The sequence below is a fragment of the Narcine bancroftii genome, chromosome 1 (genome assembly GCF_036971445.1).
Source record: "Narcine bancroftii isolate sNarBan1 chromosome 1, sNarBan1.hap1, whole genome shotgun sequence".
Classification (NCBI taxonomy): Eukaryota; Metazoa; Chordata; class Chondrichthyes; order Torpediniformes; family Narcinidae; genus Narcine; species Narcine bancroftii.
The window spans coordinates 403516934-404670366 of record NC_091469.1 but is presented as its reverse complement, the minus strand read 5'-3'; the positions used below and the strand labels follow the sequence as shown (position 1 = coordinate 404670366).

At 39.8% G+C, this 1153433-nt stretch overlaps 3 protein-coding genes and 4 long non-coding RNA genes across 22 annotated transcripts; 4 read left to right on the top strand and 3 right to left on the bottom strand.

Moving 5' to 3' along the window:
* Positions 1-44407: 44407 nt before the first annotated feature.
* Positions 44408-44905, top strand: LOC138759596 (fer3-like protein). The gene has a single exon (XM_069930318.1). It carries the CDS (start codon positions 44408-44410, stop codon positions 44903-44905), a length of 498 nt encoding a protein of 165 aa, XP_069786419.1.
* Positions 44906-60352: 15447 nt separating this feature from the next.
* Positions 60353-161733, bottom strand: LOC138753210 (uncharacterized). The gene is made up of 5 exons (XR_011351035.1): positions 161634-161733; positions 156840-156949; positions 115863-116058; positions 67492-67553; positions 60353-61130 (listed from the first exon to the last, which is right to left on the bottom strand). It is a non-coding gene; the product is annotated as an uncharacterized lncRNA (long non-coding RNA).
* Positions 93865-95731, top strand: LOC138753207 (twist-related protein 2-like). Its single transcript, XM_069915881.1, has 2 exons — positions 93865-94526; positions 95182-95731. The coding sequence occupies exon 1, from the start codon at positions 94006-94008 to the stop codon at positions 94504-94506; it is 501 nt and encodes a 166-aa protein (XP_069771982.1). The 5' UTR covers positions 93865-94005; the 3' UTR covers positions 94507-94526; positions 95182-95731.
* A 63278-nt stretch (positions 161734-225011) lies between the features above and the next one.
* Positions 225012-1076901, bottom strand: LOC138751496 (histone deacetylase 9-like). 16 transcript variants are annotated; one of them, XM_069913815.1, is made up of 18 exons: positions 1076412-1076901; positions 1016637-1016811; positions 907237-907398; positions 720578-720649; positions 622921-623162; positions 618412-618562; positions 600765-600888; positions 584705-584823; positions 532439-532570; positions 517132-517235; positions 510042-510179; positions 497862-498060; positions 476001-476212; positions 466488-466739; positions 332723-332830; positions 308517-308572; positions 302572-302691; positions 225012-225161 (listed from the first exon to the last, which is right to left on the bottom strand). In XM_069913815.1, the coding sequence occupies exons 2-18, from the start codon at positions 1016656-1016658 to the stop codon at positions 225101-225103; spliced, it is 2274 nt and encodes a 757-aa protein (XP_069769916.1). In that variant the 5' UTR covers positions 1016659-1016811; positions 1076412-1076901; the 3' UTR covers positions 225012-225100. The 16 variants fall into 16 exon arrangements, with proteins under 16 accessions (XP_069769916.1, XP_069769917.1, XP_069769926.1 ...); XM_069913816.1 differs by having other exon boundaries at positions 1076665-1076901; XM_069913825.1 differs by lacking the exon at positions 907237-907398.
* On the top strand, positions 271149-296601 carry LOC138753203 (uncharacterized). Its single transcript, XR_011351033.1, has 3 exons — positions 271149-271342; positions 294924-294944; positions 296219-296601. It is a non-coding gene; the product is annotated as an uncharacterized lncRNA (long non-coding RNA).
* LOC138751498 (uncharacterized) lies at positions 824474-879035 on the bottom strand. The gene is made up of 4 exons (XR_011349989.1): positions 878935-879035; positions 874215-874289; positions 828971-829005; positions 824474-825227 (listed from the first exon to the last, which is right to left on the bottom strand). It is a non-coding gene; the product is annotated as an uncharacterized lncRNA (long non-coding RNA).
* On the top strand, positions 1008386-1031737 carry LOC138751500 (uncharacterized). The gene is made up of 3 exons (XR_011349990.1): positions 1008386-1008492; positions 1016034-1016088; positions 1031469-1031737. It is a non-coding gene; the product is annotated as an uncharacterized lncRNA (long non-coding RNA).
* Positions 1076902-1153433: the final 76532 nt, after the last annotated feature.

Genomic DNA, 1153433 nt, shown 5'->3' with positions numbered 1-1153433 from the left:
TTAGTTCTCTTAACAATTTTTGGAGATTTATCCAACAGTGGATCCAAACAGCAATTAAAATCCCCTCCTACCATTATGTTCTCATTTGATGGATTCAAATTTTAAAAAAGCATCAGTAACAAATTGTACATCATCTTCATTTGGTGCATATAAATTCAATAAAATCCAGGCTTCTGAAAACAATTTACAATTCACTTTCAATCCAGATTGTCAAAAACAGATTCTAAAATAAAGGGTATCCTTTTATGTATCAAATTCGCCACTCCCCTAGTTTTAGAATTAAAAGACGATGCCAAAACATGTCCAACCCAATCCCACTTCAATTTCAAGTGTTCCTTTTCTGTCAAATGCATCTCCTGCAGAAAAGCAATATCCATCTTCATCTTCTTGATATAATCCAAAACTCGCTTCCTCTTTATTGGATGATTCATCCCTTTAACATTAAATGCCACAAAATTCAATTTACTCATTTTATCTTAACAAATAACTCCCAACACAACCAACCCACTTAAGCTTCGAAATGAAAAAAAAAACCCTTACCTTACTCTAAATACAAAATACAAATAAACCATGAAAAAAAAGGAAAAGAAAATCCCCTCTAAAAGAAAAAAAAGAAAAAAACACCAAGTTGTACCCTCCTTTACTGACTGGGTGCGGCCTAAACCACTAGTGGCAGATGACTTCAGAAGCTACCGTGCCATCCACCACCCTCCCAACTGATATTCATATATCTCAAAGCATCACCTAAATAACAATGTTAATTCAATCTACTACACCCACAACTCCAACAGATTGGCCCTGAACACCAGTTACAATGACAGATAAATCCTCTTCTTTCTGGGTCGAATGTTGGTCTTGGACATTCTTCCTGCTGTTCCTGTACCCATTACACTTTGGAGAACTCTGTGATTTTGGTTGTTTCTACAACTCAGAACTATGTGAATTATTCATCAAAGAATTAGCAAAAGAATTAGCAAAAGAATTAGCAAAAGAAGCTTCAGCTTCATCGTCAAAAAAGTTAGCTTGAAAATCTCCATAGAACACCTTCAACACAACGGGACACCTAAAAACAAACTGATAACTCTTCTTCCATAGCACAGCCTTAGCTGGATTAAACTCCTTCCGTCATCTTATCACATCTTGGCTTAAATCTGCATAGAAGAAAACCCTACGGCCTTGAATCATTATAGTGCCCTAATTCTGCCGAGCTTTCTGTATTGCCAATTGCTAAATTAACTCACGATCTTGATATCTTAAACAACGAATAAGAAGAGCTATTGGAGGCTGGTCAGGAAAAGGTTTTCTTTGTATTGTCCTATGTGCTCTGTCCAGTTCTAATCCTTACAGGAAGGCATCCTTTCCCAACACCTCAGCAATCCATTTCCAAAAAAACTTCACTGGATCTGTTCCTTCAAAATCTTCTGGCAAACCCACTATTTTAACATTGTTATGTCTACTTTGATTTTCCAGCGAATCAATCTTCTGCAAAAATTCATGCTTCTGAACATTCCAGTCTGTAAGACAATCTTCCAAATAATCTATTTGTTCAGTATATCGATCTACAGTATCCATACAATCACAAAATGCTCACTTTATATCCTTAAATTCACCCTAGAACACATCTACTTCTCTTAAACATTTAATCACATCCTGCTTAATTGATGCCACTTCTCTTAATTCAGTAAATTAAAGCATGCTTTCTTGAAAACCTTGGGTAACTTGAAGAGCCATATTATCCATATGCCGCATAAACTCTTCTGAAACAGACAAAGTGGTATCTTCCTCCACTTGTACTGTTTTAAAAGTTTGAAGAGTGGGAGATCTAGTTCTAGGAGTTCTTTTTAAAGTTTTCGAAGCTTTTGAGGCCTACCTTAAAGAAGTTTAGCTGCTTTCAATATTACTTCAGCATCTTCTTCAGGTTGTTCCATTAACTCCTCTTCTTCCCCTTCTTCTGATTCCAAAATGAATGTTACTGCCCGGGCCTCCCAACTCTGGGTCAGCATTCCCTCCCAAGCAGGTCTGACATATTTGGGCCGTCGGGAGAGAGTTGCCCCGATTGTCGGGGCTGGGTCAGAAGTCGTGTGCATCTGCGAGTCCCCACACATGCCCAGTGCAGGTTGGCCTCCTTATTGAAGGTCCGACATCTCCACAGTCTGGCTCAGCACATTGGCAACTCGTCTGGCATGCCCGCGGCTGCTATCGGGAGTGGCGCCCCCACTCTCACAAGGCTTCGCGTCCCTAGGAGCGCATTCTGAGTCACAGGTGTGACCTTCTCCAGCAAGTAACCAGTAGCAGGACCATCTTGCATCGAGGGTGCCTGTGTTAACGATACCTTTGCCTGACTGATCCTTTGAGTCTTCGGCTGCGCCAAAATTGACCTCTGTGGATTCTTCAATGAGGTAGGCCTCAATTCATCTGTACTTTCTGCTCTTTTAAACTGTGCTTTTTTTTGAAGTTTGAGCTTTAATACCCTTTATTATGGCTTTAAGAATTCCTTCAAATTCTATCAGAAATACTTTTAAAGTAGAAACTGTTTTTGTTTTTTAAAATTTGGGTGTTAATTATTGAGCTGGGGAGTGGTGGAATCCCACGTCTACTCCCTATACCATCTTGTCATGCCCCTCCCTCCCTCCCCCCACTCAGATATACTCTGACCAACATTTCAGCGTAAATAAAGACACAATCATACATAGAACAACACAGCAAAGAAATTGGCACTTCCGCCCACATCTGTTCTAAAATTAATATTCAAGTAAACTAAAACTCTGCTGCTTGCACCCAGCAAGTATCCCTCCAGGTCATCCATATTCAAGTATATCCAGAAGCCTAAAAATGCGACCAGTATATCTGCTTTCAACATTACCCCTGGCAGCTCATTCAGGTAACCTAGCACTGTGCAAAATATTTACCCTTCATATCTCCTTTGAACATCCTTGCTTCCTTCCTCTCACCTTAAACACATGCCCTCTCACGCATGACCATTTTACTCTGAGGAAAAAAATGACTGTCCAACCCATCAATGCCTCATGATCTTATAGGTTTTTTTTTGTTGTTTTTTTTTAAATCAGGTCTCCCTCAGTCTCCTACACTCCAGAGGATTTAAAAAAAAACAAGTTTCACCAAATGCTCTCCACAGAATAGCCTTTGAGCAAGGCAACATACTGGCAAACCTCTTCAATACCTGACTCAAAGCCACTACATACATTGTGCAATGGGGTGACCAGAATTTCATAGAGTATTCCACGAGCAGCCTAACCAAAATTTCATATACCTGCAACATGACCTACTTTTATATTCAATGCCATATGCCTCCTTCAGCACACGATCTATTGTGTGATGAACTATAGTCTTGGAAACCCCAGATCCCTCTGCACATCCATGCTTTAAAGAATGCTACAAGTAATTGTATATAGTCTCCTTGCTCTGACTGAATAACATTGTTACTGGTTACTGTCTGAATAACAGTCTTCCACCACGATCTCAGTCTTCTATGATCCAGACAATTCCAATTTGTCAATTCACCATGGTTCCTATGCATCTGAACTTTATGGATCAGCCTACCATGGGGGAACCTAAAACACATTACCAAAATTCATGTAGATAACATCCAATACCCTAACCTCCTTAAAAATCCTAATCAAATTGATAAAATACTACCTTCCCCTCACAAGCCATGTGACTGTCCCTAATCTGATCATGACTTACCAAATGTGAATAAATCCTATCCCAAAGTGTCATTTCCAATAGTTTCCCCATCATTGATCTGAGGCTTGCAGGCTTATAATTTCCTGGATTATCCTTTTTTTTCCATTCTAGAACAAAATTACAAGAGTAGTTGCTTTCCAGTCCTCTGGGACTGCTCAGGTTGCAAAGATCCCAGCAATCTCTTCATTTGTTTCTCTCAATAACCAAGGATATATTACATCAAGGGTCAGGGGATGTATCCATCTTAATTTTCCTCAAAAGACATAACACCACCTCTTTTTTGATCACAAAATGCTCCAACATATAGGCATACTCCACATTATGCTCTCTATCACTGACCATGTCCTTTCCCTGGTAAGCAATGAAGAAAAGTATTCATTGCACTCCACACACACTTCCTCTGACCCCAAGCATAAATTTCCTCCTTTGTCTTGCTCCTATCCTCTCCTTAGTTATCCTCCTATTTTTAAAGTCATGTGATTCCTTGAAATTTTGTTTAGTTTTGTTTCCAATGATATTTTATGGCCCTTTTTGCCATCCTGTTGTCTTGCTTGAGCTCTTACCTGTGTTTTTATATTCCTCCAGGACGCTGACTAATTGTAGCTTCCTGTACCTTACACATGCCTCCTTTTTCTTCTTGACTAAGTTCATGACATCACTTGTCAATGGTTCCCTTACCTTGTCATCCTTATCTGTACTGGAAAAAGCCTGTCCTGGACTCTAATTATTGGTCCTGAAGCAATTGCCATACATCATTTATGGGCTTGACTGAAATCTGATCCCATCAACTTCCCCTAATCCTGTCTAATTCCTGTAATTATATACCTGTACAATTTAGTGCTTCTCTACAAGCCCCATGCCTATCCTTGTCCATAACTATCTTTAAAATTAAGGAAGAGTGATCACTATTCCCAGCCAGGCTCATTTGTAAATGCAAGGACTTGAATGGACTCTTTCTGGATTGGACTTTCTAAATGCTGTTTCGAGAAAATCTCTTGGATGCACTTAATAAATTCTGCCACTTCCACTCTTTTGGCACAAAGAAAGTCAGATTCAATATTGGGGAAGTTAAAATATCCCACTACAACAACCATGTTGCTTTTGTACCATTCCATAATCTGTCTATACTTCAGTTCCTCTGCCTCAGTGGCTTTTGGGCTTTTAGCATAGCCCTCAGAGTGATTGCACTTTCCTTATTTCTGATCTCTAACTACACTATCTCCATAGTGAAGTCCACCATGTTCTCTGAGTGCAGCTGATTAGCATGTCACATGTCCATCTCTTTTACCTCATTCTCCATCCCCATTTAAGACACTGACACTCACAAACATTGAGCTGCCAATCCTGTCCCTTTTGCAGCCCAGCCATGTCTCTGTATAGCAACACATCATAATTCCAAGCACCAATCCAGGTTCTCATCTGCCTTACTAACAATATTCTTTGTATCAAAATGGCATCCCATCAGTCTCACTTTAGCTATTCACCTGTCCCATTCTGTTCTTTTCAGGCATGTTCACTCTGCCCCTGCCATTGCCAAATAGTACAAGCAAACTTCCCCATGAGAATATTGTTCCCTTTCTAGTTCAGGTATAAACTATTTTTCTGGTAAAGGTTTTACCTTCACTGGAAGAAAGTTCGATGATACAAATATCTGAATACACTTCTCCTGCACCAACTCCTTAGCCATTCATTAAAAAGCACTTTCTTCTTGTTTATTGCTTTGCTAGCAGATTGCTCAGCTAGCAATCCTGACAATATAACTGCAAAATTTGCTACCTTCTTCTCTAAATCCGTTCAGAATTCGACATCTCCCTTCCTACCCATATCTTTGGTACCAAACTTCCAACTGCTCCCTCACCTCTCAGATTGCCATGTACCCACTCAGAGACATCACCATCCTAGAATCTCACTTGCAATCACAGAAAGACCTATCTATACCCCAAACTATGGAGTCTCCTACCACTATCATTCTGCCTGAAATCACCTTCTACTTTGAGCTCAGAGATAGTCATGATGGTAATTACCTGGCAGCTGTTACCCTCTGATAGGTCATCCACACCAATGGTATCCAATCTGTCCACTTGTTACTGAGGGAAATGGCTCTACATCCCTGCTTTCTCCCTTTGCTCTTCCAAGTAGCCACACCGCAGCTTGCAGCCTGTACTTAAAATGAGATTACATCACCTGCAATCTACAATTTTCTCTGCCTCTCTGATAATCCTGAGTTCATCCAACTCCAGCTCTAATTGCTAAACAAGTTAACTGGAGTCGCAGCTGGATGCCCTTTCCACCACCCTAGTCCCCAAGGTTACTAGAAGTCTCCTTATGTCCCACATTTTGCAGGATTATCTATCTTCTAGCCTGACCGATACTCCCACTGCAATGAGGCATGCTGTGCTTTGTCTGAAAGACCAACCTGCTTTTACCTGAACCTCTATTGAGCCTTTTTGCTTGAGCTTCTCATGCCAAAACTTTTATATTTAAATCAATCCTAGAATTTACTCTCAACCACTGCCAACCCAAAATGATAATGATAATGCATTAACCCTCACTTTATTGCCTGCTATGCCCACACACTCAGCATTTCCTCCAAAGCACTTTTTTTTAACTCTTGCATAAACTCTTGCTCAGTTCCTTTCCCGGAACATTTATCCCCTCCCTCAATCTCCAAACCTCTGACTCCATTCCTTATTGCTTCATTCGACCACCTCCTTCCAAGTTCTCTTTTCCTTTCCCTCTTGATTCCCAAGGACAAAGTCAGGCAATATCCATGGAGAGAAATGGATAGTCAAGGCTTTCAGTTCAGGACTCTTTCTCAGGATTATGAGGTGTCATTCTTCTACTTTGCATTTGATCATTAGTCGTTAACCTTTCATCAGAAAATAAATCAGAACCTTCTATGTAATATAAATAAATAGTAAATCTGCATAAAATCACAATCAAGAAAGACAATGCATTCTCATTAATGGTACCCTTAATGTAAGAGATCTAGCAATCACTGCAGGCCTTAAATTATCAAGAAATGTATATATTTACTTGTTTACAATCACATGTGAAAATAGCAATTTGCTATAGACATTAACAGTGATTTCTGATCTAAAGCACCAATAATTTAATCCAAGTGAATTCTCCAATCTATAAACTAATAATGGGTTGCATATGCAAAATATTATTTAACTATACAAAGATCGCCCAGCACTCATCTTAGAATCATATATGAAGGTTCCTTGCATCCAGAGTTCACACAGCTTCTACAGACTCAGACAGTAATGTGTGCCAAAACTTGTCAAGGGAGAATTAAGTTTGGTTGGACAGCTTAATATATTTTTAAAAATTCTTGACTTCTTTCAGGTGCTAGATATTTTTGGCCTCCATGTTACTCATAAAAGAGCTATTGGTCAAAATATTTTCACTGGCTGAGCTATCTAAGTAAATACATTGTACTTTCAGAGATTGAATAGAGAAACTTCCTCCATTCAATTCAGCTAATAATTTTAATCTCTACTTTCACGTGATCTTATTTTACTTTTGTAGGTGGCAGAATAACTCCATGAAAGACTTTAACAAGTCCATAACCAGTAATATAACATTCATTGTTACAGATTGGAGGTAAATATATGCCTGGAATGCATTGCCAGAGGTGGTGGTGAAGGCTGAAACAATAGGGGCATTTAAGAGACTCTTAGACAGACACATGGATAAAAGAAAAACAGAGGGTTATGCGTTAGGGAGGGCTTAGTTCTTTTCAAAAGGTATAGATGAATTGGCACAACATTGTGGGCTGAAGAGTCTGTACTGTGTGTAATATTTTATGTTCTAACTTAAAATGCAGCAAAAATAGTTTTCTTCACTATGGAGATCAGTCAGGAGAATTAAACAAGGTATAGTTTCATTTTCAATCTTATTAAATAGCAGAACTGATTGGAGTGGATATCTAGTCTCGTTCCTTTTTCTTTTGTTCTTTTAATAATTATGATACACTGCCGTAACAGCAGGCAAGCACAAACTCAAAAGACTGTACAACAGGCTTTATTCCAGTCAAAGTCTGAACACCAGTTCAAGCCTTGGCGGCTCCCGTGTGACTGGCTCAGGAGGGGCTGGCTCAGGTTTTTATATTTAGGTCGGCTGATGGGCAACCGTCCAGTTGGAATCAGCCCCTTAGGTGGTCTATTCAGGTCGGCTGATTGACAGCTGGCCAGGTGGAGTCAGTCCCTTAGGTGGTCTTCCTGCAGGTACAGAGATCGTCCCCTGCAGTGGGCTGGTGGAAGTATCACCACAACAATTTAAATAATTTTCATGAGTAGTTGCTATTTTTATTTACTTAGAATTCCTAGAATTTGTGTATAAGTGGCAAGACCAGATTTAATACCAATACTTAATTAATCTTGAAAAGGTTATGGTGATCTGGCTTCATGAACCACTTGCAATTCTTACAGTAAAAGTACACTATTCCCACAGTTTAAGTGGGGATTTTTTAGGGGTAGATTCAATAGCATCAAAGGATTGTTGACACATCTTCAATCAGGCTGGGATCTGACTTGCAGGGGAATGTAATTGTAACAATGTTCCCAGGTGCCTGTTATCATAGAGATATGGGGAGGTATGCTTAGCATAGCAGTTAGCTCAATGCTGTTACAGCGCCAGTGATTGGGACCAAGGATTCAAATCCCGCATTGTCTGTGGTCAGTTGGTATGTTCTCCCCATATCTACATGGTTTTTTTCCCACCATTCAAAACATACCAGGCTTGTAGGTCAATTGTCTGTAATTGAGTGGTATGGGCTCATGAGCCAAAAGGGCCTGTTACTGTCTACATTTAAGAAACAGTCCCTTTAGTCCCACTTGTCCCTGCCAACCCATTTGGTTACCTGAAGTGAAATATGAAAGTCATTAGATGCTGTGATTGTAGTAAAAACACAGAAATGCTGGAGGAACTCAAAGCATCCATAGGAAATAAAGATATATTACCGAAGATTCGGGCCTGAGTCCTTCCTCACAGTATAAATTTTTAAAACTGTATTAAAAAGCAGGGGGAAAAGGGAAGGAGTACAGACCAACACACAAAAGATGTTAATTGGATATGATAAGAGGACTGGAGAGAGGAAAGCTGAGAATAGATTTGGGAGGGGAGGTTGTTTTGGTCTAAGTGACCCTGCATTTATTCATTTACATGTCCGAATGTTTTTAAATGCCATAATTGTATCTGCCTCCATTACTTTTGCTTATAATTTGTTTGATATTTGCCTCTCAGGTTTTATTTAAATCTTTTCCCTCTGATCTTAAATTGATGCTATCTGGTTTTAGATTCCACTACCCTGGAAAAAGACAATGACAATTTGTCTCATCTATGATTTTTATGGTTTTATAAACCTGTGGGAAAAAAACAAGGGGGGGGGGGGAATGTTCCTGCATATCCAGCCTCTCAAACTCAATCCCTAGAGTCCAAGTAAGATCTTCGTGAATCTCTTTGCTGTTTAATGACAGAGACTGCATAGAGACTCCTCAACCTTTTTGGAGTCTGATTATTTTTAGACATACAGCACGATGACAGGCCATTTCAGCTCACGAGTTCGTTCTACCCAATTTATACCCAATTAACCCTCAGCCCCAGTATGTTTCAAATGGTGGGAGGAAAACAGCCCCTGGGGGAAACCCACGCAGACATGGGGAGAATGTATAAACTCCTTATAGATAGCACTGGAATTGAATCCCAGTCCCAGTTGCTGGACCTGTAAACATCTTGCGCTAACCACTACACCAACAATTTAAAAATTTAAATGCATGGTCTGGTACAGACTCCTTCCCAGTAGGACCATCTACACACTGTTCAGAATCAGAATTAGAATCAGAATTTATTATCATGAACAAGTCATGTCATAGTGCAAACATACATATTATAACCATCCTGCAACATTACTATAAAAAATAAAAATATTAGTGCATGAGAAGTAAGGCAGTGTCTTTGGTTCATTGACTATTCAAGAATTTGATGGCAGCGGGGAAGAAGCTGTCCTTGCGCCCATGAGTGCTCATCTTTAGGCTCCTGTACCTTTTTCCCAATGGTAGCAGAGTGAAGAGGACATGGCCTGGGTGGAGAGGATATTTGAGGATAGATGCTGCTTTTAAGACACTACTTCATGTAGATGTCCTCGATGGAATGAAGTCTGGTGCCTGTGATGTCACAGGCCAAGTTAGCAACTTTCTGGAGTTTATTCTTGTCCTGAGAGTTGACGCCTCCATGGCAGGCAGTGATGCATCCAGCCAGAAAGCTTTCCATGGTACACCTGCAGAAGTTTATGAGAGTCCTCATTGACATACCAAACCTCCTCAGACACCTCACAAAGTATAGCCACTAATTAGCCTAATTTGTCATTGCATCAATATAGAGGCTTCAGGACAGATCCTTGGAGATGTTGACACCCAAGAATTTTAAGTTCTTGACCCTTTCCACTACTGAGCCCTCGATGAGGACTGGGTCATGTTTTCCCCTGACTTCCTCCTGAAGTTCACAATCATCTGAAGTTGAGTGCAAGGTTATCATCATTAGACCATTTTCAACAAGCTGATCCATCTCCATCCTATATGCTTCCTCGTTGCCATTTGGGATTCTGCCAAAAGCTGTGATGTCACCAGCAAACTTGTAGATAGCATTGGAGTTGTGCCTGGCCACACTGTCATGGATGTATAATGAGTAGAGCAGTGAGATAAGCATGTATCCTTGGGGTGTGTCTGTGTTGATAATTAGTGAAGAGGAGATGTTGTTTCCAATTCAAACTGACTGTGGTCTTCTAATGAGAAAGTCATGGATCCATTTGCAGAGTGGGGTACAAAGGTCTAAAGTTTGTAGCTTCTTGAGGGAATAATGGCATGAAGGCCAAGCTGTCATCAATGAAAAGCATCCGCATGTATAAATTGCTGTTTTCAAGGTGTTCCAAGTTGAGTGGAGAGCCAGCGATATTGCATCTGGTATGGAATGATTGTGTCAATAGGTGAATTGCAGAGGGCCCACATCTTTCCTTAGGTAAGTGTTAATTCTGGCCATGACCAGCATTTCATCACAGTAGAGGTTAGTGCTAGTGGGTGGTAGTCATTGAGGAAACTCACACTACTCTTCTTGGGTTGATGTCCTTGTGAATATTGATGCCCTCTTGATGATTGATGCCCTTTTGAAGCAGGTGGGAACCTCTGACTGCAACAATGAGAGGTTGAAAATGTCCATGAACACTCCAGCTAGTTGGTTAGTGAAGATTTTCGCTACCCTGCCAGGTACACTTTCAGGGCCTGATGCCTTGCAAAGGATCACCCTCTTGAATGATGTTCTGATGTCACCCTCAGAGACAGATATCACAGGGTTCTTTGCCTTTTCAAGGATTCTAGTAGGCATTGTTTAGTTGTTCTTCTTCTTCTTCCCAAAGCAGGCAGAGAAAGTGTTCAGCTCATTGGGTAGTGAAGCATCACAGCCATCTGCAGTGTTTTCCCTCACTTTGTGTGCTGTAATGGCCTGCACTCCCTGCCATAGCTGGCATGTATCTGTCTCTATCTCTAGCTTCCTCTGAAATTGCCACGTTGCTTCAGAGATGACCTTCCACAGCTCATGCCTGGACTTTTTGTAAAGATCCAAATCCCCGGACTTAAACACCCCTGTTCTCACCCTCAACAGGTTGCAAATTTTCTAATTCATCCAGGGCTTCTGTTAGGGGCACACCCGGTATGTGTGCGTGGGCACACACTTATCCACACAGGTCTTGATGAAGTCTGTGGAACGTGTTACATATTCATTCATATCTATGAATGAGTTCTTGAATATTGTCCAGTCCATCAATTCAAAGCAGTCCTGCAAGCAGTCCTCAGCCTCCCTCGACCATACTTTCATCGATTTCACCAATGGTGCTGTGGTCTTCAGTCTGTGCTTGTACATTGGGAGTGAAAATGCAGCTAGGTGATCAAACTTGCCAAAGTGAAGTCGTGGTATGGCTTGGCATGTGCTCTTCTTGGTGGAATAGCAGTGGTCTCGTGTGTTGGTTCCCCTGGTCTTGAGTGTAACACTGTTTCAAGAAACTCTCCTGGATGCACTTAACAAATTCTGCAAAAAAAGAACCATTTTATCTAAATGGAAAGATTCTATTCAGTGTTCCCTCTGAGCTGTGTAGGCACACACAATGGAAATCATTGAGCACACTTTTGAGCATACGGTCGATTTTGTGCCTATATGCACGTGCACACAGACTGTTTGTGCACAATTGCACACCCACAACATAAAGAGAACACTGATTCTAATCCACCTATTTTGACTCAACAGTTCTCTCAAATTATGTCATGTTTAAATTTAGAGAAAGTTAGGAGATGTACATTTGATACTCTGTTAAATTTAAAGAGATTTGGTGACATTTTATAAATTATTTCCACAAGACTATACTTAATTTTATTTCTTTTGTCTTTGTTGGTGAAGACCAGATGATTAATTTTTAATAAATTTTTAGGATAGGGCTGCCCAGACTTTTTTGTTTGTTTGTTTGTTTTTCAATTAGGTGAGGTTTTATATAAATAAAATTAATTGTTTATTTTTATTGAAGATTTCAGTTTGAGGAGTTGAGAATATATTTGTTAATTGTGGCATAATTTTTTTCTTTTTTGATGATGTACTCCTATTCTCCTCAAGTATTTTTCACCTATAATAAAAACATTGAAAGAAAAAAAATCTACTCCTTCTACTCCTTTGCCACCAAGGACATCAGAATCAATATTGGGGAAGTTAAAATGTCCCACTACAACAACATTCTGAATGATTCTGGTTACAAAGCCTTGTTTTTGGGCCATTAGATATGTGCAATTGAATGCTGAAATATGGGGCTTGGGGCTGCAACTTAGCCGGAGACTAGCAGATGGCAAAGATCCTACAGTCTCTCTCATTCCCCTGTTGGATGTGGCTGCCTTGCTTTCTTTGTTGGATGCATAGCATTGCCCAGCCCAAAATGGGTGCTTACTATCTCTAACAGTAGCCTGCACTTACCATTGTGGCATAGGGCAACACAGTAGTTGAGCTAGTAGATCTGTAATACTCACATAATATGTAACCAGATTCAATCCTGATTTCTAGTACTATCTGTGTGGAGTTTGCACGTCATCCCCGTGAACACTTTCTCAAGTGTTCTAGTTTCTTCCCACGTCCCCAAGAAAGTAAGTAGTTTAATTGACCACTATAAATTTCCCCAAGTTTTTAGTTGAGTGTTAGAATCTGGGGACAGTTGATGGTAATATGGGAGAATAAAATGGGACCAGTTTAGGATTAGTGCAAATGATGCCCAATGAATCACACAGACATGGTGATCTGAAGGGCTTGTTTCCAAGCTGTATGGATCTATTTTTAAAAAGTCCACCATTTAAAAAACAATTAAAAATTTACAAAATTGAAACTAAAAAGAATTAAAATTTCACAGAAAAAAAAAGCATTCAAAACTTTTAAACTTCATTAAGTGTGGATTTGTCTTCTAGTCTGTGCCAAAACATTTTTCTGACTGCTTTCACTGGCCTGCAGCAAAGTCCATAACCCTCCATACTGCTCCCATCTATGTATCTGTCCAAATTCTTCTTAAATGTTAAAATTGAGCCCTCATTCAGCACTTCAGCTAGAAGCTCGTTCCACACTCGCACCACTCTTTGTGTAAAGATGTAACCCCTAAACTTTTCCCCTTTCACCCTTAACTCATGTCCTCTTGTTTGTATCTCACCTACCCTCAGTGGAAAAAACATACGAAAATTTATTCTGTCTATCCCCCTCCATCAAATCTCTTTACATTCTTCTATGCTCCAAGGAATAAGGTCATAACCTGTTTAACCTTTCCCTGTAACTCAGTTCCTGAAGTCCAGGCAATCCTAGTAAATCTTCTCTCCACTCTTTTTGCCGTATTGATATTTTTCCTGCAATTTGGTGATCAACTTTGCACACATTACTCCAAATTTGGCCTCATCAATGTCTTATATATCTTTATCATAACACTCCAACTCCAATTCTCAATATTTTGATTTATGAAGGCCAATATGCCAAAAATTCTTTTCAACTCAATCTACCTGTGACATCATTTTCTGTATTCTGTATTTCCCCGGTCCCTCTGTTCTACCACACTCCTCAGTGCCCTACCATGTATGTCCTTTCTTGGTTTGTCTTTCCAAAATGCAACACCTTACACTACTCTGCATTACATTCCATCTGCCATTTTTAAGTCCATTTTTTCCAGCTGGACCAGTCCCCTCTGCAAGCTTTGAAAACCTTCTTTGCTGTCCACAATACCTCCAATCTTAGTTTCATCAACAAATTTGCTGACCCATTTTAACACATTATCATCCAGATCATTGATATGGATGACAAACAACAATGGTCCCAGCACCATTTCCTGATGCACAACTTTAGCCATGGCCTCCAGTCTAAGGAGCAATCATCCACTACTACTTTCCAGCTTCTCCTGTCCAGCCATTGTCAAATCAATGGGCTTATTAAAGTCCATGTACACAACATCCACAGCCTTTCCTACATTATCATTCCTGGTAACCTCCTCAAGCAACTCTACAAGGTTGGTTAAACACAATCGACCACACAAAAAAAAGCCATGTTGACTGACCCTAATCAGTTCCTGGCTATCCAAATAATTGTATATCTGACCTTTAATTTATCTACTACTGATTTTAGGGTCGTCAGACTATAATATTCAGGGTTTCTTTTTTTCAATAACAGAACAACCTTCCAATACTCTTGCACCAAACCCAAGGCTAAGGATATTTAAAATATTCTTGCCATAACCCCTGAAATTTCTATTCTAGCCTCCCTCGAGATCAGAGGGAATAACTTGTCAGACCCTGAGGATTTATTCACCATTATTTGCATTAAGACAGCAAGCACTTCTTCCTTTTTATTTTGTATAGCAGAAGTGGCCAAATGTTTGATTTTTAATTTAGACATAAAGTAACAGGCCATTTTGGCCCACGAGTATGTATTGGGCTGTAGATTAATTAGGCAGCATGGACTCATGGGACTAAATGGCTTGTTACCATGCAGTATGTCAAAATTAAAATTAAAAGTTAAAAGATTGACCCCTGCTGTATAGGTTCCCTGACCTCACTGTTTGTTTTCCTTACATCCTGTGGCTCTGTGCCTATTTCCTGAGTGAAAACTGATGAAAAAAATTAAGATTTCCCCCATCTCTTTTGGCTCCATACAAAGCTGACTTCTCTGAACTTCAAGGTGACCAATTTTGCCCTGACTATCCTTTTGCTCTTAATATATCTAAGGAAACTCTTAGGATTTTCCTTCACATTGTCTACCAAAGCAACTTCATGTCTTCTTTTAGCCTTACTCATTTCTTTCTTGGGGTTTTATTTGCATTTTCTATACTCCTGAAGTACCTCATTGGCTCCATGTTGCCTATATGTGGTATACACCTCTCTCTTCTTCTGAACTACATTCCCAATATCCCTCAAAAACCAAGGTTTTCTTTGCCCGCTGTCTTTACCTTTAATCCTGACAGGAACATACAAATTCTATACCTGTACTCTCAAAATTTCACCTTTGAAGGTCTACTATTTTCCTTAGCACATCCTTTCCAGAAAACAACTTATTCCAAACTACGCATTCTAAATCATTTCTCCTTTCCTCAAAATCAGCCTTCATCCAATTTAGAATCTCAACCCAAGGACCAAATCTATTCTTCTTCATAGTTAACTTGAAATTAATTGCATTATAATCACTGGACCCAAATGATTCCTCTATGCATAGAGTATATGTCAACTGTCCTGTCTCATTCCCTAATAGGAGATCCAGTATTGTCCTCTCTCTAGTTAGTACCTCAATATATTGATTTAGAAAACTTTCCTGTACATATTTGACAAACTTCAAGCACTGCATAAAAGACTTACCCCTGACATCTCCTCTGTACCTCCTCCCCAACATCTTAAACCTTTATCCTCTTGTGGCAACCATTTCAGCCCTGGAAAAAAGTGTCTCTGACTATCCACACGATCAATGCCTTTTATTATCTTATATACCTCTATCAGGTCACCTCTCATCTTCTGTCACTCCAAGGAGAAAAGGCCAAGTTCACTCAAACTGATTTCATAAGGCATGCTCCCCAGCCCAGGCAATATCCTTCTAAATCTCGTTTGCATCCTTTCAATGGCTTCCACATCCTTCTAATATTGAGGTGACCAGAACAGAAATTTCAGACAACACGAAGTTGGGTGGCGGGGTTGGCTGTGTTGAGGATGCTAGGAGGGTGCAGAGTGATTTGGACAAGTTAGGAGAGTGGGCCAAGACGTGGAAGATGCAATATAATGTGGATAAATGCGAGGTTATCCACTTTGGAGGTAAGAACAGGAAAGAGGACTATTATCTAAATGGCATCTGTTTAGGAAAAGGGGAGATGCAGAGAGACTTGTTGCTGTGCATCAGTCATTGAAAGTGGGCGTGCAGGTGCAGCAGGTGGTGAGGAAGGTGAATGCTATGTTGGCATTCATAGCAAGAGGATTTGAGTACAGGTGTATAGAGATCCTGCTACAGGACCTTGGTGAGGCCACACCTAAAGTACTGCATGCAGTTTTGGTCTCCTTTTCTGAGGAAGAACATCTTCGCCATGGAGTGGGGTGCAGAGAAGATTCACTAGAGTGATACCAGGGATGGAAGGACTTGCATATGAAGAAAGGTTGGATAGACTAGGCTTATATTCGCTGGAATTTAGAAGATTGAGGGGGATCTTATAGAAACATATAAAATTCTTAAGGGTTTAGACAGACTAGACGCAGGTAAGTTGTTTCCAATGCTGGGAAAAAAACCAGAACAGGGGATCACAGTTTAAGGATAAGGTAGTCATTTTTTAGGACTGAGATAAGGAAACATTTCTTCTCTCAGAGGGTGGTGGATCTGTGGAATTATTTGCCTCAAGAAGTAGTTGAGGCTGGTTCCTTGTCAATATTTATGAGTAGGTTAGATTTGGCCCTTGTGGCTAAGGGGATCAAAGGGTATGGGGAGAAGGCAGGAACTGGGTACAGATCAGCCATGATCATATTGAATGGCAGTGTAGGCTTGAAGGGCCAAATGGCCTACTCCTGCACCTATTTTTCTATGTTTTCTCTGTATCTCAGTTAATTAGTTTGATGTACATTGAATAGTTTGCTGAAAGCCCAGATCCCACATACTGGATGACACAGCATTGTCAAAAAAAACAACCTGTACATTCTGATAACATGCTATGCAATAATTTGGAAGTTGCAATGGTTCTGTATCTAGCTTATCTGTAGTTCACACTTCATTTTAACTCACCTGCGCTCTCTTTAAACTGATTTCTTCACATCTAGACCTAAAACAGTAAGGAATGTTTCGAAGATCTCCTCCGCAATCCCCAACAGTACTTGAACACCATAAGTCTGCGTTCTTAGCCCCCACTATGCTCACTTTACTCATATGACTGTATGGCTTCGTGCACAATACCATCTACAAATTTGTTGATGACACCACAGTAGTGGGGAGAGATGAGTCAACGTGCAGGAAGGAGACAGAAAACTTGGCTGAATGATGCACCAACAACAGCCTTGCACTAAATTTCACAAAAATCAAGAACATGATTGTGGTCTTTAGTTGGAGAAAACCAGAGGTGTACACTCCTTGTGTGAACAGAGGTGGGGTGGATGAGCAAATTTAAGTTCTTGGGAGTCACTATCTCTGAGGACCTTTCTTGGATCCAAAACATTAATGTCATCATGATTAAAGCACATCAGTGCCTCTGCTTCCTCAGGTGGTATGGTTTAACATTGAAAACCTTGGCTAACTTCAAGAGATGTGTAGTGGAAAGTGTGCACATTGGCTGTATTACGACCTGGTGTGGGGGCACCAACCTCTCTGTGCGGAAAGCCCTTCAAAAGCTATTAGACACAGCCCAATATGTCAGAGGTAAAAATCTCCCACCATCAAAAAAATCTTCATGGAACTCTGCCATCGAAGAAAAGCAGCAATCATCCAGGTTCCACACCACCTAGGACATGCTTTGTTCTCACTGCTGCCATCTAGAAAGAGGTCTAGGTGCCTTAAGATTCATCCCACCAGATTCATAGAACAATTGCTTCCCCTTCACCATCAAATTCCAAAACAATAAATTAGGACTCTTACTTTGCGCATTATTTATTACTGAATATTGATTTTTTTTTCCTGTATTGTTTACATTTATCTCTTTTGTATCCGTATCTTTTCTTAAGTACAGTTTTCTTCTGCATACCTATAAGTGGAAATTCTACATGGCCCGCAAGTAAAAGAATCTCCGAGTTGTATGTGCTCTGATAATAAAACTGAACTTTGAAATATACTGGGTTCAAATCTAAAGATTTGAATTTAAAATGTGTTGGGATAGTAATAAAATTTTCATCCAATATTTGGAACAAACTGTGTTTTCTGATTTTTACTCAATAAACTCAATCAGGGACTCATTTAAGGACTTTTACTTTTGTACTTTATTGTTTGTTTTTTTTATTTCATTTCTGTATTACACAGTCAGCTGTTGACATTTCTTTATTCATTTACACATTTACATTGTGTACAGATTTTTTTGCACTGCCAATAAATAATACTTCTAGCTCACCCATAGGAAAAGAATCTCAGAGTTGTATGTGATGTCATGTATGCAAATCTAAAATCTGAAATCTGAAAATTTACTTCCTAATGTATTGTGGATGAGGCTCCCCATCTGGGCTGATACACCAAGATTTCAGCCAGGAGTCCAAGAAGATCAAGGTGTTCAAGGAACTAGCCAACTATGCTCTGCATCAGGGACAAGGCCACACAGTTCCAACTAAAATAACAGGAAACTGAAAGCATTACTTTTCTATCCTTGAATTCCTGTTCATGGACAGATGGCAAATTGTGATATTATGGATACTGCATGGAAGTTGACTACTGTGACAGATTATAAATATGTTTTTGGGAGATAAATTGGGGCAGGTTTTTAAGTGTAGGTCACATACAAACACTTTAAAACAGATCTCATTTAAAATACTGCAGCTTTGCTCATGCTAGACAGGCCAGTGCCAAGAGCATTTGAAAAAGCTTTGGAGAGTGCCCAAGAGACTTCACTAATGGATTGCAGTTTACAAAAAAAGGGCAACAGATTTAAGAACTCGTCGGAGCCACAGGCTGTCTGGACTGGAACTTGCTGACATGTAGTTTTGCAAGCAGAGAGAGGAAAACAGGCTTCTATCTGAGAGAGAGAGAGAGAGAGAGAGAGAGAGAGAGAGAGACAGAGAGAGAGAGAGAGAGAGAGAGAGAATTCAGTTATACAGTTCTATTGTCAGCAGCAGCAGAGCTGGGACTGGAACAGAACAAGCTGGCAAGCTTGTGGAAAACCCTATTTGGAACATGGGTTGTGAGTGCTTAGTTCAGCCTGGTCAAAGCCCTTGTGGTTCACACAAGAGGAAAGGACTGGCTGTCTAATTTTTCACTTAAAATAAGGGAAACAAAAAGGAACTCTGTGATGACCTGAAAGAAAATATTATCATCTGGAAAACCCTGGTGGGGCAAGTTTCTTCGGCAAAACACTGGAAGTTAAGTTAATAGTAATAAGTTAAAGTTTGATCCTGTTTTCATGTTTAAAGATAATTAAAAGCAACATTTTTTTTAAAGTAACCATTTGTCTTGGAGAATATCTATTGCTGCTGGGTTTTGGGATCTTCAGGGTTCATAACACTACACTGAAGTAATTGTAAAATCTTTTAGTCATTTGCTAAAATAGACAACTCAAGTTTAAACTTTTGAGATAAGCTGAATCTCTCAAGGTAAAAATTTGATGCATGTTATTATAATCCTATGCAAAGATTTTCTAAATCCATTGACCTCTTTGAAAAGCAAACTACAGCGAATTTTAATATTGACAGTGAAAAAAGTCAATAAGTCAGTTGACAAAAAAAAGTTTTACAAAGTAGTTTTGCCTCTAATACAGACACTGCAAGAGGAAATCGTGACAAATCTAAACAGATTTAGGCTCAAGGAAAACTCATTTGAAACATTTTGAAAGAAAGGTAGTTGGAAATGGACAAGTTTCTCTGAAGTAAGATGATAAGAACATACATTTTAAGTTTTATTTCATCTGAGATTCAACTGGGTACAGCTGAAAGATTAAAATGACCAGTAAATAGACAGGAAAATATTGGCATTTACCATTGAAAATTTGTTGGATCATGAATATAGCCACAGCCTTGTATTTCCTGATTCATCATTAGAATGTGTATTGTGTTATAGCAACATATTGTTCTTTAGGTAAATTATATATATTTTTTCTTTGAACATTTGTCCAGTATCTTCTGAGATAAACGACCAAGTTAGAACCCGATGCAATAAAATAAAACATCACTGAAATTGGACAGCGTCCACGTTAATGTTTCACCTAATTGTCAGCACTGACAACGCGTGGATAACGACATTGACTGCATATGAACAACAACTGCAGAATTATAGGTTATTCCGATCCTGATTTGAAACACTGGAGTTCGGCTTTGAACAAATCAGATGTAAGCACCAATATAACATTCAAGGCTCACCCTCCTCCCTCCCAGGGAATTGCACACGTTCCACAGTCTCTAAAGGCCGATTCTTTTCAATATGATAATCAGTTTCTAAGTTGAATCTAACCAAGTGGCCTCTTTTGTTCCTTTCATCCTGACTTCAGCAGCTCAGAAGCAGCTGGCCGCTTACTTTTAACAAGAAACTCCGCTTCTGAATGTAGTTTCGGTTCGTGCAGCCAAAACTTTTGAGTCAACTTTTTTTTCGCGCACGAAAGAGCACGGCGAACAAAAAAAAACCTCCCAACGATGGACATTTGGCATGGGGTTTGTGCAGAAAACGTTGAGCAAGCGAAGAAAAAGAAAACGCGAAGGAAGAAGAAGATGTTGACGGGGGTCAGTCGTCAGAGAAGAGCTGCCAACACCAGGGAGAGACAACGGGTTCATGGAGTCAACCTGGCTTTCCAGGACTTGCGCAAGCTTCTGCCAGTTTTGTCTGAAGTCGAGGTCTCGAAAATCGACATCCTCCGGCTGGCTGCAAAGTGGATAGCGCATCTCACCACGGTGCTGCTCTTGGATGACCATAAACAACACCAGCGCGAAAACGGGCTGTCTGTGGAACCTGGCGCAAAACTGGCGGAGTTGACCCGAGTTTGCGAAGAACTGGCGACTGACTTCATCATCTGTCAAGTCGAGGACCCGCTCTGTCTTGGCGACTTCTCCAGCCTCCGTTCTATGTCCCTGGAAAATGGCTATTTCTCTCCGTGCCTGCATTAGACGGACCACGCGTGGTGCTGAAAGCTCAGTGCGTGTCAGTTTCTCCCACGTCTACCGCGTGAATGGGTTGAAACTGACATAGAGACTGCAAAGAGGCGTCAATCAGACCGTCATTTGCAAATCTAATCAAAGGAGTTTGATCAAGCCGCGCATAATACTTGATTATATGGAGCGTTGGTGTGGAAACACTTGGGCTGAAATACGGTTGGATTATTTGAAGAAATGTATTAAACCCATTCAATGTTTAAAGCTTTACGAGAGGGTTGAGGTTTTTGTTCCCCCCCCCCCCCCCCCAGACTGTTTCGCCCTGGGACGTATCTACCACTAGACAGAACATTGTTCAAGATACTGATGTAAAAAAGCTGATATACTCATCTGAAACGCAATCTGGAGTTTCCTTATGCTGAGTTTTGTGATCATTTTGAAATTTTCAATGACAGGACAGGAACACTAATGTTCAAAATATTCTGTGCAAACGCAAATAAATATTGGTGATTTTCTCTTTTTTTCTCTGTAATCCGATAAACGCAGAAATAAGGTCCACTTTGATTTGCTGCGTCGACATGACTAGTTGAGTTTCTCCAGAACATTTTTTTTTAATTGGTTTGACTTGGGAGCGTGTTTGTTGTTTACTGCCTTAAACCCCCTGGATATGTTTTAATCGCTTCATCACTTAACGGGTTTCATTTTGTCTTTTCAAGCAAAATTAGACTTGGGTTAGAGGTTTCCCGGGGAAACAGAACGTTGTTAATTACGTTAAGGTGACATTGCTCGGTGTTTCCAAATGATTTGATTCTGCAATCATCTCTTGGTGTTTTCAGGTTTGATTGATGTCATTCGACTGAATTTGCAATGGGTGAAAAAGAAAACTGGCTAAGTATAATATCAGTCTCAAGCAAGTATATAAACGCTTACAGTTAACATTAATGTAACAATTATATGGATTGAAAACTATATATATTAATTGAGCTAGTTATACAGTTTCTCTTCTGCTACAGTTTGGCAAGCTGCCTGGTAGGGTCTTTCAGTTTACGTGGGCCGCAGCCTTGCGAGGCTTACTCGCAGCGTGAAGGCCATTGAACCTCTTAGGGAATGCTCCAAACGTTGAGAGCATTCGGGTAGCAAGGATGAGATTAAGTGCTCAACACAAAGACCCGACCGAGCCTTAACGTCTCTCTATATTCAAGATCTGTTAAAATTATTTGCTTCCTTTGTGTATGGCATTTTATGAGGAGTCTTTTGTCCAGACTACAGTTCAATTGTCAGCACTACTGCTCTCCTCTTTGCCAGTGGGTGTTTGGTGGAGCAAAGGCAAGAGAGTGTTATTTCTTCCCCCCACCCCCCCTCCCCTCCAATAGATTGAAAGCAATATGTTTGGCATTGATTTGAAATCTAACTTTCAAGTGCTACTCTTTGTGCCCGCTGTGGATAAAATGAGCAATGGCCTCGCTGCACACCAAGTTGTCGACGAGTGTTTTCATGTGCTTAGCGCGACATTCCCTTTTATTATAATAGCCCGCGAAAATTAGTTTGCACAGTCTGAAGCATTGCTGTGACAACAGGGAGTCACCATTTCACTTCATCAATGATATGTATTTCCAACTCCTATGAAGCAGAGGAACATCTGCATTGAATCCATCCTTGGGTTTCAGAAAGTACTCTAGTACTATTTGTCTGAAAGCTTCAGGTTTTAATAACAGCACAGAATGCATGCTGCCTATGGCATGTTAACGTTGAACGCTAACTTTCAATTTTTGTTTAGTTGACTAGTGTATCTAGTTCTCTAAGAATTTCACAAACATGGTTTTGAAGTGTGGCTGAAGAAATGTGAAAAACACATTCTAAAGTCATATTGATGTTAACGATAAGTACAGTACAGAAATGCCTGAAATTCTACTTATTGCAGCCTAACGGGTACTTTAAAAACAATATCTAACAGCAGGAAAGAGATCGCGCAAATAAAATAAAATATTCGCAGTTACTGTGTAAGAAAATGGTGTTTCAATAGAGCAAATAGATATTTTTGTGGAAACGGACTAATTTATGATTAGGGCACTAGGGGCAGTATAAGAGTCTGATACCTGTTTGAAAAAGAGGTGCTGAACTTCAGGCTCCTGTACTTTCTTCCTGGGAAGAGGTGGTGATAGGGTGAAATTGGGTCTTTTATGATGTTCACTGCTTTCTTGAGGCAGCGCCTTTCATAGATGTCTTCATTGGATGAGAGGTCGAACCCTGTGATGGACTCAGCCATGTTTGCTTCTGCATTCCTGGGCTCTCAAATAACCAAACCAAGACATGATGCAACCAGTCAGTATAATTTCAGCAGTACACAAATAAGATTTGGATATTTAACAACATGTCCAATTTCCTTGGACTTCTTGGAAAGTAGTAGCATATGTACAAATTACATTGCAACAAACCTTATTTTGTTGCTAAATAAGAATTCATCAAATAATGCTGCTATTAAAACAAAAGACGTTAGGATTTATTCCTACCTGCAACCAAAACTTCTTTGATAGTTTAAACTGCATTTGATAAAATTTAACTTTGACTCAGAAGAAATGATAATTATGAAAGTGGACTCAAGATGGAAATTGGCCAATGTGTTATTTGAATGATACATCAAGTTCAAGGGAATGTATAACCTCCTTCTGCTTCCTATATTCTTAATTTTCAGTATTGACATAATGTGCAATACACATCACACACCTCCTGCAAATCCACCCATTTGATGTATAATGGCAGCAATTATTTGCTCAGATTTGGAATAAATTTGATGTGGATTATTCTATTAGGAAATGGTTCCGATGATTTCCCCCCCCCCCCCCCCCCACTTTAATATTATTTCTCTTCAGAGAGTAGATGAGGCCTTGGTTGGGCATACCATTTGGTCATCATGTAGTAGAGGGGTGGGTTCAACACATTGGAGAGAGATGGATAAAGTAAAAGAGAAGAGCGTGCATTAAGTAAAAGCAAAAGTTAAAAAAGAGAAAGGTAAGAGTAGCATGAATTAAAGTCAAGTTCAAAAGAGAAAAGATTGCCAGATTTTAAAAACACAATGGGTATAAAAGCAATCAAACCTGTAGTATTCAAAACAAGGTTAGTGAACTTGTAGCAAAAATCAATACAGAGAGAGATGATTTAATGGCTGCAGGGTGGAAAGGATTGGAAATGCAATATCCAAGAACATCAGGTAATAAGAAAGGATGGGCAGGAAGGTAAGGGAGATGGAATTGTGCTCTTAAGGATGAGATAAGGGCAATAGTGAAAGATGGTGTAAGATCTAAGGAGCAAAATGTTGAATCTATTTGGGTAGAGTAGGAATAGTAAAGGGAAAATAAATTACTGTTGGGAGTTATCTATAGGCCCCCCAATAATATCATTACACTGTCACAGGCAATTAACCAATAAATATCAGAGGCATGTAAGAATGAAACAGCAGTTATCACGGGGGCTTTAACATGCATCAGGTTGGTCAAGGCAACTTTGGGGAGGACTTCATAGAATGCATAGGAGATGACTTTCTTGAACAGCATGTTACTAAACTTAAAAGAGAACATGTTATTTTGGATCAGGTCCTGTGCAATGAGATGGGTAAAATTAGCAATCTTGGAGTTTGGGATCCTTTTTGAAAGAGGGATTATAGTATGACTGAGTTTCTCATACAAAAGCTGGGTACAAAGGTTCGGTCTAAAACTAGTGTGTTATGCCTAAACAAGGGAAACTACAATGGTATGAGGGAGTAGTTGGTGAGGGTGGACTGGGAACACAGGCTATATGAAGGAACAGTGGAAGCCTTTCAAAGAGAATTTTCATGGTGTTCAGAAAAAAGTTTTTTTTCCAGTTAAAAGCAAGGACAGTAAATGTGGGGACAGCCAACCCAATAAGGAAATAAACAAAAGCATCAAACTAAAAGCTCATGTACAAATTTGACAACAGCACTGAGAAGAGGAAGATTGGGAAAATTTTACTTCAGAAAAGCAACAAGGAACCACAAAGTGAGCAATAAAAAGAGTGAAGGTAGAGTGTGAGAAAAGATTAGCACAAAATATTCAAAGGGACAGTAAAAGTTTTCATATTTACATAAATTGCTAAAGTGAAGAATGGTGCCTTGGAGGATGAGAGGAGGGAAATTGATATCAGGAAATGAGTGAGGCTTTGAATGACTTCAATGTGTCAGTTTTCACAGTGACAGATGCCAAATACAAATGTTATGGATGTGATGGAAGGTGAGGATCTGGATGTAATAGCTACTAAATGTGTAGTACTCAGAAAACTTAAGGGTCTAAAGATAGATAATTCCCTTGGATTGTATCCCAGGATATTGAAATAAATCATAGAAGTTATACTTGAGGCTTTGGTGATAATTTACCAAAATTCTCTGGACATTGGGCACATCCCAGTGGATTGGAAGATGGTCAATGTCATGCCACTATTCAAATATGGATGCAGGCAAAATGCAAGGAATTATAGGTTAGTTGGTTTAACATCTGTAATTGGGAAAATGCTTGAAGCTATCATTAAAGAAGAAATAGCCAGGCATCTGGAGCGAAATGGATCCATCAGGCAGACACAGCATGGATTCAGCAAAAACCAGTCCTGCTTGACAAATTTACTGGAGTTCTTTGAGGATATAATGAATGTTCAGAAATTCTTAGTAAATAGCAATGGATTTCAGATTTCAGATTTATTATCAGAGTATATACATGACATCATATAAAAGGCTAAGATTCTTTTGCCTGCAGGTGAGGCAGAATTACTACTTCTTGCTAGTGCAAAAACAATGTACATGACTTACACGTGTAAACGAAGAACTGTAAACAGATAACAAATGTAAACAAACTGACTGCGCAATACAGAGAGAATTTTAAAAATCAATAACGTGCAAAAATCTTTAAATGAGTCCCTGACTTAGTTTGTCATTGAGGAGTCCAATGGTGGAGGGGTTGCAGCTACTCTTTAACCGGGTGTTGCATGTATTGTGGCACCAATCCTGATGGGGGATTGAGAACAGAGCATGTGCTGGGTGGTGTGGATCATCAATGATTGCTGCTGCTCTCTGACAGCAGCATCCCTGTAGATGTTCTCGATAGTGGGGAGGGTGTTGCCTGTGATGTCCTGAGATGTGTCCATTAGCTTTTGGAGGGCTTTATGGTCTGGAGTATTGGTGTCCCCATAGCAGACTGTGATGCAGCCGGTCAGCACACTTTCCACCACACAATTGTAGAAATTTGCCAAACCTCCGCAAACCCCTGAGAAAGTAAAGGACTGATTTGCTTTCTTCACGATGCCATTAGTGTGTTGGTTCCAGGAAAGATCCTCCGAGATAGTGATTCCCAAGAAGTTAAATTTGTTCACCCTCTCCACCTCTGATTCTCCAATGATCACTGAAAACCACTGGTTTTCCCTTCCTGAAGTCAACAATCAGTTCTGTGGGTTTTGTGACATTGAGTACAATGTTGTTGGTGCACCTCTCAGCCAAGTTTTCAAACTCCCTCCTGTATGCTGACTCATCGCCTTTCTTTATACAGCCCACTGCCATGGTATCGTCAGCAACTTTGTAGTTGGTGTTATTGTTTTTCCAAGCCACACAATCAAAGATGTTAAATGAGTAGAGCAAGGAACTAAGAATGTAGCCCATTACTGATAGAGATGTGGAGGAGATGGTCTGATTGTGGTCAGGAGGTGAAGAAATCCAGGATCCAATTACACAGTGGGATGTTAAGTCCCATGTCTTGGAGTTTTCTGATCAGCTTTGAGGGGTTGATGGTGTTAAATGCCCAACTATTTTCAATAAAGAGCATCCTGATGTATGCATCTTTGGTATCCAGGTGATCCAGTGTTTTGTGTAGAGCCAGTGAGATGGAATTCTCATTGACCTGCTGCCATGTTGCCACTCAGACAGGAGCTGATATCCTTCAACACCTTTCAAAACACTTCATCACTGTTGATGTAAGTGCTACTGCTCAATAGTCATTAAGACAGGTTACTACACTCTTCTTGGGCACCAGTATGCTGACATCTGTTTAAGCAGGTGGGTACTATGCCCTGTTGAAGTAGGATGTTGAAGATATTTGTGACTACATTGACCAGATGGTCAGCACAATTTTTTCATACCCAGCCATGTTTTATGTGCACTTCATATCAGTTTGGGCTGTCAGTTAACTTAGAGAAGTAAATTTTAGAGGATAATCTGTGAATTATTTTTAGATAAATACTTTTAGTTTAAAAGACATTAAGACAGGTATTTAAAATACATTTAGACATGTACTTGTTGAATATAGAACAACGTTGTGCCGACCCATATATTCCTTCCTGAAAAAAGTACTAAATCCTCCCTACCCCTTAACCATTCTCTTCATCTATGAGTCTAAGAGTCTCTTAAATGTCCCCAATGTTTCAGCCTCCACCACCATCCCAGGCAAGGCATTCCAGGCACCCACATCTCTCTGTGTAAAAAAAAATTACCCCTGATGTTTCCCCTAAACTTCCCTCGCTTCACTTTGTACAGATGTCCTCTGGTGTTTGCTGACCTTGACCCAGGAAATAGATGCTGGCTGTCCACCCTATCTATGCTTCTCATAAACTTGTAGACCTCTACCAAGTCTCCTCTCATCCTTCTACATTCGAAAGAGAAAAGTCCCAGCTCTGCTAACCTTGCCTCATAAGACGTGTTTCCCAATCTAGGCAACATCATGGTAAATCTCCTCTGAACCCCTCCATTGCTTCCACATCCTTCCTATTATGAGGTGACCAGAACAGAACACAATACTCTAAGTGTGTTATTACTGAAGATTTGTAGACTTGCAACATGACTTCTCTACTCCTGAATTCAATCCCCTATTAACAAATCTCAGCATCCCATAGGCCTTCTTAACTATCCTATCAACCTGTGTGGTGACCTTGAGGATGTATGGATTTGAACCCCAAGCCCCATCTGTTCATCCACACTCTTAAATAACTGACGTTTAACCCTGTACTCAGCCTTTTGTTGTGTCCTTCCAAAATGTAACACCTCGCACTTATCTGGATTGAAATCCATCTGCCACTTTTCTGTCCAACTTTGCTTCCTGTTTATATCCTCTTGTAAGATTTGACAACCTACAGCTTCATCCACAACGCCTCTAAATTTCATATCATCCACAAAATTACTGACCCATCCTTCCACCTCTTCATCCAGATCATTTATAAAAGTCACAAATGGCAAGGGTCCCAGAACAGATCCTTGTGGCAGTACCTCTAGGTAGAATTCTTTTTTCCACAACTACTCTCTGCTTTCTTCCTACAAGCCAAATTTTTATCCACACAGCCAAGTATCCACTAATCCTATGCCTTGTGACTTTCTGGATGAGTCTCTCATGGGGGATCTTGTCAAATGCCTTGCTAAAATCCATGCAGATCACATCTACTGCCCTACTCACATCAATTTATTTTGTTACCGCCTCAAAAAAACTCAATTAGACTCATGAGGCACAACCTTCCCTTTACAAAGCCATGCAGACTATCTTGAGTAGATTCTACTTCTCCAAATGCTCATAGATCCTACCCTTAAGAACCTTCTCCATTAGTTTACACACCACTGATGTAAAGCTCACCGGTCTATAATTCCCAGGATTCTCCCTATTACCCTTTTTTAAACAAGGGGATTACATTTGCCATTCTTTAATCCTCTAGCGCCTTCCCTGCAGCCAAAGAGGATTCAACGATCAAAGCCATTGGAAGTATTTAGAGGGATAAGGACCAAATGGAAGTAGTTTAGTTGAAACACATGATTATCATAGCTGACTCGGGCCAAGGGGACTGTTTATGTGCTGCATGACTTTGTTTGAGGTAGCATTCTGGAACATTAGTAGCACTTTAATATTTGATAGAATAGCAGGCCTATTATGGAATCTTCTGCTCGAAAAGTTCAAGTAAAGTCAAGTTTATTGCCATCTAATTGTAAAAGTACAACCTGATGAAACAGCGTTCTCTGGTCCTCGGTGCAAAACACACAGACATAACACATATACAGACAAACAAGACATATGCAGAAGAAGAATTTTATCAATACAAATAAATAAATAAATAAATGTTGTTTAGTGAATATGAAAATCTCAGGTGGTTAGTGTGAGCTGTTCAGTTGGTCATTTAGCGTTTTCATTCCCTGTGGGAAGAACCTAAGGGTGCTGGTTCTGGTACTCCTGTAACTCTTTCCCGATTGGAGCAACTGAAAGATACTGTGAGTAGGGAGGAAGGGGACAATGAAGAAGCAAACAGGAGGCAGATAGATCACCTCAATGAGTGGTGTCATGCCAACAACCTTGCACTCAATGGTAGCAAAACAAAGGAGATGATTGTGGACTTTAGGAAGGCAGAAGACATGATGTAGTCCTCATTGAGGGCTCAGTAGTGAAAAGCATCAAGAACTTCAAATTCCTGTATGTTAGCAACTCTAAGGATCTATCCTGGAGCCTCCATGTGGATGCAATAACGAAGAAGGCTCTCCAATGGCTATACTGCATGAGGTGTTTGATGAGATTTGTTATCTCACTGAAGACTCTCAAAATCTGCTATAGGTACCATGGAGACCATTCTGGCTGGTTGCTTCACTGTCTGGTAGGGACGTGACATTGCTCAGGACAAGAAAAAAACTACAGAGGGCTGTTAACTCGGCCTGCAACATCCAGGGCACCAAAATTTACTTCATCGAGGGCATCTACAAGAGGTGGTGTCTTAAGAATGCAGCCTCTATCCTCTAGGACCCCCACCACCCAAGCCATGCCCTCTTCACTCTGCTATTATCAGGAAAAATGCATGAGCCTAAAGACGAGCACTCAGTGGCACAAGCACATTTTCTTCCCTGCTGCCATCAGATTCCTGAATGACCAATGAACCAAAACCTCTGCCTTACTTTGACTTTTTGTGCACTATTTTTAAATTTATTTTTTTCAGGTGGTTTATTTGAATGTTTGCCCTGTGATGCTGCCGCAAAACAACAAATTTTGTGACTTGTTCATGTCAATTCTGATTCTGATTCATTGATTTTGCATGCCCCCTTCAAATAAAGATCTCAGTAAATCACGTCAATGGGGAGAAGTGAGACCCATTGATCCTTTCTGCCACTCATATGATCGTGTGGACTGCCCTCTAATCCATTTTTCTTCAGCAACCATACCACACAGTGATATAGCCTGCCAGGACACACTCAATAGAGCTCTTTTAGAAGGTTGAATCAATGGTGGCTGGTAGCCTTGACCACTTCAGACTTCTCAGGAAGTGCAGTCACTGTTGCACCTTCCTGACAAGTGAGTAGATGTTGAGTGTCCACGAAAGGTCACTAGTTAAATGAACTCCAAGAAACTTGGTGCTCTCCTCTCTCCCTACTACAGAGTTAGTGATGTGTAGTGGATGGTGGTCGTTTCTGGTCTTCCTGAAGTCCACATTTATCTCCTTTATCTTTTCTATGTTGAGACTCATCTTATTACTTTCACACCATTTCATGAGATTTTCCACCTCTTCTCTTACAATGAAGATCCAAAGATTGATTGAGTTCTACCATTCACAGTAATACAATGGAGTACATCAGATATTTTGTGGATAAGACAAACACGCAATACCATGGCTTCCCCTCTACCCCTTTATCACCATCAACTCAGCCCTTACCCACATCTCCTCCATTTCCCGCTCATCTGCCTCAGCCTCTCTGCCCCTAGACACAACAGGATTCCCCTTATACCTACCTACCACCCCATCTTCCTCCAATGTATAATCTTCCTCAATTTCCATCACCTACAACATGATCTCACCACCAAACACATCTTTCCCTCTCCTCCCTTCACCCCTCTCCATTTTCTGTGACTCCCTCATCCACTCCCACCAATCCCCTCCTTACCACCTTTCCCTGTGGCCACAGGAAGTGCCACACGTGCCCACACCTCCTCCCTCACCACCATTCGGAGCCCTATATGGCCCTTCCAAGTAAAGCAACAGTTCACTTGTGAATATCCAGGAGTCATGTGGCCTTCTCTTCATTGGAGAGTCTGGATGCAGAATGGGAGATTGCTTCACTGAACACCTTGACTCTATCCTCATCAATGACATTAATCTTCCTGACCCCAACTATTTTAATTCTGTGCCCCACTCCCGCACTGATATGTCTGTCCATGGCCATGTATACTGTCAAACCAAGGCCACCTGTAAATTGTTGGAACAACAGTTAATATTTTCGTCTGGACACTCTCCAACTGGATGGCATTAAAATCGACTTCTCCAGTTTCTTCTAACCCTTTCCCCATTCTTCTCTCCTCCATCCCTCTGCCTTTTTTCCTCCAGCTTACTACCCCTTTCCTTTCCATTCACAGAGCAACCTTTACCCTAATTTGCTGTTGTGCCCTCCCTCCATTATCCACCTATTAAATGCTGCCTGTGGGCCTGTGCTTCTCCCCTACCCCTCCCCTCCATGTTTTGGGCCCTTTCCTACATTTTGCTCATATCTTGATGAAGGGCTCAAGCCTGAAAAGTTGGTTTTGTATATTTATCTTTGTGATATAAAGTACACTGTCGGGTTTGCTGAATTTCTCCAATATTGTGTTTTTACAGAATACCATATTCTGCTGTGTGGTCTTTTGGAGTTTTAATCACATTTTTTACATTGGTGAAGGTTGATCATAGATCTTGCATGAACTCTCAAGTATTTACTACATTCTCTGATTTGAGTTCTCTTAACCTTAATTCCTTAATTTGGTTTGATGCATAGTGGTCATTCGTCGGGAACCAAATGTTCAAAGTCCTCCTCTCTCTTTAGCGAAGAAGCATTTAGCCACTTGTGACCTACATCTCCAGTCTCTTGCTGCAAATCTAGGAGGCTGCCTGTGGAATCAGGTGGTTGAAGAGATCTGCTCTGCCCTCCATCTATTACCATGTGTACTCCTCTTGTGGTTTTGCAAGATGCATTGCACCATTTGGAGATGTGGTTTGGATGTCAGCGAACATCCAGAGGCAACTGGGTAATTCAAAGGACTTGAGAAAGGACTAATGTCCGGATGTCCAATCTGAGAGAGAGATCAGGAGTCTTGCTTCTGGAGCAATGTACCTGTAAGGCAGGTTTCTCAGAGTCAACTGAAATGGAGTTCAATGAACATTTCTATAAATAGAGCTAAATTCTTGTATCTGCACATTGTGATTGCTTTGGCAAGAGAAGTCAAGTTTACTGTAACTTTGGACTCCTTGGCCTCTGCATTATTCTAGGATTTGGTAATGGTGCTGTGGCTTGTTTTGCATTCTCTGCAGACCACAGCAATTAGCAATGTTGACTTTACCTCCTTTTAGATGAATGGATACTGGTGGGCAAGCCTGTGAGAATTACGCAATTCTCAGAAGTTCTGAGAATGATAGATGGTACTTATGCAGGATTAAAGATCCACTTGAGGGCCTCTCATGAATGGGAGGAGTTCTCAATTCAGCTCAAGGTTAATGCTAAGAAAAGAATCCTCTTGCCAATACCAAGTACCTATGGAGATGGCATTGTTTCTTTTTTCCCTTAAATATTCTGTGTTGCTTGCCTTGCTTCAGTCACAGTTTTATGGAGGGACTAATATTACTTTTAAACAATATTCAGCTTGTGAATTATGCATATTTAATCATATATAATTAATTCATTTTTAAATGTATTATTTTTGCTTTATGAATGATAGTTGTGACAAAATTGTTAAAACATGATCTGGCAAGGATGACAAAATATTATAGTATAATATACTTTAAAACATATGTCCCAAAATACACATATTTACATTATAAATTCCTTTAAATAACTTAATTGACATTCCTTATTCATTCAAAATGTTAATCATGTGTGTGGGATAATATCCTTTGAGCTCTCTTTACAAGTTGCTGCATTCTGACTGTTTTGGCTCCTCTACTGGACAAATAATGAATTATGTCCTTAGAAATATTGTTTTGTATTGCCCCAAAAATCATACTGTGATTCTCACCTGAAAAGTCTGATGCAGATGTATTAATAAATTGTTTATGTTATTGAAAGAGTTGCACCACTTCTTATTCCCAGTAGGTTGAGACAAATTAACCATCACATATTTTGGCAGCTTACCCTTTTATATTGTCAAAATTCCTTCTCTTGTTTCAATAGCACCAGCAATTTTTTTTTTAAACACTTAAAAAGATAGGTCACGATTTCATTCAACATCCAAAACAAGCACTCTCTCAGAACTATATGAAATAGAAAAGATGATATTGGTGCTGTCTTGTTGGAGACAGTCGAGATGAGATAGAAGGTGGGGTGTTTTAGGACTCAAAGAAGCTTTGCAGTTCATGTTCAGTTGTGCATGACTTGAATAGATTATTCAATTTGTGAGAGCTTGATGGAAAACATGATTACCTGGCAACTCATTCATACTATCTTCTGAGTAACATACATTGCATTTTACCTCTATTTTGGCAGGACCAGTTTTCCAGAACTCTCGCTCTGTATGTTGGACAGGGTCACAGACCTATTCCAAATATTGCATCTACCTTTTCAGAAAAAGAAAGCAACCTTTCCTCAATTTTCCTCAGTCATTGGCTACTAATAATATATTTGCATCTTTCAGCTGTTAGATCAATATTTGGAAAGCAAGAAAAGTAATAATTTCACTTCATGACTGAAATAACATTTTTATGCATAAACATTGGGACCAATTTATTTCCTCAGTCGAACTTCACTCGTTGTAAGAACAGTATGTTACAGAAATGTTACAAAACCAAGGCATACACCATTCTCTTTTTTTCCCAATAAATTAATTGGTGCTACTATTTTAAAAAACAGTTTTAATCTTGGTACTTCTTAAATAAGTGAATCAATATTCTTCCCAGTTTTAATAACCTCTGAACAGTTGCATTCCCAAGAGAAAGATAGTACAATAGAACCATAGAAAATTACAGGACAGAAACAGGCCCCTTCAGCCCTTCTAGTCTGTGCTGACCTATTTTTCGGCTTAGTCCCACTGATCTGCACTCAGTCCATAGCCCTCCATATCTCTCCCATCCACATACCTGTCCAAATTCTTCTTAAATGTTAAAATTGTGCTCACATTCACCAATTCAATTGGCAATTCACTCTCTGTCTGAAGAGGGTCTCCCACTAAACATTTCGTCATTCTCCATTAACCTATATGCTCTGGTTTGTATCTTACCTACTCTCAGTGGAAAAAAGATCTACATTTACTCTGTCTATCCACCGCGTAATTTTTGGTACCGCTATCAAATTTCTCATCATTCTTCTATGCTCCAGGGAATTATGTCTTAACCTGTTTAACTTTTCCCTGTAACTCAGTTCCTGAAGTCCAGGCAACATCCTAATAAATCTTCTCTGCACTCTTTCAATCTTATTGATATCTTTTCTGTAGTTAGGTGACCAAACCTCCACACAATACTTCATATTTGGCCTCACCATTGTCTTATAAAACTTTACCATAAGATCCCAACTCCAAACTCAATACTTTGATTTATGAAGGCCAATATGTAAAAAGCTCTCTTTGCAACCCTGTCCACCTGTGATGACACTTTCAGGGAATTATGTACCTGTATTCCCAGATTTCTCTGTTCTACCGCACTCATCAGTGTCATACCATTTATCATGTATGCCCTCTCTTGCAGAGGGATCTGAACCAGCTGGAAAAAGTGACAAAAAATAACAAATGCAGACAAGTGTGAGATGTTGCATTTTGGAAAGGCAAGCCAAGAAAGGACATACACAGTAAATCCAGTTTAATACCTCACCATAAATACCAAGTGTCTGAATCTTACTGACTAACCTCCCAAATGGGACCTTGTCAAGGCTTTACTAAACTCCATGAAGACAACATCCACAGCCTTTCCTTTATCAATTTGCCTGGAAAACTCCTCCAAAAACTCTATTAAGATTGTTTAAACACAACCTACTGCACACAAGCCTATGTTGACTATATCTAATCATTCTGTACCATTTCTATCTTCAGTATTTTATTCACTTTCTTTGTCAACCTGTCAAATCACTTGATAGGTCAAAGTATAAATTACAGGCCACCACTAATTATCTGGTTGCAACAGTTTGGAAACAGTCAATGGACTACAAGTTTTAAGACTGCAGAGACCATATTGGAAAACTACAGGGACGGAGTTCACTTTATTCTGCCAATTGAGGCCAATGTGCAAATTTTGCCAGTTGCCATATTGGTAAGTGTGCCACCTCATTGAAAGTGAAAGCATGAACAAAGGACAATAGACAGATCAAGATGTGGGATACTGCACTATGCTAAAGTAGTGGAGAAACTCTGCAGGTCATGCAGCATCATATAAAGCAAGAAGGTAGTCAATGTTTCAGGCCTGAGCCCTTCTTCAGGTGTGCAAAAAGTCAGGCAGATGACCTCAAAATTGACACCAGTACTGTGAGAGTGGAACTTCATCCAATCTTAACCTCTCTGCAGATTTTTCAGTGTTAAGTGTTCATCAAATTCCTTCATGAGAAATATTATTGAATCTACTTCCATCATCCATCATAACAATTTACTGCATGAATAATATCCATTTCCTTGCTGTAGTTTTTGTCAATTACCCTAAATCTCCATTGTGAACGTTATCACCCTGAAATTTTAACAAATCCATCAGCACTTAATCTGTGACATTTTCCTTTAACCTTTTCTCTTCCAAATGGACCATTTCAACTTCCCCATCTCTCTAAATCTACTTTTGTATCACATGCATGTCAAAAGTGGATGCAGATTGTTTCAGGAGGTTAAGATCTAGGATCCAGGCCCATGAATTACGTAAATCATTTAATCTCAGAATGAAGAATTTTGCATTTGAGTATTAACTGCAAACTCTTCTCTGGAATCAATCTCTCATTTGTTGAGTTCTTTCCTGAAAATCTTAATGAAAAGAAAAAGGACTTCTCGAGTAAGAAATGTCATGGCCTCTTTATCAGAAAAGAATGAGAAAGTAAAGAAGATTAAAGATTTTAAAAGGGAAAAGTGATCTTGAAGGGAATAATTAATGAGGCTAATGCGGGAAGTGAATGGAAAAAAATAGAAAAATACAAATTCTCAAAAGAGAATAGCTTGGATAATTTACCTTTATGCCGCAAGATTAATACACAAACTCAGAACGAATTCAGAGCAGACCAGGTTAAACTAAGAAAGTAACTTGACTGCAGTTTAAGAACACTTCCTGCACATGACCTAGTGCCACCCAAATGCCCCAATTTATCTACCACCCCAGTAGGTTTAGAAGGGTGGGAGGAAACTGAAGCACCCAGAGGAAATCCCGACAGACAAGAAGAACATACGAACTCCTTACAGACAGCATTAGATTCGAACCCAGGTCGCTGGCACTGTAATAGTGTTGTGCAAACTGCTTTTAAATGCTAAATCCAACCACAAACAAATTAAAAATGTGGAGGTGGACTTGGCCCATTTATTATAAATTGCAAAAATAATGAAGAATATTGTATTTGATTTTTTACCAGCAAAAATACCCAGATTTTACAGATGTAACAAAGCTGTCAATGCAAGTCTCCATTACTCCAGAAAAGGGTAATAGCAACTTTTGACACCTGTAAAAATGTAATAAAACATGGAAATCCAGAAAGTGTTTTTAGAGATACTCTGCTCCTCCATAATCTGTTTTGTTGCACACTTTGCAGATCCAAAAAATGCAAAATCTGTGATCTAGTGAGAATAAAAAATGTAGAACAATGCAGCATCATATGGATTATTTGGACCATGATGTTGTGCCAACCTATATACATCTACTTCATTTCAATCTAATCCTTCTTAACCTCACAGCACATAAACCTCTATTTTTCTTACATCCATGAACCTATCCAAGAGACTTTTAAATGTAGCAGCCTCCACCACCTTCTCTGGAAATGCATTCCAAACACCTACCATGCTCTGAGGAAAAAAAACATGTCTGACATTGCCACTACACTTTCCTCCACTGTCTTTAAGCAGATATCCTCTAGTATTTGCTATTGTCATTCAAGGAAAAGAGTGCAGGATGTACACCCGATCTATGCCTCTCATAAACTTCTTTACCTCTATCATTTCTTCCTACCTTTTGTGGCTCCAAAGAGAAAAGCCCTAACTCTGTAAGCCTTGCTTCATATGACATATTCTCCAGTCTATGCAACACCCTCTGCATTCTCTCCAAAGCATCTACAGCCTTCCTGTAATGAGGCTGTAAACAGAACTGATAGTAATGCTCCAAATGTGGTCCAACCAGAGTTTTAAGGGGCTGCAAATTTATCACACAGCTCTTGAACTCAATCTCCTGACTTAAGAACATGAACACATCATACACCTTCTTAACTACCCTATAAACTTCCATGGCAACCTTGGACCTAGATCCTAAGATCTCACTGATCCTCTACACCATTAAGAATCCTACCATTAACCACATCCTTTACATTCAAGTTTGATCTATCAAAGTGCATCACTTTACATTTTACCAGATTGAGCTCCATCCGACTCTTCACTTCCCAACTTTGCATCCTGTTAAAATCTTGTTGTATCCTATGGCAACCCTCTAAACTATCCATAACACCTACATCCTTCATGTCATCTGCAAACTTACTGGCTCACCCATCCACTTCATCTAATGTAGTGGTTTTCAAACTGCAACCCCCCCCCCCCACCCCCCCACATACACTCAAATTCTCCCTTAAGCAATCCCTATGCCAAAAGTGCACTGTGTTAGTCAGGGTGGTATATGAGTGGAAAGAATAAATTTGAAAACTACTGTTTTAATGGTACCTAATTGACTCGTTATGTGCACGGTTTCATAACTCCAAAGGAAATGGGATAATGACAATTTTTCTCAAGCAAAATATTTCAGTAAAAATCAGGCATAGAGTAGTGGTTCTCAACCTTCCCTTCCCACTCACATACCACCTTAAGCAATCGCTTATTAATCACAGAGCATTTATGGCATAGGGATTGCTTAAGATGGAATGTGAGTTGGGGGGGGGGGGTTTGAAAACCACTGATCTAAGGTGTTGCTCTATCTACTACCTTCCATGAGCAAGCCAATTTTGCATCCATGCAATTAGGTTGCAGTGGCTCCCATGCCTCATGAATTTCTAGATGAGTCTATCATGTCAAATGCCTTACTAAAATGTATATTCACCAAATCCACCCTCCTACCTACTTCTCCTGCCTCTTCTGCCTGCAAACACATTAATTTCTTTTGTCATCTTCTTAACAAAAATTATTTAGCCTTGAGAGTCATGACTGTCATGATAATGAATATGTATGAGATGTACCGGAAGTCACGTGGTATGAGAGAGATATAAGAACACAAGCAGGAGAACAAAGGAAATGGGAAAATAAAGCCACTGAGAAGTTTACATGATAAAACTTGTGTTTAATGTTTTATTAACTTCACATTTCGGGCCACAAATGTGACAATGGCCTACCCCTCACAAAGCCATGCTGACTATCCCAGATAACACTATGTTTTTCCAAATGCTTTTAAACTCATTTCATAACTATCCTCTTAAACTCTATGCACACTACTAATACAAGACTCAACGGTATCTAATTTCTACGATTCTTCATATTGTCTTTCTTAAACTAATGGACTACATTTCCCATTCTCCAATACTCTTGAACCTCTCTTGTTGTTAGGGAGGAAGCAAATATCATCATCAACTTCTCTTTGCTTCCTGTAGTAACCTGGGGATTATCTCATCTGGTTTGGGGGACTTATCCATCCAAATGTTTTTAAGCAGTTCCAAAATGGTCTTTCTTAACATCGACATGCTGCAGTACATTAACCTGTTCTACACTGACCTCACAGTCATGAAGGTCCCTCTTTCTGTTGAACAATGAACCAAAGTATTCACTGAGGATTTCTCCTACCTCCTCTGCCTCAAAACACATAACTTCCTTTATTCCTGAGGGGTCCTAACCTCACTCGGGTCATCCTTCTGTCTTTATGTTTGCACAAATGCATTGCTTTTCATTAATCCGATTTGCCAAGGCCTTCTCATGCTCCATTCTGGCTCTCCTAAGTCCTTTCTTGATCCTTTCTGTCTATCTTATAATTCTCCGAGCCCTTCCTGACTTTTGATTCTAAAACATTATATATGCTTGCTTCTTCCTCATGACTAGATGTTTCACCTCTCTTGTCAATCATACCCTACCATCTTTTCCCTGCATCAGTAGAAAAAAACATATCCAGAACCCCATGAAAATGACCCCTCAACATCTCCATATTTCTGCTATGCATTTCCCTCAGAATATCTGTTACCTATTTATTCTTCCTAGTTCTTGTCTAATCCCATCATAATGTGATTCCCAACTCAACACTTTCCCATTTCATCTCCTCCTACCCTTGTCCATAGGTATGTTAAAGCTGTGCTCTCTTTGAAATGCTCACTCACCAAGAGATCTGTCACCTGACTAGGTTCATTACCCAGTACTAGATCCAGTATGGCCTCTCCTCCAGTTGGCATGTCCACATAATGTTTCAGGAATCCTTTTTGCACACAACTGACACATTCTGCCCCCTCTGAATATTTTACTCTAAGGAGGTGCTATTCATTATTTGGGACATTGAAGCCTCCCATAACAACAACCCTATTATTTTTGCATCATTCCAAAATCTCCCTGCATATCTGTTCCTCAGTGTCCTGAAGCCTATACAGCTGGTGGGGGAGGGGGTGGAGTATTGAAGGGCTATAGGATACCAATGGAGTGATCGCTCCCGTTGACCAGAATGACTCAGTAGGTGATCCTTCCACAATATCCTCTCTTAGACCAGCTGTGATATTACCACTGATTATCAATGTCACTCCTCCCTCCCCCTTTTACCCCACTCCCTGACCAATTTGATACATCGAAACCCCGATACCTTAAGCAGCCAATCCTGTCCCTGTGCAGCCAAGTCTTTGCAATGGTCACAACATCATAATTCCACTTACTGATCCATGCTCTCAGTTCATCTTCCCATTAAAGTACACACATTTCAACCCATCTAACTGACTGCATTTATGCTCCATTCACTGCCTGTCCCTTCTCATAGTTTCACAGCACATTGTATCTACCTTTCCACTAACTGCTCCATCACCTGACCTGACACTTTGATTCCCTTCCCCCATCTCAGCTAGTTTAAACTTCAAATTTATTGTATCATTCACACGGCAATAACCATTACAAATTTAAGTCTTGATAAATGAGGTGCAACTGAGTTTTGTCAGGCACGTTGAGTCATAATTGCTCTGGAACAACATTCCTGTCCCTAAAATAATTTAGCTGTGTGATGTGCCTGTCTCTTAAAACAACATTTGAAAATCCCATAAATTCCAAAATAATAAAATAAAATAAAAAATAATTTTGGATTCTTTAAATTCTTCTTCCTTTACATTTATCCAATGTGTATATCCCAATCTTTATGAAACTTTCCATAAAATGATTTAAAAATTCATTAAAAATGCTGTAACTTACCTTCTTGCTTGCCAGAGCTCTTTAATGTGATTGGTTCTATTGTTGTGTGGCTGTTACCAGATAGTGCAGCAGGAATGTTGCAGGCTGTAATTTGCAACAAAAACAGGAGAGGCCCACAACACAAAACCACTTAAAACATCATGGGATGCTGCCTTAAAGACATATGCAGGTGTGACCCTTCATCTGAAAATCTACAATATAGCTATTTAAAAGTGAGATGAAGTCTGATGCCACTGCCCCTGACTTGAGTGGAGAGAGACTGATGTCAAAAAAATAGTTGAATTTCACTTCAAAAGGCAACCCTATCCAGTCAAATTGAGAATATGGCCACTGTTTCTTGTCCTTAATATTTTTGTGGAACCTCTTTGGAATCTCCACCATCTTATCTGCCAGAGCTATCTCATGTCCCCTCTTTTAATGATAAACAGGAAGCATGACTAGTCATGTCTTATGTGGATTGAGCAGAATTTCTAGTGGATCAGCAAATTGACCACGCAGCACTGTAGTCAAAAGGGACAATAAGTTAAGGGTTATGGGGATAAGGCTGGAAAGGAGTACTGATGGTAGTGATCAGCCATGATCTGTAAAATGGCGGTGCTGGCTCGACGGGCCGAAGGGCCTACTCCAGCTCCTATTGTCTATTGTCTATTATCTTTGCATTCTGATTTCTCTCTTAAATGAACATCTCCATTCCCCAATACTTCTGAAAGTATTCACTGGAACCTATCTGTCTAAGCCTGACATATTCCTCCTTTTTCTTGACAAGGTATTTCTGGGGAATTTTGTTTGGTTAAGTTGATTATTGTGTTAGCCTTGTTACATGGGCATCTAATATCCTGATTGACATGTATACTGTGCCTATTTACTGCAGTATCTACGGAGTATGGAAACGAGATTTACATTCTGAAAACTAGATTGTCCCTTTTAACTACAGTGCTGCATGGTCAATTTGCTGATCCACTAGAAATTCTGCTCAATCCACATAAGACATGACTAGTCATGCTTCCTGTTTATCATTAAAATGTACAAGGATAAGACAAATCAACAGTTAAATAAATTAACCAAATATTTGAAAATAAAATCATGCTTTTGCTTACCAAAGTTTATTCTCTGTAAATAGTTCAGTCAGTTTAAAGACTTCAGCAAGAGCCTGAAGATGACATCAGTAATGATCTTGCTGAATAATGGAGTTCCTTTAAGAGCCAATATGACCTACTGCTGCTCCTGTTCTATCCTACGAATGCAAAAATCTTGCAAAGTTATAGGACTTGAAATCTTACTGATATTGACAGGTTTTAGTTTGAGTCAATTTTATTGCTGTTAAAATTGAGCTGTTCAAAATTCCATGCTGGGAAAGCTAGAGTCCAGGCTCCTGACTTAGCCCTGTATAAGCCCATGCCCTTTGACTTTTCAACTAGACCTACCATTGACATTGTACTATGTTGAGTATGCCATAGTCTTCTTCTATAGACTGCCCGATCCTGTACCTAACCTGTACCATGCAGTGTAGAGAGTGTCACTGTCGAGCTTTTGGCTCTGGCTGTCAGATGTGGTGTCTTCTATATTGCTGCTTTGATATACAGATATCAGGGCATGACCACATGGAAGTTCTTGATCATCTGAAAATTACAACCACAAACCTGAGAAGTACAATTAAATTCACATTTACACTGTCTGCATCATCTGAGTTTGAAAGTATTATGGAATTCAGAGAAATGGGATGAGAGAAAGTGAATTAGGCCAGAGTGCACCTTCATCTTTAACATTATGAGCCTTGGTGTGATGGTAAGCTTCTGAAGGCATGGTGATCCTTATGAATTTTGGAGCTATTCTGTCTGATAACCATTGTTCAGATGATTTTACATGTGTGTATGTGGGAAGTTATGTATGGGGGGTGGGGACAATCGTATTTGATTCAACAGCATATGTGGAGAAGGGGAGTTGTATTGAACTAAACTGTGTGTGGTGTGGGGAATTGGGGGGGGGGGTTGAATTGCACTGACCAATGTACTGGGAAAAGCAGAGGTCCACATTGGACTATTTGTATTAGATGAGGGAGGGAGATAGGGAAGTTCTATTGGACTGAACAATGTGTTGAAGGCAGGGCTTGCATTGCATTGACCAGGTATTCTGTAAAATAGGTGTTATTTGCGTAAATCTTCACGTTTGACACTGAACGACATATATACCGCACTGCCTTTCGTGTTGGGGTTGCGTTCGAAGAACTTACCTCCTCTTCAGAAGCAGTTTATTCATGGCCTTGTCACCAACTCCAAGTGTCCCTGCACGGCTTGCTTCTTAACCTCGGCAAAGACCTCCGCTTCCTGAAGTGGATAGAAACAACGTGCGACTCTTTCTTAACGGGTTCAGCCACGACTTCAATTCGCGCCGTCAAACGATGGGTGGTTGGTCCAAAGTGATTATGTCACCACTTACCACATTTCCCACCAATTCCTCCTGTCATCCACCTCCACCCCTCCTCCACGCATCACCAAACACACAGACGTAAAAGCCACAGTTTCGGTTTGCTTTGCAAATAATAAAGACCCAGGCTCGGCGTTGGGAGAGACGTCCTAGAGTGTTTGTTTACTAGGGATTTAACGGCCATTCTGTCACAATCTCTGATCCCAAAGCAAAAGAATACAGTCGCAGATGGTGGCTGAACGAAGAGCGAATTAATAAAAACTTTCGGACAAATCGACTTGTGGTTTTACACATGCACGCAATCACTGTTAACAACATGAAAATATTTATCTTCCTATCAAGTTGGCTGTGGTCAGACGATCATTAATATCGGGTGTAGTAGCGCACCACAGTCCTAGTTACAATAGAATTGCGAACAGACCTCGCCCCGCTCGAAACAATGGGAGCGAAGAGGATGTTTAGCAAGATCATATTTTAATTCCTCTTTGGAAACAGCTCACCTGATATAAATGGGCGTAAATTTATCGAGTTTGATTTAAATAAAGTATTGTAATTAAAATAACCATGTTATTCGTATATTTACATTAAAAAAAAATACACCGACATCTGTTCTGGCCCTTTACAAAATACTGAATCAAAAGAAGTTAAATAAAGTATCAACTCCTTCCACCATTCCACGACAATCTAAAACTTGCATCAAATTGTCGAAGCCGCAACTGAAATTGCAATTAACACGTCCAGCAATTTCAAACTATAGGTAGCAATTGGTTTTTCAACAGTCCCGGCTATGCGTGGTGCATAACATTCAATGAAGCACTCCTCGGTTCTTTATGTTTGTTGCTACACGCAGCAGATCCTTTAATTTATTTGTTGAAGGAAACTATCTTGGTTATTCACAGGAATGTTATATAGGGTCCCCTCAACTGCTTAGTTAGTATAATGGAGATCCCATTATTCAGCTTCCATTGCACTGGGATACAACGTCAACAATTCATGGTGACCCTTTGTGTGCAGGTCCTGTCTCCTCAACATCATTAAACCATACATGCACTTGTCAAAGGGTGTGGAGATTTCAGCGGAGTTTACTAGATCCGTAGGAGAGAAATGGGAAACAAACTGGTTGCTTTGGAAAACGCAGAATAATTACGTTCCAAAGGATGTTAAGAAGATTTGAAAACACACAGCAGGTAAGGTCTGTGGACAGTTGCCAACAAGGATCTAAAGTTGATGGTTTTGAAAGGATACGGTCATTTTTAAAGTTTCCTTGAAGTCTCCACGCGTCTGAAAGTGTCGGTTGTCTGCACTCATCAGTGTTATACTGCGCCGTTTTCTTTTGTAGTTTCTACTCTCCCTTGTTTTAATCCTGTTAGTTTTGCAGTTATAAGTATTTATGTCCTCACACAACAGGCAATAAATACGGCAATCGAGATTGTCCCTTAACTGATATGTTATCACCTGTTTCACCAGGCGCAATCCTGAAGTTTACTTTTAAGTCTGTGCATATACACACACAAAATGGAATTTCAAGAAAGCTTCATGGACTCTTCTGTTCTGGACTTTGTTACAGAATCGGACTTTGCTCTGGGTTCGCCAGAATCTGACCAAACCGAAGTTAATTCAGAGCACAGCGTGGACCTTTGTGACAGGCTGTGTGATTTGGCAGGGATAGGGCCGTTTTCGGACCAGACCGTTCCATTTGGAGGCGACGCGGAGCAAGTGGATGGATTCGAGGACCAGGGAACGGCCTTTAAGATGGGATCTTTCAATTCCCTGATGGTCAGACCCAAAAGGAAACGTGTGATCACTTATGCCCAGCGTCAAGCAGCCAACGTCAGGGAGAGGAAAAGGATGTTCAGTCTGAATGAAGCATTTGATCAGTTGAGGAAAAAGGTGCCGACATTTGCTTACGAAAAACGACTGTCTAGGATTGAAACTCTACGTCTTGCCATTGTCTACATCTCGTTTATGACTGAACTTTTGAATAATAAAGAAAAAACTCCAACTTCAGAATGATGATTTACTTTTCTACGTGGAAAAGAACCGTAATCTTCTTGGTATTGTAAGATTGGTGTGTTGATGACAGTCTCAATCCTCGTAGGGATCCTACATTTCTAATCTACTTCACTGCACATAAACGGTGTACTGGTTTCGTCTTCAATTCCTGTTGATGCTAATAGATCCTGGTATCTTCAGACTTTATAATTAAAAAAAATGGATGGATAATGCAAGCCATGAGGAACAAATATTTTACAGAATACCTGTTCAAACATGCATAGATCATGTTTTTTTTTTGCATTAACCTTATTTTTTTCGCGTCCTTTAAAACGATTATGTAAAGGTGCACATGGGAAGGAATATTCCTACAAAAACGTATCTTTTTGAATATGTCCCTTCAGTAAAACAAACATCAATGCAGTGAGATTAAATTAATGGATCGAAATCGAAGAAGAAAAATCTCGATAAAATCTGAATACGTGTTCGATCATTTGGAAATGCTGATGTTGCGAAATCGGGAGAGAAAGGGAGTTCTGTGATGTTAGAAAATGTATATACCTCTTATCCTGCCATTGTTCCGAAACATTGCGACTGGATGCCTTAGAAACGGCGGCTCTCCTTTTGTTGGAGGTTCACATGGGGACTAATTGGCTTTTGATAACTGTTGATTCTGGCTGGTTATACCTGCAGGTGGGAGGGCTTAGGCTTCGTAGAAACAGTTAAACGCATTGCTAGTTTAATTATTTTCGCATTAACCTTTTAAAACGTATTACGGGAGATGTTGTTACATAATGGCGGGTCTTTCGCCGGCACGGCGTTGACTTTCTGTGACATTTGCTGGTTGTAATAGGAAATTAATAGCTGATGTGGTGCATTTCAATTAAAGTAGTGGAACTGAGTAAACATCGGCGCCTGTTTGCAAATGAGAGGTCAATAAAAATATAATTCGATTAATTCTCTTGTATTCTCCCAAGTTTGTGGACAGTTCTCTTCCAGTTTGTTCCGGTGTGTTGAGCTGAGAGCTTTGAAAATTCAGTGCTATTTTTTTTAACTTCCAATTTATTCCCTTCTTTCGTTGCCTCTTTCTGAATATTACCAACGAAATAACAAACCCTCTAGTGCCCGTGCAGTAGGAAAGTGTTGCGCCACTTTCACTAGAAAATGAAATAGCGATGCTCTTGACCTTAAGTGTTTACCTTTGGCCGTTGTGGTCTCTTCTGCGTATGACAGCTTAGTTCTCGGCAACCGAGATTAAACATTGACTTGGATGTACATCAGTCAAATTTGTTTTTCATGTATCGTTTCTGTCGTCATCATTCACCCAATTATTTTCCCCCTGCCTCTTCGCCAGTAGTTCTAACATGGAGAATTCTTATGCCATCTATTCAACATTATGAGGTGGTGAGATCCCACCCTCCCACCTACAGAATCGCGCTGCTGTTCTACCAGGTGCTGAGCCCAGGTACCCTGTTGAAATCACATCAAGTTCAACCTTAGTGCTAGTCATTCCTATGTAAGAATCTCACTCTTGATTTTTATTACCCAACAAGAATTCAAAACGGAAGAGTAGTTTCCCCGTCTCTCATGTACCGAAAAGTGCGTATTTTGATTTGTAAATTAGTTTACAAAATTAAAAGGCACCTTTCACTTCTGGTGTTCCTCCGAATTTTCTCTTGTGCAACTCCAAGTAACTTTAGTTAAATGTAACAATGGAAACAATTGAAGGGCATGCTTGTCAGTTCTATTGACAGTTCCTACTTTGACCAATGCAGGCGCCCCACTACTTCAGGGCCAAATCGAAAAGTATGAGGGCGGGATCAAAAACAATGCAGAATTGCCTGACATGGTGCCATTTCCGCCTCAAACTCTTCTTCTTCTTTGGCTTGGCTTCGCGGACGAAGATTTATGGAGGGGTAATGTTCACGTCAGCTGCAGGCTCCTCAAACTTTAAAGCCATTGTAAATAAATATTGGTTAGTTTGGTGCCAGTAAAACATCCCAAATTTCCACACCATGTTTCAAAAATGCGTAGAAAGTGCATGATGTCAATTGAAATTGCACTAAGATTTCTAAATTGAATTAATTCGATTTTCAGGTAGAAGGATAATGGCTAAAGGCGATCTCCAGTAATACTGTACGCTGATCTGTTCTTCCCTGACTCGAGAGCACCTCCTTCTGCTCGAGTGTGAGACCCCATTTCCAACATTTGAGCAGGGATTTCACCCTCTTCCAAGGGTAGCGTGAATTCAGTTCCAATTTTTCTTTATTTGTCCTGACTTATGGAAACCAGCCTGAATTAAATTGAAACTTGCAAAATCTAGTTTCTTCGGGTTTCTGAATACTAGTAGAGGATTCCATGTCAACTCTTTGGGTGAATAAAGCTACTGCAAATATATAGAAATGCTGAAATGAGCAAGCCTGGAAATAACATAGGAACATGCAATCATGATGTGTGTTTTTTTGGTTTGGTCATTGAATTTACACATCACAGTTGTGATGTCTTATTCATCACTGTATGCACCCTCCTTATCAACTGAGGGCCACATGAAACAAAACCTGGATAAGTCTCTCCGATCTCGCCAGTATCCAGAAGGCCGGAAATTGAACATAGGATAAGAGGATACATCTCTGTCAACATCAGTACTCCCTGAACATCTCTTCCTCGAAGAAAAGTGGAAGTCAACATGGAGTATTTTTTTAAGATAAAGGCACATAGACACTTGATAAGCAACAAGATAAAACATTGCCAAAGTTGAACTGGAGTGCAGTTGCAATGACATAAGCTTATTAAATAGTGCAGATTTGAGAGGGAAAGTGGCCTCTTTCTGCTCCCAATTCACATGATTGTATGCTTATATAACTGAAGAGGCAGAGACAACAACTGTGGTGAGACTAAGTGACATATAGGCCAATCTAACTAAGGATGAGCTGCAGGACATAACAAACCAAATGAGTTATTCCAACAATACTGTGGTTTCACAGATAATGTTACTTAGAAACGCCTGTTGTAGATTTTTTGAATTCTTGTATTTTTGTTCCTTAGCTGCCTAAATCGTAAGTAGTCCCTAAATCACTGATCCAGAAATCTGGCTATGTTCAAAGAATTTTTGATTTGCTCTTTTTGAAATCATGTAAATGATGTAAAATTGGTTTATTGTTTATATTCTATCAATATAGTCAAGATAATTTTTCATTACATAAATGGTTACAAGATCAAATGGTTGAAGTGAATATGGTTCTCACATCCCATCTGCTGTCCCTGGTGATGGCAAATGTAAACCTCTTGAATTGTGTTTGACACCACTTGGCCATGGCGACAGTAAAATCTGCTCAGTGAGTTCAGGAATCAAACAGTTCTCAATAGAAAACAAAACAGTGTTCTGACACCCATTCTGCTTTTGCAAGCCATGGTAATAGAAAATGTAAGTATACTCTGTTTATTTTTCTTGGCACCACTCATAACTGCAGTCCAAAGAGTTTCTGTCCATCAATGGAAAAGTCTCCTTTTATACACATGAGCAAATTTCTTCCTGTCACATGGCAACTACTTCCAGTCAGATGACAGGTTACTGTAGCAACCAGATGTGATCAAATGGTTTAGCTCATTCATGATGCATCACTTTCCTAACCATCAGTGTACCAGTGTTTTCTTTTCACAATGTAAGTTCTACTTTGTAAGCTGTACTACATAAGTTTTGATTAAATGGAATGTATAATATCACTGCTCTAAACTGATTAAAAAATTCTTGCTGTCTTCTGTATCTTTCCACAATGAATGATCTGAGTAATTTTGAAGAACTTTCTAAATCCATAGACTGTGTAATGTGTTGTAAGAAATAATAAGGAGTTTGCACAAGGAGAAGTACACTTTAAGAAAAAAATGAATGGCATGTAACATAGAAACATAGAAGATAGGAGCAGGAGTAGGTCATTCGACCCTTCGAGCCTGCTCCGCCATTCAACAAGATCATGGCTGATCTTAAAGTTCAGTACCCCATCCCCGCCTTCTCTCCGTAACCTTTAATACCCTTATACTGAAGAAATATATCTAATTCCCTCTTAAATTGATTTAATGAACCTGTCTCTACTGCCCTCTGTGGCAATGAATTCCACAGATTCACCACCCACTGGGTAAAGAAATTCCTCCTCATCTCGGTCCTAAATGGTTTGCCTATTATCCTCAAACCATGGTCCCGGGTTCTGGATTTTCCCATCATTGGAAATATCCCATCTGCATCCATTCTGTCCAGTCCTGCCAGAATTTTATATGTCTCTATGAGATCCCCTCTCAATCTTCTAAACTCCAGCGAGTGCAATCCCAATTTGCGCAATCTTTCCTCATAAGTCATTCCTGCCATTCCAGGTATCAGCCTGGTGAATCGCCTCTGCACTCCCTCCACTGCAAGAACATCCTTCCTTAGATAAGGTGACCAAAACTGCACACAATACTCCAGGTGTGGTCTCACCAAGGCCCTGTACAGCTGCAGTAAGGTATCCTTGTTCCTATACTCAAACCCTCTTGATGTGAAGGCCAACATACCATTTGCCTTTTTAACCGCCTGCTGTACCTGCATGCTCGCCTTCAGAGACTGATGTACAAATACCCCTAGGTCTCTCTGCACTTCCCCATCTCTTAATCTATTGCCATTCAGATAGTAATCTGCCCTCCGGTTTGTATTACCAAAGTGGATAACCTCACATTTATCCACATTGTAGTGCATTTGCCATGTATCTGCCCAGTCCCTCAATTTATCCAAATCACACTGGAGCTTCCTGACCCCCTCTTCCGTGCACACAACCCCTCCTAGCTTAGTGTCATCTGCAAATTTGGAGATATTACATCCAATCCCCTCATCCAGATCATTAATGTAAATTGTGAACAGCTGGGGTCCCAGTACAGATCCCTGTGGCACCCCACTGGTCACCGCCTGCCACTCAGAAAATGAGCCATTTATCCCAACTCTCTGTCTTCTATCTGCCAGCCAGTTCTCAATCCACATCAATACTTTGCCCCCAATCCCATGAGCCTTGATTTTGGAAGCCAGTCGTTTATGCGGGACCTTATCGAAGGCCTTTTGGAAGACCAGGTGCACCACATCCACTGGCTCTCCCCCATCTATTTTACCTGTCACCATCTCAAAGAATTCCAATAGATTTGTCAAGCACGATTTACCTTTTGTAAATCCATGTTGACTCCGTCTGATCCCTTCTCTGCTAGTCATATGCTCCGCTATTACATCCTTAATAATGGATTCCATCATTTTGCCCACTACTGATGTAAGGCTCACCAGCCGATAATTCCCCGCTTTTTCTCTACCCCCCTTTTTAAATAGTGGGGTAACATTAGCTACCCTCCAATCCATGGGTACTGATCCTGAGTCTATCGAGTTCTGGAAAACAATTCTTAAAGCATCTGCTATCTGAATGGCCACTTCCTTGAGTACCCTAGGATGTAGATTATCAGGCCCTTGGGATTTATCTGCCTTCAATCCCATCAATTTCCCCAAGACCATGTCCTTAGAGATACTGATTTCTTTCAGTTCCTCCCTTGCATTAGTCTCTATGTTTCCCAACATCCTTGGGGTTATTTGTATCCTCTCTTGTAAAAACAGAACTAAAGTAAGAATTTAATTGGTCTGCCATTTCCTTATTCCCCATTATATATTCCCCTGATTCCGACTGCAAAGGACCTACTCTGGATTTCACCAATCTTTTCCTCTTGACATATTTATAAAAGCTTTTGCAGTCGGTTTTTATATTTGCCGCAAGCTTACTTTCGTAATTTATTTTTGTTCTCTTGATTAATCCCTTTGTCCTTCTTTGTTGCATCTTGAACTGCTCCCAGTCTTCGGTTGCGGTACTTTTTTTGGCCAATTGATATACTCTCTCTTTGGACCCAACGCTGTCTCTAATTTCCGTTGTTATCCACGGTTGAGTCACCTTTTTTGGTTTATTTTTATGCCAAACTGGTATAAACGATTTTTGCAATTTCTCCATTAGATCTGTGAATGCTTTCCATTGTCTATCCACAGTCAACTCCCCCATAAACACCACCCAATCAATCTTACTCAACTCCCGTCTCATACCATCATAATTCCCTTTATTTAAATTCAGGACCTTAGTCTCGGTTTTAATTTCATCACTCTCCATGTCGAGTGAGAATTCGATCATGATCGCTCCTCCCCAAAGGGCCTCGCACAACAAGATTGCTGATTATCCCCTTATCATTGCATAATACCCAATCTAAAATGGCCTGCTCCCGAGTTGGTTCCTCGACATATTGGTCTAGATAACCATCCCGTAAACATTCAAGGAATTCCTCCTCCTCTGTATTTTTACCAATTTGACTAGTCCAATCTATATGCAAAATAAAGTCTCCCATGATGACAGCTGTTCCCTTATTGCACGCTTTTCTAATTTCTCGTTTAATGCCTTCCCTCACCTCTACACTACTATTTGGAGGCCTATATACCACCCCCACTAATGTTTTCCGCCCCTTGCTATTCCTCAGTTCTATATATAGATTCCGCATCTTCTGAGTTAATATCCTTCCTGTCAATCGTGTATAGGTGAATAGATGGTAATGGGAAAGTGTACATTTTTTTAAATGGGCAAAGTGGTAGAAAATCTTGATGAAGATACAAAGCTCCCAAAATTCTGCTTGGATCTATCAGATTCCAAACTTCGACAGGACTGGTAAAATCCATAGTAAAGTAAACCTGAACTTGAGAGGGACAAATATCCTCATGGATAGGTTTGATCTAGCTGTTGGAGAGGGTTTAATTTAGCAAGACAGGGAAATGGGACCCGAGTGTTAGGTCAGATGATGGAGCATTTGATGGAAAGGTAGATGCAATGTGTCATGAGACAGGGAGGAATGACAGCCAGTGGATAGAGCATAAATACAATCAGTCAGATAGCTTGCAATCAGTTAGATAGCTCCATGCATTCCACTGGCTTACTGTCAAAGTTACGATATGAAATAGGTACAGGAACCAGCAGAAGTAACATTTTAAAGATGCAAATAACATGTTATTTTAAAAGAAGTTTCTAAAATAGTGGATGGTCATCGGAGTGAATGTAATTGAGTAATGTCTAAGTTGTACATAATGTTGCTTAAAGCAAGATTGGAATATTGACTGCAAATTCAGAGAATGAAAACAAGTGTGAAACATATTGTGATATGGTGAGGGGATTTAAAAAAAAAAGTTTAGCAGTTTAGATTTAGATCCAGATTTATTTTCAGAGTACATAGATAACATCACATACAACCCAAAGATTCTTTTTTCCCTGTCGGCCAGGAACTTATTGGTGGCAGCAACATTCTAGGCATTTCCAATTAAAGGTAGAACAGACCAAATGCTGGGGATAAACCCTTGCAAGTTTGAAAGTGCTCAGTGTCCTGGTTGGGAGTGGTCTAGTGTGAATGGCCAAGCTACCATTCCTATCCCGGGACACTGAATGTCTGATTTACTGGGATGCAAGTGTGAAAGGGGCTTTTGAGTTTTGTGTTCAGTTTTGGTTGCCTCATTATGGATGTGAAAGCTATGGAGAGGGTGCAGAGATTTACCTGGATTGGGAAACAAGCCTTATGAGGCAAGGTTAGCAGTGCTGGGACTTTTCTCTTTAGAGCATAGAAGGATGAGAGGAGACTCAATAGATAGAGGTCTATAAGAATATGAGAGAAGGTAGACAGCCAGCACCTGTTTTCCACGACAGGAATAGCAAACTGTTACCATCAGGAAAATGGTGTAGGTGCCACAAGACTCGAACCACTAGTTTCAGGAACAGCTGCTCCCCCTCCACCATCAGACCTCTCAACAACAAACTCAATCAGCGACTAATTTAAGGACTTTTACTTTTGCATTTTATGGTTTTTTTTCTCTCTCTGTATTGCACAGTCAGTTGTTTATATTGTTTATTTGTTTACATGTGTACATTGTTTACAGTTATTTTTGCACCACCAATAAGTTCATGACCGACAGGGTAAAAAGAATCTTCGGGTTGTATGTGATGTTATCTATGTACTCTGAAAATAAATCTGGATCTAAATCTAAAGTGCTAACCTTTTTTTTAAAAATCCCCTCACCATATCACAATATGTTTCACACTTGCCTGATCTCAATGCCGGCATCTGCAGATGCTAGGGATTATACATAAATGAGGTGACATCATCTGATGCCAACGTTGAACAGATTTTGCTTTCACACTTGTCACTTTAGAAGCCAATTGGCATTCAATTCCTGGGATCACTGGAAAGTGTGAAAGGGGCTTAAGTGTGGTCTCACCAGAGATCTGCAGAGTTGCAAAATGACCTCTTTACTCTTGAACTCATTCCCCCATTAATGAAGCCTGCATCCCATAGACCTTCTTAACTATCCAATCAACCTGTGCGATGTCCTTGAAGGATGCATGGATTTGGATCCCACGGTCCCTCTGTTTATCCACACTCTTAAGTAACCAACCATTAACCTCATATTCAGCCTTTTGGTTTATCCTTCAAAATGCCTCACCTCACACTTATCTGGATTGCACTCCATCTGCCACTTCTCCACCCAACTTTGCATCCTGTCTATATCCTCTTGTAAGCTATGACAACCTTCAGCTCCATCCACAACTCTTCCTACCTTCATATCATCTGCAAACTTACTGACCCATCCTTCCGCATCTTTGTCCAGGTCATTTATAAAAATCACAAAGCCCAGAGATCCCAGAACAGATCCTTACGGCACAAGATACTGACTCCAGGCAGAATACTTTCCTTCTGCTGCTACCCTATCCTTTCTACCTTCAAGCCACATTTTTATCCCCTCAGCCAAGGTTCCATGGATCCCATGAATCATGACTTTCTGAAAGAGTCTCTCATAGAAGACCTTGTCCAATGCTTTGCTAAAATCTATGTAGATCACATCTAATGCCCTATCCTCATCAATTTCTTTTGTTACCTCCTCAAAATTAGGTTTGTGAAGCATGACCTTCCCTTCATATAGCCATGCTGACCATACTTGAGTAGACTGTAATTCTTCAAATCCTCACAGATCCTATCCTTAAGAATCCTCTCCATTAGTTTGCACACCACTGACATAAGAGTCACCAATCTATAAGATTTTTAATTAAGGTGACTACCTTTGCCATTGTCCAAGCCTCCCCAATGGACAAAGAAGACTCAAAGATTATAGCTATTGTTCCATCTATCTCTTCCCTCACTACTCACAGCAACCTGTGGTATAACACATCTGGCCCGGATGACTTATCATCTTGCTTTTTAAGAAGATCCAACACTTCCGATTCCTTAATCTCCACATTGTCCAGCACACAGGCCAGTTCAATTTCAACCTCACCATAATCAAGGTCCTTTTCTTTGTGAATACTGAAGCAAAGTATTCATTTAGGATCTCCCCAACCTCTTCCTCCTCCTCCAGGCCTCCTTTGTGCTTTAGTAGCTCACCTTCAATTTCATAATTTGGAGAAATTTGCCACGTCATACCAAACCTCCACAAACTCCTGAGGACGTAGAAGCACTGACGTGCTTTCTTCATGATGCCATTAGTGTGTTGGCTGCAGGAAAGATCCTCCGAGATAGTGACTCCCAAGAACTTAAATTTGCTCAGGCTTTCCACCTCTGATCCTCCAATAATCACTGGATCATATACCTCTGGTTTTCCCTTCCTAAAATTAACCATCAGCTCCTTGTTTTGGAAATATTGTCACTGGTGCACCATTCAGTCAAGTTTTTAATCTTCCTCCTGTATGCTGACTCATCACCTTTCTTTATACAACCCACTACCTCGTCAGCAACTTTGTAGCTGGTGTTACTGTTGCACTGAGCCACACGGTCATAGGTGTGAAGTGAGTAGAGCAGAAAGCTAAGAATGCAGCCCTGTGGTGTTCTGGTACTGATGGTGATGGAGGAGATGTTCTTACCAATCCTCACTGCTTGTGGTCTACAGGTGAGGAAATCAAGGATCCAATTATACAGAGGGGTGTTGAGTCCCAGATCTTGGAGTTTGCTGATCAGTTTTGAGGGGGTGATGATGTTAAATGCTCAACTGTGGTCGGTAAAGTGTATCCTGATGTATGTATCTTTGCCATCCAGGTGAAAGGACATTGAATTAAATTTATTGTTATGTCCTATATGATGTTGAGCTTCCTGCGTATTGTGAAGCAGGTAAGTGGACCATACTCTATTACACATCTCACTTAAACCTTCCAGATGTAGGGCAGGCTTTGAGGAATTAGGAGGTCAGTTGTTCGTTGCAAGTTTCCTAGTCTCTGATCTGATTTTGTAGCCACATTGTGACTACAGAGTCAGAGTACAAAAGCAAGCCCACAGGTCCAGTTGGTCCATGTGAAACAATGTGCCCTATAGATTTAGTACCACTTACCTGCATTGGATCCATACCCCTCCAATCCCCTATCAAATTGAATTGCATCTGCCTTTCCTCAGCCCAGTTACCCATCTGATCTCGATCCCATTGGAGACCCAGGTAACCTTCATTGTCCACAGTAGTAGATGTTTTTGTGCCACCAGAATAATTACCTTGCCAGAGGCTGTTTTGTCTAAATCATATAATACAAAAATTAATGGACCTAGTACTGAACCTTGAGATACTCTACTTGTCATGGTCCCCAGTCCGAAAAACTGCTAAATTGCCTTCTACCAGTACATTCTGATTCCTATCACTTAACCAATTTTTATCAATTTGGTTAGTCGGCCTCCTATTCCATGTGCTAATGTGGGACTTGATTGAATGCTTTACCAAAATCCATACACCGCTTCAAAAAATTCCATCAAGTTCATGATCAAATTCCTATGTAAAAATCTATGCTGGTTCTTCTTGATTTTCCCCTGTGTATCTGAATGTTCATAGATTCTATATCTCAAAATCCTCTCCAGCTGTTACCCTAACAGTCTTGAATTGTCCAAACAACCCTTTTGAAATAATGGGCCATCCTCCAGTACTCCAAAACTTACGTCCTCAATGATGAGTTAAAAATGTCTGTCAAGGCCTCACAATTTCTTTGCTCCCTTCCCATAATGTTCTGGAATGCAAGTGGTCTGATCATGAAGATTTATCCACCCTGATACAATCTGGGTGCTAGACTGCTAACTTCTCTTCACCCATGATGTAAAAGTGCCCTTAGCTATCTTTAGTTCCCTCCCTCAGCTCCCCCTCCTGTTTATCCTGTTCAGCAGTAAACATCCAAATCTGTGATCCTTTTTTTTCCTGCAGGCCCAAGCAGAATGACCACTAATTGGAAATGTAAACTTCTTTATCTATTCTTACTATTTTTTCCCCTCATGATCCTTTTGTTCTTACTATATATAAAATATTTTTGGATTCTCTATTTATATTCTCTGCCAACACCATTTCAAAACACCTTTTCCCCTCATTATTTTCCTCTTCTCTATGCTCCTATGTTCTTTATATTCCTCAAAGTATTCTAGATTCCCTTAAACTGGCCTGCCTATATCTGTGGATGTTTTTTTTAATCTTTCTGATCTGTGGCTCTATATCACATTAACTAGATTTACTTTACCTTGCTATTCCTGCCCTATACAGTCTGGGAACATGCTTGCTTTGGATTTCCTTATCACACTCTTAAAGGCCTCCCATTTGGCAGTCATTCTTTTACTCTCTAATGTTTGTGTCCAGTCATATATTGCTAACTCTTTCATAATCAACTCAAAATTGGCTTCACTCTATTGTACAATTTTAAAGTATTATCTTTTTCCATAACTATCAAAGCTAATTGAATTGTGGTTACTTGTCTCAAAGTGTTCTCCTACCAATACCTCAGTTACCTGACCAGTTTCATTCCAATATTGCCCCTTCCCAACAGGCCTAGCCAAAGATTGCTGGAGAAAATTCTCCTGGACACACTTAAACCATTGGTCTCCATGTCCCTGTCTATAGGGATTACCAGCAAGTGCATATTACTGCATTGTCTTTGTTTTAAGGGACTACTACCATGTGCATATACTCCGTGTACACATTTCCCAGCATTGGTTTTATATTCAGACACCAGCTGGCTGGTATTGGGGCTTGCACTGTAGTTTACCAATGCACCCAATCCGGATTATGAAAGATTATGAAAGATTAAAAATGGCTGGAGTCCAAAGGGTCAACTTATTTCACCCCATACAATTCCCCTAATATTTTGGCACTCCCAGTCAATGTTGGAGAAGTTGAAATCACCTACAATAACAACCCTGCTACGTTTACAGACATCAGCAATTTCTCTGCAAATTTGACCGCCTCGCTCTTGGTAACTGTTTGATCTCCTACCTACAAGATGCATTCATTAAAGTGATAACTTCTTTACATTTCCTGATTTCCATCCATACTCCCTCACACAATAGTCAACCATCAACATAGTCTCCAATGACTACTGTATATATTTTCTTTGACTGATATTGCAATCCCTCTCTTCCCACTGTTTCCATTGCACCTGTAACTGCTCCCATTCATTTCTTGATGAATGGTCACCCCAAGGATATTGATGGTACCTATACTGAAAGGATGTTGCCTGGAGTGGATTGCTTTGATTATGAAAAGAGATTTGATAAGTTTGATGTGTTTTTGACAGCTACAAGTATTCATCAGTCAGATTAATGTCAATGTGTGCTTGATAGTTGGCATGCTCATAGTGGGCTGAAGGGCATGAATCCGTATTGTATGACTTCTATGATCTTATGACTTCTTATCTAATGAAACATAATTTATAAAAGCACACACAATATTAATACCTGGCCTGAAAATTAACAATTAACATTCTTTCCACAAATATGTCAGGTATTGGTCATCTGCAACAATAAATAACCTGTCTTTGATATTCAATGGCATTATCACTGCTCAGCCTCACCATCAAGATCCTGGGGGACACTATTGTCTATAAGCAAAACTGGACCAGACTCATAAATACCTTTGCTATGAGAGCAGGTCAGAGTCAGGACATCCTGGAGTGAATGACTCCCCTCCTTATGTACAAAGCCCTCCCACCATCCATAAAATTTGTGCTCATTCAAGCATGTGGACAGTATTAGACTCTTAGCATGTGTGAGTGCACCACCAGATATTTTCAATAAGTTCAAGATTATCTTGGAAAAATCGCACATTTATTGGCACTTCCTCAACCTATCTAAACATTCATTTTTTTTTAATCACCAGTATTCAGTAGTTACTGCATGTAACTGAAGTTACTTAGGCTACTCCAAACATGGGTGAGTGTACAGAGTCTTTTGGCCAGAGTAGGGGAATCTTGATCCAAAGGATGTACATAGGTTTAAGGTGAGGGGGGAAAGATTTAATAGTTTGTTTTTACACAGAGGGTGGTGGGTGTACGGAACAGGCTACTGGTAGAGGTTGTTGAGTCAGCTATTATTACTTAAACATTTGGGTGAAAACATGAAAAGGATAGGTTTAGAAGAACACGGGTTAAACACAGGTAGGTGGGACATGTGGATGGGACATTTTGGCTAGTAAGCCAAAGGACTTTTCTCCATGCTGTATAACTCTATGACTCTGACACTAATCAGTTTATAATCTTGCAAAGCAACCACTAAGGAGGATGAGGGCACCAGGTGCTTGCAAACACCACCATGTGCAGGCTCTGACCAAGTTGTAACATTTTGACTTGCAACCCCTTTTCACCTGGCACCTTGTCCCAATAATTAATGGGGAATTAACTAATTAAGGGTCCAGTGAAAAAGCAAAACAATCAGAATGCCGATGTCAAAGCACGTCAAATCATACCAGGGATTGACAGACTTGACCCCTGCTCATTGCCTGGTGTCAGCCGGCGTGCTGATTAAACCAGTGGAAAAAGGACAACTTCCATCCTGCGACAGAAGTGATGGAATTTTTCAGAGGAGCTCATTCTACCCCATGCTGAGGCAGCCTGCTGGAGTCATGAGGTAAGGCTGACTGTCAATGGCTCCTCATCTCAGCTAGAAGTGCAATCCAAATTATTCTAGTCAAAAAATAGAGTGTGCTTTATAAAAAGCGTATGGAATAAAATCTGATGTGCAGTTTTTAAAAATCAGATTCAGAAATAACAAAATAAATTATGTCTGCAAACTAGGGTGACAGAGAAGTGCAAGAGCTACTCTCACGGAGGTGGGAGGAGGCTGTAGAGTAAGATTTGAGGGGCACATTTAAAGATGGCAGGTTTTATGAGAAGATAGTATCCAAGCTCAGGAAAATTGGGGTTTAACAGACAAATCTCAGGTCATAAATAAGCCAAAGACACTTCAGGGGTGGTTTCATCAGGTTATGGACCACAATGGGAGGAGTGGGAAGGGCCATTTGGACTGGCCTTATTTCAACTAGGCATATAGTATCTGAGGGTATCAGCAAGCAAGCTGACCACCCTCTCCCTGGTAGCCAACAATCAGGCTAGTCAGGGCCCTGCTGCACAATCTCCTGAACACAATGGTGGATGAAGAGGAGGAGGGAAGGAATGTCCCTTGTACATCATCTGTCCCATGTCCTCCAACCACCCATAGTACCTCATCTGTCTCAGTTGCCTCCTCCCTCCCTGTTTGGCACCTGCTCCCTCTGCCAGTACCTCAGCCCCCCCCCCCCCCCTCCCCCAGCAGACCTCAACTGCCCAGAAAAGAGGGACCTCATCTGCTGCTACACCAGAGACTGGTAAGAATCGTATTTTCTCTGTTCATCATTGCTTATTTGTTCATGAGTTTATGGACATGATGTGACATGTAAATCTCATGTGTTGCACGTTATCCAGGAGCCAAAGGGAGGAAGAAACACAGCAATTCCACAAAAAGTCAGGAGGCCACAACCAAACTCCAAGGGCTCCTATGTGAACTTGACCTGGTGGGCCAGGTATGAGAATAGGAGCATAGAGAGAGACAGGGAGAGATGGTGGAGGGGCTGATGCAGGCGGAGAATCTGGAACATGATGCCGACAGATAGGAGTGCCAGGCAAATAACGAAGGATTATCACACCTGATTGCTAGGTGGAAGATGCAGGCCCGACAGGCGTAATGAGGAATCTGGCAGCATCGATCGATGTGATTGCCCGCGTCCAGGCTTGGCCGTCCACCATCCAGTCTCCTTCCATCATTAGCCAGCCTCCTGCGTCCTACCTCCAACCAGCTTCCTCCACTCTGCAGCCACATGCCCCATTCAATAGCCCTCCATCATCTCACCACCAGCAGCCATCTCCATACAATTCTCCTCCTTCCAACCACCCTCCACAGCCTGTCCCCTTCTAAATTCCCTCCTCCTCTCATCACTGTCTTCCTTCACCTGTGAACCCCAACTAAAAAAACCCACTGCCACGACTCCCTCATTTCCCCTTTCCACTCATCTTACACCCCGTTTCTGGAGGAAGAGGAAGAGGGATGAGAATGCCAAGTGTAAAGTTGCACATGATCTGCCAGATAATCAGATTTTTATTTCCAAAGTCAGAATGTTTACATTCGTTCATAGTTCTAATTGTTGGTGAGTAGTTCAATACATTTATTTATTTATTGTCATTATAACTGTGCACTACAAACTTTTACAATTTAAAGTTGCACGAGTTTGTTAATGTTTACGAGATAAATGTTCATGCGGATCTCAAGGAATTGTAAGATGCAAACAATATATTTACCTGACATATTAATTTTTGATTTCAGAAATGCACTGCTTTTAATAACATTTTATGTTGATGTTTACAAATATTATACATGGCTATCATTCTTTGATCATTCAGAACTTTATTCTTACATTTTAAGAAGTTTTCTTTGCACTATCTAAGATATGCAATAACATTTTTTTGGCATTTAGGTGACATGCCTCAGTTGCCTTTCTCACATCCGCACAAGACAGTCATAATAGCCTCACGTACAGCCTGGTGACCACGACCTGTTGGACCATTGTAGGGAACATTTTCTGGCAGAGGGAGATCTGTTTCAACAGTCTTCCACTCTTCCAAGAAGTGTTCTTTGTTGATCTTACAAATATTATGCAGGACACAGCAGGGAACAGCAACCTCTGATATGAAGGCAGTATTAATGTCCGTTCTTTTCGACAGGCAACTCCAACGGTCTTTGAGGCATCCAAATGGATTTTCCACAGCCATTCACACAGAGCTCAGTTCATAGTTTAATTTTGGCTTATGCCAATCGATGACATGATGCTGCGTGACCCTTTCAACAGTCATTTTCTTAGTGGGTAGGCTGGGTCCCCAATCAAATTTGCAGAAACTTTCACTCCATCAACATGTTTGAAAACCTGTGAGTAGAGGAATGAGAAGTCATGGGGCACTCATAGTAAAGGACCATAAGAAAGAATTTGAGGCCTTCACTTGACACTCTAAATGATTAAATGTGCATGTCACAAGCTTCATCTTACACTGTGATATTCACTTATGTCATGGGGGAAATAGATAACCACCTGTATCCTCAGCCACTTTGTAAATGGGAGAGTTGATAAGAACTCAATCATCAAGGACGCGACCAGGCCAACCAATATACACATCTGTGAGGCTGGAAATACAAAAGGACAATGCATGGAGTGACATAAGGCCTGATTTCTTCAGTGACGACAACCGATATTAGGAAACATCATCCTTTCTGGCAGTTGTGGTCAACAACAGCTTGCAGAATAATTAAGTGCCAAACTTTGCAATTATAGGAGGAAGATGAATATTCATGTAGGGCAATGAGTGGAATATGTGTGCCATTGATGACACCAGAACACATTGGATATCCTCCCGTTCTTTCAAATGCAGCAATTGTCTCCTGAAAATTCTCTCCACTCGGCAGCTCAATGAAACAATCTCAGTGCAGTGAACTCGAATACACTGTCTGTGTATTGTTCAGATGGCTGGCTCCTCCCCTGGCTCCACCCTCACCTACCCCAATATAAACCCTGATTTTCCTGCTTTATCTCAGATTCACCTGAGGACTATTATGTCTTCTGCCCATTGATTGTAAGTTATTAAAAGCTTGTTCATACTCCTCACTTGTCTCTGAGTGCATTCAGTCATGTTACAATTTTAATAGCTTAACTTTGAAACAGGATGGAAGCTCTGCTCAAGCCAGTCATGCTCCAGATTGACCCTCTGTCCCCTGAGGCCCCGGAGGAATTTGCCTAATGACTGGAGTGCTTCCAGACCTACCTGACGGCCACATAAGACGTCTTCAAATCGGATGGTCTCCGGAGATTGGCACTTCTCTCTCGAGTCGGCCCCAAAGGGTACGCTGTCATCAGAAACTGTGCTACCTACGAGTCAGCCATAGAAGATGTGAAGGCCCACTACATGAGGCCCCAGAATGAAGTGCTGATGAGGCTCCGATTCTCTCAATGTCAGCAGCATCCAGGTTAGTCACTGGACGACTATATTCTTGAACTATGGGCTCTGACCAGAAAGGGCCACTGCGAAACGGCCACAGCCCGGGTGAGAGAGGAGGAACAAATCCGGGACACCCTCATGGCAGGAGTGAGGTCAAGGTACGTGAGGCCGCGACTGCTGGAGTTGGGGAAGAAAGACTTGGCCAGAACCCTGGAGCTGGCGAAAGTACTCAAGCAGGCCTAACTGGGAGCTGTCGATCTCATGAGTGGAAGTGGTGCCCTTTCAGAGAACCAGGTCATTGGTTCTGTGACCCCCACAGCCCCAGTGCCGACCACTGCGGCCACATGAGACTGGGGATGCTACTTCTGTGGACATGCACAACACCCCCACACCCGTTGACCTGTGAAGGACTCTGTGTGGATGCAGTAAGCGAGGGCACTGGGTGTAGGTCTTCTGGGCTAAAGGGAACCCAAAGAGGGCTACTGCATGTGCAACCCTCGAATCATTGTTTGACCCATGACCGAGTCCCGAAGGACCGGCCCCAACCTCTCTGTGTTGTCCATCACCAGCATCTTCTTGCCATGCCTCGAGGTCGGAGCCACCTAGTCTTTTGTCGGATCAAGATGGAGGGTGGCCATCTTGCTGCGCATCATGGTCAAGTTCATCTTGTCTGCCCATGGGCCAAGAGGAGAGAGTTGACATCACCATGGGAAGCAACGGAGTTTCCAAAACACTGGCATCAGTCATCCTGGATCAAACAATACCTCACCAATTGAATAACTCGACAATGGAGGTGAGAGTAAACGGACATTTAACTGATTGCTTAGTAGACACTGGCTCCTTGGAGAGCTTTATAAACTCTGCGACAGCTCTGCAGTACAACTGAAGAGTGTACGCAATGGACTATCCTATTTTCCTAGCTTCACACTCGCACTCTGCGATGATCCAGGGGTATTGTATAGTATAACTAATTGGAAAAGGGGGTGAATTTTGTAAGTTCCAATTATACATACTGAAGGATTTGTGTGCTCCTGTGTTGCTGGGCCTGGACTTCCTGTGTCACCTTAAAAGCATTACCATGACATACTCTGGCCCACTCCCTCTAATCAAGGTGCGAAATGGAAGGTCGCAAAGCCGGACTCCACCGTGTAGCATCAATAAAAGCTCTCATGACTGGAGGGAAAACTAAAGGTAGGGTTTAACAGTAGTCTTCAGAAGGCTTCTGAGTTTAGGTGGGTTTATGTGTACAGATGCGGGTGGAGCCAGGAGGTGGGGCCAGCCATCAGCACAACACCCTATCAGTGAATCCCAGTTCACTGCATTCACGCCTTACTATAGAATTTAGGGTCTGTGAATTAAGACAGAGAACATGGGTTCAGAACGAGTGGTTAAAAAAAATATAATTATTTACAAATCTACAAGTTTAAGCAGTCCGGGGTCTGGAGATCTTGGTGTAGCGCCTTAGCACTGGGGGGCATTGGGCTTCTTGAGTCTCCTGGTCCCCTTGTGATGGAGGAGAGGTGGGCTTAACATGGAACGGTTTCACCCTTTTCACTGGGGGGTGGTCTTGCTTCTCCTCACGTGCTTCTTAAGAAGGACTGGACCAGAAGTAGTGAGCCAGACTGGGAGTGTTGTTCCCAATGCCAACCTTCTTTTGAAAGTGAATAGAAGCTCATGAGGGGTAGTGTTGGTCACGGTAGTACATATAGTAGATAGTACATATACACGGTGTATACATAGAGTGGAGATGCGATAGTCTGGTAGGCCTTTTGACTTCAGGGCCAGTTTAACAGCCTTCCAGGCCATGTTCATTCACCTGGGGGTTGGAACTGGTAGTACTGCTGGATGCAATGCCCATCACCAGCAAATACTGATGCAGCTCCTCACTCATGAAAGATGAGCCCCCGTCGCTATGGATATAGCTGGGATACTCGAACAGGGTGAAAATGGAATCTAGGGCCTTCACAATGGATGAGGTGAACATGTCTGGGCACAAAATGGTGAACAGAAAGTGGGAGTACTCATCAATGACAAAGAGGAAGAAAGTGTTCCCATTCATGGAGGGGAGAGGCCCCTTAAAATCACCTTTCAAAGGGTCTGAATGACTTGATCAGGTGCGATTTTGCGTAGTGATAGAAGTGTGGCTTGCACTCCGCACAGACCTGGTTAGACCTGGTCATTTCCCTGACATCTTCCATGGAAGATTGCGTGCCTTGACAAAAATAGCCATGTGGGTAACCCCTGGATGGTAGAACTCACTATGCAGAGACTGAAGTTGGCCGGTGTGTGCAGAAGCACAACTTCCTCTGGATAAGGGATCTGGAGGGTCATTAAGGGCTCCTGGCTGATAGGCAATGACATAATTGTAGGTGGAGAGCGCGATCCTCCACCTAGCAATTTTGTCATTTTTTTTATTTTTCCCCTCTTGATGTTAATGAACATGAATGCAACAGAGCACTGGTCAGTGAAGAGCGTAAATCTTCTACCAGCCAGGTAGTGTCTCCAGTGCCTTACGGCTTCTACAATGACTTGAGCCACCTTTTCCACTGATGGGTTCCGAAGCTTGTAGCTTTGTAATGTCCATGAAAAAAATGCAACCGGTCTACCCGCCTGATTGAGGATAATGGCTAGGGCTACATCTGAAGCATCGATCTCCAGTTGGAAAGGTACACTCTCATCCACTGCCTGCATGGCGGCTTTCTTAATATGATTCCGGAGGTAGTTAAAAGCCATTTGGTCTTCAGCCGAGAGGGGAAAATTAGTGACTTTTAAGACGGGGTGAACCTTATCAGCATATTGAGGGATCCACTGGGCATAGTATGAGAAAAACCTTAGGCATCTCCTCAAGCCTTTGTGATTCCAAGGATGGGGAGCTCATCCTATCAGAATCAGGGCCAATTATGCCATTCTCCACCACATAACCAAGGATAGGCAGCCGTTTAGTCCTGAACATGCACTTGTCAGAGTTATAAGTGAGATTCAGGGCCCTTGCTGTGTGGAGAAAGCTCTGGAGGTTGGTGTCATGGCCTCCCAAGATGTGGCCGCAGATGGTGATATTATCAAGGTAGGGGAAGGTAGCTTTCAACCCATACTCATCCACCATCTGCCTCTGGAAGATAGAAATCCCATGAGTAATACCGAAAGGGTCCTTCCAGAATTGATAGAGATTACTGTATGCTCAAATGCCATATATGGATGATCCTCGGAAGGGATTGGCAGCTGGTGATAGGCAGCTTTCAGGTCAATGGTCGAATAGACCAATACTGCATGATATCATTCACCATGTCCGATATACTATGAGGAACTTTTTCACCACTATTGTCACTTGCCTCAAGACCTTGAATACAGTGGCTATAACCACACTGAACATAGCACTGATGGAACAATATACAAAAGGGGTGGCATATTACCACAAAGCTATTACAAGTCTGATATGAGGCTCCAAAGGTGATATTATGTCTTATCTGTGGCTTGAGGATCCCACAATTAAATCAAAGTTTCCACGACACATTTTAAGGTTCTCATGCCACTCCTCACCCTTGTATTTATCCATGACTTAGTTCCAGAACTAAGGGTCCGTGGGAGATCTCTCCCTCTTCCACATTCTTCTGCTACAATTTCAAAATACTGCATTATAACCAGACATTTTCTCTTGTGGTTTATCAACACAGCCCAACTCTCCTCCTCAAATCCCTCCCAGCTAATCCACATTATAATCAGTAAAATTCTTCCCCCTAAGAGCAGGTGCATGGATTCGATTAGGTTCCCCCATTGTTGCATTAACTTGCAGATAAGGAGACTAATAAGACCTGACTGTCTGCCAACAAATTCACACAAATTCAGGACATCCAAAGCGACCTGTCTGATGTCCGCCACAGTTCTGAAGAATGATGATGTAACTTCCTGTTATTGTGTGTTATGTCACACAAGATATTTCTGGTCGAAGGTAGAATTCTCTGATCCCTGGAGGTGAGTTGTGTTCACTCGAAAAGCAGCCAGTTTCCTGGTTAAAGGTGGCCCAGTGGGAATAGCACAAATGGCTTCCAATTGGCACTCATGGCCAATTAACTGGGATGCCAGTGGAAAAAGGGTTTATGCTCCCTGTAATTCATTGCTGCTCATTCAAAAGCTTTGGACTCCTTACACAGCAGCATTGTGGATGTGCTTTCACCAAAAGGGTTGCAAAATGATTCAAGAAGGTAGCTCACCTTCTTGTCAAGGGCAATTAGTGATGGATCGTAAATGCTGACCATGCCAGCAAGATCCAGATCCCAAAAATGAATTAAAAAATGTAAGTTCAAGATTATTATTTTTGATAAAAGTAAAACAATAAATTAGAAGATTTTCTCCCAAACAAATAATGGAACAAAATCATGGAATCATTGAATTATAAAGCATAGAACAGACCTTTCGGCCCAACTCATTCATGCCAACGAAGTTTTGGACTAGTTCCACTTACCTGCATTTGGTCTATATCCTTCTAAGTTTTTCCTATCCATAAATCTGTCCAAATATCTTTTTGAAGTTGTAATTGTGGCTGCTTCAACAGTTTGCTCTGGTTACTCATTCCAAATACTGACAAACCTCTGAGTGAAGAAGCTGATTTCAGATTCATCTTAGAACTTTTTTCTTTCATCTTATTGTGCCATGGAATATTTTATGACAAATGAGTATTGAGGTATTAATCAATCATGTTGGGGATGATGGAATTTCATAACTGCAGCTAAAAGCAAAACAACCATTGGAACACAAACCAAAAACCAAACAGCTTTAATACAAAGAGATAATCAGCAAGGAGGAGGAATGAACAGGCATTTGCAAAAGCCAAGAGCATTGTTCAAGTTTTCCATTCGCATTATGATGACCTAATTTGTATAAGCTTGATGGTCTTAATGATCCTCTTGCAAAATGATTTCAAAGGTTTAACTGGATCTCTGCATAGTAGCCCTTGACAAGATGAAACCTCCATAGTTGAGTGCAATGAAAATGGAAAGATGCTTGTTATATCTATGATATAAATAATTTAGTCATTAGCTAAATGATTTTCTAACATCTTAAAATTCACAAATTGACACAATGTTTTCCAACTGTCAGAAAGAGGAGCTATGTAGTGACCAATAACAAAAGATTGTGACCAGTGACAAATTTTGGCAGTGATCACTACTTTGTAACAGCTTAAACTGAGAAGCTGGATATACCAGGCATGTGACAACTCAATGTTTTGACAAGCTGAAGACAACCAAAATACATACAACCTTGGTTCTGCGGTTATAGAACAAGCTTCAGACATATACAGACCTCAATGAAGAGGAGGAGAATCAAACGAGGAGATCGGCAAGAAGAGCGACAATATCAACAATCTATAAAAAAAACCAATGAAAACTATTTGTGCTAAAGGCAAATTAAAATGATTTTACCCATATATCAAAAGCTATTGAAATCAGGCAAGCCCTGAAAAAGATTGTATTGTTTGAGTCGAGCATATTCAATAGATATCTTTCATTGACCCTTGTATTTAGTCCCTGTTATTCTATTGATGGTCCCTTATTTCCAAAATGCAGTTGCATTCTCTGTTTGCATTCCCTGGTCATTAATATGATGAAAATAAAAAGTCTAGAAATCTGAAATGAAACAGAACATGCTGGAAAAAAACCCATCAATTCAGGCAAAGAAAGAGAATGAGACATCAGATCCTGCAAGGCGTTTCCAATACAGTTTGTAATGTTTGTCCTTTAACCACGCTGGCTGGACATTGAAGAAGGTGTTTAGCATACTTATTTTAATCAGTCAGAGCACAGAATGTAAAAATTGGGATGCCCTGTTACAACTGTACAAGGCATTGGTGAGACTACAATTAGAGTATTGTGTGTGGTTATGGTCTCCTTTCTGAAAGATATCATTAAAATGGAAAGGATTTAGAAGAGGTTGACAAGGATGTTACTGAGGCAAGAAGGCTTAAGCTATAAAAAGAGACTGGACAGGCTGAGGCTTTTTTCCCCTGGAACATTGAGTTCTCTAGGGTCTCAACAAAGGGCCGTGACCAGAAAGGTTGACTGATAATTTCTCCCTATGGATTCTGTCTGACCGGTTGAATCCCTCCAGCTTCTTATTATTCACTCAAGATTTGGTATCCTGCAGCTCGTGTGTTTCTCAGCAGTATAGATAAGGTAAATGATCACAGTCTTTTCTCCAGAGAAGAGGAGTCTAAAACCAGAGGGCATAGATTTAAGATGAAAGGAGAAAGATCTAATAGGCACCAGAGGGGCAACTTTTTCACATAGAGGATGATAGGTAGGAAGAACAAACTGCCAGAAGAAGTGGTGATGGTAAGTACAATTACAATGTTTAAAAAGTATTTGGATAGAGAAATGGATAACAAAGGTTTAGAGCAGGGGTGGGCAACTAATTTTTTAAAACTCACATGCCACCTTAAGTATTCCCTATGCCATAAGTGCTCACTGATCAGTAAGGGATTGCTTAAGGTGGTATGTGAGTGGGAAGGGAAGGTTCAGAATCCCTGCTCCAGACCCAATTGTTACTGAAATATTTTGCTTGAGAAAAATAATCATTGGTCCATTTCCTTTGGAGCTCTGAAACCGTGCACATAACGAGTCAATCAGGTACGATTAAAACAGTGGATTTCAAACTTTTTCTTTCCAATAGGGATTATGGCATAGGTGGAATGCGAGTTAAAAAAAAATAGTTGCCCACTCCTGGTTTAGAGGGATATGGGCAAATGGAAGTAGCTCAGGTAAGCAGCTTTGGCTGCCATGGGTAAGTTGAGCTTTAGGGCTCGGTTTTGTACTGTATAACGTTAACTGTAACTCATGGAAGTGGATTTTCATAAACCTAGATAATGATCACAAATTAGCTAATCAGATCATGCCTTAATTCATTCTGAACCTGCATTCAACTAAAGGACCTAAGGCAGAATTCCTGGGATTTCAGTCAGGAGCAGGAATTTTGGAAATTTACCTAGATGGAGAGCATAATTTCTCAGCAATTCGACACAAGATGGACATTGAACTTGGAAATTATATTAAATCTGTGTACTTCAATTGCAATGCATCCCAACAACTTTATCAGGAAATAGCATACATGAATAATGTTCAAAGAATTGTTTCACATGGGAACATAAACAGGTCAACAAGCTCACATGATCAGCATCTGAAGCACAAAGGAATATTTTCACAATAATTCAGTATATATTTTAATCAAAATATTGAACACTTAATTAATATATTTCCAATAATAGAAACAGAAAAAGAAATTGTGCAAGATATCCTGAATTATTTTTTTTTTCTGAGAAACGTACCCTATAATAACCATATAACCATTGTACCCTGAAGTCACAATGTTGATGCTCATTTAATCTTGCTACTTTTTGGTTTATGAAGCTTGCTGTCCAGATTTTGCAGGGAAATGCCAACAGATTCAGACGTAACTGCCGACAGTTATTCATCTACTGTAAGTGCCAGCAAGTTTAGGATTTCCAAACATGCATGTGGGAATGCAGAACTATCCTGGCAGTTATTCTCTCAGGACTCCCCAGCTGTGCGCTGGAGCTGGAAGTGGAAGAATGCAAGTTTCGCGCAACTACCACCAATTTGATGAGGAATTTGACTCCAATAGAGAACAATGCCCCATTCATTTAAATGGAGAAGAATTAATTTGAGGAACCAAGGTAATATTTAGTCAATTCACATGTTTTGAATTCATTTGATTTATTTATAAGATTCACAATCTATCTAAATATTTTAACATTCTTGAATACTTTGCAATCTCAGAAAAATCAAAAACATTTAATATTTTTGATGGGCTTGATTGCCAGCTGAGCTATAAGGCATAGCTGAGCTAGTTCATTTTGGGGGGTAGGGCTGGTTCTGGCTCACCGACATGAAGTGGTTTATGTCTGGAAGGTCATGACATGGTGTAGAGCTTTATCAATTGCTTTGGATGATCCACATTGACTTACCACAGTAGCAAATGTCACCAATGTCAGCAATATATGGATATGGGCAAAATAAAATTAGATTCTTGTATGTAGATGGCGATAGCAGGCCAGCATCTACTGTTCACTCATGATTGTCTTTAAGAAAATGGTGTTGTGCTATTTTCTTGACACTGCAGTACACATGTGAAGGCAGAAATCAAAACAGGAGCAGGAGGAAATCTTAAAGATAAACAGAAAATGCTGAAAATACTCAACAGGTTAGGTTGCATTTGTAGAAAGAAATAAACAGTCATGTTTCAATTCAAAAACCCTGAGGAGAGGAAAGAAGTGTGTGTGTGTGTGTGTGTGTGTGTGTGTGTGTGTGTGTGTGTGTGTGTGTGTGTGTGTGTGTGTGTGTGTGTGTGTGTGTGTGTGTGTGTGTGTGTGTGTGTGAGAGAGAGAGAGAGAGAGAGAAAGTACGATGGGGCAGATGTGTTTCATATATGTCTCTGAAAACACTTATCAAAGTTCAAAGATCAAATTTAATGTTCAAATTCATTGTCAGAGTACATGGATGACATTACATACAACCCTGAGATTCATTTCTCTGCAGGCCAGACAGAATTTTTGTTGCCAGTGATTGTAAACTGTACTAAAAGAAGAAAAAAAATAAACAAAATATGCAAATAAAAATGTGGGTATAAATATACAGTTATAAATAATGAAACCTTACATGAGTCTCTGTATGCGTCTATTGTTTTGGAGTCTGAATGCTGAGGTGTAGTAACTATTCCTGAAACTGGTGGTACAAGTCCTGTGGCACCTGTACCTACTTCCTGATGGCAGCAATGAGAACAGAGCATGCCCTGGGTGGTGCAGATCCTTGATAATTGATGCTACTCTCTGACTGTAGTGATCCATGATATTCTCGATGGTGGGGAGAGTTTTGTCTGTGATGTACTAGGCTGACTCCACTAACTTTTGCAGTATTCGTGCCCCCATACCAGACCATGATGTAGCTGGTCAGCACACTTTCCAGTACACATCTAGAGAAGTTTGCCAAGGTTTCCAATGGCATTCTGAGCCTCCACAAACACCTGAGGAAGTAGATGTGCTGTTGTGCATTCTTCACAATTGTATTTATTACAAGCTCTTGTTTTATTTAGTGTGTGACACATTTTGGGGATTGGTGGAAATATTCACAGATTTCATGTTTCACAGACTGCATGGCACCATCAGGTCCAAACTATAAACAATGATGCTCTCAACTAAGAACTAAAGAACAATAGTTGTTTATCCAGGAAAAAAAAACAGATGGGACAAGTGATTATGAGTCATGTGATTGGGACACATAAAGAAACAATATTTCAGTATTGATCAGCCAGCCAACTGAATACACAGAGGTGAAGTGACTATTTCTAAAAAATTATTTAAAATTTTGCATACATGTAATTAATAAAGCATTATACAAAACAATAATGTTTAAATTTAAGAACATTTCATTCATTACATGATGGCTATAACCTTTCCCCTTCCCTCCCTCCCCCACCCCCTCACCCCCCAAAATATATATATAAAGATATATATTATAATACAAAATAAAAGAAAAAAGAAAGCTAATGTAGCGGTCCGAAGCTTACTCCACAGACCGACACAGGAAAAGGCTGTCGAACGTGGTGATTGAACCAGATGACATGTGAGCTGACCAACCCGTTACCATAGGCTGCAACAGCAGAGGCTAAACCAGCCAATCACCAGCAGCGGATCTCAGGGGGTTCAACCCGCGGCTGGCAGATCACAAGCCAAGCCCATGGAGATGCAGTAGTCAGCCTATAAAAGGTGGAGCAGGTAACCAAATGCACTCTCTCGGTGTACACCTCTTTCTTCGAGCTATAACCCTGAACTCTAACTGTAGCAGTGTGCTACCCGAGCATCATTGATTGCTCAAATTATCGCCTTCCAACACATTAGACTCCAACAAAGTTTATATGGTCTGTTTAGAGAAGAAGATTGATGCAGGTCTTGAGAGGCTGGAAGAATATTTCCACATAATTAGACCTAAAATTTGCATATATGGGCTCCAGTTTTGCAAAAATATACCATATTTATTTCTCAAATTATATGTAATTTTCTCCAAAGCGATACAGCTTTGAATTTCTGCATTCCATCTTCCCATACCTAAATGTGAATCCGATTTCCAAATCACTGTGATACATTTCCTTGCTACTGCTAATGCTATTTTAACAAATTTCATTTGGTACATTGATAACTTCAACTTGGGTCTTGTTCCTTCTATACTCCCCAATAGGAACAAATCTGGGTTTTGTGGAAATACGATGCCTGTAACAAAAGGTCTAACCTTGGGACATGACCAAGTTGTATGCAAGGAGGTACCTATCTCTTCACCATATCTAAAATATTGATCTGATAAATCTGATTTCATTCTATTAAATTTTTGTGGTGTTGTGGTGGCTCACCTAAGCACAGTTTGAACCAGTTCAGAAAGACACGGGTGAACCATTGACGTCAACAACTTGGAGGACTCTGACTGTGGGATAAACTGCGGGCCAGAAGGTGACAACAGTTCTGCCCCATGGCATGCGGGGGTTCCTGGGAGGAATGTTTAAAATGTGCGCGTGCAAACAAGTAAACAGTTTTCCAACTGGATGCCACTTGAGTCAGACTCCTTTTTTCTCTCACTGCGGCAAAGCATGGCCACATTAGTGACCCCGATAGGCCCAGCATGGACAACACAGCTTCGGAATGTGCAGTCTCCCTCATACTCCCTTCCTTTTGGATGACTCTGCCAACCGTCTGTTTTGAACAAGCTGAAGCACTGTTCCAAATCAGGCAGAGAGTTGCAGATGCCACCAAATGTGATGAGACTCCTCGACCAGGAGATGGCAAGTCGTGTGATAATTTTCCTGCATCAGCCATTGGGTAACATCAAGTACAAAGCACTTAAAGCCCTCCTCCTCTGGATGTTCCATCTCACCCACCGTGAACAAGACGTGCGGCTCCTGCACGTGGATGGCCTAGGTCAGGGGTGTCAAACTCAAATTCACAGAGGGCCAAAATTAAAAACTTGGACTAAGTCGTGGGCCAAACTAAATATTTATTGAAAATTTTAAACAATATCTGCATGTTTTCTCTTCTTTCAGCATATGTAATGTTAAACTTTTTCTTATTAAAATAAATGTTTAATGATAGTTTTGGTTAAACTCTTTCCAGAAGAAGCATTAACAAATGAGAATTAAAATATTCAATAAATAATATTTCTCTATAGCCTTTAAGCTCCTTTTAAATGTATTTTTTTTCACAAGCCAACAAGTCAAAAAAATAACAACTTGCTTCAATGACAAACAGGTTTGTCTTTTAAAATGATAAACATATAGTCTCCCTCCTACCTGTCTTGAAAGGTCCTGTTTTCTGTCTTTCGTTTGGCCATTTTTCGTAAGGGGTTTATTACATGTGAGTTCGGCGACAGATCGCAGATGCTAATGAAAGTAGAGGAGGTGGGGGCGATTAGGGGGCTGACGGGCCAGTGCCAACGCATTTGCAAAGCATTCTGGGGTTTGTAGTATTAGCTGTGCATGCGCTATACTGGCGCGGCGGCCAGCGGGCCAGCTCTAATACATATTTGTATGATCTTGCGGGCCAAATATAATTATATCACAGGCTAAATTTGGCCCGCGGGCCTGAGTTTGACATGTGTGGCCTAGGTGACCGCACACCATCAGCTTTAATGAGTGATGAGTTGGCTCTGGTAGAAGGCCATAAGCCCTGCCTGCTTTTGAAAAAAAAAAAATTCTAGAGCAGATGACTGAAGACATCTGCCTCTTGCTAGCTGACAAAGATTTCAGTGACCCCTTGCAGGGTGGCTACCTGTGCAGAGGGCCTGTGGCATGTGATGCAGCAGGGAGATTAGTGCTGGGTCACACCCAAAGGCCCAGGCTCTAGGCACCCCAGCAGTGAAGCTGTATGCACCCTCAAACAGGGATGACACCAATGCAGATTCCTGGTGTATCTACCCCCAATGGAGTATGCCATTGCTGACCTCCATGTACGTTTCCGGGAAATGCCACAGCTGGCCGTCACTAATGGCTATGGTGGCCGGCCACCGAAATAACCTACTCTATGTCTGGGACAAGCACTCCTGGCGTTTGAGAAAACCAAGGATGCCTGGTGAATGCCACACACCTGGTCCACCCCCAAGTGGTCATGCTGACTGCCCTCACAGTGGGTGCCTACGGCTCGGTGGTGGATGGCATCCTGGAACACCAATGTAAGCCGCTGGTGTTCTTCAGCTGGCACCTATGACACCCCCTCCCCAGAGATCAAATACAGTGCCTTTGACAGCGAGCTGCTAGCCCTGTACCTGGCCATCCAGCATTTTCGGAGGAAGGGTGTTCACCGTCTTCACTGACCACAAGCCTCTAATCTTCATCTTCACCAAAATATCGGACCCATGGTCATCCAGCCAACAATGCCACCTCTCTTATGCCTCGGAGTTTACCACCAAAATAAGACACATCTCTGGGAAGAGCAATGTGGTTGCCAATGCACTGTCATGTGCCTGTGTAAGTGGTGCATCCCCTATCACCAGGGGTGGACTATGTGGCATTAGCAGAAGCTCATTGCCAGGACACGGAGATCCCAGCATAAAGGACTGTGGTTTTGGGCCTTCACCTAGAGGACATTGCCATCAGACCGGGGATCCAACATACCTTTGTGATATATCCACATATCAACCTTGGTCCATCATCCTGGCCACTTGGAGACACCGCCTTTTTTGACACTCTGCACAGTTTAGTCCACCCCTCCATCCTGGAGACCATCTGGCTTATATCCAATAAGTTAACGTGGCATGGCCTCTGAAAGTAGGTCAGGCACTGGGCCAGAATGTATAGAGACTGCCAAACCACAACATGAAGGCTTTGTTCCACCCTTTCCAACCATCACAGCGGAGGTTCGAACATGTACATTGTTGGCCCCTTACCAGTGTCAAGGGGATCAAGGTACCTGTTCACCTTGGTGGACAGGTTCATAAGATGGCTGGAGGCAATTCCCCTTGCAGATGCCTCCACAGAGTCATGCGCCAGGGCGCTCATTTCCACCTGGGTGATGCGTTTATGCCTCCCGGCCCACATCACCTTGGACACGGGTCAGTACTTCACATCCGCACTGTAGAACGCACTGTTGCACTTGCTGGGATCACAGCTCCACCATACAACAGCCAACCACCTGCAGCTGAATAGCCTAGTCAAGGGCTTCCACAGGCACTTAAAGGCCACCCTGAAGGCACACCTCCAAGGGCTAGACTGGGTGGATGAACTACCCTGGATGCTGCTCGGCATATGAGTGGCGCTCAAAGAGGACCTGAAATCTTCATTGGCAGAGCTGGTATACAGATCCCCACTCATGGTGCTTGCAGAGTTTTTGCCCGCAATTCGAGGGCAGGAACATGCACCATTAGAGGGCCTCAGCAAACTGCTTGAGTGGTTCGGTAAACTGGCCCCTATTCCGATGTCTGCCATGTCACAATGATATCCTTTGTGCCTAAGGACTTACAGTGCTGAGGGCACGTCTTTGTCTGGAGAAACACGCACAGACTGCCCCTACAGTGTCCCTACGAGGGTCCATTGAAGGTGGTATGCCACAACATCATGACTTATATCCTGGACATCGGTGGGCGTGAAGAGAAATTCAACATCAACCGCCTTAAAGCAGCACACCTAGATCTCAACCGACCAGTAACAGTGCCCACACCATGAAGGCGAGGACACCAAAACAGCCAGAGCAGGTGCAGTTGCCAGATGTTTTACCTCTATTTTCCAGTTCAAACCAGGTCATACAGTCAAGGGTAAACCAGTGACATCAGCAACTGGGGGATGATCTGACTGCGGGGCGAACCGCAAGCCAGAAGGTGACATCATTTCCGCTGCATGGCAAGCGGAGGTTCCTGAGAGGAATGTTTAAAATGCACATATATATGAACAAGTAAACAGTTTCCCAATTGGCGCCACTCAAGTCAGACTCCTTCTTTCTCTTGCTGCAACACAGCGTGAGCACAGCATCAAATATAATTGATGTCAAAAATTATATTGAACTAATCTATATCTTACATTAATAGTGTTTGCCATACAATCTTGACCGAGATCTGGCCATCTTTGTTCATCAATTGTAATTTTCAAATCTAACTCCCATTTCTGTTCAGATTTATGCACTCCCTGTTTAATAGTTCCTGCTTGCAATAAAAGATACATTGCAGAAGTAAATTTCTTAGTATTTCTTCTCTTAATAAGAGTTTCAACCTCACTACAATAGCTTCTCTGGACCTAACTTTTCCCTCAAATATCCTCTCAATTGAAAATAACTAAAAAGAGTATTACTAGCTATTCCATATTTATTTCTTAATTGCTCAAATGACATCAATTGATCTTATTCATAACAATCTTCAATATTTTTAATACTTTATTAAACAAAATATTAAAAAATCGATTGTCCTTTGAAAAAGATACAAGATAGTTTTGATTCAAAGTAATCTTGTGATATATATCTATTTTATTCTCATCTTTCAAAGTCTCTGACTTATATAATTTAGAATAGAATTTCTTTAAAAATTCTTATTTCTTGAGGTTTATAACTGACAACATTCCAATAAATTTGAATTAACATTAATCATTCTTGCTACTTGTTCTGCTTTCAATTGCCATACTTTATATGATCGTTCACCTAACTCATAATATCTCTGTTTAGTTCTTGTAAATGCCTTTTCTGTTCTGTTTGTAATAATTAAAAGTTTTTTTTTTATTAATTAGTTGACTATGTTTATCCTCTGAGCTTCTCTTCTGAAGATCTTTTTCCAAAACTGTTATTTCTTGTTCTAATTGATCTACGTCTTTCATAGAGTTCTTTATGATTTTAGAGATAAATCTTATAATTTTTCCTCTCAAATATGCTTTCAAAGCATTCCATATTACAAATAGATTATTCACATAGTTCGTTTGTATCACAAAATAACAATTTTTTCTCTAATAAAGTCACAAAAATCTGTTCTTTTTAATAATGAGTTCAATCTCCATCTATAAACTGATTTCTCTTTATCAGGGATTACAATTGTCATTAAATGAGGTGATCAGACAAAATTCTTGCTTTATATTCTGCTTTTAATATCCTAACTTGTAAATGTATTGAAATTAAAAATAAATAAAATTCAGAATAGGAACCATGCCGATTTGAATAAAAAGAATTATACCATCAACCAATAATGAATCTAGGATTTCAAACATTATAGGTTTTAGTTAAAATGTTGCTCTTACAGCTCAAATGTTTCTTTGTGGGGGGGGGGGGGAAGTATTACAAACTCCTGTTTTATTTAGTGAGTGACATACTTTGGGGTTTGGCGCAGGCCGCAAACATTCATAGATTTCACAACATTTCACAAACTGCATGAACCATCAGGTCCAAACTATAAGCAAAGTGATGCTCTTAACTAGGAACAGAAGTACCAGGGAAAAAAAACTGGGATGCATGATTATGAGTCATGTGATTGGGACACATAAATAAACAGTATTTCAATATTGATCACCCAGCCATCTAAAAACACAGAGGTGAGGTATCTTTGTGTGAAATGGACAGTTTGGATGATTCTCCTCATCAGGGGAATTATTAAACCACCATGACCATTGTAATGGTCATTTTGATTGACCCATATCTGGGTAAAGGAAGCAGGAGAATTGCTTCATTGGATCATGACCATTCTTACGCTCATTTTGACTGACCAGTACCTAGGTTTTGGAAGCATCATGGAAGTCACACATTTAGTTACCACTACGCAAGGAGGAGGGGAGTTGTTACAACCGTTCATATGAAAGAACATTTCTCTGGAAGCAACTCGATAAGGATTTGTGAGTTTTCTTAAGTCTGATCACTCAGTCTCACCTCCTTTGTAATTACTTCTGAGCATCAATTTAAAAGCTTGTGTTTTAACACAGGATTTTGACTGAACTGTGAATTGACTTTCCAGAATTGTGCCTGAGCTGTAATGGTTTGGGTATTCCACACGCGCGCGCGCACACACACACACACACACACACACACACACACACACACACACAATTACATGTAAGTATATTCACGCATCGTTGGAGGTCAATTTTAGATAAGTTACTGTATTATTAGTAGTTTCTAATAAATTTATTGTTTTAAAAATAAGCCTCTTGGTGAATTTCTATTGCTGCTGATCTGTGATGTAACATATTAATATGATGTGTCTGTGGACCTTCGAGCTAGTGATTCTAAGAAATATAAATTTGCACATCCTCTCCACCTCTGATTACCCCAATGATTATTGGATCATGTACCTCTGGTTTTCCTTTCCTAAAGTCTACAATCAGTACCCTGGACTTGGTGACATTGTGTGAGAGGTTATTATTAGTACACCATTCAGCCAAGTTTTCAATCTTCAGATGGCAACTCATTGCTCCCTTTGATACAGTGGTCTCATCAGCAAACTTGTAATGGTGTTGGTGTACTTAGACACACAGTCATGCGTGAACAATGAGTAGAGCAGGGGACTAAGTACTCACCCTTGGGGTTTTCTGGGACTGATGAAAATTCAAGGATGCCAGAGGTGGGTGTAACTACTGGAGCCATCAATCAAATGAATGGCTCACGAGACTGTCTTGTGCCTTGAAGTCAAGCTTGTGTAAATTTCTATAAATAGCACATTTCATTTTTTTGTAAGTAAAAGAAGTAAAGAGAGTTTGGGTGTGGTTTGGTGAATCTTTGTGTCTAACGCTAATTCTCTGAGTAAACTCAAATTGGGAGTTAGATTCCGCAGCTCCGCGTGCAGCCCAAACATTTTGAGCACTGTTACAACATATTTTGGCAACGAGGCTGAATAAAATTGTCAGTAACAATGGAACAGCTCAAGGTTGTCCTCAAACAGCAGCAAGAGAGCTTTGAAATGATATAAGCAAAGCTCGTGGACAAGCTTGCAGCAAAAATGTCCAATGGAGCTTCAATCATTGAGGAAGGTGAGAAATTCTGCAGACACATTAATGAACTCTATCACTGAGTTTAATTATGACTCAGAGTCGTGCACTTTTGATACTTGGTACAAAAAGTTTGAAGACTTGTTTTCAGTGGACTTTTCCAAGTTCAGTGAGATGTGCAAAAATAGGCTGTTGTTGAGGAAGTTAGGCACTCGAGAACACAAGTGCTACATAAATTTTATTCTGCCAAAACTTTCCCGGGAGCTCAGTTTCAGGGAAACACTTGATGTAATGGTAGAAATATTCGGTGAATAAACATCACTGTTCAACATTCAGTATCAGTGTTTAAAAAGGACCAAGAGAGATACTTAAGATTTTGTGGCACGCACGAGTATGGTAAGTCGAGAGTGTGAGCATTTTAAACTCTCTACGCTGTTTGAAGGCCAGTTAAAGTGTCTAGTCTTTGTAGCAGGAATGCAGTCATACCAAGATGCAGACCTCAGAACGCAGTTGCTGGTGAAGATTGATCAGGAGTCTGGCATGATCCTTCGAAAATTAACTGCCGAATGCCAATACTTAATTAATTTAAAACCGACACCAAAATGTTAGAAATGGCACATCTATTTTCAAGCAGCGTCCAGACAGTCAAGTTAGCAGACTCTGCTAGACCAAAAAAAGTGTGACCCATCCAGCCAAACTGCCTAGTGCCTGTTAGAACTGCCATGAGTGGCACTACCCTCATGACTGCCTGTACAGATGGCAGCACTGCAGTAAAGGCAAGCATCAGGGACATAAAGCAGAATGCTGTAGAACTGGCAGATGGAAAATACTTGCTAAGTTCAATTGATAAACACAAGTGAAACCTATCATAGTGACTTTCAAGGTGGCTAATGCCAAATGCAGGACCTATGTGAAAATGCACATTAACGGCATCCCAGTGAGGCTTCAAATTGACATGGAATGCTTCCTGGAGTTGTAAGGCAAAGTTGACTGTTCTGTCAGCTTAAACAAATCATGTTATCTGGTAAAATGTCCTAACCTCGATTTCATGGGTCTCCACTGGATTGAAAGGTTGAACCTACTGGTCCATCGACGATGAAACTTGTCAAAAGTTGGAAGTGGCACATACAGCACAAGAGTTGCTGATACAGTTAAAGCAACGCGATGCAATGATATTTTCCAAAGGCCTCAAACATTGCAGTAAAATGAAGGCGAAATTCTGTCTTCTGCCAAATGTGAAACCAACTTTCAAGCCAAAATGACCTGTCCCATACACAGTACTACAAGAAGTGGAGCAAGAAATGGAACGGCTGCAATATGAAGGAGTAATTGAACTCATCATGGGCTGCACCTATTGTGGTGGTAAAGAAATCAAATGGATCCATTCATCTGTGTGCTGATTTCTCAACTGCTCTGAATGCAGCACTGGACACCCATCAATACCCACTGCCATTGCCTAATGACCTATTCACGAAGCTGAATGGTGGCAAATGCTTTGCGAATATCGACTGAGCAGAGGCATATCTAAAGGTAGAGGTTGATAACGAATCCAGAGAATTTCTAACCATTCGGAGAGAAGACTGCTCCAGTTATCTTTCAACAGATCATAGACAAAATGCTGAATGGTGTTCCAGGAGTTGAAGTGTACCTAGATAATACCCTGGTCATGAGAGCACACTCGAGAATTGTTTGATCATCTTAATTGCATTTTGTCCTGCATCAGAGACTACGGTTTTCGAGTGCATCCAGAAAAATTGAGTCACTGAAATATCTGGGCTTCATCATTCATGAATGCAGATGGCAGCAGGACCCACAAAACACTGATGCTATTAAGCTCATACCTGCACCCACAGGTGTGATCACGCTCTGTTCATTCTTGGGTCTTAATAGTCATTATAGTTCATTTCTGCTGGAGATTCATAAACTCTGTGATCCACTCAACAAGCTCCTTACACAGGGTAGCAAATGGAATTGGACATCAAAATGTCAAGAGTCATTTAATCGAGTTAAGGCAATGCTAAATTTGAACATTCTTTGGATGCACTACAAACCAAACTTGAAGATTGTTGTAGCTTCAGATGCATCACAATCTGGGGAGGGTGCACTCATTTCTCACATATTCCCAAATGGGAATTGAAAGGCCATAGCCCACACACCACACTCTCTAACCGTCCCAGAGTGTAGCAATGGACAAATTGATAAGGAGGCTCTAGCAATTGTTCTTGTGGTGAAGAAATTCCATAAAATGCTCCGTGGATGACAATTAACTCTTCTGACAGATCACAAGGTGCTATTAGCAGTATTAGGTTCAAAGAAAGGAATTCCAATTTACACGGCAAACTGACTGCAAAAATGGGCAATCATGCTACTTGGGTATGATTTTAAAATTAAATACCTGCCAACTACAAGTATTGGCCAAGCTGATGTATTGTCACGACTCATTAGTGAACAGAAAACAGAGCCGGTAGATATTCTTGTCGTGGAACTCTCGGTAGCGGCAGAGGTCAACCAGGTATTCAAAGATGTTATTAACTCACTGCTAGTTACAGCAGAAAGAGTCAGACAAGCCACAAGTGAAGATGATATTCTTCAAGAGATAATGCGTTACCATCGTACAGGGTGGCCATAAACTTGTCCAAGAATGGAAATTCAATCATTTTTTAAAAGACAAGGATCATTAACAATCTCTAATAGCTACCTTTTGTTTGCAGGAAGAATTGTGATACCAAAAACTCTGCAATCAGAAATCTTAAAACAGTTTCACAGGGGACATCCTGGGAAAAAAAAAATCAAGGAAAAGCACTTGCATGAACCTATGTTTATTGGCCTCAGACAGATGACTAGATTCAACAACTAACATGATCAAGTATCCAGTGTGTCTTGGCTATGACATTCCCTGTCAAGACAAATTTACATTTCTTACCACAACCAAGTGGGACATGGAATCATTTTCATATAGACTATGCAGGACCAATTAATGGTGAGTACTATCTAATCATAGTGGATGCTATGTGATGGAATATTTGGAAATGTTTTTGGGAGATAAATTAGTAAAATTAGAATAGGTAACATGCATATACACACTTTAAAACAGATCTTATTTGAAAAACTGAAGAAATCATATTCAGTGACCTTACAGAAACTATGGAGAATGCTATGAACATTTCACAAGTAGGTGCTAATTGAAATTATGTCATGAAATTAATGGACTGGAGTCAAGTTGTCTGTGTTGGACATTTCTAACCTCTCTGCAAAGTGCTCACTCAAAAGTCAAAGAGAAGTTTGTTTACCTAAAACAACAGATGTGAGCAGAAGACTAACTCTTATTGTTTTCTGGAGAAGGAGGGGGTTCTGCAAGAGAAAGAGAGGACATGTGGCTGGCAGTTGGAATCTCAGTGATGGAGAGAGAGGGGGAGACTGAACAGTGTCAGCCAGGAGAAGCTTGTGGGAACTGAAACAGAAGCTCCAGAGTGGCAGATGGCTGGAAGTGCTATCTGTCTGATATTTCTCTTGGAATAAGTGGAACAGAAAGGAACTCTGTAGTAACCTGAAAGAAAGAGGTTATCATCTGGAGAACCCTGATGCGGCAATTTTCATCAGCAAGACATTGAGGTGACTAATGGTGGTACCTCCATTATGGAAAACCTGGAACACACATATCTCTCTTTGCAAACCTACAAGAACCTTCCTGAATGGTAAACATTTACCTTTCAAGCACCAAAGCCTGGTGAACTTTATATATGTTAAATTCTGTGCACAGTATAAGAATTGCCTGCAACCAGAGAACTTGGAAAAAATGAGAAGTGAGATTGAACCGTGAACCAAAGAACTTTTCTTAAATTTACACACACATTACATACACATGCACTTAGAATTAGAAGGTGGTTAAGTTGGAATAGTTAAGTTAATAGTGATAAGTTAAAGTTTGATTCTTTTTTCATGTTTAAAGATAATTAAAAACAACTTTTGTTTAAGTAACTACTTGTTGTGGTGAATATCTATTACTACTGGATTTTGGGGTCCTTTGAGATCATAACAATGCATGCTCCAAATGGCAGGAGATTATCAAAGTAACCCAGCCAACTGCTTCAGCTACAATTATGGAACTCAAGTTCATGTTCAATCATTTTGGAGCTCTTGCAACATTGGTTTTGGACAATGGGACACAATTCATGGCAGCCGACTTCGATTTATTCTCCAAGCAAAATGGCATCACTCATATTCGCTTGCCTCCATATAAACCACAGTCCAATGATTAGGCAGAATGGTTTGTGGTTTCATTCAAATGGGCTCTACACAAAGCAAAGTGGGAGGGTTCAACGGAGAAGATCGTGCAGACATTCTTGTTAAATTACAGGATCACTCCATACCCAGAAACTCCTGGTGACACTTCGCCTGCTGAAAACATTTTCGATAGGAAAATTAGAGCACCATTTGACATTATTTACCCGCAAAAGTCAGAACCTGGATGTCAGGATTTGGATATGGAAAGACAGTTCAACTGCCAGCATGGATCAAACCAAAGAATCTTTTAGGATGGACAGTATGTGCTGGTGCGAGACTATATGGTTAAATCAGATGAGTAGCAGCTGGGGAGAATCCTGAGGAAGATCGAGAAGGTTCTCCATCATGTGCAGGTTGGACCGGACAGATGGACTAGACATGACAGCCAGTTGAGACCAAACAAATGTAACCTCACTGAGATACCTGAGCAACTCAGCTTGATCGCTCTGTTGGAGTCTTTTGAACTGCAAAAAACGATGACCAACCAAGCACCACCTTCACAAGAAAACAAGATTTTACCTGCTGTACCACGGAAACATGTACGAACTTCACAAAGAGTTCGCAAACAAGTAAGGCCCTTCCAAGTGGACCCAAGTCTCCATTCATATGAGTAAAACAACTCAAAAGCGGGAGCTGCTAGGATGTCTTAATCAGAGAGGTCCACAGTCACTAGAAGTTGGTGTTAGCACTGGAGCCATCAATCAACTGAATGGCTCATGAGACTGCCTTGTGCTTTGAACTCAAGCTTGTGTACATTTCTGAAAATAGCGCTCTGTAGCCGTGCGCTATTTGGAAGAACACACACACACACATATAGTGCAGTCAGATTAAGCTCTGTGTTTTATTTGGGGCTCAGGCCTGACTTTTATACTCCTCGCATTCCCGCTGCTTCCCCCTTTTGCTTACATCATGATTAAGCAATAATAAAGGTTGGTTTCTCACGTGCAGGTATCTCTTTGCATAACAAGTCCCTTCTTTCCCATGTGCTATCCCTGTCATTTGGCTGTGCAGCAAGGGTAGTGTCATTTTGGGATCACTGGCTTTTAAACTGCCCTTGCCATCCACTCGCCAGTTCATTTGTTGGGTCCAGTGCCACTACGTGGGCTGCTGGCCTTAAGTTGCGCTCACTGCCCAGAGTACCAGCTTGATTGCCATGGTGGCGGGCCACCACACGACTTAACCCAGAACCAGCGGCATTGTCCTTGGTGCCTGGAGGCAGAGTCTCTGCTGGCTTCGGTGGCCTGCCTCTCCGATGTAGCGCTGGCATCTCAATTGGGCATGCTGGATCCAGGTGTGCCAGCTTTAGCCTGTCCATGGAGAAGACCTCCATCTTGCCTCTGACCTCCAGCTTGAACATTTCTGCATTCTTATGAATGACCCGGAATGGACTCTCATATGGCCTCTGCAGCAGTGGACAATGTGGGCCCCAGCAAATTAAAACATACCCCCAATCATTTATGTTAGTCCTCATGTGTTCGTGCCTGGAAGGTGGAGTCAGGGCCAAATTGCTGACTCTTTCCCTCAGTCTGCAGAGAAATGCTGCCGAGTCGACTTGCTGTTCGCCTGGGGACAGTATGAATTCCCCCAGGACCACCAGTGGAGCTCCATAAATAAGTTTGGCCATAGAGGTGTTGAAGTCCTCCTTAGGTTCCGTGCAGATCCCTAACAGTTGCCATGGTAGCTCATCTACCCAGTTAGGTCCTTTGAGTTTGGACATGAGACCGGCCTTGAGGTGCCTGTAGAAGTGTTCTACCAACACATTTACTGTGGGTGGTAGGCTGTTATGTGGTGCAGCTGGGCACCCCACAGGCTAGTGAGGTTGGACCATGATGTAGAAAATGATGTTGGATGGTAATCCAAACCGAGCCACCCAGGACGAGATGGGTGAGGCAGTCCGTGGATGGAATCAAAAACCTGCCATCTCCAAGCTGCTAGGATGATGGGTCGGACCTGGCTGGTGGCCACATTGCACAGGAGGGTGGTGTTACCTGTGCTGACTGGTTTGTCCTGGTGCTGCAGTCCTGATATGGCAGTTCTGTATTTGGGCATCTCCTTGTCGCTCTGCTGTGCCTCCATCAGTGCCATGAAATCCACTCCTCCTGATAGCGCGTGGATACTTTGTCTGGACAATGCATTGGCCACCCCATTGTCCTTGCTGGAGACGTGCCTTACATTTGTGATTTACTCCGAGACCAGGGGCACAGAGGTGAAAGTCAGGGGCTTTTGGTCTGTGAAGGCCGTGAAAAACCTGCCCTCGATGAAGTACCTGAAGTAGCGGATGGCTAAGTACAGTACCAGTAGCTCACAGTCAAAAGTGCTGTACTTCAGTTCTGGAAGTTGCAGATGTTTGCTGACAAAAGCCAACGGCCACCAACTTCCTTCGATCTGCTGTTCCAGAACTCCTCTGATCGCTGTTCCTGAGGCATCCACCATCAGAGCTGTTGCAGTGTCTGCCCTTGGGTGTGCCATTAGGGTGGCATCTGCCAGGGCTTCCTTGGCCTTCATGAAGGCTTCCACTGACTCCTCTTCCCGTGTGATGTCCTTCACCTTGCCTGCCATCCGGGCAAACAAGAGCCGCATGATCCAGGTACCTGAAGGGATGAACCTGTGGTAGAAGTTGATCATCCCCATGAACTCCTGTAGTCCTTTGGTTGTGCTGGGCTTAGGGAACTTCTAGATGGCCTCCACTCTGCTGGGCAGTGATGTGGCTCCTTCCCTGGTTACCTTGTGGCCCAGGAAGTCAATGGTCTCATATCCGAACTGGTATTTGGCTGGGTTGATCATCAGTCCAAACTCACTCACTTGGGTGTAGAGGTTGCAGAGGTACGTTATGTGTTCTTGTCGGTTCCTGCCACGAGGATGTCATCCAGATACACAAAGGTGCCGTTCAGGTCTCGTCCCACTGCGTTCATTAACCACTGGAACGTCTGTGTGGCATTCTTTAGCCAGAACGGCATATGAAGGAATTTGAACAGGCTGAACGGGGTGATGATGGTGGTGTTGGGGATATCATCAGGGTGTACTGGGATCTGATGATATCGCCGCACAAGGTCTGCTTTGGAATAGATCGTTGCCCCATACTGGTTAGCCGCAAAATCCTGGAAGTGTGGCACGGTGTGGTAGCCACGTTGAGCCAGTGGTGGTCACTGCATGGTCTCCAGCCCCCAGTTACCTTGGGTACCATATGCAGGGGAGAAGCCCAAGGGCTGTCCTACCGCTGTAGATGCTGAGCTTTTCCAGTTTCTTCCTTCACCAGCTGGACCTTCTCTGGGGCAAGGCATCTTGCTCTTGCATGGTGTGGCGGGCCCTGGGTCAGGATATGGTGCTGTACTCCATGCTGGGACATTGGTGAATTGGGGGCTGAGCACTGCTGGGAACTCGACCAGAACCTTGGTGTATTCATTGGTCAGTTGCTGCACAGAGTCCAGCTGGAGTGCAGGAAGCTTGGTGTCTTTGAGAGGGATGGTTTGGAATTACTTGGTGTGGACCACTCTGCAACCCTTAAGGTCCACGAGCAGGCTATGGGTGCGCAGAAAGTATGCCCCGAGGAGCAGCTGTTCCACTGCGGCCAGCATGAACTCCCACAAGAAAAGGCTGCCTCCCAAATGAAGTTGAACATTGCGGGTACCATAGGTCTGAATCATACTGTTGTTGGCAGCCCTCAGCGTGGGGCCCGACTGTCTGTTCCTGGTATCCTAGCCCGATGGAGGCAGGATGCTGAACTCTGCTCCTGTGTCTATGAGGAAACATCATCTGGACTGGTGGTCCCAGACATACAGGAGGCTGCCTTGTTGGCTAGCAGTCATGGCCATTAGTGACAGCTGGCCCTGGCATTTCCCTGGAACGTGCATGGCGGCCTGCACCAGTTAGCTCTGGAGCCCTATCACTGGTGGAAAAAGCACCATTGGTCATTCAGGTCACTTCCTCTGTGGGGCTGCCGTTCTCTTTGCGGGTCTGCATGGGTCTGGCTGTGGGGTTTAGCGACAAGCCCCATGGACGCTGAGCACTTTCTTTTCTGTTTCCATAGAACATCTGCTCGTGCTACAACTTTCCAGAGGTCGCTGAAGTCAACGTCTGCAAGAAGCAGTTGGATGTCCTCGGGCAGTTGATCCAGGAATGCCTGCTCGAACATGATGCCGGGGTCATATTTTCCCAGGAGGGCCAGCATCTCATTCATGAGGGCTGACAGGGACCTGTCCTCTAGTCCATAAAGATGGAGCAGATGCTTTCTCACGTTGTGAGAGCCCGGAAGTCTCAATAAGCAAGTCCTTGAAGGCAGTGTATGTGCCTTCCGATGGGGGTTCCTGGATGAAGTTGTGGCTTGCTGTGTCTTGGTCTAGGGCGCTCACCGTGAGGAAGTACCAGGTGGACTCTGCTTGTGATCTGCTGAATCTGAAACTGTGCCTCAGCCTGGTCAAACCACACGTGTAGCTGATTCATCCAGAAGGTTGGCAGCTTGAGAGTGACTGTGTGGACTGATACTAGTTCGCTCATCATTGGGTTTAGATGCTATCTAAACCATCAGGGTCACCAATTGTAGCTACGTGCTACTCGGAAGAAGACACACACATATAGTGTCATCAGGTGAAGCTCAGTGTTTTATTAGGGGTTCAGGCCCAATGCTTATACTCTTCGCATTCCCTCTATTTCCACCTTTTGCTTATGTCATGATCCGCATAACAAAAGCGGTTCTCCCGGGCACGGATACCTCCTTGCATAACAATTCCCTTCTTCCCCACACACTGTCCCTGACTGTTGGCTGTGCAGAAAGGCTAGCGCTACTTTAGGGTCACTGGCCTTTAAGCTGCCCTTCCCATCTGCCCGATGGTTCGCTTGCTGGGGCCAGTGCTGCTGGATGGGTTGCTGGCCTTAAGTTGCACTCGCCGCCCAGAATGCCATCTGGATCACCGCAGCAGTGTGTCGCCACAGCTCTATTTTTTTGAAGTAAAGAGAGTTTGGGTGTGGTTTGGTGAAACTCTGTCTCCATCATTAATTCTCTGAGTAAATTCAAAGTGGAAGTTAGATTCCTCAGTTACGCATGCAGCCCAAACATTTTGGGCACAGTTACAACGGATGTTATTGTCAATCCAAACTGACTTGGGGTCTAGAGATAATGAAATCCAGGATCCAATTGCAAAACAGAGCATTGAGGCCCTTGAAGTTTACTGATTAGATTTAAGGGGTTCATGGTATTGAATGCCAAACTGTAAACAATAGAGTGCATCCAGATTTATGCATCTTTGCTGTCCATGTATTCCAGGGTTTTGTGAGAAGCCAGACAGAAGCTAATAATCTTTAACACCATCCTCTCAAAACACTCCATCACTGTGGATGTGAGTGCAACAGGTTGATAGTTGTATATACATTTATCAAGTTGGGAATTGCAATGATATAATGTACATTGGGTACATGAATGATGTGAGCTTTATCCTTATTTGGTCTTTTCCATTGATTTCAATCATGAATGTTGGATGAAAGCCATCCTCACTGTTCATAGCTGTGATACTACTATTTCCATGGCAATTTGTTACTGAAAGTCATCATTTTGTATATCAGGCATAAAATGAATAAGAGGGAAGAACAGATTGCAGTTTGATAATCATGGTGGAATCATTTCCGAATACTCACTCTCTCAGATAATACGTGAAGCATTGCTGAGCTCATGGAATGTGAGACTTAAGTTTAGCGCAATTATCTGAGATTTGAAAGTAAATAACTATAATTTAGGGCAGACCGAAACAAAAACATAGACAAAATCCTGATGCCTTGAAGAGCGGATGAATGAAGCAGATCATCCAAAATTCTAATTTACCTTTGCAATGTTGATTAAACTCCCGATAATTTCCCGCATGGTTTTTTTTGTAATATTATATGTTAAGTCCACAGTAAAGCATTACACAATTAATTAGGGTGTTGATTAAAATAGTATTCATTGATTTCATACAAAGATAACTCTGGAGTGTTGTAGTCTGCAATGGATTTAGTATTGATTCTCTTAACTTTGTCACCACATGTTTGCATCATTGAGGCATTAGTCAGTGGTGCTCAGCCCTTTTCTTTCCACTCACTTTAAGTAATACCTATGCTATTGGTGCTCTGTGATTAGTAAGGGATTACTTAAGGTGATATGTGAGTGGGAAAGGAAGGTTGAGAATCACTACTCTCGACCCAATTGATACTGAGAAGAAATGTCATTGGCCATTTCCTTTGGAGTTATGAAACCGTGCACATAACGAGTCAATTAGGTACGATTAAAACAGTGGTTTTCAAACTTTTTCTTTCCACTCACATACCACCTTAAGCAATCCCTTATTAATCACAGAGCATCTGTGACATAGCGAATACTTAAAGTGGTTTGTGAGTGGGAAAAGGTTGCGAACCACTGCTAGATCAACTGTGTAAAACCTGAAAGAGTGTTGCGAACACTTTGCTGAACATGGTTGGGTGTCATTTTTAAACGTTGTGTGGGAGAGATTTGATCACCTTATTTTTGACAGGCACATGAATGTGATACTGTTGAAAATATATCCTGGTCAATCAGTAACTATGAAATAGTGGGCTGGACCTATCAAGTTGATATCTTTAATCAAACCTGAAGATTTGCATCTTGTCCAATCCAAGATTGTCCCCTTTTTCTTCTCAAGTTTTTAATTCGCCTTCCCATCTATGCCTATTATTTCTCCCCTCGATCAACTTGCCGATGATCTTTTCTTTCACTTATGTCCACTTGGGGAAAAAAAAATGTTCTGGTCATTAATATGCTCTTGGTGTTTTGCAGGATAACCTCGTCTTCTTATTTCGAACCTTTGATTTTTTTTTCCCCCGAACAGCCAACGCATAATGTGTATTTATCAATCTAGGAGGTGTCAATGTCAGGCAATAGAGTCTTTCATTTGTACCTGGGGATCTGCGTTATCTTTCCGGAACGTTTTGTCTTTCTCCTTAAAGCGCCCCCTAATGCTCCCAATGACTATTCCAATTATCTGCATATGTTCTGCTTGTGACCTGTAAGGGCAAGGCTGCTGAAGCACAGTTTGGGACTTTTATTGGGACAGCTGGCAGACAGGAAGGGACCCTTGTCTCCTCTTCTCTTTCTGGGATGGATTGCAAGTCTGGCTATTAAACTGAATTAATACCACTCTAAAATGTCACAACACACCGTTTACTGCCATCCTATCCTGACATTTTCGCTTTATTTTAACAAATAACTACGTAAAATAATATAGCCAGGAAATCCCCACCTAATAAAATGCTTCAGCTTATCCTTCCTTGGCCGAAACAAAGATTCCAATTATAGTGACAGTTTTATGTTGAAGTTTTGGATATCCAAGAGTAAAAAAAAATCTCAAGCCAATGGAGATTAGTGAGGCAGTGGACAAGAAAGGACAAGTGGACAAGCCAGGAGCTGTTGTTAAGTGTCGTGTCACTCCAGCCTGGTGCCAAGGCGAATTGTTCAAATTATTGGGCCTTCGGTGCATCGACACGGCTATACTTATGGTATGAGTTGGCGGTGCAACGTGTCGATTGAGGCTTGTTCTCTGCCGATGTTCATTATGTAATTGTATTATTAACACCCAAATAAATGAATAAGAATGGAATGATATAGGCGAGCCTTCAACCTCATGATTATGGTTCTGGCTCTGTGACAGGAGGGTCGTTGTATTTTACCCCTTCCTCCGTGAGAGAGAGAGAGGTGGGGGGTGGGAATCCTGAAACGAAAATACGAGGTGTATGTATTTGGTTGTGTTCTGCCTATGAATCAAACGCATGTATTGAATCCCATGTGATAGTTTAAGCTGCGATGTCGTTCCAGAGCACCCTTAAGGCAGTGTTCGCTTGTTGTCGTCTGACCGTTGGAATGAGTTAGTAAAAGTAACAGTGGGTTTAATATTCTATGCATTCCACCGAGCGGTCAGCAAACGACAAACAGGTTGGTATTTTGGATGTGGTACAAGTTCTATTTGAGCGAGAAGAACCGCGCAAAATCTGTTTGGAAAGTCCGTAGATTGCCTACTGGAGGTAGTATCAATTTCATGGGCACTCACATTTTAAAATACCTTCAATTTATACTGTCGTACGCCAACAGTTAGCCACCCAGTTAAAACAATAGGATTTACAAGACATGAATTAACTGCAAAGTCCAGAAAATAAAGGGTATTTCGTTTTTTCCGTTCGCCTTCAGCAGCCAGATCACTCTTGAACTGTTTATAATTTTCATGAGACAAACGTATCAAAAGAATGACTCGAAGTGACATGATTAACACATAAACTACTTATTCCTGACATCGCAGGTCTCTTCTATTCTGGATTATCATCATGTTTCTGTATTTTCTTGGTGAACGCTCATCTCACGTGTTTTCTAGAAATTAAAGCATCTTGATTTTCCTGTTTATTTTCTCCTTTATTCATTCACTGTCTTTCCCTTTTCTCTGTTTTATTTATTTGCGTGTTCTTTCTGGTTCACGCGTTGCCTTGGAAATTGCGCCCTCTTTTGATCAAGATGGATCTGCGCACATGAGAACGCGACCACCTTTGGAAAGAGGAAAGGTTATTTAATTTCCAGAAAGCAGTCATTTGCCATGGTGTTGCCACTTGCATGTTTCTCACCTGAACCATGTGATCTCAGATGATGCCAAAGCTAAAAGGGAATAAAACAGCAGTTTTCCCCATTTTACTTTGTTTTGAGCTTTAAAGCAAATGCTACTACCAGAGAGTTACTTCAAGGTTTTGGCGTAGAGGTACGAGATCTCCTAACTATATAAAATGTTAAACTATCTTATTTATAGAACAGTGGTAACATTCTGAAAGTAAGTAGCGTTAAGATTACGGTTGCATGAATTATTTAGAATGTGATCTTATCCAAGGAATAATATAATTCCACGCACAAGTAGACTGACTCAATATCTATTTGGCGCCTGTGTACCAATCTGTAAATATACCTTCTTCGGTTTTCCTGATATAACAAGCGTTGTTTTCTGTGATCAAGACCAACCAGTTACATGGGAGAAGTTCAATGCCCTGGTGAACAATTACTACTGGTCATTTGAAAGTACTAACTGCGGTTAACGTCGCGCCATATAGGCAACTTTAAACGGCACCAGCTCACATTAAACCGTTTTATGTGCTATTCTTGGATGGTTTTCCTCCTTTTTTCTCACTAGGTAATGTTTATGTTGCATTTTGGGCCTCGCAGTTTGACTGTTCCTTGGAGATCCTGCTGAGTCCGGAGCTTTGCACTAGAACTCCCTGTCCCTGGTGGAACAAAGTCGATGTATCCGGCTGGGGATTTGAATGCAACTATTCAAGGAGAGCATTTGTAGCTCACAGGTGGACTTCTTACATATCACCAACTTATATGCACCCGATTTAGGGCAGTCAGAAATCAGGTGTGGAATTCACTACTCTCACTTTAAGAACTCCTGCCCCCGCGTGATGTTACCTTGGCCATTTGCTCTATCTGACTCCCGGCAATAGATAATCTCTTCGTCGCTTAGTTTGCGGATTATTTCATGCCAATTGGTCCTTGGTGCGATTTTCGTAATTAACCCATTTAGTATAACATTCAGATCCTTAACTTATTGTGTTTCGTTCCTTTTTTATTCACGTGCTTTAAAAACTATATATATGTGCACACAGGGAGACAACGGACACCATCACCTAACCCACGGTTATTACAACGCATATCACAAACCAGATCAACAGCCCCATTGAAGGGAAACATCTTTGCGGCTTTAGCTAAAAAAAAATTACCTTTTGGAGCTTTAAAACTAACGTTCTGACCTATTGCTGTTATCATTTTCCATTATCTGTAGGCAATACATAGATATCTTTTTTAATATCTTAAATGACGTATTTAAAGGGGGGGGTGACAAAACCAGTAAAGATGGCATTTAACTGAAGTATGGTTAAAAAAAAACTCAATTAGCAACAGCCTGAATTAGTTTTATATTGTGAAAAAGCTCAAATCATCTTGATTTGTCTTTGGATCATTTATGTTCCCGGCTCGATTGAAAAATGTGTTTGTTCTAAGCATATTCTCTGATGTAATCCAAAATATTTATGACAAACACCGCCCATGTTAGTTACCGATTCAATTTCTATTGAAAAGTTTATATTGAAAAACAATGCTTATATATTCCAATGAACCCGACTCCTTTTCAAATCTCGAGGGCAAAAACGTTTCCAACCGCCAAAGTAGAATATTGGATTATCCAATCTACTAAACTATGTTTCGTTAAGTAAATACCCAATACTTTTTTTTAAAAAACTGCATTTATGTGTAATAATGACACCACCAACCGCTATAGAAGCTCATGTTTAAAATATTTTCTGCAGTAGATCTGTTAACTGATGGCCTTTGCAGCAAGGCTCCACCTCAGTTCGTGATGAAAATTCATAACAACCAATCAGCTCAATCTCTAAAAGGTCCGGAGACCAAGGGCTATATTACACCCCCCCCTGAAAAAGTTTCCTGTAACTCAGAATAGTTTCTCAGAGGTCATCGTTTGGATAAGTTCAGCTCGCTTTGATAATTCATTAAGCTCCGATAACCGCCTTGCGGCCGACAGCTGGATATCTTTCTATTTGTTTAAACTGATGTTAGAGACGATCATGCAGGACGAAGAAAACTCCTCGGTCTCTCCAATAGAGAGCCTGAGCAACAGCGAGGACGAGGGGGAGAGGCAGCAGAAGAAAAGTGTCAGGAAGAGAAGACCGAGCAGGAAATCTGGCGAGGAAACCGATAGCCCTGCATCGGGGAAGAGGGGCAAGAAAACGGACGGTAGCCCACAATCCTTCGAAGAACTGCAAACCCAAAGGGTTATGGCGAATGTAAGGGAGCGCCAGAGGACACAGTCCCTAAACGAAGCCTTCTCCGCCTTGCGCAAAATTATTCCGACCCTCCCATCGGATAAACTAAGTAAAATCCAAACCCTCAAACTCGCAGCGAGGTACATCGATTTTCTTTACCAAGTCTTACAAAGCGACGAGCTGGACAACAAAATGTCGAGCTGCAGTTATGTGGCACACGAGAGACTCAGTTACGCTTTCTCAGTGTGGAGGATGGAAGGAGCCTGGTCCATGTCCGCGTCACACTAGCAGTTGCCCTTAGGACAAAGGTACGCACCCACTTGGCAGCGTTTAATGAATGTCCTGTACACATAATATGATGCTGCGCCAGTAGAGGTAAACCGGAATTTCGTGTCCCATCTGCATCCAGATCGGTTGTATTTTCAATTTTCATTGAACTGCAGTTTATCGAGTCCTTTGAATCTGAGCCCACCGCCTTCTAACATCTTTTAACTGTAGGTATACTGGATGGCAGTTTATACTTCTATTTCTTGCCTTTAAAACCGTTATTAATTATTGTTTTCACCCCCCCCCCCCCCCCCCTTATTCTCTCGGGCCTGTTTCTTCTTTCTCTTCCTATTCCTCCCATACTTGCACATCAATTTGTCCTTCACTTTTTAAAAATTCTTATCTACTTTTGTCTACAATGAATTCGACAACTTTCACTCCCTGAACATGGTCTAATGCATTGAATGGGTGAACCTATTGGTTTCGGGAGGCCTATGGTTGAGAGAGGGTATAAATCTCGATTATAGAAGATCATGAGCACAGAAAGCAGGAGCTTCTGCAAATGAAGACTCTCTTCCTCTCACTGTCTCACTGCCTCAGCTCCTATCTCTGCGTCCTCCGCTGATAAATCGAGGTGTTGAAACAACCATCTTTGGGCTGGGCTAATTTCAATGTAATCTGTTGCTGTTTTCCTAGGTGAACGAGGTTTGTCACAAAGGACCAACAGCTGGACAGATACAGAGTTTGACGTCTGGATACTTAAACACGTTGATCCTTGCCGTTGATGGATAATGAGAGAAGAGTTTTTATAAAAAAAAACCTAACGGAAAGGGCGTGGGGAGCACTTACAGAAAAGGAGCCACGGACATGGACCCATCCGATCTTGCGGCTATCCAATCATTTTTTACTTCTGAGGTGTATTTTTGCCATTCACATGATTTTATCCTGACGATGAATGTTGTTGGAACTCATCCCTTCCTTTACTATGCATGCCTTCAACAATCGTGTCTATAACTTCCATTGAGGATGCAGGAAAAAAAAATGAACCATTTTATTTTTGTTTCAAAACCGATAAAGTGAACAGGTCTAGAGTGACAATGAGTTTAGAGAAAATGGACCAAACTGTTACGCAGTTGGTTAGTCTTTCATTTCTTGAGAAACATTTATTTATTTATTGATATGCCATGTTTAAATGCATAAAGATCTGGTGTCTAAATGCATTCATTTTTTTTGTGATTGTTTTGTAAATACCTTTGTATATTTTCTGCAATAAATACCTATGATCTAAACTTTAAGGCAGTTATATACATACAAATGTTAAATTGGTTCATATTTAAAGGATACATTTGATGGCGACTAGCTGTTTGTAGTGAATTGTTACGACCCAATGAAAGAGCGAGATTTAACAAACGGTGCAGAAAAGACAAATAGAACGGTTACTGCCAAAGGCGGGCGAGCTAGAATAAGAGATGACATATTTTCTTGCCGTCTAGTACGGGCTGGTTATTGAACTTCCGGGGGGTGCGTGGGGGAGGGAGGAGGAGGAGGAGAGAGAGAAAGAGAGAGAGAGAGAGAATTAAAAGCATGCACAGCTATGTTATGTCGCTTCGAGTTCTGAATTCATACTAATAATGTTGATCTAGGACATAACGTGAAGCTGTGAAAAGAATGTTAGATGTGCGATTCCTACTCGGTTGTTTGTATAAACTAAGTTCAGGAATTCCGGAGATATTAAAATTAAATATACATGTTTACAGGCAGGTTAGTATTAACAGATTGTTAATGTGATGTGGAGCATAAACATTCATACATCTTAAATGCACGTGCCAAAGTAATTTCACTGCATTTTACTTAATAATTAAGCAGAATTATTTAGGGTCAAATAAATATCAGTCTTTTAACACTAAATGCTTAATTGATTAAATTCCACAATGTGAATTTAGTTTTTACTGCTCCAAAAGCAGAATTGTAAACATCCGACATATTTTCTTCACTGGTAATTAAGTAAGTTCTGTATTTGTTTTGGCTTTCCAATCTAAAAGCCCTGCTCAGTCGCGTTGTCCACACAATACTAGATATTAAGGTTTAAACGCCTTCAAATGAATCTCAAGAGGTCGCAAATTCGCCTGTATTAAGGCGTGGAGTTTTGTGAAGCGTTGTTCCAAATGGATTAACATAACAAACTCTACACTTAATACACGAGGAAAGCAATTGAAGCAGTCGAGTTGACCCTGCAACTACTTTCTTACAGCTTTTGGCATTTCCAGTAAAGGGCATGCCTATGCTAATCCGTAAAGACCTTTTTTTTTCGTGATTTTACCCTTGCGCTACATATTACCGCATTTGGGGTGTTGGTGGGGGTGGGGTGGAGTGGGGGTAGGTTGCCTAACATTTATTTATTTATTTGGATAACAAGGTTTTATTTCCTTGAGTATGTCAACATCGTTTTAACTGAAATATCGACACATTTCATAAAATGTTTTTTTTTTCGCTCTGTTTTACACTTTGTGCGTTGCTGTTTGCCAATATAGTGTAAGTGGTACCCGATTTTCCAGCTAATTCTCGGTCTGATCAAGCCTGAACAAGTTTAAGTAGTTTGGTATTAAATGTTACATGTATATGGTGAAATGAATGTATGCGCGCAAAGGGAGAAAGCAATGAATTAGGATCAAGTCGAGATTAAAGTGGTGGCTTTGAGTTATTGTGGATACAGTAATTCCCACATTCTTGTCGATCCTGGGAATGTGAGTTCCACGGCTCGATTTTATATGGCTTCGGCATCAATTGCCGTTCGTCTGTCTTTGACATTTCATCACAGATCAAAGACCTGTCCAGAGATCTACATTCCGTCACACTTTTAAAGCTACACCGAATCCTCCGCCCTCCCCCATTTAAAGTCCCAGAATCAGAACTTCAACCCAGAAACCTGTCGAAATTATAGCCTGCTCTGAATCTCCGTCAACCGTTAATGTCACAAAAATGTTGAATGCGCTAACATGTATTTCTGAAGGCAATTCTCAACACTCGTACTTCGCGTGCCGAATGTTGACTTAACCTTCCCTCTGCATGACTCGATGAAGGAGACCCACCTCCTACCATCCGCCCCCAGTATATATTTATGGTACTGAATGTGGAAGCCCTAGAAATGCACTATGTGGCCTGGTTCGGTGGGCATTGTGGTGGACTGCATTGTACTTAATCCAGTCTCATTGAAAACTCTGTGGTCTGAGTTCAAAGTCAAAATATTCAACTTTTAATTTTTTAACCAGTCCCCTTAACCGTTAACTCGAACTAGGAAGAGGAAGGGAATAATCAAAGCAAGAAAGGCTTAATATAAAACAAAGTAACAAATCGCGTTTAAGGAATGGGCGCTCTGATTGACAATAAAGTGGACTGTGCATCTCCGAACAAGAATGATTACTGCTCATGCATGGGCTCTCGCATCGTAGTGGCACGGGGCACGTGATTTTAAAACAAGATCTCGTGTATGAGTATTCTCTTTTTGTACTCTAGGTTATTTTTTTTTAAGAAACCTTGAAGGTTGTGAACACAGTTTTTAAACGATTCTCCGTATATTTTTCTTAGCGAGAAAAGGCCCCTGTGAGATATAATTTGTCCAATTTGCCATAGAGAGTTTTGGAATTGCAAAATGGAATAAAATGCTACACTATTATTGATACATCTCTGCCTGACTAGTGTTGGAATTGAGAATTATAGTGTTTAATGAATTAATTCGATTACTCTGCGTTTCCTCCGAGCTATAGTGTACCCATGGTATTTGAAAGATTCTCCATGTCACATCAGTGCAGAAATAAACGATGAGCAGACTGATTTACAGAAAGGGTCCTGCACTTCCATCCCCCCCCCCTCCCCTTATTAATTTGCACCCGCGCTAAAAGTGATTAAAGCAGAGCCAAATTATTGAAGCAAGGGCTGCCGGAATGTAAGCGCCTTGCAGTTTTTCCACTAAGAGAATTCTGCTGCTTGCGAATGCTCAATAAGAGCAGGGGTTTGATAATAATAACTCAAACCCGTATATCCACATTGAACGTGTTTTTGTTAAAGAAAGAAGAACACGCCTTCGTGCTATTAAAGCTGGGATTGAAAGCAGGTTTTGACCAGTAGAGAGCTTTGCAAACTCTCGGCTTTGGCAGAAAATCTGACCCAGTACAGTATCGAAATCTTCCAAGCACATGACTTTACTTGAAGTGCTGCCCAGGAATCTTTTGAAGCGAACACATGTCCCGGTGAAATGATGTCAGGCGCTTAAATAAAATAAATGCACAAATGTGTTCAAGAAAAGCATAGTAACACTGAATTGGGGATGGAGGGATGTGACAACAAAAATAACATTATTCACCTGGGGATTGTGCTTAAACATTGTGTTTCCCATGACATTCGTTTTGCTCATCGAATACAGTGTAAAAATCTAATATTGAACTAAAGCGCAGTTCCTGTGAAGGTGTGCGATTAACACTTCAAGGCATCTACGGAATTTTCACGTAGAAACAGTCAGAAAACAGTTCACAGTTCGGCTTGACATTATTTTCCTCAAGTCAGATTTACAGATTAAAATAATGGGCGCACGAGTTCTGAGGAAGCTTTGATGTGATATCGGTTTCTACTCGTGAATTCATTAAATATTTATTCAGACTTGAGTGGATGCCAATTCATAACGGTTTTAAGCAGCCTAAACTTTGTGAAGTAGTGTTAGCCTAAAGCGAAACTAACGATTAATAAAAGTATAAATCCATTCGGCATGTCAAAGTTACATTCAGCATTTTTGAATGAAGATGATTTAGTTTCGTGGAACGATTTGATCTGGTCAACTCTGAACAGTTCCGTGCTTATAACCGGGCCACACTACCAGGCATTCTGCCGATCAGTTGGAATCCCTTATTTATCTTACTGTGGAGCTGATGGTGGGGGTGGGGGCTGGGGAGTGCCGAAGGGAAACGAAGACCACTTATTTGCGCATTCGGCTTCTTTTGCTTGCTTGATTTATTTCAATTTTTTTTAAAAAATCATTGCTCGCAAAAGTAGGCTGTTCTCTACCGCCATATCCCAGGACATCAAAGCCAAAGGTGCCTGGGAAAATTAAGTCATTATTTTAAATCAATATGGTCTACCTGAATGCGTTCAAAAGCAGATGCTCAAGATGGTGCAAACTCGTCACGTGCAACAGGGCACAGATGTAAACACCACGCCTTTCCAACACCTCCGCAGAAAATGGATTGCCACAGAACGATATATCACTCCCCAGAATCAAGACGGGGGAAAAAATCTGACTTTTATTTCATAGAGCGCCGCGGGCGTTAAAGAGACCAAATTGTTTTATTATTTTTTTCTCTCTCTCCTTGTTTTTCTTTGCTGGAGAACGTGGCTGTTTGATCCTTGGGAAAGTATCGGATTCGGTGCCAGAAGGCTGAGACTAATCGATTGCTGTTTGAAGGAGTTTGAGGATGATAAGAGGCGAGGGAGCATCATGAAACAGGAATGCCTGTCCTGACAGCCGCACTCGCCACAAGATGCATGGACGATATGAAAGAGAGAGCGATACGCTTTATTCACGTCCATCAGCTGCAGCTCCAAAGGCCTGATCATTTCACCCAGTGACATGAAAACAACGTTCCTTCAATTAAAATTCATATGGAAAATAATGATATAGGTTCATAATAACTGTCCTAAATTGTATTCTTACATGTCGGGAATTATATGCGGAAACGGTACCATCAGAATTCAGTAGGGAGAAACATACACTATTGATGAAAATCAACCACACCAAAATATTCCTGCTTTTTAAAAATATAAATTCGAGTTGTTTTTTTTTTAAATCAGTTGTTCTGTGTAATATTTTGGCAATTGACCAAAAAAACTTGGATTTTACACCTGATTCGATTGAGGGAGTTCCAATTATATTGATATTTGAAGGTAAAAGAATCGCCCTCCCATTTTTTTTTTCACATAACATGCTGACGTGACAAACTTTCAGATGTCAGAATAGGAAAAAAAATTAACAAATATCTTACATCATATGGTCACTCATTTGTTTCTGCAGGGCAATACTGTTTTAGTTGAATTAATTCAAATGATTAGGATCACTGAGACTCGTGGCTTTCTTAAACTGCCAGTTGCAGCCAAGAATGAATAGATCCCTAATATAAGATGTTCACACATATACTGTCACAAAAGAGATGATCATTTGGCGTGATGTGTCAGTTTTCGGGGTCTATTGACAGATCAAGACTTTCTTGTAAGTCACATACAAAGCCAATTTTAAAAAGACGGGTTTAAAGTACTTTGCTGCAGTATTCGAATTTGTCAAACAGTAAGATTGCGCGGCGAATACGCACAATTCTCGCCTGCAAAGATTAGGATAGCAGCGCTCTACATGAGGTGAATTTCTCTTCTAAAAACCTGCAATATATCCATCTCGTGTTTATTTAGGGAGACGTTATTCTTTGTATTAGTGCGTGAAACCACTGGGACTGCTTGATTGACATTTTTACGATCTTTCGACTCTGATGTAAAATACAAACATGTAAAGGACACATTAAAGGTCTAGCGTAGTTAAACAAACAGATTGATATAAATCTAGCTTCTTTAATAAGGAAGGGGAGGTTCAATAAAGAAATTCATTCCCAAGGTGCTTTCACAGAATTACACTCTCCTGTACTTAACGGCTTTAAAGTAAGGTGGTTCAATTACTCAAGTGTTTTGGCCCCGAATTTTTTGGAATTTTTAGGACTTCGCATTTTTTAATTCAGTCACCAAGTGTGTATGTCGAGTCAAACACGCTAATAAACCAGCAAAGGCCGTTTTCTTCTGTTTTGTGGGCCGGAAATTGTTTATTCTTTCTTAAAACACAAACGATATAGATGCAAAACTCGCACATTGAAAAAAAAAGCTCTGAAAAAAAAAACCCGAATGCCATAAATATCGGAACTGTGAAACGGTTATGGAGTAAACATTATAATTCATAAACAAGCCTGTATGTTTCATTTTCACAGTAAATACATGCAATAATAGATTGGATGCACCAGCCCCAAGCGCAAATATCTTTTCACGTTAGATAATGTCGCAACAAACTGAACTCCGGCTGTATTTGCTCAAACAAAACAACTTCATCAGGAACATGCCGGTCACACAGATGTGTATAACATTATCTGAAGGTGGAAATGTATATGATGGGCAGATGTCCCTATACCCGCACGTTAACCTGCCAACAACTCGGAGTTAACGAATGCTGGACAAGAGCCATAGTGAGAACGAATGTCCCAAATTACCGTGACACCTTGATTTTCCACAGTAAAACGCACGTGGCGGTGTTATGATAAACTTTTAAACTGTTTGCATTTCACTTTCATTGTTACTTTATTGGACAGTCTTTTTCTCAATAACTACTATACCATTTAATATTCTTACAGCCAGGAAGACGAATAGTACTTGATCTTTAACAAATAATAAAGTGCTTAGAAATCCAGTGAGTGCTAATGACCTCAGTAATGTCAACCGATAAAATAAAGAGAGCGCTGCAGATATGGACATTGCAATCTGTGTTGATTCAGTAATTGCGGATAGACAGGTTGCGTTTCACGATGGTTTTCCTTTTCAATCAGAGTGCAAAGTCTTGTATAAATAGAAGCATACCATAAAGTTGTTCACACCTATGCAATGTCCACCCGTCTCTACATATTAACTCAGTGTCTGAATTCTTGCAACAAGCAAGGTCAGCCATAGTTTTAAAGAGAGGGACGAGCCTTTATTTTTTACTTTGATGTTTGTTTTCGACAGAATGCGCTGCAGCAGATTAAAATGCACTGGCTTTCTTGTTGGCTAGTTCTCTTCTCAGACCGGTCAGTAAATCGGAACCACAGATAGAATTAATAATCCCTGAGTAAACGTTATTATAATATTATTAGTGTTCTTTATATCTATGATACATGTTTTATTATATTATAATTTAGTCTGATTCAATATTTGGAACCAATGATAAATTGAATAATCTGCAAGGTGCTACATTTTTCACAGCATTTTCCACCCTCACATTCAATATTTTGCTCTGCTGGCAAAGTCATTAAATGATAGAAAACGGAAGATTCGTCCGTGTAGAATTTTTTTCTCAGAGCTTGTGGAGTTCACCATTAAGCACAATTTTTTGATTAAGAATTTTGATTTCCACAGAATTGTCCGATTAGAATGCTTCGAAAGTAACTCGTTGAGTGTGTTAAGGGTTCGGAACCCACGGCCTTTGATCGGTCATTTCTTTCCCCCTCCTGTTCAACATGGAAAGGCTCTCGGGACCCTGGTTTCATTTGGATTGCTACAGGATGATTTATTGCAAACGTTTCTTTATTTGACAGTACCAGATGTCAGACTTCAAATACTGATATCTTCCACAGCTTAAGGAAAGCGATGAGTCTAATATCCATGAAGCCTTCAGTGATCGCGAAGGGATTGGAAGGGTTAACATGTCTACGCCGATTCTTAACCACCGCCTGGCAAAAGGCAGACGAAGTACACAAGGTCCATCAGTGTGTTCTATTGAAAAAGGATGTGCCCTTCCGAGCATGACCTGTTGCTATTATCTATGCATTGTTACAACAACAATAAAACGAAGATCAAACTAGATATACACTGGCCTATAAATGTTGCATTGATAATAGGATGCGATCATCATCTGGTCTTCATCTTGTACCACACATCAATAGATAATAAAATTATTTATATAGCGTTACATTTCATAATTTAATCATCTTCATCAATTTGCCAACATGACGCCCTGCATTAACAGTTCAGTTGCGGATGTATTGGTATTCGGTCTAACCTTTGGTACGAATGTCAGAACTGCATACAATTCATTCATTTTGATTCCATTTACATAACTGATGCAATATTAAAGATACTTTATTTTTCCCCTCGATGTGGACAATGTTGAAGTGACGGCAATGTTAGACAAGTAACCTAACTGAAGTAGCCAGCGTTGGCTTTCCAATTATTTTGTTATTCATTTGTTGTATAGACCATATAACTTGCTGGAACTACATACATTCGCATACAGATATAGTTTAAAGAATATAGGTGATCAAAATTATTTGATTCAAGCATTAACCTGTACTTTTCAGCCATTATTGATACTATTGAACAAAGATAAACTTAAACCAAAGGAAGCATATATAAACCAAAATTAAACTGTCTGAAACGTAAGTCAAGTGACTAGACAACGACAATAAGCCATCTGTACATTACACAACAGATTTGGACCTAACTTGTCTCCAACTAAAGTAAAAGTTATTACCCTATTCATATTTACAGTCTGTGTAGCATATAATTAATGTTCAATGCATTTTACAAAGCAGAACCTGACAAAAATATATTTGCATTTCCAGATATCATTTATTTTGGCTTTTTCTTTAGGCATTAATGAAGAACAGGAAATGTGGAATGAACAAAAATGATCCTTTCAGCTGAACTTTATCCGGGAGCAACATAAATGTAAAGTTACCAATAAAAGGTTGTTGTTTTGTCACCATATTATAATTTAGAAGTCTCTTTGCCTACTTTATATAAAACAGCAGTATTTTTTAAAGTTTCAGAATATGCTGAATTCACACAAATTGTTTTATCCATTACCTGTCATATTTTTCATATTTATAGTGCAACCAGAGATTAATAACTGATATCATTTCATGAGGGACTACACTGGTCTACCCTAGTCGCTCATCATGAAATATGGTTTTCTCACAGCTTCATAGTTTTGTTTCTTTCTAGATTGAATATGTTTTCTTGCACATCTGCTAATTATGCCCTGTCACACAATCTGAGTGTACAATTCATGAATTTCTTGAACGTGAACCAATTGAAATAGTATCCAAGGATTATAGCCAGAATCGAATATTCTCTGAAAATAAACCCTGCACTGCCATCCTCAGTAAGAACTGAAATATGGCAAGTCTGTGGCCTGTTATTGAGAATGTTGAAGTGTGATGGGGTACATTGTTGTGAATATTTTAGCTAACATTCTTGTGTCATCGTATATTTTGAGGATAATCTAACTGAAGTCCATATGGTGTTTCTCTTGATACTTGAGACAGCATGGTAATTATTAGTAGGGACTTGGACTGAAATTACATGCAGAAAATCGATGAGCTCATTGATCCAGTCAAAAGACAAAGTGAAGACAAGAAATGAAACATGGTGGCCTTTACGACAATCCACATTGTTTTATGTACTCTGTTAAATAGTAGAAAATATAGCAGCCATTTTTTTAATGGTAATGAGTGGATAAGTAGTTATTTTGAGGAGTTGGTTGAAGAATAAATGAGCAGAGCACATCGTGATATAAGGAGGAGGGATGGGGATAGGGAATAAGGCTTTCACTCTTTTCCAAGATTGTGCCATGGGAAGATTTACATCCAAATTGAGGGAGCAGATAAGGCCACATTGTACCAAGAGACCAGCCATTTTGCTGGTGTTACTTGCTTGCATTATTGGAGTGTCAGACAAGTTTTATAACATATCATGAACAGGTCACAAAATTTGTTATTGCATTACAGGTGCAAAAATTGATATAAATTACATTTAAAAATAAATAAATTAGTGCAAAGGGAAGAGAAAGTGAAGTATTGTCTGTGATTCATTGTCCATTCAGAAATTTGATGTAGAGGGAAATAAGCTGTTTTGTACCATTGGGTTTTCATTTTCAGGCTCCTTTACCTCCTTTCTGAAGGAGGTAGTGTGAAGAGGGTGGTGAGGGTCCTTGAGGATAGATGTTGCCTCTTGTAGATGTCCTTGGTGGAGTGGACTGATGGCCATGATGTCACTGGCTGACTTCACAACTCTGTATTTTTTCCTGTCCCATGCATCGACTCCTCCATTCCAGATGGCGATGCAACCAGTCAGAATGTTCTCATCAGTACACCTGTAGATATTTGCAAGCATCTTTGGTGACATATCAAATCTCCTCCAACGCCTCAAGTAGTAGAGTTGTTGATGAGACCTCTTCATGATTGCATCGATATGGAAGCCCTAGGACAGATCTTCAGCGATGTCAAGATTTTGTACATTCACATTTATTATACTATATCCTAACAAAAGTTAGAATCATTAAGTTCACAAACTAAGGAGACAAGGTGTCAACTCCATTTTGAATAGTCACAGGTCATTGGTTCCTACCAGATTGGGAATGTGATTTTTAACCCCCCTCCCCCAGGAAGTTTTAATGACATCCATGAACCTCTGGCTCTGTCCACCTGAAAATCTATTGCATTGCCATAGCTCAGAATCTGCTCCAAGAGTCAAACATTGGAGCCAATTAACTGAGTTTTAGCAAAGATTCAATGCTAAGGATGTTGGTCTGGGAGAGAAAGGTGATGCTGATCAGAATTTATGTTCACTTGGAAAGGCAGGGGCTGGTTAGGATTAAGCAAATTTTTATGCTGGGATATTTGATTGAGATTTTTGAGGAGGTAACCAAGAAAAATGATGAAACCAGCCGAGTGGCTTATCTTCAAGGTGAAGGTACAGTGGATCTAAGGAATATTGACCAACCAGATCCAAAATTGGTTTTGTGATAGGAGGCAGAGGATAGTAATGAATTAAAATTTCTCTGATTGTAAATCTATAACATAGTATCACACATGAATTAGGGCCTTTTTTATTTTTCAAATATATAAATGACAGATGAGAATGTAGGTGTTTGTCTAAACTTCGTAAACCTTGCTAACCTCCTTGGAAGATTTAAAAAGATGTACATGGTAAGAGCTGTGTAGTGAGGGGTGTATTCTGGCAATCAAGTTTCTTTTCTTGCTTTTCTTTTCTTTCTCTTATTTCCATTCCTTCATCCTTTTTATTTGTTTTGTTTTCATGAGGATTTGTCAAGAGGTGTTACAAGCCCAGAGGAGCCCAAAACCTAGCAGCAATAGATATTCACTATTAAACAGAAGTTGCTTTTATTTATCTTTAAAGATGAAAACAGAATCAAACCTTAATTTAACTAACCTAACTTAACTCCCTTCTAATTCTAAGCGCACGTTTATGTAATGTGTGTGGAAGTTCAGAAAGGTTCTTTGATTCACAGTCCAATCTCACTTCTCATTCCTCCATGTTCACTAGTTGAAGGTAATTCTTATACTGTGCACAGAATTTAACATTTATAAAGTTCACCAGGTTTTGGTGCTTGAAAGGTTACCACTCAGGAAGGATCTTGTCAGTTTTCAGAGAGAGATTTGTTGTTCCAGGACATCCACAACTGATTCCTTTTTAATCAGCCACTCCAGTGTCTTGCTGATGAAGCTTGCCCCCTCAGGGTTCTCCAGATTATAACCTCTTTCTTTCAGGTCACCACAGAGTGCCTTTTTGTTTCCCTTATTCCAAGTAAACCATTAGAGAGCCAAGTCAAGTGCTCTTCTCTTGCATGAACCACAAGGGTTTTGACAAGGCTATAATAAGAACTCACAACCTGTCTTCCAAATGGGGCTTGCCTCAAGCTTGCCAGCTTGTCCTGTTCCAGTCCCAGCTGCTGTTACTAGTTGTAACACTGTAGAACTTAACTTTGTGTCTCTCTTTCTCTCTCTCTCTCTCTGAGAGAAAGCCTGTTTGACTCTCTCTGCTTGCAAAACCACATGACCCTCTTAGAAGAGCTCCAGACAATCTGCAGCTCAGACAAGATCTTTCATCTGTTGCCCTTTTGTAAGCAACAGTCTATTAGTGAAGTCTTGGGCACTCTCCAAAGCTCTTGCAAAGCCTGTGGGGCCGATATGTCTAGCATTAGCAGAGCTCCAATATTTCAACTAAGATCTGTTTTAAAGTGTTTGTATGTAACCTACTCTAACAAACCTTTCCCAATTTATCTCCCAAAAATATATCTATATACTCTGCCACAGGGGGAGGGGGTTGGGGATTTTATACCATTATGTATTCTTTTTTTTCTTTGGTTTGGCTTCGCGGACGAAGATTTATGGAGGGGGTAAAAAGTCCACGTCAGCTGCAGGCTCATTTGTGGCTGACAAGTCCGATGCGGGTCAGGCAGACACGATTGCAGCGGTTGCAGGGGAAAATTGGTTGGTTGGGGTTGGGTGTTGGGTTTTTCCTCCTTTGCCTTTTGTCAGTGAGGTGGGCTCTGCGGTCTTCTTCAAAGGAGGCTGCTGCCCGCCAAACTGTGAGGCGCCAAGATGCACGGTTTGAGGCGTTATCAGCCCACTGGCGGTGGTCAATGTGGCAGGCACCAAGAGATTTCTTTAGGCAGTCCTTGTACCTTTTCTTTGGTGCACCTCTGTCACGGTGGCCAGTGGAGAGCTCGCCATATAACACGATCTTGGGAAGGCGATGGTCCTCCATTCTGGAGACGTGACCCATCCAGCGCAGCTGGATCTTCAGCAGCGTGGACTCGATGCTGTCGACCTCTGCCATCTCGAGTACTTCGACGTTAGGGATGTAAGCGCTCCAATGGATGTTGAGGATGGAGCGGAGACAACGCTGGTGGAAGCGTTCTAGGAGCCGTAGGTGGTGCCGGTAGAGGACCCATGATTCGGAGCCGAACAGGAGTGTGGGTATGACAACGGCTCTGTATACGCTTATCTTTGTGAGGTTTTTCAGTTGGTTGTTTTTCCAGACTCTTTTGTGTAGTCTTCCAAAGGCGCTATTTGCCTTGGCGAGTCTGTTGTCTATCTCATTGTTGATCCTTGCATCTGATGAAATGGTGCAGCCCAGATAGGTAAACTGGTTGACCGTTTTGAGTTTTGTGTGCCCGATGGAGATGTGGGGGGGCTGGTAGTCATGGTGGGGAGGTGGCTGATGGCTGATGGCCTGGAAGTCAGCCTGAAGAAAACTGAGGTCCTCCATCAGCCAGCTCCCCACCATGACTACCAGCCCCCCCACATCTCCATCGGGCACACAAAACTCAAAAAAAACAAAACAAAACTCATTATGTATAATGAATACGAAATTAACATTTGATTATTGTATTTTATATTTGACTATGATTATATGTATAGATAAAAACTTAAATAAAAGTTGACATGAAAGTTGGTGGATTCGTCGATCATGGAAATAGCTCTTTAAAAATGCAGCAGGACACAAATTAGCTGAAAGGTTGACCAGAGTGGTAGCAGATGGAATTTCTCTCAGAGGAATATAGGAAGCTGAGGGTTGAATTTATACAGGTGTAGAAAGTTGTGAGGGCCATTGATAGGATAGATATTCAGAGGCCATTTTCCAAGTAGGTGAAATTGGAACCAGAGGGCATTGGTTTAAGGTGGGGGTGGGGGGGGGGAGAGAATTTAAAGGAGATCAGAGGGGTCAACTTTTCACACAGAAAGGGTGGATTCCTGGAAGAAGCAGCCAGAGGAGATGGAAGAGGCAGATAGAAATGTATAATTTAAAACATGTTGTGGCTTTGTGCCTACTGTAAATGAGGCCAGGTTTACACAGTTTTCTGCGAGCTTCAGCACTGTTTATTCATTGTTTCACGGTCCGCATGTGAGGTTCTGCATCAACCATTACAGCCTCACTCTGGTTTCAGTGTCCCAATGTTTCAACATAAAAGCCCCCAAGCACACTTCTAGTGGTTTTAAAATAAAAAACCTGCTAATAGTAGCATTAAACATTACACATGGTTTGCGACCGTGTGATTGCTGCAGCTCCCAAACCTGTTGAGAGGCAAGAGGACATGAAAAGTCAAGAGGAATATGGGGAAAATGCAGGCAAATATGATTAACGTGGATAGGTACCATGGTCAACATGGAGAAGTTGGGCTGAAAGTTCCCGTTTCCATGCTGTATGTATGATTCTCTGGCCTAAGGCAAATGAATTATGTGGCGTGGAAGATCAGTCAGTTATAATGAATGGTGGAGCAGACTGAAGGGCCAATGGTCTTTTCTAGCTTCTATTGTTTTTATATTAATTATGCATAAACTTTACCTTAGAATGAAAGCTGTCATACTTGACAACCTGCTTCACTTTGCTTTAGGAAACACAGCCTGTATTGGCATTTGCGACTTTGTTAAGGCAGGTAGTGCAGGTGTTCCCTGTGGCTAGTCACCCTTTTAAGATGTATTCTTTTTAACGATTCTTGATGTTTTGATCAGGTTTTTATTTTGATGAAGGCTTCCAACCCAAAACATTGACTGTTGTTTTTTTTTCCTCTCTCACTGAAACTGTGCAACCAGCTGAGTTCCTGCAGCAGATTGCATTTTGTTCCAGATTTCAGAGACTGAAATCTATTGTGTATTATATTTTGGATACTGTCTGATAGGATAGCCACCCAGGGAAAGCTCCAACAGCAGTCAAACCAGTGACACAAAGGGCAATTCCATTGTCCACTAGGGAAAGTCAAAGTGTAGATGAGCAACAGTGATAGAGGACATTTTAGTCAAAGGCACAGATAAACATTTCTTTGACCATGAGTGAGATTCCAAGATGGTGTGCTGTCTGAATCAAGGGGTCTCTGCGGGCACAGGTTATTCTGAAACGAATAGTTGAGCAGCCAGAGGTTGTGGTACATATTGATACTAATAACATAAACATAAATAGAGATGAGGTTTTGCAATGGGAATAAAAGAAGATGGGCAGAAGTTTAAAAAGCAGGACCTTGAGAGTTCTAATCTAAGGATGACTCCTGTGCCATATGTTGGTGAGGATAAGGCAAATGAATATGTGGCTGAAGACCTACTGCAGACAAGAGGATGAGAGCTACTTAGATCATTGGGATTTCCTGTCTACAAGGGATAGATTGTACCTAAACTGGACAGGGAAATAAATACCCTTGCTAATTGGTAAGTTCTAAACTAATCTGGCAGAGGGAGAGGAGGTGGAACCCAAACAGCAGGGGTTTTTTTGCTCCAGATTCCAACATGTGGAGATTAAGGAAACAAGTGTAGTCAGCAGGCATGCTAGAAACAGACAGTTCAGCAGTTCAAATAAGCTAAACGGCACTTATTTTAATGCAAGAAACCTCACAGAAATGGTAAACAAACTCAGAGCATGGATTGAGACATGGGATTGTGATATTGTGGAATCTTGATTAAAGGATGGGCAAGACAAGCAGCTCAATATTCTGGGTTCTGATGCTTCTGATTTAACGGAGGTGGAGTTAAAGGGAGAAGACAGCTATACTTTCGATCAGGGAGAACATCATCACAATTCTTAGAGAGGATATCCCAGGGGGAAAGTTCAGTGGGGGCATACAGTCAGAATTTAGATATACAAACAAGGGAGCACTTTGATGGTATTCTACCATTTATTTCACAATAGTCAGTGGGAGTAAGAGGAGGAAATACTGAGGGAAAACATGGATAGATAATAGGGCTGCAATTATAGGTGATTTTAACTTGGCTTAGATCAGCCATGATCGTATTGAATGGCGGAGCAGGCTCGATGGGCCATTTTTGGCCTACTCCTGTTCCTACTTCCTATGTTCCTATGTTATGGGTCCAAATTGTTCTTCATGCATATTAGTCATTTTAAAAGAATATAGAAGGCACAACCAGTAAATATGAAAATAGCATTAAAGTTAATGGCTCATAGGCAATGAAGAGGGTTGTTTAAAGTTACAATAGGATATTGCTCAATAGGCAAAATGTGTAAAGGAATGACAGATGGAATCTAACTTGCTCTTGCAAAATAATGAGCTTTGGGTAATTAAGCCAAGCTAACACCTACAAAATGAAAGGCCAGCATCTGGGGAACGTTGATGAAGAGAAAAACCCAAGGATACAAGTCCAGTTTCCTGAAAGGGAAACATAGGTAGACAGTCTGGTGAGGAAAGAAAGTTGGACAAAATGTTGGTTCGGCTGCACTTCAATTGTTGTTTACGCACCATGATGTAATGAGCAGAAAAAGTGTCATAAGGATGTTGCCTGGATTGGAGAACTTGAGAGATCGGATAGGCTGGATCGGTTTTCCCTGGACCAAAGATGGCTGAGAGGTGACATTTTAGAGGTACAATACAGGATGAGAGGCATGGATAGCAAACCAGGGAAAGCTCCAACAGCAGTCAAACCAGTGACACAAAGGGCAATTCCATTGTCCAATAGGGAAAGTCAAAATCTAGATGAGCAATAGTGATAGAGGACATTTTAGTCAAAGGCTAGGGTATATATATATATATATATATATATATTTCCAGACCTCTGGGGGGATTCCATCCATACCTGCTGCTTTGCCACTTTTCAGTTGTTCGATTGCCTTATATGTCTCATCCTGGGTGAGGACCTCATCCAGCTCTAGCCTTAGGGGCTGTTGAGGGAGCTGGAGCAGGGCGGAATCTTGGACTGAGCGGTTGGCACTGAAAAGAGATTGGAAGTGTTCTGACCATCGGTTGAGGATGGAGATCTTGTCGCTGAGGAGGACTTTGCCGTCTGAGCTGCGCAGTGGGCTTTGGACTTGGGATGAGGGGCCGTACACAGCCTTTAGAGCCTCGTAGAAACCCCTGAAGTCGCCAATGTCCGCGCTGAGCTGGGTTCGCTTGGCGAGGCTAGTCCACCACTCTGCATGTCAAACTGCATGAGTTTTTCAAGCTTTGTGTTGCTCAGGACCTTCACAATGGCATGAAGCAAGGCTGTGTTCTCGCACCAACCCTCTTTTCAATCTTCTTCAGCATGATGCTGAACCAAGCCATGAAAGACCTCAACAATGAAGACGCTGTTTACATCCGGTACCGCACGGATGGCAGTCTCTTCAATCTGAGGCGCCTGCAAGCTCACACCAAGACACAAGAGAAACTTGTCTGTGAACTACTCTTTGCAGATGATGCCGCTTTAGTTGCCCATTCAGAGCCAGCTCTTCAGCGCTTGACGTCCTGTTTTGCGGAAACTGCCAAAATGTTTGGCCTGGAAGTCAGCCTGAAGAAAACTGAGGTCCTCCATCAGCCAGCTCCCCCCATGACTACCAGCCCCCCCCCCCATCTCCATCGGGCACACAAAACTCAAAACGGTCAACCAGTTTACCTATCTCGGCTGCACCATTTCATCAGATGCAAGGATCGACAACGAGATAGACAACAGACTCGCCAAGGCAAATAGCACCTTTGGAAGACTACACAAAAGAGTCTGGAAAAACAACCAACTGAAAAACCTCACAAAGATAAGCGTATACAGAGCCGTTGTCATACCCACACTCCTGTTCGGCTCCGAATCATGGGTCCTCTACCGGCATCACCTATGGCTCATAGAACGCTTCCACCAGCGTTGTCTCCGCTCTATCCTCAACATTCATTGGAGCGCTTTCATCCCTAACGTCGAAGTACTCGAGATGGCAGAGGTCGACAGCATCGAGTCCACGCTGCTGAAGGTCCAGCTGCGCTGGGTGGGTCACGTCTCCAGAATGGAGGACCATCGCCTTCCCAAGATCATGTTATATGGCGAGCTCTCCACTGGCCACCGTGACAGAGGTGCACCAAAGAAAAGGTACAAGGACTGCCTAAAGAAATCTCGTGGTGCCTGCCACATTGACCACCGCCAGTGGGCTGATATCGCCTCAAACCGTGCATCTTGGCACCTCACAGTTTGGCGGGCAGCAACCTCCTTTGAAGAAGACCGCAGAGCCCACCTCACTGACAAAAGGCAAAGGAGGAAAAACCCAACACCCAACCCCAACCAACCAATTTTCCCCTGCAACCGCTGCAACCGTGTCTGCCTGTCCCGCATCGGACTTGTCAGCCACCAACGAGCCTGCAGCTGACGTGGACATTTACCCCCTCCATAAATCTTCGTCCGCGAAGCCAAGCCAAAGATATATATATATATATATATATATACAGAGTCAGTTTCCAAAGGTAGGGGGTATCTAAAACCATAGGCCATAGGTTTCAGGCAAGAGGGAGGAGGTTTATAGAAGATATGAGGGGTTATTCCTTCACACAAACAGTTGTTGGTATCTGAAATGAGCTGCCAGGTGAGGTGGTGGTGGGAGGAACCTTTCAATAGATGTCTGGATAGATGCTAAATGAGCAAGTAATAGAAGGATTTTGGAATTAATGCTGGCAAGTGGATTGTTTATAGATGAGTGTGATGGACAGCATGGATAAAATTGGTTGAAGGGTTTTTATCTGTACAAGTACTATAAAACTGCATTGCTCTAATATAATTTAATTGACTTATCATAACTCTCAAAGTACAGAACCAGCTTAGCCAAGATTTGTTTTAAGTAATTTTTGTTAATTTTAACATTATATTAAAAGTTGTAGTTCTTTTTATTGTTTTAAAGAATTTCTTAATATTACAACATTGCAGTATCTTAATGGGCTTTGACAAGGGACAAGGTTTTGCCCCAGACTAATCTCCTGCCAATAACTATGATGGCATTTCAGGGGGAGGGGTGGTTGGATGATGCCACTCCTCATTTGCCTGGCTGTTCTCAGCTCACTCAGTCCTTTACATCTTGCCAAACCATCAGCAGGTTGATGGGATCTGAGAGGAGACTAGCACAAGCAATAATGACAAAAGGCAACATTTATCCTTGAACAGAATAGTTATATTATGCGAACAAAGAGCATGTCCCCGATTGAATGAAATGTGAACAGTCAGGCCTAGGTTTCCTTCTACTTTTCTTCATTAATCTGCCCCACAGGAAGCAGAGTTCATTTCTACAGGGAGACTAATGATGAGGCACGTCTCATTGGAACCCCTGTGGACCAATTATATTCAGATTATCAGATTGTATGTCTAAAATTCACTGCTCTACGAACAAGACTCCTTCTTTCCTCAGACGAGAAAGACCAAAACCACCAACTTCATTCCACTCCTTGTCAATAGACTGAAATTAAACCGTTTACAAATTTGGCACCATGTTTAACACCAAGTCAATATTTGGACCATGTATCCATGCCATCTTAATATTGCCTGAACATTTATCTCAATAAATCATTTTATGCAAACTTGTTCCTGGTCTTTTGTACCTTTAGGCTTGATTATTCCTAGCTCTTCTCTTGGTCTGTTCACCATAAATTGAAGTAATCCAAATTTTTTCTGTTGTATTTTGGTTAACACCAAGTCACATTGTCCATGTGAAAATAAAATAAAATTATGATGTTGGAAATCCAAGGCAAAACATAAAATGCTGGGAAAAAAAAGCAGCAAGTAAAATTGGTTCCTGTGATGAGGCTTATGTGAAGTATCTTGGAATGATAAACAGATCATATATGACTAGAAGATCTTGGTCCTGTAATTCATGGCCTTATCTATTTCCACTGGGCATGAGTGAACAAGAGAAAATTATCAAAATCACATTTCACTCTTGCCTTTCTTCTCCAAAATGCCACTGGTTGAAATGTCATTAGAATTTATTAAACAAAACTTTAAACCATGTCATCCTTAATTAAAAAGTCTGTCAAATCAGAATTACAAAGAACTTGCAAGTTATTTAATTTATTCAGAAAAACAATAGCTAAATTCTTAGAGCAAAACAGTTCTTAATTTGTACTTTATTTATGATGTTTTTATTTGCAATAGGCTGCCCACCATAATGATTAAATTTCAGATTTGTTGTTAGAGTACATACATGACATCACATACAACCTTGAGATTTCTTTCTTTATCTGGTGGGTGCGGCAGAATTACCATTAATTGGTAGTAAAAAAAAACTCTACACAGAGTAAACATGTAAACAAACATCTGAAACAGGTAACAAATGTAAACAGACTGAATGTGCAATACAGAGAAAACAAAAAGAAAATCAATAAAGTGCCCAAGTAAGAGTCCTTAAATGAATCTCTGATTGAGTTTGTCATTGTGGATTCAGATGGTAAAGGGTAGCAATGGATCCTGAACATGATAGTGCAAGTCTTATGGCACCCATACCTCTTTCCAGATGGCAGCAGTGAGAATAGAGTGTGTGCTGGGTGGTGAAGGTCTTGATGATTGCTCTTCAATGGCAGCGTTCTCTGCATTCAATAGTGGGGAGGGTTTTGCCTGTGATATACTGGGCTGTTCCACTCCTTTTAGAGGGCTTTATGCTCAGGGGTATTGGTGTTCCCATAACAGACTGCAATTCATTTGTTCAGCACACTTTCCACCCCACCTCATAAGAAATTTGCCAGGGTTCTTGGTGTCATACCAAACCTTCACAAACTCCTGAGGAAATAGGGATGTTGACATGCTTTCTTCACAATGCCATTGGTGTGTTAGGTCTAGGAAAGATCTTCTGAGATAGTGACTGGCAAGAACTTAAAATTTGCTCATGAGTCCTGGTTCAGTTTTTTTAATGTTTACTTCATTTCCCTCAATTCCAATCAGTGAAAGCCAACTATAGGACAAAAATTGAATTTGTCTTAAAAACACCTTTAAAATATGGAGTTTTGAAACTCAACTTAAATCTTGCCCCATAAACCAAGCAAACCAAGTCCAATCAGAGGGGCACACATTTTTTTTGGTAACACAAACCTGAAATCGAGGTTAGGTCCCTTTGTTTTCTGGTAAATTAGCCATCTCCACATGCAAGTCAGTCCTAGGTTTCCTTGTAAATCAGCAAACACAAATTATTCCTTCCCAAAAATAATATTGGTGCCTGTGCCTTTAAAATAGTTTTCTGAAGATCCCAAGGGTACAATAAAATGGTAGAAATATTTCACTGGTCAGGCTGTGGAAGGAGAGAAAAAAAAAGTAAATGTTTCAGGTTGTTGATCTTTCACCTGAACCCAAATTATTACCTTGAATTATTAACTTTGTTTCTCTCTCCAGCAATATCTGTTTTTAGTTCAGATTTCCAACATCTGCCAAATTTTGCTTTTTTGCTGGTATCAGATTTATTGCACTGATCATGTAACAGATTCTGAGTTAATAAAATCTCATTGGTATATTTATTGCACCAACCAGATGATGCAACAGATTAATTGCAACATAGTGGGCTCCTTATCAAGTGGGGGCCTCTCTCATTTTTGCACCGGGAGCCAATATTTTACTATCCAGGAGAAAGGGCAAGAGAAATTGCATAGCTTGGTGCTCAGTCCATTAGATTTGTTGCAAACATTGTCCACAATGCTCTCATCAACCAAGTCATTTCCTTTACGTGTCTGCTTCAGATCCTTTGTGCTTATGTATGGGATGCAGCTGGCTGAGCCCTTGGCCCAGCATAAAGCATACAGAATACCACCAGTGAGCAATATGAAACACTAATGTTCCTTGTTCAGAGTCTATGATGCCCAGTGTATGATGTAGCACCCTCTTTGTAATCCAACATCCCAAATGCATATGATCAATACCTGGCCATAATGTGGGTTAATGCTGTAGCTTCCACACAAGGTTGACTTATCACTATATCACCAGCCGAGCCATATGAATCTTCCACTGATTTGCTTTTGCCTTGACCATTCAATGCCATCTTCATCCAATGGGCCACTGAGTTGAAAGGAATCAGAATGAGGTGGCAGGTTCTGTGCCTATACTTGCTTGGGTTGTAGTTGATCCTCTAGGTCCAGGGAAGAGTGATCAAAAGTAGGAAGAGTATCAAGAGTAGGAAGCTAGTGGAAGTGCCAGTTCAGTTTGAACTTTCTGCAAATATGTGTTTTTTTAAAAAACATAAATAATCAAAGTGATGTGATTGCTGGATTTGAAGAACCAGACTGGCCTAATTCCCAATTGGTTGAAGGGGTCACAATCTTTTCAAAGCTGACTTGATCCAAATCAACACATAAATCTGGGCCCAGTCATAAATGGATCAGCAAATAAGGTTCCACAACATGGTTCTAACCCATCACCAGTGTAATTTCCTGTTATGAATGGTAGTGGACAATTAGACAGCTGTCAGGAGGAGGAGGAGGCATCAGTTAATTTAATTCAATCTGTCAGATTTTGAGTAAGGCTATGAGATTCAACAGTACTTGTCTGTAGCTCTAAGAGGCAACTTCTGCCTGACTGTTGCAGTTCAGCACTAACACAGGCAGCTGCCAAAGCATGTGGAAATGCAATCTCATGATGCTTATTGCACAGCTATCATCTCTAACAGATTATAATCCAACCACCCACATTTAATGGCATTATCATTGCCAAGTCCTGGTTCATCAATATTCTGGAGTTTATCAAATCTAACTAGATCATACACATAAATATTGCACTTGGAAGGGTAAGGCAGAGAATGGAGAACGTGTGACAAAATCTTTCAGGAGAATGATGGAATTTGTTCTATTTAGCTGAGTAAAACTCCAACAGCACTAAAGAAGTTCAAATCCATCCAAGATAAAACTTGATGTTTATAGTCTTCCACATAAATAATTGGTTTATCTTCCACAAGCAGACTGTAATTGCAGTCTGTAGTAAATGCAAGATGCATTCTATCAATCCCCCATGGCACCTTCAAAAGAACATCTTAAATCTACAATCTAAATAAAGTATGCTCAGGAGAATATCACCACTTGTAATTATGCATAAAATTGTACACTATCCTATTTTACAAACATGTTCCACTTCATTCAAGATACTTTGAAAGGCTGTGAAGTACATCCTTATTTCTCCTCACTGAAAGTTAATGCTGATGAGTAATTTTAAAGTAAAACAAAATGTTTGTGTGTGATATCCAGGTCTCCCATGAATGCTTTCCTTGTACGTAGACTGTTGATGTAAATTTGGTGATAGCCATCACCTGTCAGTGTTAGATTGCATAAGGTTTGAAGGTGGATACTCCCCAGACATCATGGTGATAGATCCTGGATCATAGATTGACAATCTCTCTGCTTTACTTCTGGTTTATGATCTGTTGATAAATGCTCTTGAAGCTTTATCTGTGGGTTCAGTCTTTAAGGAGGAATCTCAAGTTTAACCATGATGAATTTTTCCCATACAGACACGGCTGTCATTACTCTGAGAATACACATTTGCTTCACACATACTTGATGGATCACATAACCCACTGCTGAGAAACCTAAATCATACGTTTGTTCTGTTGAATTTAAATCCTGATCCATTTAGTCCAATGCAGAGGCAATCAGCTTGTCTGCTGATATACCAATAATCCAATCACTGAAAAAAAAATCACCAACTTGGAATCAAACACACCTCCTAATTTTTAATCATTTCTTCTTGATGACCAGATTTGTAATATTGTGATAAGATTGAAATTGAAAACTACGTAGCATAAAAAAACCTCATGCCTCGAAATTTTATACCACTTTGTTTCATGCTCTTTATGTTTTCAGTATTTGTAATATTCTCATTAATTTCCTGCCTTTTTGATGGCACTTGGAATGGGCGTTTTGTAATCATTTTAGGCACTAAGAATGAAAAATGTAAATGAGTACATATGTCTTACAAATTCAGGATGTATATATTTCTTGATGTTGATATTCAGGATCTTCAGACCATTCATTTGATTTTAAACCATAACATCTGTGAGTAAAGACTTATTTTTAGGATCTCTACCTTTTATTTTTTTATATAAAATATCATCATATTTAAACATCAAACAAGTAAAAATAAGAAAATAATGGAAAGAATAAAGATCATTATTTGCATATGTTATGGAAAAGTTAATAAAATGATAAAATATATCTTAAAATGGTAAAATTGTGAGGTTTAGTTCTTAGGTCACATTTCACAAACATCTAATTTTCCATGCAAGAGCAATGTGAGGGTAGACTTCATGTCTACAGTTGGCTATGCAGAGGCAATGGGAAGTGCTTTCACAAGTAGCTGTTAAAGGATCAGCATGTTTGAACAGTGTCCAGTCTCAAGAACTGAGAACTCTTTTGCTTTTAAACTAATGCCAGAGCTTTAAATTTCTGTTTGAAGTTTGTTGTCCTAAGAGGGCCACATGGTCTTGCAAACAGAGAGAAAACATCCATTGTTTGTCAGAGTATTCTGCATCAGTTTGTGTGAAGGCTGCAAGTTAGCAGACCTGCTGCAAGACCTCATTTGAAGACCGGTTTTGAGTTCTGAGTTCAGCCTATTCTATATCTCTGTAGTCAATTGCAGAGGTTGTGGCTGGTTATTGTGTTTTAACTTCTAACCTAGAAGAGGAGGTAATCTTTTGGAAACATTCAAGAGGAGTCAAATTTCTTTGGTAAGTTACTTCAAAAAACAATATCTCTGTGAAACCAACAAGGACCTTCGTGAGTGGTAAGGAAGATTGCCTGTTACCAGTGAACTTGGAGAAGTGAAAAGTGAACAATCAGACAATGAAAAATAACTTTCCTGAACACACAAACATTGCATACACGTGTACTTAGAATTATAAGGGTGATAAGATCAATACTTAAACTTTACTATTAACTTATTATTATCTATTAAGAAAATAACATCAGTTTTGTTTAAGTAGCCATTTTCTTGGTGGATTTCTGTTACTGCAGGTTTTTGAGTCCTTTGGGTTCATAACACAAGTAATACACAAAAATGATGGGGAAACTCGGCCGGAAATGTAGCTTCATCAGGATGTGAAGAGTAACTAACATTTTGGGCCTGAGCTTTCCTCAAGGTGTGAGCAAGCAGCAAATAGAAGTTCAAATAAAATGGTGGGGGGAGGAGAAGGGGAAGGGGAGAAGTATAGACTAACAGCTCATTGGTGTGAGATCTTTGTTGGGGAAAACTGGGAGGCTTGGAAATAGAGCTAGATATCACATGGTATCAGATGGCAGTGGAGGCAAGTAGCCAGGAAGGACACATAGTGTTGAAGTGTTTGTTTTATCATTTCACTGTGAACTTCATGTATTTCTGTATTTTGTATATGACAAGTAGTAATGCATCATTTTAATGTACTGTTTATTTTTGTTGCTTAGCTTGAAATATAAAGGGAGAGATCATTTGGAAATAATTTTAACCATTTGGATGTAGACAAAGAATTGTAGATATTTGTAGAGAAATCTCTCAATATTGCTAATAAAACAATTTAATGAATTGTGAATAGAAACAAAACACAAGTTAATCAATACTTTTGCATGTAATATTAAAAAAAAATGCCCTAGTCTTGCAACTGCACTATATAGATTATATGGCTAGCAGGTAGAAGACAGAGAGTTGGGATAAATGGCTCGTTTTCTGAGTGGCAGGCGGTGACCAGTGGGGTGCCACAGGGATCTGTACTGGGACCCCAGCTGTTCACAATTTACATTAATGATCTGGATGAGGGGATTGGATGTAATATCTCCAAATTTGCAGATGACACTAAGCTAGGAGGGGTTGTGTGCATGGAAGAGGGGGTCAGGAAGCTCCAGTGTGATTTGGATAAATTGAGGGACTGGGCAGATACATGGCAAATGCACTACAATGTGGATAAATGTGAGGTTATCCACTTTGGTAATACAAACTGGAGGGTAGATTACTATTTGAATGGCAATAGATTAAGAGATGGGGAAGTGCAGAGAGACCTAGGGGTACTTGTACACCAGTCTCTGAAGGCGAGCATGCAGGTACAGCAGGCGGTTAAAAAGGCAAATGGTATGTTGGCCTTCATATCAAGAGGGTTTGAGTATAGGAACAAGGATAACTTACTGCAGCTGTACAGGGCCTTGGTGAGACCTCACCTGGAGTATTGTGTGCAGTTTTGGTCACCTTATCTAAGGAAGGATGTTCTTGCAATGGAGGGAATGCAGAGGCGATTCACCAGGCTGATACCTGGAATGGCAGGAATGACTTATGAGGAAAGATTGCGCAAATTGGGATTGTACTTGCTGGAGTTTAGAAGATTGAGAGGGGATCTCATAGAGACATATAAAATTCTGGCAGGACTGGACAGAATGGATGCAGATGGGATGTTTCCAATGATGGGAAAATCCAGAACCCAGTTTGAGGATAATCGGCAAACCATTTAGGACCGAGATGAGGAGGAATTTCTTTACCCAGTGGGTGGTGAATCTGTGGAATTCATTGCCACAGAGGGCAGTAGAGGCAGGTTCATTAAATATATTTCTTCAGTATAAGGGTATTAAAGGTTACGGAGAGAAGGCGGAGATGGGGTACTGAACTTTAAGATCAGCCATGATCTCATTGAATGGCGGAGCAGGCTCGAAGGGTCGAATGACCTACTCCTGCTCCTATCTTCTATGTTTCTATGTTTCTAAGTAGGAAGTTTGACTTGCTGAGTATGCACTGCAGCACAATATCTATTGCTAAATGAGTCTGGGAAGTTCTGGTGTACATTGTACACAACAAATTTCATGTGATTGCATGAACATAAACCCAATACATATACAACATGAGAGAATATGGATTAAAAGCAATTCTTAAAGCAATGCAAAACTGTCATCAATTCAGTGAAATCGATACGCTTCTGTGCAATTATCCATAGGCTTCACATAAAAAATCAGATCCAAACAGCAGGGACAAATCTAAAACTTATCTGAGAGCAATTCTTAATTACTTGCCAGTTTATTAAAGAAGCAGTAAGAACAGATGGGAATGTATTCAACTGAAGACCAAGCAGAACTTGTTGTGTCAGCTTTTGGTGAGCAGAGAAAGAAATCTGTCATCTTCTAAAGCAAAAGGTCAGCCCTACATGTGCATTTGGGCAACCATAGCCATGAAATACAAGATCAGCATCAACCTCGTTCTTAGCCTGTAGATCATCTCAGGTGGCAGTGCTGATTGAAAACCAGATCTTCCAATTTCCAACAAACTACTACACAAGAATGAGATTAATGTTTACAATTCAATATATCTGCTTAAAGAAAAGCATCAGACAACAAGCACACAGATTTGCTCAAATTATAGGCTTAACCAAAATTCAGAGGGATTAGGTCGATGTCAAAATGGCTCCATATCCCATCACAGAACTTTTTATCAAGTGAAAATGTTTGTCATTCCCTGAAGCTCCAGATTATGCAATAAAACATGTTGAGCTCAGAAGCTTACTTGACATGTTCATTTTGAGGGAATTCACTGCACATGATATATTTCATTGAAGAGCCAGGAGGATGGAGGGCCCTTGAAGAACAGAGACTGTTTTCTTTATCTTTGCTTCTTACTCCAGGTTAGTCTTCTATTAGTGCTAGAGAGTGGACACAATTCAATTATGGTGTTCCGAGGAGCATTATGAAATTCTGCTTCCTGCACTGCTTAAGTGATGCCTTACAGGAATTGGTAGAAATGATCATCACTGATAAGATGTGATCTGAAGCATCGACTTCCTGTCGCTGCAAGAGTGTGTTGGAGTCTACTGTATATACACTGTAGTGTGGAACTGATTTAATTTGCTTGAACAATAAATGATCCATCTAAAATTCACTTGTCCATATTCAGAGGGAAGTTTTCAATAGCTCTTAATAATGGGCTTCAATCAGGGGAGCTCCAGAAATACTGAAGACGGCTTCACTTCCTTCAGTGTGAAGCAGCTCATTGTTTTATTACCGTAATGAATTAGGTTGAATATTCTTTTGTAGTCTCACATTAATGCAAACTTTACTTGAGTGAGTCACTTATTGATCATAATCTGCAGACACTAACAGCTGTTGTACCGTAAGTTCTCTGCACAAAAGTACTTTTGTCAGTGTTTTCAAATCACTGATCTATTTTAAACAATTGAATGGTCCTTGATTCCACATGTACTTTTTTTTCTAATTTTGTTTTATATTCATTTTATAGAAACTGAGGAAATATTATCCATAAATGACAAGTATTACTGTTCTCCACTGTTCAGGCAACTTCCCATTGCTAACCTGCAACTGGAATAAAATATTAAGACTGCAAATCATTCAACAAAATCCACATAATAGCACTGATGTCCACACGTTTCGCATTTAAGTAGTGTTGATTACTGAAGCAATTATTAAACTTTAAAATTCAGCCCTTGCATTAAAAAAATATTCTTGTTAATGGACCATGGTGACCATTTTAGCTTTGGCAAACATTTGACAGGTGATGGGCAGGGACTGTCCGCCAACATCCAGTCTTCTTTACCACCTCAATATCAGTCAGAGAGACAAACTGCTTTGACAATGGCTCATTTGATACTCATTGATCAATTATCATGCCTTCTTGGCAAAGCAAAAGGCACTGAATTGGCAATGCAGGATTTCTGACTTTTGAGCAAGTAAGCCATCTTTTAGCATTTTGAAGTAAACACAGCAGTGGAATACATATACCTTTCAGGGCATTCATCTGACTGTCTGAAAACCTGTATTGACCAATGTATTCATGGACAACTTTAACTTCTCATCCCAGCAGGACATGGTACCCATCCATTTCAAACAGGCCTCATTTGTGCTGGTGCCCAAGGATGGCAACCTGCCTAAATGATTACCAACCAGTGGCACTCACATACACAGTGATGAATTGTTCTGAGATGCTGCTGTTGTCGCATTTCACTTTCTACCTCAGCTGTGACTTGGATCCGTTCCAATTTGTCTATCGCAGATGCCATCTCACTAGATCTACATTAAACCCCGGAACACCTGTTCTCCAAAGATGCATGCATCAGGATGTTCTTTATTTGCCATTCAAAACCATCATCCCCTCAAAATTAATCAGCAAATTCCAAGACCTGGGCCTCAATACACCATTGTGTAATTGGGTCTTGGATTTTCTCTCTTCCCCAAATAGTGCCTTTTGAGAGGAATATCAACTCCATCAGTCCCATCAAAGTTGCTAATTATGCCATGGAAGTGGGGATGTATAAAAAAGGGGTGATGAGTCAGCCTACAGGAGGGAGATTTATAAACATGCCGAATGTTGTACTAACAACCACCACTCACTCAATGTTACTGAAACCAAGGTATTGACTGTAGAATTTAGGAAGGGAAAACCAGAGGTGTATGATCCAGTGATCATTGGGGAAAATCAGAGTTGCAGAAGGTGGTAAAATTTAAATTCCTGTGAGTCACCATCTCGGATGACTTTTATTGGACCCAATGTACTAATGATATCATGAAAAAAAAAACACAGCAGCACTTCCTCCGGAGTTTGTGGAGGTTTGGTATGACTATGGGAACATTAACAAATTTCTACAGATGTGTAGTGGAATGTGAGCAGACCGGCTGCATCACAGCCTGAAATTGAGGCATTAATACTCCTTAGCGGAAAGCCCTGCAGAATGTGGATAGAGCCCAGTGCATCACAAGCAAAACTCTCCCCACCAGTGAGAAAATCAATAGGGAACCCTACTCCTGGAAAACAGCAGCAATCAACAAGGATCCACACCACCTAGCACCTGATCTGTTCTTGCTACTGCCATCAGGAAAGAGGTTTAGGTGCTGCAAGACACATACCATCAGGTTCAGGAGCAATTGTTACTCCTCCACCATTAGATTCCTGAACAATAGAGTAGAGGCATATTTAAAGACTCTTTGAACATTATATAATCACGGATTTTTTTTCCTGAATTTCACAGATGGTTTACATTTGTTTCTTTGTTTAAATTTCTCTTCTATATACACATCTTTTTGCTTGAGAATAGTTTACAGCTATCGACAAGTACAAATTCAAAAGTTCAGACTTGTATTCAGAGTACATACACATCACATGTATGAACTCCAAGATTCATTTTTGTGTAGGGCAGGCAACATTTTATTGTCATGTAAAATTCTGTACTCAAGATGCATATAAAAGGGAGAAATGCAAACAAATGGACTGGGCAATACAGAATAAAAATAAATATTCAATAATAAATAAGCAAGAGTCCTTAAATTAGTTTTTGACTGGTCTGAAGGAAAAACAAATCTTAGAGTTTTATGTGATGTTATGAATGTACTCTGATAATAAAGAATTTTGGTTATTTTTTTTTCTATAGCTACCTACCCTGAAGTGAAAGATGCCTTAAGTGCTATTGAAATCTTCATCAAGGCCATTGGAAAGCTTTACAATGAATAACTTTCACTCTTGTCCATATTCCACCAAAATCTTGAAGTGAATAGGACAGCTGAAGTTAATGTGATTGTGACACACTATCGACCAGAAAGCAGGCACAAAACAAAGTTTGTTCAACAGGCTTTATTCTACATAAACTTCCACAGAGCTGGCTGTGAGAATGCTATGCAAAGCTTTAAGACTGACCTCGAGGGGCCGGCTCCAGCTTATATTCCGGAGAGTGATTGGCAGCCAACTGGGTGGGGCTTGGTCCATTCAGATCAGCTGATTGACAGCCAGCCAGGTGTTGCCTTGTCCTCCAGTGCTCTGCTGCAGGTACACAGGTTGCCCCCTGCAATAGGCTAGTGGTGTATCACCATAGTGATCTTTAAAAGATTTGTATTACCAGAATTTTGAACACCTGTCTACATGGCTGAAGCCCAGCAGTTACCAGTAACTAAGCCAACAATAGAGGAAGCTAGTTTCCAAATGGAATGAGGTGAATGGAAATGTGATTTACTTTTATATGGCTGTTTTTGCCTGAACTGTCCAGTACTATTGATGAGCACAACCACTGACTCATCTGGAGAAAATAAAAAAAAAAATCACATTTCCATTCAATTTATCCTGTAGGGTGCCACTTGCATTGCTGATAGTCAAGGTTCTAATTAAAAGTAGGAAGCTGAAGCAGTATTCAGAACTAAATGGTAAAATTTGCATCAGGAAATTTCGAGGCATCCCAGAATGTTTCCTTCCAGGTGGATTCCATAAACAATGGTCCCATTATGTCTAAGCTTTATTTTATATCTGGTGCATATGTACATCAATAGTTATCCTAATATAAATGCACAAAATTCTTGCATTCTGCACGAACAAGTTGTTTTCATATTTAACTGTAATTTATAAAATGAATCCTTTGATGAATATAATTGCTTAGTTATGTCAAGATGTTATTGATGTGTGTTGCCAAGAGGAAAAAAAATAAAAAGGAGTGTCTGCTTAGCCTGCTGCCTGAGACTGGGAAGCAGATTGCAAAATGCACTCTGAAGTTCACAATTATATTACTGTTTGTTGTTCCATCTTGGTTCAGGAGAGTGTTTGATAGTTTCATGATTACAAAACCCTCAATTATAAGCATGTTATGAAAACATTCAAAATCCACTGCCTATCCAGTCCACTGCGACCAGAATCAACAAATAGGATCCTGCTCAGGAGGTTCCAGAGTAATTCTCCAGGACAGAACCTGAGCAATTCTATTGGGTGCACTTGCCCAGAAGGCTAATTGCTGGAGTGTATCAAGTTCTCAAGATCTTACATGTCAAGATCACAGTCAGGGCCTGCAGCAGCAGTATAGCAATGAAAAAACTGCAAAGTGGATTTCTATTTTCCAATCAATATTTCAACCTGGAAATGCACAAGAAGAATTCTATAAATTGAAATTCCTCCTCATATCTCTAATTTTCTTTCTCTGGTGAATGTTTATTGACTATTCTCAGCAGATTTAATGGAGTGCAGCACTCATGATGATTTTAACTTGACCATGTCCATTGAAGGTCTATCTTTGAAGAACCCAAAACTAATCCAGTCATGATGTCTCTTCACAATTTTCCTTTGATTTCAATATTTATATACCTTTCACCTAAAAGGTGAAATAGAATCTTGGCTCAATGACAAAATATTTAATTCAGCAAACTTTAATTGAAGGATATTTCCCTTACTTAGTATCTCCTGGTATCTCAATGTTGGCACCACTTATCACTGATGGGAAGAAATATTTATTACTTATGCTCCCCAATAAGGACTCAGAAAATTTACAAAGTGAATGATCTCGAAATATTCAAGGAAAATATTTCCATCCAGTGTATTATTTTTATGGTTATTGGTCTTTTCCAATATGAGACATACAAATTAGTTACCTTAACTCTCATTAAATATTGACCTAAAGCTACTAACAGTGGGCTGATACCTGAGCTAGCAAGATGAACTTCCCATTTATCTTCTTAACTGTTTTAGATTTGAGTGGAGGTGAGATTTGTTCATTATAATCAATGTATGAATTGGAAACACATGATAGAGCAAGAAAATAAAATTTTTAACATACAAAAAATTTAGCTTTTATTAACATCAAATCAATCATTGCTATTGAAATGGACATTAAAAATAAACTAATACAAAATCTCAAAAGCACTTAAAATAAAGCATTCTTCTTTGGCTTGGCTTTGTGGATGAAGATTTATGAAGGGGTAAAAGTCCACGTCAGCTGCAGGCTCATTTGTGGCTGACAAGTCCGATGCGGGACAGGCAGACACGGTTGCAGCAGTTGCAAGGGAAAATTGGTTGGTTGGGGTTGGGTGTTGGGTTTTTCCTCCTTTGTCTTTTGACAGTGAGGTGGGCTCTGCGGTCTTCTTCAAACGAGGTTGCTGTCCGCCGAACTATGAGGTGCCAAGATGCACGGTTTGAGGCGATATCAGCCCACTGGTGGTGGTCCATGTGGCAGGCACCAAGAGATTTCTTTAAGCAGTCCTTGTACCTCTTCTTTGGTGCACCTCTGTCTCGGTGGCCAGTGGAGAGCTCGCCATATAACACGATCTTGGGAAGGCAATGGTCCTCCATTCTGGAGACGTGACCTACCCAGTGCAGTTTGATCTTCAGCAGCGTGGATTCGATGCTGTCGGCCTCTGCCATCTCGAGTACTTCGATGTTGGAGATGAAGTCACTCCAATTAATGTTGAGGATGGAGTGGAGACAACGCTGGTGGAAGCGTTCTAGGAGCCGTAGGTGATGCCAGTAGAGGACCCATGATTCGGAGCCGAACAGGAGTGTGGGTATGACAACGGCTCTGTATATGCTAATCTTTGTGAGGTTTTTCAGTTGGTTGTTTTTCCAGACTCTTTTGTGTAGTCTTCCAAAGGTGCTATTTGCCTTGGCGAGTCTGTTGTCTATCTCGTTGTCGATCCTTGCATCTGATGAAATTGTGCAGCTGAGATAGGTAAACTGGTTGACCGTTTTGAGTTTTGTGTGCCCGATGGAGATGTGGGGGGGCTGGTAATCATGGTGGGGAGCTGGCTGATGGAGGACCTCAGTTTTCTTCAGGCTGACTTCCAGGCCAAACATTATGGCATTTTCCGCAAAACAGGACGTCAAGCACTGAAGAGCATTACTACATTCACAAATAGGTAAAATAAAATTGCTTCCCTCAATTTCACCTTTCAATGGTGAAACCTACATTGAAGTAAAAATCTTAGAGGCATAGAGTTATACAGCACAGAAACAGGCCTTGTGGCCTAATTTGTCCATGACAACTAAGGTTACTTTCTGAGCAAGTAATCTGCCTGCATTGTGCACATATAACACTAAACATTTCCTATCCAAAAACTTGTTCAAACAGCTTTTAAATGTTGTAATTGAACTTAACTTTACTACTTCTCTGGTACAATCACCAACGTGCTCAGTGAATCATAAACTTATTCCTCAGTGTAAATCTAAAGGTGGAATATTCAGAAAGATTGCCAGGTGGAATGCGCAAACAAGATTTGAATATACTTGTTTAGACCACAAGACCATAAGATATAGGAGCAGAAGCCTTCAGCCCAAGAGTCTGCTCTGCCACTTCCCTGTCTTCTCCCAACAACCTTTGATACCTTGACTATTCAGTTCCCTATCAATCTTTATCTTAAATACACATAATGACTTGGGCTCCACAGCCACCCCTGGTTGGAAACTCCAAAGGTTCACAACTCTCTGGCTAAAGAAATTCCTCTTCAATTTTCTAAATGGGCACCTTTCCATCCTTGTGCCCTCTTGTCCTCGACTCACTTACCATGGGAAACTACTTTGCCACGTTTACTCTGTCCAGACCTTTCACCATTCATAATGTTTCCATGAGGTCAGCCCTTATTCTTTTGGACTCTCAGGTGTACAGTCCAAGAGCTGTCCAAACATTTTGCATGTGCCAATCCCTTTCATTCCAGAAATCATTCTTGTGAATTTTCTCTGAACCCTCTCCAGCACCATCACATCCTCTCTTAAACAAGGGACCCAAAATGATTCATTGTGCTCCAAGTGAGGCCTCATCAGTGCCTTATAAAGCCTCAACCTCACATCCCTACCCTTATGTTCCATTCTTCTAGATACAAATGCCAACATTTTAGTCATTTTTTTCACAACCAACTCAACCTGGATGTTAACCATTAGGGTCGCTTTGCACCTCCAAATTTTGAATTTTCTCCCCATTAAAATAAAACTCTGCCCTTTTATTCCTTCTACCAAAATGCATGACCATGCACTTTCCAACATTGTATTTCATTTGCCATTTCTTTGTCCATTTTCTTAATCTAAGTCTTTCTGTAGTCTTTTCATTTCCGCCTCACTACTTGCCCTTCCACCTATCTTTGTACCATTTTCAAACTAGTCATTCATTCCACATTCCAAATCATTAGTATACACATAAAAAGAAGCGGCCTCACCCCATGTGAAATACAAATGGTAATCAGAACAGGATCCCAGTCTGTTTTCTGCTGATCAGCCAATGCTCTACAATTCTTGCAATTCCATGTTCCATGGACTCCCATCTTGTTAAGCAGCTTCATGACAACATCTTGACAAAGGCCTTTTGAAAATCTAAATATACCACATCCACTTAATTTCCTTTGTCCAGCCTGCTTGAGGTTTCCTCAAAAATTACACTAGGTTTATCTGGCAAGATTTACCCTCAAGGAATCCATGCTGATGTTGGCTTATCTTGTCATGCACCTTCAGGTCGTCTGTAACCTCACTCTTAACAATCAAGTCCAACAGCTTCCCAACCACTAATATTAGGTTAGTAGGCTTCTAATTTCCTTTCCACTGCCTTCTTCCCTTTTTCAATAGAAGAGGACCTTTTCATTTTTACCATGACAAATCTATTGATTCTTGGAAGATCAGGACCAAAATCTTATAAATCTTTATAGCTATTTCATTCAGAACCCACTGGTGCATTTCAGCTTGTCTGGGAGACATAGATATACAGACCATTCAGCCCCTCTTCCCTCACATTGTTGAGAGTCCTGTCCAGTAAATTCCCTAGTATCCAGCACCTATGGGGATTGGTAAATGGTGGATAAATGTATTTTCCGGTTCATTGAGACTTACTCTTTCAATGCCTAACTAATACACCTACATTAAGAATAAACAGTTTAAAAGACAAAAAAAAATGATTCTCTACTTTATACTGCACAAACTCCACTTGCATGAATATATAAACCTTAAAGCATTTTACTTTCTTTTCAGTCACATTCTTTGAAAACATTTAACCATTGCTGCATCTGCAGGTTCTTCCCTCTCCACAAAGCCACCTGAAAGCAGAGTGATATTATAAATAATTAATGTGCCCTTTCCCCAAGTTTACAGATAAAGCACGACTCTTACGAAGCAGGGATAAGGAGATACTATGAAAGTTGCCCAAATGGCGAGGAAAGCACAATCCAAGGCACTCTGCTGGCTGAATAGCTGCTCCCATCCTCACCAAAGGTTTGTGTTACTTCAGGGAACATTTACTTTTACAATTTTAAACTTGCATTTTTTTTTTACCTTTTATTTTATTCTTATTCAAGCAGGGTGAAAACTAATCCAAAAGAGTTCTACAAATATGTTAATGGTAAGAGGAAAGCTAGAGACAAAATTGGTCCCTTAGAAAATCAGAGCGGAAAACTGTGTGTGGAGCCTAGAGAAATGGGGGAGATATTGAACAGTTTCTTTTTTTCGGTATTTTCACTAAGGAGAAGGATATTGGGAGATGTGAGATAAAAAAAGCAAATTGGGTAAATATGGGGAATATAGAGATTACAAAAGGTGTAGTTTTAAGGCTTTTGAAGAATATAAAGGTGGATAAGTCTCCGGGACCAGACGGGATCTTCCCCAGGACATTGAGAGAAGTGAAGGAGGAAATAGCAGAGGCTCTGGCGGTAATTTTCCAAATGTCATTAGATATGGGGATAGTGCCGGAGGATTGGCGCATTGCGCATGTGGTTCCGTTATTTAAAAAGGGTTCAAGGAGGAAGCCTGGCAACTATCGGCCTGTAAGTTTGACGTCTGTGGTAGGTAAATTAATGGAGAAAATTCTTAGAGATAGTACTTATAAACATCTGGATAGACAGGGTCTGATCAGGAGCACTCAACATGGATTTGTGGGAGGAAGGTCATGCTTGACCAATCTGATTGAAATTTTTGAAGAGGTGACTAGGAATGTGGATGAGGGTAGCGCAGTGGATGTTGTCTATATGGACTTTAGTAAGGCCTTCGATGAGGTACCACATGGAAGGTTAGTTAGGAAGGTGCAGTCTTTAGGTATAAATTTTAAGATAGTCAAATGGATTGAACATTGGCTGAAAGGGAGAGGCCAGAGAGTGGTAGTGGATAATTGTCTGTCAGGTTGGAGGCCGGTGACCAGTGGTGTGCCTCAACGATCTGTAATGGGCCCATTGTTGTTCGTTATATACATTAATGATTTAGATGATGGGGTGGTGAATTGGATTAGTAAATATGCAGACGATACTAAGATAGGTGGAATAGTGGATAATGAAGAAGGTTTTCAAGGATTGCAGAGGGATTTGGGCTGCTTAGAAAAGTGGGCTGAAAAATGGCAGATGGAATTTAATGCTGATAAGTGTGAGGTGCTTCATTTTGGTAAGAAGAATCAGAATAGGACATACGTGGTAAATGGGAGAGCATTGAGGAATACAGAAGAGCAAAAAGATTTAGGAGTAACGGTACATCGTTCCCTGAAGGTAGAAACTCACGTGAATAGGGTGGTGAAGAAGGCTTTTAGTATGCTGGCCTTTATCAATCATTGCATGGAATATAGGAGTTGGGAGGTGATGTTGAGATTGTATAAGACGTTGGTGCGGCCTAATTTGGAGTTCTGTGTGCAGTTCTGGTCGCCTAATTATAGGAAGGATATAAACAGAGTGGAGAGAGTGCAGAGAAGGTTTACCAGAATGTTACCTGGGTTTAAGCATCTAGAGTATAGGGAGAGATTGGACAGATTGGGTCTTTATTCTTTGGAGCGTAGAAGGTTGAGAGGGGATTTGATAGAAGTATTTAAGATTATGAAAGGGATAGACAGAGTGGATGTGGATAGACTATTTCTGTTAAGAGGAGGAAAGATTAAAACAATAGGACATGAGTTAAGAATTAATGGGCAGAGGTTTAGAGGTAACATGAGGGGGAACTTCTTTACTCAGAGAGTGGTAGCCGTGTGGAATGAGCTTCCGGGAGAAATAGTATTATTTAAGAAAAGGTTGGACAGGTGTATGGATGAGAAGAAGATGGAGGGTTATGGGCATTGTGCAGGGAGGTGGGACTAGAAAGGGGTGTTTGGTTCGGTGCGGACTAGAAGGGCCTAATGGCCTGTTTCCGTGCTGTAATTGTTACGTTATGTTAAATTTTTAAAATTTATTTTCCTTGATTTTTTTTTTTGCCGGTTGCTTGAGGCTACAGTTGCTCAAATTCCAGATACCAAGAGTTTGACTGCAGATTACTCACGCCTTCCACAGGGAAGACTGATGCAAAATATTCATTCAGTTCCTCTGCTATCTATTTGTGTCCCATTTCAATTTAACCAGCGTCATTTTCTCTTAGTCAAATATCTACTCTTGCCTCTTCTTTTACTTTTAATATATTTCAAAGAGCTTTTACCATTCTTTATTATTTACTAGCTTCCATTCTAAGTTCATTTTTTCCTTCCTAATGACCTTCATTGTGTTCTGAATCTTTTTAAAATCTCCCCAGTCCTGTCACTTCCCATTAATTTTTGTTTCATTATAAGCCATTTCTTTGGCTTCGACTTCTCTTTTCAACCACAGTTGTGTCATATTTCCATTCAAATATTTCTTGTTTGTTTGGAACATACCTGTCCTGCACCATCCTTATTCCTTGCAGAAGCTCCAGCCATCGCTGCTCTGCCATCTTCTGTGCTAGTGTGCCTTTCCAATCAACTGTGGCCAATTCCTATCTCAACCTCTGTAGCCCCCAATATACTGAGACTTTTGATTTTAGTTTCTCCCTCTCAAACTGCAGGTCTGATAAGCAGGCACCAACCCCCCGAGTAACTTGTATTTATAAATTATCAGCATCCCCTTTATTCCTTCTACCAAAGTGGAGGACCATACACTTTCAAATATTATATTTAATTTGCCATTTCTTTGCCCATTCTCTTAATCTAAATTTCTCTGTAGCGTCCCCATTTCCTCCTTACTACTCGTGCCTCTTCCCATCTCTGTATTATGTGCAAGCAATCCAGATCATTTATACACAATGTAAAAAGCAGTGGACCCACACCAAAGAACAATGGCGACACTGTTGGACCTCCTGTAATGGCAACACTGGCACTGGTCCCATCCTGGGAGAGGAGACACAGTGCTTGTCTGCAGGGTTCTACCACCCATTCTACTACCAACGGCTCCGTACGGGTTTTAAACGGCCTGGTAAAACAGCTGACAGTGCTTTATTTTAACATCCTGCAACCGCAGGGTCTAGGCCAAAGATAGGGTGTCTATACTGGCAGCAATCTCAAGGGATTGGAGACTTTGGGGAAGCAGAGGACTGGTACGCAGACACAGAAAATGGGAATACCTTCCCTTTTGAGAAAGAGAAGCAGATGAGACAACTCTATGGAACAGTGACCAAGGTGGCGGATCATTGAAAGGCTTTGCGGCTGGAGAAAACAAAGTTGGTGGGCTGTTGGTGATTTGAAGCTAGGAACCCATGCAGATTTAATACTATTTCCTGATCATGATGAAGTTTTGGATCTGCAGCTTGGATTGCCATAGGGAAGACGGAATGCAATTTTGTGTAAATATTAATCTGTTTTATTACATGACAATAAAATAATCTCGAAGCTTGAACTATCCAGTGCAAGAGTAAGAACTAGCCAATTATTTCTTTAATTTTGAACTTTTATGCAAGCCATCAAATACCATCGTCCCTTTAATACCTCAATTTACCTCTACTCATCTGTACTTTGGACCCACTGCAATTCACCTACCACCACAATTCACCTGCCGCCACAATCTCATTGGCTCTCCACTCAGCTCTGGATCACCTAGGCACCAGCAACACATACATAAGGCAGCTTTACATCATCTACAGCTCAGCTTTCAATACCATCATGCCCTTAGTACTAGTTAATAAGCTCCAAAACCTGATCCTCTGCAACTGCATCCTTGATTTCCTCATCAGAAGACCTGTCAGTACTGTTGTGTTCAAGAATAGGTTCGATTGGTTCAAAGAGAATCAAGGCTGGACACATGCTATCAAAAAAACAAAGGGCTTTATTTATACAGAGGGGATTGTACAAAAGTGCACACACTCACACATACAAATGTATACACCACATAGGCAGAGTATAATCGAGAAACGAGGGTTTAACTTCTTCAGCAGCCACCACCCATGAGCACAGTATACCCAGAAACTAGGGGTTCAAATTCTTCAGCAACGACCACCCACAGGTACACATATATACCTACCCACCCACCTACACACACACATACATATACACTCACACATATATATATTTTTTCTTTGGCTTGGCTTCGCTGATGAAGATTTATGGAGGGGTAAATGTCCACGTCAGCTGCAGGCTCATTTGTGGCTGACAAGTCCGATGTGGGACAGGCAGACACTGTTGCAGTGGTTACAAGGGAAAATTAGTTGGTTGGGGTTGGGTGTTGGGTTTTTCCTCCTTTGTCTTTTGTCAGTGAGGTGGGCTCTGCGGTCTTCTTCAAAGGAGGTTGCTGCCCGCCGAACTATGAGGCGCCAAGATGCACGGTTTGAGGTGATATCAGCCCACTGGCGGTGGTCAATGTGGCAGGCACCAAGAGATTTCTTTAGGCAGTCTTGTACCTCTTCTTTGGTGCACCTCTGTCACAGTGGCCAGTGGAGAGCTCGCCATATAACACGATCTTGGGAAGGTGATGGTCCTCCATTCTGGAGACGTGACCTACCCAGCACAGTTTGATCTTCAGCAGCATGGATTCGATGCTGTTGGCCTCTGCCATCTTGAGTACTTCGATGTTGGAGATGAAGTCACTCCAATTAATGTTGAAGATGGAGCGGAGACAACGCTGGTAGAAGCGTTCTAGAAGCTGTAGGTGATGCCAGTAGAGGACCCATGATTTGGAGCCCAACAGGAGTGTGGGTATGACAACGGCTCTGTATACGCTAATCTTTGTGAGGTTTTTCAGTTGGTTGTTTTTCCAGACTCTTTTGTGTAGTCTTCCAAAGGCGCTATTTGCCTTGCCGAGTCTGTTGTCTATCTCGTTGTCGACCCTTGCATCCGATGAAATGGTGCAGCCGAGATAGGTAAACTGGTCGACCGTTTTGAGTTCAGTGTGCCCTATGGAGATGTGGGGGGGGGGGCTGGTAGTCATGGTGGGGAGCTGGCTGATGGAGGACCTCAGTTTTCATCAGGTTGACTTCCAGGCCAAACATTTTGGCAGTTTCCGCAAAACAGGACGTCAAGCGCTGAAGAGCCGGCTCTGAATGGGCAACTAAAGTGGCATTATATGCAAAGAGTAGTTCATGGACAAATTGCTCTCGTGTCTTGGTGTGAGCTTGCAGGCACCTCAGATTGAAGAGACTGCCATCCGTGCAGTACCGGATGTAAACAGCGTCTTCATTATTGAGGACTTTCATGGCTTGTTTCAGCATCATGCTGAAGAAATATCTATATCTATATAGATATAGATATCTATATAGATATAGATATTTATATAGATATATATCGAGATATATATATATAGATATAGATATCTATATATCTATATAGATATCTATATAGATATCTATATCTATATATATATATAGATATATATACATACACACATATCCCACAGTGGTGCATTACAGTTACTATAGTGAGAAGGGTGCATTCTTACACGGTTACAAAATAGTTCACATTATCCTGACTATATAACATCCATCCTTTTCAAGATAAAGAAAAATATAGTGTTCATTATATCGCTTTCTTCCAGTGCAAACTTAAGTAACTGAACTTGTACATTATTTTTTTAATACACACAACTATTTTTAAATAGTTCTTATTGATATCGCACTGGAGGCAGTATGTTGCTTTTCCATCTTATGCATTTGGCTGTGACCATTAGGCTCAGTGTTCTGGTACACGTGTAGGTGACGCAGGTTGTTGTGCTTCACCTGAAAATTGCTGTGTTGATGTTTCAGTATTAGTGGTTGTGGTCTCTTCACTTGATATTGATGTTGAAGGCTTTGCTGGTATTAAAGCTTTCTGCTTCATCACATCTTGTGTCAGATGGATGTGAATTCTGTTCCTCCTCAGTTCATTGCCAGAGTCTCTCGCAACAACGTAGGATCTTCGTGTCTCAGCTTCTCTGATGATCTTTGCTGGGGTCCAGGTTTTCAATATCGGCTCTTGAATATGCACATGCTGCCCGCTGAAGAGTTCTGGGAATGTTTGTGTATGTTTGATATAATGCTGGCATCCTCCTTCTTGTATGTCAGCCAGTCTTCTGGTTTCCTCCTGCTCTTCTGGAGGGTGTATTTTGCTTGGCAGAGTTGTTCTATATCTCCTGCCATTTAGAAGTTCAGCCAGGGACTTCATGTCAGCCCTTAAAGGTGTTGCTCATAATGATAGAAGGGCTAGGGATGGGTCTCCTTTTGTGACACTTAACTAGTGTGGGTTTCACAGTTTGCACTCATCTTTCAATGAACCCATGACCTTTGGGGTAGTATAGGGATGATGTAATGATTAGAAACCCATATTCTGCAGCCAGCTTTCTGAATTCTTGTGAGGTGAACAGTATTGCATTGTCATTGTACTGACAATAACCACACCAGCAGTGCAAGTATAAGGTAATTTTTATAAACTAATATGTACACTAAGAGGTCTTGTCTCTCTGCAAGACAAATCTAGAAGGCTAGACTGTAGCTCTGGACTGCTTTATATACAAGGTCACTGAGGTGACCCCTGGTGACCTAGTGGTGTAATTACATATCACCACATTCATATATCACTTGCTCAGGTATTCCTTATTCAGCAAGGAGTGCTCTCATTTCTGAGGTGTTAGTTGATGCTGTCAGGTCTTTCACCCTTTTGACGAATGGAAACTTAGAGTAGTAAAGGCTACTATTAAATACCAACCTTGATTCTCGGTGTACAAGTACAATTCCACTATGTGCCATGGCCTGGGAGGTACTTCTGTGGAAATCATTTCATCTTTTTGTTGTGTGTGTCTGTTGATCCTTTTGGATATATTCTTCGTCTGGATCTCATAATTGACAGGGATCAACTGCAACTCCCAGCAGCTATCCAGACCTAGAATTACTGCTTCATCTGTGTCTACCACATAGAACATAAAGAGGATGTTCTTTCCTTTATGGCAGCCATTGATAAGCTGTTAATGTGACATTTGAGGTTTCCAATGCACCCTCATTTGGATACCTTTTTATAATGTTTTCTGGGAACATCTGGCGGTAAAGTCTGAGTGGAAGGACATTGCTTTGTGATCCAGTATCCAGCTCCACCTTTAGGTTAAATATCGTAAGCTTGTTCTGGACTGTCCTCTGTATTTGGATCCTTGTGTGCAACTCTCTTCCTTCTTTCATCTCACCTGACATCTCTGAAGGTGTATGGATTCTATGTCTAGTAGTTGGGTGTCGGAGTCCTTATTGTTGTTTTATTTTGATGGGGTGGATCTTACCCTTGTGTTTTTTTTTCACTGATAGTACTTTTTTCTGCATATCAGACGTGTGCATCTTTGTCCAGTGGTTTGCTTTACCACAGGCTCTACATTCAGAACCATATGAGGGGCATTTGTTTCGGTCATTGAAAGGGATACTGTCTACAGGACCTGGGGGTTTGTGATTGTGTTCTTTATTGCATCAACCCCTCTCTTTGCTGTGGGTGGGTCTGCATAGATAGGTATTTCATTTGCATCCTTGTGGTTTCAAAGACTCTGGCTATTTCTACAGTTTCAGTCAGCCTCAAGCTATCCTTCCCTACAAGAGACTTCTGCACTTGGTGATGGGCACGCCCCCCCCCCCCCCCCATATTAGTTGATAAACTAATCTTTCCTCTGTAAGCTCCCAGCTATTAAATGTCAAGGCCTTGCACCCCTATCCAGAGAAGGAGATAACTGACGTTCTCCTCTGATACTGCATGTTTAAATAACTTTTGAATGCTAAATTGCTTTTCTGCTAAAACATTTTTTTAAAATGCTTCAACAATATCTTCACCCTCCCAGTCCATCTCTGTTGCTCCAGCCTTTTTTTTAAAAATTTTTTATTTTTCACACCATAAATCACGTTAGCCATGATATACACTTTTTCTTTTTCACACATATAGTGTCTTTTTCTCCCCCCCCCTCCCTCCTCCCAAGCCACCCCCCCACCCCCCTCTCATCCATTTTAGGTATACAATCTAGGTTGCATTAAGCCAGTCAGACAATGTTGTCATTCAACAAAAATACACCAGAAATTCTACTGAGTCCATTCTTTTCTTTTCTTCTCCTTCCATCAACTTAGGTAATGTTTGTTCCCAGTAGGTTTTCGCTATTGTATTTAATGTAAGGCTCCCATACTTGTTCGAATATTTCAATATTATTTCTTAAACTATATGTTATTTTTTCTAATGGAATACATTTATTCATTTCTATATACCATTGTTGTATTTTCAAATTATCTTCCAATTTCCAGGTTGACATAATACATTTTTTTGCTACAGCTAGGGCTATCTTAACAAATCTTTTTTGTGCATCCTCCAAATCAATTCCAAATTCTTTATTTTTTATGTTACTTAGGAGAAAGATCTCTGGATTCTTTGGTATATTGTTTTCTGTTATTTTATTTAATATCTGATTGAGATCATCCCAAAATTTTTCTACTCTCTCACATGTCCAGATTGCATGAATTGTTGTTCCCATTTCTTTTTTACATCGAAAACATCTATCAGATACTGTTGGGTCCCATTTATTTAACTTTTGCGGTGTAATGTATAGTCTGTGTAACCAATTATATTGTATCATACGTAGCCTCGTATTTATTGTATTTCTCATCGTTCCAGCCTTTTTTTTTTTCAGTATTTTTTTTTATCTTCTTCCCCTTCATATTTTAGGGAATTACAATCAATTGTATGGCTTTATCCTGGTTCTCTTATATCGCTGCCACCATATTATGTCTCTGTGTCATTTTGGAGGCTTCTTAAATAACTTAGATGCAAGATTCAAACAGCAAAAGAGTTTACCCACTGATGTCTTCCACCATCTCAGGAAACTGTTCACACACACATGTACATACACTCCACAGTAGTGCACTACAGTGAGCAGGGTGTATTCTTACACGGTTACAAAATAGTTCACATTATTCTGACTATATAACACTGGATCTTGAAGACAAACATCCAGCAGCACAGAAAAGCTTCTTCCCCACTTCCATCAAATTTATGAATGGACAATGATCCATAGACATGATATCACTTTCTCTTATTTTGCAATAATTTATTTATTTCTGAAATATAATTTATAGCAATATTTGTACCTGTAATGCTGCCACAAAACAAAAATTTTGGTACATGCTCACGACAATAAATTCTGATTGCAATTTTGTTAGAACTACGAATGCTGGAATTACTTAGCAGGTTAGTCTGCAGCCATGGACAAAATTGAATGGTCAATGTTTTGGATTGGGACCCCTTTTAGAATTATGTTGTTGGTATCTTGAAGTTCATTCTTGTCCTTTGAAAACACACTTAAGCTTGATTTTTCTCTCAATACACATTTCCTCTCAAGATAGTTTTCTATATTAATTACACTTTTCAATTACTTGCTAAGTTCGGCAACACAAAAGAAAAAGAAAATACCGTCGATATTTAAAATCTGAAATAACCGCAGAAAATCCCAGAAACACTCAATGTTAGGCAGTATTGGAGTGAGAGGAAAAAAAAACCCAGATATTAACTATTTCTCTCTCCACAGGAATCACAACTTGCTGAGCTTTCCAGCATTCAGATGTGATAGTATTGTTTAACAGGCTCCCAGATAGATGCACAAATATGTAGGGGATTGAGGCCTATATGGCATGAGCAAGTATTCTGTTTGGCACAGACACATAGGCTGAAAGTCCAACATGTTCATTAACAAGCATGTTCTATTTTCTCTGCTTTTATGTTCAATTCATAAAGTTTGTATTTTTTTCCAGTTTATTTCACTGATCACTTGCCTTGGAAGGCATATTTACATTAAAATGACAAATACATGCAAGCCGTTGTAGTTAAGTTAATTTAAAGAGATCAATGGGTGACTTCAACATTATTTGACTGGCTCAGTAAATCCAAGAGAAACTTCCTTGCACTTTCTTTCCTGAATTGACCACAGATATGCTTCCTCCATATTTTTGTTTCATTCAGAAGTTTGCATGTTTGAGAATAAGTCAAGGATTCCATTGATTGTCAGAATGCGCCTGGCATGAAGAGCTTGGTGGTCCTGTCTGTACTCTTTTCATGTGTTTACAATTAGTGATAACCATTTCTTCATCAGTCTCTACAAGCTCAGTCTCTTTGCAATGCACTCTTAAGATGTTAATCAGTTCTCATATACTATTACAGTAATTCTCATTCCTGTTCTAATTCAACAAAAATGTTGTGAATTTGGATTTTTTTTTTTTTTTTTAAAAACAACTCTCTAAAATCTATTATTTTGAAAATAGTTGTTACTTCATTCTGTCATTACAACCAGCATGGGACATTTGGCCTGATGAGAAAGTTATTTAAAATGTTTTGTTCAAGAATAATTTCTTTCCCTGCAAAATTATAGTTTTAAAAACAGACATTGTTTAGGTGAAGTTATTCACTTAATATTTACAAAAATACAGTATCATGCTGTCAAAAAACATTGAAGACTTAGTCCAGTGTAACTTATGAAATAACTTGGGGACCATCGGCTGCAGTGGTTCCCAACCTTTTACTTTCCACTCACATACCACTTTAAGTATTCTCCATGCCATAAGTATTCTGTGATTAATAAGGGATTGCTTAAGGTGGTATGTGAGTAGGAAGGGAAGGTTGAGAATCATTGCTCTAGACCCAATTATTACTGAAATATTTTGCTTGAGAAAAATTGTCATTGGGCCATTTCTTTTGGAGTTATGAAACTGTGCACATAACAAATCAATTTGGAATGATTAAAACCGTGGTTTTCAAACGTTTTCTTTCCACCCACATACCACCGTAAGCAATCCCTTATTAATCACAGAACACTTATGGCATAGAGAATACTTAAAGTGGCATGTGAGTAGAAAAGTAAAAGTTTGGGAACCACTGGGCTAGAGAGATAGCAACCTTTACAATGCTGCAGTTTATTTAAATTAGGGTTTCTACAGTTTAAATGTTACCTGTGGTACGCATCTTTTCACTAATGACTTCTTGGTTAGTAAATGCTTGGCATGTATTCAATAAACTCATACCAAACTTCAGGGTCTTGGCCTCAGAAACATGCCCCCTCCCTCCACGTCTCTCACACAACTGAATTCTTGAGCTCCAGTCTAACAGACAGCAATCAGTGAAGGTGCCTAAAAACATCATGATCACACGCAACACCAGTGCTTGCAAAGACATCTGCTCAGTCTTCAATAATGGTGTCTCTTCACCAGTGACAATACAGCCAAATACTGATCTAATTCCGCAGCACAAAAGTCGTAGGCTAAATATCAAGTAATGATGAGATGGAAATAAGGAGACTGAAAGTCAAGTGGCTGCTGCCAAGTTAACTTCTCCAAAACAATGGAGTAAATAATTGGCTTCAATAGGAGGAGGGAGGCAATAAAAGCCTACGCCAACAGCATTGAAGTAGGCACAGTAGAGACCTAACCAGACCAACAATGTCGACACAATGGTCAAGAAAGCACATCAGTTGCTCTCCCTTTCCAGGAGAGAAAGGAGGTTTGGCATGTTCCCCAATAGCTTTGACAGGAGCACCATCGTAAGTATAGAGCCGGATGCATCAGTCTGGTATTGGAACTGCCCTGCTCAGATCAGAAGCCGTAGGTGGTGTTGAAAGCAGGTCAGAGCATGTAAGTCTCTTTCCTCTCTAACTCCATTCACACCTCCTGCTGCCAAGGACCCAAACCCTTCCAGACACTTTCTCTTCTCCCTCCTCCTATCAGGAAGAGGTTTTAAAAATGTGAAATTGTATACTAACAGGCTTGAAGATAGCTTCTTTCTCACAGCCATGAAGCTCCTGAATGAACCTCACTGTAGTGTAATCATCCTGCCCTAACTATGAGTTAATTGGTCCTTTTACTGTAACATTATACTCTATTTTGTCATAAATCTTCGTCCGCGAAGCCAAGCCAAAGAACTCTATTTTGTGCTCTTGTTCTCCTTCTAATGTACATTGTGTTGACTTGCAGAAGAACCCTTTTCTCATGGTACCAGGTATAATGAGACAATAAACTTGACCTTGACTATTTCACTTCAACATATTTTAAATACAATTATGATTTAGTCAAGGCAAATAATGGAGGTCAGTTTAATGACTTGTATACAATGTCATCATCTTTTATTTTTTACCCAGAAATCAAACCTCTACAGGTAACTACAGTTAAAACATAGAATATTAATATGTCTTTACCCACGTGACTAAGCCTAACAATGTCCAAATTAAACTAAACTTCCATCCTAGGATGTCCAAAATGTCCTTTCTTTAGGGGAGGCATGGTTTATGGTCAGCGTAATGCAGTTACAGTGCCAGCGTCAGCACCGGAGTTCGAATCCCACACTGTAAGGAGTTTGTACATTCTCCCAAGGATAATACTTATTTCAATCGTTACCAATTCCCTTAACAGAGAAATTCTTCAATGAGCTAAATAATAAGGAAATTCTTATGGAAAGGGGGGGAAAGCGAGGATAGCACTAGATAAATTAACAGAATGGTACAAACAAGGGGGCTTACAGCTACCAAACTTTAAGAATTATTATAGAGCAGTACAATTAAGATATCTATCAGATTTTTATCAAACAAGGGAAAAACCAGATTGGACCAGGTTAGAGCTAGAAAAAACAGGGGAGAAGGTACCAGAACATATACTATATAAGTGGGATGAAAAACTGGTGCAATATAGAAGTTCACCAGTATTGCACCATCTGCTCAACATTTGGAAGAAGATTCATGTAGAAAGGGAAAAAACAAATTACCAACAACCAAAATTATTATTGACACAAAATCAACTAATCCCTCTCACAATAGATAACCTTTCCTTTAGAGAATGGGAGAGAAAAGGGATCAAAAGAATAGAAAATTGTTTTTTTGGGAAATAATTTATTATCTTTTGAACAAATGAAGTACAAATATGATATAACTCACGGTACAATGTTTGCATACCACCAACTGAAAACCAACTTAAAGGACAAATTGGGAAGCAGGGTGAGGTTACCAGAAGGAAGCAGCTTTGAATATGCAATTACAGACACAATGATAATTAAAAGATTAATAACTAACACGTGCATCAAGCTGCAAGAGAAAGAACGATGAAATAAGTTGTAAACCCAAACAAAAGTGGGAACAAGATCTAAACATAAAAATTAAAAAATGAAAAATGGGAAAAGCTATGCTCCGGAACTATGAGAAATACAATAAACACAAGGTTATGCTCGATACAATATAATTAGTTACACAGGCTATACATCACACCCCAAAAGTTAAATAAATGACACCCAACAGTATCAGATGTTTTTGCTGCAAGAAGGAAACAACAGAACATGCAATTTGGGCATGTGAGAAAGTGAAAAAGTTTTGGGAAGATCTAAATCAGGCATTAAATAAAAATCACAAAAAGCAATATACCAAAAAATCCAGAGATCTTTCTTCTAAGTGATATAAGAAGTAAAGAATTAGGCCTCAAAAAAGATTTATTATGATAGCCTTAGCTGTAGCAAAAAATGTATAATGTCAACCTGGAAATCAGAAGAGAGTACAGCAATAGTACATAGAAATGAATAAATATATTCAATTGGAAAAAATAACATATACTGTGACTTTATTTTTTTTAAATTATTCAAACAAATTTGGGAACCGTACATGGAACACAACAGAGAGGGCATACTGTGGACCTCCATTCCCTAAAATGATAGAATGAGAAGACAATGAAATGAACTGACCCAGTGTGTAAAAGTAGATGACGCAATTTTCTTATTTATTTTCATTGTGTGATGACATTGTTTAATGGGTTTATTGTAATGTATATGTTGTACATTTAGTGGGGGGAGGGGGTGGGAAGGAGGGAGGGAAGGGAGGGGGGAAAAGGGGAGAAAATGACACTGTGTATATTCAAGAGGGAAGTGTTTGTGTGTATTTTGGTCAATATGGTTCATAGTGTGAAAAATAATTTTTAAAAAAGTTTAAGAAAGAATCACCATTTAAATGGCAAACACAAGCAATCAGATACCTAGGCATTAGACTAGATAATAATCTATGCCATTTATACAAATTAAATTATCAACCATTAATGAAGAAATTACAGGATGACTTAGAATATTGGAAAGATTTACCACTAACACTAATAGGAAGGGTAAATTCCTCCACTATTTTGATGACAACATTAAGGCTGCCTGATGCACCCAAAATGAGCTCATCAACTTCATTCACTTTGCTGCCAACTTCTACCCAATCTCAAACTCACCTGGTCCATCTCCGACAACACTCTCCCCTTTATGGATCACTCTGACTCCATTCAGGAGAGAAGTTTTCCACTGACATTATTATAATTATTTCTATGTATTTATTTATTTATTTATTTATTTTTAAAAATAATAATAAAAAATTAAAAAACCCACACAACTAACTTGGAAACATTTCTATTTCTGTCTCCACTACATCCGTTTCCAAGAGGAGGTCTTTCCGTACAGATCTTCTGAAATGGTCTCCTTCTTTCATAAACGTGGCTTCCCCTCCACCACCATCAACTCACCCAATTTCCTCTTTTTCCCCACTCATCTGCCTTGGCCCCCTTTGCCTCTAGACCAGGGGTCTCAAACTCAATTTACCCGGGGGCCGCTGGAGGTAGAGTCTGGGTGAGGCTGGGCCACATCAGGTTTTCCACAAGAAAAGCTCTTACAAAAACATTCCAATGTTATCAAATGTCTTTATTTTTTTTTATTTTAAAAAACACAAAATAAGATGAAAAAATAAATAAATTAACAATTCATAAGAAAAAAAAATCAATCAGTAATAAATAAATAAAATGAAAATAACAATAATGAAAATAATAATAATACAACAGATATAGAAGACTGAAGAAACCACATAGTTGCTGATTGGAGAAATGTAATTATTATTATTCAGATTCAAATGTCTGTATTAACAGTTCTTTAACCTTTAACTTTCTGAACATGAATGGAACATTAAACATAAACTGTTATAAATATGTCTTCTTCTGCCTACTTCTTACTGCTAGAGATTTGGCAGCGCTTCCTCTCGCATAGCCGAGCCACATTTGGCTTAAGGGAGGAGGCAGTTGAGACCCTCAGTAGGGCTTGAAGATGCTCATCAGTAAGTCTGTACCTATACTTGGACATTGAAGTTCAAGGTAGAGAAGAGCTTTTCGCACAAGTATGTGCTCCCAAAAAGACACATGGTCTGCTTGAACATTCGGGAAAGCTCAGGGAAGCTGGGGGGCAATTCTCTCAAAAATTGCCCAAGCTTGTCTGCTTTTCCACTCACCTCCCTGAACTTGGTTTTGAGTTCAGAGTTGCACTGCAGGTCAATGAGCTCCATTTGAAGCACAGGAGGGGCATCTTGCACATCAAAGGAGAAGGGGTTCGCAAAAATTTGAAATGTGGCTCTGTTTCACTGTTTAGCTGATGCGTCTTTTCTGCTTCTTTTTCTGTCCCACTAAGCAACAACTTCTGGGTTCAGACTGGCCGCCGAAGCACGTGAAGCGGGAGCGGCCACGGAAATTGAGCATGTGCCACGTACATATAATGACAAATAGAAAATGCACACAAATATGCTTATATTCGCAATAAGCCCAGCCGATGTCCCACCCCGCGATTGGTAGGTTCGTTCAGCTCCGCACACAACACTGAAAAGTGCCAATCATATCAAACTTGCGGGCTGCACTAACATTAAACTTTCATATTAAGGCGGGGCCACAAACTATCATCCCAAGGGCCGCAGTTGGCCCGCGGGCCGCAAGCTTGAGACCCCTGCTCTAGACACAACAAACACAAGATTCCCTTGTCCCTACCACTCCACCAGCTTCTGCATCCAACATATTATCCTCCAGAATTTTCAGCAGTTGCAAGAGGATACCACAACCACACAGATTTTCCCCTCTCAGCCTTCCATAGGGACCACTCCCTCCATGATTCCCTTGTGCATTCATCCCATCTTACCAATCACCACCCCTGGTACCTTCAACTTTGGCCACAGGAGGTTCCACCCTACACCCACATTTCCACCCTCTATGGCCCCAAAAAGGCCTTTCAAGTGAAGCAACACTTCACTTGTGTATCTGCAGGACTGATCTACTGCATCCGGTACTCCCTTTATGGTCTTTTTCTACATTGGAGAGAATGGACGCAGACTCAGAGAATCGCTTCCCTGAGCATCTTTGGTCTGTTCGCACCAGTGACAGGGATCTCCCAGTGGCCAAACATTTCAGTTCTGCATCCCACCTTCATACTCGGATGTCTGCCCATGGCCTCATGTACTATCCCAGCAAGACCACCTGTAATTTGGAGGAACAACACCTGATTTTCCACCTGAGCACTCTCCAGCCAGATTGCATTAACATCAAGTTCTCTGGTTTCGACTAATCTACCTACTCTTTTCTCCCTCTCTTCCCTTCCCCTTGTCTTCTTTCCCTCAGTTCACCACCCCCTTCCATCTCTCTTCCCCTAGCCATCCCTCCTTAGCCCTGCTTGGTGTTGTGTTCTCTCCCTCCCTTCTCCTTGCAGTGAACTTGAATTCACTGTCTGTGTATTGTTCAGATGGCTGGCTCCTCCCTTGGCTCCACTCTCACCTACCCCAATATAAACCCTAGTTTTCCTGCCTTACCTCAGATTCACCCAAGAACTATTGTGTCTTTTGGCCATTGATTGCAAGCTATTAAAAGCATGTTTGTACTCCTCACTTGTGTCTGAGTGCATACAGTCATGTTACACACCCGTCTTTGGACCATGTTCCTCCCCCACCCCTTCCATCCTCAACTTTTAGTTTGGACACCTGCCAACATTTTTCCATACCTTCATGAAGAGCTCAAGCCTAAAATGTTGACTATGTATCAATATCTTTGCTATAGAAAAGGTACACCTTGACCTGCTGATTTTGTCCAGTATTGAGTTTTTACACCGGTCACATCTTTCCCTTTCCACCCCTATTCATAGGAGTAAGTCTCAGTTTCTAGCCCAGCCATTCTCAATGGGGGCTATAGGGTCCCCTTGGGGTGGAGGGGGGGGGGCAGGCACAGCACATTCAAGGTGGGGAGGTGGGAGGTAAAACACACAGACAGAAAAACTAAAGAGTTCTTTTTATGTAGTCATTTGGAGAGAAATACAGAATAAACCAACTAAATGACTGCTTCATGGAGAAGTGGGCCCTTAAACCTTGAGCAGAGCCCTCAGAGAGCTATAGACTACAGCAGGTATAGAATGGCTGCTCTAGTCCACTTTACCCTACACATCCACCTTCCACCATGGGAGGTGCAAAACATGTACCTACATCTCCTCCCTCACCACTATCCAGAGCCACAAAAAACTTTTCATGGAAGACAGATAGATGCAACAGGCTCACCTACTGTATTCAATGTACTAGGTATGGCCTCCTCTAGATTGATACGACCAAATACAGAGAAGCTAAATATTTCCTGTAGCCAATCATTTCAACTCACCAACTATTCTGACAGTGATATGTCTGTGCTTGGCTTCATCCATTGTCATGGAAGGCTAAATGCAAACTTAAGAAACAACACATTATTTTCCTCCTCAACAGCCTTGAACATCTACAGCAGTGGTTCTCAACCTTTTTTTCCCCCCTTACATACCATTTTAAGTAATCCCGATGCCATAGATGCTCACGTGATTAGTAAGGGATTGCTTAAGGTGGTACATGAGGGGAAACAAAAAGGTTGAGAACCACTGTTTTAATTGTACCTAATGAACTTGTTATGTGCACTGTTTCATAACTCCAAAGGAAACAGGCCAATGACAATTTTTCTCAAACAAAATATTTCAGTAACAATTTCCTGCAATCTTTATATTCCTTCAAAGCCCTGACATTTTCACATACCTCCTTTTTCTTTTTGACTGATTTCATGAGCTCTCTTGTCATCTAAGACTTACTAACTTTGCCATCCTTATTTTCCTTTGCATTGAAACATGCAAGTGACTCCTTAAAACAATTTCTATATGTCAGTGGTGGACTTGCTCAATGACAGCTGCTCCCAATTACCTCCCCCCAGCTCCTGTCAATTATGTCATAAGTTGCCCTCCCTGCGATGATGCTTTTCTGCAAATGCCAAGCTTTAAAATTAAGGATTTTGGTAATAACATGAATCAGTCAATTAGTGACCTCATGTGATTCAGGTGCTGCCTAGTGATATTTGTCCAAACAAATCAGAGAAGTTTGAGTTTCAGTCATAAAGGACAGAGTTACTCAGGTTACATGGCATTAACTTCAACATTGGGATGTTAAAATCACAACAGCAAACCATCTTCAATGGTAAAAGCAAATAACATGTGGTTGTTAACAATTTGAGAGCAACAATTAAGCCTCCACAGACCATTTGGGTTGAAAATTCCAGATTCTACAGTTTTACAAACTGAAGATTTTCCTCGACTCATTTATAAATGACCAATCCTTAATTCACAAATTGCATCCCCAGGTCCTACACTCCTCAGGTCTGAGACAATCTTCCTTGTTTCTAGCTTGTCAAGGCCTAAAATAACATGTTTTGATGAGCTCTCCTCAGATTCTTTTAAATGAGAGAGAATGCAAGTCCAATCCCCAAACACAGAGGTTCCTTTGAACACCAACACTGCCAAATGGCTCACCTTTTTAAGAAATACAGGCTCTGACTGGCTCTTAAATGCAGTACATTTATGTGAGGCACTGGCCTCAAGAATGCAGCCAACATCATAAAGGACCCACATCACCCTGGTCACAACTTATTCTCATTGCTAATTTCCAACAGTGCAGAAGCCTGAAAACCACTATTTAAGTTAAGAACAAGTTATATCAGGTGTCTGAGCTCCCCTTGTTACACTAACAACGACTGTTCCGAAACCACAAGAGAACTGCCTACACTATGGTTGTCACTTTTTTCCCCCCACTAGGTTAAAGGTTATTATCTATTATGTATCTTTTATATTTACTGTCTCGTTTAAATTCAATTATGTATATTATTTTATTTGCTTTTATTTTATAAATACCTGTTTGGTTGCAGCAAGTTTTTTTGTTTATCGGAATAAACCTTACCTTTATCCTATATGACAACTTCACATTTTCCACATCATGTTTTTTTTTTGGTGTACTTACACACAGTCACACCTAAGTTCATATTTCCTCAAAGTCCCTTCACATCCCATTTCATGCACAGAACTCCACCTTATTTAATATGGTCAGCAAACTTAGAAATATTATATCTGATCCCTTCAGTCAAATTGTTGACACAGATTGTGAAAGGCTAGTGCTTGAGAACCAGTGAAGTACTGCACTAGTCACAGACATGCAGCCAGAGAATTATCTCTTTATCGGCATGCCTTGTTTTTTTTTGATCTGTTTAAAAATTCTTAGGCTATTGGCATTTTTACACAGAAACTTTGGAAGTATTCTGAAAAAGAAATTAGTGTACTTATCTCCAGTGTGTCCCGATGTGGTTGTTTACACAGGGACACTTTTACACAGCCTTCCTGTGTTGCAGAGTTTGTTGGGGGTGGGGGGGGGGGGCAGAGAAACGTCATATTCATTAGGCCTGTTTCTTGCAGAGTGCCTTCGGTCAATTTGCACTACTGCCACTCCATAAAAATGTGTAGGGGTACAAGTGAAAAAATTACCAGATGAAATTTGCATAAAAAATTCCGTCCCAACATTTTTACACTGCCACCAGATCAGAAATTTTCCTGAAATTCTCTGCTCTTTAGTGGCTGTGTAAAGTGACTTATGTTAGCATACTACTCCTGACTCCATATGTTCTAACCTTGTTGACCAACCTCTTGTCTGATAACTTAATGAATATTTTCAAACATTCAGATACACCAAATTGTCTAGTACACACTCATCTTTTCTATTGGTCCCATCTTCAAAAAATTCCAGAAAATTAGTCAAACATGACACTTTCATAAATCCATGATTCATAATATGCAAGTTTTTTTAAGTATAATAGAATCTAAATAAGCAAGTTCCTATTGTTTTCCTAAATATAAGGACAAGCATTAGTGTTTGAGTGGATGTTAGCATTGCACACAGCATTTCATACTTGGTCATGTAGTTCATTATGAACCAATTACCCATCATTTATTCACCAGATGAACAGACTTAAAATATATGGTCAATTCTTATTATTACAAGTACAGAAAAATTGAGCACAATTCTCCTGGCCATTGGACTGGAACCCTGGTGTAGTTTGAGCAGAAGTCTACCAAATCATTCAGAAAATGCCTATACAATGCAAGAGTGGAACATTTTAAACTTAGCTGGGGAAATTTAAGAGATCTTGTAGAATGCAGACTCTTCCACCACTCAGAAGGTCACTTCGTGGATAGAATCAGGGAGAGGATTTTATTTTTACAAGCCCTTGGGGATAGTGTGATTTGTGTGAGCACCTTGAAGCGTGCCAGCCTCTAAATGTAAGTTGATTCCACAAGGGAGAGGGTGAGGGTGGAGGGGGGTTGGGAATTGCTGCAAGAGGAAACTGCCAAAACCTTGAATAAGAAGTGCAAATGAAACAAAATAGTTATCACGCTGCTGAGAAAAAATGTACAGAATCTACAGTATCAGGGCCAAGGACTAAATATCGTTGTTTATATTGCTGCCCAAAGAATTCTGCAGGAAATGGCATCAACACTGATTTAAAAAAAAAATCAAGGGTAACATGGATGGAATCCATTTACACTCATTCACAGCCACTCCCAAAATGACCACTACACGATACCTACTATGGATGGAAATATGTCATCGTAAAGAGAAATTGAAAGGATTTGAATGTCAATTTTCACACAAATGTTCAGGCAACTGATTTTCTCTTGAAATCTTCATTAGTATCTCAAAAAACATTGGAGATCTTGGAGAAGTAATAAAAATGGCAAACTAATGCAATTTATTTTGATAAATATGATTAAATCTTAAATTCTCAGAACATGAATTACTCGTAGCAAATGAAAAAAAATGGTTTAATAGATAATTACAGAGAAAGATTTCAAGTTCTTCAGATTTATGCTAAGCTCCAGCTCTGAAATTCTCTATCTAAACCACTTAGCACAGAACAAAACAGGACAGGAATATACTCTTTGGCCCACATGTCTGTGCCAAACATAATGTTCAAATCACACTCTGCTGTTTGCACCAGACATATATCCTTCCATCCCTCTCATATTCAAGTGTTCATTTTAAATCCTCTTAAATGCTACTGTTGTATCTGTTTCCCCCACTACGCTCGACAGACCGTTGCAGGCATCTACCACTCGGTGTTAAACATTTTCCCCACATATTTCCCTGAACTTCACCTTATACTTCACCTTAGATACAAGTCCTCTATGGTGTGACACTTTTATCCTGGGCAAATATTCTGAATATCCATCCTAATGATGCCTCTCATTGACCTTCAGACCTGTATTGGATCGCCCCTCAGTATCCTGTGGTCCAAATAAAACAACGTGACAACTAGAATTACAGACAGTATTTCACATCCAGCCTTTACAAAGATTTATAATAGATGAAACATGATCTCCTTACTTTTATACTCAATGGCCTGCCCATACCATACGTCTTCTTTACCACTCTATCTAACTTATATGAACACTTTCAATGAACTACAGACCAGAACCACTAGATCCTTACGCACGTATTTTTAAGAGCCCTACCATTTACTGAATGCTTTCCCTGTAAAATTAACCTCCCAAATTGCAACACCTCTCACTTGTCCAGATTAAACACCATCTGCCATTTATCTGCCCATATCAGTCAGTGATACATATCCAGCTGTATTGTTTGATAACCCTCTACACCAGTGTTTCTCAGCCGATGTTAACCCAGAACCTTAGGGTTCCACAAGAGGTCACTAGGGGTTCCGTGAGAAAGAGTGATAAATAGGCTAATGAATTTTTGAGTAATTTTTGATTCATTTTATATTCGTAATTTTACTATACACAGACGACATATTGTTGAAAAATACTTGGTTATTATAATAAAGGCTTCAATGTCTTATTTAAAATTATAATAATCATAGGGAATGGGTGAGGGATCCATACTCTGAATCTTCTGGTCATCCTGAGAACTTGACTTTAAAAGAAGAGGAAGAATTTTGTGAGCTGCAGTCTGATCATACACTCAAGATGAGATTTACTAACCTATCTGTGGACAAATTCTGGACATTAATGATCTAGATTATGGGGTGGTGAATTGGATTAGTAAATATGCAGACGATACTAAGATAGGTGGAATAGTGGATAATGAAGAAGGTTTTCAAGGATTGCAGAGGGATTTGGGCTGCTTAGAAAAGTGGGCTGAAAAATGGCAGATGGAATTTAATGCTGATAAGTGTGAGGTGCTTCATTTTGGTAAAAAGAATCAGAATAGGACATACGTGGTAAATGGGAGAGCATTGATGAATACAGAAGAGCAGAAAGATTTAGGAGTAACGGTACATCGTTCCCTGAAGGTAGAAACTCACGTGAATAGGGTGGTGAAGAAGGCTTTTAGTATGCTGGCCTTTATCAATCATTGCATGGAATATAGGAGTTGGGAGGTGATGTTGAGATTGTATAAGACGTTGGTGCGGCCTAATTTGGAGTTCTGTGTGCAGTTCTGGTCGCCTAATTATAGGAAGGATATAAACAGAGTGGAGAGAGTGCAGAGAAGGTTTACCAGAATGTTACCTGGGTTTAAGCATCTAGAGTATAGGGAGAGATTGGACAGATTAGGTCTTTATTCTTTGGAGCGTAGAAGGTTGAGAGGGGATTTGATAGAAGTATTTAAGATTATGAAAGGGATAGACAGAGTGGATGTGGATAGACTATTTCCGTTAAGAGGAGGAAAGATTAAAACAAGAGGACATGAGTTAAGAATTAAGGGGCAGAGGTTTAGAGGTAACATGAGGGGGAACTTCTTTACTCAGAGAGTGGTAGCCGTGTGGATTGAGCTTCCGGGATAAATAGTGGCGGCGGAGTCAATTGTATTATTTAAGAAAAGGTTGGACAGGTATATGGATGAGAAGAAGATGGAGGGTTATGGGCATTGTGCAGGGAGGTGGGACTAGAAAGGGGTGTTTGGTTCGGTGCGGACTAGAAGGGCCTAATGGCCTGTTTCCGTGCTGTAATTGTTATGTTATGTTATGAGTATTCTACCATTCAAGCCTTTTCTTATTTAACAAGTATCAAAAGCAAAGACAGAAATCATCTCCTTTCAATTGAAAATAAAATCTGTGTGTGTTAATCTAAAGTTCTACCTCAAATTAATTACTTGTGTAGCAAAAGACAAGCATAGGTTTCACATTAGAGGAGCAAATTTCACTATCTAAATCGGTTTCGAAAATAACATTTCCTTGGCCCATTTATTTGTTCATAGGATATTGTACCTTGATTTATCCTATGCCTTTTCAATATTATCAATAAACAATATTGTAATAGTTATCTGCTTTTGTTCTGTTTATATGTGTTATACATATGTGATATTGGTTATTTTTGTTTATTTTTTGTGTGTGTTTACAGATTATTTTGTGACTGAAAACCTTGGTGTGAAGTCTCATAAACGAGCAGTATGATTTTTTTTGCATTGCCAATAAATTTGACAAAAAATTGGGTCATTTTTTTCCTTAAACAAGATATCCGAAAAAATATATATGATGTTTACCACGTGAACTACAATAAAAATATAAAAGAGATATATATTAATAATAGTATATAATAATTTTTATGCAGGGATTCCCTGAGACATGAACACCATTTCAAGGGTTCCACAAGGGTAAAAAGGTTGAGAAATGCTGCTCTACACAGTCCGCAACTCTACTCATAGGAAAGTCTTTAATCCTGCTTATTAAGGATATTGAATGGTCTCCCTTTTCCATTCCTAATTCCCTGCTTGAGGTATTTCCTGCAATCTTTATTTTCCTCCTCAGCCCTGTCTGATTGTAACTTCCTGAACCTTAGAAATGAATGACTTCTCTTGTCATTCAAGGTTCTTTTATCTTGCCATCCTTATCCTTTCTTAACACTGGAATATACCTGTCCTGGATTCTAATTAGATGGTCCTTAAACAACTCCCCAATGTCAGTTGTGGGCTTACCCACCAACAGCTACTTACAGTTTACACCCTGTGCACCTGTCAAACCCTGTCATAATTTGACCTCCGCTAATTTAGAACTTTTCAACAAAGCTAAACCTTATACTTGTCCACAACTATCATAATCTGAATGAAGAGTGATCATTTTTCTCTAAATGTTACCCCAATGAAACTCCCATCACCTGTCAGGCTCAATGACTAATTCAAGTTCAATTTCATCACCATTCTGGTTGGGCTATCTATATGCTATTTCAAAAAACACTCCTAGACATAATTAACAAATGCTCTTTTACCACAACAGAAACATTTAATTATGTCCCAGGCTATGGAGATTCCTACCACTATCACTCTACCTGAATGCACCCTTCCCTGTTGAGCCTCTGAGAGAGTCATAGTGTCAATGATCTGGCCAATGCTGTTACCCTCTGATTAGTCAACATCCCCCCCCCCCCCAATAGTGCAGTTGTTACGAAGGGGTACAGCCACAGGAGTACTCTGTATTATCCTTTTACTATTCCTCTTGATTACCCAAGTGTCCCTATCTTTGGTGTAATAACATCTCTATAACTGTAGTCCATGATCTACTCTGCCTCTCCTGAGTTCATTCAACATCAGCTCTAATGACTTAACATGTTCACTGAGAATCTATATTTGGACATACTTCCTGCAGATGTAATCTGTTGGGGCACCAGAAGTCTCCCTGAAGTCCTCCATCTTCCAGAAAACCTCTGTCCTGATTGGTATCCCCACTGCACTAAGTATCTCTGAAAAGCACAAAGACATTACTTTTCTGCTCAGCTCTCTTGCTGGATCCTCCCATGCCAAAGTCTCCACACTAAACTCAATTTTAGCATTTACTCTCATTCACAGCCACTCTCAAAATGACCACTACGCGATAGCTACTATTGTTTTATTGATCCCTTCAAAAAGATAACCTCAATTCAGCTCTTCCTCTTCCAAGCACTAGTTTAGCTGCTCACTGGACTCTCTCTGGAAAATTTTACTACATTAAAAATAAATAATAATTGTTATTATAAGTGGCATCTAGATTTTGTCCAGTGCTAATAAAGTATACATTATATGCTAGATATTTTTCAAATCAATTCTCTTGATAGAGGGAGCAAAATATAAATATTTAGTTGGACATGGAGTTCAAGGCACAAATTCTTTCAGGGCTTGAATTTCAAGGAAGCACAGCTCAAATTGTTAGTATTCAGGATTCATAAATTTGCACTTACTTCTCAAAATATTTTTGCAATTTCACCTGACTTGTAATTTTCTGAATCATATTTAATGGATTTTTTACTTGAATTCCTCTTCAGGTAGTGGGGTGACATTAGATCCTTGTATTCTGTTTCCAAATGTCATTCCATTTGGTATACATAGACAAACCCAGAATGGTATTGGATAGATTGGTGTTTTACCCCTCAATCTGGGTATCAAAAACATGACAATAAAGACTGCGCAAACAAAAATTTAATTATAACATACCAATTTTTATGAAATGCAGACATGCATGTGACTAGATTCAACAATGTGGCTAGATGGTCACCTGCAATTGCTCATCAAAATGAATTGGATTAAAAAGATACCACAAAATAAATATCTCCATTGTTTTATCCTGCTGGATAAAACAATTTAATTGCCAATCTGATAACATTGGACCAGTATGGCATTTCCTGGTTAGGTGTTTCATTAATGCATTTTTCTTGAGGTATGTTTTCTGTACACCTCAAAAAGGTTAAACACTGTTGAACCCGTAATAATTAAAAGACACTGTCAGCATTAAAGTGAACTAACCCTATCATCTAGTTTCACCCATGAGTCAGTACAGCAATTTATTTGTTTTTGGGATGTGGGCTGGCATTTGTTACACCTTCCTTTTCATTGGTTTTCAATTTTTTTCTTTCCACTTACATTCGACTTTAAATAATCCCTATGCCATAGGTGCTCTGTAATTAGTAAGGGATTATTTAAAGTGGTATATCTCTTGGTGCCTGCCACATTGACCCCCGCCAGTGGGCTGATCTCGCCTCCAACCGTGCATCTTGGCGCCTCACAGTTCGGCGGGCAGCAACCTCCTTGGGAGAAGACCGCAGAGCCCACCTCACTGACAAAAGACAAAGGAGAAAAAACCCAACACCCAACCCCAACTCACCAATTTTCCCCTGCAACCGCTGCAACCATGTCTGCCTGTCCCGCATCGGACTTGTCAGCCACCAATGAGCCTGCAGCTGACGAGGACATTACCCCTCCATAAAACTTCGTCTGCGAAGCCAAGCCAAAGAAGAAATATCAGTAGGAAACAAAAGGTTAAGAACCACTGCTCTAGACCCAATTGTTACTGAAATATTTTGCATGAGAAAAATTGTCATTGGCCTATTTCCTTTGGAGTTATGAAACCGTGCACATAACGAGTTGATTTGGTATTATTTTCGAACTTTTCCTTTCCACTCACATAGCACCTTACGTATTCCCTTACTAATTACAGAGCACCAATGGCATCGGGATTACTTAAAGTGGTATATGAGTGGAAATAAAATGTTTGAAAACCGCTGCCCTATGCCTTGTAAAGTTGAAACAATTGTTTGGTTTCTTTGAAGGGTAAACCTCATTGATGTGAGTCTGAAGTCAATCTTGGGCCAGGTAGAGAATGTTCAATTATTAACTGCAATTCAGTGGCATATTGAGCCTTCCTGAAACCTTTTAAGAATTATTTATTGATTGGCTGGATGTCCTAATAGATTTCAACGTTGGACATTTTTTGGACCAAAATTTGGGTCGCAAACCTTTCTCAATGAACTATCGAGAAGGATGGAGTAATCCTCCTTTGGAATGAAAACCCACATAAAGATTTTTATATTGAGCACATGTTTATTTCTAACTTTATTTTTCTCAAATGGCTGTGGTGAGAATTGGAAGCCTGTACTTGTTTTTGCTCATAAGAGAATAGTATCTACTTGATCAGCTCTGTTGATGTTTATCCTATTTGCTTTAATCTAATTTTTCACCAGATATTTATCCAGTTTTTTTTTTGAATGGGGTTTAATTGTTTTTATTTAATGGTTTGGATATATCTTGGCAAAAGAGAGCACATATAACATATTAAATTGTTTTAAAATTAAAAATGTATAAACTGGCTGTATAAACCAACTGAACTCCTGAAACTTTAAGTTACTGCATAAACTTTAAAGCAATCTTCAAAGGCTCCACTAAATTAGTTAATGAAATGCTTTTTCTGAAATTCTGTTGTTGTTGGAGCCTTCAACTCTATCTGAACTTGTCTACAACAAACTTGGAAATGCTTGGCCTCTGTACTTATTGTGACTTGAGAATTAACAGTTACAGAACCTATAGAAACTCAGCTACAGGTAACTGAGAGAGAAACTTTTCAAGCTCACTCTTAATTATTGCAGAAAGCAGATTGAGTGAATAAATGAAATACATGGTCAGAAAATGAATTCTCATCCATTATTTGCATATGATAGCTGGACCCCTTATCAAGACTAAAATTATACATGTAATTTTACATATTTCAAGTGTTAAAGAAACTGAGGGAGGAGCCCAGAGGTGATAGAGTTTTGGACTTAAGGTGTGAGAGGTAGAAGGACAGGTAGAGGGAGAAACAATTAAGAAAGGGTGAGGGCAAGCGATGGAGGCAAAACAAGTTAGAAAGAAAAAAAGAGTATATTAGCAGATAAATAAGGGATGGAATTGAATGTGGTTAAAGAGGTTACCTATAATTAGAAAAATCAAAGTTCATGGCATTGGGTTTCAAGCTAACCAGAAGGAATATGGTGTCTTTCCACAAGTTTACGTCTCACCTTTCTCTGACAATGAGTGAGGCTGAGGACAGACGTGTTCCACACAAATACCAGCCACATCATACCCCTTCAACCCCTGTCTGTTTTTCACAGGGGTGCGTCTCTTGGAGACTTCCTAGTCCAGTCTTCTTTCCCCACCCACCTTTCTGCAACCTTAAACAATTACTGCTGAAAGTGCAAAGGTGTCCCTACCACCATTCAGATATCAGATTTTCAGATTTCTTGTCAGAGTACAAACATGACATCACATACAACCCTAAGATGCCTTTTTCCTGTGGGCTTAGCAGAATTATCACTAATTGATAGTTTAAAAAAATAAATTGTACACAGTGTCAACATGTAAACGATCCAAAGAACTGTAAACAGATAATGAATGCTAACAAACTGTGCAATATAGAGAGAAAAAAAGAAAATCAATAAAGTGCACAAGTAAGAGTCCTTAAATGAGCCTGAGTTTGTCGTTGAGGAGTCTGATGGTGGAGGGGTTGTAGCTTTTCCTGAACCTGGTGGTGCATGTCTTCTGGCGTTTTACCTCCTTACTAACAGCCACAATCAGACCGTCCAGGTGAGTCAGAGTTGACATGGTCCTTGTCCAATCTAATCTATTGCATTTGATGTAGACGGTATGGTGTCCTTTACATCAGTGACCAAGCCCAAATCTGTTGACTGCAACACTGAACACTAATGTCCTATTCATTGGTTTTGAATTGAGCTTCCTGCTGCAATTCAACTCCCCCAACCATTCCTACAGTGGCATGTCTGTCCTCAATTTCATCCATTGTCAGGATGAGGCCCAATGTAAACTTAAGGTAAAACACATCACTTTCCTCCTAGACAGCCTTAAACCTAAAAGCAAGAACATTGATTTTAGGTAACCTCGGTCTCTAACTTCTCACCCCCCAACCCTCCCATTATGGTTTCTATTTCTATCTATCTCTCCAACTCTTGCACGATCTATTCTATACTCTTATCACCTTTGGGCCCCTCAGTCAGCTTCTTTCCCCCTGTAGCGTCTGCTAACGGCAATACTACTGAAATGAGAGACATCCACACAGCATGAAGTGAACCAGTACCTGAACTTTATTTTGAATTACATCCGCTGCTCGAGGACACTGCCCACATCCTGTGAGGGGCACGTTGGCTTTAGGAAGTGACATTAGCACGTCATGGCATCACTCTTCGCCCAGCAGCACGCAACACGGAAGTGGCGCTGTCCCCCGGGCAATGCGTGTCGCCAACCGCGGGGATCTCCTCAGAAGGGAAGGGGTCCATGCCGTCTTGTGTCTGACAACTGTGGCGGCGATTTGGCCTGTCTAACCACGTGGTCCCTCGGCCTGCTACACCTCTTTATGTGGGTAATTTTACCAAACTTATTAGTCTTGATAAAGAGCTCAGACCCAAAACATCAACTACCCCCAGGTGCTGTATTGTTATTTTTGGGTGAATGAATTAAAACTAAAGGAATTGAGTAGGTGCAATATAAAATGGATATGTCAGATTTGAATGCAAGGTAATGGATTAAAAATGACAAATGGCCTCTCAGGAAATCTATACAAGCAATTAATGTATGTAGAAATAAACACTATAAACACAAATGACAATAAAGCAGAAGTCCCTTACATTAAAAATGGAACTTATCTCAAAACTTTATTTCAGGAATAGTTTCTAATTTACTGGTGTCGTGGTTGTGTACTTATCTTTGTTGAGAGCAGTGCTGGCCACCACTGATGATGTAAGCGATGTGATGCATGGGGTAATAGTGCGCATGCACGGGTGTGTTAAGCATCAGAATACGGGTGATGAAACGCAGGTGCAGGAGGGGGAAAATGAGTGTCAGGATCACCCGTGTGGCAGTGAGCTAATGAGAAGGTCAGAGGAGTTTAGCTGGGTGGCATTTGGGGAGTTGAAGAATGCAATGTGGTGTCTAGTGAATAATAAAAGAAAGTTGACTTCATGGTGAGCTGAAAGAAACGAGTGAGTATATTCTTTATCCTAATGGCTATCCATTTTAAATTAGAAGGTACTGTGAACTCATAGGGTCACCAGCAGTTTTAAATCAGCTGGTGACCTTATGAGTTCACAGTACCTTCTAATTTAAAATAGATAGCGATTAGGATAAACCCCTTACAGGAGAAGTTTGGGAGGTCAAACTAAAGATTACCCCTTTTTATTAATAAAGCACCAGCGTGATTCATGATCCTCAAAGTGCGTTTCTCTGCCCTCAGTGTGATGATTCAAAAGACAAAGTACGGTTTACTTGTGGAATGTCTTCCAGAGCAGATTCCCCATGAAGTGGAGATGTCTTAGTGGATGCGGATGGTAATCTCACATATGACATGCTTAAGCTGGCTATTTTGCAGCATAGCCATCTAGGGAGACTCATATTGCCCAACAGCCTAGGTGATAGGCAACCATCACAGATGTTGAGAAGGTGGTGCAGCCTAGCTGGAACACACCCTGTTAAAGATGATTATTGAAGAAAATCCACTGAAAAGACTAAAACCGAATGTGAGTGTCCTCTGGCCATATATTTGAATGTGAGAATCATTTGCGGTTGAAAGAACACATGACATATTGAGGTATCTGCGTTTCTCAATGGTTAGGGGACCACAGAAGTCTCTGCACTAGAATCAACAAGAATTAGAACACCCAAGAGATGGTGTTTGAGGAAATGATAGCAAATGACATGCCCATGGGCAGCAGTTGCCTCTATGACCAGGCTTGCTCATTTCCCGGCTATCATTTATAGAAGTCGCAAGGTGGCTGACAGGACCAGGCAGCAACAACAAATCTCCGACACTTCCAACAAATGCACCATCCATTTCCTCTACCATGTCCTCAACCTCCATGTTTCCAACCAGGTCCAAGGAAGGAATTCTGTTGCATGCCCAAAGTTTGGACCTGCGTAGTCGGTGCTGCCATTTGCTGCTCCAACTCAGTTATCTTCGATTGATAAGGTGCTGGTGTTTCATAATGTCCATTAGAGTAAGCACTTATTCCAATTCCATTTGCTCCTGTTGATAAGGGGAAGAAGCCAATCCTTCTACTATCAATGCAGAGGTCACGGAAATAAAGAGTTTGGCCTGATCCGCCAACTGATCGAGGGTGGAAATTCAAAAGATACTCACCAAATGCTCTTGAACATGACAAGGTAAACATTTAAGAAACTGTGGTGCTCTGAGGAGCTGAAGTAAATCACAGCCACCACACCAATGGTCGTTAACGACTGTTGTGATTCAAATTCAGCATGCCCCTTTAAGGGCAGCATGAGCTCAGTCACCTGGTGCATTGTGACATCATAATCGCTGCCCAGGGCGTGCGCTGGAAGGGATGCTGGAGTCAAGAAGAAACCCCTGATGGCGCCTTCTCCTAATGGCTGCCCCACCTCGTGGCGATACAAGCGGGGCCGGTTCACCATTAGGCAGTGCACCACCACACAACCTCTGTTTCCAAAAATTACCTTTGACAGGATGTGTTCCAGCTAGCCTGTGTTCTGGAAGACGCTCCACAAGTAAACCATACTCCATCCTCTGACTCATCACATTGAGGGCATAGTCCAAAGATCTGACAGCTGCTGGGCTTTACCGTTGCATATGTGTGATAGTATAGATCTATCACCAATGTATATAGTGTATATAGTTACAGTATCTAGATTGTGGCTGAGAGCTTAGCCACGCCTACTGTCTGGGCCTTAAAGGGTTGTGTCCCTAGCCAGGTCGGATCATTCCGGACTGGTCGGCCACCTGTGAAGAGCTCCTGTCTTTTGCTAATAAAAGCCTTGGTTTGGATCAACAAGTCTTTGATTCTTTCGACGAGCTCTACAATATGGTTCCAAAAAGAAATCTCCTGGGGTTTGGCTGCCTTGTGGTGATAATTGTGCCTGAACAATTCTACTGTGCCTGACTGAGACAACATCCCTAATTTACAAGACTTTTGAGCAAATCTTCATCGCAAACATGTATTTGTGAATATAGACCTAGTACGTGCTCACTATCAGATTCTAGTTGAGCCTTCTGATTTCACGAAGACAGCAGCACGTTTGCATTTCTGCGAATACCATTCTGTCCACGGAAGGAAGCTCAGCCATTCCATCAGTTTATGGACCACGTACTCACCAGCCTCGATTTTGTGCTTGCTTACACCGACAGTATTCTGGTCGCAAGTGTGGATGAAGAAGAGCTTAAGCACCATCTTATCTCGTTGTTTCACAGGCTTGATGAGTTTGGCATTGTGATCAACCCAGTAAATGCATTTTTGGAGCTGCTGATCTTGTATTTTTTGGACATAGGGTTACGCAACATGGTATTTTCCCCAATGAATTGCAAATGCAAGAGATTTGAGAATTTCCTAAACTCATTAGGCCGGTTGTGATGTTTTTTTTTAGGCATGATAAATTTTTATCGCTGATTCCTGCCAAATGCTGCAGAATCTCTATTATCCCTTACTGACCAACTAAAAGGACTAAACGTCCTTTTCCAAAAGACCATTGACTTTGAGAGATGATGCTGTGCATGATGTGAATGATGTGAAGAATGTGCTTGGGAATCCCACTATGCTTGTATGTCAAAAGTCCAGCACCTTTCTCTCTGTTACCACAGATGCATTGCCTGACTTGTACTATCGTATAGTTCTGGCCGAATTGTCAGCCCTCTGGACCATTACATAGTGGGACAGTTCCAGTCAGTCACCTCCTTGCACAGCTCATAAGCGGAGGGGGTGAGGGGGGTACTGTTGCGGCCATGCATTGGGAGCAGTGCCGGCTACCACTGATGACATAACGATGTGATGCATCGGAATAATAGCGCACATGTGCGGGTGTGCTAAGCGTTAGTTTACGGTTGATGAATCTCAAATGCAGGAGGAGAAGAGTACGAGCATCAGGATCATCCATGTGGCAGTGAACCAGTGAAAAGGTCAGAGGAGTTTAGCTGGGTAATGTTTGAGGAGTTGAAGAATGCCATGTTGTGTCTAGTGAATAATAAAATAAAGCTGACTTCATGGTGTGCTGAAAGAAAAGCGTGAGTGTATTCTTTATTTGTTTGTAAGCTATGGTAAATCAGTGCTGTTACACTGGATAGCACTGGGAGATTTCCAAGTTAGATGCATTTTGCATTAAAATTTAGAAATACCCTGGTATCAGACCCTTTTGACCCCTGAGCTCATGCTGCCCAAATACCTCACTTAACTCACAATCCCTGTATGTTTTGAAAGGTGAGAGGAAACCGGACTGCCCAGAGTAAACTTACACAGACAAGGGGAGAATGCATAAACTCCTTACAGACAGAACCGATTCGAAACTGTGTCGCTGGCACTGTAATAGCATTGTGCTAACTGTGACGCCCACCAAAAGTTGTTCCAAAATCTTTCCTCAATGAACGAAGAGGAAAAGTGGGCTTTTTAAAGTCCCTTGGAATGGAAATCCACAAATAGAATAGTGATTAACATTTTCATTATGAATGACAGGCTTTCAGACTTGACAAGTTTGAAAAACTTGACAGAAGTATGACCATCCATGATTAAAAATGTCTATCAAACCTGATTTATGGTTATGTCATTGGATGATATTGTTAATGAATCATTTCTAAAATACAGCACCCCACCTCAGATAATAATGCTGAGTGAATTCCAAAATGGAATAAGACTTCATCATTTGGTTTGGAACTTCCATAAATTATATATTTGTCTGGGTTATACTGACTGTATGCTTTAAGGACTTTAATCAATAAAACCGAATGATTCATTGGCATAATTTCATATAAGCCCAGGAGAGCCACACTCCTTCATTGAGAGGGATTGTTTTTAACTCTAGGCACTTTCAGGTGGCCAATTGCCCCACATGTAAAGCCGCATGTTTAGGCAATATGTGGCTGTTTTGAGGCCACCTGAATGTGCAGGAGGCGCTCTTAAGGCGAGCTACGTAACCCTCCTCCGAGAGGGATAATCAGCTCAGCTCAGTGGCTCCCCCAGCCTCCTGAATGCAATTGGCTGAAAGCAGATGTTAAAGGGTCAGGCTGCTGATCACAGCTGATACTGGGCAGGAGCCAGTGTGCTCAGAGCTGCATCCTGTGCAGCTGTGTCCTTCAGGTGGCCAGCGTTGCACTTTAAACGCTGCCACCTGAATGGCAATTTAAAGGGCCACTTCTGCTTCTGCTTCTTCAGGCGCATTCTTAGCGTAGAATGCACCTGAAAAAGCCTTCTAAAACAACTAGGTTATCCATTTAACCCTGGCCTCACCTTATGAGAGATATTCACTTTGTCCCATCCATTCCCCTCTCCCACAGGTAAACAAAATTAACTTGATTTATCACTTTTCCAGTTCTGACAAAGGACATTCATCTTGAAATAGTCATCGTTTCTCTCTTCAGAGACACTATCTGTCCTGTTGAGGGTTTCCAGCATTTTCAAACCAGCAGTACTTGTTCACTTTACATATCAAAGACAGTCTTGGAATAAGGAAACAATTGCCCTAATCACCATATGGTCTAATGATTTAATGTTTTTCCCTTTAAGATGCTTCCTGTGAAGTGGATCTCAAGCTTTAAGAATTCTCAGCATTTGCAGACAACTTAATATTTATCATAATCCTATATGTTTTTTTTTTGGTGAATCTTTCTTTTTGCTCATCAGGATTCTTCAAGGGGGAATAGAATGCCTTCCACATTTAATGTTTGGTTCTACAACAAGCATTCACCAGACAGAAATAAAATAACTCTCACCTAATTCTCCTGCATCAATGAACTTGAACCTATCTTCAGCCTAACATTCCACTTCTGCTAATGAGACATTTGCCTGTGGCTTGTACGTAAAGTTGCCAGTGAACTACCAGTTGATTTTGGCTGGTTTTGCACTGTGGGGCCATACAAGGAACAGCCTTGTGCCTGCCAAACACACACATTAGCTAGTAAAGAAATTAGAAGCCATCTTCTCTGGATTCATTAACAAATGATCACAACATTTTTGTGAACAATTGCTTATATCAACCTTGTTTGAATCTCCTTTAATTTATGATTGCACCGGCACCTGTACTAACTTGCTAGCCAGAAGGCTTTGTCATTTGATCCACCAAATGTATTTTTTTTATTTTTTATCAATTAATCAGCAAAATTGCCTACACCAGATCATTCAAATATGAAAATAAAGTTCCGAATGGAAAAAATGAAAGAAAATCCGAAGCAAAGACTGAGCCTATTTGAACATGACTAAGACCTCCAGTCCTTTGATCAAACAATGCTGAAGTCAATTTATGACATACCATGGCCAAGGTCACATTATGTTTCAGAGCTTATAGGGTTATTCACATTATTCTAATCATATGGCAGTATTTTCTTACATTGGAGGTCAAATGCCAACCATAAAATTCTAAACCCGGTCAATAGCTTCACATTTAATTCAGAACTTTGAATGGGAAAATATTAGGATATATGCATTTACAATCCTCTAATTTAAATGTTCTTCTTGATGAGGATTCAGAAGTTTTATAAAACAAATAGAAAAAAAAATAAAGCAATAAAGATCAAAAACTCTGGAGGAACAAACAAATCAAAAGATATTTGACACCAAATACCATGTTTAATTTCTCAGAATAACAATAACTTTTAAAAAAAATTGATAAAGGAAAAAAAATTGTCAACCTACTGGAGGAAATAATTGCCTGACTGAAAGGAAAAGTATTGTCATTTTGAATATAACTGGATTTGTTATCTCCTCCTAATTCTTCTATCAAAGTTTACAATAATACAATCAGTGAAAAACATTAAAAACTATATGAGGTTCTTATTCAAATTCAAAATCAAAGTTTTGTTTGAATGTACAGATCACATCATGCCAGCAGATGTTCACTTGTGGATTTAATGCCATTGTCGAAACCTGTTTACAGTTCCTACAATACAAAAACAAATCAAGAATTTGGTCACCAAAATAAATGAGTTAGCAAAATACATTGGAGTTAGATAAATAAATAAAGAGTTTATTCACTGATCAATCTTGACATTCTAAAATTATTTTGATGTTAGTCTTCATTGATTTTAAATTTGTCCACAATAAAATATCTTCCATTGAATAAGTATATGTTAAGGATTTTGCTTGTGAAAATAAAAGTGTTTTCCCTTTTTTCCAAAGGCACAGCAACAATATCAGGCCAACTCAATTTTCAACAGTTAGGGAAAGACATCCGAAGAGTTTCAGTGAATAACTGAAAATCTGTGAGTTCCTCCAAAGAAAATAATCAACACTACAGTTGAGAAAAGAAATCTGTGAAATCTCTCTGATCTATAAGATATTCCTTTATTTAAAAAAATCTTCTGTGTCGATGTGTCTTTCTAAGTAGTCCAAGAACAAGTGAAGTTGTTGTTATTTGTGGGCTGCCCTGTCTGAGATGCAGCTGATTTACACTATCCAAACAGCAGACGTGACATGTCCGTGAGAGCCTTTGGGGACCGACAATGATGTCATGCTCAGGAAATAGCTTGATGAACTTGGCACTTCACAAAGCTGGCTCATTGTCCATTGGTTCATCAGGAGTTCTAGAAAAATAAACGTGCAATCAGAACCATGTACACATGGATATTTACAATCTCTGTTGGGGCCATAGTTAAATGTGAATTATATGTGATACTTATTTATCTTGTCCAGTCAGATATAAATAAAACAACTTTTTATGAAGCAATATTAAGAGGAAATAACTGTCAAAAACTGTTTCTAAATATATTGTAGTAATGACCAGCTTTAAAACTGAATAATTGAATGAAGTAATATCCCATGATTCTTGCTGCTCCAAAAGTTCAAAATCATTGCCGCAGTAAAGAGCACAAAAGGACCAACAACTAATCAAATGGCACTGAACAGACAGGCAACTTGGACACTTGATTACTTCAAAACCCATTATTAGTTTTTAATTCTCTGCAAACATATTTCAAAGAAATGGATCCAAATTCAAAATAAACATCAGACACCTAGTATCTATGTTAATTGCCAAGATTGAAAGCCATAAAGAGTTGAAAGTTTTTAAAAAATCAGCTTGTGTTAATAGAGAATTGAATAAAATAGGGGAGAGGAAATCAGAATAATTTATATATAAGTTGGAACTGAAATTGATGGTTGCTGAGAAGTAGATACCATTATTGAAACATTTGCTGAACATTTGGAATAAAATAAAAGATGATATTGGTGCAAGAGGATCTATATCGACTAAAATGCCATTGATTCAAAATCCTCATCGCTTTCTCTCGGGACAATCAGTTCTTGAACATATGGTTTTATAAGGGGATTGACCTACAAAAGAGTCATTTGAGCAATTGAGAAATAAATTGAGAAATAAATATGCCATACTGCACAATACTCTTTTTAGTTACTTTCAATTAAGAGCATATTTGAGGGATAAGCTTGGACCAACTATGTTTTTGTCTAGTTGTACCAAAGCAGAACTTCAGTATTGGAATTGTTAAAAAAAAAATTACTTCTTTGGTATATTCATTATTACAAGCACAAACTCCCAAACCAGAACTTCATAGATCTAGACAAAGATGAGAAACTGATTTAAATATTACAGTTGATGATTGAATATAGGGGAATTAGTGAAGGGTCTGTATGACTAATATTATTAATTTAAGGTCCAATGCAACTTTTTACGTCAGTTAAATCTTACACCACAGAAGTTGAACAGGTTGAAATGACATTTATCTGATCAATGTTTTAGGTGTGGTGAAGATGTAGGATCTTTTATTCATTCAACATGGTTTTGTCCCAAAGTAAGGCCCTTTTGGGCAGATTTACGTAATTTTTTTTGGAACAAGCTATAAGAATTGTATTTCCACAAAGTCCTGATTTATTTTTATTAGGAAATATTGAAGGTACAAGACCAAAACTAAAATTTCTTCCTATGCCTCTAGTCCTGCAAAATTCTCCTCTGAGTGTTTATGACAGATCTGGATATATGTGCTGGATGACATCTTTCTCTGCCATCCAAAGACATTCTTCTGTTTTCTTTTCTTTCTTTTTTATACCTAGAAAGTTATATTATATTGCTCTATATTTGTTTAATGAGGGGGTGGTTGGGAGGGAGGGGTGAAATCCATCAAGCGTGTAATTTTACTTTGTTTCTTATATCTATATTATTAAAATAATCATTACTACATGTATAGATGTTTTTTGTTTTAAATCCATAAGGAGTTGCTGAGATATCAATTTCCCTGACTTTTACTTTGCTCCTTCACAGAGCTGTAACCCTGCTATGAAACTGACAGCCACGATATTCAACTGAAGTCTAGCCAACCATCAGTGATATTAAAGAGGCTCATTAGCTCCCAATACTTCTATATGAACTACAACCTTCACTATTGGGCTATTAATTCATTGATCTTATTTCCTACCGACGCCTTCACTCAACAGCCTTCTGTTTCACGTTTACTGCACAATTTGCTTCTCATGTGGAAGAACTTTATGCAAAGCCTCCAAATAAAAAAGTGTTGTCATTTGAACCAAGTTGAGTCTAAGATGTGCCTGTTCCTCTATGAAATTTAAGAATATAATAACCTAAGAATTAAAAACTGGAGAAGGTCGCTCAGCCCTTCAAGCTTGCTCTACCATTCATTGAGACTATGACTGATTCTCATTATACAGTATTCAGAAATCCAGTGTCATGTAAGAGTTAATGAGAGCACCTCCCATTCTGCCAGACTATAGAGAATTGAAGCATTGCCTACTCAATTTCTCTTCACATGCATAACTTTCTTTCTTTCGGACTTGATTATATCTCCTCTATTCCCATACCTCTGAATTAATACTACTTTGTGGTCCAGCCCCATATTAAAAATATCACCTTCACTGCCAATTTTGAATTTTGTAATTTTATGACTGAACAAATACAACAGTTTTTAGATATAAACAGACAATCAGTAGATAGTAAATTTGTATCATGGGATGCATTAAAAGCATATTTGAGAGGTCAAATTATTAGTTTTATATCTAAACTTAAGAAGCAATATATTGTTGAAACAGACACATTAGAGAAACAAATAAATATTTTGGAAAAATTACAAATAAATCCATTTGAAAGAAGAAAAAAGTACAATTGACATTTAAAAAATTGAAATATAATACATTACGAACTTATAGGCTTGAACATTTATTACAAAGATCTAGGCAGAAATATATATTAGAAGAAAGGGCACATAAAGTATTAGCATGGTAGTTAAAATCTGAACAAACATCAAGAACAATAAATGCTATTAGAAAAAAATTGAAAATTTCATTTAAACCTCAAGACATTAATGAAGAGTTTACAGAATTTTATAAGAAATTCCATACTTCAGGAGGTGAGCAGGACCAAGATAAAAATGATGGATTTTAAATGACTGGATGAGAGAGGAATTGGAGAAGCCAATAGATATTAAGCAAGTATCTTTAGCTCTTAAATCAAAGCCAAATGGTAAATCTCCAGGAGATGATGGGTTTACTACAGAATTTTATAGATAAGTTTCAGAACTTATTATTACCACTGTTTAGTGAAGACTCAGAACAAGCTAGAGAAACACAATCTTTACCATATTCTTTTTCACAAGCTATTATTAGTTATACTTGAGAAAGATAGAGACCCTTTGAATACAGGATCTTATAGACCAATTTCATCATTAAATGTTGATTATAAACTTGTGACTGAGGTTCTAGCCAATAAATTAGCTCAATTTTTACTGATGCTGATTCATATTGACTAAATGAGATTTATTAAAAACCATTATTCTGTGGAAAATGTAATTAAGTTAATTAGTTTAATTAATGTTTCATAGGAGAAATCCAACTTGCCAATGGTCTTATCATTAGATGCTGAAAAAGCTTTTGATAGAGTTGAATGGGTGTTTTTTATTTAAGGTATTGGAAAAAAAAATTATTCACTGCCAATTTCAACCATATCTCAGCTTCAAGTAGTTAATCTTTAATTTTTCTGTTCACATTCTTTTCTATATCTTTAAGAGGATGCTACACTGAACAGTATTCCATTCCTTTTTCTTAATTCCTCCATCCCCTTTGCATCTGATCCAAGGATGAGGTCTTCAATGCCAGATCATTAGAGATGTCTTCCTTCAAACAACATGGCTTCTACTCTACCACCATCGACTCAGCCCTCATCCACATATTCTCCATTATCCACACATCTGTCCCAGACATATCATACAGCAAGGACAGGATTCTCTTTGTCCTCACCTACTTCCTTACAGCCTATGTATCCAACATATCCTCTTCTGCCATTTCCACCACCTACCACCACCAGAGACACATTCCCCTCTCTTCCCCATAGGGACCACTCCCTCTATAATTCCCTTGTCTTTTCCTCCTTCTCCACCAATTGCCCTCTTGGCATCTACTTCTGTGACTGTAGGAAATGCTCTACTTGCACCTACACCTCCTCGCTCAGCACCATTCGGGGCCCCAAACAGTCCTTGTGAACACTTCACTTTTGAATCTGCTGGGGTCATCTGCTGCATCCAGTGTTCCCATTGTGATCTCCTTTATGTCAGAAAGACTGGGAAATCACTTTGTTGAGCACCTTGGCTCTATTCACTGCAATAGTGTGGATTTTCCAGTAGCACCTATTTCAATTCCCCACTTCATTTGAGGTCATCTACTGCATCCAGTGCTCCCATTGTGGTCTCTTCTACATCAGAGAGGCTTGGAGATCACTTAATTGAGCACTCGGTGCTATCTGTTGCAATAGTGTGGATCTTCCAGTAGCACCTATTTCAATTCCATTCCCTTGCTGACATGTCTGTCCATGGTCTCATTGCACTGCCAGACTGAGAGCACCTGAAAATTGGAGGAAGAACACTTCATCTTCCTTCTGGGCACCCTCCAACTGGATAGGCCTTTTTCAAACTGCTGTGTAAAATAAGGTTAAGCGGGCAACTTGCCTGGTTAGCACTCTAGTTACGCAGCAGTTAGAAAGGGTCTGACCCAGTGAATCCCGTTGGAATCCAACCGGGTCCCTGACCTACATCAGAGGTAGTCAGGTGACACAGTTAAACTTACCTAGGTTGCATCCACAAGCTATTTGAAAATGAAAATGGCTGACCCGCTTATTTCAGTGATGTCAGCACTTGCATGTGTGTGTGTCACCAGGCAGCCATTATCTGAACATCCAGTGGTACTTCTGGTGAGTACATGATGGGTCATTGCAGGGTGCTCTCACACACACACACACACACACACACACACACACACACACACACACACACACACACACACACACACACACACACACACACACACACACACACACACACACACACACACACACACACACACACACACACACACACACTTTCCTTTCACCTCTGTCTCCTTCCAGAGAGCCAAAAGCAATTCTCACCTTTCCTCTTCTCCTATCCAATTAATGCCTTTTTTTTCTGTAGGTCTGTATTCCCTCCCTCTTCCATCCTTCTCCATTTCTTTCCCCAGCCATCAATTCAGATGCCTGTCTTTTATTTTGTTTGTTTCCTATAAGGACTCTATTCCATTCTCCTAGGTTCTCTGTCTCCTTTGTATCCAAATGTGAATTCCTTTCCAACATAAATGACAGTGCCTTCAACCTTGTCCTTTCTCTTTCCCACACTTCTATTTTCACTATTCCAACTGTAAAAGTCTCCCCACCTAAAATTTAATTTAATGCATAACTCCTACACTTGAAGACACATTCAATGTGCTGCACCCGCAGCTGCATTTCCCCCTCTCCTTCCTTGCCAAGATTCTGAAGGCAATGTACCTGGCTGAATGGTCTGCTCTTTCTTTCTTCTGCATCAATACCCGTTCACCAAACTTTTCCAGTTAATTAAGTAATTTTGACTGTGTATTGCATGGTGTTACATGGGTTATAAGGTACCTGTTGCCTGATTTCCTGAGTGTAATTCTACATCAATAGAACTGAAATCAAATGTGTTTTAAAATAGGTTACTCAATGTTACATGGTCCCTCTGTCAAAATATAATCCATAGAGTACAATCATTTACACTGTTGCTTTAAGCAATCTACTTACAGTAACGTTCATTCAATTTGCAAATGCTTATTGCTCACAGGAGACAAAAAAATTGCATTGCATCCAGTGTAAACAGCTGATAACAAAGTAATTAGTGTACATAAAAGAGGGTTGATGGAAATCTGAAATATTAGGAGAAAATAAATGTGCTAGGTCAGGAACTAAAACATCATTCTAAATTGATATGGTCAGACAGAGGAGAGTTCAGTAGAAATTCAAGAATGGGATGTGATCTCTTAATCTATTAAATTGAAAGTCTTAGTCATTGCATCTGTGAATTCTAACAGTGTCGGCATAGAGTGGCATTGTTTATGTAATTGGACATTGGCAATTCTCCACAGTGTTGCAATATATCAGCAAAAAAAAGTTTCCTGAAAATATATTGCATTATGATACATGATGTTCTGTATTCTACTGACATACTCAGAATCTAAACTCACAATTCTGTTGCTGACATTATGGAAAGTTGGCCAGGCTTGCCTGCCAATACTAAGGACAAATTCAATCCAGTCAACGACTGATGAATCAGTCCACTTTCATTCATCAGGACAATGACAGATGCTGTCATTCAAAATGCATTCAAGAGATATTAACAATAATATTCTCATCAATGTTCCATTTGGAATTTGCAACAAGAACTAGAGAGTGGATTTCAAATTTCAGATTTCAGATTTATTGCTTGAGTACACACGTGACATCACATATAACACTCAGATACTTTTTCCTGCAGATGAGGCAGTGCAAAAAAAGGACTCAATATACACATGTAAACAAATAAACTGTGCAATACAGAGAGAAGAAAAATCAATGAAGTTCAAAAGTAAGAGTCCTTATATTAATCTCTGATTGTTTGTTGTTGAGAAGTCTGATGGTGGAAGGATAGCAGCTATTCTTGAACCTGGTGGTGCAAGCCTTGTGGCACCTATATCTCTTTCCTGATGGTAATAGCAAGAACAGAGCATGTGCTCGGTGGTGTGGATCCTTGATGATTGTTGCTTCTCTCTGATGGCAGTGTTCCCTGTAAATGTTCTCAATGGTGGGGAGGGTCTTATCCATGATGTTCTAGGCTGTGTCACTGCCTTTATACAAGAGTTTTTGCAGAGGTCAGTTGAGAAGAACTGCTTTTGTCATCATTTGGAACCATAGAACATTACAGCACAGAAAACAGGCCCTTTGGCCCTTCTTGTCTGTGCTTAACTATTAATCTGCCTAGTCCCACTGACCTGCACCCAGTCTATAGCCTTCCGTACTCATCTGATCCATATATCTATTAAAACATTTCTTAAATGTTAAAATTGAGCCCACATTCACGAATTCATCTCATTCCACACTTCTACTACTCCCTCTCTCTCTGATGTTCCCCTTAATGTTCCCTTAAACTTTTTCCCTTTCACCCTTAACTCATGTCATCTGGTTTGTATCTCACCTAACCTCAGCAGAAAAAAACATACTTGCATTTGATCTGTCTATACCCCTCATAATTTTGCACACTTCTGTCAAATCTCCCCCATTCTTCTATGCTCCAGGGAATAAAGTCTTAACCTATTTAATCTTTCCCTTCAGTTCCTGAAGTCCTGGCAACATCCTAATCAATCTTCTCTGCACTCTTTCAATCTTATTGATATCTTTCCTGTAGTTAGGTGACCAAAACTGCACACAATACTGCAAATTTGGCCTCACCAATGTCTTATACAATTTTGCCATAACAACCCAACTCCTATACTCAATACTTTAATTTAAATACCAATATGTAATTTCACCAAGAGGAAAACACAAAAACCGCAGATGCTGGAATCTTGAGATAATAATGGCTTTTGGAGAAACCCAGCCTGTCAAGCAGTACTCATGGTTAGAAATGGTCAATCAATATTCAGGTTCAAACCCTTTATCAACACTCAAACCACCAATATTGACAGATTATTTCTACCCATCAGTACAGCCTGATCCACTAAGTTCCTCCAGCATCTTATTGGTTTTCTTTAGCATTTCACCAAGTGTGACTTGAGAGAACATTGCTAAGACTGAAGGCAATTGCAATCAAGGAGAAAGCACTTCCATGGTTGGAGTCATGCTTTGACCAAGAGAAGATGATCTGGTTGTTGGAGTTCAACCATCGAAACTCAGGATATCACTAAAGGAGTTTGTTAATGTTGCTTTCAAAGCCCAACCTTCCAAAGCTGCTTTATTAATCACCTTCCAACATCAGGCCAGAGGTAGGGATGTTGTGCTGACAGCTGCATAATGTTTAATTCTTTTTGCAAACTTTCATCAAATGAATCATTACTTGGCTTTCTCAAGTGAGACCTGGACAATATTTAAACATGGACTGACAAATGTCACAGGTGTAGCCGAAGTGAACATCTACAGTAAGGTAAGGTCTAATTGCTTGGCTTTGACACCCAATGTCATTTCCAATACTGGGGCCCCTATCTACATCCTAGGAGTAAGTATTGACAAGAGATGTAGCTGAACCAGTCAAATAAATATCATGCTTACAAGAGGAAGAAAGAAACTGAGAATCCTATTCTGAGAGATTCACCTCCAGACACCTAAAGACCTTTCCGAGACATGTCAGGTGATGATGAGATATCCTCCAGCAACTCTCAAGAACTTCAATATTGAGCAAGTAGTGTACTTACACAGGTTACTCTGAAACCTTCAAAAACTGCAAGCTCTGCAGCCAAGAAGGACAGGCACATCATGTGGTTAGGAACCCCATCACCAGGAGGTTTCCCTACAAAATTCACGTCGTTGGTCCTTGATAGTTGCTGGGTCTAAAACCTGGAACTCCTATTTCAACAACACATTTGAAATACTTTCACCAAGGAACTGCAGTGGTTCAAAAGAACAGCCCATCAAGGGCAATTAGGGATAGAAATTTGTTAAGAAAAGCCAAGAAGATAAAGAAAAACTACTGAGAGTGAAAAAGACAAAGAGACAGGTGGAAATACTAATGGAGAACAATGGAGAGCTTCTTCAAGCTTGACAGTCCTGGAAGAAATGGCATCCTAAAAAGTTAAACAGGAAAGTCTGCAGATGTTGGTGTCGAATGCAATACACAAACATGCTGGAGATATTCAGCAGGTCATGTAGCATCCATATGAAGTAAAGGGTAACCAACATTGCAGGCCTGAAAAGTTGGTTACCCTTTACTTCCCATGGATGTTGCATAACTTCTGAGTTTCTCCAGCACCTTTGTGAATTGCAGTCAAACAAACCAGGCTTGATCCTTTTTGGGTCCTTACCATTATCGAAGTTGATCTTCAACCAATTCAATTCAGTGTATTTAATCATTAACTACCATGGACAAGAGTATTGACTGAAACATGAATGTGACAGTGAAGCTGTGGGATTCAGAATTACAGGTAGCTTCAGTAAATCTGTTCAAACACAGGTATACACCTGTTCAAGTGAATAATTGCTTTTGTCCTCAAAGATCAGGACAAATCCAATTGAGCCGGTGACCATCTTGACATTCCACTCTCAATCATCAGTATAATGATGGAACGTGTCTTTGAAAGTGTCAGTCAGCTGCATTTACTCATCAGTCACCTCCTCGATAATGTTCAGTTTAGATTCTGCTGGAAGCACTTGCTTTCATATCCCATTATATATTGGTTTAAATTTCAAGAGGAAAATTCCAAATATGAGGTAACAGTAATATAATTTAGAAGTAAGAAATAATAGTTACATTCTAATATTTGTATATTCATACTGCCTATATATTGCATGTGTGCTGTCTGCATGTGCGTTTGCTGTTTTTTTACACAGAGGATCAAAATGCACTGTTTCATCAGGTTGTACTTGATAAATAATCTTAAACTTGTACATGAAAAGTAACTGCCTCTCACGTCAAAGCCACATTGACAGAATCTGGCATCAGTGTATTCTTATGATAAAAATTGAAATCAATGGCGATGAAAGAAAAATTGAACCTGTTAGTAATGGTGGTGGTTATGTGCTGGAGGCCAATAATCTCATTCACAATGCATCAGCAGTTCCTCATTCGCCATCAGATGATTCATTATCTGCACCATTACAGGATTAGAAGTGATAATGTTTGCAGGGTGTTCACCTTCATTTCTATTGACACATATATTATTCACTTCATACTTGTAACAAGAATTGGCTAAGTTTTTTTTAACTTAAGTAGTGCCATGATCATCTTCAAATTAGGCAAAATCTTATCAACGCTCTCACCGCTCTTTGACATTCATTTATGTTCTCATCAAAGGAGGAAAAACCCAACACCCAACCCCAACCAACCAATTTTCCCCTGCAACCGCTGCAATCGTGTCTGCCTGTCCCGCATCGGACTTGTCAGCCACAAACGAGCCTGCAGCTGATGTGGACTTTTTACCCTCTCCATAAATCCTCGTCCGCGAAGCCAAGCCAAAGAAAAGATGTTCTCATCAACCAGGGTCATCATTGATCTAAAACCTAACTAGACCCTGTCAACATAAACACAATAGCTATAAAAGTAGATCAGAGACTGGGTAGTTTGCGGTGAGCAGCTCATCCCTTGACTTCCAATTTCAATGATGAGCAAGTGTTTGATGAGATTTCACTTGTATACAAGTGGAACTACAACAGTACTCAGTGAACTTAAATGGTATCCTGGGAATATGCTAATAAAATGGCAATCTGCATATCACAACAAACATTCAGATTCTCCATTGCAGGAGAAATGAAGCTACATAGCAAATGGTCTACCAAGATGCAGTTTAGTCATCTACCAATGTTTCTCTTTACTCTTATGGACCAAAAGGAGCAGGTGCATAAAACATAATTTACTTTTACTTTTCTTCACATCTCACACCATCCTAATATGGAAGTTGATTTGCTGTTGATTCATTATTGTCAAACCAAAATCCAGTTATTCCCACTCACCAGCACTACAGCACTAACAGTAGAGTTGATGTAATTATCAAAGAACGTTCCTTCTCACTTTGTATCATCAGTAGTTGGATATAGACAATAATTTGTGCCTTTGCTCGTTACACCAACATCCTGCGAACAATTAAACAAATACACAGTATTTTATCTGTTACCTTGGCATTCTGTTCTACCTGAGCTGAACTTCAATTCCCCATCATTCCACTGTGAAAATGGATTAACTCCAACTCCATTTTATCTTATATTGTAGTCTTTGCCTGCACTTGATTATTCCAGTCTCTTTTTGATTACCTACCTTCCTTTCTACAAAAGTTTCTAGTTGCTTCCTGGCACACATTAAATTTGTTCAAGTTCAAGTTCAAGCTCTTTATTTATATAGCACATTTTTTTTCAACTTGCATTGACCAAAGTGGTGTACAAACCAAGGCAATCGATCGAAATTAGTACAACTATTTACAGTACAACGGATTAAGATGTTATAAATAGACCACAATTGCAGTGATTAGTTCAATGCTGTCAGAGGTTAGGAACATAAAAAGGGTATCAGACATTAAACATTAATGACAGAAGGTACGTTTTTAACCTAGATTTAAAGCAGTTGAGGGAGGGGGCTAGTTTAATGGCCAGGGGAATGCTGTTCCACAGTTTGGGGGCTGCAACCATGAAGGCCCAGTCTCTCCTTTGTGTGCACTTAATGCATGGAACAGCCAGACGTCCTGTGGTAGCTGACCTAGCTGCTTTGGAGTAGAGTACAGTATAAGCAGGTTGGAGATATGGGGGGAGGGGAGCTTGTTATATGTAAATAGCAGTAGCTCAAAGTCAATTCTGAGTTGCATTGACAGCCACTGGAGGGAGACCAGAATTGGGGTGATATGGTACCCCTTTTGGCACCTGTCAGGACCATAGCCATGGCATTCTGAACCAATTGGAGGCAGGTTAGGGAGGACTGGCTAATCACAGTGAATAGAGGGTTAGCATAGTCCAGATATGAGAACATAAGGGCATGAATAACCATTTTTGGTTATTTGGTAGATTGTCAGGGCGCGGGTAGTAGCTTCTCCACCTCCCCTGACCGGGACATTGGCTGGACTCTAGAAGTTCTTCTTCTTCTTGCTGAGAGATGTTGCCACCTCTCGGAGAGTCTCAAGCTTCAGCAGCGGGACCATGGCTTATATTACCCAAAAACTGCTTACACAAGCACCTATTCCCAGCACAGCAAGAAAGATAAGCGAGCAAGCTAGCATGCTAGGCTTCTATCGAATAACATAATTTTCAGCGTATCACTTTGAATACAATGGTTTCTTTTGCATCAAGGCTAGCCCTCTGAGAGTCTGTGAACAAAACAAGCAGGAAGATTAAATGTTCTTGGTACACAGATGTCCTTTCTTCAGATAACAGCATCTCTGGCCCTTCGGTGGAATTTAGCTTATGTCTGCTGATTCTAAAAACAAGCAAGTTCTCAGCCTTGCAGAACCAAGAGCTGCAAATTAACAAAAAACAAGCAGGTTAGAATCTTCCATTACATTCCACCCCTTGGTCACAGGCTGTCGGACCCAAGACTTGACAAGCATAAGAGTACAAAGAGAGTGTAAAAGAGAAATCAAAACTACAATAATCACAAAAACAAGCAATAAAGCGAGCAACCAACGGAGAATAGTGTGGCCAAACCCCCCAAATGTACCAGCTAACCATGAAAAAGGATTCCAACCAAGGCTCAAACTATCCTTGTTGGCCACAATACCCAGACACTGGAGCTCACAAACAGATTTTGAAACAAGCTGCACTTGAGGCAGGTGACCAAGGACTTCCTTGGTGTAATGCATCAGAGCGTGTCCCCCACGGGCAGCTCCCTCGGAATGTCCTCATCATTACAAATCCAATTGTTGGCACCAAAGCAGCTGTTAAGCCAGATCACCAAGATCGTAAGATGAGAACCTGGAACAAAGAAGCCTGACACATGTCACTCACAATACCATAAGCGTTAAGTGTTTAAACAGACTTAATCATCCTGCCCCTCAATAACTGCCCACCGAGTGTTACCCTGGGCAGGTGTCACTATTTCTCCTTTTACAGGAGGGCCACTACCTGGTGGTGCCACCCATACTTTTTGTTCGGCATTCTCTAGTTCAGGAGTGTGGGGCAATGATTGTTTTTCCTCTTGAATAGGCTGTAATTCAGAAGCATGAAGAAGTCAGTGGAAAGGTGTACCTCCTTTTAAAGGGCGATGATTCAAATTGTTGACTGCCTGCTGCAGCACATGACACCACCCCTTCAGCGTCCTCAGTGGTGTTAACAAACAAATTTGTTCCTTCAGTATGCCGTTCATTCGTTCAACTAACCCAGCAGCCTGCGGGTAATAAGGATTATGGTGAACCCATAAAATACTGTTGTCAGCTGCCCAATCACAGATTGCCTTCCCAGAGAAGTGTGAGTCATTATCAGACTGAATCTTCTCTGGAACATCATAACGAGAAATTAAATGCTTTAGTCCTTGGATAGTGCTAGCTTGGTCAGCCGTCTTGGTGGGAAAAGCAAAAACCAGGCCCGAAAAGGTGTCAACCATTACAAGGACGTAACGTTTACCCATACAGTCTGGCATTGGGCCTATGTAATCAATTTGCCAGACCGCAGCTGAGCGAACACCCCGTTTTATTCGGCCATGCGGACTAGGAGGAACGTCACGGGACTTCACAAGCTGACATTCTGGACATGTACGCACGACCATGCGGACATCATCCTGATGGACGGGTAAAGCATGTGTACGGGCCCACATAGCTGAACCCTTCTCCCCCAAATGACCATTCTGTTCATGTGCCCATCGAGCCAGGGAGACGGTATCGACACAGCTGATAGTGGCAAGCTAATCTGCTACTGCATTATGTTGTGCCATGTTAGTCGCCACATTGGTATGGGCAAAAAACGTGATATATGGTTATCTCACGGTGGTGGGAAGCATCCCACAACAGCTGCCACAACTGTTTTCCCCACACTGGGCGGTCATGTATCATCCAGTCATTCTTTTGCCAATCAGGCATCCATACCATAAGTCCATTAGCCACAGCCCAGGAATCAGTAAACAGGCGAAGAGGGTGATCATGGGGGTCTAGTGGTAAAGTGCTGGTTTCAATTGAGCATCTGCATCGCCTGTCATTCTTTCAGTCTCCAGCAGGGCCCAGTAACAGGCTAGTAACTGTTGTTCAAAAGCAGAATAACGAGTGGCATGGTACGTGACCAGAATCCCAGCGGGACTCGGCGGTCCTCTTGTTTCTGCCAGAGGCTCCAGGAGGCCACATCATCAGTAACAGAGACCTGTAGTTCGTAGGGGGCATCTGGGATGTGGGGAGCCATGGGCAGGGCCTGAAGAATAGCCTGTTGGCGGACTGGAACACCCTTTCCTGATCGTCACCCCATACAAAGTCTATTTTCTTTCGGGTAACCTTATACAGAGGACGTAAAAGCAATGCCAAGTGTGGAATATGGCGTCGCCAGTATCCCAATAACCCCAGAAAATGCTGGGTCTCTTTTTTGTTAGTAGGAGTGGCCAAGTCTGCAATTTTATTGCGAACTTTATCGGGAACCACCTGTTCTCCAGCACGCCACTGAATTCCAAGGAAAATAACTGTCTGGGATGGGCCCAGTACCTTGGCGGGGTTAATGGCCCACCCTCTTTGCATCAGGGTATCTTAGACACTCTCCAAACCTTCCTGTACCATCTCTTCTGTGGCCCCTTGGATCATCACATCATCAATATAATGGTGAATTGAGAGGGAAGGCGATACTGGCACCGTCTCCAAATCACGGGCAATTAGGCTGTGGCAAATAGTGGGAGAGTGTACATAGCCCTGAGGGATGCGGGTGAAGGTATACTGGCGCCCCTTCCAGGTAAAGGCAAACTGATCCTGTGGGTCCTCAGCTATAAGAACACTGAAGAAGGCGTTAGTGAGATCAATGACAGCATACCATGTTCCTGAGATCCCAGTAGCAATGTTTTCAATAAGGGTAACAATGTCTGGAACTGCTGAAGCAAGTGGTGGGGCATGTTTGTTCAAAAAGCGATAATCAACTGTCATTCTCCAGGAGCCATCCGGCTTCTGGACTGGCCAAACAGGGCTATTAAAGGGCGATGTTGTGGGCCTCACTACCCCTTCTTCTTGCAAAGCATTGATGGTGGCACTAATCTCTTCTTGCCCTCCAGGGAGGCGATATTGTGGAATTCACACTGGTTTCTTGGGGGGTGGCACCATCACAGGATCCCACTTAGCCTGACCCACTACTAGTTTTTTTGTAATAGTCTGAATTCCAAATGCAAATCCCCCATGGCTAGTATTAAGGGCCGTACCAGCCAACATATTAATACCCAGGATACACTCGTCAGAAGCAGCCACCATGGCATGCAACCAGACAGGGGAAGGGCTATCACCCACCGTGGCACAGACTTTTATTTCCTTCGCCAGGGTGACCGCTCCTCCCAACCCCTTTATTTGAAATGTTGGCCCAGTCCAGAGGTTGGGGTTACCTGGAACCACCGAGTGTTCTGCACCGGTATCGACCAAGGCCAAATATTGGCGGTCATTACCCCCATCCCAATGGATTGTTAACAGTATGTAGGGCCGTGGGTTCCAGTGTATCCGCCGTATCTCAGTGCAGAAGACACAGGAGCCCTGCCCACACCTTCATGCTTTAGTAGGGTTTGGGGGCTTCCAGGCCCACATGCCACTATTATCCATAAGAGCCTTGTTAACCATTTGTTTTACCTCATTACGGGTAACTGGAGCAGGAGAAGCCAGCTCGATAGAAGCAGCAGTGGGAGCAGAGGGCACAGTTGGGCCCGGAGGACTCAGCAGCTGGGGATGATGTTCCCCTGCTTTTCTCTTATAAAGGGCATAAAGGACCGCAGTAGGTTTCCCATCAATATCACTTTTAGGTACACCTAACTTTAACAAGGTTAGAAAAAGGTCCTTGTCAGTCCGTTGTTAGCAGCAGTCCCTCTCCTTTCATCCTGCTTGTCTGATGTAACCTGGGCTGTACAAGAGTGGATTTTACCTCCCAATTCTAATTCTCGAAGCCCAGATAAGGCGTGCACCGCCTCAGACACAGGGTGCCCAATTAGCGGACTAGTTACGGACAGAATCAGTCCCTGTACAGTGGATTGGACGGAACGAACCAATCTGGTATGCATTCCGGTTGTGAATATATCTTCATCAGGGCTCCCCCCATGTACCCACAGCCTCAAACGCCCTGCATACAAGGCAGAGGCCAGGGCCTGCTGACAAATTACTGCTATACCCTCCTCTGGGGTACCCCAATTGTTCTGTAATTGTAAATCCCAATCTACTGGTGATGGGTATACTTGTAGCAGGGCATCCACGACAGTGGCAAGTAAGTAATCCACCTCTCTTCCTCTACCCCGCAGCTCAGCAGTGACCCGGATATCAGTAGTCAATGTTCCTAATCCCAACTGTTCCTCAGGGGTTAAAAATACATTACCCCCTCCTTGTTCCCAGACACGCAGGAGCCAGGCTGCCAGAGTTTCTCCTGCCTTTTGCCTAAATCGATCTCCAATGGCAGCCAGTTCTTTTACAGAGAAGTCACGTATCATTGACTGTTTCCGACCCCTGTTCCCACTTTGGCCCGCAGGGCCCTCCACCCAGTCTAGGGGAGGATTCCAAGGCCATCCTGTAGAGGGAGTAGGCCATAGAGCATAAGCAGGGGTTTGGGTATTTTCCCCTGGGTCCACATGGGAGACCGTGGTATCTATCCCTTCAATCTCTACCCTTACATCATCTCCCCTCTGTCTGTTTGGGAAGTCTGCTGCCTTATGGGGCGGGTGTGAACAGCAGGTGGAGAGGGCAGTATGTTAGACACATGCTGAGGATTATCTGCATGATTACCATGGTCATCATTCCAGATATTCCCGTCCCAATCATCAATTACATCAGGATTGTCGCCATTCCTTATCATGGCACGAATACGATATGGATCGGGTTCTACTCCATGCATTTCCTTATCTGCACAAAGCTGCTGCCGGAGTTTAATATTACGGCAGATCGTTTGGACATGCTTATCTTCCCATTCTTTGGCTCTGTCCTGACTGGTGCGAACAATCTTGATCATCATGGAACAGCATTGTCGCATGGCTTCGAGCTCCTCCTCTAATTGCTTTCTCTTGCGCTGAGATTCTACTTCTCTTTGAACTGATTCTGCTTCACACTGAACGGAGTGGCATAAGGCTGTGGCCAGCAGCCAAAAACCATCCATCAGCATCCCCTTTTTATCAGGAAATTTACTTTCTCGAAGGAGAGTGGCAACCCGCTCTCCCAGAGGTGCACTTGAGGGTCTAACTTCTCAACCCAACTAACGGGTGGTCCCAACAAAGACAGGGTATTGCCCAACATGCCAAACCCATCGTCTTTGGAAGTCCATCCTGGAATCAAGAACTGCTCAGGGCTCACCTCTTTCTTTCGGTGAAACATCTTGAGACCAACCCTGCTCGCACCACCAATTGTCTTGGGTAAACTTATAACTCTCATTTTGTTTGTTTTAGATTGGTCACAGTGTTTGAGCTACCAAAATAAAATAGACACACACATCGAGAGCAGTTCAGATTATACAAATGTTTATTACAAATTCAAAAGCTGATTTCACACTACAATATGCAAGCCCTTCCCAACTATACTTATCAACACTTGGACTGGTCCCAACTGCCGAAGCGAGGCAACGACTGCACACTTGTAGTAAGTTGTCAGGGCACGGGTAGCAGCTTCTCCACCTCCCCTGACCGGGACGTTGGCTGGACTCTAGAAGTTCTTCTTCTTCTTGCTGAGAGATGTTGCCACCTCTCGGAGAGTCTCAAGCTTCAGCAGCGGGACCATGGCTTATATTACCCAAAAACTACTTACCCAAGCACCTATTCCCAGCACAGCAAGAAAGATAAGCGAGCAAGCTAGCATGCTAGGCTTCTATCGAATAACATAATTTTCAGCGTATCACTTTGAATACAATGGTTTCTTTTGCATCAAGGCTAGCCCTCTGACAGTCTGTGACCAAAACAAGCAGGAAGATTAAATGTTCTTGGTACACAGATGTCCTTTCTTCAGATAACAGCATCTCTGGCCCCTCGGTGGAATTTCGCTTATGTCTGCTGATTCTAAAACACAAGCAGGTTCTCAGCCTTGCAGAACCAAGAGCCGCAAATTTAAAAAAAACAAGCAGGTTAGAATCTTCCATTACAGGAGGACTGGCTAATCCCAGTGAATAGAGGGTTAGCATAGTCCAGATGTGAGAAGATAAGGGCATGAATAACCATTTTGAGTCCTTAAGTTAGAGGTACGGTTGTATTTTAACAATGGTGCAGAGCTGGAAAAAGCAGGCCTTCTCCACGGAGTTAACCTGTTTGTCAAATTTGAAGGCAGGGTCGAATAGCACCCCAAGGTATTTAACATGGGGTTTAATAAGAGTGGATAGATTACCTCCAGAGCTGTGTAACTTTTTGGTGAAATTAGGGAGGTCAAATAGGATGATCTTAGATTTTGTTCCATTAAATTGGAGAAAGTTGCGGGCCATCCACCATTTTATGTCTTCCAGACAGTTGGTGAGGTTGGTGATTTTTGACAGGTCATCCGGTTTTAGGGGGAGGTAGGGCTGGGTGCCATCAGCATAACAGTGGAAGGAGATGCTATTTATCTGCAAGATATGGCTGAGGAGGAGGATGTACAGTGAGAAAAGGATGGAGCCAAGGATGGATCCTTGCAGAATCCAACAGGATATAGAGGCAGAGGCAGATGTCGCCCGTGTTGACCGTGACAGCCCTGTCCGTGAGGTAAGATTTGAATGAGTTCAGGGCCACATCATTGATGCCGACCACTTACTGGAGATGGACTATCAGAATAGCGTGATTGACAGTGTCAAACACTATGCTGAGGTCTAGGAGCATTAGAGCAGTGGCACTGCTGGAGTCCATGGTGAGGAGAATGTCACTGTATAGCCTCAATAAGGCCAACTTTTCCATTATTTTGGTGAAGGTAGGGAGATTGTTGATTAATTGCTTTTTCAAGGACTTTGGAGAAGAAAGGAGGTTTTGAAACATGTCTGTAATTTTTTGGGATAGTGGGGTCAAGGTTAGGTTTTTTTCAGGAGGGTCTGAAGCACTATATGTTTGAAGCAGGTTGTGACAAAGCCAATCACTTGGGACCTGTTAATGATTGAGAGGATGTTTGGAACCATGAGGTTGAAGACATCCTTCAGGAGGATGGTAGGGATAGCATCAAGGGAGCAGGTTGTAGATTTCATGGTAAACATAGTCTTTCTGGGGGGGGGGAGGTGGTAGTGTGATGGGATTGAAGCTGTGGACAGAGGTGCGGTCCAGTTAGATTATGGGTGATGGGGGGAGGGATGTTTCTCCTAATGTTCTCAACTTTGTCGATGAAGGTTTGTAGTGGGTGAAGGGCCTGCAACTGAGTTTATGGTGGTAAAGTGGTCACTGGGGTCATGGGATCATGGGAGTTATTGGCAATTAGGTTTGTGAGGCATTTTCTTTCCTCGGCCTTCACTGCATCCTGATATGCATTCAGGATGCGTTATAGAATCTCAAGAGAGACATGGAGCTTGTCTCACTTCCACCTCCATTTGGCCTTCCTGCATTCACTCGTTAAGGCCCTGGTCACATTGATAAGCCAAAGCACCTCCTTCCCCTGTTATGATGACAACACCCAGCTCTACCTCCCCCTAAAACCTGACAAAAATCACCAAATTAGTGCATTATCTCTCTGAGGCTTGGAGATTTATGCCAGTCCTTCACTGCCAATGCATAGCCTAACATCTTTTACTTTACTCATTTTATTTTTTTCTCCATTGAATAGAGTTTGGATCATTTTCTGCACTGAAGTCTGCATATTTTACTCAAATTTCCTTAATTCAGAAAATAATAAGAAAAGAACAAAAAAGTTGTGGAAGAGAGAAACCTGCTTCCCATCTTAAATACTCTTCATATTGTACATTGGGAAAAGCATCTTTAAATGATAATTTGTACACATCTTGACTTGCCACCAGCAAATTCTTCAATAATGTACATAGTTGCAAAAGCATATCATGTTTAGCCAGGCACCACAGAGTCAAATTAAATACACTTGCTATCCATTCCCTCTCAGAGATGCTGAATGTTTTGTTGACCTATGATATTTGTTGTGGCCAACCTGCTCCCTTCTTGTGAATATCTGTGTTTGCTGCCAATAAAGAGTGATGCCATGGCAGACACAATTTCCATCTCTTCTTTCTCCAGGTTTTGGATATCATTGAGAGACAAACCAACTTCTAAACAATATTGCCACAATGCTTTCCAATACTTTTCTTGGAAAGAATACAAAGATGGTGTTAATGTTCAAAGTTCATATTTATTGTCAGAATAAATACATGACATCACATGTGACCCTGCTGTTCTGATTCCTGCAGGTGAGGCAGAACTTACCACTTATTGGTAGTGCAAAAAACTGTACTCAGGATGATATGTACACAAGTAAATAAAGAAAGAAATGTAAATAAACTGTGCAATACAAAGAGAAAAATTTCAACAATGAAAATCTGATTACTAGAAGTTCTAATTATCATTCAATTTTCATAAAATATTATTATCATTATTAATGACAATATTATAATTAAACAAACTCCTTTAACTGCAATAATAGGAGTAGAAATGTTTAACAACTGTGATTTTGAAGCCTGGCAGAAATAAAGATATTTTGGCTAAAATTTTTGGACAGTGACCCATCATAAATATACATATTCTGGTCCCAGGTATGTACATAGGGCTTCCTATCATTCATGTCAGAAATGAAGTTCTTCACCTTATTTTCCACATATTTGCCAAGTATCAAGATAAATATATGACATTTTGAGAATCCTCATGGTATAACTAAATTAATGGATTTAATCAGGTTATGTGTTTTGATTCTATCTCATTCAATCTTGGAGATAGCAAACTAAACCGTGCTTTCCATTTTGATCTCCAACCGATCTGAAAAATAATAGATTTCTTTCAATAAACCTTGCCTTTATGAGACACACTCCTTTCTCCTAGTGACAGTTCTCTGTGAAGTGACAAGGGATGCTTCTCAGGAGTAGAAGAAAATGCATAGTATGCATGCATCATGGAATCTGAATTACACTTGCAAATGAGGGTTTCACAAGAAGCCTGATACTCAACTGAATCATTTGCATTAAACTGAACAGGAACACAGAGGACATGTGTCTGGTCTGCTGTAATGGTTTTTTTTTTGTTGTCCAACAATGAAGGAGAGTTAACATTCCCTATTTAATTCTGGTTAAGCTGTTTATTAAAAAATTCTAAAGTTGCCAAATTGACTTCAAAGTTAATGTTCATACTTCTCCTCAATTTTACAAATGCATTAGTTACTTCAGGTTAAATCAGATCAGATCACTATATTCTTTCTCCAGATGGCCCAAAACAAGAGGACTGCATCATACTGAAATGCCTTGTGTCACGGACTGTGAAATTTCACAATTTGAAAATTGACGTACCTCTGTGGGAAATCCTAGCTAAGTTCTAGGTGAGAAGATTTCACTGAATATATTCACCCTTTTACACCAGGGTTCATGATTCACGACCAGCTCATTGTGATGAGATTAAAGTGTTCCCTGTGTGAATTCCATAAGCAATCATTTTGAGCAATTACAACACAGGTGCAGGTAGACATGGATCAGTAACAGACAATTTATCATTAACCACACACACACACACACACACACACACACACACACACACACACACACACACACACACACACACACACACACACACACACACACACACACACACACACACTCACACTCACTCACTCACTCACATGCACACTTGCACGCAAGCATGCACGCTCTAATTTGTCACTTCCAAAAGTGCAGAACACTGACATAATTTTTTAAAGAAACGTAACAATTTTTTCCAAGAGTCTGTATAGTTGCACTTCTTAAATTTTAAAAATATGAATATCTTAAAATGTGTTAATTTTCTTTCTTTTTAAATTTTTTTTATTGAGTTTAACATATAAGGATACATAGTAAATGATGATTACATAATGTTTCAGTTGTATAAAAGTGAATACATAGAGAAGGGGAAAAATAATAAGTAAACAAGAAAATATGCATAACTATATCAATAGTTACTTATAATAACTCAATCTGGTAATAGACATAATGCATGCAACCATGTCAGGCCCATTTATTGGAATGTTTTAATAAAATAATAAATAAAAAAAGATAAATAAAAACTAAAAAGTAGTGGATTGAATTAATCTAATCTACCCCCTCTCTCTAATCAAGGTTACCTTATTTGTTGTAATGAACAATTTTTAAAAAATCAATAATGAGTTGGAGAAATGCAAAGAATTACCAGAATATATGGTAAATTATTGATTCTTCCAATTATTAAAAATTCTAAGAATGGGCCCCATAATATCATAAATTGAAACTTTATATCTTTAATAATATATCTGATTTTCTCTAAACTTAAATTGGGCATTGCATCATATAACCACTGCATATGTGTAGGGGATGAATCTCCTTTCCATTCCAATCAAATAGCTCATCTGGCTATCAATGTAGTAAAAGCTAAGAAATTTTTCTGAGATGCCAATAATGGTTCATCCGAGTTGCGAGAGAAAAAAATAGAACAGTTAACAGACAGGGTTCCAAGTTCATCTTGAAAATTATTGAAAGAGTTTGAAAAACCTTTTTCCAAAATTTCTCTAAATTTGGGCATTGTCACAATGTATGAATCAGAGAGGCTTTGAAAATTTTATATTTCTTTCAAAAAGGATCAATATCTGCATAGAAATGGGATAAATTTAGATATAAGAGTTCTGTGCACCATCTAAATTGTAATAAGCAATGTCTTACACCAAAAAAAGATATTACTCAAGCTGAGAGTAGAGTACCAATCTTTCTCTTAAAAAGTTACATTCAAGTCTGTTTCTCAATCTCTTTTAATCCTAGCCATTGGATCATAGTATAAATTATTATAAATACATGCTATTAATCCACCATGAAAATAAAATCATATTAAAATGCAGATTAAGAGTCCTAGTATTAGAAATTCATGGAAAATCCAAAATATTGGACTGAACAAAATGCCTAATTTGTAAATATCTAAAAAAAACTGTCTACTGGAAAGAATAAATTTGGCTGATAATTGTTCGAAAGAGGCAAAATTATTTCAAATAAAAAAAGATCCTTGAAACTTTGTATACCTTTTCTATGCCATTAAATTTCAATTTTGAAGCAAAATGGCACATGATGACATTAAATTGTATTAAACAACCAAGTAACTTAGGAAAAAAACTTTGAACAGCAATGATAAAGATTTCAATGTTCCTATGAATTTGCAGAATTTTATATTCCACTGTCAAATGATGAAAGCCCTCTGTCCTGAATGAACAGAGATAATCGGAGGCAATTGTTAATGAAGGTAAAGATTGAACATCTTTTAATATGGAAAGGGATTGACAAAAGTTCATGAGAAATTTGTTGGAACAGTGAAGCTGAGCAGTTTTTTTTAAATTTTCACACTGTGAACCATATCAATCAAAATACATACAAACATTTCCCTCTTAAATATACACAATGGCATTTTTTCCCCCTTTTTCCCCTTACCTTCCCCTCCCCTTCCCACCCCTCTCCAAATGCATTAAACATTCAACATATACAATACAATAAAACCATTAAACAATGTCATCACACAATGAAAATTAACAAGAAAATTGTGTCATTTACTTTTACACCCTGGATCAAGTCATTTTGTCTTCTTATCATTTTATCATTTTAGGGGGTGGAGGTCCGAGGCAAGCCCTCTCTGTTATGTTCCATATACGGTTCCCAAATTTGTTCAAATAATGTGACTTTATTTTTTAAACTATATGTTATTTTTTTTTCCAATGGAATACATTTATTCATTTCCATGTACCATTGCTGTACTCTCAGGCTCTCTTCTGATTTCCAAGTTGACATTATACATTTTTTTTGCTACAGCTAAGGCTATCATAATAAATCTTTTTTGTACTTCATCCAGTTTGAGGCCTAATTCTTTACTTCTTATATCACTTAGAAGAAAGATCTCTGGATTTCTTGGTATGTTGTTTTTTGTGATTTTATTTAATACCTGATTTAGATCTTCCCAAAACATTTTCACTTTTTCACATGCCAAAATTGCTTGTACTGTTGTTCCCGTTTCCTTCTTACAGCGAAAACATCTATCTGATAATGTTGGATCCCATTTTTTTTTACTTTTGGGGCATGATATATAACCTGTGTAACTAATTATACTGTATCATACGTAACCTTGTGTTTATTATATTCTTCTTAGTTCCAGAGCATAAGTTTTCCCATGTTTCATTTTTTATCTTTATTTTTAAATATTTTTCCCACTTTTGTTTGGGTTTATAGCTTATTTCATCATTTTCCTTCTCTTGCAGCTTGATGTACATGTTCGTTATAAATCTTGTTATTATCATTGTTTCTGTAATCACATATTCAAAGCTGCTTCCCTCTGGTAATCTCAGTCTGTTTCCCAATTTCTCCTTTAAGTAGGCTTTCAGTTGATGGTATGCAAACATTGTACCATGAGTTATTCCATATTTGTACTTCATTTGTTCAGATGTTAATAAATTATTTCCCAAAAAAACAATTTTCTATTCTTTTAATTCCTTTTCTCTCCCATTCTCTAAAGGAAAGGTATTCTATTGTAAAAGGGATTAGCTGATTTTGCATCAATAATAATTTTGGTAGTTGGTAATTTGTTTTTTTCCTTTCTAAGTGAATCTTCTTCCATATATTGAGTAAATGATGCAGTACTGGTGAGCTTCTATATTGCACCAGCTTTTCATCCAACTTATAAAGTATATGTTCCGGTACCTTCTCCCCTATTTTATCTAGCTCTATCTTAGTCCAATCTGGTTTTTCCCTTGTCTGATAAAAATCTGATAAATACCTTAATTGTGCTGCTCTATAATAATTTTTTAAAGTTTGGTAACTGCGAATCACCTTGGTCGCACCTCTCTGTTAATTTATCTAATGCTATCCTCAGTTTCCCCCCTTTCCATAAAAAATTCCTTATTATTCTCTTGAGTTCATTAAAGAATTTCTCTGTTAAGGGAATTGGTAATGATTGAAAGAAGTATTGTATCCTTGGGAAGACATTCATTTTAATGCAATTTACCCTCCCTATCAACATTAGTGGTAATTCTTTCCAATGTTCTAAGTCTTCTTTCTTTATTAATGGCTGATAATTCATCATGTGACTCCCTAAAGAGTTATTAATTACTCCTCTCCTGGAAGTAGTGAACCAAATAGAAGAAACACAAAACTTGCCAAATTCATGTAAAACAGCAATAATTACAGTAATACCAAAGACGGGGAAGGATCCACTAACACCAGCATCATATAAACCAATATCTCTACTTAATTCAGATTATAAGATAATAGCAAAATTATTAGCAAACAGATTGGCCGACTGTGTACCAAAAATAGAAAAACAAGATCAAACTGGATTTATTAAGAAAAGACGAACAGTGGATAATGTCTGTAAATTTATTAATTTAATTCATGCAGTTCAAGGAAATAAGATGCCAACAGTGGCTGTTGCTTTAGACGCAGAAAAAAACCTTTGACAGGGTAGAAAGGAATTTTTTTATTCAAAGTATTACAGAGGTTCAATCTACCAGAAAAATAAATTAATTGGATTCTTCTTTCTTCTCTTTGGCTTGGCTTCGCGGACGAAGATTTATGGAGGGGGTGAAAAGTCCACGTCAGCTGCAGGCTCGTTTGTGGCTGACCAGTCCGATGCGGGACAGGCAGACACGATTGCAGCGGTTGCAAGGGAAAATTGGTTGGTTGGGGTTGGGTGTTGGGTTTTTCCTCCTTTGCCTTTTGTCAGTGAGGTGGGCTCTGCGGTCTTCTTCAAAGGAGGCTGCTGCCCGCCAAACTGTGAGGCGCCAAGATGCACGGTTTGAGGCGTTATCAGCCCACTGGCGGTGGTCAATGTGGCAGGCACCAAGAGATTTCTTTAGGCAGTCCTTGTACCTTTTCTTTGGTGCACCTCTGTCACGGTGGCCAGTGGAGAGCTCGCCATATAATACGATCTTGGGAAGGCGATGGTCCTCCATTCTGGAGACGTGACCCATCCAGCGCAGCTGGATCTTCAGCAGCGTGGACTCGATGCTGTCGACCTCTGCCATCTCGAGTACCTCGACGTTAGGGGTGTGAGCGCTCCAATGGATGTTGAGGATGGAGCGGAGACAACGCTGGTGGAAGCGTTCTAGGAGCCGTAGGTGGTGCCGGTAGAGGACCCATGATTCGGAGCCGAACAGGAGTGTGGGTATGACAACGGCTCTGTATACGCTTATCTTTGTGAGGTTTTTCAGTTGGTTGTTTTTCCAGACTCTTTTGTGTAGTCTTCCAAAGGCGCTATTTGCCTTGGCGAGTCTGTTGTCTATCTCATTGTCGATCCTTGCATCTGATGAAATGGTGCAGCCGAGATAGGTAAACTGGTTGACCGTTTTGAGTTTTGTGTGCCCGATGGAGATGTGGGGGGGCTGGTAGTCATGGTGGGGAGCTGGCTGATGGAAGACCTCAGTTTTCTTCAGGCTGACTTCCAGGCCAAACATTTTGGCAGTTTCCGCAAAGCAGGACGTCAAGCGCTGAAGAGCTGGCTCTGAATGGGCAACTAAAGCGGCATCATCTGCAAAGAGTAGTTCACGGACAAGTTTCTCTTGTGTCTTGGTGTGAGCTTGCAGGCGCCTCAGATTGAAGAGACTGCCATCCGTGCGGTACCGGATGTAAACAGCGTCTTCATTGTTGGGGTCTTTCATGGCTTGGTTCAGCATCATGCTGAAGAAGATTGAAAAGAGGGTTGGTGCGAGAACACAGCCTTGCTTCACGCCATTGTTAATGGAGAAGGGTTCAGAGAGCTCATTGCTGTATCTGACCCGACCTTGTTGGTTTTCGTGCAGTTGGATAATCATGTTGAGGAACTTTGGGGGACATCCGATGCGCTCTAGTATTTGCCAAAGCCCTTTCCTGCTCACGGTGTCGAAGGCTTTGGTGAGGTCAACAAAGATGATGTAGAGTCCTTTGTTTTGTTCTCTGCACTTTTCTTGGAACTGTCTGAGGGCAAAGACCATGTCAGTGGTTCCTCTGTTTGCGCGAAAGCCGCACTGTGATTCTGGGAGAATATTCTCAGCGACACTAGGTATTATTCTATTTAGTAGAATCCTAGCGAAGATTTTGCCTGCAATGGAGAGCAACGTGATTCCCCTGTAGTTTGAGCAGTCTGATTTCTCGCCTTTGTTTTTGTACAGGGTGATGATGGTGGCATCACGAAGATCCTGAGGCAGCTTGAAAAACTCATGCAGTTTGGCATGCAGAGTTTTGCCGCCACAGGGAGAGCAGCAGCGGCCCCGGCCCCGGTCCGGGCGAAGGGTAGACGGCGGCGGCCCCGATACGGGCAGGAGCAAGGGGGAGACGGCGGCCCCGGCCTCGGTCGAGTGAGGCAGGCGGAGGCCCCGGTCCGGGCAGGGAGTGGGAGGCGGTGGCCCCAGTCCAGGCACAGGGTGAACTGCGGCGGCCTCGGCCCCGGTCCGGGCAGTATGGACCGACCTAGGAGGGGAGGCAGACCCCTCCAGCCCGGGTAAGAAACCTGCATAGGAGAAGGCCACTCCGATATAAAACCTACGACCCAAGGACCTCGCTGCCACGTCCCAGCTTGCTTGGCCACGGCACACGGACCATGGGTGTAATTGGATTAAAGCATTATATAATGGACCATTGGCAAAGGTGACAGTAAATGGATATGTATCAAACCAATTTAAATTAAGTAGGTCAACTAGGCAGGGATGTCCACTATCTCCCTCACTATTCGCTTGATCAATAGAACTATTGGCAGAACAGAGAAGAACAGAAAATAAAATAAAAGGGATAAAAATAAAGGAGAAGGAGTATAAAATCAGTTTATTTGCAGATGACAGCATAGTATACTTAACAGAATCAGAAAAATCAATAAAAGAACTACATAAGAAATTGAAGGAATATGGAGAAATATCAACACAAATAAAAGTGAAATGATGCCAATGAATAATGCGGATTATACAGAATTTAAAAAGGAATCACCATTTAAATGGAAAACACAAGCAATCCGATACCTAGGTATTAGATTAGATAATAATTTAAGATGAGCAGTCTTGATGACCACAACATGAGCAGAGTTTGGAGGAAAATGACAACAGTCAACACTATTTTATGAACAGTTGGTGTAAAAAAATTACTGGAAACTTTTGTCATATAGTAGAAAGCTGATAACACAATTTCCAATCTAACAGAATTTAAAAATTGTTTTGATGGCAGAAAGTTGATGTAGTTTCACTTAGTAGGATGTAGTCTTCGGAATAAGTCCTCAATATTTCCCAATCATATGATAGAATTTACAATAATTTGAAAGAATATATACTTGGAATTGTAAAATATTGTGGTGGAAAAAAAATTCCACTTCTCATAACTGCAAAGTAAATGTAACATGCTGAGAGTTTATGGGCAGCTCACTCTCACAGCACAGTTCACTGCCAACATCATGAGATAATTAGCGATTTGAAGGCTGCCAGTGTTTGCCTCATGATTGAATTCTTATTTCTGTAAGTAAAAAAATTGAAGATTTTAATTTGTGGACGTTGTATTAATACAAATATAAATCATGGCTATTTCTGGACAGCTTCCAAGTCTTTTTGTCTGCAGAATAGACAATGTGCAACTTTTACATTTTAAAGTTTGTTTATTTTCAGAAAGATTTCTGAGTAAATCATTATCTTCAGTTTTTCCTATCATCAAATGAAAGCTTTATTCAATTTGTTTTTGTAACATTTATATAAACACAATATTATTCCATTTTAAATGAACTCATATGTAATCTGATTCCATCATATTGGTTTAGAAAAGTGATAAACAGATTTTTTTTTTTGAATTTGCCAGATAATATATAATTTTCCTATGATTAAACGAATGTTATTCAAGTAGACTTATGTTGAATTTCAGGTTTTTTTTTCTAGAGGAGCTGGGGTATGGCTGTTTGGCTTCTGAAGTTACATTTCGTTGGGAAGGGGTTCCAGATGTAAAGATTCAAATAACTGTGTGATAAGATGAGTCAGGTCAGTGTTTAAAAATGAACTCCTACTCAAACATTTTCCTGTGACTTTCTAATCATTTTCTAACCCAAAACGATGTTTTCTAGCCTTTTCTATATGGGAAAATTTTGAATACCTTTCGGTTTGTTTCATTGAATGTTTAACTATCTATAGTGATTTGAAGAAAATGAATATTTGGTGAAATACATTAATTTGTAACAAAATATTAAAATGATTTGTCTATATATTTGTAGCATTTGGTTAAGTAAAGTTCAAATGTAATTCTTAATCTTAATTTAGATTATTTTTTATAATTTTTCTCTTTCTCTTTTCCAACTTATTCCTGTTTTAGCAGAAGATACAGGATCATGGTGTTTTTATTTCAGCTTAATAGAGAACCCAACTGATTAATCCCTTTGCACCTACTGGTTATTTTCTTCCAGGAAAACAACAATGAGTTCTTTTAATTATCTTGGGATTTAGTGGACAGCATTAGCATTGACGTTACACTGCTATAATCACTTCACAGTGCATTATTTACACAATATATGCAACTGAATGGCATTACTTTTTTGTGAAATGATAACTTCCAGTGACAAAATTATTTGAATGGGTAGTCAAACATCAAGAACAAATGTCCTTTCCTCTGTAACAAACTCCATTCTCTCATTAATAATTCCAACCCCTTTTTGTTTATCTTGGACTGTTCACAACTTTGGAATTATTCCTTGAGACTGGTTATATTCTTGGGCACATTTCATCCCTATTTTTACTTCCATCCATGTCTCTGGCATTAGACTAAATGATGCTAAAACCTTCACCCTTTTTTTTTATCTACTCTAAATCCCAATTCTTTTGAGCACACCTGAAATTCTGCCTCATATTTTGAGCCTCATCATTGCTGTGCTCAGCCTTGTCTTTTATTTCAAAATTGTCACACAGTATTGACTCCAGACTTGCAAATCTTCTACCTTTTTTAAAATTTTTAAAAATTTTTCACTCTATGAACTATATTAACCAAAATTCACACAAACATTTCCCTCTTGAATATACACAGTGTCATTTTCTCCCCTTTTTCCCCCCTCCCTTCCCTTCCTCCTTCCCAACCCCCTCCAAACCCATTAAACATTCAACATATACCTGATGGGGAGGTGGGATGAGGGGGGGGGGGAAGTGAAATGTGTGGATGTGATGGTAAGAGTCTTTTAAAATGTTGGTTGCTTTTCTGAGGCAGAAGGAGTTATAGATTGAATTGATGGCAGGAAAGGTGTCTGTGTGATGGGTTAAGCGACATTCAAAATCCTCTGCCCTTTTTTTAATGGTCTTGAGTGGAGCAGTTCCCATAACCTATAACAGTGCTCCCTGAAAGGATGCTTTCAATAGTGTACCCGTTGAAGATGATAAGGAATACAGATGACATGCCAAATTTCCTCAGCCTTTGAGGAACTAGAGGTACTGATGCATTGTCCTGGCCATTGCCTGAATATAGCAGACCAGGATGTCACTTGAGATGTTCACCCCCAGTAACTTAAATTGTCTACTGTCTCTCCCTTTGTCCTTTTGATGTGGACCCCTCTTCTGGAAGTCTATGTCTATCTCCTTGGACTTGCTGACATTGAGGGAGAGGTTGCTTTCCTGACACCAAGCCACAAATCCCTCTTTTTCTCTTCAGTACTCTGCCTTGTTGTTAGAGATCTTGCCTACAATGGTGATGTCATCCACGAAACCACTTGGCAGCATTCAATGTACTGGTGAAGCTCAGTTTACAAAATAGGCCAGGATTATGGAGTTAAGAAATGACAGGAAGAGTATTTGGCAGCAGGCATTTCTGGCTGACTACCCATGACTACAGAATGCAAAGAAAAACTCTTAACTCTGCAAATATGTCATGTCACAAGTAAAGCAGACCTAGAATTGTAACAAACATTGGAAAGGCATCACTCTATTAATTTTCTATTAAAGAACAGTGAAGTCCATTAAATAGTAATTTATTTTATTCTCTACTGTTTTTACTTATGTGCTAAACATGCATTGATAAATAAGGTCTAGAATCTAGACTAAGGTTTTTCAGAATGACCTTCAAAGAGATTCTAAAAAGGAAAGGTTTTATCTGATTTCTAAACAAGGATAAGTTACTAGAAATTGTCCCTGTAAGGTGACATTATAAGAGTAAGGACTTGTTTGCATGAAAATAAGCAAATCATGGAGAAAAATCTAAGTAGTTTCCAAAAACAATTCATTAAACTCTTACATGGTTTAATCAACTGTAAATACTATTTTTGCAGTAGATTGTATTATCTTCATAACAAAATGAATGCATGCCTTTCTTTGGTGGATACATTTTAGTCAAGCACAAATGTCTCCATCTATATCATGCTTCAGTCTATGTTAACCTGCCATGACCATCTAAATTCCCTTTCCTTCATGCTGGTGGAAATTCTTGCACTTTGTCTTGCCTTGGAAGTTAGCAAATCATTTGAAAGAAACTTCACTCAATAGCCAAGGAAATTATGAATTTTTCCAGTCTTTTCTGAAACAAAGAATATTTGAACCAGAACTTTTAAAAGCAATAGTGTAGAACACGGAGAGGGTGAAGCATCATATTGATTCAAGTTTGCAGATGACACAAAGGTAGATTGGTTGTGAGAGACAGTTGGGGATATAGACAGTCTATGTGAATGCACTCAGTCTGGCAAATTGAAGTTAATACTGACAATACAGAGTCATTTACTTTGATAACAAACATAAAATAATGGAGTATTATATTATATTAAAAGGTTAGTAATTGTTACCTGCTGATGTTCTTGTACAGAAATCAAAGGGAATTAAATAAAGATTCAACAAACAATTTGGTAGGCAAATGAAATATTGGCCTTTACTGACAGAGGATTCGAGTGTAATAGTAGAGTTTGTTAAGGTTACATTTATTTGTCACTTTATACCTCATTCAGTAAGAAGGAGTCTTCTGTGAGTACTCTAATATGTTATCTCTAACTTTCGAAGTCGATCACTAAAATTTACAGAGTATAGACCTGCAATGATCATTAGAACCAAACAAGGGAAGTTCAATAGCAATGTTTTGGGATTCATTCAGGAGTCTGATGGTCATAGAGAAGAAACTGACTTTAAACTTGCTGGTGAATTCTTGAGCCTTCTTCACACTGGGAGGATGGAGAGGAGAGTGAGACTGGAGTGTGATGGATCCTTTAGTTTGCTGGCTGTCTTTTCTCGATGGAGGGCGTGGGGGAGTTCACATAATCGTCTGAGCTGCATTCACTACCTTCTACAGCTTCTACAATGTTTTCCAAACACCTTGCCTTAATTGTACAGAGCATTGGTAAGACCACATCAGGATAATTGTACACTGGTTTATTTCCCTTCCTAAGGGATGACATACAATATTTGCATACACAAAGTACATTGAAAGTGCCCCAGCTCGATTCCTGGGCTGGCAGGATTTTCTTATGTGGCGAGATTAAACAAATCAGAATGGGACTTTTTGGAGTTTAAATAAAAGATTAACTTATTGAAACATTTAATATTCTTAGTGGTTTGACAGGGAAGATGTTAAATTGATGTTTCTACTGACTGAGATTTCTAGAACCATGAATTATAGTGCCAGAATAAGGGTTGGTTATTCAGGACAGAGATGGGAGCAAACTTCTTCAACATAAGAATGGTGAATCTTAAGAAATCTAGAAGGCCCTGTCACTGACCATTTGAAAGAGAGAGATTGAAAAATATATAGATACATGGAATATAGAGTTGTTTCATGGAAGTCTTGTTGAGGTAAAAGTTCATTGAAAATATTATTTAATGTGGTGTACACATGGGTGAGAAGAAAGGTACTGATGACCTACTGTTATTTCCAATTTTCATGCAATGACTTCCCTAATATAAATCTATCAGATTCAGTCTTGAAATTTTCAATTCATTCAACCTGGGAAAGAGATTTCTTAACTGCTGACATGATTGAATATCACCTTTGACACTTTCAAGGATGTCAATCGATCGGCAGTAAATAACATATGGTTAATGTAGAGGTTAGCACAACAGTATTACAATGCCAGTGACCCTGGTTCGAATCTGGCACTGTCAAAAAGGAGTTCGTACATTCTCCCCAGGTCTCCATGGGTTTCCTTGTCCTCCCTTAGGAAGGAAAAATAAAACAGTGTACTGGTGCTTCAGTTCCTGTTAAAACTGAATCATTGACGTTCATGAAACAGAATCATAATGATCCTGTATTCTTGGTGAAAAAAATATTTAAGATATTAATCTGAACAGTGTTGGAGTGAATAATGTCTCCAACAAGGGCATCTCAATCTAATTTTACTTGTCATATATATATATGGCCAATGAGTATGTAAACTAAAACATTCTCGAGACAAAAATCAACTCAGCTTTTCATTGTACATGGGCAATGATGGAGTTGTTGCCCTGAAAAATGACATCCATCTTTTTGAGATAAACAGTGTTGTCTTTCAGATGCAGGATCAAACCCAGAGTTTAGCTACTTCAGCTTCAGTAGATGTCCTTCTATCAAATCAAATCTGATAGATAAAACTTTGTTAAGGATTGAGTCTATGTAAAAGATTTTGAAATGATATTGATCAATATCAAGAGCAATTATCAGGCTAACACCACCCTGGCTTTCTTTTCCACATATGTTCATGACACATCCTTAAAAAGTTCTCAGACTTCTGAAACTCGAAATATATATAAATCCCTGCTAAATTAACTGTGTGTCCTTGATAAAGGCTACTGGCCTGTTGAAATTAAGGAGAAATTATGGAGAAGTTCCAATATCATCTCTCTGTAAGAGGTTTAAGTGTTCTTCTTCCTCTGTAATAAATGCCTTCAGAGATTATGTGGAGGATCGTGGATGCTACATGCCCCCAAGGTTTACACCCATTGCTGAGCTGTTCACAAGTTATGTTTGAGAGGCGATTCAATCACCTGAACTTGATAATAACGAAAGCATGCTCAAGAATTCTCGTAAATCATGAATCAGCACTTATCTTTGTTAAACTACAGGATCTTCTCTCGTTAAGTGGAATCCTAAGCTGTATGCCACATTATGGTTGTGGTTCCACAGATCAGCAGATGACACCAGGGAAAGAATTGCTTCAGACCCCGAAAATATGTTACACCTGGCCGTTGGTGGAAATTATTGTGAAACTTCTCATTGGTACCATTTGGTATGTAGGTAATTAGTTTTAAATTGGTAAAATACATGATTGCCATCTTTATCTTTACTTATTGATAATTATATTTTATGATAATTAGTGAGTGCAACATTGCAATACTTTGCCATATTATTAAATTAGGTATTATATGTTTTATTGTAGCAGTCAGAGCAGACAGCAGGGCCTACAATGCTTAGCAGTGTTCCTAAGCAGGTATAAAAATAACAGAAATAAAGCAAATACATTTTTTGCACTTTTAGCCACCTAAATTGGAACCAAGTAATCAACTATGAAAAAAGAATATGTAATGAACTATTGCTGGTATCAAAAGTGGTAGGTTAGCAACTCTGCCTCGTACTGTTTCTCTCACAGAAATGGATGGATAGGAAGAGTACCTGTGAGTGTCGATACTCACTATCCTCACACACATCGGGTATTACATGGTTTACACCAATAGAAATCCTGTTTAGTTTTTAAATATATAAAAAGTTAAAGAAACTTGAATCTTTACATAAATTATTATCGTATCTATATGAATAAAAATATCTTATTTTGGAAATGTCAAATACTAATGGGGAGGAGATAAACCATTTGGAGGGATTTGGAAATGCATTTTGTCTTGTTCATCGACTCTCTAAATTCATCTTTTTTCCTAGCAACACAAAGAGAAAAAGAGCCCTTTTCAATCAAGGTGTTGATCTGCTATTAATGATAGTTGAAATGTCGTAAAATTAGCTTATAGCCTAGAAATTGTTTTTTCCCCATTTGGCTTGTAAAATAAACTAAATTTACCCAGGTATAGAAGAGGATTTTGGATGATTACCTTGAATATTTCATTAAAATCGGGCCAAAGATAAGTGAGCAGTGAATTTTTATTTCATTATTTTTGACTTTTAACTCTAGGTTTCGATGATCATTCCTTGCATAATATAGTTCCAACATGGAATCCAATGGTACCTATTGGAAAGAGCAGAAAAATGCACAGACTTGTGTATTTCCTAGCTTCCTTGGTCAACGGGCTGAGTGAGGAGGAATTTCACAAATACATAAAAGACAGCTCCAGGATTTCACCAAAAATGATCAAATATCCTCATGTTCTTAGTGGTATTTTTTCCCCCACCAGCCACCACCACCTCTCCCCATCCCCACCCCAACACTAGCTTCTGTAAAATCCCCTGTATTTAATATGCAGCTGTTGTTAAATACTCTACTGGTTAAAATTCCCTGCTTATTTATTTTGCCTTTTGTTTAGAGAGGTGCAAGAATGGCACTTCACCCCTGCCTAAGGTGACATCCTATCAATGAAACATCGTCAGACATGTGTCAATGATGTTGTCTAATTTTGCAGGTGCATTTCTAGGAAACCATTTTTGCTGAACAGAGATGTGTTGAGTAATCACTTATAAGCAGGAGTGCAAATTTTGAAGCTGGATATTGATTCTGATCCCAGATTGAATTTGCATATAATGAACGTTGCTCATTCCAAACACTCATTACTAACTTTCAGTGACTTTAATTCTAGGAATGCCAGCTTTGCATTTGAGACAGTCTCCCACCATCTCTTTAACCCTCTCAAATACACTACCAGACCAGCTGGGAAGATCATCCATGTCTTATCTAAACACTCCTTTAGTCTCTTTCTCTTTCACTCTTTATTTCATTTAAGTTATTAACATCACTGTAGTAGGTGCTCTTTAGATCTTCCCCATCTCTTGCTTTTAATCTTCTAGCATTCTGACTTGTTACTTATTCAACTTCTCTCTGTAAGCACTTCCACAGCTTTAATATTTTTTCTTTTGTCAGAATATTATTTACAATATATTACCTAAATTTGCTCTTTCACCTTGAGATGGAATCTTTTCACTGATTCTATTCAACAAGTCAATTAGGTAGGATTAGAACAGTGTTTCTCAACCATTTTCTTTCTACCCACATACCACCTTAAGTAATCCCTATGCCATAGGTGCTCTGTGATTAGTAAGGATTTGCTTAAGGTGGTATGTGGGTAGAAAGAAAAAGGTTGAAAACCACTGTTTTAATTGTACCTAATTGACTCATTATGTGCACGGTTACATCTTCTTTGGCTTGGCTTCGCGGACGAAGATTTATGGAGGGGGTAAAAAGTCCACGTCAGCTGCAGGCTCGTTTGTGGCTGACCAGTCCGATGCGGGACAGGCAGACACGATTGCAGCGGTTGCAAGGGAAAATTGGTTGGTTGGGGTTGGGTGTTGGGTTTTTCCTCCTTTGCCTTTTGTCAGTGAGGTGGGCTCTGCGGTCTTCTTCAAAGGAGGCTGCTGCCCGCCAAACTGTGAGGCGCCAAGATGCACGGTTTGAGGCGTTATCAGCCCACTGGCGGTGGTCAATGTGGCAGGCACCAAGAGATTTCTTTAGGCAGTCCTTGTACCTTTTCTTTGGTGCACCTCTGTCACGGTGGCCAGTGGAGAGCTCGCCATATAATACGATCTTGGGAAGGCGATGGTCCTCCATTCTGGAGACGTGACCCATCCAGCGCAGCTGGATCTTCAGCAGCGTGGACTCGATGCTGTCGACCTCTGCCATCTCGAGTACCTCGACGTTAGGGGTGTGAGCGCTCCAATGGATGTTGAGGATGGAGCGGAGACAACGCTGGTGGAAGCGTTCTAGGAGCCGTAGGTGGTGCCGGTAGAGGACCCATGATTCGGAGCCGAACAGGAGTGTGGGTATGACAACGGCTCTGTATACGCTTATCTTTGTGAGGTTTTTCAGTTGGTTGTTTTTCCAGACTCTTTTGTGTAGTCTTCCAAAGGCGCTATTTGCCTTGGCGAGTCTGTTGTCTATCTCATTGTCGATCCTTGCATCTGATGAAATGGTGCAGCCGAGATAGGTAAACTGGTTGACCGTTTTGAGTTTTGTGTGCCCGATGGAGATGTGGGGGGGCTGGTAGTCATGGTGGGGAGCTGGCTGATGGAGGACCTCAGTTTTCTTCAGGCTGACTTCCAGGCCAAACATTTTGGCAGTTTCCGCAAAGCAGGACGTCAAGCGCTGAAGAGCTGGCTCTGAATGGGCAACTAAAGCGGCATCATCTGCAAAGAGTAGTTCACGGACAAGTTTCTCTTGTGTCTTGGTGTGAGCTTGCAGGCGCCTCAGATTGAAGAGACTGCCATCCGTGCGGTACCGGATGTAAACAGCGTCTTCATTGTTGGGGTCTTTCATGGCTTGGTTCAGCATCATGCTGAAGAAGATTGAAAAGAGGGTTGGTGCGAGAACACAGCCTTGCTTCACGCCATTGTTAATGGAGAAGGGTTCAGAGAGCTCATTGCTGTATCTGACCCGACCTTGTCGGTTACATAACTCCAAAGGAAATGGGCCAATGACAATTTTTCTCAAGCAAAATATTTCAGAAACAATTGGGTCTAGAGCAGTGATTCTCAATCTTCCCTTCCCCCTCATATACCACCTTAAGCAATCCCTTACTAATCACAGAGCACCTATGGCATAGGGATTATGTAAAGTGGTATATAAGTGGAAAGAAAAAGGTTGTGAACCACTGCTTCATTACCAAAATAATCCTACCTATTTGCATTTACTACCTTTCCCCATTGGCTGTTATGTCTTTATTACTTAAAGGATAACTTCATTGATGTTCTTGTTAATATTTTTAATGTTTGCAAATTTTCGTACAGTATATTGTGCATCCTAATTGTTTGTGAATTGAGTGACTTGATAAGCATTCTCAAAGGGCCGCAAAGAGTGAAAATATGGCTCAGGACTCTGGACTCATATGGATGCCAGGCTTCCTTCCTTGAAGGTCAGTGTGAACCAGGTAGCTTTGATGACAATCAAATAGTAATATAACACTATCATTTATATTATAATTTTTTTACTCAAAATTTATTTAATTACATGATTCTTAAATAATGGTAAATTTCAGATTACTATCTCCAGATACGGGCAGCAAAAAATGGTCCTGTAAGCTGATAAATACACCAATCAACTTTTTCTTTTTGAATACATCTCATTCATGATACTATGTTTCTGATCCTGACCTGTTCAAAACCTTACCCTCCTATCAACCTATCTTTTGTTACTTTTATAGGCCCCAATACCTATCTGCAAATTTCTAAGCTCCACTCCACTTTCAAATATGTCTCAATGTAAAACTGGGAAAAATCATGTTCGATTATGGACAGAAATAATGAACTTTTAAAGCATATAAAGATAAAGTTACTTTGGCAATTTAACACAGCATTATTAGAAGTAAACAAGGTCCAAATGTGTCTTATCCAAAGCAAAATCTGCATAAGAGTTGTATTTTTGTTACATTTATTGTCATTTACTCAGTAGTGGTAACTATGTGAAGTAATATGGTGAAAAATTTGGGAGAAATGGAATAAGGGCTTAACCCCATTTACTCTATAGTCAGTTGGATTACTGTAAGCAAAGTCAATTGAACATTTCTTGGGGATCTGGGCATTAGGGTCATTCAGGGAACTCGCTGAAACTTTCTTCAGAACTCTCTTTTGCTCTATCTATAAAAACACAGCTGAAGCAAAGAAATTATTGTTTTAGAAGTAAAGAGAAGAATATTAGCTAATGAAGAAACAAATTTCCAAGTCATGCATGCTAGATATGTATGCTTTTTTAAATCCTACTTTCGTGGGAAACCATTAAGGTAAAAGAATTAATACAGACTTAAGTTTGAATAAAACAATTTTAGTAAGGGATTTTTAGAGCTGCTTTTGCTCAAAAGTTGAAACACTTTTGGAACTGCAGTAATAATCTTGTTTGCACACAAAATAAGGATTTAAAAATTTTTTTTTCTGAGAATTTATGGTTGCACAGTGGGAGATTTCTGCCTTTTTCATCTATTTTTTACCTTTCTGTCAGGGATAAGAAAATGCTTGCTTCCTCACTTAAAACAAGCTACATATTATTTTTATTTAGTTAACTTGAATGGACCATTGCATGTGTCTTGTTTTCATGGCATATGCAAAGTGTGACAACTTGATTATTTGCTTCAAGAAAATAATTTGAAAATAGTTTGCATTAAGTCTTTATGCTAGAATCATACCATGGTTAAAGAAAACTTTGAGATCAAGCGTAAATAATTGTTAGGACAGCTGAATGAAATGTTGAGAATTATTTTGGTAGAAATAAGTTAACTGTGCAAGATACTATACTAACAATATTAACAACTCAAAAATCTTGTGCTCTATGATCCGTATTAAAAGATTGATTTGTTTTCCACTTGTATTCAGTGATAAGAATTTGAATTAATTGCTGGATTTAGCTAGCCTTTCAATCTCAGTATAAGCAGACAAGTTGGCTTAGAGATTTCTTCACTCAAATGCAAAGAAAAACGCAGTGTGCAATTACTTGGCTTAATTCAAAGAGGACCAATTGCGTGTTCATTTGTGGGCATCATACAGCCAATTGGGAGATTCAATTCTTGCCATTTTGGTGGGATTTTTCCATATTTTACTAACTATATTCTGGTATAATACTCTGCTAAATACACCAGCAGTTACAAAGTGTGCAAAATTAATCTCCAGTGTGATTCTTAACCTCACAGTTTTGAAAAACAGCTTTTCTAATTTACTCTCTTAATCAGCAAAGTTTACTGACCTTACATCCCCTGAAGTTATTTAAAAGGCCATCACTCAAGCTTATTTTTTTTGTTCTCATTGAGAACTGTGATTTCCTAGAAACTCCTATTTTTCTCATGATGTGCATTAATTGCTTTGCCAGTGGAAGTCAACTTCATAGTCATGGTCAGTTCCTTCATCTCCTATACTCACGATCATTCCAGACTGCTGCTGCTAAATTCCTCCTCGTCTCACAATATATAGTCATAGAATTATGCAGCATGGAACAATCCTTTTGGTCTAAATTGTCCACGATGACTAAGTTGGCATTCTGGGCTGTAATATTTGTCTTCAGAGAACCATAGAACACTACAGCAGAAAAACAGACTCCTTCAACCCTGAAATTCTGTCCTGAACCATTTTTCTGCCTAGTCCCACTGACCTGCACCCAGCGCATAGTGGCCCCCCCCTCCCCATACCTCTCCCATCCATTTACCTGTCTAAAAACTTCTTAAATGTTAAAATAGAGCCTTCATTCATCATTTCAGCTGGCAGTTCATTCCACACTCCCACCACTCTCCATGTGAAGATGTTCCCCCTAATCTTCCCCTTAAACTTTTTCCTTTCACCCATGTCCTCTGGTATGTATCTCACCTTCTCTCAGAAGAAAAAAGTCTACTTATATTGACTCTGTCTAACCACCTCATCATTTTAAATATTTCTATCATATCTCCCCTCATTCTTCTACACTCCAGGGAATAAAGTCTTAATCTGTTTAACCTTTCCACGTAATTCAGTTCCTGAAGTTTAGTGAATCCTCTCTGCACTCTTTCAATCTTATTGAGAACTTTCCTGCAGTTAGGTGACTAAAACTGCACATAACATTTCAAATTTGGCTTCACCAATGTCTTATACAACGTTACAATAACATCTCAACTCCAATACTCAATACTTTGATTTATGAAGGGCAATATGCTAAAAGCTGTCTTTACAATCTAATCTATCTATGCTGCCACTTTCAGGGAATTATACATATGTAGTTTCAAATCACTCTGTTCTACCGCACTCCTCAGTGCCCTACCATTAACCATGTATGTCGTTTCTTGGTTTGTCCTTCCAAAATGCAACACCTTACAACTGTCTGTATTGAATTCCATTTGCCATTTTCATCCCATTTTTCCAGCTGGTTCAGATCTCTCTGCAAGCTTTGAAAACCTTCTTCACTCTCCACAACACCTCCAATTTGAATGTCATCTGCAAACCCCATCATCAATCAACCACTCCCCTCCCCAACACTTTCCTTGGTTGGGTCTCCATGATACATTTTCACACAAAAAAAAATGTCCTCTAAAGGCACTGTTCTTCACCATCCTGTACAGATCCCTCTGACTCTGGTAAGTACTCACCCAGTCCAGTCCATTATCATTGCAGCATCCATTCAGTCACAATTCTCTCCTGTAGGTGGCCATGCATCACTTGCTCAGTGGCATGTCACATGTGGAGCTGGCTGCAGGTATTTCACCTGTGAGGCTAAATACTGGAAGTTGCTTTCAAATACGCCACACTAAAACTGACACAAGGTGGGGTCATATGCATAACCCACTATTCCTATTCTGGGAACATAACATTTAAAGCTTTCTATCTTCAGAAAGCTTCCATTAACAGTGACCTACAATCCTGTCTTAATGCCATTCTAAGATTCATTTGAAAAATATTTGAACTTTGAATTGCTGGTAATATTGCTATTAATTAAATGCAAGTTTGGCAAACTGGAGAGTATCAATGTATATCAAAGTATTATGCTGACAGCTATTTGGAAAGAAAGACTACTGCAGGCATTCCAATTACAATTAGCTCACATGCACACATCTGATTCACTTCAAAACAAAAAAAAAAGACTTGAAATGACTGCTCGTCACACAATTAGTTTATATTATTCTATGGATCATAATAGCATATGCGTGTTTCTTAATTCAGAAACCTGGAGCCAAAAAAAAGATGCAAGCTACAAAGGCAAATATTTTGGAAGAAACAAATGTTTATAAGTTTTAATTCCCAGCACATGAATAAGTACATGTGAGAAAGTGCAAAGTACATTCACAGAGATCCTCTGGGTGTTTTAATAACAACTGGAATCCACTTAGGAAGTCAAAATAATTGAAAATTAGGAGTCATTCATCTCATGTATTTGAAGTTCTGTGATTCCATCAGAGGTAAAGTGAACAAAGAATATCATTAAGTAAGTCTTGAAATCAATCACATTATCAATCTAATCAATTAAATGCAAGAAAAAATTATTTGAAAATGGGATCACTACTGGGGAAAAAATACTGGAAAGAATGAAGTTTTCTAACCAAACACTGATTCGCCAATAAGTTGTACCTCACTTCCCAGTGGAACACATAAGGAAGGCCTGTGATGCATCATAAATGGCAGTAAAACTGTGCCCACTGTCTGAAGCCAAAAAAACATTTAATTTGCCAAACACATTAGTTCCTTAATATTGTAGTGAAAATCTGATACAAAAAAGAGGGATAAGTACAAAAAGATGCTAACTTAATGTAATTTAGATATTTCTGAAGTCAGTTCACTGCATCTAACCCAGCTGGGCCAACCTGCTTATCTGATTTTATTTATCTGGACCAATTGAGGTTGTAGCCTGTTCTCTGTTCATCTGCATCCAATTTAAATAAAATGGTGCTCCCTCTTCTGGATTTCCCAGTGCTATATACTGCAAAGGCTCTAAGTCACAGGTATGCCTTTGCTAACTTCAGGTTAATTCTAACTCACTATTATTTAATATGGTAGTCAGAATCAAAGGGCAATCCATAGCTTTGTATTTCTCTCTTTCCCTAGTTGGATCAAAATGAAACCAATTTTTGTCACTACACACAACTATATGTTAAACTAGCTGTTCTCAACCTTTTTTGGCCTCCTCAGGGTCGGCAAAAAAACGTATGTTAGAGGGGGTCCATAGTAGGATAGAGGGGGGCAGGGACTGACCTGCCGACAGGGGAGTGGGGTTAGCAGGAGCCTACCTGTCATTGAGGCCATCCCTCTGATGGCACAGATGCATGACACATGCCAGTGATGCAGCAGGGGGCGGGTGGAAAGTTGCTAGCATGCACCACGTCCTCCCCCTCCACGTCCTCCCCCTCCACGTCCTCCCCCTCCACGTCCTCCCCCTCAAAAGATGCTCACAAACTCAAGCTAGCATGCTGGAACATCAGAACCATGCTAGACAAGACTGACAGCCACCGACCTGAACGTCGGTCTGCCCTCATTGCACATGAACTCCTCAGACTTGACATCAACATAGCCGCTCTCAGTGAAGTCCGCCTGGCAGATGTAGGCAGCCTCCAAGAACGCGGCGCGGGCTACACACTCTACTGGTCTGGCAAGCCTTCGGATGAACGACGCCTATCTGGTGTAGGCTTCATGGTCAAGAGCTTCATTGCCTCCAAACTCGAAAACCTTCCGACAGGCCTCTCGGACCGAATCATGTCCATGCGACTCCCACTTCAAAATAAGCGTCACATCACCCTCATCAGTGTCTATGCTCCAACCCTCCAGGCGGAACCAGCAGAAAAGAACAAGTTCTACACCGACCTGCGCAACCTCATCCAACGTACCCCTACAGCCGACAAGGTTGTCATCCTGGGCGACTTCAACGCTCGTGTCGGCAAAGACTCAGAAACCTGGCCAGGAATCCTGGGCAAGCATGGCGTCGGCAAGTGCAACGACAATGGGCGCCTCCTGCTGGAGCTCTGCGCAGAACAGCGGCTTGTCATTACAAACACCCTTTTTCAGCAGAGGGACAGCCTTAAGACCACCTGGATGCATCCCCGATCCAAACACTGGCACCTCCTGGACTACATCCTGGTGCGAGAAAGTGACAAACAAGATGTGCTCCACACCAGGGTCATGCCTAGCGCGGAATGCCACACTGACCACCGGCTGGTTCGCTGCAAGCTCAACCTTCACTTCAAGCCAAAGCCCAGGAACAATAAAGCCCCCAGAAAGAGGTTCAATGTTGGAAAACTGCAGTCAGACGAAGCGAGAGGAAACTTCCAGGCAAACCTCAAAGCAAAGCTCGACGTTGCAACCCGCCTCACGGACCCGTCCCCTGAAACCCTCTGGGATCAGTTGAAGGCTACCATACTGCAATCCACTGAAGAGGTACTGGGCTTCTCCTCCAGGAAAAACAAGGACTGGTTTGACGAAAACAGCCAGGAAATCCAGGAGCTGCTGGCAAAGAAGCGAGCTGCCCACCAGGCTCACCTTACAAAGCCGTCCTGTCCAGAGAAGAAACAAGCCTTCCGTCGCGCATGCAGCCATCTTCAGCGCAAACTCCGGGAGATCCAAAATGAGTGGTGGACTAGCCTCGCCAAACGAACACAGCTCAGCGCGGACATTGGCGACTTCAGGGGTTTCTACGAGGCTCTAAAGGCTGTGTACGGCCCCTCACCCCAAGTCCAAAGCCCGCTGCGCAGCTCAGACGGCAAAGTCCTCCTCAGCGACAAGATCTCCATCCTCAACCGATGGTCAGAACACTTCCAATCTCTTTTCAGTACCAACCGCTCAGTCCAAGATTCCGCCCTGCTCCAGCTCCCTCAACAGCCCCTAAGGCTAGAGCTGGATGAGGTTCCCACCCTGGATGAGACATATAAGGCAATCGAACAACTGAAAAGTGGCAAAGCAGCAGGTATGGATGGAATCCCCCCAGAAGTCTGGAAGGCTGGCGGCAAAACTCTGCATGCCAAACTGCATGAGTTTTTCAAGCTTTGTTGGGACCAAGGTAAACTGCCTCAGGATCTTCGTGATGCCACCATCATCACCCTGTACAAAAACAAAGGCGAGAAATCAGACTGCTCAAACTACAGGGGAATCACGTTGCTCTCCATTGCAGGCAAAATCTTCGCTAGGATTCTACTAAATAGAATAATACCTAGTGTCGCTGAGAATATTCTCCCAGAATCACAGTGCGGCTTTCGCGCAAACAGAGGAACCACTGACATGGTCTTTGCCCTCAGACAGCTCCAAGAAAAGTGCAGAGAACAAAACAAAGGACTCTACATCACCTTTGTTGACCTCACCAAAGCCTTCGACACCGTGAGCAGGAAAGGGCTTTGGCAAATACTAGAGCGCATCGGATGTCCCCCAAAGTTCCTCAACATGATTATCCAACTGCACGAAAACCAACAAGGTCGGGTCAGATACAGCAATGAGCTCTCTGAACCCTTCTCCATTAACAATGGCGTGAAGCAAGGCTGTGTTCTCGCACCAACCCTCTTTTCAATCTTCTTCAGCATGATGCTGAACCAAGCCATGAAAGACCCCAACAATGAAGACGCTGTTTACATCCGGTACCACACGGATGGCAGTCTCTTCAATCTGAGGCGCCTGCAAGCTCACACCAAGACACAAGAGAAACTTGTCCGTGAACTACTCTTTGCAGATGATGCCGCTTTAGTTGCCCATTCAGAGCCAGCTCTTCAGCGCTTGACGTCCTGCTTTGCGGAAACTGCCAAAATGTTTGGCCTGGAAGTCAGCCTGAAGAAAACTGAGGTCCTCCATCAGCCAGCTCCCCACCATGACTACCAGCCCCCCCACATCTCCATCGGGCACACAAAACTCAAAACGGTCAACCAGTTTACCTATCTCGGCTGCACCATTTCATCAGATGCAAGGATCGACAATGAGATAGACAACAGACTCGCCAAGGCAAATAGTGCCTTTGGAAGACTACACAAAAGAGTCTGGAAAAACAACCAACTGAAAAACCTCACAAAGATAAGCGTATACAGAGCCGTTGTCATACCCACACTCCTGTTCGGCTCCGAATCATGGGTCCTCTACCGGCACCACCTACGGCTCCTAGAACGCTTCCACCAGCGTTGTCTCCGCTCCATCCTCAACATCCATTGGAGCGCTCACACCCCTAACGTCGAGGTACTCGAGATGGCAGAGGTCGACCGCATCGAGTCCACGCTGCTGAAGATCCAGCTGCGCTGGATGGGTCACGTCTCCAGAATGGAGGACCATCGCCTTCCCAAGATCGTATTATATGGCGAGCTCTCCACTGGCCACCGTGACAGAGGTGCACCAAAGAAAAGGTACAAGGACTGCCTAAAGAAATCTCTTGGTGCCTGCCACATTGACCACCGCCAGTGGGCTGATAACGCCTCAAACCGTGCATCTTGGCGCCTCACAGTTTGGCGGGCAGCAGCCTCCTTTGAAGAAGACCGCAGAGCCCACCTCACTGACAAAAGGCAAAGGAGGAAAAACCCAACACCCAACCCCAACCAACCAATTTTCCCTTGCAACCGCTGCAATCGTGTCTGCCTGTCCCGCATCGGACTGGTCAGCCACAAACGAGCCTGCAGCTGACGTGGACTTTTTACCCCCTCCATAAATCTTCGTCCGCGAAGCCAAGCCAAAGAAAAAAAAAAAATAGACACTACTGACGCTGAAGGGAGTAGGGGCTGGTCTGACGGCCAGGGATGACCGTAACCATTGGGGGGGTGGGGGTGGAGGGCACAGCACCTCATTTGAAGGGGGCAATGACTGTGGAATCCCCCCTTGGTGCCAAACCTGGGCCTCCTTAGGACGCTGCTGAAAGTTTTTGGGCCCTCTTTCCTGTGAAGCAGTCAAGTTTAGTTGGTTTCTTCTCTACCTCTCTCCTACCGACAAGAAAAAAACCATGAAATATATATTTTATGATTTAATTTTGTCTCCCCTTTAAATGTGCTGTGGGCTCCCAAGGTGGGGGTGGGAGGGGGGTGGTGATGGCGGGAACACCGTTAAACATGACCTTTTCACTGCATATTTCTAATTCTGTTATTTTTCTCCTGATCGCCTACATTATCACAAACATAAAACATGAAAGACAACGGGGTTTGAATCTCATGTTGTGTGTAAGGAGATTGTACATTTTCCCTATGTTTGTATGGGTTTCCTCCCACCATTCAAAACTTACCAGGGGTCGTAAATCTCTTACGCTTTTTACACAGCCACTTCATTCCAGGATATTATTCCTTTTTTTCCAAATCACATGCTGTGTAAAATACACGGAACTGGAATGGGGGCACCATTCCAGTCTTGTCTTTTCTTTTCGCCAAGGCCCCTTGTAATTTTTGCAAATCGCCTGCAGTGTTAACTACACTGCAGATATTCTGAGATCAACTCAGACCATAATGTGCATTGTGTACCATAATTTTTTTAGAGCTGCCTGCTCTCTCTCATTGCCCATTGCCTGCTCTCTGTTGCTGTGGGCCTCTGAGCCTAACCCTAACGCTAACCGTAATACTAAACCTAACCTGAAACCCACACCTAACCCTAATCAGAATCCAAATCAGAACCCTAACCCTATCCCAAATCCCATACCTAACCCTAACTCTAAGATGTGAATATAAGGTCAACCACTATGCAGACAATAAACTTACCTCAGGACATATCAAAGTTCATGTGTGGGGACCATCAGTGCAAATGTCATTATATCACCCTAATTTCAACCTGGCATATAAAACCGATGGGATATTTTTTGAGCCATTTTTGGGAAAAAAACAAGTGTGTCTAACATGCCATCAAATACGATATGTAATACATGACATTAGACACAGACGCTGATGCTGTTGAGTTACACATCCCACCCCTTTTGTTCGTGGAATGTCGGTATGCAATATAAAAAGGCAGACTGATATGGAGAATTACAGGTTTTGGATGTTCCGGTGTGAACAACCGATGCTTGCATATTGGAGGCTCTTCATAATGGAAAAATAATAAGAATGCTGTGTCAAAAAAAAACATATCTGACTCACAATGTACCAGGCTCACATTCAGAACAAATGCCAATCTCCCAAATCTGAATCCCACCCTCACTGTGTCTATCTGCTGTTTTTATTGCAGACATTTTGTTCCCAATTCCCTTTCAATCAAAATGGTCATTAATGTTCCCCTGCTGTGAAAAGAGCACACTTGAATTCCAAGGCAAAAAAAACTGTAAAGAAGTATTTAGGAATTTATTTGATGTTTATAATTCAATGAAAATTTCAAACCCTGATCCAGCTGAGTATGTGGCATGAGCAGTGAGCATTTGGGCGGCAGTCTTGTCTTTTGTGAGATGAGCTATTCCAGCTTCCTTTGTACTGTAATATGAAACCAGCCAGTTTCCTCCAGCTAAAAGACTTGTGTGAGACTGCAGTTGATAATCCTGTCTACTGACTGTTCTTCCTGACTCACGTTTGAAAGCAAAAACAAGAGACACTGTGAGATTCACTATCCTGATTAATGAATGGCTGGGATGGAAACTTGGACAAGAAAAAAAATAGACCACAAGATAAGCAGGATCTCTGATTTTAGGACTAAATTATGGACAGACATTTCAGGATTAGTTAAAGAGAGAGCAATAGATAACTAGTTACAGTTCATGCTTGAAGAGAAATAAAGTGTCATTCTTTCTTTTTCAAATTTTTATTAACATTTCACAATATACACAGCAGAAGGAGAATAGAAATAACACAATTGAAATGGTATGTCCAAGTCTACATAGTATAAGTATCATATAAATTCCAAAGAGTGAAATAATTCTCCTAACAAAGAAAACAGAGATCATTATAATATTATTTATAAAAAAACTTAACTAATCTACTAAAAAAATAATAAAACAACAACTGAGTGGCCTATCCCAAGGATCTGTCGAATAATTTAAAACGTAGCTCCAGACCACACCTACAGATTACAAAAATGGCAAGAGTTATATCACATCTGGAAAGGAAGAGATAATTCATAGAATAGCGGCAGTTATAGCCCATAAAAGTAATCAATAAATGGTTTCCATGTTTATTCAAATTTAGTAGTTGTATCTAAAATATGACATGAGTTTTTTAAATAGATTTAAGAAATATATTGAAATAATGTTGGAGAAGAGTGTAGAAAAAGATATAACTCGATATGCAGAGGTAGTAAACAACCTACGTCTGCAATTCTAAAAAGGGCAGTTAAGGGGTTAGGTTGTAATTGAATAACCAGTATCATTGAATAGATTTAAAAAAAATATTTTCCTAATTTTTCCTAACACAGGGCATGACCAAAACATACCAGTCTGTGAAGCCACATCAGTATTGCATCTATCAGAAGTGGAGCTCATATTAGGAAAGGTGTGAGCTAGTTAATCTTTAGGCATATAAGATCTAGGAACTATTTTAAACTGTATTAAAGAATAATGTGCACAAACTGAAGAAGTATTAACTAGTCTAATAACGTTTCAGGAGATAATGTTAGTTGAAGTTCCGATTCCCAAGTTTGTCAAATCTTATCCATGGGGACTGATCTCAAATTTAATATAGGAGTGTAAATAGCACCAATTAAACCCTTCTGAAAGGGTTGAAATGAAACAATGTGTCAGGTAAATCTGGTTATTGTAAAGTTAGATAATTAGACATTACAATATTCAGGAAATTCTAATCTGTAGATATCTAAAAAAAATCCGTGTATGATAAATTATATTTGGTAGTAAGTTGATCAAAGGACATCAAATCGCCATTGGCGAATAAATCTACAAAAGAGATCATTCCTTTAATATTCCAAATAAGCAAGGTTCTGTCAAGAGTAGATGGTGTAAAGAAAATAATTAATATATATATATTATATAAGCCAAGGTAATTTTTTTGGTCCAAAAATCCTTTGAAATTAAAACCAAGTATGTAATGAATATTTAATAATAGGATTGGAAATCTATTTACTGATCTTAGATAGTCTAGAAGGCAGCGCTGGTCCCAGAAAAGAAGCTAAGGAATAATTCTGGACAGTTTTCAATTCCAAATCTATTCAGAGTGGACGATCAAATTTATCAAAGTAATAATTTTTTTAAAAATATAGCAAATATTAACTGCACAATAGTGTGTCATTCTTTACTGTGAAATCTAAAGCACAAGAATGTTTCATAACAGTGTGAAAACTGATTTAAATATCAAGCATCCAGGAGGTATATATAGGGACCCTCATTTGAATAAACTCACAGAATAGATGTAGATCTGGTCATTTGGGGTTATAAAGTTAAGCTTACACAGAGATAATTAACTTTTTAGGCAATTCAATTGTTGCTGACCATGCATCATTAACATCATAGACCTGTCATGCCAAGATAAACAAGTGATCAAAGATAAGGTATAGTTAGATAGGTAATTTGAAGTTTCACACAATTAAATGTGGCAGAAAGGGAAAACTTTGCAGAACTTTGAGATTAAATCAATTACGTAGTGTTTGCACTGAACATATTGAAACAGCCTGTGTGGTGGGGGGGGGGGGGGGGGAGCAGGGTTGTGGGCTTTGTTCCTTTCTCTTGCTTTTTGGCAGTTTCTGAAACAAAACGGAAGATGCCTTACTACATCACAAGGTCTGAGACTAGTTATAAACTAAACCTTATGCTCATAACTAAGCCAGGTAGCTGACATCTGTCACTTACCTTCAGTGGGCACATTCATTGCAGCTGATTAAGTTTGATTTGTCTTGCTGATAAGTTCTTAGCTAAATTTTGGCTAAGGGGTTGGTTGGATTGGATTGGATAAAATGGTACGGAGATGTGAATTGTGAAGGGTCATGTGATCTCTCCATCTGGAACCTGATGGGAATATGGATGGTAGAGGGTCATGTGACCTCGCTGTCTGGAACCTAGTCAGAAGTCACATCATCTTCCAATCAAGGTTGTACTCACTCCATCCACCTATTGGAGGACACCTGACCATTGGCCCCTTTATTCACTCACTGATTATCTTGGATGCGCATCGGATGTCACCCAAAGTTCCTCAACATGATTATCCAACTGCACGAAAACCAACAAGGTCGGGTCAGATACAGCAATGAGCTCTCTGAACCCTTCTCCATTAACAATGGCGTGAAGCAAGGCTGTGTTCTGGCACCAACCCTCTTTTCAATCTTCTTCAGCATGATGCTGAACCAAGCCATGAAAGACCCCAACAATGAAGACGCTGTTTACATCCGGTACCGCACGGATGGCAGACTCTTCAATCTGAGGCGCCTGCAAGCTCACACCAAGACACAAGAGAAACTTGTCCGTGAACTACTCTTTGCAGACGATGCCGCTTTAGTTGCCCATTCAGAGCCAGCTCTTCAGCGCTTGACGTCCTGCTTTGCGGAAACTGCCAAAATGTTTGGCCTGGAAGTCAGCCTGAAGAAAACTGAGGTCCTCCATCAGCCAGCTCCCCACCATGATTACCAGCCCCCCCACATCTCCATCGGGCACACAAAACTCAAAACGGTCAACCAGTTTACCTATCTCGGCTGCACCATTTCATCAGATGCAAGGATCGACAATGAGATAGACAACAGACTCGCCAAGGCAAATAGCGCCTTTGGAAGACTACACAAAAGAGTCTGGAAAAACAACCAACTGAAAAACCTCACAAAGATAAGCGTATACAGAGCCGTTGTCATACCCACACTCCTGTTCGGCTCCGAATCATGGGTCCTCTACCGGCACCACCTACGGCTCCTAGAACGCTTCCACCAGCGTTGTCTCCGCTCCATCCTCAACATCCATTGGAGCGCTTACATCCCTAACGTCGAAGTACTCGAGATGGCAGAGGTTGACAGCATCGAGTCCACGCTGCTGAAGATCCAGCTGCGCTGGATGGGTCACGTCTCCAGAATGGAGGACCATCGCCTTCCCAAGATTGTGTTATATGGCGAGCTCTCCACTGGCCACCGTGACAGAGGTGCACCAAAGAAAAGGTACAAGGACTGCCTAAAGAAATCTCTTGGTGCCTGCCACATTGACCACCGCCAGTGGGCTGATATCGCCTCAACCGTGCATCTTGGCGCCTCACAGTTTGGCGGGCAGCAACCTCCTTTGAAGAAGACCGCAGAGCCTACCTCACTGACAAAAGGCAAAGGAGGAAAAACCCAACACCCAACCCCAACCAACCAATTTTCCCCTGCAACCGCAGCAATCGTGTCTGCCTGTCCCGCATCGGACTTGTCAGCCACAAACGAGCCTGCAGCTGATGTGGACTTTTTACCCCCTCCATAAATCTTCGTCCGCGAAGCCAAGCCAAAGAAGATTATCTTGGATAGACGGTCCAGTCTGCTTTACAATAAAGTCTACCACATGGAGTAGCTCTTTCTCTTTTGCTCTTCAGTCCTGAGATGAACCCTGCTCCACTCCAAGTCGCGAACTGTGGACAACACTGCAAGAATTATTGGTAATGTGTGCGCTATATAGGGATCGGGTCTGTTGTACATTAGGGTTGTAGATAGCATTAGAGCCGTGCCCACATTAGACAAGCAATAGCAGGTAGTGTATTGTAATCCTTGGTTGTTATAAGTCTGTAATCCATTGCTTCTATAGATAGTATTAAGTCCAATGTGACTGGGTTGTACTGTGCTTGTATGAGTGTAAGCAGTTGCTAATGTCGGTAGTTTTAAGTCTGATGTGACTGATTACACTGTATTGTGTGATTGAGAGTACTTGAGTGTGCTATCCCTTTTGCGATCCCTTTATGTCTGTTTTAGTAAAGATCTTTCCTGTGTCCAGTCTCGTGGCTCTTTGAATCTACCGAACCATACAACTACTGGGCCTCAGGAATGATATGGAGTTATAGGAGAAGCTCTTATATTCCCCTGACTGTGTGCAGTTATCAAAAATTGATCTCATCTTTTTGGTGGCATTTGCCATAGGGGGCACATTTTTGTCAATTAAATCTGAACAAACCAAACACTTTCACCACCAAAATAGCCCAATCTTCAGGAAGGGACACAAACAGGTATGTGAATAATAATATCAGCATTAGATGGTTGCACACAAGGAAAGGCATTTCCAGATCTCATTATTACAAACAGGGCATTGCTACTATTCAAGGTGCTTGGTGAAAATTGAATTTGGCAGTTACCTTTACCCAAAGGATGACAGAATCATTTCCAATGAATAAGGCTGCAAGTCCTTATTGGATTAAACTTCAGTGATACTCACTTGATTTTATTAAGTGAATAAAGAGGAAAAAAAAAAGGATTGGAGGCAGAATCGTTCAAAGGATCGTGGGAATATATCTTGTATGATCTGGGCAAGAGACCATGGCTGGAGGAGGCATCACTGGTAATATAGGTTTGAGTTATGGCTGATTTTCATCCAAATTAATCAAATGATCTAACTGAAAACACAAAGGCCAAATCCAAGAAGAAATAGAAAAACATTCCATCCAAATCCCCATGGAATCAAGACAGATTCTCAATTCCTTTCAAATTCTATTGCCAGAGTGTTTTTTTTATATATAAACTTGTTTATTTACATTACAATAGGAATAAGGAAAATAATATACACTGATCAGCTCTCTAAAAATGTCATGCTATACAATGACATGGTTAGCATAGAGATTAGTGCAACACTGTTACAGTGCCAGTGGCCCAATTTCGAATCTGGCGCTGTCTATCAGAAGTTTTTACATCTTCCCTGTGTTTGCATGGGTTTCCTCTGGATTCTCCAGTTTCCTCCCACCCTTCAAAACATACAGGGGTTGTAGATCAATTGGGTGTTAACAGTTCCCTCCCAAATCTTTGACAAGGAGAACTGGGGAAAAAAAAAAATTATTTAAAAGCTTCCAATTAAAATTTGGGAAAAAAGAACTTCAAATTGTCAATTCCCTTTTGTTCTGCTACATGTTCTGAATTATGTTTATTTTTCTCTGTTTTATTTGGTGCTCCTGAATTTAAAGAGTGGAGTCACACAATTTAGCTTTTCATCTATGAAGCAAAACCTTTACTGCTCTACCCCTAAATTGCAGAAATGCATTCTAAAGATGTAAGGCGTTAAAATGTTTGCAATGTAATTATATTTTCATATCGCAGCATTGTTAGCATGAGGGGGAAAAAAAAGTGTTTTTATCATTATAAAACTTCTGAATGCTGCATATCAGGGACTCTAAATGTGTGAAGCAATGAAATAAGAGAGCATGAGCCAGATCTGGGATGGAGGAAGTCATGCATTATGTGTGTGATTCCAGAAGGCTGGTATCCCTGTTGTATATTAAGTTCAAAGAGGACTCAGATATCCTGCCAAGTTTGACATCAGGCTGCAATAAACAGACAGGCAGGAATAATTTACCTTTTGTTTCTTTAAAGTCAAAGTCAACCCTACATATGCTTGGACAACTACAAACCACAGGCCTGAAATGAAGAAACTGAATGTTTCCTTTGATCATTCTGCTAGATACAAATTGTCATATTTTCTGTGTAGATGCACTTTGTACCGAGTCTTCAAATCATTAGTTCTTGAGAAGACAATTTTCCATTAGTAAAAGTCAAAATATTAGATACAGTTGGACCCGTAAAAAACATTTAAGTGGTACAATGGAAGTTTAATATGTAAATCAAAGTTAGCGTTTGAGTTTTTATTGATAATGAAAATGGAAAGTTGCTTTTAGCCTCCCACTTTCCAACTAAAAGTGTCAGATTTCTCTGGTGTTGGTATGATCTCTTATATTTATATTTCATAATTTCCTTAAACTTCCACAACTTGTAAGCATTTGGGGTGGCATGGTTGGTGTAGCAGTTAATGTAATGCTATTACAGCATCAGTGATGCAGGTTCAAATCCGTAAGGAGTTTGTAAATTCTCCCCGTATCTGCAAGGCTTTCCTCCGCTGGTTAATTGGGGTATTTGGTGGGACTCGCTCGTGGTCCAGAAAGGCCTGTTGCCATGCTATATGTCTCAATATAAAATTTATGTAAGTAACACAATTGTGTGTAAACTTTCACCACATTGATGGAAAGGTGTTAATCCTTTTAGTTTTAGGCAATGTGGACCAGCAACAAATGCTTCCTTCATCAGTATTCAGTATGCTTTCTAAGAGAGAGTGTTAACAGGGCCTGAAAATATGCTTCCACATGTCAGTAGCAAAGTAAAGAACATGGATAACCATGTTGCAACCCAGTGCAGCTAATTTCCCTTGCCATGGGTTTTATATAGAACTGTAAAGGAACCAAGAGTTCAAGCATCAAACCTGACAGTATTCCATTGGAAGTGTGTTCTTTTTAATTTAGATTTTATGATATCTGCATTTAAAATCCAGAGCACGGCAGACTCTGCAAATGGAAATAGCCTTTACTGACTTTTAATAAGATTATCTCCTTTCTTTGCTAATTTTGATTTCTTGTTATTGCCCCATCAATTATTCTTTTGTATTAAATGCCTTCTTCTTTGTTTCACAGTTTGCAGACTAGTGCCATCATCTAATGAACCAAAGCCTGCTCATGGGATATCAGCACATCTCTGAAAGAAAAACAGTAAAAACTACACAATGTCAGTTCCATCAATGCATTTCTGCATTTGACCAAAATTCCTAACTTATATAGTTCTGATTATTGGAACACAACTTGAAAATGCAGTGACTGTGTCTGAATTAGGGGAACATGGTAAATCTGAAGGAATCCTTTCTTTGTACTGATAGCAGTAAATGTGCCCCTTCCCTGTGAAGCAGTCAAATTTTGGTTTCTTCCTTACTTCTCTCCTACATTTAAAAAAATACATTTAAAAATATTGAGGTGAATAAAACTTACTTAAAAGTGATATGGCTTCCAGTGGGCTGTGGGGCCCCTGTTAAGAATGGCTGGTCTACCCCTATCTATGACCTTCATAATCTTAAAAACATCAGATCTCCCCTCAGCCTCTAACTTTGCAGAGAAAACAACCCAAGTTTGTCCAACCTCTTTTTATAGCTCATACTGGTGCAACTTAACTAAGTTTTACATTTCCATAACATGACTTCCTTACCCTTACACTGAATGTCTTGGTCAACAAAGACAAATATGCTACATACTGTAACATTTCAGCCTGTTTGGAAATTAATTTCTGCAAGTGTTTCTTTAGTAGGGAGCTGCAGAAACTCCTGAGAAGAATAGTATTACAAAATTTCCTTTGCTTTTGGTAAGTTCACATTTCATATTTCCTTACAGTTGGAGGAGGATATTCAGCCCACTGAGTCTGCCAGATCCCAGAGAAACCCCACCAATCCCACTTTCCAACTTCTTTCCTTCTAACCCATTCTCTCACAATTGCCCACTAATACTCCCTCTGATTCTCCCACCTCTTTGGGGTACAACTCAAAGTTAGGGTACACTAGCACACCTCCCAGCCAATAAATGCTTTCTGCAGAATTTTTGTTTATTGATATTATTCAATGTATTCAAGTGAATTTTTATTTAAAGTCTTATTTCTATATTGCTGGAGAATATGGATGATAAAAGATGGGGATAATTTTCTCAATCGCAGTTAAAATATGGGCTCTGCAGATTTACATTGGCAAAGTTATCTCATGCAAATAAGTTCAATTCTTTCAAGCAGGAACATTCATCCAAATTGTTAATGAAGATCACTTGTTAGGCTGTTTCTCTTCCATCTGGTCATTAATTGTACATTAAAGGGAATCAGTGTGGCCTTGGTTTTAATGGAGATAAAAATTGCAAGTCTATTTCATTCTTAAAAATAAAATTTCAGTTTATGAAAATGTTTAAATTTTAGACAAGTGTTCCCATGCATTGTTGCTGTTTGTTTTCCAGGATTAAACTGTGGAGGAAATGTTTCCATTAAAAAGAAACAGCTGAATCATTACAAGTGACACCAGAGGGGAAAAATGTAACATCACAAATACTTATTTTAGTGGAATACTAAAAAAAAACTATAAGACAGGATCTGTGAAGTGTCTTTCACAATCTTAGCAGACATGACACCTAGGATGTGTCATTGCATTTAACTGAATGCAGGAAGGGAAGAGCTCACAGGAAATTAACTGTTATCTTATTGGGGAAATGACTGGAAAGGATCTCAATCAAATTATTCTCTATTTCACATGATGTGAGCTGTCCTTCAAAATATAACAAGCAAATCAAAATGCACCACAGCTGGAGTAACTGCACCTACTTTGAGCTCACAAAACATACTTATAGGACCAGTAAGAGACAGTGGAGAGCAGTAGAGAGCCACTACCTAGTTTATGCCAACTAATATTAGCTTTGCTGTGCCATCTTCCAGGGATGGAGAGCTAAACAGAGAAACTCTTCTCATAACACTCTTGTGCATGGCTGCCGCACATTGCCAATCTCTGAATAAAAGATCAAATGATATGTCAATTCATTCTCATCCAAAGCCACCACAGCTTCTCGACATATTTAACATGCAACAGAAATGACCAGCAAGCCATTGGATCAAACCTATAAGCCCATAATTTACTTTATTTTGCACGTGCAGAGGGTAGAGTGCATCAGGAGCCTGCTGGGCCCGTGATCAAAATGACTCATGATTTCCCTAACCCTACCCTAGCTCTTATAACAGAGTTATAATTATAACCTGATTTATACAAGACCTTTACTGTTTTAAGACACTTCATTAGAACACCATGGAATAAAAATCTGAATCCAAGAAACAAAAAGAGATAATGGGGGTGAAAAAGTAAGGTTTTAGATTGTTTATTTGAGAGGCTGGGAGATTTAGGGAGACAATTTTAGAGGGTATGAATTTAGCATATTTAAAATAAATTATCAGAATATGGAAACAGAGCTTTGGTTTAAAATTTCATTAAAAGGAAAGTATGTTGATGATGTTGGAATTTGTCACTACTGTACAGAAGAGTCAGCTTAAATTAATGCTCAAAGTCTGCAACTTGAATTTGCAAAATTTGATTCAAAGGGCAGCAAATGACTAATTTTACACTGAAAAACTTGCCATCACAAAGGTAGGTGCCAAGGGGGAAAATGGTGGAGAGGAGTGGATGAGGGAGTCACGGAGGGAGCGGTCCCTGCAGAAGGAAGAGAGGGGAGGATAGGCGAAGATGTGTCTACCCTTGTGACCACAGGAAGTACTACACTTGCGCCTACACCTCCTCCCTCACCACCACTTGATGCCCCAAACTGTCCTTCCAAGTGAAGCAACATTATATTTTTATTGAATCTGCAGGGGTCATCTTTGGCATCTGGTGCTCCCATTGTGGTCTCCTCTACATTGGAGAGACTGGATACTAACTGGGAGATCACTTCATTGAACACCTTGGCTCTGTCAGCCACAATCGTGAGGATTTCCCAGTGACACCCCTTTCAATTCCCCCCGCAACATTCCCATGTTGACATAACTGTCCATGGATTTATGCGCACTGCCAGACTGAGACCACCCGCAAATTGGAGGAACAACACCACATGGTACCTTCCAACCAGATGATATTAACATTGACTTCTCTGGTTTCTGTTAGCTACCCCCCTTCTATCCATATTCTTTCTTTATTCTAGCACTCTCTCTCTCTTTCCTTTTCCCTCCATCTCCTTTCTTCCAGCTTTGTATTTACAGAGCCACCTCATCTCCGATCAATCTTTACCTTTTCTCTTCTGTCCTCCTGTATCAATGATCACCTTTTGCCTTATGGTCTGTGCTCCTCCCCTTGCTCTTTTTTTCCTTTTACCCAGCTTTTTAATTCAGGTGCCTGTCTGCTTTTTATTCATACCTTGAAGAAGGGCTCAAGCCTGAAACATTGGTTATATATCTTTACCTCCTATGGATGCTGTGAAATCTGCTGAGTTTCGCCGGCATTTCGGTGTTTCATTATAATCATATCGTCAGCAGACTTTTGTGCTTCACATGACAAAAGTTTTATTTTAAAGATACTCACAGCACAGACTGAAATAAGCAATGAAAAAAAATACTGCAAGCTTTTCATTATTTGGTTGCTTTTTCCATGTTTGTATAACTTCTTGTGTCTTAAACCATCCGGCAGTGGAGAGCATTTATTTCCAGGTCACGCAATTGCTGTCCTTGAACTCTGGGAAATGCAAGAAAGAGTGGCAAGAATGAAATGGCTTCCTTTTTGACTGTCTTAGATTTATCACTGGACCGCCACAAAAGTGAATCTGAATTCTACTACTTTCTAGCATAGCATTTGACTGCATCAACATAACGTAAAGCCAAGCCACGCAACACCAAGTCATTGATATTTTAAAACTCTGATGTATTAAATAAATACTGCAATAAAAACTTACATCTAGATGTAAATGTTCATTGTTCTTTAATTAATTAAAGTTCATTAATGCAGTTATATCTTTTACAATATTATTCAAATGCTGCAAATGCCTTAAAACCTATTTTAACATTTGCATTTGTATAATTTAATATTTTTCTGGATAATAAATAATTCTATCTAAGTTTGATTTTATGTGCAAGAAATTCTCTCTTATGACCTTATCCTGGACAGAATGTTTTAAAATATGTCACTCTCCATTCTCTCAATAGTAAATAAAACCAGACAATAACATTATAACACCTCAGGCTCCCTGGAGCTAGGACCAGCCCAATCTCTAGACACAAGTAGGGTGTGAAAGCCTGAGAGTTAGCAAACCAAAGAGCAGATGGTTTCTAATCACCACATGCAGCTAAAACACACAGAGACATACATCAGAGTCTCCTAAAAACCAGCAGGACCTTCCCTCTCCCTAAATCCCTGCAGTGGAATGAGTTACAGGGTAATCTCTTGAGCTTTTAAATATCATTCATCTATTCTCTGAGGTTTATGTTTGAAATACATAGGAGAATAGACTATGATAATTAGATAATTCAGATTAAGTACATGAAAATAACAATTCACAACACTTTAATAGCAAAATAACCAGTAATTCCTGTCTTAATAATTGATACCAAATTAATTTCTGATCATGTAAAATACTTTTGAATGGGAAATTATTTGTATTTTAGAATCCCTTTGCTATACAAACTACAGGAGTGATTTTTTGGTCACATTCAAGACAGGGGACCAGAAACCTGACTTGATTTATGTCCAATATCAGCATTTTGTCAAAAGTTTCCCCAAATATCTTACAATTTGGTTATTGCTTATTGGTCAGTTATCTTGGAAATGTCAATCTGACCACACATATAACATTCGCTTGTGCTTGTGATGCCTCCTTGTATTAGGTCAAATATTTTGGAGTGAGGGTCTAAATATCTTGTGCGCAAACCAATTGCTTCACAGAAACCTAACCCCGAAGCCCAAAGTCATCAAGGAATGCGAGGCATAAAACAAAAATAGCAGCATATTCACATAAATATTGAAACTGTCTTCAAAATTTCCAATTTTCCTAATCGTAAAAAAAATAGACCCCTGAGTCAAACCGATGACCAAGCTCTTACACATTCAGAAAGATCCTTGTGTAGAAGAAATCCAAGCCTTAAAAAATAATATTTACATTCATCTTTCAGTGCCATCCTTTCTCTGTTTCCTCACTTTATTCATCATTTTATTACTATTCTTTCTTCGCAATATACTCCCTCTCATAATATTTGACTTGACAATAAAAATAAACAGAAGCAAGAACAGACATTTGAATTTATTGCACCAGGTGCATTAGTTATATCTTTCTATAACTAAAAGTGACCGGTTAATGAAGAAAATATCTTAAACATGGATTCTGATTGCTATACCTTTAAGAGGCAGGAAATGTATGAACAACTCAGTACAATGCCATATCATAAAATAAATATCTGACACTGATCATTGTCTGACACTTGAATTTAAAAATATCTTGCCAATTGGCAAATGATTGATGCTGTGTCACATGGATGATTCGCAAACTTGTGCCTAGAACTTGGATTTCAATTATTTTCTTACACAAAATGGGAAGTGGCAAATTTTGCTTTGATGTCAAACTGGGTGCATTGAAATCAAAACTTATTAAATTGGAGGATCCTCACCATTTTAACAATGAGCATTGTGATTTCCCCCCATGTGAAAGTGGCATGATCACAGATAGCAGCTGTTGTCTAAGTTTGCAGCTGCTATCTCCTTTTTTGTGTTGCCTTTTGGATGCAGGAAAGCATGTCAGTGCTGTTGGAGAGTATGTCCGTGGGAGATACCCAAGCAGCCAAAAAGATGAAGGCGTGCATTGAGATTGGAGGTTTGCAGGGATGTAATGGAGAGTGGGAAACTATAGAAGGGAATTGAGAAGAAAAATTTTAAAAGAGGAGAAAATTGAAGTGGAGAAAAGAAATTGGGGTGCTAGACTCAGAAGGCACAGCCTAATTTGGTCACTTGTACAGCTAGATCACTAACACAACAAACATCTAAGTTTTAATTGCAGGAGCAGATGCAGATATACTGTGATCTTCCTTAATGCTGTCTCTGAGAGAACACATAGATCAACGTGGGAAAGTCAGTTCAACTGGAATCAAGTATTAGTGGGAATGTTTACTTTCCTACGCTCTGTATAATTTACTCATTTTACTGTGTGAATGATGAAAGTCACATAAGATGCAACAGAGGAAGGAACACCTAGATTGTTACTGGGACTGGCAGACTTAAATAATAGGAAGAGACTGAATATGCTGAGGCTTTACTTCCTGGAACATAGAAGACTGAGTAGTCATCCTTATGTAAGTTTATATATTTAAGAGGGGCATAGATAGGTTAAATAGACAGCCTTTTGCAGGGCAGGGGCATCTAAAACCTAAGGGCATAGTTTTAAGGTGAGAGGGGAAAGATTTGAAAGGGACCTGAGGGATACCTTCTTCACAGAGACAGTGGTGGGTACATGAAATGACTACCAGAGGAAGTAATAGAATTGGGGACAATTATAACATTTAAAAGACATTGAGTCAATTTGGAGGCATATGGGTTGAAAATAGGCAAATGGGACTAGCTTGAATAGCATGGATAAATCTGTGGTAGAACTTTATGACTGTAGGGATTTTAAACTCTCTGACACCTCCATTGAGGTGAATTATGCTTGTCCAATTTCTTGATTGATGGGGCTTTTAGAAACGGACATAAACACTTCAAAACTTTACCATATGTGGCTGATGTGCAATTAATGCATACAAATCTGAAACAAATTGTTTTCTAATCAAATTTCTAGGTTCTGGTATCATATTAGCTTATGGTTAACATATCCATGCCTTCACAAAGACTGTCTATTTACACCTTTGATAACATTATTTGAATTCAACTTTCCTTTTTCTCCTGCTGATGCTTTCCCTCGTGTCTTGTTATCCCCAGACATGATATCCCTGTCTGGTTACTTTGTAAAACTGATGTCATTCAAAACTGTTGCCAACATATCAATTTGTGCATTATTCCTTTATATGCTACCTTGTGATGTCTCCTGTTTCTGAAGTTCCTGACTTTTAAATTCTTCATCATTGTTTCCGATCTCTCCGTGGCCTTCTTACATCACCTCCAAACATACATTTCTCGGAGGCAGCCACACTTCTCCTTTGCTGGATCCTTGAGCATTCCTGAATGAACTATTCTATTATCAGCCATGCCTTCACTTGCTATGGTCTAAAGTTTTGGAATTTCCCTCCCTAAGTCTATTCACATTACTAACTCTCTTTCCTCCTTTATCATTCATCTTCAGAACTGTCTCTTTCTGTGTTAATACTTCTTTGAGTAAATTGGTATCACATTTTATTTGATTACATTCCATAATGTTGGTGATACTAATAATATAAAATGCTATATTGAATGAGAGTACTGAGCAAAGCTAATCACAGTATGCTGGAGGAACTCAGTGGGTCAAGCAACATTAGTGGGAGAAAAGAAGGGTCAATGTTTGAGCCAAAACCTTGAATCGAGACTTCATTTGCAGATTCCAGAATCAGCAGTCTGCTGTGTGTCTCCAACAGTACTGAGGAATCCTAGTCTAAGGAATTAACAACATTTATCCTTGTGGCTGATCTATTTTTTCCACACAGATTAAATTTGTTTTTTTTCTCTAAATTTTCACACAGAACAAGTATAAAATTATGTTTTTGAGGTGTTATGTTTCTCAATGAAGCTAAATGGTTACAGCTCAGTATCTTTTCACTTGATACTTTGTGGATGCTGTGAACATTTAATTATCTTCTCAGCAATCTGAGATAGCAGTTAACTGAAGTATCAGTATAAAAGTAAACAGTTCCATGTGAAGACAGTTTTTTTTTATTTGCATTCCAATGCCTTGAAATAAACAAACACCTAATTCTGAGGGGAGAGCTGACCCCTGCAAGCCAGTTCACAAACTGTACTCCTAGTTTGCAGAATCCCCCACTGAGAAAGAAAAATTATAAAGTCTATCCATTAGCCTAGCAACTGCAACCTGGATCTTAGATTTGACTGTTGAAAATATACAGTAATGGTTAAAACTTTGCCAAATGACACGTTTCCACAAATGTTTTCCACAATTTTTATTATTTTGAAAGACTGTAAAACTGCTATCAGTCAAAAGATTCTGAGTTAAAATAGATTTTGGAGTCTGTGCCAGTTAAATCAGCCAAGTTCAACAGTTGGAAGGGAGGAGTAATGAAGAACCTTCCTGCCAGAGAAGTTGTGCAGTAGTCTGCAGACTCATTTGTCAGATCTCCCACAGGCATGGAAGGGAGCAGCTAAGATATAATGGAAGGAGGACATAGCCTGATAGAACAGAAACCAAAATAACAGTTGTGCTTTTGAGTGTTTGCTTTTCACAGGTTTTCCTACTGTGTAATCTTGGTCACAGCACAGAACTGGAAGAACTTACATTTGGCTTTGACTTTGAGTCGACCCAGCAGAGAGGCATGACCTTTGACTGCATCAAAACCAGCTGATACCAAAACCACATCTGGATTGAACTCACTGGTGATTGGCATGACAACAGTCCTTTGGGATAATGATAAAAAGTATGAACGAGTCTGCAGTAAATTCCTAACCATTCTCACAGCAAGGCACCTGGAAAAATTCTGGGTCTGCTTTCTTCTTTCCATAAATTTGTGCAGAGATTGTTGAAAGACAATTTCACATCAATTGAGTGTATTTTAAGAATTTGGCCTGATTGTTGTTCATTCAGAAGTCATGAACTTAAAAGAAATTTAATATTTTAAGCACCTGACAGAAAAATCACATTTGGAATCAGCTTTAGATTTTTAACTGGAAAAGATACTTACCGAAAATATTTTCAGGATCGCAAATACAAATGAATGAATTTATTAGTCTATGGGTCTGAACTAACTGAAAGAAAATCCCTTCTGTATATTAATTGAATCAAAATCACTTCAGTATTTAATTACATTAAAATACTGATGATCAAACACCAATAACTTGGCATGGGGTGCAGGAATAAGTGCAACGATATTACAGAACCAGCAACTGAGTTCAAATCTGCTGTTGCCTGTAAGGATTTTGTACTTGTTTCCATGACTGTGTGGGTTTCTTCTAGATACTTCAGTTTCTACCCTTATTCTAAAGACATACAGGGTTAGTATGGATGTATTTGGGAAATGTAGGCTCGTGGGCCAGAGGAGCCAGAGGGGCCTGTCACCATGTTGGATCCCTAAGTTATATTCAAATTAATTTGAAAAGAAATCCCAGTCTAAGGAATTAATAATTATATAAGCTACATTTCATACAAAGACGCACTAACAATAATAAATAACAATTATGCCTACTGATATATGTGTTTTCAAACAATAAAACATTATAAAGGAATAGAATAATTTAATAACATTGACTGTCTCTTTACTTTCTCACACTAACATCTTAGCCCTTAATTCTCTTTAAATCTATTGCTCACTGAACATTCTGAGCAATTAAAGGACTCTAAAGATTCACTCCACCCTCCATGCAGAAATTTGCTCTCATCTCTTCCCTCACTAGTTGACCCCTTATTTTGAGGCTGTGATCCCTGATTTTTTTATTTATTTTTCACACTATGAACCATACTGACCAAAATACACACAAACATTTCCCTCTTGAATATACACAGTGTCATTTTCTCCCCTTTCCCCCCCCCTCCCTTCCCTCCCTCCTTCACCCCTGCCCTAAAATGACAGAAGGAGAAGAAGACGAAATGAACTGACCCAGTATGTAAAAGTAGAAGACACAAATTTCTTGTTTATTTTTATTGTGTGATCCCTGATTCTTGATGCACTGGCCAGGGGAAAAGTTAAATCTATTCTGACAAGCTCCATGAGCATTTTGTATGCTTCAAAGAAGTCACCACTCATTCTTTTAAATTAAAGAAAATATAGACCTACTGTGCTTAAATGAACCAAATCTGCCATCCCATGGATTAATTTGGTGAACCTTTAATGTACACTACTCCTAATTTTGCAAGTATATACTTCCATAGGTAGGCACTTCAGATCTGTATGTATTATTCCTGAAGCTCTCCCAGTGAGGCTCTATATAAATAGGGTAAAATAGCTCTACACACTTGAACTGAAACTTTATGCAATATAGGTCAACAAACTGTTTGTCCTCCCAATTGCTAGCTATACATAATGATGATTTATGTACAGAAGAATTATTTCCCTTTGAAAACCAATATCTTTCAATCTTTCACTGTTTAAAAAGTATCCTTCCTTACTACTTTTTCCACGAAAGTAGATTCCCTCACATTCTTCCAGATTATATTCCATCTGCCATGTTCTTACCAATTCACTTAACTTGTTTATATTCCCCGCCATTCTCACTGTATCTTCACAGGGTCTCATTGTCACCTCCCAATGAAAAAAATGACTAGAAGGTGGCTGATAAGTTATAAAGCATAAATATAAAAAAGAAATGTGAAATCTGATAAATAGAAATGTTTCAGTTTGAATGGAATCAATTGCCATGCCTATTCATCTATATTGTTATTGAGTCCCTTAGCTTTGATGACTTTAGTAAGAGGAAAAGCAAATATCTCAGCAAAAAAACTGAAATTTTAATAGGCAATGCTACTATAAAAGGAAAAAGGAATCTCAGGGTTGTGTGTGATGTCATGTATGTACTCTGGTAATAAATCTGAAATCTGAAATCTAAAGCTATTGTTCAAGACAACACTGCTCATGTTGACAAAATACCCCATTCATCCAAAGCAGCTCACCCCCTTACCCACTAGGATTATCCCACTCGAATGTTAGCTCGTTACTTGATTCACTTTGTCTTATTTGGTTATTTGTGCAAAAGGCATCTCCTTAGACATCCATAACTACGTGCCAACTAAAATCTTGCAAAGCTATTCTGCATGATAAGCTATATACAGCGTTATGGTTACCATAGCAGTTAGCACCAGAGACTCAGGTTTGTATCTGGTGCTTCTAAGTCCCCCCTGTTGGCATGGGTTTCCCCTGTGTGTTCTGGTTTCTGCAACCCTTAAAAAAAATGTGTGGGGTTGTATGGTTTATCAGGATTAATAAATAAAATTTTCAAATAAAAATGTGTGTGGTTGGTAGATTAATTGGTGTATTTGGATGGCACAGGCTTGTGGGCCAAGAAGGGCCTATTACCATGCTGCATGTCTAAATTTAAAAAAAAAATCTCCTTATCACCTTCTTCATTCATTTTGTTTTACAAGGTGTCCTATTGTACTATGCAATATTTAGGACCGGTGACTTACTTTCCACCGCAAATGGGAAATAATTTCATTGTCACTACCAGTCCTGTTAAATTGTGTCCTCCTTCAAACACCAATCTGTCAGAATTTCAACATACCTTCAACCTTCCTTTTCTTTTTTGCTTCCTTAAATTGTCCCCTTTCCTCACCTTCTTCCTCCATTCTTGACCTATCACCTTAAAAAATTTCCATCCACTATCCATTACTTATGTATCAACCCTTTCACATTACCTCTCTAATCCTCACCAGCCTTCCGAATTGTCAGTCTTCTCCCTCCGTTTCTTTATCTCTCATTATTTATTAATCCATCAGAGCAACATTATACCATTCCACCCCCACTAGACTAGTTCTATAATTTGCTTATCTCCTTTTAATTTATTATTTTGTTCACATTTACACACATACTCACACATGCACGCACGCACATACACACACTGTAAGCTTTGTAATTCTGATGGATCCAAGTATTAATTTACTTATCAAATGTTTTCTGAGATTGATGTGATTTTCTTTAAATTTGATTTACACATATTTATAATCCAATGACACTAGTAACATTCTCAGCAAACTAGGCCCCAGTTTTATTTTCTAAACAAGTGGCATGAACTCTTAATTATGGCCTGGGAAAAAAAAAGGATTATTCCATGTGAAACTGTTTGTAAAAATAGGGAATCAGAGGAGTTAAAACATCCTGGCTCCGAGATTTCTGTGGGGGCTCTGTTGGTCTCCTGCTGTTACCTCAGTGGGAGACTGGGAGAAGTCCCAGGGAAACGGTGTAAGTGACTGAAAAGGGCTGCTGATGTCATTTCTCCAGAGGTTCTGTAGATCTGCTGCCAAATTTACTCGAGAAGATTTGAAGTAGCCCTATGGAATTTCAGGGCCCCTGGCTTCTTCCAATTTAGATTGTCCAAATGAGCAACCCCAAAGTGAAATAAAGGCTTCATCCAACATTTTGCTTTTAATATGAAGCTATCACATTATATTAATTCTGAACGTCCTACTTTTGAGTAAACAGGTAAGGAACTACATGATCATTTTCAGAAGATAGTTGCAACTCCTTGGACACTAGTTATAATAACAACAGATTTCAGATTATTGTCAGAGAACATACATGTTCAGGGTTGGCACCAGAATGAGTGTTAGAGGAGGGCATTACGGTAATTGGGAGGGGCACAGTCCGACATTCGTAAACTTCCTCAGCGGGGGGCGGGGAGGCAGTTGCTGGTGGTGATCCACCTGTTGAGCAGACGCAAACCTCCTCTGTCTTGACGTAGCAGTCAAAAGCGCTGCTTTTATTGTGTGGAGAGTCACTAGTGTGTGTCAAGCTGGACGCTGGGTAGATCTAATGGTGAGTAATGGCCACAAGCGTATGGGGGCACAGCACCTTGCAAGAGGGGGGCATGCCCACAAATCCCCCCCCCCTTGGTGCTGACATCACACAAACCTTTGAGATTTTTATTTACTGTGGGTGAGGCAGAAGTACCACTTACTGATAGTGCAAAATAACTGTACACAATGTACACATATAAACAAAATGGAAACAACTGACTGTGCAATAGAGAGAGGCAGAAAATAACTAAAACAATAAATTACAAAAATAAGAGTCCTCAAATGACACCCTGATTGAGTTTATTGTTGAGGAGTCTTATGGTGGATGGGTAGCAGCTATTCCTGAACCTGGTGGTATAAGCTTTGTGGCACCTATATGGTTTTACACTCAGGGTATTGGTGAACCCATATCAGACCGTAATGCAGTCAGTCAGCACACTTTTCACCATACATCTGTAGAAATTTTCCAGGGTTTCCAATGTCATAGCAAACCTTCGGAAACTCCTGAGGAAGTAGAGGTGCTGACATGCTCTCTTCGCAAAGCCATTTGTGTGTTGGGTCCAGGAAAGGTCCTCTGACATAGTAACTCCTATCAACTTAAATTTGTTCACCCTCCCCACCTCTGATCCCCTAGTGATCACTGGAATCTACACATCTGGTTTTCCCTTTCTGGTCAACAATCAGCTCCTTGATTTTGCTTTCAATGAGTGCAATGGTGTTGTTGGTGCACCATTCGGCCAACCTCCCTCCTGTATACTGACAGATCACCCCGTTTTATACAACTCACTACTATGGTATCGTCAGCACATTTGTAGATAGTATCACTGTCGTACCAAGCCATACAGTCATAGGTGTTAAATGAGTAGAGCAAAGGGCTAACAATGCAGCCCTGTGATACTCTGGTACTGATGGAGATTGTGGAGGAGATGTTCTTATCAATCCTCACTGATTGTGTTCTATAGATGAGGAAATTAAGGATCCAATTATGAAGTGGGGTGTTGAGCCCCAAGTCTGAGAGTTTGCTGATCAGTCTTGATGGGATGATGATGTTAAATGCCAAACTATGATCATTAGAGCGTATCCTGATGTGTGCATTTTTGCTGTCCAGGTGTTCCAGGGCTTTGTGTAGAGCCAATGAACTGGCATCCACCATAGACCTATTGCTATGATAGGCGAATTGGAACTGATCCATGTTGCTGCCCAGGCAGGAGCTGATATGCTTCCTCACCAGCCTTTCAAAACACTTCATCACCATTGATGTGAATGCCACTGGTCAATAGTCATTTAGGCAGGTTACCACACTCTTATTGGGCTTTGGTACGACTGATGCCTGTTTATAAGTGGATACCATGTCCTTCTGGAGTGAGATGTTGAAGATATCCATGAATACAATGGTAAGTTGGTCATCACAAATTTTTAATATTCTCCATCCAGACTGAATGCTTTCCTTGGATTCTCTCTCCATGTCATCCTCAGATACAGACAGGAGAGGATCATCAGGGACATGGGGATGTGCCATTGTGAATCGTCTTGTTCTTGTGGTCGAATCGGGCATGGAAGGCATTGAGTTAATCTGGGAGTGAAACTTTGCTGTCGAAGGTTATGTCATTTAGACTCTGCCACAGCTGTCAAGTATTCCTCATGGTTTCCATTTTAGTCCGGAAACTCCATTTTGCTCAGGGGATGACTTTCTGCAGGTCATGCCTGCTCCTTTTGTAGTGATCTGGATCTATGGACTTAGATGCCTGTCATATTACACAAAGTATATTTAATCAAGTCAATTCCTCTTTGGTTGAACTTTCATTGCCTATAATGTTAGCACACAGTTGATTCATTCCTATAATCAGAATCAGAATCAAAATTTATTGTCATGAACAAGTCATAAAATTTGGTGTTTTGCAGCAGTATCAAAGTGCAAACATTCATAACCATCTTGTGACATGACTATAAAAAATAATAACAATAAGAGAGCACAAAAAGTCAGGCAGTGTCTTTGGTTCAGTGATTAGTCAGGAATCTGGGCAGTGGGGAAGAAGTTGTCCTTGTGCCATTGAGTGCTTGTCTTTAGGCTCCTATATTTTTTCCCCGATGGTAGCAGAGTGAAGTGGGCATAGCCTGGGTGGTGGGGGTCTTTGAGGATAGAGGCTGCTTTTTTAAGTCACCACCTCATGTAGATGTCCTCAATGGAGTGAAGTCTGGTGCCCGTGATGTCGCAGATCAATTTAACAACCCTCTGGAGTTTATTCTTGTCCTGAGAATTGGCGCCTCCACACTAGACAGTGATCCAACCAGCAAGAATGCTCTCCACGGTACCCTTGCAGAAGTTTATGGGAGTCTTCATATAGCCGCAGGCGAGCCTTCTTTGTGATTGCACCAATGTGGATGCTCCAAGTCAGATCCTCAGAGTTGATGACATTCTTGATCCTCTCCACTACTGAGCCATCAGTGAGGATTGAGTCATGTTTCCCTGACTTCCTTCTAAAGTTATTGAAGTGCATTTACATGCAAATGCAGGCTTGTTCAGGTTTCCAATGACGATGGTCAGAAATTATGTTCGAACCAAACTTTTATAAGGTTCTATTATCTTATTTGACCCTTTAGTTGTCAGGACAACTAAAATAAAACATTGTTAATGATATATTTTACAGTTCTGTAAGAATTACTTTGGAGTAAAAGACTTTGAATTAACTTATAAAAGTTTGTGCTTGCCTTTGATGGCAAAGACAAAGGTTCTTCTTACAAAAATGTCTGGCCCACAGTCATGAATACAGGAAGTGTGGATCAAGAATTGAGATGGGGTGCACCCAGATTGGGCTCTTCTTTTGATTGAATGAGTAATATCACAATGGGGATGAAATTTGTAGAATTGACTCTGCTATTAATTTTAGATATGCCGTACAACAAACTGTTGTCAATGAAGCTTTATTTGTTGTACTTATTCATTTTCTGAGGAGCTATCTTTGGATTCACTTATTTTAGAGGGTGGATTGAATGCATATTTGCTTTGGTGATACAAACCAGAATGGTGCCTGAGGAGTGCATCCATTAACAGGCATTGAGTTTCATAGCATTCTTTTAATATATGCCAATTGAGAGCTGTTATTTTATTCCTGAGCCTGCCCTGCTGAGTTTTACTATTGGTCCTAAACAGACTTTGAATGACCTTTGACAGATTTATAATGATACTATTGTTTCCTTTGACGTATTTATATAGCATGGAAGCTATTCTTAATTACAGATTGATTTACTTTATGAGCATTGTAAATGAAACTAGGTGATGGGATATCAAGGATGAGCATTACTCCCAAAGGAGATTTCATAAAAGTGAGCTAAACCTACAATATTATTGCAATGTCTGAAGCCATCTTTGAAGCTGGATATATAAAATATTCAGTAGACATATGCTACACGCCATTATGAAAAGATCATGAATGATACCAACCATCTCATTTTGTGGTTGCAATATGCTAAAGGTAAGTGGTAACAACCCAATGGGATTGACCTGCTCCACAGCTGATCATGTTCACAGTCATGGGTATAAACCCTGAAGTGGAGTGTGGGACCTTTGCAGATTATTGGATGGAGCTGATCATTGACTTTGGGAGAGGGAGCAGAGTCCTAATAGTTCTGAACTCATAACAGTAGAAAGCTTCAAATTGTATGGATAAATATCTTCAATGACCTGACCTGGGACTGCAGAACATAGAACGTTACACCTCAGTACAGGCCCTTCAGCCCACGATGTTGTGTTGACTGATAGAAACCTACTCAACAAATTAAACCTTCCTTCCTTTACACCCATAACCTCTATTTTCCTTGTATCCATGTGCCCTTTCTAAGAGTTTTTTTTTAAATGTCCCAGTTGTACCAGGCTTCGTCACCACCCCTGGTTAATGCATTCCAAGTACCCATTGCTCCCTGACATGAAATAAACTTACCCCTGACATCATCCCTAAACTCTCCTCCCTCACATTGCACTGATGTGTTCTGGTGTTTGCTACTTTCACATGGGACAAAGGTGTTTACTTTCCACCCTATCTATGCCTCTCATAATCTTGTCACCTCTAATCCTTCTGTGATGGTCAAGAAAGCACACAACTGCCTTGAATTTTTCAGAAGAATAAGGGAATTCAACTAGTCCCCATTGTACTTTAACAACTTCTACAGATGTATATTTGGAAGCATCCTTGTGGCATGAATCACATTATGGTGTAGTTCCTGTTCTGCTCATGACCAGAAATTACACAAGGTATTGAATGCAGTTAAGAACATAATACAAACTTCTCTTCCCTCCAATGACTCCATCTGTACCTCTTACTACCTAGGAAAGGCAGCCAGCATACCAAAACACCCATCAAACTCAGAGACACACTCTTCTCCTTCCTCCCATCAAGGCTTAAACATATAAAAGGCTAAAAGGCTGAAAGTTAATTCCCCACAGCCAGGAGCCCCCATTACAGTGCCATGCTATTGAACTTGGTTGGTGAAAATTATCTTTCTTTTTATTGCAATGCTATACTCTCTAATTGTGATCTTTACTCAACTATATCAATGTTAGAAATAATCTATCTCTCCACTTGTAGAATAACCCTTCCCATTGTACTAGGTGACAAATAAACTTAAGCTAAAGCTTAAGAGAGGATTACCTATGTGAACGGTTCTGAGACAAAATAAGATAATGAAAGAAAACATAATCAGCATTCAATCATGGATAATAATGTAAGGCAACGAATCAGGATTTTGTATTGTTCCAAGGAATGTGATGGTATTTTTAAGTGTGGAAAAGCTTTGATCAGTGATGATACTATCCTCTGCCTGAAAGGTAATTGTCAATTTTATACATAATGATGTATCTATAGATTTTTTAAAAATGTTGTTGGGTAATACATTGATTCTCCTGGGTTGATGCGAACCTGAAGGCATGGATGAGGTGCCATTGAACTTGGTAGCAGGTATAGATTTAGGGTGAGATGGGACATATTTAAAAAGGAATAATGGGGCAACTTTTTCACATAGAGGCTGTTGGGTATGTGGAGCAAGCAGTAAGAGAAAGGGGTAGAGGTGGATATCATTGCAATGTTTATATGACATTTAGATTAGTACATGCAGAGGAATCTGGCCAAATGAAAGCTAATGTGTCCAGCTCAGATGGACAAATTGGCTGGCATGGACAGTTGTACTGAAGAGTTTGTTTCCATGAGGTATTGCCGCATGACAAATGGTTATAATCCTACGGACTCTAAAACTGACCTCATTGCAACTCTGGTATTTCTGAATTTTGTAATGACAAAAATATTATTAAATGTTGCAATCTTGCAGAAGATCAGGACTGCTCATGCTTAATGATTTAAAGGGTAACATGGATGTGAGATTGGCAGCTATTTATTTATGGACTGCCCGTCATCTTGAGAAACTACCAGATTGCTCTTGGGAAGGGAGGAGATTGGCAGCTTGCCCACACCAAGTGTCATTAGTTTTTTTTACAATTTCAAATTTAAATTTAGACATACAGCACAGTAACAGGCCCTTTCGGCCCACGAGCCTGTGCCACCCAATTACACTCAATTGACTTACACCCCGATATGCTTTGAATGGTGAGAGGAAACTGGAGCCCCTGGAAAAAAATTCTTGCAGACACTGGGAGAACATACAAACTCCTTACAGACAAAGTGGAATTCAAACCCAAGACCCAATCGATGGTGCATTAACAGTGTTGCACTAACGGCTGCATGCCGCCCCAACATGATAACTGTTCACAGATAATCTGGATAAGTACTGTAAAAAAAATACACGGTTGGCATTATGCTGTTTCAGCGCCAGCAATCGGGACCAGACCTGGGTTCGAAACCCCACTGTCTGTGAGGAGTTTGTATGTTCTCTTGTGTCTGCATGCGTTTTCCCCAGGGACCGGTTTCCTCCCACCATTCAAAACATATCAGGGTGTAGGTTAATTGGGTGTCATTGGGTGGCATGAACTCATAGGGCCGAATTGACCTGTTGCAGTGCAGTATGTCTAATTCAATTTTTTTAAAAAATTGAATAAAAAAATTTAATTTAAATGCTGGAAGAACTCAGCTCCCTGCTCTGTCTGCTGCAATAGCGTAGATCTCCCAGTGGCCGCCTATTTCACTTCCCTGATCCATTCCCTCGCTGACATACCTGTCCATGCCAGACTGAGACCACCTGAAAATTGGAGGAAAAACACATCTTGTTCCATCTGGGCACCGTTGTGTTTGAAAAATATCATGTTCAGTGGGTTCACAGAGAGACAGGTCAAGACACAAGTGTTACAATTAAAGGTAACTTCATTGAACACATGGAAGAAAAGTGGGAAGATGTTGAACGATACAATTACTCTACTACTAAACAACTATATACTGTAAACATTCATATTTAATCTATTGGCTGCCTTTCTTCTACATGCTCATGCACGTGTACACACTTCACAGACAGGGACTTACAAACACACTCCCGAGTCCATGTACCAATGGGGATGCGGCTATCTGCAAGCACTAATCTATTTTAATGCAAGGAGTATTGTTGGAAAGGCTGATGATCTTAGGACATGGATTGACATGTGAGATTATGACATTATTGCTATTAGTGAAACTTGTTGGCAGAAGGGGAAAAACTGGCAGCTTAATGGGGTTTCTTTGATTTAGACATGATAGAGGGGTAGGGATGAAAGTAGGAGGAGTGACATTGCTAGTCAGGGAAAATATCTTAGTTGTGCAATGTCAGGACAGCCAGGAGGGTTTGTCTACAAAGGCCATATGAGTGGAGTTGTATTATAGGGTTGTATTATAGATCGCCCAATAGTCAGAGAAAACTGGAGGAGCAAATCTGTAGAGAGATAGCAGACTGATGTAAGGCGCAGAAAGTTATGATAGTAGGAGATTTTAACTTTCCAAATATTGACTGGGACTTCCGTACTGTGAAAGGGCTGGATGGCTTACAATTTGTGAAAATAGTTTAGGAAAATTTTCTAAATCAATATATAGAGGTACCAATGAGAGAGGATGCAATCTTGATCTCCTATTAGTGAATAAGAAAGGACAAGTGATAGACATGTGTGCAGGCAAACATTTTGGGTCCACTGACCATAATTTCATTAGCTTCAAGTTAATTATGGAAAAGGATAAGTCTGGTCCTCATGTTGGGATTCAAAATAGAAGGAAAGCAAATTTTGTGGAAATGAGAAAGGATCAAGGCAGAGTAAATTGAGATGTGTTGTTTTCTGGCAAGGGTATGTTAAGTAAGTGGATGGCCTTCAAAGGCAAAATTTTGAGAGCGCAGAGTTTGCATGTTCCTGTTAGGATTAAAGGCAAAGTTACCAGCCATAGGGAACCCTGGTTTTGAATGGATATTGGCGATCTGGTTAAGAAGAGGGAAGTGTATAGCAAGCATGGGCAACAAGGAGCTAATGAGATATTTGAAGAGTACAGAAAATGCAAGAAAATACTCAGGAAAGAAATTAGGAAGGTATAAAGGAGACATGAAAATGCTTTGGCAGATAATGTGAAGGTAAACACGAAGGGTTTCTACAAGTATATTAAGAGTAAAAAGATAGTAAGGGACAAAATTGGTCCCCTCGAACAGGGGTGTCAAACACAAATTCACAGAGGGCCAAAATTAAAAACTTGGACTAAGTCGTGGGCCAAACTAAATATTTATTGAAAATTTTCAACAACATCTGCTTGTTTTCTCTTCTTTCAACATATGTAACGTTAAACTTTTTCTTATTAAAATAAATGTTTAATATTAGTTTTGGTTAAACTCTTTCCAGAAGAAGCATTAACAAATGAGAAATAAAATGTTCAATAAATAATATTTCTCTATCGCCTTTAAGCTCCTTTTAAATGTATTTTTTTTCACAAGCCAACAAGTCAAAAAAATAACAACTTGCTTCAATGACAAACAGGCATTGTCTTTTAAAATGATGAACATATAGTCTGCCTCCCACCTGTCTTGAAAGGTCCTGTTTTCTGTCTTTCGTTTGGCCATTTTTCGTAAGGGGTTTATTACATGTGAGTTCGGCGACAGGTCGCAGATGCTAATGAAAGTAAAGAGAGGAGGTGGGGGCGATTAGCGGGCTGACGAGCCGGCGCCAACACATTTGCAAAGCATTCTGGGATTTGTAGTATTAGCTGTGCATGCGCTATACTGGCGCGGTGGCCAGCGGGCCAACTCTAATACATATTTGATATGATCTTGCGGGCCAAATATAATTAAATCACAGGCCAAATTTGGCCCACGGGCCTGAGTTTGACATGTGTGCCCTAGAGGATCAGAGTGGTCAACCATGTGTGGAACCTCACATAATGGGGGGGTTCTTAAGCAGTTATATTTTGCATCAGTATTTACTCACAAAACTGGCATAGTTCCTAGGAAGGAAGGGAAACAAACAGAAGTGCCATGAAACATATGGAGATTAAAGAGGAAGAGGTACTGGCTGCCTTTCAGCGAATAAAGGTAGATAAATCCCCTGGGCTGTATATGATATTCCCTCAGACCTTGAGGGAGACTAGCCTAGAAATTGAAGGAGCCCTGGCAGATATATTCAAAATGTCCTTAGCCATAGGTGAGATGTCAGAGGATTGGAAGGTAGCCCATGTTAAAAACGACTCCAAAAATAAACCAGCTAATTATAGGTTGGTGAGCCTGACGTCAGTAGAAGGTAAATTATTGGAAGTAGTTCTGAGAGATAGGATATATAGGTATTTGGACAACTATGGCCTGATTAAGGACAGTCAGCATGGCTTGGTGCAAGGTAGGACTTGTTTAACAAAACTTGTAGAGTTTTTGGAGGAGGTTATCAAGAAGGTAGATGAATGAAAGGCTGTGAATGTTATCTACATGGACTTCAGTAATGCCTTTGACAAGGTCCAACATGGGAGGTTAATTCAGAAGGTTAAGACACTAGCTATCCATGGAGAGGTTGTAAACTGAATTTGAAATTGGCTGTGTGGGAAAAAACAGAGAGTGGTAGTGGATGGTTGCTTCTTAGACTGGAGACCTGTAACTAGTGTTGTGCCTCAGGGATCTGTGTTGGAACCATTGTGGTTTGTTGTCTTTATCAATGATCTGGACGATAATGTGGTAAATTGGATCAGCAAATTTGCAGATGACACAAAGATAGGAGGCATTGTGGACAGTGAGGAAGATTTTCAAAGTCTGCAAAGAGGTCTGACCAACTTGGACAATTGGTCAAAAAATGGTAGATGGAGTTTAATGCAGACAAGTGTGAGGTATGCATTTTGGAAGGGCAAACCAAGGTAGGAGGTACACAGCAAATGGTAGGGCACTGAGGAGTGTGGAGGAGCAAAGAGATCTGGGAATGCAGATATATTGTTTCTTGAAGGTGGTGTCGCAGATTGACAGGGTTGTAAAGAAAGCTTTTGGCATTCGTAACCTTTATGAATCAAAGTATTGAGTATTGGAGTTGGGATGTTATGTTAAAGTTGTTTAAGACATTTGTAAGGCCAAATTTGAAATATTGTGTGCAGTTCTGGTCACCTAACTACGGGAAGGATATCAATAAGATTGAAAAGGTGCAGAAAAGATTTATTAGGATGTTGCCAGATCTTCAAGGGTTGAATTACAGGGAAAGATTAAACAAGTTAGGACTTTATTCCTTGGTGCAAAAAAGAATGAGGGGAGATTTAATAGAAGTTTGCATGATTATGAGAGGTATAGACAGAGTGGATGAGAATAGGCTTTTCCACAGGTTGGGTAGATAAATATGAAAGGTCATAGTTTTTAAGCTGAAAGGTGAAAAGTTTAGGGGGGACATTAAGAGAAAGTTCTTTACTCAGAGAATGGTGAGAGTGTGGAATGAGCTGCTATCTAATGTGGTGAATGGAGGCTAGGTCCTAAGTTTTAAGAATAACTTGGATAGATACATGGATGGGAGAGGTCTGGAGGGTTATGGAATGGGAGCAGGTCAATGGGACTAGCGGAATAATGATTGGCACAAAGTAATGGACTTTTTTCTGTGCTGTAGCATTCTATGGTTCTATCACAGAATTATGCCTCAGCTTAAATGTAGTGCACACCTTACTCGTGACTCCTCCAGTGATATTCACAGTAGTGTCCTGGCGTACAGCAATGTTCAGGGTTTGGATCACAAGGCAGAGAGAGATAAATATGCTATATATCAATGTTTTATACAGTTCTGGGCTGGTTGTCGAGCCAATGATTTAAATGAGCCATGGGCAAAGTGTGCATTAATGGATGGCCAGAGTCCAACCTTGATTGGCAGGTGATGCAACTTCCAGATAAGTTTCAGACAGGGAAGACATGTGACCCTCCTCAATTCACAATGTTCTAGACAGGCAGGGAAGCCACATGGTCCTCTACAATCCACTTATAATATTGCACCCCTCAGAAGTCACATCACTTGTCAATCATGACAAACACAATGAAAACTCTATGTTCCATGTTATAAAAGTTAAAAAAAGATCGTGGATTGATCTATACACCAGTGCCTTCCATATGGTAGACAAGGCACATTATCAAACTCAATGACAACCTCACCAGCTTCCCCCACCCCCTCCCTCCCAACCCAACAGGGTCATTTTGTTCCTGATGGAGCAGTATTCTGTGGAAACTGCTCCCCAGTGTGAGAGAGGAAGAAAGAGAAAGTAAATTATCGATTCATTGATTCACATGCCTGGTTTCTCTAGCTTAGCTCTCATATGTGTGTATCTTTGCTAGTGACCTCTTCAAGTAGGCAGTGCAAGGTCATCCATAAAGCATCACAGCTTCCTTTTAGCTTGTGCATCTCGTGCCTTGGCTTCAGATTTGGGAACTCCCTCAGCATGGAGCACAGATGCTCATCGCCAATTCTTCCCAGCAACTACCTCCATCTTTCTGGACAGACCTTGTGACTGCTGCACCCATACCCTACCGGACTCCTCAGGGTCCTGAGGGTCAACCACTTCTATCTTTTGCAGTGCCGATGTGGCTAAATGTCTAGGAAGTGGGGACCCCACCTTGTGTAGTGAGGTATGAATTGAGATGGTCTACCATTTCTTACAGCACATTGAGCCACGCTTGAGTATGTTGTTGGGTGTCAGTATGCACTGCTTTTGCTTGAGGAGACCATTCACTTTTTCAATTAGTCCTGATGCTTGTGAGTGGTAGGGGATGTGCAGCGGCCATGACCTACCAGTCTTTGTTGCACAGTTATGTACCTTGGATGTCAAAAAATATGAGCCCTGATCAGACTATACCTCCTATGTTTTTCCATAAATGGAGGAGAGGTATTTCAGCCCCTGAATAATGTTGTCCTGGTACTGCCTCCAGGACACCAGAGTAGGTATCCACCATCATAAGTATATAGGATTTTCTCTTTATGTATGGTAGAGGGTTCACCTAGTCTATTTCCCAGACTTGGCCAGCTTCCCATGCTGTGCCATGTGTCCCAGTGGCCAGACCTGCAATTTAACCTGCTGGAATATGGGGCAATTATTTACTGTTTTCCACACCTGATCTTGCGTTAATGCCGCCTCTAAGACCTCTGCTCACTGTCATGTTTCGTCGGATCCCTGGTGACTGCTCTTCCTGTGGATCCATGTTGCCTTGGCAACAGAATCTATATCATCGGAGCAGATGGAGGCTGTGCATAGTGAATGGCCTCCACTGTGGCCCTACTGGTGTGGGCATCCACATGGTGGAACATGACTGTCCACTGCCCAGGCTGCTCCCAGATGTACCTCCAATGCTGCTGTCCACCATAATGGCCGATTGTGCATCTCTCACCCTGTGTTATGGCAATGAGGCATCCAAACTGCCACCCTATTTGTCCATATAAATGTGGAGCAGACCCATCATTGATTTAATTGCGTGCGCTACCGCAGCCAGCTCGCGGAGCTGGCTGGATCCCCGCATTCGTTCCTGAATTAGGATCTAACCGCTGCCTTGGTGTAGGGCCACCACTTGCAATAACTGGTTCCTGTTTTTCCATCAACTGGAGCTGTTCATGAACCACACTTGCTACTGTTCCTCTTTGGTCAGGGAGTTGAATGGATGACCCAAGGATACGAGGTAGGGATTGACAGCGGGGACGTCAGGAAGGGGATTGTGACTCAGGGAGGGACATGATTTTCTCATGCAACCTGCTTAATCTTTCTGGCCCTTCCTCTGCCTGGTCAGCAACACACCATCACAACTTAACAGTAGAGAAATGCTGCTTGCATCCCTCTTTGTGGGTGGCATCAGAGGATTTAATCGCCTGCTTAATGGGCAGGTGAGGCTGGAGTATAACGGTCCCATTGGCCGTTTAATGCTCTGTGGTGAGGAGAGCTGGCTTTCAAAGGGGGTGAAACAGGAGGTGGGCTTAGGGAGGGTTTTTGTCCAGAATCCCAGTGGAACTCTGTGGCCATTAATTTTCTGCCAGAGGCTCCACTCAGCCGTTGAGGTGATAGTTGAGACCAAGAATTCAAAGGATTGTAGAGCGCTTCGAAAAAACCAAAGACGTTGATCCAAACCAAGGCTTTTATTAACTAAAAGACTGGAGCATATCATATGTAGGTCGACCAGTCCAGAATGACCTGGTCTGGCTAGGACCAATCCTTTAAGACCTGACAGTAGGTGTGGCTATGTTCTCAGCCAATCACAGTCATCCTACACTACAATCTGTACATATACACATTGGTGATAGAATCTGTACTATCACAAGGAGACTCCAATCTGTCAGAAGGTTAGTGGCAGTGCCTGTCCCACAGCTTGTTTTGTCATCTCGAATGTTAGCTACTGCTCAGGGTCCAAATGAAACGTGGTCTTCTTCCTGGAGATGGCATACAGTGGGTGCAGTAGCATGGTCAGATGAGGGATGTGCTGCTTACAGTAGCCTAAAAGGTTGATGAAACTCTGTTTCAGCCTTGTCTGTGGGCACTGCTGTGTTTAAAATCTTAAGCTGTGGGCAGCATGGTGGGGGGTGCAGTAGTAGGCGTGGTGGGCGGTGCGGGTTTTCTCATCTTTTTCCCGCAGTACTCTTGCCACATCGCAAACATGACAGAGGTAGAGATACCATGTATGTGGGTACACTCTACCCTGACACATGTTCGGCATGGTACATGTCCCTGCAGGTCAAGAGGCATTCACTCTCACCATTCTTTCTATCACCGTGTCTTGTCTCCACCCTGTGCGGGTACCTGTGTGGGTACCCCTTGGACAGGTACTCCACATTTCAAAGATTCTAGCCTCTCCAGAAGGGCAATGGCACCCTTGATGGTTTGGCTGTCTGCCAGTTGCATCAAGGGCAAGACCACTCCTCTGAGATCAAAATGGATGGTGTTAAGTTCTCCACCAAGGCAGAAGTTACCCGAGTATCCTCAGGGAGACTGTGCCTGGGAGCCCCGCTGTAGAGGTTAGTAATAAGGACCCATTCCTAATGACCCTTGTGTCCTCGTTGACTGTGTGACACTGCAGTCAGCACATCAGGTCCCACTCTAAAAGTGTTGAGAACCTGGCCTGGACTGCAGTCGCCAACTGATCCCACAGAGTGGCCCCTTCATCGATCCCTTCAGGCGGCACTCGCAGGGAGTTGTTGGCAGGCTGCCCAGAGTGTTGACCTCTAGGGGGGAAATGTGAATATGGGGGGCCTTTTCATCCCACAGCCAGAGGAGCCATGCAGCTAAATGCTCAGCCAACTGGAGGCATCTTTCCACCAGCCCAGCCAACTCCTTGGAGGAGTATTCCTGGGTCTCGACAATCTTATACCAGCCCCTTGACTGTCCGCTCAGACCCTCTCCATTCTCGGCAATTTCCCCATTGTGGAAGGCCGACAGGGGGTCCTTGTGGCAGGTCTGGGACCACGTGGTTACCGGCCAGGCTTGCAAGGTCTCTGGGATGTGGGGTAGAGGCACCTAATCAGACTCAGTCTCCTCAAAGTTATCATAGTCCAGCCATACATGCCCATCTCCTGACCACACATCACTCTCTTCCCCATACTTGATGACCATTCTGATTTTTACAGGATCGATCTGTCATCCAGATCAGTGGGCTGCCTGAGGCTGCTGCTCTTTGACTAGCTGGAAGGCAGCTTCAGTGTGCCTAGTTTCCAAGCTGCTGATTTGCATCCTGGCAGTTCCAGTGCCTCCTGCAGGGACCTGTAATGGAGCTTTAGTGATCCAATGTATTCACTGTTCTGGGCACCTGATTACTTAAATTGGATGTGATACCCCACTGGAGCTTAAGTAGGGATATCAGTAACTACAGGGCTCCCCCATGACACCAGTAATTCCTCCAGCCTGTCAATGCAGTCAACTAGCATGGCGTGGTTTACAAGCCATTCTGCCAAATGGCTGAATCCCTGATGGTCGTCGGTCCACCCGGGGATTTTATATTCCGTCCCCTGGGTTTCTTTACTAGCTGTGGGTCACCTCCTACTGCTCCTGTTGCTGAGCAGGTATACAATTACGCACCTGTGAGGGGACACACACACAGACACACAGACACACACACACACACACACACACACACACACACACACACACACACACACACACACACACACACACACACACACACACACACACACACACACACACACACACACACACACACACACACACACATAGCACAATGTCCCCCATGATTAGTACTCCATTTGTGTCCAGCCGGAGGGCTTTGAACCATGCTTGCAGCGGCAATTGTTGTGTTCGGAAAGTATCAGCTTTGGTGGATTCACAGAGAGACGATGTTTGGACACAAGTGTTGAAATCAAAGTAACACATAGAAGACAAACGGGAAGAATTCAAATGATACTTAATTATTCTACTACTAAACCCAGGTTGGACTCTGATACCAGCGGTTGCCTATCTTCTACGCACTTAGGCACAGTATGCACTTCACAGACAGAGACTTTCAAACACATTCCTGATTCCCTGTACCAAAGTGGGCATGGATCTCGGCAAGCACTAATCTTTCACAGTACTATGAGATGACCGGGTCAGACAGGGAGGACACTTGATCATCCGCTTTCCACAATATTCTGGACAGGCAGGGAGGCCACATATTCTTCCACAATCCACATATGACAGCACCCTTCAACTGTATGGCATTAATATCAAATTTTCCTGCTTCAGTTAAACCCCCCCCCCACCCATCTTTATCTCCCTGTCTCCTTTCCATTAATTCCATCTCAGCATCACTTCCCTTTCCCTCTGTCTCCTTCACAGAGCCAAAATCAATTCTTATCTTTCATCTTATCATGTCCAATTAACACTCTTTTGCCTGTTGGTCTAGACTTCTCCCCCTCCCATTCTTTCCCCTTTCTCTCCCCTACCTTTATTCAGATACATGCCTTCTCTTTGTTTGTACCTTGAAGAAGGGCTCAGACCTGAAACGGCGGTAATACAGTAAAACCCCTGGTATTTTGGGATCTATGGGGATTGGTAGATGCTGGATAAGTGTATTTTTCAATTGCTTGAGACTTATTCTTACAATGCCTAACTTATACACTTGCATTAAGAGTAAACAGTTTAAAATACAAAAAAGAAAAGTACTATACTCTACTAACACTCAACAAACTTCATTTATCTTGCATGACTGTATAAACCTTAAAGCATTTTACTTTATTTTCTTTGAAAACTTTTAACCTTTGCTGCATCTGTAGGTTCCTTCCCCCCGCCACAGAGATGTGCAAAACATTTTCAATAACATTACTGTCCTGATAATTAATGCCCCCTCCAGCAAGTTGACAGATAAACCCTCTGACCGAGATGACACTTTAAGAGAGTCACCCCAACAGCAATCAGCATTAACCAGCTCTTCATCCTGGGTGACGCCATTATTGTTTCACACAACTTTATTCAAACAGCGGCCATGAGCAAAGCATGACCAATGTACTCTGCTGGGTGAATATTTGTTCCCATATTCACCAAAGGTTTGTGTGTTGCATCAGAGAACATTTACTTTTACAATTTTATGCTTACTTACTTTTAATCTATTATTTCATCTTTATTTTGATAATGTGCTTTCCTCAATTTTTTTTTGCCTGTTGCTTGAGGCTGCCACTTGATTGAATTCTAGATTCTAGAGGTTTTATTGTATATCTTTACCCATCATGGACACTGCAAGCCCAGCTGAGTTCCTCCAGCATTTGTGTGTGTTTTTATTACAATCAGAGTCTGCAGACTTCAGAGATTCAGAAAAAGTAAAAAGTACACAGAAAAAAAAAATAACAATTTGAAACATGCAAACATAGATACCCAAAAATGATTAAATGAAGAAAAAAATTTAAACCTGGCTGAGAAGCAATTTGCAAATATTGTGCTTGTTAATAATTATTGCATTCTAAATAACAAACAGATAAGCACACAAACAATTAGTTTGTGCCAGGATCTTGTGGACGGCTTAGAAGTGAAAGGATTAAATTGAGGCATTGTTGAGAAGTTGTGAATTTGAGTCAGGTCAGGTGACAGGGGCCAAGGTCGCAATGGTTTGCAAAGCGGGGGTTGGGATGTGATCGGGTGGAACATGTCAGAATGCAATTGAGGGGGTAAGATCACATTGGACAGGAAGTGATGCGTGAGCTGGGAGAGTCATGATATCACTTAGTAAGTGGGGGAAATTAGGTCAGGTCAGAATTTCATGTTGGAGAAGCAGAACAACACTGGTTGAGAGGCGAGGATGAGATTGGGAGTATAAGAGGGAGCAACAAGTCAAAATCATAAAATGAGCACATTTGTTTGGAGGATTCAGGCATCTACCTGTTTTTTGTTTTCTTTTTCCTGATGAAGGGCAAAGGCCAAAAACTGGTTACTCTTTACTTCCAATGGATGCTGCCTGACCTGCTGATGTTTCTCCAGCACGTTGCACTTTGCAGACTTTTTGAAGGTCTCGTGTCAGGGTTAATGGCCACAGATACGATAAGACTGGCCCCTTTAAAGAGCACAGAGCAGGTCTTAACCATCTTATTACAGGTGCTTTTGTGTGATTGATGCATGTCATTCAATATCCACAAATTCAAAGTGATTTTTGTGCAAGTGGCATCAATATCAAATTGAAAATGCTTGAGGACTTCTATAGTGAATGAAGTAAAACATTAGTGACATATGCATCATAGGGTACAATTGTTTTTACACACTGAACTCTACACGTCGTGTGGAAAATGTTGCATTTTGTGAAAACCTTTCTAGACTCCATTATTAATTAAATAAAGGCCCTATCAAACAAAATTTTAGTGAACATTAGGCTTTGTATTTGTTGATAATGTTATATTTTCTGTTCATTAATGTTTGATTTAGATCCCATTTTGAATTACTCTGGTTTTTGTGGATTGCCACAGCTATTGGCTGAAATCCTTTAATTTTGGCAAATTAACTTGGTTGCTTGCCTGCTGGACTCATTTGTTAAAATGATTGATCAATTTTCAGTTAATGGATTAGCAAGTAAAATAAAAGAGAACACACAAACTAATATTTGATTGATAGATGTGCTAATAATAGAACAAAGGAATTCAAGACTAAAGCAGTTAAAAGGCTACCAGCCACCAACATGTCATCCTGCTATAGGAACTCTTATCATGAGTGTCCTGACTGCCTGCATCACAGTGTGGTATGGTTGCTGTAGAGAATTGGATCAGAGGTCAATCGATAGGACCATAAGGGTGGCAGAGAGGATCACTGGGGTCTCTTCCCCCACCCTCCACCCCCCACCTCATATCAACATGAGCCACCAGGATCATTGTTTGAAGAGGGCTCACAAAATTATTGAGGACCCTGACAACCCCCACACAGCATCTTTCAACTACTAAGAAATGCAGGAGTATTAGAGCCAGTACCAGCTGGCTGAAAAACAATTTCTACCTGTGGGCAGTGAGAATGCTGAGTGACCAAAGAACTGCTCACACTAACCAAAGGAGACTAATATTTGTTAAACAATATTAATTAATTATTTTTTATATATGTACTGCATATTTGTCTTGTATATGTATTGTTTGACTGTATTGTGTTATGTCTGCTTGTGTGACTGCATGTTTTGCCTAACAATAGAAACCTACTCAACAAATTAAACATTCTCTATCTTACATCCATAACCCTTTCTTGTATCAATGTGCCTGTCTAAGAGTCTTTTAGAAGTCCCTGTTGTACCAGCCTTCACCACACTCCTGGCAATGCATTCCAACTTACCCCTCACATCTCCCTTAAACTTTCCTCCCATCACATTGTATAGAAGTCAGTTGGTGTTTTCCACTCTTGCCCCAGGACAAAGGAAATTGCTTTCCACCTCATACTCTTCTATACCTATATTAAGCTACCTCTCACCCTTCTTTGCTCCATCGAGAAAAGCCCAAGCTCTGTTATCCTTACCTCATAAGACCCATTCTCCAATCCAACCATCATCCTGGTAAATCTCCTCTGCACCCTCTTCAAAGCTTCCACATCCTTTCTGTAGTGAGGCAATCAGAATCGAACACAATATTCCAAGTGTGGTCTAACCAAAATTTTATAGAGCTGCAACATTAACTTAAGGCCCTTGAAATCAATCACCAACTAATGAAGACCAGTGTGGCATATGACTTTTTAACTACCCTATCAACCTGAGAGAGCTTTGGATTTGGAACCCAACTTCCCTCTGTTCTCCCACACTGTTAGGGTCCCTGCCATCAATCATGTACTCTGCCTTCAGGTTTGACTTTCCAAAATGCATCACTTCACACTTACCAGGATTAAATCCACCTCCCACTTTTTTTGCCCAACTTTGCATCATGTCTATAACTAGCTGTAACCTACAATAATCTTCTACATTAACTACAGCACCTCCAAACATCATGCCATCTGCAAACTTACTGATCCATCCCTCTATTTCTTCATCCAGGTCATTTATAAAAATCATAAAGAGCAGGGGTTCCAGAACAGATCCCTGAAGAACCCTGGTAATCACTGACTTCCAGGCAGAACACATTCCATCTACTTCTACCCTCTGGTTTCTGCAAGCAAGCCAATTCTGAGTCAACACAGAAAAAGTTCCATGGATCCAATCCCTCATGATTTTCTGAATGAGTCTATCATAGAGGACCTTGTCAAATGCTAAAATCCACATACAACACATCTACTGCCCTACCTTCATCAGTTTATTTTCTCTCTTCCTCAAATAAGTCAGTTAGGCTCATGAGGCATCACCTACCCCTTACAAAGATGCTGATTATCCATGAGAAGACTATATTTAAATAAATGTTCATAAATCCAGTCATTAAGAATCCTCTCCAGTAGTTTGCCCACCACAGACATAAGACTCGCTGGTCTATAATTCCCAGGAAGGGTACTCTCCCTTCAACAGCCCTACCACTCATAGACTGTTCAAGTGAACCGGTACGGACTTGAAGGGCCGACATGGCCTGTTTCCATGCTGTAAACGGTTATATGGTTATATGGTTATATGATTCTCCCTATTACCTTTCTTTTCCACAAGGGGATGACGTTTGCCATTCTCCAATTCTCTAGTACCTCCTCTGTGGCTAGGAAGGATGCAAAGATCATTGCCAAAACCCCAGCAATCTCTTCCCTTTGCTTTCTGTAGCAACCTGGGATTTATCTTGTCCAGTCTATCCTAATGTTTTTAAGAAGATCCAGCTCTTCATCCTTCTTAACCTCAACATACTACAGCACATAAGCTTGTTCTATACTGACCATACATTGACCAAGCTCCATCTCTCCCGTTAACACTGAAGCAAAGTATTCATTTAAGACCTACCCTATCTCCTCTGCCTCAAGATGCATGTTGCTTCCTTTATCTTTAAGCAGACCTACCTACACATTATCCTCTGCAATTTCTGGCACTTACTAAGGATCCCACTACCAGACACATCTTCTCCTCTTCACCTTCCATAGGTACCACTCCTTCTGTGACTCCCTCATGCATTCATCCCTTCTCCTGAATTGTCCACCCCCCCACCCCTGTCACCTTTCCTGTCGTTGTAGGAGGTGTTACACTTGCACCATGATCCCTCCTCCCTCACCACAGTCCAGGGCCCCAAATAGGTTTTTCAAGTGAAGCACATTTCATTTGTGTATCTGCAGGATTGATTTACTGCATCCTGTGCTCCTTTTGTTGCCTTCTCTACATCAGAGACACTGGACACAGACTGGGAGATCACTTTGCTGAGCACCTTCACTCTATCCATACCAGTGGTGGGGATCTCCCTGTGGCCAACCATTTTAGTTCTGTGTCCCTCTCTCATACTCACATTGCCTCTTGTACTATCCCACCAAGACCACCCATAAATTGGAGGAACAATATCTGATTTTCCATCTGGGCACTTTTTCCAGCTGGATAACATTAACAAGGTTTCTGGTAACCTGTCCTCCTTTCCTCCTCCCTTACCTTCCTTTCCCCCTGTCTTCTTTCCCTCAGCTTGCTACCCCTTCCCTCTCTATTCATCTAGCCATCCCTCCTCCTCTTAGTTGCTGCTGTGCCCTCCATCCATTCTCCACCTATTACATCCTGCTTTTGTGATTATGCTCCTCCCCCATGCCTCCCCATAGGTTTTTTATTCAGATGCCTGCCACCACTTTTCCCTACCTTAATGAAGGACTCAAGCCCAAAATGTCAGTTATGTATTTTTATTTTTGCTATATAAAGGACATTGATCTGCTCAGTTTCTCAGCATTGTGTTTTTACCACCTTCATTCTTGTCATTCTTCTACACTTCACGACTGCATAGAATGCCTTATGGTTTTCCTCATTCCTACTTTCTAAGGCCTTCTCATGCCTACCTTTCATTCTCCTTGGACCTTTCTTAAGTTCTTTCCTGGATACCATGTTATTCTCATGAGCCCTTCCTGACTTTTGCTTCCTTAACCTTCTGTATGCTTCCTTTTAACTTGCTGTCTCAGCTCTTTTTCAACCTTATCTTTTCCCTGTCTCAACCTATCCATAACCCTATTCCTGCGGTCACTAAACATTCTCCACATTTTTCTTCTGTGCTTTTCCCGAAAATATTTGTTCTCAATTTTCCCTCGCCAGAACTTGCCTAATCCTATCACAATTATCCCTTCCCCAATTAAACGCTTTACCATTTGGTCTACTCCTATGCTTGACCATAGCTATGCTAAAGGTCAGGCAGTTATGGTCACTTCCACCAAAATGCTCTCCTACTGAGAGGTCTGTCACCTGACCAGGCTGATTACCCAATACTAGATCAGGCTTGGCCACTTCTCCAATTGGTGTGTGCACATCCTATGTCAAGAATCTTCCTAGGGCACACCTGACAAAAACTGTCCGATCTTTCCCCTTGTAATTAAGAGGAGCCAGTCAACAACCCTGTTATTTCTGCATCATTCCAAAATCTGCCCACTTACCTGTTCCTCAATATGCTGAAGGCTATTTGGGGGCCAAAAGACTACTACTAATTAAGTGATAGCTTCCTTCCTGTTTACAACTTCCACGCATACTGACTCAGTAGATAATCCCTCCACAATGTCCTCCCTTTCTGCAGCTGTGATACAATCCTTGCTAATAATGATTTGCCCCTCCCCTCTTTTATACCCTATCCTATCCCTTTTAAAGTAACTAAACCCTGTTGAAATATAAAAGTCTGTAGATACTGTCATTGTAATAAAAACATATCCAAATGCTCAAGGAATACAGCTGATCTTTTCAGCATCGTTTGGAGACAAGGATATATTGCCAACGATTTGGGCCTGAGCCATTCCTCAAGGAATTAGCAGAATAAGCCAAAAAACAGGAAATCTCAGAAATTCTCAGTATTCAGACAATGCTGACTGGGGGAGGAATCCAGACCAACAAAAGGTTTTAATTAGATAAGATAAGGGACGAAGTAACAATTTATCATGTTTGTGTGAAAAGGGACAAAATGGAGAGACAGAGAAAGAGAAAGATGACAGGGGAATAAAGGGAAAGGGGTTAACAAAAGTCAAAGAAGTCAATATTAATGTCATCCAGTTGGAAGATGAGGTGTTGTTCCTCCAACTTACGGGTGGTCTCAGTCTGGCAGTGCATGTGTCCGTGGACAGACATGTCAGCAATGGGTGATCCATACAAATTGCACTGGACAGACACAAGATGCTCAACAAAGCTATCTCCCAGGCTGCGTCCAGTCTCTCCGATGTAGAGGAAACCACAATGAGAGTACTAGATGCGGTAGCTGACCCCTGCAGATTCATAAGTGAAAGGTTCTTTCACTTGGAAGGATATTTGGGATCCCAAACGATGTTGACGGAGGAGGTGGGTGCATAACTGGAGCATCTCGTGTGGTCTCAGGGGATTCAATAATTAGGGGGACAGTTAAGAGGTTCTGTGGAGGAAATCAAGTATCTTGGATGGTATGTTACTTCCCTGGTGCCAGGGTCCAAGATATCTCAGATCGTATTCATGGCATTCTCAGGAGAGAGTGTGAGCAGCCAGATGTTGTAGTATATATAGGGACCAATGATGAGTGTAGGAAGGGTGAGGAGATCCTGTACAGAGATTTCAGGGAGTTCGGTCCTAGGTTGAAGAGCAGGACCTCCAGGGTTGCTACCCGTGCCACATACTAATGAGGTTAAAAATAGGAGGATAATGCAGCTTAATGTGTGGCTAAAGGCATGGTGCGGGTGATAGTGCTTTAGGTTTCTGGATCATTGGACTCTCTTCTAGGGAAGGTGGGACATGATCCAACGGGACAGTTTGCATCTGAACTGGATGGGGAACAATGTCCTTGGGGTAAGGTTTGCTCGTTCTGCTCCGATGGGTTTAAACTAGATTTGCAGAGGGATGGGAACCAGAGTACCAGAAAACATAGAGAAGTGGAGGAGGGAGAAGGTGATGTGAAAATTGTATGCACAGTCATGTCAAAGGGTTGTACGTGGTGGAAATGTTCTCAGGTGCATCTATTTCAATGCAAAGTGTATTGTAGGAAAGGCAGAGGAGCTTAGATCATGGATTGACATGTGGAATTATGACATTGTAGCCATTAGTGAAACTTGGTTGCAGGAGGGGCAGGACTGGCAGCTCACTCTTCTGGGCTTCCATTGCCTTAGATGCAATAGAACAGAGGGATGAAAGAGGGAGATGTGGTATTGCACATCAGGGAAAATATCACAGCTGTGTTCAGACAGGGCAGAACAGAGGGCTTGTCTACTGAAGCTATATGGGTGGAGTTGAGGAATGGGAAAAGTATGACCACACTCATGGGGTTATATTATAGACAGCCCAAAAGGCAACAAGAATTGGAGGAGCAAATCTGTAGGGGAAGAGCAGACAGCTGCAGGAAACATAAGGTTGTGATAATAGGAGGTTTTAACTTTCCAAGTATTGTCTGGGTCTCCCATACTGTAAAAGGCTGGGTGGCTTGAAGTTTGTCAAATGTGTTCAGGAAAGTTTTCTAAATCAATATATAGAGGTACCAACTAGAGAGAGTGCAATACTGGATCTCCGATTAGGCAACAAGACAGGACAGGTGACAGATATATGTGTAGGTTAACATTTTGGGTCCTGTGATTTTAAGTTTATTATGGAGAAGGATAGGTCTGATTCTGGGTTGAGTTTCTAAACTGGAGAAGGCTAATTTTGAAGAAATGAGAAAGGATCTAGAATGTGTGGATTGGGATAATTTGTTTTCTAGCAAGGATGTGCGAGGTAAAGACCTTCAAAGATGAAATTATGAGAGTACGGAGATTGTATGTTCCTGTTAGGATTAAAGGTAATGTTAGCAGGCGAGGGAAACCTTGGTTTTCAAGGGATATTGGTGATTTGGTTCGGAAGAAGAGAGAGGTGTATAACTGGTATAGGCAACATGGAGCAAATGAGATACTTGAGGAATATTAAAAAATGCAAGAAAAGCCTCAAGAAAGAAATTAGAAAGGCTAAAACATGCTTTGGCAGAAAATGTGAAGGAAAATCATTAGGGTTTCTACAGGTATATCAAGAGCAAAGGGAGAGTAAGGGACAAAATTTGTCCCCTTGAAGATCAGAGTGGTCGGTATTGTATGGAGACAAAAGAAATGGGGAGATTTTAATGTTTTTATCGTCAGTATCCTGTCAGGAAATGTGCAGTCATGGGAAGTAAGTAAGATTAAAGTAGAGGATGTGCTTGCTGTCTTAAAGCAAATAAGGTTTGATAAATCCCTAGGGCCTGACAAGATATTCCCTCTGATCTTGAGAGAGGCTAGTGTAGAAATTGCAGGGGCATTGGCAGAAATATTTAAAATATCCTTAGCCAATGGTGTGATGCCAGAGAATTGTAGGATAGCTCAAGCTTTTCTGTTGTTTAAAAAAGGCTCCAAAAGTAACTCTGGAAATTAGAGTCCAGAGAGCCTGATGTCATTAGATAAATTCTTGGAAGGAGTTCTAAGAGATCGGATATACAATTATTTTGAAAGCCAGGATCTGATTAGTGATAGTCAACATGACTTTGTACATGGTAGGTTGTATTTAACCAAGGAGGTTATGAAGAAAGTTGATGAAGGAAAGGCGGTGGTTGTTAGGCCTTTGACAAGGTTCCACATGGGAGTTAGTCAGGAAGGTTCAGAAGTTTGGTATTCATGGTGAAATAGTGAATTGGATTTGACAATGGATGGATGGGAGAAGCTAGAGCATAGTGGTGGATGCTTGCTTCTCTGACTGGAGGCCTGTGACTAGTGGTATGGCTCAGAGATCAGTGCTGGGACCATTTTGTTTGTCATCTAAATCAATGATCGGGATGATAATGTGGCAAATTGGATCAGCAAGTTTGCAGATGACACTAAGATTAGAGGTGTTGTGGACAGCGAAGAAGGTTTTCAAAACTTGCAGAGGGATCTGGACCAGATGGAAAAATGGGCTGAAAAATGACAGGTGGAATTTAATGCAGACAAGTGTGAAGTGTTGCATTTTGGAAGGACAAACCAAGAAAGGAAATACACAGTAAATGGTAGGGCACTGAGGAGTGCAGTAGAATAGAGGGATCTGGGAATACAGATGCATAATTCCCTAGAAGTGCCATCACAGGTGGATAAGGATATAAAGAGAGTTTTTAGCATATTGGCCTTCATAAATCAAAATATTGAGTATAGGGGTTGGGTAGTTATGGTAAAGTTGTAAAAGACATTGGTCAGGCCATAATTGGAGTATTGTGTGCAGGTCTGGTTACCTAACTATAGGAAAGATATTAATAAGATAAAAGGAGTGCAGAGAAGATACTTTAGGGTGTAGCCCAGACTTCAGGAACTGAGTTACAGTGAAAGGTTAAACAGGTTAGGACTTTATTTCCTGGAGCGTTGTAAGAATGAAGGGATTTTTGATAGAGGTATTTAAAATTATGAGGGGGATAGACAGAGTAAATGTAGGTAGGCTTTTTCCACTGAGGGTAGGTGAGATACAAACTAGAGGACATGAGTTAAGGGTTAGAGGGGAAAGGTTTAGGGAGAACATGAGGGGGAACTTCTTTACACAGAGAGTGGTGGGTATGTGGAATGAGTTGCCAGCTAAAGTAGTAAATGCAGGCTCAATTCTAACTTTTAAGAAGAATTTGGATAGGTACATGTATGAGAGAGGTATTGAGAGCTATGGACTAGGTGCAGGTCAGTGGGACTAGGCAAAAAAAAAAAGTTTGGCACAGACTAGAAGGGCTGAAGAGGCCTATTTCTGTGCTATACATTTCTGTAGTTCTAGGTCCCAAGGGGACGATTGGTGGGGAGACAAGAGTGGAAAAAAGTCACGGAGAGAGTGGTCGCCATGGAAGATGGACAAGAGGAATCCTAACCCTGTTGTGTGTGGGATGGAGGGGGCCAAGGTAGATAAAGGAGGGTATGTGGGTGAGCACTGAGTTGATAATGGTAGAGGAAAAGCCATGTTTTTTGAAGAAAGAAGAGATCTCTGATGATCTATGGAAGTCCTCATCCTGGGTGCAGATGTGACGGAGATGTAAGAATTGAGAGAATGGAATGGAATCCTTGCAGGGGACAGGCTGAGCACATTTTCCCCTCTCATGCCCTCTCTACTTTCTGTAGGGACCAGTCCCTCCATGACTCCCTTGTCCACACCTCCCTTCCCACCAATCATCCCCTTGGGACTTACCCCTGTGATCTCAGGAGATGCTCCACTTGTGCTCACACCTCCTCCCTCAAAACCATTCAGGGCCCAAAACTGTCCTTCCAAGTGAAGCAACATTTCACATGTGAATCTGCAGGGATCATCTACTCCACCTGGTGCTCCCATTGTGGTCTTCTCTACATTGGAGAGACTAGATGCAGACTGGGAGATCACTTTGCTGAGCACCATGGCTCTGTCCACCGCAGTGGCCACCCATATTAATTATCCATCCCATTCCCTTGCTGACATGTCTGTCCATGGTCACATGCACTGCCAGACTGAGACCACCATAAATTGGAGGAACAACACCTCATCTTCTGACTGTGCACCCTCCAACCAGATGGCATTAATATTAAATTCCCTGCCTTTCATTAAATACCACCACCCTTCCCCTATCACCTTTCCCTATCTTTGTCTCTCCATTCCACATCCCTTTGCACAAACATGATAAATTCTTACCTGTTCCCTTATCATATCCAATTAACTCCTTTTGTGGGTCTGGATTCCTCCCCCAGCCAGCAGTGTCTGAATACTGAGACTTTCTGAGACTTCATGACCTTTTGCTTATTCTGCTTATTCCTTGAAGAACGGCTCAGGCTTGAAACTTGGCAATACATGATTGACTCCTATAGATGCTGAAAAGACTAGCTCAGTTCCTCCAGCATTTTGGTGTTTCATCAAAACCTCGATATTTGCATCAGCCAATCCTCTCCTTAAGTCAGCCAAATCTCTGTAATGGCTAAAATATTGTGAATCCGTGCTCTGAATTCAGTTCCCTTATTCTTAATCTTACATTGAAATAAACACATTTCAAACCTTCCATTTATGCTGTCTCCACTGCCTGTCCTTTACATCATCTGCTCTTTTCCTTGCCTTCTCCTCTGGTTCCTATCCCCATGGCCAAACTAGTTTAAACCCCAACACCCATCCCCCGCCAACCCCACCCAACCCCGAAGCAGGACTGGAAAACCATCCTCCAAAGTTATTAGTCTCCCCTGCCTGCAGTTCAAATGCAAACTGTCCCACTGTTAAAGGTTCCATCGTCCCTGGAAAAGAGCCTAATAATTGAAGGGAGTCATGTGGTGGAGTAGTGGCCGATTGGGAAAACCAGCCCCCTCCAGGAAAATAGAAAAAGTAGTCAGGAAAAGGCAAAGCATTACAGAAATAAAGTATAAGAAATAGAAGATAAAGTTACAGAGAAGAGAAAGAAGATGGCTTCCAAGAAGGAGAAAGTAAGAACAGCTGGAAAAAAAGAAGTAAAAAAGTCACCAGAGAAGAAGGAAGAAGGCCTTACCTGCAGGAAGGAACAAGACGCTGTGGCGATGAGAAGCGCCCGACCCTCGAGGTCAGTACCTGCCCTGCAGAGTCGAGATCCATCAGCCAGTACACTACAAAAATGGTTCTCGGAGCCAAACAAAAGTGCGCAATCAGAGGAGAAAGAGGACACCAGTGGGAGGGGGGCTCAGCAGAGGAGCGGGCTGTCACAGACCGAGCAGCTGAGAGACGCCCGACACCAGGGCTCTCAGCTGGAGGATAAGGAAGACAGCAGAAGAGGGCGCGATGAAACAGATGTGGAAGGCAGATGGAGGAAAGATCAACAAGAAGTCCAATGTCAAGAAGCACAACAGACGAGCAGCCCAAGAGGGGAGGAACACTAACAATAGGCTCAGCAAGAAGAGGCCCGACAAAGAGATACAAGCAGCTCATCAGGAAAAACAGAAGAGACACAGACACAAAGAAGAGAAGAAGAAGACACAAACACAGATACAGACACAGAAAAAGAAGACCAAGATCTTCACAGAGAAATAGAAGGTAAAACTGATGGACAAAGAGAAATAAAAGGTAAAACTGCTGAACAGAATATAGATAAAGTCTTTTTTGAAGAACAAATGAGATCACTAAAAGAATGGTTGTCATTAGAGTTTAAAGCAATTAAAAGGAAAATGAAAAGAGCAGAAGATAAAATGCAAAGGTTAGAACTGGTAATGACAGAAATAGGGAAAAGAGTAGAGAATGTGGAAGAGTGGGAAACGGCTGTAGAAATGGAAGTGAATGACTTAAGAGAAAAATTGAAAGAAAGTGACAAAAAAATTAAAGAGACACAAGAGTTGTTAGCTCAGAAAATTGATATGTTGGAAAATTATAGTAGGCGAAACAAAATAAAAATAGTGGGCCTGAAGGAGGGTAAAGAAGGCACAGACATGAAGGAATTTATAAAAGGATGGATCCCAAAGGTCCTGGGAATGACAGAAATGCAGGAAGAAATGGAAATAGAAAGGGCACACAGAGCGTTAGCTCCGAAACCACAGGCACATCAAAAGCCAAGATCCATCTTAATAAAATTTTTGAGACATACGACAAGAGAAAATATACCTGAACGGGCAAGGAATAAAATTAGAGAAGATAATAAACCATTGGAATACAAGGATCGAAAAATATTTTTTTACCCAGACATAAGTTTTGAACTCTTAAAGAGGAGGAAGGAAATCAACTTTATGGAAAAAATGTTACAAATTCATATTAAGACATCCAGCCATGCTTAAAATATTTATACCCGGGGAGCAAAACAGACTATTCACGGATACAGAGAAAGTCCAAGAATTTGCAGAGCATTTGCAGGACAGGAGAAGAGATGAAGGGATGTAACAAGAATGAAGAACGGCAATAAAGTATATATAAAGATGTGAAAACAATGTATATGTAAAGAACTAAAGAGAGAAAAGCGAAGGGAAGGAAGGGAGTAAGGGTGGGGGGAAAAGAAGAGAGAGAGCTTTGTTATATATGTTAAAAAAAAGTGTTTTCTGGAGAGGACTGGATGGAGGGGGAATAACCGTCACTACAAAATCAGTTGACACTGTGAACAAGATCGCAACCCAAATGAAAAGGGGTGCTGTGGTTGCCCAGCAAGGGCTATGCGGCAACTCAGAGAGGGGGGGGGAACTTTGGGGTTAAGGTATTAGTGGACATGGGAACTGCGGGGGTACTTTATGTCTTAAATGTGTTGTTGTATATTAAGTGTAATAAGAGAAAACTAAGAGATGAAAATGGGGAAAAGGGGATGGAGGTGACAAAGAAGTGGAAAAGAGATGTATACAAGAATGTTTTGGGAAGAATTAAATCAGATACTAAATAAAATTACAAAAAATAACATACCAAAAAAAACAGAGATATTTCCTTTAAATAACATAAGAAGTAGAGAATTAGGCCTCAAATTGGATAAAGTGCAAAAAAAATCATTATGATAGCCTTAGCAATAGCAAAAAAATGTATAATGTCAATTTGGAAAATGGAAAAGAGCCTGAGTATACAGCAATGGTACATGGAAATTAATAAATGTATTCTTTTTTTTTCTTTTTAATTTTTTTATTTTTCACACCATAAATCACATTAGCCATGATATACACTTTTTCTTTTTCACACATATACAGTGCCTTTTTCTCCCCCCCCCTCCCTCCTCCCAAGCCACCCCCCACCCCCCCTCTCATCCATTTTAGGTATACAATCTGAAATTAATAAATGTATTCCATTGGAAAAAATAACATATAATTTAAAAAATAAAGTCACAATATTTGAACAAATTTGAGAACTATATATGGAACAAATCAGAGGGAGCTTGCCTACGACCTCCATCCCCTAAAATGAGAATGAAAATGATAAGAAGACAAACCACTGGATTCAATGTGTAATGAATAGATGATGCATTTTTCTTGTTTGTTTTCCTTTTTGTGAAAATATTGTTTTATGGTTTTATTGTATTGTATATGTTGAATATTTATGGGTATTGAAGGGAGGTGGGTAGATGGGAGGGAAGGAAGGGGAGGGGTAGAATAAAGGGGAGTAAAGACCACTGTGTAAATTAAATGAGACATATTTGCACATATTTTGGTTGATATGGTTCACAGTGTGAAAGATAAAAAATTATTTAAAAAAAAGAGAGCCCAATAATTCAGAAGTCAGAAGCCTTCACTCTTGCACCATCTCTTCAGCTATGTGTTAAGCTACATTATCCTCCTATTTCTAACATAGTTAGTACGTGGCATGGTAGCAGTCCTGAGATCACAACCCTGGAGATTTTGTCCTTCAACTTAGCAGCTAATTCCCTGAACTCTTTGTGCAAGACCTCATCACCATTCCTATCCACACTATTGGTCCTTACATGGACCATGACATCAGGTTGCTCATCCTCCCTCTAGAGAATGAACTTGATCTGAGATATACCGGACCCTGGCACCTGTGAGGCAACATGTAATTCCTGACCTCTTCCACAGATCCTCTCATCTGATCCCCTAGCTATGGAATCCCTGATCACTACAGCTTACATCTTCTCTTCCCTTCCCATCTTAGCCACAAGGTCAGACTCCAGGCCAGAGTCTGACTGCCATGGCTTGTCACTGGTAGGTCATCACCCTCAATAGTATCCAAAATGGTATAGTTCTTTGGCTTGGCTTCGCGGACGAAGATTTATGGAGGGGGTAAAAAGTCCACGTCAGCTGCAGGCTCGTTTGTGGCTGACAAGTCCGATGCGGGACAGGCAAGCAATTGTAGAACATTACTCTGAAAAAAATGTCTGGCAAATTGCAAAGCACAAATGTGCTGGAGGAACTACACAGGCAGCATCCTCAGGAAGTGAAGTGTAACCAACGTTTCAGGCCAGGACCCTTCTGAAGGTATCTGATAAAGGGCTCAGGCCTGAAACATAGGTTATCCTTTACTTCCTGTTGATGTTACATGACCTATTGAGTTTCTCTAGCACATTTTTCTAATGCACTTGATCCCAGCATCTGCAGATGTTTTTGTTTAGCTCTGTTTGAAAATTTCAGTTGGGTGTTACTTATTGCAGAAGACAATTATAGAAGGATTTTAATTGTTTAATTGAGAAGAAATCAACATTAATTTCTATTCTTTACAAAACAAATCATGAAAATGTACTATGTTGAACCATATCATAAGCGTAGATTTGATGAATAAACATTCCTGACCCAGAGCCCCACCTGCTGGGAGAACATGTCTGAACATAACCACAAAGGATAATGGCCCAAGCAACATTTTCTTTCAAATCATAACATAAACTTACAAATTCACAGTTAACACTGGAACACCTTAATATTCCTTGAGGATTCACTGTATTTCCAATAAGAGGCTATCTGAAAACTCCAGAAGACTGGAGTTTTTTGCAAAGTTGTGGTGAGGATTCGAGAGGGCTTGTGGCAGATTTAAGAAGGCATTGAGTGCACATCTCCCTCCTCAATGATGGGCATGTGTTAAATTTCCAGCAGTCAAGAAGAATGAACAATGAAAGTCTACAAAGAATGTAATCTCATGTAAATTGGGTTTCTTACATTGATCAAAATCTGTGCTAGCATGCATCATTGGATGCAAGGGCCATAGCTTGAGGAATTCATGGTCTTCATGCTGAAATATTCTCCACACATAAGATACCATCCTTTAGGGTAATGTTCCCTCCTACAAAGCTACTCCTATTGGCCAACTTTTTCTGAGACATAAAGGCCCTGATCAGGGATACCAAATTATGAAATGGGAGAAGGCATAATTATATCCCACCACATTCTGCCTAAAGTAAGGCTAAACATTTGCAAACATATTTAGCCACAAATACGGTGCAGGTGATCTCACCTTCCTCCTAATTTTCCCACTGTCACAGAAACCAGTTTTCTGCAAATTCAATTAATTTCATCTGACATCAAGAAGTGCCTGCGAAAATTGGACACAGTAAAGTCAGGGAAACCAGGCAACACTTGGCTGTAATTTTTTTTTCATATTTCCTTACTACTTTGAAGAATGTCATTTGGCTTACCATGTCCATTCAAACTCTTTGGGTAACCCTAACAATCTCACTCCTTTGCCACCCATTCTCTACCACATTCTGATTAACTCCTTTCCAATTCTTTTACCAGCTACTTATTAAAAGAAAACAACCACACATCAACTAGCATGTATGTAATTTTGGGATGAATCAAGAGCATCTGGGAAAGCCCTCATGGTCACAGGCAATTCCATATAGATAGCTATAGAGGCCATGATTGAACTCAGATTGTTGAAGGTACAATGGCACAGCGCTATCAGCTGTGCTACTTTGCCACCAGCACAAGTTGTGCTGACAGCGATGTGGAAAATTGCTCATGTATGAACTGTACACAAAGGCTAAGATAAATTTAGCAGTTACTCAATTAGTTCATTCTCAATCATCAGTAAAAGCACAGTAGGTACCATCAGATGGTAGAATTTATACAGCTATAATCTGCGTATCGACAGTCAAGTTGAATTTTGATAGCACCTCTTAGGTTCAGCATCATTAAGACCTTAAATGTTGACTAAATAGCTGAAATGTAAATGTGAAGTGACAGGATTTGCTCTTGACATCAAGCCAATACTTGACTGAATATGGTGCAAGGAGCCTAGCTAAGACTCAGATGAGATGCAGTTGTATTTCTCTCACTAAGACTTCACGCTTAATTACAGGAAGGATCACCAATCACCCAAAACTAAACTCAACAAATAAATAAACACTGAGCTACTAAAGCAGGTCCTATGGCAAGTTACTTATCTCTTTACATACCAAACCCTTTCCACCATCCACAATGCTTGCAAGTGGAACAGTATTACATTAAGCAACTAATGTAATATTATCCACTTGCCCACAATTTCTAGCTTTCAAAACACTCAGGAACCTCAGATCCACTCAAAATCGAGCTACATGCTTGATTGAAACCTAATACAGCCCCATAAGAATTCATTCCCTCCATTGCACTATAGGTGCAGTATGTGCCTTGCCTCCTCTGTCCTTCCATTCCTCCTCACACATCTTTAAAGCTTATCACTATATAGCCCTTTTTTTCACTAGCACCTTGTCCCAGGAATTAATGGAGAATTAACCAGTTAAGGCTCCAGTGGAAAAGGAAAACAAACAGCACATTGGCATCAAATGACATCAAATCACACCGGGGATAGATGGCCTCTATCCCCAGCGTCAGCTGACACCAACATGCTGATTAAACTGGTGGATAAAGGACAACTTCCAACCATTCCAATCCATTCAAAGGTAAACTCTCCAAACCCAGGGGATGAGTTGTGTTCAGTGGAAAAGTAGCGAGTGTCCTAGTAAAAGGTGGCCCAGTGGAAACACCACAAATGGCTTCCAATCCCGGGACACTCCATGGCCAATTAACTGGGATGCCAGTGGAAAAAGAGCTTATGAGTGACTATGTAGTGAGGTACTCTGATGTTTTGTGGAACTTTACAACAACATCAATACCTTAGGGGGAATGGATAAGACAACAGCATCAAAAATGTTATGTCAAAATAGTTACAATGTGAAAATCAGAATGTTCCCTCTGCTCGAAATTAGGGTCATTTAATATTTATTCACTTGACTTCTTATAATAGTCTTGAGTGGGAATTAATTGGATCCAGAAATCTCTTACAAAAATACCTTACAGGAAAATACTGGCTCTGTGGAAAGTATCCATGGTTCAGATTTAATGGCTAGAAATTTATTTGTTTTATTGTTTTGGCAATTAAAATTTTGTTGCAATGTTTCTCTACCCTTGTTTTGAAGAAAAAAAACTTCAAAGAAATTCAACATTCAACAGCAGTTGAAAAAAACATTATCAAGTTCCCTTGTGTAAAAGGAATGTGACTGAAATTTCTCAGTCACCACTGCCTAGACATTCAATTGAGAGGTCATCAGCCAGTCAGCAAAGACACACTCCAATTATGGAGATTTCCACATTTCTCATCATGGTAATTCCTGAGAGAAAGGAACGTGTGCTCAGGCTTATTGACAGTGCCCTCAAAAGGCTGATAAAGCATCATCTACAAGATGAATGTCATCTTTTAACAAGGAACAAGGCTGCCAAAATATTATTTTGAAAAATAAGGAATTGTTTTCTTTGCAGCTCATCCCATTCTACACCAGCCAGCTCATCTTGCACCATCCCACTGCACCTGTCCCCTCCGCACCCCACTCCACCCAATAGTTTTTGGTAAAAGTTATTAACTGTGTTCACTGATTTTTTTTGTGCCTTTTTTTTTGCCCGAGGCAACATTAAACCACTCTCATCCATCTAATACAGAAACTAAGGAATCTTTATAATGAGGACTGACAGTTTTCTATTTAAATACAGGGAAGATCTGACTACCTTAATTGCAATGCTTCAGGACTGGAGCATGGCTTAAACGACTCGACTCCTTGACAAGACACGCATCTTGTTGAAGACTGCAAATGGGAATGGCTGTGCAGAGAGTGTCAATGGCTATCCTTCAGCTATGATGATCAGAAAACTTTGAGATACAGCATGTGGCAAGTGCTGGAGGTTAAAATGATCATGGGACCAGGAACCTGGGACCAAGAACCTAAGAATCAGAATAAAATTGATTTTTGTTAGAAGAGCATTGCAACTACATGTGTGAGGTTGTGCTTAATACTTTATGAGTTCACAAATGGAATTGAGAACTAGTTAATGTAAGGTTAGTTTGTGTAGATGTTGTTCTTCTGTGAAGCCTGGGTAGTTAAGGTGCTTGTTACAGAGCCCATGTAGCCATTGACACATGCATGGGATGACTGTAACAGGTGTTGCATGTTTTCATTGTCTGCAACGTGGAATGATAAGTTGAGACAAATAGCTTTTGGGTATCAGTTTTGTTCAGCAAAGTGTTTGAAAATGAACAAAAGGATGAATGTTTAGTGTGAACCATGCATTTAGTGAAAGCCTTGTGTAAGACAGAGTATTTCGAGCAGGCCATGTGCATAGTAAGTTATGAATGTGGTGATCAGCAATCTGACTATCAATGAATGTTCAGTGTCATTGGTTTGCTAAATAACATTATTATGGGTCTTCAGCATTATTAAAAGTCAGTTCTTCTACCTAGAACATAGGATATGGATCATTACAGCACAGTGCAGGCCCTTTGGTCTGCAATGTTGTCCCAATTCTTAGAAATCTACTCAACAAACGAACCTTACCTGCCTTACATGCATACCTTCTTTTTTTTTGCTTCCATGTGTCGGTCTAAAAGTTTCTATTTTATCAGGCCCCACCACCACCCCTGGAATACCTCTATGTGAAAAAAACAAAACCCTAATGTTTCCCTAAATTTTCTTCCCCGTACCTTGTACAGATATGGTGTTTGTTACTCTCATTCAGGGAAAAAGGTGCTTACTGCCACCTTATCTATGCCTCCCATAACTTTATTCATCTCTTGTAAGTCACAGCTCTAGCTCTGTTAACTTTGCCTCATAAGACATGTTCTCCTATTCAGATGGTAAAATCTCTGCACCCTCTGAAAAGCTCCTACATTCTCCTTGAAATGAGGCAACCAGATTGTTTCAAATGTGGTCTAAACTGAGTTTTATAGAATCAAAATCAGAATTAATTGTCATGAACAAGTCATGAAATTTGGTGTTTTGCGGCAGCGCCAGAGTGCAAATATTCATATTATAAACCATCTTTCAATGATAAATATTTTTAATAATGCATGAAACGTAAGGCATTGTCTTTGGTACATTGATTATTCAGGAATCTGATGGCAGTGGGGAAGAAGCTGTCGTTCTGCCATTGAGTGCTTGTCCTTAGTCTCCTGTACCTTTTTCCTGATGGTAACAGAGTTAAGAGGGTGTGGCCTGGATGGTGGGGGTCTTTGAGGATAGAGGCTGCTTTTAAAGACACCGCCTCATGTAGATGTCCTCGATGGAGTCTGGTGCCTGTGATGTCACAGGCCAAGTTACCAACTCTTTGGAATTTATTCTTGTCCTGAGAGTTGGCACCTCCATACCAGACAGTGATTCAACCAGCCAGAATGTTCTCCAAGGTAAGCCTGTTGAAGTTTCCGAGAGTCTTCGGTGACATGCTGAATCTCCTCAAACACCTCACAAAGTATAGCCACTGGTAAGCCCTCTTCATGATTGCATCAAATGGAGGCTCCAGGGCAGATCCTTGGAGATGTTGACACCCAAGAATTTATAGTTCTTGACTCTCTCCACTATTGAGCCCTCAATAAGGACTGGGTCATGTTCCCCTGACTTCCTCTTGAAGTCCACAATCATCTCTTTAATTTTGCTAATGTTGAACGCAATGCTGTAGAGATGTTGAGTGCATTGTTGTAGGGATGTAACATTACCTCATAATAGTTAAAATTAATCCCTCAACTAATGAAGGCCAGCATACCAGAAGCCTTTTTAACTATCCTATCAACCTTTAGAGAGCTGTAGATTTGGATCCCAAGGTATCTCAATTCTTCCACACTTTTAAGCATCCTGCTATTAACTATGTACTCTGCTTTCAAGTTTGACATTCCAAAATGCATCACTTCATACTTATCCAGATTGACTCCATCTGCCACTTTCTGCCCAACTCTGCATCCAGTCTATAACCTGCTGTAACCTATGGTAACCTTCTACATTATTCCCAGAACCACAATCATGTCACCTGCCAACTTACTGGCCCATCCCTCTACTTCTTCAACCAAATAATTTGTAAAAATCACAAAGTGCTGGGGTTCCAGAACAAATATCTGCAGAACTCCACTAGTCATTGACCTCCAGGCAGAACATGTTCCATCAACTACTACCCTCTGCTTTCTGCAGTCAAGCCAAATATGAATCCATACTGTCAAGTTTCCATGGATATGATGTGTCATGACTTTTTGAATGAGTATATCATGGGGAATATTGTCAAATGCCTTACTAAAATCCATAGACAACACATCTACTCCCCTATCTTCAACAATTTTTTTTTTAACTTCCTCAAAAAAAATTAAACTCATGAGGCATAACCTTCCCTTTACAAAGTAATGCTGGGTATCCCTGCAAATACTGTATTTCTCTAAATTCTCATAAATCCTGTCCCTAAGCATCATCTCCAATAGCTTGCCCACCACTGACATAAGACTCAGTAATCTAAATTCCCAGGGTTCTCCCTAAAACCATTTTTAAACAAGGGGACAACATTTGCCAGTCTTCAATCCTCCAGTACCTCATTGCTTGTCAGTGAGGTCACAAAAGATCAGTGATAAAGCCCCAACAATCTCTTTCCTCACTTCTTGCAGTAATCTGGGGTATATCTCGTCCTGTCCCAGGAACTTATCAATGCTAATGTGTTTTTTTTGGAAGATCCAGCTCCTTCTTCACCTCAACATGCTCCAGGAGTGTACTGACCTAAGAATGATATGTGGATGAAAATCTTGCAGATGACAAATTACCTGTGTAAGGTGTCATGAAAAAGTGCTAGGAAACATGGATATTTCAGCAAAAATGGTATGAACTATCATTAATACATGCAGAAGTGGTTTTATTTTAATGTGCTTTTCAACTTTACAATGCCTTTGTTTGGGTGTTGTGCAGATGAGTGTCTTGAACTTGTTTTTTTTCAGATTTGAATGAGTTCTAGCTCCCCACCTAAAGGCCACAAGAAGCATTACACAATTGTTCTTTTATAAAGCCCTTTGCAATTTCGAACCCAGACGGAAAGGAACTCCTGGAATGATTCATGATGGTAATCTTGGCATTTGCATTGTGAAATCCAGGTTATATAAGAAATCTATTACATAATCCAAAGAGAGAGAGAGAGAGAGAGAGAGAGAGAGAGAGAGAGAGAGAGAGAGAGAGAGAGAGAGAGAGAGAGAGAGAGTTTAAACAATAATCTGCATTCCTATTAGGGCAGAATATCCTTATAGAGTCAACATGTAAAGAACTGTATGTCTGTCACACAAAAGAATGTTGGACTGGGAAGATTTCATTATCAAAATAAATTGCTCCCAAGTTTCTGCTCACTAATTTAAGTGAAAGGAAGAAAGGATAAGGTTGCACGTACAATGTACAGATTCGCTGAAGGAACTCTCTTTTGCTTCTCTTTCTCCTATTGTTAGTTGTGCCTGGCAATGCTCATGATGACTCTTTGTCTGCCTTATGGCACAAATATTGAGCTATATCCTGTATAATACATTTTAATGTATTATTTTGTGACAATAAGAGGAACCTTTGAACCTTTGATCAACCTAGCTTGGACTCTTTTCCTCGCCGATGTGCAACCAAGAGCAGTTATAGAAAAACAATCTACTCTCCTGTACTTCTAGTTTTAGCAATATCTTTGGATAACTTCTGGGAGCAAACCGCTATGAATTTTGTAGTGAACAAAATGCTTGGTCAAATTCCACTAGGCCAATCCAGCAGGACTTCCCAAGATTGACTTTATTACATTTCACAGCAAGCTTCCTGGCATGATTGGGTCTGGCCAAAGAAGCTTGCTGTGAACAGAGGCAGGAAATAACACAGGGCTGCAGTTCTTAAAAATTGCAGCTGCAATTTAAAAGGGACTGCAGGAAAAAAAAACCCTTGTGTTTGAACTTGCATTTGGAGTACTTCTATACTAAATGTAGAAAACAGTCCTCTCTTTTAATTAGTTTCAAACATCACCCAGATACTTACAAAAAGTCATTCTTTAAAACAAATCATTAGTGCTACATTGAATGGGTTGCTTTCAGCAATTTACCTTAGCCACCAATTCAGCTTTTCTCTTCTCTACACCCTTCACTAGTGCTGGGCAGAGACAACTCATCCACAAAGGAGAGCAATGAATCGGAGTTACTGCAGTTTCTGTTAAAAGTGGACATTTCCTTGCACGATTCTAATTCATAGATTGGAGTGGTGCATCAAGGCATTTGGCATTCTTATTTTCAAATTAGTTTATTTTTGCTTCCTTGGGCATAATGGGAGCATTTAAAAAGATGGTAGGATTTTTAAGGATATCAGGATGTGTCATCATGTTGAATGATTAATTCAAATATGTAAATAATGGTTTTCAAAACAAATGAACATCAGCCTAAGATGTAAATGATTCTCAGTTTGACTCAAGGTGCAGCCCAAAGAACTACGAATACAAAGAAGGAATTTGTTGGGACAGTTAAAAGTACAATCAACTGCTACAGCATCTGCAGATTTACCTCTTTTCCTCCATTTAGTTGCTCCACTGCAATGTACCTTGGAGGGTTGCCTAACCAGAAGAAGTTCTCCTTCTATTTTCAAAGGGAGTTCTATGAGAGTCTCTCCCACTTCTCCCCCTCTATTATTCCTGCTGCTCTCAATCTCTATGACATCCCCCTAACCTTCTCATTCAGGCACCTGGCTGATTTTTGACATTCCCGATGAAGGACTTAGACTTGAAACATTGACTGCCTTTTACTTCCCTTGGATGTTTCGTGACCTGCTGAGTTTCTCCAACATTTTTGTGTAATGCTGTTTACCTTCCAACGGTCTCAGCCCTTGAGTGTTCTGCCACAAAGTTCCAGAGACAGTATTCCTGACATGAAAGTGAATATCAAACCACTGACTGACATCTTGATGCAATGCTACATTGATCATCTATCATGGCATTAGTTGATGTCATCTAGAATGACCGTATGCCATCAGGTTAAAAGTTCTGCAGCCTGTGATATCCATTGCTAGTGCACTCTGCATGACCTGATACCTGGTTGGATTGTGTTTGGAGAATGTTATATTATTCACTGACTACCTCCTTGGTGAAGTGGTGGTGTTGTAGCCATTTGCCTCCACCATTGTTGGAAATGAGAAGGGCCCAGTGTGGGTGCAATCCCCTTCATTTCCCAACTACTCCCCATCCTTCTGATGCAAAGACCAGTTTCCCATGCCAGTGTTATTGTTGATATGAACACAGATTAAAAATTGTCCAGCGCAAGTGAGAAAGAAAGAAAGTAAAAGGCAGAAAATGCCCAGGAATCAACTAACAGTCCAAATAAACAAACCAGGATACAGATTACATTGAATGGATTAGCCCTTCTTCACTGAACTAGTACTTGTATCTCAAATGTTGATGAAAGATCAATTTCTCAATTTTGTAAGTTTAAATCAATAATGAGAGGTTTTAAATAATTCTAGCAAGCCTATGGAGGAGATTCAACATGGAAGATGAATATAGAATATTTCTGTGAATGTCATATTAGTCAAACTTGGTTTTTGAATAAACCCTACAGTATGACCAGGAATAAAAAATAGGCTCCACAGGTTTTACTTTGTGATTAAAAATTTCTTGCTGTGTTATATTCAGATTCAGAACAGTCAAGTCAAATTAAATCAAATTAAATAGGTATTATGAGTACAAACACAGCTTAATATTTCATAGAAAATAGGTGTAGGAGTAGGCCATTTGGCCCTTCAGGCCTACACTGCAATTCATTTAGATCATGGCTCATCATCTACTTCATAACATATTCATAATATTAAAACAAACAGTTCCCGACTTACAATGGTCAGACTTACGATTTTTCAAAGTTACAATGGTTCAAATCCATACTGTACTTTGAATTTTGGCTAGGCTAGGCTATGATGTTCAGTGTTTCCCAACAGTGCTGTATCAGTCCCAGCATTAATCCCACTACCCCACTCTCTCCCAACAGCTCTTTGTCGGTCCCTACATTGATCCCACTGCCCTTTTTTGACTTATGATGGGAGTTCTGGAACATAACCCCATTGTAAGTTGAGGACTACCCGTACTGCATTATTGATGGTAATATATGTTTTATCTAGATTGCTTTCACACCGTTAGGCATTAAGATATTTAAACAATTTACTGTGGTAATGTATTCACATACTGGCCAGTGGGAATGCAGTACCTTTTGAAATTCAACACATTAATTTTTTGTCCAAATACTCAGTCCTATATCTCAGTCTGAATGATCTGTGAAGTTTTACAGTAATCAGACGAACGTCAGCCTTGGGACAGAATCCCACACAGAGATATAACATGATCAGAATGCCAAGTTCTTCTAAATTAATGACATTTGAAATATTTTCACTGAGAAGCTTATCCAGTCTCCTGGAACAGAAGAGTCCTCAAAGATAACTTCCAGAATCAAATGTGATATCCAACTAAATTTTATACTGTTTAACAATCAAGTAATGACGAAAGAGCTGGTGAAACTTTCTTAGTCTGATGTGTTGGTGTTTCTGACTGGAACCAGTGGTAAATGGGTCTAGAGGTACCTTATCCCAGAAATGTGGATAAGAAATGCAAAAAAAAGGGATAAACTGTAAAATTTCAGAATAGAAAGTTTAAACTTTGTTGGAAGAAAGAGGGTGGTTAACACTTCTTATTCCAATTCTATGATTCTTGTAAAATGACCACAACATTTAAATCAGGTACAGAAACACGATCCTTTATCCGGACATCTAAAATCCAGAAAGCTCCAAAATCCAGCAAGTGGGGACCGGCGGCTGGGGGAGACTGCTGGGCAGCTGAGGAATTGGTGGTTGGGGGAGGCAGCTGGGGGACTGTGGTCAGGGGGAGACTGCTGGGCAGCCAGGGGGACCACAGTCGGGGGTGACTGCTGAATGGCTGAGGGACCGGCGGTCAGGGAAGACATCCGGGCAGCCGAGGGACCAGCGGTAGGGGGAGGTGGCCAAGGGACCGTGGTTGGGGGAGACGGCCAGGCAAATGGAAGGGGTGGGGGTGGATATGGCAGCACAATTCGGGTGGGCTTTCCGAAATCCGGAAAAATCCAAAATTCGGAACACACTGTCCCCCAAGGGTTCCAGATAAAGGACCGTGTACCTCTAATTACAATTAGGGTCATTCTGATTAGGTGGGGCCAACTACAGTGGAGAAGTCCCTTGACACAACCTGAATGTCCTCAGCTATATCCATAAAAATCCAGAAATGTTAAGACAGTCAGTTCGAGACACACAGGAAATAAGCATTAAGGTCTTGACACTATAGTAGAATCCCAGCAAGTTCTTTGAAGAAAAGATGAGCCTTTTGATTAAAAAAATTACATCTAAATCTAGATAAAACCTCTGAGCTTTTGATTTGTGTCCAGAGTCAAGTTGATCAAAGAGCTGAAAACCCATATTGTGTGGGTTTTCCCCAGGAGCTCCAATTTCCTCCCACCATTTGAAACATACGGGAGGTGTGGGTTAAGTGTAAATTGTCACAGACTCATGGGGAAAAATGGCCTGTTACTGTGCTGTATTTCTAAATTAAATAAAATAAATTAAAAATAAGCCTGTGACACATATTCATTTTATTTAAATGTAATTCTTTCTTTTTCAATCTTTTTTCATTGGTTTTTATAATAAATACAGTACAATGCAGAAAAGGGAACAAAACTGAAAATATAATACCATATATGTGTGTGTATATATATATATATATATATATATATACACACACAAATATATCAAGATAAAACTTCAAACAGTGCACTGGCTGAAGACAGAAAAGACATGTGTGTGTGTGTGTGTGTGTGTGTGTGTGTGTGTGTGTGTGTGTGTGTGTGTGTGTGTGTGTGTGTGTGCGTGTGTGTGTTTATGTGTGTGTGTGTGTGTGTGTGTGTGTGTGTGTGTGTGTGTGTGTGTGTGTGTGTGTGTGTGTACAAATCCCCCTACCTAACCAACTGTATTAAAAAAAGATAACTAACCAAAAAAAAAACACATCTGAGCAGCTTATCCTAAAGGTTACATATATTTCATAGCTCTTGATTCATACCATGAATCAAAAAACAAAGGTAAGCCTAGATCTCACCTGGAAGAGTGAGTACATCTAATCACATTAAAAACATTTACATCAAATGAAAATAACACATACAAGGTCACCATGTATCTTCAAATTTCACCAATGAATCAAATACATGATATATGATTTTTTTTTCTAAACTTAAATAGGGCATATGAAGGTCTAGAGTCTTTCATTCAAATAAGATGGCTCTTTCCCCAAAAAGAGTAGTTATTGTAGAAAATATATTAAAATTTTCTTTTCAATAGATTTCTAAGGATGCACAAGACTAAAACATGTGTGTCAATGTAGCTATATCAGATTTGCAAGAAGGGTTAATATTAGAAAAGATACAAACCAGTTTATTTTTGGACATGTGAACATGAAGCACCACCTTGAATCAGATTAATGAATGTTGGGCACATATTGAAGATGTATTCACCAGTTTAAGAATTTTGTCCCATAGATACTCTGATAAGAGTCTTGTAATTTCTAATTCCCAAGCTTTATTAATCTTATTGTGAAGTACTGGATGTAATTTCAGTAATCTATCATATATAATTCCAGTTAATACTTTCTGAGAAGGATTCAGTTGAAAAATATTGTTAACTCTATCTGGTGGATATACAAATAGAAAGTCTGGTAATATGGAATTTAAGAAATTGCTAATCTATAAATATTTTAAAAAAAAGAATATTTGGTAAGTCATATTTACTTGCCAGCTGTTCAAAAGATATTAAACAACCTCCTTAAATAAATTTGCAAAAGAAATAATACCTTTATTTTCCATATAGAGAATGAGTGATCAATTATTGATGTCGAAAAAGAAACAATTATGAGAGACAGCACTAGGTAAAACAATGTTTTTAAAATTAAAACAGATCCTAAATTAGAACCAGATTCACACTATATGTTTGAGTATTGGATTAGATATATCTTTATTGATCTTTGAAAAACTAAATGAGAGAGCAACACCTAACAAAGAGGCCATTGAATACTGCTGTATAGGTTTCAATTTTAAATCTGTCCATCATGGATGATCCAATCAGTCAGAATGAAAAAAATTCAATGAGTTAGATAACAAATATTAACAGTCTAATAAGAAAATCTAAAATTAGGTAGGGCCATGCCTCCATCTTTTTTCAAATTTTCTAAATGTAATTTACTAATTCTAGAATTTTTGTTCTTCCAAATAAAGGAAGAAAGTTTTGAGTCAATACTATCAAATTAAGATTTCAGGATGAAAACTGGAATGTTTGAAATAGATACGAAACCTTAAGTCATATTATCATTATAACTACATTAATTGGACCTATTAAAGATAATGATAAAAGAGACTATCTAGAAATAGACAATCTCACACACTCAAATAGAGGAGAAAATTTATATATCAATATAATAGATATTCATTCTCATAGGTGTAAAGGGGTATATTTAAGTCACCAGGAGTATATTTCATGAAATGGCAGGCAGCAAGGGATCAAAGTTCAAAATGTTTCTGAACAACTAACCCAGTCCTAGGTCCAACAATAAATTGTTAGAATTTAGCAGGAAATCAATTATGATATGCAATTATCTTTTCTTATAGCACCTGACCTTAAAATGGTGTTATGTGAGCTAATGAAAATCAACTAACATGTTGGAAACAAAAAAGCTGCAGAATTTTGAAATAATATTATTTAAGGGTTATTATTCCAGAGCCAGTGAAACAAATGAAATCTAAGAGAAAAGCTGAAACTTATTTATTTGCATAAAATTAAATTGACTTATCTTGTTACTGAGAATACTACTGATTCTTCATAATCCTGTCCCAATTCAGCCATTTCTATCTCTCCACCACACCACTTCCTTCCTCGGTTATACCTGTACTTTAGCATCAGGGATTATGTGGGAGTAGTCATAATTGTATTATTTTTCCCCCAGGATCTGAGTCACTTTATTATTAATCCCTGATTGCCCTTGAGAAGATGGTGGTAAATCGTCCACTTCAACTATTGATATTCTTTTGGTCACACTATTCCCACAGAACTGCTGGGAAAGGATTGATCAGATTTAGACTTGGTGACAGTGGAGAAACAGGGATTTTGTGACAGAATTGTGTCACTATTAATCTTTAGGAAAATTATACACACACACGCACATGGACAGGGATGGGCATCACAGACCCTTACACACAGAAACTTTTTTGAAAATCAAAATTTCTGCTAAACCACTTGTAGAGGCTAAAATGCTATAGTTTCTGGTATTAGTATATTTATAGTACTGCTTGCTTAGAATTTCTACCAATTCTGTGAAGGTTATAGGGTCTGGGATTTGAGAATGTGAGAGGCAGGGGTCAGTCAGTTTGTTGCTGTGGATCAAGCAAGAAGTCTTGTTTAATGGTCAGTTTCAATAATGTTTTATGACCTCAATCTTGAGCTACAGTATTTCAGATATCTCAAACTATATTAACTATTTCAAGTTATCAAGTAATTTCAAAGAATTGTAATTATTAACAATGTTTCTACAACTGAAGAAAATCCTCCATTGCTGCAGCTGGTCATACAGACCTTTCTCTGCCACATGGAATTCTGGGAAGGCAGGCCCACCATCACTTTTTCCCCATAGTATTTATAAATTGTGTGGTATAGTGCTACCAACTTTCCCATGTTATATAAATTGTGCACTCTAGTGCTACAAACATTCCCATGCCATATAAATTGAGCACTAAAACGCTACCAACTTTACCATGCTGTTTAAAAATTGTTCGCTATTGCTATTTATTGCTAGGACTTTCCCATGGTCCCTTATAAAGATGTATATAGGTCGGTACAACAGGAGCTGGAAAGTTCATACCGTGCTGTACATAAAGCTTAATTATGTTATAATTAGGCATGATTAATTTTGTTCAAATATAAGATCATAACACATTGATCAGGATTTAGGGCAGGTCCACCATTACTCGATGCATCATGGCGTCACCAGTAGAAGGTAGAATAGTCCTAACCCTCGGGGATGACTCCTTGCAAGTGTGAAAGTGTTCAGTGTCCCAGTTAGGAATAGTCAAGTGTGAAAAGCCAAACCCCTATTTCTATCCCCGGACACTGAATTGCTAATTTAGCGGGATGCAAGTATGAAAGGGGCTTAAGTTAAACATACTGTCATTCAGAAGAGAACAACTTTTGTTCAACTGAACAACTGAAGGCAAGTAAACAACCATAAAACCTGAAGTGATTGTCTATTGAAATATTGAAAACAATGTCATTTACTCAGAGAAGCATCTGTGTACTCAAAGCAGGCATTTGTTTCAATGATTTGTGTGCACACAAAAACCATCTGCTTGTCACCTGGACAGACAATTCAGAACCATATTAACTCATACTTTTGGAAGAGAAGAAACTTCAAAGACAGCAATTATGTCATGTCACGTGATTAAAGTCATTTGAAAAGCTGCGTTTTAATATTGCACCAAGAAAGATCTGAAGTCAGAAATGCAGTAACGTTCTGTGAGGAAATAACTGCTTGTTTTCTCCTTGTCAATGGAAGATCACAGAATTGCAGTGGTTTCAGAAAGGATGGCCACTTTGCTGCTTCTCTCGGTCAAGAGAGAGCAGTGCTGAGGTGGCACTTGTGACTTATCCAATTCTGGGTAAAAGAAAGTAAGATTATTATTGTTTCTGGATCATAACCTTCGTGATGGCTACTTCATCAGACTTTTAACCGAGTTCGTGAAATCACCGTGGAAGAAAACACAAGCTCTGAAACCTCTATGCAAGAGAGGGAAATTATTCATATGAAGAAAAAAATTCTCTGAAAACAACGCTACAAGAATTTTGAGAAGTATGATGCCTCACACCTACTCCATAAATACTTTTGAGCAACCATTTAAAGAATCTGAGTTTCAACACAAAACTGGCTGAACTTTAAAAATTGATTCATTTTACATTGTGCCTAAACTGAAATGGTTTTGGGACCTGCCACACACACACATTTGCGTCTAGAGTTAAGTAAGAAATGTTGTTATTTATAAAAATTATTGTTATGAAGATATCATTGTCTGAGTGAATTTCTATTGCTGCTGGCCTAGGTTGTAACAGATTCCAAATCAGAATGATCTGTAACTTGGAGAAGGATCTCATGGTACATCTGTTAGATTCATAGAAGCAGACCCATTGGGTCACTGAAGGAGGAGGGAACCTACAGGTGGTGTTCTTGTGCTTGTTGCCTTTTTACTTTTGGTGATCGATGATACAGAAAAGGGTGGTGCTTTTGGAACAATTTTCAAAAGTAATGGAAGTTTATTTTGCAGATGGTGCAATGGATTGAATGCCAATTGGATAGGCTACCATCTTTCTTAATAGCATTGAACATAAGTTTTGATGCTGCACTTATTCAAATAAATGGAGCATTTCCATTATGCTCCTCACTTTTGCCTTGTGGATGGTGGAAAGGCTTTGGGGAGTTTGGATTAGTCATTGCTGCAGGATACCAAGCCCTGAATCTGGTTTCATTTGGACAGTCATTAGCTGCTCTTGTTGAGTTCATGGTGAATGGAGATCCTCAGAATCATAGTAGATGGAGACTCCATAAGCCAAAGTTATTGATCATCAAAAGTAACAGAATTTACTTTAAGTATAAAGGAATATAATAACTAAGGAGTTGATTGTTGACTTCAGGAAAGGAAAGCCAGAAGTATATAATCCAGTGATCATTGAGGGATCAGAAGTGGAGAGGGTAAGCAAATTTAAATTCTTGGGAATTACAATCTCGGAGGATCTTTCCTGGACCCAACACACTAAAGGCATCGTAAAGAAAGCACGTCAGCTCCTCTACTTCGTCAGGAGTTTATGAAAGTCTCTCCAATGTTGGAGATGGTCTGGATGGTTATTTCCTGGCACCTTTGTCGTAGGAATGTTATTGGGCACTTATCTCCCCGTGCTGAATTTTGTCCAGATTTTGCTGCATGCAGGTATGGACAACTTCATTCTCTGAGTAGGTGCAATTGGAATTAAAAGTTGAGTAATAATCAGCAATTATCCTCACGTTAACCTTGTGATGGTAGGCCATCAATAAAGCAGCAGTAGATGGTTGGGCCTCGGACTGCACTGTAAGGTAATCAAGCAGAGAAGGTCCTAGGATTGAGATAATTGACTGCCAGTACTCACAATCATTTTCTACTGTGTAAAACATGCCTTCTATCATTTGCAATGCACATATGGGCTGGAAAAACTCAGTCTCCTATAGATGCTAAAAAGACCAGCTGAGTTCCTCCATCATTTTGGTGTTTTCACTACAATCACAGCATCTGTAGCCTATCATGTTTCACAATGTTCCGGTATTCCGACTGTCCTTAATTAGCTATAAACTTACAGCATAAATGTGAATCCTTCTTCCTCTATTCCAATACATCCCTGCTCCACTTTCTTGTATTACATCTCATAGGCCTAGATCCATCTTAAACTTTCTTGCCAACTGAGCCAAAGGGCTTGTTTCTGTGTTGGATAAGTCCATGATTCAAACATCCATTCAGCTCTCACTTGTTCTGGTCATCCTCCACCCTTCCAACCGGATGGCATCGATATCAACTTTTCTGGCATTTGTTAAACCCCTACTCCCATCCCATCTTTCCCTGTCGTCTCTCCATTCCCTGTTTCCTTTCACACAAACATGATAAATACTACCTAGCCCCTTTATCACATCCAATTATCCCCTCTTGTTGGTCTGGATTCCTCCCCCATTGTTTGAATTCTGAGAATTTCTGATATATCCTCCTTCTGCCTTTTCTGATTTTTCCTTGAAGAAGGGCTAAGGCCTGAAGCACCAGCAATATATCTTTGTCTCCTGTAGATGCTGATCAGACCAGCTGAGTTCCTCCAGATTTTGGCATTTTTACTTGCTCTTACATCTTTATTTCTTCATCTGCATCAGTTTTTACATATTGATATAAAATAGTCACCCCTGATTTCAAATGCTGCCATGTTCTCATTCCTTGATTCAGATTTTAATAATTATCTCTGTAATTTCAATATCTGTCATTGTCTTGCTTCAAGAAATGGCCTTCCAAAATCTGTTCTCATTTAAAATACTTCTTAAAAATCTACTTCTTCAACAAAGTATTTGATTATGTACACTTATATTTAGTTTAGTATGGCTCTGCGTGATTTTTTTTTTCCTTTTTGTGCTTCAGTTCTGCTGTGAAGTACCTAGGGATGTTTTGGCTATGTTAAAGATGCAATATCAATGGAAACTGTGCTTGTAAAAGCATTGATCGAGATCAACATTTCCATTTCATTACTTAATTCCTTTGCCGTCTGATGGAAGCTTATGCATCAGTTACTTCACAAATCATTTTATCACCAACTTAGAATGACTGTATTGTTATCTGAATATTTGATGACTGTTTAGTTCTTCAGACAAAGAACAAAAAAAGAATGACGTGTAGTCATGGGAAAGGAGGTGAGCATAAATAAACAAGGGGAAGCATAGTTTAGAAATATGTGGGCATTCAATAAAAAGTCCTAAATATTAATGGAACAGCTACTCAACAGTATGCTTTTAATGAGCTGAAAAGAAATAAAATGAAAAATGCAAAACTTCAGTAATTTTTCAGATCTGGTGCCAAAATGCTAAGTGCAAACTTCGTGGATGAGCTTGTAATGAAATAAGTGCTAACAAATGCCAGAATGGGAAAGTCAACTTGGTTCCAGGAATGAAAAAAAAACAGACCCTGTTGAAAAAGTTCAACCATGATCAGCAATTAACTCCAATTTCTGCATGCTAACTTCGTCATAACTAATTATACAATGGCTTTTAGTGAGATGTGAAATGTAAATTCAAACAAATCTACGCATGACCTGAACAAAAACTGTTGCAATCATGTATTTTGAACTTTCGTGTGAAGTGATCATTAAACGATTGCCTCATAAAAATTAACTTTCTTTCCATTAAATGTTTTCCACAACAGGAGGACGCAAGTTTTATTTTTGGGAGCAGGGAATATAATAACTAAGGAGTTGATTGTTGACTTCAGGAATGCAAAGCTGGAGGTAGACAATCCATTGATCATTCGGGGATCAGAAGTAGAGTGGATGAGCAAATTTAAATTCTTGGGAATTACTATCTCGGAGGATCCTGGACCCAACACACCAAAGGCATCGCAAAGAAAGCACGTCAGCTCCTCTATTTCCTCAGGAGTTTGTGGAGGTTTGGTATTGTGGTAAACCACTCTATACACGTTTGGATGTGCTGTATATATGTTTGGCTGTGCTAGGACACACCCATTGCTGTCTGTGCCTGAGGTTCCTCCCACTGACCCCTGAATAAAGGTAACTGTGCCACAGGCCCCTCTGCAATCCAGGGCAGTTGACTAGCATGGACGGACATCCATTCTGCTGTGAATAAAAAAACCTATTGGTTTCTCTACAACTTCTAGTCTTTGAAGTTATTGATGGTGCATCAGATATAAAATCAGAATCCCTGGCAAATTTCTGCAGAGATCTGGTTGAAAGTGTGCTGTCTGGCTGCATCATGGCCTGGTACGGGGACACCAATATCCCTGAGTATAAGGTCCTCCAAAAGGTAATGGACACAGCCCAGACCATCACAGGCAAAACCCTCCCTACTGTGGAGAACATTTAAATGGAACGCTGCCATCAGAGAGCAGCAGCAGTCATTGAAGATGCATGCCACCCAGCACAAGCTTTGTTCTCACTGCTACCATCAGGAAAGAGGTACAGGTGCCACAAGATTCGCACCACCAGGTTCAATTACAGCTGCTACCCCTCCACTATCAGATTCCTCAATGACAAACTCAATCAGAAACTTATTTAAGGACTCTTACTTGTGCACTTTATTGATTTTCTTTTTTATTATCTCTATATTACACAGTCAGTTTGTTTACATTTGTTATCTGCTTATAGTTCTTCATTTGTGTACATGTATACACAGTGTAAGCTTTTTTTTGCATTACCAATTAGTGATAATTCTGCCATGCCTGCAGGAAAAAGAATTTCAGGGTTGTATGTGGTATCATGTAGGTACTCTGACAATAAATCTGAAATTAGGTTCATGCAAGGAAATCTTTGCAAAAAAAAAATGCATTCCTGACACTGAAAATACCTTCAACCTGTAGCCATCCTGAGTTATTTTCTTCTTCGGAGCAACTCTTTTAATGAGTTGATTAATACCAGGAAGTGTCTTTCTGTTAAGGTTGGGAAAAAAGTAGTGTAATATACTGCTTGTTGCAGTGTTTACAGAATCAGCCCAGACTGTAACCTGAAATTAGGTCAGGCATGTTCAATTGCATTGCTTGTGTTTGCAGTTATCAAATCATTATCTATAAGATAATTCAAACTTGAATTCAGCCAAAGTAGATAATTTCATTAGCATTATTTTTGCTTTGTGGTTAAAACAGCGTAACTGCAGAGCCGTATATACAGTAAACAGAAACTGAACTCCAAAACAAGAATTGAAGACATCCAAGAGGTTGTAGATGTTGAAATCCAGAGCAAATAAAAACCCAATCTGCTGGAAGAAATCAGCATGTCGAACAGCAGCAGTTGGGGAGAAAAATAATTGTCATTGTTTCAGGTGGTCATCCTTCAAGATTAATGTGGATCAGTCACATTGAAGGGTTCAGATCCTAAACATTGATAACTTTTTCTCCACTATTCCAGCTCAAATCATTAAGTTCTTCTAGTAGATTGTTCATTTATTGGAACAAAAAGCAAAGCTATTTGAACTTGTGCTCACCCTCAATAACTTATTCCTTTACTCACGTGGGTTCAAGGTATACCTGTCTTATTGTTGGATAAGTGGAGCCATCCATCCTGCAGTCTACAAAAACAAATGTTTTCAACTCTCTGTTACATTAACAACGGTGATATTGCCTCCTGCACCCACGATGAGCTCACTAATTTTATCCATTTTGCTGCCAAGTTCTACCCTGACCTCAAATTCAAGGTGCATCTGTAGCAACTCCTTCCCTCTTCTTGATCTCTATATCTCTTTTTCAGATGATCTTTTATAAACTCTCCCACAGTTAACCTCTTCTCCTCCTCTCTTACAACCATATAACCATATAAGCATATAACCACTTACAGCACAGAACAGGCCAGTTCGGCCCTACTAGTCCATGTCGTAACAAATCCCCACCCTCCTAGTCCCACTGACCAGCACCCGGTCCATACCCCTCCAGTCCTCTCCTATCCATGTAACTATCCAGATTTTCCTTAAATGTAACCAATGATCCTGCCTCGACCACGTCTGTCGGAAGCTCATTCCACATCCCTACCACCCTTTGCGTAAAGAAATTTCCCCTCATGTTCCCCTTATAATTTTCCGCCTTCAATCTTAAACCATGCCCTCTAGTTTGAATCTCCCCCACTCTTAATTGAAAAAGCCTATCCACGTTTACTCTGTCTGTCCCTTTTAAAATCTTAAACACCTCTATCAAGTCCCCTCTCAATCTTCTACGCTCCAGAGAAAAGAGCCCCAGTCTGCACAACCTTTCCCTGTAACTCAAACCTTGAAATCCTGTCAACATTCTTGTGAACCTTCTCTGCACTCTTTCTATTTTGTTTATCTCTTGCCTATAATTTGGTGACCAAAACTGTACACAGTACTCCAAATTTGGCCTCACCAATGCCTTGTACAATTTCATCATAACCTCCCTGCTCTTGAATTCAATACTCCGATTTATGAAGGCTAAATGCCTTCTTCACCACACCATCTACCTGAGTATCAGCCTTGAGAGTTCTATTTACCACAACTCCTAAATCCCTTTGTTGCTCTGCACATCTCAATAGCCTACCATTTAATGCATATGACCTATTTAGATTTGCCTTTCCAAAATGTAACACCTCAGACTTATCTGAATTAAATTCCATCAGCCATTTCTCAGAACAAACCTCCAGCCTTCCTAAATCACCTTTTAATCACGGAGGGCCAAAATTAAAAACTTGGACTAAGTCAAGGGCCGAACTAAATATTTATTGAAAATTTTCAACAACATCTGCATGTTTTCTCTTCTTTCAACATATGTAATGTTAAACTTTTTCTTATTAAAATAAATGTTTAATAATAGTTTTGGATAAACTCTTTCCAGAAGCATTAACAAATGAGAAATAAAATATTCAATAAATAATATTTCTCTATCGAGAATTTGTCAAATGTTGCTAGTGTGCTGTCGAATAGTAAAATCTGAGGGCTATTGAGAATGTGGGAGAATAACATGATTCCTGAAACAATCAAATGGGTGACTGATTGTGGGCATGAACTCTAGCAGGGTTATTTGCCATGCCCTTTTTCCATTGGTACCCCTGAATAAAGGTAACTGTGCCACAGGCCCCTCTGCAATCCAGGGCAGTTGACTAGCATGGACGGACATCCATTCTGCTGTGAATAAAAAAACCTATTGGTTTCTCTACAACTTCTAGTCTTTGAAGTTATTGATGGTGCATCAGATATAAAATCAGAATCCCTGGCAAATTTCTGCAGAGGTCTGGTTGAAAGTGTGCTGTCTGGCTGCATCATGGCCTGGTACGGGGACACCAATATCCCTGAGTATAAGGTCCTCCAAAAGGTAATGGACACAGCCCAGACCATCACCTTTGATTTACACACTTTTCAAGTTTTATGCCTAATGAGCTTGTATCCAGGTGCAGGACCATTTTTAACCAGGAATATATTTATCACTGTGACATGAAACTATTGGAAGATCGTTTTATCCTGAGATTAAAGTTCATAATCCTTACTCAGGCCTGTGTGTGGGAGGGCGGGGGTTTGCGGGCGATCGGGTTGGACAACGACAGTGCGGGGGCATCGGCTCTCGCTGCAGGGCGGCATCTCGGCGGATCAGCGGCCCCATCACCGTGAGTCGCAGGGAGGGGGAGTGGGCAATGGTCCTGGCGAGGTCAGGCCCGAGGCCTCCGGTTCCGGGCGCTGGGAAGCGGCCTTGGCTTCCCCTGACACCGGCCAGGCCCCAAAACCAGAGTCCACGGTGAGACCCTGCAACGTAAACAGAGGAGGTGGGGGCGATTAGCGGGCTGACTCCAATGCATTCTGGGATTTGTTGTATTACTGTGCATGCGATATACTGGCGCGGCGGCCAGCGGGCCACCTCTAATACATTTTTGAAATGATCTTGCGGGCCAAATATAATTATATCGTGGGCCAAATTTGGCCCGCGGGCCAGAGTTTGACATGTGTGATCTACGGTAATCTTCCTCACTGTCCACAACATCACCAATCTTTGTATCATCCGCAAACTTGCTTATCCAATTCTCCACCCCTACTTCCAGATCGTTAATATATATAACAAACAATAGTGGACCCAGGACCGATCCCTGAGGAACTCCACTAATCACCGGCCTCCAATTGGACAAACAATTTTCTACCACTACTCTCTGACACCTCCCATCCAACCATTGCTGAATCCATTTCACTACCTCCTCATTTATACCTAATGCCTCCACCTTTTTTTCTAACCTCCTGTGGGGAACTTTGTCAAAAGCTTTACTAAAGTCTAAATAGACAACATCCACAGCTTTCCCTTCATCAACCTTTTTTGTAACCCCCTCGAAAAACTCAATCAGGTTTGCCAAGCATGATCTACCGCTGACAAAACCATGCTGATTACTCCCTAGCAATGCCTGTACCTCCAAATATTTGTAAATACCATCCCTCAGAACACTTTCCATCAACTTGCCCACCACAGACGTCAGACTCACGGGCCTATAATTCCCAGGTTTACATTTAGACCCTTTCTTAAACAGCGGAACCACATGTGCCACCCTCCAATCCTTTGGCACTACCCCCGTGGCCAGTGACATCCTAAATATCTCTGTTAATGGCCCCACTATCTGTCCATTAGCCTCCCTGAGTGTCCTTGGGAATATTTTGTCCGGTTCCGGAGATTTATCCACCTTTATCTTTTTCAACACAGCCATCACTACCTCCTCGGTTATCCTTATATGCTTCATTACCTCCCCACTATTTTTCTTTACCTCAACTGGTTCAATATTTTTTTCCCTCGTGAATACCAAGGCAAAGAAATCATTCAAAATTTCCCCCATTTCCTCTGACTTCTCACTCAGCCTACCCTCACTATCTACAAGGGGTCCAATTTTATCCCTCACTAATATTTTACTTTTAATGTACTTATAGAAACCCTTTGGATTTATTTTTACTCTGTCTGCCAAAGCCTCTTCGTGCCTTTTTTTGGCCTTTCTAATTTCTTTCTTAAGATTCCTTCTACACTCCTTCAAATTGTCAGCTCCCTGTTCTTTATACCTTTTGTACACCTCCCTTTTTCTCCTAACCAAATTTCCAATATTCCTCGAAAACCAAGCCTCCCTATGACTTCCAGCCTTTCCTTTAATCCTCACTGGGACATAACTACTCTGTACGCTCAAAATTTCTTTTTTGAATATCCTCCATTTTTCATTTACACCCTCACCTGTAAATATCCTGTCCCACTCAATACTCCCCAAATCCCTTCTTATTCCTTCGAAATTTGCTCTTCTCCAATCCAGAACCTCAACTTTAGGCCCCTCCTTGCTCTTCCATAAAACTACCTTAAAACTAACAGAATTATGATCACTAGACCCAATTGGATCTCCAACATCAATGTCTGATACTTGACCTAGCTCGTTCCCTAACAGGAGATCCAGTATTACACTGTCCCGAGCTGGTTCTTCTACTAAATGATTCAGAAAACAATCTTGAACACATTTAACAAACTCTAGCCCATCCAGCCCTCTAACTGTATGGGTATCCCAATCAATGTGAGGGAAGTTAAAATCTCCCATGATCACTACCTTATGATTCTCACACATATACGTTATCTCTCTACACATTTGTTCCTCTAGTTTTCTTGACCCATTTGGTAGTCTGTAATACACCCCTATTAGCACCCTCATGTCTCCTTCACCCCTCAATTTCACCCAAACAGCCTCACTGGACAATCCCTCCAGACCATCTTGCCACCTCACGGCAGTAATGTCCCCCTTAGAAAGTAGAGCAACTCCTCCCCCTTTTTTACCCCCTGATCTATCACATCTAAAACAAATGTATCCTGGAACGTTAAGTTGTCAGTCCTGCCCCTCTTGTAGCCAGGTCTCACTAATTACCACAATATCGTGACCCCAAGTATCTGTCCATGCTCTAAGCTCATCTACCTTGTTCACTATGCTTCTTGCATTAAAATATATGCATTTCAGAGAATGACCCTCACATACATTCTCTTTTCTACCTTCTACCCTAATCTCCATCCTACCTTTGTAATCGTTTTTATTCTTATCTAGGTGGCCTTGCTCCCTTGACACTGCTCTCACACTCTGTTTCCACCCCCCTGCCAAACTAGTTTAAACCTTCCCCCACAGCTCCAGCAAATCTGCTTGCCAGCACATTGGTCCCCCTCCAGTTCAAGTGGAGTCCGTCCCTTTTGTACAGGTCCGACCTTCCACAGAAGAGATCCCAATGATCCAGAAATCTTATCCCTTGCCCCCTGCACCATCTCTTTAGCCACGCATTCATCCTCCACATCCTCCTATTTCTACCCTCACTAGCGCATGGCACCGGCAGCAATCCAGAGATAACTACCTTGGAGGTCCTGTTTTTTAACTTCCTACCTAATTCCACATAATCCTGTTTCAGGACCTCATCCCCACTTCTAGCTAAGTAATTGGTCCTCACATGGACCTATCTGTAAGGATTCTATTCCTTTCTCTCAATTCTGCCATCTTTGCCACTTTTGCTTCCAGAATGTAACCTTCCTTTCCAGGAAATCTGAGATGTTCTCCTTCTTTAGTAATTGTGGTTTTCCCTCTACTGCCATTAACTCAGTTCTCACCCGCATCTCTTCTATTTCCCACACATCTGCCATGGCTCCAAATACCCCATCCTCAGAGGAACAAGGACAGAATTGTCTCATCCTTATCAACCACCCTACCATTTTCCACATCCAACATATTATTCACCACAATTTCCACCACCTACAATGGGACCCCACCATCAGACACATCTTCCCCTCCCTTTACCTCTCCACTTGCTATCAAGATTGCTCCCTTTACAACTACATCATCCACTCATCCCTTCCCGCCAATCACCCCATTGGTATATACAGCCGTGAATGCAAGATGAGTGACACATGCACTAACACCTCCTCTCTGCCCCTTATTTTGGGCTCCAAACAGTCCTTCCAAGTGAAGCAAACTCTCGTATGCATTTGTGGGGTTAATTTTCTGCATTTAGTGCTCCCAATGCGGCCTCTGCTACATCAGACATAGTGAACATAGTCTGGCAGACTGTTTTATTGAGCCTCTTTGCTCTGTCCATTGCATCATGAGGGAGCTTCCAATGGGTACACACACAACACACCATTGCTGCACTCATGAGGTCCACAGCCGCATGTACTGCCAAATCGAGGCCAACCATAAATTGAAGGAACAACTTTTATTCTATCTCGGCAGTCCTCCAACCAAATGGCATCCTTATCAACTTCTCTAATTTCTGTTAACCCACTCTCCCTTTCCTTCAAACTTCTGCCTCATTCCGCCTCCCTTCCCTTTCTTCTATCAGAGAGTTACCCATCTTAGCCCCCTGCCTCTTCCCCTATCACTTCTCAGCTTCTAACCTCTCACATGTCTCCACCTTTTTAACTGTTAGCCTATGTTCCATCCCCTTCCTCTTACCTCCCACCACCACACCCGCCCTCCAACTCTCCCAACTTTTTATTCAGGCATCTGTTTTTTCCCCACATTGCCAATGAAGGGTTCAGGTCTGATACATTAACTGGCACTTACTTCATATGGATGCTGTGTGACCTGCTGAGTTTCTTAACCATTTTTGTTGTACTGCTTAGACCCCAGAATCAGCAAAATTACTTGTTTACTGCCGGCAGTCTCTGATGGCCCTGTATTACTCTTAGAAATGAAGTGGCTCAAGTCCATAAATGTTCTCACAAAATGTAATGGAAACCCCAAAGATCCATGTTAAACTGTTGTTTCATTTCCAAGAGGGCACTGTGAGAATTGACTGTATGCTACTGAAAACTGAAGATGCTGAAATTTTATAGAAAAACAGAACATTTTAGAAACACTCAGCAGGTCAGATAGCAGCTGTGCTCATAGAAATAAAGTTAACTTTTCACATTTACAGCACTTTCTGTTTAATGTCAGAATTCGGCATCTTTGGTTTTCTTGCTTTTTGTGTTGCTGAATATGGTGTTAATTAAATTCTTAACAATGCAATGAGAGCCATAAGTACTTCTGAACACTTCCGAATACCAACATTGGAGGCAATGATATCAAAGAGCAAGGAGCAATCTAAGTTAGTTTGTAGATCGTGAAATAATCCTGTTTGGAACATAATGTAATGACCCAAGCTCTTAGTGATCTTGGTTGCAAGCAGTTTATGTAAATATCTGATACTGGACAGGAAGTGTAATGATTTGATATGAGGTAAGGGGTTTAAGCTTGAAAACCGGGTAAGGTTCATACACACAGTCTGTTTTTTTTCTGTCAGAGCACATTATTTCCATTGTTATGGTTTATAATAATGGATTCCATACAGAGTGAATACTCTTTTGAATCTGGGTAGGATGTACAATGGTTTGATATTGGGATGGAAGCAAAATGATCCAGCTTTGAGTAGGGCTTATAACAATCTGATTTGAGGAGATGTATTAAAAATACAAAAATGCTGGAGGAAGTCGACAGGTCTCGCACCATCATAAAAGGAAAAGATATATAACCAACATTTCGGGCCTGAGCCCTTCTTCAAGGTACTCTGAGGAGGATGTATAATTACTTAATATTGAGTGAAAGAATAGGATTGCAAAAACATATTATTAGGTAACGTGTAAAATAATTCACTATTGAGGAGTGATCTGAAATGGCACCAGTTTTGCATGGGTCTCTTATTGGACAGAATGAACAAGGATCTGATGTTCGGGAGGGTGAATGGGGGGGTGGGGGTCAATCTTAGGCTGGACGAATAATGATGTGATCTTGTGCAGGATATATAATGATAGGGGTATGGTCAGTAATGATAGGCAGAATGCACAATGATTTTCTATTGGGCAAGATGTATAATTTCTGAACTGTATCTAAGTGGTCAACAATTATTCAAGATTGTTCAAGGGTTATAATGATGAGATATTGAGCAGGCTGTAAAATCATTTCATTACTGATGACAATGAATGTTTATCAAATATTGGGCCATGTATATAATGATCCAATAATGGACAGTAATCTAATATTGGAAAGAGTGTGTAAAGCTATGATTTTTAAAAAGTATCAATAATAAGATTTGTACAGTGTGTATAATACACTGACATTGGCTTGTGTTCTAAATATCCAAAATTAAATATGGAACATAAGTTCAGGAGGGATGGGGATATTGTATTTGCCAGAATGTGTTTGCTGACTGATATTAATCAGATTTTCCAAATGTTTATCTCATTGTGTGAAGAGTACAGGTATATCCATCAGATCATGTGTTCCTTATGGGGTGGATGTGGAGGAAACTCCAATCAATTTATACTTCTGGTGGATGATCGTTGGAATACACATGAAGTCAGATGCCTTGTGATAGGACTCAGATTTTACATGTTTAGAAATATTGATCTGATTGTATTGGAGGAGAGGGAAAGATATTAATTTGGAAATATACAGAGTTGAAAGGAAGCTAGAATGGGCTGGTACAATGTCCTAATAAGAAAGTGGGTATATTTGTCATTCAAACTGTACTGGTAAGAAATTTACATGAAAATACTAGTGAGAATTTTAAGTTGTATTCACCTTTGGAATTTCGTTCAAATTGCAATCTTTTGATTGTGGTTTATGGGCTTGTATTGATAATGTTGAACAATATCTATTTCTCAAAAAATAGACAATTAATATTAAAAGAAATTCAATTGCATATTTTCAGTAACAAATTGTTTCCAAATATGTGGAGTCATGTCAGAGCTTTTTGACTAGGATTTGGTACTTTTCCATGCAGAATTTATAGGATTTGGGCAAATGAAATTTACTTAACTGTTAATTAAAAATACAAATTTACCTCAATCCCCACAGAATTCAATTGAATTAAAATAAAAATTAAATTTAAATCTCATATAACCATATAACAATTACACCATGGAAACAGGCCAATTTGGCCCTTCTAGTCCGCACTGATCCCACTTACCAGCACTCTGCCCATAACCCTCCAACCCCCTCCCATCCATATACTTATCCAACTCTTTCTTAAATGACAAAATTTACCCTGCCTCCACCACCTTTCCCGGAAGCCCATTCCACACAGTAACTACTCTCTGAGTAAAGAAGTTCTCCCTCATGTTACTTCTAAACCTTTGCCCGTCAACTCTCAACCCATGTTCTCTTGTATCCCTCTCTCCTACTCTCAATGGGAAAAGCCTTTCCACATCAACTCTATCTATCCTTCTCATTATCTTAAACACCTCTATCAAATTCGCTCTCAGCTTTCCATGTTCCAAGGAATAAAGATCTAATTTGCTCAATCTCTCCTTGTATTCCAGATGCTGAAACCCAGGCAACATTTTTGTAAATCTTCTCTGCACTCTCTCTATCTTGTTAATATCCTTCCTATAAATCAGTGACCAGAATTGCACACAGTACTCTAAATTTGGCCTCACCAATGCCTTGTACGGTTTCATCATTACTTACCAACTCCTATATTCTATGCACTGATTTATATTGGCAAGCATACCAAAGGCCTTCTTCACCACCCTATCCACATGCGCTCCTACCTTCAGGGAACAATGCACTGTTATTCCTAGATCTTTCTGCTCCACTGCATTCTTAAATTACCACATATGTCTTGCTTTGATTATTCTTTCCAAAATGAAGCACCTCACACTTAAGATCATTAAGCTCCATCTGCCATCTTTCTGCCCACTCCTCTAAGCAGTTTAAATCCCTCTTTATCATCCACAATTCCCCATATTTTAGTATCATCTGCATATTTACTAATCCAATTTATTGCCCCATCCTCCAGATCATTAATATATATGACAAACAGCAATGGTCCCAATACCGAACCCTGAGGTACACCACTTGTCATCGGCCTCCATCCTGACAAACAATTATCTACTACTACTCCCTGGCACCTTCCTTCTAGCCACTGTTGAATCCATTTGACTATCTCCAAATTAATACCCAAGGACTTAGCCTTCCTAACTAACCTCCCACGTAGAACCTTATCGAAAGACTTATTGAGGTCCATATAGAAATTACGACATGGGGTTTATAGTTTCATGATCATTTATATGACTTTGGATTAAGTTTATAAAAGCTTATCTCCATTGAATACAACACATTTATTTTTCAGAGCCCTGCATTTGGAAGAAAAGTAAGTATTTTAAATTTCAGATTTCAGATTTGAACAATATTCCTGAACAATTTTGTTGCTTCCAAAACTCTCAACTTTTTTTTGTTCATCATAGAATTTATTCATCTGATCCTTTTACTGCCTGTCTCACCAATTCTCAGTTTCTACAAAGCTTGTTCTCATCCAACATTCTGCTACCTATATCCTAATTCATAGAGCAATTTACCTAGTGACTCTACTCACTGACCTATGTTAGGTCTCAGCCCAATAACAGTTTAATCACAAATTTCTGATCCTTGATTTCAACCCCTATTCTGACTTGGCTCCTCCAAATCTATAGTTTTACAACCCTGGATGCACTTGAACTAACTTCTTTCTGGTCTCTTGTGCATCTCCGATTTAAATTACGCTGTTATAGTGGGGGGAGGTGGGGTGGGGGGGAACTATGCACCTGCCCAACTCCTATGTTTTGGAATTCACTCTCTAAACCTCTCCAGTTCTCTGGCTCCATCTCCTCCTTTCAGTTTCCTTAAAACTCAGTGCACAGTTGTGTTCAGCTTGTCATTTACTTGAAAAACTACATAGATGAATGTTCACAATTTTTTGGGGAAGGAAACAAATTAAAAAAAAAGCATATTCAGAAATACTTCACCACAAGTGCAATGCATATTTTATAAAGGAATTAACACTATCAAACTGCGTTACCATACAGCTCAAATTAACGTTTGTTTCCTAATTCTCTTATGGTTAGTTTTCCTGCTGTTGCGACCAAATGTGTCAGGATCTCTTTTTAGGTGTTGCTTCCTTTCTACAAAATTGCAAACACTTTTCTATAGCAACAATTCTCCTTTATTTTTTACTCAATTTAAATTGGTACAAAACTGTTAAAGATATACCTAACACAGCCAACAAGTTTAAATGTGATTGTAGTAGATGATGATTTCCTTTTTCTTTCTTTGTAGGTGGGGAAGGGAGGAGGAAGGATATTAGTGGGGTGGTTGGGGAGGTTGGTGTTTTTTTTAATATATAAATAACTAATCACATTATGTCTGTATTGACATAACATAATGTAATGTTATATGATTTTAAATTAAAAAAAGATATGACTACAGCATCCTATATATGGCTCTTCATGTTAAAAAAAAAGACTTTAAATTTGTGTGAGTTAAATTTGAAAATAAAAGTTAAAGTGGATGTAACTTAGATTTTTTTAAAAAATAGAAAAAGACACATGTGGATATGGTGGGGTTCAACTTCCAAATTGATTTTTCCATTTATCTCCTTTAACTCGAGAGGAAGATCAGTGAAAACTCTAAGAATCTTTACAGATATTTCCTCCAGCAACAAAGAATGGCTCAAATACACAGAAACTGACAATAAACCATCTGTGTATGTAAAGGGTGGCCAATTGCCTAACACCTGAGCATTAACTATTTCCTGATGGAGTGCGAGAAGAACAAAAGAAATAATCGGCAATGCGCCCCACCACCAGCAACATCAGCCAGATTTTCTTTCTACATTCAAATTAAATAAAACCTTCCTTGTACCAAGTGAGCACATGTTGTTCAAACACTTATAAGGATGAAATATATTTCAAACCTGTGTGGAGTGATCCATGAGTCAGATGAGAAAAGATAAAGCATGGTTAGTCCAGAAGAGTGAACATACTCTGCCGGAAAGCAACAATGAAAGCTGGGGTTCCTCAACTTATCTGCTCATACTCACTTTAACAAAGAGAAATGGCAAGTGAATCAATCAGGTGGATACTTCTGAAAGTGTTTGAAAATATAAATGAGGAGTTAAAGTTTCTGTCTGATGTGCAATGGAGTTCCAAAATAACTTTCACTATTGTAAGATTATTCAGTAAAGTGCAAAGTGCTTGGAAGTATATGGATGCAATAAATTTTCACTGAAAGTTTTTTTTAATAGATTTCAACCAGTTCATCTATCCCCTCTCCTTTCTATAGTAACCTTTACCCTTGCTTTTCCTAAAATACAAAAACAGCCAATGTTGACGAAACATATAATGGCTCCTTTCCTGTGCAGTAAAGTCGGCTGTAAAGTCTGGTAATTAAGGTAACCAAGGAGGCTGAGCCCAGCAGGCTAATGGTGCACCAAACACTTTTATAACTTCAAACGATATCAAAGTCACAGGAGTGGGCTCAGAGCTGAACTGGTTTAAATTAAGCTCACTTCCACACGCTCTGCCCAAAGAAAGCTCCAACCTTCTGGATTTCATTACAGCTAATTATCTTATCTTTTTCATCTCAGGCTTGACCCTAAGGCTGGTAGGCAGCTAGTCAGTATGTTTGTGTGGTTGTTTAAGAAAGCCTGTAGTCATTCAATGTCTTGAGGACCTGCTAATTAAGACACTTACCCCCTGCCTCTGATAATTAAATATGATAATAATCCATCCAAATAATCTTACTCTTAACTTTAATTTTATTGTTTATCATAATAAACATTCTAAATTAGTTATTTTCAGGGTTTGTTCACTGTTTAATCATGAAAGATCTATTGTTCAAAATTTGAACTTCAAATTTACTTTCCATTGAAAAATTTCTGATTATTGTACAGAAATGGGAATTGAGTAGTAAGGCCTGAATTTAACCCTGTCTCCCCAGCAGGGACACATCATATGAGTGACTAAATTTGTGCCTGTCTGCTTCTCACTGCTTTTCCCAATAACCTCGTGCTCACCGCCATTTTAAGTGCTGAGCTTCTGTGAGGGTAGTTGTATCTGACACGAGCAGACAGGAATCTGATTGATATAGGATCTGTTGATGTAGTTTGGGACCTTTACGTGATTTAGTCTTTGGTATCTGTTAGCACAAAGTGACCAGAAAATATCAGAAAAAGTATTTAATTTTTTTAATGATTATTTTGTAGACCGAGGTTTTGTATAAAAACCGTAGAATCTGCTGCTGCCAAAATTCCCTCCTTTGATTATACTTGGCTATGGATTTGTTAACCTCATTCACTACTTACCTCTGCGCTGGGGATAATTCACTAGAGTACCATGATGTTTTCATGTACAAAATGCTGCCCATCAGGTTTGCATAGCATTTAGTTTTGGAAACATATAAAATGGTCCAATCAGCAAGCTGATGACATGCTGAGTGCTTCGTGCCCACCCAGACCTTTACATCCCACACTCACCCTGAATGAATAATCAGGACTACAATGTAAATTATGAATTAACCAAACCTTCACAAAATTGGAGAATCAATCAAAGTTGTTTAAATGAATTGAAATTGCCTCTTAAAATATTTTTTTTCATTGAAAATAATGGCAACATAAAAGGCCAATAGACAGTGCAACCCCTGAGGAGAGTATTTCCTTCATTCATTTCTATTTACTTTGAATGACATAAAGTAGACAAATCTTTTTTCAGAGGGAATTGGGGTAAGTTTTGATTAATTGAAGTTTATGTGAGTTGACATGGATGAATGCCAAGGAAACTATTAGATAAATTGATTCTCAGGATGAAGATAATGAAGATAAGACTTCAGTAGTGGTGGAGGGCAAAGTAATCGTATGAGTGAATAATGCTCCCTCTATATAAAATATCCAATTAAGTCAAACCTTCTTTCAGGAAGGGGATAAGCAGAATTAAGTGCTTAAACATGATTGTGTTGTCCATTAATTCAAAGTGAACAATGTATTGTTGGTCTCCAAAGAGATTTGCTATCCATGCAGATATTTAATTTATATATTAGAATAATTCTTATCTTGGCCATCTAGATGGCTATCTAGGAAGGTAAACACTATAGCTTTTGTAAAACACATTTCATTTTCATTTCTTTGTGGGAAAAAGAATTCCCATATAGGCTAAAGTGGACCTAAATTAATTTGCGAGGATACTGAATGCCAAAGGAACTTGGCATGAGCAGTAAATGGCAGAATTCCTGTAGAGTGGGAATTGGGATTGAATTAACTGAAGGTTATGTGTGTTGATATGGATGGATGCCAAGGAAACTATTGGGCAAATTAATGCTCAAGGTGATAATAATGAAGATGTGACCCCAGTGATTGTGCGGTAAAGAGATTGCATGAATGAATAATCTAAATGTTAAAAACTTTTTTTTTTCCTGTTGTTGTGCATTTTATAGTTATATTCAATTCTGAAACCCAACAGAATTAGTGTTGCAAATGTGATGACTGCTGCAAGGGCAATTTGTGGACATTATCTCATTTTGAGCAATACAGTATGCACAGTTAGAACTTTCTAATGTGCCTGTCATATTTTAAACAATATTAATATATATTAAGAAAAAAATTATGACTGCAATGTATAGGCAGGACTAATAAGGTAACATGATCAATGGAATATCAATGTTGATGTATTTATATATCTATTAGTTCACAATGGACAATAGACAATAGGAGCTGGAGTAGGCCCTTCGGCCCGTCGAGCCAGCACCGCCATTTTACAGATCATGGCTGATCACTACCATCAGTGCCCCTTTCCAGCCTCATCCCCATAACCCTCAACTCCTTTGCCCACCAATAGAATTCTAATCATCGGCACTTGAAAAACTTCTACAATCTTATTAAAAGTTGTTATTTACACATTTGTCTGGGCTGGTGTCTTGAAAATAAATTTTTGGGAAGTTACCTCTCAAATGTTCCTCAGTTTATTCCTTTAATTTAAATTTTTTATATTGAAAAAATATTTCTTATTTATTTTTTTTAATTTAAATTTAATTTTACAAGACTATTTAAACCTGTATGTTTTAGGTGTAGGACGTTATATTCTTTCTCATTATTCAGATTTCATATAACCATATAACCACTTACAGCACAGAACAGCCCAGTTCGGCCCTACTAGTCCATGCCGTAGCAAATCCCCACCATCCTAGTCCCACTGACCAGCACCCGGTCCATACCCCTCTAGTCCCCTCCTATCCATGTAACGATCCAGTCTTTCCTTAAATGTAACCAATGATCCCGCCTCGACCACATCTGCTGGAAGCTCATTCCACATCCCCACCACCCTCTGCGTAAAGAAATTTCCCGTCATGTTCCCCTTATAATTTTCCCCCTTCAATCTTAAACCATGTCCTCTAGTTTGAATCTCCCCCTTTCTTAATTGAAAAAGCCTATCCACATTTACTCTGTCTGTCCCTTTTAAAATCTTAAACACCTCTATCAAGTCCCCTCTCAATCTTCTACGCTCCAGAGAAAAAAGCCCCAGTCTGCACAACCTTTCCCTGTAACTCAGACCCTGAAATCCTGTCAACATTCTCGTGAACCTTTCTTGATGATCAATTTAATCACAGCATCAATAATAATTATTTTATAATGGTGACCTGTTGCATTTGAATTATTAATTTGTGACATTTCCTATTTTCGGATTGCTCTCTATGGTGATAAGTTGTGTGGTAGTAAAGTAGACCAGAGCAAAAACACTGAGTGGGAGCATTTAAACAGGCTGGGATAATTGCATATGGTTTAGATAGCATCACACTTAATCATTCAAACTTTTAAAAACATTACTACTGAGAACATATACTTTCAAGCAGTTATTTTTTAAATGCTAGTACAATAACCAAGTGGTAATTTTAAATTAAATGTAAATTATTACTCATTGCTTCCATTGGATTCGTTTCATTTATTATTATTGCACATCACCACTAAGACCTTGAGATTTTTATCTTAAACACCTTTCTAACTTGTAGTTGGTCAATTGGTGTGCAGCAACGTCATAATGTTAGGCTAAATTTGTAACAAAAGCCAATACACATTTTTAGAGGTCATGTATGTACCATGCGCACTGTGTGACACACCACCCAGACAATATGGTTTTCAAATGGTTAACACAAAATAAATCCTAATAAATAACTCTCACCAAACCTCTAGCCTGACAAAAACTCAATTCTTCAATGAGACAGTAAACCAAGCCAATGTCAGAAAACTTTATATTATGCTCAAAGACCTTCAAGATAGTTTTGATGAAGTTCTACATGTAAGATTTTTAATTCAACCTAAAATTTTGGAGATGCAAAATGAAAAACAAATAAAGAAATGCCAGAATGATAAAGAATGATGGGTACTGATTAAAGAGAAAATAATTTGTTGGCAATAAGCATTGAATGGAATAGCAATGACTATTTGTTCCATCTCTGCTTTATTCTGGAAGACTACATTTAACACTTAAGGAAGATGGTGGCAAATCAAATTTATTGCAAACAAGTGTGAAGTATTGCATGTAGAAAGCTTGAAATAGGCAATGTAAATAGCCGAGGATGAAAGGAATGAGATTTTGACTTGATACTTGACAATGTATCTTTTTTGTGCATAGCATAATTTTCAATACTAAATAAGATTGTCTATTCAGCTGACTTAACCAGGTAACTGAAATCAAAGTCAAATTAGAAAATGTTCTGGTTAATGATCTGGGTGGTATATTAGCACAGCTAGTAGACTTGTTGCCTCATTGGCCAAGCGATCCAGGTTCAATCCTGACCTCTAGTGCTGTTTGAGTGACATTTACATGTTCTCTCCATGACTGTGAGGGTTCCTTCCAGGTGGTCTGATTTTCTCCCACATCCCAAGGATGTGTAGGTTGGCAGTTTAATTGATTCCTGGGAATTGCCCTTAATATGCAAGTATGATAGAATCTAGGAGGAAGCTGACTAAGTTCGGGGGGGGGGGGGTGGGGTGACAGAGAATAAAATATGAAGACGTGTGAATGGTCAGTGCAGACTAGAAGGGCCTAAAAGTCCTGTATCTATCCTGTATTACTCTATGACTAGCACACCTTGGGTTACTGGATCTTTTGGGTAATGTTAACATTGGAATCCTAACACTGGAATCAATGAATACAACTTTCAGACTGATTCCTAAGAACAAATATCAGAGTTAAGCCAAAATACTTCTTTTTCAAACAAGTAGAGCAATACTTGGATTGGGCTTTCAGCTAGAGTTCTGTAGACAGTCTGCTAGATGCAGCAATATGGACACCATGGAAATGTTCTAGTAGGATGAGGCGAATCTTATAAGCCATGTCAAATGATCGGCTTCCCTTTTGTTATTAAATTAGATGCAGATTCATTAGTATGTTGGAAATACTTTCATTGGCTAATATTAGTATCAATTTCCAATTTGCTAATTGCAAGTAAAAATAAATTAATCTATTTCAGTCTAACAATCAAAAATATCAAGAAGTCTGAAGTAAATATCTGACACAACTATAATCAAGCACACTAGTTTAATATTCTTTGTGAAACAATTTAAACTTTCAACTAAAGTCACTACAAGTGGGTACACACAAATGCTGTAAGGTATTCCACATCTTCTATAAGAGAATGAAGACCACCTGTCCATGCAATATTTACAGTGAAGCCATTGCTAGGTCTACTTCCAACCTGGAAATAGAGCTGCTCAAAGAAAAGAAAATATATAATTTTGCTTAAAAGTACCTTTGAAACCAACTTCAAAGAACATGGCAAAATCAGCCAGATGATGCTTGACAAGCACTAGTTGGGGGCATACACTTGGTCTGTGCTGGGACTTTGTCCCAGTGGACAATTTTGCAATCCACAGCAATTTAAAGTGCAACAGCAGAGAATGAGATAATTAGGAATAATCATGCAATGCAATTAGACCGGAACGATAAAAGAGGCCGTTGAGAAATGCAACCTACTTCGTCTGGGGCTCCACTACCAGGGAAGAAGTTTCCTTCATCATAATGGAGGAGGGAAATATAAAGCACCTTGGGGTCATTATAAAAGGCTTGCTGTGTACTGTTACCATGGTGAACATCCTAAAGGTGAAAGGAAACAAATGACAAATGTAATAACGTCTAGCCCTGCTGTAAAGGTCACTTTTGCCTTCCCCCCTCCTCCTCCTCTCAAACTTCCTGAATCTTCAAACAAATTACTCCTTAATGTGCTCATTTTTTAAGCTCATTTCTCTATTCAGGAAACCATAGTAAACATGCCCTGGAGACTCGAATAGAGCAGCCACTGAGAAATCCCAGCTCTAGTCTACATTTAGATATTTATATTCTAGGTCCTCAGTGATGGAATCTAGCATTGCACTTTAGACAAGAATTTTATGACTTATTAACTGCCAACAGTTCATAACCCCTCAGGATCAATTAGTTGCTTGAATAAATCTCTAAAGCTTCTGAAGAAAATCAAATGATACATTACAAAGAAACACATTTTAACATACTCTGTATGGAACAACAATTAAGTGGTTTCCAAGCAATGACAAGTTTTGTTCCAAAAGTAGCATTTGTGAAGTCTATTGCAATAAGCTTAGTTTTTCTGGAAGCTTCTAATGCACCAGAATGAGATTTATGAGGAAGTGACATTACTCATGGAGGAAGTGATGTATAATATTAGGATAAAAAAGTAAGTATGTTCCTTTCATGGATTAGTTAGCTGTTGAAAGGCTTGGGCTCATTCCTCTTGGTCAAGTTACATGCAGCCCTGATGATGGATTATTTCAATTTTTCTCTCCATCTCTGTTTTCTGGCCTGTTGTGAAAAGCATGTTTTTCTAAAGTAATCAATGTAATCTTGAAATATTTCCGCTGTTAGAATTATACCAAAAACCTAAATGATCCAACACGCTTACAAACATGTTGAATACATTTGATAGGCCTTTGGGATTGCATCCTTTATCTTGCAAGAAGCCATAAATATAAACAATTTCTCCATAAATGAGGTTTAACTTATTTTAAGGATTATTATTCAGGATAGTGGTGAAATGATTTATCACTCAAAAAAGTGCTTGAGCAACTTACAGGTGGGACTGATCATTATTCGATGCCAAGCATGATTTCCTCTGCTTAGCTTACTGCATCACCTATGAACTGTAAGAACAGTCAAATCTATTCTATCCATTTATCAATATATAGTTTACAAGGCCAATGAAATTGTAACAATAACATGCAGTGGTCAGTTACATTATTATTTGCAACTTAAATGCTTGACTGATAAGTACAGTTATTTTTTTTTAAGATGCTAAAATTATTTCATTTGAACCAGAGGTTATTTGTAAAGAGCTGTATGGCATGTTTTATTTTCTACTTACCAAATAATTAATGTGGATTATTCATATTTCATTAACTTATACAATAGTTATTAAATTTTGACTTTCTTCAACAAAGTCATTATTTCACTGCTTATAGCATTTTCAAATGACAGATTACTTTTAACAAGCTTTGTCATAAAGATTTGTCATAAATTTTAATTATCATCAATAACATCTATTTGCTATGTCACAGTACTTGTAAGGTAACAAAATACCCAAGTATGATTCACACAGTGTAATGTGGGTTGAAACAGGAGCAGCAGAATTAGATTTTATGGAGAGCAATTTAACGATGGGAATAGAAATGCTAAACAGGAAAGAAAAAGAGTGATAACTCAGTTGAAGGCTTTTTTCCATTAAAAAGGTAGTAATGGGGGGGGGGCGGTGGAAAGATGGACAGGACACAACACAATTAGAGGTGCACAAGGCAAAGGCTCTGATGTGAGATGGAATTGTTTTAGCTTTGGGAATATAATGAAAAGTGTTGCAAACAAGGACAAGGATATAAATATAGTGAACTGAGAGATTAGAATCGATTGAACCTCTGAGGTACTTCCGATTTCATTTGAGAAAAATGCAAGGAGAGGAGTTTTTGATCAATTTCTGTTTCAAACATCACTCAATAAACAATATGCTATGAATGTTCATCTGATATAGTATCTCTGGCAGCAAATTATCGAGCTCGAACAATACATTTTTAATATTCTTATTTTAATTCTTAAAAAGTGTACAATTGAGTAACTTCAAAGAGATTTAGGAGCTTAAATGAATATTAAAGTTCAGAAATCATTTAGATCCCAGAGCTAAATGCAAAATTATTTTAACATTCATCTAAGATCTTTATTTTCTTGAATTCCATGACAGATTTTAATAATTCCTCCATAATATCATTCAATGTGAATCATGCAACAATAAACCACTGAAATTATATTTCAACCAGTTTAACTTGCTGTCATCAATGGAGCTCTCAATCTCTTCATAACATGGTTTACAGTCACAAAAAAACAATGCAGATGTCAGTGGGTAAGTAAAAGGCTGCAACATAATCTCAGGGTTCGTATGACGTTCATAAACCACTTGGACTTTGCTCTTGTGGTTTATGATGTTATCTGAAACCTTCAATTAAATTACAGCCTTATTACTCACTTCCTACTATCTGTAATTGTTGCGTGGAGTACGAATAGTCCTCTTACTGATATATTGTGGTTGCAGTTAGATGTATGCAGGACCAGTAGTGATTTTGTCACTTCAGGATTGGGTATGTTTAAAGTATGTTTTATGAATTTTTGGTAGTTATGCCAAAAAGGCAAAGAAATAGCAGAGCTAATAATTAGATACACGATGGAGGATATGCTTAACATATTTAAGATTTGTTAGGACAAGCATTTATCTCATTGCCATTTTAGCTCTAGGATCAGTACTCAATAAAGTAAAGATTTCCTTCTTTGAGCTAAAAAAAATGGACAATCCCAGCTCAGTTCACCAGGAAAAGAAAACAAGGAACCTTAAATTTTTTGACACATTGCCAAAATTAAAAGGGACAAGGATGTTTGAATGAAAAAAATGAAAGTATTATATACATTTTACATATATTTGGGAAGAGCAATAAAATAATTTTTATTAAATAATTTATATTTATAAAAAATTACAACATAGTAATAATGAAAAAAACATCCAAAACTCCACTTCTTACTCTTTTCTTAAATGAGATCCTGCTTATCAATTATCCCGAGTACCACAGAGAATTAATAGATTCTAGTCACCCAGTTCACCGTGTACACAACATGGTGCTGGTCACAATATTTGTTAAATGCACCATAGATTTAGGACCTCATTTTTTCTGACTTTGCCTGGTCTATTTTCCCAGCAAACCCCAGGAAGACATTATCAGATATATGCTTAGGCACACATGATATGACGCTGCTGCTCCTTCAACGGCTCCATAAAATATATCTGTGGACATATATGATGGTAGGTCACAAAAGTTCAGCACTAATGGAGGAAGGAATGCACCACCTCCCAAATTACCTATCTCCCTGCTACACCAAGCACATCTGCCCAACCTGTAGTACCATCTGTGGGTCACACATTGGTCTTATCTATCAGCTCAGAACATGCAGAATAATTATCCTCGATCCTGAAGAACAACCAAAGATAGGCGTGCAAATAATGTGAAAGTGTATTGTACGCATCTCACCATTTGTCTAGCTTAAAGGTTAGATTTTGAGGATGTCCAGCAAAGAACATGGAACAAATTGTCAAATAAGATCTAGATCTAAAGGTAACTGGAGGAAACAATTAGTCAATATTCTGTAAAGGCCATGGAATTTTAAACCCAACATACCAATAATCTTATTCCAGAATGTGACTCATTTATTGTTAGGAAATATTTGTCTGCGAACAAGAAGGCATGGGCCATTTTTCAAATGAAGGAATCATCTTCAAATGTTAAGGTAGAAAATCATTGTAAGGAAACAAGTTCTGATTTACATCTTACCTTGATATATCCAGTGGACAAACGGGTTGAAATAAATTTCTTCTACTACTACTGATATACTTCAGCTTAATAGTAACATTATCCATGATATAACTGCTTGAAATTTTGGGAAATGTTGTTAATATTGGAATAATATGTGCATAATTTATAATAGGACTGAAATTGGTTTATAAACTCAGAGAGAATTGGCAGGCAGTTTTTAAAAAAAAACACTAGGACACAATGTGAAGCAGGCTTCAAATTTAAAAAGTGTGTTATGTCAAAATCCAACTTCAGCTCCAATATTTAGTTCCTTTGGACATACACTATTTGCATCACCAATATGCAGAGTATTGCAACATTTTGAGCTGTATTGAAGCAGTCTAAAAGAGGCCATTTGAATAAATGCAAGATACACAGGGACATTCTACTGTGGGAGGAGTTCTGAGGCGATCCAATGGAAATTTTCAGAATTATAAGGGGTTTGATAAGATTATTGGTAAACACTATATCAATGACTGGTGAATTATTGAATGGGATATAACTTTATACTTTACTGCAACACTTGAAAGTTGTTTAATTAATAAAAGCTATTTGTCCATTAGACAACAGTAACACATGGAATGCTCTAACAGAAGCAAAGGAGAGAATGGAAATAAATTGGTGAATATTTGCAAATGACTGCCCTTTTTAAATGTTGGAAGTAAAAAAAACATATTAGAATGGGGTTGATTAGATTACTCTTTTAGAATCCTTGCATGTCAAAATGGCTGAATCACCTTCAACAACAATGTGAAATTTTATTTGTGTACAATAGTGCATGAAGCTATTTATGATCTTTCCCATTGATTTCCTTCAAAATGTTTCCAAAGTCATCCTTCAGATCAGTATTTTAAATACAAATTTATCTAAAGTTACTCCATGAGAAACTTGAGTCTTCTGGAGTTAACTTGGCAAAAGAATTAATCTGCAATTCTACCCAAGGTTTTGAAATGGACTTTGGAGAGTTGATGTGAAAAGGGTATTACAGTATTACATCATAAAGAGTTGTATAAAGCATTTGAAGATAATTTCTGATTTTTATTGCTGATTAATAATTGATTCATATTTTCAAACAATGACTGATTCCAAAGAGTGTTGAACTGAGGACACAAAGGTCATCTTTTCTTTCTTGATAACATGACTTAGCGTGAATGCTATGAATAATTGATGGATTTTTAAGTCTTGTTTTGTAAGCTATTCTCTTTTCTATTTGAGTTCCTATATGTTGCAATCCTATCGAATCCTCTGTCTTTGAAGATAGTATTCTGAAACTTAGTGACAGAGTGAGAGCAAGCTGGGGAAAAATCTACCACTGATCCTTACAAATCATCTTCTTGTGGGAATTTGTGTGGACTTGCTGTACTTTCCTACAGTGATATATCTTAGCTCAAGATTCCTGGCAATTGAAGGTAGTATAAATGGCACTGCCCCTAAGCAACCCATTGCAGAGGTATAGATCATTATGCCAGAATTTTGTTTTGACCTTGAATAAGAGAATATTTTCAAACAATTGAATAATTGAGACAGAAAAAAAGGACCTTTTTTGAAATATCTCTGATTTAAAGGAGTATTATTATATAGCAGCATCTATATCTGAATGAGGTAAAGTGCAATATCAAAAATACCAAATGCAACATTCATAAAGTACTTCTGCATACTGTGCTTTGAATATTAAGCATGCATATCTAGTCCACGATTAATATCTTGCCTATATTTAGCTTGTGTTTCAAGTACTGGGCAGTAATTGCCACAGAACTAAAGAAGCATAACCCCCTGTGGAATAGAGAAAAGAGAGAAATAAAAAGGAAAATCTGTCAGGAAAATGGCTATAAATAATGATCTGGGGCATTTTTTAAATGCTATATGATCTCTGTGGTCATAAATATGCTTCTGGGAGTACCTAGAAAGCTTTTCCTTTTGGTTTTACAGCCATCTGTTAATAATTAGAGTGCTGTAGAGGCCAGAGCTATGCAGGTGACTGGCAGTAACCCCAACGCTGTTAAAACAGGCAATGCCTCTGGTACTTACATGGCAGTGGACTCCTCAGCGTGATGGCCAGGGGGTCTGACAACAGCAAATCCATTCTATAAAACAGAAAATAAATACTGGTTTAATCTAATGACAGATTTCCGTGGTCTTTGAAGCTTTTATTTATTTTTGTTTTAGTACATGCAAATCGAAGGCCGACTGTGATGGAATAAACAGAACATTTTTCTATGCAGCATGTACACAGTATTCAGCAGTCCCTTGAATAAGTTCACTGCCAACCCTACGTGAGTTAAAGTAGAAAATTAACACACAACCACCCACCCTCTCCCCATGATACTCCCCTCATCATCACCCTCACCTCAACAATTATTTTACATGCATTTGAAAGAAACCAGAGCTTAATTGCATTTTCCCAACCAAAAAAAAAGACCCCATTACCAATGTGGGGTAAGATTATTTTCTCTCTACAATGCAAACTCTTTCATTGTACACAAATGTAAAATTTGATAATAATAAAAGCACAGCCTAAATCTGAAGTTTACTAGTGTAGCAATTAATCATATAGCAGAGACATAGTTCAATGTCACAATAATTTGGATTCTTAAACATTTTTAACACGCATAATGTCCCAAGGCACTTTCCAGAGAAAAGAAAGAGCAAGGGGACCATGTGGGATAAGAGTTTAGCAGGGAGAGTTGAAGGCTTTTAAGGAATAGTGAATATCAAGGATGAGCTTAAGTCAGAGTGTGAAAAGCACACAAGAAGGGGGAGTGAGCTGCGGAATGGCATTGCATGAAGCCATGGACAGATTTGTGAGCATGGGACTGCCGCGCTGAGATGTCTATCCATAGTCTCATAACAAATCAAGAGCACTTGTAAATTGGAGGAGCAACACCTGATATTCTGCCTGGGCATGAACATCGACTTCTTTGGTTTCCATTAGGTCACTCCCCTGACTCACTCTCTTCCCCATCTCTCTGTCTCTTTTCTTCCAGCTCTCCACAATTTGCCTCTCCATTCACAGAGCTATCACCTCCTCTTATTAACTCACCTTTTTCTCTATTGCCCCCTTATCCTTATCCACCTAAGAACCCTTGCCTGTGTGTCTGTGCTGCACTCCCTACACTTTCTCCCACCATTTTATTCAGGAGCCTGCTTGCTTTTTGTGCATACCTTGATGAAGGATCCAGGCCCAAATCATTGGTTATGTCACTTTATCTTTACTAAATATAGAATGCTGTGTGACTTTCTCCAGCATTTTGTGTAAATGACTTCATAAAGCATATTGACTTATTCGATATCCACCAATGCACACCCAAGCTTTTTTTTTTCCACACTGTGAACCATATTAATCAAAATACATACAAACATTTCCCTCTTAAATATACACAGTGGCATTTTCTCCCCCTTTTCCCCCCCTCCCTTCCCTCCCCCCTTCCCACCCCCCTCCAAAGCCATTTAACGTTCAACATATACAATACAACAAACCCATTAAACAATGTCATCACAGAATGAAAATAAACAAGAAAATTGTGTCATCTACTTTTGTACACTGGATCAAGTCATTTTGTCTTCTTATCATTTTATCATTTTAGGGGGTGGAGGTCCGAAGCAAGCCCTCTCGGTTGTGCTCAATGTACGGTTCCAAAATCTTTTCTGCGCTTCATCCAGTTTGAGGCCTAATTCTTTACTTCTTATATTATTTAGAAGAAAGATCTCTGGATTTTTTGGTATATTGCTTTTTTGTGATTTTATTTAATACCTGATTTAGATCTTCCCAAAACTTTTTCACTTTCTCACATGCCCAAATTGCATGTACTGTTGTTCCTGTTTCCTTCTTACAGCGAAAACATCTATCTGATACTGTTGGGTCCCATTTATTTAACTTTTGGGGTGTGATATATAACCTGTGTGACCAATTATACTGTATCAAATGTAATCTCATGTTTATTATATTCTTCATAGTTCCAGAGCATAACTTTTACCATGTTTCATTTTTTATCTTTATGTTTAAATCTTTTTCCCACTTTTAAATCTTGTTATTATCATTGTTTCTGTAATCACATATTCAAAGCTGCTTCCTTCTGGTAATCTCAGTCTGCTTGCCAATTTGTCCTTTAAGTAGGCTTTCAGTTGATGGTATGCAAACATTGTATATTTCTACTTCATTTGTTCAAATTTTAATAAATTATTTCCCAAAAATCAATTTTCTATTCTTTTAATTCCTTTCTCTCCCATTCTCTAAAGGAAAGGTTATCTATTGTGAAAGGGATTAGTTGATTTTGCATCAATAATAATTTTGGTAGTTGGTAATTTGTTTTTTTTTCCTTTCTATGTGAATTTTCTTCCATATATTAAGTAAATGATGCAGTACTGGTGAACTTTTATATTGCACCAGTTTTTCATCCCACTTATAAAATATATGTTCCGGTACCTTCTCCCCTATTTTATCTAGCTCTATCTTCGTCCAATCTGGTTTTTCCCTTGTCTGATAAAAATCTGATAAATACCTTAATTGTGCTGCTCTATAATAATTTTTAAAGTTTGGTAACTGCAAACCACCTTTTTTGTACCATTCTTTTAATTTATCTAATGCTATCCTCAGTTTCCCCCCTTTCCATAAAAATTTCCTTATTATTCTCTTTAGTTCATTGAAGAATTTCTCTGTTAAGGGAATTGGTAATGATTGAAATAGGTATATCCTTGGGAAGACATTAATTTTAATGCAATTTACGCTCCCTATCAATGTTAGTGGCAATTCTTTCCAATGTTCTAAGTCATCCTGTGATTTCTTCATTAATGGCTGATAATTTAGTTTATTTAGGTGGCATAAATTATTATCTATTCTAATACCTAGGTATTGGATTGCTTGTGTTTGCCATTTAAATGGTGATTCTTTTTTAAATTCTGTGTCATCTGCATTATTAATTGGCATTGCTTCATTTTTATTTGCGTTGATCTTGTACCCCGATATTTCTCCATATCCTTTCAATTACCTATGTAGTTCTTTTATTGATATTTCTGGTTCTGTTAAGTATACTATGATGTCATCTGCAAATAAACTGATTTATAGTCCTCCTTTATTTTTATCCCTTTTATTTTATTTTCTGTTCTTATCATTTCTGCCAATGGTTCTATTGCTAAAGTGAACAGTAAGGTAGATAGTGGACATCGTTACCTAGTTGACCTACTTAATTTAAATTGGTTCGATACATATCCATTTACTGTCACCTTCGCCAATGGTCTATTATATAATGCTTTAATCCAATTAATATATTTTTCTGGTAGGTTGAACTTCTGTAATACTTTGAATAAATAATTCCATTCTATCCTGTCAAAGGCTTTTTCTGCGTCTAAAGCAACAGCCACTGTTGGTATCTTATTTCCTTGAAATGCTTGGATTAAATTAATGAACTTATAGACATTATCCACTGTTTGTCTTTTTTAAATAAATCCAGTTTGATCTAGATGTACTATATTTGATGCACAGTCAGCCAATCTGTTTGCTAATAGTTTTGCTATTATCTTATAATCTGAATTAAGTCGGGATATTGGTCTATATGATGCTGGTGTTAGTGGATCCTTCCCTGTCTTTGGTATTACTGTAATTATTGCTGTTTTACATGAATCTGGCAAGTTTTGTGTTTCTTCTATCTGGTTCATTACTTCCAGGAGAGCAGGAATTAATAACTCTTTAAATGTTCTATAGAATTCTATTGGGAGTACATCCTCTCCAGGTGTTTTATTGTTCGGCAGCTTTTTTAATATATCCTGTATTTCCTCTATTTCAAATGGTTTTATCAACTTGTTTTGCTCCTCTTCTTGCAATTTTGGCAGTTCAATTTTGGCTAAAAAGTCTTCTATTTTATCTTCTTTCCCCTCATTCTCAGCTTGTTATAATTGTTCATAAAATTCTATAAAGTTTTCATTAATCTCTGTTGGGTTATATGTAACTTGTTTGTCCTTTTTCCTCGATGCCAAGCTTGTTCTGTTTTACGTTGCCAGGCTAATATTTTTTGTGTTTTTTCTCCTAGCTCGTAATACTTTTGCTTTATGTTCATTATGTTCTTCTCCATCCTATACATTTGTAATGTTTCGTATTTTATTTTTTTTTGTCCCCCAATTCTCTTCTTTTTGTTACAACTTCCCTTGTTGCTAGTTATTTTTCTGTACTTACTATTTCCCTTTCCAACTGCTCTATTTCCCGATTGTAGTCCTTTTTCATCTTAGTTACATAAATTATTATCTGCCCTCTAATAAAGGCTTTCATTGCATCCTATAGTATAAATTCGTCTTTCAAAGTACATTTTAATTTGGCACTCAATAAATTCTCTAAATTCCTGTCTTTTAAGTAGCATGGAGTTTAATCTCCATCTATATGTTCTTGGTGGGATGTCCTCCAGTTCTATTGCTAATTACAGGGGTGAATGAATAGATAGCAATCTAGCTTTATATTCTGTTTTCCTAACTCTCCCTTGAATATGGGCTGACAACAAAAACATGTCAATCGTTGAGTATGTTTTATGTCTACTTGAATAATATGAGTATTGCTTCTCCCTTGGGAGCTGCCTCCTCCATATATCCATAAGTTTCATTTCCTGCATTGATTTAACCATAAATTTGGCCACTTTATTCTTTTTGGTAGTCTTTTGTCCAGTTTTATCCAACTTTGGGTCCAAATTAAGGTTAAAATCCTCCTATCAATATATTCCCCTGCGTATCTACAATCTTCAAAAAAAATCTTGCATAAACTTTTGATCCTCTTCATTAGTTGCATATATATTGATTAAATTCCAGAATTCTGAATATATCTGACACTTTATCATTACATATCTCCCTGCTGGATCTATTATTTCCTCCTCTATTTTGATTGGTACATTTTTACTGATTAATATAGCTACACCTCTGGCTTTTGAATTATATGATGCAGCCGTTATGTGCCCTACCCAGTCTCTCCTTAATTTATAATGTTCCACTTCAGTTAGATGCGTTTCCTGCACAAATGCTCTATTTTTTTCTTTTTTCCAGTAAACTTAATAGCCTCTTCCTTTTAATTGGTTATGTATTCCATTAATATTTATAGTCATATAGTTCAACATGGCCATCTTATACTCTGTTTACACCTCATTTCCGCTTCCTCACCACCACCTTTCCCCTTTTCCCAATTTTCATCTCTCAATTTTCCCTTTTTGAACTCAATGTATGACAACACTTTTAAAACATAAAATATTTCAACAACTCCCACATCTAAAATTCCCTTAACCCCAACTGCCCCCCCCTCTCTGAGTTCCCCCTTGTCCCTTGCCAGGCAACCACAACTCCTCTCTCCATTTGGATTGCGCACCCGCTCGCAAGCGTCAACTGATTTCACAGTGACTGTTATTCTCTCCCAGCAAACCCCTCCAGGAAAGACTTTTATCTTCATATTTAACAAAGCTCACCCTCTTTTTTTCCTCCTTTGTTTTCTCCCCCTTATTCCCTTTTCTTTCCCTTCTTTAGTTCTTACTTATACATTATTTTTACATCTTTATATGTAGGTTGTCGTCGTTCTTCATTCTTGTTACATCCCTTCATCTCTCCTTCTGTCCTGCAGGCATTCTGCAAATTCTCATGCTTTCTCTGGATCCGATAACAGTCTGTTTTTCCCCCCCGGGATATCTTAACATATATTTATAGCCTTTTTTCCATAGGATCGATTTTGCTGTGTTAAACTCTTTCCTCTTCTTTAGGAGTTCAAAACTTATGTCTGGTTAAAAAAATATTTTTTGACCCTTGTATTCCAATGGTTTTTTGTCTTCTCTAATTTTATTCCTTCCCCTCTCCAGTTTATTTTCTCTTGTCGTGTATCTCAGAAATTTTACTAAAACGGATCTTGGTTTTTGTTGTGGCTGTGGTTTCTGGGCTAATGTTCTGTGTGGCCTTCCTATTTCCATTCCTTCCTGTATTTCTGGCATTCCCAGGACCTTTGGGATCCATTCTTTCATAAATTCCGTCATATCTGTGCCTTCTTCATCTTCCTTTCGACCCACTATCTTTGTGTTGTTTCGCCTACTATAGTTTTCCATTATATCGATCTTCTGAGCTAACAACTCTTGTGACTCTAACTTTTTTGTCACTGTCTTCCAATTTTATTCTTAAGTCATTCACTTCCATTTAAATGTTTTATAGAAAACACCCATTTCTCGTTCTTCCACATTTTCTAATCTTTTCCCTATATCTGTCATGACCAGCTCTATTCTACTCACTTTTTCTTCTGTACTTTTCATTTTTCTTTTCATTTCACTAAATTCTAATGTCAACCATTCTTTTAATCCTTTGATTTGTTCTTGAATTTTTAAAAAAATCTATATACTGTCCATCTATTTTACCTTCTATTCCTCTGTGCAGAGCTTGGTCTTCTTCTCCTTCTTTTGTGTCTGCACCTGTATTTGTGTCTTCTACTTCTCTTCCTTGTTTCTGTGTCTCTTCTGACTTTCTTGTTTAGCTGCTTGCCTCAGTTTGCAGAGTGTTTTTTTGCATAGCTTCTTGCTGTTGGTTTTCTTCTTCTGGGCTAGTTATCTGTTGGGCCTCCTGTTGCTGTTTTCTTTCCTCTCACTCCCTTTCCTGTTGCTTTCATCTTCTTCCAGCTGAGAGCCCTGCTGTCGGGCATCTCTCAGCTGGTCGCGCTGTGTAAGTTCACTCCTCAGCTGGGCGCCCCTCCCGTCGGTGTTTTCTTTTTCCTTAGTGTGCGCATTGCACATGCACAACTCATCGAGCATGCGCAGTTGCGCACTTCTCTTTGGCTCAGAGAGCCATTTTTGCAGTCAAGCGATCAGGAAATCGTGACTCTGTGGGGTCGCCACCAACCTCGTGAAGCGGGCTCCTCTCTCCATGACGGCTCCCTGCCTCTTCATGCAGGTAAGGCCTTCTCTTTTCTCTTCCGGCATCTTTTCTTTTTTTCCCATTGTTTTTGCTTTTTCCTTCTTGGGTGCCATTTTCTTTCTTTTCTCCACACCTTTATCTTTTATTTGTTGTGTTTTGTGTTTCTTGAACTTTGTTTTTTCTTCACTTTATTTCTTCTTTTCTGGAGAGGGCTAGTATTTTCCTACCGGCCACTACTCCATCACGTGACTTCTCCCCACCCACACCCAAGCTTGATTCCAACTTAAGCCATAACTTAACTGAGGGTCAGTGTCCTTTATGCAGCAAAGGTAAAGATACATTGTTTCATCTTGTATTCGTACATTTGAGTTCTTAAACTACACATGGATGAAGGAAAGTTTCTTCACTTTAAAGAAGTTGTAAACAGCAACATGAGGCAGGCCAAGAGGGTGCAAACCTCCATTACAGATCTCACATACTGTATGTCAGCCTCCTTCTGGCAGCCAAGTCTAATCAAACAGTAACTATAATCAAGGCCTTGCTATTGGCCATGCAAACATGATCACTATCATGACATCTCCATTTCTTAAAACAAAAGTAGCTTACTTTTAACTAACATGCTTTTGTATAATTATGCAATTTTAACTTTAATACCAAGAACTTTCCTTTGCATTATTGTCAACATTGTTAACCTTTTTTAAACTTGTTTTGTGAGTTCACATTTACATACAAACGTGAAGGGCGAATAAGATAGCACTACTTCATTCTATAACAGGGGTCTTTAAATTTGCTTAATGAGTCTCTTAAGAAGATTCACCTGTCTTGACAATTTCCTGATTGATTGTCCTTGAATCTGAGTTGTTGCCTAAGATGAGTATTCAGGTTGTTCAACAGTATCAGTCTTTCCATCTACTATGGTTGGTCCCATTTAAAGATCTCGATGATTTCTTCGTAGAACAGCACCTCCATCTGTCTGAATGGTGTATGGTTGGACTTCACTAAGGACAGTTTCCTTCTGATCCCATAAGTTCATTTTGTCTTTTAGCCTTACTTGGTCACTAGAGTTCCGGTAGTTCCTCTGTCAAAGTAATACTTTTGTGTTTCTTTCTGTTGTTCTTTGAACTTCCTCACTTTCTCCCCCTCTTTTAGTTTTAGGAGGTTCTCCTGAATGGGTAGGTTTAATCTTACCCTATGTCCCATAAGCAGTTGTGCTGGTGACATACCATACTCGAGCAGCATTGTGCGGTATACTAGCATGCTCTGGAAGAAGTCTGTTCCACTCTCTTTTGTCTTATTCATCAGTCTTTTCACTGTCTGTATCAATGTTTCCACTAGACTATTGGACTGAGGAAAATGAGGAGTTGACGTGGTGTGTACAAAGTCCCACTTTTTGGCAAACTGTCAGAACATTGAATTGCAAAACTGGGGTCCACTGTCTGTGAAGACCTCACTTGCCACGCCATGTTTGGAGAATATGGCTTTCGTACTTGTTATTACAGCATCAGCAGTGGTGGTGTTCAGTCTACACACCTCTGGATACTGGGAGTAATAGTCTGTGATTACAAAATAGACCTTCCCTTGACATTCAAATAGGTCAGCACCTACCTCCTGGTAAGGTCTGTATGGTGCTGGGTGTGGCTTTAGTGGTTCTGCAAGATTGCTTGCTTGATATTTCCAACATATTGTACAGTTTCACACTTCATTTGTTATATCATTGTTGATTCTTGGCCAGTACATTACCTCTCGTGCTCTTTTCTTACACTTTTCGATTTTGAGATATCCTCAATGGATCATTTTTCAGCATCTCTTTTCTCAGACTCTTTGAGATAAGGATTTTGCTTCCATTGTAGATGATGTCTTCAACCACTGATAGTTCAGCCCTGCAGTTCCAGTACTCTGAAATATCAGGTGAGCAGCCCTGCTTCACATTGGGTCATCCATCCTAGATGTTTTTGCTCAGTTATCTCAGTGTTTCATCTTTGTCTCTGAGTTTATGAGCTCAATTTTTGCAACTGATATGGACAGTGCACTTGTGATCATGTCCACGAAGGCATTCATGTCTTCATCCATTTTGGTGTTTGCAGGCTCTCTCGTGTCAACAGCTCTAGACAACATGGTCACTGTGTACATTAGCTTACCCAGAGTGTGAGCCACATTCAGTGTATAGCGTTGCAGCCTTATCATCATTCTTTGTATTCTAAGTGGATATTCATTCATGGCTTTTGGAACAATGCAATCAAAGGCTTATGGTCAGTCTCTACAGTGATGGCTTGTCCTGAAACAAACTGATGAAATCTTTCATTGGCATATGTGATGGTGAGCAGCTCCTTTTCAATTTGAGTGTATCATGCTCCGCATCTGTCATTGAGCATGATGCATGCACAATGGGTTGTCAGTCATCATATTTATGCAGAAGAACTGCTCCGAGCCCACTATGTGATGCATCTGATGATTTCTTGATGGGACTCGCTGGGTCGTAAAACCTCAGAACTCGTTCCTTTGTGAGAAGTTTCTTAGTTTGCTCCATAACTTTGCATACTCATGATTCCACTCTCATTCAATGTTCTTTTCTGTTAGTCTTCTCAATGGAGCCATCTTTTCTGAGAGGTTGGATATGAATTTACCTATATGGTTGACCATTCCATTAAACCTCTGTATGTCCTTTTTATATTGTGGCCTTTGCATGTTCCCAATAGCGGACACCTTTCTGGGATCTGGTCTGATGCCCTCACTGCCAATAATATCTCCTACAAATGTTAGTTCTGTCAATCCAAGCTGTCATTCCTCTCTATTCAGCTTCAGGTTTGCCCTGCTTGTTCCTTCCAGCACTTTCCTTATTCTCTCATCATGATCCATTCTCGTAGTTCCCCATACTATGATGACATCCATTGAGGTATCAATTCTGTCCAGGTGCTCATACACCATATGGATAGTTTTGTGATACACTTCAGGAGCTGAGGCAATTCCGAATGGTAACTTTAGGAATCTGTATTAGCCAAATGGCAATGTGCACAGTCTTGAACTTGCTTCATCCAATTTTAACTGCCAAAATCCTGATGATGCATCTAACTTGCTGAACAACTTTGCATTTGCAAACTGTGACATGATTTCTTCATGAATCGGAAGCATAAAGTGTCTTCTCTTTATTGCTCTGTTTAGATCTCTTGGATCCAGGCAAATTCTAAACTTTCCATTCTTTTTGTCCACAACAACGAGTGAACTCACCCACTTCATTGGCTCATCTATCTTCTGAATCACGTTCAGGCTTTCCATCCTATCCAACTCTGCCTTTAGTTGCTTTTGAACTGCAAATGAAACTTTTCTGCATGGAAGTATTATCAGTGGCACATGTTTATCCACTCTGATCGTGTGTTCTCCTGGAAGGGATCCTAGATCCTGAACTAGGTGATTGTAGTCTCTCCTTCGTTTTCCAACAAGAGGACTTTTTTTTAACCAGGTTCAAATTTTCACATGCTGTTAAACCTAGTATACCCTGTATGTCCTTTGGTACCATGATGAATGCTAGTTTGTGCTCTTTGTCCTTGTGTTTCACTTTGACCATGCATTCTCCTTGCACTGGTATATCCTGTCACCTTAACTTTTGTTCTATACTTCTTTGGTCTGGTCTAATCTTCTTAAAATCAGTCGCCAATTTTACATTAATTTGTGCTCCAGTATACAATTTAACTGAACTGCATATGTCATTCACTTTTAATCCTAACATCCAGTCTCTGTTTTCTTTCCTGTTTTCAGTCAGAACATCTACATAGAATTCCTTTATCTCCCTTTCATCTACTGCATGAACCTTGCTTTGTTGCACTTGATTCCAACAGCAACGGACATAATATTGCCCATATAGCATGTTTTACCATATGCTGGACACTTTTTTGTAGGTGTTGTGTACCGCATCGACGACATGGCTTTCAATTGTCCCTTTCATTTTTGTTCACTGGCCACACCTCTCTTTCCACTTTGGCACACTTTTTGTTGAATGGTTATGTCTGTTCTTGCTCACTGCATCCATGTTGCAGCTAGTTTCACTGAACAGCTCTTTTGCCTGCGTTTGTACAGTTTTTGTAGCTGTACAAAGTCCTTTGGCTTTTTCCATGTCTATATTTTTCTCTCTTAGCAGTCTTTCCCTTAGACTATTATCTGGAATACCACACACAAGTCTGTCTTTTATCAGCAAGTCGGTCAGTCCACCAAATTCACACGTTTTGCTTCAGTTTCTCAGTTCAATCACATACTGATCAATACTTTCTTCCATTTTCTGTATACATGTGAAAAGTCTGTGACTCTCAAACATCATGTTATGTATAAGGTATGCATCAAACTGTTCCATTATTTTTTTCAGTTTTATTGTGTCTCCTTCGGCAGCAAATGTGAAGTTATTATACACCTCCAGGGCTTCATCATCCATGACATGTAAGAAAACTGATGCTTTCACTTTATCACTTTTCTTGTCAGCTCTAACTGCCACTAAGTATATTCCCAAATGCTGTTTAAATCTGTTCTAATTTTGAGCCACATTACCTGTCACCTAAATTTATGCTGGTGGATGTAATCCTCCCATTTGTCACTTTGTTAGCTTCTCTTCAATGATCAGTTGTTGACTTTAGATTTTACCTTTAAAGTATTTCCTTTTAATTTCCTTCATCCCACTTCTGATGCTATGTTTCATCTTGTATTTAATGTGTGAGTTCTTAGACAACACATAGATGAAGGAAATGGTTCTTTACTTTAAAGTTGATATAAGCAGCACCATGAGGTTGCAGGTCTCCATTACAGATACAGCATGCTGTGTGTCAGCTCCCTGTTGGCAGCCAAGTCTAATCAAACTGTAACTATAATCAAGGCCTTGCTAATGGCCATGCAAACATTATCTCTATCATTACATACATAACTGACATTTTGGGCTTGAGCCATTCATCAAAGTATGAAAAAAATGCCACCAGGCACCTGAATAAAAGAGTGGGGAGGCATGAAAGGGGGGGGGGTGGCAAAGGCAGGAGATGATAGGTGGAGAAGGGAGAGTGAGGGCCATAGCAATGAAGGGGAGGTGGAATGGCTGGGTGGGTGGAAGAACTGGAAAGACAGGAAAGGGAGGATGGGAAAAAAGGTAATAGGCAAATCATTTAGGACAGAGATGAGGAGGAATTTCTTTACCCAGAGGGTGGTGAATCTGTGGAATTCATTGCCACAGAGGGCAGTAGAGGCAGGTTCATTAAATATATTTAAGAGGGAATTAGATATATTTCTTCAGTATAAGGGTATTAAAGGTTACGGAGAGAAGGCGGGGACGGGGTACTGAACTTTAAGATCAGCCATGATCTCGTTGAATGGCGGAGCAGGCTCGAAGGGTCGAATGACCTACTCCTACTCCTACTCCTGCTTTAGTGGAAAGCAGTTTATGTCATCTGGCTGGAGGGTGCCCAGATGGAAAATAAGATGTTGTTCCTCCAATTTGTGTGTGGTCAGGATGGGGTAATACACAAGGCCCCGGACAGGCATGTGAGTGTAGGCCTGTGACTCTGAATTGAAATGGTTGACCACTGGGAGGTCGCTGTTTTGGTGAATGGAGTGGAGGTGCTGAGCAAAACAATCTCCCAATCTGCAGCCGGTCTCTCTCATGTAGAGAATGCCACAAAGGGTGCAATGGATGCAGTAAATAAGTTCTCTGGATGTACAAGTGAAGTGTGGCTTTACTTCAAAGACCTGTTTGGGGCCCTGAACCATGGTGATGGAGGAGGTGTGGGCACAAGTATTGCACCTCCTGCAGGCACTGGGGAAGGTCCTTGGGTTACAATTAGTGGGGATGGATGAGTGCACGAGTGAATGACAGAGAGTGCGGTCCCTACAGAAGGCCAAGAAGGGAGAAGCAGGATAAATGTGTATGGGCTGGAGGGGAAGCCATATTTGTAGAAGAAGGCAGACATTTTGGAAGATCTGGACTGGAAGACATCATCTTGGCAATAGATGCAGCGGTGATGGAGAAATTAAGAGAAGGCGATGGAATCCTTGCAGGGACAGGATGTGAGGAAGTGTCATTGAAGTAGTTGTGGGAGTTGGAGGATTTGTAGTATATGTCGGTGGATACACACACCCACCTCTGCATAAAAAATACTTACCACTGACATCTCCTCTCTATCTACTCCCCAGCACCTTAAATCCACGTCCTCTTGTGACAGTCATTTCAGCCCTGGGAAAAAGCCACTGATGATATATAGAGTCAATGCCGCTCATCATCGTAAACACCTCTATCACATCTCATCCTACTTCACTCCAAGGAGAAAAGGCCGAGTTCACTCAACCGGCTTTCATAATGCATGCTCCCTGTACCTGGCATCATCCTTGTAAGTCTTGTCTGCACCCTTTCTATTGGCCTCCACATTCTTCTGATACCGTGATGACAAGAACTGAGCACAGTACTCCAAGTGGGGTCTGACCAGGGTCCTATCTAGCTGCAAAATTACCTAAATTCAATTCCACGATTAATGAAGGCCGATACACCGTATGCCTTCTTAACCACAGAGTCAACCTACACAGCTGCTTTGAGTGTCCTATGGATTTGGACCCCAAGATCCCCCTGATCCTCCACACTGCCAATAGTCCTACCATTAATATTATATTCTGCCATCATTTTTGACTTACCAAAATGAACCAATTCACACTTATCTGAGTTGAACATCTGCCACTTCTCAGCCCAGTTTTGTATCCTATTAATGTCCTACTATAACTACTGACAGCCCTCCACACTATCCAAAACACCCTCAACCTTTGTATCATCAGCTAACTTACTAACCCATCCCTCCACTTCCTTATCCAGATCATTTATAAAAATCACAAAGGGTAAGTGTTCCAGAACAGGTTCCTCACTGGTCACCGACCTCTATATGACCCATCTACAACCACTATTTGCCTTCTGTGAGCAAGGTAGTTCCAGATCCACAAAGCAATGTCCCCTTGGATCCCGTACCTCCTTCATTTCTCAATAAGCCTTAGATGGGGTACCTTATCAAATGCCTTGATGAAATCCATATACACTACATCTACTTCTCTTACTTCATCAATGTGTTTAATCACATCCTCAAAAAAATCATTAAGGATTAAAAGGTTTGACCTGCCCTTGACAAACCATTAAACCTCTCCAAATGTTCATAGATCCTGCATCTCAGGATCTTCTCCATCAACTGACCAAGCACTGAAGTAAGAGTCACTGCTCTATAATTTCCTGGGCTATCCTTATCTATTCCCTTTTTTCAATAAAGGAATAACATCCACAGCCCTCCAATTCTCCAGTATCTCTCCTTTCCCCATTGATGATTCAAAGATCATCACCAGAGCTTCAGCAATTTCCTCCCTCACCTCAAACAGTAGCCTGAAGTGCATCTCATCTGGTCTCGACAACTTATCCAGCTTGATGTTTTCCAAAAGATCCAATATATCCTCCCTCTTAATATCTACATGCTCAAGCTTTTCAGTCTGCTGAAAGTCATCATTACAATCTCCAAGATCTTTTTCAATAGTGAATACTGAAGTGATGTATTCATTAAGTACCTCTGCTATTTCCTCTGGTTCCATACACACTTTTCCACTGTCACACTTGATAGGCCCTATTCTTTCACATATTTCCACATACTTGTAGAATGCCTTGGGGTTTTCCTTAATCCTGCTCACCAAGGCCTTCTCATGGCCTCTTCTGTCTCTCCTAATTTCCTTTTTAAGCTCCTTCCTGTTAACCTTATTATCTTCTAGATCTCTAACATTACCTAGCACTCTAAACATTTTGTAAGCTTTTCTTTTCTTCTTGACAAGACTTTTTACAGTCTTTGTCACCACACTCTTGTGCCCTATCATAACTTCCCTTTCTCATTGGAACATACCTGTACAGAACTCCACACAAATATCCCCTGAACATTTGGCACATTTCTTCCATACTTTTCCCTGAGAACATCTGTTCCCAATTTAACTTTCTAATTTCCTGACTGATAGCCTCATAATTCCCCTTACTCCAATTAAACATTTTTCTAACTTGTCTGTTCCTATCTCTCTCCAATGCTATTGTAAAGGCAATAGAATTATGATCCTATCTCCAAAATGATCTCCCACTGAGAGATCTAACACCTGACCAGGTTCATTTCCCAATACCATATCAAGTACAGACTCTCCTCTTGTAGGTTTATCTACATATTGTGTCAAGAAACCTTCTTGAACACACCTAACAAACTCTACCCTATCTAAACCTCTTGCTCAAGGGAGATGCCAATCAATATTTGGTAAATTAAAATCTCCCATTATGACAATGCTGTATTACTACACCTTTCCAGAACCTGCTTCCATATCTGCTCTTCTATATCCCTATTTATATTGGACAGCTCAGTAAAATTAATGAGCCCTTCCTATTCCTAACTTCCTCTGACAGATACTTCATAATCAATCCCTCCATGACATCCATCTTTTCTGCATCTGAGACACTATCCTTGATCAGCAGTGCCACACACCCACCTCTTTTGCCTCCCTCCCTGTCTTTTCTGAAACATCTAAAACCCAGCACTTGAAGTAACCAGTCCTGTCCCTGAGCCAACCAAGTCTCTGAAATGGGCACCAGATCATAGCTCCATGTATTAATGGATGCTCTAAGCTCATCCGCTTTGTTCACAATACTCCTTGCATTAAAATAGACACATCTCAAACCGTCCATCTGCCTGTCCTGGCTCACACATTGTCTCCAAGCTTTCTCTATTGTGTGCCAACCTCCTCTTACTCAGTCTATTCAGTTCAGTTCCCACCCTCCCAACAATTTTAATTTAAACTCTCTCCTGTAGCCTTAGTAAACCTCCCAACCAGGATATTGAACCCCCTGGAATTCAAATGCGACCCGTCCTTTTTGTATAGGTCTATTTGCCCCAAAAGAGGTCCCAATGGTCCAGAAATCTGAATCCCTGCTCCAATCCCTCACCCATGTATTTATCCTCCACCTCATTCCTCCTGAGTGTTGACTCTCTTTCTGTCTTTTGGCACAGACAGTAATCCAGGGATAACTACCTCTGTGATCCTGCTTCTCAACTCTTTTCCTAACTCCCTATAATCTTTTTTCAGGACCTCTTCGCTTTTCCTATCTATGTCATTGGAACCAATCAATACCACAACTTCTGGCTGTTCTCCCTCCCACTGCAGGATATCTTGGATATGATCTGTAACATCTCAGTCCCCGGGACCTGGGAGGCAAATCATCATCTGAGTTTACTTTCTGCATTCACAGACTCACTTGTCTGACTTCCTAACTATAGAGTCCCCTGTCACTACCACCCTCCTCTTCCTTTCCCTACCCTTCTGAGCTACAGGGTCAGACTCTGTGCCTGAGCCACCACCACTGTTGCTTCCCCCAGGTAGCCTATCCCTCCAACAGTACTCAATCATGAGTACTTATTGACAAGGGACACAGCCACAGCGGTATGCTTTAGTCCCTGTCTCTTCCCCTTTTTCCTCCTGACTGTTACCCACTTGTCTGTCTCCCATAGTGTGACCACCTGCCTAAAATTCTTCTCTATCACCTCCTCACTCTCTCTGACCAGACAAAGGACATCAAGCTGTAACACCAGTTCCCTAACGTGGTCTCGTAGGAGCTGCATCTCAACATACTGGGTGCAGTTATGACCATCCAGGAGTCTTGGGGACTCCAGGAGCTCCTACATCTGACACCCTGCACAGAACACTGGCCTCACACTTATACTTCCACTCCCCAAATGAAAACCTATAAACGTACTCTCCTCGATACTGTCTAAGCCCATTGAGCCCCAAAATTCTTCTACCCTCTTTCTGTGCTGCCCACTCTGAACACACCACTGACCCTCAGAAGAAAGGAGTCCTAACCAGCATTACTTAAAGAAATCATTAACTACTTCCAGGTTGGATGCCTTACAATTTTTGCTGCAATCTGCAAGCAGTTTCAATTTTCCAAACCTCTGCAACTTTTCTAAAGAGAATGATGTGGCAATGTGGCAGATGCTAGAGGACTTAATTTGGATTCCAAGTTGATCCCAGATGTCCCAATGTGGAGGCATTCTCCTTGGAAGAGAAGCCACGCAGAGCAGGACATATTACTAATAGAGGCAGATGGAGAAGGGAAAGAAGCAAGGAAGTAGGGTTCAGGCTTGAAGTCAATGGAACCAAAATTTGGAAGTGGAATGTAATACACAGCCACTAAATTGTACAAGTGGCTGAGGATGAAGTTTTAAACACTTGTAATGATCTTTTTCGGAGGTCATGTCCATTTATAGGTACAAGGATCAGGTTTCTAAATTAAATCTCAGTTAGGATTGTGTGCTATGGGTGTACCCACCAAATCTCTTGGATAGCTTGTAGTTTTTAGCCATGATGTTTGTATAAGAGAGGTCTACACTGAGTGTTGACTCTCTTTCACTCTTTTGTCAAAAACAGCATAGAGATTTGAAATCTCTATGCTGAAACAGAATCGACATTTGAAACAGAAGGGTGAAAGGTGGCTGATATTTTTTAATGGCGGAACTGGTTAATGCTCTTGGAGGATTTTCAACATGCGCCTTTGCATCAGCTGCATTAATTTTCACTAAGAGTCAAGACCAAAGAGACTGTCAAAATGGCAATGGTGATGAGATCTGTCATTCCAAAAGAGTAAAGCAGGTTGGTGACTCACTAAAGCCACTACCATTCTCAACACTTCAATAATTCTAATAGTTAAGAAACATATTGGTGGACTGCTTTGAATGTCTGGAGGCATCATTGAACACATCTATTAAACCCATGATGCATGACCAATGTTAATTGAATGATGGCAAAATGAACTTAAATGGTAAAACCTACAAATTCATTATCCATCATTATGGCAGTTAGTTTCTATTTGAACTTTAAAGCAAGTTTCAGCATCAGCTATGAAATGCTGTTCATGATTGGGTCCTCAAATGTGGTAGTGAAATTGTCCAATGGATGCTAAATTCTTCTGCATTGTTTCATATTAAATGCATATTTACTGCCAATCCAAAGCACCTCTGCATACACCAACTTCCTTAATCATTAACCCCTTCTTATATATGTAATTCATCATTATTTCCCAGGTCAGAAAGTGTTAGCTATTGAGAGCACCACAGGATTACAAGGTTAGAACAGGAAAGTGGAACTGAAGCAAAGGATAAGTCATTATTTCCACCCAAGAAGCTGCACATTAGGGATGTGAAGCTGTCTCAGAGCATCACATACATATGGCTTTTCAACTACAACTCACTGTTGCCTTGGTTATTGGTTATCCCACCCTGACCACACTATCTTCACCCTCCCCAGTCTCTCCCCAATCAGGAAGAAGGATCATGAAAATGAGTTCACATATGACCAGATTCAAAGACAGCTTCTTTCCTATCATTATCAGACTCCTGAATGCACCTCAAAGGAAGAACATTATGCTGCCATTGCTCCATATCAACTGACCTCTCTCTGAATCTCTGCACTTTTGTTGCGTCCTTTTTGTTGTACTATGAATGAGATATCTAACTTGTCCTCTCACAAAACAACCTTTATTCCTGCAACTGTGGTAAATATAACAATAAATCTAAATGTGTCAGAACTAGCTTGAGGAACCGTATGACCTATTCCTACGCTTAGTTTTGCTTCAATGATTGTAGGACCTCTATTGAGAAATATGTCAAAAATTCCAAGCTCAAGGTTGTCAATCAGAGAAGCAACAATTGAACAAGAGGCTGTAAAAGTAAAGAGGCTTCATCCACAATCTCAGCACATTCCCATTGATTAAAAAGGGCTGATGCCCACTGCTATAAGTGTCCAGTCCATCAACTGTACATGGGAAATAATGGGCATTGATACATGCTGCATCACCAACTTTTGGTGCTCCTGAAGATATCAGTTATTCAGACATGAGATGGTACAGAGGTAAGCAATGAAGTACTGGTGTTGGAAAGAATAAGAGAACAGGATGTCATTATGCTTTAAGGTCAAACTCAGCAGCATCTTCTCCTGGAAGTCTGCAGATAGGTACAAAATGCCGATCTATCGACTATGCCAGATTCCAAAACAAAACAAATTTAAAAAAAATCTCTTATAAAATGACATCTGAGAGAATGATGGATTAGTAAAGAGTCACATCCACGTATAACCCATAACTGCTGCTAATGAGACTGTGGTTTAGCATATTTGGGAGATGAGAGGGTGCATTCCTTTGTCTGTATATTTGTAAATGTGTATATTTTTTAAATAAAGATGTTATAGACTCAGGTATTGGAATAGTGTATTAATGTATTTATCCTCACAGTTTGGCGGGCAGCAACCTCCTTTGAAGAAGATCGCAGAGCCCACCTCACTGACAAAAGGCAAAGGAGGAAAAACCCAACACCCAACCCCAACCAACCAATTTTCCCCTGCAGCCGCTGCAACCGTGTCTGCCTGTCCCGCATCGAACTTGTCAGCCACAAACGAGCCTGCAGCTGACGTGGACTTTTACCCCCTCCATAAATCTTCGTCCGCGAAGCCAAGCCAAAGAAGAAGATCTGCACCACATGTGATGTCAATCTGGGCAGTCAGTCTGCAATACTCATGCTGTCATTTATTCAACAATTGTGATGGAGTCTTGGTGCTAGGTGGTGCTAGTTTGTGCTCTAGCAATGACTTAATAATTAAAGTTCCAGAAACAGTTGTCGATAGAAGGCAAATTGTATTTAAATGCTGTTTCTTGAATAAAGTATCTTTGTTGATATTTAAAATTATGAAATATTTTCAGCATCTTAAAGCATGGATGGTGAAACATTGTGACACTGTGCCAAGTGCACCCATTTGTTGAAATTATCATGTTTAAATATACAAACACCTGGTGTGATGACTCTCAACTGAGAAAATCAATGGTTATTCAAGAAGTGTGATTCAATTAACAGACTCTGTAGCAAATAAAACTTGCCTGAGGTTTTCAGACAGGCATCCTATCCCAAACAAACTCTAGAGAATGGAAAATAAGTTTACATTGTGTGTTGAGCTGTGCAGGAGAGATAATCCTGAGAAGATGATACTGCATCTTCACTGTTCACAAGGGAGGACAATTGTACTGTATCATAAACCTTTTAAATGGGACCTTGGATAATTTATTTGGTAAATTACAAGCATATTGTAATGAACCAATTAAGCTTTGCTGCTTCTTTACAGGCAACCAGTAGCAGGGTAAAAATGTTCAACTTTCCAATCAAAGTTATAATTGTTTCGATTTCACAGAACTAAAGGATCTACCCATCAGAGATTGAATTTTTTAATGGAATCCATGAGCCAAGTGGAGGCAATGAGGCAGAGGTAATTTTTAGGAAAGTGTATACAAAATGTAAGGTCTGGAACTGAACAAAGGTAGAGTAGAAATGGCCAACAGAAAGAAATTCATATGGTGAAGTATTAGGCAAGAGACAAAAAAGGATCCCAACCTGAAACGTTGACTGACCATTTTAACCATGGATGCTGCCTGACCTGATGAATCCCTTCAGCTTTTCATTATATGTTGGATGTTAACAAAGTGTTTTGATTGTTCAAGTATTGTAGACAATTTAAATGGCTGAAAAGAAGTGCTTTGTTTTTTGGGGAAAATGCATATGATGTGGATTGCAGAAGCATTTCGTAAAGATTGCATGATGAAGGGATCATTAAAAACCCACAGAGTGATTGAGGTAACTTATACAGCAGTGAAGACAGGATCAAATTGAGAGTACTGGTTGAAAATAAATCATAGCTGGATCATTTCTGAATAAGCCTTCATCAAAATGTTGATGCAAGGACACCAAAACAATATGCAGTATCTTGCCTTCTACCAACAAGCCATCAATCTCATAGCAGTGGATTTGAACCGATAAGTCATGTGCTAATGGGAAAAATCAGAATGTATATATAGGCTATTGAAAAGCATATGAGCAGATTGTACATATTCTCACAATCATTTACAGTCTTCCCAAGGCATTAAAACAGATGATTCAAAGACTGCTAACATGAAACTATTTACAAAGGGAGGAAGGGAGAAACTAAGTAAACTTTGGTGATGGGATATTATTATGATATCAACTTTTAGAGACAGAATAAAGATTGATTTGGAAAGCACACATTGATCAAACACTCAGAACAGACTTATTAAAGGGAGGTCACATCTGACTACCTTGATTGAATGTTCTGAGAAAGTAATGGAGATTTTGATTAAGGAAACAATTTTGTTGTCGTCTACATAAAACTCCAGCATAGGTTTTTGATAGGTCTCTGCATGGAAAGCTCTCAAAAAGTAAAAGGTCAGAGCATAAGTAGGGAGTGGAAATTTAAATCCAGAATTGGCAGAGAGCAAAGATTAATGGTCAATGTGTGTTTGTGTGAATTTAAACATATTGCTAGTAAGATTCCATTGGACTCTATAGTTTTGTTGTTTTCTATTTTATATAATTATGTCATAGATAAAATAAAGTAATTTGCAGAAGAAACAAAAGTTGGCTTTGTGGTTGAGAGTGAAGAGGAAAACTTCAAACTTCAGGAGGAGAAAAATGATCTCGTCAGTTGAGGTGAAGAGTAGCTATGAATTTTGTCCAGAAAAATACATTTGAAGAGGTGCAACAAGACAAGCAAATACATCACAATTGGGAAGATATCAAGTGGTGAACAAGAATAAAGGGGGTGCCAGTCCACACATCATTTAAACTAGAAAGATAACAAGACAAATGTGGTGCTTTTTTCTATTAGCTGATACAGAATATAAGAGCAGGGCATCTATGCAAAACTGTATTATCCATTCATTTGAGCAGAGCTTGAGGTCCTTGAAAAGTCTGATCACCAAGAACAATTGATTCTATTGGACAAGATAAAGGAGATTTTTGAACATCTTGCCAAAAAGGAGAGGATGGTGTTATTTTCCATGGAACCGGAAGCTGAGGTGTCATGCCTCAAATCATGGGGAGGCTTGATAGAGCCATCTCCCTTAACAGAGAAATCAAAAAACAGGTGCATAGATTTTAGGTAAATGGGAAAATCAATTAAGGGATGAGATTTTTTTTCTCTGAGAGAATGATAAGGGACTGAACATAACTGCTTAAATATAAAAGCAGAAATATTCACCAGGATACTTGGACATACATTTGAAAAATCATAATTGCAGCATATTGATACAGTACTGGGTTGGGCAAGGTACCATTTTTAATTAGCATAGATGTAATGACTCAACAGTTTCTTTTCATTTTCATTTGATAATTGCTAGGCTTGCTCCTCAAACCCTTTTTAAACAAAGGAACTACATGTACAATATGCCAATCTTCTGGCACTATACCTCAAATGACAATTGAAAAACCACTGTCAGAACCTCTGCTATTTCCTCACTATCTTCTCTCAAGGTCCTGGGGAAAATCCCATCGGGATCTGGAGACTAATCCATCAATATATGTTTCAAAACCCCCAGTACTTCCTCTTTCTTAATCTCTATAGTCTCCATAATTACCCTCTTTGCTTCCATTACCCTGCACAACTCAATGTCCTTCTCCTTAGTGAATACTGAAGAAAATAAATTGTTCAAGATCTTCCCCATCTCTTTTGGCTCCACACACAGTTGCCTGCTCTGATTCTCTAAGGGACCAATATTATCCCTCACTCTCCTTTTACCATTAACATCAAGTACACATTGAGTGGAAGCAATCGTGCATACATCCTTCAATGTGTATTCCAGTAATACTCAAGAAGAAGCATGAAGAGAGACTGACAAGTATGGAAGATGCCCATGTTGATGTGTGTTGAGAAATCAAGTGCAAGATACATTTCAATTTGACTTCATTAACAATATAATGTAAGCATCCATTAAACTCATGATCAGTTAAAAAATAATGGCACACAATTTTTTTTGTTCACATAATCTCTACATGTGGATACATTAGGTAAAACATTCCTCAATGCATCACTTATTGTGACTAAGCTAAGGAGATGAATGCATTCTCCATTTGGAATAGAGTACAGGTCACAAAGCCCATAGGCAAATATTAGAACAGTTCTCAAACCTCTTAGTGGCTATTGGTTATTTGGATCCCATATAAACCCACATTATTCTGGCCAAGTGAGATCAAGGTATTTTTCTGCAAGCTGCAATTTTCCATTGAATCAGTCTTTACGTGGAAAGGAAAATGCATCCACATCTCTTATTATTGAAATAATCTGTATCAACATTTTGTTCAAACTCAGTAACCATGGTCTAACAATGGACGCACATTACTGAACTAAAGATTGCTGCTTAGTGTTGGCTGTAGGAACTTTTGTAACAATGGAGTGCAGATTACATACCCTTGTCCAGAGTAAATGGTATATGGTTAAAATTTGTTTTCAATTTAATTGTGGTGGTGATTGAGCTGGTAAAATCATTTTTATGTTGCATTTTAGCATTATGCCAACTGCAAAATTAAATAGAAAGAATTATGAATATAGAGAGTAAATGCAAATGTGGCATTCTCATATAAGGAAAGAGTACACCTGGCAACATTAACAGTAATTTATTATATGCAAGAGTTGTTGGAAGCATTACTGGGCAATTGTTTAAAAATTAAGCATGACCTTGCTTTAATTCATACTCTGTGGGATGTGCAGGGGATGTGACAGATAATGTGTGTATAAAAAAAAACCCAGGAATTTATTTAGTTTCTAAACCATGCTCACAGTCCTGTAGCTATGTGATAGCCTCAAGATTACTCTTCAGCCTCATTGTAAAGAGAGAAAACATACAGATATTTCCTGCTGGTAACTGAGGACCTTAAGGTCAAATTGCAGCCACAAAGGGTGTATAGTTTCCCCTTAACCTGTCCACCCAAGGACTGAATGACTAACTCATCACAAATTTCCTCTGCAAATGAATTCCATAGAATGAGGACAACAACTTCCATGTGAGGGATTTTATTTTTAATGCATTGCATTGTTTCATTATTCTTCCTATTTTTACATATTTTGTTTGATGCTGTAATAAATTCTCTAAGAGATTAACTTAGTTAGAAAAACATCAATAGATTATATCTCAACTAAAATAACCAACATTTGAATCAGCCTGTGTAATTTAAAAAAAAAATTCTCATCAATTCCAGATTTGTTACTGACAGCTTGCACTGGAATTTATTTTGTAGGAAATGTTTCACCAAACATTCAAGTGTAAAGAAAAGTGAAATTAAAAGAGCAGTGGAAAAACAATGTGTTATTAGAATTAATATATTTCTCAGAGTACCAGATTTCTGCAGACTATTACATTTTAATATCAACAGTTATTCAGTCAACGAATTCATTAACTAATGAACACGCCTCACTATTTGAGTTTGCTTTTATTATCTTTTGTTTCCTCAATAATTCCCACACACAACGTAGTTGGACCTCACCTTCAGCTCTCCAGAGGCCACTTTGGAAGCCAGCTCAATGACACAGCCAACGACCATGCGTGCTGCAGTGGACGAGTGCATCTCATTCCAAACAGTGTCACTGTCCACCTGAGCAAACAGACAGCAAAGAGAAACAAATCTGTGAGGGAGGGCTGGCAGGATGACAGCCAATGTACAATAACATTAGTCTTCCTTTTTGGCCAGCTGAATGGACCTTCTGGACACGGGTTGCTTAGACTTTTTATACAGAGCCATGTCCAATGGAAATACATTCCTGTCATGCCTCACTGCCATTCTGTGTTTAGACTTCATTACAAACAACATTACATGCATGGACCGGATCTGGATTACCTTGCAGGTCTGTTATACACAGGCCACAGCAGTGGTTTGATATGAGCCAGGGGCTTGTGGTACGTGCAATGATAAGTGCCAAAGAAATTGAAAAGAAAATCTTTTGAATGTTTATCACATTAGATATCAACACAAGGCAAACCCAGTAATTTTGTCTAATTTTCAAATATATTATTTTACCTCCAGTATTTTAGTCACAGACAACAATCTAGTTGATTAAATTATCTTGCAATAAGTAACAAGATTATGCTTTAATAAATGTATCTGTCTACTCATCAGGAAGAAACACAAAGCTCTTGTACGAACATCTACTATCCAGTAATAACATTTTCAGTGCTTTGCTGCTGTGCATGGTTTTTGTAATTCTATCCTAACCATTTCACTTTCAATAACATGCAATAGTTAAAGAAAAAAATACATATAACTGAATATTACAATCACCGAATAGATTAAATTGATACCATTATTCCTGCTTGTTGGAGAGAAATATCCTGCAGTAAAAAAAACATTCACTTTATTTACATTTTACAGGAAACATGATTAATAATCATACTAAATGGTTATAATAATAATATAATTTCCATCTTTGCATGATTAATATACATTTAATCTTTTTTTATGCCAAACGTAAGTGAGTTCACTTGGCTGAAAGATGATAAAATATATGATTGGGATATTTGAATTGGTCAAGGAGGAATAAAGAAGAACATTGGTGTGTGAATCTATATTTACATGAGGTCATGGTTCCAGTATGACAAGACTATTTTAATTGAAAGCTAGGAAAATAGTCATCCCGTGGTATCTCCTGAGGGTAGACGGTGAGATCTAAACACTTATTACCCAAAAATCAATCAAGGCCAGAGTCACAATGAGCTTTGCAACAACTGCTCTTCACCTGCATTTGGATTATGTGCAAGCCTCCAAAATGTCTAATTTTTGTAAGTAAGAACTGATTAGCTTGTGCAGCAAAAACAAAAACTGATGTAGTAAATAAGAGGATCAGGCTGCATCTGTGGAGGTAGAAGAATGATTGATATTTTGGGTTTAGATACTGCACCAAATAGAATGTGCAGCCTTGCAGGTGACTAATGGCTAAACATTCTTTCATCTGATCTGACATAGAATTAATTTCCAAGAGCAGAGTGTCATACTATTGCTAAAATTTATGGACATTTATTTAAAATAATCTTAGTTAAATGAATAAAGAATTTAGTATAATGGGAATGCAGTTGTGCAACATACTTAATAGTGGTAAAAATACATATAATATTTTACAGTTAAAGAGCTTCATTATATCTCGAGAGGACATGGGGGGGGAGACACAGTTAGCGAAGCAGTTAGCGCACCGCTGTTACAGTGCCAGCGATTCTGTCTGGGTTACAAATCCCATGCAGTCTGTAAGGAGATTGTATGATCTTCCTGTGTCTGCATGAGTTTTCCCCGGCGGCTCTGGTTTCCTCCCACGGTTCAAAAAATTCTGTGTGTTGTAGGGCAATTGGTATAATTGGGTGGCACTGGCTCATGGGCTGAAAGGGCCTATTATTCTGTCTAAATTTACATTTTAAATTTAAAGACAAAATATTAGGAATGGAATATAAACATTGAAAAATGTATCAACGTAATGAGATATTAAAATAAATCCCACTTTCGTCTTAGAAGTCCTTTTTTCTGCATCTGTTATCCTCCAAGCAAAAGATTTGAAGATTTTGCATTTTTGTCTGTTCTTCCCCTAAAAGTCTACCAGCATAGAGGCACCTTCTGCACTGTCCACTAACATTGCTTCCTCAAAGCATGCAACTCGCTCAGTATTGCACTGGAATCTTTTATATTTGACACCAAAGATCTTCATGGCTCCTCCATGTGAGATTGCAAACAATTAGTGTCAGATTATGGAAGGTTCCATGCTGTAGGTTCACTGAGAATTGGCCAGAAATGACATTACCATATTTTAAACAGAACTATTGCAGCTGGCAGTTGAGGACTTTCAACTTTTCATTTTGGACTTGATTCAAATCCAGACCCTTGATGTGAAAGACAGTGTCCAAACGAACTATATCACTTGTTCAAATATGAGTCACATTTAACAGTTGCATGAATGCATTTCATTTTATTATTCTGGCAAAATTTGAAATTAATGTTCAATAAGTAATATGTAAGTACAGATATTAAATTTGTGCACTGAGAGACATTTCGTGATTTAGTGAGAAGGCAATTTCTTCAATTTTAATTTAAAACATTTAAATCCTACCTGCATGTATTTTTTAAACATGTTAAGGTATAATGTTTTCTTTTTAAAAAAAATATTTGTTTCTGAATACTACACCCTCAAACTATTGGTCCCAATGGTCTCTTCACTTGCTCATTGTCAAGTTCAGAAACAAGCGTACTCTGAATCTATGCATCTGTTCTTGCATCGTATATCATAAGGGAAATGGAGTCTGCCATTTGAAAAAGAATAACACACAGCTGCAGATTCCCAATCACATGACATGCATACTTACATTGTAGTTGGGCATCGGCATTGGAGGTAAGAGTCTACTTATTTATTTCTTTTAAACTGACTACAATTTTTCTGAAGTTTCCATGTCTGTGATTTTATTTCTAATAATCCAGACTTCAACTTGGAAAGGTACAGTTCTTAACCGAGTACCTCACTGAGGAAATTACTGTCAGAATGCAATGTGACTGACTCAGCTCATGTTGAAATTGATTCTAATGATCCAGTCACGAGTCAAAGATTCCAATGTTATGTTTCTATCTGCCAATTTTACCATCCTGGAGCTTTTAGGTACAATTTCAATGAATTGCCCCAATTCAGATTAGACAAGCCAATTGGTATTCTCGTATATGTGCAGGGAAGTATCTAAGGCACCAGGAAAGAAACCATCTTATAGAAAATCATATCCTGTTTGCAAACATCAAATACCCACAGCCACCAGCTAATCTAGATATATTAACCCTCATTTCTCATCCGGTGTCATGGGCACAATCCTTTTAGATTTTTATGATCCTGTCAAAAAGTAATATTTGCTGCCATTGGTGTTGATTTGAATTGCCTCCTCTGAGCCATGCAAAGGGAGAAAAGAAATCTGTTATCAATTTTGCTAAGCGTGCCTGGAGAATTGTGGATTGTTTCAGGTCCAAGTTATAAATGACAACAAACGCTGCAAAGTCTTTTGAAGCAAAAGCTGCTGATGTATTGTCATAAAATCTGGCTAGTTCCTACTTACAGGTTTTTTTTCTCTCCCACTAAAGAGATTAAAGGCTCTGATTACTTAAAAGGAATGACACTTTCAAGATGAGATTAATCCCTATGCAAATGCTAGTTCAGTTATTTGTCACTCTTCTATGTAGTAATGCTTTAATTAAAATATATATTTTGTGCTTCTGCAACTCCAGTATTTTAAGAGTCATGGTAAAGTATGTTTAATATTCTACCCGTGTTTTCAAAGATATAATTTGACAAATTAATTCTGCAAAGTTTCAAAGCTCACAGATGTACTTCTGTTCATTCACTGATGCCAAAGGCACAGTTGCAGTACAGTTTTCAGCAATTAATTGCAAAATTAGGATGGTTATACTTTTTTAGTATCAATAATCACTTCACAAATATTTAGGCTAGCATCTTGTAGGGGTCAAAAGTCACAAGTATTGGCAGAATTTAATGAGTAATACATTGTTGGTGTTGTGACAATAATGAATCATTCCAACCACAGTATACTTGAGACCTTCAGTGAGTACTGCTGCACGTTATTTACTGTAATAATGTGTTATTTTCAAATTCACCAAATCTTGGTTTTCCCATTCATTCTTTCTCTCTCTCTCTCTCTCTCTCTCACACACACACACACACACACACACACACACACACACACACACACGCACGCACGCACGCACACACACACACGCACGCACACACACACACACACACGCACGCACGCACGCACGCACGCACGCACGCACACACACACACACACACACACACACACACACACACACACACACACACACACACACACACACACACTATATGTATATACTGTATACATTTCCAAAGAGGATTATCATTGCACAATATTTAATTATGGGTTTGTTCCATTTCCTGAAGAATGTCTTGCTCCAGTTTGCCAGGCTTTATTGCCATTATTTTTCTTGGTGACACAGGCGTTGAGTGGTGGTTAAAGAGGGCATTTGAGTCTAGAAGTCAAAATTAAAATTCCAGAAGACTTTTATGATATATTTTATTTTAGAATAAATCGCTAAGAGCTTTTTTTATTACTGTTATAAGATATATCGCAAGACAAATATTTCCATTCGTTTGTAAATCATCGGTGCCTCTCATCAGTAAATCTCAGTGACTGCTTCTTCCTGTCTGGTGAATGGTGAGGTCAGATCATCAGTCCCATGAAAAAATGAAGGGAGGAGTGATTGGTGTGGGGGAACTCTAAGATAATGTTACTTTATGACATATTTTGAAGTAATGCTGCATCACTAAGAGACAGAACTACCTTAATATTTAATGCACAAGAAGATTTGTAAAGCAGGATAGAAAAAAAAAGTTCAAAGTGTCACATGGTGAGGGGGGTTGGATGGTGCACAAGTGATGACTTTTCCATCTGGGGTTAAACATTATAGAACATTGTTTCAGTGACTCACTGAGACGCTTGTGTTTTGCTTGAGAATGGTTAGGGAATTCTCCAGATGTCAGACTTTAATGAAAGCCTGACAAAGACTTAATATAGTACTCAGAATTAAAAGTAACTAAAATATGTAAAATGAACAACAACAAATGTTTTACTTATTCAAGAACCCAACAAGGGAGACCGGTGAAGAATTTTTTTTCTGACAAATCCTAGGTGAGGTTGGAAAGGAAACATTCTTTAAATTTTTGAAGCCATGTTCCACGTCATAAACAGAGAAATCTTGGTAGAATAGCATGAACACAAAAAGCAATCAACCCTGTATAACCACTCAAGAGGTACAATTCATGGGTTGAGTTAATCAGGAATATTATCTTTTCATTGCATAAAAAATACCCTTCATATCTTTTTAGGCTTGCTTTGGAAGCCAGGAAATATATAACTGAACTTTCTTATTTTTGGAGAAATATCTGTGAGAAAACTTATTTCCTAATTTTGATTCAACTCTTTTTTTTCCAAGTTCAAAAGCAGGTTGAGCCTATAACATGTGCCTTCGTTAGGTTTGCTGTCGGCAATGTAGAACAACCCACTGGATACACAGCATCTTATGAAATGGTGGAGGTAACTTAAAAGAGGTTGAAGTATCCCCAAGTGGAAGAATAGAAAGTTATTATTGGCATCAGATTAACTTGACAGTTAAAAGTTTAACTTAAACAGGAGGAGAGGAAAATATTACTCAATTTTGTTCTGTAGGTGTTGCCTCAAATAGTTTACAATCTCAGAAAATAATTATTATCTTTTCTTGACGATTCTGGTATGAGCAGGATCAACGTCCCAAGAACGGTGCAGATACAATGTCTCATTAACTGCTTCCTTTTATGCTGTGTGAGACAATGGGAGAGTAATTTTTGCTCTAGTATGTAAATAGCAAAATTAGAGTGGCAGCTTGAAGCTACTTACCACATCTACTCCTGATCCTGCTGTCACTTGATATTCAACTTTTCTAATCAGAATCAGAATCACGATTTATTGTCATGAACAAGTCATGAACAAGCCAACAGTGTTTTGTGGCAGCGTCATAGTACAAACAAACACATTATAACCATCTTATGACACTACTATAAAAAATAAAATAAAATAAAATAAAATAATAGCAATATTAATGCACAAAGAGTAAGGCAGTATCTTTGGTTCATTGATTATTCAGGAATCTGATAGCAGTGGGGAAGAAGCTGCCCTTGTGCCGCTGAATGCTCGTCTTTAGGCTCCTGTATCTCTTTTTCAATGGTAGCAGAGTGAAGAGGGCATGGTCTGGGTGGTGGGGGTATTTGAGGATAGAGGTTGATTTTTAAAACACCTCCTCATGTAGATGTCCTCGATGGAATGAAGTCTGGTGCCTGTGATATCGCAACAACCCTCTAGAATTAATTCTTGTCCAGAGAGTTGGTGCCTCCATACCAGGCAGTGATGCAACCAGCCAAAATGGTCTCCACGGTACACCTGTGGAAGTTTCCAATTGCAGGGGGTCCAGATCTTTATTTAGGTCCATGTTAATTATGGCCTTGATCAGCCTCTTGAAGCATTTTATCACAGTAGAAGGTAGTGCTAATGGACGGTAGTCATTGAGACAGCCCACACTACTCTTTTTGGGTACCAGGATGATTGATTCCCTTTTGAAGCTGGTGGGAATCTCTGACTGCCACAATGAGAGGGTGCAAATGTCTGTGAACACTCCAGCTTGTTGGTGGCGCTGATTTTCAGTAGCCCTGCCTGGTACACTGTCAGGGCCTGATGCCTTGTGAGGGTGCACCCTCTTCAATGAAGTTCTGATGTTGCCCTCAGAATCAGAAGCAGAATCCCAGTGGATTTTTTTCTGCAACTCTTCCAAACCCTGGAGTGTGAATACTTTCACATCACTGTATCATCTTAGATTAGTTGAATTATGACCTACCAGTGTTCATAGGGTGTTCATTTCTACTGTTCATTTAAAGGAACAGGTCCCCAACACACATTCAATTGTAATTCTAATTAATTGTAAGAATTCTAAGATAAAATTTTAGCTGTTTCAGGTGGTGTATTGACAGGTAATGTCAAATCAACTGTCTGCTATACAAACCCCAATGTTCCTATCCATTGAAGTTTATTGACAAGAAAACCATGCAGGCCATTGAAACTTTGATCAGTTTCTAAAATGACTGTAATTCTCTTGAACAGGCAACACGGTTGGCGTAGCAGTTAGTACAGTTCCTTTATAGCACCAGTGATCAGGACTGGGGCTTGAATCCTGCGCTGTCTTTAAGGAGTTTGTATGTTTTTCCTGTGTCTGCATGGGTTTTCTCCAGGGACTGCAGTTCCTCCCACTGTTCAAAATTAACCAGGGGTTGTACATGGACCGAAATGGCTTGCTACTGTGGAGTATGTTTAAATTTTTTTAAATAACTTAAGTTCATGTCATTTTGTTTAATATATCAATATCGTTCAGTCCGACTAGCTATCTATGCCATATGCTAGAGTCCTTCAAGTTTCTAAGTAAAAAAGCATGCTTTTCTCATTTCTATTGCTAATGAATCTGCAAAAAATGGTTCTTCTGAAAAAGACATAGCTCTTTAGAAGAAATAGCACATCATGCATGTAGAGATATAGAAAAAAAATATATTTAAATTTGTAATTAGGCAGAAATAATGCATCTATGATCAATGATCTGCAGGGTATTTGGAATCAGAATCAATTTGTATTTTCAGGTGAAAATTATCAACCATATAACAATTACAGTATGGAAACAGGCAATATCGGCCCTTCTAGTCTGCACTGACTTAAGTGAACTCCACTAGTTCCACCTACCTGCTCCCTCCCCATAACCCTCCAACCCCTCACATCCACATCCTCATCCAACCTCCTCTTAAATTACAAAATTGACCCTGCTGCAACCACCTCTTCCAGAAGGTCATTCCACTCAACCACCACTTTCAGAGTGAAGAAGCTTCCTCTCATGTTACTTCTAAAGTTTTGCCCCCAACCCTAACCCTAACCCTTAACCCTCATTACAATCTCTCCTACCCCCAAGAGGAAGAGCCTATTCACGTCTACTCTATCTATTCCCCTCACAATATTCCAAACCTGGCCTCACCAATGCCTTGAACAGTCTCAAGATCATCTCCCATCTCCTATATACTATGCTATGATTTAGAAAGGCCAGCACACCAAAAGGCTTCTTCTCCATCCTATCTACATGAGAATTCACTTTCAAAGAATGATGAACCATAATTCCAAGATCTCTCTGTTCCTACACATTCCTCAATGCCACCCCCCCCCCGCTTCACTGCATATGTCCTATTTTGATTATTCTTCCCAAAATGCTTTTCACACTTATCTATATTAAACTCCATCTGCCACATTTCAGCTCACTCTTCTAAGCAGTCCAAATCCTTCTACAGCCCCTGAAAACTATCCTCACTATCCACAACTCCCCCTATTTTTGTAACATCTGCATATTTACTCACTCAATTTACCATTCCATCACCCAAATCATTAATGTAAATGACAAACAACAAGGGATCCAACACCAATCCCTGAGGCACACTGCTCGTCACTCGCCTTCATCCTGACAGACAATTGTCCACCATGACTCTCTGGTGCCTATCTTCTAGCCACCATTGAACCCATTTGACTATCTCAACATTAATATTTTTCACATAACATTTAACATGTACTTATATGAGCATTTCAATCACTAAGGCAAAGAAGGCTAATGATCAAATGCTCGCAAATATACTAATATGAATGGAATGCTTGATGGCTTTTATGAACATAATGAGTTAAAGGGCCTGTTTCTTTGCTTATGACTCGATCACTCTCGGGAATTTCCTTGACCCAATTTCCAATAATCTTTATGATCTCTCTTTGTCTTGCTGCTTTCATTTTTAATTTTACCCTTCACCTCTTTTGTCCTTGGTTCTCTGCACCTTTGAGAGTCCTATTCTGCTTAATGAAAAAATACATGTTCGTTCATCTCTACAGAGATCTAGATTTAGGAGGGATCATTTATTTTGTTTGGAATAGAGTTCTTCTGAACCTTTACTACCTTGTCCTCAACTATTCCCACCCCCCATTATTGTGACCTCCATTTACCTTTAAGTACTAGTTTTCAACACATGTTTGTTAAATCAACTCTCCTGTGGCTTTATTCAATTTAACATTTTCATTCCTGGATTATCATTCCCTTTTCAGTTACAAATTTAAATGCATCTGAATTATGTCTCCTGCCACTGAAATGCACCCTCATTGATATTTCCCACTTGCCAAGCTTTATTCCCTCAGTCCAAGTTCAGTAACACACCTTTTCTTGCTCTACTTGCTACATACTAATCAAAAAAGTTGTCCTAAATAAATTAAAAAAAATTTGCATTGTTCATATTTTTATGTACCATCAAGATCAAACCAGCAACCACAAAGAATCACACAGGGGTAAAGATGAACAATTACTTTATTAACAAAAAAATTCACCTTCAAACTTTAATAACAATGCCCACTATACAAAATTACTATACAAATTTCTATAAGTGTAAAACTAATAAATTTCCCAGCCTATATATAACATATGTAATTAAAGTCTAAGCTACACTTACAACCAGCTCACACAAAACAAACACAAAACACACAAGACTCACAAAACTTCGATCTCAACCGAAGCACAGATCAGTTTGTTTGGTAAACTGAAGCCAAAAGATCTTTGAAAGAGAAAGAGCACACAATTCAAAGTTGTCTTGTGTTGCTTGCAGAGAGAGGAACAATGGCTTGGTCTGGATCCTTCTGGCTCATGTTCATCCCTTTTTGAAATCCCAACATTCTAAACTGTCTTCCAGACCATGACTCCTGCTCTGGGCCTTCTTCCACTCCACAGCACACCCAGTGGTGGTTTATCATCCAAGTCCAGAAATGTTTAGATCATTTTCTGCACATGCTCAGTCAGTCTCCCACTCTCCACCTTCACCTTGGCTCTCTAAGGCAAACTGTCACCTTTTAACATAAAACCATACAACACATTAGCCAATACACAACACAGAACTCTGTAATACATCCCAGTGAATGCTGAGTAATTAAAAGTCCTAAATATTATTACCTATTTTTCATATTTGCACTTTTCCAAAATGTATCAAGATATATTTATAGATCTGGCCTAATTTGAAAAATATCTTCAATAATTGATTTTGGTTTTTTTAAACCTTATTTATGTTTAGTTTTTTAATTCATTATGCAGGCAGCAGCATAAAAATGCATAAAAACACAACCCCTCCTATCAAAGGCTGATGTGGTGTTCCCAAGGCAAGACCTCAGATGCAGGTTGAAGCCCAGTTATCCATTTCTGGAACTGAGTGGACCTATGCATGTGACACAGGCAAATACATGGCGGGTGGAAATTTTATTTTTTTCAGGCACCCAAATAAATCAAACAGCCCAATATATGGAAGCAGTTTTACACAATTTTCTTGCTGATCTGTGATTCAATTGATAATGTCAGCGCATGAACATGGAAACTCACCTTATAAACACCAAACAATCTCTTTCCTGCACTTGCAACCAGATACTCTCTAACCTTCCTGCATGGTCAGGGTGGTTGCTGTGGTTACTGCAGGTACACTGATGTTTAAGTGTAATGGTTTGTTTAATCTTGTATTTGTATGTGTGAGTTCTTAGACAACCAATAGATGAAGGAAGAGGTCCTTTACTTTAAAGTTGTTGTGAACATCACCATGAGGCATGCCATGAGGCTGCAAGCCTCCATTAGGGATCTGCATACTGTGTAGGCCCACTACTGGCAGCCAAGTCTAATCAAACAGTAACTATAATCAAGACCTTGCTAGTGGCCATGCAAACATGATCACTATCATTACATCTCATTTTCTTAAAACAAAAGTAGCTTACTTTTAACTAACATATTTTCTTTTTATAACACTGCAATTTTTAACTTTAACACCAACAACTTACATTATCATTATTATCAACATTGTTAACATTTCTTAAACTTGTGTGTTCACATTTTCATACACTAAAACTGGAAAAAAATAATAAGATAACCCTACTTCATTCTATAACAGGAGTCTTTAAATTTGTTCAGTGAGTCTCTTAGCAGGATTCACATGTCTTGATGACCTCCTAATTGATAGTCCTTGAATCTCAGTTGTTGCCTCAGACAATGTCTTCTCAGTTGTGTATTCAGGTTGTTCAATAGTATCCGTCTTTCTATCTACTATGGTTGGTCCCATTTGAAGGTCCCATTTCTTCACAGAACAGCATCTTCATCTGTCTGAATGGTGTATGATCTTGGTTGGACTTCACTAAGGACAGTTCCCTTCTGAGTCCATAAGTTTGCTTTGTCTTTTAGCCTTACTTGGTCACCAGTGTGGAGTTCCGGTAGGTTTTTTGTTCCTCTGTCAAAATAATACCTTTTGCTTTTCTTTCTCTGCTCTTTGAACTTCTTCACTTTCTACCCCTCTTTTGTTTTTAAGAGGTTCTCCTGAATTGGTAGGTTTAATCATAAGGAGTTGTGCTGGTGATATACCACACTTGAGAGGCATTTTGCGGTATACTAGCGTGCTCTGGTAGAAGTCTGTTCCACTATCTTTTGTCTTGTTCATCAATCTTTTCACTGTCTATACAAATTTTTCCATTAGACCATTGGACTCTGGAAAATGAGGACTTGACATGGTGTGTACAATAACACATTCTTTGGCAAACTGTCAGAACTTTAAATTGCAAAACTGGTGTCCACTGTCTGTGAAGACCTCTCTTGCCACACCATGTCTGGACAATATGGCTTTCATACCTGTTATTACATTATCTGCAGTGGTGGTGTTCAGTCTACTCACCTCTGGATACAGGGAAAAATAGTCTGACTACAACATAGTCCTTGCGTAACATTCGAATAGGCCAGCGCCTACCTTCTGTTAAGGCCTGTATGGTGCTGGGTGTGGCTTTAGTGGTTCTGCAGGATTGCTTGCTTGATATTTCCAGCATATTGTACAGTTTGACTTTTCATTTGTTATATTGCTGTTGATTCTTGTGCTCTTTTCTTCCACTTATCGATTCCGAGATGTCCTCCATGGATCCATTTTAGCATCTCTTTTCTCAGACTCTTTGGGATAAGGATTTTTCTTCCCTTTAAGATGATGTCTTCAACCACTGATAGTTCCCCCTTGCAGTTGCAGTACTCAGATATGTCAGGTGAGCAGTCATTATTCACATTGAGCCATCCATCCTAGTTCTTTTCTCAGTTCATCTTTGTTTGTCTCTAACTTTATGAGCTCAATTTTTGCATCGTGTGATCATGTACACGAAGGCTTCACGTCTTCATCTATTTTGGTGTTTGCAGGCTCTCTCGTGTCAAAAGCTCTAGACAACATGTCTGCTGTATACATTAGTTTACCCAAAGTGTGCATTACATTCAGTGTTTAGCATTGGAAGTAAATCATCATTCTTTGTATTCTAAGTGGACATTCATTTAATGGCTTTTGGAACAATGTAATCAAGGGCTTATGGTCAGTTTCTACATTGATGACTTGTTCTGACACAAACTGATGAGATCTTTCACAGGTGTATGTGATGCTGAGCAGCTCCTTTTCAATTTGAGCATATCATATCTCCGTGTCTGTCATTGAGCATGATACATACACAATGGGTTGCCAGTCATCATATTTATGCACAAGAACTGCACTGAGCCCACTATATGATGTGTCTGATGATATCTTGATGGGTCTCGTTGGATCGTAAAACCTCAGAACTGGTTCCTCTGTGAGCAGTTTCTTTAGTTCCCTCCATGACTTTTCATGCCCATGATTCCACTCCCATTCAATGTTCTTTTCTGTTCATCTTCTCAATGGACCTATCTTTTCTGAGAGGTTGGATGTGAATTTACCCATATAGTTGACCATTCCATTAAACCTCAGTATGTCCTTTTTGCATTCTGGTCTTGGCATGTTATCAATAGCAGACACCTTTCTGGGATCTGGTTTGATGCCCTCACTGACAATAATATCTCCTACAAATGTTAATACTATCACCCGAGCTTGCATTTCTCTCTATTCAGCTTCCAGTTTGCTTTCCTTTTGCTTCCAGCACTTTCCTTATTCTTTCATCATGTTCCATTCTCATGGTTCCCCATACAATTATTTTTTTAAAATTTTTTTTTTCCGACCTCCCCCCACACCCCACCCTGCGGCTCCTCACTCAGTGAATGAATGAAGGCATTTCTTCTCCCCCCCCACTTCCAAAATAAAAGAAAGCGAGAGAGGGATTGGGGAGAGGCTCCGAGCGAGGCTCACGGTGACTGTAGCACTCAGCGAGTCCCCCATACAATGATGATATTCATTGAAGTATCAACTCCATCCAGGTGCTCATAGACCATATGGATAGTTTTGTGATACACTTCAGGAGCCAAGGCAATTCTGAATGGTAACCTTAGGAACCTGTATCTACCAAATGGACTATTGAATGTGCATAGTTTGGAACTTGCTTCATCCAATTTTAACTGCCAAAATCCTGAAGATGCATCTAACTTGCAGAAAAAAATCTTTGTATTTGCTAACTATGACATGATTTCTTCACGCATTGGAGGCTTAAATTGTTCTCTCTTTATTGCTCTGTTTAGATCTATTGAATCAAAGTAAATTCTAAGCCTTCCATTCTTCTTTGTCCACAACAATGAATGAACTCACTCATTCCATTGGCTCATCTATCACCTGAATCACATTTAGGCTTTCCATCCTCTCCAACTCTGCTTTTAGTTGCTTTTGAAGTGCAAGTAGAACTTTTCTGCATCGATGTATTATCAGTGGCATATGTTTATCCACTCAAATCATATGTTCTCCAAGAAATAGGTGATTGTACTCTTTCATGAGTTCATCATAGACTGTCTCTCCTTCAATTTCCACGAGGACTCTTTTTACCAGGTTCAATTTCTCACAGGTTGTTAAACCTAGTATTGCTTGTACATCCTTTGGTACCACAATGAATACTAGCATGTGTTCTTTGTCCTTGTGTTTCACTTTGACCATGCATTCTCCTTGCACTGGTTTATCGGTACCTGTATATCCGGTCACCTTCACTTTTGTTCCATACATCTTTGGTCTCAGTCTAATCTTCTTAAAATCAGTCTCTGATATGACATTAATTTGTGATCCAGTATCCAATTTAATGGAAATGTATACATCATTCATTTTTAATCTCAACATCCAGTCTTTGTTTTCTTTCTTGTTTTCAATCACAACATCTACATAGAATTCCTCTATCTCCTTTTCATCTACTGCATCTACTTTATTGCACTTGGTTCCTATAGCAAGGGGCATAATGGTTGCTTTTGTTGCCGATATAGCATGTGTTACCATATGCTGGACACTTTTTAGGTAGGCGTTGTGTACCGCATCGACAACATGGCTTTTGATTGTCCCTTTCATTTTTCTTCGCTGGCCAATCCTCTCTATCCACTTTGGCGCACTTTTGTTAAACCATTTATGTCTTGCTCACTGCATCCACAATCTGTGTTTGTACAGTTTCTGTAGCTGTACAGAGTGCTAGGGCTTTTTTCAAGTCTAGATTTTGCAGTGCTTCCCTTAGACTATTATCTGGAATACCACACACAAGTCTGTCTTTTATCAGCGAGTCAGACAGTCCACAAAATTCACATGTTTTGCTTCTATTTTTCAATTCAGTTATCTTTTGATCAATACTTTTTTTCCATTTTCTGTACACATGTGAAAAATCTGTGCCTCCCAAATGTCATGTTATGTCTAGGTATGCAGTATGCCTCAAACTATTCCATATTTTTTTTCCAATTTCATTTTGTCTCCTTCAGCAGCAAATGTGAAGTTATTATATACCTCCAGGACTTCATCACCCATGACATGTAAGAAAACTGATGCTTTCACTTAATGACTTTTCTTGTCAGCTCCAACTGTCATTAAATACAATCCAAAATATTGATTAAATCTTTTCCAATTTTCAGCCACATTACCTGTCAACTGACGCTTCGCTGGTGGGTGTAATCCTTCCATTTTTCACTGTGTTAGCTTCACTTCACTGATCAGCTGCTGACTTTAGGTTTTACCTTTTAAAATATTTCCTCTTAATTACCTTCATCCCACTTCTGACACCATGATTCATCTTATATTTGCATGTGTGAGTTCTTAGACAAGACATGGATGAAGGAAAAAGTTCTTTACTTTAAAGTTGATATAAACAGCACCATGAGCCATTCCATGAGCCTGCAAATCTCCATTACAAATCTGCATACTGTGTCAGCCCCCTGCTGGCAGCCAAGCCTAATGAAACAGTAACTATAATCACGACCTTGCTAGTGGCCATACAAACATGATCTCTATCGTTACAATGGTGTCACAGGCTACACCTACAGTGAAAATAAAGCAGCAAAAAATAAATAAAACAAGTCGAATGGACTTTATTGAATTGAGCACACTGTCCTTGTTGCACAACAATAAAAGAACAATTTGAATATTGCTGACCTGAATGTTTACCACTTTGCTGAAGTGGTTCTATTTTCTTTAAAGTTCTTTCAGTCACACATTATTTTATTCATGCCAGACAATAATATTAGGTTGTGAAACATTTCAGTGGAATAAAATAAGAACAAAAGAAAATCCAAGAAGAAAAACTGGAATTGGGGAACTTACAATCCTGTAGCCATTGCTGCTCTAAAACCCTCCATGCTAAAGAAATCTCACCTTATGGATCTTGTGAAATATTTGGCATCTTCCAATTATACCCCCTTCACAGAATTCCATCTCGTTCAAAGATTTTGTTTTGTATTCACCGAGTAAAGTGGTTGGTTGCTACCCAACAATAAGCTGTGCATTTACGAAGATGAATAACCAAATCAATTTTGAGATGAGAATTGAGTTGCTGCAATTGGTGTGGAATATTTGTACATTTAAAATGAAATGCACACAGTAAAACAATGTGGTTAATAAAGAGAGTAATTTTAGTAAATTTGAAGACTTTTCCTTTTTTTGGGGGGGGGGAAGGTGGTGGGTGGGGAGGGGAGAAAATATAAAAAAATTGTATTCTTTTTGTGTCATATTATTATCCTTATGTTATGGTAAATTCTGTATATGTTTTGATGCAAATGAAAAATAAAAAAAAATTAACAGAAGAATGGAAAGAATACACATGACAGTTTTGTAGGCCTGCTTGATAACTATTGAAATTGAAGTTTTAGCTGCAGTTTCTCCTATCAGCAGGAAATAGTTACATTGACTATTCAAGCACCCAGTAATACAATGGAGGTATATGGCAACTATAAACATGAGATAAAGTTAATGGATTGTATAGAAATATTGATGTGACATCCACATATACCTTTCCAATGGTATGGTGCAGCCGCAGAAGCCAGGCCCAAAAATATGCAGATCGGATCATTGGTTTGATAAATTCAAAATGGAAGTACACATAAATAAATAGAGAGAGAAATATAACTTTTTGTGGGACATAAAATCTGGCCATTTATTTAAAGTGACAAAGTTTAAATATAACTGAACTCAAAATGATATTCTGAATTGGCTCCTTCAGGGAATCAAAGCTGATATCAACAAAATGATGAGTTATTAACAGTAATATTTTGTTCTCTGCAATCACCAAATCACCAATGTCTTTCTTTGTCTAGCAATAGTTGCATTAGTAACTGGATGCTTTTGAATTTTATCTATCTGTATCCTGAAGTAAGGTTGTTATGCAATTCTACTAATTTGTCTTAAATTGAGACAGGAATCCTGATCCCAGGCTGATGTGGTTACGGCAGCTATTGTATTCATTGTATTCACGATCAGCTAGTCCTGCTTGATAAATCTATAGATGAGTGCAGTCTCTCTAATTTTCTGGCTGGGAAACCCAGACAGCTGTCAAGAATTGTGAGTTGATAGCTGATTTATGTCCATCTTGTTGAGCATGAGGATCCATCTTCAGAAAACCTGCTCATATGATCTCAACCACTCCATGTTCAGTCAACCTTCCTCTCCTAAGTCTTCCCTTTCACAATTTCCTGGTCCACAATCCTTCCCCCTCAGGGACATATCCTGGATACTGATCATCTGCATATTCTGCAGCCTCCTGGTGTTAAATTTAACAGGACCACCATGACGGTGTCAGAAGCTCTGTGTGCACCAACTCCCAGTGCAGGCACACTGCCAGGTTCCATCCCATCATTCAATAAATATCAGACCCTTTGTCATTCCATTTGTTTTGTTTACATTTCATTTCTCCCAAACATACCAGAACCTCCAATTACTCTAGTTCATGGCTCTTTCTCCAGAGCAATGTATATCTAAATGAAGCTGGAATCAATGTTATTGTTTATTTAGTTTTAATAGGATTTTCAGTTATGTAAGGGTTATGTCATCTTTCAGTTTGTTTCTAAGGAATCATTATTTGATTATGGAGGTGATTGGTTAACCGTTTTTGGTAATAATAATAATATGAAATGAAATGGTAGAGCTTGGTTCTCTACAATTTGTCAGCAATTAGTCTTTTGCAGAATGTTTACAGAAAAGTTCACCAAGCAGCAGGAAAAAAGAGGAAATCTGTAATTTAACAGTCTGAGGAAAGTTTAGTGAATACGGCCCTAAGGTAATACCCATTAACTTGGAGGCCCTCTGTGATATGCTGCAGTTTTGCCTTCACTATTAGTGCCTTTGTCTTCCACAAATAGAAAGGGCTCTGTCCACTGTTGATCTGATGACCCTGCTGTCTATTGACTGATTGGACAGGCAAGGTGGATTTGAATGATGGTCAATGCCTTTGTGAGAGAGTTATTTTCCTTAAATGTATTCATGACTTGCACTAATTTAATAGGGAGATAAATACCATTAATTCTTTAAATTGTTCGTGATTTGAGGCCATTTTACCTTAAAAGAAACCCAAACAAAGGGGAACGGATGATTTGAAGTGGCCTTTACTTTGAGGTTTTAACACCTAAATCAGCGGGTCTCAACCTTTTCCTTTCCACTCACATCCCACTTTAAGTATTCCCTATGCCATAGGTGCTCTGTGATTAGTAAGGTGGTATGTGGGTGGAAAGAAAAAGTTTGAAAACCACTGTTTTATTCGTACCTAATTAACTTGTTGCATGCACAGTTTCATAACTCCAAAGGAAATGGACTAATGACAATTTTTCTCAAGCAAAATATTTCAATAACGTGATACTTAGCTTTCCCTTCCCACTCACATACCACTTTAAGCAATCCCTTACTAACCACAGACCATCAATGGCATAGGGAATCCTTAAAGTGATAAATGGAAAGAAAAAGGTTGAGAACCATTGACCTAAATGCTGGGTAGACAAGGAGTAAAAAAAAACTAGTAGTATTGTTTTCCATTTAACCAGCGCACATTCTTGGTCAGCAAAATAATTAGTTCCCAGGTACAGGTGGAGCTGAATAATTTACATAAAATAAATTAATTTCAATGTAGGGCAAACCAAAGGCTGTCCTGTTGCTTTAAATATGAAAAAGAGCACCTTTAACTTTTCTTGTAAGTTCAAAACACTTTGGGTTTTAGTTTTTGCATTCAACAGAAAACTCAAAATTTCTCAATGATGAAGATTATAAATCAGGTTGGGTAAGGCACTGGTTGATAAGGCATGATTGTTTAATTACCGTAATCCTAAAAGCTACTGCATATTTTTAGAAAATGAACTACCACTTTACCTACCTAGACACAGAAGCAGTTTAAAAATCTTACAAATTTTTCAAAACCCAAGTTAGATTGAAAGTTATTAAAGTGTACTTTGAATGCTGCATTTAATACAATGGGCATAACACATAATTTTTTTAAAATTTATTTATTAACTATTCAACACATCAATACATTGTATTAGTTTTCCAATTTCTGTTGTAAAGAGGCTAAAATATACATTACATAACTAAAACTTCAAAGCTGGCAGGAAATAGCTATTCAAAAAGCAACATTTTTTTTAAAAAAATCACATTTTAAAATTATAACAACCTTTTGTTATAAAATTTACCATGTGTCCAACAAGGCCATGAATAAATGCAGTTAATGGTTTTGGTTAGTCATTGGCTTGCTTGATGAAATGCAATCTCCATCAAATTCTGAAGACACATTTTGTCATAATTTGTCTTTCTTCCTCTTCACCCACACCTATCTCTCAGAATCATATCGAAACAAAGAAAATTACAAAGATTGCTGCTGCTGGAATCTTGAGCAAACAATGAAAAGATGGGGGAACACAATGGTCAGGCAGTATCGATGAGTAGATATCATCAGTCAACATTTTAGCCTTTTTCGCCATGGCTCACCCAGTGGTTCTCAACATTTTTCTTTCCGCTCACGTACGACTTTAAGTATTTCAGTAGCATTTGGGTCTAGAGCAGTGATTTTCAACCCTCCCTTTCTAATCACAGAACACCGTTGGCATCTTCTTCTTTCTTCTTCCTTCTTTGGCTTGGCTTCGCGGACGAATATTTATGAAGGGGTAATGTCCACGTCAACTGCAGGCTCGTTTGTGGCTGACAAGTCCGATGCGGGACAGGTAGACACGGTTGCGGCGGAAGCGAGGGGGAGGCAGTGGCCCTGGCCTCGGCAGAGCGAAGCAGGCGGAGGCCCTGGTCTGGGCAGAAAGAAGGAGGCGGCGGCCCCGGTCCGGGCACAGGGACTTTTGGCATAGGGATTACTTAAAGTGGTACGTGAGTGGAAAGAAAAAGTTTGAAAACCATTGGGCTAACCAGGAGATTGGCTGTTCTGTGAACTGGTTAAGGAGCCATTTTGACCTTTCATACTGGACCACAGTTAATCGGTTCTCTGTGTCCTTTCATATTCATCACAAGGCATTCCCAGGAGAGGGGGAGTCTATCCTCCACCAGTGACGTCTGAGTGACACATCGAGCAATGGTGGACCTGCCTAAATCCTGATCAATGTGTTATGATCTTGTATTTAAACAAAATTAATCATGCCTAATTATAACTTAATTAAGCATTATGTAGAGCACAGTATGAGCCCTTCAGCCCCTGTTGTTGTGCCAACCTATATAAACTTTTATCATTTTATAAAATACAGTGGGATGTATTGCTGCACAATTTATAAACACCATGGGAAAGTCCTATTGGCAATAGTGCACAATTTGTAAAGACTATGGAAATGAGCACTGGCAGACCTGCCCTCCAAGAATTCTGTGCAGCTGTATGCATGGGACACTCATTGAGAACTCATGGAGGGATTTCTCTGCCACAGGGATCTGCCATCTCTCTCCTGCTGCAACTTCCCACGGTCCTTTAGACATTTATAAAGGTTAATATAAGTCGACAAAATTTATACCTTCTTTTTGTTTTCTTCATGTTCCTGCACTCATGCAAAAACATAATCAACTTGTCATTACTTTATCCCAGGATACCCTGTGTCCCTGACACTACTTAGGTAGGTAGTATCATTCCCAGCATCTGATGATGCCTGCATGCTGATTAAAGAGCTTTCATACTGGACCCTTAACTGGTAGATTGGCCATCAATTACAGGGCCAAGGTGCCAGTGTGAAAGGAGCCTTTCTCCCCAGGAATGCAGCCTGACCTGCTGTGTTCTTCCAGCTGCTGATTGTCTGCTTCTAGAATCATATTATGAGTTCAAATTGGAAAGCTAGTATTAGTGTATGAAAGCCAGTATGCATCGGAAAGGAAAAGAAAATTACGTGAGCAGTGCTGGAAATACACATTAGAGTTTATGTAGCATCTGTTGGAGGAAGAGTAATAAATCAAAGGATCTCTATCTAAAATTGTTGATCTATATTGTCTTTTTCCAGATGCTGGTTGCATTTGTGAATTTCCAATGATCCCCTTGATGGTTCAGGTATCTTTACATGGGGAAAATATCTCCACAAAAACACTGTAACTAGAATAAAAGATTTATACACCAGAGAAACATTGAAAATTATTATTTCTCAGCCATTTGTATTAGTTCTCCAGGCTCCCAAGCAATCTTATGACCAAATGCAGATATTAAAAAATCAACCATGAACACTTTCTTGGAAATGTTCTTCATGTTTTCCAAAGACATGTACTACAGTATAAAGAAAATATCCCATTTTGTTAAGTACAACTGAAATACAACCATTAATAGGTGCTCAAGCAACAACAGGAAGTTGAGCACACAATATTCTGCAACAATTTCTTAAAGATGAAATAATTTTCAAAAATTATTCACTTTATCAAAAATCAAGGAAATAAAAAAAATAAAATTGTGTTATTCTTTCACAAATTTAAAACTGAGATTATTCTATTCAATGGCCATAAAACTTCAGTGAGAAAATAGGGGACCTTGAATGGAATCCTCCCTCTGCTTTATGCCAAATAACACATTCAATAATAATTTTATGTTTATTTTATTCCATACATTGAATTTTTGTGATCTCTTCATTGGTTCGACAAAATGTTCCGCAGCACATATACAGCATTTAACATAATTCATTATCAGACTATCATTTTCATTACAACTCGATACAATTTTAGTCAAAAAAAACAATTACATTGTTACACCAAAATGTTAAATTATACCCAATGAGTCAATGAACTGAGAAAGGTAAATTCTTTTTCAGTAATTTTTTTTTTTAAATCCATCAAATATAAGAGGTATTAATCCTCCAAAAATCTTTTGGGAGAATACTTGAAACTCAAATAGAGAGAAAAATTACAATTTGCTGTTTAATTTCTGAATACGGAATCACAATATTATGACTGAACCTGCATATTTCCCATTTGTTACTTGGAGAATAACATTTGCAATATAAATAGAGCATAAATTTAGAATAAAAAGGCTAGTTCTCAAAAGTAACATCTCTTCCTATATTACAACAGGGACTCTCTTTTAAGCAATTCCTTGGTAGACAATCTAAAGCTTTAAAGGGTACATATAAATGTAAATTTGTCCTTTATAAAAGCTAAGATTAGTTCCCAAAATCAAAACGGTTATAAGCTCAAGAATCCTCTCGTGAAATCAATATTTTTAGCTACTTTAAATAATCTGTTGTTATTCATATTTCAAGAATGTAAATGTTTATATATATTAATCTTTAAGAGTAACATATAAATCACTTAATTTGATTTCATTTAGTTTAGTTCAGATTATATTTTTGTCAGAATTTAACATTTGCAGCTAAATTGGACCAGAAAATATGTTCGTCTAATTTTGCCAAATCATTAATTGAACTTTTCAATTGGTGATTTCTTTTCTGCATTCTGAATGATTTTCAAATGAAGTACCTCATTTCAGCTGAGCTTACATTTTTTCTTTTTGCTTGTCAGCTAAACATGATGGGAGAGAAGAAGAGCAATGATATAAAGAAATAAACAAGTGGTTTAGATATAGTATCTATATGACATTGTACCTGCAGAAATGTTGAGAAGAATAAAGCAATGGCCAAGTGTTCGGTTGAGCTGTTGATTCTCTGGTTTAAAACAGAGAACACAATAGCAATAGTTTATCAGCATGTATTCCAGAATGCTTTTGAACTAAAGGTGATTTTCACTCAACGACCATGATTAAAAAATAAGCACAGGACAAATTAATTCTGATTAATCAACAGATCTCTGATCTTAAGTAGCCAAGAATTTACATGACATTGAACTGTTTAAAAATACAAATAGTAACTGAAGTTTAACAAAAGTGCAATTTGTGTTATTTACAGCAATGGAATCTGTTGAGCTCCAAAGAATAGTGAATGTCGAGTGCCTATTAAAGAATTCCTTTGGGACTCCTACCAGTGGAATGGCCGTGCCTGAAGGGATGATCGGTGGAGGGGCACGGTAACGAGGAAGCAGCTGGTGATGACTGTGTCCTGGAAACGTGCCTAAGCTTCTCTGATCCTGTCATGCCAACCTTGACCATCTGAGTTTGGTATATTCCAACTGGGTGGACACGCTGATGATCCAGGAGCTGCTGTTTCCATAGAAACAACACAGTAGGAAGAAATGTGAGAGGGATCAAATAAGACACTTGGAGAAACATGTCAACAAATTAAGTTCATTAGGTCAGAACCATAATAAACACTGTGAAGACCTGAAGCCCAGACAATAAATCCCTTCAACAGATGTTCTCACACTGTCAATCACCATTACCATTTAGCACAAGAAGTTCCATGAACATTGCATATTTTTCTAAGATTGCATTCATTGTGATATGACAAGCTTACAAAATATTAATTATATAGCAATATAAAGAAAAAAAATGTTTTACACATGTATAAAAATTGAAATGAAATGGTATGGCAATGGAAATGTCAAGTTATGATCCAATAAAGGGCATCTCACTTCAAACCTAGTTAGAGTTGTAGGACATTAATGTATAGCTTTCAGACCATAAAATATGATTTTCTCATCTAGGTCTGTTGTAAAATTCACATATTAAACAAAACAGAGGTTTCCAGATAGACACATAAATATGCCAGAAACTGAGGTATGTGGATAATGAGCAGGCTGAAGAGATTCAGTTTAATTTAGTCATGTTCATCACAGAGAGCAGGGGCTAAAGTACCTGTTCCTGCACTATTCTGTTCTATGCTCTAAGACAACATTTGGCACTGAGGCATAAAATTAGATATTAGGGGATCTTACCAAAAGTCTAATTAAAGAGATACATTTTATGGAGCACTTCAGAAAAATGGAAAAAGATGCACAGATTTACAGAACAATACTCAGAAACTTTTATATTTTAATATTCAACATACTTCTCAATGGAGCACCACAGGGCAGTGTACTTTGCCCCCTGCCCTTCTCACTTTACACCTACGACTGCGTGGCTTGATATGACAATGGCATAATTTACAAATGTGCTGATGATTCCATTGTAGTGGGCTCAATAAAAAGGGGCGTTGAGTCAGCGTACAGGAGGGAGATTTAAAACTTGGCTGAACGGTGTACTAACAAAAACCTCACCCAACCAAGGAGCTGATGGTGGATTCTCAGAAGGGTAAACCAAAGGTGTACGATCCAGTAACCATTGGGGGATCAGAGTCAGTGAGGGTGTGCAAATTCCTCAGAGTGGCTATCTCAGAGGACCTTTTCTACACCCAACATATTAATGTCATCATAAAGAAAGCACACCAGTGCCTCTACTTCAGGGATGACCACCTTTTTTTTAGTTATAGGCCACATATAGGAAAAATATAAGGTGTCACAGACCAAACAATTTTAAGCTCAGCAGTTTTCAACCAGTTACCCTGCAAGATAAACAGTGGTTTTAGACCATAAACCACCTGTGTCATCAAAAATTCATTTTCTATCAAAATAATGACAACACTACTGAACAGTTTAACTGTTCATAGATGTTCTCACAAATTACAGTAGGCCCTTCTGTATCTGCTGCTCTTAAATGTAATTTAAATTAATACAATAAAACTCTTTAAAACTCTCATTCTAAAAGCAGTGCAATTTTTTTTTAAATTGAGTGCAAAATAAGAACAAGAAAAAAAGATCAAGAAAAAGACAAGGCAGCCTTGAACATTCTTCCACAACCCTCAATGAATACAGTTCATGGCCCAAATGTTCACCTTAATAATTATGTGTAAATCTGTAGATAAGCTATTAAAGATAGGTTATTCACATTAAAAGATTCCTTGCAAATCAAACAAACATACTTCCCCTTGACTTCTGTGGAAAAGTATTCATTTTCCCACCATGTCTGAAATTATCGGCTCTCCCTTGCTATGTTTTGTCTTTTTTGTTCTGCCATGTTTAATCAACTGAAGTAAACACTTTTCATTTAATTGAGGAAAAACATTTTCATTGATGAATAACATTGCAAAATGTTCAAAATAGTGTTGAAACTAAGAAGTGTAATGGTAGCCCAACAGTTGTACAAAATGGCAGTGGCATCTAGTGTTGAAGCTAAGAAGTGCAAAGTACATACCATGCAATTTATTGTTGGAGACTATGTTGTAATGGGCCACTTTAAAATGGGCAATAGGCCACAGTTGGCCCAGGGACCATAGTTTAGCCACCCTTGCTCAACTTCCACAGGAGTTTACAGAGGTTCAGTATGACATCAGAAACCTTGGAAAAATTACTACAGATATGTCGTGGAAAATATGCCAACCATGATGGGAGAAAGCCATACAAAAGGTAGTGGACACAGCCCAGCACATCACAAGCAAAACTCTTCCAAACATCAAGAAAATCTACAGGGATTGCTGCTGTCAGAGAGCTGCAACAATCATCAAGGATCCACACCTCCCAAAACACGTTCAGTTCTCATGCCTGCCATCAGGAAAGAGGTAGAGGTGCTGCAGGTTGTGTACCATGAGGTTCAGGAACAGTTGCTTCCTCTCCACCATCAGACTCCTAAACAACAGCTTCAATCAAAGACTCATTAAAGGACTCTTTGCACATTATTTATTACTGATTTTTTTTTCTATATATATTGCTCTCTTTTGTATTTGTATATTTTCCTTGAGTAGAGTTTAGACTACCAATAAGTAAAAATTCTTCCTGGGCTACAGGAAAAAGAATTTTAGGGTTGTATGTGATGTTATATTTATCTGACAATAAATTTGAACTTTGACTTTGACTTTGAACTTTGAGATTTGCATATTCTATGATAATTTAACTACTTGCAATAGAAGCAGGGCAAGTCATTCAACCCATTGTACCATTCAATAAGATTACACCTGGAATATTGTTTACAAGCCTTGTCTTCTTACCAAAAGAATTATATACTTGAAATAGAATGAGTGGAATAAAGGATCCTTATTAGAAGGGATTAAACAAACCGAGCATTTAAATTTGAGCTTAAAAGAATTTGAGATGACCCAATTAAATCATGCAAAAGTTCTAATAGGCATCACCTTCCTTGCTGCAGAGATAATGTTTTTGCTGTTTGCAGTGTTTGGGAATTAAGGAACCAGAGCCCTAAAGTAAGATAGAGATGACAAGAGGTTTAGTAAATCTCTAACCAAAAGACTTGTGGATGCTTCATTGCTAAAATTGTTTCAAAATTTGGAAACTGCCAAAGCAAGTTTCAAGGATACCTTCTCCACCATTCTCAGACTCCTGAATGAACCCCAAAATATTTTGACTTTAGTCCATAACAATTGATCTTTCTCTGTCACTCTCCACTTTGTACTCTTGTACCGAATCTTAATTTTTGTACAATGTCTGAAATGTTGACTTGTCTGCTTGCAAAACAACCTCTGTCAGTGCATTTGTAAGATATGTGATAATAAAATTGAAATTGAACTTGTTTGTGGAGGGGCTGCAGCAGCCTTAAGGAGACACATAGTCAAAAAAAAAATCAGTGCAGCATCCAGCAGGAAAATGAAATGTGTGGGTCAGGGCAAACAACAATCTGGCCCCAACATTTGTTCCAAAAAGCCTGTAATGCAACCCTTGTTTTCAAGTTTCATGAATCAAATCTGCAGAGTATTTTGTTAAGGTAATCAATAACAGGTTTTGAAGGTGATTAAATTGCTTGCAAATTGTTATAATAATATTATAGTAAGCATATTGCACCAGCTGGTCACTGTGAAAATCTAATAATTCTTTAACATTTAATCAGCATTTGGTTTCATTGCTCTGCCATACATTATTACATCGTGAAGGAAATCAGCAATAAGGGAAAGATCTTGGATACAAAATTATTCTTATTTTAAGCTTTTTTTTTCCTTTATTGGTGCCATAATTTGTTAAATGAGCTCTCAGCTTGGGAGCGATAATACTGCTTCCATTGCAATAGCAATACATTTTTTCTGAATCATGAACAATTTGTGCAATTTTGAAGCCCATAGATTACATATATCATAAATACGATCAATCAAAAACGTGATTCACTGTACCATAATCGCATCTCCACACGTAATCATTCAAAGTACATCAATGGTGTAAATAGCTCCATGCCAGAAGGCAAAATATTTAAAAGATGGATTGCTGTCCTTGTGGCTCAGTGCACAGATGTCCCATCGTGTGTGGTACTGGCTGGTACTGATCCATTCTCACACCAGGATGGTCTAGGCTTCTGCCTTGGTCTGTGCAGAGGAAAACTGAGCTCAGCTGGGGTGCTACAACTAAACTCAGCACCTCAGGATTAATGATAGGAAAAATCAGCCAGGGTTCCCACTTTCAGAACAGATGCCTGTTTTTCATCAAAAAGCTTTTTTAGACTCATTAATAATTAAAATGTTTTTAAATTGCTCAAAAAATGAATGTCTACTTGTTGCTGGCAAGTATATATGCGTATGGGATCAAGACTATTTTCAGCTGTTATGCAATAAAAGACCAATCACCAATCACAATCTAAACCTTAAGAATCTAATGACAAAATATTTATATCTTGAATATTATTTCAACACAATATGTACCGAGGAAAAATTGCAAATTGTGATTGTAACTAAGCACTAATATTGATATAATCAGCAATAGTCTCGATACCATCATCATCCTCTTGTTCAACCTTTGAAGTCCTGTGGTGATGGGTGAGTGATAAAGCAACAGGCTGGATACACTGGGAGCTGTAGTCATACACCTACACAAAGGCAGCTCAGGTCCAATGGTCGTTTCACGCTCACTAAAGCAGTAGTGAAACTCAGCGTCTACCTGGGCAATTGAGCAGCCCTCTTCAGGAATGTACTGCTCACCTCCGTAGAATAAGGGGCTAGAAAAGGTGCCCTAAATGTTGCCTGCTTCACTACACCCTGGCCAGTTTACTGCAGCTGGCGGGGATCCCATTTTTGCGGTCGAACAAACGCAAGGTGACATCGCTCACTTGGAACATGCACACACTTTTGGACAAACCCACAGCAGACAGACCAGAAGAAGAACAGCTTTAGGTGCCAAGGAACTTGAAAGATACAACATTGAATTGCAGCCCTGAGTGAGATTCATCTTGCCAATGAAGTTCAGCTGATTGAAACAGGAGGGGGATACACTTTTTTTTTTCTGGAGCACTCACTGCAGCGATGAGCGTAGTGATGCTGGAGTTGGATTTTCTATCAGGAGTCACCTTGTTTGGAAACTTGCCAGTCTCCCCAAGGGTGTGAATGACCGGTTCTTGACACTACAACTTCCGATACAGAAGTCAAGCCACCCTGGTCAGCGTCTATTGCCCCACAATGACCAACCCAGATGAGATGAGAAGAAAGACAGGTTTTATAAAGAACTAGACGCCCTGCTATCAGCAGTGAGCAGCACCGACAAGCTGATCTTGCTCAGCGACTTCAATGCAAGAGTAGGGTACAACTTTGAAGCTTGGCAGGGAGTCATTGGGAGACATGGAGTGGGAAAGTGTAGCAGTAATGGACTACTCTTACTATAGACCTGTGCAGCATATAACCTCCTTATCACCAACTCAGCTTTCCGTCTACCTACCCACAACAAGATGCATTCCTGCTCTAAGCATTATCATCTTATCGACTATGTCGTTGTCAGGAGAAAAGACAGGCAGGATGTCAGAGTGACCAAGGCCATGTGTGGTGCTGACTGTTGGACAGATCATAGACTAATTGTCTCCAAAATGAACCTCTGCATTAGACTCAAGAGACGACCACAAGGAATTAAGGCATTGAAAAGAATCAATGTGGCCAGGCTGAAGAACCCCAGCATAGCTTCAGCACTGGCTGAAGACTTAGAAACCAAATTTGCTGACGTACACCTTGCAGGCTGCACTGAGGCTAACTGGGAATGCTACAGCGATGCTATCCATTCATCTGCACTGAAGATGCTAGGGCCCTCTACCCACAAGCAACAATGAGAATGATGAGGAGAAAAGGCTATACTTGTAAAGCACCGCCTCATTGTGCCCAGCAGAATGACCCATCATCAACTATTAAGAAAAACGCCTTTACCAGTGCTCTCAGGACAGTCCAGAATAAACTGCGTAAAATGTAAGATCCCTGGCTGAACGCAAAGGCAGATGAAATATATGGATAAACTAATAGAAATGACTTAAAATTGAGAACAATTTTAAGCCCTCAACACACTCTACAGACCTCAGTCTCTCGGGAGATCCCCCCCTCCTGAGTACAGATGGTACAACTCTCATTACTGAGAAAGCTCAGATCCTGCAGTGATGGTCTGAACACTTTGAAGCCATTCTCAACTGACCGTCATCTATCAACGATGAGGTGATAGACAGGATTCCCCAGGTAGACATCAACAGCACCATGGATTATCCACCAGTTGTAGCTGAAGTCACGAAAGCTGTCAGGCAGCTATCCAGTGGCAAAGCTCCGGGGGCAGACGCCATAACTAGAGATGTACAAAGCCAGTGGTCCTGTACTTATAGAGAAGCTCACCTCTCCTCTCCTTGCCAAACAGCTTCATTTTTGGTAGTGTATTTATATATTTTTATAATAAAATAAAATATCACTGTAATTTGTTTAATTAAGAAGGTGGCGTACTTTGGATGAATGTACTTTGTAAACTTTTAATATGTATTCTTATGTACTCTGTATTTTTCGATGTGGAATTTCAATTTCAATAAAAATATAGAAAATAAGAAACTCACTGACTTGTTCCAGTCTTTTTGGATGCAAGGATCCATTCCTCAGGAACTGAAAGATGCGTCCTTCATACTCCTCTACAAGTACGCAACAATCACTGAGATTATCTCACGGCTTTCCATCGCAAGAAAAACCCTTGCCAGAGTCGTGATAAATCATCTGGTCACTCATCTGGAGCTGAGCCTGCTGCCAGAGTTACAGTGTGGCTTCCACAAAGGTCAGGGGACTATTGACCTGATTTTTGCCGTGCGCCAACTTCAGGAAAAGTGTCAGGAGCAGAATCACAAACTCTACACAATCTTTGTTGACCCCACAAAAGCCTTCGACATTGTCAGCCGACAAGGCCTGTGGAGGATCATGTCAAAGTTAGGCTGCACTGCCAAATTCATTTAGATAGTACACCAGTTCCATGATGGTCAGAGTGCTGGATGGAAGATAATCCTCTAAGGCATTCCCAGTCTCCAATCACATCAAGCAGGGCTAGGTGCCTGAACCCACACTGTTCAGCACGATGTTTACTGCCATGCTGAATCATACCTTCCAGGACAGGTGATGCTGGAATCAGCCTCAATGATAGAAGGAGAAGAAGACGAAATGAACTGACCCAATATGTAAAAGTAGAAGACACAAATTTCTTGTTTATTTTCATTGTGTGATGACATTGTTTAATGGGTTTAATGTATCATATAGGTTGAACGTTGAATGGGTGAGAAGCGGGGGAAAAGGGGAGAAAATGACAGTGTGTATATTCAAGAGGGAAATGTTTCTGTGTATTTTGGTTAGTATGGTTCATAGTGTGAGAAATAAAAAAATAAAATAAAATAAAGTTGAGAGTGGATGGGAAGCTCTCCAACCTGAGGAGACTTCAAGCTATTATCAAAGTAAAGGAGACTTTTCTGAGGGACTTCATCTTTGCCATTGACTGTGCCCTGTTTGCTGGCTCAGACCCAGAGATCTAAGTCAGTATGGACAAATTCTCCATGGCTTGCATCAACTTTAGATTCACCATCAACATTAAAAAAAGACTGAAGATATGTATCAGCCTGGTCCTCATGCTATGTACACAGAACCCAAAATCCACTACAGGCAGTGGATCCATTCACTTACATTGGCAGCCACTCTCTTCTGAGCACCGACTATTGATACAGAAGTTAACTGCAGAAAAGCAAAGACAAGTTCTGCTTTTGGAAGGCTGTGTCCACCATATGGCAATGTCAAGAAATCAGTCCAGCAACAAAACTGAAGATCTTTACAGCCGTGGTACTCATTACTCTTCTGTATGTCTTTGAAATGTGGACTGTATATCGAAGGCATGAAAGACAACTCAACCATTTTCACATGACTTGTCTTCGCAGAGTATTAGGCATCAAATGGCAAGACAAAGGACCAGGCACTGAAGTTCTGTCTAGAGCAAGTCTACTATCAGTCCACACACTGCTGATGAGAGCACAGACCTGGGGGGGGGGGGGGGGGGGCGGGGGTGGGGGCAGGTCATGGTATCCATATGCTGGATGAGCAAATACCCAAGCAACTCTTTTTTGGGGAACACTCTGCTGGTAGGTGATCACATGGAGGGTGGAAGAAACATTACAAAGACACACCTGAAGTCACTTAACATAGTCACGACCATCTGGGAAATGTTGGCACAAAACCGTCCTCCCCGGTGTGGCCTTATCCAAAAGGGCGGTCAAACTTACGAAGCAAGGCACACTGCTGAAGCACAATGTAAGTGCAAGCTCTGCAAATCCGGAGCCATCAGTGCAACAACTGCATGCCTACACGTCTGCCCAACATGAGCCAGGTCACTCCATGCCCGAATTGCCTTGACCAGTCATCCAATCTTAATGTGTCACACTGCATCCAATCTTAAGGTGACTAATGGTGTCGAGGGCTTCATCGATGATGATGCACGATTGATTGAATCATCAATATTAATAATAAATGCCTACATTGTAAATAAATGTTATTTTTCACTCCTTTTGATGGGATAAATAATGTTGGTGTAAAATATACGGTCAATCCAATATCATTAATTTTACATAATTTATCAAAGTCATATCTATCTATATGACTGTAAAGATATTGGAAAAGATAGTCAAGAGATCCTACATCATTAAGCAACACCATAAAGCAAAGTTGATCCAATTTATCTCGCAAGTAGTTCTATAAAAACTATGAAATTTGTGTGCCCCAATCAAACATCACCATCCATAATGCTTAATGGTCACGGTTCAATATTTAAGTTTCAACTGGAGTCTTATGGAACACTGGAAACTTTAAAGTAAAAAAGAATCATCCATATATTTCATATTTCATCATCAAATGATCATTTGCCTGGAATAGTCCTGTTTCTTTTTGATCACATGTCTATTTCATCAAATTAGTGTTTGACAAAAAATTAAATAATCTTAAATCATGTTAAATTGATTATTTTACTTCCAAATCTTGATTGTATTTGGCACATCAAAATTCTAATCTATCAGAATTGTTTAACTCGTGACAAATTTCTTCTGACATCTGGAAATCATGAGCTTAAAAACTGTCCATTTAATCTGTTATCTGACAGCTAACAGAAGGTTAATATTGTGACAGAACCAGTAGTGTTAAAAATATTATCCATCTGAGACCGGATTAAATTGATGGGACCAAAGCACTTTGTTTTCTTTTGGTTACGACCCCCTATAAAGTTCAAGGTGATTTTAACAGCAGTGCTTACTGTAAATTTGTACCAAGTGAGTTTGAATATTCTACAGAGACAATTGGACAAAATGAGTGCAGGCCCTTAATTATTCTGTTGTGCATTCCTTGATGTGTGATAGGCAGTCTTGGTATTGTGCAGACTTCCTGCAATCACTTTAGATATCCAGACAATGCTTTCTGAAATGACCCAGATTATGTATCACCCCATTTTCAACAGTCACAGCTTCATTTAGTGTTAATGATCAATATTCTCTCAAAAACCAATTGACCATCCTTTGAGGACAACAGCATTTGTTATTCTGGACAACAAAATGGTTCAAAGTTCAGATTTATCATCATGACATGGCATCACATATAACCCTGATATTCTTTTTCTTGCAGGCCAGGCAGAATTTTTACTTATTGGTACTGCAAAAAAGCCATACTCAAGAGAGAAATGTAAACAAAGAAAGAAATGTTAATACACTGTCTGTGCAATACAGAAAATAAATATTCAATAACAAATATTGTGCAAAGTAAGAATCCTTAAAGGAGTCCCTAAGTGAATTTGTCACTTAGGAGTCAAATGGTCAAGGGGTAGCAACTGTTACAGAACCTCGTGGCTCTGAAACCTCTTTCCTAATGGTTGCAGCAAGCACAGAAAATATCCTGGGCAGTATGGATACTTGATTGCTGCTGCTCTTCAACAGTATTATTCCATGTAGATTTTCTCATGGTGGGGAAAGTTTTTCCTGTGATCTATTGTGCTCAGTCCACAATATTTTGCAGGGCTCTCTGCTCAGAGGTATTGGTGCCCCCATATTAGGTTGTGATGCAGCTGGTCAGCACACTTTCCACTACACATCAGTAGAAGTTTGCCAAAATTTTCAATGTCATACTGAACCGCCACAAACTCCCAAGAAAGTGAATGAGCTGATGTGCTTTCTTTACGATGACATGCATGTGTTAGGTCCAGGAAAGATACTCCGAGATAGTGACTCCAAAGAATTTAAATTCACTCACCCTCTCCACCTCTGATTCACAATGATCAGTGGATCATACACCTCTGATTTTCCCTTCCTAAGGTTTACAATCAGCTCCTTGGTTTTGTTGCCACTAAGTGTGATGCTGTTGTTAGGATACTAGTGACAACTGGCAATTTATTTTATTTTGCTGGTCTTCCAATGTATCCATTTTGGATACGTAGACAGGACCTCCTGTTGAGCTGTTGCTTTAGGTTTTATTAATGCCATTTCTTTGAACAGGTAATTTAACTTATTTTAAAACTCACGGTGCCATTAACATGAGGAATCTATCAAGTTTACTTCAATATTAGCATTATCACAGGGCCATTTAAATGATTCAAACATCAAGTACCAATGCAATTCACTACATTTGTGATGAACATTGGAGCTTTGCGCAGAAAACCATTTTGCACACACTTCCACTAAAGATTAACCACTGAATTCTAACAACATGTTCCCAATTGGATTCCAAAGATTGTCTTGGTTATCCTGTTCATTTCCTTATAAACATATAAATATATTAAAAAATAATAAAACTTAAACAAATAGTTTCCTATCTACATATTCAAATGATCTGGTGGCTTACTTACATCTTACAAAAAAAACATCTCAGTTTGCACTGGAATATTGGTAGATGGTTGCACATCATTTTTAGGTGTATCCACCCTCTCTTTCACCATTTCAATATAAGTTGTGGCCCCTTCAGGTTGAATACATGGCTAAAATCAATGATGTCTTAAGTGTCCTACATGACATATAGCCACATGATTATCACTCAGACAAACCACAAATGAATTTGGCCTAGTAAAATAAATGATGTAATCTTTTGCAGATTCTCATGTTGCAACTGCGTCAGTGGCATGGAGGGGGAACAGTTGCGGGCCATGCTCCCCAGAATGAGTGATTATGGACCCCCCGATCCGATGCTGCTACCGCCACCCCCCCACCTGATGCCGCCGAAAAATCAGTGCCCCCCCCCTTGCAGTTACCCTAATGCCTCTTGATTAGATTTGTTGATTCTATGTTGCAATTAAGTTACATCTCATATCACAATTTTAGAAGACTATGTATAGACCAACTCATTTTTGTCCTTTTGATTGGTGTTTGACATGCAGAAGTATTTAAACAAATGATTTTCCTCTATTGTGAATATGCATGCACAATTAATAAGAGCATATCCCCATAAATGGGCATGGGAAATTCATCTGTATCCCAAAGAAAGGCTTGTTCATCAGAACCATCAGTTTGAGAGGGTGATAAATTCTTGATTTGGTCTTGAATTTGCTTACACAATCTTCTCCGATTGCTTGTTTTTTCAAGCCAATACACAAAACTTCTAACAATTTGGTTTGAGGCAAGAAAACCTAGGCATCTTCCCTGCAACTACTTCAGAATAACCGCTCTTCCTTGGTAGTGAAACAACAGTTCTAGTTCTCAAAAGGACTACACTACCTTGGGTACCTAGCATATATATCTTTCCATCCTGTGACAACAACATTACATTTTCATATTTTTCATCGCATCCTTTCTGGATGTATGTATACACACATGAAAGAAACATTTACATTCTGTAATTTTGCAAAATATTGGGTTGTGACTGGAGTACTGCCTATTTATGATGCACTCTTACCAAGTCAGGAGGAAGTTGTACCAAAAGGCAATTGACTGAATCCATCCATATTAGTACTATCCATTCTTGGTTTCAGAACATAATCATATGTGTAAAATGCTAATGCCCATTTGTGCACTCTAGCTGAGAGCATCTGAGGTATCCCCGAGTATAGACTTGGGGTCCATGAAAATCATAAACTCCCATCATTCTGTGGATGAGAGTTTTTGTCTAACTATGAGTAACCTTGAGAAAGATGAGAACTGTAAACGCAGGCTTCTTTTTTTATTTTTATTTTTTTATTTTTCACACTATGAACCATACTAACCAAAATACACACAAACATTTCCCTCTTGAATATACACAGTGTCATTTTCTCCCTTTCCCCCCCCCTTCCCTCCCTCCTTCACCCCCACCCTCCCCACCCATTTGAGTGAACCAAGAGAAGCCAAAGGAATTGAGCGAGTCAATCAGCATCCATGGAAAGATATTTTATCCATATCCATTGAACTCTATAACATTACAGCACAGAAACAGACCTTTTGGCCTTTCTAGTTTGTTCTGAACCATTTTTATGCTAAGTCCCACTGACCTGCACCCAGTACATAGCCCTCCATACTCCTCCATCCAAATTTTTCTTAAATGTTAATATTGAGCCTTCATCCACCACTTCAGCTGGCAGCTGATTCCACACTCCTAACATTCTCTATGTAAAGAGGATCCCCCTCATGTTCCCTCTAAACTTTTCCCCTTTCATCATTAACCCATGTCCTCCAGTTTGTAACTCACCTACCCAGGTGCTCCAGTTCCCTTCCAAGTTCCAAAGATAGAGGGGATTAGGTTAACAGTCACACAGGTGTATTTAGGTGGCATGGGCTTATGGGCTGGAAGGGCCTGATACCATGCTGTATCTCGAATACAATAATTAAATAAAATAAACCTGCTACCAATGATCATAATGGCATAGTTCAATGTATTCAAATATCATGTGAAATCAACCTCACTGTTCATAATTTAGCAGTCTATTATGAGGAGCAATTTTTAACTTGTGGAGCTCTTCAGGAGTGGGCATTGACAACAAATAGATCACATCTAAGTTTCCCACATGGGTGTTCAAGTTTACCTTGGTTATAATAGCCAGATTCTTAATATTTCCAGATGCATTGTCAGCCATAGCTAGGTTATTTAACTGCCACCATTACTGAAAATTGGTTGGGCATTTTTTTTACACTTTATTAGCCCACCTCACTGACAAAAGGCAAAGGAGGAAAAACCCAACACCCAACCCCAACCAACCAATTTTCCCCTGCAACCGCTGCAATCGTGTCTGCCTGTCCCGCATCGGACTTGTCAGCCACAAACGAGCCTGCAGCTGACGTGGACTTTTTACCCCCTCCATAAATCTTCGTCCGCGAAGCCAAGCCAAAGAAAGAAATTACAAATATTATTTAAGCACCTCAAAATGGCTCATAATGTACTTATTGTGCTCTGGAACAGCTATTCTCAACCTTTATGGCTATGGTCCCCTTAGGACTCTATTCAAGATTTATGGGTCCCCTTCCCTATGAAGCAGTCAAGTGTAGTTAGTTTCTTCCGTACTTCTCTCCTATTAACTACATTAAAAAATTGAAAATATTTATGTTACATGAAATGTAAAGAAATAAAGGCTTTTACTCTGAGCATAACAACTGTGGTTTTGATTCCAGAACAGACAGACAGATAGGAAATCATTCTTATTGAACCTGTAGAAAAGAAGAAAACATGAACATGCATATTATAATTTTTTTTATAAGATACTTTGAGCACAATGGTGTGCACACAATGAGACAATAGGGAACCTTAAGCAGAAACCTGAGGATGTGAAAACTTTAAAAAAAAACTTTAAAAAATAATTCTTGTAAAATTTAAAATTCAGTGAGATCCTTGAACTTGATGCTCCTGTGCAAGTTTTTGATGTCAGGCTCCAAACTGGATAGTGAGTGTCAAAGGTCACCTCTTGTTGTGATACCAAGTCTATTCCTGGATTTTATCAACTAAGTTTGTTGAGGGAAAGACAATGAAAAATAGTTAGGCCTTTTCTCACAATCTTAATCCTCCAAAAATTGTTTTAAATTGATTGAACTTAAAAAGTGCAATTATATCATTATGAACATCAATCAATCTCTCTTGAATTTCTGCATCAATATTAGTGGGTTGTTCCTCAAATGGCTCTCATATCCAATATGGGATAGTGAGGTTTAACTGATCATTAAATCTTTCCTGCAGATCTGTGTGAATTTGCCTTGGCTGTTTAACAAAAAGAGTAATGTCATCGTCCTTCAGTGCCTCTGCTTTCATGTTCAGATTTGGAAATTGTAAAAATTGTAAAAATTCCTTAAGTCTGATATTGCTCCAATAGACTGAGCTTTCTTAGGAAAGCAACAATGTGCTCTTTGCCATCAATGAGGTTATTGTATTTACCTTGCAAGGCCATGTTCAATAAATTGAATTTGGCAAAATATCTGCCAGACAAAAAGCATCTGCCTTTGTATCAATGAGCTTTTCTCCTTGCTCATGATGAGAAAGAAAGGAACTAATCATCTCCCTGAATGCAACAAAATGACAAAGACAATTTCTTTTGGACAGCCACTTCAACTCGATATGCTGTACCAGCATCTGGAAATGTTCATCTTTTTCCTCACACAGCTGCCAAAATAGATGGTCTTGAAGTCAATGTGATTTTATAAAGTTTATAGCCTTTATGACAATTTAAAGTGAAACATTTAAACATCCTCCTGTTTTTAGTCACTAAGTGCTCCCAATGCACAGTAAAGACTGAAGGTACACCATCTTTCAGATGTGTGTTGAACCCTCTGTATCATCCAACCATTGAAGTGACACCATCATCTGCACAACTATGTTCTCGAATAGAATACTGTGCTCATTTATGTAATTCTTAATCTCTGTTCAGTTTCCATGCCCCACTATGCACCTTGGGCCTCTCCTCTTGTTAAGGATTTCAGTCCATGGCTGCCTTCAATGTGATGTGGCCCCCAGGTAGGCATATGGCCCCTGTTGAGAATAGCTATTCTAGAACTCTAAAGCCAATCTTGTCATTTGGTTCAGATCATTGCTTGTAAGAGAGCCTAAACATAGAAAAAGGGCAGTTTGGTTGACAATATGGAAAGCCAGTATAACAAAATGTAATTGGAAGGATATTTAGTGTGACAACAAATTAACTGCCACATAGATGACCATATTCAATACATGTTTAGGTGTAGTTAAAACACATGAAGAAAATCATCTTCTGCTTTGACAAGGACTCAGCTTCAAAAATATTTGATTTTTTCCATGTTTATATAAAAATATCCTAAGTGGTAAGATCTATCACCATTTCAAAGGCTGCCAGTGACACTGAATTATAAAGATAGGTACACACACACACACACACACACACACACACACACACACACACACACACACACACACACACACACGCACACACACAGAGTCACGTGTCCCTTAACATCAATGATACGTTCTGTGAAATAGGACAATATGCAATGTGGGTGCTGTGTGAACACCATATTATAGCAAAGCTATATGGGATACTGTAGTGTACCTGTATTGACTAAATAGCCAAGATACTGTACACATACAGTACTCTATTTCAGCTAATGTATCTGGCAAGGTAATATATGGGTTGAATAGGTTAATATTGTAAACTTTTTATTTGTAAGTAGGGAAATTTCATGTTAAAATAACAATAGAAAGTACAGTACTGTTCATACATAAGCCAGTAACATAGGCATTTAATATGACTCCCAAGACATATGTATTACAGGTTATATATGTATGTACTGTACCATTATACACCTGGCAGCTCAATTGCTTTGTATACAAGAGACATGAGAAACTATTGCATTCACTACATCCAGTTACATCTGCTACATCCTGTTCTCCGATCAGGATTTCGGAACTCTATAATCTTATGGGACCACGATGTACATGCGATTGGAAATTGCCTGAATATATGTGTGTGTGTGTGTGTGTGTGTGTGTGTGTGTGTGTGTGTGTGTGTGTGTGTGTGTGTGTGTGTGTGTGTGTGTGTGTGCGTGTGTGTGTGTGTGTGTGTGCGTGTACGTATATCAGGTATGTGCTGCTTAATGACCATTATGGGATACTGAACTTAAGATAAATTAAACTGTTTAATTTTTTTCACTTTTTAAACTTTTATGTGAACACTTTATTAGCCAATATCACACACAATTTAAAAAAAGAGGATCAGGATCATCCGCATCTCTTTTCCACTGGAAGAGCTACAGGTAGAATAACCTCCATTGATGAACTGTCACTCTCTGATGCCTGAAGGACCAGGATGAGGCTCTTCTTGGGGCGGTGTGGGGTTCTTAAGGAATATGTCCAGTGGCATTTCCCTAGTTTGCTTTATCTTTTCTTCATAAATTTCTTTATATGCAGCAAACGCTTTTCCCTTCCCTCTTCTTCAGTTCCGGTTACATCCATTTCATCCCATTCTTGCATTCTCCAATCAGGATTTCTGACTGAACTCCATTATAACCCCATCGGACCATGGATTTCAGACGGATGTGCAATTGGACATTGACAGAGCGGATGTTAAATGGCACACACCTGTATATATACAGTATGTCTAACTCTCTCTCTCTCTCTCTCTCTCTCTCTCTCTCTCTCTCTCTCTGTCTAAGAAGTATGATACTTTTCAGTGGTAAACAAGAAGAATCAGAATCAAAATTCTTAACTTCTGCAGATACTGGAAAAATGGATTAACAAACAAAATGCTGGAGTAACTCAGCAGATCAGGCAGCATCCATGAAAAACAATAGATAGTCAATGTTATAGGCTGTTCCCGATGAAGGGTTTCAGCCCATATCTAGTGCTTTGCGTGGATTTTAATTTTAATTTTTAAATTTAGAGATGTAGTTCAGAAAATAGGCTCTTCCAGCTCACAAGCTCAAATTCACCAATGAACCTGTAAATCCTGTGTGTTTTTGAAAGGTAGGAGGATATCAGAGCACCTTGAAGAAATTCATGTGGTCAAGGGGGTGGGGAGGTGCAAAATATAAATTTCTTACAGACCGCAGCAGATTCAAACCCAGGTTGCCGGTGTTGAAATAGTGTTGTGCTGACCAATACACTAACCATGGGCATTGCCTAATCTGCTAAATTCCTCCAGCATTTTTCACATTGCTTTGATATTTTTCACCATTTTGTTCGCTTTTGAGAATAGAGGTGAAAACAATGATGTAATGACATTCAATCATTCACCATGACCCAGATTGTTATTTTATTCAAACTTGCACCATGAAATTTGTGAACCATAATGACCTTATTTTACAAGGATCAATCTGCTCATTCGAAATTTTCTCTCCACTATTTTAACTGAAAAATGAACACTGTTATGACAAATAACTGAAATGTTTAAGAAGCAGACATTAAATATTCAAACCACAAGGGCATTTCAAGTGATTATTTTTGTCTGGTATTCAGGCCCAAAACATGCGCTTTCCACGTGGATTAGGATAATGGAATTAGGCTTACATTGGTTTTAAATTGGGATAGCCACCTACTTTTGCTGAACAGTTCAGAAAAAAAAAAGATGCTCCTTGTGAACAAAAAGCTCCGTTATTTTTGCCTCTTTGCTTCATTTTACAACCAATCTCAAGACTTGAGCAGTAAAACATTTATTTAATACCGATCTAAAAAGTCCCTGAGAAATGTAGCTTAGAAATTGGGGAGCACCAACCAATTGTTGGGGAATTTTTTTTATGTTTAATTATGTCAAAGTACCTAATACAGTGATAAAGTGCTTAGGTCCAGGAGTGATGATTCTGAAAGATCTCTGGAATTTCCAGTTATCTTATTTTTTGAAAAAAAGGTCTTTTTTTTTTTACCTTTTGTTCAAATATTTCCAATTTAGCTCAGAAAACAATTGTAGTTTTTCATAGAATAGTAGATATTCTTTGAATACTAATAAACTGATGCTGATATGACTTACAATTATGATATAGACTTTCTCTTCTTATGTGAACTTTTTTCATGTAAATTTTCAGTAACATTTCATTCTCACACTGTTTAATATGGACACGGGCTTTGTTGTTGATTTTTTCTTTAAATCAGGAAGTTAGACATGTTTTGACAAAATGATCTATTGATTACAAGGCCATTTTTGTGACCTCACTCAAAATAAATCAATTATCTCTAAATGAGGCATTCTCTTAATGTTAAGCAATTACTGACCACCGCAACCCCAATAAAGAAGAGTCACAACAATTGGACAGCACAGTGCCCGCAAGACAGCAAACAGTGTTTATAGTAATTCCTTTCAGCTGTCAGAGGCAGGAAGTCTCCAAAAGGGCCATTCACTCTCTCAGGGGTGAAGGGCTTTGATATGGTAGTGTGCTTTCTACCCAGTATAGCAAGGTCAGGCGAACACATAAAGAGCAGCGATTAAAGAAATACAATATTAGTAAAGTGTAGCAAACCTTTCAAAGACATTTTTTTGACATTATGATTCCATTTCAGAAGCTCCTTGGGCTATTTATGTTAGATATATGACGAAGCATAACTCATTTAGCAAAGGCATTCCAAAGAACTTTTTTGAAGTCTGCCGCTGTAGAAAAGCTAGACACTACCAAAAGAAAACAGCATTGATCTTGTACAGATAAATTACTTAATTAAATTTTCATTAACTATGCAGTCAATTTAATTCAATATCCTTTATTCTTGAAGATTGGAAAATTCCCTACCCCCAAATATGAGATTGGGTCAAAATAATAGATATAGTACACAATGTAGAATTTCTGATACAAATATAGTGGTAAAGATACAAGATGTTGAAAGTTAACACAAAACAACATATTTTAAATATAGTTCAGCTACCTGTGTCATTTGCTGAGTACAATTGTGTTTCAAGAACTTCTAGTGGTAATCTGGTTGAGGTTATAGTTTAATAGTTCTAAGTTGAACATAAAATATGACTGATTTAAAAAAAAAACAATTTACTTTGGCAGACTAGAACTGCTCTATGAAAAGACATCAAGTCAATTGAGTTCATCTTGTACCATGCTCATAGGTCCACAATTGAATGATAATGGAGTTAATTACAGTTTGGCAGTTTGTAATTTGCCTCTAAAACTTGTGCATGTATCCAGCATGCATGAATTTTCTCAATTTAAAAAAAAGGTTTCATACCTCAACACCAGAGTGTGAAAATAAATCATTGCAATCGCACAATTGAGGAAGATGCCAGGTTCAGTTCATGGTCTGTATTGAGTTAGTTAATCCAAGCTGGGGCAGCAGTTCAGACTTCACAGCTGGCTTATGTCCCTGGGCGAGTTGGGAAGTGGGAGCAAATGGGAACAGAGTTGGGGGAGAGGGTATTGGAAACTGGGAAGGGGAAGGATTCTTTATGAATTGGTCCCATAGGCACTCAAGCTGAGGGTTGAATGAGTGCTTTATTCAACAACATTGCTCTTACCATGCTAACATTTCCAATAAATTAAAGAAGAAATTCTTCGAGACTTTGATGTTGATTTGTGCATCATTGTAAAGTATGATGTCAAATGCTACCATGCATGACACCATCAGACTAGGAAGTGATAACAACAAACAATCTGATGGATGAAGTCAACCGGTATAGCAGCAACTGTGGTTTGGGAAGGAGTGGGGGTGAGCAAGGTGGGGAGGGGAATTTATTGATGTTTCAGGTTGGGATTCTGCATCAGGACTGCATGATGAGGGAAGATAGCCAGTATAAAGAGGAGAGGGGGGGAGGGCTGAGAGAGGGTCTTGATGAACTAAGGAAGGGTGATGCATACATTGAACCAGGTGAGGGACAGAAGAGGTGGTGGTGGGAGCCATAGTAGGAAGATGATAGGTAGAAGCAGACAAAACAAATAAAGATGGAAACACACAGGATGCTGCAGATGCTGGAATCTGAAGTAAAACACTATCTGTTGGAGGAGTTCAGTGGGTCAAAGACTCAAGTCTTAATGAAAGGCTTCAGCCCAAAATAGCATCCATTCTTTTTTCTCCCACTGATGCTGCTCGAACTGCTGAGCTCCTCCTGCAGATTGCGTTTAGGCAAATGTAGAGATGGTTCTAGTAAGCGAGAACACAAATGGCTACAAATGTGGGAATCCGATAAGAGAGGAAGATGATAATGGGAACCATTATGGAAAGCTGAAGGGCAGATGGAACAAGATGGTGGTGGGAAACAGCGGGGCGAATGTGTCAGGAATAGATGGATGGAACCAGAAGGGAAAGGGCAATAAAAATGGATATGAAGGGCTGGATGAGGGATGTGGAAAAGGAGACAAAAAGGAAGAAAGGTAGGCACATGATACACAAGGCAAAAGGGCTTCCTGAAATTGTAAAATTCAATCAAGAGGTTCTCCTCCTGTCTTAACCATATAACCATTTACAGAGCGGAAAGAGGCCATGTCGGCCTTTCGAGTCCGCACCGGTTCACTTGAACAACTCCACTAGCTCAATCCTCCCGCTCTCCACCAATGTCCCTCTAATCCCCTCACCTCCATGTACACATCCAACCTTCTCTTAAATGATAGAAGGGACCCTGCCGCAACTATCTCATTCAGGGATGTTAATGCCATTGATCTTTATTACTACTCAGATGAAATATGAGATGCTGTGTTCTTCTAGTTTGCGCTCAACTTATGAATGTCAGCATTGCATTTGCCTTCTTCACACCAACTCAACCTATATATTAACCTTTAGAGTATCTGACATGAGGACTCCCAAGCCCCTTTGCACCTTTGAATTTTCTCCCCATCCAAATAATAGTCTTTTATTCCTTCTTTTGTCATTTGTTGCCCATCCTCCTAATCTATCTGAGTCTCTCTGCAGCCTCTCTATTTCCTCCTCACTACCTGCCCCTCCATCTATTTTTGAATCATCGTGTGGAGAGTATTCTACCATCCTGCCAGTGTTGGTGGTGGAAGCTTTAATGGTGTTGAATGTTCAGCCAGTTAGATCAGCCCTTGCTGGTTATGACAATTTCCAGATACTTTCATGGCCTTACCATCACTGAGCACCAATATTCTCAACATTATAATTGACCAGAAACTCCATAAAACAAGCCACTTAAACTGGTGCAAGAGTAGGTCAAAGACTGGGCCACTTCTTGACTTTCTAAGATATTCGCTTATCTACAAGGCCAAAATCAGGAATGCGATGGAATTGTCTACATTGGCCTGGGATGAGCGCTGTGTCAACAATCTTCAAGAAACTCAACAGTCCAGGGCAAAGCAGGCTTTCTGAATGACATTCAAATCCATCACTGGAGGAGCATCTGTAGTTTGTATCACCTACACACACAAAAAAAATCAACTGCTTCAGGTGCATTTGAAGATTGCCACCTTTGGTTTACTCTCCAAATCTTGCAAGCATTTTCACTGAGAACTTGGAGTGTAGTGAACAGTGAGGAAGGCTTTCAAAACAGGTAGAGGGATCTGGAACAGCTGGAAAAATGGGCTGCAGATGGAATTTAATGCAGACAAATGTGATATGCTGTACTTTGGAAGGACAAACAAAGGTAGTACTGAAAATGGTAGGGCACTGAGAAGTATAGTGGAACAGAGGGCTCTGTGAGCACAGATACATAATTTCCTGAAAGTAGCATCGCAGGTAAATAGCATCATAAAGAGAGTATATTGAGTACAGGAGTTGGGATGAAATTGTGTAAGTCATTGGACTTGCCAAATTTGGAGTATTGTGTGTAGATTTAGTCACTTAACTATAGGAAAGATATCAATAAGATTGAAAGATGTGTACTGATGTGCAGCGGAAATATGCTGACCGGCTGTATCACAGCCTGGTATGGGGGCACCAATATCGGAGAGCACCAGCAATCATCAAGGATCCACATCACACAGGACATGATCTTTTCTTCCTACTGTCATCAAGAAAGAGGTATAGGTGCCACAAGATTCATATCACCAGATTCAGGAACAGTTGCAACCCCTCCACCATCAGACTCCAAAACAAAAAATTCAATCAGGATTCTTATTTACACATTATTTATTATTGAATATTTTTTTCTGTCCATTTACATTTCTTTATTTTATATTTGTATCTTTTCTTGAGTTCAGCTTTTCACACTACTGATACAGGATAGAAATGTGTTTACTCAGACTATAAATCTGAACTTTCAAACTTTGAAAAGGTGCACAGTAAAATTACAAGGATGTTGCCAGTTCTTGAAGAATTTAGTTACAAAGAAAGGTAACTTTATTACCTGGAGCATAGAAGAATGAGGAGAAATTGACAGAGGTATCAAAATTATGATGGGTGTTAATAGAGAACTACCACCAGGCTTTTTTCCACTCAAGTTAGGTGAGATAAAATCTAGAGGACATGGCTTAAGGATGAATGGTGAAAAGTTTAAAGGGAATATTTTGGGAATTTTCTTCACACAGAGAGTGCTGGGAACATGGAACAAGCTGCCAGCTGAATTGGTAAATGCATGCAGACATTTATTTTTTTAAAAATCAGTCAGGTACATGGAAGGAAAAGGAATGGAGGGAAATGGTCCAGGTACAGGTCAGTGGACTTGGCACAAAAAATAGTTTGGAACAGATTGGAAGGAACCTGCTGAGTATTTGTAATATATTTTTTTAATCCTAGCTTTCCATTAACTGATTTTTTTTTTTAATTTTTGTCTACTACTTGACATAAGTGCCATAAGCAAACAATCCTACTTGCGGTTTATTGTATCATCTCAGTTTTTATTCTGTAGGGTCAGAGATCCATGAAGTATTCAAATTGCTCACACCTTAGATCCAGTGATTTGTTTGGGAGACGATTTCAAATTTCAGATGCTTTCAGATTCCCAGTCAGATTGCTGAAGAGACTGAGACTGAGCAGGGCAATCGGATACTGGAATTAAAATATAATGGGGACATGCAAAGCATCAACAGACCATAACATTGATGTTTAAATCAGAATGGAGCACATGCATAATATTGTGTGAAAATGATTAGGGAGAAAGTTGTTGGAAGTCCCACAATATATTCTACTCCAGACTGCTGGCTGGGGTGAAATTAGTCCCAAAGTCGCTGATGTTGGTGCTGGAAGGGTGGTGGATTGTAGCATGCAGAAGTGGTGTGCTTTCTTTTGAGTGAGAGAAGAATAAATGCCATCATGTCTCATTCATTCCTCTCAACAGCTTCTTTGTTCATCTGAGAAATGTAAAATGGGACTGGAGGGGCGGTTTGGGGGAAGGGGAGATCAAACCATAATATATTTCAATGTTGTCACCATTGTAAATGCTTGTGGTTTTAGAATGATTTTAATTCCAAGTGACTCCTAGCAAAATCTGGAGGTGAAGAGAGTTTTGTGGTGGGTTGATAAGTCTGGGGTTGAGGTAGTACAGATAGAGGTAGAGACCCCCAATAACTTTGAGGAGGGCTCTCAGCTTCACATTGTTCTAGAAGAGTATCCAACTCTTCATTAGCATTTGTAACATCTGCTTCAGGTGGCCACCAAGCACATCTGAACCACCTGCCAGATGTATTTTAGGTGCTTTAGAGGTGGAAGAAAATTAAATATTTTGTCCCATTTGCCAACGAAGATAAAATAATAATTTTCCTTCCCCTTGTGGTTAATCAAGTTCTTCTGCAAAATATTGTCAATAACTTATTCCATCTGCATACCATCTATCATCTGCTTTATAAAATTATTTTCAACTTTGATTTAACCTGTAGCCATGTCTTATTTTTTTACATGAAGAAAGCTATCCTTCTTGATCCTTCTGTGGTACTTAATATGTTTTTTAATTCACAGATGCTTTGCCCTTAACTCATAAAAGAACAGTGTTTATCAAAATTCCTTTCATTATACACGAAAAAAAAAGGACTGTTACAGTCCCTCAAACATTTTGGCAATTTTTTGCTATTCAATCATTACAGATGTGATTCATTTAGGAAAGAAAGCTTGTCTTGCCAACTGAACTTTATAACAGTTCAGGTATGTTCAAACGCTACAGTATGCACATTAAATTGCCAACTCTCAACACAAACTCCATTAATGAGGTGGAGGACAGCTATAATTAACCAAAGAATGAAAGTACATTGAAATTGTTATGAAACAAATATTGTTCTGAACTTGTACAATTCAATTTTATGCTAAACTACATCATCTTTTTTTATTAAACTCTACTCAACATGCAAATAAATTTCTTCTGATTCAGTGCCAAGGAACTCGAGGAAATGAATGCACTGATTTCGCTGACTGCAAGAGTTTCACTCCTGCAACGAAAATGTCTGATGTCAAGATCAAGAAGGGCTATCAAAGGAAACAAAGTGCAGGACCCAGCCAGGAAATTAACTGCATCTTAATCAGTGCAGGGGTCTTTGTGGTGATGCTCAAGTAGATCAATAGAGGGGTAGGTTTAGTTATTGATGCCCCCTCCTGCTGAGGGAGGCCAAGTTTGCCAGCTAGTCACCCAAATGCTGCCTCATTAATCAGGCTACAATGGTAGCTGCATATCAACTGTCAGATATACCAATCAGATGTTGAGATAAACCAGGTCTAATCCATTTGATACTCTTTGAACACAGGAGGTGCTCTGCCCCTTAACCCTTTATCTCATTAAAGTGAAAAAGCAAAATTAATCTGTACAAAAGCATGTTTAACATTACTCTGGATAGTTGATGATTCATTTTGACAATAAACACCCTTTCTCCTTATCTAGTAATAGCTGTGTGTTTCAGTTCTATCCACAAATGTATCAGATTTGACCTTTACCTAATCTGATTGCCCCCATCCTTGGCTCCAGGAAAAAAAAACAAGGAATTCAATCAGGATTAAAAATGAACATGAAGTCCCCTTCACATAAACAAATGTACAAGAATAATGCATAAAGTAGTTTCTAATTATTCTTCATAGAAAGATCAGTAAGAAAAAAAGATGACCCTTATATTTTAACTGGTTATATTCCAGTTAAAACTCCTTCCTATTGAATTAAACATAATTAAATAGGTTCAGTTAATAAGCATGGGATTGTGTTTCTGCTTGCTTGGGCTACAGTGGTACTTCACCAGAGAGAGGATAAATCTCTTCCCCCTTTTAGAATTTCCTGTTTACAAAGTCAGAAGACTGAACTTTTGTTCCTTCCATCTTATCCAAGAGTTTTTTTTTTCCCAGCATTTGTTTATAAACCTCAAATCGCAAACTAAATAGCATATCTGGAAAAATAATATTCACTGGTATCCTGGTGATTAGTTGGTATATGGGGTTAATTGAGTATTAAGCTACTTAGCCATGCTAGGATAATGGTGGAATTAGTTGCAAGTAACATCTTATCTCGCATTGAACCAGCTCTCCCATTGGTTCCCCAACCCTCCATAAACTTTCTTCAGCAAAGAAAGATTCAGCCTATCTCACTCCACAATGACTCTTCCACAATTCCAGGCTGTGTGAACATCTCCTGCTCTTGATTTTATTTTGCATAAATGCTCAGGATATTGACTTGCCCATTATTCCTCGTGAAATATACCTCAGCATGGTTTCCCTTAATTGATTGAAACTGGCTGCTCCATTTCCTCTATTTCTGCTCTCATGTTTTTTTCTTCCATCCAGAACTTTGAAAGCATTCACTTTGTCATAATCTTCTGCCACATCAGTCTTCATATTGAACAACTAATCGTCTGATATTTTCAATTAAAAAAATTTAGAACTACAGGATGGTACAGGACCTTCTGGATCACAATCCCATGCCCTCCACATATCCCAATTAAATGATAACTCCCATACTTTTCCAAGGGTGGAAGGAATAAATTAAACTACAACTCCCATACTTTTCCAAGGGTGGAAGGAATAAATTAAACTACAACTCCCATACTTTTCCAAGGGTGGAAGGAAACTGCAGCACACAGAGGAAACCTACACACTCGCAAGAAGAATACCTTATAGAAAGTGCTGAATTTGAACCAGGATTGTTGGTGCTGTAATCACGTTGCGCTAACTTATATGCTAGTGATGCCACCCTCTCTAGGATGATAACAAAAACATGAATTCACCATTTTTCACATTTGTAAATTACCATTTATTTATGATACCCTAATCCACTCCTATTTTATTTGGTTCTTCCCATGAAACCTTTTCATCTTCCACTTTTCAGGGTTCCAAACATAACTTTAAAGCAATGTAGCCAAACACTTGCATCTGTTTCAATTTAGCATATTGTATTTGTTTTGCATAATCTGGTCTCTTTCGTGCTGCTGGTACCAACTACATCCCAGGTAACCACTTTACAGAATACCTGTTAGTCCCAAATGTGACCACGTTTTTCGACACCTGCCAATTTAACTCCCTATTTCAGACCAACCCTCCTACATTTCTTCAATGTAGCTCAATATTGAGTCAAAGAATACTAGTTAATTTCAGGCACATTGCAGACGTATGGATTCAAATCTGAGGAGAAGAATTGTAGGTTATTAATTTGCTGTTGACATTTACATCATATCATGTGTCATGCTTTTCCTCGCCACTTGCCTAATAACCATTACCATTTGGCTTGCATGTCAGTCCTATTAACAGTCATATAACTATCCAGACAAAGAGGGCTATTCAGCTCATCTAACTATTATAGATTAGCATTTGTAACATCTGCTTCAGGTGGCCACCAAGCACATCTGAACCACCTGGCAGATGTATTTTAGGTGCTTTAAAGGTGGAAGAAAATTAAATATTTTGTCCCATTTGTCCCATTTCTCAGCTCTTTCTCCCAATCTCGCCAAGTTGTTTTCCTTGAATTATTTTATGATTTTCTTTTGTCAATGACTTTCATTCTATGTCTCCTGGTAGAGTCTTACAATAATTTCTCTGCTTTTTCTCATCATAATTAGAAATAGCTCTATCAAATCTTCTCACAAAACTTCTCTGTTCCCAGAACAGTCTCATGTTTTCCAATCTATTCATAGAAATAAACTCACTTTTCCCATGAATAATTTAAGTAAATTTCTTCTGTACACCCTCTAAGGTCTTTACATTCCTTCATTTGTGGCATACAACAGTAGTCATTTTCACACCAGTAACCCACTTTGTCCCAGAGAAATTCCCAGGAATTCAGGGCCTTTCACACTGCAGTCCAAATTCCTGGGAATTTGCCCTCCCCGGTAATTTAGGGGTAGTCCTGCCCCCAACTGATGACACCTTGTGCAATCATAGGAGAAAGAATAAGTTCACCCCCTCCCCCCCCACCCAGTCGGTTTCTTGCCCACTCACTCCCTCTCTCCCAGCCATCTGTTGCTTGCTCGCCTGCTCTCCACCCCCCCAACCAAGCCATCAGTAGGTTGGTTGATCACCTGATGGCTCCCTCCCTCTACCCATCTGTCAGTCAGTCACCTGCCCACCCACTCCCCCACCCCACGCTTCGGAGCTTCACGTCGTGACAGTGACACAATGCGGGATGAATGGCCAACTTCATTTCCCACAATCCCTCTTGCAGCTGGAACCACTCCTGGAAATACATCTGCGTGAGAGTATTATGGTTAACGAGGACTACCATTCATCCTGTATTGTGCTGCCACCATGACATGCCGAAGCAACCCGCAGTTCTCTAGTGGTAAGTATTTTTTTAATTTTAATCACCTACGTGATGCAGCACGCAAGGGCTGACATCATGAGGCTTCCCTGTTTGACCATTTGGCTCTTCACACTGCAGGGAGAGGGTGACCTGGGAAAATTTCTAGGGGAGATAGGGCCGCGGACCTGTTAAAAATTCCTGGGCTGAGCTTTTCACACTGCAAATTCATGGGAGGGTTCCCGGGAAAATTTCTGAGGGATCTCCATTTTACAGGCAGTGAAAAAAGGCCTGGCGACACAATAACCCAGTATTTTATAAAGGTGCATTGAGGGTTCTTTGCTCTTGTAGACAAACTCTATATATAACGTTCAGAATTCAATGTGCTATTTAACCACTCTCTCAATCAAATTCCAACAATATATGCACAAATACCCCCAGACCTCCCTGCCTTTATATTCCTGTTAGAATTGTATTTTCTTATTTATAGGGCTCCTCCTTATTCTTCCAACCAAAAAGTGACACATTGCATTTTTCCACATTAAATTTCATTTTTTTTGTTTGTTTTGCTATCCAACCAACCTGTTTATATCATATGTTCTTGATCTATTATTACCCTCCTCATAGTTCATTTGATTTCCAAGTTTTGTGGACATTTATATAATGCCTGAAATGCAGTGGCCTGTATCAGACAAAATATTCCAATTTTGGCCTAATTAGTATTTTATATGTTTGTGCTTTGACTTTATCTATGAGGAGCAGGATCCTTCACCAACCATGCCTTTCCACTTTCAGGGTTTCATGCACAAAAAAAAGGTACTTTGTTCAGCATTGCCCTGGGAGGTGTGTCTAGTAATCTGTCTTCTCTTTACTTTTGCTTTCAAAGTCTGAATCCTTCAAATTCATCCTCAAAATGTTCTATACCAATGGTTCTCAACCTTTTTCTTTCCACTCACATGCCACTTTAAGTAATCCCTATGCCATCAGTGCTTCGTGATCTGTAAGGGATTGCTTAAGGTTGTATGTGAGTGGGAAGGGAAGGATGAGAATCACTGGTCTAGAACCAATTGTTACTGAAATATTTTGCTTGAGAAAAATTGTCATTGGCCCATTTCATTTGGAGTTATGAAACTGTGCACAAAACGAGTCAATTAGGTACAATTAAAACAGTGGTGCTCAACCTTTTTCTTTCCAACCACACACCACCTTAAGCAATCCCTTACTAATCACAGAGCACCTATGGCATAGGGATTACTTAAAGTGGTATGTGAGTAGAAATAAAAACGGTTGAGAACCACAGTTCTATACCCTCTCTAAGGAGTCTTTTACTTTTGTACAAGTGAGGTTGTACATCACATGGGACTCATGTTGACGATTACAGAAATGCCTTTCAACACAGTTCCCTTCCAATACTGATTTTTTAACTTGTTAACTTGTTTCATTCTCTCTGTCCAATTCTAGGTAGTATAGAATTTGGCCCGTCCCATTCACACTGGCCCCCAATAAAGCAATCCCTTCAATCTTACCCTTTACCCATTTCTATTTTTCCCCTTTTCCCCCCACCTTTTTATTCAGATGCCTGTCTATGTTTGTGATGCACCATCAAAAGAAACCAATCGGCTTTTATTTACTTAAGAACTGTGGCACATTCATACTGCTTGACTATTCTGCACTGAGGAGGGGGCTGGGAAACATTTATACAGGAGCCTGTGGGAAGGAGCCACAGGTACAATCAGCCAATAGGTGTGCCTGACCAGACAATTATACTTAACAGTGGTTTGGCGCAGTTTGCTTATCCCTGATGAAGGGACCATGCTTGAAACGTTAGTCACCCATTACTTCCTGTAGATGCTGCACAACCTGCTCAGTTTCTCCAGCACTTTTGTGCAATGCACATTTTAATCCATTTTCTCTCACACATGCCCACCATCTTTCCTTTGATTATTTTTGCCACTTTCCCACACTAAGTGATCATTTGCAATCGCAATAGCTGATCACCGGACACGTTTGATATGTGAGAGGAAACAAAACCCCACAGAGTCAAAGGTGGGAGGGTAAAAAGTTGCAAACTCCAAATCTAGGTCCCTCATGCTCTGAAGGGGCTGAGCCAAATGTTGCATCACCCCACTCTAGTCTCTGCATGGTACCATTACTAGTATCAGTGTCAAACATGATCACTAGTTTGTGAGTGGGACACACACGGAAAGTTCTGAATTGGCTGACTCTTCCTGTTTATTCAATTCCCTGAACTCTCTGCGGCAATAGGGAGATCATCCCCTGGAATGTATGATCCAGGAAACTGCCAGCTACTATATGATCTGGTGTGACTTCAGCTGTCTCTCAACCTCAAAAATAATGACCTGGATATGAAACAGCTGGAGGCACTTCCTACACACATGGTGTCGCAGGGCACGTGAAGTGCCCTGAAGATTCTACTTTGTGCAGTAATAGTAACCAATAGTCATTAGTCAATAGTTAAGAATCTCCAGTTCTCTTCTGGAAAATCTTCCTGAGTCATTCCCCTTTTCACCATCCAATTATTTTCCTTTTTTGTTACTGTAACTTTCCAATTTAAGATAGAAATTCATAATAGGGAGTAGAATCTTCTTTCCACCAAATTCTCAAGCAAGTATTCAAACAGATTCATGGAGTTATATACCACAGAAATGGGCCCTTCGTCCCAACTTATTTTTTTCCCAACCAAAACGCCTTTCACACTAATCCCACTTGTCTGCATCTGCGCAAAATTGTTCTAAATCTCTTCAATTCATGTTCATATTCACATATCTTTTAAATGTTGTAATTGTACCCCCCACCCCCCCCACCCAGTCAGCTTGTCCCATTTATCCTCTGCCCTCTGTGTGAAAGTCTTGTTCCTCAGATCCCCTTGACATCCAAGATACAAGATTCCTTTATTGTCAAGTAATAAAAACAGTGCAATATTACATGGAATTCGCTTTTATCTGCCGTAAGGCAGATTCACCATTGGCAGAAATTGCCTGAAGCGCCTCCTGCATTGCCGCAGCCCTCACATCCAGACTATCTACAAACTGAATCTCTGATACAATCAGGAAACCTTCAGCACATTTGGCATCCTCTTGCATCCTGGTTCCAATACCCATCCCACCTTACATCTATGCCCTCTAGTTTTAGAATCCCCTATCTTGGGAAAAAGACTGTGCTTATGTTCCTCATACTTATATAAACCTCTAGAAGATCCATGGAAAATAGTCCATGCTCATCCAATCTCTCCTTATAACTGAAACCCTCCATTCAAAGCAAAATTCCAATTAATTCTGCATTTTTTCTAACTTAATCACATCCTTCCTACAGCAGGGCTACAAGGTCTGCACAATACTCCAATGGTGAATTAACTAATGATTTGTTCATCTGTAATGCATTCCTAATGCTATACTCAATATGTCAGCTGATGAAGGCTAGAACATTATATGCTATCCTCACCCCTTTATCTTCCTGAATCGTTAATTTCAGAGAACCACATTCTTGGGCACCGTTGTTCAATAACATTCCCCAGATCATTTCTTTCACTGTACAAGTCCTGACCTGATTTAACTTATAAAAATCCATCACTTCATACTTGCCTGGGTTAAATTCTATTGGCTATTCCCTTGCACATTTTCTCAGTTCATTTATATCTTGCTCTATTATTATTTACATCATTGTTCTTTTTTTTCTGATTTCACCCTGATTTTTTTGAATATCACCAGCTGCTAAATTCTGAGCTCTTCACTTTGTTGCACTCAATTACGATGCACTTCAATCTGATATATATGGTCATTTACTCTCTCTACTACTGTTCTTTTCTCTCCTCTCCTTGTGCAACTTACCTAAAAATGTATATTATTTCTAGCTGTTTAACCTTTGCGGAAGATTGATAAACTGAAATACGCTACTCTCTCCACACATGCATCATAAACTGCAGATTTAGATTTAAATTAAAATTTAAATGACTATAGGCCATTTCAGCCCACAAGTCCGTGCTGCCCATATAAAGGCAGGGAGGTCTGAGGGTATTTGTGCATATATAATTGGGGGTAACCCAATTAACCTACAGTCTACAGTCTGGAGCCCCTGAGGAAAACAGATGCGGACACAGTACAAACTCCTTAAAGACAGTGTGAGAGTTGAACCCAGCCCCGATGCCTGGCACTGTAAAGCCGCTGCATTAACTGCTATGCCAACCGTGACACCCAGGTTATTCCCAGAATCTTTCGTATTTCTTCAGGACTGCCTGCACCCAATGGACTTTCCTTGGACTTGTTTGTAATTGCTGTTATATCCTACAGCAAGATCAAAAGAATATCCCTAAATCACAGTTTATTCAGGCCTTATTTTTACTGATAATACAAGAGAATTGCTGCTGCTTTAATTGGAATTGTATCCTCGCATGAATCTCAAATTTCAGGAGAATCGCTGGCCCACCTCCAACCCTCTCCTTAGAACAGAGTTCTATATTTTTGTCATCAGTTTGTCAAAAGCAGTAATATAATCCTCAGTAATCACAGTTTCTAATAATTATTAAATGAAGAAACTTTGTTCAGGTAGTCTCATTCAATAAAAGGAATTTGAGGCACCGATGTGATCATTGTTTTCTATATGTTAGCTCCTTGAAGAATTTTACTATTATATAGTACTTCATTAATAATCTTCTCTTGATGCATATCTACATCAAAGTTCTCAGTCAGATCCTCTGAAAATTCAATGATTTACACAATAGACTAAAATGTAGTTCTGTTGCATTTATTCACTTAAATCACTAAAATCACTAAACCATTATTAGCTTTTGCAATATTCCACAAAGACAACTCCGATTTTTTTTTTTTGCCAACTTACCCATTACTGCCACAGCCTGAATTTAAAGGTTCATCGAAATCATTCAATTAAATTAGCAGTTGTGTCTTCTCTGGAACCACATCATAATCAATGTCGCATTTTCTTCCAAAAGTACAATTCAACAGCCTCAGAAAATATAAATTCCTCCCATTTGGTGTCAGAGCTGCCTGATGTAGTCATTTCAGTTAGATTTGGTTAAAATGTTTTCACCAATGAAGTCTGAAGGCCCAATTGAACACAGACTAATGTTACAGTGATTGGTTATTATTTTCTTTGTACCATAATTATCCCACTGGGTGTTCAACCAGCCAACAGATAATAAATCAGTTTGATTGCCTATTGAAGAAGTATAAAAACATTTAAAAGGTAAAACAATCTAAATTTTTTCCATACTATGATTAATATGCATTTTTATGGGGTTTTTTTTCCATTTAAACTGGGGATAATAGATGGCCAGGAATCAGTTACAAGACAGTCATTTAAATTGCATGATTGAATTTGCACAACTAAGGCTTGAATAGTTCATGAACATCAGTAGGGCCTTGAGATTCAATTACTGCCTTAAATGTACTACCAGAGATGCATGATTTTCTTCATAACAATATAGTTTATTTATTTGAAACACTTTTTTTATCTTTTCATATACTTATACATTTGGCAGGATACTAAGGCGTAATGTGGGTGAAAGGTTGACACAGAAAACAATGCTGAAACTGGCATTCTGTTACTTATAAAAAAAGAAACTGCACTTATTTATAATTTCCAGAAAATGAACTATGAGAGATTATTTGTGCACAGAGATCAAGAAGAGTGAAAATCATATTTTTTCTTTCATGTCTTAAATGATGGAGTAAAATCAATCAGGATCCCAATTTTACTCCCAACTATTCTTGTCATCCCTTTACGGGTGGTCATTTCAAGAGAGGACATAGTCATAGGTTACCAATTATTACCATATATTTATATAATGTGTTTGCATTTGATGTTTTTGCAATATCATTTAAATTAAACAGTATTGCAAAAACACCAAATGCAAACACACTCTGTGTGTGTTTGTGTGTGTGTGTGTGTGTGTGTGTGTGTGTGTGTGTGTGTGTGTGTGTGTGTCTATATATACACACACATACATTATATATATGGCATGTCCTCCTTTGTAATGGCCACCTGTTAGAAATATGCAGTTATCTGGAAGCACTCCTTCACTACAATATCTGTACCTGTATTAACAAAAGACACAGGGTGTGCTTGAAGCCACATCTTTTTCACTTAGAGGCAAATTTGTGAATACCTGAGCCTGTTAGTGAAATAATTAATTTACATAGTATGGAGAAGAATTTGGATGACCATCAACAAATGTTATGACACAGTTCAATCAGTATCATAAATCTCAGAATTTAAACCACTGAGCAGAGAGAGAACATTGCAGCACAATTCAGGCCCTTTGACCCACAATGTTATGCCAACCTATATACTATATCTCTTCTTTCTTTCTTTGGCTTGGCTTCGCGGACGAAGATTTATGGAGGAGTAATGTCCACGTCAGCTGCAGGCTTGTTTGTGGCTGACAAGTCCGATGCGGGACAGGCAGACACGGTTGCAGCGGTTGCAAGGGAAAATTGGTTGGTTGGGGTTGGGTGCTGGGTTTTTCCTCCTTTGTCTTTTGTCAGTGAGGTGGGATCTGCGGTCTTCTTCAAAGGAGGTTGCTGCCCACTGAACTGTGAGGCGCCAAGATGCACGGTTTGAGGCGATATCAGCCCACTGGCGGTGGTCAATGTGGCAGGCACCAAGAGATTTCTTTAGGCAGAACTTGTACCTCTTCTTTGATGCTCCTCTGTCTCGGTGGCCAGTGGAGAGCTCGCCATATAACACGATCATACTATATATCTACCCAAAAAAACAACTGAACTTTACCTTCCTCATAATCCCTTTTTTTCTTTCATCCATGTGCTTTTCTAAGGGTCTCTTAAATGAATCTATTGTTTCAGCCTCCACCACCAAACCTGGCAATCCACAGCTCTCTATGTTTAAAAAAAATACCCATGATATCTCGCCTAAACTTTCCTCCCTTCTCTTTGCACAGATGTCCTTTGGTGTTTGCTGCTCCCATCTTGGGAAAATTGTGCTGGCTGTCTACCTTATCATTGCCTCTTATAATCAATTAAGCCCTAGATCAGGTAAGTTTGCCTCATAAGGCATATTTTCCAACCCAGGCAACATGCTGGTAAGTCTCCTCTGCACCCTCTCCTTAGCTTCCACATTTTTCATGTAATGACGTGACCAGAACTGAACACAATACAGATATATCACATTTTATGAAACTAGACCATTTCTACAGAACCTTTCATAAGCTGAAATGGTGTAAAACAAAGAAGCAATTATCATTGATTTCTATGGGAAATATTTTTGAGCATTCCCAGACCCAAAAAACCCCACCAAATCATATCAAATAGCACATAAAACCTAAAATAAAACTGATATATAGTAAAAGCAGGAATGATATGATAAATATATATCCTATATAAAGTAGAAATAATTTATGTACAGTTGTTTTACTTATCAAAATTGGAAGATAGCAAGTTTTGACAGTCCGGCTGGCCGCCGTGACCACCTGCGGCCACACACTGACAGCCCCACTAGCAGCCCTGTGATAGCCCTACTGGTCACTTTTTCGTAAACACAAAAATCATTTCATAAAAACAAACACAGGTTTCTTAGTGAAATTGTGTAAAACGTGTGGTCTCACCAGAGATTGAGAAAGCTGGAACATTACTTCAGGATTCCTGAACTAGGTTTATTGACTAATGAATACCACTGACCTTCTTAACTATTCTATCAACCTATGCGGCAACCTTGAGAGATCTACAGATTTTAACCCCAATGTCCCTCTATTCTTCCACATTGTTAAGTATTCTATCATTAACAATATATTCTGCCAGATATTGGATACCTCTCTGTAATTAACATCCATTCATCAAGCATCATTGAAAACTGTTATGAACTAACAACCCTTATAATTTTTTTTGGCACTAAAGTAAATTTGTTTGCACTAACAAAGGTAACAAAGGAACAGCAATGGAAAATTCACCAGACAATGGTAAATTCAAAATAATAGTGTTTTTTTAAAATTAAACTACAGATAACATAACATTTCTTACTTTTCTCTAAATTTAACCCCACAATGCACAAATTTAAAGTATGTATGTGTGATTAGAGGCCCACTCTGAAAAATCATTTTTTTAAAATTTCTGCATCATTTTAGTCTTGGTTGAAGGTCTTAAATTCTCAGTTCAGAAATAATTATAAAGCACTTTTAAACATCATCAGGCATCTTTATTCAATTTTTTTGATGTCTTCAGATAGTCTTAAAATAGAAATGACCATCTTTGAGTCATCAATGAACTTCCTGTGAACAAGAAAACACAATTCCTGTCATCCCAGGATCAAATTTTCTTCTTTTTACTGAAGATTTTGGAATCTGTTTTCCATACAAAGAGACAGTGAAAGGGGCTATTTTCTTCATGATGAACTCACAAACCCAGGCAAGGGTTAAATGAAGTGGCCATACAAAAATGGACTCAGTAGAATTCTGTCTTCTTTTCCAAAGAGGCAGTGAAGTGGTCTTCCTTATTTCAAAAGCCACTTCTTCTGTCTTCCCCTTTTCCCAGGAGTAACACACAGCAGCACCTATTCTGGTTACTGTAATTCAACCCTGTCTGTCACAAGGTTCCAACCCCTATGGGTGTCACAGGATTTTGACTTCTGTACCTTCCAAAATGAACTGATCCAAAAATGTTTGAATTAATTCATATATTTCTCCAAATCATGTGACAGTTACATCATCCACAAGGTCTGTCCAAATTTTTGGAAACCACATGACTATCAGTATTATTTCTACCAAAATTATGTTCCTCTTTCAAAGCCACAATATCTTTAACAACCTTTGACAACCAATCACTATTCATGAGGCTTAAGTGGTTTTGTTTAAAAACAGGTGGCTTCCTCAATAGTTCATATTGAGTACTTAGATACTTCAGTTTTTAATAAAACAAACACTTGATTATTTCTTGAATAATTAAGAACCATCTCAGATCCATTAGCTCTGTCTTTCCAAGATTCTGTGACTAGCCCACAACTAACTTACTAAGAATACATATACAATATTTTAACTCTATAATTTATTTTACTTAGACATTTTATAAGATATATAATTTAATCTTTATCTAAATATTATTATTAACACAGATCCATAACACTTCCTTCCTTAGAGGAAAAACTTCTACAAGTTCAAATATTTAAATTACAATCTACCATTTGATTTTGATAGATTGCAGACTCTTAAACAATATAATACAAACAAATATGGTAGAAAAATCTAGATAGGCCATCAGCAATGACACTGTCTCATAATGTCATTATAATGTCTTATAACCACATCATACTCTTGCAAAATTAAATTCCATTCAATAATCATCTATTCTAATTTTTAAACTTACTCAAAAATTATGGTCAATGGTAACGATGCTTAATCACATAGCAGTGCAAACATATAATTCAAAATGTTGCAGAGCTAATAGAAGAAACAATAATTATTTTCCATTAGCAGAATAATTATCTTGGATTTTAATGAATTTCTTCGATACAATAAGCCACTAGATTTTTAACATTATCACTGTCTTTTTTTTTCAAAATCAGATGCTTTAAGCACAGGTTTAGTTTGTCATATGCTTTCTGACACATGGCTATCCAACTAAACGTTTCACTCTTGTTTAAAATATTGTTCACATGGAGAGCAATGTCAACAAAGTTTTTTACAGAATTTCCCATAATATCCAGCCACACCTAAATATTTTCTAACAACTTTTTTACCCGTGGGAATAGGAAATTCAAAAATTGTCTGAGCATGCTCCAATTTATTTTGGCCAACAACATTACTCACTTGAGTATGACAAAATTCACTCTTAGCTAAATTAACATTAAAATTGGCTTTCAAAAGTCTACCAAACTGCTTTTCTTTTCAAAGACTCTCACAGAGTCATCTTGTGTGTTGTCACATCTTCTCTCAAATTTTAACTATGTAATTAACTTTAGTTACCTTAGATGCCATCACATTGTGATCAGAAAATCTTGCTCTAAGATGATGAGATATTAGCCTCTTTTAAACTGCAGCACTTGGGTAGCTCTCGTGGGACCCAGGTGGGATTAGTGGGGCAAAGGTGCTGGAATTTTAAATTGCAGGTGGATCTACACATTAAATCACCAACCCGGCGATTTTTGGGGGGATCCCGTCCCCACAATGATGCATCATCTACTCACCAGAAGTACTGTCGGATGTTTCGATGCTGGCTGCCTGGTGAAGCAGGCACGCAAGCACTGATGTCACTGGAATAAGCGGGTCAGCCATTTTCATTTTAAAGTTGCCTGTGGACACAACCTAGATAAGTTTAACTGAGTTCCCTGACTACCTCTGAGCTACGTCAGGGACCCGATTGGATTACAACGGGCTTGAAAGGATCAGATCCTTCCCAACTGCTGTGTAACTGGGGCACTAACTGGGCAAATTGCCCAGTTAATCCCATTTTACACAGCATTTTCAAAGGACCTATCATTGAGAATAGAATTAATATTTTATCTCCTGGTTTAAAACTTCTCTGTCTTGCTTTTCTGTCATTCTAGATTTCCATTTTATCTTGAGCCACTTTTAAATTCTCTTCAGATATCTTACACATTTTTTCCAATGAAATATAATCCAACAATTTAAACTTCACATCCTCATCAACCCACTGTTCTTTTACCAACATTAAATGTCCTTTTTACCTCATGTGAAAATACCAATTCTCTTACTTCAAACAAAAGTAAATTCACACCTTCATCCCAATACTTTTCATTTTCACAACAATAAATTCTCATCATAGTTGAATGGAATGTCTCAAAATCTCCCTAAGATTCTGGTGGATATACAGACAATGTAATTTGTTTAATTCCCAATTTTATGAACTAACTGCCAAAATACACCTGATGCAAAATTCTTCTCCTGATCTAATTTTATTTCTTTAGGGAGACCAAACAAAGTGAAAAAATTTTCACTAGATACAGTTTTTACTATAATGTTCCTGAGTAGTATTGCTTCTATAAACCTGAAAATGACACTTATAATAGTCCACAGATACTCATTTCCAGCTTTTGTTTTTGGCATCGGACCAACACAGTCCACAATTACTTTACAAAAAAATAGGAATATGTTTTAAAAATGCAACTGGTGGACCCTGATTAGGTTTTAAAGGTGCCACTGTGGAACCTTGATTAGGTTTCCTTGCAACTTGACCAATGTGACAGGTTGTAGAAGACATCTTAACATCTTTTCTTAAATTTGGTCAATAAAACTGTTTCATAATTTATAGGTAGTTTTCTTTACATCAGGTTCTCACCTAAAGGTGTTTTATGAGCCATGTTCAAAATCTCATCTCTATAGGCTCTAGGAACTATAACCTGATGAACCACTGCCCATTCTTCATTAGCGATAATCTCATTTAACCTCCATTTTATCATATATCTTTAAAATAATACCCCACTGGCACTTTCTTAATTTCTTCATCAGCTAGTGCTTTCTCTCTCACTTCAGCAAGATCATTATCTTCACTTTGTTTTTCTATTAATTTTGATCTGGATTCTGACAAATCCTTTTTCAGCTGCTGTGCACTGTCGCCAACTTGTAATCCTTTAAAATTATTTTGTACACCACTGTTTACAGTGGCACACTTTTCTTCCCTCACCTTCATTCCTGCTTCTTCTTTTCTTTGGCTTGGCAGACGAAGATTTAAGGAGAGGTAATGTCCACGTCAGCTGCAGGCTTGTTTGAAGCTGACAAGTCTGATGCGAGACAGGCAGACACGGTTGCAGCGATTGCAAGGGAAAATTGGTTGGTTGGGGTTACTGTTGGGTTTTTCCTCCTTTGTCTTTTGTCAGTGAGGTGGGCTCTGCGGTCTTCTTCAAAGGAGGTTGCTGCCCGCGAACTGTGAGGCGCCAAGATGCACAGTTTGAGGCGATATCAGCCCACTGGCAGTGGTCAATGTGGCAAGCACCGAGAGATTTCTTTAGGCAGTCCTTGTACCTCATCTTTGGTTCACCTCTGTCTCGGTGGCCAGTGGAGAGCTCGCCATATAACACGATCTTGGGAAGGCGATGGTCCTCCATTCTGGAGACGTGACCTACCCAGTGCAGTTGGATCTTCAGCAGCGTGGATTCGATGCTGTCGGCCTCTGCCATCTCAAGTACTTCGATGTTGGAGATGAAGTCGCTCCAATGAATGTTGAGGATGGAGCGGAGACAACGCTGGTGGAAGCGTTCTAGGAGACGTAGGTGATGCCGGTAGAGGACCCATGATTCAGAGCCGAACATGAGTGTGGGTATGACAACGGCTCTGTATACGCTGATCTTTGTGTGTTTCTTCAAGTGATTGTTTTTCCAGACTCTTTTGTGTAGTCTTCCAAAGGCGCTATTTGCCTTGGCGAGTCTGTTGTCTATCTCGTTGTCGATCCTTGCATCTGATGAAATGGTGCAGCCGAGATAGGTAAACTGGTTGACCGTTTTGAGTTTTGTGTGCCCGATGGAGATGTGGGGGGGCTGGTAGTCATGGTGGGGAGCTGGCTGATGGTTTTCTTCAGGCTGACTTCCAGGCCAAACATTTTGGCAGTTTCCGCAAAACAGGACGTCAAGCGCTGAAGAGCTGGCTCTGAATGGGCAACTAAAGAGGCATCGTCTGCAAAGAGTAGTTCACGGACAAGTTTCTCTTGTGTCTTGGTGTGAGCTTGCAGGCGCCTCAGATTGAAGAGACTGCCATCTGTGCGGTACTGGATGTAAACAGCATCTTCATTGTTGAGGTCTTTCATGGCTTGGTTCAGCATCATGCTGAAGAAGATTGAAAAGAGGGTTGGCGCGAGAACGCAGCCTTGCTTCACACCATTGTTAATGGAGAAGGGTGTAATCCTTTTCTTCGCTCACCTTCATTTCTGCACACACTGGTTATATCTCTAAATCTGTCTCTGTTTCATCTATGACTGGTTTATCTGTTAATTTCACTGCAGAACTAACTTGATTCAACAAATTATTTATTTTCAATTTTAAAATCAATATTCTAACTTGACAAAGAAATATGTAAATGAGCTGATGATTCATCACAGCTTATCTCTTTTATCTCACAGCCTGCTTCTTTCTGCTGCTGTAACATGCAAGTGTTCTTTAAATCAATTTTCCCAGTATTTTCTTCACTGCCAAAATTTTTAAACTTAGCTTTTAACTCAGATTGCACAGCACTGGCAAAAATTGGATATTTCACTGTAAGGACAACCTTATCTCCTGACACAAAAGACTTAAATTCTTTCCTAATTTTACCAGCAATTTCTTTTCCACTTCTCTGTATTTCACCTCCTTTAATACAAGCTTCTGGTGCTACTGGTTTCTGCTCTCTTTTCCTCTTCAGTAAAAAGACAATTAGCTACCACATGTCCAGCTTTCTTACAATCATTACAAATTGAACCGAAAGGTGTTCCCCATTTATTTTGTTCTTTATTTTGGTAATTTGAGCTACCATTTGGAAAAGATATTTTAGGCACAGATTTCATATTATGATAATTGTCTGCAAATGTGGGAGAATTTTGTCCCTTTTGAAAAGTTTCACTTGGCTTTAATTTAAGATCTGGATTTAACACATCATAACCAGCTGTAACTTTAACTGAATGCTTCAAAATCTCAATTTCACTCTCAAATTCCATTTGCTTCAAGACTTTCTCCACCTCAAATTTCCTTTGCCTTTCAATTTCCTCTAATCTGTTTTTGTTTACTTCCAATCTCTCTCTCCCTCTAATCTAAGGTTTTTTTTCCCATCTTTCTCTCCCTCTGATCTAAGTTTTTCAATCCCTAGCTTCATCTGCTTTCTTTCTCTCTCTCTCTCTCTAGCTCATGCTGTTTATCAGTTTTAGATTGTTCTATCTGAATCCTTCTCAGCTGTAACTGCTGATCAAGAAATTTACTCTCAATAAATTGTTTTAACTCTTTCTCTTCAAAAGTACACTCTTTTACATAGTAGTCAGCCATAATTTTCTGAATCACTATTTTTTTCATCAACACTTTTACTTAAATGCTTTACTCTAAACTTAACTTTGGAAACTAGAATCATTTAGTCTTGCTTGAGGGTCTTAAATTCTCAGTTCAGAAATAATTATAAAATGCTTCTAAACATATCTTCAGTCATCTTTACATATTTTTTTGAAATGTCATCAGATAGTCTTAAAATAGAAGTGACCATCTTTTGAGTCATCAATGAAACTCCTGTGAAAATAAGAATGCAATTTCTGTCTTTCCAGGATCAAATGTTCTTCTTTTTACTGAAGATTTTGGAATCTGTTTTCCATACGAAGAATCTGCCCTCTTTTCAAAGAGACAGCGAATAAGGCTATTTTCTTCATGTTGAACTCACAAACCCAGACAAGGGTTAAATGAAGTGGCCATATAAAAATGGATTCAGTAGAATACTGACTTTTTTTCCAAAGAGACAGTGAAGTGGTCTTCCTTATTTCAAAAGCCACTTCTTCTGTCTTCCCCTTTTCCCAGAAGTAACACACAGCAGCACCTATTCTGGTTACTACAATTCAACCCTGTCTTTCACAAGGTTTCAACCCCTGTGTGTGTCACAGGAATTTGACTTCTGTACCTTCCAAACTGAACTGATCCAAAAATGTCTGAATTCGATAATATATTTCTCCAAATCATGTGACAGTTACATCATCCACAAGGTCTGTCCAAATTTTTGGAAACCACATGACTATCAGTATTATTTCTACCAAAATTATGTTCCTCTTTCAAAGCCACAATATCTATAACAACCTGACTTTATCATTGTTCATGAGGCTAAGGGGTTTTGTTAAAAAAAAACTAATGGCTTCATCAACAGTTCTTATTGAGTACTTAGATACTTAAGCTTTTAATAAAGCAAACACTTCATTGTTCTTGAATAATTAAGAACCACATCAGATCCATTAGCTCGGTCTTTCCAAGATGCTGTGACTCCAAGAATGAACTCTCTTCTCTAAGTACAATGGTTCTCTGTAAATGTGCTGACCTGTGTGTGACCCACAACCTACAACTAACTTGCTAAGAATACATATACAATATCTTAACTCTATAATTGACTTTACTTAGACATTTTTATAATAAATATAAATTAACCTTAACCTAAATATTACTATTAGCACAGGTCTATAGCAAAACAAATCAATTATATTTATTTGGTCCATGGCATAAAAGTGGGAGTACCTTTGGATGTTCTGGATATAATTAGTTAAAACATTGCACAAGAGCAATAATTTAAGGCATACAACCTATTTTATGAGCAGTGCTTGAAGTGATAAATATTTATAACCTGAATGTGGACAAGAAACCATTACCAATGAGATAAACAATGGAGCAACATGCAAAATGCAAAATGCAGGAGGAACACATTGGGTCCAGCAACATCCATGGAAGGCAACTGATAGTCAACATTTTGGTGCATAACCCTTCATCAAGAGTGGCCTTCCATGGCTGCCTCCTGGCCTGGTGAGTTCTTCCAGCATTTGTGTGTCACTTCATTGCCAATGAATCTCTTGCAAGAGTCTACTTGATATGAAATACAGACTTTGCCACAACCAAACACAGGTACTGTAGCCAGGAGGAATGACGAAGGGATGGCAGTATATATTGCTTATGTGGACTTTTGCAAGGCCCTAATATATATGACAAGACAAAAAAATATATAAAAGGGTGTACTTACTGAGAAGGAGGTTGGGCAAGAGTGAAATGCACAAAATTCCCATTTGCACTGCATTAAACAGAAACAGACATGATTTGGAGATGATTTTCATAAGTTTGCTGATTTTGTTTCTGTGCCTTTTGTGATGGGGAAAACATTTAATTTAACCTCAGAAACACTTCACTATTTAAAATAATGAAGTAAATGATCATTCTGTACATTTTTTGTCATTTAACTTTAGTTAATGTGGAGTAATTATACACCTGTAGATCTCCTGAATCACATGAAATGTATTAGGCCTTGAATGAAAATTTGCACCTGTATGAACCATGGCCATGGAAGCTGGGGAGTTAACAGTCATGAACAGAGATATCTAAGAACATCCTCATATTAAATATGATGTGATGCTTGAGGTCCTAAAAAAAAACATAAAGATGCATAACTGCCAGGGTCTGTTCAAAAGAGTATTTTTGGTCATTGTGGGAAACAAGGAAGGAAATTACAGAGGCCATGGTAGAGAAACCTACATTATTAGCAATAGGTAGGGTACTGGAAGACTGGCAAGTGGCTAATTATATAATTTAATTTAAGAAGAGTTACAAGGATATGTCAGGAACTAGAGGCTGACATGTTTGAAATCAGTGGTGGAAAAGTTATTCAAGATGATTACGAGGGATAGGATCAATCATGATTTTTAAAGGCAAAGTCTGATAAGGGGCAGTTAACATGGGAAATGATATCTCACAAATTTGATTTGAGCTCTTTGAAGAGGTAGCCAGGAGTAATGTCAAAGGGATGGAAATATACATTGCCTACATAGACCTTAGTAAGGCCTTTGACAAGGCCCAGTAAAATCAGATTTTATGTGATCCAGGGTGAGTTGGCTAGTTGGATGGAGAATTAGTTTGATGGTAGGAATCAAAAGGTGGTAGTGGAAGTTAGAGATTCAGATTGGAGGCCTGTGACCAATGGTATGCTACAGGGATTAACACTGGTTCTGTTATTGCTTGATGACAATGTAGCTAACATGCTTAGCAACTTTGAAGATAACAGCAATATTGAAAAAGGCAAAATGAGATTACAACAGGGTCTAACATAAACTGGGAAAATGAGCTAAGGATTGGCAGATAGAATTTAGTTCAGGCAAGATGTTGCATTTAGGTAAGTTAAAGCAGGGCACAATTTATGCACTGAATGGTAACTTCCTGAGGAGTATTGAAATAATAGAGTCCTAGGAAACAGGTATATAATTCTTTGAAAATGATTATACACACATGGACAGAGTGGTAAAGAGGCTTTATGGTAATCTTCTCTTCATCAGGACATTAAGCACAGGAACAGAGATGTCATGTTACAATTGTACAAGATGTACAAGTGATACTGCACTTGGAGTATTCTGTGCAGTTCTGGTCACCCAACTGATGGAAATATGTCATGAGGCTGATAAGAATGCAGAAAAAAATTCACCAAGATATTACAGGAACTAGAAAACTTGAATTATAAGGAGTGGCTAGATAGATTGGGACTTTCCTCTCTGGAACATAGGATGCTAGAGTTGACCAGACACAGGTTTATAAAATCAAAGGGCACATATAAGGTAAATAAATATCAACTTTTATCCAGAGAGATGAATTAAAACTAGAACGCATAGAATTAAGGAGAAATGGGAAAGATTTAAAAGGGATTGGTGATGCACCTTTTTAACACAGAGTGGTAGGCATTTGGAACAAATTGCCAGAGGAAGTGATAGATACAGGTACAATTGAAATGTTTGAAAGACAGGAAAGGTTTAGAGCAGTGGTTCTCAACCTTTTTCTTTCCACTCTACTTTAAGAATTCCCTGTGCTATAGGTGCTCTGTGATTAGTAATGGATTGTTTAAGGGGGTGTGCAGGTGGAAAGAAAAAGTTTGAAAACCACTGTTTTAATCGTATCTCATGACTTGTTACATGCACGGTTTCATAACTCCAAAGGAAATGGGCCAATGACAATTTTTCTCAAGCAAAATATTTTAGTAACAATTAGGTCGAGAGCAATGATTCTCAACCTTCCCTTCCCACTCACATACCACCATAAGTAATCCCTTACTAATCACAGAGCACCAATGGCATAGATAATACTTAAAGTGGTATGTGAGTGGAGAGAAAAAGGTTGAGCACCACTGGCTTTGACAAACCTGGATTGTTTGCTATGAAGCACTGGAAGATGAGAGAAGACCTGATGGAAGTTTGTAAAATTTTGAGAGGCACAGATAGGGGAGACAGTCAGGGCTGAACCAAGAACTACCAGGGGGCATAGCTATGAAGTGAAAGGTTGAAATTTCAAAACAAGGTGAGTGGAAAGAAAAAGGTTGAGAACCCCCAATGTAGTTGTTGGATATCTGGACTAACACACAAAATGCTGGAGGAACTCAGTGGGTCAATTAGCATCTGTGGAAAGTAATAGATGCTGTCATGCATTTTTTTACATTTCCCCCCCTCACTTTCCCTTATATTTCTGTTCCCATTCCTCCTTTTCTTTCCCACTGCAACTCACTTTCTTTTTACCAGCACCCCACCCATTTCTCTTCCTTCCTCCTATCAGAGTGCATCTTTCTCAGCTCCATGCCCCTTCCCCCATCATCTTCTTTCTTTTGCTCTCCCTCTCCAGCTGCGTTCACCTATCACCTGCCAATCAGGGAGTCTTCTGTTGAACCCCCCCCCCCGCCCCCCCACCATTTTATTTAGGTGTTCAGCCAATGCTTTCGATTCCCAATGAAGGGTTTTGGCTTGAAACATTGACTATCTATTGCTTTCTACAGATGATGCCTGACTCACTGAGTTCCAGCATTTTGCATACTGTTTAACAATCTTTTTCTCTTTAATACTATACTCTACACTTTAATATAACTAAACCTCATACTTCTTAAAACATTGCTATAGCATGATTTTTATTATTTTTGCACTATCTATTGTATTATGTATTGTATTGTGTGCTTGCAAAGCACACAATACAAAATTTTTCACTGTATCTCAGAGTACCTGACAAGAGACAATTCAATAATTAATTGTCAAGCCCCAACCCCCAATCTGTGAGGAAATCACCATTGAAGCTGCTTTGGAGGACTATCTCGGCTTTATACTTCCATGCTAAAGATACAAGTTCCTTTCTTTTATGATTAAACATTTTATTTTATCAGTGACAGTCAATCTCATCCACATGCTTTGGATCTGCTTTGGTCCTGCAGCATTCACTGCAGATCTATGTCCATTAGCTGCTGTCCTTTTGTATATTCTGCAGTGAAATTCTTTAGCATTCCCCTATGTAATTTCCACAGATGTGTGCAAGAAAATAGATGAGATTCTGTGGGTTTAATAATTATCTCTGAATTTGTGTTAAAACATATAACACTTGATTTAACAAATGATTTAGTTACTTTGATACCTTGAAGAAGGACTCAGGCCTAAAACATTGGTTATAATGTATATTTTTACCACCTATGGATGCTACAAGATCCACCGAGTTCCTTCTGCATTCTTGTTTTCTTACTACGATCACAACTTCTGCAGACTTCTGTGTTTCATTCTAACAAATTACTTCTATTCATGATGAGGCAGAAACTTTAATGAAATTAATGTCTCACCCGTCCTTTGGTTCCTAGTTCGACATCTGTGACTTTCCAAGTTTTCGGAAAATAAGGATTTTGTCACTTTGCATTGCTTCATTAAACTAACCATTCTGTCATAATGTGAGGAGATTTTCTAATGAACTGCACACTTTGCAAACACTTCATTTAACAGAACAGTTTCCTTACATTCTCGCACGCCATCAACTTGTACAGGCTGACCGAGGATAGCACTAGATAAATTAACAGAATGGTACAAACAAGGAGGCTTACAACTACCAAACTTTAAGAATTATTATAGAGCCGCACAATTAAGATACCTATCAGATTTTTATCAAACAAGGGAAAAACCAGATTGGACCAGATTAGAACTAGATAAAATAGGGCAGAAGATACCTGAACATAAACTATATAAATGGGATGAAAAATTGGTGCAACGTAGGAATTCACCAGTATTGCATCATATGCTCAACATTTGGAAGAAGATTCACGTAGAAAGGAATAAAACAAATTACCAACTACCAAAACTAATATTGACGCAAAATCAACTAATCCCTTTCACAATAGATGACCTTTCCTTCAGAGAATGGGAGAGAAAAGGGATCAAAAGAATAGAAAATTGTTTTTCGGGAAATAAATTATTATCCTTTGAACAAATGAAGGATAAATATAATATAACACACGATACAATGTTTGCATACCACCAACTGAAAACCTACTTGAAGGACAAATTGGGAAACAGTCTGAGGTTACCAGAAGGAAGCAATTTTGAATATGTGATTACAGACACAATGATAATTTAAAAAATTATAACAAACATGTACATCAAACTGCAAGAAAAGGAGAATGAGGAAACAAACGATAAACCTAAACAAAAATGGGAACAAGATCTAAACATAAAGATAAAGAATGAAACATGGGAAAAGGTATGCTCCGGAACTATGAGAAATACAATAAACACGAGGTTACGCATGATACAATATAACTGGATACACAGGCTATACATCACACCTCAAAAGTTAAATAAATGGGACCCAACTGTATCAGACAGATGTTTTTGCTGCAAAAAGGAAACGGGAACAACAATTCATGCAATTTGGACATGTGAGAAAGTGAAAAAATTTTGGGAAGATCTAAACCAGATATTAAATAAAATCACAAAAAGCAATATACCAAAAAACCCAGAGATCTTCCTCCTAAGTAATATAAGAAATAAAGAATTTGGACTCGATTTGGATGGAGCACAAAAAAAGATTTGTTATGATAGCCCTAGCTGTAGCAAAATGTCAACCTGGAAATTAGAAGACAACTTGAGAATACAACAATGGTACATAGAAATGAATAAAATGTATTCCATTAGAAAAAATAACATATAATTTAAGAAATAACATCACAATATTCGAACAAATATGGGAGCCATACATGAAATGCAATAGAGAAATCCTACCATGGACTTCCAACACCTAAAATGACAGAAGGAGAAGACAACGAAAAGAACTGACTCAGTAAAATTTCTTGTTTATTTTTATGAAGTGACAATATTGTTTAATGGGTTTAATGTATCTTATAGATTGAACTTCGGATAAATGGGAAAGGGGGTGAGGGAGGGAGGGAAGGGAGGGGGGAAAGGGGGAGAAAATGGCACTATATATTCAACAGAAAAAATGTCTGTATGTATCTTGGTCAATATGGTTTATAGTGTGAAAAATAAAAAAAATTAAATAAAAAAAACTTGTACAGGCTGAATCTCACTATTCCAATCAATTCTCACTAGGTTCCATTCTCTGAAAAAGAATGCTTCTACAGTATGGCTATGTCCCTGATCTTTTACAGCAAGACTATTCAGAGGCACAGCTTGCATCTGCATCTGAGCAGACGTTCACATCTTATCCACATCTTAATGTGATGCCATTTTGCCAAAATTCATGATGCTACACTAGAAGACACAACATTTCCTTTCACTTCTCTCCTTTTTTTAGTTGAACAGCTCTACTTCCTGACTCATTAAGTTAATTACAGTCTTTCTTCACCTGTCATGAATCCATTGATTATTTTGTCCCAGTGCACTCACACACCAAAAATCATTCCACTTACTGCAAAGTATCCTGCATAGTCTCACTGTTCTTGGCAGGTACTCACCCAGGGGTCTTTCGGGTTGCGGTGTTCTCTCTTCCTGTGCAGTTTTTCAGCTGGTGTACAGATACATACATGCACACACAAACATATGCATGCATACGTACCCAGACGGACACATTGTGCACAGCAATGCTGTTGGTGTCTCAAATCGCTACTTAGTTCAGCAATGCTGTCTACTCTCAAAGAACTCTTTTGGCATCATATGCAAGATCTGTTCTTTACACCCTTGTTGTCAACTTGTAATGTATTGTGTGCGTTCTTATTCCAAGGGTATGTGGTGCCAGGAATAAAGTGAGCCACAAAAAATCAGGGAGAACTGCCAAAATGTGCATTTTGTTTATGGCACTCTTTCCAATTACATTGCGCATTTGTACATATGTGAGACAATTATGCTTTACTTAACCTCTGGTGAATCAGTCATAATTCAGAATACATCTTGGTTAGGATGTTAGACATTGAATACAACTTGGGGTGTTTGATTGTGTGGGTGGGAGGGAGGGGCGGGGCGGGGGGGGGCAGTGGTTGATGCACCATCAGTAACTCCAAAAGACTGTAAGTTATGTAAAACTGATACTCTTATTAGCAATAGAATGGAGTCACATCCACACTGGTTGACTGTCTTGAACTGGGGAGTGGGCTATGGGTTCATCACCTTTATTCAGGAGTCTGTGGGACGAGCCAGGCCGGCAGCATCGTCGCTGATGCAGACTTCCAGGGGAAGGAAAACATTCTTTCACGTGGAGTGGTATTGATGGTGGTACATAGGAGTACTCTGATGGAGTGGAGTGCTTCATGGAGGACACCTTGCCAGCGGGAGACTAGAAGGCCTCTAGACCACAGGGCTAGGAGGATGGTCTTCCAGATGGTGGTGTTCTCCTTTTCCACCTGCCCATTCCCTTGGGGGTTGTAGCTGCTGGTTTTGCTCATGGCAATGCCTCTGGCCAGCAAGAACTGGTGCAGCTCATCACTCAAAGGAAAACCCCCAGTCACTATGGATATAACAGGGAAACCCAAATGGAGTAAAGAAGCTGCGAAGGGCCTTGATGACTGCAACAGTTGTCATGTTCGGGCAGGGGATAGCAAACAGAAAATATGAGTACTCATCGATGATGTTGAGGAGGCACACGTTGCAGTCAGAGGAGAGAGGGGTCCTTTGAAATCGATGCTCAGTTGCTCAAAGGGTCAGATGGCCTTTATCAGTTGCGCTCTGTCCGATCAATAGAAGTGCAGTTTGCACTCTGCACAAGTCTGGCAGTTTCTGGTCATTGCCCTGATCTTCTCGATGGAGCAAGGTAGATTGTGGGCTTTGATAAAGTGGAAGAAACTGGTGACTCCAGGGTGGCAGAGGTCTTTGTGGAGGGTTTGAACTCAGTCTATTTATGCATTGGAAAAAGTTCTGTGGGCTAGAGCAGTTGAGGGCTCATTGAGTTTCCCAGGCTGGTATAAGATATTGTAGTTGTCGGCAGAAATTTAAATTCTCCACCTCAATATTTTGTTGTTTTTGATTTTACCTTGCTGCTTGTTGTTGAACATGAAAGTCACTGCCGTTGGTCAGTTAGCAAGGTAAATCGTTTGCTGGTTAGGTAGTGCCTCCAGTGCTGTACTGCCTCAACAATGGCTTGGGCCTCTTTCTTGAGAGAGGATTGTTGAATTTTTGGGCCTGGAGGGTGCGAGAAAAGAAGTGTGAAAAGAGTGAAGTTGAATACATAGCTTTCAACCTCGAACAGGATGGATTCATCCACGGCATGCCTCGTAGCTTTGGCAATATCCGCCTTGATGTGGTTAAAAGCTGCACGGGCCTCTGGTGCCAGGGGAAAGTAGGTACATTTAGTGTTGGGGTGGGCCTTGTCCGTGTAATTGGGGATCCACGGGGCATAGTAGGAAAAGAAGCTCAGGCACCTTTTCAGGGCTTTGATGCTGGTACAGCAATTCAAAAGGACAGCATGGTGGCACAGTATGTTCTCCTCATGAATACGTGGGCTTCCCTGAAGACATGCAGATCCATAAATTAATTGGCTGCTCTAAATATTCCCTATTTTGTAAGTGAGTGATAGAATGTGGCGTGGTTGATAGAAATATGGGGAGAATTAGATGGGATTAATGCAGGATTAATGTAACTGGATATTTGATGGTCGGCACAGTGGGCTTGTGTCTGTGATATTTGACTTTATGACTCTCAGAATCTGAGTCAAGTCTGGCCAAGAAATATATATTTTAAAACAACTTCTGCCTTTTGTTGACACTTAGATTTCAATCCTCATGTGTCAATGGTGGGTTGGCCCAATATACTTTCATTCAGAAATCAGAACCTGCTCTTGATCGTCTCTTGGGTTTGCTGCTGTGCTTTTCTTTCAGTTTTTCTGTTATGATGGTGCACAACCTTTTGCAGGGCAGGGTCAGATTTATGATCCAAACCTAAACTACATTTAAAAAAAACACTTCACCCTCCTCTGATTGATGAGGAGACTTTTTTTTCAAAACATCCAATGAAATATTAATGGCCATAAGACTTGATTGGGCATCAATGTAGCTATGCATTGTACACTTCGGTATTGTAGTATTGGACTCTTCTGAACAAATCAAGTAAGTCTGACTAATCAACAACAAACCAATAACACCACAAATACTAGGACCAGATGGAGCACAGGTCAACAGCAAACCTGGTAAAGCTCATGTGGCAAATGGTGGAGAGGGAGTGGGCTTTGTGGGTTTGTGAGATGGGAGAATGCTGGTGGGTTAGACGCATGAGCCCAACCCACTCGAGAAATGTTTGCCAAAATTTCACTAAATCTCATTTTGTGGCCCTGAAATGTTAACCCAGTTTCTCTCTCCAAAGATGCTGCTTGGTCATTTGGGTGTTTCCTGTATTCTCCATTATTATTTATTTAGAAAATGGGACACCCCATTGCTTCTCAAACCCATGTGCACAGGAGTAACAAAAGAAACACAGAGTTGACATTTTAGGTAAAAGACTTTGATGCAGGTAGATGACATAATATTTATGTCTTTAGAAATACTTTCAAAAATCTGAAAGAGAATCAAAATGAAACAGTTGAAAGTTTGAAAAAGAAATCTTTGCTAAAAGTTACAAAAGTTAAACAATATTAAAAATCAATGTTACCACTAATATAGACATATTTACCTCATCTTTGTGACCCAAGATAAAAGCATATCTCTGCCACATTGAAAGGTGATCCCACACTCCCTCTTCTCATGCTATTCCTATTGCACTAGATATGAGGTTGAATGTCAGGGTATTGAGACCTCAGTAAACAAATTCTATCTGCCATATTCAAGATGGAACATAGATGTTTTGACTGATATTATTCATTTGCATTGGTGCCTGACAAAAACCATTCCTCATAACATATAACATTCTTGAACAGACTTGAAAATTTCCACCAATGACAATATCAAGTGCAGTGTACATTATGCACCAAAATCTTCCTTGCTGCAGCCAAACAGGTATCTAAGATACACAAACTGACAATAGACTACAATAAATTTACACAGTATGGAGAGAGGTCATAAATATAAAAGATATACAGATAAATAAATATTAACAGTTATAAATATTGCAAGAGAAAAACAAAGTGGTGTTCCACTGGTACAGACAGATTTATTTGTGGTCCCAAAGTAGTTTACAGTTAGGGTAGTCGGGGGTCATTTACAAGCCTGATAGCCATTGGATTTAAAAAAATTCTTGAACTTTCAGATGCCCTTGAAAATTGAAACAAACCAAAGGTAGTTCTAAAGAACTTGATTTCACCTTAATTATTTAAATGTCATATTTTCTTTCCATCGTGCAAAATATTCCGCAGGAATTCATAAATAAAGGAGACATAATTGATTTTAATGTTAAGTTTCAAAAAGTCTAATGCAATCCTATTGAAGAAATAATTGCAAATCAAATAAAATGGTTTGGGATATATTTGTCAGTTGATAAGACCTTTTGAATACAGATTTGCCCTGTTAATAGGATTGGCATTTATATTGATTTAAAAAAAGGCTCCATGCCTGCTTCATTATGTTGGATGCATAATAAAAGAGACAAACAGTACTCTGTCAACTTTCCCAAAGATTTGGCAAAAGAGAATCCACCCAAAAGTTTATATCCTGCACTGTGACTCAGAATCATGATTACAGGCCAGATTATGTTTATATATTTTTTCCCCCACAGAGAGGTAGAATTCACATAGAGGCAGAGGAAAAGTAAAACAAGTTGCAGACTTAAGGTACATGCTAAATACTGTGGACTGAAGATAATGTCTAGAGTGGATTGTTACTCATTATGATGGAAACACTTTGTGAATTGGAAAAATGGGCCTTCTTGTCCTAGACTCTCCTATCATGGGAAACATCTTTCACATGTGTACTCGATCGATGACTTTCAACATTCTAAATGGAACGATGAGGTCCACCCTCATTTTTCAGAATTCCAAGGAGTACAGTCCAAGATTATCAAATGTTCCTTATATGCTAATCCCTTCATTGCAGGAATCATTCTTGTGAATCTTATCTGAACCCTCTCCAATGCTAGCACATCCTTTCTTAAATAAGGAACCCCAAACTATACTCCATAGTCCAAGTGAGACCTCACCAGTGTCCTATAAAGCCTCAACATCACATCCCTACTCTTATATCCTATTCCTCTAGTTATGAATGCCAACATTGCATTTGCCTTCTTCACCACTGACTCAAACTGGAGGTTAACCTTTAAGGTATCCTGCGCGAGCAAAGTCCCTTTGCACATCTAAATTTTGAAATTTTCCCCATCCAAATAATAATCTTTTTATTCCTTCTAACAAAGTGAATGATTACTTTTTAATATTGTACATCTGTGGTGGTACACCACTGGCCTACTGCAGGGGGCAACCTCTGTACCTGAAGGAGTGTAAGGGGACAGGACAACACCTGGCCAACTGTCAATCAGTCAGCCTGAATGGATCAAGTCCTACTCGGTCGGGTGTCAGTCATTCTCTGGGATATAAGCCTGTGCCGGCCTCCCGAAGTCTCCCTCAGAGTTACTGCAGCTACAGCCAGCCTGGCTCTGTGGAAGTCTTTGTGGATTAAAGCCTGTTGTACAGTCTTTACCTTGTGTGTGTCTGATTCTGACTAACAGTGCACCACAATTTAATCCTCAAAATTTTCCCTCGGCTGATATGGAAAAACTCCCTAGTGCAGGGAGCCTCGAAGTCAATCCACGCCACCCGGAAGCCCAGACAAACTTTAATATCTGGCGACACGCAGTCAAGGCAATCATCGAGGCGCACGCAGGTGGCATCCTGGACTCAGATCGGAAGAGGCTGGTCCTATTCCAGTCAAAGCTGGGTCTCCACGTCTTCCAGGATACCAAAGGCTGCTCCACGTACAAGAGCGCAATGGACACTCTCGAGAACTTGTACAAGCCCCCCATGGATGCGGTCTGTGCAAGGAACCTCCTCAATTCCATAGCCCAGCAACCCGGGGAGACAGCTGAGTCTTACCTAGGACACCTGCAAGAGTTGGGCCGACCGTGTCTGGCTGAACCCGGGATAAGAGGAGGTCGAGAGGCTGATCTAGGATGCCTTCATCCAAGGGCTACGCTCAAGGGCCATCTGGCAGAAGCTGCTCAAAGATAGTATCTATGCCCTGACCAACACAGTGGAAGTGGTCGGAACCCTGGAAGCTGCAGCCCTGCACATCAAAGCCTTTGATTCCAGGTTCCACCAGGCTCCCTTATGGCTCCCTTATGCAGCTGCAGCCCCAGACCGAGCTGGGGAGGAGAACATCACTGCGGTGGGTGCCCGGTGCCTCTGTAAGTACTGTGGATCCTGGTATGGGTCAGACCGATGATCGCGCCAAAACTGCCCGGCTAGGAACCAGTACTGTTCCTGATGTGGCAAGAAAGACCACTTTGCTAAAGTGTGCCTCTCAAAACCAGCCGGCAGATCAGCGGCCTTCTATGACTTCCCCACTTCCCCTGCAGACCCCTCCACGTGTGCGTGCCGGGTGGCGCCATTGTTCCCGCTATGACTTCCGCCTTCCCTGACCCCGATGGAGCAGCATCCGGCCCCACTAGTGACGATCGCAGTGTGTGCTCCAAGCACCTGGACCAGCCACTGCCCTTGCCAGTGCCGCTCGTTGAGAACTACAGTGAAGTCACTTCTGGCTCATGGTGTGATGTCACTTCCGCCAGCCACAACAACATCACTTCCCCTGGCACAACAAACACAGCTAGGGAAGGAGGCTAGCCATGCGACAGGGCCACACATACCGCCACCATCTTGGGCCAGGCAGCAGCCGACACAGAGGGCCCCCGACGACGATGGGGACAACGTGGTCAACATGGGCGGTGACCAGGCTGCCCCACCGACACACCCCAGGCCTCTGGACATCATCAGCTGCACCCCACGACCGACGTCAATGTGGGAGATGACCTGGCCACCCTACCAACACTCCCCATACCTCTGGACACTGTAAATCGCTGCACAGCGACGACTCTGACCCCGAGATGGTCCTGGCTGCCACCACTCTGACCAGGGGCATCCCTCATGATGCTCTATGATGTACGTGCAAGTCAACGGGCAGGAAGTCGGTGACTGGAATGTTCCTCCCAGCATGGCTCATGTCCCTGGGACCGGAGCTCCTTCATAAGCACGTACGGATGCACAAGGCTGAAACCTTGGTTGAGCAGGTCTTCTCCTACACACAAACCACAACTACGCCTATGATAGGTTTGGCAGTGGCAGGGAGGATACTGTCTCAACCAGGGACCTGGCACCAGCAGAAGCACCCACCACTCCACAGCAATCTTCAGCCCAGGACGATGCTGACCGGACATACAGGCAGCTATGGGGCGCGCAGTACCTCCTTGACCACCAAGGGCCCGCTTCAGCCCTGAGGGATGAACCTGCCCCTCCACCCATCCAATATGACTCTCACACATCGACCCTGGCCCCTTCGGCCACCCCTCCACATGGCACCACACCAGTCACACAGACCCCCCCCACTTCCCCTCCGACCAGTGACCAGGAGCCAGTCCTGCGACGGTCACAGAGATCCTGGCAGCTGCCAGATCATCTCAATCTGTAAATATTGTATTTTGTATAGTGGATATGATTCTTTGTTACTGCCCCCCCCCCCCCCCCCCCCCCACCGGGACAATTTTAAAGAAAGGGCTGAATGTGGTGGTACTGCAGGGGGAAAAAAGGTAGGACAGGACAACACCTGCCGACTGTCAATCAGTCGGCCCGAATGGATCAAGCCCCACCCAGTCGGGTGTCAATCACCCTCCGGGATATAAGCCTGTGTCGGCTTCCCGAGGCCTCACTCAGAGTTACTGCAGCTACAGACAGCCTAGCTCTGTGGAAGTCTTTGTGGATTAAAGCCTGTTTACAGTCTTTATCTTGTGTGTGTCTGATTCTAACAGTGGACCACAGCATCATTTGCCACTTCTTTGCCAATTCTCCTAATATATCTCATTCTCTCTACAGCCATTCCATTTCCTCATCACCACCTGCCCATCCATCTATATTTGTACCATCTACAAATTTAGCCACAAAGCCATTTATTTTGCAATCCAAATCATTTACATAAAATGTAAAAAGATGTGGCCGCAACACTGATTGGTAACATAGCAGAATAGAATCCCTTTATTTCCACTGTCTGCTTCCTGCAGATCAACTAATTCTCTACCCATGCTTGCAATTTTATGAGCTCATACTTTGTTAAACAGCCTCATGTTTGTAACCTTGTCAAAGGCCTTTTGAAATTCCATTATATATCATCTTCAGCATTTCCTTACTTTTGCCTGCTTGTGCTTGCCTCAAAAAAATTAAAGTAGGATTGTTAGGCAAGATTTTCCCTGAAGGAAACCATACTGACTTTGGCTTATCTTGTCATGGATCTCCAGGTATTCCATAACCTAATCCTTGACAATCGACTCTAACAACTTCCCAACCAGTGATGTTTGCCTAACAGGTCTATAATTTCCTTTCTGATGAACCCTTCTCTTTTTAAATAGTGAAATGACCTTTGCAATTTTCCAGTGCCCCAGAACCATGTCAGAATCTATTTATTGCACTATGTATCCACAGTTATTTAGTTTCCTGCATGGTCTTCTTTTAGCCACAATTCAGTGATGGCACAATATCATATCAGCCAACTTTCAGCTATGCTGCTCAGTCATCAACCTTATTTCTTATACTGTGGGCATTTGAATAAAAGGCCTTCAGTTTTGTATTTATCATCCTTTTCAATTTTGTTTCCAAAATGCCCCAAGTTAAATCCTTAATCTTATGCTTGCAATTTTGCTCTATTGACTGCACAGCGCATCTATTTATAAATCTTCAGCCCAATTCACTGCCCTCTCATTCTGGTGTCCATCCCCCTGCCATTTGGGAAATACTATGCACAGTCAAGTCAAGTCAAATCATATTTGTTGTCATCAGATTGTACAAGTACAACCCGACAAATCAGCATTCTTGTGTCCTCCGTGCAAAAGAAGCAGACACATAGCCAGACATAATACACATACAGACAAACAATACATATGCGGTACAGGTATTTCAGCAATACAAATAAATAAATGAATATTGTTTTGTACATATGAAAGTCTCTAATGGTTAGTTCCTTTGGTTGTTCAGCATTCTCACTGCCCGTGGGAAGAAGCAGATCCCACAGTGTCGCTGGCTCTGATATTCCTGTATCTCTTACCCAACAGGAGCAGCTGAAAGATGCTGTGTGCAGGATGGCATTTTGTGCACTCTCCTCAGACAATGATCTTAGTAGATCATGTCAATGGGAGGGGGGAAGGGAGAGGGTGGAGGGAGACTCCTGTGCTCCTCTCTGCCACTCTTATGGATTTACCTCTGATCTATTTCTTGCAGCAACCATACCACACTACAATGTAGCTCATGATAGAGCTCCTATAGAAGGTTGACATAATGGTGGCTGGTAGCATTGCCCGCTTCAGTCTTCTCAGGAAGTGCAGTTGCTGTTGGGCCTTCCTGACAAGTGAGAAAATGTTGAGTGTCCTCATTAGGTCACTAAACATTGAAGAACAAATAAAAAAAGGACATTTCTACATAGAAAAGGTACTTTGATTTGATTGTGGGGTGAAAAACTTCTGAAAATTCTTTAGATTGCCATGCATTTTATAGTAGGGCTTAATTCTTCAGAAAATAGCGTAAAAAGTGATCTAATTTATAGTTATTCTATGGAGTTTTGTGTAAAATTACACTTTGAATCATTCTGTTCCATTACTAGTCAGAGGAAAAGAAAAGTGTAATTATTTCTAACATGATAATACAACATAAATGCTACATTGTTGTGCATTAATGTCATAATGACCCTAGATTGCTAAAATACATTTGGAGCATTCAAATTTCATGGAACACTTGAATTTTTGAATATGACCTTCAAAAACACATCATAAATTATTAGGTGTTTTACAAATTACAATTCACTTATAAGTTACTGACGTCCATGTTTCCAGAATGTACATGTTGCTGATATACCTTTCCTTTTAAAAATGCCTCATGCTAATATTACAAACAGTATAAGGTGAGATTTGATTTTTGAATTTTTTTTTTACTTGCTATGCTTGAAATGGGATTCTGACATGCTGTTGGCAGCATTTTGAATCCAACAGAGCTCTCATGTATTCCAGGTAGGAAATACATTTTATTTCATGCTTGAAAAACCTTCCATTGTTCCATGCTGTTGTTTTAACCACTGATACTGTACAAGTATTATGCCAATGCTACTGGGCTAGGATTGGAGTGGGGAATTCGGGTTCACAGGAACATCTGTCCTGAGGGGGGGTGCCAGGCTCAGGTGAAAGTCAATGGCATCAGCACTGGGATTTCCTGTAGATAGGCAGACTGGTTCAACACTGGAGTCGGTGGTTGAAAGCACTGGGAGCTCTGGTGAGTAGATGGTCGGATTTCGGATTAGAGTTTGCGGCCATGGCATCAGAAGCTTCATTTATTCCGCAGCCAGGGCCAGGGTTCAGGGCGGTGGCTATGTCGTTGGGAGCTCCGTTGGGTCGGGGGCCAGGGCTTGAGATGGCGGGTGTGTCATCGGGATCACCGTTTGGTCGGCAGTCACGACGTTGAGAGCTCTGTTTGGTTGTCAGCCAGGGACAGTGCCATGATGTTAGGAGCTCCTTTGGGCCAGTGTTCAGGTCGGCAGTCAAGGCGACAAAAGCTCTGTTGAGTCGGTGGTCGGGGCCAGGACTGGGTCTCCTGGGCAGGTTTTGTGTCAGCGGTGGGGAGGGCGGGTTGTTGAGGATCTGAGCAGAGTCATCGGGCACCTGGGAAAGTCCAGTGACTGTAGTGGGGAGATGACAGGATTGGCGACAGCTTATACAAATATTCTGCTGCTTAAAATGGGCTGCATATCAGAGATATAGAAAATGCAATTAACCGATACATGTCCGGTCTGAACATTTAGAATAATCGGAAATGTACTGTATAAGCGTTTCCGATGGTATCCAAGTACTATGTACTTAGAATAGCCTCTGCTTTGTCTGTACAGCCAAAGATATTCTCCCCACCCCACCTCCCCACCCCCAAATGTTTGGTTAAAGAGATTTTACCTCGTAGTCTTACAAATAAGACTCTATTTAACTAAACACATACTGCCACAAGGAGTCTCTCTAACCAAATGTGAATTGATGCCAAGACCTTCTTTAACCATGTGTAATGCCACCAGGACCCCTTTGATAATAAACATATTTATTGTGAATGGCATACTTTTCTTGCAAAGTTACCAAACCACAGATTTGTAAGTGATTCTTTCCTCTCTTTTCACCTTGCTCTAAGATTTCTATTTATTATGACAACAAATTTAGTGTCCTTTCTTCATTTTAAGATAACCATGACTTCCCTTGATGTCCTCTCATTCAATCAAAGTGAATGAATGACCTCTGATGCAAGACATTCTGGTGAATGAAGTAAAAATTAATTGACATAGAACATACAGCATGTACAGACCATTCAGCCCCACCATTTCTATGTCAACCTTGATACTAATCTGGACTAATATCTACATGCACCTGGTCTATATCCCTCTCTCCTGTGCCTGTTTATGTGTCTGTCTAAATGCCGTTTAAATGTTGCTATTTCATCTGATTCAATCATCTGCCCAAGCAGTGCATTCCAGGCACCAAGCACTCTCCATTTAAAATGAAAATTGCCTCATAAATCTCCTTGAAAAGTTCCCCTCTGACACTGTATCCATGCCCTCTCCACCCTGGGAGAAAGACTCTGATGGTCTCCCCTATCTTTGCGTCTCATAATTTTGTGTACTCAACCTCCAATGCTCCAGAGAAAACAATCTAAGTTTGTCCAACCTCTCTTTATATCTAAAGCACAGCAATCCAGGCAGCTTCTCGGTGAACCTCTTTTGCACCCGATCCAAAGTCTCCACAGCCTTCCTACAATGTGATGCTGAGAACTACACACAATATTTCAAACATGGCTTTACATAGCTGCAACATGCTTTTTCCAATTTTTATATTCAATAATTTTATACTCAGCTTCTTCTGTTTGCCTTTGAGAGAAAAGTCTGGGTTTGTTGAAGGCAATCCTAAATGATTGACATGACGTTCACTGCCAAATGTATCTCCTTCCAAATAGTTAATCGAGTAATTGAGAAGCTTTTTTTCCCCTAACCATTGAAAGCTAAACTGAGGCACCTATAAAAGATAATTCTCCAGAAGAAGTATCAGCCTCAGACATTAGCCTAATCCACACTGTCCAAGTCTAAACGTGTATCTTGATCCGCTTCATTCTGGTGATCATCCCCCAACAATGCAGACTTCCTGTTTGCAGTGGCAATATGGAGGGCTTCTTTCTCAAGCTTAACTATATAATGAAGATCAGTGAAGAAAATGTAGCTGGTTCTCAGCTGCATAGCACTAGTAGTTTAAAAAAAATGGTTCTAGTCCATTTGCAACAGTAAAGGCTGTGATGAGAAAAATATGTCTGTTTTATACTCTGAAGGAAATCGGCATCTGGAACAATAAACAGGGAGTCAGATGAAGCAAGGTATTGAAATGTGACTCCTGGCTGGTGAGCCAGCACCCTGCTGATTTGAGGAATGAAAATACTTTTCTTGTGCATTGTGGTAAGTCACGCACTCATATATTTAAATACAGAGCAGTATATTCGGGTTTGAATTGTAATGAATAAAATATGAGGACATGAAATGATTAAAAAAATAGTAACCCATCAAATTTTTCCAGGTTTCTTTTATCATGTACTCCAATATTGTACTGAATCAGTTATTTAATCTTCTAAAGAGAGTCTCTTCCTAAATGCAGCAAAATGTTAGTGAACAAAACTTGCTTACATCATACATATTTACTGTGGACAGAGAGGAACCATTGTGTCTTTTTACTTATTAATCACCTGAGTAGTTATTCACAAAATTATATTTTAAAAAACTGCAAATGTGTAAAAATTGAAATAAAATAATAAAGCAATGGAAACAATCATCAACTTCTGTGGAAAGAATAATAAGAAAACAAGTGCCTTAATAACTACTGGTTGGTGGCTCTGACCTCCATCATTTTGAAGTGCCTCGAGAGACTGGTCATGGCTCAGATTATTTCCAGCTTCCCAAGCAACCTCAATCTCTAATAATTTGCCTACTATTGCAACAGGTCCACAGCCCTACCCTCTGCACTGGAACTTCTGGACAGTAATATTGCCGAGTGCAGACACCTATTTTTCATCTATAATTCCAGCTTCAACATCATGATACCAAAAAACTAATCTCTAACCCTTTAATATACTCTTTATACACTCATGATTATGGCCAAATATTGCTCTAACTCCATCTAAAAGTTTGCAGATGACACAACCATTGTAGGGCACATCTCAAACATTGACAAGTCTGAATACAGAAAGAAGATAGAGAGTTTAGTAGCATGGGGTCAGGACAACAATCTCTCCCTCAATGTCAACAAATCAAAGGAGTTGGCTAACAACATCGGGAAGTCAGGTGGAACATATGCCTCGGTCTGTATCAATGGTATTGAGGTGGAAATTGTAGAGCACTTTAAGTTTTAAGGTGTAAATATCAATGATGTGGTCCAACCATATTGACAGTACAGCCAAGAAAGCACACTAATGCCTCTACTTTCTTAAAAGCTGAAAGAAATTCAGCATGCCTGCTCTATCTATTAACAATTTTTTATTGATGCATCACAGGAAGTATCCAGCCAGATGCATCACAGCGTCATATATGAATTGGTCTGCACAAGACGATAAGAATTGCAAATTGTAGTAAATACAGCTCAGGCCATCGGACAAATCAACCTCCCTCCACAGACTCCCCTTACATTTCCCATTGCTTTAGGAAACCACCCAACATATTAAAAGATTCATTACACCCTGGTCGTACTCTTTTCTCTCCCCTCCAAATAGGTAGAGTTTAAAAACATGCACCATCAGTTTCAAGGACAATTTCCTTTCTACTGTTACCAGGCTACTTATTGAATGGACCTCTCAATAGTAAAATGATGCTGTTCCTGCACTGTTTTAATGGAACATTTTTCTGTGTAACACTATATTCTGCACTTTATTTAATTTTGTAGTACCTGCTGTGCTCAAGGATAGGTTGACTTGCCTGAATTTTCACTGTATCTCAGTACACACGACAATGAACACTTCAATTTAATTCAAAAGAATTATAGGTCAGCTGGTGATATTAAAGACAGCTGGATTTCATAAAGGCAGTCAGTACCAGTGTCAGTTGCATTTAAGGGCAAACTGGTTTGGTAAGGAAGGCTTAAAGGTCTACTTGTGTGTGAAGATTTCAGCTGCAGATCCCAAATATATCCACATGCTGCCTACCATATTGAACACGGGTTTTATGATTTACAGAACATCATATAATTTCTGAAAGAAGAAGACTTACTTAATGACATTCTTAAACAACATTTTTTGGAAAGGTCTTGTATAAACATCATAAGAAAACCAATAGTAATGTGCTGTATCTTTTACAAAGAGCTCTGGAGTTAGATACTTTACTGACATGCCTGCAGGCTGGCACGTGAATCTTGTAATTAAATTAATGGCAGGAAACATCTTATCCATATGTTTGGCCACATAGGAAGTGTAACAGTAAATCCTTTCTCCACAGAACAAGTTACACAGTTTGGAAGTAAAGCATTTTGCAAAAAGTTAAGGTTTTGAATACGGGGAGACAAGGTGTGTACAAATAATTTTTTTAATGGTTCATGAATTATTTTGAATCATGTATATAAATTTATTTGAAGTTTTAACACTACTACATCAATTTTAGTGATTCTTAATGTTTACTTGAAAATATTGCATGTCTAAAATGAAATGTGATATTTAATTATTGAGATTTAATGATCCCACTTTTTCCACATTTTCTCCAACTGCACCACATTAAACATTATGCATATATCAATACTTCTACTGAAATTACAGGCCAAAGATTTTGCTGGGTCAGCTCCACTGGAGCATGTGGTAGGAAAAGCAATGAGGAATATACTGCCACTAATCTTGCTCAAAGTTATGGAATGTGCTTGTTAGCCAGTTATGTTAGCACATCCATATAGTTACTTCAGTGACTCCCATTGTAGTAGAGACCTGAAATGTCAGATCAGAGATCTATCATATAGTACAGCCTGGTGGTGCCAACAATAGCAAAGAACAACTAATTCTTTAGGAAGTAATATTCAAGGTTACAAATTATGTTGTATTCATCATCTGTCTATCTTTACTTAAGAATGTTATTAAGTGCATATAAACACATGTAATTGTTTTAGCCTGTACTAACCAAGTTTAGTGAATGATCTTTCCACCTTTGGAGAGTCTGAACATAATATACCACTTTTACATTTCAGTATTTAATCAACTGGAATCAATTTTTCATAAGTTTACAAATCAGCTTTTATGAAAAGACATCAAATATAAATGCACATTTTAGATTGAAAGATTTGCTGTCTACTTTTGGAAACTGATTAAACAGGCAAATGGTGGTTAAAAATTCTGATGAGATTGTTATTTTATTTTCTATAACCTAGGCTAACTCAGGTGAACACATTTTATCACTAACAAAAGCTAGATTTGCATTTATAACTCTTTTCATATCATTCTCTGGATATCTAAAATAAAATTATAGTCGATTAAATACAGTACTTATTTAAAATAAACCGTGCTGTAATGTAGGCATCATGATGCCTTATCTGTACACAATAGTGTCCTGAAGCTATGAAGTGGAACCCTCTCTTTAAAACCATCCTCAAGGTGTTGACACTAACAAGTGAGCTGGAGATATTGCTTAATTCTAGATTAGAGACTTATGGAGAGGTCAGCATCACTCTGTAGTAATGTGAGATTAGCTCTTGATCTTGTTTTAACAAGCTGCCTTGGTGGGATAGTTTAGATGCTTCTTTTCATTAAATTGCAGTTTCCACTAAATTAATATCATAACTGATAAAAAGAAAATTGTGGAAAATCATCAACATTATTAAAACAGCCAGTAAAAGACACCTCTTTTCACATTTGTTGCCTTCAGGATTCCATGACTATCATTCACCTTTCACATTAATTTGAAAGGAAATTATTCTGCAAATTTTGTAAACTATGCTGCTATCCACATTGTTCAGCAATCTAATGTTCAACAGTAACCTGGTTCCTTGAACTTCAGCTTCAGTAACCATTGAAATTTCCAGTGGCTCTAAGCGTGTTGCCTTCAAATTGGAACTTAACAGATCTTTCAATTTCAGAACCATTTTAGTTTTTACTCTCGTTCAGTTCGGTTTGCTGGCACATACCATTACTCACAGGAATTCACTGAATAAAAAATGCCACAACAGGACTCAGTACTGGTGAAATGTTGCAGAAAACAAACAGAAAGGAACGACCGCAAAAATTCCTTTAAAAAACATTATGAGTCCCCGATGACTCAGCTGGTTAAGTTAGTGAGCAGCTGAGCCATAACAGACAGTGGGTTCCCAGGTTTGATCCCTGCCCTGTACTGTGTTACCTGATCTCAGAGCAGCAAAAAGGGGCGCTACAATTCATCTCAATGATCTTAGGTTCACCAAGGGAGCATCAAACAAAGTTCTTTCATCTGAATGCAGTCCGTCATTCTATTTTGTGACTTATGATGAATAGTCTCACTATAACTTTTCCCTGTTGAACCCCAATCTGAACAAATTGGTATGATGCAGTCACATATAAAAATAATGTCACATGGGAAATACTGGTTACCCATAAAACTATGTGCCAACATGAAGTAAACTCTGGTGGGGGAAGAGAAAAGGAGTACCTTGGAGTAGGAAGGAACAGCCATTAAAACAAAGAACTGACAATTTTTATAGAGTCTCAGACACTATTTACATGTTTTTTTTTATAAATCAAGGAATTTGTGATTTTGCAATTACTTCTAACCTCACTGCCATACATTCCTATTGAATTAACAGCTCACTTGGTGACACCTGCATTTAGCACAGTTATAATACAATTACAATTTGGGCAACCCATCTAGAATTACATTGTGCCCAGAGCCAAAGATTACCTCCACCAACAAATAAATGAACTAAATCGAGGACCTAATGTATGAGTACCATATGAGGAAGGAAGGGGTAAACAATGCATCCTTTTTTCTGCTTATAAACTCATTGAAACTGGTTTGAGACGCCACTTATTCCCGGGATTTCTTTCACAGACAGATGTAACATTTAAACAGGCGGTGCCCCTGAGATAATAAACTATAAATCAGGTTTGATAAGAGATCTAGTTATGTAAAAGAGTTAAGGCAGCAGATATCACAGCATGTCAGAATTTTACTTAATCCCCTACTCTTTGTAGGTAAACGAGCACGGTGGTTAAATTGTTAAACAAGCAGTCAGGGGTCTCTGATAGCTGACCCAGACAAGAATTTGGGATCCACCATGGCTGGTGAGGAATTGAAATTGAGGCAATGTACTTAAACAAATCTAGAGTTTTAGCAGAAGCTATGGTATTTTCAGAAATAGAGACCACAAAATTTACTAGATTGTTGAAAAAAAAACATTTGATTAATTATTGTCCTTCCTAGAGAGAAATCTGTCATCCTCACCCACTCTGGCTTATTTGTGGTTTCAGTCTCACCAATACGCTTCTCAATTCAGAAGCAACTGCGAATGGAAAATCTACATCTAGTGAAACTATTACAATTTAATACAAATGGTTCTAGACTCTTGAAGCTCTCCATATAAGCTTTTCACTCGACTACTATTCAAGTGAAATATTTATAAGCATTTCCAACAACCTGCCTTGTCAACGGTCTGGTGGAGAAATAAATGAGAAAATAAGGGGAGTAATAACACACATAGGAGGTTTGTTTCACACTTAGGCAGTTTTCATTCAAAATTGAGCAGAAAATCATCAAGCAAGTTTATAAGAACTATGCTTTTAACAAGGCAAATTTGGAAATTTTATTTCAAATTCAAGCAAACTCGAAGGCAAGCTCGTGCTATGAGACCCTTACAGGTAGGATCTCAGGATGTTTGAAATAGCCACAATTGATTGTGTAAGCATTCATTAAATTAATCAGATTTGTTTCAATCATTTGAATCTGACAATTAATCCAAGTGACAAGATCTACACAAACAAATGTACGTTATTAATTGTCTGCTAATGTCTGGAAGGCTGGTGGCAAAACTCTGCATGCCAAACTGCATGAGTTTTTCAAGCTTTGTTAGGACCAAGGAAAACTGCCTCAGGATCTTCGTGATGCCACCATCATCACCCTGTACAAAAACAAAGGCGAGAAATCAGACTGCTCAAACTACAGGGGAATCACGTTGCTCTCCATTGCAGGCAAAATCTTCGCTAGGATTCTACTAAATAGAATAATACCTAGTGTCGCCGAGAATATTCTCCCAGAATCACAGTGCGGCTTTCGCGCAAACAGAGGAACTACTGACATGGTCTTTGCCCTAAGGCAGCTCCAAGAACAGTGCAGAGAACAAAACAAAGGACTCTACATCACCTTTGTTGACCTCACCAAAGCCTTCGACACCGTGAGCAGAAAAGGGCTTTGGCAAATACTAGAGCGCATCGGATGTCCCCCAAAGTTCCTCAACATGATTATCCAACTGCACGAAAACCAACAAGGTCGGGTCAGATACAGCAATGAGCTCTCTGAACCCTTCTCCATTAACAATGGCATGAAGCAAGGCTGTGTTCTCGCACCAACCCTCTTTTCAATCTTCTTCAGCATGATGCTGAACCAAGCCATGAAAGACCCCAACAATGAAGACGCTGTTTACATCCGGTACCACACGGATGGCAGTCTCTTCAATCTGAGGCACCTGCAAGCTCACACCAAGACACAAGAGAAACTTGTCCATGAACTACTCTTTGCAGACGATGCCGCTTTAGTTGCCCATTCAGAGCCAGCTCTTCAGCGCTTGACGTCCTGCTTTGCGGAAACTGCCAAAATGTTTGGCCTGGAAGTCAGCCTGAAGAAAACTGAGGTCCTCCATCAGCCATCTCCCCACCATGACTACCAGTTCCCCCACATCTCCATCGGGCACACAAAACTCAAAACGGTCAACCAGTTTACCTATCTCGGCTTCACCATTTCATCAGATGCAAGGATCGACAATGAGATAGACAACAGACTCGCCAAGGCAAATAGCGCCTTTGGAAGACTACACAAAAGAGTTTGGAAAAACAACCAACTGAAAAACCTCACAAAGATAAGCGTATACAGAGCCGTTGTCATACCCACACTCCTGTTCGGCTCTGAATCATGGGTCCTCTACCGGCACCACCTACGGCTCCTAGAACGCTTCCACCAGCGTTGTCTCCGCTCCATCCTCAACATCCATTGGAGCGCTTTCATCCCTAACGTTGAAGTACTCAAGATGGCAGAGGTCGACAGCATCGAGTCCACGCTGCTGAAGATCCAGCTGCGCTGGATGGGTCACGTCTCCAGAATGGAGGACCATCGCCTTCCCAAGATCGTGTTATATGGCGAGCTCTCCACTGGCCACCGTGACAGAGGTGCACCAAAGAAAAGGTACAAGGACTGCCTAAAGAAATCTCTTGGTGCCTGCCACATTGACCACCGCCAGTGGGCTGATAACGCCTCAAACCGTGCATCTTGGCGCCTCACAGTTTGGCGGGCAGCAACCTCCTTTGAAGAAGACCGCAGAGCCCACCTCACTGACAAAAGGCAAAGGAGGAAAAACCCAACACCCAACCCCAACCAACCAATTTTCCCCTGCAACTGCTGCAACCGTGTCTGCCTGTCCCGCATCGGACTTGTCAGCCACAAACGAGCCTGCAGCTGACGTGGACTTTTTACCCCCTCCATAAATCTTCGTCCGCGAAGCCAAGCCAAAGAAAGAAAGAAGAATGGTGGTACAGTGCTGAAGAGAATGACAAATGATGCTGGAGTGAAGAAAATCTCAGAAGATCAAATTGTTTAATGAAAAAGTCAAAAATTATATTGATGAAAATCTAAAATAAAAGAGCAATTGCTGGAAAACTGAAGCAGATTCTATGTAGAGAGTTAGAAACAGTTTGAGTCAGTGCCCTTTAATCAGAAATAGTTAGTTTTTGAAAAAAAGTATTTGGGATTTAAGGCTAGAAATTGATGAAATTGTCAAGTGTCCATGGAGATATAGGGTGCTAAGAAGTAAATCTTTTTAATCGCTTGAGCATATTCTGATCCAATGAAGACATTAATGTTCACATCTCTGATATAAACAAACAATTAAGCTCATTATTTAAAATTTCAATATCCAAATCTAGTCAATTTATTTCCTGAATATTCCAAGAGTTGATCAGATATGAATTACCCCTTACTGGTTGTTGTTCTGAGTTGTGCCATTGGGGTATTTCTAAATAAAGGCCTTACTAAAGGTGTTCCTAAATACAAAAGGGTGACTAATCCTGCATTGGGATCATGCTCCTCCTTGCCTCTAGTTACAGAGCATCACTAGCAAAAGAATGGGTGCAAGCCCCTTGACAAAGGAAATGACAAATGGCAAAAAGCTTATCAAAAAATGAAGCAGAGAAATATATACAATAGCTCAATATTCAAAAAGGGTATTTGAATTGGTTTTTATATTAATATAACATTTTCAGAGCACTGCATTATTTATTTAAAAAATGTAAACAAGAGTAAAGCTGAGATGAAGTGTTGATATTTTTTTAAAATTATAGCCCAGTACAGGCCCTTCAGCCCACAGTATGTGTGTGATGTGCTATCGAGCAGAAAAGCAGACACAAAACATAATATCTGTTCAACAGGCTTTATTCCACACAAACTTACACAGAGCTGGCTGTGAGAGTAGCTGTGCTGGCTCTGAGACTGACCTCGAGGGGCCGGATGTAGCTTATATCCCAGAGGGTGATTGGCAGCCGACTGAGTGGGGCTTGGTCCATTCAGGTCAGCTGACTGACAGGTGTTACCTTTTCATCAGTGCTCTTCCTGCAAGTACACAGGTTGCCCCCTGGAGTAGGCTAGTGGTGTATCACCACATTGGTGTTTACCTAACAATTGCCTAGAGCAGGGGTGTCAAACTCAAATTCACGGAGGGCCAAATTTAAAAACTTGGACTAAGTCGAGGGCCGAACTAAATATTTATTGAAAATTTTCAACAACATCTGCATGTTTTCTCTTCTTTCAACATATGTAATGCTAAACTTTTTCTTATTAAAATAAATGTTTAATAATAGTTTTGGATAAACTCTTTCCAGAAGCATTAACAGATGAGAAATAAAATATTCAATAAATAATATTTCTCTATCGAGGATTTGTCAAATGTTGCTAGTGTGCTGTCGAATAGTAAAATCTGAGGGCTATTGAGAATGTGGGAGAATAACATGATTCCTGAAACAATCAAATGGGTGACTGATTGTGGGCATGAACTCTAGCAGGGTTATTTGCCATGCACTTTTTCCATTGGTACAGATATCCTTTGATTTACACACTTTTCAAGTTTTATGCCTAATGAGCTTGTATCCAGGTGCAGGACCATTTTTAACCAGGAATATATTTATCACTGTGACATGAAACTATTGGAAGATCGTTTTATCCTGAGATTAAAGTTCATAATACTTAGTCAGGCCTGTGTGCGGGAGGGCGGGGTTTGCGGGCCATCGGGTTGGACAACGACAATGCGGGGGCATCGGCTCTCGCTGCAGGGCGGCATCTCGGCGGATCAGCGGCCCCGTCACCGTGAGTCGCGGATCGGCCTGCGGCAGGGAGGGGGAGTCGGCAACGGTCCTGGCGAGGTCAGGCCCGAGGCCTCCTGTTCCGGGCGCTGGGAAGCGGCCTTGGCTTCCCCTGACACCGGCCAGGCCCCAAAACCAGAGTCCACGGTGAGACCCTGCAACGTAAACAGAGGAGGTGGGGGCGATTAGCAGGCTGACGCCAATGCATTCTGGGATTTGTTGTATTACTGTGCATGCGCTATACTGGCGCGGCGGCCAGTGGGCCACCTCTAATACATTTTTGAAATGATCTTGCGGGCCAAATATAATTATATCGCGGGCCAAATTTGGCCCGCGGGCCAGAGTTTGACATGTGTGGCCTAGAGTGTTGGAAATTCCTCACTTTTATAACCACCTTGTATCAAAAATAGAATTTGGACATTATTTTAATATCATAACTCAGCCATCTATTCATTATGATTTAATAATGCAATTTAAGGAATGCCTTAAAATTTTTGGTTAAGAAATATTCATTTATTACTTGTCATGACATGATTATACAACTTAAGAGATATATGAATCCTTTAAATTCTGGCAGAGAAAAGAAATGCTGTTTTAGTTTGAAGGTGAATCAAGGCAAGGGCTAAGTCTTAATTTGATTTTTATAAATGATGTCAGAAGTTTGTAGTTTACGTGGTTTATGGACCCAATTAACTCTATAAAATATTTTTTTATTGCTTCCTTGCTTATTACCCATCCATCTTGTTTTAAATATCGCAAGAAAATTAAACATATGCTAAAAAAGAGGTATTAAGAGTCAAAATTGTACTGCACTGTATACAAACTGCATTACAAAAGGAAGTGTAGATCACAGCACAAGAGCAGGCAGTCCTTTTAATTTTCAAGTAATTCACTTTAAAACCCATTATCCCTGTATTTACTTTATGATATGAAGTTATTAGTTAATATGGTCAGCAATAAATATTGTAATTTAAACTGGCCTCTCATCCTTCTTTTTCAGAGCACATTTCATTTTTCATTTCACAAAAAAAAGGCAGGTGTTTCTTAAGGTAAAAAAAAACACCATATGCTTTAAAGCATTGACAGGACATTTTTGATGAGAGTGCAGTGGAATAATCTCATAGAATCACAATCCTAATAGCCTGAATACGCATGAGATTGTTTATCTTGGAAGCTAAGCAGTCTCAGGCGTGGTCCGTACTTGGAGGGGTGACCGCTGAGGGACACCAGGTGCTGTGAGGGGCACTGGACAAAGTGGCAATTCTTTTCTCTGTCTTCCTTATGGTTTGACAAAAGTCAAAGAATCTCTTGTATGTTACGTTCTAAATGTAGTATTACATTCCAATAATGGAACCTTTACCTTTAGTACAGGTAAAGGAATTAATTCAGATGTAAGCATTATTATAAAGGGAAAGCGATCTTTCAAATTATATTTTAATTACCTAACACCTAAAATGTAAAGTCTTTTAAGACACACAATATAAAAAGTAATTAAGTCAGGTGAATAATTAAATAAAGCAAATGCATTGTTTCTGATGTATTTTGAAAGTTGAAATACTACTCTGATAGGTCACAATGAAAACAGTATTTATAAATAGACACATATTCAAGTCAAGTCCAAGTACAATCCAGTGAAAAAGTGTTCTCTGGTCCTCAGTATAAAAGATGCAGACACACAACCAGTCACAACACACATGCAGAAAAAAAAAATACAAATGCAGGACAAATATTTCATATAAATAAATAAATCTTGCATTGTACATATGAGAGTCTTGAATGGTTAGAGTGAGTCATTCTGTTGGTCCTTCAGCATTCTCACTGCTCATGGGAAGAAGCTGTTCCTTAGCCTGGTGGTACTGGCTTTGATATTGCTGTTTCACTTACCTGATAGGAGCAGCTGCAAGATGCTGTGTGTAAGAGCCTCAATAATTTTGCACTCCCTTTTCAGACAACCATCCTGGTAGATCACATCAATGGTGGGGGGGGGGGGGGGGGGGGGAGGTGGGGAGAGAGACTCCAGTGATCCTCTCTGCCACTCTTATGATCCTGTAGATTCACCTCTGATCCATTTCTCTGCAGCGACTTTACCACACTGTGATGCAGCCAGCCTGGATGCTCTCGAAAGAGGTCCTATAGAAGGTTGACATAATGGTAGCTAGTAGACTTACCCGCTTTAGTATTCTCAGGAAGTGCAGTTGCTGTTGCGCCTTCCTGACAAGTGAGAAGATATTGAAAGTTCATGATAGGTCACTAGTTATTGAAGTCCAAGGAACTTGGTGCAGTCTGCTCTCTCTCTACTACAGAGTTGTTAATGTGTCATGTAGGGCAGTCATTCCCAATCTTCCTGAAGTCCATGATCATCTCCTTCATCTTGACAACGTTGCGACTCAGGTTGTTACTTTTGCACCATTTCACGAGATCTTCCATCTCTTCTCTGTAGTGCGACTAATTGTTGTTGCTGATGAAGCCAACTACCGTTGTGTCATCTGCAAACTTCATGACACTGTTGGAGCTCAATCTAGCAATGCAGACTTTGGTAAGTAACATGAACAGGAGCAGGGTCAGCATGCAGCACTGAGGTGCACTAGTGCTCAGCACGATGGTGTTCGACATTCTATTATCGACCCGGACAGACTGTGATCCTTTCGTTAGGAACTCCAGGATCCAGTTACAGAGAGGGATGTGGAGTTCCAGTGAGGACAGCTTCTCCAACACCCTCTGAGGAATGATCATATTAAATGCTGAGCTGAAGTCAATGAACAGCAGCCTAGAGTATGACACATCATTTTTCAGGTAAGCCAGGATGGGGTGAAGCAATAAGTCTATAGCATCATCTGTGGAATGGTTTCCTCTATAGGAAAATTGAAATGATCCAACATCTCTGGGAGAGATTATTTGATGTGTTCCATCACCAGATGCTTCATAATGGTGGAGGTCAGTGCCACAGGTGATATTCATTGAGGCCTGTTATTGTCGCCATCTTGGGTATCGGAATGATGGTGGGTATCTTGAACCCTGCGGGAATGATGGGCTGCTGCTGTGGTGTGTTGTAGATGTCAGTAAAGACCTCAGTCAATTGGTCAGCACAGTCCTTCATACCCGACCGGATATGTTGTCTGGTCCCATCACCTTGTGTGGGTTCGCCTTAGATAGGGTACTCCTCTTCTTGGCCGCAGCTATGCAGGGGGACCATTCATCAGGGGGTACAGAGTTTTCTTTGGTGATATCCTGTTCTTCTCATCAAACTATGCATAGAAGATGGTTAGTAAAATCCTTATCCCAAAGGGTCTGAGAAAAGAGATGCTAAAAATGATCCATGGAGAAAATCTTGGAATCGAAAAGTGTAAGAGCACGAGAGGTGATGTACTGGCCAAGAATCAACAATTAAACAACAAATGAAGTGTAAAACTGGCAATATTCTGGAAATATCAAGCAAGCAATCCTGCAAAACCACTAAAGCCACTCCCAGCACCATACAGACCTTACCATAAGGTAGGCGCTGACCTATTTGAATGTTAAGAAGGACTATCTTGTAGTCACAGACTATTACTCCCTGTATCCAGACAGGGAGTAGACAGAACACCACCACTGTAGATACTGTAATAACAAGTATGAAAGCCATATTGTCCAGACATAGCGTGGCAAATGAGGTCTTCACAGACAATGGACCCCAGTTTTTCAATTTAAAGTTCCGACAGTTTTCCAAAGGGTGGGACTTTGTACACACCAAATCAAGTCCTCATTTTCCACAGTCCAATAGTCTAGTGGAGAAATCAGTACAGACAGTGAAATGACTGACGAACAAAGCAAAAGACAGTGGAACAGACTTCTACCAGCACAACCTACATCCCATAGGCTAAGATCAAACCTACCCATTCAGGAGAATCTCCTAAAAATAAAAAAGGGTGAGAAAGTGAGGAAGTTCAAAGAACAACAGAAAGGAAAGCAAAAGTATTACTTTGTCAGAGGAACAAAAAACCTACCGAAAATCTACACTGGTGACTGAGCAAGGTTAAAAGGCAAAACAAATTTATGAACTCAGAAAGAAACTGTCCTTAGTGAAGTCCAAACATACATCATTTAGACAGATGGAGGTGCTGTTCTGTGAAGAAATCGTCGAGATCTTCAAATGGGACCAGCCACAGTAGATAGAAAGACGGATATTGTTGAACAACCTGAATGCAATTGTGAGAAGACATCATCTGAGTCAACAAGGACAATCAATCAGGAGATCGTCAAGACACGTGAATCCTCCTAAGAGACTCATTGAGCAAATTTAAAGACTCCTGTTATAGAATAAAGGACTGCTATCTTATTCACTCTTCAAGTTTTAGTGTATGTAAATATGAACACATAAAACAAGTTTTAAAAATGTTAACAATGTTGATAATAATTAAAATGTAACTTCCTGATGTTAGTTAAAATTGCAGAGTTATGCAAAGAAACATGTTTGTTAAAAGTAAGCTACTTTTGTTTTAAGAAAGGGAGATGTAATGATAGAGTTCATGTTTGCATGGCAATTAGCAATGCTTTACTGTTTGATTAGACTTGGCTGTCAGCAGGGAGCCGATACCAACACACACACACACACACACACACACACACACACACACACACACACACACACACACACACACACACACACACACACACACACACACACAGTATGCAGAGCTGTAATGGAGATTTGCAACCTCATGGTCTGCTTCATGGTGCTGTTTACAACAATTTTAAAATAAAGAGCCTTTTCCTTCATCAATGTGCTGCCTTAAGAACTCACACATATGAATACAATATGAAACACAAGGAATGGCTACAAAAGCAGGCCTTTAATGTGCAGCATCCCATAACTGCTGAAGTAGTGCAGAAGAGGAAGTTCAGATGGTGTGGTGGAACAGGGTACTGTGGGCATGTCTGAACATGTCCTCACTGGGTCCTCAGTTGTTTGTAATTTATGTTAATGATTTGGATGAGGGGATTATAAATAACATGAGCAAATTTGCAGATGACACTAAACTGGGTGGCGGTGTGGGGTGTGAGGAGGATGTAAGGAAAATGCAGAGGGACTTGGACAGGCTGGAGGAGTGGGCGGCTAAATGGAAGATGAATTTCAATGTGAACAAATGTGAGGTTATTCATTTTGGGGGAAGTAATAGGAAAGCTGAGTATTAATTAAATGGAGACAAGCTAGGGAGTGGGGAAGTGCAAATGGATCTGGGTGTACTTGTTCACCGGTCACAGAAAGCTGTGAAGAAGGCAAATGGAATGTTGGCTTTCATAAAGAGGGGATTGGAGTATAGGAACAGAGTCACCCTTCTGCAGTTATACAGGGCCCTGGTGAGACCCCACCTGGAGTATTGCGTCCAGTTCTGGTCTCCAAACTTGAGGAAGGACATACTAGCTATAGAGGGTGTGCAGCGCAGATTTACAAGGTTAGTTCCAGGGATGGCAGGGTTGTCATATGCAGCAAGGCTAGAAAAACTGGACTTGTATCCATTGGAGTTTAGAAGGATGAGGGGGGACATGATTGAGGTATTCAAAATCATCAGGGGGATAGACAAGGTGAAGTCTGATTACTTGTTCCCAATGATGGGGGAGACGAGGACTAGAGGGCATAGTTTAAGAATACAGGGTAGGCCCTTTAGGACGGAGATGAGAAAGCATTTTTTTACCCAGAGAAGTGTGAATCTGTGGAATGCTCTGCCACAGAGGGTGGTAGAGGCGGATTCGCTGACTATGTTCAAAAGAGAGTTAGATAAGACTCTTGTGGGTAACAGAATTAAGGGTTTTGGGGATAAGGCTGGAAAGGGGTACTGATGGTAATGATCAGCCATGATCTAAAATGGCGGTGCTGGCCCGACGGGCCAAATGGCCTACTTCAGCTCCTATTGTCTATTGTCTATTGTCTAAAGTCATGCATTATTCACAGCTTGTGCCATTGTGAGCGCTGCTGTGTGAATGATTTTGAAGCAAAGTCCACAGACTGCACAACAACCTTTAATTAGCTTAAGCTTGTACTACACCAGTCTTGGCATCTGTTGGTTCCATGTGTCTGTCTCCCGAAGGGGCCGACTCAAGTCTTTATATGGGCGAATGATTGACAGCCTCCCAGGTTGCCTACCTGGAAGTACAGTGGTTGCCTCCTGCAGTTGGCTGGTAGGAGTGCGGCCAGTGTTGTGGTTGTATCACCACATTCACCCCCTTCTTAAAATGAGTCTTCAGGTGATGTGGGGGGATGTCCTTGGTACTGGGTAGTGTCTAAAGTTCAGGCAATCCAGCAGTTATCGGTGTCTCTGGGACCATCGCAGGACAGGCTCCTGCTCAATGGTTAGTAAGGGCAGGGCTGCCTGAGTTTCGGCTGGGTCCAAGGTTGCTGGTGGTGTAGGCGGGGTAGTGTTTGGCAGAGAGGGGGTGTAGGTGTGGTGTGAGTCCATGAGGAATGGGGCCTTCTAGGGAGGCAGAGAGAGGGTGTTGGTTCCTGGGGCATCCTGGATGGGCCAGGGATGCCCGGGGTGAGAGAGATGGACCCCTGCTGGTTCCAGATCCCTGGTCGAGATTGTGTCCTCATGTCCATTGGGGTACCTGACATAGTTGTAATTTGGGTTTGAATGGAGGAGGTGCACCTGCTCCACCAGAGGGTCGGATTTGTGGATCATCATGTGAATGCAGAGGAGTATTAGTCCTGGAGACTCCAGCTACGCTGGCAGGGACACACCAGCCACTGATTTCCTAGGAAAGAAGAAAAGGCATTCATGAGATTCAGTGCCTCAGTCGTCCGGAAACATCTCTCCAGGTTGGCATCATGGTCCTGCTGGTCATAGCTGCAGATGGTGACATTGTTCAGATACAGGAGGGTTGCTCTTAGATTGTACCAGTCTTCCGTGCAGTCCATCTCCCACTGAAACATGGAGACTCCATTTGTGACCCCAAACGGGACCTAGAGGAACTAGTAGAGGCACCTTTCAGCCTCAAATGCAGTACAAAGTTTATCCCAGGCATGGATAGGGAGCTGATGGTAGACAAAATTCAGATCACTTGTGGAGAAAACCCTGTACTGGACTGTTTCATTCATCATGTCAGCGAGGCGGGCAGGTGAAAGTGGCGTCACCAGTGCAGGCCAAAGTTGGATGATGAACGATGATGGAACACGGTACTGATGAATGGTAAGCACATGGCAGTGGCATGGTTGGACGGCCAGGCTGGAAGTGACATTGTTGGTGTGAGTAAGTAAAGGCGCACCGCCACATTAGAACGTGGGGATGCCCAGAGTGTCGGAAGGGGCACCTGGTTGGTTGTGGAGGGCCGCATATGAGCTCCTTATAGAACAGTTATTTTGGGAGTGCCTGTCCAATCCACACTGGGACCTGCAGTTCATACAGCGACAGAATGCATCGCCAGCAATGATTGTCTCTTCCACATGGGGCCCTTCAACCACTGCTGTTATCAGCGTTTGCCAGGCCAGAGGTTGGGGGAGGTGAGCATCGAAGCCTCTATGTGATGAGCTGCAGCTTCTAGGGAATGGACCACCTCCATGATCCTGGTAAGGGAGGCATTATTCTTTTCCAACAGTCTCTGTTGAGTCTCCCTTGACCGCAACCCTCACACACAGGCACTCGGATGAGTCACTCCACTTCCCTAGTAGTCACCCCAGCTGCGATCATGCACAGGCATGCTAGTTCTCGCTGTGCTCCCAGTTAAGCATCTGCTGTCTCACCTGCCTGCTGTCCCCCGATGCTAAGCAGGTACCGAGCGTAGCTTATGTTCGTCGGGGTTGACCATCGCTGGTTCAAAATCTGTGCAGTCTCAGATAGCCTGAAAAGGTCATGGACCCAGCTTGGTTAGTGTTGATAACCTCAGCCTGTGTGTGGATGATCACCTCAATCGCACGCTTCCAAATCTCAAAGTATGCTAGAACTCCAGGTGTTGAGTGTCGATACTCAGCTTCTCGATAGTGAGGGACGTCTCCATGGTCCTTTTAATTTTAAGCCAATTATATTGTGAGCACTGCTGTGTGAATGATTCTGACACAAAGTCCACAGATTTTACAACAGGCTTTAATTAGCTTGAACTTGTACACCAGTCTTATTATCTTTGCTGGCTCCACATGTCTGACTGTCACCCAAATGGGCCGGCTGAATCTTTATATGGGCCAGTGATTGACAGCCGGCAGGTGGGGCCAGCCTCCTAGGTTGCCTACCTGCAAGTAAAGTGATTGCCCCCTGCAGTAGGCTGGTAGGAATGCAGCCAATGCAAGAACAAAATATAGTTTGTGTAGAGTGAGGATATATTTTGTAAGGTAGTTTTATTTTCTATATTTGCTTTCACATAAAGTGTGATAGAAAATTAATACAAAATGCATATATAGATGTATATTTTTTTGTTCATTATTATTTCCTGCCAAATGTGTAGCCAGTTACAAAATATCTTAGCACCATAAGAACATGAAACTATAAATCTGTGCCTTATTTGGAGGGTTTCCTGGTTCAAGACTTTTCAAAGAATACATTCCTGCTTTTGTTGTGTAAAATTCTCATAATGAAGTATTATTGCTTGCCCTCTAGTCTTCCATGTCTTGGATTTCTTTCATTCACCACTGCATGAATCATTTTTACTTCCTATTTCTACAAGGCATTTCCTGTTTAGCTGTGTGCAGTAACCCCATTGCTGAAGCATAGCATGAGGAGCTTGGTCAAGTTTCACTTTAACAACTCTCCATTTTAGCTGCACAATTTTTCACCTCTAATTGACAGTAAAAAGGCACCAAACCACCAACTATTCACCCTGAAATTTCCTCTAATCATTTGTCTTCTTGGCAAAAAAAAAAATTCCATCAATTTTGAAATTTGGAGGGAATAATAGTATTTTCTCCTGCATTTGGTTTGAAAGTAGTTTGTTCAGCATGCTTCTGACCACATGACAACAAGCATATACTTTGCATGATGCTGGTTATAAAGTTAGACATACATACAGGCCATTTCAGCCCATGAGTCCGTGCTATCCAATTTAAACCAAATTAACTTACATCCCTAGCATGTTTTGAACTTCAGAATGTTCTTCAGAATGGCATATTATCAAGACTCTGATTAATAGCGCAAGGAGCTTAATTTTTGAAGGGGTGCCTTAAGAGAGACTCAAAACCATTTCAGCAGTGGAAATCAAGCAGCTAAAACTGTGAGAATGAAGGGGAAAAATTAAAATGGCTCACTTGAGAAGAGTTCAGAAGGAAATCACAAAGGGAAACCCTAGTGGTTTCATATTCTCCACAGAAGGTAGGCAATTCTATAATTCAAATCAGAATCCTCAGAATTAGAATTTATTGTCTTGAAAATGTGTCACAAAATTGGTTGCTTTGCAGCAGTATTACAGGAGCCAATTTTCCCTTGCAACCCCTGCAATCGTGCCTGCCTGTCCTGCATCAGACTTGTCAGTCACCAACAAGCCTGCAGCAGACGTGGACATACCCCTCCATAAATCTTCGTCCGCGAAGCCAAGCCAAAGAAAGAAACAGGTGCAAAAATTGTTATAAATTGTATCTTTTAAATAAATAAATAAGTGCAAAAATAAGATAAATAGTGAGGTAGTGTCTGTGGTTCATTGTCCATTCAGTAATCTAATGGCAGAGGGAAGAAGCTGTCCTTATGCTACTGCGTGTCTGACTTCAGGCTCTTGTACCTCCTTCCTGATGGCAGCAATGAGAAATGGACACAACCTGGGTAATGAGGGTCCTTGATGATTTGTTTTCTTGAGATACCACATCTTGTAGATGTCCTTAATGGAGTTAAGACCAAAGCCGATCATGCCACTGGCCAAGCTCATAAGTCTCTGTAGCCTCTTCCTGTGCATTGGCATTGATGTATCCAGTTAGATTGCTCGTCACATTACACCTGTAGAAATTTGCAAGAGTCTTTGGTGACATACCAAATTTTCTTAAACACCTAAGAACTATAGTCTCTGGAAAGCCTTCTTCGTGATTGTATTGACATGGAGGCCACAGGATTGATCTTCAGAGATGTTGACATCCAGGAATTTGAAGTTCTTTACCTTTTCCACTGCTGACCCCTAGTTTGTGTTCTCCTAATTTCTCCCTCCTGAAGTCCACAATCAGTTTGTAAGTTTGGCTAAAGTTGAGTGCTTGGCTGGTGTTGTGATAACACTCATTTAACTGATCTCTCTCATTTGTGTCTGTAATTTACCAGCGACTGTGCTGTCACTCAGAAATTTGTAGATGAAATTTGAATTATGCCTAGCCACACAAGTCATGGGTGTAGAAAGAGTAGAGCATTAGGCTAAGCACCCATCCTTGAGGTGCGTCTATGTTGATTGTCAGTGAGAAGTTGTTACCAAGTCCCACTAACTGTGGTCATCTGATTAATTATATTGCAGGTATCATTAGTTATACTTTATTCATTTTGGCTGTTCATGTTGAAAGTTTATTAATTTGTGTTTACACTGACAACATTAGACACTGATATTGTTTGTGATTGAAGTTTGGACAAAATTTGCATTTTGTTGTCAACCTTTATTGAAGTTGAAAACTTGAAAAATGTGCAAAGAATTGTAACTACTGTAATATAAAAATAACAATGCAGATTGTATATCTTGACTATCTGATAAGGGAGTGTGTGGGAAGAAATGTTGCCCAAGAAAATATGTTTGTAGAAGATATCACATTTATGTATCATTCAGGTGGAGTTCAGGTCACAAAAAAAACACTGACATCTGAATATTTTGTTCCTTCTTCTTCTTTTCTTTGGCTTGGCTTCGCGGACGAAGATTTATGGAGGGGGTAAAAAGTCCACGTCAGCTGCAGGCTCGTTTGTGGCTGACAAGTCCGATGCGGGACAGGCAGACACGATTGCAGCGGTTGCAAGGGAAAATTTGTTGGTTGGGGTTGGGTGTTGGGTTTTTCCTCCTTTGCCTTTTGTCAGTGAGGTGGGCTCTGCGGTCTTCTTCAAAGGAGGTTGCTGCCCGCCAAACTGTGAGGCGCCAAGATGCACGGTTTAAGGCGTTATCAGCCCACTGGCGGTGGTCAATGTGGCAGGCACCAAGAGATTTCTTTAGGCAGTCCTTGTACCTTTTCTTTGGTGCACCTCTGTCACGGTGGCCAGTGGAGAGCTCGCCATATAACACGATCTTGGGAAGGCGATGGTCCTCCATTCTGGAGACGTGACCCATCCAGCGCAGCTGGATCTTCAGCAGCGTGGACTCGATGCTGAATATTTTGTTCCAGACTTTAGCAACACCACCAAAAAATATGCAGGAATAGAACAGGGTTGGTACACCTGACATTATAAAGAGAATGACGAACATAAATGAAGTGTGGGATCCACAGGACTGATCCATTCAAAATAATGGATATTGCTAATGTTTCTCAGACCAATTGATGAACATAGCTTCTTGAACTAGGATGGTCACTAAAAGGTGTAGGTGGCTAATGGATGAATTGCACAGGATTCAATCATTAGAAGGACATATATTATCCTTGATTAGAAGAATTAAGAGACTGTAGCAGCCCTCGGCTGACAGAGGAAATGGCCCCATCAAACACGGCGATCGAGCAAGCAGCACGCGGGATGGGAGACCCCTCCCATAGGCTGCACTAATATCGGCCGAATCAACCAATTGCTATCAGGGGATCGCAGGAGGTCCAATCTGGGCCTGTGGATCTGAATCGACCAATCAGTAGCCAGCTCTGCTTAAGCCACACTTCAGTGGGGACGCTGCCGGCAGCCTATAAAAGGCAGAACTCAGTGCTGACTACACTCCCTTCATGTGAGAGTCTTCTTTCTTGTTATAACCTCAAGCTATAACTGTAGTGACCCACTACAAGACCCAATAGCCCATTTCCCTCTTGAAGAACTTGCAGCACTGACCATCATGATCAAGTGCTTTCAGAGGTTATGGAGTACATCAACTGCAATCTCAGGAAAGATCTGTGTCCACTTTAATTTGCCTATTATCACAACAGGTGAGCAGCAGATGCCATCTCATTGGCTCTACATGCTGTGGTAGATCATCTAGACCACAGGGTTACCTTCACCAGGCTATTCATTGACAGCTTGACACTCAACACCATGATACCAGCAAACCTCATGACCAAATGAAAGGATCTGGGACTCTATTCATCCCTCTCCAACTGAGTCCTTGACTTCCTCATTGGCAGACCCCAATTCATGAGAATCAGCAATATTACCTTCTCCACACTGATCATGAACACAGGGGCACCCCAAGGCTGCATGCCTAGATGTCTACTCTACTCCCTGTACACTCATGAGTGCATTGCCAAGTTGACTAACACCATCTATAAATTTGCAATGACACCACCATTGTTGACTGAATAACTGGAAATGAGTCAGAATGCAGAATGGAGATTGAGAATCTGGTTGGGTGGTGACAGAGAAACAATCTTGCTCTCAATGTCAACATGTTCAAGCAGTTGGTGGAATATAGGAAAGAGACCGAAGGGCCAAACACCTGTTTACACTGATGGGATGGAGGTTGAGAGGGATAGAACCTTGATGTGAGTCCATATTTCAGAAGACCTTTTCTGGAGGCAACAATGAAGAAGGTACTTCATGGCTCCTGCATTCCAAGGAGCCTGAAGTGATTTGGCACCTGTCAAACATCTATTATGGAAAATAGACTGACAAGTTGCATCACAGCTGGTTTAGGAATTCAACTGGTCATGAGCACAGAAAGCATAAAATATTGCCATGTCCATCACAGGTTCCTACTTCCTATCCACTGAATTTATTTATGTGAGATTATATTGCCTCAAGAAGGAAGACGACAAATATCAGATATCTGTTATGATAGTGTAACTAGATTGATAAATGAACGTTATGCAATGATTAATTACAATTTTTTTTACATCAATTATATTTGACACCTGAAAAATTAAGAAAATATGGTTTTAATGAATCAGATTTGTGTTTTAGATGTGGTGATATGGTTGGAATTTTTTTTCATGTTGCTTGGTTATGTATACATATACAATCTTTTTGGAAGAAAATTCAATCATTTTTAGAATATCTGTATAAGATTAAAATAGTTTTAGATCCAACAATATTTTTATTGGGTAGTTTGCAACCTCTGAAAGGCTTGGGATAAGATAAATTCCAGCTTGCTTTTGTATATTTAGCTTTATCCATAGCAAAAAAATGTATTGCTAGTATGTGGAAAGATTCAAATATGATTGATATTAATAGATGGCATAATGAGATGAAATATTGTTTAATAATGGAAAAAATTATGTATGTTTTGCATGATAATTATATTTTTTTAATTAATAAGTGGCTGTTATACACAGAATATTTACATTTCAATTTAGATTGATTAAATTTTAATATGTATATTTAACTCTTTTTTTAATATTCTTTCTTTTTTCTTTTTTCTTTTTTATGGCTCTCCTTAAGAGAGTTGGCTGAAGGGGGGGGGGGTTCCTCTCTTTTCTTTTTTTTTCTATATATATAAAAAAACGTTCATGTTTAATTGCTGTATATGTCATGTATTACTTGTTTTTTGAATGAATAAATAAAGTTTTAAAAAAAGAAGATGACATCATAAAGAATGCCCATCATCCTGCTCACAACCTCTTCTCACTACCTTTGGGCAGAAGGTACAGAAGCCTAAAGAACACAAACACCACCTCAATGTTCAAGGGCACTTTCTTTCCAATAGCGACCAGGCTCTTGAACCTCCTCTTGATACAATAATCAAGAATTCACCTGGCACCACAAAAGGACTGTCTGCACTTTTGCCAAGTCACTATTTTTACACTAGGATAACGGAATATTTAATTTCAATCTTTTTAGTATTTTTTTTAATTTAATAAAATATACCATTATAGTTGTTTTAGTTTTCTTTTTTGTTCAGCTGCAACAAGAAAGAATTTTGGCGCATTTGTATATTATAGAATATAATACACAATAAACTCATCATTAAGAGTCGGAAACAGCCCTTTTCCCACTTGGATCTCAGCGGAGAAACAATCATGAGCATCTCAAAATTACTGAGTTACACAAAGTAACAGATCATAGGTGAATGCTACCATTTCCCGAGAGAATCCAAACAATTAAATGAAATCCTGCATTCAATTTGTGCCTCTAATAGACTGTTTGTGGCAATTATATTGTCTGATTTTACAAAGACTGTATATTTGGGTCATAAAGTCCAATTTGTCTTTCTGTTCTAATGTATTATTGACACATTTAGTTCTTCTGGATTTGAAAGAGGTAACTAAATTGATGTTCACAATTTTTCAAGCATATTTGAAATGGATTTTGTCTTTTTTTTTAAAGTTAAAACAAGAATGCAGTAGGTTGTAGCCTACTTTATTTTTGGATTTAGCTCTGAATCACAGAACCATTTGTGCTTGAATGGTTTATCAACTGCTATAGTTCAGGAAGCATGAGTTTTTTTTTTCATTTTACTGAGGGCAGACTCATCCTACCCACCAACTCCAGCACCTCGCATGCATGACATTTAAATGAAACTGATAATGAAATGGATAAAAAGTAACCAGTTTCAATTAAGTGAAATGACAATGAAAAAAAAATGTTACAAAATAATTTTACAAATCTTCTGCAGGATGAAATTCTATCCTGGAAGAATTAGATGAGAACATTGTTGATGAGATAATCATCATTTTCAAAAGGTAATGTTGAGGAATCAGTGCATGTACATATCACACAACTACTTTAGAAATTGAAGAAATAGAATTCAATTGAAATAAAAGAGAAGGGGTTCTTTTACAGTAAAACACACCTCTTGTTAGCCAACTGGAATTTGGTGAGAATTTTGGAGTATTGTGTTTTAGGAGGAATATGCCAGTGAAAGATATATTTACCAAAATACCTGGGTTGAAAGGGTTTATTCATAAGATTATATAGATTGAGATTAATGACAGAAATTTTGTAATTTAAGTGGTGAAGCTGACATAAAATTTAACCCTGAATGATGTTTGGAAACTCAACCACAAGCAAAGAGTAGTAGATAATTCTGCAAACAGCAGTTACTTCAATGCAAATTGTTAGTTTTTAAATTAACCAGCTAGGTTTTTGTTAGCTAAACATATTTCATGTTGTGTCATAAAAGTATGCATATTGAGTCAACCCTAAGATTACCTGAATTCTCATTAAGCATATGTATGGAAACAGAATGACCTGCAACATTTCTCATAAGCATGTGGCCTTGGACAAGGATTTTGACTTTGAAACATTAGTGAGTGGCAAAACTAATGATTGGTAAAAGATCATTATGAGACATTTGTGTGCAGAAGATGTGAAAAGCAAATATTTACCTGAGTGGCAACACACAAGGAGCAAACCTAGGAAAACTACAAAGGAAGTCTTAATCAATTGAGTACAGGACCAAAGAAAACAGAAAGGTCAAAGTCAAAAGGGCCAAATTGAGACAGTGAATGGGACTGATGCAGATCTGGAAATAGGCTGATAGCTGAGATGTCAATAAAATTCATCTGAAACCAGGCAGATTATTGGCATGCACCACAAGTAGGAAGGAGACGGGATTAAGCACAATTATTTGGTGAAAGTCGAAATGGGTAACATCTGTTGTGCTAACGACTGCTTGAAAAACAATCACACTTATCTAGGATTAACTCCTCTAATGTTCCTACTTCACATTGTGTTCCAAGATTCTGGAAAGAAAACATATTCTTAAACAATTAATTACTGTTGTCATGTCAAACATTTAAAGCACTTAATTAGCTATAAATAATGCAGGGGCTTTGAAAAACACTTCATAAATGCAAGTACTTCTTTATGCAGTGAAGAACCACCCCTCCACACCCATACGTCCCTGATGATCCCATCCTATCCATATCTAAGGATAATGAGGGCACTGTCTTCAGGAGAGTGACTCTGAGGAAACCATCCGGCTTGGACGGGGTACCTGGTCAAGTACAAAATTCTGTGCTGACCAACTTATCAATGTATTCATGGATATCTTCAATATCTCACTCCAGCAGAGCATGATTCCCACCTGTTTCAAACAGGTATCTGAGACGGAATCAGATATTTTGGCTCTCCACTTTCGTGAAAAAAAGAGACCTGTAGCCCTTCAGACATTTTGGCCCGGCTCCCTGCCCCACTCATTTTCTGCTGGCCAAGGTCCCGCTGCACTGCCTGGCGTTGCAGCATGCCTGAACCTGCCCCCCCCACCCGCAAACATTGCAGAAACTCTCTCCCCCCAGGAAACCGCTCCCCAACAAAGGTTTTCTGTAGCTTATAGCTATATACTTAACAATAAAAAAAGTCAGTGAACAATCAAAAACAAGGGCCTTTGGTCATCTATGGGGGGAGGAAAACAATTTTTTTTGATTTATTGTTCTACAAATAATTATTTATTATACAAATAATAATATAATTAATTATATATTCTATTTTATGTAATTAAACATAAAAATAATAAATATATCATTATATTGTTCCAAAAGGCCTTGTTTTTCATAGTTCCCCAACTGTTTTTAAGAATTTAAATATATCGCTATAAGCTACGAAAATCCCTTATTTGCTGGGGGGATCAGTTTCCCGGAGTCAGGTGGGGTGGGGAGGGAGTTTCTGCAATGCCCAGGAGTTCAGGCAGCGCTGCAACACTGGAGGTTCAGGCACTGGCAGGACAGAGTTGGGCAACAGACAGTGAGTGGGGCGGGCAGGCCAAAATTTCCAGCTCCAAACTGTGTGGACCAAAATGTCCTAGACCCTGCACAAAAAGAGTGTAGTAAACTGCTTTAATGATGATCAACCAGTAGCACTTACATCAACAGTAAGTTTATGTAAATGCTTACTTTTGAAAGGTTGGTGTTGAAGCATATCAGCTCCTGTCTGTGCAGTGACATAGATCGGTTCCAGTTCACGTAGTGTAGCAACAGGTCTATGGTGAATGCCATCTTACTGGCTCTACACAAAGCCCTGAATTACCTGGAGAGTAAAAGTTCATTCATCAGAATGCTCTTTATTAACTACAGTTTGGTTTTTAACATCATCAAGCCCTCAAAACTGATCAGCAAACTCCAAGATCTGGGACTCAATACCTCACTGTGTAATTAGATCATGGATTTCCCCACCTCCAGGCCATAATTAGTGAGGATTGGTAAGAACATCTCCTCCACAATCTCCACCAGCACCAGAGCACCACATGGCTGTGTTTTTAGCCCCCTGTTCCACTCGCTTTACACCTATGACTGTGTGGCTCAGTACAACAACAACAGCATCTTCAAATTCACTGACGTGGTAGTTGGTTGTATTTGAAGGGGCGATGAGTCACATGAAAGAGGGAGATTGAAAACTTGCTGAATAGCGCATCAACATCAACCTCACACTTATTGTAACCAAAACCAAGGACCTGATGGTTGACTTCAGGAAGTAAAACCAGATGCACAAGATCCAGTGATCATTGGGAGATCAGAGGTAAAGAAGGTGAGCCAATTTTAGGAGTTACTATCTCAGAGCACCTTTCCTGGACCCAACATACAAATGGTATCGTGAAGAGAGCACTCAAGCACCTCTAATTCCACAGGAATCTGTGGAGGGTTTGGTATGAGACCAGAAACCCTGGGAAATTTCTACAGATGTGCAGTAGAAAGTGTGCTGACTGGCTGCATCATAGTCAGGTAGAAGGACACCGATAGCCCTGAGCATAAAGCCCTCCAAAAGGTAGTAGATTTAGCTAGGACATCACAGACAAAACCCTTTGCGTTGTTGAGGACATCTAGAGGTAGTGCTGCTGCCAACAGCAATCATTAATGATCCACACCACCCAGCACAAGCTTTCGCTGCTGCAATCAGAAAGGAGGTATAGGTGCCTCAAGACTCGCACCACCAGTTTCAAAGCCAGCTGCTACCCCTCCACCAGATTCCTCAGCAACAAATGATCAGGGACTCATTTAACGACTCTTGCTCATGAAAATTATTGATTTTTTTCTATTCTCTCGGTGATGTCCAGTCAATTTGTTTACCATAGAACAATACAGCAGAGAAACAGACCCCTTTGGCCCTTTTAGTCAGGGCTGAACCTTTATTTTTGGCCTAGTCCCACTGACCTGCACCCAGTTTGTAGTCCTCCATACTGCTCCCATCTGTGTACCTGCCCAAATTCTTCTTAAATGTTAAAATTGAGCCCACATTCACCACCTCACTTGGAAGCTTGTTCCACACTTCCACTTTTGTGAAGTTCCCCCTCAACTTTTCCCTTTTCACTCATAACCCATGTCCTCTTGTTTGCATCTCACCCATCCTCAGTGGAAAAACATACCTATATTTATTCTGTCTATCCCCCTTATAATTTTAAATACCTCTATCATATCTACCTTTGTTCCAGGGAATAAAGTCCCAACCTGTTTAACCTTTCCCTGTAACTCAGTTTCTGAAGTCCAAGCAACATCCTAGTAAATCATCTCTGCACTCTTTCTATCTTATTGATATCTTTCTTGTAGATGGGTGACCAAAACCACACAGAATACTCCAAATTTGGCCTCACCAATGTCTTATGCAACTTTACCATAACATCCCAGCTCCTTTACTAAATACTTTGATTTATGAAGGCCAATATGCCAAAAGCACTCTTTACAACCCCATTCACCTGCAATACCACTTTCAGGGAAGTATGTATCTGTATTCCCAGTTCCCTCTGTTCTACCACATTCCTCAGTGCCCTACCATTCACCATGTACATCCTTTCTTGGTTTGCCCTTCCAAAATGCAACTTCTCACACTTGTCTGCATTAAATTTCTTCTGCTAATTTTCAGCCCATTTGTCCAACTGGTCCAGATACCTCTGCAAGCTTTCAAAACCTCCCTCACTTTCCCAATGCCTCCAATGTTAGTGACACCTGCAAATTTGCTGATCCAAGTTACCACATTATCAGCCAGATCATTGATATAGATGACAAACAACAATGGTCCCATCACCAATCCCTCAGACACACCACTAGAAACAGACCTCCAGTCTGAGAAGTAATTATCCACCACTACTCTTTGGCTTCTCCCATCCAGCCATTGTCAAATCCAGTATACTATTTCACCATAAACACAGTGTTTGAACCTTTTTGACTAATCTCCCATGTGGCACATGCCAAATTACCTTCTAAAGCCCATGTAGACATCATCCACAGCTTTTCCTTCATCAAATTTCCAGGTAACCTCCTCAAAATAACTCCACAAGATTGGTTAAACATGACCTACCATGCACAAAACCTCATTGACTATCCTTAATCAGTTTCTGGCTATCCAAATAATTGAATATTCAATCTCTTAGAACACCTTCCAATAGGTTACCTACTAGTGGCATCACACTCACCTGCCTATCATTTCCAGGATTACTTTTGGAGCCATTTTTAACCAACAGAACAATGTGAGCTACCCTCCAAATCACACTAGTGGCTAAGTAGATTTTAATTTTTTCTGCCAGAGCCTCTGCAATTTTACACTAGCCTCCCTCAAGGTCCAAGGGAATATCTTGTCAGGTCATTGGGATTTATCCACCCTTATTTGCTTTATGAAATCAAACACTTCCTCCTCTAATCTGTATAGGTTGTTTTCCTTAGTTCCCACAAATTTGTGCCTCTTAATATACTTTTGTTCTTAAATTACTTGAAGGAAACTCTTAGAATTTTCCTTCACGTTGTTGGCCAAAGCAACCTTGTGTCTTTTTTTTGCCGTCCTGATTTTTTTCTTGAGGTTTCTCTTGCGTTTTTATACTCCTCAATTACCTCATTTGCTCTGTGTTGCCTATACCTGTCACTTCTTCCAAACTAGATTCCTGATATCCTTCGAACACCAAGGTTTTCTATGCCTGCTTTTCTTTGGCTTGGCTTCGCGGACGAATATTTATGGAGGGGTAATGTCCATGTCAGCTGCAGGCTCGTTTGTGGCTGACAAGTCCGATGCGGGACAGGCAGACACGGTTGCAGTGGTTGCAAGGGAAAATTGGTTGGTTGGGGTTGGGTGTTAGGTTTTTCCTCCTTTGTCTCTTGTCAGTGAGGTGGGCTCTGCTGTCTTCTTCAAAGGAGGTTACTGCCCGCTGAACTGTGAGGCACCAAGATGCACGGTTTGAGGCGATATCAGCCCACTGGCGGTGGTCAATGTGGCAGGGACCAAGAGATTTCTTTAGGCAGTCCTTGTACCTCTTCTTTGGTGCACCTCTGTCTCGGTGGCCAGTGGAGAGCTCACCATATAACATGATCTTGGGAAGGCGATGGTCCTCCATTCTGGAGACGTGACCTACCCAGCGCAGTTTGATCTTCATCAGCGTGGATTCGATGCTGTCGGCCTCTGCCATCTCGAGTACTTCGATGTTGGAGATGAAGTCGCTCCAATGAATGTTGAGGATGGAGCGGAGACAATGCTGGTGGAAGCATTCTAGGAGCCGTAGGTGATGCCGGTAGAGGACCCAAGATTCAGAGCCGAACATGAGTGTGGGTATGACAATGGCTCTGTATACGCTAATCTTTGAGGTTTTTCAGTTGGTTGTTTTTCCAGACTCCTTTGTGTAGTCTTCCAAAGGCGCTATTTGCCTTGGCGAGTCTGTTGTCTATCTCATTGTCGATCCTTGCATCCGATGAAATGGTGCAGCCGAGATAGGTAAACTGGTTGCCTGCTAACATTGCCTTTAATCCTGACATAAACATACAAACTCTGTACTCTCAAAATTTTACTTTTGATGGTCTTCTACTTACCTCACACATCCTTGCCCCAAAACAATTTTTCCCAATCCACATATTCTAGATCCTTTTCAATTCCTTAGAATTAGCCTTTCTCCAATTTAGAATCTCAACCTGATGCCCAGATCAATCCTTCTCCATAATTAACTTTGTAACAGAATATGTTAATAAAATATGTTTTAAAAGGGGGGGGGAAATAAGATTAGGTAGTTTAGGTCACTTTTCACAAGCAAACATCATATTACATAGACAGACAGACAGACAGACAGACAGACACACACACACACACACACACACACACACACACACACACACACACACACACACACACACACACACACACAGAGCTGCTGCAGTCAGTGAAAAGCTGTAAAGTGAAAAGCATGCTAAAGACCCCATTTCAAGACAAGTTTTGAGTTCCAAGTTCAGCCTATTCTAAATCTCTATAGTGGCTGTTTGTTGTGTTTCTCTTAAAATAGGGGAGAAGAAAAACTCTTTGCTGTAACTGAGAAGAAGGCACTTCTTCAAAAAGAAACTTCAGTTGCTGATTTAAGAAAATGTGCACAATACTGGACACTGCCTGATATCCCTGAATTTGGAGAAGGGTACAGTAAATGACTGGACAGTAAAAAACCCCATCGTGAACACATGCAAACACATACACGCTTAGAATTAGGAGGGGCTAAATAACATAACAGCGATAAGTTAAATATTGATCTTATTCTGTGTTAAAAAAATAAAACCATTGTTTTTTATGTAGCCATTTTCTTGGTGAATTTCAGTTGCTGTTGGATTTTGAGTCCTTAGAGTTCGTAATAACTGGAAACTAATGGCGATATGATCACTGGACACAAAATGTTCCCCTACATATACTTCTGTCACCTGTCCTCTCTCGTTCCCTAATAGGAAATCCAGTGTTGCACTCTCTCTCTAGTTGGTACCTTTACGTATTTTGAATATTTTATTTTAAAATGTTCCATATATTAAACTGCTAAATAAATAAATATTGATTAAATTAAAAATTCCAATGAGTACCAGTACATGTTGGTTTTACCCCTCCCTTGCCCTCCCTCTCCAATTAAAAAATATTTAGTTATATGAAATATAGAAGAGAGAAAAATAGTTCCTTGGATTGCACGAAGGGTCAGTTCACACACTGGGATCCAACAGTATTGGTTCAACATGGTACCTTTATATATTGATGTAGAATCTTTCCCGAACACTTGACAAACTCCAAGTCCTCCAGCTCTTTGATAGTATGGAAGTCCCAGTTAATGTGGATAATTAAAATCTCCTACCATCACAACCTTCAGTTCCCTGCAGCTCTCTGCTATCACTCTACAGATATGCTCCTCCAATTATCATTGCATGTGTGTGCATGTGTTCACGAGAGGTCTCTAATACAACTCTATGAGTAGCTAGATGCTCCCCCCATATAGCCTCAGTGGATGAGCCCTCTGGTCTGTCCTGCCTGAGCACAGCTGTGTTATTTTCCCTGATGAACAATGCCACTTCTCCCCCTTCCATACCCCACATTCTATCTCATCAAGCCCAGTACATTCAGCTGCCAGACCTACCCCTCCTGCAACCAATGTCATATTTCCACAGGTCAATCCATAATCTAAAGCTCACCTGTCTTTCCTACAATACTCCTTGCATTGAAATATATGCACTGAGAACATTTCCAACGCAGATAACCCATTAACATAATTTTCACATCATCTTTTCCCTCCTCCACTCCTCTATCTGCTCTGGCACTCTGGTTCCCCTCCCCCTGCAAATCTAGTTTAAATCCACCACTAGCAAACTTTCCCACAAGGATATTAGCCCACTCCAGTTCAGATGCAAACCATCCCATCAGAACAGATCCCATCTTCTCTGGAAGTGAGCCCAATGATCTAGAAACCTGAAGCCCTCCCTCCTGCATCACGTCTTTATCCAAGCTAACCCTCATTCTCCTCCTATTTCTAACCTCACTTGCACATGGTACAGGTAGAAATCTTAAAATCACAACCATTGAGGACCTGTCCTCCCTCCTAACTCCCTGAACTCTCCTTGAAGAACCTCCTCACCTTTTCTACAAACATCATTGCCCCCTATATGGATTGCAGCATCTGGTTGGTCACCCTTCCTCCTAAGAATGCCATAAACTCAATCTGAAATATCTCAGACCCTGGTACCAGGGAGGACACATACTCAGTCCCTTCCCCAGAACCTCTTATCTGTCTCCCTAACTATGGAATCCCCTATCACTACAGCTTGCCTCTTCTCACTTCCCTTTTTAGTCCATGCCAGATTCCATGACTTGGCTGATTGGTATGGCTTCTGCCTGGTAGGCTATTACCCCTCCCCTCCAACAGTATCCGAAATAGTATACCTGTTATGGAGGGGAATAGCCACAGGGATGCCCTGCACTGCTTGCCTGTCTGTTCCATTTCCCTCTCCTGTGTCACCCATCTACTCTCTTCCTGCCTCCTAGGTGTCCCTGTAACTCCTGTGTATCACACTATCTGCCTCCCAAATGATCCAGAGTTCATCCAACTTCAGCTCCAATTCCTTAACTCAGCTTGTCAGGAGCTGTAGCTGGATGCACTTCTCACAGATGAAGTCATCAGGGATACTGCTGGCTTCCATGACAACCCACATTCCCCTGAAAAGGGTAACTCTTTTTTACTTCAACTCCTCACCTTTTACATGTTCTCACCAAAGCCATAGCCTTACCACTCTGCTACACAGACCCTCACTTTTATCATGATACTCAGCTTCTTCCTCCAATCTACTTCCAGCTGCTGTCTCGCCCCTTTTTAATTTCTAACTGCTGCCTCTCCTCAGGTCACCTGACCTCTCTTGCTCCAATCAGCTTCTAGCTGCTGTCTCACCCCTTTAAAAATTCTAACTGGATTTATATTTTGTGTCTGTTTACAGTTTTTAATTTGTTTACATGTGTACAATCTTTTTGCACTACCAATATGGGGTGATACTGTTGTGCCCATGTAGAGGGGAATCTCAGGGTTGTATGTAATATCATGTATGTACTCTGACAATCTGAATCTGATCTGAAATCTGAAATGAAAATTGGATCTTGATTAATTGAAGTGCCTTCCATATTTAAATAACCTGCTGGTTCTCACTTTCTGGGCATATCATTTATCTAAGTTGCCAGAGAATGAGTGACTTCGATGGGACCATATCCAACGTGAATCAGCTCGTTGAGATGTGGAAGACAATTGAGCAGCTTAGAAGTTCATTTTAGCCATGAGCCTTTACTTTGCTATCACCAGTCATAGTCATAGTTGCTCCTATTGTTTAATTACAGGATAACAAGGTATAGGAGTAGAGGTAGTCCAATTGGCCCATCTAGTCTGCTCCACCATTCTATCATGAGCTGATCCATCCTCCCACTCAGCCCCACTCCCTGGCCCTCTCCCCGTAACCCTTGATGCCCTGATCAAATATGTGTCAATCTCTATCTTAAATACAACAAATGACCTTTCTTCCACAGCTGCCAGTGGCAACAAGTTCCACAGACTCAAGACCCTCCGTCTAATGAAATTTTCCTACATCTCTATTTTAAATTGACACCTTTTTATCTTGAAGTTGTGCCTTCTTGTCCTAGAATCCCCAACAATGGAGAACTACTTTGCCACATCTACTCTTTGCAGGCATTTCAGCAACCAAAATGTCTCTATGAGGTCTCTAGCGTGCACAGTAGAAGAGCTGACAAATGTTCCTCATACCTTATATACTAACCCTTTCATTCTTGGTATTATTCTAGTAAATCTTCTCTGAACCCACTCCAATACTAGCATGTCTTTTCTCAAATAAGGTACTCAGAACTGTGCACACTACTCTCGGTGAGGTCTTAAAAGTGCCCTAAATAGTCTCAACATTACAATCCTGCTCTTCTATGCCAACAAAATGAATGCCAACACTGCATTCGCCTTCTTCACCATCAACTCAATAATGTGAACCTTGAGGATATCCTGAAGGAGGACCTCCGAATTTCCACCTTTGAATTTTGAATTTTTCTCCCCATCAAAATAATAGTCTGTCCATCCATTTTTCTACCATTGTATTTCATCTGGCCACCTCTTTGCCCATTCTCCTAATCTGTTCAAGTCTGCAGCGTTTCCATATCCTATCACCTATTTTGGTATAATCTGCAAATTAGCCCACAAAATCACCTCTATTATTCCATAATCCAAATTATTTGTATACAATGGAGAAAGAAGCAGTCCCAACATCGATCCCTGAGGAACACCATTGGTAATTGGTTGCCAAGCAGAACAGGATCCCTTAATAGGTTTATTAATATGGTAGGCAAATCAGATGTTAAAGCAAATACTTTCATGAAACCTTTCCATTAAAATTGCTAATAGATATTTGGCTGTGCTACATCTTCCAAAATTCAGTCATATTAATATCTGAAAAATCTTATTCAAGGACTGAACAGAAATATTTTTGAACGTCAGCAGAAAGAGGCACAATTCTACTATGACACTTTATTTTCCATTCAAATGTGTTTTCATAATAGCTGAAGCACACATATTTCCAGGTTTGAACGACAGAAAAAAGGGTGGCCCAGGCATTGATATATTTATTCTACGCAAATATCTGGGAGTACAGTCATCTGTGGCTTGACTAATAACAACAGTGCACATTTTTGGATTATAATATTGTCTTTCAGATCTGACTGTAGAATGTAAGAAAACTCTAAGGAACTTATGGGTTTGCTTGACAAATTCATTCAGTTAAAGTCCAATGCTTCTGCTCACATTTCATCTCTTTGACATTTCTATCATAATTCTCACATAGAGTTCACTGTTATAATTCCTCCAGCTACCCTGACAACATTCCTCTGCTAGAAGCATAAGGCTATTCTGGTTAGACAAAAAACACAATTTTCCAAAATCCCCAGGATGAGTATAAATCCAGATGTGAAATCTTGGCTTATCCAAATATATCCACTTTGTGGAATTGGAACTGCACTAAACTGAGATTAGAATTATTTAAATGCCTCCATCCCAAAGGGGGGACTTAAGGTGACCATTTACCACTTAGTAGCACATTTAAATGGGAGGCTAGTTCTTAATAACTATTGAAGGAATCAACCTTAAAGCTATTTTATTTTGCTACAATTAGTATTCTTGAATGAAGGAAGATACTGTACGTTATTATATTGAAGATTAATTAGTCAAGTAAAAGGGAAAATCTATCTTGAAACTAGTATTACATGTAAGTGAAATTGATTGCCGGCTACAATTTTAAATGATGTTGATTAATGAGATGCTGAAAGCATTTTGTTCACAGTATTTAATTTTGTCTATCGACCTCTGAAACATACATTTCAGATGAATAATGGGAGCTTGTTGGCAGTAATGAAACTGGACACAGATCTTATAGAGACTGAAATCATTATTCTCCTTTTAATGACTGAAATTTGACTATAAACAATTCTTATTGATTTTAATTGAATAGCTACTGGGTGACTGCAAAGTGACAAACAACGGTCAAGAAAATTGGTGTTGAACTTCAACTGCTGTTTATTTGGAGATTTCACCGGTCTAAACCTATACACAATTCCTCTTTACACTAAACTACATAATTCAAATTACTTGGTAATTGAAAATTATCTTTATTGTTTAAAACAATTAGCATGAATTTAATTGAAAAGGAAAAATTGCAACATTCTGTAAATTTGAAGTAGAAACAGAGGATGCAAGAAATATTCAGTAGGTCAAGCAGCTTCTGTAGAGAGAGAAAAAAAAAAAATGGGAGAACCAAAGATCAAATAAGAGACTGACTGGAACACTGTGCATAACTGCTGTATGAATATTTCCAGCATTTTCTGTTTCTATTATTATTATTTAATTAAATGTGTTCTAGAATCGTGCAAAATTGCCTAAAGTCTATATTAGATCAGTACCATATCAGTAGAGTTACAATCCCCTCCGTAATGTCATTCCCCTTTTTTTTCATACTTCTTTTCCTTTATTTGCCCCTGTGCTCCACAGTTTTACATTTGTAATCAAACAATTTACATGTGACATTCCAGATTTTATTAAAGGTTATTTGTGTATATTTTTGTTTGCCCATGTAGAAAGTACAGCACTTTTTTTTTATACATCGCGTCCCCCTATTTCAGGGCACCATAATGTTTGGGACATTTGGCTTCATAGGTGTTTGTGAGAACTCATGTATGTTTAATTGCTTCATTAGTGCAGGTAGAAGAGAGCTAGGCTTGCTTTTGGTCACTTTTGGAATGTGTAGTTGACATTTTTTCAACATGAGGACTAGAGTTGTGCAAATGAAAGTCAAAGAAGCCATTATGCAACTGAAAAACAATTAGATTACCAAAAATCAACTGCCTGGAACATCATTAAGAAGAAAGATTGTACTGGTGAGCTAAATAATTGCAAAGGGATGGGTATTCCAAGGTAGTCCTCCATTGCTGATGACAGAATAATTCTCGTCAAAATGAAGAAAAATTCCCAAAGGTCTGCCCGATAGATTGGAAACACTTTTTGCGAGGCAGGTGTTGATGCTTCATTGACTACTGTCTGCAGAAGACTTTGTGAACAGAAATATAGAGGCTACACTGCAAAATGCAAACCACTAGTTAGCTACAGAAACAGGATGGCCAGATTACAGTTTGCCAAGAAGTATTTAACAATGCCTACAGAATTCTGGAAAAAAAAAGTCTGGTGACAGATGAGACCTATATTAACCTGTATCAGAGTGATGGGAAGAGCGAAGCATGGAAATGAAAAGGATCTGCCCAAGATCCAAAGCATACCACCTGTGACACATGATGGGCCTGTTATTGTCTGGGTACGTATGGCTGCCACACGTGCTCGTGCACTTATCTTCATTGAAGATGTCATTGCTGATGGTAGTTGCAAAATGAATACTAAGGTGACTAGAAACAACCTATTTGCTCAAGTTCATGCAAATACCTCTAAACTCATTGGATGGCACCTCATCCTTCAGCAAAACAATGATCCCAAACATACTGCTAAAAAAAAAACAAAGGAGTTTTTCAAAAGTAAAAATTGGAAAATTCTTGAATGGCCAAGTCAGGAGCCGGCCTACATCCAATTGAGCATGCCTCCATATGGTGAAAAGTAAACCTAAAAGAAAAAAAAGTCCCCAAAACAAGCAGGAGCTGAAGATGGCTGAAGTAGATGTCTGGCAGATCATTAGCTGAAAAGATACTCAGCACCTAGTGACGTCTGTGAATCACAGACTTCAAGCAGTCATTGTATGGAATAGATACGCAACAAAGTACTAAACATGACTAATATACATATCATTCCTATGTCCCAAATATTATGGTGCCCTGAATAAGGGGACTATGTATAAAAGTGCTGTAATTTTTACATGGTCAAACACAAATACGCTTTAATAAAATCTGGAATGTGCACTTTGTGGCACTATCAATTAACAACATTAGGCTGAGAGTTGTGATTAATGGGCTTTAATCACCATAAGATATCAGCACATCACACAGCTGGCCCAGTTCCAAGGCAGGTACTGAGGGAGGAATTTTGGTTTAACAACTTTTATGTGGATTCTGAGGAGAGGAGTCACAGGTACAGCAGCAGGCCAGCCCATATAGTACATTCATACAGACAGTGGTAATAGCTGTATTCCAGCACATTCTTTTAAAACAGAGTCCGGTGGGGTGAAGTGAATCAATGTCCATTACAAGTTCAGCCTGGCCAATGGTCACATCTGTCATTGTGACTGTCACAGGGTCTGCTGTGGCTCAGCTGCTGGCTCCTGGGTGATGTTTTGCGCAACAGGCTGTGTCTCTGGTGGCTGAGGGGGGTTAATAGGATGGTGGGGTTGCTTGGTCTGGGGTTGGGGTGGAGTGCTGGGTGCAATTAGTGAGGCAGGGTGGCCTGTTATGCCACTGGTGGTCATAGGGTGAGGGGATATTGATTGGTTGATTGAGGGGTCTCCTGCATTTGCCAAGTCCCGGACGGAAGCCCTGTCTTTCCGCCCATCCTGGTACTTCACGTGTGTGTACTGGGGGTTTGCATGAAGGAGGCGGACCTTCTCAACCAGAAATTCAGTGACTCCATGTATGCCTCCAGAGCAGGATAGGCGCAAGGGAGATGGGCAGGTCTATCAACATGAAGGCTAGGAGAATTGCCTTCCAGACAGTGGCATTCTCTCTTTCTACCTGGCCATTCCCTCAGAGATTATAGTTCGTGGTCCTGCTCATGATTATGCCCTTAGTCAATAGGTACTGGTGCAATTCATTCATAAAGGAGGATCCCCAGTGGACTATTAATGTAGCAGGGGTATCTAAATAGAGTGAATATCCACCATAGTAATTTTATGACTGTGCCTGTGATCATGTCTGGGCAGTGGATAGTGAAAAGGAAGCATGAGTATTCATCAATAATATTGAGGAAGTATAGGTTCCCGTTGGTGGAGGGAAGTCCATAATCAGGCATTTGAAGGTGTGGGTGGCTTTCATCAGGCGAGTTTTGTCTGGCCTGTAGAATTGGGGTTTGCATTCGACACAGACAGACCCAGACATTTTCCTGATATCCTCAACTGAGTAAGGGAGGTTGCAAGCTCTAACAAAGTGGTGGAGCCTGGTGACCCCAGGGTGGCAGAGGATGTTGTGGAGGCCTTGGAGGTGGTCCAAATGCACATTGGCGTATGTCCCCCGGGACAGTGCATTGGGGGCTCGTTGAGCTTCCCGGGCAGGTACACGATCTCGTAGTTGTAGGAGGATAGCCCAATTCTCCATCCCAAGATCCTGTCATTCTTAATTTTTTCCCTGTTGTTTGTTATTGAACATAAAAGTGGTCAGTCATCAGGGTGAATGGTTTGCCGGCCAGGTAGTGCCTCCAGTGGTGCACAGCTTCCACAGTTTCACTATGGTCAGGTCCACTATGGTCAGGTCTTCCTTCTTGATGGCTGAGTGCCAGAGTTCAAGGCCCTGGAGGGTCCAGAAAAAAAATGCCAAAAGCCAGCCCGCCTGGCTGAACGTGTCAGCCAGGGCAAAGTCAGACACATCACTCTCCACCTGGAAATGGATGGATTCATCCATAGTGTGCATTGCCACCTTGACGATGTCACCCTTGATGCATGTGAACACTGCTTGGGCTTCTGCCGGCAAGGGAAAAAAATTGGTTGTTTTCATTGGGGGTAGGCTTTGTCTTCATAATTATGGATCCACTGGGATAGTACGAAAAGAAACTATCAGGCCTCGAGGTTGTGAGGCAGAGGGAGTTCCAGCAAGGGGTGTATTTGGTCAGGGTCGAGCCCAATGATGCCATTCTTCACCACTCAGGATGGCCAGACGTAAAGTGCTGAACATGGGCACCTTTTGGTTGCATGTGAGGTTAAGACTTTTAGCCATCTGGAGAAATTTCAGTAGATTAGCATCATGATCCTGATGGACATGGTTGCAAATGGTCATGTTGACCAGATAGAGAATCGTGGCCTTTAGCCTTCAGTCATCCACTATTAAGTCTATCTCCTTATGGAAGACAGAGACCCCATTGGTGACCCCAAAGGGGACCCAGAGGAAGTGGTAGAGGTGGCTGTCTGCCTTGAAGGCAAGTGTATAGGCTACCCTCCTTGCAGATCAAGAGTTGGTAGTAAGCCGACTTGAGATCGATGGTTGAAAAGACAAGGTACTGTGCAATCTCATTCACCATATCAGCGATGAGGGGGAGGGGGAAGGCATCTAGCTGCGTAAATTGGTTTATTGTCTGACTGTAATCTATGACCATGTGGTATTCCTCTCCGCTCTTAACTATTACCACTTGTGGCCTCCAGAGGCTGGTGCTGCATTTTATGATCCCTTCAGCCAGAAGTCGTTTAACTTCTGCTTTGATTAAGTCTCTGTCCCCGGGGCTATATTGCCTACTCTTGGTGGTGATAGGATTGCAGTCAGGGTTGAGGTTCTCATACAGGGGGAGAGGTGGGACCCGGAGGGTGGACAGGCCGCAGATCGTGTTCAGAGGGGAAGGCGGATGGTTTAAAAATTGGTAGTTGCGAACTGTGAGGTGGGGAGGTGTGGCCTATCAAACTGTATTTGAGTGCTCTTGAGCTGGCACTGGAAGTCCAGTTCTAGTATGAGTGGTGCACAGAGTTGTGGCATGATAAGGAGCTTAAAATTCTTGTACTCAGTGCCACAGATATTCAATGTCATGGTGCAGCTGCTGTGGATCTCAGCCGAGTGGGATTTGGAGACCAGGGTGACTTTACACTTCACTGGAATTACCGCGAGGGAGCAGTGCTGTACTGTGCCTGGATGAATGAAGTTCTCCATGCTCCTGATATCAAATAGGCAATTCATGATGCGACCATTTACCTTGATGTTCATCATGTCACTGGCTAGTTGATGTGGCTGTCCTGGTCTAGGCTAATCGAGACTAACAGCTGGTCACTATCTGAATCACTGTTGTAATAATGGTTTTGAGGTTCCCCCCCCATGCCGCGCATGCGGTGCTGCTCCTCAGACACAAAAGTGATGCCAGATGTGGTGCTGTCCCAATTTTCCATGCCCATGGTCTTGCTGAGCCGTTTCCTGTGACCAGAAATGGTGCCAGAAGTGATACAGTCTCAGATGGTAGCAGCTGCCAGCTGCATGCGGCACTGCAGGAGGACAGTACATACTTTCCCGTAGTGTCCCTTCTTCCCGCAGATGGAACATGTGGCATTTCAGGCCAGCAGCTTTTATGGAGATGTTTAACATGGCCGCAGAAGTAGCAGTTCGAGTGCCTGATGCCGGCGGTGGTGACCTGTGACCCCACATCCCATGATTGCAGCACCCGTCCTCCCCACATGGCGGCCATGTTTCCCGAGGTGAAGACCTCCGCATTCATCTGCACTGTCTCGAGTACTTTTGCTAGATCAAAGACTTACTGAAGGCTTCGATCACCCTTTTCCAGGAGTCCTGTCTGATGTGATCAGAGTTGAATCCAGCCGCACATGCATCATGTATCAGTTCCACTGAGTGGACAGTAGCAGAGACATATCTGCAGCTGCAGGCTCACCTGAGCTTCCACAGGAAGTATTTGTCCACTGACTTTCCAGGCCCTCGTCTACAGAAAGTACCTAGCATGGATGACACTCGTCAGGGTCCTGTACTGTTTCTGCAGAAGCTCCATTGCGGCTGAGTAAGTATTTCAGTCACTGATCAGCTGAAAAATGCAGTGGCCGACCTGAGTGAAGAGTAGGTCTCATTTATCTTCCTCACTCTGTACATTGTTGCATATCATGAGGGCATTGAGACAGAGCAGCCACTGATTGACTTTGATGGTGGCCTCCGGATCTTTAGGGTCGGTGTCCAGTTTATCCACCTATATTGCCTTGTCCATGGCACAAAATTTATGGTGATTAAATTGCATTCTTCAATGAGTACAATTCCAGAGCCTTCAATTACTCTTAATAAGAAAAATCTTTGGGTAAACCTCCTCTGGACCCTCTCCAATGGCAATACATCCTTTCTTAGTTATGGAGCTTAAAACTACTAACAATATTCAAAGTATGGTCTGACCAATGCCTTATCAAGCCTCAACATCACATGTTATCCTCTTGAAATGAATGCTGGCAATTCATTTGCCTTCTTTACCAATTGCAACTTGACCTTTAGGGAGCCTTGCCTGAGGACTCCCAGGTACCTCTGCACCTCATGCGCATATATTTGCACATGTTCATGTAGCATTATTTTAATACCGTTAGCACTGTGACAGCCTTGCTAGAATTATCTCTGATCAGTTGACTGAATGAAAACATGTTCTCAGATGTTCCTGAAGAGAGATCTCCATGCTTGGGTGTATTTTTGGTTAGGACCAGGAGTCTAGGTTTCCCTGAACACAAAAGCACATTTAGACCACAGCATAAATAGATATTTTATGAAACAAGTTTTCAACCTGGAAGTCAGCTTATTGGACAAGTTTGGCTGTGATCACATTTGGAATGCTACATTAAAGGCATTTGTGGGGTTATCATAAAACCAAAATGTCACCCCATAACCCCTGTCAAATATCACAAGGATTTTGTAGGGTCTTCTTGGTTTTAAGAGCAAGTGATAATCATAGGGATCAAATAAAGATCCAGGTCCAAAGATTGGAGGTTTCATTCAGTGCCTGTGTTGGAAAGAGATGCAAGTGATTGATCACTGTAAGGAATCTCCAATCACTGAGGGAGTTCAAATTACAGGATGGCAGGGCATTGAGATAATGCTCTGTGGGGAGTGTCTAATCTTGTGGAATGGGAAATCCTGTGCCCAGTGGGTTAGTGGAGATGATTCCTAATCTACCTTCTTTTGCATTCTAGATTTCCCAAGACCAAGAAAACACCTTTAGGGAAACCAGTGAGTCCATTTTAAAGCTGAAAGCAGATAAAATCGAGGGTATGCAATCTCAGTTGAATATGTCATTTAATAATTTAATTGTAACTTAATTTAGTGATACAATACAGTAAAAAAAAAGCCCTTCTGTCTCACAAGCCCAAATACACTGTTGTGACCAATTAGCCTACTAACTCTGTTCATTTTTGTAACGTGGGAGGAACCTGAAGAGCCCAAAGAAAATCCATGCAGACACAGGGAGAATGTACAAGCTCCTTAATAACAACACAGGATTCGACACTGGGCACTGGGTGCTATACTCTAATAGGCAAACCAGGTCCTGAGCATGAAATGTGTGGTGATATGTAATTACACCACTAGGTCATCAGGGGTCATCCCAGTGACCTTGTACATAAAGCAGTCCAGAGCTACAGTCTAGCCTTCCAGGTTCATGTTGCAGAGAGACAAGACCTCTTAGTGTACATATTAGTTTATTAAATTGTACTGACAATAACCACACCAGCAGTGTGAGTATAAGACAGCTTTAATAAACTAATATGTACACTAAGGGGTCTTGTCTCTGCAACATGAACCTGGAAGGCTAGACTGTAGCTCTGGACTGCTTTATATACAAGGTCGCAGGGATGACCCCTAGTGACCTAGTGGTATAATTACATATCACCACAAAATGATCCCCTAACTCTGATAAAACTGAAAGCAAGTGGGTGGTAAGGTTCAAAATTACATTTCTAAAAATAATTTAATGCCACAGCTAACCCAATCTCAAACATTTACTTGGAATTAAAACTTTCCGAATATTGTTCTCTTTATAACATCAAATTGTTTTGTAATTTTCTATGCATTTTTAATGAGTTTAGCTCTCACTTCTCAGCACTAATGATCAATAAAACATTTCATTTGTGTGGGAGATTTTGTCTAATAATCATATTTATTAAAGTATCGAAAAGAGATCATAATGTTCCAATTGCAGCCTTGAAGTGAATATCTGCTTGTAGCATTAAGCTATTTAGTAGATAAATATCTGAGTTTGGTTGGACATTCTATACTTCAAATAAATATGTCTTTAAACAAATGTAGTTTTTAATCTAGCTCAGTTGGGCCTAATTTACAACATATATCATTTTAATCACATATTTGCTCAAGTGTACACCACCATGCAAAGAAAAATAAACTCACAGTCCTTTGTTCTTGAAGTCTCACAAGGACTAGTAGAAAGTCAAAAAATGGCATATTTCCAAAGAATCACACACAGACCATGTTACATTCCAGAGAACACAGTTTATAGGTATTCCTTGCATTTCTTCTTCTATCATAGATGTCACTCATCAGTATACAAAAAAAAGCAAAAATTCTAACAGTGAATATAAAGACATTCAGTGATGTAAGAAAATAGTTGAAATATCTGCTTGACACTTTATTTAAAACAGTAACCATACAAGGGTGTCCAATGAACCCTGGATTAAGATGGTAGAAGTCCATATAAAATTGTAGTTTTTTTTTCTTGAATGATCTCTTCACATTAGCAACAGAGAAAAAAATCATATTCAGGAAATACACGGGTAGAAATTGGTAGTGACCCACTTTACAAGTATTCCACTCAAGGCTCTTGAAAACTGTGTTTTCAAGTCTTCTGGGGTTTGGCAAACATAGTTGCTTAATTTTAATGAACCAGTCATGCATTTACATGTGGCTTTCCCACTGTGACTGTGGAAAGGTTGAGCAACCAACCTAAGATGTGTGGCCGGGCTATAGGTAAAGTTTGTTAGAAATATTGTAAATGGCCATTAAACAACAATCTTTCATTTTAAAGAGTAAACTGATCAGCTGGAGCATTGGATCTCAACAATTGCTCTTTCCAATCTAAATAGCTGTAATGTCTTCACAAATTATAACACAGCAAAGATGACCAAAAAGAAGTTTCTGATATATTTACAAGGCAGTATATTTGAACTTTTAACATTTTGAGAGTTTAACTTGCAAGAATCCATGTATGTAAAAAAGGCATACAGATGTGGTGGAGGCACATTACATAAGAACTTTTATGTTTATGATAATGATGTTTTTTTTTTCTTTTGCAGCATATCCTTGCTTATGAATGAATGTATCAGCAAGAGTTTTTATCCATCTTAACAGGATCGATGCACTATGCATTAAGAAAATAATTATACCTGATTATTTTATGGACCTGATAAATCTTTATGGCATGCCCCCTTTGACCATTTGCTGATCTAAAGTTCAAGTGGTATATTCAACCTTTTGTCTTGGTGGAGACAGATACAACACTGTCATCTCTTCAGTCCTGCCCCTGCTGTTGTCTTCAGGATTGAGATACGCAATGTATAATCCACCATTCATGTTAAACCACATTTATTTCACATTTCAACATCCACATCTTACCCCACACTAAGTTCTATTCCACTTCGACAATGAACTTCTGTACTCAAAAGGATGAATTCAGAATGCTTGTCCTCATTCAAAGTGCAATTGCAGCTTCATTCTTCCCTATCCCTGCAAATACTAATAAGACCATAAGACCATGGAGCAGAAATCATCTCTACAGCTCATCAAGTCAAATTATAACACAAATTATAATTTCAAACTAAAAACTGCTACATAACTATGGACTGTTTTTACCAGCCACATAGATTGTGAAATATCTGCTGGAGAAAATAACATACAGTACATGGAAAACAAGGCCTCACTCCTCCTCTAAATACCAACATGAAAACATAAAATCCAAGATAAACAACAAGCTTGGAAAATATAAGACTAATTGCACATAATCCTGCTTTTTATGAATGGTTTGCACACATGAAATTTGATCAATATCTTTCAAAATTTTGTAAGAATACATTGGCTCAATCTTCACTACTCATGTCAATATAGACCATTTTATAGTAAAAAATAATGAATGTAAAGGCTGATATTCTTTGTCCTTACATCGTTTCACTTACTTTCAAAAAAGCTCTGAGGGCGGATTCAGCAGGTGAACTCTGATCCATCTAGAGGGTACATTCAGAGGTGGAGCGAGGTCACTCCACCTCTTCCATAAAGACAATGATGACATTGCGATGGTGTCATTAGCCCGCAACCCAGGAGTGCGATTTTTAAAATCCCGTATGTGCACTCAGCAGTGAACGTTATGCAGGAAATCTGCCTGAGTCCTAAGACTGCTTGAGCAGATGTCCACCAGCGCTTTTATCTGCTCTTTGGTTGCCATTTCTGGTATAGGACCATTTCCTTTATGTTTGACATCACAGCAATGGGTGGCATGACTGCACCGCTTGCCCCATCTCCCTGAACTCTGGAAGATGGCTCCAAACACTACTCAGTATGAAGTCAACACTGGATCAGCCTTGTAGGCCTTCTTCATAAAAGGGAAATTCACCGTTTCTTTTTATTGAGCCAGCTTTAATATGTGGTTGCACCATAAAAAGGGGTTCTGAAAATTGTTTACCATTCCAATATTTTCAAACCAGAAGCTTTTGAAGTAATTAGATCACTGCTACTAGGAAGCAGAAAGGAAAGGGAAACTTTCCAACCAGTGGACTTTCTTCAACTCTTTGAGAGTAATATCCAAGTTATCAGATGTTATCATATATCCCTGGGACATAAGACAATAAGCCACTGGCGACTCAATTTTCATATAGGTAAACGAAGCAGCAACACATAACTCTGAGAAAATGTTGTGTGAACTGCCATCTTGTGATCAGAAGTAACATGACCAGAAATAATGTGGTCAGATATAATGTTATCAATCTCTGGGATGCCTACAATTTTTTTAAGCCTATAAGCCCAGGATGCCCTATTACACTCAACTGACCTGCCACACCAGTGCATTTTAAACAGTGTGAGGTAACCAGATCACCCAGAGGAAACCCATGCAAACACAGGGAGAACACAACTCCTTACACACAGCTCAAGATTCGAACCCCAGTCTTGGTTATAAGCAATGTCACAGCATTGCACTAGCTGCTATGCTAATCATGCCGTTTTCCATTTAGAAAACATAGTTGGAGCAGGTACCAGAAAATGCATTACTGCGTTGGATGGGTCCATCTAATTCATGAGAATATGAACACATAGCCATACAACTTAGGAACAGGAGACAGTCACTTATCCCCTCAATCTTGCTGTGCTATATAATAAAATTATGACTATCCAATTATAACATCAACTCTACCATCCTGTATATCTTTTGTCATCCTTACTCTATGATTATCAATAATCTATCATGACAGATTATGTTATATTTTATATTGTAAATAGATATGCTTTAAAGGAGATAAATTGTGGCAGGCTTTTTTTTAGTTAGGTTGCACATAGATTCAAACACTTCATAACAGAGCTCATATAAAATGCAAGAGTTTGGATCAAGCCAGACAGCCAGGGTCCGAGTGCCTTTGCAAAAATTTTGAAGAATACTTATAAGGACTTCACAAGTTGGTGTTAATTGGACATACTGTGGAGTAATAGATTATTGTTTTGGAAAGCACCAGATGAATGGACTCGAAGATTGGGTCTGGTGCCGCAGTCTGTTTGAAGGCAGTTATTCTAAGAGGGTCATGTGGTTTTTCTCTGAGTGAGTGTGTGTAAGAGAGAGAGAAAGAGAGAGAGAGAGAGAGAGAGAGAGAGAGAGAGAGAGTGAGAGAGAGAGAGAGAGTGAGAGAGAGAATGCAGGAGCTGGGACTGTAACAGGGAAAGCTGGCAAGCTTGCAGAAAAACCGCATTTTGAAGATGGGTTCTGAGTTCTTAGTTCAGCCTCTTCAAAGCCCTTGTGGTCCATACAAGAGGAGATGGCTGACTGTATAATGTTTCACTTTAAATAAGGGAAACAAAAAGGAACTCTGTGATGACCTGAAAGAAAGAGGTTATCATCTGGAAAACTCTGATGGAGCATGTGTCTTTGTCAAGGCACTGAAGTGGCTGATCGGGAGGAATCTGTTGTGGGTGTCCAATGAGTTACAAATCTCTCTCTAAAAACCAACAACAACCTTCCTGAGTGATAACCATTTACCTTTCAAGCACCAAAGCCTGGTGAAATTCATAAATGCTAAATTCTATGCACATTATAAGAATTGCCTGATACCAGTGAACTTGGAGGAAAGAGAATTGAGTTTGGACTGTGAATTAAATAACTTTTCTGAACTTAAACACACATACACGTGCACTTAGAATTAGAAGGGGGTTAAGTTAATAAAAATAAGTTAAAGTTAAATCCTGTTTTCATGTTTAAAAATAATTAAAAGCAACTTTTGTTTAAGTAACCATTTGTCTTGGTGAATTTCTATTGCTGGTGGGGTTTGGGGTCCTCTGGGCTCATAACACTATTATTACCTTAAATAACTTGATGAAGACAGTTGCAAAGACACTCTAAGAGGAAAAAAATGAGCACATCCCTTCTATCAGTAGGTTAGCCCTCTTTTAACATACAGAAATCCCCACTTCTAATTCCTTGAAAAAGAGGAAAGATCTTCTCAAGGTCCAGCCCATCGATATTTCCCAGATCGCATCTAATTCAATCAAGCCTACTCTTACACTTTTAACCTGTTCAACCTGTCCCCATAATGCATTAATTCCAGGCATAATCATACATAGTTTTCAATTCATGAATATTCTTCCTTAAATATAAGGAATATTACTATACTTTTAATATTATACAAGATGTGCAAATGCAATAATATCACAATTTCCTTGCATAATTGAAGCATACCTTCCGTACGTTTGTATATAATTCCCGTAATAATGATCAACTTTTTGTTAGCTTTCCTAATTAATGAGACCTACAGTACTAACACTTTATTTTTTTATGTACCACCATAATCTATCATCTATCTAATTGATGGAAATTGACTATTAATTTTCTGGTGTCAATTTAGTCAATGTGAACTAACAGGAAATTTAGTATCATTTACAATGAGGTAGATCTGTAATAAAGATCACTGTGACTTAGTTTATGTCATGGGACCCACTGTTAAATTTGTGAAGTTTTATACAATGTACCTAGAACACAAAGCAAGGCAATCAGAAAAAAACAAAACTGGCACAGTCAAAATGAAAATGACAAATGAAGACAAGGGTAAAGGGTAAGTTAAATAGTCACACTGGATAAGAATGATTAATTCATCTACCAAGTGAACTGTTGAAAGCCAGAGAAATATTTCCAACAACAGCATTTTAAATCACTGCTATAAATGTAAAGGTTAAATTATCATATCACTATACTGAATCAACTCCTTCATAAAACATAAGAATAATAAATATTTTGAATGATGGTTTCCTTAGTTTATTCAGTTCTACTCACTAGTACAGAGTCCACACTATTTCCTACAGAGCAGGTCTGTTCAAATCAATAGTCTTAGGGGTGAGGAAATAAAAAAAAAAATAACTGTTGACTTTACCCCTTACTCCAAAATCATCATTCTGAAAAAATCCATCCATTAGGAATTCAATTAATTTTTCTTCAACACGTTCAACAAACATAGCTCCAAAATATTTCAATAGGTTTGAATATGTCACTCAAGTAACATTGATATTGATCAGTCTGATAAATTTACAGAGCCCTCCATGTTTGTGACAGACTCTTTTTCCCCCTTTATTTTCCCCTATGCTCCACAGTTTTAAATTTGTAACCAAACAATTCACATGTGATTAAAGTGCACATTTCAGATTTTATTAAAGATTATTTGCATACATTTAGGTTTGACCATGTAGAAATTACAGCAGCTTTTATACATAGTACCCCCATTTCAGGGCACCATAATGTTTGGGTCATTTGGCTTCCCAGGTGTTTGTGAGTACTCAGGTATGCTTAATTGCTTCATTGGTGCAGGTATAAGAGAGTTTGGCTTGCTTTTAAGACTTTGATCACCTTTGGAGTCTGTAGTTGCCATTTTTCAACATGAGGACCAGAGTGGTGCCAGGGTGTCTTGTGGACAGGTGAGACCAAGATTAACCTGGATCAGAGTGATGGCAAGAGCAAAGTGTGGAGCCATAAAGTAATTCCCTAAGATCCAAAGCATATCACCTCATCTATGAAACATAATGGTGGAGATGTTATGGCCTGGGCATGATTGGCTGCCACAGATACTGGTGCACTTATCTGCATTGATGATGAAACTGCTTATGGCAGTAGCAAAATGAATACTAAGGTGTATAGAAACATCTTTTCCGCTCAAGTTCAAGCAAATGCCTTCAAACTCATTGGACAGTGCCTCAATCTACAGCAAGACAATGATCCCACCAAATATACTGCTGAAGTAACGAAGAAGTTATTCAAAGCTAAAAACTGGAAAATGTGTGTATGCCATGTCAATCATCCGTTCTAAATCCAATTGACCATGCCTTCCATATGCTGAAGCAAGCAAGTGCTGAATATTGCTGCAGGTGAGGCCTGGCAGAGCATCACCATAGAAGAAATTCAGCATCTGGTGATGTCTATGAATCACAGGCTTCCAGCATTCATTGCATTGCAAGGGATATTCAAAAAGTACTAAACATGACTACTTTAATATTGCCAAATATTATGGTCCCCTGAAATTGGCAGACTATGCATAAAAAGTTCTGTAATTTTGACATGGTCAAACGAAAACCAACAAAACCTTTAATAAAATCTGGAATGGAATATGGACTTTAATCACGTAAATTGTTCGATTACAAGTTTACAACTGTGGAGCACAGGGGAAAATAATGAAAAAAATATCTTTTTCCCAAACATTATGGAGTATGCCACTCATTCAGGTTGCTGTATTTTCTCTATTTTGGAATAGTGCTCTTTAATTGATCCTTTATTTACCTGGTGAAAAAATGTCCTCTTTTCCACAGGATTGTTCTGTTGCATTTGGATGTTATCACTGTTTTCTGAGGGCTCCTTTTTCACCTGCACTGTAAGGGCTGTGGCTCTCTCATAGGTAGCATCACTGTTGCTGCTACCACCACAGGTAGGCTCTTCATCTTCCTCTATGACTTGTTGCTGGCAATGTTCTTCCTCTGTCTCCTCTGGATCTCTTATAGACTGTTGAAGATGCACAAGGGGTTGGGAAAGTGTCTGCAACAAATACAGGTCTTCAGAAAAGATAATTGAAATAGCAGAATCGTTTATATAAAATATGGAAACTTGAGTATTCATACAAAATAATTATGGTAACTATGAAATTAAGTATATGAATTTCACTTTCCAGAATAATGCTCTGGCTATTGGAAACATATCATGAATCTTGGTAGATCCTGCAGGTTTAACAAAAATTCAAAGTCATAAAATTATTCCTTATTTGCAAATTTAAATGATTACCAGCTATGGTTAAATTATATTAATTTTATTAAATGGATTTTTTCTAAATGTGGAAAAACGTATAGATTGTCTGTGGCTGAAGAAATCATGCAACTCAGAAAATTAAATGAATCTTTGAATTAGATATTCTATTAATCCCATCTCTTTACTCTTTTACTATTCCTTTTCAAGTACGTTGAATTGTTACTGAATCAGTTCCCACTACTCTTTCGGAAAGTGTATTGCAGATCATAGAAACATAGTCTATTCCTACTTCTATTTTCTATATTTCTACTTCACCTTATTGGGTGTAATTAGGCTGCACAGATTTCATTTGCCAGAAAGACCTTCTACCTTGCATTGTTAAATTAAAAATATAATTGAAAGCCAGCTGAATGCGCTCAGACATGAAACAAAAGTGAATATAGGTCTTTATATCTGGATATGATCTGAAATGGGGAATAGTATATGAAAGAGAGGAATATGGAAATGGGCACCCATCTGACATAAAAACTAACATGATTCTACTCAACCAACTTGACTTATCATTTTTTTTGCCATCAGCACTCTGAAAGAGCAAGTTACAATGAAGTCATTGAGATTCTGTAATTGAGAAATTGGGTAAAATCTGGTAAATGGTGTTTAATGTTGGTCGTGTGAGGTCATGTAACCTCAGTTGGAGGAATCAAAAAGTGGGTTATCACCTAACAAGAGAGAGATTGTGAATGAGTTAAATTCAGATGGATCTAGTCATTCTTCGGCATGAATCACAAAAATGTTAGGAGGCAGGTATAACAAAATGAATGAGGCAAAAGGGAGGTTTACCCATATTTTGGATAGGGTTGGAGTTGAAGAGAAGGGGCATGTTGGCTACAGTTGTTCTGATCAGATTAGACCTGGAATACTGCCCACAGTTTTAGTTCCCTGATGTAGTAGTACTGGAGGAAGATAAAAGGAAATTTACTAGGGTAATTCCTGTGATGAGAGGTTTGTCCTATCAAAAGAGACAAGATCGTTTTGGTCTGTATTCCTTGGAGATCAAAAGGATGGGGGGGGGGGGGATCTAATTTCATCAACTAAAATCCTAAAAAAGGCTTCACACATTAAATGATGATATATTTTCTCTTGTGGGAAAGTCACAAGCAGGTTTGTTTGTCACTAACTACCTTGTACAGTGAGGATTCTTCTGTAAACAGGCCAACAGTTATCCTCAACATTCATACAATCATATAAAGAGCGCACATTAGAGTCTATACAATTACAATGAAAAGGAAGAGTGATGTGCACCAAGCAAGGGCAGCAAGATAACATTGGTTAGGGGTTCATCAAGCGAACGTTGCTGCAAAATAAAGGGCAGGTTAATTGAAAATGAAATTACTTCACTTAGAGGGTAGTGAATCTTTGGAACACTCTGCCTCTGAGGGTGGTGAAGGCCAGGCAATTAGTTAAATTTACAGTGGAGAAAATTAATATTTTAAAGTTTTAGGAAATAAGAGTTACAAGGAACTAGCACAGAAGAGGAAATGAGGCCAGGATAGATCAGCCATGACCATATTAAACATCAGGGCAGACTTGAGGTGTCTGTTCCTGTTTTCTTGTATTCTTGTGTTCTAAAACTATATACTTTTCTTTTCTGAAGGTGAGGGATCATGATTTTGAAACATGATTTTGCAACGATGTTTCAAAATTAACTCTTAAATTAGGAGTAATTTTGGACAGGAGCAAATGTGCTGGAAATGCTTATTGGAAATTCAAGACAGATCTTGAATTTATTCTATTAATTTTAATGCGCCGGTAGCATTAATTTAGAAATTCAATCAGCATCAACCAAGCACAACACATAGATCCAGAAAAAGAAAAGATGGTCACTCTGCACCATTTCTATTCCCTGCAACACCTGCTATGAGCATAGAGGAATAAGATTGCTCAGTCGGTACAAGTGGATTAGCATTTATGGACAACGGAGGTTGGGACAGATTTGAATAAAAACACAAAAATGCTGGAGGAACTCAGCAGTTCTCACAGCATCCATACATTTCAGGCATGTACAGTTCAACAAGGAATGAGCAAGAAGCAGACAGGTTCTTGAGTAAAAAGGTTGGAGAAGGAGGAGCACAGGCCAGTGGACAAAGGCAATTGGAGGACAGGAAAAGAAAGGTGAGAATTGATTGGGGGAAGGGATGTGGCCTGAATGCAGATCGAGAAGAAAAGAAACATAGGGTTAGGGAAAGAGAGATTGGGTGGAAGCTATTGGAAACTGGAGGTCAATGTTAATGCCATCCGGTTGGAGGGTGCCCAGATGCTGTTCCACCAATTTGCAGGTGATTTCAGTCTCACAATGCATGAGGCCAGGGCAGACATGTTAGCATGGGAATAAGGTGGGGAATTGATATGGGTTGCCACTGGGTGATGTTGTGACAGACAGAGCATATGTGCTCATCAAAGTGATCTCTCATCCTGCTTCCAGTCTGTCTGATGCAGAGGAGACCATAGCGGGAGCACTAGATGCAGAAGATGACCGCTGCCCTTTCCTCACCTCCAAGCGTCAATCAGCGAAAATTGGTAAGAACTTCTCCTCCACAATCTCCATCAATATTGGAGCACCACAGGGCTGTGTTCTTAGCCCCCTGCTCTACGCACTTTATACCTACGACAATAACACCATCTACAAATTTGCTGACAATACCATGGTAGTGGGTTGAATAAAGGAAGGGGATGAGTCAGCATATAGGATGAAGATTGAAAACTTGGATGAATGGTGCAACACAACAACCTTGCACTCAATGTAACCAAAACTAAGTAGCTGATTGCTGACTTCAGGAAAAGAAAGCTAGGGGTATACAATTCAGTGATCATTGGGGATCAGAGATGGCGAAGATGAACAAAGTCAAGTTCTTAGGAGTCATTATTTCAAAGGATCTTTCCTGGATCAACACACCAGAGGCATCGTGAAGAAAGCATGTCAGTGCCTCTACTTCCTCAGGAGTTTGCAGAGGTTTGGTATGACATCATAAACCCTGGCAAATTTCTACAGATCTGTGGTAGAAAGTGTGCTGACTGACTGCATCATGGTCTGGTATGGAAACACCAATACCCCTGAGCATAAAGCCCTCCAACAGGTAGTGGACACAGCCCAGGACTTCACAAGAAAAACCCTTACCGCTATTGAGCACAACTACAGAGAATGCTGCCGTCGGACAGCAGCAGCAATCATCAAAGACCCTCACCACCCAGCACATGCTCTATTCTTGCTGCTGCCATCAGGAAAGAGAGTGATGGAATATTTGGAGATGTTTTTTGGAGATAAATTGGTAAAATCACACTTTAAAACAGATCTTATTTGAAATACCGAAGAATTCATATTCAGTGACTTTACAGAAACTATGGAAAATGCTATGCACATTTCACAAGTAGATGCCAATTGAAATGATGTCATGAAATGAATAGGCTATTGTCTGTTTTGGACTTTTTTGCAAGGCTTGTGACCTCTCTGCAAAGTGCTCACTCAAAGGTCATTGAGAGGTTTGTTTACCTAAAACAACAGATGCGAGCAGAAGACTAACTCCTATTGTTTGCTGGAGAAGGTGGAGGGTTTTGCAAGTGAGAGAGAGAAGGACACATGACTGGCAGTTTGGAGTCAGAGATAGAGAGAGACACAGCTGAAACAAGCCAGGAAAAACTTGTTGAAACTGAAACAGAAGCTCCAGAGTGGCAGATGGCTGGAAGTGTCTGATGTTTCTCTTGGAATAAGTGGAACAGAAAGAAACTCTGTTGTAGCCAGAAAGAAAGAGGTTATCATCTGGAGACCCTTGATGGGGCAAGTTTCATCAGCAAGTTGTGGAAATCCTGGAACCACATAGCTATCTCTGCAAACCTACAAGTACCTTCCTAAGTGGTAAACATTTACCTTTCGAGCACCAAAGCCTGGTGAACTTTAAACATGTTAAATTCTCTGCAGAGTATAAGAATTGCCTGCAACCATAGAACTTGGAAGAATGAAAAGTGAGATTCAACTGTGAACCAAAGAACTTTTCTTAAATTTACACACACATTACATACACGTGTGCTTAGAATTAGAAGGGGGTTAAGTTGGGTAGTTGTTAATAGTGATAAGTTAAAGTTTGATTCTGTTTTCATGTTTAAAGATAATTAAAAACAACTTTTGTTTAAGTAACCATTTGTTGTGGTGAATATCTATTGCTGCTGGGTTTTGGTGTCATTTGGGCATGTAACAAGAGGTATAGGTACCACAACCACCAGGTTCAGGAACAGCTACTACCCCTCCACCATCAGACTCCTCAATGACAAACTCAATCAGGAAATCATTTAAGGACTCTTAACTTGTGCATTTTATTGAATTTCTTTTTGTTCTCTCTGTATTGCACAACCAGTTTGTTTACAGTTCTTTGTTTGTTTACATGTTTTATGCTGTGTACATCTTATTTTTTTGCATTACCAATTAGTGATAATTCAGCAGTGCCTGCAGTAAAAATGAATCTCAGGGTTGCATGTGATGACATGTATTTACTCTGACAATAAATCTGAAATCTAAATCTAAATCTGACATCTAAATCTAAATCTAACTTGCAGATTCAGAAGTGAAGTGTTGCTATACTTAAAAGGATTATTTGGGGCCTCAAATGGTGGTAAAGTTGCAACTGTTTAACCCAGATGGCACAGATTTAATCTCCATTTCATTTAGGTTACTTAACAGTGATCCATCAATCTATTTTCAATAAAGAACTGCTTCCAAATTGTTTTGCCAATGCTTATAACCATTTCTGTAGCTGTGAAAGCCACTGTATGCCTGGCAGTTTTTGGTTGCATCCAATTCTGGTCAGTTAACTTTAGTAATACAGGTACACAGCCCTTTATCTGGAACTCTTGGCGGCAGTGTGTTCCAAATTTCAGATTTTTCTGGATTTCGGAAAGCCAGATTTAAGCTCACGCTAATTGTGCTGCCGTATCCACCCCCACCCCCTTCTAGTCACCCTGCCGTCTCCCCCCACCCCCTCTCACCCGCCCGACTCGCGCTGCTGATCTCCTACCTCGCCTGCCTGACTCGTGCTGCCAGTCTCCCCGCCCCCCCCGCCCCCCCAACTGGCTCTGCCCGTCTCTCGGCCTCCCGACTCACGCTGCTGGTCTCCCCACCTCGCTCGCCTGACTCGCACTGCCAGTCTCCCGGCTTCACGACTCGCGCTGCCGGCCTCCCCCCACCCCTTGCTAGCCCAGCTTGCACTCCTGGTGTCCCCACCTCGCCCACCCGACTCGCACTGCCAGTCTCTCGCCTACCCTACTTGCGCTGCCAGTCTCCCCACCCCCGCGCCCGCCCGACTCGCACTGCCGCCTCTCTTCCCAATTGCCAAATTTTGGAGCTTTCCTGATTCTAGATGTCTGGATAAAGGATTGTGTACCTGTATTGTAAAAATCAGGGTGCAGAAATGAATTGTGAGAATGTTTGCAAGAATGAAAGATTTCAACAATGTGGTAAGACTGAAACTCTTCTTATTGATACAAGGAAGGATGAGGTGTGAGTTGATGGAGTGTGCAGATTCATGTTGTGTGTAGATCGAGCAAATAAAAAGAAGCTGGTCTCATTGGCAAATGATTCATGGAACTGCAAAAATAGATTTGAAATGTTAGGCAAAGGATACTGGTTAAATACAGAGACTGGTTTTGATCTAAATGCCTGTAAGAGTGGGTAGGAACTGAGTCAATCTTGAATTTCAAAATGAAATTTTATAGGAATCTGAGCTGAAATGCCCTCATTCTATACTAAAAAATTCCAGGATCGTATTAATATGTGTAATTTACCTCATTAAAATCATTTAAATTACTTTTGTAAAATGAAATGACTTGTACTTGCAGGTGCCTTCAGTCATATACCAGTTCTGCAAATTAACCAAGCAGACTACTGAAAGCAATCCTGTCACTTTATAACATTTCATCAAACAAGAGTTAATGTGCTCGCAAAGCTTTGCTGACAGGAAAGAAGTTTACACCATAAGCTGACACCTATTTCCATTTTTCTTCTGCAACTGGTTCAATTCAGGAAATTAAAATGTACATACCGGTAATTTACAGGATTCTACAAGCCACAAAGAGAGAAAAGGAATGCAACTAAATGAATTAGTGAATGACTGCTAGAGTCTCAGTAGAAAGCACATCAAAGAAAGCAATACCTGTCTGTCTCAGCAGGTGGGAGACATATCTTAGTTTTTGGCCCAAGAACACAGGGCCTGTGAAAGTATCATGTAGGGAATAATATTTTATATTGTTATCAATGAATCATTCAACACATATTTTAAGGTCCCTATGTTCTTGTAAAATCCCAGAGGTAGTGCAAACAAGCTCCAATTCAACAGTTGGCATGCAAATCAATAGTTTACAAATGAAACAATAACAAGAGGGGATTGAAAAAGATGATCAGAGATTTATGCTGGCGATGATAGTTAAACTCTCCGATTTCCTCAGTGAATTTATTCACCGATCAACTCTGCTACTTGGGCTGAAGTTATTTCCTGATATACAGCCTAGCATAAATAGCAAGACAACAACCACAAGAAGTGTGATTAATCTCATCAATGATGATCGACATAATCACACGTGAAAATTGTGCTGTCAAAGAGGGACACTTGAAAAGGGATGATTAAAAGTGACTTGAAATGTAATTGTGAAGGAGCGTCCTTGATGGAGCAAAAAAGAGAGTTTGAAACGCTTAGAATGGAAGCTGAAGAGTTTTGGCAGTGACAAAGAAAGTCAGGGGTGAACACCATTGTAGGTGAACTTCTCAGTGGGATTAATGCATTTGAACAAATGGCTGAGAATTTCAAATATGAGAGAACAGAATTTTAGTATCAGCAAATGCAGGGGTTATCAGGGTTGGTATTGGGTTAGAATATGAAAAGTTTCAGGATATCAGTAACAGAGGTGAGGACTGCAGTAGGTAATGTTTCAAGGTGAGAGGGTGTTATATTCATAAAATTTGGATGGGGGTGGAAGGTTAACCTGAGGTCAAAAATGACACTGAGATTGTGAACAATGTGTTCAGCCTTTAACAATGGTGGAGAAGCCTGGGGGAGGGGGGTAGCTGTAATGAATATATGTGGAGTTATGGGACTGGGCTGGTGAGGGGAAAAATAAACACTGGGAAAGATTTCCACAATACTTAGAAGTAGAAAACAGCAGATTTTCTTGATAACCCTTTGAAAGAAATTGTAGATTTCTGTTTTTGCTCAAAAATGGCATTAGCGGTCACGTGGAAGTCCAACTCCCAACTAAATATTACACAATGGAATATGGAAATGCAAAGATGCATTCCCCTGGAGAAAATCTCGTACAATTTAAGGAGGAAATATGGCACATTTGTGAGGGTGTGACAACCCTATCTGCAACACATTGGTACACCGATATAATTATACCCCTTCTGAATAAAGGAAATGCAACAATCCGTGGCAGCAGTGGATGATTGAGATCAGTGAAATGAGTCATAGCACAGATGATGTGCTCTTGTATTTTGTTCCTTACCTTTTTATTATTTCAGATTTATTTGGGTTTTTCTTGCGTTCCTTTGAGGGGTTGTGACTTAACTGATATTTGGTTCTCTGTATTTGTTTAATTTATATAATCTTTTCTTTGTTGTGTTAGGGTCTGGGAGGGAGGTAGATGAGTAGGGGAAATATACTATTGTTGAAAGGGATTGTGTTGTTTATTTGGATTTGTATGAGTTTTTGAAAATCAAAAATAAAATATTAAAATTAATTGTATTAGCCCTTTGCAAGAACCATTTTATGATCTGACTGAGGGCATAGTTATCAAAAAAAAGATTCTCTTTGGGTGTAGTAGGACACATACCAGCTGAAAAGCTGTGCGGAATGGTGGTAGATGGAAGTTAATCCAGATAAGTGTGAGGAAATGCATTTTTAGAAGGTCAAATCCTGGTGAGACATAAAGGGACTTTAGAAGCCATGATTTACACAAAGGCCTTGAGGTGTAGGTCCATAGCTCTTTGAAAGTGTAGGCGCATGTGGATAGGGTAAAACTATTTGATATATTTGCCTTCATAGGCCAAGGCATTGAGTACTAGAATTGGGACTATTTTGCAGCTGTAACAGCCATTCTCAACCTTTATTTAGCTATGGCCTCCTTAGGAGTCTGTTCAAAGTTTATGAACTCCCTTCCCTGTGAAACAGCCAAGTTTAGTTGGTTTCTTCTGTACTTTATGATTTAAAAAAAATATGATTGCAATCTGTGGCCCATTTAAATATGCAATGGCCCCTGTTGGGAATGACGTTAGACCACACTTAGAGAATTGTGTATAGTTATCTCACTACATTACAGGAACAATGTGGTAGCAATAGTAAGAGTTCAGGAGAGATTCGCCAGAATGCTGCCTGAAATGTAGGGTTCTACTTATAAAGAGGGATTGGATTGGTTGGGTTTATCCTCACTGGAACATAGGAGGGTGAGGGATGACTTTATGGTGATATATAAAATTATGAGGGGCATAGGCAGGAAAGATTGTCTGAGTCTTTTTTCCTAGGGCAGGGGAGTCTGGAAATAGAGGATACAGGTTTAAGGAGAGAGGGTTAAAGGGGAAGTTAAAAACTATCAGAAAGGTAGATTGAAGGGGAATGGTGAATAGCTGGAAAGAGGTGCAAGATAAGGTGGCGAAGACACAATTCTCCAAAGCTGTTGAATTGTCTCTACTGTAGAAAATATGGGCAAGTTTCAGATGCAAACTGCCAATTACACACATATTTATATTAAAGAATTCATTATTGGCTGGAGAAATTGTAAAAGTGGTCTTCTGCTAATGTGCACACATTTTAAAGGGCAATTATGACAAATGTTGATATAAAGCAAACTCTGACCTTATTCAACTGTTATTTAACAGGAAGGTCTGCAGACACTACGATTGAGGTGCAATACACAAGCGTGCTGGAGATATTCAGCAGGTAATGCAGCATATATAGGAAGTCAATGGTAACCAATGTTTTAGGCCTGAGCCCCTTGTCAAGGTATGAAGTTCAACTGTACCTGCTGATGGCATTGCTTCCGTTTTTCCAGGAATTGTCGATGTTGCTGTTGAACAACCAGCTGGGCCAAAGCTTGTGTGTTTTGTGGGAGTGGAGCAGAGTGTGTTCGATTAAGTGGTCTATGACGTGGCAGCTTGTTTGCAGCTCTAAGGGTTGGTGACAATTTCTCGCCCACTGCTATCAGTGCAGAGTGAGCATGAAGAGGTGCCACACCTAAAATATAGTACATTAGTTTGTATAAGAGTAGCTTTGCGATGTTAATTTACAATGCCATATTCTTTCAAATTAAAGACGACTACAACAGGTATTGGAGCTGTGGAAACAAAATTCAATTTAGAGTTTAAAATGAAATGCTGGTTTGTAAACTTTCAATCTAAATAATGGGAGCAATTTTTACAGAGATTGCTCAGGCACAAGGAAATCCTGAAGATCACTTGCTGAAAATGTTGTGATTCCCATTTCTCCAAATTGAAGAATTTTAGATCTTCGTACATCACCCTCTCCAAAACAAATGCAAATCTGTTGGTAATATAGGCTTTTACATAGACATCTCAATACTTATTTCTGTACACTAATATCAAAAATCCTGAAGGCCCACTTTTAAAATGTTAACATGGAGTTTATCAGGTTATAAAATATGTCACAATAAAGAGTATGAGAAAAAAAATGCAGGATAATTGCTTTCATATTCCAGATAGCTGTGATTCTGATATCAGATGACATGGAGTCGTGCTGCACTATAAATCTGTGTGTAACCCTATACCACTTCATGTTGACATAAATTTAGGAAAATTTAGGAATTTATTTTAAAATGGGGAACATGCAAAAATGATTCATTGAGTAAAAGAGGGTTTTATAAAACTCATTCTATTACTGGCTCCCTCCTGTTCATTTTTCATGACTACATGACTTCTTCCTCTTCCAACATCCATCTAATATTCTTTGTTAACCACTACTGAAGCTGTTTCCACCACTTCTCAGCTGGTGCACTGCATTCCTCTGTCGCCTCTTGTTCTTTCAACATGTGTCTGACTGATTAGTTACTATTCTTACAAATAGCTATTGGCTTTTGTCACAGAATGTTTTTTTTTAATAATCAATCAAAAACATTCAAGGTATGAAATACCTCTATCAAACCTGCTTAACATTCTATGCTGTAAGGTCTTTCCTTATAACTAGAGCCTTCATTTTCAAAACAATTACAGTACATTAAGCTTTTCTACACTCTCGATAGACCCAGTATTCCAACTTGTGACTAACCAGTGTATTTTAATAGTTTGGCATAACTTTTTACCACTTATTTTACTTTTTGTTTTATTTCATTTTTGTTTTTATGTTCTTTGTCTTTAATTAACAAATACCAAGAACCCGTATCCTAAAGTAAAATACTCCAACTATCAGAAATATAAAATAAAACAGAAAATGGTGGAATATGTAAAAACTGCAGGCAGGATCAGCACAGGGAGGAGATTGGATTGAGGTTGGTGTATGGTACCCACCAAGCAAAAGCCCAAGAGCACACATGTCAAACTCTGGCCCGCGGGCCAAATTTGGCCCATGATATAATTATATTTGGCCCGCAAGATCATTTCAAAAATGTATTAGAGGTGGCCTGCTGGCCGCCGCGGCAGTATAGTGCATGCACAGCTAATACTACAAATCCCAGAATGCATTGGCATCAGCCTGCTAATTGCCCCCACCTCCTTTGTTTACGTTGCAGGGTCTCACCGTGGACTCTGGTTTTGGGGCCTGGCCGGTGTCAGGGGAAGCCAAGGCCGCTTCCCAGCGCCCGGAACCGGAGGCCTCGGGCCTGACCTCGCCAGGACCGTTGCCCACTCCCCCTCCCTGCCGCAGGCCGATCCGCGACTCGCGGTGACGGGGCCGCTGATCCGCCGAGATGCCACCCTGCAGCGAGAGCCGATGCCCCCGCACTGTCGTTGTCCAACCCGATCGCCCGCAAACCCCGCCCTCCCGCACACAGGCCTGAGTAAGTATTATGAACTTTAATCTCAGGATAAAACGATCTTCCAATAGTTTCATGTCACAGTGATAAATATATTCCTGGTTAAAAATGGTCCTGCACCTGGATACAAGCTCATTAGGCATAAAACTTGAAAAGTGTGTAAATCAAAGGATATGTGTACCAATGGAAAAAGGGCATGGCAAATAACCCTGCTAGAGTTCATGCCCACAATCAGTCACCCATTTGATTGTTTCAGGAATCATGTTATTCTCCCACATTCTCAATAGCCCTCAGATTTTACTATTCGCCAGCACACTAGCAACATTTGACAAATCCTCGATAGAGAAATATTATTTATTGAATATTTTATTTCTCATCTGTTAATGCTTCTGGAAAGAGTTTATCCAAAACTATTATTAAACATTTATTTTAATAAGAAAAAGTTTAACATTACATATGTTGAAAGAAGAGAAAACATGCAGATGTTGTTGAAAATTTTCAATAAATATTTAGTTCGGCCCTCGACTTAGTCCAAGTTTTTAATTTTGGCCCTCCGTGAATTTGAGTTTGACAGCCCTGCCCAAGAGGGACATTGTTTCTCCACACCATGAATTTAGAGGATCTGTCTTCTAATTACAATGATTAGGAGGTTGTACGATGCAATGGACATAAATGTGCAATGACTCTCAAATAAGCCGTTTTTTTTTTACTTTAATGACATTTGATTCAGACCTGAACATCTGACAATATATCCATGCCATTTTTCAGACTTCTTATTTCCTTCTCCGTAATTCTGCTTGACTGCCCCAGAGTTAACTCTTCTGCTGCTTGAACTTCCACCACTCCAAGAACTCCTTATTTTTCATGAGTATATTTCATTTAGAACTTGGTTTCTAGAAGCTTCCCATTTCACCTTCCATAAACTTAAACTTGATCAATACTTGGTTAACCATTTACCATTATTCCTGTCATTGTTAATATTACCTCTGTCCTCATTGACACCTCAGTGGTAAAACTCTCCTCCTAAATGTTAACTTCATCAAGTTTCATGTGTCCTGCAAAGTACACCAGTTCTGTAATGCTCCATGAGATATGGCTCCAAATAATGCTAGCCTCTTGTATATCTTAAGTTTTTTTAATTCCTTCCCGAAACATCAAAGTTTTCTTCTTAAAGTGTTATTTAAAACCCACTCCTATGTCCGAACGTTTTGATATTGGCCCTAATTTTTATTTAAAATGCTTCACGCCTGACATAGAGTATGAAGCACAAAGAGACATTACATCATGCTGAAGGCACAATGTGAGTACAAGTTGTTGTTGCTGTCAAGCAGGAGTCTTCATGGGTTCAACTTGTTTATTTCCAAGGTGGGGAAGACCTGTTCATACTAGTGGTGCCAGGGTTTACAGACTGCTGATGTTGGATGATACAGCTCCCTCCACAGGGATATCCTTGTCGTATCATCTCACGATTCGGCATCATATTCATTCTGGAAACTTGGTACTGCAGCTTGGTTCAGGTTTATGAGAGACTCACCTCACTGGAAGGAGTTATTTGCAACAATTCAGGAACTTTATTAAAATCTCTGTTTTATTCTTGATATCATTAAAATTCTGTAAGGTGAATCTTTGCAGAATGCAACAACAATGAGTTTCTTGTTATATACATTATACAATGTACTGTACATATGCACCAAAATTCCTTCTGCAACTGAACTGGTGCATCATAAAAAACTACCATAGAACACCTTAAATTTTAAAAAAATGTGACAATAAATACAAAAGATGGATAGTTAATAAATATTCATGGTTACGATAGAGCAAGAAAAAGAGAGGTGTTACAATAGTGCAGACAGTCCTCTTTGTGGTGTTGGAGCAGTCTATAACAAGGATAGGTTTAAAAACGATAACTATTGGAAATAATTGTTCTTAAACATAGACATTTTATTTTCAGCCTTCTGTACCTTCTACATGAAGGTAGTAGTGAGAAGGGCACCTTAGTATGGGGATCCTTTATGATACTGGCTATGTGATAAGTGATCAGGTAGGTTGAACCAACTTGCAACTTGAAGGGTATTTGTAGCTGTAACTTAATCTGAAATTTTGATGACATAGTTTACACCGAGAATGATGCAAAGTCGAATTAGATTGATTACCTCACTTAGCTCACTTCAATGCAACTGTTATTTTACAACTGACATACAGAACAAGCACCATGTGACTTAGAAGAGATTTCTCAAGCAATTAAGTCTGCTTGTTAATGCAAAGATGACTATGATGGTTCTACATATGTAAAGAGAGATATTCTTCAATTGCATTGAACAGATGGTTTGATGAGACAAGAATACTAGCAGTGATTTTGCTTGAAAATTAAAGTTACAATTAACATTGTTTAGAGACCAACTTTCAAGCCATATGGAAAAATATATTTGCTCCAAATGAGAACATATAACCAAAGGATTTGGTAAAGGTAAAATTTAGCAAAAATTGAAGATACTGGAAATTTTAAATAAAAACAGAAAATGCGTCCGAACACAAAGTCTTCAACTTGAAATCTCTGTTCTGTTTTCTTGGTTGCTGCCAGACCTTGCTGGATGTTTCCAGTGTTTTCTGTTTTTAGTACCTAAAATACTATGTCCTCATTTGACAGTACATATTAACTGATCCAAAATAAGAAATTAATTATTTCTTAAAGCAGGTGAGGTAGTCATTCCATTTCCTTTCAAAATATATGAAAGCTCTGAGCTGATCAAAATTTGTCAGTATTTAACTCCAGTGCCTGTTATGCCATTATACTATATGACAGTGGTTTTCAAAATGCCCCCCCCCCAACTCAAATTCCACCTTAAGTAATCAGGTGCTCTGTGATTATTAAGGGATTATTTAAGGTGATATGTGAGTGGTAAAAAAGGTTGAGAACCATTGCTCTAGATCCAATTGTTACTGAAATGTTTTGCTTGAGAAAAATTGTTATTGGCTCATTTCCTTGGAATTATGAAATGGTGTACATAAAGAGTCAATTAGGTACAATTAAAACAGTAATTTTCAAAATTTTTTCTTCCTCTCACATACCACCCTAACTAATCCCTTACTAATTCATAGGGAATGCTTAAGGTAGAATGTGAATTTAGGGGACAGTTTAAAAACCACTGCTGTATTATATTGTGCTATTTCATTTTTTGTTAAATGTGTCATTGTATAGCTATAAATGCAAATTTAAACCATAATACATTGATATTATATATAAAAATATAGTTGACATGTTCATCTTGCTTTTAATCATGTCAACTTCCTTTTGACTAATTTTTATGGTCTCTGTCCTCTCGCATATATCCATTCTTCATGCAGCTTCTACTTTCTGTGGAGACTTGGCATGCCATTGAATACTCTATTGAACCTCCACTCATGTACTGTGGAAAGCAATACTAACAGGCTGCCTCTTCACCTGGTTTGGAAACTTGAGTGCCCAAGAACACAGAAGGCTGCAGGAAGGGGCAAATGCACCTAGGTCTATCTCTGGCATTGCCCTCCATTTTTTTTTTTTTTTTTAAATTTTTTTATTTTTCACACACCATAAATCATGTTAGCCATGATATACACTTTTTCTTTTTCACACATATACAGTGACTTTTTCTCCCCCCCCCCCCCCTCCTCCCAAGCCACCCCCCCACCACCCCCCCCTCTCATCCATTTTAGGTATACAATCTAGGTTGCATTAAGCCAGTCAGACAATGTTGTCATTCAACAAAAATACACCAGAAATTCTACTGAGTCCATTCTTTTCTTCTTTTCTCCTTCCATCAACTTAGGTAATGTTTGTTCCCGGTAGGTTTTTGCTATTGTATTTAATGTAAGGCTCCCATACTTGTTCGAATATTTCAATATTATTTCTTAAACTATATGTTATTTTTTCTAATGGAATACATTTATTCATTTCTATATACCATTGTTGTATTTTCAAATTATCTTCCAATTTCCAGGTTGACATAATACATTTTTTTGCTACGGCTAGGGCTATCTTAACAAATCTTTTTTGTGCATCCTCCAAGTCAATTCCAAATTCTTTATTTTTTATGTTACTTAGGAGAAAGATCTCTGGATTCTTTGGTATATTGTTTTCTGTTATTTTATTTAATATCTGATTGAGATCATCCCAAAATTTTTCTACTCTCTCACATGTCCAGATTGCATGAATTGTTGTTCCCCTTTCTTTTTTACATCGAAAACATCTATCAGATACTGTTGGGTCCCATTTATTTAACTTTTGCGGTGTAATGTATAGTCTGTGTAACCAATTATATTGTATCATACGTAGCCTCGTATTTATTGTATTTCTCATCGTTCCAGAACATAATTTCTCCCATGTTTCCTTTTTTATCTTTATATTTAAATCTTGTTCCCATTTTTGTTTAGTTTTACCATTTGTTTCCTTATTCTCCTTTTCTTGCAGTTTAATATACATATTTGTTATAAATCTTTTGATTAACATTGTATCTGTAATCACATATTCAAGGTTACTTCCCTCTGGTAAACTCAAATTGCTTCCTAATTTATCTTTCAAGTAGGATCTCAGTTGGTAATATGCCAGCGCTGTATCTCCAGTTATATTGTACTTATCTCTCATTTGTTCAAAGGATAAGAATCTACTTCCTGAAAAACAATTTTCTATTCTTTTAATCCCTTTTTTTTCCCATTTTCTAAAGGAAAGGTTGTCTATTGTAAAAGGGAGTAGCTTATTTTGCGTCAATATTAGTTTTGGTAATTGATAATTTGTTTTATTTCTTTCTACATGAATCTTTTTCCAAATATTGAGGAGATGGTGTAATACTGGAGAAGTTCTATGTTGTACCAATTTTTCGTCCCATTTATATAATATGTGTTCACGTATCTTTTCCCCTATTTTATCTAATTCTAGTCTCGTCCAGTCTGGTTTTTCCCTTGCTTGATAAAAATCTGATAGGTATCTTAATTGTGCGGCTCTATAATAATTTTTGAAGTTTGGCAATTGTAAGCCTCCTTGTTTATACCATTCTGTTAATTTATCTAGTGCTATCCTCGGTTTCCCCCCTCTCCATAAAAATTTCCTTATTATTTTCTTTAACTCTTTGAAGAATTTTTCTGTCAGTTGTATTGGCAATGCCTGAAATAAGTATAGTATCCTTGGAAAAATGTTCATTTTAATACAGTTTATCCTTCCTATCAGTGTTAGTGGTAGCTCTTTCCAATGCTCTAAATCGTCCTGTAATTTTTTCATTAGTGGATTGTAATTGAGTTTATATAATTGGCCTAGATTTTTGTTTATTTGTACACCTAGGTATCTTATTGCCTGCATTTGCCATCTGAATGGGGATTCCTTCTTAAATTTTGAGAAATCCGCGTTATTCATAGGCATTGCTTCACTTTTATTTACGTTTATCTTGTATCCCGACACTTCTCCATATTCCTTCCATTTCTTATATAATTCTTTTATTGATAGTTCTGGTTCTGTTAAGTACACTATCACATTATCCGCAAATAGACTGATTTTATATTCCCTGTCTTTTATTTTTATTCCTTTTATATTATTATCTATTCTTATCAATTCTGCTAGTGGTTCTATAGCTAGCGCAAACAATAATGGTGATAGTGGGCATCCCTGCCGCGTTGACCTGCTTAAGTTAAATTGCTTTGATACATGTCCATTTACTATCACTTTCGCTAACGGTCCCTTATATAATGCTTTAATCCAATTAATATACTTCTCCGGTAAACTGAATTTTTGCAATACTTTGAACAAATAATTCCATTCTACTCTGTCGAAGGCCTTCTCTGCGTCTAAAGCAACTGCTACTGCAGGTGCTTTATTTCCTTCTACTGCATGAATTAAGTTAATAAATTTACAAATATTGTCTGTTGTGCGTCTTTTTTTGATAAATCCAGTTTGGTCTAAATTTACTATTTTCGGTACCTGTTCTGCTAATCTGTTTGCTAATAGTTTAGCTATTATCTTATAATCTGTGTTTAGCAAAGATATTGGTCTATATGACGCTGGTGAGAGTGGATCTTTCCCTTGTTTTAGTATCACTGTAATTATTGCTGTTTTACATGAATCTGGTAAGTTTTGTGTCTCATCAATCTGGTTGATAACATCCAGGAGGGGCGGTATTAATAGGTCTTTAAATGTTTTGTAGAATTCTATTGGGAATCCATCCTCTCCTGGTGTCTTATTATTTGGTAATTATTTTTATTATCTCTTGTATTTCTACTGTTCCAAATGGTTCTGTTAATTTATTTTGTTCCTCTATTTGTAGTTTTGGTAGTTCAATTTTAGTCAAAAATTCATCTATTTTCCCTTCTTTCCCTTTGTTTTCAGTTCGGTATAATTGTTCATAGAATTCTCTGAAGTTTTCCTTAATTTCTTTCGGATTATATGTAATTTGTTTGTCTTTTTTCCTTGTTGCCAATACCATTTTCTTAGTTTGCTCTGTCTTAAGCTGCCATGCTAAGATTTTGTGTGTTTTTTCACCTAGTTCATAATATTTCTGTTTTGTCTTCATTATATTCTTCTCCACCTTATATGTTTGTAATGTTTCATATTTTATTTTTTTATCCGCCAATTCTCTTCTTTTAGTTGTATCTTCCTTCATTGCTAATTTTTTTTCTATGTTTATTATTTCCCTTTCCAACTGCTCTGTTTCCTGATTGTAGTCCTTCTTCATCTTGGTTACATAACTTATTATTTGCCCTCTAATGAATGCTTTCATTGCGTCCCATAGTATAAACTTATCTTCCACTGATTCCGTATTTACTTCAAAATACATTTTTAATTGTTTTTCAATAAATTCTCTAAAATCCTGTCTTTTAAGTAGCATGGGGTTTAATCTCCATCTATACATTCTTGGAGGGATGTCCTCTAGCTTTACTGTCAGTATTAAGGGTGAATGGTCCGATAGCATTCTCGCTTTATATTCTGTTTTTCTTACTCTATCCTGCATACTAGCTGATAACAAAAATAGGTCTATTCTTGAGTATGTTTTATGTCTAGTCGAGTAGTATGAGTATTCCTTTTCTTTTGGGTTTTGTTTCCTCCATATGTCCACAAGTTTCATTTCTTGCATTGATTTAATTATAAATTTGGTTACTTTGTTCTTCCTGTTAATTTTTTTCCCCGTTTTATCCATATTTGGATCCAAATTCAGATTGAAATCCCCTCCTATTAGTATGTTCCCTTGCGTATTAGCTACCTTCAAAAAGATATCTTGCATAAACTTTTGATCTTCTTCGTTAGGTGAATATATATTAAGTAGATTCCAATGCTCCGAATATATCTGACATTTTATCATAACATATCTCCCTGCTGGATCTATTATTTCCTCTTCTATTTTAAATGGCACATTTTTGCTAATTAATATAGCCACTCCTCTTGCTTTTGAATTATACGATGCTGCTGTTACATGTCCTACCCAATCTCTCTTTAATTTCTTGTGCTCCAATTCAGTTAAGTGTGTTTCTTGGACAAATGCTATATCTATTTTTTCCTTTTTCAGTAAATTTAGTAGTTTCTTCCTTTTAATTTGGTTATGTATTCCATTAATATTTAAAGTCATATAGTTCAGCGTAGCCATTTTATATTTTGTTTATCTTCTCTTTCCGTTTTTCCATCATTACCTTTCCTCCTTTTCCATTTCTGTTTTCTTATTTTCAACTCTTTATAAGACAACATTCCTACAACATCCAACATTTTCCTTATTCTCCTATTTATATCTTCTTTATCCCCAATCTCCCCTTCCCCTCCTGAGTTGTCCTTTATCCCTTGTCGGACAACCACATCTCCCCTCTCCATTTGGATTTGCGAATCCACTCGCAAGCGTCAACTGATTTTGCAGTGACCGCTATTTTCCCCCACCCAGCCCGCCCAGAAAAGATTTCACTTTTCATATGTCACAAAGGTCACTCTTTTAATTCCCTCCTTATTCTCTCTATTCCATTACCTTCCCTTATTAATTCTTGTCTATACTATCTATATATTCCTCTAATTACAGATACATTCACGTATGCACATTGTCTCTATTCACTCTTATACCTCTTTACCCGCATACATATCAATCGTGGTCATTTTTACCCTCATTACCCGTCTTCATCCCTCAGTCTATTTTTGTCTTTACCCACATACATATCATTCGTGATCATTTTTACTCTCATAACCCGTCTTCATCCCTCAGTCTATTTTTGTAATTGTTCTGCAAATTTTCGTGCTTCTTCTGGATCCAAGAATAGTCTGTTTTGTTGTCCTGGAATAAATATTTTCAATACCGCAGGATGCTTCAGTATAAATTTATACCCTTTCTTCCATAAAATCGCCTTTGCTGTATTGAACTCTTTTCTCTTCTTTAGGAGTTCAAAACTTATATCTGGATAAATGAAGATTTTTTGCCCTTTATATTCCAGTGGTTTGTTGCCCTCTCTTACTTTTTCCATTGTCTTCTCCAGTACCTTTTCTCTTGTAGTATATCTTAGGAATTTTACTACAATAGATCTTGGTTTTTGTTGTGGTTGTGGTTTAGAGGCCAATGCTCTATGTGCCCTTTCTATTTCCATTTCTTGCTGTAGTTCTGGACATCCTAGGGTCTTAGGGATCCACTCTTTTATAAGCTCCCTCATATTCTTGCCTTCTTCATCTTCCTTAAGGCCCACTATCTTTATGTTATTTCTTCTGTTATAATTTTCCATTATATCTATTTTTTGAGCTAGTAGTTCTTGTGTCTCTTTAGTTTTTTTATTAGATTCCTCCAATTTCTTTTTTAAGTCTTCTACCTCCATTTCTGCTGCTACTGCCCGTTCTTCCATCTTGTCCATTTTTTTCCCCATTTCTGTTAAGGTCATATCTATTTTATTCACTTTCTCTTCTGTGTTGTTTATTCTTCTTCTTAAATCATTGAATTCCTGTGTTTGCCATTCTTTAAATGACTCCATGTATCCTCTAACAAGAGAAAGTATATCCTTTACCTTGCCTTTCCCTTCATCTATTTCACTGTATTCTTCCTCTTCTTCTTCCTCTGGGTTGGCCATCTGTTGTTTCTTTGTTGCCCTTTCCTTCTCTTCTTTCTTGTTTCTATTGTCTTCTGTGGTCTCTTCTTGCTGCAGGTGTTCTGCAGCTGTCGTTGCCGGCTGTGGAGATCGACTCCCCAGCTGGTCCCCCCTCCCGTTGGTGTGTTTTTTTTCATGTGCGGTTGCGCACTTTTACTCGGCTCTGCGAGCCATTGTTGTAGTTCTTTTTCTACCGACCTGAGGATGCGGGCTCCTCTCTCCACAGCGGGCCTCTTCGGACAGGTAAGGCCTTCACCTTTTTCCTCCGTTGTCTTCTCTTCCTCTCTTCTTACCGTTGATTTTGATTTTTCTTTTTTTGTCTCCATCTTCTTTCCACCTTTATACTCACTTTTCTTTAACTTTTATTTCTGTGCCTTTGTATTTTCTCTTGTTTTTCCTGACTTTTCTGGAGAGGGCTGGAGTTCTCCGTCCGGCCACTACTCCATCACGTGACTCCTCGGCATTGCCCTCCATTGAAGGAACCCGTGTGAGACAATGCCTCAAGAAAGCAGCAATCTTCATAAAGGACCACCATCACCCTCGTCCCAATCTCGTCTCACTCCTATCTTCAGGCAGATGGTACTCAAGCTTGAAATTTGACACATCTAGGTTCAAGAGCAGTGTATTATTTTTACCCCCCCCCCCCCACCCCCAGCACCCTCCAGTGGCTATTAGGCTCTCGATCCTCCCTGAGCTACCCTAACCCTGACTATTAACTACTCTGGGCCCACCAAAAGATCTGTCCGCACTGTTGAAACATCACTTTTTCTTTGCACTAACCTCAATTGGGAATATTTACTGCATCATCTATTCTTTTATGTTTATGACTCATTTTTTCTGCAACATGGCATTATGTGGTCATTTTAATTTATACCGTTGTGGGTGGTGTATCCATTGAACCTGTGTGACTATAGCAAATCAGAATTTTGGTGCATCCATGCATTGTGTACTTATGTATATGACAATAACTCCATGCTCCTTTGACATAAGTAAATAAAGGAGATAAAAAATAAAATTTGAAAGTAGATTACAGCATCTTCACATTATTGAGTCACATATCTTTATCATCTAGAAGTGATGATGTACTGGGTAAGAAAAAAAAAACACTTAAAATATCCTATCTCAAGACAAATTCTTGGTGAAGACTGGCTGATACATTGTTATATTTTTATAAAACAGGAAACCATGTATCTTCTGTGTAATCAAGGTCACAATATGAACATATAAATACATAATAGAACATGCTTCCATCATAAGGTCAGAATGTTCAGAGGATGTTCACTGATCATTGCAAAATATTCAATTTCATCCACAACTGCTCTGCAAATGAAGTGCTCCTTCTATAGCTGCACCAAGACAGATAACATTCAGGCATGAAGCAAAAAAAAAGAGCTGCTGGAGGAACTTAGCAGGTCAGGCAGCATCTGTGCAGGCAAAGAAATGGTTAACTTTTTGGGTTGTGACCCCTTGATAAGGACTGAGAGTGTGAAGAGGCAATAGCCAATATAAAGAAGTGAGAGGGAGGGAATGAAGCAGGAACAGAAAGCAAAGGGTGGATCATGTTAAGGATGATTTGGTGGGCAGGTAGAGTCAGATGGGAGGAGACACTGACAGACTGAGAGGTGTTAAATGGAAATAACAAAGGTTGAGATTATGATCAGAAAAGAAAGTGGTGAGTGGAACCAGGTTAGAGATGGGTGATGCACATCTTGTCACCAAAATTTAAAGGTTCCTCTAAAAATTAACCAAAACATTTCCTCCTGTAGAATCACCTCTATTTCTGTGAATACCTGCCTATCCATGGTCAGAAAATGGTAGATTTTCTTTTCTGTATTCTCCTAGAAAGGCATGGCTGTGGAGCTGACTGTGTTCACAGCTGGTGCTATCTATCTTCTAGATTTTACAAAGTGTCACACTATACCAAAAGATTTTATTTTAAATAGCAGAAATTACTACATCAACCAGATATATTCTAAAATTAAACATTGTATTTGAAATAAGCAGTAAAATGAAATATAACAAAAATTCCAGCAACCTCACTTAATTATTTACAGTGTAAAAATAGGTAAAAGCGGCATTTGTTTGAGTAAGATAAGTGAACAACCAAATCTGGATTCAAACTATTAAAATATAGCTAGTTTCATGATTCTTCTGAATTCATTTCTTTTGTGTGTCCCACCCGCAGGATATGATTCCAAGCCTGGTGCCTTGCACAAACAAATACAAATCAGAACACTTTGCTGATTCATCACCAGATATGTAGGCAGGAACTCCACCCCCACCCCACCACTACCACCCTCTTAAACCTGTCAATTTTCTGGATACGTGAGTTCCAATTAATTTTTTTTTCTTCAACAGTTAATAGAGACTGTAAAATAATTCTGGTCTCCCTTCTGGGTGATTTTTCACTGTCCATTTTCTGCTTTCATTTAATACTGCACATAACGGGCCATCTTTATTACTTATTGTTTACAATTAGCACAGATGATTAAATTTGCTAAAAATTAGCAATGCCTGCTAAAATATTTCATAATGTCTTGCCAGCAAAGACATGTACTTTAAAGTGACAATTAATATTTTACGTTTGGCAAAAATTAACTCTTGATATAACAAGAACATAGCAGATAGTGCAATGCTAATACAGTGCCAGTGACCTGGCGCTGCCTGTAATGAGTCCTATATCTGTGTGGGTTTCCTCAGGGTCTCCAGTTTCCTCCCAGCTTTTAAAAACATACAGGGGTTGTAGGTTAATTGGGGCATTGGGTGGCACTGGCTCGTGGACCAGAAGAGCCTGTTACTGTATGTTTAAATTTAAAATATCTTCTTTGATCTGCATAGAATGTGGTGGACTCTTCACTGGACTACAAAAAAAAAAGGCAAGCCATCCTTTCCTATACATTTTTGATGGTATTTTGGGTGTCGCACAGCAACAAATCAACCATTTTAAAAGGACCACTCTCCATCGGAATCTTGGTCTTTTGTAAGTAAGCCAGGTAACAATGCATCTCTTACAAACCAGATAGAAGAATCATGAATGACCAGACCAGAGTCTGAACCAGGAACTGTTAATTACCGTTTGACAGAAAGGCAAATGAAGAACAAAACAAAACATTGCTAGAAGAGAAAGCGAGCAAAATACCATAAGAATACCAGTATAATTGGGAGAAAGTACACAATAAAACACCACAATTATCAAGTATTTGAATGAATGAGGCTCCATACTCGTTAAAGTTAATTCTCAGTGTCAGCAAAATTGTTTGGCAGTTAATAAAATATGTCATGTTTTCTAAAGTGCAGTTAAACAGTAGTGGATTAATCCACCAGTTCTGTTTTACAAATCTAATGGACATCCTTTACATAAGTGGTGGAACTACTGACTGTCTAATATTATTAGAAATAATTCAGAAGATGCACTTTTCTTTGCAACATTGAGAATAAGGCATTTCAGGAAACAAAATGCAGATCTTTGTATTAAACTCCAAATAGATAGTAGGCAGGCATTATTGTGAGCCAAGTGTAAGTAAGTGTGAACAGTATCAGCTTCTCTTTTACAGTCATGTTAAAATCCAGCCCATAATATTCAGATATCTTGCACTATTGTTGCAGTAGAGGCAGCAATATCCAATATGTTGAAAACAGTGAATGCCCCCAAAGATGGTAAATGAAAATAAGGAAAAATCTGTTAGTCTTACTTTACAATGATAAATACAATGCAAAGTTTGGCATTGAGGTTGCTTGATTCTAATGCCAGCATGAAGAACAAAAGAAGTCAAAAATCTCCACCCAACAAGAGAGGCATACTGTATCTGATTAGTGAATTCCATCAAGATTATTACCAGATTAAATAGTTCTGGCAGCAGTTTCATGAAAGAAATCCATTGCATATTATTGACTGACACTCTGCTTGTAAAGAGTGTTTCAATTCTTTTCTTCGACTTCTACTTTAAAGAAAATAATACTTTGATCTAATAGCCATTGATGCCAAAACAAAAATTAAAAACTGATGTCAATTCTTTGTTTGAGCTGGTATTTATAGTCACATTTTTTTTAAGTTAGTTTCAGATTTTTTTAATGACAGTAATCATTCATAAAAGTTGATTGTGGATAAAGCCAAACATAGTTCTGAGTGCTTAAAGCTGTTCTAAAAATACTCAATGCCACTAAAGCTTTGATATGAACAATGTGTTTATAGCGGAAGGGTATAAATATACTGCAGAGTTCCTGAAACTTCGAAATCATGATTGAAGTGTTCCATCGAAATGAAAGGTCAAAGATGTGGGCTAATCTCCAAGTCCTTCTTCTTTGGCTTGGCTTCGCGGACGAAGATTTATGGAGGGGGTAAAAAGTCCACGTCAGCTGCAGGCTCGTTTGTGGCTGACCAGTCCGATGCGGGACAGGCAGACACGATTGCAGCGGTTGCAAGGGAAAATTGGTTGGTTGGGGTTGGGTGTTGGGTTTTTCCTCCTTTGCCTTTTGTCAGTGAGGTGGGCTCTGCGGTCTTCTTCAAAGGAGGCTGCTGCCCGCCAAACTGTGAGGCGCCAAGATACACGGTTTGAGGCGTTATCAGCCCACTGGCGGTGGTCAATGTGGCAGGCACCAAGAGATTTCTTTAGGCAGTCCTTGTACCTTTTCTTTGGTGCACCTCTGTCACGGTGGCCAGTGGAGAGCTCGCCATATAATACGATCTTGGGAAGGCGATGGTCCTCCATTCTGAGGAAAAGCACTAAAATTCTCACCTTCATGCAAAGTCTTACAACATGCCTTGGATTCAAGTTATCTTCTAGTGTATGCTTCATGTTGAGAAAGAGAGATGCTAGGATGAATACACTATCCTCTAAAATAATTTTTGTTCTTTTTATGTGTCTCCCTGCTTCCTATATTTATTTTCCATCATGCTTGTTGCAGCTGAAGTTTTAAGTGGTTCAAATAAAAATTCCTTTGGTACTCTCATTAAAAATAAACTAGATCACACATCTTTTGCTGATGGCACCATCACTGGTTATTTCCTGCCTGTTCAGATAATCTCTATCTGTCATAAGTCTGCTTTGTGACACCAAAGTCAAAGAAGAACTGTAGCTCTGATCTTCAGCTCCACACTGCATCCAGGGTCAGAGTATTGGGGAAGAAGAGTCTGGTTGCCCTGTGCACCTGAATCCTTAACTTTATACTAAGGATGGCTGCCAAAGGTTGTGAAACGTAATTCTTTGAATATGATAACTGACTGATTGAAGGAAAGTGGTTTACATATTGTAATTATTACCTTTTATTTAAGAGGATTTTTAACTGTATTTACTACTACGATCTCACATTCATTTTAGTGTGAGTATCAATTTAAGGGGTAGTGCTGCTTACAACCATTCACAGCTGTGGAGAGAATGGGTGGCAAAATCTAGGACAGACTGTACCTGAACTTGATATTCTGTGTAATAGTGATCATGTCTGCATGGCCACTAGAAAGGCCTTGATTATAGTTACTGTTTGATTAGACTTGGCTGCCAGAAGGGGGCTGACACACAGAACAGGAGACTGCAGCATGCAAAATCTGTAATGGAGGCTCACAGCCTCATGGCATGCCTCATGTGGCTGTTTTCAACAACTTTAAAGTAAAGAACATTTTCCTTCATCAATGTGTTGTCTCAGAACTCACACATACAAATACAAGATGAAACATGGTGTCAGAAATGGGATGAAGGAAATTAATAGGAAATACTTTAAAAGTTAAAATCTAAAATCAGCAACTGATCAGTGAAGAGAAGATAACAAGGAGAAAAATGGAAGGATTACATCTACCAGCGAAACTTCAGCTGACAGATAATTGGAACAGATTCAAAAAGCATTATGGATTATATTTAGTAGTAGTCAGAGCTGATGAGAAAAGAGATAAAATGAAAGTGTCAATTTTCTTACATGTTGTAGGTGATGAATCCCTGGAGGTGTATAATAACTTCACATTTGCTGGTGAAGGAGACAAAATGAAATTGGAAAAAAAATAATGGAACAGTTTGAGACATACTGCATACCTAAACGTAACATGATGTTTGAGAGGCACAGATTTTTCACATATAGACAGAAAATGGAAGAAAGTGTTGACTAAATTGAGAAACAAATGCAAAACATGTGAATTTGGGGGACTTACTGACTCATTGATAAAAGATAGACTTGTGTGTGGTATTCCACATAACAGTCTAAGGAAAAGACTGCTAAGAGAGTATAATCTAGACATGGGAAAGGCCCTAGTACTCTGTAGGGCTACCGAAAAACTGTACAAACGCAGGCAAGAGAGCTGTTCAGTAAAACTAGCTGCAACGTGGATGCAGTGAGCAAGAACAGACATAAACAATTTAAAAGAAAGTGTGCCAAAGTGGATAGAGAGGATTGGCCAGCGAAGAAAATTGAAAGGGACAATTGAAACCCATATTGTCGATGCAGTACAGAACACCTACCAAAAAAGTGTCCAGCATATGGTAAAACATGCTATAGGTGCAACAAAAGCAACCATCGTGCCTGTTTCTGTAGGAACCAAGTGCAACAAAGCAAGGTTCATACAGCAGATGTAAGGGATATAGAGGAATTCTTTGTAGATGTTGTGCCTGAAAACACGAAAGAAAACAAAGACTGGATGTTGATATTGAAAGTGAATTACATATACATTTCAGTTAAATTGGATATTGGAGCACAAATTAATGTAAAATCCGAGATAAGTTTTAAGAAGATTAGACCCAGACCAAAGATGTATGGAACAAAAGTGAAGGTGACAGGATATACAGGTACCAATATTCCAGTGCAAGGAGAATGCATGGTCAAAGTGAAACACAAGGACAAAGAACACATGCTAGGATTCATCATGGTACCATAGGATGTACAGGCCATACTAGGTTTAACAGCCTGTGAGAAAGTGAACCTGTAAAAAGAGTCCTCGTTGTGGAAAGCGAAGGAGAGACAGTCAATGATCAACTCATGAAAGAGTACAATGACCTGTTTCAGGGTCTCGGCTGCCTTCCAGGAGAACACATGATCAGAGTGGATAAACGTGTGCCATCGATAATACATCCATGCAGAAAAGTACCATTTACACTTCAAAAGCAACTAAAAGCAGAGTTGGACATGATGGAAAGCCTAAACATGATTCAGAAGATAGATGAGCCAAGAGAGTGGGTGAGTTCACTCATCTTTGTGGACAAAAAGAAGGGAAAGCTTAGAATTTGCTTGAATCCAAGAGATTTAAACAAAGCAATAAAGAAAGACCACTTTAAGCCTCCAACATGTGAAGAAATCATGTCATAGTTAGCAAGTACAAAGTTTCAAGCTAGTTAGAGACATCTTCATGATTTTGGAAGTTAAAATTGAAGGAAGTAAGTTCAAGACTATGCACACTTAATGTCCATTTGGCCAATACAGATTCCTAAGGTTACCATTCTGAATTCCCTCAGCTCCTGAAGTATATCACAAAACCATCCATATGGCCTATGAGCACCTGGACGGAGTTGATACCTTGATGGATGACATCATAGTCTGGGGAACCATGAGAATGGAGCATGATGAGAAGCTAAGGAAAGTGCTGGAAGCAACAAGGAAAGCAAACCTGAAGCTGAATAAAGAGAAATGACAGCTTGGAGTGACAGAATTAACATTTGTAGGTGATATTATTGGTAGTGAGGGCATTAGTCCAGATCCCAGAAAGGTGTCTGCCATTGGGAACATGCCAAGACCACAATGCAAAAAGGATGTACACCCACCCAACCAACAAGTCCTGGCAACTTGCTGGTAAATCTTCTTTGTACATGGAAGTGAGGGGGTTGGAGGGTTATTGGCAGAGAGAGTGGAATGTTTGAGCTAGATGTTTAATGGAATGGTCAACTATATGGGTAAATTCATGTCCAACCTCTCAGGAAATATGGCTCCATTGAGAAGACGAACAGAAAAGAACATTGAATGGGAGTGGAATCATGGGCATGAAAAGTCATGGAGCAAACTAAAGAAACTGCTCACAGAGGAACCAGTTCTGAGGTTTTACAACCCAGCGAGACCCATCAAGATATCATCAGATGCATCATATAGTGGGTTTGGTGCAGTTCTTCTGCAAAAATATGATAACTGGTAACTGGTAATCATGGTACCATAGGATGTACCGGCCATACTAGGCATACATTGTGTATGCATCATGCTCAATGACAGACGTGGCGATGCATTACACTCGAATTGAAAAGGAGGTGCTCAGCATCACATATGCCTGTGAATGATTTTATCTGTTTGTGTCCGGACAAGCAAACACTATAGAGACCGACTAATCATCAATTACTTAAGAGTATGCATGAAGAGAGGGACCTTTTGGTCCAAATCCATACATCTTTCAAGGTCACCGTGCAGGTTGATAGGACAATTAAGGCCTGTGGATGTTGGGCTTCATCAATAGGGGGATTGAATTCAAGAGTCGAGAGGTCATGTTGCAACTCTACAAATCTCTGTTGAGACCACACTTAGAGTACTGTGCTCATTATAGGAAAGCTAATGTAGAGGGTGCAGAGAAGATTTACCAGGATGTTGCCTGGATTGGAAAAATAAATCTTATGAGGCAAGAATAGTAAAGCTGGGACTCTTCTCTTTGGAGTGAAGAAAGTCTCATTTGAGAGGAAACTTAATAGAGGGCTACAAGATTACGAGAGGCATAGATAGGGTGGAGAGCCAGTGCCTATTTTCCAAGGACGGAATAGCAAACACCAGAAGACATATATACAAAGTGAAGGGAAGGAAGTTTCGGAGATACATCAGGGGTAAGGTTTTTTTTTACATAGAGAATTGTGGATGCCTGGAATGGATTGCCAGGGATGATGGTGGAGGCTGAAGCATTAGTGACATTTAAGAGACTCTTAGCCCCACGGATGCAAGAAAAAATAGAGAGTTACGAGGTATTTTTTAAGGAATATATGGGTCAGCATGAAGGACCAAAGGACTGTAGTGATCTATGCAATATAGGCTGATTGGCATCATGGTCAGCATAGATATGGTGAACTGTAGAGCCTGTTCCTGTACTTTACTGTTTTAAGTTCACACTTAAAAACAATTACATGTTTTTGTATTTAATGAACTAGAAAGACTGACTTTCTGCTCTGTGGATTGTCATTTTTTCCATTGAATTCAGTGGGACCACTGGAAATCAGTCAGATCTACTGGAGGCTCAGCAGGCAGATTTCTCAGCCTCTAAGCCATGAAGAGTTTATTGACACAGAGCAGCAGTCCGAGCAGATCTGCTGGTTCTTAAATGGAAAATTGTTACAGATTTATGGAGATGGTCTGTAGAAAATCAGTTGCCCAAGATAAAGTTACAGAGGCAATAACTCCTTCCATCTATTTCTTTTCTATTATTATTTGGGATATGTTTTGAAGTTTTTTTACTATGGAAATCAACAATTAATTCTGTTTTCAAGTCACTTGTGAAGCTTCTGATGGAAGAAAACGCCAAACATGAATTTTGGTTTCGTCTTTCCTGTGTTTTATGTTTGTGTTCTTTCATTACTTTCCTTTGGAATTGATACAGGAGGAATTCAAATTAACAACCAGGGTTCCGGTCATTCCTGTCTCTCAGAATGTAAACATTTGATGTGATTGAGTTTAGCTTGCGTCAGATAAAATGCAAATGATAACTTAGATAGGAATCAAACCCAATTCCATTGCTGAGCATGGGGAATTAAAGAGAGGCAAATCAAGCAAAGGACAGTCCACTAACAATGTCATTATAGAAGACCTGAATAAAAAACACCACCTCCTGTCTTTCATTTGACCATACCTGATAGAAGAAGATGCCAGGAAACTGAATGTAAATGCAAAAGACATGCGAGAGCATGTCAGCAAACCATCATGGGAAGCAAAAACTGTATCAGTAATGAATTTTGTCATGAAGGCATGAAGACTGACTTTGGGACTTAAATGTTTAATGGAGTGGATCATAGTAGAAAGGGATTGATGGAAATGGATCACGGTTATGACAGACGTGAACAAGTTCCAGAACCTTGAAGGCTAGGAGACTGGGTAGGGTGGGGGTGGGGGGAGAAAAAGAGGGGGTAGAGTTTAATATATAGTTTAATATAGGAACAAATCCATATCAAACTACAGAGCTTCTGCATGTTTCTTTCAGTTGGCTACAATAATTAATGACAAACTAGAACAAAAACAGTCTAACTTAATCTAAATATCTTCCATGCACACAACCCCCCATATGAGTATCATAAAAGATGCTTTTAAAACTTCATAAGACCATTGTTAATGCCAACCAAGAGTTCTGTGAACAGATTTCCTACTCCCAAAGGTAGAACATCCATACGTTAAACTTTGTGGCAACCAATTTCCACACTGAATAGAATTGAAAGTCATTGAATTTCTGAGCTCTGATTTTTTTTGGTCATCTTGACAGGGGGGAACTTGAGATACTTAAAATTATTTATCTTGTATATTACACAGGTGTGAAATTCAGTTTCTTGCACGAAAACACATAAAACATTTGAGATGTGATTTAGAATTTACAAATCTAAATTTAATCATATTCAGAGGCATTTTTTTCAAGTTGTATTCTATATATTACTTCCAAAAGAGTGGAGAGAAGTGTCTGCGCAGTTTGTGTGTAAATATTCCAAATTTACAGATAAAAAATGTGCTTCTGTCATCTCTTTAACATTGCACAGGACACTGAAGGGTGTCAACTTGAGAACAGAATCATTATGAAATAAGTTCCCTCTACTTCCTTCAATGTAAAAGATGTGGCAACATTTTCATGAAAGCATAAACCAAATATGAAATGTTTTCAGTATGAATCCAGAAATTTCAATTACAAATTCAACTCACCAGTTGTGAGAGGACTCGGATTTTGAGCTTGATCCATCAGGAATACGTGCTGCAGCAGAGCTTGATGGGTGTTGCAAACCTTCCTATCAAAAGGCGCAGGTGGCAAGAAAGCAGATAAAGGAATACTTCGTCTGAACTGTCCAGTAAGAGCTGTTCCCTGAATGGTACGTCTGTCAGAATTTTGGTTTGCTGTTGAGACCTACAACAAATTTTTATTTTTAACTTAATATTTCAGTTGGAATGCATATTTTGTACACAGTTGAATTAATTTATATTTATTTACCTATGTGAAAATGTCTGTAAAATTAAAAGATCCATCACTACCCACCCATTTGCCTTCTTTCTTTGGCAGTCAGGTCAAGAGATACTTTGGCACCTTGGAAATTACACCCTGTGGTAAACCACTGTTATACCATGATTGGTTGGTACTGACTAGACACGCCCCCTGAGACCGATCCTACCCATAGCCCCTTGCATGTTCTGATCAGTCAAGGAGGTGGATGGTTGTTGATAGTGTTCCCGTCTTTACCTATTAAAAGCCTGATTGTTTCACTACTCAGCCTTTTGTGAATTATTGATGGTACATCAATCTTAATAGCTAAAATGTTCAAAGGTGTATGGAACAGTATCTAAAACCAGAGAAACCTGACATCAACCCCTGGTCACTGGACGTTCAGAAAACCTTCAAGCTGTGGCTACGATGCTTCAAAAACTTTTTGGTGGCAGCCTCGGCCACCATCACTACAGACACAGATTAGATGAGACTACTTCTCTCATGGGTCAAGCTCCAGGATTTTCCCATGATCAGTGATGGCAATTCATACCAGGCAGTGATGGAAATCCTCAAGGCTCAGTAATGCCAGATGGTTAACAAGGTCTACACCAGTCATCTCTTAGCTACCAGAAAACCATGCCCTGGTAAGTCCAGTGCTGAGTTCCTGTTGGCATTCTGGACTCTGTGTGGAGGACCTCATTAGAAACACCTACGTTTCCGTTCTGGGTACAGACTCCAGCAATCACTGGAGCAATCGGTACTCAATTTGACGAGGGTGTTCAAGCTTACAGAGACACTGGATATGGCCCTCCAGAACTCCACACTGCAGGCGCTGCCATCCTGGGACTGGGTGTAATCCTACCCTGTGAGTAACTGGTCCCATACACCGACCCACTACTCTTACGACCTGACCTCGACTGTCGTTGTGGGCAATCTTTCCAATTGTTACTTTTGCAGGCAGGGCATGTACCCGAGGAAATGCTGCCCTGCCAAGGATGCAGTATGCTCCCGGTGCCAGAATAAGGGATATTATGTCAAACTTTGCCAATATAAACTGTCAGCGAAATCTAGTAGTGCTGCCTGCTGCCAATCGCTACCCAGGCATCACAATTGGCGCCATCTTCCCTGCACTCCAACAAAGCTATGTGCAAATCATGGGAGACACCATTTTGGATTGTGTGCAAAACACCATCTTCCTAGGCATATGACACCACGGGGGTGGGGTGGGGTTTTGAGGTCGGCCATCTTGGGGCCAAGGATGGCCATTTCAGGAGCACACAACAGTCTCGGACACTGAATCCATACTGTCGTCCATCACACTGAATCAATCAGGAGGCACCACATGAACTCGCCAGGTCCATGATGGACGTCCAGATAAACAGGCACATAATCAAATGTTTATTTGATTGCGGGAGTACAGACAGTTTTCTCCACCTTGATTCTGCAAAAGTCTGTGCCTTAAAGTACGGCCCGCCAAACACAGGATATCTCTCGCAGCTGAGCCACACTCCGCGGTCATCCACGGGTCCTGTGTAGTGTTCCTGACTGTTGGAGGCATATTGTACAAACACTTCAGTCTGCTTGTCATGCCTCAGCTCCGTGCCCCCTTGTTACTGGGGCTGGACATCCAGTGCCAACTGCAAAAGGTCACGTGGCAATTCGACAGGATTTCTCCCTCCCCTTTACCATCTATGATGAAAAGTTCTTGGAGAGCACCCCCTCAGGCAACATGTGGCCTCTCAACCCTCAAGGTTGACCCCCACCCATTGTTCCCCAACCTCACCTGATTGCAAGCAGATAGCCACCAGGTGTAAATGGTACTGTCTGCTGACAGGACGTTTATCAAGTCAGAGATCCAGCGGTTATTAGGCGAAGGCATCATCGAGGCCAGCAGTAGTCCTTAGAGGGCCCAGGTTGTTGTGGTTAAGAATGGGGAAACGAATAGGATGGTGGTTGACTACAGCAAGACAATCAACTGGTATACGCAGTTCGATGCGTACCCCCTTCCATGCATATCTGATACGGTCAACCAGATCACACAGTATTGGGTGTTTTACACAATCGACCTGAAGTCAGCGAATCACCAGCTTCTAATCCGCCCAGAGGACCACCAATATATGGCATTCGAGGCAGATGGGTATCTCTATCACTTCTTCTGGGTCCCTTTCTGTGTCACAAACAGTCTCCGTTTTCCAACAGAAAATAGAATGCATGGTGGACCACTATGATTTACAGGCCACTTTCTCCTACCTCAATAATGTTACAAGTTTCTTTGCACCGCGAATGCATGAACCTGACTTATAATGAGAACATATGTGTCCTCTGGACAGCATGACTAGCCATCTTTGGCTGTGTCATTGAGAACAGCATAATTGACACTAACCCTGACTGCATGTGTTTGTTGATGGAGCTGCCCCTCCCATATACCCTAAAAGCACTAAACAGATGCCTTGGTTTCTTCTCTTAGTACACTCGATGGGTCCACAACTATGAGGACAAGATTCGGTCACTGGTCAAAGACACAACATTTCCCCTGACAAAAGAAGCCCAGAAGGCATTCGAATGGGTCAAAGATGACATCGCCAAGACAACCGTAGATGAGTCAACACCATTCCAAGTGGAGAGCGATGAGTCTGACTTTGCCCTGGCAGTCACTCTCACCAAGCGGGCAGGCACATCGCCTTTTTCTCACGTACCCTCCAAGGGCCTGAGATTCACCACTCCTCCGTCGAGAAGGAGACCCAGGGTCTCATCCCAGTGGCTGCACGCCACTTAAGACACTACCTCTCTGGGAAATGGTTCACTCTTCTCATAGACCAGCAAACAGTTGTATTCATGTTTAATAATAAACAAAGGGTCAAAATCAAAAATGATAAAAATCCTCAGGTGGAGAATCGAACTGTCGACTTAGACTATGATATCCTCTAGAGACCTGCAAACTTTCCTTCCCTCAGAATTCTGCTTCAAGGACTATGCTGCCTTCTGGCTTACCTCACCGAGACCTGCCCTGCTCTGAAGGCAAGTCAGGCAATCTAAGAGTGACCCACCAGTCAAGAGGGTCCGCCTTCTCCATGCCAACCCCTAGTATGCATACATTGCCTTCCCTGACCGGTGAGAAGACATAGTTTTGATCTGATACCTGGCACCGTCGGGATCCCACCCGACCATGACTGACTTTTCACAGACACGCTCCCTTACTCCAACCTGACCACCCCTTACCCCAGGGTACTGTAGCTGCAAATGATATACTAGCACCACACTCCCTTACACCCACACCTGTTTCCACCCTTCGGTGATCTGTTAATAGGCCAACCCCCTCAATCTGATCATGATGTTACAGCAGCTCCCCACCCACCCCTTCCAACTCTGCCACACCGCTCGCTGAAACAGAGGAGACCCCTGGATAGACTTAATCTGTTAATGTGTATATATGTACAGTTGTTTCACTCTCTTTTTCTCACCCTACAGGACTCTTCTCAAAAAGAGGGGTGAATGTGGAGCAAGATGAGTTCAATTTTCAGAGGCCGAATGAACTGGCAGGCATGCTGGAGGTGGCCCTCCAAAATATGGAAGCCGACTCAGCCAACAATGCCTCAAGCACCTCCATCTTGGGATGTGCTGCCACCGCAACACAGCACCAGCGATCCAATCACAGCCAATGTACTCCATGAGCACCTAACACTGCTATCACCACATCCCACCGATGACCTGACCATGGCTGCTGTACTCTGTGAGCATCCAAAGTACTACTTCAGCGGCCTGAAAAAGCACCCAAGGAAATGCTGCCCAGTGAAACACGTGTTCTGCTCCAACTGTGGGAAGAAAGGGCACCATGCAAAAATATGCAAGTCCAAGCCACCTCAACCCAGCATCTCTGTGTGTGGACCATGGGGGCCATCTTTTTTGACACTGCCATCATAGGGCCCACCATATTGGATGCCACCTTCTTGCAACCAAATGCATAAACTCTCCACCGCAGCTACAGGCAGTGACCCAACACTGGCTTCCATCTTGAGGTAGTCCTCACCAGCTCACCAGGTAAACAGCCAGTGTTCAATAGCAGGAGCACAGAAGAGTTGCAGCACCACTCCCGCGCAGTCAAGCCAGTGAGCCAGAAAGTCTCCTTGTCCTCGAAGTTCCATACAGCTGATGTCCGTAGCTAATATGTAGTGACCCTGACTGTGTGGAACATTGTTTATCAATGCATTATACTCCTGGTGATATCACAGCTATGTGCTGCCTTGCTACTGAGACTGCACTTCCATTGCCACCTTAAAAGCATGACGATGGAGTACAATGGCCCCCACCCCCACACCTCCCGTACTCTCTGTAACCAACAGTTCTTAACTCACCTATTGCACTCCATCAATGAAAACCCACCAGTTTCTTCCCCCACTGTTCCCAGGCAAGATGGCCATGGTGCACAGCCTGTGGACTCTAAACACTTAGGTTCACCCCTCCATCAGTGTTTGCTAACCTTACCCCTGACTGTAAACCCATTGCCACCAAATGTAGGCAGTCCCATGCCAGGGACAGGGCCTTCATTAGCTTGGAAGTACAATGAATACTCATTAAGGGGATCATTGAAGCCAGCACCAGCCTTTGGAGAGCTCAAGTGGTGGTGGTGAGGAATGGGGAGAAAAACAAGATGGACATCGACTACAGTCAGACCATTAACAGATGTATTGCAGCTGGATGCATACCCTCTTCCACACATATCTGATATGGTGAACGAGATATTGCAATATTGGGTTTTCTCCACCATCAGAATAAAGTCAGCATACCACCTGCTCCCAATCTGGCTGGAGGAGCACCAATATACTGGATTCAAGGCAAATAGCCCCCTTCGGCATCACCAACAGGGTCTTGGTCTTTTAGCGGGAGATGACCAAATGGTAGACCAGTATGAGCTGTGGGCCATATTCCAATATCTGGACATCATCATTTGCAGCCATGACCTACAGGATTATGACACCAATCTCCAAATATTTCTCCCACCTGCCAAACTCCTTAACGTCACATACAATAAGGCTAAATGAGTATTTTTCACAATCCATCTTGATATCATTGACTGAATCGTGGAGAACAGAGTCATTGGCCCCGACCCTGATTGCATGCTTCTGCTTTTGGAACTCCCCCTTACCCACAGCGTCAAAGGTGCTTGAGCTTCTTTAGCTACTATGCACAGTGGGTTCCCAATTACGCGGACAAGGCCTGCCCCCTCGTTAAATCTATCTCCTTTCCCCTGTCACCAGAGGCCCATGCAGCTTTCAGCTGCATCAAGACAGAAGTTGATGAGGAGTCACGTGATGGAGTAGTGGCCGGACGGTGAACTCCAGCCCTCTCCAGAAAAGTCGGGAAAAACAAAGGAAAACACAAAGGCACAGAAATAAAAGTTACAGAAAAGTGAGTATAAAGGTGGAAAGAAGATGGCGACAAAAAAGAAAAATCGAAAGCAACGGTAAGAAGAGAGGAAGAGAAGACAAAGGAGGAAAAAGGTGAAGGCCTTACCTGTCCGAAGAGGCCCGCTGCGGAGAGAGAAACCCGCTCCCTCAGGTCGGTAAAGAATGGACTACAAAAATGGCTCGCAGAGCCGAGTAAAAGTGCGCAACCGCACATGAAAAAAAACACACCGACGGGAGGGGGGACCAGCTGGGGAGTCGATCTCCACAGCCGGCAACGACAGCTGCAGAACACCTGCAGCAAGAAGAGACCACAGAAGACAATAGAAACAAGAAAGAAGAGAAGGAAAGGGCAACAAAGAAACAACAGATGGTCAACCCAGAGGAAGAAGAAGAGGAAGAGGAAGAGTACAGTGAAATAGAAGAAGAAAAGAAAGCAAGATAAAGGATATACTTTCTCTTATTAAAGGATACATGGAGTCATTTAAAGAATTGCAAACACAGGAATTTAAGGATTTAAGAAAAAGAATAAACAACACAGAAGAGAAAATGAATAAAATAGAGATGACCTTAACAGAAATGGGAAAGAAAATGGACAAGATGGAAGAGCGGGCAGTAGCAGCAGAAATGGAGGTAGAAGACTTAAAAAAGAAATTGGAGGAATCTAATAAAAAAACTAAAGAGACACAAGAACTACTAGCTCAAAAAATAGATACAATGGAAAATCATAACAGAAGAAATAACATAAAGATAGTGGGCCTTAAGGAAGATGAAGAAGGCAAGAATATGAGGGAGTTTATAAAAGAGTGGATCCCTAAGACCCTAGGATGTCCAGAACTACAGCAAGAAATGGAAATAGAAAGGGCACATAGAGCATTGGCCTCTAAACCACAACCACAACAAAAACCAAGATCTATTGTAGTAAAATTCCTAAGATATACTACAAGAGAAAAGGTACTGGAGAAGACAATGGAAAAAGTAAGAGAGGGCAAAAAACCACTGGAGTATAAAGGGCAAAAAATCTTCATTTATCCAGATATAAGTTTTGAACTCCTAAAGAAGAGAAAAGAGTTCAATACAGCAAAGGCGATTTTATGAAAGAAAGGGTATAAATTTATACTGAAGCATCCTGCGGTATTGAAAATATTTATTCCAGGACAACAAAACAGACTATTCTCGGATCCAGAAGAAGCACGAAAATTTGAAGAACAATTACAAAAATAGACTGAGGGAGGAAGACGGGTAATGAGAGTAAAAATGATCACGATTGATATGTATGTGGGTAAAGACAAAAATAGACTGAGGGATGAAGACGGGTAATGAGAGTAAAAATGATCACGATTGATATGTATGCGGGTAAAGAGGTATAAGAGTGAATAGAGACAATGTGCATACGTGAATGTATCTGTACTTAGAGGAAAATATAGATAGTATAGACAAGAATTAATAAGGGAAGGTAATGGAATAGAGAGAATAAGGAGGAAATTAAAAGAGTGACCTTTATGACATATGAAAAGTGAAATCTTTTCTGGGGGGGCGGGGTGGGGGGAAATAGCGGTCACTGCAAAATCAGTTGACGCTTGCGAGTGGATTCGCAAATCCAAATGGAGAGGGGAGATGTGGTTGTCCGACAAGTGATAAAGGACAACTCAGGAGGGGAAGGGGAGATTGGGGATAAATAAGATAGAAATAGGAGAATAAGGAAAATGTTGGATGTTGTAGGAATGTTGTCTTATAAAGAGTTGAAAATAAGAAAACAGAAATGGAAAAGGAGGAAAGGTAATGATGGAAAAATGGAAAGAGAAGATAAACAAAATATAAAATGGCTACGCTGAACTATATGACTAAATATTAATGGAATACATAACCAAATTAAAAGGAAGAAACTACTAAATTTAAATGAATAAATGTATTCCATTAGAAAAAAATAACATATAGGTTAAGAAATAATATTGAAATATTCGAACAAGTATAGGAGCCTTACATTAAATACAATAGCGAAAACCTACCGGGGACAAACATTACCTAAGTTGATGGAAGGAGAAGGAAAGAAAAGAATGGACTCAGTAGAATTTCTGGTGTATTTTTGTTGAATGACAACATTGTCTGACTGGCTTAATGCAACCTAGATTGTATACCTAAAATGGATGAGGGGGGGGTGGGGGGGTGGCTTGGGAGGAGGGAGGGGGGGGGAGAAAAAGTCACTGTATATGTGTGAGAAATAGTGTATATCATGGCTAATGTGATTTATGGTGTGAAAAATAAAAAAATTTAAAAAAAAAGACAGAAGTTGATAAGGCTACGATGCGTGCCATGGATGAATCCATCCCATTCGAGGTGGAGAACTATGCATCTGAACTTGCCCTGCCTGCCACACTTAACCAGGCAGGAAGACCTGTAGTCTTATTTTTCTGCATCTTCCAGGGCCCTGAAATTCGACACTCCTCTGTCTAGAAAGCGGCCAAAGCCATTATCGAGGCAGAAGAGCACTGGAGGCACTATCTAGCTGGCAAACAATTTACGTTGCTGACTGACCAATGGCAGTGACTTTCATGTTCAACAACCAGCAGCAAGGTAAAATCAAAAACAACAAAATATTGAGGTAGAGAATTGAACTTTCCACCTACAATGACAATATCTTGTAACTGGCCCGGGAAACTTAATGAGCACTCAGATTCTCTGTTCTGCAGAACGTGTGCTAGCGCACAAACAAACCGATTGTAAATCTTCCATAGTGACCTCTGCCATCCTGGAGTCACCAGGTTCTTCCATTTTATCAAAGCCCACAATTTGCCTTATTCCATTGAGAAGATCAGGATGAGGACTAGAAACTTCCAGGTCTGTACGGAGTGTAAACCGTACTTCTATTGACCAGACAAAGCACAGATGACAAAGACCACCTGCCCCTTTGAGCAACTGAGCATCAATTTCATAGGACCCCTCCCTTACTCTGACCTCAACATGTACTTCCTCAACATCATAGACCAGTACTCACATTTTCTGTTCACCATCCCCTGTCTGGACATGACAGCTGCCACAGTCATCAAGGCCCTTCACTCTGTTTGGGTTTCCTTGCTATATCCATAACAATCTAGGTCTCTCCTTTATGAGTGATGTGCTGTGTCAGTAGCTTCTGGCCAGGGGCATTGCCATGAGCAGAACCACCAGCTACAACCCCCGAGGGAACAGGCAGGTGGAAAGTGAGAACATCACCATCTAGAAGGCCATCCTCCTCGCCCTGCAAGCTAGAGCCCTTCCAGTTTCTTGCTGGCAAGTTGTGCTCTCTGAAGCACTCCACTCCATCAGAACACACCTATGTACTGCCACCAATTCCACACCATATGAAATAATATTTTATTTCCCCAGGAAATCAGCAACAGGGACCACACTGATGGCCCGGCTGATGTCCCCAGGGCCAGTCCTACTCTGGAAGCACGTGAGGAGCCATAAGTCCTACCCACTGTTCCACACCAAACCCCAATATGCCAATGTAGTGTACCCTGATGGGCATGAGAACACAGTCTCGGCTAGGGACCTAGCGCCCTCATGGGTTCCAGAGACCATTACCAATCACCCCGCACCTCCCTCACCTATCGTCATCCTCGATGCACCAGGCCCATGGCATCTTACCCCAGCCCCAACACATGACATGCCAGACTCGTTATCACACATCCACCCAACCTATGCCAATGATGGCATACAGGGGCCCCAAACTGTCTAGGACCCCATCTCTCCCTGGCACTATGATGACAAAAATGGCAGTACGACTTAATTTATGATAATATTGGATGCACTTCATGCCCCAAACTCTTTTAAAAACCAAGAGTGAATGTGGTAAATAACTGTTTATCTATTTACCTGTCTGGGCACACCCATTCGCTGACTGTACCTGTAGCTCCTCCCACAGGCTCCTGAATAAAGGTGACCATTCCACAGCCCCCTCCCGCAGTTCAGGAAAGTCGACCAGCATGGTACATTTTATATTTGTATTTTGTCTGGAAGTGCTTGGGGACTTCTCAAGGTCCAATCTCCCTACAAGGCTGGATGAAATATCTGGTGCTGAGATAGTCTTATTGGCAGCAATGGAATGATTCCATCTCTATAATTCAGGAGAAAATTTATGATCACTTATATATGGATGGCAACTCTATTACTTCATTTCCACACTTAGTTCTGGGCTTCCACTATATTAGGACATTGGTCCTGGTGCTGACTCATTTGAGTAACAATGGGTCACTGCAATCAAGTAAAGGAATTAATGCCCATATTAAAACTACTGTATTCTACCTGTTCACTCTTATAGAATGTTAAAACATGTAATCTTCTAGTCCAGTGATGGGACTTATTGCATTAAATGTTGAAAATCTTCCTGGATTATGTTTTTGGGAGGCAAGGTCGTTTTTATGTTTTGGACCCCATATTTGTCATTTAAGAGTCTGTGGCCTTCTTCTAATTGGACATCCTGGGTCCCAAATAAGTGTTTAAACTTTCCTGACTAGATTCCAGAAACAAAGGGATCAGCTTACAATGAGAGATGAATTAAAAATGTGGACTCCATCTACATCTCCTGCTGCCTAGAAAAGATACCCAGCATACTGAAAGATTCATCACACCTCAGACACACTCACTTCTCCCTCCTCTCAAGGTGGAGAAGGCTTAAATATGTTAAAGAACACACCATTAGGCTTAAAGACAGTTTCTTCCCTGCAGCCATCAGGCTCCGGAATGAATCCCTCAATATGCTGCCTTGGTGCAAATTGATCTTAATTTTCATTTCATTCCAAGACTCTGTAAATTGTGCTGTATGGCTATATGAATGTTAGACATAACCTGCCAGCCTGTTTACAGAAGAGTCCTTCTTACTGAAATTGCCTTTTGGTGACAAACTATAAAGCTTAATACCATATGATTTGAAATTTAGAAGAATGGTTGGTCGGGGTTGGATCTAATACAAACTATAAAAATTACTAAAAGGAATAAATAAGAGAGAAGTTGTGAGGTTGTTTCCACTGACATTTAAGATCAGAACTAGGGGACATAGCATCAAGATTCATGGGAGTAGATTAAGATAGTACAAATTGCTTCTTCCAGAGAGCAACAAAGCTGTGAAATTCTCTGTCGAATGAAGCAGTAGAGGCTGCCTCATTAAATATATTTCAGAAATAGTTCAATTTTTTAATACTATGGGAATTAAGAGTTATGGGGAATGGGCAGGTAAATGGAGCTGAGTCTACGGCCAGATCAACCATGATCTTATTGAATGACAGATCAAAATCAACAGCCTTATGGTCTACTTCTGTTCATATTTCTTAAGTTCTTATGTTTTCATGAGGACTCCCAATATAGGCAGTCCCCACCTTGGCCTGGTCCTGGGTATGCTCTCTGCATATCACTGGCCTTGTTCTTGGCAGGCAAAGGAAACGGCAGAAACCCAAGAGCTGATGTGCCTTATTTGACCAGAATTTATTTGCATTCTGTCAAACACATACTGAGTTTGTGAAGTCAGCTGGCCAGGCAGAGTCCTTCACCTCTGGACAAATAAACAGACTTCAGATTGTCCGACAACTCTTCTGATGCAAAAATATTTATCTCATTGTTTGCTTTTCAATCCTATTAATAGTTTCATACATGAAATAACTAATGGATAAAATTAGTAATGAAATATGGCCACATTGTAAAATTGGCTGACAATTATCAATGGCTTGTTCTCTATATTATTATATTGTGTTGTGTGTCAGAATGAATTTGAAAAGATTTCTGAAATTATTACTTTTGCCCTAGATAAATGTATATAGTCTTCATATTACAACAGTTTTGTTTGTAATTTTTGGGATTAGTACATGGTACCAGGAAATTTGAATTGAATTATAAGAGAAACATAAATAGCCAAGGCAGAAACTGGACTGGAGAGAAAAAAAAATCACACAGCTGTCAGCTCCTGGCAAACATTTGCAAGATTCTCAGGCTGTGGTGAGTTGAATCACTTGTGGCCAATCTTTAGGCAGTCCCTAAACCACCACAGACTCTGGCCATTAGGATTCTGATACAATTTGCAAGGCTAGGAATATTACCTTCCATCTCTTTGCTATCATGGCACTGGTCTCAGTATAGGAACAAGCCCACCTCTTGACTCATCATACTTAGGAAAAAGATCTCCAAGTTTCCTTTTGATGTACAAGTCTGTGTCTCAAATAGTGATTTTGTCCCAGGACTTCAATTGTTTTCTTTAGTGAACTTAACATTATGCAAGAAAATAAATTATCCTCTTATGCCCTGTTTGTGAGAATCCAGCCTCCATTTAGTAATTCTTTCAACCAAGAGTCAGCTCTACCTACTGACATTGGCTCCATTACCTCTGTCACTTCACACTAGAATTTTTTTAAATGTATGGCAACAATATTACAATAGCTGATTGCATTATTGTGGGTTAGGAATCATTATTATGCCCTTCAACTAATATCACACGTCAGAGATTAAGTAACCTTTTCACTCATAATTACATACGTTGATCTGGGAGGATGCAGAAGATACAACAGTAGCTGGGAGACCCAGAGTAATATTGGGCAAAGATGGTGATGTGTAGAGATTTATTGCATTCACTGCTCCATCCCATTTCAGAATCCTGTGATGCGGTTGCAACTGCTGTTGAGAAGAACAACTGTAAGACTTGGCTCATCACAATGGTTAAATATGCTCAGTTTAACTCTTGGTTTAAGGCAATACAAAAGGATGCAGGAAAAATGGGAGCACAGTGAGTTGAGGGTGTCACATTGAACTGGATTACAGATGGTATTCAACCTGTTGCCAAGCATTTATTTTCTGAATGTTTTTTTTTAAAGGGCAGGTGCCATTTGCAGATAAAACATTCAAAGCAGGTACCAGCTCAGAACAGCTGAATATATTTACACATGATGAGTTTAATGAGGTCACAAAACAACTTGAGCTTCAAAATAGATATTGTGCATCACCTGTGTGCAACAGAGAAAAGTAAATCTAAGGGAAAATTAGACAGCTCTTCTAAAGATGCTTCAAGTTCCTTTCCAGCAAAGTTCTAAACAAAGGCAATGAGGCCTCACAATACATAGGTCTGGACATAGTCCAAAATGTTGCAAAAGTTTTAGGCATTATTGATGCATACCACAGTTTGCCTCATTGCTAAGTGTTATTGGCTCCTGATGTATAACTCTTAAAACAATGTCTTTAAATGATCATCTTCAGTGTAATAATAATTGGCAAATACACATTGTCACATATGCATAGGCTGTTTGGTTCCTATACAGACACTTATGAAGAATCTAATTCAGTAGGGGTACATGCAGATTTAACAAAGTTGCACTCCTGACATGCAAAGTAAAAGAGACTTTGTTCTGGTGTGCAGGGGGTACAATAATGATATCATATTGCATGCTACAGTTGCATTCCAGCTAGTCAGAAATTCCCTGTGGAACTCCAGAACAGCTGTACAAAGGCAAGGATAACCAGGCAAGACTAACTAAATGGAGGACGTGAGGATTTGCTATGGAATCAATTTTCTCTCTAATTTATTTGAAAAATAGATGGGGCCAGGAGAAATCTTGGCAGATATTCTGAGAAAAGAAGTACACAAACAAACAAATGAACAATAGTTGACCCTGAACATCAGATGCAGTTTCCCATTCCTTTCCAGGCATGTATTATTTTCTATACATATGGATTCTTTTTGTTCCTAGAGTATTATAACTTTTGTAATTATGCTTTTGTGTCAGTAAGTGTGGGTTCATTTCCTAATTACAGGTAGGACCTTACAAGAACTGACCATAAAACTTATAAAGGTTGTAAAGGCTATTATTAATTATTACTAGCACCAATAATGCCCTCAGAAGTCTTGCAATTCCTGATAGCTTTCAAATGTTCACAAATCACATGTAAAATCTAAATATGGCTCCCATCCTTAAAATGTCCAATACTAACCCTTTTAAAAACTGCATATGGGGGAAGCTGTGAGTGAATTATGTTAACATTTCTGTGATTGAAAAGATAATGCTGTAGAGACCATTCTTTCTCACTTAAAAGAATGATATCCTAAACCAGCATGGATTAAACAACTAGAACTGGCTGTCCATCTGCTTTGGTGTACTATAACTGCTGGTAAAGCTGATAATGGAAATGAAAATAAGCTTGTAAGGGGGAAAAAAAAGATAACTGTTGAATCATATAAATTTGCTGCTAGTGTTAGGTTTATCAAACAGCAGAATTCGGTCCTGAAGCAAGGTCATCAGCCTGAAACATTAAAGCAGTTTCGCTCTTCATAAATAATAACTGACCTGTAGAACATTCTCAAGCCTTTCTTTTTTAAATTATTGTAGAAAAATTCTGTGATTATCTGCAGCAGACTGATTGGCATAATTAAGAAATCCATTTCAAGTTCTGTAAGATACCATATCCTCTGGAGGGCATAGTGTTTAATTGAGGTAATTTAGGAAGAAACATTAATCACAGTAGGGTTACATCTGCTTAGATGTGTGTGACATTTATTCATTAAATGAACATATTCTTTTTTTTTGAGGCATCATCTGCCTCAGGATTATTTAGTGGAGTCACAATAATGTCACAACATTGGGATTTTATATCAGATCTGTTTTTCCTCAAATTCAGTCTTTCAGATCAATTATATTATTTGGCATCATTCATTTTGAGCCTATCCAGAGAATGTGCAGTGAGGTCTTGGGTTAAAAAGAAAACAATTTGCATTGCAGTTTACAAATTACATCACATCTCCTTATGCATTGTCTTCAGTGCCAAAGAGAATAACACTGTATAAACTTGGGTTGTAAACAGATTTTTTAGAAAAGCACTAAACCTTTAATTGGCAAGTGCGTGTGGTTAATCATGATAGCTGGGGACTTATTCCTGCACAGAATGGCAGAAACTGATGCTTACACCCATTGTTTCAAACCCCCAATGTGAATGGTTGATCTTCGGGCTCCTGGACCTATTAGACAGTTTTCTGAATCAGGCAACTAAAATATTTGAATTCAGTACAAGTTCTAATCCAACATGTAGACAAAGGAAATTTTGGTGTTTCTATTTGATTGAATAGATTGACCAACCCTCAGATAGCTGTTCAAACTGAAATAAGAATGGACATTTTAAATGACAAAGCTAATTTTTACCACTACATGAATAGCTAAAAACATGCAAGAAACCAATACTATGACACATTTTTGCTACAATAAAATTGACAAGGAAAATGGGCAGTCGTGGACAGAATTCAACATGTTCCAGATGTATGATTAAAATAAATTGAAATCTAGCAAGATAGATTTTTTCTTTTTTTTTGCAGAGCATTTAGCCATCATTTGAAATGATATGTCAAATTACTAAGAGCAAACAAATATAAATTTAAATACACACTGATATTCTTTGAGGCGACAACAGAAGGGACAGACAAAGTAGGGTCAGTTGATGTAATTTACTTAGATTTACAGAAGGCCTTTGACAAGGTGCAACCACATAAGGCGGATCAGCAAGATAAGAGCCCATAGCATGATAGGAAAGATTAGCATAGATAGAAGATTGGTAGCCTGGAAGGAAGCAGAGAGTAGGATAAAAAGGGCCTTTTGTGATTAGGTATCAGTGACAAGTGGTATTCCACAAGGCTCAGTTGTTGGGACCATTTCTTTTCACGTTAAGATTTAGATGATAGAATTAATGGCTTTATAGCCAAGTTTGCAGATGATTCCAAAAAAGGAGGAGGGGCAGATAGTGTTGAGGAAGCACAGAGTCTATGGAAGGACTTGTACAGGTTAGGAGAATGGGCATGAAAATGGCAGATGGAACATAGAGTACAGAAGTTTCTGACTTTTGTTGGAAGGAATAAGCAATAAGAAACAAGCAATAAGTTCAGAAATTAGAGGTGCAGAGGGAGTCGTAAATCTTTGTGCAAGATTCCTTGCAGGTTCATTTGTAGGTAGAGTTGGTAGAAAGGAAGGTACGCAATTCTAGTATTCATTTTGAGAGGGATAGAATATAAAAGCAGAGATGTAATATTAAGACTTAATAAGGCATTAGTCAGATCACACTTGGAATATTGTGAGCAGTTGGGGTTCCCTATCTACAGAAGAATGTGTTGGCATTAGACAGGAACCAAAGGAGGCTGACTGGAATGATCCCTGAAATGAACGTGTTGTCATACTAGGAGCATTTGATGGCTCTGCAACTACTCACTGGAGTTTTAAGTAATGAGGGGGGCACAATCTTATTGACAGCCATCAAACAGAAATGAGGAGGAATTTCTTTCACCCAGAGGGTGGTGACTCGATGGAATTTGTTGTCATGGATGGCTGCGGAGGTGTTATTAGATATATTTAAGACAGAGGTTGATAAGTCCTTGATTAGGAAGGGAATTAAGGGTTACGGGAGAGGGCAGGTTAATTGGTTTAAAAGGGATAGGAAATCAATCATGACAGACTCAGTGGGGTGAATGACTTAATTCTGCTCCTATCTTATTTTTCAAATATACCATTAAAAACCCCAAAACAATGCAAAACAAGGCATGATATTACAAAAATCTTATAGGTGAAACAAAATGGAAGAAATAATACTGATATGAATAACAAGATTCGAGGATGCTGGTTGAAAGAAGACTAGGAAACAATGTATACTCAATGTTTTGTGTGAATCTTTTCATGGGAACTATATTCTTAATTTTAACCTCTGGAGTCGCATTCAAAAGATAGCACATAACAAACATGTCAAATGCAACATTTGTCTGGGGTAAAATAAATGTTCCTTTAATTATATTACCCTCTTCAAGGACTGTTTCATGTCACTAAATATTTTTGGAGTTGCAGTGGTGTTTGGAGTAAAATGTTCCAGAATAATATTGATGGAAAGAAAGTAACTGTCAGGGTGCCTCCTGGTTCTGTAAGTGTTTTTTTTTCCTGTGAATCAAATACCATTGTTGATAGTTTATATTACCAGCTATGTTCAATATCTTGCATAGCCTTGTATTCCTATCGATTCCGGAACTCCCACCCAAACTGAAGGGATAATATTCTGAACTACAAGTGATGCCAGATTTATGCCACTCTTTGAACATTGCGTTGACAACAATATCAGCAATCTGTAATTATAATTGTTCAAACTTCTACTATATCTGATTGCAGTTACTCACAGTAGGAATTAATTCCAGCAAAACCTCTGTTTTTTTTTAAGTAGTAGCTGAAATTTTAGAGGCAAGTGTACAATAGTTGGCCTGGATTTTTTCCAATTATATCATTTTCTGACCCACATGTTCTGCTCTGCACTCAAAAACACAAGAGAAGGTTACACAATTTCCCTCTTATTTTCATGCTTCTTTGGGGCTCCCAGTTGTAACATGACTCTGACCACAGAGAAGAAACTGGGATGTAAAAGAACACCTAGTGTAACAGTGCGGCAACAATCATTGCTTACTTCCCAAACAAAAAAGCATCTGTGACTGAAGAAAGCAGCCACCTCCATGAGGGAAGCAGCATATGGGTCCCGGCCTGACAGAATTACAATAATTTGTCACCTCCGCTTTTGGGACCTTTCGGTTCTGAGATATCAATTATCCTGGACAAAAAATAACATTAAAAAGCAACCCACGAATACCATGCTGTTTCTCTTGCAAGTTTTTGCTGATTCTTAACATGAAGAATAACACTGAGTGTTTTTGCTCAAAGCAGAGCCTCCCACTGAGGCTTTATGGGGCCATTCTGACATGAAACGTTAGGTCACAGAGTTTGCACCCATAAACAGGTCACTGAAAACAAAGGTGTCATAATATTGATTGTCTGCTAATGCAGAAAGGGATAGAATTCATCTAATTCACAAAATACACTGCAGTTTGTAAATAATTAACCATCAAATGTATTTTAACCATTTTTAACATAATCTTTGCTGTTAGTAAGCTAACAATGTAATTACTTCAAAAGATGAGTCACAAAGACACCCATCAGGCTCATGGGATACTGTTGAGTGCAACATGACTCAATTAATGTGTGCTATTAGTTCTCTAACAGTTTTAGCTTTAGAACATTCTTTTACTTAAGTGCTACATAAATTTGTTGTACATTTTAAAATAGCCAGCACTTTTAATATGATCACACTCAACATGAATTTCATAATGATTAGAGTAGGTAATGGAGCTTATGACAGAAAATGTCTAATTTACATTGTTTCTATCCTTTATATCCTTGTCATGCTTTGATAAAATAATGCTACCACAGCCTAAACAATAAGACTTTAATATACTGTAATTTAAATATACATTTTCTGACAGCTATTTTTGAAAGTAATTTTCTACAAATTCTTATCACATACATAGACTAGTAGATGCAGACAATATTTAATTTAGCTGATGTGCAGCGGTGTTGTGATAAACCACTGTCTTGAAGTTCAAGCTTATTGACAAAATCACAGGGAACCTTGATTAAATTATTGTGTTAAACTTAACAATGTCAATTGATCATTGTATATTACACACAAAAGATGTTTTACTCCTACCTAAGAGGTTTAGTTTGTAACTTTTTTATGCTTTCCAGAAAGTATTTGCAATTCAGTTCCATGGTGGAGATAAGAGGGTGTTGGCCAAAAAGGAAGTGTAATGGAGGGTGATTCAGCGATAAAGCTTGAATATAGCATCATCTAAAGACCCCATGTGTGTCACAGGCGTTGTGGCTATGATTTGGTATAACATTGGAACTTATTTGCATTGCATTTCTTTATTGCTGAGGTCAGTGAGCTGTAGCTTTGGGTTTATCTGATGGGTTCTGCAAAAGGTCTTGGAAGTGCCTATAATATCATGGAAATATTTTAAAAAGGATCCACCAATCCATGTAGAGTACTTCCATGTTCTAGTTGCATGTTATATCACTGATAGCAGTAAACATCTATAGATCATCTTAAAACAATAAACAGAATACATTTTCAGAAATTAATTTATATTAAATATTCCCACCAACTCGAAAAATTGCTCAAAACAAAAATTCTCAAATTCTTCCAGTTAATCTTGGGAGAAATGAATGTTGATCTATTGCACCTTTGACTCTGAGGGAAATAACTGGGTCATTATGTTTCCTTTCTTCAAGCAAACTATCCCTGTTTGGATAACTAGACCTGGATAACTATATATTTTTTTCCATAAATGGCTCACTAGAATGATAAAAGTTTTTACTTGCTCCTCAGCAAAGAAATCATGCAGTAGCTGTCATTGAAATCCCATATTGGACCTAAATATAACACTATGGAGTATTCATCTGTAAATGGAATAGCAAAGACTGAGTGGGATTCAAACATCAAGTGGATGAGTCATTCACCGAACTTTGACAGCGCACCTGAAATCTCAGCTGTTTTCTATCAAGCTGCCTTTTCCAATGCTTTATTCTGTAAATTATTCCCTAAGAATTTTCTTCGGCAGATGTCAGTGCCAAAAATAATTTAAAAGAAAAGGAAAACATGAGGGTCAAGAGTGAGTGTGCAAGACAGAAGAGTTTGTGGTTTCAGGGTAGGTGCAATGGGACGTGAGTGTGAAAGCCAAAAAGCCAAAAGTTAGTACAATGGCCAGTCACGGAGAACACAAAAGTCTTACCTCAGCAGGTGAATTAGATAATCCATTCTCCACCGACATGCCACTACAATTATTGTTTGGAGAGCTAGGACCAGATCCTGGGGCACTGCTACACAATGAGGAATCTTTAGGAAGAAAAAAGAATAATCAAGTAAATAGCCACAGCAGCGACAAGGAAAATTATATCAGAAAAATAAAGACTTTGCTTTGGTTAAGTACAGCCTCTATTTTATGCAACGAGCAGAATCTGAACAATGTTTACATTTTCTGAATGCCTCTGTTTAATATTTCAAGTATTTTTGGACAGCTGTTATTTTTATCAAATCTAGTATATTTTTGACTCTTCAACAGCCTCCAAATTTTCTCATTTTTAAATGTGATTTTAATTTAACCTTAAAATAACTCACAAGGGCATTCTGTTTCCCAAGAATGAGCATCCATCGTGTGTGAGCCAGACAGTGTGTTGGCCACTTTCAGCCATCACAGCTCAACTACATCTCGTTCCCACAATGAGAAATTTTGGTGTTGTGTGTTCATTGTTCAGGAACTGGAAAGCTGACTAACATTTTTCTTTCCTGATCCCAAGAGTGCTCGAACCAACTGTAGTGCTGCCAACACCACTTCTGCTGTTACCAGCAAACTCACCCTAACCTAAAGTCCAAGACTGTCTGTATGACAGAGGAGTGAAACACAAAAGTCTGCAGATGCTTCTGCCATTTCTTTTATTCGGTTGATGTCTGCTTTTTCCATACCTTGAAGAAGGGCTCAGGCCCAAAACATCAGTAATATATCTTTACTTCTTATGGGCTGCAAGACCTGCTGAGTTCCACTAGCATTTCTATATGTCAGAGGATCTCATCCTGCAATGCATTTTATATCTTATTTTGAAAATTGGTGAAATGCAGAAAGAAGGCACCAATCCACCTTTTCATTCAGTGAATTATTTAAAAAAAATCTTCTGGGTGACTTGTTTATTCTATTTGCTAAAGTTGACAGATATGCCTTTTCCTGTTAACTGCCATTAGAGGGGGCCTGTGTAACAGAAACATTTCACTTGCCTCATCCAAACTATTCTTTCATAATATGTTTGTGATATACTGTAACTACTTTGCATTAACTCTGAATTGTTAATCACTAAAATAACGTCACTATCTTTAATCCTTCATGTAGAAACATGCTCATCAAGCACCAAAAACAAAGAACAGTAGATCTAAAATTTTAAAACTAAAAATATCATAACCATTACTCTCTTTGAACCCTGGGATTGAGATGGCAATCCTACATCCCACAAATCATGGCTTACTTGTTTACGGTTGTGGTGGTGTCATGGATAACTACTGTGGTGGTACACCACCAGCCTACTGCAGGGGGAAACCTCTGTACCTGCAGGAGTGTAAGGGGACAGGACAACACCTGGCCGGTGGCCAATCAGTCGGCCTGAATGGATCAAGCCCCACCCAGTCGGGTGTCAATCACCCTCCGGGATATAAGTCTGTGCCGGCCTCCCGAGGCCTCACACTGAGTTGCTGCAGCCACACTCAGCCTGGCTCGGTGGAGGTTTTTGTGGATTAAAGCCTGTTGTTCAGTCTTTACCTTATGTGCGTCTGATTCTATCTAACAGAGCACCACAATTACAAGATGAGTTAATAAGAGGCCTGGATGAATTGACTGCAGTCACAAATTCAAAACTGTCCATAGTAACTATGGAACTTGAATTGATTTTTTTTAATTGTAATGACAGCCACAAAAGTTTCAAGATTGTTATGAAAATCCATCTGTTCATTAAGGTCCTTCATAAGATGAAATCTGCCATTGTTACTTGGTCAGGCCTGCATGTGACTCCAGAGCGATCAATATTTGTGACTCAAAAATGCCACTCTGTTCAAGGGCAGTTAGGGAGACATAATGAATGCTGGCTTTCAGAGTGATGCCTAGGTCCCAAAAATCAAGTGAAAAAAAAAAATTATGGGTAGAGTGTACATTTGGGCTCCACAATTCAGACAAATGAATCTTAACTTTTTGATCAGTTTTTTTTAAAAACATGAGCAGCAGCTAGTGTTAAAGCACCATCAATGGTTTAATCTAGGATGAGGGGTGCATATAAATATTTGCCAGAGAAGCTAAAGTGCACAGTTATTTTAATTTTAATTATAGAAATTCCATTAACTTACATCTAAATGGATAATGTACATTTTTTTAGAGGTGGACCCATAATTTATAAATGTATATCCTTAGAAATTTATATTTCAAGGTCAATTTTCATCTTTAGTACTTGTAGACCACAGCATTTTACACTGGAAGCACCAATGTTGGCAATGCTCAAGTAAGAAATCTGGCCTGTGGTGATCCTTTTGTTTACTTTATATATTGCTTGTGTATCACTGCTCACTATCAGGCCCGCTGCAGGCATCAGTAGGAAAGAATTTATTGCTTTGAGTTGCTGCAGATAGCTGGCCCCAGGAAAGTTGGCACCTTGCTCAAAATCTAAAATGCAGCATTTACTTGTTTTATGTGTTTTATTTTTACATCATTATAATTATGAAGCATAGTTTCAAATATATATGCCATAGTCATAACTCACAATGGATTTATCTCCATCAGGAAGCTAACTGAAAGGATTGGTAACAGTACAATCAGTTCCCTCTGGCTCAAACTAAGCTGGTCGACAATGTTCAGTCTGTGTTCCACAAGTACCAATCAACCCTGGAATTCAGTCTAGCTTTATCCAAACACAGATTAAGAAGCAATACCAGAATGACTACTCTTGACACCAAAACCACTTTTAATGAAGTTTATCATCAAGGAATGCAAGTAAAACCGAAGACAAAGGGATTCAGGACAAAAACATACACATTTTTAAGAGGCATTAATGGGGTGGGTGAAATAATTATGTTTTTCTTGGCTTAGGTGCCTCGAACCAAAGATTAGAGTCTCAAAATAAAGGGATGGTCATTCAAGAGTGAGATGAGAAATAATTAATCTTCAGCTTCTTAGAGTTTTACAACATTGTAGAGCACAGTAAAATCCCTTTGGCCCACTATGTTGTACCAACTCATATAAACCTACATCATGATCAATCTAACTTTTCCCTCCATCACAGTCCTTTATCCCCTTTTGTTCTTACATACATGTGCTTGTCTTTTAAATCTTCCTATAGTATAAGCCTCAACTACTGCAGTGAACTGAGATTCACTGGTGTGTTATACTGACTGTTGGCTCTTCCCCCATCTACGCATATATAACCCTGGTTTCCCGTCTAAACCCTGAACCCCTCTGAAGACCACTCTAAGACCCTACTTTCAGTTATAAGCTGATAAAAGTGTACGTTCTCCCTCCAGTCATGAGAGCTTTTATTCACGCTACAATTTTATTAGCTTATTCCCTAAATGATGGAAGCGCTACTCAAGCCAGGGATGCTGCTGTTAAATCCTCTATTCCCCCGACATGGCTGAGGAGTACACATCCTGGCTAGACTCCTTCCAGGCCTACCTGAACGCAACCAGAGACATCTTCCACACTGATGAACTCAGGAGGTCCGCACTCATATTGAGGGTAGGAATGAAAGGGTATGCAGTCATCAGGAACTTCACTACATATGATACTGCTATCGAGGTACTGAAAGCACGGTACCTGAATTCACAAAACAAGGTCCTAGCGAGGCACAGACTCGCTCTACATCACCAATGGCCAGGAGAGACCATCGATGACTACCTGCTGGATCTGTGGATGCTTGCCAAGAAGTGTAGGTACGAAGTGGTTGCGTTCATGAAGAAGAACAAATTCAGGACACTCTAGTCGTGGGGGTCTGCTCGAGTTACTTGAGGCAGTGACTACTTGAGTTGGGTAAGAAGGACCAGCTGCTTCCAGTACCCCAGCCCTAACGGCTGCCCCTTACTGTGCTAGGAAGCGCTCCTGTGCTAGGGAGTACTTTTACTGTGGCAAAAGCCAGCAACCTCAATCACGTTGCCTGACTAAAGACTCAGTGTGTTCCAGCTGTGGCAGGGAAAGGCATTGGGTGAGGGTTTGCCACGCGAGGGGAAGCCCGCAGCCTGTACCGCTCCCAGATCCATCTCCAGCCGCAAGCTGTCTGCCCCAAATTCACCCAAACCAACTTGCTGTGCGACCTGCTGATGGAGAGTGGCAGTGAGGAAATTGAGTGAAAAGGCTTGGTGACCATCTTGTCACAACTCAAATTCAAACTTGGCGCCATTATCGTCAGAGGAGGAAGGTGGGTGGCCACCTTGCTGTACCACAGGGTCGACGTCATCTTACCCTAAGGCAACCTCAGGACGGTGTGGGCCACTCGAGTGAGGAGTATGAAGTATGGAGTCTCCGGTGTCCTAGATTCTAGGTTCTAGATCAGGACAAACTTCACCAGCTCAGCAACTCCACAGTGACTGTGAAGGTAAATGGAGATTCCACTAAATGCCTAATCGATACAGGCTCTACTGAAAGCTTAATGGAATCATAGACTGTGCAAGAGTACAACCTAAAGATGTATCCTTCCAATTATTGCATATTCCTTGTGTTTCAGTCACATTCTATGTGTATTCAACAATATTGTATAGTACATTTGTCATTTGAAGGGGGCAGAGGAGTTTTGAAAGATATGCCTGTATGTACTTGATGAATTGTGTGCTCTGGTGCTGTTGGGTCTGGACTACTTGTGCCACCTTAAAAGTGTGATCCTGGAGTATTCTGGACCCCTCCCCCTGTAACGGTTTGGAACAGATGGTCTCTAAAATCAGAACCCACATGCAGCCTCTCCACACTGAATATCAACCTCCCACCTCTCTTCCTGAATCTATCCTTTGACTGCAAGCCCATTGCTACCAAGAGCAGGAGGTACAGACCAAAATTTTATACAGTCTGAGACATAATGTCTGCTCAATGAAGGTATCATCGAACATAGCACCAGCCCTTAAAAGGTATATGGGATTCTTTTCCTACTATTGCAAATAGGTTCGGGACTATGCAACGAAGGCACACCCTCTGTTTGACACTAAATCTTTTCCTCTCTCTCCAATGGCCTTGAAGGCTTTCGAGAGAATTAAAGCTGATATTGCCAAAGCTACACTCTCGTCCATTGATGAGGATGTCCCATTCCAAGTGGAAACTGATGCCTCACACTGTGCCTTGGCAGGAACCCTTAATCAAAAGGGCAGACCTGTGGCATTCTTCTCCCACACGTTACACGGACCTGAACGTAAATATCCTGCCATTGAAAAAGAAGCCCAGGCTATTATTGAAGCTGTTCACTGCTGGAGACACTTTCTAGCCAGCACAAAATTTACTCTTGTCACTGATCAGAAATCTGTAGCCTACATGTTCACTACTAAACACAAAAGTAAAATCAAGAACGATAAGATGGCACGCTGGCGAATAGAACTCTCAACTTATAATTATGAGATCCAGTACAGACCGGGCAGGTTAAATGATCCCTCTGACGCATTGTCACGATCTGCTGCTGGTGCTCAGCTGGAGGGGCTAAAAGAGATCCATAGCAGACTGTGCCACCCAGGAGTCACAAGATTCTTCCACTACATAAGGGCTAACAACCTTCCTTATTCTCTGGAAGAAGTCAGAAAACTGACTAAAAGCTGTCCTGTTTGCGCAGAATGAAAACCGTAATACTTCAAAGCTCCAGAGGCCACTCTCATCAAGGCCACCCGACCTTTTGAAAGGATTAGCTTAGATTTTAAAGGGCCGTTACCTTCCAACAACAAAAATGTATATTTCCTTACTGTAATTGACAAATATTCCAGGTTTCCCTTTACGATACCCTGCCCTGATGTCTCTTCAGTGTCTGTCATTAAGTCACTTGACAGTATTTTCAGCATTTTTGGTTTTCCCAATTACATTCATACCGATAGAGGCTCAGCATTCATGAGTGCTGAACTGTGGTGAGCCCTGCTACGAAAGGGGATTACCACCAGCCGTACCACAAGCTACAACCCGCAGGGCAATGGGCAGGTTGAAAGGGCTAATGCTACAGTCTGGAAGACTGTTAATCTTGCTTTAAAAACACATGGTTACCCTGTTACCCGGTGGCAGGAGGTGCTGCCTGCGGCACTACATTCTATTTGGTCTTTATTGTGTACTGCAACAAATCAAACTCCTCATGAACGTACGTTTGCCTTTCCTAGGAAATCAGAAACTGTGATGGACTGGCCAGCCTGTTTATCTGAGCCTGGAACCATGCTGCTGAAGAGCCACGCTCGGTCGCGTAAAAAACAGACCCCCAAGTCTAACCAGTTCAGCTACTGCATATTAATCCCAACTATGCTCATGTTAAATTACTAGACGGGAGTACTGACACTGTACCCCTAAGAGATCTGGCCTCGCCTGGTAAAAGGGGAAAACAAGACCAGGCTAGTTATTGACTATAGCCAAACCATTAATCAGTACACATTCCTGGATGCATACCCCCTCCCTCAAATTTCAGACATGGTGAATGATATTGCGCAGTATCTGGTCTACTCGACCATCAACCTGAAAGCTGCTTACAACCAGCTGACAATCCATCCAAGGACCATCCATATACGCATTTGAGGCTAACGGTCATCTCTATCAATTCCGGAGGGTCCCTTTCGATATTACTAATGGGGTTTCTATCTTCCAGAGGCAGATGGACAGAATGGTGGATGAATATGAGTTGAAGGCTACCTTCCCCTTCCTTGATAAGGTCACCATCTGTGGCCATACCTTGGAAGACCATGATGGCAATACCCTGAGCTTTCTCCACACGGCTAAAGCCCTGAACCTCACTTATAACTCTGACAAGTGCATGTTCACGACTAAACGTCTGGCTATCCTTGGCTATGTGGTGGAGAATGGAATAATTGGCTCCGATCCCAATAGTGTGTTGTTCCCCCTCTTAGAGCTCCCCATTCCCAGGGCCACAAAGGCTTTGAGGAGATGCCAGGTTTTTCTCATATTACGCCCAGTGGATCCCTCTATACGGTGATAAGGTTCATCCGCTTTAAAAGCCACTATTTTTCCCCCTCTCGGCTGAAGCCCAAACAGCTTTTAACTACCTCCAAAATCACATTGCGAAAGCTGCCATGCACACGGTGGACAAGAATGTACCTTTCCAAGTGGAAAGCGACACTTTGGATATAGCCCTGGCTGCTGCCCTCAACCAGGCAGGAAGGCAGGTTGCATTCTTTTTTCAGACATTACAAGGCCATGAGCTCCAGAATCCATCTGTGGAAAAGGAGGCTTAAGCCATTGTAGAAGCCGTGAGGCTCCTCACTGACCAGCACTCATTCGCATTCATGTTTAGTAATGTCAAACGGAGCAAAATCAAAAATAACAAAATTGCTAGGCAGAGGATCGAACTCTCCATCTACAATTATGATATTGTCTATCAGCCAGGAGCCCTTAATGACCCTCCAGATGCCTGTACCTCTACAGTCACTGGCCAACTGTGGTCTCTGCATGAGCTCTGCCATCTAGTGGTTACACGCATAGCTCATTTTGTCAAGGCATGCAATCTGCCCAACTCCATGGAAAATATCAGGGAAATGACCAGGTCTTGCCAGATCTGCGCGGTGTGCAAGCAGCATTTCTTCCTCCCTGCAAATTCACAACTGATCAAGTCATCCAGGCCCTTCGTACGGCTCAGTGTCAATTTTAAGGGACCTCTCCCCTCCACGAACAGGAACACTTTCTTCCTCTCTGTCAATGATGAGTACTCCTCTTCCCGTTCGCCATTCCGTGTCCAGACATGTCCACTTTATCAGTCATAAAGGTCCTAGATTCCATTTTTGCCCTGTTCGGGTATCCCGACTATATACATAGTGACTGTGGCTCATCCTTTATGAGTGGTGAACTACATCAGTACCTGCTGGTGAGGAGCATCGCACTCAGCAGGACTACGAGCTACAACCCCCAGGGGAACAGGCAGGTTGAAAAGGAAAATGCCCCGGTCTGGAATACTTTCAAACTTGCCCTGAAGTCAAGAGGCCTTCCAGACTCATGCTGGCAAGAAATCCTTCTTTATGGCGCTACATTCAAACTGGTCGCTACTATGTAATGTGACCAATACTACTCCTCACGAGCTCCTATTAAATTTTGAAAGAAGGTCGGCATCAGGAACTACACTCCCAATCTGGCTCACCATTCCTGGTCCAGTCCTTCTCAGGAAGCACATGAGGAGAAGCAAGACCAACCCCCAGGTGGAAAGGGTGAAACTGCTCCATGCCAATCCCACATATGCCCATGTGGAGTATCCGGATGGCAGGGAGGACACCATCTCCATCAGGGACCTGGCACCTGCCAGAACAGAGGGTCCATTACCATAGAGCTCATTCCCACCACCCCCAGTCTTGGCCTCAGTGGATCCAGTTCGAGAGAAAAGTTCATGCTCCTCCACTGTAGAGCCGGAGACCCTGCCAGCCACTCCTTCCCCACAAGGGGAGCAGGAGAGTCATGAAGCCCAAGGGCCTCCTGTGCTTTGGCACTCCACCAGGTTCTCCAGACCCCCAGACCGCTTAAATTTGTAAATAACTGTACATTTTTTTGAAATATTTTTCTGAATCAATGTTCTCTGTCTTCATCCACAGACCCTACATTCTGTAGGAAGGGGTGAATGCCTAAATCCTGAGTCCCTCTGAAGACCACTGTAAGACCCTACCTTCATAATAAGCTAATAAAATTGTATGTTCTCCCTCCATTCATGAGAGCTTTTATTCACGCTACAACCACTATCCCCATGTGCATTCCAGGTACCCACCACTCTTGGTATAAAAACCTATATCTGACATCTCCCCTAAACTTCCCTCCATTTACCTTTTTTCTGGTATTGGCTATTGCAGCCCTGGGAAACTGGTAGTAGTGTCCATTTTATCTATATCCTTAATTTTAGAGTATGGAAACAGTCTCTTTTCCTACCAACCAAATTATCTACCTTAGTCATCTCACTTGATTGTTTTCAGCGCACTTCCCTCTAAACCTTTCCTTTCCAAGTATCTCTACCAAAATAAAAATTGTTATGGCTATTGGAAATCAATTACCCAAGCAACTGCAGATGCTCTTGAATACAGCAACCTTATCCCAAATATTTCTTTGGTGCTTTATCGAGGACCTTTCTGCCTTAAGGTCAACATTCCTCAGTGTCCTGACAATTGAAAATAGTTTGGTCCATTCACAAATACTTAAATTATGAAGTGTAATGTTTGCATTTATAGCATGGTTTCTTCAACATTTCAAGGGTTGGCTGCTAAATAGTAAGCCACAGTTGCTTCCTACAGCAAGCAGCCAGAGCGTGTTTTCCACTTCATTGCACCATGGCCGAGGGTTTATGATTTGCATGAATCGAGCTTGGTTCATGAGTTTGGGGGCCTGGTTAGTGTAGCAGTTAGTGCAAGGCTGTTACAGTGCCAGTGCCCGAGATTGGGGTTCGCATCCCACTCTGTCTGTAAGGAGTTTGTACATTTTTCTATTGTCTGCATGGATTACCTCTGGATGCACTGGTTTCCACCCTTCAAAATGTACCAGGATTGAAGGTCAATTGGGTGGTTTGGACTCAAGGGTCAGTTACCGTGCTGTATGTCTAAATTATTTTTTTAAAATAAAGTCCTGCAGTTTAAAGATCTGCCTTGATATTTCCACCATCAAGACCTTTCCCATCAACATCTTGAAGGTATCATAGTTAATTAGAAACTTAACATCCTCATTCATATAAATAGATTATAAGAGTGATCAAATTCTGGGTCTTTTGCAGTAGATGATTGATCAGGGTGTAAAGAAATATCCTACACTTTCTAGATGAGTGTAGGCCCATCAATAATGAAGAGCTCAACACTATCTGTGATAAAGTAGCTTATTTGAATGGCATCTACTATTCACTTCCATATTCACTCCCTCCACCACTGATGCAGTATGGCAGTAAAATGTTTCATTTTCAAGACCCTTTGCAGTAACTTACCAAACTCCCTGCAGATGCTGTGAGTGTAGTAAAAAACACACCAAAATGCTGGAGAAACTCTGCCAGTCTTTTCAACATCTACAGGAGATAAAGATAGATAGGAAGAAGGACTCAGGCCCGAAACATCAGCAATATATCTTTGTCTCCTATGGGTGCTGAAAAGACTGGCCGAGTTCCTCCAACATTTTAGTGTGTTTTTCCTCTGCCACAGGACTTGTCAAATCCACAGATTCTACCATCCAAAGAAGTATGGACAGCAGGTGCATGAGAACACCACCATGTTTCGTTCCATTATAAATCATCCTCTGCTTCATCAAGATTGATATAAGGCCATCTCCAGCAGAGGTTTAGGGTCTACTAATGACATGGACTTTTCCACTGTAATTTTTGAACCCATAATTCAAAATTTCCATTATTAATGAAAGACGTACTGTACCCGCTAAAAGAATATCATTAAACTATTCAATGATAGTGAATATCATTCACATCTGCTGCGAATTATGTACCAAATCATCACAGCAGATGATATAATAATTAAATCATTAGATTTGCTGGTCTGCTTAGTTTTCCAACTAAAATCTAACCAGGTCTCCAACATTTTTTTCGTGCTAAATATATGTACAAATTAATGTGTATTTATTCAGCATTTACCCAGCTTCGTTAATTGGGTGAATATGTTTTTAGAGATGCACATGATCAAATTTATGACATACCCACATTGCAATTATTCAATCAACACAAGCAGATGTCTCATATCTTTCTAGTCATATAATTTACAGTAGATGAAAGAAGAATCTGGTTTTCATTTACACAGATCTTAACTTTTTTTTTAGTATTTGAACAGTTGTGATAAACAATGCAAGTTAAACATTCCAAGATCCAATTTTATTTAATCTAAACTTCCATTTTAGAAGCAGGCCCATTTTAGAAATATGTTAACATACTCATTATTCTCAAGGTCATCCTCCTGTGAAAGTTGAGAGAAAATATGAGCTACAAGAAGATCAATCCCTCCACACTCTCTTGGATTGAGATTGAGATTTGTCCATGTCGTAGATCTGTATTTAGTGAGCCCACCTCACTGACAAAAGGCAAAGGAGGAAAAACCCAACACCCAACCCCAACCAACCAATTTTCCCCTGCAACCGCTGCAATCGTGTCTGCCTGTCCCGCATCGGACTTGTCAGCCACAAACGAGCCTGCAGCTGACGTGGACTTTTTACCCCCTCCATAAATCTTCGTCCGCGAAGCCAAGCCAAAGAAAAAAAAGATCTGTATTTAACATTGCAATTTTTTTTAAGGAAAGGCGCAATGCAGAGGCATTTTCTAGATAGTTCATGGGGTTCAGAAGGTTTGAGCAGATTGGGCCTATATTCATTGCAGATTAGAAAAAAATGAGAGTTGATCTAATTGAATCATAAAAGAATACGAAGGAGATTGACAGAGTGGATATTGAACAGATGTTTCCCCTGTTGGTTAATCAATGGGTTAGCATTGGGAAATCATTTCAAAGTAAAGGGGGCCACACATTTAAAATAGAGATGTAGCCAAATTTCTTCACTCAGAGGGTTGTGAATCTTTGGCACTTCCTTCCACAGGGAATCAGCATCATTAAATATATTCAAGGCTGAGGTTCGAATTACAAGTGAATTGAAGTCTCTGGAGAGTCTGTGGAAAGTGATGATGGGATTGATTAGTTATGATACAACTGAACAGTCTAACAGATTTGTGGCCTGATGGGCCTTCTATTCATCCAATATCTTATGTTTTCATAACAAGATAACCATTTTAGTTCTTCAGGAAGGGTATTCTGCATGAACCTTAATGATCTCCTATACAAGCTCAAGTTCAACGGAAACACAACCAAATCACATCTCCTAAAAACTATCACTAGCTTCATGAACTGATCCATGCAATACAGCTCCTACATGCTCGTAATAACATGTTTACAACTCCCACCATACATGCACCTTCACACAGAAGGTTAGGCTGCATTCAGGGGTAGAAATGGTTAGTCCACATTTTAGTTCAAGACTATCAAGAGAGCTGAGAGAATGACATTAAGAAGTGGAAGAAGCTCGGTTGGTAGGGGGGGCTTAAAATGTCATCGGGTATTGGACAGAAAGTGAGGGAGATCATGAAGCATGTAAAGGAATGAGTCACTGGAAGGGGAAAGGATAGATATATGGGAGTAATTTAAGAAGAGATGGAAACAGTGCAACTATATAGAGGTATTGCCTAAATCAATGTCCAAGATGTTTAAGGCTGTCCTGAAGAAATATGACACATTCCTTGTTTGCGTGTGGCCTCGCCCTAGCAAGAAATGAAGCTCAGGGAAAACATATCTGTGTGAGAATGGTGAAAGGAATTGAAATGGTTGGCTACTGGAAGTTCACGTTTAGACCCACAGACAGAACACACCAATGATGTTTTTATGCACATGCTTAGACCTACAATATAGGTCCAAGAGTCACTAAATGTCAATATGAGAAGCCACTTTCAGGTGCATTCTCTGCCAAGAATGTGCCTGCAGAAGCGGATTCAGACCTGTGGAATGGTCGTTCAGGAGGCAGTGCTGAAAACGCAGTGCTGGCCACCTGAAAGGGACAGCTACACGGGAGGTGCCTCGGAGCGAGCTCCAGCTCCTGTCCCTTCGGACTGTCAGGGTTGGGGTGGCCGGCGTGGGCTGTCAGCACTGGGGTGGCGCCAGCCATCCCAGCATCCCACGCCAGCCACCCCAGCGCTGACAGCCCGCATCGGCCGCCCCAGCATCCCACGCCTGCTGCCCCAGAGCTGACAGCCTGCACCTGCCGTCCCAGAGCAGACAGCCCGCGCTACTCACCCCAGCATCCTGCGCCTGCCGCCCCAGCGCTGACAGCCCATGCTGGGGGGCAGGGGCAGGGGTACCGGGGAGGGGGGCTGTCAGGCACTCGCCAGCTGATTGTCATCCCCTTAGAAAGCAGCTGCATTCAGGTGCCTAGGGGGACTTCGGTGCTCCGGCAATTATCCCTCCCGGAGGAGGGTTACAAAGTGCGCCTTTCAGGCGCCTCCTGCACTTTCAGGTGGCCTCCCGACAGCCGCATAGGGGTATAAAATGTGGTAAACCACTGCTTGTATATTTAACTGTCTTGGCACTCCCATTGGTTTGTAGCTCCTCCCACAGATTCCTGAATAAAGGTGACTGTTCCACAACCCCCTTCCCAGTTCAGGACAGTCAACCATCATGGATGTGTCTCCATTCTACTGCAAATAAAAGCCAATCAGTTTTACATAACTTCCAGTCTTTTGGTGTTATTGATGGTGCATCACAGGGTCATTGAGTCTCATTAGTCTTTGGGAAATTATTGGAAAATAAAAATTCTAAGGGACAGGATTTATTTATATTTAGAAAGGAAGGGATTGATCAGGGATATTCAGTATTTCTTGGACTAATTTGAATGAATTTTTTGAATAGGTAACTAATTTTATTGATGAAGGCGATATTGTCGACATGAATGTTAGCAATGCCTTGTACAAATGACATATGGTAAACAGGTTCAAGAGGTTAGAACCCATGGTGTCTGAGGCAAGCTGGAAAAATGAATCCAAAGTAGCTTGATAATAGAAATGATTGAGGGGAGTTACTTTTCCCATCTTGTTTGTAACTCAAATTCATTTCTGACAAGTTCAATAAATAATGCGATACAATGCCAATAAAATTCTATTGCTTCCATTTCTGCTAAAAATAAAATGGGTTAAAAGTGAAGGTGTAGCATGGATAATGTAGCAGTTAGCACAATGCTAACACAGCGCCAGCAACTTGAGTTCAAATCTATAGCCGTCTTTAAGGATTTTGTAGGACCTCCACACGTCCAGATGGGTTTTCTCCAAAAATGTATGGGGTTAGTAGGTTAATTTGTCATATGGATATATTTGAGTGGCAGAAGGACCTGTTACCATGCTGTTTGTCTAAATTTTTTGAAGGATTAGTGGTGGGGCTATCGATGTTTGTGATGCACATTAGTGACTTGGAAGTGAATGTAAGAATATTAAATTTGCAGTCGATTAAAAAATTCGAAGTGCTGTAGATAAAAAGGAGGATTGTCAGGCTGTAGCATGATTTTAATCAGCTGGAAAGTGATATATTTTGGAAGTTCAAATGGGGTCGCTCAAACATAATAAATGGGCAGTGCTGAAAAACAGAGGGACTTTGGGCACAGTGTGGTTCCACACTGAAAACATTTTCCACGTATGTCCTTAGACCTGTCACTTGCACTAACATCCAAAGGTAAATATTTCTCTTTTCACATCAAAGCTCTTCTAGTTCTAATGATCAATAATTTCTTGGGCCATCAACCTATGTTTCTCTTTGCATTTATGCTGCCTGGCTTGCTGGATATTTCCAGCTAATTTAGATATTTGCAAGAGAAATCACTGAACACCATCGGAACACAGTCTCGGAACACAGTTCAACTTGGAACACTTCTCCCTTATAAACAGCTTTCTTTTCTTGTGTGTCTATGTAAATTCCATGCTGCATTTTCTATCATTCCACCTGACTTCTTTAATTGTTAACAATCCTAACTCATCCTGACAAAATTAAAGTAATTTAAAAAGTTGCATTCGACTGCATTTATTTTAAATGGCCATTCTTACCCTTTTGTTTCCTCTCTCCATTTCAGTAACGCAGCGTTGAAATGAAACCCTAGCAACAACCCTTGTGTCTCTATGTCAGATACAATTCCCTAATTGTATCCTACTCCAAGTACTATTGACGAATTGAGTGTCTGCCCCAGATTCCATTCTGAAACTTTGTCTTGGGATTCTTAGGTCATATTAGTTTTTTTTTGTTAGCAGAAAAGCAAAAATATGAAAAAAAGCCTCAGAAAAGTTTGGTGGAATAACTGCAAATAAAGCTTAAAAATCCTGAAGGATGTGAACAAAATTGATACATCCAAGCACCTTAACTGCAGCCAAGAGTTATAACAAATAAAATTAATTTAATAAGAAGAAAAAAAGATGAGATGGAACTATTTTACATTTAATATAAGGGACTTCTGGATTTAGTTACTGGGGATGGGGATTTAAGCTATGAATATTTTTTAAAAGATAGTTTGAATATATATCAGAGGAAATTCAAGGATAAGATCACACAAAAAACTGCTGGTCATTTGGAATGAAATAACTCCTCTTGTTGCTATTTCTTCTTTTATGGTCCTTGAACTTACTGCCATGACCTGTCTGCTTCATTCTCATACCCAGCAATACCACTATTTCTCCTGAAAAGAACAATTTTAATTGGCTGCTTTAGTTTTGGTGTCACTGTACAAAACTGATATACAACCAAGATATTGGAATAAATATATCCATACAGAACATGCCAGCTTTTGTAAAGAGCATTATGTTCTTCCCAACTACCTGTTCTCTCAAGCGTTCTCTTCTTGAAGGTGCTGATAAGGGTGCCATCTTTTCTGCGCAATAATGGGCTACTCCTCCTTTCTGCCACTTTCTGTTTTAACCTGGAACGCACCTTCAAATTTGGTTCTGAGGCTGTGAAAACATGAGAATATCAGGTGTGGGCAAAGACTATTAAAATAACATTCATATAAGGTTTCAGGGAGAGTAATGAGAAGCCAGGAATAATTACCTTAGTTGAACACACTCAAATTTTTTTTTAAATGGAGAATCCTAGAAAAAAAAATCTAAATTAAGGACAGCAGGAATCTAATATTCTTTGAATTGATTAAGTTTTTTTCATGTGGGTGGTGTGGTTGGCTTAGCCATTAGCGCAACACTATTGCAGCATCAGCCCACTGGGTTCAAACCCAGTGCTGGCATGAGGACTTTATAGGTTCTTCCCATATCTTTGTGGGTTTCCTCTGGGTGCTCCGGTTTCTTCCCACCCTTCAAAAATGAACGGAAGTATGTACCAACCTTCAAGCACCTCCTTATCCTAATCCTGCGGTAATATAATTTTATTCTTACCCAACAACTCAACCATCAGTGCATGGGCTAGGGCCAATTTACTCTGGCTAATTGATCTAGCCAGCCACTTCTCTTTGAGATGTAGAAAGAAACCAAAGCACCCTCTCCACTCATAGAACATGATGGTGAAATCAATACATCCTAGAACTTTCAGTTATAATGTGTCAAAAGTATATGTCAAAATTTCCATGGATTTTCCAATTAAGTTGTGTAAAAAGGAGAAAGAATAAATTGTAAAGCTCTTAATATCTTGTTGATCTAGAGTCTGTTATTAAAACTATCCAAATTTTGATTCTGTTGATTTTACTCACACCTCTACAAAATAATATGTTCCCATTTAAATTGTTATCTGCTGAAGATACAAAATGATCTCTCTTTTTTTAACCAGCAACCAAAACATGAATATTTATTGTTTTTGCCAAAATGATAAAAGTGGGCAACAAAGGATGCATTACATGGAATTAACAATGGCTCAGTGTAAACATTTTCTCACTTGAGTTAAACAGTAAAGTCTGTAGTCGCTGTGATTGTAGTGCAATAGATAAAAGTGCTGGAGAAACTCAGCAAGTCACGCAGTGTCACACGACACTGTGTTACCTGCTGAGTTTCTCCAGCACTTTTATGTAATGCTCCTCACTTGAGTTGAAGGTGGGTTCAAATTTAATCTAGATACTCAACCAGCAAACCTGGTGTTTCAGTAAACTTTGAGGAAATGGTGCACTGAATTCCAGTCTTTTATAAGCATTTAACCAAGTCCAAACCTGCCTTGTGAACTTGGTAGAAAATATCCTTATGGTGTCAATTCAAAAAGAGCAAATGTGTTTTCCTTTTTCCATCTGAAATGATTAACTGATGTATACATTTCAAATATCATATTCATCATAAATATCTTGGCCATGTGCTAAAATTATTGTGAATAGCTATCATAATATATTAATAATTACTTACAATATAAATATAACAATAATATAATTAAATACTGAATGATTTTAAGCCATCCTTAAAAGGACATTGTATTAAAAAAAATTATCTCTACTTCAGAGTCTGACCAATTAACCTGAAAAAAAACATGCAAAAGCAAGTCTAAATGAGATCTGGCTTCGTGTTGAATAATGCATCGAACATCTTCAGATTTGCTGTGTGTGGGTGTGTGGAAAATATGCAGATTGGTTGCATCAAGGCCTGGTTTGGAAACTTAGTGCCCAGGAAAACAGAAGGGTACAGAAAGTGGGACATTAACTAAGGCAAGCCCATCATGACACTGACCTCCTGTCCACTAAAAATTATTCAGTGAGTGGCTACCTTAAGAAGACAGAAATATCATAAATGATCCCTTATCACTCTGGTCACAATCCAGAATCAGAATCAAAATTTATAGTCATAAACAAGTCACCAAATTTGTTGTTTTGCAGCAGTATCACATCGTACAAATATTTATATCAACCACCTTAGAAAAATAAATAATATTAGTGCACGAAAAGTCAAAGTGAAATAGTCAAAGTCAAACCGAATAAAAGCTCTCACGACTGGAAGGAGAACACACACTTTTATTAATTTATAACAAAGGGTAGGGTCTTACAATGGTCTTCAGTAGGGCTCTGGGACTAGGCGGGAAACCTGGGGGCAGAGCCTGGGGGAAGAGTCAGCCATCTACACAACCCATCACCCAGTGAATCTCAGTTCACTGCAGTAAGGCAGTATCTTTGGTTCAATGCTAGATTCAAGAACAGTTTTTGTTTCTTAAATCGAACAGTTATCCAGCTCTTGAACCTCCTTGTACGACTCTAACCTGAACCATAAACGACCCTGGGACTACTGTCTGCACAACAAAAGCTTTTTGAACAGACTGCAACTATGAATTTTAACCTATCTATCTTTATATATTTATTATTTATTTCTCTGTCTTGGCATATTGTAGAAATTGAATTTATACAATCATGGATGGTGGATCTGTTTGACAGCAGGAAGTAAGGATTTCAGTGGATTGTACTTATGGATATGCCAATAAACTGATTTCATTATCATTAACATCTATCCCTGATTTTGCAAACTGAATTGATATTTATTGTACAATGCAGTGTAGCATTTGCAGTTCTTAACAAAATTTTAAAAAAGTAAAAACTCTTTCATCTATGTGCTTTCCTGAGCACGGAGGGCATCCCAGCAAGAATTCACCAGAGAACAGGGCAGAGAAGTATGAGTGATTTTGTTTTCCCAACATGTTGATCCAGGATATCCAATACAATTTTGGATCTTTTTATTAACCCTCATAAACAAATTGCACATAAATATATATGAAATCATAGTCCATTATCAAGTTTAATGGAGGAGCACAGGCTCTATCAGTTCAATAATATGTTGACTATCCCATTGATGCAACATCAGTTTTAAATTTAACATCGTCTTTTGTGTTTCTGGGCAGTCAGGAAGGTATTTAAGTGAAGGACTGCTGGATCCAGAGAATATGTACAGTAGAGAATATGTACAGTATCTTTTTGATAAGATCTGACTTACCTGCTTCACCAAGATCGTAACATTTCAAACCTTTCCACTGGGACATTTTCAATATTTGCCCTCACCTTTTTGCTTTCCCATTTGGGTTCCAATCACCATTCTCCTCTGCCTAGCAGAATCTAATTATGTTTCACTATGATGTTTGTATCCTCCAGCCTATCTAATTCCAAACCTGGCACCCCCACCCTCACCCCCTCCCCACCACACAAACACTCAGTGATCCCACCCTCCTCTCCTGTCTCAGTCTGCTGAATAACTGCAGTGAGAAACCGAGCCAAAAGCTCAGAATTAGTTTTTCCATTAATATTGTCAAGATCAGATTGAAAATCATTCTTCTAAACTTAGTAACAAACACCCCTCTCCCTTTCTGCCTTCAAACTTATATTGGTCTCTGACTGAACATCACCTTCAATATAGTATTCATTAGTTATAGCCTCAAGTTGATTCAGATTCTATTTTTGATATATATGCCAGGGACCAACTTGTTTATGAAGGTTAATATATCCTCAAATGGCCTAAAAAGATGGAAAATTTTATTGGACATCCTGGATTAACAAGTTGGGAAAACAAAAATCACTCAAGTTTCTCTGCCCTGTTTTCTGGTGAACTTCTGCTGGGATGTCCTCCAGTTTGAGCGTTGTTATTCAAATACAGGACCTAAATCAATTGATATGCCCAGAGAGAGTGACAGCAAGGTAAGGGTTTAAATTAGAGTACTTACTGGGGCTCAAACCTCTTGGCTTGAGCAAGGAGTTGGAGGCATCAGAGTTAGGAGGCGTCTAGTGGAGGAGGGGTGAGGAGAGAGTGATTGGTAGAGGGCCAATAAAAGAGTAAGGGAAAGGAGCCCCCAGTGAGTGAGTGACACAGAGGAATGGGACTTAGAGGCTTTGGCTCATGAGGCTTCGGTTAGTAGAGGCTAAGGTTGAGCTTGTTCGCATTAAGGTAAGGCTGGTCAGTTGTTTACTTGTTTCCTTAAGATTCTTTTTCCTTTCCACTGCATTTGAGTAAAGGGGGAGAGAAAGGATGATTGTGAGAGCAGTTTTCTGTTCTCAGTGCCAGATGCGGGTGGCCCTGCAGTCTGCTAGCCTCCCGACGTCCATATCTGCACCAGGTGTGCTGAGCTGAAGCTTCTCATGTTATGGAACTCAAGCTGCAGCTCTATTACCTCAGTCTGGTCAAGGAAAGTGAGGACGTCAAAGACAGGAGTTACAGCAAGGTGGTCACACCAGGGCCACAGGAGGAGGACAAGTAGGTCACAGTTAGGAGAGGGAAGGGGAAGAGTAAGGTGCTAGAGAGGATCCCAGTGGCTGTAACCCTCAATAAGTACTCCTCTTTGAGTACTGTTGGGGGGGACAGCCTAGCTCGGGAAAGCAACAGTTGCTGTGCCTCTGGCACAGGGTCAGCTTCTGTGGCTCAGAAGGGTAGGGAAAGGAAGAGGAGGGCAGTAGTCATATAGAACTCAATAGTTAGGATGACAGATAGGGGATTCTGTGGATGCAGTAAAGAGAATCGAATAGCGGTTTGCCTCCCTGGTGCCAGGGTCCAGGCCATTGCTGCTCATGTCCAAGATATCCAAAAGTAGGAGGGAGATAAGCCAGAGGCCGTGGTACATGTAGGTACCAATAACATAGGAAGGAATAGTGAAGAGATCCTGAAAAGTGAGTACAGTGAGTTAGGTAGGGAGTTGAAAAGAAGGACCGGAAAGGGAGTAATCTCAGGATTACACCTGTGCCACGCAACAGTGAGACCAGGAATAGAATAAGGTGGAGGATAAATGCATGGTTGAAAAGGTGGATCCAGCAAGTTTCTGGATCACTGGGATCACTTTTGGGATAGGAGCGAACTGAACAGAAAGGGTGGGTTGCACTTGAATACCAGGGGTCCAGAATCCTGGCAGGGATATTTGCTAAGTTTACTCAGGAGACTTTAAACTAGAATGGTTGGGGAGAGGGAACCAAATGTACGAGAACAGCAAGAAGGTTAGATTGCAAACAGAGAAAGCTTGTAGACAGTTTTGACGGTAGAAAGGGAGGTGATAGAGAAGGGAGGTGCTCTGTATGAAGATGAAGGGAAGATGATAGAAAAAGAACATAATAGAGTTGTTTGTAAAGTTAGGAGAAAACAGAGAGTAAGTGGGAAATCTCTGAAATGCATATATTTTAATGCTAGGAGCATTGTAAAGAAGGTGGATGAGCTGAGGGTATGGATTGACACTTGGCAGTATGACATGGCAGCAATTAGTGAAACATGGTTGCAGGAGGGATGTGATTGGCAGCTAACCATTCCTGGATTTTGTTGCTTTAGGTGTGATGGAATAGGAGGGGCAAGAGGGGGTAGAGTGCATTGCTTGTCAGAGAAAATATTACAGTGGTGATTAGGCAGGATAGATTAGAGGGCTCGTCCAGGGAGGATATTTGGGTGGAATTGAGGAATGTGAAAGGGGTAGTTATACTTATAGAGGTGTATTATAGACCACGTAATAGGGAACGAGAACTAGAGGAGAAAAGTTGTAGGGAGATAGCAGATATTTGTTATAAGCACAGGGTTGTGATTGTGGGAGATTTTAATTTTCCAAATATAGATTTGGAAACACAATATGTGAAAGGGCTGGATGGATTGGAGTTTGTAAAATGAGTGTAGGATAGTGTTCTTTACAGCAATACTTTGAGGTACCAACTAGAGAAGGAGCAATGTTGGATCTACAGTTGGGGAATGAGATAGGGCAGGTGATGGAGATATGTATTGGGCAGCACTTCAGGTTCAGTGATCATAGTGCCATTAGCTTCAATGTAATTATGGAATGGGATAGATCAGGGCCAAGGGTTGAGGTTTTCGATTGGGGGAAAAATCTGGATTTGAGGAGATGCGAAAGGATTTACAAGGAGTGGAGTGGATCAATTTGTTTAATGGGCAGGATGTAGTAGAGAAATCGAGGTCTTTTAATTGTGAGATTTTGAGGGTACAAAATCTTTATATTTCTGTTAGGTTAAAAGGCAGGGTCAAAAGTTTGAGAGAGCCATGGTTTTCAATGGATATTGTAAAATTGGTTCAATAAAAGAGGGAGACCTACAATAAATATAAGAAACAAGGAAAAAAAGATGTTCGGAGAATACATTGAATGTAAAAGAATCTTAAGAAAGTAATTGGAAGCTAAAAGAAGGTACGAGGGGCTATAGCAAGCAGAGAGAAAATAAGTCCAAAATGTTTCTATAAATATTTTTATAGCAAAAGATGAGAGAGGAATAAAAATTTGGTCCATTAGAGAATCAGAGAGAACAACTATGTGTGGAGCCAAAAGAGATGCGGGAGATCTTGAAGAACTTATTTTCTTCAGTATTCACTAAGGAGAAGGATATTGAATTGAGAAGAATAAAGGAAGCAAAGAGGGTAATTATGGAGATTATTCTTTCTTTGGCTTGGCTTCGCGGACGAAGACTTTAGGAGGGGGTAAAAAGTCCACGTCAGCTGCAGGCTCGTTTGTGGCTGACAAGTCCGATGCGGGACAGGCAGACACGATTGCAGCGGTTGCAAGGGAAAATTGGTTGGTTGGGGTTGGGTGTTGGGTTTTTCCTCCTTTGCCTTTTGTCAGTGAGGTGGGCTCTGCGGTCTTCTTCAAAGGAGGTTGCTGCCCGCCAAACTGTGAGGCGCCAAGATGCACGGTTTGAGGCGTTATCAGCCCACTGGCGGTGGTCAATGTGGCAGGCACCAAGAGATTTCTTTAGGCAGTCCTTGTACCTTTTCTTTGGTGCACCTCTGTCACGGTGGCCAGTGGAGAGCTCGCCATATAACACGATCTTGGGAAGGCGATGGTCCTCCATTCTGGAGACGTGACCCATCCAGCGCAGCTGGATCTTCAGCAGCATGGACTCGATGCCGTCGACCTCTGCCATCTCGAGTACTTCGACGTTAGGGGTGTAAGCGCTCCAATGGATGTTGAGGATGGAGCGGAGACAACGCTGGTGGAAGCGTTCTAGGAGCCGTAGGTGGTGCCGGTAGAGGACCCATGATTCGGAGCCGAACAGGAGTGTGGGTATGACAACGGCTCTGTATACGCTTATCGTTGTGAGGTTTTTCAGTTGGTTGTTTTTCCAGACTCTTTTGTGTAGTCTTCCAAAGGCGCTATTTGCCTTGGCGAGTCTGTTGTCTATCTCATTGTCGATCCTTGCATCTGATGAAATGGTGCAGCTGAGATAGGTAAACTGGTTGACCGTTTTGAGTTTTGTGTGCCCGATGGAGATGTGGGGGGGCTGGTAGTCATGGTGGGGAGCTGGCTGATGGAGGACCTCAGTTTTCTTCAGGCTGACTTCCAGGCCAAACATTTTGGCAGTTTCCGCAAAACAGGATGTCAAGCGCTGAAGAGCTGGCTCTGAATGGGCAACTAAAGCGGCATCGTCTGCAAAGAGTAGTTCACGGACAAGTTTCTCTTGTGTCTTGGTGTGAGCTTGCAGGCGCCTCAGATTGAAGAGACTGCCATCCGTGCGGTACCGGATGTAAACAGCGTCTTCATTGTTGGGGTTTTTCATGGCTTGATTCAGCATCATGCTGAAGAAGATTGAAAAGAGGGTTGGTGCGAAGACACAGCCTTGCTTCACGCCATTGTTAATGGAGAAGGGTTCAGAGAGCTCATTGCTGTATCTGACCCGACCTTGTTGGTTTTCGTGCAGTTGGATAATCATGTTGAGGAACTATAGTGATTAAGAAAAAGGAAATACTGGAGCTTTTGAAGCATATAAAGGTGGATGTCTCCAGGTCCCGATGGGATTTTTCCCAGGATCTTGAGAGATGTAAGTGAGGAAATAACAGAGACTCTGATAGTGATTTTTCAATGTAGTTACAGACGGGTATAGTACCGGAGGATTGGCGCATTGCACATGTGGTTCATTTGTTTAAAAAGGGTTCAACCTGCAAGTTTGAAGACTGTGGTAGGTAAATTAATAGAAATAATTCTTAGAGATACTATATATAAGTATCTGGAGAGACAGGGCCTGATCAGGAACACTCAATATGGATTTGTGCATGGAAGATCATGTTTGACCAATGCTGTTGAATTTTTTGAAGAAGTGACTAGGAATGTTGATGAGAGTAGAGCAGTGGATGTTGTCTATATGGTCTTCAGTAAGGCCTTTGATAAGGTTCTGCATGGAAGGTTAGTTAGGAAGGTTCAGTCATTATGTAATAATTAGAGATAGATTCAACAGTGGCTGGAAGAGATGCCAGAGATTCGTAGTGGATAACTGCTTGTCAGGCTGGAGGCCAGTGACAAGCGGTGTGCCTCAGGGATCTGTATTGGGTCCATTGCTGTTTGTCATATACATTAATGAAATGGATGATCGGGTGGTAAATTGGATTAGTAAATATGCAGATGATACTAAAATAGGTGGAATTGCAGATAATGAAGAAGGTTTTCAAAGATTGCAAAAGGATTTGGACTGCTTAGAAGAGTGGGCTGAAAGATGGCAGATGGAGTTTAATGCTGATGTGTGAAGTGCTTCATTTTGGTTGGAATAATCAAAACAGGACATGCGTAGTAAATGGGAGAGCATTGAGGAATACAGTGGAGCAGAAAGATCTAGGAATAATGGTGCATTGTTCCCTGAAGGTAGAATTTCATGTGGATAGGGTGGTGAAGAAGGCTTTTAGAAGGCTGGCTTTTATAAATCAAATCATAGAATATAGGAGTTAGGAAGTGATGTTGAGACAGTTCAAGGCATTGGTGAGGCCAAATTTAGAGTACTGAGTGCATTACTGGTCATTGAATTATGGAAAGGATATCAACAAGGTAGAGACGGTCCAGAGAAGATTCACAAAAATGTTACATGGGTTTCAGAATCTAGATTACAAAGAAAGATTGAGCAAATTAGGTCTTTATTCTTTGGAGCGTAGAAGGTTGAGAGGAGATTTGATAGAGGAATTTCAAATTATGAGAGGGATAGATAGAGTTGATGTGGATAGGCCTTTATAATTGAGAGTAGGAGAGATTGAAACAAGAAGTCATGAGTTAAAGATTAAAGGGCAAAAGTTTAGAAGCAACATGAGGGGGAACTTCTTTACTCAGAGAGTGGTGGCTATGTTGAATGACCTTCTGGATGAGGTGGTTGCAGAAAGGACAATTTTGTCCTTTAAGGAAAAATTGGATAGGTGTGGATGGAAGGGGAATGGAGGGTTATGGGCAGGGTGCAGGTAGGTGGGACTAGAGGAGAGTGCTTTGTTCGGTGTGGATTAGAAGGGCCAAAATGGCCTGTTTCCATGCTGTAATTGTTATATGGTTATATAGTTATATATTCTGTATGTTAATGTAGCATCATGATGTGAGCTAATGCTGGCACATGTACATATGCTTCAGACACAGACATAATAATGGATGTACAGCAGCATACAATGGGAACTCAGATACCCCATATGTAATCTTGATTAGTGCCACTTTAAGAAATGTCGCATGTGCCAGATGGTTGTTTGTATGTTATTGCAGAACTTTAGTATAGCAGCTTCTAAACAATATCTGTGGTGCTCTGGGGAGGAAAAAAAAGTTGCTCCTCTGTTGAAATGTACAACAAAGAGGAATAGCGCTTTGCAAGATTTAAGATATTTTTCAAAATAAAGTATCAGAGTTTGTTAGTTTAAGTCACAAACTATTTTCCAGCATTCAATAGATTGAATGAGATAAGATACTAAGGCTGACGGTCCATTCTCAACAATATTTGCAGCTATCGGGTATACAAACAAAAATTTGTCATCTCAAAACACATATAGAGTTTTGATTTGATTCCTTTCAAATGTCACATCTCTTAAAAAAAAGCAATAAGCAACCGAAGAGAAGGAGTAATCTTTAGAATATTTCAAAGCATGTTCTACCAAAATAATACAACAGAAAGTAAAATTATTCCCCATATGCTGTTCATTTTCATGATTTACTCTAAGGTGTACAGTTTGATAGTAAATGCTAAATCTCCACATTTCCAGTTAGAAAGGAATAAATCTCAATGGCATTTCAAATATTGAGAGACAATGTGAGTGCAAAAGTATGTGAATATAATATGAGAAAGGGTGTGCAAACGTGGAGGAGAGGAGAAAGTTAAATATGAATCATAAAACACATATAAACTGAAAATAAGAAATATACATTTGAAATTGGACTTTTAACCTTAAAAAAACACATAAAATAAATAGAGACAGAAAGAGAGAGAGAGGGAGAGAGAGGGAGGGTGGGGAGAGAGAGAGAGTTTTTCCTATTACAGTATCTGATTGATCAAGGAGCAGGTGAACAGATATAAATTTTTGGCTAAAATATATAGGAAGGAGTAGAGCAGGGAGGAAAGATATGAGTGGTATCTTTTATTCAGATTAGCTATGATTTGGTGTTTATTTTTTAAAAGGGTGGTAGTAACAGGATCAGTTCCTTCAGAAGGGAAATTGAGAGATAGTTTGAAGAGAATAATTAGTAGGGCTGTGGAGAAAGAGGAGGGTAGATTAATTGGATTGCTCTACTGTGAATCAACATAGATTCAGTGGTCTAAACTGCTTTCTCCTACATTGTTTCAATTCCATGACTCTATCATCCACATTAACAGAATTTTGGTAATAAGCTACATTGTGAAAAGTCTACATGTCACCTTTTGTGAGTCCTGTGGGTGCCAGTGTTGCTTGTTCCACAATCTATATAACATACAGTTCTTGAAAAAATTAACCCGATTTAAGGATTGGCAGAGAAAAACTGGGTAGCTTTTAGTGGCCTGGAAATCTTTTATTACCGGGAATGTGCAGATCTTGCTGCATCTGAAAGCAGGAATTTATTTTATTGTTTAAAATTCCCCACAGATTGCATATTTACATTGCAGAAAAATGCATTGCAATGTCATTCACAGATTAAGAGAGTGTGTGTGTGTGTGTGTGTGTGTGTGTGTGTGTGTGTGTGTGTGTGTGTGTGTGTGTGTGTGTGTGTGTGTGTGTGTGTGTGTGTGTGTGTGTGTGTGTGTGAAAGAGAGAGAGAGAGATTGATTGATGTTTTTGCCTTTTCCTATGTAATAGTCAATCCTGTATTTAGTTTGCGGTCCAGCAAAGCACAAGGCAAAATATGCATTTGGGCAAAATTCCACTCGTTCTGGAGATCAATACAGTACCCATTCTACTATTTCTTGCTATTTCCTGTTAGCATTCAGTTAATGATTCTGCAGTCTTCCAGCTCAACCATTCCAAGAAACATATTCCAGCTCCAAATGAAGTATGTGTCATTGTGTTTATTTTTGTTTTAGAAAGCTACACCGGTGGGCCAGCTGAAAATCTAGTTTTGTGGTATTGCAGTGTTAAGATAATATTATGCAATTGTGAAAATTTCTAGCATAGGGGATCTAGTCTTCCACGTAATGCTTTCATTCTCATGGCTGATGGACAGAGATCAACAAATTATAATGGAAGGTGCCAGAGGAGATGGTGATATTGAAGAAAAGAAGTTTCTTTTTAATTTTATTTAAACCAGATTCAACAGCCCATGATGCATTTTCATTCTAGCTGATTTGGTTTTTCTGTCAATGCAGGGTGAGATTACTGTCATGTTTAGTGCATGTTTTGTAAAGCCTATTCCTTTGTAATCATATCTACCAAAGGACTCAAGTTATCTGCAACTCCAGTGGAATTTATCAGGTAACCTCTGCCCCAACCAGTTTTCTGGTTCCAAAGATTTGGAAATGTTCACTATATTCCCAATGATGGAAAGTGAGGGAGTAAATGGACGGAACTGAAGGAATAAAAGACTCAGAGGTACAGGGTCCTAAAACACAGAAACAGAAGACATTTTGCCCATCTCACCCATGACAACCATTGAGGAGGTCGATACTAATAATTTTTTCCAGCATTTGATCTGTAACCTACTGTGATTCAAATGCTCATCCAGACACTTCTTAAATGCTGTGAAGCATGGTCGATGCACTTTAGATTCCAACTATTTTATGACTGAAAAGTTCTCCCTCACATCCTCTCAAACCTACTCCTCTTGTTAAATCTTTGTCTTCTGACTTTATGCAGTTCTGCCATGGCGGAAAAAAAAAGCTTCTTACTATCTGCTGCATCTATGTCATTCATAAATGAATGCATGTTTATCAGGGTCCCTTCTCAGATTCCTTCACACCAAGGAAAACAAAGCCAGCCTCTCCGGTTTCTCCTCATTACTGAAACACTCCATTCGAGGCACCATCTCTGCACCTTCGTCAGTGCAATCCCCGCTTTTGTCTGGTTAATGAACAGAACTGTAGAGAGTATTCAGCCCTGGCCTAACCAGTAAAGTTGTACCAGAACCTCCCTGCTCTTATAGTTCATCCATCGCTAATGAAGGCAAGTATCCCATATGCATTTTCAGCCACCTTGTCTACTGTGTTGTCACTTACGAGGATTATTGGATTTGATTGAAATAAATCTATATATTCCTCATACTCGTTAATGCCCTCCCATTCATTGTGTATGTCCTTGCCTTATTAGTATTAGATTATTAGGCATCACATTTCTTTTTTAGAATGAAATGTCATCATCAATATTATCCTGAAGCTTGAGATGAACCTCCTCACTATAAACAGTGTAACCAATTTCTGCAAACTTAAATAATAGTACTGCCCATAGGTTAAATCAATGGCCATTCCGAAGCTTGATGTGATCCAATTAAATCCTATGCTCCTGAGGTGTAGGATGAATATCAGCCATAGTCCATTCACCTTCCACTAAATGACCCTCAGTCAGTACACTGTTTATTATCATTATGTACCCTGGCACTAGAAGAAATCCAATTGAGCGAGGTATTGTAGAGCACAGTGGTACTTCTGAACTTTGCATAAATCAAAAGAAATGAACCTTCTGGGTGGCAGACCTGACTAAGAGGTAAAAAAAAATCAAACAACTCACAATCTGGGGTGGGAATAGGTAGCCTTCATAATGAACAATTGTAGAGTGAGCTCTGTGGCCTCCTTGTTGGCTGTTTGATTGTGAAAAATGAAAAAGGAAGTGGAATTCATCCTCTGGTATCCAAAGGATGATAATCAGTGGTAAACTGTAAGTTCAAGACACATAAACAATCAGTGCAGGAAAAAAAAAGCATGGAAACACTCTTGTTCTGCTCAGAATTATTTTATTTATAATTATGTACCACTGAGCAGTAAAGAGTAATGTAATGCAAATCCTCTGGGTTTGGTGAGACCTCTTCAGGGGAAGCTGAATGAAATTGGAATTATCTGTAAATCTGTTTCATGCACAGCTGCATAAATTGATTTCTATTTTTGGCCATATATCCATCCCCTGTTCCAATTCAGATCAATCGTAGAAACAGAACACTTCCTCTCAAGCGTCCTAAAAGCTCTCTGCTCGCATCAGAGAGAAGATTTACCAGCTTTACTACAACAGCAGTATGCTCAATCACTGTATTCAATCACTGTAATTATTCTGTAGGAAAAAATCTAAGATCGCAGGCAAAAATAATCTCGACAAAGGAAAAATAGAATGAGCTAAAATAATTTTCTCTTTGTCAGGTTCTATCATAATTGTAATGAAAGGAATGTACTAAAACAACATTCATGTTGAAGTAGAATGAAGTGGTAAAAGACAGTCAAAACAACCTCTAACTTAAATATATATTTGCTTCAGGAACAGATCATCGAAATGATATCAAGGCTAAAAGGATCAAATAACAAATACATTCCCATTGAAAGCAGTTTATCAAATGGAATGTTTCAATGATCAGATAAATTGTTAGATTAAAAAAGAGATAAACTATTCTTCAGATGGGGAGTCCAGAGAAAAACAACTTGAAGCATTAAGTACTTGATGCTCAACATGGAGTGGTATGATGATAGGACTGTTTATGCATTGTCTGACTAATTCTCAATGATTTCTCAGTCAATGGGGTTGTGGACATTGGGAAAAGTGGTTGAGGCTCAATCAACTGAGAAGTTCAGAACTATGACTTTCAGGCACATATTAGCCAAGTATATTATGGGGAAAAATGAATATTGAAGATGGATAATACATTTTATGGGAATAAATGATGGATGGAAATGGATATTGAAGATGATGAATGGTTTATTCCTGCTCCTACATTTTTGAAGCAACTACTTGGATTCAGTTCATAATGGTACAAACAACCCTTGATAGATATTCTAACCAACAGCTGCATTTTCCTTGTTGTGTTATCAGAATCTTGCCATTGACTTTATTTAAAAAATAGTCTTAGCTACAAAGTTAAGTTTGTGGCTGATTTGACCACAAAAAATGTGAAGACTCATCAATCTTTGACAAATATTTTCCTGATATTTGGGCTTTTGCCAAATTTTTTGCTTAAAATTGTGCCAGAGCCTAATGTGTACAAAGATTTTGCTAGACTAATGCAATTATACCTCTCCCACAATACTTCACTGATTTTGGACAATCCTTTGCCTTTATAGTAGTGGATATTGAGGGGATGAACCTATTCGCTTTAATTGAAAAAAAAGTGTGGTGTGCATCAATGGAAATTTCCAACCAAAAAGAAAAAGAAAGAAGAGATTAGTCCATTTAGATAACCAACAATGAATATGTCGTAATATTAGAATATGAGGTGAAGTTTTCAGAAGGGGATTTCCATTTCATTTGTGCATTGTATACAAGACAATGTATAAATTACTCATGATTCATATTCAGTATTGGATTATATAAAAGTTATTCAACTAATATGTAGACAATATATAACAGATAGTATTTCTCTCTACCAAATCAATTAAAATATTTTTTTAAATAAATTTCCAAGTTTCTAGGGGGAAGGGAATAGGAAAAATAAAACTGCCTTTACATTTGGTAAGCAATGTTGCAAATCAATTATCTCACTAAGAGAACAGGGAAAATGGGTGTAAATAGATGGGGGGGGGGGGGTGGAGTCAACTAGAAAGGTGTAGTTTATCATTCAACCTTTCTGCTCTCTGCTAAGAAATTGGTACCATTTACAAGAAAATTAGTTATCACTGGAGATGTGCTTTCTTCATTGCTATATTGTCTGCATCCTTCTCCTTGGGTTGGATCACATTTGGATGAATGTGTAGAGTCATGGATTCACATTGCAGGGATGACATAAAGGCTTTGGAAAACATGCTCATGAATGCCCCACTCTTCCAGTGTACTACATTCAATATTCACAATGTAGTTTCCTCTACAAAGGATAAACCAAACAGAGATTGGGTGATCACTTTGAAAGGCACCTGCAGTCAGTCTGCAAGATTACCCTGAGGTTGCCTGAATGTCAATTCCACATCCCACTCTCACTCTGATCTCTCTGTCTGCACCTTCCTGCACTCATACCCGAGACCCAGCCCAGGTTTGAGGAGACTGCACTTCATCTTCAGCACCCCTATGGGCACATTGCAACCTTCTGGACAATAGCATTTTATCCAACTCTCCTTGTCTCTGTTTCAAAACTTGTCATTTTAAATTTTAAATTTAGACAGAAGGCACAGTAACAGGCCCCTTCGGCTCATGAGCCCATTCTTCCCAATTATACCCAACTGACCTAGAATCTCTGGTAAGCATTTTGAATGGTGGGAGGAAACCGGAGCACCCAAAAGAAATCCACACAGACATGGAGAGTGGGATTTGAACACCAGTCCTGATCACAGGTGCTCTAACACCATTGCACTAACCACTACGCTTATCGTGCTGCCCACTTTTGCTGCCATACTTTTGTTTTGTATTTGTGTAATGTACTTCTAACTTCCATATTGAGCCATTTGTTTTATCCATTCCTCCTCCATTTTTTCTATTACTCAAAACTGACTCGCTCTCTCCCAGTTTTGATAAAGAATTTAGGGTGTGAAATTTTAATTAATATCCTTTTCCACAAAACTTGCTGGGTACTGCACAATTTTCTGTATTTATTACAAACATTTGAATTGATTGGATTCAACCACTACATATCTCTGTAATATTAGGTGCCTTTGAAAGGATGTTCCTAAGTCAAGATTGGGATTTACATGCCAATACCTTATTTTTGTACTGAGATACTCATGCATTCACAAACTAATTGATCTTTATTTGGAGCTAAATCAATATAGAGCGTGACTAATATATCATACAAAAGTGCTGGAGGAACTCAACAGGTCACACAGCATCCATAAGGAGCAATGGGCCATTCATAAAGGACCTATTTACCTTTATGAAGCACAATGTATTACTCAAAGACTGAAGTTGCCGAGACTGAAGGCTTCTATGAACAATAGATGGACAGCATCCCTGTGTTGGCCCCTCACATTGACCCGGATTTGAACTGGGTGCAGGCTTGTGGCATGACAGCCTTTATGGGGAAGAAAGAGGGGGGGGGGGGAGTCATGAGCCAGCCAGTGAGAGCAGGGCCAACCAGGAAAGGTCATAACATTTACATATGGCAACTATATACAATAGTGGTTTCACCACACTTCATCATGGGATTACGACCCACTCCATTACCTATCCAAGGATTTATTTCATACAATAAACCCACTGAGTGAAGAAACAGGTCTTCGGCTGAAGTGTCGAACTCATGAACTATGAGAGACTGGACTAGTTTACTTGTGTTTCCAGATGGAGGGTGGCCACATCAATGAAGCAAGTACCTCTCAGATTTTATGTCAGATTATTGTCTTGAACAATCCAGCCTGGAGAAATCTTTCAGTGGCAAGAGGATTTGGCTAGCTGAGAACCCAACCTTTCTGTGGCTCAGTTTGGGCCTTCAAGAGTAAGGGAGAATTTGGGGATTAGGAAATTTAGTGAATGTTGCACACATAATTTTTCAGTACTAGCCATCAGCAATTAATTGAAGGCAAAAACAAGACTTTTTTTCAATGTTTTCAAAATACTTCTTAAATTTTTCACACTTCCCACTGATCTGGGAACCTCTGACATTTTGAGCAGTGACCTTATTTGTTTGTTTCTCTCTGTTGAGATACATTATGGTAACAGGCCCTTCTGGCCAGAAGCCCAGGGCATTCAATTGCACTCATGTAACAAATTAACCTACTAAACTATAGGTCTTTGTTATGTGGGAGGAACCCCAATGTGGTCACATAGAGAACATACAAGCTCCTTACAGACAGTGGTAGATTGAAACCTGGGTCACTGGCACTGTAATAGTCTTGTGCGAACCATGCCTCCCAGGGAGTAGGGAACAGGAAAGAGGTCACATCCCTAAATAAGATGCAGTTAAGAAGCATTTTATTTCAACCATCTCTGAAATTAAGATGTAATTCTATCAGTGATACAAGGATAATCATGTAACCATTGGCTTACCCACTGTGTCACTGAACACCCATCAGCATGGATTGTTTCATTCTCCGGCATGCTGAATTCAGTCCTACGCTCAGCATGCTGGTGAAAGAATACTGAGTGGTGCACATTCCAGTGGCAACTGACAGATTATGTCACTTTCCAAGTCAATATATCTAGATGCATAGAACAAGTCATGGATCCTGCATGCTTTCCTCCCTTTGTACTGAACAGATCTTGAATGAATTTGCTGAGTCAAGAATTCAACCTCCACAGAAACCCAAATGAAGACCTATATCGTACCAATTCATCAGCACCTAAAAACAGCCTTAAAGTGCCATTAATCTTAAAGGAGGAACACTGAGAAGACCCTTAAATCCACAGCAATCAGCCTATAAGGCAAATTCCAAGAGTGGTCCTTTATGGATAAACACTCACAGGCTGCAAAGAAAGTGGTTATCTTAATTGGTATGTAGGTAGTAATAATTGTGGAGAATGCTTTTCATGTAATTTCAGAAAAAAAAAATCAAAACTTAGATAAATAAGAATCTGGAGAGACTCCTTATGGTATAGACTGAAAAATTGTAGCTGTGAGGAAAGATTGGATAATCCAAGGTTGTTTTCTTTGGAATAGCTGAAGGGAAACTTAATTGAAATGCAGAAAATTATATTGACCCCAGATATAGTAAACAGGAATACACCACTTACTTGTCACAATGTCCTTCAGAGAAAGTCAAATCAAAGAGGTACAGATTCAAAGGAATTGATAGAAGTTTTAAGGGGGTGATGAAGAAAATATATTTTCAGCCATTGGTTGGTAGGGAGTTTGACTGAAAGAGTAGTGGAGGCAGAAGCCTTCATCATGTACAAAATATACTTGGATGTGCACTTGAACTAAATGATCAAATGCTTGAATGTGGCTGGGAAACTCCTTTTCAACTACCATATACAGGATGGGCTGAGTAGCTTCTTTCTACGCGGCAATTTTCTTATAACTGCATGATACCCCAGGTTCTGAATGAATGGACTAACTACTCAAAGACCATGTAGGTCTTGACTTTTACTAGTATAAAATATGTTGCTTAGATAATGATCACTGTTTAACCAAAAGGTTAAGCAGACATAAATTGCAATCACATTTGTAGCAGAAATCTTGATGGGCTAAAAATGTTTTTCTAGATAAGTAACAGTTAGACAATAAAACAAACATTAGCCTTGTTGCAAAAATCTTTCTACCACTCTTAGTTTGTAAGTTAAATTATCTATTGTAACCTTGGATAAAGTTACAAAGGTTAGTAAAAGGAAATGTTTGATCTTTGTAAATTCTGCAAGCAACCAAGTGGAAATATTTTGAAGGAGTAAGTTCTATGTTCATGGAAGGTTTCATTCAACCCATTTAAGAAAGTTTTGAAAGCAGCCGAATTCCAGCATTGCCTGTGGTTTCCAGCAATCAATGAATAATAATGACATGAATGACATTCCAACTAAATATTATTAATTGACTTGGGATCTCTGGAACTCTTTTGACGTACACATGACATCAAAGGTTAAAAGTTTTGTGATAGCTCTTTGCAATGTGGATAAATCAGAAATTATTTTTGGTCCTTGGTTATTCTTATTAAGGATATTATTCTCATTTTCTCATATGTATATAATTCAGTAAGAATGTTCTTCCAAACAAGAATAAGGAGAAGCAGAGGTTAACCATTGCACATATTAATAGTTTGAAGATAATATTGAATGAAATAACTACTAAAAATTTTTACATTTTTTGTTTCTAGTTTGTGAACAAGAAAAGCAGCTGATTATAGCATCCACTCATCAAATTGGATTCCATTGTAACTGAATCAGCAATGAGAAACAATGGGCTTTTCAAATAAAGCACATTGAGCTCTCTTTATATATGTTCAAAATGAATGTTGAGCAATTTTAGGTGACTGTGCTATCAACCCCTGAAATGAGATATAGGCCAATTTTTTAAAATCTGTTTTTCTTGTTCTAAGTGGAAGTCTAAGTTATAGGTTTAGAAAAGCCTACAAAGGTGCATTGCAGGTTTCTAACCTGTAAGCTGTCCATTTCACAGCCACGGTTCCCAGTCAAATGCGATTAATACTTAAAATTAATTGATGATTCAAAATCAAGCAGAATGCCTTTTTTTAGATAGTGTTATTGATTTTTCACCAACCCAGGCTAGTTTAGAGTATTTAACCACATTCCTGAATTGATTCTTGTGGATATAGAAATTTTACACCTTTTAAGAATGATTCAGTACAGTTATCCCTTCCCCATTTGAAATAGATTTCATTTATAACATCAACAATTGTGGAAAGATTAGTTTTATTTCTTAGTTATGGATTTTATAAAAGCTACCATAAAACATCTTGACCTGTTTGCACCTTTGTTCACAATGGAAGCACAACTGTTGTCTATCAGTTATCAGTTTCTTGGTCCGTGTTTGCAGAAGGATGGGAACAGCAGAGAAGATGTGTCATCATTCCATAAAGCAGGGCAAAGTTAATGGTTTGGGGGAAGAGGCATTCAAATGGGGGATGAAAAGAGGAAGGTAGTTGTCATGGATGGATAGCAGAGAGCATGGACAGGGAAACAGTAAGTGTTTTCCAAAGCAAAATCCAGAGTTGTAAAGGCTGCCAGTCCCAAGGTTAGAGATAACTCTTTTGAGATTGATTCAAGATTCCTTTATTGTCCTGTAATGGTAGGGAACATGTAATATTACACAAAATTGACTTCTGCCTGCCCTAAGGCAGACAGAGATATGTGCATCCTGCTATCAAAGTCTATGAAAACACTAATGAATTAGGTAGGAGTAAATCAAGAGTTCTTTGGTGAAAAATTGAAAAGCAGAACCACATTAGTAATAATTTCATATCATTACTCAGGCCATTTATCAATTGGTAGAAGGTAAATGGGATTAGTGTGATAAATATGTGGCTCAAGGTTTGGTATGGGATAAAATGGGTGCAGACTTCCCCTAGCAGGGGAAGTGAAAATTGTCATAATTTGAACAATGCTGAAACCAGTATCATGGCACATCATTCAATGAGGATTATAGATAGGGCTTTGATTTTAGGGAGGGTAGAGGAAGGAGGCAGAAGGTAATGGTGAAGGTCGCTTTGCTCATTGGTGTGCTGCAAAGATCGACTGTTGTTTGTCATCTATATTAATGATTTGCAATGTGGTTAACTTGATTAGTACATTTGCAGTTGACTATAAAATTAGTGGTGTACTGGGCAGTGAGGAAAGATATCTCCATTTACAACAGGATGTAGATTATTTGGGAAGGTCGCTCAATGAATGGCAAATGGAATTTAGCTCTGACAAGTGTGAAATGTTGTATTTTGTAAGTCAAACAAATGGAGCCTGGAGAGTGTGTTAAAATTGAGAGATCTAGGGGTAACAATTCTAAAAAAAAATATTTGGCAGGCTTTTCTTCATTGAACAGGGTACAGAGTTCAATTGGGACTTCATGATGCAACTGTACAAGGTATTGTTGGCACTCCATGGCCCTTTCAGTTCTAGTTACCGAGATATAGGAAAGATATCAAAAAGATGGAAAGGATGTTTCCAGGATTGGAGGGCCTGAATGTTAGGAAGAACTTGAAAAGCCAGGGACTTTAGTCCCGAGAGCATAGGACACAGAGGGGTGACCTTATAAAGATTTCTAAAATTATGAGGGGGCAGTGATAGAGTGAATCCCCACAATCTATTTTTCCGGATAAATGGTTCTAGAACTAGAGAGCACAAATTAAAGGTGAGAGGAGACATTTTTAGGAGGGACTTGAGTGGCCACAGTTTTTAGGGTAGAGTAGTCCATTTCTGGAATGTGCTGCCAGAGGAAATGGGTACAATTACAATGTCCAAAAGACATTTGGATAGATATATAGATAGAAAAGATTTAGAGGGAAATGGAACAAATGCAGGCAAATGGGACAAGACCAGAATGCAAACATGATCAGCATGGATGAGTTGAGCTGAAGGGCCTGTTCTGTGCTATATGACTGTGTGGTGATAAGACCACCAGCCTACCGCAGGGGGAAATCTCCGTAGACCACCTAAGGGTTGACTCCACCTGGCTGGCTGTCCACAGCCGACCTGAATATAGACCTGAGTCAGCCCCTCCTGAGACAGTCAAATGGTGTTCAGACTTTTGCTAGAATAAAACCTGTTGTACAGTCTTTGAGTTCTTGTGCTTGCTTGCTGTTATCTCAGCACACCACAATGAGATAAAGTTGTTCAATAGGCTTCCAAAATGTTGCCTCATATTAGAATATTGTGTAAGTGGAGAAATATCAAAAGTGCACAAGAAGAAAAATAATAATGATTGGTTATTTTAATCAGCATAATGATTGAACTAATCTAATTGGCAAGGGTACAGTGGAAGAGGAATTTGTGGAAGATTTGTTGAGCTGTGCAAAACATTGGTGAGGCTGCATCTGGATATTGTGCATTGCTCTGGTCACCATGCTGTATGACATCAGAAAGAGTTGCCAGGAATGGAGGGCATCGGTTATAAGGAGAGATGTATAGGATAGGTTTATTCTCACTGCAGAGTAGGAGACTCAGGGATGACCTTATGGAAGCTTAAACTATCATAAAGGGCATAGATTATGGTAGATGGCAAGATCCTTTTAATCATTGTTGAGGAGTTTAAAATGAGAGAGATAGCCTTAAGGTGAGATGGAAAAAATTTATGAGAGGTAATTTTTGTGACGCAAACTGCTAGATGAGGTAATAGTGGCAGAAACAAACACAATATTCAAAAGATATTTGGACAGGCACTTGGACTGGAAAGGAGCAGAGGGTTAAGTGCCTAAAGCATGCAAGTGCCAAAAGTTTAAGATGGGTTGAGCTGAATGGACAATTTTCTTGGGTTTTCAACATTTCTTTGATTCTGTTTCAGAAGTTGTAAGGACATCATGAATGAGATCAGTTTAGTAGGGCTACGATGCATCAAGAAAGTCTGAAAACAGATCTGGCTAAAGTGCAAGTAACTGAAAACAATTTAAGGCTGATGTTGACCAGTACCTGAATAGTCAGGGGCTCAAAGGTTATAGGAAAAAGGCAGGGGAGTGGGGCTGAGTGGGATAAGGAATCCACTCATAATGGAATGGCGGAGGAGACGACGGGCCAAATGACCTACATCTGCCCCTACATTTTTTGGTCTTCTGGTCCTTTCATCCAGAGTTAGTCAAAGACAAAAGATTTTTTTAATTCTTTATTGAAACCAAAGTGGAAATCAAGTTATGATATGGAGCGAATGCAGAGGCATGAAAATGAGAAGACTGGAGAAAACATTAAATTACATCATATTATTGAATTTATTTTCATTAGGAGTATATTGGAAACAGTTTAAATTAAAGAGGAATGCTTGCAACCAAAATTACTAAAGAAATAAGAAAGAGCTAATCTAGAGTTAAATATTTAGAGAAATGTGGCTGGACATGTGTTAGTAGATAATGGATCAACTTTCATATTTACTTCCTGATATAACATATTTGCATAGTTAGTGATTGGCATAGGTTTGTTCTATTTTAAAAGGGAAGCAGTGTAGCATATTTTAAAGTGAGTTTTAATTTCTGAAGGAGACATGTCCTATGACTTTTGATAATAGTGATGTTTAAGCCAGTGTTAGTTGCACGTTGATTAAGTTCAATAAATGATGATAGGTTGGATGTGCTTTCCTTTCTCTATCTCCAAATGAAGCGAAACACACACACACACACACACACACACACACACACACACACACACACACACACACACACACAGACACACACACACACACACACACACACACACACACACACACACACACACACACACACCACAAATTGTATTTGTTTTCATTGTATTTTCTACAATCTTCTCTGTTTCTCCCTATTCTTACATCAAGCTTTTGGTCACATCTTCAACCATATCCTTTTTGAGCTGTGTTCACTATGAAAGAGATTGTGGGATTTCTTGGCATTAGGAATATTATTAAAATCAACAATTAGAATTGTTGTTTACAATTATGGACGATCTCACAACATTGACCGTGACCAAGGCTTGTATTGTACACCTGTTGAGAACATCAAGCATGTTCGGATGAAAATCAAGCTGAGTAAGTCTAGAAGCATCTCTGCCATCAAGGGGAAGCTGTTAGATCAACGTTTCTTCTTGGGCAATGAGATGATTCGAAAAACCAGTGAAAAACTTAGGTCGGTGGTATAACACCTCAAAGATACAGAGCAGGTACATCAGCTCAGAAAAGATGCCGTCAATGGCCTTAAGAGCATTGACAGAAATAATACACTATGTGGCAAGTTGAAGCTCTGGTCTATGCAGTTTGTGCTCTTTCCTCACCTAACATGGTCACTAATCCTGTATGAGATTCCAGTCTCAAGTGTGGAAAAGGTGGAGAAACTGATCAACTCATACGTAAGGAAGTGGCTTGATCTTCCCAGGTTCCTCAGCAGCAAAGGAGTCCTAGAGCTATCCATTTCCAGTCTTTCAGAGGAGTATAATTGTGTCAAATTAAGTCTGGAGATTATGTTAACAGAGATGAATGATCCATTTGTAGTTCAATCTGCCATCATCCTGGATACTGAGAGGAAATGGATTCCATCAGAAGCAACTAAGCAAACAAAGGCAGCACTCAAGCACAGGGATGTCATGGGAGCAAGGGAGGAATGGTCATGGTCTTGGGGTCAGTACACCAGCCTGGAACGAGGCTACTCTGTCCCAGAGGCGCAGGCTTGTGATGGAGAAGATAAGGTGGGAGGAGGAGGCAGAAAGGTACACAAAGGCCATTAATCAGGCAAAGCAAGGGCAATGGATGGGTTAGGAGGGAGTGCAGAAAAAGAAGATCTCCTGGAAAGAGTTGTGGGAGATGGCGACATTTAGAGCAAACTTCACCATCAGGGCTGCATACAATATCTGGCCGTCTGCCATGAATCTCAGTCAGTGGTATGGAGAGGACCCCACATGCTCCCTCTACCTAGTTTCAGCAACACTAAAGCATATTTTGGTGGGCTGCAAGACCAGCCTCATTCAAGGCCGATACACATGATGTCATAACCAGGTGATACAGTATCTTGCAGCAATGCTGGAAAATTGGAGGATCAAATCCTAACAGCATTTGTCCAGGAAAGTGAGGGCCAAGCTAGAATTGCCAAATCAAGATCAGACTCCAGGCAGTTAGGTGTGGCACATGATTGGAAGATAACTGCAGATTTAGGCTAGAGGCTCTACTTCCCAAATGAAATTGTGGAAACAAACCTCAGACCAGACCTTGTGCTATGGTTGGCCTCACTCCATCTCTTTTACATCACTGAGCTTACAGTGCCCTGGGAGGATGCAGTAGAGGAGGCCTACGAGCACAAGAAACTGAAGTACCCTGAGCTTGCAGCTGAAGTGCAAGGGTCCAACCAGTTGAAGTAGGCTGCAGAGGATTTGTAGCCACATTGACATCAAGGTTACTCCAGGAATTTGGAGTGCAAGGAAAGATACACCGACAAGCAGTCAAAGCTCTCTCCAGAGCTGCCGAAAAGGGTAGTCAGCGGCTCTGGATGAGGAGAAAGGATTCCATCAGGGCCCCCAAGTGAGTGAATGGCAATTAGTGGGTGAGTCCGGGACGCCGCGATTCACTGCTGAATCCACTGTCAGTGTCGTGGGTCTATCAGCAAAACACTGAGGCAAGAGGGCGCCCACTTGATCACCCAGAAGATGCCACCACTCACTTGGCTACCCCGTAGAGTCTAGGCAGCAAGTCTCAGGAATGCAATAAGGGATATTAACATCGAGTCCTACATAGCATACCAGTTCTAAGAATAAAACCATAAATTTTGAGGTCTGTTATATTTAACATACTGTATGCCTCACCATTTCATTTACAACAGCAAACATAAGAGGGTAATTAAACATGTTGAATGTAAATTACTGCACTTTATGTTAATACTTGACATAAAATAGGCCTGAATCTCACAGGTACAAGTTTATTTTATCAAAATATTTATTAAGTATAATTGATCTAGCTATAGATTATAGATTATAGCCAGTGGGCTGATATCGCCTCAAACCGTGCATCTTGGCGCCTCACAGTTCGGCGGGCAGCAACCTCCTTTGAAGAAGACTGCAGAGCCCACCTCACTGTCAAAAGACAAAGGAGGAAAAACCCAACACCCAACCCCAACCAACCAATTTTCCCTTGCAACCGCTGCAACCGTGTCTGCCTGTCCCGCCACAAACGAGCCTGCAGCTGACGTGGACTTTACCTCTCCATAAATCTTCGTCCGCAAAGCCAAGCCAAAGAAGAAAAAAAAAGATTATAGGTAAACCTTCCAATTCTCTTCCTGTTGTTGCTGGACTATTCATCTCTTAAACTGAATGTGAATAGATTACCTTGTTATTAGAGAGAGGCAGAGTAGATCACATTTAGAACCATCATCCTCCCTTTCATTTGACCTTTGAGGAACTTGGTTTTCCTCTGTCTTTTTTATCCAAAGTATAATCACTGAAATTACCAGAAAAGGAGACTTGAAAATTTGTCTTGTCACAGCTATGGGCTGGTGACCAATTCTTCTGAATATTGTACCATCATGCACAGCTCATGCAATTAAAATTAATAATTTCAATGGATTGTGTCCCATCATCGTGCAAATTATAATGTTGGTTCATCAAATGAGAAGCCAATTACTGTAGATCTTTACAGTTAAAGGAACAAAAAAGATAATATAACAACAGTTATGTGCATAGAGTAAGCCCATGGGCATAATTAACTATGAACAGAAGAATTGAAAACAACTGAACCACATTCCCAGTAGTGTAGTTAAATGGAGAAAGCAATGGGTAATGTAGTAAAACGTAATGTCTTTACTACTGGGAGTTCAATTTTCCCATTGGCAAAGTTCTCCACATTACAAGACGTATGATGTACAGAAATGTTCTTTAAAAGATTGTGTTGTTTCGCACTTGCATTCTGGAGAGCATAGTATACCTTCGTTATAAATTTAGGTGCATTTCTCCAGCCAAATTGTTTGTTCCATTTCACTAATTTCAGGCAGGGCCAAACGTGGCCTCACCTTTCTCTTAGGAATGATTTTAGCTGGAGAAAACAAAAGAAAGTCCCATTAGCTACTCTGTACTTATTTCTTCATTGTTCAAAAGACATGAGATCCCTCCATATAACAATCATCAATATATCATTTCTTAGTCATACCCATGAATTCAATATTTTATTACCCAGATTCATAGGCAGCCACACGTTTTTACTCAATGTTCTTAATGATATACCTGCTTTTTTTTCCAATACACTCATTTATTTCTTGCCATATTCTAATCATATCTATTAATATAGGGTTATTTTTTTTTGTTATTAACTTAGCATTCCACTTACAAATAAAACCCTTTGCTGTCTCTTCTATTGAATTCAATTCTATTCGAGTCCAAGAAGAAGGACTGTCTTCTTCCAAAAAGAACGATAAAAATCTTGCTTATGCTGATAAATAGTATTTCTTAAAGTCCAGAAATCTAAGCCCTTTACAGAGATTGAGAGGGGGATGTGGGAGTCAGATCTAGTTGTTGCAATAATCGAAAGATGTTGGTCTAATTGGTGTTTGGATAGCATGACATCAATTATAAATGCACAATATTGATTAGTGCAATATAATTTCCTACTCAAGTTATATCTCACAACACAGAAGTTGCATAAATCAAAATATGAAATATCAGAAATGTGTTTTAGGCGTAGGATAGAAATAGGAACGTCCTTACATGCTACATGATCGTGAGTGAAGATGAGACCGTTCTGGCAGGATATTACTGAAATATTAACAAGGATAGCAGGGGTAGCCTTCATGGGTGACCCAGAGCTTTATCTTCTGGGCAACTTCATTGAATTAAGTAATAAATTTCCAATTTTCATTTGTTAAAATAATCTTAGCAGCGGCAATGAAATGTGTTGCGATTACTTGGAAACCCGACTCCCCTCTATATATAGCCACATATACGTATGTGTAATATTGCAGAATTTTCTATGTGCATTTCTTGAAAAAAAAATCAAAAAAAGATTGTGTTATTCAGAAACAGGTATTCTCGCCACCAAAGATCTGACTCACGAACAGTTTCCAGTATTGCCTTAAGTTTATAACTATGCAATAAATATTTAGTTAAACCACTACAAGCTCTTCATTAAAAAAATGCAAAAAATGCATGAATTATTACATTAGCCTTGATCTATTAGATCCCTTTATTGTCAGCTATCTCCTGACAGATGTCTCGACTTTGTAAGGTATGTCATTGAAGTTTCAAAAAATGACAGTCGTATTTATTCTCCACAGCGAAAAGCACCTTCAGGTAATGGAAGGGTTCTTATGTGAACCTTCGGATGGAAACCTTGATTTAAGAAAGTATCGACATGTATCCTGTTTCCAGTCTTAACTACATTTTCATTCTGCATACCCACCACTACATCAATATACTCCTTGGGAAGACAGTACAACGTGATTCCATATGCAGCACTGGTGCACATTGTCGCTCTTTATGGAACGTGAGTTTAAGCGCCTCATCAATTGAAAAGTTTGTATCATCTTCATTGCTAAGCAAAGAGAAATCATTCATAATTATTATGTGGAGGAACCTTTCATGTGCTGAGTGATGTTCACCTCTGGCAAGCAACATACTTCACACTTTCAATGATGAGGCAAAGATTTCATAAAAGAAAGGGCAGTAGTTTAAAAGGTAAATAACTTTAAATTACAAAAATCTGTAAGTTTGGAAAGTCAGTCAGCTTCTCTGTAACTGCTACTGAAATGTATGGTTGATCACTGAGATATGTATTTATTTAATATTCTCAATAACAGCTGATACAGTTTGCTTTTAAAATATTAATTTCAGATCTTATTGCCATCCACCTATTGTATAAAATGTGAACAATTTTTTGCCGTTGAACTGGCACTGAAGCAATGCCCTCAATGAACAGGAATTTTCTCCATCTAAACATTGAAAAGATCAAAGCCTTTGGTCTATTCCACAGACTTGATTGCATTGGCAAAATCTCCCTGGGAAAGACTGAAACTGCATCAGATTTATTGAAACATTGGTGTAACGTCTGACCTCAAGATAGACTTTAAACACAAGTGCATACCATGATGAGGCTCATCTATTTTCATTTCCACCCTGCCACTGGCACTGACACATTCCAAGCCAAAGAACTCTGGCCAAACCCCATGTATATTCACTTTATGCTTGAGTTAATCAAAACTTAGTTACTCTTCACACCCTGTCACCTGCAAGAATTCTATTCCTCACTCTCAATTCCTCCATTTCCATTGCATCTGCTCCCAGGATTACGTATTCCATTCCAGATCATTTAAGATGTCCATTTTTAAAAAAAAATGATTCCTCTTTACTGATCAGCAACTTAGCCCTTACCTGCATCATCTCTATTTTCCACACATCTGCCCTGGCTTCCTTGGCTCCTAGTTGCAACATGGATGGAATTCTCCTTGTCCTTACCTACCACCCCACCATTCTCCACATCTGCCAATTCCTATGCAATTTCCACCACTCCATTTTGATCCCAACACCAGTCATATCTTCCGTTCTCCGCTTTCTGCATGGACTGCTCTCTCACTGACTCCCTTATCTAATCACCTCCTATGGATCTAGCCCTGTGACCACAGGAAATGCGACACTTGCGCCCACACCTCTTCCCACATCACCAATCAAGCAGTCCTTCCAAGTAAAGCAACACTTCATTTGTGAATCTGTAGGGGTCATCTACTGCATTCAGTGTAAGGCTCATCTAATGTATCCAGTGCTCCCATTTTGACCTCCTCTACTTTGGAGAGTCTAGACGCAGACTGGAAGATTGTTTCATTGAGCACCTTCGCTCTATCTGCTGCAATGGCAGGGACCTCCCAGTGGTCAACTATTATAATTACGCGCCCCATTCCCACATTGATGTGTCTGTCCTTGTATCCGTCCATGACCTCATGCACTGCCAAAGTGAAGCCACCCACAGACAGGAGGAACAACACTAATATTCCATCTGGGCGCTCTCCAACCTGATGACATTTATAACAGCTTCCCCAGTTTCTCTCCCTTTCCCTCTCACCCTGTCTCCTTTCCTCAAGCTACCCACTCATGTTCCTCTCCATTCAAAGAGCTATCCCCTCCCCTTATCACTTTCCAGCTTTATTTTCTTCTGCCCTCCCACCCATATCTATCTATGTCCTCTGTCTTTTGGCCTGTGCCCCTTCTTCCCTCCTCCCTTCACTTTTTTATTCAGATGCCTGCCTGCTTTTTGCTCAAACCTTGAAGGGCTCAGGACCTTTCTTCTTATGGATGCTGCTTGACCTGTTGTGTTTATCCAGCACTTTCGTGCATTATATGTAACTCTTCTGCTGTCAGGTCATAATTTTCTATGGCACTGATGTACGTGGGGTTCTTTTTATTCAACACAATTATATTAAAATTCAGAATTTTTTTTTTCAAATCCTTTCACTGTTTCACCCCTGTTGTCCTGTAATTGCATTCATCTTTCTGACCCTCTCAGATTTTTTGTGTGTTTGCTCAGTTCTGGACACTTGAAAATTAAAAAGTGAACTGTTGTATCACCAGGAGCTATGCGTTCAGGTGTGCTCTGCCTATAGAAGGAAAGATTCAGGTGTGTGGCCAAAATCAGATTTTGTGTAAATTCAGATATAAGAAACAAAAAAAAGGATCATTTACAAGCAGCAATTCATATTGGGAGTCAATTATATGGTACTGTAGCAAAGTAATCTATACTGAGCAACTATAGACATCAGTGTACACATTGTGGAATCGCTGTACATATCGTTGAGTTGATGTGTACGCTGGAGTCACTGTAGAATCTAAGGCTAGACTGACACCTCCAGGCTTGCATACTGGGGTTATATACATCACTGGGTCTATCACATAGATAGGAAATGACATCATCAGAGATGACATTGGCCTAGATGAAAACCTGAGTTGAATGCAGGTCAATTTCATGTATTTTCCACAGCACATCTGCCATTTTGGGAGCCCGTTCACTTGCTGGTAATGTGGGTAGCCAAGGAGACACAACTCCAAAATGATCAGGCTCCAAAATGACCTGGCTGCAAATTCTGAAGGAATAAATAGGGAAATAGTAAATGAAACCTATTTCTACTCTCTTTGTAATTTAGGATGAAATTATTTCATGATAATCAAGAAGTAAACAGGAATGGGAAACTGATTAAATTGGTAGAAAAGGATTTAAAACTCCAGTGCAAATTCTGCATAAAATACTGTGGAGCAATTAAAAATGCAGAATTTGGTCAAGTGCACTCATTATAGTTTTCGGCAACCCTATGTCTCAAAACTAGCAAGGCATCAGTACATTCTAAAAGTGGCATTGAATGAGTGTGGACTCAGATTTATCTCACAATAATTTGTAAGCATGCATTTAATAGTGAGGGTATGACTGATTTAAATGAAATGTTCATGTGAGAGAAATGTGAACTGGTTGTGGAGATTCTTATTGGCTAACATGGGACGATATTTAGCTGTTCCTGGTAAAATAGGGAAAGAAACACAAAATAAATGCAAGGGGTTCAAAAGTAACTTGGTATTATACAGTTTGTATCTCTCTGAAGAAACAAGACCTTCAAATGCAATGAAAAAAAAACATGAATGACAAAAGAGGAGAGGGACTATAGAAAACTAAAAGTTGTTAAAGGAAAATAAAAACTGGCAACTGCTGAATAAGAGAGTGACAATGGGGAAAACAAGGTGATCAGCCAGACAGTCAGAGTCAGAGAGAGGGGCATGAAATGGAGTGTTGCAAAGATTACATGCTGAAGACAACATCTAATCATGTTGGGGAAATGTGAACGATCAAGAGCAAAATGAAGCCCTTAAAATATCAAAATGTTGATTAATTATTGTCAATATTTATGGAACAGGATGATAATTAGAAACCCAAACATTCCATGGAAACTATGAACTATTGAGGGTGGGAGTTCAACAAAATTAATGTAAGATGACCAGAAAAAGAGAAATGAATGGTATGATGTTACTGAAGAGTCACAAATTCCCAGAATCAGATGGGTTTCTACGGTTTCTTTGTAAAAGCAAAAAAATACATTGCAGATGCTTGAACTATAATCTTCCAACATTCTCTTAAAACAAAATTCTCTTCATGGTACTCTGTTATGTATGGAAGGCTTGAGGGGAAGCCTGAAAATACAAACCAGTCAGCTCAATATCCATCGTTGAAGTCGATGTTTAAGGATAGAGAAGTGAATACTGTGAGAGATAATAGAATATAGGAACTAAAGCTAGTATGAATGAAATAAGGAATACTAGACTAGACTAGAGGAAGTTAAGTAAGTGCTGAGTAGGGATGAATTCTGATAAGAGTGTGAGGAAGGGTTACGCAAGTATAATGGAATAAGGGTCTTATAGAGATAGACAGAATATAGAATTAGTATAGAGATAGACAGAATATAGAGATATTAATATAGAGATAGACAGAATATAGAATCAGTGCTAGCTTGGGGGTTGAGATGTGTGAATAAGGACAAAGGCAGATTCATGAATAAGGACAAGACAATGACGACCCAGACAGGATAACCCATGGTCTTTCAAGTTTACAGAAACTGCACGTAGGCAGGCAGAATTACCAAATGCCAACCAATCCAGGAGGCAGAAAAATGTTAGGGGGGGAGGGTACCTCTACACTGAAATGAACTGTATAAAAGTTGGGTGAGCCCCAGTATGTGTGTGTATTCCCAGGGTAAGGGGAAGCACCCTACTTTGCATTGTTGTACAGTAAATGTTCTTTGTTCTCAATTTTTGTCTCGAGTGAAATCTGTGAAGGTACTTCTGTTTCTCACAATACCAAGAAAGTAGTACAGCTGGTGTCAGAAAGCTCAGTTACGTTATGGACTCTGATTCGACATCAGCTTTAGAAATATGTAATTCATGTGGTGCTGATTTACGTGGCCAAAAAAAGTTTCCTCTTGTACACTTTGGAGGTCATCAGCTGATCCTACCTAACCATTGTAAAAATAGCTTGTTTATAACAAAACAAAGATGCCTGTCAAACTTCATCCAAACATTGTTTGTTTTCTTTATAGATGACAGCTGCCAATCTAGCCTGTTTGATAACATTTAGAAAGAACAAGTGCAAGCTTTGTGTGGACTCTTGTGTGCTGACCTCAAATCAAGGCTTAATGAGGACAGACAGGAAATGGGGGAGGAGGCTTGCAATGAACAAGCAATGATCTGGTGGTTGAAAAGCAAATACGTGGAAATCTGGGGAACAGGAAATGACTTTTTTTTTAGAAGCTGTTGATATTTTTGCAGAATTTGGTGGTAAAATATTTCATTGCTTTGCATGTCAATTTGGTCAAGCAGGAAAAACCTTAAAGGCAAAATAAATCCATTGCAAAAACTGAAGAGAGAAGTTAAAAGGCACTGTCGTCCTGCTAAAGCAATCACAGTATAATTTTGAAAGCACATGTGGAATGATGTAATTGGCATATACGTCAGCAAACATTCTTTTAAAGTAGGGTGGTCAAAAAAATCAGTTTCACTTCACATCTGCTGCAAAGTAAATAAGGTACAAATTCAGAATCTAGGCAGACCAATGCTGGAGGAAGGCTATTGAAATTCCTAAAGCAAATACTCAAATCCTCCATTTTGATGTTAGGTTAAGTGTTAATGTTGAATTAGTAATCAGTTAATGTCACTTGAGTTGACATTACGCTGAAAATGCTCTTCATGAATGCAAAAATGCTAATATAAATATATCCAATAAAAGCTTTAAAAGTATTAAAATAGGGTTGATTGGGGTTTTACAAATTATGATATGTGGTGCCAGGTGTCATGAGCTTTGGAAATAAAGTACAGTGTTTATTGCATAGTTGATCCATTACTTGCTTTACAAGATCTTCAGCTCCAATGACTTTATTTAATTGTTGCAAACTCGTACCATTGATTTTGCATTGCTGCACAAATCCAATGTCATCCTCCTAACCCTTGCAGAGTGAACTATTGATTGAACAATGCAGAAATTGTGGAAATATTGAAATGATGGCGCTAAAGTAGTGGACTGCTCCTTGATTGATTTCAGCCTGACTTGTATTATACAATAACAAAAGTTATTGGATAAATCAGTGCTAGCTTGTCAATTCAAGAAGTGACTCACTGGAAACATTCTTCTCACTGTCCAACTCATGTTTGACCTCTTTATTTGCACACTGAAATGCAGAAATCAGAGATAAGCTAGACGTCAGTTAGCAACATTTCTAACCTTTTGATGTGTCATTGGATGCATCATCTTGTCCAATGAGATATAGTGATGTAGTGAGCTGAGGAGCTGGATGCATTTTGCATGGCTCCTCAGTCACATGACTCTCAGTCATGTGAATGTTTTTGTTTTAATTTTCCATTAATTACTAATCTAACTGTTCCAATTAATTTATAGTATGTTAAGATATTAATCTTTAAATTTGTATGTTTAAATTGCTTAAGCTTATTTAGTCTATTTTGAGTACAGTATCTCTGATTTTCAGAGAAATTTAAAAAAATATTTTAAAGTATTTGACAGCAACAATGTCTCAAAAGACTGAGAAATCTTGGAGCAGGTCTGGAGAATACATTTCCACTGCCTTTCACAAGATCACTAAACCACTATTCAAAGTGGGGTTTGATTAATGTTGCATTTTTGGAAGGAATCTATTGGTCCAAACTCTGATCTTTAAATTTGAGCCTGCATTCAATTGAAAGAAAGGACCTACTCAATTGTTTTTAAAAGAAACTCCAATTTTTAACTCTTTTAATAATTTATTCTACATTTCCATTATCATCTAACTGAAAAAAATGTCTCTGAAAAAATGACTTTCTTTCATTTCACCCGACAACTTTTCAATATTATCTCTATTTCTTAAATAATTCTGATCCAAACAGCAGTGCAGAGATAGAGCTAGCAGAGCTACTATCTCACAGCTCCAGTGATCCAGGTTCAATTTTGTCCTCTGGTGCTATCTGTGTGGAGCTGGCATGTTCTCCCTGCAACCACATGGGTTTCCTCAAGGTGCTCCAGTTTCCTTTCATATTTCAAAAATGTGCAGGTTGGTAGGCAATTGGAAGCTAGTGTGTAGGTGATAAATAAGTGTGTCATGGGTAAATGGTAAAATCTGGGTGGAGTTGAGGGGAATGTGGGGGAATAAATGGAATGAGTGGAGGATTAGAATAAACAGGTGCTTGATGGTTGGTGCAGACTCAGTGAACCAAAAGGTCTGCTTCCATGCTATGTAATTCTAAAAACTTAATTAAAAGCTTGAAGGACATGGCATTTTTTTCAACCCAGGCCACTAAATTTAGATATTTGTCCTTGCCTTTTATTTATATCCTTCAAACATGTCATGTGGAAGTTTAAAAAGAAACTGGTGGAATACATCTGACTCAGCACATCAACTTCTCATTATTCACTTTGCCCAGTTTTGATCTGGGTTTATAATGGAGTGGAACACTACTGTAGATTTTACACCCTTGCTGATGTTGAATATCTAAAATCCTTTCTGTAACTCAGGTATCCAAACATTTCCTCACTATCATTTTGTACATTGACAATTGTAAATGCTTTACATCTGTGTATTTCACTTCAGTAATTAATATTTTTGCAGATATAGATCTGAAATCCCACTGTTGGAAGAGTTTTTGCTGGGAGCAAGTTTGCGGTTGGGACCCTTTATTGAGATACATCTCTCCATGACACAATGAGTCTTCTCAGCTTCTCTTTGTTTACTCAAGATTCCAGCATCTGCAGTTTTGTGTTTTTCAACATTTTGATGGATTTGGACTGTATTCCACCCCCCCCCCCCCCACTCCCCACCACCCCCTTTCATATTTTAACTTTTTTTTTCTTTCTTTGGCTTGGCTTCGCGGACGAAGATTTATGGAGGGGGTAAAAAGTCCACGTCAGCTGCAGGCTCGTTTGTGGCTGACAAGTCCGATGCGGGACAGGCAGACACGGTTGCAGCGGTTGCAGGGGAAAATTGGTTGGTTGGGGTTGGGTGTTGGGTTTTTCCTCCTTTGCCTTTTGTCAGTGAGGTGGGCTCTGCGGTCTTCTTCAAAGGAGGTTGCTGCCCGCCAAACTGTGAGGCACCAAGATGCACGGTTTGAGGCATTATCAGCCCACTGGCGGTGGTCAATGTGGCAGGCACCAAGAGATTTCTTTAGGCAGTCCTTGTACCTTTTCTTTGGTGCACCTCTGTCTCGGTGGCCAGTGGAGAGCTCGCCATATAACACGATCTTGGGAAGGCGATGGTCCTCCATTCTGGAGACGTGACCCATGGATCTTCAGCAGCGTGGACTCGATGCTGTCGACCTCTGCCATCTCGAGTACTTCGACGTTAGGGATGAAAGCGCTCCAATGGATGTTGAGGATGGAGCGGAGACAACGCTGGTGGAAGCGTTCTAGGAGCCGTAGGTGGTGCCGGTAGAGGACCCATGATTCGGAGCCGAACAGGAGTGTGGGTATGACAACGGCTCTGTATACGCTTATCTTTGTGAGGTTTTTCAGTTGGTTGTTTTTCCAGACTCTTTTGTGTAATTTTAACTAATTGTACTGAAATAACATAACAAACCCACAGGTAGGTCAATTGAGGAAGAAGAAAAGACTAAAAATGATCTCAAATGAAGCCCCAGTCATTACTTAAATAAAAAAAAATCTAAGCACATTTTACAGCATGTATGCACAGGGACCCTAAACCTAACCCCAACCTTCTACACTAATTACCATATTATACATTTTGTCGTACAGTAGATCAGTTTAACAGGCCTGAGTGTATGTCACTGTAATTAAATGTGATGCTAAGCAAAAATAAATTTAAAAGCGATTTCCTTCACTGCACAGTCGAATTAGTCAAAACTTATGCATGGCTGTAATTTGTAATAGTAAAAAGGCAACAGGGGGTATCATTTTTGGTTCTACTACTTCCTCAAGTGAAAATTAAAGAGAAAATTTGTGCCTGATCACATAGTTATGTGCCATTCAGAATGTGCAAGACTTTTATTTTCTGTTTCTTTTACCCTTAATGGTGTTTAATAGGTTTTCCAAACCTTCATAAATAGCAGGCGCTGCTGATTTATAAGAATCCTACCCAGTTTGGCTAATGGGCAGGTCTTGGCAGATTTGGGAACTTATAGAACCTATTAAAGTTTATGTCAGGTTATTACAGAAATCAGCTTCTTCAGAATCATTGCTGAAATTGAGTCTCTTTCACTTCAGAGCCAACATTCATATAGGATCCACAACAGGATTATGCTTCACAGGAGACACTTTTCTCCAAATTAGATTGTTCTTCCCATGGGTAGAGAGAATGCTGAACGACCAAAGGAACTGCTCACGTTAACCATCTCAGACTCTCATTTGTCGAAAACAAAATCTATTTATTTATTTTTATAGATGTAATACTTGTCCTGCATATGTATTACTTGTCTGTATGTGTGTTGTCTAGTTGAATGACTGCATTTTTTTGCACCGAGGAATGGAGAATGCTGTTTCATTGGGTTGTACTTGTGCAATCAGATGAAATAAATTTGACTTATTTAAATTAAATTTAAATTAGACATACAGCATTGTAACAGGCCAATTTGGCCATACAAGTCCATGCCATGCAAATTACACCCCATTAACCTACATTCCGCTATGTTTTTGAAGGTTGGGAGAAATCCAGAGCCCCTGGAGAAAACCCACGAAGACACAGGGAGAATGTACAAACTCCTTACAGACAATGTGGGATTCGAACCCAGGTCCAGTCCCAATCACTGGTGCTATAAAGGTGTTGCGCTAACTGTAACATCAACCGTGTCGCCTTGATTTGTCTCGACTTCAAATTAGATTTTAAATGATGAGAACAGAATTCTGTCTCTTGCACATTCATTCAAAAAGTGGGGAGATTCAGAAAGAGAGCTATGACTTTTAAGCCTGATCCTGCATTTACCCAACCTGTAAATTTTCTCAATCACTGAGGATAACTGGGTACCAGAGGTTGAAACATGGGACGAAAAGCAGAAAAGTGGGTTTCGTACAGATCGGTACAATGGTCAGCATGGAGACTCATGGTGCAACTCCTGACCTTGGGTGCTGTCTGCCTAGTGTTTGCTTCTCCTTGTGACTACATGGGTTCTTTTCAGATTCGCTGGTTTCCTTCCACATGCATGATAGGTTAACTGACTGTTGTAAATTTCCTCTAATGTGTAGGTGAGTGGTAGAATCAAGAGGGAGATGATAAGAAAATGAGATTGTAAACAATTGGATTAAAGTAAATTTATCATAAATAGATGGGCTGTTTCACGCAGCATTTCTCTGTGATTCTGATAGATCAAATTACGGCTCCATTATTTATTCCCTATATTCCGAGTGCTGATGTGAACATAGAAACATAGGAAGTAGGAACAGGGGTAGGCCAAAAATGGCCCATCGAGCCTACTCCGCCATTCAATAAGATCATGGCTGATCTAATTTTTGACCTAACTCCACCTACCTCCCTTCTCCCCATATCCCCTAATTCCTCTATCATGTAAAAATTTATCTAACCAAATTTTAAATATGGTTAATGAAGCAGCCTCAACCACTTCCCTGGTTAGAGAATTCCAAACATTCACTGGGAAAAACTATTTTTCTTCATCTCTGTCCTAAATCTACTCCACCAAATCTTGAGACTGTGTTCTCTCGTTTTAGTTTCCCTGGCCAGCTCAAAAAACCTTCCTACATCTATCCTATCCATACCCTTCATAATCCTATATGTTTCTATAAGATCTCCTCTCATTCTTCTGAACTCGAGCGAATACAATCCTAGACAATTTAATCTTTCATCATAAATTAACCCCTTCATCCCAGGGATCAACCTAGTAAACCTCCTCTGGACCATCACCAAAGCCAGTATAACGTTCCTCAAATATGGAGACCAGAACTGGACACAGTACTCCAGGTGCGGTCTCAACAGTACCTTATACAGTTGCAACATCACCTCCCTACTCCGGAATTCAATTCCTCTAGCAATGAAGGCCAACATTCCATTTGCCTTCTTAATAACCTGCTGCACCTGCAACCTAACTTTTTGCGATTCATGCACAAGCACTCCCAAGTCTCTCTGCACAACAGCATGCGGTAGTTTTTCACCCTTTAAATAATATTCAGCTCTTTTATTTTGTGCAACTGATCAGTAAGGTGAGAGAGTGGAACAAGCTGCCAGCTGCATTTAACTAAAAATTGGATAGGTACATGGATGGGAGGGATGTGGAGGGCTATAATCCTGGTGCAAATCACCCAGATTAGGGAAAATGAAAATTTGGTGCAGGTTAGATGGGCTGAAGGCCCTGTTTCTGTGCTGCAGTGTTCTATAGAAAATGCCCTTGAATAGTCCCAAACTGATCTTGCCGTGCACTTTCTAATGTACAAAATGTGAAACATATAATGCAATCCCCAGTTACATAGGGATTACAGAAAGAGGAAGTGGAAACTCTATGGCCCCTCCAGCCAGCTCCACAGTTACAAAAGCTTGTTGCTGAGCTCATCAGCTCCTCTCACCTGCCATATCCCATATCCTTTGATTTCCTTAGTGCCCCAGCATCTATCAACAGTCATATCTTCTAAGACTGACAGTCCTTTTTAGTTTATTCTTCACTGCAAACATCATATGCCTTCATTTTGTTATTTCTTTGAAAAAGAAGCAGACAGAATAATATTGACCTTCTGACTCAGACTCTTGGTTTATTGATGCTTTGCTAAAAATACTTTGCCACTTTGATCACAGACAATTTATATTAGATGTGACTGTCTGGTATAACAGGAGCATAAATCCAACAGATTTTTTGCTCCTGGAGGAAACAATATATAGGCTGCATTTCATTTGTTGATGCTAGAGCATCAGGTGACGCAAAGACTGAATCTGGCCTGCGCATAATAACATCTCCAAAACCTCATTACTCTTCTGAGAGGGGGAACAGCTGCATTAACCACAGGGAATGTTGTTCCCCAGAGTTGCTCAAGAAAAACACATAAAAAACACACATTTTGAAGGGATGATGTGCCATTATAATTTTGTCCCTTTGGGCACTTGAACCATTTAATTTGAAGTGTTGGCCTTAAGACAGTCGTGCATTTCCAGAGCTGTGTTAATTTGTATGTGGCCAGAAGGATTAAAATAATAATTTTACAGTCTTGTGTAACAATCAACCTTAATGTACATTATGGTTCTTCTTCTAACTTGTATCAATGATATAAATTATCAAGATCAATGAAATTATTATTCAAACTATAGCACCAGGCCTTATTGTAAGTCGTCACTCAACAGCTGCATTCTGATTGACCCTAGACTGATTAAAAAAAACAGGGACATGTCATCAGGATTGCTCTAATGTTCAATAAATAATGGTGTGCTGGTTAATATAAATATTCGTACCAGTGGAGAAAAGAGGCATCTTATATAAAATAGAATTCATATATGAACAAGTTTTATGATAGAAATTATTTTTATGGTGGCAATGAGAAGCTTATTTATTATCGGTCTTGTTTTGAATAAATAACAAGAACTTGCATACAAATTCCAGGTTACATCCTATGATTTTGGAGGAGGCCAAATTTTAGCCTGGGGGGGGGGTGAAGAGAAGGAAAATAGACCATCATTGTGTTAAAGGTCACATAAAAGTCCAGCCAAAGAGTCTGGTCAATACTGTGGGTGTTCCTGTGACAAGTCATCAAGAAATGGTCCCATTGAGATGCCAGAGGCTCTTTGTTGTCCCAAGAGTCTGGGCAAAGCATTATGGTCATCTCACGAGTTTAGGGTCATTTGGCATGTGTCATCCTTGTTCCTGTTGCTCTTCCTGTAGAAGTTTCAGGACAAGAGGTCAGGTGACATAGGACCAATAAGGTTATCGATACAAGGACATAGGGTTAGAACCCTTTTATTTTTTTTCAAATGACATGTGATGTAAACTAGGGCTCATGTTCTCCCTATGTGCACCACTGTGATGTGTTAATCACAAAGTCATATGCTTCATTGTGGCCTCATCTGCAAACAATTAAAGTGCTCTGGTCTTTTCATTAACCTTTTACATAGCTCTTGTCTAATGCTGCCCACATAATTCTTTATCATGCATTTAACTTGGATGAAATGCACAAATATAGCAAAATGGTTAACTGGAATTGATTGCTATAGCAGTAAACACACTTGTGTGAATATTTGATATTAACAAACTCCTTGAAAAATCCATTGACAATTTATTTTAAAATCCAAATTCCAATTTGTTTCTTATAGGCATTTTATATACAAGACTGATTATGGTGGAGCAATTTGCTGGTCTGTCCTGTAATTTAGTTGTTGTAAATATTTATTCAGTTCAGAAACTGTGATCTGCTTTGAATTACCTGTTTATAACAAAATTTATGCATAAATATAGAATGTGCATGCTTTTATTTAATCAAGGAGCCCAGGGAAACATTATTTTTCATGGTCTTTTTTCACATTGCATGAATTCTGTTATCAATGACAGTTACAATAATGTTACTTATCATGAAAAAATTGCTCACATAGATTTAATCAGCTCAAAAAATGGATAGCCTCAATTCCAGTATGCCTTTGAGTTTGGCGCCACCTGTGGTGTCCAGCAATATTGCAAATAACATGCAAACCATTCTGCATATCAGATCTAAAAATTCTCACTGACAGCAAAGCAGGAAGTAAATAGAAGAAATTAAAGACTCATATTTAACCACTACATGGGAATAAAAATGAAAATTAGATGATTAAGTCAGATCATGGAAAAATGAAAATCATGAACTTAAAAAATAATGAATTTAAAAAGCATGAATTGTTTAAACATTATTCTGGTGAAATGAGATTTTTAACATTTGACTTTTAGAGCCCGTTCAGTATAATTAAAATGTTATTACTGCTGATCAGAGAAAATTTAACATTTTCAATGTTTCTGATACTTAGAATTCATTAACATTTCAAGTTCACTTCAAATTTACCTTTTTAAAATCAGAGAAATCACAGACAGAATTGTCTGGATTTTCATATTTAATTTCATTTGTGTACAGCCATATATTTTTTGTCACACTTAAGGCAAATTTGTGTTATATGACATTTCTATTTTAGAGTATGACAATAAATAGAACCTGATCTGATCTATGCTCATAATACATAATTGATATGATATTTCTATTTTATAGTATGTCAATAAATAGAACCTGATCTGATCTATGCTCATAATACATAATTGATCAATAATCTAATAATTCACATTTGTTCAAATAAAAAAAATGGCTGATTCTTATAAGAACTGAATTTTGTGTTTCTTTAACTTGCCAGATGTGCAGCATTCAAATATGATGGAGTCATATGCAAATATCGTTACACATCTTGGATTGGCTAAGTTCATAACATGAAAGGTTCAAGCCTTTTTTTAAATCATCGAATCCAACTGGCAGAGCTCCTTACCCCATTACCCACCCAACCCAAATCCAGTAAAAGTTCCTGGCCTCATTTAATCAGAGGTTATTGGCCCCAAGTGATGTAAATTTATCACAATATCAAGTAGGCCAAAGGCTAGTGAAAGGGTTAAAATGTATTTCATGCAAGCAAATTCTGTTTGTGGCTTTCAAGATGTTGTTGACATATTCTTTGAGGGTCTCCCAGCAACATCTTCGAGCCAAGGTCTTACAGCTTGTTAGAGAGATTCCACATGTTAATTTAGTTCCTTTGTTCTATGAAATGGTAAGGAATTAGAATGTTCTGACAATTTTATTGATCGTCTAACAAAGTTTTAGCACTGCCTAACAAAGTTTAAGGGCTTGTAACAATGTATAACAATTGATAATAACATTAACAATGTTTAATAAACTGTAGAAAACTCAACTTTAGTACAGATTTGTTTGAGAAAATCATAGCCAACAGCATTCTGATATCCCCCAAACGATTATAAGGGAAAACAATCACTACAGCTGGGTTTGCATATGCTACGAACAATTGGACCTGAGAAAAATGTGAGCCTTGGAGAGAATGCTAAAAATGTGGACAGCTCATTCATCAGTCAGCCTTACTGGCAAGACGGTATAAATAGCCCCAGAGTCATAACCTGTAAATTATTTTTAAACCAATAATTGAACGTTTACAGTTTTGAGACATTTTCAGCTTTAATAGCAGTAAAAGAGGCCTACCTAGAATTCATCCCAATCGACAGTGGCAAGCATGCTTTATAATTGCATCAGCGCTTTAATTCAATTATTTATTCCATCAATTTCAATAGTGTGCATTTCAAAGGAACTGTACAATGCCCATTATATTACATGTTTGTTGCCATATAACAGACACATTCTGAGACCGCTGAAGACTGGAGAGTGCATATTCTGATTAGTTATGACATGATAGTTGGGGTGTTCTGTATAATTTACAAATTGAAGTGGGCTACAACCTGATTTAGGAGAAAACAGGGCACCGTTATTTGTGAAATAAGTTGTCATTATTTTGAGGCTGCTACGATTCCCTAATATTATGGTATTAAAATCAGTTTAATACATCCACATATACTTTCAGGTGCTTCACTAATCTGGTGGGAAAGCTAGATTAGGAAAGAATATTTAATTGTGATTGTTAGATTAATTTAGGTCAAATGCTACAGACATTAATTATACCTTGTGCTTTTTCAAAGATTATGTTTATAATAAAATACTGAATCACAAAATTATTTACTAATGAGAACTGATTATGTAGATAAGAACAAGATTTACTAATTTAGCTTGATAGACAATGAAATAATAAGACAGTATAATTATTCTTATAAAATATTACTTTATATCTCAGTTTACCCTGTTACCTGGGCATGTAGTGGGTTTTACACAGCCATAAAAGCCAAAAGGTTCCTGATTAGATCACTGATCTCCACTAGGTTATTGACCTGATTTCAGTAGAGGATAAGGTTAAGAAGACTGACATCAACATACATTTGTGGAGCAGTTGACACAGTGCGAGCGGCTCATGTTCCAACCTGCCACTATCTTTAAGGAATTTTAATATTCTTCCCATGCCCGGATGGGTTTGTTTAGGGTGTTCCAATTTCCTCTCATGTTCCAAAGATGTTCATGGTCAGTACGTTAGTCACATGGGAGCATTTTGTGGTGTGGTCTCGTGGACAAGAAGGGCCTGTAAGCGTGCTGTACCTACATCTCCAAACTAAATTAAAAATTGACTAGAGATGTGAAAATCATGGCAGAGTTTGATTTATTAATTGCTATTTAATGATCCCTGAAGGAAAATGAATGTTAACTGGCATTAGGCTGAAATAGAAATGTGCACAAAAATGATGTGAAAGTGAAGACAAAATTATTGATGAATGTAAAGGTCAACTTACTGCATTGCAAAATATAAATAAAGGAAGATTATAAAAATTAATTGAAGAAAGTAGTGATCGGAACCAGGACCCCAATATTTACTTTGGGGTTGGGACACGTCGATATGGTTAATGGAGAAGAAGGGAGTCTGAGGTCAGGATGGGGACATTGATGATTGCAGGGAATGAGGAGGCTAAGGTCGTGGGTTGGGAGTTCAACGTGTTGGGCATGGACAAGACATTTGTGCTAATGGCTTGCAAGCAGTACTGTAAATTTACTTCTGTATAAACCCTTTTAGTCTTCCTTACTTGCCAGGATTTCCGAGAAACCCAGCTAACGTCAGTCATCATGAAAACATGATAAAGATTCAGTGACTGATTGCCACCAAAGAATTATTTGCCTGCCTTCTCATCCACATTGGCTAAACCAATTGACAGGTTGAATTACACAGCAGCTCTATTTCTCACTTGAACCAGACTCACCCAATCTTGAGGATTAAAATTACGCTCATTGGTTGTGAAGAACAATAGCTTGCCAGCAACAACATGGTTCAACATGGTATGTTATGACACATATTTTGCAGTGCATAAGATGTCAGATTAAACAATGACAACTAAAGAAGATTATGACATAGGAAGTTAATAATTTTATAATGTTGAGGTGGCTTTATGGCAATACTACAACTCGCAGGAGGCATTGAACCGGCCATGTGATGTCAGTGTGTGATGATGTCAGCAGGTGTCAGGCGCATGATTCTGGCTTTTAAAAGGTTACGCAGGAGATGCAGAGTAAATTTGTTTGATTCACTCTAAAAACGCCTTGGGTGGTTATTTTGTTGTGTCTCCTGCGATTCCAGTAGCCACAGTTGGTGACCCCGATGAGTCCAAAAACATATTTTTGGACAAACATGGACTCTGCAATCATTGCTGTGAAGCTACCACCTTTCTGGATAGCTGAGCCTGAACTGTGGTTCCCACAGGCTGAAGCACAATTTCACCTTCGCCATCGAATTGGACACCACTCATTATTTCCATCTTGTCAGTGCCTTGGACCAGGCCTTCGCTAAGAGGGTCAGCGACTTCCTACGGAATCCACCTCATACCAGTCAGTATGATGCTTTAAAAGCATTTTTATTGCATGTATGTGGCATGTCCTGTTGGTTTGGGAGACCGAAGCCCTTCAGAACTAAAGGATGAAATGCTGTTCCTGGCAGCTGGCAAAAGGCCCAATGTGTTATTCGAGCAGCTCTTTTTAGAATGCCAGATGATATTAGGCTCTTGTTACCCAAGTGTTCATTTGAATGCCCAAGGGCTGTAGCAGCAGAGGCAGACATTCTATGGCTGTATAAAAAGCACAGCAAGGCAAGTCTGCATAACCAACCCCTCCAATATTAACCCTGTCTCTCACTCTAGTACTCTTAGCACATCACTCCCTACAAGCAAGCAACTCCCCAAGATCAGCAAGCAGCCTGTGGACACCACAGACATTGAGGAGTAAATGCCCACAAGTACCTGTTTGCGGGAAATGCCCAGGCCAACCGTCAGAAAGGGCATCGGCTGGGAGGGGGGGGTCGTGTAGCGTAGCTATGGTGAGACTACAATTCCCAGGAGGCATCGAACCAGTGATGTCAGTGCATGATGATGTCAGCAAGTGTGAGGTGTGTGAATCTGGCTTTTAAAAGGTTGCGTGGAAGATGCACAGTGAATCCATTTGATTCAGTCTAAAAACAACTTGTGTGATTATTTCATCGTGTCCACTGCGATAATTTGAAAAGTAAGATTAACCATACTCTTTTCTTCAGTTAATCATTCTTTCTACAAACCACCTAATTTTATCATAATTGGGGGCAATCTCAACTTTGAATTGGAATAGGTTTGCCAACATTGTATCTGACAATATGGGAGATGTTCAGGTTGTGTTTGATTGTGGGCTAAGAAGCAAATCCCACTGTGCATCAAAATATCTCAAGAACAAAGGCTCAATAGGCCAAAATGTCTCCTGTCACTAGAAATAGTTTGTTAAATAATCTTAGGGAAGCAAAAAAAAAACAAAAGGAAAATTAAAACTATGATTTGTCAGTTATCCATTCCTGAAATCTGCAAGTACACAAATACACAAAGTATTAAATTACATTCTGAGGTCATCTCTGATTCGTTTTTAAAAGTAAGATGTCTCGAGTTATTGAAGATGTGTCCATCTTAACAAGAGTAAAATAGTGAAGAAAGGCTGGGCAGAGGTTGTAAGTCAAAGCATGTTACAAAGCATCATGTTTGCAACATTTCCGCAAACCAGTTATTTGAAATTGCAGTTGGTCCCAACAAAAAAAAACCTGCATCCAACAGTGCTGTGATATATCTGAGCCCACTAGGGCTGTACAGAAATATCACATGATAACAGACCCTGTGTTATGTTGGGACAAAGACACTTACTTTTTTCCTTTATTTTCCCCTGTGCTCCACAGTTTTAAATTTGTAATCAAACAATTCACATGTGATTAAAGTGCACATTCCAGATTTTATTAAGGGTTATTTGTATACATTTTGGTTTGACCATGTAGAAAGTACAGCACTTTGGAACAATTAGCTTCACAGGAATTTGTAATTACTCAGATATGTTTAATTGCTTCATTGGTGCAGGTATAAGAGAGTTAGTTGTGCTTCTAAGCTTTTGATCACCTTCGGAGTCTGTAGTGGCCATTTTTTCAATACGTCGACCAGTGTTGTGAGAATGGAAGCCAAAGAAGACATATGAGGCTGAACAACAGGAATAAAACAGTAAGAGACGTAACCCAAGCATTAGGATGACCAAAATCAACTGTTTGAAATATGATTAAGGAGAAAGAGTGTACTGGTGAGCTCAGTAATCACAAAGGAACTGTAGGCCAAGGAAGACCCTCCACTGCTGGTGACAGAAGATTCTCATCATAATGAAGAAAAATCACCAAATGCCTGCCCAACAGATCAGAAACACTCTTCATCGATGTGTCAATGACTACTGTCCACAGAAAACTTCATGAACAGAAATAAAGAGGGTACACTGCAAGACACAAACCATTAGTTAGCCACAGAAACAAGATGGCCAGATTACAGTTTGCCAATAAGTATTTAAAAGAGCCTGCATAATTCTGGAAAAAAGGTCTTGTGGACAGATGAGACCAGGATTAACCTGCATCAGTGTACCACGTACTTCTTTCTTCTTTTGGCTTGGCTTCGCGGACGAAGATTTATGGAGGGGGTAAATGTCCACGTCAGCTGCAGGCTCGTTTGTGGCTGACAAGTCCGATGCGGGACAGGCAGACACGGTTGCAGCGGTTGCAGGGGAAAATTGGTTGGTTGGGGTTGGGTGTTGGGTTTTTCCTCCTTTGCCTTTTGTCAGTGAGGTGGGCTCTGCGGTCTTCTTCAAAGGAGGTTGCTGCCCGCCGAACTGTGAGGCGCCAAGATGCACGGTTTGAGGCGATATCAGCCCACTGGCGGTGGTCAACGTGGCAGGCACCAAGAGATTTCTTTAGGCAGTCCTTGTACCTTTTCTTTGGTGCACCTCTGTCATGGTGGCCAGTGGAGAGCTCGCCATATAACACGATCCACATACTAATGAGGGCGAAAATAGCGAGGTCAGGCAGATAAATGTGTGGCTAAGAAACTGGTGCAGGGACAGGGCTTCAGATTCTTGGATCATTGGCATCTTTTTTGGGGAAGGTATGACCTCGACAAAAAAGCTGGGTTACACCTGAACCCAAAGGGGAACCAATATCCTAGTGAACAGGTTTAATATAGCTGTTAGGGAGGATTTAAACTAATTTGACGGGGGATGGGAACCACAGTGTTAGCACTGAAGAAGGGGGAAACAACAGAAAAACAAAAATAGTGTACAGCAAGGTTGACAGGCAGGTGAGGAGACAAAATAATAGCCAGAGGGATTTCAGACACAGTACATACAAAAACTGATCTAAATGTATTATACTTAAATGCACATTGCATTAGAAATAAGGTGAATAATCTTGCTGTACAGCTACAAATTGGAGGGTATAATGTTGTGGCCATTATTGAACTGAGGCTAAAGGATGGATGTCATTGGGAGCTGAATGTCTAGGTATATCAAGGATAGGCAAGTAGGGAGAGGGGGTTGCGTATCTCTGCTGGTAAACAACAATATTAAATAATTGGAAAAAAAAGGGGCATAGGATCAGAATGCTTATGGGTTGAGTTAAAGAATGGTGAAGGTAAAAGGACCCTAATGACAGTTATACACAGGCCTCCAAACAGCAGCCGGGATGTGAATTACAAAATACATCTGGAAATAGATAATGCATGCCAGATGGACAACATTATAATAATCATGGGGGATTTTAACATGAAAGTAGATTGGGAAAGTCAGGTCAATACAGGATCCCAGGAGAGAGAATTTGTGGAATGCCTACAGGATGGCTTTATGGAGCAGCTTGTTGATAAGCCCATCAGGGGCTCGACTGTTCTGGATAGGTAATGAACCAGAGGTGATTAGAGAGCTTAAGGTAAAGGAACCCTTAGGAGGCAGTGATCATAATATGATGGAGTTCACTGTAAAATTTGAAAAGGAGAGGCTAAAGTCTGATGTGTCAGTACTTCAATGGAGTAAAGGAAATTACAGTCGCATGAGAGAGGCTCTGGCCAAGTCGATTTGAAAAGCACACTATTAGGGAAGACAGCAGATCAGCAATGGTGAGAATGAGGAAAGTGCAGGACAGGTACATACCAAAAGGAAAGAAATTTGTGAATGGAAAACGAGAGAATTATGACCAAGGAGGAAAGTTAAAGCCAAAGTAAAAGCTAAAGAGAGGGCAGACAAGGAAGCAAAAACAAGTGGGAAAGTAAAGGACTGGGCAATGTTTAAAAATTTAGAGAAGCCAACTAGGAAGGTGATTAGGAAGGAAAAGATGAATTATGAAAGAAGGTTAGAAAATAATATCAAAGAGGATACTAAAATCTTTTTTTATAATATGTAAAAAGTAAAAGATTGACCAGAGTAGACATAGAACTGATAGAAAATGATGCTGGAGAAATTGTAATGGGAAACCTAGAGATGACATACAGGACACTCATGGCTCTCTCAGAAGAGAAGTGAGTACAATCAAGATCACAAGAGAGAGATACTTGGGAAGCTAAATTGACTACAAGTCTTGCAGACCAGATGGATTACACCCTTAGGTTCTGAAGGAGGCAGCTGTAGAGATTGTGGAGGCATTGGTAATGATCTTCCAAAAATCAATGGATTCTGGTATGGTTCCGGTGGACTGGAATGTCACTCCACTGTTTAAGAAGTGAGTGAGGCAGCAGAAAGGAAATTATAGATCTTTTCACCTGACGTCAGTGTTGGGAAGCAGTTGGAGTCAATTGTCAAGGTTGAGGTTATGGAATACCTGGAGGTTCATGGAAAGATAGGCCCAAATCAGTGTGGTTTCCTTAATGTTTTCATAATGTTGTGTATTTGGACTTTCAAAAGGGCTTCAACAAGGGGCCACACTTAAGGTTGCTAAACAAGATCAAGAAACAGAGAGTAAGAATAAAGGGACCCTATTCTGGTTGGCTACCAGTGGTGCATTTAAGGCAGAGATTGACAGGTATTTAATTAGTCAGGGCATCAAGGGTTATGGGCAGAAAGCTGGGGAATGGGGTTGAATGGGTGAATGGATCAAGTCAAGTTTATTTATCGGTCAAACCATGCTCACACGGTAGGATGAGATAGGGTTTCTCCAAGATCATGGAGCTTATGTAAATAGATGTAAGTTAGGAAAGCAGTTAACACATTCAAATATTAAGGTACTAAGACATATATGCTGAAAGTCCAGGGCACATTATCCACATCTGTACTGGGAGTTCAGGAGCCTGATGGCTTGGAGTACTGCCTGCCAGATGGCAGAGGGGAGAACAGTTTACATGCAGGATGTGTGGGGTCTTACACAATGTTTATTGCTTTCCACCTGCATTGAGTTTAGTAGATTCCTCCATGCTACGAAGATTTTCCCAATGGTCTTTTCCACTGACTTCACTATCCTCTGCATGGTCTTATGGTCTGAGATGGTACAGCTTCCAAACCAGGGGGTGATACAGTTGCTCAGAATGCTCTTTTAGAATGTAGTGAGGATGGAGGATGGGAGATGGACTTAGCTCAGCCTTCGCAGGAAGTAGAGGCACTGGTGGACTTTCTTGCCTATGGAGCTGGTGTTAAGGAATCAGGAGAGATTCTCCACCAGGTGCATACCGAGGAACTTGATACTCTTGACGACCTCAGGGGTACAGCCGTCAATGGTCAGGGGAGCGTGATCTCCCCAGGCCCTCCTGTAGCTGACAACCATCTCTTTTTAAAAAAAAATGTTCAAATACAGGTTGTTTCCTCTGCACTAGTTCGTTCATGTCTGCACTTGGTCTCTGTATGTTGCCTCCTCATTCTTACTGATAAGGCCCACCACTGTCATGTCGTCAGCGAACTTGATGATGTGGTTCAAGCTGTATTTGGCTGCACAATTGTGGATCAGCAGAGTGAACAGCAGTGGACTAAGCACGCAGCCCTGTGAGGCTCCCGTGCTCAGTGTAATGGTCTTGGAGGTGCTGTTTCCGATCCAGACTCTCTGTGGTCTCCCAATCAGGAAGTTGAGAATCCAATTGCAGAGGAAGGTGTTTAGTCCCAACAGGCACAACTTCCTTATCAGGTATTGAAGTATAATTGTGTTGAATGCTGAAATGAAGTCACTAAACAGCATTCAAACATTTGAGTCTTTATTTTCCAGGTGGGAGAGGGCTGAATGTGGGGTGGTGGTGATAGCATTGTCCACGGAACAGTTGGATCTATATGCAAACTGCAGGGCGTCCAGTGAGGAGGAGCCCATGACGAGCCTCTCAAAGCACTTCATGATGATGGACATGAGTGCGACAGGATGGTAATGGTTGAAGAAGGACACAGATGACAATGGAGGCAGCTTTGAAGCATATAGGGGCCACAGTGTTACTCAGAGCTGAGCCGCACAACCCTTGAGCACTCTGCCAGGAATGTTACTAGCCAGCAAATGTCCTTGGGTTGACTTTGCCTAGTTCTCTCTCAACATCAGCCATTGTAAGATTCACCACCTGATCTTTTGGAGAAGGGGTGGGTCTTCTTCACTGCCACATCTTTTCTCACCTAGACACTGTTTGAGGTTCAATTCATCTGGGAGGAAGGCATCACCAGCACATGCAGATGGCGTAGTCTTGTGGTAGTGATATCTTGGATCCCCTTCCACATACATCGCGTGTCTTTGTTGTCTAGGAAGTGACAGTGGGCCTGCGCACGCTTGGCCTCCTTGATGGCCTTGGTCAGCCTGGCTCTTGCAATCGCTAGGGCTGCCTCGTCACCCACTCTAAAAGCTGCATCTCGGTTCCTGAGCACCTCCACGGTCATCCATCAGCACAATGAATAGAATGGCAGAGTGAATTCGATGGCCCAATGGGCCTACATCTTGTGATCTTGTGATGATCATCAAAGGTTTATGTCTTACTTCAGAGAACATTTACTTTTATAATTTTAAGCATACACATATTTTTACCTATTATTTAATTCTTATTTTTTAGAATTTGTTTTTCTCAATTATTTATCTGGTTGCTTGAGGCTTCCAGTTGCTTGAATGCCAGATAACAGGAGTTTTACTGTAGTACATTAAGAGCTTAGTGCAAACAACCCAAGAAAATATTTGAGTACAAATAATTCTAGATCACACCACATTGAGAAAATGTGTCAACTTTTCATATTTTTAAAATTATTTGGTGTATTTATCCTTAAAATATGTTAAGAATAATACTTAAAACTACTGAAGTTGGGATATGTAATAGTAATCTGATTCCCATGTTAAATCCTTCAATATCACATATGAAAGCTAAATATCTTTCCTGTTATGCAATTTGTTAGACTATGATCTAAGGTCAGTCACTTGTCATATTTATTTCTGTAACATCACATACATGGTCACCATCAATTTTCAACAAAAAATGTATTTTTATCATGAGGCACTGATATCAGAACAGGATATCCCTTTAACTAATAAAACTGATTAAATTATGCGGCCATCTCATGGATTATGGTGTGATTTTAAGAACAATATATAATGAAAAGAAAATTATTATTATAGGAAATAAGAAAAAAATTGGAAAATTTTCTACTGAAAATTCTTGGCCAATCGGCCATAAAAGTGGAGAGATTAGGAAGTCCCTATAAGAATGGATTATTCCTCTGCTAAAGGTTCCATGCTTAATTCATAATTTATGATGTCAAGACTTGCAGAGACATTCCCACATTTCCTTTTTTTGCTATAAATAAGCTATAAATAAGCTGCTCTTTAACAAAAAGATGAAGTTTTCTTGAAGAAACATTTGACAGTACATACATTATATATATATATATATATATATATATATTAAACAGACTCTCAATTTTGCCAATTTCACTGTTTTAAAGTATTGTCTGGTGAAAAACACATCCTGATCAAGAATAAATATTTCAAATGTATTATAAAAAAATAATATAATGGTAAAAACTGATTCTTGACTGACCAGCTTTTCGCAGGGGGAAATCATCCTTTGTGTTCTGAATCCCTCGTGATGGCTGCTTGTAAGATGGAGAAGTTCCAGTCTGTGGAGACGTCTGGTCCAATGATAGATGATGGGCACCCCTGCCACAGATACAATGAACAGCACATTAGCACAATCATGTTAAAGTCAATATAATAAAATGGAAAAAAAATCTTGCAGATGACCAATTTCACATTCAGGTTAAGAGAGTTTTACTGCATTAATTACAGGTTGTGAACCTCTTAAATCTGGTGCTCTGTGGTATAGCACCTCCTTTAGGTACAAACAGTGGTCCTGATAGCTGGCACTCTAAAGGCATTGTGCTACCTTAACCAGGATTTGATTTGTGATACATTTGATCCTTTTACTTCAGAAAATGGGTGTGATGGAAACACCTACTGCACCTTTGACAGCTATTTTCTGTACATTTTCTATTTTCCGTACATTTTCTATTTTCTGGCGTTTTCCGTGGTCAGGTAATGTCTGCGTCCCATCTTCACTGGATTACAAAAGTTCAACCTACATACTTATAATCAGTAGGAAATGGTTGGATTATCACAAACTAAATTTATACCACATTTCCTTTCTGTTTATTTCTTGTTGTGTTCAGTTTTGCTCCAACTCTCCCTGTGTTTAATACTCCAGTAATATCAAATGGGTTGCAATCAAACTAAGAGATGATTGCAGGTGACTTCCTACTGGCCGTTGATGGAGTAGCAGCTTTTTTGAAGTTGCTCCAATCTTTAAGTCCTTATTCTTAAACTGCCGATTGTTTACTGAATTTATTTGGATTAATGACTGTAACTGTCTTTCACATGACTACTACAAGGAGGGTTAAAGGTACTAGAAAAGAAGAGGTGCTTCCTGCATCTTTGGAAACTATCATGGAATTGCTCTGAAAACTTAATAATCCTCTGATGAATTACAACAAATCAGAAATTAGTTTAAGCAGATGGATGTAAAATTGGATTATTTTCAAAAATACCTTAGAAGAACATGATAAACAAGATAATGAAGCAATCACAACATTTTTGGATGGAAGAGTGAATGATATGCAAGAGCTCTGTAAAAAGCTATCAAAGGCTAATGAAATATTAATGCAGAAAATTATTAACCTAGAAGATAGAAGTAGAAGAAATAACTTACAAATTGTGGGCTTGAAAAAGTTAACTGATGGTGGACAACTTATTCAATTCTTTGAAAGTTTTCTGTTGGAATTGTTTGGACCTGGAGTTTTGCTGACTCTCCCTGCAATAGATTGTGCACACAGACCACTGGCTTTTAAACCAGCCCTTGGTCAGAGAGCTCAATCGGTTATAGTGTGTTTTCATGTATTTCAAACTAATGAGCTTTAAGTATATGAATCTCATTGTAGAGGAATGATTGATTACAAAGGTCAGAAGATTAGGATTGTCGAGGATTATTCACCCAAGATTATGAGTGAATGTGTTAAATAAAAGATTATATCGGAATTCTACAATCAAGGTGTTAAGCCATCCTTGTTTTTTCCAGCATGCCTTTGGATCATACTGAAGGACAATTCTAAGAAGTGGTTTCATTCTGACAAAGAAGCCCATAAATATATGGAAGAAGATTTGCTATCTATTATCTCTTCATCTGAGTAACTGTATCAGATTCATATCTTGAATCTTTCAATGTTTAATTAATGTCTTAATGAGTCAATGCCTTAAGTGTTCATACATTTTGATTAAAGATTTTTTTGACATTTTATATTTTTTAAGTCATTTAGCTTAAAAAATATTAAGCCTTTCGATTCTGAATTAACTATTTAAATTAATATTTTAATATTTGTGTCTTCTTTACTTTAAGGTTTTTCCTTTGTTAATAATAATCCAAGTGTGGAGCACATTCAAGGTGTCATTATAATATTGGAGTTCTGTCAGCAGAAGATTTTGGGGATGGGCAAATTAATTAGTAGTGCGCTGTCTGTCTATTAGTTGTCTTTCTGGCTTTGGGATAAGGGTGGAGGGGATTACGATTATCTTATTTCCAATGCCTATTCATTATTTTTTTTATTTGCTTGCCTCTTAATTTTTAAATGGTTAAAATGGATCAAATTATTAATTTACTTAGATTTAACATTAAAGGATTAAATCAACCTGTAAAATGAAATAAAATATTTGCTTATGTTAAACAAAAGTTAAGGTCCCAATTATAGTTTTGCAAGAAATGCATGTATGCAGCAATGACAACACACACCATTTTAGATGGTGAAATGGGTTGTATTTTCATTCTTTATTTCAGGGTATTTCCTTTGTTCAACATAATGTTGCGTCAGATAACAATGTTTATTATTATTGTGACAGAAAAATTATATAATAAATTGATAGTATTTGCTAATGATTATGCTCTAAATGTGGATGATCCTGGATTCTTTAAACAGTTTTTTTTCATCCTTGCTGTATCTGAGCCTTTACTCCTTGGTAATAGGAGGAGACTTTCATTGCTGGTTAGATCTGTTTTTGGAATGTTTGTCTTCTAAACTAGCCGTTTTGAATAGTTCAGCTTTATTCTTTCAATCAATTTTTTTATTATTTTTATTTTATTATCTATTTTTAAAACAATATTTTTTTATTTAAATGTGGTATTATTAATGTCTGGCATTTTTTTTATCCAAAAGAACAGGGGTATTTGTTTTTGTTTCCTCATGTTCATCATACATATTAATGGATCAACTATTTGTTTATGGACAGTTAAATGATTCCCACTAATTTGATTTTGTGAATATAAAAATATAGTCCTTCCCAACCATGCTCCTTTGTTCTTATCTTTAAATTTTCCTGGTCTTCCCCAAATAAACAGATATTGGCATTTTAATTCAAACTTACTATCTGATGAAGATTTTTAAAGTTCTTGGAGGAAGAAATTTTTGAAAAAAAATACTGAGGAAAAGTCTTCTAGTCTTATAGTTTGGGACACTATCAAGACTTTTATTAGGGATAAAATTATTTATTATACTGCAAGTATTAATAAAAAAAAGGCCAATAAAGAGAAAACTGATTTAGCTAACTAACTGAAACAATTAGATCAAAAATGTCCTCTGGCTCCACACCCTGCTTCATATAAATGGCTTATCAAAATTAAAACTAAATATGATCTTTTTCTAACACTTTTGAAAGGTGTTTTGAAAGGTAAATATCAATTTTATACCCATGGAGATAAAACAAGTAAACTATTGGCTAATCAATTAAAAGCTTTAGTAACCAAATGACAACTTAAGAAATTCACAAAACTAATGGTGATATGACAACTGATCATTTAGAAATAAATGATACTTTGAAAGAATTTTATTCTGAATGTTATTGTTCCGATTCTCCTAAGGACAATATTGTAATGAATAACTTTTTTTAGATCATTTGAATATTCCTGTACTTTCTGATGCTAATCAAAATCAGTTGGTTCAACCTATTTTGTATGAGCAAATTGACGGGCTGTACATTCTTTACATTCTGAGAAGTCATCAAGTCCTGATGGATTTTACTGGAGAATTTTATAGGACTTTTTCCTCATTATTTACACCTCACCTATGCTTTGTATTTTTTTCTGATTCTTTTAAGTTTGGCAAACTGTTATTGTTTTTTAAATGAAGCTTCCATCTCACTTATTCTTAAAAAGAATAAAAACCCAGTGGACTGCTTTTCATACAGGCCAATTTCTTTACTCAATGTTGATACTACAATTTTATCTAAAGTTTTGTGTCATAGACTTGAAAATGTTTTGACACTTATTATACCTATTTCACTTATTATTTCCATTTATTAAATATTATATACTCTCCTTCTAAGGAGACCTCAGAATTGGTGATATCTCTTGATGCAGAGAAAGCTTCTGACCAGGTAGAATTACTAATTTTCAGAATTCTAAACCATTTAAACTCCAGCGGTGAACCAGACAAAGATGCCCTTTAAGTCCATTGTGTTTTAACCTGGCTCTAGAACCCTTAGCTCTCATTTTCCAAGAATCTAATTATTTTATTGGCATTTTAAGGAAGGGCACAGCCTACAAAGTTTTGCCTTATGCTGATGGTTTATTGCTTTTTATTTCTGATCTTGATACCCCATTACCTTCTATACTTTCTCATTTTAGTCGATTTTCAGGTTGTAAGTTTAATTTACATAAAAGTGAACTCTTTCCTTTGAATAATTTGGAACCAATAAATACTAACCTTCCTTTTAAAATTAAGAAATCAATTTACTTATTTGGGTAGGTCAATTACTATGAATTATAAACATCTATTTAAGATAATTTTTCTCAATTTAATAAAATACATTAGAGGAGCATAATAAAACTGGTTGCCCTTTTCTTTATCATTAGTTGGTTGAATCAACTCTTAAAATGGATAATTATAACTTTTTCTGGTTTTGCCTGTTTTTATTCCTAAGTATTATTTTTATTTGTTGACTCAATCTTATCTTATATATGGAAGAACAAACACCCATGCCTAAATAAAGTCCACCTTCAAACATTTTTAAAAAATGGAGGTTTATCCCTACCAAAATTTTAGGTTCTATTACTGAGCAGTCAAATACAAAATCTTACATTTTGGTCATTTTATATTAACCTTGAAGACTGTCCAATATGGGTCTTTTTGGAAAGCAATTCTGTACAAAACATTCTATTACTTCTCTTCACGGATCCTCACTGTCATGATAATGAATATGTATGAGATGTACCGGAAGTCACGTGGTATGAGAGAGAGATAAGAACACAAGCAAGAGAACAAAGGAAACGGGAAAATAAAGCCACTAAGAAGTTTACCTGATAAAACTTGTGTTTAATGTTTTATTAACTTCACATTTCGGGCCACAAATGTGACATTGGCGACGAGGATGAAAGAAGCTTGAAGAAAATTAAAGACTAAACAAGATTACAGAGGATTACAGACAACTTCAAGGTGATAAGAATTTTCTCTTTGTCTCAGTACTTTTGGGGCTGGAATATTTCCTCATGGCTGGGGCAGACAGTGAGTTTCTAACACATAGTGGAATTGCTCATTTTGACCCGACTGGTGATGCAAGTACTGTAAGTGTGAAGTGGAAGGCATGGCTGGAAGAATTTGAATCCTACGCCGACAGTCGTGGCCTATTTCTAGATACCGGTACAGTTGAACAAAAAGCGCAGAGAAGGGCATAACTTCTTTTCACTGCGGGACCTGCAGTTCGGGAAACATTTAAAACACTTTTGAATACTGGAAGGAAGGATGAGTACCGGAAAGCGGTAGATGCATTAAATGCACACTATGTAGTGACACCGAATGCTACATTTCAACCCCATTTGTTTCAGAGAACGAGACAAGAAGATGGCCAGACAATTGCTCAGTACGTGACGAGACTACGCCAGCTAGCTGTTGGATGCAATTACATGCCAGCTGATTTGGACAACCAATTACTGGATCAAGTTGTACAGCACTGCAGTAGATCAGATAAACTCAGAAGACGTCTACTGGAAAGAGGTAGTGAGTTGGAACTCACCGATGCTTTAACCATTGCTGCTGCATTAGAGGCTGTTGAAGGGCAATTTCATACCATGACCCTGAAAGACAACTCAAGCCAGCAAATTAAGAGGCTCTCACATCGCCATAATCAGCCAAGATATACGTCGACACAGGACGTGGAGTGTTATCGATGTGGAAACCGATGTCACTTTGGAAAAGACCCATATTGCCCGGCCAAAAGCAAAGTTTGCAGAAAGTGTGGAGGTAAGGACCACTTTGCAAAGAAATGCAAAAGCAAGTCTAATGCAGACCAGAAGAGGAAGAGTACAACTTCCAAAGGCAAAGCCTGGGGGAAAGGAAAGTATCCTGAAAAGAAAGATACCATTCACCAGATAGACGGTGACGATGAATGAAGTACGTCATGAGAAGGTCCCAGTGATCATTGGTGGAGTGACAGTGCAGGTCATTGTAGACTCAGGCAGTGACAGTAATGTGATTGATCGACATTTATGGGAGAAGTTGAAAAGGAAAAAGATCATCTGTACCTCAAAGAAGTGTTCCAAGAAACTGTATCCATACACAGCAACCAAGCCATTGCAGACCATTGGATGTTTTACTGCAACTGTTGAAGCTGGAGATAAGTACACCGAAGCAGAGTTTATGGTCATAGAAGAGAGGGGAGAACCATTGCTGAGTAGAAGCACAGTGCAAGACCTGGCAATACTTCATATTGGAGCTTGTGTCAATTCAATTCTGTCATACGAGGATATGAAGCAAGAATTCCCCGCAGTCTTCCAAGGAGTAGGAAAGCTGAAAGGACGACAATTGAAGCTAGCGGTAGATGAAACAGTCAAACCCAAGGCACAACCAATGCGCCGAACTCCGTTTGGACTTCGTGGGAAAGTCGAAGCCAAAATTAAAGAATTGATCGAACAAGACATTATTGAACCGGTGGAACATTCGACACAATGGGTCAGTCCCGTAGTGATTGTGCCCAAACCAAAGGGTGACATAAGACTATGTGTTGACATGAGAATGGCCAATGAAGCTATAATTAGAGAACGACACCCTATACCAACAGTGGAGGAAATACTTCAAGAACTAACTACCAGCAAGGTATTCTCAAAAATTGATCTGAAATGGGGCTATCATCAATTAGAGCTGGATCCAGGTTACCGAGATGTAACTACATTTGTGACTCACTGTGGATTGTATCGTTACAAGAGACTATCATTTGGAATTAATGCAGCTTCGGAGATCTACCAGTATGAAATCCATCGAGTGATTCAAGGCATTCCTGGAGTTGCCAACATTTCTGACGACATCATAGTCCATGCACCAACGAAGGAAGAGCATGACAAACGGTTGAGGCGTGTACTATCGAGACTACAGGAGGCAGGCCTTACCGTGAATGGAAACAAGTGCCAGTTCGGTGTGTCAGAAATGGACTTCATGGGACACAGACTTACACGGAAAGGACTAAACCCTGCAGAGGCCAAGGTGAAAGCTATTGCAGAGGCACGTAAACCTCAGAACGCAACAGAGGTGAGGAGTTTCCTGGGATTGGTCAATTTTTGTGCAAAGTTCATTCCTAATTTGACTACAGTGGCAGAACCACTAAGGAAACTAACCAGGAAAGGAGTACCATTTCATTTTGGATCTGAGCAGAAGAAAGCGTTCACAGCGCTGAAGCAAAGCCTGACAGATGCAAAAACTCTTGGATATTACGATCCGGCGGCATCAACCAAAGTCATAGCGGATGCCAGCCCAGTTGGTTTAGGAGCCGTGTTGGTCCAGATGCATGATGGAGGACCAAGAATCATTGCCTATGCCAGCAGATCGTTATCAGATGTGGAAAGAAGATACTCTCAGACAGAGAAAGAAGCACTCGGACTTGTATGGGCCTGTGAGAGGTTCCATGCATATTTATACAGCATTGAATTTGAACTCATCACAGATCATAAGCCATTAGAGGTGATCTATGCACCTAGATCCAAACCATGTGCCAGAATAGAGAGATGGGTACTCAGACTACAACCCTACAAATATAAAGTAATCCACATTGCAGGGAAAACAAACATTGCAGATCCGCTGTCCAGATTGGTGAAGGATGGAGGTCCACATTCCAAGTCAGAATTGGGAACAGAAACAGAGAGCTTTGTACGCTTCGTAGCTATTCAGTCGACACCGAAAGCTGTGACTACGAAGGAAGTCGAGAGAGAATCCGAACGTGATCCAGAACTCATGGAAGTAAGAGAATGCATACAGAGTGGACAATGGGACAAGTGTACTCACAAGGCTTACATTCCCATTAGAGACGAACTTTGTTGTATCGGACAGTGTGTATTAAGAGGTTGCAGATTGGTGATACCGCAAAGATTGAGACCGAAGATCGTATCCTTAGCGCATGAAGGACACCTAGGTATTGTTAGTACCAAGCAAAACCTCAGGACTAAGGTATGGTGGCCAGGTTGTGATAAAGACGCAGAGAAATTTGTTAAAACTTGTCACGGATGTCAAATCACAAGTAGGAGTAATCCGACAGAACCGATCCGGAGTACGCAATTTTCTTGGACCTTTACCGACGGGTGAATCAATTATGGTAGTGATAGATTACTACAGCATATACTATGAGTACGTGGTGTTGAAGTCCTCTCTTTCTCTTTGGCTTGGCTTCGCGGACGAAGATTTATGGAGGGGGTAAAAAGTCCACGTCAGCTGCAGGCTCGTTTGTGGCTGACAAGTCCGATGCGGGACAGGCAGACACGGTTGCAGCGGTTGCAGGGGAAAATTGGTTGGTTGGGGTTGGGTGTTGGGTTTTTCCTCCTTTGCCTTTTGTCAGTGAGGTGGGCTCTGCGGTCTTCTTCAAAGGAGGTTGCTGCCTGCCAAACTGTGAGGCGCCAAGATGCACGGTTTGAGGCGTTATCAGCCCACTGGCGGTGGTCAATGTGGCAGGCACCAAGAGATTTCTTTAGGCAGTCCTTGTACCTTTCCTTTGGTGCACCTCTGTCACGGTGGCCAGTGGAGAGCTCGCCATATAACATGATCTTGGGAAGGCGATGGTCCTCCATTCTAGAGACGTGACCCATCCAGCGCAGCTGGATCTTCAGCAGCGTGGACTCCATGCTGTCGACCTCTGCCATCTCGAGTACTTCGACGTTAGGGATGAAAGCGCTCCAATGGATGTTGAGGATGGAGCGGAGACAACGCTGGTGGAAGCGTTCTAGGAGCCGTAGGTGGTGCCGGTAGAGGACCCATGATTCGGAGCCGAACAGGAGTGTGGGTATGACAACGGCTCTGTATATGCTTATCTTTGTGAGGTTTTACAGTTGGTTGTTTTTCCAGACTCTTTTGTGTAGTCTTCCAAAGGCGCTATTTGCCTTGGCGAGTCTGTTGTCTATCTCATTGTCGATCCTTGCATCTGATGAAATGGTGCAGCCGAGATAGGTAAACTGGTTGACCGTTTTGAGTTTTGTGTGCCCGATGGAGATGTGGGGGGGCTGGTAGTCATGGTGGGGAGCTGGCTGATGGAGGACCTCAGTTTTCTTCAGGCTGACTTCCAGGCCAAACATTTTGGCAGTTTCCGCAAAGCAGGACATCAAGCGCTGAAGAGCTGGCTCTGAATGGGCAACTAAAGCGGCATCATCTGCAAAGAGTAGTTCACGGACAAGTTTCTCTTGTGTCTTGGTGTGAGCTTGCAGGCGCCTCAGATTGAAGAGACTGCCATCCGTGCGGTACCGGATGTAAACAGCATCTTCATTGTTGGGGTCTTTCATGGCTTGGTTCAGCATCATGCTGAAGAAGATTGAAAAGAGGGTTGGTGCGAGAACACAGCCTTGCTTCACGCCATTGTTAATGGAGAAGGGTTCAGAGAGCTCATTGCTGTATCTGACCCGACCTTGTTGGTTTTCGTGCAGTTGGATAATCATGTTGAGGAACTTTGGGGGACATCCGATGCGCTCTAGTATTTGCCAAAGCCCTTTCCTGCTCACGGTGTCGAAGGCTTTGGTGAGGTCAACAAAGGTGATGTAGAGTCCTTTGTTTTGTTCTCTGCACTTTTCTTGGAGCTGTCTGAGGGCAAAGACCATGTCAGTGGTTCCTCTGTTTGCGCGAAAGCCGCACTGTGATTCTGGGAGAATATTCTCGGCGACACTAGGTATTATTCTATTTAGTAGAATCCTAGCGAAGATTTTGCCTGCAATGGAGTCCACAACCACTGAAAAAACAATACAAGCGTTAGCAGATATATTTGCAAGATATGGATTACCTGTTACATTATACTCTGACAATGGTCCATAATTCATTTCAGAGATATTTACAGAATACATCAGGACCACAGGTATCCACCATCATAAAGTAACCCCGAAATGGCTGCAAGCTAATGGAGAAGTAGAGAGACAAAATCAGTCCATTGAAAAACGATTGAGGATTGCACACGCAGAAGGACAAAATTGGCGAGAAGCATTGCTATCTTATGTGGCTGTCTATCGAGCAACGCCTCATGCAACCACTGGAAAAAGTCCTGCAGAAGCATTTTTTGGGAGAAAAATCTGCACAATAATGCCAGAAATAAAGGAAATCCGAGACGACCAGGAGATGAGGGACCACGATGCTGAAAAGAAAGGTGCAGCAAAGCTGTACACAGATTCGAAACGTGGAGCCAAGTACTCAGACATCATGCCAGGAGATAATGTTCTAGTGAGGCATGAAACTGGTGGTAAGCTAGACACACCTTATTACCATCAACCCTATACTGTCGTATCCAGAAGTGGCAGTATGGTGACAGTCAAGTCTCCGACTGGAGTAATGTATAAGAGAAATGTATCAGGTGTAAAAAGGTACCAGTCCAGAGATATATCAAGTGAAGAGGTTGAAAGGCCAATACGAGATGCTGAAACTGAGAGACCTGATGATGTTCCAGAGGCAGTTACCAGCACTCCTGATGAAGTGACTAGAGAGCCAGAAACACCCGAAGCCGTGGCGAGCAGTATGTCCGACGCCGAGAGTGAACAACCGAGAAGCGACGACAATATCGCAGGCAGGCCGAAACGAAACTGGAAAGTGCCCAAACGATACGAAGACTTTGTGCCATAGTTTTAATAAGAACTTTGGGACAGTATTTTAATCTTATATCATAAAGTGCATGTATGAGTGCTGTAGGAAGTAAACTTTATGTAGTTGAATTATAGTATTACCATTAGTTACGATGTTTGTATGTTTCATAGGGATATTGGTAAGTGAAGGTAAAGTTTATTTCTGATTAAAGGAGGGATGTCATGATAATGAATATGTATGAGATGTACCGGAAGTCACGTGGTATGAGAGAGCGATAAGAACACAAGCAAGAGAACAAAGGAAACGGGAAAATAAAGCCACTAAGAAGTTTACCTGATAAAACTTGTGTTTAATGTTTTATTAACTTCACATTTCGGGCCACAAATGTGACACTCACTTCCCTTAACTTTAAATAAATTAACAGACAATCCAATAGATAAACATACTTTGGAGGATCTGGATACAGTTTAGAAAACATTTTGGTCCACTGAAATTTTCTCTTTCTAGTCCTTTTTTTTCTAATTATTTCTTTAAATCTTCCATGATTGACAAGAATGGTATAGATCAGGTATTAAATATTTTAAAGATACATTTATTGAAGGGATTCTCACTTTTTTTGAACAACTGTCAGTTAAATATAGCTGACCAAATACTCATTTTTTTTGTTATTTACAGATTAGAATTTTTTTCATTTTCAATTACATACATTTCCTAAGTGCTTTGATAAGAATTTAATAGATGTAAGTTTAAATTTTCTACCATTTTACAATGGTCCAATATCTAACATTTATGACATGATACTGGAAATAAGAGGGGCTCCTTTAGATAAAATTTTTAAAAGCCTGGGAACAGGACCTACAGTTTTAAATGGGATAATGCCTCATCTTTATGTGCTCAGCACTCCCTCCTACAATTTAAAGTATTCCATTGGGCCTACATGTCCAAAATGAAACTATCTCACTTTTATGCAGATATATCCCCTTGTTGTGATAGTTGCAATGATGGAGATGCTTCACTAATTCATATGATTTGGACATGTCCAGACTTGGGAAATACTACAAGGAAATATTTCAAACTTTTTCTTAACTTTTTAAAAGTAAATTATGCCTAATCTTTTAACTGTGTGTTTGGTATTATTGGAGAGAGAGGCATAACTTTAACAGCATCTGATTTGCATGTATTTTTCTTATGGCTTGGTGGGCAATGTAGTTTAGATGGAAGAACATTGCTCCATCTACTCATGCTCAATGGTAACGTGATGTTATGTCATGTATAAATTTAGAGAAGATTCAATGCTCAATATCCAGTTTGAATTTAAACTTTTAAACACTGCATGGACCCTTTTAGAATTATTTTCAAAGTCTTTAATTTGATATTAATGAAGAAGTGTTGGCTATTAAGGTAATTTATTAGGGTGACAGGGATTTTTTTTTCCTTTGTCAAACAGCTTCAGCTTTGGTAGTGGGATTATATATTCTTTCTATAATATTACTATAATATAATTTGTTTGAGTAAGAATTGGAGCACTGTGAATGAAATAGTATGATCTGAATGTAACGTATTCTGTACTTTTTTGACTTTTAATATGTATCTTTATGTACTGTATATTTTTTGATGTGGAATTTCAATAAAAACCTTGATAAAAGAAAGATATGATTGCAATCCCTTTACAATCTCAGGAAATTGAACACAGACTTTCTCTACTACTTAAAAACAATTTTCATTTCAATCATAAGATCTTCCACATGCAATTCCAGACTATTTCATTGTTGGCTCAGCATTAGATAAAAGGGATGTATAATAGACATCAGGGACAGAAAGACTCACTGTGCTCTCTGTCCGTTCTGATACCAACTGAAGTGAAGTCATTTACATCAGTCCTTTTTGATTACCATTTATCCTTTCATGTGCTTGTTTTTCTGAACAATTTATCAAAGCACCTTTTAAATCCGGTTATAACTCTAGAGTCTGCATATTTTACTTTGACAAGCTCAACAGTGGAAGCCAGCTTGATTGACAGGCTTGGCTTCCAGTCTGATACGGAAGACTCCAGAGGAGCCTATAGCAACATCTAACTTAGGTGCTGCTGCTAATGGGAACAGCAGAGGTTTAATTCGGAACGTCAAGGATGAGGGCTGGAAATGTGTCTAATTAGGTTAACAATATGCAGTAGCTTAGAGGAAGCATTTGCCTTTTTCCACAAAGCTGTCCTCACCTCACTTCCGCAACTTGCTTTCTGGAAACCTGGGAAACACAGGCAGCTAAGGTTAACTCTATACATCTGGTTATGTTTTTAAAAGGAGAACCCATCATGTGGGAGCTTCTGATCCCACATCTATTAAATCAAGAATTGGATTGAATGGAGGCAAATTGGGGTCAGGCATGAGAGCCATTGTACTCTAACATTTAATTAATCCAATCTCAACATATCCCCTTTTGGGGATAAAATTCAACACAGTATATTACAGGAGAGCCACAAAAATGAAAGCTACTGAAAATAACCAACCAGTTTAATTATTCTATTAAGACAGACTGAATCCCACAGGTAACCTTGAGTAATAGGACCCTTTGAAATGTCCCAAAGATGTAACCTTGCACCATATAAATTAAGGTGCTTTTCACAATCTATCCATGCGTCAGCTATTAAGATTGGAAAATGTTCTTGTGATTGGAGAGTTAATGGGGTAGATATTACAAGTCTGAAATTGTGGAGTTGCAAGTTTGGACAAATTACAATAAGGAGGGATCTGAGAATTTATTGTGTAGTTAATTGGGTCTGCAGAAAACATCAAGCAATGTCCAAAACAAATTTACATGTACGTAACAGATTTTTTTCTTTCTTTGCTCTTTTAATCTATTAGATGTCTTCAATCATGGAAATCTTAACCATCTTGAACAAGAAATATAATTAGAATTAAAATCGAAATACCCATCATCAATGAAATAAAACTTGTTACGTATGTACTCCTGAATGCATATGACATCATCACACTCTGCTCGATGACACTGTCACTCACATACTGTGTGCTGGGGGGAACCATCTTCAACTTGTATTAAAAATGAAAGAAGTATCACTTCTCCGTGTGCTAACACATTACTAAACTGCAAATACATCACAAAACTGGATAGCCCATTTAGTAGGAGTGTACTGGACTTCATCCCACTTCTATGGAAGGAAAGCAATGGATAAGTTGGAGATGAGACAAAGCAAAGATTGAAAATGAATAGGGAATAGAAGAATAGGCAAAAAGATTCAGAATCAGAATTTATTGTCATGAACATGTCATGAAATTTGTTGTACTGCAGCACTATCACAAGGCAAACATTTATATAAACCACCTTACAAAATAAATAAAAATAGTGCAAGATAAAGTCAAAATACGGCAGTGTCTTTGGTTCATTGCTCATTCAGGAATCTGATGGCAGCGGGGAAGAACCTATCCTTGTGTTGTTGAGTGCTCGTCTTCAGGCTCCTGTACCTTTTTTCCTATGGTAGCAGAGTGAAGAGGGCATGGCCTGGGTGGTGGGAGTCCTTGAGGAGAGAGGCTGCTTTCTTAAGACACTGCCTCTTGTAGATGTCCTTTATGGAGTGAAGATTGGTTCTCATGCTGTTGCAGCTGAGTTAACAATCCTCTGGAGTTTTTTTTCCTATCTTGAGAGTTGGCACTTCCACACCAGACAGTGATGCAACAATCCAGAATGCTCTCCACAGTACACCTGCAGAAGTTTTTGAGTCTTCACTCACGTTCCAAATCTCCTCAAATTCCTCACAAGGTATAGGTGCTGGTGAGCCTTCTTCATGATTGCATCAACATGGAAGCTCCAGAACAGATCATTTTGTTTTGCCATCAAAACAGGTGGATCCAGGTGATAATGATTTTATTATCATATGCATTGTCCATTGAGCATATGCACCAACATCCTTTCTTGCTGCAGCCGAATAGCTATTTTATAAAATAGAACTATAAGAGTAAACATTACATTAAAAAGAGATTATAAATACAAAACAAATAGTAATAAATATTCACAGTTACTATAGGGAAAGAAAAATTATGCTAAAATCATCCAGTTATTTTATGGTGTCAGAGTATTTTATGATTAATATAGTTAGGGAAGTTCAAGAGCCTAATAGCCCTAGGAAAGTAACAGCGAGGAGATTGTGTGTCCAGGGTGTCTGGGGTTGTTTGTAATGTTGGCCGTCTACTTGAGAAATAAAATAGTGCACACCAAAATGATAGGTATAATGAGTAAAAGCAGACAGCTACAGGAATTTTATTTTCAGCTTCCTGTGCTGCTATGGTCATGTTTCTATTGCTGCAAAGTAAAGAGGAAGCATATTTACTGATCACTTTCTAAAGGAGGAATCTGCTTGGCTCTGAGGTATGAAATAGTGAGGGGGATGAGTGGCAAAGTTTTTTTAAAATAGAAACATGGAGGAAGTGCCAGATATCTCTTTCTGTGCTACATCATTTCACAAATGCTATGTTTCACATTCTTCAAAAATATACACTGAATCACAACTTTTCCCTGATATGCATTACTATGTTCCTATTAGGGCTTCTGCAAAGTGCAGCTAAATTGTTATTTTTGATTTGGAGATAAAGTGCTGCAAAAAATTGTCATATCAAACAACAGAAGAAGATAAAGAGCAATGCAATTTACTGTGTGGCTATTCTCTGTGTAACAGAAAGATAACTTGGTTAAGTTTTCATTACGTGAAGAAAATAATACAAAAAAAATACCATCTCCAAGCCTGTTTAACTTACAATTATGAGTATGATACCAGCTGAATAGAATTGAGAGACTGAAGTCAGGATTAAGTGCCATCCTGGTTCAATTTACAGTAATCTTGTTTATTGATTATGAGAGACATTACTGCAATACTGAAGAAAGCTACTTAATTGGAGATGTTATCTAAATAGGCATCAAAGACAGCATGATTCAAAAAGGGCAGTCAGGAAAGGCAATGAGGGATATCAGAGGTCTGTTTTACTCTCCTCTGTTAATTCACTTTTGAAAGGTGAATGAAGCCAAAAAGCTACAACTGGTAGCTTAAATATATATTCTTAAATATATTTTGTATTGGCACCAAGGCCCAGAGAGTTGTCCAGGGCAATATTTCTTTCAGCTATTAAATTGTGATGCATTCCTTTCATATCAATTTGGATTCCTGAGTGCAAAATTGCTGCAACATTTAACTATAGGATACCCTCAAAGTGATTAATTTTTAGTGATATTTTGTCATATCATGAGAGATGTAATAACTCAGTTTAAGTATAACTTGTTTCCAAAGGGAAATAATAATAATAAATAAATAATCAACAGCATCGTCATTTTTTTCTTTAAAATGAAGCTTACATAATTAATCAGCCCAGGGCTGCAAATGTGAGGTTCTGGCCAAATGGAGGTTATGATGAACAAAAAAAAAACCGAAAACATTTTTCTAGGATTTATGTGCAGTTTTTTTTTTAATATTGCCAGTTTATAAAACTAAATTTTGCTGATTACAAAGAGAGGGAAAAAGATACATACATATACCAGAGTTTGGGATGCTGAGGCAGGGCATGGCTCTGTCCACCCAATGGCAAATCTCTGGCTGACTTACTCAGCAGGAACTCCTGAAGCTTCTGCTTCACCTCAGTACTGGCCACTGCACCTGAAGAAAGAGCTCTTTTAGTTTATTTTGCAAACTATTAAGCATATTTAGTATGACTTTGAGGAAAAGTTTACATTTCGTAGTGGCTAAAAACATAGTCTAATCTCAAAACTTTTCATGAAAAAACAAGTGATCGTAGACATCTGAAGTACTAAATATGTTACTTCAAATATTAAGTGGACTAATCAATTAGGAAACATCTCAAGAGACACACAGGAGACTGCAGATGCTGGAATCTGAAGCTAATTACAATCTTCCTGAAGAACTCAGAAAGTCAAACACCAAACGTGGGAGAAAAAGAACGGTCAACATTTTGAGCCAAAATCATTTGAGCACAGTGATAAAAAGACATATTTAAAATCAGACAATGAGAAAACTTGTAGGACTTAGCAGTTATAAGGAGCAAGCAAATAATTGCTGGAGGAACTCACCAGGTCAATCAGACAGGATCCATGGAGAGAAATGATCAGTTAATGTTTGGGCCTGGACCCTTTATCGAAACTCTATAAAGGGTCCCCGCCCAAAATGTTGACTGACCGTTTCTACCCATGAATGTTGTCTGGCCTGCTGAGTTCCTGCAGCAGTTTGGTTTACCCACCATTGCAGATGTGCTTTCTTAGCAGTTATAATACTTAGGCACTTCCTCTGTTGCCCTATAAGAGGACAGCCACCTTCCCTAACCCCATGATGTTTGCCTAGCAAGACTCCTGATGTGGTTTTCCTCTGGGAACCCAGGTCTCAGCACTTTAGCTTAGAGGAGTGCAGATTAGGGCTTGTCACAGTAAAGAGCTCACAGATTGACCATGCCAACTGGCAAGGGCCTGCACAAGGCTCGACAGCTGTTGAGTCATAATGCCTTTGTCATTTGCAAATTCTTAGTAAAGCAGCACCATTTCCAAAGAGTGCCGAAAACATTGAATATTTATAATTTAATGCACATTCATGCTCGAACAATCAACTATGGAGATTAGGCCAGAGCACGCCCCACAGTCACTCCCCTCCCTCACAACAGCTGAGATCCTCCAGGCCTTATGGCTTAGCCATCCCACAAGGTGGAATGGAATGTAAGTTGTCGCTCAGCCATGAGGAATCACATCCCGAGGTCCCATCAACAACAAACTGAGGACCTTTGATGGCTCATGCTATCAAATACCTGGCTTTGCTGCTTTTTTTTGTGTGCTTCAACTTACCTAGAATGTTTAATAACTGATGGAGTGGATAGAAATAATTTGAAAATATTAAGAATTAATTATAAACAAAACTTAAATAATACATTCAAATACATTCTCATTAAACAATTGTTAATTAATTAAAAACAAATTGTATGGACAAGTAATATGCTTAATGATCAAGGTCCTCTTATTGTCATGTAATTATACAAATAACATAATACACATGATATATGTCAACTATAGCCTGCCATAAAGGCAAAGAAAGCCATTCGCATTGCCCTGCACACCCATTAATAAGAGAAAGAGAAGCCAAAGAGAGTCCCTTCATAAACACTGAGTGTCCTGTGCTCCTGTAGCTTCTGCAGCCTCTCAGACTCCTGTTTAATCCATTGGCAACTAAGCTCTGGATCCAAACCACCAATAAAATCAGGAAGCATTTAGCACCAGAGACCTTCTTGCCCTCAGCACCCTTTTGAATTCCAGTTCTGATACCAGGTCTCTTGTAGTCCCCAACAGCCTGCAGCTTGGTTGGAATCCTTTGACTGTAAATCCCCAAGAACCCTCAGCCTTGTTTGTCCTTCAGTCGCTGAGCCCCTTGCTGGTACCCTGCCATGGTCACTTTCCTGGAGGTTTCTCCTTCTCAACATGGGATGTTCCCCTTTTTCTTGTGCCCTGCACTGGTCCACTGGAGTCTGCAACCTCTCATGGTCCATTTCCCAGCACAGGCTTCCTTGGCACAGATTTCTTCTAACAAGATGTTCAAAGCCTGTACAGAGCTATTGTCTCACAACTAGTCAGTGGGATTCTGGGGAGTAGCAATCTGTCTCCACTCTCCCGGGTCCACACCAACAGTAGTACTGTCACTACAGCAGCACTGCAATTTTTAAAAATCTTAATATCCTTTTATATCAACTAAAGGACAGCAAGGCTTTTAATTGGAAGAACTCTGGATTCAATTTCCACTTCCATGCTACAGCGTGCAAGTGCGCAAGTCTGGAACAGTTTGGAATACACACTGCAGCTAAATTTGAATCATCCAGGGAACCATTATCTAGCTCTCAGTGCTATTCAGGAAATACTTGACACCAGAAATAGGATCAGGCTTTGAAAGGGTCATAATATCCAGCCCCAGTCTAACTTCTGTTCTGTTCAGAAGATGGCCCTCAAATGGGAAAGAACATAGAACAGTACAGCACAGTACAAACCCTTCAGCCCACAATATTGTGCTGACTTATATAAACCTACTCCAAATCAAGCAACCCTTCCCGCCTTCAGTATCCGTAACCTTTCAGTTTTCATATGTGATTTAAATGGACCTATTGTACAAGTGTCTACCACCACTGGTGGCAATGCATTCCAGGCATCCACCACTCTGTGTAAAAAAAATATTTCTGACTTCTCCCCTAAGTTTTCCACTGCTTACCTCAAATGGATGTCTTCTAGTATTTGGTATTGTAACCCTGGGAAAAAGGTGCTGGCTGTCCCCTCTATCTATGCCTCTCATAATAGTAAACACCTTTTTCAAGTCACCTCTCATCCTGTGTTGCTCCAAAGAGAAAACCCCTAGCTCACTCAACCTTTCTTCACAAGACATGGTCTCCAATCCAGGCAACATCTTGATAAAGATCATCTCAACCCTCTCTAAAGATTCCACATCCTTCCCACAATGATGCAACCAGAATTGAATTGAATTGAAACTCAAATAGTCTTCTTTGTACATCTGTGTGGTGAACAGTCCAGCAACCAGTTTAAATTATCAAGATAATTTCCAGAGATTGGACTCTTTACTGTAGTTATAGTCAGAGATTCAGAGCTGCACAGCATGGAAGCAAGCCCTTCAGCCCAAAATGTCAATGCCAACCAAGTTGTTTACCCATATTCCTCAAAAATGTTTCCTATCAAGTGTCATTCGTATGATACTACGACCACTTCCTCCAATAGCTCTTTCCATGTATCTACCACTCTCTGGTAAAAAGTGCCGATCAGGTCGCTTTTAATTCTTTTCCTTCTCACCTTAACTTAAATACTCTAGTTTTTTACTCCCTAACCATCAGAAAAAAAAGGCAATGATTATTTCACAATCAGAATTTATTGTCATGAACATTGCATGAAATTCGTTGATTTGCAGCAGCTTCTCAGAAGCAAATATTCGTCACAGGTGAAAAATTTAAAGCTACAAGTTACATTTAAAAATAAATAATTAGTACAAAAAGAAGAGAACAAAAGGGAGTGCCTGTGTGTTATTGATCATTCAGAAATCTGATGGCAGAGAGGAAGAAGGTGTTTCTGTGCCATTAGATGTTCATCTTCAGGCTCATACCTCCTTCCTGTTGGTGGAAGATGAAGAGGGCATGAAGGTCCTTGAGGATAGAGACTGCTTTCTTAAGACACTTCCTCTTGTAGATGTCCTTAATGGACTGAAGACTGATGCCCATGATGGTGGTGACCAATCAGTATGTTCCCCATGATACATCTGTAGAAATATGCAAGTTTTTGGGGACATACCAAATCTCCTCAAACTTCTCACAAAGTGTAGCTGTTGACGACCCTTCTTCACAATCAGAATCAGAACCAGAATCAGGATTTATTGTCCTGAAATTCAGTGTTTGGTGCCACCATCTTATGACATTACTATAAAATAAACAATAATAGAGCACAAAAAGTAGGGCAGTGTCTTTGGTTCATTGATTATTCAGGAATCTGATGGCAGTGGGAAAGAAGCTGTCCTTGAGCTATTGAGTGCTTGTCTTTAGGCTCCTGTACCTTTTCCCCAATGGTATCAGGGTGAAGAGGGCATGACCTGGGTGGTGGGGGTCTTTGAGGATAGAGACTGCATTTTTAAGACACCACCTCAAGTAGATGTCCTTGATGGAATGAAGCCTGGTGTCTGTGATGACACAGGCCGAGTTAATAACCCTCTGGAGTTTATTCTTGTCCTGAGAGTTGGCGCCTCCATACCAGGCAATGAAGCTACCAGTCAGAATGCTCTCTACGGTACACTTGTAGATGTTTACAAGACTCCTTGGTGACATACCAAATCTCTTCAGACACCCCACAGAGTATAGCTGCTGGCCAGCCTTCTTTGTGATCACATCAACATGGAGGCTCCAGGACAGATTCTCTGAGAAGCTGACACCCAGGAATTTGAAGTTCTTGCGCCTCTCCACTACCGAGCCCTTGATGAGGACTAGGTCGTGTTCTCCTGACTTCCTTCTGAAGTCCACAATCACCTTCTTGGTTTTGCTAATGTCAAGCACAAGGTTGTTGTCGTTACACCATTTAAAGTGCTGATCTATCTCCTTTCTGTACACTTACTCATTGCCATCTGTGATTCTGCCAACGGCCATGGTGGCATAAACAAATTTGTGGTTGACATTTGATCTGTGCCTAGCCATACAGTCATGGGTGTAGAGCAAGTAGGGCAGTGGGCTACTTACGCATCCTTGAGGTGCACCTGTGTTGATTGTCACTGACGTGGAGATGTTGTTTTTGATTGCTTCTGACTATCGTCTTTTGATGAGGAAATGAAGGATCCAGTTGCAGAGAGGGGGTGTGCAAGCCCAGGCTTTGGAGCTTCTTGACCAGTTCTGAGGGTATAATGGTGTTGAAAGCTGAACAGTAGACAACGAAGCTCTCCGAACCCTTCTCCATTGAAGCAAGGCTGCATTCTCGCTCCAACCCTCTTTACTATCTTCTTCAGCATGATGCTGAAACAAGCCATGAAAGACCTCAACAATGAAGACACTGTTTACATCCGGTATCGCACGGATGGCAATCTCTTCAATCTGAGGCGCCTGCAAGCTCACACCAAGACATAAGGGCAACTTGTCCATGAACTACTCTTTGCAGACAATGCCGCTTTAGTTGCCCATTCAGAGCCAGCTCTCCAGCGCATGACATCCTGTTTTGCGGAAACTGCCAAAATGTTTGGCCTGGAAGTCAGCCTGAAGAAAACTGAGGTCCTCCATCAGCCAGTTCCCCACCATGACTACCAGCCCCCCCACATCTCCATCGGGCACACAGAACTCAAAACGGTCAACCAGTTGACCTAGGCTGCACCATTTCATCTGATGCAAAGATCGACAAAGAGATAGATAACAGACTCGCCAAGGAAAATAGGGCCTTTGGAAGACTACACAAAAGAGTCTGGAAAAACAACCACCTGAAGAAACACACAAAGATCAGCATGTACAGAGCCGTTGACATACCCACGCTCCTGTTCGGCTCCGAATCATGGGTCCTCTACCGGCATCACCTACGGCTCCTAGAACGCTTCCATCAGCGCTGTCTCCGTTACATCCTCAACATTCATTGGAATGACTTGATCTCCAACATCGAAGTACTCAAGCTGGCAGAGTCCACAAGCATCGAATCCATGCTGCTGAAGACCCAACTGCGCTAGGTGGGTCACGTCTCCAGAATGGAGGACCATCGCCTTCCCAAGATCGTGATCTATGGCGAGCTCTCCACTGGCCATCGAGACAGAGGTGCACCAAAGAAGAGGAACAAGGACTGCTTAAAGAAATCTCTTGGTATCTGCCACATTGACCACCACCAGTGGGCTGATATCGCCTCCAACCGTGTATCTTGGCACCTCACAGTTCAGCGGGCAGCAACCTCCTTTGAAGAAGACCGCAGAGCCCACCTCACTGACAAAAGACAAAGGAGGAAAAACCCAACACCCAACCCCAACCAACCAATTGTCCCTTGCAACCGCTGCAACCGTGCCTGCCTGTCCCGCATCGGACTTGTCAGTCACCAACGAGCCTGCAGCAGACGTGGACATACCCCTCCATAAATCTTCGTCCGCGAAGCCAAGCCAAAGAAAAGAAAAGTCAATGAAGAGTTGTCTAGGTGATCTGTAGCTAAGTGAAGAGTCAATGATCTTGCATCTGCTGTGAAGTGATTGTGATGGTAACTGATCTTTACTAAGGTGCATTAATTCTGTCCATGACTAACCTCTCAAAGCAATTCATCCAATAATGAATGGTCATAGAGGCAGCTCACTCTGCTGGTCTTGGGCACAGGTATGATTGATGCCCATTTGAGGTAGGTGGAAACTTCTGTCTGCAGCAATGAGTGATTGAAACATATCAGTATTAGGATAAGGGTTTACCTTAACTATGTCTCTTTTGATTTCATAAGCCTCTTCAAGATAAAAGTACAAGATGAGAATATGTAGGAGTAGAATTAGGCCACTGGGACCATCAAGTTTGATCTGCCATTCAAATCATGGCTGATCCCTCCTCAGCATTCTGCACTCCAGGGAGAAAACCCTCTGCCTATAATTCCAGCCCACCAATCTTGGTAATGTTCTTGTGATACTTCGGTACGTGTGGGAGAATGAGGATCTTGCCTTATACATCGCCACTTTGGATGAGGTAATGGGTGCAGCTAATTCATTTTGATGTGAAATTGATAGGGAATGGCAACTCAGAGTAACTCTTGGCACCATGCCAAGACAGAATTGCTGTGTGTATTAACTTGTCTGTGGGAATTGTTTTAGCATTTTGGGACCTGCCACAGTGCAAAAAGACTGAAGAGAGCCAGGCACGGAATAAATATGAATCACAGCAGAGAACTTTCTCATTTATTTTAACATGGTTGTTTTTTCACACAGAAACGTTTTAGACTTGTATCTGTCCCACAGCCTCTGCAATGCCAACTTTACAGACCCCATTACCTATACCCGTGCGCACACACTCACACACAGACTCTGTCTCTTGGTTAAACAACAAGTCAATACCCCAAATTGTGCTGATTTGTCAAAACAGTCACTGCACAGCAAAAAAAAAATTAAAAATCAATTAGGAAAACACGAAAAATAGTATAATAGTTTTTAACAATATTATCTCTGAAAATGCTTAAATATTTAATCATCCTTAAATTGGATTTCTCCATTTAAATGTTTCTCTGCCAGACAAGCCCAATGCAAGTTTAGTGGGCTGATTCCCCTGGAAAAATGTAGGGAAATTCAATAAGTTTCCGATCTGTTGCTGGACTCCCGTTGGAAATGGCCTGTGAGGCCCAGGCAGCAAGTTCAGCACTTCCACATTCAGGCGATCTTGGTCATGATCTGCCGCACTAGTGCATTCTCCATAGCCCTTGCCTGCACAGACTCACACTAGGCCAGATGTGGAGGTCAGTAGCAGCTGACTTTGGGGAGCCAAGAGACGTCCAGTGCCATGGACAGGGTCCAAGACACAAGTAATTTGGCTTCAGGCATCTTCTGCTGAGGCCCCGCCTCCACAAAAGTTGTCAAGTTCTTAAATATCACTTACAGTCAAATATATTTAAAAACTATTCAAGTATACTTAAGTAAATAATGTAAAATAAGTGGAGTAATTAACTGCACTTATCTTTCTCCAGAGAAATGGCAATACTATTCCAATGAATGGGCTCCCTGTTTTTATGCCAGTCCTTCCTGGCAAAACAAATTTGGCTGCCCTTTTCAGCAAATCACTATTCAACTACTGAAATCAGTGGCAAACCCAGCAATGAAATGGAAGGCCTGGTGCAGCGGGAACTGATCTCTAGCTTGTCTGGGATTTAGGTATGTCAACACTGTGACAGGGAAGTGTGAGACTTATTTGACATGGACATGGCTCGGAGCCACGAGATCATCATGGAACACCAGTTGCAGGGAAACAGGATTTTATCCATCAGGTAGAGGGAAAATTAAAATAAAAGAAAATGTATTTTCTTTCAGGTCACACCCAACATTTTATATACCGTTCTTTCAAAGAAACTTTCCTACGATATTTTCTTGAACATCATTTTGAGAGGGGTCTTTAATGAATTCTTATTCTTGTTGGGTGTGGGTAAGTACACTAGCGGCATTTCTCTCCTTGTTTAAACAAGGAATCTTAAATAGCTTTAAAGAGGTGTCCTACTGGCCAAACACCAATGCTTTATGGCCAATTCTCCAGGATCAACCAGCTTGCTTGAATTGTGAGCAGTCGCAAGAGTGCAGGTCAGTGGGGTTTTGACTGGCTGGTGCCACTTGGTAAATGTAAGAAACAAAACGGTGGAGAAAGAAAAAAATAATTGCAACTAGCAATTCCAACTCTGGCTCCACCTTTTATAAAGAGAAATTGTAAATAGATATAAAAGTAGCAATAGATGATTGGAGCACAAGTGCTAACATGCTGATATTCTCATTTTATTAACTCCTATGTTTTAATATTTTAAAATATTTAAGTATTGAATTATTTGTTGCCACATACACTAAGATTCAGTGAAATGCTTTGATTTGCATATTTTCCAGGCAAGCCTACCAATCCTGAAGGGCAGCAGGATGTGAAGTAACAAAGCAAAAGAGCAGGGTGCAGTACACAAAAGTGCTGGAGAAACTCAGCCAGCATCCAAAGAAAGTAAAAGGCAGTTGATGTTTTAGACCTTAGCCCTTCGTCAGGAACCTTTGTCAAGGGCTCAGGCCCAAAATGCCAACTCCATTTTTAAACTTATGGATGTTGCGTGACCGGCTAAGATTCTCCAGCACTTTCTGGTATTGTTCTGGACCACAGCATGGGCAGATGATCTTCTTTACCTTCGAAAGGACAGGGTTTAGTGTGAAAATAAGTCAAAGAATGCATAGCATAGCATTTATAAGAAATGCTTACTGATTGCTAAAGCAGTACATGGCAAGTCAATGACATAGATGAAAATAAGAGATTTCTAGTTTAACCTGGATCTCCTTGAAATTCTTTCCTTTTCTCCCTGTCCTTGCTTGCTGCAGTTTCCCAGCTGCCAGCAGCTTTCCTGTGTGTTTTTCACTCATGAACCAGGGATGGGTGTTGGCAGGCAATGGGAGTGCTTGGAGAAATCAAAACCATTTATGTTCTTACCTGAACAACACTCATGCACATTACAGCCAGAATCAACACTGCAATGAGAACTGGTCTATCCACTTATAGGAGCCAAGGAAATGTTTAGGACTTGAAAGGTCACTGTGGACTTTCCTAAAGGGCAACACAAGCTAACTGCAGGTGGTTCAATACCATCCCAGCTGAAATCACCTCAAATAACAGTGTGGTAACTAAATGTCAAGTTCCATGCATTTATTTTGATCCTTGAAACCACAGCCATTCAGATCTCAAGGTTATTTGATGACTGTTTACATGAATCAGTATGGAAAAAAAATGCAGTACACTTACTGTCATATGGCAAAAGTAGAACATGTTTAATTGTTCCTGACAGCGTAACTTGGAAAAGGCAGGGTGCTCTTTATGTAGAGAATTCAATACATTGGGGATCACCGTGCTTGGCAGAGCTACTAATTGGTAAAATGCTGACAGGCTTGAGAGAAATTTTGCATGTTCTTTCATTTTATTGCCATCACATGCATCTAAATCCAATTACTATTCATGATTTCCCCAGAAATGGGGTTCCTGTTGAATTCTAAAAATGCCAAATCTGTTATTAATTTAACAACAATGCCTTAGCTAAACAGAAACATCCTTGAAATGAATCAGAAGCTAATTGATGTTAAGAATGAGTGATCCAAACACCAAATTAAACTACGCTGATGAAATATGTGGGCCCCTATTGGATCCATGTACCAGCTCCTTTCAACAAGAACAGAAACTTCAAAGAAATGCATCATCCCCTCAAGGCAAGCTTCCAACAGATTCAATTGTTCAATTCCCTCTCTCTTTTACTGTTTGGAAAACTTTTAAAGTTCAGACAGCAAAGCCACTACAGCTTCAAGCCAAAGATCATACTGTTGTTACAAAGTTATTTACAATTGTATCACTGGCATCAGAAGCTGACCTTTTTCCATTGCATACCAACTGAAAATATGTACCAGGAAAGTGCATTTGGAAATATTTTATATTGAAATTGTTTCCTGTCCAGCAGTGTTTACATATTAGAATCACTGTGTGACATCTAAGAATGAACTGTATATCATTCCATGTTGTGCAATCATATATATTTGCTGAAGATTCCCTCACAATGGGAGGCGATCTTTATAATTTTTAGTTGGCAAATTTACATCTAATAACCAAGGTACTTCACAAATAAAATAAGAAATGGATAAAAGTAGATTGAGGAGTTATTCCAAGCAGTGGTGTTAACGTCTTATTGAGGTTTGTGTTGATAGAAACAGATACTCCACCACAATAGGATCCCTGGGATGACAACAGTGTCAATTGGTGCCCTCTACAGATTTGGTAAAATAAACAGAAAAATTATACTGAATTGATATAAAATTTTAATATTTATTCCATAAATATTATAAAATTATTTTGAATACAAGTACTGAAAAAAAGTGCAGAATCTGGGAGAACGAAATAAAGTAGAAAATTGTGAAATATACCCAGCAGGATAGGTCGCATCAGTGAAAAGGGAAGTACACTTAACATTTCAGCTCAATGACCCTCTTCAAAAGAAAGACTAGTAACTTGAAACAGCAAATCTGTTTCCAACTTCACGGATGCTGCCCGATCGATTGAGTATATCCACCACTTTGTTTTGCTTTTTTTTTAGTATTTAGACAGGAAGTGAGTCTCACCATGTCTGTGGAAAATTAGATCAGATCACATTTAACTGAGTGTGCATACTCTCAGGGCTGATTGGCAGTGGTCAGGCTTGTGGAACTAGATGAGAAATCTGCAATTTCCCAACACAACCAAGCAAAAAAAAAAAAATCCCAATTAAAAAATGACTCCATGCACAGGATAATTGAAAGATAAAATATTTACATCTTCCTAATTAACAAAAATCACTGGGAGGGTTGATCTGGAGGTGGTTTGACATACTGGAAGACCAACATCACACAAGGATGGTAAACATTTTTTTGGTCACAATATTACACAAAAATCAGCTCACTGTTCAGGCATGGCCACTTAATTAATAGTCTATAAGTAAGATTCTGTTGCGGCAAGGCAAGCGAACCGGCCCCGCTTGTAATCTACGCAGTGGGGCAGCTGGCCAAAATGGCGCCATCGGGGTTTCCCCTTCTTCTCAGCACAGGGCTCAGAAGCCTGCACTGGGGGACCTCGTGATGCCCAGATGACATCAGTGCCCAAACGCAGTTCTCAGCCAGGTCCGGGCTGGGAGTATAAGTCCAGCCAGGCAGCCTGCAATAAATCAGTTCTGCTCTGAGCTCAACCCATCTGGTTGTGTGTTCTTTAAGTAGTAGTGTAGCTGCTGCTACAATTGGTGACCCCGACTGGTTCCATTATCTTTGAATCCATCATGAGCGAACCTGAGATCAGTGCTAGAGCCATCAAGCTGCCTTACTTCTGGGTTCAGGAGCCGGAGACCTGGTTCAGCCACGCAGAGGCTCGATTTCATCTGACACAACCAAATTCTACCATGTGGTCGCCACCCTGGACCAGGCCTCCAGCAAACACGTGCTGCACCTCGTTCAGCACATACCTGCCAAAGACAAATATGAAACCATCAAGCGAGTGCTCAGCGGATCCCTTGGACTTACAGGCGCCAGTGTGCTGCTCGAATGCTGCTCCTCGACGCCTTGGGGGACAGGTCCCCAATGGAGCTGATGGAAAAGATGCTCATGCTCATGGGTGATCACACCAACTGCCCACTCTTCGAGCGCATTTTCCTCGACCATCTGCCTGAGGACATCCAGCCGTTAATGGCCCAAGAGAGCTTTACCAACCTGAGGAAGGTCGCTCAGAAGGCCCAAGAGCTATGGCTCGAGTGATTCCTGGAGGGCTTGGCGGTCCATCAGGTCATGAGGCATGGGCATGACCATGCCAAGCCCGCCCCTAGGGCTGAGGTAGAGCATCCGGCCCCTGGTGGCCCCTGCAGGGGCATAACCAGGGGCACAGCATCCGCTCCAGGCCTCTGCTTCTTCCACCAGCACTGGGGAGCCAAGGCTTGGAAATGTCGTCAGCCCTGTTCGTTCCTGGGAAATGAGCAGGCCGGCCGCCGTTAATGGCTGCGGCGGCTGGCCAAGGACACAGCCTCCTCTACCTGCGGGACTCAGTCAGCTGCCAGCGGTTTCTCATCGACACTGGGGCCCAGATCAGCGTCATCCCGGCCATGGCCATTGAGTCCAGGAACCGACCTTGAGGACCTCCCCTCCATGTAGCCAATGCAACAGAGATCCAGACGTATGGAGACAAGACAGTCCACTTCCAGATTGGCTGACAAAAGTTCTCATGGAGGTTCACCGTCTCGTCCCTTCCGACCACCATCCTGGGTGCCGACTTTCTCCTTGCCCACAGGCTTCTGGTGGACAGTCGGGGTAGGCACCTGGTGGATGCCTGTACTTTTCAGGCCATTCACCTCTACGCCTCCTGCACAGAGTAGCCGCAGATGGCCACGATCAGCAAGCCCAGAGATGAGTTCCAGCGAATCCTGGATGAGTTTCCGACCCTCCTCAAGCCACAGTTTTCTGCTTCCTCGCTGTACTACAGGGTGTTCCACCACATCCTCACCCAGGGCCCACTGGTTCATGCCAAGGCATGCAGGCTCCAGGTGGCAAAGGAGGAGTTTTTGCATCTTATGGAGCTGGGGATCATTCAGCAGTCCGACAGTCCATGGGTCTTGCCGCTCCACCTGGTCCCAAAGACTATCGATGGCTCAACGAGGCAACAGTTCCTAACTGTTACCCCATCCCTCAAATCCAGGACTTTACGGCCAACCTGCATGGTGCAAAAGTTTTCTGCAAGGTTGACTTGGTGTGTGGGTATCACCAGATACCAGTGCACCCTGAAGACATACCCAAGATGGCCATCATCACCCCCTTTGGCTTGTTCAAATTCCTTCACATGCCATTTGGGCTCAAGAATGCTGCTCAGACCTTCCAGCTCCTCATGGACTCAGTGGGAAGGGATCTGGATTTTGTCTTCATTTACTTAGATGACATCCTCGTTGCCAGCAGGGATCAGGTGCAACACAAGACCCACCTGTGCACACTCTTCTCCCGGCTGGCCAATTTTGGCCTCACCATCAACCCAGCCAAGTGTCAGTTTTGGGAAAAGTCCATGCAGTTCCTGGGCCATACCATCATGGCTGAGGGAGCCACACCTGCTGCTACGAATGTTGCCGCTATCAAGCAGTTCCCACGTCCGGACAATCTCAAGGGGCTGCAGGAGTTCACGGGTATGGTCAACTTCTACAACCGATTCATCCCTGGGAGCTGCGCGCATCATGCAGCCGCTATTCGCCCTCATCTCAGCCAAGCACAAAATGCTCACCTGGACCCCAGAGGCCTGCAGTGCATTCGAGGCCACCAAGGATGCCCTCACAAAGGCTACCATGCTCGCCCACCCGCACACCAACCTGCATATGGCACTCTCCGTCAATGCTTCTGCCACAGCCATTGGCGCCGTCCTGGAGCAGCAGGTGAACAGACAATGGAAACCGCTGGCATTTTTCAGTCAGATTCTCCACCCACCAGAGCACAAGTATAGCGCTTTTGACCGTGAGTTACTGGGCATGTACCTGGCGGTGGGCATTTCCGCTATTTCTTGAAGGGGAGGACTTTTACCATCTTCACTGACCACAAACCCCTCACCCAGACACTCACGATGGCGAACGACCCCTGGTCAGCCCACTAGCAGAGTCACCTCTCCTTCATGTTGGAGTTTACCACCGACATTCGGCACAAGGCAGATGCACTCTCGCGACTGGCCATTTACACGCTGATGATCGGTCTCGACTTTTACCAGCTCGCCCGGAACCAGAAGTCCGATGAGGAGATACGAGCCTTCAAGACTGCCAACAAGGGCCTGCGGTTCTGAGACCTCCCAACTCCTAGCGGCAGAAGCACCGTCCTGTGCGATGTCTCCATGGGCACCCTGCAGCCAGTGGTTCCACAGCAGTGGCACAGGCAAGTCTTCCACCACATCCACGACCTTTTGCACCCGTCCATCAGGTCCACGGTCCAGATGGTGGCAGAGCGGTTTGTCTGGCACGGGCTGCAGAAGCAGATCGCAGACTGGGCCAGCATATGCACCCATTTCCAGATGTCTAAGGTACACAGGCACACCAGGGTGCCCGTGCAAGAGTTTGAGCATGTCTGGGAATGGTTCAGCCACATTCACATGGACATAGTTGGGCCCTTACCCATTTCCCGGGGCAACCGTTACCTGTTCACGACGGTGGACTGCACCACTCGTTGGACCGAGGTGATCCCGATGCCGGACACATCCACCGGCTCCTGCTCCCGAGCACTGTTGCACAGTTGGGTCACCTGGTTCGGCGTTCCGAATCACCTCACCAGCAATCGAGGTGCCCAGTTCACCTCTGCGCTCTGGACACAGCTCACCAACAGGTTGGGGATTGTCCTACAGAATACCATAGACTATCACCCACAGGCCAATCAGCTGGTCGAGCGTCTGCACCGTCACCTTACGTCGGCACTTATGGCTCACCTCACCAGTCCCAACTGGGTGGACGAACTGCCTTGGGTGCTCCTGGGCATTCGCTTCATGCCCAAGGAGGAACTCCAGGTGTCATCAGCTGAACTGGTCTACGGTGCACCGCTGGCACTTCCTGGTGAGTTCATCAATGCACCTCACAACCCCCAGCAGTCGCTGCATGAGCTGCTTCCCCACCTCCGGAACCACTTGGATTCCTTCGCACCCCCACTGCCATCCAGACACGGCACACGGCCATCTCACATCCCCAGCGAGCTGCTTTCCGCAGAGTACGTTATTATTTGGTGGGGCCTGCCCACTGCACCTCTGCAGAGACCTTACGAGGGGCCGTACAAGGTTGTCCACCGTTCAGGGTTTACGTTCACGCTGGACATCGGCGGCAGGCCAGAACTGTTTACTGTGGACAGGCTGAAGCCAGCGCATCTCGACCCCACTGAACCAGTGATTGTGGCCCAGCCAAAGAAGCGAGGCTGCCCAGCTAAAAAGGACATTGGCATCAATTCTGGGGGGGGGGGGGGGGGGGGGTCCTGTATGATGGCACACCATTAGGCAGGTGAACCAGCACCGCTTGTAATCCACGCGGCGGGGCAGCCGGCCAAAGTGGCGCCATCGGGGATTTCCCCTTCTTCTCAGCACAGGGCTCAGAAGCCCACGCTGGGGGAACCACGTGACGGCCGGGTGAAGTCAGCGCCCCCCCAGCATGGTTCTCAGCCAGGACCGCGCCGGGCTGGGAGTATAAGTCCAGCCCAGCAGCCTGCAATAAATCAGTTTTGTTCACTGAGCTCAACCCGTCTGGTTGTGTACTCTTTCTGTTGTAGTGTAGCTGCCACTACAATTCTTTAGATAGATGTGGGTCAAGAAGATAAAGTCGAGTTTGATGCAGTACACAAAAGTCCTGGAGAAACATAGCATCCATGAAAAGCAATAGGTATTTGATGTTTCAGGTCTGAGCCCTTCTTCCTGAATGTCAAATAACAGGCATACACCCAAATGGGGAGGGGGAGGGGGGTGCAGAGAAAGGGAAAGGGTAGCACAGGGTAGTAGGTGATAGGTGGATACTGGTGGCAGGGGGAAGAAGAAAGATGAGAGGTGATAGCGGGAGTTCAATCAATTTTTTCCATGCTCCAATCTCATTTGCATTAAAAATAATGCTTAAAGTGAGTTTAAAATTACACACTAGCTGTTATTCATCGGCTGTGAGCTGCTGGTGACTGTGGTCAAAGGACTCACACTTGGCTGTGTACTGCTGAAGACTGGCTGAGAGGGTACCAGGTATCGGAACTGGAATGCAAGAGGGTACTGAGGGCTTCCTGATCATGTCAGAGGTTTCGATCTGGAGCTTGGATTGGCATTAATTTGGACTGGAGTCTGTGCCATTGTGGAGGCTATGGGAGTGCTGGAGGTGAATCCACAGACACTCGGTGACTCTGGGGGAGGAGTCTCTCTTGCTTTTCTTTCTATGATCGTAAGGGGAGCCAGACAATTTCTGCTGCTGGTGAATCTTTGTCTGCCTTTTGGTAGACTAAAGGAAATTTTGTGTAATATTATATTTCCTGTTTTATTACATGACATTAAAAATATCTTGAATGCTTACCTTTCTCTCAGTGAAAAGCAAACAGTCTTTTAAGGGCTTTACAATGGCCTAAGCAGATTTCTCATTTTTCCTATAATATATTGTTGCTTTTTCTTAACTTTATTGTCATTTCACAACATTCATGGATAAAAATAACATGACAGGATGTCCTCATGACTTTCATAATAAATGAGACATTGATGCATAACCTACTTGAGTTCTTAATCGAAAAGGCAACAGCCTCAGTAAAAGTTGCACCATTTCCTTTCAGTAAGAGCAGTTCTTTTTTTTTTAATGACAGCTCATAAAATATGAAGGTTGTTATTTTTGCCAGAATTTTGGAACTAAGCTCTTAGTTTTAGGTGAAAGAGAGAAACTATTCTAGTTGTGGAGATGCTACTTTAAAAAGGTTAAAAAATTCCTGTCAATATGTTCAAGGCATTTCCTCTCTGCTCTATAAGAGCCAAATAATTACTAAAATTATAACAGTACCAAAGATTGATCCATCACAAAATTATTCAGATTCTGCACTTTTTTCAGTACTTGCATTCAAAATAATTTTATAATATTTATGGAATAAATATTAAAGTTTAAATCGATTCAATATCATTTTACACTTCCTCCTTGTGAAATTATTTAACAATGAAGGAACATCAGAGCCAAATCTTATTCTATAAAACTAACTGGTTGAATTTCCTCACAATTTTTTTTTCTTATCGACTGCTGTAACAGATGGAGGATCGGTGAAAACTCTGACCAAACAGTCAAAATCATCAAGAAGCCCTCAAAATTCTATTTGTCAAGTTTTCAGGAAATTATTATTTTAGGGTCAAGAGTGGGAATGTTGGCTACATTTTTCTCTCCAAGGAGCAAGGCTGCTCAGGCCATTTTTAGAAATAAAACCTGCATCACCTGAATACTAGAGATAATAAACACTGTATTTACCAAATGAGCCATCAGGATATCTTCATTTATTTCCATTAGCATGCTCATATTAACTTTTAATGGTGATTATAAAATTCAGAGATCAGGAAAAAGAAGAGGAATTTGCAATTAACACAAAAACTTTTTTTTAAACTAGAAATACTTGTATCAATGAGAACAAAATAGACCATTAGAATTAATAGTCAAGACACAAAAGGCACCAAGGTGTTAGGAGAGAGAGCCCCATTATGCTGAGGATTGGCCATGGTCAAGTCGAACTGCAGAAAGGGATCACATATTGAATGACCCAACCCATGCTGCTTTTTTAGACACTTTTTTTTTAAATTGCCTCAATTGTATCCTATGGCTCTGTAACCACTGCTGACTTCATGAAAAGTTGTGATTGATGCCTGTCGCTAAAAGGCCTTCCTGGATTTTGTATACAAAGAATAGTGCACTGCAAATGCAAGACTGAATTAAATGTTGAAGTACCTACTTTCTCTGCCCCTTTCTTTATTTCGAAGAAACAGAAGGTGCTGCTCGCGCAGCTGCCGGCCGAGCTCTTGCTGTTGCCGCTGTTTTTCTAGCTTGCGTTCCTGCTCCAGAAGCTCCTGCTGATGTTGTATGGCAAGCAATTCCTGTTGTTGCTTTCAAATGCAGAAAATAGCTTTTAGGACACAAGTATAACAGAGCAACCTATCAGATTTAGAACTGCTTCCTGAGCACGAGCCAAAGGAATAGGTCAAGCTGCTGAATGTTGGGTCTCAACCACAGCATGCTGTGTTTGAATTGCTGGGCTGTCACTATTGGTGTCGCCTTGGTGGGGTAAGCTTCACCTTTATCAGCATAAGTGTGGTAAATCCCTGTTGTATGTAGTTGTCTGGTCATGCACACCCATTGGCCAGCTATAACTGTGGCCCCTCCCACAGGCACCTTTATAAAGGTGACTGTTCCACAGCCCCTCCTCAGTGCAGGACAGTTGAACAGTATGGATGTGCCCTTGTTCTTTAGTGAATAAATCTGTGGTGCACTGTTAGCCAGAATCAGACACACACAAAGATAAAGACTGTACAACAGGCTTTAATCCACAAAGAATTCCTCAGAGCCAGGCTGGCTGTGGCTGCAGCAACTCTGAGTGAGGCCTCGGGAGGTCGGCGCAGGCTTATATCCCAGAGGGTGATTGACACCCGACTGGGTGGGGCTTGATCCATTCAAGCCGACTGATTGACAGCCAGCCAGGTGTTGTACTGTCGCCTTACACTCCTGCAGGTACAGAGGTTGCCCCCTGCAGTAGGTCGGTGGTGTACCACCACAAAATCCTATTGGTTTCTCAACCTCAGTCTTTAAGTAATCAATGGTGCATCAATTTTATTCACTGAAAGTTTTTGCAATGCAGCAGATCCTGAAGCCAGAAAAGCTTGAAGTCGACCCTCAGTCACCTGAGGCATCTACTAACTTTGAACTCTGGCTACACTGTTTTGAAGCACTCCTGTGGGCATCTTCAGCCATCATATGGTCAGAGACCGATAAATTGCAGGTACTACCCTCCTGAATCGGCACCTTGGGTGTACTCCGTGATCAGGGACACCACTTCCTACCAGGAGGCCATGGGAAATCTTAAAGCCCAGTACATGTGGAAGATCAATGTTGTCTATGCCAGGAACCTTCTAGTGACCCAAAAACAGCGACCCAGGAGGTTTAATGCCAAATACCTTCAGATCCTGTGAACCCTCAGAAGGTTCTGTGAATGTAAGCCTATGACTGCCGCTGAGTACACGGAGAACCTGATCAGGGATGCCTACATTGCCGGGATCAGGTTAAACTGCATCCACCAGAGACTTTTGGAACAAGGGGAGCTCAGTCTGTGGAAAGCAGTTGAGCTGGCAGGTACGCTGGAGGTGACCCTCCAGAATATGGAGGCCTACTCGACAGATAATGTGGCTGCCTCGTGTTTACCCCGGGTGCTGCCATCTTGGGACATGCCACCGCCCCTTTGTTCTGCTAATGAGTTGGACACAGATGCAGTCCCCTAAGAATGCCTCCCACTGCTTTTGCCCAGTTCCATCAGCGACCAGATCATAGCCGCAGTACTCCAGTGATAATTTTTCAGCTTGGGCAAGTACCAGAGGAAATGCTGCCCAGCGAAGGATTCAACCTGCTCCATATGCACGAGGCAGGGACACTAGGCCAAAGTATGTCTAAACTGCTTCCTAGTAGCACTGCGTGCAGATTGTGGGGACCGTCACCCTGGACACTCCCATTGCCGGGAACCAGCAGCGCCATATGTGAACCATGGGGGCTGCCACCTTGGATGCCATCATTGGGATCCAGCAGCACCACGTGCGAGCCGCCATCTTCAGGATCCACAGCACCGCGTGCGGGCCCTGGGACCCGCCATCTTGGACACCGCCATCCTCTCTATTAATGACAAGCAGCAACCTGACACTGGCCTCCATCGCACTCAACCAAGACAGCCCACATCAGCTCACCAGGTCAATGATGGACATTAAGGTAAATGGCCATGTGATGAGCTGCCTATTTGACAGTGGGAGCATAGAGAGCTTTATACGCCCTGACACAGAGTGGGAGAAGCCGGTGAACCAGAAGGTGTCCTTGTCCTCTAGATCGCTTACGGTGGATGTCCGAGGCTACTGCATGGTTAGTCTAATCGTGCAGGTACAGATTATAAGGACTTTAAATTTTTGGTGATGCCGCAGCTCTGTGCTGCCATGCTATTGGGACTTGATTTTCAATGTCACCTTAAAAACATGACGATGAATTTCGATGGGCCCCATCCGCCCCTCACTGTCTCTAACCAGAAATTTTCAAACTGACTGCTGTGCTCCACCCCTAGCAACCCAAGCGCCACCACACACAGCCTATGGGCTCTCCACAATTAAATTCATTCCTCCAATGATGTTTGCCAACCTCACCCAACGTAAATCTGTCGCCACTAAAAGTAGACGGTATAGTGCTAGGCACAGGGCTTTCATTTGCACAGAGATACAGTGTTTACTTAAGGAGGGGATCATCAAAGCCATCGCCAGCCGTTGGAAAGTACATGTAGCATTAGTGAGGAATGGGGAAAAGAACAGGATTGTCAGTGACTACAATCAGACCATCAATAGGTTACACACAATTAGATACGTATGCCCTCCCCCCACAAAGCTGACATGGTGAACCAAATTGCACAGAATCGGGTCTTTTTTTTTTAACCTTCGACCTATCCCCTATCGCCCAGAGGTCCGCCATTACACTGGGTTTTAGGCGTATGAGTCATTGATGGTGCATCAATAAGTTTGGCCTCAAGCTGAACCACAACATCTTGAGGTGAAGAGGTATAGGTGAGCTGTTCTGACAAAGCTTCTCTGCTTATTTCTTGCTGTGGATCATATTGGAAGCTGAAATGAAAGGCTAATGGACAGGTTGTCTCACCTGAATGGATGGATTGGATGTAATGTTCTTTGACTTTAAGGACAAGAACCAAAGAGATGAATATTACATTTTGTTTAAAAATTATGTACCAGGATATATTCTTTTCTTTGGCTTAGCTTCACGGACGAAGATTTATGGAGGGGTAATGTCCACGTCAGCTGCAGGCTCGTTTGTGGCTGACAAGTCCGATGCGGGACAGGCAGGATATATAATATCATGGAATAATAGGGGGATTAGCAAATAGTCTGATTTTCAAATTTGACTTCAATTTTTTTTCAGTACCTGGCACAGATGGTTTGCAATTTCAACCAAGTATAAGAATTCTTTGCAGTGTTAGAACCCAATTAAATTACAATGCAAATGACCTGTAATTCACCAGTTCCCCTCACCCACAGCTCTTCCTCAACATTTAAAATAATCTGGTGCTGAAATGCACGAGAAGTCCAACATCAGAAAACCATGAGGAAACTGCGGAAGACTGGGATTTCTGCTTTTGTACACACTCGCTTTGGGGACTCAAACTCTGCACTGTTATTGCAGTTCCATGCAGTAAGGCAGCTTTGATCGGAAGTTCTGGGCTAGTTATAGGAAATGAATGTTAAATAATGTTTGAAACTGCATAGCTGCTTTGCAATGCTAGTATTTTGTAGTTATGACAGGGAAGCAAATACAAATGCTTGATCACAGGAAATGGTACCTGCCTCAAAATATGTTGTTAAGTACAATAGAGTAACATAGAGCAATAAGTTTCAATAAATAAATCTCCAATAATTAATTAGTTTCTCCTGTAATTAATTAATGCCTGGGTTGGAGCATAAATTCAATGATTTGGTAAGTTTTATTCAAGTCTCTGTGCTGGGAAATAAGGGGATTCATTTAAGGGGAATGGCATGGAGGTGGTTTCACATGGACCCAAGCTAGTCTCCATTATGACCAGATTTAAATAGTCAGGGCTGCTTCCTTGTAGAACCCTCAGTATGGAAAAAAAAGCTACCTATACTCAACTGGGAAAGCATGTGCTGTGGTGCCATCTGGCTGCAGCATCTGACGAGGGAGATCACAGCTGAAAGGAGTTGCTGCGGGGACCACAACGGCTGTGTGGTCACTCCTTCTGGCAGTCGAAGGGGATGGCAAGAGTGGAACATCCACAATTATCCCAATCAGTATCTTTCTCTACCGTGGTGATTTTAAAAGTGGGGGAAGTGGATTGCAGGATGTTAGAACGATGAGTCACTATTCCCACTCTTAAATAATTTCCAAATTTGCAGACTGGAGAGCATGATTGGGTCATGTGGGTGAATCATGCAGTTAAAATGTACAGGCAGAAAAGAATGTTTGAAAACCACTGCACTGTGTATCACCTAATGCAGGCTGGAATTGCAGATTAAAATCAAAATTAAAAATATCAGCAATGCCATAACAAACTGCATTTTCAACCATGATTATGCAAAAATACTGTTTTATTCAATCATTGAGATGAGTATCTAATATTTTTGAACACTCAGCGCTCATCCCTCTCTCGACATGTGGTGTATTTTGTCTGGGCTTGATGAACTCTGAACTGATGTACCTTGAGGTGTTCCTGGAGCTGGACTTGGTGTTGTCTGGTGAGGGTTTCATGCTGTTTCTGGAACTCAGCAAAGAGAAGCTGTTTCTGAAGCTGGTGTTGCTGTTGCAGTAGGAGCAGTTCTTGTTGTAGCTGGTTCTCCCTGGCAGCAGGGTCCACAACTGGCATTGCAATCTGCAGATCAGTCCGCAAGTCTATTGGGGCTGTTGGTTGCACCGCCAGTGGCAGCGGTGAGTTGCCTTCAACTATTCAGAGAAAAATATATACATTAAAATTCAGTGGCACCTCTTTTGGAAATGTTTACATTTAAATTTATTGCTTACATTTTTTTTCTAATTCATTGATTCTCACACCAGTTGTCAAGACATATATGACCAGATTTAACGCCATTGTCAAAAGGTAGAAGGTCAAACAAGTTAAACAATGTGTGATAGATTCTGACTTTGTAAAACTGTGATGGATGAAAAAAAGCTATAAAAAAAAGAAAAAAAGATAAGGTGAAAGAAAGACATTTGCAAAATAGTGTGTCTTTCACAACTGCAGAGATTCCGGAGCTGGTGAAACTCAAATGAAATGTAATCATCTTTATAATGCAGAGAAATGCAGCAGTAAATTTGCATGCAGAATTTTCCAACAAATTGCAGCATAACAACTGATTTAATAATATTGGTCAAAAGATGAAAATTGAACAGGTCACTGGAGGAAATTTCTCTTGAAGTTAATGGAAGTTCCAAATGGAAGAAATTGGCTACTGTTTTGCAACGTACCACAAAATCAAAATCTACTACTGGAAACTGGCCCAAGGTTGGACAGCTGATAAAAGGCTCCATCTGTTGGCACAGCTAAGAACTGCCGCAGCTTCAAGTGACTGATCCAGTCAAAGGGATCGGTTTTGTGATAGGAGGCAGAGTGCGGTTACAGAGGACAGTTTTCCCGAATGAAGGACCGTGACCATTGGAGTGCCTCAAGGTTTGGTTCTGGGACCCACACTTTTTTGTAATAGACATAAATGATTTGAACAAAGATGATTGTAAGCCTAATTTGTTGATGACAATGAAAGCATATGCTGCAGTGGAAAGTTAAAAAGGTTACCTAAGTTTACATTAGTGATCATATGTGTAACTGGGCTAAGGAATGGAAAATACAATTCAACTCAGATAAGTAGAAGGTGCTGCATTTTGGTAAATCAAACCAGGGCAAAACTTGCTCTGTTAATGCCAATGCCATTAAGAGTGTTGCAGAGCAGAGGGCCCTAGGGTTGCAGGTACATAGCTTTTTTAAAAAATATGACAGCACAGGTAGATAGGGTAGTGAAGAGAACATATGTAATGTGTGCCTTCATCATTTGGGGCATTGAATACAAGTGTTGGTGCATCATGTTGAAGATGTACAAGAAGTTGGTGAAGCCATATTTGGAAGATAGTGTGCAGTTCTCAATGTCTAGCTGACTGGCAAAACTAGGCCTGTTTTCCTTACATCAAAGGAGGTTGGGAAAGAATCTTATGGAGGTCACTAAAATCATGAGAAACACAGTTAAGGTGAAGAGTGACAGTCTGTATCCTAGAGTGGCTGAATCTTAATCAAGAGGCCATACCTGTAAGCTGATGGGTGGATTTAGAAAGAACATGAGGGGACAATCCTTTACTCAGAGAGTGGTGTCATGTGGATCAAGCTGCCAGAAAAATCAGGTATGTTGGGCTTTTTTAAAGAAGATTTGATTAACTACATGATGGGAGAGGTATGGGATTAGCATGTGTGTATGCTGGTGAGTGTGAGAGAGAGTAAGTCAAACAGAAACTAAGATAGAGAATGAAGATCATTCAGCCTTTTAAGCTTGAAGCCCCATTTAATACAATCATGGGTGATCGTATGACTTCAGTCCCCTATTCCTATTGTCTCTACATACCCCTTTATCCCTTTAACTATGAGCTTCTTCACTTCTTCAAACAGCAAGAAGTAACAAATGAAATGGATGAAGGTAGGGCAGTAGATATGGTGTATATGGATTTAATTAAGGTTTTTGACAAGGTTCAGAAAGTCATGAGTCATTGTCTGTGTAGATACAGAATTGGCTGGCCTGTAGAAAGCAGAGGGTAGTAGTGGACAGAAGGTATTTTGTCTGGAGGACAGTAATTAGTGGAGTTCCAGAGGGATCTGTTCTGGGACCCCCTGCTCTTTCTGATTTTCATAAATGACCTGGATGAAGAAGTGGAGGGATGAGTCAGTAAGTTTGCAGATGATTCGAAGGTTGGAGATGTTGTAGATAGTGTTGAAGGCTGTCGTAGGTTACGATAGGATATAGAGAGGATGCAGTGTTTTTTTTTGGGGGGGTGTTGCAGGGAAGTAGCAGATAGAGTTCGATCCTGGTAAGTGTGAGATGATGCATTTTAGTAGGTCAAACATGAAGGCAGAGTATCTGGTGAATGGCAGGATACATTGCAGTGTGGAAGATCAGAGAGACCTTGTGGTCCAAATCCATAGATCTCTTAAGGTTGCCATGCAGTTTGATAGGACAGTTAAGAAGGCCTACAGTATGCTGGGCTTCATTAATTGGGGGATTCAATAGACAATAGACAATAGACAATAGGAGCTGGAGTAGGCCATTTGGCCCGTCGGGCCAGCACCGCCATTTTAGATCATGGCTGATCATTACCATCAGTACCCCTTTCCAGCCTTATCCCCATAACCCTTAACTCCGTTACCCACAAGAGTCTTATCTAACTCTCTTTTGAACATAGTCAGCGAATCCGCCTCTACCACCCTCTGTGGTAGAGCATTCCACAGATTCACACTTCTCTGGGTAAAAAAATGCTTTCTCATCTCCGTCCTAAAGGGCCTACCCTGTATTCTTAAACTATGCCCTCTAGTCCTCGTCTCCCCCATCATTGGGAACAAGTAATCAGACTTCACCTTGTATATCCCCCTGATGATTTTATATACCTCAATCATGTCCCCCCTCATCCTTCTAAACTCCAATGGATACAAGTCCAGTTTTTCTAGCCTTGCTGCATATGACAACCCTGCCATCCCTGGAACTAACCTTGTAAATCTGCACTGCACACCCTCTATAGCTAGTATGTCCTTCCTCAAGTTTGGAGACCAGAACTGGACGTAATACTGCAGGTGGGGTCTCACCAGTTCAGAAATTGTGAGGTAATGATGTAGCTCTATAAATCTCTGGTAAGACCACACTTAGAATATAGTGTTCAGTTCCAGCATATTTAATTACAAGAATGATGTGGAAGCAATGGGGAGGGTGCAGAGGAGATTTGTCAGGATGTTTCCTGGATTGGAAAATACATCTTAAGCGGCAAGATTAGCAGATCTAGGGGTTTTTTTTTCCCCTTGGAGTGATGAAGGACAAGAGGAGACTTAATAGAGGACTACAGGATGATAAGAGCCATGAATAAGGTGAACAGTCACCACCTTTTTCCCAGGTGGGAATAGCAAACACCAGAGGTCATCTGTGCAAAGAGATGAAAGAGAAAGTTTAGGGGAGACATGAGGGATACGTGTTTTTTTCCCACATACAGAGAGTTAGGGTGCCTGGAATGCATGGCCAGGGGTGGTGGTGGAGGCTAGGACAATTGGGGCATTTAAAGAGGCTCTTAGGCACGTGGATGAAAGAGGTTTCATGGGAATAGGGAGGGTTTAGGATATTTTGTTGGCAGATATATATGGCTCAACACAACATCATGGGTAGAAGAGCCTGTACTCTGCATGTTCTATGTTATTCCTCATCTGAGTCCTAAATGGCTTCCCCTCATCCTTAAACTGTGATTGCTTGTTCGGAGACACATTTGAATGAAAAAGAAAGTATGAAATTGAAGAGGGATTGGGTTGGACACGTTTCTTTTTTCTTCATTTAACTCTAAAGCTGAGGGAGTAGTAATTTTGATACATAAAAATTTTCCTTTTGAATTACAATCATATTAATTTTATTTTTTCTGAGGATGACTGGTTAGATATTTGTCATGAGAGTGTTACTAGATTGATAAATGTTCGTTATGCAATGGTTAATTATAATTTTTTACATCAATTGTATTTAACTCCTGAAAAGTTTTTAAAAATATGGTTTTAGTGAATCAGACTTTTGCTTTAGATGTGGAAATTCGGTTGGAACTTTTTTTCATGCTATTTGGTTACGTGTACATATACAATCGTTTTTGGAAAGCAATTCAACTGTTTTTGGAACATTTGTATAAGATTAAAATATTTTTAGACCCGACAGTATTTTTGTTGGGTAAGTTGAAACCTTTGAAAGATTTGGGACTAGATAAATTTTAGATTGCTTTTGTATATTTAGCTTTATCTGTAGCAAAAAAAATATATAGCAAGTACATGGAAAAATGCTAATGTGATTGATATTAACAGATGGCATAATGAGATGAAAACTTGATAGGTAATGGAAAAAAAATCACGTATGTTTTACATGATAATTATTCTTTTTTTCTTAATAAGTGATCTTTATATTCAGAATATTTACATTTAAATTTACTTTGATTAGATTTTAGTGAATATCTTTTAGTTTAAATTTTAGTTTTTTTTTTCTTTTTGGCTCTCCTAAAAGCTGGCTGAGAGAGAGGGGGGGGGGTTCTTTTTTTTTTCTTTTCTTTTTCTTCTTTTTTTCCTTTTCATATTTTTTTTTATTTTTCACAATATGTATTTTTTTCCCACTGTATGTAATAACCTTGTTGAACGAATAAATAAAGTTGTGGAAAAAAAAAACTATTAGATTGCTGGAGTCTGAGGTTCAAATCGGCTGTTGTGTGTAAGGAGTTCGTATATTCTCTATGTAATCACATGGATTTCCTCTGGGTGTTCCAGTTTCCACTCACATTCCAAAAACATATTGATTGGTTGGTTAATTGGTCACATAACTGCAATTGGGTTGCCCAGGCTGGTGGGCTGTAAGGGACTGTACCATACTGTATTTCTAAATTTAAAAAAAATCTAAGGATGTCCTAGGGTTGGAGAGAATCCAGTTGACATTTACCAGAAGGATGTTGGGGATGAATGAATGAACATACGTCCAGTGTTTGCTAGCTCTGAGTCTATACTCATTGGAGGATGAGGAGGGATCTCATTTAAACATACCAAATATTGAAAGGGCTATATAGAGTGGAAATGGAGTAGATGTTTTTCATAGAGGGAGAGTTTTGGACTAGAGGGCATAGCCTCAGAATAAAAGGATGCCTCTTTAAAACAGGGGAGCAGAGAGATTTATTCACCCTGTGAAATTAGTTGCCACAGTCATTCCAAAATTGAAAGACAGACATTTGAGAAATGCACTGGAAATAAACACTCAGATCTATAACTCAGCAGTGTGATTTCACAGAATGGGGAAGGAGGAAATATTGGGCCAAAAATAAAAGCACAGTTTAGCACACTTTATTTAATGCAAGAAAAAAGTAAAGGCCATAAATATTTTTGTCTCTAATAAAGATATAAAATTAAAATGAGGGTTGTATAAGAAATTGAGAGCAAAAGTTCCCTCTTAATTCCTAAACACATGCTTATCCTTTATTTTAGAGAACAGTTAATTTAGGGAAAACAAAATCTTGAATAAAAGATAAATGGTTTTCAAGAGAAAGTGGCTTGATAAACATTTTGTTTTTAAAGAGGGGAAACAGCATGTGTCAATTTGTTTACTGATATGCACATGTAATACAATAATATTTTGAGGCTTGTATCTTTGCAATGTGCCAAACAACAAACAAATATTGACTCAAAACTTTAATACCTACCTAAACTCTCACACCATTTTAAAGCAGATTTGCCTCAGCCATTGAGCATCAGATTTTATTGTTCAGATACCCTATTAATGGCTTTAGACAAGTGCTCAGCAAGCACATCCTGATTGCTGGTTATCCCAAAAATCTGTAGACCACCCAAAACAGATACATGAGGGCTGATCGCCAACCTTTTGACTACTCGGCCTCCTTGGCAGCTTTCAAAGTATGCACCTGTTTTCTGCTTCACCACATCTGCAATAATATTTTTTGTGGTAAATCTGCAATGCTAACTTGTGCCTTATTCTTTCCACTTTTAGCAGTAACCCTTCTCTCTTTTGGGATTACTTTACAGTCAGCTTGGTAAAACAGGATGCCACAGAATTCACCTGCACACGAGCTTGACCACTGATATGTCCAGTATCTTCCCGGAAGTCTGAATGACAAATGAATTGTACCAACCTTTGAGCAAGCAGATTGATATCTTGCTGCCTGATGCTGACATAGTAACAAATTTGTGAGATAATGGTATTTTTTTCTTCAGGTGTTTCATGTTGATACTAACTTAAAAAGGGGCCACCATAATCCTATTAAACCAATCCTAGCACCCCTCTTCCCAACCTGCTCCAACTCTGCTGTGAAAAAGCTACCTCCCTCCTCGTTTAGTAGCCTCTTGAGTAACATGGACATGAAAGAGAATGAAAATATTTTAAAAGTTCTCCCTCAAGTTACATGACTAAAAATAAGTCCTAAGAAGATCTTTGTCAGCCAAAGACTTTCAATTTGCTTTGTCAAAAGCTCTGAATACATTTAAAAATCATCCCTTTTATTAATATACAAAAAAGTCATAGACAAAATTATTTTCCCACAACCTCTGCAATAAATGTCAACAGCCAGACATTCACTCATAGTTTTGTTTAAGCTCGTAGAATGGATTCAGTGAAGAGAAAATATTAGCTTGCTGAGGGAATCTCATCTGCCATATCTCAATTGCAGTTATCAATAAGGAAATAAAAAGAGAGAAACAGAAACAAGCTTTTCATAGCAGTAGAGGTACCTGACTATAAATCTGACTATATAATCTATAGTCCAGCTTTTGAGACTAAATATTACCCAATTTACAAACTCAATATTTTATGGTAAGTGCAGGATAAGTCCACGAATGTTTGATTGCTCCAGGAGATGGCAATGAGCAAAACTGTGCTCTGAGTGGCACACTGTGGCCTAAAGCCTGAGTCACCATTACTCACTTCCATTTTAAAAAAAATGCTTGCCATTTGCATGTCACAAAATCCACCCACTTAAAAGCATACTTAGGGGACATATCATAAATAGTAAGTTTGAATGAGATTTAACAACTCAGGAAGAGCTGCTGCCAGAAATAACAGAGAAAGCTGGGATTTTGTCATTCTTTCTGACACCAGGTTCACATACATTAGTTATTATTTCTCTTTGATTTGAATGACTGATAAAATGAAAGGAGTGTAAAATGTACAATAAATAAAAGCCACTACATTTTCTGTGTTTAAAATCAGTTTACTTTGCAATTCAATTGTCAATAATTGTTTCCTCTTCTATCGCCAATCCTCTTTTTCTTCAGGTTTGCAACTAAGAGATCAAAACGCAGTTCCCTACTTTTGCCTTTGCAAAATAGAAGGGTGAACGGCTCTACCTCCAACTCTGTCCCATCTTTGGAAGGCGAGAGCATGGATCTTGCTCGGTGCTTCCATACTTTAGTGATCTTCAGGTCAGCAGAAAGAAAAAAATGATACAACCAGATTCAGATTCAACATACATACATGAAAATGCTTTCCTTTGCTTGCCCTGCAAACGCAAACAAAGTCACAAAGTAATCCAGCACCATTTATTAACTCAAGAAAGAGAAGCAAAAGTGAGTCACCTAAGATCCTTGAGTGGCTGTGGAGCTCAACATCTACATTGATGTAGCCACCTGTGTGCTCCTGTAACTTCCATAGCTGCATGGCATGTTGTTCAGTGATAAACTCCAGCTTGAGGCCCCATATTCAGTTGGGACCTCATCAACACCCAAAAAATTAGGAAGCCATTGGTGTCTGAGGCTTTCAGGGTGGCCTGCTCCCCATCGCACCTTCCTGAATCTTGGAGCTGATTCCTGGTTCCCAGAAGCAGGTCACCTGCATCTGGTGTGAAGCCTTCAGCTTCCAAGCCCAGAGGTGGAACCGGCCACAGCACCACATTTAGTTGCTTGTACTCTGTATGGCAACCTGGCGAAACTGACAGAAGCCTCCCCGACCACAGCATTCCTGTTGCTCAGCTCTAGCTGACCCGGTCTGCTGCTGTGGTACTCAGATGTCTCTTCAAAACTCCTCCTCTTGGACAAAGGTGGGTGGAGTTGAACGTCCTCCTGCTGCACCAATCCATCACTTCCTCAATGCTCAAAACCCTCCCTTCCAACTGACCTTGGGCGCCACCATTTTGAATCGTCAACCTTAGAGAAGATCAATGAATAAATTTCTGTGCCCCCAATTTCAACAAGTGATTAAAACTGTACTGGGGTATATTGGGTGAGACAGCTAAGCAGCTTTGACCCTGTGGAGAAGCACAGAAAGGCTGTGGCCCTACTCCTCTTCACAAACCTGCAAGAGCAGCAACACTGCCTCTGTTACATCAGTAACACTGCCAAGGCGACTTCTCAAGGACATCTCAGATCACCTCACAATAATAAAGTATCTTTTGGCCTAATCACATGTACAATTCAAGAAACACAACAGGAAATTTGCACAGAACAATGTTTCAGAAGCAGCTTTAAAACTGACCAATTCATGATGATAGATAGTGGCTAGAACATAGGGTATAATTCCCCCATTCTTCTTTAAAATCGGGTCATAGTTTGTTTTGCATTGATTCTAACAGTTTTTAATCTACTTAAACAGATGACAGTGCAGCACTCCCTGCATTCTGCACCAGAATATCAGCCTGAGTCTTATACTCAACTGCCTGGAGTGAAACAAGCCTAGCACCTTCTGATATAGACAACTGACTCCTGAGGGCATATTACAACTTCTCTTATTTTGTAATATATGGCTTGTGTAACATGCTACATCACTGTGACAGGCAGTGGATGGCACCATGATACAGACAGAAGAGCTGCAGCCTCACAGCTCCAGGGACCCAGCTTCAGTCTCCACCTCTGGTGCAGATGTGTGGAGTTTGCATATTCACCCTATGACTGTGGGAATTTCCTCTGGGTGCTTCAGTTTCCTCGCAATTCCCAAAGGCATATGGGTTGACTGGGTAATTGGCAATTGTAAATTGCCCCTGGTGTGAATGGTAGAATCTGGAAGGAGTTGATAGGAATGTGGGGAGATAAAATGGGATGCGCGGTTGATGAATAGTCAAAGGGCCTATTCCATGCTGTATTCCCTACAACACGATGATCTCATTATCAATTCCACTCTTTATGTCTGTAACCAAACCATACTCCCATTTGCTTTTTTATATTTTTGGCTGATTTAGAGACACGCGTTTAAAGTTCAAAGTTCAGATTTATTGTCAGAGTACATAAAAGCAATCACATACAGCCCTGAAGTTCTTTTCCTTCAAGCCAGGCAGAATTCTTACTTATCAGTAGTATAAAAAGCTGTACTCAAGGAAAGATAGGCCAACAAAAGTGAAATGTAAACAAGAAAGAAGGGCAATACAGAAAATAAATATTCAATAATAAATACTGTGCAAAGTCAGAGTCCTTAAATTAATCTTTGATTGAGTTTTTTGGTTGCTGGCATCAGTAATTCGGGCAGGATCATTGAGGGAGACACAGCTAACTGTGCTCGTGGGTCAGGAGAGCTCCTCTAGCCTTCTTCAAAATGCTGCTATGATTCTCTTCTGTTTCCTCTTTCCCTATCTATTGAGCACTCCTATTCATAGATCTCCTAATTGTAGGTCTCGCTCCATCCTGACTTCATCTCTCTGTTCCAGTCGCCTGGCCCTCCCATTAATGGCTGAACACATTTTCCCCTGCCACACCAAAGCCAACACCATTCCTTCTCACTACCCACCCCATTCTCTGATTATTGGGGACCTTGAATTATCCTCCTGCATTTCCCCAGCCACTATTCTCATTATCAAAATACCCACTCTCATTCTCCAGTCACTGGCAACTTTTATCAGCAGGCGATACATCAACAGGTGGGGAAGCCTCAGTGTGTTTAAAATTGACCATGCCCATTGATACCTTCCCGGGAAAGTTATCCTTGTGAACTGAAGGCTGATACCTGCATCATTTTCAAACCAAATGGGAATGGGTTTGCAAGGAGAAACAATGCTGCTGAAGTAGGCTACTGGGGAAGAAAAAATGAGGTTGCATTTTATTTTTAATTTGTTGTACAAGATCTGATCATTGCTGGTAAGGATCATTCCAAATTGTCCTTCAACATATCATAGAGCATTTGAGAGTCAACTTAATTGGAGTGTCTGGAGTCAAGTGAAGACCAGGACATAAGTGAACCAGATGGGCTTTTACCACAACTCAGTCACTTCATGGTCATCGTTTACTCATGACAATTTTTTTTTTAAATGTGGTGCTATTAACTGAATTTAAATTCCACTGGTGATATTGTGAGACTTGATCTCAGGTTTCCAGATTGCTAATGTAGCAATTTAAGATCTGCATCACTTCTATGATGGCAAATACATTTGGGAGTTAATATTTTACCACTGAGTAATAAACTAATAAAAATCAATCTTTTTAAATTTTATGTCCCTCTCCTCTCACTACTACATCATTCCTTAGCTGTTGGGAATGTGCAGATCTCCAATGAGCCTGTCAAAGCTGTAAGAAAATACATGACAGTTCTTGACATTTCAAAAATAAAGCTGTTCTGATTTTTGGCCTGAACCCCATCTTCTTGCTCCATCCCATTGAAGCTGGATGCCTACAATCCACCTGTTCATTGGATCACTGCCCTTTATTAAAGAATCATAGAACCATTACAACATAGTAGAAGGATATTCAACCTTTAATCATTTCTCTTTCATTCCCTGTATTTTCCCCAAAAGACCTTTCAAATTATTTCCTCTCAACACTGTTTTGTCCGGATGTATATGCACAGCCAGATGGTAATAAATAAATTTGAAGTACAAAGCAATTCTTCCTAAAGTTCCTCATTGGTTCTGCTTCCACCATTGTGGAATGGTGAAATTATAAAATTATACCTCAAATTCCACATCCAACAAACCTCAATTCTTTTAAGTTGTTCTGGATTTGGGATGATGAAGTAAAAGCCGATGCATTCACCATTAAGCCCTATTTTTTAGTTGTGAAATAAATGTACTGCAGAAAAGCACATGCAATTTTCTTTTGGATCATCTGTTCTGCTGAGAAAGAATTAACTGTAGAGCCAGTTATTCTGCATAGTTGCATGGTAGTTAGTACTTCTGCTAACAGCTTCAGGGATCGACCCTTTCTGTGCTTGTTTTATCTATGACCATGTGTGTTTCCCACAGGTCAGTGCTTTTCAACCTTTTTTACTCCACTCACATACCACCTTAAGTAATCCCTGTAATGCGTGTCGAAAGAACCAAAGACTTGTTGATCCAAACCAAGGCTTTTATTAACTAAAAGACTGGAGCATATCACAAGTAGGTCAACCAATCCAGAATGACTTGGTCTGGCTAGGAGCAATCCTTTAAGACCTGCCAGTAGGTGTGGCTACACTCTCAGCCAATCACAGTCATCCTACACTACCATCTGTACATATAAACATTGGTGATAGAATCTGTACTATCACAATCTCTTAATAACCATAGAGCTCCTATGATTTCAGAATTCTAGGAACTCTTGATTCAAACATGATAATGAAGAAATGTGTGTCTTTACTGCCCTTCTTGTATTTCCTTCCTTGGCCTCGTGCTGTCTATCTAGTGGTTAGTAAACCCTTACTAACCATGGAGCATCCTCTGTTATAGGTTAGTAAAGGATTATCTAATGTGGCATGCGAGTGAAAAAAAAGGATTGAGAACCATTACACTAGGTACTCCAGTTTCCTGTCATATACAAAAGATATACTGGCAGGTTAATTAGCTGCTGTCAAATATCCCTAGTGTGGGTCAGTGGCAGAAAAATTCTAAAGGTAAATGTGTGAAGTTTTGGGTTTGGTTATCAACCATTTTTCCACTCACGTCCCACTTTATGTAATCCCTTACTAACATCAAAGTACTTATGGCATCCTCTAGTGGAAATAAAAAAGTTTAGAACCACTGGCATAGGGAAATAAGGAGAGTGGGGCAAAGGGATGAATGGGTTTGATCCTCTGGTGCCTGGGTTGAACCGGATGGCTCAAACAGATTCTTCCTTCTGTAGAATTACAAATATTAGATTAAAAAAATGTAAATTACTTCCAATCATGTAGTGTAGGAAGATATCATTAATTAATAGGGCATCATATAACTATTTGTTATATCAGGGTGTTTCTTTTGAAGAGGATATATAATCACAAATAAAATGCTGTAGATGAGCATTTTACTCATTAATTTCTGTGGAAGTGTATCAAATCAATGCAATATTTGAAGAACTAACACTTTGAGGATTCCTTAAAATTTCTTTAAACCTATGAACTCCAGCCCAAAGATTTTTTATCACCATTGCGTTGAGGACTGCCTCAAACATTTCAATCTCAAAAATCTTAAGTTTTTCTCATCCTCCTGTCCATCTAACTACACACACCCTTTCCCAAAGTCCTTTCATAACCCAATTCCCAAAGGTCTATCTGGTCTATGTAGCCCAATCCCTCATCCAACCATCCAAAGCATTAGTTCTGATTCTCTTGAGTATGGGTTCCAAATTTGTCACTGGCCCTCACTTTCCTAACTTCCTGAATATGAACTTGATTCTTTTCAGTCCTTAGGCCTAAGGCACAACTAAAATTTGTAGTAAGAAGCAGTGATACAAATGGTTGTTTTTGCCCTGGTAAAATGCCAGTCTAACACATCCATTTTGTGGGCACTGTGTTTTCCATGGAAAAGGAGGAAGGTTATTTTCCTAACAATGATTATTCTGATTTGATTTCAGTTAGGATCATCAAGAATGTCCTAAAGCAGTAGTTCAGCATGGACCAGATGGTCTGAAGGGCCTGTTTCTGTGTTTTTGTGGTTTACTTATTTCAATTACCTATGATGGGATCCAAACAATGAAACTCAACTGGGGTATCTTTACCTTATGACAAAGAAGGCCTCATAGCATTTTTGGTATGGTTCATCAATACCCCTCAGCATAAAGCCCTCGAAAAAGTAAGACACAGTCCAGGACATCACAGGCAAAATTCTCCACACTATCAAGAACATCTACAGGAAATGCTGCCATCAGAGAGCAGCAGCGATCATGGTATATTCAACATTAGAATCATCTAGCTTTGAAAAAGCATTAATCCCATCATTAACATGACACAGGATATTGTTGCAACATTTCTCTTGTTTGGCATCTCTGTTTTGACCATCTAATTATAAATCTGTTACCCTAATGTGCAGTTGTACACTGCAAAAAAGAGCCTTCAGCCCCCAAGCACGCATTCATTTATTTTTTAATCTTCCATTCCTCCATATTCCATCAATCACCCTCATATTATGGCCAATTATTATGGGCAATTAAACTATCCAATAAACCCACAATGCATAGTCTTTGATGCATCTAGAGCAGGTGTGGCCAACCTTTTACATTCCACGTGACAGTTTCTTTTCACGCACGAGTTCATATGGGTCATACAACCCTTGTCGCCCATTCAATTCTTGTAAAACTGTTAATATAGTATGTTACATAATATATTGATTTAATATGCAAACAAGATAAACATTACTTACCTTAATGAGACTTCTGAGTCTGTTTTGATTTTGCCAAGCTTTTAATGTTTGGAGTTAAATTAGTTACTGAGAGCAGCTGAGACTTCTTCAAATCTGAATGTCATCTGTGACCTCATTTTGTTTTTAATCAATTTCACGGCTGAAAATATTTGTTCATATCTATACGTCATTCTGAAATGACAGATATAACTGGACAAATTTTCTTACTTCTGGAAAATGTTCACAGGGTAATGATCACCAGAAATTAATCATGTCAGAAGCAATTGGGACTGAGGGAAGCTCATCAAATTTCATGTTCAATAATGAATTTGTTTTCGTCAATAAGTTCTATTTGTATGTTACTAGGCATCTTGATGATTTTTTTTGTTCAATAAGTGAAAATGGGTTTATAAATGCGAGTATGCCGTCTTCTTTAGTAAAATCACGAAAATAACTTTCAAATGACTATTTTTCAATAGAGTTTGCAAAATTGCCATTATCTTTTATGTGCAGGAACTACCTCAAATCTTCATTTTCTAACTGAGAGATGAACAGTTCCAACTTCATCGTAAGGGCTTTGATATAATTTATTAAGCTAGAAAACAAATTGCTCTTGCCCTGTAGTTTCAAATTTAGATTATCAACTAAAAATCCTAAATCAAATAGCCAATTGTTTTCACATAAAAGGGTCCTCAGGCAGCTCATTTTTCTCTTCTAGAAAATTATGAACAGTATTATTCAGTTTCCAAGATCTGCTCAGAACCTGTCCTCTTGAAAGCCAGTGCACCTCACAATGAAGGGCAAGATCGCCATACAGTATTCCAAAACTAACATTTCACAATATACTCTGATATATTCTCATCTGTTGAATCCTCTTGCTTTCATTTTATCCATACATTTCACAACCAGTAAAATAACATGCTGCAAATTTTAAAAACTTCCTCACAGTGACTCTTGGTATACAATGAAGTGATACTTTAGTAGAGATTGACCTCAAAAGTTTTCAAGCCAAGTCGTTGTCCCAGTAGCTTTACCTATTGATGGTCATAGGGTGAATATGCAAACTCCACACATTGATGGTCATTTATCAGCACAAATACTGATGAGTTTACTAGAATCTAGTTGTAGATGTTCTAGGAATGATTTTACTTTGTCAAATATATCTGATCCTATTGTTTTTTTTCCATGAAGTGACTCAAAACTGATAAGTTCTTCAAAGACACTAAAATTATCATCAATACCTTTTATAAAAATGCTTAACTGGGCTACATCATATATGTCAGAAGATTCGACCAAAGGTAAAGAAAAGGAAGTACAAGCATGGACAACGTCTTTCAGTTGCTCAAATACATCATGAGAGAGATCTTTGGTACATCTAGTAACTGTTTGCTTTGATTTAGCAATTTCAACTACTTTCCTTTCGATATGTTTTATCACCAAAATACCTTGCAAATATTTGGAGACAAGGCTTAATAATTTCTTCTCCATCAGAGAAAGACTTCAATTTTTTGGCTAATGATAAAGCAATTTTGTAGGGTGCTTCTGACCTCACCAAACATTCGCAACTTCTTTTAACAAATATATTTTGTCTTCATTTGATTTCTTCCTTTTCCTTAATCACATATTCTTTCTGTAACTCAGACCCAAGCACTAGCTTCAGTTTTCCTTCTATTTCAGTCTAATATTGTGTTTTATAGTGTCTATTAAGATCAAGACTTCTATTATGCGAGGAAATGTTTTCACAAACAATGCACAATGGTTTTCCAGATGGACCCACTATAAATAAGAACTCATTTCCCCACTGATCATTGAATTCACACTTACTTTTACTTTCTGCTTTTCTTTTGTTCATTTTCTTTTGCATTGTGATGGGTAACTGAATATAAAAATGAGGCTTAATTTTTGAAAAAGTACAAAACTGCAAATGTTCACAAAGGACGATCAAGGCACAACTCTGTGGTGCATGAGTGTCAAGTGTAAACTGACTGGCAAAAACCTGCGATACACCGCTGGTGCAGATGCCTGGTGCCTCATGAAACAAGTAACAAACATGTATTGAACAGTTATGGAACAAATGCAGAACAAAAGTCCTACTTTCCTAGTTCGACTCATTTAACACTTTTAAAAATTGAAAACGGATTAATGTGAAAGAAGATTACCTTCGCCAAAGGTAATTTTTATTACCTGGTGCACAAAATAATAAAATTGCTAAAAATAATTGCTAAGTTTTAGATTTATTCTCAGTAAGACCCATTTTTTGCATAAGTAGGCTTCCTTTTTTGTTAATTACCACTGTTTCTGTGTTTTTGTGGATTACTTACTTCAATTACCAATGATGGGATCCAAACATCGAAACTCAACTGGGGCAATGCGCCACTTCTGATCATCCAATGTGCCACTTTTGGCGCATGCATCACATGTTGGCCATCCCTGATCTAGAGGAAGCAGATGTCGTCACAGGGATAATGTGCTAAAACCATCCAGACAGCAGTGGGGGTCAGGACAGTCCCAGTCACAGGAATGGAGAGGCAAAAGACTCCACAGCAGTTTGTCACTACTGCCTTGTTTCTGTTACATGCTGGCTGATTTACTTTAGTTCACTCTTTCATCTAATATGTCTGCTTTTGTTTCTTTCCATGAATATCCTATAAAGCCTTCACTCTACTTTCCGAGCCAGCAAGAATAAAATTTTACACGTGATCGTAGAGCAAGTAATTCCTCACCTACTGCACCACGTACCCTTAAAATAATATTTTTTTCACTGAAACATTCAAGATCTGACTATTTTAATCAGAATTTCCAATAACTTAAAAGTATATTTTTTTTAAAAATACAATGGAATAAATGTCTGACTTCCTTATCCCAAAGATCCTAAAATCTCTATACTTGTAAGCCTTCCAACATTCTCTCATGAACAATCCATAAAATGTCTACACCTCTCTGAGGTAACTCAGCAGCTGGGGCTCTCCTGTATACAAAAAGGGCCAGATGTCACATAATCCTCATCCACAAATTACTCATCAGGCTTCATAAAAGTCTGAAACTCACAGAAGTCATTGAAAAAATGGAGTTGAACCTGATGAACACACTCACTAGTAAAATCCATAGTTTTTTTCCCCACAAACAGATGGATTAAGAAAACAAATATTAAACTGCAGGGATAGAAACTAAACTTGAAGTGCAATGTAGCATCAGCCAAAGATCACCTGTACTTCGTTTACAGTTGAGTCACCATTGCTTTGAATGACAACTTGGCAGCCAATCTGTTCAAAAAAAGACCCCACAGAGAGCAAATTGAGATGCATGACTACTCAATCTGTTTCAAGAGCATTGTTTGAGGAATAATCATGATCAGGAGACAAGGAAAATTCCTCTGCTCTCCATCCAATTATACCATTGGGATCAAATTATATCACTAAACAGCTGGGAAGTAAAATCAAAAACACAAAGTTCAGAGGAAGTTAAAGAAAGGAAAAGGGAGCAAGAATGAAAAAAAAACCAAAGACTCCAGTTTCAATTAAGACAATTTGACTTGGAAATTGAACTAGAAGTAAAGAAACGTATAGTGCAGAGTAAATCAGTTACAGTGCAGGGAGGAGAGGGTGAATCTCATGTATGTGCACTGACAATAAATCTGAAATCTAAATTTACTGTACATAGGTTGGACAAATGTGGGCAGAAGTGATAACCAAGTGGAGTTTGCACATCAATGCATATATCCAGACATTTCTGTGCATTAAGCGCAAAGTACATGGATGACTTAAGAAGAAATAAAATCATGGAATTGGTAGAATGTGGGGAGAAATAAGGTCAGTCCAGGAAATCCTAGGAGACTTGCTACAAGTAATACATCATTAGAATAATCTGCTAGAGGGGGTTTGGTTTATTTTTCCATTATTATTTCCGATCCAAAGGAATGAAACAAACTGTTCTATGCATTCACTAGAAAATAAGTTCACTTGGACCCACAGAAGTTCTTCTGCGATACCTTTGATTGGGTAAAAGTGAGCAGAGTTGAAGGAGAAGTTCATCAATATGATAGAGTTCGGCCAGGACTTTCATGAGGTTACGGTCAAAGAGAATGGAAGGAAAATATTCTCCACTGCATTACATCATATCTTGGTTATATTTATCAGCAGTCAACCTGATGGTTTTACAGCAGGAGCTCCCTGTAGCTCAATGGTTTACTATAAGACTCTTTGATTCCTATCAGTGTATTGTGGGACACAACTGACCAGAAACTTATTTCAGTGACCTAAATAAAAACAGTGGCAAAAAAAAAAGCAGGTCAGAGGTTAGGTATCCCTACAGTAGTGGTTCTCAACCTTTTTCTTTCCACTCACTTAAGTAATCCCTATGCCTTTGGTGCTCTACGATTAGTAAGGGATTGCTTAAGGTGGTATGTGAGTGGGAAGGGAAGGTTGAGGATCACTGTTCTAGACGGAATTGTTACTGAAATATTTTGCTTGACAAAAATTGTCATTGGCCTATTTCCTTTGGAGTTCTGAAACTGTGCACAATAATTCAATTAGGTACAATTAAAACAGTGTTTTTTAAACCTTTTTCTTTCCACCCACGTACCACCTTAAGCAATCCCTTATTAATCACAGAGCACCTATGGCATAGGGAATACTTAAAGTGATATGTGAGTGGAAAAAAAAGGTTGAGAACCACTGCCCTGCAGCAAATGAGTCAGCTCCTTTCACTATACAAAAGGTAGATGGTACACTCTCCACATACTAGGTTGAGTGCTGTTCTAGAAGCTGGGCACAAAACATTGTGCTTGATTGCCATCTAATTCACCATCCATTAGTACTGTGGGGCCTTCATCGAGACAAAGAACTGACCACCATACCTCAACAACAATTTGGGATGAGAAGTAAATTCACACCCTTCAGCAATGACCAGAATTCTTAAATGAATGATAAAAAAAAATGTTGAGAAGTCTCTTAGTGTAGCAGGAAATGAAATGACCATGTCAAGTTCTATTATCATAAATGAAAATGGGAGCTTTGTTTCTTATGAAGAATAGAATATTGCCATGCTAATGCTGTTAATCCAGCAATTCCTTGAACTAATAATCTGATGAATTTACCTCTAAATATAATTGTGATTTAAATGAATTAATTTAAATATACAGATAATTACAAAAAGTAGTATCAGTAAAGCAACCAGTTTAATGTAAAATCCCTAATAAGTAATACGCAAGTAATTCTGGTTTGGCCAGAACATAATTGTTAAGTCACAGATTCAGAGAGTAATACTGTATGGAAACTGGCCCTCGGGTCCACCGAATCTGTAATAGACTCCAAACACACCACTAGCCCCACTCCCTGGTTTTAATTCTCCCCACTTTTCCATCAAGAAACTCAGACCTTTGAAGTGGCCAAGCAAGCCACTCCATTCAAAGATAATTAGGAGTAAGCAATAAATACTGTCCTTGTCAGCAATGCCTACATCCTGTGAATTAATAAGCAAAAATGTGTTAATATTTGTGGGAATGAGAGAATTGAAAACAAAATTTCTTTATAATTACCAGAAAATCTGCTGTTTATTATTTTGACATTTAAATTAGCATTTTGGAAGACAACATAAATCTTCTAATGCTTTCAGTGGTAATTAAAGGATAAAAGAGCATTTATTAATCAAGGATAGACTTAAGCTTTATAAAATCTGATTATTTGCTTGGGTTTCGGGCTGGAGGAAGATGCAAAACAAAAATTGATTAAAATTAGGTATCAATAGGTTGCCATAGTTGATTCTGAAGATGAATGTGATGAATCTGAACATTTCAAAAGAATAAATCTTGACATAAGGGAACAAAGTTGAAAAGGTTCAAATATATTTTGTTGCAAGGAGATTTTAGTGCAGCTTGATGATTGCACCGTAAACAAACTTATATGATTAATAAGCATATGTTGTTTTCATTTAAAATATAAAATTTTATTAAACAAAGACTTCAAGAGAACATAAAAATTCCAAAGTAAAGCAAAGTATGTTGGCACATACAAACTAGAGAAAAATTATACTTAACAGTAAATTACAGAAATTCCCTTTGCTGACCAAAGAGCAATTAGGCAGCTGCAATAACATTTCAAATGGTGCATAAGTAAGGTTTCTTGTCTGATAGCCTGCACATACAGATTTTGCCTTGGAATGCTCCATTATTTTAAATCTCATTTCAAACATTATAGTACTTTTGACTTCTTAGTTTATTTATTCAATTCCCACATCCCCAACTCTTATGTGTGCAAGTGCACGCATGGATGGACACACACCCACACACACACACACACACACACACACACACACACACACACACACACACACTTAATCTCTTGCTACTTCTGCAATGAGTTCATTATCACCAATAAAATCAGGAAAAAAAAAATTATTCCATTGAGTTTCAACCTTGAAGCAAGTCCAAATATCAGTCAGAAATATATCATGGCGAAATTATCCTTGATTTTAAATTTCAGTCCAATGTCCTCTTAAAAGCAATTCTATTTTGAATATATTGTCAGTTTAACCATTCTTTTAATCATTCTGCACATTCAGGGGTAAAATCACATTGTAGTTTAAAAATCAATGCCAGGAAATTCAGGTTTGAACCAGTGATCCATGAAAATAATTTAAATCTGACCACAGCAGGTTGGATTTTTTTTCCAAAATTAAATAGCAAGCATCAACATTGAAGCTATTCCAATTGTAAAGCCTATTTTGTTCCCTAATGTCCTTAAAGGAAGTAATTATGCCCCCCCGACCCAATTTTCTTTTAAGGTGACCTCTAACCAATAGTCTACTGAAAAGCATAACTGTATCATTGCTTTGAATTGTTGGCTGCAATGGGTTGAAAAGCAATGAAAGTTGGATAACAAATGGAGTGTCAACTACATCATTTCATTAAACAACAACAAAAAAGTTTGGAACTTTCTTGTTAACTACTGCAGAGGGAATATGCATGTTCATTCAAGTTTGTACATTCTCCCAATTCCCTCACATCCCTTACCATCCCTTCCCCCTCTACCTGACATCGAGCTGTGGCTCTCTTCGTTCCAGCTTTATGCATTTACTCATCCCGACATTTACTGCTTCCTAAACTTTGATCAATGGTCAAGAACAGACATCAGACCAAAGTTCTCATTTCAGGAAGATTACAAAATATCTAAATTGCGTACAACCTATACCAAACTGTACATAGTGGGAACAATGCGATGATTCTCAATGATTCCCCATACAACAGCTGTCTAATTTCAGCCAGAAAGTCAGGCAGAAACATGAATTTGAGATTTGTCCTTCATCTCAGGAAAAACTAAATGGAAGCCAAGAAATGCAATCTTGCTCAGAATGGAAGCTGGATTGCTTCTCTTCATGTTTAGTTTCAAAGCAGAGAAACTTTAAAAAAATGCAGGTTACAAAAAAGCCCAATACACTCAGTAAGCCATCTGGAGAAGGCAAAGACTGGAGTCCAGGTGCTTCCCCATAGGACACGCAAGAAAAAATAAACTCATCCCCACTGTTGAACCAAATAAGACAGCAAGAACTATCTATCCATCACAAACCTAATGAAATCTAATATGGTCCATCTCCCAATCCACATATAAGCACTTGCATAAACAGTATTTATACACGAGGGCTAAGTTTAAATTCTACTTATATCCCAACGAAATACACTCTAATCCATTTGCAAAGTTTGACTGATCTAAATAACTGCCAAGGAAGAGAAAGGGAATTGATCTACCAGTGAGATATTGGCCAATTATATATATATTTTTTTTCCATTTGTTTGTTTGATGTGGATGTCACTAGTATATCCAGAATGTAATAGTCATCCCCAACTGCACAAACTGAGCAGGAATTTTGCAGTCAAATACATTGACAGGTCTGGAGTCATGTACAAACCAGTCTAGGGAAGAATGCCAGATTTTCTTTCACAACATGAATAACTTTGTTTTAATTACAATTTAGTTGCAGTTTCACAATTAGCATTTCTGATACTTGCTTTTTGTTTTAGATTTTATTTTCGTGTAATTTAAATTGTACAGTTACCATGGTGAGATTTCAACTTGTGTCACTGGATCAACAATCAAAGCTTTTGGATGTTAAGATAGGTAAATTAATACCATTAGTCCATAAAACAGAAAAGAGGAATTCAGCCCATCATGTCTGCCCTGCAATTTCATCATGATCCATTTTAACCCAATTCTCCTGCTATGATCCCTTGTTAATCACGAACTTATCTACCTCAGTCTTAAATACATTCAGTGACTTGGACTCCACAGCAATCCATGGCAACAAATTCCATAGATTCACCTCCTCATTTCTGTTCTAAAGGGACATTTTTGTATTGGAGGCTACGCTCTTGCAGTGAACTGGGATTCACCTGTAGTGTGTTGTGCTTATGGCTGGCTCCAACCCCACCTGCTCACATATAACCCTGGTTTCCCGCATAAACCCAGAACTTTCCTAAGACTACTATGAGACCCTACCCATAATTATAAGCAAATTAAAATATCTGAACTCCCTCCAGTTGTGAGAGCCTTTATTTGTGCAACATTTTTTTTTACCTTATTCCCTAAACAATGGAAGCGCTACTCAAGCCTGGTATGTTGCTAAAGACCCTCTGTCCCCCGACATGGCTGAGGAGTTCACGTACTGGCTAGACTGGTTCCAGGCCTACCTGAATGTGACCAGAGACATCTTTCACAGCAATGAACTCAGGAGGAATGCACTCATTTCGAGGGTAGGAACAAAAGGGTATATAGTCATCAGGGACTGCACTACATATGACGCTGCCATCGAGGCATTGAAGGCTAGGGACCTGAAGTCACAAAACGAGGTCCTAGTGAGGCACCAACTTGCTGTATGTTGCCAATGGCCTGGAGAGGCCATCGATGATCACCTGCTGGATCTGTGGATGCTTGCAAAAAAGTGCAGGTAAGAAGCAGCTACGGGCCACATTCATGAGGAAGATCAGGTTCGGGACACTTTAGTTGTGGGGGTCTGTTCGAGGTATGAGGCAGTGACTACTCAAGTCAGGAAAGAAGGACCTGGCTTGCCACGTTGAACTGGTCAAATAATTGGAACAGGCCAAGCTCGAGAATGACGACCTCCAAGCCAGCGAGCTCGCACACCCAGGTCACCCCTTCCAAGGACCGGCTGCTCCCATTACCCCAGCCCTAACGGCTGCTGCTTCCAATGCTAGGGAGTGCTTTTTCTGCGGCAAGAGACAATATCTCCAATCTCGTTGTCCAGCTAAAGACTCAGTGTGTTCCAGCTGTGGCAAGAAAGGGCACTGGTCGAGGGTTTGCCATGCAAGGGGAAGCCTGGGGAGGTCCATGGCTTGCACCGCTCCCAGATCTGATTCCAGCACCAAACCATCTGCCCCGATTTCACCTACACCCACTTGCTGCGCTACCCGCCCACAGAGGGTGGCAGTGAGGAAATGGTGGGAAAAGGTTCAGCGAGCATCTTGCTGTAATCCAAATTTAAACTCGGTGCCATTATCGTCAGAGAAGGAAGGAGAGTGGCCACCTTGCCATGCCATGAGGTCAATGCCATCTTACCCATGCAGGGTAACCCAGGACGGTGAGAGACACTTGAGTGAGGAGTATGGACTCTCCGGTATCCTAGCCTCGATGGTCCTAGATCAGGACCGAACACATCGAGCTCAGCAACTCCATAGTGACTGTGAAGGTAAGCGGACATTCCACTAAATGCATGATCGACGCAGACTCTACTGAGAGCTTCACAGACTCACGGACCGTGCAAGAGTACAACCTAAAGATGTATCCTTCCAATTATCGCATATTCCTTGCATCTCATTCACATTGTACATGTATTCAACAACATTGTATAGTACATCTGTCATTTGAAGGGGGGGGGGGGATTTCTGTAAATTTCATCTGTATATACTTGATGAATTGTGTGCTCTGGTGTTGTTGGGTCTGGGATTCCTGTGTCATCTTAAAAGCATAACCTTGGAGTATTCTCTGGCCCCCCTCCCCCCATAACAGTTGGGATAGAGGGCCCCTAAAATCAGAACCCACATGCAGCCTCTCCACACTGAACACTGACCCCCCACACCTCTCATCTTGAATTGTCTTCAGACTGCAAACCTATTGCTACCAAGAGCAGGAGGTACAGCACAGCAGACTGAGATTTCATAAAGTCTGAGACACAATGTCTGCTTGACAAAGGGGATCATCGAACCTAGCATCAGCCCATGGAGAGCGCAAGTGGTAGTAGTAAAAGGGGAAAACAAGTCCAGGCTAGTAATTGACTACAGCCAAACTATTAATCGGTAAACACTCCTGGACACATACCCCCTCCCTCAGATTTCAGACATGGTGAATGATATTGTGCACTATCGGGTCTATTTGACCATCGACCTGAAAGCTGCTTATCACCAGCTGCCAATCCATTCTGAGAACATCTCTATTTGGCATTTGAGACTAACGGTCATCTCTATCAATTCCGAAGGGTCTCTTATGTTATCACTAATAGGGCTTCTATCTTCCAGAGGCAGATGGACAAAATGGTGGATGAGTATGGGTTGAAGGCTACGTTCCCCTACCTTGATAATGACACCATCTGTGGCCACAACATGGAAGTCCATGATGCCAACCTCCAGAGTTTTCTCCATGCAGCAATAGCGCTGAACCTTACATAACTCTAACAAGTGTGTGTTCAGGACTAATCATCTGGCTATCCTTGGCTACGTGGTAGAGAATGACATCATTGGCCCTGATCCCGGTAGGAAGCGCCCCCTGTTAGAGCTCCCCGTTCACAGGACCACAAAGGCTTTGAGAAGGTTCCTGGGGTTTTTATCATATTACACCCAGTGGATCCCTCAATACGCTGATAAGATTCACCCTCTCTTAAAAGCCACTAATTTCATCCTTTCGGCTGAAGCCCAAACAGCTTTTAACTACCTCTGGAATCATACTGCAAAAGCTGCCATGCATGCGGTGGATGAGAATGTACCTTTCCAAGTGGAAAGGATGTAGCCCTAACCATTACCCTCAACCAGGTGGGCAGGCCGGTTGCATTTTTTTCTCTACCATTGAGCTGGAGACCCAGCCTGCCTCTCCTCCCTCACAAGGGGACCAGGAGACCCAAGGAGTCCAAGGCTCCCCAGTGCTAAGGCAGTCCACCAGGATCTCCAGACCCCCAGACTACTTAATATGAAGTTTTGTCTTTTAGCTTGACTTGGTCACCAGTGTAAAGTTCTGGTAGGTTTTTGTTCCTCTGACAAAGTAATACTTTTGCTTTTCTTTCTGTTGTTTTTTGGATTGCCTCACCTTCTCCCCTCTTTTGTTTTTAGGAGATTCTCCTGGATGGGTAGGTTTTAACTTAACCTACGTCCCATAAGGAGTTGTGCTGATGACATACCACATTCAAGCGGCATTGTCCGATATAATAGCATGCTCCAGTAGAAGTCTGTTCCACTTTGGTCTTATACATCAGTCTTTTCACTGTCTATACCAATTTTTCTACTAGACCATTGGACTATGGAAAATGAAGACTTGACTTGGTGTGTACAAAGCCACACTCTTTGACAAACAGTTGGAACTTTAAATTGCAAATCTGGGATCCATTGTCTGTGAAGATCTTGCTTGCCACGTTATGTTTGGACAATATGGCTTTCATACTTGTAATTACAGCATCTGCAGTGGTGGTGTTCAGTTTACACACCTCTGAGTACAGGGAGTAATATTCTGTGACTACAAGATAGTCCTTCTCTTGACATTCGAATAGGTCAGTACCTACCTTCTGGTAAGGTCTGTATGGTACTGGGAGTGGCTTTAGTGGTTCTGCAGGATTGCTTCCTTGATATTTCCAGCATATTGTACAGTTTGACTCTTCATTTGTTATATCATTGTTGATTCTCGTGCTCTTTTCTTACACTTTTTTCCTCCATGGATCCTTTTTAGCATCTCTTTTCTCAGACTCTTTGGGATAAGGATTTTGCTTACTTTGTAGATGATGTCTTCAACCACTGATAGTTCCACCCTGCAGTTCCAGTACTCTGAAACATCAGGTGAGCAGTCCTGCTTCATGTTGGGCCATCCATCCACGATTTTTTTCTCAGTTGTCTCAGTCTTTCATCTTTATTTGTCTCTGACTTTATGGGCTCAATTTTTGCATCTGATATGGGCAATGAACTTGTAATCATGTCCACGAAACCGTTCACATCTTCATCCATTTTGGTGTTTGCTGGTTCTCTCGTGTCAACAGCTCTAGACAACGTGTCCGCTGTGTACATTAGTTTACCCAGAGTGTACACTACATTCAGTGTATAGCGTTGCAGCCTAATCATCATTATTTTTATTCTAAGTGAACATTCATTTAATGGCTTTTGGAACAATGCAATCAAGGGCTCATCAGACTCTGCACTGATTGCTTTTCCTGACACAAATTGACAAAATCTTTCACAGGCGTATGTGAGCAATTCGCTTCTCCTCGTCTGTCATTGAGGGTGATACATATGCAGTGGGTCATATTTTTGCAGAAGAACTGCACCGAGCCCACTATGTGATGCATCTGATGATACCTTGATGGGTCTCGCTGGGTCATAAAACCTCAGAACTGGTTCCTCTGTAAGCAGTTTCTTTCGTTCACTCCATGACTTTTCATGCTCATGACCCCACTCCCATTCAATGTTCTTTTTTGTTAGTCTCCTCAATGGAGACATCTTTTCTGAGAGGTTGGATATGAATTTACCCATATAGTTGACCATTCCATTAAACATCTGTATGTCCTTTTTTGCATTGTGGCCTTGGCATGTTCCCAATGGTGAACACCTTTCTGGGATTTGGCCTGATGTCCTCACTGCCAATAATATCTCCTACAAATGTTAGTTCTGTCACCCCAAGCTGGCATTTCTCTCTATTCAGCTTCAGGTTTGCTTTCCGTATTGCTTCCAGCACTTTCCTTAGTTTCTCATCGTGCTCCATTCACGTGGTTCCCCATACTATGATGTCATCCATTGAGGTATCAACTCCGTTCAGGCGCTCATAGGCCATATGGATGGTTTTGTGATACACTTGAGGAGCTAAGGGAATTCCGAATGGTAACCTTAGGAATCTATATATCTACCAAATGGACTATTGAAAGTGCAGTCTTGAACTTGTTTCATACAATTTCATCCAAAATCCTGATGATGCATCTAACTTACTGAAAAACTTTGCATTTGCAAACTGTGACATGATTTCTTCACACGTCAGAAGCTTAAAGATTTCTCTCTTTATTGCTCTGTTTAGATATCTTGGATCCAAGCAAATTCTAAGCTTTTCATTTTTTTTTGTCCCCAACAACAAATGAACTCACCCACTCCATTGGCTCATCTATCTTTTGAATCACATTCATGCTTTCCGTCCTGTCCAACTCTGCTTTTAGTTGCTTTTGAAGAGCAAATTGAACTTTTCTGCATAGATGTATTATTGGTGGCACACATTTATCCCCTCTGATCGTGTGCTCTCCTAGAAGGCAGCCTAGACCCTGAAATAGGTCACTGTACTCTTTCATGAGTTCATCATAGACTGTCTCTTCTTCGCTTTCCACAACGAGGACTCTTTTTACCAGGTTCAGTTTAAGACTCCAAATTCTACAGGAAGGGGTGAATTCAGTGAACTGGGATTCACTGGTATTGTGTTGTGCTGATGGCTGACTCTGCCTCCTGGCCCCGCCTCTATCTGCTCACATATAACTTGGTTTCCTGCCTAAACCCAGAACCCTTCTGAAGACTACTGTGAAACACTACCCATAGTTATAAGCTAATAAAAGCATTTGTTCTCCCTCCAGCTGTGAGCTTTTATTCACGCTACAGCTCTCTAGTTGCATTCCAAAATCCCCCACACCCTCTGTCCATAAATGGAAACAAGCTCATTACATTGATTCTATCTAGGCATTTCAATATTCAATAGGGTGCAATGAAAATTGCCCTCACCCAAACTCAGTGAGTAGTGTCCCAGAGCCATCAAACACTCCTCACATGACAATCCTTTCATTCCAGGAATCATTCTAGTGAAGATCTGCTAGACCCTCTCAAAAGCCAAAGCGTCCTTCCTCAGAAAGGAGACAAAACATCTCACAATACTCCAAGATGGTCTGCCCAATGCCTTATAAAGCCTCAACATTATATCTCTGCTTTTGTAATCTTTCCCCTCAAAATGAATGCTAGGATTGTATTTGCCTTCCTTACCACTGACTTTACCTTCAAGTTAACCTTGCATGAGGACAACCAAGTCCCTCTGCACCTCTGATTTCTGAACACATTTCCCATTTAGAAAATATTCTTAACTTTTGTTACTTCCACAAAGTGCATGATTATACACACTCTATACCAGTGGTTTTCAAACTTTTTCTTTCCATTCACATACCACCTAAGTAATGCCTATGGCATAGGTGCCCTGTGATTAGTAAGGGATTGCTTAAGGTGGTATGTGAGTGGGAAGAGAAGGTTGAGAACCACTGCTCTAAACCCAATTGTTACTGAAATATTGTGCTTGAGAAAAATTGTCATTGGCCCATTTCCTTTGGAGTTATGAAACAGTGCACATAACGAGACAATTGGGTATGATTAAAACTGTGGCTTTCAAACTTTTTCTTCCCACTCGCTTACCACTTTAAGCAGTCCCTCACTAATCATAGAGCACTGATGGCATAGGGAATACTTAATGTGGTATGTGAGTGGTGTGGTGATACAACCACTACACTGGCCACACTCCTACCAGTCTACTTCAGGGGGAAAACCACTAACCACTCTACCTGCAGGTAGGCAACCTGTCAATCACCAGCCTGTATAAAGATTTTAGTCGACCCCTTCAGAGTCAGACACGTGGAGCCAGCAAAGATACTGAGACTGGTGTGTACAAATTTAATTAATGCTTGTTGTACAGACTGTGGACTTTGCAGCAGAATTATTTGCACCACAGTGCTCACAATTTAATTAGCTTAAAATTAAAAGGACTATGGAGAAGTTCTTCACCATCAAGAGGCTGGATATCGACCCTCAACACCCGGATGCTCCAGCATGCAATTGAGGTGATCATCCACACACAGGCTGAGGTCATCAACACTAACCAGAAAAAACTCATGGTACTTCTCACCAAGGTGGGCCCATGTACTTTCCAGGCTATCTGAGTGCATGGATTTCGAACCAGGGATGGTTGTTCTGGAAGGCAAGAACTGCCCCCACAATGAAAAAACTCTACGCCTGGTCCCTGCTCAGCATTAGGGTACAGTAGCCAGGTGACACGGAAAATGTTTACCTGGGAGCTCTGCGAGAACTAGCACCCCCGTGCACGATTGCAGCTGGGGTGATTATTGGGGAGGTGGAGTGACTCGTCTGAGATGCCTGCGTGTCGAGGGTGACTCGACAGAGACTGTTGGAGGAGAAAAATGCCTCCTTTACCAGGATCATGGAGGTGGTCCACTCCCTAGAAGCTGTATCTCACCATATAGAGGCCTTTGATACTCCCCTCCCCCAACCTGTGGCTTGGCCGACACCAACGACAGTATTTGCTGAGGGGCCGCACGTAGAAGAGACTATCCCTGATGCAGTCCACTGCTGTAAGTACTGTGGGTCCCAATGTGGGTCAGACAGGCACTCCCAAAAGAACTGCCCTGTGAGAAACTTGTATTGCTCCTGATGCAGCAAGAAAGACCACTTCACTAAAGTGTGCCTCTCCAAACCCACTGGGAGCCCTTTCCGTTTCTCTGGACACCCTCATTTGCGGATGCGTGCAGCGCCATTACTCCGCACACCACTTCTGTCCACACCAACGATGTCACTTCCGACCCAGCCATCCAACCACACTGCTGCCATGTACTCATCACGAGCACTGCCATTTTTCCCCGTCCAATGTCTACCGGCACTGGTGATGTCACGTTTGCCTGCATCAGTGATGGCATCTCTGACATCACTTCTGGTTGAGTTGCCCGACAATACCAATGCCTTGTGTGTCTCCTGGGCAGCACTATCATGGGCCAGTCGATCCCTCAACCACCCCAATTCATCCAACTTGTGACCGGATGATGTTGTCAACAAGTGCACATCCAAAACCATGCACTCGCCACACCCCAGGCTCCTAAAGGCATTCACCAGCTGCTACTCGCCACAACCATCGGGGAGCAGTAACTCAGACTCCAAGGAGGTCCTAGCATTCACCACACTAATAGAAGACATTCCCCACAGACTTTGGCGCTTGATGATGGACATCACTGTCAACGGGAAGGTAATAAAATGCCTATTTGATAGCAGTAGTACCAAATGTGGTCCATATGCTGAAACTCAAAATATATCCAGCGAACTTCACTATCGCTTTCGCAGCCCAAGACTACTTCATCATGGCACTAGGATGCTGCTCAGTAAACTTTATAGTGGGGGGTGAACATACCAAGGATTCAGGCTCCTGGTCATGCCAAAGCTCTGTGCCCCGGTTATCAGGGGACTAAACTTCCAGTGTCACCTCCACATTCTCCTGCTTACATTTAGTGGCCCACTCACCATCCACAGCACAAAGTCCAGCGACCACACGCAGTCCACCTGCAGGCTCTCCACCCTACAGATGCTCCCTCCATCTCTCTTCAACTACCTGATGCCAAACCGTAAGCCCATAGCTATCAAGAGCAGCCGCTAATGTACGACCGACAGGACTTTTATCAAGGCCGAGGTGAGACAGCTTCTGGCGGAAGAAGTTATAGAGCCCAGCACCAGCCCCTGAAGAGCCAAGGCCCTTGTTGTAAAAGGGGGCAGCAAACCAAGGCCCAGCTGGATGCTTACCCACTGTCCTACGTCGCCAACATGGTGAATGAGATAGCCCAGTACAGAATTTTCTCCACAAATGACCTGTTGTCAGCCTATCACCAGCTACAAATCCATGCCCGGGATAAACCTTATACCATCTTTGATGCAGACGGACGCCTCTACCAGTTCTGCCATATGGGATCACAATTGGAGTCTCCGCTTTTCAGTGGGAGATGGACCACATGGTTGACTGGCACAATCTAAGAGCAACTTTCCTGTACCTGGACAATGTCACAATCTGCAGCTACGATCAGCAAGACCATGATACCAATCTGGAGAGATGTCTCCGGAGGCACAGGCGCTGAACCTCACTTACAGCAGGGAGAAGTGTGTGTTCAGCACCAACTGCCTCGTCATCCTGGGTTGCATTGTGGAATGGTGTCATCAGTCCTGACCCCAAATGCATGCATCCCAAAGGAAACTGCCACTCCCCCTCCACAGGTGCCTAGGGGTCTTCTCTTACTTCTCCTAGTGGTTCCCCCACTTCTCAGACAAGGTCCGCCCACTGGCCCAAGCCACTACTTTTCCCCTCCCTGCAGAGGTTCAAGCAGCCTTCGCCCGCGTCAGACAGGACATCGCCAATGCCCGATGCATGCCGTGGTTGAGAGCTCCCCATTCAGGTGGCATGCGATGCCTCTGATGTTGCCCTTGCTGCCACCCTCAATCAAGGGGGCAGACCCATGGTCTTTTTGTCCAGGACCCTCCATGGTTAAGAGCTCGTGGATTGTGGAAGCAGTCTGCCACTGGCGCCATTACCTGGCTGGCAGAAGGTTCACCCTTCTCACAGACCAGCGCACAGTTGCATTCACATTCAGCACCACCCACAGAGGCAAGTTCAAAAACGACAAGATCTTGTGCTGGAGAGTCGAGCTGGCAACTTTCAGCTACAACATCCAGTATATGCTGGGGAAGCTCAATGACATCCCGATGCCCTGACTTGGACCTGCGCCATTGTGCAGTACAAACAGCTTCAGGCACTACACAACACCCTTTTCCACCTGGGTGTCATGCACCCATCCCAGAACCTCCCCTTCACTGTCCAAGAAGTCTGGACCATGACTAAGTTCTGCAGGGTGCAAATCACGCTTCTTCCACCTACCACAGGCCTGTGCAGTGAAGGCTACTCGGCCCTTCGAGCAACTCATCTTCGATTTCAAGGGCCCCCTGTCTTCCACAAATAAGAATGTCCATTTCCTTTCAGTCATAGATGAATACTCCCATTTTCCCTTCATCATCCCTTGCCCTGACACCTCCACTGCCTCCATTATCAAGGCACTGGTGCACATCTTCACCATGTTCAGATAATCTGGCATTCATCCACAGCGACCAGGGGTCCAGCTTCATGAGTGAGGAGCTGCTCCAGTACCTGATGGTGTGAGGCATCGTGGCCAGTCGCACAACTAGCTACAACCCCAGGGGCAACGGGCAGGTGGAGCTTGAAAACAGGGTAATCTGGAAGGCAGTCCTCCTGGCCCTGAGGTCGAAAGGCTGGTCCATCAACTATTTGCAAAAGGCCCTCCCCAAGGCAGTCCACGCCATACGGTCGCTCTTGTGCTTGGCTACCAATCAGACCCCTCATGAACACCTTTTCTCCTTTCCTAGGAAATCGGTGACTGGCATCTGATATCTCCGGGACTAGTACTCCTCTGCAATCCAACCCCCTGGTTGAGCAGATGCACCTCCTCCATTCAAACCTAAATTACATCTACGTCAGGTACCCTAATGGACATGAGGACACCATCTTGCCCAGGGACCTGGCACTAGCAGGGGTCCAGCCCTCTTATCCCGGGCACTTTTGGTCATCCAGTATTCCCCGGGAGCCAAAATCCTCTCTTTGCCTCTCCAGAGGGCCTCACTTCCCACAGACCCGCCTCACACCTACACCCACTCTCTATCAGACACCACCAGTCACCCCAGCCACCCCAGAACCAGCCGACCCTCAGGCGACCATGCCTCTATCAACCATTGACCAGGAGCCTGTCCATGATTTTCCCAGAGGCACAGACAACCTCTGGATCACCTGAACTTGAAGATACTAGTCAGTACCAAGGACACCGCCACCACCCCCCTACCCCAACCACCACCACAAATAATTCATTTTAAGAAGGGGGTGAATGTAATGATGCAACCATTACACGGGGCACACTCCTACCAACCTACTGCAGGGGTCAACCACTGTACCTGCAGGTAGGCAACCTGGGAGGCTGGTCCCATCTGCCAGCAGTTAATCACCGGCACACATAAAGACTCGTGCTGGCTCTTTCAGAGAGTCAGACACGTGGAGCCAGCAAGATACTGAGACTGGTGTGTACAAGTTTAAGCTAATTAAAGCCTGCTGTACAGGCTGTGGAGTTTGCGTCAGAATCATTCACAAAGCAGCACTCACAAATGGAAAGAAAATGTTTGAAAACCACTGCTCAACACTGTATTTCATGTCATTTTGTCATCATACTTATCAATATTTATAAACTTTGCAATTTATATTTCATTCCCTTTTGCTAACTGTTGATATTTTAGCTTTTACTAGACTCATTATTCTTGAAATAACCAGTAAACTGATCCTGATACTAAAGATTCTTCCTCCTTTCCAAAAGATGTGACCAATTTTCATTTGCTGCCTTGTCAGATATGTTGCTGATTACACTCTTGTCAATGCAATAGACAAGATCCAGCTGCGCTGGGTGGGTCACGTCTCCAGAATGGAGGACCATCGCCTTCCCAAGATCGTGTTATATGGCGAGCTCTCCACTGGCCACCGTGACAGAGGTGCACCAAAGAAAAGGTACAAGGACTGCCTAAAGAAATCTCTTGGTGCCTGCCACATTGACCACCGCCAGTGGGCTGATCTCGCCTCAAACCGTGCATCTTGGCGCCTCACAATTTGGCGGGCAGCAACCTCCTTTGAAGAAGACCGCAGAGCCCACCTCACTGACAAAAGGCAAAGGAGGAAAAACCCAACACCCAACCCCAACCAACCAATTTTCCCCTGCAGCCGCTGCAACCATGTCTGCCTGTCCCGCATCGGACTGGTCAGCCTCAAACGAGCCTGCAGCTGACGTGGACTTTTACCCCCTCCATAAATCTTCGTCCGCAAAGCCAAGCCAAAGAAAGACAACTTATGACAGAACAAAAGTATAAGGTGAGAGGGATCAGATCTGCCATAAGTTTTCTCTCTCTAATGATTCATTGCCATGATTTTATTGTTACATCACTGACATTGTAGTGGTTAGTGCAATGTTAGAGTCTCTTATAGTGCCAGCTGGATTTAAATCTGCCACTAAGGAGTTTGCTTGTCTCACTATGATTGCACGGGTTTCCTCCAGGTCATCCAGTTTCCTTCCATGTACTAAAGATATATGAATTAATAGGATGATCGGTCACATGGGTGTGATTGTGCAGTTTGGACTCATGAGCGGGAGTGTTTGTTTTTAAATTTAAACATGCAGCACAGGTCCTTACAACCTACGAGCCCATACCACCCAAATGCACCAATTAACCTAAAAACCCGTACATTTTTGGAAGGTGGGAGAAAACCGGAGCACCTGTAGGAAATCCACACGGTCACAGGAAAAGCATTCAAACTCTATACAGACAACACTGGATCATGAACCCAAGTCGCTGGTGCTGTAATAGTGTTGAACTAACCTCTATTCATGCCGTACCGTTACTATGTTGACCCACTATTTAATAAAATAAATTAAATTACCAGAACCTAGTAATTCCTCACAAAGTGAATGTCATGGACTAATCATGGGAGTACCATAGCTAAAATGTAATATTGTCCATTTCCTCTAGGAAGTGACTCAGGTCATTCCACTGTGATCAGGATTGAGAATTCTGGATAAATCCCTCCTGCCCCATGCTATGCAATGTTATCACTTCAGCAGGCATTACATATTAACTTCAGTAAGATGAATAGAGAGAATAGACATGGCAGAAGTTAGGCTCAAACTCTTTTAGTGCCTTCCCAGAACAAAAAATGAACTTATCACTTCCAGGTCCTGATCATGACAGAGACTTGCCATGCAATAGGAAATATGTATCTTTTAGCCTTCCTACCAGCTCGGGAGAGCAGGTTAGACGTGAGGCCAGAGGTATTTTTATAGTTTCAGGCTGGCGACAAGACGAGCTACCCACATTCCTCCTGTCTATTGTAAGTGTGGGGTTAGTTATCTGCGATTAGCATGGAAATGTGCAGTCAATCAGATATGCAAAACACACTTCCACAGCCTTCATTAGGTCACTCCTCCAACCAGAAAAAAAATTGAAAAATATATGAACACCAAGGGGAAAATTCAGAGTGAGTAATATATTTTTTTTGAGCATTTAATTACTGCCAATGCTTTCCTGCTGATCTCATAATGTGAACATAGTTAGAAGGAACTGTTCTCTGAATTCATTAATTATGTTGGTTATTTTCTACTCCCAATCTCTTCTCCCAAGACTATATCATTCAGAATTGTCCTGCAGCATGCATCACAATCCCAGATGATGACTGACTCCCAACAGTTTCTACAGTGTCTCTTTTTTAAAATATTTTATTTATATTTTCACACAAGCTTGTACAATCATAAACAGTCTCATGCCAACATTCAAATATATATATATTCATTTTCTTTTTGACTATATATACAAGCCCCATGTCTCTACTAACACCCGTCCCCCCACACATAAAACAAGATGACTCACTCAAACTTTGACCAACAACAACAACATTTTAACACCAGGAAAATAAATAATAAATAAGGGGCAGGGATTGTTGCAGCTCAGTGGGTGACCTCTCGGCCTGTTCCATTTGGAGGGACCCAAACCAGGCCTTCATAGGTCGAGAGAAAGATGACTTTGCTTGATTGGGATCAGTGCGAGGGAGAGGAAGCTACAGCAAGGAACAGGGAAACCAATCATCGCCATGTGCCTATGTAGTGCATGTATGGCTGCCAGATCTTACAAAAGGTACTGTATTTGTTTCTCAGGTTATGTTATTTTCTCCAGGGGAACACAGCTCTGCATTTCCTTGTTTCATCATTTGATACTAAGACTAGAGTCGGATTTCCAAGTCGCTGCAATGCACTTCCTGGCCAACGCCAATGCTATTAACACAAATTGGATTTTAAATTTGGACAGCTTCATTGTACACCTTCTGTTTCCCAACAAGGACAACTCTAGGTCCTGTGGGAATTGCTTGCTTATAATTTTCTCCATGACTTGGCCTAGATCTACCCAAAAGGGCCTCAACTTGGAACATGACCAGGTTGTGTGCACGAACGTCCTGATCGCAGCACCACATCTGAAGCATTGGTCCGAGAGTTCTGGTTTTGACCTGTTTATTTTCTGTGGTGTTAGATACAGCTGGTGCAAAAAGTTATACTGGACCAGCCTGTATCTTGCATTGATGACCGTGGTCATAATTTCCCGGCACAAGTTTGAACAGCATCTCTCATCGATTGCAATGCCAAAGTCTGACTCCCATCTTTCTCTTGACCTATGAAGGACTGGTTTGGGTCCGTCCAAATGGAACAGGCAATATATTCCAAAATAAATTTCTTACCGCTTCCCCTTCGAATCAAGGCCTCTATGCTACAGCACCGAGGTAGGGCCATACTTGAATCCAATAATCCCATAGAAAAGACCTTATTTGAAGATAGCAGTGGAATGTCTGATTTGGCAAAGCATATTTATTTTTTAGCTGTTCAAACGACATCAATTGCCCCTGCTTGTAACAGTCCTCTATGCACCTGATGCCATTACAGTGCCAGGTGTTCAGGATCTTGTTTTCTACTGTAAATTGTACTAATTTATTAGGAGTCAGGGGTGTTTTTGGTGACAGCTCCACTTTAGCATTCAGATACTGGTTAATTCTGATCAGTACATTATCTTTAAATAAGTTAATTTTGATTTTTTTTGTAGATTTTATTTATAAATGATAATAAATCATACAATCAAAATAGAATCCAATACATAATGTTTTATCCCACATAACCCCCCCACCTCCAACCCTATCCCCCCCAAACCCCACTCTAATCTACCCCAAAAGAAAAGAAGAAAAAGAGGATCAACAATGCCATTCAATCATTTGCCATGGATTAGGGCTGCATCAGCAATGTATGGGAAAGAAAATATTAATAATCTAGTGGCATTTATTCCATATATGGGCTCAAAGTTTTAATTTAAAAGAAGAATAATTATTATGTAAGTTATACATTATTTTCTCCAAGGGAATACATGAACTCATCTCCATATGCCATCATTGAATGCTCAATTTAGTCTAATTTTTCCATGTAACTGCAAGACATTTCCTAGTCACTGTTAGAGCTAGTCTTAAAAAAGCAATTTGAAATTTATCTAATTTTAATTCCAAACTGAATTTTTTAATATAACCCAATAAAAATATCTTATGGTCAAGTGAAATTTTAAATTTGAACATAACCTCAAAAAATTCCTTAATTTTATTCAAAAAACGTTTAACCATCTCACATAACCAAACCGAATGTAGAAATGTACCCACTTCCTTATGACATCTAAAATATAAATCAGAAGAAACATGTTTAGATTTCTTTAATTTCTCTGGAGTCAAATATAATTGATGGATAAAGTTATAATGAACCAATCTATACCTTACATTTACAATTTTAGTCATACTGTCCTCACATATAGACATCCAATTATCTTGAGAAATAGATATTTCCAAATATTTTTCCCTCTAGATTTCACTCTAGATTTATAAACATTTTGTTGAAGCATTTTATTCTGCAAAAAAGCATACATATCAGATAAAAATCCTTTCTTATCATCATCAGTAAGTAAAATTTCAAATTTAGTCTTTTTAGGAAGTCTCAAGGTATGGCCAAAATTATCTAACAATAATGCTTTAACTTGATAATAGGAAAAAAAGGATACTCAAAGATATTTCATGTCACTCTTTTATTCCTTAAAAAGAAAAAAAGTAACCCGCCTCATAACAATTTTCTACCAGTTTAATTCCTTTTTGCTCCCACAACTTCAAGAGTTGGTTATTAACTGTAAAGGGAAAAAACTTATTTTGAAACAAAGGTGTTTTAGCTGAAAATTTCCCTTGGGTACCTATAATTTTATTTTTTTGCTTAATTCCATCAAATGATTTAACACCGGTAAATTATAATTTATTAATAACCAAGAATTCCATTGATAAATAAATTGATCCATCCTCTTTTCACCTATCTGAGATAGTTCAATATTTGCCCATATCGGAGAGCTGATTCATAATTATTTTGAAAATTAGGAAGTCCCTGCCCATTGCCCTTAGTGCCTGAATACAAGCTTTACAGGACTCACCGGGCTGTTGCCTCCTTGTAACAAGATTGTATCGAGCATAGACCCTGTTCACCAGTCACTTGTAGAGCCCTTTCAGCACCTTCATGGCTGCAGCATAAGTGGTCACATCCTGGACACTCTGGTAGACTCTTGGGGATACCATAGTCATCAATATTTATAGTCGATGGTTGTCCTCTACCATGCAGGATCAGAGAGCTGTAATTATATTTCGAAGCATCTCACCCAGTGCTTAAAGTCATTCGAGGCTGTAACTGACTGTGGGTCGATGTCGAGGTGTTCCAGCTGTAGCATACACTCCATCCCTTCAACATTTTAAAGTTAATAAAATTGTAGTGCGCATCAAAAGAACCAAAGACTTGTTGATCCAAACCAAAGCTTTTATTAACTAAAAGACTGGAGCATATCACAAGTAGGTTGACCAGTCCAGAATGACCTGGTCTGGCTAGGAGCAATCCTTTAAGACCTGCCAGTAGGTGTGGCTACACTCTCAGCCAATCACAGTCATCCTACACTACCATCTGTACATATGTACATATAAACATTGGTGATATAATCTGTACTATCATAACCTGTCCATTTTTCACCACTCTTGCAGTGGGACTTTTATATAAAGCCCTAATCCAACCAATAAAAAGAGGCCCAAAATTAAACTTTTCCAAAACTTTAAACATAAACCTCCATTCCACCCTATCAAAGGCATTTTCTGCATCAAAGGAAATTACCATTCATTGGTCAGATTTCTCCCAAGAAATATTAATTAATGAAATCAACTTTAAAACATTTTCTGCTGACTAACAATTCTTAATAAAACCCATCTGATCTACATGATTTAAATCAGGTAAACATAAACCTCCATTCCACCCTATCAAAGGCATTTTCTGCATCAAAGGAAATTACCATTCATTGGTCAGATTTCTCCCAAGAAATATTAATTAATGAAATCAACTTTAAAACATTTTCTGCTGACTAACAATTCTTAATAAAACCCATCTGATCTACATGATTTAAATCAGGTAAACATTTAGCCAATCTAGTAGCCAGAACCTTGACTATAATTTTATAATTGACATTTAGCAAATAAATAGGTCTATAAGATCCCACTTTCAAGGGGTCCCTATCCTTCTTAAGGATAACAGTAATAACTGCTTTAGAAAAAGAATCCGAAAAGGACCCAATCTTTTCTGCTTGATCTAAAACCTCCATTAATAAGGGAATTAATAAGTCTTGAAATTCCTTATAAAATTCAGAAGTAAACCCATCGTCACCTGGAGACTTACCACTTGGCATAGACAGGTGTTTTGATCAACTCTTTAGCAGTAAGAGAAGTATCCAATTCCTTAATAGCCTTATCCTTCAAAGAAGGTAAAGTTAAGCCGGATTTAAAAAAAATAAATTTTAACCTCATCTTGCGATACCTCAGAAATATACAATTTCTCATAAAACATACAAAACTCGTCATTAATCTTTTGAGGTTTATATGTAATAATTGAATGATGTCTAATAGCATTTAATGTTCTAGAAGCCTGTTCCATTTTTAACTGCCATGATAACACTTTATGAGCTCTCTCTCCCAATTCATAGTACCGCTGCTTGGTTCTCTGTAATAGTTTCTCAAAGTCATATGTTTGTAACAAATTATACTGTAATTTCAAATTAACTAAATGCATTTCTTATCTTCCGCAGAATTTTGTTGTAAATCTTTTTTCAAACTCTCTATCTCCTTTTCCAATTTATTAAGTTCAGACATTTATCATTATTATTTCTTGCATTCTGTACTGCAAGTCTCAAAATCAATTCTCTGTCCTGATAACGCAAACAATGGATCAAAATAGATTGTGGCACTTTACCAGAAAGCGGCTTCCTTTGCATTGCCTGGTGAGCCACGTCCAACTCCAGACCATTTGGAAAATGCATTATTCCCAAAACCTCAGGAATCCACTTTTGAAAAAAACTGAACTGGGTCCGGACCTTCAAAATCTTCCGGAAGACCAACCATTTTCATGTTATTTCTTTGACTTTGGTTCTCCAAAGCATCAATTTTCTTCAACAAATCAGTCTTCTGAATTTCCCAACCAGTACATGAATCTGTCCCACATTCTCTTTACAATGATCAACATTATTCTTAGTCAATAAATTCTTCTTCAATTTTCTTAAATTTGTCCTAAACTTTATCCACAGCTTTCAAACATTTTGCAAACATCCATTTTAATTGAAGCTATTTCCACCTTAATTTCAGCAAATTGATCCTTCATAATTGAAAGTCCTTGACTTATTTGCAAAGCCAAATCAGCAGGTAAATCTGAATGGTGAGGATCAGACTTAAACTTAGAAGTCTGCCTCACCATAGGCCCACCCTGATATATTGCTGCTTCCTCTTCCATCTGATGTTGCTCTTCTTCTTCCTCCACACCAATAATGTCCTCTTCATCCTCTATCGGGAGTAGATCTACATCGCGCACTGGTCCCATCTTGCGTGACCGCAAGCAAAGTCAGCACTGGTGTTGTATAACCTTACCACTGGATTGGCGATGCGGTCGAGGTTGAAGAGAAATCAAGTCAGTAGGCTGCATTGGTAAGGTAGGCTGAGAATCATCCATTGTAGTTAGTTGTTTAGTGGCTGGTTTTTTTTTGCAGTTTGAGTCTTAGTTTTTCTCATAGTTGCTAGTAAAGTACTTCAGCAATACAATCAACAATTTTTAAGATAGTTTTAAAACTTTTATACGGGGGTGGTGTTTTCCACGTCTTCTCCCTATGTCATCATGTCCCCATATGTTAATTTTGTGCTCCTCTTGGCTCACTCTGTAACCTTTAATATCTGGATCCTGACGAATGGCACTTCTTGAAGTTTGTGAGTAATGGCTGCCTAATGCTTCCACTAATTATTGCACATTAATACTTTTTGGGGTATCTTCATTCCCAATTGATCCCCACTGACTCTGGGACCATTGTTAAGAACCAAAGAAATATTGAATGTCACTGTATCAAATTACAGTTCTGCCTGAAATGCATTTCATTTTGTTCTGATTCTACCATCCAGAATAATAGGGTAACCACTAATGGCTCAGAGAAAAAAAAAATCAGAATAACACTAAGCTGATTCTTTAAGTGTAATTATCCATAGAACATCTGGGGAAATGTATTGAGTCCAAAGGCTAAATCCACCCATTTTCCCCTGATAACTGCTTCTGTCACAGCAGAGTTCTCAGTACAGTGAGAGTGGATTTCAAATCAACAATTCAAATCAAATGACAGCATTTCTTGTCAGTTGACTGTTTTTAATATTGGTAACATCTATAACTGGCCCTCATCAGATATGCATAATCAAATTGTAAACTCTCAATACTGCAGCAGTACAAAATGGTACATGGTACATTCATTCCATTTCAAGATTTCATTTAAGTTTTATTCTTTAGTACAAATTATTTGGAATACTGCCCACATTGGCTTGGTGAATAGTAATATTACAGTGGAACACTGATATAACACAAATTTGGATATAACGTGATGAGTCATTGGACTTCTTAATGTCCACATTCTGTTCTTTGAGATAGGACGTTAAGCAAGCCTATTTTAAAAGATGTAGTACCAGGGATGGCCACCCTGTGGCGCAGCAAAATGATTAAGGCAAGTATGATAATATCTTGGTAGGGAATTCATCGCATGGGGGTGGGGGGTGGGTGGTGGTGAGTGCTGCTATGAACAGAGGGGGTTGCTGGGGTTGCTGCCGTGATCAACGTGTGTATGTATTGTACACAGTAGTGGAACGCTGATTTAGCGCACTCCCGCTCTTTTGGCAATCCAATTTTTTGGACCCCAACCATTGCATTATAATGAAGTTCCACTGTATTACGACAATATGTCCATTCCCAATTATTATGTCTTCCCAGAAGACAGGGCCAATGCAGATTTACCTCAAATGTGAGTGTTCCAGTGGTAGTTTAAGCATTTTACATATTCCTTGAGCCCCATGTTGGAAGCAGTTTTAAATTGGGGCTCAAGGGATCTACAGAATGCGCACATGTCTGCTGAAACTCCTGTATTTGAAGTAAATCTAGATTGACCCCACTTCACTTTTGTGAGTTTTGTATTGTTGGATCAGGCCAAATTACAGCACCAAACAACAGGAATGCACAGGCAAAGGAAACACAGCCAAAATATATCTTTTGTTTGTCTTTGTATTAATCAGAAAGTGAATATAAACTGTGATACCTGGCACCAATATGACATTTTGGAGGAAAATAAACATTTTGTGTTACAAGCCCAGAGAACCCCAAAACCCAGCAGCAATAGATATTCACCAAAACAAATGGGTACTTAAACAAAAGTTGCTTTTAATTATCTTTAAACATGAAAACAGGATCACACTTTTATTACTATTAACTTAATTAACCTAACTTAACCCCCTTCTAATTCTAAGCGCTCGTGTATGTAATGTGTGTGTAAGTTCAGAAAAGCTCTTTGGTTCACAATTCCAATCTCACTTCATTCCTCCAAGTTCACTGGTTGCCGGCAATTCTAATACTGTGCACAGAATTTAACATTTATAAAGTTCACCAGGCTTTGGTGCTTGAAAGGTAAATGGTTCCCTCTCAGGAAGATTCTTGTTGGTTTTCAGAGATTTTTTTTTAATCCAGGACATCAACAACTGATTTACTTCCATCAGGCACTTCAGTGTCTTGCTGACGAAACTGGCCCTCTCAGGGTTCTCCAGATGATAACCTCTTTCTTTTAGGTCACCAGAGAGTTCCTTTGTGTTTCTCTTATTTCAGGTGAAACATTAGGCAGCCAGTCTTGCATGAACCACAAGGGTTTGACCAGGCTGAACCAGGCACTCACAACCTGTCTTCCAAATGGGGTCTTCCCACAAGCTTGCCAGCTTGTCCTGTTCCAGTGCCAGCTGCTGCTACTACTGACTATAGCACTGTAGAAATTATCTGTGTGTGTGTGTGTCTCTCTCTCTCTCTCACACACACACACACACACACACAGAAAGCCTGTTTGACTCTCTCTGCTTGCAAAACCAATGATCCTCTAAGAACAGTGTTCCCTTCCAGACAATATGCAGCTCTGACAAGTTCTTTCATCAGTTGCCTTTTTGTAAACAACAATCCATTAGTGAAGTAGCTTGGGCGCTCTCCAAAGCTTTTGCAAAGGCTCTGAGGCCCCAGCCTGTCTAGCATGAGATAAGCTCCAGTATTTTAAATAAGATCTGTTTTAAATGTTTGTATGTGACCTACACTAACAAACTCTGCCCCGATTTATCTCCCAAAAACATACCTATATTCTGTCACAATTGCAAGGACTACATGCTTTGTCAAAATTAATGAATTTACAAAATGTATTTTACTGGTTTTTATTGTTAGGCCAACATTCAGAATTTTGGGGCAATTTCTTCAGTGCCTATTTTGAAATTTCTTTCAGCTCATGGATTCCAATAACCATTTTTATTCAACAAATATGACACAAACAGGGATAGCTTTCTAATCCCTCTCCCTCTCCTGTGCAGCCAGGGTAAAATAGGCTATTTCTGACAGGTATCATGACAGCAACAGAAGTTGTCCAACTAGACATCTGGAGCTAGTTCATTCCCAGGCCAATTGCCTTTGTAAAAGACTCTTCAAGACTGCAATCTTCAAATCTTCTTATTGGTGAATAAGATCAGAAAGTTCTCATTGAGCTGATACATTTTCTAGGATACTGAAGTAGGTTTGTATCTTCACCTTTTCTCCATTTTCCACGGACGGTCTAATGCAAGGAGAGTCCATGGCAATGTTCCCCAGCCATTTTTTTTTGTTGCTTTGGCAAGAGAATATTCTAGAAAATCAGGATGGTGACCAAAAATGCCCTCTCTTGACCTCAGTGGCATGGCTCCAAATAAAAGAGCAATAACATTAACATTTGTGGGTCGTGGGCTAATTAAAGGGATAAATGCCTTCATTACAGGCTCCTAAAATTATTTCTGAACCTTGTCCAATGGTAATGGGCATTATACATAACTCTGGGCCCTAAATATTTCAGGGCTGGTAGAATAGAGTATGTGTTGTATTTAAAAAGAGATTGAAAATCCACATTAATGAAGCACATCTCCTCCCCTAACACTGGCACTTAGAGCTGGCCATATCTGAATATCTCAAAACAAGCTCATGCTAGCTCAAACTCCTCTGGCTTGCTGGCTGTGCTGCACAAATGCAACATTCTGAACTTCCACAGACTTCCCGACTCTCCCCTCTGAGCTTGGTGAAACCTGGCATACTTACAGTAGTCTATTAAAACCTGTAAAAATCAACAGATGGGAAAAGACTAAGTGCAAATATCAAAAACATTCACAAGCATTCAATAACAACAAAAGCTTTGCCAGCCAGTGAACTGAGAGATGAGGCACCATTACCTGCCAAAGCTGGATCTTTGTACATGCATTCCTACTCTTTGTGTGCTAATGTGCCAAAGATCAGGTTGAAGGAAAGGGTGTGGCCCAAGAGCTGTTCACTAGCAATCTCACAGTTACTGAATTATACAACTATGGAAACAGACTCTTCAGCCCAATTTATCCAAGCTGCCAAGCTAAGTTAGTCCCATTTGCTCATGTTTGGCCCATATTCCCCTAAAACTAATCCTGGCAGTTGAAAACCTGTCCCAATATCTGCAGTAACATAGCAGAGGTTATACTTTCAGTGAATTTGTATGGAAAGAAGCAATGGACAATGCAGAAAGGAACTGCCCAGCAGCTTCATCAATGCCAATCATCTACCCTAGTCTTTCTGCTTCAAAGTGAAGATGGTAATCCATATTTGGACAAAATAGAATGTTATATTACAGTGGAAGTATGACATTTCATCTTTTTCTCATCTGTAATGCAAAAGCAATGCTAAAGATTTCTGGCTCTCACTGCTGCTAATGCTTTGAAGAAGTATAAATACTAAAGGTCTTGTCACATAGAATGAGCAATGGCACCACTTAAATAAAAAACAATACAAATTCTCCTTTTAGTCCCAGCATTTTCTATGCTTCAGTTAGGAGAACAGCAAACACTCCCACATTGTGCCCAAACAGTGAAGGATAACCCAGTGGCACTATAAATCTAGAAAAATGTAAATAAACCTGACAGGTGAATGTCTACCAAAACTAAGCCCGATGGATGCAAGTATAACCATTCTCCTCTCAACTACTTGAGGGAAGTGATTAGTGGCATTTGAAAAAAAACAATACATCTGTAAAAAGTGATTAGAACACTGAAGAGTGGAAAAGAGTTGGCAAAAAATAATGCATTTTGTAAACCAATAATTATGTCAAAAATTATGGGAGCTGACAAATGCAATACAAACAAGCAATTCCCTGCATTCTCATTCAGACATATGAGCATCAGAAAATGTCAGAACATTAAAAGACCGTCAAGCCCATCACTTGCTACCAGATTAAATTGAGGAATAATCCTGTGAATTCTCCCCCATCAACTAGCAACAACAAAATCCCCAGGAGGAGCATGAAGGAAATAGATCAACAATATAACTCAGTCCATTTTGGGAAGGAAAAGATGTTGGGAGCTCCTCTTTATTTCTCAAGGCAAGGCAAATAAAAAGCTGCCTAATGTGGGGTTTGGATAGCTATCAAGTCATGCAGCCCAATAACTAATGTTTATGAGATACAGTCATGTTGCTATGGGGACTGCAATACAATGACTTAAAGGGGAGGATTGAGAACTTTGGCATCAACAGCAAAATCTGCTGGGCTGAATTTAAGAACAGCAGAGAGCTATGATGATACTTCTTTCTTTCTTTTCTTTCTTTGGCTTGGCTTCGCGGACGAAGATTTATGGAGGGGGTAAATGTCCACATCAGCTGCAGGCTCGTTTGTGGCTGACAAGTCCGATGCGGGACAGGCAGACACAGTTGCAGCGGCTGCAGGGGAAAAATGGTTGGTTGGGGTTGGGTGTTGGGTTTTTCCTCCTTTGCCTTTTGTCAGTGAGGTGGGCTCTGCGGTCTTCTTCAAAGGAGGTTGCTGCCCGCCAAACTGTGAGGCGCCAAGATGCACGGTTTGAGGCGATATCAGCCCACTGGCGGTGGTCAATGTGGCAGGCACCAAGAGATTTCTTTAGGCAGTCCTTGTACCTTTTCTTTGGTGCACCTCTGTCACGGTGGCCAGTGGAGAGCTCGCCATAGAACACGATCTTGGGAAGGCGATGGTCCTCCATTCTGGAGACGTGACCCACCCAGCGCAGCTGGATCTTCAGCAGCATGGACTCGATGCTGTCGACCTCTGCCATCTCGAGTACTTCGCCGTTAGGGATGAAAGCGCTCAATGGATGTTGAGGATGGAGCGGAGACAACGCTGGTGGAAGCGTTCTAGGAGCCGTAGGTGATACTAAGCACAAGGACACCAAATAATGGAAAGGAAGTAGAGGACAGAATTTCTATGCAAATTATACAAAGAAGCAAGAATTAATGTATAGTAATAATAACCAACTTTAATTACATAAGAGTATAGAATCAGGTTAAAGCAGTCCATTTATGCTCTTTTTAAGTAACCTACAGAGAATATCCAGCTTCCCCTTAAAACACCCAGAACTATTCATCTCAAACATCCCCTATGGTAACAGATACAATATAAATGTGGTTTAGTAACTGATTGCTCATTCCATTAGAAACTTGGATGGCTGAACTGATGATCTGGAGACAAGCGCAAATTATTCATAGCAGCTCAAGAATTTAAATCAATCAATTCAATTAATCCTGCATTGGTACTGACTTAGTAAGAACCTAATTGTCACAGGAACTCATCTGATTTACCAAACTAATTTCAGGAATTAAATCTGTCATCTTTCCTCAGCTTGATGTGTACATAATTCCAGACCCTTGGGATTTACAACTACCTTCTGAAATGGCTTAGAAAGTAGTTTGGTTTTCTTGAGTACCTCCACCATGTAGTCTGTAATCATTCACAATGAGGATCGACATCGCAGAGCCAGATGATAAATGGAGATATTGGCAGTGAAAGAATAAAATAAAATACATGCTTCACTCTCTAAAAAAAAAGCCTCCCTCCCCTCCCAATTTTAACCATTTGATCTTTGTTTGACCATGCCATAGTGATATCTATAAACGTTACTCCTCTCACCAGTGAAAAACTTCCTCTCTCTCCTTTCTCCATTAGCATATTTTTTTATATATATAACATCTTAAAAAAGCATTTATACTGTAGCACTTTAAAATTTTATTCTTGTAAAAAAAAGCAATTGCAGCCTTATCTGTCCCTTCAATGATCATTATAACTTTGTAGTGTAAATGTCAGCTGATTGAATCATTTTGCACCTTCTCTTATTCCTCTGTGATGTAGAAAACTGTGGATAATAATCCAAGTGCGATCTAACCAAGGTTAAAAATTTATTCTTCCAACGATTTTGATGGCACATTGACCTGCACAGAATCCATTAGTCATTTACTGTATATATTTAGTTAAGAACAAAACTGCGCTTTACTTAAAGCACAGAATGTGAAGAAATTTGGAAGCCATCTTAAAAGTTATTAATTGTCTTGATCGTATCAATGGGGAATTATTTCAATTCAGAGAATGACTAACAAATAAAGGGAACTTGAAGAAGTTTATGATTTTTAAACCCAGTAAGTTCTGACTTCAAAACAGACTTTTGAGTGAGTGAAGGAGCAGGTTCCATTCAAACATTGAAAAGGAACTGAGGAGGAAAATGTATCACTGCAAATTTTGGGGAAACCATAGAGGAAGAGGACAAATTAAGAACACGCAAAAGCAAGCTCTCTCAGATGTCACAAACTGATTCAATAATGATCCAAAATGTACACCACGAGTCCATAAAATCCATGAAGAATGTTGTTGAAAACATTATTCATCTTTTCACACGTGGCTATATGCTTTGGGACAGTTTCCATTTAGCTTGTCACTGTATTAAGTAACTGAGAATATTTTATGTTATAAATTAAAAACAAAATTGGACATATACTTGAAAAGGAATCAATGTTGTGCAATGGAAAATGAACAAGGAGTGGAAGGGATTAACAAAAGAATTAAGAGCATTATTGTCCATTGTACGATGACCTTAAATGCTAACTTTTCCTTACTTCTTCCCTCTTGACTTATTGAACATTTCCAGCATTTTCTGCTTTATTTCAGGTTTCTTGCAGTTTTCTTTTATTTTGCATTGTTCCAATTTACCTTTGTTTAATGATCATGACTGAACTTTTGCATTACCTTTACTTTTCTGACAATCTCCATATTTCCAGTGACAGGATGATTGTCAAAAAAATGCAAGTTATAATTTAAAAATCACTGTGAAATCCCCAAATCCCTCAACTCCTTTGGAGATCAAAAATCTATCAAATTCAGTCTTGAATAAACATCAGCTGAGCATCCTTATGAGTAGAGAATTCAAAAGGATTAAACCTCAGTCTGAAGAAATTTCTCTTTACCTCAATTTCAAATTCTTGATCCTTTTCCTAAGATGATGACCTATAGTTCTTGACTCCCCAACATGGGAGCATCTGAATTCCATAGAAAATAGATCCATTCTTCATGAACCCTCCAGTCCCAGATATCCCACATGCATTACAAGCAATATCGAGTAAGTAAGTCATCCCATAGTTAAGAAAATCAAAAGCGTACAACACAAGGGTGGAAAAAAGTCCCCATTAGATGGAAATACCACATAATACAAAAACGTAAACATGCTGAACCCTGCTTTTGAAATTCTGTTCAAATGAAGCCAACTTTATAAGCAATTCAATCATTCTAAAAAATCAGGTTATGGCTCAGATGCTCCTTTTTTATCCAAAAGAATACAAGAAATAAAAATAATTGGTTAGCGGCAAGTTTTTCACTGAACAGTAAGAATTCCCTGTCCAAGAGAAAGGCTCAAGGATGGAAATATATTTCTCTGATAATTGTATCCATTTGAAATATTGAACATTCAAATGCCATTAAGATTCTCAAAGTAATAAAACATCCCAGTTTTGTAAACCAATTTTCCTTCCCTTTTAATTAAAATAAATGAAAAACCTCAGAAAAGAAAGAATTGACAAACAGGAAATTAATTAATTATATTAAGACCAGTATTCTAATTTCATGGACAGTACGGGCCATTCAGCCAATAATGCTGTGCTGATCTATGTAAACCTATTTTACCTTCAATCTAATGCTTCCAAACCTCACAATCCATAGCCCTCTATTATTCTTACATCCATGGGCACATCTTTTAGATTTTCCAATTGTACCAGCCTCTGCCACCAGCCCCCAGCAATGCATTTCAAGCATCCACCACTCGATATTGCTTGTAATGCATGTGGGATATCTGGGATTGGAGGGTTCATGAAGAATGGATCTATTTTCTATGGAATTCAGATGCTCCCATGTTGGGGAGTCAAGAACTATAGGTCATCATCATTTAAAAAAAATCTACCTCTTAAGTCTCCCCTAAACTTTTCTCTACTCATCTTAAACAGATGTCCTCTCGTGTTGACCTTTGCTGCCCTGGGAAAGATGCTGGCTGTCCACCCTGTCAATGCCACTCATAATCTTATACACAAAATTACACATCACAAGTTAGTACTTCATTTGTCCTTCACATTAAAACTCAAATTAAATAGAAAATAAAGTAAAATTCAGATTTCAGATTTATTGTCAGAGTACATACATGACATCACATAAACCCTGAGATTCTTTTATGTGATGTTATATGTACTCTGACAATAAATCTGAAATAGAAAATGTTCTTCCATGACAGCTTTTCTGAATGAATATGGTTCAATATATAATAGCCCCTTTTACACTGAAAAACCACAGTATTGCAGTATACGTGATGAGTCTTTGTCAGCTGGCTTGCTTGTTCACACATGAACAGAAAAAAGCTGGCTCCGTGAATTCTTTTACACAGCAGATCGGCTTCTCGAAGCAAAAGAAGTGGGATGTGTAGCACAGCAGCCTAGTGTGATGTTATGTTGCATTGAGAAAATAATCAGATTTGGTTTGCAATCACATGTAGCTTTCATTAACATACAACACTTATAGAAGAGAGTGGGAAAGTGGTTACTGGAATAAAGCACAAATGCACACAATTTTTAAGGGACCATGGGAAAATGTTACGGAATAAAGCACACACTTGTACAGTTTATAAAGGAGCATGGGAAATTGTTATAATGCTTATGCACAGTTTATATCTATGACTATTTTTGTTGATTTTATGGATAGACATTCAAACCTAAAAAAAATACAATTGTTATGGCTGCTGTGATTGAGGTTACAGAATAGTTTTGCATTATAGCAACTGTAGCTATCTGCCAACAAGTGTGTGCCAGCATATTAAATGTTTATAAATCTGGATATAATAGGTAATCAATTGTAATCTGAACTAATGCATGAGATATGCTTTTCTTGCCAACTTTAATTGGCAGTTACAAGGGCAGGTTAAGGCTAATTGTACTTGAAACCCATTTAGCATACTTTTATAAGACACCCAACCCCAACCAACCAATTTTCCCCTGCAACCGCTGCAACTGTGTCTGCCTGTCCCGCATTGGACTTGTCAGCCACAAACGAGCCTGCAGCTGACGTGGACATTTACCCCCTCCATAAATCTTCGTCCGCGAAGCCAAGCCAAAGAAGAAGATAAGGCCATAAGACTTAGGAGCAGTAATTGTGTACTGTTTAACATTTTCCCATGATCTTTTATAAATTTTGTGTACGTGTTTTATTCCCGTAACATTTTTCCATGCTCTCCTACAAATTGTTGTGTTAATAAAAGCTAACTCTTGTGTCCAGACCCACTGAATCTGATTCACACAGGCGGTGCTGACATTCACACATTATGCACCTAGTAGCATCCACTCACTACTGACTATATAGTTTTTCTGGACCCAACATTGCAACATAATTTTCCCTTGCCATTTCGACCCTGCAACATGGGTTGACCATTTTAGATTGATCCCACATCAATAGGTTCCACTACTGAGAGTACCTACTTTGGCAGATTGAAGACGGGTAAGTCTAGACCTCCAAATCCACCATCATTTTTTTTTTTTACACAGAGCTCAAAAGGAAGATAAAACCCGGTTTTCAAGGTCTGTGTAAAAGGGCCAATGGCTACTTTAAAAAATATATATTTTATTATATATATTATATATATGTGTGTGTATGTGTGTGTGTGTGTGTGTGTGTGTGTGTGTGTGTGTGTGTGTGTGTGTGTGTGTGTGTGTGTGTGTGTGTGTGTGTGTGTGTGAAAGGAATCTTTGGCTTGGCTTCGCGGACGAAGATTTATGGAGGGGGTAAAAAGTCCACGTCAGCTGCAGGCTTGTTTGTGGCTGACAAGTCCGATGCGGGACAGGCAGACACGATTGCAGCGGTTGCAGGGGAAAATTGGTTGGTTGGGGTTGGGTGTTGGGTTTTTCCTCCTTTGCCTTTTGTCAGTGAGGTGGGCTCTGCGGTCTTCTTCAAAGGAGGTTGCTGCCCGCCAAACTGTGAGGCGCCAAGATGCACGGTTTGAGGCGTTATCAGCCCACTGGCGGTGGTCAATGTGGCAGGCACCAAGAGATTTCTTTAGGCAGTCCTTGTACCTTTTCTTTGGTGCACCTCTGTCACGGTGGCCAGTGGAGAGCTCGCCATAGAACACGATCTTGGGAAGGCGATGGTCCTCCATTCTGGAGACGTGACCCATCCAGCGCAGCTGGATCTTCATCAGTGTGGACTCGATGCTGTCGACCTCTGCCATCTCGAGTACTTCGACGTTAGGGATGTAAGCGCTCCAATGGATGTTGAGGATGGAGCGGAGACAACGCTGGTGGAAGCGTTCTAGGAGCCGTAGGTGGTGCCGGTAGAGGACCCATGATTCGGAGCCGAACAGGAGTGTGGGTATGACAACGGCTCTGTATACGCTTATCTTTGTGAGGTTTTTCAGTTGGTTGTTTTTCCAGACTCTTTTGTGTAGTCTTCCAAAGGTGCTATTTGCCTTGGTGAGTCTGTTGTCTACCTCATTGTCGATCCTTGCATCTGATGAAATGGTGCAGCCGAGATAGGTAAACTGGTTGACCGTTTTGAGTTTTGTGTGCCCGATGGAGATGTGGGGGGGCTGGTAGTCATGGTGGGGAGCTGGTTGATGGAGGACCTCAGTTTTCTTCAGGCTGACTTCCAGGCCAAACATTTTGGCAGTTTCCGCAAAGCAGGACGTCAAGCGCTGAAGAGCTGGCTCTGAATGGGCAACTAAAGCAGCATCATCTGCAAAGAGTAGTTCACGGACAAGTTTCTCTTGTGTCTTGGTGTGAGCTTGCAGGCGCCTCAGATTGAAGAGACTGCCATCCGTGCGGTACCGGATGTAAACAGCGTCTTTATTGTTGGGGTCTTTCATGGTTTGGTTCAGCATCATGCTGAAGAAGATTGAAAAGAGGGTTGGTGCGAGAACACAGCCTTGCTTCACGCCATTGTTAATGGAGAAGGGTTCAGAGAGCTCATTGCTATATCTGACCCGACCTTGTTGGTTTTCGTGCAGTTGGATAATCATGTTGAGGAACTTTGGGGTGTGAAACTTTTTGTGTGAAAGGAATAATAAAACATATAACTGGCAATCACTATTTTATGCTGTTAGTCTACAACTTTTTATCAGTGCAATGTAATGATATTGGTAAGTGTTGAAACAATGACAACAGAGAATATTTTTTGCTCGTTTTCTGACTCTTATGCTTTGGTAACACAACAATAAGGTATCCATTCTTCGCAATAACTTTACTAGAACTATTTATCCCCAATGGCATTATTGAGAGAAAAATAAAGTTGTCTATCACATTCATTAGATTAAGCAGCTTATGGAATTTGCATGGCTCAAGTTCACAATGACTGCCAGAAGTTTGATTCACTGGTTGGCTGGTATGTTGGAACTATCAACACCTAACATTTATAATCAGAATGTGAACAGATGGCTGGAGTGATTTGCTGGTACAAGACCATCCACATTCTGTGTGCTCTTCTGCAAGTTTAGTCCTTTGCAATGATGCTGGAAAGTGGAACCTGCAGGCTATTATGCCGATGGGTGACTCCTACCATTCAGCAATCCAGCCCCATTGAAATTTTCTATTGAACCTGGACTGCTGAGCACCAGGAACCACTATCTGAGTGACATCTCAGCCATTCTTGGGCCCTGCAGCTTAATGAAGTGGGGTGATCTGGAGGAGAGGGGAAGGAAGGGAGGAACGGGAAGGGAAGGATAAGAGGTGAAGTGTGAATTATGTAAACTTTGTGTACTCATAATGTGTTTGCCACATGGCGAGTAACAAGGGGGAACATTTACGGGCATTGCCCATGCAAAATGAGTTATTGTGCCCCCCCCCACCCGCAGCACCAGCATCACTAATATCACTAGTGTCACATCTCCATAAGCAGTGCATTTGTTACTTCAGAGGAAGGGGGAGGTGTGATGGCGGTGTACATGGGAGGTTCATGGCAGGTAGGCATCACACTATCCCCACTGTTGAGAGTTTCCAAACGTTAGATAGTTCCACTCACCGTGGTTACCCTAATGGCCCCCCATTAAACTTGTTCTGCCTCCAACCGTGGTTTGCTACCAAGCAGAAGAATATTGAACAGATGGTTCAAAAAATGTCTTGGCTATCTCCAAAAATTTTTTTAAAACATTATAAATATTGGAAATTCCTATTTTGTGTCTGAGTTTTAAAAAAGAAAGCTTTAGTGACTTTCCTCAGCTTTTCTTGGGATTGAATTCCCCCCCCCCCCCCAATTAAAATGACAAATCAGAAAGACACTGCCAACAATCAGAATTAGTCTTAATTCCCATCAGGTTAAAGTGCAAAAAAAAAATTTTGGTACAAGTGAACAGGGCTCCAGCAGGGACTACACTGAAGGATGGATATATTTCTTTTGCAAGTAGCTATCCTGAATAATTATTGAGTGTTGTTGAATTGGGGAAAGAGTTGCATAAAATGGAAGTATACCAAATGGAGTTTATTGAATGAAAAAAAATTATTGGAAAATAGAAGGCTCTAACAAGGATTGACAATGTCAATGTGAGATACCTTCCCACTGAGGAGTCTACAACTAAGGGTCTCAAAAGTCCAATCTGCTGAAATGACTGATTTGGATAGAGGTCAGGTGTGAAGACATTGTGAGTGACGGAGGGGTGGTGCTCAAAGACCAAAAAAATTGTGTCTTTACTCTAAATTGGTGTGCCTAGTTAAGTGGGCAGGAGTGGGGGTGGGGTGTGGTTAATATCTAAAGAATCAAGGATTTGCTGGAATATAAATACAATCTTATCAAATGGCAAATGATGTTAGGTGCCTGCAGGCTGAATACATTTTTATTCATGTTGTTTAGACACAATGGGTGTCTGAAAGATTTTTTAAATGCATTTTTCTTACACTTTCTGCAGTTTATTTGCGTGTATTTCCCCCAAAATATTTGTATTTCACCATCATCCAAAAATATAACTGCAGTTCTTAATTTAGTAAAAGTAACAGCTCTTGAAAGATAGTTATTTCTAATGAAACCACAGTGAAAGGAAACCACACAGGCAAGCACAAAGTTATCAAAAACTAAACTGAAAGGGCCCTAAGCTAATATTAAACCATGAGTTTAGAAAGTCTAAGCACAGAATAATCTGACTCAAATGCATTTATAGCAACTGAAAATAAAATGAAGTTCTCTCATTAAGTTACTCCAAAGATAGAATAAGGCTGTAACTCATTGCAAGGTTTAGGTCAAGAATAAAACACAAGTCACATGCAAATATTGTAGGAAAATGCCTTCTATATTAACTGTATGATAACAATTTTATTTAGAGTAATAAAGAAAAAAATGTTCAAAATTTAGGTCACTAAATCCTGGCTAAATATGCACCTAATATGCTAAATATGAATGTGAAGTTCAATACTAAATGATCTGGATGGCTCATACTGCCAAGAAATCCCAAAATCATGCATAATCCTCATAGTGAACATTTTAATTCATCTCAGTATCATAAATAGCACTGACCTCAAAAGTCCCTTTTTCATTGAGACAGAATGAAACATTATGAGTGCACTTCATTTGTGGACATAGTGAGATTGATGGACTGAAATATCTTTCTTTTCGTGTTGAGCAGATTTTTTTTAAACACAAAAGTCTACAGAGCTTGCAAAATGTGCTGCTAATTTTAAATAATGTGTTTAACCATGCAGAATATTTAAAAGTTGGTAATTGAGAGGCTCTCTTGCAGAGAACTAGATTTTCAGTGTTGTGAAAGTATTATTCATTCTAAGCTTGGAGAAAGATTTTGCGACCATAAGTTAGTGTATAATATGTTATAAATTATGGTATAATATATGTTGAAAATTGATGTGTTTCAGGGCATATGTGAAATTTTAAATTTACTGTTTTTTGCAGAAGCTTGCACAAATATCCTCAATGTTACAGAAACATACATGACCTCACTTTTTTGATGATTGCTGCGAGTGTTAAGGCCCTCTCATCCCTATCCTTGTCGTTGGGTAAAACCACAAGATTTTAATTCACTTTACTGTTCTCCCAAGTAATTTTGAGGAAGAAGAATCTAACTGAAGTGGTAATTTAATAATGTTACACTGTGAACAGAGTAAAACATTTCAATAATGCTGAGAATAGATTCTAATTTCTTAACATACACAATTATTAAAGAGGAAGACTTAATTTGTAAATTGCCAATGCCAGCTAATGTAATAAAAAAACAAAAAATATTAAAATAATATTTATCTGGTCAGTTGAAAACTGATAAGGCATCAAGTTTGAAGTTCAATGTCTCTGTCTGTTAACTGGAAGATAGGTCATTGACCTGAACAATGAGCACTGGGTGGATTGGTTTCGATTGGAAATTTAATGGGCAGAATGGTGAGTGCAGTGGTTAACACGATGCTATTACAGCGTCAGCGACCCAAGTCTGAATCCGATGCTGTCTAAAAGGAGTTTGTATGTTCTCCCTGTGTCTTCATGGGTTTTCTTGAGTGCTCTGGTTTCCTCTCACCCTCCAAAACATAGAGGGTTGAAGGTTCATTTGGGTGCAATTGGGAAGTACAAGTTTAAATTGCCAGAATTAGCTTTTACTGTGTTGTAAATAAAACTTAAATATATAAAACAATTAAACTACTGTAAATCCAACCAAAGTTAAATGTGCCTTGAACTCACCACAGACAAGTTTAGCAGCAAAAGATTTGGGGAAGTGACAGATTGCTCTCAGGATTAAAATGACCCCATAATTCATAAGTCATTTAGATGAAATGTTAATTCTGAGCTGCTCCAAGCATGCTGCCAGACTTTGTTCTTTTCTCAAGAATTTTCATCTATTTTTAGTAATTGGAGCAGTTATCATCAGAATGGACTGAGTCAGGGTGATAAGGCTTTGGCTCAAGAGGCTTCACCAAGTAGGGGATGAGATGGTGGTGCAGGAGTTCAAGAGAGAGCCACCCTATTCGAGGAACAAGAAGGATTCAGCAGGTAGGCACAGTTAAAGGCAGGTTTTATACATCATATTTTTTTCCTCTTGTCAAAGACAGTGGATATGGCAACTAAAGCAGGGGAAAGCTCCTCAGGGAAACCAGCAGAATCCCTTATGAACTTATCTCTGAGAAGTGAATCCAGCTGGAGCTCCTGTCAAACTAAGGTAAGGAATTGGAGCTGAAGATGGATGAACTCCAGATCATTTGGGAGGCTGAGGGAGTGAGAGACAGGATTTACTGGGAGAAAAATAGTTCAGCACAGACTAAAAGGGCCATAGGGGCTTGTTTCTGTGCTCTAATTTTCTATGGTTCTATGTTTCTATGCCATTCTTAATAATATTTAGAATCTTTTAAGGAGATTGGGTGGCTTCATATTAACTGAATTTCTGCATTTAACTTGCATTAATAAAGTTTGTTTTTCCTTAAAATATGAGGCAAAACAAACTATTTATAAGAAACAATTAGAGGGTTATGGGCTGTAAGGTTTGAAAGGATTACATTGATAATGGAATATGTTTGCAAAACATTGTGAGCCAAAGGGTCCAATCTGTGTTGCACTCTTCTATATTCTCTGTTGTGTTCTATGTATGTTTTAGAAACTCTGGAGAAAGTGAGGCCAGAGGCCTGGATCCATCCTATAAGAGGCTTTACAGCACTATTTGTGGTCTGGAAGCAAAAGAAGTAGTTCATCCAGACCAAGCGTTAAATCTGTTAATATACTCCTTCCACACCTCCACAATCTCATTACAACCCACCTCTATCATGGATACATTATAAACAACAGTAGTGTCCTCCAATAACCAATAATTCCTTCACTGATCACCTTTATACTGACCCCCACAATCCTTATAGCCCCACGTCACACATGAGCATCCCTTCAAAAACCAATCCTTTTCTGCTCTCTTTCTTCAACTCCATTCCCAATCTTTATGTGACCCCTATTATATCTGACTACATCACTGCTCTCATCTTTAAAACCTCTCTGATACCAGAATCAGAATTTATTGTCATGAACAAGTCACGAAATTAAGTGTTTTGCTGCGGCATCAAGGTGCAAACATTCTTATTATAACCATCTTACAACAATACTATAAAAAAATTAAAATAATTGTGCACAAAAAGTAAGGCAGTGTCCTTAGTTCATTGATTATTCAGGAATCTGATGGCAGCAGGGAAGAAGCTGTCCTTGTGGCACTGAGTGTCATCTTTAGGCTCCTGTACCTTTTCCCTGATGGTAGCAGAGTGAAGAGGGCATGAGGGATCTTTGAGGATAGAGGCTGCTTTTTTAAGGCACTGCCTCAAGTAGATGTCCTCGATGGAGTGAAGTCTGTGATGTCGCAGGATGAGTTGACAACCCTCTGGAGTTTATTCTTGTCCTGATAGTTGGCTCCTGTAGAAATTTACAAGAGTCTTCGATGACATACTGAATCTCCTCAGACACCTCACAAAGTATAGATGCTGGTGAGCCTTCTTTGTGATTGTGTGGTGATACAACCATTGGACTGTGAGTGACTGCCTGCGCCTGTCCACACTACTGCACTGCCTACTGCAGGGGGCAATCCATTGTTCCTGCAGGGAGGTAAACTGGAAGACTGGCTCCACCAGTTATGAAGGGCCTGCCAATCACTGGCGCCACATAAAGCCTCATGCCACCCCCTGGGCAGGAGCAGAGCATTCAGTGCCAGAAAGGATACATAAACTGGTGTGCAAGTTTTAAGCTAATTAAAGCCTGTAGTTGTTTGTTCACACTGCAGTGCACCACAATTTAATTAGCTTAATTTTAAAGAACCATGGAGAAATTTCTCAGCATAGAGGAAATGGATATTGACCCCCAATGCCTGAAACCTCCTGCACACTTTAAGGTCTGTAAGCATGCGATCAGGGTGATCATCCTCACTCAGGCTGAGGTCATCAACTCAGACCAGAAGAAACTCATAGTACTGCACATGAAACTGGGCCCGTTTTGCATTCCAGGTGATCCATGACTGCACTGTGTATGAACCGATGATGGTCATCCTGGAAAGCATCTACTAGGCCCCAGCGAATTTACTCTACACCAAGTACCTGCTTAGCACCAGACTAAAGCAGCCAGATGATGCAGTAGAGGCTCACCTTGGGGCATTGCGTGAGCTGGCGTGCTTGTGCATGGCTGAGACTGGGGTGACCGCTGGCGAAGTGGAGTGACTCATGCAGAATGCATCTGTGCGAGGCCTGTGATCGAAGGTGACCCAAGAGAGACTGCTGGAAGAAAGCAATGCCTCCCTCACAAGCATCATCGATGTGGTCCTTTCCCTGAAAGTTGCAGCCTACGATGCAAAATCCTTTGATGCCTGGCTGCATCCCCCTTCAGCTTGGCCGACGCAGATGAGGGCCCCTTCTGTGGAGAAACGATCACCACCGCTGATGCATCCTGCTGCTGTAAGTACTGCGGGACCCGGTGTGGGTCTGACAGACGCCCCCAGAAGAATTGTCTGGCAAGGAACTCGCATTGCTCCCGGTGTGGTAAGATAGGCGACTTTGCAAAGGTGTGCATCTCCAAACCTGCTGGGAGTGCTGCAGCCTTCCGTGACCAGTCGGAAGCCTCCCTCGACCCTCCGGGTGCCTCCATGTTTGGGTATCGGGCAGTGCCATTGCTTCACCCATTACTTCCACCGGAATGGTTATATCACTTCTGGCCTGGCCATTGAACCATGCTGCCACCATCAACTGGAACATCCAACTGCATGCCTACCCATTACCGCATATTGCTGATGTTGTCAATGAGATAACCCAGTACAGGGTCTTCTCCACCATTGAGTGAATATCAGCCTATCACCAGCTCCCTATCCAGGCCCGGGATAAGCCCTATCTCCCTCCTGCACACTTTCTCATTGCTGTTTGTGATTCTGCTGGTAACTATGATGCCGTTGGCAAACCTGTAGATGGCATTGGAATTGTGCCTGGCCACAAAGTCATGGTTGCATAATGAGTAGAGCAGTGGGCTAGCACATGCCCTTGGGATGCACCTGTGTTGATGATCAGTGAGGAAGTGATGTTGTTTCCAATTCACACTGACTGTGGTTTTCCAATGAGTAAGTCAAGGATCCAGTTGCAGAGTGGAGTAGAGACCTAGAGTTTGTAGCTTCTTGACAAGTACTCTGGGAATAATGGTATTGAAGGCCAAGCTGTAGTCGATGAAGAGCAGCCATATGTAAGAATTGTTGTTTTTGAGGTGATCCAGAGCTAAGTGGACAACCAGTGATATTGCATCTGCTGTGGAGTGATTGCAATGACAGGTGAATTGCAGTGGGTCCAGACCTTTACTTAGGTACGTGTTAACTCTGGCCATGACCAGCCTCTCAAAGTATTTCTTCACTGTAGAAGTTAGTACTATCGGGTAGGAGTTGTTGAGGCAACTCACACTACTCTTCTTGGGTGCCTGGATGATTGTTTCCCTTTTGTAGCAATTGGGAACATCTGACTGCAGCAATGAGAGGTTAACAATGTCTGTGAACACACAGCAAGTTGATTGGTGCAGATTTTCAGTGCCCTGCCAGGTACGCCATCAGGGCCTGATGCCCTGTAAGGGTTCATTGTCTTTAATGGTGTTCTGACATCGGCCTCAGAGACAGATATCACAGGGACCCCAGCCTTTGCAGAAATTCTCTTAGGCACTGCTTGGTTCTTCTTCTCAAAGCGGGCATACAAGGTGTTCAGCTCATTGGGTATGTAGCATCACAGCCATCTGTAGTGTTTGCCCTCACTTTGTAAGCTGTAATGGCCTGCACTCCCTGCCACAGCTGGTGTGTATCTGTCTCTGACTTTAGCTTCCACATGATATCTTGCCACATTTAGTATCAAAATTAAGATTCAAGATTCCTTTATTGTCACGTAATAGCGCAGAACAAATAATATTACATGAAATTTCCTGTGACAAAAGGTCACCATTAGTGTAGTTGATGCCCCTTAAAATAAGAGAGAAAGAAAAGCAGAGTCCCTTCAGTGACACTGCATGTCTGTGAATTTACCTCCAGTGCTCCCACAACCTGTGCAGCCACACAGACTCCTGTTCGATTCATCAACAACCTGAACTCAAAGACCAAACTTCCTACATAATCAGCAAGCCTTAGCCCTTGAAGCCTTTCAGAAGCCCTTCTTGCCTCCCTTCTTCAGCACTCTCTCAAATCCTGGTTCCAACACCTGGTTCCCATGGATCAGTTTCCAGCAGCTTGGGTTGATCACCCAACCACAAGTTGCCCACAGCTTGTGTGTGTTCCCCAGTCGCTTAGTCCCTGATATGCTGCCATGGTCACTTTCCTATTGGGTCATCTCCTCTGCTTCTCCTCAATTGGGGTAATCTCCCCATTTCTGGTGCCCGATGCTAACCTGCTGCTCTGCAACTCCTTGTGGCCACTGCCAAGGATTGGCGTCAACATTTTGGGCATAGATCCTGTGGTTGTAAGATTTTAAAGTAAAACACCATCAGCTTCTTTAAAAGGCTGTTTAAACACTGTACGGAGCTGTCGGCATAATGACCTTGAAAATGAACCCTTCAGAGCACCACTCTATCTCCACTCTTTGCTCTCCTGTATCAGTTCTTTGTCCTGTGACAGTCCCTGCCTTCTTGTGGGACAGCAGAGCTTCATTTAAAATAGAACAGTCCTCATTGCTGCTCAGCGATGCCATGTGTCCAGGCTGGGGCTCTTTGTCCTTCCGAACCTTTTGCTGATTATCTTAACAATGCTCCACTTTTATTGCCAAGGGCCCTCATTGATTCATAGGAGTAATTGGAGAAGAATTAACAAACTGGTAATAACATCAGCTGAAGAAGAGTGTGGCAGAGAATGGAGTTTGAGGCTTCCCTGCCTATAAGTACAGAACCTCTCTCCCTCTTTGAACCTCTTTTATCAACACCTCCAGAGCAACGTTGACCTTACATTTCATCAGTGAGCCATGTTAAAATCTGGCCAGCCAGTTCACCTTCTCTCTCCATGAAAAATATTTGCTGTACGTTGTGATTGAACACTAAATATGGAGGGGTGATTGTTTTCTATTCTGCTTTGGTGTCCAGACATTTTCAAATTATGGTATAAAGCAAACAAGGATCAACAGTGAGACAAAAAAAAAAGACTGCAGATTCAGAAATTCGGAAACCCAGCCATGTATTAAAAATCTGCGCTGACCAACTGGATATTTTCAACATTTCACTCAGGCCAGTTGTGGTACTTGCCATTTCAAAGCAGTATCAACCATGACTAAATAAGTATTGACTAGTGGCACTCACATCAACAGTAATGAAGGGTTTTGAAAGGTTGGTGTTGAAGCATAGCATCTCCTCTCTGAGTGGCGACTTGAATCCATTCCATTTCACCTATTGTAGCAACAGGTATATGGTGACTGCCATCTCACTGAATCTACACAAAGGCCTGGAACACCTGGACAGCAAAAATGCAGACATCAGGATGCTCTTTATCAACTACAGTTTGGCATTTAACACCATCATCCCCTCAAAATTGATCAGCAAACTCCAAGACCTGGGACTCAACATCCCACTGTGTAATTGGATCCTGTATTTCCTCATCGATAGACCACAATCAGTGAGGATTGATAAGAACATGTTCACAATCTCCAGCTACACTGGAGCACCACAGGTCTATATTGTTACTTCCCCCCCCCCCAACCCCCCCCCCTGCTCTACTCACATTACACCTACAACTATGTGGCTCAGTATGACAGCAAACACCATCTACACGTTCTCTTGACGATATCACGGTGGTGGGTTTAAAAAAAGGGGTGGTACAGGAGGGAGATTTAAAATTTGGCCAAATGGTGCACCAACAACAACCTCGCACTCAATGTCATCAAAATTAAGGAGCTGATTGCTGACTTCAGGAAGGGAAAACCAGAGGTATAGGATCCAGTGATCACTGGGGGAATCAGAGATGAAAAGGGTTCTTGGGGGTCACTATCTCTGTAGTGATATGTATATACTGTTCAGTGCTGGTCTGTGTATAAGTGGCTGGCCTGCCCACTGATGACTCGATCCCTTGTAACCCCACCCCCTGTGACCTGGCCATAAATGTTGACCTCCTGTTTCCTTCCATTCATTCGAGCACATGGAGTTGGGCCAGCTGAAATCTAATGTGCATTAAAGCCTATCATTCCTCACTCAGTCTTTGGAGTCATTGATAGTGTGTATTAATCTCTGAGGATCTTTCCTGGAATCAACACACAAATAGTATTGTGAAGAAAGCTCGTTAGTGCCTCTACTTCTTGAGGAGTTTGCAAAGGTTAGACATGATATCAGTAACCCTGACAAATTTTTGCAGGTGTGTAATGGAAAGTGTGCTGATTGGCTACATTATGGTCTGGTATGAGGACACCAATGGCACAGAGTGTAAAGCCCTGCAAAAGGTAGCAAACACAGCCCAGGACACCACGGGCAAAACCCTCCCCACCATCGAGAATGTCTATAGGATATATTCAGAATTTTGGAATTTGCTCAATATATATGCACCTAATGAGGAGGATCAAAAGTTTATGCAGGATATTTTTTTGAAGATTGTAGATACACAAAGAAATATGATTTTAACCTTAATTTGGATCCAATGTTGGATAAAACTGGATAAAAGAGAAGCAAAAAGGATAAAGTGGCCAAATTTATGGTTACATCAATGCAAGAAATGAAACTTATGGATATATGGAGGTGGCAGCACCCAAGAGAGAATAAATACTCATATTACACAAGTAGACATAAAACATACTCAAGGATTGATATGTTTTTGTTGTCAGCCCATATTCAAGGGAGAGTTAGGAAAACTGAATATAAAACTAGATTACTATCTGATCATTCACCACTGTTATTAGCAATAGAACTGGAGGACATCCCACCAAGAACATATAGATGGAGGTTAAACTCCATGCTACTTAAAAGGCAGGAATTTAGAGAGTTTATTGAATGCAAAATTAAAACATATTTTGAAATAAATACAGAATCAGTGAAAGACAAATTTATATTATGGGACGCAATGAAAGCCTTCATTAGAGGGCAGATAATAAGTTATGTAACTGAGATGAAAAAGGACTACAATTGGGAAATAGAGCAGTTGAAAAGGGAGACAGGAAGTACAGAAAAGAAATTAGTAATAAGGGATGATATAACAAAAAGGAGAGAATTGGTGGACAAAAAAATAAAACACAAAACATTACAAACATACAAGGAGGAGAAGAACGTAATGAAAATAAAGCAAAAGTATTGCGAACTGGGAGAAAAAACATATAAAATATTAGCCTGGCAACTTAAAACAGACAAGCTAGAAAAAGGACAAACAAATTACATATATCCCAATAAAGATTAATGAGAACTTTAAGGAATTATTTGAACAATTATACCAAACTGAGGAGGGGAAAGATTATAAAATAGAAGAGCTTTTAGCTAAAATTTAACTTCCAAAATGCAAGAAGAGGAACAAAACAAACTGATAAAACAATTTGAAATAGAGGAAGTACAGGATATATTAAAAAAGCTGCTGAACAATAAAATTCCAGGAGAGAATGGATTCCCAATAGAATTCTATAAAGCATTTAAAGAGTTATTAATTCCTCCTTTCCTGGAAGTAATGAACCAGATAGAAGAAACATAAAACTTGCCAGATTCATGTAAGACAGCAATAATTACAGTAATACCAAAGACAGGGAAGGATCCATTAACACCAGCATCATATAGACCAATATCTCACTTAACTCAGATTATAAGATAATAGCAAAATTATTAGCATACAGATTGGCCGATTGTGCACCAAAAATAGTAAAACAATATCAAACTGGATTTATTAAGAAAAGACGAACAGCGGAATATGTCTGTAAACTTATTAATCTAATTCATGCAATTCAAGGAAATAGGAAGCCAACAGTGGCTGATGCTTTAGATGCAGAAAAAGCCTTTGACAGAGTAGAATGGAACTATTTATTTAAAGTATTACAGAGGTTCAATCTACCTGAAAAATATATAAATTGGATTAAAGCATTATATAATGGACCATTGGCAAAGGTAACAATAAATGGATATGTATCAAACCAATTTAAATTAAGTAGGTCAACTAGACAGGGATGTCCATTATCCCCCTCATTGTTTGCTTTAGCAATAGAACCATTGGCAGAACTGATAAGAACAGAAAATAAAATAAAGGGGATAAAAATAAAGGAGAAGGAGTATAAAATCAGCTTATTTGCAAATGACATCATAGTATACTTAACAGAACCAGAAATATCAATAAAAGAATTACATAAGAAATTTAAGGAGTATGGAGAAATATCGGGGTACAAATCAATGCAAATAAAAGTGGTGATGCCAATGAGTAACACAGATTATACAGAATTTAAAAAAGAATCACCATTTAAATGGCAAACACAAGCAATCCGATACCTAGGTATTAGGTTAGATAAAAACTTAAGCCACCTGCACAAACTCAATTATCAGCCACTAATAAAGAAATTGCAGGAAGACTTAGAACATTGGAAAGAATTACCGCTAACGTTGATAGGGAAGGTAAATTGCATTAAAATGAATGTCTTCCGAAGGATACAATATTTATTTCAATCATTGTCAATTCCCTTAACAGAGAAATTCTTTAATGAACTAAAGAGATTAATAAGGAAATTCTTGTGGAAAGGGGGGGGGGGGGGGGACTGATGATAGCATTAGATAAATTAACAGAGAGGTATAACCAAGGTGGTTTGCAGTTACCAAACTTTAAAAATTATTATAGAGCAGCACAAAAATTAAGGTATTTATCAGATTTTTACCAGACAAGGGAAAATCCAGACTGGACTAAGATAGAACTTTATAAGTGGGATGAAAAGGTGGTACAATATAAAAGCTCACCAGTGTTGCATAATTTACTAAATATATGGAAGAAGATCCACTTCGAAAGGAAAAGAACAAATTACCAAATACCCAAATTGTTATTGACACAAAACCCACTAATCCCTTTTAGAATAGATAACCTTTCCTTTAGAGGATGGGAGAGAAAAGGAATCAAAAGAATAGAAAATAGTTTTTTGGGAAATAATTTATTAACATTTGAACAGTTGAAGAACAAATATTGAATAACTCATCGTACAATGTTTGCATATCATCAACTGAAAGCTTATTTAAAGGATAAACTGGGAAACAGTCTGAGATTTCCAGAAGGAAGCAGCTTTGAATATGTGATTACAGACACAATGATAATTAAAAGATTTATAATGAACATGTGCATTAAGCTGCAAGATAAGGAAAATGAAGAGATAAGCTATAAACCTAAACAAAAGTTGGAAAAGGATTTAAACATAAAGATAAAAAATGAAGCATGGGAAAATTTATGTTCTGGAACTATGAAGAATATAATAAACACAAGGTTATGTATGATACAGTATAATTGGTTACACAGGTTATATATCACACCCCAAAAGTTAAATAAATGGGATCCAACATTATCAGATAGATGTTTTTGCTCTAAGAAGGAAATGGGAACAACAGTACATTTAATTTGGGGATGTAAGAAAGTGAAAATGTTTTGGGAAGATCTCAATCAGATATTAAATAAAATCACAAAAAATAACATAGCAAAAAATCCAGAGATCTTTCTTCTAAGTAATATAAGAAGTAAGGAATTAGGCCTCAAATTGTATAAAGCGCAAAAAAAGATTTATTATGATAGCCTTAGCAATAGAAAAATATGTATAATGTTAACTTGGAAAATGGAAGAGAGCCTGAGAATACAACAATGGTACATGGAAATGAATAAATGTATTCCATTGGAAAAAATAACATATAATTAAAAAAATAGAGTCACATTATTTGAGCAAATTTGGGAACCATACATGGAACATAACAGAGAGGACTTGCCTTGGACCTCCACCCCCTAAAATGATAAGAAGACAAAACAACTTGATCCAGTGTGTAGAAGTAGATGACACATTTTTCTTGTTTATTTTTCATTGTGTGATGACATTGTTTAATGGTTTTATTGTATTGTATATGTTGAATATTTATTGGTTTTGGAGGGGTGTGGGAAGGGGAGGGAGGGTAGGGGGAAAAAGGGGAGAAAATGTCACTGCATATATTTAATAAGAAACGTTTGCATATATTTTTGTTGATATGGTTCGCAGTGTGAAAAATAAAAAAAATATTATAAAAAAGTATCCACACCACCCAGCACATGCTCTGTTCTCACTGCCACCATCAGGAAAGAGGTATAGGCACCACAAGACTCACACCACCAGATTCAGGAACAGCTGCTACCTCTCCACTATCAGGCAACACTCAATCAGGACTCTTACTTTTGTATATGTTCCTCAGTATTGCACAGTCTGTTTGTTTACATGTCTTTATTTGTTTACATGAGTATGTTGTTAGTTTATCTTTTTGACACTGCCAAGTAAGAGGCAATTTTGCCTCACGCAAAGAAAGAAGAATCTCAGGGTTGTATATGGGGTCATGTTTGTATTCTGACCGTAAATCTGAAATCAAACCAGAAGGCATCCATGGGTATAAATAGAGAGTCATTATTTCAGGTCTGCACAGAGTTTACTCGTTTTCATCCTTGCTGCATGGGTTTCTACCAGATGGTCTGGTTTCCTCTTATATCCTAAAAAATAATTGTCGCAGGTTGACTACTGTAAGTGACAGCTTAGAGGCAAAACAATTAAATGGGAATCGAGGGGCACGTGTGAGTGCATTATGTTGTGAGTCTATGAATGGTCTAAGTAAAAAAAAAAGGCGGTGCTGCCAAAGCTGCTGTAACAGGTGCGGACCCAGGGAGAGCGGAGATACTGCACTCCTGCGAGGTCGAAGCACCCAGTATGGCTGCCATCAGCTCTGTACAGGCTTTGAATGGCTCATTAAAGTAGCTGAAAGTAGTTTTATATAGAATTTCGCAGCCTTGGGGCTTGCATCCAAGATGACAGCACCTATGATCAGCTGCAGCCACGAGGGGTTTGCAGATTGCAGGGAAGCAGAGGTCTAGTATAGGGCACCAGAAAACGGGGACACCACACTCTGTCTGAGAAGGAGAAGCAGAGGAGTCAACCCATGGGACAGTGATCACAGCAAAAGAACATTGAGGGGTTCTGCAGCTTAAGGACCCACAGGTGACCCGAGGCAAGGAACCTACGAATGCTGTGGTCTGCGGAGACTGCAGGCCAGGGACTTGCACCAGGCTGTGGACTACTGGAGACTGGCTCGAAACTTTTGAGTGAACAGATTGTTGAAATACATTCCTAATCGAAATGTATACAATGGAGACAAGAACATAGAATTGAAAAGACAAAAATAATTTTGTATTTTAGAATTCAAAGAATTCTGTCCGTGATTTATTCACATTGAAATATTCACATACTTCTGGGCATTGGTAAACCGAGCAAGAGCCATATTTGTTACCCATAATCCCACATGCAGCTGGAACCACTTTGTCAGGTATTGGAACTGGAATCCGAGATGGTGCTGAGAGCACTGAAGGGTTCCTAATCATTTCAGAGGTAGGGATCTGGAGCTCAGGTTGCTGATGGTTTGAACTGGACTTCTGTGTAGCTGCGGTAGCTGCTGGAGCACTGGAGGTGAGACACTGGACAGAACTCTGTTTTGTTTCTCTTTCTCTGATGGTAAGAGGCACTCTAGGCAATTTCTGCCGATGGTGAACATATCTACCTTAAAGAAGACAAAAGCAATTTTGTGTAACATGACACTTTTTTGATACATGACAATAAATTGAATATTGAATCTTGAAATACGCTGATGGAATTGCTCAATTGGGAGTCAGCAAGGACTCAAAAAGCCAAAGAGCTTTCTTTGGTGCCCCGGTGTTTAGGACAATACTATGGTTTGGTTATAAGTTGCTGCACATAATCACACCAAGTCCTTTAAGCAAATGAAGCTGCCAGATTAGTTCAGCACATGATGCCTTCTGGGTCAGGAATTCCACACCTAATCTGCAATATACACTGAGGCAAAGCTGGAAATGTGTCTGTTGAACAATTTCTGACATTCGTATTTCACTTCATACTGTACTGAGAACCAAGTTATTGTAAATTTGCAAAGAAAAGATCTGGGATAATTAATGTTCTCTGGTGAGCTTCTAGTTGGATTATTCACAGTGACCCTGTCAACAAGACTGAATCATTTGATTGTGCAACATATATTTTATTTAAATAGCTACATAAAGAAGCAAAATGTTTCACAAAGCCTCTACATATTTCCTTTATTAGTCTGTGTTTTCACTTTATAAAACATTTTACTTATATATAGCAAGATGAATTGGAACTGAAAGTTTTTATGGAGTTTGCCAGCAAGGAAACCTTTCCTAGAGTTGAAGCTGTGCACTCAGTCAGGCATGGAGTAATGATTAGTGTTTAACATTTATGAATTTGTTGTCTATCTAAGAGCAGATCCAAACAAGTCCAAGGACTGTAAAACCATACTGATACTCATCAAGTACTGCATTCAACCACAGCTACAAAGCGTGCTCTTTCATTTATTATGTATGCCAAGTCGTTATGTAATATTAATGTTGAACATGAATACATTTATTCCCTTTAAATAATGAACTAAAGTCATTTCATAGATTATTAATAAGTATCATAGATTGTTAATAAGTATCAACTGCACCAGAAGGTGGCCCGCAAATCATTCAGTTGAATCAAGGAATTGATTCAAATTAACAATAAAAATAAAACTAGACAGACCACAATATGGAAAGTCCCCTTTCTATCACCAAAAGAAAATTTAAAAAAAGGGTGGTGTCTTGGGTATGGGACAGATTGAGAAAAAAGTTAAAAAAAAGGTGCCAGTAAAGGACAACAGAGAAATACAAAATCTGCTATTACGGATCCAGAGGACCCCAAAACCCAGCAGCAATAGAAATTCACCAAGACAAATGGTTACTTAAATAAAAGTTACTTTTGATTTTCTTTAAACATAGGATCAAACTTTAACTTATTACTATTAAATTAACATAACCCTTTCTAATTCTAAGCACACATGTATGTAATGTGCATATGTTCAGGAAGTTCTTTGATTTTGCAGTCCAATCTCACTTCTCACTCCTCCAAGTTCACCTGTGTCAGGCAATTCTTATACTGTGCACAGAATTTAACATTTATGAATTTTCACCAGGCTCTTGTGCTTAAAGTTAAATGGTTACTGCTCAGAAAGGTTCTAGTTGGTTTCCAAGTGAGATTTGTTGCTCATTGTTCATATACAAACTGATTTCCCATGATCCAGTGTCTTGCCAAAGAAATTTGCTCCATCATGCATTTTCCAAATGATAACCTCTTCTTCCAGGTCACCACCGAGTTCCTCTTGTTTCCCTTATTTCAGGAGAGACACTCTAGCCAGACATTTCCTGTTGTAAGGACTACAAGGGTTTTTCAACAGGCTGAACTGAGAACTCACAACCTGTCTTCAAAATGGGGTTTTAACCAGCCAGCTTACCAGCTTGTCATGTTGCAGCCTCCAAAAGCCTCTACAGAACTCTCTAACTGAATTCTTTCTCTCTCTCTGCTCTTTTCTCTCTCTGCTCGTGAAACCAAAACTCCTTGCAGGGTTCCAGACCCAATCTTTGAAAGATTTTTATCAGCACTTGAGCCCTTTTAAGTTTTTTCCAAAAGCAGTTTTTGATGTCTTTGCAAAGGCACTCGGAGCCTGGACATATCTGGTTTGAGCAAAGTTCTTGCATTTTAAATAAGATATCTTTTATGAAGTGTTACTCTATTTTGTGAAGTGACCTACACACTAAACCCCCCACAATCTATATCTTCTAAAAACATACTTATATAAAATATAATATAACCTGTAACACTGCAGATGTTGGAATCTTGAATGAGAAACTGGGAAAACTCAGCAGGACATGCAGCATCACGGGTAGAAATAGTTTGTCAATGATTGGAGTTGGGAAACTTTATTAAGATTTGGTCTCAGTAATGGGTCCTGACCTTAAACATTGACTGACCATTTCTTCCCATGGAAAATAGGTGGTAGAGCTGGTGGAGCTGAGGATATGGAAAAGCCTGCAGAGATTTGGATAGATTAGGAGAATGGGCAAAGAGATGGCAGATGAAATAGAATGTTGGGAACTGTACAGTCGTACACTTTGGTACAAGAAATGGATGTGCAGACGATTATTCAAATGAGGAAAAGGTTCAAAATTTGGAGGTGCAAAAGATTTGGGAGTCCTCGTGCAGGTTAACCTCCGGGTTGAGTCAGCAGAGAAAAAAGTAAATGCAATGTTGGAATTCATTTCTAGAAAAATAGCATACGGGACCAGGGATGTAATGTTGAGACTCTATAGGGCCCTGGTGAGACTTCACTTGGAGTACTGTATACAGTTTTTGGCACCTTATTTGAGAAAGAATGTGTTTGCATTGGAAATGGTTCAGAGAAGATTTACTAGAATGATACCAAGGATGAAAGGATTAGCATATGAGGAATGTTTTCTGGCTCTTGGATTGTACTTGGAGTATAGAAGTTTGGGGGGGGGTGGGGTAGCTCATAGAGATATTTCAAATGCTGACATGCCTGGACAGTGTAGATATGAGAAAGTTGTTTCACATGGTCAGGGAGTCCAGACCAAAAGGCCACAATTTCATGATAAAAGGGTGTGGATCTAAAACAGAAATTCTGAGAGATTTCTTTAGCCAGAGGGTCATGAGTCTGTGGAACTTGTTGCCACAGGTGGCAGTGGAAGTGAGGTTGTTGGGTGTATTTAAGGACAGAAATTGACAGCCATTTGATTAGTCAGGGCATCAAGGGTTACAGGGAGAGAGCCTGGGAGTTGGGCTGAGTGATAAGGATCAGCTCATGATTAAATGGCAGATCTGACCTGACTGCCAAATGGGCTATTTCTACTCTTGTATCTTATGTTGTGGATGTTTGACTCATAAGAGTCCCTCCAGTTTATCAATATTTTCACAGATAAAGAGCTGATGGAAACAGTAGAATCAGTTTGCAGTAATGGATATCTAAATTTTTGAAATTCAATTTTCCTTCAAACCCTTATTCCTCGTGGTCTCTTCCCTTACCCGTCTCACTTTCATTTGTCTAGTATCCTGTCATCTATTCTTCTTTGGCTGCCTCTTTCTCTCCCCCCACATCTTAATGCTTGCTATCTATTCTTTCCACTTTATTCTTCATAAAAGCTTCTCACCCAAACAGTTACCTGACTATTTCTATTCAGAGCTGCCTGACCATGCTGAGTTCCGCCAGCTTTTCATCGTTGGCAAAACAGTGGGTCCTGGCACTTTTCCCCACTTGGTGGATAAAGATGACTTTCACTGCCATGATGCCAGCAAATAACCATTGCAATTGGAGATGCAGCTCTTTGTGAGAGGTTTTGCCTTTCAAGAATTAGCCTCAGCATTAACCAATCAATCTCCATGATTAGGGAGAGTTTAAACCACAAGGGAAGTGCTGTGAGGTTCTGGTCATTAGAAATCCCAAGCCTCAAGATTGGACTACTTTCATCAACATTTCCTTGGTCTGTATTAGTGTGTTCATAGGACTGTTGTTGAAATGGTGTCATGTGCTTAACTACCCTAACTCTTGATATGGCTGAGGAACAGACAGATCAAGATCTGCCTTCATATCAAGGTCAGCATATCAAGATACTAAATACGTTTCCTTGCACCAATACTCTAACATTTAAACAAATCATTGCATACTTCATCATTGAACAAATGTATCCACGCAAATACTTTCCCTGATCACTTGGGAGGAGCCCTTCCAAGACATTGAAACCTCCTAGCCTCTGAGTTATTAATTACAAGTCATTGTCTTTTTTTTTTAATATATTAGTGGAGACTATGGTGAAATCCAATCAAATCCACCTTTTCACCTTAGCAACTAAAAGACACACCACACACACAACCTCACTTTTTGTGGAGAACAAGTGCAGGATATCATTCTTTCGAAAAAGAGACCAAAGTTATGAACAGCATGCAAGGTATGGTCTTGCAAAAGTATCAAGATCTGTCTTGTCCCATACTCCATCCCTTGTCAACTAAAGTCAAACTCATTGTATATGTCTAATTATCATTGTACCCAATTTTAACTCAATTTTTTGAACAGGGCAGCACCATTTAGCTTAACTCCCATCCAAAATGAAACAGATATGAAGTTACATTGGAAAACAAATCCCAAAGATCCACTATTTGAGTGTTTAATCGAAGTTAAGTAGTGGACGTGACTCGCTAAGGGGCCATTGCTAAGTGTAATGCCTTGAAGTAAAACATGGCAGATGGCAAGTGGTCCCAAATGTGACATCAACTTTGATCATTTAACCTCCCAAATCCATGCTTCTAAACATTAAAATCCAGTCCACTGCATCTTACCATCATTGCCTAAATTTGCATGCAAGTTGATTTTGCAAGAGTTATTGTTTAATGTTCCCTTTATGTTTTCATTTGTTTTTGTCCTCCCGATGTTTTAAAAATAATTGTCCTGCAGCTTGCTTCCCACTGGCATGGCAGTAAATAGTTGGTGATATTATTATGACAAACTAGAAACTGTGCCAGAAAATTATGCACAGAGAAGCACATAGTACAAAATGTCAAGAGGAGACTACAACAAAGGGCAATTGTCAAACCTACATTCAGCAATGAAAACCAAAGACAAATTTCTACCATGCTATGATATTTTACTACATTTTCATTATGTAATTTATTGTTATAATAGGAAAATTGAAAAAAAAACCATTATATACCATCTCATGGCTTACAAGTTAAATGCACAGAATACAAATAATTCGTTGGGAGAAATACATTCAATACATTTGAAAGTCAAAATGAAAATGATATCCGAAATTACAGCAAAAGAAAACTGCACCAAGAATACAATCTGATAATGATGATATCTCACATACCAAAGATGACATCTAAGTTAATATTGTCCTTTAATTTTCAGCTTCCCTTAATCCGTAAGGTTGTTAAATGCAGCTAACATATAAAATGTATCTATAAGATGCATGTATGCAAGCTGGAATATTTCTGGAAAATAATAGAGCTTGTGACCTTACATTAATCATAAATTGTAAAGTACCCAAATACTATTCTATTTAAAAAGCCATTGGTGTAGCTAGCTTATCCAATGGACGGGGTGAAAACCAATTTTGAAACATTGTGGAACAATCTCCAATTCATTCTTCAATCTTACAATGTTGTGCTCTATGATTCCTAACCCTTAGAAAGTGTAAAAACTAAATTGGGGATAGACCCACTGAAAACCTAAGGACTGGAGATGACAGTCAAATAATAGGTTGTTATCTACACCAGAGAAAGAAAGATATTGTGTCACGTTAGAGATCTTTTGTCAGATCTGGAAAGAGAAAATATGTCTAATTTACTTTGAAAGTGAAGGAAGGATGAATCGGACAAAGGGAATATCTTGAGAAAAGTGAACCAAAGTCTGTCAAGAGGCAGAGATTGTCCAGTAAATGGGTTGATGGGGGGCAATTAGAGAGAAAAAATTTGAACAAAATCAATGAAATGAGACTAATTAGAAATTCGGGACCTTTTGACATGTCCAGGAGGACAGTTTATGGTAATGGAGAAAGAGAACCTGAGAGAATATCATAGACAGAAGCTTACCATGGAAATGGCCATTTCTGACACATAAGAAAATAGGAATAGGAGTTGGATATCAGACCTCCACTCAATTTGATCAGATTTCAGATTTATTGTCAGAGCAATACAACCCTGTGATTCTTTTTCCTGCGGGCGATGCAGAATTATCACTTAATCGTGGTGCAAAAACCTACACAGTGTACACATGTAAACAAATAAATAAATGTAAACAAACATCGTGTAATACAAAGAGGTTAAAAAACAGTATAGTGCACAAGTAAGAGTCCTTAAATGAGTCCCTGATTGAGTTTATTGTTATGGAGTCTGATAGTGGAGGAACCTGGTAGAGCAAGTTTTAGAACCAAACACCAATAGAGCACAAAAAACAGGCCCCTTTGGCCCTTCTAGTTTGTGCTGAAATATTTTTTTTGCCTAGTCCCACTGACGTGCACCCAGTCCATTGCGCTCCATTCCTCTTCCATCCATGTGCCTGTGCAGACTCATCTTAAATGTTAAAATTGAGCCCACATTCACCACTTCAGCTGGCAACTCAATCCACCCTCCCACCACTCTCAGTGTGAAAAAATTCCTCCTCACATTCCCCTAAACTTTTCCCCTTTCACTCCTCTGATTTGTATCTTACCTATTCTCAGTGGAAAAAGCTTACCTACATTTACTCTGTCCAGGTCCCTCATGATTTTAAATACCTCTATCAAATTTCCCCTCATTCTTCTACACTCCAGGGAATAAAGTCTTAATCTGTTTGACTTTTCCCAGTAACTCAGTTCCTGAAGTCCAGACAACATCCTAATAAATCTTCTCTGCACTCTTTCTATCTTATTGATATTTGTCCTGTAGTTAGGTGAACAAAACTGAACTTAATACTCCAAATTTGGCCTCACCAATATCTTATACAACTTTTCCATAACATTCCAGGTCCTATATTCAATACTTTGATTTATGAAGCTCCCTTTACAACCCTATCCATATGTGATGCCACTTTCAGGGAATTATGTATCTATATTCCCGGGACACACTGTTCCACTCCACTCCTCAGTGCCCTGCCATTCACCATTTAAGGCATTTGCCGGTTTGTCCTTCCAACATGCAACATCTCACACTTGTCTGCATTAAATTCCATCTGCCACTTTTTAGCTCATTTTTCCAGATGGTCCAGATATTTCTCTTCTGATAGTAGCAGTGAGAACAGAGTGTATGCTGGGTGGCGTGGACCCAGGATGATAGTTGCTGCTCCCAATGGCAGTATTCCCCATAGATGTTCTTGATGGTGGGAGGCTTTTGCCTGTGATGTCCTGGGCTGTGTCCACTACCTTTTGGAGGACTTTATACTTGGGGATATTGGTGTCCCCACACCAGACCATAATGCAGCCAGACAGCACACTTTCCACCACACATCTGTAGAAATTTGCTAGAGTTTGTGGGGTCATACCAAACTTCCACAAACTCCTGAGTAAGTAGAGGTGCTAATGTGCTTTCTTCACTATTCCTTTGGTGTGTTGGGCACAGGAAAGGTCATCTGAGATAGTGACTCCCAAGAACTTAAATTTGCTCACCCTCTCTACCTCTGTTCCCCAATGATCACTGGATTGTACACATCTGGTTTTTCCTTCCTGAAGCCAATAATCAGCTCCTTAATTTTGGTGACATTGAGTGCAAGGTTATTGCTGGTGCACTATTCGGTAAAGATTTTAATCTCTCCCCTGTATGCTAACTCATCACCTTTCTTTATACCATGGTATCATCAGCGAATTTGTAGATGATGTTGTTGTCTTACTGAGCCACACAGTCATAGGTATAAAGCGAGTAGAGCAGGGGGCTAAGAATGTAGCCCTCTGGCTGTTCCGGTACTGATGGAGTTGTGGAGGAGATGGTCTTACCAATCCTCACTGTGTTCTGGAAGTGAGGCTATCAAGGATCAATTTGCATAGTGGAGTGTTGATTGATAGTAAATAATTGAGGACATCCCACAAATTATAACAAAACTGATTAATTTATTTTGGAAGAATTGATCAAGAGATGAGCATTGGCCTTGGGACCATATGGGACCTCATTCTCTCTGAACAGTAATACATAATTACAAAAAAATTACAGTACTGTACTGATTAAAATGCATACTCATGGTTTGATATTAGCAGGAGTTCAGACCATAATGAAGTATATCTTGATTGGAAAAAAAAGCAGAGAATGCTGGAAATGCTTAGTTGGCCAAACAGCATTGGAGGGCAACTGACCAATGATGCATTATCAAATCTATCCAATCAATTCTGTTTCTCTCTATTGAGAAATGCTGCATGACCTGTTCTTCATTTCCAGAATATTTTGTTTTTATTATGGATTTATGAAATTTACATTATTCAAGGGTTTTTCTAACCCATTGAAAGAACATATATGAATGGTTTAGTAAATTGAATTCTAAAGGAATTAAAATGATCACAAGATGTACAAGTAAATGGTTAAATGCACGTTAACTGATTATTACTTTATTAGGAGAATATTTTAAGCTCTGTACTTCATACGCAATCAGAACTATAAATTTCAGATGGCTATTTTAAACATTAACCACAGCTAAAGCAGGAAATAAGTTCTTATTTTAAACCCCAGACATGTTAACATAGCAACATAGCCTCCAAAATAGGAAGACGGTCAATTCACATAAAACAAGTTCTTCAGAAGATACTAAAAAATATTGGCAATATCATCAGGTTGGCTTTTTTTTTGCATGGGGCTCAAAGCTTGCAATATATAATGGGTTTTCACAATCTTCATTTTTACACTTACAAAAGTTAATAAAAATCAACAAAAGTTGATGATTTTAATCATTGAGAATGAAATACACCAGTCTAACCAAAGACCAAATTACAAATAGAACTGACTCAAAAAACAAAAAAACCCTGACATTTCCAGTAAATATGTGTTATTTTTGCATTAAAAGTACTCATGCATTTTGGTCAAATGTTTAAAAGAAGTTTTGCTGCCTATAATTAACTGTTAACTGTATTTTTTCTGCTTGTAATGTTTTGGTTATTGTCTATATACAATACCTACTTGTCTACAGATAGTACTAGTTTTTATAAATATGTAAAATAGAAAAGAATAGCTAAAGTAAACATAGTTCACCAGGAAAGTGGGCAGAAGAAATTTAAAAAAATGAATAATGCAGATATGTCTGAGGCCTTGAACAACTACTTTTCTTTCAGTCTTCACAGTGGAAGGCACAATAGGCCAGAGATTTACATTAAAGAGGCAATAGGCCAGAGATTTACATTAAAGAGGCAATAGGCCAGAGATTTACATTAAAGAGGCAATAGGCCAGAGATTTACATTAAAGAGGCAATGAGAGGTGGGCATTTCAATATAATTGTTCTCACTAGAAAGGAAGTGGTGTGAAAAACTCATGGGACTAAAGGTAGATAATCCCCTGATCCTGATGTAATACATCCCAGGATACTGAAAGAATTGATAGAATATATAGCAGATGTGTTTGTGGTAATTTACCAAATTTCACTGCATTTTGAGCAGGACTTGATGTAATAGAAGAGACAAAATCTAACTCCACTGTTTTATAAAGGAGATAGACAAAAGGACCCTTTGTTTTTTTTTTCTTCAGCATGATGCTGAACCAAGCCATGAAAGACCCCAACAATGAAGACGCTGTTTACATCCGGTACCGCACGGATGGCAGTCTCTTCAATCTGAGGCGCCTGCAAGCTCACACCAAGACACAAGAGAAACTTGTCCGTGAACTACTCTTTGCAGACGATGCCGCTTTAGTTGCCCATTCAGAGCCAGCTCTTCAGCGCTTGACGTCCTGCTTTGCGGAAACTGCCAAAATGTTTGGCCTGGAAGTCAGCCTGAAGAAAACTGAGGTCCTCCATCAGCCAGCTCCCCACCATGACTACCAGCCCCCCCACATCTCCATCGGGCACACAAAACTCAAAACGGTCAACCAGTTTACCTATCTCGGCTGCACCATTTCATCAGATGCAAGGATCGACAATGAGATAGACAACAGACTCGCCAAGGCAAATAGCGCCTTTGGAAGACTACACAAAAGAGTCTGGAAAAACAACCAACTGAAAAACCTCACAAAGATAAGCGTATACAGAGCCGTTGTCATACCCACACTCCTGTTCGGCTCCGAATCATGGGTCCTCTACCGGCACCACCTACGGCTCCTAGAACGCTTCCACCAGCGTTGTCTCCGCTCCATCCTCAACATCCATTGGAGCGCTTACACCCCTAACGTCGAAGTACTCGAGATGGCAGAGGTCGACAGCATCGAGTCCACGCTGCTGAAGATCCAGCTGCGCTGGATGGGTCACGTCTCCAGAATGGAGGACCATCGCCTTCCCAAGATCGTGTTATATGGCGAGCTCTCCACTGGCCACCGAGACAGAGGTGCACCAAAGAAAAGGTACAAGGACTGCCTAAAGAAATCTCTTGGTGCCTGCCACATTGACCACCGCCAGTGGGCTGATATCGCCTCAAACCGTGCATCTTGGCGCCTCACAGTTTGGCGGGCAGCAACCTCCTTTGAAGAATACCGCAGAGCCCACCTCACTGACAAAAGGCAAAGGAGGAAAAACCCAACACCCAACCCCAACCAACCATTTTTCCCCTGCAGCCGCTGCAACTGTGTCTGCCTGTCCCGCATCGGACTTGTCAGCCACAAACGAGCCTGCAGCTGACGTGGACATTTACCCCCTCCATAAATCTTCGTCCGCGAAGCCAAGCCAAAGAAGATAATGGACAAAGGACCCTGTGGATGCTGCATGACCTGCTGAGTTTCTCCAGCACATTTTTAATAACAGATTATCTTGTTTAACTGGGATATATTCCACCAAGTTCTGAGGACTCCTCCTCTTAAATGGTCCTCAAATATTACCCAGAACCACCTTGCTCTTGATCTCAAAATTCTCCATCATATTAGCATCCTCTATATGATGTTCCCAATAATTATCCACCATGTCCTTCTCCTTGGTGAATACTGATGCAAAGTATTTATTCTTCTGACTCCAAACATGCATTCTATCCTTTTAAAGATCTAGCAAAATACTTCTATACCCTTGCTCATTATAGTCAAATAAAATTTCTAGTTCTATTACTTATCCATCTTCTTTGAAAGTTATTAACAATATTTCACCACTTTTCTGGTTATTGCATTTGAGGTCATAAGAATATGCTATGTGTAAATGAAACATACATTCACCATAAGAATTTTTGCCAAGTGTAACTCTTTGAAGATTGATGACCAACCTATCTCCTTATTGAATCAAAATCTTTCAACAAATGTTAAATTTCTATTAAATTTTCCCTTAAATCTGCTCTAATTTTCTTCATGGCCCTGGAAATTCTTTGGTGCCCAGAAAGGAGCATTAGCATACATTTAACTTCAGGAGCCATCTGTAACAAGCATCAAGCCCCCAGGTGCTATGGATCTAGCCTTATGAAGTTAATGAGGTGTAAGACCACATATTATCATTAATGGAGCAAGGGAAAGAACTTCAGAATTGGAATTTATTGTCATAAACAAGTCATGAATTTTGTGGTTTTGCTGTAGCATCAAAGTGCAAACATTCAATCCAAACTACCTTACAATAAAAAAATAATTGTGCATGAAAAGTAAGGCAGTGTCTTTGGTTTATTGATTATTCAGGAATCTGATGGCAGAAGGGAAGAAACTGTCCTTGTGCCATTGAGTGCTCATTTTTGGGCTTCTGTATATTTTTCCCTCTGGGGGTAGTGTGAAGAGGGCATGGCCTGGGTGTAGAAGTCTTTGAGGATTTAGGCTGCTTTTTAAGACACCTCCTTATGTAGATATCCTCAGTGGAGTGAAGACTGGTGCCTGTGAGGCTGAGTTAACAACCCTCTGGAGTTTTTTTTCTTGTTCTGAGCATTGGAACCTCCATACAGACAGATGCAACCAGTCAGAATGCTCTCCACGGTACATCTGTAGAAGTTTACGAGAGTCTTCTGTGACATACCAAATCATGTCACTAAGTATAGCTGCTGGCCAGCCTTCTTCATTACTGGATCAAGATGGAGGCTCCAGGACAAATCTTTGGAGATGTTGATACCCAGGAATTTGAAGTTCTTGACCCTCTCCACTACTCGATGAAGACTGGCTCATATTCACCTGACTTCTTCTTGAAGTCCACAATCAGCTCCTTGGTTTTGCTAAAGTTGACCACAAGGTTGTTGGTGTGATACCATTCAACGAGCTGATGTACTTCCTTCCTGTACGCTTCCTCATTGCCGTTTGTGATTCTGACAACCACTGTGCTGTCATCAGCAAATTTGTAGGTAGCATTGGAATTATGCCTGGCAATACACTCATGGGTGTATAATGAGTAGATTAGTGGGCTAAGCATGCATTTTTGAGGTGCACCTATGTTGATAATCGGTGAGGAGGAGAAATTGTTTTTGATTCGTACTGACTGTGGTCTTCCAATGAGGAAGTCAAGGATCCAGTTGCGAGATGTGGGGGGGGGAGGGGAAGAGGTGCAGACGCCCAATGTATTCTGGTCACAATCCTTTGGAGATTATGTGGGAGAAGCCCTGGACGTTACAACAGCGGCACACAGGAGTGGGGAGATGAAAGGAAGGGAAAAAACAGAATAACAGGATGTGAGATGGAGAGGAAATGGAACCATAAAGAATCAAGTCAGGTTTATGTAGGTCTCAATTGACTACTGGATTAAGTATCAGACAATTAAATGGGGAAGATGAAGGTTGAACTCATAATCAAGATGGTGAGGATATTTGGAAAGTGAGCAGGCGATAGGCCAAGGGAGGACTTTTGGAATCTGAGAGAGAGGCTTCAAAAGTGACAGGTACATAACTTAGAGAACTTACCTACAGTTTGTTCCTGGATTCAGGCAAAATTCAACTGCGAACCATTCGCAGGACCCCTGTTAGCGTACATATATGACATCACACAACCCTGAGATTCTTTTTTTGTGGGTGAGGCAGAATTATCACTAATTTGTAGTACCAAATAAAATGTGTACACAGTGTATACATGTAAACAAATGAAGAACTGTAAACAGATAATGAATGTAAACAAACTGACTGCGCAATACAGAGAGAATGAAAAAAAATCAATAAAGTGCACAAGTAAGAGACAATAAGTGAGTTCCTGATTGAGTTTGTTGTTGAGGAGTCTGATGGTGGTGGGGTGGCAACTGTTTCTGAACCTGATGGAGCAAGTCTTGTGGCACCTATAGCTCTTTCCAGATGGCAGCAGCAAGATCAAAGCATGTGCTGGGTGGTGTGGATCCTTGATGATCGCTGCTGCTCTCGGATGGCAGTGTTCCCCATAGATGTTCTCAATAGTGGGGAGGATTTTGCCTGTGATGACCATGGCTGTGTGCACTACCTTTTGGAAGGCTTTATGTTCAGGGGTATTGATATCCCCATACCAGACTGTGGTGCAGCTGGTCAGCACACTTTTCAGCACACATCTGTAGAAATTTTCCAGGGTTTCTGGTGTCATACTAAACCTCCACAAACTTCTGAGGAAGCAGTGGTACTGACATGCTTTCTTCACAATGCCTTTAATGCAGGGTCAGCACCAAAATAAGTGTTAGCAGGGGCATTAGGGTAACCGGGGGTGGGAGGTGGTCAGAAGTCATAAACTTTTTTGGGGGGGAGGGGGTTGCTGGTGGTGGCCTACCTGCCAAACAGATGTAAATCTCCCTCGTCCCTCTGACGTAGCAGCTGAAAGCACTGCTTTTGTTGCGTGGAGAGTCATTAGTGGTGTCAAGCTTGACACTAGGGATACTTGACGCATGCTAGTAACGCAGGCAGGGGTGGGTCTGATGGAGAGCAATGGCTGTGAGTGTATGATAGCACAACACCTCGCAAGGGGAGGACCATGCCATGAATGCCACTCCTCGGTGCCCATTCTGCTTTAGTGAATTCAGTACAGAAAAGATCCTCTGAGATAGTGACTCCCAATAACTTATATTTTCTCACCCTCTTCACCTCTGATCCCCCAATGATCACTGGATCGTGCACCTCTGGTTTTTCCATCTTGAAGTCAACAATCAGCTCCGCATTTTTGATGACATTGAGTGTGAGGTTGTTGTTGGTGTACCATTCAGCCAAGTTTTCAATCTCCCTCCTGTGTGCTGACTCGTCCCCTTTCTTTATACAATCCACTATCGTGGAATCATCAGCGAATTTGTAGATGGTGTTGTTGTTGTATTGAGCCACACAGTCATAGGTGTAAATTGAGTGGAGCAGGGGCTAAGAATGCAGCCCTGTGGTCCTCAGGTACTGATGGAGATTGTGGAGGAGATATTCTTGCCAATCCTCACTGATTGTGGTCTGGAAGTAAGGAAATCCATGATCCAATTATACTGTGGGATGCAGAGTCCCAGGTTTTGGAGTGAGCTGATCAGTTCTGAGGGTATGATGGTGTTAAATGCCGAACTGTAGTCGATAAAGAGCATCCTGATGAATGCATCTTACTGCCAAGGCTTTGTGTAGAGCCAGTGGGATGGCATCTGCTACGATAGGTGAACTGGATGTATCCACGTCACTGCTCAGACAGGAGCTGATATGCTTCAACACTAGCTTAAATCATCAACCATTGTCAATGAACATGGCAACATACTTAAGATACCGGTGCAAAAATAAAATGCTCTTCCTGAAGACTTTGAAATACTTAATTTCCACACTTTTCTTGCCAAAATTTATGCTCACAGCCATGGCATGTTGCTATCGTTGCAACAGTTGAAAAAAAGATGAAAGCCAGAAAGTGCTACGTTAATATACTTGCTTTACCTCAAGCTACAGCACTCCCCAAAGACTCACCTTATTTTGGTCTGAGACCAACCACTTTTGTGCAAAATATGTGTGTTGTAAGAAAGGACATAGAAACAGGACCCCTGTTGTCATTGACCAACACCAGAATATTACATCCAATTTTGTTTTCTTCAAATCACTGGGATTGCCTGTGTTTTTGAAAAAATATATAAAATAATTTTGATCCATCACTGTGTAAAATTGTCAAATATTTCCTTATCGAAGTTGCTTTTTATAAAGTGCATGTGATAACACCCCTAAGGAACAAAAAGACAAGACTTAATGTAATTTTTAATGACGCATATCATGACACTGACTTTTATATAGTGCAGGCATTACCACCTCAGGCATTGTAAAGCATTGCTTCAGATCACAAAAACAGTTGCTTTTATGTACTGATGTTATCTGTTAGATTAAATGTTCCCTTGAAACTATTTATCTTTCTTTTAACTTCTGAGAGTACAAATGAAATAATCAGCTGAAAAGTGAAAACATTCCAGGGCAAAATGGTAGACAACAAACTTCCCAGTTAGAATTTCAGGGTCACATTATAACATGCAAAATATAGGAGCATGAATGGAGTTCCAAGTTTTCTTTGTAAATGGTCTTCATGCAAAATACATGATTCCTTATATTTAACCCACAATGCTTTGGTTCACACAAGATCAACTTTAAGACCTATCCAATAGTTCTGTGATCTCTTTTTAGGATGGGCAAGCTCTAATGATGTTGTATATCATGAGGCAAAACATCTATCCTCTCCCACTTGTATTTTCCTGTTCACTTTTCCTAAAAATTCTTCATGAGACAGCTGGAAATATTTCATACATAAATGTGGAAGTTTCAACTGGATGGCTGTGTGGTGAAACTACTATTGTAAACATTTGTTACATGTAAATTACTTGACCTTTCCTGTTTGACACTGCACTTACTGGCCGGCTAGTGACTCCTCCCCTTTCTCCCCATAAAGCCTGTAATGCCACAGTTCGAGTCTGGGTCACTGTGAGCGAGCATCGCAGGGAAGCTGTTCATCTCTTGCAAATAAAAGCCTTCAGTTTCGGAAACTTCAGTCTTTGTCCAATTGATTGTGCATCAGGGTGAACACTTCTAATTTTTGCTGGCTATACTCATGATATTTAACTTTCTGGAAGTCATTGGTGGAGTACAAATTTGAAGAATTTCCCATCACTTACTCAAGCAAATCTGCCTTCTGAACTTCACTAAATTTGAAACTAAAGTCCTTAGAACTGAATGATAGTTTAAAACCAATGTACTTTATGCAAAAGCTACCATTACAATACAAGGTAAGGAACAAAATTCTCACATAAAGCATTTAGTACTGCACTCGAGTTTTCCCTTGAAAACCATGAGTAAATATTACCATAGATCTAGCACTTGGAGAAGTTAAAAAATTTCTACTGACACTAATGCCTGGATTTGTTCTATATGCCATTTCACAGAGTGGCATTTCACCTGGTGAGTTTTGAAACTATTTAAAATTCGGCCATTTTTACCTTGTTAAAAATTGCACATAGTTAAACTTTAGCCCCTTTCACACTTGCATCCCACTAAATCGGCTGTTCAGTGTCCCAGGATAGGAATGGGGGTTTGGCTTTTCATACTTGACCATTCCTAACTGGGACACTAAAAGCTTTCACACTTGCAAGGAGCCATCCTTGGAGTTAGGACTGTTCTATCTTCTACTGGTGACGTCATGACGCATCGAGCGATGGTGGACCTGCCCTAAATCCTAAACAACGTATTATGATCGTATATTTAAACAAAATTAATCATGCCCAATTATAAAATAATTAAGCTTTATGTATAGCACAGTATGAAACCTTCAGCCCCTATTGTTGTGCCAACTTTAATAAACCATTATAAGGGACCATGGGAAAGTGCTAGCAATAAATAGCAATAGCGGACAATTTTTAAACAGCGTGGGCAGTTGGTAGTGCTATCATGCACAATTTATACAGTGTGGAAAAGTTGGTAGCTGTTTCGACGGTCTTTAAAAATTGTCCACTATTGCTATTTCCTCTCTCTCTCTTTCCTGCTATAACTTTCCCATGGGAAAGTTCATAACTTAATTTTAAATTTTTTCTTCCTTCATTTTCCTGCACTCAAGCAAAAAAACTTGAATAATTTCAATCCCACAATGCAATTGTTCATTCTACACTTGCCTGATTGCAACGCTGGCGTCTGCAGACACCAGGGACTGTTCTAGGGGTCGAGGCTGTCAATCCCTGGCATGAGATGACGCCATCTGTCACCAGCGTTGAACTGATTTTGCTTTCACACTAGACACTTTAAAGGCCCATTGGCCATTAATTCCTGAATTCACTTGCAAGTGTGAAAGGGGATTTAGTTCTGGCTGCATAAAACTGGAAAATAGGGTTGCAAGGAAATGAGCAGAAATATATTTAATGAGCTGCATTGTATACTTGAAGGTTTTGCAAAATCCTTATTTTCCTGCTCTTTTTTTGTTTACTGTGATATTAGAACATGGAACATAGTGCAGAGAGGAAGAGGAAAACTAACCCTGGAAATTATAGGCTGGCAAGGCTGACATCAGTAGTAGATAAATTATTGGAAGATATTCTAAGAGATCGGATATACAATTATTTTGATAGCCAGGAATTGATTAAGGATAGTTGATGTGAGTTTGTGCTTAACCAATCTTATTGGTTTTTTGAGGAGCTTACCAGGAAAGTTGACAAAGGAAAGGCTACATGGACTTTAGTAAGGCTTTTGACAATGCCCCACATGGGAGGTTAGTAAGGAAAGTTCAGCCGCTAAATATTTGTAATGGTAGTGAACTGGATTCAATAATGGCTGGAGGGAAGAAGCAAGAGAGTAGTGGTGGATGATTGGTTCTCAAACTGGAGACCTGTGACTAGTGGTGTGCCTCAGGGATCAGTGCTGGGGCCATTGTTATTTGTCATCTACATCAATAATCTTGCTGGTCATACAGGGATCAGTGCTGGGACCATTGTTATTTGTCATCTACATCAATAATCTTGCTGATCATGAGGTAAATTGGATCAATAAGTTTGCAAATTACACTAAGATTGGAGGCATTGTGCACTGCAAAGAAGGTTTTAAAAGCTTGCAGAGGGATCTGGACCAGCTAGAAAAATGGGCTTAAAAATGGGAGATGGAATTTAATGCAGACAAGTGTGAGGTGCTGCATTTTGGAAGGACAAACCAAGAAAAGACATACATGGTAAATTGTAGAGCTGCAAAGTGTGTGGTAGAACAGAGGGATCTGGGAATACAGATATGTAATTCCCTGAAAGTGGTGTCACAGGTGGATAGGGTTGTAAAGAGAGCTTATTCTCTGGAGTGTATAGGAATGAGGGGAGATTTGATAAAGGTATTTAAAATTTAGGGGGATAGACAGAATAAATGTAGTTTTTTTTTCCTGTGAGGGTAGGTGAGATGGAAACCAGAGGACATGGGTTAAGAATGAAAGGGGTAAAGTTTAGGGGGTATGTGAGGGAGAACTTCACACAGAGAGCGGTGGGAGTGCGGAACGAGCTGCCAGCTCAGGTGGCGAATGCAGGCTCAATTTTAACATTCAAGAAGAATTTGGACAGGTACATGGATGACAAAGGTATGGAGGGCTATGGGCTGGATGCAGTTCAGTGGGACTAGGCAATCATTGGTTTGTCACAGACTAGAAGGGCCAACAGAGCTTGTTCCTGTGCTCTAATGTTCTATGGTTCCATGATTCTATGTGAGACTATTTGAAGTTGTTGGTCACAAAGAAGTACACAAGGTTATACCATAAACAAAAGTAGTTTAAAAGTAAATAGAATAAAGTATTTTATGGAAAAATGGATGGAATACAAGAGCAAGGAAATCTTGTTGCAACTTCACAGGTATTTGATCAGAATGCACCTAGAGCACTGCATTCTATTTTGGTTTCCTTATACAAAGAAATATCCACCTGCCTCCAAGACAGTCTCAAGATTGATACATGGAGTGGGTTTACCTGACAAGAAAATAATGAGAAGAATGAGTCTACACACTGGAGTTTAGAAGAATGAGACATACTCTCATTCAAACATAATTTAAGCATAGTCTCTGAGGAGGGAAGGGGTGAGTAAGGGGTGATGGTGTGGTAGGTGCAGAGGGAATGTTCCCAACAGTAGGGAAGTAAAGAATATTGACAATTGTTTTATTGTAATGGTTTCTTGTAAATTGTAAATTTCTTCTAAATTTCTGACTTTGGAATTATAGAGGAAAATAGAGTTGAGCTCTAGTTTCAATGGAACGCCAAAGCAAAATGTCAATTGGTGACAACCTTGGAATGAGACATACACTTTCTGTTAAACTACACGTAGTCACCTGATTATACATCATTATTGACTAGCATGTCATTCAAAAAGCAATCAAGGTATGCAACACACGCTTGACATTCAGCCACCTGATGAACATTACTATTAGACCATCAAAGTACTGTTCATACAACCATTTAGTAAAATATAGGGATTAGCGATGAGGCAACCAAGCAACTGGATATTCTATTATTAGTTGTGTACCAATGATTAGTCTAATGACTAATTGTGCTTGAGCCATAAAGGAAATGAGCACATACCCAGTAACAAATTGGCAGGGCATTGAATACATACCTGCCATAACAACCGCACAGTATTAGAAACATGCTGGTGTGAAACTAATATGGATCTGTAAATATTAATTGCAGGAAACTGGAAGCATAATTACATAAAACCATCAGGTTATTAGAGATGCATTGCTAAAGTCAGTCAATTGGGAACATGAATAGAGAAACAATTAATTTGCTTTGAAAGAAATAATTAATCTCATGTTAAATTGCCCTGTTACCAAGTTACATGTCATGAATACCAAATCAATCTGTTGTATGCAACTTGCACACATCTGACATTATGGCCATTAACTACACAAGATATAACCTGAATAATGTGGCTAAAAATAGCAAACACAGGAAAAGGTTTTTATTTTCTTTAAAGATGGTGGTGTGGGAGTGGGGCGGTAGAAAGAATGTAATCTACAACTCTCATTATGACAATAGTGACTAATCTTCATACTTGGTATTTCTAAAACACTCAAGAAAAAAGACAACCAAATGGTGACAGTGTTTTAAAACCAAGCATTTTGGAGTGAAAGATGGCAATGCTTTTGACAAAGCAATTAAATACGTGGCTTTTCAAAAAAAAAAACGTAAGCCATCAACTTACCAGAAAAATGACAACACATTTAACAGAAATATAACCATATGTACTGAGTCTTGTTATTTTAAGGAACAGCTTCGATGTTCCGATAATGCCATAAGCTGGAAATAGGAAACCCACAGACAGCTGAACTGAGAATAGAATGCTCTCTACCCTGAACTAAATGTTGTTCTGTGGACATCTTATAGCCTGAAGAATGGGTGCAGTTAGCAAAGACAAAAATGCACCCCACACAATTTATAGACAGGGAATTAAACCATGCATATATCGTTGTTAAGAAACAGGTGGTGAAAAGTAATCTCTGGACTTCTAATTCGACATCACAAGCTGGAAAGTAAAAGACAACAACAGGTTCAAGCATATAATTGAATTATGTATGATTGGACATGGGATATAGAACAATAGAACCATAGAACACTACAGATCAGAAACAGGACACTTCGGCCCTTCTAGTCAGTGTCATTTTTTTTTTGCCTAGTCCCACTGACCTGTACCTAGTCCATTGCCCTCCATAACTCTCCCATCCATGTACCTGTCCAGATTCAGCTTTAATGTTAAAATTGAACCCATTTCAGCTACCAGCACATTCCACACTCCCACCACTCTCTGTGTGAAGAAGTTCCCCATCACATTCCTCCTAAACTTTTTCCCCTTTCACTTCTCTGGTTTCTATCTCACCTATGCTAAGTGGAAAAAGTCTATCTGCATTTACTCTGTCTATCCCCTCATAATTTTAAATACTTCTATCATATTTTGCCTTATTCTTCTACACTCCATGAAATAAAGTCCTGCCCTGTTTAACCTTTCCCTGTAACTCAGTTTCTGAAGTCCAGGCACATCCTAGTAAATCTTCTCTGCACTCTTTCTATCTTATTGATCTGTCCTGTAGTTAGGTGAGCAAAACTACACACAATACTTCAAATTTGGCCTCACCAACTTCACCATAGCATCACAACTCCTGTCCTGTACTTGGCCAATATGCCAAAAGGTCTCTTTACAATGCTATCCACCTGTGATGCCACTTTCAGGGAATTATAATTTTGTATTCCCACATCTCTCATTTTCAGTCCATTTTTTCAGCTGGTCTAGATCCCTTTGCAAGCTTTGAAAACATGCTTCACTGTCCACAATGGCACCAAACTTAGTGTCATCAGCAAACTTGCTGATCCAATTTACCATACTATCATCCAGATCATTGATATAGATGACAAACAACAATAGTCCCAGCATTGATGCCTGAGGCACATCACTAGTCACAGGCCTACAGTCTGAAAAACAATCATCCAGCCATCGTCAAATCCAAATTATTACTTCACCATGAATACCTAGCGTTGGAACCTTCCTGACTAACCTCCCAGGTGGGACCTTGTCAAAGGCCTTACTAAAGTCCATATAGACAACATCCATATCCTTTCCTTTGTCAAAATTACTGGCAACCTCCTTGAAAAACTCAGATTGGTTAAACATGAACTACCATTCACAAAGCCATTTTGACTATTCCTAATCTGTTTCACTCAATCCAAATAATTGTATATCTGATCTCTTAGAACAGCATCCAATAATTTACCTACTACTGGCATTAGGCTCACCAGCTTATAATTTCTAGGGATACTTTTGGAGCCTTTTTAAACAAAGGAACAACATGAACGATCCTCCAATCCTCCTGCAGCACACCTTTGACTAAGGATATTATAATTTTTTTCTGCCAGAGCCCTGTAATTTATACACTAACCTCCATCAAGATCTGAGAGAATATCTTGTTAGGCCATGGGGATTTATCCACCCTTATTTACTTTAAGACAGCAAGCACCACCTCCTCTTTAATCTGTATAGGTTCCATGACTTCACTACTTGTTTTCCTTTCTTCCCATGATTCCATGCCTGTTTCTTGAGGGAATGCAGATGAAAATAAGATCTCCGCCATCTCTTTTTCCTCCATACAATGCCGACCACTCTAAAGGGGACAAATTTTGAACTTTACTATATTTTTCCTCTTAATATACCTGTGGAAATCCTTTGGATTTTCCTTCACATTGTCTTCCAAAGCAACCTCCTGTATTTTTGTTTGCCTTCTAGATTTCTCTCTTGAGGTTTTTCTTGGATTTATTAGACTCAAGTACCTAATTTGCTTCATGTTGCATATACTTGCTATACACCCCTCTGTTCTGCAAAACTAAATCCTCAATATGCCTAAAAAATCAAGGTTTCCCATTCCTGTTAACTTAGCCTTTAATCCTGAAAGGAACATAAAAACTCTGTACTCTCAAAATTTCACGTCTGAAGGTTCTCCATTAACCTCATTGTCCGAAAATAACTTAGCCCAATCCATGCATTCTAGATCCTTTCTCATTTCCTCAAAATTGGCCTTTCTCCAATTTAGAATCTCAACCCGAGGACCAGACCTATCCTTCTCCTTAATTAAGTTGGAACTAATGGCATTCTGATCACTATACGCAAAATATTCCCCTACACACACTTCTGTCACCTGTTCTGTCTTGTTCCCTAATAAGAGATCTAGTATTGCAATCTCTATAGTGGGTTCCTCTATATATTGATTCAGAAAACTTTCCTGAACATATTTGTCAAACTACAAACCATCCAGCCCTATTACAGTATGGGAGTCCCAGTCAATATGTGCAAAGTGTAAGTTCCAACTATCATAACCTTATGTTTCCTGCAGCAATCTTCTACAGATATGCTCCTCCAATTCTCATTGACTATTGGGTGGTCTATAATACAACCCTATGGGTGGTCATTCCTTTCCCATTCCTCAGCTCCACTCCTATAGCCTCAGTAGACAATTCCTGCCTGAGCACAAGCAGCGATATTTTCCCTGATGAGCAATGCCACTCTTTTGTTTTTCAACCCACCCCCCTCCTTGTTCTATCGCATCTAAAGCAATAGAAGTCCCAAATATTGAGCTGCCAGTCCTGCCCCTCCTGCAACTGTTTCACTAGTGGGCCACAATGTCAGAATTCCACATGCCAATCTGTGCTCTAAGCTCGTCTGCCTTTCATATAGTACTCTTGCATCCCATGGACTTCTAACGGTGCATGAAATTTTCATGTCACCTTTTCCCTCCTCCACTCCTCTATCTGCTCATCTGCTCTGGCACTCTGGTTCCCACCCCCTTGAAAATCAAGTTTAAACCCACCAGAGCAGCACTAGCAAACCTTCCCACAAGGGTATTAGTCACCGTCAATTACATATTAATTAAAAAATTTTTCATATGCTTCTTACTTAGTTTAAAAAAACATTTCCCTTTTCAAGTTTCAGGAACTACAACCTTCAATTTAATGTTACATAATTGTTAACCATGGGTCACTGGTATGAGCAATCAGTCTTGTTATGAACAGTTGCATGAGAATGTCCCAACCACAACTAAGCCATGAAGGGTCAGACCATAAGACTATAACAGATATGATGAGAATTGGGAGATTCACCCACTTGTGCCTGCCACACTATTTGCATCATGCTGACATATTCTTGCTTTCAACCCCATTTTTCTGCCTTCTCCCCATAACCTTTGATATCCTACTGATCAAGAACCTATTGACCTCTGCTTTTAATCTGCCCAATAAGTTGGCCTCCATAGTTGGATGTGGCAACAATTTCCACAGATTCATCCTCTGGCTAAATACATTTTTCCTCACCTCTGTCCTAAAGGAACATCCTTTTATTCTACCACTGCTAAAATAATCTTTTCCACATCCACTCTATCCAGCCCTTTCCATATTCATCATATTTCAATGAGATCCCCACTCATCGCTCTAAACTTCTGCATGTACAGGGCCAGAGATATTGTACATTAACCCTCTCATATCTAGGAGCATCTCGTAAACCTTCTCTGGACACTCTCCAATGCTAGCACATCCTTTGCAAGATATATGACCAGAACTGCTCACAATACCATAAATGTGATCTGACCAATACCTTATAAAGTATCAGTACTACATCTTTGCTTTTATATTTTAGTCTTCTTGAAGTGAATGTGAAATTTGCATTTGCCTTCTGACGACTGACTCGACCTTCAAGTTAATCTTCAAGGAAATCTGCACAAGATCTCTTTCAACTTCTGCTTTCAAATTTTCTCCCCTTTCAGAAAAGAGTTTACACCTTTATTCTTTCCACTAAAATGCATGACCATACATTTTCCCATGCTAAATTCCTTGTGCCTCTTACTCCATTTTTACAAACTGTCCAAGATCTTTTGAAGACTCCCTGCTTCCTTAACACTACCTGCCACTCTTCCTACTTTCATTTCATCCACAAACCCATCAGTACCATCATCTAAATCATTTACATACAATGTGAAAAGTCACAGACCCAACACCAACCCCTGTGCAACACCTCTAGTCATTGTCGACCAGCCATAAAAAAGTGCTTTATTGCAACTCCTTGCCTTCCGCCAGTCAGCAAATCGTCTATCCATGGTAATACTTTTCCTATAATACCATGTGATCTTATTTAGAAGACTTATGTGGGGACATTTGTCAAAGGCCTTTTAACAGTTCAAATAAATAATATCTACTGACTTGTTTTAATCGCTACTTTCTCAAAGAGAGTAAGAGACAGAAAAATGCACCAAGAAGCAATGCCAAGGACTGCAGACACGAGTTGGTGAGGACAGGTCAAATAATATTTTTAAATTTCCACCCAATTAATCATATGCATCCATTAATGAGCCTTTGGAGAATGAAATCAGCTTTTATTTCTGCTCATTTTGATGGCGTTCACATGGGCACAAAAGCAATTACACCACCATTGGAAATATACCAACAGGCACTGCCTTTCAAATGTTGGGGCAAGTTCAAAATGCATACTGCATAACTGACTCTCATTAAATTGGTGATGGAATGATGCACAGCATGAATCCACTGAGTAAAACATTGCTCTGACTTTAATGAATCATAGTCCTTTCTCATCTCAGGTTTGATGGGGAACCAGGGCTATTTTTAAATAAATTCTGTCTGATGTCTCGATCAGGAACACTTTTACAAGGAAGATAATCATTTCCATAAGCCAGAGCAAGAATGGCTGTTCTGTAACCCATTCATATCAAATTGCAAGATATATTAATATCATGTGATCAGCTCTTGCATGTGATGGGCTAAACCATACGCCAATTCTAGAAAGGTTTGGTTCATTCATTTGTTTTTAAACCATCTATAAATCTGCAGCTCAATTACAGGACTTGGAAGAATTACCATCTGTAATCAAATTGTCTTATCCATTCTCTGACAATTTGGAAGGATATTTCATGTGGTTTTTTTTTTGTGTTTTTACATGACTGATTTCAAGGGTGACAGTGTCTCTTATATCCCAAAGGCCTTCCATAATTTGAAGCTAAAATAGTGACTGCCAACAGGCAGACTCTATATTACCATGATTGGACTTTACAGCCAACAATTCAAATTCAAAAGTGTGCTCTCACCAATTTTCCTCACGAGACCTTTCCATAAATATCACCACACAATACCAGAGAAACTCAACTGATGGCTTTTAAATTCTAACCAACTGCAATATTCATAAACAACATACATTAGCTATTTAACCTTTTAAACCTTTTCTGCAATTCAAGTAATCATGCTTGATCTATAATCTACCTTCATATATCTTTCTCCTCAATTTCTTTCATTAACAAGGAACAATCTCAGAATTAAAATGTCATTATTGATCTAACAATGTGACATTTGCAGATGAGAGTTTAATATTTTCATTGCTATTGTTACCAGCAGCAGGTAAAATATTAAAATTTCATAGAAACACAGAAGATAGGAGCAGGAGTAGGTCATTCGGCCCTTTGAGCCTGCTCCGCCATTCAATGAGATCATGGCTGATCTTAAAGTTCAGTACCCCATGTCCGCCTTCTCTCCGTAACCCCTAATTCCCTTATACTGAAGGAATATATCTAATTCCCTCTTAAATATATTCAATGAACCTGCCTCTACTGCTCTCTGTGGCAATGAATTCCACAGATTCACCACCCTCTGGGTAAAGAAATTCCTCCTCATCTTGGTTCTCAATGGTTTGCCTATTTGCAAACATCGATTGTAACTTCATACCTTAAATTCCTGTGCTTATTATTTTTTTGAGTACATTATTAATATACTCTTAAATTAGATCAACAAAAAAAAAAACTATCTACCCAAGCTCTCTCCTAAATCTCCAGAAAACTTCATTCACCTCAGTCCTTGAACTTCTAAATTCCATGGAGTACAGTGTTTTGTTTAGTTTAGAGATACAGCGCAGAAACAGGCTCATCTGCCCACACCGTTCAATTACATCCACAAGACCAATTAAGCCACTAACCACAAATGGAATAGGCATGGAAATCGGAACACCTGGAAGAAATCCACAGAGTCACAGGGGGAAAAAAATCCTTACAGACAGCAGTGGATTCGAACACAGCTTGCTGACTCTGTAATAGCATTGCCCTAACCACTATACCAACCATGTCAGTGCTGCTTTATGTCATCTTACCTTGTAATTTAATCCTGGCATCCAGGTATCCCCAGATAATGGGCACAGACACGATTATCATCATTGGCACGGTCAGACAGAGTCGCAATATATTCGCAATAACATTACAAGTTGTCATTAAAAAACAAGAATTTGAAACCAGATAAAAATTATTCTGAAATATTGTTTTATACATTTGTATAGCCAGCAAATCAGTATGGGATATTTGTTTTTCACTTTGTAGATTAGCTTTGTGAAAATATTGATGCATATAAATTTCTAATTAAAACTCTTTGCATCTTGTTTTCTATTTGCCAATATTGTAACAAGCTGGAAGAGGGCACATGAGAACTTCATGAGCATTGGGATCTCATGAGATGTGATACTTTTACTGACATTGTATCAATAAGGGTTTCACTTAGAAGGCAATGGTAACCTTTTCTTAGATATTTACATTCAACCTACATTGAAGAAAATTTAGGGAGTATTAAACCAGTGAAGATTGTTTAATTAATAAATAATAAATGAAACCATAAATGCTATGAAAATATTTGCTAATCATGGGGATAAAAACATCTGTACTTTATTATAGTTTATATCCTTCAAATTTAAATTCTCACCACAATGTTTCAAATAGGTATTGTAAGAGAGTAACTGGATGCAAGATGGTAAACCGACACAACTCACAGAAAAAAAGATTCCTTCCATTATGCATTCCACCATTATGAATCATTTTCTAAATCTCGTAAGGAGATAATCCCATGACAGGTATCATCCCAGAACCATTAACAACCATCTGACATTACAATTCAGAAGTTCAGAAGTAAATGATGAAAATACCATTGTGATGTGTTCATTACGAACTTGTAGCTGGACAAAAATGTTAATTTTCAATAACAACTCTGCACAAGAGTTTCAGATGAATAAACAGATTTGAAAATCTAAAAAGATAGATATAGTCGACATACCAGTAGCAATTTCCCAGTTTTGCAATTTTGGCAAGAAACTGTATTGGAAATTTCAACACTTCTCCAAACAAAGTGTTAGCCTTATGATTAAAAAGTGATTAACAACACATGTTACATTTTCAGCATGTTTCTATTAAATCTATCTCTATTTATCTGTCTCACTTATCAACTTATTTCTATCATGCTCTTAACCCTTTCACTTCATTCTATACCTTTCACCCATTCCATCCAAACGCACTTCCTCCTTTTGTTAAAAAAATGAAGATAATTTTTCTTGCTTTCAAAATAACATTTCAAAGAAATTTAAAAAAATACAAAAATAAACATCTTCCTTTCTCCTTTCTGACAGCTTTTTCACACCAACTATCACAAGTTTTAGGCATTAACCTATCAAGAAGTTCTACTACCAGGGCCTATTTATTTTATCTATTCTCTGACCAAATGTTATCACCAGCATAGATTTTGAGTAGTGCATTTCCAGCAATTTGTGTACCAGGTGCTCTGAGAATGAAGAGGTTGCAGAGCTTGAACAATGACCTCAAAAGTTATGTCTCCTTCTAACTGCCAATGTACTTGGGCTCCCTGATTGTCTGTCCATTCAACCGCCTGCCCCACCTTTTTCCACCTTCCCTCCACACAGAATCACTAAACACCTATCGCTTGTCTGATCATCAAAGCTATTTTCACTGAACACAACAATGAATTTCCCTCTTCAGCAGCAACAGGCCAATCTTCACCCCAAAAAACTGCCTTGTCATTAACTCCTCCTCACTATGTCTTTCTCAACTCCCCATTCACATCTCATAACTCCTGAAATTTTTTTTTCAACCACCACTCCCCTACTGTCCAGCAAACTCCAAAACTGGCAACCCAAACCCTTCAGATTAGCTTCTCAATGACCAGCATCAAAAGATCTCTGTGCAGATTACAAAGTCTGGAGGGTCACGCATGATGTCTTTGATCAGGCATGTGATAGAATTTTGTTACTGAGCAGCCTTGCACAGATTTGTGTAGATTGCCTGCCTCCCAAATTAAAATATTCCAGTCCAGCTCACTCAATTCCAAGAACACAACTCATTTGCATTAAATTGCATTAAGTTAACCAGTTGGTTTATGAATTCAATTATTTTAAAATTTTACTTTTAGTATAAGCTTTAAAAAAAATCACTCATTTATAACTGCTGTCAAGGAGACCATGACCATGGTAATAGGTTTGAGGTCTTGATTTTCAGACACTTTTCTTCAGAAAACTTGAATTAGAAATGCCATGTGTGGAAAACCTTCATGATTAAACTAATTCAATCTCAGCAAGAAACATACTAGAAATGAGGTAAATTATTAGCGTGAGAAAGCAAAAAAGACATTGGTGGTGTTGTCAAAAATTGTCAATTAAGACATTTAAGCTTTATTATGAAATGTACACAATATATGTTGAGCAATGCAAGGCTCAACATGCAATGGATATTGTTTATATCTTTCTTATTTTATTTGAAGTATCACAATATTTATACATTTTATATTTACCTTTGTTAGGTGATAGAATAGATAAACAAAAACCATACACAACATCTGAATTACACCAGCCAGGAAAGGCTCGAGATGCTTTGGAATTGCATTATTTCTGTTATTATATGGACTGACAGACCTCCGCAATATTGTATTTTCATACTATACTCAAACATTATAGGAGACTTATTTGGAACAGGCCTTGAAAATGTACCCTTATTTGGATATGCTCAAAACCTGAATTAGCACACATAGAGAAGGGATTCTAAGAGTCCGTTAATTCTATCAGAGGTTGCTCTTCTTGAAGCATAGCTGAGATTACCAAAAGTGACAAATCAAAAAGCCATACCAACTCACTTTGGAGCAACCCTGATGAAATTACAGAGTTCACATGGCAAAATCTGCACTCACCTGAATAAATAATTTTATTCCTCCATATTATCTTGAATCTGCACTATTACTCTTTCTGTGTGAATCCAACTGTATAGTCAGAAGCATCTGCATGCAAGAGAGCTGCACAATTAAGAGTTCTATTGAATGTGATTTCTTATTTTCACTTTCCCTCTGGTACCTGGTCCATTGGCATCTTCCTGATGTAGCATTATTAAAATTACCAATTCAAAGGGAGGGATGATTATAGCAGAGAACTTATGGTAATCTTTCCTCTTTCAGTCACAAAATTCTATGTTGTCAACTTCAATATATTATGCAAGAAACTATCCTCTGTCCATTTCTGACATGTGGAAAATAAATTCAAATAATACATTAAAATATGTAATTTTACAATAATTTATTAATATTCCATTGATCATTAATAATAAATAAAATTCCCTGACAGTCCTATCATTAGATTTCCACTGAATATAAAGTGCAAGAGTCCAAGTATCTCAATTTAACAGAAAATAGAGAAGAGAGAACACCATTGTACATGCAGTGCCTTTATGAAAGAAAAAAAATTGCTTACCTGAGGTGAGCATACTGTGCATTTGTTGTGGAGCTAACAGCTGGAGTGCTTGCTCTTGCTCAAAAATCCCATCTGAGGGGAAAACATAATTCATTCTCATAAATAGTCTGGAGCATCATTCTTTTGTCCTTACTTCAGCGACATAAAAGGTTCATTAGAATACTGATAGTCATTTCCTCCCTTATTCCAGAATTAGATGATTTGCATCTCAATATATTGTAAACTGCTCTCTCTCTCTCTCTCACACACACACACACACACACACACACACACACACACACACACACACACACACACACACACACACACACACACACACACACACACACACACACACACACACACACACACACACACACACACACACACACAACTTTTAAACTGTTAGCTGATTCTCCCCCTCACACTTATGATCCAAGAAAGCCAGACAAGCATCCAAATATAAAAAGCAGTCCAAATTCTCCACTTCAAAATAAACTAAACTTTCAACCTCTTTTTAGGTTGTTTGGTTTGTCTTGTGGAGGAAGATGAAACCAATTCCAAAGGTGTACTAATGACAGCTCACTGTAGATATTTTTTCCTTCTTTGCAAGCAAAAGAGGGTTTTCCAAGAAAGTACAAGGCATTACCCTGCCCCTAATTATTTCCCTCAAAGTTGATAAAGTACTAAAATATTACTTATGAATCAACAAAAACAGTCTGCAGGTGACAAAAATAGAATAATGCCTGATTTTAACAAGAAATAGGTCATGTAAGCAGGAGATTGAACTGTACTAATGCATTTGAAAAATACCACTGCAAATGCAGTATACAGCTGTCCAATCTCTCAGCTGGAGGCGCTGCTCTTCAGTTCAGCACCAATGTCTCAAAATGTACTGACTTCTATTTTTGTCCATATACTTAGAATAGATGCTGCATCACCAGATTCTGTTTACATTAGGTCAAAATAATTCATATTTGTCCAAATTAATTATAGATTCAAATTTGAAGTTATTAGACAAGTGGTGGTATCATTGATAATTCATGCACGTTATTAAAACTGCTGCATTTTTGAACTTGCTCACATTTTTACCAGGCTCCAAAGTAAAAACAAATTTAGTTCAATTGTCAGAAAAGGGCACTTATTGGATGAAGTATTAGCTGATGATTTAGTCATGTAATTTACTATCTTACAACAATGCAAACAACTATACAAAAAATTGTTACAAAATAGAACTATTGAACATTACAATACAGAAACAGGCCCTATTGCATTTCTAGTCTGTGCCGAACCATTTTTCTGCCTTGTCCCACTGAACTGCAACCAGTTCATAGCCCTCCATACCCCTCCCACCCATGCATCCGTCCAAATTCTTCTTAAATTTTAAAACTGAGCCCACATTCACTTTAGCTGACAGTTCATTCCACTCTCCCACTACTTTATGTGTGAAGAGGTTCCCCACAATGTTTCCCCCCAAATTTTCCCCTTTCACCCTTAATGCATGTCCTCTTGTTTGTATCTCACCTACCCTAAGTGGAAAAAGCCTACCTACATTTACTCTGTCTATCCCCCTCATAATTTTAAATACCTCTATAAAATCTCCCCTCATTCTTCTATACTCCAGGGAATAAACTCCTAAACTGTTTAACCTTTCCCTGTAATTCAGTTCCTGAAGTCCGGGCAACATCCTAGTAAATCTTCTCTGCACTCCTTCTTTCTTATTGATAGCTATCCTGTAGTCAGGTGACCAAAATTGCCCATAATACTCTAAATTTGGACTCACCAAAGTCTTATACATCTTTACCATAACATCCCAACTCCTATACTCAACACTTTGATTTATGAAGCTCTCTTTACAACCCTATCCACCTGTGACGTCACTTTCAGAGAATTATATATCTGTATTCCCCAGATCGCTGTGTTCTACTGCACTCCTCAGTGCCCTCTCATTTACCATGTATGTCCTTTCTTGGTTTGTCCTTCCAAAATGCAACACCTTACAATGTCTGCATTAAATTCCATCTACCATTATTCAACCTATTTTTCCAACTGGTCCAGATCCCTCTGCAAGTTTTGAAAGCCTTTCTTGCTGTCAACAATGCCTCCGATTATACTGTCACCAGCAAACTTGCTGATCCAATTTACTGAATTATTATCTATCTAGATCATTGATATAGATGACAAACAACAATGGTTCCAAGAAACACATTTAACTGAATTGGAGCACAAGAAATTAAAGAGAGATTGGGTAGGACATGTAACAGCAGCATCGTATAATTCAAAAGCAAGAGGAGTGGCTATATTAATTAGCAAAAATGTGCCATTTAAAATAGAAGAGGAAATAATAGATCCAGCAGGGAGATATGTTATGATAAAATGTCAGATATATTCAGAGCTTTGGAATCTACTTAATATATATTCACCTAACGAAGAAGATCAAAAGTTTATGCAAGATATCTTTTTGAAGGTAGCTAATACGCAAGGGAACATACTAATAGGAGGGGATTTCAATCTGAATTTGGATCCAAATATGGATAAAACGGGGAAAAAAATTAACAGGAAGAACAAAGTAACCAAATTTATAATTAAATCAATGCAAGAAATGAAACTTGTGGACATATGGAGGAAACAAAACCCAAAAGAAAAGGAATACTCATACTACTCGACTAGACATAAAACATACTCAAGGATAGACCTATTCCTGTTATCAGCCCACATACAAGGGAGAGTTAGGAAAACGGAATATAAAGCTAGACTATTATCGGACCACTCACCCCTGTTATTGGCAATAGAGCTAGAAGACATCCCTCCAAGAATGTATAGATGGAGATTAAACCCCATGCTACTTAAAAGACAGGATTTTAGAGAATTTATTGAAAAACAATTAAAAATGTACTTTGAAGTAAATACGGAATCAGTGGAAGATAAGTTTATACTATGGGACGCAATGAAAGCATTCATTAGAGGGCAAATAATAAGTTATGCAACCAAGATGAAGAAGGACTATAATCAGGAAACAGAGCAGTTGGAAAGGGAAATAATAAACATAGAAAAAAAATTAGCAATAAAGGAAGATACAACCAAAAGAAGAGAATTGGCGGATAAAAAAATAAAATATGAAACATTACAAACATATAAGGTGGAGAAGAATATAATGAAGACAAAACAGAAATATTATGAACTAGGGGAAAAAACACACAAAATCCTAGCATGGCAGCTTAAGACAGAGCAAACTAAGAAAATGGTATTGGCAACAAGGAAAAAAGACAAACAAATTACATATAATCCAAAAGAAATTAAGGAAAACTTCAGAGAATTCTATGAACAATTATACCGAACCGAAAACGAAGGGAAAGAAGGGAAAATAGATGAATTTTTGACTAAAATTGAACTACCAAAACTACAAATAGAGGAACAAAATAAATTAACAGAACCATTTGGAACAGTAGAAATACAAGAGATAATAAAAAATTTACCAAATAATAAGACACCAGGAGAGGATGGACTCCCAATAGAATTCTACAAAACATTTAAAGACCTAATAATACCGCCCCTCCTGGATGTAATCAACCAGATTGATGAGACACAAAACTTACCAGATTCATGTAAAACAGCAATAATTACAGTGATACTAAAACAAGGGAAAGATCCACTCTCACCAGCGTCATATAGACCAATATCTTTGCTAAACACAGATTATAAGATAATAGCTAAACTATTAGCAAACAGATTAGCAGAACAGGTACCGAAAATAGTAAATTTAGACCAAACTGGATTTATCAAAAAAAGACGCACAACAGACAATATTTGTAAATTTATTAACTTAATTCATGCAGTAGAAGGAAATAAAGCACCTGCAGTAGCAGTTGCTTTAGACGCAGAGAAGGCCTTCGACAGAGTAGAATGGAATTACTTGTTCAAAGTATTGCAAAAATTCAGTTTACCGGAGAAGTATATTAATTGGATTAAAGCATTATATAAGGGACCGTTAGCGAAAGTGACAGTAAATGGACATGTATCAAAGCAATTTAACTTAAGCAGGTCAACGCGGCAGGGATGCCCACTATCACCATTATTGTTTGCGCTAGCTATAGAACCACTAGCAGAATCGATAAGAAGAGATAATAATATAAAAGGAATAAAAATAAAAGACAGGGAATATAAAATCAGTCTGTTTGCGGATGATGTGATAGTGTACTTAACAGAACCAGAACTATCAATAAAAGAACTATATAAGAAATTGAAGGAATATGGAGAAGTGTCGGGATACAAGATAAACGTAAATAAAAGTGAAGCAATGCCTATGAATAACGCGGATTTCTCAAAATTTAAGGAGGAATCCCCATTCAGATGGCAAACGCAGGCAATAAGATACCTAGGTGTGCAAATAAACAAAAATCTAGGCCAATTATATAAACTCAATTACAATCCACTAATGAAAAAATTACAGGACGATTTAGAGCATTGGAAAGAGCTACCACTAACACTGATAGGAAGGATAAACTGTATTAAAATGAACATTTTTCCAAGGATACTATACTTATTTCAGGCATTGCCAATACAACTGACAGAAAAATTCTTCAAAGAGTTAAAGAAAATAATAAGGAGATTTTTATGGAGAGGGGGGAAACCGAGGATAGCACTAGACAAATTAACAGAATGGTATAAACAAGGAGGCTTACAATTGCCAAACTTCAAAAATTATTATAGAGCCGCACAATTAAGGTACCTATCAGATTTTTATCAAACAAGGGAAAAACCAGACTGGACGAGACTAGAATTAGATAAAATAGGGGAAAAGATACCTGAACACATATTATATAAATGGGACGAAAAATTGGTACAACATAGAACTTCTCCAGTATTACACCATCTCCTCAATATATGGAAGAAGATTCATGTAGAAAGAAATAAAATAAATTACCAAATACCAAAACTAATATTGACGCAAAATAAGCTACTCCCTTTTACAATAGACAACCTTGCCTTTAGAAAATGGGAAAAAAAAGGGATTAAAAGAATAGAAAATTGTTTTTCAGGAAGTAGATTCTTATCCTTTGAACAAATGAGAGATAAGTACAATATAACGGGAGATACAGCGCTGGCATATTACCAACTGAGATCCTACTTGAAAGATAAATTAGGAAGCAACTTGAGTTTACCAGAGGGAAGTAACCTTGAATATGTGATTACAGATACAATGTTAATCAAAAGATTTATAAAAAATATGTATATTAAACTGCAAGAAAAGGAAAATGAGGAAACAAATGGTAAAACTAAACAAAAATGGGAACAAGATTTAAATATAAAGATAAAAAAGGAAACATGGGAGAAGTTATGCTCTGGAACGATGAGAAATACAATAAATACGAGGCTGCGTATGATACAATATAATTGGTTACACAGACTATACATTACACCGCAAAAGTTAAATAAATGGGACCCAACAGTATCTGATAGATGTTTTCGATGTAAAAAAGAAAGGGGAACAACAATTCATGCAATCTGGACATGTGAGAGAGTAGAAAAATTTTGGGATGATCTCAATCAGATATTAAATAAAATAACAGAAAACAATATACCAAAGAATCCAGAGATCTTTCTCCTAAGTAACATAAAAAATAAAGAATTTGGAATTGACTTGGAGGATGCACAAAAAAGATTTGTTAAGATAGCCCTAGCTGTAGCAAAAAAATGTATTATGTCAACCTGGAAATTGGAAGATAATTTGAAAATACAACAATGGTATATAGAAATGAATAAATGTATTCCATTAGAAAAAATAACATATAGTTTAAGAAATAATATTGAAATATTCGAACAAGTATGGGAGCCTTACATTAAATACAATAGCGAAAACCTACCGGGAACAAACATTACCTAAGTTGATGGAAGGAGAAGAGAAGAAAAAAATGGACTCAGTAGAATTTCTGGTGTATTTTTGTTGAATGACAACATTGTCTAACTGAATTAATGCAACCTAGATTGTATAACTAAAATGGATGAGAGGGGGGGGGGATGGGGGGGTGGCTTGGGAGGAGGGAGGGGGGAGGGAGAAAAAGTCACTGTAAATGTGTGGAAAAGAAAAAGTGTATATCATGGCTATTGTGATTTATGGTGTGAAAAATAAAAAATTAAAAAAAAAAAAAAAAAAAAAAAAAAAAAAAAAAAAAAAAAAAACAACAATGGTTCCAGCATCGATCCCTGAGGCACACCACTAGTCACAGGTCTCCAGTCTGAGAAGAAAACATCCACTACCACTCCCTGGCTTCTGCTGTATAGCCAATGTCAAATCCAGTTTGCTACCTCACCAAAATTTTGAAACTTCCTTAATAACCTCCCATGTTGGACCTTCTCAAAGACCTTATTAAAGTCCATGTAGAAAACATCCACATACCTTCTTTCATCAATGTTCTAGGAAACCTCCTCGAAAAACTCTATCAGATTGGTTAAAGATAACCTACCACATACAAAACTATGTTGACTACCCTTAATCAGTCTCTGGCTATCCAAATAAATATATATCTGATTTCTTAAACCACCTTCCAATAATTTACCTTCTATTCACATAAGGTTAACCAGAATAATTTCCAGGGTTATTTTTGGAATCTTTTTTCAACTATAGAACATCATGAGCAATCATCCAATCCTCCAGCATAACACCTCAGGCTAAGGACATGTTAAATATTCCTGTCAGAGCCCGTGAAATTTCTACACTAACCTCCCTCAAGGTCCGAGGGAATATCTGGTCAGGCCCTGGAGATTTATCCACCTTTAAGACAGTAAGCACATTCTCCTCTTTAATCAGTATGGGTTCCATGACATCACTGCTTGTATTCCTAACTTCTCTTGTCTCTGTGCCAGTTCCTTGAGTAAAAGCTGATTTTTAAAAAAAATTAAGATCTCTCCCATCTCTGCTGGGTCCACTCTGATGTGCAAGGGGACCAATTTTGTCCCTTATTCTACTTTTTCTCTTAATATACTAATGGAAACCATTAGGATTTTCCTCACATTGTCAGCCAAAGCAATCTCGTGTCTTTTTTTTTACTTTGGTGAACCTCATTTGTTCTGTATTGCCTATATCTGTTACCAACACTCTGTTCTTCGAATCAAGATCCCTAATATCCCTTGAAAACCAAGGTTCCCTATGCATGCTAACATTATCTTTAATCCGGAGAGGAGCATACAAACTCTGTACTCTCAGAATTTCACCTTTGAAGGTCTTCCACTTACCTCACACATCCTTGTCCAAAAACAACTTATCTCATTCTAGATCCTTTCTAGTTTCCTCAAAATTGGCCTTTCTCCAATTTAGAATCTCAACCCGAGGACCAGACCTAACCTTCTCCATAATTAACTTGGCATTCTGATCACTGGACCCAAAATGTTCCCCTACACACACTTCTGTCACCTGTTCGGTCTTGTTCCCTAATAAGAGATCTAGTATTGCACTCTCTATAATGGGTTCCTCTATATATTGATTCAGAAAACTTTCCTGAACACATTTGTCAAACTACAAGCCATCCAGCCCTTTTACAGTATGGGAGTCCCAGTCAATATGTGCAAGGTGTAACTTTCAACTATCATAACCTTATGTTTCCTGCAGCAATCTGCAATCTTCTACAGATATGCTCCTCCAATTCTCGTTGACTATTGGGTGGTCTATAATACAACCCTATGGGTGGTCATACCTTTTCCATTCCTCAGCTCCACTCCTATAGCCTCAGTAGACAATCCCTGCCTGAGCAGAGCAGCGATATTTTCCCTGATGAGCAATGCCACTCTTTTGTTTTTCAACCCACCCCCCCACCCTGTTCAATTGCATCCATAGCAATAGAAGTCCCAAATATTGAGCTGCCAGTCCTGCCCCTCCTGCAACTGTTTCACTAATGGGCCACAATGTCATAATTCCACAGCCAATCTGTGCTATAAGCTCGCCTACCTTTCCTGCAGTATTCTTGCATCTAACAGTGCATGAAATTTCATGTCACCTTTTCCCTCCTCCACTCCTCTATCTGCTCTGGCACTCTGGTTCCCACCCCCTTGAAAATCAAGTTTAAACCCACCAGAGCAGCACTAGCAAACCTTCCCACAAGGATATTAGTCCCTGTCGATCACATATTAATTAATACATTTTTCATAAGCTTCTTACTTAGTTTTTAAAAAAAATTCCCTTTTCAAGTTTCAGGAACTACAATCTTCAATTTAATGTTACATAATTGTTAACCATGGGTCACTGGTATGAGCAACTAAGCCATGAAGGGTCAGACCATAAGACTATAACAGATAGGAACAGAATTAGGAGATTCACCCATTTGTGCCTGCTGCACCATTTGCATCATGCTGACATATTCTTGCTTTCAACCCCGTTTTCCTGCCTTCTCCCCATAACCTTTGATATCCTACTGATCAAGAACCTATTGACCTCTGCTTTTAATCTGCCCAATAAGTTGGCCTCCATAGTTGGATGTGGCAACTATTTCCACAGATTCATCATCCTCTGGCTTAATACATTTTTCCTCACCTCTGTCCTAAAGGAACATCCTTTTATTCTACCACTGCTAAAATAATCTTCTCCACATCCACTCTATCCAGCCCTTTCCATATTCATCATATTTCAATGAGATCCCCACTCATCGTTCTAAACTTCTGCAAGTACAGGGCCAGAGATATTGTACATTAACCCTCTCATATCTAGGAGCATCTCGTAAACCTTCTCTGGACACTCTCCAATGCTAGTACATCCTTCGCAAGATATATGACCAGAACTGCTCACAATACCATAAATGTGGTCTGACCTATGCCTTATAAATTATCAGTACTATATCTTTGCTTTTATATTTTAGTCTTCTTGAAGTGAATATGAAATTTATATTTGCCTTCTGACGACTGACTCGACCTTCAAGTTAACCTTCAGGGAAATCTGCACAAGAACTCTTTCAACTTCAGCTTTCAAATTTTCTTCCCAAACAGAAAAGAGTTTACACCTTTATTCCTTCCACTAAAGTGCGTGACCACACATTTTCCCATGCCATATTCCAATATGTGGAAGTTGTAACTTCCAATTATCATAACCTTATGTTTCCTATAGCAATCTTCTTTCTTTTACAGATTTGCTCCTCCAATTCTTGCTGGCTATTGGGCGGTCTATTATACAACCCTATGGGTGTGGTCATACCTTTCCCATTCCTTAGGTCCACTCATATAGCCTCAGTAGATGAGCCCTCTGATCTGTCCTGCCTGTGATATTTTACCATCACGTGCAATTCCACTCCTCCCCCTTTCTCCCCCACCCCCCACCCCCCCCCCACTCTGTCGCATCTGAAGCAAAGGTAGCCTGAAACATTGAACTGTCTCTCCTACCCCTCCTTGAACCAAATTTCACTAATGGCCTCATATCATAATGGTCGAAGCTCATCTGCCTTGACAAAAATACGTCTTGTATTGAAATAGATGCACCTGAGAACATTTCCACCACATACAACCCTTTGATGTCTTACAATTTTCACATAATCTCTTTTCTCTTCCACTCTTCTATCTACATTGGACCTCTGTTTCCCATCCCCCTGCAAATCTAGTTTAAACCCCCAGAGCAGCATGAGAAAACTTTCCTTCAAGGATTTAAGTTCCCCCCCCCCCTCCCCCCCCCCTCACCAGTTCAGATGCAAACCAGAAACCCGATGCCATTCATCCCTCCTGCACCAATTCTTCAGCCAGGTGTTAAACTGCAATTATCCCCCTATTTCTAACCTCAATAGCGCGTGCATGGTAACAATTCTGAGATCATAACCATAGAGGTCCTGTCCTTCAACTTTGTGCCTAACTCATTGATTCTCTTTGCAGGACCTCAATACCCTGCCTACCCACATTATTGGTCCCCACATGGACCACAACATCTGGCTTGCTTACTCTCCCTCCTGAAAACACCGTGATCTGAAACATCTTGAACACTGGCACCAAGGAGGCAACATACCATCATGATACTTGATCTCTTCCTTCAGCTGGGAACTCCGAGTATAATGATTAGCCTTACTGGCTGATTTTATAACATCAAACAGCTCACAATGCATTTGTGTCAAAATACAGCAGGTGAAATGTTTTAGCTGTGACTTTCATTGCATAAGATAAAATAGCTTTCATTGAATGTAAGACTCTTCTAAAGTATAATTACTGATGGTATATTGATCAGCCAAGTTATGCACAACAAATTCCACAAACACCCAAAGGATAATATATTAAACAAAGCAGATTGAGGAATTAATGATGGCTATAAAACTCCTCTCCTTCTCTGCCTTAGTGTTATAAACTTTCCAAGAAGCAGAAAAAACTTTGAGTTAATAGTTTGTCTGAAAATCAACAAGTTCAATGTTTCAGCACTCTTTCACCATGGTTAATCGTCATCTGATTGTATAAATACAATCCACAAAACACTATTCTCCAGTCCTCGGAGCAAAAGACACTGACATACAACCAGACACAACACATCTACAGACAAACACTACATATACAGGCAAGTATTTCATCTGTACAAGTACAGTAAATAAAAAAAAATTGTAGTTTCAGGAATGTGAGAGTCTTGGATGGTTAGTTCCTTTGGTTGTTCAGCTTTCTCACTGCCTTTGAGAAGAAGTTGTTTTTCAGCCTGGTGGTACTGGCTCTGATAATTTTGTATCTCTCCCGATGAGAACAACTGAAAGGTGCTGTGTGTGGGGTGGAAGGGGTCTTCAATTATTTTGCCCAGTAGATCATGTCAATGTGGGATGGGGGTGGGGGGGGGGAATGAGTGATGGATGGGGCAGGGGAGGGAGACTCTAGTGATCCTCTTCCACTCTTATGGTCCTGATATGACCAATAGCTTTATGTGATATTGTATTCTAATGTGAGAATGCCTCTCTCTGTCCACTCTATAAATGTCATACATTTAATTTAAATGGTTATGGTATAAAATGCTATGATAATTTAGATACATAGTTCAAAAGAGCACCAAAACCCACCAATAATTTAGGCCATTTGGTCTGGACACAATCAAAGAGGAAACATATCATACTTTACTTTGTATTTTATATCCTTAGTGGTAGAGCACATTTCAAAAGTGGCATTCAGGCATCATCTTCAATTTGACAGGATGAAGGATGAACCAGAAGAAGGTGAAATTCACAGGAAATCAACTTAAGTTGAAGTATTGGTTATGTATCTTTATCTTTACCATATAGTGTATACTGTTTGACCTGCTGAGTTTCTCCAGCATTGTGTTTTTACTTCAATTTAAGACAGAATTTCCACTGCTGAAGTGATCTGGTACCTTCTCACAAATGACAGGAGGAATACCTTTACACTATATTGCTACAGACCCACCTATCTCCAAACCACATCCCCCATTTACTCACACCTGCTGCTCCAGTACCAAAACATGCTGGGGCTTATGATGTAAAATTACCAACAGAAATTGTAAAAACAAATCATAGACTTGTACAATTGCTAATATAGAACATTACAGTACAGTACAGGCCCTTCAGCCCATGATGTTGTGCCAACCTATGTAAACTTACTCCACAACCATCTAATCCTTTCCAACCACACCCTCAAAACCCTCTATTTTTCTTATATGCCTATCTAAGAGCATTTTAAATGACCCAAATGTACCAGCATGTATGTATGCAAAATAATATACCTCTTACATCTCCCCAAAACTTTCCTCCACTCACCATAAACAGATGTTCTCTGGTATTTGCTGTCATCACCCCAGGAAGAAAGATGCTGATCTCTGCCCATCATAAAGAAAAGGACTAGTTCTGCCAAACTTGTTTCAATTTTTCTTTGAATATTTAACATTTTCAACCATGTAATTATACATTTTAAATAAGCAGTACTTAATTAAATTTAAGATGAGAATGATTACACAGTAGTAAGCCCCCCTCCTCTCCCCCCAACCTTGCTTCATAAGACGTGTTTTCCAAGGCAGGCAATACCCTGGTAAATCCCCTCTGCACCCTCTCTAAAGCTTCTACAACATTAACTCACCAGCTCTTGAACTTAATCCCCTAACAAATGAAAGTCAGCATACCATCTAGCTTCTTACCACTATCAAGCTGTGTGGCAACTTTGATGGATTTGTGGTCTTGGTCCTCAAAATCCATCTGTTCCTCTACTGCTAAGAATGCTGCCATTAACCAACATACACAACTTTCAAGTTCAACCTGCCAAAGTGCATTACTTAACAGTTATCCAGATTCAACTCCATCTTTCACTTCCCTGCCCAACTTTTCATCTTGTTTATATACTGTTCAACTTCAAGTTCAAGTCTATTAACATCTGACTACACATGTAGAACCAGACAAATCAATGTTTGGTGAACATATAAACATACAAAATACACAGTACATAATAATCATGTGAAGATATAATTTAAAATAAGCATGTATAAATTTTTTGGATGATTTACTCAGTAACTGGATACTGTTCATCAATCTAATGGCCTGTGGATATAAACTATTTCCCAGTCTGCAGTACTGATCTTGATAATTGTGTCCAGTTCTGGTCACCTCATTATAGGAAGAATGTGGAAGTTATGGAGTGGGTGCAGAGAAGATTTACCAGGATGTTGCTTGGATTGTGATATAAATCTTATGAGGAATGGATAGCGGAGCATTGAAGGATGAGAGGAAGGTTGATAGAGATTTACAAGATTTATGAAGGCATAGATAGGGTGGACAGCCAGCACCTGTTTCCTAGGGCAGGATCAGCAAACACCAGAGGGGATATGTATTAAGTTTAGGGAAGACATCAAGGTAAGTGTTTTTTATGCAGAGAGTTATGGATGCCTGGAATGCCTTGCTGGTGGAGGCTGAAACATTGGGAGCATTTAAGAAACCCTTAGACACATGGACGAAAGTCAAATAGAGGGTTATGGGGTAGCGTGGGTTTAGTACATTTTTTTAACAGAAGGAATATATGGGTCAGCAGAACGTCAAGGGTCAAAGGGCCTGTACTATGCTGTATTGTTCTACTATAATCTTGTACCTCCTTCTTGATGATAGTGGGTCTAAAATACTATGTGCTGGATGGAAAGGTTCCTCTACAATTCTTTGAGGCCTATTGAAGCAATGCTCCCAGTAAATGCTGTCAATGAGCAAAGAGAGACCCTAGTGTTCCCCCTCAGTTGTTTTGTTGATCCTTTGTATAGACTTCCGGACTGATGCTTTGCAGATACTCTATCACTTAATGAGGTAGCCAGACAGGACTCTCTCAAATGTGCTTCTGTAAAGTATTGTCAAGATGGGCTTCGGTAGCCTTTCTCCCCCTCAACCTCCTCACGAAATGGAGGCACTGCAGCACCTTCATAACTAATGAGGTGTTGTGATTCCATGGTAGGTCATCCAGATATGCAAGGAACTTTGTGTTCTCTACTCTCTCCATGATGGAACAATTGATGTGTAATGGAGAATGGTTGAATTTTGTCATCCTGAAGTCTACAATCATCTCCTTTGTCTTGAACATATTGAGATTCTGGTAGTTGTTCTCTCACAATTTTATGAGCCAGCCAAGTTCCTCTCTGTAAGCCAACTCATCATTGATGTCAACTACTATTGCATCATCTGCAAACAATGTTATGTTAGAACTGAATCTGGCAGAGCAGTGTGGGTCAGTAGAGGTGCTCACCTTGATGTGACTTGAGATTTTACTGCCAACCTGGATTGACTGCAGTCTTTTGGTCAAGAAGTCCAAAACCCAATTGCAGTGAAGGTGTGGAGTCCCAGTGAGGACAATTTATCCACCAGCATTTGTAACAGTTTCCACACACCTTCAACCAGGATGTCATCTCAAATCTTACTAACCCACCCATTCTCTTCTCCATCCAAGTTGTTCATAACAAAATACAGAGCAGGGTTCACAGAATGGATCCTTGTGCAATGACCCTTGATACTGATCGCCATGCAGAATAGATTTCATGTACTACTACTCTCTGCCTTCGGCAGGCAAGCCAATTCTGAATCCAAGCAGCTAAGCTTGAATGAGCTTACTCTAAGGGACCTGGTCAAAGCCTTACTAAAATCCACATACACTACATCCACTCCTCTACATCAATTTCTTTTGACATTTCCTCAAAAACTTCATTTAGCCTCATGAAGCAGGACTTCCCCTCACAAAGTCATAATGACTATCCGTGATATGACTATATTTCCTAAATCTCGTAAATCCTGTCCATAAGAATCCTCTCCAATAGTTTCCCCATCACTGACAAAAGACTCATGGGTTTATAATTCCCAAGATTCTCCCTCTTACCTTTTTTCAAACAGAGGGACAACATGTGCCATACCCCAATCTCCTTCACCTTTTCCATGGCTAGGGAGCACACAAAGATCATTGCCAATACCTCAGCAATCTTTCCCCTCACTTTTTGTTGTAACCAGGGTATATCGCAGACGGTGCTTGGGATTTATCTGTCCAAATGTATTCAGCAAGATCCAGCACTTACTCTTTCTGAACATTGACATGCTCCAGCATATTAACCTCTACTCCACTGAACTCACAATCACCAAGTTCCTGCTCCCCAATGATCACTGAGGCAAAGTATTTATTTAGGACCTCTGCTACCTCCTTTGCCTCTAGGCTCATGTTCTCACCTTCATCCCTAATTGGTCCTGCCCTCATAGTCATCATCCTTTGTTTTTCATGTACGTATCGAATGCCTTCAGATTTTATTTAATCCTGTCCCCTTCTAGCTCTCAAGTATTTTCTTAAGTTCCTTCCTGGCTCCCACAATATTCTCATGAACCCTTCCTGACTTTTGCTTCTAATCCTTATGTATGCTTTCTTCATCCTCTTAACCAGTTGTCTCATCTCTCTTTTCAACTACAACTCCTTTACCCCACCATCTTTTCTATTTCTCATTGGGATAACCTTGTCCAGAACTCCGTGCAAATGATCCCTCAGCATCCACCATAGTTCTACTGTGCATTTCACTGAGAACATCAATTTATATTTCCAACTTCATGCCAAATCCATCATAAATAGTCCTTACCCAATTGAACACTTGCCTATTGTGTCTACTCCTATTCTTGTCCAGAGCGATGCTAAAGATTAGAGAGTTATGGTCACTATTTCTGATATATTCACCCACTGTGAGGTCCGTCATCTGACCAGGTTCCTTACTAGTACTAAGTACTAGATCAAATACTATCTGTCCACATATCATTCAAGGGGTAAATTCAGAATATAAACAGTTGCATCCTGTATAATCATGGTTCACAGGTACTAAAGATTAAAGTACATTTTGCGACCTATTCGGTTTATAAAATTATGAGGTGTACATAAGACAATCAGAGTCATTTTTCCAGGGTAGAACACTTTAATACTCAAGGACAAATGCTTAAAATGAGAGGGGCAAATCTTAAAAGCTCTGGAAAGCAATCTTCTTCTTGCATAAAATATACTTCTAATAAATTATAGAAACAGGTATGATAGCAACATTAAAGATGCATTTTGTTGGACATATGAACTGCAATGAATAGTCAGGTATAGACTACGTGCATTCAGATAGGATGAATTTAGAGTAGCATCATGGTCAGCACAGACATGCTGAGCTGAAGGTCCTGTTCCTGTGCAGTATTTTTTTTGTTCTATTAATGCCACTGTAAAAATAGGACATTGTTGTGGATGTTGTTGAAATGAATGACAACAGATGAGACAGAGATTATATCAAATGGAAATCTATAGTCATAGCTCCTACACCCTGAAATTCTGCGGGGACGCTCCTGGACTCCTGCCATCATTCCAACTGAATTGGCAAAGACATTTTTCAGCATTTCGATAGTTCTTCTGCCAAAGCTACAATAATCAAGTGGGAGAAGTCCCATGAAAATTCACACCCCATGAAATCTCGCAGCATAGAATGAAATTACTCAGGAAATTATGTGTGTGCAAAAATGCTGAAAAAATTTTCCACTTAATATCAAACAAGTAAGCATGTTTTCTCTATGTGTGACCTATTCAAAATATTTATTCCTGATTTACAAGATGTGACACAGTGCACATTCACCATAGTTTTATTTACAGTGTTCAAAAGGTAATCATTCATCAGCAAACAATCAACTGGAAGCATTCTTTACTTTGAATGCGAGTGATAAATGCACATGTATGTATTGAGAAAAATACACCTTTTCCTCTATTTGCTCCTGTGCTCCACAGTTTTAAATTTGTAATCAAACAATTCACGTGATTAAAGTGCACATTCCAGATTTTATTAAAGGGTATTTGAATACATTTTGAAATAGATCAGGTAGAAATCAACATTTTTTATACATTGTCCCCTCACTTCAGGGCACCATAATGTTTGGGACATAGCAATGGTTTGTATGTTAAAATAATCATGTTTAGTACCTTATTGCACATCCATTGCGTGCAATGATTGCTTGAAGTCTGTGATTCATAGACATCACAATGTGCTAAGTATTTTCTCTGGTGATACTCTGTCAAGCCTCTACTGCAGCTATCTTCAGTTCTTGCTTGTTTCAGGGGTTAATTCCCTTAAGGTTTTTCTCAGCATGTGGAAGGCATGCTCAATTGGATTTAAATCAGGTAACTGACTTGATCATTCAAGGATTTTCCATTTTTCAGCTTCAAAATCTCCTTTGATTTTTTAGCAAAATGTTTAGGATAATTGTCTTGCTGTAGGATGAAGCACTTTCCAATGAGTTTAGAGCCATTTGCGTGAACTTGAAGATACTGTAGGTGCGCCAGTACCTGTGGCAGCCATACATGCCCAGGCAATAATATTCCCAATATAGTTCACAGAGGAAGTGATATGCTTTGGATCTTGGGCAGTTCCTATTCGTCTCCACACTTTGCTTTTGCCATTACTCTGGTACAGGTTCATCTTGGTTGCATCTGTCCACAAGACCATTATCCAGAATTCTACAGGCTCTTTTAAATACTGTATATAGTTGTGTAATCATCAAATTATTTGGACCACTTTTTGTGGTCGATTTTTACATGGGTTAAACCTTTGACATATTGAATATGCCTGTGTCATTTAAGGCATTGGAAGGTTGGATGGCTAGCACTGAGTGATAATTTCATGGTCGGGGTGTTGGTAGCTCAGATGGGTGGGAATTCGGATGGGCAGGCGCCGGGGAAAGGATCTGCTATCAGATGGGCAAGTGCTGGGGTGAGGATTCACAGTTGAGAGTTCGGATGGGGGAGCTCTGGAACAAGGATCCAAGATTGGTAGTTCAGATGGGTGAGCGCTGGGGCGAGGATCCAGGTTGGGAGTTCGGATGAGCGGGTGCCGGGGCAAGGACCTGTGGTCAGGAGTTCAGATAAGCAGGTAGCAGGGGCAAGGATCCATGGTCAAAGCGTGGGGAGCTTGGATGGGTGGGCGGCTGAGGCCAAAAAATAAGGGGGTCGACTTCTATGCAGGTCATACAAAAAACACCCAATAGTTAGGCCAAAAAAGGGGGACAGGGTCAACTATTACATGGTATCGAAAATACCCAGGTATTATGGTACATCTGACAAACTGTAATCTGGTCATCCTATTTTTGTGGCTAATTAGTGGTTTGCATCTTGCTTCTGTGTTTCTGTTCATGAAGTCTTCTGCAGACAGTAGTTATTGACACATCTACACCTGCCTCCTGAAGAGTTTATCTGGTCTGTCAGTTGAGGATTTTTCTTCATTCTGATGAGAATTCTTATGTCATCAGCCGTGTAGGTCATCCTTGGCCTACCAGTCCCTTTCCTTTGTGATTACTGAGCTCACCAGTTGGCTCATTCTTAATAATGTTCCAAACAGTTAATTTTATAATCCTTATAATGGCTTATTTGACTTTAATTGGCACTCATGTTGAAAAATGACAATTATAGATGCCAAAGGTGATCAAAAGCTGAGAAGCAAGTCAAACTCCCTTGTACCTGAACCAATGAAGCAAGTAAACATACTGAGTGCTCTCATACACCCGTGAAGCCAAATGTCCCAAACATTAGGGTGCCCTGAACTGAGGGGACTATGTATAAAAAAATGCTGTAATTTCTACATGGTCAAACCAAAATATATACAAATGCATTTTAATAAAATCTGGACTTTGCCCTTTAATCACATGTGAATTGTTTGATTACAAATTTATAACTGTGGAGCACAGGGGCAAATAAAGGAAAAAAAAGCATCTGTCCCAAATATGATGGAGGGCCCTGTATCAACCATTTTCATTCCACTAGCCCATGCACATTTAGCAATAGTGATAAAAGACAAATTTCTCGCTTCAGATTCTTAATGAAGGCAGTGAAAAACAGAAGGTGCCCAATAATGATTCAACTACTACCTTTTGCATAGAATCTTCTCTGCTAAATATTGGTTTCAATCCACATGAACACAACTGGTATTTTATCCAATAAGAATTTTTCCTTCCATGACACAAATCCTACTTAATAATCTTTTGCGAGACACATCTCAGAGGGTTTGACAAAGCCAAAAGCTTAGTGTGGGGCATTTTACCATTATTATGGATTCCAACCTGGTAAGTTGGCCAACGTATTTAAAATGCGATTTCCCATGGTGATGAGGTCTGCCCCAGTTTCTTATTCCAGCTTTTAGAATTTAGTTGTCGATGTTTAATTTATTATCAACTTAATAATGTGAAATTTTCTAAAATTCTATATAAATTTCTGGTTAGATATATCCCTTTTCAGATGCTACTCTACTTTTGCAGCATTTTGAACTTACTGCGTTTTGCTCAATAATCGCATGTCGTATGTGATACAAAGTGCCACTATGTTAATCTATCATTATTCTCCAATAGATAATGACATGGAAGGTTAGTATCCCTCCCCCACCACTGTGCCTGTGATTGGTGACACAGTTCATACAGATGATCAAACCTCAACCCCTTTTCTGGTCTATATTATTATGGATGGAACGGATTAGAATCTTATAAATCAGCATTTTATGTTAACATGCTGCTTTAAGCATCATAAACTTCCCTCAGGTCACCATTAGAAAGACTGCAGCAGATTCACCTTAACATTGCCTGGAATGAAGGTTTATTTATAAGGAGAGGTTGAAAAGATTGGCTTTATTCTCTCTGGAGTGCAGGAGACAAAGTGGTGAATAACAGAAGTTTCTAAAATTGTGAATAATGTATATTTTTAGAAAAAAGTCTTGGATATGAGTGGTATGTTTGGCGAGGGTGGCATGGTTGGCGTAGCAGTTAGCGCGATGCTTTTATTCGGAACCTGACGAAGGTTTGAATCCTGCACTATTTGTAAGGAGAAATTGAAAACTACAGACTCTTCTGCAAATGGGCAGGATATGAGTGGTAGATGGGAATGCTTTGTCACAATATGCACTTTGCTGGGTGTTTCTAATATATCAACTTAAGCCTGTGAATACTATTCTGAATGTTCCTCTTTGAGCAGACAAGGGTCAAGGATTCCCAAGAATTAGGGGAGAAGTTGCATTTACTTTCCAGAGATTCCAACTTTCAATTAATGAATGGCTCCGTCGTTTATCTCAATTTAACTTTTCGAAACTAATGTCAAAGAGATGGAGTGTCTGGAACAGAAATGGGCCCTTTGGCAGACCAGACCCACGCCAATTCCACTCATCTCATTTGCTTGCACTCAGTCCATATCCTCTGTGCCTTCCTATTCAAGACCTTTTCTAAATATCTTCCAAATGTATCTGACTCCACTGGCAGTGAATCAGAGAAATCAACCATCCTCTGTGAAAAAGAACCTTTCTGGTCAGATCCCCCTTAATCCTGCTTTCTCTAAACATGCCTTTTTTTGTTGATAATCCTTACCGTGAGAAAAAGAATCTATCTTGTCCATCTCATAATTTTATACATCTCTATCAGGCCATTCCACCCCTCTCCCCCTCTCAACCTCCTTTGTTCCATATTCCTCAATTCCCTTAATGTATAAAACAATTCAACACACTCCATCTCTAAGGTCCCCTTGGATGAAGACATTTCTTCTCATTTCTGTCATGAATGAGCAGCTTCTTATTTTGAAATTGCCACCTCTGGTTAAAAGCCCAGAGCCAGGGTAAACAACATGCTCACATCTACCCAGTCAAACTCCTGAAAAGGCCAGACATAAGAACCTGCAGGTGCTAGATTCTAGAGCAACAAACAATATTTAATGTCATCTGCTCCTGATGTAGAGTCTCAACCTAAAATATCAATAATTTATTTCCTACTCCAGATATTGTCTGATCCAAAGGCTTCCTCCTGCACATCATTTGTTCGCCATAAGAATGTAGGGAACAATATTACCTCCTCTTCCTATAAACTAGGGTGGACACTCCAAAGGAGGACATGGACAAAGGTTACCATACATACATGTGTGAGACACACACACACACACATACACACACACACACAGTGTGCTTGCATTTGTTTTATTTGCAATACCATTTAAATCTTATTAAAAATATATATTTTTTAAACACACTGATTTTATATATATGTATACACACACAAACATACACTTTTATGGCAATCTATGACCATGTCCTCTTTTGGAATGGCCACCCTATCTATAGGGTGAACCAATCTATTTAATCTTTCTTCATAAGGCATTCATTCAATTAGATTTTACTAATCTTAAAACTTAAAATTGATTTAATTCGGGATGAACAGTACTCACATTAATAGTGTTTCAGTATCATTGTTAGTTGTAGCAAAATACAAAACAGTTGATGCCATTTAGATTTCCTGTTCTGAATTAAAGTTGCCATATTTTAATTAGTATTTAAATGGTTTAATCAGAATGGCCAAACACAAAGCAAATTTATCCTTAATGTGCGTCATTGAGCTCCTTTGTCCTCCGTAAGGCCTATTAATGCATTTAAGTACATACGTCAGTGAATTAGCTCGTGGCATGATTGTTTAACTTTTCCAGGGATTTTTATCACATCAGCTGTAAAACAGCAATGTAATTCATTAGTGAAAGGAGAGCGAGAGAGAAAATGTCTTGTTTAATGTAATAAAGGATAGCTGTAATTAAATTAGACATGATACTGTAATATTCAAACAGTTATGGGAGCACAAGGTTCACCTAAAACTACTGAGGCTTTTATACAATGTTGTATGATTTTCAGTATTCAGTGTTTCTAAACACAAATCAGCTCAGTTATTGAATGCTGTAAATATGTTGGACCAATCTGGAGAGACTGCACTGCATTCATCGCCATCAATCATACAGAAAATAAAGCACTTATAATTGTTTTTGAGATGCCATTGATAATGTTTGACAACACAGAAAACAAATTAAAACTTTGAATGAATGAAATTTACGGTCTGTTGCTATCCAATGCATACAATCTGATTATGCTGATTAATTATTGCCCAGTGTAGCATGAGCTGATTGTGATCCCACAGGATTTATGTTGCACACTCCCTTTCCAGAGCCAATATGCATTTGGAAAATTTTCATGTTTAGTGGCGGCATTGTAAGGCATACACTGGACTGTTTGGGACAGCGAGGGTCTGCAAATCAGGTGTTTAGCTGGGCCCTATGGAAAATTCAAAATGCCTCCTGTGACAGATTGTTATATTTTATGTTGTATATAATTATGTTTTAAAGGAGATAAATTGTGGCAGGTTTTTTTTTAGTGTAGGTCATATAAAATACTTCAAAATAGATCTCATTTAAAATGCAAGAGTTTGACTCAACCCAGACAGTCCAGGCTTCGGGTGCCTTTGCAAAACTTTGAAGAATGCCTACAAGGACTTCACAAGTAGGTGTTAATTGGACATGCTGTGGAGTAATGGATTATTGTTTTGGAAAGGAAAAGATGAACTAACTCGGAAGATTAGGTCCAGAGCTTCAGGCTGAGTCCAGTTTGCTGTTCTAAGAGGGTCATGTGGTTTTCATTGATTGAGAGAGAGAATTCAGTTCTAGAGTTCAGCAGCAAGGACTGGAACATGACAAGCTGTCAAGCTTGTGGAAAAACCCCATTTGAAGATGGGTTGCGAGTTCTTAGTTCAGCCTGGTCAAAGCCCTTGTGGTCTGTACAAGAGGAGAAGATTGGCTGCCTAATGTTTCACTTGAAATAAAGGAAACAAAAAGGAACTCTGTGGTGACCTGAAAGAAAGAGGTTTTCATCTGAAAAACTCTGATGGGGCAAGTTTCTTCAGCAAGACACTGACGTGGCTGATTGGAAGGAATCAGTTTGTGTCCATTGAGCAACAAATCTCTCTCTGAAAGCCAACAAGAACCTTCCTGAGCGGTAACCATTTACCTTTCAAGCACTAAAGCTTGGTGAACTTCATAAATGTTAAATGCTGTACACAGTGTAAGAATTGCCTGATACTGGTGAACTTGGAGGAATGAGAAGTGAGAATGGACTGTGAATCAAAAAAAAAATTTTTGAACTTGTATACACATTACATACACATGTGCATAGAATTAGAAGGGGGTTAAGTTAGGTTAAGTTAAATTTTGATCCTGTTTTCATGTTTAAAGATAATTAAAAGCAACTTCTGTTGGGTGTTATGTTGGGTCCTCTTGGCTCATAACACTCCAAAAAGACCACTTTTAGATTTCTCCTGTCTTAATTTCTATGAATTGTTATAAACCACTTTAGAAGTAATAATAACTCTGAAGTTCAGTGAAGAGATGTGGTGGCAAAAACTTTACAGTATCTAATAATATACTTGGTGACACACAAAACAGGATTGTGCTGTTCCTTTTCTTGTTTGAGTTTCTCAAGTGGTAAATTTCTATTGTGCTTGTAGACCAAGACGGTGCATGATAAAACAGACTTTGCACACTTGATGTTCACAAAGACATTTTCTCTGCTGGCTTCATAATAGAACCAGTGGAGAAAATCAGTTGATCTCTCGACAGGTAGGGAGCAACAATGAAATAGAAAGAAGAACTGAGGGGAAATTAACAGAGGAAAAGGGAAGACCCATGAAGGAAAGATGGGTGGTAGTGAGGTTTATGATATAGGGAACATTTCAGCGATTGGGTGAACCTCTCAGAGGGTGAACAGAGAGAATCAAGCTGTAGGATTAACCTGGAGATAAAGAAAGAAACCAGGGACAAAGTTGACCATATAGATGAATGGAGAAGCTGGGTATAGATTAGAGTATTTAAGGTATAAGGGAACTTGGGGATGGAAAGAATATCAAAGATTGGAGGATTAGAGTTCATGTTCAAAATTATTGTCACATTTACTAAGATGGAGTGATGAAGTTTGTTTGTGATCAGTCTAGCCAGACATCTTACACACAGTACAAAAAATAAGACACAGTATATAAGTTCAGAGTTACTGAGAGAGATTGGAGGGTACAGAGCAAAGGCAACAAATTTCTACTTATGTGAAATTCCTTCAGGAGTTGATAATGGCAGAAAAGAAGCTGTCCTTGAATCTGATGATGCGAGATTGAATTAAATTGTTGTATTATGACATACACCACAATATAGTGAAAAGATTCATTTTGTGTGGTATCCAGACAAGTCACCAATACTTAAATGTAGCAGGTAATGCAAAAATAAAACAAAAGTGCAGGGTGTTGTTGTGGTACAGTAAGTCAAAGGGTGTTAAAGAGGTTATTGTGCTAAAGTCAAAGAAATGATTGTGTTAAAACAAAATGAAAGGTACAATTATAGCAGTGCAAGGACATCAAACCACCAATGAGCCAACCTTTCAAGAGTTTGATTACAGCAAGAAATAAATAGTCCTTGAACCTGGAGTTCATATTTTCAATCTCATGTATCTTCTGCCTAGTGGAAAGGTGAGTGTGCAATTTCAGATGGGTCCTTTAATATGTTGGCAACTTTCCCAAGACAGTGGGAGATATAGATTTAGTTGATGGAGGGGAGGTTGGTTGAGTGATGGTTTAAGCTGCATTCAGGACTCCAGTTTCTTGCTGTCTTGAGCACAGCAGTTCCATAATAAGGTGATAATGTTCAGAGTCAATCTGGGATAATATTGGAGCTTTGGGACACTGAGAAAGATGGTCCAACAAAGAAGTTACCTGAAGAGAGGATCAGAGCTAAGAATTGGGTGAGGATGTTTGTGCCTCAGTCAGGTGAACATTAATGAGGATGGGTTTGGTTAGGGGCAAATCAAACAGTGAGAAGGTTAAGAACAGCAACAACAATGAAGTAAACACTCAGAAAATTGCTTAACAAAAGAAAACTATTTGGAAGATAATGGTTGCCTTGAACTGCCCTATTTGCAGGTCCTGTGTGCACAGAAGAATTCTCAGGAAATATTACCGAACTTTAGGTTACATACTCATTGACCTCATTGCGCAAGTCTGCTAGCTTTCTTGTGTACCTGACATAAAGCATGGCTTGGAACAAAATTTCAGAAGTGAACAACATGTTCTCTCAGAAATTCCATCACAATACAAAAAAAGTGATGCACTAAATTACTGGATTTTTAGGTTATTATTAGGCAATTATAGTAACCATTTTGTGTACAAGAATACACAAAAATAAATGAGACAAATGCTCAGCTAACTTTTTTTGCAATCTTAGCTGATAGATCAAGAATGTCAACATTAGCATATCGCCTCTTCTTCTGCAACTAAGCTCCTTTAGAACGTTATCATCCAGTCTTGATCATTGCACCTCTGCCCCACATTGAACTGCAACCCAGACTATATGCTCAATTTCGTGCTATTCATCTTTAATTTAAATCTCCTGTTCCTGAGGTGATCCTTGCTGATAGTATCAATGCAGTAACCTTTTCCAAACAAATGTGGAGACAACATTCAATTTAGTCATACATGTCACCAATTAATTCTATTCTGCTTAGCCAGGCAAAGGCCATCCAAGTGCTTAAATAACACTCTCTACAATCTTTTGATATAATTTAAGTTCAAGTTTATCATCCGATTGTACCAGTACAACCCAACAAAAGAGTGTTCTCCAGTCCATGGTACAAAAACAGTGCAAACACATGTACAACATATAGATAGGTACACAGAATCTATATGCATGTTTTACATGCATATATTAAATATAAATATTATTAGTAAATAACAGAGTCACTGGTAATTGTTTTTGCAGACATTCAGTATTCTCACTGGCCATGGGAAGAAGATGTTCCTCACTCTGATGGATCTGGCTCTAATACTTCTCTATCTCTTTTCCAACAGAACTAACTGGAAGATGCTGTGTGCTCCCTATAGATTTTGCTAACCCTCTTTAAACAACAATCCCGGTAAATCACATTGATGTGGGGGGGATTGGGAAGAGGGAGACCCCAGAGATACTTTCTGTCACTTTTATGGTCCTTTCAATTGACCTCTGATCCAATGCTTTATAGCAACCATGCAGTCAGCCAGAATACTCTTGATAGAGCTCCTGTAGGAAGATGACCAAATGGTGGCTAATAGCTTTGTCTACCTCAGCCTTTCAAGGAAATCCAGTCACTATTTTGACTTCCTGACATGTGAGAAGATGTTATGTGTCGAGGATAGATCACTTCATAAGTGGACTCCGAGGAATTTGGCACTCTCTGTAAAAGTTAAAAACTTGTGTTTTTTTTTGATTTTTGTTAATTTTATGACTGTCTCTTTAAGGAAAAATATTGTTTGTAGTGTTACCATAATTACTATGACATCATATGTTGTAATATCCGGGCAAACCGAGAGCTTGTATCTCATTTTTCAAAGAACCATGGAAGAATTGTAAGATCAAGATACTTTTCTTTGAATCTATCTTAATCATCTTAATTCATCTTTTTTTAGAATATTTCATCTAAATCATTTCTTATCATCTTATATTGTTATGTCTTTAAATATAAATGAATGCTTTGTTAATTCATCGTTATGAAAATCTTGATGCAAATTTATGCAAAAATTTTATCCGTTTATATTAACCAATTAAAGCTGCAACTACAGAATTTGGTTTATTGAATGATAAGAATATAATTCAGTATATTGTCCTTATGTTTCTTTGAAAATGACGTTTTGAATTTTGGAAATTCTAGGAAATGGAAAGTGTCATCTACCCTGTCCACTACTGAGCTATAAACGTGTAGTGGAGGGTGATCCTCTCTAGTCCTCCTAACATCTACAGTCATCACTTCGGTCTTGTCCACATTGAGATTCAGGTTGTTATCCTCACACTATCTCATGGGATTTTCCACCTCTTTTTGGTATTGCGATTCATTGTTGGTGCTGATGAGGTTAACTACTGCATTTTCATTTGCAAACTTGATGACTCTGTTGCAACTAGATCTGGCTTTTCAGTCATGGGTCAGCAGCATGAACAGGAGTATGAAGTGTTTCAGTGCTCAGCCCTATGGTGCTCGACATTCTGGTACCAATCCAGACAGACTGTGGTCTTTCCATTAGAAAATCCAGAATCCAGTTACAGAGAAAGGTATTGAGTCATGGTGAGGACAAGGTACTGGTGAGACCGCATCTGGAGTGTTGCATATAGTTCTGGACTCCTTACTTGAGGAAAGATGTACTGGCTTTGGAGGTGGTGCAGAAGAGGTTCACAAGGTTGATTCCAGGGAGGAAGGGAGTTGGCCTATGAGGAGAGATTGAGTCATCTGGGACTGTTCTCACTGGAATTTTGAAGAATGGGAGGGGATCTTATAGAAGCATGTAAGATTATGAAAGGCATAGATAAGATAAAAGTAGGTAAGTTGTTTACATTGGAAGGGGAGACCAGAACTAGGTGACATAAACTCAACATCAGGGTAGTAGATTTAGGATGGAGATGAGGAGGAACAGCTTTTCCCAGAGGGTGGTGAATCTGTGGAATTCACTGCCCTTTGAAGCTGTGGAGGCGACCATAGTAAATATATTTAAATCAAGGTTGGATAAATTTTTACATGGTAAGAAAAGTAAAGGATATAGGGAATAGGAAAGTAAATGATGAGCCTATCATCAGCCGTGATCACATGGAATGGCGGAGCAGGTTTGACAGGCCAGATGGCCTACTCCTGCTCCTATTTCTTATGCACTTTATTTTTCTTTATTTGTTTCTCAGATATGGACATCTTTTTACCACCCAAGCATTTATTTCCCAATACTAATGATCCCTGAACAGACCATTTCAGATTCACTCTCCTATAATGGGTGTGAGGTCATATTTTTCACACACCAGATAAGGATATTTGAGGAACAAAAGGATTTTTCTGACAATGTAATTAGTTTCATTAGGAAATTATTTTAAATTTCAGATTATTAATCTGAACTTCACAATTGCCATGGTAGGAGCTAAACAGATCTCTGAGAGTTCATCTAGACATTTGGTTTACTCAAACTGTAATTCAACCATTGTCATGAATGAAATTCTGTTTGTTAGTTCCATTCATCCTTTAACACCTTGATTCAATGTCAAGGATGTTCACATGAATTTTTTTTTCTGTCAAGAATCACTTGACTGTACTTCATTTCACAGATTATCTGATATAGTATAATTCCGACATGCAAAGTTGAGATTTTAAAAAAATCATTGCATGGCCAATCTTTATGGAGTCCAACGCATGAATTGGGATTTAGTATTTCATCTCTCTTGTGTCAAAAATACTCAGTCCAAACCTGCAGGGATTAGGCCAATAAAAATGCACCATGGGCTCAGTTGCCAGAGGTCTTGAATCACAAATTAGACCTATTTAGACAAGAGCAATTTTTTTTGACCAATCGTAGCAACTGACTCTTTTTCCTTTCCTTCTTTCTCTGATGTTAAGACATCAGTATAAAGTACCTTAGGTCAGCTGTATGCTCTTTACTCTGTCCAGATCTAGCTTGTGAGCTTTATCAGAATGCTCCTGCTGTACCACCCCTAGGATTTTCTGCTTCCTACAGCAGCTATTTTATTACTTCTTTGGGTGAGATTTTCAATTAGGTCCAATTTTTAGGCAAATTAATGGCAGTTTTATGATATGAACTGCCCAAACTAAACTGAACCTGTTTGCAGGTGTTAAGATTAAAAAGACTTTCATGCAAAATATCTGGACGAGGCACCAACTTAAATCCAAAGTGAAGAAACGCACTTTGACTATTACACTGGACAATGAAGATATTGCTTCCTGAACACTTTTAGGTGTAATTTATGGATTTTTGATCGCTGATTGTGTTAGGTCTGCTTTGTTCATGAATGAGTGAGACAAACACCAGGCTGAGTCGAAATCAGGGTTCTTTGTTCTTTATTACCGGATTGTAACACTTGCAACTAACCATGTTAGTCGGAGAATGCATTCTGCCGTTATCAGCAAAATGGTGATTTTTTATACCCTTGGATACGTGATTAGAACATCATCATATCATTACTTGTCCAATGACTAAAACTGTTGCTATCCTTTCCCTGCTAGCTTTCTGCCTCTCAATCCATCAATGTCTCTCTTATCTTGTAAGTACAAGGATGCATTCACATCTTGTTACAGCCCTGCCCAGGGTAACTCCTTACACATTCCCATCTCATGATGTTTTACCTTACAATTGTGAAAATCACCTTAACATTTTCCTATCGAGTTCTGTCTTTTAGATACAAACTATTTTGGTGATAACCTTTCATAGTTTAAGTTTAGGAATACAAAACCATGAATTGCAACGCGTCACTGAAATTTCATTTCCTGCATTTGCACTTAAACTCCTTCGCTGCTGATCTTGGTGCGGTCATGGAAAAGCGGTATCAGGGCAACTGGAATCCATCATTGCTGGCCAACTGTTGTTGGAAACTGACATGAGAGGCATCAACGGATGAATACAAATGAAAATTAGCAGCAAAACATTTTGATGTCAGTTGAACTAATGCAATGTGTCAGCATCATTAAGCAATTAAATATGCTAAATTCAATTAAAGTTTCTCCAACTTCCTATGTGATGCTGCAAATCTGAAATTATCTTTGTATTAAGCTTCTGAAAACATTTGTTGTTCACTTATATGCTTCTACCAAGAATGCTGTGCTTCGACTACAGAACTGTTGCAAGAAATTAATGGGCATACAATTCACAGAGGCCCTGTGCACTTTAAGACAATATGATGCATGGAGAGCCAGAAAAATTCCAGCATTCATATTTGCTGCAGGATAAACAATGTGTTTTTGATGGTAACATTGAAATCACTCTTGAACTAGGCTTTGGACTAATCAGTAGTCTGGGTTAACCTGGGATTAATTGTTGTGTCCCTTTTACTTCCCACACTTTAAAAATATTCTGCACAATTTAGGATTCTATTATTAATTCATAGAATCTTTAATATTTAAATTAACTCCACAGAAGCCCATTACATTGATATTTTAGATGTTTATGTTTTGTAACAAAGGAGTCAAATTTCATGCAAAATATTGCAAAGATATCTGATCTCCTTCATCATCAAAAGTGGTGGCGCTGCCAGAGATGCTGTAATGGCAGTGATTCCATTTGTGTGTTCCCAGGAGAGTGGAAGAGGGGTGACACAGCACTACTTCAATTGCCTGGTTCTAATTCCTGCAGCTCGATACAGACATTAAATTACCTGGTTAGAGGAGCCACCAGAGCTTTTAAACTTAAGTGCTGCAACCACGGGTCTGTGCCCAAGATGGACGTGCCTGTGGTTTGCAGTGGCCAGAAGGGTTTGCAGATTCCGTGGAGCAGCAGATCGGTGCAGGACACCTGAAATGGGGTAAATACCCCCTGTTGAAAAAAGGAAATAGAGGAGACCACCCTACACGATGGTGGCCCTGGCAGTGCACCAGTGAGGGGCTGAGCGGCTGATGAACTGATATAGGCTGCAGCCGATTTGCAGACAGAGGACCCACATGGGCTGTGGGCTGTAGGAGACTGGCTCATGTGAACCAGGCATCAGAGCCAGGATTCAAACGGGTGCTGACAGCAAGGAGGCCTCTAGTGCTGAATCTTATAAGTGTTTGGCTCTGGAGCTCAGGTTAACGATGGATTAAGCAAGAGTCTGTGCAGATGCAGAAGCTGCTAGGTCACTGAAAACTAATCCACTGACATTCAGTGACTCTGAAGGGACTCTCTTTTGCTTCTTTCACATGTACTGCAAGGAGTGCCAAGCGACACTAGTGGTGACTCTTTGTCAAAGCAGGCAGAAGGCAACTTTATGTAACTTTACGTGTTCTGCACGAATACATGACAATAAAAGAGTTTTTGATCTTGAATAATAATTTCCAAATAAAATTATTTAATCAGACAAATTCTAGAACACCTTCACTTGATTGAACCTCGAAAACATCCAACATAATTAAATCAACTTGCATTTGTAAAGCTCCTTTAACTACTGCAATGACGTAATAATCTTCAGAGAGAGAGAGAACATGCCTAGCTGTAGATGAAATAAAGTCCTGTAAAGGTCTAGGCAGTTGGGGATGAAATTCCAGAAGAAGGTGGGGTGTGGGGGGTGGGTCAAAAACAGCTGGAAGCTCCACTAAAAAAAAATGACAAGATCCAGAAATAGGTAAACAGTCTTCATGGATTTTAAATTCAGTGAATTCGGCCCTACGAGTCCGTGCCGTCTAAATTACAGCATTGGCCTACAACTCCAATATGATTGCTTTGGAAAAAAAGTCCTAAGAAATATAAACTAGTGTTGAAAGAAACTGCAGAGACAGAGACAAAGAAAATCTACTGGGGAAAAAAAACTCAGCTAATCAAGCAGCTGCAGCAAATAGAAGAAAAAAGTAATCAACATTTTGTTGAACCATTTTGGCATTGGCCATTCTGTTTAATCTTCTTGGTCTGCTTGACCCACTAAGCACATCCTGGCTTCATATTCCAGCATCTACAGACTCCTATGTGTCTTGGGAGAAGGAGTGTGTGCTTAAGGTAAAAATTGTCTATTAGATTGAAGATCCACTTTCATTAGGCTTCCAAATTACTTGCAGCATCTGCATTCTAACCTTTTATGTTTCATGTCCCAGGATCTATATTTTTCAACTGTTACATTTAGTATTCTCTATCCATTTGAAGAATAATTTGCTTTATTTTCTTCTAGTGGATAACTCATACTTTCCCACATTATACTCCATCTACCATCTTTTTGCCTATTTATGTAGCCTGCTGATACCCCTTCATAGACTGTATCCTCTTTACAACTGACTAACCCATTTGTCTTTGCATTATCAGCAAATTTAGCAACAGTACATTCAGTTTTCATCCAACCCATTGGTATATCTGTAAATAGTTGAGGACCCAGCCCTAATCACTATAGCATCTTTCCTGTTGCTGAAGTCCAGTCCAAAAATGACACTTATTCCAACTTTTCATCTTTTGAGTGAAACACTCCCTGAATCACGTCAATTTATCACACACATGCACACTTATCCTGTGCAGTAAACTTTAACTATCATGTTGGATACTGTAAGGTAAAACATCATGAGATGGGAATGTGTAGGGAGTTACCCTGTACAGGGCAGTAACAAGAAGGGGAGGTGTCCTTGTACTCCTGTTAGGTAAAACATCATGAGATGGGACCGGAGAAGGAGTCACCCAGTACTAAGGAGTAACAGAATGCATCCTTGTACTTACAAGATAAGAGAGACATTGATGGATTGAGAGGCAGGAAGCTAGCAGGGAAAGGATAGCAACAGTTTTAGTCATTGGACAAGTAATGATATGATGATGTTCTAAACATGTATCCAAGGGTATAAAAAATCACCATTTTGCTGATAACGGCAGAATGCATTCTCCGACTAACTTTGTTAGTCGCAAGTGTTACAATCCGGTAATAAAGAACAAAGAACCCTGATTTCGACTCAGTCTGGTGTTTGTCTCACTCATTCATGAACAATGCAGACCTAACAATTTGGTGACCCCGACGTGATGGGTGAGTGAACACTGGACGACGGTTTCTGTTTTTTCTGACAATCATCTCAGCCGGCTGATAAAAAGGTCCAGAGAAGCCTGTTTTAACAAAATTCTCTTTTTTTTTAAAATCTTTATGATTGTCAGTAAGAACTGGAGATCGGACAAATTAGACGACCACAATTGAAGGTCGCATGCCAGGATTGTAACACGTAAGTGATTACAGACAAGATAAAAGTCCTTAAGGTGTTTGAATGACATTTATTAAGTGCTTCGCAAGAAACTACTAGAGTTTAAAAGTCTTTATTGTGTCGTTGCAAAGTCCAATAGAGTGAGAAGGTGGTCTATAAACAATTGAGGACCTGAGTTTTCTGCCCTAAACTGGTTATTAAGAGGAGAAATCTCCCACGTGAAGGTTGGGCTTTGAAAGAAAACAAAGGTTCAGGCTTATTGGCCTCAATTGTATCTGAGAGACTGACTTATAAATGTCCGGTAGGTATGATAATGTCTGTACACTTGAGAAGTTAAGAATTTATTTCCCCAATTCGCCATGGTGGAATACCACAGCAGACACTAGAGACCTTGAGACAACAAAAAAAGTACTCAGGGACGCCTGCCTGGTGAACAAGAACGACGACAGAAGGCTGCGACAGCTGTGTCCGGATCAGGTAGGAGATATTAATGAAAAAGTTGACAAACTCCTAAGAGACACCCAGTTTATTCGAAATACTTTTGATAAGTTAAATGAGGGTATTCCCAACATCACCAAGGAGATAAAGTTACGTAAATTCATAGATTGGTACAGGGAAACAGGACAAAAGTATAGCCCAAATATTTGGTTTTCTAGTTGTAATTTAACTTTCAGACCCCTTTGGGAAAACAGAGAGTGGAAAACGAGCAATCAGAGTATACAGGACAGTCTGAAGTCAATTGGAGGACAAGACTTAGAGACTGTTCTTTTAAAAGATATTAGTCATCCAGCTTGCAAGGAGACATTTTTAAAAGCAATTTTCGTTGACATAGATCCCCTAAACGGACAAAAACCTAAATTAAAACAGGCATTAGAAAGCGGTCCCGCAGCTATGGCTGTACAGTTGCCTGCTAAGACTTTTGACCAAGTTATTAAGGAAATTAATCAGGAATTAGAGGAGCGAAATACCAGTAATGCGGCATTGGAAAAACAAAAAATGCTCCGAAAATGTGTAGACCGCTGGAGGAAGAGGGGTTGGTTACCCGGGGGCACTGAGATGTTCCTGACAGGTGAAGAAAAAAAAATTTTAAAACGTAGAGGCTTAGATAAGCTGGAAGAAACAAAACACAGAAGGGAAAGGAAAAGTGCCTGTTTCCAGTTTCCAGCCACGAAGTGTCCGGGTTTGCTCTCTCCCTCCCTCCTTTCACCCTCCCCCCTCTCTCTTCTCTCCCCCTCTCTCTCTTCTCCCCCCCCTCCTCTCTCACCCACTCCCCCTCCCAATCCCAATCTGTGGTGGTGCTGCCCTGAAATCCCCAGGTTGGGCAGGGCAGAGAAATACAATTTGGTTTTAATTTTGTGCCCACAATTCCAGCTCCGCATCAAATGGGATCCTGTTTTATCCTCTCTCCCTCCCTTTTTCCCGCACCCCCACCATTGCGGGATCAGGGCAGACATTGTGGGCTGACGTGTAGCTCACTCGAGGTGGGAGGGAAGGAAGGAGTGATAGTTCCCAGTGGTGGGAGACCCAATCTGATCCAGACCAGTGATCACAGGATGAGAACCTTTTAAAACCTTTGAAACGAAAGTGTTAATCTGAAGACTTTTCTCCCAGTGGGGCCAGTGCAAGGCATTTTCTCTCTCTATCTCTTGTGCTCTGTGTATCTGCCTCTCTATCTCTTTCTCTCGCTATGCTCTCTCTCTCTCTCTCTCTCTCTCTCTCTCTCTCTCTCTCTCTGGCACCCCAGATGGGACACTGGAGTCACGTCCCTTATATTCAGATATTGAGACACTGGGGTGTGACAAGAACCACGGGAATAGGGACACATCAGACGAGGTACAGGCCCCTTTAATAAAAATAGAAGGGGGAGTAATAGATGTAGAGACCCCTCTGGAGTCCAAGAAAATAGAAAAGGAGTTAGAGATACAGAAATGGAACATGAAAAAGGTTCAGGATAACATTAAAAACTTAAACAGAGATATTAATGTGCTGGGGCAGATCAGTGAGGATCAAAAAGAATTAATGGTAGGTGTATTGAAGGAAGTGGAAAAGATAACTACAACACTGTCAGGAGAAATTAAAGCTGAAGGAATGGTAATAGGAGTAAAGGACGAAAAGTGTAGTACAGATGAGGAAACGAGATACGATCCACCATGGGAGGAAAGTAAAAGGAAAAGACTCGGGAGGGAGAAAAATAGACATGCCTACCTGGACATAGTTAGAACAAAAGAGAAAGATGTGAAACAACTAAACTATGGCCGAAAAGATTATCTTAGAGATGAACGTGACCAATATACCTTTGACCCTGAGACATTGGAAGCTGATAGGGACAGTGACAGTGACGAAGAAGAGTCAGAACAAGGTGGGATAAATAAATGCATGCCAAGAGTAAAGAAGGAGCAGAAATCCCCAAAATTGAGATATCAATGCCCATTACTGATCACGGGACGGGGAACTCAAAAATATGTACCCTGGTCACGAATGGACTTAGAGAGTTTAATGAAAAAACTACCTCCGTTGAGTAATGGGGCTAGTCCATGGATTTCTTGTTTTGAGCGAGAAACCTGCCAAGAACAATTAGCACTCGCAGATGTCAGAACTATCATGATAAAATTAAAGGCAGAAGGGGCCCTGAAGCAAATAGAGAAAATTGTAAGAAGCAGTAAATTGGGGGATGAAATAGAATTTAACCCACTTTGGAATAAATTTTGGGAAGCACTTAGAGAAACATTTCCTACACCCTATAGTTTGGATGCCTTGGTAACCCTTCAACTAAAGGAAGGAGAGACTGCACACGAGTATTTCACTCGAGCATGGGACTTATGGGAAACAGGGACTGGAGAAAGACCCGACCACAGCCCCTTAGGAAGGGCTCACTTTCGTAATGGGATAATAAACGGACTACCTGCTACGGTTCAAGCAAAATTAAGGGACATTGTGGGAGTAGAGACAATGTCAGAGGATTTGTGGAAAAGACACCTGACACATGCAATCAAACGACATCGTCAATCAGAGCATGCTAAGTCAGAAAGTGCGTCCCAGAAGGAGGTGGACAAAACAACCGATAAATTGGTGAGAGCCATAGAACATATAGGGGTTAAATTAGCGGCCCAACAGATAGTCCCACAGGTCATGGGGCCAGTGATAAATCCGGGACCCCAAGTAAGAAATGGTTGGGAAAGACAGCTAGGTACAATGTATAGAGGGGAACATGCAGTATGCTGGTACTGCCAAAATCCTGGACACTACCAGCGGAACTGTCCGGAGGCTGGGAGAGCAAGGGGAAAAAGATTACCCTCTATGAGAGGCTATCGGGGAAGAGGAGGAAACTTAAGAGGACAAGCAAGGGGTAGGGGTGGACACATTGATGGGCCCCAGAGAATCGGGGGGTGGCAGAGTGATCAACAAGTCCAGGCACCTCAGTGTAATGACTATATTGAGGAAGGTGCTGAATTTGATTATTGAAGGTGCCCTGGAGAATCAAAAATCACGCCTCCCTGGGAGCCACCAAAAATTTGGGGGACGGTAAATGGAGAAAAAATTGAATTTATGGTTGACACAGGGGCAGCAGTTACGACAGTGATTAAAAAACCCCCAGGGAGCACATTTTCGGGCAAAACATTATCTACAATAGGATTCTCCGGGATAAGGGAAACACAGCCCTATACAGATAACATCGACATGACATTTGGACGACAAAGGGTTAAAACGCCTGTCCTGGTTGTGCCAAGTTGCCCCATTAATTTATTAGCAAGGGACATTCTTACCAAACTAGGAATAACCATACAATGTTCTGAGAAGGGCCTTCGGTTAACATACCCAGGGGATACAATAAGAAGGGGAGGACAGTTTATAGTAATGACCCCATCTAACGCTTCAGAAGTATTTTCTGGAGTCGGCTACTGTATGATGAACCAGGCCCAGGGCTGATTAAACAGTTTTTTGAGTGGAGGGCCAGTATTCCTCGGTATGGGGATTACCATTATCCACTAGATCCTATGCATGTTACATTAAACTACACCATCCACCCGGACCAGGAATATGAGGAGAGGTGGGACTCTCTAAAAGAAGGGAAGACAGAAACGATACATTGTCCATTTATCTTTGTAGGTAAGGAGGGAATAGCTGCTATGGTTGTCATGACAGAAGAACAAATGGAGTGGTTCTGCTTAGGAGTAGAAAGTGTGCCTCATGTGACCTTGGGTATTGACAAAGATCATCACGCTCGACAGCTGGGTCCGATGGTAAAGGAAGCGATAGGGTGTGAATACAGGCAGACAGAAATCCCGGGATATTCCACCTCGGAGGGAGGAAAATTTGTCAGACTGAATATTGAAGCATGGGACCAGGTAGTGAATGAGAAAGTAGAAAGAGACCGAGCCATAGAAGGAGAAAATATTGATCACAGAGACTCAGACAAATATCTTTCTAATCTGAGTCCACATATATGGACAACGGGGCCCTATGATGTGGGAGTAATAAAAGGAGAGGTATTTCTAGAATTGGCCAACCCCGGGCAGAAACCAATATGGAGAAAACAATACCGCTTGTCGCCCAGTCAGGAGGAGGGTATTAAAGGAACGATAGAAGGGTTAATGGAGTCAGGGGTTTTAAGGGCGGCACCTGACAGTATGTGGTACACGCCCATCATGCCTGTTCCCAAACCGGGTAGAAAAGACTGGAGGATGGTACACGACCTCCGGGAGATTAACTTGGCTACCAAGACCATCGGGAGACCAGTCCCAGACCCTTATGTAGCACTTAGGGCTCTGAGTCCGGAGCACGAATACTATACTGTCATTGATCTGGCAAACGCATTCTTCTGCTTGAAATTAGCTGAGGAATGCCAAGACTGGTTCACTTTCACTTACCAAGCACATCGGTACACATACACTAGATTACCTCAGGGTTATAAGGACAGTCCAGGACTGTTCAATCAGGCCCTTAGCGAAATCCTAATGAAATTAAAGCTCCCGGAAGATGTTACACTGATTCAGTATGTAGACGACCTACTATTAGCAGGGAAAACGCCACATGGGTGCCTGACAGGGCAGCCAATCAGGTTACTGGTTATCATGAACATATACAGGGGATGATTTTGAGGTCCCATAACAAAAAAAATGAATCTGAAACTAAGGAGACTTGTAGCAGATTGAATGACTACACAGATGAGTTTTGTGGAGGAAGAGTGCTGTACAACTGGCTCCCCGCTAACTGGGATGGTCGGTGTGCTCTAGTAACCCTTAATGCGCCAGTGCTGATTGTCAAAATGCAGGAGGGAGACGAGGATTCCCTAGAATTGCGCCACACAGAGAGTTGGCTGTGGAGAAAAAGGAGGAGTGTTGGACTCTTGGGGCCGGGAGGAAGGAACCCTGATGGGGTATGGATTGATGCCATTGGCCAAGCCCGGAATATTCCGGACGAATTTAAATTAGCCGATGAGATTGCAGCTGGGTTTGAAAGCTTTCCTGTTTTTAGTGCAATTTTTCCCATCACTGTAAATAAGAATGTTAATAGAATCAACCTTATTCACTATAATGTCCAGCGCCTTGCAAATTTGACCAGGGACGTTGTTGAGGCAATACATCAACAACTGTCAGAAACTTCCCTTATGACACTTCAGAATAGGATAGCGATTGATATGGTCCTGGCAGAGAAAGGTGGAGTGTGTGCTATGTTTGGAGATCTATGCTGCACTTCTATCTCTAATAACACAGGGCCAGATGGATCACTCACTAAGGGGTTAACGAAACTTAGGGCATTGGCGAAAGAATTAAAAGCCCAGTCTGGAGTCTCCAATCCTGTTTTATCCTGGTTACAGGGAGTGTTTGGGAGATGGAGCACATTGTTAGGACAACTTTTGCTGGGTTTGTTCATTTCTGTATCAATTTTTATCACTTGTGGCTGTTGTTGTATTCCATGCATTCGAACGCTGGTCACGAGGACCATAGAGACAGCCCTTGCTGACCGTGATGAACTGCCTCCGAAATATCAAGCTGTGCAGGCTGTGGAGCAAGACTATCTCACATTACAGGAGACGGAGAAAGTTGCTGAGATCGATCTGGAGTCTGAAGGGGAATGTGATGGGAAGGAGGGATTGTGAATTAGATTGTTACACATATAATTTTAACCTTGCTTGTAACCCAAATATTATAACATTGATTGTAACACAAACATTATTAATCAGATTGTAGAACAAGTATTATGAATTAGATTGTAGACCATATGTTAACTTGGGAATTTACTAATGTACGGGGGGTTAGCTAGTTTTTTGCTTGGGGGCAAATGGGATGAAACTTGTAAACGGGCAATGGGATCGGGGTGACGGATGGGGGGTGTACGCAAAGGAGGGTTGGGGGAACCCTCGCCCACCAGCCGAACTACCCTGTGAACAGAACCCGTATAGAGCTTGGCAATAATAGGCGAAATAATGTAACGCGGTGGTAGCATAGTCAGGGCGAGATTGTCCTCTAAAGAGGACAAAGGAGGGATTGTAAGGTAAAACATCATGAGATGGGAATGTGTAGGGAGTTACCCTGTACAGGGCAGTAACAAGAAGGGGAGGTGTCCTTGTACTCCTGTTAGGTAAAACATCATGAGATGGGACCGGAGAAGGAGTCACCCAGTACTAAGGAGTAACAGAATGCATCCTTGTACTTACAAGATAAGAGAGACATTGATGGATTGAGAGGCAGGAAGCTAGCAGGGAAAGGATAGCAACAGTTTTAGTCATTGGACAAGTAATGATATGATGATGTTCTAAACATGTATCCAAGGGTATAAAAAATCACCATTTTGCTGATAACGGCAGAATGCATTCTCCGACTAACTTTGTTAGTCGCAAGTGTTACAATCCGGTAATAAAGAACAAAGAACCCTGATTTCGACTCAGTCTGGTGTTTGTCTCACTCATTCATGAACAATGCAGACCTAACAATACGCACTATTAATGACTCCAAAGGCTGGGGGAGGAACAAAAAGCTTTAATACACATTAGATTTCAGCTGGCCCAACTCCATGTGCTCGAATGAATGGAAGGGGGTAGGGAGGTTGACCTTTATGGCCAGGTCACAGGGGGAGGGGTGACAGAGGATTGAGTCATCAGTGGGCAGGCCTGCCACTTATACACAGAAGAGTATATACATTTTACCACAATGTTATCAAATGCCTTCTGGAAATTCACATCCTCAATATTTATTGCTTCTCTTTCATGCATCTATTGCATCAAAGAAATCTTGCAAATTTGTCAAATACAATTTCCCTTTCATAAAACCATATTGGCTTTGCTTAATAGTCATAATTGTCCAAATGATTTGCCATGCCTCTTTAATAATTGATTTCAGCATTTTCCCCACTGACAACTGATTGTCTAATGAACTATAGCCTCCTGTTCTCCATCTTTCTCTTTCTGTTCTTGCATGGAGACAGTGCATCAGCAGTTTTTCAATTTTCTAGGACCATTCTCAAGAATCTATCCAAATAACAGAAACACGAATATACTGTAATTTCTAGGTATGGTTGAACTCTCTCCACAAATGCCATCTGACTTGGAGAATAGTTCCAGAATATTCTGTTTTTTTTTTATTTTAGAAGAATGGATATACTTGGGAGAGCAACATAAAAATTACACCACACCCCTCAAAGAAAAACAATGCTAGTCTTCAGCAATATTTCTCCATTTCAAGTTCATTATCATCTGATCATACATCTACAACCAGAAGAAACAGCAGACCACAGTGCAGACATCTTGAACATAATATGTCTTATGCCCTGGGATTACTGGAAGTGCTAAATAAATATCTTCTTTTTCTTATCTGAATAGAAGCCTATTAAAGCTTAATTGTCCATTTCTGAGAGCATTTGGCTACATTTTCCAAATGTCCAAGCCGCCTACTTCAGACATGAATAGTATAAAAAATATTGAGAAATAATGGACACAGCTGTCAGAAATGTTCTGTCATAACAAGTAGAATTATAAACATTAACACGCACTTACATAAATAAATTTATTCATATAAATTTCAATAATTTTCTGTCAAATTTTCATTGCCGCCAATCTTGAACTATTCAATCAGCTGCTGCTCTTAATCAATTTGGCAAACAAGTCTCAGCAAATATTATGTCAAATTGAGCTGTTTCAGCTAAATTGGTCCAAGTTTTAAGTTACTTGACATTCACTTCACGAGACAAAAATAAACAAAAATCTCGAAAAATGCGTCATGCCTTAGGAGCTCAATTCAAAGTTTTAGATTTGCCCATTCCTTCAGGTCTGGCCTGTTTTTTGCCTGCGTTATCTGATAAAGCCAAAAATCTAGTAATCATTCACGATATTCTCTTGTTACATAATTAATGCAATTAGCATCTTTACATAATAGGACTCCAATTTTGTCATATGTTTTGCTCACACATTGTACAAAATGTCACAAATGGGTGAATACAACACAGAAATAGTTCATTTTACCCAAGCCTCTTTCTACTCATTTTCACATAATCCTAACACCCCATCCTCTGATGTCTTGCTTTTATTTGGCTTCTCTTTGAATACTGTGTAAAGGCACAAATTCTGCAGCATCCCTTTACATTTAGAACTGATCAGTTCATTGGTCATGGAATCACCTGCAGAAGAAAAAAAAAATTCTGGCTACACTTTTCCTGTCAAACCCCTTCAAGATATTTGCAGTCTGAATTCTTCCAGAATAAAAGTCCCCAACATGTACATTCTTTTTTAATTGCAGTGAACACAAAACATGTTGGTATGTTTATACTCAATTTTAACCACTATTATTACATAATAAGTACAAACAGCTGTCGATTGCTCTGCAAATTTATCCTCGACTTCCCCATCAGCAGACACCATTCTGTGTGGAACAGCAACATCACCTCCTTTTCACTTACTGTCAATACAGGGGTACTCCATGATTGCGTGCTTCATCCCCCTACTTTATTCCCTGTACACTTATAACTGCAGAGCTAAGTTCAACTCCAACTCAAACTAAAAATTCGCTGACAACACCACCATTATTGGCCATGTAACTGAAAACAATGAGTCAAAAACAGAATGGTGATCGAGAACCTGTGAGGGTGGTACCAGAACAATAATCTTGCTCTCATTGTTACCAAGGAGCTGGTTGTTGATTATAGGAAGGAGAGTCCCAAGGACCTCACACCTGTCTGTATTGATGGAACAGAAGTGGACAATCAGAACCTTCTCGTTGCTGGGACTCTATATTTCAGAAGTGCTTTCCCAGAGCCAGCAAATTGAGATAACCATGATGAGGTGTACACCAGTACCTCTAGTTTCCAAGGAAACTGAAGAAGTTTGTTATGTAATTGATATTTTAAACACTTTTACAGATTCACTGAGAAAAGTATACTGACAGGGTGAACCAGAGCCTGGTTTTATAATTCAAGTGCCCAGTAATGCAGAAGGTAACAAACATAGCAGGTCCATTACTAGTGGATCTCCTATCTATTACAGACATCTATGTGAGACAGTGCCTCCAGAATGAAGTCAATATTATAAAGGATCCCCATTATCTGGTCGCATCCTCTTCTGACTGTTATCTTTGTGCAGAAGGTACAGAAGTTTGAAAATCAATACCTAAAGGTTCAAGAATTTCTTTTTAACAGCTATCAGATTCTTGAACCTCCCTAGTTACATTAATCATACACTTCTATAACACCTCAAAAGGTGTAGACTGCCGCTGCCATCGGCTGCTCTGCACCCTGATGCAATTGCATTGAGGCCACCGTACTTGCATCAGGACACCGTGAATGCGTGAGCACTGCAAGGCACATGAGTTGAACTGAGAGCCAGCAGGGAGCAGATGCTGCATTGTGTGCGAGTCGACATTATAAGAATAAGTTTTGATTGAGATGTTGTTCAGGATCTGAACAAAGAAGCAGCAGAGCAGTCTGAAGCTAGTCAAATGTAAAATGCTTTGGATATGTTTCCAGTTGTTATGAATGAAACTCTGAATGAGGCTGACAGTTTCCTGACAGATTTTTTTGATCATTAAAAGGAGCATCTTTTAATGATAATGGATTATTATTAAAATAATTATTGTTATCATTAAAAAACATCTTTCATTTTAGAAGCTTATTCATTTTGCAATGATTTAACATTAGCTACATTTATGAAAGATTTTTCATGAGATTCAAGATTCCTTTATTGTCATGCAACAGTGCAGAATAAGTAATATTACATAAAATTACCTTCTGCCTGTCCTAAGGCAGGCAAGAGTTGCCTTTAGTGTCACCTGGCGCCCCTTACAGTATGAGGGGAAGAAAAGCAAAAGAGAGTCTACAAAGCAATCCACAAATTTGCTGATGACATCACAGTTGTTGGCAGAATCACAAACAGCAATGAAGAAGCGTACAGGAGGGAGATAGATCAGCTTGTTGTGTGGTGACATGCCAACGATCTTGTGCTGAACATTAGCCAAGGAGATGGTTGTGGACTTCAGAAGGAAGTCAAGGGAACACGCTCCAGTCCTTGTCGAGGGCTCAGTAGTGGAGAAGGTCAGTAATTTCAAATTCCTGGTATCAACATCTCTGAGGATGTGTCCTGGAGCCTCCGTGTTGATGCAATCACAGAAAAGTCTCGCCAGCGTCTATACTTTGAAAAGAGCTTGAGGAGATTCGGTATGTCACCGAAGACTCTTGAAAACTTCTACAGGTATACTGTGGTGAGCATTCTGACTGGTTGTATCAATGTCTGGTCTGGAGTCACCAACTCTCAAGGCAAAAAAAAACTCCAGAGGGTTTTTAACTCACCCTGCGACATCACAGGCACCAAGCTTCACTCCAGTGAGGACATCTACATGAGGCGTTGTTTTAATAAAGGAGTCTCTATCCTCAAAGAACCCCCCATCCAGGCCATGCCCTCTTCCTTCTGCTACCATCGGAGAAAAGGTACAGGAGTCTAAAGACGAGCACTCAGTGTGACAAGGACAGCTTCTTCCCTACTGCCATCAGATTCCTGAATAATCAAAGACACTGCCTTACTTCTCGTGCACTATTTTGTTTTGTTTTTTATGGTTGTAAATTATTATTGAATGTTTACACTATGACGCTGCAGCAAAACACAGAATTCCGTGACTTGTTCATGACAATAAATTCTGATTCTGAATCTGAAATAGTCTTGCTTCAATCGTGGTTTGTGCCCTTTTTTTAAAATGATTTTTTTTATTTTTCCATAAATATACATAGAAAAATAATACTCCAATATTATATATATAATCATACCATAATATCAGTCTTTTTTTTATTGCATTTATCATTTCTGTTGAGTCCTCTGCCTTTAACTGCCAAGAATTTATGGACCCATTCCCCTAATTCATAATATTTTCGTTTAGTTTTTAATATATTTTTACATTCTATATGTTTGTAAAGTGTTATATTTCAATTTTTTTTATTCTCTAACAGTCTATATTTTTTTTCTTGTGACCCTGTTCTCTCGTATTCTCTTTCCAATTTTGCTATATCTTTCTCTAGAATATCTAGTTCTGTTACATAATCTCTTTTAAGATTTTTTGTATAGGAAATAATTTGTCCTCTTAGATAAGCTTTAAGCATAACCCATATTAAAAAGTTAGTATCAGTAAAAAAAAAGGTTAGTTTCACAAAATATTTATATCTGTCTCTTAATAAACACAAAAGTTCTTCCTTTTCGACAGTATGGCATTGAGATGCCATCTGTACACATTTTCTTGTTCTTCCATTATTGCCATAGTTAAAGTTAATGGTGAATGATCTGATAAAAGTCTCGCCAGATATTCTACTTTTTAACTAAGCAGACATTAAGAACAAATCAATCCTTTTATGTGAATCATGTACCCTTGAGTAAATTCTACAGGGTTAAGCTGCCTCGAAATAGCAATCAAATTTAAATCCTTCATAAATTATAGTGTTTTTGCTGCTTTTGCCCTTGTCACTGTTCTGGCTGATTTATCCAGAAAATTTGTCTTCCCTCTGATGTTTTTTTTAAAGTACAAATGTTTCATAAAGGCTTTATCATCATAATTTGGTCGTAAATTTTACAATGTGCCATTACAAATCTTCTGACTTAGTTAGTGTTTCTTCTGTTATTAGTGGTATATTTTTATTAATTACAATTGTTACTCTTGCTTTTGAGCCAAATGAAGAAGATATTACTTGTCCCACCCATCCTATTTTTAATTTAGCATGTTCTGATTTGGCAAGTTTATTGTAGAAAGATTATATCTGCCTTTAAATGTTTTAGGTGTCCAAGGGCCTCTTCACTGTTCCATTTATCCCATTAACATTAAGACTAATAAATTGTAATGTTGTATCCATATTGATTTTTCAAACAAATATTGTTTAACATTAAAACTTTTTCAGTTGTTTAAATAATTCAGTAATCTTTTCCCTTTAAAAAACACATACAATGTCCTTATCCTGATGGTGACGTAAACAGGAAACCCCGAAAGCTCGTGAAAAAAGCCCATGGAATCTCTCGAGGAAGAAGAACCCCTCCTTTTAGCACCATCTGTTATAGACACTCCTCTTCGGGCACCATTATCCCCCTTGGATAGTTTGTGCCATTAATAATAAAGCAATGTCCATATTTGCTGAAGGAAGGAAAAAATACTCAGTGATTCAGCAGAAAAAGAATTTGTGCAGTCATGATAAATCATGTTCAAATTTTATTTGTACATCATTAAATATCGTATCTAACATAACCTGAGGTTCATGAGTCAAATTTGGAGTATCATTGAAATAATGGAGTACGTTTTCAATTTATTGTGCAGTAGTGAAATTTCTTTTGCAATTAATAAATTATGTGATGGTGTGGAATTTCATTCCAAAATCCAGAAAGATTCTTTTCTGCTCAGTCAGATGTAAATTCAGGTCACTGTGTCTTTTACTTATTGTGAAAGATATAATAATGGATTATAAAACATCAATGTTCAATAACTGTTTCTGTACAAATTGAATCAATATGACTGGATCCCAGCAATGACTTATTGGAAAAAAAACTGATTCAATGGATATGACATCTATTATATCGTCCACAACTCAACAACAATCTGAAGTGCCCAGAACACACTGAGAACAGTAAGTTGTGTACAATTTGAAAAGTTCAAACTGGGACACAATTTTAATAAATAATATATAGCCTCATACAAAGCCTGGTATTAAATGCCTGGTAGCCTGACTGCTACCTGTGTTGTGTTATCTTCAGAGCACAGTGCTGCAATTGTCCACAGTAGCAAGCTTAAAACTAGACATGGAACAGGAAGCGATCAGCATATCTCAAGTGTCAAGGTGGGTCCCTGTCCAGATGGCCATATGCCATAACCTTCCTCTTCCAATTTTCCTTCACATGTAAACAGGTAGCACAACAGTTGTAATCAAACCCAAGGCTATGAAGAAGCCCATTGGAATCCAACCATAGCACCAAGCACTATATGGGCTTCAACTCTCATTTCACCTTCAATTCCCATGTTCTCCTCTCATCTGACATCCACACCCCCGCGTTTCACACTACCCCCATGTTATATTCTAGTCTATGTGCAATGTGGTTGTCATGAACTCCATTCCATGCACTTTGCAGGAGTCAGGGTGTTGAATCTGCTATCTGTTAACATGCAAGTTGCACTTCAACACAAGGTTCCTTTGCATTCTGCCGCTCATTTCATTGCTGAATTAAAAGTGATAAATTCTTGCCTTCAAAAGAAAACATAATTCTCAAAATTATGAAGGACTGAATCAAAACCTTTGACTTGATAATAGGCAGAATGTTTGTTTTAAATTTGGGTAGAGTTGAGCAACATAGAATGAAAAATGTGGAAGAGCAATAGATTTTGAATTAACTGATGTGGTGTTACTGGTGCCCACAGTCCTTCTTGACTTTATTTTTATGGGATATTGGAAATTAGATGTTATCTCTTTAGTGTCAAATATCAAATTAATTATTATTCCTCATAATCAGTTTAATACTACCTTTCTAGATGCCAACAATAAGTGTCAAGAATGGTTGATTCATTTCTTGCCTTGCACCAAAGATATCAAAACTATTTTTGTGGTCATTATTTTTTTTTAAGTTTCCTCACACCTGCAACTATAACTTCACTGAAATATTAAGGGAAAAACTTTATCTCAAAAGAGAGAACCCCATCATTACATCAAATCTATTTGGTAAGTACAAACATATCTTTCATTGATCCACAACAGAAAGGATCCAAATGCACTATAGTGGGTCATGCATGCGGTTCTGGTATACCATGGATGGGTCAGGAAAAGCACTACCTAGAAACCACTGTAAAAATTTTACCAGCTGTTTTTGACGTAGTCCAGCTTCGAGAAATCCATCAAGAACTTCCAATGATTCAACAATTGGAAACATTCAAAAATATTCAATAACTGATAAATAACTGACAGTTTTTTAAAAAAATTCCCAGATAGACTTTCCACTCCATTCCAAAGAAATAATATCCTGTCCCTACAACTAGTCTCATCTAATGCAGGCTTGAAAAGCAGATTCCCAAGAAAAATTAAATTCTGTCATTGAATTCCACATCAGAATGCAGTTGGGAAACAAGCTAGAAAGTTCTGGACTTCTGCTTTTTCGCAGATAATAGAAATCATTCAGGAGGTAAACCGTTACACTTCTGTGAACTGGTTTCATTTCCAGAATGTTCTACTATTACTTTCTCCTGTGCACAGCTCAAAGATCTATCTGTTTGAGCCATTTGTGAAGCTTTTAAATAATATTCTCCATAGCCAGAAAGATGTAATTGTGTTCTTGCCTGTCGATATCCACAGGAGAATGAAGTTTAGAGTTGACATTTTAGACAACTTGCAGAAGAACCCTTCCCACTGTCCTGACAAATATTCCTGTAAGAGTCTTAAAATTTGGAATACATGCTGGATGAGGAGCAAACCTAGAAGTGGTCATTAGCTACAGACACATCATGTTGCATGAAAAATGTAAGCTTTTAAGTCCCAAGACAGATCATTTTCTGTCACACAGATGATATTCTGTAAGCCACAGAAACAAACAATGTAATTCATCAGATTACACAATGATGTAATAATACCTAATATTACTGAAAGAATTCCAGTGTTAATATGCAGTGTAGCAGTGTGCTCACCTGGATTGAGAAAACATCAGAATTGTAAGCCCTGAGCACAATATCCATTTTACAGGTGTAAAACAGATGCCTAAGGATTGAATGAGACATTGCAAATGAAGAAAGAAGGGCTGGTCTGTATTCTAATTTCACTCACTAACCTTGGTTCTGTATGGCACAATTTTACCAAAAAAAAAAGAAATTTTCAATTGGGCTTTCATCAACAGTTTCAGAGAGAGTTCCAGATTTTAGATTTAGTGTGAGAGTACATGACATGCAACCCTGAGATTTTTATTCCTGCGGGGCAAGGAGAATTACCACTTATTGGTAGGTCAAATAAAAATTGTACACAATGTACACATGTAAACAAATAAACAAATATAAACAACAGTCTGTGCAATAGAGAGGAGAAAAAAACACAACAAAGAGCAAAAGTAAGACTCCTTAAATGAGTCTCGTATTGTTTGTTGTTGAGGAGTCTGCTAGTGAAGGGGTACCAGTTGTTCCTGCAACTGGTGGTGCAAGTCTACATCTCTTTCCTGACAGTAGTAATGCTGGGTGGTGTATGCTTGAGGATTGTAATGGTAGTAATGCTTGATAACTGCTGCTGCTCTCCGATGTCAGCATTCCTCGTAGATGTTCTCAATGGTCTTTATGTTTGGCGGTTTTCCCAATAGCAGACCATAATGCAGTTGGTCAGCACACTTTCCACCACACATCTTTAGAAATTTGTCAGTGTTTCTGATGTCATACCACATTGCCCCAAACTCCTGGGGTATGTTGGCTCCAGGAAAGATCCTCTAAGACAGTGATTTCCAAGAACTTACTCATCCTTTCATGTTTGATTCCCCCAATGATCACTGGATCATATACATCTGTCTTTCCCTTCCTGAAATCAAACATCAGCTCCTTTCTTTTTTTGTGACATTGAGTGTGAAGTTATTGTTGGTGCACGATTCGGCCAAGTTTTCAATCTCCCTTCTGTATGATACAACCCACTACCATTGTCAATAAATTTGTAACTGATGGTGTTGTTGTACCAAGCCACACTCATTGGTGTAAAGTGATTAGAGCAGGGAGCTAAGTATGCAGCCCTGTGGTGCTCCAATACTGATGGAGATTGTAAAGATTGTGAAGGAGGTGGTATTACCAATCCTCACTGATTGTTGTCTGTAGGTGAGGAAATCTAAGATTCAATTACACACTGGGATGTTGAATCCAAGGTCTCAGAGTTTGCTGATCAGTTTTGAGAGGATACCGAACTGTAGTCAATAAAGACCATCCTGATATATGTGCCAACTACCTTCTATGAAGAGGCATTTTATCCTGGAACAAACCAGCTCTAATTCTGAGACATGCTTGTCCTTCATCTTCCCACAAGAAATAGTTACTCCCTCTTTATCATTAAAATTATGTCGTGTAACACCCGTGCAGCTTAGAATTTCATCCTCAGTTATATGCCCATATCAGCGCTTTAGTTTCTGCCACTGAAATTAATTCCATGGAATGATCTGGGATGAATTGTTGTATACTAACGACTTAGATTATGGAATGAATGACTTTGTAGCCAAGTTTGAAAATTATATGAAGGTAAGTGGAGCAGCATGTAGTATTGAGGAAAGAAGGAGGCTGCCAAAGAAAAAACAGATTAGAAGAATGGGCACAGATTTGGCAAATGAAATATGGTCATGCACTTTGGTATAAAAATAAATCAGAAAATTATTATCCAAATAAGGAGAAAATTGAAAAATCCCCAGATGCAAAGGGAACTGGAACCCTTGTGCCGGGTAGCCTAAAGGTAAATTTGCACATTGAGTTAATGGTGAAGAAGGCAGATGGAATGCTGACATTCATTTCAAGAGGAATGGAATGTAAGACTGGAATGTGATGTTGAGACTTTATAAGGAACTGGTGAGACCTCACGTGGAGTATGGTGAGCTGTTTTGGGCTCCTCATTTAAGAAAGGATGTGCTGATGTTGGAGAGGGTTCAGGGGAGGTTCACAAGGATGATTCTGGGAATGAAAGAATTATCAAATGAGGAACATTTGAAAGCTCTTCAAATTTTTCAGATTTCAGATGTATTGTCAGATTACATACATCACATACAATCCTGAGATTCCTTTTTCCTGTGGGCCCGACAGAATTAACACTAATTGGTAATGTTAAAAAATAAACTGAACACAGTGTAAATGGTAAACAAATAAAAGATCTGTAAACAGATAATGAATGTAAACAAACTGACTGTGCAAAACAGAGAGAACAAAACAAATCAATAAAGTGCACAAATAAGAGTCCTTAAATGAGTTTCTGATTGAATTTGTCATTGAGGTGTCTGATAGTGGCAAGGAGGCAGCTGTTCCTGAACCTGGTGCTGCAAATCTTGTGACACCTCTACCTCTTTCCTGATGACAGCAGTGAGAAGAAAGCATGTGCTGGTTAATGTGGGTCTTTGCTGCTGTCTTGATGGCAGCAATCCCTGTAGATGTACTCAATGGTGGGGATAGTTTTACTTGTGATGTTCTGGGCTGTCTCTACTTCTTTTTGGAGGACTGTACATTCAGAGCTATTGGTGTTCCCATACCAGACCATGATGCAGCCAGACGGCACACTTCCCACCACACCTCTGTAGAAATTTTCCAGGGTTTCTGGTGTCATATCAAACCTCCACAAACTCCTAAGGAAGAAGAGGTGCTGATGTGTTTCTTCATGATGCCTTCGGTGTGTTAGCTCCAGGAAAGATCTTCCAAGATCGTGACTCCCAAGAACCTAAATTTGCTCATCCTCCCTACCTCTGATCCCTGGATTTTATAGCTCTGGCTTTCCTTTCTTGAAGTCAACAATCAACACCTTAGTTTTGGTGACATTGAGTGCAAAGTTGTTATTGGTGCATCATTCGCCCAAGTTTTCAATCTCCCTCCTGTACGCTGACTCACCCCTCTCCTTCATACAACCCACTACAGCAATTTTATAGATTATTGTCATGCCGAGATACACAAGTCGTAGGTGTAAAGTGTGTAGAGCAGGGGGCTAAGAACTCAGCCCTGTGGTGCTCTGGTACCGATGGAGATTGTGGAGAAGTTCTTAGCCTGTACTCTTGGGAATTTAGGAGAATGAGGGTGTATCTCATTGAAACATTTCAAATTTGAAAGGCAGTGATAGAGTAGCTGTAAAAAGATTGTTTCCCATGGCAGTTATAAAAATAGTCATTGAGTGTATTTAAGGCAAAGATTGATAGGTTGTTGATTAGTTAGGATATCAAAGGTTATGGTAAGAAGGCTGGGCAGTGGGGCTGACTGGGAAAAAGAATCAGCTGATGATTAATTGGTTGGCAGGTCATGATTAAATCAGAAGAATAACCTATTTCTGCTCCTATATCTTATGAATTCTTTCATATATATTGGACCCCAACTCTGCGCAGAAAGTGCTAAATAGTGTCAGCAAAAATTAATGAGTGCATTTCAATAGCCATAGAGGTTATGCCAGTTTGAATATTAAAGAGTTATTTTCATACTCCGCTATTATCTTTTAATTTATTTCAATCCCAAATATAAGTCCATGATATCAATCCTTTGCTTGCTATATTATAAAATATTTTTCTAAAATATCCACTTTAATTTTCATCTTAAAATGATACCCAATTGAGATCTGATGCACACATGCCAAGCATTCATTATTAACAATAATTTCTATGGTTTAAAAGTAAGAAACATGAATAGGCACTTAAGAAGAAATGAGAGTTAAGATCCATTTTCTATTTTGTAATCATCTGAGGCATGATTATAATGATGGCTCGAAGGGATATTCTCTCATTTTTAGGGAGAATACATTTTAAATGTAACGTCAAATTTTTCAAAATTTTGGAAAGGCATCAAGCTGAAATAAGATATTCATCTTCCACATAACAGCCATGATAAACAATGAAGCTAATACATAGAACAATACAGCCCTTCCACCCTCGATATTGTACCTTCTGTTTAAAAAAAAGCACTAAACCCTCCCTACCCCATAGCACTCTATTTTTCTTTCATCCAGAGTCTCTTAAATGCCCCCAATATTTCAGCCTCCACCACCATCCCCCCAGCAAGGCATTCCAGGCACCCACAACTCTCTGTGTAAAAATAAACTTACTCCTGATGTTTCTGTAAACTTCCCTCCCTTAACATTTTACATATGTCCTCTGGTGTTTGCCAATCCTACCCTGGGAAACAGGTGTTGGCTGATTACCTTATCAATATCTCTCAAAATCTTGTAGATTTGAATCTCCTCTCATCATTCTACACTCCAACGTGAAATGTCCCAGCTCTGCTAACCTTGCCTTATAAGGCTTGGTTCCCAATCCAGGCAACATCCTGGTAAATCTCCTCTGCATTGAGGTGACTGAACACAATACGTTAAGTGTCGTCTTACCAAAGATTTGTAGAGTTGTAACATGACTTTTCAACTCCTCAATTCAATCCCCCCATTAATGAAACCCAGCATCCCACAGGCCTTAACTATCCTATCAACCTGTGTGGCAACCTTGAAGGATGCATAGATTTGAACCCCAAGGTCCCTTTGTTCATCCACACTCTTAAGTAACTGACCATCAACCCTGTACTCAGCCTTCTGGTTTGTCCTTCCAAAATCCATCACCTCACACTTACTAGATTGAGTTCCATCTGCTTCTCTTCTGCCCAACTCTGCAAACTTCAGCACTATCCACAATTCCTCTAACCTTTGTGTCATCCGTAAACTTACTGAACCAGTCAAATATTAGGGAAGTTGAAATTACCCATAACTACAACCCAGTATTTTCCACACCATTTGAAAATCTGCCTGCTTATCTGTTACTCAGTGTTCTGAGGGCTATTTTGGGGTCTACAGACTACTTCCAGTGCAGGGATAGCTCCTTTCCTATTTCTGACTTCCACCCACACCAATTCAAGTGACACTCCCCCTGCAGCTTCCTCCCTTTCTATAGCCGTGATACCAGTAATGCTACTTTCCCCCTCCTTTTCTACCCCCCATCCTATTCTTTTTAAAACACCTAAACCCAGGATATTTCATCAGCCAATCCTGCCCATCCTCCAGCTAAGTTTCTTTCTTTCTTTTTCAATCTTTTTATTAACATTTCATAATATACACAGGAAAAGGAGAACAGAAATAATACAATTGAAATGGTATGTCCAAGTCTACATAGTATAAGTATCATATATAAATTCCAAAGAGTGAGTATATGACATATTTGAAATAATTCTCCTAATAAAGAAAGCGGAGATAAATAAATAAACGTAATATATTTTTAAAAAAACAAATAATCTACTAAAAAAAACAATATCTGAGTGGGCTATCCTGAACATTTGTCAAATAGTTTAAAACATAGCTCCAGCCCACACCTACAGATAACAGAATTATATCACATCTAGAAAGAAAAGTGAATTCATAGAATAACTCTAATTATAGCCCATGAAAGTAATCAATAAATGGTTTCCATGTTTCTTCAAATTTAGTAGTTGTTTCTAAAATATAGCTTTTGATTTTTTTTAGATTTAAGAAAGACATAACATGAGAAAGCCATTTGAAATAATGTATAAGAATTAGTTTTCCACTTAAGTAAAATGGTTCGTCTACCTAATCATGTAGAAAAGGTTATAACTCGATAAAACAACCTATGTCTATAATTCCAAAATGAGCAGTTAAAGGGTTAGGTTGCAATGGAATAACCAGTATCATTGATAAGAGTTTCAAAAATAACTTTCCAATTTTTTTTCTAACACAGGACATGACAAAAACATATGAGTCAATGAAGCCACATCAGTATTCTATCTATCAGAAGTAGAGCTCATATTAGGAAAAATGTGAGCTAGTTTATCTTTAGACAGATAAGCACTAGAAACTACTTTAAATGTATTAAAGAATGACATGCACAAAATGAAGAAGTATTAACTAGCCTAGTAATTCTTTTCTATGTTTCAGGAGATAATGTTAATCGAAGTTTCGATTCCCATGTTTGTCGAATCTCGATCATGGGGACTGTCACCTTTGTGGCCCGAAATGTGAAGTTAATAAAACATTAAACACAAGTTTTATCAGGTAAACTTCTCAGGGGCTTTATTTTCCCGTTTCCTTTGTTCTCCTGCTTGTGCACTTATCTCTCTCTCATACCACGTGACTTCTGGTACATCTTATACATATTCATTATCATGACATCCCTCCTTTAATCAGAAATAAACTTTACCTTCACTTACCAATATCCCTCAGAAACATACAAACATCGTAACTAATGGTAATACTATAACTCAACTACATAAAATTTACTTCCTACAGCGCTCATACATGCACTTTATGATACAAGATTAAAATACTGTCCCAAAGTTCTTATTAAAACTATGGCACAAAGTCTTCGTATCGTTTGGGCGCTTTGCGGTTTCATTTCGGCCTGCCTGCAATATTGTCGTCGCTTCTCGGTTGTTCACTCTCAGCGTCGGAAATACTGCTCGCCACGGCTTCGGGTGTTTCTGGCGCTCTAGTCACTTCATCAGGAGTGCTGGTAACTGCCTCTGGAACATCATCAGGTCTCTCAGTTTCAGCATCTCGTATTGGCCTTTCAACCTCTTCGCTCGATGTATCTCTGGACTGGTACCTTTTTACACCTGATACATTTCTCTTATACAGGACTCCAGTCGGAGACTTGACTGTCACCACACTGCCACTTTTGGATACGACAGTATAGGGTTGATGGTAATAAGGTGTGTCTAGCTTACCACCAGTTTCATGCCTCACTAGAACATTATATCCTGGCATGATGTCTGAGTACTTGGCTCCACGTTTCGAATCTGTGTACAGCTTTACTGCACCTTTCTTTTCAGCATCGTGGTCCCTCATCTCCTGGTCATCTCGGATTTCCTTTATTGCTGGCATTTTTGTGCGGATATTTCTCCCAAAAAAATGCTTCTGCAGGACTTTTTCCAGTGGTTGCATGAGGCGTTGCTCGATAGACAGCCACATAAGATAGCAATGCTTCTCGCCAATTTTGTCCTTCTGCATGTGCAATCCTCAATCATTTTTTAAATGGACTGATTTTGTCTCTCTACTTCTCCGTTGGCTTGCGGCCATTTCGGAGTTACTTTATGATGGTGGATACCTGTGGTCCTCATGTATTCCGCAAATGTCTCTGAAATGAATTGTGGACCATTGTCAGAGTATAATGTAACAGGTAATCCATATCTTGCGAATATTTCTGCTAACGCTTGTATTGTTTTTTCAGTGGTTGTGGACTTCAACACCACGTACTCATAGTATCTGCTGTAGTAATCTATCACTACCATAATTGATTCACCCGTCGGTAAAGGTCCAAGAAAATCAACAGCTACGTCGATCCATGGTCCAGTCGGGAGTTGCGTACTCCGGATCGGTTCTGGCGGATTATTCCTACTTGTGATTTGACATCCGTGACAAGTCTTAACAAATTTCTCTGCGTCTTTATCACAACCTGGCCACCATACTTTGGTCCTGAGGTTTTGCTTGGTACCAACAATACCTAGGTGTCCTTCATGCGCTAAGGATACGATTTTTGGTCTCAATCTTTGTGGTATCACCAATCTGCAACCTCTTAATACACACTGTCCCATGCAACAAAGTTCGTCTCTAATGGGAATGTAAGCCTTGTCAGTACACTTGTCCCATTGTCCACTCTGTATGCATTCTCTTACTTCCATGAGTTCTGGATCACGTTCGGATTCTCTCTCGACTTCCTTCGTAGTCACAGCTTTCGGTGTCGACTGAATAGCTACGAAGCGTACAAAGCTCTCTGTTTCTGTTCCCAATTCTGACTTGGATTGTGGACCACCATCCTTCACCAATCTGGACAGCGGATCTGCAATGTTTGTTTTCCCTGCAATGTGGATTACTTTATATTTGTAGGGTTGTAGTCTGAGTACCCATCTCTCTATTCTGGCACATGGTTTGGATCTAGGTGCATAGATCACCTCTAATGGCTTATGATCTGTGATGAGTTCAAATTCAATGCCATATAAATATGCATGGAACTTCTCACAGGCCCATACAAGTCCGAGTGCTTCTTTCTCTGTCTGAGAGTATCTTCTTTCCACATCTGATAACGATCTGCTGGCATAGGCAATGATTCTTGGTCCTCCATCATGCATCTGGACCAACACGGCTCCTAAACCAACTGGGCTGGCATCCGCTATGACTTTGGTTGATGCCGCCGGCTCGTAATATCCAAGAGTTTTTGCATCTGTCAGGCTTTGCTTCAGCGCTGTGAACGCTTTCTTCTGCTCAGATCCAAAATGAAATGGTACACCTTTCCTGGTTAGTTTCCTTAGTGGTTCTGCCACTGTAGCAAAATTAGGAATGAACTTTGCACAAAAAATTGACCAATCCCAGGAAACTCTTCACCTCCGTTGCGTTCTGAGGTGCACGTGCCTCTGCAATAGCTTTCACCTTGGCCTCTCCAGGGTTTAGTCCTTCCCGTGTAAGTCTGTGTCCCATGAAGTCCACTTCTGACACGCCGAACTGGCACTTGTTTCCATTCACGGTAAGGCCTGCTTCCTGTAGTCTAGATAGTACACGCCTCAACCGTTTGTCATGCTCTTCCTTCGTTGGTGCATGAACTATGATGTCGTCAGAAATGTTGGCAACTCCAGGAATGCCTTGAATCACTCGATGGATTTCATACTGGTAGATCTCCGAAGCTGCATTAATTCCAAATGATAGTCTCTTGTAATGATACAATCCACAGTGAGTCACAAATGTTGTTACATCTCGGGAACCTGGATCCAGCTCTAATTGATGATAGCCCCATTTCAGATCAATTTTTGAGAATACTTTGCTGGTAGTTAGTTCTTGAAGTATTTCCTCCACTGTTGGTATAGGGTGTCGTTCTATAATTATAGCTTCATTGGCCATTCTCATGTCAACACATAGTCTTATGTCACCCTTTGGTTTGGGCACAATCACTACGGGACTGATCCATTGTGTCGAATGTTCCACCGGTTCAATAATGTCTTGTTCGATCAATTCTTTAATTTTGGCTTCGACTTTCCCACGAAGTCCAAACAGAGTTCGGCGCATTGGTTGTGCCTTGGGTTTGACCGTTTCATCTACCGCTAGCTTCAATTGTCGACCTTTCAGCTTTCCTACTCCTTGGAAGACTGCGGGGAATTCTTGCTTCATATCCTCGTATGACTGAATTGAATTGACGCAAGCTCCAATATGAAGTATTGCCAGGTCTTGCTCTGTGCTTCTACTCAGCAATGTTTCTCCCCTCTCTTCTATGACCATAAACTCTGCTTCGGTGTACTTATCTCCAGCTTCAACAGCTGCAGTAAAACATCCAATGGTCTGCAATGGCTTGGTTGCTGTGTATGGATACAGTTTCTTGGAACACTTCTTTGAGGTACAGATGATCTTTTTCCTTTTCAACTTCTCCCATAAATGTCGACCAATCACATTACTGTCACTGCCTGAGTCTACAATGACCTGCACTGTCACTCCACCAATGATCACGGGGACCTTCTCATGATGTACTTCATTCAACGTAAATTGGTAACAACTCTGTTCCTCCTGGGTATCATCATCGTCACCGTCTATCTGGCGAATGGTATCTTTCTTTTCAGGATACTTCCCTTTCCCCCAGGCTTTGCCTTTGGAAGTTGTACTCTTCCTCTTCTGGTCTGCATTGGACTTGCTTTTGCACTTCTTTGCAAAGTGGTCGTTACCTCCTCACTTTCTGCAAACTTTGCCTTTGGCCGGGCAATATGGGTCTTTTCCAAAGTGACCTCGGTTTCCACATCGATAACACTCCACGTCCTGTGTCGACGTATATCTTGGCTGGTTATGGCGATGTGAGAGCCTCTTAATTTGCTGGCTTGAGTTGTCTTTCAGGGTCATGGTATGAAATTGCCCTTCAACAGCCTCTAATGCAACAGCAATGGTTAAAGCATCGGTGAGTTCCAACTCACTCCCTCTTTCCAGTAGACGTCTTCTTAGTTTATCTGATCTGCAGTGCTGTACGACTTGATCGAATAATTGGTTGTCCAAATCAGCTGGCATGTAATTGCATCCAACAACTAGCTGGCGTAGTCTCGTCACGTACTGAGCAATTGTCTGACCATCTTCTTGTCTCGTTCTCCAAAACAAATGGCGTTGAAATGTAGCATTCGGTGTCACTACATAGTGTGCATTTAATGCATCTACCGCTTTCCGGTACTCATCCTTTCTTCCAGTATTCAAAAGTATCTTAAATGTTTCCAGAACTGCGGGACCAGCAGTGAAAAGAAGTAACGCCCTTCTCTGCGATTTTTGTTCAACTGTACCGGTATCTAGAAATAGGCCACGACTGTCGGCGTAGGATTCAAATTCTTCCAGCCATGCCTTCCACTTCATACTTACAGTGCTTGCATCACCAGTCGGGTCAAAATGAGCAATTCCACTATGTGTTAGAAAGTCACCGTCTGCACCAGCCATGAGGAAATATTCCAGCCCCAAAAGTATTGAGTCAAAGAGAAAATTCTTATCACCTTGATGTTCTCTGTAATCTTCTGTAATCTTGTTTAGTCTTTAATTTTCTTCAAGGTTCTTTCATCCTCGTCGCCAATGTCACCTTTGTGGCCCGAAATGTGAAGTTAATAAAACATTAAACACAAGTTTTATCAGGTAAACTTCTCAGGGTCTTTATTTTCCCGTTTCCTTTGTTCTCCTGCTTGTGCTCTTATCTCTCTCTCATACCACGTGACTTCCGGTACATCTCATACATTTTCATTATCATGACAGGGACTGATCTCAAATTTAATATAAGAATATAAATAGCACCAATTAAACCCTTCTGTAAGGGTTGAACCGAAACAAAGTGTCAGGTAAATCTGGTTATTGTAATGTAAAATAATTAGACATTAATATATTCAGGAAAGTTCTATGCATGTATGGTAAATTATATTTGGTAGAAAGTTGTTCAAAAGATATCAAACCACCATCAATGAAAAAATCTACAAAAGAGATAATTCCCTTAATCTTTCAAATAAGGAAGGTTCGATCAAGAGTAGATGATGTAAAAAAAAATAATTAAGATATATAATAAGCCAAGGCAAAAAAAAAATTAGACTAGAAAACCTTCAAAATTGGATTGGAGGGGGCATGGCAAGATGGCATAGAGTCTAGACATGTAATCTTGACCTCTCTGGCCAGACTTTTAAGAATCCATTTTTAACTCTTTATTTTCCAGTTTAAACTTTTTAAAAAGTTAGTTTAAAGTATTAAGGAACTGTTATGGCCATTAATGGTAAAAAGATTAAACCTCAAATGCAGAAGAAACTATATTTTCAGAGTATTGAAGATTTAGGGCCTAAACAGCCTGCTACAACTTCAGCTTTAATTTCTTCCATGTTTAAACCACAAAGATTGCCTGTGGGAGCTGATATCGCTGGAATTACTCGTTCTCAGGAGGAAGGTACGTGTTCCGAAGAAGTGGATCCTGATTCTGGCAGCCTGCCAACTCTAACAGAGGGAGCATGCAGGAAAATGACTCCATTGTTTGAAACCACTCAGGCAATACTCCAACCTTAAGAGCTCGATCTTATCCATGAGTTCTTGAAACAACAGCGAGTTGTGGGAGGAGACCAGCATCAATCTCCTGAGGAGGTCGGGGTGCTGTCACTGGGAGTTCAGACTCACAGTAAGACTGTTAAAATGCCTGCTGTTAAGCTGCAGCAGGAGCTGCAGTTATCTGGTTCTGTTACTACATTAAAGAAAGCAGGGTTGAGTCTTTCTGAATTACAATTTAACCTGTTAAATACTGTCACTCAGCTGACAGTGCAAAAGTTGGCTCAAATGAAAGATAGTATGAGATCAGAATTCCACAGTTAATGCACATGTGGAAGCATTTCCTGAAGATTTTTTTAAAATTCACTCTGCTTTTTGGGAATGTAAACAGCAAGTGGCTTCTAATACAGAAAAAGTGATGGAGGTGGAAAAATCCGTTAAAGAATTGCGAGAACGTGAGAAGGAATTAGAGAGGAAAGTAGACTATTTGGAGAATCATAGCAGAAGGAATAATGTGAAGATTGTCGGTTTGCTGGAAGGTATGGAAGAACAAGATCCTCTTCGTTTTTTTATAGAATGGATCCCACAAATATTGGGGCAAGAAATTTTCTCTGGAGGCTTGGTATTGGGAAGAGCTCATAGAGCCTTAAGAAGAAGACCTCTGTCTGGTCATTCGCCAAGACCCGTGATAATTCGCTGCTTGAATTATTTGGACAGAAAAACAATACTTCGTCTAGCAGTGCAAAATGCGAGACAACGACAAGCTCCGTTAATGATTCAGAATAGTAGTTTTTTCTATCCCGATTTGAGTCAAGAGGTTATTCAGTGTTGGCGTCGATTTATCTAGTTAAAGAAGTTTTGTGGCGTAAAGGCTATAAATCTACTTTTCGCTATCCGGCAGTGTTGAAGGTGTTTTGTGGAGACTTTCAATCTCGGTTTTTTGAGAATGAGCATGAAGCAATGATTTTTGCTGATTTGTTGCCAGATGTAAGAGGACAAAGACGTAGACCACCATTGTCTCCTAAAGAAAAATCTGGTTGTTCTGGAAATGGAAGAAATTAGAGAAATGGGAGAAATGGGAATGGAAAGAGTCTAACTTCTCTTGAAATGGGGTCGCCGAGTTTGGAATCTCTTGGATGAATAGAAGAACTTTCTTATTCTTACTTTATTTTTATGTCATTATGATGTCTTGTTGTTATTCTCTGTTTGGCTGGGGAGGGAGAGATTTTCTCTATGTTCTATTAGTCATCAGCCACTGGTGGGTGATCCACACCCAAGTTTGGTTTAGGGATAACTACCTTTTGGTAGTTTTTTGGGGGGGGGGTTTTAACTTTATATTTTTTCTACTTTTTTTTTCATTTTAATTTTATTTAGTCTTTAATTTGTGGTTTCTTCTTACATTGATTTGAGTTTTTATATATCAATATTGTTAGTTCTTAGTAATATTAGTAGATATGTCAAAGTTGAGGTTTGCTACTTTAAATGTTCGAGGTTTAAACAGTCCGCGGAGATTGGTTTTATTTTTTCCAAGGATGATTGGTCAGATATTTGTTATGATAGTGTAACTAGACTGATAAATGCATGTTATGCAATGATTAATTATAATTTTTTACATCAATTATACTTAACACCTGAAAAGCTAAAAAAAAATGGTTTACATGAACCACATTTGTGTTTTAGATGTGGTAACGCTGTTGGAACTTTTTTTCATGTGGTTTGGTCATGTATATATATACAATCTTTTTGGAAGAAGGTATAGTTGTCTCTGGAATACCTGTATAAGATTAAAATACCTTTAGATCCGACAGTATTTTTATTGGGTAGTTGCAACATCTGAAAGGTCTGGGATTAGATAAATTTCAACTTGCTTTTGTATATTTAGCATTAACTGTAGTGAAAAAATGTATTGCTAGTACATGGAAAGATACAAATATGATTGATATTAATAGATGGCATAATGAGATGAAATATTGTTTAATAATGGAAAAAATCACATGTTTCATATGATAATTTTAGTTTTTTATTAATAAGTGGTTGTTATATTCAGAATATTTACATTTTGATTTACATTGATTAGATCTTAATACGTATGCTTAATTTTTCTTTAATTTTTTTTCTCTTTATGCCTCTCCTTAGGAGAGTTGGCTGAAAGGAGGGGGGTTCCTTTTTTTTCTTTTTCTTTTTTTCTTTTATATATATAAAATATATCATTCATGGTTAGTTTATTGTTATATATGTTACTTATTATCTGTATTTTGAATGAATAAATAAAGTTTAAAAAAAAAGAAATTGGATTGGAAATATATTTCCTGGTCTGAGATAGTCTAGAAGGTAGCACTGATCCTAGAAAAGAAGCTAAGGAATAATTCTGCACAGATTTCAATTACAAATCTACCCAGAGTGGATGATCAAATTTATCAAACTAATAAATCCTAAAAAATAATATAGCGAATATTAACTGCTCAATAGTAACATCTCAAATTCGGTAAGGCCATACCACTATCCTTTTTAGGTTTTTGTAAATGAAGCTTATTAATGTGCCACCCCCCTCCCCACCCCATTCCAAATAGAAGATGAAATCAAAGAGCAGTGGTTCTCAACCTTTTTCTTTCCACTCACATACCATTTTAAGTATTCCCTATTCCACAGATTCTCTGTGATTAGTAAGGGATTGCTTAAGGTGGTATGTGGGTGGAAAAAAAGTTTAAAAACCACTGTTTTTATCATACCTAATTAACTCGTTATGCGCAGTTTCATAACTCCAAAGGAAATGGGTCAATGACAATTTTTCTCAATTATTTCAGTAACAATTTGGTCTAGAGTAATGATTCTCAACCTTCCCACTCACATATCACTTTAAGCAACCCCTTACCAATCACAGAGCACCAAAGAGCATAGAGAATACTTAAAGTGGTATGTGAGTGGAAAGAAAAAGGTTGAGAACCATCGTCTTAGAATCAGTATTATCAAAATAAAATTTCAGAATAAAAATTGGGAAAGCTTGAAATAGGTATAAAGATTTAGGTAAATTATCATCTTAACAGCATTAATATAAACAACCAAAGACAAAGTCAATGGGGACCATCTAGAAGAGATCCCAATGATCCATAAATATGAACCCCTGCCCCTGGCACCAACTCTTCAGCCACGCATTCCTATTCCTACCTTCTCAGGTGTGTGGTACAGGCAGCAATACTGAGATTACCACCACTGAGATCCTGCTTTTTAACTTCTTTCCTAACTCCTTATATTCCCGCTTCAAGACCTCATCCCTAATCTTATCTATGTCATTGGTCCCCACATGGACCATAACATTCAGCTGCTCACCCTCCCCCTCCAGAGTCCTATGAACCCGATCGGAAACATCCCTGAACTGGGTATCAGGACCCTAACATCTGGGAGCCTCAATCTTGTTCACAGAACCACCTAACCACTTGTCTAACCAATGAGTCTCCCATCACCATCGCTCTCCTGTTCTCACCCTTTCCCCTCTTTGCCAAAAGATGTGATCACCTCGACTTGTACCCGTAGGTCTCCCCACCCCCCCATCTCAACAGTATCTGAAAAAGTATACTTGCTGAGGGGAATGGCCACAGGGGTGCCGTGCTCTTTCTGTCTCTTCCCCTTCCCTCTCCTGACAGTCATCCAGTTACTTGTCTCCTGAATTTTAGAGTTGACTGCACCTCTGAAATTCCTGATTATCACTACCTTTACCTCCCTCAAGATCCAAAGTTTATCCAGCTCCCACTCCAGTTCCCTAACTCGGTTTTTCAGGGAGCTGCAGCTGGATGAACCCCTTGCAGGTATAGACATCACGAACAAATTTGCTGTCCCTGACTTCCCACACCCTACAATCGGTGCACTGGACTGCCCTAACCACTGCCTCCAATACCTACTCCAAAGTAATTGAATTTATTTAAGAAACCTATCTGCCTTACCTTTGTGGGAGCAAGCTCTTCCTCTGCCTCTGCTCACTGAAGCCTTTCAAGCCAAAGTCTCACCGACTCTGGACCACTCACACAGTGGCCGCTCCTCTTTAGCTATCCCTTCTTTTATTTGTCCCCGCCGATTATCTCAATTACTCCCACACACAAATCAACACTCTGTTTAACCCTTTGCCCTCTGTACCCTTTTTAAACTGTCGCTAACACTCACCTCTCTGAACACTTTGGCTCCATCTCCAACACTGCTGCCATCTGCATTTAAATAGGATTGCGCTAAACAATGCTTTGCAAAAATATCAATATCTGTTGTGCCAGAAGGGAAAAATTTAGTGGGTTCAAAGAATAGTGGGTTTGGACACAGGCAGAATGCAGGAATAATCTTTTATTGAATCACATGTAAGGTGATCACAACAGGTAAAACACTCACAAGTATTTTCAATGAATATCACAGTGCAGCCAGTCACACCGTAACTGCTTACGCTCTCGCAAGCACAGTACAACCCAGTCACATCAGATTTAATACTACCGATACTAGCAACTGTTTATACAGACAATATGCAACCCACCATTTCTTGTCTTGTGTAACCCCTTCCTCCAACTTGAGAATGGCTTGTCCTCAACTGGGTGAAGCTGCCACCCAGATTGGTGAGCCTCATTAGCTTCTGCATTTTAATCTCTAGATTTGTCATTTGCACTTGAACAATCTGTTCTGCCTCTAAAGTGCACAACATCAATGCTGGAGGGATTCTAGCTCCCTCTCTTCCTAGGCATCCTGTTGCCCTTATTCTCCTTTAAATTCCTGTTGATGTCTCAGGAGAGAAGCCATAAGACAAAGGGCCCATTTGTAACTCCCCTCAGTCTTGGGAAATGCAGACTTCTCTAGGAGGGATGCCACATGGTGCCCAATCTTCTCCCCTCAAGGGTCCAATCTGTCAGCCCAGTCTACCAGTCTTCAGTAGTTCGCCATTAAACCTGCTAACCTGCTAAATCCCAAAATATCATCAGTCAACTGGGAATTCTATTCTTGTGGCCGTGCCCTGAGGCTCCCTTACAAGCTGTGGGGCCCTTCCTTCCAATTATGTTCACAACGAAGTATGTCATAACACACACACAAACGAAAGGAGTTCCATACGCATGCTTGTTAATACAAGTTCAAACATCGTGACTGCATGTGTGTCCAGCTGAGACACCATAAACCCTGCTCTCAGCACCAATTAATTGTGATAGAAGGGAAAGGTTTGGTGAGTTCAAAGAATACCAAGTCTGGACACAGACTGAATGCAGAAATAATCTTTATTGAATCTTATGTTAGGGGATTGCAACAGGGATCACACATGCAAGCATTCTCAATCACTCAACACAATATAGTCAGTCACATCAGACTTTACACAACTAAAACCAGCAACTACTTACATTCTCACAAGCACAGTGCAACCCAGTCAAATCGGACTTAATGCTACCAATACTAGCAAATGTTTATAGTCTTATCACAATGAAGGACTACAATATACTACCCCCCATTCATTGTCTAACATGGGCATTCCTCAGATGCCATTAACAATGGCATTCAACAGCCCCGATCTCTGTGGTGCACACCTTACCCAGCTTTGTCCACAACAGAGTTCATCTCAGGGCCAAAGAGCAAAAGAGGAAGAGCTACTACACATGGTGGACTTTATAGCTGGTGGGTCCAGCCCAGGTAACCACTTGGTGATTAAAGGGACCAATGGTCAAGTATGCACTAATGGGTTGGCAGAGTCTAACCTCGATTGTGTTGGAATCTAGGGGTTAAAACAGTATGAAATAAATGATCAATCAATAAGTTTATTTGTACTGCATGAGTCAGGGAAAGAGGAATGTGGCTAAGTGGCTGTCACAGCATGGAGCAAAGTTGGCTGAACAAAATTGGCTGCTCCCAAGATACAGGGAGAGGATATGCATAAAACGATTTAGGAGGAATGCTCAACTGAAGGAGGTGGGAAGTAGCACAGGAGACACAGGCCAGATCAGAACAAAGAATGGCCCGCAAGAATCAAAGGGAATGGAAAACCAGTCTAGGAGGAAGATTAAGGCACGAGGAGGTGTTAAAGAGAACAGCAGAAATTGGCCAGACAGGGACCGAATGGTGATTAGAAATATCTGGGGATGAATTAATTTCAGATCTAAACAACAGGATAGTCTGGCCTGGAGGATTAACATGGGAATGCTACACCCCAGAAATCTGCAAAACAGGAGATGACTTGTGATAACCCTTATGCAAAAAGATCTAGCAGGGAAAACAACTTTTGTTCTGTGTGATAAGATTGACCTATATAAACTGTGCCAACTGGACAATAGGGGTCAGTCTCGGGGAGTAGCTCACTGGCAGGTGACCTATGAACTAACAGACTGACCCAGAGCTCTGTTAAGTTTTATTCTTGTGCTGTGTAATAAATTGACTGTTGAACCGAATACCTTCTCCTATCACTTCATTCAAAGAACGCGCTGGACTCAGACTACACATAGACTAAATTAAGAGTAAGTTAAAGCCAGAGTCCAACAATTTGGTGACCCCGACGTGATGAAGATGGAGAAGTGACGGAAGAAAAGATACGAAACACCGGTCGATTGTGGGGTGATGATAACAACAAGTGACCATTCAACAGAGTGAGGTAAGCAGACGCCTGTTCAAACGAAGTTCTGCGATTGGCAAAGATAAAATTGTGTGTTGTTACTACTCTGCAAAAGACCTAGTTAAAGACAAGAATAAAACAAAAGGAGGTTGGAATCCCTCTACGGAGGTTGAGGTCCCTCTAGGAAAAGGAGGTTGGAATCCCTCTACGGAGGTTGAGGTCCCTCTAGGAAAAGGAGGTTGGAATCCCTCTACGGAGGTTGAGGTCCCTCTAGGAAAAGGAGGTTGGAATCCCTCTACGGAGGTTGAGGTCCCTCTAGGAAAAGGAGGTTGGAATCCCTCTACGGAGGTTGAGGTCCCTCTAGGAAAAGGAGGTTGGAATCCCTCTACGGAGGTTGAGGTCCCTCTAGGAAAAGGTTGGAATCCCTCTAAGGAGGTTGAGGTCCGGTTGGAATCCCTCTAAGGAGGTTGAGGTCCCTCTAGTAGAACGGGGTTGGAGCCCCTTGTAGCAATCTCGAGAGGTAGATTTAGACACTTGGCCAAGTAGTATAAGGTGTATTGTGTTATAGTTATTTGTTTCTATAGTGTGTAATAAGTATTTGTTTAAGAATCGTGTACCATAGTAGTGTATAATAAGTATCTGTATAAGGTGTATTGTGTTATAGTTATTTGTTTCTATAGTGTGTAATAAGTATTTGTTTAAGAATCGTGTACCATAGTAGTGTATAATAAGGATCTGTATAAGGTGTATTGTGTTATAGTTATTTGTTTCTATAGTGTGTAATAAGTATTTGTTTAAGAATCGTGTACCATAGTAGTGTATAATAAGTATTTGTTTAAGAATCGTGTACCATAATAGTAATAAGTATCTGTATAAGGTGTTCGGCATTTAACTGTTTTTTCATGCACGCTGGTATTGTTGCTGTGTATATCACTGTATTACTCTCGATGTTTTAAGTACTTCTGAAAAAGGGGTAGCAGAGGTTACAGATTGTACTGTTTTACAGGGTAGAGAGGGCATAGAGGCAAGGTATTTAGAATACGGATCAGGGAAACACAGTGGGGATAGGCAGTCACACAGTGAGGCACCTGTGTACACAGACTAACCGCAAAACAAACAATGTACATTTCACACAAAGGGGGAAACTAACAAGCTAACCGCAAAACAAACAATAGACACTTCACACAACCACGAGACACATAATCCCCCACCTGGCTCTCTCTCTCTGATCATCCCTGAAGGGGAACACCTGTTTTCAGGGAGCTGCTGGTCATCTGGTGGTTATAATAACGTGGAAAGGAGCGAAGTAGAGTGCAGGGTGTCAAAATCCTACCAGGAGAGAGAGCCAGGGAGTACGAGGTCTAAAGGGATAAAAAATCGGAACAGAGATGGAAGGAGTAATAAGGGAGGTAGGGCAAGAGTTCGGGGAAGACAGAGGAGTTCCCCCATCTGTAGACAGACAGTGGGAAAATACAAGGAATCAATTACTGGGAGGATTACCGAAGGGAGAGGAGGTACAGGCTATGGCACGGTACGAACAGATTTGGAAAGAGCTGCAGAGTCAGGGGAAGGTACCACGAGGGTTTGAAAAAATCCGGCTGTTACTGTACTTAGGAGAAGCAGAGAGGGAAGCAGCCAAGGAGGTACAGGAACATGAGGCAAAGAGACAAGGGTCTTTATGGAATAAAAGAAGGCTCAAACAACAGAAAGGAGTGAAGGAACAGAGAAGGGCAGATTTACACAATATGACATTGGCTTGCATGGCTGTGGAACTGAACCTTCTACATGATATTAAAAAAGGATCCCATATCACTAAGGAGAATACGGGGGAGGTTAAGCCGTCAGCCCCGCTATATCCAAAGTTACCAGAGATATGGCCACCACCTTATCCTATTTCCCAAATGCCCGTGATGCAGATAAATGAGGGAATAGTGGAGGTCACTGAATTAGCAGGGCACGAACTCCAGGAGGCGAAGGAGAGACTTAAAAGAGTTATGCAGGAAAGGGTGGAGGACATGAAGGAGTTAACAAAGGAAATACAGAATGATGTATGTAAAGTAAGGGAGACTAGTATGCGATGGGAAAAAACAAAGGAGAGAGAGCAAGTACACGAAGGACAGAATGAGATAGCTGCAGTAAGGGAACATAGTAGGTGCTTAGGAAACACAGCGGGGAGAGAGCTGGGACAAGAAGAGGAGAATAGGAAGGGATATGACCCAGCGAGTGTCAGATGGGAGCGGGAGAGAGAGCAGAACGAGGAAACTGAAATAGCTAGTGTGAGTGTTGAGAGTGAAGAGGAGGAACAGCCAGTCACAATCAGGGGAAGCATGATCACACACAGAAGACAGGGTCAGGAGAACCCTTGCTCCCCTTTGGGATATGCGTTGCGGGAAAGGGGGGAAGTACGGCTTCCAGAAAGATATAGACAGATGCCGCTAATTTATGAGGGTCCGCAAATTGGGGAAAGGTATCAACCCTTCTCATTCACTGACATGAATTGTATTTTGGACAAAATGCCACCTCCGACTGAGGGAGGGGGAGCGTGGATGGGAAAGTTCTGCCAACTTACGATGGGACATAAGATAGCCATAGGGGATTGGAGAGCATTATTGGGGAAACAGCTTGGGCTGTGGGAGATTCAGCAGGTAGAAATGATCGCAGGAATCACTAGGTGCCTCGATGCTGAGCCATTTGCCAACCATGCTACGGCAATAGGAGGGGCAATGCGGGATAAGTTTCCCGTTCCCCCCGGTGTCATGCAGTCCCTGACCTTTTCCATAAAGGAGGATGAGGAGATCTCTACTTTTTTGAGTCAGTGTAAGGAGTATTGGACCAATAAAGCAGGAGTACACCCGGCCGCAGATCCCTTGCAGACTACTCTCTTTAGGGCGGCAGTAACAAGCGGACTGCCAGCTGTTGTGAGGGAGACGTTAGATAATAACCCTGATATTCCTGGCTGCTCGAATGAGCAATGGGAAAAACATTTGACCCATCACCTGAAACGTTACAGGGCTAAGCAAAAGGAGGACAAACAAACTACGGAGTCGGCACAAGTGCAACTCCTTAAGCTTCAATTAGCAGAGGCTAGGCAAAAGGCGAATGAGGAAAAAAAGATTTCCTCAAAGGGTGCGAACCAGATGATTCAGCAGCCACCGCAGCCACCACAAGGGAATGATACAAATTGGCACCCGGCCCCATATTGGGCACCGGGTCCCACCGATGGGGGCAGAATGGGAGGTCCAATGGGGGGATTCCGAGTAAGAGGGAGAGTTCGGAGTGCTCCACGAAGGCAGCCAGCCGTATGTTTTGGATGCGGTCAGCCAGGACACTTGAAGAGAGACTGTCCCCTAGTTTGGGAGCCTCGGGACCCGGGGGCAAGGGGCTATGGACCACCACAACAGGAGCCTTGGGTCCAGCCCCAGAAATCGTCAGTGCCACCCCCGGTACATCAGGCACCCTATGCGGCTCTAGCTCCGAGGAGACAATTCCCTTTGCTGACAGAGGAGGAGCAATATTGCCCACAGTGACGGAGCCCGAGTACCCACGAGCAGGCTAGGTTGGCAGACCCTTTCCTGCAGATGAAAGTCATGGACATGAAAGTATCGTTTTTAGTGGATACAGGAGCCAGGTTTTCAACACTCACTGGCGCTGAGTTTCAAGATAAAACATCATCCTCTAGCGTCCAGCTGATAGGGTTCTCGGGTACACCAGAAAATCTGCCGTTTTCTACACCACTAGTCAATTCTGTGGCAGGACAGACTTTTACACATCAGTACATTTTGTCAGCCAGGTGCCCTACCAATCTTTTGGGCAGAGACTTGTTGTTCAAGTGCGGAGCATCCATCCTTTGTGGACCCGACGGAATAGAGGTCACCTTTCCAAATGGATTTTCTATGAACTGTTCAGTAACTACACTTCATTCCGGTTCTCAAATGTTGTTGGCAGCAGCTGGAGGATCCGTGTCTGAGGGACAATGGGCTGACATTTACTGGGGGCTGCTGGAAACAGAGGACCCACAGAAGGTAGGGCTGCTAAAGTTGTATAATCAATGGAAGCCGTGGATTCAGACGTTACACCCGTATACCCCTCCCTCGGACCCTCCCCATATGACCCTCTTTTACGATAGGGATGGGGATGAAATGTATCAGCATGCCTTTTATGAAGAGGTAGAGGGCAGGCAATGGGAAATTAATTCGGACTACATAGTGATAGGAAAGGAGGGGGTGGCCGCTACGGTGGCACTGACATCTGAACAGCTGGAATGGTATGAGATGGCAGGGGAGGCCATTCCTCATGTCACCCTTGCAATTGGCACTACGCACCAGGCAAAAGATTTGGGACCGATGTGTCGGAACTTGAGGTCCCTGGGTGACTGGTCTGACACTCAAATACCGACAGTGCAGTTCTCCTCATCTGCTCAGGCATACAGAATTTGGTCCATTACATATGATCAAGTCCTCCTTGAGCATAGACAGATTGAACGATTTCATGGTAGGGAGAAAATGGATCACCCCGACTCAGCCCCTATGCTAGACTCTCTCCCTGAGAACCTGTGGTCAGTGGGATCAGCAGATGTGGGTTTTTGTCAGCAGGTTGATCCGATAACCTTCGAACTGTCAGATTACACCCCAATTTGGCAGAGGCAGTATCCCCACAAACCTGACGCTGAGGAAGGTTTGGCAAGTACCATTGATGGCCTTATACATGCAGGGGTGTTGGAACATTCGGGTTCCAGTTGGAATACACCCATCTTACCTGTTCCTAAACAAGACACGGGCAAATATCGGATGGCCCATGACTTAAGGCGCATCAATGGTATTGTGCGAACACCCACAGTTTCAGTACCTAACCCATATACTGCCATGACTGCTTTAACCCCTAACCACAAGTGGTTCTCTTGCATTGATTTAGCGAATGCTTTCTTTTGCTTGCCGCTGGCAGAACCATTAAGAGATGTGTTTTCATTCACGTATAGAGGAAGAAAGTTGCGGTATACTAGGCTTCCGCAGGGCTTTATCTTATCTCCAGGAATTTTTAATCAGGTATTGAAAGAACAGCTGGGGGGGCTAGCACTGCCAGGTGGGGTTGTTCTGATCCAGTATGTAGATGACATCCTATTAGCTGCACCTGATCCCACTTCCTCTTTGGAGGCCACCTGCCTCCTGCTGGCGCAGCTGTTCAAGGCAGGCTTTAAAGTCTCTCGCTCGAAGCTGCAATGCTGCAGACAGGTGGTCACTTTTTTAGGCAGAATGGTCTCAGCGAAAGGCACAGGGATTTCCCCGGCACATCAAACACTAATACTACATCATCCACGACCAAAGACAGTTAAGGAAATGCTTTCCTTTTTGGGTTTGTCAGGGTATAGTAGGCAGTTTATCCCATCGTATGGTGAGTTAACACATCCACTGCGAACCTTGGTGAATGAGCAGGGGATGAGAAATCTGGGAGCTACTCTTGAGTGGACTGCACAGGCTGAGAGGAATTTTATTCTATTAAAGCAAGCTCTTACAACAGCTATAGATTTGACTATTCCAAATTATAAACTACCTTTCTTTTTGGATGTTTCTGAAAAAGCACACACAATTGATGGTGTTCTTTTTCAGAAAAAAGGGGGTGGAAGATGTGTGCTCATGTATGGGAGTATCACACTAGACCCAACGGAAGACAGACACCCACCATGTACAAGACATGCAGCAGGAGTAGCAAAGATTCTACAAAAGGTGGCACACATAGTAATGGGACATGGCCTGACAGTATTAACAACACATAGTATTGTAGCATTTGTGAGCTCCACAGCATTTACAATGACTTCGTTAAGGCAGACGAGACTAGAAAAGATCCTGAATGCTCCAAATGTTACGTTTACCCATGAAGGCATTAACATGGCAGAAAATAGTGGAGAGGATGAACCAAACAATAAAAGGTAAGATCGGGAAAGTACAGGCACGGACCAAACTAAATTGGGTGGATGCGTTGCCTCTGGCATTAATGTCAATAAGGAGTTCGGTAAGTTCTGTGACAGGATTCACTCCATATGAACTACGAACGGGGCACCAGTTCCCGGGACCGGGAGCTGGAAGTCAGACTACGAAGAATGAGGTAAGTTCAATGGGATGCAAGCTGTATTATGATAAACTAACGGCTCTGGTGTCAGATTTTTCACAACAGGTCACAAGTCCCAACAGAGAAGGGGAAACACCGATACCTTCAGTCGCGGAGTGGATTCTGCTAAAGGTCATCAAGAGAAAGTGGTCGGAGCCCAGGTGGACAGGACCCTACCGAGGGGTGGAGAGGACGTCCCACGCGGTTCGACTACAGGGAAAAGGCGAGACGTGGTATCATTGGAGTCAGTGTGCAGCCACGGACCCACCAGCACGGACACTGGAACAGATTCGTACGGCGGCGACTGAGAACCTGTGAGCAACTACGGACTAAGAACTTTCTGAACGGGTCCCTTTAAAGAACATATTGGACTCCGGGGACTGTTGATGGTAGAATCTATTGTTGTTTAAAAATCGATGACAATGGGCAAGCAGTAAAGGAGATTTCTTCAGGTATTCGCAAATTAGCTCACGTCCCGGTTCAGACCTGGCGACCCTTGGGCAGCGCATGGCGGGGAAATTTGTTCTCTGGAGACTGGGGATGGATACATACTATAGTGCTAGTTGCTGGATTTGTGGTTTTGGCGTTGATTCTGATCCCATGCATCCTTCCCTGCCTCCAGTGCCTCATTCAACGAGCGCTGTCACAGAGAGACATCCCCAGACCCCAAGGCATGTATTTGTCCCTACTGCCCTCTCAAGAGTGTAATGATTACAAGGGATCAGAAATGCCAACCCTGGCATGTAACCCGGATTTCTCTATCTAATAAGTTAACTGATGGTTGGTCACATTTTCATGAGACCAAAAGGGGGACTGTTGGAATCTAGGGGTTAAAACAGTATGAAATAAATGATTAATCAATAAGTTTATTTGTACTGCATGAGTCAGGGAAAGAGGAATGTGGCTAAGTGGCTGTCACAGCATGGAGCAAAGTTGGCTGAACAAAATTGGCTGCTCCCAAGATACAGGGAGAGGATATGCATAAAACGATTTAGGAGGAATGCTCAACTGAAGGAGGTGGGAAGTAGCACAAGAGACACAGGCCAGATCAGAACAAAGAATGGCCCGCAAGAATCAAAGGGAATGGAAAACCAGTCTAGGAGGAAGATTAAGGCACGAGGAGGTGTTAAAGAGAACAGCAGAAATTGGCCAGACAGGGACCGAATGGTGATTAGAAATATCTGGGGATGAATTAATTTCAGATCTAAACAACAGGATAGTCTGGCCTGGAGGATTAACATGGGAATGCTACACCCCAGAAATCTGCAAAACAGGAGATGACTTGTGATAACCCTTATGCAAAAAGATCTAGCAGGGAAAACAACTTTTGTTCTGTGTGATAAGATTGACCTATATAAACTGTGCCAACTGGACAATAGGGGTCAGTCTCGGGGAGTAGCTCACTGGCAGGTGACCTATGAACTAACAGACTGACCCAGAGCTCTGTTAAGTTTTATTCTTGTGCTGTGTAATAAATTGACTGTTGAACCGAATACCTTCTCCTATCACTTCATTCAAAGAACGCGCTGGACTCAGACTACACATAGACTAAATTAAGAGTAAGTTAAAGCCAGAGTCCAACAATTGGCAGGTCATGCAACTTTGGACTAGGTTTCGGATGGAGATGTCACATGATGCTCCACAATCCACATTCACACCAGGTTCCAAACAGAGGGATCACATTACCCTCCACAATTCACACTACAATATCTAACCCTGACGTAAAACTCAGAAGGAAGTGGAGATGATAGCAAGAAGAAGGTGGATGATATAGGTACAGGGATAAGGAAAATACCCAATCAGGGAATGTTTCATCTGTACTCCAAGTGTAATGAAATTCTATATTTTTTTAAATAGGAAAAGCCCAATAATGAAATTGTCACACTTGTTATATATCTGTTGCAGACCTGTTATGATCTCCAACCTCTTCAAATAACCCTCCAAGATATTTGCAATTCTCTCGATTTTAATTGCTCCACCCTTGATGGCCATAACCATGTTGCCCAAGCTGAGTGCAGGTAAAACTGGTTTGAAAACAAGGATAGAAATTTAAAAATCTCGGCATTGTCCAAATGGGCAACAATATACATCCATGAATAAAAAGTTGAAGAAGGAGCAAATGCTTTGAAATGTTTAAGATTATAGAGGAAGGTTGACAACAGTTACATTTAAAGCAATTTTAAAAATATTGATTAAGCTTTAAGTGGTAGGCAAACTGATGCAGTTGCAATGTCAGGCCATGTTATAGAGATAAAAAGTGGTGGAAGAGCAAAATGTTGTTTTACTCCTTTATAAAACACTAAGGCTGTGACCAGAATGTTTCTGCCTCCCAGTGGTGAGGGAAAGGGATGGTAGTAATAGAAAAGGAATGGATCCAGTGCTGAAAGCACATGTAAGATAGTTTCTTCTACACGTGTTAAGGAGTACATATAAATATCCAATGAACTACATCATAATTATTACCCAAATGCAGCAAAAATTATTTTATGGGTGGACATATAAGTTAACTATAACAGCATTTACCAAGAGCTGGCAGCTTTCTACAAAGGGTAATCAGCATGTCCAGAAGGACATGTTCAGTCTGACTTGCAGATTTGTACACATAACAATTACTAAAGAAAAGAATCAGTAGTTGTTTTTTTTCACTTGTTACCAATGTTCAGTATCCGAAATGATGTTACCAGTGAAAGAAGAAATTTATACCCCAAATTGTAGTGGAGACCACATCAGTAAGTGTGTCACTGCATGCACTGAACATCTATTGGAAGAATGCAGTCCAGTCAGATTATGATGTCAATTGGCATATAATCCCAATTTGATGTCACTCTGATATTAAGGAGCTCATGGTTCCAGCTCATGGTCTCCCTTAACCATCATTCTTCAGGAGCAAGAAGGAGCCTCTTGCAACCAGTGTTGTTTTAACTGCTGATTGGATTCATTAGAGTCATACAGCAAGTAAACAATCTTTAAGTCCATCATGTCCTTGCCAATCATTAAACAATTAACAGCAACATAGTAATCAACCAACCCACAGGTCTTTGAGACGTTTACACAAAATCTAAGTAATCTTGGGGAAAAAGTGAAAATTCCTGTGTAGTTAGGGCTGACAATCAGGATTGAACCTGGGATGATGGAGCTGTGAGCCAGTGGCTCTTGTCTTGACTACCCCTGAACCAGTAGTTCTACTAGGATTGGCAACGTGCTGCCCAATTGTTACTAGTGTTTAGTGCTGTTCTGTTCAAGATGCAAAGATGCACAGTTAATGGTGTAGTATGCACTAAAGAATGCTTTGTTGATATCCATACATGAACAAAGTCAACCTTTTCCAGAAAACAGTGTATTTGTAGTATTTTGCTTGGAATCCAGCATCAATGGGTGTGGAGCGCGTCGATCCAAATCAAGGCTTCTATTAACTAGAAGACTGGAGCATATCACATGTAGGTTGACCAGTCCAGAATGACCTGGTCTGGCTAGGAGCAACCCTTTAAGACCTGCCAGTAGGTGTGGCTACACTCTCAGCCAATCACAGTCATCCTACACTACAATCTGTACATATACACATTGGTGATAGAATCTGTACTATCACATTCACCCCTTCTTTGAGAACTGACCCCAGGGTGGATGAAGGGCTGTAAAAAAAGAAAAAGAAAAAGAAAAAAATAGGGCCCGGTGGAGGTTAGGGGCTGTACTGGTCATGGGGCCTGACCATCTGGCATAACCGCCGTGGTGCTGGGATTGGGGTCACTGGAGTTGTGTTGCCGGCATCCTCATCGGGTGCGGCCACTGTGTTGCTCAATTCCCCAATGGCATTGTCGAAAGTTTGGCCTGAGCTGGTGGGGTGGTGCTGGTCCCTCTGTTCAAGCACATGACCTGGGTTGGGTTGGAAGCACAGCTGGGCCTGATCTGGCTTGGGCTAGGTCCCTTACCAAGACTGTGTCCCCCCCGCCTGTCCAGGTACTCAATGAAGGCATAATGTGGGTCCGCGTGGAGCAGAGTCACTCAGTCAACCAAGGGGTCATTCTTTGAGTACCAGACGTGGCATCGCAGGAGGACCGGCCCAGGAACCATGAGCCACACCGGTATGGTTGTTCCTGATTCAGATTTCCTCGGGAAATAGAACATCCTTTCATGTGGGGTGGCATTGGTCGTGGTGCATAGGAGGGAGCGGATGGAGTATAGGGCACTAGTGAGCACATCCTGCCAGCGAGAGGTGGGGAGACCTTTGGACTGGAGGGCAAGCGTAACCGCTTTCCAGATGGTGCCATTCTCTCTTTCGACCTGCCTATTACTGCATGGGTTATAGCTGGTGGTCCTGCTTGAAGCAATACCATGCTCCAGAAGGTACTGCTGCAGCTCCACGCTCATAAGTGAGGACCTCTTGTCACTGTGAATGTGACTGGGGTACCCGAAGATGGCGAAGATGCTGTGCAGAGCCTCTATGACTGAGGAGGCAGTCATGTCTGAGCAGGGCACAGCGAACGGGAAGCGGGAGTACTCATTGATGGCCGTAAGGATGTAGGTATTTCAATTGGTCGATGGTAGGGGCCCCTTGAAGTCCATGCTGAGATGCTCAAAGGGGCGGGTGGCTTTGATGACATGGGTATTCTCCAGATGGAAGAAGTGGGGCTTGCACTCAGTGCACATCGGGCAGGCTCAGGTCATGGAAAGAATCTCCTCGACTGTGTAGGGCAGGTTGTGAGTTTTGACAAAGTGCGCGAACCTAGTGACCCCTGGATGACAGAGCTCCTCATGGAGTCTCTGTAGCCTGTCCAGTTGTATGTTGGCACAAGTTCCCCTGGAGAGCTCATCTGGCAGGTCGTTGAGTTTACCAGGCTGATACAGAATGACAAAATTGTCAGGTGGAGAGCCTACTGTCAGGTCTTAAAGGGTTGCTCCTAGCCAGACTAGGTCATTCTGGACTGGTCGACCTACATGTGATATGCTCCAGTCTTCTAGTTAATAGAAGCCTTGGTTTGCATCAACAATCCTTTGATTAACCAGAAGACTGGAGCATATCACATGTTGTTTGACCAGTCCAGAATGACCTGGTCTGGCAAGGAGCTACCCTTTAAGACCTGCCAGTAGGTGTAGGTATGCTCTCAGCCAATCACAGTAATCCTACATTACAATCTGTACATATACACATTGGTGAAAGAATCTGTACTATCACACTGGGAAAATGTGCAAATGGATGAAGAGCACAGCAAGTTTTTGGAAGATGAGAAAACAGAAGAATAAGGGGAACTGAAACTTTCAGTAGTCTAAGGTATTCAAGAAATGATTGTCCACTCTCTGTGTAAAATACTTACCACTGTACATTTCCTTTAAATTTCCTCCCCCTCTTACGTGTGATACTTTTTGTCTGGTAAAAGATTATGACTGTCTACTATCTCAAAGTCTCTCGTATTTGATAAATATCCATCAGGACTCCCCTGTACCTTCTGTGCACCAGAGAAAACAATTCAAGTTTGTTCTATCACACCCAAAAACACGTACTCTCTAAACCAAGTAATAACTGTTGAACCTCCCCTGTATCCTTTACAAAGTCTTCTGATCATTCCTGTGATGGGCCAACTAGAATGGCACACAGTATTCCAATTTTTATATTATTGCAATATGACTTCCTTACGTTTTTACTCAATTCCACGTGCATCTGCCTTCTTTACCACCCAATCTATTTGCGTGGCCACTTTCAATAAGCAATGGACCTGGACCTCCAGATCCCTCAGAATTCAATGTTTTTAAGACCCTGCCCATTGACTATATACATTACCCATATATTTGATCTAGCACCTGCAAACTTATCAACTCACCCACTTATGTTTTCATCCAAGTTATTTAAAAATGCATCACAAAGATATCTTACATGTTAGCTATGAACCCTGATGAAAATTTCTGGTAAATGACAGGTAAACTGCAAGTTAAACTGAGGCTGGTGGCACTGTTGGAAAGATATGGCATGTAAAATTGTATGCACCAACTCTGAACAGTTATTTAAAGTCATTCATCTTCTTATCACCATGTGTGTGTGCACCCATATATTTACAGAACAGTAACAGGCCCTTTCAGCCCACAATCCCATGCTGCCCAATTACACCCAATTGATCTACAACCCCTGGTACGTTTTTAACAGTGGGAGGAAATCAGAGCCCCAGGGAAAACCCATGCAGACACGGGGAGAACAATCTCCTTAGACAGCATGGGATTCGAATCCTGGTCCCTATTGCTGACATTGTAGCAGCGTTGCACTAACCGCTACACCAACCAGGCACTGAACATCCTTCCTGTTATGGGGCATCAAGTTTTCTTAGATACATATCAGGGAGAAGGCATTTTGACTTGCCCTTGCTTATGGGCTGCATCCATGTCTTTAGAACTAGATTATTGGAAATGGCCTTTGTGATTATCATGTCCAAAGACTTCTGAGATGTATCTGGAAGGGCCCCTGTCCTTTCCACCCCACACTTTTTTTTTTATTCAGGCAGGTGCAAAACTTTGGTTACCTTTTATTTCCAGTAGATGCTGCATGAGGTGCTGACATTTTCCAATGCTTTTGTGTACTCCATTACAATCACAGCATCTGCACATTTTCCTGCTCAACTGCCCTCACCATGTTTGTCTTCTTTTAATATTTTCTACAAGCTAGCATTGATGCAAGCCACAATGCAACTCCTGGGTAAGACATGCAGACTAGTTTTAGGGGAAATTAGTTATTGATAACATTAACCTTCATCTAATATATCCAATCCTTTCTACAGCATAGTCAGCCTTGGCTAAGATGCTGAAATCACTGAAGTACTCAGACTGCAAAAAGTTTGTTTGTTGTTCTAATAATTTGACACAGCTAATCATACAGCACTTCCCTTTAAATTTGAATGGATTCCTTATAATTTTTCGATACCTTAATTATGGGGATAAACCTGATCGTAGATTTATTGCAGTCAATTTGGCCCTGTGAGTTGATAGTTTCCTTTAGAAGGTCAATCCCAAAAATTTTATTCCTCCACTCATTTCCCGTGGCCTTCTGAAACTTAGTAATTCAAAAACTTTTACGTTCTAGTTCTAAAACTGCTACGTTCTAGTTCTAAAACTGCAAAAGGTGTTTTCTTTTGGCATTTTGACTTTCTTTAGTTTATAGTGAAAGCATTCCTCTTCGGTAAGTGAATGGCCCTTCCTCCCACACCAATGTATGCTCTCATTATTTTCCACTTAAAACTATAATTAAAGCAATCTCAAGAATGTACTTGTTAATTTATTTGTTTTTAATCTTTCTCTATTAATTTACGTGGAAATCTTTTTCTGTTGAAACTGCAATAATCATAGTATTGTGTTGTCTATAGTTTTACCATTCGTTTTCCTAATTTTCTATTTTTAAATGCTAATGGATTAATTGTATTTTAACTTTTAGCAGCAATTTAAAGCTGGTAAATTACTGTAAACTCTTGTAAGTTTTAAAATAAATTACAATGCAACATGCTTTCTTTAGCTAATTAATTAAAGAGTCCACTCTTGGCAAATGAATAACAAATAGTGCAGACCAAAAATCAACATTTGTTGTGCAGTGTATTTCAATATTGCTTTTATTCCTTGAAATGTAAATGTGGCCACACTTCCCTGCATAAATACTACAGATTCACACAATTGCTGCAGAAAATGGTATGGTTTTATGAATTTGATTCTTCTGCATTTTTACCTGTAAATGAAGACAAAACATTAAAATATTTTTACTGATTTGGCTTTCACTTTTACTGTGAATGTCAGGATTGGTGGGGAACCCAAACAGAATTTTAGACTCTCATCATGTATGGTTTAACACTATTCTGAGAACGAACAAGGAATCCATAAAATTCAATTGCAGTCTCCCTGCCATGCAACAAAAGAAGAAATGGACAGAAAGCAAAATAAAAAAGGCCATCCAGACATTATTATTAGAACATAGAAAAGGACAGCACAGAAAGAGGCACTTCTGCCCGCAGTGTCTTATCAACCATGATGCCAATATAAGTGCGCATCTGCCTACACTTGTTCTATATCTCTTCATCGGTATTTGACATATCCCCCTGAAGAAAAAGACTGAAACGTACCCCTCTGATGCTGCTGAGAATTTTATATTGTTCCATCGGGTAAACAATCTAAAATCCACAAATTAGAACTAATAGTCTCTAATCCAGGCTACATCCTCTGAAAGGACTCCACAACCAGAAGTGCAGATAATACTTCAAAGAGATATCACAAAAGACAGAGGTCCCAGCACTGAACCTTGTGGAACACCACTAGTCACAGATCTCCAATCTTATATCAGATGCATTATACTGTCACAAGCTCTTGTTTAACAATGTACAGCCAACACAGAAAAGGAAATAAATTTGCACAGCACATCTTCTGAAGTTCTACCAGCAGTTGACCTCATGATTGCCACCACTTACACACTTTTTGTATCAGAAGATAAAGAAACCAGATGGAATATCCATTTGCCTATCTTGTGAGACCTTGACAATCGATTTAGCATAGCAGGGCTTCAAAAGACAAGTAGATGGTGGAAAAGATGTGTCCTCTATTGAGTTTAGAGTGCCTTTGGAACGATTACACAGCTTCAGAGATAGGGGTATGGGACTGTTAGAATTGTGCTACCTGAGAACAAACTGCTATAGATGCTTCCTAGAAACAGTTCAATTTTTAACATTGATTGTTATCAATAAGTTTATGCTCTCTTTATTAACTTGAAAGAGGAAAGGTGCCTCGAGTTTTATCTGATGTTTGCCATCCAACAATAAACCAGCCCAAATCTCACAAAGTTATAAGCATTGTTTAAATATTTGTAAAAGACTTGGCTTCCAGGTATCTAGATGAGACTTGAACTATGGGACATAACCTCAAGAATAGAAAGAGTAGGTTTAGAATGGAAAATCAGAATCAGAATCAGGACTTATCGTCATGAACAAGTCATGAAAATTTGGTGTTTTGTGGCAGCATCATATTGAAAACATACAAATTATAAACATCTTACAACATTACTATAAAAAATAAAATAATAATAACAGTAAAATAGTGGATGAAAAGTATCTTTGATTCATTGATTATTCAGGAATCTGAATGGAGTGGGGAAGAAGCCATCCTTGTGCCCTTGAGAGCTCATCTTTAGGCTACTGAACCCTTTTCCCAATGGTACCAGAGTGAAGTGGGCATGGCCTTGGTGGTGGTGGATCCTTGGGATAGGGACTGTTTTCTTAAGACATTGCCTCATTTAGATGTCCTCAATGAAGTGAAGTCTGGAGTCTGTGATGTTGCAGGCCGAGTTAGCAACACTCTGGAGTTTATTCTTGACCTGAGAGTAGGCACCTCCATGCCAGACTGCGATGCAACCAGCCAGAATGCTCTCCACAGAAAACCTGTAGAAGCTTTGGAGAGTCTAAAGTGGCATACCGAACATCTTCAGACACCTCACACACAAAGAGTAACCGCTGGCGAGCCTTCTTTGTGATGCTCCAGAACAGATCCTGGGAGATGTTGACACCCAGAAATTTCAAGTTCTTGACCCTCTCCAATGAGGACTGGGACATGTTCCCCTGACTTCCTTCTGAAGTCCACAATCATCTCCTTGGTTTTGCTGACATTGAGCACAGTTACACCATTCAACAAGCTGATCTATCTCCCTCATTGCTATTTGTGATTCTGTTGGCAACTGTGGTGTCATCAGCAAACTTGTAGATGGCATTGGAATTGTGCCTGGCCACACAGTAATGCGTGTATAATGAGTAAAGCAGTGGGCTAAGCACACATCCTTGGGGTACACCTGTGTTAATGATCAGTGAGGAGGAGAGATTGTTTCCAATTCATACTGACTGTGGTCTTCCAATGAGAAAATCAAGGATCCAATTACAGAGTGGGTACAGAGGCCTAGAGTTTGTAGCTTCTTGACAAGCACTGAGGGAATAATGGTATTGAAGGCCGAGCTGTAGTCGATGAAGAGCAGCCATATGTATGAGTTGCTGTTTCCAAGGTGATCTGGAGTTCAGAGAAGAGCCAGCAAATTTTCATCTGCTGTGGAGCAATTGTGATGATAGGCAAATTGCAATGGGTCCAGATCTTTACTTAGGTACATGTAAATTCTGGCCACGTCCAGTCTCTTAAAGCCTTTCATCACAGTAGAAGTTAGTGCTACTGGGTGGTAGTCGTTGAGGCAGCTCACGCTACTCTTCTTGGTTACCAGGGTGATTGACGCCCTTTTGAAGCAGGTGGGAACCTCTGACTGCAGCAAAGAGAGGTTGAAAATGTCTGTGAACACTCCGGATAGCTGGTTGGAGCAGACTTCAAATACCCTGCCAGGTATGCCATCAGGGCCTGACACCTTGTGAGGGTTCACCCTTTTGAATGATGTTCTGACACTGCCCTCAGAGATATCAGAGAGTCCTCAGCCTTTTCAAGGATTCTATGAAGCATTGCTTGGTTCTTTTTCTCAAAGCGAGCATAGAAGGTGTTTAGCTCATTGGGTAGTGAAGCATTCCAACCATCTATAGTGCTTGCCTTTGCTTTGTAGGCTGTAATGGCCTGCACTCCCTGCCATAGCTGGTGGATATCTGTCTCTGTCCCCAGCTTCCTCTAGAATTGTCACTCTGCTTCAGAGATGACCTTCTGCAGGTCGTACCTGGGTTTGTAAAGATCTCAATCCCCAGCCTTAAATGCCCTTGTTCTCACCTTCATCAGGTTGTGGATTCTCTGATTCAACCAGGATTTCGGTCGGGGAACACATGGTATTTGCACTTGGGCACAGACTCATCCACGCAGGTCTCAATTAAGTCATTGACACCTGTTGCATATCCATTCAAGTCTCTGGATTAGTTTTTGAATATGTTCCAGTCGAGCAATTTGAAGCAGTCCTGCAGACACTCCTCCATCTCCTTCGACCACACCTTCTCCATCTTCACAATTGGTACCATGGTCTTCAATCTCTGCTTGTATGCCGGGAGTAGAAGTACAGCCAGGAGATCAGTACCGAAGTCCAGTCAAGGTAAGGATTGGTATGTGTTCTTCATGATGATGTAGCAGGGTCTAGTGTGTGGGTTCCCCTGGTCTTGCACGTGACATGTTGGTGGTAGTTTGTCAGACACTTCTTCAGGTTGGTCTGATTGAATTCTCCGATAATGATCAAGAAGTCATCCAGACGTGCTGTCTCTTGCCTGTTAATCCCAGTGCTCAGCCCCTCCAGTGGCAGCCTGACATTAGCCTGGGGCAGATTGTACACTGCAACCTAGATAATGACAATGACCTTCCTCAGCAGGTACTTGATTGCCAAATGTTCCAGGTTGGGGAAGCAGGACTGTCACATGACCACCATGTCTGTGCACCACGATGAATTGATGATGACACAAACGGCACCTCCCCTCGTTTTTCCAGATGTTGGTGTGTTCGATCAACATGATGTCCGGAATGTCCATGTTTCTGTAAATCACTCCCTGATGTCTCGCTGGTTTTGGAGTTCATCAAGTTTGTTCTCCAATGACTGTACGCTGGCTAGAAGGATGGTAGAGAGTGGAAGCCTCATGTCCCGGCATCTCAGCTTGACCTGTAAGCACCCTCTTTGTCCACATGGTCGGGTCTTCTTTACCTGGCTCATGGGTCCACTGCTGGAGTTGTTGTTGTACCTGGAGGATGGAGATGAGGAACTGCTTTTCCCCAGGAATAGTGTACCTATGGAATTCTCTTCTGAGGGAAGTAAATGCAGCTACCTATTGAATATATTTACAAGGCAGACAGATACAATAAATGAATTAAGGCTTATGGGAAAAGGCAGGTACATAGAACATGACAGCAGAGTGCAGGTCCTTCAGCACATGATATTGTGCCGACCTACTTAAAAAAACTGAACCATCTCTACCTCACAACCTTCTATTTTTATTTCACCATTCGCCTGTCTCAAAGTCTCTTAAATGCCCCTATTGTTTCAGCCTCCACTACCACCCCAGCAATGCATTCCAGGCACCCACAACTTTGTAAAAAAAAAACCTACCCCTGATGTCTTTCCTCCCTTCACTTTGTACATATGTCCTCTTGTGTTTGCTATTCCCACCCTAGGACGAAGGTGCCAACGGTCTATCTTATCTATGTCTCTCTACTGACTGTCAACCTTATCTATACCTCTCAAAGGCTGACCCGACTCCATGGCCAGTTCACCCATCACATTATTAAGCAGACTCGAAAGGCCAGATAACCTACTCTTGATCATTATTTCTTAGGTTCTTTTGTACTTATCTAAATGCAGATTGATCCCAGCACAGTGACACAGCAAGTGAAGCTGCTGTCTCACGGCTCCATTGGCCCAGCTCACCCACTAAATTCCTCCAGAGATGGTGTTTGGCTTTAATCCTGACTTTGGTTGCTGTCTACGTAGAATTTGTGTGTTATCGCTGCAACTACAGTCTATGTTGTTTTCCACAAGTGCTCCAGTTTCCTCCAATATCTCAAAGACATTCATGTACGTAGGTTAATTGGCCCTCTAAGTTAGCCTAGTAGATAAGTAGTAGAATTTTCGGGAGCTGGTCAGAGTGAGGAGACAATAGGCTGGAGATCTGGTAGAGACTTGATTGGCTAAAGTAATCTACTTTGTCCTATAATGCCATTACAACAGGACTAGCTTGGGTAGGCTACTTGGACAGTATGGACAAGTTTTACCAAAGGGACTTTTTCTATGCTGTAAAGACAATGATCTTTTTTTTTAAATCAGGTGGGAGTGAGAGAACACTGGAATATTGGAAGTTCTTCCCTACAACTTCCTTGACAACAGAAAAAGAAAAAAAGAATTAAAAAAAGATCAACCAAATCTTGTTAATTTGTGTCTTTTTTTTGACCTTTACACTATTTTTTCCCATGAAAACACAAAACTGCTGGAACAAATCAGCAGGTCTCACAGCATCCTTATCAGGCAAAGATATATAATTGAGGTTTTGGGACTGAGCCCTTCTTCAAGATAACTATCGTTTCCCCACCCAATCTAAATTGAAAAATTTCCTCATATATTTTAGACCCCAATGATATGACAGACTTAAAGCTAATGTAAAATATTTCTTACCTCACTTGATACAAAAGCCTCATTAGTAAATTGATTTTTTTCCCCCCAAGAAGCAGCATTCCTCAGTCAATGTTACACAGTGGGTGGTATTTGACAAGGATTTCCTGTACAAAGCTCATGAATTACAGTAATGTAATCTCTGAAGAAAGGCTGTTCAAGCAAAGAAAAATTCAAAACTACTTCCCTACCACCTACTGTGTGGGTGCATTTTAACATTTTCTACCAATTACATGAATCATGAAATGAATTTGCCCAAATATCATTTTTAATTTCAGAAATGTTTCTTCAGAATAATAACATTCAGTATTTTTTAATAAGCCATTATTATTTTTGTCATTGTTGATAGAATTGGCACTACTGATTGCTTTCTTTTTTCAAAAGGACACCATCCAAATATTATTTTGCAATCTTTCTTCTTTCTTTGGCTTGGCTTCACGGACGAAGATTTATGGAGGGGGTAAAAGTCTACGTCAGCTGCAGGCTCGATTGTGGCTGACAAGTCCGATGCGGGACAGGCAGACACGGTTGCAGCGGTTGCAGGGGAAAATTGGTTGGTTGGGGTTGGGTGTTGAGTTTTTCACAAATGCATGCAAATCATGTGAAATTATTAATTGATCATTGAGTGTCCTTCATGTGTGATATCACCTTTACATAAGTGGATGCAACTAGAAATGAAGAGAGCAGATTAGTCTGTTTAAAAGAGTAGATTATCTCTGATGTTGGTTTTGATAGAGTATAAAACAGTGAACAGGAAATACTTGTAGCTCTTATGTGAAAGACCATCCAGAATTTAAATTAGACATACAGCACAATAAAAGGCCATGTCGGCCCACAAGCCCCTGTTTCCCAATTAACTGACACCCCCGGTACATACTTGTGGGCCAAAATGGCCTGTTACCATGCTCTACGTTTAAATTAAAAATTTAAAGATTGGCTACCCCTGATCCAGAACCTCCCAATCTTAACTTAAACCCTCTTATAATCGCAAACCAGGATTATAAGCAAATTGTTGATCAAATTGTTGTCAAAGCAACAATAGGTAATAGGAATAATAAGCAAGTTCTCAACTGGTACCAGTAAACTAGTAATTCCCAACAGCTATTTATCAATTTAGATCTTTAGCCAGAAGAACTACTATCCAAGTTTGTCAATGATACCGAGGATAGATGAAAATGATAGAATTAAATTACAAAGAAATATCAAGAAAGTCAATAGAGGGGAAAAAAATCAATTGCAAATAGCAAATTGTAGTATCGACTTTGGACCTAAACAGAATATTTCAGTGGATTTCTAAATGATGAAATGTTAAGCATTAACGAGCTAGAAAAATGTTGATGTATAGATTACTATTAATTTTTATGACTTGATATGTCATACAGTACAATAAAATTTAAATTATTAATTGAATGTTTGTCCTTGTATTTAGAATTTTTTAAAAATTATAATTAGAGAATAAAAAGTCCTCATTAAACCATTCCAGGGAGGTGAAGAAGGCATTTGCCTTTATTGGTCAGGGATTTGAAAACAAAGGTTGGGCCTACTGATACAGCTGAACAAGGCATCAGAAGCCACAGTTTTCATTAGCTATAGAAAGGATATCAATAAGTTGGAAGGGGTCAGAGGAGCAGATTCACCAGGATGTTGCTTGGAATGGAGGACCTGAGTTATACTGAAAGGATGATATCTTGGGCCTTTATTCCCAAGCGCTTAAATGGCTGAGGGGTAACCTAACAGTGGTTTAGAAAATCATGAGGGACATGGATAAAGTGAATACTCACACTCTTTTATTTCCCCCCAAAGTTTTAATTCGAGAACTATAGTGCATAGGTTTAAGGTGAGAGGGGAAAGATTTAAGAAGTGCACCTTTTATGTTCATTTCTGGAACCAGCTGCAAGAGGAAGGTACAGAAGTGGGTACAATCACAATACTCAAAAGACATTTGAACAGGTATTTGGATTGGAAGAATCTGGACCAAATGCAGGCAAATGTGACTTGCTCAGGATGTCAACTTGGTGGGCCTGGGGAAGTTCAGGCATAAGGTGTCTCGAATCAAAGGGTCAAATAGATTTAACATCAATTCATTGTCAATTACTCTTGCTTGCATGTGAAGGTCAATTAGATGCTAATTTCTAATCCTGTGAAACTGAAACACTGCAATTAGTTGTAATTTGTAAGATCTACAACAGTGTGATGAAGTCAGAAGGAAATAATTAGCTTTCTTTTTCATGTTCTCCATAGAATAATAAGCAATAACTTAATTTTGATCTATCATTTTTTAACAAATATAAAACCTGACCCAATCTGATTGAGTTGTGGCATTGGAATTTGTATGTGACAAAGTGTGATGTCTGAGTCTAAATACTAACCTAATTCTATGGAGGATTAAACTGTATTTGTTCACTTGGATAAAGTGAAAGACTAAATTACTTGTTAACTGCAATTATTCAGTATGTAACAAATTTATGGTTTAGTGAAGGAATTATTCATTCCATTAAGATTTACAACACATGCTCACATTTGCCATACATACTGAATGTGGTGTACATTTAAAATAATAAAATACAGCAAAGTAATGTAAAACAAATCAATAAATACAATCTTCTTTTCAATAGGTGTTAGCCTTGGTGACATACTTATCACAGAGATACGCATCACACTGCATATCCATGGTGTCACATAAAACTAGCCTTCTGCTAAAATTCTCATCCATGGGCATGTTTAAATTCCAATGCCCTTCACGTTACTCACTGTAAACCTGCAATCTCCCAGAACTTTACAGCCTGTATGCTGTTTGCACCAGGCTCTATTCATCCATCAGCCTTAATACAGGTGCTCTCCTACTTACGAAGGTCAGATTTGTTTTTAACAATATCCACTGGTAGTGGTAAATGCCAGATTTGAGTCATATTATACAAAGGGTATCGCTCAAAACCAACATCTTAGATGAAAATTCCAGGGTCATCCTATACACAAGTCACCCTATACAATTCCTGAAGCAGAAAATCTGTTATTGTCAGATTCCCTCTTGTGAAAGATTGAAGACAAAAGTGAAAGTATGAACTTGATTAAAGGCAAAAATCTACTCTTTTAATGAAGCTTTCAATTCACCACAATTCCTCTGCTTATTGAGATTACTTAGAGAAATTATCTGAAACAATACAAAAAATTGAGACCGTGAGACTAGGTAGTTATCAGCTTGTGTCTATGTCCAGGCTATAAATTTCCTCTTTAATAAATATACACCTTGAATATATACATACTTTCCTTTTGTAATACTTTGCTGCATACCTTTTGAAACTTCTAGTCCTGAGACAAAAGGTGACATTGATTCATGTTTGAAATGTAATAACGATTTTCAAATAAATGAAGTGGATAAGTCTTTGCAGTGACATGTATACACATGTGTGCTTATGCAAACAATTGTCCACATTCTTGTGCATTAAAGGAAGCAACCATCTAATGACAGGAAGTTATTTATGAAGTTTGTCATGAAGTAAGTGACTAGCAATTGGACCCAGATGTACAGACAGGTGGATAATACTAAACCTAAAAAAAGTGGAGTGTCATTATGCACAAAAGTCTTGTAAAACAAATTTCAGCAATGAATAATCACAAATTCAACACATTTTAGATATTGTCAGAAATCAAGTCTGAATTCTGTAATAAAAATTATTCTTGAAATATTAAACTTATAACAGCTACTGCCAAAGTAAAATAACACAATGCCAAAGTTCAAGCTTTTCCACAGATCTTTTTTTTCCTCAAGATCCCCCTCGCCCCTGTTCTCATTTAAGTGTAAATAAGACATAAACAATGTATACATTTCTGAAATGTTTCAATGTTTAAATTTGATTCAGTATACAGTGGTAGCTTCTCATATTTTCTTCATTGAGAATCCTCTAAGAACAAAGATACTTTAGAATCACCAAAAGCTGACTCCTGTACAGTATTTACCATAAAATCCCCACAAGATTCAGAGATACAGAATATTGAGTTTTGAATTTTCAACTTTACTAATGAAAAGCAACATACTTGTACTGCTGAAATTCGAGAAGCATAGATCTTAAAAGTTTTGACCCACAAGATCATACTTTCTTTAAATTCTGTTCAGGTCAGAGCTCTCTCTCCACTTGCTCAATCAAAACACTTTACTGCTGCAGTCATTGCAATTATTTCTCATTCCCATTTATTCCCTAGTGTTCTTTCTTAGCTGTTTCCTTGGTAATCATGACTGCTGTGAGGCCCTTTTCCTTCTGTCTTCCAAACATTCACATAAAAGAAGAAAATTATGTCATTTCTATAATCTAAAATAATTTGGTTGCTTCCTAAATTCTATTTTTTGCCCTAACAGAAGGAATAATAAGAAATACAATAAGCATTTTATTTTGTGTCTATTAGTATAATTGAGTACAGTTGAACACAATATCCATTTAGGTCAAAATCACCATCTTCCCAAACATTCAACAGGACGATTAAGAATTTTCAAATGTTGTATAGTTTTTTTTTTCCGCTCTTAGATTCATGCGCATTAAAATGGAACCTGGTAGTTTCAACTTCTTTATTGTGGAACGGGAAAGAACATGTCAACCATGAAAAGTAATTGCTCAATTAAAAATTAATCAAGAGAAACAAACTATCTATCTAAATGCCACATCTAAATTAACTGGACTTCTTGCTCTATCTGTAGTGATTTATAAATTGAGCAAAGTTTAATGAAGTATAAAAAATAGAATTATGTAATCAATCATATGATTTTTACTTCTGTTCCATGGGTGTGGGAGGGCTGTCAAAACTGCTGAAAGGAACAAATTAAATATAAAGGACTAGAAATTGATTTGCCTTTTAAATACATTCTATAGGACAATGAGATAGACAACAGACTCGCCAAGGCAAATAGCGCCTTTGGAAGACTACACAAAAGAGTCTGGAAAAAACAACCAACTGAAAAACCTCACAAAGATAAGCGTATACAGAGCCGTTGTCATACCCACACTCCTGTTCGGTTCCGAATCATGGGTCCTCTACCGGCACCACCTACGGCTCCTAGAACGCTTCCACCAGCGTTGTCTCCGCTCCATCCTCAACATCCATTGGAGCGCTTTCATCCCTAACGTCGAAGTACTCGAGATGGCAGAGGTCGACAGCATCGAGTCCACGCTGCTGAAGATCCAGCTGCGCTGGATGGGTCACGTCTCCAGAATGGAGGACCATCGCCTTCCCAAGATCGTGTTATATGGCGAGCTCTCCACTGGCCACCGTGACAGAGGTGCACCAAAGAAAAGGTACAAGGACTGCCTAAAGAAATCTCTTGGTGCCTGCCACATTGACCACCGCCAGTGGGCTGATATCGCCTCAAACCGTGCATCTTGGCGCCTCACAGTTTGGCGGGCAGCAACCTCCTTTGAAGAAGACCGCAGAGCCCACCTCACTGACAAAAGGCAAAGGAGGAAAAACCCAGCACCCAACCCCAACCAACCAATTTTCCCCTGCAGCCGCTGCAACCGTGTCTGCCTGTCCCGCATCGGACTTGTCAGCCACAAACGAGCCTGCAGCTGACGTGGACTTTTACCCCCTCCATAAATCTTCGTCCGCGAAGCCAAGCCAAAGAATAGGGTAATGGTACAGTACACTGATAACCATTTTGGATGGAGCTATCAGGCAAAATTCATTAATGACTGTGGCTCAGTGCACAGGTGGTACTGAATAAGTATTAAGCATTTTCCTTTACTTCCTATGAAGAATGGAAAAAAAAATAATAAATTGTTTTTCATACCACAACTGGGTCTGCTTGCTGGAGTTTAGTGGGAAAAGTGGACAGATGATCAAAGGCATATTTGGTGGAGATGGTTTTAGAGAAGGAGTTTGGCAGGGAGCTTAACCAGGGTGTTAAGATGAGGGGAGAAGGGTGTTGGACATATGAGGCTCCTATGTGGATATGCAATTAGCTTCTCAAATGAGCTGTAGAGGGTGATAGAGCTCAGCTGTCAGGAGTTCAGCATCCCGTGAGTGGGACAGGGGTTAAGCAAAGAATGGAATTATGATTAGATAGTTTGAAGAAATGGAAATTTGGGAAACTAGAGTGGAGATTAGTGGGTGTGGCCAATTGAGGAGTAGAGGATGAGTCTCTCTCAATAATCCAAATGGTGAAGGTGGCCTTAAGGGACATTGGGGAGGTCCCAGACTGGAATGGTGTGAGAAGTACTTAATTGAATGCTTATCTGGGACAGTGACAACTTTTCTAATTTCTCAAAGGGAATGCTGCAGGTTTCAATGCATGTCTGAGATGGAAATCATGCCTGATAAGATGCATAAAGCATACAGAAGAATGCTTGTTTTTGTCAATGCAGCAATGTAAACTGCAATAAAATAGTGCATAGAACAGTACAGTACAGGCCCTTTGGCCCATCAAGTCTGCACCAACCATGCTACTGAACAAAATAATCTCATTTCCTTGCAAATGATCTGTATCCTTCTATCCTTTGCTTTGTTCATGTGCCTGTCTACTTATCTCCTCGACATTGCAATTGTATTTCTATCACCTCCACTGAAAAAATGCTCCAAGCATCTATCAACCTCAGTGAAAAAAACTTACCTTGTTAATCTCCTTTAACTTTCTTCCTCTCACCTTAATCTATACCCTCTCGTACTTGATATTCCCAGTCTGAATATCTGCCTTATCCAAGTCTCTCATAATTTTATATTCTTAAACCAAGTGTCTGATGTAGTGCAAGTCCACTCTCATTAAGATAAAATCTATCATCAGTCACACTCCATTGAAATAAAAATTGCTTCATGTAGAAATTCTAATCCCCAATGTAACCTTATATATAATATCCATATATATATTAAAAAAATGATGTATTGAAAGTGAAAGTTGATAGCTCATTTGCCATGAAGACCCAAGAGATTGCAGATCCTGGAATCTGGAGAAAAAAAATAACTTAAAGAACTTAGCTGATCAAGCAGCATCTGTGGAGGTGAAGGAACTTGTCAACTTTATTATCTTTGCCACAAGCTTCCACTCTGCCCTCAGATTCACCTGGACTATTTCTGACACTTCTCTTCCTTTTCTAGATCTTTCTCTCTCAATCTCAGGAAACAATCTATCCACTGGTATTCTCTATAAACCTGCAGACTAATGCAACTAACTCGCACCTTATCTCATGCAAGGATGTCATTCACTTCCTATAGCTTCTCAAACTCCGCTGCATCTGCTCTCAAGGTGAGACTTTCCATCCTGCCACTCCTGAAATGTTCACCTTCTTCAGGAAATGTGTCTCCCCTCCTGCCATAGTTAAAGGAGCCTTCACACGGATTTCCTACGTTTTCCACATGCCTACTCTGAAACACCATCCACCTCCCCAACAGTGATAGAGATCTCTTGGTTCTTATTCTTCACTCCATTAATACCTGCATTCAGAAAATCATCCTTCACCATTTTAACCACTTTTCATCATGAGCCACATCTTCTCATCTCCACCCCCCACCCCCACCCATACCCCTACCTACTGTTTTTCAAAGAAAGATCTTTCTTCCTGGTGGTCCACTCATCATTTCCCACCCATCTCTCCTCATCCTTTGTTATTTACCTCTGCAACCATGAAATATGCAACATTTGTCCCTATATCTCCTCTCTCACCACCATCCAGGGACCTAATAGTCATTCCAAGTGAAGCAGAGATTCATGTGTAGCTCTTGCAACCTTGTCTATAGCATTCAGTGCTCATGACATGGTCTCCCTATATTGGTAAGGCCAGGCATGCCCATTTGCTTAAAGACAGCAAGAACTTCCTCCTCTTTAATGTTTATTGGTTTTGTGACCTCTAACTTCCCTTGACTCATTGCCAAATTCCTGAGTAAGTACTGATGCAAACAACCCATTAAAGATCTAGTCTCTTTTAGCTCCATACATATCTGACCACTCTGATCATCAAGGGGACTAAATTTGTCCCTTACTTTCCTTTTGGTTTTCATAGTCCTGTAGAAACCCTTTGGATTTTCCTTCACATTGTCTGCCAAAGCAATCTCATCTTCTTTTAACCTTTTTGATTTTGTTCTTGATTTCCTTTTTGCATTTTTATACCCCTCAAGTACTTCAGTTGCTCCATGTTGCCTATACATATTATACACCTCTTTCTTCTGAACCAGATCCCCAATGCCTCTCAAAATGACCAAATATTTTTTAATGCTGGAGCAGTGTTTTTCTTAACATGTTCACTTGTAAAGCCATCTAATAAATGTTTCTGCATGTATGTCTATTTGTCTGTTCTTCATACAAATCAATATGGAGCACTCTAGAAAGGTTCAAGGAGGTTCAGTAGGAGTAACATTTGATGCTGAATGTCATGATCACATTGAATTCAACCTTTAAGGTCATATGAAGTTCAAAAGTGTTTTTTGACCAACTTGCACTGACTTGCATTACTGTTCTTTATCTAAGTATTTATCACCATTGACTTTGATTACTGTTTACTATAATTGTGGTAACATTTGATGCTGAATGTCATGACCACATTGAATTTAACCTTTAAGGTCATATGAAATTCAAAAAATAAATGAACTTGCACCAGGGACACATCAATTTGTTACAGTGCTATGCATCAATGTACATTTGGAATAAAAACAAGTGCCGAAACCCAGTTCAATATGGGCCTAAAAAAGTGAAGCAACATTTACAGAAGCTCTTCATGAGCCCAAAGAGTTAGACAAAGGAGAAAGCAAGAGACGGCATAGGAACATCAGTCTCGCCTCACTGACGATGCTTCCAGACATGCAAGAAGCAGGCAGCAAGAAACAGAACAGCAGTGATATGCCCATCTCAGTGCTCAGGCCTCCAGACAGGCAAGGAACAGGCATGGGAAATAAAACACCAACACCAGCCCTGCCTTGGTGCTCAGGCCTCCAGACAAACAAGGAAGAGGCAGCAGGCAACTGAGTAACAACATAAAGCCCAAGTATTTCATTTCCTGGGCAACACCAAGTATCCTGCTAGTTCATAATAAAAACACAATAAATGTCAACTATATGTTAAGAGGGCCAATAATTAATAATAGATGCAAATTAATATATACTTCTGTGGTTCTAAAATGTTGGACCTGGCTCATAAACAAAAGTCTGTTAGATTCTAATCTGAAGGAGAATTGGTGTGAAACTGGCTATCAAGTGGATAGTATGAGGTTTATTTGCAATTTAACAACAGTAAATCAATATGTTCAGCTCAAAGATGGAGCTTTCACTGAAGGATAATGAGGGAGGCAGCAACTACAATTCAGAGGGTCAGAGGACATGATGGATGAAGAGACATGATAGTCCACACCAAACGGCAAGGTACCTGAATGAATGAAATCAATATTACATGAAGAAAATTATGCATGTTAAACACATGCAAACTAAGCAAATGTTATCTGAGAGAACATTTAAGAGTATTCATATTGGTTGTGAATAATTAATAGAAACTTACATTTTCCATAGTTGCAGAAACTATATTTTTGAATGGAGCCAAAATCAGCAAGTTTACACAGTGAAATTTCACAAAAGATTGGTGGTGTTGTGGACAGTGAGGAAGATTACCGTAGATTAAAAGATGATTTAGGAAGGCTGGAGGTGTGGGCTGAGAAATGGCTGATGGAATTAAATACAGATAAGTGTGAGGTGTAACATTTTGGAAAGGCAAATCTAAATAGGTCATATGCATTAAATGGTAGGCTATTGAGATGTGCAGAGCAACAAAGTGATTTAGGAGTGATGGTAAATAGTACCCTCAAGGCTGATACTCAGGTAGATGGTGTGGTGAAGAAGGCATTTGGAATGTTGGCCTTCATAAATCGGAGTATTGAATTCAAGAGTAGGGAGGTTATGATGAAATTGTACAAGGCATTGGTGAGGCCAAATTTGGAGTACTGTGTACAGTTTTGGTCACCAAATTATAGGAAAGATATAAACAAAATAGAGAGAGAGTACAGAGAAGGTTCACAAGAATGTTGACAGGATTTCAAGGTTTGAGTTACAGGGAAAGGTTGTGGAGACTAGGGCTTTTTTCTCTGGAGCATAAGAAGATTGAGGGGGGACTTGATAGAGGTGTTTAAGATTTTAAAAGGGACATTTTAAATGTAGGTAGGCTTTTTCAATTAAGAGTGGGGGAGATTCAAACTAGAGGGCATGGTTTAAGATTGAAGGGGGAAAATTATAAGGGGAACATGAGGGAAATTTCTTTTACGCAAAGGGTGGTAGGGATGTGGAATGAGCTTCCGACAGATGTGGTCGAGGCAGGATCATTGGTTACATTTAAGGAAAGACTGGATAGTTACATGGAGAGGAGAGGACTGGAGGGGTATGGACCGGGTGCTGGTCAGTGGGACTAGGAGGGTGGGAATTTGTTATGGCATGGACTAGTAGGGCCGAACTGGCCTGTTCTGTGCTGTAAGTGGTTATATAGTTATATGGTTATAAAAGCAAAATCACTTTTATCAACAGCATACATCAGCAAATAAATAAATCTTCAAGATTTAGTGAAAATTTACAGGAAGTCACAATGAAATAATTGATGCTTTGTGGATCTATTTCTGCCATATTTTAAGTAGGATTCTAATGGATTTTGGTTTAAATTGAACATGCAAGTCATATTCAGAGCTTAAATGTTTTGCTTTCATCATATACCAGTTGATATACCTCTCTGAACATTGTATTATTGGAATGTCTTTTATGTTATATATTCACTTTGCTGGTTCTACTGAAAAGATAAACCTGAGGCATTTCTACTTTGTTTATGAATGCATGCATTTTTCCAGCTCAGATTTGTCTTGTATTTGGATCTCCAGGAAAGATACTACTTTGCCTCCAGTCAAATGACATAACAAAGATAGAGTTGCAAGACTACAAAACCTCAATGGAGAGATGGGCTTGATTGGACAGAGATCACATGAGGAAATAACAAAAAAATATAGATGTGGTCTTCATGGACCATTGGACTACTTATGGTCACTCCAATTGCTTAATTTTTCCTCTCTCCCAGGAGATTTCATGTCTGCTGATGACTGGTGAAATATCTAATCAGGATACTTCAGATAGGACTATGGAGCTGAAAATAAATCAATCTTTTTTTCATATTTTGATGTATACCTGTGCAAAACTGCCCAACTAGAATCTCTTCATCCATTAAATAAGTTATGAGAACTTTGTGCCATTGACCCAAGGGAGATAGATTTGAATACCATTATTGAGCAGGTAGACAGGTTCAAAGTGACTAGGACATTCAAAAGTATCTCCTTTTTAGCATTTTCTTACTTGCCTTGTTGCAGAAGGGGGAAATATATTTATTTTAAAAATGAAATTTAAAATTGGGAAATAAGCAAATACAGTACACAATTAAACTGCTGGAAGAACTCAGTAGGCAATATCTGTGGTGACTAAGGGATGATCTACATTTTGGATTGAGACCTTGAATCAGGACTAGGAGTGTGGAGGGGAATTAGCTTTTATAAAGTGGAGTGGTATGGGGAGGGGTGGTCGATGCTGGTAAGTGATAGGTGAAAATACAAAAAACAAAAAAGGAAATGAAGCCAAGTGGGGAAAGAAATAAGGGAAGGGTAGTGATGAGGTGAGTAGGTGATGTGTCAAACCAAATAAGAGTAGGGTAATGGGCAGATGGAACTAATTGGAGGGAATAAACCTGGGTATATCGTTAATAGGAAAGTGGAAGGAAACCAGATGGGGGTGGAGAGGGATATCAGGAAGATTCAGATGCTTAGTATTCATGATAGGTGTTAAACTGGATTCAACATTGGGTATGCGGGAGAAGCAGAGAGTGGTTGTGGATGATTGCTTCTCAGACTGGAGGCCTGTGACTAGTGGTGTGCCTCAAGGATCAATGCTGAGACCATTTTTGTTTGTCTTCTAGATCAATGATGTGAATGATAATGTAGACTATTGGATCAGCAGGTTTTCAGATGACACTAAGCTAGGAGGTGCTGTGGACAGTGAGGAAGATTTACAGGGCTTGCAGAGGAATCTGGACCAGCTGAAAAATGGCAGATGGAATTTAATGCATTGAAGTGTGAGGTGTTCTATTTTTTGAAGGACAACTGAGGAGTACAATAGAACAGAGGGATCTAAGAATACAGCTACACAATTCACTGAAAGTGACATCACAGGTGAATTCAGCGATAAAGAGAACTTTTGGCATATTGGCTTTCATAAATAGAAGTATTGAGTATAGGAGTTGGGATGTAATGGTAAAGTTGTATAAGACATTAGAGAGGTCAAATTTGGAGTATTGTGTGCAGTGTTGGTCACCTAACCACTGGAAAGATATCAGTAGGATTGAAAAAGTGCAGATAAGATTTACTAGGATGTTGCCTGGACTTCAGAAACTGAGTTACAGGGAAAGGTTAAACATATTATAACTTTATTCCCTGAAGTGTAAAAGAATGAGGGGAAATTTGATAGAGGTATTTAAATTTTGAGGGGTACAGACAGAGTAAATGTAGGTAGGCATTTTCCACTGAGGGTAGGTGAGAAATAAACCAGAGGATATGGGTAAATGCTGATAGAGGAAAAGTTTAGGGAGAATATTAGGGGGATCTTCTTCGCATAGAGAGTGGTGGGAGTGTGGAACGAGCTGCTAGCTGAAGTGGTGAATGCAGACTCAATTTTAACATTTAAAAATTTAGACAGGTACATGGATTGGAGAGGTATGGAGGACTATGGACTAGGAGCACGTCAGTGGGACTAGGCAGAAAAAAATAGTTTGGCACAGAGTAGAAGGACCAAATGTCCTGTTTCTGTGCTGTAATGTTCCAGGGTTCTGTGGTTCGATTATCATTTTCCAATTATAAACTTGTTTTACATTTCTTTCCCATATTAATTCAACCGGCTCCTCTGATTTGCTGTATTTTTCAAAGCTGATGCTAATATAATTTTATTAAGAGTAGGTAGTTTATCCCAAACCCTCTTTTCTTTACTGTTTATGAATTTCAGACTGGGTACTCCTTCCAGCCAAAGACTGCATTAGCCCAAACTTAAGACAACTAAATTTTTAAATCTCTGATGAAACAGCAATCAACTTGGATGTACAGCAAAACCCTAACTGGATAATGAATTCACTTGGCATATTCAATGTGTGGCATATACATCCTGGGAGTGAAATTTGCTTTATTCTCACAATTTGTAGACTGCTTTGGAGAAACGTGTAAATTTGTTCAAGAGATTAAGCGTAACAATCTTCTGAAATTCGGTTGAAATAGGAACAGCTGTTTGAAACATGCCACCCCACCATGACAGCCTGTATTGAAAACAGAGTTGGTGGTAGATGCTTGAAAGGTTCCACATTCATTCAGATGGGCAAGGCAGAGCAAGACACAGCTGCTTGGGACAGAGTGTGATCACATCCTGAGAATGCAAGTGGCCATTGTGCTCCTGCAGACAACACGGCAACAGGTGGCATGTGATAGATTGTTCAAAGCTCAGTCTGGTATTTGGGTGATAATATGGGATAATAGGCTTGGGTGAAGTCAGATTCTGCTCCCTGCTTGTAAAGCAGGTGCTCAAGACCCTCTATCTGCAGCAGTGGGGGTAGTGAGTGGGTTAGGATTAGCAGTGTGTAACCACATCCTGAGTAGTCTGTGTCCAATGCTCTGCAGCTGGTTGTGATGGGAAATTTGGAGGTGCTGCGATGCCACAAATTTACTTCAATGCAAAAATGTTGTGAACAGCAAGCTACAAAAAAAAATGAAATTCAAAAGTACCCGTGAATTTTTTTTTTACAAATAACTACTTTAGGAAATTAAGGAGGGTAATTGATTAGTATTTGCATTACCGATAGACAGAAAATATGCAGCTTAGTGATACAAGGGTGTTAAACCATGAAACACATAATACTATTTTCCTAAGATGCCACCGTTCTATCAAAACATATAAATAAAATGGTATTGTATCTAGATTGCAATTATTCAAGTACCATATATTTCGGCAGATGACACTTGAAGCACCAAAAAACATTCCTTCCCCCAAAAAAGGGGTTGTCCTCTTGGCTAGATACAAAAAAAATTCAACTCAAAATACCACTTTTTTTTGTTTCATAACATACCGAGACGCCACCCTGTAACAATTTTTTAAGCTACTGGCATATTAAAATCAATGCTGCTATAGAGTATACAATTTTTATTTTGCACTAAAATCCATTACCAATGTGGTGTTAAGCCAATAAAAGAATTGCAAAATTAATAAAATATCACACACATTTAAAATCCTTGAAAATCACTTGCTGCTTCATCTGAGGTAAAGAACTCGGCAAGCATATCTAGAGGCTCATTGTTTACACGTCATCAAGCGGGTCCCAGTCGGAATCTGGTGAATTGGCTTCAAAGTCCTACAATAAATCATCCTCCGTACCATCCATTGCACTTGAGATACTGCACTTTTTGAAAGATTTTATTACAGTCTCTACTTTCGCTTTATCCCATGCTTTGATCGCAAAATCATACAGCACATCAAGTGAAGCTGCATGCATGGCCCCACCTTTTGCAAAAGATTTTTCAGCACTCGTCATCCAATTATTCCCTTCTTCATGCACATGATCTTTAAATGGTTTGTTCAAGCAGACATCTAGTGGTTGCATTAGAGAAGTCAAACCACCTGGTATAACAGCAATCTCAGTATTATTTTGTTCTAATCTATTTTGGTCTGGGATATGTTTCGCAGTTAAATGGCTGTGAAACATATCCCAGACCAATAAACTCCATTCCTTGCGTATACTGCCTGGCTGCCTGTTCCACACATTATCTATCCATAGTTTTATACAACTTTCATCTATCCATCTGTTTTAATGAAAAAGTACAAACGGCCCTGGTGGAAATTTTCTTTAAAGTTTAATTTGGCACTTGAAGATGAACCGTGGGTTTTAACTTCATACCATTGGCCATGTACAATAACATTACTATCAACCTGGTCTTTTCATAGTCTGTACTTCTTTATGATCAAGATCATTCTGTAGTTTCTAAGCAATTTTTTTTGTCGTATTACCAGATTTTTCCTATTCATGAAACAGTTGGATCTGCCTACTGTACCTTTAAAATCTCTACTGTGACCTTGCCCAAGTCAGTGCAGATGCTCTGATGTTATTTCTTGATGCCTCACAGTTCGGTGGGCAGCAACTTCCTTTGAAGAAGACCGCAGAGCCCACCTCACTGACAAAAGACAAAGGAGGAAAAACCCCAACCAACCAATTTTCCCTTGCAACCGTGTCTGCCTGTCCTGCATCGGACTTGTCAGCCACAAACGAGCCTGCAGCTGACGTGGACATTACCCCTCCATAAATCTTTGTCCGCGAAGCCAAGCCAAAGAAAGAAAGAGTATGTAGCAATCCTGCCTCTGTTCATTCAGCCATGTGATTTTCCAACTCCGGCCAATGTGATTCCTCTTCTCATCAAACATTGCTTCTTTGGCATTTTTCTTAAAACATCTTCATACTTCCTCTACTCTCTTACCATCTTCTCAGTTATCTCAAATGTCCTTGCAGCAGTACAGTTGTTAGATTCCTTGGCCACTTCAATGACTTTTAACTTAAAACTGGCTTCACATTTTCTTCATTTTGCTGGTGGCTCCATGATAACAATTTGAGATTTTTTAAAAACTGAACTATGAATCATTTTGTGATGGTACTTCGCCTCCCTACCGGCCACGCCCATCAGCACAGTCAAGACATATATGGTACCAGTATGTAAAGAAATTGGTCAATGACCTTGGTTAAACTACTACCACTTCAGATGATAGTCTACATATGGTATTTACCTCATTATATGCCTTATTGATAATATTCTGACAATTCAAATGATTTACAGGTAATACATTAAGGAATTACCTTATGACTGGTCATACATTCAGGGTATTCAATTCATTGGATTGGTATATCTCTGTATTGGTTGTTTGGTGCTCACTGACCTTATCTTCACCACAGTATTTGGAGGTTGTATTATACCACCGATGAGCTAAAACCATGAAATTCAGTCTGAAATTTAGGTCTTGTCTTATCTGAAGGTCGCCTTATCCATTGAAATATATGGTACTTTTTAACATTTATCTCACATTTCCATGTATTGGTCAACAGGATAACGGGAAACAAGAAAATAGGAAGAAATAGTGGGCCTGGTTGGTGGCCAAAATTGAATGATAGGTTGGGTGACATGACATGGGTGAGAGTGATTTGTGGTTAAAATGAGATTTGAAACAGTCGGATAAAAATCCATTGTTTTGTTAATGGTCTAAGATTTCTTTTTATTATACACCTATTGAACTCCACTTTTGAAATTACAGCACAAGGGAATTGAATTTCAGAACCAGACTTCTAGACAACACACCTTGTACATAACAGAGAATTAATTCCTATTCCATGTGAATATGAACATTACTGATCGAGAGGTGAGGAATTGAAAGGAAAAAGGAGAAGGTGCAAATATTGGTCAGCCAAAAAAATACAGGTTACACCTGAGAGCATATGAATATATGTACAGTGGGGTGGGGTGTGATTATCAAGGACACTGGATCTATTTATTGGAAACACAAGTAAGAATCAATGTCTTTTGAGTTTCATGTCACAGAGAGAATTTATGTTCCTATAAAACTGATTAGTTCTGGAGTTGAACAACATCTAAAATGGATGGGAAGAATTATATGATGATGGAGCATGGCATTTGACAGTGCCACAACATCTCTGTGGTGTAATATTTACATATAGATATCTGGGATTTCAGGCTGAAGGAAATATGGAGACTGGAGCTTGGAAAAGGATGGTCATCACTGGACAAAAGGAATTGGACATATTGAACAAAAGGATGAAAGTGAGAAATTAAACAAGGGTTGGGTACAATATGTTTATAAGAAATGTAAATATTGGGAGCAAAGGCCAAGATGAACAATTAAAGTTTGTCAAAGAAGCTATCAAGTATTAGACTCCTAAGAAATAAAACTATGGGATAAGGTTTTATATTGTTTTCTAGAAGGACTCAGGCAAATGTGTTAATGTTTATATGTATTTTCATGCACAATGAGGTATCATACAGTTCAAATTACTATTTGTTATTGTGCGTTATTCGATGTGGACATTGTGCAAACACCATATAATATACTTAGCAAAGCTATATGGGATACTGTCGTGCACCTGTAAACATCTTACTTGTAACTAGGGATCAGTGTTGGCATCAACACAGGGCTGTGGCAGTGGGATCAGTGTGGGGACTAACATGGGCTGTGGGATTGGGACTGATACAGGGCTGTGGGAAAAGAGCGGAGTAGTTGGATCAGTTTGCATGTACAGAATACAATTCCCTATAACTAGTGATTGCTTTTTTTACTAAATTGCAGAGGACTTAGGGTAACTGAATAATTATGGGACCAAGGACGTATATGCAATTGGACATTTCCTGAAAGGACGTTAAGCAGTGCATATCTATATTTAGAATACAATATTGAAACCCAACAATATAGGTTGTGCCTGTTTTTAATCACAATATATATATATATATATACGATTTTAACAGGAAGATGGCAAATGAGACACTGACTAGGCTACAGTACAAATGCTAAATTTGTAATCTCTTGAATTATGCCTACTGCGTTTTTCACCACCTTGTCCACCTGAGTTACCACATTCAAGAATCTATTCACCTGTACCCCAAAGTCTCTCTGTTCTACAGCATGTTTTGTCATGATCAGAAATGTGTCTATTTCACAATTTAGACTATGTTCACAATAACTCCGGGAGCAACTGCCTTTATGCAATGTCACGTTCCTTTAGTAATTTCCTTTAAATTTCAGTACATATAGAAAATTCTGTATTTTATTCCTTAAAGCACCCCACAAAGCCTGTCACATTTATCAGTTAAAATGTAATCACTAGTCATACTTCAAGATTACAAATCAATTTTTATGTAAAGCAATAATTAACTGCAAATCAACAGAGCAATCCTATTTACATTGAAGTTGAGGAGAGAGAAGAGAGAGAGAGATACATTCTCCAACAGCTCCTCCTTCAGGAATTCACCAGTTATTTACAGAACTATTTCTGTTCATCAGTGATCAAATGTGCATTTTGTGACATTTAGTACAATGGATTTATATTATTGAAAGAGAATGATTTTGAAGTTTTTTTGGAACATACAGAAAACTGACTACATAATCCTTACCAGTTTAGGGGTCCAGCTTCACTCAACAAAATCTACATGGAATTATGTCCAGACTTTGAAGAAAAAGCAATTTGTATAGAATTTCTTTGATGAGCGAGAATAATTAGACCACCACAAATAGCACAAATAATCTATACGGATATTTAAAAGATCCTGGAATTTCTAACTTTAATAAAGGAATGCCATTTGTCTTTTGTTTTTAATGACCAATTCCGAAGAGTTGATTAACTAAATGCTGCTGCTAGAAATGTCCAAATGTACATTTCCTGCAGAAGGAAAGGAAACATTTCTGTCAATTGGATTATTTATCAACATTGGATAAAGCAGGATATATCAGCTGTACTTTGGACCCACAGGCTATGCATCACATCTTCAGGATAACTACATGACTGTGCTCATATCTTTCATTCTGAGGTATTCTGCATCAGGACACAATGTTTTATTAGCAAAGGTAGTTCATAATGGTGAAAATCTATTAAATACATCTGAAATATAGTTAATGTTGCAGATGAAGATGTAAATAATTTGCCACAATAAACAAGATCATGCAATAATGAATAGATAATCAGTTTCAGAAATGAAAACTAAGGCAGTGACCAGAATATTGAGAAGACAGTATTGAGAATAAATCCCCAGCTACTTCTTCGAGATTGACGTGGATTTCATTTTCTTTATTTTCACCACTTGAAAGGTAAAACAGATTAGAAATAAAAAATGTGCAGACACTAGAAATCCAAAATATAAACAGAAGAAAAATGGAGAACAATAGCAGGTCATGCAGTATTTGTGGAAAGAGCAAGAGTCAAAAGCCCTTTACTATACTCTTCCCTTTTAAGATAGCATGACAATAGTCCCTTATGTTGTACTGGAAAGGCATCCTAGATTCTGGAGTCACATCTCAACAGTGGAATTCTAATCTATATCCTTCCTACTGAGAGATGAAAGTGATTACATGATCCTTAGCTAATTCCATTGGAATGGATATTTTAATATTCCTTCAAATTTTACATTAAATCCTCCATTTTGGAGGAATGGAAGGATTTAAATGGGACCCAAGACTGATTTTCTTTTTGTATCTTAATGCTTGCACAGAGATTTTTTTATGTCCCCTATGTAATAGACCTCTATAATGCAAATTTTTTTTTAAAAGGCATCTTTTGTTTGTCAAGATACCATAATGGTCAGGAAATAGGGTTTATGGGGGTGATTGAACGGGGACTGGTTTCACACTAAAGAAATATGTTGTGCTGAACTTAACACTGGTGAAAAAAGATTATCGCTATGTAGCAGATGTGTGAGGTTTCAGCTCATTTAAAAGTTAATTGCATCGATTTATTTGGAACTTTTAAAGTATTGAAAATGCCAGATGTAATAACATATTCCAAGCTTTATTTGACAAATATAACCAAAGAATTAATTGCATTTGAAAATGACAGATGGTGGAAATCTGAAAAGAGACCAAGAATCCTGAAGATATTCACATTAGTTTATTGTCATATGCTTCAGGAAGGCAGTGATTCATTTTATTTTGTGAACAGAACAGTAGAGAAATCATACATAGTACAAGTAAAACATAGAGAGAGATTAGTTAGTCAGGAACAAAGGTAACATAATTTTACTCAACACACAATCTCCTGGAGAACTTATAATCATAAATGAGAGAAAATAGAATGATGGATGTGAATAAATCAACTCTCCTTCCTCTGCTGAAGGGTTCCAGCCTGCAATATCAACCATTCTTTTTCTCCCACTGATGCTGCTCTCAAAGTGCAGATGTAATAGCAACATTATAACAGTGATTATGGCAATCAAGTTGAAATGGGAGGGAGACATTTCAGAGGGAGATCTAATCAACAGATGTAATACAAAAACAAATTCAACTTGGTGACAGCCACCCTTTGTTCACTATACATAAACAAGCAAGCAGGGATAGTTTATGATACCCTGAGGTACTCAATGCTTGGCAGTAGTTGCTGGTGAACTGAAAATGTTATCATTGACAAATCATAGTTATTGTTGCTGGTGGAAACACAACTAAAGTGTGAAGCCATGAGCAATGGTCTTTTCTTTTATTGACCTGTGTTTCATAATTGATGTCTTTGAAATGTTTCCCTGAATTTCCCTTAATGTTTTTGCTCATCACATGTCACCTCCAAGATTTTCTCAAATACAGGCCTTGCAATTTGACTCGTAGCCAGCATATTTTTCTTCCCTTATTTCTCCTTTAAACATGTAACAGAAAAAGTTATTAATACATCTAAAACATGTTTTTTTTTTGTATTTAAAAATATTCTATACTTCTACATTTTTAGCGTCTCTGACAACACATGCACAATCCTAACTGCAAACTCTATCAAGTGTTCTGTAAATTTATTTCTGAGTGAAGGGATGACACAAAGCGTGAGTTCATCCTGTGAACAATTTTCTGGGATAGTGGGATGATGTGTGAGCAAACTAACCTGTAGTAAGAACTCAAGCCATTTACTGCCTGTAATGCGCATTGTAAGAACCAAAGACTTGTTGATCCAAACCAAGACTTTTATTAACTAAAAGGCTGGAGCATATCACAAGTAGGTCGATCAGTCCAGAATGACGTGGTCTGGCTAGGAGCAATCCTTTAAGACCTGCCAGTAGGTGTGGCTACACTCTCAGCCAATCACAGTCATCCTACACTACCATCTGTATATATACACATTGGTGATAGAATCTGTACTATCACACAGCCGCACCAGTAGGATAGTGTGTACTAGAAGTCACCACTTTGAGGTTATTTTGCAAGGTGGAACAGTGCATCAGTAGCAACCAGGCTACAGGTGGAAGAGCCCAAGGCCCAAACTCAAATCCCAGCATACCCTGATGTATAAAGATTGGTTTTTATCATCACTTTACACCTTGTCATTGAACATCACTGCTATCAAAAGCATCATTCACTGCCTCTCCTATTCAGATACATTTAAGAACCATTGAAATTGATTCCATAATTTTAATAAAACTAGATATAACAATAAATTTGGTCGGAAATCTTACACCATTGTTAAAAACAATGAAATAAAGACAAATCAACCACAAAAAAATTTCTTCTGGAAGAGACTGATGCACCCTCATCACTGTACGTTTCAGGGATGCTAAGGAACTCAGCAGTGCATCAGTGGTGACCTTCAGAGTATCCTCCTCCTCTGTGCAGCAGTTTGGAAGCATGAAAGTCAAAGTCATGCTGTACAATAGAGGCTAGATGGGTATCAGGTTCCGACGGAACTGTCACCCGCGCTGAAACACAAACCAGCTCATTGTGTTGGGAATCTGGTTTACTGAGTAAATGCATCAACAAACGATATCCATCTTCATACCTTCAAGTACTTTAGCTACAATTCCAGACTAATGTCGCATGACTTCCTTGACATTTAAATATGTGGTCAGCAAGGGAATTGCATTCAAGCAAAGATGCGCATCTTTAAGAAAGTTGAATCTTTAGCAAAATTAAAATGCTTTCAAATATCAAAGTGATGTATTATAATGATTATAAACCTATGAGTGAGCATCATTGTAAAAGGAGTGAGACTGAATTAGCCACCTAAATCATTGCAAATTACTAAGATTTCTGAAGAGTTAGTATTGCAAGTGACTGAACACGAGATCCTAAAGAGTGAAATTTTACCTTGTGTAGAGCTGCACAATATATGCATTTCAAAAAGGCAAACATAGACCAATGAATTTTGCATATGACCATTCCATTTAGATATGAAGAGTGACAAATACCTAAAGGAAACTCTTCATGTTCAAGTTTATTTATCATCCAATTCTACCAGTACAACCCGATGAAACAGCATTCTCTGGTATGCATATCTTTCTTTGGCTTGGCTTCGCGGACGAAGATTTATGGAGGGGGTAAAAAGTCCACGTCAGCTGCAGGCTCGTTTGTGGCTGACCAGTCCGATGCGGGACAGGCAGACACGATTGCAGCGGTTGCAAGGGAAAATTGGTTGGTTGGGGTTGGGTGTTGGGTTTTTCCTCCTTTGCCTTTTGTCAGTGAGGTGGGCTCTGCGGTCTTCTTCAAAGGAGGTTGCTGCCCGCCAAACTGTGAGGCGCCAAGATGCACGGTTTGAGGCGTTATCAGCCCACTGGCGGTGGTCAATGGGGCAGGCACCAAGAGATTTCTTTAGGCAGTCCTTGTACCTTTTCTTTGGTGCACCTCTGTCACGGTGGCCAGTGGAGAGCTCGCCATATAACACGATCTTGGGAAGGCGATGGTCCTCCATTCTGGAGACGTGACCCATCCAGCGCAGCTGGATCTTCAGCAGCGTGGACTCGATGCTGTCGATACCTCAGGTCGACAGAGGCAGAGGTATGCATATATTAAAATGAATATTAATAAAAAAATGCTAAAGTCGCAGGGCATTGTTTTAGCAATTCAATCTTCTTTCAGCAGTCTCATTGCCAATGGGAAGAAGCTCTCCCTCAGCCTAGTTGTTCTGGCTCCAATATGTCTGCATCTTTTCCCCAAAAGGAGTAGCTGGAAGATGGAGGATGGTGAGAATCCCTCTTTAAAGAACGATCCCAGTAAATCACATCAACAGGGGGAGGGAGACTCCAGAGATCCTCTTTGTTCAACAGTTAACCAAATAAACTTCGGCAATTATTAGAATGTATGTTCAACTTCAAGCAAAATCAAATGTCCAATCTCATGTTGTTTCGGCTACAAAAACAGCTCTTAATCCACCAAAGTTAATATTTTACTTAGAGAAATATTTAACTCCAATGGATTAGACAGCCAGGCTTCAAATTTTCCATACATGTGATAGCATTATGCCATTCAAGGCCATCACATCTGTGCAGAATTTTGGTGCTTCAGATTGGACAATACTTAACTAGTTGTCAACAAAGCATCCAAAAGGGTGAGCTTATCATTGAATTATATAGATAGGTAGTGTGTGTGTGAGCTGCTCACTGCTAGCAAGAAATTCTGAATTTCCATTGAAAGATTGATAATTTGATTTACATTATTCCTTGTGACTGATAAAGTGATTTTAAATCTGTTTTTTTTGCACTAAAATATAAAATCAAATTGGTACATCAGCTTCCACGCAATGATCATTTGCCAATGTTTTAATCATTGAAGAGATATTCAATGTTAGTACTTTTGTTTTGTTTTGCAAAGAATATCAGGAACAAATTTCAAAAATATTGTCTATAGTTACATTTTCTATGGCAATAATTTAAAAACACAACATTCCAATTCTTTTCAGCAAATGAATTAATATAAGCCTATTTTACATAAAACAATTCAGGTTCTTTGTCAAAGTGTAAATGAAGAAAGTATTCTTCAAATAGAAGGATTAACTTAAATTTAAGCATACAGAATGGTATTAGGCCCTTTAGGCCCAGGAGCCTGTGCTGTCTAATTACACCCAATTAATCTACACCCCCACTTCATTTCAAACAGTGGAAGGAAACCAGAGCAACCGAGAAAATCCATGCAGACGCAGGGGAAAATGTGCAAACTCCTTTCAGAGAGTGCGGAACCCCTGTCCCAATCATTGGTGCTGTAATAGCATTGTGCTAACCGCGACATGAATCTTGCTGTCCTTAAGATATCTGTTTAGCCAGATTCGAAGATGTCACATCAATTAATTTTTAAGCACTTAATAATATCAAGCAGCCTGCTTTAAATTATTGGCTCTGTGTGTGTGTGTGTGTGTGTGTGTGTGTGTGTGTGTGTGTGTGTGTGTGTGTGTGTGTGTGTGTGTGTGTGTGTGTGTGTGTACCTATGACCATGTCATCCTTTTCAAATGGCCACCCTTTCACACACATGCAAAACTGTGCATAAACACCAGTGTACAAGTGTATGAGGGAGCATGTTAGTGGTGGTGGTACGATTGGTGTTGAAGGGGTCAACTAAGTAAAATTCCTTAAAAAAAATGAAAGATTTCATTCATAGCTGAGAATTAGCTCAGAACTTAACCCTCACCTCTGGGCCTTAACAGTCTGGCTTCAGGTCCCATTCTAGGAACAAATGAAAATAATTTAGGTTATCACTTCAAATTGAGAATGAATAAGTGTCACACTGTCAACATGGCCACGTATTGAATGAGGCGTTATCTAATCTCTGAGATGTTCTTGTTAAATCCCCAAATGGTACTTAGAAGAAAAGCAGGGCAGCATCGATGGTACACAGATCTTTATAAATCTCCGTAACATTACTAAAACATAAGCATTCATCATTATTTTACTTCTGCCTTTGGCATATTGCAGTGTCTAAATTGACTGACTAGTGTCTAACCTCGCAATCTGTTGAAATGCACTTTGGGAGAGCAATAATTGTAGAAGTATGGTATGAATGAAAATACTTATTTGAAGGGTATGGTGATGGGACTGATATTCAATCAGCAGCAAATAAAAGAGCGTATTATCAATCAGTAACAAATTGACTCTGTAATTGCAAACCTTCACTTGCTTTTGTTTTTCCAATTGCAACAAAATCACATTTGTAATCTCATCTAGTTTACAAAGATGAGGGAAAGATCCACTCCAGAAAATAGGTAAATCACTTCACTACAATATCTGCAGAAAACAAAATATTAAATAATAGGGGAGAATTTTTTCAAAAAAAGGTATTTTAATGTGATCAGGTTAATTTCATGAATAAACCAGCTTGCTATTTTTCTATTGCTACATTCTGAAACTGAAACTGACACTGCCCCTGCATTAATAACCATGCAACGAGGTTTGTTCAGCAAATTACACGCCAGGCTGGAAGGAAAATGTCCCATCACCCTAAGCTCGTAAGTCACTGAAATCCTTTTTTCACATGGCAGGCATTACTGCAGATCAAAGCCTTGAACAAAGGTTGAAGGTGGCAAGAAGCACAAGTCATTGGAACAAATGAGATGTTTGAGAAGAGAATTCAAGATGACACAGTAAAGCAGGTAAAAAAACCTTTCTGTTTATGTGATCAAGGAGTGCAGTTCCTCAAGAAATAAAGTATGCAAACAAAAATCTCTCAGCACCTGTAAAGAATGACAGCTGGAAAATATACACAAATCCTTTCATTTCTGTATCATTTATGGAGTGGAGGCGCTGAGTGAAGTGTTCTCCCAGTCTTTCCGATGTGGAGAATGCCACAAAGGGTACACCAGATGCAGTAAACAAGTTCTCTGGATGTACAAGTGAAGTGTTGTCTCCCATGAAAGTCCATGGTGAGAGAGGAAGTGTGGGCAAAAGTGTTGCACCTCCTGTGGGCATAGGGGAAGATGCCGTGGGAGTGATGGGTGGGGAGGGATGAGTTCATGAGGGAATCAGTTCCTGCGGAAGGCTGAGAGAGGAGGAGCAGGAAAGATAGGTCTATTGGTGGGATCCTGTAGTAAGTGCCAGAAATTCTGACGGATGATGTTTGGATGCAGAGGCTGGTGGGGTGGTGGGTGAGGTTGAGGAGCATTCTATGATTGTTACAGCTGAGGGTAGAGGGGGCCAGGGCAGAGAAGTGGGAAATGGAGGAGATGCAGATGAGGGCTGAGTTGATAGTGGTAGAGGGGAAGCCACGTTTGTGGAAGGCAGATATTTCAGAACCTGCTGGTCTTTTCTTTCCCTTTCCACCTTTTCCTGTCTATCTAGTTTTTTACCGATACAGACCTACCCTCCCCCCCAAACTGCTACTGTCCACTCCCTCCTTTCTCCACCTATCATCTCCAGCTTCCCCCCCCCCCCACCCCCACCCTTTTGTTCGGATGCTTGCCAGCATTTTCTCATGGATTGATGAAGGGCCCCAGCATTTTGTGTTTTTATTTAAGTGGTGTGACACCTAAATAAACACTAACCTACAGCAGTTATTTTCAATATGGACTGGCTAAGAGTGGATCATTCAAGAGTAGATCTGATTCTTGACAGCTTAGTTCAAGAGTCTATTTATGGTTTAAGATTCAAGAACAGATTTCTGTTTAATATTATTCAGCTCTACAATGTCCTGGGCTGTTCCCACTACCTTCTGGAAGGATTTAAGCTCAGGGTTATTGTTTTTCTCATATCAGACTGTGATGCAGCATGTCAGCACACTTTCCACCACACTTCTGTTGAAATTTGTCACAATTTCTGATGCCATACTAAACCTGTACAAACTCTTTAGGAAGTAGAGGTGCTGACGTACTTTTTTCATGATGTCATTGATGGGTTGTGTCCTGGAAAGATCCTTCGAGATAGTGATTTTCAATAATTTAAATTTGCTCATCCTCTCCACCTCTGATCCCCCAATAACCACTGGATTGTATACCTCTGGCTTTCCTTTCCTGAAGTCAACAATCAGCTCCTTAGTTTTGGTGACATGGAATGCGAGGTCATTGAAAACTTGCCTGAATGGTGCATCAACAATCTCCTTCCTGTATGCTGACTCATCCCCTCCCTTGATACCACAGTAGTGGGCTGTATAATCAGCACATTTGTAGATGGTGTTATTGTCATACCTAGCCACACAGTCATATCTTCCATCTCCTTCCTCAATACTGATGCAAGATCTCAAACCAAAATGCTAACAATTCCTTTCAGCCCACAGATGCTGCTTGAGCCAATGAATTCTTCCAGCTGTCTGTTTTTGCTCTATATTTATCAAAGTCAGCAATTTTTACCTACTCTGCTAAGGATCGGGAGCAATAAACCACAGAATATGAATTAAACATAGTTGGAAATTTATAATTAAAAACAAAAACAAAGTAATAATTCTTCAGAATGTCTTCAACAATAATGCCTTTGCACCTTTTAAATCCATTTGAGAGCACAGTTAGGCCATTGGTTCAATATATTTTCTGAAAGATGTGGCTCTCCTTCAGTAAATTAGTTTAAGAGACAGACACAATTGTCAGCTTGGATATTGTACTCAAAATGTTCTCAGGCAGAGTGTTACCTTCCTGTGGAACAGCTGTCAGTGACAATTTATTTCTTGTCACCAAGCAGCAGTCGCAAATTTAACATTATTTTCAAACAACTTTGTATTTTAGTGGCTCAAGCAACAGAGAAAATCATATGTCCTTAATGGCAGCAGTGCTGGGGCTGCAGCAAAACAAAAATGTGACCTTTTTCTCTGTCATGCTTAACCATTTCTTTCACAAAAACAGGCTTACTTCTCACAATAGTTGTGATTGACCTCAGTTGGATTGATCCTAATATCACTTAGAAACTCAGAACAGGAGTACTTGTCCTGATGTCCAAGGGTGAGCTCGGTGATTCAAATGGTAAGTTTTAAATGACCTTTGATGTTTTTAATATTTTTACCATCTAGAAAGATTAAAAAAGACATTTGGAGTTTCACAGCAATTTTTTTTTCTCTCCACAGTGGAGGAGCAGAACCACCTTACTTAAAGTTTGTTAAAGTGCCATGTGCAAAGGCTGCAAATTAATTTAATGCAGTGAACCTGTGCTAAAATTTAAAAGCAGTTGAACAGAATCCAGTCAAAAAGGAAGCTGCAGACTTAGAAAGTGAGATGTTGCAGGCATATTATAAGATCAGTGTGTTAAAAGAGCTATGACTCCTCAGGGATTCTCCAAAGGGGCTACAGTTACACTCATGATATTGCCCCCCTGTGGGGATAGGAATGCAATCCAGCTCACAAGCATGAAGCTAGCGCCAACTTTGATTTAACACACTTATTCACACAGTGGTTAAATTGTTCTTTCAACTCTAATTATTCTTAATCTGCACTCTATGTTTGACAGCAGGGCATAAGGTGTGAAAGTCCAATCCTTCCCGAGAGGCTGACAGATAATTACTCACAAAATTGACTTTTCCCACTAACTCTAAGAACATTACAAAGCACAGGTTATGTGAACCTTTTGCATGTTATTTGGCTGCAGTCAAACTGATAAATCATTGACCTCAAAGGAGTAGTTTAAGGAATTTAGAGTCCACTTCTGAAATTGGCGGCAGGACAGCCAACAAAGATTTAAACAGTTCAATACTGTTTGCAGAGAGTTAATTTTAACATTGAACAATCCAGTTAGATCCTTAGTTCTATTCTTTCAAAGGTTTGGCTCTTAAATAAGCTTCTTAAAATCAATGTAGTTTAGATATTAAGAAATTGCTGACCATTTATGAGATACATTAAAATATGGGATGATCACATGACCTGATTTGAAGGATCCTATCTTTTCTGTGAAAGTGATCAGGAAAGGCAAGATCGTGAAGGGAATTCGAACATGGATGAGAATTTTAAAACAGCAATATTGCTTAAAACAAGAGGCAATGTCAGAGGTTCAAAAAAAAACTTCAGATCAATTGTTGTTGGCCAATGACAATCTTGATCAGCAAGAAAAAGCTGAGGACAATCTAAACGAGTGGGCACAAGTCAGAGACAAGGTATGCTAGCAGGCACAAGGGTGGTGAGTAAGAAGGTCTTCCTACGTGTCAGGAAAGGAACATGAGAATTTTGGTCAACTCTAATACATGGAGAAATAAGCAAGGATGGTGAGTAATGCGTATGCCAGGGAGTCATGAAGTTACACGGCACAAAACCAGCCCTTTCAGCCCAACTAATTCATGCAGACTGTGAAGTCTATCCACGCTCATCCCATTTGTTTGCATTTAACGTACATCCCTCTACTTCTCCACTCAAAAATCTGCAGGGTTGGCATAGCATTGTTACGTTGCCAGTGACCCAGGTTCTAATCCAATGCTGTCTGTAAGGAGTTTGTACATTCTCCCCATGACCTGCATGGGTTTCCTCTAGGTGCACTGGTTTCGTCCAGGTGCTCTGGTTTCCTCCCACTGTTCAACTGGGATTGTTGGTCAATTGGGTGTAAATTGGGCGGCACGGGTCCATGGGTCGAAAGGGCCTGTTATCGTGCTGCTTGCCTCTAAATTGTGTCTGCCTCTTAAAACAAGACACAAAATAGATCAGTGCACTTGGCTTATCAAGCATCTGTCTGCTTATGCTTTATGTGTTCAGACACTTTACTGCCACTACCTTTTGAGGAGAAAAATTCCAAACACTCATGATGCTCAGAAAGAAAAAAATATCAACATTGCCTTAAATGTTCTGACATCTGATTTTCTTGGTGATCCAGCAAATCAAAAATCACATTCCTTCAATAATCAATCATTCAGAATTAGAATTTATTGTCACAGAATTCTTTTTATTTTGGTGGTATCACAGGTCCAAATATTGCTTTCAATTACATTTTTAAAAATAAATTTAAAAATTAGTACAAAATAAGGGAATGTGAGGTAGTGTCTGTGGTTCATTGACCATTCAGAAATTTGGTGGCAGAGGGGGGAAAAAAAGTTGTTTTGTACTGTTGATGTCTGTCCTCAGGCACCTGTACATCCTTCCTGATGGTAGCAGTGTGAAGAGGGTATGACCTGCATGGTGAGGGTCCTTGAGAATAGAAGCTACTGCTTTCTTCATACATCGCCTCTTATGGATGTCCTTAAAGAAGACTGATGCCCATCATTGTGCTAGTCGAGTTCACAATTGTCTGTAGTCTTGAGTAAAATAAAAAACACAGAAATACTGGAGGAACTCAGTAGATCTCCAATTATCTACAGGAGCAAAATATATATTATCGACATTTCAGCCAGAAGTGGTGGAGGCTGGTAGGGTGGGAAGGGGCCAGGGAAGATGTGCAGGTAATGGAAGATGTGTGGGTGAGGGTGAAGTTGATGGTGCTAGAAGTGAAATTAGGTTGTTTGAAGGAGAAGGACATCTTTGATGATCTGGCATGGAAGACCTTGACCTGGGAGCAGATGCAACAGAGTGAGAGGAATTGAGAGAAAGGAATAGTTGAGATAAATGAGGGAGCTCATAGGTTTGTCAAGGATGTCTGTCAAGAGATGGTCTCCTAAGATGGAGACAGAGAAATTGAGAAAGAGGACAGTGTTGTTAGTATTGGACCAAGTGAATTTGTGGTCAGGGTGGAAGTTGGTAGTAAAGTGGATAAAGCCGTTAAGCTCATCATGAGTACATGAGGCAGCACCAAAGTAGTGATCGAAGGAGGTGTTACATGACAAATGTGAAATCAAGTGGAAGGCCAACCACGATGAAGAATGGGGATGACTGAAGACCATTCTCCTACAAAACCGGTGTTTTTGACATTCTTTGAGTCAGCCAGGACAAAAATATCAACTTTAAAAGATGCAATAGGTGCTGTGGGAGATGATTAGAAGCCAGTTGCATATGCATCAAGGACAATGACCACATCTGAATGTTGATATGCGCATATAGAAAAAGAGTGAATAGGTCTGGTCTATGGAGAAATTCCACAGCTATGTGTATCGTCTACCAACCATTCATGGCAGACACACACCACAAGCCATTAATAGCCATAATCAAGAAAAATCTCAGTGAGATATCAAAACAAATCCAAAGACTGATGATGAAGCTACAAACGTTATGACTTTGAATTGGTGTACGTACCAGCACCTGTGTGCTGGCTGCTGTGCTGTCCAGGGCAATGACGCAGAGTGAAACACACAATGAGAGTTTCACAGAGACAGATGTAAATCTCCACGTGAACCTGATCACTGTATTTCTTCCTGAATCGAACATAAAATCTAAACATAATGCAGCTGAACAGAGTGGAACATAATTCTACAGAAGATCACTGAGAATTTGAATGAAGATTAGCTTCGAGATGAAAGTCAGCAATACTGCAACATCAGAGCAGAGTGCTGACAATGGGCTTCTACTGAGACAGAGCAGAATTATCATTCCTCAATCACAGTGATAAGATACTGAAACATCTGCATGAAGGGCACCTTGGAATGGAATAAAAGCAAGAGGAGGGCGAGAACTGCTGTTTATTGGCCAGGGATAAATGCTGACATTGACAGGATGGTTTCAAGCTGTGAGACTTGTCTGAAACATCATGCAAAGTAGCCAAAGGAACCCATGACCTTAACTGACTAACCAGAGGAGCCATGGCAGAAAGTTGGGACTGATTTGTTCCATTTGGATGGAAAGAATTACCTGCTGGTTATTGTCTACCCTAAGATTGTGCAGCTTTCCAACATGCTGCTTGTCTTTGCAAGACATGGAATTCTACAGTGACAATGGACCCTGTAGAGAATTTCAGAACTTTGCAGAAGAGTATGATTTCAAGTCTTTTGCATCCCTGGACAAATGGTAAAGCAGAGAAAATAGTTCAAATAATTAAACAGCTGCTCAAAAAAGCACAAGACAGTGGCTCAGATCCTTATCTCTGTTGAGTTACTGAGCTTCACCACTTGAATATGGCATGTCACCTGCTGATCTCCTGATGGGATGTAGACTACGCACCACACTTCCCTACTCTGCAGACCCAAGCAAAAACAGAGATGTCAAACGGAAACAAATGCGTCTACAAAGGAGACAAAAATCAATTAAGATGTCACCGAGAAGCTTAGGGCCACTGGCACAACATGACACAGTGAGTCACAGAGATTCCAAAGCCTGGGACAAGAAGGCCACTGTTCTGGAGGAAGTAAATCCAAGATCTTACCCTGTCAGAACAGAGGATGATCAAATACTGAGGAGGACTCAAAAGAGCCTGCTGAAAATGCAAGTGAGCTGCAAGAACAGACAAATGCAGAACATCCAGCCTGTACAGCAACAGAGGAAACACCACCAGTGGTAGACAGTAGTGGACAAGCAGAGCTGACACAAGCACCTGTGTGGACAGGATCCACATGTGTTATCAAAGCTCCCGACAGACCGAATCTCTAAAAGAAAAAGAACTGCACATTTGTGCTGTTGATGTTTGTGTTAATTTTTGTATTTTTACTTTAAATTGAAATGAATACTGAATTACCATGTTGTTAGATTGAACATCTTTAGGAAAGGGGATGTGGTGATTGTGAGTTGATGATCTTTCTGACCACTAGAGGTCAGAAATGGAATATCCCACCTTGAGTTAGATGTACAAAATGGATGTGTCCCATAAGGTTGTGAGTTTTTTTTTAAATTACTTATATTTTATTACCAAGTTTCTTTGTCACAATAGAAGAAGCATCACACATCAAGGGTCAATGACCCTTAACAGGAAATGGAAAACTGAACTGCTCAAAAGACTCCAACATTTAGGGTAGATGCTCAGTTCTTGAGTTTGTCAGGAGTATTATCCCTTAAAATAGCAATTAAATATAAATATTAATTAAAAATAAATTAGGATGACACAAATAAGTACAGCTAATTTTCTATATTGTGCTTACGGCTTCTGTTAAAACAACTGTAGCCAACAATTTTAAGAAAGAATTTGGCTGAAAGAGAATTAAATAAAAATATGAAAGAATCAATACAAGGTGACATATGAACCTTCGACTATAACCTTGCACATATCAAGGTAGATATTAATCTCAGGAGCAGCAGCGTGCCAAACTTGTAAAGTTTTTGACTTGTTCAGCAGAGAAATATACCTTAATTAAATGTTCTAGAGAAAAAAGTCATTTGTTGCACAAGAATCTCAGGTCCATATAGGAGCAGAAACAGCCTTCTAGGATCTTTTCCACACTCAGGATAAACCAAATTGGTGGTAGTAGTGGAAGGGGGAGGGGGGTGGGGTGGGGAGAAGACATCACTGACATTGTCATGCATTATACTTTTACCAGTAGAGGGAGCAAATGACCACTCCTGGCACAATACCCCAGAACACAACTGACAAGATAAAAGAATGAAAACTTAAATCAATAAGTCTCCTGAAAAGTAGAACTGACATGCAATTTGATATTTTATTAACAAATATTTAACCAGCAAAGGAAAGTTTTAGATTGACGCTTGTGATGTTTTTAATGCATAAAGACATCAACAAGTGGATTTCACCAAGAACTCAAGTTAACAGTCATTCAGGCATGAACTTCACTTGGAGAGCTCCAGTCCGTCTTTTGAACAAGCCTTCAAAGCATTTTATTTGGTATGAACCAGGACCAGATAAACATAGCTATGTACTGGAGGTCAAAACATGGGTCTTCTTCTGTTTGGCCTTGGATACTGCATTAGTTTTTAAGTTCAATGTGGTACCACATGTCTTTCCAAATGTAATCAGAGTTTGATATCCATGGTCACATAATCCTGTTAATAATCATAATCCTAAAATATTTTCTTTGATAAATCTGCCAATTAACACTACTAGGAAGAGACATGCCCTAAATGACTTCCCTGTTAGCTTTTCCCTGTTTATTGGGAAGAAGAGATGCAGGGTTAGACCTGGGTAAAATAGACCTTCACCAAGAGTGTATTTAATTCTCCAAAGGGCTTCAATCCAGATGGCATATGAACAGCAAATAAACTGGGGATGGTACAATTGAATGACTGTTGATTTTGCCTCACAGGCAAATATTGAAAACAAATTGAAACATGAAAAAGTAATGGAGAGAATCACCATAACCCATTTTACATATTGAGTAACAGTTTGATGCTAATACAGATTCATCCATAAATTGCATGTTTAGTGATGTACTATTATGTATTATATTGGTTGTCCTTCAGTTTGAAGAAGACATTCTTGTGCAGTTCATCTGTGAACATGAAGGTGACTTTGTAGTCCCATTCTGGAAGCACAAAGTCCAGGACAATGGGGACACTGGAAGTCTGTTGTTGTAATAACTGTGGCTGCTGCTCTGCGACAGCCTTCTGAAGTTTTTGGTACTATATGTACAAAAATTAAATCCTACACTCCCCAGGAAAATATAGCAAAGTAATGATAAAATGCAGTTAACTACTTAGCCCATCTTGCCTGAACTATACTTACAGCCATAAACCATAAATATTGTTTTTCTTCAAGTTCTTTCTCAATACTTTTCACTTTCAAAGTAGTGCATTACAAAATGCAACAAAGTCGGAAATAAAAATTGTCCAATCCTTTCAGGTGCTTTGTGAATCACTTTAAATCTGTGTCCTCTAGTTACCAATCCAGGAACTCCTTCCCCGATAGTAGTGTGGCTGTTTACTGATGGGACAGATGGCGCTTCACCTTCTCTAAGGGATGCAACCGAAATAAATGATGGTCCTGCCAGCAATGCTCTCACCCCATAAAAGGAATAACAAAAAAGATTCTGAACATTTTGATTCTAACTTGCTAGGGATGATAATGAAGAGAGCCATTTTTGCAGAATGTTTATTATAATTTGCTGACCATTAAAAAGCAATCAGGAAGAGATACAAATAATTATAAAAAATGTGTGTTCCTCAACAACCAAAAATGTTATATTAGGCTGGTGGAACATGGGACTAGGCCATTTTTCAGGTCATTCACTGGTGGGGAGTGGGGTGTGGACTACACTGGGTGACACCATCAGAGGGAATGACACCAAAAGGTAAATGCTCCATTAATGTCACATAATACTACATTTAGAATGCAACATGCATGAAATTATTTAACTTTTGTCTATTGTAAGGCAGACAAAGAGTCGTCACTTTGTCCATTGCCCCTCACAGAAACCTACAGCACCTGGTGTTCCAATGTGGTCTCCAGAGGTGCAGTGCTACCAGAGCTCACCATAGTGCAGCTCCAGGTACCTCCTTGCCGATGTTTTTGGTGAGCTCCAGCATCTAAAAAATTAGCACTCTACCCTGGGCAATCTCCCCTCCAAATACCGACCAGTCTTGAACCTACTTAGCTTCCGAGATCAGACCATGTCAGGCATATTCAGGCTATTAGGTGAAGTCTCTCAGGTGTATTCAGGCTTTTATGTTCTATGACTGTCTGTAAATATTTTTGTCCTTTTTTAAATTTTTTTATTTTTCACACTATAAACCATATTGACCAATATTGACATACAGACATTTTTCTTCTTAAATATATAGTGTCGTTTTCTCCCCCTTTTTCCCCCTCCCTTCCCTCCCTCCCTCAACCCCTTCCCCATTTATTTGAAGTTCAATCTATAAGATACATTAAACTCGTTAAAACAATGTTGTCACTTAATAAAAATAAACAAGAAATTTTACTGAGTCAGTTCTTTTCGTTATCTTCTCCTTCTGTCATTTTAGGTGGTGGAAGTCCATAATAAGATTTCTCTATTGTGTTTCATGTATGGCTCCCATATTTGTTTGAATATTGTAATGTTATTTCTTAAATTATATGTTATTTTTTCTAATGGAATACATTTATTCATTTCTATATACCATTGTTGTATTCTCAAGTTGTCTTCTAATTTCCAGGTTGTCATAATACATTTTTTTTGCTACAGCTAGGGCTATCATAATAAATCTTTTTTGTGCTCCATCCAAATCGAGTCCAAATTCTTTATTTCTTATATTATTTAGGAGGAAGATCTCTGGGTTTTTTGGTATATTGCTTTTTGTGATTTTATTTAATATCTGGTTTAGATCTTCCCAAAATTTTTCCACTTTCTCACATGTCCAAATTGCATGAATTGTTGTTCCCATTTTCTTTTTACAGCGAAAACATTTGTCTGATGCTGTTGGGTCCCATTTATTTAAATTTTGGGGTGTGATGTATAGCCTGTGTATCAAGTTATATTGTATCATGCATAACCTCATGTTTATTGTATTTCTCATAGTTCCGGAGCATAGCTTCTCCCATGTTTCATTCTTTATTGTTATGTTTAGATCTTGTTCCCATTTTTGTTTAGGTTTACCGTTTGTTTCCTCGTTCTCCTTTTCTTGCAGTTTGATGTACATGTTCGTTACAAATTTTTTAATTATCATTGTGTCTGTAATCACATATTCAAAATTGCTTCCTTCTGGTAACCTCAGACTGTTTCCCAATTTGTCCCTCAAGTAGGTTTTCAGTTGGTAGTATGCAAACATTGTATCGTGAGTTATATTATATTTCAAAGGATAATAATTTATTTCCCGAAAAACAATTTTCTATTCTTTTGATCCCTTTTCTCTTCCATTCTCTAAAGGAAAGTTTATCTATTGTAAAAGGGATTCGCTGATTTTGTGTCAATATTAGTTTTGGTAGTTGGTAATTTGTTTTATTCCTTTCTACATGAATCTTCTTCCAAATGTTGAGCAGATGATGCAATACCGGTGAATTCCTACGTTGCACCAATTTTTCATCCCATTTATATAGTATATGTTCAGGTATCTTCTCCCCTATTTTATCTAGTTCTAATCTGGTCCAATCTGGTTTTTCCCTTGTTTGATAAAAATCTGATAGGTATCTTAATTGTGCGGCTCTATAATAATTCTTAAAGTTTGGTAGTTGTAAGCCTCCTTGTTTGTACCATTCTGTTAATTTATCTAGTGCTATCCTCGGTTTCCTCCCTTTCCATAAGAATTTCCTTATTATTTTCTTTAACTCCTTGAAGAATTTCTCTGTTAGGTATATTGGTAATGACTGAAATAGGTATTGTATCCTTGGGAAAATGTTCATTTTAATACAGTTTATCCTTCCTGTCAGTGTTAGTGGTAAGTCTTTCCAATGCTCTAAGACATCTTGTAATTTTTTCATTAATGGATGGTAATTGAGTTTATATAGATGGCCGAGGTTTTTATTTAGGTGTATACCTAGGTATCGCATTGCTTGTCTTTGCCATCTAAAAGGCGATTCTTTCTTAAACTTTGTGAAATCCACATTATTCATTGGCATTGCTTCACTTTTATTTGCGTTGATCATGTACCCCGATATTTCTCCATATTCCTTCAATTTCCTATGTAATTCTTTTACTGATATTTCTGGTTCTGTTAAGTATATTATAACGTCATCTGCAAATAGACTGACTTTATATTCCTTCTCTTTTATTTTTATCCCTCTTATTTTATTTTCCATTCTTATCAGTTCTATAGCTAACGCGAACAGTGAGGGAGATAGTGGACATCCCTGCCTTGTTGATCTGCTTAAGTTAAATTGTTTTGATATATATCCATTTACTGTCACTTTTGCCAATGGCCCCTTATATAATGCTTTAATCCAATTAATATATTTCTCTGGTAGGCTGAATTTTTGTAGTACTTTGAATAAATAATTCCATTCTACGCTGTCAAAGGCCTTCTCTGCGTCTAAAGCAACTGCTACTGTTGGAGTTTTATTTCCTTCTACTGCATAAATTAAGTTAATAAATTTACAGATATGGTCTGTTGTTCGTCTTTTTTTAATAAATCCAGTTTGGTCTAGATTTACTATTTTTGGTACATAATCGGCCAATCTGTTTGGTAATAGTTTAGCTATTATCTTATAATCTGTGTTAAGTAGAGATATGGTCTATATGACGCTGGTGCAAGTGGATCTTTCCCTGTCTTTGGTATTACTGTAATTATTGCTGTTTTGCATGAATCTGGTATGCTTTGTGTTTTATCAATCTGGTTGATTACTTCCAGGAGGGGAGGAATTAATAAGTCTTTAAAAGTTTTATAGAATTCTATTGGGAATTCATCCTTTCCTGGTGTTTTATTGTTCGGTAGTTTTTTTTTAATATCTCCCATAATCCTTCTATTTCAAATAGTTTTATTATTTTGCTCCTTTGTTTGTAATTTCGGTAGTTCAATTTTAGTTAGAAATTCATCTATTTTGTCTTCCTTCCCTTCATTTTCAGTTTGATATAGTTGCTCGTAGAATTCCCTGAAGTTTTCATTGATCTCCGTTGGATTATATGTAATTTGTTTGTCCTTTTTCCTTAATGGCAATACTATTTTTTTTTAGTTTGTTCCGTCTTAAGCTGCCACGCTAAAATTTTGTGCGTTTTTTCTCCTAGCTCATAATATTTCTGTTTTGTCTTCATTATGTTCTTCTCCACCTTATATGTTTGTAGTGTTTCATATTTTACTTTTTTATCTGCCAATTCTCTTCTTTTAGTTGTATCTTCCTTTATTGCTAATTATTTTTCTATATTTGTTATTTCCCTTTCCAACTGTTCTGTTTCCCAATTGTAGTCCTTCTTTATCTTAGTTACATAACTTATTTTTTGCCCTCTGATGAATGCTTTCATAGCATCCCATAGTATAAACTTATCTTTCACTGATTCCGTATTTATTTCAAAGTACATTTTAACTTGTCGTTCAATGAATTCTCTAAAATCCTGTCTTTTAAGTAGCATGGAGTTTAATCTCCATCTATACATTCTTGGTGGGATGTCCTCTACCTCTATTGCCAATAACAGGGGTGAGTGGTCCGAAAATAGTCTAGCTTTATATTCCGTTTTCCTAAATCTTCCTTGAATGTGGGCTGATAACAGGAATAGGTCTATCCTTGAGTATGTTTTATGTCTACCCGAATAATATGAATATTCCTTTTCCTTTGGGTGTTGTTTCCTCCATATATCAAAAAGTTGCATTTCTTGCATTGATTTAATTATAAATTTGGTTACTTTGTTCTTTCTGTTAGTTTTTTTTCCAGTTTTATCCATGTTTGAGTCTAAATTAAGGTTAAAATCCCCTCCTATTAGTATGTTCCCTTGCGTATCTGCTATCTTCAAAAAGATATCTTGCATAAATTTTTGATCTTCTTCATTAGGTGAATATATATTGAGTAAATTCCAAAATTCTGAATATATCTGACATTTTATCATTACATATCACCCTGCTGGATCTATTATTTCCTCTTCTATTTTGATTGGTACATTTTTATTGATTAATATAGCTACTCCTCTGGCATTTGAATTATATGATGCTTCTGTTATATGTCCTATCCAATCTCTCTTTAATTTCTTGTGTTCCACTTCAGTTAGATGTGTTTCTTGTACGAATGCTATATCATTTTTTTTCTTTTTTCAGTAAATTTAACAGTTTCTTCCTTTTGATTTGGTTATGTATTCCATTAATATTTAAAGTCATATAGTTCAACATAGTCATTTCATACTTTGTTTATCTTTCCTTTCTGTTTCCTCATCACCACCTTCCCTTCTTATCCATTTCTGCTTTCTTTTTTTGAACACATTATAAGACAACATTTCTAAAACATAAAATATTTCCACTATTCTCATATCTAAAATTCCTTTAACCCCAATAATCCCTCCCCTTTCTGAGTTCTCCTTTGTCCCTTGTCGGGCAACCACATCTCCCCTCTCCATTTGGATTTGCGAATCCGCTCGCAAGCGTCAACTGATTTCGCAGTGACTGTTATTTCCCCCCACCCAGCCCCCACAGAAAAGATTTTAATCTTCATATATAACAAAGGTCACTCTCTTAATTCCCTCCTTACTTCCTTTCTTTCCCTTCTTAGTTCTTACCTATACTCTATTATATATATATATATATATATATACATACATACATACACACATAGTTTGTTGTCATTTTTGTTCTTGTTACATCTCTTCATCTCTCTGTCTGTTTTGTAGTTGTTCTGCAAATTTTTGTGCTTCTTCCGGATCCGAGAATAGTTTGCTTTGCTGCCCCGGAATAACTATTTTAAGTACCGCTGGGTATTTTAACATAAATTTATAACATTTTTTCCATAGGGTCGTTTTTGCTGCATTGAACTCCTTCCTCTTCTTCAGGAGTTCAAAACTTATATCTGGATAGAAAAAAAAATTTTGACCCTTGTATTCCAGTGGTTTTTTGTCTTCTCTTATTTTTTTCATTGCCTTCTCCAATATATTTTCTCTTGTTGTTTCTCTTAGGAATTTAACTAGAATTGATCTTGGTTTTTGTTGTGGTTGTGGTTTAGGGGCTAATGTTCTGTGTGCCCTTTCTATTTCCATTTCTTCCTGTAATTCTGGTCTTCCTATGACCCTGGGGATCCATTCTTTTATAAATTCTTTCATATTTTTGCCTTCTTCATCTTCCTTAACGCCCACTATCTTTATATTGTTTCTTCTATTATAATTTTCCATTATATCTATCTTCTGAGCTAACAGCTCCTGTGTTTCTTTAACTTTTTTATCAGATTCTTCTAATTTCTTTTTTAAGTCATCTACTTCCATTTCTATGGCTGTTTCTCATTCTTCCACCCTGTCTACTCTTTTTCCTATATCTGTTATGATCATCTCTAATCTATTCACTTTTTCTTCTGTACTTTTTATTCTTCCTTTTATTTCACTGAATTCTTGTGACTGTCATTCTTTTACTGTTTCCATATATTCTTTAAAAAACAATATATCCATGTACTTGTCCTTCCCTTCATCTTCCATTTCTCTGTGTTCTTCCTCCTCTTCTTCTGAGTCCACTCCAGGATCTGTGTCCTTTACCTCTGTCTCTTATGGTTTTCTTGTTGGGTTGTTTGTTTTATTTTGTTGGGTATTTTTGTTCTTCTTATTTTTATTAAAAGTGTCTTGGTGTTGGTCTTCTTCCTCTGGGTTGGTCATCTGTTGTTTCTTTGATTTCTTATTTTTATTCTCTTCCTCCTTGTTCTCGTTATTTTCTATCTTTTCCTGTTGAGAGTCTTGCTGTTGTGTTGTGTTTGTCTGTTTCAACTGTGGAGATTTACTCCTCAGCTGGTCCCCCCTCCCGTCAGTGTTATTTTTGTCTCGCGCATGCGCGGTTGCGCACTTTTGTTTGGCTCCGTGAGCCGTCTTTGTAGTCCCGAATTCGGGGCTTCCACTGACCTCAGGGAGTGGGCCTCTCTCTCCACGGCGGGCCTCCTCGTACCGGTAAGGCCTTCCCCTTCCTCCTCCGACTTCTTTCCTTCTTCTTTTCTTCCCGTTGTCTTTGGTTTTTCTTTCTTCGCTGCCATTTTCTCCACACTTTCACTTTCACTTTGTTGTGGTTTCTATGTTTGTACCTTTGTTTTTTCTCTATGTTTTTTTTTAACTTTTCTGGAGAGGGCTGGAGTTCCCCTACCGGCCACTACTCCATCACGTGACTCCTCCAACTGTCTGTAAAATTGATGTGTAATGTTTCAGCAGAAATTTATTATTTTTTAATAAAAATGTCCCCGGGGTTATTTATATATAAAAAAAAAACATTTTTTATAAGCCCAGCTTACATGTATCAATATACTCTACCTATAAGGCTAATTTACATTTTAAACCTTCTAATGAGCTTTGGTCAGAGTTGTCATTATTACCCAATTACAATGATGGTTCAAATAACGTGGTTTCATCTGCACGCGCTAAAGAAGCACGCGCTAAAGAAGCACGCGCTAAAGAAGCACGCGCTAAAGAAGCACGCGCTAAAGAAGCACGCGCAAAACAAGCACGCGCAAAACAAGCACGCGCAAAACAAGCACGCGCAAAACAAGCACGCGCTAAACAAGCACGCGCTAAACAAGCACGCGCTAAACAAGCACGCGCTAAACAAGCACGCGCTAAACAAGCACGCGCTAAACAAGCACGCGCTAAACAAGCACGCGCTGTTTTCATCAAATTTTATGGTGTTTTAGTTACAATACTGTAGTAATTAGTATTTGTGAACCTATATCAATAAATTTTGAGAATGAAGTAATAATCAAAGGAAAAGTATCTCATGCAATAATAATAAAGTTTAACATAAAAATCAACATAATTTTAATGTATTTCTTAAATGTTTTTATTTCAAATTCTATTGTTTTCTTACCAAATTTTCATTTTAGCCACATGAAACGATGTATGTAAATACATTTAGGCTCTGTGTAGGATACTGTAATTTAAAAGTGTAATTTTAATTTTGCTAGTTGTTTATCTCTACTACTCTTGCCATTATTCAGTGACAAATGCATGAAAGAGCCAAAGACTCGTTGTTTACCTCTGTTGGATTGATTGTGTGCACTGGTGGACTCCCAGGGACAGAAGGCTAGGATGATCAGCTGCTGCCGTTGTTTCTGCCACTCTTCCTGTCAATGACACCCTCTTCCAGCATATCCACGTGTATGGCACAAGCGCGGAGGTTTTGCGTATTGGGGATGGTTGACACAGGCATAGGTTTTGGGCCATAAATTCTTTATCAATAGAGGTGAGGAGGGTGTGTGAGGCTTGTATATTTTGTGCTGACTGTTACCATGGATTAAATGTTAGTTATTATAGATCGTTCATCACAGACGCCACTGTAGACCTTATTACATGGAATATTTGGTCTACATTATAATAAATCATTACAAGTCTTTGTGTTCATCAATAAAATGTTTAAAAACTCATCTTGACTTAGTAGTGGATTATATCGAAACGTGTCACAATGTAGAGCCCCAACTAGCCTCTAAGCAGCTTTTATCAATAGTTGTCACTACTTTTAGTCAATGTAAAAAAATTTATTTGGAACACTTGGAGGGGAAATGGTCCTAACAAAAGTCTTTGGCTTGGAGTTATACTGAACACAATATGGTAGCCATGTTGGAAATGCTGAGAGCAGGCTGCTAACAGTAATCAACCTCCATCGGTCTGAATTTTGACCAAAGAGGAGTCCAGAGCTGCTAATCCTAGAGAAAAACATCCAACAGACATGTTGGTAGAGCCATTTCCTGAGAAACAGCAATATTATTGACTGTAGCCCTGGTGGAAATTCACCTGTTGACACAGCACATCACAGCCATCAGAAGCGGTAGGATTATGTTCGTGCACTCTTACTATGTATTTATTTATTTTGAACACAATTTGGAGATGCTGCCACTTGTCGATTGGAGACTGTTGATTTTGGTGCTCAAGCTTGGTGGACAGTTGGATCTTTCTTCTTTGGCTTGGATTCACGGACGAAGATTTATGGAGGAGTAATGTCCACGTCAGCTGCAGGCTCGTTTGTGGCTGACAAGTCCAATGCGGGACAGGCAGACACGGTTGCAGCGGAAAATTGGTTGGTTGATTGAGACATGTAAAATGACCACTGTCATCGCCGCTGCTGCCCATTATAACCACTGCAGAAGACATTGATTGAACTTAAAGTCTGCAACTTGAAAATGGCTGAAGGTGTGTCACAAAATGGTGGTAAAGAGGATGAAGATGCAAAGGACGTGCAATTCCAACTGGAGAAAAAGACAAGTATTAAGGTAACATCTGACATGCAGGATGAAATACAACCAGGTGACAGTGTGTCAAATGTTGGAAGCAGGAGAAGAAAATAAAGTTCTTCTGGATCAAGTTCCAGAGTTTCCAGTTCGACATCTGCGTGTTTAAAGGCTCAGGCTGAAGTGGCTGTTTTCATGACACAAGAAAAATTGCTTGAGGATTAATATGCCTTAGAATAACAAAAAAGAGCAGGAGGAACAGTTAAGGAGGAAAGAGGAGCAGCTAAAAAGGGAGAAGGAGCAGCAGGTGGAGCAGCTAAGGAGGGAAAATGAGCAGCAGGAGCTGAATGCAAACATTGTTGCTAATATGGCCAAAGTAGGGATACTAGGAGCTTCAAAGGGATCCAGTGATCAAAGCAACTTATCTGATGGTGTGGAGTCATATCTTGAGAAAGGATATCAGGAAAGGAAAACATTTGATGTTAAGGAAAATCCTTTTGTACCACCTGTTATGTCTCTGTGTTACTTGAGAGGCTTCTTAAATAACTTTGAGATGCAAGATTCAAATAACAGAAGAGACTTTACTTACTGATGCCTTCCACCATCTCAGGAAACTGTTCACACACTCTGATATACATATACATACACCTCACAGTGGTGCACTACAGTTACTACTGTGAGAAAGGTGTATTCTTACACAGTTACAAAATAGTTCACATTATTCTGACTATATAACATCCATCCTTCTCAAGATAAAGAAAAATTTAGTGTTCTTTATCACTTTCTTTCCAGTGCAACTTAAGTAAATGAATTTGTACACTAGTTTATTTGCACAACTATTTTTAAATATCGATATCGCACTGGTGGCAGTATATTGCTTCACCATGTCGATTTGGCTGCAACCATTGGGCTCTGTGTTGCTGGTATGCATGTAGATGCTTCACCTGACACCTGCTGTGTTGATGTTGTTGTGGTTCCTTCACTTGATATTGGTATTCCAGGCTTTTCTGGTATTAAAGCTTTCTGCTTCATCACATCTTGTGTCAGCCAGATGTGAATTCTGTTCCTCCTCAGCTGATTGCCAGAGTCTGTCTCGACAATGTACGATCTTGGTGTCTCAGCTTCTCTGATGACCTTTGCTGGGGTCTAGGTTTTCAACATCAACTCTTGAATATGCACATGCTGCCCTCTGAAGAGTTGTGGCAATGTTTATGCATTTTTGTTATAAATGCTGGCGTCCTTCTTCTTGCACATCAGCCCATCTTCTGGATTCCTCCTGGTCTTCTGGAAGGTTTATTTTGTTTCAAAGGGTTGTCTTATATCTCCTGCCATTTAGAAGTTCAGCCAGGGACTTCATGTCAGCCCTTAAAGGTGTTGCTCATAATGATAGAAGGGCCAGGTCTGGGTCTTCTTTTGTGACACTTAACTAGTGTGTGTTTCACAGTTTGTACTCATCTTTCAATTAACCTTTGACCTTTGGGGTAGTATGGGAATGATGTAGTGATTACAAATCCATACTCTGCAGCCAGCTTTTGGAATTCTTGTAATGTGAACTGTGCTCCATTGTCACATATTATTGGCTCATGTATTCCTTGTTCAGCAAGGAGTGCTCTCATTTCTGAGGTGATAGTTGATGCTCGCAGGTCTTTCACCCTTCTGACAAACGGAAATGATAGTAACAAGTTACTATTAAATACCAGTCTTGATTCTCGGTGAACAAGTCTGCTCCCACTGTGTGCTAGGGCCTGGCAGGTACTTCTGTGGAAATCATTTCCTCTTTTTGTTGTGTGTTTCTGTTGATCCTTTTGGATATCTTCTTTATCTGGATCTCAATTGACAGAGATCAACTGCAACTTCCAGCATCTTTCCAGACCTAGAATTGCAGGTCCATCTGCATCTATAGCATAAAATGTACAGAAGATGTTCTTTCCCTTATGGCATGCATTGATCTTAGCTCTCCCTAGCTGCTTGATCATGGGTCCACCATAGGCCATTAATATGACATTTGATGTTTCCAAAGACACCAAGTGTCTTTTGGATACACTTTTATTATGTTCTCTGGGAACGTCTGAGTGCAAGGATGTTGCTTTGTGATCCAGTATCCAGCTTCACCTTTAGGTTAAATACCATAGGCTTGTTCTGGATTGTCCTCTGATTTTCAATCCTTGAGTGCAACTCACTTCCTTCCTTCATCTCACCAAACATCTCGTGAAGGTGTATGGGTTCTATAATCCAGTATCTGCGTGTTGGCGTCCTCATTGTTGTTTCTTTTTATGTGGTGGATCTTCTTGTCTTTTTTCTTCACTGGCATTACTGTTTTCTTCATACCAGAATTGCACATCTTCATCTTTACTTTACCACAGGCTCTACATTCAGAATCGTATGTGGGGCATTTGTTTCTGTCATCAAAAGGGTGTTGTCTGCCTTACTTCCTGCAGGTTTTGGGGGCTTTGCACCTCTCTGATTGTGTTCTTTATAGCCTCAACCCTTCCTTCTCTTTGCATGGATAGGGATTTCATTTGCATCCTCGTGGCTTCGAAGGCTCTGACCAGCTTCAAGCTATCCTTCCCTATAAGAAACTTTTGCACTTCAGGATGGGCACTCCACCAGATTATTTGATAAACTAATCATTCCTCTTTCTCCTTAAATCTGCATTTTGCAGCAACAATTTTTAGTCTAGTGAGGAAGTAATCAACAGTTTCATCAGTCTCTTGCATTAAGCCTTAAAAATCACATTGTTTAATTCTACGATTAGATCTGGGTTCATGGTGAGAAGCAAACTTTGTAAATATCTGCCTGGATCATTTTTCTCCATCTCTGTAAACTCGCAGCAATTAAATAAGTTAAGGCCTCGCTCCCCTCTCCAGAGAAGTATATAATTGATCTTCTCTGATGGTGCATTTTTAAAATAGCTTTTGAATGCTAAATTGCACTTCTGCTAAAACTTTTTAAACAATTCAACAATGTCTTCAGCCTCACTGGGTGAACTGCTGTTGCTCCAGCCATTTTTTTTTTCAGTAATGTTTGTTTCTCATCTTCCCTTTTGTATTTTAGTGACTTGCAATCAATTGTATGGCTTTATTCCTGTTCTTTGATACCGCTGCCATCATGTTATGTCTCTGTGTTACTTGGGAGGCTTCTTAAATAACTTCGAGATGCAAGATTCAAATAACAGTAGAAACTTTACTTAGTGATGCCTTCCACCATCTCAGGAAACTATTCACACACACTCACATATACATACACCCCACAGTGGTGCACTACAGTTACTACAGTGAGAAGGGTGCATTTGTATACAGTTACAAAATAGTTCACATTTTCCTTTCTATGTAACACCACTGTTACAAATCCTCCCAAGGCACGGTGTTACCAATCCACAAGCACTAGTGGTAACAAACACAGACAGCGCTGTGGCTCAGGTCTAGCTTATTGTCGCAGCTCCCTTGACACTCCAGTCAAGCATCAGAAATCCACATATGACATCTCCAGCTACATTACCTGCTAAAAGCAATGGTGAACAGAGTAGCATATTCTCAGTCATGGAAAGGCAACATGAAATCACTTCATTATAATTCAGTTACAGTGTCTCTCTTCCATGCCCAAGAAGGAAATTCAAGTTTTGATGGTGACCCACTTCAGTATTAAGCATTCATTACATCCTTTGGACACAACATTGAAACCAATAACAAAATCCACAGAGTTTGTCACAAGTGGACAACCAAAGAAATTGGTAAGGAGTTGCCTACATATGGCCTCGAACAGAGGATTTACAATGGTTAAGTCTTTTCTACAGGAGCATTTGGCAACGAACATAAGATTGCTACAGCTTATTTGGAGAAAGCTCTTCCGTGGTCATCAATAAAAACAGAAGACACAAGTGCTCTACAAGAATACACATTCTAAGAGTATGTTGTAATGCCATGCAAGATATGGACTACGTGCCTCCTGATATGCTAGACATCATAAGGAAGTTGCCCTACTGACTGAGGGATATATGTGAAACTGTGGTGTATGAACTACAGGAATAACACAATCAAAAGGATACCTTTGAGGGTATGGTGGATTTCCTTGAAAGGCAAGTGACGATTCCAACAGAGTCGGTATTTAAAGATATCAAAGACACTTCAGCAGTGAGCAAAGATATAAGGAAGTCCAACTCACAGCCTCATCCCAGATTAAAAGGAAGCATCTTTGGTACCATGGTGACAGCTGCAGATAAGGAAAATGATAGAGGAACTAAGGAAAAGGAGAGTTTGCCTGCTGTGAAGAGCTGTTTGTTCTGTGGAGGTGGACATGCTTTGAAGACATGTCCACAGTTGGAAAAAATGGGCACATCGTGAGAGAATTGCTTTCCTAAAGGAAAATAGAGTGTGTTTGGGTTGTCTGTGTAAAGGGCACATTAGAAAAAACTGCAGGAAGCGATTCATCTGCAACATGAGATTTAAGTGGTCTTAGTGGGGCCAGTGAAGATAACTGCAAACCCTCAATAGTGCCTGTACAAGTCAAGGACAGGAAGGGGAATGCAATAATGCATACTTATTCATTTCTTGACCCAGGTATTAGCACTGTGTCATATTGCACAGTGGGGCTAATGAATAAGCTTAATTCTCAGGGAAGAAAGTTAAGGATTCTATTGATAACTATGGGTCAAAGTAAGGTCATTGAAACCAGCATTGATTCAGACTCAGAGGTCACTGGACTGGACAGCAGCAATTTTTGTGATCTCCGGGCATATACACTCAGAAGGCTATGCCTGTGCACAAAGGAAACATCCCACATCAAAACAATATTGATTGGTGGTCTCATCTGAAGAATTTTCATCTACCTGAAATTGGCTCTGAGATAGTTGCTGATCGGCTCAGATACAGAAAAGACTTTGGAACCACTAGATGTAATATGGAGTGTGGGAGCTGGAACTTACGCTGTCAAAACCATGCTTAGTTGGCCAATTAATGGGCCATTGCTCAGGAGTAGTCAGCGACAAGTGTCAACAGGATTTCGGTTGTGAAACTTGAGGGAACAATAGTTCAGGACTGACTTTCCTGAATTACTCAGTGATGAACGAGAACCTTCAAAGGAAGACAAGGAGTTCTTGGATTTAGTCTCAAAATCTGCCAAGCTAGTCAATGGCCTTATTTGCATTGAATTACCTTTAAAGAAAGGAGAAATATGCATACCTGAAACAGAGAGCAAAAGGAAATAAAAAGGCAGAAAATAGATGTTCCTTCTGTTTATATTGACATTGATTCAGATTCTTCTGGGGAGCCTCTGATCAGAGCGTGTTAAGGAAAAATCATCATTGCAGTAAAAGACCACTTCTGAAGAAAAGCAGATCAACGTGAAAATAATGAAAATCACACCGCAAATACTCCTCCTGATTATTCCTATCAAACTAAATCTGAGGCAGGACTAAAACAAATGACTGAAACAAATCTGTAAGTAGCTTCTGGAGCCTAGAGGCTACAATAAACAAGGTCAGCGAAAAAAAAATCTCGCAGCCTGCTGTAAAACTGGTGAACACAGAAAATTGCACAGATGGAATAACGCCTACAAACCAAGGGTGAACATGAGAGATGGCTGTGATGCTTCACTACCCAATGAGCTGAACAGCTTTTATGCCTATGAGAATCCCTGAAAAGGCTAAGGACCCTGAGATATCGGTCTCTGAGAGTGACATCAGAGCATGAATCAAAAGTGCGAACCCCGGCTCTGATGGCGTACTTGGCAGGGTACAGGAAATCTGCTCCACAAACTAGTTGGAGTGTTCACGGACATTTACAACCTTTCATTGTGGCAGCCAGAGGTTCTCATCTGGTTCAAAGAGGCATCAGTCATCTCAGTACCCAAGAAGAGTAGTGTGGGCTGCCACAATGACTACCACCCAGTACCACGAACTACTACTGTGATGAAATGCTTTGAGAGGCTGGACATGACCAGAATTAACATGCAAAGATTTGAAACCACTGCAATTCGCCTATCGTTACAATCAGTCCACAGCAAATCCAATATTGCAGGGTCTCCACTCAGGTTTGGATCACCTCAAAAACACCAATTCATATATACGGCTGCTCTTCATCGACTACAGCTCGGCCTTCAATTACATTGTTCCCTCAGCGCTGGAATCAGTGAGGAAGACACGTTGTTTCCAATTCATACTGACTGTGGTCTTCCCATGAGGAAGTCAAGGTTCCAGGTGCAGAGGGGGTAGAGAGTTCTAGAGTTTGTAGCTTCTTTTGATTTTAATGGATGAGTCTCTAACCTTCCCAGCAAATTTGCACATCTTTTTCTGCAAATGTCATAGAGTCAAACAACACTGGTTCTTCAAACTCATCAACAGCCATAGCAGTTATTCTATAACTAGAAGTGCAGCCTTTTCAACCACTCTGGCTTCCATTGGCTTTTCCTGAAATTCCAGATCCAATTTTGAAACTTGCAATTCAGTCTCATTTTCTGACTGTTTATTTTGAAGCCTTTTATACGATTCTCTCTTCTGCATTAAATCAATTCAATAAGAAAGTAATTGTCCTCTTGTCTTCTAAGTAGTTAGTAACTTGACCTGGAGTGAAAGGGTCATGTGATGCATTCAGCCCTGCTGTGTAGTAAACTCAGAGTCTGAATTTCTTCATCTTCTTACAATGCTGAAATTCAAATCGTTCTTTTTGCATCATTATTAGTTGTGCCTTCAAGGTACATTGTTGATTGTTTTCCGTCATTAGCTGCCTTGTGTTATCAAAAGATGAATCTCCTCCTCCAACTGAATCCATTTCCTCAGTAACTGCATTCATTTCTTCAGCTGTTATACTTTGCCTTTGCAAATTCTATCTACAATTAAGTCTCCATTCCTGGCCTTTTCTCTTGGTCACTTTCAAAACTGGAGAATCCCAGTTTTCTGAAAATCAGTTTTGTTTCTAAGTACAAAGTTAATAATGATCTGGTTACTGTTTTCATGATTGTCCAATATGTCCAAGTTCTTTTTTCAACATTTTGTTCTCTCAAGGCAGTTGCAAGTTTTGCAGCCAAATACTCAGAATCAGAATTTATTATCGTAAACAAGTCATTATATTCAGTGTTTTGCGAGAGCAGCATGGTGCAAACATTCATATTATAACCATCCTATGACAAGTACAATATATATATATTTTTTTAAATAGAGCACAAAATGTAAGGCAGTGTCTTTGGTTCATTGATTATTCAGGAAACTGACATCAGCGGGAAAGAAGCTGTCCTTGTGCCATTAAGTGTTCGTCTTTAGGCTCCTGTACCTTTCTCCCAATGGTAGCAGAATGAAGAGGGCATGGCTTGGATAATGGAGGTCTTTGAGGATAGAGGCTGCTTTTTATTTAAGGTGCAGCCTCATGTAGATGTCCTCAATAGAGTGAAGTCTGGTGCCTGTGATATTGTAGGCTGAGTCAATAACCCTCTGGTTTATTCTTGTCCTGAGAGTTGGTGCCTCCATACAAGGCAATGATGCATCCAGCCAGAATGCTCTCCACGGTACAACTGTAGAGGTTTATGAGAATCTTTGGTGACATACTGAACCTCCTCAAACACCTCACAAAGTACAGCTGCTGGCAAGTCTTCTATGCAATTGCAACAACGTGGAGGCTCCAGGACAGATTCAGAAATTTGAAGTTCATGACCCTCTCCACTACTGAGCTCTCGATGAGGACTGGATCATGCTCCCCTGACTACCTTCTGAAGTCCATAATCATCTCCTTGGTTTTACTAATGTTGAACGCAAGGCTATTGCCATTACACCAGTCAATGAGCTGATCTGTCTCTCTTCTGTTGGCTTCCTCATTGCCGTTTGTGATTCTACCTACAACTTTTGTCATCAGCAAATTTGAAGATGGCATTGGAATTGTGCTTGGCCACACAGTCATGGGCGCATAATGAGTGGTGCATTGGGCAAAGCACACATCCTTGGGGTGTGCCTGTGTTGATAATCAGTGAGGAGGACACGTTGTTTCCAATTCATACTGACTGTGGTCTTCCCATGAGGAAGTCAAGGATCCAGGTGCAGAGGGGGTAGAGAGTTCTAGAGTTTGAAGCTTCTTTTATTTTTCACATTATGAACCATACTAACCAAAATACACACAAACATTTCCCTCTTGAATATGCAGTGTCATTTTCTCCCCTTTCCCCCCCCCCCCTCCCTTCAACCCCCCCCCTCCCCACCCACTCAAAAAAAAAAGATTCTGGGAGCTCAAACTTTTCCTTTTGGGAGCAGAATGCTGAAGAAAAGAAAGCCAAATGACATGCTGAAGATATGCCTCATGTTAAATCCAAAAAAGAGGATGATTGATGTGGTACCGGACTTGACAGATATGCAACTGCCACTTATTTAACTTCTCTACTGTACCTCTCCGTTCATTGCCAACTAAAGGTAGTCAAAAGCTGCCTGGGCTTCAGGTGATAATGGGAAGGAGATGGACTTTAAGAGGGGCTGGACTTTATCCTCCTAGTGAGGGACCCACTAGGCATAGTAAGAGAAGAAGCCTAGGCTTCTCCTTAAAGCCTTCATTGTCTTTGGGATCTGGAGGTCTAACAGAGACCATTATCGCCATCCGAAGGGAAAGCTGTGTCTATTCTCTCTGAGGAAGATCTGAGGTTTACTGGTTGCCATTTTAACTCAAAGATACAAGTGTACTCTGGATCAGAGATTGTTTATCTTCCAAAGATAATGTAATTATTTGAACAGTGCATTAGTTCTTTAAAATAATGTGGACTCTATTTGAGAAATCGGAGGAGTTCCATATGACATTTTGGAGCTTGTATTGAACAGGTGTACCCCTATAATCACATTGAGAATTGCAAACTTTTGTTGAAAAAATTGATAATTTGTGGTTAAGACACTGTCAGAAAGACATTAAAACTCAGGATAAAAATGATCTAATATCAGATGTGGCAGGGTCTGCCTTCTACAGGAGATGGAGGAATTCTGACAAGTTCAAACTGACTATTTTTTTTGACCTTGTCACTTGACAAGGCTATGTGCTGGTAACCTCTGGCCTTATGAAGAATGAAGAAAGAAGATCTACATAATATTGGAATTTGCTGTATTTGATTGTTATTTATAAATGTGTAATAATTATTTGAGACATAATATTAAGGGCCTGAGTAAGAGCCAAAGACTCATTATTTACCTCTGTTGGGTTAGTTGCTGCCATCGGCGGCCTCCTGGGGACCAAAGGCTGCGATGTCCAGTTGCTGCCATCGTTTCTGCTACTGTTCCCGTTGATGTTGCCCCTTTCCAGTGCCATGCTGATCCACATGTGCGCTATTCTCTTCTGACAGTTTCGCTTACTGAGGACAGTTGGCACAGAGGTGAGGGGGTTTTGCATGCTGGGGACAGTTGGTGCAGGCACGGATGTTGGGGACCGAATTCTTCATCGATAGAGATGAAGAGGGTGAGTGAGGATCGCATATTTTCTGTTGACGGTTACCATGGATTAAACATGATCTATTATAGATAATGCTTCACAGATGTTGTTGTAATAGATCATTTCTACATCGACATTACTATTGGAATATTTGGATTATGTTATAATAAATCATTACAAGTTTTTGTGGTTGTCTATAAACTGTTAAAAAACTCATCTGGACTTAGTAGTTGATTATATCAGAATGCATCACAGTAAAGGACCCCACCTAGCCTCCAAGCAGCTTTTATAGATAGTTGTCGCTACAACGGGAATTATGATTTACAAGTAACATTAGTACAAAAAATCATTAAGAATTTTGAGTGCTCTGGTACGGGAGGAAGTCGATGGTGAGGGTTACACCATGAGTTACCGCCCTGGGTGACACCAAACCTAGTGACATCCCTGAGATCATTATTTATTAGTTAGTCTGTTGAAGAAAGAAATAGTTCTGGATCGAGCTGCAAGCAAGGAAGCATCTTGCAACCACAGAAGAAAAAAAAACATTTTACAAAGAAAATGGAAATTCAAGTGTCCAGAAATTTAATTTGCCGTGTTATGTTTTTTTTTAAAATTTGAGACACAATAACATCTGACCTAAAATCTAATCATTAAATGTGAATAGTCACAGTCTTTTCCCCAGGATAGAAAGTTGCAAACTTAAAGGAGAGGGGGTGAAGAACTAAAAAGGATCTGGATGGCAAACTTTTCACACAGGAGATGGTGTATATATGAAATGAGTTGCCAGGAAGTGGCCAAGGCAGTTAAGACATTTGGACAGGTATATGGATAGAGTGAAACATAAACGTCTGCGGACATTATAGTACCGAAGTCCTGGAGGAATCCAGTAGGCCTCTCTCCATCCAGAAGATGTAAAGATATATCTCTGATGTTTTTGGCCTGAGGCCTTCTTCAAGGTATGAGAAAAAGCAGTCAGTGCCTGAACAAAAGAAATGGCAGGGGAGGAGTCTCCTTTCCTGTATCTCTCTCTCTCTTACACACACTCTCTCTCTTCCCTTCTCCGCTTGTCTCCTTTACCCAAGCTCTGCATTCATTGAAGATCCTCCCCCTATTACTTCTCACCTTTCCTTTCTCCTGGTCCCTCTTCTTCAGATCCAATTATCACCTTCTGTCTGTACTCCTCCTCTGCCATTTCATTTACTCAGGTGCTGATTGCTTTATCATATACCTTGAAGAAGGGCTCAGGCCCAAAGCATTGGTAATATATCTTTATCTCCTATGGATACTGCGAGCCCGACTGAGTTCTTCCAGTATTTTTGCTATATGGATAGGAAGGAGGTTAGACAGACATGACCGAGTGCAGGCAAAGTACCATTACATAGTGTTAGCTTTCACTCACACCACCTTGCTCCCAATCAAACTGAATATTCAGCAGCTGAACTTAGCTTTGACCTTTACTTTAGTGGTTAAAACAACAAAGTTAGAACAATGATCAGAATAGTAAATTGTTTTTTTGTTGTCAATGCAAACTGGTTCACACATCCTCTCTATAACATCTAACTACTTCTCCCAGGTCCTGATAATATCATAGAATGGATGCATGACCATGACCATATTAGATCTTTGCAAGAGGATCAAACACTCCTCCTCCTCCCCCTCCCCCCCCCCCCAACAATTCTCAAAATTTTTTCTGTTCAGAATTTTATCCAGCTCAATTTTGATCAGGAATGAAAAGGCTCCAGCCATAGCATTCAAATTCAAAATATCTGGATAAAGGTAATCAAATGATAATATGGGTTGTGCACCAAAAATTATGAAAAAACATTACTTTAGCTGTGAAACTGCAAGACATGGATAAATACCATTTTTGTGTGGAGGCTGACTGCACTGAATCAATATAGACTCCCAACTGTAAGGAACCAGAGCACAGCAATTTTGCTGAGAGACATTGCAAAGCATAAAATGATAATGGGGCCATTTCTGAAAATAACCCTGAATGAAAGCTCCATTTTCTCAGTGAAGGTACTAGTACTCAATAGCTCCTGATACAGTGAAATGCTCTGTAAGAGGATAAGGCAGGCAAGACAATTTATGCTGATTTGTTTCTTTAAAAATATCAAATCATAATCTGGTCAATTTTCTCAGCTGGATGAGCCAAAGACTGATTCATTGCCCCAAATATAACCTCTTCAAATTTGTCTTCTACTCTTGCTCTTTGCTGATATATTTGTGAATTCATGTATGTCAGTATAAATTTTGCATTGTCTTTACTATAGGTAAACTTAGGATCGGGTTCTGTTCTGGCAAACCCATCGTAAGTCGAAAAAAATTGTACGTCGATAAAGAATACCGCACCTACATTTTTATAATAATCTATTGAATACCTTTATTCCACACTGGATAAAAAAAAACATTAATGTACACAGTTGAAAGCACACTGGGGGATGAAGAATGTTTGAAGCATTGAGACTACAAGCGTGGTTGTACGATGTTGCCATCAACCAGAATTGCAAGAGAGTAGCATACCCCATATCACAAGTGCAGTAACAGATCAGAATTCAAAATTGAAAGTACATATTCGAACCATCATAACTTTGAAAAACCATAGTTGGACCATCGTAAGTAGGATAGCACTTACAGTCATAAAATAATGTATTACTCCATCCTCAAAGGAATCCTCATTCATCACGCAAATAATGCTACCAGAAATGTATCTCCAAATATATCCTGTCTTAGAGCTGGTTCAATTTGTATTCATTTTCCTTTGAATACATTCTGAATTCTGAGTGAGATGCCAGAATAGAGTGCACTGAGTTTGTCCTATTTGCTGTACCAAACAAAACCCCAAATCCCAACCCAGTATTTGCATCTTCCTCCTTTCCTTTGTAAACATTCAGAGATATCAAAACTTTCAAAAAAACCTTCCAAAAGAATCTGATTGGATAGAGCCAGAACAACAATCTTTTTCTTAAAGTTTTTTTTTAAATTGTTAAATAAATGGTAGAGACGGAGAGTTTGTATAAGCAGATCATCATTCATTCGACAATCACACTGCCAAAGGAAAGAACCAGTTTCTCAGCCTGGTGGCTCTTTCTCGATAGGAGTAGCTGGAAGATGAAGTATGCACAGTGGTATGGCACTTCACTAATTTTGCAAACCTTTTTTAGACAACAATCATGGCAAATTCCATCGGGGTGGGAGGGGGAAGGAGAGGAAGGCAGAGGTTGGGAAGGGAGACCGCAGTGATCCTCTCTGCTGCTCTCATGGTCCTGTGGATTGTCCTCCACATTGTAGCACAGTGATGCAGCTGACCAGGATTCTGTTGATAGACCTCCTGTAGAATGATGACATGATTGTGGCTGGTAGTCTTACCCGTCTCAGTTTTCTCAGGAAGTGCAGTTGCTGTTGTGCCTTCCTGACAAGTGAGGAGATATGCATCCAGGATAGGTCATGGGGATTATAAGGTACAGTAGTCTGAAGTCCAGTACCTCTAGGTTCAAGAACAATGACTATTTATCTATTATTTTATAGGTGTTATTTCTTATTTTGTTTTGGCAAGTTAATTCATATTAATAGTAGTCAGTATTGTGTATCTGTGTGGTTGTGACAATGAAGACTTTTGGTACTTCTCTATATTGTGCTATGGATATGACAATCAACTCATTGCCTCACCAAGATTATAGAATCTTTACTTTGGCATGTGTATATTAATTTATTATCTATTAATACTGAGAAAGAGGGAAGAAATCTTCATTAAAATTAGAAATCTGAAGGAATGATACTACACTCCTATAAATGATCATGTTCTATGTAAGAGAGGTTGTTCTGACAGTAATTAAAATTTAATGATGAAAGATCGTTGACCTTAAACTTTGATTTTTTTCCCCCCATTTTCCACAGATGCTGTCTGACCCACTGAATGGTTATACCACTTAATGTTTATTTGATTAAAATGTATAATGATATTACAAAACAGAATGACCAAGTCCAAACTTATTTTGGGAATTTGTGAATGTGTAACCTAATTCTTTACCTTACAGGTATTTCAGATCTAGATTTCCAGTTGAGATATCAATATCTTCTAGGGCAGTGGTTCTCAACCTTTTTACTTTCCATTCACATACCACTTTAAGGAATCCCTCTGCCATCGGTGCTCTGTGATTATATAAAGGATTCCTTAAGCTGGTATGTGGGTGGGAAGGGAAGGTTAAGAATCATTGCCCTGGACCCAATTGTTGCTGAAATATTTTGCTAGGGAAAAATTGTCATTGGCCCATCTCCTTTGGAGTTATGAAACCATGCATATAAGGAGTCAATTAGGTAGAATTAAATCAGTGGTTTTCAAATGTTTTCTTTCCACCCAGATATCACCTTAAGCAATCCCTAGGACATAGGGAATACTTAAAGTGGTATGTGAATGGAAAGAAAAAAGGTTGAGAACCACTTTTCTAGGGAAGCTGGTACCTCAGTGTTACGTGTTTGTGATATGCACAAGACTGAAGGTTCTATGCAACTTACACTTCCATATACATGTGTGCTCAAGGCCTCACTTAATTTTCCCAAAAATTCTGGGACAATCATTTCAATCCTTTCTTGGTCAGCTTGTGAACATTGAACTTTGGCGATGGTCGGTTGATTAGTGATAAAATGTTTTATTCAAATTTTGAAGATTTTGAGCAGCATTATGGAGTCACAGAAAGAGACATTTCCCATTCTAAGTTCATAGAACAATATTATTGAGTTTTTTCTGTGTAATTTTACACCAAAATTGATCACGTCACTTGGTTTTTCCATCAATCTATTGCAAGGTTTTGCAGTGGTCATCATTCAGCCACAGATACAATTTTTTTTCGAACAAGCTCTAAAAATGTGTCATCCCTAAATACAAGAAATCCTTTGCCAGCTGCAGGGAAGCAAATTAATGGTGTAATGATGGGATGGAGCTGGAGATGCAGCTGATACATAGGATAGATATAGCTGCAAGAGAATGTTTGGTGGTGGGAGACAATGGAGGTCAGGAGAATTTGAGAAGACTCGTGAAGAACTGTGGCTGCAGTAGACATTTGCTATGTTCAAGGGGTCCACTGTATTCCTGGCAAAAAAAAAAGGCTCTATGGCTCATCTTGTTTGTGCCAACCAAGTTGCCAACTTGAGCTAGTCCCATTCACCTGAATTTAGCCCATACCCCTCTGAACCTTTTCCATCCATGTACCCATTTAAACAATACAAATGTGCCAGCCTCTACCACTTTCTCTGCCAACTTGTATAGACATGTGCTCCTCAGGTCCATTTTAAATCTTTCCCTTCACATGTTAAATCTATGTGAACACCGCTTAATTAAAAATTCCTGTGTACACACTCAAATGTAGGTTTCTATGAAATTAAAAAAAGAAAAATTGAGAAAAGCAAAACTGTGCCTATATCTACCACCAGTCCAAAAACATGTCTTAATTTTACAGTAGCATTTTCAAGCTATTAAGGTACTCACAAATATCTGTGAATACTGTTCTTTTCATACCTTTTTAAAAACAAAGTACTAAAACCCTCAACTTGACCAACTTTATCTCTGCACAAGGTTAACCAAATTTATTAAGAACTTCAATGGCAAGTTTTTTTGTTGTCACCTGAGAGTTTGTCCATGTTCTTCACATATTTTCCATCCTGAAATTTCTGAAGGGTGGAAATGGACTTTGTGGAAGATTCTGAACCAGATGAATGATTTTGCCAAAAATAATTTTTCCTCTCAAGCCTCATGATTATCTATTCCTCCTCAGGTATGTGTAAAAAAAAACATTCTTCCACATATCTGTCAGTAGCTACATTATGACTATACCTCCCAGCTAGTTCCGCTTCTTCTATCAGCTCAATGAAAAAAAACACTCATGTGTGGTGCATTCAGTGCGAGATTTCATTATCATATGCACAAAGCCATGGAAATCCAGTTACTGTACCAACATATTGGCCCAAAGGGCCTGTTCCTCTGCTATACTTCTTCATATTCTTTACCTACTAGTGTTCAGAATATTATACATTTACAACTGTGAAATAGCATCATTTTTCTGATGTAAAGCTTCCCTGCATGACAAAAATATGCTAAATTTGCATCCAATGAGGTTTTTTTTTTACCTCATTGATCTGAAAATGACAGTCTGTAGACATAGGAATGATCAACAGAGCTACATTTCACACAGGTAAATCTGACAATGGTGGTCTGTAATTTCCATAAACTCTTTAAACATCTTTCACAAACTAGGAATGACCCACAATGAGATTTTAATAATGGAACTTGTTCATATTTAAACCAGTAAAATCTGAAATTGTATTGGAGGTTAATTATATGCGTCACTTAACTATTGGCATAATTTGCAGAAAAGTTATGCATGAGAAACAAGTGTTATGGGAAATTAAAATCTTTGGGGGGAAAAAAAATCTGGTGTGCTGACATCCATAAATTTGTGGAAAACTGGGTTGAGTTAAAATTTAACTGTGCATCATCTTTTCAGAATTTTGCAAAGAATTCTGGGTCAAGCAGTTAAACAGTATTAAGGCAATAAGCATGGTGGGTGAAGATGTAGAGCTGATGCTATCAATATACATCAGAAAGTATATTTTTGTCTCCAATGTCACCAAAGTCAATCATATTAGAAAGAAAGGGGAAGGAAGAGGCAGTGTACAAGGTTAGATTCTGGATGCTCCCCCAATAACTGTAGGAACAGGAAGAGAAGCCTTTGGTTATATTTCTGCTGATAAGATTGCAATCTAGTGAGAATTAGCCTGCTGAGAAAGGTAATAAGGTAGAAAAAGCATGGACAGTGTAAAAAGTATTTAACTGTGTCAATGGCTACAAAGATAGCCTGGCTGATAATGCTCCAGAATCACAATGTTAGAGGCAATGTTTGGAGCTGTGGTGTTGTTGCCTGGCACAAGTGGAAATCAGTATGGGAGAGATTCACACATGAAACTAGGGGAAAGTTAACAGCAGGTTTGAGATTTTTGGAGAGGAAATCCAGCTAGTAAATGTTATAGTGTTTATAAGTGGTTTATCTCCTAATTTAATGAAAATGAATTATTAAATAAGAACTGTGAATAAAAACAAAGTTAAAATTAAGTTCAGAAACAAACACTGAATAAGCTCAGTTTCATTAGACCGCAAGATAAAGATGTTAAACAAAATTTGCTCTTATTTTAGAATTTAAGGCAGTTTCACTCTCTATCCATATCAATAGCAATTGCAGAGCTCTGGTTTGATCATCTATATTTTGCACATATTTAGCAGCAATAAACAATACTTTTTAAAAAAAAACATTAAACATTCATGTACAGCCACAGGAAGCACTCTTTAACAAAAGTTCCACAAATAGACATAGACCCTTCGCTTTCATGGAGTTGTGAACTTTGTGGTTTTGCATTCATGCTATCTGCAGAGCGCAGACCCTTTGAGCTATTTGTACAAGAGGCAGTTTGTTACCACAGAAAATTGTTGCTCAATAGTACTTCACCATCATCTATGCATATATCATTGTAATGGTAACACCAAACTTCCGCTTTTTAAAAAAAATGGCTGGCATAGGTGAAACCCGAAACATATGTAGCTGGGAAATCCTCCATTTAGTTGTAAGATTAAGTGGCATTGAAAAATAGTGAAGTGTTCAGGGTACTGAAGAGGGAGATATTTCACAGCTGCAAATGTTTAATATTCTGAACACTAGTAGTTTAAAAAAACATGAAGTGGTATGGCACAGGAACAGGCCTTTTAGGCCATTATGTCTGGTAACTGGATTTCTACAGCTTTGTGCATAGAACAGAATCTCACACCAAATGGATACCTGTGTTTTTTTTAAATGAGCTAATGGAAAAAGAGAACAGAGGTGGGCAAGTATAGTCATATGTAACCTTTGACAGATATGTGGAAGTATGGGTTTTTTTTTGCACGTACCTGAGGAAGAATAGATAAACACAAGGCTTGAAAGGAAAAAGTACTTTAGGCAAAGTCATGCATCTGGTTCAGAATCTTCCACGAAGTCCATTTCCACCCTTCAGAAAGGCAGATGTATGGGGTACATGGACAAACTCTCAGGTGACAATAAACCTGGCATTGAAGTTGTTTGTAAATTTGGCCAACCTTGCACAGAGATAAAGTTGGTCAAGTTGAGCTTTTAGTACTTTGTTTTAAAAAAAATGCACAAAAATAACAGAATTCACAGATAATTAAGAGTACCTTTACAGGTTTACAGCAGTGCCCTACCGCCCCATTCTCATTTGGGCATTGAAATTCCATAAGGATTCAGGCTGTATCTACATCTCAATTTTTTTTTCAGGGATATCTTATTGTGATCCTTGGGTGTAGGCGGCTATAGAGATCAATTATGACCCAACACCCTACCATCTAATTCCAAACTATAGATACATGTACTATAGATATAGGCACCTTGCCTACTGCTTGGGTTCTGTGCACTGATAGATAGAGTTCCCTTTGTATCACTTGGTACTTCTTGTAAGTAGATTCCATTACAAATACAACTCCTCACTTATGGAACAATGATAATGACTACACCAGTCAATACAAACAACAGTAGTTTGGATAAGGAGATGCCTAAAAAACATTAGATTTTGCATGAATGAACAGATGAAATTCAGAATTAACTGCACAACTCATAGCAGAAGTCAGCTGATTATTTTGAGGATAGATTCTAGAGTGTGAGAGGGATGTGAGAGGTTGGGGCGGGGGATTGAACTAGCGATCAAGGAGAATGTCACACCTGCATGAGAGAAAACATCCTGGTGCCCTCATCCAGTGAGGCAAGATGGGTACAGGTCAGGAATATGAAAGGTGCAATCACTATGATGAGGTTATACTCTATCCCTCCCACAAGATCACAGATAAGTAGATAAATCATGGAAAGATGTGAAGGCAACAGGGTTGGTGTTGTGGGTAATTTTAATTTCTAAAAATATTGACTGGGACTTTGTTAGGCAGCCAGAAGGAATAAAAGGGACCATGAAAAGTACTTGACAAATAGTATTAAAAATACTAATAGTATTTTATTCATACATTATAGGGTAACATGGTTAGTGCAGTAGCTAGCACATTGGTATTATATTGTCAATGACCCGGGTTTGAATCCTGCGCAGTCTGTAAAGAGTTTGTGCATTATACCCATGGTAGTGGTGCTCCGGCTTTCTTCTAGGTTACAAGGAAGTATGGAGTTGGAATGTTAATTGGACACATGGGTGCATTTGGACGGCACAGACTAGTGCACTGGAAAGGCCAGTTATCGTGCTGTGTCTCTAGATTAAATTAAAACACAACAGGATAGAATGACTCAAGGACAAAGGAGAGAATTCATTCCTCATGCCCAAGGAAGTTGGTGAGATTATAAATTACAACTTTGCATCAGCATTCACAAAGGAGAAGGACGTTTGAGACCATAAGATCGGATGTTGATATTCTAGAGCACGTCAATCTCCTCCTCCTCTGTGTTTTTTTTTTAAAATTAAGGCAGAAATGTTCCTGGAGTTTAATGAGATTGGTCCCAGATTAATGAGAGAGCAAGAGATGGTTTTCAGCTTGACAGAGATTCTTGGTCAAAAATGAAGTCTCAAAAACAAGGGAATGGCCAACATTGTTCCTTTGTTTAAGAAGAGCAAGAGAGATGGGCAAATAAATTATAGGCTGGTGAGAGCCTTAAATCAGTAGTAGGGAAATTATTGGAAGAAGATTCTTAGACAGGATTTATCCCCATGGGGAAAAGCATGGGCATTTCAAGAGTCAACATGGCTTAGTAGATCCTGTCTTACAAACTGGATTGAATTTTATGGGATTGATGAGGGAAGGGCAGTGAATCTCCACATTGACTTGAGGAAAGCATGCAAGGTCCCCCATGCAGGATTATTCAGAAGATTTAAGGTGCAGGGGATTCAAAATTGGCTTGGCCATAGAAAACAAAAAGGTAGAAGTGAAGGAATGTTATTGCGACTAGAGGTCTGCGACAGTAGTGTTCTGTAGGGTTCAATGATGGGACATCTGCTGTTTATGATGTACATTAACAATATGGACAAAAAGGTCGGTGGGCTGATCCTTTGCACATCACAACATTTGGAAGAGTGGTAAATAATGAGAAAAGATACAGCAGAATATAGATCAGTGGGAAATATAGATGGAGAACAAGAAAGTTTGCAGATGTTATGATGGTAGTCTACACAAAAATGCTGGAAAAACAGCAAGTCACCCAATGTTCTTTATGTAGCAAAGTTAAAGATACATAACCAACATTTCAGGCCTGAGCCCTTCAGGGTATGAGCAAAAATCAGGCAGGCACCTGAATGAAATGGCGAGGGAGGAGCAGGCAGTGGGAAGAGTCCACAGTTAAGAGTCACTGGTACATATGATTGGGAGGGGACAAGAAACAAAAGCTGAGGTGATAGGGGAAGGGGAGAGCTCTCTAAATGGAGAGGGAAGGGGTGGAGAGCTGAAAGAAAGAAGACAGAGGGATGGGGAAGTGAGGGAGGCAGGGGAATTACCAAATGGAAAGTGGAGTTAACACCATCTGGTTGGAGAATGCCCAGACAGAATATTAGGTGTTGCTCCTCCAATTTATGGATGGCCTCAGTTTGGCACCACACGAGGATATGAACAGACGTGTTAGCACAAGAATGGGGCTGGCAATGGGTCATCCCCACCATTGATGTGGAAGAGAGATGGTACTCAATTAGACAATCTCCCAGTCTGTGTCCAGTCTCTTCAATATAGAGGAGGACTCAATGGGAGCACTAGATAGCCCCCGGAGATGCACAGGTAAAGCGTTTCCTCACTTGCAAGGACTATTGGGGGCCATGAATGGTGGTGAGGGAGGAGGTCTGGCCATACATGTTGTCACAGGGGTAGATAGCAAGGGAGCGAGTAGTGGGAAGGGATGAGTGGTCTACAGAACACAGAGGGGATGGTCCCTGCAATTGGTAGAGAGGAGAGGGGAAGATGTATCTGGTAGTGGGATCATGTTGCTCGAGACAGAAATTATGGAGGTTAATAAGTTGGAATGTGGTTGCTGGTGGTATGGTAGGTGAGGAAAAATGTGTCCTTGTTGTGCCCAATACCAGAGGGGGTAGGGCAGATGTGTAGGAAATGAAGGAGTTGTGTGTAAGGGCTGAATTATTGGTGGTCGAGGGGAAGCCAGGTTTTCTAAAGGAAGGTGGGGTGGGGGGGGGGGGGGGAAGAGAGAGAGAAGAGAGAAGATAGAATCACCAGAGATGGACCAAGTGAATTTGGTTGGGGTGAAAGTTAGCACTCAAGAGGATAAAGATGAAAAGCTCATCATGGGTGCATAATGCAGTGCCACTGTAGATGTCAATACAGGGGAGGAAGAGTTGAGGAGCCTTGTCTGTGTAGTTTTATTGTATGGATTTCTCCACATAGCCAACAAAAAGGCAGGCATAGCTTGGACCCATGTGGGTGTCCATGGCTACCACTTTGACTTGGAGAAAGTGGGATAAGTCAAAGGTTATTGGGGCTGAGATCAAGTTCTCCCTGGTAGAGGAGGTGGTGGACTGATTAGGTTTGTATTTAAGAAAGAAACAAAGAACTTTGAGACCTTCAGTATATGGAATGGAAGTATATAGAGATGGAAATATAATCCTCACAATTATAATGTGTTCCACCTGGGGAGGTCAAATATAAAAGTCCATAGCTCCCTGAAAGTGACAACACAAGTAGATAGACTGTAAGTATACAGTATACTTCCCTTCATCTCTCAGAGCAGAGAGCATAAAAGTTGGGAAGTCACTTTGCAGATAACTAAAACATTCATTTGGAATATCATGTGCAATTCACATAACAGGAAAGCTGTGGAGGCTGGGGGGCGCAAAAAAGGTTAATCAGGTTATTGCCTCTATTAAAAGAATATTAGCGAGAAGGAGACATTTGACAAACAAATTGTTTTGCCTCAAACATCGCAAGCTGAAGTATTAAAATATTGTGAGAGTTTAAGATAGTGTTTGTTTTCAGAGTGGAAATGTCACATCCTAAAGGGCACATGAACAGGTAGGTGATGGGAGAATATTAGTCCATGTCCAGGCAGATGGCATTCTTTGAAATTAGCATTATGGTCAGGACAGTCATTGTAGATGAAGGGCCTGTTCCTTGGGGGCACGAGATAGCATTCCAGGGGGTGCAAGATAGCATTTCAGTTTTTTTTTTTTTTTTTTTTTATAAATACAAATCCATACTCCTTCAATTTGGATAATATGCCGGATGATGAAGAGCTGAAGGAAGATTTTATTGAACTGCACACAAATCGTGTTCTTGAAATGCAGTTTGAAAGCAAAACTTTGGAACAATATTGGTGTTCAGCAATGGACATGTTTCCAAGACATGAAAAAGCATCATCCCATTCGTGACAACATGCTTATGCAAGTCTGGATTTAGTGCCCTTTTGTCAATCAAGACAAAATCTAGAAGTCGCTTGGGTGGACTGGCAGACGTGCGGATTGCTGTCAGCAACAAAGTGCCACGTTTTGAAAAACTCAAGCAATAAACAGGAACAAAAGAGACATTAAATTTAAATTGGCTTATGAACATTTGAATTTGATTTTTTTTAAAGAAATTTCATGCATGGATGAAAATTTAATTTTTTGTAGGGTTTATGCAACTTTTAATTTGTTGTAATATTTTTTCTTTTCCTTAGGTTTCATTTTTGTTTATATATTAAAAATTGATTATGCAAATTTGTTTTGGTCACCTTCACCTTTATTCTTAAATAAACTATTACTTTAAGGGGTGCGAGAACATTTAAAAATTTTTTTAGGGGTGCAGGGCATAAAAAGGTTGGGAACCACTGGTCTAAATGCATCCCCGTCAAAGATGCATTACATTCCGACATTCCAGCTGACATGCATCTGGTTAGAAAACATCTCCAAATGTGTACATCTTGGCCTAGAGACAATATTTTGAATTAGACCAAGTTCTCAGAACTCCAATTGCACCCCCTTCTGCTGTAAGTTTTCTTATTTTCACAAATTCATAAGTTACCAGAATGTAGTAGAATTGTTGCTAATAATCCAGCTGCTTTAATGCTATGAAAAGAGAGGGGGGGGGGGGGGGTTCATGCAAAAGAAAAAACAATCCAACAAGTACTCCTCCAAATTTAAAATACTGTATAATAGGCACAGAATGATGACTGTATTCTACAAACTGAATAAATCAAAATGTTTAGAGGTTAAATAAATATATCCCAGTAAAACTATGTGAAATGAATGAGCAATTCCAAAAGTGAGAACAAGTGAATAAGCCCAGCTGTTTTTAACCATGAGGCTATTTTGTCTGCGATTGAACAAAGCAAGGATTGTATGAATATCTAAAAGTTGATTCTCAATCCACCTTTGCATGAATCAGGTGCGTAGATTAAATTCACGGAATGTAAAGCATATTACAACTGAATGAGCACTTGCATTTCAAGTTAATATGATAGGGATGCTTGCTTATTTTTGTGAAGAATCCATCTTTAGCCATATGCTGAAAATAAGGATCAGATTTTTGTTTGTCCTGCCAGATTCAGGCTGAAGGAGAAGTAACACAGTTGTTATTCTTGTTGCCACCAGTTTGTTATAAATGGTGGAGGAAAAAATGATTAAGATCAAAGAAACTAAACACTTTAGGAATTTCATTGTGTGGGCAGAGGAAATTTCCCCATCTATTTTCAAACCAATGGTTTCATAGGTCATTTTCCTGAATTCAACAGATCTAGGAAGTTTAGCAAACACACTCATTCAGCTTTTCTGAAAAATTCTTCCACAAAGAAACTTCAAAAAAAATTCCTGCACTTAAAAATAAAAAAAGTAAACAAAAACACTTTCTGTTAAATAAATGCTGAGAAGGTTCATAGATTTTCAAACTTTTGGAGTAAGTTTTTGTCTTGTACTTCATGCTGGAAGTCAGGTGACCACAACAGGGTTTATTCTTGCATTTGTGCAGTTCAGGTCAGAGATGCATCCTCATCATAGACTCTTGCTGCTATTCTCTTTGCAGGTGTTTGGGATGTGGGAAGATCAAAGGTAAACTGGGGATTTCCTCATGGATTCTTCCTCCAATGCTGCTCTATCTTTAACAGGTTCAATGGAAGACCCACATATATAAGGCTTCTGGTAAACACTGATTCATGCTGCTCAAAGATAGAAGCAGCACAACCCTCGAGGAAGTTGCCATTTGCTCCTTTTTGCTTACAAATTTGGGAACAGTAATGTCAAGGAGTATGCCATTTCAATATTGAATCTCAGGGGCTTGTAATAAGAGGCATTCATGAGCTTCAACCTTTCAGGGAGAGCTGTTGACTTCCTGAAGTCAGAGTATCACTAACAGCTAATCCAACATTTTCCCAATTCCTCCAGCAGGGAAAGTCCAGAAAATATTTAGCAGAAACTGATACACACAACTTGCTCACCTCACTCCTTCAGAGTCTGCATTAAATATCAATTGCAATACTGCCAAAAAACAAGCTCCTTACGTTTCTTTGATGTAGCACTGCATGAACAACTTTGGGTTTTTGTTTACATTTTCTGGCTTAAAGCTCATGTGTGTGAGACTTAATGCAAACTTGTGAAAAATTTTATTTTTTGTCAATTAATGTCTTAAGCCTTCATCCTTGATTAGATTGGGTTAAACTCGCATTTGTTCCTCTAAACTATGATTAAATAGAAATATCCTACAAATTCATTCTGCCTTAAAAATATTGCCAGCACAGCCATTTCTCTTGAGGTTTCCCCAGATAGCTTGCCAAAATCATCTTGACATACTTTGAAGTCTCATAATCTAGGCCTTAAATGAAAAGAATAGCATACTAATCTGTAGTTTCTTGCAAACTTCTATATTTCTATGTTGTCAAAAGGTGCTACTTCCAATGTTTAATATTTTATTTCTTAGCTTTTGAGACAAAAAAGTAGCCAACTGTAGAACAGTTCCAGCCAGAATTGAGCAAATTATCAACTTTATTTTAAATAAACCCGTACTATCCTATAGATATTTATTTTAACTATATAAATTTAACATTACAGTAATAATGCTTCTTAATCAAAATATAAATTGTCAAATCACAGAATTGATAACAAAGAAAACATAGTCAAATAAATCGAGGATAATCTGATTGAGCAATGACCTTGGTCTTATTTTCCTGCTTTTCCCCCCCACCCAAAAGGCAGCACAATGGCCTAGTTATTTGGGTTTCTACCTCATTACATTAGAGACTAGAGTTCAATTCCGACATTCTGACTTTAGGAGCTGTCTGTAAACAAAGAAAAATATTGAGGAAAATACAGCCACATTTTTCACTCTGATAACTGAAAATTAATTATCCATTGTGTTTGCATTTATTGTCTCCTTTTAATTCAATTGCATACAATTGTAGCTGATTTTAAGTTGTTTTTGTAGTTTTATCTGTCCAGCTGCATACACTTAATGTAGATACTAATAAACTAATCATTTAAAAGTGAAATGATCAAATTATTCATCTTCTCCCAATGAGTGGCACTTTCTCTCAAAAATTGTATTGTTACATTTATAATTAAACATGCAAAGTATTTCCTTTGCATAATCTTCCTGTGACCATGTGGGATTCATCCGATGTCTTCCAACAATGGCAGGTAAATTGCCCTGAGAATGCAGATGAGTGGTAGAATCTGGAAGAAAGTTGATGTAAATGTGGGTGACAATAACAGGCCTCAATGACTACCACTTTGTGGCAGTGACCTCCACCATTCAGAAATGCTTCGAGCATCTAGTAATGGAATGCATTTCAATTTGCCTCTAGAAGAAACCATTCCACAGATGATGTAATTTTACTCTGTCCTGGCCCACCTGGAGAACAATGCCTCATATTGCCAGTCTGCGTTCATGGACTTTAGCTCAGCATTTAATATGCTCATTCCCTAGAGGCTGATGGAAAAGCTGTCCTTGCTGTGACTCATCACCCATCTGTTGTAATGAAAGATCATAGTCTGTCCACGTCAGTAGCAGAATATTGAGCACCTCAGGCTGAGCACTGGAACACCTCAGGGATGTGTGGTCAGCCTGCTCCTGTTCAGACTACTGACCCACAAATGCATCACCAGATACAGCTCCAACAATAATGATGAGTTGCACTACAAAGAGATGGAAAATCTCATGGTGCGAGATTAACAATCCGAGGCTTAATGTGGATCATTGTCTGAAGAGGGCATGCAAAATCATTGAGGACCCTTTCCATCCAGCATACAGCATCTTTCAGCTACTCTCATCAGGGAAGAGATACAGGAGTATCAGAGCTAGCACCATAAGGCTGAGGAACAGCTTCTTGCCACAGACAGTGAGAATGCTGAACAACCAAAGGAACTGCTCACACTAACCATCCGAGACTCTCATTTGTACAAAATAATATCTATTTATTTATTTGTAGATATACTTGTCCTGCACATTTATTATTTGTCTCTAAGTGTGCTATGTCTGGTTGTTTGTCTACATGTTTTTGCACCAAGGACTGGAGAATGTTGTTTTGTTGGGTTGTACTTGTAAAACAACACTAAATTTGACTTGACTACATTGTGTACAGTTTTTTTTGCACTACTGATATTCTGCCTCGCCTGTAGGGAAAAAATCCCAGGCTTGTATGTGATGTCATTTATGTACTCTGACAATAAATCTGAAATTTGAATTCTGAATGATGATTCAAAATGCAAGGATATTTTTGGATGTTAGTGCATTCTACACCTCAGTCATAAAATTGTCAGAGATGGACTTCATGGATTTGTACAAAGCTGAATTAATCAATGGAATGCACCTATGTATGAATAATTGTGCCAGATTTTAAAATATTTTTCATTTTCCATGTTCTAACTTTCCAAACAAAAATTCACAAGGAAAACTGCAAGCCAACCAGGGGCAGCTCTGTCAAAGATTCTATAAGCCAGTTTGTACAATAAGTATATTTAGGGATATTTTTTTTTTAAAAACAATCTCTACTTTGAATTTGATATTCTAACAAAGATTATTGGTTCAGTCTTGTCAAGAAGCAGATAAAAATAACCAGATAAATATGACACCTTAAAAAGGTGAGTTAGGCCAACAAAAATGCACTATTCTTACATATCAAAGTTACTTACCAAAGTTTAATGTTCCTTTTATTGTCATGTAATAGTATATAAAACAATGTAATTATATACTTCAACTTTTGCCTGCTGGAAAGGAAACAAAGAATTTCCATTAGCATTGCTTTGTTCCTCATCAAAAAAAAATAAATTAAAGACAGTCCCTTCAGAAACACTGCATTCAAGGTTTTTGCCTCTAGTGCTCCTGTCAACTCTGAAACCTCACAGAATCCATTGGCAAACCAAGCTCCAGATCCAAACCTCTGATACAATCAGGAAGTTTACATGCCTGAAGCCTTTCAAGATTTCTTCATGCCGTCAGCATCCTCTCGAATCTCTGGAAGATGCTCAAGGCATCCTCATAAGCCCGTCTCCAGCAACCTGAAACCTTTGTGTGCAAGTCGCCACCAACCCATGGCCTGAGTGAGTTCTTCAGCCACTGATCTGCTGCTGTGGTCCACTGCATTTTCTCAAAGTGCCCTGCATTCATCCACAGCTCCCCAACCGGCCTGCAATGCCTTATGGTTCACCATCCAGCACAATCACCACCACCTTGGGCACAGATCTCCATAGTTGCATGATGCTTCAAAGAAAAACAGTGTTTGCACCATTAACAGGCTATTTAAAGCCTGTATGGAGAAGTCAGCATCTCTATCCGGTTGAAGGAGTTCTGTAACTCCACTCCCCGTACTCCACGACTGCACTGTTACAGCAGCTCCAGCTGCGGCGCTATTTATTTTTACTGAATCCTGGTGGATGTGCTGCTGCAGTGGTCAGGAAAACCCGTCAGGACCTCTGCCTCCTCAGAAGCTTGAGGACATTTGGTACCTCATCAGCATCCTTTAACCACTTCTACAGTGGCACCATTAAAAGCATACTGTCTGGTACAGAACCTGCTCTGCCAAAGACTGCCAGAAAATACAAAGACTTGAACATGATGCTGGCGATTGCACCCAACTACCCTCCCCTCCATTGACAACACCTTGGAAAAGCAACCAGCATGTTAAACTCATCCTAACCAGCCAAACTCTCTGCACCTCTTATCGGAAACTGCAAGAGTGGGACTTGGAGCAAGAGGAGAAACATTTAAACGGCACCAGGAAAGATAGATGCTTGTTTATTTCTAGTTGCGGACGGTTGAGAGCTGGATTTGGAATGAGGAGAGGAACATTTAGAAAATGCCCGGAATGTTAAGTATTTGTTCAAATTACTCCATTGGCTAATGAGCTGTAACCAATAAAGGGTAGGGGAGCTTCAGTGGAGTGAACACTGTGGGAATGGGATTTTGAGGCTTTGGCAAGCAAATGCAAGGAGAACCCTGTTGATGAACAAAGGATTCAGCAAGGAAACAGGCAAGGGAAAGTTTTTGTTACTTTTCTTTTTATTTCCATATATTGTGGGAATGGCATCCAAGCATATGTTCCTTCTGCAGTCTGCAGATTGTCATGGAAGCCAAAGGTACCCCCAAATGACTTGATCTATGAGAAGTGCATCTAATTGCAGCTCCTTACAAATCTTGTGATGGAATTGGAGCTGGAGTTTAATAAACTCTGGATCATTCAGGAGGCTGAGGGGGTGATGGATAGGTGGTAAAGGGATGAAAATACACCTTGGAGGCAAGAGGAAGGTAGATGAGTGACAGTCAGGAGAGGGAAAGGGAGCAGGCAGGAAGTGCATGACACTCCTGTGGTCATTCCCCTCAATAACATGTATACCATTTTGGATACTGTTGAGAGACACAACTGCCAGGAACAAACCATGGTGTTCAGGTCTCGTGCACACAGTCTTTCTTACCCTGTGGCAAAGAAAGAATGAGAGGAGAAATCACAAGCTGTAGCAATAAGGGATTCAATGGTGAGGGGAACAGATAAGGCGTTCTCTGTAAGAGATTGAGATTCCCAGATGGCATGTTGCCTCCCAGGTACCAGAGTCTAGTATATCTCAGATCAAGTTCACAGCATTCTCAGGAGGGAGAGTGAGCAGCCACATGTCCATGTAAGGACTTTTCTTTGGCTTGGCTTCGCGGACGAAGATTTATGGAGGGGGTAAAAAGTCCACGTCAGCTGCAGGCTCGTTTGTGGCTGACCAGTCCGATGCGGGACAGGCAGACACGATTGCAGCGGTTGCAAGGGAAAATTGGTTGGTTGGGGTTGGGTGTTGGGTTTTTCCTCCTTTGCCTTTTGTCAGTGAGGTGGGCTCTGCGGTCTTCTTCAAAGGAGGCTGCTGCCCGCCAAACTGTGAGGCGCCAAGATGCACGGTTTGAGGCGTTATCAGCCCACTGGCGGTGGTCAATGTGGCAGGCACCAAGAGATTTCTTTAGGCAGTCCTTGTACCTTTTCTTTGGTGCACCTCTGTCACGGTGGCCAGTGGAGAGCTCGCCATATAATACGATCTTGGGAAGGCGATGGTCCTCCATTCTGGAGACGTGACCCATCCAGCGCAGCTGGATCTTCAGCAGCGTGGACTCGATGCTGTCGACCTCTGCCGTCTCGAGTACCTCGACGTTAGGGGTGTGAGCGCTCCAATGGATGTTGAGGATGGAGCGGAGACAACGCTGGTGGAAGCGTTCTAGGAGCCGTAGGTGGTGCCGGTAGAGGACCCATGATTCGGAGCCGAACAGGAGTGTGGGTATGACAACGGCTCTGTATACGCTTATCTTTGTGAGGTTTTTCAGTTGGTTGTTTTTCCAGACTCTTTTGTGTAGTCTTCCAAAGGCGCTATTTGCCTTGGCGAGTCTGTTGTCTATCTCATTGTCGATCCTTGCATCTGATGAAATGGTGCAGCCGAGATAGGTAAACTGGTTGACCGTTTTGAGTTTTGTGTGCCCGATGGAGATGTGGGGGGGCTGGTAGTCATGGTGGGGAGCTGGCTGATGGAGGACCTCAGTTTTCTTCAGGCTGACTTCCAGGCCAAACATTTTGGCAGTTTCCGCAAAGCAGGACGTCAAGCGCTGAAGAGCTGGCTCTGAATGGGCAACTAAAGCGGCATCATCTGCAAAGTTGACCTCCAGCGTCAAGATAATTATGGATAAAGATAGGTCTGGTCCTTGGGTTGAGATTCTAAATTGGCAAAAGCCTATTTTGGGGAAATGAGAAAGGATCTAGAAAGTATGGATTGAGATAGGATGTGCTCGGTAAGTAGAAGGTTATCAAAGGTGAAATTTTGAGAGTACAGGCTTTGTATGTTTCTGCAAGAATGAAAAGCAAAGTTGACACACAAGAAAGATGCTACCTTAATTAAAAATACACCATTGAAAGACAATTCCCTATTAAACACACATTCCCCTTATTTCAACTGAGTTGAAAATGTAAAGATAGAAAAACAAGTATCAAGTAATTGCTGCAAATTACAAAATTTAAATTTGAACCCCCAGTCACTCGCACTGCCATCATTTTAAAATCCTACCCATAGTAATTCTTCTAAGTTTACTTCAAAGGACACTGCAAGCACTTTAATTTTTTCCTATGGATAGAACTCAATTTTTACTAAAGATAGTGAATGTCAATGAGGAAGAACTTCAACTAATCTGCCACTGAGGCCACCAAGATTTCTGATTTTTTTTTTGAAATGTATTCCCACTCACACTAGAGACCTCATCATTGCTACAGATGTGCACAGTAGCTTAATAGGCAAGACCACCTTTAAAGCATGTGCAAATTATGAGATCCAATCATGTAGTTCATCATATTCCTCTTTTGTTCATCTTGCCTTGTTTCTTTAAACAATGCATTTGTACTGATCTGGTTTGTTTTTTTTTTAAATCATGTATATACTTTTAATATTTTTTTTAATATAAAAGTTGCTGCATGGCAACAGGCCCTTTTTGCCCACAAGCCCATGCCACCTAAACCCTGTAAATTTTGGAGGATGGGAGGAAATCAGAACACCTGGAGAAAACCCATGCAGGTGACAAGGAGAATGCCTTACAGTCAGTGCCAGATTCAAATCTGCATTACTGAGCTGTTAGTATTAATATTTCTTATTACTTGCTGCTATGGTAATGACAATGTAAATAATCTTATCTAAAATATTACTGATTATATTAATGAACCTGTATGCGATTCATACAGCATCATTTACATAGAGCAGAAATGACAAAGAAACAAAAATAGAAATTTCACCCATAATCTTGTTCATTTATGAGGGTGCTTTATTCTCCACACCACATTCCCCTAAACTACAAATGACCTCAGAACAGTCAGGACAAATGAGTTTGCTGCAAGAGATAATACAAGAACACAAGATACAAGACTGGGTTTAAAAAAAGCAAAGTGATCAAACTACTGATGAGTAAATACTGGATTTACATCGGACAATTTTTCAAAAGCATAAAGTGACAGTGGGGAGATAGATTAATTTCATTTAGCCTTTTGTAGACAGGAAAAATCTAGTCAATTCTTTACTTTATTGGGTAACTTCCAATTTAATCGCCATTTGGAACAACATGGCTTGGCTCCCAGCTACATCTGAACCATTACACCTAAGGATGTCATTGAAGTTAATGGACCTTGCGTATTTGATGCCCTCAACAATTTCTTAATCAGAGGTAAATGAATTTGGGTGAAACCAAGTTTTCATGATGATATGGACTTCAGGAGGAAATCTAAATAGATTTTTCAGATGAGATAGTATTAAACATTTTAACATTGTCCTTTAAACTCATTCAAAACAATACACCATTTTTGACAATGGTAATATTTAAGGGTCCTCCCCTTCCCATTAATTGCTCACTTACCCATCTTTATTTGTACCTTCAAGGCAGGAATGCAGGGCATGGTTTCAGTCACAGGATTGTTTCACTATTTCATGTTGCACATTGATTTTTCAGTATTCCTGCTTCTGTCTCCAGCATGTCATCTAACTCTCTTCATTGAACAAAGGCTCTTTGTTGATGAAAATTATTTGCATATACTTGGCTACAAGCTTAAAAACTATACAAAAATAAAATACAGCCATACACTACCTCACAGGTAACCAGACTTGAGCCAATAAACTTGATCTGATTCAAATCTGTAAGAGCACAATGCCACAACTGGGTGAATAGAGATGAATCAGTCCATTTAGTTCAGCTTGTATTGTTTGTGATGAGTAAAATCAGACATGAGTAAAGTGCAAAATTTACTTCCATTGTTGCTATTAAGCTCCGTGCTTCATTACATAATTAGCTATGAAAATGCATTGACTAGAAACATGTTAGTTATCACCAAGGATGAATTTTGAATTGATGCCATTAAAAAGTGCTTTGTAAATTGTCACCAAAATCAGTTTGATCTGAAAAACTTCGCATCATTTAGGAATAACAGGAATAAACATACAATCTGGCAGATTTCAATGCAGCAAATTACAGCCAGGTTAAACAGTCAAAAGTGAATTTGGGGCCAATTAAACCTACCTGAATTAGTCAACGTCATTATTTTTTTTTAATTAATGATAAAATGCAATAGAATGCTCATAAAACCTAATTAAACCCAATTAATGTACCAATCCAGTTCAATTTGGAGAGTGTGAGGAACCTGGAGCACTCAGACGAAAACCATATACATCAAGGAGAGAACGTAGCAACTCCTACTGGCAGCACTGAATTCGAACCCCATTCCCTGGCAGCGTATTAGCAGTGCATCACACTAATGGAGTCTCTGCTGGTGTATAGAAATTCAGATTTTCAAATCATTTTGTGGAAGTATCAAGCAAAAAAATTAAACATTGCACAAGTCATCATGAAGAATGGCATATACTGGAAATCTAAAATAGTCAGAACATGCTGGATGTGCTCAGAGGAATTATTAACATTTCAGGCCCAAGGCCATTAATCAGAACTGGGAAAGATAAAATACAAGTTTATTTTCAACAGCAGAAAACCAACATCTCTGATGGGGTGAGATCAGATGACATAATGTGGGAGAAAGTATCTTTCGAGATTCAATTAGACTTTTTGTCTGGGAACCAGTAATCATATTGCTATGTTTGCCATCTCATCTGCAATGAGGGCAATCCCACCTATTTAACAGGCGGGATCAATAAAATACTACTTTTCCAACCTGCTAATAATTAAAAAAAAATTAACATAAGGGAATAGGGCCTCAAGGAACTACAGATACTGGAATCTTTCAGGGGAAATAAAAACTGCTAGACGAACTCAGCAAATGAGTAACATCTATTGGAGAGAAGGAATTGGTTGAGATCCTGCAACAACCCAGAACTCTACACCTCCCCCCCAAAAATATGCTGTGTGACCCAGAGATCGTACAGTATTGTTGTCGTCTGCTGAAATTTTCCAGCATTGCTTTTTGGTCAATGCCCAAATGTTCTTCTGTTCAAAATAATTCAATTTGTTGTGACAGTATTTTTGTTTTAGCTTAAAATTAAAATTGTAAAATAATGGTTTGCAACACTTCTTTTTAATAGCAAAGCTGCTTCAATATGGCAGTTACCTCTTAGTTTAAAGAAAGCTTTATTGAAATAATATCCTGCACCAACATCTCCACCATGCTAGTTCATTGCACACAAGATCATTTATTTGCAACTCAAAATATACAAAGGTATTAATTATATTAAATCATAGCACAATTGGTGCAACAAATGTTTTTAAAATATATTAGAATCTTTGCAGAAATAATATTCAACACTATGCTTGCTCAAGAAAAATACTGAAACACCTGTAGATTAGCATAAACTTAGTGTGAACAGAGATTGTAATAGTCTATCAAGTATCACTGGAAAATTCTCAAACCTCAATGGGGTCAACACAATTGGGAATTACATCAGTGATAACTAATTGCAAGTGATTAAATTTGGTCACATCCTCCTTAGCAGAAGGAGCACGAAATAGTCAACATCCTGTCCTCTATTTGAATACACTGAGGTTATGCTCTGCCAGATACAACAAAAATACATTCAGATGTATTCAGTGCATAAAGTCAGCAAGTGGTTGTCCCAATGCTAGTTTATTTTTAAAAAGACATTTGATATCATGCCAGTCAATCTACATTGACAACTTGTATAGATGCAAAACTAAGTTGAGTTTGAGGAAAATTATTCATAGTGCAGTAGATAATTCAACTGCAACTTTGGAGGCTTGAAACCATAATTGTTGCAGAAAGAAACCTACTGTCCTCATTGAATCTGATCTATGGGTGACTCCAACATAGCTGATATTGATCCATCTTCTGACGTGCATAGTAACTTGCTGGTATGTGTGCCAAATACAAGAGAGAATTCAAAAAGTCTCACCACCATCTCTTTCAGCAATGAAATGTTATGCCTTCCAATCTTGCCACTGTCAGCTGAAGCAATTTTGATCAGACTCAGTGTACAGGAAACAGAAATTAGAGAGAGACATTTCTGGACAAGGAAGTAAATGCATTTTTCTTCATCCTTGCTTATTATTTCTACATTTTCATTCACGCCAACTTAGGCTGCTAAATCTTTTTTTAAAAAACCTTGTTCTTGCACAGTGTCAGTGAAGGGTCTCCTGAATTTTTCAGGACAATGAAGAAAAAAAATGACAAAACTATCCATTATTCCCTTCATTGCTGACAAAAGGAAACATTAGAAAAGAACAGTGGGACACCAAGGAAGGCATGGGAAAGAACATGTTAGATTTCAAACCCAACCTAATTCTGATGTTTCTCTCTGCAGCTTTAATGACTGACTTACATTCTATATTTATTATGAACCATATGATGCTGGTAGATCATGCTGGAGATATGGTTTGAAGAATTGTGTGGATATAGAAAGCATTCAAAAAACCTGCTCTAATGTATATTTAGAAGCATTAATCACCATTGAAACTGAAAGGACAGCTTGTAAAAATGGTGCTGACCACAAATTATGGCTGCTGGCCCACATCAGGGGAGGGGGCACTAAATGTGAGAAAATGGGACAATATTAATTGGCTCACATTAAGCCAACTAATTTTCCCCTGCAACCGCGTCTGCCTGTCCCGCATCGGACTTGTCAGCCACAAACGAGCCTGCAGCTGACGTGGACATTTACCCCCTCCATAAATCTTCGTCCGCGAAGCCAAGCCAAAGAAGAAGAAGTTAACTAAGAAAAAGAATCTTCCAGTCCAGACAATTTCACCACTAAGCACATCATATATTGTAGGCATATTTGTTCTGTCTATCAATAACTGGGATATTTGTATACCCTGAGGCAGTCATCACAATAATTTTGGGTGTCTAAATTCTGTTTAAGATCACCCACTTAAATTATTTTGTCCCAGCAAAGGTGCTTAAGCATTCAGATATCTTGTCAGTTGCATGGTTTTCTCTGTGTTAATGTGCAATTCAAAGGAATAATTTGTCAATCAAAAATATTGATGTCTTGTTGTTATTGTTAAGGAAATGGTAATCATCACCTGTTATATTTGTTCTTACAAGTATTAAAAAGATATGCTTTGACTTTGGAGATATTACTGAGAGAGACTCCTCATAAATGCTTCCTGTGATAAATAAAGAGTTTTAAATCTTTGTCATCTTTAGTAAGTAGTTTAGCTGCCAGCAGAAGGTAGAGATGGAGGGTTGGTAGATTTAAATCTGATAAAAATAAAGATTAAATGTAGAAATAACAGTGATTATATGATCTGTGCCCAACAAGATAGAATTGCCTGTTATGGATATCACTAATAATCAGGGTGTAATACAGGAAAACCAAAATAAAAACTGAAAATTCAGGAACTGTGCAACATGCCAAGCAGCATCTGTGGAAAGTAGAATTAACATTCTAATACCTATCTTGAGAACCACAGTTCAAGATTTCATGGCTAATGTCTCGACTTCTGCAGCAGAAGCCATGAGAGAACTTCTTGCATACAAATTCCAACAGGAGCCTTTTTTTGTTTACATTCAAGTGCATTGCAGCATTTCATGGTAGTTTGTCCTTCAACAGACCTCATCATCTCAGGGAAAGGCAGTGATTCTCAAGAGCACCAACAATTTTCTTTTTCAGTTTATTACCTTTCTTTATCGCAATATAACTGGTAACCTAAGCAGTGACTAGTCTTCAGGCTTTGATGGGAAATGGTACCAGCTCCCATAGGATAGTTAATAATGCTTATGGGATGCTGGGCTTCTTTAATAGGGGGATTGAGTTCAGGAGTAGAGAGGTTATGCTGCAACTCTACAAATCACTGGTAAGACCACACAGAGTATTGTGTTCAGTTCTGGTCACCTCATTATAGGAAGGATGTGGAAACTAATAAAGAGGATGCAGAGATTTACCAGGATGTTGCTTGGATTGGGAAAACAAGTCTGATGAGGCAAGGTTAGCAGAGCTGGGAATTTTCTCTTTGGGATGCAAAAGGATGAGAGGAGAGTTGATAGAGGTCGACACAAATTACGAGAGGCACCAGCTTCCCAGGGCAGGATCAGCAAACACTAGAGGACACATGTACAAAATTAAGGGACGGAAGTTTAGGGGCAATTTAAAAAAAAATAGAGTTGTTGGTGCCTCAAGAGTCTTGCCGGGGATGATGATGGAGGCTGTAACATTGGAGGGCCTTTAAGAGACTCTTGGACAGACACAGATGAAATAAAAATAGAGAATTATGGGGTTAGGAGGGTTTAATACTTTAAAGAATATAGGTCAGCACAATATCAAGGGACAAAGGGTCTGTACTGTGCTGTGTTTCATGATCTATGTAGTTATCAGAAATTCAGAAATCACAATGGGGTTCACCTGCTTCCATATCATGCAGCTACAACACATTACCTGATCCTGCATGGCTACTTTATTTAAAACTGTAATTTAGTGACTTTTATACAACTTCAAAATTTTTACCTGCCCCTCACCAAAGCCCCCTGAGACAAAACCTCAAAGTCAACTACTATACTTTGCCACTCACACACTTGCCAATCTGTTTGAGTTTCCCCTCTTTTCTATAGTGCATACAGGGACTGAAGTTGAATAAATTGTGGGTAGCCCTAACAGAAAGCACTTATCTGGTTAAGTCACTTCTTTTACCTTCTGTCCATCTCCTACTTATTGTACAGCCGATGGTTACCATAGTCTTCAGGGTAGACCTTACTGTAACCAAGAAACGCCATTCAAATCTTGACAAATACTGTTCAAGGCATCTTCACTGGACAAGACATGCATTGCATTGGGAATATTGACAGGATCCTGGGTATGGGTTTGCATTTAATTGTTTTTTTTTAAACCTTGAGTAACAAGATACAGAGGAAAAAAAAAGTTTGCATTCAGTCCAGGAAAGTTCACCCATTCTTAAGTACAACAGGTGGCAAAGTTTAATACAATCATAACCTGGAGGCTGGTGGAGAAGCTGTCCTCAATGGGACTCAACACCCTCTCTGTAACTTGATTCTGGACTTCCTAACAGAAAGATTGCAGTCTCTCAGGGTTGGCAGAATGTTGAACTTCATCATGTCGAGCACTGGCACGCCTCAAGGGTGTATACTCCGTCTGCTCCTGGTCACATGACTGAACAATGACTGCAATGCTCCAATGGAGTCATCAGATTAGCAGATGACACAACAGTAGTTGGCCTCCAACAACCATGAGTTGAAATACAGAGAGAAGGTGGAAAATCTTGAAAATAGTGCAAGTATAACAACCAGAGTCTCGATGAGGACAAAACAAAGGAGAGGAGTATGCACTTCAGGAGAACCAAGGACCACCAACCTGCACTACACATTAATAACTCGGTAATGAAGAGACTGGAAAGCGCCAAGTTCTTCGGAGTCCACTTAAAAAGTGACCTATCCTGGACACACAAGTTATCCTCAATTGTCAGGAAGGTGCAAACAGTAACTGCACTTTTTTTAAAATATAAAGAAGGTGGAGGCAAGCAAGGCTACCAAACAACATTCTGTTTGCTTTCTACAGGAGCTGCATCAAGTTGGTTGTTGTAGAGCATGGAATCAGAACTCAATCCACAGGACCTCCTTTGTGAGATACTGGGATAATTGTTTAAAGAGGGCTCACAAAGTCTAGGAGGACCTCATAACCCTGCACACATCAATTTACTAATGATACACTTATGAAAGACTGCAGGTACTGCAATCTGGAGCAAAACACAATTTGCTGGAAGAACTCAATCGCATCAAGCAGCACCAGTGGGAGAAAAGTTACCAAAAGTTTGACTGGAGCCTTATTAAAATGTTCCAGACCAAAACTAATTGTTTTATTACTGGCCAGTCCATTCAAAAGGTTATTGACTATGGGGAATAAGATTCTTGAATTTTGTGGTGTAAATTTTAAAATTCATGTGTCTTCAGCCGAATGTGAAGGGAAAACGTTAATGCTCACAACTCAGTACATCATAGGCAAAACTCTCCCCACCTTTGGAGAGGAGCAGCAATCACGAACAATTCATACCACAGTTGCAAATCAGGAGGTATAGGGCCACAGGATTACCACCAGATTCAGGAATAGGGCGGGCACGCACGCACGCACGCACGCACGCACGCACGCACGCAGTGGGAGAAGTGTTCCTGCTATTCCTCTCTGATTACATTCTGCAGATCACAAATTGAGCATTCAGTACCAGAGGTGCTGCTGAGTCCTAGTCCAGGAGATAAGGTTACTTGGGACCATGGTGTTCAGGGCAAGGATATAGTCAATAAATAGGATTCTGATATGGGTGGCCTTGTGATCAAGGTTCTACAAGACTGAGTTAAGAACCTGAGAGATGGCAATTACTATGGATCCGTCAATGGACTTTGTTTAATGTCACTCCAGCAAATAACTGAGGAACTAGAATCACCTTTGGCTCTGGTTACAAAGCAGACCTGTGGCCCTCATCAGTGATATGCTGTGCAGACAAATGTAATTTAAAGTAATTTGGAAAGAACAAATTCAATTAGTATTCCTCACACAATTTGAAGATATTCTGGAAATCAATAAACATTTGTGATTTGAGCTCCGCCAGCGGCCGGGGCCTCCAAGGGCTCCGCCAGCGGCCGGGGCCTCCAAGGGCTCCGCCAGCGGCCGGGGCCTCCAAGGGCTCCGCCAGCGGCCGGGGCCTCCAAGGGCTCCGCCAGCGGCCGGGGCCTCCAAGGGCTCCGCCAGCGGCCGGGGCCTCCAAGGGCTCCGCCAGCGGCCGGGGCCTCCAAGGGCTCCGCCAGCGGCCGGGGCCTCCAAGGGCTCCGCCAGCGGCCGGGGCCTCCAAGGGCTCCGCCAGCGGCCGGGGCCTCCAAGGGCTCCGCCAGCGGCCGGGGCCTCCAAGGGCTCCGCCAGCGGCCGGGGCCTCCAAGGGCTCCGCCAGCGGCCGGGGCCTCCAAGGGCTCCGCCAGCGGCCGGGGCCTCAGAAGGTCAAGCTGTATAATTATCATAGCTACCATAGCAGATTAGAGAATGTTATATCCTATGATTGAATGACCCAAGATATTCATTTCATTTACAAGAGATAAGCCAGGTAAGCAATTGAATATTCTTGACTGATCTGGATGGATGCAGTTCCAATGCCTACATTAGATGACTATTCAGTGAATGCAGCTCTGCCTTCAACACATTTCCAAACAAACTCATGACAAAAGACATGATGTTGGCCTCACAACACCTCTCCGCAATTGGATCCATATCTTCCCATCCCACAGGCTACATCAGTGATAATTGGTGATGGCACCTTTGCCATGATCACCTTCAACACTGGGACACTCCATGACTGTGTACTCTGCCCGCTACTGTGTACATGCATGACCATGTGGCCAAAATGACCAACTATTTACAAGTTTACAGATGAAATTAGCATTGTCAGCAGAATTTCTAACAACAATGTCAGAGTATAGAAGGATGATTGCAGCTATGTGCCAAGACAAAAACTTTCCCTCAATGTCAGCAAGATCTAGATGTTCTTCAACATTTGGAAGAGGAATAGATCTCACTCCCTGGTCCACCTCAATGGTGGAGATGTTGAGATAGACGACAGATAGCAAACATCGCCAAAGACCTGTCCTGATCCATTCACATCAACATAACAACCAAGAAAGTGCACTAGTGCCTCTCAATCCTCAGAGGAACAAGGAAAATCAGCATGTCACCTGAATATCTTAACTTCCACAGATCCATCATTGAAAGTATCCTGTCAGGATGCATCAATGCATGACATAGGTATTACTCCAACCAACACCCATTAAAAATAGATGCCAACAAGACCACAAGGAACAAGAGCATGGCAACAACGTTGATTGAATATTGCATAAAAGAGGGCTTTAAACAGACAATCCTAACCAGTATTCATGCTTCATTCAAACCTTCAAATTTGAGCAATCAATTCCCTATCCTATTCTCAAATAATTTTGTAACTTCTCTCAATAACCTTTGGTTCTCATACATCTCAAGTTGTACATTTTAACCATTCTCTGGTTAGGGAATTTTCTCCTGAATTCCCTTTTAAATTACTAGAAACATTTTGGATACCATGGATTTTTATTAAATATTCCTATTTTATGTAATTCATTGTTTTTACCTTCAATTCAAGATATTGGTTACCAATAATGGTTAAATTTAGGTATCCAATTTTTTTTTTTCATTGACCAAAATCTTGCTTCTTTTGAATAATTATCCCCCAAATTTATAATTAGTAAACATCACTTTTCTTCATTATTTACAGGTTAGGAGCTTATTATTTAATTTTTATGTTCCTGTAAGATCGAGAACCTAATGATAGGGATGATTTATAATTTTAAACCTGATCACAAACTAATAGTCCTTTATTAACTATTTTTAAAATATAGTTCCCCAGACAGAATTTAAAAAAACTATGGGACAAGATTTTCGATAATTAATTTCTGAAACTATATGGGGCTCTACTTTGAAGCAAGTGCATTTATCCTCTCTTTGTGCAAGACACACATGAATACAGTTTAAGGGAGTACACTGGGCCCACTATTCCAAAGTCCAATTGGCTAAATTCTATACTAATCTTTCTTCTAAATGTATAACTGAAGGTGCTACCCCGTATCATAAGTTCCAATTTTTTGGGAAGGCGTATTTTGTATGTTGTCTTTAGTTCTTAACATTACTTAGACTTCAAATCCTTTTCTTGCTCTTTTTGGAATAAATAGGCCAATGTGTCAGATAATGACTGCTTCACAATCTCATGTAGTTGCCCTCACCTCCCTTATTGCTAGAAGGGCCATATTAATGAGATGGAAAGATGCTGCCACTCCCACTCATATTCAATGAGTGTCTGATATGATGGCATGTCTGACTTGGGCAAAAATGAGATGCTTCACTAGAGAAATAAACCTTAATTTTGTTTCCTTATGGGGTTCTTAATTATTTTCAAAATTTGTAAGGTTGGTTTACTTTTTGATTTTTTTTTAACCCCATTGATCACCTTCCCTTTTTTTAATTTGGTAGTGGACTGTATGTTTTGCCAGAATCCTCCGAAGGGAGGAATTGACAATTATTATAGCTTTTCTTTTCCCCAATGTAACATAGGTCTTAACACCATTTGTTTAAACAAAAAAGTACTTTGCTGTCCCCTGCCCCCTCAATTATACTAATGCCACAAAATGGCCAATGACTTCAGAAGGATAAGTAGCCAAAACACCCCCCCCCCACCCCCCGAACAGAAGAGAAAAAAAAATCAACAAGACATTTCAGGTATGATACGTTTCCCCCAGATCTCCATTAACTTGATCACCATCGATGTCAATATCAATCAACTGTTGAGATTCCTTCTATCACCTTCCATTCTTCCGCTTCTGAACTGGAACAGACTGTTGGAAAAAAACTTTCTTGACTTTACCACTGTTTATTATCCAGTAGAGAATTAGCAAATGTAAGAGCTTCAGCATCGTCACTAAAGAACTGAGCTTGAAAGCAGGATATCAGAAAGCTAATTAATATCCTTTCCTACATAAAACAACTCTAGCGGAATTGTTTACAATATTTAATAACAGCTTGACTCAGATCAACATAAAAGAAAACTATTATTCTTAACTACCAAGGGGCCTTGATTACTTCTCACATTTTGGACTGCAGCTCTTAATATCAGTTCTTTATCTTGATGGCATAAAGATCTAATCAGGATAGAACATGGACCTTGACCAGGAAGAGGTTTCCTTCTTATTGCTTGAGCTCTATCAAATTCCAAATCATTAGGAAAAATATTCTTTCCCCAAAACATCAGGAATCCACTTCTGAAAAAATTGAACCAGATCCGGACCTTCAAAATCTTTCGGGAGACCAACAATTTTAACATTATTCCTTCGACTTGATTCTCCAACACATTTTCTTCAATAAATCATTCCTCAGAATTTCCCATCCAGTAACGACCCATCTTTTCTTTACATTGTCCCACATCATCCTTCCAGTCATGAAAATTCTCTTCAATCTTCTTAAATTTATCTTTCACTTTGTCCACCATTTTCATACACTTCGCAACATCCAAACTCAAGACATTTCCCCCTTCATAGCAGCAAGTTGTTCATTCATAGATGAAAAACATTGACCCATCCGAATTGCCAAATTTTCTATCTGTTTAGATAAATCAAATTGTGATGAAGGATCTGAATAATGAGGGTCAGATTTAAACTTTGTTAAAACCTGTTTAGGTATGGGCCTAACCTTGTATATAACAGTCCCTTCCTCCACCACACCTGGGTAAATTTCTTCTTCCAGTCCCCCTCCAATGTCACCTTCCTCCTCCTTCGATGCTGAAGGCATTTCAGCCTGACAGCGGGTTTGGATCCCACCTCCTGTCAGCCCAGGATTGCTGGGCCGAGAGAAGTTGGGTCCCCCGCAGCCCGGGCCGCACTCAAATACAACCACAGTTGCTCCTCCTGATCTGAAGGAGAACATCCTTCACAATGCTGCGTGAAGTCACACAAACTCAAGCTAGCATGCTGGAACATCAGAACCATGCTAGACAAGGCTGACAGCCACCAACCTGAACGTCGGTCTGCCCTCATCGCACATGAACTCCTCAGACGCGACATCCACATAGCCGCTCTCAGCGAAGTCCGCCTTGCAGATGTAGGTAGCCTCCAAGAACACAGCGTGGGCTACACACTCTACTGGTCTGGCAAGCCTCAGGCTGAATGACGCCTATCTGGTGTTGGCTTAATGGTCAAGAACTCCATTGCCTCCAAACTCAAAAACCTCCCAACAGGCCACTCTGACCGGATCATGTCCATGCGACTCCCCCTTCAAAACAAGCGACACATCACTCTCATCAGTGTCTATGTTCCAACCCTTCAGGCAGAACCAGCAGTAAAGGACAAGTTCTACACTGATCTGCGCGACCTCATCCAATGCACCCCTACAGCCGACAAGGATGTCATCCTTGGCAACTTCAATGCTCACATCGGCAAAGACTCAGAAACCTGACCAGGAATCCTTGGCAAGCATGGTGTCGGCAAGTGCAATGACAACGGGTGCCTCCTGTTGGAGCTCTGCGCAGAACAGCGGCTTGTCATTACTAACACCCTTTTCCAGCAGAGAGACAGCCTGAAGACTACCTGGATGCAACCCCGATCCAAACAATGGCACCTCCTGGACTACGCTCTGGTGCATGGAAGAGACAAACGAGATGTGCTCCACACCAGGGACATGCCCAGCGTGGAATGCCACACTGACCACCGGCTTGTTCGCTGCAAGCTCAACCTTTACTTCAAGCCAAAGTTCAAGAACAGTAGAGCCCCCAGAAAGAGGTTCAATGTTGGAAACTTGCAGTCAGATGAAGTTAGAGGTAACTTCCAGGCAAACCTCCAAGCAAATTTCGAGGATGCAATCCACCTCACGGACACATCTCCTGAAATCCTCTGGGATCAGCTGAAAACTGCCATACTGCAATCCACTGAAGAGGTACTGGGCTTCTCCGCCAGGAAAAACAAGGACTGGTTTGACAAAAACAACTAGGAAATCCAGGAGCTGCTGGCAAAGAAGCGATCAGCCCACCAGGCTCACTTTGCAAAGCCTTCCTGGCCAGAGAAAAAATGAGCCCTCCATCTCACATGCAGCCATCTTCAGCGCAAACTCCAGGAAATCCAAAATGAGTGGTGGACTAGCCTCGCCAAACAAACCCAGCTTAGCGCATACATTGGCGACTTCAGGTGTTTTTAATGAGACACTAAATGCTGTGTACGGCCCCTCACCCCAAGACCAAAGCCCTCTGTGCAGCTCAGACAGCGAAGTCCTCCTCAACGACAAGATCTCCATCCTCAATCGATGACCAGAACACTTCCAATCCCTTTTCAGTGCCAACCGCTCAGTCCAAGAATCCGCCCTGCTCCAGCTCCCTCAACAGCCCTTGGGTCTAGAGCTGGATGAGGTCCTTACCCGGGAAGAGACATACAAGGCAACTGAACAACTGAAAAGTGGCAAAGTAGCAGGTATGGATGGAATCCCCCTAGATGTCTGGAAGGCTGGCAGCAAAACTCTGCATACCAAACTGCACGAGTTTTTCATGCTCTACTGGGACCAAGGAAAGCTGCCTCAGGACATTTGTGATGCCATCATCATTACCCTGTACAAAAACAAAAGTGAGAAATCAGACTGCTCAAACTACAGGTGAATCACGCTGCTCTCCATTGCAGGCAAAATCTTCGCTAGGATTCTCCTTAATAGACTAATACCTAGTGTCACTGAAAATGTCCTCCCAGAATCACAGTGTGCCTTTCGCACAAACAGAGGAACTACTGACCTGGTCTTTGCCCTCAGACAGCTCCAAGAAAAGTGCAGAGAACAAAACAAAGGACTCTACATCACCTTTGTTGACCTCACCAAAACCTTCAACACCGTGAGAAGGAAAGCGCTTTGGCAAATACTAGAGCACCTCGGATGCCCCCCCAAGTTCCTCAACATGGTTATCCAACTGCACGAAAACCAACAAGGTCGGGTCAGATACAGCAATGAGCACTCCGAACCCTTCTCCATTGACAACGGCATGAAGCAAGGCTGCGTCCTCGCACCAACCCTCCTTACTATCTTCTTCAGCATGATGCTGAAACAAGCCAATAAAGACCTCATCAATGAAGACGGTGTTTACATCCGGTACCGCACGGATGGCAGTCTCTTCAATCTGAAGCACCTGCAAGCTCACACCAAGACACAAGAGCAACTTTTCCATGAACTACTCTTTGCAGTTGATGCCGCTTTAGTTGCCCATTCAGAGCCAGCTCTCCAGCGCATGACATCCTGTTTTGCTGAAACTGCCAAAATGTTTGGTCTGGAAGTCAGCCTGAAGAAAACTGAGGTCCTCCATCAGCCAGCTCCCCACCATGACTACCAGCACCCCCCCCCCCCCTCCAACATCTCCATCGGGCACACAGAACTCAAAACAGTCAACCAATTTACCTACCTTGGCTGCACCATTTCATCTGATGCAAGGATCGACAACAAGATAGACAACAGACTCGCCAAGGCAAATAGCGCCTTTGGAAGTCTGCACAAAAGAGTCTGGAAAAACAACCACCTGAAGAAACACACAAAGTTCAGCGTGTACAGAGCTGTTGTCATACCCACGCTCCTGTTCGACTCAGAATCATGGATCCTCTACCGGCATCACCTATGGCTCCTAGAACACTTCCATCAGCGCTGTCTCCACTCCATCCTCAACATTCATTGGAGCGACTTCATCACCAACATCAAAGTACTCGAGCTGCCAGAGTCCGCAAGCATTGAATCCAAGCTGCTGAAGACCCAACTGCGCTGGGTGGGTCACGTCTCCAGAATGGAGGACCATCGCCTTCCCAAGATAGTGTTATAAGGCGACCTCTCCACTGGCCACTGAGACAGAGGTGCACCAAAGAAGAGGTACAAGGACTGCTTAAAGAAATCTCTTGGTGCCTGCCACATTGACCACCGCCAGTGGGCTGATCTCACCTCCAACCATGCATCTTGGCACCTCACAGTTCAGCAGGCAGCAACCTCCTTTGAAGAAGACCGCAGAGCCCACCTCACTGACAAAAGACAAAGGAGGAAAACCCAACCTCAACCAACCAATTTTCCCTTGCAACCTCTGCAACCGTGCCTGCCTGTCCCGCATCGGACTTGTCAGTCACCAACGAGCCTGCAGGAGACGTGGACATACCCCTCCTTAAATTTTCGTCCGCGAAGCCAAGCCAAGCCAAAGAATTGCTTCCAGGATAGATCAGCAATATATTTAATATTTTTTGAAAAAAATTAAAAACTTTAAAATTGGGTTTTTAATAGTTCTACTAGGGGAGGCGTTTCTCCACCTCTTCTCCCTACACCATCATGCCATGCTTCCTTAACACTTTTTTTTATTGTTATTTGTAAATACTTGGTTTTCATGTATCATTTACTTGATGAAACCAATAAAAATATTGAAGAAAATTACTAGCAATACATTAGATTCTCATCTGCAAGTGAAAAACTGGTAAATTTAGCCTAATATTTTTTTTAAACCTTGAAGGACGAAATAACAATTTAACAGCTATTTAGACTGCATATGGAATGCCAGGAAAAATTCTGGTCATATTATAAAAAATACCCACCCCACCCCACTGTTAGGTCTGCTTTGTTCATGAATGAGTGAGACAAACACCAGACTGAGTCGAAATCAGGGTTCTTTGTTCTTTATTACCGGATTGTAACACTTGCGACTAACAATGTTAGTCGGAGAATGCATTCTGCCGTTATCAGCAAAATGGTGATTTTTTATACCCTTGGATACGTGCTTAGAACATCATCATATCATTACTTGTCCAATGACTAAAACTGTTGCTATCCTTTCCCTGCTAGCTTCCTGCCTCTCAATCCATCAATGTCTCTCTTATCTTGTAAGTACAAGGATGCATTCACATCTCCTTACACATTCCCATCTCATGATGTTTTACCTTACACCCACCCACCCACCCACCCACCCACACCTCATTGGGGAAAGTTAACACAAATATTTTCCTTTTGCATTTTCCACACAGATCGCCTCTTCATTTACTTCATTACTCAATATAGTCTTTTCCATAAATATTTTACATTCTATTTCCAATTCCCAACTCCAAATTACCATATTTATTAAAAGAATGTTCAAGTGAACACTCCTTCATAACTTGTATAAATTTGAGTTCAATCAGTACTTAATACTCAATCAGTATTGTGTATACAGTTTTTAAGCTTGATTTCCATTCTTTTATTTGTCCCCTTATCAAAGGCATTGAGATTCATTATGTGTCAATTTTGGAATATCTAACTGAATTACTTTTAAATATGCCTATCACACTTCTCACCTTCTTAATCAAGGAATTTAAAGATAGGTTGAATTCTATGCCAATTTTTCATTGTTATATTTAAACATACAAAATTCTTCAGAGGCTGTTAGATTAAAAACCAAACTTTTTTTCCCCTAGCTTGGGTGTCTCAAGCAAGTAATCACAGTCCTCAGAAAATGAATATGCTGCTCAGGGCAGAATTGAGAATACTTTTTTTGCTCACTGATCCCTTTTGGGGAACACTTGGAAATTGCAGAATCCCAATTGCAGGTTAAAGGCCCTCATATATTTATTTTCTTATTACAATTGTGTATAAACTCACCAATCTCCACATTGAAATCATTTGCTGCCTCCAATTTACATTTAATGGAATGGATGGAATTGTTTCTTGTCCTCACATATCCTCTTAATGTTGGGTACAGCATTAGATAGCTGATTCCTTCTGTCAGGAGCATCATCAAGTCAGTTTCTGTATTTTGTTTTTGTTGCTGCATAATACAAAAATCCAGCCTAGCATATGTAAAGCATGGTAATTAGCAATGCATAACAGGGTTACCAAGAATGGATTTTCCTCACTCAGGCTCTGAGTACATGTGTCAACACTTTTTTCCACAGAATGGCATTCTTCATGTAGTGATTGGTGCAGTTAAAAAATTTCCCCAGTTGTGTGCCCTTGCAAAGTTTCACAAAAAAAATGCACATCTTCCTCAACATTCTTCTCATACACATACCTAATGAAGACTAGCAGCACTGGAAGATCTGTTACACCGCTTTCTTTACATTTGATTTTTCAGATAAAAATATCATGTGAGAATCTTTATAAAAAATAGTGGCACCTCAGTACTTGTTTCAGATGAATTATCCTGTCTCCCATGTTCTTGTTTAAGCCAACGATCCATGGTTCTTAATACAGTACTGCACATGTGGAATATTTCAGTTTAAAATTTAAAATGTGGCCAGCCAAGCAGCAAAAAAAATCCGTGTCTCATTGGTTCAAAATGGCAGCTTGAAGCACTGCTGTCGTCAGGCCTCAAGACACCATTTTTATTAGCGTCAAGGCAACTGTTTGCTGCCATCACAGAAACACAGCAGAGGTAAAAAAGTAATTTAAATAAAAGCAGTTATTACAAGTTTTAGTTATGACTGCCCATTTCTTCCTCAGAACCCCTGAGACGCTCCACTACATAAGGAGGTTTTGGTGCAGAAAATGTTAAGACTGAGAATATTTTTCCATTTTTATTTTTAAAAAGAGGTAAAAGGGAAACCAATTAGCCATGAACATAACTGGTGGTGCAGATGTGGTCTTCTTTCATTTCTAATTTTTATGTTGCTGCATTCTGATCCATTCAATTTTAAAATGTTCAATTGCTTTATCCATGGGTAAAGATTTGTTCAGTTCTCCTTGCACCAAAAGAAATCTAATTGATCTATAGTGCCTTGCACTTATTCCAAATATAAAGGTGCAATATCAGTGTCAGTTTACAACAGAAGAAAAGGGCATTATGGAGAAAAACAAAGGAATCAATGAACTTTTTAAAAAACTTGCTATTGTTTAGTCGTGCACATGAAAAGCAAGAAAGAAATAAAGTGAATGAAACAATCTTCCAAGGTTCAATTAACTCTGAAGATGTTGCAAGCACTGCAAGGTTGAAATGTCCCTTCACAATTTAAAAGGAGGAAGTGAGAAAAACAAAACTCTCATATTTTGCCTCATATCACATCAACCTTACAGTTGTAAGGGAGCTGCTTCCAGTTCAGGATAATAGATCAAAGAAAGACATACGCACATGCAAAAGGAAGATCGTGTCTAATTAGTGCAACAAGAGTTTTGAGATAGTCTCCAATGGATATCTATACAATGGATAGCTATACAGGAAGCACCAGTTCACATCAGGGCTCCATTCCTAAGAACTGTTCTCAACCCAAACGGGTTGGAAATGAACAAAATAATGTGTAGGAGATGATCAGAGAAACAGCCGAGATGAAAGAGTAATTAGACACAGGACAGAGGCTGCCAGCCAGCCTCACTAACTCAGGTAAGTTTGCTCAGCACTCACCCCTCTCCTCAACCCAGGAGGGCAATTGCAGGAAAACCACATGAAATGTCCTGTACTTTCCTGGCACAAGATACCTGCAGCAGCCAGCAAATCCATCCCCATCCATTTCACCAGTCTCTCAAATACATTTTCATCAGTACAGAGTGGAAAAGAAGCAGGTCCAGAGATAATATTTAGTCAGTTTCAAAACACAAGATTCTTTACCCAAAATGAAATGCATATAATTGAAGCTGGGAAGTAGAGGAACAAAAGGGATGACCTTCATTATTTGAACTATCAACATGCATTTCCTGATTATTATGTTCTGCACGCAAATTTACAGATGTTACAAAGTCCAGAGGACCCCAAAAACCAGCAGCAATAGATATGCATGACAACACAGGGTCACTTAAACAAAAGTAGTTTTTAAATTATATTTGAACAAGAAAACAGAATTAAACTCCAACTTATTACTTAACCTGCTTACTTAACCTACCCAACTACTTAATCCTCCCCTCTAATACTAAGTGCAGGTGTGTGTAATGTATATTTAAGATTAGAAAATTATTTGGTTCACAGCCCAATCTCAATGGTTGCAGACAATTCTAGTACTGTGCACAGAAGTTATTATTAACAAAGTTCACCAGTCTTTGGTGGTTAACAGGTCACCACTCAGGAGGGTTCTTCCTGGTTTTTAGAGAGATTCCTATTCCAGAACATTCGCAACTGATTCCTTCTCAATCAGTCTCGCTGACGAAAATTGCCCTCTTCGGGGTTCTCCAGATGATCCTCTTTCTTTCAGGTCATCTTTCAGACTGCGAGTCTTCTCCTTTGACCAGGCAGCCTTGTAAAGTTTGCCAGCTTGTCCTTCAGGACCTGATTTTCCATCTCCTCTCTCTCTGTTTCACACCCTCCCTCTCTGAGAGCAAAACTCTTCTCCTCTGCCTGCAAAGATCACATGCTCTCCCAGGCAAGCTGCTGTCAATACTTTGTTGCCTCCTGCAAAATGTATTCTGCAAAAGTCCTGCAAATATTCTGTGTTTTAAAATGCATGTGTGCAAGCTGCTCTAACAATTCATCCCAAACCACCCCTAAATACTCTGTCACACAACTGTAGCTAGCAGAATAAGTACTTGCAACAGATTGTAAGAGGCATAATTAGTTGTGCATAAAACTAAGAGTTTGCATGCAATCTTGGGAAATTATCTAGTTTTGATCCAAAAACTTAAAATCGAAATATTTATTTTTCGGTTTAAAAAAATTGAGATTCATGAAGGACTCAACTGATTGAATACTTGTTCAAACAATTCCTTGCAAGTATGCATATTGAAGATGTCAAAATAAACACCCTATTGGAATGTTGATCTTTACCACTAAAGAAATGGAAATATTGTCCTATTTTTAAAAAAAAACTGCATATACTGTCCCACAAAAGGTTGTTAACATTTAGTAAAATGAATCAATCGTGAACATATATAGATCAAGCTATACATCCATCTTAATTTTACTGAAGGGCCATATGACTTATTTGGAACTATGATTGTCCAGTGAAGGGGAAAGTTAACAAACCATGCTAGTTTTGTCATCTATTGAGACATTTGTCATCGTCTGAGACATTTATTGTTCCTTTCACTCAGGGACCTGATGATACAGTTAATTAAGGGCAAGCTCACTGGCATCAAATAGTTTTCAGACCAATATATTTCCTGTCAAACTCTATAATAATTGTTTTAAGTCTTGCAATTTATCACCTGAAAACACAGGACAGGATCAGGGTCTTCAGACCAGGCTGCCTTTTCAAATTCAAATAAACAAATACTGGTGGAACTCAGCTGATCTCAAAAGGTCCATACGAGACAAATATTCATTGGTCCTGCCTCAGGAACCCATGATAAGCTCATCGACTTTATCCTCTTGCTGCCAATTTCCACCTTGACATCAAACTCACTTTGTACTTCTCTAGCAACACTCTCCTTTTCTCACTCTCTCAGGAGACAAAAATCTCAGACAGACAGACTTACCATCTGCCTTGGCCCTCTCCACCCCAACACACAAGGACATGATTCCCTTTGCTCTCACCGACTATCCCACCAGCCTCCGCACCCAATACATCCAGATCCACCATTTCTGCCACCTACTATGTGATCTCAGCACCAGATCCAGATTATCCTCTCCGCCTTCTATGGGACTCCTCCCTCCCCACTTTATCCACTCTGCTACCAATTTAAGCCCTGACCTCAAATTCACTTTGTACTTTTCTGGCAACACTTCCCACCAATCGCCCCCTTGACACCTACACTTGTGGCTGCAGGGGATGTTCCCCTTGTGCCTATACCACCTCCCTCACCACCAGTGCAAGACTGGATGAGTTCCTCCAGCATTTCTGTATGCTTTCACCCCTCAAATGTGCTTTCAAGTGAGGCAACACTTCACTTGTGAATCTACAAAGGTCATCTATGCATCCAGTGCTCCCATTGTGGTCTCCTCTACATCAGAGAAACTGGACAGAGACTGGCAGTTCACTTCATTGGGCATTTCGACTATCCACCACAATAGTGGGGATCTCCCAGTGGCCACCCATTTCAATTCCCCACCCCATTCCCTTCTTGACATGTCTGTCAATGGTCTCATGCACTGCCAGACTGAAACCACCTGCAAATTGGAGAATCAATACCTCATCTTCCATCTGGGCACTCTTCATCCAGATGGCATTGACATCAATTTTTCCAATTTATTCTAGTCACCCCCCCCCCACCACCACCAGCTTATGTTTACATTCATTTAACTCTTCTTTCACAGAGACAAATCCCCCCCCAATCAATTTGCACCTTTCCTCTTTCCTGTCCTTTTAATCACATCCAATTAACACCTTTCATCTGTACTCCTCCCCCTGCTATGCTTTTCTTTTCCCCAACTTTTTAAAACAGATGCTGGTCTTTTTTTTTCCCACTCATATCTTTAAGGGTGGCTCAGGACCAGAATATATCTTTACCTCCTATGCACACTACGAGATGGTGGAGTTGCCCCAGCATTACTATGTTTATTTCTACAACCACAGCCTCTGCAGACTTTTGTGTTTCTCCCCAAATTCAAATAAAACTTATCAATGTACATGACAAATGACCCTCCATTCCCTGCATGTTCATATGCCTGTTCAAGAGCATCTTCGACACTCAAATGATAACTGCTTCTATCACAATCTCTGGCAGCTCATTCCAGCCATTCACCATGATGCGGATATATATATTACCCCACACATTTCCTCTAAACCCGCCCCTACTTTTACACATATCCCTAGTAAGTGATATTTTTACCTTTACATAAAGATTCTGAATGACCCTCTATCAACACCTCTCATGGTTTTATAAACCTTCATTAGATCTTTACTCAGCCTCCCACGTTCCAAAGAAATTAATCAAAGTATGTCAAACTTCTTCCCTCAGCTCATACACTGTAACATAGCCAACACCTTCTCCAAAGTCTCCACATCCTTCCTGTTATAGGGTGACCAGATTTACTCTCACAATCCTCCATGTACTTCTCCTTGGTAAAGACCGTCAAAAAGTACTCATTTAGTCATTCACCTACTTCCTCTGGCTCCATATAAATTTCCTCATTTGTTCTACAGTGGTCCTACCCTTTCCCTTGCCACACTTTTGTTTTTAATTCAAGTATGAAGTGCCTTGGGGTTGAATCTTACTCATCAATGACATTTCATGGCTATATTTAGTCTTCCCCATGCCCTGCTTGAACTCTTCCTGCATCCTTTATATTCCTCTACATGATTTTAGCTTCAAAATCTTTTCATTTTGATAACATTTAATATCAAAGATTATCTTACCTTGCCATCACTAACCTTTTGCTTTACTGGTCATGGACTCAATTTATTTATCCTTGAAAAACTTCCATATGTTCATTGTGAATTTGCCCTGGTAACAGCTGCACCCCAATTAACTCCCCCAATTCCTGTCTAATCATTTCATAATTTGCTCCCTTCCAATTTAGCAATTTTCCACATGGCCCTTGTCAACGATGGGGGAATGTCAGAATTATCAATGTTTATTGTAAAAAAATGTTTTAAAGTTGTCGACAATAATAGCCTTTTTGTTTACATACAACAGGAATAACATAATGTGTTCAAAATGTTCAATTGGCTGTTGCACTGGATTCTGCTGTGATCAGAAATTTATTTCATCACAGCATTTGCAGTTGTTCCTGGATCTATGGATCAGCTTAACCAATTATATTTAATAATACTCAGTAGAAGAGGTCAAAACCAGGAAATGTCCATTATAAGTATTGGATTTAATATTAATCATATAAAGAATGTTAAATAGATGGAGATAAAATAAATATTAATATTATTAGAGAGGAAAAAGACAAACTACAAGAAAATACAATTTAAAATCTACAATAATAATTAAGTCTGAAAGAATTAGAAAATTTTCAATTAAAAATTTATCAGCAATAATGAACAAAAATTTACAAACACCAGAGTGAACAAGCCCTTACTTTTCCTGGTGAGTTTAAGGGGTATCTAGCAGCTAAATGGAGCAATTTCACCAAGAGAGGGTGTGACGACAAGGTGCCACAATGGTGCAAATAAAAATCGATAATATATGGTGATGAAAATGTATGGATGCAAAACTAAAAGTGGGAAGAGACTTTGAATGGTGTTTTTTTGTGAATAATTTATTGTGATATTGTGAATGAAGCTATTTTGAGTAAGAAAAATATCTGCAGCAATGCTTCTGGAAAAGCAGAGGTATATTGATCAGCAAATTCTTGATTTCCCCATTCATCTTTGTTTCTGTAGTCATTTGACAATTCTGCCTGATTTACTTAACCAAGAAAGGCTGCAGATGCTGTGAATGAGTGCAATACACAGAAGTGCTGGAGAACCTCAGCAGATCATGAAGCATCTAATGGAAGCAAAGGGTTATAATCAATGTTTTGGGTGCAAGCAGGCACCTGAACTCTTTATTTAATGTGAGGTTGATTGTCTTCTCAAATGGTTTTACTGCAAAATCCAGATAATAAGATACAGTATATTAAATAAAATATGCATTATACTTCTTAACGAACAGAAATAGGTGTTTCTTTAGCGAGTGACAAAAAAAAACAGTCATCCCAAAGAGAAATAATTCAGGAAAAAGTTTGGCGTGCAACTTCGCAGAACCTAAGAAAATTAAACAAAGCTATCAGTCCAAACTGTATTCACAAATATGAGAATGCTGGTTATACATGGAATAGTTATATTTATTTATTTATATAGCACACTTAAAACAACTCGTGTTGACCAACGTGCTGTACAGATAAAATGTCATCACAATGAGCCAACTATTTAAAGTCAGGAATAAAACGAATACAAGACATTAGAACACAAGGTAACAATCAGGTGCATGAGGAGGACTCAAAACACTTGTGAATAGCTGATTTGATAGTGGGAGGAATGTTTGGGGGTTGCAATAGTGAAGGCGAGTTTAGGATTTGAGCGCAGAACAGCCAAGTGCCCCAAGTTAGCTGACCTGAGGGGTCTTGGAAGTGGAAGAAAGGGTTAGAGGATCTGTGATTCAAGAAGGGGCTAGCCCATTAAGGGCTTTATAGACAAACAGGAGAAATTTAAAATCAATTCTGAGCTGTACTGGGAGCCAATGGAGAGAGGGCAGAATAGGTGTGATAGACACCTATCAGGGGCCTGGCTGCAGCATTCTAAACCAGTTGCAGACAGGATATTGAAGACTGACTAATCCCAGTATATAGAGAGTTAGATTAGTCTAAACAGGATAATATAAGGACATGGATAACTTTTTCAAGATCTTTAAATCAGGGTCGACTCCAGAACATATATTAGAGGGGGGCATTAGCGAGTCAGAGAGGGGCTCGTTCAGCAGCGAGGGGGGGGTGTGATAGTCGAGACATACCTGTCGTTCATGACATCTGCCCCTCCGATGTGGGACATGAGGGTGCTCTTTTTATTGTGTCAAGCTTCAATGACGTATGATGCACGCTAGTGACGCAGCTGGGGGCAGATGGAGAGTCAACCTAGACACTACTGACACAGGATGGGATGGGGGCTGGTCCGACAGCCAGGAATGGCCGCAACCGTATGGGGGGGGGCACAGCAACTGATGCCCTCCTTGGACCATGATAGAAATAATTTGATTTTGCCAATAGTGCAAAGCTGGAAAAAGCTAGGTTTTACGACTACATTAACTTGTTTTTTTAAACTTGAACCTGGAATCAAATATCACACCACGGGATTTGACATGGAGTTTAATGAGGGTGGATACATTTCCAAGACGACTGGAGATATCCCAAATTTGCCTTCATTTAGTGTAAGAAATTTTGAGCAATCAAAACTTTATGTCCTCTAGACAGTTAGTGGGGCTGGCTATCTTTGATTCGTCATTGGGTTTTGGGGGAGATAAAGTTGAGTATCATTGGCATAGAGAAGTGGAAAGAGATGCAGTGTTTTTGAATTATATGGGCCAAGGGGAAGTATGTGTAAAGAAAAGAGAATGGAGCCAAAAATAGATCCTGTGGGACCCTGCAGGAAAGGGTAGCTGATGAAGACAAAATTTTCCCACATTAACTGAGAAAGTTCAATCATTAAGATATGATTTATACCAGTTCAAGGCCATGCCCATTGACACTGACCCCATACTGGAGACGGTCTATTAAAGAAGTAAGAGATTAGACAATAGACAATAGACAATAGGAGCTGGAGTAGGCCCTTCGGCCTGTCGAGCCAGCACCGCCATTTTACAGATCATGGCTGATCACTACCATCAGTACTCCTTTCCAGCCTTATCCCAATAACCCTTAACTCCTTTGCCCACTAGAGTCTTAACTAACTCTCTTTTGAACATAATCAGCGAATCTGCCTCTACCACCCTCTGTGGCAGAGCATTCCACAGATTCACACTTCTCTGGGTAAAAAAATGTTTTCTCATCTCCGTCCTAAAGGGCCTACCCTGTATTCTTAAACTATGCCCTCTAGTCCTCGTCTCCCCCATCATTGGGAACAAGTAATCAGACTTCACCTTGTCTATCCCCCTGATGATTTTGTATACCTCAATCATTCCCCCCTCATCCTTCTAAACTCCATCAGATACAAGTCCAGTTTTTCTAGCCTTTCAGCATATGTCAACCCCGCCATCCCTGGAACTAACCTTGTAAATTTGCGCTGCACACCCTCTATAGCTAGTATGTCCTTCCTCAAAATTGGAGACCAGAACTGGACGCAATACTCCAGGTGGGGTCTCACCAGGGCCCTGTACAACTGCAGAAGGGTGTCTCTGTTCCTATACTCCAATCCCCTCTTTATTGAAACTCAAATGGCAAGATTCCAATGGAACAAATTATCTCTAGCACAATAAAGCAAAGATGATCAATGAATTCAGGAAAGGAGGCACAGTCCACACACCTGGCCACAATAACGGTACTGAAGACAGAACAGAAGAGCTTCAAGCACTTAGAAATAAACATCTCCAATGACCTGACCTGGGATAAACATCTGGATGTGACAGTCAAAGTGCATCCAGGCCTTGTCTTTCTCAGAAGACAAAAGAATGTGGCCTGTCTCCCTTGTCCTTCAACAATTTGTCTCAGCTCACCATTAAAAGCAAATTTTTTGGTTGCATCACATGGTAGTATGGGAACTGTTCTTCTTAAGATCAGAAGTTGCAGAAGATAATGATTGCAGCTCAGAACATAACACAAACTTCCCTCTCATTCATGGACTCTGCATACATCTCCTGCTATCTAGGAAAGAGAGACCACACATTGAAAGACCTATCACAGCTTAAAGCACACACCAACAGGCTAAATACAGTTTCTTCCTGACAGCCATCAGGTACTTGAATGAACTCTAAAACAAGATGCTTCCCTTACTTGGTACTAATTGATCTTCCTTTTAATTGTCATCCTATATGCTTTAAATTGTACTCTTTACACAGCTGTATGAATGTAAAAGATAATGTGTTGGCCTGTTCCCAGGAGAGTACTTCTGACTGTACTGGTTACAGGGCCTTCCATAACGTTTGGGACAAAGATAAATTTTCCTTTATTTGCCCCTGTGCTTCACAGTTTTAGATTTGTAATCAAACAATTCACTTGTGATTAAGAAGCAATTTTGGATTTTATTAAAGGATATTTGTGCACATTTTGATTTAACCATGTAGAACAGTGGTTCTCAACTTTTTTCTTTCCACTTCCATATGACTTTAAGTCATTCCTATGCTACAAGCGCACTGTGAATAGTAAGGGATTGCTTAAGGTGACATGTGAGTAGGAAAGGAAGGTTGAGAATCACTGCTCTAGACCCAATTGCCACTGAAATATCTTGCTTGATATAAATTGTCATTGGCCCATTTCCTTTAGACTTATGAAACCGTGCACATAACAAGTCAATGAGGTATGATTAAAACAGTAGTTTTCAAATGTTTTATTTCCACCCATATACCAGCTTAACCAATCCCTTACTAATCACAGAGTACCTATGGCATTGGGAATACTTAAAGTGGTATGTGAGTGGAAAGAAAAAAGGTTGAGAACCACTGCTTTAATCACAGGTGAATTGTTGATTACAAATTTAAAACTGTGAAGTACAGGGTTAAATAAAGGAAAAAAAATGTGTTTTTGTCCCAAACATTATGGAGGGCCCTGTTTGTTATGATAAATAAGATTAAACTTCACACGATTTAGCATGATCAAAAGAGAATTATTTCAGAAGCCATGTGGACCTTACACAACAGAAAATGAAAAACAATGTAACTAATTCAGCCTCACTGATTATGATTTCAGAAGAGGAGCTGTGGTTCACTTCATATTCTACCCAAAAATTTGCTTATTCTTGGCAATCTAGACAAATGATGCTGTTACATTTTTTTTGCTGCACAAGTAACTACATATAATAAATGTTCACATACTTAAAACAAGTCAAGTCTTATCAGTGAGGTATTTCATAGCTGAAAATAGCATTAAAAAAAAAATCAACATCAAATTTACCTCCCGTTCATCTGGATGAATTCTCTGAAACTATTAGTACAGTAAATAGTTATCTGGAATTCAAGCCACTGGCAAAAAAAAGATAAAATAAATGAGAATAAATAAAAATTTAAATAACTTTTAAAATTGTGAAAGTAAATGTTCTCTTAAGTAACACATACAGCTTATGTGAAGATGGCAGCAAATATTCAGCCAGTAGAGTAACGGTCATGCTTTGCTCATAGCAGCTGTTTGAATAAAATGGCATCGCCCAGGATGAAGAGCTGGTTAATGCCACTCGCTGTTGGTGTGATCCTCTAAAAGTGTCTCCTTATTCCTGCTTAGTAAGAGTCTTTATCTTTATTAGGATATTATAAAAGTATATTAATGTTTTTATCTGCAATATTTGGAGGGAGAGGGGCTGATATGATTGATCGCAATTTGGGCAGCTCCATGGAGGGGGAGGAACCCAGAGATGCAGCGACGGTCAAATGTTTTCAAAGAATGAAAATGAAAATAAGTAAAGGTTAATATATTCATGCAAGTTAAGTTTGTTCAGTATTATATTTTTGTCTCTTAAACTGTTTGTTCTGAATGCAGGTTTATTAGTTAGACATTGTAAGAATGAGTCTCCAGTCATCAGAAAACTAATTTATCTTGCATTTACCAATCCTCGTAGGTGCCAGATATCAAGGGTTTTACTGGCTTTTTATAACCACTATAAATTTTACTCTAGTTAAAATTAAATACTGCACAGTATATAATGATGATGAGTTTATTGTCATTTACATAAGTAAAGTGTAGATACAATAACATTCTTATCAGTGCTACAAGGAATGTAAAATACATTAACAAATAAAAAAAATATAAATTAAATTAACACAATGCACCATGAGAGAAAAGAGATAAATAGCTAAGCATTCATAGTTGTAATGGGTGGTTCAATAGCGCAGAGAGATCTTGGGTGGTCTTGTAGGAATGCTATAACTCATCTTTAATCTCCAAATTTCATAAGTAGCATTTTCAAAATAGTATGATGATGGCCTATTTAGAGATGTCTGTCAATCAATACACAAAAAAAAAACCCAAACAATTCAGTTTCTGGTTGTTCAGGCCACAAAGTAATCTTGGTTATTGTACTTTGGATGGATTACAAAATTAAATGTTAGATCAGGACATTATCATGAAGTTAAAAAGATAAGACATAAAAAATGCATTTGCTAGGTGCTATTTACAGATTCAAAGACATTATGCTCTGACTGGCCTTGTGGCAAAAACAAATGAGTGAGCAAAATATTATGAAAATGTTGAATGTAACCACTCTTACACGTGGTTGATTTGGTCAGTACATTTCAGATTGAAGTGCACTCCAATGCTCTACAAGAAATTTGTTCTTTAGTTGATGACCTCCAGTAAAGCTTTCCTCTACTGGGTGAAAAATAAACTAACAACAGCTATCTGTATCTAATAAATCTGTATCTCCAGTATCTAATCTCCAGTTTAACTTAAGATAACAATACCTCTGCTGTTGGATGCTCATCCAGGCATTTGAAATTGAGGAGGATATCATCTAGTGCTCCAAGCTCTAATATGGCATTTCTGGATTCATATCTACTTTGAACACTGACTGATGGTCATGAAGCACATCAACTCCCACAATATCAATTCTGAACATTTGCACTGTCACAATGTTGTTCACCAACATTTTCAACAATTCAGTCCAAGTGGTGTGCAGTTGCAGTGCAGTCATCATTTTTAAGCTTTCATTGAATTCTAATATTTCAGTTTCCCATTGCTTAGGCCTCATATGTTAAATGTTGCAAAAAATGTTGCAATTGCCAGTAATCTCACTGTTTTTTTACTTACCACTAAATAAGCACTCACCATGCTCCCAGTGTTGATACCAAGGCAGTGTAGTTGCAAATGGATCAAAACCTCTGCTTAGGTTGATGAACCTTCTTGACTGAGCAAACTGCTTCTTTATGGGTACTTCTCCACTGTAGTCATCTTGTTTTCTCTCTAGAATGACTTTAATGCAAAATAATAAAACCACTAAACAGAAGAAAACACAGGAACATTCCGCATCCAATTTTAAACAGTTGGAATCTTCTACTGTCAAACCTTAGCCAAAACATCACAAAAAAGTAGGCTCTTGCAGAAGTTAATATAAAATTTCAATTGAATATGGCAAATGCCATATGTAAAGTATATGTATTACCAGATTTAGAAACATTATGAATAAAAATGATGGTAAAGACAAATGGGCAATAGAAACATTCATGTAATAAAGGTAAAACATTTTATGTCTACTTTTATATTTCAATGAGAGATTTACAACTTAAATTATTAGTTTTTGAGGACCTTGTTAGCAGGGTGAATAAAGGGGGACCTGTTAATGTTATGTATTTGTATTTCCAAAAGGCACTTGATAAAATACCTCATAAGAAGTTACTGGTCAAATTAAAAGCTAACCAAGTTGGAGGAGATACATTAGCAGGGTTGGAGGTTGAACAGATTAGAAAAATCTGTCCCTAGTTGGTGGTTTGGATCAGGGATGGAGCCTCAGCTATTAATAATATTCATAAAAAGTCAAATGAAAGAATTAAAGTGTAAATTACACACATTTGTTGATGATATAAGGATAGGTGAGAAAGTACATGGCAAGGAGTGGCCAAAATGTAAGCAAAAGGAAACAGACAAGTTGCAAAAATGTAATATGAGGAAATTATGAAGCTATTATATTGGTGGGAAGCATGGAAAGAAAATGATTGTTTAAATAGAGAGATTACTGTAGAAGGAATCTAAATGCTCTTATGTATAAAATGTGAAAGATTAACACAGGGGCAAGGCAAGTAATTAAGAAGCCATATGGGATGCTGCCCTCTATTGCAGACAGTTGAGGGGAGCAGGGATAAGTTTAAAAATCAGAACAGGCACTTTGTCAGACCATACTTGGATTATTGCATACCTTTTTGATCATACTTAAGGAGGAATAAACTTGTTATAGGTAATGGTTTTCTAGGTTAATTCCTGGAAAAGAAAGTCTTCTTATAAGAATCAGTAGACCTGGATTATCCAATATTTATTGAAGTTTCAAAGAATAAATCTGAAATGAATCTGAATTCTGAATAAGAGGTGAACTTTTGAAACATGCATAATTGGCAATCAAATGCTGAGAGAATGTTTCATCCCAATCATGGAATCTAGAACAAAAGGGTATACCTTTGGAAGACTAGACAACCCAGCTTAGAAAGAAGTATGTTTTCCATGTAACATGTTTTACAATAGTAACTGCACTTTAAAAGTAATTCAGCGACTATCCTGTGTTACAGATTTCTGGGTAATGAATGAACTTGTGGAATTAAAATTTGCCTTTGTGACCCAATGACCCAAAATTGAAGTCATTGTAAAAGGAACATAGCCAAAAGTAATTGTCCGATAATGTCTCTGTAATCCTGAGGGAAAGGTTGAGTCATTAGGAGCTTCTGCAGCAATTCTCTTCTCAACTTGCTTCTCTTGCATAATGTTATTCAATAGCTCATCCAAGCAACTTAAAGCTCAACAGAAGCAAATTACTATTTGACAAAAAAAATCAATAACTGAAGACACATAGTCTTCTTTCATCAAATGAGAGAAAAGTCAGGCCAAATACTGGTGGAAACAGTAAGCAGGTCATACTGAATCAGTGGATAAGGCTGTTGTGCCTAATATGTTAAATCTGTTTCTCTTTCCATCAATGCTGCCTGACCCGAAAAGTAATTTTCACATTTTTCCATTTTATTTCAGATTTTTAGTATCTGCTGTTCTTTTTTTAATTAACAATTGGCACTGGACCCAGCTGATGCCTTGTCCCTGGATCATGTTAATGTAGCGCAGCCCTATGGCTCCCAATGACCACAAGGCCTCATAGTTCATCATGTCTTGGATGACTTCTCCATTTCCAAATGTCTCTCATGATTAGAGTATTTAGAAAAAGTTGATGAAAACTGGGAACCACGTAGAAATGAACGGTAAGGGAATGGACATAAAAATTTCTGTATCAGCAGCTCAGGTCATTATAGACTGCCACACAGACTCTATGATGTGTCAGCAGAAAAAGTGCCTTCTGAACCTCCATCATGCCCTGGACAGGCACTGGCCCAGATCATGCCCCTGGAGCTTTCCAGCTAGCCATCCTTTCTGTATGGACCCATTAGCTAGTCAGCAATCCAAAGATCAGTTAAACTTGAAGAGATTGCCGACTCATTCATAATTCACTCATTCCTAAGTAAAACAAGAAAGTCTGTAGATTAAAGTAAAAAAAAACACCATGGTGGAGAAACTCAGCAAGTCAAAAAGTGTACTTCATACAACAAACATAAATATATATAACAAAGTTTTTGGGCTTGAGCCCTTCATCAAGGAATGAGAAAATGGAACGAAAGGGCAGGTGGGGAGGTGCTGGGGCAGGGGAAGGAGCACAGTCTCCAGGCATGAGGTAATAGGTGAATAAGAGAGGGGGTGCGGGGGGGGGGGGAACAAAGCAGCAAACAGGGGGAGGGGAATGGCTCTGTGAATGGAGAGGAAAGGGGGTGGAGAGCAGGAGGCAAGAAAACAGGGGTAACGGGAAGGGAGGGAGCACAGGGAGTAGGCTAGCAGAAACCAGAGAAGTCTTTGTTAATGCCATCTGGTTGGAGAGTGCCCAGATGGAAAATTAGGTGTCGCTTCTCCCATTTACAGGTGGTCTTTGTTTGACAGTACATGAGGTCATGGGCAAACATATCAGTGTGGGAGTGGTGCGCAGAATTGAAATGGTGGGCCACTGTAAGATCCCTGTCACTGATGCTTCCATAGTGGTGATGGCTTCCAAGATGGCAGTGCACAAGGTTGTAGCGGCAACTTTGGCTTCTCACAACGGTGGAATCGTGAAATCCCCAACCTGCTACATTGTGTCTATGATTAGGAAACACACATCAAAATACAAAATATGAAATGGACTTTCAAATTAGTAAGATTCTGTGCAGTTTAAAATCACTGAAGCAGGGAACAAAGACTGCGGAAAAGATCGCGGAGACATGTTGGAGGCCATCAGAGGTACTGCTGGAGAAGGCAGAAGCATGGAAAATGGGCCGGCATCAGGGTTAGACTAAGAGTTAACCCCTTCAGACCTGCACTCCCGACAATCTTACTCTCAAATGTAAGATCTCTGGAAGAGAAAATGGATTACCCGAGGCTGCATCTAACCAGAAAGAACTGCAGGGCTACTGTGCTCTGGTGATCACAGAAATGTGGCTCCAGGTCTCCACTCCAGACTCAGTGATCCAGCTGGATGGCCTTACCTCCTTCAGGGCAGACAGAGAGACTGCTGCTTCTAGCAAGATTTGAGGAGGGGGTCTGTGCATTTACATAATGAAAACTGGAATGTCAATGTCTCTGTTGTGAAGACCTTCTGCTCAACAGAGCTAGAGTACCTCCTCATGAAAAGTAGACACTTCTACCTGCCCAGGGAATTCTTGGCCATACTGATTGCCGCAGTCTACATTCTGACTTTGGCTAACGAGGGTAAAGTCATGAAGGAGCTTTATGGTGCCATCTGAGAAGACCAGACTTCCCACCCTGATGGTGTCATGATTGTTGCTGGTGTCTTCAATCACACCAAACTGGAAACGGTCCTACCATGATTTCAACAGCATGTGAACTTCACCACCAGAGGAGAGAACACCCTGGATCAGGTGTACATCAATGTCCCTTATGCATACAAGACTGCATCTCACCCCCACCTTGGTTTCTCGGATTTCATACAGTATCCGTCCTGCTAATCCTGGCGTGCAGACTACTGGCAAAGCAAACTAGGTCCATTCTCATGGAGATCAGGATGTGGCTAGGGGTGGGGAGAAGTGCATAACAGTGCTTCAAGGCTGCTTAGAGACCACACACTGGAGCTGTTTCAGAGAAGTGGCCAACTACAATGGTAAAGTAAACATAGAGGAGTACACAAACTCAGTGACTAGCTACACCAACAAGTGCATTGATTTGTCACTGAGATCAAATGCTTCACAACCAGAGCTAACTAGAAACCATAGTTGGATGCAGATATCCAGACCCTTCTCAGAGCTTGAGGTGGTGCCTTAAGGAGAGAGTACAGAGCGTAGGATGACATTAAGATCAGCCTGAACTGAACTCTCCAGTGCAATACAGAAGGAAAAGTGAGGGTACACACAGAAGATTCACAGACACCTGTGTTACACCGGCAACACGAGGCACATCGGGCAGAGGATCAAGACGTTAATGGATCACAAGTCAACTTGATGATTTAAAGACAACAGCACCTCCCTTCTGGACACACTGAACATTGAGAAGAACAGGATGACTTCAAAGAAAGTTCCATATCCCTTGATTAATGACCCCCCTCCCACCCCAACTCCTCCTGCATACCTACAACTGAGGTAAGGAGAACCCAATCCAAGGTGAAATATTTGCAAATCTGCTGATAGACCAAAGATTGTCTGGGTCGGTCGCAGAGGATAAAGCACACTCCACTACACATCAACAACTCTTCATACTACTGACCCACAACTGCATTGCCAGATGGAGCTCCAACAGTGTCATCAAGTTTGCAGTAGTTAGCCTCAACATCAACATTGATGAGTTGCACTGCAGAGAAGAATTGAAAAATCTCGTGAACTGGTGTGAGATGGGTGCGGTAGGAGTAGTTGCATCAGCTCTGTACTATCAGTATTCCTTTTTCCCCTGTTTACTTTTTAAAAACTTTCAAAGAGGTGTCAAATTTTACATTTTGTGCCCTTATCTAAGCTGAAATGGATACAATAAGTGGCAAGGTCGAAAAAACCCAGAAAAAATGGAAAGAAACAAGAAACGCTGACTAATCCACTGACAAACCCAACTACTGAGCTTGATCAGGTCCAAGTATTTTTGGTGCTGAAATTAAAGTTCTAAATGCTCATTTTTTTGGTATTGGAAAATCAACTTGCACAGGCCTGTCATTCTATAGAAGAACAAGGTGAGTGTTTGACCTTGGGAGAATCTAATTTAAAGGATTTGAGAGACTGGTCTGTCACCTGAAAGATAATAACAAGAAGTTAATGGTAAGAATTATCAATTTGTAAAGTTGAAGTAGACAGCAGAATCTGCCTATCGTAGACTTGGCTGAAGGTACCGAAACTGCGACGCTTACTAAATTTTACTCTGACCTACTGGTAATGGCGTTTTGGGAAGAGATGTTCCTGACACCAGAGGAACTTGATAAAGCACACTGTTCACTATTGCTTAAATTGGTGCAAAAACCACGTTCAATGGCTATACACCTCTTCTCTTTGGCTTGGCTTCATGGACGAAGATTTATGGAGGGGTATGTCCACGTCTGCTGCAGGCTCGTTGGTGACTGACAAGTCCGATGTGGGACAGGCAGGCACGGTTGCAGCGGTTGCAAGGGAAAATTGGTTGGTTGGGGTTGGGTGTTGGGTTTTTCCTCCTTTGTCTTTTGTCAGTGAGGTGGGCTCTGCGGTCTTTTCCCAAGGAGGTTGCTGCCCGCCAAACTGTGAGGGACCAAGATGTACGGTTGGAGGCGAGATCAGCCCACTGGCGGTGGTCAATATGGCAGGCACCAAGAGATTTCTTGAAAAAATAAAGTTATACACCTACACCACTATCAAATGAAGGAACTGTTGATCTGTGAAGCCTATCATAAAGGTACACTGCAATATCACGGCAAACAATTTAGAATTGTGGAAGAATATTCTCCTGACATTATAAAGCAGCACATAATCTACAAAGAAATTATGTCGGAGCTATACAAGTGAGGGTGTAAGCCTTCATTGCTGTTCCCAACACATCTTCACATTTATCTTCCCAGCGGGAACAAGAAATGATTCTGTACAGTTGGGAGTACACTCGCAACCTTCCCGCTCCAAGTCTTGAATGACATTTCCTTTTACATTTTTTCTGTTGAATGGTTATTTTGGAAGGCTTTCACATTGTTATTGGAAGTTGATTTAATTTGTAATCATTGAAGGGAAAGAATTTGACACACTTTGACTGTATTTAGGGTCAAGACTTTTATATCAAAATGGGATTTTTAAAAAAGGTTATCCTGCAAGATTTATTAAAAACTTTATGAGAAGGCTTCAATCATTTTTTGGATATGCACTGTGATTTAATCTAAGAATATTGACTTTGTTTGGTCTGGTATGAACATTCACAGGGTAATGTTTATTATTTTGCTTTTGACCTGGCACATCTAATCTCACTGGAAGATAGTGAGTTTCCAGATTTAATTAGGGCACTGTTGGCCTATTCAACAGCCTTAGGGGATGGGACTGGAGAAGACCAAGGATGGGTTCATGGGAGTTTTACATTGCCATGGTTCTTTATTGCTACATTTTCTTTGTTCCAGGTATTGGAGTTGTACTTTCTGGTTTAACAGGGCCATTTGCAGGCCAGAAGTTGTTGCGCATGCTGCACAAACTCGACCCTGTGCCTGGGCACTAGAATTTTTGAAATTTGTATTACTGTTAGTATTTACTTTTTTATAACTGAGTGATTATGGCTAATCCTATTAAGTTCCTCAGTTGGAATGTGAAAGAACAAAATCATCCAGTAAAATGAAGGAAAGGGGCTTCACATTTAAAATAACTTAAAGCTACAATTATATTTTTTAAAGTAGACACATATTCATGCCTGATGCAAAGGGGAGCACTGTCATTCAAGCTAAATCTAGAGGGGCATTGATTCTTATTAATCAGAATATTACTTCTAGTGTGCGTAATGTTATTTTGGGTTTGAATTTTCTTTTTACTTCTTTGCTGGCTTTAAGTTTATATTCATTTATTCTAGGCTGGTATTTCAATATTTCAGATGTCCGGTATTTTTTTTATTCTACTGATCGAGAATATATTTTCTTTCCCGCATTTTTTTAGTGATAATCAATTAATTTCATTAACTCATTCTTATGAATACCACAGTTTGTAATATCTGATCACACCACTGATACTTTATCATTGACTCTTCAAAACTTTCCTTCAGATAAAAGACACTGACACTTTAATTCATTATTATTATGAGATAAGGAGAGATAATTTTCTTTTTTGACACTACTGTCTCTTCGGAGACTTCTAGCTAAGTTTGAAGACTTTTCTTAGAGGAAAATCGTTCCATATACTGTTAATAAAAAAGGAAGACTAATAAAGAAAGATCTGAGTTAATTAAACAAATTAAACAGTTATATCAACAGTAAGCTCAAATTAAAAATTCAGATGGAAAATGGATTGAACTTAAAACTAAATTTGATCTCTCAATATATCCAGTCGAATGCCAACTTTTGAAATCTAAAAGTCAATTTTACATTCATAGTGATAAATGTGGTAAGTTTTTGCATAACTAATTGTGAGGATTTGGAATTAAGTGGCATATGATAAAGGTTCATAAAAATAATGGTATTATGACTTCAAATCATTCGGAGATAAATGATACATTTAAAAGATTTTATTCTGAGCCATAGTCTCCTGAATGTACAAATGGTGGTAATATAATGAAGAATTTTCATGACTGATTGAATATCCCCAACATTTCTTCAGATAGTCAGACGAGATGAATCTATCTTGCAAGAGGAAATAACAGTTGCTATTTCTTCATTACAATCTGGAAAGGCCCCTGTGGAATTCCTGTGGAGTTTTTCAAATTATTTTCTTCATTGCTCATACCTTACTTCTGTTTGCAGATTCATTCAGAGTAAATTCCAGATTCATTGTGAAGAAAGGTAAAGACACAACACAATGTTCCTCCTATCAACCAATATCTTTAATAAATGCTGATACTAAGATTTTAGCTAAAATTGGCAAAAACTGCATCACAGTTTGGTATGGTTGCTGCAGAGAACTAGCTTGAAGGTCAATCCACAGGACCATAAGAATGGCAGAGAGGATCACTAGGAAGAGATACAGGAGTATCAGAACCAGCACCACCAGGCTGAGGAACAGCTTCCTCCCACAGGCAGTGAGAATATTGAACGACCAAAGGAATTGCTCTTACTAACCATCTGAGACTGTCATATATACAAAACAATATCAATCTATTTATTTATTTGTATAGTTTAAATACTTGCCCTGAATATGTATTTACTGTATGTATATTTGTTATGCCTGGTTGCACCAATGACAGGAGAACACTTTTTTGTGGGGTTGTACTTGTAAAATAAATGACTTGATTTGATTTTGCATGCTGTAAAACATACAATATGATTAAACTAAACAGTACCAAAGTAAAATTTATTTAGCCCTGGAGATTCAAAATATGCTCAACATATTTCTGACATTCCTCTAATGGCTGAACTGTCAAAACACATTGATTTGAGGCTGGTGGCACTTCAGTTACAAGTAGAGGCATTATTCATATGGTAACACTAAATACAGTAATCCCTAGACTTAGGTGCAACCTATATTTCCAAAGTAATTATAAAAATATTGGTGAACTATCATTTTAAAATTCAAGCAATCAATTTGATTCTGACCTGTTTGTACTTAAACAGTACAATGCCAATTAAATAACAATGTCATTAGGTCTGTTTTTGGTTCAGATTAGGGCATTCCCTTTCAACTTGAACCATTTCTTTAAACTTAACTGCTGTAGAAAATTAATACAAATCGACATGAAAGATCTTGGATTGTCCAGAACATAACCTGCTTTCAGAAACAATGTGTGATTTACTATGAGAAGTTTGAAATGATGAATGTGTCCAGCAGGACACATCTATTTACAAGCTATATCAATGATTTTAATTAGGGAACCAAATATGATATTTACAAGTAGCATGAGGATGCAAGATGGAATCATGTTGTGATGAGAAAGGAAACTGCCTACAAAATTATTCCCAGATGCAAATAACTCAGGAAGGATAAGGAGGAGAAAAAAATGAGAATATTGAAGTGCTGCAGAGAGATGATGTGACACAGGGATCAAAGACAGATTCTGTTTTAATGGGGCTTAGTATCAGTGGAAGGAATATTTCACTGAATGGTATCTTGTGGATCAGTGGTTTTGAACCTTTTTCTTTTCACTCACATACTACATTATGTATCCCCTATACCGTAGATACTCTGTGATGAGTAAGGGATTGCTTAAGGTGGTATGTGGGTGGAAAGAAAAAGGTTGAAAACTACTGTTCTATCATACCCAATTGACTCATTATGTGCATGGTTTCATAACCAAAGGAAATGGGCCAATGACAATTTGTCTCAAGCAAAATATTTCAGTAACAATTGGGTCTAGAGCAGTGATTCTCAACCTTCTCTTTCCACTCAATATCACCTTAAGTAATCCCCTACTAATCATAGAGCACCAATGGCATAGGGATTACTTAAAGTGGTATGTGAGTAGAAATAAAAAGGTTGAGAAACACTGTTGTAGATCATCATTAAATATGAGGAAAATGGAGCAGCAAACATTCATGAAGATGACAGAGAAGTGCACAGATTATTGAGTGGTTAAAATTGAGTGCTTAAATTATTCCAGAGTAAACGGAGTTTTATTAAAACTGAGGACCGACAAAATGAAAAATTCCATAGCATTGAGGTCAAAGATGATATGCAGCAAAAAGAGGTGCGAAGGACTTAGGAGAGTGGTGAGTGTAGGGAACCAGTTAAGATTTAAAAAGAGCATGGAGGACAACTGAAGGGTTGTTGATTTGTGGGAGGGAATAGTTGAGATAATTGGCAGGGACAGTTAAAAGGAGGGGAAGCTGAAGAGGAGTGGCCAATGAGGAGCAGCTAGTATGAGAGCAGCCCACTGTACGAATGGAGCTTTGTAGCTTTGGCTCAAGACGTTTCAGCAGGCTGAGGATGAGATTGCTTCCAGTGAGGCAAGGCCAGATAAGATCCTTTAATTTAGTTAGGAGTAGGTAATGGAATCAGCTAAGGCTGAGGATTGCTCCAATTGCAGGATGTGGGAAATCTGGGACATCACAATTGTCCCTGATAACTACACCTGAAAAAGGTGCATTCAGCTGCAGCTTCTGACAAACCAAGTAAGGAAACTGGAGCTGGAGCTGGATTAACTTCAGACCATTTGGGAGGCAGAGGCAGTAACAGACAGGAACTTCCGGGAGACAGTCTGCCCCTAAATGCCAGGAGGCAGGCAGCTGGGTGACTGTCAGGAGGGGGAAGGGGAATAGACAGAAAGAGAAGAACACCACTGTGGCTTTTCCCAACAACAATAAGTATACCATTTTAGATACTGTTAGTGAGGTTGACCAACCAAGGACAAATTGTAGTGGTCACGTTTCTGGCACCGAGACTGGACCCTCAGCTCAGAAAGGAAGGAGGGAAAAGAGAAGAGCAGTAGTGATAGGGGATTCAATAGTTAGGGGGACAGATAAGAGATTCTGTGGGAGAGATCGAGAATCCTGGATGGTCTGTTACCTTGCTGGTTCCAGGAGGGAGCATGAGCAGACAGATGTCATGGTCCATGGAGGGACCAATTACATAGATAGGAAGGATAAGGAGGACCTGAAAAGAGAATTTAGGGAGTTAGGTGCAAATATGAAGGTTGTGATCTCAGGAGTGCTACCCGTGTCACGTGCTAGTGAGGCTAGAATTAGGAAGTAAATGCAGCTAAATACCTGGCTGAAGAGATGGTGCAGGAGGGAATTCTTCCTGTTTCTGGATCATTGGGCTCTGTTCCAGCGAAGGTGGGACCTGTTCCAATGGGACAGATTGCACCTTAATTGGAAGGGAACTAACATTCTTGTGGGTACATTTGCTGGTCCTGCTTCAGGGGATTTAAACTAGATTTGCAGGGGGATCAGAACCAGAGTGTTAGAGAAGATAATGAGGTAGAGGAGAATAAACATCATGGGAGGACTGCATGTATAGACAGAAGTCAAAGGTTTGTATGAGATTGAAATATCCTTAGATGTGCTTATTTCAATACAAAGAGTATTGTCAGAAAGGCAGATGCGCTTAGGGCACGGATTGGCATGTGGTACTATGACATTATTGCTATTAGTGAGATTTAGTTGCAGTAGGGATAGGACTGGCAGCTCAATGTTCCAGGGTTCTGTTGTTTCAGACGTGATAGAGGGGAAGGGATGAAAGGGGGAGAAGCAGCATTGCTAGTCAGGGAAAATATCACAGCTGCGCTTAGATGACAATCATAGGTGTAGACAATAAGAGGCCACCACCAATCATTTGGGTAAACTGGACTATGTGACTTAGATATCAGGGCTGTGTTTTACTTTACCTTGGACTGTGAGGAGAACCAAATGCCGCTCATGCTTAAGGATGTAGGAGCACCATATGATTAAACTACTGATTAGATGGTCTGAGGAGGAGCCATTGAATCTCCATCTACCATTCACTGGCTGTCAAAGATTATAGAAATTTGAGATATCTATGAAAAATAGTGGTTTAAGCACAACTTTGCAGCAACCTGAATAATGATGAGAGTATGGTGAGTGCAGGCAGATCCATCTGAGGACTGCTGTAATAACTCCAGTATAGGTAGTAATATATTGGCATCAGTGCAGATGAAATTTGATGACAATCTGAGAAATCTGAGTATTATGGGCAGTTTTGGTCACCTGACTACAGGAAAGATATCAGTAAGATTGAAAGAGTGCAGAGAAGATTTATTAAGATGTTGCTAGGTCATCAGGAGTTGAGCTACAGGGAAAGATAAAACAGGTTAAGACTTTATTGCATGGAGCATAGAAGAATGAGGGGAGATTTGATAGAGGTTTACAAAATTATGAGGGGAATAGACAGAGTAAATGCAAGTAGGTTCTTTTCCCTTTGATTAGGAGAGATAAATATGAGAGGACATGGCTTTAGGGTGGAAGGGGAAGGTTGAGGGAAAACATATGGGAGAACTTCTTCAATCAGAGAGTGGTGGAAATGTGGAATGAGCTGCCATCTGATGTGGTAAATATGGGCTCACTCTTAAGTTTTAAGAATAAATTGGATAGATACGTGGATGGGAGAGTCTGGATGGTTTTGGACTGGGTGCAATTAAATGGAACTAAATAAAAAATATTTGGCGCAGACTAGAAGGGCTGAATGGCCTGTTTTCTGTGTTGTATTGTTCTATAGTTCCATGGTTCTAAAGGCATTGCTAGATCTGGATATCAGGAATGAGATGGGTTTACGTTTTGATGGAAACAGTGATGATTATATCTCATCATATCTCAAGATTTAGGGTAGTGAAAGAAAAGGAGAAACTATGCAAAGTGAAAATAGCTTATCGAAGAAAGACAAATTTGAATAGAATGAGAGTAAATCAGGCTCAGTTATATTGGAAACAAAATTTAAATAAAACTGGAAGAGAACAATGTGGCATTTAAAGAAGACATCGTTTAGGTACAGCTGAGGCACATTTCCATAACTGGGAAGAAAGGACATATTAATCTAAAGATGCCTGGATGGCACAGAGATACAGAAAAAAGATAAAGTAAACCCCACCTCCTGATGAAAACTATCTGATTATAAATACCACTGAGAATCATAAATGAATCAGAGGGAAAGTGAGAATTAAACAACTAATCCACTCTAAAACATTCCCATAACTTCAATTATCAATATATATGGTAATACAGAAGTGTTACAAATTATAAAGGATAGTATGTAGAGAAATAGGACGAAGTAAGGATTAAATTGGGACCTGAGGTACTAACTTTGCCTCTATCTTCAACAGTGAAAAGAATATTTCCAAAGGTAATAGAAAAGAGAGCGTGGACACAAGGTACGTTAAACATTGGTAGTATTGTGCCTGAATTTTAAGTCATTAAGACCAAATCTCTGAGTTAATCATTCTCTGAAAGTGACAACAGAATTAGATAGAATGGTGAAGAGGGTCACATCACCTTTCACTTTTCCTCAGATTTTCATCAAATTCCATCTGCAGTGATGCCAATATATCACTACCTATCCTCGGATGGATCTGCCTGCACTCACCATACTCTCATCATTATCCAGGTTACTGCAAAGTAGCGCTTAAACCACTATTTTCTACAGATACCTCAAATTTCTATAATCTTCGACAGCCAGTGAATGGTAGATGGAGATTCAATGGCTCCTCCTCAGACCATCTAACCAGTAGTTTACTCATATGGAGCTCCTACATCCTTAAGCATGAGCGGCATTTGGTTCTCCTCACAGTCCAAGGTTAAGTAATTTTCCAAAACACAGCCCCGATATCTAAGTCACATAGTCCAGTTTACCCTAATGATTGGTGGTGGCCACTTATTGCCTGCACCTATGATTGTCATCTAAGTGTACATATTTTTGCTAGTGAACTACTAATTTACTTTCCCCTTAACATTTTGGCATATATGTGTTTTATTCCATCTTAATAGAATACTGAAGATATTTCACATATTTGTCTTGGCTTATGGCAGACTGACCTACCACAGTATCAATCCACTTCCTCAAATAACATCATTGTCCATAGTTATCTTTTAGATTCTGTTAAGCATTCAATTACCATCTCCACATTATCTTTTTATCTCAGGTGACCTTGATAATGTTCCTCTTCCTGCTCTGAGTTGAGATTTGTAAATGATTCAGATGGTGTACATCACTGAGGTCTGAGTGCAGCACAGGCTCCCAACCTTTTTTACTCAACTTCAGATGGGAATGTCATTTTATTTGGACAAGGCCTCTTGCTGTCATCCTTCTTATTCTCTTCCAGCAACTTGTCCCGCTTTAGAAGTGTATGCTCTTTCTCCTTGTCATGCTTCCAAGACAAGTATTCAGCAAAAAATCTCTGTAAAAAGTAACTTTGATGAACTTTACCAAGCACTGTGAAATCATAGCCACAAGAAGAAATCAAATCAGCAACAATCCTACATGTAATTGGTTATCCCTTCAAATGGTGGGTTTTTTTTCTACAGCTGTGTGAGATTAAGTGATTGAATTACTCAGAGCATGGAGATCCATTTGGGTTGTGTTGGCATGAAGTGAGGCCAAATAGATCTTCATACTCTGAGTGATGTAATCTTTAAAACTTGCACAGTTGCAGGCTTTTGGCTTCTCTGGATTTATGAAGTCACTCTATATTTCAGAAAATTTGTACCTAATTCAACTAGCAGTACAAATGTGTGTGCACAACTCCATTTCAATATTCCAATTTAGTAATTTAGTGTTTAACCACAACAGGGATGAAACATATGGCCAGAAACTTTTATTTTAAGTGAAAGAAATAATATGAAATGTGGGAGAAGGAACCACTGATGCTTTGCACACTCAGACATACAGATGGACAACTGAGATGTATTTATTCTGCAAAATGTCAATTCCACTGATAATTCAAATAACTTGCCAACTATAAATTGTTAATTTATTTAAATTATCAACAGCACCAACAATTTTATGCATCAATTAAACACTGAATCAAAAAAAAACTCTATACATTACCCCAATCTGTTTGCGAGCATTTTAAACCAAGGAACACCCTTGGTATTCATTATAATTTTCTCCCAAATGTTTAGTACAGTTCAGGTGAAGATAAAATGGAAGAGAGGGAGCAACTCCAAAGTAAAATGCAACCAACTAATGAGAATTGTTCTAATTATAAATTTTGTTTAACCAGAGTAGTTTCTTAAAACAAGTATTGGGTTCCTTGAGGAGCCAAATGTATTATTTATGTAGAAGTAAAAATGTAGACCCAAAATTTGAAATAAAAACATGAAAATGCTGAGATATTTAGTGGGTCGGGTTGCATTTGTGAAGAAAGAAACAGAGTTAAGATTTCAGTTTGTTGATCTTTCATCACAACTGATTTTAAAAAAAGAGAAAATAAACAGGTTTTCTGCTAAATAAAGGATTGGCATGGAGAGAATGGGGGAAATTCACTGAGCAACATTGTATGCAATGGTTCTCAGGACTGCTCTTGAAAGATATCTGGTCAGCTTATAAACTGCCATCCATCCTCTTGGCAAACTGATCTTTAAAAAATAGCTTCCCTCTCACTGTTCTCTGTAATTGACAGTGATCATGGTTGAAGGGCAACTAGCAATGCCTTACTATTTGATTAGACTTAGCTGCCAGCAGGAGGCTGACACACAGTATGCAGCCTCATGGTGACTTGTAGCCTCATGGCATGCCTCATGCTGGTGTTCACATCAACTTTAAAGTAAAGAACCTTTTCCTTCATTCATGAGTTGTCTAAGAACTCACACACACGAATACAAGATTAAACATCCTCCATTTTCAGTGCCCTCTCTCAGTCACTTGCTTCTTTGCATACATCAAGATAATTGCAAAAATGGAAACTTTCCATACACAAGATGATAAAATAAATAAATTGCTTGTTTCTAGGAACTGACTTAAGATGCCAAATCTTCCTAACTCAGCAATCCCAAATCTGAGGACAAACACATTTTCTTTGGAAAAAATCCAAAACTTCAGATAATAAAGTTAAATGGCATGGATGACTCTAACAAAAGACAAAAAACACCGATAGTTTACAAAAGAATGCAGTGAAAAATCCTTCTACACATTCATAAAAGTTTACAAATAAATTTAAAACAGAAACTCTTGATAATAGATGGTCCCATCTTCTGTAATATGGCTTTCTTCATTGATGTGTAAAACATAATTCTTTTGTTAGACAGGGAACATCAGATATGCATATTTCAGTAGAAATAACATTTAAAAATCAATAAGAAAAACATTTAATTGATTTTAGATTAATTCTGTGCCAAAATATTATATATAACTTTTTACTATATGAGAGGAAAACTCACTGATTCAAAGTGTCTGAACCTCGAGGAAATATCATTTTTGTCATAGGTTTCTAGAATACAATCTGGTGTGCCAAAATGGCACTGGAAATATTGAGAGTCAGATGGTAAGATGTGGGAGGACTCGTCAGACCAGGAGCAAATTTCCAGGCCTTGATCAGATAGAGAACGGGTGGCTGAAAGTTCAAGTTTTGTGCAAAGGGAATTGAAGATATAATCTCACAGGGAGAGTTCAAATAAGTGGTACTGATGGATGCTAGTGCAGATGCAGAATTACGGCACACAAGTCATGGTTTGAGATGGGTGAGGGCAAACATACATGAAAGAAAACCAATCTGAGAGAAGATCAACATCAAATTCAATAGCCACGGACCAGCTAAAGCTATATAAAATAAATAAATTGCTTGTTTCTAGGAACTGACTTAAGATGCCAAATCCCCTTTATATATGCTTTAACCATTCTCTGAAAATTTCAAATGGAAGAATGATTAAAGCACTCATCTAGAACCAACTGTATTTTTGCTTAACTCCAAATCAACAGTTTATTCATGATCACTTCAATTAGCTCAGATGGTGATTATTGGAACCTGGACAATCATTTGTTGAAGGTTAAAGTTGAAAATCCTGGCACTGCCAGCTGTCCATGCACTCAAACCCATCTTCAAGATGAAATTCTGTGCACTTTCCATCAGAAATGTGCAGATGCAACTTGAATGCTATTTTTGAACAATAAAGAGACAAAAATATGACCAAAAATCAGACACTGCAGAGCCTACTTTTTCTCTGTTACTGTGACAGCATATTTAATTGTCATGGTTTCAAGAGGCCTGGGAAGAACATATGTACAATTATCCCCACTTTTAATTATAGCAACATGGAATAGTTTCAGGCAGATTGGCTGGATGGGGGAGCAGAATGGATGCAGTAAATCATGCAAAGAGTAAAATGGGTATGTATTACAAATTGGGAAATCAAATCCAAAAGGTGAAGCAAGAAGAATAGAAAGCTGAAACAAAAGAAATAAAACAGAAGAATTTGATCCAATAACAATTATAAGATAATTAAATGTTATTTTCAATTTTTAATAACAGAAATTTCACATCCAAAAATTCCTTAATATGGATATATGTTAAAATTAAAAAAAGATATGTTACATTTAAATCGTATCATTTCATCTAAGGTACTCCATATTTTAATCAAACAGATTATATTATATTAATATTATATTTTTAATTTTTTTTTAAAAAAGGAAAATCTAAACTCACAATCAAGAAAGAAGCTGTCTGGCCAACAAAAAAACACCGAATTCTTATCAGAAATGATAAATTACCTCATTAGTCAACATTTCTACCTTCATTAAAAAAAAATAAAGATTATAAAAGTAATTCTAAAAGGATCCTCATAGTGTTTGAAAATGAGCATCTAATCTTCTCTAAGCTTAAATGTGACATGATGTCACATAGCCATTCAGCATGATTAGGTGAGGTAAGATCCCTCCATCTCAGCCACACTGCCCACCTAGACATAAGAGAAGTAAAAGCTAATACATGTACCTCAGATGTTGTTAACATTATGTCACTCTCTCCAACAATACCAAATAAAGCAATTAAGGGATATGGTTTAAAATTAACTTTAAAAAGTGCAGAGAAAGTTTGAAATACTTCAATCCAATATTTCTCAAGACTGGCATGTCCAAAACATTTGAATTAATGAAGCATCTCCACTGTTGTATTCATCACAATGAGGAGATACAGTCATATAAAAAAGAGATAGTTTGACTTTGGACATGTGAGCCCTAAGGACTACATTAAATTGTAGGAGAGAGTAGTGGGCACATAAAGAAGAGGTATTAACCCAATTGAAAATTACATTCCAAGTTTCTTCAGGAATTAAAAGCTGTAGGTCTTGTTCCCAGTTTTTTTTTATATTTTATCTGAGGGAGCCTCTCTTATTCACAACAATATATCATAAATGTTAGATATTAAACCATTATGGAAATGTTGTAGATTAAAAATTACATCAATTATATCAGTCCTCTTAGAAAATGTATGTAATTGAGATCATTAAAAAAACCTCTAATCTGTAGATAACAAAAAAAAAGAATGCTAATGGAGGTGGAAATAAATAACTGAACTTTGAAGTATGGGCCTAATGCTAAAAGTCAATTTAAAAGACTGATTTAGTGTTGTGGCCAGTGACAGAAACTTCATGAAATGTCTACAACTGTACCATTGAATGAAATTGATAATCAGACAATGGTAATTATCCCTCTGACATTTGTGTATGTGACAGTCTCAAACCTATTTGTGATGTAGAAATGTGGAGTCCCCACATGGCTACAATTATTCTGCTGCTTCTTTCCTATTCCTGGATATTTTCATGTCATTCGCCATTTTTTAAATCATGGTAGTTCATTTAAAAAGATCAGAGTTTATGTGTTGGTTTTTACCGCTTTCACTATGTCTGAAAATACTTTATAGCTAAAACATTTACTTTTAAAAGGAATGCTCAATGTAATGATACAGGAAATATGGCTGAAAATTGATAAGTTAAACATGCTATGTGTTTCTGTCGAATGGGGAGCCAAAAGTGAGAGGACATCCACATTAATTACTATATGATGTTTTCCTCATTGTCACTGTTTCTGAGGTCATGGCTGCCTTCAAGCAGATAAACCTGTGGAAAGTGACTGGCTGAAATCAAGTCCTGTGTCCTGAAAGCCAGTAATCAATCAGCAGGTTTTTACAGATTTCTCTAATCTCTCCCTACAACAGGCCAAAGTCCTCTCTTGCTTCAATGAGGCCACCATCAGACATATATCAAAGAAAAGTATAATAACAAGGCCTAAATAATAAAGTTCAAAGTTATTTTTGGTCATCCAACTAGTGACTTTGACATCCACCATGACGAAGTGCTTTGAGAGGCTAGTCATGACTCACATCAACTCTTACCTACCATTCAGCCTGACCCACTTTAATTTGCCAATCAGCTAAACAGATCCCTGGGAGATTCCCCCAGCCCTTCATTTCCCCCTGGAACAGCTAGACACGATGGACATACATGTTACACTACTGCTCATTGACCATAGATCTGCTGTCAATCCCATAGCCTCCAGTAAACTCATTCCCAAACTTCAGGTTCCAGGCATCCATGCCCACCATTGCAACTAGATACTTGACTTCCTATTCAATAGATTGCAATTAGTGATGATGGGTAACCACATCTCCTCTACGATCCCACTTAACACTGGCACTTCTCAAAGATGTGTATCAGGTATTAAATTGGATAAGAATTTAGATCATTTGTATGAGATAAATTATTTGCCTTTGTTTCATAAAATTAAGAGCTATTTAAATAGATGGAAAGATTTTCCTATAACATTAATAGGTAGAGTTAATTGTTTTAAGATGAATATTTTTCCTAGAATACAATATCTTTTTCAACCTATACCTTGCAATGTTTCTCAAAGGGTTTTTAGAGATTTGAATTCTATAGTTAGGAAATTTTTGTGGAAAGATAAAATGGTTAGGGTATTTTTACAAAAAATAAATTGTATGTATGAACTGAGAGGTTTACAACTTCCAAATTTTCAAAATTATTATAGAGAAACACAATTGAAATGTATTAATAGAATGATAATCCATTCATATGGGCTAATATTAAGTTAACAAAAATTGGTGAGAAAAGGGGCAATTTATTTATAAATGGAATTTTGTTATTATTTACATATAATTTAACAATTTTGAGTCATTTAATTGAATTACGGAATATGATAAATGAGGAAATAGGTACACAGGGGAAAATTTCAGCCAAGACATCTTTATACCAGAAAAAAACTTTTTCCTTTTATGCTTAATAATCAACTATTTTTAAAAAAAATGTGATCAGAAAGGAATTAAAATTGTACAAAATTGTTATGAAGCTGATTATTTAATGTTTTTTCAAAGAATGAAGGAAAAAATATGTAATTCCACAAAGTTTTTTTTTGTTATTATCTAATTAGAACTTTATTATTGGATAATTCTGGACATACTCTAAGGTTATCAAGGCAGTCAAAATTTGTAATTTTGCTTATCAAAGGTGGGAAGAAAAAAATTGTATCTGAAATGTGTTAGTTATTACAGAATAAAATGCCAAAGTTAGATTTACATAAGTCTAGATTAAAGTGGGGAAAAGATTTAAGGATAATAATTGATCAGGAAGATTGGAAAAATATATGTAAAGATAGTATGAGTAAGATTGATAATGTGAGATATAGTTTAGTTCATTAGAACTTCATACATCAGCTATATTTAGCCCCTGAAAAATTAGAGATATAATTTAATTTCTTCAGATTTATATTTTAGGTCTCATAAGGAAGAAGGTTCTTTTGTACATTCAACTTGGTTATGTGATAAGGTTAAACTTTTTTGGACACGAGTTTTTTTGAGAAAATTCTTAAGAATAAATTGCCGATGGAACCAACATTATGTTTATTAAGTAATGTTAAAATGTTGATTTTGAAATTGAGATTGACTAAGTATCAAATTATGTTTTTTGAGATTAGCTTTAGTGAGAAAATGTATAGCGATAACTTGGAAAAATGAGATTGATTTAAGTTTGCATCAATGGCATATGGAATTGAGATTGTGTATTCCATTGGAAAAGATAATGCATAATTTACGTGATAATTATTTTTTCTATCTGAAAGTTTGGAGCCCTTCTTTGGATTATGTAGGTTTAAAATTTTGAACTTTCTATGTGCATTGTGGTAGTGTTACTCTAGTCATGGCATTCAGTTATGTGATTAATGGTTTGAATCTCCTCCTTCTTTCTCTTTTTTTTCTATCTTTGGGGTTTGGGTTTACAGGGAGGGTGAGGAGGTGGAGGAAGGGGTAGTAGGATGGGGAATGGGGGTTGTTATATTTTCCATGTGTATTCTTTATATGAATCATTATATTCAGATGTATTTCAATGCTTTGTGGTTTAAAATATTTTAAATAAAGTATGCAAAAAAAAGGATGTGTACTCAGTCCCCAACTATATTCACAATCATGATGGTACCCTATACAGCAAAATACCATTCCAACTCCATTTTCAAATTTGGCATCAATACTACAATGGTAGGCCGGGTTTCAAATAACAATGAGATGGAAAACAGAAATGAAATTGAAAGTCTAGTGGCAAGGTACCAAAATCATGACCTCTCATTCAATGTCAAAAAGTTAAAGGAGATGATCACTGACTTGAAATAAGGGTCCACATGAATAGTGCTGAATTGAAAGAGTAGATAGCTTCAAGATCTCAGGAATAAATATCTCCAATAACTTCACCTTGGACACGACAGTCAAGAAAGTGTAGCAACACCCCTGATTTCTTTGAAGATGAAGGAAGTTTGGCAGGCTCCCCACCCCCTCAACACTTCTACAGGTGCATTATCAGAAGTAGACTCATTGGATATATCACAGTGTGGAATGGTAGCTGCTCTGCACAAGATCAGAAGAAGTGAAGACAGTTTTTTTCCTGCTGAATGAACCCCACAATCGTGTCATCATACTGCCCTTGCTTGGTGCAAATTGATCTTCCTTTACATTATAATCCCATACTCTTTAAAGAGTGCTCTATACACGGTTGTATATAATATGAGGGATAAACTGTTAGTCTATTCACAGAAGAACCCTTTTCACTATACTAGATATCCTGTGACAAATAAACTTCAACCTTTAACCAAATCTAAACACACCAAACTCTCCTAAACAACAATCCAATAATAACTGGATCATCTGCTTTTAGCTATAATGGTTGGGAGATAAACACTGGTGGAACTCATGTCCAAGTCATTTACTTCATAATACATTCCCACAGAACCTTTTAGATTTGCGGGAGGCTGGATTTGACAACTCATTGTAAAGACAACAACTTTAACAACCTAACACTCCCTGAGTACTGATGGCCTTGTTTTTGGCCCTGGAACAGATTGTGAATCCATACATTTAAAATGTGAGAGAAGACTGAGCTATCTCTGAAAAACTGAAAATTGCAATTTTTCTAGAATCTTTTTGTTCTAAAAATGAAAGGATATGTGATTTCAGCCCTGTCTACCTTAACATTTCCAAATTCTGAGAACTTATCTACTTTGGGTATACATTTTTCACCATGGAAAATTGGGGGTAAAACACAGGATTCTGTGGACACTGTGGTTAAGTGAAAAAAACACACAAATGCTGGAGAAACTCAGCATGTCAAAGTCCTTCTATGTAGCAAAGGTGAATATACATCACCACAATTTCGGGCTCGACCCCTTCATCAAGGTGTGGGGGAACATGAGAGAAGTCCAAACAAAAGGAGGAAGGTGGGTGGGGGTAGTGAAGGTAGAAGATGATAGGTGGGGGGGGGGGAGGATCGCAGGATTGGGGGGGTGGGGAGGAGTCTAGGCTAGGTGGAGAGAGAAAGGAACTGGAATAACTAGTTAAAGTGGGGAGGGGGAGAAAAAAAGCAAGCTAATTAGTGGAATGCCCTGGGGTTGGAAAGTGCCCAGACGAAAAATGAGGTGTTGCTCCTCCAATCTGTGGGTGGCCAGGGTGGGGTGCCGTTAAAGGCCATGGACAGACATGTAAGCTGGAGAGTGTGACTCAGAATTGAAATAGTTGACTATGGGGAGGTCGCTTTTGTTGTGGACGGAGAGGAGGTCCTGGGCGAAGCTATCTCCTAATCTGCGACTGGTCTCTCTAATGCAGAGAAGGCCACAGAGGGTGCACCAGATGCAATAAATAAGTTCTTTGGAGGTTTAAGTGGAGTGCTGCTTCACCTGAAAGGTCTGTTTGGGACCTCGGACAATGGTGAGGGAGATGGTGTGGGTGCAAGTGTTACACCTCCTACGACCACAGTGGAAGGTGCTGGGGAGGTTCGATGGGTGAGGAGGGAAGAGTGCACAAAGGAGTAACAGAGGGAGTGGTTCCAATGGAAGGCTGAGAGGGGAGGGGAAATAAAACTGTGTCTGATGGTGGGGTCCTATCATAAGAGCTGGAAATTCCGGTGGATAATGAGTTATAAGAGGAGACTGGTGGGGTGGTAGGTGAGGACAAGGGAGATTCAGCATTTATTGTTTCTGGGGGCAGAGAGGCTAGGACTGATGAGCGGGGAATGGAGGAGATGTGGGTGAGGGCCAAGTTAATAGTGGTGGAGGGGAAGCCATATTTGTGGAAGAAGGCAGACAATTCAGAGACTCTGGATTGGAAGACCTCATCTTGGGAGCAGATGCGGCAGAGATGGAGAAATTGAGAGAAGGGGATGGAGTCCTTGCAGAGGACAGGGTATGAGGATGTGTAGTCCAGGTAGTTGTAGGAGTTAGAGGATTTGTAATGAATGTCAGTGGAGAGTCTGTCTCCTGAGATCCAGGAAAGGGAGTGTGTGAACCAGGTGAGTTTGAAGTCTGGGTGGAAATTGGTTGTGAATTGATGAGCTCATTGCGGGTACGCGAGGCCGTCCTGATGTACTGGAGGAAGAGTTGGGGAGGGCCTTGCCTCTGTAGTCTTGGAGCATGTTTTGCTTCACAAAACCCACAAACAGATTGGCATAGCTGGGACTCATGCGGGTACCCATGGCTACTTCTTTAACCTGGAGGTAGTGGGATGGGATAAAGGAAAAATTGTTAAGGGTGAAGACAAGTTCTGCCAGGTGGAGAAGGGTGGTGGTGGAAGGTGACTGCTCAGGTCTGTGGTCCAGCAAAAAGCAAAGTGCTTTAAGGCCTTCTGTGTGGGGAATGGAGGTGTAAAGGGATTGGACATCAGTTGTGAAGATGTGAAGGTCCAGTTCGGGGAATCTGAAGTCTTGGAGTAGATAGAGACGGTGGGTTGATGAGTGATGGTGGGGTCCTGTTGGAGGGGTTGATAGGAGGAGGTGTCTGAGGGTTGTTTACTGGCCTCAGCAAGGTAAAAATCAGTGCACCAGACTACAACTGCACCACCCTTATCTGTGGATTTGATAGTGAGGTGAGGGTTGTTGCAGAGAGTGGAGGGTGGAGGTGAGGTTGGAGTAGGAGAGGGGGGTAGTGAAGTTGAGATGGTTGATGTCCTGGTGGCAGTTGGAGATAAAAAGGTCCAGAGTTGGCAGCTGGGCAGGAGGTGTCCAGGAGGAGGAAGAGGTCTTGAAGCAGGAGAAAGGGTCTGGGGGGGGGGGGGGGGGGTGTGTTGTAGAGTTATGGCCAAATTAGTGGGCATGGAGGTGGTGACAGGAGGTGGAGTGCGCAGAACTCATTCAGGTGTAGACAGAGGGGGACGAAGGTGAGGCCTTTGCTGAGGATAGAGCACTCCACTTCTGAGAGGGGAAGGTCAGAGAGGATAGTAAAACCAGGCCAGAGTGGGAGTCGATGTGGTGGAGGAGAGGGTTGGAGTGGTCCTTGGACAAAGAAGGGAAGTGAGGGAGGAGTGTTGGGGGATTGGCAGGGGGAGAAAGGTTGAGGAGGAAGGGGGTAGGAAAGTATGTGATGGGGAGGGTAGAAGGTGGGAGGAGAGAGAATGGTAGGAGGGGTAGCCTGAGGGGAGGGGAGAAAGAGGATAGGTGGTTAGAGGTATGGGGAGAAGGGGGCAGAGAGGGGGAGATGGGGGTGGAGTAGTGGGAGGTGGTGGAAGGAAGAATGGGGGGTTAGGTAAGTGGGATCCAATAGAGAGATCAAGGCTCCAGATGCAGTCTGTGCCGAGAGCCATGAGGGACAAGTCAGCGAGGAAGGCTCCAGTGTCTTCTGCGGATCCAGTGCTGGAGTCGGCATTGGTGGTGTCAGAAGCTGCGGTGAGTGTGGGGGGGGGGGGGTGAGAGACTGGGTTGGGGTGGGCGGCAGTGGCGTTGGAAGCCCCGTTGAGTTGGCAACTGGGGCCCAGGTAGGGGTGGGCAGCCATGGCTTCTGGAGCTCCGTCGGGCCGACGATACCATTAGGAGATGACATCTGTGGTTCCAGTGAGTAGGGTGGCCATGGTGGTTGGAGTTCCGTTTTGTGGGTGGCCAAGGCCTGGGTTTGAGTCCGAGGCCATGGCGGTGGGAGCTCTGTGGTTATGGCAACCAGGATCTGAGTCCAGGTCGGCGGCCGTGGTGGTGGGAGCTCTGGAGGGCAAGCGACTGGGGCCAAGATGGGGATTCACGTGGAATATTGTATCCAGCACCTATGGGAATTTTGTTAAATGCCAAATAAGTGAATTTTCTGGTTGCTTGAGAGTGTGTGTTGCGTGGATTGGCAAACTGACTGCTAGGGAGCCAATGTTAGTCTGTCCTATTTTTTACCTATTTATTTTCTTCAATTTTTTTTGCCGGATTCTTCAGGCTTCCAGTTGCTTGAATTCCAGATGACTATAATTTTACTGTATAAAGAAACTGTAGTAAGTATTTCTTGTCTTATTTCTTGCTGGTTAATGAAAGCTAGGCCTCTAGAGCCTATGCATTGGAAAGCTACAAAATTACAAGGCCCAGGTAAGAGGATAGAAAGGTAGGGTATGATTTTTCTTTGATAAGAAAGACATCCTCGTAGCAGAGTTGAAATATTTGCCTCTTTCTGCCATTCATTCTCAGCATCTGCCAGATGGACCTGATCTCAATGCTCAGAAGCACAACTGTAATGCGCTCTCGACCTGAGTTCTGGGAGGAGTCAGCAGCTTCACTTTCACCTCTTCCATGAATTTTAATCACACGACCAAGCCAAGAGGCAGATTTTGCCTGAAACTCCATGATCACGCAAGTGGCTCAGAAATGAGAAGACATGAACAGCTTTGATCTCTTACTCAATATGCATCTACCTCCAAATACCAAGAAGGGAAATTATATCCCATTGAATGCACAGTGGTGGCAGAAAAATGGATATTGATAATCATCTACAGTCAATGCAGGCAACAGAGTTGCTGAGACTTGATACAAGGCAAGATAATCACAAAATAGATGCATGCAATTCACATCTGACAAAAGGGTAGATTTGCCAAAGAAGTTGTTCGAGGAGATTTGTCAGATTGATCGCAAGGATAGATCTGTCATACTGGGAGAAATTAAGTAGGAAAATCCTATATTCTTTAGAATTTAGAAGAGTAAAGGGTAACCACATTGATATATTCAACATTGGTTTAGGGCTTATCAAGATAGATGCAGGGAGTATGTTTCTTAAGCTAAGGAGTCCAGATCAACTCAAATAAGGGTATGCCATTTAGGATTGAGAACAGGATACATTTCAGAATTCTGTTCTTCAGAAAACTGCAATCATTGATAATATTCAAAAGAGATGTTTTTAGATTACAAAATATTCAAAGAATCAAAAGATATGGGGATAAGGCAAGAAAATAGTCTTTGAGATGGAAATTAGCTATATACATTGAAAGGCAGAGAAAGTTCCTCCTATTTATTTTATTCTAATGTTCTTATATTGATCAGAAAATTCATTTGGTTCTTATTATCCGCAATTACCTCTCCTAAGCATCCAGCTTACTCATATAATCACATTCTTTGTTTCTGTTGTCCATTTCACAAGCAGATAACTTTTCTGTGCAGAAAAATAGTTCATGATTAGCCTTTCATTTGCTTTTTGGCAAGTTGAACCTTCAACAAGTTGCTTTGTTAATCTGTCTTCCATTGTTTTATTCACATGGATTGACTTATAATGTTGATGACATTTAAATTGGCTATTAGCAAACCAACAAAAAGTGGTGATCATCATGACCCTTCAGAAAATAGCTTATTTTAACCTGGACCCTGAAACCCCAGGCATAGAAAACAAAGTACTATTGAAATAGAGTGATTCTAATACTTTGGCAGACTAGTAAAACCCAAGCACATCTAATCATGCTTTTGTAATAAACAAACAAGAATAATCCTGTTGTTCCCGATTATTTCAGGGATTGTTTCCCAGAATATGTCTGATTAAACTGTAATTTTATTTCATTTTTAGTTCTCACACAAGCTATTGTGATCTTATGAAAAACTACTTATAAAAGAACAATGTTTCCGCTTGCAAGCCATGCTAAAAAGTAATCTAAAAGATGAAATAATATCCAATTAATATTTTGTACATTAAATTAAATTTTAGTGCTTGCTCAATCCAGAATGATGAAACTGTACATGCTGGAACCTATCAGAATGTCCCCAACCCTGATAATGCAATAATGCCTCAGCAATAGATTGGAATATTAGCCTTCATATTTCAGGAGTGGGAACGATTTTGAAACTCAAATTCATAATCAGAAGCAATAAAAACAACATAAAAGGAAAATTCATAATAACACCAAGAAATGGACTAAACAAATTAAAACTGCTGTGTTATGTCACATTAGTTACATTAGCTTTAATTCATGTGACATAATATCATTACCACTTTAATAAATCTTTCACCAAAGTCAATTCTTAATTCAGCTTTATCCAGGTGCAAACAGCCCCCATTGAAATCAATGAGCAATTTCAGTTAAGAACTAAAGTGCAAATGATATTCTTTTGTTGAGGAAGCTCCTAGTGCGAGCAGGAATGAAGTTTATAGTTTAAATTATTTAGACCAGGTGCAGACTTGTAAATTGAAATTTTACTCTTTGAACAAAATGTTAAGAAGCAGATTTATCCCAGTTACCCCAAAGAGGAAAAAAAACTTTGTTCCACTACAGTCACAACTTGGAAAGATATCACTATAATCCTTCAGATTACACAGGTACAAATAAAGAAGAAACATGAAGATGATAAAAGTGCCCAAGATTATACATGATTTTCAAGGATTGATGTGGGGGTCTCGATCCAAAACATTTCCTTTTTCTATCCTTGCCTGCACTTGGAAGTGTTCCTATGACCTGACACTCTTATTCTTGATCGCACAAATTGCCAGGTTGGGAGACACTCTTAGAGAAGCCTGAATGAATGACTGCAATGTATTTTGTATGTGATACACATTGCAGCCACTGTGCATTAGCACTTAAGGGAATGAATGCTCAAGGCAGTCGAATGGGTACCTATCAAGTTGATTTGTCTTTTTTTTTCAGTTTCTTGCCTCCATTCAACAGGGCAAGTCATTTTCTACCACATTCCTTACTTGTGCCTTGCAGATGGTAGAAAGAATTTGTGGTGCCAAGAGTTAAGTCATTTTCCACCACACTCCTTACTTGTGCCTTGCAGATGGTAGAAAGAATTTGTGGTGCCAAGAGTTAAGTATTTTCCACAGAATACCCAGCCCCTAACTTGCTCTTGTAACCTCAGTGATGTAAATGGCATTGAACATGAGTTGCTGGTCAGACTCTCTTGGTCACTGTCAGATACAGGCATGCTGCTAATGTTAAAGTTATCACTTATCAACCAAGGTCCAGGAATTGTTTAGGCATTATTTGCTGAGGAATTACAAATGAAGTTCAATGATGTGCAATCATCTCAAGATATTCCGACTTCTGATCTTATACATAGTTTGTGTTGCCTTAAGTTGTGTACAAAGATGAGAAGTTCTGTACAAAGATGAGAAATGAGACATAAATCTTGTGCAGAATATTTCAACAGCTAGCAATGTGGATAAATAATTATGTGTAGGTGTAGAGTTGTAAAAGTGCTGATTACATGAAGGTGAGATGAATATACAAAGACACTGCAGTTGCTGGTATCTCAAGCTAAAATCAAACTACTGAAGCAAATCAGCATGTCAGGTAGCATCCATGAGTGAACTTGGACATTTGATCTTTCACGTTGAAACCCAGCTTTGGATTAAAATGTTACGTGTTTTGCTTGACAGATACCATAGCTAAGTAATTATTGGGAATGGGATTCCTCAAGCAAAGTCTGTGTTGTGCTGTTGGTGTAACACTGGATATAAAGATCATTCAAAGTTATTGAACAGTTAACACATTGCATCCTAGTTCTATAATTATTCAGCACATCTGTCTGATCTCAGTGTGGACAATGAAGAACATTTTCTAAAATTTTAAGAGGATCGAGATGAACTAGGAAAGTGGGTTAAGGAATGCCAGTTGGAATTTAATTTGGGCAAGTGCAAGGAGTTACACATTGGTATGTTAAATCAAAGCAGGGCTCTTGGGTTGACAGGTACATAGTTCCATGAGATTAGTGAAGAAAGCATTTGGAACATTATGTTACAAATATTCAAGACATCAATGAGACTTCACTTGAAGTATTGTGCACAGATTTGGGCATCCAGCATTGGAAGATATCATTAAGCTAGAAAGGGTGCAGAATATATACACAAGAATGTTACTGGGACTGGCAGGCTTGAATTATAAGGAAAGGCTGGATAGATTGAGAATTTTCTCCCTAGAGTAAAGGTGGGATCTTTGAGGGGTTCATAAAATCATGAGAGACATATAGAAGTCATAGCCTTTATCTCAGGGTAGGAGAATCTAAAACTAGAAGGCTAAAGCTAGAAATGATTTAAAAAGGACAAACAGGCACCTTCAAAAAGAAAGAGCTGTCAGAGAAGCATGGCAATCGTAACATTCAGAAGACACATGGATAGGTACATGCATAGGAAAGGTCTAGAACAGCCATTTTCAAACTTTCTTTGGCTATGCCCCCAACCACCCCCAGGACTCTGCTCAATGTTTATGGGGCCACTTCGCTGTGAAGGAGTTGTTTTGTTTTCCTCCATACTTCTCATCTACCAACTATATATATATATATATATATATATATAAAAAAATTTATGTTACATGAGGTGAAAAGAAAACAAAGTTTTGACTTAATCTGCTATAGTCCCTGGGGGAAGGGGCATGGGCAAGGTTTATAGCGAGGGAGGTGCGTAGGGTCCCCATTGAGAATAGCTGGTCTCGAGGGATGTGGGGTGAATGCAGGCAAATAGGATTTGTTTGGTTGGCATGGACAAAAGGTTTGTGTCTCTGCTGTAGAACTTTGATCCTGCTGCAAGAGTTTCCTGGTCCTAAGGATAGAGCATATCTTTCCATAATTCTGCTACAAAAGCCCCCCCAACAGCAGCAGAAACTCATGAAACCTGTTTTCCCCAATTTGGCTACTTGTATGATTTTTTTGCCATGTCAACATGTGTCTCTATAATTTTCATCAACAACTACATCCATCATACACCACCTCCCTTCCCATCACGATAAGCAGGCTGGAGTACAGGGTAGTTTTAAATGGTGTTAATTAGTCATGCACAGTGACTGCCTGCTGTAATTGTGATAAGAAGCAGGTGATGCAAAGTGGGTTTTCTGTCTGCATTGGAACCAATTAGCCCTGGTTAACCCTGCACTGTTATATGTGTCTATTTTCAGGAACTATCTTCTTAGTGCAAGTTGAATTTGTTTCAGTATTTTGTACAAAACTGACAAATCAGAGGCATATTTTGAAACACTTCTGTGCAAATACAACTGCACAATTGCAATACAGAAATGAAAGTGTCATTTTTCAAAGTAACCCAGTATCTTTATGTCTGAACCAGGAAGTGAAGGCCAATACATTGCATTTACAAGAAAATGAAAACTTCAAAAATGGAATTAGTATTGTGTTATATTTTATATTGCATATAGATATGTTTTAAAGGAGGTAAATTGAGGGTTTTTTTTAGTGTAGGTCAGAAACAAACACTTCACAACACAGATCTCATTTAAAATGCCAGAGCTCTGCACAAGCCAGATCGTCCAGGATCCAACTGCCTTTGTAAAGATAATGAAAACTGCTTTGCTGAAGGACTTCACAAGTAGGTGCTAATTGGACATGCTGTGGAGTGATGGAAAGCAACAGATGAATGGACTCAAGAGATTGGGTTCAGTGCCACAATCTGTCTGAATGCAGTTTGCTGTTCTAAGAAGGTAATGTGGCAAGGAGGGGGGGGGGGGCAGAGAGAGAGAGAGAAAAACTGGTTTCTGTAGCATGGCAAGCTGGCAGCTTGTTTGAAACTCCATTTTGAGGATGGGTTGTGAGTTCTCAGTTCAGCCTGTACAAACCCCTTGAGGTCCATATAAAAGGAGATGGCTGGCTGAATAATATTTCTCATGAGATAAGGGAAACAGAAAAGGAACTCTGTGGTGACCTGAAAGAAAGAGGTTATCATCTGGAAAACCCTGATGGGGCAAGTTTCTTTGGCAAGACACTGACGTTGCTGATCAGAAGGAATCAGTTTGTGTGTGTCCAATCAGCAACAAATCTCTCTCTGAAAACTGACAAGAACCTTCCTGAGTAGCAACCATTTACCTTTCAAGCACCAAAGCTGGTGAAATTCATAAATGTTAAATTCTGTGAACAGTATAAGGATTGCCTGCAACCAGTGAACTTGGAGGAGTGAGAAGTGAGATTGGACTGTGAATCAAAAAACTTTTCTGAATTTACACACACATTACATACACTTGCACTTAGAATTAGTAGGGGGGGTTAAGTTAGGTTAAGTTAACCGTAATAAGTTAAAGTTTGATCCTGTTTTTATGCTTATAGAAAATTAAAAGTAACTTTTGTTTAAGTGACCATTTGTCTTGGTGAACTTATATTGCTGCTGGGTTTTTGGGTCCTCTGGGCCCATAATAGTATTATTTACAATATAAATGTAGAACCTTATTTTTAAGGTTGTATAATGATAGTTAGTAGTCAAAGTTATTTGCAAAAGCTGGTAGAGTGATCTGACCTTCGTCTGATGTTCATCAACCAAGTAGCACGATTCGCATAGTGTTTAGTGCAACATCTTTACAGCACCAGCGATCAAGACCAAACCAGGGTTCAAGTCCCACGCTGTCTGTAAAGAGTTTGTATGTTCTCCCCGTATCTCCACGGGTTTTTTCCAGAGGTTCTGGTTTCCTCCCATCATTTAAAACATTAAAGGGGTGGAGGTTAATGGGATGTAAACTGGGCAACATGGGCTGAAATGGCCTGTTACCAGCTGTATGTCTAAATTTAAAATTTAAAAAACTTACTCATGTTTCTAACTTCCTCCTTTTCCTGATGGTTTTTGCTCTTAATTAGTGTCACGTGAAAAACTCAGCTATTGTTAATGTGTGGGCTAAATTTAGAAAATTATTTAGGATTTTAATATGGTGGTTTGTCCATTAAGCCAAGCTCAAGTTCAAGATTTTTTTTGTTCACTTTTAAGTGAAGAACAAAAAGTAAAATGTTGCAATTCTTGCTTTTGTGGGGCAATGAACCTTGCCTGAACTGGATTTCATGACATTCACCTGACAAATGTGCATAACGGACAATTTAATGGACTTGTGTAAACAAAAAGATTCTTTAACCTTACCACAGCCTGTGAACATAAAGTTAATGTGTCAGCATTTCTTCTGACTATTCCAGCTGAGATTAACATTTTCAATTAAAGCAATGAACAAAATTGAAACCTTCTCATGTATGTGATTCAGCTCTGCATCAGGCAATAGACAAACTTGTCAGGAGTTTTTCACAGAATTTTCAATGATTATGTATTTGGGTAAAATGCCACATCATAACTTCACTTGGCAATCACCTAAAAAAGCAAGGCATGAAGAATCCCATTTGATTCGGGGAAACAGCAGTGTCCTTGTCAGACCATCTGTGGTCTCAAACAAATGAGCCTCCCTCCTAGAAATCCCATTATTTATTGCCTTGAATTGTGAGTCTTTCAGTTGCTGAAGTACATCCCCTCTCTGGGATTACACGGATTCATCTCAAATTATTACCACTTTAGTCTTCAATGCTTAATGATTGTGACTTGTTAAACATTCACTTATTAAGAATCTTATAACAGGACTCAAATGACTTTTTCTTGTTCCTCAAGAAGGACATTACATTGCTAGCTGTTCAACAAAAGCAGCTGCAATTTGTCAAACAAATCACATTATTGCAACACATTGATCACGTCCTTGGTGTCTGCCTGAAATGACTTTAAACCAAAATAGTTTAGAATATTTGTAGGATGATGTCTATAGGAAACTTGGGCTCTTGATTTGCTTTCATCATATGCCTGTACAAAAAAATGGACTACAAAATCATCTCTTTCTCGGCTTGGCTTCGCGGACGAAGATTTATGGAGGGGTAAATCATAGGACTGCATGATAAGTCACATTGGTTTATGTGGGTTCAATCCTGATCTGTTTGTACACGCTTGCCATAATTATGTGGGTTTCCCTCTGAGTGCTGTAGTTTCTTTTACATTCCAAAGGCATGCTGGTAGTTGCCCACTGGAAGTGATTCCTTAGAGTATGTTAAATGGTAGGAAGTTTCATTGGAGAGTCAATGGTTTTTTTGTGGGGGGGGGGGAATAAGTTGAAGGGATACAAGGAAATAAGGAGGAGTCTAAAGGGATACCCTTTATACCTGAGGAACCAAAATAATCCTGATGATATGAAAGGCCTGTTTCTGTGTTGATGCATCCACTTAAGATCCATTTTTGCCCAGATCCATGCAAGGGATCAAGCTAAACACCATCAAATTTTCTCAATTCAGCTTTCCAATTTAACACATTAAGCTAGAGAAAAGTAAATATCATAAATAGAACACCACAGCACAGTACCGGCGCATCAGGCCTCAATGTTGTGCCGACCCATATATTCCTAAAGAAAAAGTATTAAATCCTCCCTCCACTTTTCCTCCATCCATGTGTCTGTCTAAGAGTCTCTTAAATGCCCTAATGTTTACAGCCTCCACCACCATCTCTAGCAAGGCATTCCAGGCACCCACAACTCTCTACGTAAAAAAGAACTTACCCCCAATGTCTCTCCTAAACGTCCCTCCATTCACTTTGTACACGTATCCTCTGGTGTTTGCTATTCCTGCCCTGGGAATGAGGTGCTGGATGTCAATGCCTCTCATAATCTTATATATTCTATTAAGTCTCCTCTCATCCTTCTACGCTCCAAAGAGAAAAGTCCCAGCTCTGCTGACTTTGTTTCATAAGACTTGTTTTCCAATCCAGGTAAAATCCTGGTAAATCTCCTCCGCACCCTCTCCATAGCTTCCACATCCTTCAGGTGACCTGAACTGATCACAATATTCTAAGTGTGGTCTCACCAAAGATTTGGAGAGTTGCAACATGACCTCTCTGCCACTGAACTCAATCTGACAACTGAACTCAATCCCTCTATTAGTGAAACCCAGCATCCTATCGGCCTTCTTAACTTTCCTATCTTGTCCAGCAACCTTTAGGAATGTATGGATTTGAACCCAAAGTCCTTCTGTTCATCCACACTCTTAAGTAACCAACCATTAACCCTGTCCTTTAAAAATGCATTACCTCATACTTATCAGGATTGAACTCCATCTGCCACTTTTCCGCCAATCTCTGGATCCTGTCTGTATCCTCCTTCAGCTCCATTCACAACTTGTCATGCGCAAACTTACAGACCCATCCTTCTCCACCTCTTCATACATGTCATTTATAAAAATCAAAAAGTCCAGGGGTCCCAGAACAGATCCATGCAACACTCCACTAGTCACCAACCACACGGTAAAATATTTTCCACCAAGGCATTATTATTGGATTGAGCTGAAACTCTGTGTTAACAAAATGAGAGGTAGAGTATATCCGAGCACTGTGAAAAAAACTAACCTGGAATAGAATTATTTTTTTTTATTACCCATATCATGACTCCACCTTGAAGAGGTCAGATTTGAACTTTGATCATCAACCTTTGAACTCAATTCCACGAATATTTGAATTGCGCTTAATTTGGCCATGGTTCTTCCCATATATAATGTATTTCCTTTATGACAAATCTAAACTTAATGTAACTTAATTACACTTTTTGTCTTCACATCATGTGACAGGTCCGGTAACAGTTCAAAAGTTCAGGGATAGAGGAGCAGAGAAGTATCAATTAAAGGATCATTACTATTTTAATGGGCTCAGAATTAAAGCACGTAGTTCACATTTGGCCAACTACCATGAGAAAGAAGAGGCATCATTATTTTGTTAATAGCTGCTGAATTTGACAGAAATATGTAATGGTCATATTTTGTCAGTGCAGCCTTGCAGCTCTGATCGAATATCATGCAATAATAGAACACCAACATACTACAATTTTCACTTCTACCAGAGCTTTGTACTAAAAAGCTGGAGGCAATGGTGAAAGTCATTTGGTATTTGCTACATTGTTACTTTGTGAAATGTCATACTCAACAAAACCTGAAATATTTAATTACACTACAAAGGAAATAAAATTATTATATTTGAGTCATTAACCATTTGCTTTGATTGGGATCTTTAACTTTTTTTCCCATTGTGCTCATTAACTTTTTTTTCCAAATGTGCTAATACTTCAAGGAGAAAGCAATTTGGAAATGCCTCATTCACCTACAATGCATTAACAATTTTAACTTGCAAATTGTCTTTTTATTCTCTTTTAATATTTGTCTTAGATGAAACATCAAAATAATGTTTGTATAATTCTTAAAACAAAAGAACAACACAATTGAAATCAAGAACTCACCATTCCGACTTTTCATCTTCCCCAAGAGCCTCATCTAACTTGCAGTGGCTTGATCAGTGAAACGTTCCCAGACCCACGTTACTGCTTTTTTATTTACACAGCAGCAGCAATCAGAGGAAGTGGTTTGTCGACACCAATAGCTTTACACACTAGTTATGGCCCTCCCACTCAATGATGGGAGCACCTGCGCTAACTGAACTCAATGCTGCAGTAGATTATTGTGTTTCTATACATTGATATATTGTCAAGGGTGCACGGAGATACAGTACAATTTTGATTATCCAAAATTGGATTATCCAAAATTTTTTTTGATCAAGAAGTGACATCTATTCGGCTCCAAAAGTATTTTTCCAGGTAATCATGGATTTCAGAAAAATCAGAAATCTTCATTTATCCAAATTTTTTTTTGGAACCGAACTGATATCACAGTTTGAAAAAATTAAACCCAGCATGCTCATGTGAATCGCTGAAACACCATTTTGATTCCATCCACCTTCCATTTTTATTTGTTGTTGTTTAAACACTTACAAGTGATTTGCTGTTGCTCCTGGGCTGTTTTAAAAAAATGACCAGTTATCCAAAAATATTGTTTATCTGAAATAACCATTTTGGATAATTGGAGTTGTATATGAAAAAAGAAGTAAATAATTTCAAGAAACCATAAAGTAATACGCAAAGGCAAGAGAGTAAAATTATTATTTTGTTACCAGGCATGCCTTTAATTAAAAAGATGTTCAATTTGATTGAGCTAGTACTTCCTATATCTTATCTGATCTAGAAGGTGTTAGCATCTTTTTTACCCAAAGACTTATATAAACATTCAAATTAAAACCATAAGTAAGCTACTTAGCCTCTCAAGTCTACTCTGTCATTTAAAAAGATCCTGCCTGTTCTGATTACGAATGCAACTCTGTACTCTTGTCTATCCATAGTAAATGTACCACCACACCCTACCAACCTTCAACAACAAATTGATTTCCTGCTGCCTTGAAATTATTTAAGACAATCATCCCTACTTTTAAGTTTTCCCATAAAAGGAAACCAAGAACCCACCACCCTTTCCAGGATATTATTCTACCTGTGTCTGTCTTTGCTGTCAGTCCTAGTTTTCAAGGTAAAAGGTTTTCTCCACCCCCTGAAATGACCACACATACGCGTGCACATGTCTAGTCTGATTCTCCAATGGAGAGTCTACTTTCTCGGGTTGCTTATATAAGATATTGCTGTATGATATGAAACAAAAGGCTTGAGGCAAATGCTCCAGACCAATACACTTAACTACATTATTAAATAGATTGTGGCGTCATTATCATTTTGCTGATGGTGGAATTGACCTGGTTACATTTCTGGCTTATTTTTTATATCACAGTAATATCTACACTTTCAAAAGCACTTCATTGATGACACAGCATAGTCTAAAATTATGAAAGGCACTGCACAAATACATGTGTTTAGATTTGTATAAGATTTCTTTTTACATCCACCTATATACAAATAAAATAGAAGCAAGTTTTTTTTTAATCTTATTGACTGACTGGTCATGACTACCTCCTTCTTTGAAGATTGAAAGTTGTTCACAGCACTTAGGATGAGTACTGGAACGACCCGAAATGACAGGTCATATTAATGCTGGTTTAAGATTCTAAATCTTTTTTTTAAATTCAGGTGTATGTAGCATTTTCTTATTCAAATAAAATTTCCAAAGGAAGAATATGCACATCAATTCAATTAATCACCCTACTGAAATCTCTAAATCCTGATGTTATGTCTTTCTCTGCTACGTAAATAAGCCCTGGATCACCTGGACAACAAAACACCCGCATCGGGCTGATTTTCACCGATTACAGCTCAGATTTCAACATTGTCATCCCCTCAGTTCTGGTCAGCAAGCTTCAAAACCTGGGGCTCTACACTTCCCTCTGCTACTGGATCCTTGACTTCATCATTGGAAGATGACAGTCAGTGAAGATCAGTAACAATGTCTCCTCCTCAATGACAGTCAACACAGGCGCATCTCAAGGATGCACTCTTAGCCCACTGCTCTACACTATCTACACCCATGACTCTATGGCTGGGCAAAATTCAAATGCCATCTACAAATTTGGTAATGACACCACGGTCATTGGCAGAATCATAGATGGCAATTTGATTGAGCTAGTACTTCCTATATCTTATCTGATCTAGAAGGTGTTAACATCTTCTAGGAGTAAGATAGATCAGCTCGTTGAGTGGTTTCACAACAACCTTGCACTCAATACAAGCAAATCTAAGGAATTGATTGTGGACTTCAGGAAAGGGAAACCAGTAGAACACAAACCAGTCCTCATTAAGGGGTTGACAGCGGAGAGGCCATCATATTGATGCAATCATGAAGAAGGCTTGGCAGTGTCTTTATTAGGAATTTGAGGAGATTTGTTATGTCACCAAAAACTCTTGCAAATTTCTACAGGTGTACCAAGGAGTGCACTCTGACTAATTCCATCACTGTCTAGTATGGAGGTGCCATGCACAGGACCGGAAAAAGGCTACAAAACGTTGTAAACGCAACCAGTACCACATGTGCATTAGTCTTCATTCCATTAAGGATATGTTTGAGAGGCAGTGTCTCAAGAAAGCACCAAAACAACTTCTTTGCCACTGACATCATATTTCTCAATGGACGATGAACCATAGACATTACCTTACTTTTTTTCTCTTTTGCACTAATTATTTATTTTGAAATAGGGTATTTACAGAAATGTAATTTATAACAATTTTTGCATCTGGAATACACAAGAATGATGCTGCAATACTATACATGTTCATGACAATAAACCTGATTCTGATAAGTTCACTCAACTTATCTGCTTCAGTTCCTTAACAAGAAATATCAATCCCAGTTGTGAAAATGTCACAAGTCCAATTTCCAGATTAGAACACCCCTCATCTTAACTGTCTTTCAACTGCTCTGGATGGCATTTGGTCACCTTCCATTCCAAAACACAAGTTCTCTTCAATATTAATAAAAATAAAGGTTGGAGAAAACTGTTTAGGAGACTGACAATGTTAGATTCACTATTAGAGAGAACTAGAGTTTATTTGGAGGTTGTGAGTTTGAGGTGGTGGATGTGTGGCAGAATCAGTTAGTTAAATCTGCACCAGCTTGCACAGACCCACAGACCTGAGAAGGTGTTGAAGAACCCAACCACTATCCAACATATTCACGAATCACTCCTTTCTCATGTGTACTATTTTGGCACCTCACTGACAAAAGACAAAGGAGGAAAAACCCAACACCCAACCCCAACCAAGCAATTTTCCCCTGCAACCGTTGCAACCGTGTCTGCCTGTCCCGCATCGGACTTGTCAGCCACAAACGAGCCTGCAGCTGATGTGGACATTTACCCCCTCCATAAATCTTCGTCCACGAAGCCAAGCCAAAGAAAAGATTCATAAAACACTTCCATTCTCCACTTGTGCTCTGGAAATCAGTATCAGAGGCCTTCTCAAAAAAGAATCAAATGAAATTAATGCCTCATGTGAACGTTCATTACCTGCATTGGGGACCATGTGGTTTTTGAAAAAAGTTATGTAAAGTTATCGAAGGTCAATCTATGAGACCATAAGAGCAGCAGAGAGGATCAATGGAGTCTCCCTCCCTCCATTGATGTGATCTACCAGGATCGTTGTCTGAAGAGGGCACACAAAATTATTAAGGATCCCTACCATCCTGCACACATATTTCAGCTGCTCCCATAGGAAAGAGATACAAAAGTATCAGAGCCGGCACCACCAGGCTCAGGAATAGCTTCTTCCAACAAGCAGTGAGGATGCTGACAACCAAAGGGACTGTTCACACTAGCCATCCAAGACTCTCACATTCATGAAATAGTATTTATTTATTTGCATATATGAGTACTTGTTCTGCATTTGTATTGTTGGTCTGTATGTGTGCTATGTCTGGATGTGAATCTGCATGTTTTGCACTGAGGACCAGAGATCGCCAATTCATCAGTTTGTTCTTATACAATCAGAAGACAATAAATTTGACTCAACTTGACTATGCTTGCTAGCAATATCCTTGCACAGATTCAGACATCAGGATGAAATGAAATATATTTTCTTCTCATACTCCATCATGTCAGTGTTCATTGGAAAAGTAATTGCAGCAAAGACAGATGGCCATCCTTCCAAAGTTTGGATATTTTTGTTTCCATTTTGGTTTGAATCAACCTCTGACATGGATGGAATTTCCTGTCCATCTCTGGTTATCACTGAAGGTGCCTGGACTTTCTATGTTCTGATTGCATTCTGCATGTGACGTTAGACGTAAACTTCCAATTCTGTTTTATTTTAATCTTCCTTTTCTTTGTAATCTAGAAGGCACTAACTTGCTATTTTTCTATATTTTGGACATATGCTCAGCTTGTACTAAAACTCCTTCTGCCTTGATCATCCCTTCCTGTTAACTAACTCTTTTCTTGGCCATCTTATTTTTTCCAACTACTAAGACAGAGCTTATTTTGACTTCAGTGCTTTTTATTTAACTACTGCAAGCTAATTACAATATGAAGGCACAAAAATAAACAAGAATTAATAACCACTAAAAAAAAACAGCAACTAAAATCAACTGTTTGAATTAACTTGAACCAACTAACAAAACAACTCAATCTCTCCAAGGTAACCAATGACTTCTATTCCAAGTGTGATTATTCTTTCTTTGGCTTGGCTTCGCAAACAAAGATTTAGGGAGGGGTATGTCCATGTCTGTTGCAGGCTCGTTGGTGACTGACAAGTACTATGTGGAACAGGCAGGCACGGATGCAGCGGTTGCAAGGGAAAATTGGTTGGTTGAGGTTGGGTGTTGGGTTTTTCCTCCTTTGTCTTTTGTCAGTGAGGTGGGCTCTGCGGTCTTCTTCAAAGGAGGTTGCTGCCCGCTGAACTGTGAGACACCAAGATGCACGGTTGGAGGCAATATCAGCCCACTGGCGGTGGTCAATGTGACAGGCACCAAGAGATTTCTTTAAGCAGTCCTTGTACCTCTTCTTTGGTGCACCTCTGTCTCGGTGGACAGTGGAGAGCTCGCCATATAACACGATCTTGGGAAAGCGATGGCTCTCCATTCTGGAGACGTGACCCACCCAGCGCAGTTGGGTCTTCAGCAGCATGGATTTGATGCTTGCGGACTCTGCCAGCTCGAGTACTTCAATGTTAGTGATGAAGTCATTCCAATGAATGTCGAGGATGGAGCGGAGTCAGCACTGATGGAAGCGTTCTAGGAGCCGTAGGTGATGCCGGTAGAGGACCCATGATTCGGAGCTGAACAGGAGCGTGGGTATGACAATGGCTCTGTACACACTGATCTTTGTGTGTTTCTTGAGGTGGTTGTTTTTCCAGACTCTTTTGTGTAGTCTTCCAAAGGTGCTATTTGCCTTGGCGAGTCTGTTGTCTATCTCTTTGTCGATCCTTGTGTGATTATATTGTTTTATTTATTCCAATGAGGTTCTTGTATTTTATTATAGGTCAGTTCTTTGCATTACAAAACTGTGCTTTGTACTGTAATAGGTTTCACCACAGATCATGTAACTGTTTTAAAATGAGCTTGGCCTGAAATTTACTGGAGGATTACATTTCAATATAAATAGATTATAATTCAATTTCATTTGAAATAACATATAAACTGCCTAATTGTCACTGTTACAGGTAGAAACTCATTGTTATCATTTTTTTATGTTAGACCAGGAAGAAAGTACCATAAACATCATGGCAAAGATAAAGAGTAACAGTGTGGTCAATTATTACTGACAAGCACCGTTGAACTATCACATTGCATTTGCAATATCCTATGAGGATGGTGTTGACCAAGAGAAAAACAAATGTGTACAGGATTTCATTCTGATAAACTTCATTGTATCTTCCAACAAGATTTTTCATCTTTCAGTCGCCCACAGACACACACTCAGGGAGTGTGTTGCAAGCAAAAATATTTTTGTAGGATGGATCTTGTTTCCTCTATGGAGAAGGACAAACTGCCTGATCTCAGCTCAGGAGCCTAGAGTTCCAGATTTAAAAGTCTTCCAAAAATCAATCATTCCAGTGAATAAAAATGAAAAAGATTTTCATTGTATATTTATTCCAGGAACTCCAAACAGATTTAAAGCCAATGCAGCCTCATTATTAAATAATCAAATCGCAAATCCACATTAACAAGACAATAACAAAAATCAAATAACCTGTCTTCACTAATTAAGAAGCAAATGTTAACTTTGATATTGTGGATAACCTCAAACCTCTTAAAATAGTACATTTAAGGATTCTTTATTCCCACCTGTAGTGTGGATTGTGGAGGGTTATCAAAAATGACCTCACCTTCCAATCAAGGATTAGATCTATCCACCTGTGAGGCTGATGTGTGATTGGTCCTCTGGTTGTCGATCAATTGTTAGATCTGTCCGCAGGTGAGGCTGAAATGCAATTGGTCCTTCCATCTAAACAGTATCACACAACTGGCCAAAAGAGAGGAAAAAGACCAAGTACGACATTTGATTCGAGTTAAAAGACCCTCATCCTCTCCAGTTGTACCAAAAAAAGCATATTAAGGATTAGGCTAGAGGTTTAAATTTAAGATAAAGTTTGAAACACATCCCTCCAGTATTTTTTAAGGCTTGGACATGACCAAAATATATGGATTAAAGAAACCACTCTTTTTTTACATTTATCACAACAAAAATTTGCACCTGAATAGATGAGATAATTTAACTTTAGACATATGTACAACTTTTAATTATTACAAATGATGATGGGCACATAAGGATGTGGTATTAACCAGCTTACAAATTGAATCCCAAACCTCATCCAATAATGAAAGGCTTAAATCCTGTTCTCAGGCATTTTTAAATTTAATTAGAAGGGCAAATCTCAAACCCATCAACTTATCATAAATATGGATATAAAACCTTTGCAAGAAAGTTGTAAACTAAAAAATGCATCAACAATGTTTGCATCAGGTGCCCCAGGGAAATTGGATATTGAGATTGAAGAAAATGCCTGATTTGCAAATAGCTAAAAAATTAGCATTTGGTAAATTGAACTGTTCAGAAAACTGTTCAAATGCCACAAAACTGTTATCAATAAAAAGACTTTGAAATGTTCAATACCCAATTTGTGCCATTCATGAAAAGCAAAATCATGCCAAGAAGGTTGAGAAAGATGATTGGATAAAATAGGACTTGAAAGGGGAAAAAACTTGAAATCTAAAATGTTTTCTGAACTGTTCCCACACTCAGAGTGTGCCTGAAAACAGGATTGTCAATTGATTTATTTAAAGAGAAAGGAAGTGAGAATCCAAGAGGTGCTGAAATGGAAAGGTTTTTTTCAGCAGAATTCAGCTCCATTGCTACCCATAATGAATGGTCCACTCAGTTATGAAAATGTAACCAAACAAGATTATGTATATTGACATGACTCAGTTCCTTTTAGATCTTTGAAGATGGACTTAATTTAGACCAGGACACTTACCCTTCCATATAATAAGACGATATAGCTGAATCAAGTGAATCAAAAAACAATTTGGGAATGAAGATTGGTATGGATTAGGAAAAAAATATATAAAAATTTAGGTAAGATATTCATTTTGATAGATTTAATAAGACCAACCAGAGATATTGACAGGGGTGACCATTGTGAAAAGGACTGTTTCACATGCTTTAATAAAGTAAAGAAATGTTCTTTAAAAATATGTTTATGATTCTTTGTAACTGTAATGCCAAGATAAGTAAAGTGATTTCTCACAATCTTCAAAGGAAGATTAGTGTACACTGATGCAAATGCATTGAAAGGGAGAAGCTCACTTCTATGCAGGTTTAATCTATATCCTGAGAACTGACAAAATTGTTTAAGTAATGACAGTTTAGGAGGTAAAGAGATGTTGGGCTTGAAAAGCAAGAGATTGTATTGAGGTTGCTATGGTTATAGCTAGGTTATAGCTCTTGATTATAGCCCTAAGGCTGTAGCTCGAATCCGCAAGAGAAGACACACATACCAGTAGAATGTATTCGACACTGAATTTATTCAGTGGCAGCTCTGCCTTTATAGTCAGCTGAGTTGCGTCACCACCAGAGCGTGGCTTGAGCAGGCTGACTGCTGATTGGTTACCTCAGATGCCCAGGCCCTGATTGGGCCCGTGATCCACCGGCAGTGATTGGCCAGTTTCACCACTCTGCCAGCAGTCTTTGGAAACAGGCATTTCAGCCAGCACGATGCTTTGCCAGTTGCCACGTTTGACGGCCATTTCCTGTGCCGGCCCGAGGCGTGGGCCACAGGCCTCTACACGATCATCCACATAAATTGAAACTTCATGTTCTAATGGCTCTATCACCAAATCAAAAAGTAATGGACTTGGAGGACACACTTGATGGGTTCCCCATTGGAAATTGAAAGTTTGTAACTGTTGAAAGTTAGTGAGAATTGTAGTCAGAGGGCATGAATACAGTAATTTAATCCATGTAATAGAACATGATCCAACATTGACTTTTTTCTTAGATTGGTGGAGTGGATGTATTTATTTACAATGAAACACTTCTCTGCATCAAAGTAAAGAACACATTCAGGAAATGCACTGGGAGGTAAGTAAACAATATCCAAAAAGCGATGTATTGTATATTAAAATAAGAGTAACGGTTTTTAATAAAACCAGTCTGATCTTCAGAAATTATTGATGTAAAATATTCACCAAACTATGGGCCAAAACTTAAGCCAAAATTTTAACTTCAACATTTAACAAAGAAATAGTTCTATAGGAGGACTCAATTGGATCTTTAACTTTCTTTAATATGAGAGATGCATGTGCTTCATGAAATGATGCTGGGAGATTATCCTGCTTTAAATGAAAAAGATAACACAGAACATAATAGAGGTGAAAGCAATTGAGAAATTGATTTTTTTAAAAACTCCACAGGAAACCTATTAGGTCCCGGAGATTTTCCAGAAAGCAATAAAGAAATAGCAGCAGCGATTTCCTCTTGCGATTATAGGCTCGTCTATTCTTGTTTGGTTATCCAAAGAAAGGGTGGGAATATTTTATCAATCCAGGAAATGTTTCATTGAACTGCTATCATTTGTGAATTCAGAAGTATAAAGTTTGGAACAAAATTTCCTGAATGTATCATTTATCTCAAAATGATCTGTAATAATGTTACCATCACCCATTCAAATCTTTGTTATTTGCCACTTGGCTTCAAAACTTCTCAACTGATGAGCTAAAAGCTTACCAGATTTGTCTCTATGAATATAAATCTAACTCTTACTCTTCAAAAGTTAGTATTCTATCGGATACTTAGAAAGGAGATCGAATTTAGTTTGAAGTTCAACTTGCTTTTTATATAATTCCACATTTTTAACTTGAGCATATTGTTTACCTATTTGTTTAATTTGATTAATTCTAAGCTTTCTTTATATTCACGACAATTACGTCCCCCCCCAGAGAAAAGCTTTCAATGCATCCCAAACAATTAAGCTAGAAGCTTCTAACAAAGTATTTGTATTAAAGAAAAAAGTTATCTGCTCCTCCATAAATTTCACAGTCATTATCTGACAAAGTAGAATTGAAACGCCAGTGTCTTTTTATTTGAGGGAGGCCATGAAAGGTCATAGATAAATCAACATGGGCATGATCTGATATTACTATGATATTTACAAAAGCAAGTTAGTGAGACCAATTGATTATCAATAAGACAATATCAATTCACAAAAAAGTGTGAAAAGAAAGAGTACTCTTTCCTATTTGGATGGAGAAAACACCAGAGATCAAAAATATCATAATTTGATTAAAAAATGAATTAATGAGGCAGATGTACTCATTGTGATAGGGTTAGGAGATGAACGATCCAAAGCAGGGTCTAACCAACAATCAACTCCCAATATATGGGGAAGAGGAAGCATCTTGTTGAAAAACTTAAGAGTCGATGAAAGATGTTAACACAAGAGGTAAGGAACAAGTGAAAGTACTCATTGCTATTCATATGATATTGTCCACATAATTTTGTTGAGTAAAATCCTTTGAACTTCCAAAACTACAGGTTTTATAAATGAGTTCACAATTGGATAAATATGGAGAATTTGAATAGAAAAATCTCAAATATACAGAATTGGGAAGATGCAAACATGTTTGGGTGGATGTCTTACTGAGTAAAATACATGTGTAGAGATAATGGTGGGACATTATTGAAAAGCAGCCATGAGCCGTGTATTTCCCTTTACAATTTTTTAAAAATTTTAAACTGAAGATTAACAGAGTGGAAAATATGTAAACCCAGTGGAAGATAATGAATGGTGGGAAATAAGTCTCCTGTTATGCTTCACTCTGAGTATCACTGATTTAAATTCCATTTTCACTTCCTCCTCTATGTTGTACCACAAAAAATAACATCAGGAAATATATTTATTCAAAGTAAAAAAAATTATATCTCCTACTATTATAAATGATAGGAGAATCACAAATAGAAGAATTAAAAAAGTCAAAAAATTCTTCGGGTTCCCATAAATAGATGCTCTGGTGGCATATGCATAGCTTCATGAATAGTGAAATAAGATTCATGTCAACTCAGTTGGCATTAGTGGTTAGCGAAATGTCTTTACAGCATCAGCGATCGGGATTGGGGTTCGAATCCCACACTCTATAAGAGGTTTGTATGTTCTCTTTGTGTCTCCGTGGGTTTTCCCCAGGGCTTCTGGTTTCCTCTCACCCTTGAAAATATACTAGGGTTGTAGGTTAATTGGGTATAATTTGGATATAATTTTGGCCTTGTGTGCCAAAATGGCCTGTTTCCATGCCATATGTCTAAAGTAACTGTCATGATAATGAATATGTATGAGATATACCGGAAGTCACGTGGTATGAGAGAGAGATAAGAGCACAAGCAGGAGAACAAAGGAAACTGGAAAATAAAGACAACGGAGAAGTTTACCTGATAAAACTTATGTTTAATGTTTTATTAACTTCATATTTCGGGCCACAAATGTGACATTGGCGACGAGGATGGGATCCGAACCCACGCGTGCAAAGCACAATGGATTAGCAGAGATATTCGCAAGATATGGATTACCTGTCACATTATACTCTGACAATGGTCCACAATTCACTTCAGAGACATTTGCGGAATACATGAGGACCACAGGTCATAAAGTAAAGTAACTCCGAAATGGCCACAAGCCAACGGAGAAGTAGAGACAAAATCAGTCCATTGAAAAACGATTGAGAATTGCACACGCAGAAGGACAAAATTGGCGAGAAGCATTGCTATCTTATGTGGCTGTCTATCGAGCAACGCCTCATGCAACCACTGGAAAAAGTCCTGCAGAAGCATATTTTGGGAGAAAGATCCGCACAAAAATGCCAGAAATAAAGGAAATCCGAGACGACCAGGAGATGAGGGACCACGATGCTGAAAAGAAAGGTGCAGCAAAGCTGTACACAGATTCGAAACGTGGAGCCAAGTACTCAGACATCATGCCAGGATATAATGTTCTAGTGAGGCATGAAACTGGTGGTAAGCTAGACACACCTTATTACCATCAACCCTATACTGTCGTATCCAGAAGTGGCAGTGTGGTGACAGTCAAGTCTCCGACTGGAGTAATGTATAAGAGAAATGTATCAGGTGTAAAAAGGTACCAGTCCAGAGATACATCGAGCGAAGAGGTTGAAAGGCCAATACGAGATGCTGAAACTGAGAGACCTGATGATGTTCCAGAGGCAGTTACCAGCACTCCTGATGAAGTGACTAGAGCGCCAGAAACACCCGAAGCCGTGGCGAGCAGTATTTCCGACGCTGAGAGTGAACAACCGAGAAGCGACGACAATATCGCAGACAGGCCAAAACGAAACCGGAAATGCCCAAACGATACGAAGACTTTGTGCCATAGTTTTAATAAGAACTTTGGGACAGTATTTTAATCTTATATCATAAAGTGCATGTATGAGTGCTGTAGGAAGTAAATTTTATGTAGTTGAGTTATAGTATTACCATTAGTTACGATGTTTGTAGGTTTCCGAGGGATATTGGTAAGTGAAGGTAAAGTTTATTTCTGATTAAAGGAGGGATGTCATGATAATGAATATCTATGAGATATACCGGAAGTCACGTGGTATGAGAGAGAGATAAGAGCACAAGCAGGAGAACAAAGGAAACTGGAAAATAAAGACTACGGAGAAGTTTACCTGATAAACTTGTGTTTAATGTTTTATTAACTTCACATTTCGGGCCACAAATGTGACAGTAACCATTTCACTTTTTTGCTCTTATAAAATACCAAATATAACTCCTTTCTTCAAAACTGATGGAGACGGAAAGTGAGAAGCCGCAGGCTAGTGTTATTTTTATATTTAATTTAGAAATAAGTATGGTAACATATCCTTCGAGCCCACAAGACTGTGCCACCCATATATACCCAGGTGACCAATTAACATACTAACATGCATGTCTTTGGTATCTTTGAGGATACCGGAGCACCTAGAGGAAACGCAGACATGCTGAAAACATACCAACTCCTTACAGATAGGTTGCTGGCATTGTAATAGCATTGTGCTGTTGATTTTGCATTAACCATCAGTTTAACATCTCATGAAGGAAATGTCAGAAAGTTAGAGAGAAAGTACAAGGCAAGTGTGCTGAATAGTAAAATGGGTAATGATAGCCAGAGTGTGCTAGGAAGAGGCAGAGAATTAAACACAAGAGTATACCTTTATTTAGAGTCAGGGTGGGTAGTCTCTTGGAGCCAATGTGGAGAACCAAATAGTCCAGGGTCATAACCTTCAAAAGAGATGAGCAGAAAGGAAAAGGAAGTGGGGTAATTTGATAAATAAAAGAATCTGATAAAGGCAGTAGGATACAGATTCACCACTCAAAAATTATAGTAGTATCAGTTTGGGTTTAGTTAATAAACAAGAAGGGGTAGAAAAAAGATTGGTGGAAGCTGCCCCACAGAGTAGTGCTAGTATAAACTGAATTTAAATCAGTAAATTAGACATGTGTTACAAAGTCAATCGAATAATAATGAAAGACTTTATAAAGAGAGCAGGCTGTATAAACCAGCATTACAGTAATAGTGCATTGGAAAATTCATTGACCCCATTAGGGACAATTTTCCAGATCAGTTGTGATGAAGGACTAAAGAAAGAAAAAAGGCTTCATTGACAAAGAGTTCATTAATTATCTGGCAGTTAAGTAACACTGAAGAGAAGAGTAATTATATCAGGAAAATTGAAAGTGATTGAGATCAATCTGAAACCAATGGCTTCGATTTAAACAAAGCTAACTAAGAAGGTATGGTGTCACTGGCAGATAGGGTAAGTGTTAAATTGTATGACAGTAAACTAACAATTACCAATATTTGGAGAATTAATGCAAAGCTCATAACACAGTATGAGGCATGAAAACAATAGAAAAAAAGTGGTCCAGCTGAGACAAATTAAAGGCAAGACTAAAGAAAAGACCTATATTGTCGTCAAAATGATTGCTAAACCTAAGCAATCTGCAATATCAGAATTTAGCATTGATAAAGAAAGGAAAAATATAACATGCTTATCTGAAGATAAGTATAAACATAGATTATGATGTTTCCTGGGGCTGAAAAGAGATCAAATGAATGTGCAGGTTCAGATAGGATGTCACATGATAAAAGATAAGGTCGTCCAGATTGGTAGCAAATTAGTAAAGCGGTTTTTGGTGAAATGCTGAGTGAATAACAATTGCTGGTGTTCAGAAAGATCTGGATGTCTTTGTATATGAATACCTGAAAGCTAAAATGTCACTTTAACAAACAATTTAGAAGGTAAGCAACATGTTGGCTTTTATTGAGTATTTTAGAAAAAAATATTGCAATAATTATACAAGGTCTTGATGAGACTTCACCTGGATGATTTGTTTTAATATTGGGTACAGCTCTGCACCCCCCCCCCCAAAATAAGGAAGGTTACAGAGATAGTTCAATGAAATTTCATCTGAGGTTCCCAGGATGTCTATGGTGGAGGAGGGGAAGAAATTGTCCATGGATTTCTCTTCTTGACTTGAGTTAAGAAGAAAAAGAAGTGATTTAATTGAAATGTTGAACAGAGAACATTCTTATGGAAGATTAGGAATAATATGTTTGCTAGCTTCAGTGTATCCATGATTTCTTTGGCGGGGGGAAGAATATGGGTTTTGAGGTTAAAGATCAACTTTGATATTACTGAAAGTGAAGCAAGCACGAGGGAATGAATGTCTTACTCCTGTTCAACTTCTCATGTACTGATCTTAACTTTAACTCTTGTCTAACTTGCCCTATATTGAGACTGTAAAGATGGTGGCCTTGCTGCTTCCAGGGCTGCTGTAGTGGACCCATGGGGAGCAAGGGAGTGGAGATGTAGCTGGCCAGTCGATTGCCGTCAGCTCCGCATGGGCTTGGAATGGCCCCTTGAGAGTGCCAACAGTGGTTTTATTTGAGATACTGCACCCAAAATGGTGGCAGTCTGGGAAAGTGGAGGACTGGAGTAGGGTCACAGGTCAGGAAGATTACTCCTGCCCCGCCCCCACCCCACCCCCTCACCCACCCCCCTTCACCCCAGTTTGAGAAGGAGAAGTGGAAGAGATGACCCATGGGACTGTGACCACAAAGGTGGACCAGTGAGGAGGCTCTACAGCTGAGGAACCAGCGCATGCGGCAGCCTGTTGGCAACTCAAGGTGAGGAAGCTGTGGAGACAGCTGTCGGGACAGTCATTGCCAGGCGGCAGACTGTTCGACACTGGCTCAAATTGGCCAGAGGAATGCTAGGTATCAGAACTGGGATGTGTGGTGGTGGTGAAGACGCCAAAGAGTCTCTGACTGTGTCAGAGGTTCAGATCTGAAGCTCAGGTCGCAAATGGCAATGACTGGACTCTGGGTGGCTGAGGAAGCGTGAGGTGAATATACAGACACTTGGTGACTCTGGGGGGACTATTTTGCTTCTCTTTCTCTGATTGCAAGTCTAAGAAATGTCAGAGGCTCTTCGGCAATTTCTGCCAGTGGCGAATCTGTCTGCCTTGTGGCAGGCAAAAAGGAATTTCCTGTAATAGGACATTGTTTTATTACTATAACAAAAAATTGAATCTTGAATCAAGTTGGTTCCTCAATTGCAAACAAAACTTCCACCAGCCTATATTTAATCTGATAATCGAATGACATATTACTATGATTTCCCTTTTCCAGCACTTCTGCGTTCAATGACATCTGCATGAAAAATGTCCTCTTTCCCTTTTTCCCTAACCAAAAGATGTTAATTTAATTAGTCGTTAGAAACTCAGACATTATAACTGTACTGGATTGGCATTTGTTGTTAGATCAATGCAATGGTTTTGAACCAAAACATGACATTCTGCTGCTTGTGCCTTTTCTAGTGAGGCACATACCAAACATACACTGTCGAATGTGTGCAATTTTGTTCTTGGAATACTCACTGCATAAAACTTCAGAAATGAATACAAAGTAGTAGATAGTCAGACAGCCCCTCCCCCCTTAAAAAGTCTCATAACAAAACTACTCTAGAACTTATAATTTATTTATCATTCCATCATTTGTTTCTGTGAGGAGGCCAGCAAGTGAGCAGAGGGCGAGGTCGAGCTCATCCTGATTAAGATAGGCCTGTATATTTGTCTCTTCATTCTCTTATTTTATTTTCCTTTCTTTTTGAGGTGAGAGGAAATGAGTGTGAGAGCAGTTTGCTCTTCTCAGTATCAGATGTGGGAGGTCCTGGATTCTTCTGGCTTCCAGGATATCCATGTCTGCACCCTAAGTGCACTGAGCTGCAGCTTCTCAGGGACCGTGCTAGGGAACTGGAGCTGCAGCTCAATGATCTTGTCCTGGTCAGACAGAATGAGGACGTCGTAGACAGGAGTTGCAGCCAGGTGGTCACACCAGGGCCACAGGAGGAGGATAAATGGGTTATGGTTAGGAGAGAGAAAGGCAAGAGTAAGGACCGAGAGAGGACCCCAATGACTGTAGCCCTCAACAATAGGTACTCCTTCTTGAGTACTGTTGGAGGGGACAACCAAGCTGGGGAAAACATCAGTGGCTGTACCTCTGGCACAAGATCAACCTCTTTGGCTCAGAAGGGTAGGGAAAGGAAGAGGAGGGCAGTAGTTACAAGGGATTCACTAGTTAGGAGGACAGATAGGGGATTCTGTGAACATGCTAAGAAATGGATGGTGGTTTGACTCCCTGGTATCATGGTCCAGGATGTAGCTTCCCATGTCCAAGACATCCTAAGATGGGAGGGAAATGAGCCAGAAGTCACGGTACATGTTGGTACCAATGATGTAGGGAGGAAGAGGGAAGAGGTCCTAAAAAGTTAGTATTGGGAGTTAGGGAGCTAAAAAGGACTGCAAAGGGAGTAACCTCTGCATTACTACCTGTGCCACATGACGATGAGGACAGGAATAGTATCAGGTGGAGGAAGAATGTGTGACTGAAGGGGTGGAGCAAGGGGCAGGGATGTAAGATTTTGGATCACTGGGACGTTTGTTTGGAGGAGGTGGGACTTGTACTAAACAGATGGGTTGCATCTGAATCCCAGAGGGACCTGGATCCTGGCAGGGGCATTCGCTAGGGCTACTCAGGAGGCTTTAAACTAGAATGGTTGGGGGAAGGGAACTAAATAAAGGAGAACAGCAGGGAGAAGGTTAGTCTGCAAGCAGAAGGTTTGTAGACAAAGTTTGGGGGTGGATAGACAGGTGATTGATCAGTACAGTGATGGAAGGGAGATGATGGAAAGAAATAATAGAGTTGACTGTAAAGATAGGGAGAAACAGGAGAAAGATGTTCAAAATCTCTGAAATACATTTACTTTATAAATGTATTGTAAGGAAGGTGGACGAGCTGAAGGTATGGATAGACACTTGGCAGTTTGACATGGTCGTGATTTGTGAGACATGGTTGAAGGAGGGTTATTTCTGGCAGCTAAATATTCCTGGATTTTGTTGCTTTTGGTGTGATAGAACTGGAGGGGTAAAAGGGTAGTGTAGTATTGCTTGTCAGGCAAAATATTACAGCTGTGCTTAGGCGAGATAGATTGGAGGGCTCGTCAAGGGAGGCATTAAGGGTGGCATTGACAAATGGGAAAGGAGAAGTTACACATATTGTAGACCACCAATTGGGGAGTGAGAAATAGAGGAGCATATTTGTAAGGAAATAGCATATATTTGTAATAAGTACAGGTTTGTGATAGTGGGGGATTTTAATTTTCCTAATATTGATTGGAAAACGCATTCTGTGAAAGGGCTGAATGGATTAGGGCATGTAGAATAGTTTTTGCAGCAATATGTTGAGTTACTGTGGTAAATGTCTGCCAAGCTGCCTGTCTCCTGTTTCCCCTCTGGCGAGCCTTGCTGTACTAACATTGGCTGTGCATTATCATTACTGTTAGGGACACTCCTCTTGGGTATAACTGTATATGCATCTATTGTCTTTCATTATTGTACCATGAGTTTCTGCTAATAAAAGACTTGATTATAGTTTGACCACATTGTCTTGGTCTAGTTCATCAACTGGCACTTCAATTTTATTAGCAGAGAGTTCGGATGGCCCAACTGTATCGCCTCATCGACCACGTTGTTTCGAGCCATGTAGTAATCGAAACAAGCAATCCAGTGGTTGAAAATTTCTTTGGCCCTCGGGGCAGACTGGTCGATTATCAGCCACACTGGCTTGAGTGCTGCATCCATTTCTGCTAATCAAAGCCATGATTATTGTTTGACCACATCGCCTTTGTCTACTTCATCACTTCAATATAATTGACCAATCTGCCCCGAGGGCCAGAGAAATTTTCAACCACTAGATTGCTTGTTTCGATTGCTTGTTTCAATGAATGTAATTGGGAAAAACAAAAATGTATATTTCCTTACTGTAATTGACGAATATTCCAGGTTTCCCTTTACGAAAACGTGCCCTGACGTCTCGTCAGCATCTATCATTAAGTCACTTGACAGAATTTTCAGCATTTTTGGTTTTCCCAATTACATTCATACCGATAGAGGCTCAGCATTCATGAGCGCTGAACTGCAGCAAGCCCTGCTACAAAAGGGGATTGTCACCAGCCGTACCACAAGCTACAACTCGCAGGGCAATGGGCAGGTGGAAAGGGCTAATGCCACAGTCTGGAAGACTGTTAATCTGGCTTTAAAAACACATGGTTACCCTGTTACCCGGTGGCAGGAGGTGCTGCCTGAGGCACTATATTCTATTTGGTCTTTATTGTGTACTGCAACAAATCAAACACCTCATGAACGTATGTTTGGCTTTCCTAGGAAATCAGGAACTGTGATGAACTGGCTAACCTGTTTATCTGAGCCTGGAACCGTGCTGCTGAAGAGCCACGCTCGGGAGCATAAAACAGACCCCCTAGTCCAACCAATTCAGCTATTGCTTACTAAGCCCAACTACATTCATGTTAAATTCCCAGACAGGAGTACTGACACTGTACCCCAAAGAGATCTGGCCTTGCCTGGTTTGCCCCTTTCTCACACCCCTATTCAGAGTGAGCCTGAGAGGTTGGCCTCACCCCCAACCCCTTCCCCAGCCAGTGACCCCTAGTAAGCTTTCAGATGACCATGCTGAGACTCGACTGCCTCACACTGGTAATTCTGGAGCGGGTCCAGAAGCCAGTCCTTCCCATACTACAGACCCAGGACCTGTACCAGTTCCCAAGGTTGCAAAGCAGCCACCTATTTTGAGATGAAGCACCAGAATTCGTAAACAACCTGATAGGCTGACATATTCATAAAACATCTCATTATATTTTGATGGCGTATTTTGGCTGTTTGAGTACCTCAAGGCCAAACATGGTATCCATGTATCGCTAGCTTCAGTCTTTCCTAGCAGCTGTCCTTTTGAGTTTAACCCTTCTGCCAGGGGGAGTCTGTGGTAAATGTCTGCCAAGCTGCCTGTCTCCCCTCTGGCGAGCCTTGCTGTATTAACATTGGCTGTGCATTATCTCTACTGTTAGGGACACTCCCCTTGGATATAACTGTATATGCACCTATTGTCTTTCATTATTGTACCATGATTTTCTGCTAATAAAAGCCATGATTATTGTTTGACCACATCGTCTTTGTCTACTTCATCAACTGGCACTTCAGTTACTGACTAGAGAAGGGGAAGTATTGAATCTACTGTGAGGAATGAGATAAATCAGATATCTCATTCAGCTGGTGTTGGGGAACACTTCTGATCTTGTGATCATAGTTCCATTAGTTTTAATATAATTATGAAAAGGGATAGGTCAGGTCCAAAAATTGAGGTTTTTGAGTGAGAAAAGCCAGATTTGAATAGATGAGAAAGGATTTGTGAGGTGTGGATGAGGATGATTTGTTTTATAGGAAGGATGTAGAGGAGAATTGGAGGTCTTTTAAAGGTGAGATTTTGAGGGTACAGAATTTTTATGTTCCTGTTCAGATAAAAGGCAGAGACAAAAGTTCAAGAGAGCCATGGTTTTCAAAAGATATTAGAAATTTGGTTTGAATAAAAAGGTAGGCCTAGATTAAGTTTAAGAAACAAGGTGTAAACAAGATGATTTGGAAAATACATTGATTGTAAAAAGAATCTTAAAGAAATTCAGAAAGCAAAAGGAAGGTACGAGGTGGCTATTGCAAACGGTGAAAATAAATCCAAAGGGTTTTTTTACAAATATGCAAATAGCAAAAGGAGAGTGAATGATAAAATTGGTCCCTTAGAAAATCAGAGCAGACAACTCTGTGTGGAGCTAAGTGAGATGGGGGAGATATTGAACAAGTTCTTCGGTATTCACAAGGGAGAAGGATATTGAATTGTGTAGGACAAGGGAAGCAAAAGGGGTAATTATGGAAAATGTAGGGATTAGGAAAGAGGATGTATTGGAACTTTTGAAGCATGAAAAGCTGAATGTCTCTGGGTCCTGACGGGAATTTCCCCAGGACCTTAAGGGAAGTCAGGGAAAAAATAGTGGAGGCTATTGAAGAGGGACATTGTCCTAAAGGATTGGCATATATCTCATGGTTTCTTTGCTTAAAAAGGGTTTGAGGAGTAAGCCTAGCAATTTTAGGTCTTTAACTTTGATGTTGGTAGTCGGTAAACTAAAGGAAACTATTCTTAGAGAAGGCTATGATTAGGAACACTCAACATAGGTTTGTTCATGGAAGGTCATGTTTGACAAATCTTGTTCAATTTTTTGAGGAGGTCACTAGGAATGTTGATGAGGGTACAGCAGTTGATGTTCTCTATATAGATTTCAGTAAGGCCTTTGATAAGGTTCCACATGGAAGGTTGGTAAGGAAGGTTCAGATGCTAGGTATTAATTTTGAAATAGTCAAATGGGTTCAACAGTGGATACAAGGTAGGTGCCAGAGAGTCATGTTGGATAACTGTCTTTCAGGATGGAGGCCAATAACAAGTGGTGTGCCTCAGGGATCATTATTGGGTCCCTTGTTATTTGTCATATACATTAATGATTTGGACGATGGAGTGGTAAATTAGAATAGTAAATATGTGGATGATACAAAAATAGGTGGAGTTGTGGAGAGTGAAGAAGGTTTTCAGAGATTTCAGAAGAATTTAGACTGCTTAGAAGAATGGGCTGAAAGCTGGCAGATGGAGTTTAATACTGAAAAGTGTGAAGTACTTCATTTTGGAAAGAATGACCAAAACTGGACATCTGCAGTAAACAGGAGGGCACTGAAGAATGCAGAAGAACAAAGATCTAGGAATAACAGTTCATCATTCTTTGAAGGTGGAATCTCATGTGGGTAGTGGTGAAGAAAGCTTTTGGTATGTTGACCTTTATAAAGCAAAGGAAGGATATCAATAAGGTAGAAAGGGTGCAGAGAAAATTTACTGAAATGTTGCCTAGATTTCATAATCTAGATTACATAGGAAGATTGAGTAGATTAGGTCTTTATTCATTGAAGCATAGAAGGTTGAGGTGGGGGTGGATTTGATAGAGGTATTTAAAATGATGAGGGGGATAGATAGAGTAGATGTGAATAGGCTCTTTTTCTTTAGGGTAGGTGACATTCAAACAAGAGGTCATGAGTTAAGAGTTAGGTGGCCAAAGTTTATAAGTAACATGAGTGGAATGACTTTCCGGAAGAGGTGGGTCACAGCAACGTCAATTTTATCACTTTAAGAAAAGTTGGTTAGGTATTTTGATGGGAGGGTTATGGGCAAAATGCAGGTAAGTGGGACTAGAGGAAATCACTTAGATTGGTACAGACTAGAGGTGCCAAGATGGCCTGTTTCCCTACCCTAATTGTTGTATGGTTATCAGTCAGGCTAAGCAGACCATCCTGCAAAAGGGCAATAAGAATCTGAATCATAATTTATTGTCATGAACATGTCATAAAATTCATTGATTTGCAGCAGTATTGCTGCAAATATTGCTATAAATTACACGTTTTAAATAAATTAATTAGTACAAAAGAAGGGAAACTGAGATAGCATCTATTGTTATCATCCATACAGAAATCTTATGGCAGAGGTGAAGAAACTGTTTTTATACCACTGGGTGTTTGTCTTTGGACTCCTGTGTCTCCTTTCTGAGCATGGGAGTGAGAAGAGGGCTACATGTTAACTTTAAATGTTTTTTTGTAGAGCAGTGATTTTCAACCTTTTTCTTTCCATTCACATACCACCTTCAGCAATCCCTTGTTCACAGAGCACCCATGGCATAGGAATTACTGAAGGTGGTATGTGAATGGGAAGAAAAGGTTTGAAAACCACTGATTTAGAAAGGTATCCAGACAACCCATTTGTACTTTTTCTCCCAAACTTTTGAACATATTTTTCATATATTTTGTACATTGAGTGCTTCCTCTACATCTAGAAGGTCTTGAATTTTGGGAATTCTCTACACGAGTCCTGTGAAGGCAATAATCACTGACAAATGTTCATATTTTAGAGGATTTTCTGCAGAAAAGTAGTTCTGAGCAATGATCCTATTGAATGAAAGAGCAAGCGCAGTTCTATGTAGCTTACCAGTGTTTCCATTGGTTATGTTAACCACAAATCTTATAGACTGACTTGACCAGCCAATTCTATCATCAGACTTTGACTGATATTCTATGACAATATTATCATCTCAAAATTCTATCATGTAATCACTATTAACCTCCCACAAAGTACGTTTTCTTTGGAAAAAGGAACAATTGTAGGTTCTACAATGAAATTACATATATTGAGACTGAAGGTTTTCTGAACACATTCCATCTTTGACCACAACAGCACAACAAGAGTTGAACCCAGCATGACCACATTTAGTCTCATATTTCCAGCATCATAAAATATGGAACTGAGAAATGTATAAATTTGTCTCACTCCTTCCCACCAAAAAAAAGCTTAGGCTAAAATTTTTGTGGCCTCCTTGGGTTTCCAAAAAGAAATCAGCGAAATGGTTGCAAAATTTCAGCCCTTGCTCAATGTTTATCCAGCATTACATCCTATTACAATCTATTCGATTAAAAACAAAAAGGAAAATACAATTTCTATTTCCAATTTGTCATGTTAAAACAATTATACACCAGTTTCCTCAAGCATGTTGCCTTGAATTTCTGTGTGCACCATTACCATGTAAAACAGCTTCTTGTTTTTTCAGGACCATATGTTCTTCTTTAAAATAACTTGCTATTTTTAGCACACTGCTTGCTTACACATTTCCATTAAATTGCTAAGATTATTTTAGATGAATCTGTGTTGAAGTTGCAGCAGGTTTCCATATGAATCAAACTAAATGCACAAATCATTTCTGTAAACAGTAAACGGCAGTTATCTTAAATGTATTCAGTCATTAAATCTGATTAGAATATAATTAATGCAATTTAACAGTAAACTTAATCATAAAATAAACCTAATACCTTATCATTTTGTAGGACATAAAGTTGCTGAAATTATTGTTGAACAGAATAGAATTCATTTATGATTAAACAATTAATTATGAACAATTACCATTTTTGATTAAATAACTTATTGTAGTTTAAAAAAGATATAGGTTAATCAAATCTTCTGTTTAATTTATAGGTTAATAGTGTCAAATTTTAAGGTGTGTTTCTCAGGAAATATTTACCTCATTGTTCCTAATTATGGTTTCCCAGGCAGTAAGACTTCTTGTTTTGCTGAAATGAAATTTGCAGAGGCCTGTCCTTCTCGCACACCTGACCATCAATTGCCCCGTGAAATGCTGTAATATTTTTCATTCTCCTTTTACTACAAAACAGTGTTTTCTACAGTATTGCTTGGAAGAAAGCAGCCTAAATTCAATGTCGGTAAAGTTCTTTAAGTATGATATCCACTACAAGTGCACATCAATCAACTCATCTCAACTCAAAAAAACTTCTTAAATTATTAATCTTGAATTTGAAAATATTTTGTTTAATTACTTTCGACATCTCTGTTACATGATCATCCTCGTGATGGTTTTCTCAGCATCATTTCATGAAAAACATTTCTTTTTTCTAAGACTATCTGATGTTACAGTGGAACCACAGCTATAATTTTTCACTTTGAGCTTAAAGTCATATCATTATATCCGAGATGGCAGAATGCATTGCTGTGAGAGCTGCATGTCGCATATGGTAGAAATATGTAATTTATATTTGGGCACCAAATGTCCACACCAGCCATATGTGTGTGGATGAAATTAGGAGATGACCATAACCAATATGGAAAATCAAAGCCTGTACTGGGTCTTTTCAAAGTGATTACTTGTCAGTTCAGCTTTCCAATATCTATGAGGATTAAAATGTCCTTGCTGAATATTAAAAGCATCGATCCACAATGACTTTAAATGCTTGAAGGTGACATTGTCTTGTTAAAAGAGGAAATGTTTATACTACTATTCCTCATCTTATTAGACTTCATAGAAGACTGTGATGTTTGACATATGTTGGAGGAAAAATAGTTCACAGCACAGTTAGCCATCAAGTTGAGGTGGGTTTATGTGTTCCATTGATTCAATATTGTAACATTGAGGTGTACATCATCAAGATGTGCTGAATTTTGCCCAAATGGTGCAAAGCCATGAGCATGTAGCCATGAGCATTGTTGATGCTGGAATCTAGTTAAAAGAAATTTGCAGGAGGAACTCATTGGGTCAGGCAGTCAATGTTTCGGGTCAGAACCCTGCTTCGTGACTGAGAAAGGAGAGAAAAGATGAGTATTTAAAAAAAGACTGGGAGGCATCAATGAAGGATGGGTGGATCCATTACCTTTACCCTTTGTTCACCTGTCACCTACTGACCCCCAGCCTTCTCTTTAACAGCCCCCTGCCTGTCTTCTCTCTGCTCTCCTATCTCAGTCTTAAAGAGTTTCAATTGGCATGGTTGGCGTAGTGGTTAGCACAACGCCTTTACAGCGCCAGCGACTGGGACCAGGGTCTGTAACGAGTTTGTACACTCTCAGTGTCTATGCTGCTTTTTCTCGGGCACTCCGATTTCCTCCAACTGTTTGAAATGTGCAGGGCATTGTAGGTTAATTTGGTGTAAAGTTGGCCGCATGGACTCGTGAGCCAAAATGCTGTCTTCTCTCTGCTCTCCTATCTCAGTCTTAAAGGGTTTCAATTGGCATGGTTGGCGTAGTGGTTAGCACAACGCCTTTACAGCGCCAGCGACTGGGACCAGGGTCTGTAACGAATTTGTACACTCTCAGTGTCTATGCTGCTTTTTCTCGGGCACTCCGATTTCCTCCAACTGTTTGAAATGTGCAGGGCATTGTAGGTTAATTTGGTGTAAAGTTGGCCGCATGGACTCGTGAGCCGAAATGCTGTATATCTAAATTTAAATATAATTTTTTAAATTATTTAATCTGAAACACCAAGTGTCCATTTCTATCCATGGCTGCTCCCTGATCCACTAAATTCCTTCTGTTGTTACCCAAGTAATGGAACCAGAAACTATAGATGGTTCTCCACGTGTGTACCAGTTCCCTGTGTTACAACAGAACCTCCTTGCTCTTAAATTGAATCCCTTTATTAATGAAGGCAAATATTCCATTTGTCTTCTTGATTGCCTGTTGCACTTACAAACCAACCTTTTGTAGTTTATGTTCTAGTGCTCCCAGTCTCTCTGAACAACAGCATTGGCAATCTTTCATCATAATTTGATGAAATAATCTTTCAACATAATCATTATTTAATGTGATCTTTTATCCTCACGAAGTGGATGAACTCATTTATCAAAAGAGTACTCCGCCAGACACTTGCCCACTCAGTTAACCCCTCCATATCTCTTTACAAATGAACCACATCCTCTGCAAAAGTTGCTTTTCCACTCAATAAAGTGTCCTCAGCAAACTTGGGTATGCCACTTTGGGATGGAACAGTGCCCTCTTTCAAACCATGAATGTATATCGTGAACAGTTGCGGACCCTGTGACAATCTGTTCAGATCTGATTACCAACTAAAGAAGCACCCATTTGTCCCCACCAATCTTCCCTCTAATTATTTTGTAGTCAATGCGCGCAAAAATCTTGTGTTGTGCTATTTTTGTGACAAAAGTATGTGTGCACTGAATGCTTATGCAAATATAAACTTGAAATTGTTTCAAGATAATTTTGGCATACCCTATCTCTCATGGCTAATAAAACTGTATTGGCATGTTTTAATATGATTGCATTCTATGAAGTAACATATTAAGTTAAGATTTTATTCTATACTTTGAACTACTTTTTTCAGTTTCTGCACATAACAATTTCCTATGTGTGCTGGTTGCAAACAGGTATGCGCATAGCTTAGAGGGAAAAGTGGTCCCCCCTCTCTGCCTTCCAACCTAATACATTATCCCCATGACTTGGTCTCCTCTGTAATGGAGAAATAAACCATATATTGTTGATTGCCTTGAGGAGCGCAAGTGCTCAGTCATCAGAGGTGATGCGAACCTCTTGTTGCATGCCATCCTATTCCCACCTTTCTGTGCACAGCCTATTCCACTGCCACAGCAAGACTCAATTTATTGATTTACAACGTGGTAGAAGCCAATTCCGGCCAATGAAATCCATTCCACTCAATTCCAGCCAAATATCCTACCAACCTTTTACATTTATGGAGGGTGGAGGAAACCAGAGAATCCCAGCAAGGTCGTGGACAAATCGTAGAAATGTCTTAAAGATAGCGCAGGATTCAATCCTGGGTCACTGCCACTGTAATAATATTGTATTAATTGCTATGCTAACCACAATGTAATTTAGAGGAACAATATGTTCCATCTGGGAAGTTTCCAACCATCGACAAATAAACTGTTCTCTCATTGTTTCACATAATTGCAGTTGTGTCCCTTTCTCGTCTCATATCTCTGAAATGCTTCACTAATGGAGACCTCGTGCGCTTCATCCACTCTCCAGACTTAACCATGTAAGATTTTTCTCTTGTCTCACTTCCTCTTCCCCACCCCCACCCCCATAAAAATTGAAAAGACCTCATGCACCTAATCCACTCTTCAGACTTAGCCAGTCGCCACATAAGATTTTGTCTTGTCTCACTTGCTCCTCCCCACCACCCCCCATAAAAATTGAAAATGCACCACTTATAACTTGAAGGCCTCATGCCTGATATGTTGATTATATATCCTATAGATGATGCAAGACCTCTAGCTTTTGTTTTTACTACAATCACACCATCTAAAGACTGTTGTGTATTCTCACCCCAATTATGACTCAAAATGTTACCTGGTTTCTCATTCCATTGAAGAAAAAAGAGATTGCTTTTGCTGGAATCTGGAACATAACCAACATGCAGTATATATGGAGGCAAGAGACACAAGGCAGAAAACTCCCTGAAAGTGGTCCTGATGCAGAACATTGACCCAAAATGTTCCTGATGCAGATCCTTGACCCAAAATGTTCCTGATGCAGATCCTTGACCCAAAATGTTGACTTTAAACACTATAGTTTCTGCTTAACCGGCTGAGTTATTCCAGCGAGATTTTTTTTTTGTTCCCTTTGTAATGTTGCTTGATGGTCTAAGTACGTCCAACACCTATCATCCTGTACTTTAAGCTCCACAAAACTGTGCTGACCTTTTGCAATTGCGTCCTGATTTTCTGTCGTCATTATACCTTTAATTATAGATTTGATTGCCAAGCAAGCTGGGACGTGGCAGCGAGGTCCTTGGGTCGTAGGTTTTATATCGGAGTGGCCTTCTCCTATGCAGGTTTCTTACCCGGGCTGGAGGGGTCTGCCTCCCCTCCTAGGTCGGTCCATACTGCCCGGACCGGGGCCGAGGCCGCCGCAGTTCACCCTGTGCCTGGACTGGGGCCACCGCCTCCCATTCCCTGCCCGGACCGGGGCCTCCGCCTGCCTCACTCGACCGAGGCCGGGGCCGCCGTCTCCCCCTTGCTCCTGCCCGTATCGGGGCTGCCGCCGTCTACCCTTCGCCCGGACCGGGGCCGGGGCCGCTGCTGCTCTCCCTGTGCCTGGACTGGGGCCGCCGCCTCCCACTCCCTGTCCAGACCGGGGCCTCCGCCTGCCTCACTCGACCGAGGCCGGGGCCGCCGTCTCCCCCTTGCTCCTGCCCGTATCGGGGCCGCCGCCGTCTACCCTTCGCCCGGACCGGGGCCGGGGCCGCTGCTGCTCTCCCTGTGCCCGGACTGGGGCTGCCGTCTCCCCCTTGCTCCTGCCCGTATCGGGGCCGCCGCCGTCTACCCTTCGCCCGGACCGGGGCCGGGGCCGCTGCTGCTCTCCCTGTGCCTGGACTGGGGCCGCCGCCTCCCACTCCCTTTGCAGGCAAAATCTTCGCTAGGATTCTACTAAATAGAATAATACCTAGTGTCGCCGAGAATATTCTCCCAGAATCACAGTGCGGCTTTCGCGCAAACAGAGGAACCACTGACATGGTCTTTGCCCTCAGACAGCTCCAAGAAAAGTGCAGAGAACAAAACAAAGGACTCTACATCACCTTTGTTGACCTCACCAAAGCCTTCGACACCGTGAGCAGGAAAGGGCTTTGGCAAATACTGGAGCGCATCGGATGTCCCCCAAAGTTCCTCAACATGATTATCCAACTGCACGAAAACCAACAAGGTCGGGTCAGATACAGCAATGAGCTCTCTGAACCCTTCTCCATTAACAATGGCGTGAAGCAAGGCTGTGTTCTCGCACCAACCCTCTTTTCAATCTTCTTCAGTATGATGCTGAAACAAGCCATGAAAGACCTCAACAATGAAGACGCTGTTTACATCCGGTACCGCACGGATGGCAGTCTCTTCACTGAGGTGCCTGCAAGCTCACACCAAGACACAAGAGCAACTTGTCCGTGAACTATTCTTTGCAGACGGTGTCGCTTTAGTTGCCCATTCAGAGCCAGCTCTTCAGTGCTTGACGTCCTGCTTTGCGGAAACTGCCAAAATGTTTGGCCTGGAAGTCAGCCTGAAGAAAACTGAGGTCCTCCATCAGCCAGCTCCCCAGCATGACTACCAGCCCCCACACATCTCCATCGAGCAAACAAAACTCAAAACGGTCAACCAGTTTACCTATCTCGGCTGCACCATTTCATCGGATGCAAGGATCGACAACGAGATAGACAACAGACTCGCTAAGGCAAATAGCACCTTTGGAAGACTACACAAAAGAGTCTGGAAAAACAACCAATTGAAAAGCTTCACAAAGATTAGCGTATACAGAGCTGTTGTCATACCCACACTCCTGGTCGGCTCCAAATCATGGGTCCTTTACCGGCATCACCTACGGCTCCTAGAACACTTCCACCAGCGTTGTCTCCACTCCATCCTCAACATTCATTCGAGCAACTTCATCTCCAACATCAAAGTACTCGAGATGGCAGACGCCGACAGCATCGAGTCCACGCTGCTGAAGATCAAACTGCGCAGGGTAGTTCACGTCTCCAGAATGGAGGACCATCGCCTTCCCAAGATCGTGTTATATGGCGAGCTCTCCACTGGCCACCGTGACAGAGGTGCACCAAAGAAGAGGTACAAGGACTGCCTAAAGAAATCTCTTGGTGCCTGCCACATTGACCACCGCCAGTGGGCTGATATCACATCAAACCGTGCATCTTGGCGCCTCACAGTTCGGCGGGGAGCAACCTCCTTTGAAGAAGACCACAGAGCCCACCTCACTGTCAAAAGACAAAGGAGGAAAACCCAACACCCAACCCCAACCAACCAATTTTCCCTTGCAATCGCTGCAACCGTGTCTGCCTGTCCCGCATCGGACTTGTCAGCCAGAAACGAGCCTGCAGCTGACATGGACTTTACCCCTCCATAAATCTTTGTCCACGAAGCCAAGCCAAAGAATATTGTATAGAAGTCTAATAGCCTGAATATGCTTGAGATTGTTTGGTCATGGAGGGGAGATCACATAGGAACAGCAGGTCCAATAGGTTTTAGTAAGGCGTGCTAGACAAAGTGGTGACTCTCTGTCTGCCTTACAGTCAACAAAAGTTAAAGAATTTCATGTATGTTACATCCTTAATATTATGTGACAATAATGGAACCTTTACCCCTTTTTACCTTTTTTTTATCTAATCTAACCAGTGAATATTTGGATACAAGTAGAAAAGATGGAAGCTCTCTGAATTCAAGACATCTCTTCACAAGAACAATGCAAGTCTAACACAACAAGTGTAACAAGTAGAAGCCATAATTATTCATTGTTACTGGGTTAAAAGCATGGAACATCTTTTTCTATAGCACTGTGTAGCCACACAGACTATGGTGGGTCAAGTAAGTGGCTCATTACCATCTTCCCAAGGAATTAGAGGTTCTTAATAAATGCTAACCTTTCATTCCATGCAAAGTTAGAAAAATCTGCATCTTATGGTCACCAACAATCTGCCATTGGAAACAGTTTGCTTAATTTTGATACTTTTGATACACTATCAAAAGGCTGGAGTTGCTGGATGATAGGTTTTAATACCATCAGGCTTGCAGCATGCTCCTGTTCTGGCTGGATCCCAAGACTCATACTGAGGGAGGGACTTGGCTTACCTGCCTTTATTAGGGGACTCCAGGGGGTGGAGTCACTGAGGGAAGGCAGGTCAGCCATATATATGAACTATAAATATACACAATGTCCGTAACCAAGTAACTGTATACAGGGGTGAATCACCACAACTGTCAAATCATTAGGAAAAAAACACTACTGCAGTCGATATCTAGAGCAAGCTCAAAAATTATTTGGATGAAAATGAAATACCAAAAGGAAACATTTATATCTTCCCAACATCAGGAGCAAGATTCCCAATGAAGTGATGACAATTGTTGAACGTATGTTGAGATGGTTGACATAATTGAAGTAGTAGATGAATACGAAATATGTGTTCTAGTGTATTCTCAACCTTGATTGCATTAAAATACACTTGAAGTAAATGATTTAATTATAACTTTTGATATATAATTTTTTTTCTGCTAATGGTGGGGCATTCTTTTTTTGAAAAATTAAAGTGGGCCTAGGGCAAAAAAGGTTGAGACCACTGGCATAGACTATTTTCAGATCTCCTGAATGTCAGCTAAGTCAGGAACGGGCTGGCTGGAAAGCAGAGACCTCAAAAGGTAAGGCCACTACCAAGGTCAAGGCTAGAAATGTGGCGTCAGGGCCCTAATCCAAACCAGATTAAAGTGCAGGGGACTGCAACCTCCCCTACGGACCATACTACTGGTGAATGTTCAATCATTAGAAAATATCATTGATGACTCAGGACAGGACTGTTTTTTTTAGAGACTGGTCTCTAAACTGGCCAAGGATTTTATTGATATCTTCAATATCTCAGTCAGGCAAGGCATGGTGCTCACCTATTTCAAATAGACCTCAATTGTGTTAACCTACCTGAATGACTATCAACCAGTGATATACATATAAAGTGCTTTGAGAGGCTGGTGTTGAAGCAAATCAGCTTCTGTCTGAGCAGTGACATGGATCCATTCCAATTTGCCTACTGCAGCAACAAGTTGACTACAACAGACGCCATCTCACTGGCTCAACACCAGTGGTTCTCAACCTTTTTCTTTCCACTCACATACCACTTTAAGTAATCCCTATGCCATCAGTGCTCTGTGATTAGTAAGGGATTGCTTAAGGTGGTAGGTGAGAGGGAAGATTGAGAAGGTCTAGACCCAATTATTACTGAACTATTTTGCTTGAGAAAAATTCACATTGGCCCATTTCCTTTGGAGTTATGAAACGGGGCACACGAGTCAATTAGGTTTGATTAAAATAGTGGTTTTCAATTTTTTTTCTTTCTCCCGCCTTAAGCAATTCCTTACTAATCACAGAGCACCTATGGCAAAGGTAATACTTAGTGGTATGCGAGTGGAAAGAAAAAGGTGAGAACCACTGCTCTACATAAAACCCTGGAATACCTGGACAGCAATGATCATCAGGATGTTCATTAATTACAGTTTGGCATTCAACACGGTGCATACCCATAAATTTAATCAGCAAAGTCCAAGAACTGAACCTCAATACCTCAGTGTAATTATATCCTCACCTCCAGACCCCAATTAGTGTGAATTGACAAGATCATCTCCACAATCTCCATCAGTACCAAAGTACCACAAAGTTGCAAACTTGGTCTCCTGCTCCACACCGATGACTGGCTTGGTACAACAATAACACCATATACAAATTTTTGCTGAAAATAGCACAGTAATAGGCTGTATAAAAAGGGGCAATAAGTCAGCCTACAGGAGGAAGATTGAAAACTTGTATGAATGGTGTATGAACAACAGCCTCACACTCAATGTCACAAAGACCTTAGGAAAGGAAAACCAGAGGTTTACAATCCAGTGAGCAATGGAAGATCAGAGGTGGAGATGGTGAGCAAATTTAAATTCCTGGGAGTAACAACCTCAGAAAACTTTTCCTGGACCTATCATGCCAATCATTGGGTTGAAAGCACATTAGTGCCTCTACTTCCTCAGGAGTTTTTGAAGGTTCGGTATTTCATCAGAAACCTTGGCAAAGTGTGCTGCATCACAGCCTTATGTGAGTGGAAGGCCCTGCAAAAGGTAGAGGAGAGGACCCAGTACATCATAGGCCAAACTCAGCCCACCATTGAGACTATCTTTATAGAATGCTGCCATTGGGGATCAGCAGCAATTATCAAGGATCCACACTACCCAGGACATGCTCTGTTCTTACTGCTACCATAAGGAAAGAGGTCTAGGTGCACAAGATTCATACCTCCAGATTCAGTTGCTTCCTCTCAACCATCAGATTCCTAAACAACAGACTCATTCAGTGACTCAGTTCAGGACTCTTACCTTGCTCTCTTACTGAATATTTATTTCTGTATTTGCATTTCTTCCTTTTGTTTACATTTTACATTTGTATACATTTTTTTCTTCTTGAGTACAGTTTATATCACCAGTTATTAGAAATTCTGCCTAGCCCACAGAAAAAAAACAATCTCAGGGTTGTAAGTGATGTCATGTATGTACTCTGACAACAAATTTGAACTTTAAAAACTGCTCAAAGTCAAAATAATTTCAAATTACAATGCTAACATCAACTAATTGAAGTAAAATATCTCATAAATGCTGAAAATCTGAACAAATTTGAACTTTAAAAACTGCTCAAAGTCAAAATAATTTCAAATTACAACACTAACATCTACTGACAAAGGTAAAATATCTCATAAATGCTGAAAATCTGAAATTCATATTTTGGAGGTGAGACACATCTAAAGGTAGCCAAGTAAGATCTCAGATGGCACTTCAGCACCAATTTTACGTTTGTATTTTCTGTGTGGTGGGGGGGATTGAAAAATCAAGGCTATGGCTCATTTAGGTGGATAATAAAAAAAAATGTCAGCATGAGTTAAAGAAGGGCGGCAAATTTTCTGGTAATTTGGCAAACACTCCTTGATGGAAAAACAAACTATCTGGGTCTGAGATAAATGTCAGCCATTTAATTTACTTTACCATATCTGCAACCTTGCTGTTAAATAATTGTAACATGGTAACAATTTAAAAGAAAGTGGAGCAGTAAATTGCTTGATGCATTCTGAATGACTTAAATAATAATTTCCTTCATATGTAGACTCACACCCAAGATTCAGAAGAGAATATATTGGAGGTTAGTAGAAATGTTATTTTTGTGGCAAATGAAGGTATTGATTGATACCAGAATGATTCTTGTATCTAATTATTTCTTAAATTTCTCGATGTGCTATCAGGAGTTCAATAAATATGTCCTTGGAAACCTCATTTTATTCATAGACTGTGCCTCTATAATGGATACAAAATAATGAAAAATCTGATATTCCTCTAATATGGTAAAGCAGCAGGATTACAGGAAACTGAAGATTGCTTTAGCATATGCTGTATACTTTAGCATATAATTATTTGTAGCTCAATTAGTATTCAAGAGGCTTCTAGTTAGATACATAAATATGCAGGGATGGAGGGATCTGGACCATGTACAGAGAGAAGATTTAATTTAATTCATGTTTGGAACAAACGTGGGCCAAATGAACTGTTCCTTTGCTGTTCTGTATGTTTAAGAATGATACTATGGAGCCCTTAAGCCATGTGCTTGCGTGGATTTGAAAGAAGGATCGAAGGGTTTAATGGTTAAAATATGTCATCTTGTAGCATGGGTGAAGGCAAAATTAAATGCACAGATGGAATTTCCTTGGGAAGTATTTTTGTTGACATAGCACATTGCTCATTGTTGATTTCACATCTTCATAGGTGTACTCTGTGTGGTTAATGTAGCTGGATGAGATGTATTTCTACCTCCAGGAAGCTGCAAGAAACCTCTTTCATTCAGACATGGCACTAAATAAAGCTGAGGCTGATTATCAGAAGTAGCAAATAATTAGGAATGACATGAAGTCCACAGAGGAGAGGCTTCATATCAAGTGTGAAAAGAGATGTAGGGGAGAGAGCCTGAGGGTCGATTAAATGGATGAGATTAACGTACTCTAATGTGCCACGGAACTCACTATTTTCATTACTTAAGCTCCAATCTATGAATGGGGCCTGCTAACTTTTATGCCTATCAATTACCCTTGCTTGACCAGAAGTTGAAATATTTTAACAATTTTTCCATTGTTTACGGGAGCAACTCAAAAAAATGTTGGAATTGCTCTGGATCAGGCAGCATCTGTCGAAGAATGAAGATAGGCAAAGTTTTGGGCTGAAACCATTAAATGGGAGGAGTAATAATAAACTGGAAAATCCTGAATAAGAGGGTGGGTGAAGGGGAGGAGCACCATCTGGCAGGTGATAGATGAATACAGATAGGAGTGAAAAAATATGGGGGAAAAAGGAAGAGACAGGACTGAGGAAGAGGCACTCTGATAGGAGGGAGGAGTTGGGGACCTGGAGGGGTGGGTGACAGGCAGAGAGGGTGGGGAAGGAGAAAGAAGGATAAGGAAGAATGAGTTGAGAAGCTGGTGGGGGTGTTTAGATTACACAAAATGTAGGTTTCAAGTTGCAGACTGCCTAATTGTTTAAATTGTTCAACTGGTCTATTAATGAAATGTTTCATAAAACTAGATAGTAAAAGCTTTTTATTTTGTCAAAGTATTTTCTTTTCTTTCTGGTGCTTTATTTTTACACTCTTATTCCAATCATTTTTCATTTAGTTTTGTTACTCTTTCTCAACCAAATTTGAATCTTATTTCACTTCACCAATTGATCCTATTCAACCATTCCTCCATTGCTTCTTCCATTCTTCTAGCCCATAAGTTCGTGTTGGCCTCAGCATCCACTAAGGTTCCAATGCTATTATTGTCATTTTCAATTTATTCAATTGCAACACAATGAACAATTTGAGATGGAAGGTTCAGGGAAAGCAGCAATAAGATTATCACTTCTGTATATTAGGACTAAGCAAGCAGTAAACATTCATTTAGGGAACCCCACCCCCAACCAAGGCTCTTTGAGAAGTGCGGACATCTAACCAATATAGAAGAACCTGGAAATGGAGTTGATGATTGCTATATGAGTTTGTTTCCTGCAAATGCTGAATTACATCTCAAAGTTTTATTACTTTGAATATTTGAAGGTCAAGTTTACCCTACTGAAATACTTAGATTTTCATTGAATAAACATGAATCGTTTGTGAAAGAAATAGCTCTCAGGTTAATAATGATTATTTTTTTCTGTGTGTGGGATTTTCACCATTTATAGTCAACTCATAAATATTCAAGCACATTGCCAAGAAGTACAGCAGCTGCATGTCTGGGGTTTATTTCAGGCATTGGTAACTAATTACAGTTACATTTGTTTAAGATAGTATCGCAATTGTTCATTTGGCAAAAGGATAAAAGATACTCAAATACCGAAGGAACCGAAAACATACAAAATTGGACAATTTTTTTTTCCAGAGGCAATTTGAAATAATTGCATTTGGCCAGCTCATCATAAGCAGTGGTGTCAGTATACTTATGAAAAACCAAGTTACATATCAAATATGATCTTGGATGAAATATAGCATTACTGAAACTTGTCATAGCAAACCATTACAGTCCTTCCATGTTGCCAAACATTTATTCTGGTGTGAGGATATAATAGTCACGAAGATAAATCCGTTCAAAGAATCACAGAACCACAGATATTTACAGCAAGGATTCTTCTACAGTTCTACAGTTAATAAGTTTGGATAGTTCTGGCAAACGAAGGGGATAGTGGTGAGGTGCTTGCAGAGATCTAGTTGGAAAAGGAGTCTGACCTTCTTGGCACGCAACAATAATTTAGCCCCTTCCATCAGTACAGTTCAGAATCAGAATTTATTGCCATGAACATGTCACAAAATTCATTGCTTTATGGCAGCATCTCGGTGCAAACATTTATATAAACCCCATTTCAAAATAAATAATAATAGGTGTTTTTAAAAAGAATAGGATGGGAGGTAGAAAAAGGAAGGAGTAGCATTACTGGTCAGGGATGGTATCACGGCTATAAAAAGAAGGATGCTGCCAAAGGAGTGTCCGCTGAGTTGGTGTGGGTGGAAATTAGAAATCGGAAGGGAGCTATCAGCATGCTGGGAATAGCCTATAGGCCCCCAAATAGCCCCCAGGATACCGAGGAGCAGGTAAGCAGGAAGATTTTAGAATGGTGTGGGAAATAAAGGGATATAATTATAGCTGATTTCAACTTCCCTAATATTGACTGAGGCTTACTAACTGCAAGAGAAATAGATGGGCTGAATTTGTCAGGTATGTTCAAGAAGGAATCCTAACACACTGTGAACTGTAGAATGGATAAAAGCTCTCACAACTGAAGGGAGAACATACACTTTTATGAGCATATAACTGAAGGTAGGGGCTCAGAATTTAGGTGGGACACCAGGGTTATATATGGGTAGATGGGGGAAGAGCCAGCCATCAGTTTAACACAGCACCAGTGAATCTCAGTTCATTGCATTCACCTCTTCCTGCAGAATTTAGGGTCTGTGGATGAAGACAGAGAACATTGATAGAGACAAAAAAAATTGAAAAAATGTACAATTATTTACAAATTTAAGCAGTCTGGAGATCCTGGTGGAGTGCCTAGGCATGGGAGGGCCTTGGGCTCCTTGGGTCTTCTGGTCCCCTTGTGGGGGAGGACTGGCAGGTAGTCTCTCCTCCTCTACGGTGGAGGGGGATGCACTTTCCTTCTGAACTGGATTCCCTGAGGCCCTGATTGGGGGTTGTGAAAATGAGCTCCATGGCTCACAGGGCACTTGAGGCAACGGACCCTATGTTCCGGCAGGTGCCAGGTTCCTGATGGAGACGGTGTCCTCTCTGCCATCCGGCTACTCCACATAGGTGTATGTGAGATTGGCATGGAGCAGCTTCACCCTTTCCACCAGGGGATAGGTCTTATTTTTTCTCACGTGCTTCCTGAGAAGGACCGAACCAGGAGTGGTGAGCCAGGATGGGAGTGTAGTTCCTGATGCCAACATTTTTCCGAAATTGTATAAGAACTCCTGAGGAGTAGTGTTGGTCATGGTACATAGTAGTGACTAGATGGAATGGAGTGCCATAGGAAGGACTTCCTGCCAGCGTGGGTCTGGAAGGCCTCTTGACTTCTGGGCCAGTTTGACAGCCTTCCAGACTGTGGCATTTTCCTTTTCAACCTGCCTGTTCTCTGGGGGTTGTAGCTGGTAGTCTTGCTGGATGTGATGCCCCTCACCAGCTGGTACTGATGTAGCTCATCACTCATAAAGGATGATCCCTGGTTGCTATGTATATAGCTGGGACACCTGAACAGGGTAAAAATGGAATCTAAGGCCTTTATGACTGACAAGGTGGAGTGTCTGGGCATGGAATGTCTAACGAGAAGCAGGCGTACTCATCAATGATAGAGAAAAAGAAAGTGTTCCCATTCTTGGAGGGAAGAGGTCCCTTAAAATCGACACTGAGTCACTCAAAGGGCCTGGATGACTTGATCAGGTGCACCTTTGCAGGGCGATAGAAGTGTGGCTTGCATTCAGCGCATATCTGGCAAGACCTGGTCATTTCCGACATCTTCCATGGAGTAGGGCAGATTGCGCAACTTGACAAAATGAGCCATGCAGATGACCCCTTGATGGCAGAGCTCATTATGCAGAGACTGCAGTTGGATGGTGTGTGCAGAGGCACAGCTTCCTCTGGATAAAGCATCTGGAGGGTCATTAAGGGCTCCTGGCTGATAGGCAATGTCATAATTTTAGGTGGCGAGTTCGATCCTCCACCTAGCAATTTTGTCTTTCTTGATTTTGCCCATATTGGTGTTACTGAACATGAATGCGACAGCGGTGGTCAGTGAGGAGCAGAAATTTCCTACCAGCCAGGTAGCGTCTCCAGTGCCTTAAGGCTTCTACAATGGCTTGAGCCTCCTTTTCAACAGATGGGTTTCCGAGATTGTGGCATTGAATTGTCTAAGGCAATTGTGGCATTGAATTGCTACCGGCCTTCCTGCCTAGTTGAGTGTAGCAGCCAGGGCTATGTCCGAAGTGCCGCTTTCCACTTGGAAAGGTGCATTCTCATCCACCATGTACATGGCGGCTTTTGCAATGTGATTCTGGAGGTAGTTAAAAGCTGTTTGGCCTTCAGCTGAGAGGGGGATAATGAGAGGTCGAACCTTTTCAGCATATTGAGGGATCCACTGGGTGTCATGTGAGGAAAAACCCTAGGCATCTCTTCAAAGCCTTCGTGGTCCTGGGGACAGGGAGCTCTAACAGGGGGCGCATCATATCGGGATCGGGCCAATGATGCCATTTTCCACCATGTAGCCGAGGATAGCCAGACATTTAATCCGGACACACGCTTGTCAGAGTTATAAGTGAGGTTCAGGGCTTTCACTGCGTTGAGAAAGTTCTGGAGGTTGGCAACATGGTCTTCCAAGTTATGGCCACAGATGGTGACATTATCGAGGTAGGGGAAGGTAGCCTTCAACGCATACTCATCAACCATTTTGTCCGTCTGCGTCAGGAAGACAGAAACCCTGTTAGTAATACCGAAAGGAACTCTCTGGAATTTATAGAGATGACCATTAGCTTGAAATGTCTTATATGGAGGGTCCTCAGAATGGATTGGCAGCTGACGATGAGCAGCTTTCAGGTCGATGGTCGAATAGACCCGCTACCGTGCAATATCATTCACCATGTCTGAAATTTTAGAGGGGGGGGTATGCATCCAGGAGTGTGTACCAATTAATAGTTTGGTTTTAGTCAATTACTAGCCTGGTCTTGTTTTCCTCTTTCACCAGTACCTCTTGCACTCTCCACAGGCTGGTGCTAGGTTCGATGATACCTTCGTGTCTCAGACTTTATGAAATCTCAGTCTGCTATGGTGTACCTTCCGCTCTTGGTAGCAATAGGTTTGCAGTCAGAGGACAGATTTGGGAAGAGAGGTAGGGGTCAACATTTAGTGTGGACAGGCTGCACATGGGTTTTGATTTTAGGGGCCCTCTGTTCTTAACTGTTATGGGGGTAGGGGACCAGGATACTCCAAAGTTACTCTTTTAAGGTGACACAGGAAGTCCAGACCCAACCACACTGGAGAACACAATTCATCAAGTACATACAGGCGTAATTTACAGAAGTCCCACCCCCCACGACAAATGTACTATACAATGTTGTTGACACATAGAGTGTGACTGAGACACAAGGAATATGTGATAATTGGAAGGATTCATCTTTAGTTTATATTCTTGCACAGTCAGTGAGTCGATGAAGCTTTCAGTAGAGTCCGTGTCAATTAGGCATTTAGTGGAATGTCCGTTTACGTTCACAGTCACTATGGAGTTGCTGAGCTGATGAGGTCTGTCCTGATCAAGGATCATCGAGGCTAGGTCCCCGGAGAATCCATACTCGAGTGGCCCCCACCATCCTGGGTTGCCCGTGGGTAAGATGGTGTCGACCTTGTGGCACGGAAAGATTGCTGCCCTCCTCTGATAATGAGTTTGAATTTGAGTTGCGGCAAGATGGCTGCCAAACCTTTTTGCGTCATTTCCTCACAGCCACCCTCTGTCAGCGTGTAGCACAGCAAGTGGGTTTGGATGAATTCGGGGTAGGTGGCTTGGGTCAGGAATCAAATCCAGGTGGAGGTGGAGCCAGCCATCAGTATAATACACCACCAGTGAATCAGTACACTGCATGGACTGGCCAACTACAGAAGAGGCCATACTGGATCTGGTTCTGGGGAATGAACCTGTTGGGGGGCATTTTGGTGACAGTGACCACAACTCCCTTCATTTCAACATAGCTATGGAAAAGGATAATAAACAGTCAAAATGGAAAAGTGGGGAAGAGTTAATTATGAAGGGATGAGGCAAGAACTAGCAAGAATAAATTGGAAACATGTTTAAGGGTGAAAGCACAGAATTAATGAGGAGGAAGTTTAGGGACCACTTGTGCAGGGTTCAAGATATGTTTGTCTCACTGGGACAGGGAAAAGATGATTGGAAAAGGGAACTGTAGTTGATGAAACAGGTCAGTCAAGAGGAAGAAGGAAGCATACATTAGATACAGGAAGGGCACATGAGAATTATATGGTAGCCAGGAAGGAACTAAAGAAAGGATTTAGAAGTGCTCAAGGGGGGCACGAGAAGCCTTGGCACGTAGAATTAAGGAGAACCCCAAGGCGTTCTATGCATATGTAAAGAACAGAAGGATGAAGAAAATGAAGATGGGGCTGCTAAAGGAGGCAACATGTGCCTGGAGGCAAAGTAAGTTGGGGAGGTCCTAAATAAATACTTTGTGTCAGTATTCATGAGAAAAGGACCCTGATCATGGTGAGGTAAAAATTGAACACGCCTGTGAACTGGACAATATGGAGATTAAGGAAGATTGTTTAGTCAACTGGGCTGGACATGACATACTCCAGGCTGCTGTGGGAAGTGAGAGAAGAAATAGCTGGAGAGTAGCGATGATATTTGAATCCTCTTTGGCCACAGGGGAGGTGATGGAGGATTGGAGAATGGCAAATGTAGTCCCCTTGTTTAAAAAAAGGGAATATGGAGAATCTTGGGTGTTATAGACTGGTGAGTCTTACATCAGGTGTGTGCAAACTAATGGAAAGGATTCTTAAGGATAGGATCTATGAGCATTTGGAGAGGTACAGTGTAAGGATAGTCCGCATGGCTTTCTGAAGGGAAGTCATGCATCACGAGTCTAATTGAGTTTTTTAAGGGGGAAAATATGGTCTACATGGATTTCAGCAAGGCATTTGACAAGGTCCCCAACAAAAGAATCATCCAGAATGTCATGAAGAACAAGATCAATGGAACCTTGGCTGTTTGGATAAAAAATTAGCTTGTAGGAAGAAACCAGTAGAAGGTAAATATTCTGCCTGGATGTCGGTGACTAGTGGAGGGCTGAAAGGATCTTTCTGTGATCCCTGCTCTTTGTGATTTTATTATATAAAAATGACCTGGATGAGCAGGCAGAATGATGGAGGAGTTGTGGATGGAGCTGAAGGCTATTAAGAATGCAAGAGGATATAGACAAGATGCAGAGTTGGGCAGAAAAGTGGCAGATAGATTTCAATCCAGATAAGTGTGAGGTGATTCATTTTGGAAAGACAAACCAGAAGGGTTAATGGTCAGTTATTTAAGAGTGTGGATAAACAGAGGGACCTTGGGGTTCAAATCCATATATCTCCCAAGGTCACCGCAGAGATTGATAGGATAATTAAGAAGGCCTATGGGATGCTGGGATTCATTATTAGGAGAATTGAATTCAGTAACGAGGTTATGTTTCAGGTCTACAAACCTCTAGTGAGACTACACAGATTATTGTGTTCAATTCTGGTCACCTCATTATAGGAAGGATGTGGAATCTATGGAGAGCATGCAGAGATTTAACAGGATGTTGCCTCGATTAGAAAGCAAATGTTATGAAGCAAGGTTAGCAGAGCAGGGACTTTCCTCTTTGGAGCATAGAAGGATAAGAGGAGACTTAACAGAGGTCTACAAGATTATGAGAGGCATAGATAGGGTCGACAGCACCTGTTTCCCAGGGCAGGATCAGCAAACAGCAGAGAATATATGTACAATGTTTAAGGGAGACATCAAGGGTAAGTGTTTTTTTTTATATAGAGTTGTGGGTGCCTGGAATGCCTTGGTGGCAATGGTGGTGGAGGCTGAAATATTGGGGGCATTTACGAGACTCTTAGACAGCTCTTCGATGGAAAAAAAAAGAGGGTTACAGGGTAGGGAGAATTTAGTACTTTTTTAGTAAGGAATATATGGGTTGGCACAATATTGAGGGCTGAAGGGCCTGTACTATGCTGTATTCTTCTATGTTGTAAAAAGAAAAAGACAAAGTGAGGTAGTGTCTGTTGTTCATTGTTCATTCAGGAATCTGATGGCAGAGGGAAAGAAGCTGCCCTTGTGCTACTGAGTGCTCATCTTTTGGCTCTGGTACTTTTTTCCTGATGGCAGTCAAAAGGGCATGACCTAGATGGTAGGGGTGATTAAGAATAGAGGATGCTTTCTTAAGACATCTTCTTGTACATATCTTATGGAGTGAAGTGTGATCCTGTGATATTGCAAGGCAAGTTCACATCCCTCAAGTTTTTTTCCTGCCCTGAGCATTGATATCTCCATACCAGACTGTTATGCAACATGGTACACCTGTTTGAGTTTTTGTGACATAACGAATCTCCTCAAAATCCCCACAAAGTATAGCTGCTGGCAAGCTTTCTTTTCGATTGCATCAACATGGAAGCTCCGGAACAGATCCTCAGATGTTGACACCTAGGAATTTAAAGTTCTTGATCCTTTCACGGCTGACCCCTCAATGAGGACTGGTTCATGTTCTCCTGATTTCCTCCTGAAGTCCTTGATTTTGCTAACGTTGAGTGCAAGGTTGTTGTCATAACACCATTCAACAAGCGGATCAATCTCACTCCTGTTTGCTTCCCCACTGCTGTCTGTTATTCTACCAATAACTGTGGTGTCATCAGCACATTTGCAGATAGCAGGGAAAGATGGACATAAAACTGGAATAATCAAACATTTTAGTTTTGCAACCATCTTGGCCACTTTGATGTCACTTTTGTGCTCAAATTTGGTTCTTTTCCCAAGACAACAAATTTATGGGTACAGTTTGGACAAAACAGGACAAGAGTACAACTTGCAATCCTCAAAGGACTTAATAACATGAATATAAATATTTCAAAGGAAAGGGGATCTTGGTTTAAAATTCAGACCTATGACCTACAATATGAATGTTTCCAGAGAAACAATGCAAAATTAAATTTACCCATTCCAAAATAAATAAGTTATTTGTTGAAGGAAAGGAATTGTTGTGACCTGTGAGTCCACTTTGCCATATTTAAAGCAGCCAGTATCTTTATCTTCCTATGTGGTACAGGCTGGAATTTTCTTTGCAATAAGGAGAATTCAAAAGTCATTAGCCATCCAGCTGGAAAATGGAGAGTGCTAAAGTTTTGCACAAATATTGGACTGCATTGGAAAGCTCAGGGTTGTTTTTGAGTTTGGCAATGCTTTGTGCTTAACAAGTTGAAGTTTTCTTAATGTTTTTGGAGCTGTACACTCAAGCATACAGGATATATTTTAGGGTGATCAAAGCTTCAAAGAATTTTAATGGCAACAAAGAGTTCTGGAAGTGGCCAAAGCAGCATGAGATTAGAAGTTAAAAAACAATACTTTGGAGAAACTAAACGGGTCGAAGAGCAACAATAGAAGAAAAAGAATGGTTGACATTTTGAACTGAGGAGGGAAGATGGCCAGTATAATGAGGACACGGTGGGAGGGGTTGAATGGGGCCAGCAGGGGGATCTGCAAAATTGGGAAGGGTTGAAGAATGAAAGACAGATGGGCGAGTGGAGGCAGATGATTGGCAAGTGAGAGAGAGGCCAAACAAAGGGGTTCAGGTGGAAGTGGAGTGACTTGATAAAGGTTCCTGATCCTGATCCAAAACATTGATGGACCATTTCTAGCCACGGATGATGCCTCACTTGCTGAGTCCTTCCAGCAGCTCAATGTTCAGTCCAGGTTCCAGGCGTTTGCAGTTTTAGTGCTTTTCCTGCCCATCCTCCTGGTTCTAGAAGTCACCTTAGTCTTCATGTTCTGGTGATATGGTCCAGACTGAGCCACCATCCAATTACTCCTTACCAATAGCAATTAACATCCTTCATCCTTCATCCAATATTTACAATGACATTCTTCTGGAAAGAAATGAGCTCAACTCAAATTGATTCCCCAATAACTTTAAAGAATTTAAGAATAGTTTTAAAGAGCATAAACACAGGAGAGGTCCATGCAGCAAAGTTTTGCTTTCTCATGCAAGGTTTACACTAAGTGTTAAACATATTTCCATTACTCTTTTCAAGGGGGTGGGGGGGGAGGAAGAGGTCATTTGGGCCTTGCACAATGACTGATGTTACACTTACATGTGAAATGTACTCTCTGCACAAGCATGACATGCACACAGAAGCAGCTCATCAGTGCCACAAACTTTATATTTGAAATTTTCAACTTAGCAGTTTAAAATAGACACCTCTCGAGTGAATGTAAGCATACTTCATACCATTTACAAAGTGAAACATGGAAGTCTGCAGACCCTTTGATGGTTGTTTAAAAAAAATGGGCACGATCATGCACTATTTTTGAACTTATCACATCCGGTCATCTCCCTAACACAGCCTCCAACCTCATTGTTTCCTAACCCCGCACTGCCTGTTTCTACCTCCTACCCAAGATCTGCAGACTCATTTGTCCTAACAGACCCACTGTTTCCATGCACTCCTGCTCATTAAACTGGTGTTTGCTTATGTCAATCTCATTTTGTCCCTCCCAGTCCAGTCCATCCCCACTGACATCCATGATATTTCACGAGCCCTCTATCACTTCAACAGCTTCTAGCTCCCTAAACTTGACTGCCTCATCTTTACCATGGATCACTATACACTTCCACCCCTATAGTGAAGGCTGCAAAGCACTTTGTTTCTTTCTCAACAACAGGCCCAACCAATCCCTCTCCCCTACCACCCGTTTCTGGCAAACAGAACATTTTCTCACTCTTCATAACTGACTCAACTCAATTTCTCCAAGGTATGGGTACCTACGTAGCCCTAACCCCCTTTGCCCATCTATGCCTGTCTTTTTATTGGCTATGTGGAGTAATCCATGCTACAAGCCTATACACAGTCAATGCTTCTCAGGTCTTGATCCACTACATCGATGAGTACTTTGGTGCTGCCTCATGCACCCATAATGAGCTTGTCGACTTTATCTACTTTGCTCCCAACTTCCCCTCTGATCTCAATTCACTTGACCCATCTTCAGCAGCATTCTCTTTTTCTTGATCTCTCTGTCTCCATCTCAGAAGACACTCTTGACAGACATCATCTACAAACCCATCAACTCCCACAGCTTATAAAAAAAAATAATGTTCATGTTTATGGTCAATTGTTGTATATGTTATCTACTATTTGTATTTTGAACGAATAAATAAAGTTTAAAAAAAACTCCCACAGCTATGTTGACTACACCTATTCACATTATATCCCCATGTAAGGATTCCATTCCATTCTCTCAATTGCTCCCAATCCATCGCATCAATTCCCAAGTCGAGGTTGTCCATGTCAGGTCATCAGAGATATCCTCCTTCTTCATCAACTTGGCCCTCAAGCATATATCCTCCATTACCCACATGTCTGCCCTGGTCCCTTCTACCCCCATGTGTAACAAGGATAGGATACCCTTTGTCCTCACCTATCGCACCACCATCATATCATCCACCATCATATCATCCTCCACCCTTTCTGCCACCTATTATGTGATCCCACACCCAATGCATACTCCCCTCTCTGTCTTCAGCAAGGACTGCTCCTTCCGGAACTCCCTCGACAACTCTTCCTTTCCCACCTACTGCCCCCTTGGCACCTACCCCTCTGCCACAGGAGATGCTCCACTTGCATCCATGCCTCCTCCCTCACCAGCATTCTGGGTCCCAAACAGTCCTTCCAAGTGAAACAACACTTCACTTTGCGAATCTGCAGGGGTCATCTACTGCATCTGATAGTCCTGTTGTAGTCTCCACTACATCGGGGAGACTGGGAGATCACTACATTGAGCACCTCAGCCCTGATCATCTCAATAGCGGGGATCTCCCAGTGGCCACCCATTTCAATTCCCCATTCCCTTGCCAACATGTTTTTCCATGGTCTCATACACTGCTATACTGAGACCATCTGCAAATTGGACGAACAACACCTCGTATTCCAACTGGGCAACTTCTAACCAGATGCCCTTAACATTAACCTCCAGTTTCTGTTAACCCCCACCCCCTCCACCCCATGTTTCCTCTTCTGCCGCTGTGTGTCTCTCTCTCTGCCCTTTTCCCTCCATTACCCCAGCTCCACAGAGCAAACCCCCCACCTCTCCCCTATCAATTTTAACCTTGCCTTTCCCCTTGCATCCTCTCCATAGCCGATTATCTCATTGGGTTTGTTTGATCAGTACTCCTTCCCATGCCATTTATTTTGATCAGGTGCTGCCTGCTTTTTCTCTCCCCTTCAGGAAGGGCTCAGGCCCAAAATGTCGGTATTATATCTTTACCTAGTATAGACACTGCAAGACCTGCTGTGTTCTTCCAGTATTTCTGTGTTTTTACTTGCATCATTCGCAACACAGTTTAAAAGTACATTTTGACAGCCTTGACTTGCAGTTTTTAACTATAATAAAATGGGTGCTGATGGAAACAAGCCAACCCCAATATCATAACTTGTGTAGCATGTCACTATGTAGGAAAACAGTAGTATGGTGATAATTCAAAACCTTGTTTGTGATTTGAAAAAAATATGAAATTCAATGAATACTAAACAAATTAAGAGAATTTAAGGTGATAAAAGAATTATAGAATTGTGGTTAAATCAAGCTTTTATTCTTTAAACTGTGCAAATATTGAAAGAATAAGGAACTTGAAGCAATTTTCCATGCAACTTTATAAAGCGTTTCTTAATTTGCATTACATTAATAATGTTAACTGAACTTTACTCTTTTCATATGGACAACTTGGGATCTCAAATATAGTCAAAATAATATCTGCCAAACATGTGCAATCTCTGAAAGTAAATTTTCAAAAGTTACAAAAATAGAACTTGGGGACTATCTGAGGTGGATGGTTGCACAATAGCTTAATGCGAGACAGATGTGCCATTTTATGCTCCATTCCCTGCAAAACACATTAAGATTATGGCTTAAATAAAATCCCCTCTCCAAAAGCAACATAATTTCCCAATCATTAATCTGTCTGGCTAGAAATAGCTCTGCCTCTGCAGAGGCACTCACTGCACAGAGGGCTTTCAAACTATGAATGCCATTATGAATCGAAGGACAAATATCATCGGCTCTGTTGGAGATCAAGATGCTGGAATCTGGAGCACAAAAAAAAAAACACTGGGAGGAACTCAATGGGTCAAATAGGTCATGGAATTCAATCCAATGTGTCCCTCCAGCAGTTTTTTTTTTATTGTCTTTGTTGTTCAATGCTGAAAATACAGGAGGCAATGGTGCCTGGGCTTCATTAGAAATGGATGCAGGGGTCAGCCATCCGGTTCATCCAGCCATTCAACAAGATCATGGCTGATCTGGCCATGGATTCAGCCTTTTCCCCCACAATCCTAAATTTCCAGACTATTCAAAATTCTGTCTAATTCTGCCTTAAATATATTTAATGAGGCAGCCTCTACTGCTTCCTTGGCCAGAGAATTCAAGATTCTTCACTTTCTGGGAAGAGCAGTTCCTCCTCATCTCCATTCTGAATCTACTCCCCAAATTCTTGGGGCTATGTCCCCTATTTGCATTTTTACCTACAAGTGAAAACAACTTTCCTGCCTCTAAATGATCTAACCTGTTCATAACTTTACATGTTTCTTTAATATCCCCTCTAATTTTTCTAAATATTGAAGCTTTGATCAAATTGTTTCCTGCTTTCACCCAGTGCCACACACCCCCAAACCCTTTGCCCACTTTAATTAATCTTTAATCTTGTATCTTTATATCTTTATTAACATATGAAGTTTACTTTTATTATTAAAATTGAATAAATTAGCAAGTCACTCTTCTTGGGCAGAAATCATCTATATTGGCAATTTTGGGTTCCACTTTACCCTTTTTATTTTCTAAGTTGACATATATCCGACAATGAGAATTAGATTGAGAACATGGGCTCAATTTAGGACATCTTTTGGTTACAATAATTTTTCTCTGGTTGGTTCTGTTATAGACAATAATCTATTCCTGCCTTCAGTATTAGATGAAGACTTTAAGGAATGGTATAGACTTGGTATTAAAAACTTTTAAAGATTTATTTATTTGAAATAACGGCTTCTTTTGAACAATTGTCAGTTAAATTTAAGCTACCTAAAAGAATTTTTTTTAGTTATTTGCAAGTTAGGAATTTTGTTCAGTCTAAATTGAATGTTTTTCCTTGAATTGCAGACTCAAATATTCTTGATGTATGTTTTGTTCACAGTGGATGGAAATCACGCATTTATATTGATTGATTGGATTTAAGACTAGCCCCAATAGGTAAGATTAAAAACGATTGGGAGCGTGATCTTAATATAACTTTTTCAGATGAGGATTGGTGTTTCACTCTTTGTTTTATCAATGGAATCTTCATTTTGTGCAAGGCACTGTTTGAGGTGATACACAGAATACTCATGTCCAAACTCAAATTATCCCGTTTCTATAGAGCTGTTGATCCATTTTGTAAAAAGTGCAAAATTTTTGAAGCCTCACTGATTTATATGTTTTGGAAATGTCCTAAATTAGAAAGATATGAACTGTATATTTTCAATTCTTTGTCAATGATTTTTAAGACTAAATTAGATCCATGCCCTTAACTGCCCTGTTTGGTTTTTGCGCGAACTGGATAAACTTTTATCGGCATCTCAAGAAAGTTTTAGCTTTTAGCATGTTGATAGCCAGACGAGCAATTTTAATGAAATGGAATGATGTACTCTCACCAATTTATGCACAATGGCTACATGATGTAATGCTATATATAAGTTTAGAGAAAATTAGGTATAATATTAAAGATAAAAAGTATCAGTTTTAAAAGATATAAGGGGCTGGTGTAAAGGACAGGGTTTTGGCTTCTTGGATCATTGGGATCTCTTTTGGGGAAGGCATGACCTCTACAAGAAGGATGGGTTACACTTAAACCCAAAAGGGGTCAATATATTGGCAGCTAGGTTTGGTACAGCCGTCGGGTGCGGTTTAAACTAATTTGGCAGGGGGGTGGGAACCTGTATGATAGGGCAAAGGACAGAAAAGATAAAACAGGAAAAGTTAGATTAGGCAGCGAAAGTAAAAAATCAGAAAGAGCAAGGAGGGTGAAAAAAGCAAATCTGAAGGCTTTATATCTTAATGCAAGAAGCATTCGGAACAAGGTAGATGAATTAGCTGTGGAAATTGAGATAAACAAATATGATTTGATTGGGATTACAGAAACATGGATGCAGGGTGGACAAGCCTGGGAACTTAACATCCCGGGGTATACGATATTTAGGAGGGATCGGCAAGAAAGAAAAGGGGGTGCGGTAGCATTGATGGTGAGAGAAGGGACCAACACGATTGACAGGAAGGATATTAACTCAGAAGATGCGGAATCTATATGGGGAGAATAGCAAGGGGCGGAAAACGTTAGTGGGGGTGGTATATAGGCCTCCAAATAGTAGTGTAGAGGTGAGGGAAGGCATTAAAAGAGAAATTAGAAAAGTGTGCAATAAGGGAACAGCTGTCATCATGGGAGACTTTAATTTGCATATAGATTGGACTAGTCGAATTGGTAAAAATACAGAGGAGGAGGAATTCCTTGAATGTTTACAGGACGGTTATCTAGACCAATATGTCGAGGAACCAACTCGGGAGCAGGCCATTTTAGATTGGGTGTTATGCAATGATAAGGGGATAATCAGCAATCTTGTTGTGGGTCTTTGGGTAGGAGCGATCACAATATGATCAAATTCTCACTCGACATGGAGAGTGATGAAATTAAAACCGAGACTAAGGTCCTGAATTTAAATAAAGGGAATTATGATGGTATGAGACGGGAGTTGAGAAAAATTGATTGGGTGGTGTTTATGGGGGAGTTGACTGTGGATAGACAATGGAAAGCATTCACAGATCTAATGGAGAAATTGCAAAAATCGTTTATACCGGTTTGGCATAAAAATAAATCAAAAAGGTGACTCAACCGTGGATAACAAGGGAAATTAGAGACAGCATTGGGTCCAAAGAGAGAGCATATCAATTGGCCAAAAAAAGTACCGCAACCGAAGACTGGGAGCAGTTCAAGATGCACCAAAGGAGGACAAAGGGATTAATCAAGAGAGCAAAAATAAATTACGAAAGTAAGCTTGCGCCAAATATAAAAACCGACTGCAAAAGCTTTTATAAATATGTCAAGAGGAAAAGATTGGTGAAATCCAGAGTAGGTCCTTTGCAGTTGGAATCAGGGGAATATATAATGGGGAATAAGGAAATGGCAGACCAATTAAATTCTTACTTTAGTTCTGTTTTTACAAGAGAGGATACAAATAACCTCCCAAGGATGTTGGGAAACATAGAGACTAATGCAAGGGAGGAACTGAAAGAAATCAGTATCTCTAAGGACATGGTCTTAGGGAAATTGATGGGATTGAAGGCAGATAAATCCCAAGGGCTTGATAATCTACATCCTAGGGTACTCAAGGAAGTGGACATTCAGATAGCAGATGCTTTAAGAATTATTTTCCAGAACTCGATAGACTCAGGATCAGTACCCATGGATTGGAGAGTAGCTAATGTTACCCCACTATTTAAAAAGGGGGATAGAGAAAAAGCGGGGAATTATCGGCCTGTGAGCCTTACATCAGTAGTGGGCAAAATGATGGAATCCATTATTAAGGATGTAATAGCGGAGCATATGACTGGCAGAGAAGGGATCGGACGGAGTCAACATGGATTTACAAAAGGTAAATCGTGCTTGACAAATCTATTGGAATTCTTTGAGATGGTGACAGGTAAAATAGTTGGGGGAGAGCCAGTGGATGTGGTGTACCTGGACTTCCAAAAGGCCTTCGATAAGGTCCTGCATAAACGACTGGCTTCCAAAATCAAGGTTCATGGGTTTGGGGGCAAAGTATTGATGTGGATTGAGAACTGGCTGGCAGGTAGAAGACAGAGTTGGGATAAATGGCTCATTTTCTGAGTGGCAGGCGGTGACCAGTGGGGTACCAAAGGGATCTGTACTGGGACCCCAGCTGTTCACAATTTAGATTAATGATCTGAATGAGGGGATTGAATGTAATATCTCCAAATTTGCAGATGACACTAAGCTAGGAGGGGTTGTGTGCACGGAAGAGGGGGTCAGGAAGCTCCAGTGTGATTTGGATAAATTGAGGGACTGGGCAGATACATGGCAAATGCATTACAATGTGGATAAATGTGAGGTTATCCACTTTGGTAATACAAACCGGAGGGCAGATTACTATTTGAATGGCAATAGATTAAGAGATGGGGAAGTGCAGAGAGACCTAGGGGTACTTGTACATCAGTCTCTCAAGGCGAGCATGCAGGTACAGCAGGTGGTTAAAAAGGAAAATGGTATGTTGGCCTTCATATCAAGAGGGTTTAAGTATAGGAACAAGGATACCTTACTGCAGCTGTACAGGGCCTTGGTGAGACCACACCTGGAGCATTGTGTGCAGTTTTGGTCACCTTATCTAAGGAAGGATGTTCTTACAATGGAGGGAGTGCAGAGGCGATTCACCAGGCTGATACCTGGAATAGCAGGAATGACTTATGAGGAAAGATTGCGCAAATTGGGATTGCACTCGCTGGAGTTTAGAAGATTGAGAGGGGATCTCATAGAGACATATAAAATTCTGGCAGGACTGGACAGAATGGATGCAGATGGGAAAATCCAGAACCCGGGGCCATGGTTTGAGGATAATAGGCAAACCATTTAGGACCGAGATGAGGAGGAATTTCTTTACCCAGAGGGTGGTGAATCTGTGGAATTCATTGCCACAGAGGGGAGTAGAGGCAGGTTCATTAAATATATTTAAGAGGGAATTAGATATATTTCTTCAGTATAAGGGTATTAAAGATTACGGAGAGAAGGCGGGGATGGGGTACTGAACTTTAAGATCAGCCATGATCTCGTTGAATGGCGGAGCAGGCTCGAAGGGTCGAATGACCTACTCCTGCTCCTATCTTCTATGTTTCTATGTCCATTATAGAATACCATAATTGGCAGTTTTAGGTGATTTGGATGCTCTAGTGCTAATCTGTTTGTCTTCTGGCAGTCGCGACTTGATTCATTTTTGATTTTTTTCTTGTAACCTTGATTAGATTAGTATTAGGTTTTTATTTTATTTTAGATGGATTTATTGGGTTTAATTATGATTATCCTAGATGATTTTTTAGATACATTAAGATATCGTGAAGTTTGTTATAATATTATTTAACTGACCTACTGCATAATCATTTTAACAAACAATCATCTTTAACAATTGAGATGAAATTTAAAATATGTCATATTATGCATTTATTTTAATTATATGCTATGTATATGCTATATTGCTTTGCTTTAGTAATAACTTGTATTACAGATTATTATGTTAAACTCAATGAAAATACTTTAAAAAAAGACCAAAAAATAGAAAAATATAAACATTGAGAATATGGTAAACAGGGGCATTCAGAATGGACGGCGTGGTGTTTGCAAGATCCAGGAATTAAACACACAGGTGCAGCAACCAATTAGAAAAGCAAATGTTGCCTGATGTTTCGTGCAAGGAGATTGGAACAGGAAGAGAAAGAAAGCCAAGATTAAATAAGCCTTTCCTCAGACCTCATTTGATGGATTGTGAGAAACACAAAAGTCTGCAGATGATGTGATTGTCATCAAAAAAAAACAACTGGAGGAACTCAGCATGTCACAGAGATTCCAAAGGAGATAAAGATATAGAAACAATGTTTCTGGCCTGAGCACCTTGAAGAAAGGCTCAATCCTGAAAAGTTGGTTTGATATCTTTACCTCTTAAGGGCACTACCTGATCAACTAAGTTCCTTCAGCATTTTGGGTTTTTACTTCTCTCCATTTCTGTGCAGTATTCATATTCAGCTGGCTCATGCAATTTAAAGAATATGGAATATTGAAAATGCCTAAGATCTACAGTTCCAGTGAAGGCATGTGCATGGATGGAATTTAAATCAGATATATTTTGCTGGTGGTAGGAGGGCATGTTAAACACATTCTATGAGCATATATATGAATTCTTAATGCGATGAGTGATTATTGAAACAGAGTGAACTTGCCCTTGTTGCAACCTTAATATGTTTATGCATCTGAGCAAAGAAAATACCTTTGCAGAGGCTGGTTCGCTCATTCTATTGAATGGAAGTTTTATTTCAATGTAGAAACATCTCTAATTCTTAAGTAAGGAGACTCAAAATAATTAATAAATGTAATTTTAATCAACCTCCACTTTAATATAGAATTCACAGGATTATCATGGCCTGGTTAGCATAACAGTTCGCGCAACCCTATTATAGCACCAGCAACGCAGGTTCGAAACTGGTGCTGTCTGTAAGGAGTTTATAGTTCTCTCTGTCTCTACGTGGGTTTCCTCTGGGTGCTCTGGTTTCCTTCCACCTTTCTAAAAACGGTACCGGGTTATAGGTTAATTGGGCTATTTGAGCAGCATGGACTCATGGGCCAGAAGAGCTTGTTACCATGCTTTATATCTACATTAATTTTTTTTAATTATCATTATTATCAGTTAAGCCTTAGTATTTCTGTTGATTGGCTGGAAATTCATCAATAATTCTTGAAAAATAAACATTGACTGAACAAAATTTAAATTCAGACAGAACCTCTGGAATAGGACAGGACAAAGAGTCAACATTCTGAGGATCAGTTCTCAATTCTCAATGATCAGAACTGCAGAGTTCTAAAAATAAAATGCAGAATTGTTAACAGAAAAGAAAAAGCAGAACAAAGTAAGTTACCTAAAATAAGTACAAAACTGGCTGTTCCTGAATACTGTCTTAATCACTGCAGTGGATCATGTAGATTTGGTAGTATGGAATATAGAAAATAACATAAATTCAAACCATTTGCTCTCAAAGTAGAGTTTAACAAATTAAGTGCATGTAGCCTAAGAACTGCAGGATTGTTCACTGAAGGCTTAATGCGATTAAAAAAATATATTCTGCACAAAATTAGATAATTTATTTCTATATTAGAACTTTAACCTTTGTGCTGTTATTCAAAGCAATCCATGACCATTACACAAGTATTTTTGGGATTAACAAGAGTTTGGGATAAACAATTTATACTGGAAATGCATTGCAGATCAGTCATGATTTTATAGAACTTATAAATATTTTGGGTGAGTGTTATTCAACAGGACATCTCACTCCAAAAATATGAATTCATAAAATCTATTAAATGCTAGATGGTCAAGGGGAGCAGAAAAGTGGGCAGAATGTTTTATACATCAAATTCTATTATTGTTTTATTTTCAGCATGGAAAATATCAGCCATCCACTTCAGCTATTTTATGTAGAGGGCTTGAACAGAATAGTTTCACAAGATAACAAGATATAGGAGCAGAAGTAGGCCTATTGGCCCATCTGGTCCATGTGCTGACCCACCCACTCAGCTCCACTCCCTGGCTTTCTCCCCAAAATCCTTCATGCACTGACTAATCAAATATCTATCAATCTTTGCCTTAAATACTCCCAACAACCTTGCTTCCCTGGCTTTCTCCCCAAAATCCTTAATGCACTGATTAATCAAATACCTATCAATCTTTGCCTTAAATACTCCCAACAACTTTGCTTCCATAGCTGCCTGTAACAGCAAGTTCCATAGACTCACTACCCTCTGAGCAAAGAAATTTTTCCACATCTCTGTTTCAAATTGATGCCCTTTTATCCTGAAATTATCCCCTAGCCTTGCTGCATCTAATCTGTCCAGGCCTTTCAGCATTCAAAATGCCTCCATGAAGTCCTTCCTCACCCTTCTGTACTCCAACGAGTACAGTCCAAGAGCTGACAATCATTCACTCGAATACTAACCCTTTCATTCCTGGTATCATTCTAGTAAATCTCTTTGAACCCTTTCTTATGTCTTTTCTCAAATATGGCACCAAAAAATGTTCACAGCACTCCAAGTGAGGACTCACAAGTGTTTTATGGAGTATCAACATTACATCCCTGCTCTTTTTTGCTATGCCTCTAGAAGTCAATGCGGACATTGCATTAAAACTTTATGGTATCCTGTACAAGGGTTCTTAATTCCACCTGCACCTCAGAATTTTGAATTTTATCCCTACCTAAAAAAATAGTCTGCTCGTCTATTTCTTCTACACTTCCCAACATTGTATTTCACCTGCCACCTCTTTGCCCAGTCTCCTATTCTATCCAAGTCTCTCTGCAGCCTTTCCGTGTTGTCAACACCACCACCCCTACCATCAATTTTGGTATCATCTGCAAATTTAGATACAAAGCCATCTTTTCCACAATCCAAATAATTTCTATACAACATAAAGAGAAGTGGTCCCAATACCCACCCCTGTGGAACACCATGGTCACTGGTAGCCAATCAGAATAGGATCCCTTTATTCCTACTTTCCAGATGACCAGTCAATCCTCCCCTTTTGCTAGTATTCTTCAAGTAATTCCATGGGCTCTTATCTTCTTTAGCAGCCTTATGTGTGGCGCTTAGTCGAAGACCTTTTGAAAGTCCAAATACACAACATCCACTTCATCTCCCCTGTCTATCCAACTTGTCATCTCTTCAAAAAATTGCACTAGGTTTGCAGGTATGATTTTTCCTTTAAGGAAACTATGCTGACTTAGACCTATCTTTTCACGCCCCTCCATGTATTCAGTAATCTCATCCTTGACAATCAACTCCAACAGCTTCCCTATCATTGATGTCAGGCTAATAAATCTTTAATTTTTATTCTGCTGCCTCACTCCCTTCTTAAACAGCGGAGTGACATTCGGAATCCACCAGGTCCATGCCAGAATCCATTGATTCCTGGAAGATCATTACCAATGCCTCCACAATCTCTACAGCTATCTCCTTCAGAACCTGAAGGTGCATTCCATCTGGTCTGGGAGACCATTTAGCTTCCCAAGTACCTTCTTTCTCATGATCTTGACCATACTCACTTCTCTTCTGGGAGAGCCACGAGAGTCCGGTGTGCTACTAATGTCTTCCACTGTGAAGACTGATCCAAAATATTCATTCTGTTCCTCTGCCATCTCCTTGTCTGCCATTACAATTTCTCCAGTGTCATTTTCTATTGGTCCCAAGTCTACTTTGCTCACTCTTTTACACTTCACATATTGTAAAAAAAAAGCTTTTAGTTTCCTCTTTGATATTACTTGCTAACCTCCTTTCATAATTCATCTTTTCTAATCACCTTCTTAATTGTCTACCCAAAGTTTTTAAGTTTCCAAGTATCTTCCTACTAATTTTTGCTTTTGCTTTAGCTTTAACTTCCCTCATCAGCCACAATTTTCTAATTTTAACACCAAATATAATATTGCCAAAATTTAAATCCTCTCTGAGTGAATTAAACATTAAATAACTGAGAACAAAATAATGTAACCATCAAGAAAATGCAAGCAAGTGGCTAGGTTATTTTAAACTATGATCTAATTTTTTGAATGAAAAGGTTTTTTTTTTAACCTGATAAGAGCAAAGCAAAAAAAAGTATTACTTGGAACTTGAATTTTTTTCCTTCATTCGATTAAAAGATACAAACGTCTCTACCTCAAAACAATCTTCAAATTTTTTAATCCCCAATTGATTCCATATCTTCAAAAACTGATTATTGACAGAAAAGGAAAAAGTTTATTTTGATATAAAGGCATTTTTGCTGAAATCTTTCCTTTTCCACCTATTTGATAATCAATTTTATTCCATATTTCAATTAAATGTTTCAATATTGGTGGGTCTTTTCAAATTAACAATTTTGAATTTCATTTATAAATAAATTCTAACATACATTTCTCATTAATTTTAGCTAACTCTATATTTCCCCAAATTGAAGGTTTATTTAAATCAAATATTCCATTAATAAATTTCATTTGTGCAGCTTTATAATAATTCTAAAAATGTGGAAGTTGTAAACCACCTATTTCAAATGTCCATGTTAATTTTTCCAAAGGTAGCCTGTTCATTTTGAAATTCTTACTTACTAAAGAAGAAACAAATAAGTTTATTTCTGAAATGTATAAGTTATTACAAAATAAAATGTCTGAATGTCTGTTCGTAAATCAAGACTAAAATGGGAATCTGGCTTAAACAGGAAGATAGATGAAAATGTTTGGAGAACTTTATGTAAGGATAGTATGACTAAGGTTATAAATGTAAGATATAGATTAGTACAATATAACTTTAACATCAACTATATTTAACCCCACAAAAATTAAAGAAAATTAATTTAATTTCCTTGGATTTATGTTTTAAATGTGGAGAAGAGATAGGCACTATTATTTTTTATTTGATTTGGACCTGTTCCAAAGTTGTACCACTCCTGGGTACAAGTTAAATTATTTTTGGAGCAAATATTAAAAGTGAGTCTTCTGTTTGATCCAATGTTGTTTTTATTTGGGGATATTAAGTTGATTGCCTTAGGATTAAGATAGACTATGTATCAAATTGAATTTCTACATTTAGCTTTGGCTGTTTCTAAAAAAAAATGTTTGGCAATTACTTGGAAATTTGATTTAGTTTTAGGAATGCAAAGATGGCATACTGAAGTGAAATCCTGTGTTCATTTAGAAAAGATAACGTATAATTTGAGGGACAAATATCTTTTTTTTTTGTTAAAGTATGGAACCCATACCTAAAAATTCTTGGTTTGAAGATTTATTCTCTCCATCCATTCCAGTGTGATGTCTTGGTTTCCACAGCTAAATAGTTGAATTTTTTTTAAGCAATGGTCTCCTTTCTTCTTTCTTAGTGGGTAGTAGGGAGAGGAGGGTGGGTGTTAGTGGGGAGTTTATTTAATTACATACCTTTTGTATGAATATATTATAATTGATGTCATATGATTTAAAAATTATAAATAAAATATTCAAAGAAAAGAATATGCAGGCACTGAGCTATGTTTAGATGCAAGCTGTGCAGTCAAGAAATAATAAATAAGTGAAAATGTGCACTTTTGAAATTTGTCGGTGTCCTGTGGTTGGGATGACTTTGATTCTATCCTGGAAATCAGCTCCCAACAGGAAAGATTTAGTGGAGGTGTGGTAAACCACTGTTGTACATAATTGTCTGGTCAGGCATACCTATTGGCCATTTGTACATGTGGCCCCTTCCCACAGGCTCCTGTATAAAGGTGGCTGTTCCACAGCCCCTCCTCAGTCCAGGACAGTCGAACAGTATGGATGTGCCTTTGTTCTTAAGTGAATAAAAGCCTTATTGGTTTTTCAACAACAATTTTTCGAGTAATTGATGGTGCATCAATTTTATTCACGTAAAGTTTTTTTCACAATGAAGCCAATCCTGAAGCCAGAAAAGCTGGAGATTCACCCTCAATCGTTCGAGGTATCCACCAACTTTGAGTTCTTGCTGAGTTGCTTTGAAGCATTCGTGTAGACTTCCTCCTCTATCGTGCCATCAGAGGATGATAAACTGCAAGTGCTGCACTCCCATGTCGGCACCCTGGTATAGTCCATGATCAGGGATGCCGCATCGTACCAGGAAGCTACGGACATACTTAAAGAAAGATCAATGTTGTCTACATCAACCAGTGACCCGCAAACAACGGAATATACAGAGGACTTGATCCAGGATGATTACATTGTGAGGATCAGGTTAAACTACATTTGACAAAATCTTAGAGCAAGGGCAGCTCAGTCTGTGGAGAGCAGTTGATCTGGCAGGTATGCTGGAGGTGGCTCTCCAGAATATGGAAGACTACTCAACTGACAGTGCTGCCACTTTATGGTTGTACCAGGTACCGCATTCTTGGGATGTGCTGCCACACCCCTGCTCCAGTAACGACTTGACCACAAAAGCAGTTCTCCATAACCACCTCCCGTCGCTCTCAGCCAGCTCTATTAATGGCCCAACCACAGCCATGGTGCAATGGGATCATCTGAAATACTACTATTGTGGCCTGGACAAGCATCAGAGGAAACACGACCCAGCAAAGGATTCAACGTGCTTCAGCTGCGGGAAGAAGGGCTGCTACGCCAAGGTGGGTAAGTCAAAATCTCCTCCCAGCAGCGTCGTGTGCTGATTGTGAGGGCTACCTTCCTGGACACCATCATCACCCAGGGCCAGCAGCGCCAGGTGTGATCCATGGGGGCCATAATCTTGGGTGCAATCTTTGGCCACTGCAGCACTGTGTGTGGGCTATGAATGCTGCCATCTTGGGCACCATCTTCAGGGTCCAGCAACACTGTGTGTGGGCCATGCAGACTGCCATCGTGGCCATCGCCGTCTTCCACAATAGCAATGTGCAGCGACCCAACACTTACCTCCATCACACTCGACCAGGGCAGCCCACATTAACGTGCCAGGTCAATGATGGATATCCAGGTAAACGGCCATGTGACAAGTTGCTTATTCGATAGTGGAAGCACGGAAAGTTTTATACACCCAGACACAGTGCAGCACCTCTCCCTCACAGTATTGCCATTGAACCAGAAGGTCTCCTTGGCATCCAAGTCGTATACAGCAGACATCCGATGCTTCTGTGCAGTGACTCTAACAATGTGGGGTATTGAATATGAGGACTTTAGACTAATGGTAATGTCTCAGCTCTGCGTTGCTGTGCTATTGGGACTTGATTTTCAGTGTCACCTTAAACGAGTGACAATACAATTCGGTGGACCCCATCCACCTCTCACTGTGTATAACCAGCAATTTTCAAACTGCACCACCTGCCCTCCTCAACCGCCCGCCCCCCCCACATCATCATACACAACCAGCCACTAAACTACTCACCACACATGACTTGTGGGCTTTCCACACTTAAAATTACCCCCCAATTGTTATTCACCAACCTCACCCCCGACTGTAAGCCTGTCGCCACTAAAAGTAGATGGTACAGTGGTGGGAACAGGGCCTTCCTCCAGGCAGAGGCACAATGCTTACTCAAGGAGGGGATTTTTGAGCCGAGCACCAGCCCTTGGAGAGCACAAGTGGTGGTAATATGGAAATGGAAAAAGAATAGGATGTCATCGACTATAATTAGACCATCAACAGGTACACACAATTAGTACTTCCCTCGCATCGCGGACATGGACAACCAAATTGCCCAGTATCGGGTATTCTCAACCATTAACCTGAAGTTGGCATACCACCAGCTCCCTATCTGCCCAGAATACCACCAGTATATGGCTTTAAAAGTGGGTGGCTACCTCTACCACTTCCTGTGGGTCCCCTTTGGTTTCACAAATGGCATCTCGGTCTTCCAACAGGTGATGGACTGCATAGTGGATCAGTACTAGTTGTTGGCCACCTTCCTGAACCTCGATTATGTCATCATTTGTGGATACAACCTGCAGGAACACGAAGCCAATCTCCAGAAATTTCTCGAAATAGCCAAGCTCCTTAACTTGACATATAATAAGGTCAAGTGCGTGTTCCACACAATCTGTCTCGCCTTCCTTGTTTGTATCGTGGAGAATAGTGTCATTGGCCTGGACCCAGACTGCATGTGACAACTCCTGGAGCTTCTCCTCCAACATAGGCTCAAGGCCCTGAAGGGATGCCTTGTGTTCTTTTCTCATTATGCATAATGGATCCCCAATTATGCAGACAAGGCCTGCCTCCTATCAAATTCAAATCCTTCTTCCAGTGGCGGAAGCTTGTGCAGCATTCAATTGCATTAAGACAGACATCACCAAGGCCCAATGCATGCTGTGGACAAATTAACCCCATTCCAGGTGGAAAGCGATGCATCAGACTTCGCTCTGGCAGCCAGTCGCATTTTTTTCACGTACCCTGCAGGGCCCCGAGACTCAACAATCCTTGGTCGAGAATGTGGCCCAAGCAATTGTCAAGGCAGTGCGGCACTGGCACCAATACTTTGCCGGTAAGTGATTCACCCTGCTGACTGATCAACGCACAGTTGCGTTCATGTTCAATAATCAGCAGAGTGGTAAATCAAAAATTTCAAAATACTAAGATGGAGAATTCAACTGACCACCTATTATTGCGACATTCTGTACTGGCCAGAGATATTTACTGAGCCACAAGATGCCCTGTCCTGTGAGAGCTGTGCCACCGCACAGATCTACTGGCTGAAAGGTGTCAACAGCGATCTCTGTCACCCTGAAGTTACCAGGATTTTTCACTTTGTCAAAGCACGCAACTTGCCATACTCCATTGAAGGGATCAGGTCCATGACAAAAAACTGCCAGATCTGTGCTGAGTGCAAGCTGTACTACTGGCCAGACAGGGCACAATTAATTAAAGCCCTCCACTGACCACAATGTATATTTTGACATGGACATTACCCCTCCATAAATCTTCATCCACGAAGCCAAGCCAAAGAAAGAATTGATGAATACTCCTGTTTTTCATTTGCCATCCCCTGCTCGGATGTGACTGCTGCCACAGTCATTAAGGCCCTGTGGAGCCTCTTCACTCTGTTATATCCACAGTGATTGGGGGCTTTCTTTTATGAGTGATATGCTGCCCCAGTACCTGTTGGCCAGGGGCATTGCCATGAACAGGACCATGAGATAAAACCCCCGGGGTAAAAGACAAGTGGAGAGGGAGAATGCTACGGTTTGGAAGGTAGTCCTCCTAGCCTTGCAGTCTAAGGGACTCCCAGTCTCCTACTGGCAGGAGATCCCTCCCGGAGACACTCCACTCTATCAGGTCCTTGCTATGTGTGGCCACAAATGCCACACCACATAAAGAAATGTTTTCCTTTCCCAGGAAATCTACAACAGGATCCACACTAAAGGCATGGCTGACATCACCAGGGCCCATTCTACTCCGGAAGAATGTGAGGAGTCATATCAGAATCCCTTGTTGAAAAGGTCCACCTCCTCCACACCAACCCCCCAATATGCCTACATGACATACCTCAACCTGGCTCCCTCAGGGGCCCTGGAGACCACTGCTGATCATCTCATATCCCCTTCACCACTGAACACACATGATGCATCTGCATCTATCTTGAGGGAGAATATACCAAGTTCATTGGCATCTACCCACTAGCACAACACTGATGAGTGCATACAGAGGCTCGAGACCATCCAGGACCATACCGCTACACCGCAGCCACAACCAGTACTACGATGGTTCCAACAAACAACGAGACCACCTGAAAAACTGAATTTGTGACTAGTGAATTTGTAACTTTGTAAGTTCCTCTTCTCCCCACAAGACTCTTGTTAAAAACAAGGGGTGAATGTGGTAAATTCAGCATCTAGCTCCAGTAGGACAGGTAGCTGTGGCAGGGTGTTGTTGATGATGTCAGGGTCCACATCGACTGGTGTTGCATAAAGAGAGCTGTAATGTACAGCGGTATAGTTAAGGTCTGCAAGGAGACTCCCGTCGAGAGAGCGGTGTGGAGCAGTTTTCTTAGGTACAGGACCTAGAGCCTCTTTGATTCTGCTGTACATCCCTCTGATGTTGCTGCAGTTCATGCTATTCTCGTGCTGAGATCTCTCCAGTATTCCTGCATCACAGTCCTGGTGGCTCTTTGAACTATCTGCTTAGCAGACCGGTAAGCTGCCAGTGTTGAGGTGGACTTGTCCTGCTGTAGTGATGGCAGGCTGTACTTTTCTCGGACTGTATTGAAACAAACTTGTCCACACTTGCACGAAACCAGTCAGGCTGATCACAAACATCCAAGTCCTGGTGAAGATTCAATCATCTGCGCTCGCTGCCTTTGGTGGGCTGGCCACATTGTTCGTATGGAGGATGGTCGATTGCCCAAAGATGTATTCTATGGTGGGCTACCAGATGCTCCCTGCCCTGTCGGCCACCCACATCTTTGCTACAAAGACATAATCAAGCGTGATCTCCAGCCTCGCAAAAAAAAAATCACACTGCATGGCATTGTCACTGCATGTGCCAACAACTACAAAATGTTCTGTGAGAGCAGAAGAGCTACAAGGCACCGTGTTCATCTTCACTTGCGAAGGGATGGGCCATGATAATGCTGATGATGAATTGGGTAAGCTACTGTTGTGTATAATTGTCTGCTCAGGCACACCTATTGGCCGACTGTACCTGTGGCCTGTCCCTTCAGGCTCCTGTATAAAGATGACTGTTCCATGGCCCCCTCTCACAGATTTATGTTTTAGATGTTTTAAAGAAATAGGCCTTTTTCTTTACGTTTGACTTGGTTATGTGATAAGGTTAAACTGTTTTGGAGATGACTTAAAGAATTTTTAGAGTAAGATTTAAAGATTCAATTACCAATGAACCTGCATCAGCAGGTTTAAAGATCCAACTCTGCCTAATCTCTGAAATGGTTATGTGATTGATCAATCAGTTCAAACAGTAATTTATTATCAGATGGAAGAGGTAAAATGCAGAACAAATGCAAAGTTTTCAAATTTGAGAAAGATTCACCACAGGCCTTCTCAGTTGTGAAAATGAAAAGCTTCTTGCATTTTCCTTGAAGTTGAAGGGGTGAAGATCATTGTAACTTCTGATGGGGAGAATCAATGCTATGATTCAACCAGCAGATTTTTCAGCAACCAGATGTTAGTTACAACAACTTTCCTTTTTTTTGAATACTTTATTTTAAATTTTAAATGTATCATGTAGAGCACCCCCTCCACCAACCCCCTTGCTCACTCGCATCCGATCCCCAAAAGCCCCAAAGAAAGAAAAGAGAAAAAAGTGGAGATTTAACATCAAAAATACAGAAAACCACCATGGATCAAAGCAACACCACCATGACGAGCTTCAGGGAATTTAAAATGTTAAACCCATATAGTCCAAATAGGGGTTCCATATTTTAGAAAAAAAAGATAATTATCATGTAAATTCTGTATTTTTTCCAAAGGAATACATGACCTCAATTCCATATGCCACCTCTGCAAATGCTAATCAATCTCAGTTTTCCAAGTAATAGCTATACATTTCCTTGCTACCACTATTGCCAACCTTAAAAACTCAATTTGATATTTAGTCAATCCCAAAATCAAACTCAACCTTTTAACATTACCAAATAAAAACAAAGTTGGGTTCATTGGTAATTGAATCTTTAAACCTTACTCTAAAAATTCTTTAAGTCATCTCCAAAACAGTTTAACCTTATCACATAACCAAGTCAAACGTAAAGAAAAGGGCCTATTTCTTTAAAACATCTAAAACATAAATCTGAAGAACTTAAATTAAATTTATTTAATTTTTGAGGAGTTAAGTACAATTGATACAAAAAAATAATGAACTAACCTATATCGAACATTAATAATCTTAGACATACTTTCCTTACAAATGGATCTCCAATTATCATAGTCAATTGCAATTCCCAAATTTTTCAATCTTGATTTATGAATATCTAATTCAGGCATTTTACTTTGTAACAGTTTATACATTTCAGAATTTTTCTTTAAACCACCTTCCGTAGGTAAAGTTTAAAAACTTGATTGTCTTGGTAATCTCAAAGTATGCCCAAAATTATCCAATAGCAACACTTTAATTTGATAACAACAAAAAAGAGTATTATTTAGAATTTCATCTTTTTCTTTCATTCTCTGAAAAGAAATAAAATAACCAGCCTCATAAAAATCTTGTACCGTTTTAATTCCTTTCTGATTCCATATTTTCAAAAACTGATAATATTAAGAGTAAAAGAAAAGAGTTTATTCTGATATAGAGATGATTTTGCTGAAAATTTCCCCTGGGTACCTATCTCATGATCTATTTCTACCCATCATATTCTGATCTTTGGGCAAAGTACATCAGAGAAGTGATCTTATTTGCCACTTCCATTGCAAAAAAGCATCTCAAGTAATTTTATATAGATGTAACATAAAACTGAAAATCATGCATATGAAAGGAATTTAGTTTGTTATTGGCTGAAAGTGAAGAAGTGGTGGAGTTCTAAACATAACCACATGGAAGAGAATTTTAAATCAAATGTTACAGACCAGGACCTAAGTTAGATGACAGAATTCTGACCCACAACTCCACAACTGCACTTTTACTCTCATCCTGACTCCTCCCAGCTAGAATAGGGATGACACTTCTATGGCTCAATAGTTGTAACTTCCCTTGGTCCTTATCTTTTACTCTCCAGCCTCTGCAAATGATTCTTCGACGTAATGTAATTCCAGCACCATTGTATCTTTGCCTCACCACCCATTTCTGCTTTCCACTGTGACTACTCTGTAAATCCCTGGTTCACTCAACCCTCACCTCCCATCTTCAGGCACTTTCCCCTGGAGACGTAGAAGATGTAACACCTGTCACTATAACTTCTTCTCCAGCCAAGGATATAAAGTCTTTCCAGGGAACCCAGAGATTTATAAACACCTCCTCCAACCACATTTAATGCATCTGATGTTCAAAATGTAACCTCCTCAACGTCGATGAGGCCAAATGCAGACTTGGAAACTGTTTCACAGAGCATTTATAGTCTGACCACAATTGCCATTCTGAGTTTGCAGTTGCATGCCAGTTTAATTCCACCTCTTATTCCCACACTGACCTGTCTGTCCTGGGCCTTCTCCACTGCCAGAGTGATGCCTAACGCAAACTAAAATAACAATGCTTTATATTCTGATTGGGCAGTCAATAGGCCAGAGGTGCAAACAGATTTTTTTTTTAATTTCAGGCAATAAGTCATTCTCTTCACCCCCCCCCCCCACCACTTCTGTACTTTTTTTTGTCCGCCTTTCCAACAGCCCTACCCCCCACACCTCACCCAGCTATTCTGCCATTCTCATACTTCCCTCCTCTTTGGTTCCCCATCTTATCACTATTGTTCCATTCTCTCCTCTTCCACCCACCCCACTTCCACGCACCCCTTCTGCTCTTGCACCCACCCACCTTCTGTTCCATCTGTTCTCTCTTTACACTACCATTCCCACCTTCTACACTTACCAGATTATAATGTCTTGTGTGATAGTACAGATATATCACCAATGTATATAGTGTATATAGTTACTGTATCTAGACTGTGCTTACAGCGATTGGCTGAGAGCTAAGCCACGCCTATTGTCTGGGCCTTAAAGGGTTGTGTCCCTAGCTAGGTCGGATCATTCCGGACTGGTCGGCCACCTGTGAAGAGCTCCTGTCTTTTGCTAATAAAAGCCTTGGTTTGGATCAACAAGTCTTTGATTCTTTCGACGAGCTCTACATCTTGTAAACACACACTCCACCCTGTATGACTCATCTTCCTCCACCTGACCCTGTTTTATTCTTGTCTCTCACCCTCAGTAAGGGTTTTAGACTGGAGGCACAATCAATGAAATTTGCTGTTACATGGGCAGTCTAAAAAGGAAAGTACAGGAATTTTTAATCAATTCCTGCACCGCCATTTATCCTGTAGGATCCACTATTACTTTTCAGGGGAAGCCTGCAATCTAAATCGCACCATAAAACTCACCCGATGAATTTGACATCCAGCTGATGACTCATGCCATGTGGCTCCCCGTAAAAACACCAAGACTAACGCGCACAGGAACTTAAGGGATGCAATGTAAGGTGAGTAATTATGTTAATTTGTTAAATTTTTCACTGATTAATGTCTGGCATCTGCCAATCTTCTGTCTCTGTCAGTCTTATTCCAACTCTGTCTGGTTGGCCAATCCCATGTGGATTCGATGTCTCATCTCTCCCATCCTGTTCTCTTTACACTGATTCCTCAATCGTGATAAAGAGTTTTGGCATGAATTGTTGACCATTCTTTGCTTGACCTGCTGAGCTCCTCCAACAGATTATGTTTGGCTTTATATTCCAGTATCTGCAGTCTCTAGTGAATCTTTTGAATTCTCTACCCTAAAGAGCTATGAATGCTATCACTGGTTGTGTTCAAAACATGGAGTTCTGAATATTGACAAATCAGGGTAGATGGGGTAAGGACGTGTGTCTAAAGTTGAAGATCAGCCATGATCTTGTGAAACAACAGAGCAGGCTTTAGGAAATGAATGGTAATCCTGCTATGATTTTTTTTGTTGTTCTTATAAAAGCAATTTTTTCATCGAGCTATTTACAAACTCCAACAAACATTTGCCCCTGAGATTAAAAAACAAGTAGTGTTACTATTGTAGTTTATTTTTCCTTCTGATATACAATTTATATTCTCTTTCACAATTATTCCTTGATGTGAGAGATACACCTGTTCCTTAAAATAATGATTTACTTTGCTTTAATTGTTCACATTTTTGGCTTATCAAAATGTATGTTTTCTTCACTGGGGCACAGCTGATAAATAAGATCCTACAGGCTATAAATAAAAACTCCTGCCATTCGGTAATGAGAATTGAACACTTTAATCTAGTTTAATTTGAATTTGTTTTCCTCATCTTTTGTTTTAAGCAAAGCAGTCAACTTCTCCAAACCACCTGAAAATGTGCTCTGTAAAGTACTTCCATAATCTGTCACACTTCCCCCTTTGCCCATCATATTTTATTCATGAGATCTCGATTATGAAAAGCATGACACCACTGATGATTCTCTGCATTGGAAAATCTGCTGATATATTAATAAACATAGAGTTAGTAGCTTGCTTTAGGTTCAGCAGATAACAGCAATTAGGTCCTTAAATTTATTTGTCTAAACATTCTGAACATTTGTCTTTATTTGCTAGGACTAATTAAATGCTAATATCAACTTATTTCCCCTAAATAACTAATGAATGTGGAAGTAAAACAAGCATAAGAAACACAACAGATGATTAGACTTTAAACTGCTAATTATTTTAATTTGCAGAACTTCGGAGTGCTTTGTGACTGCTGCTCTCTGCTAAATCAGAAAGTTAGTGGAAAAGCCAACATCACAATTTTCATTCTGATCATCAGTCTCTCTCTTTGTCTGACAAATCCCTTTGTCCTTCACTGGTGTCAATTGCTTCTTCAGTTTAGATTGTGCTCCATCTACATCTCCTCATATGTACAAATTTATTTTGCTCAGTAACTGCATTATGGAGAAAAAAATGGTCTTCCACAAATATGTGCAGACACAATGAATTTGGGAGAATTACATATGTGGGTATTATAAAACGTTCTGCATTCTCTATTGTGTCTACTCAACACCAGCTCTCACCCACTATAAGGCCACTAACGAAAATAGTAACTATTTGGCAGATTTGTGACCTGCTTATTGAGCTTTGTAAAATTATGTTCAGATTTTCATAGCATATGCACATTAGAAAAGGAAGATTATTGGTTGTGTTGATAGAAAAAAACATACATGTCCCAGAAGAGTTCAGAATTGTTCCCTAACATGAGTAAACAATCATGCAAATAATTATCTCAATGAATGTTGTGTTCAAAGTATTCTAGTACAATAGAACCAGCTTTAAAAAGAAATCTGTCCTCATTTATCATTCACTCTTGGTTCTTAAGCTTAAAATGATGTATTCAAGATAAAACCTGAGATAAAAAGGAAATGCAATATTTAATCTATCCCCACCATTAAAGATAGGTACAAATGAGGACCCTATAAATTAAAAAAAATAGAAAAGTGCATCAGGAGAAAGCCATTCTGCTCCACCATTCAATAGTATCATCGAACCATAGAATACTACAGCACAGAAAATAGGCTATTCAGCCCTTCTAGTCTATGCTGAAACATCATTCCACTAGTCCCACTAACCTGCACCCATTCCATAACCCTCCAGACCTCTCCCATCTATAGCCCCTTTTACATTTGCATCACAGTAAATTGAGCATTCAGTGTCCCGGGATAGGAATGGGGGTTTGGCCTTTCACACTAGACCACTCCTAATTGGGACACTGAACACTTTCAAACTTGCAAGGATTTATCCTCAGCGTTTGGTCTGTTCTACGTTTAATAGGAAGTGTCTGCAATGCAATTGCCCATTCAACACTTGCCTGATCTCAACGCCGGCATCTGTAGACGCTAGGGTTGTACTACGGGTCAAGGCTGGCAATCCCCTGTGTGAGATGATGTCATCTGACACCGGTGTTGAGAAGATTTTGCCTTCACACTTGCCACTTTAAAGGCCAATTGATGTTTGATTCCTGGGATCACTGGCAAGTGTTTCTATCCAATGTATTCTTAAAACTTAACAGTGAGCCTGAATTTACAATGTCAGATGCCAGCTTGTTCCATGCTCCCACCACTCTCTGAAGCCTCTTTCACACTTGCCACTTTCACACTTGCCAGTGATCCCAGGAATTGAATGCCTATCGGCCTTTAAAGTAGCAAGTGTGAAAGCAAATTCTGCTCAATGCCTGTGTTAGATGATGTCATCTCACACCAGGGATTGCCAGCCTCGACCACTAGTACAACCATGGCATCTGCAGACACCAGAGTTGAGATCAGGCAAGTGTGAAACAGGCAATTGCATTGCAGGCACTTCCTACTAAAGGTAGAACAGACCAAATGCCGGGGATAAATCCTTGCAGCTATGAAAGTGTTCCTATGAGTGGTCTAGTGTGAAAGGCCAAACACCCACTCCTATCCCAGGACAATTTACTGGGATGCAAGTGTGAAAGGGGCTTGAGTGAAGATGTTTCCCCAAACATTTCCCCTTTCACCCTAAAGCCATGTCCTCTCATATTTATCTCTCCTAATCTAAATGTAAAGAGCCTACTCGCATTCACTCTGTCTATATCCCTTGTAATTTTGTAAACCTCTATCAAATTTCCCCTCATTCTTCTACACTTCAAAGAATAAAGTCCTAATCTGTTTAAGCTTTCCCTGAAACTCCACTCTTAAAGACCCAGCAACATCCTAATAAATCTTCTCTGCACTCTTTCAATCTTACTGATATCCTTCTTGTAGTTTGGCGACCAGATTACACACAATACACCAAATTTGGCCTCACCAATGTCTTGAACAACCTTACATAACATCCCAGCTCCTGTACTCAATACTTTGATTTATGAAGGCAAAGATGCAAAAAGCTGTCTTTACAACCATGTCTGCCAGTGATACCACTTTCAGAAATTATATATCTGTATTCCCAGGTCCCTTTGTTCCTCTGCACTTCTCAGTGCTCTGTCATTTACCATGTATTTCTGTAGTGCGCTGTTAGCCAGAATCAGGCACACACAAGGTAAAGACTGTACAACAGGCTTTAATCCACAAAGACTTCCACAGAGCCAGGCGGGCTGTAGCTGCAGTAACTCTGAGTGAGACTTCAGGAGTCCGGCACAGGCTTATATCCTGGAGGGTGATTGACACCCGACCAGGAGGGGCTTGATTCCTTCTGGTTGACTGATTGACAGCCGGCCAGGTGTTGTCCTGTCCCCTTACACTCCTGCAGGTACAGAGGTTGCCCCCTGCAGTAGGCTGGTGGTGTACCACCACAATGTCCTACCTTGGTTTGTCCTTCCAAAATGTAATACCTCACACTTGTCTGCATTAAATTCCATCTGCCATTTTCTGACCCATTTTTTCCAGTTGGTCCAGATCCCTCTGTAAGCTTTGAAAGCCTTCCCCTCTGTCCACCATGCCTCCAAACTTAGTGACATCAGCAATTTTCTGATCCAATTTACCATATTATCATCCAGATCATTGATATAGACAACAAACAACAATGGTCCCTGCACCGATCCCTGATGCACATCACTAATCACAGGTCTCCAGTCTAAGAAGCAATCATCATCTCCACTCTCTGTCTTCTCCCATTCAGCTAATTTTGAATCCAGTTTACCTCTCCGTGGATACCTAGTGCCTGAACCTTCTGAACTAACCTCCTATGAGGGAGCTTGTCAAAGGCCTTCTAAAGTCCATGTAAACAAGATTCACAACCATCTACTTCCTTGATAACCCCCTCAAAAAATTCTATATAAGATTTGATAAATATGACCTACCATGCACAAGTCCATGCTGACTAACCCTAATCAACCTTTGGCTGTCCAAATACTTATATATTTGATCTTTTAGAACACCCCCAATAATTTACCTAGTACTGATGTCAGGGTCACCGGCCTGTAATTTTCTGATTTACTTTTGGAGTCTTTTTTAAAACAACAGAACAACACGAGCTACCATCCAATCCTGCGGCACCTCAGCTGTGGCTAAGGACATTTTAAATATTTCTGCTAGGGCCCCTACAAGTTCTATACTAGTCTCCCTCAAGGTCTGAGGGAATATCATGTCAGGCCCGGTGGATTTATCTACTTTTATTCGCTGCAAGGCAGCAAGCTCTTCCTCCTCTCTATATGTTCCATGCCACTACTGCTTGTTTCCCTTCCTTCTTTATGTACCATGCCAGTTTCTTGTGCAATGGACCTGTGTTAATATTAATACTAGGATAAGGTTAAGCTATATTCCTTCTAAATATATCTTTAGCAATGTTGTGGTTTTAGGACAAGGTTACTCACAGATCACAGCAAGTTTGCAAAAGCATCATTGCACTCAGAGCAAAGTGTCAGTTTGGAGTCACAGTGTCTAGAAAAACAATACCATAATAGAACAGAAGTGTTCTTAATCGAAACTCAGCCATATGAGTGATAAACTTCTTGAAACAGAAGTGAAATCACTTTTCAGAGTCTTGACCTCTACAAGCCAGAGTGAGAAGATCACATGGTTTACAACAAATTGATTTCCAACCTTCAATTACCAATGGATGTACAATGACACCCAGGTCTCGTTGCACATCCACTTTACTATTCAGAAAATAATTTACCTTCCTATTACAGCCACCAAAGTGGATAATCTCACTTTTATCTACATTATACTTCATCTGCCATATATTTGCCCATTTGCCTCATCTGTTCAAGTTACCCTGCAACTTCTTCAGATTCCGTTGTCTGATTTCTCTCTTGCTCCTTTCTTAAAAAGTGGTTTTGCATTAGCAACCATCCAGTCCAATGTAATTGATCCTGAGTGTGGAGAATGTTAGAAAATAATCACCTATGCATCTGATATCTCTCAGGCCTCCTCCTTAGGAGTTAATGAATTTCAACACCATCAATTTACCAAATACATTTTCATGATTAATAATACAGATATACACTGTTTTACAAATACTCGCTTTACAAAAATTCACTTTTACAAAGAAACCTGTGTTTGCTTTTACGAAAGGATGCGAATAGGTTTTCACTTTTCAATAGTAGTGACTGGGCCTTTATGCAATTCCAGCTTATGAAAGGTTTCACAGGAACGCTCTAGTTTCATAAAGTGGGGTGTACCTGTAATTGCAATCAATATACAAATATGTTGGAACAATCACTTGGAGAGATATCCAGCCAACTATGCTCAAGCCAATTAGCCAAACAAAATTGGCAAGAAAGTCCAGACTCTGCAAAGTTTCCCAAAAGCTACAAGGGACAGGTTAAGAATGGTGATGCACATTTCATTACTTACTTTAATGCTTTAATACTGAAACAACACTTAAAAAGCTCAACATTATCCTGAACAGCACTTTGACCAAACTGCATAATAAGTACTTCCAGAAAAAAAAATCAACATTTTATTAAAGTTTAAAACTGAGCAGGTTCCATTAACTTTTATAAAAAGACAACAAATTTCATGGTTCAGCTGAGCAAAGGACTGTAGAAGTTCTCTCTTCCTCATTATTCCTGTTCAAGTTTTTTAGCAACCCAAATTTATTACTACTATTGAATTTAAGCCCAAATTAGCTCTGCATCTAGTTTTGGTTTGGAATACATCCAAAAGATATAATGAAAACAGAAAATGTTAGAACACTCAGCAGTATCTGCGCAGAGAGCCAGGGTGAACAATTTAGGTCAATGACCTTTCATAAAAACTGCAAAAAAGATTGAAATAAAAGGTATTTTTCTCTGCAGAGGAAGGATTAAGTAAAAAAAAAACAAAATGGAAGGTTGTGATGGAGTGGAAAGGTGAAATGATCAAAGGAATGATGGAGCAAAAGCAGAAAAGATAGAATTAATCCACTCGAAATGTAAATAGGAATAATCTGAACTGTCACTATTGAATGATGCTGAATCCAGGAGTTTGTAACTGCCCAGTTAAAAGATGAGCTGCTGTTGCTCAGTCTTATCCTGCGCTTCAGGAGGTTGCTGACCCTCATTTCCTCTAATTTAAGTGAAAGTTATCAATCTAATTTCCAAAACGTTTGCATAGATGCAACTATCTCCATTTCTGTATTCCCTCCAGCAGAAACCCCTCAGATTTCTAACTTCTTGAAATTTCAATCTGCAATTTAAAGGAAATGCAGCTGAGAAGAACTTGTCATATTTCAATAATTACATTCCACATGCTCTCAGTCACCTGTACTGACACTAATGAAGATTGCATATAAGCAATAATGAACATACCCAATTAATCACTTTAGCTATTGGACTGCTTCCTCTCAAAGGTGAAATCTAAAAATTAGCAGTATTTTAGATGTGCAATTTTGATCTGCCTTTATTTAAATTAAAACTACAATCTCACTGAAGTTTAACATAAGCCACATTATAGTCAGAGCTCTGATAAATGGTGAAAGCCTGAAATGTTGGCATTTTATGCCGGACCAAGATATTCTGTTTTATTTCAAATTTGCGCCATCTGCAATCAATTGTTTACATTACCATTTAGTTGATTTACATTGTCAGTTCATTGCAAGTACAACAAACATTCATAGAGGACTTTGGGATTTTGCACACAACATAATTAAGTTCACTTCCTCTGATACACTGAGTGAGATATTCTGGCATTGGTATCCCAACGATTTTAGAGGTTTCTGAAAGGTTAGAGAAGGCTAAATGTATTTTCATTGACTATAAAGCAAGTGGATAAGAGACAGAATGTTTTTTTTTCCAATGTTCATTCTTATTAATTTTGTTACTTGTATAGAATGTGCTATGTTATTAAGGTGAAAATTGGCCTAAGATGTCAGTTTTCATGCTTCCTTGATCGCAGAGTATACTATACCAACAAGGGGTAATTGAAACATCAATAATATCAATTTATCATTTTACAAGTGTTGAGAATGCTGAATAAATAAAAGGAATGTGCTTCATTTTTCAAGAAAGCCTCTAAGCTATTTACTTCCTCATCAAGATTTTTTTTTAACTATCCTCGACAGAATTAAAGTTTCCATTTAATGGAAATTTGTTCTAATACATGTTCTTGTCCCATAGGAAGAAATGAACACTTTAGAAATGGAAAAGTGATCTCACAAGCTAAAGTCAACAGGTAAATGGATTGTGATGCATAACCAATTCATGTCTGTTGAGGGACTGCAGGCAACATGCCACTTTCATATGCTTATTTACATAATGGTGGTACCCACCCAGCAGTAATCATACTGTTCATTAATTGGATGCAGAGATCAAATATACGATTGGACAGCACAAGTTAAACCTGGTATAAGATAGTACTTTCTGCTCGAATTAGGTGTTGGTTGTGGTTGGAACAAGTCTACAAGAGAAGCTGACTTGAAAGACTATATCACGGGAGAAAATAGGCTAAGCTGTTTGTGGATTCTGTTCAAGAAATCTATGTAGAAACATATTTATCATACAATAACTTGTGCCCCTGTGCAGACGGGTGTACCAATTTCATTCAAACCATGAATATGACACCTTCATTCTATCCCATTGAAACTTATGAGAAAATTCCAGTCAATCCCTAGGTAGCTGAACATTTTAAAAAATACAATGTAAGCTATCAGGTGAATAATTTAAAACCTAGACCAGAGTCAACAAAATCACTGGAAGAATTAGGAAGTTCAAGCTACTCACTTGGACGTATTGGTGAACTCATGACTCAAGGGTTGCAAGTACTTCCAATCAGTTATTTCTTATGCAATGGGGAAGAGAGACAAGATGCAGGAGCCACAGCTAAACCCAAAGTACAGAGACTCGTCCTTTTACCAATGGCTGTATTCAATACAAAACCACAAAACCAATGAGGACCCTAAAGGAAAAATAGAAAGAAAGTTATTCTTGCAGTTAAATCTAAGGGGTTCTTTCAACATTGTCAATAGCCTAATTCTACACCAATTGAGACAATATTTAATATGAAGCATAATTTTAGTTGTTTAAAATGCATTTTACTATCTTCCTACATCTTTGTTTATTGAAAATAGGAGGGATATATTTGAATATCAGAAATGTTGGGATCATGAGTTTTAAGAACATAAGGCATTTCATGACTTGTTCATGACAATAAATCCTGATTCTGATTTACATTCCAATTAGCCTAAAGTGAAAAAGCCAGGAGTATTTCATTTGTTTTTTCATTTGGCACTGATAAATGCCTGAAGTTGAAAATGGAGTATATGATTCTGGCTCCAGCTTTATAGGGTTTCATAATATTGTTTCTTCCAATGAAATTACATTTCTGTTGATTCTTCAGATTTAGCATGGTGTTTTTAGAGGAAATAAAAGCTAAATGCTTAACAATTTGGATGTATTACTCAACATATTCAGACAATATAGAACCTCAATCATCAATTATAACTTCAAGAACTATTGCTATCTACATTATATAATGGAAATTTGTACTTTTAAATTTAACAACTTGGAACACATTTACAGTCTGATGCCATAAGCAACAGTCTAAGTTTGGCCCAGTTCAAAATCTTTTCTCTGTTGCCTAACTGTTGGTTGGCTAGAATTCAACACTTGCTTGTTCAAAATTCTCCAAATACCCTGAAACTGAACAGACAATGTTATTTCCAAGAGGTGATAAATTTCATTATTTTGAGAGGAGGTTCTGAGCTCTACTCTCTGAATATTTAAATGAAGATCAAGCTAACCTCAAAATATTCAAGACATTTCAATGTATAAATAAGGTAGAGCCATAGAACACTGCAGCACAGAAACAGGCCCATTGGCCCATCTAGTCCACAGCAAATTATTTAGTCCATCTAGTCCCATCAACCTGCACCCAGATCGTGGCCCTTCATGCCGCTCCCATGCCATGTATCTCTCCAATCTCTTAAATGTCAAAATCAAACCCACGTTCACCACCTGGCAGCTCATCTCACTCTTACCCCCCTGTGAGCTAAGAGGTTCCCCTCAAACATTTCACCATTCCCCTTTACCCAGGTCCTCTTGTTCTTCTCTCATCCAAACTCAGTGGAAAAAGTTGGTTTGTACTTACCCTTTCCATTACCCCTCATAATTTTGTACAGCCCTATTAAATCTCCCCTCATTCTCTGTTAGTCCAGGGAATAAAGCACTATCCTATTCAACCTTTCCCTATTACTCAGCAACATCCTTATAAATTTTCAATCTTATTGATGTCTTTCCTGTGACCAGAACTGCACACAATAACCGACTACACACAATATGCACACAAAGATATGGCAGCTTACACTACTGCAGTCACCCTGCATAATCATCCATCTACCCACCCATTCTCCCCAAATACCAGCCTGTTCCAGTCACACCATTCAGTTGCAAGATTCCCCCAGTCCATCAGAGGTCTCCTGCCACTCAGCAATCCAGATGAATCAATAAATCAAAAAGAAAGAAGTGGCTATTGACTGATGTGCAAGCCTGGATATTAAGCAAGGCATGTGGTTCTTCAAATAGCAGTTTTCCAGTTATGTCAAAATCCAGGGTCTGCAATCCTACAATGTCCCAACCAGAAATGAGAGTAAGAGGCACAAATAACTTTTGGAATTACCAGCCCATTAAAAACAACGGTGGTGCATTCTTAACACTACAGATGATGACGAATTTGAACCTTCACAACTCAAATGATGCCATTCATCCTATATGAACTGCACCATTAGTTTTCAAAATATGTTGCAGTATTCAGTTACCTTTTGTAGATTTTGGATGATTGGTTTTTTTGGATGCAGATATTCTCGAAGCAGGTGGAAAATAGCCCAAGTATTAATGCAGCTAACAGGCTACCCTTGAACCCTCGGATGTCAGAATACTGGGAAGCAATAAATGCTGCCATGCCAGCAAAGCTCGAACTATGAATGATAACCAAAAACATGAGATAAGTCAAAGGAGTGATGCTGGTTGTGCCAGTTAGTAAGGTCACAGTGGGAATTTTATGTCACCTCCAATTTCCTTGATTTCTTTAATCGCCAAAACATATCAATCATACCCTTGTTCAAAGACCAGGCATCCACAACTCCTTAGGCCAGAAAATTTAAAAGTTCCTTATATAGCCATTGGAAGTCAATATTTCTGGTCAATGTACTAAATGGAAGACAAAAATAGGATAATTTTGGATCATCAACTCTGAAGCAACCATTAAGCAGGATTTACTTTAATCCCTTTTTATTCTCCTGATATTTCCAACTCCCCCCCAGATTCTACCACCTAATGACTCCTCAGGCAACTTGAAGTGGACAATTAGCCTACCAACCCAAATGCTATGATATTTTGTATTAAATAAGGCACCAAAACTGTCCACAGTATTCTCTATGTGTCCTTATTAACACCCTGGACAACTCCCTAGGGTTTGCATTCCTGGAAAATTCCATTTGTCATGATTTCATACAATGAAAACTGTTTTTTTCCCCCCTATTGAATCCCCTGGGTTTGATAAACTAGTGCAGTTCTCTGCATATGTTTTATTTATCATTTTTCACATGAATCCAATAAGAGAGAATCTTTATTCCATATTTTCCATGAGGGCAAATTTCCAAAATCCCCTAATGTGTTGTAATTAAAACCACCCTATTTTAATCTTGAAGCCCTTTGCAATAAATTACAAAATTCCATTTGCTGCTTTAAGAATTGGTTAGTCCTGCCAGCTAACCTTTTGTGACATTCCCCAGAACACCCCGATCCCTCTGAACTGCACTCATTTGCAGTTTCTCTCAGTTTTAATAACAAGAGGCTTGTGCCTCTTGATTATTCTTACCAAAGTGCATGACATCCTCTCATTAAACCCCTTCCCAAGTTTTCACTCGAATCATTCAATCCCCCTATATCCAATTTCAGTATCACAAATCTCCATCATTAGATGGCCCTTTTATATATTAGCCTATAATCAGCAAACATGAAAACCTTGCATCATTTTCAATCTTCCAGGTCATTATTGTAATACGATACAACAGTTAAATAAAAAACAACAACTGATCTTGTGGTACTTCACTATTTACATCTTTCCAATCTGCAAAAAGATCCATTCATTCCATTTCTGTTTTCTATGTGACACCCAGTTCTTAATGTGCACCCTTCCAATACCTTAAACTCTTAATATATGCATCTGTCTCTAATGTAAATATTTTATATTTCATATTTATTGTTAGTGTTCATACATGACCGCATACAACCCTAAGATTCTTTCTTCTGCCCGCAAAATATACTAGGTTACACTTTATCAACTCTCCTTGACAAATCTTTGAAGAATTCAAATAAATTTGTCAAACATAATTACACTTTCACATAACTATGTTGATTAGGTTTGATGATACTCAGTTCTCCTTAATGATGAATTATTTCCTCTTTGATTATTGACTCTAGCATCTTGCCGGCAAAGGATGTTAAACTAAATGGCCTGTTGTTTTGTGCCTTCTGTCTTCCTCCCTTTTTGAACAAGGGAGTCACATTGCAATTTCTAATCTGTTATCCTTAAGAATTCTGTGTTTTTTTTTTATTTTTACAATGCTCTTCTTTTGAATGTGGGGAAATTGAATAGGAGAACATATAGCACGCAACAGCAGATAGTGGAAGAATGACACACACTCGATGCGGTTAGAGTCAAGACTGCTTTATTGCTCTCCCTCACCATGCTTATATAGTCCCAGTTTCCTGCCGCTGGGCCCAGTTTTCCTGCCATTGGCAGTGGAAGTGATGTCAATGGCGTTCCGGCTGCTGATTGGTCAGTGTTCCCGCCATGCAGGCTGTCGGCCAGGAAGAAAGGCCATTGGCCTGTGTGGGCTTTGCGAGACCACAGTGTTCATCTGTCATTTTGTATATTAGGTCACCTCCTGGGTAGCGGGCCGCTACACGATCACCCACCCCCTCCCCAGAACTAGCGATCCAGGAGCTCTTCTTTGATCTTGGTGGCCTATCCCTGCGTCACAGGGGTTGCATGGAGACTGATTGGTTAATGTCCATGTGAGCTGGTATGAGGCTGTCGATAGTGAATGTCTCCTCCTTACCACCAATGTCCAGCACACATGTGGCTCCATTATGTCTGGTCAATCGGTAGGGTCCCTTGTTTGGTTGCTGTTGTGGCGTACAGTCTGATATCCTCAGGCAGCTGTTCCAGAAAAACCTGCTGGAAAAGCAAGCAAGGCTTGTGCCTCTTGGTCAAAGCCAGAATGTCGCTCATAAGCTCGGATGGGAACCTGTCCCCTAGGCCATCCATGTACAACAGTCAGGTGGCATGCTCGCACTGTGAGAGCCTGAAAGTTCAGGTTAAAAGCTCTTTAAGGGCATTGTATTCTCCTTGTTCTGGAGGCTGCTGTAGGAAATTGACGATTCTTGCTGCTATGTCCTGGTCGAGTGAGTTCACCACGTAGTACAACTTTGTGTTGTCGGTGGAAATCTTTTGAAGCTGGAACTGGCCTTTGGCCTGCTCAAACCACACCCGTGGCTGCGCTGTCCAGAACATTGGCAGTTTCAAGGAATGTACATAAAGTGTTCACTGATCAGTCATCTTTGGATCCAAATGTAGCAGATGTTGGAGCAGAGAGTGGAAGAATGACACACACTCAATGTGATTATAGTCAAGACTGCTTTATTGATCTCTCTGCCCTTGCTTATATAGGATGTTACCCGCCACTGGGCGTGGATTTCCTTCCATTGCTGACGAAAATGATGTCAGTAGCGTTTCTGCCATGCAGTCTATCAGCCGGGAAGGAAGGCTGTTAGCCTGCGCAGGCTTTGGGAGATCACCGTGCTCGTCTGCCATTTTGTGTATTGAGTCACCTACTGGAAAGCCGGCCGCTACAAACTAATACAAATTTACAATGAAACACTTTCAATTAAACAAGGAAAACAAAATCAGCATGGAAAAGATGTTTCAGAAAACAGAATTTGTGGGAGTCAAGTATGTAACAGTGTCACAAATTTAAAATTGAAAATAAAGTGCCTCATTGACCCAAGAATAATGGTGTAAATGCTGTGAATGAGTTATCATTTAAGTCCCTGAGCAATATACTTTTATGTTAACTGGGAAAGCTCATAAATTTCTATTTATTGATTTTAGTGAATTGTGTTTCTGAGTTCCATAAAACAAACATGCAGAGTGCAACACCTCTGATCTGTGACATCATTTGCTCTATCAAGTAAGGTGTAATTACCATTGTTTCATGGCATAGCAATATCTTCCCAGTACATGAATTTTCAGTGACATGGCCAAGATTAGATCTTTAAAAATTGTAATTAATGTTAATCAACTTTAATTGAGCCAAAAACTAAATCCTCCTCCAAATACCACAATCTAAAATTGGGCAGAGATTAATAAACTTATGATCAAAGGATTTCTATGATCATAGACTAAGACGATTACCATCTGCTAACGAAAGTACATTTATTGTAACTTAAAAATAAGAATAAGAGAAGACAATAGAATATTTAAAAGTATATCAGCTTTCAAAAATATTCTGCTATTGAACCTCTTATTACCAGAACTCTACTGAAAAGGGAATCCAGCATTATCAGATTAAAATGTCTACTCACTCCACTTTTTGAAGTGACTTTTATAACTTGTAACTTTTATAACTGTACTTCAATAATATTTGTACGTTTCTCTATTCCCTGTACTATGATTTTGAACTTTTCAATTTGTCCTGCATAATTTGATTATTGCAAAATTGCTTAACCTGCTGTCTTATTTAGTTACTTATTTATAATTATTATTGCTATGTTAGTTCATTTGTCTGAACACCTTGCCAAAGAAAGCTGTTTACTGTATTTTGGTACATGTGACAAGAACACAATTTCAATTCAACTCTACATTTCACTCATACCTTGATGAAGGACTCAGGCTTGAATTGTCGATAATATATCTTTACCTCCTATGAATGCTGCAAGACCAGCTGAGTTCCTCCAGCATTTTTGTGTTTTGACAACAATCAGAACATCTGCAGACTTTTATATTGCACTCCCTGATATAAATGGTAACTTAATCCTCATGTACCAGGAATAGAACTCCATTCTTCAGAATTTGTTTGATTAGCTTCGAAAAGTGTTGAACATCGATTCTCACTTAACTGAATAATCTGAAAAATATTTATGCATACATGAAGAAACTCTCTATGGACAAATACTTTATTTGGACGATTATATCAAGTCAACCATGGCCATGAATCATTTACACCTTGACATGAATTATGCTTGAGCGCAGCCCCAAAAATGTTTTTATTGGATAATAGAAATAAAACCATTGAATATAGTATATATATTTTCCCATTCCCTTGTTAGTAAATAGAAAGAGATTGAAGAATATAACATATTCAACATAAAAAATGTTGTTTACGTAGTTATGTTACTTCAGATTTCTATGCTTATAAGATTGGAGTCTATGCTACATTTTCCTGATAAGAATTACAATTTCTTCTATTCCCTTGGATTAACATGGACAAAAATGAGCTGGGAGTCTTAATTCCACATTTACAACTTTATTTGATCTACTTTTATGGCCACTGAAAGGTGCGCATGGGTGTATCTTCAAAATCTGAGATATGGTAAATGGTAAGTGTCCTGGAAGAAGAAGGAATTCAAATCCGAGCGCCTCCTGAATTTTAGGTGGGTGTAGCATGAATAAAAGTTCTCATGCTTTTATTAGCTTATATCTATGGGTAGGGTCTCGCAATAGTCTTCAGAAGGATTCTGGGTTCTGGCGGGAAATCAGTTATATATGAGCAGATAGGGGAGGAGTCGGGAGGCGGGGCCAGCCATCAGCACAAGACACTACCAGTGAATCCCAGTTCACTGCATTCACCCCTTTCTGTAGAATGTAGGGTCTGTGAATGAAGACAGAGAACATGAATTTTGAAAAAAAAGTTGAAAAATTTAGTTATTTACAAATTTACAGATTTAAGTGGTTCGGGGGTCTGGAGATCCTGGTGGAGCGCCTTAGCATCAGGGTGCCTTGGACTCCTTGGGTCTTCAGGTCCCCTTGTGAGGGAGGAGTGGTGGGCTGAGTCTCCGCACGGTGGAGTGGGATGCTTCCTCCTGAACCAGATTCCCTGAGGCCCTGACTGGGGGGGTGGCGAGAAGAACTCTGTGGCTCACAGGGCACTTGAAGCAACAGACCTGCTGTTCCAGCAGATGCCAGGTCCCTGATGAAGACGGTGTCCTCTCTGCCATCCAGGTATTCCACATAGGTGTACATGGGTTTGGTGTTGAACAGCTTCACCCTTTTCACCAGGGCATCAGTCTTGCTTCTCCTCACATGCTTCCTGAGAAGGACTGGACCAGGAGTGTAGGTTGGGAGTGTAGTTCCCGACGCTGACCTTCTTTTGAAATTGAATAGGAGTTCGTGAGGAGTAGCGTTGGTAGCAGTACATAGTAGTGACCAGATGGAATGGAGTGCCATAGTAATGACTTCCTGCCAGCAAGTCTAGAAGGCCTCTGGACTTCAGAGCCAGTTTGATATCCTTCTAGACAGCAGCATTCTTCTTTCCAACCTGCCTGTTCCCCTGAAGGCTGTAGCTCGTAGTCCTGCTGGATGCGATGCCCCTTTCCAATAGGTACTGACGTAGCGCGTCACTCAAAGGATGAGCCCCGGTCACTATGAATATAGCTGGGATACCTGAACAGGGCGAAATAGAATCTAAGGACTTTATGACTGATGAAGTGCACTTTTCTGGACATGAAATGGCAAACGGGAAGCTGGAGTACTCATCAACAATAGAAAGGAAGATAGTGTTCCCGTTCATGGAGGGGAGAGGTCCCTTAAAATCTGAGCCATTCAAAGGGCCTGAATGACTTGATCAGGTGAGCCTTTGTGGGGCAGTAGAAGCGTGGCTTGCACTCCACACAGACTTGGCAAGACATCTTCCATGGAGTAGGACAGATTTGTGTAACTTGACAAAATAAAACATGCGGGTAATTCCTGGATGGAGCTCATTATGCAGAGACCACAGTTGGCTGGTGTGTGCAGAGGCACAGCTTCCTCTGGATAAGGCATCTAGAGGGTTATTAAGGTCTCCTGGTTGATAGGCCATGTCATAATTGTAGGTGGAGAGCACGATCCTCCACCTAGCAATCTTGTCATTTTTGATTTTCCCCTCTTGACATTTTTAAACATGAATGCGACCGAGTGCTGGTCATTGAGGAGTGTAAATCTCCTACCAACCATGTATTGTCTCCGGTGCCTCATGGCTTCTACAATGCCTTGAGCCTTCTTTTCCACAGAGGGTTTCTGGAGCTTGTGGCCTTGTAATTTCCGAGGAAAAAATGCAACCAGCCTGCCTGCCTGGTTGAGGGAAGAGGCCAAGGCTATGTAAGAATTGTCACTTCTACTTGGAAAGGTACATTCTCGTCCACTGTGTACATGGTATCTTTCGCAATATGATTCCAGATGTAGTTAAAAGCCATTTGGGCTTCAGCTTAGATGGGGAAATTAGTGGCTTTTAAGAGAGGTCAAACCTAATCAGTGTAATGAGGGATCCACTAGGAGTAACATGAGAAAAACCCCTGGCATCTCCTCATAGCCTTTGTGGTCCTGGGATGGGGAGATCTAATGGGACGTATCCTATTGGGATCAGACCCAATGATGCCACAGAGCCAAGGATAGCCAGACATTTAGTTATTTTCATGCAGTTGAGCTTCAGGGCTTTTGCCATGTGGAGAAAACTCTGGAGGCTAGTGTCATGGTCTTCTAAAGTATGGCCACAGATGCTGATGATATTGAGGTAGGGGAAGGTAGCCTTCAACCCATACTCATCCACCATTCTGTCCATCTTCCTCTGGAAGATGGAATCCCCATTAGTGATACCAAAATGGACCCTCTGGAATTGATAATAGAGATGACCATTAGCCTCAAATACCACATATGGATGGTCCTCAGAATGGATTGACAGCTGGTCGATGGTCGAATAGACACAATACTGCGCAATATCATTCACCATGTCTGAAATACGTGTGGGGGGTATATATTACAAGAATGTGTACCAATTAATAGTTTGGCTTTAGTCAATTACTAGCCTGGACTTGTTTTCCCTTTCTACCACTACCACTTATGCTCTCCACTGGCTGGTGCTAGGTTCGATGATACCTTCATCGAGTAGACATTGTGTCTCACACTTTATGAAATCTCAGTCTGCTGTGCTGTACCTCCTGCTCTTGGTAGCAATAGGCTTGCAGTCCAAGGACAGATTTGGGAAGAGGGTGGGGCGGGTCGATATTCAGTGTGGAGAGGCTGCATATGGGTTCTGGTTTTAGGGGCCCTCTGTTCTGAACTGTTACAAGGGGGAGGAGACCAGAATACTCCAAGGTCACACTTTTAAGGTGACACAGAAAGTCCAGACCCAACAACACCAGAGCATACAATTCATCAAGTATGTACAGAAATTTACAGAATTCCCCCCCCCCACCTCAAACAACAGATGTTGTTGAATACGCGTAGAAGGTGAATGAAACACAAGGAATATGCGATAATTGGAAGGATATATCTTATATCTTTAGGTTGTACTCTTGCACAGTCCATGAGTCTAAAGCTTTCAGTAGAGCCTGCATCAATTAGGCATTTAATGAAATGTCTATTTACCTTCAGTCTCTATGGAGTTGCTGAGCTGGTGAGGTCTGTCCTGATCTAGGACCATCGAGGCTAGGACCCTGGAGATACCATACTCCTCATTTGAGTGGCCTCCATCATCCTGAGTTTCTCTGCGTGGGTAAGATGGCATCAACCTCATGGTGCGACAAGATGGCCACCCACCTCTGATGATAGTAGTGCCAAGTTTGAATTGGAGACATGGCAAGATGGTCGCCAAGCTTTTTTGTGCCATTTCCTCATTGTCACTACCACCCTCCATCAGCATGTAGCGCAGCATGTGGGTTCAGGTGAATTTGGGGCAGATGGATTGGGGCTGGAATCGGATCCGGGAATGGTGCAGGCTGCAGTCTTCCTTGGGCTTCGCCTCGCATGGCAAGCCCTCGCCCAATGCCCTTTCTTGCCACAGTTGGAACACACTGAGTTTTTAGCTGGGCAACAAGTCTGGGACACTGGCTCTTGCCACAGAAAAAGCACTCCCTAGCTCGGGAGCACTCCCTAGCATGGGAAGTGGCTGCCGTTAGGGCTGGGATAACGGGAGCAACTGGTCCTTGGAAGGGGTCACTTGGGTGAGCAAGCTCGCTGGCTTTGAGATTGTCATTCTTGAACTTGGCCTGCTCCAATGATTTGGCTAATTCAAAGCCAGGTCTTTCTTACCCGACTTGAGTAGTCACTGCCTCATGTACCTCGAGTGAACCCCCACGACCACAGTATGTCCCAGATCTGTTCTTCACGAACGCAGCCCATAGTCACTTCGTACCTGCACTTCTTGGCAAGCGTCCACAGATCCAGCAGGTAGTCATCGATAGTCATTCTGGCCATTGGCGATGTAGAGCGATTCAGTGCCTCGTTAGGACCTCGTTTTGCAACTTCAGGAACCAAGCCTTCAAAGCCTCAATGGCAGTGTCAAATGTAGTGCAGTCCCTGATCACTGCATACCTTTTCATTCCTAGCCTCAAAACAAGTGCAGACCTCCTGAGTTCATTGGTGTGGAAGGCATCTCTGGTCACATTCAGGTTGGCCTGGAACCAGTCTAGCCAGTATGTGAACTCCTCAGCCATGTCGGGGGACAGAGGGTCTATCAGCAACATACCTGACTGAGTAGCGCTTCCATTGTTTAGGGAATAAGCTAATAAAATTGTAGCGCTAATAAAAGCTCTGACAGCTGGAGGGAGAATAAATGCTTTTATTAGCTTATAACCATGGGTAGGGTCTCACAGTAGTCTTCGGAACAGTTCTGGGTTTAAGCGGGAAACCAGGGTTATATGTGAGCAGATGAGGGCAGAGCTGGGAGGCGGAGACAACACTACCCTACCAGTGAATCCCAGTTCACTGCAATGGGCGAACATAAGTCTCTGAAAAATATGGTTTAAAAAATTCTCAGCTACTCACTCTGTGGAATAGATATAGTAAAGATTCAATCTACAATTCCATTTACTATTCAAGCAACCCTTCAGTCCCATTTGTCCACTACTCTATTGAGCACAACAAATGGCGAGGTACTCTTCATCAAAACCTAGAGCGAGGTGAAAAAGTGATCGTGAGTCAGTTTAAAGAGCGAAGAGCACAGCGGACAGCAGCCAACAATTCAACAATGCCCTATATTTGCAGCAACTATGGGCAGAACCTGCCATTCCAGGATTGGCCTCTATAGCCACACAGTCAACACTGCTCAACAAGCCAGTGTGACTACCAGAGGTGCATACCCATGGTCGATCACAACTGACAGAGGCCAAGAGAATGATCAAGAATTGTCTGACTGATTATCCTTTATCAAATGTAGATACAATTCCTTTTTGATGGTGTCTCTGTTTCCACTGTTTTTGCAATGAATTCCTGATCCCAATGATACAAGTGAAAAACAACTTGTTCCTCACATTTCCCTTGTTGCATTTTTTCCTCAAAATATTAACTCTGTATCCTCCAGTCATTATAAAAACTGCAAACAATATCAATAATAGCTTAACTATAAAGTCTATCTAATGCACATTGAAAATGTGTTCTTCAATCAAATTTCCTCTCTACCTTCTTTTCTCTAAGGAATACATGTAATTTCTACATTTTAACAATGCATAAAATGATATTGAGTAGTACACTGGGAATATAAATTACAAAGTAGATATTCTGCTCACATTTAGTTGTAGAAAGACCAAATACTGTTCTGCCCCATTACCTGCTGCAATTGAAAGATTCAAAATTAACTGTATAAACAGATGTATCAATAACTAAGTTAACTTGAGAAAGAAAGCAATGGGGAGTAGTAGGTGGGAATGGAAAAACAGACCGTTAAGTTATGAAAGGAGAAATCCATTTGAAATAATTAGGGGAGAAGGAATGTTCAATAGTGCAGTCTTGGTGGAAATAACAAACATTGTCAAGAATGATCTGTTCAGTGCAGATGCTGATGGGGTGGGAATTAAGGTCCATACAAACTCTGTTCTTGGTCTGTCCGAATGGGAATACGTAAGAGTATAGATGTGGGAAATGATTGAGATGCAGACAAGGGCTCTGCCTGCTCTGGTAAAAGGGTCATGATTCAGAAAAAGGTTAGCTATTCCAGAGGTACCTGCAAGAATTTCTTATTATCAGAGTATATGCCACAGAAATGGAGAAAAGCTTGCAAAAAAATATTATCAACATAGCTGTGGAAGTTTCTGAGTTGCAGTGGCTATTTATGACTAATCCGAAGAGGCATACTCTGTTACCCTCTTCTCTGAGGTCATTACTGAGTTACCATTCATTCTTTCAACATTTTGCTCATTACCAAAATGTGTATAGTGCAATATTTCATCTATGTTTAGTAGATTTCCCAAGTTAGATTAGATAATATTGATACAGTTGTCTTTGATAAATGTTGCATTAAACTCCCAAGGTCTCAAACACTAATGTGAATACCTGTTAATATGTATTTTCTCTTTAACTTCGCTCAATCATACTAAATAAATCATGCAATATTCCATATCTTCAGTACTCACTGACCCGATTTTTTTTTCTTGTAAGCAAAGTAGCTCAGGTCCCTGGGGAAACCACATTTTGCAAATAAAGATTTCAGGGAAGCTACTTAAAAGATGTTCTTAAACAAAATCCAACCAGTATTATTCATTGATTCTCATGATATATGCAAGATTTGAGTTAATTGTTTTTAAATGGTTGTTGAAATGTCCTCAAATGAAAGCTTCTTGTTTAGTCAAGATATTAATACCTGCATATTACACCATGAGCAATGATACCAAACCCAAAAATATAAAAAATTGAGGAAAACTGTATTGTCTGCCCCAGGAAAATAAATGTTGTGACTTCACCATCTGAATAAATAAGATTATGTGATAAACACGACAGGCTATAGATGCTGTGATTGTAGTAAAACCCTAGAATTCTGGAGGAACTCAGCTAGTTTATTCAGCATCTATAGGAGAAGACAAATATATATTGGTGACATTTCAGGCCTGAGCCCTTCTTCAAAGAAATATCCAAAAAGGCAGAAGCAGGATATAACAGAAAGTCTCAAAATTCAAACAATGTGGGGAGGAATCCAGACCAACAAAAGGTGTTAATTGGATGTGATAAGGTCTAGATAGAATTTATCATGTCTATGCAAAGGGAGACAAGGAGTCTGTGCAATAGAGAGACAATGGGCGGGGGGGGGGGGGGGAGCAAGGAGATGGGGATAATTTTTCAAAAGCCAGAGAAGTCGATATTAATGCCATCCAGTTGGAGGGTGCTCAGTTGGAAGATGAGGTGTTTTTCCTCCAATTTATGGGTGTTGTCAGTCTGGCAGTACATGAGACCGTGAACATACATGTTGGCAAGGGAATGGGATGGAAAATTTAACTGGGTGGCAACTGGGAGATCCACTTTATTGTGGCAGACAGAGCCAAGGTGCTCAACAAAGCAATCTCCCAGCCTATGTCCAGACTCTCTAATGTGGAGGAGACCACATTGGGAGTACCAGAAGCAGTAGATGACCTATGCAGATTCACAAGTGAAATATTATTTCACTTGGATGAACTATTTGAGACCCCAAATGGTGCTGAGGGAGGTGTGGGTGCAAGTGGAGCAAGATTCTGTCCCAATCACTGATCTGAGTGATTGTCTAATTGGCTTCTGGACATCTTCGCTGAAAAATGGGAGTGAAACTATCCACAAAGTAATCTAGTAATTCTTGCAAGTAAGATTTCAGAACAACATAAATAGGTCCAGGCTGTTTTTCTGTAATTCGCAGTAAGAATTATAGATGAGATTTTGATTTTAAGATTAATTGAAATTGGATGAAGATGAGAGGTTCAATCAAAGTAAGTAAGTAAGAATTATTCCTCTCTGCAGAGTGGTCAAACATAGAAAGCAAATGAGTAATTAAAAAGATTAGATGGAAGATAGACTAAAAAATACTCAGCCTGGAACTCACTATCTGAAAGGGCCATAGAGGCAGAATCCATCATTAAGTTTAAAATGAATTGTTGGTTGTTGGATGAGAATTTCAAGAACTTCAAACTAAGGGACGACAAATCATTCTCTGTCTCTCCCTCTCTCTCGCTCTTGCGTGCACGCACGCACGCACACACACACACACACACACACACACACACACACACACACACACACACACACTCATATTCTCTCTTTTCACTCACACTCCCATTCTCTCTCTCTCTCTGATAAATAGTTAAAGCATTTTCTGATTTTATTTCAGAATTGGGTCACATTTTCATGAGCAACTTCACCCTTTTTTCCAAAGAGATTTTTTCTTTTGCTTTTTTAGGCACTTGATGTCTCAATTATCATATAAAACTTGAGATTATATTTCCTCATTTTGCCTACAATGCATCAAAGCAAAATCCAGGTGTTGTAATTAAATTTTCCATGTAAAGAAAACATGTGACCTTCAGTATTCTTTTGTAAATAAAACATCTCTTTCATATTGTTAGGTAAAAACATCATGAGCTGGGAATGAAGAAGGAGTCACCCAGTGCTGGGCCGTAACAAGATGCAGTTGTGACCTTGTACTCTCAAGATAAGAGTGGTAATGACAAATTGATGTGCAGCAAGCTAGCAGAGAAGGATAGCAACAGTTTATTCATTGGACAATGTAATGGTATGATAATTTACTAAGTACGTATCACTTGCTGATAACGGCAGAATGCGCCTTCTCCAACTAACACTGTTAGTTGCAAGTGTTACAATCCGGTAATAAAGAACAAAGAACCTTGATTTCGACTCAGTCTGGTGTCTGACTCACTCATTCATGAACAAAGCAGACCTAACAATATGCAAAGCAATCTGCAGATATTTGAAAATAGAATCATGCAATAATGGTCGGGAACCTCTTACTAATTTCATTAATTAAACAAAACTGCTGGTGAAACTCAGCAAGTCATGCAGCATCTATATGAAGTAAAGGATAACCAATGTTTCAGGCATGAGCGCATTGTCAATTTATGGGCAAAAATCAGGCGGGCACCTGAATAAAAAGGGAGGGAGAGGAAAGGAGGGAGGAAGAGGCAAGGGGAGGAGCACAGGCTAACAGGTAGGAGGTCATAGATGGATATTGTTGGGAGGGTGGAAGAAAAAAAAACCTGAGAAGTATTAGGGGGAAGGAGTACCTTATTGAATGGAGAGGAAAAGGAAGTGTTAGAAAGCTGGAGGAAAGAAGAGGGCTTGGGAAAGAGAGAGGCTCTGAGGAGGGGTAGGAATTAAGGAAACTGCAGAAGTCAATGTTAATGCTGTCTGGTTGGAGAGTGCCCAGATGGAATGTTCGGTGTTGTTTCTCCAAATTGCAGGTACCCTTGGCTTGGCAGTACATGGGGCCATAGACTCATGTCGATATGGGAATGGTGTGTAGAATTAAAATGGTTGACCATTGGGAGGTCCCTGTTATTGCAGTGATGTAAAGCAGGCCATACTGGGAGCACTGGATGCAAGAGCTGATCCATGCAGATTCCAAAGTGAAATATTACTTAGAATGACAGTTTGAGGCCCCAAATGGTGGTGAGGGAGGAGGTGTGGGTGTGTATTGCATTTCTTACAGTCACAGGGTGAAGGATTGAGTGGGAAGGCATGAGTGGAGTGGTCACTGCAGAAATTAGAGAGGGGATGGGAGGAAAAGATGTGTCTGGTGGTGGGATCACTTTATAGATGGCAGAAATTGCAGTCGAAAATCTATTGGAGGTGGGGGTTGGTGGAGTTGGATATGATGCTAAGTGGAATCTAGCCTTTGTTGCACCTTGGGGCAGAAGGGGCCAGGGTGGATGTACAAGAAATACAGGAGATGTAACAGTGGCTGAGGGCTGAGTTGATGGCAGTAGAGGGAAAGCCACATTTTTTTTGAAGAAGGAGAACATGTTAGCTGTTATAGAAAGGAAGATCTCATCTTGGAAGCAGATCCAATGGAGGCAGAGGAATTGAGAGAAAGGAATAGAATTCTTTCAGAAGACAGGTTATGAAGAAGTGTAGTTGAGGTAGACATGGGTATTGGTAGGTTTGCAGAAAATATCTGCAGAGAGTTTGTCGAAATTAAGGGGAGATTGTTGCCAGTGATGGATCAAGTGAATTTCAAGTCAGGGTTAAAGTTAGCAGCAAAGTAGATAAAGCTGACAAGCTTATCTCGAATCTAGAAGGTAGCATCCATGTAATTGCCTACACAGTAAGGCTTCTAAATTTGTCTTCTGCTACATTGACAACATCATTGGTGCTCACCACCATTCAGGATCCAAAACAGTTCAAGTGAAGCAACACTTAACTTGTGAATCTACACAAGCTATCTACTGCATCCAATACTCCCATTGTGGCCTCCTTCACTTTGGAAAGACTGAACACAGACCATTTCATTGAGCACCTTAGCTCTGTCCACTTCAATAAGAGGGTCCTCTCCATGTCAACCACTTTCATTCCACACATCATTTCCACCCCAACATGTCTGTCCATAGTCTCTTGCACTGCTAAACTGAAGTTCCCTGCAAATTGGAGGAACAACACCTCATATTTTGTCTGGGCATTAACATTGATCTCCTGTTTCCTTAAATCCCTCCCCAGGGGTTCTTTTTCCCTGTCCCTCTATCTCTTTCCTCCAGCCACTCACCCTCTTCCCCTTCCCTCTCCATTCAGAGAGCTAACCCCTCCCCCATCACTTCTCAGGAATTTTCCCATCTATATTCACCTATGACCTCTTTATCTGTTATCCTATACTCCTCCCCCTGTCCTTTCTTCCCTCCCCTCCTCTCCTTGCCTCACCTTTTAATTCAGGTGCTTGCCTGCTTTTTGCTCATACCTTGACAAAGGTCTCAGAGCTGAATAGTTGGTTATCTTTTACTCCCTATAGATGCTGTTTTACATGTTGAGTTTCTCTAGTAATTTTGTGTATTACACTTAGTATTTATCTACAACTCTAACAATTTTTATGTAATCTAAAAACTTAGTAATCATACCCTCTATTGTCATGTGGGTAATACAATAAGTAAATTTGCAGAAGACACCAAAATTGGTGGTATCATGGTCAGTGAGAAAGAATATCTAAGCTTACAAAAGTACTTAGATCAGTTAGTGATAAGAAGCAACTAGTGGCAAATGGAATCTAACTTGGACAAGAGTGAGGTGTCACCAGGGTAGGATTTTCATTCAGTGACAGGGCCCTAAGGAATGTGGTAGAATAGAGAGATGTAGGATGTAATGGCCTGCAATCCCTGCCATAGCTGGCGAGTATCTAACTCTGTTTCTAGCTTCCCTCAGAATTGTCTCTTTGCTGCTGAGATTAGCCTTCCATCGGCAATACCTGGACTTCCTGCAGAGGTCTGGATTACCAACCTTATATGCCTTTGATCTCTCCCTCAACACGTGGTTATGAGAAAGCGTACAGGAGGGAGATAGATCAGCTCATTGAAAGGTATAACAACAACAACCTTGTGCTCAACATCAGCAAAACCAAGGAGATGATTGTGGAAGTTAGAGGAGCATGACCCAGTCCTCATCAAGGGCTCAGTAGTGGAGAGGGTCAAGAATTTCAAATTTCTGTGTGTCAACATCTCAAAGGTTCTGTCTTGGAGCCTCCATGTTGATGCAATCACAAAGAAGGCTCACCAGTGGCTAAGCTTTGTGAGATGTCTGAGTAGATTCATTATGTCACCGAAGATACTTGTAAACATCTACAGGTGTACCACGGAGAGCATTCTGGCTGGTTGCATCACCACTGGTATGGAGACGCCAACTCTCAGGACAAGAATAAATTCCAGAGAGTTGTTAACTAGGCCTACAACATCACAGGCACCAGATTTCACTCCAACCAGGACATCTACATGAGAAGGTGTCTTAAAAAGCAGCCTCTATCCTTAAAGACCCCCACTACCCAGGCCATGCCCTTTTCACTCTCCTAGGTACAGGAGCCTAAAGGTACAGCTTCTTCCCTGATCTCATCAGATTCCTGAATAATCAATGAACCAAAGACACTGCCTTACTTTTCATGCACTATTATTTTTATTTTTTATAGTCATGTTGTAAGATGGTTATAACATGTATGTTTCCATGTTATAAAACTCCGAATTTAATAAATTCTGATTCTGATCTTTTGATTCATCCACAGAATTTGCTTGGGGTACCACGGGGGAACGTCAGCAGGAGCATTGGGTGACAATGAGTCATGTTTCTGATGTTGGGTGGTGTTTATGTATTAAATTTCTGTGTTTTTGAACACAGAGGAGTGGATAAATATTTGTTAGTCAGGGTTCAATTTCCTAATTTTCACAAGTAGCAATCCTGTATTTTTCAAAAAAGAAAATTGTGCTCTCCCTCATTTTGTCATCTTGAATCTCAGTTTGGATGCATTAACAATGAACAATCATCGCCAGTCATCACCACATCACAAAAATACAAAAGTAGTATCACTGGGTAAAACCTTTAAATGTATTGTGAAATATATTTGGTACCTAAAGAATATAAAAATCTAATTTTGTTTAAAATACTGAGGAATAAAAAAATCAGGTTTCTTGTCATGAAATATCTTGCTTCTAATTCTTTTATCCAATTTGATTTAGTCACTGTGCCTTTTTAAAGCCTGAACAAATCAGTTGTTCTAAAACCTCTTTGATAATTGTTCTTTCCATGCCCTTATAATCATGTACCAGAGATTGAAGGGACTGATTACCAACAATCATAATAAACTCTTATCTCATTTTTTTTCTTTTTACAATCACTGCATGAAAAAAATATTGCAACTAATCATATTTCTTGTCTCCATAGCTACTTACTGTATCTGCAGTCATCATTGATATTCTTGCAGCCTTGCCTTCAGTGACAATGGAAACAAAGATGGAACAATTATTTCCAATAATAAATTCAACAAGCTTCCTAAAAATCCAAAAGCATCTGGATAGTTCAATGCGATAAATTAATCCATCAGGATACATCAGCAACTGCATTTTTATCTGCAAAAGGCCTTGATGAAGGGAAGCCCAAAACATTGGTTTCTATCTTTGACTCTTAAGGGATGCTGCAAAACCTAGTAAGTTACTCCAGAACTTTATAGTCACAGCATCTGCAAAATTTCTTGTTTAACCCCAGTATGTATGGAGGCATAATTTTGACTTAATTTTTCAAGCTCAACAGCTTTTATTCCAGTGGTGGAGCTGAACTTAAACTCAGATGCCAAAAGTAGAGTTTGCAGAATATTTGCTACAATTTTCAGAGTCTCCTAACATTTGTTTCCCATGGTCAGAGAATCTAGGACAAGAGGGCACAACTTCAGAATAAAAGGCATTAATTTAAAACAGAGGTGCAGAGCAATTTCTTGAGGCAGAGCGTCATGAGTTTATTGAACTTGTCACCACAGACGGCTGTGGAAGCGAGGTCATTGGATGTATTTAAGGCAGAGAGTGACAGGGATTTGATTAATCATGGCATTGAGGGTTACAGGGAGAAGGCCAGGGTGTGGGGCTGAGTAGGAGGATGCATCAGCTAATGATAAAAAGGTGGAGCAGATTCGATAGACTGATTGGGCTACTTGCAACAATCTTGTAGCAATCTGGGAGAAGTTACACACTTTGAAATCCTTCTTCAGATTGCATCTGTTTTGAATTTCTCTCACATATTTCTGAAGTTAATTGTGAAAACTGTTATGAATCAGATATTTCCTCCAATTAGAATGGCCAATCATAACTTTCCTTTCCCTCTTTTTGAATCCCTTTTGACCATCCTCTTATATTGCACTTTTCTCTGTTTCATACTACATATCTCTGCCTGGCTAAAAGATTCCAAGTATCCCAAAATCCTATTACATTAGTACATAATCAAAAGTTCACTTGCCAAACATGAACAACAACCTCGTGTCCAAATATGTTCCATGAACTTCCATGCATTTAATATGTACAACCTCCGAGACAATGAACATGTGCATTTATCACATTTTAACATCATATGCACAAAATTAATTTGTGTTTCTCCAGCTTATGATCAATTTTTAAGCCAACTGCTTTTTGTTTTCTTCTGCATGGTTTAATTTGTTAGGTAAATGATATTCTGTATTCAGGGAGTGATGCACGACTTTATTTAATATATGACACCACATTAATACTCCATGTATAAACCTTTGGCTCTTCAGCTGCCAGAAATTGTTCCCTTACTTCAGATTGTGTGTAATCATCAACAAAGAAGATCATGAGCACTCCAGTACAAACATTTAACATTTTAGATTCTTTCCAATCTCCAGCCAAACTGCTAGAATGGTGCAATTAGATCCCAGGCTTTAGGCATCACATCGAGGCTTTCCAGCAGGCTAGATATTGATCCAACCTCTCAAACTTTACCCCTGAGTGAATGAATTATTTTCATGTTGGTTGACTCGTGGCTATCCCTCTTAGTTGAGGATAATGGGCTTCATTCCATTGATCCACAGATCAATGTGTATTTGTTTAACAATTGTCTATTTGTTTAATGTGTCCTTGATGTTGCACTCCAAGAAGCACATGATACTTCACAAATCAACCAACTAGTTCCAATAGAATGAAAACCACAACAATTGGAGCTGATGGATTTGTTGCAACCTTCGTCCATTTTCATAGCCCTTGGGTTTGAAGTAACTTCGTCCACCTGTTCCACCCTCAACTTTACTGCCATGGGTGGCCCTACCAGGTGCAAAGCTCCAGACGGCATCACCTCTCAGGATCTCAGGACCACACAAGCTTCTCCACCACCATAAGGTGACAATCCACAACAATATTGACTACTCATGTGTAAATTCCTCTTCTAATTTACCCTCTTTAGTCTAAAGTGACTTGATCTGAACTGCTTATCACAGGTCAAAAGCAGTTATACGGCACCATTTTTTGCTTTGGGGCTACACAGGCAACATTCCTCGCCTCTTTGAAAAGAGAAAGGTGAACTGCAATGGTGAAGGAAATGAGCAGCTGAAACAACCACTTTTAAATCAAGAAATTCCTCCAAGACTAAAGGGAAGAGGTGTGTAGAATGGAAAATTACATGCAAGCATACCACACCTTTGAATGATCTTGGTTCCTTTGAAGACAACTTGTGGATTCTAACCTAGCCCTTTAATGCCAACACCTATGCTGGAGGCCAGCAGTGATTGCAGTCAACTTCTACAGTAAAGTCTGATTCAATGTGCCTGCATGGTTGAACCCGGAAGCAAGTATAGGTTAGAGACACGTGTAAGACACACAGAGTTGTGCTATGTATGTAGAGTGAAGTGGAGTGATTAATTTGTCAAATTTATTGCTCTTTCTACTATGTGTTTTCCAGCTCTGAACCACCAGGTGCTTAGGGTATCACTCTCTGACCAGCTCCTCCAAGCAATTCTCCATGTTGGCCTTCGGTGATACTTATACCTTTGGGTCCTCCAGAATGCATACCACCCATACTTCTACCTCCCCAAACATGATGTACAGGTCAGGTTCAATAAAACAGGTTATATGTTCCTTTATCATTAACATCCTTTGCTGTAATGCTCTAAACTTGCACAATGACTTTGTGCAATGGTTACTTCAATGCTCCTTCGTGAGGTGTATTCATATTATAAATGTACACAGGCTAGTTTCAATTGGTGGTGGAACTGATTTATTTGCTCTAATGGATACATCTGCGACATCCTTCAGACTCAAGTTCTCACACAAGATTTAAATATGATAATGGTTAGCTGAAGGAACCAGGTCAGGGTAAAGAAAATCAAAAACCTGAAGATGCTGAGTCAGAAATAAAAAGCAGAATATGTGAGGAACAATTAGCCAGTCAACCTCTGAGGAAAGAGAGACCGATCTTCATGTCAAAATCCCTTTGTCAGAAAGCTAAATTTCTCAGCACTTGTATCTCCAGCAGGTCAGCATCTTTGAGGTGTTCTCAAAAAGCAATAGGGATAAATAGCAGCAGAGGTCAATGCAAGAAATATTGTTCCATAAACAAGCATGCATTACATAAAAGAGGTCTCACAAGTCTTCAAAATTTGAATGACCTCATCTGCAAAAGGCATAATCTACCAGTGCTTGTTCACTACCATCCCCAAGAAAGTATCTAAATAACTAATACATATCCACTTTATTTCTCCCTCACACCTATAGAAGAAGAAGAGGAAGAAGACAATAAAGAGTTGTCATCATCCAGTCTTTCATTTTCAGCCAGCTGGTGCCAAAGTTGTTGCAATTAAAATTTAAAAGGGTTTTCATGCAACATTGGGCACATGTGGATGTGAGCTAGAGTGCAGATATAGGACTCTCTCAAAGGGTCCATAACCAAAACAAATGAACTCTGCTTCTCCTTTCCACAGAAACTGTTTGATTTACTGAGTGCTTCCAGCATTTTCTGTTTTTATTGCAGATTTCAAGCATTAGCCAGTTATTTAATTTGCAGGGAATGGATCCACTAATATGTACAACTCCAACAGAAAGGATGCTGAATAACAAGATCTCATTTCCCAAATTCACCCCTCACACTAAAATCAGTTTTCATAAGGGTCTTGACTTATTTCCAGAACATAAGTGCGATATAAATGTTATGAAGAGATTTTAATCAGTAAATGCCAATGCAGAGATTTGGCCTTCAAAACCTCCCTGACTGTCAGCAAGAAAACAAACTTGAACTACTGCTGAAAAATCTATTTTTATCATATGTTGGATTTAAGTAACCTAGAAAATAACTTGATATGCCTTTTATATTTTTTGTTTATCCCTCCAGCTCTCCAGTGCAACCACATTTGTGCATTATGTTATCAGCATTCAGTGTAGAGATCTCATTATGAAATACATTCCCTTGAATTTCTCCCAGGCTGCTACTGTCACTCTAGGATAAGATCAAGGCAGTTCTGGGAGGAAAAAAATAAATGACTAAAATTGGCTTTTTACCATGTTTATTCAGGATTCTTTCCTTAATGTTAGATTAGAGAACCAAGTGGAAATTGCCCCTAAAATCTGTAAGTGCTATGAACTGTGTTCAATTGCAAAAAAAAAACAACATGCTGATATCTCAACTGCAAAGGTGACATGACACAATACGGGGGTAAAATTAACCAACATAGTCATGAAACAGATAGAATAAGATCAACTGGTGGTGATGCACTCCATCTATTATTCCCTTGCTTTTTAAAAAGCAGATGCAGTTTTCCTATCATTGTTCAGACTGAGTCAAAATATCTGTCCCAATCATCACCAGTTTTTTTTTTAATCTGACAGAGAAGACTGTGAAATGAGCCTTGTTGCAATCCTTTATCAACCCAGATAAATTATTGGATTTGAGCACTCCCTCTCCCTTAACACACCCCATGATTCAATTCTCAAAGAAGACTAACGCAAATACTACCACATTCCTGGTCTGCAAAAAAAACTTTTCCTCAATTCACAAGAAATACTTGACTCCCAAATTCCATTTTATGACTGAAAAATGTGGGAATAAAAGTATTCCAGAAATAAAAGCAAGAGTTTATTTTATAATCACCAAACGCTGCCAAAAGGGGAAATATGAAATAAAAACAGAAGCAACCAGCACGTGTGTCTGGAGGTGGAGGAAGTTGGGGAGGTCCTAAATAAATACTTTGCTTCAGTATTCACAAGAGAAAAGGATCTTAATCAGGGTGAGGTTGGAAAAGAACAGGCCTGTGTGCTGGACAATGTGGAGATTAAGGAAGAGGATAAAAATATCAAGAATGTTAAGTCCTCATGGGCCAGACATGATATACCCCAGGTTGCTGTGGAAAGAAAGGCAAGAGTTAGCTGGGGGCAGTAGTTATGATCTTTCAATCTTCTTTGAACACAAGAGAGATGTCAAAGGATTGGAAAATGGCAAATGTAGTCCCCTTGTTTAAAAAAAGGTAATAGGAAGAATCCTGGGAATTATAGACTGGTGAGTCTGATGTCAGTGTTGTGCAAATTATTGGAGAAGATTCTTAAGGATAGGATCTATGAGCATTTGGAGAAGTACAGTCTACTCAAGGATAGTCAGCATGGTTTTGTGAAGGGAAGGTCATGCCTCATGAGCCTAATTGAGTATTTTGAGGAGGTAACAAAAGGAATTGATGAGGGTAGAGAGGTAGATGTGGTGTAAATGGATTTTACCAAGGCATTTGACAAGAGCCCCCATGAGAGACTCGTTCAGAAAGTCATGAGGCATAGTATCCATGGAACCTTGGCTAGGTGGATAAAACAATTGGCATGCAGGAAGAAAGCAGAGAGTAATAGTGGAAGGAATGTATTCTGCCTGGAGGTCAGTGACTAGTGGAGTACCACAGGAATCTGTTCAAGGACTCCTGTTCTTTGTGATTTTTTATAAATTACCTCGAGGAAGATGCAGAAGGATGGGTCAGTAAATTTACGGATGATCCAAAGGTTGGAAGAATTGGGGATGGAGCTGAAGCTTCTTGAAGATTACAAGAGGGTATAGGCATGATGCAGTGTTGGGTGGAGAAGTGGCAGATGCAGTTCAATCTGGATAAGTGTAAGCATTTAGGAAGGACAAACCAGAAGGCTGAGTACAGGGTTAATGGTTGGTTACTTAAGAGTGTGAATGAACAGAGGGAACTTGGGGTTCAAATCCATCCATCCCTCCAGGTCACCACACAGGTTTAAAGGAGAGTTAAGATGCTTGTGTTCATTACTAGAGGGATTGAGTTCAAGAGCAGAGAGGTCAGGTTTGGACCAATGTTTATTAGTTGGATTGATTTTTTTATAGTGGTGACAAATGGCCAAATGTCATCATCATTTTTATTCAAAAGATCTACTAGATAGGGAATTAAAGTTAATTTTGAGGAATTTATTATTACTTTATTTGCATTTATTTAACAGAACTCCAAAGTTCTTTAAAACCATTAATATAAAAGATTGAAGCAGTATGGAGAAATATCTTGTTATGAAATTAATTGGAACAAAAATGGGATTATATCATTGATTGATGCTGATTATACTTACTGTAAAAAAGTTGTTCAATTTAAATGGTCAGCTCAAATTAAATATTTAGGTATTAAAATTTATTAGAATCCTGATCATTTATGTAAGTAAAATTATCTGCCTTTATTCCATAAAATTAAAAATGAATTAAATAGATGAAAATATTTACCTAATTCCTTAATAGGTAGAGTTAACTGTATTAAAACAATTTTTTTTTCCCGAGAATACAATATCTTTTTCAATCTATTTCCCTACAAGGTTCCTCAAAAGTTTTTTAAAGATTTGAATTCTATAGTTAGGATTTTTTTTTGTGGAAAGGTAAAATGGTTAGATCTTTTATAACTTGGGATTATGAATTGGGAGGTTTACAGCTTCTGAATTTTCAAAATTACTATAAAGTGGCATAACTGAGGTTTAGTTATAGAATGTTTGTGTTCAAAAATCCATTAATATGGGCTAATATTGAGTTAACTAATATTGGTGAGGAAAAAATTGAGTAATTTATTTATAAATATAATTTTAAGTTAATGTCTATTCATAATCTTCCTATTTTGGAACATTTAATTGTTATGGAATATGACAAATGAAGAAATAGGTACATAGGAAAATCTCAGGTAAAACACCTTTATATCAGAATAAACTTTTTTCTTTTACTCTTAATAATCAATTTCTGAAAATATGGGATTAGAAAGGGATTAAAATTGTACAAGATTGTTATGAAGCTGGTTATTTATTTTCAAAGAATGAAAGAAAAATATGTAATTCCACAAAACACTTTTTTGTTATTCTCAAGTTAGTGCTTTATTATTGGATAATTTTGGACACACTTTAAGGTTGCCAAGACTGTCAAAATTTGAAATATTGCTTATGGAAGGTGGAAATTAAAAAAAAATGTATCTGAAATGTATTTGTTATTACATAGTAAGATGCCTAAATTGGATATACATAAATCAAGATTAAAGTGGGAAAAATATTTGGGAATATTAATTCATCAGAAAAATTGGAGAAATTTGTGTAAAGATAGTATGATTAAGATTGTTAACATGAGGCATAGATTAGTTCATTATAATTTTATACATCAGTTGTATTTAACTCCTCAAAAACTAAAGAGATATAATTTAATCTCTTCAGATTTATGTTTTAGATGTTGTAAGGAAGTATATTCTTTTTTACATTCGACCTGGTTATGTAATACTGTTAAATTCCTTGGAGAAAGTTTTTAAAAATCAGTTACCGATGGACCCAACATTACTCTTATTAGGTAATGTTAAAATGCTGAGTTTGAAATTGAGGTTAACCAGCTATCAAATTGTGTTTTTAAGATTAGCAAGGGCTGTAGCAAGAAAATGTATAGCGATTACTTGGAAAAATAAGACTGACTTAATTTTGCAACGATGGCATATGGAATTGAGATCATGTATTCCAATGGAAAAAAATCACATTTAATATACATGATAATCATCTTTTTTTGGAAGGTTTGGAGCCCTTATTTGTATTATGTGGGTTTAAAATGTTGAATTCCCTACAGTGCGTTATGGTGGTGTTATTCTGATCCACGGCAGTTAGTTATGTTAGTGATGGTGTGAACTTCCTTCTTGTTCCTCTCTTCTTTGGGGTTTAGGTTGGGATGGAGAGGTAGGGGTTGGAGGGAGGGAGTAATATGGTGGGATGGGTGTGGGGTGGGGGGAAGGGGGATTGGTATACATACCACTTGTATTCTTTTTATACAATCTATTCTATTTGAATGTATTGTTTTTTTTTATTTTTAAATAAAGTATTCAAAACACAAGAGCAAAGAGGTCATGTTGCATCTCTACGAATCTCTGATGAGACCACACTTAGAGTATTGTGATCATTTCATTATAGGAAAGATGTCGAAACAATGGATAGGGTGAAGAGGAGATTTACCAGGGTGTCACCTGGATTGGAAAAAAAGTCTTTTGAGGCAAGGTCAGCAGAGGTGGGACTTTTCTCTTTGGATCACAGCCAATACCTGTTTCCCAGGGCAGGAAAAGCAAACACCAGAGGAAATATGTACAAAGTGAAGGGAGGGAAGTTTAGGAGAGACATTGGGGGTGTTTTTTTTTCTACACAGAGTTGTGGGTGCCTGGAAATGCCTTGCCAGGGACAGTGGTGGAGGTTGAAACATTAGGGCATTTAAAATACTCTTAGACAGACACATGAATGGAAGAAAAGTAGAGAGTTACAGGGTAGGAAGGGTTTAGTACTTATTTTAAGGAAAATATAAGTCAACACAATATTGAGGACAAAAGGGCCTGTACTGTGCTGTAGTATTCTATGTTCTATAATCTATGGAAAGAAAAAACAGTTAATGTTTCAGGTCTATGACCCTTCATCAGAACTGAAAATGGCAGAAAAAGCAGCGAGTTTGTTTTAGACGCAAATGTTGGGGAAAAAATAGGTTGAACAAAATAACATTAGAAACTATGAAATAAGGCAATTAGAAGGAAAAAACAAATAATATAAAAGCTGTGAAATGCAGGAAAAAAGACATACCCAGAAGGTCACACTTTGCTAAAGGATTGAGAAAAACTGAGTATATATTTCAATTAAATACCCAGTCATTCATATCCCAGAAGGCAAATTAAAGTTGCAGACAACAAGAAGTTTGACATCATCCTGTGAACTGAACAAACTATTAATTTTAATTTATTGGTTGTAATCAGAACAACACCTGTGGCAGAGATGAAATAATATACAAATATGAAACTCTTTTATCAATTTAGAGAAAAAAGAAATATAAAAACTTTATTAATCATGGTCAACTTACAAGTAGCTCTGTGCAAATTTGTTGAATGGCCAGAAACTGCAAACTCTTCCATGTATTTACTTTGAAAATTCTATGCATTCAAAACAAAAAAGTCAAATATTGCTGAGCACCATGCCAATGTTTCAACTTCAGCAAAACACATTTGGGCTAAGATCTCAAATTGGGGTATGACTGAATAACCTAAATAATTGGAAACCTCTTTCAAAGTTAACTATCTCTGCTTCTGTATGTAAACACTTAATCAGGTTGCAGAATCCCACCTGGACTCCCCATCACCATTTGAGGTAGCATGACAAGGATCATATATACCCCTTCGTCAATTACAGTCCATGGCTTACTCCACTAACAATAAAGAATATTTTTTTTTTAAATTTTTACTCTAAATCAAGGCTTTAATTCCTCACTTTCACTCCATACTTATTCTCTTGTACATTCTTTCTTTGGCTTGGCTTCGCGGACGAAGATTTATGGAGGGGGTAAAAAGTCCACGTCAGCTGCAGGCTCGTTTGTGGCTGACAAGTCCGATGCGGGACAGGCAGACACGGTTGCAGCGGTTGCAGGGGAAAATTGGTTGGTTGGGGTTGGGTGTTGGGTTTTTCCTCCTTTGCCTTTTGTCAGTGAGGTGGGCTCTGCGGTCTTCTTCAAAGGAGGTTGCTGCCCGCCAAACTGTGAGGCGCCAAGATGCACGGTTTGAGGCGTTATCAGCCCACTGGCGGTGGTCAATGGGGCAGGCACCAAGAGATTTCTTTAGGCAGTTCTTGTACCTTTTCTTTGGTGCACCTCTGTCACGGTGGCCAGTGGAGAGCTCGCCATATAACACGATCTTGGGAAGGCGATGGTCCTCCATTCTGGAGACGTGACCCATCCAGCGCAGCTGGATCTTCAGCAGCGTGGACTCGATGCTGTCGACCTCTGCCATCTCGAGCACCTCGACGCTAGGGATGAAAGCGCTCCAATGGATGTTGAGGATGGAGCGGAGACAACGCTGGTGGAAGCGTTCTAGGAGTCGTAGGTGGTGCCGGTAGAGGACCCATGATTCGGAGCCGAACAGGAGTGTGGGTATGACAACGGCTCTGTATACGCTTATCTTTGTGAGGTTTTTCAGTTGGTTGTTTTTCCAGACTCTTTTGTGTAGTCTTCCAAAGGCGCTATTTGCCTTGGCGAGTCTGTTGTCTATCTCATTGTCGATCCTTGCATCTGATGAAATGGTGCAGCCGAGATAGGTAAACTGGTTGACCGTTTTGAGTTTTGTGTGCCCGATGGAGATGTGGGGGGGCTGGTAGTCATGGTAGCCAATGAATAAAAACGCTGAAAATATTTCTGATATTTAGAGGCCTCTCATTAGCTGTCCAGGCATGCCATTCTTTTTTAAACAAAGTCTGAATTTTTGAAAGCAGAGGCTGAGCCCATCAACACAAATGAGCAGATTCGGTTGTGCAGAAGGCCCAAAATATCATGAGCTGCTGCATATGTCCTGCATTTACAAAACTCTTTTGTGTTGAAGGTAGATGGAAGTCTGACTAGGTTAGTGTTTGCATAGGGCTGGCAGGTAAGAAGGAAACCATTGCAATGATTTGGTACTGGAGTTACATTATGGACTGAAACCTGGTCTGACAGATTCTCTTTAACCAGAGCTGAAGCCAGCTTGCTGGTAAACAGGACCCTGTAACATTGGTGAGTCATGCACGTGATCCAAAATTCCATCACTCTTAACTACTCTACACAGTTCAAGATCCTCTGTCCATCAGCCCATCCTTCACATGGAGGACCATGAGGGAAAAATCAGACACTCTCATTGGCTTCTTTTTGCTAAACTTGAATTTATAGAATGCAATGGGTGGCACTGAATTACAAATGTTCCTTCATTCATAGGAGAGTCAACAGTCAGAGTTCATGAATTTTAGACAAAAAAAAAATGAAAGCAAGAAGACAAAACTTCTAATCTATAGGGCATTGGTGGAAATGATGACAAAGGCTGATTTAAAGGAATTTTAAAAGAGAGTTTGATAAATAACTTGGGTGGTGGTTTAAAAATAAGATTCATCCACTTAAAACAGAGATGAGGCATTTTTATTTGCATGCAAAGAGTCATGAGTCTTTGGAACCATTTCCTCAATGGTAGGTAGAATAGAGCCTTTGAATATTTAAAGAAAAGTTATTGATAAGTAAGGAGATGAACAGTTACCACAGATAGATGGGAATGCAAAGGTTTCTCCAAGGTTACAGTCAGGTCAGTCATTATCTTATTGAATGCTGAAGCAGACTTGATGGGTTGATCAGCCTACTCCTGTTCATATATCTGAAAAATAGTAGTGAATGCAGCTGGTTTAAAGAATTTGCATTAGCATAATGGACAGAGACCTCTGTGTGATTCTATTAAAATAATCATTTGCTTAGTCTTTCTGGCTCCAATATTATTGTTCTCTTAAATGTTTTCTAGAATATAATTATCTGAATAATGAATGCCGATGATGAGATAACTACTATAACCCACTGCTGTGTGCTACAAACAACAAAAACATCCTATTTATCTGCGCTTCTCTTTTTTCTGCAATTTAGTATCTTATTTCAAGTCCCATTCTCTGTATAAAAATTGTATGGCTGCTGTCCAATTTAAGGAAATTTAATTATTTGATTTGGATAAACACTAAATATATAACACATCATTATTGCCATTTTCTACTCCTTAATATTATTAAATGTTAAAGCAATTGCTCTAACAAAATCAACATCTTCACTACCTTCTCTTATTTACTTGGTTAGAGTTGGAGGCATAAATGTGCACATAGCTGTCCGTCATGTCATGACGACTGTTGTTAGGAGTTAGATATTTAAAATACCAGCATGTCTTTTATGAACAGTCAAATTATTGACAACTGCTTGCAAAATGAAGAACTGTCCTTGCATGCAATCAAACAAAAAAAGGCATGAGAAGATGTAGAGAATATATACTTGTGGACATATGTCAGTGCATGAAATTTTCTGACTTACTTGAGCTTAATTGAGCTTTTTGTAAATTAACAACTCATTTTCCTTTAAATCAGTGGTTCTCAACCTTTTTCTTTCCACTCACATACCACTTTAAGTATTCCCTATGCCACAGGGGCTCTGTGATTAGTAAGGGATTGCTTAAGGTGGTATGTGGGTGGAAAGAAAAAGTTTGAAAACCACTGTTTTAAACATACCTAACTGACCTGTTACATGCATGGTTTCATAACTCCAAAGGAAATGGGCCAATAACAATTTTTCTCAAGCAAAATATTTCAGTAACAATTGGGTCTAGAGCAGTGATTCTCAACCTTCCCTTCCCTTCCCCCTCATTTACCACCTTAAGCCATCTCTTACTAATCACAGAGCACCAATGGCATAGGGATTACTTAAAGTGGTATGTGAGTGGAAAGAAAAAGATTGAGAACCACTGCTTTAAATATTTAAAAAAGTCATAATATATCTCAAAGAGGAAATAGCCATATATAAACAGGAAATAACTAGAGGAGTGACTAATTGTTAATTCATAAAAGTATATTATAAAAAAGGCAAGGAATCGTCGACAAGATTACAAAGAGACTTCACATGATTTAGAGGCTGGACATACAAAAAAATGAATAGTGAAGTAAAAAGAGGACAATTACAAGGATAAGTATTTCAGTGTCAAATGCAGTAATGTAGGGGTGCAAGTGGAAGAGACAGCCTTTTCATTGAAAACAGAGCAGCCGAGTTGCACCCTTTGGATTGAATTATGCACCAAAGCTGCATGATGTCTGTTCCAGATGGTATGAATAGCAGCAGTGGCAAGGATATAAATTGTTGCAAATTTTAATTCCATACCTTACATTCTTTTCAGATGCTATGGATTTAGGTCTAATTCCAAATTGGTATGAGATGCATACACACATAATGCAAATCAGATTGAATGCCTTAACAGTGAAGCCAGTAGTCCAGATGTAATTAACATCTGCCACAAGTACACTGTAGACAGATTGTAGCATTCAATTTGGCACTAGTGTTGTTTTTTGTAGTTCCACACTCAAACAAATGTCTTTCTTTAATTTTGCATGCCTGAATACTGCAAGAGGAAGAAGTGTCCAATGCTATTTAACAGAATTATCAATCAATTACTGTCTCAAAATAGTTGTTTTCTCTTGGCTGTGTCTATAATTAGAACTGTTTGGTGCTTTCTAATTTTATTTACAAAATAGTCAAAGTCACTTCACTTTGGGATATAAAATGATAGATGCTGAAGTGTTTTTCCTAATTTCATGATTTCTGACATATGGGTGCATAGGAAGCATTCACAAAGAGGGGAGTGAGCAGAGGAAACAAGCTGCTACAAGCGGAATGAGGAAAAGGACTTTCTGCCATTGGTAAGATCAGTCCAAGCATCTCATTGAGAACAGTGCAAGGTGCACTGGTACAATTAGAACCAGTTCCAACCTCAAATATATTTAGAGGATGAGAAAGATCATTAAAATTATGAAAATTATTTTCAGCTTGAACTGGAAAGCTTTTAGGAGACTATGTTTCCTTTATGGCACAAGAGTGGTTATGAACATTCTTTGTTCATAAAGTGCATTCTTTTTTCCCAGAGAGATTTGCAATGATTGAAGACTAATTCATCGATGCAGAGTACTATTTATACACTCTTTCAAAATATTGCACATCAATACAGACGTATCACAACTGAAAGGGGATTCTATTACTCAGTATTCAATTGGTGTATAAACATTGGTGGAAAATCATACAAAGTAATTTCTTCTGTGGGTTTGCAGATGACATCACCTTTGGAAGCCAAATCTCAAACAATGAAGAGAAGAAGATAGAGTTTAACGGCAAGACAGCATCCTCTCTCTCTCTCTCTCTCTCTATGTCAGCAAAATGAAGAACCTAGTCAAGAACCTCCAGAAAAAAAGATGGAGCATAGCTCCTTGTCTGAATGAATGATGCTGGTGTGGACATAATACACACCTTTACATTTTTCAGTATAATTATCATCAATAATTTGAGTTGGCCCTACTATGTTGATGAATCTAGTTATGGTTCTTTTGTAAAGAAATAACATTAAATCATTAGAAAGAAGTGATATAAGATCAGAAGATATAGAATCATCTTGCTGTGCAAAGAGGGGACCGTGAAGCTGTATTGGAAAGGAATAACATTAAATCATTAGAAAGAGGTGACATGATATAAAATCATTGTGGGTTAAGTTTAAAAAATGGCAAGGCTGAAAAGGCAATGTTAGTTGTGACATACAGACCTCCAAACAATAATGGGATGTGGACAACAAATTACAACAGCAAAGAGAAAAGGGGTGACAGATGGGTAATCATGGGGGATTTGAACATGCAAGTAGATTGGGAAAATCTGGTTGGGAATGGATCTCAAGAGAGATTTGTTTAATGCCTATGAGATGTTTTTTTTAAAGAGCATCTTGTTGATGAGTCTGTTAGAGGATCAGCTGTACTGGATTGGGTGTTGTATAATGCACCAGAAATAATTCAAAAGCTTAAGGTAGAGGAAACATTATGTGACAGTGATTACAATATGATTGAGTTCAATGTGAGAATTAACAAGGAGAAACTAAATTCAGATGTGTCTGTATTTCAATGGAGTAAAGGAAATTACAGTGGCTTGAAAGAGGAACTGGCCAAAGTAGATTGGAAGGAAGCACCAGTACGGAAGTTGACGGAAGCTTCTGCAAGAAATGGGGAAAGTGCAGGATAAATACATATATATATAAAGACATATTCATCTCTGGCTGACAAGGGAATTCAAAACAACATGAAAGCAAAAAAGAGGTTATACAAGGAAGAAAAAAATCAGTGGAAAGATAGAGAATTGGGTAGATTTTTTTTAAACTTGCAGAAGGTAACTAAAAATCTCATAAGGAAGGGAATGATGAAGTATGAAAGTAGGCTAGCAAATAATATAAAAGTGGGCACAAACTTCTTAAAATATATAAACAGTAAAAGAGAGGTGAGAGTAGATATTAAGACAACAAGAAAATGATGCTGGAGAAATAATGAGAGAAAAGGAGATTGCAGAGGAACTAAATGAGTATTGTGTATAATTCTTCACTGTGGAAGACATTAGCAGTGTGTCAGATGTTGAAGGCTATCAGGGAAGTGAGTGCAGTTACTATTACAAGGAAAAAGGTGCTCAGAACAATAAAGGATCTAAGGGTAGATAAGTCTCCCAGACCAGATGGATTACACCCTTAGGTTCTGAAAGAAGTAACTAGAGATTGTGGAGGCATTGGTAATGATCTTTCAGGATTCAATAGATTCTGGCATGGATCAAGAAGACTGGAAAATTGCAAATGTCACTCCATTATTCAAAAAGGGAGGGAAGAAGCAGAAAGGAAATTACAGTCTGGTTAGACTGACATCAGTGGCTGGGAAGATGTTAGAGTCGATTGTCAAGGATTTGGTCACAGAATACTGTACATGGAAGCACATGAAAAGATAGGCCAAAGTCAGCATGGGTTCCTAATGGGAAACTATTGCTTGACAAACCTTTTGGAAGTTTTTGAATAAATGACATGCGGGCTAGATAAGAAAGAAACAGTGAATGTTGTGCATTTGGATTTCAGAAAGTTTTTGACAAGATGCTGCACTTAACAAGAAAACAGCCCATAGTATAACAGGAAACATACTAGCATAGGAAGAGCATTGGCTGATTGACAGGAAACAGAGTCAGTATAAAGGGATCATATTCTGGTTGGATGCCAGTTGCTAGTGATGTTCCACAGTGGTCAGTGGACCCGCTTCTTTTTAATTTGTATATCAATGGAATAAATGGCTTTGTGACAAAGTCTCCAGATTATACAATGATACATGGAAGAGCAGGTAGTGTTGAGGGAACAAAGTAGCCTGCAAAAAGTCTGAGACAGATTGGAAGAATGTGCAGGGAACTGACATTATGAAATACAATGCTGTAAAGTGTAAAGTCGTGTAAGTTAATAGAAGAAATAAATAGGCACTATTTTCTAAATGGGTAAAAAAAAGATTTCGAGATGCAAAGGGACATTAGCAGCAGACCAATCAAGTGCCAGGTCGAGGGGAGAAGTGTTTAAAACAAGGACCTATTCGTGGGTCTCGGCACATCAGCACCAGCGTGGAAGAGCATGAAAGTTACACTGGAGCAGGTGCAAATAAAAATAAAGCAGGGAAAGAGCAGAGGAGCCATTGTGGGAACAGCCAGTGTGTGAGTAGCTCAGTGTAGCAATAGGAAGTTGAGGTTTTTGTTTGGAAGGCTTTGGCGAGCAGAAACTGAGGAGAAAGAAGGTGCAGGAGTTGAGGCAAGTAAGGACAGATTTTTCTCACATTTTTCTATATCATAGATAGTGGGAATGTCAGCCATGGCAGGGATATGCTCCTCTTGCAGAATGTGGATTGGCAGGGAAGCCAACACTATTTCTGATGGCTTCATCTGTGAAAAGTGCATCCAATTGCAGCTCCTTACCATCAGAGTTATGGGATTGGAGTTGGAGTTGGATGAACTCCTGATTATTCGGGAGGCTGAGGGGGTGATAGACAGCAGCAACAAGGTTGCTAGTACTCCGAAGAGGCATGAGGAAGGTAGCTGGGTGACAGACAGCTGAAGATTAGGGAATAGGCAGTCAGTACAAGGCATCCCAGTGGCTGTTCACCTCAATAACAAATATACCATTTTGGATACTGTTGAGGGGGAAACAAACTACCAGGCACAAGCCACGGTGATCAGGTCTTTGGCATGGAGATTGGTCTTGTGGCTGAAAAGGGAAGGGAGAAGAGGCAAGGTCTAGTGCTAGAGGATTCTGTAGATAGGGGAACAGATAAAAGGTTCTGTGGAAGAGACTGAGAATCCCAGATGGTGTGTTGCCTCCCAGGTACAAGGGTTCAAGATATTTCAGATTGAGTTTACACCATTCTCAGTAGGGTGGATGAGCAGCTAGATATCATAGTCCATATCACAACCAATGACATGGGTAGGAAGGATGATGAGATCCTGCAAAAAGAGTTGAAGGACTTAGGCGCTAGAGTGAAGGACAGGACCTCAAAGATTCTGTTCTCAGGATTGCTAGCTGAGCCATGTGCTAGTGAGGTTAGAAATAGAATGATAATGCAGTTTAACACGTGGCTAAAGACATTATGCAGGAGGGAGGATTTCAGGTTTCTAAATCATTTTGCTCTTTTCAAGGGAAGGGGGAATGTTCTGATGGGATGGTTAACATCTGGACTGGAGGGGGACAAATATCATTGCGGGAATGTTTGCTAGTGCTGCATCGGTGGATTTAAAATCAGATTTTCAGGGGGACATTTTGGGTCCACTCATCATAATGCCACAGGTATGGGTCACAGGTTGAGATTCTAAATTTAAAAAAAGCCAATTTTTAGGAAATGAGAAAGGATCTAGAATGTGTGGATTGGGATGTTATATTAAGGAAAGGATGTACAAGGTAAATGGATGAATTCAAAGGTTAAATCTTGCGAGAACAGAGTTTATATGTTCCAGTCAGGATTAAAGGCAAAGTTAGCAGGCATTGGGAGCCTTAGTTTTTGAGGGATATTGCAGATCTGGTTTGGAAATAGAGGTGTGTAGCAGGTATAGGCAACATGGAGCAAATGAGGTACATGAGGAGTATAAAAAATGCAAGAAAACCTTCAAGGAAGAAATCTGGAAGGGTAAAAGAAAACATGAGGTTGCTTTGGCAAACAATCTGAAGGTAAGATTTTCTACAGGTATATTAAAAGCAAAAGGATAGTAAGGATGAAATTGATTCCCTTGAAGATCAGAGTGCCAGACCCAGAAGAGATGGGGGAGGTCTTTTATGTGTTTTGTGCACCAGTATTCACTTAGGAAAATGGCAGAGTCGAGGAAGATTAGGAATACAAACAGTGAGGTAATAGAACATATACATATAAAAGAGAAGGAAGAGCTTGTTGTCTTAAAACAAATAATGGTGGATAAATCCCCAGGCCTAACAAGATATTCCCTTGGATTTTGAGGGAGACTAGAGTAAAAATTGTATTGGAGAGTAGCTCCATTGTTTAAAATAGACTTCAAAATATACCCAGAAAATTATAGGCCAGTGCGCCTGATATCAGTAGTAGATAAATTATTGGACTACAAGTATTACAAGTATTCAGATAGTCATGAACTGATTGGGGATAGTCAACATGGTTTTGTGCGTGGTGAGTCATTTTTAACCAAACAAGGTTTCTCAAGGAGGTTACCAGGAATGTTGATGGTTGTTGTTGACATGAACTTTAATAAAGCCATTGACAAGGTCAAAAAGGTTCAGACACTAGGTATTCATGGTGGTAGTGAAATGGATTCAACAATGGCTAGAGGGGAGAAGCCAGAAAGTGGTGCTTCTCAGACTGGAGGCTTGTGACTAGAGATGTGCTTCAGGGATCAGTGCTGTGACCATTGTTATTTGTCATCTATATCAATGATCTGGATGATAATGAGTTTAATTGGATCAGCAAGTTTGCAGATGACTCTATGATTGGAGGCATTGTGGGCAGCAAAGAGGTTTTCAAAGCTTGCAGAGGGATCTGGACCAGCTGAAAAAATGGGCTGAAAAATGGCAGTTGGAATTCAATGCAAATAAGTGTGAGGTTTTGCATTTTAGAAGGACAACCCAAGGAAGAACATGCATGGTAAATGGTAGAGTAGGAGAGCAATAGAACAGAGGAAACTGGAAATACAGATACATACTTCCCTAAAAGTGGTGTCACACGTAAATAGGGTTGTAATGAAAGCTTTTGGTATAATGGTCCTCATATATCAAATTATTGAGTAAATGAGCTGGAATGTTATGATGAAGCTATAAAACGTATTGATGAGGTGAAATTTGGAGTATTATGTGCAGTTTTAGTCACCTAACTACAGGAAAGATATCAATAAAATAGAAAGAGTGCAGACAATATTTACTAGGATGTTGCTCAGACTTCAGGAACTGAGTTATAGGGAAAGGTTAAATGGGTTAGGACTTTATTCCCTGGAGCATACAAGAATGAAGGGAGATTTGATAGAGGTATGTAAAATTATGAGGGGGATAAACAGAGTAAATATAGGTAGATTTTTCTCTACTGAAGGTAGGTGAGATATAAACCAAAAGTCATGGGTTAAGGGAGAAAGGTTTAGGGGGAACATTAGAGCGGTGGGAGTGTGGAAAGAGCTGGCAGCTGAAGTGATGAATGAAGGCTCCATTGTAATATTTAAGAAGAATATGGACAGATAATACATGGATGGGAGAGGTATGAAGAGCAATGGACCGGATGCAGGTCAGTGGCACTAGGCAGTAAAATTATTCAGCACAGACCAGAGGAGCCAAAGGAGCCTGTTTTGGTGCTGTAATGTTCTATGGGTCTATGGATAAGAACCTGTGTGCCAGAGCAGATAGTGGAGTGGAGGTCAATAAACATGATTTGAAGACTTCATGTATAGAAAGAAATCAAAGGGTTGCACATGGTGCAAATGTTCTCAGGTGCAGCTATTTCAATGCAATCAGTATTATAGGAAAGGCAGATGAGTTTAGAGTGTGGACTGGCATGTGGAATTAAGACTATGGGGATTGTGAAAATTGATTGTAGAGGGACAAGACTGGCAGCTCAATATTCCAGGGTTCTATTGTTTCAGAAGCAATAGGCCGGGAGGGATGTAAGGGGGAGGAGTGGTATGGCTCCTCAGACAGGAAAGACCAGAGGGCTCGTCAACAGGTTATATAAATAGAGCTGAAAAATGGGAAATATATGACTATATCTATGGTTATATTATAGCAAGAGTTGGAAGAGCAAAGCTGTAGAGAGATAGCAGACAATGGCAGGTAACAAAGTTGTGATAGAAGGAGATTTTAACTCTCCACATAATGACTAGGACTGCCATACTGTAAAAGGATTGGATGTCTTGGAGTTCACAAATGTGTACCAACTAGAGAGAATGCAATACAGATCTCCTATTAGGGAACCAGAGAGTAGAGGTGACAGAAGTAATTACCAGGGAACATTTTGAGGCCAGTGATTATAATGCTATTAGTTTCAAACTAATTATGGATAAGAATATGTCAGGTCTTTTGGTTCAGTTTCTAAACTGGAAAAAGGCCAACAATGAGGAAATGAGAAAGGGTCTAGAAAGCAAATTGATTGTGATAAATTGTGATCAATAAATGGAAGGCCTTCAAAGGCAAAATTTTGATAGTACAGAGTTTTAATGTTCCGGTCAGAATAAAAGGCAAACAGGCAGAGAACCTTGGTTTTTTAAGGATATTAGGTATCTGGTTCAGAAGAAGGGAGGCTTGTATAACAGGTAAAGACAACAAGAAGCAAATGAAGTACTTGTTGAGTATAAAAAATGCAAGAAAAATCTGAAGAAGGAAATCAGGAGAGCTGAAAGATGATATGAGGTTGCTTTGGCAGACAATCTGAAGGAACCTCCTTAGGGTTTCTCCATGTCTATTGAGAGCAAAAGGATAGTAAGGGATAAAATTGGTTCCCTGAAAGATCAAAGTAGTCAGTTATGCATGGAGCCAGAAGAGATTGGAGAGATCTTAAATGGTTTTTTGCATCAGTGTTTATTCAGAAACTGTCACAAAGTCTAGCAAAGAAAGGAAAACAAGCAGGGAGGTCATGGAAGCTGTACATGTTAAAGAGGAGGAAGTGCCTGCTGCCTTTAAGCAAATAAGGGTGGGTAAATCCATAGGGCCTGACAGGATATTCCCTTGGAACTTGAGAGAGCCTCATGTAGAAATTGCAGGGGCCTTAGCAAAATAGCTGCAGTTGAGGTGCTGGAAGATTGGAGGATAGCTCATGTTGTTCCATTGTTTAAAAAAAAACTCCACAAGTAATCCAGGAAATTATAGACCTGTGATTCTAAGGTCAGTAGTAGGTAAATTATTGGAAGGTGTTCTAAGAGATCTGATATACAGATATTTTGATGGACAGGGACTGATTATGGATAGCCAACATGGCTTTGTGCATGGTAGGTTGTGTTTAACCAACCTTATAGAATTTTTTGAGGCAATTACCAGGAAAGTTAATAAAGGAAAGCCTGTGGATGTTGTCTACATGGACATTAGTAAGGCCTTTGATAAAGTTCCAAATAGGATATTAGTCAGGGAGGTTCAGAAGCTAGGTATTCATGGTGAAGTAGTAAACTGTATTCGACAATGGGTGGACAGGAAAAGCTAGAGAGCAGTGGTGGGTGATTACTTCTCAAGCTGCAGGTCTGTGACAAGCAGTGTGCCTCAGGGATCAGTGCTGAGACTGTTGTTTTTTATCAACTATATTAATGATCTGGATGATAATGTGGTAAATTGGATCAGAAAGTTTGCAGATGACACAAAGATTCGAGGTTTTGCGGACGGCAAAGAAGGTTTTCAAAGCTTACAGAGGGATCTGGACCAACTGCAAAATTGTGCTAAAAAATGACAAATCCAATTTAATGCAGACAAGTGTGAGGTGTTGCATTTTGAAAGGACAAACCAAAAAGAGGTCATACACCATAAATGGTACGGCACTGAGGAGTGTGGTAGAACAGAAGGATCTGGAAATACAGATACATAATTCCCTGAAAGCAGCATCATAGATCGATAGGGATGTAAAGAGAGCTTTTGGAATATTGGCCTTCATAAATCAAAGTATTGAGAATAGGAGTTTGGATTTTATGGTAAAGTGGTTTAAGACATCGGTGAGTTCAAATTTGGAGAATTCTGTGCAGTTTTGGACACCTAACTATAGGAAAGATAGCAATAAGATAAGAAAGAGTGCAGAGAAGATTTACTGGGATGTTGTCAGAACTTCAGAAACGGAGTTACAGGAAAAGGTTAAACAGGTTAGGGTGTTATTCCCTGAAGTGTAGAAGAATGAGGGGAGATTTGATAGAGGTGTTCAAATTTATGAGAGGTGTAGACAGAATAAATGCAAGTAGACTTTTTTTCCACTGAGGTTAGGTGAGATACAAACCAGAGGATATGGGCTTAGGGTGAAAGGGGAAAAAAGTTTAGGTGGAATATTAGGGGAGCTTCTTCAAACAAAGTAGTGAGAGTGTGGAACGAGTTGTGAATGTGGGCTTAATTTTCCCATTTAAGAAAAATTTGAACAGGTACATGAATGGGAGTTATATGAACTGGGTACATGTCATTGGAACTAGGCAAAATAATAGTTTGGCACAGATTGGAAGGGCTGAATGGCCTTTTTCAGTGTTGTAATGTTTCCTGGTTCAATGGTTCCCTAGGGCTGGAAGTCCTCATGCAGAATACCCTGAAGTTAAACCTGCAGGTTAAATCAGGGTTGAAGAGGCAAATGTAATTCTGCCATTTCATATCAAGATGAATATTATGAGCATAGGTAATGATGTTGAGGCTTTATAAGCTACTGGTGAAACCTCACAGAGTAGTTTTGGGAACCTTGTTTATGAAAGGATGTGCTGTCATTAGAGAGGGTTCAGAGGAAGTTAACAAGGATAATTCCAGGAATGAAAGGGTTATCAGATGAAAAATGTTTGATGGCTCTTGGCCTGCACTCGTTGAAATTTAGGAGAATGAGGGGGGATCTCTCTGAAACATTTTGAGTGTTGAAAGACATGGACAGAGTAGAAGTAGAAAGGTTGTTTCCCATGGAGGGAAAGCCTTGGACAAGAGGTCCTGTAACACCACTGATTTATACAGCTAACAAACAAAAAATGCACTCACTGGTTTCTTTCAGCACACCATGAAGTCGACTTCCTTTTATTATTCACTAGACACAACATTGCATTATTCAACTCCCCAAACACCACCCAGTTAAACTCCTCTGACCTTCTCATTGGCTCACTGCCACATGGGTGATCCTGACACTCACTCTCCTCTTCATCACCCATATATTGATGCTTAACACACCCATGCATGCACGCTATTACCCACATGCGTCACATCGCTTACATCATCAGCAGTGGCTGGCACCACTCCCAACAAAAGTAAGTACATAACTGTGACCTTCCCCACCTCCCCACCACCTCCCCCCCCCCCAACCTCAGCATCCGAGCCATGCAAGGAGGTGACTGATTGAAAATGTCCTGCTATGTAACAGTCCGGAAGCCTGACAGTTTGGCCTAACCTCATACGATAGTGCAAGACAGGCGATGCATGGTCTGACTGGCAAAGGTGTGACTGATCCTCTGACCTGGCTCTGACGCAGAACATGGACCATTGATATACAGCGGATTCAACCTGTCGATGGAAACTGAGTGTTTTTCCTCTTCGTGTGGCATTAAAGGACCTAAAAAGGACCATCATAAAGGAGCTGAAGTGGTTTGTGAACAGCATCATGCCAGACAACCACATGAATGCAGCACTGTAAATCATTCAGCACATATACTGCAGGAGACGCCTGCCATGTAGGAGTAGGTTGGAGTAGTCTCATGCTTTCCTGAAGATGATAAACATAACTAGCCAAACTTGTTCTTGGATTCACAAACTCGGCTGGCAGGGATAACATGGTACTATATACAAGCTCTGCCTTAACGGCAGTAAGCACTCCAAAGGCAGGGCTAGTACCAAGGTGGGAGGGGGAGCATTCATTCACAGACATTGCCCACAAAATGAGGTATTGTGAACCCCCTCCCCCACCTGCAGCCCTAACGTCACTCATCTCCAAGCAATAGAAGCAGCACATTTATCTGTTACATTATCTGTAGCCCACAAAATTCACCTAATTCCTTCCCCCCACCCCCAGCCCGGTAGACCATTTTCTCTATGTAGATGCACCACCATCTACATCTGCTGCCTTCAATTTCCAACAGAAACGCTCAACAAGGCCGTTGGCCTGAGGATGGTAAGCTGTTGTGTGAATATGGGTAGTGCCCAGAAAAGTAATGAGAGCTCAGAACAATGCTGATTCAAACTAAGACCTTGATCTATTTTAATAGTGACCGGAACATCAAAAGATGGAATCCAATGATCTACAAAAGTCCTAGCATCTATCTTCACAGAACTATCAGTGATAGGAAAGGCCTCCTGCCACTTGCTAGTCTGGTCTTCACATGTGAGCAGATATGTATATCTCTGAGATGGTGGATGTAGGCCTACCAAGTCTAGTTCTGGAAATTGGAATTCGGAACAACAAAATCCCCCATCTTGGATTTTCTCTGTCTGGAGACTCAGAGCATTGACACGGCAAGTAGGTCCTTGCCCATTGTCCATTGTCCAATATCCCGCTTAATATGTGCCCAGGTAAAATGTTCTATAACTAGTTAGATTGATATTCTGGCAAGATGCGATAGATTGTGAAGTCTCAAAAATCTCCTGCCTCATAGCTGTCGGCACAAAAGTCCTAGGCCTTCCTATGTAAAAATATCACAGACCAACTTTTAACTGGATTCATCCAGGGTCACATCTTGAAGATGGAGACCAGAGTTGATCCAGTAATACTGGATGAGATCAGGATTGGTGTGCTGTGCTGTGCACGAGCCATGATGGTGAAATCGATGGCAGTAGCTGTATGTAAGGCATTAATGTTGTGCCTGGACAGGGTGTTGGCCATGGCATTCACTTTTTCTTGGATGTGCCATATGTCCAATGAAAATTGTAGAATGAGGTTCAAGTGCTGAATCTATCTGGAAGAGTAGAGATGTATACTTGTACTTACAGTATGTGTAAGAAGCAGGTGGCCTGCATAAATGGTGAAAGGACAACCTTCCAATAAAAAAATGGAAATGTTTCACTGCGAGATGTTCTCAACCAAACATACTATATTCTTGAATATCTCTCTCTTCCGATTCAGCGGGCACAATTCAACGTTAGGTAACCCTATGTCCCAAAAATATAAGATCAGCAGTGCCAAAAATGCACTTACTGGGATTGATCACAATACCAAACTCATCAAGCCTATGAAACAACGAGATAAGATGGTGCTTGTGCTCCTCTTCATCCACACTTGCGACCAGAATATCGTCGGTGTCAACAAACACAAAATTGAGGCTGGCGAGTGTCTGAGATGCATTTCGTAGACCAAATGGCATTAACAGAAACTCAAATGTGCTGAAATGGGTAATTACTGCTGTCCTTGCAACATCAGAAGGCTCAACTGGAATCTGAGAGTAAGCATGTACTAGATCTATTTTCGCAAATGCACGTTTGCCACGGAGGTTTGCTGAAAAGTCTTGTAAATTGGGGATTTTGTATCAGTCAGGCATGGTAGAATTGTTCAGGCACAATTATCACCACAAGGCGGCCAATCTCCAGGAGATTTATTTTAGAATCGTATGCAATGGTGAAGCCCAGCAGCTGTCAGATCTGCAGACTATGCTGTCACATTTGTGGCCCGAAATGTGAAGTTAATAAAACATTAAGCACAAGTTTCATCAGGTAAACTTCTCAGTGGCTTTATTTTCCCATTCCTTTGTTCTCCTGCTTGTGTTCTTATCTCTCTCTCCTACCACGTGACTTCTGGTACATCTCATACATATTCATTATCATGACATCCCTCCTTTAATCAGAAATAAACTTTACCTTCACTTACCAATATCCCTCGGAAACATACAAACATCATAACTAATGGTAATACTATAACTCAACTACATAAAATTTACTTCCTACAGCACTCATACATGCACTTTATGATATAAGATGAAAATACTGTCCCAAAGTTCTTATTAAAACTATGGCACAAAGTCTTCGTATCGTTTGGGCGCTTTCTGGTTTCGTTTCGGCCTGCCTGCGATATTGTCGTCGCTTCTCGGTTGTTCACTCTCAGCGTTGGCAATACTGCTCGCCATGGCTTCGGGTGTTTCTGGTGCTCTAGTCACTTCATCAGGAGTGCTGGTACCTGCCTCAGGTCTCTCAGTTTCAGCATCTCGTATTGGCCTTTCAACCTCTTCGCTCGATGTATCTCTGGACTGCTACCTTTTTACACCTGATACATTTCTCTTATACAGGACTCCAGTCGGAGACTTGACTGTCACCATACTGCCACTTCTGGATACGACAGTATAGGGTTGATGGTAATAAGGTGTGTCTAGCTTACCACCAGTTTCATGCCTCACTAGAACATTATCTCCTAGCATGATGTCTGAGTACTTGGCTCCACATTTCGAATCTGTGTACAGCTTTGCTGCACCTTTCTTTTCAGCATCGTGGTCCCTCATCTCCTGGTCATCTCGGATTTCCTTTATTTCTGGCATTTTTGTGTGGATTTTTCTCCCAAAAAATGCTTCTGCAGGACTTTTTCCAGTGGTTGCATGAGGCGTTGCTCGATAGACAGCCACATAAGATAGCAATGCTTCTCGCCAATTTTGTCCTTCAGCGTGTGCAATCCTCAATCGTTTTTCAATGGACTGATTTTGTCTCTCTACTTCCCCGTTGGCTTTCGGCCATTTCGGAGTTACTTTATGATGGTGGATACCTGTGGTCCTCATGTATTCCGCAAATGTCTCTGAAATGAATTGTGGACCGTTGTCAGAGTATAATGTAACAGGTAATCCATATCTTGCGAATATCTCTGCTAATGCTTGTATTGTTTTTTCAGTGGTTGTGGACTTCAACACCACGTACTCATAGTATCTGCTGTAGTAATCTATCACTACCATAATTGATTCACCCATTGGTAAAGGTCCAAGAAAATCAACAGCTACGTCGATCCATGGTCCAGTCGGGAGTTGCGTACTCTGGATCGGTTCTGGCGGATTACTCCTACTTGTGATTTGACATCCGTGACAAGTTTTAACAAATTTCTCTGCGTCCTTATCACAACCTGGCCACCATACCTTGGTCCTGAGGTTTTGCTTGGTACCAACAATACCTAGGTGTCCTTCATGCGCTAAGGATACGATCTTCGGTCTCAATCTTTGCAGTATCACCAATCTGCAACCTCTTAATACACACTGTCCGATGCAACAAAGTTCATCTCTAATGGGAATGTAAGCCTTGTGAGTACACTTGTCCCATTGTCCACTCTGTATGCATTCTCTTACTTCCATGAGTTCTGGATCACGTTCGGATTCTCTCTCGACTTCCTTCGTAGTCACAGCTTTCGGTGTCGACTGAATAGCTACGAAGCGTACAAAGCTCTCTGTTTCTGTTCCCAATTCTGACTTGGATTGTGGACCACCATCCTTCACCAATCTGGACAGCGGATCAGCAATGTTTGCTTTCCTTGCAATGTGGATTACTTTATATTTGTAGGGTTGTAGTCTGAGTACCCATCTCTCTATTCTGGCACATGGTTTGGATCTAGGTGCATAGATCACCTCTAATGGCTTATGATCTGTGATGAGTTCAAATTCAATGTTGCATAAATATGCATGGAACCTCTCACAGGCCCATACAAGTCCGAGTACTTCTTTTTCTGTCTGAGAGTATCTTCTTTCCACATCTGATAACGATCTGCTGGCATAGGCAATGATTCTTGGTCCTCCATCATGCATCTGGACCAACACGGCTCCTAAACCAACTGGGCTGGCATCCGCTATGACTTTGGTTGATGCCGCCGGATCGTAATATCCAAGAGTTTTTGCATCTGTCAGGCTTTGCTTCAGCGCTGTGAACGCTTTCTTCTGCTCAGATCCAAAATGAAATGGTACACCTTTCCTGGTTAGTTTCCTTAGTGGTTCTGCCACTGTAGCGAAATTAGGAATGAACTTTACACAAAAATTGACCAATCCCAGGAAACTCCTCACCTCTGTTGCATTCTGAGGTGCACGTGCCTCTGCAATAGCTTTCACCTTGGCCTCTGCAGGGTTTAGACCTTCCCGTGTAAGTCTGTGTCCCATGAAGTCCATTTCTGACACACCGAACTGGCACTTGTTTCCATTCATGGTAAGGCCTGCCTCTTGTAACCTAGATAGTACACGCCTCAACCGTTTGTCATGCTCTTCCTTCGTTGGTGTATGGACTATGATGTCGTCAGAAATGTTGGCAACTCCAGGAATGCCTTGAATCACTCGATGGATTTCATACTGGTAGATCTCCGAAGCTGCATTAATTCCAAATGATAGTCTCTTGTAACGATACAATCCACAGTGAGTCACAAATGTTGTCACCTCTCGGGAACCTGGATCCAGCTCTAATTGATGATAGCCCCATTTCAGATCAATTTTTGAGAATACCTTGCTGGTAGTTAGTTCTTGAAGTATTTCCTCCACTGTTGGTATAGGGTGTCGTTCTCGAACTATAGCTTCATAGGCCATTCTCATGTCAACACATAGTCTTATGTCACCCTTTGGTTTGGGCACAATCACTACGGGACTGACCCATTGTGTCGAATGTTCCACCGGTTCAATAATGTCTTGTTCGATCAATTCTTTAATTTTGGCTTCGACTTTCCCACGAAGTCCAAACGGAGTTTGGCGCATTGGTTGTGCCTTGGGTTTGACCGTTTCATCTACCGCTAGCTTCAATTGTCGACCTTTCAGCTTTCCTACTCCTTGGAAGACTGCGGGGAATTCTTGCTTCATATCCTCGTATGACTGAATTGAATTGATACAAGCTCCAATATGAAGTATTGCCAGGTCTTGCGCTGTGATTCTACTCAGCAATGGTTCTCCCCTCTCTTCTATGACCATAAACTCTGCTTCGGTGTACTTATCTCCAGCTTCAAGAGTTGCAGTAAAACATCCAATGGTCTGCAATGGCTTTGTTGCTGTGTATGGATACAGTTTCTTGGAACACTTCTTTGAGGTACAGATGATCTTTTTCCTTTTCAACTTCTCCCATAAATGTCAATCAATTACATTACTGTCACTGCCTGAGTCTACAATGACCTGCACTGTCACTCCACCAATGATCACTGGGACCTTCTCATGATGTACTTCATTCAACGTAAGTTGGTAACAGCTCTGTTCCTCCTGGGTATCATCATCGTCACCGTCTATCTGACGAATGGTATCTTTCTTTCCAGGATACTTTCCTTTCCCCCAGGCTTTGCCTTTGGAAGTTGTACTCTTCCTTTTCTGGTCTCTATTGGACTTGCTTTTGCACTTCTTTGCAAAGTGGTCCTTACCTCCACACTTTCTGCAAACTTTGCCTTTTGCCGGGCAATATGGGTCTTTTCAAAAGTGACCTCGGTTTCCACATCGATAACACTCCACGTCCTGTGTCGACGTATATCTTGGCTGGTTATGGCGATGTGAGAGCCTCTTGATTTGCTGGCTTGAGTTGTCTTTCAGGGTCATGGTATGAAATTGCCCTTCAACAGCCTCTAATGCAGCAGCAATGGTTAAAGCATCGGTGAGTTCCAACTCACTCCCTCTTTCCAGTAGACGTCTTCTGAGTTTATCTGATCTACAGTGCTGTACGACTTGATCCAATAATTGGTTGTCCAAATCAGCTGGCATGTAATTGCATCCAACAGCTAGCTGGCGTAGTCTCGTCACGTACTGAGCAATTGTCTGACCATCTTCTTGTCTCGTTCTCCGAAACAAATGGCGTTGAAATGTAGCATTCGGTGTCACTGCATAGTGTGCATTTAATGCATCTACCGCTTTCCAGTACTCATCCTTTCTTCCAGTATTCAAAAGTGTCTTAAATGTTTCCCGAACTGCAGGTCCAGCAGTGAAAAGAAGTAACGCCCTTCTCTGCGCTTTTTGTTCAACCGTACCGGTATCTAGAAATAGGCCACGACTGTCGGTGTAGGATTCAAATTCTTCCTGCCATGCCTTCCACTTCACACTTACAGTGCTTGCATCACCCGTTGGGTCAAAATGAGCAATTCCACTATACGTTAGAAAGTCACTGTCTGCACCAGCCATGAGGAAATATTCCAGCCCCAAAAGTACTGAGACAAAGAGAAAATTCTTATCACCTTGAAGTTCTCTGTAAACCTCTGTAATCTTGTTTAGTCTTTAATTTTCTTCAAGCTTATCCCATCCTCATCGCCAATGTCACATTTGTGGCCCGAAATGTGAAGTTAATAAAACATTAAACACAAGTTTTATCAGGTAAACTTCTCAGTGGCTTTATTTTCCCGTTCCTTTGTTCTCCTGCTTGTGTTCTTATCTCTCTCTCCTACCACGTGACTTCCGGTACATCTCATACATATTCATTATCATGACATATGCCACCTCTTGCATGTGGTGAAATTCCAATTTCATGATTTTAAGATGACCCGGGGGTAATCTATGACCCTGCGCTACCATCAGAGGAGTCCGAGTCTCCATATTTTATGGTTACTGTATTTTAACATCTGTATGATGATACAATGGGGTCAGTATGCAGGGGAAACACTTGAGCAAGGCTCAGAAAGGGCAAGAACCAGGATGAAAGCTCATCAGGCAGCTGACAACATTTAAGGGACGGCAGATGCAGCTCACTTGTATACAAGAGCTGTAGTCCACGGCGCAATGATTTTTCAAATCCACCAACAAAGAAAAATGTGACAAGAAATCTGCTCCCAAAATGGAATTTGCCATGTTTACAACCGTAAAAACCCACCAAAAAGATTTCTTGAGACCAAAATCCAACGTGAGTAACCGCTGGTCATATGTTTGAATATGAAAGAACACATTGGAGTGTTTGCATTCCTTTGTGGTTGGAGGGACCACTGAAATCTCTGCACCGGAATTGACAAGAAATTGAACACCCAAGAGACGGTGTCTGAGTTAAAGACAGCAGCTCACATGCCCATGGGCAGCAGTTGCCTCAATGACCAGGCTTTCTCGTTTCCTGGCTGTCATTTGTAGAAGTCGTAAGATGGCTGACAGGACCAGGCAGCAACACCAAATCTCTAACGCTTCAAACAAATATGCCGTCCGTCACCTCTACCACGTCCTCGACCACCACAATTTCAGCCATGTTGCTTGCCCAAAGCCAGGACCTGAATAGTCAGTGCTGCCATTTGCTACTCAAACTCAGTTATCTTTGATTAATATAGTGCTGGTGCTATAGTCAATTGAGAAGATCCTGGTGCTACCTTTGATTAATAAGATGCTGGCGCTTAACAAGGCGCAGCAAGCAGTTGTTCGAGTTCAATTTCTTCCTGTTGACTAGGGGAAGAAATCAATCCTATCTTCAATGCAGAGGTCATGGAAATAACAAGGTCGGCATGATCAGCCAACTGATCAAGGGTGGACATTTGAAAGACACTCACCAAATCCTCTTGAACATAATGAGGTAAACATTGAAGCAACCTGTATTTCTAAAAATAGTTTTCTGCGTCACCTCCTCAACCTCACTGACGGTTGCTTATTGCCTAGGCTGTCATCAGCAAGTAATCGGACGATATGAGTCTCCCTTGATGGCTGAGTATGCTGCAGAATAGCCACTTTAAGCATGTTGTATGGGAGATTACCATCCAAAGCTACTGACATCCTCCACTTCACAGGCAATCTGCTCTGGCAGACGTTCTACAAGTAAACCGTATTTCATCTGATTTGTAACACTGAGGGCAGAGAAATGTGCTTTGAGGATCATGAACCATTATTAATAAAAAAGAGGGGAATCTATAGTTTGATCTCCTCAGTTGTTCCTGTTCCTCATCACCATCCATTTTAAATTAGAAGGTACTGTGAACTCACAGGGACACCAGATGTAATGGCACTGATTTATCACAGCTGACAAACAAATAAATAATGCACTCACTGGTTTCTTTCAGCACACCATGAAGTCAACTTTCTTTTATTATTCCCTAGACACAACATTACATTCTTCAACTCCCCAAACACTACCCAGTTAAACTCCTCTGACCTTCTCATTGGTTCACTGCCTCACAGGTGATTCTGACACTCTCACTCTCCTCCCCCAGCATCTGAGATTCATCACCCATATAGTGATGCTTAACACACCCGCACATAAGTGCTATTACCCACGTGTGTCACATTGCTTATGTCATCAGCAGAGGTCGGCACTGCTTCTGATGAAGGAAAGTGCACGACTGCGACAGTCCCAACTTCAGAATTGAAGGACACCTTGTCTGAACTGTGCAGAAATTTCTTTGGGCAGAGGGTGGTGAATCTGCAGAATTTGTTGCCACAGGCGGTTGTGGATACCAAGTCATTAGGTGTATTTAAGGTAGAGATAGATATGTTTTTGATTTACCAGTACATCAAAGGGTGTGGAGAAGGCTGGGGAGTGGAACTGAGTGGGAAAATAGATCAGCTCCTGATTGAATGGTGGCTGAATAGTTTATTTCTGTTCCTATGTCTTATGGTCTCATGACTTATTCCTGAGAAGCCTATGGAAATTTATCATGCACCAAATTTCTTTCATCAATTTTTATTGATGCACCATAGAAAGCAGCATTGAAAATATCCAATGAATAATGCATCACAACATGGTATGGGTACTGTTCTGCCCAAGATGGCAAGAAATATCAAAGAAATTCAAGGAAATGCAGCTTTGGCAAACAAACAAAGCAACCTCGCTTCCATCAATTCAGCGTACACCTCCTGCTGCAAGGCTCAACCAACCACAGTCATACTCCCCTCTCTCATCAGGCAGAAGATACACGTTTGAAAAAAAATGCACCAGCAGATTCAAAGATAGCTTCTTGGTCGTTATAAGGTTATTGCACTGAACCCTCGTTAGTAAAATGCTGATGCTCTTGCACTGTTTCAAGTGAACTTTATAACACTATATTTATCACTTTTGTTTTCCTTTGCATTATTTGTTGGATTTACGTATGGGTAGACTTGTTGGGATGGCACACAAAATGGCGTACCTCTGTGAATATAATGTCATAGGCACATGCGCATTCCCATAACACCCTTCTCCCTCAAAAAATGTTTTGTGCTTACTGGTAAATAAGTATAAAGTTAAATTTAACAATGTTAACACTACAGAGTATTCAAGCATATTTTCCACCAATCATGGTAACTATCGATCCATGCTACCTATATTAAAATGTATTAACTGGAAACATACAAAGTCTTTAAGTCACAGCACTTAGTCTTTTAAATGTACTGGAAGGTATCTTTCTCTCTTGGATCTTTTGAGGGATGAAGATCACTGAACTGGAGTAGGGCTTTTCAACTTTTTAGAGGTTTTTTGAGGTTTGATTGCCAAAAATTCACCCTCCTCACCTTGATCCTCTATTGATCCTTCTTGTCTGTGTGGTGAATTGCAAATGGTTATCTCCATCTTGTGTTCTTGAAGCTTTCCTTCCTCCAGTGAGTCTCATTTAGATGCCCTGTCATCCAAGTTTTTCAAACGTTTCCCATCAATGGACTAGCCTATTGTACACAATATATCACGAAGCTCTTCATCTTCCTCCTTAAGGCACTCTGTCATCCTTTCCTACTTCTCCTTCAAAAGGACCTCTAAATGTGTCCAGAAATCTTTTTTTTTCCATCTACAGCATTGTGCAATCTTCTTCTGGCAGACATGCAAATAACTGAGTTCCTGACATACTGCATGGGGAGCTCTTTCTAGCACACAGCAATGCTCTTTCCTAACTACTGCCTTATATACTTTTCATCTGCAATTATCATATCCAAAAGGCCCTTAATATACCTTTTGAACAACTTCTATTCTTTGCTATCTTTGATCTTCTGGAAGTCCAATCTCTTCCCAGATATTCTGAAGATGGGAAAGTGTAACAGATGACTGATTCATCAGCTAATGCATCACTTTCCCGCACCATCCTTCAGGCTGGTAGCATCCAGCCTCGGCTGTCTGGTCCTGGGTGTCCAGCTGCTGACTCCAGCTGTCTGGCCTCCACCTGGGCATCTGGCCCCTGGCTGTTCAGCTCCTCACTGGGCGTCTTGCCCTGGATGTCCCAGCAGTCCTGGTCCCGGCTGCCCAGCCCCTCTGTGGACATCTTGCCCTAACTGTTCAGCCCCTCTTTTGGCATCTGGCCCCTGGCTGTTCCAGCCCTGGCTAAATACTTTTTCAGAAGAAGGATAATGAAATTAGGTGGTAAAGTGGGGAATGACAATACCAGCAGTGATGCTGAGGAAAGAATTAAATGAGTAGCAGTTAGTGGAATTTTCACGAGATAACTTTCAAGGACAAGATTAGCTTTAAGTTATTTTCAGATAACTAAGTTTTCAGAGTTAAGGTGTAGAATTAATATGAGAAAAGCAGGTATTCTTCAGGAATTTAGTGGGCTAAGATAAAAAGCCAGCAGAGGTAGCCAAAAGAACTGTTTGTGTAGTTGTTGTGTTGGAGAGAAAATGAGTTTGGTGGGTTCAAAGGGCATCAAGTCTGGACACAGGCTGAACATAGGAAGGATCTTTATTAACACACATAAGGGGATCGCAGCAGGGATAACACACACTATTACTTTCAATCACATAACATTGATCTTAACACTACCAATACAAGAAACTGCTCAAACTCATACATAGTATAATCAGTATAATCATGGGCACGGCTCCAATGCTACCTATAAAACTAATGAACAACAGCCCCAATCCCTATGTAGTGCACATCTTACCAACCACTCTTCTAGCATTGTTAACAATTTTCAAACTAGCATGGAGGAGGATTCGTCTCAGGACCAAATAGCAAAAGAGAAAGAGCTACTCAATCTGGTGGACTTTCTAGCACCGTAAGATGGAAGGTCCGGCCCAGATGGTAACTTGGTGATTAAAGGGGATACTGGTCAGGTGTCCACTAATGGGTGGGCAGTGTCCTTGATTGGCAAGTGGTGTAATCTATGACTAGGTTTCAGATGGAGAGGTCATGTGACCTTCAACAATCCACATTACGTTCCACCTCTTGGAAGTCACACCATTCATCAATCAATAAAAAACAAGTAAAATCATTATTACAAAAAAAAAGTACATTGTTACAGTACAAGTGCCTGGTGAATAAGCAGATAGCCACAGAGAGCATATGTACCTGTGAGTCACCAGCAGGGTGGTGTCCTGAGCTTTGTTTCTAAACTGTCTCTGGTATGTATTGTTTCCAAAACAGACATGTACAATACTCTCAATGTGATTTTAAGTATAGTTTACAAGATTCTATCCGAGATTTTTGACAACAAAATATACCTCATGCTCAAACATAGCATTTTTCTTTGTATATTATTCTATAGCTCCACCTTGCCTTGCTTCAATGCTTATTTTTAAATTGTACCTGATTGGTTTTTTTTAATTTATTTTCCAGAAATGAGAATTGCTGGAATTTATTGCCCAGTCTTAGTTAAACGAGAAGATGATAGTGAGCCATTTTCTTGAACTGTTGCAGTGTGTCTGGTGAAGGTACTCGCAGAGTACGGATGTGCAAGGAATTCCAGGAGTTAGATTCATTTCCAGGACTGGGAGGGGAACATTTAGGAGGAGATATATCCCAGTTAATTTTTGCCCTTGTCCATTTCAATGGTGGAAATCACTGATTTGTAAGGTGATAGCAAAGTATTGTGTGAAAGTAACTGCATGTTATAGATGATACACTCTCCAGCGCCAGTGAGGAAGAATGAATAGATGGTGAAAAGTCCTTGAATCAAGTAGTCACTTGCCATAGAGCCTCTAACCTGCTCTTGTAGTTATTGTATTAACATAGCTAATCCAATTGAATCAATGCCCCCCATCCAGGTTGAGGACTTGGCAGTGTTAGTGCCACAAAGAGTGGGTGGTTGAGCTCTCTCCTGTTGGAGATGGTCATTATGTGGCACTATTGTGGCATGAATACTACTTCTTATTTATCAAGCCATGTCAGAATGTTCTTTAGATCTTGCTGAAAACAGGCAGGGTCTGGTTCACGTGCTGAGAATCTGCAAATGGAATTGAAGGCAATGTATTCATCATCAAATATCATTATTTCTGACTTTATGATGGAGAGAAGATAATCAATGAAACACTTAACCAAGGACACCGCATGAGGAACTCCTGTAATAATATCCTCGGCTTGTGATGATTGACCTCAAGCAACCACTATTATCTTCCTTTGTGCAAATTATGTCAGATCACTGGATTGTTTCCCTTTGATACCCATTGACCTCAGTATAATCAGGATTCCTCAATGCTAAACTCAATTAAAGCAGCTTGATGTCAAGGGTAGTCACTCTAATATCCCTTTACGTTTGGAATTCAGCTATTTGAACGAACCCCTGGATGCAGTCCAGAGCTGTGTATTCTTAGCAAAATCCAAACTTGGTATTTGTGATTAATTTATAGGTGAGTAATTGTTGAGTGTGTTTCACTTTGTAGTCTGTTGTTCCTCAGGTCTGCAGTAGTCACTCCTTCAGTACTATCATAAGTAGATGCACCAACCAAATATAGACTGGTGAGAAGTGCTCAAACATATTTAGTACACATGACAGTTCACTCACTAGCCTGCCAAGACCCACTATGGCAGTCACGTCCTTCAAGACTAGGGCAGCTCAGTCAGCATTGATGCTCCCACACGATTATTGATGATGGACATTGAAGTCCCCTACCCAAAGTATATATTGTGTCCTTGCTACTTTCAGCAGTTTTTCCAAATATCCTTCAACTGCAGGAGAAATTATTAATAGTTAAGGGGGGGTAGTAATAATAATCATGGGAGGGTTTCATGGCCCATGTTTGACCTAAAATTGTGAAATATTTGTGTGATCTGGAGTCAACATTGAATACTTAATCCTTACACTTTCTTGCAACTGTGCCGGCATCTCAGTTGCGTCTTTTCTACAAAATTTAGCCATGGATTGTAATGGAAGAGTCTGGGACATTGTCTGCAAGATACTATATTTGAGTATGACAACTCTGTCAGACTTTAGTTTGGTGGGTCCATAAAGCAGCTCTCCCAACTGAGATTTCAGTCTGGATGTTTGAAAGAAAAGCGGTCCAAGGTTTACAGGGCTGAGTCCAATTTTTCCATGTGTCCATCTAGTGTCTAAGTTGACACCACACAGTCAATCTATCTTTTTCCCTTCAGTTTGAATGTAATAGTGCAACTGAGTAGCTTGCTCTGCCACTTCATTGGAGAGCCCTGAGTCATACGTAAACTAAACCAGGAAAATATATCAGTTTTCCTTCCTCAGATATTCATATTGAACCAATTTTTTTTGACAATCTGGCAGTTTTCAGATTAGTTCATCTTTGAATTCCAAATTCCATACTATTAACTGAATTTCTATTCCACAGCTGACATTGTGGGATTTGAATGTAATTGTCTGCATTGTTCTAGAGATTCTCAATGGAATTACTTGCATATGTTTAGGTCTCTGAATGATTAGTTCTTCAGCAAACTTAGTTTGAACACTCTATCCAAACAATATTTTTGTTTCAAAACACAATGAAACAATATTTTTGTTTCATTGGACTTCCAATGAAGGCAGATTGCTTAACTTCACAGCAGTTTGGCATATTTTCAAAGTGGATTCATGAAATCTGCTTCATTGAAAGTAGTTAAGTAGCTAATTTACTGTTTCACTTGTGTCATGACCATGAGTGAGCTTTGACTAGTTATGAGATTCCAGCTAACAAATTAGTGATACGTGTAATCAATTGCAATACATTACCACATTAAAAACTTCCTGGTTACAAAGAAAAATATATTTAAAAATACTTAATAAAGAGAAAGTATGATGGAGACACAAACAACTACAGGTTATTAAATCAGCAGCAAAAATATCGACTCCTGGAAAAACTCATCAGATCAAATAGCATCTGTGGAGACAAAGGGTTGGATGGCATTTTGGATCAAGACCCTGCATCAAGATATGATGTTTCTCTTCCATTTTTATGGCCTATTGTTATTAATATTTATCTATATTTTCACACACATTGCTCAAAATACTCAAATGATTATATATTTCAGGGGTAACAGACAGATTTTCTCTTGTTTTAGTTCTAGAAATACATTTCCCATAATTCCATCGAAGAAACATTGCAACTCCAAACTAATATTAATAGCCATAGTTTTACAGCACAGAAACAGGTCCTTCATCCCACCATAACCATGCTGAACTTTTTCCACACTTCACTCATTTAATTTGCTCATGATATCTGTATCCTTTGGCATATCTTGCCAATTTAAGCACCTTTACAGATTTCATTAAATGTAATGATTGTATCTGACTTCACCACTTTCTCTTGCAATAAGTTCCAGATCAACCATTTTCTGTACAAAATATATTCCCCTTAAAACTTCTTTAAAACGTATTTCTACTGTCTTAAACCAATGTTCTATTCTGATCATTTACTCTCTCTCTCTCTCTCTCTCTCTCTCTCTTGCTCTCTACCAGTAATAATGATATCTCTATCAGATCATCCCTTAGCCTCCTTTGCTCCAGAGAATATCAACCTAAGCCTATCCAATCTTTTCCCATAACTAAAATCCTCCAATTCAGGTAACATCCTGTTGAATCTCTAGTGTAACCACATTCTTCCTATTGTGGGGTGACCAGAGTATTTTAGGAATTTTTATAAGATTGCAATAGAACCTCCCAACTTTTTTATATTCTATGCCCTAATCTATAAAGGCAAGCATGCCATTTTTTCTTGTCATCCTATTGGAGGAAATTATGAATTTGAACCCTAAGGTCCCTTTGCTTATCAATTTTCCTTAGTGCCCTACCATTTATTTATTTTATATGTCCTACCCTGTGTGAATTCTTAACATCCATCACCTTGCACTTGTCATGGTTACATTCCATTTGCTAATGCTATGCCCAACTTTCCATCTAATTTACATCCTGCTGTAGCCTTAGACACACTTCCTTTATATCCACAGCACCCCTCACCTTTGTGAACGATTCCCAAGATACACCATTGGTCATCAACTTCCAATAAGAAAAGCATCTTTCCACCACAACCCTCTGCCTCCTATCATCAAGCCAGTTTTGGATTCAATTAGCCAGCACATTTTGGATCTCAAATGCCTTATTCTTCTAGGGGTTAAACACAGGATTCTGTTGACACCATGGTTAAGTGAAAAAAACACACATATGTTGGAGAAATTCAGCAGGTCAAACAGTGCCTTTATGTAGCAAAGATGATGATCTTCTAGATTAATCTACCATCCAGGACTTTGTCAAATGCCTTAATAAAGACAATGTCATCAATCTTCTTAGTTATCTCATTAAAATCTGTATCAACTTAGTGCTGCCGGATTTTCCCCATACTTTAAAACTCCTTCCTCCTATCGTAAACCAATGTTCTCTTGTTTTTGACTATGCTTGATCAGCCCCTGCCTTTCCAAATGTTCATAAATGCAATACTTCTGGATTTTCTCCAATAATTTCCCTCCACTAGTGTAAGGCTCACTGACTTACAGTTATTTGACTTAACCCAGCTGTCCTTTTATAAATAAAGGAACATCATTAGCTCGTCTTCATTTTTGTTGCACCTTGCTTGAGACTACTGAAGATGCAAAGATTCTTCATCAGGGTCACAGCAATCTCCTCCCTTATTTCACATACCATTCTGGGATAGATCTCCTTTGGCCCTGGGAACTTAACAACCCTAATTATTCCAAACATCTGAAACCTCCTCCTTCTTGATACATAACTTGTCCTAATTATTTTTCTACTCTTCCTGTCTTCATATCCTTCTCCTCGGTGAATACGGACAAGAAGTATTTATTTAGGAGCTTGACCACATCATCTGAGTGGACCCACGGCTGAGTTCCTTCAGCATTTCTGTGCTTTGACCACACTTTCCCTGGCTGCCCTCTTGCTTGCAATTTACTTGGGATTCTCTGTAATCTTACCTGCCAAAGATGGTTCATGGCTCTATCTTGGTCTCCTATTTTATTTGTTGTCTCTTACATATATATTCATCAAGAGACTCCATCCATCCCTATTCCCTCTACTGCCATGTTTCTGTTTATACCCTGATCAAACATTCAATTTTTTTTTCGTCCTCCCAAGGTTCCCTTATCTTGCCATCTTTGCCTTTGACCAGAATATGCCGGTCTAAACTCTTACTAACTCATTTTTAAAATTAATTCTACTTCACCCCTCGGCATGCTGAAATGCAAATTTTGTCAAATACTGTCAATGGAGAAAAAAAGAATTTGCATGTGTTGATTCGTATTTCAGTGTTTAAAGTACCTTTAATTGTAATAAGCCATTGATCCTCCTTCAAACATCTTTCAATCACAGTAACATTCATATTCGCAATTGCACAGACCAGTCACCATTCCCAACCCATCTCACTGTCATTTGATTTTAGCACAGGCAAAAAAAATAACCCTAGATGTCCAAGCAGTTATGAATGAGGAGAATAAACATGTCCCTGTAAAGGTCACTCCCAATTTTTAAAAAAAAGATGCAAATCATCATCTGTCAAATAAATCCAATAGATACTCGAAATGTATGGTTTTAATGAAATTCCTGCTCATTTAGATTTGCTAATTGAGCATTTTTGTTCTCTGTCACATCACGGACATACAGTAGTTGGAATCAAATGCGGGTTATTAAACCTAGTTCCATCAAAATGACAAATGTATCAACTTCAAATGAACTACGTGGATCTTGCTGGAAATAGAAATACAAGTGGCCGCCACTGAGGAAGAACTGCAATAACCACCTGTGTGCAACGTACCAACTCAGTGCACACAAGACTGCGAACGGGAAAGGGAAAGCAGCGGAGGTGAAAGGGAGACGAGTGACCTAACATTCTCTTCGCGCTCTCGTCTCAATTGTATCGTTTCACGCCGAAGGACCGGCGCGTGTGTCGCACCGTGACAGTATCGTGCGTCCGGCCGCTACTGAAAACCGACTTCTCGAGAAGTGCACCATTTATATCCTCACTTGAGTAACCGTGTTTTGAACATTTTTGCCTTGGCTGCCGCTCTCAACTCGTGGCCGAAGACGACCTTCTCATCCGCGGATCTTAACAGCATTGCAAGCTTAGTTGGATTTTTTTTTTATTGAGCAACAACTGACCTTTCGGCAGAGATTTATTCCCGGTCTGTCAACGGTTACGAAATTAGGTGAGAAACTGAGCGAACTGCGACCGACTTTTCCCCGCCATATTCATTGGAAGCAGAATGAGGAAGAGGGATGGTTAATGGTTAGAAGATCCAGTCTGCCACCGAGATGTGATCAGAGCCCGCACTAGTGGCAACGCGCGGCTCGGGCTTTCTAAAAATAGCAATCCAATAATCTGAGAGTCTAAAAACACAAACCATGTTCATACCCCATTCAGGCAGCGGAATAAATACATCACAACCGATGGATAAAACGAAATCGAGGAAATGTATCCATACTCCCGAGCTGAATTTGCGCGAATGAAGATCATATGCATTCACATATACAGACTGTAAACATCTACAGGGGTAGCTCTCTCAGAGAGTGGCTAAAATATATTGGCAATTGCATCCATCCAGTTCATTCACCTTCAGGTGCAGTCGGTTTTGTTTTCTAGTCTGTGTGTGATCACGGCGGCAGTGGAACCAGTGTGCTCACTGGTCATTTAAATCTGAAGAATTTGAACATTTAAAATGTTGCCCCTTTTTTTTTCAGTCCTGTGCAAATAAAACCAAATGGGCTTGCAAAACGAAAACAGAAAGCAGTTCCTGGGTGACTTGAGTGGAGCAAAGGATCCCAGATATGTTGACGCTGAGCAGACATAAAGTCAAAATATATTTTTTCAATGATCTTGTTTAAAATCAATGTATTGAAAGATGAAAGGTTGAAGAGACACTTCGAGGGAAAGTTCAAGAGTTTTGAGTCTTTGCCACAGGGCCAGCAATGATTCCATTTTCAGATGATCAAGAAGGTTGAATTGGAACAATGCAGAAAGCAGAGAGTCAGAGGCATTGCAGATAAGAAGGGGCAAGACCAGGGCAGAATGTTAAAAAGGATAATGAGGGGTAACTTGATAGAGGATAATGAGAGGCATTGATCATGTAGATGATCAGAGGCTTTTTTTCCCCCAAGGCTGAAAAAGCTAACCCAAGGGGCATAGTTTTAAGGTGCTTGGGAGTAAGTAAAGTTTGCATGAAATGCACTATCAACCACAATGGGAAGTTTTCCCGCTTCCCAGCAGGGTTGGCAGTGTGAAAGGGGCATTGAGAACTGATCAATTTAGAGGCTGAAATAACTACATGGAGATTTATTCAGTAGGGAAATTCTAAGCAGTTGTTCGGTCGTCAGGTTGCCACAACACCATGGACTGCAGAGCCTGACCTGTGCTGTAGATTTCTATGTTCGATGTAAAACTCATTTTGCTGAACTAGAGTCAAGGAAGAGGGGCAACTAAAATGGTGTGTGTCCAAAAATATGTGTTTAAATCACCTGAAAAAAAAAAATGTGGGTGAAGTGAGGAAAATGGCCAAGAGTTTATTGGTCAAGATTAACAAAACAGGAGGTGAGTGAGAGGCAGAGTTAGATAGAAGGGCCAAAAGGGGCCTGTTTCTGTGCTGCAATATTCTAAGGTTCTATGGTATTATAAAAGTGGAAATAGATAGGCATTAATGTATGGACCAGAGCTCCTCTCAAGATGAAATGTGACATCAAAGCTGAGAAGATTGCAGTTCAGTTTCAGAGAGATACCAGGGACAGTTATAAAATCGTCAACTGTGATCAAAGCTAATATTGGGGATTGCAAAACATGTTTTTATTTGTCAAAATATTGAATTGAGGATATTTCTGTTCATACCATACAATAATCAATATAAGATAACAAGTCTGAAAAGAAAGGAGAGATTGGTAGGTGCACATGGTAGTGCGATTGCTATCAGTCTATATGTGGAAACTGATTCTGTGTTTCCATCTGATGATGTCAAGAGACAGTGCAGAAAAAAAGGGACCAAAGTGGGTCTTTCTGAATATAAAATTAAACAATGCACAGCGAGAGAGAGAAGCATTGGAAGTAATTCAAAGGATATGATTGGATATGAACCAAATAATTCCCGCCCAACTCAGCAGTCAAGAGAAATTGTGGGAGGAAAGTAAAATGCTGCAGACAAGCTGAGAAATGTAAGGAGAGAGATTCTTTTTTGTGTCACAATCACATTTAATGCCTTCTATGAATTCTGCTGAAACTTTATGGCAAAGTTGTGAGGATGGAAACCTTTTTGTCATCTCTCCCACTTCAAGCTCAACTTGTCCATGCAAACCACCTGATGAGAGCAAATCTTGATATCAATTTGGCAGATTGAAACACAAGGAATAGAGAGAGTTCAAAGTGAAATGGGACTGGAATGGAGACATGGACAGACTGGATTTGTTTTCATTGAAGTAAGAAGGCTAAGGGAACACCAATTGAGATATACAAAATTATGAGGATCAGGGATAAAGGGAGTGAGAGATCAGTCAGCAGAAAAGATCATTGGGGACTCTCTTCCTACCATGAAGGACATCTACAACACTCAATGCAGGCGAAAGGAAATAAACATCGTGAAGGACTCCACATACCCCACATGTAAAATGTTCTCCCTTCTGTCACCTGGGAGCAGGTATTGTAGCACTCGGGTTGTTATGTGCAGATTGGGCAACAGTTTTCCCCCCCCACCACCTCAAGCCATTAGACTCCTGAATTCCCAGACCATATGTGGATAGTTTACCGTGGACTTTTACTTTATCTTAATATTTTAATATTTCAGTGTTTAACTTTTATTCTAATGTTTATTCATGTAAATATGCGCCATGGTCCAGGAGAAACATTATCACATCTTTACTGTGTGAATATAGTATGAACAATAAATAAAAGTGGCTTACTATAGTCAGAGGCCTGAGATTTTAGGAAAGAGGTAGGAAATTTATAAAGGATTTGATGAAAAATGTATTCACCCAGAAAATGGTTAAAATCTGGGTGATGGAGGAAGTGACCCGCACAAAATTTAGGAAATATCTAAGTGAAGACATGAAAAGTGACAACATTGGGCTACTTGCCGAAAATAAAGGATTAGGATGTACTCAATGATTGGCATGGACATAATGGTCAAAAGGGCATGTTTCAGTGTGGCATGGTTCAATGACTTTGGAGATGCAAAGGGGACCAAATGAAGGATAATTGTTATGAGGATATGGGGATCATTTTTTTTATATACTAGCAGCTTAATATTTGCAGGTTTGATGGGGGGGGGGGGCAGTACCCAAGAATCTAAAGCAAGAATGACATGTTTTTAGGTGAGTGAAATAGAGTCAGGGGGCAGGGGGTGCAAAGGGGGGGGGGGGGGAGTGAGTGAGAATGGAGGACAGAGAAAAAGGGAGAGAGAGAGAGAGAGAGAGATATTCAATCAGACTATCATGATAATGCAGTTAAAGTGGAATAGATGCCCATTTTTATTCTATTTATTCACAGGATACAATCATTGTTACTCTTGATAAGATATTTTTGAACACTCCAGTCCATTTACTGAAAATAATTAATGTTATTTGGTAGGAGGTGGAGGGTTTTTGATCTAGCTGTGATAAGGAATTGTAATATATTTCCAAGCCAGGATGGTACATGATATGATGGGGAACTTGGGGGTTACTGGTGTTCTCATGTGTATGATGTCCTTGTTTCTCTAAGTGGTAGAGTTTATGAGTTTGATTTGTACTATGAATAAGCCTAAATAAGTTTAATGTTGTATATTAATTTAATTTTTGAAGCAAATTGGTGATATCATTTTACATTGAAGTTATTAGAAAGTTTGTAGGAAAGATTAGAAAGGAAACATACAAGCACAATGGAAACATCATATTTCATTATAAATATTCTTTTCAGACAATATCTTGGGATCAGGAATGTCCTCCACTTTTTTGTGGTATCTGAAATGATTGATGAGACCAATCTGAGAACAATAGATTCTTCTTGAGATGAGTGCCAGATGAGCCCAGTGGCTGGGTATTTAGAGAGCGGATGTGCTTTCTTCTACATCTACATGCTCCAGATGTAAGAGCAAGGTTTTCAATATTATCCTGAACCTTCTCTTCTTTGAGTGGTCATGAGCCAGTGATTTCCCAGCATTAGTGGGGATGTTGCATTTCTCTTAGGAAGCTTTGAATACATCCTTCAAATTGTATCACTGTCTATCTTGTCATCTGTTCCCTTTACAGAGGTCAAAACAAAGCATCAGTTTTAGGAGTTTGGTGTTGGGCAAATGAATGTCATGGCCTGCCCATCATAGCAGACTAACTGTAACTATGGCCTCAGTGGTGGGGATGCTGTCTTAGTATTGGTTGGCTGATCCTTCAAAAGATTTTGGAGAATGTTCCAGAAACAACATTGGTGGTTTCATTCCAGTGACTTAACCTACCTTCTGGAGGTAGTCCAATTTGGAGAACCATCTGGGAGAATAAGGATCACTACTGCCCAGTATATTCACGGGTTTTAGTTCAAGTCATTTTCAGCAGTTTGTAAATAATATTTTTTTTTTAAAAAAGATCCAAATAACAGAATTACATGGAATTTGTTTTCAGCTTGTTTAATCTTTTTTGAACATGAATTAATTGTTTCTCCATTTTTTTCACTGTAAGTAGATGATACCTAAAACACACCCAAGGATTTTCTTTATCAAAATGCCACCAAATTAACTGGATGTGAAGTTCCCTAAGAAAATGTGTCTGCTTTATATTAACTTATATTAGTTCCACTGCCCCATAAATCAGATAAGATTTGATGTAAACACTTTAGAAACCTTTTTAAAACAAACAGCCAAATTAGATAAATTCATAGTTCTAAATCTAAAGTTAAAGGTAGAAATGTCTTTCAATTTGAAAGAAAAATATTGAAATTCTTAAAATGGTTTTTTCAAGATATCCCAGATAAAGATTTCTTGTTTGTACATTAATCAGTATTTTAGAACGAGGTTACACAGATAGATTCATTGGCTGTTGGGATCAGAAAAAGAATTGGACAATGTCAATATGAAATAAATCTAAATGCCACCAAAGCTAACATATTCTCAACAATCCCAAATGTTCACCTAACTCCTACTCTTAAGAGGCTAATCCATAACACTTGGGAAATTATATTTCATTCAGAATTTCACAAAAGGACAGTTACAATCAAATTTTTGCTCTCGATACATCTGTAATGAGATAGGCAAAGGATTCTTTCAGAATTTCTTTGTCATAAAAGTAAAAAGCATTGTGCTAGATTTAGAGAAAGTTTAGAATTCTCTAGTTTCAAATTAACTACCTCACACTTCATTCTATAATCAAGAACATGCTATTGTCTTTTTAAAAATAACTAGAAATCTGAGATTTTGAACATTAGGAACCTTAAAAAATGCAGGATAATACAACTTCTCAAGAACTGTGATATGCTCAAATTACTGATACAGTAATAAAAGACCACGCTCATTTGCCAACATAATGTTTGGGACAAAGAAATGCCTTTTATTTGCCCCTGAATTCCACAGTTTTATATTTGTAATCAAATAATTCACATGATTAAAGTGTACATTCAAGATTTTATTGAAGGTTATTTGTCAACATTTTGATCATATAGAAATTACAGCACTTTTTTTTGTCATAGTTTCCCCATTTCAGGGCACCATAATGTTCGGGACATAGCAATGGTATGTATATTAGTCATGTTTAATACTTTGTAGCCTATGCCTTGCATGCAATGACTGCTTGAAATCTGTGATACATATATCATCACCAGCTGCTTAGTATCTTCTCTGGTGATGCTCTGCCAGGCGTCTAATACAGCCATCTTCAGCCCCTTCGGGGGCTGGTCCCCTTTTGTTTTCTCTTCAGCATATGGAAGGCACACTCAATTGGATTTAGATGAAGTGACAATAGACAATAGACAATAGGAGCTGGAGTAGGCCCGTCGAGCCAGCACCGCCATTTTACAGATCATGGCTGATCACTACCATCAGTACCCCTTTCCAGCCTTATCCCCATGACCCTTAACTCCTTTGCCCACTAGAGTCTTATCTAACTCTCTTTTGAGCATAATCAGCAAATCTGTCTCTACCACCCTCTGTGGCAGAGCATTCCACAGATTCACACTTCTCTGGGTAAAAAAATGTTTTCTCATCTCCGTCTCTGAAAACTTCCATGGGACATTTAAGAGGTAAAGCTCCTGATGTCAAATTTAATTTGCATTGAGATCAGCACTGAGGTACGTTAATTAATTCGAATTATCACTCGGATGCCCCCTCTAAGGAGAAGAATATTAATCCAGATTCTTAAACTATGCCCTCTAGTCCTCATCTCCCCCATCATTGGGAACAAGTAATCCGACTTCACCCTGTCTAGCCCCCTGATAATTTTGTATACCTCAATCATGTCCCCCCTCATCCTTCTAAACTCCATCGGATACAAGTCCAGTTTTTCTAGCCTTTCAGCATATGTCAACCCCGCCATCCCTGGAACTAACCTTGTAAATCTGTGCTGCACACCCTCTATAGCTAGTATGTCCTTCCTCAAAATTGGAGACCAGAACTGGACGCAATACTCCAGGTGGGGTCTCACCAGGGCCCTGTACAACTGCAGAAGGGCGTCTCTGTTCCTATACTCCAATCCCCTCTTTATGAAAGCCAATATGCCATTAGCCTTCTTCACAGCTTTCTGAACCTGCATGCTAGTCTTCAGTGACCGGTGAACAAGTACTCCCAGATCCATTTGCTCCTCCCCACTCCCTAGCTTGTCTCCATTTAAATAATACTCAGCTTTCCTATTATTGCCCCCAAAATGGATAACCTCACATTTTCTTACATTGAACGTCATCTTCCATTCAGCAGCCCACTCCCCCAACCTGTCCAAGTCCCTCTGCATTTTCCTGACATCCTCCTCACACCTGACTTGGTCATTCAAGAATCTTTCAGTTTTTAGCTTTGATAAACTTATTTTTTGCTTTAGCAGTATGTTTGAGATTGTCTTGCTTGTAGGATGAAGTGTCGTCCAATAAATTTGGAGGCATTTAATCAAATTTGAGCAGATATTAAGTTTCTATACTCCTCAGAATTCATTTTGATATTGCCATCAGAAGTTATATCATCAATGAAGATAAGTGTACCAGTACATGTGGCAGACATACATGCCCAGGCCATAACACCCACATTACCATGTTTCCCAGATGAGGTGGTTTGCTTTGGATCTTGGGCAGTTCCTTTACTCCTCCACACTTTGCTCCTGCCATCACTCTGATACAGGTTAATCTTGGTTTCATCTGTCCACAAGACCTTTTTCCAGAATTCTGCAGGGTCTTTTAAATACTTCTTGGCAAACTGTAATCTGGCCATCCTGCATCTGTGGCTAACTAATGGTTTGCATCTTGTAGTCTAGCATCTATTTCTGTTCATGAAGTTGTCTGAGGACAGTAGTCAATGACACATCATCACCTGAATCATGAAGAGTGTTTCTGATCTATTGAACACACATTTGTGGATTTTTCTTCATTTTGATGAGAGTTATCAGCAGTGGAAGTTTTCTTTGGCATACAAGTCCCTTTGTGATAACTGAGTTCACCAGTACACTCTTTCTTCTTTATGATGTTACAGTTAATTTTGGCGATCTAAGGTTTAGGCAATTTCTTTTATTGTTTTAATCTTGTTTTTCAGCCTTATAATGGCTTCTTTAACTTTCATTGACACCATTCTAGTCCTCATGTTGAAAAATGGCAACTACAGACTCCAAAGGTGATCAAAAGCTTAGAAGCAAGCCTAGCTCTCTTATACCTGCACCAATGAAGCAATTAAACATACCAAAGTCCTCACAAACACCTGTGAAGCCAAATGTCCCAAACATTATGGTGCCATGAAATAAGGGGACTATGTATAAAAATTGCTGTAGTTTCTACACAGTCAAACCAAAATATATACAAATAATCTTGAATAAAATCTGGAATGTGCACTTTAATTACATGTGAATTGTTTGATTACAAATTTAAAACTGTGGAGCACAGGAGCAAATAAAGGAAAAAAAGTCTTTGTCTCAAACATTATGGAGAGCACAGTAGTTTATTATCCAGATTTGAAATGTAACTTTATTTAATTATAGATATTTTGCTCTAATCATGGGCATTCTAATGCAACATCACCCCCAAGTGGAGCTTTCAGCTGGAACAAGTGCAAAATAGAATGATTTTTTTTATCAGATTCAGGGTTTTATATATGTGCGTTATATGTTAGTTCACTGAGAAAAAATATAGTGAACGAGTATAGATATTTGATTAAAAACAAATATATCCTTACATATGTTGGATGATGCTAAGTCTCATTTGTAAGTGTCCTTTGCTAAATGCAACAGGTTATTGGTGCAATTATTAAAGGATAAATAAAGAGCTTTCCACAAGAAGACATGGCCAGCACCAAGGAAAGTTATCATTATTAAAATGTTCTAATCTTCGTGGATAGTTTAATGGTCACAGTCAAGTTATTTTGGTCTGGGCAGAAGTGTATGGTGTGATGTCAGGGTTCGTGACCATAGTGACCATCCCTACCCCAGTTTCTTTCAATAATCAAACAGACACATCAACAAAAGAAGTATCACAAAACTGCAGACCTGATTTTTTTTTGTCTCCACTAACATGAAATATTCAAAATTATAATGTGACTACATTATCTATCTTTTTTTAAATTCTACTGCACAAATATAAACTAAATGAAAATCCCAGCTATAACTGCAGTAATACTTTTATTCATATAGTATTTCAACATTTTTTCCTGAATAATTCTTCATTTCTGGCAAGGCAGTTAGTTATCAACTCAAATTTAACAAGACTTGATTGCACTTGCCTACTAAATAGAGGTGTTCTGCAAAATAGTTGCTGAAGCTGCATTTGGATTCTCTCATGCTAAGAAGACTTCAATGTAAGGACTGAATGCCACAGACAAAATTATAAATAGCTCAAGTGAATTGCTCCTTTGTCAGCGAAGGTTGTTTAAGTACATCTGAACATCTCCTCACAACAGCGACTGTACTTCCTGAAAAGAATGAAGTGGGCCAGACTATCGGCAACCATCATATCAACCTTCTATAGGAGTGCTATCGAGAGCATCCTGGCCGGCTGCATCACAGTGTGGAACAGATGCTGCAGAGAAATGGATCAGAGGCCAATCCACAGGACTATAATAGAGGCAGAGAGGATCACTGGAGTCTCCCTCCCCACCATCTACATATCGTTGTCTGAAGAGGGTGTGTTAATGTATTGAGGACTCCTCCTGCCCTGCACACAGCATCTTTCAGCTGCTTCTGTCAGGGAAGAGATACAGAAGTATAAAAGCCCGCACCACCAGGCTAAGGAACAGCTTCTTCCAATGGGCAGTGAGAATGCTGAACATCAAAAGGATCTGCTCACACAAACAATCTGAGACTCTAATATTCATGAAAAAATATTTTTTAATTTATTTGTATGGATGAAATACTTGTCCTGCATATGTAATGTTTGTCTGTTTTGTGTGCTATGTCTGGTTGTGTGTCTGCATGTTTTGCACTGAGGATTGGAGAACACTGTTTTGTCGGGTTGTTCATGCACAATCCAATGACAATCAACTTGACTTGACATCTTGAGTACCTGAATGAAGCAATGGAAAGATGTAAAAATAATAAGCCAAATCTTTCTGGCCCAGGCCTCAAGTTGAAATCATTACCCATGAACTCTGTACACTTGATCTCAATCAATGCTCATGTATTAACCCAATCGTATGTAATTTAGCCTTGAAAATGGCAAAATGATGATGTCATTATATATAGGGGATAATAGTAAGTAAACATTTGAATAATTTGAATAAACTGAATTATTTACCACTTTTAAAAAGTTTAGCGGAAGACTTAAAAAGATGGAAGGAATTACCAGTAATGTTAATAGGGCATGTGAATTGTGTTAAAATGAATATTTTTCCAATAATTCAATACTTATTTCAAACATTACCAATTCAGGTGCCTGAAATTTTATTTTTAGATTATTAAATAAGAGTATTAGAGAGTTTTTATGGAGAGGAAATCCACAAGGATAAGTTAACACGGAAAAAAAGATCAAGGAAGTTTTAAATTTTACATTTTCAATAGATCTTATAAAAAACCTTATAAAAATCTAAGTATGTGATATCTATTTGTTCCTTCTTGTCTATTCCACTGCTCACCTTCTCAAAAAACTCCAAAAGATAAGTCAAATTTGATATCTCTTTTATAAATACATGTTGACTGTATTCAATCTTATTATTCTACTCCTGGTGTCTTGTTCTACATCCTTCACTTTCCATATGACTGACAGACAAGTCTCTGTTTTCTCTCTCCCTCCTTTTGGGTCACACTTGCTGCCCTCTCATCTTTAGAACCTTTGTTCACATCCAGCATGCCAAAGAGTGGTGATAGGGATGCAAAGGGAGGTGAGGGCCTCGATAAAATAATTGTTACAAATGAGATAGTGATGAGCAAACTAATGGGATTGAAAGTGGACAAATCCCCTAGTCCTGATGGGATGGATACCAGGGTACTGAAGGAAATGGCAGGAGTTATAGTCGATGTGTTGGTAGTTATTTACCAACATTCTCTGGATTCTGGGCAGGTCCCAGCATATTGGAAGACAGTAAATATCACGCCACTTTTTAAAAAGGGATGTAGGCAGGAGACGGGTAACTATCAACTAGTTAGCTTAATGTCTGTAGTCGGGAAAATGATTGAAGCTGTCATTAAGGTAGAAATAATGAGACATTTAAAATGAAGGGGTTCATTCAGGCAAATGCAGCATGGATTTAGAAAGGACAGGTTTTGTTTGTCAAACTTGCTGGCGTTCTTTGAGGATATAATGTGTGCAGTAGAGGGGAACAGGTTTTTTTTTTAATTAGTATCTTACATTTCAAATTAGCTTGCAATAGATACTAAATAATTTTCAATTGTTCCCCTACCTCCCACCTTTCCTAACCCTTACAGATAGAAAAAGAACAAGAGAAAAAAGAAGAAAGAAAGAACACATTCATAGTGATACTTATAATTATGTTTATAATACCATAATATTGATGTAACTACCATATTTTCAAGGAGGAAATTGGATTTGAAAGATCTGGATTAATCTACATCCATAAATCTCATATAAGGCTCTCATGTTTGCCAAAAATTGTCATAATCATCTCTCATATTAGAAGTTTTTTTTTATAATGGGAGACAATGTCTTATTTCATTAATCATTCTCATATTTTTACATTCCATTTCCCATGCTTTAGCTACACACTTTCTCACTACTGCTGTTCCTAAACTCAAAAATCACTTTTTATATTTGTCTAACCCAAATTTGATATCTTTATCATATATATTACTCAACAAAATAATTCTTGGATCTAATTTAACCTTTACTTTTAATATCTTCTCTAGTACATCACAAAATTATTTTACCTTTTTACACAACCATACTGAATGGAAAAAAAATTACCAACCTCTTTTTTTACATATTCTAAAATATTGAGTAGAAACATTTGAATTAAATTTATTCAACTTATATGGTGTATAATACATTTGATGTTAAAAGTTAAATTGAACTATTTGATATCTAACATTAATTGTATTAATTACACGGTCTCTACATAATTTTGTCCATATTTCTTCTTGAATTTGTGTATTTAAGTCCTACTCCCATTTCAATTTAGTTTCATATGGATCTTTTTTTGTCTCCTTTGTTTCTTGTAATTTAATTATACATAATGGTTATAAACCTTTGAATAATAAAAGTATCTGTTATAACATATTCAAATTGACTATGCTCCAGAAGTCTCAAATCTTTGCCAATTTTCCTCTTCAAATATGAACTTAATTGATAATGTACAAATATTATATTTTGTGATATCCCATATTTTTCCTTTAATTGATCAAATGTCATGCAAATTGAACCTCTAAATCAAATCTTGAATTTTCTGTATACATTTTTCATACCAAATGCCAAATAAAGAATTATTAATTCTAAATGGAAGTTGATTTTTTCTTAAAGTCAAATGAGCCAACTGATCATTTCTTATATCTCTTTATATGTGTACCCCATTCTATATTCAAAACATATGTTTTAAAATTGGTGTTTCTTTTCTACCATTAAAAATATAATTGTTCTATTTGTACAGTATTTGCTCTGGACTTTCTTCACCTATATTATTCAACTCAATATCTACCCAAGGTACTTTTTCCCCCTTTGATACCAGGAAGACTAAAATCCCAATTGAACTGCCTTATAATATTTTTTTTAAATTTTTTAATTTTTTTACTTTTCCATTTTAACTTATCCTTGTGGATTTCCTCTCCATAAAAGCTCTCTAATACTCTTATTTAATCATCTAAAAAAAAACATTTCATGCACCTGAATTGATAATGTTTGAATTAAGTATTGAATTCTTGGAAAAATATTCATTTTAACACAATTCACATACCCTATTAACATTATTGCTATTCCTTCCATCTTTTTAAGTCTTCCTCTAATCTTTTTAAAAGTGGTAAATAATTCAGTTTATTCAAATTATTCAAATGTTTACTTACTATTATCCCCAAATATATAATGACATCTTCATTTTGCCATTTAAATGTTGCTATTATTTTTACATTGTGTATAGTTTGCATTAACCATCAACATCATTTCACTTTTATCCACATTTACCTTATATCCTGATACTGATCCATATTCTATTAATCTTTCATTTAATCTATTCAATGAAATTTCTGGTTTAGTGAAATATACTATAACATCATCTGCAAAAAGACTAATTTTATGAACTTTATCTCCTATCTCAAAACCAGTAATTTCTTTATCTCTTCAAATAATTTCAGCTAACAGATCGATTACCAATGCAAATAGAAATGGTGAAAGTGGGCAACCATGCCAAGAAGACCTTTCTAATCTAATAAAGCTCGACATTTGACCATTTATTACTACTTTCGCCTTTGGTTCATTATACAATGTTTTTATTCCTTTTATAAATATCACAGGAAATCCAACCTTATATAACACCTTAAATAAAAAGTTCCATTCTAATCTATCAAATGCTTTTTTCTGCATCTAAAGTAACTGCTACTGCTGGAACTTTCCTTTTTTGAGCTACATTTATCAAACTTTAAAATCTCATGTTATCAGCCATCTTTCTTTTTATAATAAACCTCATCTTGTACATATTGAATAATTTTGGAAGTATCCTAACCAAACGATTGGCCCATAATTTGGATACAATTTTATAATCTACATTTAACAAAGATATTGGTCGATATGAAGCTACTTGTAGTGATCTTTATCTTTTTTTTGGTATTACCATTATCAATGCCATCTTAAAAGATTCTGCTACATCATTTACTTCACTTATTTGATGTAATATCCCTTTAAAAATTGGCACCAACAATTCCTTAAATTCTTTCCCAATTCCATTGGGAAACCATCTTCTCCTGGTGCTTTATTATTTTGCAATGTTTTCAAAACTTCATATATCTCATCTTCTGCAAATAAATTATATAATTCTTTCTTCCCCTCTTTGCACAAATTTGGTAATTGAATTTGTTGCAAATATTGCTCAATTTTTTTAAAAAACTTTATTCATTCAAAATACAGATAATAAGTAACATACATAACAATAAACTTAAACATGAATGATATATTTTATATATATATAAAAAAGAAAGAAAAAAAGAAAAAGAAGAAAAAAGAGAACCCCCCCCCCCTTTTTCAGCCAACTCTCCTAAGGAGCCATAAAAAAGATAAAAAAAGAAAAATTAAACATACATATTAAGATCTAATCAATGTAAATCAAAATGTAAATATTCTGAATATAACAACCACTTATTAATAGAAAAACTATAATTATCACGCAAAACATATGTTTTTTTCATTATTCAACAATATTTCATCTCATTATGCCATCTATTAATATTAATCATATTTGTATCTTTCCACATACTAGCAATACATTTTTTCACTACAGATAATGTTAAATATACAAAAGCAAGTTGAAATTTATATCCTGTAATACTTAATACATAACTGAAATATAACCCTTGAGGTAAAATCATATCTCTACCAAACACATGCTTTACCAAAGATCGAATTTGATAATAAAGTAGCAAAGAATTCTTAACAATACCATAACTGTCCCTCATCTGACCAAAAGATTTAAAAAAATACTTTCTTAAAACAATCTCCCAAATTTTCCACACCTTTAAATCTCCAATGTAATAAACTTTGATTATGTATTGAGAAAGAAATAAGTTGATTATTATACAACGGAGTCAAGGTCAACAATTCACCACTAATATCTATCATTTTCTTTTTCTTTGTCCATAACTTCATTAAATGTTTTAATATAGGCACATTATATTGCTGTAACAAATTTACATTCCATCTAAACAAAAATTGATGTATTTAAACCTCGAACATTAAAAGTAGCAAACCTCAACTTTGACATATCTACTAATATTACTAAGAACTAATAATATCTATATATAAAAACTCAAAACAATGTAAATAGGCCCTCCAATAGGAGAAAAAAAGAAACCACAAATTAAAGGCTAAATAAAATTAAAATGAAAGAAAAAAAAAATGAAGTTAAAAAAAAAACCCAAAAAAAACTACCAAAAGGTAGTAATCCCTAAACCAATCTTGGGTGTGGATCACCCATCAGTGGCTGATGACTAATAGAACATAGAACAAATCTCTCCCTCTCCAGCCAAACAAAGAATAACAACAAAATATCATAATAACATAAAAATAAAGTAAGAATAAGAAAGTTCTTCTATTCATCCAAGAGATTCCAAACTCGGCGACCCCATTTCAGGAGAAGTTGGACTCTTTCCATTCCCATTTCTCCCATTTCTACCATTTCTTCCATTTCCAGAACAACCAGATTTTTCTTTAGGAGACAATGGTGGACTACATCTTTGTCCTCGTACATCTGGCAACAAATCAGCAAAAATCATTGCTTCACGCTCATTCTCAAAAAACCGAGATTGAAAGTCTCCTCAAAACACCTTCAACACTGCTGGATAGCGAAAAGTAGACTTATAGCCTTTACGCCACAAAACTTCTTTAACTGAATTAAATCGACGCTGACGCTGAATAACCTTTTGACTCAAATCGGGATTAAGAAAAACTCTACTATTGAGGAGTCACGTGATGGAGTAGTGGCCGGACGGTGAACTCCAGCCCTCTCCAGAAAAGTCGGGAAAAACAAAGGAAAACACAAAGGCACAGAAATAAAAGTTACAGAAAAGTGAGTATAAAGGTGGAAAGAAGATGGCGACAAAAAAAGAAAAATCGAAAGCAACGGTAAGAAGAGAGGAAGAGAAGACAAAGGAGGAAAAAGGTGAAGGCCTTACCTGTCCGAAGAGGCCCTCTGCGGAGAGAGAAACCCGCTCCCTCAGGTCGGTAAATAATGGACTACAAAAATGGCTCGCAGAGCCAAGTAAAAGTGCGCAACCGCGCATGCGCGAAGATGCGAATGAAAAAAAACACACCGACGGGAGGGGGGACCAGCTGGGGAGTCGATCTCCACAGCCGGCAACGACAGCTGCAGAACACCTGCAGCAAGAAGAGACCACAGAAGACAATAGAAACAAGAAAGAAGAGGAGGAAAGGGCACCAAAGAAACAACAGATGGTCAACCCAGAGGAAGAAGAAGAGGAAGAGGAAGAGTACAGTGAAATAGAAGAAGAAAAGAAAGGCAAGGTAAAGGATATACTTGCTCTTATTAAAGGATACATGGAGTCATTTAAAGAATGGCAAACACAGGAATTTAAGGATTTAAGAAAAAAGAATAAACAACACAGAAGAGAAAATAAATAAAATGGAGATGACCTTAACAGAAATGGGAAAGAAAATGGACAAGATGGAAGAGCGGGCAGTAGCAGCAGAAATGGAGGTAGAAGACTTAAAAAAGAAATTGGAGAAATCTAATAAAAAAACTAAAGAGACACAAGAACTACTAGCTCAAAAAATAGATACAATGGAAAACCATAACAGAAGAAATAACATAAAGATAGTGGGCCTTAAGGAAGATGAAGAAGGCAAGAATATGAGGGAGTTTATAAAAGAGTGGATCCCTAAGACCCTAGGATGTCCAGAACTACAGCAAGAAATGGAAATAGAAAGGGCACATAGAGTATTGGCCTCTAAACCACAACCACAACCACAACAAAAACCAAGATCTATTGTAGTAAAATTCCTAAGATATACTACAAGAGAAAAGGTACTGGAGAAGACAATGGAAAAAGTAAGAGAGGGCAACAAACCATTGGAGTATAAAGGGCAAAAAAATCTTCATTTATCCAGATATAAGTTTTGAACTCCTAAAGAAGAGAAATGAGTTCAATAAAGCAAAGGCGATTTTATGGAAGAAAGGGTATAAATTTATACTAAAGCATCCAGCGGTATTGAAAATATTTATTCCAGGACAACAAAACAGACTATTCTCGGATCCAGAAGAAGCACGAAAATTTGCAGAACAATTACAAAAATAGACTGAGGGAGGAAGACGGGTAATGAGAGTTAAAATGATCACGATTGATATGTATGTGGGTAAAGACAAAAATAGACTGAGGGATGAAGACGGGTAATGAGAGTAAAAATGATCACGATTGATATGTATGCGGGTAAAGAGGTATAAGAGTGAATAGAGACAATGAGCATACATGAATGTATCTGTACTTAGAGGAAAATATAGATAGTATAGACAAGAATTAATAAGGGAAGGTAATGGAATAGAGAGAATAAGGAGGGAATTAAAAGAGTGACCTTTGTGACATATGAAAAGTGAAATCTTTTCTGGGGGAGGCGGGGTGGGGGGAAATAGCGGTCACTGCAAAATCAGTTGATGCTTGCGAGTGGATTCGCAAATCCAAATGGAGAGGGGAGATGTGGTTGTCCGACAAGGGATAAAGGACAACTCAGGAGGTGAAGGGGAGATTGGGGATAAATAAGATAGAAATAGGAGAATAAGGAAAATGTTGGATGTTGTAGGAATATTGTCTTATAAAGAGTTGAAAATAAGAAAACAGAAATGGAAAAGGAGGAAAGGTAATGATGGAAAAACGGAAAGAGAAGATAAACAAAATATAAAAGGGCTACGCTGAACTATATGTCTTTAAATATTAATGGAATACATAACCAAATTAAAAGGAAGAAACTACTAAATTTAAATGAATAAATGTATTCCATTAGAAAAAATAACATATAGGTTAAGAAATAATATTGAAATATTCGAACAAGTATAGGAGCCTTACATTAAATACAATAGCGAAAACCTACCGGGGACAAACATTACCTAAGTTGATGGAAGGAGAAGGAAAGAAAAGAATGGACTCAGTAGAATTTCTGGTGTAATTTTGTTGAATGACAACATTGTCTGACTGGCTTAATGCAACCTAGATTGTATACCTAAAATGGATGAGGGGGGGGGGGGTGGGGGGGTGGTTTGGGAGGAAAGGGGGGGGAGAAAAAGTCACTGTATATGTGTGAAAAAGAAATAGTGTATATCATGGCTAATGTGATTTATGGTGTGAAAAATAAAAAATTTTAAAAAAAAGAAAAACTCTACTATTCTGAATCATTAATGGAGCTTGTCGTTGTCTCGCATTTTGCACTGCTAGACGAAGTATTGTTTCTCTGTCCAAATAATTCAAACATCGAATTATCATGGGTCTCGGTGATTGACCAGGCAGAGGCCTTCTTCTTAAGGCTCTATGAGGTCTTTCCAATACCAAGCCTCCAGAGAAATATTCTTGCCCCAATATTTGTGGGATCCATTCTGTAAAAAAATGAAGAGGATCTTGTTCTTCCATACCTTCCAGCAAACCAACAATCTTCACATTGTTCCTTCTACTTTGATTCTCCAAATAATCTATCTTCCTCTCTAACTCCTTCTCATGTTCTCGCAATTCTTTCATGGAGTTTTCCACATCCATCACTTTTTCTGTATTAGAGGCCACTTGCTGTTTACATTCCAAAAAAGCAGACCAAATTTTTTTAAATCTTCAGAAAATACTTCCACACGTGCATTAACTGTAGTGAATTCTGACCTCATACTCACTTTCATTTGAGCCAATTCTTGCATAATCGGCTGAGTAACAGTACTTAACAGGTTAAGTTGTAATTCAGAAAGACTCAACCCTGTTTTCTTTAACATAGTGTCAGAACCAGATAACTGCAGATCCTGCTGCAGCTCAACAGCAGGCATTCCAAAAGATTTTTTAACAGATTTACTGCGAGTTTGAACTCCGAGGAATGGCACCCCGGCGTCCTCAGGAGGTTGATGCTGATCTTCCCCCACAAATTTCAGTTGTTTCAAGAACTCACGGACAAGTTTAAGGTTTTCAGGGTTGGAGTACTGCCTGAGTGGTTTCAAACAATGAAGTCATTTTCCTATGAGTTCTCTCTGTTAAAGTTGGCAGGTTGCAAGAATCAGAATCCACTTCTTGGGAACACGCACCTTCCTCCTGAGAATGAGTAATTCCAGCAATATCCTTCTCCTGGTGAGTAGTAGTCATTTTTTTTCCAGCTCCCACAGGCAATAAATCTGAATCTGTAGTAGGTTTTTTAGGCTTTAAATCTTCAACACTCCGAAAATGTAATTTCTTCTGCACTTGAAGTTTAATCTTTTTACCATTAATGGCCATAACAGTTCCTTGATACTCTAAACTAGGCAATTAGAAAGGGAAATGGAAAGGAAGTTGGAAGCATCTGTACTTCAGTTAAATAAAGGGAATTTTGCAGCTATGAGGGAGGAGCTATCCAAAATAAAATGGGAAGATACACTAGCTGGGAGGACAACTGGGGAAAAATGGCAGGTTTTTATGGACATTTTTCACAGGATTCAGGACAAATTTATTCCAAAGTGGAGGAAAGGCTCTAGGAGATGCAAATGGCAGCCCTGGCTAACTAAGGAAATCAAGTGCATATTCAAGTCCAAAGGGAGTAATTATAAGATAGCGAAGCGGAGTGGGAAATTAGAGGATTGGGAAACCTTCAAAGAACATCAGAGGGTAACTAAGAAAGCCATAAGAGACGGGAAAATGAAGTACGAGAGGAAATTAGCAGATAATATTGCGGAGGATAGCAAAAGCTTTTTTAAGTATGTAAAGAGGAAGAAATTGGTTCGGTCTAAAATTGGCCCTTTGAAAATGGGCAAGGGTGAAATTATTACCGGAAACAAGGAGATGGCAGAGGAATTTAACAAATACTTTGCAACTGTCTTCACCAAGGAGGATATAGGTTATAGTCAGTTAGGGGGTAGTGGTCATGCGGTACCAAGAGACTTGGGGAACTTTACTGGGGAGGTAGGGGATCTAATGGATATCCGGATCCAGAAGCAGGAGGTTATGAGTAAATTGTTGGGACTGAGGGCTGATAAATCCCCAGGGCATGATGGGCTGCATCCTAGGGTGCTTAAAGAGGTGGCTATGGAAATTGTGGAGGCACTGGTCGACATTTTCCAAAGTTCCATAGATTCCGGGGAGGTCCCTGAGGATTGGAGAGTGGCTGATGTGGTGCCGCTTTTTAAGAAAGGAGGGAGAGAGAAAACGGGAAATTATAGACCGGTTAGCCTGACATCAGTGGTGGGGAAGATATTGGATTCCATCATAAAAGGAGAAATAGCAGAACACTTAGTCAGTAATAATAGTATAAGGGCTAGTCAGCATGGATTCCTTAAGGGTAAGTCATGCTTGACTAACCTTCTGGAATTTTTTGAGGATGTGACAAAGAAGGTGGACTCGGGAGAGCCAGTGGATGTGGTGTATTTGGACTTCCAGAAGGCCTTTGATAAGGTACTGCACGGGAGTCTAGTGGGCAAGATCAGGGAGCATGGTATTGGAGGTAAGGTGCTGACATGGATAGGAAATTGGTTAAGAGATAGGAAACAAAGGGTTGGAGTAAATGGGTCTTTTTCAGAATGGCAGGATGTGATGAGTGGAGTGCCTCAGGGATCGGTGTTGGGTCCTCAGTTGTTTGTAATTTATGTTAATGATTTGGATGAGGGGATTATAAATAACATGAGCAAATTTGCAGATGACACTAAACTGGGTGGCGGTGTGGGGTGTGAGGAGGATGTAAGGAAAATGCAGAGGGACTTGGACAGGGTGGAGGAGTGGGCGGCTAAATGGAAGATGAATTTCAATGTGAACAAATGTGAAGTTATTCATTTTGGGGGAAGTAATAGGAAAGCTGAGTATTATTTAAATGGAGACAAGCTAGGGAGTGGGGAAGTGCAAATGGATCTGGGTGTACTTGTTCACCGGTCACTGAAGGCTAGCATGCAGGTTCAGAAAGCTGTGAAGAAGGCAAATGGAATGTTGGCTTTCATAAAGAGGGGATTGGAGTATAGGAACAGAGACGCCCTTCTGCAGTTATACAGGGCCCTGGTGAGACCCCACCTGGAGTATTGCGTCCAGTTCTGGTCTCCAAATTTGGGGAAGGACATACTAGTTATAGAGGGTGTGCAGCGCAGATTTACAAGGTTAGTTCCAGGGATGGCAGGGTTGTCATATGCAGCAAGGCTAGAAAAACTGGACTTGTATCCATTGGAGTTTAGAAGGATGAGGGGGGATATGATTGAGGTATACAAAATCATCAGGGGGATAGACAAGGTGAAGTCTGATTACTTGTTCCCAATGATGGGGGAGACGAGGACTAGAGGGCATAGTTTAAGAATACAGGGTAGGCCCTTTAGGACGGAGATGACAAAGCATTTTTTTACCCAGAGAAGTGTGAATCTGTGGAATGCTCTGCCACAGAGGGTGGTAGAGGTGGATTCGCTGACTATGTTCAAAAGAGAGTTAGATAAGATTCTTGTGGGTAACGGAGTTAAGGGTTATGGGGATAAGGCTGGAAAGGGGTACTGATGGTAATGATCAGCCATGATCTAAAATGGCAGTGCTGGCCCGATGGGCCAAATGGCCTACTCCAGCTCCTATTGTCTATTGTCTATTGTCTATTGTTTTTTAAAAAGTTTAAACTTAAAAACAAAAAGTTAAAAATGGGTTCTTAAAAGTCTGGCTAGAGAGGTCGAGATTACACGTCTAGACTCTGCGCCATCTTGCCATGCCCCTCCTCAATTTTAATTTCATCTTTTTTAACAGACTTATAATTTCTCATAAAACTCTCTAAAACTGTCATTTATTTCCTTTGACTTATAAAGCATCTGATCAATTTTGTCTTTCATTGCTATTATAGTCCTAGATACCTGTTCTTTTTTTAACTGCCATGCCAACACCTTGTGAGCTCTTTATCCCAGTCCATTATACTTTTTTTAGTTTGCATAATATCTCTTTCAACTCTGTAAATTTGTATCATATTCAATTTGACCTTTTTTGTTTCCATTAATTTCCTCTTTTCCTCATTTGGACTAATTTGTTTTGTTTTCTCTAAATCAGTTATTTCTTTTTCTAATTGATCTACTTCTTTTAAATAGTCCTTTTTTTAAAAAAAATTTGCCTTATAACTAATTATTTGTCCTCTTTAAACTATCACAAATAACAAATTTATTCTTTACCGAATCTTTATTATTTTCCATTAAAAATTTTATTGTTTTCTTACAAAATCACAAAAATCTTTCCTTTTCAACAATACCTTATTTAATCTCCACCTATATCCACTAATTTTTTCTTCTTCACGTACTATTGACAGTAATAAAGGAGAATGGTCCGAGATAGTACATGCCAGATATTCCACCTATTGAACTCTGGAGAGGGGAACAGGTTGATATTGTATATTAGATTTCCAGAAGGTGCTTGATAAGGTGCCACACAAGAGACTTATCAATAAAATACAGATGAATGGAGCCGGGGGAAGAATATTGGCATGGATTGAGGATTGGTTAACTGGCAGAAGGCAGAGAGTTGGGATAAATGGGTGTTTTTCTGATTGGCAGACTGCTGTAAGTGGGGTGCACAGGGGTTGGTGTAGGGCCCTCAGCTGTTCATCATTTACACTGATGATTTGGAAGAGGGGACAGAGTGTAGTGTAGCCAAGTTTGCAGATGATACTAAATTGAGTGGAAAAGCAATTTGTACAAAGGATGTGGAGAGGCTGCAGAAGGATATTGTTAAGTTAGGTGAGTGAGCAAATTGGCAGGAAAAATAGAAGAGCAAATTATTATATAAATGGTGAAGAAATGCAGAATGCTGCAGTGCAGAAGGACTTGGGAGTGCTTGTGCATGAATAGCAAAAAGTTGGGATGCAGGTACAACAGGTTATTAAGAAGGTAAATGGAATATTGGCCTTCATCGCTAAAGGAATTGAATTCAAGAGCAGGGAGATCTGATGAGGCTGCATGTGGAGTTCTGTGTGCAGTTCTGGTCTCCATACTTGAGGAAGGATATACTGACCTTGGAGGCAGTCCAGAAGAGGTTCACCAGGTTGATCCCGGAGCTGAGGGGAAAGACTAAATCACCTGGGATTATACTCACTTGAATTTAGAAAAATGAAAGGATATCTTATAGAAACATATAAAATTATGAAAGGGATAGATAGGATAGAGGCAGGAAAATTGTTTTCACTGGTAGGTGAGACTAGTAATAGGGGACACAGCCTCAAGATTCAGGGGAATAGATTTAAGTACTTGTTTAGGGATTCACCTGCCACTCCACACATAGATGATTTGTTGATCTTTAAAGGCCCCTATTCTCTCCCCAGTTATTCTTTTGCCTTCACTGCACTTGGGATCTCCTTGGATTCTCCTTAATTTTATCTGCCAGAGCAATCTAGTACCCTCTTTTTCCATCCTTATTTCTCTCTTCAGTGAGATCCTACATTCACTGTACTGCTAAAAGATGACTTGATTTAAACTGTCTATAACTGATATATGTCTCATTTTTCTCAGTCAGAGCCTCATGTTCTCTTCAAAATTTTCTTCTTTACTTTATACCCACTATAGCCAATTAATATTAATTTATGCTGTTCCTTATTGAAAAGATATAAATGAAGCTTAAATGTTATTCTGTGTCAAATTAAGAGGTTTTACCTTCATGCCGATTTCTTGCATTGACTAAGATTATTGGACTTCCGAGTTCAACAGGTATTACAACTATATCTCTTATTGATGATTTTCTTGATTCTGCACACAAGTATGAAACGAGAAATTGGATAGAGCATTCTTTCACATACTGCTTATAGTATCAGGAACTTTTTTTTAAATACAGAAATGTACTTTATTTGCAGAGATTTCTTTGGAGCTGGAATATTTTTGGTTGCATTCTTTCCAATTTTTTAGGCTTGAAAACTAGAAACAATCATTTATGCTTTGTTTATACTTGGTCATAGGGCAAAGATATCATGGTGTTCCCTGGCATTCATTTTTCATTTGTAATTGTCTCCTGTATATTGGTCGTGAGCCAATACATATTGAACTTAGAACCACAGCAATCCATGTAGTGAAGGTCCACCCACATACTGTAGGCACAGCATTCCGGATGTTTGTTTTTTTTTTATTGTCAGCTGATTCAGAATGTCAGAACGTGGCTGAAATTATAATTGCTCTAATTCCTTATACCCTGTAATACTGTGCTTATTCAACAGTTCTATTTTAATTGATGCTCTCCATAGCTCATTATCAGTGTATTATTTACTACTCCCTGTTCTAATGATGGGATGCATGGAAGAGATATAAAGTGCAGAGGTATAAATAAAGCAGGGTAACAGCGTTAATCTTTGTCAACTTTCTTTCGAGTTCTTGCGACTTCATTGGGCAATCCATCAGGATTAGCAATGTTATTACAACATCAGAGACTCAGCTTTGTATCCACCGCTGACTGTAAAGAGTTTGTAGATTTTTTCTCTGTTTGTGAAGGTTTTTTCTGGATGTTTTGGTTTCCTCCTACTCTTCAAGTATAGTGCGTGGATTTTAGGTTGATTGGTGAGTCAGAAGAGCCTAGTACTGTGCTACATGTCTATTTTAGTCTAAAAAAAAACCATTGTATATGGTATAGTGCTTATGCTTGTCAATGATCTAATTAGGAGTTAAAAAACTTGTTTAGTTAACTCTTGATTGCTGAACTTTTAACAATTTAAAGGCTTGATAGATGTTAACACAGTTCACTGCTATTAAGCATAAATGACCATTCTTTTTACAAGGCTCTGCAGAGAGCCAAGTAACTGGGAAGGCATCCCTTGCGAGTTGACCCTTTCTTTAATCTGATGCATATAGACATGCTTTCTCAGAAAATCTCGCTCAAATCCAGACCATTAAAGTCAGTTTGAGTATTATATTTTCTTATTACATCTGCGAATCGGTAATCAGACTACCTTACCACTACACACAAAATCTTTTTGCCTACAAAGCTATCAGGCTTTGAAATAAAAGAGATTATATTGATATTAAAATAAATTAACAAATTAATGGCAAACTGGTCTTGAACTGTGCAATGCTGGGAATAAACATTCTTTCTACCTTTCAGAAGTAGGAAAACCCGCATTAATTAAAATAATGATTAAACAATTAGAATTGTTGTTAAGATAAATTATTGATTTGTGCTGTGATTTGCTGACATCAAAACCAATTAAATTATGAATAAAGAAAATATATACATAAAAATGTCCTACATTAATAGTTTAAGATTACATTTGTTGTAAATTAATCCTTTAATTTTAAAATCTTGAAGAAAAAGTGGTGTGAGTTTGATTATTCCGTTATGTCTTGTGAAAACTCATTACCAAAAGTCATGATCAGCTAAGTAATGGTAACATAAATTTTGTATATAAATGTCAAATGAGAATTGAAATACATTTGTTTACTCTGCTCTTTTTATCACAATATACTGAATTAATAATAATTAATAATATCCTATTGAAGCAATATGTAATTTCTTTATTAAAATTTTAGTGAAGATGTTCATTTTCTAAGGTATTTTTAACTACCAAGGAAACTTTCTGCTAGTTATTATGTCTGAACCACCAATAATGAGCTATAATATATAGTAGAAAATGGAACCCAGAGTGTAAATTTTTAAACTGCAATAGACCTTCATAGTTTTCCACTTGCTACTGATACTCCAAGTGATCTTGGTATCATCTTACAGCATGAATTATTTAATGTAGTTAATGCTGCATTTCTGATTAAGAGAATGATTAAACCACCGCACTTCATGTGGAAAACCTTTTGGCTTGTCATTTTCCTTGATATTATCTCACTAATTGACTTACAATACATTTATGCTTCAATCCAAAAACATGTTTCCATGTTCTCAAATTCCTGACAGAGATTATAAATTTTCATTCTGCTCACCTTGATGTAACAAAACTTAACGAGTTCTTAAAAAGAAATAAAAATACATTTTAAATATTAAAAGTTTTGTATTCTCTTGGATACAGTGATGCCAGTAATTTCTTTCAATGACCTGACATCTTTGCAATTGCACTGTGTTTATCTATAGCTGCAGAAATAAAGACAAAATGAAAGTTATGATCAGATTCAACACAATGACTACATCTATTTTATTATATGCATACTTATTTGTGGTTTGCATCTTTTGCTTGGTACTAGCAGTAGTATTATTAAAAACAAATAATAGGTGCAGGAACAAGCCATTCTAATCCACCATTCATTGGGTTTCGATCTGATCGAGCTTAACATTTTATTGCACTGTCTTTACATCCATTTATCCCCTTAACATCTCTCAATCTTGTGGAATTAAGAAGACATTTAAGCACAAAATGTAAAATGACAGCTCAGTGAAGTGCTGTGACCCTGCCAGGTTATCAGGCACTTAAGCTTTCATGCTCTTGAATACTCCTACTTTAACCCTAACCATAAACTACCCCAAGACTACTAAAAGATGTGCCTATATGTCACTTTTTTTCTTGCATTCATTGCAATTGTGAGCATTAATTTATCTGTTCTAAGATATTTATTGCCTCTTTTTTTTCTATCTTGGCATTTATAGTAATTTAAAATTTTCCCCTTGCAGTTGGTGTATCTTACACATCTGTTTCACTGGAGCAAGTATGAACTATGGTGCAGATGCACTTTATACTTCAGTGTATGTCAAAACTCTGTTGCACAAGGGTTGAAATGTTGTGAAGGACAGGATTGAGTTACAGTAACCAGAATTGTGTGTTACTCCTGGGAAAAGGGGACCACAGAATCAGTGGCTTTTGAAATAAAGTCTCTTTGGAAAAGAAGACAGATTTCTACTGGTCTATTTTTGTGTGGCCACTTCATTTCACTCTTGTCTGGTTTGTGACTTAATCGTGGAAGAAGATAACCGCATTTGTTTAACCCTTGTCTGGGTATGTGAATACATTGTGGAAGAAAATAGCCACATTATGCATAAAAAGGCCTGAAGATATAATGTTTAAAAGTATTTTACAATTATTTCTGAATTGAGAATTTAAGACTTTGAAGCAAGACTGAAATGATGCTGAACTTTTAACGAATGACTTTTCTGAGTGGATCTTTAATCACACACACACACACACACACACACACACACACACACACACACACACACACACACACACACACACACTTACATTTGTGAATAGTGGGGTTAAATTTAGAGTTAAGTTTAGAGATAAGTAAGAAATGTTATGTTATTGGTAGTTTAATTAAAAAAAAACTATTATTTTGAATTTTCCATTGCTGCTCCTGTGTTAGTGCTAACAAATTCCCTTTAGTCCCAAACAAAAGTTAAAAGGGTTGTTAGTTCATAACACTACACTTCCACTGCACTCCTTTTTTTCTTTGTTTCCTTTGCCATTCAGCCCTCACCTATTCTCATGCCCCCTCCATTTGGTTCCATCCCCCTCTAACCCCATTTCGCCACTGGATTCCTCTGCTGTCTTTTCCACCAACCCCCTCCCTCCTCACAGGCACAGACAGACAGGCACACACATGCACATACACACATCCATCCACCTTTCGAACCTCCTCATATCAGAAACATTTATCTCCTAATCATGACTCATCTTCTCCGACCTGACTATTTTATCTTTCTTGGCTCCCTCTCCCTTTTTCTCACATCTGTCAGTTTTATAAACCTGTCTATTATGTTTCCTTGAAGAAGGTATCAGACCCAATAGGCTGGTAATATATCTTTATCATCTTTGAACACTGTAAAACTGGCTAAGTTCCAGTAGTATTTCTGGGTGTTTTTACTACAATCACAGCATCTGCAGACTGTCATGTTTCACTCTGTTATGTTTACCAATCCCACACACAGAGCCAATGTCCCACTCCTCCCCCTCTGTCCGCTTTACACTGGTGTCTCCAATATTTCTCCAGTCTCAATAAAGGACTTAGCTCCGAAATGCCAACCATTTGTTTTTTTCCCACTGACGCTGCTTGACCCTGAGTTCCTCCAGCAAATTATGTTTAGCTTCAGATTCCAGCATCTGCAGTCTCCTGGGTGTCCACAGTCAGGAGTTGAATTGAGACCTGCAGTCTCCTGGGTGTCCACAGTCAGGAGCTGAATTGAGACCTGCAGTTTCCTGGGTGTCCACAGTCAGGAGCTGAATTGAGACCTGTAGTCTCCTGGATGTCCCCAGTCAGGAGCTGAATTGAGACCTGCAGTCTCCTGGGTGACCACAGTCAGGAGCTGAATTGAGACCTGCAGTCTCCTTTTGTCTCCAAACTGATATATTTCAGGTGCCATTTTATTGGAACTGCCTATTATTTTAAATGCTGATATCGAAGAGCAATATGTTTCTCCAAATTATGTTGGCATACATTAGTTGTATTGTTGCCCCCAGCTCTGTAAATTATTTGTGCTAATCAAAGACAGACAAGGGATAGAACTGTTAGTGTAGTAGTTAGTGCAAAGCTATTAACAGCACCAACAATCCAGGTTGTAATCAGGCACCGTCTTTAATGAGTTTCCCATGACTGTGTAGGTTTCTTCTGAGGTCTCCTGTTTCCTACCTCATTCCAAAATGACATATGGGTTAGAAGGTTAATTGGCAACATGAGTGTAATTGAATGGCGCAGGTTTATGGGCCAAAAGGACCTGTTACCCATGTTCATATCTCTAAATTAAATATATATACATATATATCTTACATTGATTAAAGAGAAGCTATATTGTGGCTGCAAGAAGTGTTGGAAGTGTGAAGAAAACTGAATCTGCCCTATGAAATGTTAAGAAATATTTTGGATGGTCAAATAACTAGAAAAAAAACAATGACATTCATTCTATCTGCAGTGGGGTGGGTGGCTGAAACAAAGCCCACTGGACATATGCTCAGAAGATAACAGTTAAAGTAATGTTTAATGTCCAGAATCATGCATTAAGAAAATGGATGCATTTATGCACTAATTAATGATCTGATACATGATGACAAGGTTCACCTTCCATTGGCATATTCTACCAATAACAGATTATCATTAAAATGAACATAAGGTACAACCAGTAGGTGAATCTTGGCATGTCAACCATAGTGCAGACAAATCTTACTCACACATAACTGTGTATAACTTTAAAAAAAATACTACATTGGTTATCTTAGGATGGCGTGAGCCACAAACTGCAGTGGAGAAGTTCTTATGTTGTTATATTCTAACTTCTAGGAAAATCAAAGAGAAGGATAATATCACCTTAATGTGAGATTACTATCATGAGATCAGCAAGAGAGCAGTCAAATCAACATTAAACCCAGATATTCCACTTTTACAGAATGAGTTAAGTTAGGGAAAAAAACTCCCTTTTGAGGAAATTTAAGACCAGAGTATATCCAGGATCCACATGTTTTACATTCTGTATTTCTGTGTCAGACAAATTTTAGAGGGCCCAACCCAAACTCATGATAGACACGGAGAGGACTAAAGAAAAAATACTTTGATATTGCTTGCTATAAGTTTATTTTGAGAAAAGTAATTTTTAAAATTTCCTCAAAAGGGAGTTTTTGCCCTAACTTCACTCATGTATATAGAATATAAAACATGTTCAAAATATTTCTCTTGATGTGAGACCCAACAGCTGAAATTCATATACTCATGCATTGTGTTAAAATAAAGGAGTTAATTTTAGATGAGCCTAGGTACTAAAGGTTTGCAGGATATTTAACTTCATCTATATTATGGTTAAGTTTGAAATTGTTCTGCTGATGTCTACATTCAAACATTGTTTACTTGATAGATATCAAAGAGAAAATCTATTTTACCTTCTCTATCTATTGTTTTACTATCTATTTTGTCTCGTGTACCTTAGAACCATTTAACTCAGATCTTCATGCACACAAGATGAGCATTTGTCTGTAAGAGATAAAAATGTTTTATTTTTGGCAACTCCTTTAGAGCTACAGCACAGTAAAAAGGCCATTCGGTCTGTGCCGACTGTCATGATAATGAATATGCATGATATGTATTAACCTGACTGGAAGTCAGATGGTATGCACTGGAGGTGAAAGGTGCAGGATGATGAAATAAGGGAAGCAGGAAAATAAAGACACAGATGTTCAACTGGTAAAGCATGTGGTTGATGGTGGTTTCACATTTCGGGCCACAAATGTGACATTGGCGACGAGGATAAACATTTTGGATTTTAAATGTGATAAACATTTTTGATTTTAAACGTGATAAACATTTTGGATTTTGAATCGGTGGCTTTGAGCTGGAAGGTTTTCTTCATGGCAGTCACAGGAGCTGAATTTCTAGCACTTCGAGGTGTTCCTCATTTTGGCCCGAAGGGTGATGCAAGCACTGTGAGTGTGAAGTGGAAGGCATGGCTGGAAGAATTTGAAGCCTACGCCGACAGTCAGGCCTATTTCTCGATAGCAGTACAGCGGAACAGAAAGCGCAGCGGAGGGCGTTACTTCTCTTCACCGCAGGACCTGCAGTTCGGGAAACTTTTAAGATGCTTTCGAATACTGGAAGGAAGGAGGAATACCAGAAAGCCGTAGATGCATTGAATGCACACTATGTGGTGACACCGAATGCTACATTTCAATGCCATTTGTTTTGCAAGGCAAAACAAGAAGATGGAGAAACGGTTGCCCAGTACGTGACGAGATTGTGACAACTGGCTGTGGGATGCAATTACGTGGTAGCTGATTTGGACAACCAGTTATTGGATCAAGTTGTGCAGCACTGCAGATCAGACAAACTCAGAAGACGATTGCTGGAAAAAGGGGGTGAGTTGAAACTTACCAATGCTTTAACAATGGCTGCTGCATTAGAGGCTGTTGAGGGGAAATTTCATACCATGAAACTGAAAGACAATTCAAACCAGCCCAGTGAAGACAAAGTTGGTCAACAAGTAAATAGGCTCTCGCATAGCCATAGCCAGCCAAGAAATATGTCGACACATGACTTGGAATGTTACAGATGTGGAAACAGACGTCATTTTGGAAAAGACCCATGCTGCCCAGCTAAAGGAAAAGTTTGTAGAAAGTGTGGAGGTAAGGACCACTTTGCAAAGAAGTGTAAAAGCAAGTCAAATGCAAACCAGAATGGGAAGAGTACAGCTGCTAAGGACAAAGCTTGGGGGAAAGGAAAGTATCCTGGAAAGAAAGTCACTATTCGCCATATTGAAGGTGACCCAGAAAGTGACGATGATGATGACAACCAGGATGGGCAGGAATACTATCAGTTTACATTGAATGATGTACATCATGAGAAGGTCCCAGTGATAATTGGTGGTGTGACAGTTCCGGTCATTGTAGACTCAGGCAGTGACAGTAATGTAATTGACTGACATTTATGGTAGAAATTGAAAAGAAAAAAGATAATTTGTACATCAAAGAAGTGTTCAAAGAAACTGTATCCATACACAGCAACCAAGCCATTGCAGACCATTGGATGTTTCACTGCGACTGTTGAAGCTGGTGACAAGTACACCGAAGCAGAGTTTGTTGTCATAGATGAGAGGGGAGAACCATTGCTGAGTAGACGCACGGCGCAAGACCTGGCAATACTTCATATTGGAGCTCATGTCAATTCAGTTCAGTCATACGAGGATATGAAGCAAGAATTCCCCGCAGTTTTCCAGGGAGTAGGAAAGCTGAAAAGTCGACAACTAAAGCTAGCAGTGGACAAAACGGTCAAACCCAAGGCGCAACCAGTGCACAGAACTCCATTTGGACTTCGTGGGAAAATCGAGGTCAAAATCAAAGAGTTGATCGAGCAAGACATTCAACACAATGAGTCAGCCCAGTTGTGATCGTGCCCAAACCAAATGGTGACATAAGACTGTGTGTTGATATGAGGATGGCCAATGAAGCTATAATTCGAGAACGACACCCCATACCAACAATGGAAGAAGTACTTCAGGAGTTAACTACCAGTCAGGTGTTCTCAAAAATTGATTTAAAATGGGGCTATCATCAATTCGAGCTGGACCCAGAATCCAGGGATGTGACAACATTTGTGACTCACTATAGATTGTACCGGTACAAGAGACTATCGTTCGGCATCAATGCAGCTCCTGAGATCTACCAGTACGAAATCCATTGAGTGATTCAAGGCATTCCTGGAGTTTCCAACATTTCTGATGCAATCATAGTCCATGCGGCTACAAAGGAAGAGCATGAAAGACGGTTGAGGTGTGTGCTATCCAGACTACAGGGGGCAGGCCTTACTGTGAATGGAGACAAGTGCCAGTTTGGTGTCTCAGAGATGGACTTCATGGGACACAGGCTTACATGGGAAGGACTGAACCCAGCTGATGCCAAGGTGAAAGCTGTTACAGATCCACATGAATCCCAGAATGCAACGGAGATGAGGAGCTTCTTGGGATTGGTTAATTATTGCACAAAGTTCATCCCTAACTTTGCTACACTGGCAGAACCACTGAGGAAACTATCCAGGAAAGGTGTACCATTCCATTTTGGCTCTAAGCAGAAGGAAGCATTCACAGCTCTGAAACAAAGTCTGATGAATGCCGATACTCTTGGGTATTATGATCTGGTTGCACCAACCAAAGTCATAGCAGATGCTAGTCCTGTTGGTTTAGGAGCCGTATTGGTCCAGATGCGTGATGTGGGACCAAGAATCATTGCCTATGCCAGCAGATCTTTGACAGATGTGGAAAGGAGATTTTCTCAGACAGTGAAAAAAGCACTCGGACTTGTATGGGCCTGCGAGAGATTCCATACATATTTGTATGGCATTGAATTTGAACTCATCACAGACCATAAACCATTGGAGGTGATCTATGCAGCCAGGTCCAAACCGTGTGCCAGGATAGAACGATGGGTGCTCAGACTCCAACCGTACAAGTACAGAGTAGTTCACATTGCCGGGAAAGCAAACATTGCTGATCCACTCTCCAGATTGTTGAAAGATAGATGCCCACAATCCAAGTCAGAATTGGGGACAGAAGCAGAGAGCTTTGTATGCTTCGTAGCTATTCAGTCGACACCGGAAGCTGTGACAACAAGGGAAGTCGAGAGAGAGTCCGAACATGTCCCAGAACTCATGGAAGTTAGAGAATGTATCCAAAGTGGACAATGGGACAAGGGCATTCACAAGGCATATATTCCCATTAGAGATGAACTTTGTTGCATCGGGCAGTGTGTATTGAGGGGGTGTAGATTGGTGATACCACAGAGGTTGAGACCGAAGATCGTATCATTAGCTCATGAAGGACACCTAGGTATTGTTGGTACCAAGCAAAACCTCAGGAGTAAAGTATGGTGGCCAGGTTGTGATAAAGACGCAGAGAAATTCGTCAAAACCTGCCATGAGTCTCAACTCACAAGTAGGCTCCTCCAGAGCCGATCCGGAGTACGCAGCTCCCGACAGGACCGTGGATCAATGTAGCTGTTGATTTTCTCGGACCTTTACCAACTGGTGAGTCAATCATGGTAGTGGTAGATTACTACAGCAGATACTATGAGTACTCTGTGATGAGGTCAACGACCACTGAAAAAACAATACAAGCATTGGCAGAGATCTTCGCGAGATATGGATTGCCTGTTACGCTATACTCTGACAATGGTCCACAGTTCATTTCAGAGACATTTGCTGAATACATGAGGACCACAGGTATGCACCATCATAAAGTAACTCCTAAATGGCCGCAAGTCCATGGAGAAGTAGAGAGACAAAATCAGTCCATCAAAAAACGATTACGGATTGCTCATGCAGAAGGGCAGAACTGGAGAGAAGCATTGCTATCCTATGTAGCTGTCTATCAGGCAACGCCTCATGCAACCACAGGAAAAAGTCCAGCAGAAGTACTTTTTGGGAGGAAAATCCGCACAAAAATGCCCAAAATAAAGGAAATCAGGGACAACCAGGAGATGAGGGACCACAATGCTGAAAAGAAGGGAGCAGCAAAGCTGTATGCAGACTCGAGGCTTGGGGCCAGGTACTCAGACGTCATGCCTGGAGATAATGTTCTTGTGAGGCAAGAGAGTGGTGGTAAGCGAGACACACCTTATTAACATCAACCCTACACTGTTGTATCCAGAAGCGGCAGTATGGTGACAGTCAAGTCTCCAGCTGGAGTCCTGTACAAAAGAAACGTGTCTGGTGTCAAAAAGTACCAATCCAGAGCGACACCAAGTGAAGTGGTTGGAAGTCCAATACGAGATGCTCAACCTGAGGGACCAGATGATGTTCCAGAGGTAGTTACCAGCATTCCCGATGAAGTGGCCAGAGTACCAGAAACACCAGAGGCCGTAGCGAGCAGTGCTTCCGGTGCTGAGGGTGAACAACCAAGTTGCGACAGTAACATTGCAGGAAGGCTGAGATGGGACAGGAAGCCACCTAAGCGATATGAAGATTTTGTGCCATAATTCTAATCGTGCCCGCATTATCACGAAAGTGAAAGTTTGTGATAGTTGGAATGAGTTTCAATGAAGCGCAGTAATGTTACTCACCAAGGAAGAGAAATGATAATGGGAACATTTGGACAGTGATTTGATCAATACATCATAAAGTACATGTATGAGTGCTGTATGAATTGCATTTTGTTTAGTCGACTATTTGGTATTAAATGAAAAAAAAAACAAAAGTATTGGAATTTAAACATGTGAGGTGTATAAATTTAAATGTTTACATTTTGCATATGAGGTGAGCATTGTATTAGTATAATTACAGAAGAACAGTTGAGCTATTATATTACATTGGGTTATAACATGTTTATGTTACATTTTGTGAAGAGGGAATTTGAAGTTGTTTTGTTGGTTCAGAAGGCAGAAAAATGCTATTGATAGTGTTAAATGTTTACATTTAAACATAAAGATATAAAGTTTATTTCTGGTGAAAGGAGGGATGTTATGATAATGAATATGCATAGTATGTATTAACCTGACCAGAAGTCAGATGGTATGCACTGGAGGTGAAAGGTGCAGGATGATGAAATAAGGGAAGCAGGAAAATAAAGACACTGAGATGTTCAACTGGTAAAGCATGTGGTGATGGTGTTATTAATTTCACATTTCGGGCCACAAATGTGACACCGACCATCATCTCGCAAGTCCCACTGACCTGCTCGCATTCAATAACCCTCCAGACTTTTCCCATCTATGTACCTATCCAATTTATTCTTAAAATGCATGATCAAGCCTGCATTCATGCCATCGGATGGCAGCTCATTCCACATTCCCATCACTCTCTGAGTGAAGAATTCCCCACCCCCCACCACGTTCCCCCTAAACCTTTCCCCTTTCAGATTAAAATTGTGACATATTTATCCCCAATCTAAATGGAAAAAGCCTACTTGCATCCACTCTGTCTATACCCCTCATAATCTTGTAAACCTCTATCAAGTTTACCTTCATTCTTCTTTGCTCCAAGGAATAAAGTCCTAATCTGTTTAATCTGTCCCTGCAACGCAACTCCTGAAGACCCAGCAACATCCAAGTAAATCTTCTTTGCACTCTTTCAATCTTACTGATATCCTTCCAGTAGTTAGGCACCCAGAACTGCACACAATATTCCAAGTTTTGCCTCACCAATGTCTTAAAGTATTTTACATAACATCCTAACTCTTATACTCAATACTTTGATTTATAAAGGCTAAGATGCCAAAAACTTTCTTTACAGCTCTGCCAACTTGTGATGCCTCCTTCAGGGAACAATGTACCGGTATTCCTAGATTTCTCTGCTCCTCCACACTCTTCAGTGCCCTATCATTTACTGTGTATATCCTACCTTGGTTTATCCTTCTAGAATGTATCACCTCATACTTGTCTGCATTAAATTCCATCTGGCACTTTTTGGCCCATTCTCTCAGTTGGACCAGATCCCTCTGCAAGCTTTGAAAATTTTCCTTGCTGTCCACAATGTCTCCAGCCTTTGTGTCATCAGTAAACGTGCTGATCTAATTTATCACATTATCATCCAGATCATTGATATAAATGACAAACAACAATACTCCCAGGATGGATCCCTGAGGAACACCATTAGTCACAGGCCTCCAGTCTGAGAAGCAACCATCCACTACCACTCTCTGTTTTCTCCCAAAGAACCAATTATGAATCCATCTTACAACCTCTCCATGGACTAACCTCCCATGTGGGACCTTGTCAAAGGCTTTACCAAAAATCCATGTAGACAACATCCACAGCTTTTCCTTCATCTACCTTTTTGGTAACCTCCTTGAAAAACTCTACAAGATTCGTTAAACAGGACTTACCACCCACTGAGCCATGCTGACTGTCCTTAATCAGCCCATGACTGTCCAAATACCTATATATCCTGTCGCTCAGAACACCTAATAGTTTTCCTACTACTGACGTTAGGCTCACTGGTGTTTAATTGCATGGTTTAGCTTTGGAGCCTTTTTTAAACAATGTGACAAAATGAGCTAACCTCCAGTCCTTTGGTACCTCACCTGTGGCTAATGACATTTTGAATATATCAGCCAATGCCCCTGAGATTTCTACTCTACTCTAGTCTCCTTCAAGGTCCAAGGGAATATCATATCCAGCCCAGGTGATTTATCTGCCTTCGCTATAATGCAGCCAGCATGTTCCATGACCCTTCTGCTTGTTTCCCTAGAAAGTATCGTCTATATTTTGATTCAAATTCAATAATCTATTTTGTTCTTCACTAGCCATTTGTAACCTTTTAAGGTGTTCTTCTTGCTCTAATTTCTGTTTCTTGTTTTCAGCTTGTTTTAGTTGCTGAATCTTCATTTCAACTTCCATATCCTCTTGTCCTTTAGCAGAGTTCTTTGAAGAAAGAGATCTGGAATGTTTCACAGACAGTAAATCATCAGGAATTGAAATGAAAATAACCACTATCAATGGAGAAAAAAGGAAAACAAATGCTTATGAAGTCTCCAGGCCCAAATGGCTGTATCAGGAGGTTCTCATTGCAGAGTTGCATTGATTGTGATCTTTGAAAGCGGTCTTAATTATATAAAGTTCCAGGCAGATCAAAAATCATGTGCAACACCTCATCTTCTGTGTTGTTGTTGAACTCATTTGTTGAGCAATTTTCACTACATCAGGAATCACATCTGAACCTTCAGATAAAGCTAATTGAGTCTCTCTCTTCTACATTTCGCTCAGTACAGCACCATTAGGGCTTTGCAACCTACATTCATCTGTTCCAGTTCCACTAAACTTAAAACCAGCCAATGAGGCCTGCAGTGCCTTGATGGTGTCCTCTTCTTGCTTGGTAGTTGAAGCCGCTTCTTCTTTGGTGGCTGGCTCCAACCTTCAGCCAAGCATTGTCAGTCTGCCTTGCTGGCTCAACTCACAACCAAACATTTCTTTGAGAGGAGTTGCTTGCTCAGGGTTTTTAGTCCGACAAGACGACTTCTTATCCATCTTGGGTTCTTCACACTGCAGCCTGTCTTCTCATGGATTATCTTGGTTTCTGGGAACTGTAAACAAATTTGTGTCTTACTTGGTCCCTTTAAGAGGATTGCTGCTTCATGATTTGAACCTCCCGAAAGCATATATTTTCTCCAACCACTGTTGTTGTGCACAGTCAGTAGCCAAGTCTACTTGTGCCTTAGCATGCATAGCTGATATGCTTGAAGCACGCTGCATTTTGCCTTTGCTGTTATCTTTAATTTGTTACCATATTCCTGAGTAAATACCACATAGTTGACCACTCTGATCTACTAGGGAACTTTTGTCCTTTACTATCCTTTTAATATATTTACAGAAACCCTTCGGGTTTACCTTCACATTATCTGCCAGAGAAATCTCATTTCTTCTTTTTGCCTTCCTGATTTCCTTGAGTATTTTCTTGATTTTTCAGTACTCTTCAAGTACCTCATTAGCTCCTTGTTTCCTATACATCTCCTTCTTCTTCTTAACCAGATCACCAATATCCCTTGAAAACCAGGATTCTCTAGGCCTAATAACTTTGCCTTTAATCCTTACCGGGACATGAAAACTCCGTACTCTCAATATTTTGCCCTTGCCAGTCATTCACTTACTTAACACACCCTTGCCAGAAAACAACACATCCCAATCCACTCTTCCTAGAAATATTAAGCCAATAATCTTTTATTAGGTGAGCAAGATTTCTTTTTCCGTAGATGGATGCCTTAACTGAAATTTTCAATATGATTTTTTAAATCATGTTTTTGTTTGTTCAAGAACTTTTGTGTTCCTTTATTTAATTCTTTAATTTTTTTCTCCCCAGGCAAGGCACTGATAACTCTTTCCAAAATATTCTTCTGAACACAAACTGACATTTCATTAGGATATTAAATCTAACTTTTTTAACATACTCCTTTTGTAGAGAGCTCCAATAACATTAAATGTCTAGAAGTATGACTACATTTGTTTGCACTAAATATTGTTCAGCCTGATTGACTGAAGATGAATTTCTATCCTAATTCCTTTTAAGCAGCAGAGATTTATTATTGCATAATTCTGGGTTGGAGATATTTCACCAATTCTTTCCTCCATAAAGAAATGCTTGTGATCTATTTTGGAGGACTTTTAAAATCACTGGTGATTGATTTTTTTTTATATAAACAGTGTAAACAAGACTCCAGCAATGAACTATTTCCTTTAAATACACCAGATATCAACCTGTTTGTCACTCAGGATATAACTAATTATCCTGAATTCCATTGTCCAAGTTCTTATCTTAAAACTGTCACAGCTATTTTGTTTCACAACATTCCCATGAAAACAAATAAACAATAAAGAATCTAAACATCCTGTAGTTTCAGCAAAAAACAAATATTCACATAATCTAAAGCTATTGTGGAAATAAATACCTTCATTATTTTCAGAAACTACAATCTACAAGCATAAGATAAGAAAAAAGAATTATAAAAACTGCTGAAGTAACTTAAGAGTAAAACATGAAAGTCTGCAGACACCGTGATTGAAGTAAAAACACTGCTGGAGAAACTCAGCAGGTCAGACAGTGTATTTTATATAGCAAAGATAAAGATAGAGACCCAAAATTTCGGGCTTGAGCCCTTCATCAAGGTCTGATAATGATGCCTTGATGAAGGCTCAAGTGTGAAACATTGGTTATGTATCTTTATCTTTGCTGAACACTGACCTGCTGAGTTTCTCTAGCTTTGTGCTTTTAACTTGAAGTAACTTAGAACTTGATATTTAAATACTCCTCTGCTCTGTGTCTGATGATAATAGAATGCACAGGGGTTAATTTGAGCAATTTGATTGAAAATTATGCAAGTAATTGTGTATGATTTAAAAGTTGAGATCTGGTTAAAATGGTCACAAGTTATTTCTAGTTGTAAGGTTGATACCATACGAGAGCATGACCAATTGAGGGTTGTAATGGTGTTGATACACATTTGGTAAGGTTTCCCTGTTAGGTCAGGAGGAATAGAAATATGTCTCCATGTTCATCAATGGTGGATCATGGATGCTTCAGCAAAAGTGATGCATATGCATCTTAAGTGGCAGAAAAGTGGAATTGAGAAAATGTCTGATACAGGACAAAGACAAAAGTTATTGTGGAATATTACTGGCAATTTCGGACAGAAAAGCAACAAGGGAACAAATTGAAACTAAAATATTGTTCAAAAATGTTATTGTCTGATATTGTCGAATTCATTTTGATTTCCGAAGGCTGCGGTGAGCACAGACGAAAGAGTTTTGACTGAGCATAACTGGAACAGTACAGGAGAACAAAGACAGTCTTGTATCCTTCCTGTTCAGGCTCCATCCTTCAAGCTTTTTCCATTAAATTAATGACTGTATAAGTTTTGCTTCCTCCATCTTTTTTTTGCTTTAATTCTAATAGTCTATTTTTTTCGAGTCTAGGTATTAGAAGCTCTCTCTGAGGTGTTCATCAATATCCTTTTGAAGACAAATCCAATAGCTGTTTGATTCAAATATTAAATCTGACTTGTCAACATATTTCTTTCATTGAGAACTCCGGAGCCAGTATTAGTCAGACTGAAACATGTATGATGGCTGCTCAGCACTGCAATAAGGAGTACAGGACAGTACAGTTTGTAAGGGGCATCCTGCAGACTGACAACCAATGCTCTTTGTATTTACGGTCTATCTGTATCCTACTCTTTCTCTCATCATCTCCTTTGGATGTGATGAAAGCTGTTGTCTTCCTCTGCTCTGTTTGGCTGTACAGCTCTTGCCAGAAATTTCTCTGTGGTAATAAATTACTTCATGTTGGTTGGCCAACTCCATAAAGGCCACTCTTTTTGCCCATATGCATCAAACATCAATTCTCATGGGTATCCACATGAAGACTTTGGAAAATTATTGTTGTTGCAGTGTCTAAAATGGCAAATTCCCTGCACAATAGTGGGCTACAAATATGGAGAGTAGGAGTTTAAACTGGATTCACAACATAGCAGTGCCAAGTGTTATTATTATGATAATAATCCATTTTGGTTTTGATTCCATTGCTACAATAGGAAATAAGAATGCATTATTCGGTGATGAACTAGAGAATAAGCTTTCTGTAAGTCATATACATAGAACATAGAAATTACAGTACAGGTCCTTCAGCCCAAAGTGCTGTGCCAACCTAATAAACTACGCAAACAGCTGCCTAGAACTTCCCTTCTCCATATCTCTCCACATACCTCAGTTCCATATACCTATCCAATAGTTTCTCAAAAAAATCCAACTTTACATTCGTCAACCACCTACTACTGTCTGTGTGGAAAAACCTACCTCTTACATCACCCCTATACTTACACCTAAGCATTTTAAAACTATGCTCCCTTATATAAGCCATTTCAGCCCTGGGAAAAAGTCTGTGGCTATCCACATGATCAATACCACCTATCTTAAACACCTTTATCAGGTCACCCTTTATTCTCCCTCACTCCAAGGAGAAAAGATGAAGTTCACTCAACCTACCCTCATAAGACGCCCGTATTTACAAATTGAAGGAATTAATTTATAGATGTTTCCCCTAAACTTCGAACCTCATTAACGTCTTTGGAATTGTTAAAAGATACAAATTGTCAGAGCCATGTGGTGAGGGGTGTCCTCTGGCAACCAAGTTTCTATTCTTGCCTTTCTTACTTTTCCTTACCTTTTTTTCTCTGTTTTTTTTTTCTTATTTCTTTCTTTTCCTTTTCTTGTGGGTTTGTTTAGGGGGAGGGGGTTGAGGGGCTGGGGTTTAATACCATCATGTATAATGGATTTGATTCTAATATTTGACTACTGTATTTTACATTTATGGAAACATTTTTAAATAAAAATTTCAAACAAACCTATCCTCTGCCCCCACTTTTTTTAGGATTCACATCCTTCCTGTAGTGAGGTGAAGAGAACGGAACAAAATATTCTAGGTGGAGTCTAACTAGATCTTATTTCACTGCAATGTTACCTCACTGCTCTTGAACTTAATCCCACAGTAAATGAAGGCCTACGCACCATACCTCTGCTTAAAAGTATTGTCAACTTATGCAGCAGCTTTGAGTGTCTTGTGGACACAAACCCCAAGATCTCTCAGTTCTGATGAAAGAAAAATAGGTGGTAATGAGGTAGGAAGGGTTTGGTATTATTTTTGGATGGAATATATAAGTTGGCACAACATCGAGGCCCAAAGGGCCTGTTCTATATTTTATGTTCTATGTTCTTTTACACTGGTCAGAGTTCTCCCATTAACATTGAATCCTGCCTTCAATCCTAACCTACCAAAATGGATCATTTAACACTTTTCTGGGTTAAACTCCATCTGCCACTTCTCAATCCAGCTCTGCATCCTATCAATGACCCTCTCTGACTTCTGGCAACCCTCCAGACTATCTGTAATATCACCTTTGTGTCATCTGCAAACTTACTAACCCACCCTTCCTCTTCCTCATCCACATCATTTATATAAATTACAAAGTGGAGGGGGGTCCAAGAACAGATCCCCGCAGAACAGCACTGGTTACAAAGTCCATGCAGAAAATGAACCATCTACAATTACCCTCTGTCTTTTCTGGGTAATTCTGCATCCACAATGCAAGGCCTTTTTGAACCAGATGCCTCCTTACTTTCTGAAAGAACCTTGCATGGGGAACCTTGTCAAATGCCTGACAGAAATCCATATACACTACATCCACCTCTCTACCTTCATCAATGTTCTTTGTAACATCAATGGATAGTCAGATCTATTTGTACAGTAAAAATGTACAGTTATTCTGTATTTTTCCATTGAAGTGAATGATCTCACATTTTATCCCACGTGTTCCATTTGCCAAACACTTAGGTTACCTATATCGTTCTGAAGTCTTTACATTTTCCTTATGCGACACATTCCACCTAGCTTTACATCATTTTCAAAAGTATTTCCAGAAATGTGGGCTTCACAGGCTGAGCCAGCATTTAATTGCCTACCCATAATTGTGAAGGTGATGGAGAACTGCCTTTTTAAATTGTTGCAATACTTGAGTAGGCATATAACTACAATGTTGTTGAGGAAGATACAAAATAAACTACAGAGGATGGAATCTGAAGCCAGACATGATCTGTTAGAGAAAGTCAAGCAAGGCAAGCAGGATTAGTTTGAGAAAAAGAATGGTTGACGTTTCAAGCTGAACTTCTTCATCAGGACTGAGAAAAGTTTAAACAAAAACAGTGTAAAAGGGTCAGGGTGAGACAGAAGCCCTACACCAGGACTGGTGAGCCAGGCAATGTGAAACATGATGGACAAAGGCAGAGGACTGGCAGATGCCAGTCAAAGGGGGAGAGAGACAAGAAAACAACAGAATCAGGTGAAGGAAGGTGAAACCGTTGATTCCAAGTCAAAATCTGTCAGTGCTAGGATCAGATGAAGAATTTTGGTTTGAAATGTTGGCCATTAATTTTCTCCAACTGATGCTGTTTAACCTGCTGAGTTCCTCAAGAAATTCCAGATTTTGTACCAGTGATGGTGAAGGAAAGGTGATACATTTCCAAATCAGGATGCTATGTAGTTATGACAGCAACTTCCCAGTGACGGTGTGCCCATGATTTTGCTACCCTTGTCCTTCTTGCTGATAGCTGTCATGGGTTTAGAAGGTATTGTCCAAAAAGTCTTGGTGAGTTGCTGCAGTGTAACCTGTAGACTGTAAAAACTGTGACCACTGTGTACTGGTGGTTGATAGAGTGAATGGAGTGCATATCATCCAGGCTGTCATGTCCTGTACGAAGTGCTGTTGAGTGTTGTTGAACTGGTACTCATACAACAGGTGGGGAGCATTCCATCATTGAATTGAGCCTTCCATCAATAAACATGAATATTTTACAATTGATTCCCTCAACCAAATAGTTTTTACGGACTACAAATAACTGGAGTCCCTGTACTGAGCCTCACAATCTCCCAAACAGTCCCTTCATTCCTTCTCTCTGTCTTGTATCCATTGACCAATCTTCAAACCATGGCTGTATATAGTTTAATTTTACTTGATAACTTTATAGCATCTCATAAATTATCTTCTTGTACATTAACTGTTTCATTTTTATCTATTCCACCAGTTTTAAGCCCTTAAAGTGGACCAAAAAATGTTGAATTAGAATTTAAGGTTTTAAAACAGGACCTGTGCAGTTCGCCAATGAGTAGGAACAAAAAGATTCCAATAGCTTTCCAACAGGAGATCATTCTTAATTCACTGAAAAAGTCTTCTGATACTAAATGATTTTGAATGATTTACTTTATAACATTTTATGAAAGATATTTAAGGAATTCCACATACACTTTATACTTATTCCAGTTGATCATTTATAAAGCACTTCCTTTCAAAGAATTATTATCAAAAGTGTTGGAAGTGCACTGCAGGTCAGACAGTATTTGTGCAGGGAAGTAGATTTAACATTTCAAGTCAATAACCTTATATCAGAATTGATAAATATAAAATGAAACAAGTTGTAAGTTGTTGAAAAAGGGGGAGTGGCAGAGAGAATAAAAGGGAATGTTTGTGACATGATGGAAACTAGAAGAAATTCAATTATGACAATGCCAGTGAAAAGAATACAATAAAAGTACATCCAGAGGAGGTAATAATAGGACACAATGAAATTTCCAATTGCAGAAAAGGAAAGACAAAACAGTTGATGTTTGATTGTCTTGGAATTGCCAATTATCTGAAATTGTTGAAATTAATGGAGTCCTCAAGGCTAACAATGTGCCACTTGAGAAGAAAGTGTTTATTTGCAGCTTGTTGGAAATATAGGTCAAAGATAGAGTAGGATGAACAGTTTAAAAGACAGGCAATTGGATCCCAGTGTCACCCTTGTAGATTTGAGAATGCTGCAAAGATGTAAATCAGCATGGACATTTTTTAATTTGTTTTTTGCTGAAGGTATGTATGTTCAGGTGTTTTTATGGCACCCTGATCAAAAGCTGATCAAAGGATGTCTTCATAAAATAGTTAAATTAGCTTCCCTAGTTTATAAATTGGCAGTTTTCTAAAGCCCCTAAATTGGCTATTCAGTGCCTGGGATAGGAATGAGGGTTTAGCTTTTCATACTTGACCACTCCTAACTGGGACACTGAATGTTTTCACAATTGCAAGGAGCTAGGATTGTTCTACCTTCTACTGGTGATGTCATAATCCATCAAGTGATGGTGAACCTGCCCTAAATCCTGATCAATGTATTATGATATAATATTTAAACAAAATTAATCATGCCTAATTATAACATAGTTAAGCTTTATGAGGATGAGTCCTTCAGCACCTGTGGTTGTGCCGACCGACATAAACCTTTATAAGGGACCATGGGAAAGTGCGAGCAATAAATAGCAATAGCAGGCAGTTTTTAAACAGGGTGGAAAAGTTTATAGCACTATCACATACAATTTATAAATACCATGGCTGATCAGTCCTCGCAGAATTCCATGTGGCAGAGAAAGGGCTGAATGCCTGGCTGTATACAGTAAGCATTCATAGGGGAGGGGGTTCCTCTGCTGCATGGCATTCTGGGAAGTCAGGTCCGCCATTGCTTTATACCCACGCTGTTTAAAAATTATTCACTATTGTTATTTATTGCCTCTCTCTCTCTCTCTCTCTCTCTCCCCCACTGTAACTCTCCCATGGCAACGTTTCCTGCACTCATGCAAAAACTTGGGTCATTTCAATCCTATAATGCAATTAGCCATTTCACACTTGCCTGATTGCAACACTGGTGTCTGCAGACGTCGTGGATTTTACTAGGGGTCGAGGCCATCAATCCCCAGCATGAGATTACTTCATCTAATGCTGGCGTTGAGCTGTTTTTGCTTTCACACTTGCCAGTTTAAAGGCCGATTGGCGTTTGAGTCCTAGGATCACTTGCAAGAGTGAAAGGGGCTTAAAAGTTTTGTTTCCAGTTTCTGAACTGAAATGTTGCAGTTTCTTGATCAAATGTAACAATATCCAGAACTGCAGTCTGATCCATTTGAAGTTTCACCATTCTGTCATTTTTCATTTTATTGTAGTATGATTACTTTTACAGTTTTGAGTACAAGCCACATTTGCTACTTGAACATCATGCCCAACTTAGTTGTAATTTAAATAAGGTAATCAATTAATTCTGAAGGTGCTATGACCTGAAATTTTAATCAGTTTTCTTTCAACAGGCACTGCCTAACCAGCTGAGTATTTCTAGCATTTTCTCTTTTTCTTTCAGATTTCCAGCATGTGAAATTTTTTGTTAATTTCAGTCTTGTAACACTCTCACAGTCCCTTCATTTTTCACATGACCTGTCTTAAAAGTTTTTTGGTGTTCCAAAGCAGTCTAATGGTCTTAGAACCATGGAACACGGCAGCACAGAAACAAGCCCATTTGGCCCTTCTAGTTTGTGCCGAACCATTTTTATTTTGCCCTAGTCCCACTAAAGTGAATATTGGAACTTTACACCTCTTACATAGACTCTTTACATAGCTAAAATCATTCTTTTCCATTACTTATTTAAATATCAACAAATATATTTTCCAGACATCTTTTAACTTTCTGATAATTGTTATCTTTAAATGTTCTTGATAATTACTTGTTTTTCTTGGAACATCTTTTCCGATAATCTGTAGAAATAATTTTCTGGTAATTTGATATTTGTTTGCAAATTTCTGGATAAATATTTAATTTGTTCATGAATTTCTTTAGTAATCCTTTGCACATTGATTCCTTTTACCATCTCCTTATTTACAGTATCAGTTTTCCAGCCTAACTGTGCAGTCCATTCAATTTTTGGAGGCAATTATTTAAATAGGTCTAATGTAGCTTTTTAGATCAAAATTAAAGTGTAAACAGACTTTGCATTGCTCAGAAAACTGTGCTTACTGATATGTTGATGATGCCACATTATTGATGCATTTTAATTAAGGACTCTTTGAAACAGAATATAATCTAGATGTATTAACTTTTGACTAATAAGCTTTATTTATATGAGGTCCTTAAAATGGTATTGTTGAACAGGTACTGATTAATAAATTAAATTCTTCATATTTAATTAATCTGGATAGATTCAATTGCTTTTGATGTAACACCATCTCTTACCAGGACAGTTGAGTACCTTCAGCAATTAGCTCTGAAATTTTTCCTTCCAACCTTTCTGAAACACTTATAACCTTGGTGATGGCAACCTCTGTCAACACTGTCATCAAACTCTACTGTATTTCTAAATTTTGTAGAGAAATTGGGCTTTTGCTCCAATAACTTATTTTCTTCACTTTATTTCTAGATTTTATATGTTAAAAATTAAACTATACTTGTTCTTTGTATCCTTGTCCAATGGTGATAGAATAATGAACTGTAATGGTGACTTCACTGCTCCCATGGCCTGGGTATGATTCTGATCTCAGGTGATGTGTTTATGGAATTTACATATTTTCCCTGTGTCCTCATAATCTTCCTGGTGCTCTGCTTTTCTATTTGTATCCCAAAGGCATTAGCTTATCAGGTTAAATACACAAATGTGCTGGAGAAACTCAACAGGTCATGCAACATCCATGAGAAGTAAAGGGTAACCAAAAAGCCATTTTCATGTTGGGCCTCTGCCTTGAGGCCAGTTATAGGAGCGGATGGAAAACTAAGAACTTACCTTTCAGACAGCAGCCCTAAAATGCTGCCCAGCATCCCATTCAAATGAAAGGCAGCTTGCAGCACCCTCCGAAGCCCATGGAGTTGGGCAGACTGCTGCTGTAGCTCCGCCCACCAACGTGACATAATTGAAGCACGCCAAAGCAGAAGAGCCCTATACTGCATCATGGTGGTCCAGGAGTAGGCAAGGCAAATGCTTATGATGTTTCCAGCCTCTTTTGGTGTTCAGAATGAGATCCAGTGCTCCCTCGGTAAGGCCATCATTGCCATTAAAACGGCAATTATGTCTATCCTGTAAAGGGGAGGGGGTCTCAGGAGTTGTCACTATCACTGGCGTATGTCTCTCACACCCACCAAACCCACAATACCCACATGTTCCCACCCCCACCCCAAATGCTGTGACATGAGCCTGCTGCATGGTGTCCTATCTGTTCTTGTAGTCTCGTGACCCAAACAGTGTGTAAGAAATTAAGACTGTACGACCTTTTTGAAGTTTAATAAAATTTGTTTTCCATGGCACATGTATGGTTTGTTAAATTTTGAAAATAGATAATTAAACTAAAGGAAACACAAGACGCAACAATTTAACACATGGCTGCTTTCTTCAATCACGTGCATATCACGTGTATCATGACAAATGACCACTTCCTAACTGAAAACCATGGAATGGACAAATACATAGTGCAAAAAGTTAATACCGTGACCCATCACCACAATATCACACTCAGCAATGCGTTAATCCATTGAACAGTGCACAGCACATTGTACAAATCAGTGTTTAATTCAAAATATGATGCACATTAAAAATAAAGTGGCAAATGACTGAGCAGTGTAAACATTACTCTCTTCTGCAGTTATATCAGTCCCACAAATCATTCAAGCATGGGGAGGAAGGAGTTGCAAGGGGGGAAACTCTGGAAAAGACTCCACTATCTCACTCCTCTCCATTAGGCCACGACTGTAACATGCCAGTGTGGAATGATACGGCACGTTGACAGCAGGGGTTGGTACATGGCATGATTGCTGAGGAGTGTAGGCATTCTTGAATCAAGTGACCATGTTCTGGAAAATGGAGGACTACCTGTCCATTGCAACACTGAGTTCCCGCAGCGCAGAATGACAACCCATTACACCGCCTGCGCCTGCTTGTCAACTACCGCCCTGTGCACTGCATCCTCCTCCTCCCTAAGATTGCCAAGTATTGCTCTCTCCTGATTCGGTTGCATCTCAGCACGCAGGCGATCCCTCTCTCTGTCACTACTGCCTCGGCCCTTCAATGGACATTTATTTCTGCCACCACGTCATTGCTTTTGGAGACATCCATATCCTCACCAGTAGATTCGTCTGCAGTGACCTGTCCCTCCTTGGCCTGCATGTCTCCCCCATCAGCACTGCTGGTTGCCGCCTGAAATGACTCAGGGATGAGCACTGGGGAATCAGGGCTTTCCAATGGTGTTGCAGAGCAACTTGTCCCCCAGATGTTGTAGCATTGATCAAAGTACTGCCAGTCTAAATGTCCACTGCCACTCCTCCTGTTGTGATTTAGCACAGTGTGGAACTTCTTCCTCAGGCTCTTAAGCTTGGTGACTACCTGGCCTTTTCTGAGGTTGTAACCACATGCTGAAAATGCACTGGTCAATCGTTGAAAGATGGGGCTCCCTTTCCTGGGCTTCCTGAGACAGGAGGTCAAGAAGCATCTAATCTCTGCATCTCCCCAATTACAAGCCATTATTTTTTCACTGTTACTCTAAGTCCTCAAAGCTCTTCCTAAATGGGAATGTACCTTCAATGCCACCCTGTCGTGCACACTGTCGGGTTTTTTAAATTCCTGCTTCTGCATCTCAGACTGATGATGTCACTGTTGCATCATCAGCCCAGCCCAAAACAGCCGCTTAGCGCAGCTGTACATTCAGATCAATTGGCGGAGTCCCTCTCCGAGAAGGGTTGGATTATGCAGCTCGGAGAGGGCTTCCGCACATTCAAAGAGGTACATGGTTATGCGTTTTGGCAGAAGTTCTCCGCCTTTACATTTGGACTTTTGCCTGATGGAAAAGGGCCCTAATGTTTTGGACTTGAGCCCTTAATCTCGAATAATTCTTCCGATACTAGTGTGGTGCTGAGTCTCCATCATATTTGTGTATTGCACTTGACCCCAGCAGCTGCAGATTTTCTTTTTTAACAGATTGTCAGGTTAAATGGTGATTGCAAAATTATCCTAACAAAGGTGGCTGGTGGGAGTGTGAGGGATATGTTAATGTTCATGATTGATAAAATAGATTTCAGGGAAATGTTGTTCTGAGCATTGGCATAAGCAATGAGCCTTCAATGCCTGAGAAGTTATTCAGGGTGCGGACACACTATGAATCACCCAGATTAATTTGTTCAAACATTTGCTGAAAGCTGCCGCAACATTGCAAAAACCTCATAGTGGTTAACAGTCCAAATATCTCACCTTTCCTTCAGAAAATAATCCCATTGTTTATGGTCAGCTGTTTCCTTCATCACATGAACTGTAAAAGATATCAAAAGATATATAAAATAAATTAAATTGTTATCAAGTTCAAGTACAAAACTGAGATTCTTTTTCCTGTGGGCAAGGCAGAATTTCTACTTATCGGTCGAGCAAAAACCTGCACTCAAGATAAAGATACGTATGTAAGAGAGACAAATGTAAACAAAGAAAGAAGTATAAACAGACTCACTGCAAATACAGAAAAAAGTATTCAGTGATAAGTCATGTGCAAAGTAAGAATCCTTAAACGAATCTCTTACGATTTTTACACAGTCCTCACGGGATTCTACCATGATGAAGAGTCTTCAATGTCCTGTCATTTGTTGTTCATACAGGAACAACCAAAACTGCAAATCTCCATTTCTATCTGTGATTTTAGACAGCAGGATGTGCAACACCACTGTGTCAACGTCAACTGTGAAGTATAGCATACGTGGGACATGCACGCCACTGAGTCAACATCGACTGGTCACCTTCATCAATGTTGTATTCATTAGCAGTTGGTCCTGGAATGCCTGCAGTGCAGTTTACACTGCAGGTGTTCTGGGAAATTGACAAGGGGTCTTGGAGGAAAAAGTCAGAACTGGAATGGCACCCACATTCGGTTCCAAGATTTTTACATAGCATGCATTCTGGGAAAATGGGTATGCCTGCTTACCTTGATAAAGGACTCAAGCCTGAAATGTCGGTTATATGTATTTTTACATTTCCTATATAAACTGCGCTGGGTAGGTCACGTCTCCAGAATGGAGGACCGTCGCCTTCCCAAGATCGTGCTATATGACGAGCTCTCCACTGGCCACCGAAACAGAGGTGCACCAAAGAAGAGGTACAAGGACTGCCTAAAGAAAGCTCTTGGTGCCTGCCACATTGACCATCGCCAGTGGGCTGATATCGCCTCAAACCGTGCATCTTGGCGCCTCACAGTTCGGCGGGCAGCAACCTCCTTTGAAGAAGACCCCAGAGCTCACCTCACTGTCAAAAGACAAAGGAGGAAAAACCCAACCCCAACCAACCAATTTTCCCTTGCAACCGCGTCTGCCTGTCCCGCATTGGACTTGTCAGCCACAAACGAGCCTGCAGCTGACATGGACATTATCCCTCCATAAATCTTCATCTGCGAAGCCAAGCCAAAGAAAGAAAAGAAAGAAAGAATATAAAGGACATTTTATATCCTGCTAAGTTTCTCCAGCTTTGTGTTTTTACCTCATCCACAGTGTCTACAGCTTTTTGTGTTTTACTTCTGGAGGGTAAAAAAATTCAGTCTAAAAACAAGTGTTTAATGCCTAAACAAGGGAAACTATAAAAGGATGAGGAAGGAGTTGACCAGGATAGTCTGAAAATGCAGGCTATACGGAGGGACTGTTGAGGAACAGTGAAGAATGTTCAAAGAGATTTTTCATGATGCCCAACAAAAGTATATTCAGTTAAAAGCAAGGCTAATAACGATGGGTCAGACAGTCTTGTTTATCTAAGAAGCTCAAGGAAGACATCAAACTAAAATCTCATGCATTCAAAGTCACCAAGAGCAGTGGGAAACGAGAAGATTGGGTAAACTTTAAGAAGCTATAAAGAGGTAGACAATGAGAAAAGATTGGCACAAAATATAGAAAATGGTTAGTAAAAGTTTTTATAATTATATAAAGCACAGAAGGATGGCTGAAGTGGTTGGACCCTTGCAAGATGAGAAGAGGGAATTGATATTGGATAATTAATAAATGACTGAGCCTTTGAATAACTATTTTGTGTTGGTATTCATGGTGGAGGGCACATTGAATGTGCCAAAGACAGATCTTATAGACGTGATAGGAGTTGAGGACCTGAATGTAATAGCTATCATTAAAGAGGCCATACTCAGAAAAATTGAGGGTCTAAAGATAGATAAATTCCCTGGTCCTTATGGAATGCATCCCATGGCATTAGAAGAAATGTCAGAAGTTATAGTTGAGGCTTTAGTGATAATTTACCAAAATTCTCTGGACTCTGGGCAGGTCCTGGTGGATTGGAAGATGGTGAATGCCACACCACTATTCATAACAGGATGTAGGCAAAAAGCAGGGAATTATAGGACAGTTAGTTTAACATCTGAAGTTGGGAAAATGCATGAAGCTATCATTAAAGAAGAAATAGCGAGATATCTGCAGTGAAATGTATCCATCAGCCAGATGCAGCATGGATTCAGCAAAGACAGGCCCTATTTGACAAATTTACTGGAGTTCTTTTAGGATATAATGAGTGCAGTAGATAGAGGGGAACAGGCTGACACTGTTTACCGGCATTTCCATAAGGCATTCGATAAGGTGGTGGATAAAAGTCTTAGACAGAAGTTAAGGATGCATGGAATTGGGTGTGATGTATTTGCATGGATAGAGGATTGGTTAGACAATAGAAAGCAGAAAGTTGAGGTACAGGGTATCGCAGAGGATGGTGCTGCAGAGGATGGTGCTGCAGAGGATAGTGCTGGGCCCACAACCATTCACGGTATACATAAACAATTTGGAAGAGGAAACAGAGCGTAGTGTATCTAAGTTTGCTGATGACAGTCAATTGAGTGGAAAAGCAAATTGTGCAGAGGATACGTAGAGTCTGCAGAGAGATATAGATAGGTTAAGTGAGGAGGCAAAATCTGGCAGAAGGAGGACAATGTCGGTAAATGTGAGGTTATCCACTTTTGAAGGAAAAATTGAAGATTATTTAAATGGCAAGTGATTACAGCATGCTGATGTGCAGAAGGGCTTGGGAGTATTTGTGCATGAATCACCAAAGGTTGGTTTGCAGGTGCAGCAGGCTATCAAAAAGGGAAATGGAATGTTGGTCTTCATTGATGGAGGGATTGAATTTAAGAGCAGGGAGGTAATGTTGCAACTGCACAAAATACTGGAGAGACAATATCTGGAGTACTACATACAGTTCTGGTCTCCTTACTTGAGGAAAGATGTACTGGCTTTCAAAGTACAGAGTAAGTTCACCAGATTGATTCCTGGAATGAAGGGGTTGGCCTATGAGGAGGGATTGAGTCTTCTGGGACTGTACTCACTGGAATTTACAAGAATGAGAGGAGATCTTATAGAAACATACAAAATGATATCTAGGCCCTTCATCAAAGGCTGGTAAGTTGTTTACATTGGTAGGGAAGACCAGAACTAGAGGACGTAGCCTCAAGATTCAGGGTAGAGGAACAGAGTTGAGGAACAATTGCTTGTCCCAGAATGTGGTGAAACTGTGGAATTCACTGTCAAATGAAGGAGTGAAGATAATCTCAGTAAATATATTTAAAGCAAGGCTATATAGATTTCTACATAGTAAGGGAATAAAGGAATATGGGGAAAAGGCAGGTAGATGGAGATAAGCCTATCATCAGATTAGCCATGATCACATTGAATGGTGGAGAAGACATGATGAGCTGGATACTTTTCTCCTGCTCTTATTTGTTATGACTTGTGCTTTGAAGGGATGATGGTATTGAATGCTGAACTGAAGTCATCCTGATGTATGTATCTTTGCTGTCCAGGGATTTGCATAGAGCCAGTGCCATGGCATCTACCGTTGACCTGTTGCAGTAGTGGGCAAATTGGAATAGATCCATGTCATCACTCAGACAAGAGCTGATGAACTGACACCAGCCTTTCAAAATACTTTATCTTTGTGGATGTGAGTGCCTCTGGTTGGTAGTACTTTAGGGAGATTACCACACTCTTCTTGGGCATTGGTACAATTGAGTAGTGTTTGAAACAGGTGGGTATCATACTCTGTCAGAAATAGATGTTGAAGAAGATATCGATGAAAATATTGGCCATTTGGTTGGCACAGATTTTCAGTACTTAGCCAGGTACTCCATCTGGATCAGATGCTTTCCTAGGATTCACTCTAATGAAGGCAGGGTGTATTTTGGATGCTGACAGCATAGGATCATCAGGTCTGTGGGAGTGTGCAGTAGTTCAGTAGGTCAAATCAAGTGCAGAAGGAAGTGAGTTCATCTGGGAGTTCAGATTTTGTGTCTCCTAATGCACTGGATTTGATTTTGTATCAAGTTATGACACTTAGACCCTGCCTCAGTGGTCGGATATACTTAGTTGTTTCCATTTACATCCAGAATCTTCACTTCATCCAGGAAATTGATTTTAGTGGGTCATACCTGTTCCTTGTGTAGTGTTCTAGATCTCTAGACTTTAATGCCTGTGATCTGGCTCTCAGTAGGTTGCAGATTAATTGTGCATCCAGGGCTTCTAGTTGGGGAAAACGCTGAATGCTTTGGTGGGGACACACTTATCTACAGGTGTTTTGATAAAGTCTGTAACAGTCCTGGTGTAATCATTCGGATCCTCAGCTGAGTTCTTGAACACTGTCCAATCCTCTGACTTGAGGTAGCCCTGTTGGTGTTCTTCAGCTTTCCAGAACCACATTCTGGCTGTCCTGATTTCTGGAGCCTCCCTTTTTAGGCTTCGTCTGTATTCAGGCAGAAGGAGCTTTCCCAAAGAACCCTTCATTAATGGCAGCATTTGACCACAGACAATATTTATTGTGGACAAGGTGTGTAACATAAACTAATTGCAAAGTTTCCCAGAATATCACCTGGAGAATGGATCATGATGAGAGATGAAGGAAATTGCTGGAAGCAACAAGGAAAGCAAACCTGAAGCTGAATTGAGAGAAATGCCAGCTTGAGGTGACAGAACTAACATTTGCAGTAGTTATTTTTGGCAGTGAGGGCATCAGACAAGATCCCAGAAAGGTGTCCAAAATTGGGAACATGCCAAGACCACAATGCAAAAAGGACGTAGAGCGGTTTAATGGAATGGTCAACTATATGGGTAAATTCATATCCAACCTCTCAGGAAAGACAGCTCCATTGAGAAGACTAACAGAAAAGAACATTGAATGGGAGTGGAGTCATGAGCACGAAAAGTCATGGAGTGAACTAAAGAAACGGCTCACAGAGGAACCAGTTCTGAGGTTTTACAATCCAGCGAGACCCATCAAGATATCATCAGATGCATCACATAGTGGGCTCGGTGCAGTTCTTCTGCAAAAATATGATGACTGGCAACCCATTGTGTATGCATCATGCTCAATGACAGACAGGGAGGTGCGATACGCTCAAATTGAAAAGGAGCTGCTTAGCATCACATACGCCTGTGAAAGATTTCATCAGTTTGTGTCAGGACAAACAATCAGTGTAGAGACTTAATATAAGCCCTTAATTGCATTGTTCCAAAAGCCATGAAATGAATGTCCACTTAGAATACAAAGAATGATACATTGAATGTAGTGTACACACTGCATAACCTAATGTACACATCAGACAGGTTGTCTCGAGCTGTTGACACGAGAGAGCCTGCAAACACCAAAATGGATGAAGATGTGAATGCCTTCGTGGACATGATCACAAGCGCATTGCCCATATCAGATGTGAAAATGGAGCTCATGAAGTCAGAGACAAACAAAGATGAAATACTGAGACAACTGAGAAAAAAAAAACATCTTGGATGGATGACCCAACAGGAAGCAGGACTGCTCACCTGATGTTGCAGAGTACTGGAACTGCAGGGCAGAACTATCAGTGGTTGAAGATATCATCGCAAAGAGTATGAGAAAAGAGATGCTAAAAAGGATCCATGGACGACATCTCGGAATCAAAAAGTGTAAGAAAAGAGCACAAGAGGTGATGTACTGGCCAAGCATCAACAATGATATAACAAATGAAGTGTCAAACTGTACAATATGCCAGAAACATCAAGCAAGCAATCCTGCAGAACCACTAAAGCCACACCGAACACCATATAGACCTTACCAGAAGGTAGGCACTGAGCTATTCATATGTCAAGGGAAGGACTATCTTGTAGTCAAAGACTATTACTCCCTGTATCCAGAGGTGTGTAGACTGAACACCACCACTGCAGATGCTGTAATAACAGGTATGAAAGCTGTATTCTCCAGACATGGCATGGCAAGCGAGGTCTTCACAGACAATGGACCCCAGTTTTGTAATTTAAAGTTTTGACAGTTTGCCAAAGAGTTGGACTTTGTACACATCACATCAAGTCCTCATTTTCTACAGTCTAATGGTCTAGTGCAGTGGTTCCCAACCTTTTACTTTCCACTCACATACCACTTTAATAAGTGATTGCTTAAGGTGGTATGTGAGTGGGAAGGGAAGGTTGAGAATCACTGCTCTAGACCCAATTATTACTGAAATATTTTGCTTGAGAAAAATTGTCATTGGCCCATTTCCTTTGGAGTTATGAAACTGCACACAACAAATCAATTTGGAATGATTAAAACAGTGGCTTTCAAGCTTTTTCTTTCCACCCACATACCACCTTAAGCAATCCCTTATTAATCACAGAACACTTATGGCATAGGGAATACTTAAAGTGGTATGTGAGTGGAAAGTAAAAGGTTAGGAACCATTGGTCTAGTGGAAAAATCAGTACAGACAGTGAAAAGACTGATGAATAAGGCAAAAGACAGTGGAACAGACTTCTACCACAGCATGCTAGTATACCGCACAATGCTTGTTCGAGTGTGGCATGTCACCAGCACAAATCCTTATGAGACATAGGATAAGATCAAACCTATGCATTCAGGAGAATCTCCTAGAAACAAAAGAGGGGGAGAAAGTGAGGAAGTTCAAAGAACAACAGAAAGAAAAGCAAAAGTATTACTTTGACAGAGGAACAAAAAAACTTATCAGAACTCCACAATGGTGACCGAGTAAGGCTAAAAGACAAAACAAACTTATGGACTCAGAAGGGAACTGTCCTTCTGAGTCCAACCAAGATAATACACCAATCAGACAGATCAAGCTGCTGTTCTGCGAAGAAATCATCGAGATCTTCAAATGGGACTAGCCATAGTAGATGGAAAGATGGATACTGATGAACAACCTGAATGCACATCTGAGAAGACATTGTCTGAGATAACAGTTGAGATTCAAGGACAATCAATCAGGAGATCATCAAGACACATGAATCCTCCTAAGAGACTCATTGTGCAAATTTAAAGACTCCTGTTATAGAATGCTATCTTATACACTCTTATGTAAATGTGAACACACAAAATAAGTTTAAAAGATGTTAACAATGTTGATAATAATGAAAATGTAAGTTATTGGTATTAAAGTTAAAATTGCAGAGTTATACAAAGAAAACATGTTAGTTAAAAGTAAGCTACTTTTGTTTTAAGAAAGGGAGATGTAATGATAGTGATCCAGTTTGCATTGCTACTAGTAAGGCCATGATTATAGCTCCTGTTTGATTAGACTTGGCTGCCAGAAGGGGGCTGATGCAGTGCAGGGGACAGTATGCAGGATCTCTAATGGAAGTTTGCAGCCTCATGGCATGCCTCATGGTGCTGTTTACATCAACTTTAAAGTAAATAACTTTTTCCTTCATCCATGTGTTGCCTAAGAACTCAAACATACTAATAGAAGATGAAACATCATTGTGCATATGCAGTCTAAATTCGATCACATTTCCATTACTTGTGCTTCAGTTGCATTTAGTGCACTATGAAAATGTGAATCTGCTGACTATAAAACAAGATGCATTTGTGTACACCTGGAAAATTTGCAGTATATCAAATTCCTCCAATGAAAAATATTCTCAGAGAACTGTCTTCATCCATGTACCTAAGGCTGGAGTTCTTCGAGCATCCTATAACCAAACCATCAGGTTGCAGGCAATAACTCCCAGTGAAACTATCAACCAGTTCAACAACATATGTGGGAATCTATTGATATGATTAACAATTTAAAATCACTGGTATATGAGCAAAGAATGCTGACCAACATCGAACAGAGCATCTTAAAATCAGGAATAATTTTGGAAAAGTGATACTAAAATACTTTTACTCCTTGTATGTGGTTTAGATAAAATGCATTGTTATACTCTTTTTTTTTTATTCCCCAGGAATGGAAGTCTCAAACTAAAAGGGGAGAATGAGAAAATATTAATGAGGACATATGATGCAGGTTTTTTCACACAGAGAATGGTGGTTATAGCAAGCAAGCTGCTAGAAGGAAGTGGTACAGGCAAATATAATTACAAAGGTTTAAGTACATCTTAAACATGTTCATGGAAGGAAAAGATATAGATATATGAGCCAAATGGCAGAGAAAATGATAGTCATCCAGAAAGACACCTTGGTCAGCATTGTCGAGGCTTTCATACTATATACAATATATTTTGGCGTACAAATCAACCCCCATTTATCAACCTAATTTTAAAGGTTTTATGGTATATCCAGAGTATAAGTTGACCCCCATTTTTTAGGCTGTGCAGGCCTCCCAGGAACAACCCGAATTATTTTAAAACACCTCAATCGCAAGTAAAAAAATGTGTAAATTAAGTAAGTTAAAAAAAAGACCTCGGCCTACCAGACAGCAACAGCCCATGAAACAGGAGTGGTGACTTCGTGCTCCAGGTGAGAGCAGAAATGTTGGCCTACCAGGCAGCAGTGGTGACAGCTCACAGAGCTGGAGCCGCAACATTGTGCTCTCAGTGGGAGCAGAAACTTCAGCCTACCAGGCAGGAGTGGCAATGGTGACCTCAGGGTCCCATGTATGAGCAGTTATGGTGGTGCCCAGCAGTGGGGAGATGTCAGGGAGTGGCAGCGCCTACAGTGCAGAGATGCTTTCAGCATCAACTTATACACCAAATTGACGTCAATCTGGTTTTTCAGTGAATTTAAGGTCTCAAAAGTATATCTGGTCAATCAGTCGACCCCCCCCCCCCCCCGCCATTTGAGAATTTTTCTAGGGTTTCTCGACTTGATTTAAATGCCAAAATATACGGTACCTCTCTTACTCTGTCAATTAAAAATGATCATTTAGAGAACATAATAGAAAAAATTGTTTACTCTGGGTTGTTGGAACATTGCTACAAGGGATCATTGATAATTGCATTCCATAAGGGCAGAAATAATAAATAATTGAAGATAGATATTTAGACCGACTGATGGAGTGACAAACAATGTGATTAACTTTACAAAAGTTTGAAAGACATGGACAGCATAAATTATGAGTTATTTAACCGGGATTATCTTTTTTGCAGCAATTCTTTGAACATTCTGTCCACACAGACTTATTATTACTTATCACAGCAGATTTTCTGCGGTATTGCACAGAAGGAATATCCAAAGCAACGTCATAATCACAAGTAAAGATAAACTACTAATCTGGTACATCATTGGACTGTAAAATCCATCCTGCACCTACATTTATAATCTCTTCTAATCACTTTATCATTTAAGCAGTCTGAAAATTGGTGTGGTCTCTTTATTATTTTTGAAATTGTTGAGCAATGATGTATGGATTTATATCCATGTCCCTGCATTTGTTGGATCCTATTAAACACCTATTCAGGGTAAGTAATTTCCAATCGTTATTATTTTGAAGATGTATATCGAGCCGGTGTAATTTGCAGTTTTGAAGACTTTAAAGGAAATTCATATCATATGAAGTAAATATGTCCTACTATTGGTAAAATCTTACAACTATTTCCAATACGTATTGCACCAAGTGATAGATTAATAATTGTCAATAACCTTTATATCAGTGTTGATCTATCATCAAACAAATTTAGAACCATAGAAAATCATAGCACAAAAAACAGCTCCTTGGACCTTGTCTGTGCTGAACTATTATCCTGCCTGGTCCCACCAACCTACAACCATATATTTTCATACCCCTCCCCAACATGTACCTGTGTACATTTTTCTTAAATGTTAAAACTGAGTCCGCATTTATCACTTCAGCCAGCAGCTTGTTCCATACTTAAACCACTGTCTGCATGAAGAAATTCCCCCTAAACCTTTCCAGTTTCACCTTTAACCCATATTCTCTGGTTTGTCTCTCACCTAACCTCAATGCAAAAAGCCGATTTGCATTTAGTTTATCTATACCCATCATAATTTTGTATACCTCCATCAAATTTCCCCTCATTCTTCGGTGCACCAGGGAATAAAGTCCTAATCTGTTTAACCTTTCTCTGATTAACTCAGTTCCTGAAGTCCAGGCAACATCTCAGTAAATCTTATCTGCACTCTTTCTACCTTATTAATATCTTTCCAGTAGTTAGGTGACTAAACCTGCACACAATATTCCAAATTTGGCCTCACCAATATCTTTCACAACTTTACCATCTCATCCCAATTACTATTCTCGATACTTTGATATATGAAGGCCATGTGTCAAAAGCTCTCTATACAACCCTAGGCAATATGGTTGGCTTAATGGTTAGCATAATGCCTTTACAGCACCAGTGATCAGGACCAGGGTTCGAATCCCATCTGTAAGGAGCTGTTACATTCTCCCCATGTCTGCATGAGTTTTTCCTGGGGCTCCAGTTTCCTTCCACCATTTGAAATGTATCAGAAGTTATAGGTTAATTGGGTGTAAAATTGGTGCTCAAACTTATGGGCTGAAATGACCTGTTACCGTGCTATATGCCAATTTTAAAAAAAAATTACTACTCTATCTTCCTGTGATGCCACTTTCAGGGAATTATATATTCCCCAATACATACTTCTGTCACTTGTCCTGTCTCATTCCCCAATAAGAGATTCAGTATTGTACTCTCTGTGGCTGATACCTCGATATATTGATTTTTTTAAAAATCCCTGAACGTATTAGATAAACTCTAAACGTCACATGAATATGTGAACAAATACAGTAAAATCTCCTTTATCCAGCATTCAATCAACCGGAAACTCAAATAACAAGCCAAAAAAAAAAAAGGTTATAAATAAATAAATAATTTTGGCATGAATAAGACGTGGCAGATAGAACCCACAGGGGCGATCTTGAAATTCATTGGACATGTGCAGGTTTGCGCCGCTGAATGGGCAATGCCCTTCAAGGCATGCACATTCTTTTCACAATTGCCACTTGAGTGGAGGTGAGTCAGGTTGCGTCAAGGGCATAACTGGTATACCTGAGTGAAGGTGTCAGGTTGCACTCAGGGCCTGACTGGTAACCTGCGTGAAGTGAATAAGATTGAACTGAGACCCTGACCGGGACACTTGTGTGGAGCTGAATTGGGTTGCTACAATGGCCTAAATGGGACACTGGTTTGGACGTGAGTTGGGCTATGCCGCGGGCCTGACCTGGACCCTGGCGTGAAGGTGTGTCGAGTTGAGCCGAGGTCCTGACCGGGACGCTCGTGTGGAGCTGAGTTGGGTTGCGTCAAGGGCCTGACATGGACACTGGTGTGGTGGTGTGTCAAGTTGCGGCCAAGGGCCTGACCGAGACACTGGCATGGAGGTGAGTCAGAACGCACTGAGAGCTTGACTGGGACAACTGTGTGGAGGTCATTCAGGCTGCACTGAAGTCCTGACTGGGACACCAGGTTGATGCTACTTGCCGCTGGGGCGACTCTCTCAAAATGGCACCCTATCCCTGCCTGGTAAGAGTATTTATTTTTATTAGTATTAAGGATATTAGTAAAGATTTATCTGTAAACTTGGAGGAGGAGGTTAATTTTCATGGTGGCATTGTTGGCATAGTGGCCTAGTGCAACGCTGTTACAGCTGCAGCAACTGGAGTTCAAATTTAAATTTTGCAAGTCATGGGAACTGCTTTATTCAAGTGAATTTTACATAACTAAAGACTACAATACTGATTTATTTCAAATTACTTTCACTGTCTTTTGTATTTTAAACGATGCATTCTTAATGCAGGTGTATTAATTAGGCATTGTAAGAGCGAGTTTCAGTCAATCAGAAAATTTGCCTATCCAATTTCTGCGATCCCTGAAGCTGCCAGAAAAAGGGAATTTCATTGTATTTTAATTAAAAGGGCCAGCATGATTTTGTGAAGGGTAAGTCACACACGACCTTTCTAACTACAGTTTCTGGGGTGGTGGTCGGGGGGGGGGGGGGGCACCAGCACCAGCACCAAAATTAAATTTGGATTTTATGAGTGAACTTAACCTTTTTAATTAAATGTTTTTTTTTTGATTTTTTTATTTTAATTCCTAAAAAAAATGTAAAGATTTATGTTATTTTTTTTCCTTTAATTAATCATGTGAAACAATTTCTTTATACGGTCCCCATTATCATTACCAGGTTGAATTAATACAATCAAGATGATGAGTTTAACTAAATTTTTGTATTTATTTCAAGCCATTCCAATTTTTATCCGAAAATCAAATACTGATATTATTGATTCCAAAATATCTTCCTATATTTGGCAGAATAAAAATGCTCATCTAAATAAAGCTCAATTACAGAAGTTGAAAAAGGATGGGGCTTGGCATTACCTAACCTTAGATTTTACTATTGGGGGAAATTAATATTCAATGTATTATATTCTGGATTTATTATTCTGATAAATGGGTAAATCTGGAATTTAAACTGATCAAGAATTTTTTGATAGTTTCCCCCTATTGGGAGCTGTCCTTCCTTTTGCACTTACCAAGGTTAGTAAACTGATAACTAATTCTATACTCAAGCACACATTACAGGTATGGTTTCAGTTACAGAGGTTTTTTTTGATTTTAACATTTTTACTTTATCTGGTTTTATTTTATCTAACTATTTTTTGCAGCCATCTGTGAATGATCGAGCTTTTTTCTTTTTGGAAGGTTACAGGTACCATATGTTTTTAGGATTTGTTCATGGAAGGTTATCTTATGTCCTTTGAACAACTTGCAAATAAATATGGTTTGCTTAATTCGCATTTGTTTAGATATTTTCAATTAGACATTTTTGAATACTATGTTACCTAATTTTCCACTGCTGTATCAGTTGGATATGGTTGATGTCCTTTTTTGTTTGAACCCATCAGAAGGGTTGAATAGCAATCATATATATGTTATTGAAATTGTGACCAGCCTCGACTGGTAAATTTAAAAGGACGTGGGAGCAGGAGCTCCAAAAGTCTTTACCTGCAAAGATGTGCAAAAAGACTCTTAAACTAGTCAATGGGTGTTCAACGCTCCATTATTCAATTAAAGTTAGTACATAAGGTGCAGATGTCCAAGGACAAGCTTGCCAGTATTTTTCCTAATTTTAATCCAATCTGTGGTAGGTATAATTTGCAAGTATCTTCACTGACCCATATGTTTTGGTCCTGTCCAGTTTTGGAAAGCTATCTTTGATACTCTATCAGTAATTCTTGCAATTGATTGACAATCAAATCCTTTAACTGCCCTTTTTGGAGTATCAGGAGCAGGTGTAGGTCATTTTCTGGCTTCTGCTCATCAGATGATAGCTTTTACCACCCTGATGACTGAGAGAGCAATTCTTAAATGGAAGGACCCCACTCCACCTACTATAATTTAATGGTTTTCTCAAACCATGGCCCATTTGAATTTAGAGAAAATTAGAAGTACTACATTTGATTCCTCTGTTAAGTTTGAAGAAACTTGACACCCATTCATACAATATTTTCATATGCTATAATTTCTAATATTTTTTTCTGAGTTAGTGTCCCTTCCTGACACCATTAAATTTCTCTTTTGGGCGAGGACCAGGTTTCTTATGTTTGATGAATGCTGATCAAAGGCTTTCCAGTTTTTTTTTCCTTTTTAGGTTAGTAATGGGGGGTTTTACAATAAAGTGATTTTTTTTTCTTTGATTGTGTATGGAGAGATGAAGATAATATTATTTATTGATTGTTGTGTATTGTAATCTTTTCAATCATGTGTCATCATACACTCTATGCATTGTTTATTGTATGTTTTATATTAAAATCAGTAAAAAAGATTGAAAAATAAAAAATAATTTTTTAAAATGTACATTTTTTTAAAAATTAGACATACAGCATGGTAATGGCCCCTTTCGGCCTACAAACCCGTGCTTTCCCAAATGAACTGTACATTTTATTGAATGGTAGGAGGAAACTGGAACACCCAGAGGACACCCTCACAGACACAGGGAGAAATTTTAAACTCCTTCCAGAAAGAGTGGGATTTGAACCCTGTTCCCAATCGCTGGCACTGTCACCATACCATCCAAAATACACTTGGAAAAAGTTTTGCTTAAGAAGTCATTAGCAAAACTGAAATGCATTAGCAGGACATAATGTTATACTTCAGGATGTTAATTCATTTGAAGTACAATTAAACCCCTGGTATCTGGAATTCAAGCAACCTGCAGCCTCAAGCAACCAGTAAAAAGTCAAGGAAAATACAAGTATAAAAGTAAAATACACAAGAATAAAATAATAGGTAAAAAATACATAAGTTTTAAAATTGTAAAAGTAAATGTTCTCTGAAATAACACATAAATCTGTGTGAAGATGGAGCAAATATTTAATTCAGTTGAATTAAATTTGAATAAACTTGTGTTTGAATAAAATGATATCACCCAAGATGAGAGTCACCCTAATGCCACTCGCCATTGGGGTGGCTCTCTTAAAGTGTCTCCTTATCCCTGCTTCGTCAGAATCACTCCAGTTAGAGGCTTTATCTGTAAACTTGGAGGAGGGAGCTGCGAGGGTTAATTTGCAATAATGTTACTGTTCATCTTTTGGGAGGCTCTGTTGAGGGACAGGAACTTGCAGATGCAATGATGGTTAAATGTTTTCAAAGAATGTGCCTGAAAATAAAGTAAAATGCTTTGTTTATAAATTCATGCAAGGGAAGTTTGTTGAGTGCAAGTACAGAATAGTATTTTTGTCTTTTAAACTGTTTAATTCTTAATGCAGCTGTATTTTGTTACGAATTGTAAGAGTAAGTCTCAAGCAACCAGAAAATAAACTACCAATTCCCATAGGTGCTGGATACCAGGGGTTTTACTGTAATTAGAGAATAAAGCAAATCTTTTCTGGCTGACAGGACATGGTTTACAGTTGAAAACACAATCACCTAAAATGTATTCTCAGCTTTTCCTGATTTATATTAATGATATGGAATGAAGAGTTATATATTTAAGTTTGAAGATGACATTGAATTATCAACCCTCCGAAGTAATATGCATACAAATAGAAGGTTATGAAGGAATATACTGATTCAGTGATACTTTATCATAGAGGTTATGTTACTGGATTAGTATTGAGAGATCTAGAATTCTGGTTAGAAGGTCAATTTGGACTACTGTCAGGTCAACTGGCTGTTTAAACTCATAAATCTGAAATAAAATGCAGGTATCAGTAATCATGATAGGAATGGATGGTTACTAAAAATCATCAGATTCACTAATCCTCCCCAGAGGAAAGAACCTGCAGTCTTCCCACATTCTGCCTAATCTGCAATTCCATACCTGTCAATGGGGATAACTAATTTTCCCTTTGAAATGGATTCTGGCCTTTGCTGATGGTTAATAATTACTGGCCTTGAGAAAAATGCTCTCATTTTGAGCAAATAAATGATGGAAGAAGTGATAAAGAAACCTATGGCAGATGAAGTTCAACATCATCCTCTTGAAATCACAAAAAAAAAACAAATATGAACTTGACTTGAAATTGGTTGCAATGATGAATCATGTGTAAGACTGACCAAAACCAGACTTAGAGGTTAAAATGCAATTAAAAAGACAATTGAGAAGCTTCCCTTTACCTCAAACGTCTTAAAATACAGTTTGATGATGACAGTTTTGTTTATAAGTTTATTTGTCACCTGGTTCTTCAGTGAGCATTCTAACAGGTTAACTTTGGTTGAATTAATAATTACACAATGTAGTGTTATAATGGAATAAAAGATCAGTTGGTACAAAGAAGGGGCAACATGAGAGCACTATGTGGGATTCATATACAGAAAATAAACTGTCTTTTAGCATGTTAATGCATGATATCACACTTTAGCCTTCTCGAGAGAGAAGGTGGGAGAAGTGTGAGTGCCAGGAGCATGATGGATCCTTCAGTTTGTTGGCTGCCTAGGAGAGTTGAGAAGAATGTGTTATGTTCTCATCTGCATTCCATGACCTTCAGTAGCTTGAGCAGAGCAGCTCCTACACCACAGTGTGATGTATTCAGCAAATATGCTTACAATGGGTGCACCTGTAGAGGTTGCTGACAAACATGCTCAACATCCTTTGTCTTTCATGAAAGTACAGGTTATATTTACTTCTTTTAAGAAACATTTGCTCCTAAAAACTTGAAACTATCTACTCTCAATTTTATTGCCTTATGCTGTCGACGGGGTGAGGTCTCTGTCCTTCTCCTGAAGTCACTGATTATCTCCTTCATTTTACTGACAATGAGAGAGACATTATCTCAGCACCATGCCAGTCGCTTTATATCTCCTTCCTTTTGTACATAGGCCCCTACAAGAATATCTCATAGTACACTACAGAATGATACAAAATCTAGAGCGTTAATTTATGAACCAGCATATGTTCATCTTACATTCCATTTAGGATGAAAATGGATGAGCTCTTTAAAATAAATGAATAATTCACTGGGAAAGGAAAACATTTTCATTTGAGGGTCAATCAATAAAAAATGCCATTATGATTCTTTGAATTGATTTTAATATTATAATTAGGCCTCAAAATAGAGAACTTCTCTTTTGACAGATGAGAAAATCGTGAATTGTAAATGAAAACAATTTAAAAACACTGCAGATGTGAAAAGTTCAGCAGGTATGTTAGCATCTGCGGAGAGAGAAACAACTAACATTTCTATCTCAACAGTCTGACTTGCAGAATGTTCCCAGCATTTTCTGTTTCCATATACAACAATCACAAATGATTGTTGCATATTGACTACTTGGATGGCAAAACATGTTTAAGTGACTGAATAGCCCATTTCATTCCAATTAACTTTAGCACAGTTGAACCCGAGTACCCGGCATGATCTCATTTGGATGTTTAATTCTGTGGCAAAATTACTATGCTATTCATCCAAAATCCTAGATTAAATGATCTGGATCCAAGACTGAATTGAAATACTTTTACACAGATGCCTTAATGTTTGGAATTCATTATCAAAAAGGTAGTGGTAGCTCAATGACTGATTCAGGGAAATCAAGAAATATGGATTAAAAACACACAAATGCTGGAGGAACTCAGCTGATTTTTCAGCATCCATAGAAGACAAAGACACTGTATATTGCTGAGGTTTTGGGCCTAAGCTCTTTCTTTAAGAAATAAGCAGAAAAAGCCAGAAGCAGGAAATCTCAGAAAGTCTCAGAATTCAGACAATGCCAGCTGGGGGAGGAATCCAGAACAACAAAAGCTGATAATTGGATATGATAAGGGATGAGGTAAGAATTTATCATGTTTGTGCAAAAGGGAGAGACTGAGCTAGGGGAAGGCAACAGGGGAAGAAGTGAAGACCGGGGGCTTTTAACGGAAGTCACAAAAATTGAGATTAATGCTATCCAGTTGAGGGTGCCCAGTCAAAAGATGAGGTGTTGTTCCTCCAATTTGCGGGTGGTCTCAGTATGGCAGTGCATGAGACCATGGAAAAAAATGTCAGCAAGGGAATGGGATAGAAAATTGAAATGGGTGGCCACTGGGAGATCCACGCTATTGCGGTGGACAGAGTTGAGGTGCTCAATAAAGCAATCTCCCAGTCAACGTCCAGTCTCTCCAATATAGAGTAGACACAACAGGAGCACTAGGTGCAGTTGATGATCCCTGCAGATTAACGTGAGATGTTGCTTTTGGGGTCCAGAATGATCAAAAGGGGTTCAAATGGAGCATCTCCTGTAGTCACAAGTGTAGTTTCCAATAGGAAGATTGGTGAGGAGGGAAGAGTGGATAAGGGATTCACGGAGGGAGCGGTCCCTGTGGAAGATACAGAAGGGACGAGAGGGGAACACATGTCCAGTGATGAGATCACATAGTAGGTGGCAAAAATGGTGGAGGAGGAGGAGGTATTGGATGCGGAAGCTGTTGGAGTGGTAGGTGAGTACAAAAGGTTTCTTGTCCTTGTTGCGTGTGGGAGTAGAGGGGGCCAGGTCAGATGTGCGGGTAATGGAGAATATGTGGGTGAGCACCGAGTTGATGGTGGTAGAGGGAAAACCATATTGTTTGAAGAAGGAGGACATCTCTGATGATCACAGGCATTTTCAACCTCTCATTGTGGCAGCCAGAGGTTCCCACCAGCTGATAAAGGGCATCAATCATCCCGGTACTCAAGAAGAGTAGTGTGAGCTGCCTCAACAACTACCCCCAGTAGCAGTAACTTTGATTGTAATTAAATGCTTCGTGAGGCTGGTCATGGCCAGAATTAACATCGATGTAAGTAAAGATTTGGACTCACTGCAATCCGCCTATCGTCACAATTGTTCCACTGCAGATGCAATAACGCTGGCTCTCCACTCAGCTCTGGATCACCTGAGAAACAGCAGTTCATACATATAGCTGTTCTTCATCAACTACAGCGGTGGTTGAGAAACTGTAGGCCTCAGTACCTCACTCTGAAACTGGATCATTGACTTTCTCATTGAAAGACCACGAATTGGAAACAACTTCTCCTCCTCGCTGATCATCAACACAGGTGCACCCCAAGGATGTGTGCTTATCCCACTGCTCTACTCATTATACACCTACAACTATGTAACCAGGCACAATTCTAATGCTATCTACAAGTTTGCTAATGACACCAAAGTTGTCAGCAATGAGAAAATGTATAGGAGGGTGATAGATCAGCTCATTGGATGGTGTAATGACAACAACCTTGCGCTCAGTCATTACCAAGGGCTCAGTAGTTGAGAGGGTCAAGAATTTCAAATTCCTGGGTATCAACATCTTTGAGGATGTCTCTCCCCCTGCACATTCCTGGGAAATGCTAAAAGTTAGCCGTGGTTAATGGCTGCATCAGCCAGCCACCATAACAGCCTCCATGTCCAAGACTCCCTTTCCAGCTGCCGTTTCTTAGTGGAGATGGACAGAAATCAGCATGCTCCCCTTGACCATAACTGACGTCCACAATGGCACAACAGCCCAGCAACTAAAGGCCACCAACAATTCAGACATATGAACTTATGGCACTTGCACTATACCCCTCCGTTTTTGGAACAGCCATTTTAAATGGACCTTCACCCTAGCAGCAGTTCCACAGCCACTCCTTGGCGCGGATTTCCTACGAGCCAACTCACTGCTAGTGGACATTAAAAGCCGCAGATTAGTACATGCCACAATATTCCAGAACCTGGAACTAAAGGGGAAGGACACCTATACCTCCCACCTGCACTCAGTGATGCCGTCTTACAAGTTTGTGCGAATCATATCTGAATTTCCTGCCATTACAACACCATAATTTATGTCATCCAAGGTCAAACATGGGGTAAGGCACCACATTCTGACTACTAATCTGGCCTTTCATTCCATTGCTCCTCCCCCCAGAAAAACTCAAGTCTCGCGAAGGAGGATTTCCTTAAAATGGAGAATCTGGGCATTAAACTATGCTCTAACAGCTCCTGGGCCTCCCAACTCTACATGGTCCCTTAAGCTACAGATGTCTCAACGAGGCTACAACACCTGACCGCTACCCTATGCCCCGCATTCAGGACTTCACTGCACATCTACAAGGGGCACAGTTCTTCTCAAGAAATATTTAATTTGAGGCTACCACCAAATCCCGGTCCACCCAGAGGACATTGCGAAAACAGCCCTTATCACCCCATTTGGCTTATTTGAACTTTTAAGGATGCCCTTTGGACTGAAGAATGCATCCCAAACATTCCAGTGATTAATGGACGCTGTGGTCCGGGATCTTGACTTCCTTTCCATCTACTTAGACGACATTCTAATTGTCAGCCACAACTGGGCTGAACATGCCACTCATATAAGACTACTATGCAATGGACTGAGTGAGTACGGACTATTAATCCAACTAAGTATGAGTTTGGAAAATAGGTCATCAACTTTCTGGGCCATTACAATGACAGGCACGGTACTAGATCACTACCTGAGAAGGTAGAGGCCATTAAGTCTTTCCCTTAGCCTACAAATGTTAAGGGCCTTCAGGAATTCACTTCTAAATTAATTTCTGGGATGATTAACTTCTACCAAAGATTCATACCAGAAGCAGCGCACATCATGCAGGGCCTTTTCTCTCCAATGTCAGACACCTAAAAAGATCTCAAATGGAAGACAGAAGCCTCAGATGCTTTCCAAAAGGCTAAGAAGGCTTTAACAAATGCCACTCTCCTGGCACACCCACAATCAGAGGCATCCACTGTCCACATGGTTGATGCCTCCAATATAGCAATTGGAGGAGTATTGGAACAATTAATTGATGGACACTGGAGACCTCTAGCCTTCTTCAGTAAACACCTGCAGCCACCTGAACTAAAATACAGTGTGTTCGACAAAGAACTGCTGGCACTGTACCTGGCCATAAGACACTTCCTGGAAGGAAGAAAGGAAATTCAAAGTATTTACAGGCCACAAACCAATAACTTATGCTTTCAAGAAGGTCTCAGACCCTTGGTCAGCCAGACAACAACGTCACCTTTCTTATGTCTCAGAATTTACCATGGACATTGAACATATTGCTGGCAAGCCGAATGTCGTGACAGATGCGCTGTCATACTCAAACATATCAGCTGTCCACACCACCTCTCCAGGCATTGATTACAAGGCCCTGGCGGAGACACAATACTCTGATGTTGCAGCCTTCAGAATGGCTATCACCGACCTCCATATCAAGGGCATTCCCTTTGGTACAGGGAATACAACTTTACTCTGTGACACCTCGACCGGTAAGCCCCATCCCATTATCCCCACCACATGGAGGAGGCAGATATTTGAATCCATGCATAATTTAGCCCATCCTGCCATCAAGACCACTGTCAAGATGGTGGCCAACCATTACGTCCGGCAAGGCCTTCGTAAACAGGTCACTTATTGGGTCAGAACATGCACACAGTGCCAAACTTCAAAAGTCCAGAAACACATTAAAGACTCACTCCAAACATTTGATCCTCCATGGCACAGGTTTAGCCATGTTCACATTGATATAGTTGGCCCCTTAACCATCTCCCAAGGTGCTTGTTACTTACTTACTGTGGTAGGCAGGTCTACCAGATGGCCGGAAGCCATTCCCCTATCAGAAATATCTACCAAAACGTGCCAGGGTATTCCTCAGCACTTGGGTGGCACGTTTCAGGGTCCCTTACCTCAGACTGGGGAGCCCAGTTCACCTCCAATCTTTGGGCAGCCCTAGCAACAGCACTTGGGACACAGTTACACCACACTACAATCTACCATCCTGTGATAGTACAGATTCTATCACCAATGTGTATATGTACATATGTACAGATGATAGTGTAGGATGACTGTGATTGGCTGAGAGTGTAGCCACACCTACAGGCAGGTCTTAAAGGATTGCTCCAAGCCAGACCAGGTCATTCTGTACTGGTCGACCTACTTGTGATATGCTCCAGTCTTTTAGTTAATAAAAGCCTTGGTTTAGATCAACAAGTTTTTGGTTTTTTGACGCGCATTACACAGCCCAAGGCGAATGGACTAATCAAAAGTTCCACAGGCACCTAAAAGCAGCGCTGATGGCCCGACTCACTGGGCCCAACTGGGCTGATGAGTTACCCTAAGTTCTCATAGGCATCCAAACCATGCCGAAAGAGGATTTGGAAGTCTCATCTGCAGAAATGGAGTACGGGGTGCCATTAATCATTTCGGGCAAATTCTTGCCCACTAACAGGGAAAGCAAAGAAACTCCCCCCCCCCCCCCCCCCCAGGAAGCCCGAGCATACCTCTGTGCAGTTGGGAACTCTGGCCCCTTTACCACCCAAAGGCCATGGCTAGCAGCACACATTTGTCCCCAAAGATTTTCACAACTTCACACATGTTTTCGTAAAATGCAGAGTGTAAAGTCCCCCATTGCAGAGACCCTATGAGGGGCCATACCATGTCATCTGGCACAAAGGTTCAACTTGTGTAATTGTCATCGGAGGCCGAGAGGAGACTTTTACTATTGAAAGGTTGAAACCAGCCCATTTGGACATTACGCAGTTGATTGACCACTCTCCCCTTCGCCCCTGGAAAAGAGGCCAGCCTCCCAAGAATAACAGCATTCCGATCGTCGGTTCTGTGAGGGGGTGGGGGAGGGGGTTGTGTGGCAGCCCCTTGCAGCCCCCTTAGAGGCCTCACAAATTGAAGGACAAATGCAACGATCAAGCAGGCTGCACAAGGTCTGCAGTGCTGCCCTCCAATTGGCCACCACTAAAGGAGACTAACTGACCTATCAAGGAAAGTGGATTGCAAATGCACCACTCAGCGCTGAGGGGCTTTGACAATGCCCCTCGTCTTGAGAATAAGAGCAAAAAAGCTCAGTGTTAACTACACTCAACTGGGGTTCATGTCATTCTTTCTGGGAACAGCATGTTCTTTCTAAGCCACACAAGATCATTTCAAAAATGTATTAGAGGTGGCCCGCTGGCCGCCACGCCAGTATAGCGCATGCACAGTAATACAAAAAATCCCAGAATGCATTGGTGTCAACCTGCTAATCGCCCCCACCTCCTCTGTTTACGTTGCAGGGTCTCATCGTGGACTCTGGTTTTGGGGCCTGGCTGGTGTCAGGGGAAGCCAAGGCCGCTTCTCAGCGCCCGGAACCGGAGGCCTCGGACCTGACCTCGCCAGGACCGTTGCCCACTCCCCCTCCCTGCCGCAGGCCGATCCGCGACTCACGGTGACGGGGCCGCTGATCCGCCGAGATGCCGCCCTGCAGCGAGAGCCGATGCCCCCGCACTGTCATTGTCCAACCCGATCGCCCGCAAACACCGCCCTCCCGCACACAGGCCTGAGTAAGTATTATGAACTTTAATCTCAGGATAAAACGATCTTCCAATAGTTTCATGTCACAGTGATAAATATATTCCTGGTTAAAAATGGTCCTGCACCTGGATACCAGCTCATTAGGCATAAAACTTGAAAAGTGTGTAAATCAAAGGATATCTGTACCAATGGAAAAAGGGCATGGCAAATAACCCTGCTAGAGTTCATGCCCACAATCAGTCACCCATTTGATTGTTTCAGGAATCATGTTATTCTCCCACATTCTCAATAGCCCTCAGATTTTACTATTCGACAGCACACTAGCAACATTTAACAAATCCTCTATAGAGAAATATTATTTATTGAATACTTTATTTCTTATTTGTTAATGCTTCTGGAAAGAGTTTATCCAAAACTATTATGAAACATTTATTTTAATAAGAAAAAGTTTAACATTATATATGTTGAAAGAAGAGAAAACATGCAGATGTTGTTGAAAATTTTCAATAAATATTTAGTTCGGCCCTCAACTTAGTCCAAGTTTTTAATTTTGGCCCTCCGTGAATTTGAGTTTGACACCCCTGTTCTAAGCTAACCTGCATACAGCTATAACCTCTCCTGTGCTATCGGCTCCACAGAGCCATCGCTTGTAGTAGCTAGCTACAAGGCAATATATCCAGAAACAAGATCAGCCAAGTTAGCTACCACGCATTGTGAGATCATCTTTGTACCCCAGGAAATGTATCAAATAAGTTTTCCCTGAACTCCTGGCTACTATCAATCCTTGATCATAATTATATTAAAAAAAACTATTAACTAGATGCTCACACTGATGTCTCTGGGACCAAACAGACTGCTATTTTTCTACATTGTGATCAAAATTTAATTTCTAAAGTACATGATTTGCTATGCAACTCTTGAAATACCATGCAATTGTGAAAGTCCTTTAGAATTTCTTTACATAATTTTGTAAAAGTTATGGCACAGTATGAACCCATTTGGTTTACATGTCTACGCCAATCAAAAAAGAAATTTTCAGTCCAATTGCACCTCCCAGTGCCTGATCCATGGCCTTGCAGATTACAGCTCTTCAAGTATAAGTTGCTGTCACACTTTTAAAGAACTGAGTTTCAGACCCTCATCACCCTTGTGGTTCAAAGCTTATGTCTCATCCCCTCTCTAATTCTTCTAGCAGGACTCCTGTACAATGCCTCACAAGAGTGACAACCTCTCTCCCTGTGCAGCACTCCCTGAGTAATGTTCCTCTTGTACAGTATCTGCACTGCAACATTAAGTGCAACAGTACAGTGGTTCCTCAGAACAGATCCAACAACAGTGCAACACTCCTTCATTAATGATGCTCCTGTGATGTGCTGAGGTAGCAGCAGGCAAGCACAAAACTCAAAAGACTGTACAACAGGCTTTCTTCCAGTAAAAGTCTGAGTTCCAATACAAGCCTTGGTGGCTCCCCGTGTGACTGGCTCAGGAGGGGCCAGCTCAGGTTTATATTCAGATCGGCTGATTGACAGCCGGCCAGGTAGAGTCAGCCCTTAGGTGGTCTATTCAGATCAGCTGATTGACAGCCTGCATGGTGGAGTCATCCCCTTAGGTGGTCTTCCTGTAGGTACAGAGATCACACCCTGCAGTAGGCTGATGGTCATATCATAATATTCATCCCCTTCTTAAAATTGTTCTGCAGGGGGTCTGTAAATGGTGGCAGGTGGTATTTACAGATTTAGGCGGTCCAGCGGCCGTTGGAGTCTCTGGGACCATCGCAGGGTTGGTTCATGGTCAAAGGTCAGCAAGGGTGTAGTTGCTGCCTGAGAGTTGGCTGGGTCCATTAGAGCTGTGGCGGGCATTGATGTGGGCAGCGGGGTAGGGGGGTGGTCAGGTGGGTGTGGTCACCAGGAGTGGGGTTCTCTGGAGGGGGGGGAGGGAGGAGGTCAGCCCCCGGATCCCAGATGGGTCAAGGGTACTAATGGTAGAGAGGTTGGGCTGGGTAGTCGTGATGCTGGGTGGGTGGGGCCCTCTGGTGCCAGATTCTTGGTCGAGATGGTGTCCTCACGGCCACTGGAGTACCTGATGTAGGCGTAGTTCTGGTTGGCATGGAGGAGGAGCACCTGCTCGACCAGTGGGTTGGACTTGTGGGCCCGCACGTGTTTGTCGAGGAGCACTGGTCCCGGAGATGTGAACCAAGCTAGGAGGGTCACCCAGCTTCCTGGGGAATGAGGAAAGGCATTCTTGAGGGGTCTGATTAGTAGCCATGCACAAGAGCAACACAATGGCATGGAGTGCCTTGGGGAGGGCCTCTTGCCAGTAGTCAATGGACCAACCTTTGTATCTCAGGGCCAGGAGGACTGCCTTCCAGATCACCCCGTTTTCGCACTCCACCTGCCCATTGCCCTTCGGGTTGTCACTAGTCTTGCGACTAGTCATAATGTCTCATGCTACCAGGTACTGGCATAGCTGCTCACTCATGAAGCCGGACCCCGATTCTTGTGGATGAATGCCTGGTATCCAGATATGGTGAAGATCTATGTCAGTGCCCTGATAACAGTGGCCAAGGAGGTGTCAGGGCAAGGGATGGCGAAGGGAAAACAGAAGTATTCGTCTAAGTCCATGAAGAATTAGATGTTCTTGTTCATTCAAAGGGCCGAGTGGCCTTGATGATGTGGGCCTGTGGTGGGCGGAAGAAACTTGGTTTGCACGCTGCACAGACCCTGCATGGACAGTGAAGGGGAGGTTCCAGGACTTGATGAAATGGTATAGGAGCATGATGCCCGTGTGACAAAGGATGTCATGCAGCGCCTACAGTTGGTCTGACTGCACAGTGGCGCAGGTCTAGGACAGGGCGTCAGGGGAGTTGTTGAACTTCCCCAGTCTGTACTGGGGAACATGGCCAGCTCAACTCTCCAGTGCAAGATCTTATCTTTCTTGATCTTGCCCTTATAGGTGGTGCTGAACATGAAAGCCATTGTGCATTGGTCGGTGAGGAGAGTGAACCTTCTGCCTGCCAGGTGCCAGTGGCAGATCGCTTCCCCGATTGCCTGGGTCTCCTTTTCAATGGCAGAGTACCCAAGCTCGGAACCATGGAGGGTCCTGGAGAAGAAGGCTATGTGTTGTTCCCCCCCCCACTTTTGATTGAGGGTGGCCACAAGGGCAACATCTGGAATGGGGTGCCTTCATCGTGGTATTGATGATGTCCTGCCTGATGTGAGCAAAAGCTGCTTGTGTCTTGGGGGGAGAGGAAAGGTGATGGCTTGGGCCAGTGGGCAGACCTTGACCAAAAAATGGAGGACCCACTGGGAGTAATAGGAGAAAAGCCCAAGGTACTTGCGGAGGGCCTCGAGCATGTGGGGGAGGGTCAATTCCATTAGTGGACACATGTGTTCTGGATCAGGACCAAAGACACCATGTTTCGCAATGTATCCTAGGATGACGAGGCGGGTGCACTTCTCTTTGTTGTAAGTGAGGTTCAGCTCCTCGGCTGTCTAGAGAATTCTCTCCAGGTTTTCATCGTGGTCCTGCTGGTTGTGGCTGCAGATGGTGACATTGTCCAAGTACGAGAAGGTCGCTCTTAGGTTGTGCCAGTCTACCATGCGATCCATCTCCCACTAGAAAATAGAGACCCCACTCGTGGCCCCAAATGGAACCTGGCAGAACTAGTAGAGGCGTCTGTCTGCCTTGAAGGCGGTATATGGTTTATCCTGGGTGTGGATAGGAGCTGGAGGTAGGTCAAATTTAGGTAATTTGTCAAGAAGGACTTATAGCGGGCTATCTCATTGACCATGTCAGCTATCAGGGTAGGGGGTAGGCGTCCAGTTCGGTGTACCAGTTTATGGTCTGGCTATAATCGATTATCATCTTCGGTTTGTTACCTCCTTTTACCACTAGGACTTGGGCTCTCCAGGGGCGGGTGCTGGGCTCTATGATACCTTCCGCCAGGAGTCACCTCACTTCTGCCTTAATGAAAGCCCTGTCAGCCGCGCAATAGCGCCTGCTCTTGGCAGCTATGGACTTGCAATCTGACATAAGGTCATTAATGAGGGCGGAAGGGGTTACCGTTAGCGTGGAGAGGCTGCAAGTGGATTGGGGGCAGTCGCTGGGCTGTGTGCTGTGGAGTATGAGCAGGGATAGGGGGCCGCCGAAGGTGAGGGTAAGGCTTTGGAAATGGCACTGGAAGGGGCACACAGGACTGGAGCACAGAGCTGGGGCATGATCAGGAGCCTGAACCCTTGGTATGTTACCCCCACCCCCCCCCCCCCCCCACACACTGTCAATTCTACTGAGCAGCCCCCGAGGGCCATGATGAAGCGGTCCTGGGCAGCAAAAGTGATGGAAAAGTTCATGGAATGGATTTTAGCTTTAGTGTCCGGGCCACATTCGGGTGCACGTAGCTCTCAGTACTACTACTGTCGAACAGGCATTTTGTTACCTTCCCATTGACAGCGATGTCCATTATCGAGCGTCCAAGTCCATGGGGAATGTCCATTTTTTAAAATGGACCTTAGGGTCAGAGTCACTGCTCCCCAATAGATGAGGTGAGTAGCTGCCAGTGGCTTCCTTCCAGGGTGTGGGGTGTGTCGGGTGGGCAATCCAGTATGCACCTATGTTGACCACATCATCCTGTCGATGTGCAGTTGGGATACAGTTGGCCCAAGATGGTGGTGCCTGGTGGACACATGTGGCATCAATGCGGTCAGGCGACCCGACCAGCAGCGAAGCGGGAGGTGACGTCATCTGAGCAGATGGAAGTGACGTTTTCGGTGCAGGGGGAAGTTGTCCAGAGGAAGATGGCGGCACTTGGGGTGAGCACACTGCAGCGGTGCAGGTCGGTGGCTGGGCAGGAAGTGGCGTCAGCGGTGAGGGCGGAAGTTGCAGGGCGAGTGATGGCGTCACCCGGTCCTTACACATGGTGGCGTTTGGGAGTATTCCCAGCTGGTCGCAGAGCGCTCCAGTGCTCCCAACAGGCCTGGAAAGGCACACCTTAATGAAGTGTCCCAAGATGGTTGCACCTGGTGGATTCACGTGGCATTGATGCGGTTGGGTGACCCGACCGGCAGCGAAGCGGGAGGTGATGTCATCTGAGCGGACAGAAGTGACGTTTTCGGTGTGGGCAGAAGTTGTCCAGAGGAAGATGGCAGCACCTGGGGCGAGCACATGCAGCGGTGCGGGTTGGTGGCTGGGCAGGAAGTGGCGTCAGTGGTGAGGGCGTAAGTTGCAGGACGAATGATGGTGTCACCCGGTGTTTGCACCTGGTGACATTTGGGAGAGTTCCCAGCTGGTCGCGGAGAGCTGCAGCACTCCCGACAGACCTGGAAAGGCACACCTTAGTGAAGTGGCCTTTTTTCCTGCATCGGGAGCAATGCGAGTTCCTCGCTGGGCAATCTTTGCAGGATCACCTGTCTGACGCAGACCGGGATCTGCAGTACTTTCAGGGGCGAGTGTGCCGGCAGCTGCGATCGTCTCCTCGATGTAGGGCCCTTTGGTGACGGTGGTTGTTTGCATTTGCCAGGCCGGGGGGTTGGGGGATTTGGGCATCAAAGACCTTTGCATGATGAGTTGCAGCATCCAGGAAGCAGACTACCTCCATTGTCCTGGTAAATGAGGCAATGTTTTCCTCCAGCAG

Coding starts and splice junctions, on each gene's coding strand:
- LOC138759596 (XM_069930318.1), top strand. CDS start 44,408: ATGGAATTTCAAGAAAGCTTCATGGACTCTTCTGTTCTGGACTTTGTT.
- LOC138753207 (XM_069915881.1), top strand. CDS start 94,006: ATGTTAGAGACGATCATGCAGGACGAAGAAAACTCCTCGGTCTCTCCA.
- LOC138751496 (XM_069913814.1), bottom strand. CDS start 942,460: ATGAGGCTCTTGGGGAAGATGAAAAGTCGGAATG. Junction 623,163..720,577: donor GCACAGTATGCTCACCTCAG/GTAAGCAATTTT, acceptor TTCTCTGAATAG/TTGAAGGCAACTCACCGCTG. Junction 302,692..308,516: donor GCTGAGGAGTCCACTGCCAT/GTAAGTACCAGA, acceptor TTTCACCTTTAG/GATGTTCACCATGGTAACAG.